Source organism: Leuresthes tenuis, unplaced genomic scaffold (assembly GCF_036924035.1).
Source record: "Leuresthes tenuis unplaced genomic scaffold, fLeuTen1.0.hap1 SCAF_9, whole genome shotgun sequence".
Taxonomy (NCBI): domain Eukaryota; kingdom Metazoa; phylum Chordata; class Actinopteri; order Atheriniformes; family Atherinopsidae; genus Leuresthes; species Leuresthes tenuis.
The window spans coordinates 23,317,064-24,417,095 of NW_027325363.1; the positions used below are offsets into that span (position 1 = coordinate 23,317,064).

A 1,100,032-nucleotide genomic window follows, 5' to 3' on the forward strand; every position below is an offset into this window, starting at 1 on the left:
AGTTTCTTTTAGGGCTTCAAACGTTTATGAGAGAAAGATAATTCAGATGAAGCATGAAGGACTTTGAATTTCACACCTTTACACAACCATCATATGACAACTCTTTTTCCACCTATGAGTTATGTTCATTCAAAAACACAACAGCACGAGAAACTCCTTTGTGTCCTTCTGGTTGAGCTTAGACAGAAACAGTACTTGGATAGGGTTAGAAAAGAAGGACAGTTAGAGCTAAAACACATTCTGCTTACACGGCGACAGTCACCCTCTCAGAGTCCATTTTACACTCCACATTTGTATGCTCAGCTTATTCTCATTATTTACTTTTGCATTGATTTTTTTCTTTTAATTTTATTATATTTAAAATCTAATGAAAGGAAGTGTGTGAGGGGGAGAAGAGGGCAGGATCTGAGGTGGGAAGAGATTAAATGTTTGATGAGAAACCTCTATTTTCCTCTACTCTTCTGGTAATCTGAGGGCTTTGCATTTTGCTGACAATGTTGAAACAAAAAGCAAAACAAGATGAAAAAAACACTTCACTTTTATATCTATGTTCTGAGGAAAGATAATTAATAAACCTCAGCGTTATACCTTTTATGTTCAAACACAACTGCTAAATACATTCTGCTCTTGTTTCTGGAATGTCACATTGTATTTCATTATATGATTTGATTGTTATGTTCTGAAATCTAACCCACTGATAGCAAACTGCGAGTTAGTCATAAAAACCTATCTATTCATTTGTGTCCACAGACAGACAATGTCCCTGTTTTTGTCATAATTGACATGAAAATGACCCCTAAGAGGAACAGAGTGTCCTGTCCCAAAATGACAGACTGGGTTGGATCAGGTGGTCGAGCTGAACCCACATGTAGAGAGCCGAACAGCTACTTAGAGAACCTGAACAAGATCCAGACCCAAACAACCACTGATCTTTAAAAAAAAAACTAAATTTTAGGATTCTGTCTCTGTTTCCTTGCGCTTTCAGTCACTTTGTCGTTGCTTTAGTGACATGGCTACGGTTAGACATTGAAAACTACATGGTTAAAGTTAGCCTGTGAAACACATTGTACATATATGTGTGTGTGTGTACATTTAGCATTGAAAGAAACTTGCATCACAGTATACTTTTCCTGGATTACTGGCTTTCGTTCCTCAGCTGAACAACGTGTTAGACACACAAACCAGACATCCTACGGAAATATATTAGTTTGAAGGCCTAGATGGGTGGCGTTTGAGTTTTTCTTTTGTCACCATTTCAGGTTTTCTCCCGACACTAAGCTCATACTTGGGGAGTGGGGGGGTCTCTAGTTTTTCTGTCAGCAGAGTGGTAAGATGCATAACTGGCACAGATATTAACGAGGGTTAAAATGACAGCTTTGAGAATGCTTTCATATTTGTTTACGGAAGCAGATGCAGATTGATCGTGTTGAGGTTGTTGCTGTTAAGTTACCTGGCTGCCAGTGTTTTACAGTAGTGTGAACACAGAGTTTGACTTTGACTCATTTCAGGAGCTCAACTGAACAGTCTCAGCAACTTTAGGTCTATTTCACAACCCCGTTATTGCCCAGTTGTTCCATACTGTACATTTTCATATAACAGTGCACTTTACAAATTAATGATCACACTGAGACATATGAGCTGCATACAAGAATTGTTCTGATACTTATTGGACTTTTATGCATCATTGATGAGTTAGGCTATGAATTAATAAGCAGGAACATGGGAAATACCAGCCATGTGTCTTTCTTTTCTTCTCTCAAGGAATATTAAAGCCAGCTTCTGCTTCTCTGATAAATGAATCAAGTCATAAGAGGAGACCAGTTTCATCTGATCTGGATGCTGCTATTTTCTAATTGCTCCTCTCTGCTGTTGGTATATAATTTGCAATCGCATTTCATTTGGTGACAATGCCCATAACCATTAAACATTTCAATAAATTTATAAATTTGATTCAACCAAAACAACACTGAAACAATCCAGTTAAAGAGTCTGACTTGTAATTACATCTCTGCAGCCCTGTTTTACATCTGATCTTCAGTTTTTATGAACTCATAATTGCCTAATTTCTCACTTTTGTGAGACACATGCAAATTATCTAATCACTGTGAGTGCTTCAGATCCTGCCAATTTAAAATGATTGTGTAGATGAAAGCTCTGCGACTCCCCACATATTTATAAAGTGCACACTTAGATTCAGCAAGAACCATCAGCCTTTCTCTTGACATTTCCCTTTTAGTGGCAACCTCTCCATGTCCACATGCTTAATGCTCTCTGCTTTGTTAATGATGTCCAATTATACAAGAAGTGTGAGGTGAAAGTCGATTTATCCATGTCACCATAGTTAAAGGCTTTGCATCAGATCCGTTGTCCGTATAAGGGCTTAAGCTGGCCAAATCCACTGGACCGAGAGGGCAAAACCTAGACACAAGTGTGTTTTATTTTCCCATAAATAATTCAGCTTTAACTTCTGTTAAAGAGGCATGGGATGAGATTATAAATTACATACAATGCATGTTGTTCCTCCATCAGTGTCCATTTGACACACACCCACATGTCTGGTTTATATTGCCTGTGTGGACTTGACATAAGGGACACAGTGCCTTCCTTAGCCCCTAACAACAAACCCCCTTAATTTGATCATTACCTAATTCTAACTCTGACCCGAAAACCTAGTGTTAAGCCTAAAAAAAAATCTACTTTTATCCCTACGAGACAAAACAAAAATACAAAAACAAGTATACAAAAAAATCTAACTGGTTTGGTGATGTTTTGTGTTTGGAGGCAAGTACTAAACCAACCTTGCCACTCTTGAGCAGATGACCAACAGTTTGATAAAGGAAGACATACTGGTAAGCTTCCTTTGTAGCTGCATTTTCTTTGTTATCTCACACAAACAAGGTGAAATTGCAGCTTTCCCTGCTTCTATGTATATGTGAATCCTCTAAAAAAATTCAGGCTACAGTATTATAGTTTGAAAAGTGGGTATTGGATATTGAGGAATTAATGAACAGAGCCTGGTGTGATATCTCGGCGAGTGTGGTGACTTTAAACTTTGTTTTTGGATTAGGTTGTCAGCTTTCCCAGCTCTACGAACAGCAGAAGCCTTGTTACCCTGTTGGCTTAAGTCTTATGTTTGCTGCACCAGGTACCAGAAGCCCCCAGGCTGAAACACTGGAACAGGTTGGTCAGCACTGTTTAATGAGAACCGTTGGCAATACAGTACACACACAAGAAGTACTGTGTGTGTAACAGTAGATGTGTGAAGGGATAAAGCGGGAAGCGTCACAGCTGACTTAACACAGATCAGCCGCTGGTCTTCTCTCCACCTCAGAGGATTCATTTCATCTTCTGATTATAGCGCTCTTCTCTCTGCTCTCTACCACCTGGGCTTTGTCTTCATGGAGGAGCTGTCTTTTGCTCGTCGAGTTAAACATAAAACTGAAATTTTAACTACTCGTAGTACCTTCACAGAATGTTGCTTTTGAAAATGTCAAAAAGAATGATTTTTTTTTTCTAACTTAACTAAAATCTTTACTAAAATCTGCACATTCTTAAAGGCAGTGCGAGCATGAAGATGAGAGCTGCCTGGCTCATTGTTCCTCATTCAGTTTTCATTAGACATGTTTCATTAAGGAACCAGCCAATGCTTTGGTGCGTGAGATCAAATTGTACGTTATCGGGAGCCCAGTAAGCTCTTCAAGAATAACAAGCTCACACCTGTCAACATTAACACAAGAAGGACAACAAGATTACACAGAACCCACCAGAATAAGCTTTGTTTTACTTGTCAATGTGAACAACATCAGAAAAATGATTTAGAGTCATGTGTTGCTATTTTTGTTTTAACTGACCATTCAACTGCATAATGAATAATAACAATAATTACTTTTGCAAAGGAAAACAAACGTACCAGATAATAAAAAAAAAACTAGTGAATGAAACAAGCCATCTTTACTGCAGGTCAAGCTGAAAATGACCTGAGTGATAAGTGGCCAATCACTTGGCACAGACCCTATTATCACCAGTGTGTTACATCATCTTTCCTATTTTACATATTTTATTTATTGCAGCTGCTTTGTTTTTGTCTGATTCTCCTCCAAAAAGTAAACCATGCATTTTATTTATATATCTACAAGAGACAGATCTGAAACTGTAGGCAGGCAGATCAAGCACACACACACGCACAGTGTCAATGAAGCCATGCTGTTGTAAGTCATGTAGCATATAAGCACTTACTTCCTGGAATTCAGTGTCACGTTGATGGTTACACATTTCTCTATAAGACCAACATACGGCTCTGTTTCAGTGGTACCCTCACACAGGCAGCAGGCATTGACGCATCCACATGACATCACAGATGCTTGTTTTTGCACCTTCTGTTGATCCATTAACAGCCTTGATGACATGTTTAACTTGACTTTAACTTTTGCGCAAAATCAGCTCAAATGTACTTATCTTGACCACAAAACTCATATCCATATGTCCAAGCGGCTGGGATTAGATTCTATTGTTGATTCTATATTTATACTTTCTAGATATAATAAAGTTGGGCAGTGAAGGCTCTGGGAATAATTTCTTTAGGCTTCTTCAGGCATGTTAAAACGGATACACAAATCTCAGCGTTTTTGATGAATTTTAGAAAGATTCCCAACTTCTCTGGGGTTCATATTTACTGATGTTTTTCTCTGGTGTCTATTGCTTTTTGCACCTCCAACCAAATATGTGCAATGTTATTACAAATCATTTATTTATTTGACTTATGTTACAAGAACGATGCCAACCTGGTGAGGTCATCGATGGACTAACTCAGCTACCAGTGTAATTTCTGTCTTCATCTGATTTGTGTTGTGATTGCAAGATGGCAGCTTCTACATCTTCTTGTAGTTAACGGGGTAGATTTGATTGTCTGGGCTCAGTTTGCTGCTGAATTGGATTGCATTGGGAGCTCTGGGACGTTCTGAGGTTTTACAATGGTTGCATCAGATAATGAGCAAAAAGGAGAAAAAAGCTGGAAAAAAGGCAACATTCTTAAAGAAGGAGAGTCACACTGGGAGCAAGTAGCTGTGAAACTCTGTTTGGCTCTCACTTCCTGTTTGAAGCAAAGGGCTTTCAGTGCCTAACTGTTGTGTCTTTTGATTAATCTTATGAGCTCATCTTTATGTATGCTTTTGTGTATTTCGGCTTTCTTAACAGTCATAATTATCCACTCAGTAAACTTCCCTGTGTGTATTCTTTATCGTCTTCACTGCTCTCCCTTTAACTCGTTTCTCCTCTCAAGTGCAGTTAAAATGAGAGTGGAAGAAAATATATGCATGCAGAATTATGAGAGATATCCAAATAACGGAGGAGCTTGGCCACAGTAAGGGTGCGTCAAATGAAGACAGATAGAAATAGACATGGAGATGCAGTTTGACACTGTCAGATCCAGGAGGCATGCTTGAGTTATGTCAAAGCAGCAGGGTTCATTTACAGGCTCTGTCAACTGCACTCAGATCTCTGATGTTCGATGCCTCGACTGTTGGAGGAAGAGCTTTCCAATAACTGACAGAGATACCACTTGTCTTACTGTGAGTCAATCACACACTGTTTAGCTTCCCATCTTTCTTGCCTATTGGTTCAGTCCTTTACTAAGAATAAATGCTGTTCTGCTTAGACTGACACTGACAAGAGAGCAGATAAAAATTCATGGTGAGGGAGTAATGCAAACATTATTTACAAACTTGAACTCCCACTTTAGATAGATGTGTGCAGCTAACAAACTCAGTTTTCAGGATACCATATGATCAAAGCATTTACTGGATTTTGCACTGATAGTCAAATATTCTTTAGAGAGAATGTGATTTCTGCTCTCAAAGCATGAAATAACTCTGCAGGGAACTGATCCCAACCACCTGACCCAGCTTTACCAAAGGGAATCAGAGGCATTCCCAAGTAAATTGAATGATGTAATCTCTCCAGTGAGTCCTGGGTCTTCCCTGAACACTACCTCCTGATGGAAAACGTCCAACACAACTCCCCTGGAGATGCATGTGGATGGCATCCTGATCAGATGCCCAAGACACCATAAGTGGCTCATTTCAATGTCCAGGGTCACCGACTGCTCTGAGGCTGAGGACCATGGTCTCAGACTTGGGAGTGCAAGCTCTTATCCTGGCTAATTCACAGATGGCTGCAAACAATACCACTGCCTACTTGTGGTCTTCACTTAATGACGCCAACAGGACCAGATCATCTGCAAAAAGAAAAAAACATTCCCACGCTGACTAAACTGGAAACTCCATAAAGGTTCTGAACAGATTTGGTGGCAAAGGGCAGGGCTGGATAATAACATGTTGTGTCCATTCTGATAAAACCTTTGAAATATGATATTCCAGGCCTGTGCAACCAATCGGATGCATTGATATATATGGTGTTTTTGTTTTTTGCTGTACCATTTTCTCTCAGAGATCCTCTAAGTGAGTGATTCGATCAGACTTTACCCTCTCTTATTGCTAATTTAGCAAGTAAATGATATGATTAGAAAATTATAAAGATTAATATTTGATCTAGTCATATTCCATTTGATATAAAAAGAGGCTCTCATCCTGCACTGCTATATGGATACACTGGTGTCTGGAAAAGACTGAGAGTCTTGCTGAATATGTTTATGATGTTTGATTATCATGTTGATATTGCTTAATGTTACTTGAGAGCCTTGATGCAGCAAGGAAAAAGGAGAAGAGTTTTTTTTCTTTGCCCCATAATATTCCTAATGAGCAATTTCACTTTCCTTCTTGATATCAGGTTTTCTGAATGCTCGTAAATTTAGATCAGTGATGGATGCTGTAAGGGATAGTACCATGGGGAACAAGGAAGTGGCTGGCAGTTGTGTATTTCACATTCACTAAAGCCCGCAGAGATTATATTTACTGTTCTCATCCTCTTTGGCGTGTGAGCAAAGTTGCTCTATTTATTTGAGTTGAACGGTTAGTTCACACACAATATTGTTGTGTGCACGTAGACTCGGTTGGCTGCTGATCTTTGTTGTTTTGGCTGTGATAGCTGAAATAAGATTTACATTTGATATCAAAGCCTAAGAGCTGCTCATTTTGTTTGGGGAACTACTTTAGCGATGGAAAAGGCTCACTGGCTTTGAGGAGATTTCACACTAAAAAGTTTACCCAGATTATTCTCAGTTTATTTGCAAGTTTGAAAATGTGCTTGTTGAATTATTCTAAGGATTATAACACACACCGTGCCCCTGTTAAAGTGCTTTTGGAGAGCTGGCTATTTGATTTTTTGGCTTTGGGTGGAGCACTTCCCTGTAGAGTGCCCTTTTCCTGCTCCCAGCCGGGTGAGGGGTTGTGTTTTGGCCATTCTTCCAACAAGGTGAGATGAGGAGAGTCCACTAATGAGTGCGTGTGGACTGGATTCAGTCCATGGGTGTGTCAGAACAGCATGCCAGACACAGTTAGGGAAGGAACACAGTGTTACAAATGTTTTCTCATATGCAGTCTAAACACAGTAACAGCACACCTGATTCAGATCAGTCTGATCAGTCATCATTAGCAGAACTTAACAATCTTTTGAAGAGATCCATTTCATCTGAATCAGGTGTGTTGAAGCAGGGAAACATCTAAAACCCGCAGGACAGCGGCCCTCGAGGACCGACTTTGGACATCCCTGCCTTAGAAGAATAAGAACTATGTTGAGTTAGTTTTATTGGATTGAATCAGTTAATGTGATCACGTGTTCAGATGCCAGTGAGGGGAGGGGCGGCAATCTCGAGTCCAATTTGATGCATAGAGCCCCCCCCCCCTTTTTTTTACAACCTTATGTTATTATATTATTATGTGGTTATATCCGCAGGAATACATGTACTCAGCGATTTGCCCCTCCTCTGGGTCGTGCCAGGTTTAGATGCCACAACAGTTTTACATTAGAAGACACAGTCCATAAACCACCACATTCAGTTCTGTGGCATGTTTTATTTTGAGGATAATTCCAAATCTGATTTAAAATGATAAATCAATCCTTCATAAGACATGCATTTACCATTTTATACGTATCTGCCACTGTGTGTACTGTAACCCATTTTAATGTGATTGTTTCTAACACAAAGATGTTTCTTTTTCCCGTACAAATTGCAGTATTATTTGCTTCACTAGTTTTGATATGATTTCGGTTCTTACTAATTATTTGTGCTTTTCTCTCTGTCTCTACGTGCTCCCTCCTGGTCTTCTCCATCCTGATTATCCTGTGGATCTTATGGATCTTGAAATGCAGGTAAAACCAAAATTATTTGAAATATAAATGACTGATAAAGGGCTGCACGGTGGTGTGGTGGTTATCACCGTCACCTCATAGGAAGAGGGTTCCAGGTTCAATCCCCACCTGGGGCCCTTCTGTGTTGAGTTTGCATGTTCTCCCCATGTATGCGTGGGTTCTCCAGCTTCCTCCCACCATCCAAAAACATGCATGTCAGGTTAATTGGTGACTCCAAATTGTCCGTAGGAGTGAGTGTGAGCGTGCATGGTCGTTTGTCTCTATGTTGCCCTGTGATGGACTGGCAACCTGTCTGCCTTTCGCCCAATGACTGCTGGGATAGGCTCCAGCCCACCCACTACCCGATTGACGGTATAGAAAATGGATGACTGATAAGGCTGATAACATGTATGTGTGATTTTGATCTTCTTGTAGTGTCATGTAAGCTCTGTGTTTCCATTAAGGTCCGCATTGGTCTTCACCACAGATTCTCCTCAGCATCAGAAAATACCAAAGCTTGTTGATAAATCCTCCCAGTTTTCTGCGACATCAGAATGCATTCACTGCGTGTTGAACTTTGTTTACTGACAGCCACGTGGTTAGGTTGCGTTTTTACTGGGTGTTGCTACTATTAACTATGCTCAGCTTCCTCAGTGGCAGAGCTGCTCATAGTCCAGACTCAGATCATGCGCAGCAGACCTCAATCTCAGAATGCTAATATAATCTAATGTTTGTTGCAGGTGGTTCACATAGGACACAAAAAGGTAAAAAAAAAAGGCCTTTTTGCTACTTTTTTATATAGTGTGCTATACATCTGCTGTGGAGCTTTAGTACAACAAGGTGGTGTGTAAATGCGGAGCAGTGAGTGGCAGGAGATTTAACCTAACAAAAAAGAAGCGCTTATTGACTGTTCAGCCAGTCAATAAGTGTGAGCCAGTTGGGCTCACACTAAAAGACTTGTGTTTTTTTCTGTTTTTTTTAATATCGTCATTCAAAGGGTAAGTAATAAATAACAGTAACAGTAACAATAATCACATTGCAGCACCACTTGTTGCTTATTCACAACACAGCATGCACAATTTTGATGCTATTCTAATTTAATTGCTGAGATATATACTGTAGCTTTGCACAAGATGTTGAAATAAAAATTATCCATTTGAAAATCCCTGCTTGGTTTGATAGCTGAAGTGATAATAATGTTTGACAGCAATCAGATAAGACATATTACCTCTGAGATGCATCAAGCCATGGAAGTCAGTGGTCTTAATCTGGAGGGAAGACTTGGTCTGACAGGTGACGTGGTAGTTAGAAAGCTAACAAGCCTATAGAGACTCGTCAGGAGAGTCTTCAGGAGAACAACAAGGACTCTGCTTGTCTGTTTGCTCAAGTTCAGGAGATGCAGCTGAATCCAGCAGCTGGATGCAGCGGCAAGAGAAAAACAAGACTGATGGTAGAGTGGTGGTGGTAGGTGGAAAGCAACATATGTACAAAAAGTTGAAGTATGACTCAAAAGCAGAATGAGGGATTGTCAGTTTGTTCACTAACAGGAAGGTGACTGATCAGGTCAGTTCAGGTTGTATCCTCAGGCTCTGCTTCCAGTAATGTGAGCAACAATATGATTTTTCTAGCAGAACATTTCATTGTAACACGATAAGCAGTGCTACCCCTGTCAGAGACTGTCACTTCTTCAATGTCAGAACATCCATTTGAATGTGGGGAAACACTGAATGTCAGCATCTGACGAACTGACGAATTCCAAAGTATCTCAGACTGAGAGATGCATCAGTATATTCGCAGCAGTTTTCCCTGTGATCCAGCACAGGAAGCTCCAGTATGAGCTTGACCTGATGTATGGCTTGGTGGCCTGTCAGTACAATAAGTCAATATTGTTTTTTTGCTATATTAGTAAAGTTACAAGCAAATCTGCTCTGAGTGGACAATCACAACATGATTGAAATTATTTTGAAATTTAGATCTTAAATGTTATAGAATTAAAGAAAGATACAGCGGAGAGGGGTTCACATTTGAATACATTCGAAGAAGTGCATACTTTTTAATCCAATACTGTGTATACCTTCCAAAGAAAGTGGAAACCTGAGGACCTTATGTGACCTTATTTGCACTAGCTGAGAAAAAATCTTAATGACAGCCCATGACACTGATGTCAAGTTTATAAGTAGAGTAAGCAGTGTTGGCCTTTTCACATAAACTGAATAATTCTGGATTCTTTTTAGGATGATTAAGTTTAAGTTAAATGTTAAGGTTTTTTATGAGGTTGTACAGCTCTCATGGCAGTGCGTTGATGTCTAAAAAGAGATTGTTACAGTTCTTGCTGCACATGATCATACAGTGTATCCACCACAGCATCATGACTGCAGATTGGTATTCTTTCAGAGATTCTGTTTGATGTCAGATTCTCGAAAAAGAGGCTCATTATCCTGTCACAGTTTGTAAACTGGTGAAATTTCACTACCTTGGTATGTCTACGCAGCATTGTGTGACCCAGAGAAATATGAGTCTTTCATCCAGCCCAGTGTGGGAATGTACTTCTCTGTGGCAATATCAAAGAGTATCAAAGGTTTCAAAAGGTTTGCATCCACGTCATAGAGAAATATGCTCACACATTCACTCTCTAGTTTTCTGATAGGAATTCAATAATTTCACTTTTTCTATCCATGGTGCCATGTCAAGTGCCAAGGTTATGCTTACAGGCTAAAACACACCAAGGCAATGTGATATTGCAAGAACAGAGCTGAAATTCTGAAGAAAACTGACTTATGACTCTAGGTGTATGAATGATGCTGAAGCTTCTTTTAATGCGCGAGTTTTCACGATTGTGAGTTGAGCACATTTTCATGGCAAAGCTTGTGTTGTGTGCAGCCTATCTCGTAGTACTTATTAGGGAGAGTCAGAAATAGGAGTGACGACTTTGATTTACATGTCACCTCTTACTATGTGCTTGTGGTTAATTGCTGTTTTTACACACTGTAATTTGTAAATTGATAATAAACCCTAAAGTATAACATTAGAAATTAAATGCCACCAGACATATGTAATATATTGTATGCTAATGTGTACTTTAAGCGCCCATTATCTGTAGTAAAAGGCATGACTTTTGACAGGCCTCACAGTAAAGATCATATTGCACACAAAGGGAGACGAGGTAAAGCAGGAGGGTGAGTGGGAGGGATTTAGTCCTCAGCCTCTGCATTAAAACCTTTTACAACTGTAAGCTGCATGAAAAATTGTGGCGTGACGGTTTAATAAAGTTAAAAGGTTTCTGCTGGAGCTTCAGCTACTGTATACACTTACGGCTGTCATGGTGAGACATCTGTCAGAGCTACAAGACAGAGAGGAAGAGAAGGAGGAGGGGGAGAGTGTGACTGTGTGACAGAGAGAGAAAGGGAAAAGACCATCAGTGTGTTTTTCAAATGTTTAAGTCGTTGGCAATATACCCTTTTTCTTCTTTTACAGCAGACATTTTGACAGGTTTTTGCAGAAGTAGCACAGCTATAACAAGCATTTTGTTGTGTGTTGCAATTCCACAGTTCAGATTATAGTGTATGCTTTTTTTGGTTTACCTTATTATTATTATTAGTAGTAGTAGTAGTATTATACATGGTTAGAAATCACACAAATAATTTCAGTTAATAACTTGTTTTTTCTTGGTCGAGGACCATCTAATATTTTTTATATATTATAATGATTGGACAACCGCACTGGGAGCTAAGATGATGAGCCGGCATTCCTTTGCACAGGCTTGTCGATTATCCAAAGCCCACTGCTGGTTGCTTGTCTACAATTCAAAGGGCCCATCAATAAGCTCACAATACTCAGCTGTAAGTGCCTCTGGAAAAGATATTGATGGCAGCCCCCTGATGAAAATATGGTAAAGCTTGGAAAAATAATAGCATGTCAAAAATATTGAAGCTCGTAATTCAGTAATGGGCGGAGAGATTTTTGCTTAAGGGCAGAACTGACCAAAATTAGGAAACCTCTGAAACCATTCACTTCAAGTAAAATTCTTATGTTTTGTGCAAAAGTGGAAATGAAGGAAGAACATAAAAAGACAACAGTAATCTCTTGCCGATCTCATTTTTGTATTTGGTGGTGAAACTCTAACAGATCCCAAAGGGAAATTTCAAATACAATGAGAACAATATATGAATTCAAAATTAAAGAGTAAATGGTGAATCTGTTCTCCTCTGTCTTTTGATAAAACATTTACCTTAAATCGTTGTATGGTTATTTCCATAACAGCAGGTAAAGCAGTTGCAGTTCGTTTCACCAAGTGAGAGAAAAGATTGTCTAAGGCATTCCCAGCTTTCACACGAATAAAAAATGATTGTCATTACAGCATTAGGTGAATGCTGCATTGGTTTTGGTTGTTGTGTTTGCTGGCTCTCCGGCTTATTGAGACTGTGTTTGATTGCTATGTGAAAGAAATAACAATTTTATTTTTAACAAGGGCTAATTATCTCTATATTAGCCATGAAGCCCCACTCTTTTTACATTATATGGTTGTCTCTCTGGAGAGAGCTCCATAGAGGAACACAAAGAAATTAGCATTTAATAGAAAACGCTTCAGTGCCATTGCGTTAACTCCTTCATAACAGTCTGTTAACTTTTGAGTTCAGCTTGGATAAATGGGGTCATTTTGTAGCTCCTAAGTCATCTTATGCTTAGTTTTTGTTTGCCATTCTCAACCTTCTAATCGGCCGTACCAAAACCGACGTCACCACACCTGGTGCGCTGAATGAGATCCGTGTTTGAAAAACAGGAAAAGCTGCAGGCAAGAGTGTTTTAGCAAGTTTTTCTCTGCAGGTGTCCTATCAAAATCCAAAAGGGTACAGCTAACTGTAAATGTTACAAATGACATCTAAAGCCACTAGAAAGTAAAACAGATGCTGGAACTTTGTAGTTATTTTTGTATATAAGTAATTTACTTAATGTACAACTTATTCTGGGGATAGTCCTTCGGTGTAGAAGGTGGATTTTCAACACAGTTGCATAATTTTCAGGTTAATTAAGGACATAATGTGTGTTCTATATGCTATCTGTAGAGTCTAATTATTATAGCATCAATATTATTTAACTTACTTAATTTAAGATTTCTATTGTAAGCAACAAATATGAAACACTAAGAATAAATCAGCCATAACAGTCAGGGTAATTCTATATATCTTTTTAATCAACCAACTCATGTCTTTATAGTTTCTGCTGCTGTTGTGTCACAGGGAATCCTTATGAACTGAGAAATTTAGAAAACTCTGTGTCTTATCTACATTGTACTCTCCTCTTCTTCATCTTTCCAGCTCCTGTCTCTGTTGCACTCCTGCTGTTCTCTTCGGCTTTCAATAGGTATTCTTTAAAGATTAGAAATGGCAAAAAATGGCCACAAATTGAAATGAATGAAATGGAAAAGCTGAGACAGTTTAAAAGAAGCACACACAAATGTAGTATTACTGTAGAAACTCATACATTATCCAGCCTACCTGCGCTCAGTCAGAGAGAAGCTCTAATAAATAGCAACACAGATTCACGATGCACAGCTCCGATAACTGGTGTCAGAATAATCCAGCAGTTGTTCACAGTGAATATTTCTCACTTTCTTCCAGATTGTTTTGAAAAACTCACTTGTGCTGTATAGTGCTACTCTCTCTACTACTCTCTCACTACTTTTGCAGTGCAGTGCATCAGTTTTTCACTTCATTAGAAAATCGATGTGTTGGGTGAGAAAAGGGGGAATTATGTCACGCTCAATGTGTAAAAGTTAGCAACCCTGCACTGGCCTCTCTGCTGTTCTTATGGTATTCTTCATCAATGCAAGATATATAACAGAATCATGCCTGTTTTTAATGCAGTCCCACTTCACAGCCTTAAGATATATTATATTAATATTCAGCTGCATCCCTTGCTCAAAGACATGTCTCCAGATGCTCTGAATCCTCTGATGAGAGTATGTACTGTAGATGATGGAATATTCAACATCTTACTAGTACAATTTGATGTTGGAGACCATTATTTTTAAACTGCTCCACAATGTGTGGACAGTTTCTATGCAGATTGCTGAACCTTTACCTTTCTTAGATACTCTACTTCTCTAAGGTGCTCTTTTTATACCCATTCATGTTACTGACCTGTTGCAAATAAATCTAATTAATTGTAACATATTCTTTGAGGTGTTTATTTTTAGTACCACTTACTTTGCAGTCATATGTTTCCCTTGTTTAAACTTTTTTTGAGACATGTTGCTGCCATCAAATTCAGGATGTGGTAACATTAAGCATTCAATAGTAAAAAGTCTCACTTCAAACAATTAGAAATGTTCACTATGTTCTATTGTGAATAAAATAGCGGCTTCTGAGAAATGCAAGTCAATGCATTCTGTTTTTATTCACATTGTGGTTTTAAAGTGTGGTTTTAAATTTCATGAGGACTCTCTCCTAGTTACTAAATTTCATCTAATTGAAGAATGTAAAACTGGCAGCTGCATTTATAGAAGCTGGACTCCCAACTCACTTTCCTCTGTGGACATTGCAGCAATTTTGTATTTGATTTATTTTATTTAATCAACATAATTCATTTGGGCAGTTGGAAGTGCAGAGGGGCACTGCTGACTCTGAGTTCTGACACATCTTCAAAATTATGTCCCTGCTGTACATTTCATTGAAATGTCAAAAAGGCTTATGTGAAACAAACTTCTATAAGTCAGCAAGCTGGAGATGTAAACATGCACTGAGATACACCAAGAAGAGTCAAATAATTCCCTTACACTCATCATTTAGAATGCGTTTGAACTATTTCAGATTGGTAAATTGTTGGAAAATTAGGACAAGAACATAATCCTTGAATCTCGTCACTGATTTCCCTTTGTTGGAGTGTTCCAGTACAGTACTGGTCAGATTTGTTGGATTTCTGTTACATTCAGTTTTGACTGTTTACAAAACTATTGAACATCCACAAAATGTTCAATAGCTGAACAGAATAGTATTAAATGGAAAAATACAGATATTTTGAATGTTGAACAGAATTATTATAAAAAGGGCTAAAAAGCACAAAAACAGAATAAAATGAACTCTTCAAAACTGGTCAGCAATGAGTCCCGGTTCAATCCCATTGCAAGCTGTTGAAAAGAGCTGAAATCTGCCATTGCAAAAAACACAATAATAAAGAGCAACAGAAACTCAGTTACAAGAAGCCTTTAGATGACTGTTAAATATGTTTAAATACAGCTGTTATTGCTAAAGATTCCACACCAAATGTGCATAATTGGGTTAACTAAATCATGTAACAAAATTTTGAGGGTACCAATACCTAGAAAAGTGCACAACCTGACCAAGCATATGGGTTTAACTTTAACCAGGCACTGATGCTGGCAATTTATCACATTGTGATACTTTTAGGAGCAACCTAGAACAAATCAGGCTGGCAGTAAAAAGCTTTACTTTGCATCATCATTGAAACTGACAGTCCTATTTAGTCTAGACTGGACTAGTCTAGATTTTTTTCCTTTCATTTAAATCTGACCGCACAGATTCCTTTCACTTCAACCGTGACTGTACTAATAGAGCTGATTAAGCTCCTCTTTGGGAGCTGAAAGTTGAATCAATTAGCTTCTTTTCTCTCTAACTGGAGCACAGTAACTAGAAAAGTGCACACCCTGACCAAGCATATTGGTTTCACTTCAACCATGCACTGACGTTGGCAAGCGGCCTGGATGGTGTGATATGGCAGATTGGGAAGAAGAGTGAGAAACGGAAGGACAAAGTGCTGGTGACAGTATGGGGGGGGGGAAGAATGGAAAAAAATTCAGATTTAATGATAGGCAGAGGAAAAGCGCACATAAGAAAAAGTTTATATTAGGATCATGCGTTATCTATTTTATGTTTGTAATTATAGGATCTGACTCTAACTGAATATACTATTTTTAAATTTTACACCAGTTGGAGATAACATTTTGACCACCAATTTAATAATGATTAGGTCCACCGTTTACTGCCAAAAAAGCCCTGACCCATCAAGGCATGGACTCCATTAGACTTCCGATGGTACGCCTTGGTACCTGCTACCAAACGGTCAGTTGTAGATCTCAGATGTTTGAATGGATTGAGATCTGGAGAATTATTGAGAACAATACAATACCTAGAACTTGCTGTGTTTCTCAAACCATTCTTGAAACATTTTTACAGTGTTGTAGGGTGCGCTTTACTGCTGAAAGAGGCCCCTGCCGTTAGGTAATAGCCTTTTTATGAATGTCAGTGTCAGCAGCAGTGTTTAGGTAAATAGTTTGTCAAAGTAACATCCATGTGAATGGCAGGACCCACGGTTTTCCAGCAGAACATTGCGTACAGCATGTCACTGTCCCAGTCAGCGATGCCATGTCTTCCGCAGATATGCAATGCACAGACTCATTCATCCACATGATGTAAAGAAAATTGGGACGCATCAGACTGGGCCAGTTTCTTCCATTGCTGCTTTGTTCAGTTCTGACAATATGTTCGTTGACATATGACACTTTTGACAGTGGACACTGGCCAGCATGGGTACCCTGGTTGGTCTGCGGTTATGCACTGTGTGGTCTGACACCTTTCTATTGCAACCATCATTAAGTCATAAGCAGTTGAAGCTACAGGAAATACTCTACTGGAGCAAACAACATAAGCCAGCCTTCACTCCCAGACAGTCGTCCATGACCCTGTTGCCACTCCACTGGTTTTCTTTTCTTAAACCAGTTTTGAGGTACCATAACAAGATAACTAATATTTTTCACCTCAGCTGCCAGTGGTTATTGTTATGGTTGATCAGTGTATGCGGTGAATGTTTAGTCAAAGAGCTGATAGCGATACTTTCTCAGTTCATAATCTGTAACTTTTTTCATTTTGGTCCTCCCTTTCATCGCCCACACATCTTTTTTTATTCAGCTCATGCAGAGCTTACTTCCTGTGTGGAATTTTAAAGTGCTGCTGGGATATTACTATATAGAGTTAGCTTTTTAACTTGGTAAGACTTTGTATTCATCAACATGGTAGGAATTACTGCCCAAGTTCTGTGTGCAGCTCCAACAGATGAATCCATATGATTCATGATTTTGTCATTCAGATTCTGACAACTCCAAACCAGAGTGAGGGAAGATCATACCAAAGACCACAAATCATTACAGTCATCTTGGTGGGTAGACTGCATATTCAACACTGTGACTTCCCTGTGCTGGCTGATGATGCCCCTCATTGCAGGAGCTCAGCTGTCCAAAATGATGAAAGAATGATGGATGTAGATTTGGTCTGTCACTCATCTTGATCATTACATCTAGGATTCAGTGACTGCTTATACTTCCTCTTTCTTTCTGTTTTACTCCTCTCAATCTTCCACAACTCAGCTACTCATCCATCCACAATGTGTGCGTATGTTGTGTGAGTGCTATTTGCCTTTGGAAAAAGATTATCCTTGGCACAGAAATGTGTGTGTGTAGGTAATTGAAAAAATGTTTTTCATTCATTTTAAGTGTCCGGGTTTCTTCAAATGTATGAGTGTAATAAGACCTCTGTATTACTGTATCATCTGGCATGTTGTTCAATCTTTATTATTTTGTAAAAGAAAATTAGTGTTAATCCCTTGGGTGTAAATCCCATTAAGAAAGCCAAGCATAAACCATCACGGACAACTAAAATGCCTCAAAGAGTTCAAGCTGTCATAAAAGCCAGAGTAGCTGCAACAAAGTACTTTTTCCACATTTTATCATCACAATTGAAGGATTCCAGTATTTTATACATTTTGTTGGTCAAAATGTTCAGTTATCAAATTAAATAATTTGATCATATTTATGTTTTGTTTTCTTTTTTAGAAATTAAACTCTGAATACAAGTCAGGGCTTGTATAAGCTGCTCGTCTTGAAATAAGTGGAATGAAATGTATAAGAAACGCTTCCAACAAAAACTTTTAATAAAACTCATATTAATTTTTTCCATTTGTTTAATCAGGCGACAATAAATTGCAACATATTTAAACTGCAGTTATAAATTAGGATGATATGTTGCTTCCACAAATGTAAGATTTGTCAGATGTATGGTAAATAACAAAGATAATTGTGCTGTTACATCGAATTTTTCTTTCCCGCAGATGATCAGAGACCCACATCTGCTCAGTTTGCCTTCATTTGTCTTATCTAACAGAACTCATTATTGAAGTTCCCACAAGCAGGCCTCCTGCTGCTCAGAAATTTCTGTTGTGCCGTTAGCAGATAATTTGCTGCAGAGAAGGCTGATAAAATAAACATTCTATACAATTAGCTGTCTTTGAAAATCCTTTTTGCAATTATAAGAATGGCTCACATTTAGTTATGGTATCGCATCTGTACCACTACATGAATAGTTTTGAGGCTATTGTTTCAACAATAACTTGGGGTGGATTGGTGGTTTGATCATTTTTCCATTCACCGGTCCATTTTCTATAGCCATTTCATTAAAAATGAACACAACATGATCATTTCCACTCATTTAATTCTTAATAATCGATACAACTAGATTAGCGTTGCACACTTCAAAACAGCAGATAGTTTGCAATTAGTTCAGAATGAGGGAGAGCTTTCTATTAGGGAAAGCCTCCTCCTGAGAATAAGGCTAAAGTGTCTCCTGATTGGTCAGATTTGTAGATGTTTTCCAAGGGGGTGGGTAGGGGGATCACGGTGACTTGTGAATATACACTACTTCAGTTGCCAGCTAGAAACCTATGACAACACATCAACAAGAACAAACTTCAAGAAACGCACCATGTTTTCAATCATGACAACTCATGAGATCCAGATGGATGTGTTGGAGCCAGAACTGGATCTCAATCATCAAAGTGAGCCACATGACAAACTGCCACAACAAAGATTACAGCATGATGTATCTGTTTGGTGAATAAGCTCAGTGCCTGCTGTTAGAGTAACTCAGTATTTCTGAGCGGCTGTAGAAGCAACAAATGTATACATCTAACTGTCTTGTGTATAAACTTATTAACACAAAGCACTGTTAGCAACCTTGATTGGGAATTCACTCAGCATGACCATGTTGTTTTTACTAAAATGTATTCATTAGTCTAACGGCAACCCAACACCGACATTTGAAACAGTTTTATTTGTCACTTGTGGTCCAGACTTGTGTCCTTTTAGAGTTGGAATGGCCTTGACATTAGACTTTTTCCTGACTGCGTTGCTGGCCAGGAAAAACAAATCACATCCACTGATCCAAGATTGTTGGGTCTTCCGTAGGACTAAAGACGGTCAACTCTTGACATCCCTGAGACAAAACAAAGTACCACGCTCTGAAAAGTATTTAATACTACAGATAAACCTGCTTGTGGCCCACTGGAAAAGAAGATCTTGAAACCTACATTCTCATATGTTGTAACTAAAATCTTTGGTCAATATACATCGCAGATGTCAAATTTATTCAAAGCACAATTAATTGCTTTTTATTCTTATTCTTCTGTTCTGCACTCTGGGCACCATCCAATGTATCTAAGCTCAGCAATGCAGTGCATTATGAATGTTACTATTTTACTTTGTCTTACTTTGTATTCCACATAGGGAGTGTGGAACCATAGAAAATTTATTCAAAGAGAAACCTTGAAATAAAAGAGGCAGATAGAGCAGTCTGGAATAAGATTTCCAAAAGAAAATCAACTGCCTTTATTTCAAGCTTGAAGGCAGCCATGACATTGATATTTGCCCTTTATCGAGCTTTGCTGCCGATGATGGTTTTCTCTTATTTTCATTTGACAAAATACTTGGGTCAGCAATATGTTTCTCTTAACATCAAACGTATATATATGTATATATATATATATATATTCGTGTGTGTGTGTGTATGTATACACATCTCTTATGAAAACCAGTGCATTAAATTCACAGCTACATCTCATCTTATAAAACCTATTGCAATCTTTATTTCTTCCCGATGCTATAAAAACAAAAAATGGATGAGGATTTAATATTTCAGACATGTGTCTCTGATTTATCTAACTCACTGATTTCTACTTGTTATTCACTGTAGCTGTTACTGTCATTATTTTGTCATTACATTTGTCACAGTGATGATGATAATTGTATTCCATACTTGTTCATAATGAGTGTGTGGGTTTTGTACAGTAGTGATTGGCTTAATGTAGTCACCTGAGTTTGCTTTCCACGCAGGGACCTTAAATTAGCTTGTTTTGTTGTTTCTTTCCTTTTTTGGAGATGCATCTGTCTCCTCATTAGTTTTTCCTGCATGTACTGAACATGGCTCTGGGGCCGCAGCAGCATCATCAAATTTTTCACATTGGCATTGCAATATGCCAGAAACATGTGCATCGGTAGTTGCTCAGAGATCCACATCTTTGATGTAAAGCCAATAGAAGAGACAGAGCACTTCTTCTGATACTTTTTACACTTCATTTAAATCTTACTGCCTTGTTGTTTTTAATCGTGGAATTTCATTGATTGTAAAGCATCTTGTTCAGCTTTGGTTGTTTTTGAATATGCTCTCAAAATAAATTTGACCATGACCTCTTCTCTTATAGTGGAACAAGATGTCCAGGGATGGTTTATTGCAGGAGTTTAAAACCAACAACCTGAATGTCAGCCAGATGGAAGAGAACTTGTTCCTTCCTAACTCACAACTCTACTACAAACCTACAGCAGAGTTTAGAACAAGACTGATTGCTGATGACTGTGAGGAATCAAGGGCAAGATGAAGACAAAGATGGTGTTTGTTCATTTCTAAAATTAGGGCTTCTCTATTTTACGGTCTTCAGTTTGTTACTCTTGGGATATTCGCTCACTTCTCATCTCCCATCATCCTGTTTATCTCTGGCTTTGAGTTTGTCACAGTGAGTCCAAGTGAATCAACTAGACTAGAGAAACATGATGTTTCTGTCAGCGTGGCTTGCCATATGTATTACAGCTGCCACTCTTTCTAAACCCAACCACTATACCTGGCTGGTTGGGCAGCAGCAGCAGCTTCTCTCACTGGAACCCGAGGTCTCAAAGGATTTTGACTCTGTTGTTCTCAGTCATCTTCAGTGTTGTATCCCATAACAACTTGGGGACTCTTAACAAGTGCTCTGCACATATGATGCTGTGCAGTCCAGGCACTTGAGAATGCCTCTTGGTGTATTCAGTACATGCAGGACACTCAGGGGGATCTTTACAGAGCGCCTCCACCTTGTGATCTGTCTCTTGCAGTACAATGCTGCCTCGATGGTTCAGATGCTAAGGGCCAGTTCTTGTGCTGCCTTCCTGATGAAAGCCTTTGCGCTTTCAGCTTGCTGGAAGTTTCTTTTTGACGTTTCACTTTCACTTTGCAAACTAAGCTGTGGTGCATTGCCACTTAGCTAATATGGAGCGTTAATCAGGAGTCTAATCATGCACTCACTTGCACAGTTTCACTTTTTTCACCTTTTTTTAAACAGTTAAAACAAGATTGTTTTGACACATGGCGAATGCATTAACTTTGTGAGGCCAAAAAAAAAAATCCCTTAAAAAGAGCATGTACATGATGTTTAAGTTTTCGAGAACAGTACAATTGTTGAATTGTGTTTACAACTACTCAATAAAGACTTAAATCTGTTTTGATTTCGATGGCTCATGTAGTCTATAAACATGATCTGTTAAGAGAGTATTGACATGTAGAAATAAATCTCACACAGATATCATAACTGTGGACTTACCTTTTATGAGGTCTGTGGCACAAAGCCTAATTGAGAACTGTTTTGATGTCATCCATGTTGATGTTTTCTAACCTGAAATCTCCTTCTTCTGAGCCGTTGAGGTTTCTGTCCCAGCGTGCATCTATGTGCATGACATTCTGTTTTCTATTGGGAGGATTTAGAACTCTGCCACTTGTTTAAATTTAGAGTTGTCTGGCTGTGAGACAGGACAGGTGCTGATTGTTTGAAATGTGTGCACCAGACTGCAACAGGAAGTGATTATTACTTTCATCCACTATTTGGACAACCTAATAAACAAGAGCAAAATCAAACAGAATGAGTCAAATTCATTAGTAAACTAAAATAGAAAGAGCTGCATCAGTCATCACAATCCAGCAGAGTTAGCGCTGACTCTCATGTTCCTGCCTTAGAATAATGCAATAATTACATCATGAATTATAATGGTAATATGATTGTATTTCTGTGGTCTTTTTCACAGTTTTTAATTTTCATTCTAAAAGAATCAAAATATTTGAATCAAAGATATATATGTGACAAGTAGGGTCTATATATATACATAATTATGTAAAAACACTAATAAACAGCTACTACTGTAAAACATCTGAATATACAAGTTTTTCCTTCATAGATTTCATTGTATATAGAAGTATTTGTCTTACCCTTGATCCAAACCAAAGAACCTGTGAACTCTAATCTCCCTGGATTTGTTTCCCCTCTGGGAACAAACTGATTTTGTCTTCACAGAAGATGGAATGAGGGAAACACATGCATATGCATTTGGCAGACGCTTTTATAATATAACATTTGCTTCATGCTGGTAACTACTGACCTCTCAAATAAAAGTTTAAAATTAACAAAGTCTGAAACTATGCGGAAAAGGCATAAAGTGTAAATCTGAGAGATAAACTTTCAGCCAACATTGTTGCAACTCCTTAGTTTGTAGGTTGTGTGCCAAATGTTGTTATGCCTGTATATCAAACTGATCATTATTCCCCAAACCATAAAACAAACATCTTACTATTTTTTTCCCTGCAGTTGAAACAGTTCTCTGCTGTTTAGCGCCTTTGAAACTATCCGTACCCTACATGCTTTGTGCCCATTTTCAACCACATACTCAAACTCATCATTTTAACATTATAACCTGTGAAAAAAACATTATATTATCATAATTTAACCACCAGAAACCTTTTAAAACATTGTAAATTCAGTCACAGGTGAATACACAAACGTTAGAGGGTTCATAAATGAAATCTTCAAATGTTCCTTTTACAAATGGAACAATTCGTCAAGCTGTTTGCATTCGTAAAATATAAAATAATCTACTCCTGAACTAATGACAGAGACCATTAAGATCTTTTTGTTTGCTTGCGATCACATCGTCTGTGTATATGACAAACCATGGTAGGCTGTTCTTTGGATCTCAGAAGGTCTTTCTAGTTCTTTTGATTAGTTAGTTAGACTCCACTTGTCACAATGGCAACAAACTATGAAATAGCAGTTTTCACAATAACCTGCAGGATAAACGAGGCAAGAGAAGCACTTTTACTGTTGATACACTTTAAAAAACCTGCTATAAACTCACCAATGTTACACGACTGAGCTACAACAAAAACTTCTGTTTTTTTCAAACTGATATCTTAAGATAGAAGGGTCTAGTCCCCCAGTTTTGGCGGCATTCACTTTTATGCCAACCGATTTAGTTGTTTTGTCTCTGTATGCAACCATACTGGCACTTCATCTGATTCTTATAATCTATTGTTCCACCAAAGTCCCCTTTTCAGTCGTGTCATTATCAATAGGCGTTTTATTGAACCAAACATGGTAACCTCTGAGACGTTTCCACTAAATTCACAGTTTCTGTTCATGTGATACGTTCTGTCAATTCTTATATTTTTTTTAATTATATTGCTATTTTAGATTATATAAGACCCAAGTTTTCTATTCTTTAGCAGCCAGACAAAAGATTAAGGGCCAAAGTTGTTATGGTATGGTACTTAAGGTTGTAAAAATCTGGGATATAAATGTTATGTTATGACTGACTGAGTGTGTTTTATTCACTCAATGCTTTATACTAAATGATGACATAAAAAAAAAAAAACCTATGTTGGTGATAGCTCTTCGCCTTAGCCTTAAGTCACTCAATTCAGTTTTTCATTTTAAACTCGTTTTATTGGTGTTGGTGAAGGGTAAAAAATAAAGTATCTTCCCTGGATTTATTGCCCATGTTCTAAGACAACAACACCAGATGTTACTCTCATGTTAAGATAAAAAAAACAATTCTTTGAAAGCACAAAAAAGCACATCTTGCTGTTTGTATACTTACACAACTGCATCCCCACAGGTACTGAAATCATTCTAAGTTACTTTGTATTCATATTCATAAAAAGATATTAAAACAAATTCGCTCTTATTACAAAAAGTTTTTTTTTTCACCAACTTTCACCTCTGAAACCAGAAGCCACCCTCATTCCTGCTCTCTTCTGATTCACACTCTCCCACTGAACTACAGGAGGCACCAAGATTTACAGCACTCTGCAGAGCCCCCATACAGATGGGGTAGATGGTGTGGTGGTGATCACGTGAAAAGGTAGTAGAGTTAAATAGTATTGCGAGTACCAATTGGTTAAACTTTGTGTTTGTGTGACGAGGCATGTAGTTCTTTCCTATGAAGAGTCGGTTCCATTGTCAGTCCGCCGTCAGCCTCAGAGTATTGTATTTCTCTGTAGGTCCTGTCTAGTTCAATAAAAACTGAATGTTTGGAAACACAATACCTTTTAAATTTAGAGTGAGGCGAATCTGTGAGGGTCAGATAGTTATTGGTGGTTATTCTCTGGCTCTAGGCAGTGATAAAAATGTGCTTTGACAAGAGCCCATCTCTGAAAATTTCACCTTTCTTCCACCTTTCAATCTCCCATTGTGTATGTTTCTTCTTCACAGTGTTATTTTAACCACCAAGTGTAAAATGATCTGTTCTTATACGGACCCTTTTTCACCTTGTCTTGGTTGTACAAATCGCTTTACAATGTGTTTATCATTCATACTAATACAGGCCTCTTCTTAAATGCACTATTCATGCCATATGCATTGCTTTTTTTCTCTGTAATCATACACAGATGATGACAATCATCTGAGGATGCTGATCCACAGCTGCCCCACTGTGATCTGTTTTAGCTTATATCTTGGGAAAAACTTGATTGTGCAGATGGAAGGACAATTTCACAGTCTGACACAGTTTGTCTTTAATCGACTTCTAATCCAACTGAATTAACTGAATATTCTCTAAATGTTCCTCTTGAATGTGCTTTTGGATTGATATGTTGCTGAACTGAGTATAACCATACTACAGTACCTCACATACTTTATTCTGCAAAAAACTTGAGCCAGCCCTCATTTATTTTTATTTTTCTTCCAAGGACCCAAACTTTCCTGAGATTATTTAAAGTAGGCTTTCTGAAGAGCTTTCAAAGTCTCTCCTTCGAAATTGGCTGCTTTTCCCACTCAGTTTTAGTCCAGTCCTTGTACCTGACTAATTTTATCTAGATGAACAGTATCTAAAAACAATGTCGATTAGGACATCTATGTCATTAAGAAATAGGAAAAAATCCAGCAATGACCTGACACAGAACCTAAGAGATGCATCTGGAATGTCAGGTGATCCATCTACTGTTCATCAGAAGTGGGCTCTATGGAGAGTGGCTGTAAAGAAGCTATTCTTAAAGAAAGGAAACAAAATGCATTGCAACCTGAAATTCAAAAAAATGTTTTAGAGGGGATTTTATGTTTAAAAAAACAGCAAACATCTAGAAAAAAAGTCCAAATTGGTAAAGTCAAATTAAAAAGATATACATATATATATAAATATATATATATATATATATATAATATATATATATATATATATATTATATATATAATATATATATAATATATTTTATTATTAAAAGAAATAATAAAAAAATTGAGAAAAAAAATTGGTATTGTATTGGCTTGTATTCATTTTCAAATTCCTTGCAATGAGGTCCCTTAATGAAATGTGGTGCTACTAGTTACCTTCAAAAGTCACATTATTAGTGAAATAAGGTATGCCACCTGTGTGCAATAAGTGTCACATGATTTCTGTGTATATACAAGTACACCTGAAAAGCTCAAGAGTCATCAACACCACTTATTAAGAGGCACCACAAGCAAGTGACACTGTGAAGACTGAAAAGCTCACCAAACAGGTCTGGAACAAAGTTGTCCAAAGTCCAAATCAGAATTGGGTTATACTAAGTATCTGAAACTTTGATAATCCCATGGAGCACTATTTAATCCATCAACACAAAATGGGAAAATAAGGCACCACAAACCTAGAGTGCCATCCACCAAAACCCACAGGCCGGGTATGGAGTATGGGCCGGGTACAAATTAATCAGAGGCATCAAAAAGACCAAAGATAACCCTGAAGTGGAGGGTGGTGTATATGTCAGTACTGCCTCTATGAACTGTACACTCCACAGAGCTGAGCTTTATGGCAAAGTAGCCTGAAAAACAGTGATGGATGGACGGAGGTTCACCTTCCAGGTGGACAGTAAGCATGCTGCGAAGCAACACACAAGTGGTTTAAGAGGAAATGTTTAAACGTGTTGGACTGATCTATTCAAGGCCGGAACTCTCTCTGATTGACAATCTGTAGCATGAATTAAAGATTGCTGTACGCCAGAAGAACCCCTCCAACTTGAAAGAGCTGGAGCAGTTTTGCTTTGAAGAATGGGCAAAAATCCCAGTTGCTACATGCTGCAAGGTCATAGAGACATATCTTGAAAGGCTTGCAGCTGGGACTGCAACAAAGGATGACTCTACAAAGTAAACTGACAAATGCACGCACCACATGATTCTTTACATAAAAAAATTAAACTAAGCTTTTTCCTTGATTTTTCCAGATTTGTCTTTATGTTTGAATGTTTAAAAAAATTGCCGCACCCGGTTCCTGTTTTCCTGGGAATATACAACTACATCTGGGGTGGCTCAAGACTTTTGCACAGTAGTAAATGTTAAAAGTTGTCTTTATATGGTCTCCAAGTAGAACTTAAAGTACAGTGTCAAACCAATTTTTGTATATAAACTTGAAAAAATATGGTTGATTTCTAATGTATATCAAACAGAGCCATTGCTGTAAAATCTACTTGCAATATGGTTTTCACACATGATCTGTCTATATTAACATTATAGATTTCACACTGAGCTCTTTCACCTCACCACCTATTCAGGTTCACAAATATTCCCACTGATCTTATTTGAAATGATCAGCTCCTCCATGTTCTCTTTCCATATTCCTCTCCTCTGTTAATATGCACTCTGCAGGCCAGCCAAAAATGTAAGCTAACCAAATCAATCTTTAACATTGCACATTCCATAGATCAAATGCTACGTGAGACACTTCAAACATATTCAGAAAGCAAAGAAGATTAAGGGGAATATTAAATCTCTTTTCCCATAGATCACCTTGAGTCAGTCCTGGAGAGATGTGTCAGAGCTAGCGGGGAGCGCTGAGCTGCTCATCATAGCAGTGCTCTCCACAGACGTGTAGGAAGTTGTACTCATCAAGATTTTACACACTTACAAACCAACAAGTCACCTATTTATTTATTGGTACATGCATTCTTTATAAGCTGCTATGAATTTTGTCATTTATAAGAAAAAGAAAATATTCTTAATGATAATTAGTGTACATAATGTATGCGTTGAAAACTTGCTGTAACGTTTCTTAGGGTGATCAAATTTTAATAAGCCGCTTGCTCACTTTCCAAGAATATCTGAAAGCCTAAGTTTTTCCAGTATTGAACTATATAATGTTATCTCGTGTGTGAGGAATACCCATTTCTTCGAATTCATATTAGATGACATGATTCAGTCTCATCTCACATTCTCTCAGACAAATAGCAAATCAGCATGTCACTCTTAGGAATTGTATGTCAACCTGTCACCATTTGAAAAGTACTGTACAGCATGCTGTTATTCTTACCCGAGACATTTAACATTCTCGGCAAATCTCCACCCCTCAACCTGCAGAGAAGGTCAAGCTCTGCATGGAGGCACATTACACACACTTCTTAAGTTTCTGTAGAAAGCTGGCATCAGATCTGAGAGATGTGGTGTGACTGCTGCTGCAGGGGTTGAGGCAGATAAGAACCAATAAAACACTTTCAGCTGTTCTGTGGCTATAAACCTGTAAAAAGAGAAGAATGAGTCTGATTAGAGAGTCTGGTCACATCTCTCAGAGCAGTAGAGGGAGGCAGCAGTAGCAGTACTGCCATCCACATATAAGAAAGACCTGAAGCATTTTTCTGTTCTCTTGGAAGATCAGGGACTTAATGCAGATTTTGATCCTGTAAGACTCCTCCATGTGTAGGTAGTCGATAATTAAAAGGATATAATGACGGAGCAATGGCTTTGTGCCTTGAAAAATAAACATCATTTGCTTGGCATCCACGTCAGACAAAATCTTTTCCAGCCACAGGTTAAGTCTCACCAGAGGTTGTGCAATATGTTCAATTTCCCCTTGTAACATAACCCCAAGCTGTTGATTTTGTTAGGCCATGTCAGCGAGTCATGTATGGAGAGCGGACTTTTCTAAAATATCAACCAAATACATCAGTCGCTTAAAAAAATACAGTAGTCAATAAATGCAAAGAAAATTAATTCTGTGTCTGTGTAGCCCTGTGATGGATTGGTGACCTGTGCAGGATGTACCCTGCCACCAATGTCAGCTGGGATAGGCTCCAGCCCACTCAAGACCTTGAATTTGGTTGAAGTGGGTATAGAAAATGAATGGATGGAATCAATTCAATAATTCAGGTGTAGAATATGAAAGAAATTATTTCTCTGCTTTCATTTTCAACTGCATTCATTCAACTTTGTGTCAACAACCCAGTTTATTTAATTTGCCATTCAATTTGCCATTACATTTTCCATTTTATTTATTAGATGTTATTCCTTACTTCCTTTGTTTATTTTCAATGCATGTATTATTTCTGTATTGACTTTCTCTACAGCTTCTTACACTTTTTAAATGAAACAATGTAATTTTGTAATACATTATTTTTCGTTTTTTCCCTTTTGCCTTCTCTCGCTTTATTTTCATGTTTAGTTTTTACAATTCCCTGTCTCCATCTGAACATTCTTGTATGTATTTCTGCTTTCGAACATTAGCCCTGTTACCAACAAGTGGATGTAATCATATAGGAACATATAGAGAATGTTGAAGTGCTGAAAACTGTTTCTGAATGAATGCTAAGTCCAGCGCAAATGTTGGCTTCTGTTACACTTGTTAAGCCATCTCATGTATGCAAGTTTATTGTAGAAAGAAAATGGGTAACTATTACATAGACATTAACTATTTTTTGTCAACCATTTCACATATTTAGAAACAAAAAGTACAAAAAAACATAAATAATTCCGAATAAAACAGCATACAGATGGGAGTGGATAGTTCTACAAGTAGTCTGCCAACACTACAAGAGAAAGAAGAAAATAACCACTCTCACACAATCCATTGGTATGCGGGCTACCATTTTCAAATCTCATGTTCAGCATTTAGCTGTTACCACCTTGTGTATTAAGCTCAAAGTATTGAATTTGAGTGAGAAGCCAAGGATGCTCACTCAAAGGGCCCACATGCCCTAACTAACATGACATTACAGGGAGACTGTCTCCCTCGCCAAAACAGGCCCATGGGTCATATGTTCATGCAGGCTCATCTAATATATAATTACATTGAACAGTATGTGACTTCTAGTGGTCGAACATCTGAGGGGAAAAAATGGTGTCACAATGGTGTCCACAAGGTTGATAGTCACATTGTAAAAATAATCAATTTCAACCCAAACTATTGTTTTCTAATTCTGCCCAAATAAATCTGATTTCTAACCCTAACCAAGTGAAGTTATTGCCTAAAGCCAAACAGAAAGTGTCAGAGTTTAGCCTTAGCCTTAATGATGATATTTTCTAACCCTGGCTAAGTAATAGTATTGTCCAAAACCAACCAAGGAGTAAAAAAAACTGTTTTAGTGAAATGTTGTGAAAAAAACAACAAATATACTATGTTGGTCTCTCCTTAGGAGAATTTATATTTTTTGTAGTAAAAACCCTTGTGAATGGCATCTACTCTCATGTAGAAAAACTCATGAGTTATATTTCTATCCTGTTGCATAAAGGGACAATACTTACCTGGAGGACTTTTTGTTACTGGAGGTCTTTATGCCATTTGAACAGGTTTATTTCATGGAAATGTGCAGCTGTATGAAAGTAGACTTTTGCCATAAAGTCAAACTTCTTTTTGGGACCCTGTAAACATGCTTCTATTGTAATGTTGGCCATCTTAATGTTTGGATTATCTGGGGGATTGACTCACTTTTGAAGCCATTCTCAAGTGGCCAGGTGAGGAACTGCAATTTTTTTTAACTTCAAATAGACTAAATGTTTTAGTACAAGTAGTTGCAGTATGAGGTGAGCATGCTTTAGAGCAACGGATCATACCTTTTGTAGAGAAGCCGTTCTTTGGCATAGGAGATCTACAACTGCACCATCGTTGGTGCATAAAAATTAGCACGGAAGTGATAATTATGGCAAAGATCAGGGGAAACAACAACAGAAATCCATTCCGACAGCTCAACCTGTCATCGGCCTGCTGAATTTTACCTTGATCAGACAGAACAAGGGCACTGTCAACTGTTATTTCTGTCTTTCACCTTGCTCTGTCTAATCCATCCACTGTGGTCGTCTCTCTCAAGGTTGTCTCTCCACTTGCTTCCAGTTATAGATTTACTTGGGTGACACAAGCCCAGCATCACCTCATTGACTGTTTGCTTGCATTTACAATGCAGAGGTAAATTTGTGAGGGAAGGACAGAGGCACAACGACAGATAAAGAGAGTTTCTAATGAGAAGGAGAAAAATGGACTTTGGTTTTGCTGTCTGAGACGAGCCAGGTTTATACTGTCTTACCCTTTCTGTCTCAATGCCAGAGGTTTTAAAAATAACTTTGATAAGCAGTGGCAGTTATTTATATGGTAATTCACCAAAGAAACACATCACACATTAGAATACACATGGTTTAGCAAAGTAGGAATGAGATACTCTGTGCCTCTGTGTGTTGGATATGTGGATGTGTGTGTGTGTGTGTGGTTGCTTCATATTGACTTTGTGTTTATTTGCATTCCAAGGCAACTTTAAATGTCACAGATTCTTCCCACATCATTGTCTCCCCTTTCCTGTGTTTATTGTGCAAGTCTGTTAAAGTAACTGCATTTTTTCCCCCGCATGATATTAATCAGTGGAAACAAACACTCGACACTTGGAATAAAATCTAAATTTTTGATAATGTCTGGGGGTGGGCAGGCTTTTCCAAGGCTCTTCTTTCCCTGGGAAAAAAAAAGTCAAATTCCCTATACTGTATTTTTCCAGCTGTGTACAATAAAACGATAATTTGAAAGATCGGTGTACAGTATACCTCAAAATAGACCAAGAATTTAACAATTATTGCTCAAACTGATGAGTTTTTAATCAAGGATGAACAAACGGAATAATGTTCGGCCCCACTTTTGGACCACAAAGGAGAAAGATGGAAGACAGAACATCAACAAGACATACTCTTGATTTATTTTCTGTTTTGTTTCTGTTTATAGATCAAAATTGACAATAATGGTAAATAGATTAGCAAAGACATCTGACTGCTTTTAGTCTCTTTACTATTTTCTTCTTCTTCTTCTTTTGAACTATTATTTGATTAAAATAATTGAGCACTACAAGTAGTTAATAAAATAAAAAAAGAAGAAGTCAGATAATGTTTACTCAAGTTTGAAAGGAACATCTTCTTGTGAATTTGCTGGTTTTATCTTTTTCCGAGGAACTGTCTGTGGTGCTGAATGAATTCCAGAATCTTATCTTTTTGTGCAGCACTATTTTTACAGTTTTGACAACAGTTCTGAGTTATTTGTTTTGATGCATGTCCTATAGGAGTGAGAATATGCATACACCTCACGGTGTGGTTATAAAAAGATCCCCAATGCATCTTAATGCAGCTTTTCTTGTTTTCTGTACAACTGTGTTTACTTTTGTTGTGCCAATAAGCAACAGGTGTTATCTGAATGGGTCATCTCTACAGGATTTCTTTTTTATTCTATCTGTGACTACAACCAAAGCATCCTTGCAGAGCATACTTGTATTGAATTAATAAAGAAGTCATATTTTTAATCATTAACACAAAAAAAAACAGGCTTATAATCAAAATTCCTTGCATTATGTGAAATCTAACAACTCACTCAATCAAATGCTATCTGCCAATCATATGTGATGAAATGTATTGGAACAGAGACATAAGGTTCTATGGCAATGGATATTTACACATCACATGTTAAAATGTTCTTACTACTTCCCACAATGACAGTGTTTTTTTTTGGGTTAGTTCTGTTTATGTTTATGTTTATGCATTCAGGAGATGCTTTTATCCAAAGCGACTTACAAATGAAGATAGCTGTGTCAGTGAAATATTTGAGATTGGAAATTGTGTTCAAGCTATAATGCGCACAACATATTGAAAAAAAGATTGAATATGGAGACAAAGCCTTGGGAGTAAAAGTAGTAGTAAAGAGAGCAATTTTGCTTTGCCCTGATCTGGGTGGAAGCTTTGACAAAGCTTTGGTCAGGGGAATTCTGGTTGGCAGCCACAACCAGGTGTTTTTCTTACTTGTTCTGGTGGAAATATGAAACATGGTTTGTCATGCTTATCATTTTCCAGATTATTTTAGTTTAGCTCTATAAAAGAAAAAGTACTTTTGCAGAGGATTCTAGTTGGATTTCTTGCTTTCGTCTCGACATCTTGTGTCTGGCCACTTCACCTCCACTTTTCCAAGTACTCCTTTTGCATTGCATCAACATTAACCTATAGATGTACATGTAGAGAATAGATTTTTGGCATTTGTGAATTGATTCAGAGACTACCATTTCCAAATTTTGATGCATCCAAAAAACACTTATTTTTTCCTCCACCCCCATTGACCTGCCCTCTCTTCTACAAAATCTCAATGAATGACTAAACATTAGTACTCAATCTGCAGTCTAAAATAAATGTTGTTTTTCCTCTTCTGCAGAGATAGTTTTAGAAATGTGTTAATGTGCAGTATACAATAAGAAGATTTGAATAAAAAATTAAACAAACAAAACCAAAAATACCACAGAATTATAATTATGATGATGTAAAAGAATATAAAAAGGAAGCTAATAACCAGCTGTATGACTCTTGAGGCCACACAATGTGGCCCGTTCAAAGACTCATTCTGATTCCAAAACTTACATTTGTCACCAGCCCTAGACACTTTTTTTGTTAGCATGTCTGTTAACTTAGGCATCCTGACAGAGATATTGTGAAAGGGCCAGTCTTAAACTCTTATCTCTGCTGTTTGATGTTGATGTAAGGCAGTTCACTCCCCAAAGCCAAACCACTAATGTATCAGCCACCAGCTGTTTGATTCTAGACATTGATTTCCGCTTAGAATAAGTCAAGTACAGTGCACCTGATTATATCAGCTGTAGCGAGGTCTCTTCAGTGGAAGCCATCTTTATTAAGAAGGGAATAAATGTGAAAACCCAACCTGAGCAAACACCAAATACATTGATGTACAGGTTCTGTAACAGTCATCTGTAAACTACGTCTGACCTGATTAAAACTACGCCGCAATAGAAATATTTGGATTTTATGTGCTGTCTTTTTCCACATTTGTCTACATGATGCCTTGTCCTGATATGAGAGAGAATGTATCATACTGTTTGCTGTTTTTGTCTTTGTCAGTTTGTTGGTGGCTGAGTCAGTGCAGTGAGTTGAGAGCAAACATTAGACACAGTGACAAGTCTGCAGACAGACTTAACTTTGCTCTCCACAGGTTACGTGGCATCAGGGTCTGTTGTTATAATGTCATATGTCATTCTGCCAGGGTCGGGAAAGGCCTCGGGAGTAGATGTGAGTCAAAAAGAGGTTAAGGGAGAGACACTGGGCAGGAGGCCAGGAGAGAGCAACACAACATGATCCGCTGCCAAGGGTAGACATCTTTGCAAACAGACACACAGCTATCCTGCCAGAGGTTACTCAGCTGGCTGAGTGAGAACGGCAGAGGAAAATTCACTACTAAACCAACTGACTGACATAAAGGGCCTTTTGCTGTAGCCAAGGACAAGGCGTAGTCCTCGGATGGGAGCTGTGCAGGAGCAAAGAGAGGTAACCTGTCCCAAAGGTAAGAAATTAGACTGACAATAGTGGAGGATTAGAATGACATCCTAGCACTGTGGCTCTGCCCCAGTCCCAGCGAAAAGATACTGAACAGGACTCTGTCAGGGGATAGATGAACAGGTCCTAACTTAACAAGCACTTTGCAGTAGTAATACTGAGTGATGTGCTGTGATCAGTGACAATCCTGTTGCTAAATACTATGCAGTCCTTCCCGCTTCTCTGGTAGAAGTAATATGTGGAGACCACACAACTGTTCCTGTAAGTGAACATTAAGCTTCTCTGTTGTCTCAGACTGAAGTCTTGAAGTTGAATATGTTAAAAGCAATTAGTTTTAAATTTTTGAACTTTTTAACAGCAATTGAATATGTTCTTCAGTTATTTCACGCATGAAAGATCATTTTAATGGCTGCATAGAGCGATTGTGAAAATAACTTTAAGTTGATTTGTCATACAAATTTTACAGAGCATGAGTCCTTTAAACAAATACTTATTGTGGCGATTAGATAGTTTCACAGGAATGTCCATAGGGTGTCAGTAGTGATGTGTCATTAAATATAATGCACTCAAAGAAGAGACAACTTTGTCTTGAGATGGCAAAAAAACATTGCACCAGTAGTAAAATGACAGCATGATGGGTAGCTGATGGATAATGTTAACTGCAGTTGGTGCAGAATGGGTCTTGAGATAAAGCAAAACACCAGGAAGGTAGCATTGCTATCAATGGCAGGCCCACAAGCTATTGAAGCTCAACTAATTTGTGTCTGAGAGTGAGGATGGCAAAGACAAGCTGGATTGGGTGTTCGAGACATCCGATGCTTAATACTTTCCAAAGCAGAATGAGCGGGATGGCAGCTAGTACAACAAACATAAATGGCAGCTTGTCCAGGGAAGAGGGCACAAGCAGGCTAAATGATGATGCGTTTCTCTGCATAAACCAACTTTTAGTAAGAAATGTTCTCATTGGCAGGGAAGTACGCATGTGTCTAAGTATAGGTTCTCAAGAAGAAAAAGTGAGAGGAAAGGAAAGTCTTTAAACTTAATGGAGGACACCGACCTGAATAAAACATCCTTTGTGGGCTTAGTGATCTGTGAAAATGAACTACAAACTGAAATGAAGACAGTTAAATAAGATAAATGGATAACACCGCTGCAAATCAATGTTACCCTTACTGCAGTGAAGCTGGACAGTGGTGCAAAAGCCAACTTAATCAGTATGTCTGACAATGAAAGTAAAGACAAAAATCCAGACAAAAACACTTGCATTGAAAGACTATAACTGACAATTCAAACTTTTGACGAACATGCAGGCTAAAGGTGCACCATCTATCTGTGGTTCCTGAAGGACTTGATTCACTCCTGGGTAATAAACCCTGTGAGGATTTACAGGTACCAAAAAGGGTAAAGCACAATAATGCAACTGTGAGTACAGCAAGGGAATCTGTCAACTCCGTAGTCATAAGTTTATGCAGTTGTACTCCCAGGTTTCAGTCTCTAAGAGAATTCATAGCCAGTTGGGAATCCTACAGAGAGTTCAAGCACCCTTAAGAGACCAAGTAGAGAGTGCCATCATGTGCTGGGAAAAGCTCCAGCCCCTCCCACAACCCTGAATTAGGTTAGGCGGGTATAGAAAATGGATGCATAGATGAATGGTGATTAATTTGCTGAAAGCACTTGATACTCACAGGCACCTACAGGTGACAGTGTGACTTCAACTGACGAAAGATGTTCAAAGTCATGTGAATATGGTCTCTGCTGTATTTAGGGTATCAGACACACAGCTGATGAACAGATAGATAGCTGATGAAATTGTTAAAGACACAAAGCTGCAACATGTCATATATGGTGTTGAAAGCGGCTGGCCTGCAGGATCCTTTTAATTATTCTACCACATCAGAATTGAGCTGAATTTAGTTGGACTGTTAAAGCACAACAGAATTGTCGTTCCACAGAGCTTGAGTCAAGACATGCTGCATAAGATACATGAAGATCACCGGGGTGTTAAGAAATGTAAAAGAAGGACAAGAGACACAGGTATCTAGCCAGGAATAACAAAGATATGGACAGATATGGACAGAAACTCAGAAACAAGCAAACCAAAGAGCCTATGATTGTGGATGAAATACCAACAGTACCTTGGCATAAAGTAGGGATGGATCATCTTCAATTCAAGGGTAACAGTGACTTAGTTGTCACTGACTATTGTTCAAATTTCTCTGAGATAGCATTACTATCAAGGACATCACCAATCTATATTATTATGAGAATGTAAGACGTTTGCAGATCATTATGACCTCAAGCATGTCACATCTTGCCCTCTGAAGGCTCAGTCGAATGGAAAGGCTGAAGTAACTCCCAAGATAGCTGCTGACACTGATTCTGTTACATATCACCAGTGGGCCTGATAAGCTGAAAACTAAACTCCTCATTCTCAAGCTACTCCAAGCTAAGGAGAGTTCCAAAGCTACAATTTCATAAGAAAAACAAGAAGACAAAAAAGAAGAATTAAGAACAAGGTTTCCATAATAAGACATCAAAGCAGCCACCACAATTGTCAAGCTATGACACTGTCAGGGTTGACGATTGCAATGGTCTCAGGACCGAAGCCACTATTATTCTGAAAGTAGCTCATCGGTCATTTACTTTAAGGGCAGAGGAAGGATAGATCTGGAGTTGCAATCTCCACAGTCTGGTTAAAACTCAAGAAACTGCTAAAAAGAGTCAAAAATCAATCTGAGTTAATCTGTCCATCTCCCACAGACAACAATACACACGTCCTAAATGGACCTGTGTTAAGAAGATCCACAAGAATGATAAGACTGAATGAGGGATGAAAAGACAGATACTCTAGTCATTTGAGTCATGTTAAAATTAAGGTCACATTTATTTGAACAGAAAAAAGAAAACTTGCTCGGGGAGATGCTGATTGTTTAGGCTCACAGCTTACCACAAGTTGTCAGTAGTGGTTCGTCATTAGACTGAGAATATATTTATTTGGGTATGGAAATGTGGGGTGGAAGACGTAGAGGGGAAAAAATGTAATAGCTAACATAATATCTTTAGTAAAAGAAGAGAACCTTCTCTTGAGATGGTAAACACTGCACTGAGCTTTTGAGAGCACAACATAATGTCTCAATGTCAACTTCAACATCATTCATATAGACATTTAAACAGGTGAAAAAACAGACAAAGCTCCAAAAGGGTTCTATTTTATAATCATCGAATATTTTTTTTCCTCTTATGGTATGGTTGCCTCCCACGGTCTTCTTCGAAGCTCTTTTGTTTGATTTCATTGGAAAACATCATAAGGTTACAGAAAGATGGTAGGAGACATTCTGAAGGCTTACGAAATGATAACTCTGCTGCAATGAAAATCCAACTGCTGAGGTAAAATACTGCTGTTTTTTTGTGAAAAGATTCCACAAAAAAGCACACTAATTACTTCAATTGATTGATTTTTATTACATTTATTGATATAGGTTATTGATATAGGTTAATATATATATATATATATATATATATATATATATATATATAATATAATATTAATATAGTAAAATTAAAAGAAAATTAAAAAATGAAACTATGTTGGCACTTGCTGCTCACTCACCCCTTGTCCTAATTTATTTATAAAATACCAAACAAGCAAGTGGAAGACTGTAGCATGTACAGTCTAGTTCAAAATCTGTTTTCTTTTCTTTTGTGTTTTTTTTTTTTTTTTTTTTACCCTCTTGGCAGCAGTGATGAAGCGTGATATGTAGCCTTAGGTGCGCCCCATATGCCCCTTTAAGCAATACTTTTACTATACTCTACCTCAGTAGAGTTTATCCTAGAGGATTTCACCTTTATTTTGCCTGTCACTTTTATTTCAAACAAACAGGCTTTGAAAACCCCCGAGATCAGACCATAAGCCGCTGACACTTTGTTGTTGAGCTGTCCTGAAAGTAAGCTATGATCTTTTGAGAGATCAGAAGTATCTTGCAGAAGAGCACCAGTTTTCATCCTGTCATGTTGGAGTTTGAAGAGGAAACTGTGATCTTCCTCCAAACTTGTGACAAGTGCTGGATCTACTTTCCTCATCCACCACAGCAGAAAAAAAGCAAGTCTGGAGTAGGAAAAACAAAAACAGGAAAACAAATAATAGACCTGAAAAGATCATAAGAGAAATTATGGGAGTCACAAAGAAAGAAAGGGAGGAAAAGCAGAGGATTCACATCCCTGTGACTGCCAGGGTGCTGGTTTTTCCACAAAAACATTACATTTTAACAAGATGAGCAGTGAGTCTTTATATGTCAGTGGTTTTAATGTTGTTGCTGATTAGTCTAGCTATAAGGTCTAAAATAGAGTCACATTGACACGAACTCATAAAAACTGCTGAGGAGAAAAGGTTTGGCAAAAGTGTTTGCTCAGCGTTTTGGTTTGTTGAACATTGTGAATACATTCCTTCTCTCTATTTTTACTCATGCACACTCCTCAAAGCTCTCAATCTGCCATTTGCTGCTGTTCTGCAAAGATTGCACATTTTTTTATACAAATACTGTACGCATAATTACCGTGGAAGAGGGCAGTTTGGCATGGATGTGGTGTCATGGGGAAAGTACAGATGAAAATTTGAATAATATAAGTCAGTAAAGTGATGGGATGATACTCGGACGCAGTCATCTGTTATGTTTATGTATTCACTAAATTTCCCCAAGAGACAAAATATGGTTTAAACAAAACACAAAGGTTTGCTGGCTCGGACGAGGGAAACTATTAGAATCTGAACATTAAACTTATTCAAAAGAAGAAGGTTAGATAGAAGAAGGTCTCTAAAGACCAAGTGCATATGTGAAAGTCATGGCCCCGTTTTATAGCAATGGTGTGACAGACAAAATCTTGTGTGTTTGCTTTAGTGTGGCTTTTTGCCATCTGCTCAGCTCAGTTTGATGGAGCGTCAGAACCAGCAGCTCCTTCAGATGTGAGCTGAGCTCTAACCCACACAATGATAACCGCTGCAGGAGGGGCCAGCAGTGTGTGTATGTGTATGAGATAATAAGGGAGATGAGAAGAACAACAGAGACCCAAGTTAACATGATTGTTGCAAGTGCTAAAAACCACTCTGTGACATCCCCACCCCAAAGATGACAGATAGTTTCAGGACAAATCTTGTCTGCCTCGTAGACAACAGATTTGCCTGTGTTCCCCAATGAGAGTAGGATCTAGGTGTCTGCTGTGTGTGCACGCCTTGAGGTCAAGTGAGTGGGAGGTAGTAATCAGGCCCCAGTTTGCAGCTGCAGTACCACCGGGATTAAAGAGAAGACGAAGTGGAACAGCAGAGACTTTCTTCTCCCCCTAACATTCTCTATGAGTGATCATCGTACATGCAAGCATAGCTGAAAAAACAACTAGGCATTTTATTGAAGGGAATGGTAGGTTAGCCAGATGATGTCGTGCTTCGAAAATTCCCTCTTTGATTGGCATACACCCATTTCTGTTCTGCAGAAATCCTTTGCCCATGAGACATGGGGGAACTGTATGTATACTGCAGTAAAGAACACAGAAAGTTGGTTTTAATGACTCAGTGGTCCATCTTGCAGGAACTTCCCCAGTTAGTTACAAAAACTTGGAAAAAATTAATGTTAAAGTGATTGTACTGGATCTATATTTGTTGACAACAACCTAAAGATGCTTTTTCGACTATATTCTGTTTTTAGTATCTGGTACATTTGTTTACATTTGCAAAAACACAAATACAACACTTTATATTCATTTTTTTTTTAAACAAGAGAAGAAATCCTGATGTGAAATGCAAAACATCTCAGACCTGTAAACTAGTGCATGAGGAAGAATGTTCTGAGATCAATTTGCTGTTAGATTTCCAACAAATACATCAGTCCAGGAACCTGAGAAAAGTAAGGCAGGGCACATTTGCTGTTAGATTAAAGTAAAACAAGGTTTTTTTTTCTACTGTCCTTCTTCCCAAATGTGATTTCACAGTCTGGGCATTGAGCCAGGCTTTATAATGACGTTGCATTTCTTATTTTAGGGAACTGATATATGGCAAAAAAAAAAAGAAAGGGAAATGCTGACTCAGGTAGAACATTTACTAATCATATGTTACAGTAAATAAAACACAGTATACTTAGTCCATATAACAGTTTTTATCAATGTTGCAGTGTATCTGGTTTAAACAGGGTCGAGTCTGCACCGCTAGAATTTATTTATTTATTTTATCTTTTATTAAATGTTCTTTCTTTTATGTATATTTGGTGGATGTGGCAACAAACTGTGGAACTCAGTTGTTAGAATTCAGTTCAATCCAATTTATTGTCATTGCTCAGCAGTACTGTGAAACTGTGTGTCCCCTATGGCTATAACACACACACACAACACCACAAAATATCTGTTTAAAATGGGGATGCGCAGCTGTATCTGCCTAACATCGGTATGGTCCGATATTCAGCTTGTTGACTGTAATCGGCCTCTCAGCAAAAAGGAGAACATCAGTCGATGGCAGTAGACGATCTTTATGTGATGTTGCATTGACTTTGCCCTGAAACTGACAGAATTAGCTTACAGTCAGCTCGTTTGCCACATAGTTTTATGTATCCCTACCCTGTTGCTAGTAAACTTTTTCCCATGAGGATTTGTCCAACCCTTTACTGCAGTGGCCAAAAATGAGGTCTGGAAACATTGCTGTCAGGCCAATTAAATGTAAGTTTGGTGGTCAATGTACAGGGTGAAGTAGGAGGTTGTGTCAACACAATGATTTTATTTTTCTTCTTAGCACCAACATTTTCTTTTCACATGTTGCCACCAAGATGTTAAGGCTGTATTTTCAGAGCCCTCAACCTCTTTTGTTGTTGAACATTTCTGAACTTTTCAGAAAGGTGCTGCTGTCATCACTGTCACTACGTTTCAGAAAAGCAGTCGTACAGGCAGAAAATGTCAACCCATTAACCAGGAAAGTGGCAGAGAAGCAGTTCTGTCAGAGGTACTATCTAACCTGAGCTGAACCTGTTTGATTTGACAGATGGAAATGATTAGCCTGTTTTTAGGAGTACTTCCCTTGCATACTGAATGTTGCTGGTGAGATATATGCTTTTCCCTATACCAGTTGCATGCTTGGTGTAAGCTGTGTTGCCTAAACTGATTTGAACTGGAGTGCTGTTTTTGAAGAGATTCTGAGAAGAAGCTCTCCTCACTGTCACCTGTCATGCAGTGAACTTATACAATTACTAAAATCACTATTCTCGCACTCTTCTTCCTACTTTGTATCATGTCTTAGTGACCCTGGTACACGGTCCTGCTGTTAAATTTTCTAATTATTTTATTGTATTTGATCTTTGTGGTGTTTATAAAATACGTTTTTCATGCTCTTTCAAATATAAATTTCATTGAATAGGAATGTTCAGTGTTTTTGTCGCATTTGCAACTTCATTTTATTCTATACATGTGGGTTCAAATGAGATTGTATTAATGATCTATAAAAATTCAAATCACAGATGCTTAGTCTGTACTTCTACTGTGCTTGGTTTTTTACGTTCTCTGTTCATTACTTTTTTATTTCACGTAAGGGCTTTTGTGAGCTAAACGGGCCATTCTAATTCTGAAAATGGCTTTTAATGGCTCATTTGGTGATGTGCTGTACTTGCCAAAAGAAAATCAAAAGAGAGAAGAAAAATCAAAACCCACACCAACCAACAAACTCTTTGTCTAAAATGTGAGCCTTTCAGGAACCAATATACATGTTTTCTTTTTTTAATCCATTTAATTATTTTTGCCCCAGTTCGACCCCAAGTTAAGATGCCAGTTCACTTGCTGTTTTCAGTCCTGTGAAATGACTGTTATACATATCAGACTGACTAAATAGATCCACTCTTGCACCCTACAAAAGATGTTAATTGCTGGGTTTATGAAAAACACGAGCCAAGTGTTCAAAATTACTGTAATAGATAATTGAAGAACACTTGTACGCTTATTATCCTAAATAAGAAGTGTAGTGTAAACCATTTAGGATTTTTTATAGCTACATTCAGTACTTGGCTACATATACACTTTTTATTTGCCTTAGGGCTCTGCACACCCCTGAACAATGTACACTACTGCATTTTCATGGCACTCTCGGTTTAGCTTCTTCCAGACCTGTATTGCCTTCCAGAGGGCAAAAGTAGCGAGTGACCTCAGCGGGAAGAGTCCCTGAAGATATTTGTAACTCTGAAGACTGTGGGTCTTGAGGTCTTCCAGTGCTTTATGTTTTCACTTTTTTTTGACAAAATATATATTCACAAGAATATAGAAGGAAGGCACTCTCTTCACTGTGTCTCCGATGTATGATGTAATCCTTCGGTTCCCTGAAGCTGTCAGGGCCTAGAGTACACAGGACACAGATGCAGGGTCGATTCAAAGTCAAGAATGTTTATTGATATAAACAGCAGGTTAAGGATCTCCACACAGAGCAAATTAAAGGGCTGTGAAACTCTCCTCAAGAACTACGGCTTGAGGAGAGTGCAGCCATGAAAATTACAAAACCAAAACCTCTCCACTCTAGGAGGAGAACAAAGGGCTATTAAAGATAAACTCACGCTCTCCTACTGAGGCGGACTTAAACCAAAGACGCTTTCTCAAAAACCAAGGACACTATAAAACAATCGACTTAAAGCACTCCTTTCACAGAGGCCCAACAGGATCACTGAAATACAAAACACAAAGTCACTCCAAAAAAAACCCGAAGGAACAGAAACAGGCTATAGAACTTACCATTGTTTAAACTAAAGCTATGGAATAATTTTACAAAACAAAGGATACACTCTGCAGGAGGATCGCTCGACTGCAGGTTCAAGGAATCTATGGCTGTGGAAACTGTGGAACAAAGATGCTAGTAGTGAGGCTCAGGACAGATTACACAACACAAGGGAGACGCAGACTATTTGAGCACAACAGGAGCCGAGGGGAACAGGTGGAAACACTTTGGGAATCAGGGAAGGTAATCAGACACTTGACACAGGAGGAAGAGCAAGGTACCTAAAACGAGAGGGAAGTTAATATTTCAAAATAAAACAGGAAATGATGAGACAAGAATCAAAGCATAAGTCGTGACAGAAGCTCACCATCATAGCTGTTGTTTTGTGGATGTTTTTGGATGTTTATTGTCAGCTTATTGAAGAAACACACCACTCAGTCAGTCATCAGATCTCATCCCTTTAGGCAGACTTCCAGTCCTACCAGATTTGTAACATCCTCAAGCTTGACAATGTAGTTAGTTCTTTGTGTTGGTGTACAGTAGTGTGTGCAGAGGGAAAACACAAGGGGGCTGACCGCACACCCCTGTGGATCTCTGGTGTTGCGAGCCAAGGAGGAAGAGTGATGAGTCTCTATCCCGAACAGCACCCCCATCCTGACAAGATGACTTTACAACCCCTCAAATAAATCGTAGATTGTGCACCAACATCCTGTCCGATGCTGACTTGTCCAACAGATCTTGGAGAGCAGCTCTTTATAACATATTTATTATTTGTTTCTGGCTGTTATAAAGCAAACTAGCAAACTTTTACTCCGTTTTTGACAATGCTGAGGTGTCCTTGGAATGTCAGTAAGGCACAGCACCTCTAACGGACAGAGAGGTCTCTTGTGCACGAAGAATGATATGTTATGTAGCTTGTGATTCATCTGCGTGGCATACCGATATATGTCCGAACACTTTCCAGCTGTTATTACATTTTAAAAAATGCAACACCCTTTCAATTGTGCTGCAAAACTAAACTGTGAACAACAAAGTTGGAAACTGATTGATTAAAAATATTGTTTAACAATTGCTCAAGCCCATGCCTCAAAGAATTCAAGCTGTAAGATGAAAAACAAGCATCTGGAGGAGCTGCAAAAAAGTAATAACTGTGATATTTATTTACTTTAGATTTGAGGAATGCTTTACAAAACCAAAAGGTTCTACTGTAAGAAAAGATTTGTGTCCCATTTTCGATTTGTTTTCTTTTATCTACAACAAAAGAGCTGAAGTAACATTTTCCAAAAGTTCAATTTTTTGTCTCCAAGGATTGTATTCATAAGCACGGCCATACTTTTAAGAAATCAATAGCTGAATGACAACAGAAGTGCATCAATATTTGGTACAGCAGTTCTGTGGAGATGCAGACATTTTTAACTGCTTTGTGCTTTATCTTTGTTTTTGAAAATGATGATGGTTGACTTGATGCTTACGGTTTCGTTTACTTGAATAACTTCAAAGAATAAAACAGATTTATACAATTTCCTTATTTCAGTGTTTTTCAATTCCGGTCCTCATGACCCACTGCCCTGCATGTTTTCGATGTTTCCCTCGTCCACCACACCTGATTCAAATGAGCAGCTCGTCATCAAGCTCTGCAGTGGCCTGATAAGGAGGGAAACATTGAAAACATGCAGGGCAGTGGGTCATGAGGACCGGAATTGAGAAACACTGCCTTATTTCAAGAGTGAGTTGTTTAATGTAGCTCCGTAAACACAAGCATTTGACATCCAGAAAGTACATTTCAAAGAGCATTTTGCCATGCTAAGTTTTGGCTGCCTATATACAAGAATTTCGTGAACTTTTTTTTCTCAGTATTTTGATGCTTAAAACAAACCCTCGTTTTAATTAATAGTTGGTTTATTTTGTATTAACTGGTCTAAACTTGATTTCTTCAAATTTGTTTTTTAGAACATTTTAAGAGGAATTCACTTAATCCACTGTCAGTCAAGTTTGCTTGGCTTGAGTACAAGGATGCTTGAAATTGCAGGCTCACATTAGATGGGGCATGTTTCCTCTGCATGCTTATGAAATAGTAATTAAAGAACCAATAGATTTACTCCTTTCACATAGTGTTAACATTCTCTAAAATCCTCTTGTTCATCATTCTTACACATTTGTAGTTGGGGTTTATAGAGATCCTTCTTTTCCTAAATCCTCTAACACATTTCTGCAGCTAAATTGTGGAACAAATTGGAAGAAATGCGACTGCGCTGACAATCAACAAGTGGTCAAACATTTCTTGCTGTCTTGAATGCTCGTGGATATTGCTGATATGTTGGTGGTGTCACACCCGTAAGATTAAGCTGATATAAAGCGGATGGTGTTAGAGTGTCTATCTAACACTGAACTTTTTCTACACTCTGGTGTTTTTGCTCTAATGTGGTTTGTCTTCCTGCTTGTGACACAGCAGCAGATGTCTGTCAGATGAGACAGAGGCTCGCTGGGTGTTTGAGCTCAGTGATCCAACAAAGGAAGTTAAACTGTCGGAGGCAGCACTAGGATGACTAGTTCTGACACACACACACATCCACAAAGCAGAATCCTGCTGCTTTCCTTAGACGTCAGTTTGACGGAGTCAGTTTCAGAGCTGTCATGTTAAAGACATTGCCATACAAGAAATGTGTTTGTGTGTTGTCGCTGTGTGATGCTGGTTTCTCCACTGAGAGATTTACTGGCTCCCCAGGCATCTCATCACAATCTGACAGTCCACAGGATGAGTGTGTGTGTTGAGGGTGTCCCCTGAGAAAGTGTGGAAATTAGATTATTTGACACCCAGTTATTTACTTGCGTGGCTTTCTGAGTTATTAGATATAACATCTATTATCATTTTGTTATGCGTGCAACACTGAATGCCAATCTGGGTCTTCTGCCTTGAGAGATCATCCTTGATGAATGTGACTTGTTATGAAGGAAAAAGAAAAGTAAGTGGATGCGAGTAATTTAAATCTTCTCCTCAACTCATTTTGCATCGTTCCAATAAGTCCTCAACACGTCTTCTAGTTGATATGATCGTGTAGGTTGTGTGTTCATACCTTTAAATATTCATAACAGCATTCTGTTAAGTATCGCCCTTACAAGCCACATGATGGAATTACAACTCAGGAGCAGTTCCATATAAAGGAAATGTCATTCTCAAGCTTTTTCTGAAAAAAAAGGTCACAGATTTTCAATATGATGTAGATGGAGGGTGTGGGTGGTTAAATTGGAGTGACAATACGAAGCACTTTATATCAATCACGCTTTACACTAGTTTGAGGTCATCATATCATAACAGCTTTTTCCCTTCTGAGTTATGTTTAGTCAATAACACGATAATACTTTACTGAAACACCTTTGTCACAACCTGGTTCATCTAATATCAGAGGTTAATTGCTTTTGTTACATTAAGTTGGCAGATTTAAAGATTTAAGTTTTTTTTTCTACAAACCCTTCACCTCAAGACACAACACACTCTCATACGTACACAAAACCCCACAAACATGTATAGAAATGCCAAAGGTGTCAAATCGTTATGTCATGCATGCTTTTGAACACTATAATTGTTTCTTAAAATGTGTTGAAGAGATGATGAACAGCCCTAGTAACAATTTTAGCCTTAAATTGTTTTTTGCAGTAATTTTACCCACACATAATAATCTAAGTACTCTGGTTTAATACTGACAGTACCATCTCTAAAGTTCCTAATCATAAAACAGCACTATGCAAATTCACATTATGCATGTCAGTACCCTGCAGCCTCCAGATTAAATCAAGGCCATTTCCTGCCATGATGTGAACTTAATACCACTGTAAAGACAGAGTTTGCTCTCCTCTGCCAGAGGGAAGATGAGTGTCTCTTTAGTTTTCTGTCCTGTCCTCCCATGTGTTTTCATGGTACCCCATAGCTGATCTTAAGTTGGACAGATGTTCTGCCTCTTTTGTGTGAGCTGTAGGGTTGTTACTTCTCTCAAGTGTCTCCATTCAGAGCAACTTCTCACACTATAACCTTCATTTTTTTGTCCTTCCAGAACCGACAAAACTCTCTCTCTCTCAGTCATGTCATTGGTATTAACCACCTTCAGCCCGTTACGAGAGTTTCAGAGATCTGTCAGAGCTGTTTGGTTTTATTCCTTGTACGTTTTTCAGGTTGGCAGGACCCCAGTAGAGGCTGAGACAGAGCAGGTAGATAAGAGGTAAGTGATTTATTTACAGCAGAATAATGTGACAGTGAGACTTTGAAGTGAAGCATCTCTCTGGATCTTTAGTGATAACTCTACAACAGGTCTGTGGCTTTGTGAGAGGATAGGCAGGTTAATGGACTGGTCAGATCTTGGAGACTGAATCTTGAGACTTGAAGGGAGTACTGACAGGTGTTTGGAAAGAGGAAAAACTTGGACTGACTTTCCAAAAGCTGTGGTGGAAACGTTGGTGGAGAATCCGTGGCAGTGTAGTGAAACTGGAGCACACATTGCTTTGGATGGCTGTGACGTTTGTGGCTGCGTTGTGAGGCTCCTGTAGCAATGTCAGTAGAATACAGCAGCTCTCTCCAGCATCTTCTGTGCAACAAATGGAAATTAAGCTTTTACAATAAATCTCTCAAGACAATAGCATGAGTAGCTGGCTGATGAAGTTCCTACTGTGAGTGGATAACTATCTGGCAACGAATCCAGGCGACACTCAAGCTTGAGGAGGAGAACCTCAGCAGCAAGCCACATATGGAACACATCAAGGTGATTAGGAGCCAGCAGCCACCAAGCCCAGGGAGCAGAGGGGAGGGAAGTGACACAAACACACAATACACAAACCCCACAGACCCTAACAATTCTGCTGGAAGTGTTTACAGTTGTCCTGGATCCGATTTGTTTCCTAAAAGCCTTCAGATGTGTAATGTCAAACATCCATCTCACAAGCAAGTTACCGGAATGTGCAAGTTGTGAACTGAACATTCTCTTGAACAACTTTGGACAACATTATCGTTTACAGAGAACAAAACTAAAGAAGGTTTCAGAAGAGAGCTACAAAGAAGTAAAAAAAGGGAGAGGCCAGCCAGCTGAATCTCAAGGATGCAATAAGTAACTTTCCTCAGCAGAAAACCAGAGGAGAAAACCTGTAACGTAAGTTTTGTTTTGGCTTCTGCAGCCGGGTCCTTCTTTCACCACCACGACACGCTACACCAACCCACCGTTATGACAATGAGACTACATACTAGACAACTGGTTGCACGAGATGGTATGTATGCAGTGAGAGAAATCACAGAAAGTTCTTCAAAGATAACTCTGGTGTCACGTGCATTTCATGTCAAGCATATTTGTATGAAATTGAACAAAATCAAAGTCAATGATGATTAAGAGCAGCATTAGTGTCTCATTACTACAGGACTAATTCATATATTCTTTTTAACTTCTTGTAGAGACTGTGTGCTGATCAGCCGTTTGTAGTTTAGAAGTGTTATTTTTTACTTCAGGCTTCACCACATGTGCACATATTCCAACAGATGTTTAGAAGCGAAACACTGTTGTTGTTTTTCTTTCTCTGTCATGGATAAACATCTAATTACCAAGGGCAGATTCCGTTATCACTCTGGCACCTTTACAATCTGCTCACTTGCAAGTCAGACATGTTGTGGTTATAGACTGACAAAAGCACATGGGTACATCGGCTCAGCCCCACATTCATTCTACAACATGACAAATAACCCCAAACCTAAAGTGTGAGGCTGGAAACAACATTTATATTGCCCAGTAAATCCTGATCTCTAAAAGATAATGGTGCCAGGTTCTCCAGTAAGTGATTCAGGTCTGTTCCCTTCTTTGGTTTACGCTATGGACTCTACATATTATGGAAAATTACATTAGAATGTGGCTGTGGCTCTGATGGCTGATTGGTTTTGTCATTTATTTTCCCTTTCATGCCAGGGAAACAATAAAAGATTGAGTCTAAAAAAAACAAATGTATTTCAGCTTTTCATCACATTATATTTGAATGGGGAAAAATTCATGCTTTGGGTTGTCGTGTCATGCTTTTTGATATTGTTCATGGGATCTGTTGGAGTGACTCTTCCAGTTTGGTTGTAGCTGACTTCCTTGCATCTTCTTCATGGTTGCAATTTGTCTTTGGTACGGTATGAAAGCTTCCTCCTCCTCTGTTACCTCCTGGTGGGTCAGTGCCTGTTGTTGGGATCGTGCTGCTGCTTTTCGTGCAATTTGGCAGCATTTATCTGATCAAATGACCTTCTGATTTCTTTGCTGAATATCTCGGCGAGGTGAATCAGTGAGTCAAAGTTTCATTCAGTCTTCGCATACAGATCATCTATTTAGAAGAGGCTATTGCTCCATTTCCATATCCACTCTTTGTGATGATCTGATGAGGATTTTCTTTTTTTTAATCATAATTTTAGATTTTTGTTTTAGGTGATGAGTCGTGTTCAATTTAAGTGCCTCACTAAAAAAAAAAAATACAAAAATAAAATCATCTCTATATATTTATGAAGTCCTATCTAATGGTTTTTGTTTAGTTCTTGGCAGGAACAACTGCACAGTATTCGCCACGTATACATCACAGATTTATAACTATGGTGTCAGACTGGCTCAGATGGACAGAATACTGCCATATGTGTCCGAGATATGGCTGACATGGCCTGGAGTCAGGCAATGAACAAGATAACAAGTCAGAAGAGAGAAAACCTGAAGTATCTTCCTCTTTGTTGCTTATAGATACAGACCAGACAGGAAGAAAAAAACACAAAGAACCACCCCTGAAAATATATGAACCGCATAAAAAAATTGGACTTTGTTCCGTAAAGGTGGTAAACAATCAGAGTACTCTTTTTCTTTTTTTTTTCTCTTAGAATTTCTTTTCTACTGAGGCTTTGATAATTGCAGCCCAGTAGATCCACATTCAAAGCAAAAGGGATATGTGTCAGTGACCCCCTGGAGCTTACTGACAGATTGTTTTTATTAACTAACAGAAGTGATGTGTCAACTGTCAGATCTTCTCAGAGGAAGCTGGCAATTCCATCTTGTGTCAGAAGTTATTTTGAGAATCATCTACCTGTGTGTGTGTGTGTGTGTGGCCCAGAGAAGCAGAATCCTTTCATGTTGGTTATTCCAGACACATTCTCTCTTCTCGCTTTAAAACATTTGAGATGGTAACAGTCTCCTTCAGCTTGACCATGTCCCCTGTCACATCAGAAATATGCTCCTAAATCTTTCCCAAACTCCTACATTTCTATTCTATATCACAATCCAGTGAAGCATCTGTGGAATGTACAAATAGGTGCATGTGTATGCTTGTGTGTATCCAGCAGTCAGTGTTGATAGATGACAGAAGAGTTTAAATGAGAGGTTATTTCTCACTTTCCTTGTTTAACAAACCAGCCGAGGGACCAAATGGTCCTCAGATTTATAAACCACCTGCTGCAGCAAAATGACCAATTCTGAATGTACCTATTCAGAGGAGTAAAGAGAAGATTAAGAATAATTTTGAATGTAAGATGTCAGTGTTTGATGAGGTTCGTAACCTGTAATGGGAATGATATTAGATACAATATGCAGATTACCTGTGCAGCTGTGATCTTGTGAAATGTCTTTCTTTTAGCTGTACAATCTTGTAGAATAATTAATATACTGTAGCAGCAATGTTTATTGGTAGTAGTAGGTGGTTGTTTTTGAGCCTTAAAATATTGTTTCCTTTCTTTTTCTATGTACAAAGATCGTCACAAGCAGTCACTGATGATTCTGGGTTTTCTGGCCAGGTGCCACAGACCATAACAGCTTAAACAGGCGAATGTGTCTGAGGTCAGGTGTCGCAGCAGTTTATGTTTTAAAATTTGAGTTTGCTTGTTATATTGAAGACTCCTGAACAAAGTGACCAACACAGTAGAACTTCCAATTACTTGTCTGGTAACACCAGATCAATATGTGATTTTTATCAAGGCTAACAATCCTGCCTGTCATGGATGATGCTCATCAGCTGCTCGCAATTGTATCAATTGTTCCAAAAAGTTGCATTGATTTATGCTTTGTCCCACTAACATTTGACGTACTTTCTTACCACCTACCATTCTTTTAGACATTTTACAGTATTCTGCCTCTTTTTATTTCATTTTTGCTACAGGTTCTGAGATGAACTGTTTCAATATTCACTCAACCAGATTTAAGTTAATGTGGGAGTGACATGAATGATGAATGAAGTAAGGATATCACAGCAGAACTAATGACTTTTGCAGTATTAGAATCAGGATCAACTCTGATTTTGATCTTTCCCAGTATTACATTCGTAAGCTTTCATCTAACTATTGTTTGTTTCTTGCTTTTCTGATTTTATCTCATGAAAAGAGAATTGTTGTCATCAAAAGGCATAAATCCTTACATAATATACAGGCGTCTCGTCTCTTTCATCTTATTTTCTTATAATTTCTTAAACGAATAGTTGTTACGGTGAAAGTCGGGCTGACTCACAAATCGGCCTCAAGAGCAGACATGACTGAGGGAGATTTGAGTAAAGACATGGTTTATTAAAAGGTTGGTGCAGCGATGAGCTGATGAGAGGGTCCAGGTGAACAGGTAACTCTGAGAGGAGAGGGAGATGGTTAGTGTGAGTCGGTGAGAGGGTAATTTGTCCAAGAGAAGATGAAGGGCTTCCTTTCCGAGTCCAAGAGGGTTTTTCAGAGTGGAGAGGAGGGTGCTGGCTGTGGTGAAGAAGGTACTGAGTCTCGGAATCCAGAGTGGAGAGCTAAATCCCTCAGCTTGGAAATCCAGAGTGCAATGAACAATAGAGAAACAGACACTGGGAGCACAAGAGAACAAGGAAAGAACATAGAGAGTTTCACTATGACATGAGCACAGAAGTCAGCCGGATTACCACTGTAGCAGTGAGAACAATGTGGAAAATACTCCTGCAGGACATTATCAAGGAGTCTTGACGAGCGCAGATGGAAAGCATGTGCGAGCGCAGGAGCTGAACCAGACTCTGTCCCGGGCTTCCTGGAAAACCTGCTCAACCCCGCCTAAGACCCAGACACCCCACAGCCCATCATGACAATAACAGAAAAACCTTTTGATTTTTTTTTCCCATTAAAACCAATTTCTTCTTAAATTTGGTGGTATTGCACTTCAACTTAAGCTTCACATTTGACAATATTCATTCATGAGCTAATGGTTCGAGGGAAACCTCAATAACATTTTTTTTCCTAACTAATCTATGAAATTTGTCTCATTAGAGCCACATTCTACCTCTTAATGTCACTAATGAATACTAATATTTCTGTAATATTTAACATTCATCAAAATATATTTTCGTCTATATGAACAGTGTCATGAGTGGTAAACATTAACTGTATGAAAGTGACAACAGTGATCTCTGTGATAGATCTCAGTGATCTCCTCCTCTCATTTGAGAAGGCGTCCTTTTTTTTTTTTTCCAACAATGAAACATCTGAATGATACTGGGAGTGGGAGTTGATGTGTGGGATAGAGAATGCTTTTCCAGTGAAGTGCTGTATCAATCAATATGATGGAGTGGCTCGTCTTTATATAAACCTACTGAATCCAGCTCGGCAAATGTCAACATGAACAAAAAGTATAAAATGTCTGATAATAAAGCTGTATTATAAAATAATATTTTCCACAAATGAAATTGATGGCTTCCTCTTAAGATCTGTCATCAAAGAAAAAAAAACTGTACAGTAAAACTATAGTGACTTTCAAAAGTATTCACCCTCTATGACATTAAAATTAGTGAGGCAAAATGGGTGAAAAAAACAACATGTGAAGAAAATTTCTGAGACAAAAATGTTGTGTGTGTATTTGTATTCATCCCCTTTGTGATGAATCCCCTGAATGAGAGTCGGGGCAACCATTTACTGTCAGAGGTCACAAAATTTGTGTGTGTGTGTCACATGATCTCTGTAAATGTGCACCTGAAGACTGAGCACAATGAACACCACAAAGGCAGAGAAGCTCTCCAGGAATAAAGTTGGGGAGAAGTACTTTTCAGGGTTGGGTTAGAAAAAAAATTTAAGCTTTGGAAATGCCATGAAACGCCATTCAAATGCCATCTCTCATCGCAAAATAAGAATAGGACACTGCGACAAACCTATCTAGAGAAGGCCGTCCAACAAAGGTCCACTCACAGACCAGGTAAGCAGGACATTATTCAGAGAAGCAACAAAGATATCAAGGGTAACCCTGAAGGAGCTGGCAGGCTCCACAGAAAAGACTGGTGCAAGAGTGGAAAGAAAAAAGCTATTATTGAGAGACAGGTTTGCCAGAAGGCATGTAGTTTACCCAACAGACATAAGGCAAAAGGTCCTCTGGTGAGATGAGACTAAAACTGAACTTTTTGGCCAACAAGGAAAATGCTACATTTGAAGTGAACCTCTCATCACCCAACAACATCCCCACAGTGAAGCATGGTGGTTGCAGCGTCATGCTGTGGGGATGTTTTTTATCTGCAGGGACAGGAAAACTGGTCAGAATCGAAGGAATTTGGAGGGGTGCTAAATACAGGGAAATTCTTGAGGAAAACTTGTTTCTGTCTTCCAGAGATTTGAGACTGGGATGGAGGTTCACCTTCCAGCAGGACAAAACCCAAAAGTATACTGCTAAAGCAATACTCATGTTGCACAAGGCAAATGGGAAAAAATACATTTGCATGCACTCATTCTCGTTTTTTTTACAAATAAATATCCCAAACGATCCGCTTCAATGACAGGTTGTAGGAAATATGCCACAGGCAGTGGATACTTTTGCAGGCCACTGTATAATAAAAGGAAAGTATGTCAGCAATTATATTGGGTGTATTTTATGTATGTTGTACAAACAGTGCGTAGTTCACTTTAACCAAACCAAAAACCTTAAAGCCAGAAATCCCTACCACATACTATCAATACTTAAAATTTTTGAATCCTCACCTTCCCTTCATGCCACCGAAAGCTAAGTTTGGTTTCCTGCCTCATAGCCTTTTAAGATCGCCATAGTCAGCCTTGTTTTGTTTTAGTGTTTTTTCTCATGTTAAGTAATTTTGATGATCTGGCTCTGCCGCGCCTTTTGTTCCTGCTCCCCGTTTTGTGAATAAACCTTGTTACTTTGGAAAAGAACTGCATCTGGGTCCTACCTCACCATAGTTCCTGACACTCTGAGGTTAACGCATCGTTGTAGGCCCTTTTCCTAGATATAAATCATTGATCCAATGTGTCTGCGATCCATGATTTTAGACTTGACCTAAAAATCCCGAACCAATAGAAATAAACAGAAAACCAGAACTGTTTAGCAGTTTCCTAGTGTGTCTAACATACTTCAAACAACATAAAGCATGTTTCCATGTAAATATCTGAATGTGCTGTATTTGGGCTTTTAGGGAGAGTGCATTGTTGTTTGCAGTTTTGTCATTTATCTGGTCTCCTCAGCTGTTTAGTGTTTCTCTGCTTCATTTTGTGTCTCATGTACCTGAGGCTACTCATCACACTTTGAATGAGGATAATGTTGTTAATCTCCTCAGATGGATGTTGACTGAAGCAATTGGGTTGAGTTTCTTGCTTGAAGACACACCGACAGGAATTTCAATATTAAAACTATCAGTAAAATAACTGAAATGCCATTAGGCTGTTAACCAACTGCATCATGTCTTATCCAGCCTACACTCACTCCTTTTCTCTTATAGAATCAAAAGACTGACTGTTTTTAGACCCGAGAATAAGTAATAAAATCTATTACAGTTTGTCCTTTGACTTATGCATTCATGCATTTGTTCCTATGTCAGGGTAACATTTATTACATGTGTGACACCTGAATTTTTCTTTCAGGTGGTTTTCATACACTTTTCAGCTTGGAGCCTATGGAATCGATGGCTGAATAATTTAGCATAGCCAGTTTAGCGGTGTGTATGTGGTTGTGTTAATGGTAATGTCAAGCCCTCAGCTATTTGTGACTCCTATCATCTCTTAACTCGAGACATTCAGCAAAGGATCTTGGGAGCATGAACGAGAATATTCAACCACATTGCTTCAGGGAATAATTCATTTGAAAATGGTTAAAATGGAGTTTTCCTTTCATCAGCAGATACTATATTAGTAATCATTAATGTTGCTTTTATTGAGCATATCTAATTATCATTCCACTTTCCCATAATCCTTATACCTCTCTGCAATGCTCTCAGTGTGACTGGGAATGGGTCACAAAAAAACATGCAGGCCTTGCACGCAGTTAGTCACTGTCTTCGGCTCTGCAGATTCATCAAAGAGACCACCAAAGCTCCTCCAGAGACATGGAGGGCGAGGCCAGAAAGGAGGGTTGGCTGTCAATGGTAAATAAGTGATTGAAATGTTCTAATTAGATTAAAAGGTGCCTTTCTGTACTGAGTGCATCACTAATCCAGTTAGCCAGAAAAGTCTGAAATAATCAACCTGCTTTTGCTTTGAGTTGTCATCTGCATGTCCATTTATCACTCATGCACACTTAGCTCACTCTGGATTGTTCAGAGCAGGATAATGCAGCAGAAAAATGGATTACTATTCATTTCAAATGGACTTTTCTGCTTTGAGTGAAAGACGGTCAACATTCAGCCTCTCCTTAACCCTCTCTTGCCCTACTCTCCAATCTCATCATTCCTCTTCATATTCACTTTGTCCACGTCATTGTGCTGAATTATCTTGTCAAGAAACAAGTAGATTGAAATGTTTTTATTATTGTTATTATCATTGGTAATAAATCGTCAGCAGCAGCCATCAATGGGTTGGGGCATTGTTTTTGTAGCTTGGCAGTTCCAGTTCATCATCTGGGTAGCAGAGACGCTCCTTCTCAGTGACACGTCCAGGATTACACCTTCCATTGTTAACAGGCTCTGTAATCCTCCTCCTTCACTGTTACCTCCCTGTCTACAGTCTCTGTCTGTCCATATAGTGTTAAAGATGAGTAGAGGGATGTTAGAGTTGCTTCTGCAGCCAGGTCTGCAGAGCCTTCCGTGCTGGTATCCTAACAATTGCAGGGAACATCACTGTGGAAAATGTGAGCAAAGCTTTCCACAGTATAATGTATTTTATTGTGTAGTTTAATGCATTTGTATGAGTTTTTTTCTAACCTTTGTATAGTACAAGCAAAGGATGTAAAATAAAAACCACATATATGAAAAGAAAGAACCGAAAAGTTCCACGCTTGGAAGTCTTGCGTCTATCCTCTTTGCTTTACTCTACAGTAAAAATACATTTTCTATCTGTTTACTGTTGCTGCAGTTGGTTTATCAATGACTGGCATACAAGGATAACATATACAATATTTTCTGTGTGTCAAAAAGTGATGATGGTGTGTCCAGTTGGCAGAAAACTGGTTCAAAGGCTCCCGACTAAACATCTGCATGTGGCATTTTCGTTTCAAAGGTGCCTTTATAATTCATAACTCTTTGTTCCATCAAGGGTGACAAGACATCCTGGCCCATGTGAAACAAAACAAACCAGAACCGCACCACTGTGATTCACAGTTGGTACAAGGTTTTTTATTCCAAAATGTTACATTTCCTTCTTTCTTCCAAACATAATGATCGTCATTCAGATACATTTAAAAGAAAGGCTACAGTTTGGGGCTTATCAACATCCTTTTAACCTGTCCACATAATATTTGACAAACAACAGTTGGGAAGCGATGTTCATTTTAGAGAGCAATGACTTTATCCTTGCAGTCCTGCCATTCATACTTTTGTTCTTAAGTATTTTTCTTCATGCAAATGGCTACAGCTGCCCTGGATTAATTTGCTAACCTCTGTTATTATACACACCTTGCTCTTTGAGTAACCTTAGTTGGCAATGTCTTCCCGGGGAGGTTAACAATCGGCTTGAGTTTTCTCCATTTCTACAAAAGTCAACCTTTACACAAGAGAAGAGCCTGTTTCCTGATTGAAACCAAAAGTCTAACTAAACTAATCAGTCTGATAAACCGAGCACTTGTCGATCAAAGTTGAACCAAGCAGGAGACTGTGATTTTGATCTCACAAACTTCCTAAGGTAAGCCTTTCCTCATACATTTCTGTGGCTCGTCTGCTTTAACGTTAACTTTTTACTTGAAGGCTTATTTCACTGTTACTACCCATAAATATTGTAAGCGCCAGTTAAGCAATAATAATTTAAGTTAAAAACAGTTAAATATTAATGATGAGAATTTCATTGTAATTCTATAGGCTTAGAGTATGTTAGTTTAAAATACACAATTAGTAATGTGTAAAAGGTTCAAAGATGTTTCTATGCTCTCATTTCTATGATGTGACGTCATATAACGTTAACTATGGTAGGCTAATTGACTCTGTGTACTTTAGTTTTCGAGTCAGAACATGGTGGAAGCAACAGTCTTTTGATCGTGCGTCAGACCTTGGAATTTGCTTTGTTGTTTTTAAGTGAACATTTTAAAAGACAAAAGAAGTTGTCATGTCTCGTCGCTCACGTGGAAAAAGAGTGTTTCTTTTTTGACTGACTCAAGAAGTGGTACAGAAAAGAAGAAATAAAGGAGTGCCGTTACAAATATCAGTGTGACATGACAAGTTCTGGAACTGCTATATTTAGGCAGCTCTGTCACCATAATTTCCACCTGGGGTCATCTCCGCTTTACAAAATTTAACTTCTTTCAAAACTAATGTGCACTTTTAATATATTGTTGGTTCCTCTACTTGTTGATACGGCAACTCATTTATAGCAAGTCTTGGTCCTCTCACTCATGTCAAAGTTATTTTCCTGTATTGTCAAGTAAATGAAAGGGAAGGTCTTTGATTCTAAATGGTGATAATATAAGCTAATGGGATTTACTGATCTTTACACTATTGAACGTGTATTAAACATGTGTATTAAACATGTGTTTAATAGTGTGTTGGAACATGTTGTTGTGATGAGGCAAACCAGTAGCTGGCAGATGGAGTGATTCTTTGCAGTAATGATTTCAACATGATGTAACATCTGTTGCTCTGTTTTTTTGTTGTTGCTAGTCTATTAAAGATCCCCTTTGTGGAAAAAAATGCAGCACACAGGCTGTTTAATGATGCTGGGGTAAAAATCACAACATTATGATATATAATGACATGTACCCATCATGTAATGCATGTTTTTCTGTAAAGATGTGAAGATGAAACATCTGGACATAACATGAATAAGCCCATGCATGGGGGAATAGATTAGAGCATAGATTTTAAAGTGTTTCAGTGTTTTTTCGCAGCATAACATAAAGGACTGTGTTGTCTTTCCTGTTCACAGTCATATCGAGCCCAATTGATTTGATTTTGTTTATGTTTACAATCAGCCAATTAATTTAGGAATACTATTGTGCAAAAACAAAAGTTGTGAACAGTAAACCAAAAAACACCAATCTGATAGTGATTTGTATTTCCATAATAGCTCCCTGCCTTTTTTAATGCATTGTCTATTGAAAGCAGTTTGCCAATATTATCAAATTACACTGCTCAAAAAAGTAAAGGGAACACCCAAACAACACAATGTAACTCCAAGTCAATCACACTTCTTTCCCCTTGTTTTATCCAGCATTATGGCAGCAGAATTGTAATCTGAGCACCGTTTATGCCAAACAGATTTGCTTTGCCAAGGGAAGCTTGGGAAGTCAATCACACCTGTCCAGTTATGAAGCAACACTGATTGTGAATTAGGTGACACAGGTGAAAATGAGAGGCAATTAGCAAGACAACCCCTATAAAGGAGGTTCTGAAGGTGGTGACCACAGACCATTTCTCTGTTCTCATCATTTCTGGCTATTTTGGTCACTTTTGCATTTTGTCAGTGCTCTCACCCCGAGAGGTAGCATGAGGTGGTGTCCACAACCCACAGAAGTTGCTCAGGTAGAGCAGCTCACCCATGATGGCACATCAAAGCGAACTGTGGCAAGAAGGTTTGCTATGTCTCTCAGAATAGTATCCAGAGCATGGAGCAGATACCAGGAGATGTGGAGGGGGCTGTAGGAGGTCAACAACCCAGTAGCAGAACCGCTCCCTCCTCCTTTGTACAAGGAGGAGCACTGCCAGAGTCCGGCAGGCCACTAATATGCATGTTTCTGCTCAAACTGTCAGAAACAGATTCCATGAGGGTGGTATAGAAAAAATAGAAATAGAATAGAAAAATACTTTATTCATCCCCCAGTGGGGGAAATTCAAAATGATAAGGTACAAGGGCCCGACGTCCACAAGTGGGGCTTGTTCTTATAGTCCAACACTGCGCAGGGCGATTGGCATTTGCCAGAGAACACCAAGATTGGCAGATTCACCATTGGCGCCCTGTGCTCTTCACAGATGAGAGCAGGTTCACACTGAGCACAAACGTGAGAGAGTCTGGACATGCCGTGCAGAACCGGTTTGGCGGTGGGTCAGAAATGGTGTGGGGAGGCATTTCTTTGGAGGGCTGTACAGCCCTCCATGTGCTAGCCAGAGGTACCCTGACTGCCATTAGGTGCTGGGATGAGAGCCTCAGACCCATTGTGAGATCATATACTGGTGCAGTGGGCCCTGGGTTCCTTCTGATGCGTGACAATGCTGGGCCTCATGCGACTGAAGTGTGGCAGCAGTTCCTGCATGATGAAGGCATTGATGCTATGGACTGGCCTGCCCGTTCCCCAGACCTGAATCCAGTCGAGCACATCTGGAATATCATGTCTTGTTCCATCCACCAACGCCACATTGCACCACAGACTGTCCAGGACTTGACTGATGCTTTAATCCAAGTCTAGGAGGAGATCCCTCAGGAGAACAACCGCGCCTCATCAAATCCAGACCTCCATGGGATAATAATTTTGATTTACATTGATCATTTTTATGTTATTTCGTTCTCAATGCATTCCACTATGTAATGAATAACAAACGTTTTATTCATTGAGATCTAGGAAGTGTTATTTTAGTCTTCCCTTTATTTTTGTTTTTGAGCAGTGAATTTAAGATAAGTGATGGTGCATTAGTGTAGGTGTCCGTATGCATGTCAATGTACAATTACTTCTGGTACGATACCAGGAAACATAAACTGGCTAATTTAATAAAAACATCTTTGGAATTCCATTTTCCCATGTCCACTTAATGTGTGTGTGTCTGCTTGGAGAATTTTGTAAATTGACATAGATTTGTGTCTCACCACAAACTCAAAACTTTTTTGGAAAAAAACAAACAAAAAAACATTATTACCATGGAACTTCAATGAAAAACTTGCCATCCCTGATTTTCTTCTTTTCTATTACACTATTTTTAATAGCTTGCACTTTTATTCTGTGCTTCAATCACAGCTATAAAAAGTAGGTAGTAAGGCATGCCTAGACTCCATCAAACTGTTCCAAACTCAAGCCATGCATCAAGCCAAGCTGAGGTGCTTGTTTCTTGGAATCGAATATCCATTTAAAGTCTGGGGCTCAATCGTTATTCATGCATTTATTTCTTTTTTGCCTGAAAATAACAACACAGCCTTTTGTTTGATAAACACTAGTCTATATGATAGCTAAATACTTGTATACTTCATTTTAAGACCCATGCCTTGGCCAGCATTGCCTTTCACTGACAGTCTGTTGAGGGTCTATAAACAGGCAACAAGGTCAGAAAACCAAAATTGTACCAATAACAACTGTTCATGAGTGGTCTTCAAGAAATACATGTAAAGCTTTTTTTTTTTTTTAAATCACTGTTATCTGACATTAACAGGCAACATAGGGTTTAGTATCTTGCCCAAGGACACTGCAACATGTGGTGGAAGAGGGGAGTCAAACCACCGACCTTGCGACTGATATATGACTGCTCTTCCCCCTGAACCAATGCTACATTGTCCAACACAGAACCAGCCTCCTGAACCACTGGTATCTGATAAGACCTGCATTTGTTGGTAGACCCACTTTGAGAAGAGAAAATCTCAGTTTGTCAAAATACCCCAGTTCATGTCTATAAGGCTGTGACGCCACCAAACTTCAAGTTCAAATAATTCAGTGTTTACTGCACCTTTGAAGGTGGAAGATGAAATTATTTTGCCCTTGCTTTTGCTTAACTATTATTAGCAAATTCTCATTTGCAGTTATAGAGGAAATTTCAGAAATAAATTAGCTTTCAGTGCTCTACCAGCAACTTGGTTTATGTTTAATAGCCCAGTTAAGATCCAATTAGTTAAATTTGCATTCTTTAATTTTCTTTTTTTTCCATTTGAAAGTCATAGATTCAGAAATCCTATCTTTAAAAAAAATTATATTTTCAAATGCAGCATAAATACACAAGACTGTAACCCAACATTATGAAAATAACTTGAAAAAATCTATGAAATTTAGCCCCTGCAAGCAATAGTTCTTAATGTTTGATCCAGAAACATTCATAAATGGACAGACAGTTAAGCTCAGAGTTTATGAAGCCTGACTATGTGATGGAGAAATTATAACATGATATTGACTGTCTACCCTTCTTGACTGTAATGCTATTTCAGTGCTCTTAAAGGTGGGTCACAGTTTTCCCAGCAATGGCCAGTTCATTGGATGACTCTTGATGAGATTGTGCCTGAAAGAGTGATCAGTACTAATGAGAGGATTTAACAATATACATTTCCATTTTTCTATCAGTTTGATGTGTGTAGCTTTCAGGTCTCCCAATATGGTAATAATGTGCTTCAGGGGTTATTGAGTTTTTTTTTTTTGTCTTAAGTTTTGTTTATATGCTAGCTTGAAGCTAAAGAACAGCTCTAAAAACAGGCGCACTGAGCTAAAAAGATATGATCTGAAAGGGGAGCGATTGTAATGTCTTTCTGTGGCATTTTGACCAAAGCATGTCAGATGTTTCATTAAGACCTCAGGAAATGGTGTCTACTTGTAAGAAAAAGGGCATAATATGTCTCCTTTATGATAAGGCATTTTGGTCCCTCATTCAAACCTCAGTGACTAAATTAGCTTCCAGGCAGTTTGGTAAATGTTACCAATTATCCCAATGAAAACAAAGTAGAAACACAGGTGGATATAAAGAAACTGTTCTTGATAATAGAGGGACGTGAGGACAAGTGAAGGACAAAGGGTTTTAATTTACACTTTGAAGAAAACCAGAGATTCACAAAATGCCTCATTAAATCTCTGTCAGTTTAATTTTAGAAACACATTCTTGTTTCTTTTTGAAGCTTTTGAAATGTGTGTCTCCCTCACTCCAAGGAAGAAAGATTGCTGTGTCACTATCTCTTCTGACAAGTCTGTATTTTCACATTGTGGTACGTCTCCCACCCAATTTTCACCCTCCACAAGTCATGTGCTGTGTCATCCTGTTGCTTTAGTGCTGACAATGTAAGAAAAGGCTCTGGGGGTGCAAGTGACCCAGTGACCTCCTGCTAATATTTCACATCTGCACAGTAAAGAACACGCTCCCGGTCAGCAGAGTTTGGTACACTGGCTGGTAGACAGGTTCTCTGGACTCTACCAGTTATCTAATATTAAGTGCTTTTACCCATGGCACAGGACAAGGAGTCACAGCATGCAAGGTTTGGATGGTCACACTGGTAGAACAAAAAAGCTAAATCTGTCCCAAAGGTAAAATTTTGGATTGTCACAGGCAGTACTAGTGATTTAAAATGGAAAGCTGATACTGTAGAGCTGGACATGTCTCAGAAGAGAGACAGGCTGAGGACATATATATATATATAAATATATATAAGAATATATAACAGCTGTTTTACAGTTCCAAGGCCCATCTTCTTTTTTTTTCCACACTGAAAAATTCATACAAATTGGTTAAAGGGTCATGAGACCCTGCCAAATCAATTAGGAAACGGAAACTCGCAGCCACCCAGAGCTTTTGCCCTTCAAGCCTGTCACGAAGTTGTTTCTGGGAAAAGGTCAGAGGCTGACAATTTGAACACACATACACACAAAAAAGGTCAGTTTTCGAGTATTTGGGTGGTGCGAAGTATGTAGAGGCTTGGCAGTGATCCACTTAGACTGTGTCAAAGATGTCAGATTTTCTTTTGTGAGTCTTTAAAAAAAAATGTCCGAAGTAAAAAGCTCCTGAACTGTCACAGACACCTAATTTGTTGCCCAGACTTTTCTTCATTACTTTCTGAAGAATTCCACATTTCTTTCTGATATAGAATAATCTACAGCCATGTTCTCTGCCATTTTTAACCTATCCAAATGAGAGCACTTTGGGACTCCTGACAATGACGGTGGTGTAACACGAATGATGTATTTTAGTTCAAACCATAATGTTTTTGTTAACCTTAACAAGTATCTTTGACTTACAATATATTCCTAAAAAAGTGATGTTATTGCCTAAACCCAACCAGGAAGAAACAAGGGTAATTATGACATGTTGTGTTGATATGTCTCCAAGGCAACCAGGAAAATGGCTTCCATGAAGGTGCCGGTAGAATTGTAAAATTAACACATTTTACCCTGACCTTGTTTTCTAACCCTAACCAAGAAATGCTACTGCCTATAACCACCCACACAAAAGTGTTTGTATTATTGACTGAACATAACCCAGAGGTGAATGAACAGCTGTTGTCTCTGGATATCTGATTAGTGTCCCGTGGTAGAAAGTATTGCACGTATTCAAAGTCCTCCCAAGATGACTTTGTGTATTTGTTGTTGCATTTGCATTTGTTTGTATTTGTGTATTCTTAAATGAAAAAGAAACACTTAAAGAAGTGTGCTGCATTATGGAAACACTCCTAGGAGCCATATTTTCCTCCTGCCGCCTACAGTGACTGTACACCCCTAGTATTTCATAGAGTAGAACAGACTACTTAATTGGTTGTTTTGATTGGATGACCTGTTAAAACAGTGATTCAAAGAATACAGAGTTCTTCCTGAGTTTGATTTTAAACAAAGCACATCCAGTTAATGGTATACAAGCTGACATTAATACCAACAGCATCAGATTTGATAATATTGAACAACTACCACTAAACAGCACTATTGAGTCAACCTCCTGCTAATGAAATGGAGTGTTACAGTTACGTGATAGGTTATGTACTGGAATGTACATGAATCAGTGTCTTTACAGAAGCTGGGCTCATAGCTGATAACTTGCCTTTACTATATCGGCCAAATTCTTTAACAAGTAGGGAAAGAGACACAATACTGTAGCATCGGATCAATCAAGTCTTCACGTATACATTCTGGAACACTGAAAGCAGCATTCAGTTAAGTTATTTTGGAACCTGGACCTATCCATGTACCTGCTGACTAATACTGACTAATGTAATCGTATCTGTTGGTGCACATTTCTCAGCTATACACAGGTTGTGCATTGTAAAAATGAGTGATGGTTAAACAAGATGAGGTAATATGAAAAAAAATGATTAATCAAAATAATAATAAAAACAAATTCCCTGACAGCAGTAGTTATTCTTTTTTCAACAATGAAGCACATAAAGGCAGCATAGTTTTTCCATGTGAAGCAGCTGGATTTTCATAGAGTGATTCACAAGATCCCTGCATCCATGTATGTATATATGTTGTGCTTACCAGAGTGGTAGCAAATGTTGTGACACATTATAAGTCCTTTCATTCACTGTACCAAAAAAAAGTAAAGTATTTATTTCTGTCCCTTTAATGGAAGTTGGAGGTGAGAAAAGTGAGCCGACTGTAAGAGCAGTGGAGAGAAAATGGGATTAGGAGTTGGTGAGGGGGTAAGATGAGTGTTTCTCCTCTCAGAAAAAAGACATGAGGAAGATGAAGATGAAATGATGCTTTTAAGGGAGGTGAGGCTAGCTAGAGAAGTGAAGATGTGAGAGGTGTGCTGTCTCCCATCATCACTCGATGATTTGAGTCTGCTCTCCAGCTGTGTGTGGGTGACAGGTCTCAGCGTCTCCTTAGGTTTCTGGAGAAAGAAATACTACGATCTTTGGGCTGTTTTAATGGTTTCACTCATTAAAGATTTCCTTCTTTCTCTGTGATATCATTTCTCTTCCTCAAGTACCCCTGTCATTGAGAGGTGTACTGTTTTAGCTGCTCTGGTGCAATGTGAGGCCAATTCTAAAGAATCATTACCGACCATTGATTATCTTCCCTCACTGACCGACAAGGGAAATAAAACACTGGGAGAGTATTTTTTGTTGTGGACTGGATTTGGCAGAGGCTGAACTCAGTGGAGCATGTGATGTATTGTGGGCCATTTTTTAGAATGAGTCTGTCCAGTTTTGTGCAATTTTCATACAAAACAACTCCATTTGTGATTCCTGAGCTGTCAACACAATTCATAATAGCTCTTTTGTATATGCTATAACTGTACACAGCTAAATGAGGCCAGAGAGCTCCATATCTGCATGCATTGAGATATTGTGGAAAGGGACAGTCGAAAAATATGTTTGGGCTGCTGTCAAATTGGATCCTGGATATTTGTTTTGAAAGGGATGACTGGATGTACATTTAACTTGATAAGTTAAGATATTGGACGTCTCGCTACAGTAACCCATTTATTCATCTCTATGGAAAAGAAAAATATTTAAAAGTACAGTTTTCGATGCAACAGCACAAATTACAGTAACGATTAGCATTAGCTAATTACTAATTAGCAATGGTCACTCAGTGATTATATCCATCACAATGCAATGTTAAAAAAATTTATATTTTTAATTTGATGTCATAATCATGGAGATTCTGCTGGAACATCTCACTGTACAGTTTTGTAATATGATGTAGGGGTTTTGGCAAAAGAAGGAAAGAAATTAAACACAATGTGGTCTACTTTCCACAATCTAAGAGAAATAAGCATTACGTTTACAGTTGTTGTACAAACATTTAACTATCTCACCATAACTCACCATGGCTCTGCACAAAATACATCTTCTGAGCTTCCACCGACCGTAACTACTCCTGAAACTTGAGTTATCTGAGTAGATGCACAGCTCTGCAACTTCCGGAGTATTTCAGTGACTCTTCATAAAATTCTTTGATGTTGTGTTACTCGGTTACAAGCACATACAGCCCATAATATCTTTAAAAATATCTTTTGTACCTACTGCCCAACAAATTTGTTTTCCTGCAAATTTCTGAATTTTATATACTCAGACTTTAAACCACTAAGAAACAAAGACATAGACACACATTGTGTCCTATTTTGCAACTCTACCTAACAAGCAGGAAAATTCCATCCTATCTCACTCAACATCACAACCTGGCATCACATGTAAACTGAGTTTACTAAACTCAGAGGATTGTAGTGAAACAATTTTTTTCAACAATATTTGTTGTCCATGATAATAACCCAATCCCTAATGGCTTAAATAAGTAGAGTTTAAGGTAGTACTACATTACCTGGTAGTTTTAGAACCAGAATTGAACCAGGAATTTGTGTCCTAAACATAACCAAATACGGTAAAACTTAAATGGGAACAGAATGGCATTCCTCCGCTTGCCCTCCAGCTACTTTATGACCTTGTCTCTTGTTTAGAAGTACACACTCCTGAATTACTTGTTTTACTGTCACTGTCTAGTAGGGCTAGTAGTTTCATTGAATTTGAAATAAACACCAAACTCTTAAAATGTATTTGGATGTTAATTTAGCAGGCTAAATTAGCTTGTTTTACAGAGAGGTCACCAGAGAACTGGGTCAAGCTGAGAGTAGGAAGCCCACAAGGCAAACTACTTTTAATGTATAGCCTATGATCTGAAGCACCTACATCCTGTTGTCTTTGAAATTTTTTCATGTTAGAATGGATGTTTGAACAATAAAGAAAACGTGACAACCCCACTATCTATTACCACAATAGGTTTATCAGGAGGCAACACTTAAGGACACATCAGCAGTTCCATCATCAGTGAAGATAAGGGACAGTACCTGTGGCAGCCATACATGCCCAAACCATAACACCCCCACCACCATGTTTAACAGATTAGCTGATATGCTTTGGATCTTGGGCAGCTTCTTTTCGTCTCCACACCTTCTTCTTTCCATCACTCTGGTACAGGTTCATCTTGGTCTCATCTGTCCATAACTCCTTTTTCCAGAATTCTGCAGCTCCTTTTTGGAAAACTGTATTCTGACCATCTTGTTTGTGTTGAACTATTGGTTTGCATCTTGCAGTGCAGCCTCTGTCTTTCTGTTAATGAAGTCTCTGACAAAGACACACCTGCCTCCTGAAGACTGTTTCTGATCTGTTGGACAGAGATTTTCTTTACCATAGTGAGGATTCTTCTGTCATCAGCAGTGGAGGTCATCCTTGGACTACCAGTCCCTTAGTAATTACAGAACTCACCAGGGCATTCTTTCCTTTTAATTACCTTCCGGACGGTTGATTGTGGTAATACTAAGGTTTGATTAAGGTCTCTAATGGTTTTATTCTTGTTTTTAAGCCTCATAATATCTTCTTTGACTTTCACTGGTAAAGCTTCTCTCCTCATGTTGAACAATGTCAACTACAGAGTCCAAATTGTAGAAACAAGCTGAGGTATCTTATCCCTGAACTAATGAAGCAATGAAACACACTTGAGTAATCACGCATATCTTGGAAGCCAACTGTCCCAAACTTTACGCTGTCCTGAAATGAGGGGAACTATGAATAAAATGTGTTGGAATATTCTACATGGACTTTAAAATAAATCAATCAATCAATACGTTCTCTTTAATCTTAGTTGTCATTTTCCATTTGACAAGCACTTTCACGTTCTCACGAATTTAAAGCCTTTATGAATCTTGGATGCTTACGTTTTTGCTACGTACACTCAGCAGGTATTGCATCTAATTAAACCTGCTGTAAACAACAATGGCAAGTTCTCTCCTCTTCTATGTTCTATGTAAATAAGGTTACTGCTACAGTTAGTGATAATTATATTTGTAAAACATTAGCCCACAAATGTACATAAAAATCCAAAAGAGAGAAAAAAAGGGAAATGGCAGCTCCCTATTCTAAATGTAAATGTACCACCATCGATTAGTTTGCTGTGGGCCATTTCATTAACATGATTAAGATTCAGTGAACACTGTCACATACTCATTTTGTTTATCTGTTGCAGACATTCATTTTAAATTGCTCAAGTCTGTTTCGTATGAGTGGCTGCCAGAAACGAGCATAAGCAAAAGAATTATGTATGACTGTAGTGCTTGATGAAAATGCCTTTATCAGTTCATGGCTCTGTCTGACTGCATGTGTTGACTTTGCATGTATGACTCTGCCCATGCCCTCAAAGAGGAAAAATATATACATTTCAAGTCTGAACTGTGAAATGAATACATTGTCTGCCATTTTCCCTGTGCACCAGGCTAGAAAATTGTCTGTAATAACCAAACTACCAGCCTGAGTTCAGTGATATTCAACCAATTTTTTTTTTCACTCTGACAGTCATTTTATAATAATGTCAACATTACTGGAGCAAAATTACCGCCTTCATCATTACTTATTGAAGTATTTCAGACTCAGAGATAAAATTGAGATCTGATAGGAATTTGGTTTTCTTTTTAAAAGGTCTTTTTCAGTTCATTTCTTTTTAATTAAATATCATTACACTGTCTTAAAGTTTGTCTGAGTAGATTCCCTGCTTACCTTTAGGCTTTCATTTTGTATTGCTTTCTAACACAGAGCACAAATGTTTCACGTATAACCAATTTTTGTCAAGGATTTGCTTTAGATGTTTAATTGCGCATGTTTTTACTAAACCTTTGTTTGCTGCGTTTCTTTCTTATCACAGGTAAGTGCTGCCACTTACTTTCTTCAGAGGAATAAGGGAGAGAATTTTAACAAGATCTTTCACTCCTTTATCTCCTGCACCATTCATTCCTCGGTGGGTTTGTTTTTCTTTGTTGAACTTCAAGACAAGAGAACCATATCCAGGGGGCTGCTTTGTATTTTCTGATAATAATCCTATAGAATACAGGGTTTGTTCATAGATACGTTTCTTCTTTTATAACACCCAAGGAGAATCTTAATAGGAAGTAAAGTAGCTCTGCTTGGTTATAATGTCAGCAGTTCTTTGTAGGAAAAGTAGATTACAAGTCCATAGGAAAAATGCTGTAAGAAGACACGGTAGACCTAATTATTTATGTGATGCGAGTGTGATTTTTTTTTTTCTTTTTTTCAAAGCAGCTATAAAATGAGTGTCACAACAGATTATTGCTGTGCAGTCATTTCCTCTATTATTCAGAGTTTTATTTACAGATCTATTTACAGATGTCCTGAAAAAAAAAAAAGACTGTTTCGACCCTGTTTAGAGGCTAAATTTTGCACATGGTAAAAAATTGCTCACATTCCTTACGGTCCGCTATTTGTATTCACTCACCAGAGATGCTTTTGCTGACTAAGTCTAGGTTTACAAATTAAACACAGGAAATTATCTAATCGCTGCAAGAACAAATTCAAGAGTTTTCATACATTCCTGCCATCTGAAGAGCGAAAGACTAATTTATTTATTGTTTTTATGATGGCAGCATCTGCACAGTAGTTGAAATATATTTTGTGTTATGTTGTGTAGCTGATGTAGCTAAATTTCCTTTTGGGTTAGATTTATAATCCCTCTCCAGTAGTTTTTAATCCCATGAAAAGGGAGAGGGCCTCAGGGCAGACCCAGGACTTGCTGGAGAGTCTATATCTCTCGATTGGTTTGGGAACAACCATAGACCTGGGAACAGCCATAGAAAAGCTGGAGGAAATGATGGGGATAGGTAGGTCTGGGGATCTCTACTGAGACTGTTGCACCCCCCTAACCTAGACCGGTGTAAACTGTAGAAGATAGATGAATGGATGGATTTCCAAAAATTGTACATCTTTACAATTACTCTGCTAGGCAATGCCAGTTCCTTGAGCCAGAGACCAGTTCTTAATAAGAAAACTCAAAATTATACAAGGTTATTCGTATGCAAGACAAAGTAAATTGTTGCACCTTCAATTGTTTTAATTTTCAAAATGCACTGATCAACAAGAGCCACAGCTGCTATCAGCCAGGGTCAGCTCGGGCTAGCTTACTATTTTCAGACATAGCTGCTGGACAGTCGCTCGCAGTCATGACAAGGCCATTCTTAGCTGCTACGCAGCAGCTAGCATTCACAGCCAGGCCACGACTGCTAGCAACCACTTTGCAGCTGCATTCACTCTGCTCATGGTATCTCTTGCATTGGATACATCTTCTGGACAAGGTTAAACCTACAGTTTTAGTTGAGGGGGACTTTGTAAAAGAAAAATTGACTTTAAGGGAAAAAAAAAATAGTGAAAAATGCTAAACCTATTTGAAATGAGTGATAGATTTACACTAAAAGCACTAGCTCTGCCAAGTCCATATTTCTTCATTTCTAAGATTTCCACTGTAATGTAATAGGGTTCTCCTTTGCTCATCATCAGCATCTCCAAGGTTCTTGCAGAAGGCCATGTAGCAACATATTCTTTTTTTGTATGTCAGTGTGCCTCGTGAGCTCACTGTACCGGCTGATATCTCAGGAATACCAACTAGAGCAAAACTTTGAGAGAAAATGTTTGTTTTTCTGTTTATATTCTTTAAATATATTGAAACAAAAAAGTGAAATATTTTAAATAATAATAATACAGAGAGTCTTAAAATCTTTGTTAATTGCTAACATGTTAATTACCTCCGCCAAGGAAGATCTGTGCCTACTCAGAATGAGCGTAGAATCCATGTATATAAGAATTATTCCTTCCTCTAAGAAAAACTCAATGGCATGGACAACAGGACAACACTCTCTTATACAGTCCATCCAAAATGTTTTCATTGTAGAGCAACACACCCTGCTTAAGCAAACTGTCTCAAGGGGGATGTAAGTATTTGAGAATTAAATTACCAGTTAAGTATTTTTTTAAGTTTGATGTGCGTTGGTGTGAGCATGGTTTGCTGTGTGTGCTAGTGTGAGCTTTCAGGCTAGATACTGTATACTCTCATACATCTCAGAGTCATTGAATGTTATTTGTGTCCAAATACATTTACATGGCTGTACAAAGCTGAAGGAATGATCTCAACAGAGCGCACCCTGCAGAACAGATGGTGGAGTTTAAATTAGCATGCGTACTTTAAGGCTGGGAACACACTTGTGTATGTAATTATGTGTATGCATGTTTGTAATTGCTACAGTACCTTCTATATCCTGCATTTGTTTATAGCATCTGTTGTTCACATCCTTGGAAATGAGTACGATACATATGCAAGATGCTAGAGGTGACTGGTAGAGGCAGTGTAGGAGCAGATGTTAGCGTATTTTTATTTTTTTTTATTTAGTAGCTCCTCAAATGCTACAACTATCTATTTTTAAAGTCTATCTTAAATTTTCATTTTTATTGTTTGCTTTAATCTAAAGTTCAAACAAATACTAACCTCCAACTGTCTCGAAGCTCCTTGTTTACATCTTATAAATCCTGAGACTCTGTATAGTCTGAGTTTGCTAGTGTGCCTCCTTGGGGAATTCTCCAGTTACAGGCGTAACAAACAGGTAAATGTGAACAATTAACAGGAACAACGGAGATGACCGCCTACGTAACCAGAAGGTTGAAGTACATTAGCAAGTATATTCTCAACCAAAGAGGACCTCCAAACTACTTCTTGACTACCCACCCACTCACTTTGAATTCTACCATGTTTCATGTTTACGTAGGAACCAGTATTTTCTGACATTGTCAGGAGAAACTAAAACTCACACACACCTTGCACGCTAATCCATTTATAGCTGTTTTGATACAATGACACCTGTGGCTCCATCAACAACAGTAATACTAATACTTTCTGCTTCATTGACGCAGTAGATTGATACAATTTGGAGGGGATGAGACACTTTGATGGCTTTCTCTCTGTGACACGTGTGCATGTGTGTTCTTGATTTTCTGAGCTTGTAGGGTCCAAAAACTGGGAGTCCACCGTGCTTGTGGGGTTGAGCAGGTTTTACAGGGCCGGAATGGTGGGGCCCATTTGTTGAAATGGATTTTTGAGCATCAGAACTCCGTTTTATGGTTTGGTTTAGAATAAAGGTTAGGGTTAGGCATGGGGAAAGCGGGGGCAGGGGAAGGCATTATGTACATGGTGAATCATCGTAAAGATAGAAAACCATGTTTGTTTGTGTGTGAGACAGAGAGAGAGAGTGAGATTAATCACTTCATTTTGGCAATTTTGAACCATACACTAAGAGTAGAAAAATATAATTAAAAGTAATTTTTTTAAGATATTTTTTCATAAAACCATGAAGTGTCTTTAATCACTTCATTTTGTTCAGTTCAGTGAAGTGTAGGTTCTGTTAATTTGCTAACCCATTATGTATATTTGCCATTTTATGAGTATGACCTTGAATACACTATGACAAACAACAGGGCTACAAAAAAATTTGTATACATATCATATTATACATTGGGAAAAATAATTGATATTTCTTTTTTAAGACAGTGTGTCTGTCTGACAGATGGTGATTAGCAGCCCCACATGCAGTGAATAATAATATCCATTTAGACTCCACATGATTCTTTGGTGTTTGACAGCAGCCTGTTTGTCAATAATTAATTAGGTGACGTCACTAAATTTAGCAGTTTGATCTTTATGACCTAAACAAATTAGTTTCTTATCGTGCCATTCAAGGCCTTACCCTCATTGTTGTATTTGTCCAAGTCAAAATCTCTTAATATATTGTCAAGCATTTATGGTATGTAAGAACAATACTATTGATTCAAATCAATAAAGTGATGTTTTTTTTCATTATCTGCTTATTTTACAGCTACTTTGGTTCTTCTGTTTTACTTTGGAGGTCATTCATGACAAAAATACAATGTAATGTGGAAAGAGCAGGGAAAAAGAGACTCCCCAATGCAAAATCCCAATAAAAAGTTCAGCCGTGCTTGTTAAACACCAGAAACTGCAATTGCAATCAAGTGAACTGAGCAGAGGAAACACTTTAAACACCAGATTGCAGACATTATATTAGAACAATTATGTAATGATTATATGTAAAGAGAAGAATTTTAATTTCTATTCTGAATTTAACAGGGAGCCAATGAAGAGAAGCTAAAACAGGAGAAATATGACTTCTCCTGTTAGTTCTCATCAGAACTCTGGCTGCAGCATTTTGGATTAGCTGGAGGCTTTTCAGAGAATTTTTTGGACAGCCCAATGATAAAGAATTACATTAGTCCAATCTTACTTAAAGCAACAAATAAATGGAGCAGTTTTTCTGCTTCACTCTGTGACAGGATGTTCCTGATTTAAGCAATATCATGAGGGTGACATAAGGCAGTCCAGGAAACCTGTTTTCAGAGTGCATTAAAGGATAGGTTCTGCTAAAAAAGAACTCCAAGGTTCCTCACTGTAGTACTAGAAGCTAAGGAAATGCCATCTACAGTAAGTATATAACTCGACAGTTTATCCCTGAAGGGCTCAGGTCCAAAGGCAACAACTTCAGTTTTGTCTGAATTTAGGAGCAGAAAATTCTGAGTCATCCAGGTCTTTATATCTGTCAGACATGCTTGTAGTCTAACCAGCCGATTAATTTCATAGCTAGGTATAACTAAGTATCATCAGCATAGTAATGGAAATGTATGTCATGCTCTCTAATAAGATTACCTAATGGAAGCATGTCTAAAGTGTGAGGTGAGTGAGGAAGGCTCTTCATGTACAGGAACAAACTGGAATATATCAGATAAATATGACTTAAACCAGCCTAATGCAGTTTATTTAATCCCAATAACATGAAGCCTTCATAATAGAATGGTGTGATCAATCATACCAACAGGGCAAGCATAGACACAAGTCTGCTCTCAGAGGCTAAGAGGAGATCTCTAGTAACTTTCACCAGTGCTGTTTCTGAGCTAAAAAAATACTTTTAAAAAAGTCAACTCTTGCATTTTGTTATGGACCCTCAAAAACAAAAGAAATTATGTCACACAGGGCGCTGTTCAAATTTACAGGAAAAATACGTCACTGTACAGGTCGTCCAGCCTCCTCAACTTCAGCTTCAGGTGATGCTACATTTGCTATACCTCATAAGTTCTTGCTTTTGTCATCAATAGTTATATTATATAATTCACCAAATTGAATAAATCAGTGAGCTAATAATACTCTACTAGTACTTTGTTCATGATCTTATATCACTCTTTCATTCATTTCCCATACCCACTTTATTCTATTCAGGCTTATTTGGATGGTACACCCCAGAGGGGTTGCCAGTCCATCACAGGGCCACACAGAGGCAAACAAAATGTGCCTCTGTGTGCATGGCTGCAAACAGCCATGCAGCTGTTAGTCAGCTGTTTGCAGCTATGCACATTCGTTCAGAAAATTTAGAACTACAAAGTGACTTTATGTTTATGTCTTTCGACTGTGGGAGGAAGGTTGAGTACCCAGAGCAAACCCATGGATGGAGAGAACACGCAAGCTCCACACAGGAATGCCCCAGCTGAGGTTTGAACCACAAACGTCCTTGCGACAGTGCTAACAAACCCCACACTGGCATTGAGCCATTGTTTTATACTTGTCACTTCACCAAATGGGAAGGGCAAGAACAGCAATCAGAATCCGACCTCTGGTTGCCGTGCATTAATCTTTTTACCAGTCTGAAGTTAGAAATTCTGATTTCCCATTTCATATTGAATGCAGTCAGTACAGTACCAATAAACTAAATTAGTGAAATGTGGCTCATAAAAGCAACAGCTCTTAAAATTGGCTGCCAAAAATCAAAACAAAACACAGAGGTATGGAACAACGATGAAATCCAGAGGTTTTGGAGCCAATAATTGTCCGAGAAATTGCGACTTGAGTTCTCAATGGGGTTTCCTGCAGTGCGTGTTTAAACAGCTTGGGTCAGTTCAACATTTTCATGGTCAAACTGCAAACAAGAGAAATGTAAGTATTTGATAATGAAATTGCGAGTTAAGTATGTTTCCATCAGTTTTATGTGTGGTGTCACCTCTCCATTATAACATGCTCCCCTAGTGATTAAGTTCTACAGATCTCAAACAAGACAGACCTTGGGGAAGAGAGAGCTGACTGGAGTCCACTAGGTCACATCATACCTTCAAATGAACCACTTGAATAGAAGTGTTAACTAATCGATGAAAAAAGGAGCTGCTGTACTGTCTCACTTTGTCTTATTTTGACCAAAGCATGTCACAGACATTTCATTAAGACGTTAAGAAATTGTATCAGCTTGTGAAAAAAAGGGCATTATATGTCTCCTTATAGTATATATATATACATATATATATATATATATATATATATATATAATATAATATAATATGTCTTATTGGAAAATTGTGTTTTTGTCTTGCTTTGGAGAGATGAGAGAATTTGCAGCAATATTATGGTAGCATCAGCTTGTAAGGAAACTTGGGCTGTTGAGATTTACTGAATCCTGACAATTTACTTTATGTTAATTACACAGATCTCTTTTTGAATTGGTCTTTTTAATACAGCCAATTTGATATATTTTGGCTAACAGGTGTCTCTAATGCAGATCAGCCAACTCTAAATGCAGCAATCATGTTGCCATCTGTGTTTTAGCAAGTCTAATTTAACCTGTGAAATAGCAGCATTTTTGAGAGGCACTCATTTAATGTGGTGGCTTCACTGCAATTACTTGAAAAATTGAAAATTCACCATATGACCATGGAAATATTGACATCTTTCGTTTGTCCTCTGCTTGTTTTTCAAATGATGTTCACAGACTTGTCCCTGTAGATGTCTGTTTTCATTTCTTTAAAGCTGATAAGAAATAGAACACATCTGGAGTAATTGCCACAGTGGGAAACGTCTGACTTTTGACTCCTTATCTGTCCTAAAGCACTCTGCATTGTTTACTTCCTAAATTCATGATAAAAAAGGACAACTGACATTTAATCTCCTGTGGAAGTACCTCGGTCTTCCAGTTTAAAGTTGGCAGACCAAGGACTGTTCCTTGTTCTGACAGAATAGATACTTTTCCTGTTTTTAATAGTGAAAACTACTGGATTTCCTATGACTAATCAAATATGTTTCAAGAAACTGTTGTATTTTGTTGTCATATCTGAACTTTGTAACTCTAGATAAGTCAAGTGGATGACATGTCCACCATCTATGTCTGCTTATTGGCCCTGGATGCTGATCACTTCCGATATTATCTTATACAGTGGTGGCTCCTGAGACAAGGCATGGGAAGAAATGCCTCTTTTGAAATTTCAGATGGGAAAAAAAACAAAAGCCAGAGTTGCACTAAATGAAAATAAAGCAGAATTTCAGTTGATACTCTGTGTTTTTTGCTCAGATTATTGGCTGGTATTGTTACATATCGTATAATTACTTTTTTAATAAATAAAAACTCAGTTGAGACTGCCTATGCGTTCATTAATTTATTCGTCTTTAAGTATTGGTGAAATAAAGACAGAATAATGCCTTATTAAGAGGCTGTATTGTCTATGCCCCATTCACTCCCGTTATATGGATATACGCGGATCTTGACTGATCTAAATAGTGTCCGAAGGATGCCGACTTTCACCAAAATGTTATCGAAGAGTAGATGAAGGTATTTTATGCCAGAAATAAGGTCCAGGTTTTAAAAAAAAAAAAAACTTTCCCTTTAAAGAAGTTTTCTACTTTTCCAAGCTAAGAGCTCATTGATTGCTGCTTACTGTCGACAGTTGAGTAGTTAAGACACAGGCTACTCTTGACTACGTCACAAGCCCCTCCCCCACAACTATCCCATTAACCCTAACCCTCAACATGAATCAAATGCTGCACTTAGTTTATATACTTATATTTTATTTGATTCAGTGAGATTTGACCAGGTGAAGGACATTTAAGATCAATGTTTAGTTTTAGTTTTCACAATGTCACGAGACACTAATGAGTTCATTCAACTGCTGCTTAAGAGTAAAGTAGGTGCATATTTCTAGTGTAGCTGTTGCCTTTTGAAGAATGAGACATATGACCTTTGTTGAATATTACCATGTGTCTGCTCCAAATGTCTCCAGGTCTGCATGAAGCAGCTTTCATTAGATGCGATATTTAGAGATTTTTGTTGCGGAACTTAATGTTTTTCAGTTAATTGTATGAATGTTGGTGCATATGTCTGAAACCATTGTTCGTCCCAAGACTCGTTTTTTTAAAGACAACCTCAAAAAGACAAAGGAATTGGTGTTTGTAGTTTGTCATGCAAGAGCAGCATTGGGTCATAAAGGATGGACAGTAACTCAGTTTAAGTAATGTGATAACGGTTATTACGATGGTATTTTGTGTATAATACAATTTTACTCCCTAAGAAGACCTTCACATCTAGGACTGTTTGCGCTTAGATTTGTAAGGCCTGAATCTTACAGGCTGTGTTTCTGAGCTCTTTGAGGTGTTTACTGAACTGACAATGCCTTTTTATTTGAGGGCACAAAGAAATATTCTTACTGCAGCAGCCATATAATTTTATGGTTATGACCACAGTTACACCACCACCATTTATCATCAGATTAAAGAGACGAATAGTGAGAGAAGATTGTCGAACAAATGTGACACACTGCTTTCCTGATCACTTGTTTGTAGTTTTACTTTTAGTTTCCTTCTTTTTCACAAAGGATTCAAAAACATGTATTTATTTTTTATCTTGACTAGATTATCTTATCAACTCTTTCTGAAGAATGGCCTCTGGCTAGCCACCCATCCTTGGAAACCTTTTCTGATGAGGCTTCAGTGAGCAGTAGATGGATTAACTGAATATTCAGAGGCATCTCTCAGGTCCTGTGTCAGGACTTGGCTAGATTCTGTCTTATTTCTCAAGGATATCACAGTTGATTAAGACCTGCCACTTCTCCTTTTGTCTTCCACTTGTCCAGCTCTCCTCAGATTACTTGAAGGACGCACTGCATACCATGCTGAGATTTGCCAAGTTTTTGACCAATAGCTTTGTGGGAGTCACCTTGTTGGTGCAAAACACTATTTCATGTCTGTCGAGCTGTGTTCTCTTTGGAATTTTCACAGGTACAACAAAATAAATGGGAACAAATGCTGTATCTTTAACCCTTTCATGCACAAAGTCAGGATTTTAGAAATGTGATTATAACTGGTTCTTTGCCAAATTGTCTGTCATGTGTAGACATATATAACACTGGTTATATATATATTTGTCAAAGAAGCAAAACTATGTAAAATGTCAGTGCACAGCAAAATGCAAACATGAACATGATGATGTCATCCATATAATTAATAAATTAGTGATTTAGCTACTTTTTTTCATGAGACTTTCCACACTTTTTTTCAACAAGTGTCAACAGCACAGTCCGTTACAGTTGTATGTATTTGGATGTAATGAATGCATTTTGCTCACATTGGTGGGAAAACAAAACGAAACAAAACAAAATATGACATTCGTTAGACATCAGACATCACACACCTCTTCTTACCTCTCCTTACTTATAAAACCATCCTCCATTTGATTTATTTTCACCAAGTTGATATCTTTTGATATCTCAGATTGTCCTTCCAGTTGGATATGAGCCCATGAAGTGTCTTTGTGAAGTGGAGATAGATATAAACAATGGTGTCACTTGCTGGATTGAATTGTTTCCTGGGCAGAGGGTATTTTGTGCCGCTCTGCAGATTATAGGAATACATTTTAGAAAAATACAAAAGGTTGTAAAAATGAAGTAATGTACACACCTCACGCTCCATCCGACCATGCATACACAGTATTTATAAATGAGGCCACATAATTTACCATAAAACAAAACAAATTCCCAGAGCCTCCTCAGTATGATTGGGATTTTTGGTTTCTAATTGTCTTTCACATTATGAACTTTCACAATAACTACTATTTACTGTAACTGTGGGTGCAAGAAATAACTGCATCTGTGCGTCATGCCTGTGGAAGATCTCTCTAATAGAGCTTTAAAAAGAAAAACAATATTTAGATAACTTTCTGAATTTTCTAGCACAACATTGTTTTGTAGGCATCCTTGGAGCTATTTAAGAAAGATGTACAGGTGAATCAGGGTATGTTTGAAGCTTTGTCTCCCTCCTGATCATTGCCCCACAGACTGCACATTGCACAGGCTGTGCTTTCATGTGTTGCAGAAAAAACAAGATTTGTTTCTTTGCCATTGCCCTGATGTGATATGCAGGCTGATGTGTGCTTTGGTTGGTGGTTTATGATCTGAGCATTTCTTTTTACCTCTGCAGGATCCTTTGCTCTGAACTCACACAGCTGCTCGCTTGTTACTTTTTAAAAATGTTCTGTTCATGATTACAGAATTGAGATCCTTTCTCTCTGCTTTACTTCCAGCATCATACTGAATGAAAATTAGGGGGAGTGTCTGCAGCCATTCATGGCTAAAATGGGAGTTAAATAAGGTTTGTGCGCATAGTTTCACGATTATTGACAGTGATATAAGAGAACAATATATATAAAAAAGAATGCATATGCACATTTCCACCTTGGAACATAGAAACAGTTTTTTGCATCTGACCCCAGGACTAGTAAGCGTGTACAATCTTATCAGGGACACAAAGCCATAGTGTTAAAACAAAAAAAACTAAAAAAAACTGCCCAAGATGGACTGAGAGACATGAGGTTATAACTTGACACAGAAGTAAAAAAAAAAACATTGTCCAAAAAAGTAAATTAATATATAAATAAATCCCATACCTGTTATGCGAGATGCATGAAGCTTCTAAGCTATAATTGTTTTCAGTCTTCCTTTATGTGTCTGAGACATTTTACGGTGAAACGTGTTTTTTTTTTTTTAACCTTCTCTGTAATAGTACATTTATCCCCCTCAGATGGACTTGCCCGAGGCTTGTCTGCAGTACAGATTTCAACAAAATGTATCTCATAGGGTGTATATTCAGCGGTTGGGATCTTTGCTTGAGGGGGCAGCATAGAAACTCTTCATAGTCCCATAAGACTAAGGCTGGGTATTGATAAAAATTTTCGATACCGGTACCAATACCAATACCTTGACTTCAATACCGGTTCCTGAACAATACTTTTTTCTATACCAATTTTATAATATCAATCCTAACAAAAAAAGGAAATTACATTACAAATAACTACAAATCTTCAGTTTTATTTTTCAGCTCAGAATTTCAATTTCCCGGAGGGAACCTCTCAAAAGGATTAATAAAGTCGTCTATCCATTTTTCCAATCCAACAGAAAAAATTAACAACAAATAATTTCTAGTGCAAAACAGTTGCAAACAAGTGGCAGGTTGGTGTCTAATACTATCCTACATACTGAGGATACTTTTCACTGCAGTTTTTCTTCAGAAAAGTCAACATGTCTGTTTTCTGCACGTATTAAATTGCAGTAACATTTAGATAACTGCCGGATTTCGCAGAACGTTTATTTACCTGTTAAAATCCCACACACTGCGCTGTCCTCGGTACTCTTAGATGAAGCCGAGTCCAGTGGTGGAGATTTGAAATTATGCCGCTCGGCCTCTGTAGCGTCCACAGGCTGAGAGGAGGATGGTGGCGGTCCGCCCTTCTGGCAGTCAAACACAGAGCAACTTTGTGCTCTTAAATTGATTTTGTGCACGGTCGAATAATTCATTAAATTAGTCGTGTTGCTGGCCTTAGCAGCAATGACTTTTTGGCATATATTACATTGCGCACTATTGGCTTCAATCTTGGTGAAATGGAGCCACGCTTTAGACCTTGATGGTATTGTTTAATCAGTTCGACGACACGCACACAACTACAGTTCCCAATGCAGATACACGTGAACCCCGTCTGCCGGCGTAACCGCATTTTCCTGCATGCGGCAAAGTGTAACGCTAATACAAGCAATACAGGCAACCAGGAATTTGAGTGAGGTTCTCTAGTTCTGAGTCTAGTTATATTAGGTTGACCTCTTTTATAGGTCTGTTTAGTTTGGCTTTTGATTTAGCAACATTTTTAAAATATTTTTGCTTAAATAAAAAGCCAATTTTTTAACAAAAGCACCTGTGTCCTTGTTGCCTTATTGCTTGGTCCCTATAATGTTCTTTGTTACAACGGAGCTGAAAAAGACTGACTGAGAACACTTTGTTTGCTCACTGTGTCATGTAGAGGGTGTACGTTGTTGTCCATTACGCTGAGCACTTTTTGCAACATTCTTCTTTGCATAATCAGCTTCAGAGCCTTTCTAAGCACAGAGTCAGCCTTCTTAATCAGTTTTTGTGCAGTTGCGTTGAGTCACTTTCTGTAATGCTACTGCCCCCAAAAGATTGCTTCAAAGCAGATTGCACTTTCTACCACAGTGGTGCTCTGCATCACTGCGTGCACAGCAACTACCGAACACATCCTGTCTCTGATCAGTTAAGTCTGTGAGAAGTTGGTCTTTCCTTAAAATTTCTTTGTTTTGTTTTTATTTCCTTGCTTGTGTTCTTTTTCCATACCAACAAACAGCCAAAATATTTGCATTTAGAGAGGCGCTCACACCCGATGATAATCATTTTAGCTAAGGGCATTTGATTAGTAGCCACTGTCTGGCAGGAAATGAACATCTTAAAAACTATGGAAACAGTGGAGATGTTTTTCAATTGTTGACTGGTAGCAATTCTAGGTTAAGCATAGTGCCACACATGCTAAAAATAGAAGGTGGATATGTATTTACCAAAAGGGAGAAAGGTGGAGGATGTCAGGTGTTACAAGTGAAGTGGGGATAGTGGAGGATTCAATCAGACGTAACGGGTGACGGCAGGTGGCTGCAGCTCTCAGGCAGATTCTGTGGGTGCAGGTTTGTCTATCTTCTAGCCAGAACTGTCAGGTGGAAGAGGCAGGTGCTTAAAGTTACCAGCACAAGCTTTTGTTGACATTTGAAGAAACTTTTTCCACAATCAGTAAATGGCAGATGATGTAGCTTTGCAACGATAAAAAAATATATATATATCACATGACCATCATGTACAGCTTTGACAAAGAATGGTACTGCTTAGAACCAATAAACATACGACAGGCAAATCTGGGCTGCAGCCTGTGTGATGCTTGGTCAGAAACTCTGCAGGTGGAGCTGCACCTGTACCTGTTTGCGCTCTGCAAGATAAACAAAGAGTGGCTTTGAAAGCTGTGACAGAGGGATGTGTCAGGCAGACAGATAGTAGCATGGGTTATAATGCTACCTACATTCAAGAGAAATACAGCAGTTATATATTTTTTCTTTAGAGAAATAAAGTGGAAATGGAAGTGTTTTGTTTTTTATTTATGCAGGTGGATGTAAGGCACCAGTGGAGATAGAGGGTGTCTTTTTGACACCTGCACACATTAACATCTGCGTGCAAAAACAATTCAGCCTCAGTCTAAACCTGCAGCCTCCAAATAAACGTGGAAAAAAAACTTGTCATCTTCACCCGAGAGCTCCGTCTGCAAAAAAAGAAAGGAAAAAAAACAAAACGTTTTCACCTTCAAACTTTTCTTTTCCTCCATATCCCTTTAACAACTGCCTCCGAATAGATAAATGAATAAAAGATAAAACAAATTGAACAAAATAGAAAATAAAAACTGAAAAAAGAATCCAACATCTTTCCACACTTGCTGCATTTAACACCGACCCTGGAAAAAATTATCTCCAGAAAAAAAGAAAAGAAAACATCTCAACCTGCCACCTCTACAGTGAATCTGAAAAAGAATCCACCTTCCATCTCTTTGCTCTTTATTTTGATAGCTACTTCAGTATTGTTTCTCTCAGTGTGAAACTTGCAAGGGGAGGATGGACTCCAGCGCCATTGACATTAACATTTCTTTGCCTGTTTTCACTGGTTTATGTTGGGATTGAGGACTGATTCACTTTCTCACAGAGCTTCTGTTTGATATGACGTTACATGTCCAAACTATATGGACGAATACAACTACTCTTGTACCTGCAAGAAGCCGAACAAATAGAAATGACCTCATCATGACCAAGATTGACATGTTTCAGTAAGCTATATATTGCAGAAAACACAAAGAGCATTTTTGCCTCTAACTTTTTATACATTAAGAAAAAAAAAAAAAAAAAGAACACTCAGATTGCCCTGTATTTCACTATAAAGTGGATTTTATAGGGTATTCAGCCATGTTAAGAAAGAATCCCAGCTGTAAAGAGCAGAAATCTCAGCTCAAAGGAAACTCAATTGTTTTGGGAAGAACTGAACAACTATTCATTACTTTACATTAACGTACCTTACCAACATTACACAGTCAATGCAGCTTTGCTTGAGTTCCAAACAGAAAAAAAAAAAAAAAACTTGCTACATAGCTTACACAGTTTTGCATTATCCATTTTTAATAGTTGATGAGATTTAGGAGGTAAAGAGGTTGTGTTAAAACAACAAAATTCAGAATTTAAGCAAAATTATGTTTGGGAAAACAAGCTATTCCTGATTAAAAAACATAAAATTTCAAAAGATTGGATTACCAGTATAACAGAGAGTACTGTCTGTGCTGACATTATAGGGCTTTCCAAATACAGACATTTTGTTTAGGGAAGTTTGCATAGCTTACATTCACTAAGCAGAGAGTCCACTGTGAAATGAAAAGCGGCTTGTTTCTCCTGTCTCTGGCTTGCCATTCACCTCACCTGCTTTGTGTTCCCATCAGCTCACCTGCAGTCATTTACTTAATCATATTTGCTGAGACCCAACTTTTCTCTGTTGTTCTCTGTAGTCTGCCTGGGTGTTTCTGTATTCTGCTGGAAAGTGTGTGTATGCGTGTGTGTGCATTGATGCGCATTTGTGCGTGCCTCTGTGTGTTCTTCTGTATTCGTGGGGTCTAAAAACTGGGTGTCCATTGTGCTTGTGGGGTCCAACAGATATAATCTGGAGATTTGGTTTTATGGTTAGGGTTAGAATTCCGTTAAACAGGGGTAGGTGTAGAGCTGAAATTAGTTCCATTGTGAAGGTTGGTGAATGCATTATATCAGTGGTGAATCAACAAAGTAACAGAAAGCAAATAGTGAGCATCTATGTTTGCAGCAAACACTAAGCCTAAGGCATCCAGTGACAGCAACATGACTCAGGAATCTTGTCTGTTAGCTTGACCTCATCACCTGTCATAATATTTTTTCTATCAAGTCACCTTACAGTCTTGACCTCAGCTTTGTGTCTGTTCACATTTTGTTATTTGAAATGAGTCCAGAGGGACTTTTCATTGGAGGGGAACAGGTTTTTTCCAGCACGGACTGTCAGTATAATCAGTCCTGGCTTTGCACTGACTGTACATGTTTTCTGCTGTCCTTCTGACATTCGAATCAAGCTGAATTAAAAAGTTACATTAATTATCTGTGCAGCATTCATGCAGTATGTGCTGGTGTTTAATCACATTAGACTTGTCACTTGCTGTCCAAAGTTCAAACATCTATTTGAATGTGGGGAACATCCATAACCAGTAGACTCTCGTGTCATTTTCTAGCTTAGCAGCCCACAACAGCAGTGGGTGTCTGCATCAAATCTTGCCTACTTTCTATTTTCAAATGTTGCCACTCTTAAAAAAATGCTTGGTCTGCTGAATTCTTACAGCTGACCTTACACAAAAAAATGTTTTATAATTATTGACATTTCTTTCAACCCAGAACAGCTCAGTGGTCAAAGATTGTTTCTTTCATTGGCAAGTATTGAATTTCAAAAATTCATCCAGTTGTTCATTATGTCCCAATAAGCTTGGTTAAGCTCTCTTCTGTGGTTTTTATCAGCTGACTCCTCATAGCTCACAGCTTGTTCAGAATACAGCTGCCTACATGCCGCCCGGATGGAGACGATGTGAACACACCGCCACTTCACTTTATTAGCTTTCTGTTAGAATCAGGTCACAGTTTAAGATTTTATTGATTTGAGGTTTAAAGTCCCGACTTCAGACCCATTTACTAAGTTTGAATCCCAGCAGGGGAATAAGGGGCCACACATAAGCGGCTGGGTGTCGAGTCTTATCTCGATTTGGGAGAGAGGTTTCATAAACTTATGACAGAAGTGGAGCCAAGATTCCAAGGTGCACTACACTTTCATTACATATAGTACAGCTTATTGTGATGATAATTAAGGACAAGAACAGCCAGGTGGACATGTGCTTATGTGTCACAGCTCACTGCATTTCAGACTCGTGGAACACAGCTGTCTGTGTCACAGGATGCTCTGGCGACACACTGGATGAACTTAAGATCTCCTGTGAAGCGGTTGTAGCTGTCGCAACAAACTATGTGTGCGTAAAGCATCGTGTGGGTGAGTTAGGGCAATGATTGCCACACAATGTTAATGCATGAGCTGTCTGCCCGGGTAGATAAGATTATGTTTTACATCAGCTCTTCCCCTTTTAATGCACACATACTGGATAATATCAGATAATCATGCTCAGGAAGAATGCTGACAGTTAAGGGACTTTTAGACTTTTTCTTTGACCCTTTTGGCAACTTTTATTCGGAGAAAAAAAAAAATCCAAGTGAACAAATGCACAAAGCTTTTGAAAAAACATTTAATTACTTTCTGTGCAACACTGTCAATCTACCCCCTCTCTACTTCCAGCACAGAGATGGAGATCTTGTTGAGAGGGAGATCTTGCTAATTGCTATGATGAGCATAAAACTTGTGCACTTCAAATTTAGCAATAATTTGACCTGGTAGATGTGGCAGTTAACTACTGAACTGCTTCTGTCTGTTCAGTTAAAGGCAGAATGAAGAAGGATAAGCACAGCAGCTGTAAAGGGCATGAATGAATGTGACAGAGAGAGAGAGAGAGAGAGAGAGAGAGACAGATACAAAAATTAAGACCTGTCCCAGCAGCCATCAACAAGCAATGCATGCGAGGAAAATTTAGAATCACCAGTTAAACCAATGTTCATGTATTTGGACTGTGGGAGGAAGCCAGAGTACACAGAGCAAACCAATGCATGCAGGACGACAACAAGCCAACTCCACACAGAAAGGCAACTGTCGAGATTTTAACAAGGTACCTTCTTGTTGAGAGGCGACAGTGCTAACAAAGGCAGCCCTTTATTGGATATGTTTTATGTGTGGTCATCTGAGTTGAGTCAAAAAAAATTTATCACTTCTGAGCAGAAAAATGGAAGAAAAGTCTGTGAGCTCATGCAGGCACATTATCTGGTGATGTCACCTACTGAACTGTGAAAACTACTAATTAAATGCGCACATAATCATTTGTAAACGATCGTGCCTTTCAGCCGACCTTACTGTTGCACACCCTCTTAGAGAAGCGCTACCCTCTTCTCAGTCTGGTGCATGTCATTTCTGCACAGGGTCTGGCTCCAGAGGCTTTCAGCTTTCTTCTTTTAGCCATCATTGTTTGCCTTTGGGAGGGCAGGAACGTGCATAATCTTTCTGGATTTATCTGGATATCACTCTCCCTAACTGTGAATCTTCATGTTGAATATGTGTTTGTGCCCTTGTAATGAATTCTTTTATTTCAAAATGGTGGATCTTTGGTCAAACATCTGGATCTTTGGTTCACCAGAGGGTCATGGCTTGGTTGCAGTTGTAGCAGAGCACAATCTCAGGGTTCTGCCTACTTTAAACAGAATGCAAGATCATTTTATCAAGGCAGATGGCCTCTTACCCTGAGTCTGGTCCTGCCAGAGGTTTCTTCTTGTTAAAAGGGAGTTTTTTTCTTCCCACAGTCACCTCGTACATGCTCAGGACGGGGGATTGGATCGATTTCTTAGCCAGGCAACGTTTTCTTGCGATGGCTGCGTATGTATGAATTGGACCAATTTGTAAAGTAATGAAATTGATTTGTTTGGATTACAATGAATTGCACTCTAATTGGCTTGAATTGGATTGTAGCTCTGAAGTGCCTTTAGGTGTCGTTTGTTGTGATATGACACTATGTGAAAAAACTGAATTGAACTGACTTGAATTAATTAGACATAGTTTAGACCAGGGGTGTCAAACGTACAGCCAGCGGGCCTGAACCGGCCCTCTAAGGGGTTAAATCCAGCGCCCAGGATAAATCTGAAAGTGAAAAATTGCAATGACACATGAACGAGAATTTTTTTAATAAACTGCTATTCCTAAATTTCCCATAAGGGGCGTTTCAGACATGGAGCAGAAGAAAAAGACAAAACAATGCTGAGCTAGACACAGCTAATGTTCAGTGATTACTACGATACATATACTTACTTTTGTTCTCGCCTTTACACCCTCATTAGCCAAAATGTCTTTGTCAAAAAGGAGAAAAGCAGATACTGAGAGTAGAGTTTTCCAAGAAAAATGGACAGCTTCCTATTTATTCACAGAGGTGAATTGGGAAACCTGTGTGCTTGGTGTGTATGCAACACGTGTCAGTGTTTAAGGAATATAATATTCGGCGCCACTATGAGACTCAGCATGGTGAAAAATACAACAGCCTGCAAGGACAAGTTTTAATGGTCCAGCCCACTTGACATCAAATTAGACTGTATGTGGCCCCTGAACTAAAATGAGTTTGACACCCCTGGTGTAGACTGAAACTGCACTAACCCAGTTCCTTGCTTTCTTGCTATATATAGACATTGTTCTGTGACTGGAATGTCTCAAATAAAATAAGTTATAGAGTCCCAAAATACATCAGTGACCTTTTCTGTGTCATAGCTTGGTGCTGTTTGTGATGTTAGTGTTGACTCATTCACGGTTTATCTAACTGTTTTGTTAATGTCAATGGTGGTCGAAGCAGCAATTTACTCTCATAAGTTAATTGCAGCCATGTTTCAAAGTAATGGATTGTCACATAATGAACAGAGCAACTTTTAAGTATCAGACAGAGGGCGAGCAAAACACATTCTCTATGCAGGTCTTAAAATAAACTGTCAGTTCACCAACTGTCAGTCAACAGCTTCCATACCCCACCTCTTCTCCTTCCATCCCTATCACACAGTCAGACGATTCAGCTGGATGAACCATTCTCAATATTAGTGACAGGTCAGAAATGTACAATAATAATAATCAGCTTTAATGCCGAATTGTGCTTTAATGCCAAAGTATTCAGAACTAGATCTATGTTCTGTTTGTGAATTTTAGACACAAACTACTCTTTGCGCCGTAGACATCAGTAAATGCTTAACCTTGGCTGCCAAAAGTTGCTTTTAGTGTAATGATATGTTTAGCTTTGAAGAGAAAGAAAGGCTGCAGTTGTTGCTGCCTCTTGGGAATTTCAGCTGTCCACAGTAAACATAATGCATTCTGTGCCATCATACAGTAGTTCATCTTGACATTTGTTGGTAAATGAGAGGGCAAAATGGGACTGTGTACAGCCTCCTAGATTTACTGCACTGTCTTTTTTAGTCAAATAAGCCTCAGCATAAACATACACTTTGATTATCAATATATAATAGTAATATTTCAACACGGATGAGCTGCAGCTCCAAACTCAGCTTCTCTGTCCTCACTAACAAGAAGTCTGACATTAGTCAGCTCATAATGGCCAGACACTATTTCAGAACAACCTGACCTAGCTATGGGGATTCAAAGAAGCTGCAGATCTTGAGCTAGACATAACAAATACTCAATGTCATTATAAACTGCTGCACAAGAAACTTATTTTTTTCTTAAATTTTCAAAAGAGCTCTGACCTCATCAGCGCTTTGTTATGAGTAGGTAAAAGAATAAAAAACCCACAGCGTGATTGCTGTCTGTCAGCTCTGTTTTGATGGCTTCTCTGCTGTAAAGTCAGATCTCTGCAAACGTAAATGAGAATTTACTGAAATATGTCTAATCACACCAGGCACAGCTGCTAGTCAGACATGCACAGAGACAGTCACAGCCAATCATGATAATTGTTTAAGGTTGTCTTTTCAATGAATTTAAGGCCTCTGTTACAGATCAGCCCATGAGCATAAAAGAATGAGAAGACATGACCTTTAACATTTGGTTTATTTACAGTCAAGTACTCCAGTCCACTGCTTTGATTAATGTTTAGCAGTGTCTTCTGTTATGCTTCAATATGAATTTGAGCAGCAACTTTAAAATTTGAGCCTGAAAGGAAAATCTCAGATATGAAAAAATGTATAAAGGTTCTTTTTATTTTGAATACAGTTTTTTCATTTTCAAAGTTCAAGATCAAGAACTGACTTTCAGTTTCAACCTACATTTTTTTCTATTTCAAATGTTCTTTTTTCAAAGGATCAAACATTATGACCCTGATCTTGCTCCATAATTGTCAAATTAATGAATGTTTTTGTGTGTGAGGCTACATAACTCTGCCCTTTGAAGCATTCAAGCATACCAAAGGTGCCTAACTCTAGGGAGGAACCACTGTTTTGTCTTTACATAACAGACAACTGAGCAACGAACCAATTTTAGATAATATCTTTCCTGCACTTTGTTATCAGCCGGCTGTTACAAAGACACATAATTTGTTCCTATTTCTGTAGTTTCATCCATCAGTAATGCCAAAGATAAAACAGTTTGACATACTTAGAATAATTATTTTGTACCAACAAGGTGATTCCCAAGACCTAATCTCAGCATGATAAGCAATGTGTTCTTACACTTTTTGAGGAAACTGGACAAGTGGAGAACAAAAGAAGAAGTGGCAGGCCTAAAAATTATCTAAAGCAGTCTATGCAAGCAATGTCCTTAAGAAATAGGAACAAGGAATAAGGAATGGTCTCCATAGAAGGGTGGCTGTCAAGAAGACATTCTTAAGGAAGGAAAATGGAGAGAAAAGGCTGAGGTATGCCTTATGACACAAGAAGTGGACTGAAAATCAGTGGAAACAGGTCTTATGGACGGACGAATCCTCCCCAGAGCATGAACATCAACATTATTGAAGCAGTGTGTGATCATCTTGACAGAGAACAGAACAAAGGGCAGTCGACATCCAAAGAATAGCTTTGGATTAATCCTTCAAGAAGCCTGGAGAACTATTCCTGGAGACGAGTTAAAGAAATTCCTGCACAGAAAGGTTTTCTAAGAGGGTTTAGGCTATATTGGAGAAATAAGTGTTCATACAAAATATTGACCTAAAAGTCCATTAATTACTACTTCATTTTCTTGAATACTGTATTTCCACTTGTGTTTGCATATGCTGGACCTATTCCCATTTTCCTGGCAATATGTGAAATGAGGCATGGCTCAGACCTTTTGCACAGTAATGTATACAATGAGGGAAAACAGTCCAAGAATCAGTAAGTGGTAAGACAATGCGGTACTCCCACTTTGAATGCTAAAGGTACAGTCAACTATTCTGTCCATGAATCAAATAGGTGGTGGTAATTCCTCCATGTTCCACAGGAAATGATCAATATCTAATAATAAAAATGAATCTGGAGCTGGACAGTGGTTAGCACCGTCGCTGGTACTCTGGCTTCCTCGCACCGCCCAAGAACATGCATGTCGGGTTAACTGGTGAAAAACTTAACTATGAGTATGAAGAAGGAAGAAGAGGGAAGGGAAGAAAAAAAAAACTTGATTATGACAAACTATTCAAGAACACAACCTTGACATGACCAACCTAAATCATTTAAACAAGGAACTAAACACATAACAAAACTAACAGATGTGACAAAAGGAAACTATGGCTCAACTAATGACAAAACACAAAAAATCCACAGTCATGACAATTATAGAAACGTTTGTAAAGGTCGGAGATATCAGACAGCATAATTAGAAGAAAATGTGCAAAGGGTTGAATCATTGGATTTCTGCTCAAATGTTGTTTATAGAAGCAAATCGTGAATGGTGAGGAAGCTGCTGTTGAAGTATGTTTTCTCCTGGGTAGTCATGACTCAGCACTTTAAAACAGCTCAGCCACTGACAAGACCAGTTTTAGAAGTTTTAACAGACAATATTACATGTTAAGAACGGCTGCAGTATAATCAATGAAACATTCTTGCTTGCTGTGACTCCTGTTTCTAATGTAAAATGTATGAACTGTTCATTATGATCAGTGAAACACATTGACTGATTAAGGATGGGTAATGGCTGGTGAGGCCTGGCTGCAGCTATGATCTACTTCACTGGAGGGAGGACAGACAGTAATCGACTACTTCCCCTCTACGCGCATCTCTCTGTACAATGGACATCCTGTAACCTGTGTTGTGAACCACAAAAGTGGCTTTGTCACATTTTTCCTTGCAGTGTCTCCTTTTTTTTCTTTCACTACACTCTTGGCAGCTTTTCTTGCCCCCCGATCTTCAATTCAGTTTTATTTGAGTTGACTTCCACCTCCCCGCTTTTCTGTCTCTTTGTCTCTTTGCACAGTGTGTGATATTTGTCACAGATAAACTTTTGGCATAATAATACACAAACAAAACAAAAAAAAAATTTCTCTAAATGAATACATAGCAAGGTCATACTTGACAAGTATCAACGATCAAATTGACAAGTGGAACTTGATCTTTTTGGTTATGAAAACCCACACTCCCGTGTTACTTTTTTTAAATCATACTTCAGATTTTTCATGCTTGTCATTACTGCAATAATATATTTAAATATTTTTGACTAGTATTTTAGACTGGATCCCTCCTCCTTCATTCTTAATGGCCGTTGTTAAAAAAAATGGAAGAAACACTGGTATCAGTCACAGAACAAGCAATAAACTGTAGAACTAAAAAGTAATTTACTAATACTTCAAAGCTGTTACATTATAAAGTACTAATAGGTCCCCACCTTCACACAATGCCAACGTAAAATTGCTGAGTCAGTTATTTAATGTCAAAATATATGCTCTGCCATTGCAGAATGTGTGTAACTGAAGAACTCTGAACACAGTGTTGTGTTTTTCATAGTCTTGTAGTCCATGTGTTGTCATTGGCTCGTGTCTACACACCCTTTCCCCAAAGTTGTGGCGGCAAAACATCCCTAGTACTGCAACATAAAAAGCAGCACAGAAAATATATAGACTGTCCTCCCCAAAACGTGTCCATGGGTCATATGTTTCTGCAAGGAGACGTGACTTATGATTATGCTTGTAGAGTATGGGATCTCTTGAGGTTGTGAGAGTAACTGTATAATTACGGTGTTAAAATGGACATCCATCAATATGACTGTAATGAAGCACAAAGAACGTGTTTTAAACTTAACCATGATTGGGGCCCTTTTATGTAGTTAATTGTTAGCTTTGATGTTAGCTGTAATGTTATATCCCCATTTATCCCCAGTCACTTTGGGTAAAAGTGTCTGCTAAATGCATAAACGGTGACATCCCTGGTGCCACGAATGCTTCAATGTACCATGATTATACCTAATAAACCAAAATATTTCCTGACATGACTATCAGTTGACATGACCTGGCATTGGAGTGTATCAGCATGATTATTTGCAGCACACTTGTCTTAAGTATGGCCTGGCTAAGCATAGAGAATAGAATAGATGAGCAGCCCTGACCCAAGGTCTGAGTTGCAGTATTTTCTTTAATTTAAACTCATTTTGTGGAGTCATGGTGATGAGTTGTGGCTAAAAATGACTGGGATAAGTGTCATAAAGACCAGCTGGCATGCACAATCATTCAACCACACTCCTGAAAGCCTCCCCAACTACTAATACAGAACTTTCCTTTTGCTTCACACCCACTTATTTGCTCTCTCTTCTGACAGTTTATGCGTGGTTTAGATGAAGCCAGAATCACTTCACGTTACAGTTTAGTATTATTGAAATTGAATGTAATCCTGACAAACCGAATCTTATTATACATGACATAAAGAGGACACACTGAATTTAAACTGTTAATGAGCAATTCATGAGCTGTGATATGCAAAGGTTTGGGCACCTGTTGTCAACAGCTGTTACAGTAAGTCAAAGGTTACTCGATTTGCAAAAGGCTTGACGTTGAATAAGAAAAAATAAAAAGCAATTGAGATTATCATTTTCAAAAACAGTTCAAACAAAAAAAAGCTGCAGAAATTTGACTCATAACAGCTTCTCAAAGCTGTAGACAACCATCCAACAGTCTACAAGTGCTTGTCTGAGATGTTTATGTATTTAGCAGATACTTTTATCCAAAGCGACTTACAATTGAAGAGATAAAACATGTAAAAAAAAGTTCCTGCAAATGGCTTATTTTTCTGTGAGATATAGCAGATGGAAGCAGAGACTGAACAGGTGGGTAAAAAGGTAAGTGGTTTATTTACAATAGTGAACTTAGATTGTGCAAAAGTGGAGGGAGCGTTCTCTGCTCCGTGATCCGAGTAGTGTTGCAGGTCTGCTGCTCTGTCAGGGAATAGACTGGTTAACAGGATTACTTGGCAACTGGAACCTTGGTAAAACAGGTAAGTATTGACCAATCACTCAAAAAAATAATTCACTGGATGAACGTAATTTTATTTTGCCACCTATATTCCAGCTAAAAAAATCATGTTAAGTCAGTCTATCTTGACTGTGTTAGTCTGATTTAAGTAAATTAAGTTAGTGCAACACAATTCAATCATGTTGGATGAACTAATATAGCTTTTGTCTGTAATAATTTTTACAAAATTTCTTCTAGTTTTGAACTTTCAAAAAAAAAAATCTGATGTGGACAAATGCCATTCTTGAATCAGTCATCAGGCTTAAGCTGTAAACTTGTTCTTCAGGAACTGTGCCTTGGATGACAACCTCTGCCCAGCCAGCTTCAGTAGAATCTTCCCCTCTACAGGACTTCAAAAGTACATTTGAACTTGGGTGTGTAGCTCAGGTTCAGACAGTATATCAGTCCAAATAACAGAGCACAGGCAATCGCAGTGTCCCCAAAACCACTGAGGACCTCCACACCTTCAATCAGGACAGTGATGTCCTCAGGATCCTCTCCAGGGTCTGCCTCCTTCTGTATGATGTACACTCCCATCACAGTTTTCTCCATTGAAGTGTTGGCCTCAGTGTCTGTGTCCTATGGAGTAAAATATGACAGTGGAAATGAGATGTACAGAAGCAGTACAGATGTGTACATTACGGAAATGGTGAAAATCTAGTGAAATCTAAGGTTGGAAATCCCTGTGAGTACCAGCCTATAGTGCTTACAGGGGTGTCCAGATGAATGCTTTATTAATTTGAGTATTGGGAAAAGAAGTAACAGAGACCATTAATCACTATGCAAGAGCTACAGGCTTCGAGAGAATATGGATCGATCAACCACTTCAAGAACACTGCATAAAATTGGCCAACCTTTACCAAAGCACTATGTAAACCTGTAGTTTTCTAGAGTATGTAACTCATTTAACTGCATTTGAGGAGTTGCAAAAAAGAACTACACAGTATTCGCGGATTCATGGAACTTTTTCTTGCATACATAGAGATTTATGCCCACATAATTGTTATGACAGGGACATAAAAAGCATTAAAAGACCAGTGTGTAAGATCCGCCGTTCGCTAGATTCTGTGATATCCGATTGTGTTTGAACGCTGCTCGCTAGACTCTATAATTTCCGATTGTCACTGCATTCACATAACTCGCATTTAAAGGTTTCTGAACTGGAAGTTGTCTGTGTAACCTGAGATGAATGAGCTTTATAGACATGGGTGTTGAGTCCACTTCATGTCTTGAATGTGTACGGACAATTTACATATATGCACAGAACATGTTGGCTTCTTCCATAATGATGATGTAGTTTATAATGTTTAAGTAATTTGTACCTACTACTCTCTCTGACAACACAATGCTTGCACTGCCGCATACACGTCACTGAAAGAAAAGAGAAAAACAAAAATGAAAAACATTAGTAAATGATAAACAAATATATCACATTTACTCAAATGCAAAATACCCAAATACAGGCATGGGGACAAAACCAGGCTGAATAAACTCCTGGTACAATGCTACATAACAACTAGATAACAGATACACAATGACAAAAATATTAACAACTTCCTATGTATTTTTGAGGTGCATACACATCTATTGAAATGGGACAGTACTTTATTTCGGTTATTTTGGGATGTATTTCTGGTAAAAAAGAGAAATACTTTTAAAAGGTTAATACAACATAAGTTTTTATTAACGAACATAAGTACATAACGAATAAACGCTAAAATTATGCAAATTAAATCTCAACAGGCCCCCCCCCCCACACACACACACAGCCGTCCCTGATGCTAGTACACATGCTTGCACTAGCTATGCACTAGCTAGCACTCGCTAGCATGCACGGTTAAGACAAGTTCTCATAGAAAACGTGAATAGCTAGACTTATGCAAATGAAATCTTAACTTTCCACTTCCAGAACCTTCTCTGCACCTGGTGGGTGTGGCACCTGCGCAATAGCTCTCCCTATCGGAGTCAGTGATTTGAAGGACCTCATTCTCATTGCTTTGAAATTAATGAATTCATCTGAATTTTCTTTGATTCATGTTAAACAAACAAGAACAAATCATTTAATGGAGATAAACATGATTAATTAATTTAACACGAACATATTTCTAGTTTGCTAATCAAACATATGCCCTGGGTGAGTTTTTTGACTGTTGGCTGGGAAGGAGGGAAACTTTAACTGACTTTCCTGATGATGGCTTCAGGTCAAACGGTGGTGCAGAGTGGCTGTGGCAAGTCCTAGGAAGTGCAGCGTCAAATCAAAAGCCTTGACAATTAAATTTGATGTGTGAGCAACACAGATTGCATGAAGCTTCAACTCTCTGCCACAGGCCATCATGTTTGCCGCTCCATCAGTAATGAGGTATGTCACCTTTGAAGTAATTCCTCCATGAGGGATTTTTTCCGCAGTGTGTGTCTGCGGGAATCGCACCACACCAAAATGAATTGACTTCAAGGATATTTTGACATGTCAGAGGTCAAACTCACGGCAGTGGCCTGCTGGACCTTGGCTTTGGCTTTCTGTGTGTGGTATCTGGCTTCAACCATAGACTTTACAGCCTAAAGGAAAAGAAGAAAATGCTGGTCAACCTTTGAAAAGCAGTACTACTGTCATGCTTTATCTATGTCACCAAACACAGCTTCCTTGTTGGCAGCACATAGGTTGGGTCTAGTTTTGGCATAAAATATCTAAATCCCTCATCCTCCACAATGCTGAACAGCTGTGTGTCTCTTACGATCATGGACACCAAGACTTCACCCAGGTCCTCCTTTCTGGCCACTGGAAGAGGAAAAGTTTTGTAAATGCAGTATCAATAGTATTTGAAGCTTTTTATCTATAAGTTTGTAAGGAACATTGGTTGTTTTTAAATCTGCTATATATTCTTAACTATTTATTACGGTGCTTTACATCACTGCATCCAATGCTTTGCATTGCTCTTGGTGCTGTATGGCTTGGATGTGGCTGCTCGGCCATGGAAACCCATTCCATGAAGCTTGCGCTGTTCTTGGGCTAATCTGTAGGCCACATGAAGTTTGGAGGTCTGTAACGATTGACTCGTCGGCGACCTCTGCGCACTATGCGGCTCAGCATCCGCTGACCCCGCCCTGTCATTTTACGTGGGCTACCACTTCGTGGCTGAGTTGCTGTCGTTCCCACTCGCTTCGACTTTGTGATAACACCACTGACAGTTGACTGTGGAATATTTAGTAGTGAGGAAATTTCACGACTGGACTTGTTGCACTGGTGGCATCCTATCACAGTACCACGCTGGAATTCACTGAGCTCCTGAGAGCGACCCATTCTTTAACAAATGTCTGTAGAAGCAGTCTGCACGCCTAGGTGCTTGAATTTATGCCAGGTGATTGAAACACCTGAATTTAATTATTTGGCTCGGTGAGTGAATACTTTTGGCAATATGGTGTCAATGGTATCTGTCAATACATTGCGACAAAATTCACGAAGCATCTGTAGAAAGAAAAAACTCCCTTTTAACAGGAAGACAGCTCTGGCAGAACCAAACTCAGGAAGGGTGGCCATCCATCCACCTTAACCAGCTGGAGTCTGAGAGAACAGGAAGTAGGGGACGACAAACACCATAACAACAGACCAGGGATACCTTCTGAGAAAGAGAAACACAAGTTAATGACAACAGTTAAATGTTATATGTTTAAAACTGTTAGACATGTGACATTCGCCACAGAAGTCCAGGAAGTCAACATGCTTTCCTTTACCTGGGTTAGTTTGGCTGCAGGGTGCAGGTGTTTGCATTTTTGGAAAGTGAAATGTTTTCAAAGTCTTCAACAACTGGTGAAACCCAAAGCATATGCAGGCCTGAGAATCACAAGTTTATTATTGTGTACTGTATTTTTAATAGGTTGCAAACACTTCCACATCGTACTGCATCTTAGATTCAAAAGAACCTTCCGTACCTCGAATTAAGATGGTTTCTCTTATTTGATTATCATTTTGGTGCTGTGGATGTGATTGCTCATGAAATGATATTTTCCCTCCAATGGATTTTTTTTTTGGGGGGGTGGGGGGGTTAGTCAATCTCTTTCTCGACCTCTAATGTTGTAGTTGAACTGCTGAAATTGTCTTTTTGTAAATAGAAACAATGGCTGTGGAGGATCCACTCTAACTTGAAGCAGGTGACGTGAGGCAATAATCCCCTTGGACTGTGGGAGAGAAGTGGGGCATCATCCCAGCTTCCTGCAGGGTCATCTCCCTCTCAGAAGGCGACTGCTGAGCTCCATCTGTGTGGCTCTTGACTTTATATTGACCTCTGAAATAAGATCCTCATTATATTTACATCTTTTTAGGATATTTAAACTACAGGAACATTTCGATATTTCCATTTTAATGACATACATGATTAAACATGATTCTTTTACAGTTAACTTTCCACGGCAAAAAGAATCACTTATTCAATTCAAATATAAAATGTGCTATTTTTGGAGGGTTTTTTTGACAGTTTACACCATCAATGTTTTAAAATTCTTTGTGAACTGCAGACTCCACTTGTCAAAATTAATCATGCAAAGCCTGTTTTCAATCCTAAAAGTGTCTTTTATTAATACCACTGTTCCACAAGCTGTGATAACATCTCATCCACACCAGGATGAGCACACACTGGTGTCATTTAAAGAATCACGGAACTGTTGGCTGAGATTCTTGGATAACTACTTTTGAAAAAGCACTCCTCTTAAATGTCAATCCATCCAGCTTCAGAGAGATATTAATCTCAGCACCCTTCTGGAGTTTCAGTGGAAAGGCAGCGACGGATCAGAGAGACATGGTGTGCTTTGGGCAGCAGGGGTGTCGAGAAAGAGCTGTAGAGGAAGACAGCAGCAGGACCACAAACAGTGGTCATATTAATATGAACACAAACAACAGCCCAGAAAGGTTGGATGTTTGTCCTTCTTTTAGGCATTATAGGCCGTTGCATAGGACACCATCTACAGGGGGGCAGCATGTAGCGAGTCAAATTTATCTTCACGGGCGATCAAAAAGCTGCTAGGCACCCTGTATCAAAATCAAATATCTGTGCGCTAATGTTACTTACTTAATTTTCCACTGCTGTAAAAAGGAGGTCTTCGAGTTTGACTGCAACCTCTTTCATTTCCATTTGAATTCTGTATATAATGAGAAATGCCACCCAAATACATGTTTTTATTCTTAATTTTTGATACTCCAGCTAAGACCAGCAGGTTTCACGCATGTTACTCAAAGTATATGTAACTCTGTGAATTTCTTGTATACTCTTAAAAGCTGAGTGTCATTGTTAATAATGTCTTACTTATATTGTTTTGTTAAATTTTCTCATCTTTGCATGCTCATATGTACGTCTAATTTCTAAAGAACACTTATAATCAATTATTGGTAGTTTTACCTCTGTAATAGTACTGTTTATTAATAAGGAAAAAAAATTCACTACTGCATCACCTTCAGCATGGAAGACATTCTGCTTTTGGAAGTTGGAGGGGTTTGACTAAAACCGCCATGATCCAAAATTAATTAAAAAAAATGTATAAATGGTGCAATAAATCAGATTATGTGATGTGAATGTGAAAGGCTTGTTTTTTCCTGCTTTGATTTTCAATTGTGTTTGTTATTGCTTGAAATCGTTATTTTACCTTTATTTTTAATAACATTTATCATCAAAATAACCTTTTTATTGATCTGTTAATATATTTTTGGGGAATATAGCCGTTTCAGTGCCTCATAGGTTGGAGGATGACGCTCCACACTACTAAGTGTGACTAATGACCTTTATTTGAAATGTTCTTTTCCCACTCAGTTTCACTTGCTTCGTTTTACACATTGAAAACTACTTTTTGAAAAGATGTAAAAAAGACTACTGTGGTTTTTTTTCTGACTGACAATTGTTGTTCGCTGCCATCTTGACCAGGACTCCTTGGAAGAGGAGATCTTGAATATCAATGGAAACTTCCTGGCTAAGTAAAAAATATTAAGATTAAATAAAAGTGAGATGCTCAAGTTTAGGTTTTAAAGTTTACATGGTTAGGGATAAGGTTAGGAAAACATCATCGCCTGCCTTACAACTTACCCTCGAATGAGGTATTGCATCAAAATATCCTTTTCCTGGATTACAGGCCGCAGAGTCCCGTCCCCTCAGCTAAATGCACAAAATATGCTGGACCCACAAACCATTTTACCACATTACTCTATCATGCTGTATAGATTTAGTCATTTTCTCTTTCTATTACGTGGCTATTCACGTTTTCTATGAGACTTGGCTGTAAAAAGCTCTTGCCAAGGCAGGTTTCACGAGAGTGGGAAGAGAGATCCATCCAAAGTCAGTGGTTTGCAGGGATGGTTTAACCTGCCATATAAGGGTGGGATCTTTTAAATATGTTTGTAATAAATAAGTGAACCAATAAATACAATGAAAAATGTTATGGCAAAGTAAAAAATAGGGATATTAATTCAAAGTTAGATGGACATAGTTGAAAACGGAAGCAGAAATATCATTCCATTTCACAATCTATATGTGAATTATTGCTTAAATTAATATTCTACCTTGTTTTAGTGACATTTATTGGCATAGTACTTTTGAGTCCTTTATATATTTTTTTTAATTATTTTTGGCTGTTTTAGTTCTTCACAGATATTGTGGCTTTTAAAGAGCTATGATTTTTTTCATTTATTCTAAATTGCAGACGTAACTGAAACACATCAGAAGTCATTTGGTTAAACATCTGCTAATAGCAGTTCTGAAGGACTGTAACAGGGAGAATCCAGGTTCATCACCTTTTGAATGATCCTCTGCAGTAACTTTTGACAGCACCCAGGAGGGAGTGTTGGAATCAATAAGGATTCTTATGCTGTAGGTCAACAAACTTGCTTTAAAGCTTGTGCAAATGTGATCATAATAACAACATAAGCAGGTACTGTTCAACTAATATATTAGTTTTTAGTTCGTTGTCAAACTAATTATACGGTTAAACCAAGAGGTGTGGTGAATTATTATAAAATCATTTAGAAAACTTAAAAACATTAAGAACAACAATGTGTAATATGAAACAAAAGTAGACATTTTACCCTGCACGTGGAAAACCCAGCATATTTTCTAACTTTTAATGCTTTTATCATTTCAGGTGTATCATTGGGTTTGATCTCAAACTCAGTTGATATTTTTCTGAAAGCAGCGATAGAGAGATACAAAGACATGTGCAGCTGCATGATGTGTTGATGATATCTCCACTTATGCCCGCAGCGGATTTCACTATCAGTTAGTCTGAGAAGAGCACCACTGCTTGAGGTTTGATCTCGGTTTCTCATCTCCATCCTCCTAGCTTGTCTACATATCAAAGCTCCCAGCAAGGCTCCTCCCTGCTCCCCCATACACAACACATAATCCGCCATTCATCTTTGTATTAGACGAGATTGTGCCGCTTCAAAAAGGTTTTCTATAAAGTCAGTTTTCAGTAACCTACATTTATGCAAGAAAATCATTGTAACACAAAGCGGGTTAGATTGGCTTAACTTTAGTAAAGCCCTTAAAGGTAATTGATACAACACTCTCTGTGTATGGAAAAAAAGTGTGTTTTATCACATTATTGGTTTTACACTGTAATTATTTTTGTTATTACATTATTATTACAGTGGCATTACTGCCAACTTCCTTTTGCTCCACATTCCTGTTTCTTCTATGGTTTTCAGTGAGAAACAGTCATTTCAAAGTAAAAATAATACAAATTTCATCACCAAAAACTTAAAAATGTGCCTTTAGCTGACGCAAACCATAGCAATGCATTGTTTTTATCGCTCTGTTTTCAGCGGATCCAAAGATCCATTCATAATCAATATAGGTCATGGTCAAACGTCTCCCTGTAATAGCAGCGGATCCCAATGGTTTAATGATACAATTTACAAGCAGCATATTAGTTAAAAGGGTTTAATCCGACTTTTATTCCCTTCCAGATATTGTTTTGTTTTCATTCAGGACAAAAGCTATGTAACCATGTCAAAACAGTCTTATCAGTGAAGGAAAATTCTTGGAGCAATTTCCAAAACAAAAGAATTTGATGTAACATGACGGATTATTACAAAGACATGCGCACCGTACAACCACAGCTAAAGAAATATCAACAACTTTCCAGCAAGAGGACAGGGATGATGTCACGAGTTAGCACCATATGTGGTATTATAATATTTGGATAATTATGAATATTGAATAGAGGAGATACAGAAACACAGAAGGTGTTAAACCAGAGCACAGGAAGTAGTTTTTGCAGTCTTAGCAGCAGTTGGTCTGAGTGCAGATGTCCAGCTTCAAGCAAGAGAGGAATAAATCTCAAAGCGAACAGAGTGAAATCTAAAGATCATGTCCTGAAACTCAGATTGTGGTCATGAATAAAGATAGAAAACATACCCCAAGCAGAGAGCCCTGGAAAGATCTCACTTTTGACTGCAAATGCAGAAATGAGAGATGAATAGTCAAACTGACAGTTTGCCGCACGGTTACGAAATGTAATCTGTTGTTCATTTGTAATCTTTATGTAATCTTTCTTTTTCACTCCATATTTGGTTAGGTTTAGGAATATAAACCCCATGATTAGTTTGAGGATTTTTAAAAACAAGAACATTTGGTTTTATGTAAAAATGCATACTTGAGTCAACCGTATCACAACATGCATGACAGGACACAAACCTCCTTGTCATGGCTATAAACAAATAAAGGGTCCCACCCAACAATGAAAGTCACATCTGACTAAGAGACATTCCTTTGAATATCATGGTAGGTGTCACAAAATAAATGAATGCAAAGTTCATGTCTACCTAACCTGAATTAGATAGTATGGCCTGAATGGAGAGTATGCAGTTTCCAAAGTAGCTTGTCGCTACGGTACAGCCACAAACGTCTGACTTCACGGGACTTTAACCACAGTTCCCATATTAGTCAAAACAAAGCCATGAGATCCCAGATCTGCCCAAAGCTCACATGTTGTTCCACACAGCAGCTTGTCTCACTTGTGAAATGATTCAGACCCTTTTTCAGCTAATTAGAGTCACTTTATTTTATGTGCCATCTCTGCTTGTTTAAGTGACTGACTTTGAAGAGGGACTGAGGGGTCTCAGTGTTACGTGTTGTTCTTCTCTATTGGTCACGCTGTGCCAGTGAGTATCTGTCGTATCTCAGCTCCAATTACTGTCAGCCTTCTCTTGCTGTCAGGAGTCCCTCCTGCTGTAAGTAGTAATCATTTCTATCTTCTGCCTCTGTTTGTTGCCAGCAGGGCAAATCTGTTGAGCTGTGTATGTATATGCAGTGTGCATAGTAATGGTATCCCACTGAAGCAGTTTAAAGATTAGTTTTGGGGGAACATTTTCTGTCTTTATTTTGCAGCAACATTTATAGAAAGACATAATGGCGAGCGGGAAATGGTCTGACCAGCAGGGGATCGACCCAGAGACTCACTGCCCAAGGAATTTGAATACATGTACCATACTTTGTAAACATTCAAATATTGTTTGACTGATGCACTGATGCAGTCCAGCAAAAAAAGTGATCAAGGAGAATATGAGAGACCTACAAGGATCACAGCAATTCAAGAAAACATTTGATGTCCCATGGCATGCTTTTTCATCTATTCTGGCATATCTGCATTGTCAAAATGATGTATTATCACTTTAAATGTCAACCAAAACTCAACTAAAAAAGTGGTATACACTTGTTTTACTGTTTTTATGCTGAGGGAGCAAATTTCAAGACGTTTTCCTACAACCTTTTCAGGGGCAAGATTTCCTTTTGTGGTGGAATTTCTTTGGCAGCCACCAGAGCTCGACTGTGCACGTTATCCACCGAAAGACTTTTCAAAGAAGTTCTCGAGCTGCAAGGAACATGTGATTTTCTCGTACTTTTCAGAGCACTATACTTAGTTTTGGCGTCAGAAATGTTCAAGAAAATGGGGTTTGGGTTATGTGGACAAGTTGGACCCTTTTCAGCTTCTCCAAAGACCCAGCAATCTTGGATCAGTAGATGTGGTTTGTTTTGAGCAGACTGTAGTACAAACATCATGGTCAGTGAAAAGGCGGAAAAGGGGATGCTGGTAATTTGTGTTTCTACATTTCTTTTAACAAGACAAAGCAACATATCCATTTGTTGCTTTGACAACCGCTCAATTCGTTTGAACACTCGTGGGTTTTGACCTTATTTACAGCTTACACTTTTAAACAAAGATGTAATCTTCCTTGTCTCAGTTCATCATGCGTCTCAATTTGATGTTCGAACTCAAACTGTGTTTCTCAAAGTGTTTTTCTTGCATATGTGTTGTCATAGCTTCCCAACCAGCAACTTTATTAGTGTTCGTAGTTCACGAGTCTCCATCATTCCCTTCTTAGCCCTCCCAGCAAAACTCCAGGAATTTGACCAATCAGAAGACACTTTAGCCAGATCCTGTCATTCTCAAGAAGAAGCTCCCTTCAAGAGAAAGCTTTCTCCCTCTGAACTAATTACAAACAACTTGGAGTTATAAAATGTGCAAAGCTAATCTGAGGGTATCTAAGATTAAGAATTAAATGACTGAAAATTATAATGGCATATCCAGTTTAACATAAATTTGACTTGTAATGTACAAAATGACATAAACATTTAATAAATGTAATGTTAAGACAGCTGTGTTAATATTCCCTCAAGAGTCAATTAAACACTGTATATCCTCTCATATTACAATCCAATTGATCAGTCCTTCACACAAAGGCCTGCGGTTTTATTATTGACACTGACGGGAGATCACATTAAAAGTTGCACAAAAATCTAATACAAAATGCAACACAAAATAATCAAACACTTAATGCATTGTGTGCCCGTCTTTATATGTCTTGGGTTGCGAGTTGGGGAACAATTTCTGCTGATCATTTCATCAGTTTCATTTACTGAGCATCAGGCAAAGATAAAGCAAAAGGTTAACTTGTGTTTGACATTTGTATCAAAAGGTCAAGTAGGTTTTAAAGTAGGTGTTACACAGAAGAAAAAAGGATGTATGTTTCCACTGGTACTTGTTGAAAGGATCCAGGTTCTGATGCACAGAAAGAGCAGGAGGAAAAGAATAAAAACTTTTACTTAAAACAAAACTAAATGCGCTGCAAAAAAACAAGGGGGAACCTGGAAGTATAATGAGGAAGACGACAACATAAACAGTGCAGTGAGTGATTTCAGCAAATAGGACCCGATGTGAAAGTCAACAGAATGAAAACGGACGAACAATTTCTGAAGAAAGCAGGATGTAAAGTGAAAAACACGAGATGAGGTCAAAACCAAAAACACAGGAAGAATTAGCATAAAAAGACTCCAAAAGACAATGACACACTGTCACGACTTATGCTTTGATTCATGTCTTGTCTCATCATTTCCTGTTTTATTTTGAAACACTAACTGCTCCTCTTGTTTCAGGTACCTTGCCTTTCCTCCTGTGTCAAGTGTCTGATTGTCTTCCCTGATTCCAAAGTGTTTCCACCTGTTCCCCTCGCCTCCTGTTGTGTTCAAATAGTCTGTGTCTCCCTTGTCTTGTGCCAGTGTGTTGTGTAATCTGTCCTGAGCTTCACTACTAGCATCTTTGTTCCACAGTTTCCACAGCCATAGATTCCTTGAGCCTGCAATCGAGCGATCGTCCTGCAGAGTGTATCCTTTGTTTTGTAAAATTATTCCATAGCTTTAGTTTAAACAATGTTAAGTTCTATAGCCTGTTTCTGTTCCTCTGGGTTTTTTTTTTTTTTGTATTTCAGTGATCCTGTTGTGCCGCCGTTAAAGGAGTGCTTTAGGTTGATTGTTAAAGTTTCATAGTGCCTCGGTTTTTGAGAGAGCATCTTTTGTTGAAGTCCGCCTCAGTAGGAGAGCGTGAGTTTATTTTGTTATCTTTAATAGCCCTTTGTTCTCCTCCTAGAGTGGAGAGGTTTTGGTTTGGTAATTTTCATAGCTGCACTCTCCTCGAGCCATAGTTATTGAGGAGAGTGCTCAGGAGTTTCACAGCCCTTTAATTTGCTCCTGTGGAGATCTTAACCTGTTGTTTAAAAAATAAACATTCTTGCATTGAACTCGATCCTGCATCTGTGTCCTGTGTACTCGAAGCCCTGACACACACAGTGCACTTCATCAAAATTAGTATTTAGAATTTATAGGTTCATCATTTATTGGTTTCTTATGCTGGAACCCTCTGGAAAATTACTATTTGTCAATTAGACTAATTTTCTGATGTAGGGAGAAAAAGAATATCTGTATTTTTATTTCTGTTTGCTCATGGCGTAAACTCCATGGTGTAAACTATTGTTTTGCATTATCTTTATTTTCAGTTATCTTTTCCACTGGTTTCCACATTAATTAGTTGTGATGAAGATAACTGCTGATCTAATATTTTTTTCCCTCAAACATCAATTTAGATAAACTGCAGGCACGTTTGAGGATCTATTCATTTATGATGTTAATACCCTGCAGTTCATGATAAAACGTTCCATGCTGAAGCTGAAATTGGATGTGTTTCTTTATGAGCTGGAAGATAATTTCAAATGACTATTTTTCTTCTGGCTGCTGCTAGAATTATTTCTGACATGTCTTTGTGTGCCTGTTGGTGCATAATTGCAGAGTGCACTGGATGGTAAAACAGAGGGCAAGATGTCTCGTCACCATAGATGTCATGCAGGAGAGCTTAAGTGTCTCATCTGTGCTGACTGTTCCAATAAACTGCTCACCTAAAAATCACAAATTAAGTTTGATCTAATCCACACCCCTCATATGTATAGCAGAATATAAAGTAACACTGTTGGGAAAAAATAGTTTTAGACTGAAGCAAAGCCAAAAGGCAGAAACAGTACACACTCTAACTGCTTCTATAGAATTTAAAATGGTAAGTGGTGCTGCTAAACAAATGCAATTGATTTATAGATCAGAGGATGTGACCACTTCTATAAAAGCAGAGGTTTTAGCAGTTTGCTGGTCTGGAGCATTCAGGTGTGTGTTAACATAACTAAAGCCCATTATTCTATAGTGAGAAAGATTACTCACAGTTGCCATTCTTCCCAGGAGTGGACATCCCAGCAAGTTCACTCCAAGGTCAGCCTGAGCAATGCTCAGAAAATTTACAAAAAAACCGAGAGCTACATCTCAGACTCCAAAGACCTCAGCTAGTATGTTAAATTTTGAAGCTCTTCAAAAAAACAATGAGAAATAGACTGAACAAGTATGGTTTGTTTGGAAGTGTTTCCAGAAAAAAAGCCTGTTCTCTGTAAAAAGAACATGGCGGCAAAAGTTAGGTTTATAAAACTGAACAAGCATAAAACTTCTGGAACAACGTCCTTTGGGCAGACAAGATCAAAGTGGAGATGTTCGGTCATAATGCACAAGCAGCATGTTTGGTGGGAACCAAACACAGCGTAGACGTGCTTGGTTTGTAACAATATCTAAGCGCCTCACACCTTATGCTGAAATATGAACAACTTCCTCTGTCCATGCCACCATACTATCTGTCTGTCAAGAGACTTTCTGTCTCAAAAGGGGGAAAAATACTGTCTCCCATTTCAAATTAGCTCTCTGAGGTAAGCTTACCCTGACTACAGAAAGAAGCCCTCCGAGGGTATTACAGCTCTAAACCCCTAATGCCTGAGCAGGACTTCAGTTGACATCATCATACACTGAAAGTTTCCCCACACTCTGTACATGTCAAAGTCACTATAACTGCAAGAACTCAAGGGTTTCCAGCAAGACATAAGGAGGTGATCGGTGTTTGTAACTTCATAGATCAGTGTTTCTTCATGTTGTGGATGACTGGCACATATCATGTTTCCAACGTTAACTGACATTTCAGTAATAAATCATGCAGAGAAGTGCGTTTCACCATAAATCTAGCAAAATAATCATTTGATTCAGGATGGAAAGAGAAAATATTGCACGCTTTAGTGAAGGTGAGAATCTGACTCACAATCTTTCTATGCTGTTGAAAGAAGTCAGAGAGATATTTCTCATTCATGCAAAGCCAATATGAGGTCATGGAGCTGCACTTTAATTTCCCTTTGTTCTCTCCCTCTCCTTACTCCCTCTCTCTGGGTGTAATGTCTTGACAAGTTTCATATTTCTTCCTACGAGTTGTAACTTTTGGATTTCTGCTCACTCATATGAACAGAAAAAGAATCCTCTACATCTCCGGACCGTCTGAGCCTCACAATGTACCTTGGTGTTGAAATCAATTTCAACAGAATTTTATTTTATTTCTGTCCATTACTGTTGGAATATTTTGAAAGATTTTCCTGGATCTTGTCCTGTTATGAGACCTTTCTCTTTGTCTTTCTTTCTGACTGTGCTTTTCCATTACACTGTATGAAGTGCTCCACCCTTTACCGAAAGGTCAAAGCAATCAGTTCATCTGTGTCCAAAACCCAAATGAAACTAACTGAGCTGTCACACACAGGACTCAGGGTTTTAACTTTGATTATGTGCTATTACCATCTTTCTCCTCTTTGGCTTTGCAGACCTTTTAAACTCTGCAGCAGGTTGAATGTTGAATCCAGTCAATACTACCTACACTTCTGCCCTCCTCTCTGAAACCCACAGACCTCCAAACATCGATCTGTTCAGACTCCATCTGCTCATATGACTTTGACTTCCTCATCTCATCTCAAACCTGACCTCAGGCCAGTATTTATCAGGTTGCCATGCCAGGCAGACTTGGCACAGGCAGCCTGGCAGCCTTTGTTCCTACAAGAGAAATGAGCTCATGAATACTTTTGCAAAGGACACAGCGAGAGAAAGAAGAGTTTTTTAGTTGGTAGAAAAATCTGGTTAAAAGTTGCATGCACCTAATTTCAGGCTGGATGTTACTGATCTTAAAAGCTCTCCCGTGGAAAAGGTTCCATCTTGAAAATCTTCTACCCTATAAGGTCACATCGGTGATCACTTTTGTATCTTTTTTTCAGACTAATACTCATATCATCAGCTCTTCCCATCTTGAGCATTTAAAAAAAAAAACGTGCTGGTACTCAATTTTCAGCTGCGAAGAGCGCTATCGCTTACTGTCTCTCACTTGGCTCACGCAATTCTGATAAGATCAGAAAAGTGTTTGAAACCGCTGCAGCTCTGAAGGTGAAAATATGAGCTATCAAAACAGCTCAGAGTTACAGTCATGTGTATCAACTTAAAAGATGACCAAGGAATGCAGAGTTCCCATAGAAAAGAGCTAAATTCAACGATGCCGCATGGAGAGGAGAGGCTTTTATGTTTTTCCCAACATCGCCGCATAAATAACATCATTACACCTTGATGTTCACAGTCGGTCACACAGTCAGAGAGAAACACACCTCTTTCTGCACCATTTCAAGTGATTTTTTTTTTTTTCGCTGATTCAACCTGATTGCTTATCTTTGTATAAGTTTGCCTTTTAATAACATTTTTCTCTTTCCCCCTTGTTCCTTTTCTTTCCTGCCTCTCCTGACGTCTTCCATACTGGATCATCTTCGCCGGATCCTGAAACGCAGGTAAAACATGACAAATCCTGCTAATGACATGCGGCGGTTCACTTGTGTGTGCGTGTGTGTGCCGTTTGTCGACATGGTGATGCTGAGTTAGACGGAAACATTCTCAAAGCCAGCTCTGAGCTGCTGATAGTCATGATGTAAAGTGTAATGGATTCCTGAGGTGCGAGTGTGTTTTTCCTGGATACACAGGCTGCATGAAAATAATTCTAAAGTTGATAATGTGCAGTCAAGGGGGAGAATTATTGTACCAGAATAAGCGAAATTTGACACTTCAATGCATAGATTCCAGTCAGGGACATTTTTCTAATGCCAAACAGAAAGAGGCAGAGTTCATGGATGTCCTGATTTTATATTTCATTAACCTCTGCTGATTGCTGTCCTTTAGAAGCAATCAAGTGTGCTGCTGGATTCTGTGATTTCAGTCATGTCAGTACTTTGAGTTCAGTGGAAGAGTGTGAATTCTGCACAATTTATATTAATTTATCAATATGAATCTTTTTCTTGTTAACTAAATGGTTTGAGGAGTGTGTTTGATGGGCTACGTTTACGCAAACAGCATTGTCACCTTCAAGAAAATAAGCACATTTTCAGAGTAAACAGTAGCAGAATTAAGCCAATGTGGAGTCGACCAGTTGCACTCGCATCATGTTGACATATATAAAGCTTAATCGCAGTATTACCTCTGCATGAGTTCTCACGTACACTTCTGCTTTACAATGCATACCTTCGTTGCCACAGTTGCCACATCCACTTACTATAAACCACTTTAAGCTTTTTTGAAGAAAAAGAACCCAGATACCTGTTTTGGACTTAAATGGCAGTGCTTCAACCACTTAGCTGCATTTTAAGACCTTTTTTGTTCTTTTTTGTCTTGTCGAGCTTGAGCCAGGAAGAGGCCAACAATAACTGATTTCATCACAATGAGGACAAAGTGAGAGTAGACAAAAAAGCATGGGTGACAAGAACAGACAACAGCTGCTTGGACAGTCTTTATCATTTCTATAGTTAGGCCTAATCCTGCGGTCCTTCCAGGATTGGCCCTGACCAATAGTTTTTTTCAGCACTAAGGTGCCTCCTTCTTTTAAGGATCAAAGAGTAGTGGACATCAAACCATCCTCAGGACGCCGAAAGCCCTGGTTGTATGGCTGGAAAAGAGGGGTGGGACCAAAGGAAGGAATTGGAATTGGGCCTTAGTTTAACATCAGTACATAGCAGCTCTGTGTCCACTATGACTTTTTGTTTCACAACAGAGTAAAACTGAAAAAAACAAGATTGACAAACACAGCCCAACCAAGTGGCAGGTACCCACTATACTGAGGTTCCAAAAGTATCAAAACCACAGTTGTTGCAGAACCACGTTTAAGCCCATAACCTTCTATATGTCAGTGATCCATTGCTTTAGCTTGAAAAGGACTTTATTTTTCTTTTATTTGTCTGTTTTCAGACTAGACAGATCCAGAAAGTTCTGAACCATCAGCAGTGTCTTTTCATTCAAGACATTTTCAACCTGCTGGCAAAAAGAAAAATGAAAAAGACTCCTTGAATAACTATGCAACTTACTAACTAACTGCAATTTACTCTCATTTTTTTAAGAGCACGTTGGAAAAAAAATCATTACAGTCTCCCTGTGTTTTCTCCAAATGAAAAGTTGCAGACACATTATTGAGAAACCCATCCTTACAAAAAAGACCACATTTTGTGTTTGGATGCATACAAATAAGAGTGAGATCTGATCTTCATTTTCTCATGTATATGAAGACTCCTCATTTACTTCACCTCACCTTTCCAACACATGCTTTAACTGCAGCTCTGTAAGGGGCATCAAAATTATTGTATTTCTACCCTCTAAATATAAATATTTGATTTCCTTTCAGTAAGTTTCTTACTGCAGCTGCCATATTAACCGACACACATTGGTTTAATATAACTATTATGTTGCTGGCTGTATTGCTGTCTCTTCCTTTCTCTATTTCTACAGCAGTGATATGAAAGACACCCTAGAGAGTGGACATGTTCATATGTGAAGCCATTCAGGTGGAACTAATTGGTCCCAAAGGAATATGAGTTGAAGGACAGAATATTAATCGACTGTAAGCAGTCACGTGTGACTTCAGCCACTTTGTTTGTGTCTCAGAACAGTGATTATTAAAAATATTCTTAAATGTACAGGCTTGGTGTTTACATGCATTTCTGCTCTAAGGATTATGGAAAGAAATAAGAAGGTTAATTTCTAAAATATTGTTCAGCTACTCAAGTTCTTGACTAAACTTCCTACCTTGTGCCATATGACCGTGTGCTATCTGTTCCTTCCACACCACTCTGAGCATGAACTTCTGAGTAAGCTCAACTAAAATTAAAGTTCTACAGTTAATCAGAAGTTGAACTTCTCCAATGTTTTGCCATTGGAGAAACACTCTGAGATGGACATTAATTATAAATCAAGACGCATGGAGGTCAGGAGCTTGCAACTTTGTGTTCACGATAACACGAGTGGAGTGAACTCTGTTAAATTAATGTGACCTTTTACTTTAATGAGGATATGTACTGAGGTGGGTTTGTTTTCCCTACACAGATATTCTTGACTGTAAAAGATGAATTGTTTATAATGAACATTTACGTCCAACCACAAAACCTTGTTCTATTGATATTGCTGAAACCTTAAAGCAACACAGAAGTTATGTGCTTCTGACTCTTTTTACAGAACACCAACATTTTTTATGCACATTCCCAGGTCTGACCTGGAGCAGCCGGGGGGGCTAAGATACCTCAACTCATTGCTTTCCAGCCCGGTATGACAACGATTTGCTTTATGACACTACATCATACAAAAGCAACTAGATAACAAAACAATGGGTGAAAGGCAGTATTGTCGTAGCAGAAAACTCCTGTTTTTCTAAATAAAGTCATTATCTGTCTGAGTTATGCTCACTCAGGCCATTCAACTGCACTGCTCGTAACAGAAAAAAACTACTCCTACTAGCTCCTTTTGCAGAATTTTCCACTTATTTTGTATAGCAGCTGCCAGGACTTTTAAGATGAAAATCTCTTTTTATAAAGGCGCTGGTGTCATCATTGCTGCTACATTTGCCATGTAACCATGAGGGATTCTTATTGCCTATGCCGGTTTGAACTTGTATGATCTGCCACACAGAAATGATCACAAAAAGCACAGAAAAGTCCCTTTGTAGGAGCAGCAGATCGGTCATATATTCGTGATGGTCACGAGTGTTGACCTTTTATAGCTGTACGAGTTGCAGCCTTAATGTTGAGCTTCTTTTTAGCAAACTGCCAGAGCTTTTCTGCCAGAAAACCAAAGGATGTGGACACACAGCTGAAGAATCTTCACTTCCAAATTGGCTAAAGTTGATAGCTACCATAGTTTGAATACGACTTTATCCCTTGACATAGCAAATAAATAGTATTTAGAAAATGAGAAACTGGACTGTATGAAGAGACAAGGCACTTAAAGGCGCTTAAAAGCTCAGGTGAAAAAAAAATAAAGGTGCTGCAGGGTGAATCCCTGTGAGAGTTAACTGTCTGTCAATGGAGAAGTTCAATCACAGAACTGTCTGTATGCAAAGAGTAATTTATTTATTTTATAAATGTATTTATTTATCAGTAATTTATTCATAGATTCATGTATTAAAGTTAACCTGTCAGTGAGAGAAGCTTCTCAACACAAAGCTTGTCAAAGGCAGGCTTTCTGTTAAAGTGCAATGAAGTACATCTTCAAGTCCACTGACATTTAGACAGTGATAAACAAAGCAGCACGGTTTTTGTCAAAGTTCGTGGTGTTGAGAAGGTAGGACCCAGACACAGACTTCCAAAAACGACTTGGTTTATTAACAAAAGGGCACACAAGGCAAGAACAAAAAACGCAGCAGAGCCGGATATCCAAAACTAAACTGTGGCAAAAATAACGAGACAATACAAGACTATGAAAAAACTAACAAAACAAGACTATGGAATATAAACAAGAGAAGACTATGGGACTGTGAGGCAAAACCTGACTTAACATATGTGGCGTGATCATGCCAGGTAAAGTAAGGATTTCGCCATGACTGATGTAAACTAAATACTGTGGGGAGGTGATTAATGACAGGTGCAGTTGTGGAACAGAAACAGGTGACATGTGTGAAAATTAACGTGACCGGGGAAAAAACATGAGAAGAAAATAACATGGAACCTGAAAAAGAACCTGAAAACATAACAAAGTCAAAACATAAACGTGACAGAGCCCGGGCCTAGGACCGGGTCCCGTCTGGCGGACGGCCAGACCTCCGGCGACCCTCCAGAGCAGCAGCGAGGAGAGGTGAGGGCAGAAGCGAGTCCGCCCGGGCTCCCACTGGCGAAGGCGAGGACAGCAGCGAGCTGGTGCAGGACGGCGGCAGCAGGCTGGGGCAGGACGTTTTTTTGGCTAAGGAGAAATAAAGAGTTTATAAACAAAAAACTACAGGACAGTAACAACTAAATCTGCAGCCACTGAAGTTCTCCCAGCCACTAACCATGGTGTTATGAAGTTTTGTGTGTTGAGGAATGTACAGAATACAAATCAGCAGAGGCCCCATTTTGATTTGAATTGTTTAGCCTCACTTCTCCGGTCGCCTCCTGTGTGATCGTTGGGTGTGAGAATCAGCGGTGATTTGTGCTGCTTCACAGACTGCTAATAACATGTGAGCAAATTAAGAGACTGATGAAGTGTCCTTCCTTATCTGAACATAGCTGGTTAGGTTTCCTGTATAGCACAGGCTTGAAATATGCTGCAGGTCACATCTGAGACACTGCTTCTCTGCTGACTGTGAATGCAGGCGAACAGCAGTCGCTCGTCTGATTGAGTAACGGATCATGAGGGCCATCAGGAGAAAGTTGATACAGAATGGAGAAAAAAGGCTGGCTGGAGGAGCTGAAGAGCATTTATTTAGGAGAAGAATGGACGTGCGTGTATGTGTGTGAGTGTGTGTCACAGAGAGTGAAAATAGATCTGTTTCATCCCATCTAGATTTAATATCTGCTTTCAAGCAGCTTCATGATGGCTGTTTTTACTTCTCTGGCTCTGCCATTACCTTTCATGCCAGGCTTATGATAAAGACTTACCTTTCATTCAAAAGCACTAACATCCACTCAAGCATATGAAGACTTGTTGATGATAAATTAAAATTCATATCAACTTAAGGTGATACAAGTATTCACAATGGAAATTGTAGACCTTTTTAAGAAATAACTCGATCTCTTAACGACATGACCTCACTCTTATTGGATGTTTTGTATGTACATCATCCATGCAATGAGCGTACAACATGTCCATAGGAATGTTTCTTTAATGTTGCCATTCACGGAAAGTAAAGGAAACATTCAGGTCTCGTCCTACTGTGATTAAAGCAGCAGGCGCCATCAATGTCACATCAAGGCTGAAAACACAGAACAGATAGGATTACAGACACACTAAGCAGAGCTGCATGTATTGGTCACTGGACACTTTCTTTCTCAAGAGAGGTATTTAAAATGGCCTTTGGGGAAATAAAAGTGTGAGTGTGCAACGGCAAATACACCCACACACATAAGATGATCTAACAGCCTCTCAGCTCTGCTTCAAGGCTTTCACTTCCATCCGAAGCATCTGTACACATATCGTAGAAAGAACATGGAGTTATAGTATCATAGAGTGATGGAACTGAAATTTTCATTAAACTGCTGTAAAAATGGTATCACTGACCAGGAAGATGCACCAGGCAACATTTTCAATACATGGCAATGACACCACAAAGCTCAAAACTGTTTAATTCATTCCATTAATCAAGCTGCACTGTCAGTGCATGTAGATATAAAAAAAAAAACCACCACTAAATAATTAGTTGACTTAAAAGTAAAAAAAAGCAAGAAAATAAGTTCCACACAGTTAAATGGTTTTCTTTCAATGTCAAGGACGTGTGCCAACTTCATATGTGTGGGTTGGTTCAACGTAATCTGAAGTGAAACCAAAGTGAATCTTGTGAGTACTTTGTCTGTGTTACTCATGTCAGGTTTGTTCAGTCAATGAAAGATCTAACTGAAATGCAAGATTAATGAGGGTTAACCTGACAAACCCTACAGCAGCTCATTCAACAGCTATGTATGTACAGGAAAATAATAACTAATGATTCTACTTTTAACAAACTTTCAAGAGATTTCAAGATAGATAGAAGACTTTATTAATCCCGTTGGGAGGTTCCCTCCGGGAAACTGAAATCTCCATCTCACTCACGCTCAGCACTGTTATATACAGAAATGTACAGAATAAACAAAAGTGACAAAACACCCAACACCAGCACCAGTATAAACATAAAGATAATAATAATAATAATAATAATAATAGTGATGCTAAAGAATAATAGTATGTATATAAATGTAAGTATACAGTAGAAAGTAAGATTATTGCACACCACATAGATTATTACACTTTTGGTTAGCCAGACTGATTGACTGCCACCCGTCCTACAGTCCCTCTGTCCTTCTGTTACCCCTCCATCCCCCCTGTGAGGAGTTAAACAGTTTGATGGCACGGGGGACAAAGGCGTACCTCAGTCTGTTGGTCCTGCACTTGTGGAGAAGCAGCCTCTCAATGAACTGGCTTCTCTGGCTGGTGATGCCCAGTATAGCCAAGAGTTTGTGCATTGTTCTCCTTTCTGCGACTGTCGCCAGAGGGTCCAGCTTCGTGCAAACCACAGAGCCGGCCTGTCTGATCAGCTTCTCCAGCCTGGAGAAGACTCCCTTTGAGGTACTCCCTTCCCAGCACACCACAGCATAGGACAGGACGCTGGCAACCACAGACTGGTAGAAACTCCCTAAGAGCTTCTTGCAGATGCTGAAAGATCTCAACCTCCCCAGAAAGTACATCCTGCTCTGGGCCTTGTACAGCTGCTTCATGTTGCTCGTCCAGTCCAGTTTGTTGTCCAGTAACAGCCCAAGATATGTATAGGTTTTCACAACCTCCACCTCCTCCGTTCCTAACAGAACTGGTCTGGGCCTGGGTCTGTCCCTCCCGAAATCGATGACCAGTTCCTTAGTCTTAGTGTTGAGCTGCAGATTGTTCATGTGGCACCTGACAACAAAGTTCCACACCAAACTCCTGTATTCCTCCTCTTTGTCATCTCTGATATACCCCATGATGGCTGTGTCATCTGCAAACAGTTGTAGCAGAAGTCTGCGGTGTACAGAGTGAAGAGGTCCCCTGTGGAGTTCCAGTGCTACTGACCACAGTGTCGGACGTGATGTTCTTCAGCCTGACATACTGTGGTCTCTCGGTGAGGTAGCTGGAAATCCAAGCAACCAGGCAGGGGTCCACTCGCATTCTGGTCAGTTTTTCCTGGAGTGCAAGGGGCTGGATTGCATTGAAGGCACTTGAAAAGTAGAGGAAGAGAATTCTGACAGTGCCGCTCCCCTGGTCCAGATGCGAGTGGGCTTGATGTAGGAGGTAGAGGATGGCATCCTCCACACCAATCACTGCCCAGTAGGCAAACTGCATGGGGTCCTCAGCGTGCTGTACCTGAGGCCTGAGGAGGCTGAGGAAGAGCCGCTCCAGAGTCTTCATCAGGTGTGACGTGAGTGCCACCAGTAGAAGTAATTTAGCTCGCAGGGCCGGTTCTTCTTTGGAGCTTCAGAGAGGGCCGCTGTGCAACAATGATGGCAACAGAGCAGTGAAGGAACAGAGTGCAACAATGATAGCAACAGAGCAGTGAAGGAACAGAGTGCAACAATGATAGCAACAGAGCAGTGAAGGAACAGAGTGCAACAATGATAGCAACAGAGCAGTGAAGGAACTATTGTGGAAGGTGGAAGGAGGGTGCTATAGTAAGATAAGAAGGATGAAATATGCAGCTATCCTTGATCTTGTACTGATGTTACCTGTGGCACTTCATCAATGTGAAGTCAATTTGGACAAGAGAAAACCCTTGTTCTTCCTCTCGGTCAAACCAAATCCCTGAAATAGACATGAATTCTCACAGACTCAAAACAAAAAAAATAACTGCTGCTTAATGGAGAAAAATCAGCTCTGGAGTGACACTGCAAAAAATTGTTTAAGGTCAATGGAAACATTTGAATTAGAGTGGGGAGACTGTTTTCTGTATGGTGACAGTTTCTGGTGTTTGCTGGGTACAGTGATGAGTACTGTTAGGCTCAGATGTACTCGGGTTCAAAACAGAACTTGCAGACATCTCATCCTCAACCTCTAAGGTTTCCTCTTAGAATGACAATGAGCAGACCCAGATAGGCTGACTCTTCATCCATTAATAATGTATATGTATGTAATGATAAGGTATCGAAGGAGGGGTTAAATGACAATTATCTGAATACAAAGTAGCTTTGGGGCTGTATACTTGGGTTTTAACACCGACCATTTTGAGGTATCAAGAAAAAAGATATTTGGAATAGTTAAACTCGCATTTAAAGAGGGAACTTAAGAGAACATGTTTTTGGTATTGACATACAGTCGGCTTTTGAGAAGAAGATGCTGGAGTTTTTGGTGCTGCATTAAGACCTTGAGTGACCCTGTCTACTTTGGTAAGACATGAAACAATTGAAACTGGTCACCAAGCCGTCATTTCAGCAAGAATATAGAAATGCAGGGTTGGATATTTATTTTAAATGATGGGGGGGGGGTTACCATTGAACCATCCTCCCAGTGTCATGACTTCATGTGAACTAAAATCTAGGAGCATTTTGGCTTTAATCTGCTGACGTATCTACTGCCAGCATCACTGCCAGCTTCTATGTGCAGGTTATTTAAATCCATCTGAATTCAGAACAGTCAATAAAAAGCGCAACTGTCATTGGACAATAGGCTTGCATTCCAAGGATTTATTCTGTCTTTTTACACACCAAAACTAGAGTACTTCCACTTTTACTCAGTGTATTATCAACTCGTCTCTTGCCCCCAAAATATGAATATTCATATGCAGACAGGTGTTTACAGAAATTGACTCAGTTGAAACTAATTTATGCATTATTACATTAATGTTCCAGATAAAACAAATCTTTAAAGTTGTGCTCTGAGTGTGTAAAAGTTTAAAACACGATTAAACCTGCACTAAAATAAACATTTGCCTTTTTAAGGCATTTTATCCATTCATGAAAGACATTCGCCAATATTTGATTTGATGGCAACAAAATGTCTGAAAATTGTTGGGAAAGAGGCAACAATAGGCTGGAAAAATAACTGGTAATGAAACAAAACAGCTGGAGGAACATGTTACAATTAATTAAGGTCATAGGCAATTGGTCAGCAATGTAACTGGGTAGAAAAAGAGCACCTTAGAGAGGCAGGGTCTCACAAAAGTAAAGAATGGGGAAAACATATGACAATATGGGGAAAACAATTGAAAAACAAGCATTTTCAGAATGGTGTTGCGTAACATAAGATTATAAATGTGCAGAATATTCTATGTTCTACAGTTAACATTTTTCATGAAAAAGTAAAAAGGACTCGGATGCAGAGATCAGGTTCAGCTGACAAACTTTTATTCTCCAAACAAAAAGACGGGGAGAATCCTGGGAATAAAAAACTCCTCCAAAGAAATGCGAAAAGGCTCTGACTGCACAAATAGAACTATGAAATACAAAAAGGCAGAAAGCAAACCAAAATCTCTCTTAGAGAGGAAATAAGAAAATAAAACTAAAAAGGCTCCGATTTAACTCAAAGAGCTTCAAAGTTCAAAACGGCAAAAGAACAACCGTCCTTTAATGAGGACTGGATAATACCAACAATACTTGTCTTTAAGAACAAAAATCTCTACTTCCAGGAACAGGACTATGACAATTACTTGACTATGAATATCAGGCTGATGTCCAAGACTATAGGACATGACACACTGTGGCACAGAACAAGGGGAGACACAGACTATAAGTACACATGAGGGAAATGGGGGAACAGGTGGACACAATCAGGAATCAGGGAAGCAATCAAAATGGTGACACATGTGAAAGGGCAAGGAACCTGAAACGAGAGTTAATTTTCAAAATAAAACAGGAAGTCACACAACAAACGTGGAGACAGGACAAACACTCAACTTGACCAACAGGTGTGACAGTACATCCTGACTTTTATTTTAATCAGGGTTGTAGCTCATTCATAATTACATTCAATTTCTGGATAAAACAGATCTCAAAAGAATTGTTGTCAGTGTGTAAAAGTCTATAACACCATGAAACCTGACAGAAAATCCATGTTTTTTTTAAACATTTTTATTTCCAAATTTAGATTAAAGATAATGTCATATCAGCCATATAGAAAGCAGACGAGAAATCCTAACAATGACGTGTCCTCTCTGTTATTTCTGCTTTTTGATTCATAGAAATCAAAAGGCAGATTAGATTTGGTCAAACATTTTGAAGAAGTCTAATCATGTCTGTTATATTTGTGCTGTCTTTTGAGTATTCTGAGGTTTTGTTATTGAAGATGCTGTTTTATTGTCAGCCTTCCTCTTATGCCTCCTACATTTTCACTACAGAAGCCCTTTCCTGAGGCTGCCTTGCCACAGTCAAACTCTAAATTTGAATAATTATTAATCTCCTCAGCCCGATGTTGACTGAAGCTGTTTGGTTTGCTACTTTGCTTGAGGGTCCAACAGCAGGAGTCCCAGCTGTAAATCACTGGTAAAATCAAGCTATAACTGAGTTTGCCAGCTTCACTTCAGTTCTAATTATTGTCTTGTGTAAGCTCTGCTGATTTTAGTTTGAAGCTGAATTAAGAATCAAATATAGAGACACATCAAGCCAACCACCATAGAGCCAACCAAGTATTCGCTGTCTTTTGCTGACACGGGGTAAGCAGAAATATATTCATCACCCATTTTACTAAGTGATTTATAAACAACACCTTTGTCAATTCATTCTTATGTGCCTTTGAGAGACTATGCTCATCATCACCCACACTGATGATTTTACTCTACATCCCTGTCTCATTTTATATTTTGACCTTACAGAAAGAGAGAGAAAGGGGATGCCATTTGAGTCTCCTACAAAAAACAAAGGCAAAATTTTTTTTTTTTTTTTTTTTTACAGTTTACAGAACATTTTTCTCTGGGAGGCCTCCCATTGGACTGTACAAGGAAGGCTGACTACTAGATAATTATTATTATTTTTTTAAATAAAGAAAGAAACTGGTGCTGTGTTGGGACTAGGTGTTGTGCAGCATTTGTAGCCTTTAGTGCATTTTCCAGAGGCAGAGAAAACAGTTGTGCACAGCCCATTTCCCTTTGGTGCAGAGAAGGTCAGCTGACACACATTCAAGGGTTAATCTGTGTTTGCCTGTGTGTGCAGAAGGCATACCTGTTTCAGTTTGATAATTTCTAAGCAATACAGCTATTTTGATTCAGCGGTTTTGTCCTGTATTTGCTTCAAGTCATAAGGCAGTTGTATTAGTAAGAGTCCTACAATAGATGTATTCATCAAGCATTCATCTGTAAATATTTTGTGTAGTCATAAAATACACCCAACAGATAGAGAGAGATACAATATTATTTTCAATATGTTGTGCACTAAACTTTGCCACCATCATTGCTTTTAAAGGCTGAAGTAATTTAAAAATGCTGTTTTACAATAACAGTAGACTACAAACAGAAAAAAAATTACAAAAGACAGGCGGTTTTCTAAAATGTAACAAAACCTTGAACCTTCATTAAACAATCAAAATTCCTAAGAAAATTAGGCTTAGTCTCTACAATCAAAGGATGGCTCGGAGCTCACCACTTTGTGTCGATCAGAACACTTTGTGGTGGTCAGAATAATCAGGTTCAGGAAAATAAAAATTTCCAAAGAAAAGCTGCAGTGAGCTTTGGACTTTCAACTTCTGGGGTGTTTAACATTCAGGAAGTGTGACAATATGAGGGAAAAAAAAATGTGTCAGCATAGCCAGTATAATGTTGCAGGCTCGGGAGTAACCTGAAAAAGCATTGTCGCCCTACAGTCTGCCTCTGCATCCAGAATCTTTGTGAAAAAAGCTGTCTCAGATGATCAGACGAGTCCACCTTTCAGCTGCTTTTAGGAAAAACTGACATCTGGTTGTATGTGCCAAAGATAAGAAAGACCATCGAGGCTATTGTCAGAAAAGGGTAGAAAAAGCCAGCATCTGTGATGGTATGGAGGAGCATCAATGCCTATGGCATGGTTGACTTGAACATGTGTGATGATATCATTCATGTAGAAGTGTAAATTAGAATTTTGGAGAGAAATACACTTCCGTCAGTTTGATGTCTTTTCCTAGGTGGTTATTTCAGCAGGATAATTCCAGACAGATTGTACGTGTGCTTGACTGTCCTGCCTGCAGTTCAGATCTGTTCCCTTATGAAAAGGCATGACTCATCCTGAAGAGGTGAAATGACAACCACAGACAGTTTAGCAGCTGAAATCTTGTTCTGCAATAAGGGACACATATCCTAGGTTCCCAAATTATTAAAAGTGCAATTAAAAGGAGTGAAACAATGATGGGATGCCACTTATCCAACATCTTCTACTTTTATTGAGTGTGTTGCTGGCATCAAATTCTTAGTAAAGACAAATTCAGTAAAGACACTGAAAATAATCTATTTTGTACTCTTTACTCTTCAATAAAGGTTCCAATAAAATTTCCACATTTTAGAAAAAAAGTTTTCGAAAATCTCCCTAGCTCTTCGTGAAATTGTGTTTGGGATCAGCTTTTAGTAGGGCTGTCAAGTGAATACGAATTTAACAGAGCAACAAAACAATGCCTTGTCAACAAAGCTGATTGGATTACTTACGATGGGTCATTAAATTAGGCTATGAGCCGAACTTCAGTTGAGTCACACTGTTACAGTTGAGATTTCTGGAAAGTTGACTGCACTCATCAAGTAACTTAGACACTAAAAATGATTTGCTGGAGGTTGTTTTTAACCGAGATGTCTAGATGACATGAGCTAGTGTTATAGCGCTGTTGGTTTGAACTCACCTGTCATGCGATACTGTCAACTGCTTGTTCTCAAGTGAAAACTAAACTCACTGATTGAAAGATTAAAGAGCAACCTACTCTCCCCGACTTGAATCTAATTATACAATAAATTTTTTGTGGAAAGCAATAAAGTGTTATTGTGTCATAGCTTCTTTATTTTCACGATACTAAAAAAGATTATTCAATGAACAGCCATCTCTAACATAGGTGATTATTTATGCCCATAGGAATAATCAGTGACAAACCTCACCAAGCAGAGGCTTTGATCATCTCATCTGTAGCTATGAACTGTGAATGCTCTTTTTCATTGGTACTTACCCCACTCTTACCTCCACACGTAACTTCAAACGCAGTAAAGCGGCTTGACAGTACAAAGCCTGCGAAGCCTCTGGAAGAAAAAAGAGATTTATTGTGCCTACCTCTGTTTAAATACAGCCCAATCATTAAAATAAAATAGGTTTATGGAATTTTTTCCTCCAATAGTTCAAATCAATGATATGGTTACAATAGAATGAGCGCTCTTTGTTTTTTCAATAAAGTTGCTAATGTGCCAAAGACAGTATAAGAAGTCTCACTGATCAGAGATACAAGGCAGAAAAAAAACACTACAAATGTCAGAGACAAAGAGGAGAGATGCCAAGACGCACACACACACACACACACACACACACAAACAGGCTTCTTTTGCTCAACTTATAACACACATACAGGAATTTGCAAAGCACATGCAAAAACCATCATACTGTGAATAACATCCAACTAGACATGACAGCCATCATCTAAAGAATGATAGATTGTGAGCCCCAGTGCTTCTTATAAAATATTTTTTTCTGTCATCTCATTAGCGTTGCTGGTGTGTAATGCTCTTTAATCGAGAATTCATGTGTAAATAGTGGAGCTTTGTCATTTCTAATTTACAAAATACAGCATTAGCACCTCATCTCGTCTGAAAGGCTTAAGAAATGTCTTGTCTATCCTTTCTCATTTGACATGGACATTAGGTGGGATTTGCACATATTTGATATTGTGTTTTTGTAGAGAATAAAAGTGGATTAGTCTATTTTTACACACAAATTGGTACAAAAACATAAAGCACCTAAAGTCTAGCTTAGCTGTTTCCTGTGTCACCAGGACATGTAATTCTTAGTCCAGTGAGAAACAGAATTTAGATTCACTGGTTGCTCTCTGATTTAACAATGATGAATAACTTAACAGTTGATGCTATCGCTTCATTATACCAAGGCAAAACAGCTGAATCTCAATTCATAGTTTAATTTAAATGTCATTATAAAATAAGTCATATAATATAAGATATATAATAATAAGCCAAATAATACTGACCATTTATTCTCTATGAGTCATGGTATTTATTGTACCTGCTTGTTGTAAAGTTATTTGCAAATTCAAATTTCCCAGCTCAATAACCCACAAGCAGAACATTGCTAAAACACAATGTATGCCCATTTTAAACTGGAGTAAGGTAGTCAATGAGTAACTACAATGAAGTAATGGTGACACTATGCTGTACAAGAGTTAAGCATTTGAAAATGTGTGTCTTTGTCATGTTGCTCCTTGCTGACAGTCCCGGTGAGCTTGTCTAAGCTGGCTGTACAAACACCAATTTTTAGGCCTCAGAAGACAGCTTGTTTTGAAGAAAGTCAGATTGTAGCTCATTGCCTACCTTTCTGCTGTTGGATAGAGGCAGAATTAGAATTGTGAAAAATTATAATTTCTAGTTTTTACTCTGAAGTTTGAGCTTGTGTTGGGTTCTCTACTAAAGCAGCACTTCATCCTTGGAAGTGCAAAGCTGCTCTGCTGTGCTGAGGATTGTACCTAATTGTGTGTAGTGGCGACAAATTGATTTAAATATGGAGACAGATTTATCAAATCAAGGGGAGGAATCGCATGCCAAAGTATCATAGATGCAAAAAGTGCTGAAAATGTTGCCCACATTTTTTTTCCCTCTTGCTGGTAACTCCAGAGTTTACAGATGACTAATGCATTTGGAGGTTTTGTTTGCTCCAACTTGGCTTAAAATTGATCAATTACATTTTCCTCCTAAAAATTCAAATTATAGTTATGAAATCTTCTTAAATTGAAGATGTCACTTTCTGAAAGTCTGGCCTATTTCCACAACTAAGCCTGGAACATGTGGATTTACTCAGCCTACCTGTAGAGTTCCCATCGTGTGGTTGTCAGCTTTCTCATCTGGTGGTAAATTGACTGATTTCTACCCACTTCCAGCTGTCTATTTCTCCAAATAAAATCTTAATCCGTATGGCTCCATTTGGAAATCATAGAAGTGCTGTCGGGAAGGATAGGACAGGAAATGCTGTCTCCGGGCAATCCATCTGTCTCTCCGATGTGCCCTGCACATTAATCTGCATGGTTTTTGCTACACTGTCTCATCACTTATACAAGTGGCAAGGATTTGATTCCACAAATTATTTTTACCACCTCATTGTTACAAAGGATGATTGCTCAGTTTTCACCCTTTTCAGATTCCTTAACTCTACAGAACTGTGTAGCTTGAAATCACATAGAGAGTGAGGTCTCCCAGCGACTGTACTTTACTCTTAGAGCCCTGTCACTCTTTAGTATGAGTTTGCATCGGGCTGAAAACCTTAAAACCTCACACTAGGTTGATCACAGAGTCTGTGGAGGTGAGGCAAACCGCAGACCTTGATTTAAAAAAAAGAAAAGAAAGAAATCCCCAATGCCTTGTCATCAAACATTTGAGAGCAAAGGATCATCTTCTTCAAACTATAAAAATTCAATTCAACAGAGCCACAACACCACTTGGCCTTGACACTGAAACTCACTTCCGCTCTCAAGATCTCTGAAGATTAACAGCATGTATCCACATCCATGTGTGTTCAGTCTGTAAATGAAAGTGCTTCTTTTAGTATGCAACCTAGGGAATACATATCTTATAGATGAAAACTTCACTGCTGCAGTAGGGAAGGCTAATTTTAGCGGTTAGCCGTTTTAACGGAATATGCACAAGGAATTGCCACAAGAGACAGAAATGATACACTCATGACACAATGAAAGAGGTACGTTGAAATAGTTTTGTGTGCCTGGTTGGAATTTTGTGAAAGACCTTGTTAAGACCTATGAACCACAGTCCACGAACCCCGCACATTACACAGCCTCCCATCACTATGAACTTTGGGTTTCTACAATTTGTTCAACCAATTCCCCACAGTTGTTATAAATTTCTTAACATACTGCTGGTAAATACCGGAGTCCCATTGTTTTTGTGGTGGTTAAGATGATCTGTACAAATTCTGAACAGCTTTGCAGTGACAAATTTGCAGAGTAGTAAACTTTGATGGAAATTTCAGCCACAAATCTAATTTTACAGATCGGGACAGGTCCTGTTAGCAGCTCAAGTAAACTGGCTGTAGCACAAGACAACAATCTGATAAATGTTGTTAGATGCCATGATCCATTAATTAACATATGATGCTGTGATATTTGTATTCTTCTAGTTTTCTGCTGCTCTCACTTCACTGTATTTTTTATTAACCATAACACTGCTCTGCTCTCATTCACAAATTTTTCTGCTTCTATTGTCAGTTGGCGAAATTAAATTTAGACTTTAAAAAAGCAGCCTTTTATAACATTGTGTTCACCTGTGGTCCTTTTAAATGCATCACAAGGGTTCTACTTAGCTTAAATAAAGTCATTATTTAGTTTGGTAAAAGACAAGCTCTTTGCTGTGATTTCAGCTCTACTTACATGTATGATTATGACTGAGACAGTTAGAAGTAGTAAAATGTCTCTGTTGCTCCACTGCCTCTTTCTGAGGCTGCATTAGCGACCCTACCTGCTACTTCTCACTCACTTGATGGAAAGCCCTACACATGGCAGTTCGGGTTTGTTCTAAAAGTCACAAGGTTTGTCACTAGTTGCTTTTTTTCACATGTCGCTGATGGTGTCACACATCACATCACATCACATCACATCACATCACATGCAAGCTACAGATATCATTAGTCAATCATTCACTGTGACTGAAGAATGCCCAATGATTGACAAATACCCATTTTGATTGACAAAGGTCCATATGTCTTCTGCAAAGACCTCTTATTGGAATTCTGGAGGTGAAGAAAACAGAGGGCAGAGTTGAAGATTACAGGTATCCCCATAAGAATGCAGGCATGCTGGCTGACTTATACACATGGAGACGAGGTGTAAAACTGTAAATGTACTTAATGCAAATACAGCACAGCCCTGAGTAAGCTATAAAGAATTGATTCAGCAGTTTGTTACATTGTTAGAATATCAACTACCCTACCATCTTTAAATTGTATAGGAGGAATTCAATAACAAGCCAAAGAAGAAATCTTTTTATTTTTCATTATACCAAACACCCAGAGATCCCTCAAAAGTCTGGGTGGTCATACACCGTATCAAATGGGTGAATAATCATGGTCTGATTAAAAAAAATAAAATAGAAAAAATTGCCTTATAAGGCGAATGCATTCACACACACACATGAACACACAGATGAGCACTCTGCTAACAATGAAGTTCTATTTGACTGACAGCCTTCATAATGAAAGGGCAGAAACAGGCAGCCACTCGGTCCCAAAGTTTCTGTAGAAACAGTGCTTGCAAGCGATGGAGAGCCCCACAAATCCCCAGAAACACACTCAGAAATCCATTCCCATTTGACTTGCAGTACAAAGTGGCAGCAGGTTAGCAATGACAGGTGATGGAGAGCTGACAACACACACTCAGATGAACACCCCTGCAGTTTTCAAATTAAGAGTGAGTAAGAATGAATGTAATCTTGCAGCAGGGTGACACAGCATAAACATTCATCAAGTATTGGAACCAGTTTGAGTTGATTTTTCTCATATAATTTGCACTCATTTGTTGACAGGAAGCTCAAACTGCATGGTGCTTTTAGCAGATAACATGTTCATGCACAATGCTGTTTTCCTTCTTCCACGAATTGCCCCTTGTCAATGAAAATAAAGGCATGTAAAGCTCAGTCTGTCAAGTATTAATTTCCTGTGTGCATTTAGCAGCAATAAAACTAGATTGTGAGTGTGTAGTTGTCCAAAATAAAAATGGGATTTGCTGGACCTTTTTTTTTATGTTTTCACCAAATATACTTGTAATGAAACACTGTGTTTGACCCTCACAGTACAAAATTCAGTTGGATTTACTTCGATGGGGATCTAGCATAGAAAATACAGTTTCTAAAACACAAGTTCTAAAGACAGCAGCTTTGAAAAAGAAGGGATGAGGAAATAAGTTGTGGTTCTTGCTAAAGAAAAGAAAAAATATTAAATGGTGTGGACATTCATTTACAGCTTTCTTGAGAATTATTTAAACACTGTCAAGCCCTATTGTCAACTCACTGGAAATTTTACGATTTGAAATGACATATCATTAAATACTTAGAGTGACAGCTGAGTGTTGTGGCTGCACCCCATTGGCCGTGGTATTTCTCATTCAAGTCCATTACTTATACATTATCAATGGCTCCAAAAACCCAAGATGGGGAGGCACAAATGAGAAATATGGTCTAAAATGCCCATTCACAAACCAGTGGGTGACATCACAGTTACAGCGTACGGTATTTAATTGCCCACGTTATCTATTCTGAAACCAAATCAGCCAAACTAAAACCAGGGCACCTACTCTGACAAGTTTAATTGATCCACATGGAATTGTGCATTCTGTTGTCCTGCCGTTCTTTGCTTCTCCCAGCAAGATGTCACAATGCTGACTGCTCATATACTTTAATCCATATGTTAGCACACAGAGAGAACAAACTTTTTTAAAACTAATCTGTTGACTGATAGATGTATATCTCTCAGTTGAATACTGAGGCCTACTGCGCTTCTGGGCACTTGTCACAATTAATGATTAACTGATACCCAGAGACTCAAATTTCTCCCCTCTTTTAACAAAACAAAGAGCCCCCAGAGCCTCTTTACATGATGGAGACTACACAATTGGTGTTCCAGCTTTGTAGCAGAACTGTATTGCTCACTCACAAAGGAGAAAAAGTTTGAGGTGTGTAAGTAAATAGACAAGAGTTCTTCCAGTAAATCTAATTACAGCATATTACTACCCTCTTAAAACAATGGTACATCAAAGAAAAGTCTAATTTGATTAACCCTCACATTCTTTTGTGATTTTTCAAGGCAGGTGATGTTTAATGAGAACTCTATAAAAAGTATTTTTTGTTCATGTATTTATATTTCCTTTTGTTTAGTTTATTTTCACAGAGAATGAGAGTCAGTTTGGCACTTGAATTTAATAGTTTTTTCACTTGTTGCAGCAACCGGATTAAAAATGCCTTCTGCCAAAGTCTTTCTTTTTTAAGTCTGCACCTCTGTTAGCATTGAAAAAAAAGTGAGGATTCATCTAATAAAAGACAAGTTTCCATTTCTTTCATAAACATTTGTAAGCCTTGTGTCTGTCCTCTTTAAAACACAATCCTTCCAATAAACTGTTACAAGAATGTTTATAATCGTATGTCATGTATAGGAGGCTTTGTTAGGGGAGAATAGCAAGCTAACCGTAATGGTAGCTTATTTACATCTTTGATTTATTTTTGCGACCAAAATGAAAACTGATAGTCATTAATATCAAAGCAAAGCAAATGCACTACAGAGGAGCTTTACCCACATCGTAGCTGTTCAGGATCCTAATGCAGCACGCAAAAACAGCGTGACTGGCTTTTCCTCCACACAGTCTGGTATTTATATAGATTAGGAAGGAAAGTGCGTTGAGAATGTGCGCACCTCTCGCAGTCATCAATGGTATTGCAATGTAACGATGATACGAGGTGGAAACGTAAAAAGAAGCCACGTGACTTACCATAAAACACATTTCTCAGAACTGAGAAGTATGATTTTTATTTTTCAGCTTTCACATTATTCATTCATTATTATTTACAGTAACTGTGGGTGCTATAATTGACCACATGTGAGATACCTGTGGAAGACCTCTCCAATCAGATGTCAAATCGATATGAAAAAGAGATTGTTCTGATTTTCTGGAACTAGATTGTCTCACGGCAGGGTTGTTTAAAAAAAACAGCAAACGGAACATGATCCATCTGCACATCTGTGTCTTCCTCCTGATCTTTTTCCCACAGAACGCACTGCATACTGTACAGACTGTGCTCTCATCCATTTCTGGGAAACAAGAGCTGTTGGTCGTTGGCCGTAGCTCTAATACGATAAGCATGTTTCGTCCACTGGTTTATCCGTCCAGTTCTTTTCAGCTCTGCAGAAATGTTTTCACCTTTGCTCTGAACTTAAAGAGCTGATCTCTTGTTACTTTTTAATTCAGCAGTTTGAGTTATGTTTGTGATAACAGAGTTGAGATCACCAAATAAAATTGCATTTCCCTTTCTCTGCTCCACAGTCCCAGGTTTGTATTTGGTAAAACTGTGCTTCTTATTTACTGTTGCTGCCATTATAATGCCTATTTAGTGGTTAAGCTAACAATGTTTTTATGGGTTAGGGTGTCCTCATCTATTTAAATACAGAAAATGCTTATAGTTTCTCAAAGATCATGATTTATAAAAGAGAACCATATGAACGCAGGTTTATAAATCTGGCAAAAAAAAAATGTGTATGCGCATTTCTGCTTTATGTACCTACACACAGTTTTATGTATCTGGGCCCAGGTCTGTGGTCTTACCTGAACAGGTTCATTCCATCAAGTTTAACTCAGATATTAAACCTCTGTCTGTCAACCATAGCTGAACTGTGTTTGAAACAAATATACACACAGGAATTAGAGCTGAGCTCTTATTATGAACAAAATCATCACATCAGCCCTTTAAAGATAACGTTACAGTTTTGAAAAGGAACTTCTACAAGCACAAATACGTGAACAGAGAAGAATAGTTTTTTTTCTGGATGCGAAAGGCTGTGCATGATCACAGCTGAAATTAACTGTTTTTCTCAGAAAAGGCCAAACCGGGAACACTGAGGTAGCCAAGAGCAATAATCTGTCCCAAAGGTACAATCCAAGACTGGTCAGGGCTCAGGGATAATGTTTGGGATTACAGCCTCTAGATGTGGCTCTGACTCTGTGCTACAGGGTTGAGACTGGCTGGGTTTATGTTACAGTAAAAGATAAAGACCTAATACTCTAAATTATTCAAAGAATACTAACATGAGGCTGAGGTTGAATCGTTCAGACATTTAAGGTCTAATTTGTTTTCTAAAGTCTATGATGTAAGACAGGAATAAGTGGTATTAGCTATATTATAGTGATTACTTCTCTGGAAAAGAAATGTTGTAGATGTTTTTGTGATTACCATTTGCCTTTAAACACAAGTAAACAACAATTGCCTTCTCTCACATACTTAAATTCTCTCTGCCAACATGGATGTCATGTGGCGGTTTATCGCCACAGTCTTATCAATATTTAATTAAACTGAACTTGAATTTAGCAACCACAGCTCCTGTATGTTTCCATGTCCGATGACTTCCGTTCTGCTGAGGATTCTTGTGTCCCATTCTTAAAATCTCACACAGCAACACCGAAGAAACACACTGATAACTGCAGCACAACACCGAGCGACTTTAATATAGACCTCTTAGAAAGTGCATTATCTCCACAGCCATGCTTTTCAGGAAATCACCTTTGAGGTATTTCTGTGGCTCCTCTTTCACTATCCTTCTATGCTGCATTCCTTTTGATAGAAAAACAGACTCAAAGCAATAATAATAATACACTCTTATTATATAAAGTATAAAGTCAGCAGTGAAAAGCTCAGCAACTTACTTACTCTTCATACTATGATGATGAGAGCTGTGCCAGCTTATCTGTATGCACAGATTCTAATAATTATTCCATGCTATACAACAAAATTTTCTAAAATGATTATTGTGTCCACTCACAAGTAATGCTCTACCGTTCTATTTGTACTGTCCCGAAGACCCTTTCTGGTACATTCAAAGGTATGTACTGAACAATCACACAGTATATTGCATTTGGTACAAAGTAGTTCTAAAAACAACCTGCATCACTACAAGTGTGTTTATCATTGCAATAACATTACAGTAATGTGCAATGGTTCTTTTTATGGCCTGTATATGGATAATTTCTTGGTATTAGGTGTTCATACTGTAAGAGATCTTTGAATTAATACTTTTTAAATTTACAAACACGTGTGAACTGATCAGCCATAACATTATGACCATCTGCCTAACATTGAATATGTCCCACTTTTGCTGTCAAAAATGGCCTGACCCGTCAAAGTATGGACTCTGAATCTATAAACCTCTGAAAGTATGCTGTGGTTTTAAGCTGTCATTAGCTGATCCTTTCAGTCTCGTACACCAAATTTCCAGATTAGGTCTCCATTGTTTGTCCAGCAAATCCCACAGATTCTCATTTGGATTGATCAACTGATCAACTATTTTGTGGCAGGGCACATTATCCTGCTGGAAGAGGCTTCTTCCAATAGGGAATACCATCTTCATTACGGGGGATACTTTGACCGATGGCTTCTACCTAAATGCTCTTCCTGACAAAGTAGCATAAACATGAATGCCAGTACCCAAGGTTTCCTCACAGAAATTGTCCAATCCACTTCACCACCCTCCCCTGACTTGCCTTCTTTACATAAGTGGCAAGTCTTTCTCGTGTACGCGACACACATGGACCTCGCTATCCATATGATATAAAATAAAAATGTGTTTTATTAGCTGTCGTCTTCCATTGCTCTGTGGTCCAGTTCTAATGCTCAAGTGTCCACAGTAGGTGCTTTTTTTGGTGGACATGGGCCAGCATGGGCAACATGACTATTCTGCAGCTACACCACAGCCTACGCAACAAACAACTATGCTCTGTATGTTCTAACACCTTTCGATTGTAATCAGCATTACCTTTCTTATTTACTTTTTATTTTTAGCAAGGTTGCCACAATAGGTCTTCTATTAAAATGGACAACTGGGGAAAGCCTTTGCTCTCCACATACAGTACATCAGTGAGCCTCAGTTGCCCATGACCTTGTTGTCATTTAATCTATTTTCCTTCCTTGGAGCACTTTTGGTAGGTCCTGACCACTGCAGGTTGGAACTATCCAACAAGACATGCCATTGTAGGAATTATATCTTTATGTTGAGCCTACTTAAAGTATATCACAAGACTACCAAATATCATTGTTGAGAGCACTGACAACATCAGTCAATGGTCATAATGTGATAATTGATTGACGTCTCCTACCAGGTTAAAATTAGAGTTGGCCTTAATCACAATGCTAAATATTCAAATGTCAACTTTTGTATTGACACCAAATATCACGTGTAATTCTTTCGTTGGAAATTGTACTGTTGGGGTCTGTCTAACAACAATTAGACAACCATTAATGTTCATTCATACATGTTCATAAGGACTAACGTGAGAAACTCCCTTTTCAGAGGGTAGATATTTAACCTGTGCTTCTTGGATAAATGTTTGCTTATTTGAGGGGCTAATTCATGATATCTACACCTGTGCTTTGATAAAGGCCTTCATTAAGTCCCAGGATCCATGTGGATCTCTGCGGATTTTTCTGTTGAGCATAATATTTATCTCCACAGAATGTGTGCACATTAAGTGCACCAACTGTGCAAACCAGAGGAGTACTATCCTTAGTTCATAGATGTAACTCCGGTACAGTGTTTAAAATAGATTTTATGTGGGTAGATAAGCCATTATCCACACCTTTATTTTCCATTATGAAGCACTCATAGTTGGCAATATTTTGTCTCTCTTTGAGTCTTTCTGTTTACAGTGCTGTAAACAACAAGCACACAGCTTTCTGCTCTTCCTGCTGGTATTAAATTGGCTCTTCTAATGTGCAAGCATGTAATGTTTAGAGGTCGAAGAGCGACCATTACCCAGAGTGCTGAATTAATTAAACCATGTGTGTTTGGTGTCCTCGTGGAAAATCAGATCACTGGAAATAATAATTTGTTATAGTGTTCTGATGGAGAAAAACGGTAGATGAAACAAATAAAATGTCAGATGGAGAAATATGTTATTTTAGATAAAAATCAAGAAGGTTTTTCTGTCATTCCACAACAGTTAGGGCTACTTTATGGCAGTCGGTACAATGAATGCTTGGCAAGGAATTAATGTATCTATATTTGAATTGCTTTAAATGAAGGCCACAATAGGTTCAGTTAAGCCAAAAACCCCAAAGATAACCACATTTTCCTAAATTGAGTTTGTGGAACATCTCCCAGGTGTGCTTAGCGGCAATGTCCCCACAGTAGCATTTTGTTAAATAAATATTGTTATCGAAGCCAGAATTTTAATTGGTAATGAATATGAGAAACTCTGAATATTGTAAATTGACTGGTGATTTGTGGTGTTTAAATATGAGGAGAATCTTTGTCCAAATGTTCAGCTGATGTCTGAGGGTGTATGCCAGTCATTCAAAACCACCATCCTGCTTTCTCTCTCTGTGCATCTCTCACATTCAGTTGTCATTCAGTTGCATAATTACAACAAGCACAGAGGTGAAGGCAAAAAATGCAGGCCAACTTCCATCATACCACAGCATAAATATTTATAAAGGCATTTGAATAATGGGATTTTGTAACAACAAAATATCATTTGGAGGAAAAAACAGGAGAAAGCAGGGAGGTGAAGAATGTCAACAAGTGACAGAGGACGAATCTTCCTGTTTTAGCGGGACGTTTTTTGGATTGATGAGTGAGAGAGAATTACATGAAATTGCAGATATACTCTGTGATGATTTTTGTTGCCATGGTGACACATTTAGAAAATCTTCATCTGATCAGCTCTTGACAGGCTCATGTGTGTCTACTACAGCTCTTTGTATGGTTCTCATTACAAGTGAAAGTGGAGATTTTACTGAGCAGGGAGGGCTATCCTTTTTTACTTGGCATTAGAAAGAAAGAAAGGAGTGGAAAAAAACTGCGATGTGGATAAATGTAATCATCTGCTGTCAGCTCCATTTGTTGTAATTCATTTAGAAAAGATGGGATTATGTGTGATAAGAAATATTTTCTGTGCTGAAATGAATGTAACATTCTTTGTAGAAATTATGCAAAATAACATTTCAGAAAATAACATTGAAAAATGGAATAGATCATCCTATAGTGAGAATAATAAGGGGGATTTTTCTTTCACTGAAGAAAAAAAGAAGCTCTGAGCTGACTTTAAAAGGATATAAATAGCTTTTATCAGCTCATTCTAAAATCCTTAAACGTCTGTAACTGTCCCCATCTTAAATTACTATGGAGATCTAAATTGATGGTATCTGGAATATCACAGAAAATGAATTTGTAGTGTGAAGAGAACCTGTGGAAATGAGCAGGTGTGATGCTGAGTTGGTGACATATGCTAATGACTGCTTGTGTTGTGTTCACAGTGCTGTAAAGTTTGCAGGCTGCGCGGTGGTGTGGTATAGAATGGAAAGGATTATAAAGTCAATTAAAAAAAATGGAGTCCATCATCTTACACCACACCTGATTCAAATGAAAACATTCAAGACATTTTCCCGGATTGAACGCCCTATCAAGTTCACCACAAGGTCAGACCATGCAGTGTTGAGAGAAATTGTGAGAAAAAAGAGACAAGAGCTAAACTCTACAGGTTGATTTAACATGTTAAATGTGAAAAGTTTTTGACAATACAAAGTTGATAACTATGAAAATGCATGTATTGTTTGGAAAGGTTGTCAGAGAAAAGCCTCTTGGCAGCGTAACTTAGATTTACAAATCTGCATCTGAACAAACCACAAGACTTTTGGAAAAATGACTTTTGAACAGACAAGCCCAAACAGGGAGATATCTGGTCATGATGTAGAGTACACTGCCTTTATGAATAAACTGACATGTATGAAAATGTTTCCAATGACATGCTCTGAGAGTTTACATTCGGTGACGGTAAGGGTTCCAGTTTGTATGTTGAGGGGACCTTGCTTGATTTTAGATTTCTGATATTGATGAACGAGCTCCATCTTAAAAATGGACTATCCATTATGGCTTTTTTGGCCATTCTCATGAGTTGAACATGTTTTTGGTCCATAGTGGTACTTTCCTAAGGCTTTGAGGGTCTATAATTTATGCCATTTGCATTATATTAAAGAATCAAGATGGGTCACCTGCTGTTACAGTTTCTATAGTTGATATATATTTAATCTTAAGGTGTACACTTTCCTTCATTTGAGCTCTTTTAAATCCAAGAAATGCCTCTCAATAGGAATTCACTCAAGTGCAGTTTTATTTATAGCACAAGTTTACAGCAAAAAAAAGCAACTTTAGGGCAGTATGCATAAAGAAACTTCCCAGTAAGCACTTGACAGCAGTGGGAAGTGCTTGTTCAATGCTGGTCAGGCCCCATAACAACAGATTAGAAGGACTATAGGAACCACATTTAAGTCTTACAGTAAAGCACCGTTAGACAAATATGGAGCTAAAAAGCTTCTAAAATGTGATATAGATTTATCATTCGGGGCTTGATATGGAGAGGGAGGGAAAATGAGATGGTAAAAGGTGAATGGGCTGTACTTGTATCAAGCTTTCTAGTCTACGACTCACACTTTCACACTACAAGCCACATTCACCAGTTTACTCACACTCATACAGCACATAGGTTAGACCAGTGTTTCTCAGTTCCGGTCCTCGTGACACACTGCCCTGCGTGTTTTCAATGTTTCCCTCCTCCACCACACCTGATTCAAATGAATGGCTCCTTAGGTCACTACAGAGCTTGATGACGAGCTGATCATTTGAATCAGGAGGGGGGAAACATCAAAAACATGCAGGGCAGTGGGTCATGAGGACCGGAATTGAGAAACACTGCGTTAGACGGTGCTTCCCTCTAAGCATTTGCATACAGGGGATGGATGCGGCGGTGGTCAACGTTGGTGGTTCAGTGCCTTGCCCAAGGACACTTTGACTTTGATGAACTTCTTAAAGTCTCTGCATCCATGGCGGTTCTCAGCTCCCCCTTTACTTTCTGGCTGCATTTTGTACAATCTTCTCCAATGAAATCTGGTCATTTAGAGGGATGGTCTGCTGCCACAGCTGCATAAAATCTCTGTGCTGAGCCAATGTTTCGATGATGGCACGACCGTGGGCCCTGCGCAGATACATGTTTGCTTATTTAGCGCTCATAGTTGCACTCAGGATGCAAGCTTAAACCCATCGTGCCTTACAGTTGTCTTAACTGACCTGACTTCAGCTGCGGCATCAAGTGAAATCTTGCTCAGAGCAATGAGGAAACGGAGGGTGAAGCTCTGTCCTGACCTTAAAACTGCAGCCGCTCCCAGTCTGTCAGCCAGTCGCTGGAGCTGTTGGGCGGTGCTGGTCCTCACTGCTGGACTCAGATGACTTAGGGAGAACAAAAACAAAACAAAGACTCTCACATTGTTTGATTCGACTACATGGGCTAATGGCCGCTGCTACGCTTCATTCATAGAATTTGATTCTGTATTGTGGCTTCTTTACCACAGTCCTGTGTTGAGCAGAAGAGTCAGCACTCGGCCCGGACTGCAGTTTTGTACCAGGGCCGCCAGCGCCACGTTGACCTGCTGCTGCACAAAGGTATTTGCAGATGCTTGTGCAATCCTCAGCAGTAAAATGCGGCCCGTTCTCTCTGCTTCGTTGTCCATGTCCTTCTGCAGGTTAGCATAGAGCGATGCAAAGGTGTCTATGGCTGCACAGGCCACACACGAGCGCAGGTTTTTAACCTACACGGTAAGAGAGAAGACGGGGGGTCAGTCGTCGTACCTCTACCACAGATGTGTTGAAGTGTAAACTTTGGGAGACAAACGTTGACAGCAAAGTGCAGCGTGATAAGAAACAAAGGAAAATATCTTCAGCACCTCCTCCATCACAACCAGACAAACTTCGTGTAATTTGACCATCAGAACATCTGGGTGGTGCTGGACCAGGGCGCGGACACAACGCAGCCCTTCCACCTTCTTCTTCCTGCATTGACACGATACTCTTATGAAACGGTGCTCTTCTTTGAAACATCAACAGACACTGGCAAAGATGTTTACAGATCATTTCCAACTTAGTGTTTTCTCTGGCCCAAAGGAACGGGGCAGACTGAGTATGTAGCTCACAGGTGCTTTAACAAAGAAATGCATTAACCATGTAAGGTCTTACCAGTCGTCTGAGGCGAGAAGCACGAAGCACTGAGACAGACTCGCTGCTGGATTAATCAGCGGCTGCAGCTTCTCCTGATCTCTAAATTCTGCTGTATTGAGTGTTAAGACCCTTTTCATCTTTGTGGTCCTTATTTTCGTCTTTCTTGGCTGCCCTGTTGTAGGTGGGCTGGGTTTTAAAGCCGGAGGTCGACTGATTGCTGCCACCGCAGGGCTCTTTTTAGGGGCCTCAGGACGTTGTGGCAAAGGGGCGACTGAATTACGCTTTAGGCGCTTCTGTCTCTTCTCGACCGCCTCCATTTCAGCTTTCAGAGCTTTCAGGGAAATAACATGGTCATTGTTATATGGACTTTCATTTAAGCTCCATGCAAATGTGTCGTTTTAAACAGAATTACATGCATGTATGCTTTTAATAAGGTATTTTGTAAGCCTGTATTTCAGCTTGTACTGAACTGAAAGGCTTTACCTCCGACATGTGGAGCAAGTCGATTGAAGCTCAGCAGTAAACACTGACTTTAGTTAGTTTTACCGTTTTGGACTCATGAGTTTGTCTACAAAAGAACTTACCTTCTCCAGTGGGTTTCACAACCAACACAGGGATTCGGGATGCTCTTCTTTTGGGCGGTGGTGGCCTCGAGGATGGAAGGAAGGGTGCAGGAATGAGTGGCATCTTATCAGGGCTACAGATGAGTGGGATGGCCTGCAGCTCTTCTGGAGTTTCAGCATCCACAGAGCTGAGGGTGTATGATGAGCTAACAGAAAATGACGGGCTAACGTTCTGGTTTCTGGGAAGTTCAAGCTCGTCCCTGTCTTCATCTAGTGAATCAATTCTGCTCTGCTGAATCTTGATCCACATCCTGCCTTCGGATTCCCGTGTCAAAGTTGGTATGACTGGGAGTGGTTTGAGCCTCCGTCTGCAGGCAGCTGATCCAAGCCTTTGCTTATGGAAGGCTGGGGGATGAGGACTTTGGATGGGTTGGTGAGTGGAGAGTCCCAGTCTGTTTAAAACAGTCATTTTGCGCGCTTCGCCCAATGAGCACAGCGTGTCTGTTTGACGAATGATGGCTTCCATGCGAGCTCTCTGTTGGTCCAGAGCCATGAACTGACTGCTGAGACTCTGCATGTTCTGTAATAAAGAAGAAAATAATTCAGCATTTCATGAAACTTCTGTTGGTTAGACTGACTGAATTCTTACAGTTACACCAACACTCTCATCAAACTACCACACAGTTCACATACTTATCAGAGGACAAAACTTAATTCAGAGCTCATTAAGTGGGAGCATGAAGTTTCAAAGCATTTCTTCATACTTGAACTTTGAATTATTAAATGCAGGGTTATAAGTTCTCTAAATCAACATTATACTTTGAGAAGCAACAGTTACAGCTTTGTCAAGGACAAATGTAATGTGCTTCAACTGGGCTGATTCTTGTCCATTATTGCAATGATATATTTCTGTGGCTTATCTGTCATCAATGCTGACCAAAAATAATTTTAAGACCTAAAGAGACAATTTACAGCATAGAACAGTTGGTTGTACTCACATCATCGTCACCGAAGGACATCATCTTCTTGTCTGCAAGTTGTATATCAATAATATTGAAGTTGTTTAAAGTGGTTTTCACAAACTACTGAAACACATGTATTACTCTGTACCGGACTGGTAAGGATCTAACTGCCACGGGTTCCGTATTCTGGACATGCAGGTGTTCTGTGTGATATCACAGGGGGCCTCAGCGAATGAAATAGCACTGTGGAACATTCTGGGGTTCTAATTCTGCACTTAGAGAAAGGGTCATGGAGTAACGGGATTTTTAAATCAAAACAAACAATTCTGTCCAGAATTCTCATGTGGGAAGCTGAAAAACTGCTTTACTTGAACACACTTGTTCAGGTTTACAGTTCACACCAGGGAGCAGTTAATAACTACATGATAACACCATTATATAGTGGCCACCCCCTCTATATTCTCACCATTATCTGTTGGGAAACCCATAATAAAAGTGGTGGTTCTTTTCACTCCAGGGATTCATTTGATGTTGATGCAAAACCTTCTGATAATGAAGTGGATGAATCCGAAAATGGATCCTAAATGGATCCATATGGAATTAGAGATGGCATCCATTTCATTTCAGACTTCCTCATTCATCAGAAACACAACAGATATTCAGTGTTAGAAACTCTTTCAACTCCAGAGTACAAGACAAGGGAGGCAGGGGGAAAACAATTGGAAGTAAAACATTGGAAAACATTTAAGACAGTTTCCGCCCTATCAAGTTCACCACAAGGTCAGACCATGCAGTGTTGAGAGAAATCGTGAGAAAAAAAAGACAAGAGCTAAACTCTACACTGTAACAAAATTTCCTGTTAAATTACAGTAAACTACTGGCAGCTACAGTTGCCAGCTTGAAACTGTTATTCTACAGTGTACCTACTGTGATCTACAAACACAGTTTAGTACTGTAAACATATTACAGTACTGTGCTGTATGGAAAATAAACATTACAGTATTATACTGTCAGCTCTTTTGTTGCAATTATGCTGTTATTTTGCAGTTCCTACAGTATTCTCCATTAACAACTTGTTACTGTAAATCTGTAGAATGTTCACTGTTGTTGCCTTTTTGTGGACCAGCTTCCCCGTCTTCTTTGACACCACCTTCCCCTGGCTGGTCTAATATCTTATATACTTTCTCTATTGTTACATTTTAGGCGGTTACATTTAACTATTTATGAGAAGCAAAACATTCAGGATTCAGGATTACAACAGATCAGCTGTTGCCATTATTACAGTATCTATTAAACTTTGAGGGTGACATGAGGAAATCTTTGGCAAATTTTATCTTTGGCAAATTTCAACATATAGATACTTTTTGAAGACTGTATTTCAGGCTCCTCAACCATGGTATCTATTTTCAACTTAAGAAGAGCAGTTAATGAAGGACACATTGCTCAATGAGAGCACCACAGAGAGTGACATGGCCAGTCTGAACATCCCCATTCCTTAATTAAGATGGGTGCCAAAAGGAAGCAGGCTATGCTTTGATGTGCAGGAGATAGGTACAACAGCTGTAAAAGTTAATATAGCAGCATGGCTTATAATAAATGACAATTCAATATTTCTGAACAGAGCTGGGAGAGGGGCAACACTCAAACAATATTTCTGGCAGAAATTTACCTTTGAACAAACTCCAGGGTCCTTGCAGCTTCTTCTTGGTATTGCAGGTTGAACACATAGTATGTGGCGAAAACTGCAGCAAGCCCTGTGATGAAGTTTTTTTGGATGCCTTCACAGATGACCTGGCTTTCGATGCTGATCATCCAATGTCCTAATGTGACTCCATCACCAGCAACTGATGCAGAAAACAGTTACGGAAAACAAATATGGACATAAGGGCCTTATATGAGGATAAGAAGTTCACAGAAAAATCCACCTTTGATGTGTTTGTGTGGCATTAAAGCTATTTTTTGGTTGTTTAACTGGTGTTTTAGGTCACTACACACACACATTGAACTGTAGTGCTAAGAGGAAAGCTGGACAGAAATGTGTTCGATGTATTCATTGCAATGTCTGTGTATTTTAAAGAATAACACACTAAAGACAGAACATAAAAAGTTACACTAAGTCTCTGTTCAAGTGTGCAACACCTATCCACACATTTTCTACTGTATTTATATCAGGTATCTTAAATTATCTTATTGCAAATCATTAGTTTCCACAACTTGAGATCGCAAAAAGAATGATGAGAGAACTACATCATGACAGACCATGATAAAACATAAGTTTAGGAGACAGATACAGAAAGAGAAATTAGACAGATGGAGACATAGAAGGACAGACTGACTTTGTTCTATACTCCATGTCTTGCTTTTATGACACTTACCCAGTAAAATCAGTCGTGGACTGGTTGGGAGAGTCAGGGTGCGCTCAACATCGGCTACTGTGGCAGACATCTGTAGGACATGGACAACAGTATCCAAATTAAGAATGGAATTGCATGTACAGTCAATGCAGATACAAGACATATTGCTAAACAAAACTTACATCAGCTAAGAGTATCAGTCCCTCTGTTCTCTCATCAAAGAAGGCCATCAGTAACCGGATGATGCAAAGAGTCAATTCCCCATCTTCAGACAGAACATCTTTGTTCTTCAGTTTTGTCCTTAAGTACTTCTCTAATCCTTGTCCACATTCTTCAATGGATAGCTCCAAGGCACGCAGAACGCTGATGTCAGTTAGGGACTCAAAGTGACTGTAGAGACCCCTTGGGGTAAAAAGGTAGGGCCACTGGATTCTTAAATCTTCAATGGAGGGTGCTGGAGTCTGATTGATGTGGTTATGCTGAAGACAGAATGTTGTTTTCATGAGGTTTATCTCACTACCTTGAATACCTTCCTGCCTGTAGATGTTCACCAGTTGTTGCCGCTTCTGCTCCAGTGTCTCATTGGTTTCTTCAGGTGGAGGGTCCGGCTGAAATTGTGTGCATCCGTAAGAATCAGCTGGCCTATGCAGCTGTCCAGACCGTCTTGATGTTCGGTGCCGTTTCAGTGTCCCTGCACGGTTTATGTTCTCAATTCGCGTTTTGACTTGAGAAAGGACTGACTGTAAAACATTATCAGGTTGTACTCTGGTTTTTGTCTGCTGCAGTTGCTCCATCACTGACTCTGAGGACAAGAGAGATTGAATGGTGTTTTTCACAGGAACATATTGTCCAAAACTCATTCTGACCAAAATAAATGGACAGTGGCTCCACATAATTAAAGTTACTTTTAAAAAAGGTTTTTCTTTTATGATCAGTTTTTAGTATGTGTGTACTGCTAGCCCTGTGAAGATCCTCATTTTTCAGTGTATCTATGACAGTATTTATGTCAGCTTCAGAAAGTCCAAGTGATGTCAACTTCTCATTAAGCTTGGAAAGTAGGTGAGATTGATTGATGTCATGTGTTTCCTGATAATGTTCAATTATTGTTTGAATGATGGATGATGGAAGGAGCAATTTCGCTTGTAATTTCAAGTAAAACAAGGCCAAATGTCTGACGAATTCCCCTTCATCTGCTCTTTCTGGGTAGACCTCCATGTCTTCATCACTGGACTGACTGGGATTCTCAAGCTGTGTGTCGCAGGCCTCATCATTCCGATCACTGGTGCTGCTTGTACTTGCTATGGAGTCAACTAGACTTCCTTCAGAGTAATCTTTATGCTTTCTGGACACATGTGATGTGAATGTTGACTTAACTGTAAACGTTTTTTTGTCTGAAAGGGCACGAGACTGTCTTTCCCTCAGTTATATGACTTTTCAGGTGCAAGAGAAGACCCCGGATATCCTCACAATGTGTACTACAGAAGTCAATGTGGCATGTTAAATCTCCTGCATTATCCAGTTTAGTTACATTCTTTACATATTTATGGCGATGAGTGTGAGAGCAAAAGGCCGAAAACTTAGAAAAAGCTCTTGTGCATCCAGGGAAACCACACTTGAAAGCTGCATCAGGCAGACAACTATGAGCTCGCATGTGCCTGACATGTGCAAATGTATTCCTGCAGGTTTTACCACATATGTTGCAAGTTATCATGTTACTAACTACAGGCCTTCACAGCAAAAATATCTTTAACATACTCTCTCAAGAAAAAAAAAATCATTACATCAACAACGAGTCAACTAACCTTTAGCTACTGTATATTACATTGGTGTATATTTGAAGCTACTTTTTAGCTTTTAACATCAACCTGCATAACAAGCTTATCCCTATAAACTCGCGTAAACCGTTCTACATGAAAAAGTACAACAAATGGCAAAATAGAACCTTGTAGCCCATCTTAATTAGATCTGACAACAAATCAAATGCCCAAGCCAACTTATGCTTTGTAATGAGCTTCAACGGAAAGCTAAACTTTTGTCCACATAGTTGCTAAATGAGAGTAACGTATGCTAGCGTGCAGCACGTACTTTTGACCCAATCCTTTCGGTCAATAAAATGTTAATCCGATAAAAAATCACATTGGCATTATGCTTACTTTTGCAAGATTATATTTACCTTCTTAAGAAAGCCACCAGGACAGGATGGATGAGGATGCGAGAGAACGGCGAGGAAAGCAGCCTCAAGTGCTCCATGCAGTTCGGTGCTTTCAGTTTAAGAGTTCGGATGAAAACTAATTCTTCATCTTCTTGTTATTGTGTCCTCAATCTCAAATAAAAACACTGATGTGTAGGCCTATTTTTAATTTCATTTAATATTTCATTTTGTTCAGATGAACTATTAAACTGACCGAAGATCAAGTCTGATTTAAAGTTAACTGAAAAAGAAAAAAAAAAATACTATATTATACCGTATTACTATAGCTAGCTTGCTGTAAAAAAAATTTACAGGAGCATGCCGTTTATATTTTGTTCCTCAAAGACATCAGAATTTATAGTATTCAACTGTATTAATGGAAAACGATACACTAATGTGCAAAAAATCCAGTATATTTACAGCAATTTGTTACAGTGTACAGGTTGATTTAACATGTGAAATGTGAAAAGTTTTTGACAATGCCACTTTGATAACTATGAAAATGCATGTATTGTTTGGAAAGGTTGTCAGAGAAAAGCCTCTTGGCAGCGTAACTTAGATTTACAAATCTGCATCTGAACAAACCACAAGACTTTTGGAAAAATTACTTTTGAACAGACAAGCCCAAACAGGGAGATATCTGGTCATGATGTAGAGTACACTGCCTTTATGAATAAACTGACATGTAGGAAAATGTTTCCAATGACATGCTCTGAGAGTTTACATTCGGTGACGGTAAGGGTTCCAGTTTGTATGTTGAGGGGACCTTGCTTGATTTTAGATTTCTGATATTGATGAACGAGCTCCATCTTAAAAATGGACTATCCATTATGGCTTTTTTGGCCATTCTAATGAGTTGAACATGTTTTGGTCCATAGTGGTACTTTCCTAAGTCTTTGAAGGTCTATAATTTATGCCATTTGCATTATATTAAAGAATCAAGATGGGTCACCTGCTGTTACAGTTTCTATAGTTGATATATATTTAATCTTAATGTGTACACTTTCCTTCATTTGAGCTCTGTTAAATACAAGAAATGCCTCTCAATAGGAATTCACTCAAGTGCAGTTTTATTTATAGCACAAGTTTACAGCAAAAAAAAGCAACTTTAGGGCAGTATGCATAAAGAAACAAGTCCTTCCCAGTAAGCACTTGACAGCAGTGGGAAGTGCTTGTTCAATGCTGGTCAGGCCCCATAACAACAGATTAGAAGGACTATAGGAACCAAATTTAAGTCTTACAGTAAAGCACCGTTACACAAATATGGAGCTAAAAAGCTTCTAAAATGCGATAGAGATTTATCATTTGGGGCTTGATATGGAGAGGGAGGGGAAATGAGATGGTAAAAGGTGAATGGGCTGTACTTGTATCAAGCTTTCTAGTCTACGACTCACACTTTCACACTACAAGCCACATTCACCAGTTTACTCACACTCATACAGCACATAGGTTAGACCAGTGTTTCTCAGTTCCGGTCCTCGTGACACACTGCCCTGCATGTTTTCAATGTTTCCCTCCTCCACCACACCTGATTCAAATGAATGGCTCCTTCTCAGGTCACTGCAGAGCTTGATGACGAGCTGATCATTTGAATCAGGTGTGGTGGAGGAGGGAAACATCAAAAACATGCAGGGCAGTGGGTCATGAGGACCGGAATTGAGAAACACTGCGTTAGACGGTGCTTCCCTCTAAGCATTTGCATACAGGGGATGGATGCGGTGGTGGCCAACGTTGGTGGTTCAGTGCCTTGCCCAAGGACACTTTGACTTTGATGAACTTCTTAAAGTCTCTGCATCCATGGCGGTTCTCAGCTCCCCCTTTACTTTCTGGCTGCATTTTGTACAATCTTCTCCAATGAAATCTGGTCATTTAGAGGGATGGTCTGCTGCCACAGCTGCATAAAATCTCTGTGCTGAGCCAATGTTTCGATGATGGCACGACCGTGGGCCCTGCGCAGATACATGTTTGCTTATTTAGCGCTCATAGTTGCACTCAGGATGCAAGCTTAAACCCATCGTGCCTTACAGTTGTCTTAACTGACCTGACTTCAGCTGCGGCATCAAGTGAAATCTTGCTCAGAGCAATGAGGAAACGGAGGGTGAAGCTCTGTCCTGACCTTAAAACTGCAGCCGCTCCCAGTCTGTCAGCCAGTCGCTGGAGCTGTTGGGCGGTGCTGGTCCTCACTGCTGGACTCAGATGACTTAGGGAGAACAAAAACAAAACAAAGACTCTTACATTGTTTGATTAGACTACATGGGCTAATGGCCGCTGCTACGCTTCATTCACAGATTTTGATTCTGTATTATGGCTTCTTTACCACAGTCCTGTGTTGAGCAGAAGAGTCAGCACTCGGCCCGGACTGCAGTTTTGTACCAGGGCCGCCAGCGCCACGTTGACCTGCTGCTGCACAAAGGTATTTGCAGATGCTTGTGCAATCCTCAGCAGTAAAATGCGGCCCGTTCTCTCTGCTTCGTTGTCCATGTCCTTCTGCAGGTTAGCATAGAGCGATGCAAAGGTGTCTATGGCTGCACAGGCCACACACGAGCGCAGGTTTTTAACCTACACGGTAAGGGAGAAGACGGGGGGTCAGTCGTCGTACCTCTACCACAGATGTGTTGAAGTGTAAACTTTGGGAGACAAACGTTGACAGCAAAGTGCAGCGTGATAAGAAACAAAGGAAAATATCTTCAGCACCTCCTCCATCACAACCAGACAAACTTCGTGTAATTTGACCATCAGAACATCTGGGTGGTGCTGGACCAGGGCGCGGACACAACGCAGCCCTTCCACCTTCTTCTTCCTGCATTGACACGATACTCTTATGAAACGGTGCTCTTCTTTGAAACATCAACAGACACTGGCAAAGATGTTTACAGATCATTTCCAACTTAGTGTTTTCTCTGGCCCAAAGGAACGGGGCAGACTGAGTATGTAGCTCACTGGTGCTTTAACAAAGAAATGCATTAACCATGTAAGGTCTTACCAGTCGTCTGAGGCGAGAAGCATGAAGCACTGAGACAGACTCGCTGCTGGATTAATCAGCGGCTGCAGCTTCTCCTGATCTCTAATTTCTGCTGTATTGAGTGTTAAGACCCTTTTCATCTTTGTGGTCCTTATTTTCGTCCTTCTTGGCTGCCCTGTTGTAGGTGGGCTGGGTTTTAAAGCCGGAGCTCGACTGATTGCTGCCACCGCAGGGCTCTTTTTAGGGGCCTCAGGACGTTGTGGCAAAGGGGCGACTGAATTACGCTTTAGGCGCTTCTGTCTCTTCTCGACCGCCTCCATTTCAGCTTTCAGAGCTTTCAGGGAAATAACATGGTCATTGTTATATGGACTTTCATTTAAGCTCCATGCAAATGTGTCGTTTTAAACAGAATTACATGCATGTATGCTTTTAATAAGGTATTTTGTAAGCCTGTATTTCAGCTTGTACTGAACTGAAAGGCTTTATCTCCGACATGTGGAGTAAGTGGATTGAAGCTCAGCAGTAAACACTGACTTTAGTTAGTTTTACCGTTTTGGACTCATGAGTTTGTCTACAAAAGAACTTACCTTCTCCAGTGGGTTTCACAACCAACACAGGGATTCGGGATGCTCTTCTTTTGGGCGGTGGTGGCCTCAAGGATGGAAGGAAGGGTGCAGGAATGAGTGGCATCTTATCAGGGCTACAGATGAGTGGGATGGCCCGCAGCTCTTCTGGAGTTTCAGCATCCACAGAGCTGAGGGTGTATGATGAGCTAACAGAAAATGACGGGCTAACGTTCTGGTTTCTGGGAAGTTCAAGCTCGTCCCTGTCTTCATCTAGTGAATCAATTCTGCTCTGCTGAATCTTGATCCACATCCTGCCTTCGGATTCCTGTGTCAAAGTTGGTATGACTGGGAGTGGTTTGAGCCTCCGTCTGCAGGCAGCTGATCCAAGCCTTTGCTTATGGAAGGCTGGGGGATGAGGACTTTGGATGGGTTGGTGAGTGGAGAGTCCCAGTCTGTTTAAAACAGTCATTTTGCGTGCTTCCCCCAATGAGCACAGCGTGTCTGTTTGACGAATGATGGCTTCCATGCGAGCTCTCTGTTGGTCCAGAGCCATGAACTGACTGCTGAGACTCTGCATGTTCTGTAATAAAGAAGAAAATAATTCAGCATTTCATGAAACTTCTGTTGGTTAGACTGACTGAATTCTTACGGTTACACCAACACTCTCATCAAACTACCACACAGTTCACATACTTATCAGAGGACAAAACTTAATTCAGAGCTAGTTAAGTGGGAGCATGAAGTTTCAAAGCATTTTTTTCATACTTGAACTTTGAATTATTAAATGCAGGGTTATAAGTTCTCTAAAACAACATTATACTTTGAGAAGCAACAGTTACAGCTTTGTCAGGACAAATGTAATGTGCTTCAACTGGGCTGATTCTTGTCCATTATTGCAATGATATTTTTCTGTGGCTTATCTGTCATCAATGCTGACCAAAAATAATTTTAAGACCCAAAGAGACAATTTACAGCATAGAACAGTTGGTTGTACTCACATCATCGTCACTGAAGGACATCATCTTCTTGTCTGCAAGTTGTATATCAATAATATTGAAGTTGTTTAAAGTGGTTTTTACAAACTACTGAAACACATGTATTACTCTGTACCGGACTGGTAAGGATCTAACTGCCACGGGTTCCGTATTCTGGACATGCAGGTGTTCTGTGTGATGTCACAGGGGGCCTCAGCGAATAAAATAGCACTGTGGAACATTCTGGGGTTCTAATTCTGCACTTAGAGAAAGGGTCATGGAGTAACGGGATTTTTAAATCAAAACAAACAATTCTGTCCAGAATTCTCACGTGGGAAGCTGAAAAACTGCTTAACTTGAACACACTTGTTCAGGTTTACAGTTCACACCAGGGAGCAGTTAATAACTACATGATAACACCATTATATAGTGGCCACCCCCTCTATATTCTCACCATTATCTGTTGGAAAACCCATAATAAAAGTGGTGGTTCTTTTCACTCCAGGGATTCATTTGATGTTGATGCAAAACCTTCTGATAATGAAGTGGATGAATCCGAAAATGGATCCTAAATGGATCCATATGGAATTAGAAATGGCATCCATTTCATTTCAGACTTCCTCATTCATCAGAAACACAACAGTTATTCAGTGTTAGAAACTCTTTCAACTCCAGAGTACAAGACAAGGGAGGCATGGGAAAAAACAATTGGAAGTAAAACAATGGAAAACATTTAAGACAGTTTCCGTCCTATCAAGTTCACCACAAGGTCAGACCATGCAGTGTTGAGAGAAATTGTGGGAAAAAAGAGACAAGAGCTAAACTCTACAGGTTGATTTAACATGTTAAATGTGAAAAGTTTTTGACAATACAAAGTTGATAACTATGAAAATGCATGTATTGTTTGGAAAGGTTGTCAGAGAAAAGCCTCTTGGCAGCGTAACTTAGATTTACAAATCTGCATCTGACATGTAGGAAAATGTTTCCAATGACATGCTCTGAGAGTTTACATTCGGTGACGGTAAGGGTTCCAGTTTGTATGTTGAGGGGACCTTGATTGAATTTAGATTTCTGATATTGATGAACGAGCTCCATCTTAAAAATGGACTATCCATTATGGCTTTTTTGGCCATTCTCATGAGTTGAACATGTTTTTGGTCCATAGTCGTACTTTCCTAAGGCTTTGAAGGTCTATAATTTATGCCATTTGCATTATATTAAAGAATCAAGATGGGTCACCTGCTGTTACGGTTTCTATAGTTGATATATATTTAATCTTAATGTGTACACTTTCCTTCATTTGAGCTCTGTTAAATGCAAGAAATGCCTCTCAATAGGAATTCACTCAAGTGCAGTTTTTTTTATAGCACAAGTTTACAGCAAAAAAAAAGCAACTTTAGGGCAGTATGCATAAAGAAACAAGTCCTTCCCAGTAAGCACTTGACAGCAGTGGGAAGTGCTTGTTCAATGCTGGTCAGGCCCCATAACAACAGATTAGAAGGACTATAGGAACCACATTTAAGTCTTACAGTAAAGCACCGTTAGACAAATATGGAGCTAAAAAGCTTCTAAAATGTGATATAGATTTATCATTTGGGGCTTGATATGGTGAGGGAGGGGAAATGAGATGGTAAAAGGTGAATGGGCTGTACTTGTATCAAGCTTTCTAGTCTACGACTCACACTTTCACACTACAAGCCACATTCACCAGTTTACTCACACTCATACAGCACATAGGTTAGACCAGTGTTTCTCAGTTCCGGTCCTCGTGACCCACTGCCCTGCATGTTTTCAATATTTCCCTCCTCCACCACACCTGATTCAAATGAATGGCTCCTTAGGTCACTACAGAGCTTGATGACGAGCTGATCATTTGAATCAGGTGTGGTGAAGGAGGGAAACATCAAAAACATGCAGGGCAGTGGGTCATGAGGACCGGAATTGAGAAACACTGCGTTAGACGGTGCTTCCCTCTAAGCATTTGCATACAGGGGATGGATGCGGCGGTGGTCAACGTTGGTGGTTCAGTGCCTTGCCCAAGGACACTTTGACTTTGATGAACTTCTTAAAGTCTCTGCATCCATGGCGGTTCTCAGCTCCCCCTTTACTTTCTGGCTGCATTTTGTACAATCTTCTCCAATGAAATCTGGTCATTTAGAGGGATGGTCTGCTGCCACAGCTGCATAAAATCTCTGTGCTGAGCCAATGTTTCGATGATTGCACGACCGTGGGCCCTGCGCAGATACATGTTTGCTTATTTAGCGCTCATAGTTGGACTCAGGATGCAAGCTTAAACCCATCGTGCCTTACAGTTGTCTTAACTGACCTGACTTCAGCTGCGGCATCAAGTGAAATCTTGCTCAGAGCAATGAGGAAACGGAGGGTGAAGCTCTGTCCTGACCTTAAAACTGCAGCCGCTCCAAGTCTGTCAGCCAATCGCTGGAGCTGTTGGGCGGTGCTGGTCCTCACTGCTGGACTCAGATGACTTAGGCAGAACAAAAACAAAACAAAGACTCTTACATTGTTTGATTCGACTACATGGGCTAATGGCCGCTGCTATGCTTCATTCATAGATTTTGATTCTGTATTATGGCTTCTTTACCACAGTCCTGTGTTGAGCAGAAGAGTCAGCACTCGGCCCGGACTGCAGTTTTGTACCAGGGCCGCCAGCGCCACGTTGACCTGCTGCTGCACAAAGGTATTTGCAGATGCTTGTGCAATCCTCAGCAGTAAAATGCGGCCCGTTCTCTCTGCTTCGTTGTCCATGTCCTTCTGCAGGTTAGCATAGAGCGATGCAAAGGTGTCTATGGCTGCACAGGCCACACACGAGCGCAGGTTTTTAACCTACACGGTAAGAGAGAAGACGGGGGGTCAGTCGTCGTACCTCTACCACAGATGTGTTGAAGTGTAAACTTTGGGAGACAAACGTTGACAGCAAAGTGCAGCGTGATAAGAAACAAAGGAAAATGTCTTCAGCACCTCCTCCATCACAACCAGACAAACTTCGTGTAATTTGACCATCAGAACATCTGGGTGGTGCTGGACCAGGGCGCGGACACAACGCAGCCCTTCCACCTTCTTCTTCCTGCATTGACACGATACTCTTATGAAACGGTGCTCTTCTTTGAAACATCAACAGACACTGGCAAAGATGTTTACAGATCATTTCCAACTTAGTGTTTTCTCTGGCCCAAAGGAACGGGGCAGACTGAGTATGTAGCTCACAGGTGCTTTAACAAAGAAATGCATTAACCATGTAAGGTCTTACCAGTCGTCTGAGGCGAGAAGCATGAAGCACTGAGACAGACTCGCTGCTGGATTAATCAGCGGCTGCAGCTTCTCCTGATCTCTAAATTCTGCTGTATTGAGTGTTAAGACCCTTTTCATCTTTATGGTCCTTATTTTCGTCTTTCTTGGCTGCCCTGTTGTAGGTGGGCTGGGTTTTAAAGCCGGAGCTCGACTGATGGCTAACACCGCAGGGCTCTTTTTAGGGGCCTCAGGACGTTGTGGCAAAGGGGCGACTGAATTACGCTTTAGGCGCTTCTGTCTCTTCTCGACCGCCTCCATTTCAGCTTTCAGAGCTTTCAGGGAAATAACATGGTCATTGTTATATGGACTTTCATTTAAGCTCCATGCAAATGTGTCGTTTTAAACAGAATTACATGCATGTATGCTTTTAATAAGGTATTTTGTAAGCCTGTATTTCAGCTTGTACTGAACTGAAAGGCTTTATCTCTGACATGTGGAGTAAGTCGATTGAAGCTCAGCAGTAAACACTGACTTTAGTTAGTTTTACCATTTTGGACTCACGAGTTTGTCTACAAAAGAACTTACCTTCTCCAGTGGGTTTCACAACCAACACAGGGATTCGGGATGCTCTTCTTTTGGGCGGTGGTGGCCTCGAGGATGGAAGGAAGGGTGCAGGAATGAGTGGCATCTTATCAGGGCTACAGATGAGTGGGATGGCCCGCAGCTCTTCTGGAGTTTCAGCATCCACAGAGCTGAGGGTGTATGATGAGCTAACAGAAAATGACGGGCTAACGTTCTGGTTTCTGGGAAGTTCAAGCTCGTCCCTGTCTTCATCTAGTGAATCAATTCTGCTCTGCTGAATCTTGATCCACATCCTGCCTTTGGGTTCCCGTGTCAAAGTTGGTATGACTGGGAGTGGTTTGAGCCTCCGTCTGCAGGCAGCTGATCCAAGCCTTTGCTTATGGAAGGCTGGGGGATGAGGACTTTGGATGGGTTGGTGAGTGGAGAGTCCCAGTCTGTTTAAAACAGTCATTTTGCGTGCTTCCCCCAATGAGCACAGCGTGTCTGTTTGACGAATGATGGCTTCCATGCGAGCTCTCTGTTTGTCCAGAGCCATGAACTGACTGCTGAGACTCTGCATGTTCTGTAATAAAGAAGAAAATAATTCAGCATTTCACTAAACTTCTGTTGGTTAGACTGACTGAATTCTTACGGTTACACCAACACTCTCATCAAACTACCACACAGTTCACATACTTATCAGAGGACAAAACTTAATTCAGAGCTCATTAAGTGGGAGCATGAAGTTTCAAAGCATTTCTTCATACTTGAACTTTGAATTATTAAATGCAGGGTTATAAGTTCTCTAAATCAACATTATACTTTGAGAAGCAACAGTTACAGCTTTGTCAAGGACAAATGTAATGTGCTTCAACTGGGCTGATTCATGTCCATTATTGCAATGATATATTTCTGTGGCTTATCTGTCATCAATGCTGACCAAAAATAATTTTAAGACCCAAAGAGACAATTTACAGCATAGAACAGTTGGTTGTACTCACATCATCGTCACTGAAGGACATCATCTTCTTGTCTGCAAGTTGTATATCAATAATATTGAAGTTGTTTAAAGTGGTTTTCACAAACTACTGAAACACATGTATTACTCTCTACCGGACTGGTAAGGATCTAACTGCCACGGGTTCCGTATTCTGGACATGCAGGTGTTCTGTGTGATGTCACAGGGGGCCTCAGCGAATGAAATAGCACTGTGGAACATTCTGGGGTTCTAATTCTACATTTAGAGAAAGGGTCATGGAGTAACGGGATTTTTAAATCAAAACAAACAATTCTGTCCAGAATTCTCATGTGGGAAGCTGAAAAACTGCTTTACTTGAACACACTTGTTCAGGTTTACAGTTCACACCAGGGAGCAGTTAATAACTACATGATAACACCATTATATAGTGGCCACCCCCTCTATATTCTCACCATTATCTGTTGGGAAACCCATAATAAAAGTGGTGGTTCTTTTCACTCCAGGGATTCATTTGATGTTGATGCAAAACCTTCTGATAATGAAGTGGATGAATCCGAAAATGGATCCTAAATGGATCCATATGGAATTAGAGATGGCATCCATTTCATTTCAGACTTCCTCATTCATCAGAAACACAACAGATATTCAGTGTTAGAAACTCTTTCAACTCCAGAGTACAAGACAAGGGAGGCAGGGGAAAAACAATTGGAAGTAAAACATTGGAAAACATTTAAGACAGTTTCCGCCCTATCAAGATCACCACAAGGTCAGACCATGCAGTGTTGAGAGAAATCGTGAGAAAAAAAAGACAAGAGCTAAACTCTACACTGTAACAAAATTTCCTGTTAAATTACAGTAAACTACTGGCAGCTACAGTTGCCAGCTTGAAACTGTTATTCTACAGTGTACCTTCTGTGATCTACAAACACAGTTTAGTACTGTAAACATATTACAGTACTGTGCTGTATGGAAAATAAACATTACAGTATTATACTGTCAGCTCTTTTGTTGCAATTATGCTGTTATTTTGCAGTTCCTACAGTATTCTCCATTAACAACTTGTTACTGTAAATCTGTAGAATGTTCACTGTTGTTGCCTTTTTGTGGACCAGCTTCCCCGTCTTCTTTGACACCACCTTCCCCTGGCTGGTCTAATATCTTATATACTTTCTCTATTGTTACATTTTAGGCGGTTACATTTAACTATTTATGAGAAGCAAAACATTCAGGATTCAGGATTACAACAGATCAGCTGTTGCCATTATTGCAGTATCTATTAAACTTTGAGGGTGGCATGAGGAAATCTTTGGCAAATTTTATCTTTGGCAAATTTCAACATATAGATACTTTTTGAAGACTGTATTTCAGGCTCCTCAACCATGGTGTCTATTTTCAACTTAAGAAGAGCAGTTAATGAAGGACACATTGCTCAATGAGAGCACCACAGAGAGTGGCATGGCCAGTCTGAACATCCCCATTCCTTAATTAAGATGGGTGCCAAAAGGAAGCAGGCTATGCTTTGATGTGCAGGAGATAGGTACAACAGCTGTAAAAGTTAATATAGCAGCATGGCTTATAATAAATGACAATTCAATATTTCTGAACAGAGCTGGGAGAGGGGCAACACTCAAACAATATTTCTGGCAGAAATTTACCTTTGAACAAACTCCAGGGTCCTTGCAGCTTCTTCTTGGTATTGCAGGTTGAACACATAGTATGTGGCGAAAACTGCAGCAAGCCCTGTGATGAAGTTTTTTTGGATGCCTTCACAGATGACCTGGCTTTCGATGCTGATCATCCAATGTCCTAATGTGACTCCATCACCAGCAACTGATGCAGAAAACAGTTACGGAAAACAAATATGGACATAAGGGCCTTATATGAGGATAAGAAGTTCACAGAAAAATCCACCTTTGATGTGTTTGTGTGGCATTAAAGCTATTTTTTGGTTGTTTAACTGGTGTTTTAGGTCACTACACACACACATTGAACTGTAGTGCTAAGAGGAAAGCTGGACAGAAATGTGTTCGATGTATTCATTGCAATGTCTGTGTATTTTAAAGAATAACACACTAAAGACAGAACATAAAAAGTTACACTAAGTCTCTGTTCAAGTGTGCAACACCTATCCACACATTTTCTACTGTATTTATATCAGGTATCTTAAATTATCTTATTGCAAATCATTAGTTTCCACAACTTGAGATCGCAAAAAGAATGATGAGAGAACTACATCATGACAGACCATGATAAAACAGAAGTTTAGGAGACAGATACAGAAAGAGAAATTAGACAGATGGAGACATAGAAGGACAGACTGACTTTGTTCTATACTCCATGTCTTGCTTTTATGACACTTACCCAGTAAAATCAGTCGTGGACTGGTTGGGAGAGTCAGGGTGCGCTCAACATCGGCTACTGTGGCAGACATCTGTAGGACATGGACAACAGTATCCAAATTAAGAATGGAATTGCATGTACAGTCAGTGCAGATACAAGACATATTGCTAAACAAAACTTACATCAGCTAAGAGTATCAGTCCCTCTGTTCTCTCATCAAAGAAGGCCATCAGTAACCGGATGATGCAAAGAGTCAATTCCCCATCTTCAGACAGAACATCTTTGTTCTTCAGTTTTGTCCTTAAGTACTTCTCTAATCCTTGTCCACATTCTTCAATGGATAGCTCCAAGGCACGCAGAACGCTGATGTCAGTTAGGGACTCAAAGTGACTGTAGAGACCCCTTGGGGTAAAAAGGTAGGGCCACTGGATTCTTAAATCTTCAATGGAGGGTGCTGGAGTCTGATTGATGTGGTTACGCTGAAGACAGAATGTTGTTTTCATGAGGTTTATCACTTCTGCCCTCTCACTACCTTGAATACCTTCCTGCCTGTAGATGCTCACCAGTTGTTGCCGCTTCTGCTCCAGTGTCTCATTGGTTTCTTCAGGTGGAGGGTCCGGCTGAAATTGTGTGCATCCGTAAGAATCAGCTGGCCTCTGCAGCTGTCCAGACCGTCTTGATGTTCGGTGCCGTTTCAGTGTCCCTGCACGGTTTATGTTCTCAATTCGCGTTTTGACTTGAGAAAGGACTGACTGTAAAACATTATCAGGTTGTACTCTGGTTTTTGTCTGCTGCAGTTGCTCCATCACTGACTCTGAGGACAAGAGAGATTGAATGGTGTTTTTCACAGGAACATATTGTCCAAAACTCATTCTGACCAAAATAAATGGACAGTGGCTCCACATAATTAAAGTTACTTTTAAAAAAGGTTTTTTCTTTTATGATCAGTTTTTAGTATGTGTGTACTGCTAGCCCTGTGAAGATCCTCATTTTTCAGTGTATCTATGACAGTATTTATGTCAGCTTCAGAAAGTCCAAGTGATGTCAACTTCTCATTAAGCTTGGAAAGTAGGTGAGATTGATTGATGTCATGTGTTTCCTGATATAATGTTCAATTATTGTTTGAATGATGGATGATGGAAGGAGCAATTTCGCTTGTAATTTCAAGTAAAACAAGGCCAAATGTCTGACGAATTCCCCTTCATCTGCTCTTTCTGGGTAGACCTCCATGTCTTCATCACTGGACTGACTGGGATTCTCAAGCTGTGTGTCGCAGGCCTCATCATTCCGATCACTGGTGCTGCTTGTACTTGCTATGGAGTCAACTAGACTTCCTTCAGAGTAATCTTTATGCTTTCTGGACACATGTGATGTGAATGTTGACTTAACTGTAAACGTTTTTTTTGTCTGAAAGGGCACGAGACTGTCTTTCCCTTAGTTATATGACTTTTCAGGTGCAAGAGAAGACCCCGGATATCCTCACAATGTGTACTACAGAAGTCAATGTGGCATGTTAAATCTCCTGCATTATCCAGTTTAGTTACATTCTTTACATATTTATGGCGATGAGTGTGAGAGCAAAAGGCCGAAAACTTAGAAAAAGCTCTTGTGCATCCAGGGAAACCACACTTGAAAGCTGCATCAGGCAGACAACTATGAGCTCGCATGTGCCTGACATGTGCAAATGTATTCCTGCAGGTTTTACCACATATGTTGCAAGTTATCATGTTACTAACTACAGGCCTTCACAGCAAAAATATCTTTAACATACTCTCTCAAGAAAAAAAAATCATTACATCAACAACGAGTCAACTAACCTTTAGCTACTGTATATTACATTGGTGTATATTTGAAGCTACTTTTTAGCTTTTAACATCAACCTGCATAACAAGCTTATCCCGATAAACTCGCGTAAACCGTTCTACGTGAAAAAATACAACAAATGGCAAAATAGAACCTTGTAGCCCATCTTAATTAGATCTGACAACAAATCAAATGGCCAAGTCAACTTATGCTTAGTAATGAGCTTCAACGGAAAGCTAAACTTTTGTCCACATAGTTGCTAAATGAGAGTAACGTATGCTAGCGTGCAGCACGTACTTTTGACCCAATCCTTTCGGTCAATAAAATGTTAATCCGATAAAAAATCACATTGGCATTATGCTTACTTTTGCAAGATTATATTTACCTTCTTAAGAAAGCCACCGGGACAGGATGGATGAGGATGCGAGAGAACGGCCAGGAAAGCAGCCTCAAGTGTTCCATGCAGTTCGGTGCTTTCAGTTTAAGAGTTCGGATGAAAACTAATTCTTCATCTTCTTGTTATTATGTCCTCAATCTCAAATAAAAACACTGATGTGTAGGCCTATTTTTAATTTAATTTAATGTTTCATTTTGTTCAGATGAACTATTAAACTGACCGAAGATCAAGTCTGATTTAAAGTTAACTGAAAAAGAAAAAAAATACTATATTATACCGTATTACTATAGCTAGCTTGCTGTAAAAAAAAAAAAATTAATTTACAGGAGCTTGCCGTTTATATTTTGTTCCTCAAAGACATCAGAATTTATAGTATTCAACTGTATTAATGGAAAACGATACACTAATGTGCAAAAAATCCAGTATATTTACAGCAATTTGTTACAGTGTACAGGTTGATTTAACATGTGAAATGTGAAAAGTTTTTGACAATGCCACTTTGATAACTATGAAAATGCATGTATTGTTTGTAAAGGTTGTCAGAGAAAAGCCTCTTGGCAGCGTAACTTAGATTTACAAATCTGCATCTGAACAAACCACAAGACTTTTGGAAAAATGACTTTTGAACAGACAAGCCCAAACAGGGAGATATCTGGTCATGATGTAGAGTACACTGCCTTTATGAATAAACTGACATGTAGGAAAATGTTTCCAATGACATGCTCTGAGAGTTTACATTCGGTGACGGTAAGGGTTCCAGTTTGTATGTTGAGGGGACCTTGCTTGAATTTAGATTTCTGATATTGATGAACAAGCTCCATCTTAAAAATGGACTATCCATTATGGCTTTTTTGGCCATTCTCATGAGTTGAACATGTTTTTGGTCCATAGTCGTACTTTCCTAAGGCCTTGAGGGTCTATAATTTATGCCATTTACATTATATTAAAGAATCAAGATGGGTCACCTGCTGTTACAGTTTCTATAGTTGATATATATTTAATCTTAATGTGTACACTTTCCTTCATTTGAGCTCTGTTAAATACAAGAAATGCCTCTCAATAGGAATTCACTCAAGTGCAGTTTTATTTATAGCACAAGTTTACAGCAAAAAAAAGCAACTTTAGGGCAGTATGCATAAAGAAACAAGTCCTTCCCAGTAAGCACTTGACAGCAGTGGGAAGTGCTTGTTCAATGCTGGTCAGGCCCCATAACAACAGATTAGAAGGACTATAGGAACCACATTTAAGTCTTACAGTAAAGCACCGTTAGACAAATATGGAGCTAAAAAGCTTCTAAAATGCGATAGAGATTTATCATTCGGGGCTTGATATGGAGAGGGAGGGGAAATGAGATGGTAAAAGGTGAATGGGCTGTACTTGTATCAAGCTTTCTAGTCTACGACTCACACTTTCACACTACAAGCCACATTCACCAGTTTACTCACACTCATACAGCACATAGGTTAGACCAGTGTTTCTCAGTTCCGGTCCTCGTGACACACTGCCCTGCATGTTTTCAATGTTTCCCTCCTCCACCACACCTGATTCAAATGAATGGCTCCTTATCAGGTCACTGCAGAGCTTGATGACGAGCTGATCATTTGAATCAGGTGTGGTGGAGGAGGGAAACATCAAAAACATGCAGGGCAGTGGGTCATGAGGACCGGAATTGAGAAACACTGCGTTAGACGGTGCTTCCCTCTAAGCATTTGCATACAGGGGATGGATGCGGCGGTGGCCAACGTTGGTGGTTCAGTGCCTTGCCCAAGGACACTTTGACTTTGATGAACTTCTTAAAGTCTCTGCATCCATGGCGGTTCTCAGCTCCCCCTTTACTTTCTGGCTGCATTTTGTACAATCTTCTCCAATGAAATCTGGTCATTTAGAGGGATGGTCTGCTGCCACAGCTGCATAAAATCTCTGTGCTGAGCCAATGTTTCGATGATGGCACGACCGTGGGCCCTGCGCAGATACATGTTTGCTTATTTAGCGCTCATAGTTGCACTCAGGATGCAAGCTTAAACCCATCGTGCCTTACAGTTGTCTTAACTGACCTGACTTCAGCTGCGGCATCAAGTGAAATCTTGCTCAGAGCAATGAGGAAACGGAGGGTGAAGCTCTGTCCTGACCTTAAAACTGCAGCCGCTCCCAGTCTGTCAGCCAGTCGCTGGAGCTGTTGGGCGGTGCTGGTCCTCACTGCTGGACTCAGATGACTTAGGGAGAACAAAAACAAAACAAAGACTCTCACATTGTTTGATTCGACTACATGGGCTAATGGCCGCTGCTACGCTTCATTCATAGAGTTTGATTCTGTATTATGGCTTCTTTACCACAGTCCTGTGTTGAGCAGAAGAGTCAGCACTCGGCCCGGACTGCAGTTTTGTACCAGGGCCTCCAGCGCCACGTTGACCTGCTGCTGCACAAAGGTATTTGCAGATGCTTGTGCAATCCTCAGCAGTAAAATGCGGCCCGTTCTCTCTGCTTCGTTGTCCATGTCCTTCTGCAGGTTAGCATAGAGCGATGCAAAGGTGTCTATGGCTGCACAGGCCACACACGAGCGCAGGTTTTTAACCTACACGGTAAGAGAGAAGACGGGGGGTCAGTCGTCGTACCTCTACCACAGATGTGTTGAAGTGTAAACTTTGGGAGACAAACGTTGACAGCAAAGTGCAGCGTGATAAGAAACAAAGGAAAATATCTTCAGCACCTCCTCCATCACAACCAGACAAACTTCGTGTAATTTGACCATCAGAACATCTGGGTGGTGCTGGACCAGGGCGCGGACACAACGCAGCCCTTCCACCTTCTTCTTCCTGCATTGACACGATACTCTTATGAAACGGTGCTCTTCTTTGAAACATCAACAGACACTGGCAAAGATGTTTACAGATCATTTCCAACTTAGTGTTTTCTCTGGCCCAAAGGAACCGGGCAGACTGAGTATGTAGCTCACAGGTGCTTTAACAAAGAAATGCATTAACCATGTAAGGTCTTACCAGTCGTCTGAGGCGAGAAGCATGAAGCACTGAGACAGACTCGCTGCTGGATTAATCAGCGGCTGCAGCTTCTCCTGATCTTTAATTTCTGCTGCATTGAGTGTTAAGACCCTTTTCATCTTTGTGGTCCTTATTTTCGTCTTTCTTGGCTGCCCTGTTGTAGGTGGGCTGGGTTTTAAAGCCGGAGCTCGACTGATTGCTGCCACCGCAGGGCTCTTTTTAGGGGCCTCAGGACGTTGTGGCAAAGGGGCGACTGAATTACGCTTTAGGCGCTTCTGTCTCTTCTCGACCGCCTCCATTTCAGCTTTCAGAGCTTTCAGGGAAATAAGATGGTCATTGTTATATGGACTTTCATTTAAGCTCCATGCAAATGTGTCGTTTTAAACAGAATTACATGCATTTATGCTTTTAATAAGGTATTTTGTAAGCCTGTATTTCAGCTTGTACTGAACTGAAAGGCTTTACCTCCGACATGTGGAGCAAGTCGATTGAAGCTCAGCAGTAAACACTGACTTTAGTTAGTTTTACCGTTTTGGACTCATGAGTTTGTCTACAAAAGAACTTACCTTCTCCAGTGGGTTTCACAACCAACACAGGGATTCGGGATGCTCTTCTTTTGGGCGGTGGTGGCCGCGGGGATGGAAGGAAGGGAGCAGGAATGAGTGGCATCTTATCAGGGCTACAGATGAGTGGGATGGCCCGCAGCTCTTCTGGAGTTTCAGCATCCACAGAGCTGAGGGTGTATGATGAGCTAACAGAAAATGACGGGCTAACGTTCTGGTTTCTGGGAAGTTCAAGCTCGTCCCTGTCTTCATCTAGTGAATCAATTCTGCTCTGCTGAATCTTGATCCACATCCTGCCTTCGGGTTCCCGTGTCAAAGTTGGTATGACTGGGAGTGGTTTGAGCCTCCGTCTGCAGGCAGCTGATCCAAGCCTTTGCTTATGGAAGGCTGGGGGATGAGGACTTTGGATGGGTTGGTGAGTGGAGAGTCCCAGTCTGTTTAAAACAGTCATTTTGCGTGCTTCCCCCAATGAGCACAGCGTGTCTGTTTGACGAATGATGGCTTCCATGCGAGCTGTCTGTTGGTCCAGAGCCATGAACTGACTGCTGAGACTCTGCATGTTCTGTAATAAAGAAGAAAATAATTCAGCATTTCATGAAACTTCTGTTGGTTAGACTGACTGAATTCTTACAGTTACACCAACACTCTCATCAAACTACCACACAGTTCACATACTTATCAGAGGACAAAACTTAATTCAGAGCTAGTTAAGTGGGAGCATGAAGTTTCAAAGCATTTCTTCATACTTGAACTTTGAATTATTAAATGCAGGGTTATAAGTTCTCTAAATCAACATTATACTTTGAGAAGCAACAGTTACAGCTTTGTCAGGACAAATGTAATGTGCTTCAACTGGGCTGATTCTTGTCCATTATTGCAATGATATTTTTCTGTGGCTTATCTGTCATCAATGCTGACCAAAAATAATTTTAAGACCCAAAGAGACAATTTACAGCATAGAACAGTTGGTTGTACTCACATCATCGTCACCGAAGGACATCATCTTCTTGTCTGCAAGTTGTATATCAATAATATTGAAGTTATTTAAAGTGGTTTTTACAAACTACTGAAACACATGTATTACTTTGTACCGGACTGGTAAGGATCTAACTGCCACGGGTTCCGTATTCTGGACATGCAGGTGTTCTGTGTGATGTCACAGGGGGCCTCAGCGAATAAAATAGCACTGTGGAACATTCTGGGGTTCTAATTCTGCACTTAGAGAAAGGGTCATGGAGTAACGGGATTTTTAAATCAAAACAAACAATTCTGTCCAGAATTCTCATGTGGGAAGCTGAAAAACCGCTTTACTTGAACACACTTGTTCAGGTTTACAGTTCACACCAGGGAGCAGTTAATAACTACATGATAACACCATTATATAGTGGCCACCCCCTCTATATTCTCACCATTATCTGTTGGAAAACCCATAATAAAAGTGGTGGTTCTTTTCACTCCAGGGATTCATTTGATGTTGATGCAAAACCTTCTGATAATGAAGTGGATGAATCCGAAAATGGATCCTAAATGGATCCATATGGAATTAGAGATGGTATCCGTTTCATTTCAGACTTCCTCATTCATCAGAAACACAACAGATATTCAGTGTTAGAAACTCTTTCAACTCCAGAGTACAAGACAAGGGAGGCAGGGGAAAAACAATTGGAAGTAAAACATTGGAAAACATTTAAGACAGTTTCCCGGATTGAACGCCCTATCAAGTTCACCACAAGGTCAGACCATGCAGTGTTGAGAGAAATTGTGGGAAAAAAGAGACAAGAGCTAAACTCTACAGGTTGATTTAACATGTTAAATGTGAAAAGTTTTTGACAATACAAAGTTGATAACTATGAAAATGCATGTATTGTTTGGAAAGGTTGTCAGAGAAAAGCCTCTTGGCAGCGTAACTTAGATTTACAAATCTGCATCTGAACAAACCACAAGACTTTAGAAAAATGACTTTTGAACAGACAAGCCCAAACAGGGAGATATCTGGTCATGATGTAGAGTACACTGCCTTTATGAATAAACTGACATGTAGGAAAATGTTTCCAATGACATGCTCTGAGAGTTTACATTCGGTGACGGTAAGGGTTCCAGTTTGTATGTTGAGGGGACCTTGCTTGAATTTAGATTTCTGATATTGATGAACGAGCTCCATCTTAAAAATGGACTATCCATTATGGCTTTTTTGGCCATTCTCATGAGTTGAACATGTTTTTGGTCCATAGTCGTACTTTCCTAAGGCTTTGAAGGTCTATAATTTATGCCATTTACATTATATTAAAGAATCAAGATGGGTCACCTGCTGTTATGGTTTCTATAGTTGATATATATCTAATCTTAAGGTGTACACTTTCCTTCATTTGAGCTCTGTTAAATGCAAGAAATGCCTCTCAATAGGAATTCACTCAAGTGCAGTTTTATTTATAGCACAAGTTTACAGCAAAAAAAAGCAACTTTAGGGCAGTATGCATAAAGAAACAAGTCCTTCCCAGTAAGCACTTGACAGCAGTGGGAAGTGCTTGTTCAATGCTGGTCAGGCCCCATAACAACAGATTAGAAGGACTATAGGAACCACATTTAAGTCTTACAGTAAAGCACTGTCAGACAAATATGGAGCTAAAAAGCTTCTAAAATGCGATAGAGATTTATCATTCGGGGCTTGATATGGAGAGGGAGGGAAAATGAGATGGTAAAAGGTGAATGGGCTGTACTTGTATCAAGCTTTCTAGTCTACGACTCACACTTTCACACTACAAGCCACATTCACCAGTTTACTCACACTCATACAGCACATAGGTTAGACCAGTGTTTCTCAGTTCCGGTCCTCGTGACACACTGCCCTGCGTGTTTTCAATGTTTCCCTCCTCCACCACACCTGATTCAAATGAATGGCTCCTTATCAGGTCACTGCAGAGCTTGATGACGAGCTGATCATTTGAATCAGGTGTGGTGGAGGAGGGAAACATCAAAAACATGCAGGGCAGTGGGTCATGAGGACCGGAATTGAGAAACACTGCGTTAGACAGTGCTTCCCTCTAAGCATTTGCATACAGGGGATGGATGCGGCGGTGGTCAACGTTGGTGGTTCAGTGCCTTGCCCAAGGACACTTTGACTTTGATGAACTTCTTAAAGTCTCTGCATCCATGGCGGTTCTCAGCTCCCCCTTTACTTTTTGGCTGCATTTTGTACAATCTTCTCCAATGAAATCTGTTCATTTAGAGGGATGGTCTGCTGCCACAGCTGCATAAAATCTCTGTGCTGAGCCAATGTTTCGATGATGGCACGACCGTGGGCCCTGCGCAGATACATGTTTGCTTATTTAGCGCTCATAGTTGCACTCAGGATGCAAGCTTAAACCCATCGTGCCTTACAGTTGTCTTAACTGACCTGACTTCAGCTGCGGCATCAAGTGAAATCTTGCTCAGAGCAATGAGGAAACGGAGGGTGAAGCTCTGTCCTGACCTTAAAACTGCAGCCGCTCCCAGTCTGTCAGCCAGTCGCTGGAGCTGTTGGGCGGTGCTGGTCCTCACTGCTGGACTCAGATGACTTAGGGAGAACAAAAACAAAACAAAGACTCTTACATTGTTTGATTAGACTACATGGGCTAATGGCCGCTGCTACGCTTCATTCATAGATTTTGATTCTGTATTATGGCTTCTTTACCACAGTCCTGTGTTGAGCAGAAGAGTCAGCACTCGGCCTGGACTGCAGTTTTGCACCAGGGCCGCCAGCGCCACGTTGACCTGCTGCTGCACAAAGGTATTTGCAGATGCTTGTGCAATCCTCAGCAGTAAAATGCGGCCCGTTCTCTCTGCTTCGTTGTCCATGTCCTTCTGCAGGTTAGCATAGAGCGATGCAAAGGTGTCTATGGCTGCACAGGCCACACACGAGCGCAGGTTTTTAACCTACACGGTAAGAGAGAAGACGGGGGGTCAGTCGTCGTACCTCTACCACAGATGTGTTGAAGTGTAAACTTTGGGAGACAAATGTTGACAGCAAAGTGCAGCGTGATAAGAAACAAAGGAAAATATCTTCAGCACCTCCTCCATCACAACCAGACAAACTTCGTGTAATTTGACCATCAGAACATCTGGGTGGTGCTGGACCAGGGCGCGGACACAACGCAGCCCTTCCACCTTCTTCTTCCTGCATTGACACGATACTCTTATGAAACGGTGCTCTTCTTTGAAACATCAACAGACACTGGCAAAGATGTTTACAGATCATTTCCAACTTAGTGTTTTCTCTGGCCCAAAGGAACGGGGCAGACTGAGTATGTAGCTCACAGGTGCTTTAACAAAGAAATGCATTAACCATGTAAGGTCTTACCAGTCGTCTGAGGCGAGAAGCATGAAGCACTGAGACAGACTCGCTGCTGGATTAATCAGCGGCTGCAGCTTCTCCTGATCTTTAATTTCTGCTGTATTGAGTGTTAAGACCCTTTTCATCTTTGTGGTCCTTATTTTCGTCTTTCTTGGCTGCCCTGTTGTAGGTGGGCTGGGTTTTAAAGCCGGAGCTCGACTGATTGCTGCCACCGCAGGGCTCTTTTTAGGGGCCTCAGGACGTTGTGGCAAAGGGGCGACTGAATTACGCTTTAGGCGCTTCTGTCTCTTCTCGACCGCCTCCATTTCAGCTTTCAGAGCTTTCAGGGAAATTACATGGTCATTGTTATATGGACTTTCATTTAAGCTCCATGCAAAGGTGTCGTTTTAAACAGAATTACATGCATTTATGCTTTTAATAAGGTATTTTGTAAGCCTGTATTTCAGCTTGTACTGAACTGAAAGGCTTTACCTCCGACATGTGGAGCAAGTCGATTGAAGCTCAGCAGTAAACACTGACTTTAGTTAGTTTTACCGTTTTGGACTCACGAGTTTGTCTACAAAAGAACTTACCTTCTCCAGTGGGTTTCACAACCAACACAGGGATTCGGGATGCTCTTCTTTTGGGCGGTGGTGGCCGCGGGGATGGAAGGAAGGGTGCAGGAATGAGTGGCATCTTATCAGGGCTACAGATGAGTGGGATGGCCCGCAGCTCTTCTGGAGTTTCAGCATCCACAGAGCTGAGGGTGTATGATGAGCTAACAGAAAATGACGGGCTAACGTTCTGGTTTCTGGGAAGTTCAAGCTTGTCCCTGTCTTCATCTACTGAATCAATTCTGCTCTGCTGAATCTTGATCCACATCCTGCCTTTGGGTTCCTGTGTCAAAGTTGGTATGACTGGGAGTGGTTTGAGCCTCCGTCTGCAGGCAGCTGATCCAAGCCTTTGCTTATGGAAGGCTGGGGGATGAGGACTTTGGATGGGTTGGTGAGTGGAGAGTCCCAGTCTGTTTAAAACAGTCATTTTGCGTGCTTCCCCCAATGAGCACAGCGTGTCTGTTTGACGAATGATGGCTTCCATGCGAGCTCTCTGTTTGTCCAGAGCCATGAACTGACTGCTGAGACTCTGCATGTTCTGTAATAAAGAAGAAAATAATTCAGCATTTCATGAAACTTCTGTTGGTTAGACTGACTGAATTCTTACAGTTACACCAACACTCTCATCAAACTACCACACAGTTCACATACTTATCAGAGGACAAAACTTAATTCAGAGCTAGTTAAGTGGGAGCATGAAGTTTCAAAGCATTTCTTCATACTTGAACTTTGAATTATTAAATGCAAGGTTATAAGTTCTCTAAATCAACATTATACTTTGAGAAGCAACAGTTACAGCTTTGTCAGGACAAATGTAATGTGCTTCAACTGGGCTGATTCTTGTCCATTATTGCAATGATATTTTTCTGTGGCTTATCTGTCATCAATGCTGACCAAAAATAATTTTAAGACCCAAAGAGACAATTTACAGCATAGAACAGTTGGTTGTACTCACATCATCGTCACCGAAGAACATCATCTTCTTGTCTGCAAGTTGTATATCAATAATATTGAAGTTGTTTAAAGTGGCTTTCACAAACTACTGAAACACATGTATTACTCTGTACCGGACTGGTAAGGATCTAACTGCCACGGGTTCCGTATTCTGGACATGCAGGTGTTCTGTGTGATGTCACAGGGGGCCTCAGCGAATAAAATAGCACTGTGGAACATTCTGGGGTTCTAATTCTGCACTTAGAGAAAGGGTCATGGAGTAACGGGATTTTTAAATCAAAACAAACAATTCTGTCCAGAATTCTCATGTGGGAAGCTGAAAAACTGCTTTACTTGAACACACTTGTTCAGGTTTACAGTTCACACCAGGGAGCAGTTAATAACTACATGATAACACCATTATATAGTGGCCACCCCCTCTATATTCTCACCATTATCTGTTGGAAAACCCATAATAAAAGTGGTGGTTCTTTTCACTCCAGGGATTCATTTGATGTTGATGCAAAACCTTCTGATAATGAAGTGGATGAATCCGAAAATGGATCCTAAATGGATCCATATGGAATTAGAGATGGCATCCGTTTCATTTCAGACTTCCTCATTCATCAGAAACACAACAGTTATTCAGTGTTAGAAACTCTTTCAACTCCAGAGTACAAGACAACGGAGGCAGGGGAAAAAACAATTGGAAGTAAATTTTTTTTAAGAAGTTTGGAAAAACTCCCCTCGTTTTAAGACGACGCGATCACAATGATGTCTGAGTATTTTATTACTCTTCATAAATTTAGGGAAAGTATTTTCCTGAAGGTTTGAGAGGCTGAGAGGAGAAAGTTGCAGACAACACCCATACACACACGCACGCACACACACACACACACACACACACGGTTACTGGATTTTTATCTAACAGCAAACATAAAGTGTCTGTCCGATATCTTTTGACATATTAAGACACAGATATGAAGCAGCTGACGAGGGCTCAAAACGAATGCCATTCATTGTTAAGTTGAACAAGCCTTGGAAATGAAAAGATTGACTTTTATTGTGAGAGATTTTAATTGAAAAGGGCCACTCAACGTAATATGTTTTCATTATCCCACATACCACACACACCCAGCCCCATCTTTGTAATTTGTGTGGATATCTCATGCAGCATCACGATTAGAGAAAACCAAACGCACCTTATACCAACTGTCAATTCACTGCGCAGACGTTTACTTACATGGGGATGTTTTTCAGATCATGCTGTCATTTCAAAATCAGGATTTTATTAGAGCAGAGTGACAGGCTGGAAATGATTATCAATGTGATCAAAGACAACATTTCTGATGTGTTTTGCCATCTGACCGAGGACACCGAAAAATTTCTAAATGAGAGCAGTTTTAATGAGAATTCAGCTGTATTAAAATACACACACACTTTTTCACAAAAATATGCAAAAGGATCAAGCTTGAAACATGTGCAGAGTGCCTCGGCCCATTTGAGTCTCGTTGAGTGAATTCATGCCGGAGTGATCTGATCCACAACCACATTATCTGGCTGCGTTAGCCCAGTTTAGAAGCTTCATTTCGTATGAATTCGGAAATACTAACTTACGTGCATTTCCGCTTTACACTATAATAATTTTTTTCACATGCCATGTAAACTTGCTTATTGAGTCAACCATTAACTCCTCTATGTACCAAAGTAATCTAGAGTCAAATTCACATCAACAAAACTGTAAGGGAAATACAGAGTAGACCTTCAAAATACATGTATTCTGTTCTTTGTAGAATTAAGTAATTTTAGACACAAATGTTCAATAAAATTATAAGATGAAGCTCTGTGTTACAGCTGTGCTGTATTCAGACTCATTTACATCCACCTGAGGTCTCACACTCACAGTCAATTATATCATGTTAAGCAAGCTTTGCACATCTTGTTGACAAATATGCATAATTTATGCATTAAAGGAAACACTTTGGATGAAAGTCTTATCCAGGGAAAAGTGATACTGATGTTAATTTCAGTGATTTGAATAATTTCAATTATTGAAGCTGGAGGATAATTGTTGGATGCAGTCGTCCATTAAGCACAGTGAAATTCTCACAGAAACAAAACAAAATCCTGCTTTCCCAGTGGCAGAAAATCTCTGCTTTTTGAGTAGAATTTACAGCTTTCAACAATATTTATTTTGAGCTTCATAATACATATCATGTGGACTCAGAGGAGGGGTTTAGTTTTATTTACAAGAGAGGAGAGCGACACAGCACAGGATAAATAAGTAATGGTGCAAGTGAGCTTTACTCTGCTATTTTCATACTCATAATAAAGTGGATGAAGCATAGCTTTAGAAACAAAAATACACGGTTGTCAAAGCACTGTGGATTTAGACTCAGTAATCAGTAGAGGAAATCGCATTTTTTGTTTGAAGCAGCTTCCAATGCCCACTGGTGTGCATCAGATCCTTCAACTGAGACTCAGTGTTGCAAAAGACTGCCTTTTACTGAGTGTGTGTACGTTTATCCTGGGATTCCATTTTAGTGCTTCACTGTTAGACAAATGTTTACCTGCAACACACAGGTGACTGATGAAAGCCCATTAAATGTGATTTGTTCTTTTGTCTTTTCTGTATGTTATAAAATGTTCAGCCACAAGTGTCCATAGAGAATTCCCTCCTAAACCATAGAGGTTTGTAAAACCTTAAAACTATGTGCATCTGAGTCACTTTGTAGACCAACCAGTCTTAAAATGCCCTAGAGCAGGGATGCCAAACTCCAGTCCTCGAGGGCCGCTGTCCTGCAGGTTTTCGATGTTCCCCTGCTTCAACACACCTCAATCCCACTGAAAATTTATGGGCAGAGCTGAAAAGGCATGTGCGAGCAAGAAGGCCTACAAACTTGGCTCAGTTACGCCAGTTCTGTCAGGAGGAATGGGCAAAAACTATTGTGAGAAGCTTGTGGAAGGATATCCAAAACGTTTGACCCAAGTCATACAGTTTAACAGCAATGCTACCAAATACTAACGAAATGTATGTAAACTTCTGACTTTCAAGAAAGTAATAAAAAAATGTCTAAATAATTATCTCTCTCATTACTCTGGCATTTAGTAAATATAAATAATTTTGGTAATCCTAGTTGACGTAAAACAGGAAAAGTTTAATCTGATTTCATGTCAGACATTGAGGGAAAAAAAAAAGATGGTCTTTTTATACAGTGTACGTAATCTTCTGATTTCAACTGTATATCCTATAAGTATATGGTGAGCCGAAGAGCAAAAAAAGAAACCTGCTAAATTCTCTAGTGTTGCTTTAAGGGCAAGAATTTTGTACACCAGCCCTAAAATTGGAAAGTCAAAGCTACACAGACGTGTAAAGAAACCTGAAAGCTACTGATTGACGCAAAGCGGATTTGTCAGCAGACGGATAGAAGCTTCCTTTAACATTGAAACTAAGCAAACCACTCTACCACCACGACCACTCTACGATACTTTTGTCGGTGCTGTCTCCTCATTTGAAACTTCTTGGTCAAATATGTATGGCTGAACCCATCTAATATTTACTCTGTGCTCAACTCACGGCTGCTCAGTGTCTACAGACGGTAGACATCAACTATGAAGGAGAACAGCAGATACAAGTGGTACCATCTTGATGTGTTTTTGTTTATTTCACAAAGTGATGCACCAGATGGTTTGTTACACAAAACCATCTGGCAAGTTTAAAAAAGGGCAGGCGCTTTAAAAAACTACTCAGCAGGTTACTGGATGAGGCATTTTTCTACAAAGAGCAAATTTAAACCAATTAGATCCATAAAGGTTTGTATGGTTAGAACGGCATCAGTTAAAAGGAGCCGCCGATAACCTTTTTCCACTCTGCCCCAAGCAAAAGATTACATAACCAGTTAAGTGTCAGGGATCGCTGGCCTTGAGGTAGGACCCAGATGCAGTTCTTTCAAAAAGTAACAAGGTTTATTCCACAAAAAACACAAAACAGGGAGCAAGGCAAAAACATAAAGCGCACCAGAGCCGGACTCAAAAATACTTCATGTTCAAAAAAACAAGGCATGGCTATCGATAAATAAATAAACAAGACTATGAAAACGAGGCTGTGGGTAAACAAGACTATGACTATGAACTATGGTAAGACTATGAGGCAGGAAACAAGACTTAACTTCTGTGGCAAGGCATGAAGGGTTAGAGAGGAATCTGCAATGAAAGAAAGGAAACCAGGAGACTAAATGCTGTGGAGGGAGTGATTAGTGAATGACATACAGGTAATGTGAGTGAAGCTGATGGCAGGGGAGAAACATGACAAGAACTGAATCTAAGAACATAACAGAAAACCTGAAAACATAACAAATGACCTGAACACAAGAGTTAACAAAACACGAGCTGTGACATTAAGTAAACCTGTAGGTCCCATTGCCATGTGGGATTTTGCCAGAAGTAGTGAATCGGAAAGGTAAACTGGTTGGGGCAATGCTTCTCTTTCATCTCACACTATTAGCAGTCAGTTACTGCCCACAAGTGTATTCAAGTGTTTTTAAGGTCTTGCCAAGAAAAAGATGTCAGTTAAGAATGAACCCATGATGCATCATATTTGCACTTCCATGTTTGTAATGTGAACTTGCATGAGCTTCCAAAACAACTTGGGACAAAGCATTTAAAGAATCGGGAAATTTACTTCTTTTCATCCATCCTTTTATTACTCTCAGGTCAAACTGGTAAACCACATCTGCAAAATTGTGACCAAAATTGTTTATAATCGCCACAGGAAAAGGCACAAGAGTTGAATTGTTTTTTACTAGAAAACATAAATCATTGTTTCACTGAAAAAGAACCAGGACTGACATAAACAGTGAAAGGTTGATGGAAAGCAAAACAAAAAAAAGTCTAACGTGGACTGTGCTACATTTCGATGTGAGGATGAAAAGGCTGCTGGTAAAGCAATAAACCAGACTGGAGAAAAGAGAATGTCCAGCACACCTCAGTGTATTCCGCAGTTTGGTGGCCACACACCACTTGAATTTACACTCAGATTTGTGTCCAGCCCCTCAGGAGGAGTGTTGGTTATTAACCAGTGCATTGGGAAAGCTAGCAGAGAGAGCTGATAATAGACTTTGTTGATGTGGAGGACTCTTGAGAGAGTGTGAGGGATGATAGAAGAGAAAATGGTGGAATCCAGCTGTATGTCAGCAGAGACAAGGTGTGATTGCCTAAAAGTAAAAGGCTAGTTTGTCACACAAGCCATTAACTTTCCTCTTCTGCTGCTTCTCTCCTGTAATCTCAGAGCGACTGAATGATCTGCATGTACCCCACTGACTTCAGCAACAGTCAGTAACACATACAGTGTATTAATCCAAATGTATTTTTTTTAAATTATCCTCTAAAACACACAAAAAAAGAGTGCCGCTTCTGTCTATCCATGTGTTTCCTGTGAGACTGGCCAACTCTTCAGCATTCAGCACTCTCTGAATTCATATTCATAAGAGAGGATCATTTTTAGCACCATACATCTGGGAAGATTGTCACAAAAATTGCGGGGTCATCTCAGTGAGAGCTCTCCGGAAGGTTCATGTCAAAATTTAACATCCTGTTTGAAATGCTTTGCTATCTCTGTCACTGTTTTCATCCACTGAAATCTCCCACTTAATTCTGCTCACATACATATACTTCTTCTGTGTAACAGTGTGAGAGACCACTGACAAGATAACTGCCTGATACCACACAGTGATCGTAGGGAATGTGATAACTCCTCTATTAAAAGGGTTTTAAAGCCTGGCAATCCAATTGCATGCTGGGTTATAGCTCTATTATGGTCATTTAGATTTTATTTGACTCTTTGTGGGATAACGAGGAGGTTGTGAAGTAAGAATAATTATAGTTAGTGTCTAATAGAGTGTCGTAATATGCAAACCTTGACTGAGTGCTCATGTTCCTACCTCCCTTTTACCGGTTAAACTTAATATAATATACCGTAGCATTCTGAGGGTCAATGAGGCGGTCTGTAACTTTTCATTAAGTTTTTCAAATTACAGCATCCTTAACCAAGTCGACCCAAACGTGAAGAGTCATCTGTTACAGCTGTGGTAGAAGAACATCCAGAATCTCACTCAGCTTCAGCCCTCTAAATGCAAAGAAGTGATGGATAATGGATGCATTAGTCTCGTCGAGCTTTTTGCCCTCTATGTATTTATTTCTGACTCTGACTCTTATGCTCAATGGGTTTTTCTTGGCTGAGCGATTCTCCAGCAAAAAATCCAAACCGTTTATTTTCTATCCAGGAATATAAATCTGTTTGGAAAGGTCTCAGTAAGAGCACATGATGTATCTTTAGCCATCGACAATACTGTATAAATGTCCGCAAACCTCACACCACTATCTAGATATGTTGCACAATGCCGTGTGCCCTTTTTCTGAAATTTAGATTTTATGATTCCCGTCCCTTAGCAACACTGTATTACACTGTATTGCATGTGACAGCATTGTTGTCATTGTAATCACTGAGTCACACCAACGCTGGCCTTTACAACCATGACTCTTTTATGATTCACTTAACTGACCACATATTAAAATAATGTAATGCTGCCCTAGTTTTAGTTCTCTGCAAAGTTTTAATAGCTTCCTTTTAGTGCAGTCTGGGCTTGATTAAGGGTTTTATTAATCAAGGTCTACCCAACATATGATTAAAGCTGCAGTTCATGGGTTTACTAGACAGTGCAGTCATTTACAGCAAACCTCTGTGTAAAAAAATAAGCACAATAGATTTGAAATTCATTTAAACCTAGGAATTTAACCTGATTGGATAAGATAAAATGAGGGGAAAATTAATGTTAAATGCATCGTTTAATATAATCTTAGCTATCGGGATTTAACCCAATGCATGCTTTTAAGAATTCAGCAACAGTAATGGGGATATTTTCTTTTCGTCTACTATAGTTTTCCTCCAGCCAGTTCCACAGCTAATTCCAGAAGCGACCTACAAGAAACTGGATTAAACAGTACGCAGCATACACCTATGCCACTCTGTGTCTTCAGTCTGTGGGATACCAAAGAGTCTGTCTATGGCTTTTGTTTGTGATTCTTCCCATTCTGTTGCTTTTACAGTATGCATATACAATATATTACTTTGTGCTGTCATGAGAGAATCTTTAAATAGATTGGCTGAAACACAAATCACAGGTTACTTCTAACACCCTGCAGCTTGAAACAAACCTCTATAGGCTCTGCAAAAGCTGTTTTGATGAACCATTGTTTATTACAGTCTCACAATGAGAACATAGTTTTTAATCATCTAAAGCAGGATTATGTTTTTGTTTTACGCCCAATAAGTCATGGAGTCAAAGAAGCTAGTCTTTTTTCTTTATTTTTATTACCCTCCTCTTAAAATGCTCGTCCTCATAAGAATGAGCTAATGTGATTAAAAAGTGCTTCTGGCCTTAGCACAGCATGAACTGGGTTGGGTTTTTCATTACACCACTGCCCTTTGGTTATCAGTAAGTCTTTTTCACCACAGTTGAAAAGTCAAAAGATTGAAACCAATGAATAGAAATAATTTAAATATCCTTAAATTATTTAAGGATATAAAAGTATGTAGATAAACCTGTTTAGTGCTGAGCTTCTTTGGGATTTCCGTGTTAGCATCTTACTTATGTGTATACAATGCCACGTCAATTTGCTATAAAAAAGTGTTTATCTGCATTCAAATGTGCTTTTACTCATTCACTGCTGTCACTGAGCTACACAGCTGTTTTGCTCCATTGATCTTAAGCTGTGCACGTCTTCTATCAAACACTTTTGTGGTAAGCTGTGACTGCAGTAATCCCCTTTTACAAAGTCATTCCCATGTTGAGGGCTTTGGTGTGCATAAGTTCACCGAACTGGTGGCTCTTGCCTCTGTTCACTAAACTCGTGCAATTGTGATTGTGAACCATGTATACAAATGTAACGAAGGAGCAAAGCGTTACCATAGAGGTGTAAAATGTAAATTTTTATAGCACTTTAGGCGATTCATTCAGTCACATTTGCACTTTAACTAACATGACGCACTTTAACTCTGCAGTGATTTGCACTCTGCACTCATTCTGTGTGGGGTTCCGTCTTCTAAGCATCGCTCAACCGCTGGGATGATCGAGTGGCAGCTACCTGTGAAGGAAACAGGTGTGAGTGTCAGGACGTAGGCTCTGTTTTGGTAAGACCGAGTAAATGTGTCAGTGCAATAACAGTAGCAGTGCAAAATGTGAGCAGGTGTAAATGGTCAGTTTTACTCAGTCTTTTCTTGTGTCCTCTCCAGGGTGCTCAGGCGAATGCTTCCCCGGGGGTCTGAACACCAATTAAAGGTTCCAGGGGAGGCCATGACATGAGAGTGTGTGGGGTGTGAGGGTTGAACTAGTCTGCTTTTAGGTGTTAGAAGATAGGTTTTACAATTATTGCACGGCTTTGTTAATATATATATGTAGCGAGAGAGAGAAACTAACTATTTTTACTCATATCCTATAGGAGTTCATACATTGCACTGTGTTAAAACCTTTAATTTCTGAAAATGAAAGGCATTTCTTAGAATTCATGTGTACAAACACGGAGGTATTCTCCCAACGTTGGCTCCTTATTTATTTAGGAACTTTTTTTTTTTTTTGCTTTTGACATCTGGTGTGGCGATTAGCACTGTCACCTCACAGCAAGAGGGTTCCTGGTTTGAATCCCAGCTTTGACCTTTCTGTATGGAGTTTGCATTTTTTACCCTGTGCATGCATAGGTTCTCTCTGAGTACTCCAGCTTCCTCCCACCATCCAAAGACAAGCATGTGAGGTTAATTGGCAATTCTAAATTGAACCTAGGAGTGAGTGGCAGTTTTCATGGTTGTTTGTCTCATTTGTGACCCTGTGGTGGACTGGCGACCCGTCCAGGGTTTACCTTGCCTTTTGTCCTATAGCTGCTGGGATAGGCTTTGACCACTAAATGCAGCATTTATATGAAAAGGATTGGCGGAGAATTTCATCAGATGTAGTTGTTCTTTTTTGTATTTAAATCAAGATCATTTTTAAAGTCTGAATGGACTGAACAAAGATTTTGAATATAATGAACTAAAGACAATGATTTAGATGAAAGTCTAAGCTTTGAATAATCATTCATAATGCCTCAAACAAATTTAGACACATCTTCATGGAATTTTAGCTGTGCCTTTTAATTGACATCTTATTGGCAATCCAGGCTATTAGATGTTAAGTACTGTATGTCTCTTCTCTCCAGTAAATGCTGGAGTTTTTAGTCACATTTACATGTTGTATAGCATGACTCTGAAAAACAATGTTTTGGGACTTCAAACTAACAATGATTTATTCTACTGAATTGTCGAAAAATACACGTCCTCTGATTACTATCTGATCCCACCTGATTTACTGTCAGCCTCTCTTTTCTTTGATCCGTGGTGGTAACCTTGTTAATACAAAATAATTTACTTTGTGTCGAAAAAGTGTGCAAGTAGATAGATAGATAGAGCACAGAATGGGACAAATAATATACTATGAATATGCAACTAGAATGTGCAAATGATTAGAATATTGTATAAATATGATATATAATATAAATATGGTTATAATGGGACATCCTGATAATCCTGTGTTTTTATTAACATGGACTCATACTGTCTCTAAATATCTAAATTTAATAAAAATAAAGCTGAGGGATCTGAAATAAGTTATTTGTCACTTGAATTAATATTAAACCAACTTAAGCAGCTAACCCTAATTAGATACAAGAGCAACTCTTTCAGAAGCTTAGTGTTACAGCCCAGTAACAACAAGTGATTCCTGTAATGTATGACCCCTTGAGAGATTAATCCTGTTTTGGTAGATGCATGACTTCCTGATTTGTTAGTATTGAACGTTAATCAGTAAATTCTTGGTGAAAATGTTCCTGCAGAGCTGCATTTAAACCAATGTGTGGATCAATGTCCTGACATTCAGTGGGGTTGTTGGCTGGTGTTTCACACAAATACAGAGTTTTGATGTTGTACTTGGAAAGTGAATGTGTCTTCAGTAAGATAGTGGTCTTGACAAATTTGGACCCCTTTTCCCCACTGGAAATGACATTTTGCTGGACGAGGAAAAATGTTTCAGAATCTCTTCAGTATCGCTGTTTAAAAACTGTGTTTCATTGTCAGATTCTCTTGTTACATCTACACCCTCCAGCTCCAGAGCAGGTTATTATTTTCAGCTCTGAGACACAATACATTTATTTCTTGGGTTTCTGCAGACATGTGTCAGCAAATGGGAGAAATGTGATTTGGGGCTTGGGGCTGCAGAGAGTAAGGCAAATAAGAACCAATAGAAACACCGGACAGCTTGTCAGTATATGTAAGCAAGTAAAGAGAAAAGAACAAAGTGTTGAAAACTTTTCCATTTTGTTTTTTGTTAATTACTAAGTCTTGTCTCCCAATAACAATTGTGTGATTGTGTTAGCAGTGGCTAACACAAGGCATTTTACACATGCTTTTCAATCTGGGAATGTAACGCCTTAGTTGCACAGTGGTGTCATGTGTGAAAGTACAGAGGTTAATTCACCACTGATATGCCTCTGAGCTGGCAAGGGAGGTAGTAACAGAAGAGAAACATATTATTTCACCAGAGACAGTATTGTCAATCGCTGATTCGGCAATGCTGGATTGACGTGTGAAAACAGACGATGATACAAGACTGAACTTCTCTGTCTGGCATGTTGGAATTACCAAAGAGAGATGGTGACAGTTGACAAGGGCATCTATTTTTTGCCTACAAATCACAATCAATATCTGAAAAGGGCTACTGTTACAGCTGTTGATATTAACTTTCTGGTTAGCTAGACTCTTATTGTGTGAAGTTGACCTGTTCTCCACATTATTTTGTAATCGTGTTGGCCTTAAAGGGGACATTAAGAAAAAAAAAGTATGCTTGACAGTTTATATTTGGGTGTTCCAAGTAACTTTCAACTTGGAAAGTCACGAAAATAAGTTAAATAAGCAGGAAGGTCTGAAGATATGTTATTCACTGTGACATTCAAATTTACAGGGTACTGTTATGTCTCAAACCCAGCTCATTTATCCAATTATCTGAATTATCCAGCTTCTGTCTTGATCTCTGATATTGAAGGAAAGTCATGATTTTTGAGTGGTCTTTTCCTTTTTTTTGTAAGTAAGCCTTTACATTACTTCAGCAATCCGATCTGAGGTGAAGTGTTATAACATCCTTTACCAGTTCAATACATGAATTAGCAGAATATTGAGCCTAAAATAGGGATCAGAGTCAACAGTCTGTGGCTAGACATCAGAGCAGGAAAATCTAATTATATGAGACTAAAATGATCAGTCAAGTGTTTTTCTATCAGTTTTTTGTGTGATAATGTGAGCTCACTTTGCTGTGTGTGCTAGTGTGAGCTCTCAGGCTTGGTACTGTCTACCACACTGTCACAACTCACCAGATTTAAATTCTCTTATAGTTTTGTTACTGAAATAGGCTATATGTTGGAAAGTGTTTTTGTACATCTGCGTAACATCTAATGATTTACATATTGTTACTTTAGACCACACTACTAAGAATAATAATAATAATAATAACTTTAATTTCTATCGTGCCTTTCAAAGGACCCAAGGTCATTTTCCAAAGACATAATCAAAGAACATGGTCGCAGACCAACAAATAAACAAACAAACAAGCAGAACACAAGACACCACAGACAGGATGAAGGGGATTACCATGTTTTCCATGTTGAAGCCATGTTGCATGTTGAGGAGATGAGTTTTGAGGGTGGTTTTGTGAGTGGCATTGCATATATCAGGGGGGAGAGAGTTCCAGAGGGTGGGTGCAGAAAAACTGAAACACCCACTAGACCTAATAGAGTAGGTCTAGTTTTATACCTCTGAAGATGACAGAAATTTAGCTGGCGAAGGCTGAGGACTAAATGCTTGTTCTCATGACGTTCATTCAACAAATTTAGACCGTTTATCATTGATACTGAAGGCATGATATGTTGGCAGTTAAATTTTTTTCTGTCAAACGTATTCCAGAAAAGACAAAGGGATGGAGTGCTGTGAATTCATAAGAGAAATGCAAGAAAAGGCAAATAGCAGAAAATTGAAATGCAATTGAAATGAAAATTGAAAGACTTAGGATTACCTGACGTTTATTGTTTTAATGCTTCGTTTACTCTTTGATGGGGAAATAAGGTGGGATTTGAGCTTAGCAGCCTTTGTTTGTCACCAGGTAGTAAAGGCTTATAGAGATAAAACTGAATATTTAGACAAGATTTTTATCGGGTGCTTTTGAGAGGACTGTAATCACGCTGTGATGTGGGTGCTAAGAATTTGGGTCTAAACACAGATCTATACAAAAGTCTTGATCCAACCCTCATTTCTTTACATTTTGCATTCTTGGAATCATTCTTTTAAAGAACTTGACTTAGGAACGAGTTTTTTCAGGCTGTCTGAAAGCCTTTCAAGCTTTTTCTTTGAACATACAGGAATAGAATAGTATTCTTGCACCAACAAAGTGATTTCCACATAGCTATCAGCTGAAACTTCCATTATCAACTTATTATATTTCAACATAGTGTGCAGAGTGTTCTCAAAGAAAAAGAGCACAAAATAAGTGAAGGACCAAATGAGAAGAGGCAAGTCTAAAAACTATATACAGCAAATTGACAGCATCTGAAAGTAGTGCTAGAAACAATCCAGCAAAGACCAGACACAGGACCAAGAGATGCATCTGGACTGTCAGCTGATCCATCAACTGTTAACTGAAGCCTCATCAGAAATAATCGCCATGGAAGGGTCTAAGGAAGGCCTTAAGGAAGGAAAACATAGAGAAAAGGCTAAGGTATGTCAAAAGACAAGAATATGGATGAAAATCAGTGGTCAACGGGTCTTATGAGGCAATGAATCCTTCACACAGCCCAGACCTCAACATTATTGATGCAGTGTGGGATCATCTTGACAGAAATGGAAAAAAAGGCAGCCAACATCTAAAGGAGAAGTTTATTCACTTGGAAAACTGTTCCAGAAGTCTGGAGAAGTTTGGAGAGCTATTTCTGAAAACTACTTTAATAAAGGTGGTCATTCCAAATCTCGATTTTCAAGCTTATTAGAACTGTACAAGCTGTTTTTGCCTTATATACTTTATTTCCATGCTCCATGTTCCAAAGAAAATGTTGTGTGCACCCATGTCCTATTTCCATGGCAATTTATACAGAAATGGGGGGGTAGGGTGACTAAAGACTTTTGCACAGTCCAGTAGGATTATTTTTCTATCAATCATGATATTCACTCCATCACGACATCATGACAATCATCAAAAACAACTCACTGAGAATGCACTGGTTGCTCATTCGTCCGTAGATTAAAAGAAAACTTTTAAAAATATGATTGTTATTTAGAGGCTGACAGTGACATTCCATGTTCAGTTTTATACCATTAACATAATTACAGAAGATTGAAGAATGAAATTACTTTCCATGCGACCTTCAAAAGGATAAGAAGGGTACCGTGAGATAGCTTGGAAATAAACAGTGGACATAGACAAAGGTGTTTCCTTTGCTTTACTGACTCATCTGCGTAAATTGCGTTCTCTTTTGCATTATCAGACCACTGAGTTCAGTGACTTTACCTTTTAATACTAATTGGATCTGCCTAATTTTACAGTTGAGCTGTTTCAAACAGAAGAGTTGTCTGAACATTTGTAATATGGCAGACCTTACTCAGACTTCCTACTGAATGTTATTGGCTCTAATTGACAGCTGGATAAATAATAACCCATTGTTTAGGTACAGCACAGCTCAACCTCTCTGCTAGAGTTTAAAACCAGAAAATAATAGACAGCTCTGTGGGAGTTAGCATGAATTAGGTTGAGGAGCTGAGAGAACAGGCAGCTGTGGCAGCAGAGTAGGCTGACAGAATTGAAATCAGAGACAGAGGAGGAGATATTCAAAATCTGCATAAAGAGACTGAGGAAAAATGTAGAATCATATTAACAATACCTCAAGTAAAGTTAAATTACTAATGTAACCATCCACTAACTACACTGTTGGATATTCAAGTGTCAAACTTTTTGCTAGAGATGTGGTTTCACAGTGCCAAATATGAGAGAGTGGCTGTGTCTGTCTGGACCACACAGGAGGGAGAACACGATGAACAAGATCACTGTGGAAATTTCTGACGCTCCCTAATAACCTTTTTCTGCTGCTTTTTAAACCACATGTATCTGAATGTATCCACAAAAGCAAGTGGAAAGCAACAATGAAGTCAGCAGAAAAGAGTATCAAGCATGGACACTCGCAGCAAATGCTCCGGAACATTAGCAGCTAAGTTCACACACCATCTCACCTGCTGATCTAGTGGACATTTTGACAAAGGGCTGAGTGCACAGTTATCTACACGCAAGCTTGCATTCTCACATGCCACCCTGTCTGGAACATAGAACATATCAGGACTGCAGTGCATGTCTTTGGAAAGTTAAAAAAACTCAGTCAGCCAAGATCTTTGTTGCTTTGGCAGACAATATGCAGCGTAGCTCAGTGCCAGTGGCATTTGTAAATAGGTAGATGGAAAGCAACTTGTTGAACATTTTAGTTAAATGTGCTATATAAATACTTTCTTATTGTTATATGACAACAACGATAGTAGAAAACATTTGTGTAAGTTGATGGTGATGAAAATTCAAAAGTTCTTCTGAAACCTATTAGACTGAGTAGATCTAATAGATTATGACAAAACAGAGTGACAAACGACAGCTAGGATAGGATCCAGCCCCCCGCGACCCTGAATTGGATGAAATGGATATAGAAAATGGATGGATGGATGGACAGCGACTAAACACAGTGATTCTTCTTACATTTATTTGGACTTTTATTTCCTTGCACACAGCATGAACCGAAGATAAATATATATATATTTTCTTCTCATTAGCTTAATTCAACTGTTCTATGTACATTTTTCTGCATTTCAGACATGCAAGACCTTCCAAAAAAAAAGAAGTTGGGACAGCATTTACCACTTTGCCATTTCTTCTCACAACTCTTCAAAGACATTCTGGCATTAGGTTTACCAATTGATAAAATGTTGCACTTGATATTTTATTACACTCTTCCTGTAAAACGCATTTTAAGGTGTGCAACAAAATGTCAAAACTCTCCACACACTCTCTGTGTGGGGGACAGGTCAGAACTGCAGGCCTTATTCTTCAGCCGTGCCTTTGTATGGGCAAAAGATTGTGGTTTTGCTTGACTTATTGAAAAATACATGCCTGTCCCTACAAAAGATGCCGGCTTAAAGCAGCAGTTGTTGCTGTAAGACATCAGTTCATTTTTCTGTAACACCGTTGCCATCACAGAGGTGTAAATAAGCTAGGGCTAGAACATGCCTTTGGACCTGTTGCTGGTAAGTCTGGCCCTTTTAGTCTTTGGTCCAGAGCACTGCTAAAGCTATATACTGTGGTCAGTGCAGATTTTTAGTTTAGTTTTTGGAGCCCGGAATGAGGAAATGTTCAGAAGTCAAACATAATGATGAATATTTTATCCCCCTTGGTTGTTGTCGGCAGAATAACCTTTGCTGTAATTTCTGAACTTCAAAGTGAATCACAGAGTGCCCTGTATTCCTGACCTCTCGCGTAACGCTGATGATAAATCAAGGGAAAATCATAGCTTTGTTATTTTCCTGTCTAGGAAAATACTGTTTAATGAACAAGCAGAGTGTTTTTGAAAGCACACATCTGACACACTTGAATTTACTACACGTGGTGTGGTGGTTAGCACTGTCACCTCACAGCAAGAGAGTTCCAGGTTCAATCCCCGCCTGGGGCCTTTCTGTGTGGAGTTTGCATGTTCTCCCTGTGTATGCGTGGGTTCTCTCCGGGTTCTCCAGCTTCCTCCCACCATCCAAAAACATGCATGTCAGGTTAATTGGTGACTCTCACTCCGTAGGAGTCTGTGATGGACTGGCCCTGTCCTGTGATGGACTGGCCCTGTCCAGGGTGTACCCCGCCTTTCGCCCAATGACTGCTGGGATAGGCTCCAGCCCACCCGCTATGGTATAGAAAATGGATGGATGGATGGTAATAATATTGAATTGAAAGGAATAATTCATTATTTTTTTTGCAGCATGAATAATCAAAACAAATATTAATAATTAGTTATTACAAGAATACTGTTGTTGCTTTCTTTGTTGCAGTAGAGCTGAAGAAGCTTCTGATTGAACACACTGTTGTTTCAACAACCAGGTTTATTTATTACTGGTCCTTAAAAATCGTCGTCTTTTTTTATGTTGTTGTTCAAGATGAGGGGATTCTTCCCACACAATGTCAGTTCCCTTTACTCAGCCTCTTGTCCATCACTAATACACCCCAGAATTAGAGAGTCACCCGAGTACTTCTGCAATTCTGACTGAAGTGTCAGATGTACTGGAAGTCTGTGGTGTAGAATGTGAAGAAAAAACAGATAGTACATTCCTCTGTGGTGCATCTGTGCTGCTGACCACCTTCTTAGATACACAACCCTTCAGTCTCACAAACCGCTGTCAGGTGGTCAATAAATTGTAGCAGTATCATATATTAAGTGGCTTTTTATTGTTGGAAAAGCACCCCATTTTCCTTGTGGGGAAGTTGATGTAGTCACATGTTCACTCATGGCATCTCCGTGTGGCTTCCAGAGTGCATTCCGGTCTGTGGCACCCCTTGGCAGTTTATTCGGCTTCCTGAAAAAGCAAAGTCTTTTTGATCACAGGTTGCTGCTGAACAATGGGTGTGTATGCATTGGTATAGGAGCTGCATGCATCTCTTACATGTACATAAGATTAATCCAACTATTTTCTCTGTCGGAGCAGTTGACAAACTGTTGGGAAGTTGGAAGTGGTGTGTTGTGTTTGGAATCTGACAAACAACTGATCTGATGATGTCAAGTACAACATCTACTGGGTAAGATATATGTCGCTACTAGAATAACTCATGTGAACTGACTTGACATAGCATAACATAGATGTAAACTCACAGCTAGTAGTTCAGTAGTTCAGTGTCCCAGGTTCAGATCCTCTCCTTCACAGTGACATACTCAGGATTACCCCATCTGTTGTTAACAACCAATGCAACTACTATGTTTTCATGTCTTAGTCTGACCATAAACTATTGGAGTCTGTTACATGTTTATTCCTGGTGTTTTCCTTGAGCACATTGAGCTTGTCCATTTTATTGCTAGCAATTACACATCCCCATGATGTATAATTTGTTTGAGAGAAGGAATGTCGCCTTTTCTCCTGCTTGCTACTGCCTCACATCCACAGTGTGTCCTCTTCAACCTGTCAGGGATTTAGGACTTTGGTTGAGCATTTGAAAAGCTAAGTCAGCTGCTTGTAAACAACTTTCCTCTGGCATGGTAACTCATCACAACAGATCATAAACATGCCAGTAGTACCAGAAGAAATCACCCATATAGCATAGCTTCCAAACCAGCATAGAAAAATCTTTCAAAAATCAATCATTAGCAGAAAACTACGTATAAAACTTTCTCCTTCAACTCTGAGAGATGTAAGAGACTTCTAGAATCTGTGACAGCTGTGGGGGCATCATGCAGTTCAACAGTTTGATTAGGCACCCAATGTATGGAGGCCGAAGTCTGTGCAAGGTTCCAGTCGCAATCTGTGCAACATCTTGCTGCATGTCATGCCCCTCCTCTTTCTGCCCACTTTCCTGTCTCTCTACCACTGCTTGATAAAGACCACTACTGCCAAAATATCTTACATCAACCATTCAAGTACTAAGCTGTAGAATCTCTAGTTAGAAACTTCTCTCTGTTGTAATAGCTATACCTGCAACCCACACACAAACTAAAGTCCATATATAGGATTCCGTGACTAAAGCTAGTCGAGCAGTTCTTACATGGGCTTTTTGGAACTCTGTGGCAACTGACTCATATGTAACATATTTAGAAGACACTGCTGAAAAGATGCATTTTGTGTTTTGAAAAAATCTTTATAAAGCACTGAATAAAGGGAAGTGATTGTTTAAATATATTGTTCAAAACATCCAGTTATATTTCATCTAAGGATGCTATCAATTGGCATGCACCAAGATGCATTTTTGTCTGCATTGAATTGTTAACAGGTGACTCATAATCAAATCACATTTTGAGACAAATATAAGAGTCACACATCTACATATAACCTTGCATGAAGGCAACGTACCATTCACTGCTGCCCAAGAGAGCCCCCAGCAGTGGTCACCTCCAGCTACCCACATAACTAGCCTTAAGATGCCCATATAGTGGTGGTGTGAGTTTCATAATGAAATGCATGTGAAAACAAATGCAAATAAACTCACACTGACCCATATATTTGGTTGTCTCAACCCCCTACAAAATACACACAAACTTAGGTAGCGTATATTTCAGATGGTGTGGGGAACACAGCAAGTAAGTTAGCAGCAAAATATTACAACTCACTATTGTAGTTATTTGTTGCATGTTTGTAGAACATTTTCTTGAATTGTCAGTCAGATGTCTGCATAGGAATTTATTTTCATTTAGTGTCTATTATTGTCAAAAACTTAAATTCCTACAGTAGCCACGGTCAGATTCATATGAGTGGTATGCATTTTCTTTGTTATGGTTACACAGGTAAGATGCTGTGTTACTAAGCAACGCGATCTGTCAGACTTCTCTCCAAAACAGTGACGTTATATACGTCTTTGCAGTGGATGTGAACCGCACCATGTTTTTCCTATTACTATTTATAAGTCAGTATCTGTGAAGATGATGAGGGAGAGCAGACCCATGAAAGATGTTATTGAGGTGCCATATTAAAAAGCTGCATATTTAAAAAAAAAAAAAACTGAATTGGAAGCGAATGCCCTGAATTATGTAACAACCCCTCCCATTCTATAACATATCATTTGTATATTATATTGTAGATGTGTCCTGTGGTTGTACCACACCACCTGCTATTTAAATAAAGACAGAGGTAAAAATGGAATGGTTGAATATGGCACCTTAATGGTTGTTTTTCTAAATATTCCTTTCCAATAAATTAAATTTTCCCATTTGAAATGATAATTCACAACAGACTTTTGAGGAAAAAGTTTACCAACATAATACCTTAAAACAAGTGGGGTTTTCCGGTCTAGATAATTTTGGCCAGATCTATGGCAGTCTTTTTTTTTCTCTCACTCACTCTCTCACTTTGAACTACTAAAATCAGTAAGTTTAGATCTTACTGGAATACATCTAGTCAACCACTGCATATATGAAATTTTCATCAACTGGGTCTATGTTCTCACAGTAAGAAATTATGCTGTACAGTATTTAAATAACAGTTATCCTTGAACCTGGGACCATCTTCACATTTTTTCAGTTTCTTAGCTGCAGCTCGGATAAACTGCTGCATTCCTTTAGCTATTTCAATTAGGTCGCTATGTCACAATCGGGTTAATCACAAGGCCATATTCTTGAAGAGGAAGGCTTTTTAATATGGTATATTTGTAGAGTTTATTTGCATTGGAAAATCTTTTCTTTGGGTAAAGTTTAAACAGACTGCAAAATTAAGAAAAATGAATAGTAATTTGGAATAATTTTAAAATTAAGTGTTATTTTCTGCAGTTCTGTGATTAATTGTGATTAAAAATTCAAATGCCTTAATAGCCCTTATTTGTATGCACACATTCTCATGTGTTTATTGTGCTGTGATGAGGGGGATTTAATATGTCTCAGAGGAAATCAACTTAGAACCAATTGTGGTTTCATGTTTCACAGATATTTATCTCATTATTTAGCAGTTTTCGTAATTGTTAGTCTATGCAGTGCATGCATATATTGTTTCAAATTCCACAGAATCACAACAGCCATGAGACATTTAGGGTTCAGTGGCCCATGATAATATTCCCCACTAAAGTTTGCAACCTAACATCTGATGCCATTTGGTAAATATGAGTAGTTAACTTGAAATGTGTGTGGGGGTGTGCACATGTGTGTGTGTGATGAAAACTGAGGCAAGTCAGTCTTGTTATGTTACCCAAGGCTGATAATGGGTCATCTGGCTAAAACCTTCTTGAGCTGACATTTGCTTTGTCTATGACCCTCATTACACAGATAGTTCCCCAGAGAAAATGACTCAGTGAGTTATTAAAGGGTGGAGTGACAAAAAGTGCCATGATGTTGCAGCTTCACTCTAAATGCATATTAACAGATTACACTGATGAAAGTTAAGCGAATAAGACATTTTTGGTTTTGTAAGACGTAGACTGGTTTGATTTCTTGTTGCTGATGTTTAGTTGGACGAACATCAATGGAGTCTAGGTAAACCGTTTGTTTGCACAGGTAATCCAATTCCTTTAAAACGGGAATGTAACACTGAATTCACTGCAAATTACTACGAATCCCGTTATTTATAGAACCGATATTATTTCTAAGCTGTACTTTACTACATTAAACAAATAAGATACAATTTGTTCACTTGTTTAAGTTATTTCGTTGACTTGTTTTAATTATGATGTTCACACATTGTAATTGTTTGCATGTTAAAAATATCTTCTTTCCAATTAACTGGACAGATCACAGGGCTCAAACTGTCATTGGCATCTGCATTTGGACAGCTTCTGTATTGTAAAAGGTGATCAGAGCACAGTTTACGTGGACACAACACCAGTGGAGCCAAACATCAGTGACTGATCGGCAGAACTGTTACTCAAGACTGTAATATCAGACATACAATCAGTGGATTGAGTACAAGACAGCTTTTAAGTTGATGTTGGAAACATGGATACTGAAGCGGTTAGAACTCAATAACGCACAGAACAGTAAGAGTCTTCATCAAGAACTCAGTGGGTCAGTGGAAGACAACTCTCAAACCCAATTCAAACTCAAATGTTTGTTGAGTCATCATAAAGTGCAGCATATACCAAGAAGATGCTCTGTCCCCACTGATGTTCTTCATGGTCCAAAACCCCCCTCAGTCAGATCATCTCAAAGATTGGCTGTGGCAACCGGTTCTTAAGCAGGGCAATCGTCAAGTTTCCTTTGCAAGACAACTTTTTATGAATTTAGCATTATACAAATGGGCGTAGCCTCGACTTTTTTTTAAATCATTTGAACTATGAACTACTATTTGAACTACTTTGACTATATCTTTCAAGTGCTTGTGACCACTTTTGTAGCAAATTGGCACAATATAAATGAACTGAATTGAATTTCATTGAAATTCATCAGCCACCACTTCCACATTAATGGCATTAAGCACAAGACTGAGCAAGGCATCGACTTTGTGATTCACCTCACTAGAATATACAGGAAGGATGTCAGACTAGATTAATGCAGCAGAATGGTATCGGAGAGAGGCAAGACGATCACAACTAAAGGGGTTAACCTAAGACGAGGCAGCATTTAATAGATGTTCAGGACAGCAACAAATACATGGGTGCTCCACTGGTGAAAGGTAACCATAAAGAGGCCACAAGGAAGTCAGCCACAGCAAAGCACCTACAAAGAGTAAAGCAAGTCCTAAAGAGATTCAGCTGATTGGGGGAAAAACAAAGTCCAAACCGTCAACATACTGTATTTTTCAACAGTTATTAGATGCCCCGCTGGTGAAATAAACCAGCCAAAGGAGGAGACAGAAGCCAATGATATAAGACAGGAAAGCTCCTCACAATTCATGGTGGGTTTTGCCCCTCAGTGCTAACAGTTTGGACGAATTGCAGAGATCATTCAAGCCTTTATTTACACTTTTGAGACACCAAAAAATGTGGAAAACGCTTGTTCTAGAACCTTGGCTCTTGTGTGTAACCTAACAGCCTTCGTGAGAATCTACTTGTAGTCACATTATTCAACATGATTGAATACAGTCAACAGTAAAATCAAATGGAAATACATTTCCATGTTATTTGTACCTTAACATGGAACACCTGTGCATTTAAAAATAAAGTTAGTTAGTTAGTTAAATAATTAATTAGTTAACCCTGACCAATGATAAAATTCTCTGGAAAAACCTTTACCTAACGTTGTGTACACTATCAAATATCTTCCATTATCTGTGCCTCAACCCCAAAAAACTTGGAAGCATTCAGCTTAATCGTTGTGTGTAAAGAAGGTCCTCACTGTAGCAGGAGGGTTTTCCTCTGTGAGGGGATTTAGGGAGAGACGGAATGTGAGGGATGTTGCTGGGGCAGACATGAAAAATACGTTGTGTGAGATTGGTCCCTCAGGATATGATAAATGGGATCAACAGTGGTATGTTTATGTTGTTCTGCCTGAGTGACAGAGTGAGTCAACAGCTGCTTGCCCTGCTAAAAACCTCTTATCAGGCTGCCCCCCACTCACACATGCATCGAGGCTATACAGACTAAAACAAATCTTGAGTTTCTTAATGTGCTTAGGAGCAATTCTTAGTCTGCTTAAGCATATGATTCCGACCGCCTTGGCTCAAGACTCAGGGTGAGAAGTGAAAACAATTTCTGAGCCTAAAATGCAGGATGAAAAATGGAGAAAACGAGTGCTCGTGAAACGAAAAAATTAACCGGGAATTGAATCTGCCATTTTGTGTGTATGGGCATAAAGTAAAGAAAGTACAACGCCTTGCCTTTTTCTGGACAAGCAATCCACCCTAACTGCTGAAGACCCAAATGTGGTTTGTAAATGTAACAATCCTTTCATGTGCATTTTTCACTGATGCAATCGTTTTACTTGTGTCCCTTCTTCTTGTTTTTCCTTAAGATGGAGCTTAAATGTTAAGGTTAATTTACCTCTTGTGCATGTGATTATGTAGAATATAGGTGCATATTTTGTGTGAACAAGATTCAGAGAAACTCTTAGTATCAAATACTTGATTATTTTGATTCATACTTGATGAAAATTTAGGCACCAGTTTTGTGAGTTTTCTCTATCAATTTGTAGTAAAAATTTTGTGAGATTGCTGCGTCACATCAATAGGCAAAAAAGTCTGCACTAAGAGGTCAGGATTGAATCTCGTCCTGGTCACCAATGCCTCCAAGAGACTTAACTTTGAAACACCAATTTTGCTTTGCTTTGCTGTTTTGTAGCTATATTACACATTACAAAGTACTTTACATTGCTTACATTTAGACTGACCCTGTAATGACATATTAACATAAATCATCCTGTTTCCGGGTTACCGGCAGCCAAGACCCACTCCCTCAGCCAATCACAAAAAACATGCTGAGCACACAAACACGTCTTATTGAAATACATTACCTGAAAGTCATGATGGATGGCATATAAAGTTAATGCATGTTTTCTGTTCATCAGGATGTACACACAGTTTTCTGTTACATGACTATTTTATGGTTTTCCATTAGACTCGGTCCCTTCTAAGCAATGCAGCATGAACGTCATTTCCTCCAACAAACCACACTGTTCAGCTTCTTCTTTCAAGGGAGATGTTTTCTCCCTTAAAGGAGAGAGATGAGACTCAAGTGTCTCTGTATCAGAATTACTAAGATTTTAAAGCTGCTCAAGTTATATATTCGATTCATATTATAAATCCATTTTCACTTTTTGCCCAATCAGCTTCCAAGTTTCACTCTTCAGCTCCACTCTCTTACCCAAATATACCAGTCATTTCTGGCTCCAAAAATACCAGCGTGGCTATACAGTCAAATGCTAAATTCATGGCTTTTGATAAAGCTGCTCACAAATGAACAGGTGACATCACGGTGGCTTTGTCCATCTTTAATCTACAATCTATACACTGGATTTTCATCCTGAAAAAAATGGCAGTTTTGTTTAAGCCACGGATGCTGCACTACATCACTGTAGCTGTTTGTCGACATAGCTGCGTTTGTTTTCTTTGACATTGCAGATAAGATGATAAGGAACAATTGGTTTCAATTCCATCTCCTTTCTCATTATCTTGGGACCTTACACATTAATTGTTCTGTCAAAAACTCTTTTACAGTATATCTTTTTTCATCACCACATAATTTACATTCTCTGAAACTATCTGCCTTTAAAGTGATGTGAAATGCTCTCCTGTTATTGCCTTTATATTGCAAAGACGTGTTTTTTTTGTGTAAGGGGGTGTCAGCTCTGCAAAAACAGGTATGATGTAAGATAAATGTCATTACAGGGAACACACAAGAAGGAAAGATATCCATGTGTATGTATCTTTTTAACTGTAAGCACATTTCAAACATTTAGAGGAATGTGAACTTTGAATATTCATTTTGTCTTTTTTTTTATTATTATGAAATAACCAGTCATGCAATGTTCAAGTAATTTTTTCCTGTGGAGATTGGGCTGCGATTCTCCGTCAGAGTGAACTGAAGAGGCCTACTGATTTGTGTTTTGTCTCCTGGGTGCAGGTTGACATGACTGTGATGTGTCTTTGCAATCCTTTCAGTCCATAATAAGGCCTCTTACATTCACTAAAGCCTCCAGTTGGGGCTTCTTTAGAGGACCTACATATAAGTGCAACACATTTTCAATCGCCTCACACAAGATGAACCTTTTCTTTTTCTTTTTTTTTTCCCACTGCTGTCCCTAACCCAGAGCCCGATGCAGTAGTTTCACAGACAGTTCTGTCAATTATATGTAGATTTTATGCAGTTAAAAGAAGAGAGTCGTGCTTCACTTGTATCTTTAGTAATTCTTTTGTATGACAAACACCACAGAGCAGCCTATGTGAGACATCTGACAGATTTATGGAATGCACAGTATATTTCCAGCAGATTGCAAGCAAAACTGTGAGAAATATATTTTTGGTTGAAAGGTCACCCACACCATGAAGAGCATAACAAGTCTTGAAATTAACCATATATGTATCATCATAGATGTGAAGTGTCACAAGGAAGTAGTGGTGAGAGAAAGTATTTTTCTAATGTTGCCCAATACTGATGAGCAGCTACCTTCAATTTATGTGGAATGAGCGATATTTTTCTCTGTAAATAAGATCACAGTGTGAACAAGAGAACAAATGTCCCTTTCATTAGCAATCTGTGCTCATGAGGGCCAGTCCAGTCTTTCTGAACTGCTGCTTTTTTCATATTAGACGTTTGATGTTTCTGACTTTAGAGTTTTCTTTTCATTTTTTTTTTCTCCATGTTCTCTGTTTTTATTGCTCATCAGTCCCTCAAACATTCTTTCTTTTCTGAAACCAGTCTAGTGTAGTGTGTGTACTTATCTTGCTGTGTGGCAAAAGCCTCTCAGCGTTCCACTCCCGGGCTTGACTTTCATTTGTCCGACTTCACACACTCTTATTTGCTCTTTATTCATTATACATAAAAAAAAAATAGTTAGAAATGCAATACCGATGCAACCATGCCCATCACACAGTGATTGTGAGGGTTTTTTTGACCTCTCTGAGCAGAGAGGGTGACACCGACAGCACAACACTTGATTTTCCACAGAATGCAGTGAGTTTCTCGCTGAACATTTACCTCCCCAAGCTTGCTTCACCAGTAGCAGAAACAGACATTTTTGATAAGATTGGCCAGGCTGAGACCGTGACTCTCATTGGGGTTACACAAAAAATGATCTGTCATTCTTGTTCATCCAGTGTGGCATATAGCAGTTTGGTATATGATTAAATGTTTTGGTCATTCATTTTTACATGACCTGCTTTAGCATTTTGTTTGTTTGAGTTTGAATAGATAACATTCATTAAAAATGATGTAATTAATAATGCATAGATATCAGGAAAAGTAAGATCCTTAGTATGCCTGGACTCCAGCACCTTGAGACTGTCCACAAAGTGGCAGGAGGGAGGCTGGAGGCTAGTGAATATCAGAGCCAGTATTCAGGAAGAAACAACAGCAACCCAGGAATAGCCCCAGTGATGAACTGCGAAGTGAATGCCTCAGGTAGCTGAAACCAAGCAAGGTGGAGGCGGAAGAGGAGGAACCATCATGGAAGGATACATTCCCTGCATGGCATATACTAACACTGATATAAGTGGTTAGGAATGGCTCATCTGAAAGGAGCAAAAGAGAAAGTTGAAAAGATGTAGGAAGGGAAGACAACGTACGCCTCTGAAACACATTTCTGAAATACTAACCCCCTTTTTTTTTCATTAACCTTTTCATTTCAAGCCATAATTTGGGCTGTTTACCTCTAATTAAAACATAACCAGGGGAAAAGCTTATTGAGCTCTTTCTCTCTAATTATGGTAAATGGAATACCCTTCTCAGTAACTCTGTGGGGGGTTGAGGCAGATTTCATACGGCAGGACTGCAGCTTTGCTTTTCACTGCTTAAAGGTCAGAGTGTTTTTTAGGTTCAGACGTACAGAGTTTGAATAAAGTGAAATATAAATACATATGATAATATATATATACTGTTTATGTATTCTATATATACACACACACACACACACATACATACATACATATATATATATATATATATCCCTCTCTGGCACCATTTGCATTTTGCTTTTACTGAGTAACTACAAACAGAGGAAAATGACCTTTTCCTTGCTTGCAGCATAATTTCAGTTGTGTGAAATTTACTACTGACTAAATCTTGAGTATTCTGCACAATAAGTATTTTTATTTTTATCATAATAAATTACTAATTTGCTATTCCTGCAATGACCTGTATAGAAACCTCTTCACTTTTACTCTGAGCGTGGCATTGTTACATCAGCTGGATGGATGATGTCAGGATGTCTAGAGTTGCAAGTATCATAGATCCTAGGTGTCAGAACACCCTGAGAGTCACAGTTGTAACAAAGGGCCCTGCTGTGTTTTATGGAACAGGTTTGCTTACAGTACATAGCACCACAGAAAGGATGAATTCTTCTTCTGTTTCATCACTACCTGAGCTCACTGAGCTGCAGTGAGAATGCTTTTTGCTGATTGTGTCTTGTCTCAATATATCCTGCTGAGGAGTTCACACCTCGGCTGAGTTGATCACATTTCAGCAGTGATTTACGTTGTTTACTTACTTCCGATTTTAAAGGTGACGTTCAGAGATATGTGTCGTTTGTTTAGTTTGCTGTCCCTGAAAGTGTTTGAAGAGATAAGACTCTCATCACATCGGCAGTATATTCTAATGGCTTAGCTGTGCTTGCTTGGCATTAAATCAAGCAAAAGTCCAAGCGTGTGTGCTGCATGAAACCCAGCTGAAAATGCTTTTAAACAACTTCTCCGTTCATTCACCAAATCTCTAAGGCAATGACATAAATATTCCAAAGCCGCCTTTGAATTAATATAAGCCTGTCATCACACACAGTTTCCATGTTTCAGATGTCTTAACACTAAGACCAGCAGTCACAACGAAAATCTCTTTTAAAGTAATGCCGGAGAACTCTGCAAATTTCTTTGCTCTTTGGCTCCGCCTACAGTAGAGGGACGTAGCACCACTGTTATAAGAACAAAAACGTCTTCTGAGTCCTGCACATGTACAGCCATTTGTTGTCATGTTGAAGAGGCCATAAAGTCACCATTAAAAGCCCACAAAAATGTCTGGTGACCATAAAGCAAAAGGGCGTGATGCAGAGCTGGAAAGCAAAGTCGTGAACTGCGGTATTTCAACCCCTGGGTGCTCTATGGTAGTTTCAGGCCCATTAATGAGCATAACAAAATAAGTCAAAAGCACTCAGTTTTAAGGTTTACAAACTTTTCTAGTGTTGCTTTAAATGGTTGTTGATCACCCTCTCACCTACCATAAAGTGACACTGAAGCTATTGTTTTTTTCTTAGATTTAAAGACACCTTTTCTGACATTAACTATTCTCCTCGATCAACTAAATCAAACAAAACATAGCATTTTGTGTCTGGATTTTCATATAGATTTCTACACTGACTTGCAAAGAGAAAAAAATAAGCCACCATCTTGATAAAAGCAAATGAGTAATGGCCATCAGTTGGAAAAGAACTGAAGTAATTAATTTTACCAGTGCCAGCAAGTTATTTAACTCAAACTAATGCAGTGAGTAGCCTGCGTTAGAAGACAGTGTGTGATTGTAGAAAAGTTGTTACGATGCATGAAGCACCCAAAACAACTGAGAGGATTGTTGAAACTACTAAAACGGGTTAAGAATGCTCCAATGCATTATTAAAACCTGAAAGATAGTGATGAAACATCATCTTTAAGTAAGGAATGTGTTCAGAAGAAAATCTTGAATTATCCTTATCAAAAATCATGAAATGTTTGCTGAAATCAATGGTAGTCCTTGTTAATAATGATAGTAGGAGCATTTCCATTAAAACACTGAAGAGAGGTTAAGGTGGATGAAGTTAAGCACCCATTATGCCTAGTGCTATCATATAAGCCTGTGGGAGCAGCGACATGCTTCAGTCAGTCAGGGCAGGTCTAAAGCAGTACCTGAATAAACTCATTGACAAGGTTTATCCATCCATAGCATGGGCATATTGGACTCAGATTGTTAAAAAGTAGTTCAAGTAGCATGAGACCTCATTTTCACACATGGATTAACTTCTGCAGTGTCCAGATCTAAACTCCACAAAGAACCTCTGGGATTCACTCGAGAAGACTTTACACTCTCCCATCATCAGTACGCGATACAGCAACATAAGATCATTTTCATTTTCTAAAAATGAAAATAACATTATCTGAACACTGTTCATTTTTTTAACACTTACTAAAGGATTTCTATCTGCTTCTATGCCTCAATTACATACTGAAATGATGAAACCCTCAATGCTTTCTTCTGCTCTGTTTAAAGTCTGTATGTCAGTACGAAGATTTGTGGGTCCCCTGTCAGTTTTTAATAACTATTAATCCCATCACACACATTTGAGATATTGAATGTTGAAGGTCGCTGTATATGTGATCGTACCGTGTACAGTGCACTATTGCATAGGAAGGAAGCACGATGGCTAATGGTCTGAAGGAGTAACACTGACAGGTGTCCTCCTCGTTACTGATATAATGACACTCAACCTACACTCTGACGTTAGACCAGTCAGATTGCTCCATGCAGGGATGTGGAGCGGTTGGTAATGTCAGTCTTTGAGGAGGACAGGTTAGGACAGATTTAGGGGATTATCTTTGGTTTTTAAAGCTAAACTTTTCAGCTTGATATAATCACACAAATAAGAGAGAAGCAAATTATTAATTGCTTTAGAAATGAGGACATGCCAGTGATATTGTCTTCGAACAGACAATGCAGACCAACCAACTCGAGAACACAGGTCACAATGATGAGTCAGAGCCAATCTTCTGGGTAGTTGAATCACATGAGCAATGCAAACTTTGTGCCAATTTAAGTGGGCAGCACATGACAGTATTACAAAATAGTAAAATAGCTCGTCAGCATCCCAATACTGTTAGATAATATGTAAAAAATATGCTTATGAAATTACATGAATAGGATTCTGATAACATGATTCTGTGATAGACCACAAAAGTGAATATAAATTCAAAACAAATATCTTACTGTAAAAATGCCACCGGTTTTCAAGTACTGCAGGTGCCATTTGACCTCAAGCTTTCTGCCAATCCTAACCAGACAGACAGTTGCTCAGAAGAATGAGTTTGATACAGTAGTTGAGTGACTACCCCTTCTCCCATCGTGCCCCTCCTTGACTTATTCGTCACTACTTGGTCTGCTGACAATAATATCTTAAGTTTGCTTCAAATGGACTTGGTACTTTTCATTTGTAATCTGTCTGTTTATAAGATGCTGTATGTAATACATGTTGGTTTATTTTTATTTCTAACCATGAATGAGAATAGATTTTTACACACCAATCGTATATTCAATACTTGGACATATTTCTCAATATATTTTGTACTTTTTGTTAGCGACATGTATACAGCTAGTTTTGCAGATAAAATGCATGACAGACTCTGTTCTGCACTACTAAGTAGCAGTTTGATAAAAACTGTGGATAAGGCCATAACTCATGCTCAAAGGTAAGTCTCAAGCATGTCTTGACCTCGCAGTGAGTAGTTCTCAATTCATGTGTCTAGAACCAGGTTATTGTGGGGATGTGATAATTACTCAGGGTAGGGGATGTCTCTTAGTGTTTGGAGGGGAAGTGAAGTTATCAGTATTGTCTTTTCTTTAATATACTCAGTCTCCTCTCAGTGTATAGCTCCCCACCTCTGACTGGATTTCCCCAATGAGGAGGCAGAATTAAAACATGTTGGGTTCATCCAGGGATAGGTGGACTATAAGGGCTATTAGATGAGACTCATCTACAAGCTTTAATATGACTGGTCTCAGCTCCCCATAAGGCCCATTCCACTTATGAGTTTATGAGTCATACATCATAAACTTCACAGAAGTCACAGAACAAGGACCATGTCCACCGTGTTGGTGGACATGAATTATACATTAATTTTGCACCACCTTTAAAAAGGTGATTCTTTTGCGCCTGCACCACATTGTGTTTTTTTGTAGATAGGGTAGAGATTTCTAACATGTAGTCGGCGTTCTCACCGTGTCTTATTTATGTTATTACCTTAATCTAATCAGGTTGCTTAGAAGCTTATTTTTAGATAAAACAAGTAAAAGCCAAAGTAAATCCTGCAAATTTTTTTTTCCTCTTCCCTGGTATATAGTGGTGCCACACTCCATGGTTGCAAATCACAAGTGTAACATTTTCCTAGGCTGCTACTTTCTGCAGGAAAGCATGATTGGAATGGTGTCAGTGAACAGTAAATTGCGTATCCTGTAATCATGTAGATCTTCGAGCTCTGTTACTATGTGCTCTGTAACATGCAGATCTAACAATGCACTTCTCTAGCCCAAACCATTTGTGGGTAAGAGCGCCCTAGAAACAAGGTAGCTATCGTATGCTCTGTTTTGAGTTTGGGCTGCAAAAATACCACTAGGCCACATTTCTATGCAGACAGCTTCAGACAAGTTATAAATGTTATGTAGGTACAGCAGACTTCATCTTGTTAGTCCTTGCCTGCAATGTGCAGTTGCATAAATAAACATAATATAAAAGCCAACAATATAGATAAAACTTGATTGCTTAGCTTGCTGTAACCATATGTAAAGACAATGTAAACTAAACCAACCATTTCTCAATGCAACGTCAGCACAAATATTCACAGTATAGGGGGAATACTGGGACTTCTACATTGATACTAAAATTGACCATAAGTGACTATAACTAAGACATAAGAAGAGCAATAATACTGAAGACAACACTTACTTACATTCTAAACCTTAATAATTGAAGCCAAATGCTGGTGGTGGATTTGTAGCTTGGCACGCTAACATTGGAGGGCAGCACTATTTTTCTACCTTGGTCAGATTTTAACTAAACTGTAGGTTAGAGGCAGCGCACGTTTCTTCTTATACCGTTGTCATGATAAAAATGGCAGCTCTTATTCATCAACCTGTTGCAGGAGTACTACTTTTTTCATCAGATTTGTTGAAGTCTGCTCGTGGTAAGCAGTGATAGACAGATGGTTCATACAATTAGCTGCTAGTTATGGTTTATTTAAGTGCTTTTCATTTTCCAACTGGATTTTACAGAGGACTTACCAGATGGTTCTGGGGAACAATCCATCTGACCTCTTCCTGCCTCTCAGCATATGAAGCTTCTTTTTTTTATTGGCTATAATTTTCCATTTGGCACCATTATAATTACTCCCAAATGATGTCTAAGTAGAGAGAAGTGTTGAAATTATTTGAAGGCACTGCTGATTGAGGTGGATGTCATTTTAAAAAATGCTCCACCTGCTGCATTTAAGAACGTTGCTTGAAGCTGTGAGGCTGTTTTACATGACTTTTATCTCAGGGGTTTTCCTGCAGCGCTGTATTTTGTTTGCGTCTACAGTCTCTAGCCCACCTCCCTGCCTTTTACTGCTTAACAGTGCCGACTCCCAGCCGCGGAACAGGCTCAGTCTGCCTGTTTGGTTTGACAGTAGAAATGATGATCATATGGACAGACACGCTGCAGGGGTTTGCAGCTATGAGGCAGCACTAAAATATGCTCTGCTAGTGAGATGCTGCTAATGCATTTAGACATTAAACTGGGGTGCATCGGTACACAGTAATAAAGTGAATGACATTTATACCTTTTCACACGATGCGATCTGCATCGGAAATCCCTGGCAGTGTTTACTTCCAGTACGCTGATCATCTCATAGATAATCTAACCCACATCATGTCGAGCCTCAAAGGTCAAATGGAAATCACTTTTTCTTTGTTCTTTGTGAGCTTTCTTCTTCCATTGAATGAGTTGATAGAAAGATAATTATTCATTCCACAGCCACACAGCGATCCAGCGGTGCTCGGCTGACTGATGCTCCTGTAGCTAAAAACTGTCAGGATTTCTTCTGAAATAACAAATGCTGGAGGAAGCACGGGTAGTTGGGTTAGGGTAGATGTATATTATAATTTGAAATTAATTTTCACAGAAGAAATGTTCATGATAGGAATAGTATTAACTGTTCAAGAGACATAGCAGCAACCTTTAGCTCAACTGCTGTGTCATTGGAAATTTGATGGGGGATTTTTTTCCTAAACAAGGAGTAGGCTGCACACTTATAGCAGGCTGTGTGTATATGTTTACGTTACTATATGTATTATATACAGGCATCTCATACAATCCACTGTCATTTAGAATGTTTATCTCTGAACCAATACCCACCATGCAAAGGCTAAGCTGCTCAAGCCAAAGTTAGAATTTATCCTCTAAGGGTCCTTAGACACCGAGCAGAGAATCGGCCGTTGGGCGCATTCGCAACATCAATGAATATCTTCCTTTCTTGAATTTATGACATATGCACCCCTTCACTGCTGTTGAACTCCTCGTAGAATCGCTGTCGCATCTATTGGTCAGTGAACTTACTCTAACTGGCTGTATAGCATAGCGATTGGTTGCAAAAGAAAGATAACTGCTAACTTAATGTCAGACACATTCTCTTTTCATTTGTCAATTTTTACTCCAAAACAAGCAACACTTTCACGACAACATGACAATGTGGAGTAAAGAAAATGAAGTCCAACTGATAGTCATGACACAAGGGTAACCAGATCTGTATGACATGACTGAAAAACGGGCATATGCTGCTTTCTTTAGATTAGTTTCTTGTTGTCTTCCTGCATGCGTGAAGACTGTGCATTGTCCACTTTTCTATAGCTTTAATGAAGACACCACCATCCATCCACGCATGCAGTCCATCGCAGAGATAACCAACCATGCATGCTCACACTCACTCCTCAACACAGACAGGCCTGATCTGAGATTCAAACCAGGAAACCATCGTACTGTGAGGCAACAGCGCTAACCACCACACCAACCTAAACACTACTTATAGAAAAATGGATGTAGCATCTTTTCTGTTTCCACAAATTTGGCTCATAACAACATTACGATCATGAAAGTGCTGCTTCTTCAGTTGGGCTTTTCTTTGTTTTTAGTGTTCATTTTTGGGGTAAGTGGTAATTGCCTGAAAAGTAGCGAATGCGCCATTATCTTTTCTAAATGTTTAGAGGCTTTCAACTCAAAGCAGAGGGTGTTCTCTCCTCGTTCTCTCCTCATCTGTAAAAAAGGTGCTGCTACTGTGGAAAATGGTGCTGGGATTTTTGATATCTCATTCTGGCATGGCGCGTCTCTTATCAACAGAGCCCAAAGTGTGGCCTCACCACTGTGGAACTGTTGCTAACTAAATTGGTAAATGTTTTTCAAGTGGAAGTTCTGAAAAATTTCCTCAGGCTCAAGGCATTAATTTAACCAAGTAACGTTTCATGAACTCATTTGCACTGAGACTGAAACATCTCTTGGTATTGATAATCTCTGTACTTACCTCCTTCATTCTCTAAGCGTGCAGTCAAAACGCTCCGCTATTGAGAAAGTAGTGATTATTATCTTTGCAGTTGAGCAATCATGTTAATCATGCAGTATTTCAGCCTATTTCATACTAATAAAACACTTTTAGGACTTGAATTTTTCTTCATTGTCCTAGTTCTTTGCCATTTTATCTTGGTCAATGGCCTACTCCTCAAACTATTATTACAAGGATCATGTCTCATTTTTCTTTTGCCTTTACCCAAGGTTTACTTATAAAAGGCTTGTGGAAAGACACATAATGGATGTGACAAATGAGATGGAACTGCCGTGAGACTGAAAGTAATGAAACCCAGGTACAGCTATCTATCACTGGAGAGAGACTGGTAGATGGCAAGCGAGACAAAAGGGACATATGCAGAAGAACAAAGTGTTTGGAAGGTAGAAATTCTGCCCTTAGCACAACGTCCAGGAGAGCTTCTACTCTTCTCTTTGTCTCCCTGACTGACAGAACTTGGTTTTCAGCTCAGTCTGCCAGGATATAAAGTTAAAGATATTTTAATGACATACCTCAGGTATAGAATCTAAATCTGTCAAAGTCAGATGAGATCTTGAAATTTTCTAATTATTAAAACCCTTCTCAAACTATGACAGCCACTGACAACAAAGTGAGGACGATCAATCCTCTGCTCTCCAGCTGATTAACTGTGGAACAACAATCATTGATGCTCTTTTTATGTGTTCAACTCTAAAACAAATCTCTCCCCATGGTGGGAATCATCACCAAGATGATGATGTTTATGTTCAATTCGGCGTGCATTTCTATCTGTGTGTTTCCTCATTAGTCTTCACCAGCTCCAGAGCCATGACTCTACACACACTCACATATTCACACACTAGACGCTGACAAAAACAAAAATTTAAAACAGACTACAACGTTGATGTTATATCTGATTATTAAGATACACAAACTGAATGGAAGAAATTTTGAATTGATGTGATTATGTCTATTGAGTATAAGGTATTGATCAGCCCCAGTCTACATTAAACATACTGTCAGCAGATGTGGTGGTTTCTTGATTCCATGATGTATTTTCTTTGTTCACAATCTGTGATCTGTAATTCCTTCCACAAACCAGATTTAATTTACTCACGCACCATTTTTAATAAGATCACTGAACTGCCGCCCTTTAATCTGACATTAATCAGATTTTAATTGGCCCAGTGATAGACTACTAAAAAAAGATTATTTTTTTATTATTATTTTACATAAAATGCACATTTTCAGCACACACTCACACAAACTCTTGTCCTCCTGAAGCTGAAACTCTTGTGGTGTTTCAGGAAATAAAATTTAGTCTGGTTAAAGAGGAGTCCGGGTCCTTTGTTGTTCTGCTTGCTGCTGCTTCGCACCGTTACAGCAGAAGTAATTACTTTGTGGAGGAGACCAACAAACACCCCCTGGTTTTTATGTCAGGTTCATCAGTCACTCAGCTCTACACACACATCTATTGTTGTCACATTACTCACTGATGAATAATTAGGTCTTTACCCCCTAATCTGACATAAAACTGATGCCCAGATTAAGGCATATAAATTAGTTTTGCTTCTCCAAAACTAACTGCATCGTCATGAGTTGTTGTAATGTTCATATCAACCACGAACGTCCCCCAGAAGTTCATGATTCGCACGGTTGATGAACTCATTTCCGCTCTGACTCTCCACCCAGCCTGAGTAGGAGGACAGCACTTGTTGCGATCATGTAAAGCTGGCACATCTGGTCCTGTGACAGGTGTCAGGAAGCAGCCCAGCTGTTTGCAGCAGAGCAGAGAGAAAATCTGGCTCAAGCTCTCAGCAGGTATCCCTGGCTTGGTGTTACTATGCTTGTCCCTCTTTTTCCTGTCCTCTCAATCCAATTACGATGGTATTACAATGAATTGGATTGTAATTTACTTAAATGTGGCTGTATCTTTGAAGTGCCTTGAGATGACATTTGTTGGGATTTGGCACTATATGAATAAAGATTAATTGAATTGAACTTACTTACTAAAAGAGCATGTCCTGTAATTTAAATTCATTCTAAGTGACAAGGATTAGTGGAGAGTGGAGAAGAGTGGGTTTTGTTGTTCTAATGACTGTCATTTGCTTGGTTTCATGACCTGCTTGTGTAAATGTTAGAATACATGTCGTGATTTTGACAGACAAAATGTTCTGATGTCTAAAGTCAATGCAGTGGCTGGATTTTTGTAAGGAATGCACGGGTTAGAAGTTTATATGGGAGGCCTTTAATATCATACACATTTTGTCTTCCCAAAGAAGACTTCACATGAGCCCAACTACATGCTTCATTTGGCTCAGAGGTCCTTTTAGCCTTTGGATTAAAAGTTAATTAGAGGGCAAATGAAGTGTGGCAAAGAGATTAGACGAAGACCGTCCTCCAGGTTTCACCTGCACCGCTCGCAGACGATAATCTCACTGAATGCAAACTAGTTAAAGACTATTGAAGTAATTAATCAGTTTTCATGCTTATAAGTCATTTTACTTTCTGCTTTAATTCATCTTGAAATTCAACACTATTCTAAACTAATAAACCCCATTTATGCGAGAACAAACATATACAAGCAGTTACAAACTGACCGCAACATTAAAGAAAGCGGCTGAGAGAGATCCGAAATAAATCTGTTTATAAGATTTTTTTCTAAAATAGCCACAGTTTAAAAAAAATTAGATATAGCAGAACAAAGTATAAACATGGTAAGCTGCTGTAGAAATCTCCTGCAAGCCGCCCCAAGCAGCCCTTCAATCTACATCTTCACAGGTGCAGCTGTTGAAGTCGAAAAGAACAATAGTCCATGTTTCAGAAATAAAGAAAGAAAGAGTTAATAGTACGTGGACAGTTAAGGTTAAATATTAACCTGCAGCTCATCCAGAATGCTGCTGATAGAGTTTTAACCTGGACTAAGAGATCTGAACACGTCACACCAGTTTTAAAATTTTTACACTGGCTTCTGGTCAGTCACAGAACAGATTTTAAAAGCCTACTGATGGTTTACAAATCCCAGAACGGTTTAGGCCCAAACTACATCTGTGATATGTTCAGAGAATATAAACCCAGCAGAGCTCTTAGATCCAAGGACTCAGGTCAGCTGGTCCAGTCCAGACTAAACATGGAGAAGCAGCATTTAGTTGTTTTTCTGCAAACAGGTGAAACAAGGTGCCAGTGGAGTTTAAACTGTCACGAAATTTTTAAATCCAGGTTAAAAACATTTCTTTTCTCATGTGTCTATGCATTAAATCGGCACAGTATATTTTCACTTATCTGATTATTAATCATTTTAATTCATTCTAATTCTTTTTACATATTATTATTTGTTCCTCTTTATATTCTTTTATGTATTTTTAATGCTTCTTCCACTCCTTTAATGTAAAGTACTTTGAATTGTTTTATACATGAAATGTGCTATATAAATAAATTTGAAGTGACTATACCAAACCACAGGCAGTGTCGGACATTACCATCTCTATCTTAATCCATCTGTCAGCACCCTTTTTCCTATTTAGCACAAAGTCAGATCCACTTATTTGTGAGAAGCACTCAGATATATTTTCCTCATGCCTGTTAACTACCACAATTTCTACTTGGACCGAACACATTTTAGTTACAAAGGGAAAATTAACATCTCATATTTCCCTGTTCAACAGAATAGACTTTTCATTTCAAGTTTTTCATTTATTTTAATGGTTGTGGGTTTTTTTGCTTTTACCCAGCAGAGTTCAGCAGACTTCGTTTTCAGACCCAACAATTTTTCTAATATTTATACTGATTGTATTTCGACATATCTCCAAGTTATTGAGCTGTATCTTCAGTACCTCTGTGTCTCCCACAGGGTGAGATAAGGTCTCGCTCAGGTCACCAGGTTGAACAGTTCACTCGTCGCTGTCCCTCACCAGCGGGGATGATTACACACTACAGCACGTTTGCTTGTAAAAGCACTAAAGTGGATTAAAATGTTTGCTGGAGCAGCCTGCTGTGGCAGGGCAGATATACTGGAGCCATCCATGGAAATTATTTTCTGCAGCGGACTGTGATATTTCTTCAGGATGGTGTAATTCTTGGTTATAATTGTCCCAGCAGCTCTGACAGTTTGGCCTTGGTTTGCTGCTTTTCAACATTACTGATGCAGTAGACCAAGCATGTGCTCTTGGTTCCCTCAGTGTGCTTTGAACAATTGCACTCTGTACTTGCTCTGACAGCGTAAAGACTCCCTTTGGCGGCAGATAAATGTCAACAGTGTCTTAAAGTATAATGAAAAGTGTATCCAATGTGTATGCTTCACCTGCGCTCGTTATTTGCAAATAATAAGACAAAGAGACATGTTAATTAAACCTCTGATCTGAAAAGATACAATAATAAGTCACTGTGGGCGGCTTCAAGCGCAAGCCCACATTAGCTTTCTATGTCTATCCAGTTCAGTGCCCATTATTAATCATTGTTAAAATGTATTCTCTGTGTTAGTAAGACGTGAAATTCAAAGCGATATTTGAGCTCCTCTGGCCTGTGGGGGATATTTTCTTCCTGAATTTTAATTTTGGAAAAAATCCATGAATGAATATCAAAGTTTTTCGTTAAAATACAAAACAGCACTCGTTGGAATCAAACACACTGTATTGTGTACTGTACTACTACTTCAGGTGGACCTCAGGCAGACAAGCGTAGAAGCGTAGAAGCAAGCCGAGGTATCTTATCCCTGCACTAATGAAGCAATGAAACACACCTGAGTGATCACACACATCTGGGAAGCCAATTGTCCCAAATATTATGGAGTCCTGAAATGAGGGCTGTTTACATGGTAGAACTGAAACATGTGAAAATGACTTTAAAATAAAGTCTGGAAAGTGTACTTTAATCACATCTGATTTCGGATTTTAGGAGGAGCAGAGGGGGAACTCAAAGAAAAATGTGACTTTGACCCAAACATAATGGAGGGCACTGTATGTGTTTTCAACTCCACCATTTAAAGCAAGAAAAAGTCCCCCCCCCCCCCCCCCCCCCCCCCCACCACCACCCCCACCTTATTGTTGTATTTGTCCGGCAGTGTTTGTTCAATGTCTCCATTGTCATGCAAAAATGAGTAATAAATGGCTGCCGACACTGGCAACCCAAACTTGTTTCTGTTTTCACATGCCTGTGACAAAACAGAGCCACTGTTCCGTTATCATTAATGCTTCATTAAAAGTGAAACCTTAGAGGAAATGGCAGAATTCAGTCCAGGGAACACTCAAGCAAGGCTTTCATTGTGGATTTTTTCTTTCGCTCAAAAAATGTGTATATAGCCACAGAAAATAAGACCACCTCAGGAAAATTCTGTCCACATTTTTATATTTGGCCACCTGGAGAAGACTATTAAAGAAAAAACGAAGTTATATCAAAATATCATAATTATGCAGCTTCATGTATTTCTCATTGTAAATACACAAAGACAAGGTTAGAGCAATTGTAGCCGCAGAGGCAGCTTCAAAACCAATCAGGACTATAAACAAAGTGTGAAACCCAAGTTCCTCATGATTATAAAGCCTTGTTTTAATCAAAGGGCCAGTTTTCAGCTATGAGCTCATCCCCATGTTTGCTGCCTGTAGCTCCACAGCCTCCCTCAGGTATCACAGGCAGCTGCTGCTCTCAGTGTGTTTCACTTGTCTCAGAACGAGTGTGTGAGATAATGACGGTATTGTGGCGGTACAGAGATGAATTCATGGTGATTTATGTTTGTCATCAGTATCCAAAAGGCAACGTTTTATTGGGTGAAGAATGAGCACGCTAACAGAAGCCCATCACAAATAAGTACAAGTCAAAGAAAATAGGAAAAGAAATGATTAGTCATTCGAACACTTTAGAAAGAGAGTAAGAGGTCTTCACACTCTCTTTTCCTCTCAGTTTTTGTCTTTGTCTGTGTAACTGTCACTCTGTTCTGGCTTCTTAAACAAATCTTGATAAGCAGTGCCAGTTATTTATATGGTAATTCACCAAAAACACAGCGCAGATAATTTGGATTCAGGAGAATGTAAATAAGATTTGCTCTGAGACTGTGTGTGTGTGTGTGTGTGTGTGTGACTTACACATTTTCACAATCTACCGTCATTAAGGTGATGAAAATAAACCCATTATGATTACAGTCTATGAGAAGAAATTATCGTAAAGAACTGTGTTTCTAATGGATTTGCTGAATGATTTTTTTTTTACTTTTGAATGAACCATGTATATTTGTTTATATGTGCAGCTGGAAAAATGAGCATATTATTGTCATAAAAGCAACATAGAAGTAGAGTATTGAAAGTTGTTTAGAAGTTTAAGCGGGTTTGAGGTACTGAGGATCATACTATCATACTATTACATAATCCAAGATGAGGCATGGACTTTTGGTGTTTGGCTATGTAGACAGACACGGCTTATTGCGATGTAAAACAAAAAGGGGCCCTCTAGTGGCCACAATAGTAACTGTATGTTAAGGGTAAAAATGTCACCCAAGACTTGTTTCAGAAGGTTTTTTTAGTCGCAACTATGATTATTTTCTAACCTAACCAAGTAGTTTGGATTTTTAACCACAACAAAAGGAAGATATCTATCTTCTAAACATGTAAACATCATAACGTGTTGTTTCTATGTAACCAAAGCAACCAGCAAAAGGGGGGCCATAACTGACGCTTATCTATTATCTTTTTCTAACACTAACTAAATAATGTAATTGTCTTTAATCATGTTTTAGGAAAGGGATGTACTGTTGATAAAGCATGTCTTTCCTCAAACCACCATCCAATCCTCTTATGAGGATGTTGTGGGTTCTTAAACAAAAGACTTCACAAGGAAATTCAGGACAGTTTAAGGCAGAAATTAAGAATCACCATTAGTGTGGCTTTTCCCAGATGGCTATATATATAGATGGCTATATATATAGATGATGAATATCAAAAGGTCTTTGAAATGACCTTTTGTTATTTTTCTTGACTCCTTGATCCAATATAGATTCAGTTTGTTGTTGGCTAGTTGGCGGACATCTGAGATGGTAGCCATCTCCAACCTGACTGCTAGACGTCAGTAACTGTAACACACAAGGTGCGCTTCTCATAGTCAATGGTGCTTCTTGGTAAGACGGCCATCATCCAAGTTGCATCCGTCTGAGCTGTTAACTGACTACCTGACAACCATTTACACTGACAATTTATAACTTTGCTGTCCTTTGATGGGACACATTAAGGTGCTTGCTAACTAACTTTATAGTAACAAGAAATACAATAAAAACCAAAAAAGCATTTACTTTGGTGAATCTTCTTTCTGCTCCGTCTTTAAGGTGTGCAAAGGATTACGGGTCTTTTGAGAACAGTGAGAATGCACCGAAACTGCTTTAAAATTTCACCCAACGAAGGACAAAGTTTTTCAAAGGACCCTTGACTTTGAAACGGTCCTTCAATAAGATTTCATAATTTGTGGTATCTCTCCAGGATCTCTCCTTGACTTTGAGAAGCATGTACTATTCCTTTAAAGGTTAGCTTAATTTCATGTTTTGCTGTCAGAGTCAATGTCTTGTTCTCTGAAGTTATGCAAATATTGTTGAAGACCTTTTGCATTCATTGGATTTTGTGTCATTTCTGCATGTATCAGTTAAGTGGAGGAGAGCTGTCGCTATATGGTCTCACAGGTATGAGAGTATGATCCATATTCTTCAGCATCTTACAGTCAAGAGCCTGGTTCAAGAAATATGTTTCTCTTAGATCTTAATCACATTTCACCGTCTCTTTTTCACCCCCCCAAGGGAGCTGAATGTATTTTCCTTATCACACAGACAATAAGTTAGGAGACCGAAAAGAATTGAATGAATGGAAAGAGACATGCATTAAAGATGAGGAAGTTGTTGCAATGGATTTGAGCGAGTGCTTTTATTTGACAAAAGCCTGGCATCGAGAGACTAAATGGTCTTCCTGAATAAACAGTGCGTGGATATGGTGGAGACGTGGTTTGAGCTGATAAAGAGATGATGGTAGAGGAGGTATGGGGGAGATTGGGTAGGGATAGATAAAAGGATTGAAGGGAATGTAAAGAAAGGTGGCAAAGAAGAAAAACTGAGGGGAACATCAAGCAAGACAGTCATCTTTTGACAATGTCTCCTGAATACACAATGCATTTATTCTTAATCAGATTTGTATTCCTTAATGTGACTAAGTGTTCCACTGCAGAGCTGTAGCTGTGGCAAAATGCAGAAATTTAGAAGATAACAGATGATTCAGAAATGCTTTTTTCTTTGTAGAGTATAGAGATTCTCAGCAGTCTGAACACTACTGATGCATCCCTCTTCTTCAACACCCTCCATTTTTCCTTTCACATTGCAGAACTGCTCTCTTTTATTCCCCACATAAGTACCTACTTGAATGTTAACAGTTTTCTGGATATCTAGTCTCAACCTATTCTGGTCTTTCAGAGGTAACAATATCTTCCATGACTCCTTCAAATGTTACCTGTTTAACTTATTGTGAATCACGGGGGCAGATTAATTTCTTCTGTTGTCTTGATGTGTGTGTGTGTGTGTGTGTGTGTGTATGTATGTGTATGAGTGAGTGAGAGATCAGCCTGACACTGGTTTGTGCTGTCTTACTCTGTTTTGTTCCATGCAATCTAATTCATGCATCTTTGATGAGTGGGTCACAAGCTGGTAGCAATGAACTCATTTTCTAATTTGCAACGGATGAATTTCAAAGAACTGCAGTGAACTCAGATGAGCCGAATAAAATGTAGACGAGTTGGACCAATGAGTCATTCTTGTTTAACGTTTGCTTACACACACATATATATATATATATGTTAATCTCCATGAGGTTGGAGCATTCTCAAAGCATGTATGGTTGTTGTGACCGTTTTGGTTGTGCGATGGATTGGTGACCTGTCTTGGGTGTCCCCACCCCTCCCCCGATGTGATGACTTATCATAAGCCTGTAATAATATATCAGTATTTTGTTCATAATCTGGTTATCAAGGAATGTATTTGCTCTCCCATGAGTGTAAATTATTATATATCAAAAGTATACTACCGACTAGTGTTTGTAAACACATCATTTCAAAGTTGGCACTTACTTTTGAGAGTGCTGTTGAATTAGATTTCACCACTCAAGATCAACAGACACAAAATCTTTATTTTTCTTTTTTCTATATCATGTAAGACATATTTTGTTATTGACAAGGAAATATATTTTTTTATTCTCCTCTTTTTCCCCTTCCTAGTTAAAGATGAGAAAGTCCAGAAAGTGTCTTGATCACTGGGAATGTCATTCTCTGCATACTGTAGGGCAGCAGCAACCTGATCTCATCACAGAGCACGAAATGACTGCAGTGGCCCACAGTGTTAAATGTTGCACTTCCACAAAAAAAAAGGGAGGAATATGCACATTCAAGCTCATCTTAAAGCTTACATAAGCTTTAAGATAAGCTTTACTTCATTACCATGCAGAAGTGGCTTGTCTGGACACAACCTGCTGTGTCATGGCATACTGTCCTAGTCTTTCTAGTGTTCATTTGGCCAAAAATGTTTGAATGTATGAAGGAGGGAATGGCAGAAGGCCCAAATCTGTGAACCTTGATGCAAGAGATTGTAAGTACGACTCTTGTCCTACGTAATTCAGGCATTATTCAATCTCCTACCAAACTCCCTAATGCTTACTTCTATGCTGTGCTCTCACCCACATATGATTAGGGTTAGGAGTTAAAAGTGCATGATGAGGGTTAGAATTAATGTACATGGGTTAGGTCTACGTGTCGCAAAAAACATAGTTGAAGATGCTAAATGTAGATGGTTACAGCGTAGATTTGAATTTTAATGGGTCATGTTTCCTGTCAGGTCATGTGGACACTGCCTTGGGAACCTGCTATTTTATAGGACAAACACACTCTCGTGAGCACCTAAATATCATCTACACAAACAAATACAAGCAAACATTTATGTTCTTCATGAAAGTATCTTTGATTGTGCATTTTAAAGCCAGTTTTCAATTAAACTCCTTTGTCATTTCTTTTTGTTTTCAATCATATTTACTTTTCAACAGAATTCAGTGACACAGTACAAATCCAAATTTTGCGTTTTGAGTAAATAGGTGTGTCTAGACTTCTAATTGGTACTAAATACAGTATTACTCTATTGCACTATTATTAAAAAAAAAGAAGCCATGGTGAGCCAATTAAACCTTGTTTGATTTGAACAAACAACGTCCTAATTTTCCATTTTAATGTTTTTTACTGTAATTAAAGATGGTGAGGGACCCACATCCAACAGAACAATACACATACACATTTACTGGATGATTGTGTGGGCCTGGCAGATGGGATACAAGTATTCCCTTCCTCAATCCGTCTCATGATGTCTGCGGAGGATGAGGTCCTTCAAGTGTGTTTTCCCCTCTGAATCTGAGCTCTCAGCGAAGCTTTGTCGAGCTCCTCAGGAGAGAGCAGCAGCTACTCGTCGCTTTGCTCTCATCCAATCTGTATTCAGAACCATCCATGTAACTAATGGCAAGGTGCTGGAGATGTTTTAAAGTTTAACGAATGGCCATTGAAAGGCTCTTCTGCAGCTGTATTCTTTAAGCACTCTGTGCAAATGTTCCTCCATCATTTTGTGGCTTTTTAGTTCACGATGAGCCTCAGATGTCTAAACACATATCCAGCATATTTAAAATCAACATGCTTTTGACAGAAATGTTTGCTGTGAACCTAGTTGAATTGACTGTTGGATTGTTGCTGATTGTCTTTTTTTTGCTTCAACTGCATTTACTTAGGATTCTCCTCATAAACTCTTTTCACATGACAATATGGCTATTAATATGGCTAATAAACCACAACATACAACATTACAACAGCATTACAGTCCAGGTTCTCAAGAGGCATGGTGCCGTGAAATAAAGTAAGGGTAAAGCATGTTGTGAAACCTACTGAGCACACAGAGTCTGTAATGTAATAATGTGTTTAGTTTAAGTTGCATAAATGTGTGTGTGTGAGCACATACGTGCAAACTCACACAGAAGTTTCACACAACATTTCAAGGTTTGTACGTTTGAAAGAAATAATTTCCTTAAAAATGAATCATCACTGATTTAATCCGGTCTGTTTCTCTTCTGATCACAGCTCATGTAGTAAATGATCTCACAGTTGATTTATTGAACTAACTCATGTAATTTCCTGTTTACCTTTTCTCATCTTGTGCTCTTTTTCTCCTCTAAAAAGTCCAAAATAAATGTCTGGCACGTTGCTGTTTGCCTTTGCACATTTACTTTGTATAAAAAACAGAATAAAGGAATTTGAAAAAAAAGGACATTTCATCAGATGCTAAATGAACAAATACCAATGCTTTTTTTCCCTATGTTATTCTAAAATCCAAAGTATTTGGTCTTTTTTTCTTCAAAACCTTTGGCCAATACAGTTGTACGAACTATAAAACCAGACAGAGAGCAAAACCTTGATTCCATGATGCATGCATATTAATCTCTTGGCTGGAAGGTGTCTTTATAATCTGCTTAAAAAAAATCTTTGCCTGACAGAGCTGAAACAAAATATTTTAATGAATTTGCAGCTAACCAGTTGAGCTCTGCAGACACAATGCTTTCCAGGAAATGTTAAAGAAAAAACTCAGAACCTGAGGATTTGACGTGACACACATATCGTGACTTGACTGGAAAAAATCCACTCATATAGTGATTGTGTTGTTGAGTTATTGCGGCAGTCCGTCTGTCTTCAGTCTGCCTTTATTGGTTCAGAATTATTTTTGTTGCACCTTTTCACCTTGCTTGTCTCCAGCCCTTTCTGACACTGAATCTTAAACCTTTTGCAGAGCAGATTATTCTGATGATTGTTCATTATATTAAAAAAAGAACATTTAATCACCTGGCCTTTACTCTGCTCCACACTGATTATAGAAGCTGGAAAAGACTTTTACTTTCAGTCAGGAAGCTTTCTGTCTCTGCCCAGGTGTAGTTAGTTTGTAGGTTTACGTGATTATAGCGGGTGTATTAAAAATTCATGTCGCCTTCACTTTAAATAAGAGCCACATTGCTGTCTTGTTAAGATAGTTCAGGTCAGCCGTCCCCTCATTGTTCAATATTTTATTTTTGTTGGCCGTAGCTTATACTTCATGACTATTTTACACACAGTGGCCTTGATAGAAATTCTAAGAAAAGAAAAAAAATCAATCATATAATTCTGCATTCAGTAAAGAGTGTTTCTAGGTTATGCAAAAAAAAAAAATATCCAAAAAAACATGAGCCAGAAAGTATGAACACATTTTCTAAAATGTCATGAAAACTTCATCCTGTGATATTTAGTTTGAACCTTTTCTTGAACAATCGTTGTGTTCATGGACAAACTCTATTGTATTTACGAATGACAGTATTAGAATGCGAAAACATTAATTCTGGCACATTGTGTTCCACATTTACTTTTAATTCTACTTTTTGATTATTTAGAAAATTAGGATATTAATTGAAGGTTTTAAAGAGAAATCTGTCTTGGTTGTGTGTGGTTGTCTGATTCTCCTCTTCATGATGCTCCACACTTTGCCATAATCAGACAGATGTTGACCGCAGGCAGACCAGGCAACACGTTCAGTTCCTATGAAGCCACGCTCTTGTGAATCGAGCAGAATGAGGTCTGGTATTGTACTGCTGAAATAATCAGTGAAATTTCAGCGAAAGACTTACCCAATACCATCAGAGATGTTTGCTTTTACACTAAAAGATCATAAACACCAGGATGGTTTCCTCATTTTGGGCATGTAGAATCTTTTTTTTTTCAAAAGCAGCTGAAACATGGATTCACCTGACCACAAAACACAATATTACAATTTTTTTTTACAATTTGCATTGCAAAATATACATTATGAACTTATTGATAATTCTCTGACAGACTTTTTGTCCCGACCCAGATGAACACAGGACACAGATGCAGGGAAATTTCAGAACAAAGGTGGTTTATTTGGACACAACCACTGGAGATTCTCCAGAACAGAGCAAAGTCAAATGGCTGTGACAATCCTGGAACACTCTACTCACTATCTATCGTGGAGGAGGGTGCAGCTATGAAACTTACCGAAACAAAAACTCTCTCCACATCAGGAGGAAAATAGAAGGGGCTATAAAAGATTACAAATGAATGTTCACGCGCTCTTGTGGAGGAACTATGAAACCTAAATAATTACTCGACGCAACACTCCTCTAATGGAGGTTTCTATGAAAAGGTACAGCTCAAAATCACTCCAAAAACGGAGGAACAAAACCAGGCTATGGAAAACTACTCGAATTAAAGCTATGAGACAAGATTACAAACAAAGGAATGCTCTGTAGGAGGATCGCTCGACTGCAGGCTCTTGAACACAGGCTGGGAAATACTATGGTTTTCAAGGTGCTACAGTGAGGAACGTGACGAGTGGCACAAGACAAGGGAGACGCAGACTATTTGAGCACGTGAGGAGCCATGGGGAACAGGTGGAAACACTTTGGAAATCAGGGAAGACAATCAGACACTGGACACAGGAGGAAGGGCAAGGTACAAGAAACGAGAGGGAAGTTAGAGTTTCAAAATAAAACCGGAAATGACGAGACAAGACAGAAATCAAAACAAAATGTGTCAATGGTTCATGACACTTTTGCACAAAGTGGTGAACCACAACTCATCTGTATGTAGAAAAACAAAGACTTATGTGGACGCTCCTTTTATACCCAATCCTGACACCCTCACCTCTCTCCAATTAAACTGCAGATGCAGTAAACTGCAGTTCTTCCAGAACATTCTTGCTCATATTTAGTAGAATCTCCTTTGCTTTTTTCTATTTTTGCCACCTACTTTTTTTTTAATGTACTGCTTTCATTAAATGTCATGTTTATTTATGTACTTTTTAAAAATAATTTTGTTTTCACTGCGGGGCTGCACAGTGGTGTGGTGGTTAGCACCATCGCCTCACAGCAAGAGGTTTCCAGGTTCAACTCCTGGCAGGGGCCTTTCTGTGTGGAGTTTGCATGTTCTCCCCATGTATACGTGGGTTCTCTCCTGATACTCCGGCTTCCTCCCACCATCCAAAAACATGCATGTTAGGTTAATTGGTGTCTCTAAAATTGTCCTTAGGAGTGAGTGTGAGCATGCATGGTTGTTTGTGTGGCCCTGTGATAGACTGGCGATCTGTCCAAGGTGTACCCCGCCTCTTGCCCCATGAATGCTGGGATAGACTCCAGCCCCCCCGTGACCCGACCGACAGATTAAGCGGATATATAAAACAGATGGATGTTTTCACTGCATTTTAGAAAATTTCACAGCTTTTATGGAAATTATGTTTTGAAATTGATTTTATTTGTGTTTTTCTCTTTTTGATATTTTGATGCAGTTTTCTCCATCTTGATATAATATAATAATGCCATATTCAGAGCAAAAACTCTGAATCCTAAACCATACAAGGTCTTTTTTTTTCCTCCAATCAAGAACTCGTAATGCAGCACTATCACAGCTTTTGCCATGGCAATGTTTAAAGGTGACTTTGTCTACATACATTCATTCATTGACTTAATTAATTCAACTGGAATTAAATTAATTGGAATTGATTGGATTCTGATTGTATAATAATTAAATGCATTGTAATTGACTTAAATTTGGCTGTATCTTTGAAATGCCTTGAGATTTAGCTTTGTCATTCTTGCAATACACATCTTTCATACAAATTCTTCTGTATGCTGAAATATTTCGGAGTCACAGCCAGTCACTTTCTCTGCTTGCTGTTGACTGCCAGCTAACACTCAGATTACTTCATACTTACCACCATATGCCTGCCTGAAGCCCTTTGACAGTCACCCTGCTGCAGCAGTATGTTTCACAGCTGTGATGGATGGTGACGTGTGATATGAGGGCGTGATCTTTACTTCTGCCCCGATCCCAGAATGTCTGTTCAAATCTTCGAGTCAACAACAAGAGAGAAGGCAAGTCAAAAGGTCCACACAACTAAATCTGTGATGTGAAGAGCAGCAGACTCACAACATACATTTAACTTTAACAGCTAAAAAATCAGTTCCTGTAGAGGAGAAAACTCTTTCACTGCAATAACACTTTGAATGAAATCCAATTTGCAGAGAAAATTAAACTTTAGTCATGTGTGGCGCTCACCATGTTGTCTCCAATGTTACCAAATTTTTGTTCCCTTGAGGATACACAACTTCAAAGCAGGACAGCCATATTTTAACAGCAGGGACGAAGAAGGAAGTGACACGCAGATTCAACCTGGAAATACTGTTACATTTTTGGCTGGCTTACTGATTTCTACGAAGTCTCCTATCCAATCAGCTCCAATACAACGTGAGCATTTACAATAGAAGATAGAGAGGAGTTATGACAGCATAACTGCTGCGTTAATTGTAAAAAGTCACTGCTGCTACACCTTAATGTGATTTCCATGCTTTAAACTGGTATTAAACTGGCATTGTGCAGGATAGCCTTGTGTGAAGTCCACAGAACAATGTAAAGCTAAATGTTCTGGACTTGAATCTTTGGTTAACATATATTTATAAATGAAACATTTTCCTAAAAGATTTAAGTTTAAAGTTAATTCTTTTTTTTCCCACTGTCTGCATATATATCAATGGATGATGTCAAGGTCTGGCAAGAAACAACTTTCTTATATAATCTTGCATTTTTTCTTGTGCATAGGTGCAAGTGATGGGGATTGTATCCTTCACCAGCCCTCTTTGACCATGTAATCTAACCAGCTTTATTGATTTAAAAAACCTTGATTTAGTCAGAGAGGACTAGAATCGCCGACAGTGGAACACAGGACTGAACAGATAAAGACAAGAGACAGAAAACAGACAATGACAGGTGTGTGTGTGTGTGTGTGTGTGCGTGTGTGTGTGTGTAAGGTGTACTGTGGTGCGTATCGATGAATGTGTAGAAGTTTGAGTTGTGATCTGTAAGTAACCCCCGTATCCACCAAAAACATAAGACCTTCAAGCAGTCAGATATAGAGCAGTGATGTTGACCTTCAACACTTACTCCGCATCAACCAGTGACCATAGCCAGTGACTGGCTGGATCCTAACCATATCATGCTATGGTGTGTGCCCTATGTGTAATAGCTCTGAAGCTGGTGAGGTGCATTAAAAGAGGTGTGACGCAAACCCACATCGGAGAGACACAGGGACAAGTTTCACCCCCTTATATCCCCCAGCCTCGACCCGCCACGCACAGGAGCCCAACCTTCAAGCAACCAGTAGGGAGGGACAACCCACGAGAACCAGACACGGCTGCACAGGGGATGACCGGCTGCAGCGGAAGGACATCGTGGACAGCAAGGGACACCCCCACCCACAACGCCATGTAGGATCCTCAGCTCCATTCGACGCTCGGAGTACCGGCGCCGGATGGAGTTCTCTCCAAGGGACACCGCCCTATCCCCCACAAAAAATATTTACATTCAGAAACCTATCCCAAACTAAGTCCATCTCAAATTGGCCAAACTTTAGAACATAATCAGCGAGTTTTGTCCAACATGATTGTAATAAACATTCAGTCTTTTTTACAAGACCAACTTATGTTTGAGTGTCTGTGACAAAGAATTGAGTGATACATCAAGTTTTCCGAAGAAAGAAAAGCAAACAAAAGATTTGGGGTTGTTGAGTCAATATGTTTGGATCACAAATGTGCTTTCATTCAGGGTCTGGAAATTTTTTTACAATCACTGCTGTTCTTTCCATGAAAATGTTGCAAATTTTGAAAAGAAGGAGAAGCAGATCTTAATTCTTCACAGTTTTTCATACTGATATACTGCAATTTAGTCTGAAGACAGCAACACTCTGGGCTGCAAATTAATTATGCAAGGTCAGAAGCTTTGAACCTGTTCAGTCTGAGAGATGAGTGGACTGAACCGTGTAGAGTATAATTAGATTTTGGTGCCTAATGAGGGAGTGTGGTGAGTAAACTGTGTGTTTAATTCCACAGAGTATTGAGGGGAAAAAATACATCCTCTGGGATTTAATTTTCTTTCAGTACATCAAAATCACCATCTGTCCACAACGGATACACTGACCGTAATTCCAAATGGTCAGACTTTACTTTTTTTTTTTTTGTCTTGCAACACCTTTCTCCATCTGTGGATAAATAAATTTATCTGGCTATCATTTATACATGGTTGCAGGGTTTGTAAGGTGGACTTCTGTAGCTCAGAAGGAAGAGACGATCAGTGGTATGACTCCAGATTTTAATGTAAACACATGTAAAGGTGTTCTTGGGCAAGATACTGAAGCCCAATTTGCATCAAAATTGCAGTGTGTGAAGTCTAGAGAAAACCAGCATTGCATAGCCTGTGAGAATGTATAAGTAGCACTATACGTGTGTGTGTGTGTGAGTGAATACGTAAATGTGGCTAAAAAGTGCTCAATGGGACTTGAAAAGTGCTGTGCAAATGCAGCCTTCTACCATTACATTTAGACCAGTGATTTGATCACATCTTACATGCCCTTTTATGGCACTGTTTATTTGATGCAAAACAGCAAGCAACTCAAATGAATAGCTTAAATATGACATCTAAAACATGGTACCATCTCACAATCTCTGAGCTTTTGTTGTGACTCTGCTGCAAATGTACCTATTATACTGTATGAAAATTAAAGTAGGGCTGATGAAAACAAAACACTGAAAGGAGATTTGAAGGTGTTCCCAATAGGAGAATATGGCTTTATGGAGGAGAACTTCAGCAACTTATGTCATTGATATTGGCCCATTTATCACTTGGTAGAGCTACCAACTACTAAGATGGGAAATAAAAAGTATGCCGTTTGAAACAAATGTGTTAGATAATGTCTTTTCATAATGTTTTACTCCAACTAAAAGCTTACATTATGACTGTAATGAACAGGTAGCAGAGCCCAAAGGTGACCATTAATATATGTAAAAGAAATTAGTTTTGTAATACCTCATCTGTTCAGATGTGCGCTTTAACGGTGCAGCATGGCATCTCTGAGGAAGTTCAACTAGAAAGATTTTTCCCCACATTATTGTTTCTGTGCCAAGTTTACATATTCAATACTGCCGAACTGACTTGTATAATGCTGCTGAATAAGATTAGAGAGATGAGACAACCCTGCCTCAGTGTGTTGGAATATAAATTGTGTTAAGCTGCAGGCTGGGAGTTGAAGTCACAACACAAGTTGTTACACCTGATGAATAAGGATGCATGAGTGTATGTGCAGAAATCACTCAGACTGTGACAGAAAAGTTTACTTCTGCTCCTTTTTGAGATGAGTCGGTTGAACTTTTGTTAATTCCACCACTTCACACATTACCTATTGTACATCTCTCCTGGGTCTAAAGTACATCTAAAATACATAAAATACATGTCAAATGAATGAGCATGTGAAATGAGGGCAGAGTGTAAATGAATAAGCATACCTGTATGAGTACAATTTAACAAATGACCGATGGTGAACACCGTGTAATGGAAGACACAAGCCTCCATATATTTCACTGACACTGCTTAAATAGTGATGACTGACATGTTTACATTCATGCCTGCGCAATGCACACACACGGCACATATTGTCTTCTCTCGCTAGCAGCTTCACACTTAATGAGCTGCTGCTTCATCTGGCAGATTTACTTTAGGAGAGTTAACGTGCAGCCGATCACTCAGTGTCAAGTCAGTGTCGCTCCAGCAGAAACAAAACAGCAGGTTAACCATGCTGTTTACATATAGGGACAGCAGGGAAGCATTTTTTAAATAGATTTTATTGAAGCAGCTGACAAGCACAAGTCCACGGCCTGCTTTATATCTTCGCACAGGCTCTTAGAAATTTCTGTTCTGAAATGTTTTGTTATTCTGCCTGAGACAGACTGGATCCTGAGTTCGACTTTACCTGCTTTAATATTGGCAGGTTCTGTAAAAACAGCTCACCTTCACACATCCTGGCTCCACTTGAATGACTAATCACCTGTCACATTTTAATGCAGCATGTGTTGAGTTGTTAAAAAAAAAAAAAGAGAAAAAAACCTTATGGTATGTTTTCTTGCAGCAGGATGAGGGCTGTCATTGATATGACGCGACATGACGATTCCCGGGCATTGCTTTGAGCTTTTTTACATGACATGGAACAATTGACTCAACATCAATCAGATTCACATTCACAGCACTAAGCTGGCTTGGATGATTGGACTGGAGTGTTACCTACACATTTGTTAAGCTTAGCATGTTTTACCAAGATGGAATACGTTAGACGATGTACATCAGGCAACTCTGCTCTTAAGCTGATAAGAGAACGAGCAGGAACTGCTGATCATTGACATGAGGGGAGAAAAAAAAAAAGAGTCAGTCAGGGAGAGGATTAATGTGGATGTGTCTTTTCTGTGCCTTCTTTCCCGACTACTTTTGTAATTAAATGTCAGCAGTAAGTAATGATGCTCTTCAGACTGTAAGTACATGAGCTCTAAAAGGAAATGTGAATGTTTGCTAATGGAATAGAGACAAGAGGCGACACAGCGATTTATCAACAGTGCAGCAGGATGTGAAAAGGAAAACTGGTTGAAACGAATGCAGAGCTTAACAGTTACAACCCCCCCCCCAACCTAGTTTACCGTGTTTCTCAAATAAGAATCTTTTGTCTTTTATATCAATATCTGTTTTCCTTGGACGGTTTCTCTTTGTAAAAAAAGCAGCAAAGTCCTTTTTATAATCAAATGTTTTAGAAACTTTTACCAGAAACATTTTAACCCAAGCCAGCAATGAGCAGACCGGTTTTATTAGTTTATTAGTTTTCAATTTTAAACTCTTTGGAGATGTGTTTTAGCTTTCAGTGTGTAGAAATGTTCAGCATTTGATTATAAACAGTAATAAATGGACAGAGGTGTGATTTTAAAGGCTGATCCTACAATGAGACTATAAAAGCATTATTCAGAAGTTAAAATTCAAGGTCTCCACATATAAAAGGCAGCTTAAGAGCAAGTGGGAATGTATAGTGACAAAACAAACGTGGTACAAACAAGACTTTGTCACAGGTTTTGAAGACTCTGTTCAAGAACAACTTTGACACAATCTGGCAGCCTCAAAGGTAATCACAACATCTATTGTACAATTTGTTGTTACAGATTTATGGTGATGGTACATGATACATTAGAGCAGTGTTAAAAGATAGAAACAAGACAGATCCTAACTTTGTACCACACTTCAGCGACAAAGTAATGAACAAGAGCTGTCAGATTTGTACTGGTGGTATAACATTTTATTCTTCAAAAATCGTGCAAACTGACTCCCCACCCCATAAAATGTTACGATTTTCACCTTTGATGTCTCCTCTTAAACATATAGGATCTAATTTGCCTGCAGACAGTGCAGCTTTATACTAAGCTGCTATTCCCAAGCTGACAGCAGCTTGTAACCTGGTATTTCACTGTTCATCAGGGTAACATGGATGCCCTTTTCTAAAGGACTCATCCAATTAATCAGGATAAATTAAACTTTGTAATTTTAATGAGTGATTTGTTTGCTTCATCAGTTCACAGTGAGAGACACAGAGACAGAAAGACGGAGAGGTGAAGGCTTGTTTTCACTAAACTCTGTCTTCACGGTCTTGTTGCATCTCCCGAAGTCCTTAATCATACAATCCCAAAGTGCTAATGAGATGTTTTGACGGCTGCGTTGAGTGGAAATAGGACACATGTTGCTCTTGTTGTTGAGATGTGGTTGAGCCTTCCTTCTATTCCAAAAATAACAATAACGATAATAATTACAGTAATAGTGATGAAAATAATGGGCTGCACGGTGGTGGTTAGCACCATCGCCTCACAGCAAGAGGGTCCCCGGTTCAAATCCCGGTGGAGGATTTGGGGGACATGCATGTTGGGTTAATTGGTGATTCTAAATAGGAGTGAGTGTGACTGGTTGTTTGTATCTGTGTGGCCCTGTGATGGACTGGCGACCTGTCCAGGTTGCATCCTGCTTCTCGACCAATGGCACAGCCCCTGCGACCCTGACGGATTAAAAGGGTATAGAGAAAAAAATGAATGGATAGATGATAAAAATAATGATAAAGAGACCACATCCCTTAAGTCCACCCAACATGCCATGTGTTAGATGGACCATATGGAAGTTATTAGAATGGTTAAGAGTACATCTTACTGATGGGCAACAAAGTGGGAAGTCAGGGCGCTGCAGCACCTCCTACAGGCAGGGTATTAAAAAGTTAAAAATTTAAGGAAACTATTTTTGTACACAAGCAGTCGATAAAACATGTTTCTTTGTTAGATGTTTGAAATCTTGAATCATTTCTAAAGTAAAATTTTGGAATAATATTTCCTTTGATTTAAGGGCTTTTTGTTGTGCTTTTATGGCAGCCTATCTGATGCATCAGTGATAAAAAAAATTTTTTTAAAAAGTATGCGATGTGGTGGAGTGTGAAGGGAACAGTAATGTTGCCACTGTGAAGATTTACCTTTGTTTACAAAAATGTGACTCTTTGCTCTGTCTAAACTTTAAATGCCAATTAAAAAAAAGAATTTAAACAGTTAACTCATCCTGTCAAATGCTTGTAGGTGTTGCTCCGTTGGTTTTTTGTTTGTTGGTTTTTCTCTTTTTAGAACCATGAACAGCAATGCATATAGTGTGTGTTGACATCTATTTTATTGACCTTCCAAAGACTAGTGCATGGTTGCATCAAAAAACCTTTTCCACCTTTACCATGTTTTCCTTCCAGCAGATTGGGTTGTTTTTGTTTTGTTTTTTTTAAACCAGAGCTGTTAGTTATGCTGGGAAATTTCAAGTGATTTGTATGTTCACTGTTGTAAAATTGCTATGGTGCCGGTGGATGATTATGGAGCTTGCTGGGTGTCTCGCAGGTTCTCGTTTTATCAGGTAGAGAGTGAGTGACATTATTTCTTCTTTCTGTCACAGCTCTGATAACATGAAATGCTTCCAAGGGGAGCAACACTTTGACTGAGTGTGTGGAGTTTGTTATAGCGATGGTGGTTGTGGTGTGGCATGGTGGTGAAAGGGATGCAGATATTCCAAAGAAAAACTCTCGATTTATTGAAATAATCCAACAAAAAGCGCTATGAAGCTATGAAAAACCTGACTATAACTGTACAAAAACAACATGGAAAAACCTGATGTTGAGCATGGGTAACTATAGCATGGTGTGGCGTGGCGTGGCTGATGGTGTCTAGGCAAGGAATGATGGCAAGGATCTGGCACTGAACATGACAAAACCTGCAGACTAAATACTGAAGGGAGGTGATTGGTGAGTGAAGGCAGCTGAGGGGAAAAACGCAGGTGATGTGGGTGAAGCTGATGGCAGGGCAGAAGAAACTGAGGAAAACATGGCAAAACTAAAGACTAAACCAGGAACTTAAAACCTAACAAAACTAACAAACATGACAGAGTTGGGTTTTTGGAGTGTGGTCTTCTGAACAGCTCCGTTTAAGCCCTGTTCACATTTGTTAAAAGCTGCTTGTTCATGTTCTAAGACTAGTTTGTGTGTGTGTTTATAAGTGTAAGAACCAGTGTCAAACTTTATCCACTGGAAGTAAAACACAATTCATTATTTTTGCCTAGCATTCAATATGATGTCATCCGCTGCTTTTGTTTAATTTCACAGCACACTCCACTCTGACTTCAACTTCCCATGTCTCTGCAAAGTGCTTTATATTCCCGAACATCCTCCATTTTTCCTTACAGTTGTTTCGTAGAAGACATCCTGGTATTTTTTGATAACAGTCTGAACTTTATGTCAGACACTCTATATACCAAACAAGACTGCCTTATATAGGCATCAAAGCTGACAATATCCCACAGTGTGAGTGCATCTGCAGGGATTTCGGTGGCCTGCGGTTATTTTTTTGCATCTCACATTTCCTTTCCTCCGTCTGAGTGCATGGCACACATGCAGGGGAGAAGATACAAAACTAAAAAGATATATCTGCATCACCCTTGAACTAAAGATCATTTTTTGGAGCTCAGAACACATCTTTTGATGTGATGGTGTGGGAAGGTTCCAGATTGCTAAAACCTGCGTTCCTTGCACCTGTGCTGCACTGCTGGGAGCAGTTGTTGCAGAGCACTCGTCAGCTGCATTCCTGTGCAAATACAAATTCCAACACCAGACTTAGATTTTGCTGATCATGATGTGAAGCACATACTGAAAAAAAACCTCACAGACACAAATGTGCACACACACTTATTCAATTATGGAGGTTATAACTCTTGTCTGATGGAACTGGGAGATTGGCTGTAATCAGTAGATAATCAGTGATCTAATCAAAAAAGCTTGGAAAGCTGGTCACCCCACTGCATTCTGACTCTTATCACAAATTAACTGATACCATGTGCATTGAATAACAACTTCAGAGAGCAGGAATCAAGCTTTGTTCCAATACCCTGCTAATGCTTCGGTGGAATAGTTAAGTCACTCAGATACTAATCCATAACCGTTTGCATTCTTACATCATATCTAAACAACACTTATTGATTTAAGTGGGAATATCCTAAGGAAGAAAGCACAGGAGTGCTTGCATTATAGACAATATTTTTAAATGGAATTTCCACATGAGAATGTGTGCACCATAGACAGCCAAAGATACCGCCGGCACTCTTATGAGCATCAAAATGCTGGTTAGCAGTTTACAGCTGTGTGTATATCATGGCATCTGGTACGACATGGGAGCAAGGCACTATCTGAAATCTGACCGGACAAAATGAAAGCAATTGGGAAAATTGCCCTCAAAATCAAAAATGATTTTGATGGCACTCACACAGTGTAAATTGCCAAAAGACATTATGAACAAGCAAATAAACTACTTCAACTTCTCCTTTGCTTCTCTCAGGGATGCCACTGAAAAAGTAGTTAACTTTGTCCCAACTGTATGTAATCCATCTGATAATCTATATAAAACACTTGAAGGTTTGTTACATACATTATAAGAACTGTTCATGTACGAGGGTATCATTTTTAAAATGAATATGGTTCTTAATTACCTCATTGTTTAAATATGCATATTTTGCCTTTTATCATAGTCTGCAACCACATATCAATATTATCAGTATTTAGGTTCTGTGCAGGTTCACTGTAACATTTTTTTTACTATTTGGTCTGTGATATGGTTCAAATTGAATATGAACTAACAAACTGCTAACATGTAGTTGCCACTTCACTTGCAGGATATATTCAACAAGTTATCAGCAACCTTTATTAGTTTGTTCGACAGGTAAGCTTAAGTTCAAACCACACTGTGTAAAATGTAAATAAAAAGTAATGTTATTATATGCAAATCTAATAGATTAATACTTTGTGGTCAATAGAACATCAAAAACAAATCAAATGCTGACAGTGACACATGTTACTATTTAATTAAACTTTTTATAGCTCATCTGGAATTTGATGGCAGCATCATTTCTCAAAAAGATGAGAAAGGGTCATGTTTCCCACTGTGTAGATTCCCCTCTTCTTTTAACAACAGTCTGTAAACATCTGAGAACTGAGGAGACCAGTTCTTGGGCCTTTGGGTGAAGAATGTCGTCCCATTCTTGTCTGATTCAGCTGCATATCAATCCTCGGTCCTCCCTTTCTTGTATTTTCTGTTTCACGATTTACCAAATGTTTTCTTTGATGAAAGTTCTGGGCTTCAGGCAGGTCAGCCTAGTACCCGTCTACCATGAAGCCATGCTGTTGGAATTGATGCAGTATGGCTTTGTCTTTTTGAAATATGCAAGGCCTTCCCTGGAAAAGACATCATCTGGATGAGAGGATATGTTTTAAAAGCTGTATGTACCTGTGAGTTTCCAGTTCCAAATGCAATAATGTACCCATACCTTCAGAGATGTTCAACAGTTTTTATAAAAAAAAAAGTAGTTGAGGGAAAGAGAGGGGTTTTTTGGGGGTGGCAGGGGGTGAGGCAGTCATATGTACAAATGTTATAATTCAGAGGACAGAATAGGAGATGAGCAAGAGACAGGAAATATTTTCAATAATGAAAGCAGGGGAGGTTGGTGTGGAGGGGGAAGCCAGCAGAGAACAAAGAAAACAGAATGCAGTGTAGAAGATGAGGGGTGAGACAGGCCAGCTCCTCTGTGGTCTGCATTTCAGCAGACAAAGACAGAAGATTTCCATCTGAAAAGACTTCATTATTTACAACAAAATTCTCTGCTTCTTATTTGTTTTTGAATGAATAGACATAAATAGGTCTTTGACCTTCACAACTCACGTTTTGATATTGATAAACGAGCACTGACGTTGAACTTAGATCCTTCAGCGGACACAAAAACAGGCTTTTTGTCCATGATCTCTCCATGCATCGCACACCCTGCATGCTCACAGACAGGAGGCATGGCAGGACTAACCAACAAGTGTGAAAGAAAAGCCGGTGTTCTGTTCAATCAATCATTTGGTATGAAGCAGAAAATAATATGTGTAATTAATGCCTCATGTTAGAGATACACTACATGCACTTCTTTTGACAATACAGGTCATTGATCTGGTAGCGGCTCGCACCACCAACCAAAGCATTAAAAAACTGCTGTCTGAATTTCAGAAATGTTCATTTTTACCAAAAGTTCATCTCACAATAAGCCACAGAAAGAAATGTAAAATGAATTAATCTCTTTTGGTTTCAAAATTTGCTCTGCCACTGCTATTCAATCCAGAAATATTCAATGTCATGTAAAAATAGTCTCATCAGTACTGTAAGTCGATTTAAATAATATTTAACCTCTAATACATTATCTTGCCTAACTCCACCTGCCTCCTTTGACTCTAACATTCAAGGCAAAGCAAAAAACAGAATAAAAACCCAGCCTCATTAGTACTCTGAGCATCTCAAAAGCAAGCATTGTATGTTTGGAAACAACACTGCCAATTTGAATATATTTGAATGAAAATGTATTATTACTGACTGTAGGTTTTTGTTGCTGTGCAGCAGAAGTGTCAGAGGCCGCCCTTTCTCTGTTTACAGCAGGTTGAAAAAGAAAAGAAAAAAGCTAAAAGGCCTGGTCCGTGGTTCATGTCACAAGCGAGGAATTTTCCACATGCAGCCCCTCTCACATGTAAAATGTGTAATAGACAGTTTTGTTCATCTTTCAAAAATGCTGTAGTGCACAATATGTGTGTAGTATTTTTGGACCCGGATTCATTATTATTGCGCATGCTGTGAGATTGTAATGCCACAATATTTACAACATTTCATATGTAAATAGAGGTTTGTGGTACAGACGCATTGTGTGGTAAGTTGTGGCTTTACAGACAGTAGTTCTAATCATTATGACACAGACAGAAGAGGAAAAAAAGACTAAATCAAAGAAGAAAACTTAGGGACAGCATAGTAGGAAACATCTGTTTGATTTACTTCCTCTCTCCTGTCAACTATTATAATTGAATGCCAGTGTTAATGATGGTTTCCAGATACGTAGCTCAATATCTGATTTGCTTGTCGGCCGGAGAAACTCAGACTTTTCCAGTTTGAGTTTAGAATTAGATCATTTACTAGATAAAAGCTACCGGTGTCCATTAATGTAGGCAAAAACAAATATTTTTATGCACCTGTATTTGAGACAGGACACACCACCAGACAGCTAGGTGTTGATAAAATGCTGATTTGATTCCACGTTACGCTAGATCAAGCATTATAGGCTTGACCTGTTTCTTAATGTTGATATTTTTCTGTTGCATTGACAGACAAGTTGGATTTGTTCTTCTTATAGCTGAATGCCAGATGGATGTGGAGAGCTTCATGCTGTGGTGGATGTCATCCCTGTGAACAGCAGCTGGTGCCGTGTTAACATCCAAAACAGCCTGTTCCTTCATTGTTTGACAGCAGAGGAGTTGCACCTTAGTCTGATCTGAGGGAGTTCCCTGTTATCTTCAGACTAGCAATGCCTTCTGCTCAATCGTACTCTCTCAGTAGATGCCTGACTGTTTTTGACAGTCTGTCAAAGGTTGCACACTCTCGCCAGCATATAACATGTAGAGGTCAAGACTGGTCTACCCTGAGGAGTGTCTGGAGGAAAGCAGCTGACAAGTACGTGGTATGTGATCAGTATGTGAACAGATGAAAATGTGTTGCTTGTGGGCGGGCTTTGGTACATAAAGAATGAACCTTGGGGTCCACAAACAGGCAAAAAAATAAAGGGAATCTTTAAAGAATATGAAAAACACAACGTGAGAATCTAAGCAGGAGATAGATGGAAAAACTGATGACTTAATACTGAATAGCTGATGTTGTTGAGGCAGTTTATGTACCAAGCAGAAGGGTGTGAATTCAAACATGTGCTGACTACACCGTCTCCGTGTCGTCCTTGTAGTTTTAAAGTTGAAATGTGGTTGAACTAAAGTGAACTATCACTGATTACCCACCTGTAAATGGACTGACATCAACACTACAGCCCGGCAAGGTTTTTCTCACCAATTCTCTTTGGTGGGTAATTGCTTCAACCACAAGATTTTTTTTTTGATGACGCATGAGATGAGGTTTTATTGTAGAGGGGATAAAGGCTCTCGCCAAGCACTATCTGGGTCTGTTGGAAAATGAAGTGTGAATAATGACTTTTACTTCAGTGCACAGCTTTATTAAGTATGTAACAGCTGTTTCATTTTGCAAAGCCAAAAGGACATTTAATTTTTTTTTTTGGCAATTATGGTGAGGACACAGTTGGAAATCAAGAGGAGGACGAAGGGACGAGATCCCCTAAATTTTGAAAAAAAAAAAAAAAAAAACAGCGTTGACCTCAATACATTATTGTAAACCTGACTTTTTTATTTTACACAAACAAATGAAAGGTATTTCAAAGTGGTTATGCTAATCACAGGCTTGCACATCTTAGTCGAGGTGTGGTGTATTTCCATCATCTGAACAATCTAAATTAACCAGATTTCCAACAAATCTTTAAGCCGTTTGATTTGTTAAAAAAAGGTCAGACTTGTACTTGGACTTTTGGTTCCCAAAACTTTTCTTTTGGTGTAGATGACATTTCTCTGACAGAATCTTCAGTTGGGTGTGTCTTTTGTCAGGTCGCCAGGTCAAAAAGATAAATGACAAGACAAGCCTTAAGCACAAGACAGGTGAAAGGATCCGAGTCAAGGAAAAAGCCTGTGAAATGGTAGCACAAGGGACAGGAGCATGCTGAATGATGGTAAACCTGCTGCCAGCAACAGCATCACTCTAAACATTTGCTCTTGAGAAATGTTTCTGCTTATTGCCTCCGTAACTATGAAATGAAAATTCCTCCCATTGGGACAGGAAATTCAGCAAGAGTCATTCAGTCGCAGCAAGTGAAATTCAAATGGATGTTTTTATGCAGTTATTACTGGAAACAATTCCTGGAAAATACAATCGAGCAGAACACCATTAACCTTGTCCTAAGAAATCATATAATTTTACAGCCTCTCTGGTTGAGCATTATCAGCTCAATCTTTTTACAAAAGGCTTTTTAAAAAAAAAAAAAAAAAGCTTCAGTAGCTTGTTAAACTGTAATAAACTGCAAATGTTCAGCAATGCTCTTTACATCCCACTGCGAGTGCATTGATGTGTTTCATACATTAAACTTATAACAACAAATAGATAAAAAAAATATTCAAGTTTGGAGACGAGAAACATGGCCTCATGTAATTCAGTAATAATATTGACTGAAACAGAAATACTCCTACTTACTGTTTAATATTTTCTGGTTTTCTTGTATATCTCAGTAGTTGCAGGAAAATATTTCTAATTGTATCTTTGAGTTATTTGATGTTTACTTTGATCAAGCTCTTGTCACAGATCAGGATGGAACCCAAATGCAGTATCAAAGAGTTCTTTAATAAATCCAAGAAATAAGGGCAACACATGGCAGCAGGCGGAAACACAGTCTGGTAAATCAGCAGGTAAAAGCAGTTACCAAGCGGAACAGAGGATGTGAGCTGGAGAGGTGAAGCTGATCAAGTAGATCCTTGAGTGGAGCAGGAACAGGCCAAGTGCCAGCCAGCCACATGGCAGACGAAGAACAGAAAACCGGCAGGCAAACTCGTGGTCAGGGACAGAAGGCTGGTGGGTTTACTGGGGCAGAGATGAGAGGCGATGGTCGAAGGCAAGTCGGGTCGATACCAGGTAAGCAATCCAGGAAAAAGGAGCGAAGACAATCTGGCAAAGATTGGAGTGAGACTGCATATATACTGGCTTGATTGGAGCTGGTGAGCAGGTGAGATCAGCAGGTGAAAGCTGTAAGACTGATGAGGAGTGTGGCTGAGCAGCAGAGCAGACTGTGACAGCTCTCCAATGTACCTAATTCAAGTACGGTTTTTTTTCCCATCATTGTCACATTTGGCAATCCATCATTCTCCTTCTATTCCAGTGTAATGCTATTTGTGCTGGCTGTGTGCAAGTGATCAAATATAGGCATTAGGTAAATACTCCAAAGCATAACTTTCCAATATATATAGGGTACCACTTTATGGTCCATTTTCAAAGTTGCCAGTCTTAGTAGAATTGCCTCAACATCTGGAATAAATTACAAGAGATCGTAGTCAAGTGTTGTCTGTAGATGAGGTCTTTTATGCAAGTGCTAGTCTCTGTGGTAAACTACAAAATGGAGGAGTGAAATGTCACAGAGGACAGAAGTGTTCTGTGCTACATGATCACTGCAAAACCCAAATGCCTAATCAACTTTTTTAATTCCACTGTGGTGTATAAGGGATGGTCGCCTTCAAACAGCCTGTGTGTAGATGGTACAGGAAGAACTCTGCTGACACAGACTTGGTCGAACACTGAGGTAGTTTAATGGTCACCAGGTCCGCATCAGAATTACAGATAGATGCATCAAATTTGGACAGATCCTTAAAGCCAAAAAGTCTGTACCATCTCTCCCTCAGTGGGGGTGCTTCTCCCCTTATATTGGGTAAAACCTTTCCCTATGGGGTTGAGCCTGAGTGGGCTCAATAGTTGGGCTGAAAGATATATGTAAATCTATATATCCCTGGTGTGGCTGTCCAGGACATCCTTAACTGAGGGATTTACGCATGGGTGCAAAGGGATGTTTCTCCAGATTACCATTCTTCATCTCCTGTCTGGACACACCAAACACACGAACCTAATGAGTTTCTGAACCTTTGTTCAGACACTACACCACTACCACCTCTTCATCTAAGAACTTGTTGGTTCCGGAATCTTCAATTGAAAACTTCACGGTGAAAACTTCAAGTGGAAAAACTTCAACTTAAAACTTTTTCTCTGGATTTCAGACACATGTTTTGCCTTTGTTACCACGACTGAGCTCAGCATCAGCCATTTAAAGTGGTTGATTCACAGCGCCATTTAACTCAGTAAGTGCTTATCGTCTGCTGTATGTTTTTATGTCTACGCAGATCACATACCACAGTAACATTGCAGTATTCGAGATTGGTCCTGGTGTCGAGAACACTTTTTTGGAAATCTTGTCTTGTCTCTGTGTCAAACAGAGTGAACGGAATGCTTTTTTTTTCAAAACTAGTCAAAAGTATGGTTGTTATTTGGATATCACCAAATTGCATGTCCACCATCTGATTGCGATTTTTAAAAAAGCATTCCAACTTCATTGTCCGTAAGATACAGAAACCTTGCGTAAAACATGCTGTGATTAGTCCCTCTTTTCATTCCCATTCAATTTCGTTCTCATAATGCTCTGGCTGCAGCTGTCCGGGCTGCTTTCACTAATTTGTATTGCTGAAATATAAAGTAGCCTATTTAAAACACCCAACATACTGAAAATAGCGATTTTTTTTTTTCGCCTATAAGCTTGAGTATCCTGCAACCCATGCACCACACAATGCTACAGAGATGGTTATTTTCTTTGTCCGTTAAGTGGGGTTGTGTTAATACTTATGAATAGTTGGTGTCCCATCTATTGTATGTCAGTTTTGCGCTAATAGTGTGTCACCAAAGTAGTAGCTCTCATTGAGCGATGACAGTGCAGTTCTGTTGATGTTTCATTGGTTGACACATATTGTGGAAAATAAAACCATCTAATACCAAAGTGATCCAGTGTAAAACTCAACAATATAGCATTATATCTCGTGTTACTGTTTAGAGTAGCTGTTAGCGTAGCTTCCTGCTTAGCCCTCTTCCTTGCCTCTCCGAGCTGAGAGCCTCTGGCCGCTCTTTACTCCAGATAAGATGCCTACTTCTAAGTATTTCACACACTTCAACTGCAAGAGGGAAAAATATCTCACAAACTTTTCTTACTAACTAACGTTTGTGCTTATGATGAACCAAAATGGGACCCGCCACATAAAGCATGTGTAGCTGATGTATAATAATCAGTTTAATCAGCGTTAGCTGATTTAAAGCCACAGAAACACTTCAATGAAAAATCTGCTTGTCAAATAAACTGGTTGCTAATGTTAGGCCATTAGCAGACTTAATTGAAGACTACACAGAAACTGGTCAGTTTAACAGGTCTAACTGGTCTTGGTATCGACTTGGTCTTGGTTAAGGCTGTCTTGACTACAACATAATGTCCCAGCCTGTTGAGTGGCTTTGTTAAAGTCAGTTTAATGAAGAAAATAATAGTGAATCCTCTTTTTCTTCCCCCATACTATCTAGATTTTCAAGTATTGTGATCAAAATGTGTTTTTGGTGCTTTTCAATAGAACAGAATTTATTTGTTGGTGGCTTCACGCAGCTTCATGAAGCAATCGATTTTTTTCTCATTTGTATGAATCTTCTTATCCGCACCTTATTATATGTGTAATTAAATTCACATTCAAAATGTCACTGCCTGTGTGTTAAAACCCTGCATTCGGTATGTTCCCAAATTTCAGATGTCCCAGCTTCCCCCTTCTTTTATATCTGCCAAGTAATACAGTCAGACAGCCATCTGCTCCGCCATCCAATCACATTAAAACCTTTGACCCTGTGATATGAATGTAGCACATTTTTTGTAGGCCAGACTCTGGCTGATGGAAAGTCAGCTCACAAAACAATGAAGGAAAGTATGCATCAGTGTCCCAGAGGTCATTATGCGTTTCTTCTGCTGAGGTGAGGAGCAAAGTGATAGTCATATGTCATATGTTGTAGTTTGTTCATCCAAGTGGCCTTGTCTTCTCACCGTGGCTGCAGCTTTGACAGATGAAGAGCTGTTAAGGCTCTGCCTCACTGAGTCTGACATCTTTTAACTGTCAAGGTTTGAGCTGTATTCATTTTCAGACTCACTGTATTTTTTGTCTTTTTTTTTAGGTTGAACGCTGTGAAATTGCATTTCCTGTTTTGATGGTCAGGGTGAATATTTCAATATTGTTATTGTCGACCTGACAGATATGAGATACCGAGGAGTTATTTTTCACAGGTTACTTGTTGACCACAGTAGAAATTAAACTTTTTAGTGTTTGATAAAGAATATGCGTAAAAAACATTTGTATCTCGGTAAAGCAACAGTATGGTGTGACATGTTGTAAAGTCTTGGCCTTGGTGTTTTTTAGTTTTATCCCCTCTTCTTTGGTCTAAAGAGAGTGGCATTATGTATTTAATAATGGATACATTTCAGCAAACAGTGTGGCGCTTGTGTTGTTTTTTCATGTTTTAGCTGATTGTCTGATATAACTTATGTTTCAATATGTAATTAGAATAATTTCTTAACCAAAGCCCCTTTATACCCGTCAGAAAAGACACTCATACTTTTTAACTTTTGAATGCAATTGGAAAATGTTTAATTGGCATTCAGTCTCACCTCAAACGACTGTACAATAGTACCCATCAATGGGATTGCAACTCCTGGATGCACAAGCAAATTATCAATGAGCGGGCTGGGGAATTTTTTTTCTTTTGAGAAGCACACCTTGTCTGACTATATGTCCCAAATGGAAGCACAGAAAGTGACAAGAAGAAAGCAAAGAGGTCATGGACAAAAAGGGACAAGATTAAACTATTTTACCTATAGAAGACAGCTTGCAGCTCAGTATATGAGAACACATCTCCGCTACACCAGACTGAGTGCAGGTTAAGTTTGTGCATGCCGGACGTGTTCGCTGTGTTCAAAACAAGGTCAACTCATGAGCAGCACTTTGTTAAGACACCTTGACGTGTCTGATCATAGAGAATCTGTTGATTGGGTGCCTCAAGCTGGTTCTCATTTTTGTGTCTCGGTGCAACTCTTCCCAAATTCCTCAGCTTGATAGATCTGGAAGTATTCACAGTACAGGTGTAGCTCCTGGATGAGCCCGAACACCGATCTGCTGCCTTTTTCTCCACATCATTAATAATAATGCCTCTGTTTTCCTGGCAGCCTGGCAGATACACCCTGCCTCCAAAATCTGCAGTTAGAAAAGCTAGCTACTTCCTGGATATCTTTTCAGGTGCCAAGCAATTGGCGCCAAACTCAGAATTGCGTGGGGTCACACTTTTCCCCTTCCCTGCACTCTATCCCTGCAGCAAACACGGTGCATGCTGCGTCCAATGTGAAACCAGCCAAAGTGCTGCTGTGTGTGGCTGACATCCACGGTCCAATTAAAAATGATAAACTAATTATCTCGGAAAGTTGTGCTTATCAGAAACACAGCGTAATGGCATTCCTTCATGCTGTCAAAGTTAGGCTCGTCTACTATGTGTTAGTTATGGATCTCAGCACATCGTAGGCCTCATCACATTGAGGATAAAGACACCAATACTTGCAAGAGGAGAGGATCTATTCCACTGGTTTTTACAGGTGTGTGCCTGAAAAGCCTATTTAAATACGTTACTTTTTGTCATATGAATTCAGTGGAGTTAAATCACTATCCACAAGAAGAGTAACAGATGACTCTTTCAGTGTCTTGTTGTTTCTCCATTAAAATGAGAAACCTGCAAAAAGAAAAACTGACAGCCAACACTTGTTGTTGGATTTTCTAATCATAGATCAACCTACTTTATTTTAGACGTTCACACCTGAAGCACTGTGTGAATGCAGCATACACAACAGAGCTGACGTCCTCCTTGGACCTCATGCTCCTGTTTCTCCCAACCTGACTATAACTGTATACACTTATTCTCTACATGTAGAGCAGCAGTGTAATTTTTCCCTGAAGCTGTCAGTGTACGTGACTCTTGGGCTCTCAGTGTCACTCCAAATATAGAACACAGAACAGGCAGGAGCGACACCAGATGCTTTTTTTTAATCCAAGGCTAGCTGTCACTAGAACTTGGTTGTTCTCTTTTCTTATGTTTGACTTTAATTGAAAAACAAATACCATAACTTCTCTCCGCAATTTATTAATTTCCATTTGCTTTCGTTTTAGAAAAGCTTCACTCAGATATCTAACTGTATATATCAATATACTGCACTGAAACACAAGTCGCTATAGGTCAGGTCACACATGTGCACAGAGTAGACATTAAATATTGTGTGGACTTTAGGAGAGAGGTAGTTGTGCATTTCCTCTTTCAGTCAGTGTCGGATGAATCTCAGTCAATTCTCTGCATTTACTTTCAATCTATCAGTGTTACATCAGTAGTTTGATGAGCAACTAATCAGTGTTGTAGCATTTTAATTGAACAGTAGAGCATCCCCATTGTGTTTAGTAATGAAATGGAATGAGCAGAAAAGATTGTCAACGTATTTTACTAAATGGTTCCATGAATTTCGTTTGGTAAAGCATATCAATGCATAGCAAATATGACTTTTAACTTATAAGCATGATGAATTAGCAGTTAGCTAAGTGACAGTCCCTGTGGTGGAATGGAAGGTTTTATGAAGTCAGGTAGAGTAAAAAAAGTTCAGCTCTTCCAAACAGATCAGCAACTTGCAAAACTCTGAATCCTCTATGAGACATTTTAAAGTAGAGCCAAATGCAAAGTAATAACATTTAAATGATTGAAGTTTCAGAGGAGAATAAAGCCAAACATCGTGCAATGTGAGAAAGTGGATCTTTCATGACACAAGCAGAAGACTTTTTAATTTAGTTCAATAATGTGAACATAACTGAAAACAAAGGCAGACTCTGAGGAATTCAGAGTAGATAGTTCAGAGGTGTAGAATTAAATGATTAACAGGGAATGATAAATTAAAAACTCCCTGTGTAACATTTAGATTTTAAATCATTAGCTTGGTCTCGATGTGTAAAACAGCCCTGACCCTCTAACACTGCAGAATGCTGTCTCACAGCAAATTGAAAGCAGATCAAAGCAGATTGACGTGCGATCTTTTATGGGGGTTTTTTTGTTGTTTTTTTACTACTGCACTTTAAAATGATTTCATAAAAGAACACATTGCCACCTCCATTCATGAAATACTCACAAAAGAACAGTTGCATCACGTACAGAGGGTGAAAGTCACATTTGGAAGTTGGGTCGGAGGATGGATAACCAAGTTTGCATGTCATCCCAACCACTGATGGTCCAAAATAATTTCCCTTTGAAATGTCTTTTTATGATTCAGCCAATGTTTTTAATCTTTGTTTTAAACGTTACAAACTACTTGGGTAAGGTTTAGGAAACATCATGACTTGCATTACAACAAATGCTGTAAAAAGGCATTGCATTGGAACATTATTTTCTTAGAATACTGGCTGGCCCTGCTCCCTTGACTAAAATAAGACATTCAACTGAAGAACATCAATTTCAAAGTAGTGCTGGGTGGAGCAGAAAAAAAAGAAAACCTGTTGAAGCGTTTTGTGTCATGTGTTTTCCAAAGACTGAGTTGGAATATTACATATTGTTATGGTCCATGACAATATATCCATAAATGGAGACTGGCAGGAGTCAAACTTAATGCTGAACCAAAAAAGTCTTCATTAAATAAACTAAGGACACAGTAAAAGTGTGAAAACAAAAACCAAGTGCAACAAAGAAGCCAGACAGGAAAACCATACGGAAAGAAAGAATGACAAACTGGCAAATGAGTGAAAGAACCCAGGAGCTATGAAAACCTGGAAGGGTGCATGAGTCAAGTCCCAACAGGTGAGTGATTCATTGGAAACAGGTGTGCACTGAGGACATCTAGAGATAGTAGCAGGCATAAGTAACTTAAAGTAAACCAACATCTAAAAGTAACAAGATAAGTAATAGAACAGCATGAATGAGCATGAATACAGAGTTAAAACAAAAGCAAAAAAACTAAACAGGAAATAAACAGAATACAAACTTGAATGTCAAGAACAAGAATAAAACAGAATCTAGCAAAGAGGACTGAAAGCTAAAACAGAATACACTAAGAATAAACAAAATACCAGAACTCAAAAAGAAAATTAACCAATGTAAGCACAAAGATTAAACCAAAGAACTAAAAACACTAAACCAGAACATAGACCAAAATCCAAAGCAATGATGATGGTCAGATACATAAAGTTAACAAAACATGATAAACCAAGAGATTAACAGGCAAAAAATGAAGTAGAATGCAAAGGAAAAAAAAAGAAAAACCCACACACCCTAACTTATATTAGCAACAAGGCTCAGTTAAGAGCTGACTGATCAAAGTCAAAGCTGCCTAAAACTATTCCTGAACCCAATCAAGTAGTTTTAGTATATAGGATTTAATAAAAGGAAGAGGCCTTATGCATTTCTGCTCAATAGGGACTCCCATCTCCTGGCACAGAGTGGTCTTTGGGCGGGAATGACTGCCTGTACCTGTTCTTATTGTGGTGGCACTCAGAAGCCTCTGAGTGAAGACACTTTGTTGTTTGACAAGTGCGTTGTGAAGAGTAGGTGCAGTGGAGCCTATTAAGTTGAGCAACATGTGCAGTGCACCTTAATAAAGCTGGTGTTTGACTTCCCATTGGCTTTTTTGTGTGTAATGGGTCACAGAGGAAAGAACCCAAAAGCAGGACTCGGGTGGAAAGCCTGGGTGGATGACAGTCAAGCAGGACTTCTCACAGGGTTAGCTCACAACAGAGAGGCAATTACGTCAAGCCTGCGATTCCATTACATTGTGTGCCACCATCACATGATGCAGTGTTAAATCCTTGCGGTCACTTGATATATGACTGTGAGAGCAGGATGCTAATTGCTTGTTGTCAAAATGCTTTGATTTGGCGTTAAATAGTTACTGAAATGGGAGGATGGAACTAAAATATCCCAAATGTGATGATGTGTAAAAACTTGGATCCTTCTGTAATCTCTGCTCTTGAAGTCCAACAAAAGGTAGATGTTACTTTTCTGACACAGGGGCTGCAATTCCTGAGGCAATCATACATAGTGTAGACACTCAACAAGCCCTAAGGTTGAAAGAATCTCACTCCTATTTTTGCTTACTTTTCTTTGACTGTCCATCGCAAATCTGGTAACTTCCCAAACAAAAGCTACTACTCACCACAAGTATATATAGACAGGTATAAGATATGGAGAGATTACATTTAAAAAAATAATAAATCCTCAAATGCCATAATGGAAATAAGCAGTTTGTGATTAAAAAACAACACTTTCTGTCTTTCAGCAACAGGCTGTGGGAAATGGAATTTTCCCTCTGAAGCTCATGAAGAACATGAACAACCTCTTCCGTTAATCTGCCTCTTCCACTCAACATCTGTGTGAAAGGCTCCACGGTTGGTACAGTCACTACAGGCTGTGCTGTGTATTTAAATCCTCACCTACAGCCTCACTGTGATGGACCTGGCATTTAAAGGGAGAGCTGCTCTGTCAAGTCTCCTGCCCAAGAATAGATATACATTTCTGAAAAGGGAAGAGCAATAGAGATGGACTTATTTTCTTTGGTTGGTTGGTTGGGTTGGTTTATTTATCTATGTGGTCGAGGACATTCTGACTTTACTTCCATACTTGATTTGCCCTCAGTTGTTAAAGAAAGACAGAGGAACAATAATAGAAAACTAGGGGGCAGAAAGAGACTAATGTTTTACAACAGCTTTGATTGAATTCTTAACTTGGCCAATACCTTTCAGTCAAAGGCAGCTATATTAGGGGATCAGACTATTAGGTTCTAATGACATTTGTGAGAATGAAATAATTCACAAACGCAACGATAAGATTGTTGGGGGAGCAACGGAATGGAGAGCTTTGGATAAGATTATATTTACAAGGAATTATTTTATATGCAGAGAAGAAATGGGCTTCTCTTTCTTCTCATCATTACAATCACAATGGCTGTGACACATCAAAGACCTTTAAATGAGCCAGACACAGTGCCTCATAATTAGCTCAAGCATTTTGAATTAATTTTTCATTATCCTGGCAAATGAATCACATAATGAGAATCCTTTCCTTTAGGTATTTGTGGTAAATGGACTTGTACTTGTATAGCGCTTTTCTAGTCTAACTGACCACTCAAAGCACTTCACTACATGCTGCATTCACCCCACTCACACACACAGCACGTCTTAAGATACACATAACGACGTGCTTTCTAATCATTCACACATCATTACACTGGGGGCCAACGTGGGGTTCAGTGTCTTGCCCAAGGATGCTTTGACATGTATCCTGGGGAAGCCAGAGTCGAACCACCGACCTTCCGATTGGGGGCGACTGCTCTTCCTCCTGAGCTACAGGATTGGTTGTCCTCAAAATCCATATTGGAAAAAAAAACGTGCTGAAACTGTTTCATGCACTTTAGAACCAGGCAAGTCATTGCTACTCATATTAAAGTTGTATTACTCCTAAAACAAGGAGCTTAGTTGAGGGGTTTATTTTATTTTTGTAGTTTGACCGTTTGATCCGATAACACTAAATTGATGGCTTGGTATAGTCCAGTCATTTGTCCACATGTCCAATACAAGGTGGTTTCATAAGTATTAAACTTATGACAAACATACATTTACTTCAATATACAGAAATATGCTTGAAGATGGAATCTACAGGCTAAGGTTAATGTTCATATTTCAAATAGGAAAGATCAAATGAATTATGGTTTTTGGAGAACAATGATTGAAGTTTGGTGTGCAAAGTAAGACTATTGCACCAAAGCAGTAAAATCATAATTAATGTGGAAGATTTGACAACATGGAAAAGAAGGGAGTGACAGGGAAGCTTAAATAAAGCAGAAGTGTGCTCTTTCCGTTTCAGAAATGCCTATTTATTCTTGGCCAGGGGACTTTAAATGCCAGGTCCATCACAGTGTTGCTGTAAGTAAGGATTGTGAAAAGAAGTGAACAACATGGATCAGATCTCTCTTATTGAACTTTCACCAAAGCTTCATTTGTTTCAAGGGGAACACTGGTTTAAGCTATATCGCCAAGTCCTCCAAATCAACACGAATATATAAAGATAATTTCTTCCTTCAATCCAAATCATATTGGCTTCCTGTAAGTACCATCCTTACAAGTGGCAGGAGGGAAATATGACTCTCTCGAGCATTTCCACATCAGAACAGACATCAGTCTCAAGTCTCTTCTTTAAGGAGCCATGAAATCCTGACAGGGGCATCGGAGGATGTTTTTCAGTCTTTCATGGTTTAAGGATGCATGCTCAAGACCAATACATTACAGTGGGGTTTCCAATTCCAATTCTTTCGTTCAGTCAGTAACCCAACAACACTTCTAAATCTTTTTAAAGCTTTTAGCACTTCAAGGTTGGCTTTAGGAAATAACATTACTTGGTTAAGGGTTAGAAAACAATCACAGTTAGGGCTAAAAAATATTCTTTTTACAAGGCAACCAGCACCTTTATGGACTATGTGTGCTGCCAACTTATTTTAGTAAATAATGTGCTAATACCTAATGTAGTATAGCAAAAAAAAGCCTTGTAGACTTTCCTTGTTTGCTTTGTTTGAATGCTTTTAGTTTTTTAGCCATGCAGACTCTGGCAAATCAAACCAGTTGCAGTTTTGCTTATTTCTAGCTTGTGATTTGTGTTTGGACAGGTCTTCCATGGATTCCTCTCTAAATGTTAGCATTGCTAACCTTTGACATCCACTCTGATGTGAAATCCCACTTGGACAAACACAACATTTTCTCCTCTCAGCTGATATAAGCTCTGACACCTTCTAAATAAGAGAGAAAGATGGATTTTCACTCCTGTGAGCTTTCGTTATATACAAAGTGATGCTTGAAATGAAAAGAAGGTAAAGCCTTAAATTATTTTTGCCATGACCACTATCTTGGGAAATGAGTGACTGCTATTCAATACAGTTCTATCAGATGGTTCTTGACATTTGTAATTTGTAAGATATACAACAGCATGTCTGATTATTTTCAGATTTTGGGTATCCATGTCATCATGTATTACAAGTCTGACAAATGTCAAATAAAGGTCTATCTTGCTAAGATTATGTGTGGGACGTTGTGTGAAAAGAGAGCGGATTAGCATAGGATGATGTGTACACAATAGTGTGCAGAAGTAATACCCAACATTTGCTTGAGGGTCAGGATTTTCATTTATCTGGACGCAGAAACTTCACCTGCTTATGCACTGATGTGGGAAGATGTCATTGCAGCCAGAATAACAAAGTAGAGTTGTAGAGTTCACGAAAACAATTGCATACTGCAGTCCAGCAGTAAGGCTGCAAACTGAAAAAATACTGAAAATCATGATACAGTTACAGCTGCAGTCACTGTGTTTGTGTCTGCGAATGCTGTGCAATCTTTGAAAAATATGATTAGGGATGTGCAAATATGTCAGTGTTGTGAGAGAAGCGAGCTATGTTCTCAAACAAAAACTGCAAACCTGTGCTGTCTGTCACCTCGGCTTTGGTGTTTACCTACTATATCCTGCCAGCATTTGTTTATACAATACGTGATTGTTAATATCCACTGTATAGTTGTGAAGCACAGCTACATTCATATTGTTTCCAAAATACATCAGCAGCTGGCTAGTACTGTCCATTAGTGGGTCCACCTATTGTGAGCTTTCATTTTAGTTCCATATTTGATGTTAAATGCCTTAAACTTCAATACCAAAGTTTTACTGTGAAGCTTTTTATTTTTGAGAAGGTAATATATATTTGTTTTGTTTCTGTATTACCCCAGGTAGGATTTTTCTGTTTGTATCATCTACTTTATGTTTGTCACCTGAAAATTCAATAGTTGCAGTAACACATTCACTTTACTCTGCCACACTTTTCCACCATCTTGAGACACACATTTTATTTCTCCTTTGCTCTTTGCTTCACAGCGAGAGCAAGGCTGTCTGAATGCCAATGCCTGCTCCTAAAGGAGTGTGATGTTACGGAGTTCCTAATACTTGGGCATATTTGTTGTCGTGGGGCACTGCACTTATGTTTGATTCAGCTTTATCCTAATTGTAAATCTGATTTTTAATTACACAACAATAGAAGGGCTGATACATTATTTTATCCACGGCAATTGTTTTTGTCATTGTGAATTATTCCATTAAATGTCAATGTAGAGCACTATGTTCACTTTGTGCATGGATTTTGACAAGGGTGTCACTTGTGTTGTCAAGTGAAACAAGGCAAGTTAAGAGATGTTTGTTTCGCTTTTACAAGTATGTTTGATTATTATACAAATGCGAGACAAAGTCTCCGTTTTCCACAAACATTTGCAGAATTCTAAGGTTTATGACATGCATTTAACTGTCCTCTCAAAAACAATGAACCCATAATTATGTTAAAAGAATTAGCAGCAACTTCATCCCAAGTGTCAAATTGACAACGGTGATGCCAAAAGTTGTGAGATGACAAAGTACAGTGACAAAAATGGACAGTTTTACTATGAACACTGACTCTACGCATTCCCCAAGAAAATAAAAAAACACAAAGAAACATTTTTCCAGGGCTTTTTTCTCATCAGTAACATTAAACCATTGACATGACTTTGTGGCCTTTTAAAGGAAACACATGAATTCCAGTTGTTCATACGAGTCAGTCATGTCTTGTGTAGCGGCATTAGTTAGGGTAAGATAACCCCCCTATGGATCAGATGGAAGGGTATAAACAAATAACCTATTCAGTCATTTTGATTGTAGATTTTATTGTTGGAAATGATCATTTCATCAGTAGATTGTCTTCCCTGCATTTAATTAATGAACATTTTCCCAAACTGGATCTAAGCGCGCATGTTAGTGTTGGTAGGGATTGGGGACAGCCAGCCATCGCTGGCTGAAAGAAAATGTAGCTTATGTTATGTTTTATTATCTTGTTCAACCCTGACAGTATTCTACTATTCAGACAGTCAGTAGACCTTGGTTGTTGCTCTGGAACCTGCAGAGCCTCGGTGTAGGACAGGCCATGTCCACTTTCTTCTTGCCTCCACTGTGCATGCTGGTGACAAAGAGGGACATCTGTCACAAGAAAAGGAAGGAGAGTTTATCAGCAGCCCTGCCTTTCACCACTCAGATAACTTCTTGACCTCAACAGTAAACACACATGCCCCACTATTTCAGAGCGACATTTTAAAAGAATACCCTTACCACCAGACACTTGGAGATAAAAGTAACACTCTATCTGATGGTTGGGCAACAAAGACATTCAGCATGAGCACACAGGGTGTCTGCCACTGTTGTCTTGTTGTTACAAGGACAGCAAACACGGCTGAAGGATGATTGGAATGTTAAACCCTGCATGTTAACCACCTGGGCGTTTCCTTCTTTGATATGTTAGAATCTGCAGTGAAGATGGTCTATATTGACCACATGCTGGGAATATGCTATATATATATTATGGCATGCCGTTCAGGAAATTAATCTTTGAATATATGGAATGAAACTTTGAATATATTGAATGAAACTCTGAATATATTGAATGAACCTTGAATATATGGAATGAAACTCTGAATATATTGAATGAACCTTGAATATATGGAATGAAACTCTGAATATATTGAATGAACCTTGAATATATTGAATGAAACTCTGAATATATTGAATGAACCTTGAATATATTGAATGAAACTTTGAATATATTGAATGAACCTTGAATATATTGAATGAAACTTTGAATATATTGAATGAACCTTGAATATATTGAATGCAACTCTGAATATATTGAATGAAACTCTGAATATATTGAATGAACCTTGAATATATGGAATGAACCTTTGAATATATTGAATGAAACTCTGAATATATTGAATGAACCTTGAATATATGGAATGAACCTTTGAATATATGGAATGCAACTCTGAATATATTGAATGAAACTCTGAATATATTGAATGAACCTTGAATATATGGAATATATTCAAGGTTCATTCAATATATTCAAAGTTTCATTCCATATATTCAAAGATTAATTTCCTGAACGGCATGCCATAATATATATATATATATATATATATATATATATATATATATATATACAGTATATTGTTAGTGTTAGAGTGGCAGCTGCCAATAAAAACACTGTTAGCGCATCCCCACCAGCAAAACCAGTGATGATCTCTGAGAAGCCCGTCAGCTGCTCGTTTGTGTCGTAATAGTCTGTGGTTATAAGAACAAACTCTAAATCAAGGACATCCACTGTTCATGCATGTGGTTTGATTAAATCAAATAAGAGATTTGAGCTGTATAATTTTGTCATTGAGATCCAATAGTAGATTAAGTTCTCTTTGCAATGCAATAGACTGAACACGGAGTCACAATTGGACACAATAGCTGCTTATGAAGCAGTGGCTGTTATCAATGTCATGTTTTGATTTTTTTATAACCTTGGTTTATTTGGATTCACATTTCAAAATGAAAACAACTTTGTATGAATGATTGATGAGGTACCTTGAAGGATTTTAATATTCGATAGCAGTAAACAGACAGCCTTTTCCCTCTTTTTGATCAAAAGACAAACAGCATGTTGAACAGGCAATGTGATGTAATGCATATAATGTACACTGACAGTACAACAACTGCCTCCCTGACTGAATAACTGATCATTTCCACACCTTTCTGTTGAATAAACAACACTCTCTGTCTCTCTTGCTTTTCTTTTTGCTCAAATAATGACCTCTCTAATGAGCCTCGTTCTCCAGTTCTGTAACAGTTTTATCATTTTAAAGGGCCTTTCTTCCTACGGTGACCTATGACCTTATTCTAAACCACTAGTGAAGTTAAAGCATCTTTAAGAAACACATAATCTCGCTCAGATGCACTGAATTCTTCTTTCTCCAGAGCAGTTTATTCTTTCTTTGTGTCCTCTGAATCAGTCCGAGGACTCAATACTGTTCAGCAGCACTGAGAGGGAGAGAATCAATGACCCTTTCTTCAAGTTAACAGGATTTTCACCTTTGTCTCGTGTTTTTCTTTGAGTCAGTAGAGAGATTTCAGTTTTGAGGTGTACGGTTTAAAAATGTACAGTATCTTTGGATGCTCCTGTGCTGCTGACCACCTTCTCAAATGCACAACTCTTCATTCTCACAAACTGTGGTGGTTGTGGAGGTATCCTCTTGTATTTTCTGCAGCTTTTTACATAACAGTGCAAGCTGAATTGTATTGAAAGCACTGGAGAAATCAAATTACATGATCCTCGACATGCTACCTGCTTTGTACAAATGAGCGTGAGCGGTAGATGATTGCATCTTTAACACCAACCCTTAGGATGATAAAGACACTATTATGGGTCCTGTAAGATGTTCACTTACTCACTGAGGTGAGCCAATAACGGCCTCTCCAGGACTTTCATGATATGAAACATTAGGGGAACTAGTGTGGTCACTGAAGGAAAATCTATGAGATTTTTTAGTTACTGGAACAAGTCAGGATGTCTTCCATAGCACTGATACTTTCTCCTGACTAAAGCTAAAGTTAAAGAGGTGCTGGAGATTCTAACATAGTTACTCTGTGCAGACCTTCAGGACCCGGGGGCTGACATCATCAGTTACTCTCTCCAGCTGTTTTCTTCACCTGCTTGAGTAAGATGTACTGGAGGGGGGAGACAGCAGATGTCTCAGTGTGTCTTGATGTGGGGGGAGATGTTGGTGAGGCTGTGTTAAGATCCATGATCGAAGGGCAGGATTTGGAAGTGTGACAGGGAGCTGGATGCAAGTCGGGTGTGAGGTCATGTTTAGTGTTATTCTGAAGTGAGCTTTGTCCAGACTTCCATCGGTCTGATCATCTTTTACCTCAGAGCTTGTGATCTTGTTTGTACAGCCCCATTCCCTCTGTTATATTCTATTTAATTGTTTTGATAAATCTTCAATAACTCCCTGTTTCCCTCCCTGAAGACTTTTCTCCTTCATGTTCAGAACCTTTTTAGGTCACTGGTGATTCAGAGCTTGTTAATGTTGAAGAGTCACTCTGCCCTTATGGGAATAATACTCACAGATATAATGTAATCTGTCAGACATTCAGTCATGGCGTTGATATCATCTCAATATGGCTCATAGAGTACAAAAACGAGATAATTGTGAATTGAAAGAGGACAAAAAATAAGCCAAATACAGTTTCTACCCTTGGAGAAGAGGTTGAGGTGGTGGAAGACTACAGATATGTGGGTGTTCAGCTGGATAAGAGACTAAACTGGAAATGCAACTGTCTACGAAAAGGGATCGCACAGACTCTAGTTTTAGAGGAAGCTCAAAAACTGTGTTTACAGCGAGATGATGGATACCCTGTGCTAAAAAGAATGTTGAAAAAGCTTCTCAATATAATGGACAATGCTGCACACTCGCTTCATAATATACGGAATAAACAATGAAATGTGTTCAGTCAGAAGCTTCTTCACTGCAGCAAAGAACAATGCAGTCATTCCTGCCCACAGCAGTGACTGCACAATGACTCTTTCACAATGATTAATGACTAATACCTGAGGACTGTTTTGATTCTTTATGCAGCAAAATATTTTTCCATTTGGGGATCAATAAAATATTATTCAATCTACCATTGTAGAAATATTTTGCATTGGATCTTTCATATTAAAAGGATCACATTTTAAATTTGAGATCAAAGTTTGGTACAGTGAAAACAGAGAAATACACATTTAACTTCAAGTTAAACAATCATTTATTTATATTTGAATGTAATCTTGTGCAGTGCGACCTCAATAATAGTTGACAATATCAATATGTTTTGGATCCGAGGTGGTGAACGACAGCACTGTTAAAGATACAAAATAAATTCAATCAACAGAAGACGCTTGAGAAAGCTTGTGGTGAGGTAGTGTCCTGCAGCACTGATAAAGCTTCTTTTCTCTATTGTATTTTTCTTGCCTCTCGCCTGTCAGAGAGGTTGTAAATAGTGCCTGCTATTGTGTGCTAGAATTATACGGTAGTATTCTACACTGAATTAAACTTTAATTAGACTCATACTGAGAACATAAACAACAACAATGACACTTGCTCTCTCCAACTTTCTCTCTCACGTTGCCGTGCCTCTGTGTGGACAGGGTCTGCTGCTGTGATGGTAAAGGTCATGCTGGCTGTGTTGTGGGTTTTGCCATATTGTCATGAGAGGCTTCAGAAGTGCACAGAGAGGTTAACAGAGGCACAGCAGGAAGCCAGGAGAGCGAAACAGAACTGCATCACCCGCTGACAGACTGACCACACGCTGCTTGTTTGTGCAGTTTTTTCAATATCACGAATGCTGTGAATTGATCATGTTTCAGTTTGAAAAGAATTCCTGAAGTGAGATTCACGGGGTCAAAGTATAATGAAATAAGTATTAGTTGGTTTGATTGTGAGATTTTCTGTTCTATTCTTTGAGGTTTGGTGTCAGCGGTCACCCAGCTAGGCATCGGCTGCTTTATTGTTTCAAAACCGCTACAAATCCCTGTCATCCTGTTCTGGCAGTAGGAGCTTTTTTTATGAATTTTTCAGATAAAATGCAGAAAACGCTTTTCACCCCCTTCTCTCCCCTTTAACTCTGAAAGAGGAGCAGCACCTCTGTACCTCCAGTTGGTTCAAGCAGTCAGTCAACTGTGTATGATGGCTCACCTCCATACTTGTTAAAGTCATTCCAGATTTTATCAAATCTACCTTCTAGATTTGTTCAAAGTCGCAACACCCTTTTTAAAAACAATCTTCTAGCTTCATGGTGTCTTTGTGAATATTTGACTGCTGTACAGAGAGCAGACGTTAACAGCTATGATAATCATTTGGGGTATAGATTAATGAGGGTATGAATTAATGTGTTGTGTATATGTGCCTATGTACAAACCAGTATGCATAAAATAAATGGAGCACTCTCTGACAACCATCTGTTGCCTCTTACTGTTAGCTCCTCTTCTTGGACAGCTGAGGGTCACAGTCTTTCAAGAAAATGAAAAAGCAGTTGGAAGAAAATGGTTAACATCCTCTTTTACCTTGAAATTCACATGCTTTTTCCTGATTTCAGTCAAAGCTCAACACAGGACTGTGTATGTGGTCTAATTGTGTATTATCAGGAATCCACAAAATATGCTTCCCTTTTCTTTTGATATCCTTAAATCTGGAATTGAATATGCTTTACTAGTTACAGTAATAGAATTAGATCTATGTAGGTTTTCTCCTGAATTTGTTCAATGTCCCCCATCTTTAAGCTGTTGTCAAAGTTACAAGTGTAACTATACAACTACACACATACATGTTCACTTCCATATTCCACATTGCCAGAGGGCATTCCCCTGCCTGGCATAAAAATTCCACTACTCACCCAACTGACTGCCATTTGTAGCCTCTGGCCATGGCCAAGGACAAGGAGCAGCCTGTCACAGCAGGAGAAGCCAGAATGGGAACAACAGGGGAGCAAAGAGTTGTAATCTGTCCCAAAGGTGATATGCAAGACTGGCACAGGCTGTGACGCAGTTTCAGAATTACAATCTGGTATGCTGTCCTGGAGGAAAGAGTTCTTGAATAGAGTTAGAGGTAATATGTTCTGGTACACAACCCTTTGGAGTGCTGTGATCATGAACATTAATATTATTAGTCTCTGTGAAGATAACCCCCTACAACCCTAGTATACACAAAGTATTGTTTGAGTAACTATTTGATTAATTTTGACCTCTTACATACGGACATTTACTGCTTAAGTACATAATACAGTGCAGGGACAGAATTCAGGTGAGATTTTATTTCACTGAAAGTTAAAAAACACCAAACTGCTGTGCTGTGTAGGCTGCCCAGTCTCTTAAGAATTATGTCACCTTGAGTGTCTGAGCCATGTGTCTCCAAAATGACATTAAAATAGATGTGCTTTGACACTTTCTACCCACATTGGTAGCTTCCCAAAGCTGTGGCACGTGGACTTGCAAAAAACTGCTTAGTAAGGGCTGATTAGATATGATGGCATCTGTGGGAAATGCACCTAATTTACATAGACCCCATCTCAAAACCCATAGGGCCCAATGGATTTATTACTATTGCTCTAGTACCATACACTCCAGGACACTCCCTGACTGGTCAGAACACTTCCAGCAGCATGAAGGGGACCTCAATATCCACTAGATAATCATAATGTTATGGCAGATCTGTATATGTCCTGTCAATGATATCAACTGATCAAGTGAGCAGTGGGGTTATTTCTCGAGCATCATTTATATAGTCTGACTTATTTTTTCAAACGGAGGACTTGCTCCTGGTGGCCATTTGCCTCATTTACAGGCTAAATCCTCTGATGAAGGTCGACATATTAACATAAATTTGCAAATGCTTTATACTGAACCTTTCAAACACTTACTGTCTTTAATTTTATTACAATCAGTCATTTCTTAAAAGGTGGCTTCCCTCAAGAGTGACTGTAAGCTCTGACATTTAAACTGTCAGCATAACTGTTTAAATGGTAAGTTGTCTTTTTCTTCCAAATAACTTCTCAGAAATGCAATAAATTGCATTTTCACAAAGGTTTCAAAATACTGCCCAATCACATCTAGGAACTATTGTGTTTGAGACTATATTTATTGTCTTTGAGAAAAATAATTGATGCCGCACTGTAATTAATGAGGAATTGCCTAAAAGTGCAGTTCAGCCAGTTCAAAAACATCGGACTCCAATAGTCTCCCATTTGCAGGTATTATAAGCTATATTCACACCTTCTGATCAGTGAGATGGTGGTCCATGTGAAATATAAGCCATAATTTGATAGATATTTGTTGTCAAATATTCCTATTTTTTCAAATGAGCTTTGAAGTACCACTCTCCAGCTTCACCTTCTTGTCCACATATGGTCATTCAGGATGGCAAGAGACAAATCTCAACTCAGTGTTTTGAAATGGCAATTCACAAACTAGTGGGTAACTTTGTTCCTTTTTTATTTGGTGATTAATTTGTTTTATTTTTTTTAACTCTATATTTTAAGGTTTAATGAAGTGAGGGTTTATATACATAAATGAGTGTGTGTGTGTGTGTGTGTGTCTTAGGGCTACTTAAATTATGATTAATCGCAAATAGATCACTCCTTTTTTGAAGATGTTTTAAATGCAGAGTAGTGTGGGGCTAAATGCTGTTTTTTATTCCTCTTGTCAACAAAGAGTAGAAAAAAATGCTTGTTTTGTGCAAACGGATAATATATTTTTTCTTGCAACAATCTAAAACAAAGAATAACAAAGAAGAACGATTGGCGATCTCTGCATCAGCTGTGTATTGTGATGTTTAAGATTCAACGTACTCCACTGATAACTCACTTAACATCGACAGTAACGGTAGAGAACTTTGATCTTGTCGAGAGAACCATCTGTCTGAGTTTTGAAGATGAATTTGCCATTCAAAGACCCTGTTTCTTTATCCATTTTAGCTTAGGTTACATCCCTTCTCGACACACCAAACTATGGAGCAGACCAAAGGAGCACATTCACAGAATGTGTCTGATAATCTTGATAAAAAAAATGATAAAAAGATGAGATAAAAAATACAAAGTTAGAAAACAAGTTATTCAGGTTCATGCAGTCTATGACCCTTTCAAGGTAGTGACACATCTGTAATGTCTGTACTTACATAAAAACAGGTGCAGGCTTATCCATCTTGTGTTTCTTTATGTTTTTGCGCTTTAGCTCATATAGGAACAAAAATGATGTCTGTGTAAGTAGACATTTATCTCTGGATCAGTGCATCTACCGCTGTTTGTTTTGTCTCGCTCTCCCTGAGAGCACAGCCGCTCCCTCTTCAGCCTTTTCAGGGAACAATTTTGAAAAACAGAGTTATTCAGTGGCTCCACTCTGAATAATTTCTGTTTGGAAACAAACCTCAAAGGGAATAGGAAAAAAAGAAAAAGAAAAAATGATACTACAGGTGTGTTTGGATGCTACAAATAGGGCTTGAGAAGAAAGTATTCCACACAAACCATTTCACTCCTAACGTGGTGACTAGATGCACGTATTCATCAATTTTCCCCATTTTCTTTTACTTGTTATTCTCTTAACTTTGATTCTGTGACAAAGGGCTAAATCCTTAATGAAATGAAACATTACTGTTATGTGAAAATCCTTTATTTTTTTCAAATAAAGTGCAATTTAAAGCAACGTCACCTCCTGACATTCTGTCGCAGATCAAATGTTTCTTTCAAATCAGCGTCGAAAGCTTTCATAATATACATTTTGCAGCAACAAAAGATACATGTACTCATGTTCCAGAAGGCTAACGGCCTCAGCACTTTTAAGTTAAAAAGATACAAAAGCAACAACTCCTTTTTATTTTAGATACACATCAGCTTCCCCACAGTAAAGCTGTTGTTTTTTTTTTTGTCAAACCTTCTGAGAGGAGCGGAGCCAAGCTTCCTTATCGCCCAAAGCACAAAAGGGGAAAAAAAGTTGGAAGCAGCAAAATAAATGAATGACCTCCACACACAGAACTGTAAACGTGGAAATTGATTTCCTTTTTTTTTTTTTTTTACATTTTTTTATTCTTTTTTTGTTGTTGTCGCGAATCAAAGCTTCTGGGGAGACACTGAAATATTGCTGTGTAATTGTGGTTTATACTGGATCAAATAAAACAAAGAGAGCAACTGATGGTTAGGGAGGGTGGGGAAGGATTAAGTGAGATAAAAGCTACAGTACAGAGTAGAGAGGTAAAACAAAAAGAAAAATGTAATATTTTGTAGGTCATGACAGAAAACGGACATTGTCACTTTTATCCTGCAGTAAAACTATTTTTTCACAAAAAAGCAGTTTAAAATCCAGGAGCAGGAACTCCTTTTCCTCTCAGACTTTCAAACGACATGCTCCAAGAATATAATCTGCTATCACTTTCTATAAATAACGATAATGAAGAGCTAACTGCACCTTCACAACTATTTAGCCAAGAGAGTGTTTTTTAATGTTGGAATTAGTTGAATGGAAATGTGTATTAGCTTGGTGCAGACTCTGTTTCTCACCCCTAATATGTGTGCTTAAAAGGAGGTATTAACTACAGTATATAGAACATAATTCTGATTATTTTTCTGTATTAATTAATAATATGTGAATGATTGCATCGTGGGAATCCATACAAATCTGTAAAACATTTACCATTTTCTACAATTCTGTGTAGAAAAAGTGAAAGCATCATCAAATTTCCTCAAGAATCAAGAAAGATGATTTTGCTAAACAAATGATATATGTATATACATATATAATTTATATAGTATATACCATATATGTATATACATATATAGTTTGTGGAGATGGTTGCTTACATGAATTTTCATCAAAACTGGAAGAGTTGTGTGTTTGGAAAAAGGGAGTCGGGGAACTTTATCTAATCTGTGGAATGTGGTGGTGGCAGTATGATGACTGTGGTCTGTTGTGCTGCACCCATTCCAGGACCACTTAGCATCTTTGAGAGAACAAATAACTGTCAGTCACTGACTACTGGAGTGTAGCAAGGCATCAACCCTTGACAAGCAAGTTGTTAAATTGACTGCATTCCTGTGGTAATTTCACATTTTTCCAATGACCACTCAAAGCAGGCACATCCCTACAAACCTTCTGTCATTGCTACTTGCTCTACAGATTGACCATATTTACCTATCATACACACCCTCACACAGTGATGGGCTAAGTTTGAGCACATGGTTTGGAATGGCCATCTCGAGTTCTCACCTTGCTGATGTTGTTTCAGCAGGGCACATGACATGTCAGGTCATATTCATCCAAAAACCCACATTTTCAGGTAGAACTCCAGTGCAGTCTGTCTTGTGCAGACTCTTTATTGAAGCTTTGTTTTATCTCTCAAATGCTGCCACCCCAGGGTTCTTTAGGATTACATGTAATTAGAGCTGCTCAATGAGCATTTGCACTTCAGTTCCACCCAGGAGAATGAGGCCTCTGTACTTAATTACATATCCAATATTTACAGTAAATGCAATGAGAATTTTTGCATAATTATATACTAATATAATAGTTGCAGTTTTTAGAGTAATGACGGCAATTAATGAGTGTAAATGGCTTAGTTTGTTTGGAAATGTGACTTGCTAGTATGCAAAATCAATTGTGTAAGCAAACTGTAGCCAATAAGGGGTGGACCTGTGGGCCTGGCAGTAGTTGTGTGAGAATAAGATTGATTTGTCACAGTTTCTGTCTGTTTAGCTGTATAAATGAATCCAACGAATGGCACAGTTTGGTTGTTGCCATGACTGAAGTGACCACACAGTGAACGTGGCCCATTATACTTGTATGAGCACAGCAAAGAGAGGTGATCAAAAAAAAAGAAACACAATGAAAGATTGAACATATCGGCTTCAGGGGTTTTTAGCATAATAATTTGATGTGTAGAATGATGAAGAGGTGAATCGTGTATCTGGTTATTGTCTCTACAGCACAGAAAAGTCTTACCACATAAAACCTGTCACTGTTTCTTCTTCTGTAATAGAATGTTTGGGTGTAATTTGTGGCGGGTTGGAGGAAGAGAGGACATTTTAATGGTTTTAATATACATTTTGTCTCTCGTATGCCTCAGCTTCTAGCTCAATTTGTGCTTTATTTTGTGTTGGATCCCCCTTATTTTGTTACTTTTACCCCCTGAATTTACTTCACATATGATTTATGTTTTTTTACTTCCCAACTTTTCTGTTCCTTCCATCTACACCTGTCTTTCATTAGTCATTACTAATTCTGCGTATATACTCTTGCTTCCGTGTTGTTCTTATTGAGATTATCTACATTCTAAGTAAAGACCTGTTTGTTCCAGCTTTTTTGTTTTTGTTTCAACCTCCTATTTGTGAAGATAGCGCTGTGAACTTACTTTCTATGTTTGGGTCTAAATTCACCATCACCCCTCACACTGATTTATAAGAAATAATATCATTATTACATAAACAATTACCATATCTACAAAAACAATTTCTACTGGCTTGCTGTTGCATCCAAGAAAGCCTAATTATATGATAGTGTCGCACAAACTGTTTCAGAAGTGAATCATTGCAAGACCTGCAAACTAAACCAAACTGATGCAGTAACCGTGGCATTAACATTCACTCGTTAAACTTGACAAGCTGCAAATCCAATTCATTTCTTTAACGCCGTTACTTTTCCCCCCACAAACTCTGGCTATAATTATAATGGATTTGCTCAGTTGGTATAACTAATTTAATCCCTGAATTTAACTTCTGCTGTGGATTCTTAATCTGTTTAAAGGTGCCACGCAGATTCTGCTACAGCTGTGGCATTTCACTGGATTTTCCCACCTGTTGGAGTCAGAGTTATCAGTTGACTTTTAAGGTCGATCAAAGAGTCTGCTTATTGTTTGTAAAGCAGTGCAGGCTTCCCTCCACAACGCTTTGAGGAGCGGCTCTGAGATTATGAGCCTGGCGGTTCTCAGGTTGCAGTCATTGAAAGGGATTACACATATAGGTTTGAGTCAGGGACTGGTTAATGTAGGCTGGGTGTAATCTTCTTTATCAGCCATTTTCATTCAAACTGCGCTATCTTTCCTGTGTGAATAGTATTGTATTATCTTTCTCTATCATGCAGATATTCTTGTGAAGATGGAAATATTTCTGCTGCGCTCACAGGCTGTTTTTCACTTCCCTACTATGTACTCCACACTGCTGCTTGTCACCTGGTGTACATCACTGAATGCCAGCTCACTCCCTGTTGCAGGATTTGTTGCCAATTTTGACTGCTTTCCAACAAGCAGTGTGTCTCAAATTAATGTTGAGGAAGCTGCTGATGTGTCCCATAGCCTGGACTCCCTCCCCTAATTTACCTACAAATAATTAGGCCTAAAAATGTTAGATGATGAGATGATTCATCAGTCAAAATGCATCACTCAGCTACATACACTGACATTTCATTTAACTATCTAATTTCCAATTGATAGATGAACCAAATGCTGTGATTCTTTGTCTTGTTTCTGTTGTTTCATGTGAAGTTTCAAACTGATTTTAAAGTCTCCTGCTTTCCGTTCTGGTAATATGAATATCTTCTCTCATTTTAGCTCATATTAGATACTTTACATTTAGAAAGTTGAAGTGCAGCATGGAGAGGTGTGGACGGAATATTCAGAGACCGGAAAGGTCAGGTTGTGTCCGTAGCTTGGCAGCAACTTATCTGTTGAAGACACACACATCATCAGCAGTTAACTCAGGTTACTAGCAGTAGACGACATAGACAGGAACTCACAGCCAACTGTTCAACATCCGTGTTGCAGAGAGAATCCTTCTGTAAGACATTATAATCTCTCCTCGTTCACTGTTAGCTCTTTGTCTGCCAATACAGTCTTAAATCTGAGTAGAGAGGTGTTAACTGCAGTCACATTTTGTGGAAAAAATTACATTGCCTTCCTGATAGTTCTGCTGCATCTTTATAAATGCTCCAAGTTTGTCCATTTTATCCACCAGTGATCTCCCTCTTCCCACGATAGTCAAATTAGGAAATGGTCTTCTCCATACTGTTCCTGCTTTCCATCTCAGACATCTCCTCTTAACTCAACTGGATTTGGGGTCTTACTCCAGGCTTTACTTGGGCTTCGGAAAGCTCAATCTACTGTTCCCACGTGCAAACAATTTTCCCATTGCCACAGTGATGTAACAGATGTGAAAAAGTGCCAGAGTTACCAGCAGAAATCACTCCAGAGGCACATCATCCAAACCAACATAGAAAACGTCTTTCCAAAAATCTGTTTCCAAAGAAAAAAGCTCATTAGAAAATTTAAAGGCGAACGAAAACATTAGTGTGGTGCCATTCTAGTTATGCCATTCTATTAGCATATTGTTATGTTTACATATTATCATATCATTATCAGATATTAGAACACATTTTTTATAAAATTAGCTTACCTTTAATTCTATGTCAGCAATACATCTCAAAAGAGTTGTGACAGGGCTATGTTTACCTCTGTGTCTCTGAAGACGCCAGCTGTTGGACCTTCAGGAGGGGAACATTGTCCTTTTCTTGTTTGACAGAGGATTCAAGTGTCAAGTCACCTTTTCACTTAGAATTATTAAATACCTGGATGTAATCCTATACAGACTAAACACACAGCTCATGAGCCAAGAAAAACGCCATATTGCTGATTGGCACATCCAGACAATGCATAACTACTAAGGGTCTGTCTTGAGGCATTCATAAGCATCCAACTAAAAAAAAAAACAGTCTATTCCCCCTCCAAAACAAATGCATTTCAGCTGTCCAACCACATCACAAACATTTAAGTTATTCTTTTGATAACTAATGCAATATTTCACCACCTCCATTCAGTAAGCCTCGCCTGAAACTGTCTGGAGCCCCTCCCTGATGCATACTTCACACGGCACACCAAAACATTCAGTGAAAAGTAAATAATTCATGAGTGAACAGTCTACAACAAACCTGTCTAATAACACTAAATAGCAGGTTGTATCATTCAAAATCGCTTCACCCTTAGTTAAACAGTGAGATATTTGTTATAATCTGGAGAACAGTTCGGTTATGGAGTCTGAGTCACTGAAGGAGAGGAGAGGTGTGCTAAATCCATGAATGATAGAAGGAGAAAATCCAGTGATGTATCGAGAATAATTCAGTGTCAATGACTGTCTAGTCTTACTGGTGTGGAATGTCAGAGGAAAGGTGAAGCCCAGACTCTAACCAGGAGGATGGATTCCAAGCATGCCGAGACCATCCATCCATTTTCAATACCCACATTAAGGGTTGTGGGGGCGCTGGAGCCTACCCTAGCCTAGCTGTCATTGGGCAAGAGGCAGGCTACACCCTGGACAGATCGCCAGTCCATCACACGGCCACACAGAGACAAATAAGACTCAAAATCATGCAACCATGCACGCTCACACTGTTTTTGGATGGTGAGAGGAAGACGGAGTACCCAGAGAGAAGCCACACATACACGGGGAGAACATACAAACTCCACACAGGAACCTTTTTGCTGTGATGTGACAGTGCTAACCACCTCACCACTGTGCAGCCCATAAATGCCATCACACCAACATGCAGCCCCACACTCCCAGTTCTCTTACTATGTTGAGAACGTAATCTTAGATTCCATCACAGCCCATCAAGTCTCCGTCTTAGACTCAAGAATGTGCAGCATATTTACATCAGGCCCACTTTCATGTTCTTTAACATAGAGTAGTCTTTCATTTTTGTGCTGAAAAACAAACAAGATATTGTTCTTTTATTCTTCCCAGCTGCTCTTCATAGATGCAGAAGTTCCGCAGTCCTTCCCACCGTCTGAGCAGATCCAGAAACTCTGATTTCCACTGATAACTTATACGCCACATCTGAAGCACTTTCCTGTCTGAGATTCTGAGCTCATACTCTGACATCACTTTAGGAGAACCAGCACTGCAGCTCTGGTTAGAACAATTGTTTGTTTTGCACCTTGATGCTGCAGCTGTGTGTCACCTCTGATTTTAAGATGGTCACCTTTCTCCTTTTTCCATCTTTGTGATAAAACTCACAATAAAATGTTCCTCTTCCTTAAGTAATTATTTTCCATTTGGAGCCATGACACAGTCTCACAGTCTTTTACCATTTGACTGTGTCTATCTGCATGTCTGCAAGTGTTAAGAGGTCATTATTTGGATAATCTCACACTCGGTTCTCTTCTGTGATAGTTTACGATGTGAAGCTGACTTCCACTGCATCCTACTTGCTTATAAGCTATGTAATAGTTGATCACTATCACATTAGTCACAGATTTAAGATCAGATTTGTTGTCATGTCATGGAATGCACACGCAAAATTTGTCCTCTGCTTTTAACCCATCCAGGTAGGCACCTGTTGAACACACACATGCACATGCACAGGGTCACACACTAAGTGACATAGTGACACACTATGCTAAAGTAGGCATGTTACAATTTGCAAGAGAAAGACATGCCAAGCTTTTGGATCCTTGAAAAAGATGAAGTTTTACAATTTTAGAGCATGCTCGTCAATTTCACATCATGAACGATTGTATGTCATGATTTTGAAAAGCAGACGTGGGTATCGAGCGATTTCTAGCCCAGAAAGTGTTGCAATGTTTTGTTTTGCACGGCGAACATTATTATAGATCCTGCAGAGAGAAAGCACTCGGGAATCCTAAAGAAGTGAGGTAAGTACTTCAGTTTCAACACCTTTTTCAACAAAGAAATCCATTTAATGAAGAATAATGAGTTATTATGACACAAGAAGCAATATAGCTATACAAGTGTACGTTTTTTTTCTCCTTCTGGTATTAATTATGTTGGCAGCCTCCCGTTTTTTACCTCTAGTAGCAAACTGTGTTATCCTTCTTATCGCAGATTGTTCAGTGTTGTGGCTGACTGTACCAGATTGACATCTCTGTCAGAGAAAACCTCACCCTGAAACAAATGTTGGAACAGGTTGGACTGTACAACTGCATTTGTTCAAAACCACACAGAGAGCAACTGCTTTCTCACTTGCTTTGTGTGGGCGCATCGACTACTTTGACTGTGTGTATATTGCTAATGGCAAAACCTTGGCCAACCAAAGCACATCAACTGTGGGTGTCATCTCTTATCTCAATTATCTTGTTTTTCTGTCGTACCCTGCACCCACATCTGCAGTACAGTCAGTCTTTTGACATATAATGAATTAACTGTAACTTTCTCTAATGAGTGGTCATGCTGAGCAGCTGAATGTTTACAGCAGTGGAAGTGGCCAAGCTAATATGTAGCCTGCAGCTTAGTTTGCTGTCAGAAAGGGAGGCTCTGAGAGTGAGCTGGGTCCTGTAAGTTGCATAAAAGACATGTTTTCACTGCAGACATGTTGTGCTGTTACAGCAAGAGAGGAAGTGAGACAAATTTTGTCTTCGATGGCTCACTTCCATCAAAAACAGGACGGGGAGCCCACATGCACAACACTAGAACAGTGGGATTAAATTAAATGCCATATTTTAAATGAGTCCTCCAACTAAATTGGTCTTAAAGGTTGTTTATTCATCCCTTTCAATGTCTGTGTGAAAATATGGTTTGCTGTAAAGTGTTGCCCCAACAAGCAGCAGAGGAGAACGATCTCTAATGTGAGCTTTTCCTCATCAGAACAGATTTCATTTGCAGATCTTTCAAAAAATCAAACAGGTGCATGTAGTTTCTTGGTTTTGCTGGTTGCCTTATAGAATATTCGAAAAATATTCTTTTTAGATATTTTTTGGAAGTGATTATTTGTCGTTTCTGCCAGCACTAACAAATGTTTTGTTTTGGGGAGGAGGGCAGTCAATTACACATGTCTGTCCCACTATAGCACAGCACAAAAAATATTGCCATGAAGAAAGACATTTTATATCTGTGCTGCTGGGAGCTCCATTGGGGCTCTTATGAGGCACTCCCACAATCTTGTGTGACACATTATGCAAGAGAAAAGCTGCATGGAAAATTTGTGAATGGTATGACAGGAAATGCAGAAAATGCAGGAATTCTTAATAGAAAACTCTGCAGAAATGGTTTATTTGAGTGATTTACGCCAAGAAAGAAGTGTGTGTGCATTCTACTGAAAACCTGCTTTTTGATTTAGACATTTCATTTTTTTTTTATTGTTAAGGTCAAAAGGGGGCCACACACACTAACTGCATACGCTGATATTGTAAAAGTTTAAAGTTGCACCACTTCTCCACTTACCTCCTGAAACCATAAACCTATAACACAGAGTTACACTCCTGACAAAACCACAAAATCCTCCATATTTTTTCACTCTTTCCGTGCTTGTCAGATGTCCTTTGCTCTTTCCTAGGTATGTTTACAGAGTAGTCTGTGCTGGGAAAAGCCATGAAACTTCTTCAAACAGCAAGGACTCGAAAGGCAGATAGAAGCTGCTAATTGTAAACTAGTTTAGGCAGACTGCACTGAAGCACTGAGGCAGTGGCGTAAGTAATGAAACAGTTCGTCACAAGTAACAAGATTTAAAAAATATGACACTGGAATTAAGAAGATCAAAAGGTTTAGGCATCAAAACCACTTGGTTAAGTTTGGCAGAATGTTTTCTGTTTAGATTCAGGCACTGAATTTGGTGGTTTGCAGTTTGGATATAGATGCATGAACTTCACTTTAGCCTGGCCTCTAAAATCAGGCCGACAGAATCCACAAATGGTAAAAAAAAAAAACAGGACAAAGAACTTCCTCTCCATTCTCTATTTATTGCACTAAATGCAATAAACACGTTTTTTGGCATTTTACATGTTTTCCTTCTGACTGGTAATTATGGCCATTCATTTATAAGATGTTTACATGACTTACCTGAATACCCTGAACACACGTGTTGTAGCTTGTCATATCATTATAAGTGAAAGGAACAAAACTGAAGTATTTTATTGTAAGCACAATCAATTTAACCCACACAATAGCAATGCTATGAAATGCAACCATCTGTAATATAACTGCTACTCAGTTATGCCTCGGATTTAAAGCTTTTCTGTCTTAAAATGTGTCTCTCTCTCAGCTGAATAGGGCTGTCTGTAGGTAGGGTCCACAGATATCATAGTTACATCCATGTCAATAAATAATTTATAAAGCTGTACTTTAAATAAAATAAATGGGACAGATGAAATCTATCTATCTTGTGAGAAAAAAAAATGAATTCAACTTCAATTTCCATTACAGAAGTTTTAAAGTCAAACGTCAATTTGACTTTAGCTAGCACCCATTTATGAATACATATCAACTTGTACATCCCATATCAAGTGATTTTTTTCTTTATACTATGCGTTCAATTAACACTCAATAACTCTCCCAAGGGTTTTAAACTTTCTGAAATACTATTATGCTACTGCCATCATTTTATTCCTCTGCCCTGAACACTGCTATTTCATGCAGTATTTGCTGTCAAGTAAGACCTTATTTGCTCAGCTGCTTGACATTTCAGCTCAGTTAACAGCTATCCGCATGCTAATATGTAACCGTGACAAGCTGATTTAACCTAACAGGGATTTGTCCTGCACAGTGTCAGCAGTGGCACCTTTTTCAGTCACTTTCCTTCTCTGTGTGAGATTGCTACAAAAGTGAATGGCTTAATCACAGTCCGTGTTAGCAGGATGCTTACTGATCTGTAAATGGTGAATTGGAGTGTGTCAGTTGTCCTTTAATCTGAAAAGCAATAAAACTTATTGGAAAATATTCATCAACCACAGCTTCCAGAAAGCAGGGACCGTTTCCTTAGTATGCATCCCACGGTCTGCTTTTCTTTTATGTGTCCCACCTACTCCTTCGGTGATAGTGCTTTCTGTTGTTGGAGAGCTTTCCAGTATCCTCTCTTCATGTTTTTGATCGAGTGATGTGCTGGATTTCTTTGAAGCAATGTCGTACGAGGCAGAGACAACACACCAGTTGTTCTTCCTATATTGGGACAAACATAGAGGGGTTCCGCCTTTGCATCTGTTGGTGTAAGCCTTTGTAAGCCTGAAATTGGTTAACTAGTATTACAAATTCAAAAATTTTACAATTAGAATAATCCGGTTATGCCTTAAAACAGCTTATTTGTAACTCAAAACTTCTGACAAATTTAATATTTGGACCTTTCAATATTCAAATTAGCCCCGCCTTGCCCCTCTGCTGCCTGTTCATCTCACAAAGTTAAATAAAAAGGGTGTGTTTTAGCTTCATCAGCATCATCGGCTGATTAACCTTCTGAAGCAGTGTCTTTTTTAATCTAATCACAGTCTTCTTTTAAACCCAACTAAGTGGTGTCTAAGCCTAACCAGCCAGTCTACTACTATGCAGTGTTACCTGCTCTCAAATGCTGTATTTTACCACAAAACAATTTCCAATGAGGCTGCTCTCTTCTATCTATTTTTTTCTAGGTTATCAGACATGAGTTTGGAATACTGAATGAAATATCACCAGTGCACCGGACAAAATTATCATAAATGTCTCTAAATTTACCAAGCCATTTATACATAAAACATGTTGCCATTGAGAACAACAGTTACATTCTATGTAGGGTACATTTTTGACACAAGTGAGAGGTATAACTGGAGACACGTGGTCCAACACATCTGCCTTCATCTGAGAGAACTACATGACTATAAGCTCTGCGTGTGACTACGCTATCTAATTTGCATATAAGAAAGCCACAAAAGGAGGTCTGCTCTGACATTCTTAGTCTTGTCACCCTTCTGCTTCTTGTGGGGTGTGTATTTTACAAACCGGCGTTATGGGTCACACTTCCACGGATAATCACATGACCTGTATGGTCATTTCCATTGGAGGGTTTTCTCAAAACATTCTAAATAAGCAGCCCTTTTTCAGAAAAACAGAACTTGATTTAAAAGAAAAAATAGATCAGTGGTTACAGTCGTTTCCACTTCCAAAGAAATTTCAGAGGCGACCTCTAGTTGTCCGTGCCTGAACAAAAGCAACAAAGCATTTGAAAATCTTCATTCTTGCTCTTGACTTTTCCGGTTTCTTCTTGTCTATATATGGAGATCTGAGACATTGTACGTATTTTTCAAGTTAGTAGATGTAATGAGATATTATAAATCGACAATTACTGTATTGCCCAATCACACATACAGTAAACGCACACCTACACACCCACTAATCATTCACAATCCATTTTTGTTTTGTTATTTTAACATCTGTGACTCTTCCAACAGCACCAGACTCCTCTACGTTTCAGCACTTGACGTTACACAGACACACCAGATGGATACAGTTTGATTTGTCACAGTGGTGTTCCGGAGAGATCATTTCACGCTTTAGATATCTGTGTGTATATGTGTGTGGGTTTTTATTCCTCAGCTATTTATGCTTGCTTACCTGCTTGTATACAGGCATTTCAGCTTGAAATCAGATTTAATTTTCCACCCGTGGCTGGTGGAAAGAGCGACAAAGTGCTTCTGCAGCCCTTTGCATGATAAATCCTCTCACATTTACTAAAAGCCCCAAATGGAACTTTTTGATAGACAAAGATTGAAGTGGAAAAGAGCTTCTGCACTCAGCTTGTAGACGTGTCCGTTTCTGAGAGCTTTGAAGATTCTTGCAGATCCAATTTGTTGGCACTCTTCTTCATCTGTAATAAGTTTCCCAATGCTGGTGATTGTAAGGACCGTAACAAGACTTGGTTTCTGTAAATAGATTTCTAACCCCCCAACACTTATACATGAAGAGTCAGTGACAGGCAGCTGAGTGGAACCAGAGAGGAGAAATCAGTCACTGTGACGGTCGCCTCCACATTTCGCTCGCTCCTTACACAACAAAATGTGGTGAAAGATGTGCAGTGTATGTGTGCGTGAATGTGAGTGTATGCGTGTTTGTGGACAGAAAATTTCACAGATATTAATTAGCACTGTGATATTTGCATGAAATTAGATAAATAAAGTAGCAACAAGTGATTCCTCAGAGAGCAGCACTGCGGAAAGTCTGTAGGAGGGTGTGTGTGTTTGACTGAGAAAGAGTGCTTCTATGTACTAAAATGTGCTGGAATTAAGTAGCATGTAGGAATGCCTACATGTCTTTTTCATCTTATATAGCCATCTGATGACCTATGGATTTTCATTTTCATTTGTGGGTTTTATGTGCTCACAAAGAAAGTGGAGGCTGGAAGAAAGGAGGTGGGCTGAGTCTCTGAGAAAGTAGATCAAAGTGAAAGAAAACTTTCAGCCATGACTTTTTTTTTTACAACCACGAGTCCACCTGCGGCTATTGAATGCATCTTGTGAATGTGTTTGCTTCTCTTTTAGTTTTCACCACATCAATTTAGCGGGTGACTGAGCTGTTTCCAGCTCAGCGACTCTCTCAGCGGTTCTGTTTCTGCATGTATCCTCACCTGTCTGATCCTATTATAGTACAATGCATCTGCATAGCTGATAGGTGCTGGAACCCAGCAGACTCAGAACTGATGACCGTTCCTAATGGATAAAATAAGCATTAAATCACCTAACAATTTGAATTTGATGAATGATGCGTGCACGTGTGTGTGTGTGTGTGTGTGTGTTTGAGATACAATCTTTTTAATACTGCAAAGAAATAGCGTTCTTACATAATATAAATTCTATGACACTATGAAAGACGAGTTCAGGTTTCTCCGAGTCTTTTTCATCATTATGCTCCCTATTGAGAATTTTTGGTTGAAAAAGATAAATAGCAAATATGAAATTATCTTCATCTTAACCGACGCTGTCTCTCTTTCAACTCTTTCAACGCACAACTGAACAAAGTAATTGAGCGTTTGCAGCGTTAACTGCATCGCCGTCATTTTGGCAGCCGAGAAGTTCAGCTTCATCCAGACCACAAACCAAACTGTCTTTTAAAAAGGTTTTGCTTTGGAAAGATAAATGGTGAACATAATTGGTCCACCGGCCAAAGTTGGCACAAAAGTAAAAGTTAAGTCGACGTCTTGCCCTATTCAAACATGTTTAAACATTTGCATAACATAAGATTGTAGCTCACATTTTACAAGGATTCGCATTGTGTCACATTTGCCCATATGGGAACTGAACTCAAGGCTATCACTTTACATGTACCTCTGGCAATTCAGTGAGCTGAACAGCCATATCGACATCAATAGCACAACCACCTTATCGTATTGCCAGTAATGGAGAACATTCTGTCTATGGAATAGTTCATGTTGTAATTCTTAAATCATGCTAAATGATGACAGTTTATATTCAACTGTCCCCTTTATGATGTCCTGGAAGCACATTGTTAGCAGCATACAGCTTTATGGTTCCATATCTAAAACGCCCAATCACATCTTTGTATGGAACACATTCTATCCACCAGAGACAGAAAATGATCTTCATATCAGCCAACGCTGTCTCTCTTTCAACTCACGACTGAACAAAGTGACAAAGCTGGATTTTCTTTCAAGAAAACTCAACACTGATATCCCAGCATTTAGGTTTTTAGATGTAAGTTCGGTTTCAAACGCATTTATCGTTGTTTGAGTGAAATATAAATCTAGTAATAAGAGCTAAACTGCTTGGGCTAAAAGTGAGCCACATTTAGCTGGACACGTGCATGGCTAAATGAGACTTACAAGATGCAGCACTGAAATCACATCAAGTGCTCATTGGCGAGCTGCTGCCATATGTGCAGTTGTCATTTCAATGTTTCTTTTACATTTCTGGGCTTCCACTACAGTATTTGCCCATCTTTAGTCCAATCTCAGTTCCCCTCTTTGACATTACCGAATGTTTTTTGTGGTGTTAAGGTGCTCCCTTTCATCTAGAGATCAAGGGGCAGTGTTCATTTGCCACTTCAGTTTTGATGTTGGGGGCCTTTTGAATTGCCAGATAACCACTAATCCTTCATCCCCGAAAGGAAACACGACTTGCAAGAATGAAAAATGGACCAAAGGGAGGAACTGGGATTGGGTATTTATTTCACACTCCTATGTTTCCTCCTCTCTCCTCCTGTTCCTTCTGCAACTTTTCTTCTACTCCTCTTAACTGAAGCCCAGTGTGCACCAGTGTGCTGCTGATAGTGCAGTAAATAATATAGCAATGAGCCAACAGTATGCAGAGGGTTGTATTTCAACTCAGCAGAGGCTGCACTCGGGCCAAAGGTTAAATAAGCTGATGAGCTGAGGTATGCTGATTCCACTCTCCCAAACAGAAAAGACTGCTGCATTAGAGGGTCATCTGTTTATAATCAGTAAAGAGTCCCTCGACATATTTACACAGATGCTGTTTGCCCATGTTAGAACATAATTCATTTCAGCATTGCCTATGTATTTGTAGCCGTCAGCATCGTGCATAAATCTTTTTCTTTGTGAGCCATTGAAAAGTAAAGAAACAGTTCAAAGTTTGCTCAGATAAAACAATATAAAAGAAACAATACCTAGTAGCTATTCTGATTCTCCACAATGTATCTTGAGGCGGTTCACAAATGCAGAGGAATCCCTTGTCATTCATTGGTGTTGGAAACAAGATGCAGAGCCTGGTCTCCGCCCAGTTCATCGACTGTAGGGCTGAGGGAACAAAAAGGCACAAAGAGAAGGGAGGACAGGCTCTCTCGGACAGGGTTTTGTCTTGTATTGATTGTGTGTGAAGTGGATTTAATCCAGAGAGTGTCATGTATGACAGAAGAGTCAATTTAGGTGATGTATAAACAGCGCAGGGTAAGCAAATGGGAGGATTGCCAAAAAACAAGAACAAAAAGAAACCCATTTCTTTCAGCATTATGAAATGTTTGCCTGATTAAGTCCATGATCAAGTACCACACTTTTAAATCTATATCAAGCAAATCTGAGAGGGGATTGAGGAAAATTAGCAAAGAAGAAACATGTACCCTTCCATACCTTCTTCTATTGACAGGACTCTTCAGAAAAGCGTGCAACGGCATAAACTAAACATGCTGAATTGGTTTCTGAAGTTGCTCCACTCATTTCCATCCTCAGAAGTCTCTGTAGCGCTTCTTTGTCAGTGCTGAGTCATCAGTGAGGTTTGGAGGAAAAAGTGCTCTTTCGTCTCTGTCCTCCCACTCTCTCTTCTGCTCTTTACTCTTCTTTTTCCGGCTGGAGACACTTTTCTTTTCTGTGTGAAGCGCTCGGTTTCAGCATGTCAGAAGTAACATTCAGCATTTCCCACCAACACATTTCACATTTGTTGTTTCTCCTGCTGCAGTTGATGAAGGATTTATGCAATGGCTAGATTGAAGCTTTATATTCAGTAATAGTACATAATAATAAAAGTCTGACTGCTTGTTTTACCAGGAGTTGAAGGTAAAGTCTGAATTATCAGACCTGACCAGCAGCTTGTTATACAGCTCACAGGGGAGTTACTCAGCTCCACTGGTTACCCAGAACGGTGACATTAATGAAAAATATTTAAAGCAATTAGTAGAGTTAAGTGTGAGAATAGCTCCTATAATTAGCAATGAGAAAATGTGTGGTTGCTATGACAAGAAACAAGAGATCAGCAGAGGCTTCGTTACCTCCTCCTCTGTGCTCCTTTTCAGCACCAGTGCTACAGTACTGCGTGGCACATTGCTCTTTTATTTCTTTATAGATTAAATCTTTTTTCGTTTCAAGATTTTGCAGCTTCTTCTTCTTATCTTTCAGTATCAATTCCCACTATCCACGTTAACCTTGTGCTAAATGTCAGTTTATTTGGAGAATAATGGGTCCCGTCAAGCTGCTTCAGGGGACTGATATCACAATGAATGTACAAGTTCTGCAAGTGTGGCCCAGTTAAGATTGCAGTCTTGGAGTTTTCTGGTAATCCATCAGTTAGTTAACACTTTTCCTCTACTTCTATGGAAAACAGGATTAGGTCAAGGAAAACTGGCCACACTTGGGCAAAACTATGGCATGGGCTGAGCTTGGTGAGGGGACAAAGATGGACAAAAAAAAAACATGTAGCCAATACTATACAGATGTATTATAGTCTATATAAGCAGCCCAGTCAAAATATTACTTCACTGCAACTGGTGATTTAGGAAAAAAAGCCAAACAATCCAACGATACAAATCGGAAATATTGTTGGGATGTATAAATGATCTATAAACCTTCCTAACATGGCTGCAGGGCTACATGTCAAGGTCTGAAACACACCTAAGGCAGCAGGCACATTACACACTTACACATGCCCGTCATGCTTATTCTTTGTAAGGTTACATAATCACTTTTAACCACTTTAAACGTGGCTCTTTAAAGCGTCTTTATATCAGAGGGAATTCTTTAGACCGCCAATAGCTAAATATCATCATCAATGTGTTTTTTTTCTGCTTAATTTTTGAGCTAAAAGGACCCCCTATATACTGACTCTTCTGAGGACATCACTGTGTCTTTCATGTAAGCGTGAAGTTATTCAAGAAGAAACATTCAGCTCACTTCAGTCGGCTTTCTAAGTTGAGGCTCAAAGTGTTCTCATTATCAAAAAATTAAAAATGCTCAAACAAACCAGAGGAGATACATGTGAAAAAAGGCTAAAAGCCACACTTGCATGTTGAAATATGTGTAATATGCAACAGTTTTTTATCATATGACTAAGATGTGACTGCTGCTGTAAGTTTAGGAAAGGGACTTAGCTTCTTATATTCTTTGAAAGAATATGATAATGTGCCCGTTAAGGACTTCCAACTTGAAGGTGGAACATTTTCTAGCATGTAATCCAGCCCATGAGTTGTTGTGAATCAATGGACCCCCTTTGAATGTCTTAACATCAACTTTGACTGTTACATTTGTTTTATTGGCTTTCGTGTGTGACATACAGAGCACTTCAGAGCTCTACAACTCTTCAATTTTCAGCTTTTCCTCCAAGCAGACAGGCTTTCTTGTAATCTTTCAAAGTGGTCTTAGTATTCTCCAGGTTTTCAGAAGGTCTCTCCTATTTTTTTAAGTCCAGTTCAAATACCTGACCATTTCTACAGGAATGTGTTCTTTTTTTGTTTGTTTCTTCAGCCACTTAAACGTGACCTGAGAATAATATACATATAAAAAGGCCCAAAATCAAGGGATGACCCAGTGCTGTCTTGACATAAAAAAAGCTACACTGCAAAAATTAACCATCTAAATGCAAGTAAAAAAATACCAAATTTGAGAAGTTAAAGACTAAAAACAAGTTAATTTATCTGCCAGTGCAGTAAGATGATTACACTTGGTGAGATTTCTTGAAATAAGAAAAATGATCTAGGCATTAGAAAGGCGACACATATCTTGGAATGAGTGGTAAAACATTCATTCAAGTGCTGTGTTAAGTCAAATAAACTCAAAATAAGATGTCAATTCTACTTTCAGTGTTTTTGCCTTTCTTAATTTTAGTGAAAAGTTCTTAAAAGCAGAACCATTAAACAAGATGATTTCTCTTAATTCAAGACTGTTCATTTTTAGCTTGTCCAGCTTAAAATGAGACAAAGCATAATTACGGTAAAGCACGCAGATTGCTGTCAACAAAAATGTATTTAGAGTTGGTTTTGTAACAGTGCCTTTTAATACATCTGTTGCTTTTCAAAATAGTACGCATTCACAATTGCGAAAGGCGTTGCAACAGAAAACATCGGCCTTGAGGTAATTATGGCTACGTGATGTTACAATATTCATTGTGTTACTGAACACTGATGATGATTACTTGATACTCAAGATACAGAAAAAAAGTATTTCAACAGTTTCAACGTTTGTAATGGTTGTAAACCTAGTTAACCATCATTGGCCTCTAGTAACTTTTAACTTTTTAGATCTATTATTTGCGGCAATTTTGTCTGCAAAACACACTACTATCCCCCACCCTCACACACTTGATTTTAATTGACCAGGGCAATGAAACTGTTGGTTGCAGTTGTGTTTTAACACCTTTACATCCCAATAAAAGCCTTCCATTCTGTCATGGCTTTTTTGTATGAGGTCGTCATGGTCTTGGTCATGAATAGAGTCCTGTTATATTTCTGTCTGAATGACAGACAGGACGGTTGCCACACACTTTGGATAGGTGAGATGCAGAGTGTAGCAGGATCTTCTGTTAACTAATAAAAAGAAGAAAGAAAGAAACCTGAAAGGGTACAACAGAAAAACCATAAGACACCAAAGCAAACTTTCTTTTTTAAACACAGGACCAAAAGAAAAAGCCAAAGCAAGTCTGTCAATGAAATAACACAATGGCACGGAAAAGACTAGCACTCCTGGCGGTGGCTCAAAAAGCCCTTTTTGTGGACACACCCCTTGATTGTTCAACAATTGTTGTGAACAAACTCTCACCTTAAGAACATTAAGCAATGCCTCACTGCCTCACAATGCTTTCCCATCTTCTTCGATGGTGTAGTTGGTGAAGCAAAGAGGGGAGGAAGTGCCCTGAACAGAGCTATGGCATGTTCCACTAAAACAGAAAAAATACAAATTTTCTCAATATTTACCTTTGTAATAATGGCCATTATGAGATTCATCTTGGTCAAATTGTTATTTTGTCACCATGAACAGTATTATAACTTTCTTTCCCTTATCACAACTATGGAAAAAGCCACACAGTATATAAGAGACACAGCAAAATGCCGTACCTGCATCCATGTTCGTGGGTGGCTTCATCCCTTTCTTCGAAACGCCGTAAAATTGCACCTTGGCACAGAAGTCTTCCCATCTCTTCTTTACTTCATCCCTGTATGTGATGTTGTCCTTATCCAGGATTCGTTGCTGCTCACTCATCACCTTAAATGCAATAAGTGTTTAAACCTACAACAATGATTGTTTTTTGGTGAGCTAAAATAACAAACTAATTGCTTGAAGATCCTTAAAACATGGGTAGGCATTGAGGACCTTTGTTTGCCTGTCCTCTTCTTTCATGGCATCACTGTCAATGAGGGCTCTTCTTGCTTCAAACTCGAGGTCAAGGAGTTGGTGGACAGCATCTTTGTTGGGTTTTGTTTTCTTGAACATCTCCTGCAGAGTTTTGTAATCTCTGGCCTGCAAGATCAGACTGTCTTTTCCAGCTGAAATGGAGCACAAAAATCAGAAATGGGTATCAAACATGTCAATCTGAATATAGGTTTGCTAGGTTTGCTAGTTGTAACTAGCAATCTGTTGCAATGACACATCATTTCAATTTCTTTCGTTGCATCTACAAGAAATACCAAAGATGAAAACTGTACATGTCTTTGCATTATGTTCCACTGTGTCCTAAAAAAGATGGATAAACTGGAAAAGTTGAGGACAAGATAAGAGTAGATAAACCGGAGCTGAAAATGACATCCTAATAAATATAAAGGGCCAGATGCACCTCATGCATCTCTCCTTGTGGCCCTCAGATTGATCCATCCACTGTTCACTGAAGCCTCATCAGAAATGGTATGCAGGTAAGGATAGCTGTCAAAAAAAAAAAATCTTAAGGAATAAACAGGGAGAAAAGGCTGGTGTTTGCCAAATTACAAGAAAAGGACTGATAATCAGTTGCAACAGGTCTCATAGAGTGATGAATCCTCCCCAGAGCCCCGACTTTAAGAGCACTGAAACAGATCATCTTGACAGAGAACGGAACAAAAGGCAGCTGACATCCAAAGAAGACCTTTGGGATGTCCTTCAAGATGCCTGGAGAACTATTCCTGAAGACTACTTAAAGAGATGAGAAGGAGGCTTGTCTCACAGGGTTCCGGCTGTGTTGAAGATAATAAGAATATAGATCATTGGTAATTAATGAGTAGTGGCTCGTGACTTTGGCACAGCTGTTTATTTCTTGTGATGACTGGATTAGAGTACAATCATGTTTGTGAATTTCAACTAGATTGTGCAAGGTCATTTAGTCACCTGAGGAAAAACGGGGGCAAAGTAGCGTTCTAATGCGTTCTTCCAGCACTGCGCCCGTGCTTCCTGAGTGAAAATTATCAATCCACCTGAAAAACAAGTGTATGGATAGTTAAATATATATCAGACATAGGGATGATTGACAGTGTGCAACATAAACAAACGCCTAAATAGGAAAATGTTATGCATGATATTCAGACATGGTGACCGATGTTGACATGTGGAAGTATGAAGAGATGCAGCAGGGGAATCCTCAGGCGTGCAGCTCTGGTTTGTACTTTTCATTAAGGTTTGATGCAGCTGATGTGCAGGCTTAATCAGAGGTTGCATGTAAGCCATATGTGCAAGTTCTCCTGACTAATGTGTAACAGCACAGGTGGTGCCGCACATAGCAAATACACAGCTGTAACGGAGAAGAAGTGGAAAGAGTATCTGCTCACTCCTAATTAACTTCATTATTGTAGCTGTAAATCCACCTCTCATCTATCTGCCTAAATACTTAAGACTGCTTCTGTTAGAAATAACTTTCTGGCATCTTTGGGGAGCGTAGGCCCAGCGAGTCCAAAATGCTTGAACTAGATCTGAACCAGTAAGTGACGCTTTGCTTTGCAGACAGCCGGCTCTGTAGGAACCAAAGTTATGAACCCTCAATATCTTAAGGGAAGCTCTGAGAGGTTTTCTGTGCCTGTTGAGAGCTGCTGCGTTGCAGCAGGGATCTCAAGTATAATAAGTGCAAAACAGTCATAAATCAAATGCTCTCAGTAGAGATGTAGGTAATCAGCTGTGGGTCTGCTGCGATGGAAACCACTGGGATGGAGTCACCAGAAATAGACAGAGAAGCTCTTTATTTAGGACAGAGACCAACAGCAGAGCAAAGTAGGAACTGGAGCTCCAGGAGTCCCTGGCATCACAGTCCAAAGTATCAGTAACTTTGTTGTAAAGTATCTACCTTTCTACCATTTTTAAATGGAATTTATATTACCTGTTTAATCTCCCCGTCTCCATCTTCAATTTTCCCCATTGTTTCATATTCTTTCTGTCTTCAGTCTGAGAGGTGTTGTTTGATTATTAAAACGTTATACTGTAGCATACTATAGCACCAGAGAAAACCCAGTTTCACTTCCAACTTGTAAGCTTGGTCAGAAACTCGCTGCTGTTGTTTCTCAAAAGCCAGGATATCCCACACCACCTTTTTTTTTAACATACAGGGTATTTTCACGTGTGTGACACATTATGAGTCACCTTAGAAGTGCAAGAGAAGCTTTTCCGCAATAAAATGGGGTTTATTTTTCTTAACCCAACCTGGACGTTATGTTGCTTGAACCTAAAAAGTATTTGTGGTGCCAACAACTCAACAAAAATGTCAGATCTCCAATCCTGAGCAAGTAGTTTTAATTTCCAAAGATAAGAAACAAGGGAGGTGAAAAATATCTATTTTGCAATAGATTTATTCCAATCCAATTTGACCTCCTTACGAGGACTTTGGCATTTTTAAACAAGTCAGCATAGTTACATGCACAGATAAGTACAGCTACAGTTATGCATCAACAAGGCCATTTACCCGGACCGCCGTCCTTGTCCGAGTAAACATGCTCTGGAGCCGGAACTGAGTGATTAAATTAATTATGTTTTATGCTGCGACGCTGTGGACTGTGTGCGAAAACCGTTTGAAGACAACCATTGTACATGTGAGTATAGCCAAATTCCCCAAACAGATGTTGTTTTTAAGTTACTTGAAATGTGAATTTGTGAGATAGTTAAGACAGCGTTGCAGTAACAAAATCTGGGTTTTATTAGAGCAGAGATACTATCTGGAAATTAGTTACATCAGTTGACATTTATTCATAATAGTATTAATATGCACTTTTGATTTATTGTTTTCAGAAAAAGACATAAATGATGCAAATGTGGAGTATGTGCAGAGCCCATACATGCAAGAGTGATTCAAAACCAACCACATTATCTTCGTATATTAGTCCGGCTTTGTTTACATGCATTTTAAAAGTCCAGTTTTGGTTGAACACACACAATAACTCCCCTTTTCTAGTGCGATGTAAATGTGCTTACTGGACACTGACTTGCTTTCAGGAGCTAATAATAGTGAGGCCAGTGCGGCAGATAAGAAGGACACCTGAAGAGACACTGACAGCAAGCTCTCTTCATCAAGCGGTTGGGAGGGAGAACGTGTAGCCAGAGGAAGTCTCCCAGACAATCTCAGGCTTTTTTGATGGTCCAACATCTCAAAAAGGGGTGCCATAATTCCCTCTTGGAGAGACTCCCCATTTTCTCCCACCGGCAGCGCAGCAACAGATTCCCGAACATGAGCAAGAGTTCACACTGACATACTAAGATTTGCTGGAGGACAGAAACACAGTGTGCCAAAAATTAATTATGAATCAACTCACTTAGAGGTCAGACTTTGACCCTAGTGTTTGGTATAAAACACAAGTGGATTGCACTCTGTTAAATGAGTCTGAATTTTCCTGCCTAACGGGTGGAATGAGGACTTATTTTTTGGACTGTGCAACTGTGAGAGCCAGAGAAATGGTCTACAATCACAGTTTGAACTACAATTCAAAATGAATTGCTATTTTTGCCTTGTTTCCAGCATCATTAGAAATCATTGTCTCCTTCCAACATTGGCAACACTTAGTCTTGTGCAAAGATATTGATGACACTAACTGATGTGATATCTCATTCTACCATCTGCCATAGAATTAGTCATTACAAATTGCAGTCTGCGGGAAGCTTTGCATATATTCATGAAGTCTGCTGCATGGAGCCATAGTTAAAAAATATCAACTTTTCTTTCTTCTTACTTTGCATTCTGTGTTCACACTGTGCATACTGTATAATTCAGACAACAAGCTGAGAGATGGTCTGTGATTACAGTGTGAGAACTGAACTGGGGTGGCTCAAACAAAAGAATCTGCTCCGAGCCTTTCAGGAATACTGAACTTAAAGAAAACTGAACTCCTTCTGTTCCACATCCGCAGAGAGCTCTAATACCACCGAAGCTCCATGAATAATGTATGAAAACATGAAGTCTATATACATTTCATCCATCTAAGTGAACATTTTTGGAAGGCAAAAAAGACTAAACTTGACATGTTTCTGACATTTTATACACTTGCTCCTCTGACTGACAGCAGACTGTATTTTTCATTGGGATGTTTCAGTTTGATTCCTTGCAACCTTTCCTGTGTTCCCCTCGCTGCTGGCATGTTAAAATGAAAACGGTATTCTCCTCCTCTCAGTCTAAAGTACAAATGAGCAGCGAGATGGAAACAGGTGGGGAGTGTAGATAAACTATTAAAGTCCGCCAGTGCAGTGGGATCCTGTGGGTGGAAGCTTCACAAATGGAAGATAAAAGGCAACAAAGCCGAGCACACAAATACACAAAAAATATCAATTAGGCCCACTTGATGCGGTGTCATTTTGTAATATATACAAGTGGGTATGCCTCACTGTGAATTGTGTGACGTACAGATTTAGAAATGTATCGTCTATGAAAGGTGAAGGTGACAGATGCAAAGTTCTAATAGCCGATACCAATTTCTAATGAGAAAAAAGATCTGATATTGTTCTTACAACCACTGCTATGTTTCAGACAAATCATAACCTGGCTTAGATTCATTTTTTTCCTCATCAATTTACCCGTAATGCTCCAGCATTACAGCAAAGGTAGTCGGTTGAAGGGGCTGGAAAGTTAATGGTTGCTTCTGGTTACAAGGCTGGCTTTCAGGTTATCTGTGGGAAATGTTCACTCTCAGCTAAGATGGGTCAGGAGCATCAATCCTGCAGGGATGATAATAATTGCCTCCATACTGACTGGTCTCACAGTTTGTGTATCTACATCTATAAAGGTTTCCATGTATGCGTCCCAATATTTTCTTCAACAGAATCCTTTCTGTGTCTGAGAGGTTGTTTCCAAACTCTGAGACCTTATAGGCAGGAGTCTTCCTTCCTAATAAGCGGTGGACTCTTCTTAAAATATTTGGGGACTACTGGGGGGTTAAGAATTAATCATAATCCCAGAAAAAAACAAATGTGCTTCATGTGAATATCCCATCTGAGTCCATGTGATATCCTCATTCATGTGCTTACAATGATAAAGATAGATGTAGGTGGCTTAAACTGGGAGAAAATGCAGGGTAAGGAATCTCTTGTTGCCAACACTTCCAGTCTGCTGCAAACCCTGTTTGTCATGGTGTGGCGCTGAATGAAATGCGCGGATTTAACCCACATTTCTCAGTCCCGAACTGCGGCTCTAGTTGAAAACAGAGTCGATTGGAAACCCACGCACACACACACCACACACACACACCAACACGAACACACACACACACTTCATGTGTCGGTAAGATTTTCGGTAGGGGTCGCTAACGTCCGTGTGAAAGCAGCAGAGAAAGCCGTGGTCGAGACTTCGGCTCCCGTGTTCACCAGCCCCTCTCAGACTGGGATTTCTCCCTCCGCTCGGCTTCATCCGCGGCGCTCGCGCTACTGGAAACTTAACCGCCAGAGACGGAGCTCGGTCTGTTGGAGCGCGGAGCTTTTGCACCTGAGGACAGGATACCATGGGTTACTTCTGGATACACACCGCGTGGATCACCGGCGTCGCTTTCCTCTTTGGATTTCAAGGCAAGGGAATCGTCTCATTCTTTTTTTTTTAATTGTCATATCCTGACGTTTTCCACAAGGAAACGCCGGAATTTAGAGGAAAAATAACACCCACGGTGGATGTTTAGTATGTTGCGTCTTTCCCTCTGATGCTCTCTCGAGGTACGAAGGTATGTCAAGTGACTTTCACCCCAGAAAACACCTGACATGGCAGAGGTGTGCAGTGGTCGCGCTGAGGTTACAGGAGGGCTGTTTGGTCGGGATAAAGTTGATGGTACAGTAAGCGTAGCTGAGTGTGAGAAGATGCTGGTGCAGCTGACTCCTCTCAGCAGAGTTATGACAGTAACATGTGGATGCTGCTGGGCTCCCCGGGGCTTTAGGATTACAGCGTAAAGTGTGAATATAGATCAGTGTCTTAATTGTGGCTCCAAGCCTACTGGAAACACTTCACTTTCACAATGGCAAAAGATAAATCAGAGTTCGGATCAGTCACTTCGGATTCTTTTTTGGCACCGCTCTCGTGCTGGCAAGGAGCCCGAAAAGTGCGGAGCGTGCGCGCGCCAGGTGGATGTGGTTCATGTGGGTGCAAAAAGGATGAAAAAAAGAGGTGTGCTGTGGGGGGAACAGGAGGGAGACCTTTGTGATAGAGATAGAAAAAATGGGAATTGGTTTTGACGTCTTCTCTCCTTGTAATTAACTGTCCGCAGAAAGTGATAATGCTGGAAGTGGATCTGCTCTGGAAAGAACTGTGGACTGTTTGACGTTTGCAGTTGCAAAACAAAGCTGCTCGTTTTGAGCCAAGGAGTGTAACAAAGAAAACACTGTTAAACACTCGAGGGCGAGAGGTGGAATTAGAAGAAGGTGTCAGAGAGAGCCACACCTTCCCAGCTCAGAAGGGCCACAGCACCATACATGTCTGTTTCCTCATAGAAAGGATTTCTTAGCACGGAAAAGGTCTCAAGGAAGGTGTCACTTAAAGTGGGTGCCACTGGTGACAGGTTTGGTCAAATACAGAGCCAAAATGTCCACCCAAACGTCTTTATTGTGGTTTGGATGAAGGAACTTGTCTCATCATGCACTTGATGCTGTTTGCATTCACCTGCAGATCCAATCTGAAGCAATCTTTGAAAAGCTGCTAAAAAAGAAATGCAAATCATTTTTCTATGAATGGGTTTCAAGGGTATAAAGTAGGCTGCGAGGTGTTGCTGTAGGGTGGTGGTGGTGGTGTAAGCCATGGTTGTAATTTAGTAAAAGAAGTAGCTGGTCAAAGGAAAAATACCTCAGCGAGGAAACAAAAACAACAGCTGCGGTGGACATCCCCAAAAGGAGTATGGAGAGAGCTTTTCTTCAAGAAAGACTCTGGTGGTGTTTGTGATATTAAATATCTGGGAAGGTGAGGGTCAGTTTTGTGAGGTCAGTGTTCTGCCCATATCAGAAACAAATGAACCACCTCAGCCAGTTCAGACGATCTCATAATGCATACGACGTCTTCTGTGAGCATATAAGCGTTTTTCGCCCATTTGTGGATTTCTGTTGGTGTTGTATTTTTAAATTGTTTCAGCTGTTCATATTCACGTCTCCTAACTGCAAATTAACAACAGCAATAGGAACCCAGCAACTGGCACATCACATTCCGCAACTGTTGCTATATAAATACAAAGCAGTGACGGTGGGAAGAGCTCAGATAGCTCCGAGGCTCCCATATGACATGGAAATAAATGTCTTAATGCCAGCCGAGCTCACTTAAAGCTTTTTTTTTACACATTTATGGCCCACAAAACCTCAGCTGGAAGAGAGGAAACAAAATAGAATTGGATGAAAGAGCTATAGTTAAGATTCCTATCACTGCCTCTCTCAGTTCTTGATAAGTTGTCTCTCGTGTAATCTTCCTCTCATTAGTCCAAACACAAATCCCCTCTTTTCTTCCTCTCTCCCTACTTATCAGCTTTTGATTGCACCTTTTTTTTTTCCACTTTGTCCTCGTCTCCCTGCTACTTAACGGCTCCAGTAATTTGGATGCTTTCCTTTGTTTGTTTGATCATTTGTGTCTCTGTTACTACTGGAAGCATTTACAGACTGTAAACTCTTTAACTGTTTCCTCTAAGTCTGGTCGCAGCGTCACTTTAAACTTGTCATCTGCTCAGACCTCAACTGATTTGGATGGTGACCCTGACTGCTGCCAGCTTTTAAAAGTTCACGAAGGACCGCTGTTCAAAAGGGGCTCAGAAATTCTCATTTGATGTGAAATGCAGTCTTTAGTGAACAAGTATTTATCCTCCACTGAGCATCAACTTTAATCACAAAGGTAAATCACTGCTCCACTCTCTCTATCGCGCTCCAACAAGGCCAGCTGCTTAAACATGGATCGTATTTTATCATCATTACTGCATTTGGATACTCATTCATTTTCTCCACTGAAATGAGCAAATGGAGAAAAAAAAGAGCTCTCTTAATAAATATCCAAAACATTTCTGTTGCCGTTCAAACAGACGACTGCAGGGGTTTGTTAGTGGTTCTGTTGAATAAAGAGACACGCTTTAGGAAGTCATTCATCACACCAAGACAACACAAAGAAAGAAGGTTTTCAGGAGCTTTAACGACGCTTGGCAGCTGATTATCTTTCAGAGGAGGACAATTGGATTTTGAGTACTTTGTCCTGCCTCTTTGTTCATTTATCTGATTATCTACCACTGTTGAGGTACCTGAAGCAGCCAGTGGTTTGGATTCGCCTGCATTTGCATCGGAAACAGTGTGGGACGTCTGTTTTCATCCGAACTGGGAATCTTACGATTCGGTTCGATTTGATGATTCATCTGTCATTGATCTGAAGTTTATGAGGACACAACTCAACGCCTTGCGTCCTTAAATGACTGCGTAGCTACACACGGTCACTTTTTGATTGAGCTGTGGCAATGCCTGGAATCTGAGAAGCAGCTCAATGAACGATTCTGCACAGATGCAGAGTGAAGAAATAATGGAGAACCTGGAGAAGACGTGCAACGGAACGGTCACCTTGCAGCAAGAAGAACAAACTCGTAGCTCCGGTTGACATTACTTTGGATTATTTCAGTGATATAGCAGAGAAAGGCAAAGCATAGCAGCAGGTAATTAAAAAAAAACAAAAAACATTTGAAAGCAAACATCGAGGCTTACTTTATGAATTTGGCAGATGCTTTTATCCAAAGCGATTCAGACTGGCAGGGTAAGGGGGTCTTGCCTAAGGACCCTTACTGGACCTTTCATGCAGGAGATCACCCACATGAAAAGTGGCAACTATACTATCCAACTACATTCCACTAGTCAGCGAACACAGGTGGAACGACTGGTCAGTGAGAAATTGCTGAGCGGTTGCTCCATCTCTGAGAGACGGAGGAGAATCACCAAATCTGTGGCAGCTTTCAGAGATAAAGATCTACCAGCACGTTTGGTTGGAGATAACCCCAGATGTCGCCAGCCGTTCTTGGCACTGCTGCGTGGGCAGACAGCTCTACCTGCACTCTGCAGCCAAATGAAATTCCAGATTAAAGGACTCAGTAAGTAAAGCTTGTCAAAGAGAGATTATGTGAGGTGGCTTCAGAGGCCACTGACTTGTGTGTAACGGACAATATGTACAGTAGTGAGTGAGGTCACCGAGGTGACCAAAAATGATAATCTCAGATTTATTCCCCACCGAAAGAAACGTTTCGCTCTGTCTGAGCAATAAAAATTAATTAGAAGCAAAGTTGAAATGAATTTCCCTTTAGGCTGAAAGAGCAACAAACAGGCCCACAAAATCTGGCTGTTTAAACACGCCTTCAAGCTCAATCCATACATGTAAATATACATTTGACTTATCTAATATCAAACTTGTCACTTTGACAGATGAAAAGGTGCCTCTTTTGTAATGTTGTGGTCGAAGAAGAGGGAAAAAAACCTTTAAAATAGACTTTGAACCACATTTTTGATGAATTTAGTGAATTGTTTGGTCACCCAGCTGTAAGACTACAGAGAATCTGGAGGTGGAAACATACGGTGCTTTAACAGAGCTAGCATTGGATGGAGGGAAGCAACACCTCCCGGCTGCATTGAAAGCACAACACGAGTATCATGGTGGCAAATACAGCACTGTGCAAACGTTTTGGAACAGCCTCTAATATCCCATTGGATTGTCAGGACTCAAGCCGTCTGTTACGTGTAGGTCCCCCCCCCCCACGTCAGTGATTCAGAAGTCAGTGTTAAGTGGTTTAACAAAAAATGAAAACAGGTTCCTCTGAAAACGATCAGGTGTAAGAGCTGAACGGAGAAGAATAGAAAAACTTTGAAAGACCTTCAGAAACCAGGGAGAGTTATTGCTGAGAGATTACAAGAAATTCCAGCCCTTTGAAAGCCAAACAGGAAGAAATTTGGTGTGGCTTAAGACCATCTTACAGTGCTCTACTGTACTGTTTACATTTGCAAGTTAATTAGATGTTTTTTTATCGAAAATGTGAAATGCCTGATATGCATTTCTCCCTCCTAATGCGAGCGAAACAATTAAAAACATGTGATTCCTGCTGGCTCTCTCTCTAGTTTATCATAGGCACCCATACTAACCTTCTCATTTCCCATCATTGGCTCTTTTTTTGGGCCAGATCACAGCTGGCTCGAGTAAGAGTCCCATGTGGGCGCACGGTCTAATTAATTCCATGCAAAATCATTTGTACACATGACTTTAGAGTTAGTGGATGAAAAAAGACTCAGTTGTTGTTTTTCACGACAGGTGAAGAACAGCAGGTGAGAGTGAAGATTCACCCTATGTGGGTTTGGACGTTTCCTTTAACTTCAATCACAAGATGGATCTGATTAGATCCAACTTTAATGTCATTGGACAGTATTCAAGTACTTGGACGAATAAAAAACCAGGCAGACCTGAAACAGCAAACCCCAGACTTTCTGTAGATCAATGTACACCGCTTCTAAACAGGGCTGAGGACGATGACACGTTCATTTGAGCAGCGGTACTGAGTTACATAGGGAAGACACTGGATATATATATTGATACCAGAATTTATACCAATTCTACTGATCAGCATTATGTTGATATCGTTTTTAATTGTTTTGAGACAGAGACCAGATAGAGCAACACCTTTTTCAAAATCGATCTTGCTGTCTTCTACCGCATGCACACCACATTCATGCACTGGGGAAACATGAAAGCATGCGAGAGACAGGCACACACACACACACACACACACACACACACACACACACACACACACAACAGCTATCACAAAGACGCTGTCTGTGTCAATTAATCTGTTAACGGACAAGTTTTAAGTTAAAAAAAATGTCATCAGAGCCAAAAGCACGTATAAAGAAGGGTTTCAAAAGGTCCACGTCTCATAAAAGTAGTCTACGAGTTACAGAAATAGAGCGTTAGGTAAATGCCCTTTGCTTAAAGGTACAGTATAATCACTGAACATGTCTACATGACACTTGAAAGAGCCAATTCATTGTGTTGGTGCGACCAAAAGCGCAACATTGTTCAAGATGTTAGTCTGACTGAAATCACACAAAGTCAAGCTTCCAAAAGCCAGACAAACACTACAAGATGGTGCCACTGGAGTTCAGGTTGTTTCTCGACTCAAATAGCCTCATTTGCTGTTCACATTCACCAAAGTTCCAACTTTTTACATCTTGTGTGGATACAGCCAAATGTTTCTTTCTCCAGACAGCTTAACGTGTCAGACATTGGGATGAAAAATGACATGTTACATTTTCAGACCGTCGCTCTGCTCTAATAAATCCTGATCTTATGGCCACAGCATCATCAAAAAAAATCCCACTCTGAATACCTTAAAGACAAAGCCTGCAATAAATTTGGTTACAGGTATGATGATCTCCCACAGGGAAAGTTTTCTCCTGCAGAGCGCAGCATCGGACACTTGTGTGAATGCACAGTGGGACGATGACGGTGGTCCAGTTAAAAGTCTGTCGCTGTAGTTCCAATCAACTGTGCCCATAAACTGTGGTGAATAATTCTACCCTCACCTATCTTGAGGCATCGGCACCCACTGTTGCCTTACAATAAAAAGGTTCCTGGTTTAGGCTGTTTGCGGGGGCTTCTTTCCCCAGTAAACTGTAGCTGTGTGACTTATTTTTGTCACACTTTGTCTATGCAAAGAACATTTTCCTGACTGATATTTGCCTCTAGATTTATGATTTAAAAAAATGAGGTCTACAAATTATTTAGTAGATGCCTGCTTCCATTCTATTTTTATTGTCATTACTAATTTTAGCTGCTGAAACAAGCAACTGACTCGGTTCCACATACAAAAATTCCATTGCGAGGGAGAGACATGAACGCATTATAGATTTCATAAAGTACTGACTTTATCAGCCTTAATTTGCCTTACCAAGTGCATAATATATTTATCAGACATCTAATGGCCTACATATGTCTTCATAAACCTAACAACAACAACAACAATGCCTGCTGGAACAACAGAAAAAGAAATACCTCTTTAATCTGTGAACCAAATGGAACAATTCTTTGATTGATCTTCTTCCCCGTGCACGTTTTTCAACGACCAACAACGTGCTGACAGTGCCGCTTACCGTGCCTTTAAACCAACGCTTTTCTGTATGTTCCTTTCTGCGCTCCAGTGTCAATAAAAATCTTGGGTGACACTGTATTATAGGATTACAAGATTAGTGCTTTTTGCCCTGCTTAAGTGTTTACCCATTAAATCCCACATCCACCTATCCAGTGTCAATTAATCCTTTATTCAAACAGGTAATCCTTTTGAGAAAAAAGAAAAAGAAAAAAGGGAATGGGGTTTGAACCAAGATTGAGGTTTTTTTTCCCCTTCTGTGGATCAGTGCATTACGACCAGAGGACTGAGTCTGGTGGTATTTTATTGATGACACAGAATGTGAAATGATCACAAATTCTGTTGATCTGCTGTAGATTTAGTAACACTTTATAAACAGAATGTGTGGCTATTTAATGACAGCCAACATTAGATTGAGAAGCTCGGTAGCCGTAGTGGAAAAGAATCTTTCAAGCTGGACATAAATTGGAGGCAAAGCGTGTGAAGAGGTCTGTGTGGAAATTGCTGTGAATTTTGCTGGATGCTCTGTCCTCGCTGTTGTGATCAAAGCCAAATGCAGTGATTAGTTTCACTTGGATTCCTGACATTTTCCCCGTGCATACGTGCCAGATTTGATTTTGTTTGGAGTGCTCTTTGAGTGATACTGGGCGGACAGACAGAGATACGAGCGCAGCTCAACACGGATAAGAAGGACCGCGGCGAGGCCTTAGTTAAAGGATGAGTCCCTGGAGGAAAGCGTTAGCGTGGCCAGGATACTGAACCTGGACTTTGTGGATGGAGAGTGGGGGTGTGGAATTGGTTGAGTCAGGCAGTTTGTCAGTGAAGAAGACAGGATCATAGACTGTGTCACAGATGTGTGAAGGATGCATGCGTGCTGTGAGCAAGTTAAAAGTTGTCTTTTATGGCCCTCCTTCATCCCGGATGAGTGTCCCCATCTCCACAGAAAGAGGCTGTCAAGCAGCGTAATAATGCCTGTCTGCAGAGGAACACACACTCGTATAAGACAGAAGAATACGATAAAAAAAAACAGTGCTGTTGAGGTTGATGGAACTACTATAACTATGATATTGATGTGTGGCAATTGTTGATAAATTGACCCATTAATCACAAATTGGTGCTTTCCCTGTTCCCTGAGAAAAATGAGCATGAATGAACTCAGTCACATACATAGGAACCTCTAATCAAAAACTCCATTAACTTTTCCGTCAGCTCACTCGTTGCAGAGGACGGGTTAGAGGCTGACGACGGCAGTAAAATCTTGTGGGTATTAATATGGACGAGGCGCCGCATCACTGAAGTGCACAGCAAAAAGGGAATATAGATCGTCATTAAAATGATCTGTCAGACTGTTGCAAGGGAAAAAAACACAAAGCTTCTTCTGTATGTCCGTGATTACTTTTTCGTTATTGATTTATCTGTTTGCCATCGCAATCCTAAGTATGTTATTTTTTTTAAGGCCTTGGTTTCTGTTGCGTTAAGATGAACACATCATCTCACGCAGATGAACACATCATCTCACGCCTGAGAGCTGCCTTTTGTGTGGGCAACGCTGTGGAATTCACTGGACAGAACATGTCAATAACAACAATCCAGCCTGGAGGCACAGTGCCATTTTTCACCAAACTGTACACAAACATTAAATTAGCCTCACATTTGTGTGCGCTTTCATGGGCATTTCTTCTAGCACACATCATGTTGTGTTTGAGGAAATGATTTCTGCCTTTATGGCTGAAGGCAAATGCAGGCCAGCTGATTCAGAATACAACACTGTGACCTTCCAGAACACACACTAACTTTAAGTCATTACTGATTAAACTCATGGTTTTACTGACATCAAAATAATTTTTAATAAAACAAATAATTAAGAGTCAACCCAGTTCCAAATATGTACTGACTGATAGTTTGAGGGTAAATATGCTTTTTGAAAATAATGCAGTTTTAAAGAGCCGTAATTATGCTTGTTTACAGTTTCATGCTTTGATCTTGTGATTCAGTCCAACAGCTTTACCTGTTTTAATGTGATACACACAAATCGTTTGTCTCATACTGGACATCACTGCTGCAGCTCCTGCCGCTTTCCGTCTGAAACACTCTATTTGAGCTCCTGTCTCTTTAAGGCTCTCTTGTTTTGTCCTCTCCTTTACGACAGTGAGTCAGCCATTTTAGGACTGTTTGAAATGACAACTGAAACATTTGATTTACTATAACGTGCGCTGCAGTCTCATCACATGGTTCTCCTCAAGTACTGAACAGAGGATGTACAGTACAAGAGTGAGCATGATCCCATCATGCCTTGCTACTTGGAGCCAGGCAGAGTGTGCAAATGCTGGCTAACGCTAGCTAATGCTAACCCCAGCTAACATTCACAGCGTGTAATTGTGATTTTCTTACCTGTCTTTCTCTAACCGAGTCGCATGATTTGAGAAAATATTTGTAAAAAAAAACATGCACAGGAACAATGTTTGACACTTAGGTCGGAACCATAAACTTGTGAGCTTTTTAAATGTTTGCACATGAGCCACAAGAACGGGGCCGTCATAGGTCCAAAAGTTTGAGCAATACAAAAAGTGTTTTGTGTCGGTGCGATGGGTAGAGATGTTAATTACGTGTTCTCAGCCAAAATTGGCAAATTTATACCGTACACGATCCCTGATTTTACCCTGACGGTGTTGGTTTATCTGACTCTCAACCGGGAACATCCAACGCATAATTATGAAGCGCTGGCTAAGCTTATTCCTGACCGAGCCCTTTCTTAAGTGAACACTATAAAGCAGGTTTCTGAGTGGAGTATTACCCTTCAGCTGTTATGCAAATGAGTTACATGGTGATATAGACATTGCCTTTTTCAGCAGATCTTTTCTACACTTTATGTGATATCTCATTCGCAGAAACCCTTTACGCAAATCATCTTACGTTTGATTTGCTTTTAAGTGCTGCCAGTTCAGTAATTCACCCTTACTAATTCGCTCGAAGCTGCGTCATGCTCGCTGAACAGTTCTCTTCTGATTTTTATCTAAGACTGAACGCAGTATTGGACTTGCTCTTTGGTTCATTTGGTTTACGCCGGAGTTGTGAGGTTCCCTGTGGAGCAGCCGGCGTTTTGTGAAGCTTTCTTTACTGACAGACTACGGCGTTTTTCTGGGTTCAACATCCCACACGCTGAAACAAAAGTATGAAATACAAGAGGAGGAAAGAAGGGACGGTTGGGAGACAGAAGACAGGGAGACACTACTCCCGCCCTCAGCTTTTCCTCTAAAAGCATGCAGTTTGAAATGGTGCAGCAAGCCTTCATGGATCCACAGCCTCAGGTACAAATCTCTGTCGTCTACTTTGGACCTTGGTTTTGGCTGTCAAACAGTTAAATGTTCACTTACTTTTTAACGGCTCATTTCTCCGCCATGATCTCATGTTCTGCTCTCTTTTGCAGTGCATGGAGAACTACAACCATGACCTGGTCCTGTGTTGCTTTTTGACAAAAGGCCCGAGTCGACCCAGATTTTGTACCATTTGTAAATCAGTTCTGGCATTAGTCATCTGAATTTTAAGTTTGAGACTCCAATTTTTTTTTTCTTTCATTAATTTTTCAATTCATGTAATTAGCTTGCACGACTGACACACATCCCTCCTGATTCCAGCTGTAAACTAAGTGTATTAATGAACCTGTTTGCGTTATATCAGGTTATTCATTATTAAGGACATGGCTGCTTTGATTGATGGGTCAGATCTATGCTTTACTGGAAAATGGTAGTCACTGCTCCGTCCATCAGTCCAAAGTTTTTCTATTTGACTGGCTTATTTCACATTAGCTTTGGCTTTCCACTGTGTGGTATTGACTGTGGGATTTCAAATGACGAAGATGTGTGATGATCTCAGTTTGGTCAAACTACAACAACTGTCACCCCTCCTCACCTGTGTTATTTAATGACATACTTGCATTGCTTTGCATTGCATTGTTCTGACATAATCTGACTTATTCCCCCCTTATGTGCTTTGTAAAAAAGAACACAGAATTGGTAACAGTTAACAAACGCCATAATTTAACATTTACTTTTAGGATTTTGCTGGCTAAAAATGATTAATTATGTATCTATTTTTTTTTTTTTTTGGCTGATCAGTATAGGTAGACCCTTCATACTTTATAGCACTGCAATAAAACTTTGCAAGGTTTGGAATTCATGCACTGCACTTTTCCTCACATAGTTTGCAGAACTACCTGATAGATTATTTCATCTTAAGGGAGCTATGATCGATCAGGCAGTGTCTCAAGTAAAGCCTTTTTGAGGGCATTGCCAGTACTTGGAACTGGAGCCAGATCTCTCACACACACACACACACACGCCCACACACAAGTAATACATAGAAACAAAAAAAGCCTTGCAATCACCCGATAAAGGCAGCACCGCAAGCAGCAGACCAACGTCCAACAGTAAACTAAATTCAATGCGCGGTGAAGAAAATGTCACTGGAGATTACTTGTCACTGGTTGAATGATGGGCAGATGCGAAGCCCACATCTCACAGTGACAGGGTGTTCTTTTTATTCAAAACCCAGGCTTTCATTTGAAGTAACTAGTGAGTAACTTGCACATAGATGCGGACTGAATTTCGGAAATCATTTCCAAGGATTCTCTGATCATTATCAGCCAGCGTTCATCCTGAATGATGCGTTCGTTGCTCAGGAAAAGAGTGGGACATCGTAGCTCAGGGTTCAGTAGCCTGTTTGAGTGAATCTACCAGCACTCGTTGCTCCAGGTCCGTACTGTTCTTTTATAACCTTGGTAAGGTTCTTGTTAACTTAGTGTGTTGTGCTCGTTTAAGCTTCTCGTTTAATTTTTATTTCAAGAAAATGGGGCTTATTTTTTGACCCCAAGAAGTTGTTATTCAATGACCAAGAAAAGGTTGGTTAAATAAAGTGATATGATGCACATGGTGCCAAATACTAACTTCTTCATTTCTAAAGTTGATACTTATCATAGAATGTCGGTTAAGATCACACATTAGTAAATGATGCTGCATTATGCATCGAAGGCTTCATATACTCTGTGTGATCGGTGATTGTATTGTCCGTACACCGGTTGCTTTAAACATCATTCCGCTGTGGCGCGTCAGACTTCAGAGTTTGCCATGTGATGTTGAGGAGGTAGATGATGCGTGTTGTTGTCAAATCCAGTGTGATGAAATTGATTCAGCTGGGAGGAGTACCACTTGGCTGATTTCGCCGTATTGGCGTAATTTGTTGAGCAACATTTGGAAAGCATCGTTGTCTATATTTGGAAGAAATGGAGTGTATCTCTTTTGTTACCTCTCCTGTGGGTTGCACATCAGTAGATTGGTGCTCATGATGACTCCTCTGAGAGCTCAGAAGCCTCTCACTGGGTTTGGTGCGGTAAATGATACTCTTGCGTTAGTGTGTGTGTATAAATGCATTGGTTTCAGTGGCTTTTCATGCACAGCATCAAAATGTAATAATGCCATCCTTCTCAGCATTAGAACTTCAAAATGAGCGTGTCATAATTTTCTTGATACAAAGAGTGTCACTTTTGGCTGACAATCTTTTTTCTTTTCTTTTTTTTTAATCAAAGAATTCATTGAAACGGTAAACAGATGATTGTGCTTCCAATGACTACAGTGGAAAACTAATTAGGTAAATGAGACCAGGAAGCTTCACCACACAATAACAGCTCACCCATGATTTTCATCATTGAGCTCAGTCACAGTGCTGGGCTTTTTGAATTGAGTTACTCTGCAGTATCAGCAGGTGTGGGACGATTCCACAACTTCACTGGTGAAATGAGCTCCCTTTGCAGAGGAACTAAAGTTGAGCCTGTGGTGAACGTGAAACAGACACATTTAAACTTTCAATAAATGTATTCTACATTCAGACTGGCACCACCTTCGGGATGCTTTATAGAACCTCTTCCTCCCTCTTTGGTCACTGGTCTCCACCAACCACCATCTTCTGCCTAATGGACTTCAGTGAGGAGAAGCTTTAGAATTAGATTAGAGACTGGCTGATTGCTGCTCAATTATACAGTAATGACAGGATGATGTCCAGCAACAGTACAGACACTGTGTCGCCTTTTCAGCAAAACTCTATGTCTGCTGATGCGTTTAGTCTGAAACGAGACCTGTTCTTTTTGCTGTTTGTGTTTGATAATTTCATGGTATGCCATCCGGTTTTCTGCCCTGAGCTGTCTTGCAGCAGTGACGCTAAACAATTGTAAGTTGGGCTGGACGATATGGGAAAAAGTCATATCACGATAACTATTTTTATATCAGTCGATCTCGATATATATCACAATATAAAACATGTTACCTGTTACTCTTAAGTGAGATTGAAGATATAAGAAGGTTCATTTTTAATTAAATATTTATTTTCTGTCAAAGTTGAACAGGACATGTAACACTATACAACTATTTCAGAGAAATACAGAACAGGTGTTTTAAATTAAAATCTTATATCTGACCGGTCAACTAATCAAAAATAGTTTGCATTCCCTGTGCTGGGTGGCGCTGCTTCAGGTGATGAAAAAGTTTAGCCGTATTCCCTGTGTTTGTCGGAACATGTGCTCGACATAATTTACACTGCACATTTCTCTGTTTCGTGTCGGACTTCAAAAAAACTAAATACCTCCACACCACCGAACTTTTTGGGCCCTTCTTATCTAAAATGTCATCCCTTACGCCTTGGGTTGTATCTTCCATTTTCGAGGGAGCACTCATTTTCTTTTTTTATACGGCAGCAGCAGAAACACACAAACACGCCACGACCAGCTGCTGGCATGGCTTTATTCCAGCCACGTGATTGGTTCAGCGTGGTGCAGCTCACGTTGCCATTGGCTATTCGTATTGTCTGTTAAAAGATGGACGAACGTAATATATCAAAGTATATCGAACATGTTTTCTATTCCTCGATAGCTATCATTATCGTTTTATCGCCCAGCCCTAGTTATAGGGATGAAAAAGCTTCGCCTGGGCCTGACTGTCGGAATCCAGAGTGATATAATGACAATGAAAAAGGTGTTCATTGCATTCTTCTTAGTGTTAGAATTTGATTTATTGAAGTTAAAACAGAGAAAAACCTGGAAAACGCAGATTAGCAAAAAAACAATGTCAGAAGGTATGAGCGCTTAGGATGTGAAGTCCATTGAAGGAAGGTATATTAAAAAAAAGTAACAGATAAATAAAAATGTTAAAAAGAGGAAGTCAGAAAAGGACGTTTTCTGAAGCATCAGAGCTTAGAGGACTGATCAGTTTAATGTCTGTCCACATTTTGCGGCTTCAGTTGTCTCATCCAAACTGTCCACATGAGCGAAAGCTGTATGGATGATGCATAATGAAGCTCATTAATGGACAATTACGGACTTTAAAGCCTCATCTCTGAAGCAGATGCTTAGATTGATCAAATTTGAATCTTCTTGAAATATGTTTTACTGGTCTGGGACTTCGAGCTCACGTCTATCTCATAAAACAGTGTTTTACGTGGTCCCATATTCACCCCAGAACAAAGCAGGCTCTGATGTGTAAAAACATTGATCAACTCATTTTTAGGGTTGGTTACTCTTCTGTTAGCCATGGCTGGGCTTACAATGTTGTGTTTGTTGCAGATTGGGGTGGTTTGAGATTCTGACCTTTAGCAAAAATAGCAGGGTTTCGCCGTCCTGCGATACTATAATTACAGCTCTAAAATGTCTCGTTTGGAAATGTTCTACATGAAAAACATCTCTCAACTTTTCCATTGAGCACAGTTTTATTCTCAAACAACTGAAAGAATAGATGGAACTAGTGAACCTTTGGAATATGTATGGCATTGGGGGACAAACATAGAAACAATGCACATGATTTAATGAGCTTTTAGTGAAGAAGCACAAATGGCACTTCTGTTATGTCAGCTGTTGCTGATCAGAATGATAATCGCATAATGCTATGATATCGATTCTAATATGTCAATTTTGATGCTCACGTACACATGAGGACAAAGAGAGCACCAGAGAGTGTATCGACTCTGAACACACGTGTTCCCTTTTTGCATAACACGGTGATCAAAAATACCGGAGCCTAAAGGCTGATTTTCAAAAGCTCAACACAACAGCTGAAGATTTTAGGGGACAGAGGTGACCCATACTGGAGTTTACTATGGATCTGTAGTTATTTTACAGAGAAGCCGTACTTCTCCGCTCTGTAAAGGAACAGCTGGCAGATATTAGTTAGTTAATTAACCTCACCAATCCTTCTCAGCAACAGGTCTAGTAGGCTTTTTATTTCACCGGTGCCACACAGGCGTATTTTCGTAGCTAGTTGCGAACGTTTATTTCAAGTCGGAGTTACAGTGAATTTGGCACGAGTGGTGCATAGCATGTCCACGATGTTGGACTGCCTCCCCCCTCCGAGCCATAGTTTTTTTGGTGTCGAAAAGTTCTGAAGCCCTCCACTTCTTATTCTATCAGCTACTTCCACCAACTCAAGGTGGGGGCAGCTTTTCCACAGTTTCTGTCAAAAAAACAACTTATACGACAGTAACTGTACAACGGAGAACTTCGGTAGTTTAAACACTGCAACTTTTAAAAGCCTTTGTGCATTTTAAAACTGGAAAAACTGGCCCTGTAGTGCCTAATGGTCATTAATAATGTATTTTTTTCTTTTATTTAATGATTGTTCACTGTCATGCAGGCAGCCCTCCTCTTGTTGGAAATGTATCGCTCAACCCTTACCCATCCAAACCAACAAACATATATGAGTTCTGGTTCTCTTGCGTCTTTCCTTTTTGGTTTTGCTCGTAACGAACAGGGACCGAGTGGCTACAGTCGTATAGTGGTTATGATTATTAGAAGGTGATGAGTGTTTTTGTGTTTGTTGGAGTAAATCACTGTGAGAATAGCTCAACGAGCTTCAAAATTGGATTTTCAGATTCCATTCATGTAAATACACTCTTTCTCCAGATTACAATAACAATAGTTTACTTATGTACTCATCAGCTCTGCCTTATGTTTCTGTGAGTGTGAGTATAACATCTGCTACGCTGCACGGCTCAGTTCGGTGTAGAAGCACCTGCTGAGGGACTTTAATGGCACCTTGCCAGGCACGTCTCTAACACGTGTGCAGTATGTGAGGAATTCCAGCTCTACCCAATCCACTGCAGTCCATTCACGCCACTCCTACTGTTGTCCCTTCTTACTTCTGCACTCTTTAGTTATGCTTTCCCTCTCCCTTACAATCTGTTTCAAATTATTATCAATTGCATTTGCGCTGGCATCCCCTGCTTTGTGAATTGCATGAATCTCTTCTCCATGATATGCACGTGCTCCGTTTTCCCTCGTACACCCCCACTAGAGCCTTATTGCTCCTGGCAGCATCTTTCAAATGCTGTTTTGATTCATGCTGGAGATTCCTCGAGAGCCGGGCTTCATCAGTCAAACGCAGCTGTGTAACCTTTTGTTGCTATAAATGGTTGAGCCTCCTGTGACACGTTTCTCAGACTGCGATTTATTCATTTTTCCTTCACACAAGGTGAACAATATGAAGCAATTCAACAACTTAGTGAGCAACGAGAAAGGTCGATATTGAAAGATCAACAGTTAAGTCGTTAATTAGACATCGTTTGGATTGAGGAAATAATTAATGTGGATTTTAGCTGGTGATACTCTCCACTTTACAGTCTTGCCTCAACACTTGAATAATGTTTTAATGGTGGGCTGTTTGTCAAAATAAAAACAAATCTGAGGTGTGGGTAAAGGATTTAGAGTTTAAAGCTTGATGCTTATGACAATATCATGATTTGATGCTGCAGGAGCATGTGGTACCAGAGTTGCTATCCGGTCCCTGTATAGGCAAATCAAGAGCTGTGTCCTCGTTCTTGGCACGAGGTCAAACTCGTTTACAGTGTGTGTTGTACTCCGCCAGGGCTGCCTCTTGTCACCCATTCTGTTAGGGATTTTCATTGACAGGATCTTGAGGCGTAGTCGGGGAGATGATGGCATCTGGTTTGGGGACCTCAGGGTCACATCTCTCCTTTTTGCGGATGATGTGGTTCTGTTGGCTTCTTTAAGCCGTGACCTTCGGTGCAATTCAGCTGTTCCAAATCAGAGGCCTCGGTTCTCAAATGAAAAAAGGTGGAGTGCTCTATCAAGGTCGGGGATGAGTCACTGCCTCAGATGGAGGAGTTGAATTATCTCTGGATCTTATTCACGAGTGATGGCGGGTTGGAGCGAGAGATGGACAGATGGAATGAGGCTCCGTCAGCAGGAGTGAAGGAGCTGCTCTGGCCCGTTGTGGTGAGGAGGGAGCTGAGCTGGAAGGCTGGAATTTACTGGTCCGAAAGAATGACATCATGGACACAAGCGTTTGAAATAGGTTTTCTTTGGTGGGTGGCTGGGCCTTAGAGACAGGGTGAGTAGCTCCACAATCCGGAAGGATCTTGATGAGAACCGCTCCTCCGCATCGGAAAGAGTCAGTTGAGGTGGTTCGGGCATCTGGTTAGGATGCTTACTGGGCACGTCAGACTGGGAGAAGGCCCCACGGCAGACCCAGAACTTGTTGGAGAGATTATATGTCCCTTCTGGCCTGAGAATGCCCCAGGAGGAGCTAGAGAGTGTCACTGGGGAGAGGGATGTCTGGGCTTCTCTCCTGAACTTGTTGCCCCCTCAACTCGACCTCGGATGAGATTTGATCTTAGCTGATAGAAGCAAAACATTTTATGCAACATTTGTACATTTTTTACTATTCCTTGCTTCCAATTAATAAATCTGGTTGTTAATACATTTGTTTGTTATTTTTATATATCCATTTTCCAATTTCAAGTTCATATTGCGATGACATTGGTATTGGGAATGCTTTTAGCCACTATAATGGCATTTAAAAAAATAAGATATTGTGGCAGCCAATGTCAGATCCATCGCGGTTTATCTAAAGAAATATCTGAATCATCTGTGTAACATATCCCTGCAAACTCCAGTGATGTTGCAGTTCCACAGTGGGCGATTTGTCGGGCCACATGAGAAACTAATAAAGTTTTAAAAACAAGCTGAATGACAGCTGTGTCTCTGGTATTCTTTAACGAGTTGGCACGGTACCTGGTTGAATGCCACAGTTAGGTCGAGCTCAGTGCACCGATGCTCTCCGTGGTCTCTTGTTGGGCAGTTTTTCATATAAGCTGTCAGTCCTCGGCCTGAGTTTCATCTGTCCATTTCTGCTGCCTTCCAGCTGCCAATCATCCTTCTCAAACTCTCACTCAGAGAGCTTCAGCGGTCTAATGCCTTGGTGTGACAGTTAGGAACTTTACAGTAATAATGATATGAGCTGTCAGCCTCACACTTACCGGTGGACTTCTCACTCACTGCAGCTTCCCCCTCATGTGACATTGTGGAAGTGAAAAATGATTAAGGTCACTTCGCTAAAAGTTCAGTGATAGTACTGAAGTACTCCATCTCTCTCTCTCTCTCTCTCTCTCTCTCCTGCTTCACCTGGGCCTTCACTGTGGGAATACAGCAGCTAAATTAGCATAACAAATTAAAATCAAATGCCTCTTCCCGTAAGCAGAGCCTCATAGCAACAGAGCTCCAAACAACTCTTTATCTTAAATATGTCCCCTGCTATCAGCATTAGCACAGCCGAGCGACCACTCGGCACACAACATGATTCATCTTGGCATTCCTTTCAGTCCCATATGAAACGGGATATAGATAGCAACCGTATTGATCTAATAAATAGCACCGGGGATTGAACTCGGCTGTGTTCTCGTCACGGCTTCCATCTGTGTTTCTTTCTTTTAGATTGGACTCAATCTTTTGCTTTTTGGGGTTTGAATGTTTCTGATTTTAGTTTGTACTACGTGCCGTTTTTATTGCTTTTGTGCCTTAACTGTCTTTCTTTGTTCAGGTCAGTCTTTTTGTTCTTTTTATTTAATTGTGTATCTTGCCTATCTTCCTGACGGTTTTGCTCAGAGTTTAATAAATCAAAGTGTTTTGATTTGAAAAAAACAATAAATGTGTTGTAGTTTGTTTTTTTTAAATCGCCACCGGCAGAGATCAGGTGTAGAGATCAGCGGATGCCAAATAAGGCATTCCTGTTTGATTTGTCTTCTGTCTTGCCATGCCAGTATTTTTCTCCCAGTGTTTTGAGCACTCTCACATTCATACAGACTCGGGGTTAAACAGTATGAGCAGATAGTAACTGCTTAAGTAACACTTAAGAATTCATATGACTGCTTTTGTCTTCTCTCATATAACCAAAAAACAATAGAAACCCAGTGCATTTGGAAGCCATCCATGCCAATACCATCACACTCCTTGTGATATGGAAGGTATGCTTCCGATCTTTAGCTGTTTCGATGTTGCTGTCCTTCCAGTTATTTTGGTTCAGCTTGGTACTTTCATCTGTCCAAAGAATGCTCCTCTGCTCTGGAACCGCTCTTCCCTTTTTGAGACACTCCCGCTCTGCACAGAGCACATCTAACACAGTCGTTCCTCTCATCTTCTGTTCTATATGATACAAAATCCTCTCTTGAAGTATTCTGAAGGATTATGATACGCCTAGATCTCGGAGAGTGTTCTTCGCTCGATTGGGTGTTGTGAATGTTTCTTCTTTTTTTAATTCAAATCATGAAAAGGATCCTGTGATCTTTGTCTTCTGTGGATGTTGGAGCTTTTTTGTTTGTGGTGCCAAGCTGTGCTTTTTTTGGTTTGGCGATGTAGCGTTTCACTGGCACAGCTTTAGCTTTTTAATTCAAATACCACGCGTGGAATTAGCTTCTGACCTTTAGCTGCTGGCTGCACAGAGTTCTTGCTCTCAAGGCTGATTTGATGATTTCATGAAAAATCTGCCGTGTATCTGTACGCCTTCGTTGCCATTTAGCAAAAAGGAAGTGAAGGTAAATTATCCCCTTCAGTCTCTTTGATTGAGAAATTAGCATAATTATGAAAGCAGATGCAAAAAACTAATACTCACGCAGATAAAGTATGCTGGAGGGGGAACGTTGAATGCTTCCGATCATGAAGTGGGGTATCAAGCAAGATGTGTACATTCACACAACTCAAGACAAAAAACACATCTATGTGTGGATTAAGTGGGAAGGGAACTCTTCGGGTTATTTAGTCTGTGTGGGCGACACGTTTTTTTTGTTATTTCGTTGCAGGCTTTGTCCTTGTCTGCCTGTTCGGTTTTATCCTAAATTTTGGACCAAAGTGAATTTCTATCGACTGAAAAAAGCAGAAAATTGATATTCGGAGCATGCTGAAGCTTGGAGTGAATCAGTTGTGCTCGGAGCAAAATTACCGCTGCTCTCCTCTCTCGCTCATCTGTTGTGGCATTCATCTGCACATCATTCACAGCCTTTTTTTGCTGGCAGTGTCAGTAATGTCTGTTTTCTTTCTTTTCTTTTCTTTTTTTCCAATCATTGAACTATCAGGCAGCCAGATGGGCAAACAGACTGACAGCTGAGCAGCCAGTTCATGAAATACTTTGACCCCACAGCATAACCCTCACAGTTACACAGAAGGTCGGATGATGCCCCCCTCCTTCTGAAAAGCTTTTATTAGTTGTACTGTGGTACTGTCTGTGGGACGTTCCTCAGAACTTCGTTGGAGAAAATGATTGAACAACATAGAGAGTAAAACATATTGCTTCTGAGCACAGAAAAGGTGCTGACACGGCAGCACTGTTCTGCTTCCATTTATTGGGGTCAATAGCAACCAGATCAGTCTTCAAAAGCAGTCGATTAACTCAACTGGACCCCCATTCACTGATAATAAACACTAATTTATGGTCATTTAGAGGTCCGTGGATTTGGGGTCAGCTGCAGTTCGTGCTCTGAGGACTGATTTAGCTGTGGTTTAGAATGAAATGATTTGGATGACATGAATCAGTAAATAATATCCCTGCCCCTGAAGCTACAGGCTCAGTGATTTTCACATCATCTGCAGACATCACATCTCTAAATGGGAAGAAATTGGCCTGATCAGAACCATTGTTCCATGTTAAAGCCTGCTTCAAACTTGTGCAAATTACCTTTCGGCATCCATTGATCTCCTTTAAAATCCCCACCCCGTCAGGGTTTACTATCCCCTCCCGCTGCCCTTTACGCCTTTCTAGTCTAGTAAGTAGGTTGAGGAAGGCAGCATGCTTTTCACAGTTTAAACAAGACAGCTGCACAGAGCGTGGATCCGTCCAATACAGTGAGTTGATTGAAACTTTTGATTGCCAAATCAAACGATACGAATTAAAATTTTTAGTCCTAACCTTTTATTCGATTTTGGCTCATTTTTTCACTTTATTTATTCTTTGTCTTCTCTCATTTCTTGAATCCTCTCTTCACATCCTGCCGCCTCTACAAAAGACATATCTGTGCATCCTCTCGCATGTCTCCTCCAGGACATCGGAATTGCGACGTCAATTAAGATTTCTGGGTGATTGACTGAATTATGGCGGAAAGATGAGACAAGTAGGCACAAACTTGGAAAAATAGAATCTGTAGTATCATCTCAATGTAAAATCTCCCTGGAGTTTTGGAGCGGTTATTGCACTCCAGCTCCAAGTTAAGTCTTACCATCGACGTGTTAAAGCTAAAGGACCATCAGACATATTTAGTCCTATTTGAATAGATACAAATAAGGTTGGGACAGTCATGAAATTATAGTTATGGTTAAACTGTCCCACAAAAAAAAGAGAAGGAAATGAAGAATTCAAACCCTGCTTGTTGATATCAGCACATTTGAATACCTTTTACTTGGTTTATCTAAGAAAGCTGTCAGATATAGGGCTATTTATTTGACCAAAATGTTCCCTCGGTGAAGCTGTAGTGTTACGCTTTGAAGCTAAACGCGTTCCGATAATGTCAACAGATGCTCGTTTAAGTGCAGTTGTTTGAGTGTTGGAAGTGCAGTGCATCTACAGGTGGTGCCTTTAAACCACAGCTGAGGAAGGCAGCGCAAATGATGTTGAAATAGTGATGGCAACATTAACTGTCTAATTTTCATTCAGCTGCTTAATAGTTGCAGGTGAAGGCCAGCGATTCAAATGGATGTACAAAATGATGATTTCAGCTTAAATGAATGTGATCAGGTGACTATGTGAGGACTGTGACAGGCCAAGGGAACTGCACATCGGGTTTTGTTTAGGAACTTCGCCTCAGAGCTTCAGACTGATGACTGATGGCAGAGAAAGAAGGCACAATTTAAGGTCACAAGAAATATAAATTTGATTGAACGGGAAACTTTTTACGGATCAGAGTGATCCAAGGGACTTTACCCCATCTGTTATTATCTCTGCCGCTCCCTCTTCTCCTCGTTCCTCTCCCCCTGTCCTTTTTGATCCCATCTGTCTTCTGTCAGGGGTTGTGTGAAGGTTGTCTTGTCCCTCTGTTTACACCTAATGATTTAGCTGTTGGCGAGCTCCAGCAGAATCATCATTAATAAAGTCTGATTTAACCCTCGAAGCATTGGGTTTTCTTAAAAAGTAATCCTCCAATTTCAAGCTTTCAGAAGGCTGCAGCTTAAAAGTGGTTAAAAATGAAAGGGTTAGTGAGAAGAATATTCAGTTTGACCCAAAGTTTATGCAGGCGTCGCGGATTACACAACTTCTCGCAAAAACTGAACACATTTACACTGTTTTCTTTTACTTGTGATCCTTTCTCGGTTCATCTAGACGACTTTGAACAAAGCTCTGATTCCAAGTTCGGCTCTTATTTCCATGTCCTTGTTTTTTTGTTGTTTTATCCGCATGAAAACAACTCAGAAAATCAGTGAATGAGGCGTTAACAAGAATCAGTAAAATGTCTTTAAATCAGGTCTTGATTTTGGCTTCAGTGTTCGAGTGGTGAAGGACACATCTGTTAGTTTAATTTGTTCTCAGTGTCCAGAAATCATCAGTTAGACGAAGGTGACAAAACGATTTCAGAGGGCTCAGCATTTGTCAAAACCCTGTCTCCTTTATAGCCAACAGCCTCATCAAAGTGTCTAAACCAACCCTGGTACACTTCATCAGAAGTTTAGTTTTGACGCATTTATTTCCAGCGCCATTCAGACCACGTCTGCAGCCCTTCCACGCTCACCTGCTCGGCCACCGTTACGACCTCGCCGACCCTGGCGCCCTAAACATAGAGAGCATTGCCTACTTGTGTTCTAAACACTCGATCATACGGGCAGTTTATCTTCAGCTTTAGTGCTGTAGTTAACCTGTTTCACCATTATGGGTTGATATCACTGTCCTGCCTGTCCTACAATGCGTCGCTCTCCTTTCGCTCTTAAAAGGGAAAGTTCTCACCCCTCTGAATCTTCACAGGCAAAGATTCCAACCAAAACAGTTCAGTTTCTCAAAATCCCCAATGGACATCCTCTATTAAAACACTTTTCCATTAGCTAATGGTCAGCATATGGCATGGCGTTTAGTTTAGTACACTTCCTCTTCAATTTATTCCAACTTTTTGAATGGGAAGATACTATAATTTGGGAATGTGATTAAAAATAACTACTGGTAGTGAGTAGAAATAAGATTTTTGTTGTGCCATTCGGGACTTTCAGCCTGTATTATAGTGTGGTTGATCGTAGCAATTCTCTGACAGTGGCCTTTGAGCAGTTAAGTTTATACAATGAGACTTTTTTTAATCAAACTGATCAGTATTTAAGCAGATAATTATTTAAGAAAATAAATCTTGCTATCTCTTCATGAAGACATTTTTATGAGCCTCTGACAAAGGTCCTGCTGTAGCTGACTGTACTGAATAGCAAGAAGTCTGATGACACTATAACGCATAGAACCTAAAGGCTAGCATTTGAGCCTGCTGATTTGTTGTCGTTGATAGCCTCTCTGCACAAAGCTGCCTTATGTTTGTTGCTATACCGTATATGGTATAAAAGCCATAAGATTTAATGCACACTACTTAACGGATTACTTAATTTCCTATCCTCTTTCTTGTTAAGTTCCTCTGTTTTTGTGGCAACGTAACAAACTCGGATAGCTTACTTTACTTGGAGGTTACCAGGGCATGCATTAAGCTAGGTTGGCACTAGAGCGCCCTCTGCTGGATCACAAAACAAGTAACTTCTAACACTCCGATACAGCCATTTCTATAACCCAGTCTATCTGAAGCAGTGACATCATTTTCAACGATGTTTGACGCTTCCCCACATTCAAGCAGATGTTCTTCAAAGATGAAATGACTGCCCTGGTCTGCTGAGGTGCCTACATGTCCATCCCAACCAATCCTGAAGCAGCATTGCAGAGTATCTTTGTTTCATGTTTGATATTGGCTCTCATCTTCCTCCTTCTGGCTTATCTACCATCAAAGCCTGTGGCGATAGAGTCCTGCCCGCACTCAAAGGCCTCAGTTCAGTCTGTTGGATTTAATGACTTTTCCTTTATGCTATCTGCGTTGTGCCCTTGTTTTTGACCAGGATGAATGAGATTATGCAGGTTTGTTGTCTCCACCAGAGTACAATTGAGGCCAGTTAGTTGTGAGTTTTCCTTTTATGAAATCATACATGTCAATATAACTCAAACTCTGATCTCTAAATAGAAAAGAAAATCACGGGTTTTCTGGCCTATGACCTTATTGTACATCTCAGCTCACTATGCAACCACTCTAGTCTGATAGAGCTTGTACGAAAACACAAAGTATGTTTGCCAAGTGCCTGGAACGACATCTTCAGAGGAGACACGAGAGCCATTACAAGCACTGATCTGACTCTCGCCTACTTTTTGGGGCTAATTTTAACTTAAACTGTGACACTTCGCTGGAATGGAAGAGTAATAAAAGGATGCTCCATGCTTTTTAATTTAAACCTATATTTCTATTCATAGTAAATAAAATGGTGCCACATTGCTGCACATTTAAATAAATTAAGACTGCTCCTGGAATCTTAATGTTCCTTTTATTACCCCACTGCACGTCATCCTTTTTTAACATAAGGACACTGAGAGCTGTCGAAAAAGATGACAGTTAAAAAGATAAAAATAATGGGATGCTGAAACATCTTGCTGCTATTATACTCTGAATATTAAATGTACAGTTTAGTCATCAACAGATAACACTTCGAAACGTTGCTCCTGCCAATGGCGGAATGTAGGTTGTGTTGCAAGAGTGAAGCATTTGTTAAAAATGCGAAAAAAGGCTTCTAAAAGGACTGTTTTATTCATTTATTTTTTATTCACCTGTGGCAAAAGAAGGAAAAGTTTCACGTTTTTTTTTTTGTCTCAGCCATTTCCTTTATTCGTGATTCAAATCGTACATTTGTAAATTGTGTGAGACTGTGTTGTCAGTCAAACAATCGATTTTTCCTGCTTCTGTCTGAAAACTGATCTCATTCAAAGAAAAAAGAGAGCACATAAGAATGACACATCTTCTTTCTGTCCCATTACAAGTCTGTGCTGAAACAGCTACCACAAATGCATCCCCCGCAGTGTGTGATGTTAACTCCTCAGACTGCGCAGTTTCGGATGGAAGTTACCGTGAATCATTCTTGCTGTATCGCAGTATAACTGAGATTTGCTGTTTCCCAGGCCAGACAGTAACTTCCCAGACATGTTTGCGAACATGTTCTTTTTGCGGAAGTCCTTCCCGTGAGTTAAAAGAGGCACAAATTTCCCATTTTATTCCGATGAATACTCGAGAGGAAGTGTGTGTAAACATGTCAAAGAGATGGATTGTGCCAAGGGTCGGATCTTGGCACCACAAAACTACAACGGAGAGCCTTTTTTTTAACAATGCAGGAGCTTCACTCCATGATTTTAACGGAGTCAAATGTCCCCGATCGATGTGACAGTTCGGGCCTGGTGCTAACACGTTTCCTGGATGATCTGATCACAAGTGGAAGGCGCTGAATACAGGCGGAAGACAACCTCCTGGAGGGAATTGTTTTGTTGACAGAAGCATGTCTCATACCATCACACCGTTGAAAGTGTGAGACAGTCTGCTGATTCTTGCATTCTCTATGGGAGAAAGCGTAGTCTGGATGATTTTAAGTTACTAGAATGGTGTTTATTATTGTTCAGGTGATGCTATAGTTGAAAAAAGCAGGATTTTTATTAGACCAGAGCGACAGTCTGGAAATGCTTCCAGTGACATCCTGAAAAATATGCGATTGAGGGCAGCTTTATTGGGGATTTGTTTGTGTTAGTGTACACTTATACTCTACTGTTTTTACTAAAAGATATACACTATCCCTTTCGGTTATCCTGCGTGAAGCACCAGTGCCAGTTCGAGTCTCGTTGAGCGTATACAAGCAGCAGTAATTTGACTCCAGCTTTGAGAAGTTTCATTTTGTGTTTCAGACAGACTCACATTTTCATTTTCATTTTAAAAGTCCAGTTTAAAGCGGACGAACAGAGTTCTGGAGTTTTTCTTTGTAGTGCGACGCAAACGTACCGAGTGAATAAAGCGGCTGTGAGCTCTGGATCTCTCCTGTCAGTTCTGCTTTGTTGTCCCACATGTTTAGCAACCTCTGGATTTCTCTGTTCCTTAGAGTTGGCGTTTCACTTTAGGAGAACTTAGGACTGCAAGATATTGTCGAAACATGCAATGTGCAACATCATGACATGTATGTAATATTTTTGATGCGCAGTGCAGCCCCAGCAGAGCTCAGTGTTGGGCTTCGGAGGGAGAAATTAATGCGTTGGATGTATTACAGGTACTCAAGTTCCTGTTTATTGGGAAAAGACGTTTTTCAGGCTTTTATCCATAAACAGGTTCAGAATGACAACTGCAGAGTTTAAAAGCCTCATTGTGTGTGTGTGTGTCAGCAGAGGTGTGCTGATACTGAGCTCTGAAACAGTTCCACTTCCTGTTTGCTGCTTTCACTTCTCTCAGTTGATATACAAATGATGCTGTCATCGAGGTCACTGACTTTATTAGTGATTTAGCAGATGCCCTGTTTGGAGTTCAGCTGAAGGCAGGCGGGCCAGATGTTCGGCTGCCTACAGAAGCTGAGATCCGATCACAAGTGGTCATTCACGGAATGAAAACTTGAACATATATAGGCACAAATACCAAGATTGGTAGAATTTGGAAATTGGAGTTGGTCAAAGTTTGTGGCTTCAGCTCTAAATCTGAGCATGAAATACAAATGAGATAAATGAATGTCAAATATATTTTTATAACCAAGGTACTTTGCCATGTACAAGTAATGATGAAACTAATAATATAACTAGAGAACTTTGTGTTTCATTTGAGCATCCATTTCAAATGTGAATCCAAAACAGGAGTTTGTTACCAATGCTGAACATTCGCTATGAGGATGCCCTTCGAGTGCTTTCAGAATCTCCCTGTCCAATACTGGCCTGAGCCACTGTGCTCTGGCCCCACCCCAAGCCCCACTAAAGCCATTAGCTTCCAGCCATTTGATTAAATGTTGCCATTGATTCCCACAGGAAATGAGTCAAGTACAGCATCACCTGATCACATCTGCCAGCTCCCTAATGGAGAGCGAGTAGGGCTGGAGAGAGGGAATGTGGGAGGTAGAGTCCACATTAACATTGGCGGGGGGGGGGGGGGGGGGGGGGGGGCCTGAGAGGTGGGAGGCGATGAAACAGTCTAATGTGAAATACACGCACAGTGAGAGAAATCCAGCACCCTATTGTTCCTGAGTCATTGGCAGCTTCCAGTAGCCTCAGGGGCTTCACATGTTGTGAGGAGTGTTGAAACATAAAGGCATCTGAATTTACATGTGTTTACTCTGTAAAGGCTACTGTAGATTCATGAACCTCACTTCTATCTGCTGTAATTTCTATTCTGCATATCCCTTTTTGCCTCTGCAGTCACTGCTCAGCCATGCCGCACCGCATTACGATTCTTTTCATATGATTTAGAAGCACGTTGTTTGCTGTCTTGCTTGACGGTATTTAGCATCAAAGAACAGCACTTCTACCGGCTCGTAGTTAGTTTCTATTTGTGTGGGTGTGTTTAATGTAAAGGGACCGTTGAGGAAAAATTTGAGACATTTCAGTGGCGGCGGGTGGTTAAAGCAGATTATGAGGCATGAAATTGCAAACCAGAATAAACCAGAGGAGTTTGGGGGTCGTACCCTGGAAGGAAAATAGACAAATGAAATAATAACCTCTTAAATTGAGAATTCTTGTAAGGAAACAAACAATCAGAGAATGAAAATAGTTACCAGTATGCTCTTCACCTTACTTTATTTATCCAGTGCAGATGACCAGGAATAGTGGAGCTAATTACACCATAGTACATCCCTCCAGTTAGAGGAAAGCAACACAATGCAGTCTACGGTTAGAGAAGGACAGCAGAGCTGCAGTTGATAGACCTTTAATTCACATGTAGTTCAGCTCAGCTCCTGTCAGCTGCAACAGCAAATATTCACTCTCCAGAAGTTTTTCATTCCAGAGGTGGACATGACCCTCAAATAGTTAGAGAGACGCAGCAGACGGGGCACCAGGGGGAGAGCAGTGTAGCACAATCGCCTGCCAAGGTTGCGCACACACACACAGACACACGCGCACACACCCACACAGACACTGCCGTATCACTGGAGGTTACTCATCTGGCTGGCACAAAGACTCCTACCACAGAAGCAGCTACAGGTAACTGGCATCAACAGCTAGTGGCAATGGCCAAGGACAAGGGCCAGCTTGTCATGGTGGGATAGGCTAGGATGGGAACAGTAGGGGGGCAAATAGCTCTAATCTGTCTTAAAGGTAAAACCCAAGAGGGGCACAGTCACTGCTGGCACTTTGAAAAACAACCAGGCACCGTGGAGCTGATGACAGCTGAGCTATTCGGATTTTTCCCATCACCATCGTCAGCCTTAATTTTCACATGATGTTGCTCAGTTAGCCTCATATTAGAGTCTCAGACTCGTCATTTCATTCGAGTAAGATTTGGCTGTTGTGGCAGGTCGTTTCTTTTTTAAACATAATGCAAGGACGCCTGTTCAAAGAGTTGAATTGAGTAATTACACGTTTACACCTACCACCAATTTTTTTTTCCCTCCTCCCACATCTTTGTCATACTACATGTGTAACCACTTTGTTACTTAGTGTAAAGATGGCAGTTGTTCTGGTCCAACAGGGAGCCATTTCTAAGTAATCAATACCAATCACTGATACCGTGCCCCAACTGCCGAGTGAAGCTGAGATTGAAAACTGTTAAGAGTGGGCTGTGACAGAGAATCTCAGCTGTGCCTGAAGGTCAGTGGACCATGTAACGAGGGACCGTAGCGTAGCAGCACTTAGAATTAGGAGTACTCCTTTTTGATTTTTATATGTGTGCTATTTTCTCTGCAATCTGTGTTTAATAGCTCCCGGCTGTATTTTTCTTTCCTTGAAACAGAGGGCTTTGTTGAACGAGTAGGAGAGAGCGGGAAATGGAGTCGTCAGGTCTCACTCAGTAAGCGTTCCTCATACTGATGATATCTGATGTCAAGTGCACACAGTTCCTACCTGTCTCGGAGCTATTAATATGCATATGAACATGTATGCAGAGAGCGCACTAATTTCTCATTGGCACTGGGAAAAAATGTGGGATGAGCTGCTGACTCTGCTGAGCCTTAAGCCGATTGTCGCCAATCATTTGTGGCTCCAGCACATATGAAGGTACAGTTGACTCTTGTGTGTCTGATTCACAGCCTAAAATGAGCAGTGAGAAGGTTATATGAGTGTGTTTAAACAAAGGATCTGCTAAATGGGAGTTTAATAACACTTTAATATGTACATTTGGAATGAAGCGTGTTTGGAAATGTTTGAGACGTTGTGGTATCTGTGAGCACGCAGCAGTCACGTGAATGAATCATTTAAAGACTGTGTCACCGTGTGAAGAAAAGCACGACGACTATCGAACAGTTGCACAGGACGCGTATCGAAGTATCCAGTAGTCTCCTGCACACTGGGGCACATCAACTGCGATTCTGATTCTTCGTATCGATTCCAATCGGTCCCTCGTTTCGATTCCAAAACAGAAAAACAAAACGAAAAAAATCCCAAAAAACTGAGCGTTCAAACTCAAGATCTTAGTTTCCGTATTAACACGAAACCGTCCATCTATCCATGACCATTCTATAAGTGTGCTCAGGAACTTTTGATTCCCAAACCCTAATGTTAATCTGCAAAGACCCCCCCCCCCCCCCCCCCCCCCCCCCCCCTCTGACCGAGATGTTTCAGGAGACCAAAGCTGTATTTGTTTCGGGAGCACAATGAGCAATATGTAACCGTATGATTTTTGAGGCTGTGAAATTTCTTTCACTGTGGACCAACTGAGGTATTTCATAATATCATCTGTAATGAGATTATGTGGAAGTATTAGACCTTGGTGTTATTTATTTAGCTGTCAGTTTGGTTAGTCATCCTTTGGAGATATTATGAAGTGTTGCTGCTTTTTCTCCTCTCGTCCCACGATGAATCGTGTTGATGAAAGTTGCCTTTCTTTTTCCCCTCCTTGGCAATGAATGGTTTGCAGAAACTGCCAGAAGTGTTTCTTCTTTATCTCATTTGCATTTCACGAGCGTGCAGAGGTGGGGACTGATGCAGAAACCGAAAAAGCGAACAGAAACTCGGTAGTTTAGCAGCATGAAAGCCTTGTTTATCATTTCTCTCAGTTTGGCTTCGGCTTTCGGATGCTGGATGAAGGTTCTGTGAAAAGTCTGCAATTAGTGTCAATTATAACGGAGTGTCTTTGGTGGGACAGGGGTGGAAATGCTTTTAACCTAGGGTTTAAATCAACCAAAGTTCCAGTTGAACGGACCAGGTTCATTTATAGAAAAGTCTCTAAGAAACACAAGTTTGTGTTTTGTTAATTATCGACATATCATAGAACACACACTGGGCTGATGAGTCGAAAGTATTGTGCACTTCTTGCTTTGTGTAATTGAAACAAATATCAGTTAGACATTTTACGGTAGAACATTTGATTTGGTTCATTAGTGATGCTCATTCACTCGTCTTATGTTGTGGAGATGTAGAATTACATTTCTGCTTCCGGGACAAACTAATCTCTCCTGTAGAGGAGACTGATTTCATCTGATCAGGATAGTGAAACCCTCTAATGGTTCTGCAATTGTTCACCTATAGGCTCTCTGAAACTTTTGTGTTTGTCATTAGTGCTATTAGTAATCTGATACTGCTACCAGACACCAGTGCGACTTCTGGAGACAAACTCTAAACCGTTGAGAGTAGTTTAAATTGTGTCAGTTTAAAGCCCTCCTTTGGATAAAAGCTCTCTGCAACACCCCCATATGATACAGTAAGTGCACATTTAAAGCCAGTGTCTGCCTCGCATGCAGGAATGAATAGAGCTGTGTTCAATTCCACAGTTTACAGACTGTTACTCCTAAAAAATGTGCCGGGATTACATTAAAAGCCTGGCCCCTTCATAAAGACCCACGCTGGAGTTGAGAAATAGAAGCCGTACTCTCATATGGGTGGACAGGGTTAAGGATTAGACAAAAAAACAAACTAAACTACCTACATCTCAAAGACAAAAAAGAATGACACTCCGTCGCGCTCATATACATTAGTTTCTCTCTACAATCCGCCGCATGATTCAGCTTTTTTCAGCACATTCAAGACAAACTCTGCAGGTGTGGTGTTTTGCACATTTGTACTGATTACAGAGCTCCCCATAGGAATGAGTGAATGAGGAGTTGGACCTTCAACGGATGCCCGGAGAACCTTTTATTTTTTTTTCCAACTTGAATGTGAACCAAACGATAGGAGAAACAATAAATTCGCCCTTCCATGGTGCAGGACCCATCGCAGCTTCTGCTGACTCTTCCAGTTAAGCTGATAACCTCTGCATTTTTAATAATTTAAAACCCTTTCCCCACATCATGTCCTTACAAGGCTTGCTAATAGATTATCTGTCCATAACTGACAGCTTGATATTCTAGTAAACTCACCATGGACAAAATACTTGCACAGTTTCAAAACTTGTAATGAGCAAGTTCATAAAAAGAAGACTTTTCTCTGCTCTATTTTTAAAGGCAGATACGGTTCCATTGCTCTCTACATTCAAAGGTTGCCTCTTGTATCTTTTCCCTGACTGAAGGATATTGTATGTAAGATGTGGGAGGCTGACTATAGCTGAAAGGTAGTGTCTGGGATGGATGTTATCTAGGCTTGTGGTGCCTCAATCAATGTCTGGTTCAATCCAGCTCTCTGGGCAGACTGCGAGTCCATCTGACTGAAATGAATTTCTGAGCTGCTCCGCTGATATTTGACTGCAACTGGAGTGCGCAGGAAAAAAAAGGCCTGCTCCTTTCACCGTGCCACGTTTGATCAAATCAACAATAAGTCAGTGGTAACTATAGGGGTTGTTCACAGCAGCGACGTGAGCGATGTACTTGCTTTTGCCGTTGCCCCTTGGTGCATTCTGCATAACATTCCTGGAACCTTATTTCCAGCCTTGCCAGTGATGATTGCTTTGTCCCTTTCATATCCAAAAGAGAGATGAGCAGAAATGAAGCGAGCACCTGGTGCACAGTGATCCCTATAGCCCACCCAGGTATGTCAAGAAGAAGACAGACCTCTGGATGTCTGTGTGGTATTATTTTTTCAGCCCGGTAATGGCTGTAAAAGGGGGCTCTCCTTTGCTGGAGAAGCATGAATTAATGTGATGTGTGTCACGAGGAAATATCAGTGAAAGCCAGCCGTCAAGATCAGCTCAACATTTGTTTTAGATTTGTAGATTTTTTATTACCTGTCAGCATTCCTTTTGGACGATAGTAAAGCCGATACACTGGCGACATCTCGCCATCCCACTAAGCAGTATGGTAATGGGAGCCGTTCCTCTGAAAGACTTCAGCTGCAGAGAAATCTCCATCTGTTTGTGCCACAAATTGACAATAGCTTTGCAAAATGGCAAACACGGTCTGTGGTTGAGATGGCCTGTTTTAAGCTAAATGGACTTGAAAGATTTCGCTGTATGACATCAATTTTTCATTTGGGCAGGAAGTGCAGTGCAGGAAATGCTTAGCACATTGTTCTGAAGTTAAGGTAGTTACGAGGGGGCAGGGAGCAGCAGTACAGCCCCTGGAAAAGAGACACCTTTTGTACGTTATGCTGTCATTCTCAATGTGACTGCACATCTGTGCAAGGAGCAAAACAGTGCAACTCCGCCATGTCTCAGACAGTAAAGCGAAAACAGGTGACTTTCAAGAATGTGCCTCTTCTTCTGTTTCAAACAAACAAGGAAAACCCACAAAGGAAGGACAGAAATGACAGCAATGACAGTATCAATGTGACCGTAAATCCTCTGTGAAATATTTAAGCTTTGAAAAGTGAGACGAGGACACTGAAGAATTAATTGATGAAGTCTATGATGTTTGGGATTTTGCGTGTGAGTGGGAGTATGTGGCTGTTTGGATTAGGTTGCACTCTCCCTGGTTTATCCGTAAAGCAGGTCCTGAGACACCTGTTTTAGTCTTGTTATCGAGTGTTGGCCTGAAGGTTTATGTTTGGGTTATCAGACTTCAGTAGATGTGGGATGTCAGTGTCTTCCTTAAAAACCCTCAGGCCAAAACCCCGGAACAGGTCGGACTTAGGAGAGAGTTGCATGTGTATGTACTTAATGAGAGCCACTGGCAGTGTAAAAATGCTAGGAGGAGTGTTAACTTAGATTTATGTGTATGTTTGTGTGTAACAGCAGCTGCGTGGTGGGATAAAGGAGGCAGCGTCATGGCTGACTAACACAGATCAGCCGCCGGTCTTCTCTCCACGCCAGAGGATTCATTTCATCTTTCCTCTCCAAAGGAATCTGAGCTTTATCCTCACGGAGTGCCATCTTCTTTTTCGACGTCTCTTCTAGTTAAACATAAAATCTATCTTTAATAAATTTGCATAACCACCCATAATCTACCCTGTTTAATCCAGTGGAGCTTGGAGCACAGTGAAACCCTAACTCCAAAAAGCAATTCCTTTTGTCTGTTTTTGTTTAAAAGAGCAATTCATAGCTGCTATTACGATGAAAGAAAAACAATTTCTCCTATTTCTTGTTAAAGTTATTGCATTTCTGCTTGATACCATTTTCCCCACACAATGTCTGTAGCCGCTCACAGCACACATTTGTTTTCTCTATGAACTTCAACAAGACCTCCTTAAATTCTGTGCAATAATCAATCAGTGGGCCACAGACCATTGCTGTGCAGTGTTTGTTCTGGATAAATTGATAGTGGTTGCTAAGGGGCTGCTCAAAAGATTCAGTCAGATTTTATTTACGGAAGAAGAGAAGCCCCAAGTCTTAATATCATTTTGCTTAATAGGGATACAAACAAGCAACATTTTGCACTCATCCGGATAATGTCATAAGTACTGAACATAGCAATGAAAATTTAGAATGTAGTTCTTGATGATATGACCAAATGCAACATGTGTACAGAGAACAGACTTGGGCTAAGTCCAGAACCTTGTGGAACGCCATAACATACTCTGGTACGAGGAGAGGACACGGCATTTACATGTACAAAATGGAATCTATGAGATAGATATGACCTACACCAGTCCAAAGCAGTACCCGTGATCCCAATAAAATGTTCAAGTCTGTAATAAGATGCTATGGTCAAAGGTATCAAAAGCTACTCTGAAATCAAACTGGACCAACAAGGAGACAAAACCATTATCGGAAGCCATGAGAAGGTCATTTGTGACTTTAATTGTGTATTCGAAAACCAGACTGAAATTTCTCATCTGTAATGAGCTGCTAAAGGACTGTTTTTTCAAGAATTTTGGCAATAAAAGGTATGTTAGATATAGCTCTTTAATTGGATAAGAGTTCAGGATCAAGAGTAGCTTCTTCAAGAGTGGCTTCAATAGTGGCTTGATTAGAGCTGTCAGAGCTCTAACCTGATTAGAACCTTTTAGCACATAGCCCATTAAGAGAGATCGATTGATTAAGTTGGTATGGCAGACATGATGATGATTTAGAAGCACTAACTGTTGACGTCAACTCAGACGGATCAATGGATGAAAAGCTATTCAAAGAGTATGAATTACATCTTACACTATTTTCCTGACTAGTCGTGACAGACTAGGCTAGTAGTGAATTTTTGTTCGTCCTGTTCGGAATCCACACAGAGTGGAGGCTCAGCCGCGCATCGATGTGTGCTTACACACAATAAGCCAGTGTCGCAGAATAAGCTGGGTGACGACAGCATTGTTGATATGGCGAGTTCCCCGGTGCTAGCTTGCCCTTACAAGCATAGCCTGCTGTGCCTGCATTTCTACGTCCTGAGCTGGCTCAGAAGCGTGTCACTGTCGACGCCCCATATCGGCTCTGTAGTTTCACATCAAACATCAGTCCTGGCTTGGAAAGCAAGTGGGAAAAGGCCTTAAAAGTTAGGAAAGGAATGAGGTGAAGTCAGCTTAACTGAACTTAACAAACTCTTGCTGTATTACAACTGTCTAAAACACAAGTGCCGGACAGATTGGAAGCATCTGAAACTTTTTTTCATTGAACATCTGTAGTGTCAGTGCTGCAGACCCACTGCTAAGGGGAGGTGTGGTCTGACTGCAGCATGACCCTCACAACTTTCCTCTACCTTCTTTCCTGACCTCATTATATTTTCCAACCAGAGCAATTAAGAGAATTTAGGATTTTGACTATTCGGCTGTGTCTTGGTTGTATGACCACAACTGGACAGACAGCTGATACTGATGCAACAATGTCTTTAACTCTGCTGCCTAGTTTCCCCTGTGAAGAGTACACACATGCGTTCTATGGTTAATTATGTGTTTTCAGGACAGTGGTTCACATGGATGCACTTGTCCACCAAAGATACCGATGGGTAGATTACCTGTTTATTTTTCTACATCTATCCGCTCTCTATCATGAGCTGCTGAGCTGCTCGTTACTGTCATCCTAATTTTCCAGTCCACCTGAATCTCTCCCATTTTCTTAGTTGTGATTGATTTGAAATCCTTCTTCTGGTTGTTATGAGCAGGCTCTGCGTGCAATCTGGGTCCAGTAGGCTGAATAACGGCGTCCTACTGGGAGCTCGGGAAAGTTTCAAAGCAGTCCCACAGTGGCGTGGGCTCTCTGAGAAGGATCTGATAGTTTGTGTGCATGACTACAACAAAGTGAATGGAAATGAATAATGAGGAGATGGAAAAAGAGCGGTCGAAGGAGAACTATGTTCTGGACCCCAGCTCGTATTTAGGCTTGCATTGTCTTAACCTTCTATGCATCTAAAGCTTCACGGAGGAAGTTGTCAAAGTCAACTTTTTTTTTTTTTGATTGTAATTGAAAACTGTTTTAAATGATAAGGCGACCGATGGTCTCAGTATGCTCTGCACTCATAAAAGCTTCCAGTGAAACAAGATCCACCGATTTCCTGTATGCAGAGTGAAAACTCTGTTTCGCTTTGTTTTTTTATCAAGAAAATAGCTGTAATGGAAACTTGTAATGGGTTTGCCTGTAATAAAACGGCAGGGTAATTACTGCTGCGTGTGATAACAGTGAAAAAAACTGTGAATTTGAGCATTAATGGGAAATGAAGCTATGACTCAAACTGTGGTCAGAGATCCACACACTTTAAAGCAGCGGTTAAACTTGTTAAAGGTGAATTAGACTGACGTCATTTCCACTGTATTGGTTATCCATGAGAGTCCTATCCTTTGTGTCCTCTTCATTTAAAAGCCACTGATCGAAAGTTATCCGATCATTTAGTCCAGCTCCATTTCTCTCCCATCACAGTCCTTTATGTGTTGGTATCCTTGGAAGCATTTAGGTAGAGTACTGTGCATGTGACTGTAGACTGTACTAGAAATCCTTCACAGCTTAGGGGGCGCCAACTGTGGTTTTCTCTCACCTTTAATGCTCTCCATTTAAGATAAGGGAGCGCGACAGGGTGAAAATGGACCATATTGGCATACACAAGCGGAGAATGCAGATGGGCCGCGCCAGATCCAAAATACACACATATTACCTGAGCTCATAATCAGCTGAGCTCAGATCAGCACAGCCCAGTGACTTCAATCTTGAGGGAAGAAATGTGAAATAACTTGACAGTGTGACAGCACTGATATTAGTCTGAGAGTCAATCATTCACCGTTTCCCCTCTCATCTGACTACCATTAACTCGGCCCCCCACTGAGAGAGAACCTGCTCAGTTTTGATTGATTTTGACGGGAAATCAGATCAAAACTTGAGAGCGGAGGAAATTACACAAACATTATTGGCAAACCCAATGTGTGTTTCTGTCTCTCTTCAGACAAGTGCAGGCACGTGTGTAAATTGTCAGGTGGAGACATCGGAGTGGCTTTGTGAGGCATGTGTGAATTCCATACAATGTCAGTTAAAAATAAATGCACGTCAATGCAGATAATGAACTTGGAATGTGATTCCCCACTGTGGCTGCTCCATTTGCATTCCACTGAGCTAAACTGTAAGTGCATATGAAAATGTCTGATGGAACATCCCTGGAAATCAAACAAGCTCGTAGCTCATAAGTGTAGTGGACCCGTATATAAGGACATCTTAGGTAATAACACTTGAAATCCATGCTGGAGTTATGACATAGTGATTCTGTTGGTGCTCTTAGTGGTTTTAATCCCGGTCAGGGCTCCTAGTTTAATCGGACAGTGCTGTGATTAGTCAGGCCAGCATCAGAGCTTGGACCAGAACATACTGGGAGAGGTGGGTTACCAGAACAGGACATTCATGTACTCAAGCAGAGGATTTAAAACTGTTGGAATCCTACAAGCATCCCAAGTGAGAGGGGCTATATGTGAAAGAAGTGATCCAGAAAGATGCTTTGAAACCCAACATCTACGCTAACAGAAGAATAAAAAACTAAATAGTTTGCACCAAGCTGTTTGCCTGCCACCATTAAAGCAACAGAGGAGTGCTTCACCATTAATAGGCTTCAATACAACGTATCGGGAACTGTGAGCTTAGACGCTGAAGGCCTAAGAGCACAGCTGTCAGACACATCTGTGTGGAAAACCTTCAAATAACCCAAACGTACAAACTCTTCCAGGTAAATCTTAGCATGCTATAGGTTTACCACATCATTTGAGATATTACTATACGTTTAGAAGCAGAGATATCTTGAGAAAATGGCTTGTGCTGGTATTCTTTCCTCTCAGATTCGCTTCAATGAGATATCCCAGAAAATGTTAACAGCTCACCTTGGTCACAAATAAATACAGTTTGATCGCATTTTAAAGGTGTTTGTAGGTGTACATTTTAATGTGGATGAATGTAGACGGTGAACCAATGAATCACTTAAATAAAGGCTCTGTTCTTCCCTTCAGGTTGTCTCACAGTCCAATTGAAGGTGTTTAGGCTGTGCGTGCATGAGTGGGATTTACTGAGCCAAGAATCCCCAGAAGCTCAGCTCAGGTTGACGAACTGAAGGCTTGTTTGGCGACATGTGATGGTTAAGATGTTCCAAAGTTGGGCAAACAAAGCGCTCTCCGGGCACGTCTGACATTTTAAGTAAATAGAACCTTTCAACACTGTCATGTCCCCGCGAGGGTTGTGCAGAGCATTAGACTTTTGAAAAACAGGAAAGAGAAAAAGAAAGTTTTACCGTGATGCATTCTACCTTCACTTACAGGCCTAACAAAGGCAAACAATAAAGCCGCTCACGCCACGCGCCGATGTAATGCCACAAATGAAGGATGAATAATTACTGCTGATTATTCTATCTTGACAGGGTTGGTGCAACTCTTCATCATTTCCATTCAGACTTTATGAAGCAGGAGTGTTTTTTTTGTTTATTGCGGCGGCCCCCGCAACAGATGCAGAGCCACCCCAGAGACGTCCCATTAGTCAGCTATTGTATGCGATGGCACACTCGGTTCCTCCAGGTACAGCATCTATATTGCTGCACTGAGAGGAATGGGGCGCAGAGACAGAAATGAGATTGGAAGAAAACAGACTGGACTTTGTTTAACCCTGGACAGCTTGGATAGAAACGGTGGTGTTGTAAATCGAGTGTGTGTTAAAGTGGGAGTGTTTTACTTCTGGAAGACACTGTTTTTTTGTTTTTTTTTACCAAGATAGCTAAAAGAAACTAAAAGATTTCACTTTCAATTCTCTGGCATTGATGAGATATTCTATGTTAAATGGATAAATGCAGGGGGAGAGGAATTCTCATTTGAAAATGGGTGCCCACTGGTTGATACCTGTGGATTTATCTGTTTGACTGGTTTGTATTTTTTCTGTTTCAGACTCGTCCCACTGAAATCTTACTTGTTGGATGTTTGATCATACCTATATACAATGCTGGACTCTCTCTAGACTTTCTCCCTCTTAAAACGCCTTGATAGAAGGTGAAGTTTTGCCAGGAGGTCGGCTTCACACCGGGAACGTAGGGCCTGCATTGTGTGTGCTTTGCTAAACTGCTGCATTCCGGCCACATGTGTGTTTCCCCGCCACCGACACCTCTGACAGGGCGCTGCAGCAGCTGCCTGCGCAGTTCTCAGACACAGGGATGCCTCTGGCAATAACCAGTAACATGTAACGTGCAGCTGCCGCGATGGGCTGAAAAATAAATCATTTCTAGTTATTATCACAACAGGTAAGGTATGTTTCTAATATGTGGGACATGTCGCACGCTGACACATGCGACTTTCCTGGTTTAACCGTCGGTTAAATGGATAAATAAGCTCACCTCCGGTCCGTTGTCTTCAGTCCGTCTCATCTTCAAAAATAAATGATATTTGCCGGAGCTCTAACGTTCTGTAGTCATTTACATGCAAGCAGAAGCAAACAAAGTTCTCCACACGACCGGATCCAAACTAAGGAACTGATATTTTATCAGAAAGACACCTGTCGTGGATTAGAGATGAGAGATGAGAACGGCCTATTGTGTCGTGCAGCAACAGAGTTGTGACATGATGAGTTTGCATTAGATTACCCTGACGTGTGGCGTCCTGCAGAGTGGCTCTGCCCACACTAAAGAGTGAGGAGGGTGAGGGGAGAGTCTTCAGAGATGCATTTGATGTCAGGAAGGTTCGGTTCGTGTTTGTGACTGATCACTAATTTGTCTCTTTCTCTTTCTCTTGTGTTTTTGTTTTTTTTTCTCTTCCGGACGCCGTTTCCTGATCTGCTCCACACCTTCACGCCTTCACTCTTCAACTGTGGGTCTTGAAATGCAGGTAAAACACAACTGGTTCTTTCGTAGAACACGTAGGCAGCTGTGTGGGAGTTTTAAAGGTGCACAGGTGTGCGTTGGCTCAGCTGCTTTGCTTGAAGGTGGACCATAAGTTAATAAGAGTTGTTTCCTGTCGCTGAGTCACCGCCGTCCCACCAGCCTCCTCCTACACTGGGCTGTGTTGACTTTGACCCGTTGTTGCTTGCTTGTGTTATTTCACCTCATGCAGTGACAGCCATATGGTGGGTTTGTGTGATGAACTGCATTCATGAGGTTCAGCTGCCCTGTTGAGAGAACGGCTCATGGCATGAACATAATACAATAATAGCTGCACAGCAGACCTTATTTTCCAAAAAGCTAAGATAAATATTTGTCTGGTCCCTCAGCAGCTCGGGAGCATCTTGTCATTATTCACGGAAAGAGGTCAGACTTTTGCGCAGCTGTGACTTTTTAAACGTTGGTCAAGCAGCCTGTTTTACTCTGGACAACAGCGAGGTACATGCATGCAAGCTGTTGTGCGACTGCAGGTCAGTGCAGCGATAGAGTTAATCTAAACAAGAAGTATGATGTGCATTTCTGCCATGTTTTTGTCGTTGTTCATCCCCCGTAAGAATCACTCTGACACGCCGCTGTGTGCTGGGAGTGCCTCCAATGTCCCGTTGCCTTTTGTGTTAAATGTGCAGCATTCACCTGGAGAACAGAGCAAAACTAATCGAAAAACAAGAAGAAATAAAGAGGTAAACGGCTTGTAGGTGTTGCAATTTAAACTCTCTCTCATGCTGCACTGAGCAGAAGTCTAGAGCCTCCCCGAAACATGAACTATCGGATCTATCGACACGTGAAAATGGCAGAAATGGCACGAACGAGTCGAAAACATTTCTATGATTCTGCCAAGCTCGAAAGTCAATATGAAGTAGGAGCACCTTTTTCTTCAAAGCCTGAACCGTCGTTAAGCAGTCTTCAGGAATAGTTCTCCAGGCTTCTTGAAGGACATCCCAAAGCTCTTCTTTGGATGTCGGCTGCCTTTTGTTCCGTTCTCTGTCAGGATGATCCCACACTGCTTCAATAATGTTGAGGTCCGGGCTCTGGGGAGGATTCATCCCTCCATAACACCTGTTGCCACTGATTTTCAGTCCACTTCTCTGCATAATTCAGCCTTATCGCCTTGTTTCCCTGCCTTAACCACGGCTCTGTAAGGGCCAGATGCATGTCTCCTGTGTTAGGCTGGATTTAACTGTTCATCTGCTGTTGGTAGCTTTTAACACACCTTCTTTTGTCCTCTGCTTGTCAGTTTCCTCCAAGTTTTTAAAGGACCATGTAGTTTTCAGCTAATCGCTCTTTGGGAATCACCTTCTTTGGTCCAAAAATACAATTCTTTTTGTCAAATTCTGGCCTTTTTCATAACAGTAACAGAGGCTGCTGGTAACAAAGCACCAAGAGCTCAAGTATTTTGTTAAATGTGGACACAACACTTGCTTATCCCTTATGTAAGGTGCCTTTATTTTTTTATGCTTACACGATTCATAGGTCAACGGCTCAGCAGGAAAAAAAAGGGAAAGAAAAAAAACCTTCCTCTGAAAATGGTCAGGAACAAGGACTGGGCTAAAAATAAGTGTAAAAAAGCAGCCCGTGTCCTCAGAAAAACTTTGGAAGACCTCCAGAAAACTTTCACACAGTACTTTTCACACATTTCAAACACAGCTAAAGTTTTAATGGAAACACCCGCCTAAAACTGTTCAACCATTCAAAAGAACTGATTCATGCCGAATAATTTACTATTTCTTGATTGTCTAACATTGCATCATGTGTGAGGCATGTCGCTGTTTCTCTCAGAGGCCTGTTTAGCGATGAGATAGGGATGATGTCACTGCTTGACAGGGCCAAGGAAAGCATCTAAACTGCACATCAGAAACACACTTGGACGTGGCTGGCACTGGCCAACATGGTCGGTGGTCTTAATCTGGAGGGAGAACTTGATCTGACAGGAGATGCGAACGCTCTAACAAGTCTGTAGGGGCTCAACAGCTAAATCCTCAGGAGAACAAATGAGGTCTCTGCCGTGCTGTTCAGTCAGCTCAGGAAAAACAGAGGAATCCAGTCGGGCGAGGAAGAGGCGGTGGGCAGCAGGTGTAGATGGAGGACTCTTGAACTGGGGTTTTATGTTGGCTAGTATTTTGAAGAAGCAATAAGGTGGAACAGGATGCTAACAGTCCTCAGTTTATTCTCTAGTGCAACGGCTGCTAATTCTCAGGTCAGCGCCTGTGTTTTACTTTCTGTCTGTCGACGCTTCAGGGACACATCCCCATTTGCCACTGTCAGTGTCAGCGAGCCTGTGGATTTCACTGACTGATGCACTCAAACACTAACGGAACTCCTCTGTCAAACATCAGATCATTTGTGCCCCACCAGCCTGGAAGTTAATTTCTGTGCCAACAAAACAAAAAAAAAGTTGCCTTTGATTAATATCCACATCTGAGAAAAGAAAGCTTTGACACAACTTTGACTGTTTGAGCTTCTTGGGAAGCTCAAGCTCTTCTTCTCTTCTTGCTCCAGTGTTACGTTCACAGATGTGAAGCTGCCTTTTGAGAAGCTGCAAAACAGCAGACAACAACAGCTGCGGTGGCCATGCCCGACAGGATAAAGAAGAGAGCTGTTCTTCAAGAATTACCTTCATCTCTGGGAACATTTGGGGTTTTTTGGGGGCTCAGACCGGAAACATTAGGTGGGAAACCCGGTCACCTTTTCTTTTTCTTTTAATTCACACCCTCTCTGTGTGCATCAAAAACAGCAATGAAAACCTGGCTGTAGCATATTTCAGCCTCAGGCGTTTCCTCGTGCAGGCGATCGCGAAACTCCAGTTTCTGAACCGAGGCTTTGTTTGTGATGCTGTGCAGCGAACACTGAAATGTAAATAGTGTAGGACAAAAAGCAGGAAAATATACGGAACACACACACACGCACACACACACACACTTGAAATGCCATGTAAATGAAGACTCCACTTATCTTTTATAAAAGATGTTTTGATTGAAATTACACATAATTATTGAACAATGCGTACCAGTCCAGCTTGTTTTTCTTTGCCAAACGTCAAAACAACATTTTCTCAGTTTACAGTTTATCGTGCCAGCGTTTCTCCGCCATTTTGTGATTGTCATAATAAAATTGTCTTTTTTTTGTGTCCCAGTGGCTGTAGTTGTTACTCTATGTCATCCAAATGTCTGTCATGGTCTTTTGTTGGTGCGCTGTGATATTTTACGCAGGGTTACCATTTGCACGAAAGCTAATGCGGATCTTCACGAACCGACATCAATAGAATGCCCTGTTACAGGTGAAAGTTTGTATTGACCAAATTGTTTTCTTGAACTTAAATGTAGTCAGAGCAGAAACAACGCTCCCCCCAGTACTTATTGACTGATGCTTGTTTGTAAAAATCAGTTAAAGTGGTGAGACAGCAGCCCCCTGAAAGATGATCAAACTCTTTCAGCCAATTCTCAGTCGGTTGACTGACTCCCTCATCCGTTTGACTGCACTTGTATAAACTGCTGGGTAATTTAATTTGTGAGAAAACATTCCACTCGCTCAAGTCGCACAATACATTCTCTGAAACGGTGGACAGGAGTACAACTGGTTGACAACAAAAGAGGCCGCGGCATAAAGAAACAAAGAGCCCGTCAAATCCTGTGTGTTCTTTTCCCGACCAGCACGTCTACAAACAAGTGTTGGAACTGTTAAATGCGAATGAGAAAAATGGAAGTACTCAGTTATTTGCACACAGGTAAGCCCCACCCACCAGAAGGAGGAGCAGTTCCCCTTTAGAGTAAATTGTTATTCAAACTTATAGATATTTAATTTCACACTGAATTATTACTTTGTTAAGTAATTTACCCTTTATTAAGACGCGCCAATCAAATGTCAGATAGGAAAGGGGGGGCGTCCAGGAGCAAAACTCTCCACTCCTAATTTACACGTAGCTCCCATTCGCCGTATGCTTATTTGTTATGTGTTTAAATGAGAAATGTGTGTAAAAAGATACCGACAATAAAGAGACAAAAGAAATCTTATTAAAAAAAGTCCTGAAAAAGGCCACCGATTCCCATTCTAAACAAAGTAGTTTGAATCGTGCCTTGTGTCAGAGAGACGTTTGAATAATTCTGGTGTTAAACAGCAGCAATGGCTTCTAACAAGCCCCAGAGGTCAGATCACATGACACCGAGAGGGAGAGAGGGTGAACCAGGAGAGGCTGTGCGAGAGGTTTAATGCTCAGTTCAACCTCTCTCATTCCCAATGTCCACGTTAAACCCCCTTGATGTCTGCTAGCTGTATGAAGAATGTTGGTGTGACAGTTTAATAAAGTTAAAAGGCTCCTGCTGTCGAGCTTCGCATCTACACTTGAGGCTGCCATGAGCTGTGTGAGGCGGGGGAGGGGAGGGGGGGGGGGGGTGTAGAGGTCGCGCATTACTGCTTCTATTTTGCTTTTTTTTAACCCTTTAAATAATGTGGTGGGGAAGTATTTAGCCACACGTCAGGGATTCAGACCCAGGAACAGAGACAGATCAAGAACCTGTGAGTGTGAGTTATTTCAGTTATTCTTGAAAAGCTTCATTTTTAGAGCGCAGCGTCTTAATGAGGCTCTTGTATTCACAGAGAAGCGCCACGCCTGCTGAACCTCCACAGTGGCAGATTCTGCGTTTTAACAGAACTGCTTCGAAGTCAAACGATGTTTTTGTTGCAGATTGAACTCGGACTCCGTCCCACGCGTCACAAAGCGAGTGAGCCGAGATACGACCCCCAGGTTGAGAAAGGATGAAACAGTTTGTGAAATTAGTCAAAGATTGCGGTGATATTTTGGCTCACAGATGACACTGTGACACCGCCTGGGTTCTGACGTGGATCCAGAGAAAGAAAACAAAAACGTTCTGTGGTCCTGAGCTCGTTCAAGAGGAACCTGTCCTCTTGTCTGAAGAATCGAATGTGTAATTCTTTTTCAGAACTTTGAACGTTGCATCCGCCAGGCTAAAGAAGATCATCAAAAATAAGTCCGGTAGGATGAGAGGTCTGGCTTTCAGCCGGCAAACCCAAACCGCACTGTACACATATTGCTACAACATGGCTTAATGGTGAATGAGTCTGGGTGCTGAACTGACCTGCCTGCCGTCCAGACATGTCACTCTTTTCAAACACTTAGAGCATTATGAAACAACAGAAACAGCTCCCATCGGTTGTTAAAGGGTTTGAAAGGGCCAACGTTGTAAGCTAAGGGGGTAATGGGGAAAAAGCTTAGTAAAAAGTTGGATAAGCAAGGAAAGGATATGCCTCAGAGACTTTTTTTTAACTGTCTCGTGTCTCACACAGGATAACACGGGCTAAAAAGTGGATTCCTTTTCCACTTAGTTTTGCTGTCAAATCAGGACTTGAAGTCCAACCAGGCGTCCAGGGTTTTATATGCCCTCTGTGAATTTCCCCAGCGTTGAAATGAGGATGCGTGAGAATGTCAGAAAACCCAATTTCTATGTCAAATGTTGGTGTCTGCAGTCCACTGACTCCTCAGTGGGTTGAACTATCAGATTGGAATTCGTCAACATTCAGACTGTGCGGGCTCTGGTAGACATAAATATATAAAAATAAATGAAGAGATAAGTAAGTAAACACATAAAAATCAACTAGATCCGGGACTATTTGCTTTCCTTTGCTTCACCGGTGTAATGTGATACCAAATGATGTTGAATTTCTTTCAGCAGAAACCGAACGAGCTCTGCATTTGATGGCATCATAAAAGCTATTTGCAAGCCCTTATGCGCCAAAGAAAGCTCTGCATTATTGCACAAGATAAGTTTTCATACTTAGAAAAAAAATAGGCGTGACGGAAGGTGATGCACACCGTGTTATCAGTCTGTTTCTCTATATGGCAAACAGCCAACTTGTGCTGTCTTACAGTCACCTGTATGTTGTGTCGTGTTTAATAATTCATTTAGACTCTGCCTGCAGAGGGGAGTCCATAGTGGAACATAAACAAATGGGTTTCCAGAAAGGATTTGGTTTGAATTAGACCCCTTTCATGGTTAATCAAGTGTTAATAAGACTTCTGCTACAAAAAATGGGTTTTCTTTGACAGAAGAATCTCATTGTCATTTTTTTAGAGCTAGCTTCTTATGAGCCATGTCCATCAGCTACAAATGACCAGAGTTAACGTTGTTCTGGCTCTCCAGTGATCAGTTTGACATCTTAGCTCAGAAATAGTGCCAAAATAACTAGTAATATGAATGCGTTATGCTTATAAGTGGGAAATATTGTGTATGGTTCTGTATGATCTTGTGACTGTGAAAGCACAGAATATTTTGAGTCTTTAGGTCTCGGGTGGTTTTAGGTCAGAAAATAAAAAATAAAGAACATCTTGTGCTTTTAAGATTAGGTCAATTTGACCTTAGATGAACAATGAATCATGACATTTTACACTGTGTCATCGTGTAGTGAATAAATACTGAGCTAAAAACTAAGTGAAAAACTAAGTGTGAAAAACTAAGTACATCCCATGATTCCCATGATTCAACAGCTTGTACGAATACCTTTTAGCAGCAGTAACTTGAAGTAATCATTTTCTGTATGATGTTATCAGTCTCTTACAGCAATGTGGAGGAATTTTGACCCACACTTCTTTACACATTGGTTGGGTCATTGGGACTTGTTGTTCACATTAACCTATCGACAGCTTAAGGTCTCGCCTCAGCATTTCAAAGGAGTTTAGGTCTGAACCTTGGCTTGGTCATTGCTGTTGTGCTTTGAGTAATTGTCCTGCTGCGTGATCACCCAGTTCCAAGCTTTAGCTGTTGAACAGGTTCCCAGATTCTATTGCTGCAAAAGCAGCCCAAATCATTACTCTTCCACCACCGCGCTTGACAGTCGGTATGAGTTGTTTGCGCTGATAGGCTTTGTTAAGTTGTCACCAAACATTGTGTTGAGCATTATGCTCAAACTTTGCCACTTTGGTCCGTCTTAAAATTTGTTCAGATGCAATTTTCAAACCTAACCCTTGTTCTTTTTGAAAAGAAGATGCTTTCTACTCGCAACCCTTTCAAACAAGCCACACTTGTTCAGTACTTTTTCTCTTTTCAAGTTGTCCTGTCCTGTTAAATTCGTCCAACCTCAGTCGAGTGCAGATGTACTGATGACGCAGGGTAGAGAGTGTGTCTGTGAGCTGGTTGTGGATGAACATTCCGGGGAAAAGACTCATAGAAGAGTTGTAAATTTCATATTCCGGATATCCTATTCCAAATAATGGATAGTGGTGTGAATCAAAAAGACATCAAAGCTGGAACATCAATAGACTGGGAGTCTTCCAGAAGGAAGAGATCCAGGTTAGTCCCAGGTGACCTGCACATAAGTTTGCAAGTTACTGTATATTAAGGTTAAGGTCAGTCAGCTTCAAACAAATGGAATACATGTATGACTATACAGTAATGAACACAACTAAACAAACCAAATTACTTACTTTTCCAGCAGGAAAATGGCAACCACGATATCACTTCTTGGTCGATGTGATTCTCAGAGCTGTAGCCATTCTTCTTTTTTTTTTCCTTCGGCAGAATGCTTGATGTTGCTTCTTCTCTGCCATTACTATGCTGTCTGCTAGCTGCTCTCACTGGGAAGTGCAATGATCAAAATATGACGATTTATTGTTTCCAGCTGCGTTTTCTGCGTGAGATCCAAGGCAATTTCCAAGCATCTAAGATAGATTATAAACTGAGTCCTCAGTGTGGCATAACACCTAACTTTTGTCATATTTATATCCTGACTGATAACTTCTGTTTCCTGCTCCCTGAGTCACACCATAATGACTCACACAGTCGCTTTCAGAAATAAAAAGCAAACACAAATTGGCAACGAGAATGTATGCAGGCTGTTGGAAAATGACATCCGAGCAGACTGCATATTTATGTGTTAATTACCATATTAATAAAGCAGCGCTGGTCCATCTTACTTTATGTGAGACCGAGAAAAACAACAAATTCTAAATAAACAGAAACAGTGTGCAGCGAATGTTGCCGGAGGAGCGACGGCTTCAGACAAACACACGCCGACACACACGGGATTCTCTGGTTTTACACCAGTCAACCAGCTGCTGAAAGACTTTTAATTGGCAGCGTGGTGTCTGTCAATCCCAAACAGTATATCTCTTTGCGTTGTTGTACATGGTTGGGACAGTTTATTCCATGAATTGAAATTTAATTTCATCGTTGCCAAACGATGCATCGCTGCCACAGCGTCATAACGTCTCTCTCCTGCACATCCGAGGCCGATCAAGGCTTCAGGGGCAATGATTGGATGTCGGTGAAAGAAGAGTGGTAAAGTGAGAGTTTAACTAATTCATTCATTAAGCAAGTTGGCTCTTTCTTTAAACATACTCTTAACCTAAGCCTTGCACAGGTTCTCACATCTCATCCATGTTTGGTGAAAATAGACAATGACAGAAATGTTGATTTAAGAATGAAACAACTCACGATCATTGGATTTTAGCGATAGAATGAATCCTTTGACCTGACCCATCAATAATCTGGCTGACTTCACATGTGCACGTAACCATTCTAACAGTAATTCTTACCCACCAGCCTGCCTTTTTGAAAACATCCCAAGAATATTTATTCAGGTTCCGAAACAAATGCAATATTTCAGAGTCCCTAATCAATGTCACAGAGGATGGTCAGAATCAAGATAGCATTTGCATTAATTATTTAAAGAACAGCAGCAAGTGCACTATAGCAGGTGGGGAAAAAGACATCCTTCATCTGTCTTGGCAAGACCCAATCTATGCGTTCCAATTTAATAAACTGATTGATGTGTTTCATAAAATCCCTTCACCGCTTGGGAACAGTTGGAAAACCTGTTAACTATCAGACCCAGAGTATTATTACCCTATAAAGTTTGCAAAGCTGTCAGAGGCTGGGAACCACATTTGTTTTATTTGTGTCCACTATGATGTCTCTTATTTCATCTTTTTCTGAGCGAAAGACGAGGCCCGTTACCTCCTGAATGCTGACTTTGTGTTTTCTTTGCTGCCGGACAGGTGAGAGTTCAGTGGGTTTTGCATTCATATAAACAGCCTCCTCCCCTGGCTGACGTTGTGCTGAGTTATGGTGTGAGTAAACGAAAACTGTGAGTTGTATCATTTACCAGAATGATGAGCTGAAACAATTCAAACAGAAATTGCAGAGCTGGTGTGGCGGGTAGCGTAAGAGTTGTGTTGTGGTTGTTGTGGCTCATCACAGAATGATTACACGTTACATTTCGTTTTGATCATACGCTAGATTAAGCTTCTTTTTCTTTATAATAAAAGTAATGAGATATGTTTATGCAGTTATCAGACATGAGAACACCATTTTTGTTGCAGTTTCTGTTATAGAAACATTCACTGACTTTTATGGTATTCAATAGAGACAAACCCAAGATGTAATAATGTGTGATGGCCGAGCTGCTGCGAGGGTTGAACACTTAAAAGGCCAATCTCACCAAAATACATCTCTCCCTCTGGCATCTAGTCTGTCTGTTTCATTACTCTTGTTTACCGTGTTGATGGAGGTGACTAATGCTGTTGACAGGACTTTCATTTCTGTGTCATCTAGTTAGAAATTCCTCCTTTTTTTTTGCATTGGATTGTATTTGTAGTCCTAATCGACAAACTAAACTTCTGCTCATCAGACAGATGACACACGGATTAGAGGGGAAATATCTAGGATTGGTGGTGTAAAACAGTTCACAATAACTAAAAACAGAATGTGAAGTTACAACAGCTGTAACATTACGTCAGAGGCGTATTAAGGCCCAGATTTACTAACCTGGGCAAATTAGCTTGTGTTTCCAAGTCAGAAAGAGTGTTGATGGGAGTGTCCAGTCCTGAAAGAACACCACGAAAGAACTTCACATGACGTGCAAACACTGGTTCCACCACCTCATTTCAATAATGACCCGAGCAGTAATGTCTCGTCGCAAGCTAGTTGGTAACCAGGAGCCTGTAAATTACCAGCAACACAGCTTGTTTCATGCTGCAAAACAAGCATGAACCTTCCTACCTGTAACATGGTAACTATTGCCTCTTCTTGTTCTTTTAATGATAACACATAGATAATCAATGTTCTACAATCTTAAATATAGCACCGTTTGTAAACGCCTCACCTTGGCTCAGATTAAAACACCAAAACCTCCCCAAAAAACTGTTTACCTTCTTTAATAGATCAAGTCCTCCATGAGTGGCATAAGACATCAATCTTTTTGTTGAGCTACTTTCACATTTGTTGTTTGTTTTTTAGGGTTCAGGATTAGACTGCATACAAGAGGGTTAGGGTCTCAATATTTGCATCCAATCCCCCTCGCACCAGCAGACTCATTAATTGATGTACTAACAAATTAAATAACTTAAATAAGTTTATATGCACTGAAGGTTTTATTTCAGTAGAACATGAGCTGAATGAGTAAAAACGTATTCAACAAAAATCTCTGAGTTTTGAATCGCATAATATTTGTGTAAACTGAGGCCAAAAACTAATCAGATGTCCAATTGCCTGCGCAGTTACAAAAAAAGCAACCATTTTAAAGCTTTTCCATATATCTGATTTTCCATTATTTTCTTTAGTTTCATACTCTAGAGCCCTAATTTTTTTTTTACCAACCTCAGTTGCACTCTCCCTCCCACCAACAATCTTGGAACCCGCAGTCTATTTTTAGCCGCCCGCTCTACGCCCACGGCAGTCTTAAAAGTCGTAAGCTCCCACGAGATTTGCGTTCCCAGTGCTGGGCTCTACCTGAGAGCCAACCAGTTATCACAGCAGCTGACTGTCCACACCAGAGTTATCTGTAAAGCGGTTTATTGTTGCGTGTTGATCATGAAGACATGGGTATATCAGTTTGTCCTTGCAATATGGCAGCATTGTAGCTCCCTCCACTCGGGGCAGTGCAAGTAAAAATGTAACCAGTGACCTCCAAACAGAAATACAGAAATGATGTTGTGTCCATTATGAAAAAAACAAACCTAAAAGAGAAAACAAAGAGCAAAACATGAAGCCCCTGAGCTGCAGAGGTATCGAGTGAATTGAGCATGCTAACCAGCTATGTATATCACTTTGCCCATTATCATTTCTCTTTGGGATTCATAAAGCCTTTTTTTATTATTTCATTTTAATTTTATACCCCTGTGTAACGCAACTTTAAACATCACAATATTGTGCGGATAATAGTGGTAATGTCCAGCCTTCTCTCCAAATGAGAGCAGGTACAAGTAGCACTGCTCAGACATAGAATTATCTCTTGCAGTGTATAGTTTCCACTCTTTTATGCTCAACAACAAGTGATCAGTTGATATGTGGTAGTTGAATTACTTCAATACCTATCGAGTTTAGCAAGAATAGGCAGATCTTGACAATGAAAACTGTGTTTCAAAGATGATAGATTAGATACTTTATGTATTACCATAGGGGAAATTCATGAATGAATGCTTCCACTTGTAATGCCACATGTATTGTGGTAATGATCATGCCACCGTGCACTTGTCTCAATAGCAGTGAACGTATTTCTGCTGTCTGAAACAGCACTGTTTCTGCCTGTGGTGCGACATTACTTGTTATCATAACAGGAGTCATAGAGGTCGCAGTCAGCTGCCCTGTCAAAGTTAATTGAGGTTCTGACCGGTCGATTCCCAGGACAGTAGGCAGGAAGAGAACCACCGTTATTTTCCAAAAGAGACAATAATTCTGTGTAGTTGGTAGAGGCTTGTGTCGCTTAGGTGATCTAAATTAACAAAGACTGTGGAGGGAGAAAAGCAGAAAAGTATGAGCTTGGAAAAGAGTCAATAGATGCAGTGGTACTGTATTTCACCATGATCATAAAGACTATAACAGCAGACTGAAGTGGTTAATTCTCTGTAATACTTGAAAGTCTCTATGAAATTATGTTGCAACTCATTCACTGGCTTTTGAGATATTTGAAAATGGATCATGGCCATGGACCAATTAATTGTCTTCGCTATCCCTGAAGCTTACATTGTTAACTTCAGAGTTTAAGTGCAGTGCTATATCTTTGGCAAATTCAGATGACAAATAAGGATGTAGAACGTTGTTTTTCTAGGTTTTATTTTAGGTCATTACAAAGAAAAAGAGGAAAAAGCATGATAAAGATATTTATCATGTTACCAAGCTATGGATATTCCAAGAAACTTAAGTCTAGCTGCAAATCCTTACATTTACGTTGGAAACCTACTTTTTTGTCCCCTTACATCGATCAGTTACCTGCCTGTGTACTTTGGCTGTAACTGGAGGATGCCTTAGAGAATGCCTATGCTAAAGAGCTTTGACAACTTAAGGAAGCCAATAGTTGATTGATGCTAACATAATTGCAAAAAGAGCAACAGCGACATAATTGTTGACAGTTCATGAAGCCCCTCAATGAGAGATGTTCAATATCTAGTCGAATTTGCCCGTTACCCTTTCCTAAAAAAAAAGTTTAGCATTAGCAATGTTAGCTAACGATTGCTAATTATATGTTTGTGTTCACAGATCAGAATATAAATTATAGAAGTGGTTGTTACTGTTGAGATATTTAAGAGGATATTAAACAGAGCCTAATATCTGAGCATCAGCTAGTGGTTTATCAGTTATAAGTCCGATCTCTCTTTGCCTTCACAGGGTGCATTCAGCCAAAAAAAGCTAACGCCATTTAGCACATTTAGGTCCAAAACTGTGGACTGTGTGTTCTGAAAGGCTTGAGCTTGTGCAACCAGCACTAACAAAAATGTCCAGTGATTGGAACTGCCATAAAACAAAGAACTTAAAAAAAGAACAACACTGTTTCTGCTACTGTAACATAAAAATAAACGGTAACATAAACATAAACTGTAACTTAAATGGATGCGTTAGGGAAAAATATGTTGTTACTGCTCAGAATGACTGCATTATTTCTGGATTTCTATAGTTACGTTTCATGAAATACTGCTAAGGTTTTTTAAAAACACATTTCTACAAAATACCTTAAACCTTATAAAATACCTTATGAAAAAGACAACAAGGCAAGTTGCCTTCGAATTACTGAGGAGGTGCACAACAGACGTTCCAAAATGCAAAGAGTACACGAGGAGGCAATCATAGCCACACAGAGGTGTACTTATGATCACATATATTCTCAGCTTTAGGCAGCCAGCATAGTATTAACTGCTAAGCTGCACGTTGGAGTATGGGAGTGCATCTCAGACCTTGTAGGCAGAACAGAAGTGAACTGATGGGCATTTGAACCAGCAACAAACGAGAAATCACAGCCAGCATGCTGTCAGCTACTTGGCTATTCTGACGGCACTTGGCTTCATTCTTTAGCTTTTCAGCCAGAAATCCAAATCTGGCCGAGGATCAAATCTGTGCCTTCTGCAAGTCAAGCAAAAACAAAACAGGAGAGATCGACTGCTAAACCAACCCAAGTTGCAATAAATTTAGCTGCTGCCTATATTTTTCCCGCAGTGGGGTGGCGATTAAATTGTGAATGCGTGATCAAGAATTCAACTTATACTCGGCTCAGTGTCTCAGGCATTACAGCCGACTGTGCTTTGGTTGAAGAGACAACCTTTGTTAATAAATTTACAGGAAGATTATGGGCTAGAGCTCCTTTCAGATGTGTTCTTACAGGAGAAACAAACAGCCCAAGGAAACCAGGCATGGAAAAAAAAAAAGTCTGACTCTCCCTGACTGAGAGTAGATGTTTACTGGAAGCAAATTAGAGTAGAGTGATGGCAGCTATGGTGGGTGGTTTGGAGATTAAATGCCTGGAGCTGAGAAGAGAAACAATCTTGTATTTGGGTTCTCCATCAAGCCACTCCAAGGAAGGGGAATGAGAGCCCAGGGTTCAGGACCAACATGATTGTGGATGTAACTTAGCGTGTACAGTTTGTCACACTATGCTCTGCTGTTGCTGTCTTATATAGTGATTGCTATATTTGATTTGTTCCTGCTCCCTGTGGACTGTTTTTTTAAAAAACTTATATTTAACTTGTGCATCGACAAGCTGATTATCACATGGGAAAACAACCCAGTCATTTCCACACGACAAAATCAATCATTGCAGACAGATTCCTGATGTTCTTGTTATGACATCACGTCCCTTTTGAAACTGCAGTCCTGTGAATGTATAAAAACCAGCCTTGAAAGCAAACCCAAAAGACACGAGTGTCAATATAGTGTCATGAATAATGCATGAAAGAAACATTTACATTTCATCCCTGTGACCAGTGACCATCGCAGGTTCCACTCCATTACGGAACAAGAATGGACATTTTCCTGACAATCAGCAGTCTCTCCTGCTCTGACTTTGACTGCAAATTATATTTTTCATCACATTAGTTTAATGGGATTCCATCTAACCTTTACTTTGTTTCTGCCTCGCCAGCGTTGCTGTTGGCAAATAGCAATGAACACTTTATTCTTTTGCTCTGGGCCTGAAATACGACTGTGCGATGTGATGGGAAAACGAGGGGAATGTGAACAAACATTTCAAACACAATCTACCTCAGTGAACAACTTCAAGATAAACCGGGGAGAGGGACACGCGCGACAAAACCGTTGTTCTCTTTGGAATAAGTACCAACCTATCTCTCCAACTTTATGTGCTTTGTTTTATTGCTTGTCTTTTCTTTTTAAATATTGAAATCGAAAGCATCTTTTGACAGCTCAACCTGAGCTTGCAGACTTTTCCTTTCAGCCATAGTTGCACTGAAGTGACTTTGTGTTTTTTTTTTTTCATGATCTTACTGCTAAAAACGAGTAAAAGTGGGTGCTAAATAGCTCCTCACCTATTACTAAAATGACTTGGGTGCAATTTTGTTTCTTATTGGCAACCCCTCGTTCAATTCAGTGACCTTGAATTTTGAACTGAAGCTTTCATCTTTCCCTCTTTCTTTCATGGTCCATATGTTTCTGCCGTAGTTTCACTGAGCTGTATTGCAGAGTGGGTGGAAATGGATGTGTCAGGATCAGATTCTCCAGAGATGTTAAGATGCTGAGTATCTGCTGCTTTTTATGTCGAGATATCAAAAAACGCAGAGGATTCCATGGGTTTTATTTTGGTTTCAACAAAGGCACTCGGCTGCCCTGCGCTGTGGTGTGTAGGTTATTTTGCTTCAAAATTTTCTGAATGACTGTTACTGCGGTTCCGGAAGTGCAGATCGATTCTAATACTTTTCATTAATCCTATGAATACCACGCTTAATAAATTTACATAAATCATAAAGATGCAACGACTAATTTAGGGCTGAAGAATATAGAAAAATAATCTAATTGCGATTTTTTTCTAAGATTTATTAAGCTATTATTTTTTAAGTTCCTTGTATTTTGTATTTCTCAACAAATATAGGGATTATATGTTTCTGTTATAGTTGACAGACTCAGCTGTTTTCATCTCTGCAGTCACTCTTTGCTTGCATTTTTTATACAGCTCCAGTATAGCAACTAGGCTAAAATATATTCGGGATGGCATGCTGTACCGCTTATCCAGTGTATTAATTAAGGCTGTAAACCCAGGCTTGGTCACCATGGTGATGGGCATGCCCCTTGCCAAAAACTCTGTTGTTGTTGGCTTCATCTGCTCAGTTTTTGTGTTTTTTGACTCAAATCGATTAGAAAATCACATTTTTTCGCGTTTTATGGCAAATGCAATCATTAGTTCAGCCCTAGACTAAATATTTGAAAATATTCAACTGTTGTGAGATGTTATAACCAGAACCAGCGCAGCCCGAGTTTTTGTACTTTTGTTGTACCACTTGGTAAGTTTTTTTTAGTTCAGTGAAAAGTATCAGTTGAAATTTTGAACTTCCCTACAAAATGACTGACTCACTGTATTGTGGACTATATACTGTAGTGAATGTGTGGACAATTTGAACACAGTGCTGGTTTGACTGTTTGTTAAGAAGTGATGCTAATCCTGAGTCTTATTTGTTGGTTGTTGGAGGAGGAAAGGGGGCAAAAGTGGTCAGAACTGCTGTCACCTAAACAAACAATATTGGATGTAAATCCAAAAGCCTTTTACGGTGTCTCTGTTTGCAGCGTCTGAGGTCGTTCGATCTCAAGTGAAATCAAGTGAAATATAGATTTTTTTCTCCCCCGTAATTGCAGTTAATGTTTCATAAATGGTACATTCTGAAGATTATGGTCTCTGCTATTAATCTGATTGTTGCCTGCCACTCATGAAACCATTAAGACACAACCCAGCTCCAAAGTAATCAATAACAAATGAAATGTAGAGTAAACTCCCTTCAGTAATTCCCTCAAAGAATGAGCAGATGTGATATTAAAAAATGGATCAATAGTGACTTAGCACAGAATAAGTGGTGATTACAATGAAAAAGTCTGCTCACTACATTGATTTCCCTGTTATTTCAGAACCATATCAATCAGCTTGCATTGCCTAAACCAAAGACCGAGTGAATAACAAAAAGTATATCCACTGTGTCTCAAGCTTTGCCCATGGTGTAATAAATCAGCTGTCAGGAATTCATACGGAAAAACACGAGATTTGTATGCGCACAGATAACTACCTATCTCCACTGAGACCGGCCAACCTTCTTTTTCACTTTGAACTGTGGCAAACACACTTACGTCACATGTCATGCAAAATGGGGCTGGTATGTATCCACTTATAGAATACTATATTGGCCAGAATCACTTTAACATTCGAACAGTCATTTATCATATTTTAATAGGATGTCATGCAGCATAAATGTTTGGAGTGATATTCTGGTATCCATGTTAACATTAAACAATGCACAGCTGAACAAGCTCAGTTGGATCATGAAGCATAATGCTTTTATTCTATACAGGTATACAGGTATGTCTAAGTTTATATTTAGTATTTCATAGACACGTTTATTTTCCCAGGAAATCAGTGATCTGATCTTATACTTATACTAACCTTAAACTAAGCCAATTCAGTTTCTCGGCTTTAAGTCCAAATTGTGAGATAATTACTTTAGATTTTCTCTCTTGTGCCAAAAATGTGCTAAATGTTTTTTTTTTTTCAAAAAACAAGGATATTAAACAGCTGTGAGAACAAGTGTTCGTGTGCACTGAGCCATAGTTTTGGACCAAAACGCACTGGAGCGTAACATAACTGTTGGGCTCCGTCCTCCCCCTGCCACAGACCCTGACCCTGTTAGCCCAACCACACTCCACTACATAGGCCAGAAATAAATCACCGTTAGCTGCTGTGCTGACCGAATCAAAAGTGATGATTCCCTCACCAGGCTTACTTCAATGGATTGCAATGGAAATGGATTACATTTCATGTTCCACAATGACTCACTCACCGTGTTTGAAATTTCACCTCAGAGAACATTTGAGGAACGGTTGAAGTTCTTTGGACTTTCTACATGTGAAACCTATTGAAGCGCTTCATTTCTGCACTCCATATCATTTTTTTTTTTTTTAATTTATTTTGTTGGTCACACTAAGGCAGACAGGGATTTTCCTCTAACTCGTTTTGACTTTATCTCCAGTCCATCAGCTCACTAACTCAGATTCACTGAGCTGCAGGTGACTGCAGGCAAACTGCATGCAGCAGTTAATTCAGCTTTTATGGCAATGCTAGTCACTGCCAAGAGATCCATCTGAGATTATTAAAGGACCATAACGAATGGGATTTTCTGCGTGTGTTTGTGTGAGCGACTTTGTCTTCCTCTAAAAGACTTTTTGTGACTGTCTTCCTCTTCAGTGTAGCCACAGAACAACATAGAATCTCAATGTTTGTGTGTTAGATATAGTCTATCCAAGACACTTCAAAGGGCTACAGTATTTGAAAAACTGACTAATCGGAGTGCAGTAAACCACTTCAGCCTTTTTATTTTGCAAAAATGTTGAAGGTTTTAGATTTTTATCCATCGGGAACCCATTTGTTGGTTTCAAATTGACTCTGTAATTTAACAGTGACTTCAGAAATATAGCCAGAGTCATGAAGAGCTACAGTAATATATGGGGTAAAAAACAAGACACACAGGACATGTGACGGAAATGTCAATAAAGCTAAAGCTTGATCCTATTTAAACCTCGACATAACGTAACACATTAACAAGATCATGAACAAAAATATCAATCCATATTCTCGTCCTCTTAACCCGGCTTTTCCTCCCTGAGGAGAAAGGATTTATTCCAGGTGTTTTGCAGCTGCCCATCTTGACTTCACATCAGCCTGGTTTCATTTTGGGCCGCTCGCCAAGAACAGTTTCTTTGATGTGAGGATGTTAGAGAATTTTCGAGCAGAAACTGTATGATATAAATATATAGGCCTCATTTACATTACATGGGTAATCTATAACCTTCCAACTGTCCCAATCCTTTTTGAACCATTCCTTGGTTTTGGTTGAGAACTGTTATCTTGACAGAAGCTCTATTTCTGGTTTGACGTCAGTTTCTGAACAAATGGACGTCATGTTACCCTTACCTGCTCTTTGAGATGATGCAGAATCTATCATTGAACCAGTGACTTTAAATTGTCTGGTTCTTGAGGCAGCGACGCTATCCCAAACCATGACATTTCCACCACCGTGCTTTGCAGTCAGGATGAGATTCATTTTCCTGGAATCTGTGTAAAGTACTTGAACCCAATCGGCTGCTTTCCTATTATTTTTAGAAAGTATTTTCTGCTGACATACCTCTGTTGCAGCTAAAACTTGATCCTGTCATGAAATTCCAATTTTTGATCAAATTTACTCTTTTCAGATTGCTTGCTCTTGGATTGAATCTGCTGGCACGCCCACTCGGGAAGAAATCACAAATGAAAGCAGTCATATGAAAGCGACACCACCTGTAGCTTTTCTTTATAGTGGAATGGTTTGTTGGTTCTTTGAAAATCCTTCGTCGGACTCTTGGGCATTTACAAATGAGCTGAAATTTCAGGGCTGTATACCATGAAAAAGGAGGAGTCCTGCAGCATATGGTAAGAGTCTTGATGTGATGAAGTGATCAGGGGAGAAATGTGGCAGCTATCCAAGCTGCTAAAACAATCTACCGGGCAGTTACCTTGAACAATTGTGTGCAAGTGTACCACGGAGAGCTGGTTCAGTTTTTATTAAGGCAGAGATTGTTCAGACCAGATATTGATTGATTTATTTTTGTTTTCTGTATACAGCACTATTTAATGTATAGATTAAAGCCTTTCATGGCATCATTTAGAGACAAATGGTGCTATAGCAACTTCCATGTGGGTTGGGCTGATCCATGTGTGAAAGATGAGCAACAAGGACATTTTGGAGACAGCGCTGAAGCCTGTGAGTGGAAGTGTTGGGGAAAAAAAGGAAAGGAAGCCATGGAACACAACAGAATGACTGGGTCCAAACCCTCTGTTACGCTGCGCTTATGAAGCTCTGACTGTGTGATGCATGCTGGGCCATTTCTCACACTTTGTGATACTCTTTGTATGTAGGTTTTAATAAATGTGCTATCATTGTGGGATCATTTTTGTTCATCCAGAGTTTGAAAGGTCACGCTGGATACAATCACTTTTCTGTTAAGTCAAACAAACAGCCTAGAGTTCTGTCTTTAATCAGTAATGCACTGGCATGTTGTTCATTTAATGATGCTTTATGGTGCAATACTTTTTTGCTTTTTGTTTTTTCACATCACTTGTTCCTGGAACATTTCTCTTTTTTAGGTCAATAACTTTAGTTGTTGATGTTGCAGAGCTGTTGAGTTCATTCTTTCTCCAGAATGAGTTCATTTACCTCCACCAAAAGCACAACGAACCCCTCCATCTCCAACTTGAAGTGCGTTCCTGCTCTGCTCTTATGAAATACCAGATGTTTCACATCAGGGAAAATGATGTGAAACATCTGGTATCGATAATGACTTTAGAGCTTTGGTCTCCGAAGGCTTGATTTAAGAAACTGACGTGTTAGCTTGTGCTGGGGTGAGGTTGGCATTTTCCATGGTTATCAGGGTTGATCCCAGCAGGTACATGGAATGTAGATTTAGATGGGCTGTGTTTCGGCGGACTTAGATTTGTTCTTTTTTTTTTTTTTTCTTTTCTTTTGAATCAAATGTGGGCCACTTGTGTAATTTCTGGGTAATACAAAAAGCTGCAAACATGCATGAGATCATACTGCCTGCAATCTGCTTCAGCCTTTCTGATCCGGCTTCCATCAGACCTGTTTGACTTCTCATTCGGTTGGACTAGATACTGTTACGTGTCTCAGTCGTGGTTATTTTTTCTGGAACAGCACCGTAAGCACACGGTAGCACTCCCAGCTCCGTCTTCCTCTAACAAGGCTGGCTGTTAATTCATCACTGGGCTTACTTGTTTTTCGAAGTGCATTTAAAGAGCAGACTAATTACAGGGGAATAAATTACAAACCCCCTTTCGGCGGGAGAAAAAAAAAAATCTGTTTATCTTAATAAGCAATGCAGTTTGCGGTCTGTGAAGAAGGTAAGATGAATTAATAAACCATCCATTAGAGTGACTACATTAACACATTTATCCTGTGTATATTGTTTTTCTGCCACTGTCTGGTTCACGCAGTAAGCGAGGCATTCTGTATGCAGCTGTTTATTAAACAGCACTGCACCTGGTGAGCAGAATGACTTGCTGCCAAAACTGAGAAAGGTTAAAAAGCCCAAAGTGATGTCAGCTGCCTCATTTTTCAGCCTGTTTGGATTTTGTATTTCCCACCACAGCTGAAACCAAACTAGTTATTTTCCATGTGAGTGTTTACATTATTAGAATCTACGGGAAAGCAGGATGTAAATTTTAGCCTAAGTGAGTAAAGAACATTTTGAACGGCTGCGTCAAACAGCAGCCTATCTAAATAACTGGTCTTTTAAACAGCTTTTGGCATGTGAGCCATGCAGGACTTCATCTTTTCTTTAGCCAGGAATCTGTCTTGTAAACCTTTCCAGGGATAGCACTTGAAGACCTTTGGTGTTTTATCGATTGTACCTGAGCTACCAGACTTTCCAAAGGGAACTACACACACAAAGACGAACATAATTCATCCCATAATGCAACGAGGAACAGTGAGGTGGTATCGCCGGGCCAGCTTATACTTCTGCCTTTTAGCTTCTCTCTGGGGTGATGTGTTATGTTCATAGTCACCTTACAAAGGCAGCTATTACTCAGTCACTCATGCTGTTTCCCTTGGCTGAATGCTATTGAAGTTCTGCTTTGTTGTTAGCTGCTAAAGGTTCAGCTTCCCCTTCTGCACTTTCATCATATCCACGAACAAAATGCACAGTTCAAAATCTCACATGTGGAAAACGATGAAATGATTCAAGCATTAACAACAATATGAATGATTTCTTCATTTGCCAAGGCACAGTGGTAAGTGGTGCTTGCCCTCAAACACCACCACACACGGAAAGGTTGCTAATTAGAAATTGGACTGGGGAAGGTATTGATCACATTGAAGCCCCATGTTGGTTAAATTGTGCTTGAAGTGGCAGCCGACTCAAAGGTATTTGACTTATAAATAAACCAATGATGGCTCTGCACAGCCTATGAGGTTTTGACCTGCTTGCGGCCCCTTTCTACTCTGGCAGGTTGCCTGTGATTGCTGCTCAATTGCCGCTGCACCTCACAGGGATGCTGTGGAAAATAATAGCGAGGAAGCTAAAGCACAATTTAGCCTTACATGGGATGAGGCAGCTAAAGGTTTTTAAAGAAGCTTCTGTTAACACTCAAATTCTGTGTTGACATGTAGTTTGGTAAAGTAAGTTCATTTTGTGGTTAGTATTATAATTATTACTTATTGACTGAGAAAACAAGTAAAAATAACTTACACAATGGATGTGAGAGACAACAGGACCCTGCTCCTCTCCTTGCTGTGGTCTTCTGGAATGAGATGGCGAACTCTGATGTATATCAAGATGATTTTAGCCATGTGGATTGAGCTGATCCAGGTGTGAAAGATGAGCAACAGGGACATTTTGGAGACAGCGCTGAAGCCTGTGAGTGGAAGTGTTGGGGAAAAAAAGGAAAGGAAGCCATGGAACACAACAGAATGACTGGGTCCAAACCCTCGGTTACGCTGCGCTTATGAAGCTCTGACTGTGTGATGCATGCTGGGCCATTTCTCACACTTTGTGATACTCTTTGTATGTAGGTTTTAATAAATGTGCTATCATTGTGGGATCATTTTTGTTCATCCAGAGTTTGAAAGGTCACGCTGGATACAATTACTTTACTGTTAAGTCAAATAAACAGCCTAGAGTTGTCAGGATTTAGGTTTTGTTTCATGTCTCGTCACTTCCTGGTTTATTTTGAATGTTAACTTCTCCTCTCGTTTCAGCTAACCTGCCCTTCCTCCCGTGTCCTGCGTCTGCGTGTCTCCCCTGATTACACAAGTGTTTCCACCTGTTCCCCTTGGATCCTCATGTGTATATAGTCTTTGTCTTCCCTGTCTCGTTGCCAGTGTATCGTACCTAACAGTCCTCATCCTAGCCTCCAAAACCTATCGCTTGATTCCTTGTGTTCCAGATTCCTGACCATTGTGGTATTCAATATTTTAATGCCTTTTTTATTCACTGAAGTCGAGCGTTTCTCCTTCAGAGTTTTTCTTTTGGTTAATGTAGTTTCACAGTTTAGCTTTGACTAATTTTCATGGTCGTTTTTGGTTTCCTCCTTTTGAGAGATTTTTGTTGTAATGTTTCATAGCTCCTCCGTTATAGGAGTGGATGCTTGATTTGTGTTCTTTGATATATTCTCTAGTTCCTCCATTAGAAGGAGAGTTTTCTTTGTTTCACCTCTTGAGCAGAGTGTGTTTAAATTTAAATATTAATCTTTTCATAGACCTTTCTTTTTCCTCCTAGAGTGGAGAGACTGTTTCTTTTGATTAAGTTTTATACCGGCCTCTGACGCTTCTATAGTTATAGTGATTAGAGCCTTAGTAATTTTCATAAGTGTTTATTTCTCTGTCCGGAGACTTTATAAGAAAGTTTATACAATAAACTATCTTAATCTGAAATCGATCATGCGCCTGTGTCCTGCCGGTTTCTGACAAGAGTTCTGTCTTTAATCAGTAATGCACTGGCATGTTGTTCATTTAACAATGCTTTATGGTGCAATACTTTTTTGCTTTTTGTTTTTTCACATCACTTGTTCCTGGAACATTGAGTTCATTCTTTCTCCAGAATGAGTTCATTTACCTCCACCAAAAGCACAACGAACCCCTCCATCTCCAACTTGAAGTGCGTTCCTGCTCGGCTCTTATGAAATACCAGATGTTTCACATCAGGGAAAATTATGTGAAACATCTGGTATTGATAATGACTTTAGAGCTTTGGTCTCCGAAGGCTTGATTTAAGGAACTGACGTGTTAGCTTGTGCTGAGGTGAGGTTGGCATTTTCCGTGAATATCAGGGTTCCCGTTCAAGTTTAAATCCACTCAATTAGAAGTTGTCTTTTATGTCATATGGAGTGTGGTGGCTGTCTTTAAACTTGCATGCAATACTCTAGATTTCTTATCTGTTATCCTACTTACATCCTCCGCACCAAATATTCAGAGACACTTGGCCTTATTATTGGTTCAGCGCCAAACAAAAGTGACTCAACTAGTTCATGTCATTGAAACTCCAGTATCTTTCTATTCTTTTTTTTTTCTTTAACCACTGTTGGGAGGATCCCATCAACATGACACTGTCTGGCTTGATTGTGGTGTTTACATGTCCTTATAGGGCTCTCACACAGATTATTAGAGTGAAAAAAAACATCATTATACTCCCATGCGGACAGCGACAATTATAAACATGGGGATGATTTTGTAAGCTTGTAATTTTCCTTAAATTGCTCCTGTGAGGCATTTCGTAATCACAGTTCTAAAGCACTGATGGTGTGAGTGCTCTGTTTTGGTAAAGTAGGACACATAGTCCTTGTTTCGATGAGTACAGCCCTAGGCCATGTTAAAGAATGAAACAATCACAATCTGCCTTCGCCTTCGATGAATATAATTATGCGTCTGCCTCTAAATGCCTTCAGGTTTGCGTGGAGCTTGTGGTTTTTTTTTCGTCTCTGTTTGGTGTAAAACTGTTAATGTTTGAGCTGATAGGATGAATGTATAAAGGGTAGTTTGTGCATAAGAATTAAAATAGTGATAATGCAAGCTTCCATATCTTAAGATGGGGTAGGGTTAGGGTTCTGATGCTCTTAGGGTGTAACCCTAAACCCTAACCCTAACGCATCACAGGCATAGTTTTTTTTTTTTTAGCTGATTCAGAGTGGTGCTCAATCAGCTTTTTTTTTTTTTTTTTTTTTTTTTTTTTCAATCAATGTGCTGGTTGCTGTCTTATGCCACAATGTCATTCATTGTATTCATTGGCCTCTTGATAAGACTTTTTAAAGTTAAGTGTGTTGCATCATTAGCAGTACACAATCCAACATTTGAAAATGAGTAAACCCCCATACGTTCCCCTGGGATTCAGGGCATCTTCTGTCCCTCATAGCTTGACCAAAACTCAGCAGTTTCTGAAATACTCAGACTAGCCCGTCTGGCATCAACAACCATCCCACGTTCGAAAGTCACCTAAATCCCCTTTCTTCCCCATTCTGATGCTCGGTTTGAACTTCAGCAAGTTGTCTTGACAACCTCTGCCTAAATGCATTGAGTTGCGGTCATGCGATTGGGTGATTAGCTAATTGTGTTGACAAGCAATTTAACAGGTGTAGCTAATAAAGTGGCTGGTGAGTGTATGTAAAGCATACTCAACACAGAAAATTCTAAGTATGGGGATCCTAAGTGTCACCATGGCATTCCCAAAATCCATATGATGGCCCAGCCACATATAGGGCAGCTGCTGTCTGACTACTTTACAGACTACTTTCTCTGTCTGTGAGAGTGTACAGACTCAGGCTTTGAGCTTTGGTGGTGCTGCCGCCCCGACAAGCTATAATGTGTTCATCTTTATTTTGGGTTATTAAGCTTTCACGCAGACAGCAAACGACCAGACGGTCTCAGCACGAATCTCAGACGGTCTTTCTGACATATCAACATGGATGAAAGCCCATCACCTCCAACTTAACGTCACAAAAACTGAACTCCTTGTCTTCCCAGCCAAAACAACCATACAACACAGCATCTGCATCCAAACTGAATCCCTATCTCTTGTACCATCAAAGGTAGCTAGAAACTTGGGTGTCATGATTGATGACCAACTAACCTTCAAAGATCACGTTACCTCGTTCATGCCGCTTTGCATTACTAAACATAAGAAAGATCAGACTATACTTAACCCAACATGCCACCCAGCTCCTGGTGCAGGCCATGGTCATCTCCCACCTTGACTACTGCAATGCTCTCCTAACTGGTCTCCCAGCCTGTACTATGAAACCTCTGCAGATGGTCCAGAACGCGGCGGCGCATCTGGTCTTCGATCAGCCTAAAAGAGCACACGTCACCCCTCTGTTCATTGAACTCCACTGGCTACCCTTAGCCGCCCACATCAGATTCAAGTCACTGATGTTAGCCTACAGAGTGCTTAATGGAACGGCTCCCATCTACTTGAATGCTCTTGCAAAGGCTTATGTCACAACTCGGCCCCTCTGTTCGTCGCAGGATTGTCGTCAAGCAGTGCCTACACCACGCCTAAGACAATCCAAACTCTTTTCATGTGTCGTTCCACGATGGTGGAATGACCTACCGAGCGCTACCAGAACAGGGGCATCCCTGTATATCTTCATTCTTAAGTCGCTTTGGATAAAAGCGTCTGCTAAATGCATAAACATAAACAAACAAACGAACGGCCACTTGCAAAGTGTGTGGTATCAGGAAAAATGATGCCGGCTCAACTACGTCAAACTTAATCAGGTACCTAAAAACGCATGTAAGCGCAATAATGTGAAAGGGGAAACTTAGCATGTAACAACAGGTACCTCTAGCAAACTAATCAAAGTAAACAGTGTTGTAAACTATGTACATTTATATACTTCAAACAAGCTTTCTTCACATTAGGTTGAAATAGCCCTCTTAATCAATCTGATCAATTTTGATCTTGTTATTGGTCCTCTGAGACTTGAGACTTGACTTGTTATCGGTCCTCTAAGACTTGAGACTTGACTTGTTATTGGTCCTCTGAGACTTGAGACTTGACTTGTTATTGGTCCTCTAAGACTTGAGACTTGACTTGTTATTGGTCCTCTGAGACTTGAGACTTGACTTGTTATTGGTCCTCTAAGACTTGGGACTTGACTTGGGTCAAAAGACTTGAGACTTGACTTGGACTCGAACACAAAGACTTGAGACTTCACTTAGACTTGGAAAAAATGACTTGTGAACATGTCTGGGTTATGGAAATGTCTGTAGCGGCTGCACTGTGACTGCCTTTACTCCTCCAATGAACACCACCCAAGAAACCGCACTTAAGCCATGCAGGACTTAAACCACTGGCTGTATCAGATATTGTATAAGCAAACTATACATCAACACAGTGTGAGAATTTGGTCGCTTCTGTGTTGTGCTCACTCCTTACAACTAGAAAATGTCTTGGCGATAGCTGTTGAGATGATGATTAGCTCGTATAGTGACTTACCTGAACCATCTGCAGCTGAGGGTGTGCCCTGGTATTATTATTGATTATTGTAATGTAATCATACAACACAGTCTTAAAGAAATTTGTAAAACCATCATGAACCTCGATCTATTGATTCATGCTCTGAACTAATCAGGAAAGGTTTACATGTCAGGACATAATACGCAATCATCATGTCTTGAAATGAGTTAAATTGAACCTCAGACAGACAACAACATTTGACATAATACACTATGTTACAATTTATTCATAACAACCTAAGCCAAAATGCAGAAGCAGTTTGTGAAAAACAAATCACATCCCCTATTTCAATAGCTTTTAGAACCACCTTTAGCAGCAATAACTTGAAATACATGTTTTCTGTATGACGTTCTCATCGTTGTGGGGGCACTTTGGCCCCCTTTTCTTGACAGTGTTACATCTGTTCACCAATGGTTGGAGCCATTTGCTTATACACAGCTTTCTTAAGGTCCCACCACAGAATTTCAATCAAGTGGAGGTCTGAACTTTAACGGGACCTTTATTCTTCTCTTTTTCAGACATTCTGTTGTGGATTTGCTGCTTTGCTTGGGATTTTTAGGGTTTTAGGGTTATCAGACAGATGGCCTCTCATTTTGAGCTTGAAACACTTGGGTCGGGGCAGGAAAACATTAGGCAGAAAAAAAGAAAATCTACTTGGTTCGGGATGTCAAACATCATGGCTTGTCTTAAAACAGACACTTACAGTGTACTGCCTACTTGGTGCTTTGTCCCACCCCCTCTCCTAAAGACACAAAATGGTTTTGCCATCCCAACAGGTTTGATCATAATACAACTTAGCCATTCTCTGTGGATAAGAGATAGAAAAATACATGCATTCATACATGCATACCTAAGTAAACAGCACTACCAGTGTGAGCTTGAAGGGTGCAGACTGGATTGGAGCAGTACAGGAAGGGCTTAGAGCCTGTTTGGTTCAGTAGTTTCTTTTTAAGAACGTGGGGAAACATGCATTTGATTTTAGTCTTCTTGCACTCAAAACTGCTGATGCGTCCTCTCAGAGATACTCTGCAAATTAATTTTTGTAATCAAGAGGGACTGATTGAGTCTTTGATGTTTTGATGATGTCCATTATGACTTTCCTAATAACTCACCAGAGCAGTCTTCTAGATCTGAGGATCCACTAATTAAGGAGCAACGTCCCTCTTCAGCTCTGAGAAAGAGTGAGAGAGTGACTGATTTACTAATTTCACCGAGGAAGAAAGGTTCCCCTGGTGAGTTTAAATTAGATGGTCACACATCCTTATCTCCTCCGTCTGCTGACATTTTCTTCTTTTTTTTTTTTTATCTCACACAAAATCTTCTCATGGTTTCTTTGCATGAACTCGTGGTGAGATGTTGGATGATTTTATGGCTTTGAAACCAGACCCATGGAAACCGCAAATTGACGAGTCCTTTGGTTGACAGCAAGACGTTGTTCGGGTTTTATTTTAGTAATTGGAACTACTAATTTGTAGCTGTAAGTCGCTCTCTCATTTTACATCAATTATTGTCTTTGTTACATGATCTGGTACCCAGTTTAGTGGTTTTCTATTTTTTTTTCTCCATAATATCACTGCAATAAATCATTTCCCTTCTTTTTATTTGAGGCAGCCGCGATCTAAACATCCTGGTTATCAGATGTCAGGAAACACAAGAGCGCTTTACTTATGGGCTTCCAGTTCAAAAAGGATTATTTTTATTTCTGGATCATCCTATTCATTTTCTCTCATACACGCAGAAACACGTGCACCCAGACACAGATACCACAGTAGGCTGCCCCTGGTGACATTGCACCGTTGGGACATGCCTGCTCCGCGGTGCCAAATGAGCTCTCAGAGGCAGAAAGTGTGTCAGTCATCGCTTGGCTCTGGAGGCTGTGGACCCTGTAGAGCTCATGTTTCATCAAAGCAGTGCTGGGATCAGAAATGGCTTTCATTTACAGAAGGCACACTCGCACAAACATATAGAGCTATAAATTCACTGCGGTGAGATGGCCAGCCTCGCGTTTGATGTGAAGTTGTGTTGAATTTGTTTCGGTTGAAGAAAAAAAAAAAAAAAGTCACAACACAGCATAGTTTTCTTTAGTGATGGTGTATATTTAATTAGCTTGACACTGAACATTTTTTCTACAGAGACAGGCACCTAAACCTAAAAAATGGATTAGACTTTAACCTAAAAACAAAAGGTCCGACATCAAAGCACAGATTATGCTCTCTCTCTCTCTCTCTCTCTCTCTCTCTCTGTCTATTTTATTTCCAACACGTGTTAAATTTGGACTCAAGTGCTGCCATCACTTTTAAATGCATCAGAGGACTACAGTGCAGTAATTTCCTTCAAGTGTGAGTTAATGTGAGTCCATATTTGGTAGAACCTCATTAGTATAATCCAGTCAAGGAAAAAAAAAAGCTGCATGTTCTCCCTCAGATTTCAGTCCTTTACACCCCAAAAGCTGTCACCAGTGAAGAAAAGCACAGCAATGCAATGTTGGGGTGGGATGTAATGCAGGTGAAGCGTACACACAGGCTTTATAAGTTCTGCAGGCTGACGTGATGAGTGAAGGATGAGAGCGGCGACAGTGACGCCACAGGAAGGACAGGGAGAGGTTTCTCAACAAGTGGGGCCATATGGAATGTGTTTGTCCTGACGGTGGTAACATGGGTTTGGCTCAGAAAACTTGGAATGACGTTCTTGCACTCAGAGGCAGCCAGAACCCAGGGGATGACAGATTGTACCTGTACTCTGCTTTTACCACCAGTTCATCCTATGGCAACGTAGGATGACGCTCTTTGCCCTCACTAATAAATCTAATGACCTCTTCAGCAACCATGCTGGCTACATTGAAGCATTTAAGACCTGACAGGTGTTCCCTTGTTATAAGTTCATTACCTCACTGGACTCACTTTGAATTACTTCATGGTAAGACTGTCAGGATCAGAGGATCCAGTTATTAGTGTTGTGTGACAGGTGCTGTAAATTACATTGAATTGCTGTGTATTGTACAAGCCAACAATGTGTCTGATTCAGCTGTTTTGCGGCCCTCATTACTGCATGAAGCAAAGCAGGCATAATGTGGAAGTGCAATGTCTTGTGGAACAGAGTGGACAGAGGGATTTTATTTTTTTCACCAGGACAGTTATCAGTGTATTTGACAGCCTCATCTCTCACTCTCTAAGCAATGTTGCTGGTCTAAAGGGTACAGCATAGAGTCATCCAGTCAGTTAATTGATTGGATATAAACCCCCCAAAAAGTATAGTAAGACCTAAAACATTTGGACAATGAGGTAATGCGTAACCAATATAAAGACACATTCACTTTTTCCCCACAGGGATCAAAACTCTGGTCAGCCAGTTAAAAAAAATCCTCTCTGCTAGGGCTGGGCGATATGGGAAAAAGTCATATCACGATATTTTTTTTAATCTATCGATATATATCGGGTCTATAACTTTAGCATCCACTTCAACCCCTTATTTTCCACTGTGCTTATTGGTAGAATGTCTTTTCCAATACAATAAGCTACTGCATTTGTCTCTTAGATTTTTTGTCATACGCATTGACGCTGGATAAAGCAGACTCTATGGTCCTCTGTTGTTGCTGCACAGGCGTTGTTATTGGGGAAAAAGTAGCACTTGTTCCAGACTGTGTTTGTAAAAGTTTGCATTCTCAGTGCTCAAACGGGTGGCGCTGTTTCAGGTGATGAAAAAAAAATAGCGGTATTCCCTGTCTTTGTCGGAACATGTGCTCGATATAATTTGCAGTGCACACTACTATGTTTCGTGTTGAACTTCAAAAAACAAAAATACCTTCACATCGCCAAACTTTTCGGGCCCTTCTTATCAACGGTGTCATCAACGATGTCATCCCTTACGCCTTGGGCTGGGTCTTCCGTCGTTTTTTAGAGGGAGTACTCATTTTATTTTTATATACAACTGCAGCAGCAAAAATGAAAAGCATACATGAAAAGTAACTTTTTTTTGTATTACAAGTTTCTTTTGAAATTAATTTGAATATGCACAGTTCCACACTAATTTGCATAGGAAGAAACAGGTACTACGGTACTACAAAGGCAGGTACTACGAAGCCAGGCAGTTTTCAGGTTCGAGGCCAATCTAAAAGCAGCATTGCCATCACCTATTGGCAGTAGGATGATTGGATGAAGAAGAAAAAGAAAGAAACTTGTAATACAAAAAACAGTTACTTTTCATGTATACTTTTACCATGTAAAGTTTTATTGTGGTAGGAGTAAAGGAAAAAATTAAGCCTATTTTGGTATATTTTGGGCATTTTCGATTAGTGTATAGCTAATTTGCATATTCAAATTCAGTTTCAAAGAAACTTGTAATACAAAAAATGTTACTTTTAATTGGTACTTTCATTGTATAAAGTTTCATTTGGATAGGAATAAAGGAAAAAAATAGCCACATTGGTGTATATTGTTGTTTGGCCTTATTGGCACACATCTCGGATTAATGAGAATTTAACATTTCTTTAACTAGGATTTCCTAGGACTTTTAGTATGTTGTTCTGGACACCTCATAGAAATTATCTACGCTGAAAAAAATTGTTTTACAATTAGTTCTATTTTTCGCCCCAAAATGAGTTACTTTGCCTGGACTAAAAGTGTAATTGTATTTTACTACAGCTGAATTTCAAATAAAGCTGCTCTCTCTTTTTTTTTTTTTTCATGCCTTTAATGGACAGGACAGTAGAAGAAAGACAGGTAACAGGGGGCAGAGAGAGGGGGAATGACGCAGCAAAGGTCATCCAATGCGGGCTGTATGTACTAACTTTTCTTACATGTACAGAACATATTTCTAACAGTCCACAGCGTTGTGGCATCAGAGTCTTCCCCTTTCTTTTCTTTTTATGTCTGTATGAGGAGTTTGTCAGAGTGTGTGTGTGGTTCAGTGACTCCATGTCCCAGCTAGCATTAGCTATTGTTGGTTGTGCTGTGAGAGAATAAGAACCCTCCCATCCTGTAGATTTCAAAATAAATTCCAGTCACAGTCATCCATTGAAATGAGCATTTTAAAGGCTTACTTTACAGTCAGTTCACATGAAGAAATTCCACATTTGAAACATTTCATTTTTCAATATCATTTGTTACTACCTACAGTGAACAAGAGAGGCTACAGAGAGTAAAATGTTATATACAGCAGAAAATGAAGGAATTGTAACAGAAAAGTGACAGATGGAAACACTCACTGCAAACAGCTTGTCTCTACCAGTACGATAGGGGGAGATGTGTCCTCACTGACCTTGTCGGGAGAGCCATGAGTCATTGTTATTGGTCTGTAGTTTGCATAACTGCAATCATTTTCTTACTGCTCAGTAGTGTGTGTCACTGAGCATGCTGTATTTATTAATCTCTGGGGTAAATATATATATATATATATATATATATTGTTCCATACTGAGATGCAGCTTTAATTTCCATTTTGTTTCTTTTTATCAGACAAATACATATTCAAAGTAATTCTTAATCTCTCTTCTTAATCATATTGGGACTGACTGCATTTTCTTACAAAGCCTGACATAACTACGATGTGTTGAAAATATGAATTAAAAAAATAGTATGTTTGTTTTTTTTGTTCAACCTATATATTGCCATGTTTAGTTCTGGTATGTTGTAAACAGATGAAATGACCGTAACGAGAGGTCTGTGGAGGTGGTGAACAAAACGCAGCGATCCTTACTCTCTTTCCCTCCATTTTTGTTCTGTGCTCTTTATTCACCATTCTCAATTAGGACTCAGGTAATGGGTTCATGACCCAATCTTCACGGTGACAGATGCATGTCGGTTGCTTATTACTGAGCTGTGGCTGTGGCATTGAGCTGTCTTTTCAGTATGAATTACACGCTAGACATCACAGATTCTTGTGCAGTGTCTTGCAGAGAGATCACTTTTACTTTGAGTGCAGAGCCATCAAGTGTGAGGCAAAAATTACAAAGCAGAGGAACTTAATCGATCTAATGCTATCAATGCTCCACATCTACTCAGTAATCTTTCCTTTTGATGCTGTGATGCTGAATTGTTTCATTTACAGTAAATTTGGCCATACTGTGCGGCTGTTACACTCCAGTACGAATGACTTTGCAGCTTTAATTTCCCTTGTTATTGGTCTCTGTCCTGAATAAAGTACTTTTTAGGTCTATAGCTACCAACACCATCCCAGTGGTTTCAGTCACATCAGACCTCCCGAGGTTTATCTGTGACTTTATAAAGGTTATCAATTGATCACACTTTTATTCTTATTGTACTTAACGTAGTGATTTATGGATTTTTGTCTTTGTTTTAGGGTTGTCCTTATCATTTGGATATGCGTGTTCAGCATTGCACTTTACCTTGTTTTTTTCTTTTATTTATAAAGATAATCTTTTATCTTGTTTTATCTTTAAATCCCTTTTCTTTCTGTGCTTTAGAAGGTTCACTTCCCATTTCTGCTCTGGACTGTGCCACACCATAGTGCCAGCAAGTTGCAGCATCTTTGACCATATGTTGTGCATTTTGTATTTGTTGACATTTTTAAATTTTTTCTCATTGCAAAACACAGATTTTTGAGCATTTTTTTTTTCCTGCGCTAGTTCGGGGTGTGTGCCGCTTGAGTGATTTCCCTTCACACTTCTGACACTTTTTAACATTTGTAATGATAGGTTGCCATGCCAATTGAAGAGCTGTTTAGAAATGGGAGTAGCGGATTGAACTACTGCCTGAGAAAAGGCCCCACATCCCAGAGGAGTTGGTGGAGAAACACAATGTATGTTTGAAAGGAGCAAGATTAAAAAAAAGAGAGGGAAGTTTAAACCAACTCTTTTCTCGATCCTCATGGTGAATGCAAGAAAGCTAGCAGATGAAATGTACGAACTTGGAGCACTCGTGTAAGTGTCATGAGTGTATGTTATTGTACTCATTTGACAGAACATACAGACATTGAGGTCATTCTCATATCTTTTTGTGAGTCACAACTATAACTGCAGAATGATCGTATCGTCAGCTCAATCGTCATTGCCACTCTGCTGTCTCTAGAACGTCACCCTCCAGAATGAATATTGCTTCTACACAGGTTTATCCGTCAATCTCAACTTTTACTACAGTCCTATATGTTTCAGAAGCATATACCAGCTTTCAGACTATAGAAAGAGACAGAGACGTAACAAGGGATGGCAAAGGTGAAGGGATTGCAGTGCTTGTTTGGAACAGATGGTGTAATCCTGGATATGTCACTCTGAAGGAGAGGATCTGAGCCCAGGATATTCAACTGTTAGCTGTATATGCAGAATCATGAATGTAAGCGTGTTAATGATGAAACCTCGTGATGCAAAACAAGTGTACATGTTTGGTTATGACAGGGTTGTCATTGGCACGTTGGCTTTTTTAAACAGAGAACCAAAGACTACTGAATGTAGAAAAGTAGGTTGGTGCCATTAACTCCTATTAAGATTTATTCATCCACATTGTTTCACTGACTGTTCAGACGAGCAGCACAGCATAGAGAGTCCAGTGAACCAGGTGAGATTCTGGACTTAACTGGAGGACAAGTGAAAGATTTGAGGCTTCAGGCCTGTTCTTAAAAAAACAATAGAAAGTATGATCTCTCTCTTTAACTGTAGTATTTCAGTACACACTGCAATGTAGTGAACAAACTGAAAATGGTGCCTTGAAATACCATTATAACTTCCCACAGCAGATCATATTCAACACACTGCATTGTCTAACTATACTCTGGAGGACAGCCGAGCAGCAGGCAGCGCAAAGAAGGACAGCAGCAATGAGATGAAATATGAGACAATGAATGAATGATGAAAATATGATGGAAAATTCTGGAAAACTAAACTACTGAGGCAAAGTAAGGGCAATGTCATATTTCTTTTCATTTGAGAGAGGAGGGTAATTATTCTTTTGGATGTGAATTATGCTACCTGAATGCAAATAAATATCTGCCCCCTATCCGACGACATCTTCACTGAAATGAAAAAAAAATGATAACTGATAATATAGTCTTCTCCCTTTATCTGACAGGGTTGTTTAGTAGTAAATTTCTCTTGGGGAGCAAAAGAAACCTTAGTTGTGCATTCTAATCAATATTTTTTTTGTCTAGGGACAATTATTAGCTCTTTCTTCTGAGAAGAGCTAAAACCCTAATTTTACCCTCTTAATAAAAGATGGAATTTGATAGCTGTTCTGTGTCATTTCATCCCTTCAAATTGTTTTGCACCTCGTTGGACTTTTTGGCCGAACATTCAGTGAAGCAACCCTTTTGGTTTAAAGCGGCACCAGAGAATTAGGCAAATTTCTTGCTCCACCAACAATTGTGGGATGTAACGCCGACTGTCATATAAAGAAATCTCCGTGTAAGCCCTGCAAATGCATAGTCATACCCTTGAATTTGAAGCCACAGCCGCAATGGCCCACAAATATGTTGAGCGACTGTCAAGCAAAACGTGTGCACTGTGCGGTGCTTGAAACCATAAACTGCGGTATCACAGCCTCTCGGTCAGTTTCAGTTCACAATCTTATTTGGATTTATCCAAATCATATTGTTTGGAAAAGTTGTATATGGTAATTTAGTTATTGTCGTCATTATTGGCAACAGATTATTTTTATGAAATATAATTTCATCTAAGAAAATTTTTTTTTTTTCGACTAATCAGGATCTGATTATACCCTTCTTCATACTCTGTTCTTGATGTGTTTTGGATTTTGTTAGTATCCTGAATCTTTGTACGTTCCTAAATTTTTGAGCTAACTACGTTCTACTCTCTACAAATGTAGCTCGCTGGTTTTCGTACCAAAAGGTCAGGTGGTTTAAGAATGACAAATCTGGGGTATTTGAGGATCCCCAGACTCTCCCACCAATTAGGTATCTTACCAAGTTTGCTCATTTATTTTGATACATAACCAGGAACATTATGAAGCACTTAAATATATTTTTTTATTTCACATGGGGTAATGATGTTCAGAGTTTCCCAATGTCCAAAGAAGTGACTGCACTAATTCCTTTAAGACAACAATGGTATCTTTTACGCATTTTTCAGAGGTGTGACAGCACATGCATTGCTAATTCAGTCATGAGCTTGGGTCTTAGGCACAGAAAGCTAACATGACTTTTTTCCCCTTCCAAGAAACAAAAGCAACTCTTCATCCATTCAGGTTGTCAGTTTTCACTGTACCACTTCTTTTTTCCTTGTGTCCCTCATGTCAACACTGCATCTCTTCAAATTGTTTCACTTGGCTTCATGGCCTGTTGACAGCAAACATTTGCACAAATTTTCTTGAGCCACAAGGGCCACATAACTGCTAAAGAATAAATGCAATATAACTCTGGGCTAATAGGTAAGTCTATGAAGCGTTCGGCTGTCTTGTACTTTATTAGGCAGAACAAATCTAAGTGTTTGTACTGGTGCTTTTCTTTGACAACATGTCCAAAATCCATGCTTCTGATTAGCTTCTGCTATCTTTTGAGAACTGGTGAGGCATAAAATAAGTTAATGAGCCTGTTTCCGCCTCCATGGAGAACGTGCCGCTGCTCAGCGAAACTTGGCGTTGATTTTCATACCTCTTTACCTTCAAAACATTGCTGCTATTCTGTTTGTAGTGGAGGATCCAGCCTCATTCAGGAGTTGGTGATGGGAGGGGGTGAGGTCTTTAAAGCAGGTAGACCGAGGGGTCACTAAAGCACAGATAGAAAGAACAGATTTAACTCCGAATCAGGCCTATAGCTGCTGTACTCACTTTCTCCACTGGGTGAAAGAGGCAAGATTTTGTGTTAAGCTCAATGGACCCAATTCAGGCCTGCACGCTGTGTGTTCCTGGATTATATGGCTTCCGCTGGGATTGATGCACGGCTATTTGGCTCTGTCTGACAGAGAAGAAAAGATTGCGAGAGGGATTTCACTAAAGGCCCCCAAGCCAGCTGTCAGGGAAATGATGAAAGTATTCTTTCTCTTTTTTTGTTCATACATTTGTTTTCTGCGTTTTTACTTGTCTGTGTCTCTCGGTCTCTTGAGGTGATGATGAATATGATGAAGTCGAGATTACAGTTTACTGGGGTGAAACAACAGCGAATAGATGTCTTTTACAGCACTTTTCCTCCATGTCATCATATCCCATCATCACAGGTGGATGCTGTCAGGCAGCATAATGATGCCTGCTTTTTCCTCCATGGTCTCTGCTTGTAATAGTGGTTAACATGCAGAGCAACAGACAGGCGAGCTGGACCCACTCACCAGCAGATTGCAGTTGTACAAACATATCACTTTTTACAGCACCAGCTCAGCCTTCTGTGACTTGGAAATGAAGAGTGGTCATGTGAGGAGAGTTTATATAGTGCAAAAAGCACTATTTTTCTTGGTTGGTTGGTTTGTTTGTTTTCATTTTTCAAATATTTCCTAAAGAGTTCAATGATCAAACACAGTAGCTTACAAAAGTCTTGAGCCACTCCTCGTGTCTTTATTTATTGCCAGGAAAATGGAAAACATGTGCAAACATAAATGTGACATGCAGTATTGGACACAAAGACAAGCTTGGTAGTCAGTATTTGATATGAGCACCTTTATGCTTCTCCACAGTCTGAACCCTCTTAGACAAGTTTTCGTGTCATTTCTCTAAGTCGTCCTCAGGGATAGTTCTTCGGGCTTCTTGAAAGATAAATCTAAAGCTCTTCTTTGGTTGTTGGCTGCCTTTTGTTCCATTCTCTGTCAGGATAATCCGACACTACTTCAGTAATGTTGAGGTCTGTGCTCTAAGGAGGATTCATCCCTCCATAAGACCTGCTGTTATTGATTTTCAGTCCACTTCTTGTGTCATTTGGCATACCCAAATGACACAAGAAGTGGACAGCCTTTTCTCCCCATTTCCCTTCCTTAAAAATGGCTTCTTGACAGCCACCCTTCCATGGAGACCATTTCTGATGAGGCTTCAGTGAACAGTAGATGGATCAGCAGAGGGACAAGACAAATCGCTCAGGTTTCCGTGTCAGGTCTTTGATGCTGTTGGAGCCTATCCCAGCTGCCATTGAGCGAGAGACGGGGTACATCCTGGGTGAGATGCCAGTCCATCACAGGGTCAAACAGAGACAAACAACCGTGCACGCTCACTCTTTGAATCAATGTAGAGTCGTCAGTTAACCTAAGATGTTTTTGGGGGGGTGGGAAGAAGCTAGAGTACCCGGAGAGAAACCATGCATATACAGGGAGAATATGGCCTCAGCTAAGAATCAAACCAGGAACCCTCTTGCTGTGAGGCGACGGCGCTAACCATCACACCACCGTGCCGTAATAAAGAAAGTCAAGGTAAACGGTATGTTCCGTCAGACAAGGACTAAAAGGCTTGGCGCCCTGCCGAGCCAAACGGGCCATGTCCAAACAGTTCAGAGTTCTTTGCTAAGTTGTCTGTTCTGTGGAGATGAATACTTGTTAATTCACTGACTTAGGTGCCTTTTTTATGCTTGACTGAGTCATAGTAACTGTCATGTCGCTTAAAGAGGTGAGATAGAAAAACTAGACTGAAAATGTGTGAAAAATAGCAGACAGTGCCCAAAGAAAAACACTTAGAGATCTTCAGAAAGTTACAACATCACTTTGAATTCCTATAAGAGGTCTGGCTATTTGGAACAAAAAAAATAACGGAATAAGGGGATGGCTCAGGATTTCTCCACAGCACTGTAGGTCGTCAGTTTGTGACAGATTTAATATTCTTCGCCTGATTTCAGACCTCTTAACAAGTAAGACAACACTACGTTGCTCGTAATTTGTTTATCCATAAAGCAAAGCGTCATTCTTTGGAAGTGCACAGCATTCATCGCAGGATGAGTCATTTTGGCCTCCTTGTTCTATTATGTTCTACATACTCAGTTATCATATTTTGTATTTCTCAAAGGCCCATCATGAGGTCATCGACTCAACTCTGTGACATGAATTCTTAATTTAAATGCACTGTCAAATATAATCATACATGTATTCTCTGTGGATACAGTTTGTAGATTGAATTGTGCTGTTGGAGCCTTCCAGCTATCTTAGTTCAAGAGAGAGCAGATCACAAAGGCTCTGTCCCAAATTCTGTTTTGGAGTCAGAAATATGATCAAATATATCACAGTGATAGTGAAAAAAATATCAGGGCAGAATATTCAAGACTCTTTATCATGAGTCAATCCATAAGATCTAATTTAATGAATAATTCTAGAAGCCTAAGAAGTGGAGAGCGCATAGAGGAGTTGAACGAACACCTCACTGGGAAAATATCCGCAAAACAAGCACAAGCTTCTTGGTCACCGGATTTATTGCTATGCTATTATATCGGATTGCATTATATCACACATGTCCAGCAAATAAACAGGTGACATGGTGAATTCATTGACTATGATTTGTCTTCATGATATATTAATGCATCTTCCCGACTGTCTTATATATTGAGAATGTCAGTGTATTTGTTTTCCTCTGCTCAGCAGCTCATTGGATTTTGTGATTTACGGTGTTGTCAGACCAATTTCTTTCTAAGGGCCCAGCCCCAGCACTGCTCCCTCATACTGACTGTTGTCAAGATCACCACGCCACGGGTGTGTTTCTCATGGTTGTGTCCCAACTTGACCCCTCTCCAGTCTGTCATATGCAGCACATCTTATTATAGCTGCATTATGCTCTTTCTTAACAGGCTTGCAGTAACAGAAGCACAGATCTAATCCATACCACTAGCGGTGCCTTTGTTCTTTTTAAAAGTTGTTATTAGGCTTGTGTTCAAGATAATGGGCCTCGTGAAGCGGCACGGCAAAACAGATTTCTGAAATATTTTTTGTTCCCTGGAACAAAAGCGCTGTTTCAAATGTCAAAACATCTACCAAGCAAAAACCTGTGCGTGCACTATATAGGCTTGCATTCAGCTGATTAGGGATACAAAGCTGTTCCTCTCATCGATTTACGTTACATTGAACATAAGAAAACATTTTTGACATATCACCAATAGGACAACACATCAGCAATAAGAAGACTTGATACAGACTGGACAGTCAAATTAAAAGACGTAAAGGAAAACTAAGATTAAAATACGATGTTTAATGGTCATTATCTTTCGGTTGCTCGGTGTCATCGGCATACTTTAAACATCTCTCCATTTTGTACGTTGCCCATGAAAGACTGACAGCCCAAAAGACCACGGAAACATTTGAGTCAATCTAAAATAGTTATTTTGTCCAGACATATCCATTTTCTATACCCGCTTAATCCAATTTAGGGTCACGGGGGGCCTGGAGCCTATACCAGCTGGCTTGGGCAGGGGCAGGGTCTCCCTGGACAGGGTCACACACAGTCCATCACAGGTCACACAGAGACAAACTGGACACACAACCACGCACACTCACTCCTAGGGACAATTTAGAGTCTTCAATTAACCCAACATGCATGTTTGGTTAGCCGGGGTACCTGGAGAGAATCCACGCATACACGGGGAGAACATGCAAACTCCACACAGAAAGGCCCCAGCTGGGAATCAAATCTGGAACCCTCTTGCTGTGTGGTGCTAACCACCACACCACCGTGCAGCCCCCAGATGTAAATAGATATTACATACACCCAGAACCTCACGGTTTTGGAGCCTGGATTAAGAGCTAAACCTGCATGAACTGCATGGGGGGGACCAATAGCGAGTGTTGGAACATTTCAAACACAGGCTATTACAAACGCAGAGCAGAGCTGTGTAGTGTGAAATTGCCAAGTGATGTAGTATTAAGTACACACTGACTTTAAAACCGGTGACCATGGAGATTCAATCATGCAGGCTGTAGTGCCTAACTGCAGAGATTTGTTGCCTTATATGACTGCTCTTTAACACACTTCAGTTATCTCATTTAGATGTTTGTATTTGATTCAGATAAACTGGATTTTTTCTTTCTTTTATAAACCAGGGAATCAACTATGAGGAAGATAGTTCTTCTAATCAACAGGATCAAAGGGCTACCCGTCCACCTGCATGATGTTGCTCTATTATTTTATGCAAAATGTGGTGAATAACAAATAGGCGGTGAAGGCAGCATGGGTGGATCAAAGGAAGACATGGAGGTGATAGTTGCAGCAGCATTAACTCTCAGTAGTTAGATTCTAGCCGTTAGTTGCTGTTTCTTATTAGTTATATGGATATGACTAATTAGACTTCATCTGTGTTATTTAATGCTATCACATACACACAAATAAAAAAAATATATATAGTTTCAGTGTATTCACCAAAATTCAGCCATATTAGATTAGATTTTTGTTTTTTGAACTCTGGATGTTTCACTCTCAAACTAACAAATGCAAAGTTTGTTATAACGACGAGAAAGTCACGAATTCCTTCATGGCTGTCAGATTAAGAGCTATGTTGTAGATCTTTACTCTGCATTACTTCTGCCTCAGACAGTCGTGAACACTTTCTCGACCACAAAAAGTCCGTGGAGCAGCACTATCCACGGTGTGTCGCAACACTGTCTGGATTTCAACACCTTGTGGTAACGTTATTTCACTGGTCAGTCTTAATCTCGTGTGATGTTACTACAAGAAAGGGAATCGGAGATGAAGTGTATAGCCAAACAGTGTTGTGGAGGTGGATTCATAAGTAGAGGGATGCCCTGACCAAATGTTTGCTTTCAGTGTTGCGAGGGGTTAAATCTCCTCTTTCATTCCAGGTTGGTTGCTGTTCGTGCCGCGTAATTTCACAAGTCGAAACTTAAATCCAGTAGCTTATGTGACGTTGATAAAACCACACAAGAGTAATTCCCAAAGAGAACAAGCCAACAGTCTTACCGTCTCAACCCATAACTCCTGTGGGAAATGATCAGTAAATGATGGTACAGTGCACAATATCAGCTCCTCGAAATCCGCTGTCGTTCATTTTAAAGTGTGGTGTTTTTACTTTGCTGAAGATGAAACCGGGTTAGATGGAAGGTGTTCAAATTAAACTCTGAACCACACCGATCCGGAGGCATCTCCTCCTACTGTTCACTGGTAGTGATTTATGGAGCCGTGTGGTGGTGGATGCAGACAAACCTTCTGTAAACACCTCGTCAACACACAGCATGTGTTGGTGTTGTGTTTTTAGTGCTCTGCTGATGGCAGCGTTGTGACTTGGCAGCGGCTTCTACATATTTGTAATTAAATTTGAGTATGTGGCAGATGTACACTAGAATTAAGGTTTCATCACTGTTTAGTAGAATTGAAGATAGTAAAGATGAAATTGTTGTCTTGACGCTCATGCATAATTATGCCAAGAGCCTTTCATTAAATCTGACTTTATACCTGAACACAGCGTTGCATCACTTCACAGTAAATGTTTATCATCTGTACCTCAGGGACTCGGGACTGTCGTCTTTCTGCGGGTTTTATGCCGCCGTACACCTGCGGAAACAAAATCCTGAATAATGGATATTCCGGTTGTTAGATTCACATTCAGTTGGAGTTCAGGAAAAGCTTTTTTGCTGGACTCTCATGCATGGTCTTACATCACTCATGCACATTAAAATGCAAGGTTTGTTAGAACGACGAGGAAGTCACTCCTTCCCAAAACTCCTTATCTTTTCTTATGCAATAGCAAGAAATCTACTGATGAGCAGTCTTCAACTGCATGTGTTAATGTTTGATTTACTATCAAAAAAATCTATCTATCTATCTATCTATCTATCTATCTATCTATCTATCTATGGTTATGTAATAGTACAGTCTAACCTTGAGTGTCTCTTCAGTGAAGAAACAGGGACTTCTTTCTCATTCAGAGTGTGTGTGCTGCAGTAATGTTTGTCACAGACCATTTCCCTCTAGAATAGAAAATGCCAGCTGACACACAGCTCAGGATTAACCATGCTGTGTGTTAAGTGTGTCTGTGGGTGTTTGTGGGCCTTCTCCTCAGCACACTATAACTATCCATGTTTTTGCCTCCTGACCTCCATTTGTACCACGTATTTAAAGCCTCTATCCGATGAAAATCGAATTGCTAACGTTTTTTAAATTTTTTTTAAATGTGTGCATGTTACAAAACATGTTATGAACACAATAAACCGCCAGGATTTGAGGATCTCTGCGTTGGATCTGTGGAGCACCACTTAGTGTCAGAAAAATGAGGTCACACGGCTCGTGTGTTCTACGTAGTTTAGTTTTAAAGTCTCTGCATTGGCCTCCTTTGTGTTTTCGGGTTGATTTTTAAGATTCTTTTACTGGTGTCGAAGGCTGTTAGTGGTCTTAAATGGTCTTTAATCTCATTTATTTCTATACTTTACAATATTTTACTTGCATTCAATTATATCTTGATGCATTCATGCTAAACAGAATCTTATTTATATTTTCTATCTTATCCCACTTTTAGCCTTCCTAAGTCTTCATTTTATTTATTTTCTTCTATCTTTTAATCTATTTGCCTTTTGAATTATTGTTTAATTTTTGTGGAGTTACCGTTTACCAGTTCATACGAGAGTCGATGTATCTGCATGTGGTTTGGGGACCTTGGTGGTTATATGGGTGAATAGAGAGGTGTGGCTGTTTAATTTTATTTTCACTTTTTTATTGCTTATGTAAAGCACTTTGTGCTACAAATTCGTCTGAAAAGTGCTACATAAATAAAGATTGAATGATTGATTGATATTGGAAGAACCAATCAGGATTAGTTGCTGGGTTTTTGACTGTTATGTGAAGACACAATGACATGGCAAGCTAGTGCAAGCTAGAGGAAAGGTTAGCACAAGCTTGGTCTCGAGCGAGCTTTAAGACGGCCGACTGGTGGGAGGTGCATTTTTAATACTGTAGAAAGTGAATACATTACCATTCTCATACTTCTGTTTTCATGATTTAGCTTTTTGTTCTGACAGTTGCTCTCCGGGTAAAACTTTTATGGCTGAATTACCCTAATATTATAAGTGCTATACAAAGCATAGCATAAACAGACTCTGGGCAGATACTGATTAGCATTGTCATAGATTCCTATTCACTTAATGAGGAAAAAACAGTTTTCTAAGGCCCTTAGAGGTTTTTCATGGCAGAAACTTTTAAATTTGCAATTTTGAGAAACACAGATGAGTTATTAAAAGATCTTAACTTGAGAAATAATAAGCAGAGACTCCGTCATAAGATTTAATCCTCTATATGTTTAACACTGATCATCTTGTTACAATTCAGTGTTCTGCTGCAAGGCTTCCACAGTTGTAATGTTTTGGGAATCCATCCATCCATTTTCTATATAAGCTTTATTCACTTCAGGTTCGCAGGGGGGCTGGAGCCCATCCAGCTGCTACTTGGTGAGAGGCACCCTGGACAGATTGCCAGTCCTTCACCGGAACGCCCTGACTGAATCAGCGATATAATTGTGCCATGATTCAGTCTTCCGTCTCGCCAGTCCTCTCTTACCTGCCACCGCTGTCAAAGTAGAGGCGCTAATGGGATGTTTTAACAAAGTTTACATGAAGTGGATTAGTTTAACACATTAACATATGCATGGCAAGATTATGTGATGGCAGTGGCAGAGAAACGGAGGCGTTCACGACTGCAGCTGCTGTAAGAAAAGGAATTGAGTCCAGTTTTGTGGGAAAAAACTGGGCATTGGTTTGGCATGTTTCTTCGGAGGAGCAAACTTTGTGTCGGGGCAAACACAACAAATGTAAACATAGGTTACAAAACCATATCTGACAGTTTGTTTCAGTTCAGTGTGATCTTTTCTCCTATGGCATTTTTAAACTTGTATTGAACTTTATTAGACTGCATCGCACCAGTGTTAAACTTGGTGTGTCTGTACAATACCTGACCCCGAGTACACTTACTGTTGTCTGTAGTAACAAAGAGGAGCAAGGATATGGCATTAACATGTTAGCCCTTGCGTTGGCTCTTACTACGTTAGATATGTTTTACTAGAAATAGAAATCATTCGAGAAGGTAGGGTGTCGAACCCCCCCCCCCATACATTCATACTAAGTATAGACTTCTATTTCTGCAGTGAATAAATTGAGTATAAAAATAAATTCTACCTCTCAGCTGTAAAATGAATAAACCCTCGTGCCCCACTCTGCTTAACTTTGGCTCAGCCATCTAAAATATCATTTCAGGGGTCCAATGGACTAAATTAGGCTTATGAATCTTATCCATTAGTGACAGTGTCTGAGAGGGGAGGATATGAAGTCTCCCCACAGCACAACATCTGACACCTTGAATGTCATTTTAATCAGTCATTCACAGTGTGAAACTCCCTTCTTTAACGTCTCTTCCTCACTTCCTTTTCTTGTCTCTCTCATTCATGTATCTTTCACTTGAAATGCAAAACCAATTTAGCAATATATTGCTCTGCCTGGTACCATATTAAACTGTCCTCATAATGGACAGTTTTTGTCGACTATTTTTCCGTCCGACTTGTTTAGTGCCGTGCTGGCTCTGTGACAGATTCTACTTTAATCTTCTTCACAAACTCTGAAGTCAGTTACTCTTTGGTTCAATTAGTTTGAAGAAAAACATAAGAATGAGCAAATCTCCAGCACTCTGCACTAACTGTTGCTTGGAGCGAGGCAGCTTCAGAGAGCAAGAAGCAAAGGTGTGTTGCACCCCACACAATGCATGTGAAGAACAGTGTGTGTGAGTTTATGAATCATCATTAGAAAGGCATTGATGTGTCCACCTTCTTAGTTTCCAAAAATAACATAGCAGAAGTCTCCATAAGCACAATGGGCTTAAATCTGCTACCTTACAATGATAATTGAGAGTATGTTATATGTCATGTGGAATTTGTTACAGTTAACCTAACAGGCATGTTTTTGGGTGGTGGGAGGAAGCCAGAGTACCCGGAGAGAACCCATGCCCCCTCCTTAATGTCCAATATAATATATAATCTACATCTTTGGATTGCTCCCTATGTTTATCACCTGTATATGATCTAAAACAGTAACCCATGTGTCCTCGCAGTAATAAAGGAAGTCTGGGCTACTGAGGTAAACAGTATGCTCAGTCAGCCAAGGACTAACAGGTTTGGTGCCGAGCCAACGCAGCCATGTCCAAACCAGTTCAGAGTAATGAAACACCCAGCAAGTTCCGTCATTACCTGCTGTGGCAGAATGTCCTGAACCCCTAAGTATACCCAGTAGGACAATATGTGCTGCACAGAACATTGACAATCACATTAAGTCATTGTAATTGTCCATTTTCGTTGTTTTGCCATTAAAACAGCTGTTAAACTGTTATTAACATAAAGAGCTTGAAGGTCACTTAAGATTTGAGGATCCATAACAAAGAGAAATTAACCCGTAGAACCCATGAAAGAAAACCCTCTTCCTACATATGCTTCTTCTTATATAAATGCGATTATTCAGGGATTTATTCAGTGATATTTTGCCCAACAGAGGCCAATCTCCATCCACATTTAAGCCCACACTTTGTTGATATTGAACAAATAAGAGAGGGAAGATTAAAAAAAAGCTTCTGCCCAAACAAAGCTCAATCACCCCCTGGCTCTCTGGTAGAGGTCAGATGAATAAATAACTATTGTTTCCATAATGATTTCGCTTGAAAATTATACTCAAGAGGTATCATTGATGTTGTTTTCAAAAAATATGTTAATTTTGATTTTGATGCCAGCAACATGTTTTCGAAAAATGTTTGGCTACTTAAAAAACTGCCTGATAAAAAGATGTAGAGATGTTGGGGATCTCCTGCGGATCCATCATTTACAGACCTAGATTAAAAAAATCTCTGTCCAAAGAATTAAGGCAAAAAATAAGTACTTAATAACAAGGATACCCAGACCTCTAAAGGCTTGGCATTAGAAAAAAGATGGAATTATCTCGTGGATATCACTCCATGTGCACGGGTGATTTAGAGAAGGGCCTGTTTATTTCAGCGAGACGAATGTCAAGCCAGATTCTGCCTGTGTTACAACAACGTGGTTCTGTGGCAGGAATGCAGATGTTCAACTGACCCAGTGAAAACATTTGGGAAATGACTAAAAAGATCAATTTGACATGGGAGGCATTGTTGCTGGCATCAGAGTTGAAATCATGAAATAGTTTTCCATTTAAAGGTAGCCCAACCTGTTTGGAGAAAGGCTGCAGACAGGAATGAACAGTTTTAACAGAGTACAGTTTTATTCAGCTTTTAAACCATTTCAACACATTTTGGCTGTAGTCTGTGACCGACACTTTAGCCAGCCTTGAGTCGTGGAAATACTTTAAATAACCAGGATTCCTTTGCGTTTTTTTTGTAGTTCCAACACTTCTAAATCATTGACTTGGTTACCAGGATGGCAGGTCAGTGGTACCGATGCCGCTGTTTCAGTAAAAAGTCCAGAGAGTTTTGGAGCACTATCGGCAGCGCACAGGACTGTGACTGTCATTAGGTTGTTATCAGATTAGGAAAAAAAATCAGCTTAATGTGTCGTAATAGAAATAAACAGACAAATAAAAGAGTTTTAATTTACCTGAGAGCCAGCAGTAACATGACTCACCATCCATTCAGCACCCAGTTCTTTCTTTACAGCTGCCTGTCAGATGCCTCTCCTTCTCCTGTCAGCCTCTCTGTTATATGAATTGGAGATTTTATAACCACTGGTTTACAACTGTTTTACAATGCGAGTATGATGAGAGAAAAATGTGCATGTCTGCATGTGTCAGTGGTGTCCACGCCGGCTCCGTATGAACAATGTTCGCCTGCTCGGGTGACAGGTCGCATCCTGCCGAGTGGAGAAGAGTGAGCCGTTTTAGATTTTCCACTCACATTTTTGGCACGCTGCTTGTGTACTCTGTTGTCTGTGTCAGAATTTGACAAACACCTACAATTTGATACAATCTTTTTTTTTTTTCCCCACTCACCAGTGTTCTGCAAAAACCAAGTCAGAGTCCTCAGCTCAAACATCTAACCAGCTAGCTGTTAAAAACCCTGCACTAATTATTCATAAAAGCGTCCCTCTGTGCCATAACCTAACCAACTAGTTTTAATGCCTAAACTACGCCAATCAGCAACAAAAAGTAAGAATAATCCAGTGAAAACCCTGAAGCAACAGAACACTGGTGTCACATTAGAATGAAAGCACTGACTTCTGGTTGAAGCTCTGGCACTTGTGACCCCCTGTACACTGTCCCCTTTGTTATCTCTTTGAGGTATATGTAGATTTTGAGAGAAGGTGTGTGTCCACCATGACAGAGCTGCTGAGCGGCCTTCCATTGGCACTGTTTCCATCAAACTAGCCCATAATGTCAACACATTTCTTGCCCTTACTCTACCATGTAATGCTGTATTAAAGAGATTTTGGTCATTTCATACTTTTCTGTGTGAACAGATGGTCTAAGCTGGCTATTGACTGCGTGCATCAAGCAGTTGTTGGCGAAATGATGGCTGTGATCTACAGTACAGACTATATTATTCAGTAAAAAAAAAGACCTCAGTAAGAGCCTGTGTCGAACCGTGTTGGTTGGATAAAGGTCAAGCTTCCCTGGATGACCAAAAAGACTTTCAGAGATGTCTTTCGCCTTCCCTTAGCTACACAGCTCTGTGAGTAGGAGCAATGGTTCCATCCGTCTTCCAGGCTCTGCCTCTACCTGCAGTTCTATATGCCCAAACATTTAGAGATCTTAGGAGTCTGACCTTCAGCAGATTGTAATGCATAATGTATGAACAAGGAAAACCTGCAGTTTTAACTGTGTGATCCCGGACTCTGGGAGGTAAAGAGAAACAAAAGGGCAGAGCATTTGAGAAAAGGCGATGTATTTTAAGATGCAAATTTAACGTTCAGTCATTTTATTGACATTTGATAGACTTGGACTGAACCTGAGTGTTCTGTGTATGCTTTTATATGTTATGTACATTTATACGGCACAACTCTGAATTACATACATGTGCTTACTTCGTCATACACAAACCTCATTTGCAGAAAAGTTGGGACATTTTCTAAAATGGAAATAATTTAGGCAAACAGACACAAGAACAAATAAATGATTATTGCTTGTTGACTGACCAACTTCAATATATACAGAAAGGGGCAAAGATATACAAAAGTTTACAAAAGATACAAGCAACATCATAATGGAGTATTCTACAACGAGGAGACTGTTTGGTGACAGGTAAGGGTGTCAGGATTGGGCATAAAAGAAGCGCTGACAAAATTTAGTTTTCCAAGCAAAGATAAGTTGCAATTCTTCATTTTGTGCCAAACTCTCACAGGGAATCATCAATAAGTTCCAATAAAAACTATTTCTTCTGGATATAGTTTGGATGTTGTGAAGCAGTTATGAGTAGTAAGTACCCTGACTGCAGTAGGCAGCGGTCAGAGCACTCTCTGTTTGGAAACTGTAGAAATGTACTTAGAGGGTCAGTGAGCGCACATTTAAAATGTACCATGTAGTACAAACAGTACCAAGACCACCCTCCCAGGAAGGAAACTCTCAAGATGATATCACTCTCAAGATCAGGTCGTAAAAAATTAAACTGAATCAAGGAAGATGCTCTGAAAACAGCTTCTCTCAACGATCTGGGCACAGAAAAGTTGAAAGAAATGATGGATGAGAATGAGACAAGGAAGAAATTGTGAGAATGATTCTGTATTAGTGGTTATAAAATCTAAAGTCAGCAGGAGCTGAAATATAAGTGTCCAGATCCCTGAACTACCGTGTATAATTCAGCAGAATAAGGTTACAAACACAGGCGGTACCGATCTAAGCATAAGGACGATTTCAGACAAAGAAAGAAGCTCTCAGGCCTAACCCAATTTTTCGCTGGCTGTGTGACGCTCCTTCTGGACGGCCTCAAGAGAGAAGAGTTTTGGAGATGAGAACAAGTCAGTGAAGCTCCTTCAGGACTGCGTGTTGATGGTGTCACGCCAACAGTTCTGAATCCTGCCTGCTGAATGCACATGGTGTGTGGTTTTGGCTCACACAGCAGAAGGATGTGGGACACTGTTCTGTTGGGTCGTTGGAGGAGGCTGGTTCAACCACATTTCTATTGAGGACGAACTCCAGCAATTCAATTTCTGACGAGCATCAAAACCAAACATTTGCTGTTGATGAACATGTCGCCACTTAACTTGGAATTAACATATGAACAACTATACAAAGCAGAGGAGGGAGGGGGAATGTGGCATATGTGGAGAAAAGAAAGATGGAAAATTTAGAAAAAAGACAGAAACGAAAGGCCAAAAGAGGATATGTATATATGTATATTCTTATAGTAAACGCAATAGAAGGGACACGAGGAAACATGCATATCAGCTTTCATTACCCTTTTTATAAAGAGGGTTGTGAATGAAAATCAGGTGACATTTTTGAGCTTATGTCGGCGTCGAAAATATCAAACATCTACCAAAGATTCTTGTAAATACCTAAGAAAGAACGTTGAATAGGTCACGAGATGCAGTGAATTCAGCATTACGCTCATAGGAAAACGTTTTCGTCATATCTTTTCATCTTTGCTTCTGATCTTCTTGTTTGTGAGGTCTGAGGGATGGGACCTTATCCTCGACGTTTGAAGCTTAAACTGCGAGCGGGAAACCGCTCTGGCAGAGGAGCTCATTCAGCACTCTGATGCCGATATCTGCGTCATGTTTCACAAACTTCAGTGACGTGGCATGTACTTGCAGTCCTTAAACTCCAGAGAGGAAGGTCATTTATTTTCTTAGGATGTGAACACGAGACTGCTGAAAAGAAGCAGAAATCCTGCTCGCACTTACCCCCTGCTTAATCCTCGGTCTTGTTAAGTCTGTGCCGGATACTGCCCGACTATTCTCACTCAACCGCTGCATCCCGAAAAGTAACCTTAGACTGACTCACAGTAGGAGGGAGTTATATATCAACACTGTGCAGAAACACCATCGAGTTCTCGGGGCACAAGCTCATCTCGGATGGACAGAAAGAGTGATGTTGTCACATGGGCCCGTGTTTCAGCTGCTTTTGGGAAAAAGTGACATCTGATTCTGCTTGCCAAAGATGAGAAAGAGCATCAAGGCTGCTCTCAGACACAGTCTGTGTGTTTGACAGGTCAGTGTCCTTGTAAAAGAAATAAAGAATGTGTGGAGCATTATGAGGAGGAGAATAAGACGATAATCCTGTATTTATCAAGGTTGGACTCAGACAACAGTTAGCCTCCAGGCTCCCAAATTTTTTAAAAAGTGTAACTGAAAGGAAGAGGGACGTAACGGCAGATGTGCCTCCATCCCAGCTTCTTCAGCGTGTTGCTGGCCTCAAACTCTAGATCAGTTTATATCTTCTAAATAGTCTGAGGTAGGTCATTGAATACAATGAAAACCTTTTCTTTGGGCCCGGATCTGTTGAATAAAGATCTGATTTTTCTCTGTTGAAAAAAAAAAAAAGATCCCCAACTTTTCAGCTGTTTGAACACGGTTGCCTCTTCTCGCATACAAAAAAAGGAAGAGAAAATTCCCGGCCCATCAGCGTCACCTGATAATAAAGTGCAACGGTCCCGATCCCTGCCGTTTGGAAGGCTCAGCCATCAGAGAGGGGAAAAGTAACCGCAGTTTAGTGCTTTTTATGTAATGATGTGTGGAGGTGATTCAGCAAAGTGTACACTCAGCTGTTTTTGGATTAGAAACCAACCAGAACACCAGAAAAAGCTGAGCAAGGAGCAACTTTCACAAATGCTTGTACTTTTTTTTTTGCCTTTGTTAAATTTCATCCACAGGAAGCTATTAAGAGATTTGTGCATTTCAGACCTGTTCAGTTCGACCCGATGCATCAGCGTGTGGGTGGTGCATCTGAAGGAGGGGTCAGATTGTGCAGCTGTTGTACAGCAGCGAAGCAGAGTGGTTCCTTCATCTCACACAAGCCAGGCTGCATTATTTTGTCCTGTCATCATATGTCTCATATATGTCATATTAAGCTGTGCAAAATGAGGCTAGGAGCTGCTTCCTAAATGTTTACACAGATCCTTTAAGAGAAGGGTCACCTTCATTCAGTGGTAGCCTGACGGGAAGAGCGGGGGGATGACATGCAACGACCAGGACGAGTACCTTAGACTTCATACAGGGAACACCCGCTCGGCCGCTTGAGCCAGCCGACCCCCCAAAGCTGAACAACCGCTCTGAGAAGAGACCGTCAGAATGAATGCAGCAAAGCGGAGAACATTTTCTGCTGCTACAGCTGTAATGAGATTGCCTGCCTGTGCTGTCAAAAAAAATTATTCACTCCTAACAGGCGACGTGAAATCACACATGACAGCAAACGCCTTTTGGATATACATAAAAATATATATATATATGTTTATATCAAAGCAGGACAGGAATGGGTATCTTTGATAAATGCGTCATTAGAAGTGCACTGAGTCTTCAACTGAGGATGACACCGACATGTTAATATTCAGTTAGATGTCAGCGTATCAGTTAGAGAGACATAAAATCCTTTTATAATCCAAAAATCCCTTCACTAAGAAATACATTCTATCCTTTATGTGATTAAGCCAGTTCAGTATGTGTAATCAAGTGCTATTCCGTGTGTGTGTAGCGACGATTAGATTTAGTATGTTAGGGAAAGTAACAGTAAACAGACACAGTAAAATTAAAAAGTAACAAAAAAAGAGAGAGGAAAAATACTTTTTTTAACTTCTTTAACCGAACAGTAAGAAAGGTTCGCTCAGTGTTTAATGTTCTCATTATGTTAGCACCACAGTGCGTTTATGGTTGCAATCTGTCCAAACCAGGCGTGCTGATTGACTCGGATCATTTCCATAATTAGACTGCAGTCGTCAGTGAACAGTAAGCTTCATCTGAGGACAAACAGAAGTTGCTTCATTCTAATCGCAGAGAACATGTAAATATTCGTTGGCTCAGTACTGCGTCTGTGGTTTAAAGCGCGCACAATTCCACTGAAATACAAATTCAGATGTTTCATGGCTGTTGGTAAGGAGGAGAAATGGAAAAGTCTTCCAAACATCTCAGTGGGGTTATATGGGAACGTAAAAGAAGCTCTGAGCAGCCCTACATAGCAGGCTACCGTTATCATTTATGTATAAGGTACTTTCAGCTGTTATTTCACTTCAAATGTTAACGGTCTACATAATGTGATTACAGGGGACACGATGACATCTTTCCCAATGGCTGTGCCTCCTGCTGGATGTCTGTTCCAGAACGTTGGGACTATTCAAACAATAGTTTTTGGGTGTTAAATATGTCCTGCTTTGACATTCTTCACGCCATCATTTAAGTCCATTTCTCAACTTCCTGAAAGTGAGTGTTAGATTGGGTTAACTCTCCAGCACCTTCAGCCTGGCTTGTAGCAGGTGACCTGCTTCTGCTGTCATCTTTAACTCTGCAGTGACGCATCGAGAGAAAATCGCAGGTTCAGATCCGTCTTTTAGAACCTCATTTCTCAGTTTGTTTGCTTTTTTCTTCCGTCCACTAATGGTTACGGTTAAGAATGAATGTATGCGATCGGGTTTACATGTTAAGACATGCATGGCTTGGGTTCGACAGACTGTCACAGGCTGCAAAGTTTTGTACTCACCATCTTGACTGCATTATTTTTTCATAAAAATGACACTTTACAATTATGACCAAACTTGTTTCTGTGTTAAAGGGAAAATGCCGTCGAGTAAAGTAGGAGAAATGATTTTAACATGGAACAAGTTAATGAGTTGACCTGCATGTTGACTTAAGTTGACACAGTGTTACTTCCAGTGTGTTGCACAGACGTCTCTATACATGGGTCTGAGAGTTTGATCCACTCAAGACACACACACCCACACACACACACACACATAAAGTCAGCGGAGTTAGGAGGACTCACTGCATGTGGTGCGCGGTTTTCTCTGTAAATTGAACCGGCTGACATTCCCCCTCCCACGGCCGTGCTGCTTGCAGCACTAGAAAGACAAGAATTTCTGCTTTTGACTCATCACAATGGTAGATGTTGCTGTCGTGAGCTTAACTGATGCAAGACTGCAATAGCTTTACTTTCTCGGTTGCTAAGAATATTTTTTTATCACTAGTTTGATAGGACATACACTGACAGGGTGTGCGTGTTGTTGACATGCTCATGACCTCAGTGGTAGCGCATCTATATTCCTCTCTGTCTCTCGAGCCCTCCATCTGTGGCTCTCTGTCAGTCCGATACATGCTCTGCACCCATGAGTACTTTACTTTTTGTAGGAAATGGGTCTTTCAAACACTCTCTTACGTAATGGAGACCTCTTTAGCGGCTGCTCTGCTCTGTGTGTAGTCTCTGTAAGTTGCTTCATCACCAAAGATGATAGGCTAGTCAGCCCAAAGAGCATTACATGGCTACATTTGCATTTCTAAGTAAGTGAAAAGCGTCAGCTTCAGTTAATGTTCTTTGAAATGGCTCCTACTCAAAAATCTAATTAATGCTCATTATTGTCCCCTTGAAGGCAGTGTGCTATTGAGAATGTGCTTAAGTGATTGCTTGGGGTTCAACTGTGCCCGGACTTCTCGTTGTTTGGTTTCCCAAATCCCTGATGGCACCATTCTGTTTTTTTTTTTTTTTTTTTTTACCAAAAGTAACAATGGCTCGACAATTAATACTGTAACAAGATGCAATTCAGTCATCATAGTAAATCCTTCAAAACAACATGATTTTTCTTTGCTAACCTCAACTACGAAGGGAGAAAAAAAGAGCAAAAACTAGTATAATTATCTTTTTCATTGTCAAATTCTAATATAAATGGCAATTGCCAGTCCTACCCTAAAGAAAAGCAGCATCCAAAACTTGAAATTACCCATGGAGTTTTAGGTGTTTTTAGCTGTGGAGCTATGCAATGCCATCAGTGTATAACAAGTTGTGTACTTTCACTGTCAGACATACTGTAGCTAGGAACGCTTTGGCTGCAGCAATTCCTGTATGTACAAAGTCCCTCTCATTTTATGAGCCTCGCTCTGGTCAAGGTCACCGAGCTATTGACTGCGTCAACATGAGGACAAGGAGCCATCAACACCATGATTAAGTGTGTCAGTCTTAAAACTAACATAAAACAAAAGTAACAAAGATTCAAACTGGGAGAATTTAATATCTAAGAAATCTAAGGAACCAATCCGTCAATATGTGAGGTGGGATTTGAAAGAGCTTTGGATACAGAGCAAAGGCTAGCTGATGTTAGCAGCCCAATGTTAGCTGTTAGCTACGATTCAGTTTCTTAAGTTGTTAAAGCTATATGTGAGAGACAATTCTATTTATGTATTGATTTGTATGCGACTTGTATGTCATACTTTCAGGTTTGCAGGTTTCCAGTTCAAACTTGTAGACACCTGAATAAAGGTTAACGGTTATGCTTGTGATGTGTATGTGATGAGAGGTCAGTGAATGCTTATAATAGGCTTAATTCTGACAGGCTAGCAACTGTTCAAGGTTCAAGATTCAAGAAGCTTTATTGATCCTGAGGGAAATTGCTGTGCAACAGTTGTGGAACAAGAGGGAAAGTACTAAAAATAAAAATAACATAAGTAACTGAGTACAATATGTGCAGTGTAAAAATTGGCAGCCTCAAGTGGCATTGGGCAAAGTGACATTTGGCATTTGGCCTCAGGTCGCAGTGTTTCCACTGACCCTCTCTCGACCTGAGGTAGATGAATCTAACAGTCTGATGGCCACAGGCAGAAAGGACTTCCTCTGGCGTTCTGTCTTACAAAGGGGTGGAATGAATCTGTCGCTGAAGGTGCTTCTGTGGGAGGTTTGCTGGTGGAGAGGGTGAGTGTTGTTGTCCAGGATGCTATGCAGTTTACAAATAAATAGCCATGTGAGTCTAAAGAGAAATGGTATTAAAATCCACAATTTAGTGTTTTCCGAACTGCTATACGTATATGACATTTGATATAAATATATAAATGTTCAAATGTAAAAATCCTCAGTTATAAATCTAAAATGTGATATGATATTTCTTGCCATAATGCACCTCAGGAGTCAGTCAACTTCTTGCTCATAGCTCCTCCCTCCTCATCCCTCCTTCAACTTTTCATGTGAGAGGAGAAGATATTTTCACTGCACGAATATATTTGGTATGTCTACAGTTGAAATGACATTTTTATTCAAACTTGATACATAATCTTCAGTGAATTCTGTCACAACCGGGGGAGTGGGGTTGGGCGTGAGGTGGTGGAGGTAGGTCCCAGATGCAGATTTTAACGGAAAACTTCATTTATTAACACAAAAGAACATAAAGCGCGGCTGAGCCGGATCTCAATAAATCTAAACTGTGGAATAAACAAAACTATGCTACGGCTGTGGAGAAAACAAGAGGCAAAACCTGACCAGACAAACCTGAACCACGTGAATTGCGTGGCATGAATGAAGGGAACGTGAGATGAGGATTTTACCAAGACGTGAGGACCTGGAAACTAAATACTGTGGTGATTGGAGATGGGATGCAGCTGTGAAACAAAGACAGGTGACTTCAGTGATCCTAATGATGTGAAAAAACACTGACTATAGATAAATCTAAAACCTGAAAACAAAACTATAATCATGACAGAAAACACAAAACCCAATACATGACATGACAAATTCTGATGAAAGCAGTGAAAGAAAGCACCAACTCTCCACTTGCTTCTAATCTTTTTTGTCTGAAAATGAAAATTTCGCACATAATGTAATGTCTCTGATATTATCTTGATACTTTTCTTTTAAATTTTCTATTTATTGATTTATTTATATTTTTAAATAGATCTTTTTACTCTTTTTTTGTTTTGTAGCCAAATTGTGACAGCGGATTACATCAGAGCTGTTGTTGCTGTGCTGCACGACGGCCAGCTCCACCGATGTTGTGGTTGTTTTGCACCAATAGATTTATTGCGTCACATAATGAACGGAGCAACCTTTCAAAATCGGTTTAACAACGACCTCGATGCTTTTCACGGTGATTGTGGATCATTTCGGGCCTCCTCTGTGGGCAGTGGCATGCTGCAGTAGGGCTCAGTGGGTTCATTGTCTCTCTGGTCTCATCGCATCAGCTGTCTCAACCCAACCTGACTGTCATCTGTCCATTTCTGCTGCCTCCAAGCTTTCCGATCCTCGCTGTCTTTTACTCACACCCACACGCACAACCTTGAGGTTATTCTCTGATGTGATACACGCTGAATGTGAATGACACGTCAGAAATATACATTAATACCCGGGTCTCTGAACAGTTTCACTGAGGTCCTTTTTCTGAAAAACTTATAACTAGACCTGAAATCCACAAATCTTTATCATCTTGCAACATTTTTAAGTTTTTCTATTTTATGTGCTCTCTTTTCTCTTCAGTTTGAAGAGAGTTTGCCTCTCCTGGCACATAGTTTCATTGATATACTTATTAAAGCTTCAGCAGGAAATGTAGGCAAAACAAGCAAGTGCCCCAAGCATGCTTTATGTTATGAGCCCATTTGTATTCATAGAATTAACATGCGTACACACACGTTTGACATGACACCCTCACACTTGGACCTCAGCTATGAGAATAAAGCAACTAGATTAGCATAATGAATTAATATCAAACAGCTTTATTCTGCCCTTATAGCCTCACGGCTCCAAAACTCCAACCAGCTCTTTATCTTTAATGTGTCCCCTGCTATCAGCATGAGCACAGCTGACCGCTCTTGGCACATGACTCATCTTGGCATAGTTTTCAACCCTGATTAACTCGCCTTAGATTTTGGCAGCAACACGCGAGAGTCTAACAAAATGTTTAAGATAAAGGTTATCTTGTTTCTGAAAAAAAAGAAAAACTTTTCTCCCTACAGACTGACTTTATATGACTGATTATTAGACTGATGCATCATAATTGTTGTTTCGGGTGTTGTTTCGACAGTTTCACTAAAAGTATACTTGTACACAGGTAACAAAGCGATAAATCCCAACTGGGTGATTCTCACGAAACTGTCCTAATTTTTGCAAAAACAAATTTAGGTCAGTTTTGCTAGTTGCTAGTTTTTTCCTCTCATTAGTATTAAGCAGGGTCTAAATTAACTGGCTCAGATAAAATGAGTGATCAATACACGTTTTACATTTTCTGAATGTTTTAGTGAGTCGTTGACCAAATAAGTTCATTACCATCACACATTTTTCAATTGATGATAACTGAATATGTATGAATATGTATGAAAGGACCTTTTATTTTTTCATGCATGTTCTATTAATAGTTTACAATAGTCACATAGTGTAAACATTCAGAAATGTTTTTATTGATACAATAATTTTCGTTATGTTCATTACCGTAACAAATTTTTTTTTTTACACTAAATCTTTCCTGATTTAAGAAATGTCAATTCAATAATCTGAAAAGACTTGACAAATAGTTCCTGTATAAAAATAAAATTTGAAGGTATCACTCATTCCCAAATATTTACAGATACAGCAAGTGTTACAGTAATGAAAAGCTGTTACGGTAATCACAAGTTTTGTTACGGTAATGACCTCAAACGGCATTCATACATAGAAGCCATGTTTTTAGTATTCACAAATTAGGCTATATGGCCCAACCTTTTTCACTGTTTATCATGTAAGGCTACATTAGAATTACTGAATGATTAGATTGTCTTGGGTAATGAGAAATTAAGCTTGACTTTAGAAAAAAAACAATGAATCAAGAGCAATTCATAAGGTTTAGTGTAACCACAATCAATACAATGTACAATAACATTTTCAATTAATTAAGAGCATAACAGAATGTATTTATAACAGAATCACCATCAATACAATGTAATAAGAATCTCCATCAATACAATCGAATACAATAATCAAACAATCAATAACTTTTCAACCCTCTCTTATTTATGTTTTGCCCAAATCTCTTCAGCATCACTGAAGTGCCTGGCTGACGATGCAGTTGGCATAGGCTCAGGGATCAGGTCCAGGATGTTTTCTTTGAATTACCACATTTTTGTCTGGGATCCTGGTAGAGGGGGTGTAGAACCAAAGGTACAAAGGTTATACAACATTATAGAATACCGCTGGTCTTGCTACAAGTATATTTCTAATATGGTAACACTTTACAATAAGGGTCCCTTGTGTTTCCTAAGTAATACACAAGAATTGCTAATATATCTGTAAACAGTTAATCAATACTTAATAATGTACTAACTAATGTTTATTAAGGGACCCTGTAATTTTTTAATGAATTTTTTAAGGGAAAAAAAATTAATTAGCTAAGATGGCTACAGCTAGCTAGGTAGTTAGTAGATATGAGAAGGAATGCTGCTACAGTGCAGTATAACCCCTACAAAACTAACCACAAAATTTGTAGCCCTGATTATACATATAAAATTCATTACTGTAACACTTTATTTCATTACCGAAACAGCCTTGCATATGTTACTGTAACAAATGCAGAGCGTTACTGTAATTGATGGCAGTTCCATGTTGCTAGCAATAATTAGCATAGCTAGCATGACTGGGCAGAAATATTTTCACTAACAGTTTGGCTCTATAAAAGTTACTTTTCCACAGAATATGAAATATTTATCTACAAAAATATTTTGAATATACCCTGTTATGGTAATGAACAGTAGTAGTGTGCCAAGGGGTGTATATAATTGGAAGGAACTTGAAAGATGATCTTACCTGGTAGCCATTTTGCAACTTCTCTTCCACACAAGGCATCATGGGATAAAAAAAGAAAAAAACTTATTTATTGGAACACAGGGATTTTAATGGAGCCAAATATCATTGTTATGGAAATGAACTGTTCATGCTCTGGACACATGTATTTGGCCCAGAAAATGATTATTCACAAATAGTTGAAAAATGGTAACACTGCTAGTTAAAGAGTATAACCCCAACCATTTTTTCTATTCATATATATATTAAATATTGGGGTGTAATATGATAATTTTGGGTTTAAGAGAAAAAGTAAAAGCCCAGACACGTTACGGTAATGAACTTTAAGGTTGAAATGTTGTCATAAAATATTGAGTAATCCATCAAATGCAATAACAACAGTAGTCCTACAATTAGTACATACCATAGTTTGATATATAATACAAAATTATGATTGTTTTATTAGTTTAGTCTATCAAATCCTTACAGACATGTCACTATGCATTTCTGATGAGGAGGAGACCCCTTGAGGGACAGTTCATGTGTGTTATGGCCAGGTGACTGTTTGCTCAGTGATAGTCAGTGTATTAGGAGCTGCAGCTCCAGCTTGTCTTGTCTAACTTGCTTACCGAAACCATGGAAACTAAGGCTGTGCCTGAAGACAGTACTTAACCTATTGTATATATCATTTCTCTAGCTTTTCCTCATTGTCAACTCTTGTTGGTATAGGAGAACACTGAATAAATTAACCAAAAGAAAAAGGATTGGATTTGAGTCTCACTGTGTTAATCTCTTAAGAGCATGCTTTTAATTCTTAAACATTAACATATGTTCTTCTACTGGCAGTAAGGGCAGCAGTTGCTCTGTGAACCATTTGCTGTATAAAAAAAAAATTGTGAGGTGCCAGTTTTGTCCTTTGACTCATCTACTCATATAGACATGGCAGCAGTTTCTATAGGTATTCTAACAGCTTCTCATAAATGTCTGTCACAAGAACTTCAACACTGTATAATTTGAAAGTGTCTGACAGAGGTGCATTTTGATAGCATTTATACCATGATCTGGTTGAATACCTGATTCTGATTGGCTGGAGGGTGTAGGTTAAAAAGTGTTAATGGACACCTAGGAAAGACATTCCGGTCAAATGGCCTTATCACAGTTCTAGATTATTGCACTGGCTCAAACGCTAGTTGGTAACCATGGCAACAGAGACTTATTGTTATTTCACAGTTTATTTCTCACAACTGCAAGACATGAGTGATTTTATAATTTCTTATTTGGTGTCAGCCCAAAACTTCACCAAATATTCACCAAACTTATTTGGTGAATATTGTCACATTTTACGTATTGATTATTGTTATGTTTCAGGTTCTGTCACGTTTTATGTTTAATATTCTTGCTTTCATGTTCTTTGTTTCATGTTCTCGTCATGTTTTTCCCCTGCCACTTAGTTTCACTCAAGTCACCTGTTTTCTGTTCCACAGCTGCACCTCATCACTCACTTTACCTTGCATGATCACACCACATATGTTAAGTCAGGTTTTGCCTCACAGTCCCATAGTCTTGTCTTATTTATATTCCATAGTCTTGTTTTGTTAGTTTTTATTCATAGTCTCGTTTTGTCTCATTATTTTTGCCACAGTTTAGTTTTGGATATCCGGCTCTGCTTTGTTTTTTGTTCTTGCCTTGTGTGCCCTTTTGTTAAAAAGTCAAGTTGTTTTTGGATGTCTGCATCTGGGTCCTACCTTCACCACGGTACCTTGACAAATATGATAACTTTGAAGACTGGGATGCAGCTGAAGAACAAGAGAGAAGGGAATGTGAACAGAAAAAGGAGAAGCGACACATGGAGGTGACACCGGAAGAACTGAACAAATTAGAGGATGACAAGGACGAGATAAACACAAAGAAAACCACGACATGGGCAGTTAAAACACTAAGAGACGTCCTGGCTGACAAAGACCTGGACATCAGCTTTGAAAGCTACACTGCCCCTGCTCTCAATGACATTTTGCGACTGTTTTATTCGTCTGTCTGGTCGTGAGATATAAAATAGTCCGCTCAGCTGTGGGGAAAAAAGCCCTCAAAATTTTGACTCATATTAAAACACATTAAAGTATTAATGATTGATTGAATATTTATCTTAAGTGACCATGGTATAAGCGGGATAATGACCTCCGAGGTGTCCATTATCAGAAATGAATGGACGACGCGGAGGCGTGGACTTCTTTTATTGTTTTCCTAATTTACCGCCTCATTGTCAGAGGAAAGCAAGAGTTTTTTTTGTTTTTTTTTGTCGTTTTGAAGTTTTTGTAAGTCGTCTTTGTCAAGATCCAGGAAACACAAAGGGATATTTCTGTAGCTCTCTCTTGAGATGTGCATGACTTCATTGTGGTAATACAGCTCCGGATGTAAGCTGCTATCAACTTCTGCAATTTTGCAGCCCTCTCTTAAGATCTCTCAGGAAAGTTTATGTGGGAGCTGTGCCATTTCTCAGACTCATTAAAAACCAAACACATATCCTAGGCTTTTGGTTTTGATGGTGAAATATACAAGTATTTGTCAGTCCAGATAGGGTTAAAACAATGGTTTTTGGTGTCATTTTTACCTTTCCGGGCAGAGAAAGACATGTTTTTGTTTTAATCAACATCTGCATTACTGTAGGAATTTATTTACTCTGTGACTTTTTGAAGGCTCGTGGATTTTTCTTTGTAGTCTAACGGTACCATGGACTTGGACACTCAAAGTTTGATGCTGGGCTGCATGTTGCCTGCAGGCCACTATTTCAAGAGACCGTCCCTCTGACACCAAGCCAATGCTGGGACCCAGCAGTTACAAAAAGACCATTTACTTGCTCACATTGTCTTATCATATGGGCAGAAAGTAGCACTTGAACATACCCCAAAGATCACAACCAACAACCACCAAGGACATATCTATGAAGAGGGGGACATTATTTTGTCATATTCAGGTATTCAAGAAGAAAAACTAAAAGACAATGTAACTAAAAAAAATTTAAATTGCACCATGAACAAGTTTAGAATCCTCAATAGGTTTGGAGTTATTTATAAAATCCCGTAGGTGTTATCCTTGTAGAATCTTGCCTTTAACTCTCTGGGGTCTGAGCTGTAATGATGTCATGCGATCTGATCATAGACCTCAGAGGGTACCTGTTGGTTAATTTAGCAATTCTCGTTTTCTTATCTTACAGCACACAGTAATTTAATGATAGCATTCTAGAAGCAAATAATTATAGTTTCCTAACCTTTAGCTTTCAGTTTTGATTTCTAACCCTTACAAAGTAGTCTTAGTGCTTGGGTCTAACCAGAAAACCATGTTGTCTCACCTTCTCCAAGTAGTTGGGAAGCTTAACGAGCAAGTCAGCAGCTATAAGGTCCTCGAAGCTGCTTTCTGTGATGATTAGAATAATGTATGCCTACAAAAGCAAGAGAAAACTGTGATTCAATTCCATGAAATCCAATGAAGATTCGAGCTAAGGAAGTTTTAGCTACTGAAGCTAAATTCGATTTAAGTCAATTTATTTGATTTTATTTCAACTGAATTAAATCAATTTCAGTTCAGTATACTTTGATCATTGCTGGAGGGAAGTTATATTATGGATATATTTTAGATAATTTGATATGTTGTTACAGATTGAAAGATTAAATTGAATAAATTAACATAAAATTAGCTGACAAACCTTTGGAAAAGAGGGGTGAAGTCAATTTCTTCAGAGATTTTCATGGATGGATCAGGTGGCAACAATCTGACGTCACAGGGAAGTTCAAAGTTCCTTCTCCTTTCTCTACGTTTTGTTCCTGCTCTGCATCCTAGACGTCACCTCTTTAACTTGCCTGGATTTGGGGTCTAATTCCGGGCATCACTTGGACTTGGACATAAAAAAAAAACAAAAAAACTTTCCTGTAGGTATGGTTATGCGTCATAACAGATGGGAGAAAAGTTCCAGAATTGCCACCATCCTGCAGCCCAGCATCCAAACAAGCACTGATAAATGTTTAAAAATGCAAAGATTTATATATATATATGTACCAGTGTACCATGCACCGGCAGTCTAGAATTTTAAAAATTTTATTACAATGAAATAAAAGAGATCAAATGAAATAGAAGTAGAAATAGAATTTCAAGAAGAAAAACTGGATATTTTTTTCAAGATGGAGTTCTACTAAGTGTATAATCAACTTAAGAAATTGGAGTTAATAGAAAAAGTGCTTTTGAAGTCGAGGCTAGGAGAATCATGAAAAGGAGAGAAATACTCATAACAGCAATCCCAGGTGGGTTTAGCAAACTGTGGAGTCGCGGTGCACTTTTCAACTATGCTGTCAAAACCGTATACATATTATCAACACGAGGAGGCATCGGGGGAAAGACTTCCCCTCTGTTCCATTTACAAAATTCAGCTTCAGAAGTTTGCAAATGAACACTCTAAAAAGCTTTGTGTATATTTGGCTGCAAAGGGGGTACAGCATGTGTAAAGCACTGGGGAAGATCAACCCTGCTTTGAACTCCTGTTGGAACCAGTGCCGTGCCAGGAAAAACCCATCATTGTAGTGGTTAAGATAAGCATTGATTCAAATGAATGCGATCACATTTCGGAAGCAAACCTCACACCATCTGTAAATCACAACACTAAATATTACTAGAAGTCTGTGGGTAGACCTCAGAATAGCAGCGCATTAGAGACGCCCAAAGTATCCCAGAGAGCTTCGGGCCTTTTTGGTAGAGGCCGAATGGGTGAAAATTTGTCAAACACGAAGTCAATGACTCATGACTGGCACAAAAAGTGTTGACAAACTTAACTTAGACCCTGAGTGTAATATTTAACTTTTTACCTTTTGAAAATCTGCTCATTACCGATTTGCTTGCTTAACTTTTCACATGAATAGAAAATTGAAGGCAAAGCCGACGCTGCTCTCTCGATTTTCAAATGACAGAGTTTAGCAGAGAGGTTAGCAGCACTGAAACCAAAATAAACTCAATGAGTGCTGTCGGGGTCCTCATTCAACTCAGCTGCCGTGTTGTGTGATTTGAGCAGAAAAAAACTAGAAGAATAACTGGATAGTTGACTTTATTGACGCAGTTATACAGAATGCAACGCGCCACGTTGCCGTTCATTGTTCAGGTCCAAGAGCTGACCAATACTTGTGTCCTATTCTCTGCTAATGCGTGACACTGGCTGCCTTTGAACTGTAACAAATTTGATCTGGAACTCATTGTGTCAACTCTGTGTTAACCTCCTCTTCACCTCTGAAGCTGCTCTTACGATGTGTCATATGTCAGAGGCTCTGCTCATCTCCTCCAGCTGCGATCCACTCCCTGTCCAGTAAAGAGAATAAGCATCCCTCTATATTTACCACAACAGACCTAATCTCACATTTTACTTGGGATGATTAGATCTCAAACATGTTATATTCCATTTAAAAAGCTTTTCTGGACACTTGTGTGTGCCTCTTTGGCGTTGTCCCTATTAGTTTTCAAAACACATGTTCTGGGTTCTCTTGTGTATGGTAAGGACCCTGTTTGTGAAATTGATTGCCGCCTCTTCAGCTTGTTCATGTTAATCATCCAGGATGGTTAATCAACAGTGCTTCCAAATCACACTCATTAGTGCAAAATTCAGATTGCCAGTAAAAGAATGGAAGTAATATCAACTGAAATAGCACAGTTTTTCTACCTGTTAGCAGTCTCATGTCGGAGCAGCAGTACTGCCTCCTCTGGACAATGCCCCCCGTGCTGTGCTTAAGTGGAACTTGGATCAGTCACTGCCTCATTCACAGCCTAATCTTAACATGCTATGTTCGTGATGTTGGTGATTTCAAATTGCATTTAATCTGCATATCTGTATCCTTTTGCGTCTTTGTTGTTTGTGGAGCAGTTGCACCAGATCCGCTCGCGGTGTTGAAATGCAGTAAGAACCGAGGGCATTTGTACATCCCCCCTAAAGCAGCTGTGGCATCGTCTAACCACATCACACATATCTGCCGTCTTTCTGTCTATTTAAAATGAGCTTGCGTCCAGAGAACTCTGCGGTGTTTCTTTGCAGATCATTCATTAACTGTGCGCGTAATGAAAAGTCCAGGTTACGTTTCTGGCCCGTTGAGTTAAAACGGTTTTCCAAGGCAACGTGTGTCTAAAATTATCGAGGCGTCATGACGGTATCTCATGCAATGTTGCCTGAGGGCTCAGATGTCACCAACAGTGGTTTTCGTCCTTGGCCTTTAAGCACTGAAATTTCCCCAGAGTCCCTGAATCTTGTTACACTTTAGATGTTTAAGGACCAAAGTCCTTTGCAATTCTGAATGAGGATTTTTTATTCTTAGGAACTTACTGATGATATGTCTCCTGCCACTTCCACTGCAGTGTTCTTCACATATCTGGTGTTTGATCAGCAAGAAGGGACTCTTTCACTCTTTTACAAAATTTAATTGAATGAAATTCATGTCACTAATGCTTGCCTACAGATTGACTACAGGATCTGCACCCATCTATCTCAAAGCCCTTCATGACCACTTCATTCCCCTCATGAACACTGTCTGCTGCCATTCATACACAAAAGGCATCCTCAATCCAGACTTTTCTCATTTGTGGTTCCACAATAGTGCTCTCAGAACAAGGGCGTCTCTCTCTGCCATCTCTTCAGAGAGCACCTCCTCCCTTAACACTCAACTGCACATAACCTACACTTGCACTTCTGCTCTTGCTTTGCTTTTACTCTTTCATTTTAGCACTCGATGCATAGACCAGGTTTCTTACTGCGCTGAGGCTTGAATGTTGTCCCCCCCCACTTGTAAGTCACTTTGGATAAAAGCATCGGCCAAATAACTAAATGGAATATATTGCATATCTTATTGCACTGTTGCAAATGTCCCAGCTTGTGTGGAGATAAAGCTCCTAATTGAAATATGAAAGGTCCAGGTATTGCTATTGCAGGGTTTTTGCAAACAAAAATGATCAGTTTCTGCAGTTGAACCTCTGAAATGATGTGAACCTCTTCAGTTAATCTGCTTCTGCGGTCAGCCTCTGTGTGAAAGCCCCCACAGCTGCTTCATTCAACAGAGACTGTGCTGTGCGCAGTCGGCTTTACCTCCAGCAGCCTCGCTGATAGAGAGCTGGCATTTATAAAGAGACAAGTCCTAAGAATTGATTCCCCTCCTTTGTCACTGAGCTTCCTGCATGATTGTAGTGGGGAGGTGGGCACAATTGAATTATTATCGCTTTTTGTTCTTCTACAGAGACATTTTTTAGTTTGTAGCATTGTATTTGTCCAAGCTAAACCGACACATTTCATCATCAGCGCAGAGGGTGTATATTCCTAGAAACACCTACGACTGCGCAGCCTATTAACGGCTGACTTCATATTCTTTTTGGGGTTTTAATAAAAGAAAGATGTGGGATGTGGTTTATGGGAACATCTTGTAACAGGACAGATGGAAGAGGGGAGACCAGATCAATTTGTTGACCTCACAGGGTCAAGTTTGGAATTGATTTCCCTCAGTCCATTCTCCCACAATGAGAACTCTGTGAAGCAGTAAATCAGTTCCACAAGTACAATGGAAAGAACAACTGCCACCAGGCATGAGGCTGGTTGAGCATTGAGAACCGTATTCCTCCCTTGTGTACAACATTTCTATGAACACTCTCTCAAACCTCTTCACACTTAGCTGGTACTTGGTGTTTGGGATAATTATTGCAACAACATGGAATAAAAGGTGTTGCTGTGTGAATATAATGATTTAGTTGCTTGTTCTCTTTTTACATGCTGCCTTTCCTATACATACAAAGAGTACCAGGAAAAAAACGTCCCGTCATTCCAACACTTTTTTTCCTCCTATGGTTGGAATGACGGTATGTTTTTTTTTTTTTTTTAACATAGCGCCTATCTGGCAGTTCCTTTTAATAGCCTATTTTTTTTCCAAAACATTTTGCACTAATGATATGCTGGCGCAAATACGCCCTAAATTTTGTCGGAGAGCAGTTTGCCTTTGTTTTGCGTCTGAATGAGTAAGTGGAGCTGTTTCCAGACGTCATCAAAGCCTCAGACTTTACACGATTTTAAAGCAGAGGAAAACCACAACCTCCCAAACAAACTTTAATAATCTATTGTCAAAATCCCCTGAAATTTCAAATATCAAAATACAGATATTAACGTAACTCTGGCGAGACTGAAACTGATTAAGCAGAAATACAGTGTCAGTGACCTGTCACAGCAGCCAGCTGGAGCGGAGCTCTCCACAGAACCCATGCGTCTTTTGCATGCTGTCATCATATGCAAAAGTAATAATTGCAATTACAGATATCAATAACAGCGCTTCAGTTACATACCTGAAATCACTGCCAAATTCCAGCGAGAACATGTCAGCTGGTACAGAGATGAGCATCATTAACATGCAGAGACTGAGAATAAATTAGACGTCCGCTCCATGCGCAAAAAGTTAGAATAAGTTGGTTCCTTCTAGTCTAAACTACTATTATCTGGGGCCTACAGGTCAGGACAACCGAACCGTGAATTAGTCTCTGATTACAACGTTACTATCACAACCACTGACGAGCGAGCTCCTACCAAACACATCGTATTTAAAAGACTGCGTATATGGTATGAAAGATGCTTGCCAGTGCGCACAATCTCACCGCCCGTGGATGTTTACATTTGGAAATCTGCGAGGAAAGTGGCCCTGTGAAAGATCCATACGTAATTATTGCGGACATGGACAACAGACTTCTTGTCTGTGGATAAAACACCAATGTTGACCACTTCATGCTTTTAAGTTGCTTTTTTTAGTTAACTTTCATTTCTTTGGGATCTTTGTGCGTGTTATGGAGCCGTTTTGGTCCATGTTTGTAAGCCTTTTTTTCCTGGTGAAATGGCAGGTGGGATGGCAGGATGTCGGTCTGGAATAGCGGGATGTCAGTCTGGTGGAATGTCGGAATGGCGGGATGTCGGTCTGGTGGAATGTTGGAATGGTGGGATGTCGGTTTGGTGGAATGGTGGAATAGCGGGATGTCGGTCTGGTGGAATGTTGGAATAGCGGGATGTCGGTCTGGTGGAATGTTGGAATGGTGGGATGTCGGTCTGGTGGAATGGTGGAATAGCGGGATGTCGGAATGGGTGTCGCCACCCGTCTTCTGCTAAGCTTTTATACGTTAGCCTGCTAGCTGTGCATCACAGTATTCCCCACAGTCAACGTTCACTGTAAAGTATTGTTACATATGTGAACATGTCAAATAGTGATGAATCTGTGAGTAACTGTGTGAGACACTGTTTTTCAGAAGATGCACACCTTCACCAAATGTTAGTACTAATTTTTCGTAGGAAAAGATCATGCTAACAAAACTGTGAATTGGAACTTTTTCATTGTTTTGTTTATTGTGCTTCTCTTTAAAAATTACATGAGAATAACATTTTCATATAATATCAATTAGGACACAAATTTAAGTAATTACATTTTATACTTATGTGTCAAACTTGAAGAAAACTTGTGCACTGCCTATTCAGGAAATCCAGCTAGAAGTGAAAAATCTCCCATAGATGCTTCACATTTTAACTATGGACTAATTCTACAGTTTACTGGTAGTCCCTTCACCAGCAAGCAGTATGTTATTGTGACAGCTTAACAGACAAATAGACATTTGTGTGTTGCTGCTAATAAACACAAATCATGACAAGCTAGCCGGAGCAGCCGCGCTAACACTGAAAGGGACGCCTGGTGACAGCCGTTCTTATCATAACTGTGCCCACAGTTTTCTGCAGTGTTTCCCACAGGTTTACATTTACTGGTGGTGGTGGGTAGCAAGACTGCAGTTTTCTGATTTTCCCCAAGTGCTTCACATCCAGGCAGTATTTTTTTGTTAAAGTGGAAAAAAACTTTGACCCTGAACGTTCAAACTGCTTATCCAGACAAATTTTAACTATACACTATACACTATACGCTTTAAAATATACAACCCAAATTCCAAAAAAGATGGAACACTGTAATAAGAGCAGAATGCAATGATTTGCAAATCTCCATCCGTCCATCTATTTCCCATCCATCCATTGGGCGAGAGGCAGGGTACACCCTAAATGGGTCTCCAGTCCATCACGGGGCCCATTTATTTCTCATTCCCTAGTCCATGTATCAACTGTAGATGATGGAATATTCTAAGTCTTTGCAATTTTACATTGAGGAACATTATTCTGACAATGCTACATTTGTAGATATGGCTCTTTGCAGAATATTGAATGGCATTACTATTTGGGTTTTCAGAGTACCTACAGTAGATATTTAAAGCACTTGTCACATCAAGTTATCTAAAACTGATTTAGAGTGTGTCCTACCTTTTCAGTTGATGCTTTCATTGACCTCCACTTCTGTCCAACTGAATTCACTAAACATGGAGAGACACCTTGATCACACATTTTATTTGATCAAAGCTTTTACAACTGGTGTATATCTAATATTTTATATGTTAATATATTAGAACCAATCTATGAGGTTGAAAGAATTGTTACAGCCCTGTGAGACAGGACTATGTAAAGATGCAGATATAGGGAAAGACAGACAAACTCCTCAGGCAGCTGACTAATAAAGGACCAAGAGGCTTCAACAAGCAGGTAACCAACAGTTAATTGTCAATATGAATAAAATCCAAGGTTCCTTCAATGAGATGGGAGAAGCTTTGGATAATAATTGTCCAGTAATCCACCAATTAGCCTTTATGGTGGTGTGGCCTGACAGAAATCATTCGCTACATCACAAATGAGAGCCCACTGGAATTATGGATGATTCCCAAACTGTGAGAAGTAATCATTCCAACAAAGATTTAACTTCTAATTCCTGAGTGAAAACCTTCTCCAGAATACTCAGAACCTCAGGCTGGAGCGAAGGTTAACGTTTCAACAACCTGAATCCAGCGTTGCGTCTGCAGAGATCTGAAAATGGCCATGCACAGATGTTCTCCATTCAGCCCGGTTAAGTTCAAATGTTTCTGCCACAAAGGATAGAAAATGGAATAGTCCAAAGGAAAGATGTGCCAAGCATAGAGAATCCTTTCGAAGAAGTCTTGAGGCTGCCACAGATGTCAGAGCTGCTGTAACCAAATGTTGAACACATAGTTTGAATGTGAATGGAAATGGGATTTTTCAATAATTCACTTTGAATTAAATTACAGAAAACTTCAACAACTTATTTGAGTTAGTTTCTGGATTGCATGCAGATTGATAAAAAGAATGGATAAAAAAGGTAACAAATCCATTCATCGAGTGGATCTAAAAGCTACAAATTTACTACACTAGATGAACTGTTCTATTGCTTCAGATTACTTCAGAATATTTTCTTTTTGGTTGTTTTTTTTAGTTGTTTTTTTCCACCAAAAACATGTATAGCCCTGCAGGACAAATTAATCTGTTACATTTGTGTTTTATTGCTTTTTTTGTCAATAAACTGTGTTTTTGTTCCATTTATGTGATCAAATGGTAGATTAAATCATTGAATTTTATCCATAGTTGGAAGCTGTTGCTGGCTTCTTTCTTGTTTGATGATTTTTTCTTTTTTCCTCTCTTCTTGTGAAAAGAAGTGTTTCTGTTTGCGTTGTGGCTGTTAATTTACTCTTACTCTCCTTTTGTGTTTTTTTTTTTTAGGTAAGCGGGATGTCTTTCAACCTTTGACTTCTGTGAGTGAGCGCGAGTGATGTCTGCAGTGTAGGGTTGTGTGTGAGTGTCTGCCGATCCGTGTGACTGTGCACCAGAGGGGGAACACCATCACTGAGTCTGAAGAAAAAAAGTAAGGTTGCGCCAAACCCCCTCCCAAACACACACACAGAGTAAGAGCCTGCTAAAGATGCTTCCTGCCTACTCATCTCTCTAACAAGACTTCCATCCTGTTGGCTTTGATTTGATTTCTCCTTCAATTCGAGTCATTCCAAGTTGTTTGATTAGGATTTCTAATTAAATCAGCAGGATGCGAAGAAAATCAAAGCTCCTGTAATCATGTTGGCTTGAAAAGCTTGTTTGAGAAGAAATCCCATTTACGTGCCCAGGGAATGGTTTAGAACGTGCAGGTGGTAGAGGAGCACCTGCACTCAGTTATCCAGTTTCACCTTTCAGCCATGCTTTGAACACTCAATCCAAACTCTGCTGGGTTTGAATTGATTCAAACCTGGTGATACTTGTATAGGATTTTTCCACAAAATTAGGGACATTTACAAAATTGCATGGAAATGTTAAGTCTGAAACTTGTTAATTTGTTTAAGCCTTTATTTAACAGACAATTTGCCAAATACATGACTTTCAATGTCTTCAATGAGTTCAACTTCATTGTATTGTGGTCTCCTCATAATGCACCATACATTTGTCTCAAAAAGAGACAGTTTAGCAGTAGCTTTAAAAAAAATTGAAAATGCGACCTGCATTTCTTAAGTCTATATGGAGATGGAACGATTGTAAAACGATTTTTAATTGTATTCAGGCTGCTGGCTGGCTGTTGCATTAATCTAGCCTTTAGAAGTAATCTTTTCATTTCGTTTCACTTGCTGGGAAAAGACACAGCCTTAATGGTAGGAAATGTCTCCAAAAGTTGTATGCCTCAACATCAATGATTATTTCATATCTACGCAAGTTGCCCATGCTGACACTAATGCAGGTCAATAGCATCACAATATGTGGCGTTTGTGCCTTTCACCGATAACAGCCATGATGGTCACTTTGATCTTTGACATTCTGAACCAGCCATTTCTTCCCCAAAGGCTTCAGGGTCATCCAGCTGTGGTTTCTGTCCTCGGCCTTTACACACTGAGATTTCCCTGGACTCCCGATTATGCACTGTAAATGTCAAAAGACTTTTGTTTTTATTTTTTGGAACTTACTGATGGCTAGAGCCATGATCCTCGTCCAAGGAGTCTCACTGCTTGCATAGTGAAATCCCTTCAAACCAGGCTCCATCACAGTTTCCACTCCACTTGCTACCCATGGCTGCCCAAATCAAATTCCTATCACTGATGCATTTTGGATGTAGAGTTTTTTTTATTACTGATCAATGATTCTCTGACCAAGAGAAAACTTTGGCACAAAGCGATGAGCCACCACCCATCCTTGCTTAAAAAAAACTAAACCTTTGGTGGATGCTCCTTTTATACCCAATCATGGCACCCTCACTTGTCACCAATTAATCTATTGATTGTAGAATCTTCCTTTGCCTGTGTAATATAATTAGTTTATATTTTCAATTTCCAATTTACTTGAACAGTAAAGACACTGAAAATCTTTTCTCTACACTTGTGTATGTTTAAAAAAAATAAAAGTTTTAATTGAAATTTTTATTTTTTATTGGTGTTCTCTGGGCAACTTTAAAATGGGTATACAAAACGCTTTTACTAACATGGTTGACGGTAGTAGATAAATACACATTTAATTGTTTGTTGCTGAGTGGGATTCCAGCATTCATGGAAATATGGGTGATTGTACTGACATATTAAGATCTTTCTTTTTATTTAAAACTGCGCTTGGGGGTATCTTCATGTGTGGTCTCTTCAGTAGAATTCACCCTTTGGCAAGGCCACTTTAGAGTTAGAAGCAGATGATTAATGCCGTTAGGACCACTCGTGGTGCATATTTAGCAGTAGTCATTTATGTATTTTGCTAAATATGCATTCACAGTGTATTTGGAGGAAATCCGAGATTCCTGATTTTCTTTCTGCTATAAATGATTTCCCTATGAATGTACAAGAAAAAAAAAAGTAAGCTTTTCCATTTTACTCTTGAGCTACAGCTGCTCATGCAGTGGGCTGCGTTGAGTGCAGACACTAATTCTCATCTACAGCTGTGATCTGCTTCACCGGAGGGGGAATCTCTGAGGGACTGACCATTCTCTGTGCTGTGACAGAAACACGCTGTGAGGCTGTGTGTTTCCATCTGTCATTTTGTGACAGTGTCATCCCTCGCTTTCTTTCTGCCACTTTCCATCTCCGTGTTCGTTTTCGTTTCCTTTTTTTTTCTCTACATTGTCTAATTCTTTCTTTCCTACTGTCTGTTTCTCATCCAATTCTGCTCCAGTCCACCACCTAAACTGCACGTCAGTCATGAGCTCCCAGCCCCACTACGTCTTAACTGGGTAGAGACAATCACTTCTCTCCAATTTAGACAATTTGCCCCCTTTCACATAAAAAAAAACAAAACAAAAAACAGGTCACTGGATAATACTCGCACGATTGTCCCGTCTCTTGCCCTGAGCCTGTTTTTAACACATTCCAATTTCTGCCCGTCTTGCTGTGTCTTTTCCCTCTGCTTTCACTGTAGTGTCCCTTAATTGGATTATAATTCCTTCCCTAAGCCTTTGTGTTATTGGTCGGACAAAATCAATTCACAAAACATTAGAGCAGCCCGAGAAAACACAAGGAAAAGAATAGCACAAGTATTAACTATTGCTTTGAAATCAGAGTATTTGAGACAGAATCACAGTGATTACAAAAACCCAAGCAGCAGCCTTTGCTATGATCAGACCTCAGAGAATACGCTCAGCTTTGGGCTGTTTCTTATGCTCCTTGAAGACATGTAATCTCTCAAGTAGAGCAGAAATCAAACCAGTGCTTGAGAGTGACAGTAGCAGGCTTTGAGAGAAACTTCAGACTCCATCTGACTTGAAACAGTAGGGAAATGCTGATTAAAATTTCACATTCGGGACTGGAGAGATACGCATCTTTCCTCTGTTCTGCTAATGGACTGCATTTGCAAACACCTTTTGACAGTTTTAGCTCCAAAAATTTGGCAGGTCCTCACAGAGGCTGGAGCAGGAGAACTAAGCTAACCATAGACTGATGGAACATGCTTGGTGCTTTAAAGCATCTGCATTGTGAAGCAAGATTTTAGTCATAGCCATTATCTCATTAGTGTTTTGTAATTGTCTAGCAATGCACTTTCTAAGTAAAATCTCTCATCTTGAATGATTCTCAATAACATTGTTAAGTACATTAGTGCATTAACCGGAGCAGATAGCGTCTTTACATTGCTGCAACATGAATATTCATGATGGGTGAAAGGCAGAAAGCATGCATTATGCTGATGAAAATATGGCTGAAAAAAATTACGACAAAAAGGAAAAAAACGATTTCATCCTTTCAGTAAAACAAACTAAGAAAAAGTAAAGATAAAAAAAACTGCATCAGGCAGATTGACACTGATTCAGGAGGCGGTGTCAGTTAGTTAAAATGCATGCATGCACATGCACACACAGCCTCGTTCTTATAAGTGGATTCCACAGTGGGGTCAGAATGATTGGAAGCTAAGGACCTAATGCTCAGAGCAATGCAGGAATAATGGCTTGAAGACTCAAAAGTATCTTATAACCTCAGTACCTCAAGATCCCATTGTCAGAAAAAGCCAAAAATAGTCATCACCTAACATGCCAACAATGGATTACATTCCAACACAAGCGCAATGAAAGTGAACCGAGCATTTCAGTCCGAATGTGTGAAGGAAACATAACGTAATGGAGGGGGAAAACACTTCAGTTCAGTCCACCCTTTATTAGAACTGACTCAGGAGGAACAGAATGAGGATATAATGGAAATTATCTTCCTTTTTTGCAGGTATGTTTGAACTTGTTTTAAATAAGAGATTCTCTGCTGAGACACTTGAAGCTGAATTATTTAGCAGCAGTTTCAGGACTTTGAGCACATTGCCAAACTGCCTATTGTGTGTGTGTGTGTTGGAGGGGGGGGCGACTTTATTTATCATATTTATAAAGTTTTTGAATTGAATAGATTTTCTGTAGGAGGCAGGTCTGTAGACTGACTCGGCCAGTCCATGACCTTAATGTGCTTCTTTATTAGTCACTCCTTTGTTGCTTTGGTATAATGTTTTGGGTTACTGTCAAGCTGGAAGAACCATCTATGACCCATTGCATCTACAGTGTTCTTGCTGAGGGAAGGAGGTTCTTGTCCAAGATTTTACACAACATGGCCCTATCCTTTGACCCCTCAATGCGGAGAAGTTCCACTTCCATGCTTGACAGTGGGAAGTTATTCTTTGGGTCGTACTTGCCTTTTTTTTTCTTCCAAACACAGGTCGACTTGATGCCAAAGAGCTCAATGTTGGTCTCATCTGACCACAGCACTTTCTCCTAAGCCGTCTCTGACTCATTTAGATGCAAACTTGAGACGGGACTGTGCTTGTGCCTTCTTGAACAGGGAGACGCTGCAAGATTTCACTCCATTACGGCGTAGTGTGGTACACATGGTGTTCGTGGTCCAAACTGCCCTCAGATCATTAATAAGCTCCTCCTGTGTGGCTTTGGGACGATCCCCAAAATTTCTCATCATCATCCTCACCCCATTAAACAAGGCCTTGCATGGAGCTCCAGACTGAGGGTGATCGATGGTCATTTTATGTTTTCCATTTCCGAATAATTACACCAATAGTTATAATTACACCAATAATTTTCACCAAACTTCATGCAGATGGTCTTGTAGCCCATTACAGCCTTGTGCAGGTCTACAGTCCCTTTCTTGCCATCCTTTAACATCTCTTTGGTCGATTCTTCACCGGTAGTTTCCTGGATTATGTTCTGTGCAGGATTTGGTCCTCTGTAATTCTTCATTTTAGGGTGGTTTAAAGTTGAATTGCCATGTTCTTTTGTTAAGCAGGCCAAGCAGTATGTCCTCCATTTATTTTGTTCCCTTAATGTAGCTTTTGCTGGCTATGATAGTATGATAAGTTGAGTGCAGCAACACCTGAAGAAGATGCATTCTGAAAGGTTGGAATAAAAATGAGAATTTTTATTTTTGAATTAGCCTCATCTGAACTATTATCTGACAGTTACAGAATCTACCCAGCAGACAATGAACTAAAGTAACTTCTTATTATCTAATAAGCGTTTAGTTTTTGGCTTTTTAGACTTCTTTTAGCTGCTCATTAGATGTCACAAAGTAATTATCAGCTAAACAACAACAACTGCTGGTAGACCCAATGAAATGGCAATGTTTTATTGAAAAATAAACAGAATCCAATTACATTATCATTTGTTGTCATCATGTACAGCTGTTTTGTCATTTTTTCCCCTGAAATTTCATGGACAACAGTGTAATTAAGCAAAACTATTGGGTTTATTTGTTTCGCTGAGATTTTGAGTTGGCCATAATTAAATATAAGACGTGTTGGACACTTTACATAAGTAAGAAAAATCACGAAAATAAACTGATGATATAAATGATGCTGGTTTTTTATTCAGTAGTGGCAACTCCATGAAATTTAAGGGTACGTCAGCTAGCGTTAGCTGTTCTTCTTGTGTGTGTGTTTCCATCCTCAGTTTAGAGCATTAACTCTGTGAAATATAGGGAATTCTTTTTTATTTTTCTAATCTACAGGTGTACTATTTCAAAGAAACTATTTCCATGTGAGATTCAAAATACGCCTAAAAGTAACAGGTAGAAACATGCCAATCCAAGTTTGTTCTAATGAACTGTGGATCTTCGAGTAGAAGTGACTTTCTGGTGGTTCCCCGCACTCGGAACAGGGTGACATGATTAATACAGATGTTCCCAGTATGTTACTGAATGACATAAACACACTCTCCCATTAAAGTAATCACTTAGCACAGCTGTGACACTAATCACATGACTCGTGGTTAGTTTTATGTTTCATTTCTCTGCATATGAAAATATACGTGACAATATATAACATAACAGAAATATTCTTAGGGATTACATTAAAAAAGACACAATCTATGAGATTTTTTAGATAATCTTGCATTCAATTTGAATATCTTCTGTTTACTTTTTGTAGGATCTTACTAAGCCAGAATTTGGCTAAAGTGTTAATGCATGCAAATGTATGGTAGAACGCGGAAGAACTACAGGATGCCAGCTGTAGATGTAAACTGATCACTCAAAGATGAAAAGAAAAAGAATAGATATACTGTTTTGCGTTTCTGCCAGTAGATCCCCCCCTAATCTTACACACTGAACGTTTAAAGGATTCGATACAATGGTCTGACATACTTACAAAAAACAGTCAACTGCCTGGGAAAGTCAAACCAAATAACTCAACAAAATATCTGACTTAAATTGCAACACTTGTATTTACACTACATAGCTATGCCTGATTGAGCAGCCATCCATTGGCTTATATCTGGATCTGATTGAAGCATAATGAAAGCTCCCACCTAATAAATCCTAACAACATTCATATGATGGTAATAGAAAGTGACAGAACAATACAAATCATGATAACAATGCTCTGAAAATGCTCTGTGGGATTTTCTAAACCGTGTATTTCCTGTCTGCATGGTGAAGGAGTTCTGACTCAACAGTTTAGTAATACAGTGCTTAGTAATACGGTTGCCTTCAAGCAGAAGAAATGAAAATACATTTACTTCTTATACCAACTGAATGGAAATGCATTGGTCATTTTCTTTATATGAATAATGACGGTTTTACCTTTACCTTTCCTTTAAAGTGAAAACTAGATTTATTTATTTTTATTTTAATTTCTCACATTAGCACACTGCAAACACACCGCATGTTTACACCTTGGATGGCGATACATAAAGTATTCTCTCATACTTGTAAAATGAATATACAGCGGTACTGGGTATTGATGGCATTTCAATTGCACCGCAAGGTTTGCAAACCCTTTGGAATCTTTAATATATTTGCTTCGATATGGCCTGAAATACCATTAGAATTTCCCTCAACTAGAGGAGGAGAACCAGCATTAACAAACCAGGAGAAGAAAAAGTAACGCTGGGTGTAAGGTATTCTAAATTAGTCTAATGACGTTCAGGCGTGTTGGAAGGTTGCTTTATTTAAGTAACAAGTTTGATCTCCACAAAGTGTTTCTTAACACCAAGTTTGTGAAGTTGCCTTTTCAGTTTAGTGGAAGGGCTAAAACTAACCCTAGGCTATCAGCTGAAGAACTGCAAAAACTTACTTTCCTATTTCCCCAAACTCAACGTAATGGGTGACCTAACAGATGCAGTAAAACGTCTAAGTCCTGGCATAAGTCTGTCTGAAGAAAATGACCATGTGGCTATGTGTCAGAGTCAAAGAATAAAAGCTGTCCTTGAGCCTTGAGCTCACCATTGACGGCATAAATCTCCCACTGCTCACAGATCCTTGTGTGTTAATCAAACGGTAAGAGATTTAAATGGAGTAGTAGTAAATAAATTGATTTCTAAAGTTTCCACGAATTATATTGTTCATAAATCACATGGCTGGAGAATAGGAGAGAGAAAATGTGTTGACAAAGCTATCTTCGTACAAATGTAATGTTTGTGGTTAATCTGGATTGTTGGATAACCTGGGCCTGACCTCGTCCTCATGCAAGTTAACAGTTCTTTGATTGCTGCATGCTGTTTACTGTCCTACAAGTGGAAATAAAGGTCAGGCTTATGCAAAATCATACGTTTGCCTCTCTATGCCTCCACATCATTGCTGCATTGCCAGACAATTTGATAATTAGATGATTTCCATTCATCTGTTTAAACTTGTCTGATCACAGGTATGGCTGAAGAGTACTAAAAAGCTGAACTGAAAACAATAAGAAGCACGCCTATTTCCTGTACCACACATTAAAGGGGTTAATATGTATGATACTTTGCACTTTAATGAGGTAGCAAATGACAATTTGCTTTGTGGACAAACAGCTGCATTGTGATGTGAAGCCCAAATCTGTTTGTAAGCTATATATCCTTCTGATGTTGTACAGCTGCCATGCATGTTTGAACAAGAAACGTCAGAGAGTAAGTGGTGTTCTAACTTTCCCCACTCTATGAACAACAAGCCTCATTTCCAGAAAAAAATCTTCTAAAAATCTTCTCCATATTCAATAAAAACTTGAATCTGTAATTTGTTAATTCGCTCACCTTCATTTAACAGACATAAATCCAAATTATTGCTTTTTAGAGTCTTTAATGACCAATGCTTAGCGTGTCTTTAGAAAATATAGACAGTCTAAACTTTGACGCCAGCAATACTCTATTAAAGTTGGGAAAGAGGCAAAGAAAAACAGCAAAGTCTGTAGAATAAACAAGTAACACCATGAATGAAGATTGTTCAGTCAGCAGATGAATTGGTGACAGGTAAGGGTGTCATGCTTGAGTATGAAAGTAACAGCCACCAAAGGCTTTGTCTTTCCAAGCAAATATGCATTCCAGTTCACCACTTTGTGCCAAACTTGGTTGTAGAACATCAGTAAGTTCCAAAAAATGTATGTTTCTCATTCCAAAATTGCAGAGAACATTTGCCTTTCAACATTTACTGTGCAAAAATGCTGTGAAAAGATTCTGAAAGTCCGGGGGTCTCTGAAAGTTTGCGTAAAGGCCAAAATCGGATGGCAGCACACGATGGTGGCATGACCGGCCTCACTGCATGAGGAACTGTGATGCCACTGTGACCAATACAGACACAGGTGCGTGGGAAGAGTTAAGGAAGGAGAAAGTCACATATCGCAGATCACATAAGCTCATCTCAGATAGACAGAAAACCAGTGGATACACACACTGTTGTCAGATTAGTCCACATCTCAGCTTCTTTTGCGTGAAAAATTAAACCAATAACCACAAACTAAGTGACTTTCTCGGTTTCAGATCAGACAACCACACACTGTTGAGCAGCTAAAATTCTGTTTCCACCATACCTCTGATATTTAGTAACCCGAGTTCCCAAATGATTAAAAAGTAATTGGATAGAAGAGATTTTTACTTCTTTTTTTTGTGTTTTTCTGTTATTAGAGCTTTCTTTGAACTTGTATCTGTTACAGAAAGGCTCAAACAAATAAATGAATTCAAGTTTCCATTGCATTTTTCGACATTCTTCCATTAAAAGGATATCCATGAAAAGAAGAATAAGATTAGGTTCTTCGTTGTCTGACCATAAAAAAGTTTATAAGATGCAGTTTCACTTTGGTTTGTAATGACTTTATATTGCTCAAGCATCATACACGGTAATTTCATCAGGTCGTATAGTACAGGCTCATCCTTTTGAAGGCTAAGTCTGTGACTGTAGACCGCATCGTCCATATGTCTTCCTTGTTTATGAGCTAGCTGCCAAGATCTAGCTTTGGGTGTTTTGGTTTGACAGTTAAAATGATTGCTACCATGTGAAGTTGAGCACCTTTCCACAGGCAAACCTTATCTGATACAACAAACAGACAGACTTTGCAAATTATGAGCTGGGGTCTGAATGAGATTACCGACAGAAGTCAAATCTTTGTTATGGTAATGACTGGCTCACCTACAACAGCAGTGCTCTCTAAATCTGAGAAGCCTGATATGCAGGCGATCCGTAATTGTGACAGCATAACAGAGGACAACTTTTATTGAAAGAGAGAAGAGAGTTAATATAAGTCTAAATTGGTACTGTACGTCCTCAGGTCCATAGCAACCTACCCAACTTCCTTCACACCAAGCGGATTGCCTGGAAAATTAAGGAAAAGTGAAAAACAAATGCACACATACCAAGAGGTTCCTGGATTTATTATTGAGAGACTCATTTCTCTTATCTCGGGTTTCCCTTGCAGGAAAAAGAGCTTCCTCATGAATATGTGCACGGTGTCAGTAGTGAGGCAGAACTTAATTTGCTGTGTGTTATTTTTGGTAACATCCTCTTTGCCCATAATGTTACCCTGCTTTGAAGCAGTTTGAAACTCTACACCTTTTTTTTTTTGCTTTTGTTGAAATATATCTTCAAGCCCTGACAGATAATATGATTCTTATTCAAAGCAGCTGAATTGATAATCCCATTAGACTATGGGGGGTAAAGCTGTGCATCTTCAGCAGGGTGCCATTTCAACTCGCCACAGGGTTATCTCTGTCTCTGAAGATGACTGCTGAGCTCAAACTGAATGACTGTGGACTTCTTCATAAATTCTGTCTGCAGCACTCTTTTTCCCACTATCTTTAAGACTGTTACATCACTCTGGGCGGTGATCTTGTGCATTTTGCAATCTGAGTGAAGGATGGTGACGGTGATTTATCAGCTGCTCCCTCCATCCTGCTCTATGTTTTAGAGCATGTTACTGAACCTCTTGTGTCAGAATTACAATGGAATTCTGTGCATATTATAAAAACACCTTTTCAACTTAATCTCAGGTTTTGAGTGACCTATTGACCATTTACTAAAATCTAATGTTGACTATTACACAAGAAATGAGGGTTTCATAAAAATCAGGCTTTTTTGTATGTTAACTTAATACATTTACGGGTCCTTGGCCATCCGAGCGTTGAATTTGAATCTTGGGAATATTTTAGTGTAACTGCTTTTTGGGCAACCTTTGTCTGCAAAAGGATGTTTTGGATTTAGATAACCCTGGACATTAACTTTAATTCAACCATACACAGTATGCTCATTTACAAATTTTGAATTTTACCTCTGGGGTCTCCTTGAAAAGATTTACATGCTGTAATTAAAGTACATTTTTTGTTATTCTACATTTCAAGGGCACCTCTACTCACCCTCTGTCGAAAACACTATTTTGATTATAGCATTGTCCTGAAAGGCCCAGTGTGCTCTGATTGGTCAGCTGATTGCTCAAAAATCGAGTATAAAAGGGCTGTTCAGTCTTCATTAGAGATATGTAAATCTGGCTACCAGGCAAACAGTATAGTCTGGTCTACAAATGAAATGCTTCCACTGTATTTTTGTTTGGTTTGGACTTTGAGCTTTGTAACTTTGCAGCAGAGCTTTTATTTATCCAAAAAAGCCATGAAATGCCAGACAAAATGAGGAAGGAAAAGCCCCTAACATCCAAAAAACACCAAGACTCATGGAATACCAAAATGTGGGCATTATGAAGCCAGTTGCAGAGACACATAATCTATTCCCATTTCTTTGGTTGAAACTAAGAAAAACCCACCAAACATAACACAGTTTGACTGACAAAAAATGGTATTCTCGCACCAACAAGGTTATTCACAAAGAACTGTTAGCAGAAAACTTGTCATCTCTCTTCAGTTGATCCACCTACTATTCCCTGAAGCCTCATTAGAAATGGTCTCCAAGGAAGGGTGGCTGTCAAGAAGCCATTCTTAAGGAAAGGGGAACAGGGAGAAAAGGCTGAGGTATGCCAAAATACACGAGGACTGGACTGAGAATCAGTTGCAACAGGTCTTATAGAGTAATGAATCCTTTCCAGACCCTGGGCCTCATCATTAACGGAGGAATGTAGGGTCATCTTGACAGAGAACGAAACAAACAGCAACCAACTTCTAAATAAGATCTTTTTGATGTTCCTCAAGAAGCCTGGAGAACTATTCCTGGAGAGTTCTTACAAAGATGACAACAAATCTTGTCTGCGAGGGTTCAGGCTGTGTTGAAGAAGAAAGGTGGTCAAACCAGATATTTACTTTCAAGCTCGTTTGAATTGTACAAACTCTGTTTTTGCCTTTTTATACAATTTTCACTTATATTTTTCATTAAATTGCTGCAACTCTTTAGTATTTTCCTGGCAATATATAAAGAAATGAGTGACTCCAGGCTTTTGCATTCATAAGTATTCATATCCTGGTTAATCGTGTCCTTGGTGTTCCTCTCTGTCAGATTCATGTATTTTACTTTCATCACCCAGTTTTGTTATTCTGAATAAACAAAAATACAGGAAGGGAAAGGTGTGAATAGAACCGTGGCTGTGGTTTGAAGCAAACTGTGGATTTAGAAACTTGTTACGCTGGTGGCCACCGCCCCCCTTCTTTTTAAATCCCCTCGTGTGTTGGTGCATAGATATGTCAGGCCTTGCTGGAGCTTGAAGCCGTTCTGTTACAATGATCCACTCCACTGGTCTTCAGGAAGCTATTGTGAACCCCAGATTAATAGAGGTGACATGAGCATGCCCTTCAGCTCAAACCCCCCCCCCAGATCTCATCAAACCTGCTTCAGTCACTCAGTCGAGTGAAGAAGTGAAGACATTTTGGTCTGAGAGGCTGGCAGAGGGTTTACGAGAGTGTACAGAACGGGGCTTGGTGAAATTTTATTTGTGTTTGTGCCTGTGTATTAGTTTTATTCATGCTTGGAAGCATGATATCATTTTCTTGTTCTTGTTTCATCAGGATTTTGGTGATACTGCTCACGTCTCTCGAGACTGTAGATTTACAACTCGTAATCTGGTATTAATAGCTGTCTGTTTACAACAGTCTGCTCCTCAACATAAATTCAGATATTCATAAATCTTTCATAGATCCACACTCCTTACATTGTATGTTGAAGCAATTATGCATGCTAATTACACACTATAAGAGGATCATTCTTCAGAGAGGCAGAGAGCAGCGAGGAATGACAGAGTGTAAAATATTTTTTACTGACACATCACAGCCCTGAAGTTTTCTGCCCTTTATGAGCAGGGGCTGAAGAACAACAACGTCTGAATCAGCCTGGCTGGACTTTGTTCTCTTTGTGGCTTGTCATATTTTCTTCTACAATGCCTTACTTTATTACCTCCAAACAAAAAATCTAAAATAGATATTTGCACCTTGTCCACACAGAGCTGTGTGATCATATGCAAGTGTCCCCATTCTTTCCTATGGGGAGCTCCACAATCAGGACAAGTGTTGTGTTTTTTTTCCTCCAGGATGTGCCTCGAGTACGATGATGATATTTAACTTCTGCTGTGGATCGTGGAGACCGCCCACGCTGTGTGTCGAGAAGTTGAATCAACAAAGTGACAAACGGGCAAACGAACTGTTAGCTTAACAAGCTTTTGACTTTAAGATCCCTTTTTTAATTGGATAAAAACACCCTTCTTAGCATGGCTCCTGTTGTGAAAGATAGGCATCCATGTCGTATGCCTATCGAAGTGATCTGGCGTGGTTTAAAAGTAAGGGTCGTGATGTTAATGCTAAATCCCGTACAAAACATGTTTAAAACAGCACGGTCAGATGAGAGTGTCGCAGACTGAAATTTTTAATGAAACTTATGCATTTTTGTTGTTTACGCTCGCCGTCCCTCTCCAGGCTCGGCCCGTATTAGAGTTTGGCCTCTATTTGTTCGTGTCAGCTCCATCCAATATGTCGGCCACCCTAAGAGGCCTGGCTTTTAATTGAATCCTGGTCTTTAATTGAGGAAATACAGTAAGTGCATTGCACTATCACACAACCTACTGTAGACAAGATACCCCAGTTGGAAGAATAAATGCACCAACATTTATCTATCCATTTGCTTCTATTACCACATTTTTCACATTCAAGGTAGCCCAGACTTGGAGCCTATTCATGCTGCATTTAGCCAAGAGGCAGGCACACTCAGTACAGGTAGTTCTATAAAGAAACAGACAACCATGCATGCTCACATTCACACTTATGGTCAGTTAACCCAAACACGAATGCCCTTTATTGTAGGAGGAAACCGAAGCACCAATGCTGGCAGCCAAGATTCTAGTCACATATCAGTTTTTTTCTGAAAGCAATTACATTTATATGTGTATCAAATCAATAACTTTCTGGTCGTGATTGATAGCATAATGGCTGTGTTGTTTGCTAGCTTCTAATTTGCTCTCACAAGGGTTCCACAAAGACCCAGTATGTTGCTAAGCAACCAAATAAAATGTCAATGGCTTTGGCTCTTACCGTTAGTCACTAATGATCATAAACATTTAGTTGTGCGTTTCCATTAGGTGAAAAGTTGTATAGTGAGGTGTCCATTCCATTTCAGTGATTGCAGGACAGTATTACACACTTCACTAGTGGTGTGTGTCACTTTGTCACTTCCTCAGCGGCCTGTGAGGGACTTCCACATCCATTAGTACCTCCATTGGGATGCTAATGAATCAGGTCAAAGACGGCACGTTTTAACAAAGGTGTTTTATCCATCTCTTTGATCCAAACGGAAATGATAAGACAGCAGCTGTTGAACGGATTGCCTTGAGAATTTCTGCAGACATATGAGCCCGGAGTATGAATCCCTCTCCTGACTTTTTCTTTTTCCTTCGAAGACACCGCAGTGAGGCTCACTTTGTTTGGTTTGTCCTGTAGTAGACTGCCATGAATTTTGTTTGTCTACAAGCTGCAACTTAATGTCATACATTTATCCTCAAACTCTCCAACTGTCACTGCTCACAGGCTGTGGTTTTGATCAATCCAATGAGATGTCTGCTGGTCTTCTGCAGTCCAAGAGAATGCAGTTGACAATGGTGTGGTTGTAAACTTGCAGTGGTTTTGTGCACGTGCCCATTGGCAAATAATGACTCGTATTAAGTCCATAAGACGTGTCAGAAACTTATTTTTGTTACTGTTCTTATATGTTGCTATACTGTACGTACTGTATTTGTATTGGCTTTTTATCCATTTTATTTATTCACATGATTTTAAATATTTAAATGTTTTGTTCTCTACACTTTTATGGCATATAACTTGTATAACGATGTTGTGTCAGAGGCTTCAAATGAGCCTGAGACAGACTCTGGGGGTTTTCATTTGTTTCTGTCTAAAATGTGCAAACTGCAAACGAGACAGAATTCTTGGCTTCTATCGTCTGTTTATTTCCTCATCAGTGCTGTGTGCCAGTTTTACTCAGTTGAGTGATGGAGTTGGTGCCAGTAGTATTTGCAACATTAAGAATATCAATAAAACTGAAATACCACTATTAGCTGCTTTCATCAGATTGTTCAGAACAGTCAGAAACAAAATCTTCCTGCAATAAACAAGCCAATTACTGATTCTGCCAGTTATTTTTTTCAGTATGGAAGCTAAAACCCAACGGCAAGCATCTCAAATCTTTCGAGAATGCCTTTAATCTCAGCACAGATCAATAGCGCATTCGTTTCTTGACTCTTTGTGGATAAGTATCAGACCTACGAAATGATGGTTGGCTCCTGCTGCAGGGGTCACAGCAGATAAGAGCCGGTGAATCACCTTGGTCTTTGGTGTGCTGCTGCAAACCTGTGAGCAGAGGGTTGTATTGGAATCCAGTCACATGTCAAGTTCAGCTGGCACAGTCGTAAAATATAGATTAAAGCTGAGTATCGCCACAGATTTCCTGAATCCTGAAGGTCGCAATGTGATTCAAATCAGGTCTAATCCAATATCAATTTTGACAGATTTTGCTTCTATACGAAAAAGATAGACTGGCAGACACACATTAAATTTTAGTAAAACATCTTAGCATGGAAGGTTTAAATGAGCTTTTGCTGGAAAATTCTTGTATTGTCTTTACTATCTTATCTTGACTTCTCATACATTTCCAATGTGGCTGAAGAGCTTTCACCACACCTTCTGTAGCAGCCTCTGCTTGGAGTGCAGAGGTAGCTTTTATTCCTCTTCACTTGCTCACTTGCTGCTCCAGGAATCGTTCCAGCATTCCCGGTGCTCTCAGGTCAGGTCACGATGTAAATCCAGTAGTTTTTGCTCCCTTTGAGCTTACAGCTTCCCATAGTGATGTGTTGAACAGGGAAGAAGTTACTCAGATGAGATGGAGACCAACAGTTCTAGCTCTGAAAACTTCTTGCGAGTTCATACAACATAGCTTCTGTGCAGCTTTTCTATTAAATCCTCAGCGTGGATCACATTTGCAGCATTGTCTGTTATGATGGCTTTGTCTGCGATTGCAGACGCTCGCTGTGCGGCTGCTTTCAATTGTCCTCAAATGAGAGAATCTTGTCAGTCAGAGCAGTTACATACACAGCAGAGTCAATACAGTTCAAACAGACCTGACTGGACCTCTATCCGTGTCCCGGTGGACATGCATGTGAGCGCCAGAATTGAGTTCTTGACTGAACTATGTCCAATGCTGCGGACGTGCCCTTGACTGTGTGCGTAAATGTTCTAGAGATGCTGACGCTTCAAAACTTCTCTGTGGGAGCTCATCCAACGTCTTAAGTGTAGCTGAATTCATGGCACAGAAGTGGTCTTTCAGTCCTTTGAATGGTATATTTATCACACAAGGCTGCAGTTATAAAATCTGGATTTTATTACAGCACATGTTTAATGGGCTGAACATGCTTTATAGGCCGAATGGGCTGATTTTCAATCACAGCTATTGATGCTTTTAGCCTTCCGACAAAAAATCCCAGAAAGATATGTGAATGAGAGCAGCTTTATTGGGAATTTGGTTGTATTGTTATGAACTTCAGACTTACAAAAAAAAGTTTCCTCTTCTCATTTTCGTCTAGTCGAGTGCATATATGCAGGAAAAATTTGAAACCCAGCTGCCTTATTTGGGTGCGAATTTGGGTGCGAATTTGGAGCTTTGATCTCGGTCAGATTAGCAGGTTTTCTAAATGTCCTGTTCCGGGCTTTTCTATCTTTAAAATTTCTTTAGTAGTGTCATGTAAATTTGCTCTATGTCAGTATAGTGAGAAGTAATTTCATTTGTTTTTTCTGGATGCCCCACCGTCACAAGTTAAAGTGTCTCTCTGTGCTCGGCAGCAACGTTGAGCTGTGTTTGTATACAGAGAACTGGATTTCATTAAAAGCGCTTTAATCTAAAGGGTTTGACGACTCTGTCAAGTGTCTCCTTTAAAAATCATCTGAGGTCTGATGCGACCAAAGTCTCGCCAGGCCAGCGTGGTTCCAGCTTCACTCGTGCATTTGCTTAACCGAGATGTTGAACAAACGTTAAGAGTTGTCTTTTACACTTTCCCACTTTTATTCAAAGCCCTGTGCATGTGAGGAAGACTGTGGTGGGAAATATAAGAATTAGTACAGATATTTCGACGTGTAAACTGGGGAAATTGGGGACCGAACCTGAGACCTCTCTGATTAAAGGCTTCTACGTTTGAATTACTGTGCCATTTTTCTACAATTGAGATGTCTATATAAGAGACATAAATTATGACAGATGTCCCAGCATTAGAAAAACACAAACTACCTAAAGCATGTGTGTCTTGGTTATTCATAACCGTTTTAATATAAGGAAATGCGAGTTCTTCCTGTCTTCCCCACTTTACTGATTCAGCTTCTAAATCTAAAGAGCATTTTCATGTTGATTTTAGGCATGGTGGCACGTTCATCATTCTATAGTTCAGAATACATGAGTCATATGCTTACTTTATAATTTGTAACAAACTATAAATTACAAGAAAACTATGTATGTGTGTGTGTGTGTGTGTGTGTGTGTGTGTGTGTCAGTACACAGATACCTTGCCAGACTCATCTGGGAGCTCCCAAACCTCTTTATCTAAATGCACTGGAGGAACACATTTCTCTTCCACAGACAATTTCCCTGTAATGGTTCTTCTCTAAGAAGAAGAAAAAAAAAAAAAAGAAAAGCAGAAAGACAAGAGGCAGACACGATTACAAGTTATTTGTTTCTCTGGATGTGAGAGGAGGAGCAGACGATTGAGATTCAGCTCTCATCCTGATGGGCTCTGGCTGGAGAAGCTCGCAGACTGTCAGTGAGTAACAGGATGCAGCTATTGTACCGCTGCTGATTATGCAGAGACAGAGAGTCCTTTCTGGGCTCAAAGAAATGTTAACAAAATTCACAAGGAAAAAGAAAAATGAACAAACAGTTGCTGAGTAGGCGCTTTCTGATGCACTGCCATTCCAGTTTCAAAAGTACATTAAGGCTCTCTACAACAGCCAATCAATCATACAAAGATCATTTCCATGTAACCAACAAAACAGAAAAAGCATTTACTGCACACATCTGCATCAACAAAACAGCAATCTGTTACATAGTCAGGATCATTTTCAGGAAAAGATATCCAACTGATTATACTGAAACACACAGGGGTCGTATTTCTCATGATCGGCTACGTATACGAAAGATTTCTCAGGTTAATGTCAGCCCAGGAATTTAGTCAAAGGGAGTTTGAACCTTTCTACCTAACAAGCAGGAGACTTTATGCTACTAAAGATGCTCCTCTATTTTATTAAAGTAATTGACATGATAGCCAAATTTCTACAAATGGATTTTAAAGGCTTGGAGAGAGCTGCAATTGTGGAAGTGGCTTTTTGTGTAAGCAGGTAGGCAATTTTGTACTTGGTCAAATTAGATTACATTGCACTGTGGAGTCCTCTGAGGTTCCAGTGATCCCCCAAAGGCATCAATAATTCAATACAGCTTGCATTTTTTTTCTTTAAATGTTCAAAACTCAAATCAAATCTGCCATTGAACTGCTGATTACTTTTAGTCCTTAAACCCAAGCAGCTGTGGGTTAAAGGCAAAGTTCCAGCTGACTGAATCATTATGAAACCCTTTGATCTTACTCAAGAAAATAATGATTTGGAAATGCAATACTGGTGCAATAAAAATGATTACAGCTCTGTTTGTAAGGAAAAAAGCCCCTGTGTTCTGCAGCATTAGCCTGCACACAGGTTTTAAAGATATGGCTCAACAGCATTTGAATCTTTTTAAGACTGGCGTCTTTACCCATTTAGTTTTGCATCTACAGCATGTTACATTTAGCTATATTGGTGACATTGTTCTTATGGAGCAATAAACTGTGATGAAACTTCACACTCACATTTTTAGCCACCACCAGAAGGTCACCATCTATTACCTTCCAAGATTTTAGGGACATATATGAAATTACTTTTGTGACAGTTTCACATAATACAAATAGCAGACATCTAACAATGTTAGATCCATCGAATGATAGTTGTTTCGATGTTTTTGCTTCGTTAAACAGTAGCAGTTTTTTTTCGTTTTTTTTTCTCAGCAAGTGCACAATGCACAATTTATAGCAGTATTGTTCAGGCATTCTTGATCAATCCAATGACTTTGTTGTCGTGTTTATCGTTAATCTTGATTGTTCCAGTGAAATAAGATCTTTCACTGAATTTCGCGGTTCCCCCTCAGGAAACTGAAAGCTTTTTTTTCATCTTACACTTTAGCGAATAACTAGCAAAAAGAACTTCGTCCCTGTAAACATCATTGATATTGTCTGTTTATTGGCACTTGCTAGCATGCTAATATGCACTGTGAATTTGGTAAACACTGCCTGCTTACCATAAACTTAGATCCATTGTCATCAGGTTGATGTTACCATGTTGCATGCCGATCTTAGCTTAAAGTGCTGCTCTCCTTCGATACTGCCCTGAAGAAACCTTTCGGGAGAGAGGAGAAACGTCTTAGAGATCCAAGAAAAAGTCCAGTTGCCCCTATTCAAACTCTTTGGATCATTGTGACCTGGAAGACTGAGAATCTACACCAACATACAGCCTGGCAAAACTGCAAGAAAGTTCTTGTTTCCTTACTTTAACTATGACAAGGAGGCCGACACAACCTTAAGAAATGATGTTTGAGGAATATGGAAGCTGCAGGGGTCGTGAGAGCAGCTATGTGTGAAGTGGAGAAAAATGGCGTCCATGTGGGTGAAGGTTGTGTTAAGAAAAAAATTAAACTCTCAAGCCCAGCACTACTAATCCATCCTAAAGATTTTATAGCTTGCTAAAGGAAAGACTTATGAATGTTGAAAATGTGAATTTTCTGCTGTGTAAACACCCATCTGAGGCTGAGTTGCTTGTTGGGGTGGGACATGACAGGACACCATTACGGGTCATTTTTAAGGGTACAAACAGATCCTTAAAAATGATTTTTTCTTTGTTTCAATTGGAGGGCTTGTTGATTACAAGACAAATGGGACCAAGTGACAGAAGTCCACAAGGGACAAACCTGAGAAGTGGATGGTAATCCTTTTAACCTCATCATTTTCCTTTTGAAAACATTATGTATTCTCCCAGAGGACACGGTACAATTTGTTTCCTGTCACTCTACTAAGGTTTTAACAGCTGTCTCACAGCTGTCACCTTTGCTGGTTTCTATTAGTCCGGTTGATTAAGTTGTGATGCAGCAGGCTAAGTTGCTGTTTTCAATGACACAGACCTGTGTGACAAGACAGAAGACCATTATTTCATACATTTATCTGCCATAAAAGTGAAAGCTTGCTGGTCTGCCACTGATCAAAAACTCTGTCTCATACATCTCATACATGCTGGACATTTGATAAAAAGAGATCCTTCAAAAGGATACAATAAGCAAAAGAAAACAATGAACAAAGCTGATGTAAAAGCTTACATGGAGGTGAGTGATTTTCCACAGTTCTTTTTTTTTGTGATCAAATGGAAGCACTGCTGATAACCGTTGCTATTTGAATCAGTGGTATTGGACACTGAAATAAGCCTTCATATATAGAACTACAGCCTGTCTTCATTCCATAGCATCAAGTATAGACTTTATTACACAGGACCATGTAATAGGTCCTCAAACAAAGAAGAATTTCCTAATCCAAAAAAGGTTTGGAAAAGGGGGTGCAGTTTTAAAAAAACTGGCATTGAATTATATGTTCCATTGCTGTGCCATATGGACTTAAAATTGATTATCAGGTTGTGAATTAGTCCAGAGACACAGGAGCACTTCTGAAAAAAAGAGGGATCCTTTTATTTTCTCTTTCGGGAAAAGTGTGACCGTAGATTTGGTCGCAGGAACGACCTGGTTAGCTTTAAGAAACGTCCGATTGTGAGATGATGGCGTTTCTTTAGTTTTGCGTCAGGTGGGGTCGCATCACGTGACTGCAGCTGCAGTATAAAACTGTCTGAGTAATCTGTGGCAAACCCTAACCATATATTCTCTGACATGTAAACCTAACTATGTAGATTCATTCTTAAACCCTAATGAGAGGTTTTCGAAGACAAGGGACGGATTGATGTTCCTAAGGTTGGAGCTTTTTTTGTTGCTTGAAAAGTGTTTCTTTAAGTCTCTGTATCTGCGGGTCATACTTTTGACCTTAACTAAAGAAAGTCAGATCGAATTAGAAGCTTCTTTTGCTATTTGTTTGAATGTTTAGATGAAATCAAACAGTGTTTTTTTTTTTCCATCCACAGACTTTTGCCCCCTAAAAGCCTATCGAAGGTGTGTGTGTGTGTGTGTGTGTGTGAGTGTGTGTTTGTGTGGACACATAGACCTTTATGCCGAGGAGAAGGAGGACGGTCGTACTGTGAACCATCTGCTCTTTGTAAATGTTGGTTGCCTTTGATAGTAGAGCAAAATGTCACCCCCATCCTTTGGGAACATTGAAAAACAGGGAGCAGCTTAAGTGAACGCAAGAAACCAAAACCTTTTTATACATTAAAGTCACACATTACTAGCTTCACTTCTTCTTGCAAGCTTGTGGGTTTTAGACTCACTTTTCATCCTCACACATTCCCCCGTAAGGACACTTTCAGTATTGAGTTTGTTCCCTGGTGACATGACACTTCTGGATAGATGTATTTTTCTTCTCACCGTGGGTGGCGGCGCTGCTGGAGAACAGCAGCAGGCTGAAAATAAGGACGCCACAGGAGAGACAGGATAAAGATGAAGTGAGTGACGGTTTTCAGCCTTTGCTCAGGCTACATAAATGATGGAGGAAAATAAATAAATAAAAACTTCATTTATATTTGTACGATTTGTTTAGATTATAGCAACATTCCTCTGTAGTCCCAAGGCAGGTGAGGAAAAATAATTACACAGACAGCGCAAATAAGATAAAACATGAGTCTACATATAGAAGAAAAACAGCAGACAAAAGACAATTGATTATTAAAATAATTACAGGCTTGATGTCTTTACAGCTGTTGTTTGAGCTGGTTGTGACAGGTGACGTATGCTGTATTTTTAAGTATAGTCAATAAACAGTGCTTATTTCCTTTTACTGACAACACAGCCTCTTCAAGCGTAGTGCATTTACTACATATGATGGCATATATGGTTCCAATATCGCTGTCGGTCCTCTGTTGAATGAATTAATTTGAAGAAGATTTAGCAAGTCCATGCAAAACCATATCTATAGAGCAAGCATATTTGAATTTAACTGACCTTCAGCTCTTTTCTCTCAGTATTTTCTCATACCGGCCTGTTGTGAACAGCATGTAATAGGCACACAAGTGGTATACCATTGGAGGCTGGGATTGTTGCGGTCACCCGATAATATTTGAACAGAAAGTGTCTCTTTTCATTTACAAAAGTCCCAACAATACCGTTCAGTAAAACGTTTTACCCAAAAAAATAGTTTTTGTTAACATTTGTGATACTTTCAGAATAAAGCCAGTGTCATTGGTGATGCCTCAGCTACAAGAACTCCCATGTCGTGTCCAGGCTTTATTAGCCAACAGGAAGTTCTGGTGAGCGCTAGAACATACTTATGTGTGCTATTTGGACAAGAACGATGCCAGGCTGTTGTCTGATTGTGTTGTCTAACCGATAGATCGCAACTACAATCATTTACAGGCATCCGTTTGTGAAAGAAACAGATTCTAGAGCAAATCTCAATGCGGTAGACAGAATGGGAAAGGGGTAAATAACCTTCTCAAGTTTTTTTCTGAATGGTACAGTGATGGAGTGTTTCTTTTTGTCTAAGGCTTTTATGTCTTAAAAAGGGATTCTGCTGTGTGTTGGAACACAAAGGTGATGGCATCATGTTAATTCCTAGCAGATTAGGTGGGCTGCTTGTATTCACTGAAGATGTTTGGTCAGAGTTAAAACGGGCAACTTCGGGTCCTCATTTCAGTTTTGTAACCATAGTGCTGCATTTATAGTGTGTGTCACATCTAGTAAGGGCTTTTTGGTATGAATAAATCTTTTACAATCCCTGAATGTCCACGCCACACCGCATATCACTGTGTGTGATAACAACAGCTGAATAAAACTGAGAGCTGTCACAACAAAGAAGCAGAGATTAGGAGGTAATGAAATCTATATGTATAATCCCAAAAGAACACAAAAGTCTGGGGCTGAAATTATTTACTCCTCTTTGTTTCAGAACAACAATGCAGTTTGTGAAAATAAGAACCGTCTAAGCCTCTGAACACTTCAGTGAATGCAGAGCTTTGCTGCTCATATTAGAATGTTGGTAGCAGAAATGTAGAACTCTTACTGTTTGTCTTGTACATTGTCACAGGGATCTTCACATTGTTCGTCTTCACATATGACTTTGACTTACAAATTGCTGAGATATTTGGCCTGCATGTCTGCACGGATCAATATTAAAGAGCAGGGTGAAAAGAAAAGGCACCACAGTACCAGTCACAGGTAAAGTCCACTAACAGATGTAACCCCACATGAATTAGACCACTAATGTCTACTGAATGTATTCGTGAAGAGGAAAACGTGACCGAGTGATGCCCTTGAGGACCACCTTTACTTTGAGAGGCAGCAAAGAGAATGCTCAGATAAAATACACAGATCACCCTTTTACTCTATAATGGACTGGCTAATTTATTGAGGTTTTATGTTTGATTGTTAGGTTTCAGTGCTTTATGGTTTGTGGTTGAATCGTTTGAGATTCTCTGTGCTTCCTGGACTGGAGAGAAAATCAGTCAGTCAGTGGTAAAAGCCTCCTTAACAAAAAATGATCTGGCTGCAATGGACATTATGGAGGAGCATTTCTCTTTTCCTGCCAAATGCTCTATTAAGAAAAAAGGGGAATAAAGTTACTTCTAAAAAACAGAACTAAAGTATCACATTAGCCAGCAACGAAGATTTCCAACCATTTAAACGATGTCAGCTTCTGAACTTGAGAGATGCAGATGGTGTTTAGCTTTTATTGGAGCCAAAAAGAAACAACAAACATCTGGCTGCATGTTAAGTTGAAACATATTGACGTTCACAAGAAAGGAGAAAAAGCCATATGTTCAAGAGAGAAGTGCGTCCAATTTAGTGGAATGTTCCTTTAGATGGTGTTCAGTTTTGAAAAAGTGAGGCGTACCTCTTGTTGAAATAAAATTCTACCTCATTTCCGCAGAGGACACACATAAATATAGAGCAGGCAAGTCTTTCCCTCTGCAGCCCATTTTTTACTATCCAATATGCTGAAGTGTCATGTCTTAGACCATCCATCTTCTCCACATGGTTTCAGGAACATGACATTTGGAGATCTTAATACTTCTTGCCAGTGATGTATAATAAAAACCAACATGGCTCATTTTCAGCATCTTCTTCAAAAAAAGTGTCCTGCCTACCTCAGGTACATGTGCTCACACTGAAAAGTGACCACTGGGCATGTGTTTAACGACTGATAGTGCCACTGGCTGCATCGAGTACTTTTTTGTGAACCAAAAAAGTCGATTGCTGTCCTCTCAGGGATGCTTCTGTCTCCCTCTTCCTCTCCAAGGTTAAAAGGGCAAAAAAGCCTTTTAGCTGGTCTATACAGAAGCTGAGGCTAGCCAGCAGCCCAGATAATCAATAGAGTTTGTTGATCTAACCCACTTTGCTAAATGACTGGCCTCCTATAGATGGATATTATAGTTGGAGTAGTTAAAAGCTTTAAAAGATGCATACTAAATGGATGTTCTGCAGAGCTGAACTCGTGTTTGCCAACTTACACACTGTATGGAATATTTTATATGTTTCTAGGGGTTGTTGTTGTATGACATGACGTGCGATGTGGAAACTGATGAAAGGTCACAGCGATGTTTAATGTACTAGCAGTGAAATGAGGATGCATTCGAAAATGGTGTAATGAATAAGAAAACTAAAAAATCAAACAAACACCTAAACAAAAAGATCTCCATCATCTTTACGTTTCATGTGGATACTGACCTGAAAGTACCACCGATTCACTTAAAGGACACAGCCGGACCTCCGCAAAAAAACATGACACTGAGGTTTGAATTGAGCCTCAGTTCGTGTGACTTGTCAGAACTCCTCACTCGCCCTTTTCCCACTCGGGTCCTCCATCACAAACCTGGGAGCTTGAAAGTCCTGCAGTGTCTGAGCAGTCTGTAGGACTGTGCTTTTCTGGACAGAGATCTCTGATGCTGTTCCTGCGACCTGTTGGAATCACTCTCCCAGTTTGGCTGTCATGGCCCCGAGATTCCAATTACCACTGGTACGAACTTACAGGTTGGTGGAGTGGTGTGCTCGCTGCCCTTGAAACTAGAAGTTCAGTTCGCTCAGGACATGCCTCCAGCAACCTCGGTATTAATTTGAGAGAAAGACATAGAATTGAAGCCTTGGACTTTGCCTGGATTAACAAAGTCTGCGTCAGGCTTTGGGGGACCAGAACATATGGATGACAAGTGGCTTAATCGAAGAACACATTTGCGGACTAGAGTCTGTGTTTGTGTGTGTGAATATATGCATATATAGACTTAAAATAGCTAGGTGTGGAAACCTGCGCCTGGATATTTTGTATCAGAATCCCACATATAATTTTTTGCACGACTGAGAGCTACTGTTTATCTCTGAAGTTCTGTGAAAGCAGAGCTCACTCATATATCAATGGTGGGAAAAATGTCGCGGGAAGAGAGAGAACACGGGTGTAGATGCACATAGAAGCTGTCTCTCCCCCTTTTTTATGTCTGAAAAGTGTGAAGACTTGCTTTATTTTCCTCGATGCCCTTTGAATATAAACTACAGCAGCACCATGTGACACTGAGTCAGTGTCTTTAGAGTTCGCCGGAATAAGATCGATGGAAACTTCAACGTTTTGTCATCAATTGAGAGGGTATGGAGTGCATGGAGTAATGTTTGGCACTGTATTTCAAAATATGTGGTAAACTTTGAGGATTTATAGGAAAGAAATATACTTTTCATGTGTTTTTAACAGGGTTAGGGTTAAAACAACCGTACCAGCGTATAAGTTGACCCATAAGTCTTGTTAGTCAGGGTCCCTTTCCAGGGGTAAAAATGTCTGATTGTTTTTTTGTTTTTTTATTGATTTAATGATTCGTGACATTGGGATATTGGCTCCCCGGTGACTATAACATATGTTGCAGGTCCAGTTGTTTTCTTGTTATTCAAGATAGTTCTTTCTGACTCTGATTTTAAATTTGGGGTGAATGCATGGATGAATTAATTCTGGACTCACTGAATGTAAAATATAATGTAATATATTGTAAATGCCTGGTTGTTACACATCACTGAATGCTTGAAACTGCCACATGCTTTCCAGCAGAAAATCCCTCTTCGGTGAGTTACTGACAAGCAAATCTGATCACTGTCAGATGAGCAAAGCTGAACCTTGGAGCATGGCAGTTCTTTGTGCAGTTTAATTAGGTACTCTGATGGGGGCTGACGTGCGAGTGAAGTCATCTTCCTGCCAGCATAACTTGGCTGGCAAGCAATGCCGTAGATATTAAGAGACTTGAACTTCAAGATATTGTCGTGGACTATTACACAACAAGAGACAGGCGATTGCTCTTTAAACTCTCATATTTATCTGTTTGTCTTTGCTTGATAAAAGGTCATGCGTGTGTGTTGCGGGGGTAAGGTGAGGTTTGAGGTAGATTTGTGGGTCAGGACAAAGATTTGCTACTTAATTGGACAAGGAACTTCATATTAAAGTGGAGCCCAAGGTGAACTGGGACACTTTTCTCATCTCTTTTCATTAAATTTCTTTCCTTTTTATCGTTGCTGCCCCTGCTGTTGAGCGTGTAGGCTCTTCGACTCTTTTGACATTTGTGTTGAAGGTGTTGCTGGTATTATTATGCATTTGATTACAGATTGACACACATGGCTTTTTCTAGGGCTGATCAGCTGATGTATAATACTGTTTTTTTGTTGTTGTTGTTTGGCTGTTCAGTTGGCAGCAAAAAATGTCCCCATTTCAGTCAAAGAAAAGGAAGGAACAGATCGAGAGAGAAATCAACCTTTCTGCAACAATGAGTTACACATATAATGTGAAAAAAGTCAAGGAAATGCGTGGGTTCTTGTTCTCGAGTGACGCAAGTTGGAGGGAGAGATGGACGGATTGGGGCTTCGTCAGCAGTAATGAGGGCGCTGCTCTGGTCCGTTGTGGTGAAGAGGGAGCTGAGCCAAAACGCAAAGCTGTATTTACTGGTCCAATCTTCATTCCAACCCTCAGCTATGGTCATGAGATTTGGATCACGACTGAAGCAATGAGATGGCAGATACTATCAGTATAAATAAGTTTCCTTTGGAGGGTGGCTGGGCTCGGCCTTAGAGATACTGTGAGGAGCTCGCACATTCGGAGGGAACTTGGACTAGAGCTGTTGCTGCTCCACATCGAAAGTCAGCTGAGGTGGTTCTAATTAGAATGCCTCCTGGTTGCCTCCCTTTGGAGGTTTTCTGGGCATGGTATCGACCCCGGGGCAGACCCACAACTCGGTGGAGGGATTATATAAACCTTTTGGCCTGGGAACGTCTTAGGATCACCCAGGAGGAGCTGGAGAGTAGGGACTCTGGATTTCGCTCCTGGACTTGTTCCCGCCCACAACCTGACATTGGATAATCTGAAGATAATGGATGGGTGGACTTAGTGCTTTTTTGAATTTGTAGGTAATGCATATCAAGGTTTTGCTTTTTTACATGCAACTCATAATTGACTGACTTGTCATGCTGAGGGACAGTCTTAAATTTGCTTTGAGATTAATATGTGCACACTACCTCAGAGATGTCTCAATCAAACACAAAGAGGGGAACTGGCCAGCTGCCTTACATTTAGATTAAGTTCCTTCATGAATTTACACACAATTACCATTTGTGTTTCCGCTTAAGTTCAATAAAAGTGATTCGTTATTAGCTAAACAGAACTGTTTCCAAAATTGCTCAAGTTACTCAATCGACAATCTTATCTCTGTCGCTGTGACTTTTGTGCTTAAGTTACATGTACATTGTGTATCATTGAACCTCCAAGTACGGATTTGCAGTATTGCTCTGCAGTATTCTACTGCAACTATAGCTCTAATATACATATATCCTGTACCGACAGTTAATTTAACAATAGATTTCTCAAGAGCATCATGTACAGACTCATTTTTGCCACAGATAACTTAACATCAAAACTGTATCCGGCAGCAGAATGGCATGTAAAACCTCTCAAGGGTAGCTGCCTGCCAGACAGCTAAAAAAAATCCCAGACAATAGCAGATGCCTGACAGAATGCAAAGCAATACCAGGTCAGGAGACTGGATTTTTAAAGCTACCTGAAAGATTGTGGCCACGCATGGCTTCACAGGGATACAAAAAGTGTGGGTGTGAAAATTCAGCCTTATTAACTGACCATTATGCTGCCATTCGCTGTCAAGGTGAATATTCACTGACTCCACAATTTGCATTTGAAGTTGTCCCCGTCTATTCATTTGAACAATGATTGGTATGGAAATGTTTGGGAGAATCACGATGTAGTGAGTGTGAAAGATGTCCAACCACGGTAACAAGGTGCTCTGGCTAGTGCACTGACTCCTAACGTTGTTAAGGTATTCGATCGTCCTGGGTTTTCATGCAGATTAAGGAAAAAAGGTTGTAGACCTGCTGGCTCCTCCTTTTAAATGTAAGACATTGCATAATTAAGAACTTTGTCTGCCAAGGGAAGTTGTACAGTAGAATTTGGAAGTCATTGACTACCTAAAAAATTATGGCTTACCATATCAGTGGTTAGGGCCCACTGTACCATGCACATGGCAATAGCTAGGCTGGTATGAACAAAATGTAAAATGTTGAGCAGAAGTCAACTGAATGTCAGTATCATGTTAATTGCACGTGTCTGCAGCAGACTTGCAGTATAGCATGATGCTAATTGGTCATTTTTCTGTAGTTGCTGTAACTGAAGGAAGAAAATACAAATTCCATTTCCAGAAGAGTTTATAAAAAGATTTCATAAAGCAAATACACAATACACAAATACATACGAAAAAAATATTTTCAGTGTCTTGATTAACTTTATTTTATCCAAAAATTCTAAACAAATCTGTGCATTCTTCTCTGTGCTGGTTTGGATATTGTACTGCTGGAAAGACTTCTACTGGTAACTTTGGCAATTTCATACATCTCTTATAATGCATAACCGTGGCAACAGGAAAGTTGTTAACCTGTTGGAGCAGCTAACTGAGCTTTTTAAAGCCCAAGTAATGCCTGGAATAAGACCCCAAAATCAAGATTAGTTGAAGAGGAGATGTCTAGGATGCAGAACAGAAACAAAAGGGAGAAGAAAGAAGGAGGAAGTTTAAACCATTATTTCCCTTGATCATCATGAGGAGTTTGAGATCACTGGCAGATAAAATGTATAAGCTCGAACCCCTAATGAGGACACAGCGGGAGTATTAGGAGGTAATATAATTTTTTCACCAAGACATGGCTGGGGAAACAACTCTAACACCTCTCGACTCAAGTTGAGGACTCTATGGGCAGACAGTGACTGCAGACAGAGACCGAGAGTTTACATGTGATATGATATCTGCTGATGCTGTGTGTGATATTGTGTGCTAAGCTGTTGCCAAGATACAGAAACAACACCTCAACCCCTAGATAGTGACATCTAAAGATTTCTACCACACCTACCTCTGTGATACACTTGTAGGATGTAGAAACTACAGGTTTGAACTGAATGGAATATAATTTAATTTAAATCTAGATTTTCTTGCCAACAGCACACTCAATGAAATAGAGATAGGCATTTTTACTATTGTGTTACATCACCCATCTTTTTATTTGATTTTCAAATTTGTTTGGGAACTGAGGAACTAGTAGGTGAAATTTTTCAAGAAGAATCTATGCCCATTCTTACTGAATACAACAGCAACATATGTTCACTTTCTTTCTGTCCATCTGACATGAGCTCAATGTCCAGAGAGCTCGACAGAGTATCTGTGCAGAGCTGAAATACGGTTTCCTCTTTGTGTAATAAAATTTGAGGTTGAACTTCCAGAAGACTGCGTGAGATAACAATGGTTTTCCAAGGTACCTTCGAGCTCATGTGGCTATATTGATTAATGGTGGTCTGATGATTTGTTATGCAGTGCTGCCTGAGGGCTTGAAGGTCATGCACTTCAAACAATAGTTTCTGTCTTTAGTCTGCACACACTGAGATTTCACCAGACTCACTGAATCTTTTACCAAAATTTTGCACTGTAGATGTCAAAAGACCGAAGTTCTTTGCAGTTTAGCATTGGGAAATTTTCTTGACCTGATTAATGATTCTCTGGCAGAGTTGGGCACAAAATGAGAAGCCACTCATATATGCCTGGAAAACCAAACCTTTGGTGAATGCTAAATGTAGAATATTCCAAAACAGTGTTAACGTTTAGCGTCAAATTTGAAATTTGCTAACATTTTTGGGATAAAATAACACTGGTCAGTCAATACACTGAAACCTTTTTCGTCTTTTCCTTTGTTCTTGCGTCTCTTAAAGATTTAAATGTAACAAACCAGTGAATTACAGATTTAACACTGTAGAAAATTTCCCAACCTTTTGGGGAATGGGTTTTGTAAATCAGGCAGGTTCAAATCTGGCTTTCTGCGCAGGTCTCAAGCATAAATCACACAACTGATTTTAACTCAAGCTTATGAATAACTAAACATTAGCTGTTCAACTGCAACATTTTTTCACTTTTGATATGTGAAGAAATTCCCATGATCAGGTCAGAAAGCACATCTGTGGAAAGACAGAGCAACATAATGTGTAACTGCTGCAATAACACTGCAGATATCTAAATCCCATCCATGTTCAGTCAACATTTTGTTCTCAAGCCCTGCCCAAGCTGTGGAACATACTGAATAAAACCTTTTGCCAGGCAGGTATGAGGGCTTTTCTAGCAGGAAGTTAGTGCTGTGATCTCTGTCATCCAGTTTGTTACACTGTTCTGATATTGAGCTGGCACTGTGCCTGGAAGCGAGACACATGGAAAGCAATGAGCTGTTAGAGGAGTATTGATCCTCTCAGAAGCAAAGCCACAAAAGTCACACGGATGATTTAAATATCGTAGAATGTGGACATAGCAGTCAATGTTATGACTAAGATGGGAGCTATGAAACACTTTTTACTATCAAGTTGTAATTATGATTGGATATTGCAATGTGAGACACAAGCTGCAGTGGGAAAACTGCATGTAATGAAGTGGGGGCAAACCTGTAATCTAATAAAACATGCTGTATTAGTTTAGAGTTTAAATACATGTTAAGAAACATGAAACAAATTTCCTTAAAGTTACCCAAGAGAAGCCCAAATCATGTTATTTTCACAGCAAGCCTATGAAACCTTAAGGATGTAGAAGTGGATGAAAAGTATCCAAATCTCCTGCAGATTACTGCCTCTGATGAATTTGTTAATTCCTCTATTAGTTTCCTCCTCCCCACTGAGAGACACTAACAACACTGGCAGATTAATATACAAACATATATTTATCTCCAAATGTGTCGTTTCACACTTCAGCGTAGACCCCTCAGTAACTTCAGTGCCTCCCTCATCAAACATTTAGGAGATTAATTCGAGCAAGCACATTCTGATTTACTGGCATCGCTGTGACAAAAGTGCTGCATTTCTGCTGAGAAACATCCGTGATGATCCATGACAAAAAAATGGAGAATTGTCCAGAGGGCTGCTGTTCTGTGTTTGTGTCGGTCGAGGAAACTGTTAGCGGTCTTCAGGTCAGAGCCACACTTCTCATTAACATGGTGCCAGCTGGTCTCGTGACTGTACGAGGAGAATCCTGAGGATTTAGACACAACAGAATTGTTTGTCCATTAACTCCTAATTCAATAAAGCCCAATTAACTGCAATCCATTTTATTCCGATGGTCATCTGTTTTCCTCTGCCCATTAGATTTTATTAACTTCTTCTGGATCCAGTACAAAGTGGAAACCAACCCATCCGGGCCTTTAAAAAGAAAATCAGAAATGGCCAAAGAAAATTGCAATCAGTGCATGTCTACTTAATACCACCGGGACTCTTTGTAAATGCAGCCATGTCATAGAGCCCTGATTGAATTTGTTAATTGTACAAGAAAATGCTACAGCTGTTAAATTTACCACAGTTAGAGCCTTTTCCTCCCATTCAGCAGCTGTCAAAACACTTCAAAAAAACTGTCAGCCTCATTGTTGTTGTGATTGAAGAAGTCATTAGAATAAATTTTCTTTGAACCAGCGATGTCTTTTTTCAAAATGTTGCGCCCGTCCTTTGAGCCTTTGAGGGACTATTCCACTGAATAAGTTAAAAAACAAAACTAGCCCTGCTTCTGGCCTCGTGGGAAAGGACAAAGGACTTTCGATTTCTTTAGAATTTATTTTATGTGGACCATGGATATGTCTGCAAAAGTTCATAGCAATCCATCTAGCAGCTGGTTGAAGATTTTCTGTGTGAAACCAAGTGACAGATTAACAGATGGACTGACATTGCCGTCCCTGAGAGGATCCTGACACTTCAGTATAGATGCATTCAGTATTCATTTAAAGATCAAGCCTAAGCAGTTGGAAAATTCCCAGTTCCCACCCGTCATAATAACTAGCTGCATTTGAAACATGATAAACCTTTTATCCTGAGGCTAGCTGCACCATCAAGATTATCATTCAAGCCCTATTGGGGAGTTCAGATTTCATCTTTTTAGATTTTCTACACAGATAAACCACCACTGGTGCTTAATATGCTTGGGAAAAGTGAAAGTATTAGCTGGTCAAATATCAGCATGTCTATATTAGACTTGTCATATATCAATGTGTGCTTAAATCTTAAGTTTAACCTTAACCAAGCTCATTTATGGGGTAAAAGGGGTTTGTATTCTGGCAGGAAAGCCAACCACATGAATTACACCTTTGCTAGAAGTCAGAAACACAGTCAATAAGCACGGGGCAGAATTGTGTTGGCAAACATCTCTGTTGTTAAGGCAGTTTCTACTCTGTGCATGGTATGATGAGCTCATGACTATATCCCTTATAATGGCTCTTGTCCAAGCCTCCCAATTACTAAAAAGTGCAGGGCTGTCTGTTCTTTTAAGTGAAAGTTATGATTTTATGCAGAAAGTTATAAATCTTCGTGGTAAGTTTTTGGGAAATTCAGCCTGTTCTCATTTCACGAGCATCAATTGCCGCCATCGTACCGTGCCGCCCGCCTCTTCAGATTCCCTCCACATTATTTCACTCCACTGAAATTTGCCTCCCATAACAGTTTTTTTTTTTTTTTATTTGTCACATTTTCACATGGTTTGCTGTAAGGCATGAAAACAACTTGCTCGTGTCAGGACAATGTTGCTGTTTCACTTTGAATACCCTTTTCACATGAGCACTGAAGGGTAATTAGTACCATACAAGGGAGCTGAGCCAGATGCCGAATAGGCCTGAAAAAGCTGTGGTATGAGAGTGAAACCAGGCTCGAGAATTTTGGAATTTAGCTTGATAAATGTTGGGAGACGGCAATTAAAACTCTCCATGCCCCGTTCTCGCTACCTGTCACCGGGGCTCTCTCATTTGCAGCAAATTATTGCTATTCAGATGTTGCACTGAATAATTTCCACGACCAGGGATGAGGGAGTAAAAGGCCTCTGCTGGCCTCCCTCACACAGCTCTCCCTCCTTTCTATCTCAGAACTCTGCCATAAATATTTATGACAGCATTTGAATAATGCGAATTGAAATGACAAAATATCATTTGGAGAGGTGAGGAGTTGGAATAGCAGCAAGGTTAGGAATGGGAAACAGCAGAGGTGCAAGAATCTTCCAGACCTTTTGTAGGAGTCGTCAAGAGGTTGAGCCTTTAAGATACACAAGGCACAAAGAAAATATGAAATGAGAGCTTATCATACCTTTTACTTCAACGAAGACAAAGCAGAATTTCAGAGGTGATTGTTACCGCAGTAGACTGTAAATGCCCCACCGTTGATACTTTAGCACATCAGCAGTTTGTAGTAATTAAGCTTATATAAAACCAAGTCCATTTCCTGGTCCATAAGAATTATGTGAAACACTGCTCTCTGAATATTTCCACCGAAACAAAAGAGACTGTTTTAAAACAACTGATGACAAAAGAGGAAAACTGTTGGTAAATGAGGCATGGAAGTGAAAATCTCATAGGAACGGGGAGAACAAAACAAGATAAGGTGCTTGTATGAAGAGGTTGTGAAAGGAGAGGGCGCTGCTCTCAGAGAATGAAGGATGCACGGAAGATAAAGAATGAGTTGAAGATGAGTGCTGTGGGAGCGAGGTGAGGAGAGCGACTCTCGTGGGGGGGGCGGGATGCGAGGGATGTGTGTGGTCTCGGTGTGTGTCACTGCTGTAGCCTGTGAGGATTTGATTGACAACAGAAGTTTATTCTCTGCGTCCTCAGGTGACAGGGCTGCCTTCATGTCTCCCTCAGGGAGAGACACATGACATTCCAGGAAGAAGAAAAAGTCTCTATTAGGAGGAATAACCTAAACTTTCAGAGCTGGAATTCCTCACCTCTGTCTAGAAATATGTGAGCAGGGCCATGAATCAAATGAACTACACCACAAAAGTGGATGCAAACTGTCTGGTGTTGAGAGATAATTAAAACGGTTCACTCTCCATGTTTGCTGGGCATATTAAACAGCGTTAATAGACAACTTTGCTTTTCAGCATCATTTACATATTAGTTTTTCTTTTTCCAACTTTTTTGAGGGCTTAAGAGCATACCTGTGATGTGCTTTAATCAAATTACCAGAGGATAACAGAACTTCAGCACCCTTCTGAACCATAAATTTACAGCCCTATCCAGTGCAACCGCTTTTAGAGTGAACCACTCGACTCCACCCTGCAGAAATACATGGATCTGCAGACTTTCATGCAGCAGATCACACGTTTGACTCCTGTCCTGCGCAACTGTTTCTACAGTCCTCTGTACAATCCTCTCCCACTTTTTATTCCTCATTTTTCCCCATCACTGTGGTCTGTCGGTGCTGCGGTTAGAGGCTAAAAGTGAACAGTTATGATGAGAATGCATGTACACAATAAGGGTTAGATTCTCAAAATACACCTATTTCACCATTTTACTATTCATGGGTGGTTGTTCCAGACAAAACTACTGCCTTGTGATCCGTTACCGTGAAAGAACTTTCAACCTTCAGGTGTGGCACGACAATGCTTTCCACATGTGGACAATTACTCATTTTCTTGTGATAAAATGGCTGCAGGTTACACCGCATGAAAGACCAACCAGGGAACGACCTGAGAACTCTGAATAACACACATTTTATACTATTGAGCTCAGACGACCACATGAAAAATAGAATAGAAAATAGAAAAAATATTTCACTAGCTATTTTATTTGGTAATACTTATATTTTCCTCAACAGCAGTTAGTGCACTGAGAGCTGGTAGCGATCCCTCTTTTAGGCACTATTTCTTTACAGACCATACGTCTAACTGGCCTAGATTTTTAAATGTACTGCACCACTAATAAGAACACAGAAGGAATCTAAAAGATAGTTGGGGAGTGGTGGAAAATCCCAAATCATGTTGTAAGACTGGGTTTCACCGTCAGCCCATTCCCCTGTTTTTAGAGGCTAGGATTGTGATATTTTACTGATGTGGGCAACATTCAATCAATTTTTGTTTTCAAAATGGCAAATGTGCATTTTATGACAAGTGGGAAGTCGGAATTCCCATCTTCCCACTGGGATAAAAATGGCAACAATAAGTCCAATTTCATCATAGTAATACTTGTGGAGAGTTATTAGCTGTTTCCCTTTTTAAGCTGATTGCATAACTGCTGATGAGAATATGTTGCTAATTGCAAAGCAAAACAGGGAAAGCAAAAGCGTTTCAGCTTCCCGTTTCTGAGCTACAACAAGTGCAGCGTGATGTACGATGCTTTAAGTGGAGATAAAGGTAAGGTGGGTGGACAGTTTTGCTCTTATTTGACATAATTAGGCTGCAAATCTTGCCTGGGCGGCCCCAGGGTTTCCATTTTTCAGAGTTAAGTTGGTGGTCCCTTCAGACAGCCAAATATGTGCTCCCAAGCACAGAAGAAAGTAAAAGAAAAAAAGTTTTCTTTTTTCCTGGACTATGACCCCGTTAACAGATCCCTCTGGGAATCTGACTGCTAAATGAATACAGTAATTAGATAAATAGTGCCAATTACACTAATTCTTGCAAACTGATTACTGATTTGGGACTTTGGCAACAGTTACTTGCCAAAAAAAAATAATAATAATTTGACCCCTAACATTTGAAAGGGCTTACAGTTTGCTCCATAAACAAGCCTTGCAAACTGGTTACAGTGTTTGTCGTTTGCATATAAGACACCATATGGAAGTTACTACTTCCATGCAACGTCTTACATCATATCTGGGGGCCCCTTCTAATGTATGAAAGGTCCCCAAATGTGATGAAATAAGAGCACATCGTCTTCTGATTTTCTTTTGTTTGGAAAGACAAAGTCTCAGATGATGCAGAAGCTCATTCAGACAGATGAATGGTTAACTTTTTCCTCCTTCTCCTGCAACTTCTGAATGTAGCTGAACGACTGCTAAAACAGATGAACTGTCAGCTGAGGAGCGCGAGATGAAAGCAGCTGAAATGTCAGTGGGTGTCGAGGTTTTAACGCTGCCGAAGTGTCAATTGATGAGCTAGAGCTAAAAAACATTTGGAGCGTTTGTTGAATTGTTTCTTGTCGTTTTCGACGCGCTCACAACTCGTCGGCGCTCTGAATATTTTGACAACTTTGTCTCTGTGAATATTTCATTCTTGTCATTTCTGAGAAGTGATGCAGGGCTTTCTCCACAGCAGCCTTGCCAGTGTTCTTGTTGCATTTCGAAGTCCATATGGCATCGATTCTGCACATATGTTTACACGTGCAATAGATTTCAAAGCCACAGGGTAAACCTACCTCAACAGTCACATAGTGAACATTCACCAAGTCTGGTCAGTTGTTATTTCCTCTTTTGTGAGATTCAAAACCAAAGCTGAAACTAAATGCACTTTGCATAATAAGGTATTTAGATAGCCATCACATCTCTGTCCATGCTGAGTTGAATGAAGGAGCTGATTCTGGTGTCCTTATCACTCCGTGCACAAAACAATGGGTTGAGAGAAGGTCTGAAAGAATGGAGGACGGAGGCAGTAAAATGAACATAATAGATAGTAGTGAAAATTGATTTTGAACAAGTGCTTTTCCTCCACAAAAGCCTAGCATCTGAAGAGAAAATGATCTCCCTGAATAAGAAAGCGTGGTGGAAATGTGGTTTAGACCTGATAAAAGGATGCCAGAGGGAAGGTAGATGGAGACAATGGGTTGAGAAAGGGAGATAAAGTGTGATTAGAGAAAATGAGAGAGGAGGCAAAGCAGAAGCAAGACAAAACAATGTCTAAAAACAAGAGCGAGGGGAAAAAAAAGGGGAGGGGGGGTTAAATGTTGGGAGGAAATGTGGGTGGGACATGGTGAGAAACAATAGCTCTGTGCCCTTGTGGTTTAAATTGTCAAACTACAGACAGATTTGAGCCGGCTCTGTCATGTTCGTGCATCTTATTCATCACAGTGGTGGTATGAACTGAAGGTGAGTCACCCAGAAGTTCTGAGGCCTGTTCTATTTATCTAAGAAGTAACCCATACTGATTTTAGCAAAGGCACATTTTAGCTGTGATGTAGCACATTTGCTTTTAGATTCAGGTTTTAAACAGAGCTCCTCTGCTTTTCCTTTCCTTTTATTTTCTTCACACATTTCCACCCTGACTTTTTAAAGGCAATTGGTTGTGAAGCAGAGTTTACTTTGTCAGAGACAGACATGTGAAACAAAGCATTGTTATGATCCTCAGCTACGTCCATAAGTGTTTGTGTTTAGCTGAATCCCCTTCATCTCGTCTCATAAGTTCCATCATTCTTTTCCTGCCAACTTTATTTTGGTACATGCTACCTTTTATGTGCCGGGCTTGACAATGACAGACTGACTGAGGCTATGAATAGCCTGCTTCAAACTCAGAGCCCTTTTGGATTAATTATTGAGGATTTTCTTCAAATTTGTCTCCTACAGGATAGTAAGAATCTGTAAACCAAGGCTTCTTACTTACTGGCTTGTGAGGCCAACAGGCATCAAAATAGATACCAAAATAGATAGCAACAGAGACGCACAAAATCAGCGTTGAGTCATAATTTTACTGCCGCGTCGGTGATTGGGGGTGTTCACAGGCAGCAGGTGTCTGCAGCAAAGGCAACATCCCGTCCTCTGTTGTTTCTTAACTGCATCATCCCCTCTCTGGCACTTTAAATCTGTGGATAAATCACCAATCAATCTGTATCTGCGTGGGGGGAGGGAGGCGCCGTGACATTGGGGCTGTGGTATTAAATGAAGGTGGAGAGCGATGAAGAACGGGGGCCGTGCATCATGTTTTTGTCTTTCCCAACCAGAGTGGGGACTCTCTGCAGTCTGGCTGCATAAAAAGCCTTGTTACCCATTCCTCTTCCTCGTTCGTTGTCATTTTCCATTTGGCTCTCACCTTGGAAGGCTGACATCTTTTTTTCAGTCTGCCAATGTTGTCTACATTGGTTCATAAAAGTGGCTGTGCTGGGCTATCAATTTCTCTCAGCCCTTTTCTCCCTGCCTCCTGCGTTCTTGCTGAAGGAGGTAATGATGTCAGTGATTAGGCCTTTTATTGCATTTTAATAAAACTGCTGTAAATCAGGGGAGAGCGTTGTTCTTTACTGTTGTTTGCATGATTTGTTGTGCCACTTAAATGCCCATTATTCCTGGGGATATCTGATTATGTCCCTTTTAGCTAATATGTTCTTTGATGCTTCCATAACTTTTCTTACTTATATCTTAAGTATCATATATCTTTAAGAAAGCAATTTTATAACAAACATCCTACTGGAAAAATGACAAAAAAAACAACTGCGGTGGTCGTCCACAAAAGGAAAATGGAAAGAGCCAGAATTTCTTTGATCACTGGGAATATCTGAGGTATCATATCCTCATTATATTACACCAGAGAAGATTCCGGAAGGTCACGTGAGTTTTGTTGTTTTCTAGTTAAAACCCAGCAGCCGTTTCCTTTTGATTTTTAGTACTTCCATTGTCTTTTTCATTATCCACATCTTTTGAATGCAAATCACGAGCAACACTGGAAACCTGCCTGCGTTTGATGTTAGATTAAGGTATTTAAAGTTCAAACAGTTGATAAATAGGCATAAATCCTCATCGCTCATATGTGATTATATCCCTACAATATATATAAAAATGTGTTTGTGTTTGAGTTTTCTGCTGATCCCGTCATCGAATGGCAGTCAGCTCTGCAGGGTTCGTATCGCTTAACGCTTAACATGCATCATTTATGTTAATTACAGTGATGACCAACTCATTTTTACACTCAAAGAAGGCAAATTGTTTCTTTGTTCTTGTTCATATTAAATCCGTTTTTTAAAACTGCAGCGTGTGCAGTTTGAGGGTCTTCTGTCTATCATTAGTTGGGACCCCTGCAGTTATTTGCGTCATACTCAGCACGGCGATTTTACTCATGAAGCTCGTATAAGTGAATTTGAGTTAACTATTCAGTCCAAACTTTGCTATTCTGGTGCTTTACTGCAAAATGACCGTCTACCAAATGCCAAGTTGGACAAATCCAAAGATCTTATTCAAGTACAGGTTCAGTCACAATCTTTGTTTAACAGAGAGTGAATAGATTATGTGAATTATTGAGCTATTCTTTCTAATTGATTTGAAAAACCTTCTCAGTTTGAGGCGTTATATTTCAACAAAATCAGAAACCTACAAAATGTTTACAAAGCCAGATTCCGCAAGAACTGTAGCACAAAACTGATCCTATTTTAAGGTTGATATTAAACACGAAGGTGCTTAAAGTTGAGTTTCGTTTGCTTGAATCACAAAGCGTGCTTCAATAGTCTGAATGTGACTGTGATGTGCCCCATCTCCACAGTTTAAACGAGTGAGTGGTGTTGGGTACTGGTTTCAGATAAGGTCTCTATACCATATGTGCCTTACTATAGAAGCACGACAAGTCAAAATGATTTACATTTTGTTTAATTAAATGATAATAAGATGATTTGAATAAAAATCTGAAGTTACTGCTGATGCTGACTTTTATTTGTGGTGACAGCCCAGCGACAGTGAGGATGATGGAGACGATGGAGCGAACTGAAAGGATGTGGTATTACTGATTTTGGCAGCTGGCCATCTGAAAAGTCATGGACTTACCTTTTGACAAACTGACATGTCATTTGCTTGGCCAAAAGTCTCAATTGCCATTTGAACCCACATATGCGATGTCAGCTTACTCTAGCTTTTTTAATCAGTCACAATAGCGTTTTTATCATCTACTCTACCCTTGTGTAGTAATTTCATGCTTCAGTTGATTTATTCTGAATTAAAGTCTTGACTTTTGTTACGTTTTGAGGGTAATATATTTTTGGGTAATTGTCACCTTAAGGTGGGGATGGTGCCGAACTCAAAAGAAGCATAAATCTTTCTGTGCAAATGTCGTCCCGCTCTACAAAGTGCAAACTTACTGCAGTGAGCGTATCTGCTCAGCCCTCAACCTTTATCTTGACTTGTGCCTTCTTTGGACTGCACCCTTTTTTTCATGTGGACAGATTTAAAGCCCTCTACCTTGTTAATGATGTGTAATTATCTTGGAGTGTGTGTGAGATGAAAACTGATTTCTCCATGTCAGGACTGTTGACAGGCTTGACATGAGTTTAGTTGTCAAGAGCCGACCGTCTGTCATCCCTGAAAAATCCTCTGTGTTACTATTCTCTCCGTCGGGGGCACTCAGTGACAGAGTTCACGAGGTGAAATGACTTGTAGCTTTTTCTCCCATTCTCTAAAAGAAATCAGCCACAACACTCTCTAAATGCAAATTAGAAGCTGGGCTTTTATGTGCTTCACTTTCCAGCAGTGGTGCTTCTTTGTGAGGATGGGTGGGTGGGCGGGAACCACTGAAACTGCAGGCTTGGGGTATGTCATCAACTAGTGTGGATTCTCAATCATTCTTGGCATAGAACAGCTCTTCCAGCAGAGTGGAGGTCCCAGTTGAAAGTACAGGACTGACATGTTTATTTCTTAGGAGATACACTGGCTGAATATCCACACAGAAGTGTTCTGCCTGAGCTACAGTTCGCACAGAAACAACAACGGCTTGTTAAAGTTAATTTAACGGTGCCACTATCGATCGGCTCCACGCTGAATAATTTATCAAACATTTTCTAAAGATCACATTTTCACCTTTTTCTCCCCCATCTTCTGGCTCTTTGAAGAATCAAACTTACTGCACCCACAGCTGTGATAAACTGAGCACACAGCAGACTGAATATGCAGACTTAATGAGTGACTCTGAAGTATTCTGATGAGCAGATCAAAGTATCTCTACCAGCCTAACAGCTCTGTCTGCATCTGATGAACTTTATCCCGAGCCTGATAAAAGAATATAGGGAATATGAACTGTGAAATGAAAGCATTGTCTGCCATTTTACTTGTGCAGTGGGCTAAAACATTAAATGAAATTACTCACTTATCAGCTCAGTTCAGATCATTGAGATTCACTGACTTCCTCACTGTGCCAGTGTCATTATGCGAACTTTGGCGGAGGTAAATTATATCCTTATCTTTTCCAATCCTGCTCTCAGATACAGATCAGCAGCCATGATGAGATTAGATTTTCTCCGTCCCTCAAAGGTTTTTCTTGCTTGTGTTTTGAACGCCTAAACTTCTGTCACTTGCTTCAGGTGTCCAAAGAAAGAAGCTAACTCACAAACACGTACATGACTTCAGACAGCAATTTGATAAGCCTTGACTGAGAGTTGGCTGGTTTTAAAAGCTTCCAGCTGCACTATTATTACTGTCTGACAGGCAGTTTAAGTTTGGAACGGTTAGCCTTCACTATAGTTTACATCTTTGTTTTTAACTGAACAGAGTGGGGAAGACATCACTGTGTTTAAGATGCCTGCTTGGCTTAGGGGCAGTACAGATGATTTATAGTATTTTTGTGCGGCTAAATCTCTCACATTATGCCGTTCTTATATCCTGTTTCTCTTTTTCTTTCCTGTTGTGGTACCTGTGACCTCCACCAGGAGAGGGAGGATATAAAAATGGATATGTAGGATTCTTCGGCTTCTTTTTCTTCATATTAATAGGCAACATCAAACCATGATAGTCAGAATTTTGATGGGACAAGAGCATAGGTTTCCTTGGGTTGTAAGGTCAACAGGTTCTCTCAGATTCCGCTCTAATTGTCAGTCCAGAACTGAGCTGGCCACGATTTCTTGCACAGGATGTCCAAGATCCTCTTCTATCTGGGCAATCCACTCTCTGAGAGTTCACAGCTGTGGTGTGGCATGACTTCCTGCAAAAGCCAATCACCTTCTCCTCTGTCTTACTGGATTTTATGGGCAGGTGGTTGAGTGTGCACCATCTGACAAAGCCTGTGATGAGCTTCCTGTATTCTAGGTCATTCCCCTGCCAACACACATCCGACAATGGCTGTGATATCGGAGGAGAACTTCTGGAGATGATAGTTTTTTTGTGCTGTCGTCAAAATCCGGTGTGTACAGGGTGTAAAGAAAGCAACAGAGCCCTCCACACTGATGCCTGTTTCTCTCTCCCATATCTGGGGCGGTTGTAGCTCAGGAGGAAGAGCGGTCATCTGCCAATTGAAAGGTCGACGGTTTAATCCCCAGCATCCCCAGACCACATGTCAAAGTGTCCTTGGGCAAGACACTGAACCCCACGTTGCCTCTGATGTGTCCACCGGAGTGCGAACGGGTACAATAGAGGGGGGGAAAGCACTGTGAAGCTTGTTACTCTGTTTAGACTAAGAAGTGCTGTATGAGTTTGTGTGTATAAAAGGGTGAATCTGGCTTGTAGTGTAAAAGTGCTTTGAGTGGTCAATTAGACTAGAAAAGTGCTGTAAAAATAAAATACATTTACCATTTGCATGGCAGAACAATATGCCTCAGCTCCTGAATTCAATTTGTTTAGGGAAAAAAAAAAGTAATCCGTGTCATGTTTTATGACCAGGAGCTTCAAGCCAATTAAAGGATATTGCTGTATATTGCTGCTTTGCTCCAAAGTACATGCTGCAATAATGTTACAAAAATTAAAAAAGGAATTCCAAATTGCATTTCATTTTCCTGCTGTACACAGATGTTGTAACACAACACTTGCCATTTTCGAGATTTTATGTTACAGCAGTTGATGGACTGGCGACCCCACCTCTCGCCCCAATAGTAGCGAGAGGCTGCCACCCCCGTCCCCTGAAGCCCTAAACTGGATTAGGCAGGTATAGAAAATGGATGGATGGATGGATGTTGCAGCAGTTTGATTTGAACTAAATGTGGAACAACTGGCCAAAGTAATTTAACTGGGCATTCATAAGAGCGATTTCCAGGGTCTCTGCTGGTGATCCCCAAACTGCTAAATCTTTGCTCAGGATTCGCAAGAAGTTGTCTTACTTATCGTCTTACTTACAAGCAGTTGATAAGTGTCCAATCGCAGTTATTGACATTCAGTAAACTCATTAACAAGAATCATTATTTATAGGGGCACCAGCAGAGTGCAGAGCCAATATCTAATCTTGGTCTTTTGGTATGTTCATGTCAGTCTGGGACAGGTCTGATGTATACAGAGCAGACAGTAAGGGTTTGAATCTGAGGAATGAGCAGCTATCACAGTAGTGTACACACACACACACACACACAGTGATCACAAAGCGCTTCCCCTTTATTATAGTATCATAAAATCTAATAAAGTTTCGTAACAAGGATTATCAATCAGTGATTTGTTAGTGTATAAACACTAGAAACACAGAAACAAAAAGGCATCTGTCACTGAGAACCTCAGACAAAAAAATTCTAACAAAGTGAGGAAGGTGTCTCGATCAGAAAGAATCTACGACTTCTGTGTTATGCCCTTGTCCTCAGCTGTATCTGTGCTATGTGATGACGGCACCAGAGTAACAGGGGAGGATGGTTAGTTACATGGAAGAGCCTGTGCTTCTTAAGCATTACGAGCACCAATTCAACAGAGGATACCCTAAACAATAAAACAAGCAAGTCGCATTAATGTGCAGTTTTAGATTACTGCTTAGTTCCTGTTGTCATTCTGATGTCGTCGCCCACTGAGAAAGAGTTGAGAACACTCCTGTTCAGTGAATGTCTGGTACTATATTGTGCAAACCGTTGGGATTAAAGCACAACCCATGTCTGATGCATAAGTCTGAGTGTAATCAGCAGTCGCGGTCATAGCAGTGCGTCTGTCTTACGAGGGGAGGTCTTATGCCATTGTTTTGGATTCCTGGAAGTTTAGCAGTTGTATCGAGAACCAAATCATCAGGAGAGCTGAGCTGTGGCCTGGCAGTGCCTCGGCAAACAGAGGAGTGGGAAGACAACCGACAGTGCATCTTAAGAGCTGTGCTGGAAAAAGAGGATATGTCCCTCCCACTGAGTCGAGCAGGGCAAGAGAATGAATGAAAGTAGTCCAAGGACTTTGTCATGAATGTGGAGTGACGAGGAAAGGAAGCCGCCGCGGGTAATCTGCCGATTTTTAAAGTTAATGTCCAGATTAACTCACAAATGAAGGAGTTCGTTTACCTTTTTTGCTTTCTTATATTCAATTTATCAACTCCCGGCTGGGGCCTTTCTGTGTGGAGTTTGCATGTTCTCCCTGTGTATGCATGGGTTCTCTCCATATATATATATCACCCCTTCTGAATCAAATTAGTTAAATCAACAACAAATTGAAAATGTAACTAAATGAAGCTCATGGCTTTAAGCCTTTGAAATGGTCATTGAAACTGACCAGCTGCCCTCATTAAATGGTGTTTTTAAGACATCGATTTCCTTTAATGATTAATGAATTGCATTGCACATAACATGACAATCAACTGTCATGCCTGAGTGACTTTGGCCAAAACCAAAACTGAACTTTCTTCATGGGCAGCATTTTAAATGCATTTTAAATGCTATGTATAGCAAACATTCCTCAACAGCAAAGCCAGAGAGCTATAACGTCAAATGGAGAACAAGTACTTCAAGTTATTCCTGCTGAAGGGGGTTCAACGAGCTATAGAATCAGATTTTCATACACGGCTTCTTCATTTGGGCTTACTTTTTGTTGAATAATGAATGGCTTCACCATGATCTTTTCACAAAATCCACAACATGTAACAAAGCTAAAAATGTGATCGTGCGATGTTGCCAGGATGGAAAACAAAATCAGTTTTATAGCTATTGTAAACGGGATTGAACATTCCAATGTGGGGACTGGGCTGAAAGTCTCCAGCATGTCAAGGGTTTTGCAGTTAGTGTTGTGAAGTATACCTGAGTAATCCTGCCATGCTAAGGCATCCACTTCCATCCCACGAGGTCATTTCTTCTTGAGAACTCTTCCCTGATGCAACTGAGCTGAACCTGGATGCATCTCTTTGTCAGAGCGAGGTGAAGGGGCCTTGTGATGAGTGTTTGTCTGCTGGCCGTTGGTAGAAATGATTATGAAGTGTCTTCATCGCTCCGTCAGTCCATAATAAGCCCTCTCACATTCAGTGAAACCTCCACATGGAACTTTTCGAAGAACGCGGGTTCAAGTGGAACTCAGCTACTTCACTCGGCCTGCTGACTTGTTTTGCTCTGAAACTCAGCCTGGTGGAGCACTGCTTTTGTCAGATTGTTGACACTACATCATCCCCTTGTGCGCCTTATACTGTTAGAGTCATAATTTGGACCATTAAAACTCCCGCTTCAGTAAATAAATCCCTAACCTGTCGTTGACACGCAAACATCGAGGAGAAATCAGTCAGTGAGATTGCTGCTTTCACAACAAAGTCACCATAAATACGCTGCCTCTGTCAGTACGGTGATAAAAGTGGGTGAGGCTGATGACCGTGAGTCCTTTGAAGCTCCACCAGGCTGTCATTCGAAGACACTTATCTGTGAGCCTGCCTCTTACTCGTGTGACCTGTGTGAAAATGCAATACAGTCTGAACTTGTAGCACAGCTGAAGTGCACAATAAATGTTTGGAAAAAGGAAAAAAAAACCTTCAAATCAAACCCCGAACTCGAAGATGGTCTCAACAGTTATCGGAATTTGGTAAACGGGGACTTTTTTCACGCTCAGAGTACATTTAAAATACATGTCCATTATTGGCGCCACATTATATTTATGCAACAAGGGCCGACATGCCCATTGTCTGACAAATTGAGTTCATTATTTCATGCCAAAGCACCGCCAGCCTTAAAATCTATTTTTAATACTGTCAATTGGATGACAGCTAATATTCTAATGCACTCAGCAGATCTTGATATGCATATGAACAATCAGATGTAATTATGAAAACTGGCTATCAAATGACATTTAATATGTTTTGATGAAATGGGGGCATTTCAAAATCCTGACAGCAGTAAATTAAGATTGAGCGATGAGAGCGCAGGCATCCTGTTTCCAAAGTTTCTCTTTTAGTTTTCAGTCAAAGTTATTTATCTGACAAATTATGATGAGCAGCCACCATCAGCGTTTAATCTTAATACCCACCTCGGCTGCGCACACTGTTGGTTGATCATTGACGGCAGCTTGTCAGTTAACTTACACATCAGTGAATCTTATTAAATAGCAAACCAGTCAAACGCGGCAAATCACATCATTAGGAGCTGGAATTTAATGGGTTCTTTTTTTATTGGTATTATTTATTTGTCGTTCATTTTTTGTTATCAAGATTGAAGTCCAATATCATTTCCTCAAGCATCTTATTATTTTCCATGACTAATAAGAGTTCCCTTTTTCCCAAGTTCACCGCTAGTGTTATTAACTCTGTCAGTAGTTCCAAATCTGCAGTTATTATTATGCGCTCAGTGTGTTTCTTTGATTTATTACCTACCAGAGTATCGTGTGACAATGTGACAGGCATTAAGTTTGTTAGGATGTTTTTTTAAGTAAAAAAATCTCATGAGAGCACTAATCTCAACCCTTCCAACAGACCAGTCGAAAAAAAGGAAAACTCATCTATTTTACTAATGTGGCTTCGCTCTTATACTTTCTGCCATCAGTACCGTATAAGAAGCTGATGATATCAGTCGCTGATGGGGTTTTGCATGAGTTAAGACCTATTAGTTGGCCTTTTTTTTGCCTGATCTAACCTATAAGAACTCACTGCTTGAAAATTCATAAAGTCACATATTAATTGCAGTATAATTAGACCATGTTTGAAAAATGGACATCCAGCACAGTCATCTTTTATTCAGACCAGGTGAACTATCAGCCCTTGGTTCTTAGGTTTTCAGCCCTGTGTCCCCCTGAAGAACCCCCATGCGTCTGCTATGCTCTGGATACGTGTCTTTTCATGACAGCATTCAGGAAAAGCATGGAAATAGTTTGGCTTGGCCTTAAAATGAAACAATGCTCCACTCCACTACGATGTGATCCCTTTCATCTTCAAAGAATTGCACTTTTTCTGGTTGACCTGTGAAAACCATCGGTAAACAACTCAACTGGCGGCAAATTGGCAAAGTGGTGAGTTAGGCTTTTTTTTTTTACTGTAAAAACATAGATTTATATAATAACTTGCAGCCCAGAACAGCGACTTGACCCCCATTATATATAAACGTGAAGCAGTAATTCAGCTTCCAACTGAATTATCGGAGTGTGTCAGTCTGATTTTGAAAAGTTCAGTTTCGGGGGATATGAATCGGACTTCCATGACCTTTTATAAGCGTGGTTTTAGTTAACAAAACGATACGTACATTTGCGTTTTGATGAAGATATTCAGTGTGAACTTTAAGAGAGAAGGTATCTAAAACACTCCATGATCTGACCCTCAACACATAGTTTTAGCACCGAAACAGAGCAAAGGAGTAGGTCAGCCTAAAAGAAAAAAATAAAATACACTTTGGTGTAAGTATGGCAGCGTTTTCTCCTGGAATTAAATATAATGTGAGACGCTGCATCAATGCCAGCAGACAGGTTTTGTGTATCTTAGAAACACTGCTAAATTTGACAGAAAGTTGCACCACTTTAATCCCTGAGCGTGAGGCTGTATCTGGTCCTTTTTTGTCCTCTGAGTGATTTGAAGCTGAAGACCGGCCCTGCCTCCCAGCCTGTTCTCTGCTGCTGGAACTGCTTCTCGTGTCCCGTCGCAGGTTGGATCTCCTCTTTCCCAACAGACTCACCTCCACCTTCTGTCCCCCAAACCAGGGCCGGGCTACGAGCCACTTTCAGCCATCTTATTAAAAGCGCACAGATGTTTGCTTTCACGTTAGCTTTTTTTTGTGGGTTGGGGTTGGGGTGTTAACCATTTAGCGAAATTGGCACCCATTAAAACTTTTGCAAGCACACAGACCAAAATCCTTTTTCCACATCCCGATCAAGCTCATGCATGATTCATTACCTATTTTCCTAAACTGTGCACCCAGATGGTTTATTATGTTTCATCTAGTTGCTTAAATGAATGGAATTCTTTTTATTTTCTGACATTGCCTGCAAATTTTCTCGAGGACACTCTCTTTGACTCTTTTCCGCGTCTTCCCCTCATTTCATCTACCACCTGCTCCTTTTTTCAATCTTCATTTTTTTTAAATGAGCCTTGATAAACTTACTAGTTTTACCCGGAACACTGGGGTAATGAACCTCCCATGCAACTGGGTAAAGACGGCAGGGTTGAGGCTTTAGGTAATCACTGCTGCGATGGAAGAGGGGGGACAAAGAGAAAAAAGAGAAGGGAGGGGAAGAGGAGAGGCTCAGTCAGTTAAGGTTTTGTCAGCTATTGACTGTGTGAATTGGATTTTGTGCACGCTTGAGTGGTGGAAGTTGACCCATTCACCAAGAAAGAGCCAACGTAGAGCATTTGAATGGAGACGTATGAGGTGAGCGTCGGACCTGTGTAAAGTTCTCGGAGAGCTAAACAAAGAATTGTGAGGACATGTTAGACATTAGTGCAGTTTGGAGGGTGAGATATGGAAGAACAGAGAGGGGAGTTAGGATGCATAGAGGACATGGCAGGGAAACAGGGAACAAAACCAAGGATAGACGGGGATGCACAGCTCAGAGAGATAAAGAACAGATTAGAGACACGCAGCGGGGGAGACACCATGCTGCGCCATCCCACCAGGCGGAGGAGAGCGCTGACTGTTAATCATGGGGACAGTGTCCATGTGTGTGTTTGTGGATACCTTCTGACCTGCCTTATGGAGGACACAAACATTTCTAACTGTGTTTGTTTGCATGCTGCGATTTAGACGTGCCTCGCTAAAGCCTCTGCTTTTGAGTTTTGAGATGGTAAGACTGCAGAACAGAACAAGGAAAAAAAAATGTTTCTTAATCAGATAGATTTTTCATCCCCAAGCTTCTGAGAAATGTGCCACGTCCAGCACCAGCACCCGGCTGACAGCTTAGACTCCCTGCATTGCTAAATGCCACAGCATTTACAACAAAGACACGTAAGCACGCTCACACACTGATATTACCCGCTACACATGGATGACTGCCCGCCATGGTTTGAGGTAAAGCAGAGGACTTAGAAGCTTTCAGGAAGGAGCAGCTCCTCAGCTCTGACATATCTCAAAGTAGAGATTGTTTGCTGCTCCCTCCGAACCACCCGTTGGTGTCTGTAGCTGTGCTCTGTCTTCTCCCCGGCACTGGCTTTGCCTGACAAGTTCCAATTTTGTTAGTTTGTCGCCATATTTTTTTCTCAAAGCTCAACGAATGCAAAGCCACCGGAGACTTTAATACTAGTCCTTTCCCATCGCTGCCTTTCCCCGCTCCTCCCACGCTCTCTCTTTTCCACTTAATTCAGCCTCCAGAGTTGTGTTCACCTTCACTCTAAAAGGAGCCTTTTGTGCATTTTTGCTTGTTTTCCAGGTTGTGAGAGATGGAGGCAGTGCAGTGCAGAGACTGACTTTCATTACTCATCCTCGCACACACAGATACACACAGGCAGCTGTTCCTGATTAACCACTCAGACAGAATAGGCTACATTGCAGCTCATCTCGCTGACCCGTTCCACGCTCTCACCCTTCCTTCAAACGTATATTATTTTACAAACATGTCAAAAAGAATTTCTTCTGTTTTCCTCTGCGCTCGGAGAGCATGAAGACGTTCACATTAACAAAGCTAAACCCACTTCAGTCCATCTCTGGCCTGACCGTGAGCCAACATCTCTCGTGCCTCTGCGCCAGACTCAGCTGGCACGCTCACTATCTCACCCTGGCATGGTCCAGGATCTGTCAGCCACTGGTCCTACTGGAGAAATCGGCTAATTAGTTTGATACGAGGGAGACAAAGAGCTTTCAGCAGCGGCTTTGGCTGGGCTGACAGAGTTCAAACGTCTTTGTCCTCGTCGTTCTGTTTTTAAACTCTTAGTCTAATAATATGTAATCATTTTCTCAAAAGTTTGGTCAGATCTGCTGTAATGTCAGTGGTTTTATTCTGTTCATTCTTCGTGTTTCTGGCTAAATTTCCTTTTTTCTCGCTCTGTTTTCTATTTTCCCGATGCTGTCTTCCGATCTCCACCATCCTCTGTATCCCTGAACCTCGGATATCAGGTAAAACCACTCGTCACACGTACACTGCGATAAAACAGTTCATGAGGAAATGGCTGTGTGAGCTCCGTGCTGAGGGAGAAATATTAAGCCAAGCCAGTTCCCAAACTCACCAGCTATGTTTTAGTTTGTGTAATACAGTGTTTAACTGTTTAAAGTGTCCCCAGAATTGAGAGGAAAATATTGAAAACTAGTTTCCATGATTGAAATGTCCATTCCTTGTCTCACAGACTGTGTTGGACCGGTGAGAAGGATGCCCACAGACTACATTTTCACATGTTTCTTATCTGAAAATCACTGTTTTAAGGTATGAATGGATGTTTGGTCAACTTGACTGTGTACCTACAAACAAGGGCTGGAATCATGGCTTGTCACACAGGTTCATCCAACAACAAGAACCCCATTCATGGGAGAAAAAGTTCTACTAAAGCTGTGTCACTTTCAGCCATGTGGCCATTTTTGTTTAATACGATCGGATTTAAATGAAAAGCCGGAGTTTCTGTCGTGGTACACATCGCGGTCAGTCTTTGTGAGTGAATCTTAAGAGTGCAGTAGGAAATAAAAAACAGAATAGAGCCAAAGCACCTTCAATTCTTGACAGGATTTACATGGCTGGGTTTGGAAAACTAATATTTACCCCAAAGGTCTTAAACAACCTACTGTGTTTCATCGTGGTTGTCCTTGGAGAAATATCAGTATGAAAAGCCTGGTTAAAGATTCCTAAATCCCCTAGAAGAAACCCCCTGATAAAGATTTAGTCTTCTTTTGCTCCTAGATGGATGTGTTGTCTCTATAGCCCCAAAATGTTTTCATTTCAGAGTCAATCTATTTTCCTTTCTGTTTTTTTCTTTTTTTGAGAATGACCAGCTGTGTCCAGTTTGCGTTCTTGCCAATGTTATTGCAGCTCTCCAAGTGACAGCCATATGGTCAGTGTGTTTGTCACCTTTGTCCCATACAGTAATAACCTTTAGTTGGGTTATTTTCAGAGCTTCTGAGCAGAAAACAATAAACACGTCAGCATGTGAGGGGCGAGGGCGAGACAGAAAAAGTCGGTTTGCTCGGTCGTTGCAGGCATGAAGATCTTATTCCACGGACATCCACCGCATATGAGAATGTGTGAATGAAACATGGAAGATTTGATAAGGACACCTGAACCTAACTTATCCCCTGAAAAGGCATCTTGAAGTCGCTGTTCCTTCATGTATGATGAACTGGATGTGTTTGGATACCTGTGTGCTGTCAGTGCCCCGGAGAAATGTTTTTTTTCCCATTTTGAGGATCTAAGAGTTGATGTTGTCGCACATCAATTTGGTGTGCACACAAACAGACACACGGTGACATTTTGACCGCGAGAAGCTCGCTGTGAGTCCGTTTCCAGTCTCTGCACACACTTAAGGATTACCTCGAAAAGCACACACACACACGCTCTGAATTCACACCCCTCCATAACATTCCGCTTCCCGCAGTTTTTTACGTACTATTCCACAAATCCAAGAGTGCTCTTCTCTGTCAGTTTCTCTTTCATCGCAGTGTGTGTATGAATTCTGATCGTGTTCAGCCATGACAGCAAACACAGTTTCCTCCTCTGGCAGGTCAGCGAGGTGCCGATGCAACGCGGCGGTTGGACTCCTCGCATTCAGACTGTCCTCCGCAGGGTGGCTGACACAGGCTGCTAAGAAGGCTCATTCCAAAATCACTGCTTGTGTCCAAAAAAACGCTAAAATGTCTGTCGGTGATTGTGGGACAAAAGAAAGAAGCGAGAGTAATGAAAATGTGAGGAAATGGCTGATGGGAGTGCAGTGGGTTTTGTGTGTTTAACAGTGTGTGCATTTGTAATTCTTTCCATAAAACCTTCTAAGAGTCTGATCCAGCTCTCCTCTCCTTAGAAGAAGGGTCGGGCAATACCATGTGTTTTTGCCATGTGTGTGTGGGTGTGTGTGTGGGAGATTCAGCTGGGTGACCTCACCCTGGCAGCACCCCACAGGGCTCAACAGAACTCGCCTTTTTCTTTTAGTGTCTAGCTGCACATCATTAAACTGCCCTGGTTTTGTTTAAACCCACACACCTTACTGTTGATGTTGCCACGGATTCGCTGCCATATGTTGTGAATGGCACTTACAGCTTTTAACGCTGTGGCGCCGAAATCAGAAAGATGCATATCTATCCGCTGCGTCTACTTATTTATTCATCCATGCGCAGTTTCCTGTCTGCAAAATGACAACCAAGAACATTTGTCAGACATTAAGTCCCACCAATGCACAGCACACCTGCTCATGCATCTAATGCTCTCTGTGCATAATAACAGGGTAAATGAAGTTGTTTCCCATGTAATTAAACAGGATGTCCACAAGATGGTTACAGCTGCATGGGAGACAAAAAGAGTGGACTGGACAGACAGGAGACACTCATGAATACGCGTATTGTTACTCTCCCGCTGAAATATAGCGCTGTTCTTATGTCATTTGTTGTCACAAACCCTGTTTCCAGAAAAGTTGGGAAGAACGTCTGTCATCCGTAACTTTGACCCTTTATTCGGTATCTTCACTGACCAAACTCGTTGTTTTCAGACATACGAAAATCTCCCGTTCGATGCCAGCGACACACAATAGCATTCCCTCATTTTAATGACCATTTTAATCATTCGAGAACTGAGATTCCGAACTGCTAGAGTTTTCCAAGCGCAATCTGTTTCCATTCTTGCTGAATACAAAACTTCAGCCGCTCCACATTCTATTGCCTCTTGCTTGATTCTCCTGCTCATAATGCTCCGTGCATTTTCAATAGGAGCTAGAAGTGGACTACAGGCAGGCCAATTCAGCACACGCACCTCGTATCAATGATGCCACGCTGTTCGAGGTCTGGCATCGTCCTGCTGATTTAACCACAGATACATCTGGGAAAAGAGACGTCCCCTCGACTGTAGCCTATGTCTGTCCAAAAATCCTAAATCTGCCTCTACATCAATGGCACCTTAACACATATGCAACTCACCCATGCCATTGACACCCAAAAATGCTGGCCTTTAGACCTTTATGACCTTTTGACCTTTACTTTAAAACAGCCTAAATGGTCTTTTTCATCTTTGACATGCCACCAGGGGAGAGGCAGAATACACCCTGGACACGTTGTCAGTCCATCACAGGCCCAACACAGAGAAAACGGAGACAAACAACCTTACAGGCTCTTTCCGAATAAAGTGAAATACCTGAGCAACTCTACAAGATGGCCGGCAATCAAAAATCATATAATTGTGAGGACATATCATTGTCTCCCTGACACCACAGAGCTGGAAAAATTCTTTGAGGATGCAAAGCTGACTTCTTTTAATTGATCCTTCATGTTCCAGCACGAACAGAAGAAAACAATCTCAGGAGTTTGTTTCTTCAAGAAGTGTTTTTGGGTTAATATTAACAACTTGGATGACAATTCTATAGCTGAGAGTGTGTTCAAAAAATCCTTTTCAGAAGACATTCGTCTCTCTCGAGGGGCCGAGAGGAACCTAACGACTGCCCTTAGGAATAAACTAATTACAGACTGAAATCTGGAAAAGAATTGTTACGTGTGTGGTTGCAAAAAGATATCGATCCCACCTTTTGGGTCTGTCTCAGCTGTGTATGATTTTCCTTTTTTTAATTTGCGGCTGAAGTTAAGAAACGTCTCTTTTCTGAGCTCAAGGTTGAAACTGATCGACTCTCATTTCATTAGCCGCGTGGATCCGTGGTTTGACTGACACTCAGGTGCATGCAAAGCGTACGCACAGCCGTGGCTCCAGTCAAAATCACCTTTGCTCTCGGCAGAGCTGAATGGTTTGCATTGTTTAATTTGCCCTTATCACAACGCTATTGTGGACGAGGCTCTGGGCCATGGATTAAACGTCATTATTTAATGAGAGGAGAACGGGATGGATGCAGCATGTAATTAGAAAGACACATACACTGCTCTGATATATCCATCATTTTGGTCCGTGTGTGTGTATGAGGGGTGTGGGTGGGGGCGGCGGGGGGGCTCTCTTTCAACTCGCTGCTGAGTATTCCAACACTCGGCACATCGGTTGCTGCTCATCGGTCTTCCTTTTGTGTCGTGGATGAACTCACACACTGGTGCATTTTTAGATCATCCGATACCACCCCGACAAGGTAACGTGTCAAATCTCATGTAGCAGAACACTGACTGCCTGTGAAACGTGCTCAGGTTTTGCTGGTTGAATGCATTAATGATGTTTCGGTTTGGTTATGAGGATGTCTTCCATGACTAATGGAGGGAGTCACCATCTATTTATCTCTGTCTCTCTGCCTCTGTTTTCCCCTCTGTAATTTTCATTTTCTCTCATAGGCAAACACACGCACAATCATAAAGAAAAGTCAAAGTGGATCCCATTTATCACGCTAGATTGTGACATATTAAGCACAAATATAAAGACACTGGCACAAACTAACATTCAAACACGCACATGCAGAACTAATCCAACACCAGTGGCTTACAGTAAACGTACCACAAGGCAGACAGTGAGGTATGGGGATCTGCTGGCATCTAGTGGTGACTCTACCTTACTGCACTACCCAGTGGTGGCCTTTAAAGTATTCAAACTGGAACTAATATGAGCAACACACACAATATTCAAGTTTTCAAACTACACGTATTTGCACAATGCTACATGTACGCTGTGCTATTGAAATGTGACTTTGGTGGCACAGAAAGGTGGCACATTTGAGTCAGCTGTTTGTGGTCACTATGCCTTAGCATGTCACTAAAGTAATGTGAACATTGGAAGATAAGTGGCGTTGACAGTTATCCATCTTTTGCTCCCTTTCATACACTAAGGCCAAATATTGTATCACGTCGGGTGCTATTGGGGAAGTGACTTGAAGATAAAGAAGAGAGAAAAGTAAAGCCAGAGCATCTCTCTCTTCACTCACAGAGTCACCACAGCATTTGACACATTTTAGTTCATATTGGTTCTGCAGCATGAACAAAGAGCCCGTGCGTGTGTCACTGGTCGACGTTGCCCTCGCAGTGAGCTCAAAGACATTTTGAAAGATGAAACAGTGGACAGCACTTTAAGTCTACCCTATTTGCCTCTTTGAGCTGTCAGCTTTTGATTCAACTGCGATTTTAAAAAAAAAAGGGGGAAAATGCTATTTCAAACCGTTTATTTCCACAAAATGCCATAACATGTGTTTGAATTCTGTTGTTTTCAGCTTTAGACTGCTGGGCTGAAAAGGAAAACTGTTTGCCAGGTTTTTAATGTCACTGTCGAGTCAGTTATTTGACTGGTTCGAGTAGATAATGGAAGTAAAAAACACCTGTCAGCGACCTCCTCCACCTTCATTAAAAAGTCAACAGAAAATGTTTCAAGAGGAAACGCTTCGTGTTGCACTGGCACAGGTTTGCATCTTTAACTTTGCAGTGCCCTCTGTCACATCTTTCATTTCTGCTGGGATCATACGGGCCACAAGCACCCGGTGCTCATCAAGTTGTAATGCTGCACCGATGGGCTCCATACGCCATCTTCACCTTTGAATATTGCAGTCTTACCTGCGAAAGACGAGTCTCTGACAGGAGGGCTGCCAAAATGTAACTGGGCGGTTAGAAAGTCAGACGGCAGTGAGACAGCATTGAATACTTAATGTCACTGCGGTGGTCACAGCTGACTTAGTTCAGTGTCGAGCTAAGAGGTGAGTCTGCGTTTTTTTCATCGTTGTCCGCTGCTTTGTGCAAAGTCGAATCGACATTACTTGTTCGTTACTTTATTATACAAAGTGTAAAGCCCTAAATGCATCGAAACACCGCTTCCTCTGTGCTTTGATGTTGTGATTAACACGATCGACCATAAAGTCAGGCGGATGTCAGTCTAATCCATTTCTAACCATCTGATGCATTTTTTTATAGTCATGGTCTGAATCTTTACAGAAGGTACATTTTGGATTCAGACGGCTCGAAGTCTTCTGAACTTTGAAGAAAATTGGCAAAACTGTTCATAAAATAACATTAGTCCTAAGAGCATTTAATGCCTTTCGCTCTTTCTTCCTGTCTGACACAAAAAAACGGTAGGGGGGGATCTTAATCCATCAGTACTGAGATTCTCTAGGAATGGGGGTTTGAAGTCACTCCAAATGGATCTTGCAGTCTTGCTCCCATTGCTGAGTGAGTTTGAAAAGGGAAAAGCTTTGTGTGTAATTGTTTGTAGAATCTACCCAAGGTTGGAAAAGCAACCATTTACCTATTAGGAAAAAGACTGGAGAGGTGCCGGTAAAGTCACAATTACTACAGATCTGTCTGAAGTCATTTCCACCCAATCAGAACTCTTTGTTGGCTAAGGCGTGTTTGCTTCATTATCTATTTATTCATTTTTTTTAAAAGCAACAGCTGAACAAAAAATTGTTAATGCATCATCCGACACGCTGGATCCTCAAACTGAGCATGAAGAATTCAGCAGAGTGGATATCGCTGTCATTTTAGAATTGGATTAAAAACGTTGCTTTGGAAAATGTAAAGGGAACAAATTCCTATGATTTCAGATATGTGATAGCCGCCTAACTGCCGCCTAACTGGCGTTAGATTCAGAATTAGAACAAAATATCAGCCCTCCAATTTTGAACTTTTGATTTGTGGAATACATTGCCATAAATGACGTCCCACGCATTGAGCGGTGTTTGAGTGAGTGTACGACAAGGAAGAACATACTGCATGGGCTAAAAAGTGCTGTGAATGGGTGAATGTGTTTGTTGTGTCAAAGCGCTTTGAGTGGAAAGCGCACTTCATTAAAGGATCACTGCCCCCGCTTCTAAACAAACAAAAGGAAAAAATATTCAGCTCCCAAACAACATTTTCTCTTTTGTAGCGCTTTCCCTGATATGACCCTGGTTCTTGCGTTGTATAAAACGTTTGGAAAAACGTAATCTATGATTACTATTGATGCTTTTTACAGTCAACCAAGATTTTGTAACATCTATGGTTCTATAATGCCACATCATAAAGTCTTGCTGAAGCACGGTTTCAACCCTTTAACCCTCAAATGTCCTTGTCATCTTTTTTCCCGAGCATATTTATCCTTAGGATTAAGGATTAGATACACAAAATTACTCCTTCGCATTTAACCCATCCAGGTTGGCACCTGTTGAACATGCACAGGGTCACACTCATGGAGACAGATGCCATACACTGGAGTATCATTCACAGCACCTGGGGAGCATGGGGATATGGTGCCTTGCTCAAGGGCACATCGGCCATGGCAAGGAGGTGGACAGCCACCCCTCCAGCTGTCACGTCACCAATCTTTGAGCAGTGAGAATCGAACCGCCAACCTCACCACTGATCCACGGCCGCCCCCATGTCTGTGACTATACGCTACCTCAGTAGAGTATGTGCAACTAGAACCTGCGTGGGCCATCTCTGCCTCTACGTTTAGGTATGTAATGTTAAAAATGATAGATGTTCGGCCTTTATTGTTAGGAAATGGAAAAAAAAATGTGTGCAGACATTACAGGGTTACAGGATTTTGTCCATTTGAAGAATTTCAAACACTTCTTCAGTTGTTATTCAGAAGTGTGGTTAATGCTGTGGGCAGAAATGACCTCCCATAAAGTTCTTTGTTGCACTGAAGCTGAAGAAGCCTCTGGCTGAACATCAGTCTGTCGTGCAGAGAATGCACACTGTTGTCCGTTATGTTTAGTGACTTGTGCGCCACTCTTCTTTGCATAATCAGCTCCAGGGTCTCCGGAACAGTCCTCAGCACAGAGCCCACTTTGTTTATCCGTCCGTTCAAGACTGAGCAGACAGAAGACGGATTAAGGTTGTGACCACATGCACTTGAATTCTTTTTCTTCTTACCATAGTTGTTCTTAGCATTGTAACATGTTCCATCAAAAGACAGCAAAATATAAACTGCCATTATGAATGGCTGCCACGTAGTTAGGTAATACCTACAAGCTATTTAACAGTTGCTCCATTAAGCGTTTTCTCAAGGCAAGGAAGCAACACAATAGGGTCCATCCTACCAAGGAAGCATCCTTGATTTTTAGAAGCATCTTACTATGAGTGGTTAGATAAGACTCTCAGCCTTACAGAGTGCCCAAATGTCAGCAAAAGAGTGTTTGTTTATGCAGATAAGTAGAGAACGCCGGTGTCAGTCAGATGTGACCTGCTGCAAGCTTCGGCCTTGACTCCACAGATGAGTGTGAGCACACACTCTGCTCATTAGACACAGCTCAACAATCTCCTCTGAAATCTCACTCTGTCACACTCGTACTCCTGAGCACAGGCGCACACACAAACGCACAGCAACAAGCTCCGCTGCAGTCGGTGGCTTTCTCCCTCTCTCTCTGATGTTTCTATAGCAACAGCAGGCAGTCACAGAAGTGGGGAAAGAGAGGCAGTTGTGTCCAGAACCCATAGCTAATTAAGTGCCATGTAAAAATATGCATACAACACAGGAGTTTGACTTTACCCTCATTTATCACCTATTAATCACTGCAAACTCATCTTAGGAGCAGAGATAGCTGTGGTTGAGTGTAAGGCAGTGTTAAAAGAAAATGAGTGCTTGTTCATGTCCGTTGTTTTGCATGTTATAGAACAATAGGAAAGTAATGTATTCAGCCTTCTGTGCACCTTGACAGGCATCTTTACTGACATGAAGCTCATGTTTGTCCAGCTTTCTGATAGTTTCCCCAAAGTATAAAAGCTTGCCATTGCCAATGTTTGCAGGGCAGATGGAATAGTGTGGCACTTTTGATTAATTCCACTCAGAGCAGGCTTGGCAGCCGCAGCACGCAGTCATTTTAAACATGGACCTCTCTCAAGAGTCACGCTGGCGGCATACGGCTGTGAATTGGAGATTTCTGCCCATGTATCTGCAGCGTCAAAATAACAGAGAGCAGCTGGAGATGAATGCAGGAGGGTTGACGAGCTGAACACATAAATAACGAGAAAAGGTTGTTCCGTGTTCTGTGGCTCGGCCTATCCCAACGCTGCACAAAGAACATGTGTTTTTGTGCGTAAACACACATATGTGGGTGTGCACGCACACACACGCTAACACAATGAGCTGTACAGCATCACGACATGGAACAATGTCGCGGGTCGTTTCGCATTTGAAGCATGAAGCGATGCACAGGTCTCCTCGAGATTTCAATCTAAAGAAAAAAATATTCTTAACCATGAGGGCAAAGTCCAAGATTTACAATCGAAGCGTAAGGTTGTTTCTTTATCAGAAGTCGGGGCAGTCAATGGAGGGCCGGTGGTCGATGCCTGGCTTTCTAAGAGGTCATGTGATCTGGCTACCCTACAGTGTCCTTGGGTAAGACACCGAACCCCACACTGCCTCAGATGCAGAGAAAAAGTGAGAGCACTTAGGAGAGCACTACACAAGTACAATCCAATTACCATTAGAATGTTAAATAAAATGTTAAAGAGTTTAATAAAGAGTTTATTGGACTGTTGTAAGATTTCCAGAAAGTCTCAGGGTTTAAAGAGAGGTGACTGTAATGATGCCTAAAGTCTGAATTGGTTAACTTGAGAAAACCATAGTTGCCACTTTTAGATGAAAATATGAACTCTCAGATAAGTAGCCAAATTCTAATAGATCTTACAGATCACAAAGGCAGAGGCTCTTCATTGTTTGAGCATCTGTAATGATTTTTAATGAGCATTGAATGACTTATTTCACAAAATACCGTTTTCTTACGTGTGTGTGGATTGAGATAATCCTCTTTTCTTCTTATCATCGTTTTCTTGGGCTGAAATCTGGTGGACACGTCTCTCTTGGCAAGCGCTGACAGTGATTCACATCTGGGATTCTCGCCATTCGACATATTTTTTTGGCCAGAACATTTTGTAGGGTTGGAGAAATCTGGCATCTGGGATGTTTGTGTCTGCTGCCAAACATCAGTGCGTTGACTTGTTTGTGACAAACAAATCATTTATGGATTCTGCATCTGTTGGATATCATCATCTCCGTTTGAACAAGTTGTTTCTCTGGCGTTCAACTGTGGGGAAAAAAAACGTGTTGATCTTTTGGCAAAAGAGTCCCTTTCTAGTTTTAGGAAGCCTCTTTTTATGATGAACTTTTTTTTGCAGGCAGGCAGGAAGCAGTAGCTGCCTCTGCTGATGCGGAGGACAGGTCTGTCTGGAGTTGTAAGACAGCCGGCAGCCAGCAGATGTCTCTCCCTTCCTTTAGAATGCGGCACTGCTTGCAGAACCTCGTCTGTCTAATGTCAACTTCTCTCTCATGTCGTCCGGGTTTATGGGCTTATCCGAGAGACGGAGTGCTGATAAACAGATAGGCCCACGTCTCCCATCCCTTTGAATGAGGCAGTCGAGTTTGATTGATGGGGCTTATCTCAGATCTCCTCATGGAGGGTGGCAGAAGAATTCCTAATAAGGTCCTTCATGTCCCTATCTGATCTATTAAGATGCAGCCAGTTTAACTAATAAGAAAAGAAAATATCTTCCTTTCTCATCTGTACTTTACCTTGTTTTTTTCCGTGAAACTTAACTATGGAGGAAATTTTACCCTTTTGACTTAGAAAGGTGTTCAGTTTTAGATTATGCTCCCCATTTTTTTCATTTGATCTCATTCTTTTTCTTATTAATTCGGATGACATGACATTCAGTGATATCATCCCCTAATACCTTTGAGCGTTGACATGGCCGGAATGAATACAACATGCTTTTAAAGGTCATGCCAGCACGACTGTCAAGCTTTCATGTGGTGTGTGTGTGTGTGTGTGTGTGTGTGTGCGCGCGCACCAGTCCATTGCATTTCTTTTAAGAAATGTGTTTGCTCGCAGAATCTTTTATTAATATTGTAAAATGACATAATTTCTAATAGGCACAATGCTGCGATTTCAAGATACCAAGAGTTGTTCGAACTTCATACATGCAGAAGTCTATACTGACTCGACTGGCTGATTAATAGTTCATCCTTGGGACTGAAAATAAGACGTGCTACAAGATTTTGACAATGTGTCTTTGGATTTTTGTTCATTCTCGTTAACCATTATGTGAGAGGATCCAATATAATCGTCTCAGGTCGGGGGGATTGGTATGGCGAACCCGCAGAACTTTGTAAGGTTGCATAAAAAATACCTTATCACTGCTAAGTGGTGCCACATTTTTTGACTAACTCCAGGTGGTTTTTGCCTTTAAGGGGAACTCCAGTATTTTTAAACCTAGACCTTATTTCTGGCATGAAATACGTTTATCTACTCACCGAGAACAGTTTGGCGAAAGTCGGCGTCCTTTGGAAGCTATTTAGATAACTCGCGATAGGCGTATATCCATATTACAGTAATAAGGCATTATCTCTCTTTATTTCACCAATACTTTAAGAAGAATGAATGAACGAACGTGTACTATAGCTCTGTTAGCTCATAGGTGCTGTTATGTGGCTACTTGCGGCTATAAGAGAGCTAACAGAGGGATTTCTACACAGGCACTCTACTGGGATCACTTCATTCACATGCCCCCCTGGACCACAGTTTATTTACTCCTTTCTCTGTGACAGTCGGCTAACTTCACACAGAGTTTGCTACTGCTAGTTTTGTGCAACATGGCAGGATATTTATAAAATTTTGACAATGTGAACGACGACTTTGAGTAAGATGGACGTTCTTACCGGAGTGAATGATCTGTGCTGCAGTCATGCGTGCCGATGAAGTGGTCCCAGTAGAGATGTGTGTAGAATTCCCTCCGTTAGCTCTCCTATAGCTGCAAGTAGCCACACAACAGTAGCTATGTGCTAACACGTTCGTGACGCGTTCATTACGCGTTCGTTACGCGTTCGTTACGCGTTCATTACGCTTTCATTACGCATTCGTTACGCGTTCCTTACGCACTCATTACGCGTTTGTTATGCGTTCGTTACGCGTTCGTTACGCATTCGTTACACGTTTGTACATTCATTCTTCTGAAACTATTGATGAAACAAAGACAAATAATGCCTTATTTAGAGGCTGCATCATCTTTGCCCCGTTAACTCCGTTATATGGATATACGCCAATCGCGAGTTATCCAAATATCTTCAGAAGGACGCCGACTTTCACCAAACTGTTCTCGGTGAGTAAATAAACGTATTTCATTCCAGAAATAAGGTCTAGGTTTAAAAATACTGGAGTTCCCCTTTAAAGCCGTACAGTTTCCAACAAGAGATGACTGGATCCATTGGTTCTGGTCCTCCATCTTTTTGTTTCATGACGTGACCTGGTGGCGCCAGTCTCTCAGTCACACAGACAATGGTACACTTTAACACACACAAAACACTTTCATGCAGTGCAGAGATTGTGGAGATTGTCAGCTATGAGAATATCATCTTGAATACTAGACCACAGATGGATGTTCATTGTTTCTGTCATAATACTAGTATTCGTCACATTCCAATCGACTGTATTTGTTACTTGTTTGTTTGGAAATGAACAGAAATGCGCACAGATTAACTGGCTCTCAATTTATGATCCAGGTACTGCCTCCTTAACCTAAGATAGAGCTCAGTGACACCAAACGCAGCCCCATGAATGCTAACAGCAGAGGCATTATTTCTTCCAGTAAATAGTCAGTTACAAATTACAGCAAATGATTCCTTCTCATTGTTCTGCAACACCGCATTATTACCTGTACGCTTGTTTTTGCGTTTATTGGAGGTCAAGCTATATACCCCTGCCGCCTGGTGTCTCAGAGAATGGGAAATGGCCATAAAACAGAATGTTTTTGTGAACTTTTCTTTTGTTGTTGTGTCAGCCAGCACAACGTTCAGAGTAATTCATCTCTGTAGGATGCCTGATATGTGTGTCCAATTCCCTTTGTGTTTTTAGCCAACGGGAGGACATGGTTTGACAGTCAGGAATCTGTTAAAGTGATACACACGTGTCTGTTTCAACGCCAGCCATGGTGTTTAACCTTAACCATGAAGTGCTTTTAAAAACTATATCTAAAAGTCGACAATGCCAAGAGCTCAAAGCAGGGAGTCGGGTACACAACTCTTAAAATGACAACAGGAAAGCTGTCATTATGGTGAACAACATGGTACCAGATCTGTATTTCGAGCTAGCGGCTGTGTTTTCCTCATTGTTTTCAACAGCAACCAAGTTTAAAACGGAAGGATATCAAATCAGTTTTTCTCGTCTGTTTTTTGTCTGTGGAACCAAGATGATGCACGACCTTGTTAATACAAAAAAAACACTCACAACAGTTCCTTTTTTTGTGAAAAGCACTTTAAGTTAAAGCAGTCGTGAGCTGAAGAGGTCAAACATTGAAAGCCTCCTCAAGCATCCTGCGAGCACCGGTGAATTTGTCTCACGCACAGGCAGCACAGGAAAATATGGAAAACAAACAAGTTCTTCATTCAACCTTAAACTGAAGCGCCGACACATCTGATCCATCCATCCATCCATCCATCCATCAACCTGCTTTATTTATTTTTTTAAATCTCTGTTGAACCAAAACATGGACGGATAACGCTTCCTGTGGGTCAATGCCGTCCGACACGTGAAATCAACCAGCCTTTGGATTTGTGAAATATCCTTCAGCAACGAAGTGATGAAAAGCTCAATTTGACCCGAGTCGAATAATTCAACACTTTTACGAGTGTCCTTGTCAAGAAGTGAAGTGATGATTAGGTAGAGACTGGAGGACAGGAGTTGGTCATGCCTGAGCGCCTCTGTTTTAGGAAAACAAAGGGGAGAGGGGTGAAATCCCACCTACGAGAGGCCACGTTCCCATCTTGTAAAAGAACATAATAAGACGTGGATTGTGTATTTAGGGTGTATTATAGAGATGGATAAATAGACCACACTTGTCATACATTTAATTTGGAATAGATTACTTAGCCCGGTGCATTGCAGAGCTCGTGTTTATTCACTAGATGGTGAATAACAATGAGCTGTGAAACTTTAAAAACACATAAATATTCAATCCAGACCTCTAATCCATAACCTTAGACTTTGCAAACTATAGAGGTGTTGCATAAATGCTCCTAATGAGCACAAATTGTTGGTCGGGAAATTAGCTGCGTTTCCTTTGCAGGATCACAATAATTCAGTTATTCTAACTTTTGGAGCCACAGGCTCACACAAGCGTTGGTTAAATGTTTTATTAAGGTTGGACTGCAGAATAAATGCAGGACGATGACCTGCTGCACCTCTACCTACAAGTCCCTCGTACCGTCTCTGCTCACCTTTTGAACCGTTCTCTGTCGTACAAACACTCACAGCACTCATCATTAATGTCATGCGTCAGACGGGTTTTCCAATGATGACTGATGTCATATGCTTGGGGAAAAAAAATCTAATATATTCATATATTCAATTAATATATATCGTGCGTAGTCAGTTCTGGATCTGTTTTAAATGCAGGGTGTCCCTCGCCCCCTTTAGGAGCCTCATTCACGTGGCTGATCTCCCGACCTCACCAACAAACGGAACTCTCTTTTTAACCATCTTCTATATTTTCATTCTCAGATCATTAATTCGCCCGCATGATTGAAAAAAAAAGAAGCGAGATAAAGTAGTCTTGTAGCCTGTTTGTTACTTGTACAGTGCTGCTGTTAGCGGCTGGGTCCGACGTGGCCCCCCTCACACAGAGAGAGGCTGTGAAACACTGAAACAGGGTGTCTGCATCTCAGCTTTTATTCAGTGTTGTTGTATGGATGCTGAACTGTTGTTAGGCGAGTGCTTCTGTCAAAATAGACTGCGGCCCGTAGACTGCATCTCCCCCCTCTGCATTGGGGGGTTATCTCTTCTTGTGCAGGCGTACACCATGAGTCCAAGCTGGAAGCTGACACGGGATATTTGAAAAGTCCATTTTCCTTCGAAACCTTTCCTACCGGAGTAGAAACTGGAAGTGTTTTAGTTCCGATGCTCAGATACTTCCTCAAATACTTGCTTTCAGATCTCCTTTACGATAGCAAAGTGTTCTTCTGTTGCACTTCTTCTTTGCTTGCTTTCATAGCTATGCTCAGTTATTAATGTGTTCCGTGTGGACAAATCTGAGGACAGGAGGATGAGACGGGGCAGCAACAACAAAGAAATACTCTGTGTTATCTTCAATAAATGTGAGGAAAACCTTTGTGTAACAAAGCGATGAGATCGCATTAGACGACGTATATAAAGCATTTTGGAGTATTTATTGAACAACTGTCCTGTCAGTGCCTCATAAGCACATTGCAGCTTACTGTAAGTGGGGTTGAATTGTCTTTGCATCGCGGCCGTTTTTTCCCCAAGTCCTTAAAAACCCAGCTTTTACCCAAATACCATGACATTTTCCACCGAGGTCACGGGAAACGAGCTCAGGAAGAGATGATAAGGGGTAACATTTTTGACCGTTCGACTGCACCCACATGATGTGACCAGCATCCGTCGCCGCTTGTTCTGGATATCAGTTTGGTGCGGGGAAGCCCTTATCCAGGCCATGTTTTGGGCTTTGAATAGCTCAATCTGCTGCTCCTCCACGGACTAAACTTCCCCCTGACTTGGCTGCATCATAAGGGATGATTTAAAAAAAAAAAATTGCCAGAAGCACCAGCAGAAGCCATTCAACAACACGGCATCTGAACCATCTGAACCGGTTTAGAATAATGTTTAAAGAAATAATCCATCACAAAACCATGTTTCACAGCTGTGCTGCACAAAGTTGTGTGTAATTTAATTAAGGCTGCACCGGATTGAGAAATAATCACCTTATTCGAGACAATATTGTCTTTAAACAACATTCTTTTCTGTGGATTGGAGCAATGACTGATTCTAGGTTATTAAACACTTGAAATACCTGCCTCGCTCTCAGGTTATAAAGTGTACGATGACCTCTTGAGTCCCATCTGTAAGAGCTATTGATATCCCTGAAGAAACAGCAAGCAGCGAGGAATAAATCAATGTTTGATTAAAGCTGCTGACCTCATAGACAACTACCACATTCCGAGCCCCTGTAGTTTGATTTAAAGTATTTGTGCTGAAGACTCATAGCCCTGCAACGGCAATTGGTCTTCTACCTTCGTGGCAGTGCCAAATCTGTTCTCTTCACTTTTATACCACCAAGGCCAGAAATAAAGAAACAGGCTCATTTTAACTGCAGCCTTTCTTTCTACAAGACAAGAACCCATGCTGATGATCACACCGGCAAATATTTTGAAAGAGATATGCCTTTTTCGGGTCCATTTTCACTTTTATTAAAGGCAGGGACTCGGGTTGAATGCTCTGAGGCCTGAAGCTCTCCTGAGAGGAAGCACTGCTTTGCTTTTGGGAAATCTCTCTTTCCCCGCACTCTAAAGGCTGACAGAGTGATGCTGGATGCAGGTTGGCAGGTTACTCACTTTCACCAGATCTCTTGCTCCTAACACAGAGAAAGGCACCCGTCTTTCTGTTTCTGTCTCTTTAAGTGACGGAGTGTCTTGATGTTGCATGGGTTTGACGCGCATTAGGAAGTTAGAAGCACCATCAAGCGGGCCAGCTGTGGTGGTTTTATACAAGGTGCGCAGGGCGTGAGTCTGTGTGTACTCCCTTTAAGGCACAAACACATAACAGGGTGATCTGTTATCCATCACATCTCCCTGATACAGCCTCAGAGAGTGGATTTCCAAGGCTGACAAGCAACAGAATGCTTTCTTAAACTTCGCAGCTTCACTTCAGAGGGTAAATGGAACTTTTTAAAGAATGTGTTTCTTATGTCTGTGTGAACAGACTGTGGATCGGTGAGATTGACACTCTTACTGGACAGTCCACTCTCCTGTGGACTTTAAGATTCTCAGCCCTGAGGTGCACTTTGTTGGAATTTGGCAGAGGCTTCACTTGCTTTGGAGGAGAAAGTGGCTACATGATGTTCCCAGGTTGTCTGTTAAAGAAGCAGTTATGGAGGAAGGAATGGATTTTATCTGGAATATGAGGGCGAAATGTCTTCATCTGTTCTGGCAGGGGATGAACAGTGAGACTCGAGGGTGGGGGTGCAAAACAAACACAATGAGTATTAGCTGTGCAGTCTTGAGAAGCTAATTAATCAATAGAAACAGCACAGAAGCCACCACACAGAGAGTTACAGAGAGCAGAAAGGAGTTTGGTACATTGAGGGAGAGACAAAGACACGGGAATGTGTCAGGCTTTAGATGGGATTTCTTAGCCACCCTTGATGCACTTGGTTGGTCATCTTATTTCATTGTCTGTTATGGGTTATGGCTGACACTGACCTGTCAAGTTGCGCGAGCCCAGTGTTCCACCTCAGTGCCGTTCCCCCCCTTCACTTGGAATTCCAGAAGGTCAAAGTCTCTGTGCTCCATCATCTTAAAGTTCTCAGTTGTTGTTGTCTTAATCAGAACTGCAGAGACTTGCTGGAACTTCAGAGACCCCACGGCCTGCAGGTTTTTCGTAAGTCAGGAGATGATTATTTCTGTTGTGAATGAGATGCATTCTGATGTAAGAACTGTCCAAGCAAAGGCTTGAGTTCCCATTTTCGCTCTCCACATTTTGTCGCTGGTTTCTCGTGCTTTAGTTTAGCTTCTGTTGAAATTTAGAATTAAAGTATCTTGGACATTATGACCAAACTCTCAAGCCCCCACAGTTCTGATGAGAATCTCAGACAAAACTGCTGATTTCATAATGCAGTCTAACCTTATTACTGTGCCCTTGAAACAATTAACCTATCGTGTAGCAGCTGTGGGTGTCTTACCCTTAAAGGCCGTTTGACCTTCATACATCTGTGTATTCCATGTGAGTTCTGTACAGGAAGAATAACAGCACAAACAGACCATTCAGGGATTAAAAAAAGTAGCTTCCACTTGGTTTTTCAGCATTAACTCAACACTCAGTCTATGTATTTGCTAATATCTACCTAATATATGACAGAATTCATTTAGTTAGACAACACAGCAAAACACTGATACAAATACATTTGTATCAGAGCAACACTTCAATTTTTAGGGACCACAATATCATAATCATATCTGATTAATGATGTCATTTCTAACACAATTTAGGGTCAACGCACCAACACTACACCTCTCTTTCCTCTTCACACTGACAGTGGAGGGCAGATATAACTGCAGATGGGAATTGACTATTATTTGCACGTGAATGGCATTTAATCAACACTCTGACAAGCCTGAAAAGGCCCAACTGAGTGTGAAAGCAGCACAGAAACTAAACATGGGCCCATTCCACAGAGAAGTGGCATCTCATTCTATGTCTCGCAGAGATGTCTGAGAACACTTTGGCAGAGAGTCGTCTTTGATGCAAACACAGACCCTTAACAACAGTCTGAAATGAGTGGGGTCAAACATGTTTTAAACATGTCGTCAGCCGATGTGCGTCATCCCCTGCGTGAGAGGGGGTGTGAAAGAGGCTAAACGCTGATCTGCACCTGGATGGACCTTGTCAACCTTGGATGTGAGAGGAAGTGGAGAGAGTGGCCCTTGGCAAACAACAGGCGATGATTGGAGTCAAGGTGCAAGGCTGTCTTTTCTTTCCTCCCCCTTCATTCTGCCTGCTTCTCTTACAGTTTATCACCATTCTGCTTTCCAACTTAACGCTGCGTTCCTTTTTAAAGGTAGCAAATGCTTGCCCTGGTTTTCCTGTGTGGCGGTGGCTGAGGATGCTTAGCGGTCGCCCCTCAGTGGGATGCTCTCGGTTTTGATCCCCGACGTTCGCGGTCAACTCAATGACTGCGAGGTGTCCAGATCCTGTGGCTGAAAAACAAGCCAAAATCACCTCTGTGTTATGGCTTATTGCGGTGCTCTGTGTTATAGCTGCACATCCCCACTTTGGTTTTGTCTGTCGGTATGAAATTGTTTCAGAAGTCATGTGGTCGCAGATGCAACTTTGCAAACCAGTGCTGCCATGTTCTGTTTAGGGAGAAGAGGCTTTCTCTTGGAAACCCCCTCCAGACAAACCAGACTTTTTCTAATGTTGCAATTTTAACTTTTAATGTGCTAACTGAGGCTCACAGAGCCTGAGAGGGAAATCTTGAGTCTTTGCAGTTTATGGAAGCATTGCGCAGTTTGACCTTGGGTTAAACTTGCTTGGTTCTCCATTCTTGGGAAGATTGTCAGCCGTCTTGAATGTCTTCCACGTGTGACCAACCTTTCTCTCTGTAGAACGATGGACTCCAAATGGTTTGAGAATGACCTTATCTGAGATTGACAGACTGCAACAATGGCTTTTCTTTGAAACAGAATGGACTGTGAGTCACAGTCCTGCACCACATTCCAGTTGTTTGGTTTGTAAACATGGACTGTAGCTGCAGTCATTTTGTGATATAGTGATATCCTACTTTTCGGACTGAGTCATAATTTTGCCCCAGCTTGTCTTTGGTAGATGAAGCCTTTCATCAGCTGTCAGCAGGACGTGTCTTATGGATCGCAGATTTTGATTGAGGGAGCTTTTAGACGGTGGCACCATCAAGAAAACAACCCTGTGGAATAAAGACTCTTTTGGAAGTGTTGTGTTTAGCCATCCAACAGAGTTAGATAGACATGGAGGATGTATGCCTAGGAGCCCTGAAGCTTTTAGGGCGGCTGGTAATTTAATCTTTCAGTGTTTTGATTTTATAGTCAGTGGATTATGATGTATTGTGTTGCTGAATTCAATTCTATTTTCTAAATTATTTCAACCCTGCCCATGACTTGTGATTCGTGAGATAACCTGTCTGGATTTTTACCCACAGAAACACTGATACCCTTAGAGGCTGCTTCTGCTTTAATCTTGCAAAGAGTGTAATGTGTTTTTCTTGTTTTTGTAGCTATTCTAGCTTTTTTTCTTTTTTTTTTTTGCGTTCCCATGTACATGTTTTTCTCTTTCCTTCCCAGATCTGCTTTGATGGTGTTCTGTCAAACCTTTAATTTATTTGTCTGTTCCACTCATACTGAAATTTGACAGGAGCAGGAAGGACTCAGCCTGACCCGTCATACAGCACAGTGGCGCTCTGGTGTCTATCATATGCCACTCACATCACAGCCCCCCCACCACCACCCCCCAGCCACAACCTAAAAGAAAACCAAAAATCCCACCTCTCAAACAAGAAACAACCTCACTTTTGTATATACAGCCAATCTCTTTTCCACAAGCTCTCCTTTATTCTCTTTTCATCCTGTCCTCTTGTCTCACACCCCCCCCAGCTTCCCTTTTTTGTCGTTCTGAACTCTGATGGAAGTGAAATAATCAGGCTGCCAAGTTGGCTGGACATGGGCAGCATGGGGCGCTTTGATCTGGTCTTTCTTTTACAGGCATGCACACACACACGCAGCCTCTCCCTCACACACACACAAAATTTACAAACCAAAGACCAGTTTAGCTGAAGAGGTTTTCAGTGATTTGGCTCCAAAAAAATTGCCATGTTGGCCAGTTACAAATACCACGTAGGTAAGCTACAATGCTTTCAGTTTTCTAGCTCCACTGATGCAAACCACCTTTATAGTTCCTACAGCAAGTCTTAACACTTATTTATAGATATAAAGACTGCCATTATGTGGTCAGATAACAGGCTTCATGCATGAGTATGTGAGGGAACGGTCGGCCGATCGTTGGAAGAAGCACCTTTGTGTGATGCGCCAGCCTCCTCTGCTGATGTGAGTGTGTGACTTTGAATGTTTGTGTGTAATTCCACAGTCCCACGAGCTGCTGCAAAAAGGGACTCCTCTTCAAATACAGGTTTGAAGGTCTGAAAAATCAGCGATTTTTAAATTCAAGGCCCTTGCGAGGACATACATCGCACAGATTAATTGCATAAATGATATGCAAATCTGGATAATCTTAAGAGTCAACTCAGTTAATATGGTGCTCGTTTACTTTTTTACGTAACCTGGTTAATCTTGCTTATGTAAGCATTGCAGCTGCGTGTGTGTTTAGTCACGAGTGAACCCAGCCTCGGTAAACGGTGCTTTCAATTGTTTTCAGGTGCATGGTGTTCCAGCTGTTCTTCATCTTAATGACTTGGGATTACCATGTACTGCCTGCTTAGCATTAAAGGCCAGATATAGTTTTAAAGAACTGTGCTTTATGATAGATTTATTAAATATCTGATACATTTACAGTGCTTTGAAAGTCTTGAGCATCCCCTCATTTCTTCCTAGCTTGTTTCCAAGATGCCAGACTTTCTTGTCATCTTTTAAAGTTGATCAATAGTTATTTGGGCTAACCGAGGGTATTTCCAAGCACGTTGGCTACTTTTTCTACTCATTTTTCTTCCAGTCCTCGTACCTGACCATTTTCAGAGGAATTTATTGTTTTGTTTGTAACTCTGAACCATGAATCTTTCAAGCATAAATAAGGCATCTCCCTCAGTTTATCAGTTTTGTATCTCTGTTTTTTTTTTTACTTTGTTACCAGTAACCTGTAAAGATGTATCGCTCACTTGTTCCCATATTTTTTTAGTTCAGTCTACAAAAAGTGCCACATTAAAACAGTTGTACCAACATAAAATGGTATTTTTGCACCAACAAGGTGATTCCCACAGAGTATTAGCTAAAAATGTGGCATATCTCAGCATAGGTGTGCAGTGTGTCCTTAGGAAAATTGAGGAGACTGGAGAAGAAGGAGAAGTGGCGGGCCAAAAAAAAAAAAAAACTACAGCAGATCAACAGTATTTGAAAGTAATATACTTGAGAGACATAATAAATCCAGCGACAAACATGACAGGAACTGAGAGATGCGTCTGGACCTTTAGTTGATCCATGTACTGTTAACTGAAGCCTCATCAGAAATGGCCTCCGTGGAAGGATGGCAGCCAAGAAGCTACTCTTAAGGAAGGGAAATTGGGAAAAGGCTGACGTATGTCAAAAAACAAGAATTGGACTGACAAACAGTGGTTGCAGGTGTTATGGAGCGTTGAATTACCCCAGAGCCCGGACCATCTTGACATACAACAGAACGATAGGCAGTTTTGAGATGTCCTTCAAGAAGCCTGGAGAACTATGCCTGAAAACTGCTCAAAGAATTTTTTTTTTTTAAAGGGTCCAGGCTATGTTGAAGAATAAAGAGAGTCATAGCAAATATTGACTCTGAAGCTACTTTTGCCTGCTGCACTTTTCAAAAAACTACTGCACTTTTCTGTGGCTCAAGGCTTCTTCAATGATGGCATGCTTTGTAACAGAGAACTTAAAGCAACATTAAGAGAAGTTTGTGAACCTTTGTTATACACATTCCCAGGTCTGAAAGTGCCCGAGTTCACCCAGGGGCTGAGATACCGCAGTTCACAACTGCACCACACAATTTAGCTCACACAGATATTTGCTTTTATGTAAGTGGTGTTACATCCAATAACCAAAGGGGGAGCCAAAGAGTAAGAAAAATGCCAAATTCTCCAGAATTACTTTAAAGCTCAATTAATAAAATCCACACAAGTATTAATTGATCTGGGGTTTTTTTGTCTTTATTTTCTAGAGGCTTAGCCTACTTTACGCTTGCAATATTATTTTTGTTTGTATTTTTTCCTGATTAAATATTCCTTCCAAAGCTTCTCAGAGAACAATTCTTAATCTTGTCAGATATAGCCGTATAGCCAGAAATACACGCTTGTCCCCTGCCATCCCTCTGAATAACAACCAACAATTAGATCCGTATAGATGAACATAAATGTAGTTTTACAATTTACCATAAACGTCACTGAAAAGCCTGGAGTGGATTAACCTGTGATTCTGAGCCAAAAAGTTTTAATAACAGCCAGCCATCCTACAGAACCATTCAAATGATGAATGTTCAGCACAGGGTAATTGATGTATGGTGGAAGGAATCAGCCTGCCAGACCCTGTCTCCAGTATTATCTCCCCAATGCCCAGCTAGAGTCATTTCGTATTTATTCGCCCGACCTGGCTCCTTTATGGCTCTGCTAATGGGCCAGAAGAGAGCCCCTGCTCTCAGTTTATGTCCCTCCCTTCATAAGAGGGCGCACAGTATAATTCTGCTCAGACCCTGTAAAGTTCAGACTGAGCATTTCACAACCCAGAATCTGCAAGTTACTACAGGCCTTAATGTAGATTCACAATGTAGATTCTTGCATGTACTGTAGTTAAGCCTGTGCACGAGTAGAATAGCATTCTTGTGAGAGAGCGTTTCTGCCCAACAAGCACTTTTATCACTAATTAAAAAAGCCATACATGTTGCTGGTGGTTATCCCAAAATGTACTTCTTACTTTGAAGTCCAAATTAGAACCAACTCCTGAATAAAAAATAGGTCCTCGTCTCTCTGAAAATACATTAGACCTGCAGCTGAAACCACTAAATTGTAAGCTTTTACGATTCGATGTGATCACACTTTGTGATCTTTTCAAAACATATACAGGGTTCGCTTTGTTTTTGGCACTCTTAGCTGTTTAGTTTTAGTTCCTTCTCGGTACTTTCAACTGCATTTTGGCAACAGTAAGCTGCTTTCAGCAACAACAAATGGAAATAACAAGAAAAATACATATCCGAATTAACATTACACACCTCACACAAAAGCTGCAGAAGGAGTTTGTTAAGATCAAGATAAATGCTGGCCTTACATTGTTTTTCTGAGAACATAAAGTTTCTACTGCCCTAAAGCGATAAACAAACAAAAAAATCTATTAATGCAGGTAAAAGCAAAATAATGATTTCCAATTTTCTTATGTGGCTTCCTTTTGCGACATTCTGGATTCACACAAAGTTTCAACTGTTACTCACAGAAAACTTTGAAAACATTTCACTTGTATTTACGACCCTGCATCACACACACACAAAAAAAAATGTATACATTTAGTACTGAGACATGACAGGTAAAATTATTGCTGTGGTCAGATGTGTTGAACACATCAATTCCAAAAGGAAAACAATATTAAAACACACAAAAATGCTGTATGGCTGAGGGCAATGCAATTTTTTAGCTAATTTCCTAAACTAAGTCAAGAGTTAGACATGATTGATAAGAACAAACACTTTTAACACATCTACAACAACAAAACATGATATTATTTATTGGTATCACAACTCAATAGGGATTTAAAAGAGAGGAACAGAAGAAAAAGCTTGCACATCTTATTTGACTGGAAAGCTCAAGTAGACAGAAATATATCAAACCCTGATTCTTCTGAGAGGCTACTGCTGCCGTTTAAAGACGTAGGCATGTGGTTACAATTACCAGCACCGACCTACTACACCCACCCATCCACCCCACCGCTATCCTCCCCTGACTGCTGGAGAAAGTGTTGCCATGAGGCATGCAGTCACCGTGATGTATTTATCTCTGGCTCTCCACTCATGACTGATGCTTTTCCATTAGCATGGGGTGAGACGGGGGAGGATTTTAAATCTCCACTGCTGCATGGCCCTCACCTGAATAAATTCACCCTCTCCTCCGCGTCTCCGTGGCTCTCCTCTTTCCCCATATCTCCGTGACTACCCGCTGATCATGTCTCATCCATCTGCTCACCCTCACGCCCATCTTCTCTGCTATCTCTCCAAACAATCCTGGTGCAGTCGCTACTCTCCACTCATCTCTACTCCTCTCCCCTCCTCCATCCCGCCCTGCATCTCAGTGACACAGTGCCCGTTCAGTGCTTCGGTAATCCCTTCTTTTCTGAATGGCTGGCTAGTATGGCTGTGTCCCCTAAAAGACTAAGCATTATTGAATAAAAAGTGGTAAACTTCGCCGCTGGGGAAAATTAACGCCACATCGTATCACTCTCACCCTTCATCTGCTCCCGTGTGCTTGGCTCTGCTGTCCTTATTGAAGAATTGGAGCTGAAGACATAAGATATTCCCTATTTCTGTTGGTGTGAGGTTGGAGCTGGCTGAATGTAGTCAAACCTAATACAGAGCTGTCACTTTTGATCAACATGACAAAGATGGTTTGGGGCTTTTTTTTATCTTGCAGCTTCTTTGTCCTTTGTGAGAAACCATTTCCACTCATTTTTCTCTTTGTCAGGAGATGTGCAAGACTTTACTGAGGTGCTTAGATGAAACAGGAATATCTATTTCGAATCACCCTGGTGGATGTATGCTAAATTGGAATTCATTTTTGCTTTTTGTAAGGCACATCGATGCAGTGCTTCAATTATTTTCCTTTAAAGTCCCCCTTCTCTAATTGAACAAACTCTAATCTTACATGTCCAAAATACAGATTTATTTATTCATTTATGTGTTGCCGTGAGCAAAATTATGGCTGGGGATTTCTACTTTGAACCTGCAGGGCAGCACCTATAGGCTCTCTTTACTCAAACAGCCCAAATGTTCCACAAAGAATATTGATTACTCGCTGGGTGGGACGGTACGGTTAACATGCATGCGTTGTGAGGGACCCATAAGATAAGAGGCTCATGCTAGCTATGGCAAGAACCTTTACGGCTGCTCCAAGCAGCTCTGAACATTTGCAGCTGCAACAGAAGTGTCTGCAAACACACAAACATAGGTATTGGAATGGTATTGTATTTACCATCTCTTGCTTTCAACAACATCAGAAAAGCAGAGAGCCATTAGCAGAGCTCTGGCCTCCGAGCCGTAGCCTTCGTGCATTTTGCTGAACAATAGCTGCCACAGCTGCTCGAAGGCTGCTACCATCAGTGGTCACTGGCAGTTACGCTTAGGCCGAATCGCAGGTGCTACCCATCCAACTGCTGGAAGGGGCCAGCTTGGCTTCAGGTGCTAGATACTGCCTGAACTACTGCTACAGCAGCTGCTAAAGGCAGCCACACCAGTTGCTAGCGGCTGCAACTCTGGCTGGCTTGCTAATGGTGCATTTCTAATATTGTTAAAAGCAATACAAAGTGAATATGGAACCATTCTGATGCTTCCACTTGCATGTGATCTTGGGCCAGTGTCAGATATCACTGGGCAGGACCATATTAGCTTAATCATATACATTTAATAAGTAAAAAGGTGTGGCCTCAAAGCTATTTCAAGTTGAATATGATTTTTTTTTCCTTTTTTTTGTGGCAAAAACTTGAACAAAACAGATTTTTGAGTCACAGAAATGAGTTTTTAAGAGATTAGTAGCTGCTGTGCAACTTCCCCTCCATGCACAGTAAGCCTTTCTTTTTGCAACATGTCACCCTGAAGAAAAGCATTTTAATTAATCTAATAGCTCCATTTACAAATCTAGCGGTTTATAGTGATTAGATGCCAAGAGCAACTGAGAAAAATGTCACAATTGTTTAAGTATTTTTATCTGGATCCTTTAGCAAAATATTTTAGACCGGAGACGAAAAAGTCAAAACATTATATTACAATAAAGTTTAGCTTCATATTTTCTTTCTTTTTTAAAAAATATTAAAAATAATCACAACTCATAGGGGAGGTTTTTACTGGCATTGAGTCATTATTACACAAGACAAATTTAAAAAGCACAGCATATCTGTATATCCGGAGCGAGTTAGGGGGAGGGGCAGGGCATGAATACAAATGTGTGCAATGACACATCTCATTTGTCTTGTAAAGTATTAACTTTATCACCAACCAGTCATGGTCCAAGGGCCACATGCATAAAACTGTGTAGCATCATGACTAAAACTGTGTGCATGCACAAGGGCAGAAACCAATTCTTTTCCCCAGATTTATAACACAGTGCAAACCCACGGTTCTTTTTGATAAATCAACATCATAATGAAATTACACGTGCACGCACCATTCTGATATCCTGTTATCTTTGCATGTAAATCATTGTCATTTGCATGTAAAGGTATTGTTTGCACAACAAGGAAAGCAGGTTTGCTGAATGTGATATAGACACTCATCAGATCTGGAATTAGAAGCAGAGCAAAAACCGATTAATCAAAAATTAATAGAAGTGATCAGCGCTGCAAGTTCAGAGTAAAATACGTTGCTGAGGCAAAAAAGGGAAATGTTGGGATTACAAATGTTGGGCCATAAAGCACATCAGCTCTCATAGACAGATGGCATCAGCTGCGGCTGAAGCAGTTGCTCACATAGCTCAGGATAAAAAAAAAAACTATGAAAGCTATTTATCACCTCGTACCAGAAAATCAAAGCAATCTATAGATACTTCCTCTCTTCTTAAAGTCTCATTAGCGAGGTCCTCCAACAACAATAGAGCAGCTATTCTGATGCAAGAACAAGATGCAGAGTAGTTATTCATAGCATTCACTACTGAATATCTATGTATCAGTGAAATTCTCTTCTTTTTTTTTTTCAAATTTTGAAATATGTCTTCTTTTCCAGACTTTACCTCACCTCATCGGGGTTAAATTGTGTCTGCATGGTCTAAACCCTGTGCTAGGTGTGAACTTTCTTTGTACATACCAGTTTGTGTGTAGGCAAAAGGTTTTCCTATGCATGCATTTGGCCCTTGTTTGGTCAGAGAAACTTTTCCAGAGGTGCATAGCAACATTGACCAGCCAACGGAGAATGAAATGATCCGAGCCTGCCTCCCTTTTCTTGTGTCAGCTCTCAATCTTCAAGCTAATTTGTCTCCCACTGAAGAATCCTGCAGAGTTGTTCGAACCAAAGTTAGGTCTTGTTAGTGCAATAGATGAGGCTCCAATCATCAGTAACTATGGGAACAAGCCCACATATTATAACAGCAGGCAACACACAGGCAGAGTTTAGGCAGCTCATCAGTGAGGAGAGGAAAGAACGCGTGAAAGGCTTGGAAATTAAGTATCAAGATGTATTGCCTATAATAGCTGAGATGAGCACTTTTACTGTATAAATTGCATTTTTAGGTCAAAATCATTCATTAGTTTTCAGCAGTGTCATTATTAAATGCCAGTTCAGCCATTAACAGTTTACTCGAACGTGTGCGCACAGTTTATTGCCCCTTCATAGATTTAGCTGTGCACATTTATATAATCAGAAACTGTCCAATTCTGTCACTGCCATGTGATCGACTGTTTCACGTACAGACCAAATCTGTCCTCAGACAACTTCATACGGTCAATTTACAGAAGTTTCTTGCAAACACTTACCCACACACCAGGTTTTCTTCCATCAGTCTGAAAGAAAAAAGGAAAAGAACAAAAAAGAAAAACACAAGCAACACTGATGAATTCTCTGATTGGCTCTGCTGCTTCATTGCCATCATTACTGGCTCCTTGTAGGAAAAAATGCAACATTATAGCAGGTAATCTTATGTTGTGATATGTGCCCGCTGGGACCATGCGTTAACCAGCATGTGGGTCCTTCTAAAACTCCTTCCCATCTCTGTGAATCAGTGCTTCATCAGTATAAATAAACAAGGACACACTTCAGATCCCAACGCCAATGACCATTTTCAAGCAGCAGATCTCTCTCTCTTTCTTTCTTTAGTTGTTCCTTTTGTGAGTGTTCTCTGGCGCTCTCTCACAAACACATCCCAGCTCATCAGTTCACGCAGGCTGACTTATAAGTGCACTCAGGTGGATGCCAACGCCGTGTATTGTTCTTTCAATTTTACGCCGACGTTGTCGAACATTTCATCCCTCCAGCTCCCAAACTCTGCGTTTTGAAGTTATCACGCTGTAATCAGTGGCAATTTATTTCTGTCTTGCAGCAACTCCGCCTAATGCAGTAATAATAAGGGGAGAATTAATAAGATTTTCCTTCCCAGACAAAAAGGCATTAGATGGCTACTGACAGTGCAGATACCTCTCTCTGTGTTCTGGGTCTGTAGCACGCTGACAAACCAGGGCTAAAGTGAGGGTGAGTCTGTATTAAAAACAGCCTTTAGGTTTTGTAATGCTTAAAGTTACTGCGTCTTTTATCAACATCCTGTTGTGTATCCATGCACAGAGGCACAGTAAGTAGAAAGGCACAAAAGTAGAGAGGAAAAACATGTGACGGATAAAAGAGTAGAAGTAGACACTCCATTTATGATACATAGCTTTTTAGCTGTGTGACAGGTCATCTCTTCGTGTCGACACCGAAGAAAACACCCTCGTTATCACCAGCATGGACTGACAGGTGAGAAGATGCATCACATTTCTAAGAGTAAGAATCACACCTTTTTTGTTGGGGTTTTTTTTTTGGATTGATGGACTTGGGGAAAAAGCCAGTTCTCTTATTAGCCGAGCTTCAATTTTGTTTGTATTTTTAATTTCCCCTGGCCATTTGGGATGAGTTGGACCCAATAAGTATAAAACCTAAGCATTGCCTCTGAATAGAAAGCAGTTTCTGAGAAGGAAAAAAAAAAGTGTCTTCACTAGGGATTCATGGGTCCATTTTACGAGGGTCTGGGGAGGCCATTAATACCAAATTCTGATGGTTGCAAATTAGACTACTTGTTACATTCTATTCATAAGAATCTTTTTTTTTTTTTGGGAGGGGGTGGCTCTATGGCAACACAGTAGTTCTTTTCTGCAAGACAGTGCAGTTAATTCCCCTTCAGCTGCACTCTGAAAACATCTATGTGCGATGAGCTGAGAAAATGTCCCCATTTGAGCTTTATTCAAAAATCTCTTTGTTCCTCTCCATTGGGTTCCAGCCTGAGCCAGCGTTACTATGAATAGAAAATCTGACGGTGATGTGAAGTACCATTGCGCCCACAGTCGTGTGCATGCGTGCACATGTGGGCACATAATATGGTGCGTGTCCACATGGTGTTTTTGGTCATTACAAACCCTGATTACAAACTCAGTGGATCAAAACACGAGTTAGATTCAAACCACAAACAAGAATGCTTCTTTACAAATGCAAAAAGCTCCACACGAAGACAATGTGTATCTTTTGCTAAGTGAGTTAAATAAGATTACAGCAAAAAGTAATTATGCAGATTAGTTAATCGGCTAATGGTTGTTGAGGTTAAAATTTAATCATATTAATCAAGCAAAAAAAATCTCATTCTCCATCTCATTTCTCAAATTGGATGATTTGCTGCTTCTCTTTAATGTTCTTTTTTTTTTAGTTCACCGTCTGTCTCCAGCATCTAACCAAACAGATATTTTCCAGTGAATACTGCTCACAAAAGTCTTACATTTAGACTGGAAAACAATTCCTAGATGCTGATGCGTTGGCCTGTGATGAGTCTGTCATTACAGACCAGAGTGGCGCCGACGTTCAATCTGAGAGTTGAATCTCTTTGATGTGGAGAATATTGGTTAAGTAGAACAATAGTTCATTTCTTGTTATTCTGATCAAGTTCCAAGCCCTGCTTCTTCACAGTAGAGTGCTGGTTTCTTTAACTTTGTTTGTTCCCGTCTCATTTTCAATGAGCACAAGGCCTTTCTTTTCAGTGCAGCTTCAGCTCGTAGCGCTTTGAAGACACAGAGCCTTTTCCTGTTCTTTACAAACTTAAACATCTGCTTTCTTCTGTCACTGGCAAAGTTGGTTATCGAACTACTAGTTAAATAGCTTTCACTTAACTGTTATAATATATTAAAGTTGCAGTGCAACAAATATCATTTATGTGTGTTTAAACCAAATAGATTGGGCTGGATTATCTTATCCTGGTTAATGGTATGACTTTAGTTGTCCTTTAAATGCATAATTTAAATATCAGAAGCCTCTGAACACTTCATATAGGTTTGATGTAGATGTTTTTTTGTTTTTTTTTACATCTTTGACTTTCAGCCCCTGATCGTATCGTGATGCCGCCCCTTTTGTGCTTTTAAAAAAAGCCCTTTTTGGAGCTTTGTCATGAACACATATGAAAAATAACGAGTAAAGTTGGATCCTTTTGTGGCATTTTGTATATTTGTGCGTTTGTGTCCACTCGAACTCTGGCTCAAATGTGAGGCGGCCCACCAGGAATTCTCCCAAACATCCCTCTGATTGGGCACTCAAACTGTGGGCTCCCTTCTGACTTATTCTTTCCTAACTTCTTTTTCCTGCATATTAGTGTCACACTGATACACTGAGTAGCCATGAAATTATGATAATTTGTACGTAATCCATCTTCTTCAAGCTACCAAAGGAGCTCTCACCACTCGGGGTGTAGACAAACATCAGAAGGTGTGCTGGAGTGTCTGTCTGGTACTGGGACAGAACCAATAGAACTTTTGGCCCCCTGGCTTGCTGGGTGAGGTCTTTGTGGATTGGCTTTTCTTCCCAGATATGCCCTTAGATTGCCAGATTGTCATACCTGTGGATTTTGAAGGCTGGGTGAACACATCAGACTGTGGTAGTTTTTATGAGGCCCACTGCTGTCCTGCTGGGGGGGAGGGTGCTACTGTGCTGCAGTTTCTCTCAGTTTCCGGTTGTCCATCTATCCATAACACGTGTGCCACCTGACAAATGTTGACTCTTTAGGTTGATTCCACATGTTAAAAGTCTTAACCTTATGGTTTGTATGTTAGTCACTGATTCAATGGTAATAGCCACACATTTGAAAATGATCAAAGCTTATGACTGTTAACTAAAATGTTTTGCATGTTTTGTTATATTGGTGTGGTCTGAGTTGTTCCATTATATTTACAGTTAAGTTGTTCATGTTCGTGATCGCATTAAACAGTTGAAAGCCATGAAAAAAATAAAGCATTTATTTTAGTCTCTCGCTGCTTTTTCCATTCAAGTGGATTAAGACAATTATAATGATTAAGCGTGCATGATTATAATTACCTCAAACAATAGCAGTTATGTAATTTCTCCTGGTTCTCTGGCTCTATGACTGCAGCGGTTGCTGGGTAGATAAGATTAAAGAGCTTACATGAAGGGGTTTTATTCAGAATTATAGATGGCTGGATGGTTGGTAGAATTAAAAGCTGTGCAGAGAAACTAAAGCGGATCTCCTACAACACATAAATTGTTGAAGACGGATGAAGTTCACTGTAATAGTCGAGCATAAGTGCCGAAGTGGAGCCCAAGCACATTGTAAGCCTTCTGTGCAGAGACACAGATGCTTATGATGTGCTGGTGCACTGCTTTAGCTATGCCTCACGAGTAGACCTGACCTGTGGAGCTGTGTTGTGCTTTTGTTCAATAAATGTAAGTAATTAAGGCATAAACACTGGGGGGAAATATGGGAATAACAAGTTTAAAATTACTAGCTTGTAAAAGAATAAAAAACTGAGACAACTAAAATATATATAGTATGAATTACGGTAAGTAATTCCAATAGAAGGTTTTCTTGGATGGATGTCCAGTGTTGAATAAAACTGACCCACATGGTGTCCATGATAAGTCACACTGCTCATCAAAATATAATGAGCACTGTCATCTTACTTTACATCTTATATTTTCTCTCATCACTCTTTTAATGAGTCTTTTTTTCCCTTTATGAATTAAATTTGTGTTAACGTGGTTTTGCTTCAGAGGATTCCCTCTAATGACACATACTGCTCCTCACTGCCAAGCCAATAGAGGTCGTGTACTTACATAGATCAAGATAAGGAGGCTCTGATTGCGTGCACGGTTGTGTATTCTTGTCTCTGTGTCTGAGTGTAGGGGTCTGTCTTTTTGCGGATGTGGGTGTGTGTGCACCTTTTATTGATGTGCCCTGATCTTTGAGCAGAGAAGGAGGCAAAGAGGCTCCTGTTTAATCATTATGCACCTGTAATTACTTTTAAAGGCCGTTAGATCATTGTTTTAATTGGTACCTATAGACCTGGGCAATACTTTTTTTTTCCATAGAAGCCCGAAGAGTCAAATATTGATAGACTACTGTCTTTTTTTTCCCCATACAATAATAGTTGAAAAATTAGTTATTTACCTCTTTGGCTGTTTGCTTCCTGCTTGGAATGAAGAAAAGGATGCATGAGAAGATGGCTCGTGCATCTTACAAAAAATGTATCGTCTATTCAGGTAAACCAACATATTGCTGCATCTTGCTCCACCTAAAGGTTCACCTTATCCCTTGAACCTCATCCTAAGTGCTTCAAAATCCACATTCAACTGCAGCTCATGGCGACCCAACAAAATAAAATAAAAAACTCACCGGATGATAAGGCCAAACCCAGTGTCTTCAAAGGCCAAGATAAGACCTGAATATAGATTAGAGGTGGCCAAGGTTAATGTGAAAACTCAGCATCTACTCATGCTAGGCAAGAGTATAATTGAGCTCTCGTGGACTTGCAATAATGCAAATCTTTATCGCTCCCAACTCTTCCTTAATGCGATTTGAAAATCATGTTGCGTTGTCAAGAGAAGTTCGGCTCCCTGCACAGCAGACGTGAAAGGAAAATCCTCCCATAGCACATGCTCGTTCAAGGCCAGGATTTTAACAGCATCTTCCGATGCAAGAGGTGAGATGCGCTCACCAAAGTGTGCAGGATTTGTTATTTAAAATTACCAGATGCAGTCTTGGAATCTGTGCGCAGTGCTTGGAGACGACTCCAAAAAGAAGTGTCAATATTCTCCGTAAACATAAAAGAGGCACATAAATCATGTTTATTCCTTCTTTCAATCAGGATATGTTTTCTCCTGTTGTGATCACTACTTAGTAATACCCCCTTTGGTTTTTTTGTTCTCTCCATCACAGGATTTTAGTTCTGCTTCCATAACTTCTTAGGGATTTAATTGAAGTTATTATTCCCTGTACATGTGAAAGGTCCCCTCTTCAACAAGCTCAGAAAGAAAGCCCAAAGTATGACTGCTCTACACCCGTGCTTAACAACTGACGAGGAGGGAGTTTTGCTTGTTCAAACAGACACCTTTTCAGTGCCTTCATAAAGTTCTTCAGATGGTCATTTGCAAACATTTGTTGCAGAATTTTGCCCTATGGCACCTGGAATAGGCTCCAGATGTTGCAGGGAAGGTTTTTTTTTCAATTCATTTATTTGAATTTCGTTTTAAAAATCATTGATCCATGTAGTTATTGCAGTATGAATTGTTGAAGAAAAGCAACAAATGCAATTGTAAATAAAATAAGACACACTTTGAAAGCTGAAATGCAGCAATGGACAGGTGTGATTATATCCAGATGATAACCATGAATGCATTGGAGTAGTTCTGTCTCTGAAACAATCGAGCTGATAACTTCATGTGCAGCATCAGCAGGTAACATGAACTCTCTCTGTGGACAAAGAAGGAGACTCACAGCCAACAGTTCAGTAGATATCCCAAATGAACAGTTCAGTTCATCCCGAGTTCAGTTCGCTCCCTCACAGTACCGCGCTCTCTGCTTCTCTGCCTACTTGTATCATTTGAGAGCTCGGAACATGTTTCCTTCTGCAATGTGTCAGGGAAACCCAATATACTGCATTTCCAATATTCCTGCTCTGTCCTTCTCAGCTCTTTAAATTTGTAGATTTAACTCACCAGTAATTTTGCATTACTAATGGTGGTCGAAGGATGAAATTGTTCAAACTTCTTTCTCTTTGCTCTCCGTTTTGCTGCTGACCTACATCCGTGACATCTACTTATCCGAATATGAGGGTCTTAATCCATGCATTTCCCAGGCTTTGGAGAACTCAGCCAGCTGCTCCCACATGTAAACAGCGTCCCTGTTGGCGTGGTTATGCATTTCAACAAATGTTAAAAAGTGCCAAATCAGCATCCATGTCAACGTAGAAGTTTGAGGAATCTGCGTTTTCACAGATGAGAAGCTCAGTAGATAACTTCAGAAAGATACAAGAAAGACAACATGTTTAATGCTTGTGCAACAGCCCGCCATTGACCCGCTGTCAATCTTGAATTTGCAGGTGTCTCTGCACTGAATAAAAGTGTATTAACACTTCAGAATGTTTTACTTTCCTAAATGTGTTTTGCAGTAAAAATTTGCCGTTCCTATAATACAAGGAGCAGTTCTCTTTGAACGTTCCCTCGTCTTCCAGACCTAAACTTGACCTTCACCGTTTTTGTTGACCAGCATTTCTTAATCATAATACAAAACCGGGAGGAAAAGCTTCCCAAAATCAGTTTGCCAACTTAATTTAGCCTTCTCATCCTTCGTGGTTATCAATTATTTAAACTGTCAGAGTGCCAGGCAGAGTAACCCAGAGCTGCTGAGTATTTATAAAGGTTTTAAAATGACATTACTCGGCCTTTCCAAATCATGACTGTGAATAATGCATCACCCAGCTCACTAATTAAGCAAAGTTTTTTTTCAGTTTTTTTTTTCACTTTTTACCCGATGGAAAATAAAAAACTGAAATTATACACTGATCTTGCTCACAACGTTGAAAAAATGTGTTTCTTGTTCAGATTTAGGTCTTCTGAACTTCACCTCACCTTCTAATTATTGTCGCATCGTGACAAGCAGAACCCTTGAAATGGGAGAAGGACTGGTTGTACTCACATTGGCTTAATTTTTTGTCCTTGCACATCACAGAAAAGGGGAAAGTGTCTGTGCTCCCTTCCAACCACACTCTCAGCAGTAAAAAAAAAACAAAACTGATTTGCTACATTTCCAGCAAGTCTATGCAGCCACATTTGTTAGATAATTGAAATCTCTTTAGACTGAACAATTTTAAGTTTGTCATCAGCCTGTAACATAAACAAGGCTGTGTCCGCAAAGCCCCAATTAAAACTGTGATAACACAAATGAATACGCTTCTACTATAGTTTATTTCAATGTACTGTAGAAGCTAGCAACAAACTAGACAGATAGCAGCTAGCTTAAAGGGTGAGAGACTATTTATGAAGTATTTCTTCTCTCCTTTGTTTTGGTTTCAGTAGACAATCGGAGACGTGCTCCCTGCGTGTTTATTAATGAGAAATTTCAAGCTGGAAACCACATAACACCGAAGATGGGCCATGAATACCTTGCTGTAGTCTGCATTCACCAAACCCCACAGGAGAGCAGAGGGTGGATTAAATGTGAATAGAAGTCACAAGAGCATTCTGTGTATCAGTATCAGCTTGCAAAGTGTTTATTACTGCTGAATATTAAATGTAACACACTGCAACCCTTATGGAATCCAATGTCGACTAATATGCTGACTTAATGAACTACCTTCCGTGTGTCTCACTCACCACCATTCGTTCCTGGCATCTATTATAACAAGCAGCTGACTTAAGGCCCCTGCAATTTTTGAATTTCTACACACACTTCACATCTGTTTAGTTTGCTTCTGAAAGAAAGCGTATTTTTTTCCACACCTTTTTCCCCACCACTCCATCTTCCTCATTTGGCCTTGCTGCCCCTTGTAGCGTATCTTTTCCATCATCACCTTCGCATCTTACTCAGAATCTCGCCTCCCTTTATCCTCTATCATTTTGTTCCATTTTCTTTTCTTCTCCCTCTTTCTCCAGCTGAAGTACTCCTTCTGAGTCTTTCTCTCCGCTTGTGTGATTAGTCAGTTTGAGAGCAAGTCTGCAGCTGTCTGATAAAATCCAGGTCCCCCACATGTTTCTGACTGGAAGAAAAACCCTTTAGAATTGAACTGATGGACATGTTAATAGTTTCCAATATGTTTCCTTTTTGAATGCTGTAGATGAGATTGTTTCCAATGCTGCGATGATAAGTGTTTGGGAATCGTAATAGTAATGGTCAATTAATATCTTAGTATAATAATATAATAGTTTTTTTTCATATGAAACAGCAAGAGGATATAATAATTAAACAGTTGAAGGATTGCATGAGAAAGGAACAAATGTTAGTTGGGTATTACTTCTAAAGTGAGTTAGGATTTAAAGTCCCACTGTGGCAGTTATAAATCCTTAAAAGACCCTCGGTGCCATACAGTCTGGTCAGACCAAGACACTCAATATATTTGAAAGCTACGTACAAGTTTGCATGCAGACACACAGGATACCCCCAGACATAAACATGTAAACTGAGCGATGACACCTACAAACCCCTGCAGCTTGCTGGCAACATCCAGCGGTAAGAGCAATCCCCCATCCATATCTACCACTCCCTCCCAGACACATCCTGTGGTTCACAACTATGTCCAACTAGCCTGGAACGCATCCTTTGTTCATCCGAATTTGCCCTCAGACACCAAGCCATGGTGCAGCAGCTTCCATCGATGGTGCCTCCAAGCATAGCACAGCAGTTTGAGAGTGCAATAACAAATTCCTCATTGGCTGAACATTCCCCCACCCCACACCTGCCATTGGCTTATTCATACTCAACACATACCCATGACTCATCTAGACTAAAAGCCAGTCGTCCTCAACAGGTATAAACACCACATTTTTTCCTGCATTGTTAGGGTTTTTACTTCAGATCTTTGACTTGAAACTATTGTGTTTGAAGATCCTGTTTTGATGCCGCTGTAAAACCCTCCAGGGGTTATTTTGTTGAGAGTCTTTGGACCATTTTGTATCGGCACGTTTGGTTTTTGTAATAAACTGAACCTTTTTCACCCGACGGCTTCCTTTGCGTTTCTTTTCATCAGAAAGAAGAAATGACTAGAAGGGTTTTTTGTTTTTTGTTACAGCTCAAGAACCAGCTGAAGCTTTCAAGATTCATTTGTGCACCTCCAAAATATACATTTGGAAGTTTTTGCTAGGGGAAAAAAAATCTAGGATTTAAGATTGCTTATAAGATGGTTCTGGATGTGACTTGACATTTTCTATCTCATTCAGTGAATGTGGATGTATGAATATTTTAATCAGGCCCTGCTACATCTCCACCCGCCAGCAGGTGAAACCGGCCTTGTTAACTTAAGCTTATTACAAAATTTGCTGAACTATAATCTACAAAATGTGCCTGGGATGAAGTTGAGCAACCACCTGGCAAAGGCTAAATTAATCTGGTGCTAATCTGTTAAAAAGAACAGATGCATGAACAATTTGACCACCAGATTGCCACCATATTTAAAGCCAGGAGACAATTAAGAAGCCACGCACCTGTCTACATAAGGTCTCACAGATTATATATGTAAGAGAGGAAGCCAATTCATGATGCCAGTTGATTAACGGTGGACTTGTGAGACTCATTTGGTTCAAAAACCCCATCTAGGGTTGGTTGTAATAAGAACTCTGCAGCATTTCAAGTACCCAAAAGCGTCGTAGTCATCATTATAAAATGGCAGATGTTCTAAAACATCACCAGTCTTCTTGTATCTGGCTGCCAAACTGAGTGTTGCTATGAATGAAATTCAGAGCTCCTTTATGGAGATGGGAGAAACAGCCAGTGCTGAACTAAACCAATCAGACCTTTATGGTAAGTGGACAGACTAAAATCATCCCTCCTTAAAGGGCACATGACTATTTGCAGGGAGATTGCCAAAAGGCACCTGAAGAACTCCCAAACCATGACAGCCAAAATTAACTGATGCTGATAATTAGAAAGGAAGCAATAAACATTTGTCCCCCAATTTTCAGTGTAGTGTATGGAGGAAATGAGGCACTAAGCAGGTTCACACTATGAAAAACAAATCGTTGTGTTAGTCCGACCAAAACCAGAGCTTTGAAATGCACCTAAGCATGTTAGTCTGACCAGAATCAGACAAAAGTGAGCTTCTGCTTTTATGTGCTAATCTCGACTCTGCACATGCTCCAAGGTTTCGTCTTTTTCGCGTCCACTTGTAAATTCAGTAAGGCTCAAGTATATATTCCAATAAAGTTGCCATATTGCCTCTTAAATCCAGATTTTTTTTCTCAGACAGCTAAATGTGTCAGAAATAGTGAGCGAAAATCAGCCCATTAAGACGATGTCAACTTGCAGCGTTTCAAAGCATTCCCAGACTGAGACTCTGCCTTACTAAGTTCCTGATTTAAAATCCCTTTTCTTCTTTTTTTTCATACAGTCCACAGACATACTTTGGTTAATTACTGGATTCCGCTCCAGTGAATGTATACTGTTACAAGGACGGTGATCCGGTGAAATGGCCCAGTCGAGTTGTGGCCATTAGAGAAAGTCACCAAATAAACAACTTTTTTTTTCTTCAAATTAATTTGAATAACTGGAATACGTCTGAAAACCTTAGACTGCATAAATAGAAGAAATACAGACTGTGTGTGAGCAAGTGGGCGTGCGTGTGGGTTCAGCTGTCCAGCTTTAGGCTCCGCTTAAACGGGAAACCTTACGCTTTGTCAGATGCTGCGTTTCCAATGGACAGAGAAAAATATGAGAGATTTGCATGCAGTGACATCAGCATGCTATCACTCATTACCCCCCCCCCCCCCCCCCCCCACACACACACACACACACACACACACACACACACACACTACCTCCTTATATCTGGGGACCTGTGAAGGTCACATGGTAATGCATATTAACCGCTGAGACGGACGTAGTGAGCGACTGATCAGGCAATGTGACTTGCTAAACTTTCTGCTGCCTGAGACAATGTGGATGGAACGAATTATAGAATATACGATTGGTACTTTGAGAAAACAATAAGATGCAGCTTCTTGGGTGGCTGCCTGAACCGCTCATATAAGCAATCACAAAATTCAGTCGCAAAAAGTGCTTCAGGGCAGGGATTTTGTCCCAGCGGTAGAAACATAATAAACTGTACCTGGCTGCAATATGTCAAATGAATTTCAAACCAGCCTTTGAGATCTTAGAATAATAGCTATGACCACCCTTTTTGCTTTTCTTTTGTGGAAATTTGATAGATATATTAAATGTTACAGCCTGAGGACTGCTTTGGCCTCGGAAAAGAAGAAGAAAATGTGAGCGAAAGAAAAACTGTGAAAAGAAAAAATGGCACGAGCTTAATGGAGCTTGATGTAGCTGATGAGACAGAGTTATTCTGTAAGTGATCTAAATCTTCCTCTCAATCGTTCCCCATTAATCTTATCTTAATCACAGCCCTTTTTTTAGAACTGTGTCTCTCCTTAGCTATTGATTGGTAATTAGCAGTACTGTCAGTTTATGCGGGACATAGCAAACGATGGAAAATACTTGTGTAAGTGATCGCATGCATGGGTTGGTGTGTGTTGAGAGCACGAGGTAGTATACCCTCCCTCTCTTTAGTGCCCAGAGGATAGATCTCCCTGCTCTTGCTGCTCTTCCCAAGTCCTTTTTCTCATTTTTTACTGGATTTTCACCTCCTTCGTCCTCGACAATCTTTCCTCTGTGCAACTCAAGAAAATACACACACAGAGACACATCCGACATGCAGACATCCAACCAACATTATGTCTTTGTTCACAGAGACATAGTTGGTCAACACCCCAAAGTGTGGAGGCCCAGTCCAACAGCAGAATAGATTGTGGTGCTACTGAGCCTTCCAGAATAAATGACTTTCCTCACAAAAGCAGGAGCGCGCTTGCGTTCAGCGGCCTTGGATTAATGTCTGTTTTGAGCCCACTATATGTGTTGTGGTTTTCACACTCTGTTCACAATGCGTTGCTCTCACACAGAAAGACACATTGTCTGCACTCCTCTGCACATTCATAGTGGCAAGTAAATGTGAGGTCAGAATTTTTCTAACTGCGAAAGCGAGTGGGAGGCAAACTGATCTTCAAAAGGGAAGACGGAACATTAGCTTCTCAACATGTTTTGTACAGTTTTAGAAAACATAAAGAAATCATTTTCAAGAAGCCTCTTCCCCAGTTCATGATGTTAATAGGCAGTCAGCAGGGGGTCAATTTAAGATCTATAGGACCAAGAAAACTGTCTAATGATTATTATAAAGGCAAACCAAAACCTGTGTTTGGCTCAAAAGACCCACAGATTCCAAAGTGGTGATGAGAGGGAGGGACCTTCTCCTGCATCCTCGCTACAAAATGATGTTGCAAAAGAAATTAGCAAATGAGCCCATCATCAACTCTGATCCTGTTTAGAAGGTCGTTTTTGGACCAAACTGAGCAGTGCAGAATTTTATGGAGAAAAAAACACCTCTCCAATTGTTAAGCACAGGAAGGGGGAAGCATCATGCTTTGAGCTTATTCTGTGACAGAATGTGTTGGTGGAGGGAACAATGCATTTAGATTCAAATAAAATGGCCTCTGCTACAGACTAATGCTTCCAAAAACTTCCTCAAGAGATGCAAGCTAATAAACTAAAGAACTTTTTTTTTTTCTTAGGTTTGACTTTTATTTTACCAGCAGGCCAGCTCTGGTAGACATTTGGTATTATCTCATGGAGCAAATATAATTACACTGCGGGCCAGATGTGGCCACGCAGGCCTGAGTCTGACATCTATGATCTTGGTGACCTGATCACAAGTGGACACATTCAATATGGATTGGGCACACATTCAGCCCCAGTTGTTCAGCCAATATTCAGTGGTGGTCCAGGACCCTTCTGTCTGCCTTTTTATGATAATAATGAACACGGTCCATATAGGGGGCATATTCTGGGGCCACCTACCTATCTGACGCAACTCCATGTAAGTAGCTGAGCTACCACTATAATGTTTTCTTGCTCTCATGGGTTCGGAGAATTAGATTCCTGTGAGAATTACAAAACTCACGGGATGAATTATTCACAGAAGACCTCCTTATAGCCTTCAATGTTCATTTATGTGGGAAAAGTGAACAAAGAAGCTGTGAGCCTGGCTCCAAAGCCTCAGATCTGTCTTGTTTAGTCTTCTTTTTTTTTTGCACTCTTTTGCCTTCAAGTTGGCTATTGTGTCCTTTGAACACAATGTGAAAGCGTCTAGAGTCTCAAGTGAGGTGAGACACAAAACCGAAGAAGGAAGGCTGTGTTTTGTAATCGCCATGGCAAGAAAGTTTCAGTGCCATCTGAACTTATAATAGAGAATAAGTAAAAGATCAGACACAGCTTCTGTCTCGTTGGAAATGACGCAATGACATGCTTTTTTTTGACTAAATCTTTACCAAACTGTATTATCATCTTTAAAAATATCAATCAGTGGTTTTCCTTGTGATATACTTACTAGCGTTATCTGAATCTGCTGCAGTCATCTTATCGCAGCTTGCTTGGCATCACCCAGATCGCAAGAATCTTAGCTTTCCAACGACATGTTGTGTTCACACCAGCTTATACTCAGTAGCGTGGAAACAGCTGATGGTCAGCCGTGGAGCAGTTAAGAGCTTCAGCGTGTGTCAGAGGTGCGCTAATGAGCTCTGAAAAAAAATCACACTGCTCCTTTACTTCTCTCATATTTCATGTCACATAACAGAGCTCCATGTCATTCTTATAAATAACTCAGCAATAAAAGTGACTCAGGCAAATGCGAAGCATGTTAATGTTACAGAATGAATGTATTTGGGATTTTACAGAAACATCAGTAGTCTTGCTGATTTGTTTTGGGTCATAGGCATCGGGTTTAAATTAAACAGAGCAGGAAACTGTGATCCAATCACAAGAGGTCATCCAGGATGTATGTGGGGACTGACTGCAGGTATCAACACACACTAAACACTGTCCACTTGTGACTGGATCACCCAAGATGGATTTCAGGACCAGCTCTGAAGAGCCCCTTTGATGTCGACAAAAAATCTACAGTATTTGATTGTTTTGATCTGAGATGTTAAATGATTCTAATTCAGGGGATGCTCCTGTGGTCGTATTTAACAGTATGGAGTAAAGGCCTGGAAAGTAGTGTGGGTTGGCAGACTTCTTACACATATCTCCCCCGCTGTTTACACCACAGGTTTGTATTGGATTCTTTCAAATTAAATCGTATAAGCGTTCTCTAAAAATGATCTCTCTTGGCATACATGCACGTGTCTCTGACTGAATCTGTAGTATGGTCTGATATGTATGGCTACAGACGGGTGCTCTGATCAGTTTCTGTTTAGAACAGTGTCTCAACACATCCTGGCTTCACACCATTAAACCTCCAAGCATGGTAAATCACTTGCAACCATTGTTGTTTAAATCACAGCTTTCCAAGAAGTCATCTAGTCTAGATTACCACGTTTTACCACTGACTCCTTGTTAGACTTTTGATCACAGAAGTGGTGGAATGAGTGAAGCTGCTTTACACGGCAGCTTCACTCAATGTTTCACACCACGAAGACGGTGTCAGAAGGCGCCTAACAAGTCTGCTATTGGCAGAAAGCTCACCAGATGGGCTTATAATGCCGATGTATCTGTGTGTGTGTGTGTGTCTGTGGGAGAAGGACAAAGATAGCCCCTCTCATCCCCCATGTCACCGTGTTCGCCCATCGCTGTTTCAGAGAGGCTTATACTCTGCGGTGTAATGCAATCAGCAGGAGCAGCAAAAGCAAGCGGAGAACATCTGCAGAGCAACACAAAGCCAAATCCTCTCCGCTGGGAGACAGTGACCATGGACATGGCCCATATGGATGGGCCAGAGTTTTGCAGCAGGGCCAAATAATGATTGATACTAGCAGTCACCAACTGCACTACAGTCTGTGCATTTCTAATTCACCAGAGTGGCTCTGTCACAGACAAATGAGAAAATAAGCCATCATTTCATTGTCACTGGTGATCAAATTAACCCGGCGGTCTAATTCGGACCAGGTTGCACAGAAAGTGAGCGACTGTTTTGCTCTTTGTGCCACTGAAAATGAAACTAACCACAATAAGAATCACAAGGTGATGTATGTGTCAGTGAAACGCTGAAGCTGAGGAGTAAAGCGTGTCTCTTTCTGCCAGAGTGCTGATTAAGAGAAAAGAGAAAGAGAAAGTCCGTCAGTTGCACAAAGAGTTTCAGTATAATCCCACATTGATACCCCCAAAACTGTTTCTCTGTAGATATCTGCAGCAAGCCTTACAATGCAGAAAATCTACACTATATACTATAGCTTTGTTGCTAAGGCCATGTGGTCTCCAAAACTGCTGCATAAAATGTAAAGAAAAATATAATATATGTAGAATATATCATTCAAACTTAATATTTAATTGAAAATAGTAACTTAAAGTTTCATGTTCTTATTACATAATTTTTTTATTTACAAAATGTATCCTTGTTTAGAACTAACATATTAAAAAAAAAGGTTTGGATAAAACTATTTCTTCTGTTTTTAAAGTTCCCCTGAAATGAAGTACGTGTACAAGCAATAACAAAAAAAAACACTGTTTGGTAGGTATTTTTGATAGTGTTTGTCATTTCCTGGAAAATCAATAGACATGTTGATGTGATCTTAACTTTGCGTTTGATAAAGACTTTGAATGAGAGCAGAGTTGATGTTGAATCTGATGTCTGATCAGGCCAACAGGAGCTGACCAATCACAAGAAACAGAGTTTTTTTGGAATGCACAGAGTCAAACAAAATAATGCTTTATTTGCGCCATACAGAACTCTGTTTTGTTTTCCTTCTAAAAATTTTAAACTGGCTCTGCCTTCCTTGGCACCTCCCATGAGCTTCCCCTTTTTGCAAGTAATACCATGGGAACTTTACCAATTACTCTGTGAAGAGAGTCATCTCATAGTCTATAAGAGTCACTCAACAGCTTCTGCAACCCTCAGTTGTATTATTCAGCTTTTAATGATAAAAAAAGCAAAGAGCAGTAAGATTTTTATTTGTTCTCAACGACTGAATCCAAATCCTTTGCGATTAAAGTCGCAATGGGCGTTGTAATTCACCTCGCCTTTTCTGAGTTCGGGGGAAACTTTGACATCGCTTGCTCGTTGGTCTTCTCGTGGGAAACGTGTGCTATAGTTTGTGGTGTTTCCAACATATTCAGTTTAGTTTTACACAGCTTGCATATAGTGCAGCTCTTGTTTCAAGTCATTTTTATCTTTATCTAAGTCATAGAAGTGATTCCAAAGGCTGGCTTTTAGTGCAGAGGCTGCTGGTCGTATTTCTCGAGCAGCCATCTCCTCACGACTTTGTTATGTCTTCGCAATAAACTGTCCGGGTGCTGCACTTGTGCCCTTCTGACTTCCGTCTTTTACAGTCCTCAAACGTAGATAATCAATTAACATTTAGAAAATCAAGTTTTGATTGTTGTAAATTGATTGAGAACCATCCACATCCACATCTTATTGCATCAAAGAATAGATTTTACCCTCCACCGCTAATGTATACGTATACATCTGTTACTTCAGTTATTCAATTTAACATTTTTCACTGGTCATTGTCAGACAATCACTCCATATCAGTAATCATCATCAATACAATGGTACATTATTTTTTTCCAAATATTCCTGTGACAGATTTCTTCTTATTTATTATTATTTCTATTATTATTTTGGTATTATTTCTGCCTCTACTTGTGTTAACAGGAACATTCTTTCTCCTTCTCCCCAGCAGACAGTGACCTTGCACAGATTGAACTGGCAGTGTGTTGTTGAGTTTTGTTTGATACTAGCAGATGTTAGTTTCCCTGCATCTGCTCATTAAATTTCTGACAAATGCAGTGTTAAAGTGAGCAGAGAGCACACCAGTGGTGTTACATAACATATTTTTTATCGAAGCTCAAGTCTGTATCTGTGATTGCATCTTATTGACAAATATTATTGGCAGTCTTGGATCCTGCTGACATTTACCTATATGCTGTACTGATTTGATTTTAAAGTCATTTGAGACTCTCAACATAACAACTTACAGCACAAAAGGTTTTTGCACGCCATCCATTCCTGCCTGCAGCATCAATGGTTCAATAAATCTCTTCATCCATGTGTACACAACAGGACTGCTATTTGTTTGACATCTGTGGCTTTCATTTTGACAAGTGTAGCGGTATGCATTTTCAAAACGCTGCACAAGTATCCTGTGATGTGGCCACCTGGATAGCTTGATATCATGGTATTGTGTACAAGCAACACTTAAGGCACCCTGTTTGGGTGTGCTATTAAAAGCTTTAATAAAGCTTAATGTTAATAGCCTTAAGTTATAGGCTTACGTAAGACCTAGAATTTTTAGAGATAGGTTAGATATTAGAGCGGGGTCTCATTCCACCAAAGTAAATTATTTTAATGAAAAGAAGAAAAAAATGTGTAATAAGACTTGACATCTTCTGTTAAATGAGATCTGCAGACTAGCATTAGTGGCTTAGCTTAGCGAATAAAGTTAAGGTTTAATCCTGGCCTTTCAGTTTCGTGATTCACTGCTTATTAGAGGTATATCACAATGACAGCTTACTCTGAAAACTTCTAAGCGCATGGCCCTTTGATCACCTTTGGAAAAGGGTGATCAAAAGGCTGTGGCAAAAAAAGACACTGGTGGGACAGTAAGATGGTTTCTTTTCTGTAGCCTCTATCTCAAGAGTCACTGTTTTTTCATTACATTTTATGGTACTCAGTCAAGGTTTCAAGCAAGCTGAACCAATCTGACACAAAGATACACACACAGTATATCATAGTTGATTCCATATAGTGGTCACTAAGGACCTTTAAATGCATTTCAGTGTTTAGTAAGTACAACAACTGTCACCTGAAATCCATTGTAAGCTAACTACCGTAGCTTCCAGCTAACCTGGAAGCTTCCAACACGTGTAAGTGGTTTTAATTTACAAGATTTGTTAAGCTAATTAGCTTCCAGGTTAGCTTAACCTTTTGTGTCGTCTTTGAGCAATCAGTGGGTTTTGGTGAGTTTTAGTAGGGGCTGCCAGACTCTTTTATTTTTTCATTAGTGTTTTTTTTTTCTTGCTGCCATCATACATTTCCCAGTTGAAGTTTGCCTCCTTGTTGTAGCACACAACCACATACCAGGAATTAAGTATTCCATTCCTTCCTTGTTTTTGCCATGTCAAGATTACATGTCAGTTGTCAATGTTGGCATCAGTAAAATACCCCCCCATATCAACATGGTACTTTCCATTCGTGGAAAACAAAATGCCAACAACCCAAGCCATACTCTACTGTACAATGGAAAATTAAATCTAATAGAAACAATCAACAAGCTTTGGTTTCCATTTTCAAGGTTTTTTATGAATGGTATCTCAGTAGAAGGAAAGTCTTATTTTTGAACAGGGACTGATTTCTCTGAAGCTTGGTCTTTTAAACTTTATAAGAGTTTAAATTAACCTTATTCTTTAACTGTCATCATCTGAATATTTTTCATCAGTTAAAATAGCTGAACTATTAAACATTCCTTGAAATGTTCTTGTGCTCTGCAATTACAGGCTGTTTTTCCCAATTGTAAGCATATGATAGAATAGAAATTTTTAAAAATGATGACAGTTGAAATCACTGGACAATTAAAGAGATTCTTTTTTAATTAAGTTTGTTCTTTTTTAGGTACATGTAGCATTCAGCATGTCAGAGCTGAATTAAAAAAAATTTGAGTTTGACTGACCTATTTTATAAATTTGCCATCGTTGTACCAGATCCCGTGGACACAAATCAGAAAGCAAACACTGTGAACCTGTACCACCACATGTGCACTCACCTCGATTCCCAAAGTAGGACATCAGAAGCTTCAAGGGAATAAACCAAACTTAAAAAGTTGTCCACAAACTTCAAGAAAAAAATCAGGATAAACAAACTCTCCTGTTGACAGCAGGCTCTAATGAGATAGAATATGTTGTCTCAGTAAGCTACTGCAGTAAAGAGGGATTCATAACTTTTTTTTTTTTAAATGATACCACTGTTGACCAGCTGTGCCCACTGACCTTGTTTATGCCTTCACACTGTGGCTTTTGTTGAGATGAACAGTTGGACGATGCTGCACGTCACTCTGCATACTGCTGCTTTGTGTAACTGCATCTCTGCAGTCTCTGAGGGTGTTCCCGGTGGCTCAGTTTCTCACGTACTACATAAACAATGTATCCACACACTCTTCCAGTGGAGATCTATTTAAACTGAAAATGGCAGCTCTACCATGACTCCTCTACAGTGAAACCTAAAGACAACCACTGAGCGAGGAATTCCCAAAAGGTACTTCCTAAAATGACATGTGACCATACACACTGTCAGTTCTGCATGGTGCCATTTGCTGCTGCTGATTTGACAGTGTGTGCATAAGTACGCCTGTGTGATAAAATTAGACTTCCACACTTCCTGAGTGGGTGTTCAATGAGCTTCTCCAGAAGGAAGTGAGTTTCAACAAAAGCAATTATTTAAACATTTAAACACTGGTTTTAAGAATAGGACGTGTTTTAATGAATGACGTGGCCTTGTCCATGTGGGAATGTATGTGACAATATGACAATTCTAATTTTGTCACAGTTGTAGTATGATACAATGTAGATGACACTTAACGAGTGTATAGTCTTATAGTCTCCGGCCATTTATAGCAGTTTTCCTCTGATAGTTAGCCCTTTTTTTCTTGCACATCTTGTTGTGGAAACTGGGACCAGCGTCCTGTCATTCCATTCATCATCCATATCTTCCTCTTACTGCTTCTTCAATTCGTAGGCTCGTAGCTCTCTCCATGGATCCACCACCACCATGCGATGTTGTTTCTCACAATCTATCAGCAACTTATTCTGCGCCATGGTTGACTGAGCCACACTGTATAGAGCCTGGCGTGATGGATGCCCATAAATTCTTACACATGCGTGCGTAAACACCCAGACAAAGAGGCAGTAAAGTCTGGATAAGGGGAAAGAACTGGGGAATAATTCTGAAACAGAAATTGTGAGCTGTTATGCATCTTTAAAAGAGTAACAGCTTGGTGTGTGGTGACTAACATCACATGGGATCATATTATAGCATACACAAATTCCATTTTTCCAGTCTATTGAGCAATTTCAAGTACATGTCTAAGTACATGGCTCGGTTTTCTCAGAATTCCTAAAGGTCGTGTACTGTAAGCCGCGTCAGGAGCATCAGTCAGTTGGTTCGTTCACTATTTCAGTTCAGTGTAAAAAATCTCAACAGCAGTATGATAAGTTATCCTTATGACTGAGTTGATGACAGAAGGTGATGTTATAGTGACGTGACAGGCTGTGCCCACTGACCCATTCCATCAATAGTAAAGTTTGTAGCCCACAACAATATAGAATTTTCTTTAACGATCTCGGACTAGGGTTTCTTCCACAGATTCGATGGACCTTCTGGCATAAGATCAGATTGCTAAAACAGAAATGTATGTCCCTTCATGATGAATTGATCCATCCATCCATTTTCAATACCCGCTTAATCCAACTTGGGGGCACTGGAGCATATCACAGCAGTCATTGGCCGAGGTACACCCTGGATAGGTCGCCAGTCCATCACAGAGCCACACCGAGACAAACGAGACAAACAGCCATCCACGCTCACATTCACTCCTAGGGACAATTTAGAGTCACCAATTAACCTGACATGCAAGTTTTTGAGTGACGGTAGGAAGCCCGAGTACCCGGAGAGAACCCACGCATACACAGGGAGAACAGGAATCTATACGTACTGTATATATGTAAATATATGTAAATCAGTCACAAATCAAGCATCCATATTTTCTTATTTTTGGAGAAAAACAAACGCATGAGAGTTCATGTTTCATTAATCCTACAAAAAAGATGTTACGAAAACCACTGCAGGAATCCCACAGGTACATCTCAGATTTTATGCTTTGTCATATTATTCCCAAGCATCATATAAAGTGACTCAGGGCAGATTTATAAGTACCATACTAATGCACTTACAGCTATAGCTTCCTGGGATGTCAGCCATTAGTAATCATTTCACAGCAGCTTGGTGTGTTGGACCAAACAACCAAGGCCAAGCATTTTCTAATTAGCCCTTATTATCTTGAAGTTTATTGCAGTCACTCTCTATAGGACTTCACTGCAGCAGTCCTCTGTCAAGCAAAATGCTTGCATTAGCATTTTGCATTGTCTGCTTAACGAGATTTGAATGCTTGGTATTCCTCTCTGCCTAGTGAGGAAGCCGCAGTAGGCCATGGCAGGACTCCCCATGACCAGGACTTGCCTCATAATGAATGAAAGGGCCTCATGCGCATCCTTCCTTCTTCCTGCCTATGTGTGTGCATCTATGTGGGCTTTAGCACACAGCAGGCATGTGATTGTCTACGCCCATGGTACATAGCAGTTGTGTAATCATCAGCTCCTTATTGTTGCCTGTAAAAATTCTTTCATTGTTGCTGGGGAAGTGAGATAGAACAAGGGGGGGCAGATAAAAGAAACGCAGTAAGAGGAACACAGGGATAGTTAAGTCCACCAGGGACGCTGAGGGAGACGATTGTGCTCAATTATGCCTCCATTTAGTGTGGACAGAATGCTGTCTAATTGCTTCTCTCTTTTGTACTGTCTCTTGCTCTTCCTTTCTCTTTCTCGTTTTAACCAGATCACTTTTTTATGCTCCCTGTCCCACCTTATTCCAACCCCTCCAGCAGCTCACTTACATTTCTTCATCCGCAGTCTAAATCACATGCCAAATATCAAACAAAGGAAGGGATGAAGGTAAAATAGAGACTGTTAGTTTATTTGCTTACAAGCTTATTTTTTTCCTTTCTGTCTCTTTTGTTCTGCTTCATTGGTGTAAAAGTACAAGGCCGACAGAATGTTCAAAGTGCTCAGGATCAAAGAATAGCTCTCTGCTTTTCTGAGTGATCGGAGTGGGATTGGATCCAGAGGGTTAGCTAGTGTCAGACTGCATTGTATGTCTCTTTTCTTGCAACCCTTTAACCATCTTTCTCTTTCCTCTTGTTCCACACAATATTATTTCCTCGTGAACATGCTTACTGTCTACCACTTTATACACCTCCCTATGCCTCTTTCTTTTCTTTGACTTGATCTTTGTCTGTCATTTGATCTTTCTACACATTTGGCTCTTCCTTAGCTTGTTTTGCATCCCTCCTCACCTCTTCTACCTCTGACTCTCATTAACCATCTGGTTGTATCATATGTCTCTCCTTTTATCTTTTTATGCCTCTGCCTCCTTTACTTCTTCCCTCCACCTGTGTCTCTATCTCTCACTGGGTCTCTTTAGTTTCCTAGGCCATAAGGTTGATGGCAATTCCCTTCTGCTGTAAAATTTCAGACTTGGCCTGACTTAATTTTCAGAACTGATGGTAAATGATATATCACAGCACATAGTCAATATACTGGAGAGTCATAAAATATGAATATTAAAGGGGTAATACAGTGCACTCCTGCTTGGTTTCTACTGAGGTCAGACCTGGGTCATACGTATGGCTTGAGGCATTAACCCCTTAAAGCTCAAATCTTCAAGGAGAATTTCTAAGTGGTCTGAAGTCAGGGTCTTTGACCCGACCGACATAGGCATGTACTATTCAATATTATGGTGAGGGTAAACAGCACTACCCTTTGAGTATATACACTGTGTACACAATTATTAGGCAAGTGAGTATGCTGACCATATCATCGTTTTTATGCATATTCTCTAACTCCAAGTTGTATAGACTTGAATGCTTAATGGATTTAACCATAGCAGGTAATGTGTATCTGTGCAATGAGGGAGGATGTGGCCTAAGGAGGTGAACACCCTATATCAAGGTGTACATAATTATAAGTCAGCTTCTTTTCCACAGGCAAAAAAGACAAAAAGTCTCTCAGAAAGATGCAACACTTTTGAACTTATTGGTGTGTGATCACAGAACCATCAAATGTATTGTTGCAAATAGTCAACATGGTTGCAAGAAATTGTATTTACGGAAATTAACTGCCAAGGATTTGAGAAGAATCAAGCGGGAAGCTACCAGGAACTCATTATCTTCCAGTGCTGTCGTATTCCATAACTGCAACCTACCTGGAGTACCCAGAAGTACAAGATGTTCAGTACTCAGAGACATGGCCAAGGCAAGGAAGACTCAAACCCAATCACCACTGAACAAGACACGTAAGCTGAAGCATCGAGGCTGGGCCCAGAAATATCTGGAGACAGATTCTTTTTTATGGACTGATGAAATGAAAGTGACTCTTGATGGACTGGATGGATGGGCCTGTGGCTGGATCAGTAACTGGCACAGAGAAAATGGTGGTGAAGACGTCAACCGGAAGTGGCTCTATTAGCGATAGTTAAAATGGATACAGCGCCACCTATCTTACTGGGGTATGACATGCTTTTTGCCAGTGATTCGATTCATTCACCGCCATATATCCAAGGATAATTACCATTGCTCAGATAAGGAGCATAACCCAACTATAGCTTTAAACATGTTAATCTCATCATGTACACCCACTGATTGATGCTGCCAAGGAATAAAATTAGGCTTGGATGACAGTCGGGAAGTAGAATCTCCTTTACTCTTTGCATCATTTGAGCCCTTCATCTGGAAATGATGGCTGTAATTGGAATAGTCCTGTTTGTAAAATTGTGGAAGGCAGATTTTTTTTAAAAATAACATCTGCTCCCATCTTTTTTCTGTTGCTGTGAAGTTGCACTTTGGTTGCTCAGGTTGTGAATGTTCACCTGGAATCTTAGATGTCTGCTGGAGCATTGTCTGTGACACGAACATCTGCGTTTACAAAGTCTCGCTGACAGCAAAGATGATGTTTGTGAGAGTCTGCTGTGGTTTGACAGGGAAACGCAAAAGGCGTTGTTTTCATATAATGAAGAACAAACTAAAATATTTAATGAAACAAAATTGAAAGCACATTCCAAAGATCGAATGCCCTTGGCGATGATCACTCTGATCAGACTAGTTCACAGGGAGAAGAAGCTGTTTTAGGTTTTGTGCAAACAACACATTTAATCTGAAAAAAGATGACACAGAAAATGACGCATCTGCTGGCGTCTGTCTGACATGATTTATAGTCTTGTTCATATGAGACCTGCATTAGCTTTGTCAAATGCATGCAATCAGGGGTGTAGATAGAAGGCTCCACAAATACACTTACTGTTCTCTTTACCTGTTGTGAAAAATGGGTTGCCAGTCTGGATCTGAGTCTGACGTTATGGGAACACTGACGTGTCCCCGTGTGATGTTTTCTTTTCTATTTCTCTGCACGTGTATTTGTGTGTGTTTGATCTTAGGGGGTGGAGGAGTGACATGAAGATTAAGCTTTTCCCACAACAGTGGAAGTTCAGATAGTGTCGATACAAAACAGGTCAAGCTAATCCACCAGAGAGAGGATGTGCGTCTGCGTCTCCGTATGTTTAGGTGCATGTAGCTTGTATACAGTGCACTGGATGTGTGCACACATGCTATGTGCACCAGTATGTGCTGCTCCAGTTTGTTTAAAAGGAACCTTTGTGTGGAGAAATCCCAGAGGCTTTCTCTCTGTACATCGCTGTCCAGCCAACCGCTTTGAAATGCAGAGAGCGTCAGCGAGGACTGCGGCTAAGCCGGGGCTTGATGCTGTCTTTCAAATAGGGTGAACTCTTAAACAGCTTGGAAAATGGATGAGCGTTGACGGCCAGGAAGGGGAGGCAGTATGCAGTGGGGATCAGACCGGAGCGGAGCTGGGTCTCATGGGCGGGCCATAAATAAATGAGGCTGGCCACTGAGCTGGTTGATGTCTTGATATTTGGCTGCAGGGAGGGAAGAGTGCAGTGGGTAGGGTGGCAGCAGGGGGAGGGTGCCGTGAGGCAGTTGAATGAGAGGACAGTCTAGCCTTGACAGGCTTGGTAGTGGAAACAAGGTAAATCCTTTCAGTGTTTGGATGGTTTGCAGGTCTCCGTTGTTGCTTAGCTTTTTTAAATTTTCAAACGAAATAGATTATTGATGTAACACTATTCAAATCTCTATGATCTGACGCGTCCAGAGCTACTGATGGGAACACAGACTTGGTTTGTAAACAACGCAGCATTCCTACCTTCCTCTCACTGTCCCCTCCCCCTCTAATTGATTATGAACCTAATGGGGACATAATAACATGGCAGACACAAGTAATGCTTGTATGTAACACCCCCCCCCACACACACACACACACACCACCACCACCACCACCACCACTACCACACACACACTGCTCATTCCTCCCCACTTTGCAATAACTCTGACTCTAATTCAGTCTGTCTCTTCTGCACAGGGAAACACAATCAGAGCATAATCCATTGACAAATTCCCATTATATACAGTTCCATGGACGGGAAACACATTTGAAATCAGAATGCTCCCCTGAATGCATGCATGCAGCTTCCATAATGGGATAATTATCTTTTTTTTATTGTTTGTTTTTTTTATACTCTATTTACTCTGGTGGAACCCAGAAGACACATTTCTTTAAAGTGGAGCTGGGCAAAGAACTGGAGGTAAAAATGCAAGAAATATATTAGAGGTTTCGACCAAAGGAGACGTTTCTGACAGTTCAAATTCTGCAACTCTGCAATTCAAACTGTTCTTTTAACAGTAATTTATCTGTCAACCACTGTCATGTGGGCAGCATCTAAGTAAAAAAGGAGTACAAAGCTCTATTTTGCATTCTTTTGCATGTGAATAAAATTGTCGGACATGGAAGACATGGATAACCTCATATAAGCTCTGGAGCAACAACTTTCTACAACCCAAAATTTTAGCCCATTAACTGTTAGGAGTGTTTTTTTTTATTTTTTATAAAGTAATGTTCAATCCGATCCGATGATCCATTGAACCAACATGTCAAAATGGCTTCCATTTCCAAAATGAAATCCAAATGATATTTGATAGTCATTTTACTTGCAATGCACCTACCTATTTTCCTTCTGTGTGTTAGGATTCTGTGGGTTGATGCCTTTTTGTATTACACTGCATAATGTGCAACATACATCACTTTACCTTTGCTATAAACACCATAAATCTTCCCATACTTGCAGCAGAACGTGCACAAGCCAAATACTCTGAAAATATATTCCTTTTTTAGCAGAAATTAATACCTAGCAAAGGGCATGCATTCTATTTCCTCAAGAGATATGATACACGAACTATGAATCACACCAGCCAATCCTCTCCGGACGACTTGCTCTGAAATCTCTGAAATCTTGAAGTGCATTTTCTTTGTTGCTGTGAGACTTGGAATCAGACTGGTGTCTGAAAGCATTAAGATTCAAAGCAATGCCATAATTCATAGATTTCTGGTGCATGAAACACACTGTCCCATAGATTATTTACAGCTTTATTTGCTTCCCTCGCTTTGTGTTTGCTGTGCAACACTGCACTGAAACTAATGACATTTCTGCAGAAGATTAGAAGGCAGCTCTGAGTAGACCCCACCCCCCACCCCGCTCTCTCCTGTGATAGGTTTGAGCAACACAATCATTATTGTTACTGATGTTTTAATCCATTCTTCCGCTGTAAACTCAAGTCTTCCTCTCAGAAATTCTATAACTGTGGCACAATCAATTGTGGCTGCTATAACCCAATTATAGATATTCAGAAGCAGTTATTCCTCCATGTATGTTGATGGTAAGGGCCACTCCGCTCTACTATAACTTAGGTTGATTACAGCATCACTCTAATAGGCACGTTAATTTCCCTCCGGCATTTTTCAGACCTTTTTTTTTTCCGCTTTGGTGCAGCAGCTGAAAATCAGAAGAAACCCTCCCAGTGGAGCAGCAGTGGCCTTTGTTGAGAAGTTGGAGATGGTGATTTAATGCGAGGCATTTTTAGAAAGACCTTTACCACAGTGACACTGACATTTCTGGTAAAACCAACCAAGGGCAGGAAATTAATCTTTAACCACTGAGTGAGCACGATAGTGCCATGTGCCATGTTTTTGCACTCGATTCCTCACTTTTCATTCATTTAAACTATTCTTGACATTGTGTCTGAATTTGAAGATTAATGGACTAAAACCACTCTTATGAAAGGTTTCACGATCGGCCTAAAACTGTAATTCTTCCATCAAGGCGAGAGCTCAGGCAGAGGTACAGTTATGTTAGAAAGTAGCTGCATGTTTTAGAATAAAAAAAACGCTTATTTCTCACTGAAATGCAGGAAAAAGTGGAATATTTCAAATAACCTGAGGGAAAACTGTCTTCCTCTGTCATTTAATCAATAAAAATGCCAATATATGGACTGTTCTGTGGAACAAGCAAGCACACTATTTTACTAGCCCGTTTAGCTGAAATAACCTCCTGTAGGTTCTGGTTCAGATCTTTCCATAACTGTCCATTTCAACTTTCTAAACCAATTCATGGTGAATTATCCTGTCGAAAGGTCCACTTACCACTCAATCTCAGCTTTCAGACAGATGGCCTCACATTACCTTCAAGCACACTTTGATCATAATAAAAATCACAGCTGAAATACTGACAGCAAGCTCACCACTCAATGAGAGATTATAGACTGGTTGTTGCCATCTTGGGTCTATCTGCAGCCAGTGGTGAGCACTTTTGAACAGAATGGTGGTGCTGGAAACTGTTTTTTTTTTTTTGTAGAACGCTGAGCCACTTCTTAAAGGTGTCTGTTGGATCATTGTTTCAAAAGGCCAAGATCAACTTCCAGACCGCTCAACAGCTGAAACAACAGAACCACATTTCATGGAACCCAAGGATTAGGTCCTGACATGACTTAATCTGAAACCCCTTTCAGGTTTGATAAATTTATCCTGTGACCAGGTCTGATTCTTTATTGATTTGAATAATAAAATACATCTGCAAAATGTCTGGTTCGTATGTGACTTATTTAAGTAATCTTTGTCAGTACTGTCGATATTGCTTCTTGAATATTTTGAAAGAAATGAGTCAGAGCATTTATGAAACTCTGGGGAAGGGTAAAAGTGACATTTGTTCGACTTTGCTGTTAATCCAGTTAAATTTTCATTGAAATTTGCAAAATTTGGCATTAGCATTGGCAGTGGCGGATTTGCCCCTTTAGCTTTATCAGTATAAATCAGTATAAATAAATTAGTGCTGATTGCTATTTTAATGATCATTTAAATAGGCTGAAAAAATACTGCCCATTTTTTACGAAAAAAAAAAAGAAAAAAGGTTTTAATGCCTTTGATGAGGTGGCTTTCACCTTTCCCAAAAGAGTCGAAGCACACGATCGCATATGGAAGTGTGTAAATTGCATCAATTCTGACGTAATGAACCGATCACAAGATCAACCAGCTGATTCTGCATCTGTGGATTAAAGGTGGCCAACACACTGTCACGTAAAAATAAACACAACAAACCTTGTTAAAAAGCACTTTCTGCATTTATCTTTCATGCATCAAGGCCACCAGTTCCTTTGAGTCTCCTCCCTCAAAGATTTGTTCCTGGTTTGTGACCATTGAAGTTACTTGCAGCTATGGGAAATGCAGCCTTCGGCACCACAAGCTAACACCGCTACACGGCCTAATTATTCGAATCGCGCAGCGGCAATTATTCTGACATGTAGAAAAAGTCAGAAATGTGCTTCTCTTTGCAAATGAAATGGAAACAGTTTACGTTAAACAGGAAAGAACATCATTAAACAAGAGCTAACAGCAGCCCCGGTCAGTCACCTAGAAATCGGTCAATGTTACCCAAACATTTTACATAATGGATGCGATATGGTAGAAATTTGATAGGTGTTGACAGAGAATTGTTTTCAAGAAACAAACAAAAACATTCTGATCAAAACATTACCAGGATGACTGAAAAATGTGTTTGTTATTGATCAGATGTAAAAAAATCTAACTCCTAATCAATTCTCCTTATCAAGAAAAAATGCTGTGGAGCTCTACGGGGTTCACACTCACAGCAAGTAGGGAACAGAAAATAACAGCTTCGTAAAGGAACTGACACACACAGCCGAAAAAAAAAGAAGAAGAAGAAGAACCTACACTTACACGGACAAAGCGGGGTTTGTTCTGGTCAGCCATGAGATGAAGAATGGTGCTGTCAGTTTCCTCTCACTCCAGCGGCCTGTGATTGGGCCTCACGTGGGGCTGGAGCTGAGAGCAGGTCGGTGTCGGGGAACCTCTGAATGATGATTCACCTCTGAATCATCAGAGCTCCAGAAAGAAATCAGATCCTAGTTTCTGCACAACGTTAATTTGTCTGAGTGTGCGAGAGGGCGGCTGGGTGTTGACAGTGCTGGCAGGACATCTGCACGGGCCTCCTTATTAACCCAGTTAGAGAAATGTCTTCTTGTTCTGCTTAAAACACCCTGTATGTAACCACCTTTTATGCTGTTGAAATGAGAACATGTTCATCTGGTAGGATGTCTAATGGGCCTTCTTGTTCTTTTGTAGTGGTGGCTGTTCCATTCAAATTGGTCTATAAACAACTCTGTGAAAACTGTACACCCGGTTAATGCAGCACAATTAAAGTGGTTAATGGTCTCCGTTTATATAGCTACTTTTTGAATCTGTTCGAGGTTCTACAAAGTGCTTTGCATTGTGTTTCTATTTCCACACACATTCATGCAGTGCTTCATGTTCTACACCCCCTGTATCATCAAACAAAGCAGCTGACTCATGTTTTCAATCCTCCCGTGGATGCATCGCGTCTTCGGAAGCACAATCCGAGTTGGGATCGCAGGCTTTTACATCTCATTTTGTTGAGACAGGTGGCTCCTGTCTCCATCTGTTCCAGCAAGGAGGGTCAGTACGCAGGGTAATGATGACAAGACGGCGATGATGAGGCACAGAGACTGACATGCAAGGAATCTTGTCATTTCAGCTACACTAAGCACAGCAGCATGGTTGCTGTCAGTTGCAATCAAACACCGGTGATTACGGACATAAAAAGATACGGTACAGGCAGCGGAAAGTGGCTGCTGGTTGCCTCAAACTGAGTTCTAATCACTGTTTGGAAAGATGTACTTATTTAAAACCCACGCTTAATTTGCAGCTTTCTTTCAGCTGCAGACCTAAAACCATCGGAGATCCATTTTTTTCAGTTGGTCCAACTGTTGTGAAACGTCGGCCACTCTTCAACTCCATGTACAAAAAGCTGTTCGATAAGCAGTTCACTAACTTTAACTTTTATTATTTATGGAGCAGCATGTGCCTTTGTTCTTTTTCATCCCCTTGTCTCTTTTCTCTTCAGGATAGTAGTGACGACTGTAACAAAGAGAATTAAATATGAGTGGCATGTTGGTCAAACATGAGGAGAATCCAGTGGGACAAAGAGAGTCTGTATTAATTAAAATCACCTGAAAACTTGTTTGATTTGTGCTGTTTTTTGTTGGAGCATCGTCTTTTTATTCAATTTATTAACTGAATGCGGTATTTATTGTTTCACCACACAGAGGGGGAAAATACATTCCTGAAGGAGATTTTTTTTTTTGTCATCCTGACTATAGCTTAAGTTCTTTCTCAAAGTGTTGAATTCCTTTTTGAGGGGATTAAGCCCATTTTTGCGGAGCAGATTTACAATCTACTGAGGCGCTCGAAAACTGGAGAGACAATGGCTCTACCGCAAATTCAAGACTTTGAGGGTTTAAACTCTCTCGGGTATGATGTGTCACGACCGATCTGTCTTAATAGAGCCGTTTTTACAGTCCTGTGAAAAAAGGGCACCCTTCCTTCAGTTCTGAGGCTTTATGTTTCAGGATTGGACCCAAAAAAAAAAAAAGAACTGTTGTTCATACCTGACAAATTGTACCATTTCATTACTCAATGGACAAAACAATGCCAAAATGCAGAGGTTGTGTGTGAAAAGCTGAGAGCACCGTCACTGCTTCCACAGGTGTTAAGAGTGAAAGTAGCAGCCATCAAATGCACTCGATCGATTGATCATCAGCTAATGTGACCACCTTCATAAAAGCAGAAGTCTCAGCAGCTTGCTAGTCTGGAACATTCAGAGCTTTATTACGCAGTAAGATCCTGGGGTTAGCGAGCATTGTTTAGCTTGAAATCCTAGTTGTCAGTGTCCTGAAGGTAGCTGTTTTAGAATCTGGGTAGCTCGTCCTGGTAGTTTATGAGCTCATGACTTTCTCCAGAGCAGTTTGTGCTCAGAGCTTTGGATAGAATGCTCTGGAGAGGAAAAAACAAAAAAAGCAACATCGTTTCACCAATTCCTGCCCTGATTGTATCCCAGAGAGCAAAATCGGACTGAAGCAACTTTTCAGTGTCATGAGGCAGACATTTTGAAAGTGAATGTATGATCTTATAACTAGATTGCTGTATGCTAGATTGATGTTCAATAACTGTTGGATTGTCAAATAACTGACACTTTGAAAGTCATCCAGTGTACCACATTCACATGCTCATATGTTGGCATATGATATGTATGATAATAAATATCTGAACCTGTTGACTCCAACATCGTGACACCAAACAAGCTTTGAAGTCATAATCAGGTGAGCATTACCATGGGAACCATCCTTTCAGTTGGTGATGCAGAATAGGCTCTACGTGTTTTTATATCTCGTCCCGATCAACAAGTATCGAAGTCAGTTCTATACTGCTGATGTCGGACATAACACTCATTAAAGAATCCATATTTCTTGGCCTTTATATAGAATATTCAGGCAAAATAAATTAATTTTGATTTGTCGTTTTCTCTTACTGTCAAGCCGGTTCAACACATCTAGGATATCTCTGTGAACTGGCTTAACTAAACCTTACACTATCAATCCATCTTAGTGACACTGCGGCGCCGGATATCAATTTAGTAAGTCAATCCAGGTTTCTGACTCTGGTCCCGAGCGTGTTCATGTAAAGAGGTGGAGTTCACAGCAGATTACCGATCACAGTTGCATATTTCTGGCAGGATATATGTAGAAACGAATTTGTGCATACAGACATCACTTGACACAACTTCATGAGTTTAATGTGCTGTACGCTATATCAGTGAGAGAAAATGGAGAATCTCTTATAGTCCATTGATTTTACCATCTGAAAATATCAAATGTTAGTTTCAAATCTTTATGAACAACTATGAACAAGCTCCAAAGTAATCTCTATTCTTGGCTACATAAGCATTCCCTCTTGCTGTCATATCTCTAATGAAAAGATTTCTCAGTGAAAGTCGAACTTTGTGGTCGATCTTTGACTCGCTGTCGACATGCTGATGCATTTTTTTCCTTCATTCTTTTCTTTCCTATCCTTAAGGAGAATTGATGCAGGAGATGCTTTTGCATGTGTTGAGCTCTTACCTTGAAATCTAACCTGCTCCGGGGCAGGCTGGCTTTCCTCCACAGGTTGTCAATAGTAATAACATCCCGGGTAAGAGTGAACTTGTTTTCTGGTGCTTAAAATTCAGAACTGAACCTGGAATTTTCAAATCTTGTTTGCAGTTAAAAATGAGGAAGCGTCTTTTTCAAAAGTTTAGGTATTCATAAGCAAGTATTCACAAAAGATCTTTAGCATTACCCAAGTGTTCAAATCAAGCGTCAGTTACTCCTTTCTTTTCAGATCTAACGTAACTATTCACACCTCAGTGGTCATTAAGTGATTATACTTTGTACAGTCTCCTCTTGAGCTGCAAATTTCTTTTTGTAACTGCCTCACATAAGAGTGCTCATCAGGTTCTGTAAACTGATGCTGGCTCGGAAAATGTTATTTTTCTAAAGATTGAAGATATGCAGGCAGACAGAATTGTTTAATACAGCTTGGATATTTTGATTGTTGCACTTTTAATTCAGTGTTTGAATATCTGGCAGAGGAAGTTAATTGGTGAGCCACTAAATGAAATGTTTTGAGGTATAAAGGCTCGTTGCTGAATGCAGTACTGATTTCACACCTTCATAATTGCTAGTCTTTGTGCTGTGCGGCACAATGTGGATTAAAATGAGTTGTTTCCAAGTATTTTACCACAGCCATTTTTAAACGGAAATGTACTGATAATGTGAGTTGCTGCACATGGATGTGTGTATTTGATTTAATTGGTTGTTTTTCCCCCTCATACCCATTCTCGTCAAACGCAGATGCTGGCAAAGTTATACAAAAAGTTCCTTTCTGGAGGCAGTCAATCAACTCGCCATCAAAGGAGCACAAACTTCTACCGAACCACTACCGGACGAGTTCCTAATCACATCAGAACAGAATGCAGCTTGCAGTAATGATAGATGGCTTATGTTGCTCAACAGCTTAGATTTTTGCTGGATTCCGTAAGCAAATAAGCCAGTGTCTTGAATTGTAATGCAACGTCAGCAGCTTCTTGGCTCTCACTGTATATATGGAGGTATGGATAGAAAAGCCCAGAATAAGTATGAGGCTGAAGAACCCAAGCTATAGAAAACATCACTGTTGTGTACTGTATAAGTAGCCTGGTCAAGTGGGGCATGAAACAAAAGTATTTTTTATATATATATACACTAATGGACTCAAAGTGTGCTTTCTTTTTTTTAAGATTTATATTGCCAGTTATTTATTTTCTTACTTATTTTTTGTTATGCCACTCAGGTTTCTTTCCTACTTGAACCATATTTGTGCTTTTTGCTGGTAGATTAATCCAGATTTTTACTTACCCAGTACAGAGATTTTCTTTGTTATTTTTTCCCTTCAAAATAGGACTGTGTAAACTACACATGAGTAGTTAGTGTTGTATCTTTGTAGGCAATGATCAGAGAGCTCTCACTTAGGAGAATCAGGGAGGACTTTCCACAATGTGGCGTTTGCTCAAACTGCTATGAAGTTTTTTTTTTATGTTTGAGTTGTGATAGATAATGAAAAGTTATTCTTGTTTTGGAACCGCTGCTAAGTTTAGAAAGAAAAAGAGAGAATATTCCTTTTAGCAATGAATTATCATTGCTCAAACCTAACCAGGTGACTGAGTGGCTCAACCTGGAAAAAAGGGTTTAAAAAAAGTAGGGGAAAGTAATCAGGGAGTGAAAAAAGTGAAATAACATAAAATGTAAAAAGCGCTGATCAGATGAGACCTGTTTTCTTGAATGAAGGTTCAAGGTAAACACAAGAAACTTGTGCTAAAGAAAAAATAGACCAGACTCAGTGAATAATTCCCTTTAATCCCTATATAGACCAGTGAGCAGTGCTGACCAACATGTCATTGGGGTCATTAGGTGGGAACCTCCTTTCATCAGTGTTTCATCTAGTTGGGCCCACAACACCTCCAGGAGGCGAGACAGTGATCACTGGCGTCCCAGAGTCACTCCCCTAACGCCAGCCATCACTGCTCCTCACACCACAACAACCATCTTCCACAACCACAAGCTACCCCATTCTCTCACCAACTGCACACCAGTCATAGCGAGGTGGGGATACAAACCCTGGTTCGGGTAGGGGGTAATGAAAGTATAGAGGGTGCCAGAGGTGGAGGCCGGGCAAGACACACTAGCAGAGTCAGCCGACAACTCACCTAAACAGTCCTATAATCACTAAAAATGCCAGCAAAAACAAGACCATACAGGCAAACTCACCTAAAATGGACACCTGGTTTCAAAAGGCTCACATGGGCCACACCCTCCACTTAAATATCCAGGATTTCTTCCTTGCTGCTCCCCCTACCCCCAGCTACTATTGCTTCTTCTAATCCAAATCCACTGACTGGACTTTACTGCCTCATCTGACACTTTTACTATTTTCCTCACACTCTGTCCACTTATACCCAACTCCATCAACAATGAGACAACAGACTTTGCAACAAATCCTCTACATCCGACTTCCACTGCACATTTCCATCCTCGCTGCTCTGCTTCTGCCCCCAACTCCACATACCTAAGCTTTTTCCTTTCATATGCTTCTATCACTAATTCCTCCCAAGGAACAGTCAGCTCTATGAAATAGACTCTCATTCTACTCCTAGACCACAAGACTATATCAGGCCTTAGATTTGTGGAGGCTATTTGCTGAGAAATAAGAAGTTTGTCTCCTAAATCTACCTGCATCTCCCAATCACAAGCATCCTCTAAGCTGCCTTGTCTCCTTATTGACTTATTAAATTTCTCCCCCTCTTGAACAAACTGAATTGCCACTCTCTTCACCTTAGACCCTCCTAAATTAACCTGCCTTCATTTATCTTCATTACCTGCAGCTATGCTTCTTAATACTTGGTTATGTCGCCACCGGCCTTGTGATAGACTAACCTTAAAACCTGACAAAATATGCCTTCGAATTTCTGTACCTGAACATAACGAACATTACGGGTCTCCATTTACCCAGAGTTTTAGGTTCTAGAGAGTTGGTAATACATCATATGTTGCCCCTATCAAAAATCTAATGCTCCTTTCCTCCATACTCCACAGCTCTTTCCAACTAAGCTTTTTCTTCTCTACACCTTCCTAATTCAATCACTGTCCCTGCTTAGCCTGAGCCACTGCCTCTGTACCCCTTGACATTTCCTCCTGTCTACGAACCTGCTCAACAACTAGCTTTCTCTTCTCCTTGGGACCTGCTCTACTCCACACCGGTTTGCCTGAGCCGAGCCCCAAGCCTCCCCGGCCTATTTCAACATTATTCACAAGCTCTGCCAAGTTGCGTCTGCCTCCTGAGCTACCATTCTTGGATTCCATTTCCTCCCCTTGGTTGGGTTTGGAAGCACCTCACTAACTACCACATCTTTACTCCCAGCTAACAGGAGCTCTGTCCTAACTTTAGTGCATTTAAACTCCTCTACTAGACTAGTAGACTGGGAGCTGGAGTATGCCTTCCCTATACAGTGCCACAGTACAACACCTAACCACTTCCTAATGTAAAAGCTAACTAATCTTTCCTTTTTTATTGCAACAGATAATGGAACCTCATACACAGACAGTGGCCAGTGTATCATAAATCAAGCCCACAGTATGTTTAATTTCCATTGCTCTGCAGTTGATGGATTGATTTTTCCTTTCTCTGAAGACCTTGTTTTGAGTAGCGAGCTTGACAGCTCTGTGTCATGCTTTTAAAATGAATACTTTATTTGGAGAAGCATGTCACCATATGTCTTATCTGCAGAAATGAAAGCTACTTCACAGTAAGACCCCACACATTGAATGAGAACACATGCATTAGAGGACTCTTTGCAATATTTCAAAATGTCATTGTGATAAAAATAGCTGCAAAGAGTGGACTTGTTTTCAGGACTTCTATGACATCTTGATGCTTTAGAATATCAACGTTAATGTTTTTTACATCTTAACACCGTCTTTCTTTCTTTTCTTTTTTAAAAAAAGACTGACATTTCAAGTATGGCCGCGGCAGAACTGAACTTCACAAATTTGGATTAAAATGCATCCCAGCCTGTTGCTTAAACTTCATCATGTTGATAAGAGACAGCAAGAGCAATAATGAATTATTAAGAAAGAGAAAACAAGCATGGCAATGTGGCAAAAAGAACAGACAGTACCTCTGTCTACTTGAGCAACTTGACTTTATTGGAAGCAAGATTAGTATCCTAGAGGGTAAATTCACATTAAAAGCTGCTGTCTCAAAGCTTGGGCTGTCATCCTTTCCTAAGTAATTTTGAAATAAATAAATAATTTGACACAATAGTGATACTGTAGCTGACTATACCAAATAGCAGGCAGATGTGGTGCCTTTTCTGACTTACTTGAATAGAAAGCTAGCATGTGAGTTGATAAACCATTGTATACCTGTCCATTACTGTACAATCTATGGCTGAAAATTCAAAACACGCCCAAATACCACCTTTCCCAGATTACCTGGGATTGTGATTGTTCTCTAAGGGCAGCTTTGCTTGTTAGTTTTCTCTGTATTTGTAGTAACTTAGCTAACATAGCATTAGCTCGCCTTAGCTTAAGGCAAACTACTTCTAATGGTTTAAGCATCCGTTTATAAAGTCTGTGATGTAAAGCACTTACAAACTACAATTTTAAATTTAAATGGATTATTTAAAGATATTCAAAGTTTCCTCAAATTCAAACAGATTCTTGAACTTCAAAGACAAGGGGACAACAAATCCAACAAAATTAAATATTTGCTGCTTATTCTTCATCTTCTTTCAACATGTGACAGCCACAGAAATTGGAACACTGTCTTTGAAGCTATAAATTTCCCATGGAAGTTAGCCCACCTGCTGTAAAACTTTTATTAGATTAAAACACCCTAACAGACTGTGAATGGGTCTCTTTCAATGGATAACAACTACTTTATATAAATCAATAACAAGAATAATTCACCTTGGATAATTTATCCGCAGTGGTTCTTTATTTGCCTTCTGATAGAAAAGGCATCCTCTCCATCTCACAGGCTGTTACCTGCACAATGACAAAGTTTTTCCCATCAGCTTTGTAAAAAACTTTTTAAAACTCCAGCTTTGCTCACAAGGATGGCATGTGAAATATGACTGACTTTCAGATGTTGATGGTTTTAGTATTTTTGATCTATTAATTTTGTCCTTGAAAATAGGCTTTCTGTACAACCGTGTATCTCCCCCTCAGGGCAAGGCAGTCACCTCAGAAAAATCAAGTCTGCCTTTGTATATCATCCTTCATAAATAAGGCACAAAGTCCATCACTGCAGTATGAGATCTAATTGGTGGTTAAAAATATACATAGGCTACACGTATAAACTCGGGCATGAGAATCTGCATGTATGACGTTGAACGCTGTGAACTGTGTGAGTAAACAAGACAGGCTGACACACATTTTCTTTGGTTAATCATTGTACATTTAAGTATGTAAACATGCTTAGTGCTTTGATATGAAAACAATTGGTCTTTTTACTCTGTTGTGTGGTATATCTCAGAATGGTGCATTTGAATATTTTATCTCCAGTGTATTTTCACCATTACCTGCATAGTCCTTGAGGAAAATAGACCACATATGACTTGAATCAAAGAACATAGAATAACAAAGAACTGGCAACAACACAATTACTTTTTTTTTTTTTAATGAAAAGGCTTAAGGATAAGCCTTTTGTTTCATTTTAGCATGTTGGAGAGTTTGTTAGTTAATGACTTTTTGCGCTTTATAGAGTAATTTCCAGGGGCTCAACTGTTGGAAGAGGCCTGCAGAAGTCAGTGTGTCCTCATTTAGCTGAAATGGGTTGCTGATAGTTAGATGGCATGTCCAGATCTAAATACTGTAATACAGCCACGGTTGGGAAGTGTCAGGCTGTTATGGTACAATCATTCTATCAACACAATGACAGTGATTCAGTGAGAACTTGTTATTTCAAACCATAAAGGCAGCGGCTTACTGTTGCTTATAGGTAGTTTACTTACTGTGAGTCGGCAGCTGTCTTAGGGGAGCAGAGGAACTGCTTATGTATTATTCATTGTAAGGCAGTTAAAGTCCATCAGCTGTACTGTCCGCCTCCCCTGGGTTCTCTGGTTCATCAGAGGGTCTCAACAGCATTGCACGCTACAACACAGAAATCTGTCTCCACTCTATCTAATATCCTCTCAGGACAACTCAGGACAAGTTTGTCAAAAAACCAAACGCATAGGAGAATGACACATCAGTGTGAGTTAACTATCAGATTTGCTGAGGCACTTTCGTGAAGAGACGCAGAATTTCATGGAGAACCATTAAACTCATTTACAGCTCGATCCTAATTTAGAGGGACTCGACCAAAGCATGATACACTAATAATCTAATGCAGTCTCCCTGTTCTTCAATCCACAATCCACCATCTTCCCCATGCTCTTGCTCACGTGGAATTTCAAAAATTAAACTGTAAAACTATAAAGTAACAAGATTTCTTGCCATCCATGATATGTTTGTGTGGTTTTATGTTGTTTTTAAATTTGTACATATGCTGAAAGTGATTGAGTGACAATTGGGTGACTGAATCAATGTTACAGAAGAAACAAAGCAGCAGTTATTGTGTGTACGTTTAGTTACATTGTAAAGAACTGATGCATTTAAAGGAATTAAACTCACAACTTATGCACAGGCCAATTCTGGGTAATTAGATTTTTTTCTTTTCTTTTTAGCATTTTTTCCTCCTTTGTGTTTTAAATGTCACATTTATTGTAAGCACTCATGAGCAGGCTGCCGTGAACAAACTGATCAATCAAAGCACTCTCAAATCATGACGGAATATAATTTGGTGTACAACAATTTTGTAAATGCCTTGGTCTTTTTTTTTCCTTTCACACGAAATGTAATTTTCTGTCACATTCTCACATTTCTGTTCACAAAACAGTGATAATCGTACACAATTAATTCAGCACCATCTGGCTCCTGCAGGCCAAGAAATTGACAAAAGCAGTGTTTTTACACCATCTACACTGTATGAAATAAAAACATAATAACAAGCTTGATTTTGCAGAGCTACGGCTTTAAAATGAATTTTAATAAGCAGTTTGAATGACATTTGAATGACTGCATTTGGCAAATTTGTCAGTGAAACCAAAACTTGTCATATTTGTACATATGGTGCACACTCAGTGTAGTTACTGTAACTACATCTAACTAGGGATGGGAATTGTTAAGAATTTAGTGATTCTGGTTCCATTATCGCTTATCGATTCTCATCCAGTTATATGTAGTAAAAATGGCTTTGGTTGCAGTAACACTTTAAATTCAAGCATGCACCAACATTTTATCTATTTTCCTCAATTTACTTTTCCGTGCCTTGATGAAAGGGGTAGCTACAGGTAGCTACAGCAGGAGTCTGCCTCTGATCCTGCCTCGGAGCCTGCCTCACTCTTACAGTCTTTGTCAACTAAAAGTTAATATCAGATGTAAATTATTCATACAGTATGTCGCTAACATTATTACAATCAACAGGACCTGGAAGTTTTAAGTTACAGGGCTCTCAAGTTTTGAATGCAGGCAAAAATAATTAAAATGAATTCAAATTATTAAAAACAAGCAACATATCGTGCAGATTTCATGCATAGACACATGAGAAAAGAAATGTTTTTAACCTGGATTTGAAAATGTCTAAATGGTGAAAGTTTAATCTCCACTGGCAGTTTGTTCCACTTGTTTGCAGCATAACAGCCAAATGCTGCTTCTCCATGTTAATGGACTCTGGACTGGACCAGCTGACCTGAGTCCTTGGATCTAAGAGCTCTGCTGGGTTTATATTCTCTGAACATAGTTTCAGTCAAGGCTAACTGACTGGAAGCCAGTGTACAGATTTTAAAACTGGTGTGATGTGTTCAGATCTCTTAGTCCTGGTTAAAACTCTAGCAGCAGCGTTCTGGATGAGCTGCAGATGTTTAATGCTCTTTTTGGGAAGTCCAGTTAAAAGACCATTACAGTAATCGAGTCTACTGGAGATGAATGCATGGATGAGTTTCTCCTGGTCTTTTTGGGAGAGAAAACCTTTAATTCTGTTGATGTTTCTGAGTTGGTAAAAAGCTGCCTTGGTGACAGCTTTAGTGACTCCTGAAAGTCAGATCTGAGTCTGTCAACACTCCATGGTTACCAACTTGGTCAGTGATTGTAAGGGCCCAAGTCTCAAGGTATTTACCAATGCTGACCCTCTTCTCTTTGCTACCAAACAGAACGATCTCAGTTTTGTCTTCATTTAATAAAATTCTCTCTCATCCAGGAGTTTATTTCCTCCAGACACTGACACAGTACGTCTGCTGGGCTGCAGTCGTCTGGTGACAGAGACACATAAAGTTGTCTATCGTCTGCATAACTGTGATAATTGTTGTCAAAGTTCTGCAATATCTGAGAGCAGAACCTATAAACAGGATCGTTAGGCAGGCGGATTAACAATTCCATGGAATCGAACTACTAGGCGCCGGCTCTCTTTTAGAACCGATTCTCGATTCCCATCCCCACTGTCAGTTACCAGAGAGGGATTCAGGGTGCAGATGCAGGGTCTTATGGTTCGAGAGGTTTTATTATCAGCACAAGACAAGATCATAGCGGCACTGCAGGGCGCTCTCCCGGCAGTACAAACGAAAAGGCTATAAACGCCTAAGCGCTCTCCTCCGTATCTACGAGGGAGGAGGAGCGCGGCTATGAAAGTTAACAAACGTAAAATCTCTCCACAACGGGAGGAAAACCAAAAGCTATGGACACTTAACAAAGCAAAGTCACGCTCTCAAAATGAGGCGAATAAATCAAAGGCGCACTCTTAATAAAACAGAGGCTCTATGAAACTTTAACTTAACGCTCTCCTTTAACGGAGGCGACTATGAATAGTAACAACGAAAAATCACTCCTAAAAAATGGAGGAAAAACAAAGCTATGAAACTTACCGTAACAATAAATAACTAAGGCTATGGTACAAGGATAAATTACAAAACAAGACCGCACTGCAGGAGAGTCGCTCGCTGCAGGCTCGTGGAAACTGTGGGTTCCAGACAAGACAAGGAGAGTGGCTGGTAGTGTAGCTCAAAATGAGACAACCAACTGGCACAAGACAAGGGAAACGCAGACTATTTGAACACACGAGAGACCAAGAGGAACAGGTGAAAACACTTGGAATCAGGGAAGACAATCAGACGCTTGACACGGGAGGAAGGGCAAGTTACCTGAAACGAGAGGACAAAAATTTGTGCTTTTTCAAAATAAAACAGGAAATAACGAGACAAGAAGTAAAACGGAAAATAAACCGTGACACCTACATCTAACATAAGATAAAGTAATATGTCAGCAATGATATTTCCAGACTGGATTGTTTATTATATGGTTGTTGTTGTGCTGTTTCTTTTTTTTCTTGTTGTAATGTCCTTGTCATTTAGATTTCCATATTCTGTATTCTAGTTTAGCTTACTACCAGCTTTTCTTTGTTCAATGTCAGATCCTCTGTTTCTGCCCTTTGTTTCCACCTTGGTTTCTTATTCTGTCAGCTCTTTGTAGGGATCTGCATGAGATGTTTGTTTGGACTGTTTTGGACTTCCCTTTCTGTGGCTCTTTTGTAAGTTTGATTAAAGTATCTTTAGTCATCTGCTTTCCTACTGCCTGTGGTTGAGTCCTCTCTTAATCACACCCTCATGAGAGTTGTGATTAATGCTTCCAGTTTTAAGCAACTCTTAAGACTTGAGATTAAGTGTCCACTCTCTGGTTAGCCTTATGGGTTTTACATTGATAGTCTGAACTCACTGGGGAAATAAGTGTCCTTTTAAGCATATCCCCCATGAACCTTACATTTGTTCAGCCAACAATGAAGCCAATACCTTTCATCATCCTTGAAGCTTACAGTTAGCACTTAAACTGTGTTGTTTTCCATCCATTATGGGGTAATATATCCTAAAGCAAGAAAATGTGCTACACTCCTGAAACTTTGCACCGCATTGCATTTAGTTTGTTTATGTATAAGCAATTAAAGACCTTTATCATAGAACTTTAGCCCTTCCTGCCTTTGTGTCTCTCAACGATTGGAGTGAGCCAATCACTGCTTAGTGTCAAGTCAGGATGACTAGAACTTGAACTCCTTGGAAGCACATTTGATGAGTTTTAAAACATCCATCGAAGGTAAAGAGACAAGCAATGTAATGGACAGGCCGTCAAGCACAACTCTGACCTGGCAAAGCCACGTTTTATGGATGCTAGTTGAGCTCACAAATAAATGCAACCGAGCTCTCAGTTTAACAGCACTCACATCAGTGAAGTTGAATGTATGAGCTCATGAATCTAAAGTTTGCAGCTGAAGTTGCAGTTGACGTCCACCGCACTTATTTGGGATGATATTAGGTGTGAACTTGTATCAGCAGGCTTCTGCAGCAGCAGATGGACACGCGGGGATGCTTTGAATGTGTGCTTTCACACAGTCGTGCGTGCACGTATGTGTATGTGTCGCTACCCCATGACTCACCTTTGGCTCCAACCATGCCAGACGCTATGGGTCATTACAGCAGTTTTAGGGATGACAAGCAGTAGAGTGATGGATTATCGTTGGTGTGAATGCTTGTGCATGAGTATGTATGTGTCTGCGTGAATCAGGTCACCTCCACTCCCCCCTGACCTTCCCCACTTTCCTCTACACCTAAATAGAAGGAAGGAGACTTTTGATCTATCTTTCCTTTCTTCCATTTGTCACAGCAGTGGCTCTCTTCAAAGGTTATCACACAGAGCCACAATTATTCTAAAGTTAAAAAAAAATAATAAAAAAAGGTTTTTTCCCCCCTTCTTTTAAAATGATGTACCTTGAAAAATCATTGTATTTTCTAACAACATGTGGGAGCTATGCTGTGTATGCTGTCATCTCTTCGGTATTTTCCTCACTGACGAGCAATGTGCACCAAAACCAGAGTGGATGTATCCTTTTACCAAAATGTTGATCTAAATCTCTCTTTGTCTCCATGTGTTGGGCGAAATGTAATGGGGTCATCAGTCACTGCTGGTAGGATTAAGAGCTGAACTAATGCCAATCTGTTAGCGGATCGCTGTGGATGAAAAATATGACTGTTTCATGAAAAATTAATCTTGAATTTGATTGCAGCAATATGTCTTAAAAAAGTTGGGCAGGGACATGTTTACCACTGTCTGGCATCCCATCTCCTTACACAACAAGCTGTGAATGTCTGGGAACTGGGGAGAGCAGATGCTGGACCTTATGGAGAGGAGTGTTGGGCCATTTTTGTCTGATACAGGATTGTGGCTGTCCAATTCTAATATTAGCCCTGTCCATATGCAATACCAGCGAACAGTTTAGACACACCTGCCCATTCACTTTGAGTATTTTCTGAGGGTCTTTTTTTCTTTACATTAAACACTGTCTGTGATGAAAATCAAGTTTTTTTTCACTTTTCTAACGTGTTTAAACTGCATTTATTTGCTTGAAGAAACATCATGAGTGAAACAAGCAGTCAACTCCACGGCCAAGACCTGCAGTGCAGTATCGGCAGCCTTAAAATAGGTTCAAGATCATCGTGAGTTACAGATTCAGAGAGGCAGAGCTAAGCTGCACATTCAGAGATTCACAGATTCAGAGAGATTCAGAATAATCAAAGAGATGAAAGTGTGGAGTTACATCTAAGCAACGCATGAAGTAAAACCATATAAATATGCAATTTTATTGAACTGACTTTAGCTGTTAGCAGTTTTATCAATGACCAGAGAGTGACTTCACAGTAAGAAGTCTCAAAAGATCTAAAAGTACATATGTTTAATCAGAATGTTGAATTTAGTTTGAATCAGTCCTGCCTTGGCTCCAGTTTTCTACCGTAAAGACATGCAGAAAGACCTCATTTTGTGTAATCTTACCCATATTGCTGAAATCTTCCATTTTTAACAAAGTCTCACACCAGAACATGTAACCTCTGCGCTGGTCTTTGGAGCAATATGTACAAGTTGCATCATTTAGATGTCAAAAATTTTTAAATCGCTACACTTTTTTGCACCAAAACCATTTCATACCTATGTCTTCCTTTTTAAATTGTAACAAGAAAACATTTTATATCTTGTGAACCCGGCACACATTCGCTAAATAGTTCATCTACTCCAAGACCATGTTTTCCATTGAAAGTTGTAACATGCTTGCATTTCGCATTGCTTCAAACTATTACAAATAAAATTGCACAACTGTAACTTGTTCCAAAAACATTCCCTTTAAGATTTCTGGCCGCCAACTTTGCCTGACTGTCTCTGCTTGTGATTTTATGATTAGAAATCATGAGTCTTGGGGCTCTTCATTGTGAGAGGTGCTATTTCCAGTACGATCAGGCAGACTGGATGACAGCCATGCAAATTTGTGTCAGGACCGAGCAGAGAGCAGAGTGGTGTCTCAGTCAGAAAGGCTGTCAAGAAAATGCATTCTCTGACATGTACTGAGATGAGAAAGTGTATAGAAGAATCGGGCATGGGAAGCGTCTTTTTTTCTTTCTCATGTATATTTATGGCAAAAAAAACACTGATTTATGCACGGCTAAATAGTGCACTTCGAACAGACCAGTTAACCAGAACAGTGGGCTGCTGTCTGTTGGGCTGGTCAGCACAGATACGTGGAGCATAAAAACAAGTCTACATTATTATGTCCCGTATCTGTGCTGTAGACTGGTTGACATGCTCCCCAACACAAATGTGCGTGATTGTGCTGTATTGTCATATGGGGTCCCAAAATTTGTCACATTCCATCTCGTTTTACTTTGGTACAGTCTGCTCTTCACGCCGAATACTGAACTGACAGAGTTCTGTATAAATTTGTGAAAATGTCAGCTTAACAAGTGGAAAGCATGCTGCTTTCGACACCCTTGTTGAAGAGTCAGACTTGGGACTTGAGCACAGATACAGCTTGAAAAAAAAGTCACTTGTCACTATAATTTCTATTAATTAAAGGATCTATTGTAACTGGTTTCTTTTTTCTCTGCTGTGTTGAACGTTTGTCAAAACATATAGGATTTTGGTTTGAAGTTATGATGAGTCGCAAAGGCAGAAAAAAAATCAACCCAAACACCAGTGTGTAAAGGCTCGGCTTCAAGGAGTTTTTGCTGTCGCATTCATAATATGATACATACTGTAACAACATACTCAGTTATCATAAACCTGAAACGTGCTGACAAAGATAAAGGGATCAGTGAACCAAAAGGCCATTTGAAATGACACAATGAGGTTTTTTGTCTCTTTGTTGTTTCAGCACACTCATAAAGAAATCTGAGGCTGAACATGGGGATTACCTTCCAGGAGTGTTCAATCTCCGACGAGGCTTCGCCTGGATACATAAAGGCATAGACTTGGTGGTGAATCAGTCTTTGACCAAATTTGTCCATAAAGAATTTTGGGACGGCAGAATTCACCACAGTTATGCCAGATATACTCCTCATGTTGGAGCTTTTAAAGGGTGCTCTGCCGTGACACTGGGACGTTTTATTCTGTCTGGGTGATAAGGTTAACATTGGCTTCGGGGATATAGTTACAATATTTTAACGGACTAAAACAGTCTGTTTTTGCCACTTACAATCTGCCATCGTTTATTACGCAATGCATTGTGGGTAGTATAGACATAAGATGGATCCCCTCGCCCTTTGGGATAAATGTGGCTTCTATTCGTCCTGTCCAATTTGAACCCAAGTGTAGCCAATAAATTGAAGACAAGACTGTCGACTTACTTGAAATGTTCACCAAGATGAATAAGATCACAGAGGTGGGAAGGAAAAACAGAAACAAAGCCTTTGGTGTTTGTGTCTCAACTTTCAGTAAAGGCTAACAGAATAAATATGTCAAAACGAGCCCAGAGGGACAACTGCAGGGACTGTTGAATGATTACTGTACGCTCAAAGACTATGCAACCTCTAGTAGTCGCCACTGCATGTGAAGTGTAAAAAGCTTGTCTATGAAAGTAATGGTCGCTGAAAAGATTACTGTTATGGGGGAATCTTTCATCATCAGAAGAGGACACCTTTGAGACTTCCAATCAAGGCACTTTAATAATAAACTTGGAATATGACGGAACAGACACGTGTCACAAGTTCACGAGCAGCCTGATGCTGACTTTGCTAAGAGGAACAGCTTCCTTTCTACGGTGTAGACTGCTGTAAGACATAATATGCAGAGACTAAAATACAATCACTGCTTTTCTGTCATACATATATATATATTTAGGTGCCAAAAGCATGGAGCCAGCAAATTAGCTACGTTGCAAAAACAGGATTCTTTTTTAGCCCTAACCATGATGGTTGTGTAACCCCAATGAGATGATCTTACTTAATAAAAACCAACCAGGAAGTTACAAAAGTGTTGAATGATCTATTGCCCTGTTACTGACTGAGCATCATTCTTTAGTGAAAAAAAAAAACAGTTGGTCAGTCATTGGTTTCAAAAAGGCTGTTTTTCATGGGTGAAGCTGCGGCAACACAGAGACATGTTCCTGCTTTTCCTCTAGCTTGGGGATGTTCCTATTATAGTTCCAATGAAGCTATGTACAGACCTTAGAGAAACCAGCGGTTTCCTGAGTTAGAATAAGACACAGATTGGCAGACTGGCACATTTTCCTTCCACTTGAAGATGAACTTCCTATGTTCAGTAATGAGGGGCATCAAGGAGTGTAACAGCAATGTCACAGCTGTTACATCAGAAAGTTTTCGGCACATTTTGGCTTTTATTTTCTCGCTGTTCTCGGTGTAAAGTCTTCAGCTGTACTGATGCAGAGGTCTCTTTGAAATTAATAATACCACTACTTTTTCATTAAGTGCCCCACACATGACCACAGGGATAGTATAGTAAGTTTGTTTATGTGACAGCATTACCTTAATATTGCCAGCAGGCCACTGTAAACACACATGAGAGCTCTGTTTAAGCTCCCCGGAGTCTAAAGCTCTCTTATTTGCTGATGTACTCTATGAGAGCCATAACGATCCCCTGGGTGCTGTGTGTTGCTGTACCCAGAGGCCCCACATCCATCCACATTTAACCCGTAATTCGCCTGAGAGAAAGACAGTAAGACAGATTAATTTCTGTCAAGGCAGGTTTAGAGGGAGATTCCAGTTTATTGCATTGTATTTGATATGAAACAAGGCTATTATCACAAGAAATGAGGCCCGAGCAGTTCCCCCTCAACACCTAATAAGCAATAAGTCGTAGTAGGGTTTTATGTTGGGTTGTTATTGACTTTTCTGGCTTGCGGCATTTCTTTCTCTCTTAATTATTTACTCTGCTCTTTTGCCACATCCTATTGCCTCTGTTCCTAGCTATAAACAATATAGATAAAAAAGTGTTCATGACAACGATGAAGACGATGGGCCCAGAAAAGATGGAATGAAAATGATGAAAGATGAAAATAAAAGATGAAAAAAAACAGAGGAAGGAATGTTGTAAAGGAGATGATAAGGACTTGTCATGAGGAAGGCATAAAAAAAAGTGCAACTAACTACAATTACCGTGCCTTCGTGTCCACATCGTCCTAATTAAGAGAACAGAGGGAGAATGCAGATGAGAGGGGAGGGCCTGGAGGTAGGCCTGTGGGTCTCCAGTCTTCAGAGAGAGGCTCATCCAGGGAATAGTTCATTTGTTCATTCCAAAACAATGAGAGGGTCTACATTATTCATCTCTGGAAGTGAGACACAGAGAGGCAGTATGAGAAGAGGATGGAGTAAAATGAGAGGAGGGGGTGAGCAGTTATAAAGTGCACACAAAAAAACACCTGAGAGCTTTGCATGTCTGTGTTTGTGTGCTTGTTTTGTGGTGTGGGCAAAGACTACAGAAAAACAGCTTAATGAGCGGCTTTTCAGCAATTTCACCTGGATATTTGGGAGCTGCATCATTTTCCGAGCAGAATCTCCACTTGTCCACCAACCAATCGCGTAACAGGTTTTAATAGTCTGAAATGAACTACTAAACTTTAAGGGCAATACCAGCTGCTTTTCAAAGATGCGCCTCTGGCTAGTGTGGAATCGATACGTGCGTCAGTCTCAGTGGGGGGCTCCTGTAATAGGAGAGTAGAAAACACTTAGATTTTCACAATGAATTTGTTCACATGGAGTTCCCAGGAAATCTTTTAGGGTTCAAAGTGCTGCTTGTAAATAGCCTGAATCCCCATGCATTTTACTGCTTGCTGAACTGGAAGGAAAGTCTTCATGTGACACACACATTTGTGTCGCCATGTACTAAACTGCTACTGTATTTGTTACACTGTTTCTGTAATGGACAGTGGTTTTTCTGGCCTGTTCCTCTCACCTGGTTGGACTTTGCATGTCTTTTGTTGAGATATTCTGTAGGCCCTGTTTCTTCATCTTAGTGTTTTAACATGTTTTTTGGACATTTTGTGTCTTGCGTTGTAGCTAACTTTAATTTTTTATCAGTTAGCTTCCTGTTTTACATTACCCAGAGCCCATAATACCAACCGCTTGCGACACCAAGTAGCCTTGTTTATTCACTTGAAACCAGTCATGGAAATTTGGGCTTTTGAGCTTTTTCAAAAATATGGCTCCAGATTTGCTTCAGTGGTGTAATGGAAACATAGCTACTAATGTCCTTCTCTTTATGGTGAATGTTTTCAAGCCCTACTGACTTGTACAAGAGGAAGGCATCACATTTCACTGAGATATAATGAGATCTTTAGGGAGAGACAGAGAACATTGTTTTTCTATCCACATAACCATACCCTATTCTCACTCACTGAATGTCAGTCGATGCTTAAAGTCAGCTCTTACCTGCACGTCACACACGGTGCTCCTCAATCCCTCTTCTGTCTAGGTTTACTGTTTTCAAATTCCCCTTTGCTACAGGAAACAATAACCTCTGATCTTCAACGTATTCACTTCAAATGACCAAGATTTGGAATTTACAATAAGGCCAGCCTGCTTGGATCATTTGGCGAACAGTTTATACAATCTGCTGTCTAACATGGATGTTTGCCCATCCTCTCAGCTAAGACTGTTTAATGTCTGTTTTTATGTTGCTCTTCTTTGTCAGTTGACTCAGAGAAGTACATAGCAGCCAGAGTGTTTTCCACCCTGTGCCAGAAATGATGCTGTGACGCAGCCAGTCCATTTGCCTGCAGTGGCAGTGACATAGCCTACAGAGATAGTTCCAACTGCTAGTTCACCATATAAGCTGAATATGTGGATAAGGCTTGACTATGTGTTATGTTTTGTTTTGTATTAGGCCAGTTTATCTCTGTGAGTCTCTGACTCAGGGGCCAACATATTGGTTATGTTAAAGGATTAATTTCGACTGGCAGAGGGGCTGCAGCAACTGTCCATAGAAAAAAAACAAATAAAGAGCAGGAGTCGGGATTCAGATATTTGTCATAGAATAATTCATCTTAAATGAGGGATTGTTATTGATAACTATAGACAGTTAAGTGGCTGCTAACGGAAAGTAAACGTTTGTCTTACCTGCCTTCTAGCAAGCGCTAAATCAGTAAGAGTAAGTGGCTCAATCAGTCTATCTACTGCATTTGTTTCCTAGATGAACTGTAAAAGAGAAGAAAACCAGCTCAGGGGATTTATAGAAGTAAAGAAAAAAGAGAGCAACAACTCACTGAATTATTCTGTTGTCTTTTGTTGTTTCTTGCAAATGATGAATGATAAGATAATGAACAGCATGAGAGTGGCAGTGTTAGCTCATATGAGAAATTAATAAGCCGGCAGGAAACTAGCATCTTAGTGTGAGTGTGAAGGTGTGAAATAAAAGTGAAACCTGAGGAAAAGCATATCAGAAGTGTTTGTCCTGGTTCCCTCGCCTTGTTTTTTTCTGGGCATAGATGTTATGAATGTTGCTTTGGATGGCACTTTAGTCATCATTCATCATCAAATAATTGTTAATAATTGTATAATAGTTGTATGTTAAGAAAATCTTGAAAATTGTGTGTGGAAACACGTTCTTTTAGCTCTTAACTATAAGCATTGGTGAGTGGGAGCAAAGTAGAAATAAGGTAATCAGCTTAATTCAGGGATTACAGCAAGGGTAAATAAGCAAAAGAACTTTGAAAATGACTGTGCAGGACAGGGTTTGAACTAGTGATCTCCTACTAGAGGGCTGGGGGTTTAACGTCACCACTGACCCCACCTTCATCTCGTATTTTTTTTTGTCAAACAGGCATGCAAATGTTCTTTAGTTAACAAATGTCTTTTTAGAAGAGTGTGCAGAAATTAGGACTGTCCACATAAATTAAAAGCAAAGGTGTGAAATTGCCTGAGAGTCATCTGGTATGTAGCAGTGCGTCCTCTCAAAGTCTTATTAGTCATCCATCACTTCTTGAAATGCATCCCATCATAATTCAGCTGATGCAGAGAGACAGCAACTCGTGTGAAGGGTGGTCATGTGATGGTTTGCATGAAATTACTCCTCCACAGACTCCACGGATTGCTTTGTGTTCCCGAGGACAGGCCCATTCGATCCATTAGTGTACCTTCTTGTGCTTCTGCAAGAAATTCATCTTGTTGCCTTGTAGGTTTTTACCTTGAACATTATATCTGCAGCTAAACCAATCCTCAGCAAGGTCCCTCAGTGCCTGAGCTCTCTGATATAACCGAATAGCAGGAGGAGGGATGACCCTAAGGGGCTAACTCAGAGAAATTCTTTTGCGAGAAAATTGAGGAGATGCTGTGTGGGGGGGGATCCGGGCAGTGGACAATCATCTCCAGTTGGGGAGATGGATAATGCAGTGGTGCTGAAAGTTGAGGTCAGACTCGAGCAATTTACAGATGCGTTGTGACTCTCACTATACGTGGCCTCACCAGCCACAGCATGCTCAAGCGTTAGCATCAGCAGGTGATGGACAGCAGGTGCTGATGTTCTTTTTTTGTCGTGGAGGGTAACATTAATATAGAAGTGAAAAAGTTCACAAGTATGTTCTCTTAGTGTTGATCACTAAAATCAAATAGTCTATACAAATACACAAATTATTAACATTACTATCATTATTATTGTTGTTATTACAATTTGCTGACCATTACATGTTATGTTGAAGTGTTGAATGAAATGAACCAGCTCAAAGCTTGGAACTGTTGCTCAGTGTGAATGAGCTGGAAATGGTACCAGTTCTCTGACGCATCATGCCGCATGTTATCGCTCAGTTTCATGGTCATGAATGAGAAGTTTTAACCTCTTCAGATCAAGGTTTGTGGGTTTTTTTGCTGTTAGCGAAGCAGCCTGGAATATTTGAAGCGTGGCTTGGGGATATAACTTTAGCTTTGGGCAAAGTGGCTTATTGACGGAAAGTTTGAGGCGAAGGGAAAAGGGGAAACCGGAGGCACATTTTTGTCAGCAGAAGTGGAAACGCCCAGACTGAAAAAGTCTTGATATGATTTCAGATGTTGAAACTTATAGATTTCAGGAACAAAGAAATTTCTATCTGGTATCTCGATGGTATCTGGTGCACAAAGCAATCAGCACCAGAACTGCTGCTTAATGTGCGCAAACACCTCAAGCCTCGCAGGACAGCTCAAACGCCACCATATTTATCCAAAAAGGAAACCAAACAGCCTCTGGAGGGTTTCTTCTTATGTGTTCGAGGCAATATCTGCAGTGTGTGAACGTTCCTAACTTGTATATCTTGCAACAAGTTATCATAATGCAGTGTGCATTGCCAGCAATTTTGTGCTTTTAGCAAAAAATATAAAAACTTGTCCTCTATTTTTTTTTCAGTATTATTTCCCACTATTTAACTTCGAGGTATTTATCCTCAGTGCGTCGCCTACAATGCTGGAAGCTTTGAGCCAAAATTTTGCCTAATTTCCTTTTTCTGCTGACAGAAAGAAAGAGGTATGGAAAGCAAGAGGCTTCGGGCCAAGGTGGGGTATGTGGCGTGAGACATTGATATGTGATACAATATACTGCTGAGTATGTTGCTGGGAATCATCTTTCCAGCCTATCATGCATTTGGCTGCCAAGACTCAGCTCTCGAGAGGAATGCCAAGGCATGTGTTTTTTTTTTGTTTTTCCTTTACAAAGAAAACTGGTTCTCTTTTTATCTCTTGCCTGAGTCGTTTTTGTTCAAGTACCTGTGTGTGTGTGGACATGTTTTACTAATGCAGCCTGCATTATAAAAAAAAAAGAAAAGAAAAGAAAAAAATTGGATTGGAGGGGAGTCTGTGGCTCATTGTGGCTCATTGATCTTCTATAGCTCACGACAGAGCTGACTGCCATTTGTTTCCATGCAGGGGTTAGCTGGTGCGCAGTGGAGGTGGAGGGAGAATAGGAATCCCATTATAGATCCTTCTCTTGTTGAATCTGTTCTGGTGTTTGTGTTTCATAAGCCCATATTGATTTCTGGACCCAAAAAAATGAGAAAACATCTTAGTACACAATTCACCAGTAAGGAGATTTTGAAATGACAGACAGCATTTAGAAACGATACACAACCCCACTGATTTCAACTGTCTCGGCACTGATTAAAACTCCTAAAAAGTCATTTCTGCATCTACGAGTTTAGCTAATTATTTTTTCATTAAAATAAATCATTCTCATGATCCTCAAAAATACCTTGGATCTTAAACCTTTGCGTCTTTTAGTATGCGAACTGGTTCCCATCTTAACTTCAGCTGCTTGCTTGTAAAACTGAATCCTGTGAAGATATTTGAGCGTCTTAGTCACGCACATTCTGAGGTGAAATCAACTCTGAAGATTAAGGAAAGAACTCAGTTGTACAAGATTGCTTTCGAGTCAGCGTGTCATAATGACACCTAATGGCTCCTGTAGAGGTAAAAATGTGGATCAGTGAATCTTTGCTGTCCACACGATTCAAAAAACACTCATCTGTTCACGATATAATGCATCTAAACACGCTCAAAATGTGTCATGTGTCCTCAAAACACGATATAAAAACACAAGCTCCTCTAACATTAACACATGCAGTCAGGCACATCAGTCTGAATTCCCTCTGTGTTTCGTGCTTTTAAAGAAACAACAGCTGTCTTTAAAACAGAGAGTCAAAATAAGAGATCCAACTTTTTCTGTACCAGTGTCTGACTGACCTACCTCAGCACCCTGTGCTGAGCCGTCCTCACACATGCTCTGGAGTCCTGAATTGTTCTGGAGACGATCCTGAGCAGTGGTGTGTGACAAAGATTTTCCATCCTGTGCAGGTGAGATGACATACAAATGTAGCAGGAAATATTCCATGAGCGAGTGAGTGTGCGTACTAGTAAGAGTTGCTCCTTTATTCTCCTTTCTACTGACTTCTCCTCCTTATTGCTATTATGTTCAGATACATGCAATATTGATATCGATATTATTATTAGTATATAGTATTATTAGTATATTGATACTGATACTTTATTAATTCACTGCTGCAAGGAAACCACCAGTTATGCCTACTATAATTTTGTGGAACCGAAAAACTCTTGATAATGTTGTTTCACTGCATGAACACCAAACACTGATGAACATTGTTCACATCGCCAGTGAGATGCCTTGATAATGGGATCAAATAGCTAATAAACCTTGTATCATAGCCAGCTCTTAACTTGATATGTCTTCTAGTGTTAATAAGAGTTTGTAGATGTTTGCCAGTGTTTTTTTTTTTTACAAAATCGTAACATCTTTGATAAATGCACTGCGTTTATCATTTAAACATTGCTTAACAACAACTATAACAACTAGTGTCGAAAAACCTTAGTGGTGGAAAAAGCAGAGGCACACTATATGAATCGATGGTCACGAGAGGGCAAAACGGAGCAGAGATGCAGTTGTCGCTGTGACAGGGCAGTGTCACTGCTGGCAGGAACAATAAAGACCAAGCTGCCGGAAGTGTGCACTCTACTTTCCCTCTGCTGCTGTGTGGCAATGTTGACATTTATACTGTCGCATTTTTTTTCTTTTATTGAATTCTGCACACTCCCTTTGGCAAATTGTTGGCTTTGCTATCAAAATGAATAGTTTTTACACAGATTTACCTGCTTCGTGACAGAGCTTTCTGAATACCCTTATTTTTCACTTCCCCAGATTTAACAGATGTCATTCGGTAACAGCTAGATTTTTTTGTGTGTGTGTGTTTACGCAAAACTTCTCCACCTCCACTTTACTAGGTCTCCTCCCTCTGTAACTTTGATTAGGTTATCACGCTGCCATTTACACACACGTGATGTCTGGCAACCATGTATCAATCTTTGTGAGATTCTAATGAAAACTCATTCAGGGAAAATAGCAATGTTACAATTCATGATTGAAGCTTGATGGAAAATAAGGCAGACAGGTGAAAAGATGAACGATAGATTTATTGAAACAACTGAGGGCACTGCATGGCAAGAATTGCAAACCATAGAAAGAAGTTACAATAAAAGCACTAAAGCAGTAACAACAGACTTACTGTCTGATAGACGGACAGAAAGATTGACAACAGGAAACTGGGATTCCAACAACCAGCAACAACGATTTGGCAAATGACTGAGGTGACGAGAGAGCTATAGATACTGGGAGGGTTGATGAGTGTAGTGACAACAGGTGAGTAATTACAGAGAGAAAGGTGTGAACTGAGACCGAGACAGCTGAGGACATCTAGGGGAAAAGACAAGAATAGAACAAGAAAAACCAAGGACTAAGGGTAAATTGAGAGACTAAAGACAGTTTTTTAGTGTGGCTTCTATCTAATAGAACATCTATGCTGAGATGTAATTTTTTGTTTGCTGCTAATTTGTAATTAATTTAGATATACAGCCTGTTTTTGTCAAACAATCTGTACTAAAAAACTACCATGACAACCCTGCTAAAACACTTTTGTCAGTTTCTGGCTGTATTTAGACACAAACATAACTTGGTAAGGGTTAGAATATTGTCAGTGTTGGGTCTACAATACATCATTTTTACAAAATGACTGTCACCATCATAGATGCTATTTTGCTGGTTGTCACACGTATTCACAGCATGTTATGACAAAAACTGTCGTTGTCTGGTTGAATTATAGGGTTGGGTTAGAAAACTGTCATAGTTCTAAAGAAACATTGTTTTTCCAACTGGATGATATGGTCATAGTAGCCATTTTTACCCTTCACATGCAGTTGCTCTCATTACCACTAGAGGCTTCCCATTCTTTGCAGTTAATCGTTGACTGTATCCACCTTCATGAACAAATATAACACTGCCTCTTTTGGGGAGGACAAAAGTCTTTTATGATTCATTTGCCATTGTAAACCCTTGAGCTGTGCATGCTGGTCCACAGATTTAGCCACGATGGATGAGTCATGGTACAGGTGATCTATACCATCCTGTTACAGGATCCAAGATTTCCCATGATGTAATTAGATTTTTCATATTAATCTTGTCACCATTGTAAACATCCATTACTTCAAAACTCCAGGTAATCAGTTTGTAACCTGTGCCGTACATGGTAAGATCATAATCTACAAGCCTAAGCTGAGAAAGCTGGGAGGACAACACAATGACACTATTGGAGTTCCTGTTGCAAGCCTTACAAAGTTTGTCCAGAACCACAGAGGGCTGGGGCCAGCATTGCTGAGCCACAATTTGGTGATAAGCAAAAATGGGAGTTAGTCGTGCTGCTTGCCATATTCTTCCACTGTGCCAATCCCAATCTGCCAAGACCAGAGATAATCAGTTTGGGGTCGTAACAAGCAAACCTGTTGATTATCAGGTGTTGGCAATTTACAGAGAACAAGTGTGCTGCTTGTTTTGGGCAAAAACAAACAGCAGCCATTTAAAAGCATGATTGTGACCCTGCCTTCCACTTGTTAAGTTGTTATAAATGTCTGACTTGGGTTGATTAACACTGATATAAAAAAGATGGTCTCAATATTTGTCCTGCTCAGTTTGCTAAACTCCCTCTCACAAAACTTCAGTCTTAGTTACATTTGATTTCAGCACCAGAGAGTGAGGTGCTTATTAAGTCATTGCAGCCTATTTTATTGTAATGACAATGATACTGAAAGGATTTTAAACCTACCTAATATCAACCTTTAACTGTAAAATATGTGCTATTCCAGAAAATGAAGGTGTGTGAATGTAATTCTTTCATGGCCTGTAGATAAAGAAACTGCTCCTCCTGCAAAACAACCAAAAAAGAAGGATTGATTAGATTTTGATGCCATGGACATTTTTTAACCCTTCTTACATATTGACTTACTGCTTATGTCCTTCCTCTCATTTTATCTGTCTTGTCTGGTTTCATTTCTTTTGACACTGAAAAAAATTAACACTGTAATCCTCAATATTGTAGCTTAGGGTCACAGGCTGTAGGTCGTGTCAGAGCATTTTAAATCGGCATGTATAATTGACTGTCAGCAGACTGGGTTCAGGATTATTCAGCTCTTGATATGAAATGAAATTTTAAGCAGTTGTTGTCACCTTGTATGGTTGTATTCATTATATGGTGCATGACTCCAGAGTTTGAAGCATAAAATGAGCCATACTGATATTACTTTTTTTCTTTTCCAAAAGAAAACAATGAACACAGAATATTTGCTATTTGCTGCCTGCAGTTTGATTCGATGGTTAGATATACAATAGAACCCTAATAGAGTGTCACGGTCTCTCAGTTTGGTTGTTTCTTTTCATTGCTAAGAGTGTTGGCTTTTGGACTAGGTTTTATTTTCATTCTTCTTTCATTCTACTTAATTGTACTTTCTGTCGTTGCTTCATACCAGAAGTACAGTCGAATAGTTATGCTATGAAGCTATTTTCCTGGAATTTGTTGGAAAGCACCTGCAGGTTAAGAAAGGATGGTCTGAGAAACGGCGTAAATAAAGACTCCAACCACGTCTATATTAAGCTGTGATGTTGGTCCGCTTAAACTTGGTGACATGAAGCTACGTATGTGTAATGGTGTTCACAGGGCCGTTTTGTACCTGCACAGAGGGAACTGTCCGTGGTGCTCTCCGCCTCTGCAAACTGATCTTTTGTTAGGTCCAGCATGTAAACTAATTCCCACCATTGAATTAGTTAAGTTCTGCAGCTAAAAAGCCTTAAAAAAGAAAGTGGTAAAACCAAAGTCGACCTAACTTTGGTTTTCATAAGCTGCAGAGACGTATGAGCTGCTCGAAGGGCATCAAGTTAGATTTGACTTTTGGTTTTAGTTTGAGATTCATCTGCTCTGTCCCAGCACCCAATGGTTTCATGGTGTTGTATATTTGGCTTAAAGTTCCCCAAGAAGTGAATCGTTGATACCAGTTATTATACTGTATTTTTACCTGGTAATTGCCTGAAAGAGCATGTGTTTAACTGGACTGTGTGGCTTGGTGATCATGAGTCATTCCTGTTAGCGATGAAGTAGACTTAAAGAGTGTTTTGTGTTTTTTCTTTTGGGAATTTTCTGCACGCTGTCAAATCATATCTTGATTGTAATGACAGCTGACTCATACATTCAAACTGTTGAATGTTTTGTTTTTGCTTTTGATTACAGGCGGTCTGGAATGAAACAAGGTCAAGGAGTCATTGAGTCCTTGAATTTCTGAGTAAACCGAGCAGGTCTTTTCGTTATTTAATTTTTGTGTCACAAACCCAAGTTGTCCTATGTCTTTATTTGGATATATGCAGATCTTGGATTTAAAAAAAAGACCATCATAGGAACAACTGAAGATTTTCTGTATTTATTTCAAACATCTACTTTCTTTTTTTCTGTTCTCGGTTCATCTGCTTTGATTTGCAAGAGCCTGCGGCTTTGCGGTGCTAGAGTCAATATACCTAATCAGACGGGGAGAAAGTCAGGGCACCTCATAATGTGAAGGAACTGAATCACTCCACAGTAGCTGCGCTTTGATGGAGACCTGGTGTCAGAAATAACAAAAGGCCCTCTTGTGTACTGTTAACCAATATCAAAGATATTTTTGTATTTGAATCCAGCTTTTGACCAATTAAGACCTGAAGCATCCTTTAAACGTGAGCACCAGCACAATCCTGTGTTGCATCAGGTGTTAATAGCTGAGGGAACACTAGCATGAGCTTAACTTACCATGTCAAGCCATGTGATCTGATCATTATTTCCTCTTATATTACATTCATCTTTGTATTCTAATGCAATTTCTCCTTGGGTGTTACTTACTCTCAATTTTTAAAGCTGAGAAACAGAGTTGAATAGCAGATTATGTCTCTCTTTTCCCTCAAATAATCAGATTTCCATTTTGGTGCAGTTGTTTCATCATTCATCTGTTGCAGGCAGATTCATGGAAAATGCCAATTATTTTGAATTTCTCCTCCAGCTGTATCATGCATTAGCACTGCCACAGTCCTGAACATTTCTCCCTGGTGTTTGGCACTGCAGCATTTGGAGCTAGGCGCAGAGGGAATAGAGCAGTGGTTTTCACCAATGAAACAAATTCCATAATAAAGGTGTTCTGGTTTTGATCTGATGGTGGCATCTATAAAGTATTTGGCTGTCAAATGCTGCAAATGAAGGACGGAAACATTTTTACTAGCTGCAGCTGGTCGTGGGCTCTAAAGCACAATACTCCTTTTGCTGTGTTAACTTTCATTATACTGTGTTATTAGCTATTTATGTGGTGTTCACTACAGCAGCATTTATATACTGTATAACCCACAATTCGAGACCTCGTGCTGTCCAGCCCTCTAATGCTCAGCAACCCCCCCTCTCCCCCATCTTTCTGCCATACAAGGAATATTTTCAGTTGAAACACAAACACATATCTCCTAGATCACTCGAAGACTACAGAGAATATCTAACTAAAAATATAGCTAAAAGGCATGTAGGAGTCAAAGCTGTATAAATCTGTATGCAAACGAGTGCCTCTTCTCTCCTCTGTATAACCCAGTTGTCTACATTTAAAGTGGTCTTCGTGCTCATGCCTTTGCATGTGATCTCCAAAGATAGCTTAAACCTGCAAAGCTTTGAGGAGTTGGTAAAAGGCACTGTCTACTGAGAGCCGAGCTCAGAGCAGCTTTGCGAGCGTCTATAGCTGGAAACATTCCAGGCTGAACATCAGCTCCTCCGCACCTCGACCACATCCACCTGCACCGCTTCAACCAGGCTGCTCGTGCTCAGAGCAATTAAAGTCCTGTTGTGTTTACACCAGAATGCTTTTTTTTTCAAAGCAATATTGTTGAAATCCTTATTCAAATTATGTGGCTTTTTTGCGTCAAGTCCTATCAAAATGACCAAATTGGTTATTAGTTGATTACTTAGATATGACCCAAAGAGGCATGTTCTGAAGTGTAGATGTCAAACCCAGGCCCCCGGGCCAAATTTGGTCCATAGTGGGTGTGTCTTTTATTCAACATTTGATTTCACGTGTGTTTATAGTATGAATTGTTCTAGATTCAATGTTGAAGCAAAACTTATGTTTGTTTCCATATGAAAAGGGTTCAACATGTTGTGCCTCCACTTTGTTCTGATGTGTATTTGAGTTTGGCACCCCTGCTTTAAAGTATCAACCTTACAGGGAGCAGTCGGGAAATGCAGTTAATATGAGCTTGTCTACATTGAGGCAGACATAATTTTAAAGTGTTTCCTTTTATAAGCCCTTCCTCTCAATTCCTTCTTTCCACATCTGTGTATTTGGTCTGTAATTCACGGACTTCCACTTGATTGTGTTCAAAACAAATTGATCCATTTTACTGTAAGGCTAGCAGCCCGTTAGCCATTTGCTATTTCAGTAATCAAACATCCTGGCGCACTTTAGGGTCTCTTTCCAAACTCCACGGCAAAAATAAAAATAATTCACTGTACTCGAAGCAAATTCAAGAGGGGGAAAACCAGATGGCAGAGTTTTGCACATCTATCAGAAATTATCAAGATCAGGACTGAGATGCATCCGTTCTAAACCAGCACTGTCGCATTAATGGAGCTCATTGTTACACTATGCATGACCACTAGGTCACTCAAACACATTTCTGTTTTTATTTCTCACATGAACAAAAATGACCAATCCATTGGGTCATTTTTCAGAAGAGGACAGTCTCTAGATTATGCCCTGTGTCTATATCTATATGCAGTCAAGTGGTCTAAATTAGACAAACAAAAATGGCAACTCCCCGTGTAACGAATAACAATGCTTCATATTAGTATTAATGTGTGGTCTGAATCACATAAAATGCTTAATACGCTGCCTAAACTGTTACTCTGCAGTTCATTAAGCACATCTTCAAATGAGCATTAGATTATGGTCAATTAAACTGGAGCATGATGGGCAAGCAGTGAAATTAGAGGCTCCTTCTGCATTTGCAGTTCATGATAAAATAGGAGACACAAATCTTTGAAACTTGTGTCCTTGCTTAAGGAGAAAGTGGATGAAATGAAATGCCAAGCTAAAGCCTCATGGCAGCCACAGTCGTGTGGACAAGAACTGGTTATGTGTGGTAAAGCCATCCACATCTCAGCTTTGTCCTGTTATGGTCAGCAGGGCTTATGCTCTTTGTTCTTATTTTTTTCTTTTCCTTCTCCTTTCCACTTGATTTGCTCTGGTCTAGAAAAAGGAGCAATGCGACATTGTCAGGGCTAACAGCACAGATTTGAATATCATAATGTTTGTGGACAAGTTTGTAACTATGACAGTATTAAGGGATGGCATAACAATGTATCCCACAGGCTGTTTTGAACAACGGTTTCTGATAATTTGGCTGGTATATTATTTTTTTAATGGGCTGCAGATGCCAGCCCCACTCAGCAGGGCTTAGAGTGGTCTGCAGACTTTCTTACGCATGGTAAAATTGATCAATCTTGTTTCTTTATGTCTATGATTTGTTGCTGTTCGTCTCTGAACCTTTGTTTTAGATGCTGTCATCTAAGACAAAAATAAGCTGTGGGCACTCTTTCAGCTCCAGCTGCAGCACCCTCTGTGAAAATGAATGTGTGGAGGTATTGAAGGGTTTTAATCAGTTTATGAGGGCTATGCAACATTTGATATCCAGCCCAGCCTCTCGGATAGTTGTGAAATTTAAAAATGCAACAGAGAACTTTATGGTCATGCTGATGAACACAAATACTGCATTTCCATAATCTCACTCAGCACAACTTCAATAGGAGTTCTGATTCGTGTGTTCAACACAACCTTTGTGCTGAGCCAAGGGGATGGGGCTTGGCAGCCAATACTTTCGAAAAAGATTATTTGGATGTGATACACTATTGAAGAGTCCGTTTTCACACAAGCTATGATGTTTTTGCTGATCTTAACTATGTTGTTGTCCATGCCTGTCCTCAATCGAGTCGTCAGATCTGTGACAAAACAGCCCGTGAAAGTGCAAAGAGACTGAATCCTGCAATGGCATTTCATAGTAACCTTGGGAAAAAAAATTGATTGGAATACTCTTTTTTTGCATTGACTGGAATGCCTCAAGATCTCTGACTTCCAAATTACTTAAAAGTTATGCAGCAACCTTTTCTCATCACTTTTTCATTAAATGCAGCGATGCTGTGCTCCCCCATGCAGTTATGGATCATGTGCCCAATAATCGGTGGATTAACTTTTTGCAAAGTTTATGTTTTATTGTGGGACCACTGAGTTCTTATATCAGTGGTTCTCAAAGCTATCCACTTTGAATTTCATATTTGTCATGAGCAAATAATAGAACAAGATCCAAGTGGGCATCTGTTCAGAGCCGTGCAATGTCACTTCAATCTTACCTACCATCACACTGAAGTTAATCTGCACAAAACAACGATTAACTCCAGAGTATCCACCAGACAGTTTGTGGACAAATGCGTATCTGCCGGGCAAGAAAACGCCTCGAGAGCCTGTGTTCTAGATAAATAGATGCCTCGATCACACTGTTTGTTTGAAGACTAATGATACACTCTGGTGATCCCCACTGGGAGAGTCTCTTTATTCGTGGTCTATTCTCAGGCGAGATATCAGCTCGTAGTTAAATGTATGTAGACGGCATGTGGTCAGGGAGAGAGGTTTTCGCCCCAACCCCTCTTAGATGCTTGTATTCAAATATTAAAGATAAATAAACTTTCGCTCTTTATTACTTCTCTATTTTCCCGGTTACAAACTTGCTTCTCAGTCCTCACTCAGCTGTGTCTCACTGAAAGGAACCTCAGGTGGTGCTGTTGTCCTGACAACCAATGAGAGGAGCTTCATAGTCATACGGCCGGATAATCTGAGAGAGAGGGAGAGAGAGAGGGAGAGGGAGGGAGAGGGAGAGAGAGAGAGCGAGCGCGTGCGAGAAACAGGGAGGATGAGGAGGTGGAGGTGGGGACTGACTTTCCCAGACTCCGAACAGAAGCACGCCTCTCTCTGTCGCCGCTGCTGGCTGTGCCGTTCCTGTACACTGACAGTATTACGCATCTCTGGACTATAGCGCCCGTACTTTTTCGTTCCAAAACTATTTTACGCACCCATTCATTCCGGGCTGCTTTGGAACATTTTTACCACCAGAAGTCTGGACTACTCCGTTCTCCCCCTCCTTTCCCCCCACATCACTATTGGATCTATCGCTCCCGAAACGCGCGCTTCTGTGCTCTAAAAAAATGCAAGTCGGACGCAAATCGTGTTGGAGGCAACTGCAGGCTTCTTTTTTCAGACTGCTGTGTCTTATTCCCACAGGATTCCCCGTCCGGAGTGTGGATATGCAGCGGGCCACCGACAACATCACCATCCGCCAGGGTGACACAGCCATCATAAGGTAGGACTCACCTTCCAACTTTGCTCCCCGTTTCCCTCAGCAGCAGCAGCATCCTCCTCGGGTAGTTGAGAAAGATAATTCTGTGATATTCTGTGTCGATTACGACTGCGTTATACTTTTATTCCCCCCACAAGATCAGGCTTCGTGGGAATGGGAAAATAAACGGATTTGAGTTGATCTGCTTCGAACTTTTATCTCAGCAGGCAGTCATCGCAAAAATCTCGATCCCCACCATGTATCAGCAAAGTCCCTGCTGGGATTTGCAGTGAGTTCCTTTATTGTCTCGCCTCTAATCTGCTATTCTAACATAATAAAGCTTGGTTTTTGAAGGGATGATGATGTTTGGAGGGATTTCATGTAAGCGCAAACGCCTCTCCTCCGGTGACGCACAGAGAGCCGCAGCAGCATTTTACAGACGCCGTTTTCTGCCTTAATAACTTGATTCAGGAACCCCTTCATGAGGTGAACAAAGTGCGTCACGGTGTCAAGAGATGCTTTTTACTTACGCGGTTTGCTGACAAAAGACGGTGGATTTATACACTTCTAAGAGGATGATGAATGGCAGATCTGCGCTGAGAACTTTGCAATTGTTTGTATCCTCTGAGGACATTTGGCATTCGGAATAAATGAACTGCAGTCTGTGTGTGTGTGTGGAGAGATTCTCTTTTTGCTGACACTTTAATTTGAAACTCAAGCCGGCAAAATCATGTTTGGTCTTTAGTCAGTTTTTGTATCCAAATAGCCTCACAGTCTACTTAATTACTTCTTGTCAGACAATATAATCTATCAACTTTGTCATAGCCCAATGTGATGCTGCTGGGCAGATGTCACCCACTACATGATCTCAGCCATGTGTTTGTGACAGGCTAAAAAAACGGGGGGGGGGGGTTTCCTTTAATGTAAACAAAGCGCTTTGTCCCCCCCAGTCTCCCACCACAGCACATCCTCTAAAACGGAGTGCACTGTAATGTGGGCAAATCCACTGATATAATGGGCTGCACACAGAACAGTCAGCCGCATTGATTTTCCCTACTCTGTTCATTTTCAGGCGGTATTTACAGTGCATCTCCCCAGTCTGGCCTAATGAGTGCGAGAATGTGAAATGCAATTATGGGATAGACCTTTAGCACAGCCTGTCAAAATGCTTGCAGACACACACACACACACAGAAAGAAAGAAACAAGACACAATTTAGGAAAGTTTTTCTTACACATATCCACATCTTGCATACAGAGAACCCTCACACACACACACACACACACACACACACACACACACACAAAGAAGCAGAAATGAATCAGTTTAATGGATTCCTTCTTGCAAGCAGGTGTCATCGATCCAAGTGTCTGTTGATTAAATTAGTTGATTGACTCAGTTACTGTTTGGGTCACAGCTATTTATTTCACCTTCCAAATCCACTTGACTGTGTCTTCACTATATTTTAACTATGTGGTCCCCCAGTGAGTCTGTTCTCCCCAAAAGGTGGTGACCGTACAGTCAGCCAGAGTCGAATTTGATTCCCGCATCCAAGAAAACACCCAGATCAAAAGCCCACCTCTTCACCCTCTTAAACAGTTTTGACTAATTGTTTGTGGTAATCACATAGCCAGTGTCATAATTAATTCAATGTTTGCGTTGATTCTCGTCGGGATTGATGAGCGGCCTTTATTTATCTCCAGTCAGGCAGCGATAAACTGCAACTCAGCCCCCCGTGGCTCTGTTGGAAAACACAACCATTTCTCACACCCAGTTTCCACCTGACAAATTAGATACAGAGGGAGCGAGAGGAAGAAAAATAAACCCACGAGTGTTAAAACGTAAAAAGTTTGAGTGGTGGTGGGAGGCCGTCTGCTGGTAATTTGTCAAACAACATGCTGCAACTGATTCTGTAAGCTGTTTTTTCTTTGTGATGGGGTGGGACTTTGGTGGCCGGCAGGCGTAACAAGGCTCGGTGGAGCCTAGGGCTGCAGTCTTAACACTCGAGGCACAAGAGGAGAGACGGAGTATGAAATCAGTATGTGGCCAAACAACCGCTGTGACAGAACCCTCGCTCCTACAATGAGAAAGAAAATGTATTTTTACCAGGGGCCAGGAACTGTGTCATGCTGAATGAATAAGGAAAGCAAAGCCTCTTCATGCTTGAAACTTCCAGATTTGCTGCTCTGTTGTGACTCAGTGAAACGTTGTGTCAGAACTATCTACTCAAGCTTAATGACTGCAGATAAGTCTATGTCAAGAAAATATCCAGTGCATTGTTTTCAAAAATTGTGTTGTTGTTTTTTCCCTCTTTCCTTCTTCACTGATTTAAGGAAAAACAAACGTTACCCCAGAATTATATTTGGCTGAAGAGCTTATAGAACATCTGAATTTTGAGATTGATGCAAATATCTTCCAGTTCCTTTTATATAGAGGAAAGGAACAAACGGAGTCACAAACAAGTCACAAATGGAGCTTGTACAATTCTAACAAGCTTGTAAGTAATTTAGGTTTGACCAACTTCATCCTTCAACACACCCTGAACCATCTTAGACAAGCTTTCTTGTAATTTCTTTAAGCAGTCTTCAGGAATAGTTCTCCAGGCTTCTTGAAGGACATCCCAAAGCTCATCTTTGGATATTGGCTGCCTTTTGTGCCGTTCTCCCTCAAGATGGTCCCATACTGCTTCAATAATGTTGAGGTCTGGGCTCTGGGGAGGATTCATCCCTCCATAAGACCCGTTGCCACTGACTTTCAGTCCAGTTCTTATGCCATTCTGCATATCTCAGCCTTTTTATCCATGTCTCTCTTCACTAAGAATGGCTTCTTGACAGCCACTATTCAGCGGAGACCATTTCTGATGAAGCCTTGTTGAACAATGGCTGCATCAACTGAAGGGACTTGCATCTATTTAGACCTGTGTCTGCTTTTTGCTGAATTTTAAGGACTTTCAGATCCGCTGTGGCTACTATAGGTCATCACCTTCTTTGAGAATCACCTTGTTGGTGACAAACTACTGTTTCTATGTCTGTGAAACTGTGTTATCTTTGGGGCTTTTTTTGTAGACATAACTAAATAAATAGGAACAAATAATGTGTCCTTGAGATAGTGCCTAAAGATCCTTTTTGTATTTGATCGTCTGTGATGTGTAGACACACGTGCCTTTTTGTACTTTAGTGATCCAGAGGTCAGCGTTAAGTTGCTTATCAAACAAGAAAACCAAGAATCGAGGTGAAAATGAGTGAAAAACCAGCAGATATCCAAAGACAAACTTTAAAAACCTTCAGAAAACCCCAGAGAACTGTTTTATTGCTTACTTTGAAGCTTTTTTCCAGAAAGCTTGACTCCTTAGAGGCAAGATATGAAGAAGTGAAGGGTGACTCAAGACTTTAGGAAAGTGTGCTTCCTCAGACCCCGTAACAAGACAACAAATAGATATTTCTCCTGACTTTTGGTGCCCATTGGGAACGGCATTAATTCTATATCTATCACTCGCCTGTCCTCTGTCTAAGAGTAAAATTCAAAAGACCCATTCTCCTTTAAGTCTGCATCACATGTATAGATTAAGACACTCTTAACCTTTGAGCTCTTGACTGAGCAGGTGACCCAGAGGTTAATCTGTGTGAGATTATTCTTTTAAAGACAGTCGCTGCGTTGGTGTGGTGTCACCCTCGGGAACATTTTCACACCACCGATGTAAAGTAAATTATAGGCAATCTGATGTACAGTTTCCTGAGGGATTAAACCGTTTTAATTAAAAGGTTTCTGTTGGTCTTGTGCAACATGCTTTCCTAAGGAGTAATTAAGTAAGCACACAGCATCGCTAGTTTCCCATGATGTTAATGACCAAGTGGCTCTGCATTGAGTTCAAAGATTACCAACTATCTGGGTCTTACAAGATGTCTTGTCCCCAAGCTGTCTTGTTGCCCTCGGGGGTGGGGGTAGGTCTTCTTTTTTTTTTCTAATTTGTATCTGCTTGATGTGACATTTGCCCCTGGAAAGCATGAACAGAAGTCCCAGCATATTAAATCTAGGCCTGTCTCCCAGCACTCATGTTCAGACCCATAAGATTTAGGTCACTGAAAACAACCCTTCAGAACGAGCATCCATGGCTGCATAGCCTGATTTTCTTTTTTCCCCCTCTTTTTACAAGGATGATGCCGACAAGTGAAATCAGTTTGTTCTCAGTCTCAGCGAGACACGCTGAGAATCCTTATTGATGGAAAAATAAAAATGTCTCCACACTTCTTTAAGTCCTTTCTGCTCCACAATAGTCTGCCATTTAATTGCCCCCCCCCAACTTGTCTCTATGTAAAGGCCTTAAGGAGGAGGTAGTGTCAGGAGAAGCCTTGATAATTGACAATTGCTTATTAAGACATAGATGACACAGTCCCAGTGATTGCTCTCTTCTGGATCAATTATTTGCACTTTGACAATACTTCCTGCCTGCCTCGTTACTTTCAGTGAGAATGATTCTACACTTGTGCTATGCCCCAAAGGATCTTTGTCATAATTTACCCTAGAGCTCTGACTTTAATTTAAATCAGAGTCTGTCGAATATCGTGTGTGTGAAATCTGCTAGAGGCTCTGACACTACATAAGACACAGCGTTAGCCTAATTCAAGTCCTATTACAGTTTGCAATGCCTGAGAAGTTATTTTCATTTGCATTATTAAAGCCTCAACTATTGAACTCTGGTGGTTGTATCTTTGGGTGCTGATGTGTGCGTTAGCTCACTCCGAAGAGGGGCATTTTCCCAACATGGACACAAAGACTTTTCCGATGCAGCAAATCAGCTGCAGATCCCAGCATATTCCACTGTGAGGAAGGCTGATCGTACACTATGTCCCTTCAGCGTGCCAGGTGGCTCCATTTTCTTATGAAAAGCAAGCGGTCGATCTTCGTCCTGTCTTTAGAAGAATCAGCTGTTACGCAGACTCTAAAAGCAGAATTTCAGTCTTAGTCACAGGAAGTAAATGAGACGAATACAGACCATGTGGAACAGTATGTGGATGGATAAATGCAATGGTTACTGATCATTTACAGAGTCTTTTGAAGAAAATATCACTACAGGAGCTCTGAACTGACCAGAAGAACACTCAAAGACATGTAAAATGTGACCTTCACCACACACATTGCTTTTTGTCAGAATACATACAATGTGCTGTATCTTAAAAGCTTGTTACATTATTCATTGTTCGCCCATCCAGTTTCTACTGCAAATTCCGGATCGGTTTGCATGGGCTGCAATCCCCCTTCAACTCTTCCAGGGCAATACAAAGACAATTCTAACGGAACCAACCAAGTGTTATAATCTCTCCAGCAAGTCCTGGGTCTGTCCTGAGGTCTCCTGCAGTTCCTCCGGGAGTTGTGCAGAAGTCATCTTGATTAAATGCCTGAACCTCAGCTGTCTCGTTTCCATTTGGAGGAGCTGTGACTGTGTTCTGGGATCATCCTGGATGACCGAGCCTCTAACTTGTAGTCGTCCTCAGCCTTCTGCAGAGCTTAAAGACCTGACCCATTCATTTGAATCATGGGTGCTGGAGTAGGGAAACATGGAAAACATGCAGGGCGGGGTGCCTTGAGGACCAGGATTGGGAAACACTGGGTTAAACACTTTAAAGGAACCACATTTCGGCGGCTTGTCTTTGCTATCGCATTCTCTCTGTCAATAACCCCAGCTCATGATCATAGGCGAGTGTTGGAACATAGATTGACAAATTGACTGATAGTTTTGCCTTTGAGCTCAGTTAATTCTTAATCACAACAGACTGGTGCAGCATCATCATCCATTCCACACTGACTCCTGAACAAGACTCCGAGATGCATAAACTCCCCCACTTTATTCATTGTATATATTCTTAGATACAATTCGTCACTAAATCAGTAAAAGAATAGCAGTAGAGGAGATAGTGCAGTGTGTTTGTGGAAAATGTACTGGGATGGAAGTGTAAAATAGCCTCAAGTAACAATAGTTTAATAAAAGAACTTGCCCTATCGAGTCTGTTTGAACACAAAGCGCAGTGTATATGATGATAATAAAGGTTGCTGACAATCCACAAGTATCCAAAACCAAGAAGTTTTATCACTCAACCAGATGTCACATTTCAAACATAAAGACAGTTGATCTGTGCAGGAAGAGTCAGAAATGTGCGTATCTCTGTGTGTGAGTGAGTGCACAAGACACATGAGGTTTGAAACCAGGTAGGAGGGTTGTCTTTGTGTCTTTGACAAAAGCAGCAGCGGCAACATGAAGCAGTGCTCCGCTGTGCAAACTATTTGATCTTGTGCCCCCCCCCCCCTTTTTTTATTTTTATTTTCTGTGTGCACAGAGGATGATGACAGAATTGTACAGAATAGTTGGTGGAGGTGGGTGCAGTCACATTTAGGATTGTAGTGTTGAATTGATTGTACCTCGGCTTGAAGTGCCCTGAGTCAAATCAACTAAATATCTTTAAATGATGTTACATTTTACCGAAAAAAGAAGAGAAAATAATAATCATCAAAAACACATTTCACATGATTGTGGAACATTCTTTAGGTCAAAAAAGAGGCTCAAATACAGACTGTCCAAATGATCAATAATGAGTTAAAGGCAGTTTTACAGTTGGTGCAGTTTTACAGTGAAAGGAGCTGAGTTTTTTAGATAGAAATATTTTCATCAGCCTGCTTTTTTACATTAAAAACAACTTTCATTTGACACAATACATACCTACAACCATGCATTTAATAATGTCAAACCCTAACCATGTATATTTTTTTATCATTAACCCGAACCAACATCCGACTGACAAAAAGATTTTGAACCATTAAAAGTCCTTTGATGAAATTGGTTCAGATGGGGTTCAAACTAGTTTCCTCATGTGACAGTCCACAGTGTAACATCCTCTCTTACTTCCTTATAAATGTGTTTGAACATTTTATAGTTAACATCCCCCTTTTTGTGACAGTTTAAGGTAATGCAGAACGTAAGCACGGTCCAATTGGCAATGGAATAAGCAGGCATGTAACATGCAGCATGCACAGGTTTTGACTGTGCGTGACTGTTTCACATAATTCAAAATGCGTGCCGTGATTTTAGAAGGCAGACGTGGGCATGCAGTGATTTTGGAGCCCAGAAAGTGGAGGGATCATACAATTCTTGAGCATCCGATGTGAAATTGCTCCTTTCTGTGCTGTGGATCAATGTAGTTATTAGGCTTAATGTTACACATAAGAGACTGGTGTTTGTCAAACTCTTAGGGAACCAACCTGAACTTACCACCGATTCATTCTAACGTAGGTCACTGCCATGAAAAGTTAAAGTAATACCATTGAAATCCACCACAGTTACATAGAAATAACCTGTAATCCAAATTACTGTCACGTTAAACCGTGATGAAAACGCAATGCCGATATGAATTTTCACAGACAGGACAAAGCTTTAGAAAGGCTGAAACTTAAGCTGTCCAGCAAAGGCAAATGGAAGAAAAACAGATTAAATTTGTGGTTTCCAGGCAAGGGGCAACAGTGCAACACGATGTGGGATGTGCAGCCCCCAGGGTGCCCTGCGCTCAATAATTTCTCTGTATCAATCAACAGTTCAGAGTTCGACCTATTTTTCATTTTTAGAGTTTAAGGAAGATAAAGAAAAAAGGTTAAGAGAGGTTCGGACTGAGGGTCAAGGACCTCTATCAAGAAAGATAGCCACAAACAGGGCGAGGAGAGAGGAATTGTTGGGTAGAATTAGTGTGGGGGATGGCCACAGCATTAGGACAATCAGCACAATAATCCCCTCTCTTCCAGTCCGGGCCGGCGCAGGATTTTCAAATCAATTTCATTTTCGCTCATGATGCTGAGCTGAGCGGCTGCCAGTTGGGTCATTACGGTGTTGTCCTTGTTTTGGTTTGGGACAGAACGAAGGTGGGGAGGAGGGAGCTTTGAGGAGACTTGGATTTTGGCTGATGCCTCGTGGCGTCTGCTTAGTTTTCTGAAGTCTGTTGGAAAGCATCTGAGTCATCCAGAGGCTTTCATGTTGGTCAGTAGGATCTGAAAAATGGTCTGTAGAAACAGTATGGAGCACTTTCACGTGGAGTTCTGACACTCTCCTCTGAAGCTCGCGGTCCAGCACAGTTCAGCACGACTGGGCGTATTTCAGAGACTCCCAGCCAGTTATGCTTTGAGAATGTAGTTTGATGTTTGCTGCTTCATCCTCAGAAAACACAGCAGGACACTCTGAGCTCTTTATTATGTGCTCGCAATATGTTTTTGTGAATAACTCAACAGGGGTTTCAGCGCTGAACTTTTTTTTTTCTTTTGATACAACTGAATATTAAAGCAGGACATCTGCCTAAAAGCAATCGCACTCCATTTCCCTCTTTACCTTTGCTTTTATTGGGAAAACAAGACTTTGTCTGAGTGCATATTTAAACCACTCAGACATTTCCCACTGCCTAGGGCTACATACAGTTGATGACAGTTAAAGTGGACTGGAAGAATGTTCTTACTGCTCAGAAAGCTACACTGGATTCAGGATTAAAAAGATGGAGCAGACTCACAGGTTGTGTTTCAGGTAATTATTATCCATGTACTGCGCTGTGTGATAGATAACAGGAAGTTGAGGTTTTATTTTCCACTTTACTGGATGATTATACACCGATCAGCCACACTGACAGGTAAAGTGAGTAACACTACTTATTATGTTACAATGCAATGTTCGACCAGGAAAACCCACGTCAAACAGCTCTTCCCCAACAGCAGTGGACCCCGCAAAGAGCTGCTTAAAAAGGGCTCAAGGGACATGACAGTCTGAGGTGTTCGTGCATCCTTCGAACTCCATAGACACCAGTCTGATGGATCTGATAGGATCTGTGTGAGATAACCTGCAAAGACCCCAACCCATAACCCAAAGGGCCCAAAGCATCTATTGCTAACATTCTGGCACCAGACGCTCCAGGAGACCCTCTGATGTTCTGAGGTGGTGTATATGTAGACCAATCAGAGGGCACAGTATTCATACTTGCTTTTGTATTTTTGAGGCAAATAAAGTATTTGTATTTGTATAAAACTGAAGGTAGGTTTGATTGTTTTACTGCAATTCAAATTTAGCATCTTGGGTGATGTTTAGTGAAATTCTGGCATAAATGAGCTGTGTTCTGGCAGGCATGTGTTCAACTGTATCTGCTGGATTAAAAACTTCAGATTCTTGTCACTCTGCTGCCAGAAGTGATCCCCCACTGTGATTGCAACAGCCTGCGCTCCTTACAGTGATCAGAAGTTTTTAATCCCAGATACTGCTTAGCCCGCGCCTGCCTTCATCCGTGGTTTGTTTACAACTGCGACAGAGGATTTCATCCACCCATATACTGACATTTCCACCCAGTGCAGGGTGATAAATGTGATAAAAGTGTTCTTCCATAAACAGTTACAGTAAATTTGAACCCTGAAATGTAATAGTGGTTCCTGTTTTCATATAACCAGTGAAAACGTCTTTAATCAGGATCGAGACGGGATTTTTTACTGGATTTACTAAGAGTTTTTTTTCTTGCAAGAACAGACCATCACAAAATGAGCCACTGAAACGCATTTTTAAAATCAGAATAGCTGCACTTTCATCTTTAAGAAGTTAAGCATCAATAATTGTGTGCCGTCATGACTGATTACACAAACAAATGCAGAGCTGCCTGGAAATGTCCCTCGCTACTACAACCAGCCAGTTTGCTGTAGTTTAACCACTGTCTTAAATAAAGCTTAAAAGAAAACAGCTGGGCTTTGGATTGAAATTTCAATATTTTCACCCTCTGAAATAGGACAAATGATCGAGCCGCATCTCAGTTCAACTGTTGAAACAGGTTAAATGCATTAAAATTTTTCCATCAGTCAGGGTGAATTCAAATTAAAGCTGAAACATGTGGCTCTGAGCTGTGATGACTAAGTGTCCCTGCAGCTGTAAATCCACACGGCTTTAAAGCAGATTAGAGGTCTGCAGTAAGTATAGTCCTGGATGAGCACACGCATTGTCTACCCCCTCATTTCTTACAAAATCAGCACAAAAAAAAATCTGCTTACTGACCTAATGATACCCGCTGAACTTGCAGATGGCTTGCATTTCATCAGCCAAGTATAATGTTTACTGAAATTACGGGTTTATATGTGATACACCATGTGAGAGAGGGTTTTCATGATTGTCAGCCCAGTTGCTCTGCTTTGCTAATAATGTGATTAAATGAACAGTGAGACAGAACATAAAGAACTCTGTGCAGGCTGCGTGATCAGAGTATTCTAAATTCTCTTTGTTAAATGTGAGCATGTTTCTGTCTAACTGCAGTGTTCCTGGTGTAGGGCAGTACATTTCAAGTGAAAACACTATTCAGAAACAGAGCAATTATTTCAGTTTTCATGGCACTCTGCAAACAGATCTAAGCATTACTGTAACCTCGCGACGGTCATTACTACAGGCTGCCGTTTAATACAAAATGGCTCCATATCAAGACAACGGGTGCAAAAATGATTTGATCTTTTATAGTTTAATGACTTTTGGAAAGTCAAAAATCCTTGCCCATCCTTCGCTCTTTAGTTTGCTGGAGCGGTGAGTGCGGTGATAACTAATGATGAGATTTGATATTAATTGAGGCAAAAAAGACCAAAGAAGGAAGTGAGAAATAGACGCTTTAAGTTGAAAACCGAGGGACCATGTGGCTGTGCGTAAGGGACAAGTTGTCAGTGCGTAATGTTTTTTTGTCAGATGAAGGATTCAGATTTGCTCATCAAAAACGTGCACTTGGTGTGAAAGGACTCAGACACAATTGAAGAGGCACTGGTGTCAGAGACTCTGCTGATTTCACTAAGAAAAAAAAGAAAACTCTTGTATTCACAGGATTCACAGGTGCGCTGTTCAGGCGCAAGCAGCCTCACTTCTCATCCGCTTTGAAGGTGACGTCTTGCATTGCTGAATTGAATTCTGGATCTGTTGTCTCATATTGATGGAGCAGCTGGTGCTTGAAAGTGCACAATAGTTCAACATTTTCAAGCTGCAGGTGCCAACCAAATCAGATCACCTGGCTGATGTTTATGATCTTTTGTCTTATTGTGCTACAATTGTCAAGATAGATCTCACTGTGTCACAAAGCAAGTTCTCTGACTCTTGGTTTGATGTTTTTTAGACACTGACATTGAAGCCCAAGGAAGCTTTAGCACTATCTGCTCTCGGTTACTTTTTTAACCACTATTCGTTAATGGGAGCGTTGTTCTGTGTCATTCATACAGCCGTCATGATGAATACTGTATTTGCAGGTGATATGTCCTTATGAAAGTGTGTGAAAAGGGGAAAAGTGGAGGGACCCTTGGGTAACATTCCAGGCTAATGGGACAACCGACGAGGAGGAACATTCTGTTTAACAAGTGTGATCTAACGCACTTTAAAGCAGCGTCTCTGAAGCAAATTCACCTTTCTGAGCACAGAACACATGCCCACTATCCTAATGTCCCTCTGAGCTGAGCCTGTGCCCAGAATATTTAGTGATCATGGTTTCCCCAGGTACCATGACTCTTGAAATAGAGATTAAGGCCTTTCTTCACTTCAGTGGCTGATGTTAACAGGCCCGTATTAGAAGCAGGGCAATCTTATCGTTTTTAGTATGACTTGTCTTACATTGCTACCGTGATCTACTTTAATGCATCACAAAGCAATCTGGAGTCCTTTTTGAAATGGCAAATTTCATCTATGTCCAAAGTTTTTTTTTATTGTGATTTAGGTCAAAGCTCAGTGCTGCAACAGTCCAGTTTTCCCTTCTATGTGTGCCTCGGGTAATTGTCCCGGCTCAAGACCCAAAACGTTGGCCTCAAAGACAACAGTACAGTGCTCGTTTTTCTCTGTGACTATGGTGGTATTATCCATATGCATGCATCTTCATCCACTTTAAAAAGAAGATAGATTCGGCGTATCATGCTGCCTTACGCTTCATTACAAATGCAGGCTCACGCACTCACCATTGAACTTTGTATAACTCTTCGGGATGGCCTTCTATGAACCTGGGGAGAAAAATGCAAATGTTGCTGTTTCTTTTTGTCTCTGGTAAATGTCCTACTTACATTTCAAGCCCTCTGCTGTATCACACTGGCCAGAATGATGGCAGGTCTACAATAAACCTCTTTTAAATATTCTCAGGGTGCACCCAGAGGAGGGTAAAACTGCTCCTTATGAACAAAAAGAGCTTCAACATGTCATCAGCTGACAGACTCTCCCCTCTTTACATATTTATAAAGGTGTTATTTATCTGAGCGGACTGTGCTGGCTGAACAAAGGAATTAAAAAGTTGGTAATAGCAGGTAAAATGCAGGTAATAGCATTTCTCATGTTACAAACAGCGAGGCCCTCTTTATGCAGTGGAACCATTATGAATTATTTAATCCTGGTCATACAAACACTGAAAAAGTAAGCTGAGTGTATTAATTATGTGGCTGTTAGTCAGTGTGTCTGTGGTGCATTTAGTCTTTGCATCTGTCATTTGACTGTGAGAAAGACTTTTGTGCGTGCTGCTCCTGTATTTCTGAAGATGTTCTTAATTATCTGCTCACAGCTCGTGGCTGCCAGCTCTTTTAACCGCACGTGTACTTTTATACGTCAGCGACACACGCGACATTTACGGTGGATTTCTTTCGGAGGAATGCAGTGAACGGTCTTTATGGAAACATGGTTTGGCTTTCATTATCCTCCTCAGTTTTGCTTTCCATTTCAAATGAAAACAACATGAAAGGCCACAGAGGCAAAGGTGAGGGACATTAATTAGTTTTTCACTCGAGCATTTAGCATTTGCGCAAAAAATCTAAGCGCTTTCTTTAGCAAGAAGGAAGACAAGGCCAAGAACCCAGCATTGCTTGTATTGTTTATGATTAATTATTCAAATTTACTTCAGCTTAGTCCTTCATCCGGTGGAACAACATTGTTTTCAATTACCTGTGTTTCTTTGCTTTGTTCAATTAGCTCCAGTCAAATCAAGTTCCCAAGTGAGCCGCTGAAATATTGATTCTGTTAGCTTCCAGTTCATAAACCTGCCACAACTTTTTTTTTTTTTCCAAGAGTTACCATTTTCCCTTAACAAATCCTTCTTGTCAGCTGAAACCTGTGGGCATGTAAAGAGCTCTGTCTGAGTCAGGAGTACATTGGAGGCTTGATTAATTCATTATTACCTTGTGTTCAGCACTTAAACTACATTAGTTAAAGCACTGCAGTGTACTCGGTTCTAAAAGGCTGTTTACATATGAAAGCTGCCTCACTCATTTTGAAAAAAAGACCTCCACATCAGTTAAAGAAGGGGCATGCACATAATGCCTTATTAGCTTTTATCCAAAGCGACTCACAAGTCAAGAAAAGCCTTCGTGCTTTGGTGCGGTTAAAAAACTGGACTGAACTATACATGAAGCGTGAAATCAGTAGAAGCACAGCAGGTAAAGCCAAACACAGAATTGCAGAAGTGTAAGTAAATGTGTGTTTAGAGGTGCTAGGAGAGGAGCTGTTCTCAGAGGACACGAGTGTTTCTGAGAAGGTAGAGAGGGATGCTCCCTGCTCTCATTAAATGGTAGCTCATTCAAACACCAGGGAACCTAAATTTGACGGTCTGAATGGACTGTTCTAGAGGCTGGCGTTATCGTCAGTAACATGGAGGTGGTTTGGCGTTCAGTGGAAACGATGAAGAACTGATGAACACGGTTAGCAAACTTTGTCATTGGGTTGGTGAACGCCAAAAGTGGAAACACGACTAAAATGTTTAATCGCCTGAAAAGGTTTCACCCCAGCAGTGATGCAGAAAGCATGAAAATGGGTGCACCGGTCCCTGCAGTGCAAACAGAGAAGCATCGTGGCATCGCCTGTGGCTGCCTCCCCATACGACACAAAAAGAAACCAAAGAGATTACGGTTCCAGATCTTACAAACTCCCTTCTCAAGTTGAACTGTATTTGTTTTTGTGTTGCCGTCATTATTAGTATACTTTCTAAATTTACAGCATCAGCAAACTCTGTATCGTGATCGAGATTGATCAGTGTAGAAAATGATATTGTGATAATATTGTTTTTTTTTTGCCATATCGCTGCTTTTTTTTGCTGCTCGTGAGTATGGAACACGAGAGTCGTGTGGCATACTCAGTCAGATGTGGTCCCATGAAGAAATACCACACCTACTGGCGGTTATTGAATTTCCAACAGGAAAGAATGGACTTGAAGTAGACACTTTTTCATGCCACATGTGACAGGAACATTGTATCCTGTAGTGGAGCTTTGTATTTTGACCTGTTGATCACCTTGATTCGTTTACAAAAGGAAGCATTGTAAACGCTCCAGAATTTCATCCGAGTTAAGGGGAACTTTTTTTATTTTTTTTTTATGTTGCTTAGCTCTGGGAAATTGAGAGTGTGGACCCGACTGCCTTCTCTCACAGTTCTAACAGACATGACACAATATGGTGTGCCAGAAGTAAACAGTGTACCCAAAGTCGAGGCGCAGTTTGTGGAGTACAAATACACAGTCCCTTAGAGAGATGGCAGTAACAGCCTTCTTTTGCGTCCTCAAACAGAGAGGAGACAGAGGAAGGAAGCTGCTCATCCTAGTTAAGCACTGCTTGGTTCAGAGCCTTCAAAGACATTTTCTCAAAACTTTTGTGTGTTCTTATCTCTCGAGGGTATTTCTGTTCAGTTTTCATGCTACAAAAAACAAAAAAAAACTAATTATGCACATGGACAAAATGCTAAACGTAAAATGTAGCTTAATTTACACGAAGGTTCGTGTTAATTGGTGTCATTGTAGCTTCTTCATACACATAAAGTATGTTTTGGTAAAGGTCCATTTTCTGGTGTTCACATCTTTTCCAGACTGTTGACTTTAACTTCCACAGGTCAGCTCTTAGAACATGTCGGGGATGTGCAGTGCAATCGCGCCTCGCCATCTCAGCTGTTCATTTTGTTCAACGCTAAGATAAGACATTGAATAGATCTGTCTGAAGTGTCTGGGAACTTTCCCCAACTCACTTTTAAATCCACATTTAATTCTGAGTTGAGATTGCCTGATGCGGGACTGCCTCGGTTACCGTTGCATGATGTGGCGCAGACACGTTGATGTGCTTTAAATCACACTTGTGTGTGCCACATTTAAATTAAATTAGCTCTCTCTCTGCAAACCACACCCCCTCACCACCAAGGTGAGCTGTATCTCTCAGTTAGTACAGTATGGTAGACATGATAGGACTTCAAATGTCCTCAAGGATGTTGTTATCAAAAATCAAACATGCAAAGATATTCATTACGACGAGCAACAGCAGCCATGCTGAATGTTTTTGCCACTCAGAGGGGAGTGTGTCGTTATTGTGCAGATGGAGCAGTGACGTATGTGCAGATCCTCTGAAGATGCTCCCTTTCACAGACTTTTACTGTTTCCATTTCCAGAAGGTGAAACGAGTCTGAAATTGTGACTAACAAGTAGCCTTAAAATGGTGGTACCACAGTGGTTCATTCGAGCTGATCTGAGACCTGTTTCGGGGCCTCCAGTGTCTCAGAGCAGAGAACACTGCTCAGAGAAACCCAGCTTTGTATGCACTGTGATTGTTTTGGTCATTGATTTTTAACTGAGTGGTTAACGACATATTTCTCAGGGATATGGTAATCTCAGAACGTGATTTTACTTCTGCTTTATTCAGAAAAAACAAGATAGACATTTAATAAGATTCTTTGTGTCAAATGCTTGGATAAGCATGCTTGGATAAGCATTTGACACAAATCCCCTCAATTTTTATTCCAATTCAGACCGAAGCCCATATTTACTGAAGCTCTGTGTCAAAGAGGCAACACAGGAAGGGAACAATATTCACCCACTGCACCTAGTGAGTGGAACATTCTCCTAACAGTGCCTGTCAAAGCTTTGTATAACAAGAGTGTGCTGCATGCAAATATTGCAGTGCACCAGCTTCCCCCAGATTTCTGTACACGTTACATAAAGTAGCTTTGAGACATTATGCAGCAAGTTCAGCTGCACAGAATGACTGCTGTCTGGCAAATAAAAGAAAGGACACCCTTAATGCAAATGGCACTTAATGGCCCAAAGGTGCAATCCTCTGTGGATTAGCCTGGGAGCGGAGGCTTACATTTTCTGCTCACCATGGATGATAAATGGGAGTGCATTCGGCAAATAGGACTAAATAATCTGCCATCTTAGTTGAGGCTGTGGAGTGACGGAATATGTAAAAATATTCACTCTATCTCCGGCACTCCAAAGCTGCTCTTCTGGGTGAATTTTGTCCTGAGGTTATTTTGTGACACATATTTCATTGTCCAGCAACTGGATGTGCCGTGTTTGTGCAACATTCCTATTTTTGCTGTAGCGGTAGTCAGCATTTCCAAAACTGGCCCTAAAGTATTCAGCTGTGCTCTGCTTACTGTACATTTCACTTCTCGTCATACCGGATTCATAAATAGGGTCACCTCTGCGGTTCTACTCTACACAGCTCTCAATGCACAGAACCGTTCGAGTTGGTGCAAAGCTTGGTGAACGCTTCGCCTTTTCGATAACTTCCTTTTGATTTGACTTCAATGACATTTCATTATCAGCTTCATCCATCTGCCTCAACTCAAACTTAACATTGTGACAAGCGTGTCTTTGCTAACGAGCCGAGCTGCCTCTCTCTGTGAGCTTTTTATGGGGCCAGGCTGAGGACGTACACAAGGCAGCTGCACAGGGTTTTATTTTTCCTCTTTTTTCTCAGGAGTGAGCAGAGCGCTCTCCCCTGGGGTTGTCTTTCTTTGGTCCTTTTCTAGGCTTACAGTGACAATGGTGGCCCTTTGCACCATATCTGTGTTATTTCTTAAACAAAGTTTTGTTTGAGATATTGATGGTTTAACATGCAACTGAGGGGTTCCAACGGGCTCTGAACTCACTCTGAGATATGCTTTGTAAGGCATTTATCATGAGCTCGATAGATAGATAGATAGATAGATAGATAGATAGATAGATAGATAGATAGATAGATAGATAGATAGATAGATAGATAGATAGATAGATAGATAGATAGATAGATAGATAGATAGATAGATAGATAGATAGATAGATAGATAGATAGATAGATAGATAGATAGATAGATAGATAGATAGATAGATAGATAGATAGATAGATAGATAGATAGATAATGAACCAGCTGCCTACACTGGGTTCATACAAGTTTTAAATCACTATAATTGATCAGATATTACATTACTTTTCTGTAAAGCCAAGCTTTATAAGACAGGTGAGCTGTAACACCAAACATTTGATAACTTGGTATCTGTGCTAGTCCCATTGCTGCCCTTCCTGGGACTGCATGTGACAGTTTCTGAGGTCAGCGTTCACAGCTCCTCGTAGTTGGACGATACTTGAAGTGCTGATAAATTATGTCCTCTGAGGTGAGGCTCACTGAGGCTCCAGTCTGCCCATTTACGGCACGCACTTGCATATCTGTCCATGAATGGAGACAGGCCGTTGCTGTCTGGTTCACGCTGTTTTTGTGCCTCGCTGTTCATCCAGCCAGACCAGGGGTCGGCTCTCTCATCTCTCTGCGGCGGCTACCTGTGGCTTTGGAAAGTAGTTTCATTTCAATTTATTTTATTTCGGTTTGTTTGTTTTTTTTTTAAATGTAGTTCTAAATTTGAAGATTATGGCGATCTTGTAACAGTAAAATATAACGTGTTGAATTCTTTGTCGCTCAAAATATCATCTGACTTAAAGTTCAAACTTGGCAAAGCATTAAAGGTACAGATAAACAGTGTCATCAGTGCTCGGTCATTTCAGTCCTGTAGGAAGTCAGCATAGCTCAGTGTTGCTGCTGCTCAACAAACCGAGCACCTCCACTGGCTTCACTGAGCAGCGTCTGGGCTGCTCAGCTGTCACTCAAAAACTCACAACACCAGTCAGTGGGAACAAATAACTCTTCAACTAACCCTCTCGCCTAAAATGTTCCTGCCAAAACTAGAAAGAAAAAAAGTCTTCTTTTTAACAGTCGGGGCAGTGGTCAGATCAGTGCGAATGAAACACGGTGTGTTCTCAGACAAAATAAGCAATCATTTCTGCAGTTATACACACTTTTAATTTTGTAATTACTTTTCTTTTTGCTTCAATGAGAGACATTTTCCCTCATCTTATGATTTTGGTTTGATATGTAAGAAGTTTTGCTTGATCACGTTGGCACCGATCGGCCTCTAAAACTGTACCTCTCAGCAAAGGAACCTGCAAGATGCCTGTTATGTGCTAATAATTACAGCAATGAGTGAGACAATAATGAAAATAATGATCACATGCATGAGTAGGAGGGCTGATGCTTCTGCGAATAAATGGTCTTCTCGGAGCATATTTACATTTTTATTATGGTAATGAACTTTTTCCAATTATCATTAGCAGTGGGATCCTGTCATTAATGTCATTTTTGATTGAATATGCTGCATTTACCTTTTTATTTTTTTGGTGCTGGAATAGACTTGCTCAGAGTATTTTTATTTTTTTTCACCATTCATCACCTGAAAGTTTACCGTAAAACTTGTCTCAGCAACAAGGTCAAAACAGAGGACACAAATCCCACTTCAGGGATGTCAACATAAATGACATGTTTAGGGACAATTCATTTACTCCCAAACTATTATGGAGCTTGAGAGAACATATAGACTCAGCCCATGGAAGTTGAGAGTTGTATGATAGACTTTATATATGTATTTCACATAGTACTGCGTTCACTATCGCATTAATGCAGTTGTTCTTTGCCTGCTTTCCCTCTGGCCTCGATGTCTATCGCAGAGGTAACATGGTGTGTAATTAAATTACGCACCATTCTGCTACAAAGTTTACCAATCAAAAGGGAGAAATTCCCAATCTGACAACATTTGTTTTAGATATCTAATTAATTTGTCACGTTTTTCCAAGAAATGCAATAATACAGGATTTACTACCATAGAACTGCAGGGAAACTAACTGATTGGACCAGTGTTATCAAATTTAAGGTCAGGGCCCTCTCTTTTTTGGGGGGGGATTATAAGACTTGTAACCTAAAGAAAACTCCTCATACTATACTCCTACGATACTTTATTGACAGTCAGGCGAAAACAAAACAGTAGAGAGTTTAACGGAAAGCTTGTCAAAAAAAAATCGAAGAACTTGAACTTTCTTATTCAGCTTAATAGGAAAGAAAAATCTTTTGAGCAAACCATTCTGTCTTTGGGAAGTCTATTGATTCCTCAAGTCTGAAGGCAGTTTGACGTGTTGCAAGATCTACAGCTTCCTGCGTGACTTATCTCTGATTCAGGGGGGTGCGGTTAATCCAGCATATGGAGTGCAGTGAGAAAGTGATAAATGTTGTGTTTGTATGCTGTGAAGAGAGACAGAGGGAGAGATCACAGGATACAAGAGACAAGACACACTATCACAGCTGAGACAAAAGAGCCAGAACCTTGGGGACATGTATCTGAGAACACGCCTGCTGCTTCTGACGGCATCGGCAAATAAGTGGTGTGTACTAAAGTGAGCCACTTCCATTTTTGTCCAATGTTTTTGAGCATTATCCTATGTGTCTGTTTTAAAATACCGTAAAAAGTGGCCGCCTATTGTTATGTTGGTGTTCCTTATATTATAAGATATCTCTGACCTGTCGAGATGTGCTGCAGAAGATATATGGTGTGCTGTGATATCAGGAACCAGCTGAGGTTTGCTTGCTGAAATCTGCTAAACAACTCCTGCAGTCTCAGTCAGTGTAGGTCAAACAGCTCGTATATCCCCCATACAACATTAAAGGAGCCAGTTCTAACTATATGTGGGTGAGGCTTTACAGCTAATTTGCACCCGCTGTGAGGAACCGATGAAATTAGAAGCTAATTCTTGCTATGAGGTTAATTTAGCACAAACTTGGTAGAGAAGACAGTAGAAACAAGGGGGAGCAAGGAACTGCATGGGAGCTAGCTAAGTAGCTTACCAAGTTAGCTCTCAGCAGGGCTAGCCGAGAGATCGGAGGCGGAAGTTTGCTTCTCAGCTCTCAGCCAGCAAGTAGTGCATTTGTAATATTGTTGAAAGTGATAGAAAGTAAATATATTCGTATACTTAAATGTACTCTGGTTCAGGGGCAGGTAGTGTCATCTGCTGGTGGCCGGATGGAGAAGTGGATGGAGCGAAATTAGCATAATCATGGTAAAACTTCTAATTCTGGAGGAGGGATGAGCACAGAGTAGATTTTAGGGGATCAATTACTGCTAGAGTGGGACTTTAAGTCAAAAAGTTAATAAGATGAGAGTTCTTTGCATCATATTTTTTCTGGCATATCATTGAGATACTAAATTAAGATATGGGCATTTTAGCCTTGTCAACATTTTAAAGATTTTTTTTTCACTTCATCAATCCAAGCTTGAAAAAGTGTGTTGTCCTCCTAAAGGAGACCAATGCTATCAGTGAATACTGTCACCAGATCACACACGGGGTGTATATGATCTGCAACATAGGCGCCAGGTGTCAAAGTAGCCCATACATGTTGCAGCAGAGCAGATCCTCTGAGGTTCACACTTCCTGTGCCCACTATAGCGCGTCCTGCTGCCATCTCATCTCAAGATAAATAACATGCATGTTTCGCATGTTTCTTTCTTTCTGATCCATTTCTTTGCTTAGCGCCAAGTGTTAAATGATACATCAGAACAGTTTTGCTTCTTCCATTGCTCAATGGTCCAGTCATGACACTTCAGGCACTTTTAGCTTTTTTTAAGGTGTTGCTTTGGGAACACCCTGCTGTCATACCCACCCGATACTCTGCAAGTGTTGATGCACATCGTGTTCTGACACATTGTGACATGAAGATTTTTAGCCATTTATGTTGAAGTAGCTTTTCTGGTGGATCACACTGCATGAGCCTGCTCTCGCCAACCATGTGCACCAGTGAGTCTTGGACACTAATGATCATGTTGGCGAATCACTGTGCTATCCTGTCCTTTTGCAACTTTGGAAAGTACGAACACCGAACACCCAACAAGTCATGATGTTTTGGAGATGCTGTGTCCCAAAGACTGTGCGGCCTTTTTTTAAAAGTTGCTCAGATCCATATGTTTGCTCAGCATCAACAATGAATTTGTTGTCTTATCGACCTCATCCCATGAGATAGTCAGTTATTCACTTAAACCACGAGTGGGTTTAATGTTGCGGTTGATCAGATTTAAAAGTGTGTATTCAAGAGCATGTGTGTCAGCATTTGTGCTGTGTGTAGGATGAATTGATGTTTAACACCACAGTAATGAAACATTTAGGGATTTATACTTCTATGGGACTATCAACAACACTTAAAAGCAACAGAAAATCCCATTAGCTACAGGGCAGAGCCAACAAGTGAGGACAGGGCTCATTCAGTGCAGCTGAATAGTCGGTGTCCTTGTTGCCAACATCTTCCAGGTGTCTTGGTTCGGTTACAGATGCAGAAACTGAACCCCCCCACTCGTACACCGAATGCAGGGATTCTTTAAACCATAATGCATACACTTAACCTTTGTTCCACTTCATTACAGAGAACAAAGAGGCGTGTTACCAGTTATGTCTATGACACACAAGTTGGCACTTGAAAGGAAATCAGCCTCATATGATTTGGCAAAGAGAGAATGATGAGAGGCAGAGTGATGAGAGATGAAGAGGGAGTCAGAGAAGAAAGAGATTGATCAATGAGTGGGAGGAAATGTCAGCGTGCTCCAAGCTATGCATTTTCCACACGTGGAAGTTACTCTTTTTTTTTTCCTTTTTACTGTGTAATGTATACTCAGATCCCACCTGGCAAACACTTCCAGTGCCTCTCTCTGTCAGGCTGCATGTGTCTGAACGCCTCTTTCTTAATCTCAATCTAACCACCTAGTCTTGTTTGTGTGTTCCATTGTATTCCATTGTTTGTGTTGAGATTTGCTGTGTTTGGTCTGCAAAATTATGACCAAACATCTCCACTTTGGTCTCATCTGTCTTAAGGGCACTGTTCCAGAAGTCTTTTGGTTTGTTGAGATTTAACTATGCAAGTCTAAGTTGTGATGCCATGTCTTTGTGGAGAGGTTCTTTCCTAGAAACCCATCCAGACAAGCCCCACTTCTGCTAAATTAGTCTAATTGTACTGTCACTGAGGCTAACCAAGGCCTCTCGCGTTTGAGCTGCGGCTAACGAGTTTGTTGCATTTTCTCTGAGGATTGCGCCTTCTGACCTTGGAGTAAACATGCTGGGACATCCACTCCTGAGAAGGCTGCCAACTGTCTTGAATGTTTTACTTGTTAATTATCTTTCTCACTGTAGAATGACGGACTCCAAATTGTTTGGAAATTGCCAAATAACCCTTCCCAGATGGATAGGGAGCAACAGTTGCTTCTCTAAGATCATTGCTGGTGTCTGTCCTGCTGGTCATTGTGTTAACACACACCTGAATGCTCCAGACCAGTAAGCTGACAAAGCTTCTGCTTTTACAGACGCACTCACAGCTGCTAAATTTAAATTCATTAAGTACATTTGATTAGCCACACCTGGCTACCTACCCTCTTAATTCCTATTGAAGCGGTAAGGATGGACATAGTTTTCCACTCACTGTTTTTTACATTTTGCATTTCCTCTTTTCCTCTCGTCCCCCTCCTCCTCTCCAATTTTCTCATCTCTGTTGCCTTCACAGAAGGCCAGTGCCTCTCCTTAATTAACTGGTTTAGTCAAACTCCCATAGTCACCATTGAGGGACAGGGCTGGGAGAAGAAATGCCTCTGTGTGAACAAATGACTATGTGTGTTCTCTGTTCTTTTTCCCATGTGTTCATGTGCATTTTGTGTGCGCTCACAGCATATTGGTGTGCATTACCCTGTCATCTAAGCCTCCGCCTGGCATGTTAACTGGCCCACCCAGGAATGCCAGGATTTGCAGAGTAGGCCTTAATTATAATCAGTCACAAGGAAAAGCCATGTGTGAGACAGGCGGGAGTTTCAGCCTCCAACACCCCACTGCTGAGCAGCATGGGGGCCGCCAATTAAGACTACTTAGTTCAGCACAGTCACCCAACAGGTACACATATACAGAAACCACCCATCGCACTGGAAGCACTATGTTTGTGCTCACGCTTGTTTGTATTCAGGATAATTATTGAGAGTATATTCTGAGAACATCAGGTCCCTCAGTTTGCCGTCAAACAAGCCCAGCATTGAATCATAGACTGTTCAGAAGCTTTGATCATATGGGACGTGTGTCATGTACCACCGACAAAGGAAACATGATGCAAATCATTATGCATCATCATCCACATGATTCGAAATGTCTTATGCTGTTTGTTCTTTGTCATATTATTTTTTTTTTCACATCGGGTCTAGTTTTGCCTTGTTTACAAAGTGTAGAAATGAATTTAATTAGATAAAAAAAATATGAAACATGTATTTGTCCACTTTGATTTCCAAATGTATTAATTTAGCTTGTTTGATTTTATTTATCTACAATTCATTTATATTATATTTAATATATATTTTTTAAAAATATTTGTCCAGTTTTTATTTTTAGATTAGTTTACTTCCCAGTTATGTCTCCTATTGCAAGCTCATTATTTTTCTCCCTGTTTTCATTAAGCGTCCCTGTCTCTGATTTTGCATGCCTGTATGCATCTTTGCTTCATTTTGCAAATAACTGCAGAAATCTGTTCTGTGCTGTGGGGGGCATATTTCTGGTCAAGCTTTACCTGTCAGACAGATGTCAGATAGTTTTTTAAGTAGACCTAGCACTAACCTAAGAACCAATAAAGCATAAAAAAGCAGTTCAGTCAAGGGATGATTACCAGTGACTACTTAGCAAAGAACCAATTTGACTTGTGTCTTTCAGCACCTTGTCACCAGCATGCTGTCGCAAAGACATATTGTGTTCCCATTTCAGAAGTTGCTTCCTTAAAGCCTGGAGAACTGTTCCTAAAGACTACTTTTAAAAAGTACAATAACGCTGAGATGGTCTAAGAGGGTTCAGGCTGGGCTGAACTGATCATGCAAGATATTGACTTTTAAACTCTTTGGAAATGTACAAACTTGTATTTTTTTTCTATTGCACCAGTTTCCAATATTCTTGGCAATATGTTTCGAAATGAGGGTTAGCTCGAGAGTTTTGCACATCAATAAAAGATGTTTTCCCTTTTTTTTCCTCTTCCAAGATCAGCATGAACCCATCTTGTGATAAACACAGTCATTATTTAAGTGTTTCCTGCAACATGTCCTACGTTGGATTTTAAAAAGAACTCAATGAGAGGGCACACCCGTGCGGATGATTTTTTTGTCTCCATTATGATTGCAGAGTTGGCAGGTTGCAGGCAAAACCTGCTTCTGCAATATTTGACTGTTGGATCAGTGTGTGCCCCCAGGCCAAGCTTGCTGCCAGATGCACTGGCCCCTATCACAATCCTTCTAATCTGATTAATCTCTATTTACACAGTGCATCATAAGTATTTTATTTGTGCAATGATATTTCTCTCTCGAATGTGGGGCTTTTGACTCTTACTGTTATTGATTTCACAGAGAAAGGTTTGTTTGGTGTGTGTGTTGGCGCAGGCATGTCCTCCGTATGCATTATATTGGTGCATGCACATCTTACAGATGTCTTTGTGTTTTCCTTTAGCTCTTTAAAGCTTGCGTAGGTGCTCCAGTCAGTGCAGTTTCATATTCAGTTATAATCATACAAAAACGTGCAATGCAGAAAGTTCAGATCCTCTCCATTTTATGAAATGTAGGTCAGAAAGGAGGTTCGGCTGAGGGGGGGCTACCAGTATGTAATCGGATTTCATCGAAAGAAAATTATGTTTGTTTGAAAAGGGTTTAGATCAAGGATCAAGTTTTTTTCTGGCCAATTATCAGTGAAAATAATATGTTGCTCTATCTTCTCTATCACATATGTGTACGTGCACGTGTCTCAGGCAGCGATTTTGTTGTCTTTCGGAAAACAGAATGAGAACACTTGATTATTTCACTTGAATTTCTCTCTCCTGATGGGAGTGGTCTTTTCCAGGATCATCCAGATCTTTATGTCTTTAAGACATGTTTGTAGTCTGACCAGCTGATTGGTTTCATATGATTTCATAGATAAGTACAGCTGAGTATCATCAGCCTAGCAATGGAAATGTATGCCATGATATCTAATAATGTTACCTTATGTATAAAGTAAAAAGAATCGGTCCAAACACGGAACCCTGTGGAACTTACTCTGGTGTGCGAGGAAGATTCTTTGTTTATGAGAACAAACTGGAATCTATCAGATAAGTATGACTTGAACCAGACTAATGAAGTTATTGTGTAAATAATCACAAAGTTGAGTTGCAACAATTTTTTCAAGAGCTTTAGACAAAAAAAAGGGAGATTGGATATAGGTTGATAATTGGCTAACACTTCTGAATCAGAAGTAGGAATTTTAAGTAAAGGTCTGATTACAACCTTAAAAGTTTGAGGTACATAGCCTATCAACAAAGACAGATTGATCAAATACAATATGGAAGTGTTGAGTAAGGAGAAAACCTCCTTGAACAGTTGGGATTGGGTCTAAAATCTAAAATACTTGTTGATGGTTTAAAAGAGACTATTAACTCAAAGATATTCAAATGGAGAGAAACTATCTAAATACAAATCAGGTTCTCTAAATACTTCTAAAGATGCTGTGCTTGATGATAGATTAGTGATAAAGATGGGAAGGATTCCATGAATCTTCTCTCCAACAGAAACAATTTTACTGGTAAAGAAGCACATGAAATCATCTCTACTGAAAGTCAAAGGAATACATGTCAGTCTGGCTACAGTGCTGAAAAGAAACCTGGGATTGTTCTTATTCTCTTCAATTAATGATGAATAATAAGCAGTTCTAGTTTTACAAAGGGCTTTCTTATACGCCATTAGACTATCTTTCCAGACTAATTGAGATTCTTCTAAATTGGAGCAATGTCATTGTCATTGTCTCTCCAGCTTTCTTGCAGTCTGCTGTAAAGCGTGCAGCTGTGCCTGGGAGCCAACCTCTACTGACTGATTACCTTCCTTTTTAGACGGGCAACATCATCCAGTGTTGTACGCATTGAAATTGTAGTGCTGTCAACCAGAGAGTCAAGTTTTGCTGCAGTAAAATGTAGGAAGCTGTCCTCTGTGATATTTGCACATAGCAGTGAAGAAAATGATGATGGAATTCATTCTTTAAATGTGGATACAGTATACTCTGATAGATGCCTTCTAGATGTAAATTTCTTCTTTAAATGTCTTCTTTTATAGTTGCACTCTGTATTTTTTGGATTGTTTAGTGTTTTTATTATAATTTTATGTTTCATTGTGGTGATTCAGCCTGTCTTTAAGGCAGATCTCCTGTCAAGAGTCAAGAAAGTGTCCACACATAGTGACTGATGGCTGAAAATCTTTAAGTTAGAAACCTGGTGACTCTAGGAATCAATTGTAAGGCGTGCTGAAGCAGTATAAGACACTGAGTTTTTTTTTCCTTTTGTCTTTTTTTCCCCGTTCTATTGTCACTCATGCGTATTTATGTTCTTAAATTTCCCCTGTGGTGTGCAATGAAGAATAAAGAAGAGAACAGCAGTGGCTTATTCATTAGCACAGTAACAGATTTGCGGGCTTAATTCCCAGAAGAGATCTTTGCGGAGCAGGTTGATGCTTTCCTGGAGTTTGAATGATTTACCTCTGCATTCGAGATAGACACTCCCATGGCAAACTGGTTAAGACGTTTCTCTGAATAAGAAACCTCCATGTTAACAGTATTTTCTGATCACCTGAATCGAGTTAAGAACATATTTTGAATTAAGTTGCATTATGTAGACATACATATACCTGTACTGTGTTATTGTATTCTACCTAAAGTTTTTACGGCATCTTGCAACGTGTACTTATTTTTCGAGGCATACTTGAGGCTCCAGAGTTGTTATCACGAGTGACTATTTTTAAATTTCTTTAGAATTCTATTATCTTGTTCAAGGGTTTTGTTTTGATTTCATTCATTGGGTGGCTTGCTCCTGCCAACGCTGATGGCAGAGATCAGTTCTGAGGAGAAAGGTACAGACACATTTGGGGCGAGGGCGTGACCCGAGTAGGCTAATGCTCCGTGTCTTTCTGTCTCATTTGAATTGCGTAGGGAGACTAAATGTGGGCATAAGTCCTTATTAAGTATGTTTTATTACATGTTAACGGGAATATGTACATTATGTTACTCGTTTACATATCATAATCAAACTAATGTCTTATTCAGATTAAGGTAAATAGTCAGAACATCGCTGTTTGTGTACACAGGGTTCATCATCTTTCTGTGTTGGAATGATTTGGTGTTTCTGCGAGTGTGAGCGGACGGTAAAACAGTCCTGGGTATAATATTTGGCCCACATGTTGTTCTAACACTCCATTTGATTAAATTAGTATTTCATTCAAAAATAAATTATAAAAAAGAATCTGCACATTGCCATGAAGGCCGTTTTGGGGGTGGAAATCCTCTTTAGTCTAATTGATTCCAGTACGAGAGCAGTTCTTCATCTTTCTCCTGCCCTGGGAGATAATTTTTAGACCATCTCATTACACAAGCTCATATTTCTAAGCCCGCTTAGGTTCGGGTACAAATTGTGCTTTCTTGTTTTATTTTCTGGCTCAGCTGGGCCTTGCCAAACTACAGGGAGGAGTGGTTCACCGATTCATCCAAGTTTTGCTTTCATCAATTCCCTTGACATCACTCCTTCATTGAAGTCCACTCAGGGCATAGCAGAAACAAATTGAATGGAATTGAATGGAATGGATCTCTGCAACCAGAGAGACACGATGTGTTAAGGAAATGAAACTTCTCATGACTGCGACGCTTAAAAAAAAAATCATAGTGGAAACTGTCACGAATGAAGCACGGATGTTGCACAGCTCATATTTAATCTATGGGACTTCTACATTATTTAGCTGTGGCTTAAACCCAGTTTCCCTGTCCCCGACATCAGATTTCTTTCACTTTTTAAGTTCTTGCTGCCAACTATAATCAACATCCAGCTGGCCCGCAGCTTCAAATAAACTAATGGTGTTGTTTTGATCCGTAAACACTGTGTACCGGCCATCTGGCAGAACCCCACTAGGCCGTGCTTAGGTTTACGCAGTGAGAATTCCGTACCCGGTGTGAGATGTAGTGAAATCAGACTTTTTTTGGATCCTACTACACATCTGTAATGAAGAGAAAAATCCTTTGTTTTTAAAACACATGGAAATACAAGTGACTGAAAAAAGCACCACATCCTGTGTTGCTGTTGTAAAGCTTTGATCTCACTGTCACAAGCAGCAAACGCCAAACAAACATGGACTCGGTTATATAATTTAGTATTGCGTCCTATTTTAAAACCATGGCTATATAAAGGTTTTATGCCCATGCAAATGGTATTTGATTCTTACAAGCTAGGCCCCAGCAAGGGGCCTGGCATGGGTGCTGTGTGAAACCTAGAAGGTATTTTGCAGGTCTATTATACTGCCGTCACACACACACGCCACACACGCCACCTCCGCTATCACCAGCACCACAGGGGTTCTGGATTACAGTGACCTACATGTGGCGTATGGTGCTGAACTGGGTTACTGCTAATCAGCTGCATGCCCATAAGCATTGTAAATGTGAGTATGTGTGTGCACAACAGATGAGATTGATTGGGGGCATATTGGCTGGTTAGCTTGTGGGTGTGGTGGTGTGCAAGTTTGTGCCAGTTCACCAGCAGAGTGCCATTGTTTTTGCACAATGAAACTAGCTCGAGCTAATGAGCTTGATTTCAAAAAGATATATTAGCCCAAGCTCTGTGGAGATGCCATTAAGAAAATTGAATATTAAACTTTCTTAGAGTTGGTTTCCACCTGCAACTTCTGGTATTCTGGATCCCTACCATGTAGACCATACTGGGTGCTCTCAGCTTCACAAATGCACGAACATCTAATGTATATGTAGAGAATATTGTATATGACAAAGCTGGCACGCAGTTTCCAGTGGCTATGTAGAAATAGATCACAGCGTGACTGTTGTTGTAGGCCCTGAAAAAAAAAGAACTCATTACCGCTGGCCCAGATTTTCACATTAGCACCCCTCTCGTCTTTTGCAGTTGCTTGATCTCTACATGCAGCCTCGTGCACAGCACATCATCAAATCTGCATAGAGTTCCCATGCAAAGTTAAGCTGCTGCCTTACCGCAAGTGCCACCAGAGTCACAAAAACTAGTCTTTATATTTACCACATTACCTGAAATAGTATCATGAAGTTAAGCATCCATTTACTCTTAATTGGACCATTAGGAATGGATTAAAACATTGTAAACATGTGTAAACCATTTAAGCCCTGTATTCAATAGAAAATAGTAGAAGGAGACAAAGAATGTTGAAAATGAGAAATGTTATTTGCACCATTGGGGTGTAATACCATTAAAAAAGAAACTAAAAAGCACGCACTGCGTGGACCAGTTGTTATAGTTTTGAATGCTTTTACATTCTTGTTTGATGCAACCCCTAATTATAAAATGTTGGGACAGGAAGGGAAAATGAAAAAAGACTGATGGTTCTTTATCTTGTAGGATAAAGAGCAGTTTTTCACTTTGCTTTCGTCCATCTTGACTTGGCTTGGGGCCCAAAGATGGCAGCAATGCTTCCGGAGCTTGTTTGTACAGTGTATGACTTTTTCCCTCCAATTAAGCTGCTAAGTCACTGAAGTTCTCTACAGTTTTACATTAAGAATTCTCTTTTTTATCCATCGTAAACACTCGAAAGCCTCTCTGGAAGTTGTATTATCTTCTTATTTTTCACCCATCCATGTTTCACACCTGTTGTATTCATTTTTTTATCATCCACATTTTTTCCAGTCTTTTATTTCCCCTCTCCCGTTTTATTTTTTAAACATGTTGCTGGAATTGTATTCAAATCAAGTATATATTTTTTTCTGCCTGCATGTCTGCCTGCATGCCAGCTGACCTGAGAGTGAATTACTTGGGAATATATTGCTACTGTAGTGGAGCCGATTACTTTGGGATGTAGTAATAAAGAGAGGATGAAATCAAATGAAAAATTAATGAAATGAAATGAAAACGTACTTTATTAATCCCACACGGACATTTTAATATTGCAGTATGTTTTTTTTTTATGTATCCATACACTGTAAACAATAAGCTGCATGCCAGAAAGAGTGTTTTTAAACTTTGCTTCAGTGGTGAGAGACTGATTTCCCACTGAGATACAACCTCTATTCTTAATTTTTCCATCATCAAATGAACTTGTTCCCTTTTTTTAGCTTCCCTCTTCTTTCTGTTGTTACTCCATAGGTGCCAACTTTATCACAGAAATGCCTGAGAAGTCACACAGGACCAGCACCGTGGGGAGTTTTTCATTGTTTATGTTTCATTTCTCGCAAAATGTTGATGCTTGGCTGAGCCACCCAAGTCTTTATCATATGCTGCCAAAATATATTTGTCAAGGCACCTGCATATTTTTATTTGTTGCAATTTAAAGTAGTGAAATCTGCGACTGTAAAGCAGCATGTGGCGCTTCGGAACAACTCCTCGCTCCTCTGTTTCTCTACATACCCAGTACAGAAGACCGCCCCTCCCCCCTCTGAGTTGGGTGAAAACACACTCTGTGTTGTCGTAGAAACACTCACCGTTGTCATCAACTAGCTTTAGCAACTTTTAGAGGTCTTTTCAGAACCATTTAACACCTTCTTTGCAAAAAAGCACCCAGAGGAAAAAATGTAGCAACCTCTGAACAAAACTTAATTAACTTCTCTGCTGCTCCACTCTACTTCAAGCACAGGGACGGGACCTCATATTGCTGCGTTACTGATAAGGATACAGACTAAAACCTGGCGGCTGACTGCTTGACCGCGGTGTGTCAAGTGCTTGGCAATGAACAAGGACCACGCGACTGCTTCCAGGCATTCTATTGCAATGTAAATTACAATGAATAAAATTATTAAAGGGCAAAAAGTACTCCTGTAATGTCCCACTCAACCTCCCACCCCCGTCCGCTGCTCTGATAGTCACGCATATAATCTCATTCAGGGGGAACACTGGCGTTATTTTTGTGTTTGAAAGGGTTGAACTTAAGACATGTGATATTTCAAACTCAAAGAGCAGGTAGTTTGTCAGAAGTACAGCGGCTGGTTTCAGTTACAGATGAATTCATCTAGTTGTGGTCTGGGGAGGTTTGTCAGCGATAACTGACAACACAATCTGATTTCATGGCATCTATCTTCAATAGTATAGCAGCGGGAGGCAGTTGGGGGAGTTTTTTATGTTGCCCCTGTGATAGAATGTTCCCAGAAATGTTTCCTTCAGCATCTAACTGTTGCCACAGCTCCATGTTCAGTCGGTCCCGGCAATATTTAAAAACTGATCCGTTGAAAGATTTTGTTGACAGAAGCCGTATGAACCATATTTACTCAGATTAAAAGTCCAATTAAAAATGTCTTTTTTTGTTAAAATCCTGTCAGAAGCAATGACTAATCAGAACGGGCTCAGAGTTAACCTTTAACCACATGAAAAGGGACGATGTCAAGCTTTTTGTAACCCCATCAATGGTCAAACTGAACCATGTGTACTCTTAAAATGTTTCTGGTTGATATCTCATTTATGCACCAACTTTAAACACGTGCAGATCAGGGGGCAAGGTGAGGGGAAGAAACATGCCTGCAGCAAAACCAAACCAAGTTTTTTAGAAAGACTCCAGAAAAGATAAGGATTAACATGAAACTTTCCTTAAGGTGCCGATTCCAGATGAAAAATTCAGCAAAGGCAACTGTTTCCCACCAGTCTTTATGTTGGACTTTTATCCACAGTTTCCTGGAATGGGCACAGACTAAACTAAGCTGCAGAGGTCCACGTTTGCTCCCTCGCTGTTTATACACGGCAGGAGATGCTTTGCTGCTTCATTAGCAGTAGCAGCAGTAGCCTGAGAAGCATATATAGAGCACAAAATGTCTCCATTGTGCTCCCCTTCTTTTATCAATAAAGTGCAGAAAAACAATGTTTTCCTCTTTCGTTTGATTTTCCACTTATTAGCAAGTCAGAAGATTTTCACTGATCAAATCCTTTGAGGCACGTAAACGCACGCCTTATCAAATCTCTTTATTCAGTCTCCATATGAACACGTTCATTTGAATCTCTAACCAGACTGATGGCCATTAGATCGGACTCGAACTGTATGTCCATGTAAACACTGTAAATGCAAGTGATGAACCGTCACAGTCTGTGGTAGCCCCAGTAGTTAATACATGGTGTAACAATAACACCTAATGTGGTCATAATTCAGCTCTCATCGACTGTTATTCGAATGAACAGCAAGCAGTGAGGCTGATGTTCTGATGGAGATGCATTCATGTTACACACTGCATTGTTTTCTGTAAATCCTCAGTACGTGTCCAGGCTCCTGGTTCAAACCCAGTTGAAGTGTTTCTGCGTGATGCTCTCCCTGTGCCTGCGTGGGTTCACTCCCGCTGCCTCCCACATGCATGCACAAAAACGTGCGCGATGGATTAATTAGTGTTTCTAAATTGAGACTTGGAGGAAATGTGATGTATGGTTGTTTGTCTCTGTGTTAGCGATAGCTTCCATTTCACAGTTGTTTATGTGTCTAATCTCCTTAGTGGTCTCACAAAGATGATGTTTTCTGTTGTTGGTACAAAACGATGCGTGCAAAAAGCATCTCACTCACACGAGGGTTGTTTCAGTGGGCGGCCACGTTCACATAGAAGTCAGGCACAAGACACTTGGAGTTACGATGTTTGTGAACTGTCAATTCTGAATTGAACAATGTTGCTGATAATGCGAACATGGCCTCGGAGCACTACTGTGTAGAACTAAATTACAAGGTCACAAATCTGCATGTCCATTAGCCACCACCGTCATAACAAACTTTAATCCTGGACACTGCTGTTGTTGATCAAATTTCCCAGTGGCTGATGTTGACAGGCTTTGACAAGCAGGAAGAGGGTGCAGAATAAAAATGATGACATGTCTTCCGTTGTTGCGGAGACTTTGATATTGGTTTAAGCTGTCTTTCCTTGACATCACTATTTAGGCTGTGGCCAGGAGCGCCGTTTGTTTGAACACCATTGATTGACCCTTTAAACTGAGGTACTGTGCTGTGGATCTTTGACAGGCAATAAACATGCAAATGAGAAAGCAAAGAGGAGATGAGTTTAAATCCAAATTACAATCCAATGAACAGTTTAACAAGCAACACAGCTTGTCAAATAGAATAAATCTTCATTTTTAAGGCTTGTCAAGTACCTCTTTTTTTTTTTACAGCCACCAGAGAACCCTTAATCTAAACATCATCTAACCCTGCAATCTTTCACATTAGAGGCCAATACAGACTCCAGTGAATCAACAGATTTGCATCTTTATCCTTAGAAATCAACTTGTTAAGACAGTAAAGCCTTTTGGAGAGATGAATAGCGGGATCAGTCAGTGGTTTATTTTTCATTTCCTGTTTGTGAAGTGCCAGGATGTGCTGTGCCCTGAAAAGAACAAAGCGTTCAGTGCTGCTGCGGTTTCTCCCTCAGAGACTGATTGTTGTAGACATGACACTAATCTCATGGTAAAAGTTGACTTAATAAGAGGATTAGTGGCCTAGGAGGCAAGCACGTGTACCAGAGAGCGCACAAGAGCACTGAGAGAACATTCTCTATGATAGGTACAGTACTGGTGGGGGGTGGGGGTGGGGGGGTGGGGGTGTATATGGGGTGGCACCCCAGATACAGAGGCTGAAGCTCTTCGACGTGGCATAAGAGTAATATCAGGCAATACTTGGTTTGGCCAGCTTTATTCTTCAACACAGTCTGAACCCTCTGAAACAGGCTTTCTGTCATTTCTTTAAGCAGTCTTCAAGAATAGTTCTCCAAGCTTCTGGAAGAAAGTTCCAAAGCTCTTTGTTGGATGTCGGCTGCCTTTTGTTCCGTTCTCTGTCAGGATGATCCCACACTGCCTCAGTAATGTTGAGATCCAGGCTCTGGGGAGGATTCATCCCTCCATAACACCTGTTGCCACTGATTTTCAGTCCACTTCTTGTGTCATTTCTTGAGTCCTTCCTCAAGAATAGCTTTTTGACAGACACCCTTCGCTGGAGACCACTTCTGATGAGTGAACAGCAGATGGATCAGCTGACAGGTCAGATGCGTCTCTCAGGTCCTGCGGCAGGAATTTGCTGGATTCACTTTCAGACACAGTCAATCTGCTGTCGACAGTTTTTTTGGGCTATTTTTTAAGGAGAAGCTGTACAACATGCCAACACATGACAAGTTTCCAGCTTGTAGCTCTTTGAAGATCACCTTGTTGATCTTTCAAAGTCGATTATTATCGGAGCTAAATCAGAACGAAAATGTGTCTTTGTGACAGGCTGCAATTAACAATGCGCATTAAGACACAAGTTTAAATAGTTTTTTCTGCTTAATTGTTCGTTATGTAGGTCAGTGGTAATCAGCTTAACAAACAACAAGAAAGAAAACATGTTCCCCTGTAAATGATACAAGAACTGGACTGAATATGAGAGAAAATCTAACAAAAGTCTCAATAAAAACCTGTCGCTGAATACCACTTTAAAAGAAAGTCTGATTCTTTTGAAACAAAATAGAAAGAAATGAAGGGGCTCTCAAGATTTTGGCCCAGTGCTCTTTTTTAATCTGTGCCCACGTTTCACAGATGAAGAGGAACTACAAATAACTGTGAGATTTACTAATGAGCCCATTAGTCCATTGCGACTCTTTCTAGGTGTTACTCATACGAGCAAATGAGCAACTCCGTCACCTCAGAATAATGTTCCCATACAACCAGGCGGCATTCTCAATTATGTATTGAAAGACACAGATTTTCTCTCAGATTGGCTGAAAGAGGAGCAGAGCCTGTTTTTCTATTTATTTCATTTGCACTGCAAGCCTCCACCTCCATGCTGCATATTGTGTGAAAAGCTTTCAAGTTAGTGTTGTTTTTCCCACTCAGTGTTCAGCGATAGCTGTCTACAAGCCGGGTTTTATTAATTTCAATTTTAAAAATAAACAATAATTGGGGGCTGAAACTTCCACTTCGCAGAGGAATGTACCACTGGAGATTCGACTTCACAGGTACTTATTTAATGCGCTCGCACACACAAGTGCCAACTCTAGACTTCTATAAAAATCTTCAAAAGCAGATATCCACTCACGCACACACATGCAATACGGTTTGCATTCTGAAACTTCAACCACCCACCTCTAGTAATTACAGCATGAGCTTCTTTTTTAGAGACTGATCAGAAAGTGTGGAAGAGCGCACAGACACACATACATGTTGGGTACAGTTTGAGCCCAAAAGAGGCGTTTTTAAGAATGAGTTGTGTCACCGGACATCAGGTTGCAGCTCCTCACAATGGGGACATATTGGTAAAGAAAAAAATGCTACTTTTTAGCGACAGATAGACGCACAGTTTCTGAGGCTCTGTATTCCAGCAGTGTCTATTTCCGCCCGTGTACATCGCAGCTTCCTGCTGGGTGACAATGTCAGACACGCCTTTGAAGAGAAAGCCTAATTACCCTCTGTTCTAAATGTGCACTGCTTTCCTTTTATTCCAGCCCTCTCTGACATTGTTCCTCTCGTGCTGTGGCACTGTGCAGTGTGGCTCTTGTTGATCTTGGGAGGGAGAAAAATCCCAAACATCTCACTGACGCAGAGTTCAGTGCATCAAAGAATCCCTCGGTGTAGGGAGAAAGAAACTGGAGATTTGGGGGGGGGGATGTTGCACCTTTTCTCCGATGCATATGTGCAGGTGTTGAAGCACTTGCCAGGACTCGTCGTCTTACCCCGTGTGTGCTGCTCCGCTCAACTAATGCAGATCCTATCTCTGGTGGATCAAGTTTTACAGCAAAAAGAACAAATGAAATGTGTGGAAGGTGTGAAATCACACAACCTAATGCACCAATAACTGTAATTGTCAACATAAAGTAAGGTATGGTAAAATGCAAAGCTGCTTTTGTAGCTTAATATCCCAATCCAACCAATTCATTTTGAATAGTTATATTAGATGTGTATATATATATATATATATATATATATATATATATATATATATATACATACATATAATATTGGTGTTATTTTCTGAAGTAACCACAGCCTTCTACTTGTAAGACAGGCAAACCCTATAGAATAAATGGTGGGTGATAACATTAGGCATTCCTCATTGTGTTTTAGTTTGCATAAATACACCACTATATGCATTGCAGCATCCATACGTTATCCACAAAGTTAATGGTTTCCCCCGTGTGTCAACAGCTGCTGTGTGTTTGATATATTTCTTTTCGTCAGTGAGGAGAGAAAATGATTTGCTGCGCGTGACGTAAGAGATCTAATCAATGAAGATGCGAGTGGTTGTGAAGGGTGGCTGAACTCTGAGGAGGACGGTGGTAATGAAACGACTTTCAGGAGATGGAAGATGAATTGGTTTGTCACACATTTAATGGTGTCAATGAGGATGGTGGCATCCTGCTTTTTGGATGCAGGCATTCGCACATTCACTCAGTACCACTGTCTTTCTCTCACACACACACACAAACACACACACACACACACTCTGTTTAAGCTTATGCTTGAAGTATGGGAAAAAAATACTCTGTCTCATGATATACATGCCATGCATGAATGTGGTTGGACTCAACAGCAGAGTCGAGATGGGTAAGACAGCCCAGTTTCACAAGAAACCTTAAACGTGGTTTAACAATTCCAGGTTAGAAATTGGGAACTGGCACTGAATCACGTGACAGCTGTCTCATTTAGGGCAACATCAGGTGACAGGAACTGTGACTCATGAGTATTAACATGCAATAGCATTTTCAAAGCATAACTTGTATTTCGAGCATCTATGCCCTACCCATGAGGATTCCTTTGCCATTCCTGCTTTTATTATCTGGTACATCGATTTTTCTTTTGCAGAACTACAAACGCAGCACTTTGTTTTTAAGTGTTTTAAGGTTTGTTAAGAAACATGCCTGAGAGGACAAAAAAAAGGTTTAAGATCTGTTACCATGTTTTTTAAGGAGAAAACAGTAAAATTCCTATTCTGAATTAATCGCACTTTGGGAGCTTTCCTTTTTCGGATTTCTTTTGACAGACATTAATGGCCCTGTAGCCTGCTGAAGTTCAGGAGGATAAGTAAAAAGATATTTCTGGGCATATATTTCATATATCTTAAAACAATCATTAGAAGAAGGATTCTGAGGTTGTTTTTTGTTCTTTGAAAAAAACTCACAACAACTCACATCGGTGCCTCCCTGCAAAATAGGACTGTGGGAAACAGAAGTTGCACCACCAGTCTGTCTCATAGAAGTCTACGGGTCTGATCTCCTGCTGAGTGCTTACTGCTGCCTAAGGAGGCAGCTTCATCATGTAATCACTTCACTGTCATCACAAGTCGACACACGATCACACACTTGACTCGCAAATCATTTCGATTTTAAATGAGAACATAGCGCATACCTTGAATTCTATTCAAGCAACATGCCTTCGAAAACAGTTTGGACAGAAGCACGTTTTGCTATGTGTTGCATCAGCTCTTCTTTTAACACTCCGGTGTTAGTTGCACCAGCTCTGGAGCCTCATCACTGGTGCTTTGTGAAATCAAAAACGAGAATTGACATATTGTAATATATATTACAGTGTAGGCTACTACTTTAAAGTAATGCAACCAAAAACTGTGATCCTTTAAGAAAAACATGTAATAATAAAAACTCTATCTCGATAACACATTTACTCATGACTTTTGAAAGTTTTATTTGCCAAAACAATCACATTAATTTAAATCTAAATGAAAACGTACCGATCTTAGTTTTTTTAAACACGTAATTGTGTGGCACATTTAGATATATACTCTAAGGTTAAGTTGTCAATGAGTAGTTCAGTTTAAGTGGAAAAGCAACCAGTTTTTGAAAATGCATCCTTACGTCTTAAAATCCATCGAAATAGAAAAAGTGCAATTACGCATATATTCCATTTTCATATAATTGCCTCCTTAACGCAGTAGATAATTATTACAGATTGAAAGGGTGGAATAAAATTAGCAAGTAAATGAATGTAATGGTGATTCAAATTATGTGGGAAATGAATAAACTTATCTTTGAAATAAAGATAAGATGAAAAAACTTTACATTTTATTGTTGACTGTGAACTGCAACGACCAGTATTGATAGCTTATTTAGTTCAAATGTGCATTTTCACTGACTGTGATCAAAACCCTGAAACAATGCAAGAGATGATGCCACCTCTCTTCTCCTTCTGTTCGTCGTCCTCTATTGAGCGGCTCATGGCTTTCACGTCCTTGTTTTGATGCCAGTGAATTTAGCTCGGAGGTTGAGTTCTGCTTTGACACCTGCTGAGTTAAATTCGACTTGCGGTGGTGGAGCCTCCCAGTAGATGATGCCCAAGGCCACCACCTGAATCACCAAAGAGCAAAGATCAGCCCTTCAACACTCCACAAGTGTTAGGGAACTGAAGAGACCACATGCTGTGGTTTTTTGGAAGCAAGCTGTTTCTCATCCTTGCTTTGTTTAGGATTTAAGCTGCTCGACAGTTTGGATCTAAGTGGCCTCCTTCACTACAGAGGCATGTTGTTGTAAGATGTGCAGTCTGGAATGGTCGTGCTAAGATAATCATAGCCTTCTCTGAAAAGCACATCCTTTGGGTGGCACAACATGTGGCATATGTATAATGTATATTGCTCCAAGTAACTGGTGTCTTCACTAATGCATTAATGACATAATGCAAGACATGCTCCTATGTGTACTCCAAATAAATGATGTCCTAAAGTACTGAATTTTTCAGGCTATAAAAAGCACCGGGTTATAAGGTGCAATATCAATGATCAACTGCTAACGGGTCTATTTTCATACATAAAGCATATTATAGGATGCATTAAATTAAACAAAACTCAGATAAGTCAAAATCTACTACGTAAGCATGTCTCTTAACAGGAGCCATTTTTGGGGCAGCGGGTATAGAAAATAAAGGAATGAATGCACACACCTTAATGTTGAAGCACAGATCGTATTACTCCGCGAGGCTCGTGACTACGGTGGCTGTAATGCTCAATCCATCAAGCAGTGCAGCTTCGTAGCTTACCAAGGTCGTGCTAAAACAGATATTTGAGCGCCGTGTACCACATAAAATCGGTTCTAGGTCAGAAAGCACAACCAGAATGAATTCATACATTAGGCGCACCGCATTTTAAGGCGCACTGTCGATTTTTATGGTCTTATGGTCCGAAAAATACGGTAATGTGCATTGGAATCACTTTCATCTGCTAAAGATGCTCCAGGCTCCAGGTTTGTATTTGTTTTACAGATTCTAGTGTCAACTAAAAAAAAATCAGCATAGTGTTGCATCGTGTTCAGTATATATACCTCACTCCTCTGTGTTGAATGCTCTTGAATTTTATTAACTTTCGCCCTAACATAAATTTTAAAAGAGGGACTGTGAAGTTATCGATCCACATTTTATTACTCTATAGCATGGATTCCTGTAATGTGCTTCTCACTAACGTGTCCCTGCATGTAGGAGGATTTGGGAGCTGTGCACAAACATCTAGCCTTGGGTCACCGCTGTGCAAGTCTCTGAGATGGAAAAAGCATTTCTCAAGATAATGGTTTATGTTACATTTACAGGCTGTTTATTTTGTTTCCCAAAGCAACAGATTCTAATCAGGAACTGCAACAGTTGGATAGAAATAATGTTGTTATTACTGCAGGTAGATGCAGACATGAGATACTCAGTAAAATGTAACTTTATTGGATGTTTTCTCGACTTTTTTTGCAACATAGACTTTATTGGAAGTACATTTTCATGCAGAGCATGGTGAAACACACTGATGCTATCGATGAATTAATGCATATACTCAGCTCTAAAAATAAGCCCACCGCATCCAAGCGAATCCTTTGCATTTGATTCCATATGATGTTTTTGTGGTTGTGGTTTGGCATGTTTATGACCCCAGAACAGTTTTCCTCTTTGCCTCCAGCCGGTGGTGTTTCCGGATCAAGTTCACATGAGGTGTCTTCTGTGCATGATCGAGCTTCAACCTGTGTTTGTGGATGGTACTGTGATCTGTGTTCACAGACAAAGATTTCTGGAAGTGTTCCTGAGCCCATGCAGGGATTTCCATGGTTGGAATCGTGCTTGTTTTTAATGCAGTGTAGCCTGAGGGCGAGAGGATCGTGAGCATCCAGTGTTGATTTTTTTTTTTTTTTTGCCGCCTGCCTTGCACATAGAAATGTCCTCAGCTTCTTAGAATCTTTCGATGATATTCTATATTGTAGATGAAAGCATTTTGAAAGACTTTACAATTTTACATTGAGGAACATTACTCTGAGATTCCTCCATAATTGGTTTAATTTTTTTTTTTTTGCTGATTGCTGAACCCCCGCCCATCTTCACTTCTGAGTGAGAGTTTGCCTCTGCCTTACTCGGGCGCTCTTTTTATACCCAATCATGTTACAGACCTGTTGTCAGTTTACCTGATGAGCTGCAGCCTGTTCCTCCAGCTGTTTCTTTTTAGTACAACTTGCGTTCTGTTGCCTCCGTGCCAACTTTTTTGAGAAATGTTGATGCCATCCACCTCAAGATGAGCTAATATCTTCCATGAAAAAGCAAAATGTGACACTGTCAGTATTCAGTGTATTTTTCTATGTTCTTTTGTGGGAAATTTTGTTAGGGTTGTATTATCACTTTTTTTGACAAGTCTGTAGTGCGGCTTCCCTTTCTGCTCTCTGAGACTGAAAATCAGCCAAACTTCTTTGAGATGTAAAACATTATCCTGAAGATACATCTGTCACGCACACGTTAATCTAAGTGATTGGAGGATTTAAAAGAGCAAACATTATTAATTTAAAACATTTCTAATGCTGTGAATTATTGATGATGGATACTATGCTCATTGATGTTATACATGTGCTGTTGAGTACTACGATTTTACCTTTAAGATTTTGTAAGGTGGAGGTCAGGTTGTCAGTAATAGCAGACTTTGGCATAAAAAGCTAATGTCATGGCAGCAACAGTGGCAGTCAAAGTTAGCATTTAAGTAAAATTAATTGAATTATTTCCCTTCTTTCAGGATCTCTTGTGCCTTCACTAAAGTACCCTTGAATGGGTTTCCTCTACTTTAGCCAATTAGCTTTTAATCATATCAGTTCGGAACGCATGTGTAGGAAGAAGTAGTTCACACTTGTAAGCTCACAGAAACCCTCAGGTCCCAAAGACCTTAACGGAATAATGTGCGGTGTGTTGTTGGTGTTGCATTATATTCCAGTATAAGATCAATAACTGTCAGAAGCTGTACATTACTGTACAGATTAACCCTGTTTATCCCATTCACCCCCTCCTCATTCATCCGTCCTCTTCCTCCCTTCTTCTGTGCTTCCCTGAGGGTTGTTTCGAATTTATGAAAATTGACTCTGCTTGTCTTTGAGCAGATGCTCTTGCTTGGCAGCAAGAAGCGCTTCATTAGTTATTTAAATCAGAATAGCCTAGGACTGCATACCAGGCGCTAAATTAATCTGATATATGGCGAGAGAAAAACAGAGCTATTAGAGGAAAAACAAAAACACTGCATCAGTGCTGGAGGATGTGTTGAGTCTTACTGTTAACCAATGCAGCAGCATGTCAGCAGGAGATGTCAGTGCTCTTTTTTTTTTTCGTCATAACTTTGGAAATTATATGCAGCCAACAGTAAGTGCTGAATAGAATTCATAAAGATCCATCTATTTGTCAAGTTATATATTTATTTATATACATAAAGATATGTACACATTCTCCAAGCCAGTTGAGATGTATGTTAATGTTCTGCTGAAAATGCCGGCCCAAAATCCCTGTGACAGAGTCTATATATTTATGTTTAAATCATGAATTTCACATAGTAACCAAGGCCCTGACGAGAATGTCATCCATCCAGATGATGATGTATGACTGCTGGTGGGGAGGAGGGGGTAGGTACTGGGAAAGGAACTGGGAAAAGTGCAGCAGTGTTTCAAACTGTTGCATAAAGCGCGTGTCATCTCAATCAGTGAAACTGACAGGATGGCCAATTACTTGTATTTCAAAGCCATACTCTTGATTCTCAAGGGCATTTCATATGATACATTAGGTATAGAGAGTGTATTTAAATGAGAGATGGGCTATCACCGCTGTTGAGTTGAGTGGATTTTAACATCAGTGCAGGATGAGAGCAGTACAATATGTGGATGTCGGTTCATTACACAGTCAAGCTCTATGCATACGTTCATGCATGTAGAAACCGAGGCAAGAAAAGGAAAGAAAAAAACAGGACACAGGGTGTGTTGAATCCCCCCCCCCCTCTCGCCTCTTGCTTTCCTCAGGTTTGCACAGCCATGCCATCCTTCATCACCCCCCAGCCTTCTATTCTACCATCTCTCTGTTCTGCCTAATTGGACCATCCCTTCACCCTCTTAGCATTCATTCCACTGAGAGCAATCTGGATTTAGATGCTAGTTCCGGCTCTCGATTTATTTTGTGCAGTCCACCACCTTGCGTTATGCGCTCCCACTTAACACGTCATTTGTAACAATTTGTTGGTTGTTTATATGGTAATCACGATGCCAATTGGACCGAATAGGAAACAGCCATGGATGTCAATACTGTCATCCTTACTCATATGGGGTGGGGGGAGGCATGGACCGAGTTTTACAGCATTTCTTCATTCCTTGCACTCATCACAACAATTGACATTTTTTTGTTTACTGCCCTTGGTGAGCCTTGAGTTTTTAAGGGTACAGTATATCCACCGTTCTCTTTCCTATCTATGAAATCTGCAGGGACACATTCAATTAGCATGTGAGCATCAAAGAGAATATTGGCCCTGGGGATAAATTAGCAGTTATGCAAGATGAAGTTTTCTTTGTCCATTGCCAGTTTTTCTTTTTTTTTTCTCACAAGACATCATCTTCACAAAAGAACGGCTGAGCTTAAAAAGCTAAGACTCTGAGAGATATGGCCTCTGCAATTATACTGCCTCTCCTCCGATTAGACTGCCTGCCGTACCCTAATCCTTGTGGGTTATTATGAGCAGAGGAGCTGGAGGAGAGGTTTTCAGTGATCAATCTTAAACCATCCTCTCTAATTTTCCACGGTCAGCGCCTCCATCCAGCCTGCCCTTGTCGCTTGACTGCACCAGCCAATTACAGCAGTAACTATGTCAGCTTATTACAGGACAGGCGTATTGACCTCATGTGATAGGCCTGCGCCTTTTAACCTCTAGGCTCCAATTAATTACTACCCCTGTTGAGCATTAAGTCCTCGAGCGGGTTGGCTAAATAACACAAATGCCGTACCTGTTTGTTATTATTTTCTTTCCACATGGATTAGGTTTAATTAAATTGAACACTCGTGTGAACATTGGAGTACTGTTACAGGTAATAAAGGTGAGATAATACTTTGCTGGTGAGGAATTAAAGTTTCATAAGTTTCATATTCTTGTTCCTTGATCAAGATGCACTATTTGCTGTAGCTCCACATCTTCTTGTGGCTCCACGAAGACCAATATTGGAAGATTGACTTCCTCGGGGACTGTTTACTGTAAGCTCACTGGGAGTCGATTAAAAATGGCTGAAAAGAATGATCCGTCTTGCTTCAAGTGTCCCTCCCATCTCAATAAAAAATTTGAATTTGGCTCAGCCTAGAGTTCCCACTTTTATATTTTGGTCCTTAAATGGTCATCTGAATCACTACACCCGGCTCACATGAGAAAAAGGGCAGATTGATAATCTCCAGGCAGGGAGGACTTCAGAATTAGGACAGACTGAGGAAGAGCAAGAAAGTACAAGAAAGATAAAAGAGAAAGGTATGTTCTACGTTTATGTATGCATGTGCTTGCTAGTGCAAGTGGAGTTCAGTGACGCTCAATGAGGCTATTATTGATTAGACAGTTCTATCATTAGCTGAAGTAGATCAAAGGCTGGCTTGTTGAAGCATATGGTTGGCTGGTGCAGTGGGTCAGTTCATAGGATGACCTATTTAACAATAATTTATCTCTGTCACCACCTCAGTGCTGGTAATCTGTTCAGTGGTCAAATTAAGTATGTTCTATACTTTTTTATGTTTATAAAAGTGAGCACGACTGAATTCACGGTCCACAATTCAAGTGCAAGGTTCCCTGTTGAAGCTATGGGTCTATAAAACTTGTTGGATTTGAATTGGAACTTGAATTCAACATTAAAAATGTAGTTATTGGTACGTAGATCACTGGATTGAGAAAAACTGCTATAAACTGCTGGATTGCCTGATTCCAGGAATGATTAGATGAAGTCAGTTGACTAAAGGCAGCTACATTCTGTGTGACAAGCGTCTGATGATCTTGGCTATGATATCATGTAAACATGTCATACTAAATCCCAGCAGGCTGCCACTGTGAAGAGCAACAAGGATTCCAAGCATCACGTTAACACAAAGTACGTTTAATGAGCTGACAGCTGAAAATGACGGCCCAGTTTAATGCTGTATGTATTAATAAGTTCACTAGTTTGCAACGCTCTCAAAAATTGTATTTCTGTCTTTACTTATTTCCATGTTGAGTCTCTCTTAGCGAAGTTCTCTAAGTTTACATTTAGCTGGTTTGGTTGGTGACCTGTCCAGGTTGCACCCTGCCTCTCGCCCCGTGACATCTGGGATAGGCACCGGCCATCAAATCTAACATCTGTAATCTGTTTACATTTTCTTCTTAAAGAACGGGAGGGACATTAGGAAAAAGTCTTGAGTATTTCTTAAGTACAGTGGTAGAATCTGAACACTCTGAACACAGCTAGCAAACCAGGCTGTATTTCACGAACAGTTGTTTGAGACTTCTACGTGAAAGAAATGTCCTTTTTTTTTTTTACATTGTATTTCTTTTCTTATTATCTAATAAGTTGAGATGAGCAGGGCAGCCTTAAACCTGCTCATACCTGAACATCCACCCAAGGTTTAGTTACATTGTATAAATTTGATCTGCTTAGTTTTTGTGTCGCATCACAACTATGCGAGTACTCTAAAGAGAAAAGTCTGCGATCGGGGCTCAAGGAAACAGGTGTGAAGGAGTCCTTAGAATTCGATCTTCACTTGTAATACCTTTGAAACTCACAAAAAATTAGACAAAATAAGAGAGTAAGAGACAGACAGGTAAATAGTGAGAGTGGAACAAAGTGAAAAAGAATTTACGAGCATTTATCTGTGAATCTTGGGAATCAGCAGTGCACAATGGCGCTCGTCCTTCAGAGTGAAAGAGTTTGGCCTTCTCTAAACTTGCTGGAGCACATTTTGCTGAGTGATCCTCAATGCCGAGCCAAGTGGATGCTTTCTTTACAGACAAACATCAAGGAAGACTTTTATGTTTTATGTGTGTATATTGCACAGAATAACAAAAATGTGTCGTTTGCGGAGCCCCCCTAGCAAAACAAGAAAAACATGCGTACACTGCCTGTTTCCAATAGACCGGCTGAGGGGTATAGATAAGAAAGCTGAAAGTCTCCAACATTAAAAAAGACACATTTTTTAGTGTTTTTTGAGTGGAGATTTCACAGGGATGCTTCACTTGCTCAGAAGTCATGCAGCAGGGTTGTGGTGAGTCAAGAATTGGATACACTGCGCGCTCTGATTATGTGGCCCAGACATCCCCACTGGCATGAAGAGCGTCTTGGCCCTTTTGTCCATGGATAAAAAAAAAAGTGGGATTCGTTGAACTCATCTAGAACTGTAAGGTGTTTTTTCAGTCCTGGTTCCTGCTGGTTTTCTGTCTCTCTGCTGCTTTTCACTAGACTCTCCTCTCTTTCATGGCGCCTTCTCTGTCCACCCATTTTTTTGAGAGGCGCCCTCTCTTTCTCTTTGCTCACTTTATCTTTTCAACCTTATTCACTCGCCGCTACTCCACGTCGCCGCCTGCCCTGTTGTGTGTTTGCGGTATGCGTGGTGGAGACAGAAAGGGACAGCGTGAATGATGGCGGAGCAAGACCACTGTGATGGAGACGAGGAATGGGGGTGTCCAGGGCATTACTGACAGAGGCTAAGTGGTGCCACGCTGTCCCACTGTCTGACCATCTCAGTGCCAAGCTGGCCTCCACCCAAGCCATTAAAGTCTCTTGTCCCAGCTGCCAAATAAAAAGCCACATCACTAAGGACCAATTTGGGTGCATGTTCAATTGCATTTATTGCAGCTGTATCATTGGCTCTTTGTTCTCGCCTCTGCTTGCAGCTGAGAGGATTAAGTGGAAGCCAACCAAGAAAAACAACAATAACTCCCTCTGCTTCTGGAAACAATCAACACTCAACCTGCAGCTCTATGCCAAGTTCATTCTGTTGAATTAATCATGAGCGAAGGCCTCAGATTCAGCCAGGTCACTTTGCACATTGAAGTGAGTATCCTGTGTTCCCTCAGAGGCAGCAGTTGTAAAGGAGGAGGAAAAGAATGCTGCCAGTCAGTGTCAATACTGAAAAATAATCATTTTAACTCTCCGAGCGATTGAGCGTTTCAGGGTCTAGCCTCTGCTGTCAGTGTAGTGATTCTGCCTCATAATTAGTGGCCAGATTATTACAGGCTGCTTGACTCAGGCAATGGTCTCTCTCTGCTCTGGGAAGAGTTGGAGGAGAGGAGCGGGGGGAGACAAGGACTAATGGTTGGCTTAACTGGGCATGCTACATTGGTGGATGAATAAGGTGATTAATATGCAAGGAATGGAATGTCCTCCCTGTGCAAATGTAGGAAGGAATAGCAGAGATCCATTGGCTGGGGGTGAGAATGTGTGTGTGCGTGTGCCGAGGAGGGGCAAGAGAAAGAGAGCACACCAAAGAGGCTTTAGTGACACAAAGGATGTCTGTGTTGGAGCTAGAGAGGACATACACTGACTCACAACAACAACAGAGAACTGAAAGGCTTTCTTCTGGCCTAAACTGTGTGATGCGCGTTGGGATGGCAATGAGATATGTGCATGAGCTCCATTCTCAATTTTTGCAGGAAATTAAAAGAAGGTCTTGGAGTTTACGACATGATCTAAAATGCAATCATCAATATACTCCTTCCATTGTGATACAGAGTCCTGCAGTTGAGTCGTTAACCTTGTTCATCCGGATTTTGACCAGCAGTTTGGGCAGGTATTGAAGATCAAAACCTAAGTGTGAACAGTCCAGCGACTTAGCTCAGAGCTCTGATTTTCCAAGAGCGGGTGGTCGTTCCCAGCCACAGACAAAAGGTAAAATTAATTAAACAACAGCTTTACCAGTGACTTTTCATGCCCAAGTCGGCACAAGTTCCTGAGGTCTTACTGAAATGTGTGAGACAAACTTTGGTCAAAATATCTGTTGGTTTAAGAGCAAGAACAGAAGTTTAAGAGGGGTATTGTCCATTTTGCCAACACCTGATGGAGCAAAGGGCAAACATGTGCATGCGCTTGTTTCAGCACCATCCTCAACCAGGAAGTGGATCTTTGAGGGAATAAAAACAATTAGAAATCAGAGCGAAAAATCAAAACTATGGCAAATACTTAAAGTGAGCAAACTAAATTAAGCAATGCATTGATTTAATTTATTTGATAAACACATGGTTCTGAACGTGGAGTGGAGCTCTCTCACACACTGAAAAACTATCTTTTAATGGGTGCCGTTTTCTTTTTTCTCAACTTCGTTATAATAATACTCCAGTATACTGCAGCTACGATGCAGAACTATGTGACATCTTTGATAATTTGAATTCAACTTAATTTGTATAAGTGGGCACTAAAGGTTAACGAGAAACTGAGAAGATTTTGTCTGTCATTCGTTCCCACAGAAATCTCTTTAATTTAGCGTTTGTGGCCTCTAACTTTGTAGAACTTCTTTCATTGTGATCATTTGTTTAAGATAAGAATCCCTTTACTCTTTCAACCGATTATCTATCTGATCTTTGATCTTTTCAGAATTCTGACTTGAAATGAGCTAATATGAATGCAAAGCTTAATGAAAGAAAGACCGACAAGTCTTTCTTTATTTCCGATAGGGAGATAAATTTGTGTGTCTGAGCTTGTAAATTTCTGTAGCTCTTTTATTTCAGCAGATGCAAACCCTTGTGGTGACTTGAGCAGAAGTCCATTGTCAGGTTTTTTTTTTTTAAATGACTCAGCAGCAGAAATACATCTACAGAAAAAACACAACTGCATAAAGAAACAGTCACAGGCATTTTGTGAAATAGTAAAAAAAGGCGACATTTAACAGGCGATCTTACGCACCACTGTGAAGTTGTGGATCTAAGTTTGACTCTGACCAATGATGTCCTGAAGTGCCTTTACATCAGCCTCTTTCACGCATACCTTTTCAAGCTGGGACTGATGTGCCTTCATTGTACATTGTTTCATGTGTGAAAGTAAAGAGGCGGAACGGGTGGCTGAAGTCGATTTGCCACTGATACACCTCTGAAACTATGGGGGACGTAGCACCAGAGGCGAAACAATCCTGCCTCGTGTGTGCTGCTTGCACACATCAAGCTGGCATGGCAGACGGCGCCACTCTAACATACTCTGCGCTATCGTCAGCTCGCTCATCACTCATGTCGGTTTAATGTGTGAAACAACACAGCGATGCTGGACTGAACTGCCTCTGTTTAACATGTGAATTACGATGAAGTTCTGTGGCATCTTCTTTTGCACACAACACATGCGTGAATTAGGGGTGTCAAATGTCCTTTTTTTTATTTTGGTCATTGTTTGGAAGATTTTCCGCTTTAGGAGTATTTTTAATGTACGGACACTATTAAAAACAACATGGTTCGGTTTTAGGAGAACATCATGGCCCGGCCCCACAACAGACACTGTAATAACATACAGCATTAAAATATCCCTTTACTAGGTTAGTGTGTTGATTCGGGCCCCATTGCCACAACACGTAGAATATGTTGGAGATTCAAACAAGAAACCAGCCTATATAACCCCACGCTGACATAAACATTCACACAGATTTGATGATGTGGTCCAACTGGGTCAAACTGGGAACAAAATTATACATTGGGAATTTTATCTGGACCAACCCTACTTTTTAGCCTACAGAACAGGTGGACTATAAGGTTGAATATATAGTACATTGGATGCTGTATGTGAGCATCCAATGTACCAATGCTGAAACAGATATATGACCATCAGCCATTTCTGTAGTCAGTGACATCATTTCTACTCTGAACTGTTGTGGCCCATAATTACCAAGTTACTGGAGAATAAAAGATCTTTCATTTACTTTTAAATATGCCATAGCTATCCATCCAGTTTTTTCTACCAGCTTTATCCAATTCTGGGTCGCAGGGGTCCCGAAGCCTTTCCCTACTGCTGTTTGGTGAGAGGCAGGGTAGACCCTGGACAGGTTGTCAGTCTATCACAGGGCCAACACAGACAAACAACCTGCCATATTTATCTTTGTATAAAAAATTGGAGCAAAACTGTAGCCATCATCCTACACTTACAAGCTCAGATGATCCTCTCCCAGCAAAGTTCCTGAAATAAGCCATATTCGGAAAAGAAATGACCCTGTCCGTACTTTATGTTCCAGCATCAAGTGAGCCACAATCCATCGATCAAATGCCTCCTTGTTTTTTTTTAAAACACTTTTTTTCTTTTTTTTTAAACCAAGCTGGCTTTATCATCAGTTGAACATTCCCATTGTTCGAGGAGAACAGGAAGGAAGGACACATTTTATCACTGTCAGTCTCCGTATCTGTTGAACCCAGTGTGTCAAGTTGTCTCTTTCAGTCTCTTTCACTCTTTCTCTGAAAGAAGTCTTTCTTTGGCTGAATACCATGCATGTGGATGACTCATACATTGTATATGACATGCGCCACATCCTACAGACACAGGGCTGCTTTTGTTTTAGTATATATGCCCTACTGAGTCAGCAGGGAGAATATGCCACCACGACTATCAGCTATCAACACATCAAATGAAATTCAAGATGGCTGTAGTCGTCAGCGTCAGCGATGCAAAAATCTCCAGCTCTGCTCACAACTGGAAACAGCATAAGAATGGTCCCCTGCAAGGATGCTTACATCAATATAAAATGCCTGAGGCTCCTAGGCTTAACACACACTCACTAGAATGATACACAATCTTTCAGAGAAGAAGAAGGAAAAAAAAAAGCATCAGTGTTTTATAACCTCATGTATAATATGGAAGAATAATCCCATTGCTTGTCAGCCGAGCAAACATCATCCCTCAAGGGACTTTTACTGGCAGGAGTGATTTAAGATTCCTGTTACTGTTAATTTAGTTTATGCTCACGAGCTCAAACATTTTGCCACATTAGTGCTCTGAGGGTGGTCAGCATCCCCAGTGTTCTCGCAGGGCTGCAGACATTTCCCAGAAACAACTTGCCTCTTAAGCTTGTGTGGGTCATTCTTAGGTTTGTGGAAACTTCTGCAGCTCCAGCTGAAAGCGATAAACCGACAGCGTATTTTAGGGGCTGCCAGTTTTAAGCACTCTATGACTTCACTTTGAATCAGTATCAGTGTGTACTTGGTGTCTTCCTCCGATCACATGCACTTATTCTGCCTCTGGTATTAATCAAATTCTTATTCTTATCTCATGACTTATCTCAATTCTTCGTTCTTGTAAATATACTGTATATACATACATGTATATGTTGTCGATTCCAGGGCAAAATCAAGGCAATTCAACAAGGACACGGTGGTCAAATTCTGGCCTCTGCCATTGGTTGATGTTAACCTTTCTACCTCTATGCTGAACATATGCAACAACAAGCTAAACATATGCAGATATCAGTAATAGGTTGACGTGTATTTTTGCGTCGCAAGCAAAAATGTTGCAGTTTTATTACAGCTCTAATGTTTTGCCTTTTTCTTTTTAACATTGCACACAGTCATTTTTATTCTTAAACAGCAAATAAACTATTTGAAGCACTATTAAATGTGTATGTACAGCACAGGAATACATAATAAACAGTCCTTTATAGTATTGCGTTGCCTCTTATGACAGCCACTCTTCAAAAGCATGTCTGGTTAGGCTGGTCCTTTAAGTCGTCGCTGTCCGTTTCTTTTTTTATATCCAAAATATTCCCAAAGAGCCAACTTCAGCTTTTATGAAGAGGGAAAGCTTCGGGGGCTTACCTCTTTCAGCTGTCATTTACAGTTAACTCGACTGTCTGCATCCACCAGAGATGGGAAGTGTTATTCTACTCTGCACACAACCTGCAGGATTCTTGCCTTTTTCTGTCTTTGAAAACAGCTCATAGCTCAGGCACAGTATAATGGAGATTTTTTAGGGGTTGTTAAACAATGACTTCATTTTAAACTGGGGTAAACCTTGAAAATGGAAACCATCTCATTCTCATTCCATTGTAATGTTCTTGGTACTACAGCCTTTTTGTGTTACTCACTGATGTTGTTGTTTGACAAACACGGTCGTCCCTGCTTGCATGAACAGGCCTGCAGTGGGATCGTGGCCTTGTTGTTGAAACGGAAATTTAAATTGTACAGCATGGAGTCGTGGGATCTGGTCGGGACACGGTAGGTCTCAGAACATGCTCAATCCTGTGCACTGCAGGAGACACGTGCCTTCCCCTGATACACATCAGGTCATCAGTAGGTGAGCACTAGGACTGCAGAGCACAGGGAATAGGATTTTTTTACAAGTAGCCGGAGAGAAAGATATGACATGACAGCTAAGTGGGAAAACTTTAGTCCCATACTGTCATTTCATCTCATGAGAACATCTCGCAGCAGATATAATATGTATGATACCTTAAGTAACCGTTAATTAACTGATCTGATTCCATTTTGACACTAGTTGAAAATACTTGCAGCTCCAAAGCACGCTCTCATGGGCAGTCCTCATTATAGGTACTGCGAGAAAAGCACCTCCAGCAATCATTTACATACTAGACCACTGGGACTTCAGCTGACGGCAGAAGTGACGATACTTCACTTGAAATACTCACAGCAAAAAACCCACATCCGTTTCCTCATCCAGTGCAATGCCGCACTGGCCGCCCAGCAAGAAAACTTTGGTTAACCCATCTTTTCTCTGGTACGAATAGAAAGCTGAGTTTGGTTTGTGCATTGCGGTTCACAGCAAGTGAACAAACCCTTGTGAGAAATGGTCATCCTCAAAAGTTACAGAAATCCCCTTTTGTGTGCTTCATCATTCATTGCTATTGAAATTGAACTTACTAAAGAGAAGCTGGCCCAAAATGAACCGATCTGCTAATTACCTCTGGCGCCTTGGAAAGCAGTAAATCCAAAAGAAATTTTTATCAATTGAAATGTGAGCTCACCTAAGGGCATACTGTGATGTCCCCAGTATAATAGCACTAATGATCACCGTAGCCAATGCTAGTCATTGAATACTTGTCCTCCACTATCCCCTTCTGACTTCTTTTTAGAAACTTTGAGACAGTTACCCCTCTAAATCAATATGAATGTTATCAATAGTTAATGGCCCTGTTAGAGCTAGCACAGTTCCTCCTGTTCCATGCTTTCAGAGGTATTGACTTGCTGCTCTGCATTTCGACCATATTATATAGTAAGAAGGAAGTTTTGTACAGTTTTCTACTTTGGGAGGCCAGTGCACTTCAAGAACATTTCCATTTTATGTTCCCATGCAAATGCCGATTTAATAAATGATAGCCAAAATATCAAAATACAGAATTCATCAATTATTAGTTTGTGTGAAGTGTGTGGGCATGCTTTTTACTCAGCACCATACGTTGTGGGGAACCATTCCAAATGCAGAATCTGGGCGGGGCATCAATCCAGGCTTTATGCAGGTTCATTAAACAGACACAGATGGGTGCAGTAGCCCCAAACTAAGAGCCTATCCCTGCTTGGTCTGCGTGCTCTTTTTGTTTTCCTCAACAATGTTTACCGCACCAGAACGTCCTTGTTCATCTGTCCGCTTTAAACTGATGTGCGATAATGGCCCTTGTGGAGCGTCAAAGGATGCAGAGAGTGATGCTCTCTGACACTAATTGTTCTTTCATCTTAAGCGGAGGCGTCTAAGACAATCTGCAAGGCGCTCCCTGACGAGACCTGTGGGGTGGAGAGGAGGAGGGCAGGGAGGCATATGCAGCGGCTGACTGATGATACTCTGAAGCTTTTTGTCATGTGATTATTTATTTACTTATTTATTTCGTTGTAGGCAAATTATCCTGGTATCATCTCTCCTGCCCTCCCCTGGCACGTCAGTTTTATCGTCTGTGAAGTTGTTCCAACCTGTGCAGTCTGCAGAGGAGGGATAAGCGTTCCACTGGCTGACTCCCTCCATACTTCATAAAGTGGATTTTGAGATAACACCCATGAGATTAAATTCCAAATTGTTTGACCAAGCAGAAATAACGTTATAATTGGTTGGGGTTGACCTCACGCATGAGTAGAGTCCAAAGCCGCTTAGAGTTATGCATGGTTGAAGTGTGGTGTTGATGTCAATGCTCCATACAGGATGTAACTGTTTTTGTAAGATCCACGTCAAAGAGTCAGACCACTTTGATTCTGTTTGGGTGGCCTTTATCGCCTTAATTGAAGCTCAAGCATCTGTGTGTCAGCGCACCAAGATACAGATCACACTAATCACTAATTAGACAGCACTTAGGCTATACAAACTGTCTCGTATAAATGATTATCAGATCATCTTTATTGTGGTTGAGCCATAATTAGATTAAAAATAATCCAGTAAACACTTATATCTATCTGAGGTTAATAGTTTACATTCATTAAGATAATTACAAGGAGATTCAGAGTAGCGTATGTTAATTAAGAAATTAGAAAATGCATTATGCTTGCATTTTTTGCTCTACAAACTGGTTCTTCCTTGTAATTTATACATTGGCGTATTTTTTGTTGTATTCCACTGACTGTTTCAACAAACTCAACAAGACACATTGCATACCAATAAAAAGAACAAAAATAACTAAGTAGAAACAGGAGACAAACTGAATATTTCAAAGGATGACTTAATTCATACGTAAGTGGAATGATGAGCTAAGTGAGGACAGAAGTCAGCGAATACAGTGCAAGTGATTGTGAGAAGAAACGTGAAGTCATGAGGAGAAAAAGTCTTTTTTTTCACGACATTATCAGTGATTGTGATTTATTTTAGCCTCGCAGCACCCTAAATGGTAAATGGACTGTAGTTATGTAGCGCTTTTCTGGTGTAGCAGACCACTCAAAGCACCTCTACACTACGAGCCACATTCACACACACTCACACAGCACGTCTTAGTCTATAAAAATGTCACGTAACGTTGTGGGAAGGGAGGACCCAGATGCAGAACTCAAAAGCAAACTTGATTTATTACAAAACGCAAAGAACAAAAGACGCGGCTGAGCCGGATATCAAGGATTCTTAAACTGTGGAAAATAAATAAACAAAACTAGACAAGACTATGAATAAATAACAAGAGGCTAAAACCTGACCTGACAAGACGTGAGTAATGGTGACTTCAATCATGGGACGTGAGGTGAGGATTCTGCCAGGACTGAGGGAAACCTGGAAACTAAATACTGTGGGGAGGTGATAAGTGATGGGGTGCAGCTGTGAAAGAAAACAGGGGACTTGAGTGAATCTAAGTGACAGGGGAAAAACATGACAGAAATTAACCAAGAAACCTGAAAACAAGACAAAACAAAACGTGACAAAAAATTACACAGGGCTTTTTCTTTTCTTCATATCACATACACTCACACACCGATGGACGCATCGGTAGGCAAACGTGAGCTTCAGTGTCTTGCCCAAGGACACTTCGACATGTGGGAAGCCTGGAGTCAGACCACCGACTTGCCGTTAAGCAGACGACTGCCCTTCCTCCTGACTGACAGACGCCTCCTTAACATGAAACAAAATAACCACACGAAAAAAAAAATCTAAACAAAACAGCAACCCCATCATTCAGCTTCTAACTACACGAACACAAAATTAGAATATATGCAAATCATGACAAATTCATTCACAAGGCTTAAGCAGTCCTCTGCGCACACTGAATACTGCCCCAAATGCAGAAACATGGGTTATCATATTTGCATAACATTGTTCTAATTGCAGTGTAGTGCATTAGTTAATCCTATCATTACAAATGTATTAAAATGTTTCCACGAAATAATGTAATAGTTGATGTGGATTATAATTATGGGAGGTTTTTTGAGACTGAAGCTGAAAAGTGAGGCGGCAGCGACAAAGGAAGGGAAACAGCTATTGTAACGTGTCACACACAGTTTCTTCTCATTTGACATCTTCATTTGTCCTAAACAAGCGACACTTTCACAACAACATGGTCATGTGGAGGGAAGGCACCGAAGACCAGCTGATCGCCATGATTTAAGACACCAGCTGTCATGATACTAAACACGGTATTCTACAGTCTTCCAGTTTCCCCTGACTGTATAGCTTACATACTGCTGCCCCACATCTCTACTAACAAGTAATGACTTCTTCGCATATTGCATAGATAGTACATCCTGGCAGGTGGTTGGGAGTTGTCTTCTTGATGTGTTCAAGGGTTATTCTCTGTTTGCTGAGACGCAGGTGACAGGAGGATCCACAGCAGGGGGCCTCTCATCGCTCCTGGTTCCTTACGTGAATTTGACATACAAGAGCCCGAAGAGCTTTATTCATCAGTGAGTCAAATGATGGAACAGGACGTTTCATAGTCAAGGCTCAAAAAATGTACAATAATTACATTTTTCCTTCCTCTCTTTCTCCATAAATGTCCTTCCACGTTTTGCAAGCGCCTGACTTGATCACAAACACTTCCAAGTGCGAAGGAGGGGATGGTGGGAGGCTAATCCCCAGACCTCTGCAACACTCTTTGAACACATTCGGGCGAGAGATTTCTGGTTTAAGACTGAACCTGTGTAATTCACGTGTTCAACAGTCACGGTGCTTTTCTTCTTCCATTTCCCTTGCAATTCCTTCGTCTTCCACTGTGCTGTTATCCATGAGTGGTTCCAGTTAAAGCTACATAGTTCAGTCAACAGGGTACAAAACACATGTTTAGACAGTTGAATTATCTCCGTGTATCTGTTTTCTGGTGAGACAGGACTGAAACTTAACATACTAATGTCCTCTGCTTTCCTCGGGATATGGTTAACGATCTAAAGGAGAGAATTCTTGGAATTGCACATGAATATCCAACTGTGACAAACATCGTTCTACATACAGGGTCAAACGATGTGTCCAAGCAACAATCCGAGGTTCTGAAATGGGACTTCATTGGATTATTAAACAGAGTGAGCTCGCTGAATGCAGCTGTATTCATCAGTGGACCTGTACCACCAGTCCGAGGAGGAGAGGAAAGATTCAGCAGGTTGCTGGCACTGAATAAATGGCATGTGCTGACCACTCAGTGCATTTTATTAATAATTTTAACATTTTTTGGGAACGCAGGCATCTTTTTAAGGCAAATGGATTTAATTTTTAATTTTAACAAGTCAGGGGTGAAACTGTTCACCTCCAACATATTTTATTTCCTACGTCATCCATCTGTGCTCGGGGCCAAGGCTGAGATAAACTGAGTTATCTCATAGAGAGGAACAAACAAATCCCAGCAGAAACCTTGAGGAGGAACTCCATCTGCCCCCACCCAAGAGGAACTTTGGAAAGGAGAGACATCAGAGGCAAGAAGAGAGGTCTTTATTTGCCCCCAACCCTCTCAACAGCACTAATGACCAGGACCAGGGACCAGGACCAGGACCTTCCCCAGCCCCCCAAACCCCTGACAGGTCATTGTGCTCCTCACCCTCCCTTTCTCCCTCCTCCTCCCCTCACCTGAAATTCACTGAGGAGATGATGGAACAGGTCAATGCTGGGCTTAGATCTACCCCCCAGCCCAATCCCTTTTTATCCCCCATAAACCCCCCACCAAAGCGGCCAAAGGTTCCCCGCCGAGCCCCGTCCCTACTAGAGCAGCCGAAGTGACAGAGCCCAGCCCCACCCCCTTCTGTCCCTTCAAAATAACAGTGCTGCTGTTCTTATTGAGTCAACCCCTCCTGGTTACAGTTTTATCAGCGAGGCCAGAGTGAGCAGGAGAGGAGGAGGGGTCGCAGTCTTATTCAATGAATCATTTCAATGTAAGCAGTTATCTCCTGGAAGTTTTCAGTCCTTTGAATATATGGCTATACAGCTGAAGGCCTCACCCAGAGTCCTGTTTCTGAATATTTACAGGCCCCCTAAATACTGTGCAGATTTTTCTGAAGACCTCTCTGAACTGCTCTCTATGATCTGTGTTGATTTTGACTGTATAATTATTGTTGGTGATTTTATCATCCATATGGACAACCCTCAGGACAGAGGGACTAAAGACCTGAGTAACACTCTGGACAACTTTGGGCTGACTCAGCATATAACAGAGCCCACGCACAATAGGGGGCACACTCTAGACTTAGTGATCTCTAAGGGTCTAAGCATTTCAAAGATTACTGTGTCTGATGTGGGCCTGTCTGACCATTCCTGTGTTTTCTTTGAGAGTACGATCTCAGTGCACACAAATGTCTCAACAGCAGTGATCTCAAAACGGTGTATAACTGAAAACAGTAGTAAGATCTTTAACCAGGTCTTCTCTTTAACACCTGCCCTGTCCGGGGGTTCAGTCAGTGAGCTCGTCAGTAGCTTTAATACTAAAATGTTAAATGTTATGGATACTATTGCTCCCATTAAGGTGAAGGTTATCTCTGGAAGGAAGAAGTCTCCATGGCGAAATTCCACACTGGTGAAAAATGGGAAAAGAGAGTGTCGGAAAGCTGAGCGCAGATGGAGAAAAACAAATCTCCAGGTTCATTATGACATCTATAAAGAGAAACTTCACTCTTATAATTTACAACTGAGGAATGCAAGGAAATCCTACTTCTCTGACATCATCACCAAAAACAGTCATAATGCTCGGGCCTTATTTGCTACAGTTGACAGGCTAACAAACCCTCCTGTGTCAGTGGCAACTGAACTCCATTCCACCATGGCCTGCAATTACTTTGCCAAATTCTTCATAGACAAAGTCCAAAATATTAGACAAGCAGTTGGTACATAAGCAGCAGGTTCAGCATATGTACTGTGTCCACCGAAAACCGGTTTAAACACCATGACCCTATTTCAACCCATTAACAGTAAAGACCTGGAGGACATCTTGCGTCACCTGAAGTCCTCCTCTTGCTGTTTAGACATCCTACCAACAGGTTTTTTCAAAGGGGTCTCAAAGACTTTGGAGTCAGACCTGTTACTGATTGTGAACTTGTCCTTAACGTCAGGTGTGTTTCCAGAGCCACTAAAAACAGCTGTAATTAAACCTCTGCTGAAAAAGGACAATCTTGACAAGACGCAAATGAACAACTACAGGCCCATCTCAAATCTCCCATTTTTAAGTAAGATCATAGAAAAAGTGGTTTTTCAACAGCTTAATTACTTTTTAACACAAAATAACTGCTATGATACCTTCCAGTCAGGCTTTAGACAGCACCACCACACTGAAGACTGCTCTGACCAAAGTGTTTAATGACATATGTCTGAATAGTTTTACTGGATCTCAGTGCTGCCTTTGATACAGTTGACCACAATATATTACTCAAACGACTGGAGAACTGGGCTGGTCTTTCCGGAACTGTACTAAACTGGTTTAAAACATACTTAGAGAACAGGAAGTACTTTGTGTCAATAGGTAACTTTACACATCTGTCTACATCTGAGCAGACAAGAATCACATGTGGAGTTCCCCAAGGTTCCATCCTGGGACCTCTTCTGTTTAACATCTACATGCTCCCACTGGCACAGATTATAAAAAACAACCAAATAAACTACCATAGCTATGCAGATGACACACAGATGTATATAACAATGTCACCAGGAGATACAGGCCCTCGGAAAATGCATTGAGGAGATTAATGACTGGATGGGCCACAACTTCCTCCAGCTAAACAAAAACAAAACTGAGGTAATTGTCTTTGGAGCCAAAGATAAACAATTGAAAGTCACCACAGAGCTTCAATCTATAAATCTAAAAACTACCAACCAGGCCAGAAATCTGGGTGTAGTGATGGACTCAGACCTAAATTTGGACAAACACATTAAGGCAATAACAAAGTCAGCCTACTACCACCTTAAGAATATATCAAGGCTAAAAGATCTGATGTTACAGCAGGACCTGGAAAAACTAGTCCATGCATTCATCTTTAGTAGGCTTGATTATTGTAACAGCATCTTTACAGGTCTAAGGCCTAAAAAGTCAGTTAGACAACTGCAGCTCATCCAGAACTCAGCTGCTCGAGTCCTCACTAAGACCAAAAAAGTGGAGCACATCAGTCCAGCTCTGAAGTCTTTACACTGGCTGCCTGTCCATCAGAGGATAGACTTTAAAGTTCTGATGCTGGTCTATAAAGCTTTGAATGGTCAAGGACCAAAATACATCAGTGACCTCCTGACCCACTATGAACCTTCCAGACCCCTCAGGTCATCTGGATCCGTTTTTTTTATCAGTTCCCAGAGTCAAAACCAGACATGGAGAAGCTGCATTCAGCTTCTATGCTCCACATGTCTGGAACAAACTCCCAGAAAGCCTCAGATCACCTAAGTCCAGGTTGAAGACACATCTATTTTCAGCTACATTTGAATAAGCTTGAGTTTCAAAACGGAATCATGTTTTAACTATTGATTTTATCTTTCATATATATCATTTTTTCTGATTTTATCTATTGTTCTTATTTCCTTCTTTTGTTTAAATTTTAAATCATGCTTTTTATTTCTTCTGTTTTAATGTCTCTGTAAAGCACTTTGAATCACCTTGTTGTTGAATTGTGCTATACAAATAAACTTGCCTTGCCTTGCCTTGCCTTACTGTATTTGTTTTTGTAGGATTATTGGCCAAATCCTAGTTTTCTAGTCTTTTTCTGGTGGAAATCTGAATGGCCTTTATTATCTGTGAGCTATACCCGGTTTATCCTGCAGAAAACCTCAAGAGGGTGGATACTATCCAACCTGATAAAAAGTGCATGCGCATCATCTTCAGTAAATGATGGAAAGCTTTAACCTTATCCAGTTTGCATGTATTCACCTTTGAAAACGTATCTTTGGTGAGATAGTCAAAGAAATAGAAAATGCGAGAGTGACAGATGGTCGAACTAACCCGACTACCATCAGCCACATTGACATTTCAGTCCAGAAGGACGTGTGCTTCCCCTATGACACGGTCGTTTGACACAAGTGACAAACTTCAATGCGTTCCATCCAGATACCAGATGGCAACATGGCAAAGAGGCAACTGCTCCGTTTTTACTCAAATAAGAATGTCGATGTGAGGCCAAAAACTCTTTTTTGCAGACTGCTCATGAACTTTGGTACCAATACATAATCACAACAGGGCATGAGCAAGATCCACTTCAGAAGATTTCACAAAATCATCAAATCATTGTCTCTATCATTATAGTCCGAGCGGAGTGCAGCAAATAGAGCAGCACTATGGGAGGCAGTCATCACAGCTCCAAGGGTGTCGCTCTCATTACCATCCTCTTAGCAAAGGAATCAGTTAATAAGTGAGGGGAATCAGTTAGCATGAAGCGACTGAAGCTGAAGAGAGGAGAGGACACTATGGTCTTTTTCTTAAAATTTTTTTAAGCCATCCATTGTTGAAATCGATTGTTCCGCTTTAGTGATTCCCTAAGGAGCCATTTAGACTGCATTGGCTGAAGGCTGAACCATGAGCTCTCTCTTTCTGTGACTCTATATCTGTTTGTGTCTCTCGAGTTCTCTCACACTCCTCTTTCACGCACACACACACACACACACACACCAGTGGGCAAAGGTGTTCCTAATGGGCTAGAGTTTGATCCACTGTCAAACAGCCAGAGATATACAGTTTCTGGTGACGGGAGAAGCGGCCTAAGGGGTGTATTTATTACCCCTTGCAAAATAAATCCACCTCTTAGTTAGTGTGTGTCTGTCTGTCTGTGTGTGTGTGAGCATGTGTGTGTGCAAACACAGATGCCATATTTTTGTCATTATCCTTCTCACAAGAGTCTTTTGCATAATTGTAATGTACATTTTTACTATCTATTTGAGCTTTTTTTTCCCCCAGTTTATATGCACTGACACACTGTTCACACACACTTTTCGGTTTACGTATTAGTCACTGCCTTGTGATTTAAGCTGATTGAGCCGTCACCTTGCTGCTTCCCTGCCCCTAAAGGCATTGATAGGGAGTAGTTGCACCCCTCCACCATAACCAACGGAGGTCCGTGCACTCTGGAGTGAATTCGTCCTTTAGTTCAGGACTCATTTATTCAGTACCAGGGGAGGGACACGGTGCAGGTGGGACAGAGGCACATGTGGGGTGCGTTGCTGGGTGCATCGGACCACAGGCATAGAGACTGTGAGGAAAAATGGAGCAGACTGAAGAGGTAAGTAAACACGATTTTTATTTCATGTGGAAATAGAGAAAAGAAGACAGAATGAGAGAGTCACAGCTTGAGTGTGAAAAAAATTGTAAATGGAGGATGGAAACATATTATTAAGATATAAGATGGATTTGTGGCCAGGTGATATGTAGGTCCAAGGGCGTAAGTTTGGTCTTAGCTTTGGTAGAGACACTCCCCAGCCCACACACAAGAAAAAAAATAATAGTCATTGAATTATGTTTCCACAACCTGCATTACATCTGTACTGGATCTCTGAGTTTCCTGAATGTATTTCAAAAGAATGCATCAATGAATAAAATATAGACCTTATATGATGACTGTATGCATTACACTTTTCAAACTTATTAGAAAAAAAGTTTGAATTTTACAGGAGTAGCCAAGATTTAGGCTTTAGGGAACCAACTTTGTTTATAATTCAAAAATGAAGAGAAAAAAAACATCTCCTGATTAAAAAAAAATGCAAATGTAAAATAAGACTGGCCTCCTAGACTACATTACAGTCACACCACAACACCTTAATAACACTTTTACATAGTAGAACGCGTGTTTACGTTAAGCTAGAAAGCTAGCATAGTGTGGGTAGTTAGCTGCTACTTACTCTCTGGGTGGTGAAATAACTTTTGATGTCTCATTTCTTTTTCGGTGACATTTTCTATTTACAAAGCATAAAAAAAGGGCAAAATCATTGAGACCAAACAAAATATTAATGTGAGGATTTGCTTGTCTTCAACAGCCAATATTTCTGATTATCAAAAATATTGGTAGGGACAACTCTGTCTTTCCCAAACTTTGGTTGTGACTTGTCCCTATGGTCCCTATGCAAACTTACGCCCTTGTGTGTGTTATACCACTTGAGGGAGGGCTGGCTCGACAAGGTTGTGCATCCACTGCGACTCTTCTCTCCTCATTACATATGTTAGCCAAGTCCTTCCTAGCAAGTTGACATAAATGTGTGTGTGTATCTCTGCTTCACTTCAGAGTGTCGGTGTTTAACTTGATCGGCACACATTTGCAAAGTCTAAATCAGAGAGCAGCGTTCTTGAATGTGAATCACTTGAAGAAAACCCTTTAGAGGACCATAAGATTGTGTGTGAGCATTAGTGTGTGTGTGTGGCTGTGTGTGTGTGTGTGTGTGAGGGTGCAATGAATTTGCCACAGTGAGAACTTTCAATTACAAATAACAATTTCAGTCATAACATTCAAAAGCATTCAAGTGATGCAAGTTAACTTATACAGCTACAAAAATATGAGCTGTACAAGTCATTGAAAGCAAACTTAGATTTGTTGACATGGCTTGAAGCTAGCGTAGCTCATATCAAGTTTAGGGGAGAGTCGGTTTGATTTTATGCTTTGAATTGTGAGCCCAGCTTTTATACTATGCCAGAGTAAAACTAACAGGAATGCAAAAACTTTAGCACCCATTTATATTGCTGAGAAGAATCAGAGAATTAGATTCAGGCTTGAAACCCATTTTTAGCATCCAAAGAACTGTAATTGCTCCAACTGTCACGGGAGATATCTATACTCACCTATGATGTGTCAACTAAAGGAACCGTGTAAATGAGCCGGTGAACTTCTTCAGAGTTGGTTTTCGTAACAAAGATCTTTATCTATATTTTTCAGTCCGTAAACACAGTGTGCTAAATGAATTAGCACTTTAAAGAGATTATGCCAAAAATGACATCTGTTAAGACGGAGAAACCACAGAAACTGGAAGGTAGAAGGTAGACGTGGCTGCGTTACTGGAAGCTGAAATAGCAGTGTACTGATGGCTGTAACAATACTGAAGGTTACAGCTGCAAGTGGAGAGGTTGTGTGGAATGTGAAGATAAAGTAAACAGTCAAACAAGTAGTTTGATCTTGAAGCTTTTTGAGCCTGTGACGCATGCATTACCGCGACAAAGGCCGCATAGAGCTATGTTATATGAGTTCCTATGATAAACTGAAGCTATACAGCGCTGTCATCGGTGGTTGTATTGGTTTTGGACGCTTGGTTTTGTGGATAGTAGCCTACATTTGCACCACTTCCTTAACTCACTTTCACATTCCATTGATGTAAACAAGTGGACAGCGAGCATGCAGTTGCCCTCCAAACTTGGTTTATTTTCTGCATTCTCACTTGATATTAGAATGTATTTAAAGTTGTGCTGGTTATCACGAATAAAAACTGCTCCAATAACATAAAACATATGGTAGATTACACAGCCTTAGCAGAGAATTATTCTCTTCTCATGGTTCCAGATAGCTGATATGTTTACTCAACTATCTGTGCAGTGTATTTAATTTAAGTACTTTTTCATTCATCATTTGTTGCACCACAAAAATTAAATGATAAACTGTGCTAGAGTGTGTTTGGTGCCGTGTTGTGTCTGCTTCTTTTAAAATGGAAAGGCAAATCAGGTAGAAGATGTGCGCAAGCACACACACGAACACACACATTTAAACACACAGACATGTTGTCTGATTGTTGCTGAATCAAAGGACTCCTGCAGAGCCGCCTCACAGCAACCTTCGTCCTACAGTGAAGTCTTTGTAGCCATTACCTGAAGTACCATCATGCTTGAGCAGGCAGACAGTTTAACCTTTAGACTGAGGTCACGTACCTAAAAGCAGGATTCTCCATGTTGGTTTCTTCTGTTGAAAATAAATGAGGATTGTGTTTGTGTATTTGGTAGACGCTTTTATCCAAAGCGACTTACACTGAAAATGTACTTTATTTACACAGCCCTTTACAACAATCCATTTCGGTGTACCAAAGTGCTTTACAGCAGATAACAAATAAAGAAAAGAATAAGTAAAAAAACAACAATTAAAAACAATAAAAGAAAAGTAAAAGCAATAAAATACAACAACATCGAATAAGATAAGATAAAAGTGTCATCATACTACTGGGTATTAAAAGCCATCCTAAATAAGTGGGTTTTTAGCCTAGATTTAAAGAGGCCCAGGTCAGAAATAAGACACATCTCGGCGGGGAGCTTATTCCAGTGCCTGGGGCCAGCAACTGAAAAGGCTAGGGTAAGGACTGAGGACCCCTGCTGGGGGTAGTACCTTCCATGCAGGGGACCTGAACCCAGGTCACCCACATGAAAGGTGGCGATCTCACCACTACACTATCCAGTCCCCAGGCTTTGTACCAGAGGAGCTATTAACACGAACACGGGTCGAGATTAGAGTCATGACTGTATGACTCTCTGGACATCTCTGAATGGACATGCAGGTGATTGGTTTGTGGCCTAAACGAACTCATGCCACGGTCACATTTTCAAGTACAACACACAACAAGTAATGTGCCTGTGAAGTACTGATTTGTATTTCTTTTGTTTGTCAGTTTGTATTTTAAAAACAGCTGTGCTTCGAGGTTAATGATAATGTTGGGATGCTAATTTATTATCAGTGACCAATGTTAAATTAGTATTCAAGTATATGAGAAAAACAAATTTGTTCGTCGGATGATGGCACTGTGGGAACAGTACTGGGATTACCAGAACCTTCTTACGATTCATCCTGAACAAGACATCCCTAGGAATGTCTGCGCTGCATTTAATGGCACGTGAGAAAGAAGAAATCGCATCCTCATGGATGAGCTTGAGACGCATGTTAAAGGATCAATAGTCAGTTGCATTTATCCTGGACACACAGTCAATGTCTGTTCCATATTTAGTGGCAACCTATCCAATACCTGTTGGGAGTTTTCTTGGCTCTGCTATTTCGCTTCCAGTACGGACTGCAGTCTCTATCTTCGTGTTGCTTCATTAGCAGCAAAGACGGCAGGGATGGTAAGATTTGTTCAGCTGTGTTGGTGCGCCTGGTGAATAGTTGTGGATGTGAGCGCCTCAGTTGGGATGTGGGATAAACTGGATATTTATCCCTTCTTCCAACCTCCTGTTCTTCCTGGCATCATTTCACATTTCTTAATAGGCATGCCGACATGCAGACACATTGAAAAAATACAAGCAATTTTAGATATCACATGCCATAAATTGATTAGCACAAATAACATGACACGCTTTAGTTTAAAAGTATGTGATCTGCTGTCTGTTCCAGGTGTAAAACTAAAAAACCAAGAGACCGCGTGTATTACATATTTTTACTCTGTTCCATAATGTTAATGGAGAAACAGTGCTAAAAAAAAACCTGGGACAAAAAGTCAGTCGGCCAAATCCAAAAAACAGATCACCGAATGAGAAATCTATTTAGCCAAGAAGAATAAGAAATCCAGAGCTTCCAATCACAACGCTTTTGGCCAGTGGGCGCCGCTCTTTGCAAAACTTACTGTCAGTTTATCTGAGCGGAAACACACACACATATAGTTGAAATCGGTTACATGCTGCCATTCCGACATTGGTCTCCAATTGACAATTGACACTTTTTTTTTCTCTCCAATTTTTTATCAAACGTCCCGCCATTCCGACACTTTTTTCCTCCTATGGTCGGAATGGCGGTATGTTCTGTTTTTTTTTTTTAACATACCGCCATTCCGACAGTTCCTTTTAATAGCCTATGTTTTACCCAAAACATTTTGCACTAATGATATGCCGGCGCAAATACGCGCGCTGGCATATCAGCCTCGCAAACAAACTTTAATAATCTATTATCAAAATCCCCTGAAATGTCACATATAAAAATACAGATATTAATGTAACTCTGGTGAGACTGAAACTGATTAAGCAGAAATACAGTGTCAGTGACCTGTCACAGCAGCCAGCTGGAGCGGAGCTCTCCACAGAGCCCATGCGTCTTTTGGACGCTGTCATCATAAGCAAAAGTAATAACTGCAATTACAGATATCACGGCTACTGCACAGGATACAGTTGCGAGCACTTTGCCTTGCCTTGCCAATAGGAGAGGAGAGAAATGACAGCATAGAACGTATAAAACACAACAAAATGCAGTAAAAACGTTTATTCATGTTATTCACGTGATTTATGAGTACTCGCTCCAATTATGGGAAGCGCGGATGGGCTTTGCGCATTTGGCACAAACACACAGACGTTGCGCAAGGCTTTAAACAGCCTGTTGATATCTTAAGGACTTAACTGGTCACACCTGGGAGTAAATGTCATGTAGAGATTGTTTTTACATGACATTACAGCTGAACATATAGCTTTCATCCACAAACCAACGTGGGAGAGCCCGAAGACGCATGTGCCAGACGCACAGAGGCATGCGTAAAACCAATTTTGACCATTTCATGGTGTTTATTTGCTTTCTTTTAGTTAACTTTCGTTTCTTTTGGATTCTTGTGCGTATTATGGAGCCGTTTCGGTCCATATTTGTAAGCCTTTTTTTCCTGGATTAAATTTTCGGAAGTTGAAACAAGTGGCATTGGAGTGTGTGATTAAAAACCACCACGGTCTGCTTCTCCTCCTCCAGTTTCCGAGACTTTGTGTTTTTAATAACGCTTATCTGTAAACATGTGTTAAACATTTAAATTGCATGAACAGAAAGAAGGGACTCACCCGTTGAGTAACGCACATTTCCCTATACGGAAAGCCTTGTCGGAATAGCGGGATGTCGGAATGGTGGGATGTCGGAATGGTGGGATGTCGGAATAGCGGGATGTCGGAATGGCGGGATTTCGGAATGGGGGTTGCCACCCGTTGGAATCCACATGGGTCATGTATCGCTCTAATAAGACAAGCCGCTTCTGATCATATTATTTTCAATTACACTGGACCATTTGAAATTAAATTGAAAATGAATTTATTTATTTTTTTAATTCTCCCCTAATAACTAATATAAGCGGAGCAGAAGAAGCCTCTGACGGAACACACGTCGTTGTTTCAACACTGTGTCGGGTTGCAGGTGTGCAGCATTCTTTGCAGCTGCAGGAGCTTCAGAGCTGTCAGCAGCACAGAGACGGTCTTCTTTATCAGTTTGTTATGTTTCTTTGAGTCACTGGTTCTGCTGCTGCCCCAACAAATGCCTTCAAAGCAGATTGCAATCTCCACCACAGACTTATAGAAGAAATGCAACATCTTGGGGCAAACACTGAAGGACTTACGTTTCCTTATAAAGTACAGACTGTTTTGTCCCTTTTAGAAGATATCCACAGTGTTGCATTATATGTTCAAACCGTCTCACTTCAGACAGCATGACTCAAGAAGAGTTAAGCCATTACTCATGATATGGTCAGTTGAAGCTTTTAGGGGAAAAAAACACATCTTAGGTAAGCCTTGGTCGTTTGCTAATGGGTCCTTTGCTATCTAGCTTCACCACAACTGCACTTTTACAAATACACAACTGTGGCCAAAAAACACAGATCTACTCCTCTGTGGGCCGGGGCATGTGTCTGTTGGCTAAGAAGTCGGTGCACATCTCACACTTACCAAACGTGAATAATCGATTTGTCCTCTGAATGGTGAGAGCATTTGCAGGGTGAGAAGGGGAAGGAGAAGAGGATATTTTGGATGCAGTGCATGAGATCACATTAAAGTAAACGCTTAGAAGATACAGAGAGAACTAAATATTGACACACTCTCACAGAGATAGAAAAAAAGTGAAAAGGCAGAGAAAAAGAGGTTGTGCTTGAGTTCAGGTCTCTGGTGCCATCATCAGTTTCCCCCCCTGTGCTCTGACCTTCCACCTCACTTTAATTCAAACAGACAACTCCCTCCTTTCTCTCTGCCTGCTTCTGTGTCCTCCTCCATCTTTATCTTCTAATTTCTTATAATCATCTCAACTCTTAGCTCTCAATTCCATCACTCATTACATTGTAGCTGTGTGTGTATGTGAGGGAGTCTTTAGAAGCAGTAATTGAGGTTATCACTTTAGAGGATTGTGTAAATGACTGGAGCTGTGAATCTATTCAAGCACAAGTTCAGTGTAGAGAACATTAGACTTCACTAACTACCCTAAATAATACAAATGGACTCTTAGGATGTGACAGTTTTAAACTACTTTAATGCCACAGTAATACTTTTAATTACTGGAGCTGTAACCTCGTGTGGTTGCAGACTGTGTTTCTTTGGCTTGGACTCACTGAGGGTACGGGAAACTTTACCCTGTTGTAAGTGGTTTTAAAAGGCTAATTCAGTTCAGTTAAATTCAATCAATTCAGGTTTATTCAATACAATAGAACTTTATTTAGTATTGCTACAGTGGGAAGAACTGAATCCTGGTACTAAAGTGACTCTCCATCAATGTTTTGATGGAACAGAAGAAAATAAGAAAAAAAAAATAGTTGTTTGAAATATTTCACGCTGTGGGGAGTTTTTCGTCTGACAACACTCGGACTCTTGATGACAGTCAGGGACGACATTGTCACACACCTTATCTTATATCCTTCAGCCCACAGCTCCACAGGCGTTCTCCCGTAATGGCCAAAGCGAACAGCTGAATGAGAGACCCGTCAAGCAGGAGAATTTAATAGAACTCTGTCTTGAAAACGCTAAAGTCTGCTTTCAGAGGTCAGTCCTCGTCGGAAAATTTGGCCACAGTAACAAAGCGAGTACCCTGTGTTTTCACACAAAGCTGGGCTCTTGCGTCTTGCATTTATGACCACACGTCCGTGTGAGAAAGCTTTCTCTTGTTGCCGTCATGTGAACGAAACACAGAACCAGGACGGATGCTGCTATTTTTCCTTTTTTCTCACTTACTGCAGCTGTGCTTGTGTGTGAGGTCAGTCATAACTGTGGTACTTGAAGTGCTTCGTATTTTCTGAGGTGCTATGTGGCGTAAAAAAGTTTGTGCTAATCAAACTCACCATCCCTACACTGTGTGTCATTTGAAGAGACACAAAGAAGAGACTTGGACCTCCCCGGAGTGTAGTACAGACAGAGACATGGGGATGGCAGTCCAAGCTATAACAACTTTATGAGGCTACGTCAGAGTCTGTGTTTCTTATCTGGACAGCCAGGGAGTCTGGTGGAGTTTGACGCTAGGAGCAAATAAAAGTCCCTTTTTAAAAAATCTCTGTGTGGGTACCTGTGCAGCTTTACTACCAGTGGCTCTCCACTGTGCATTTCTTTTGACGATCACACAGCTGTGGCCCTGTTGCTTATTGGAGTTGTTTGATAGGCCTAAATCACTTCTCTAGTTCTGAATACAGAGAAGTTATTGATTGGCACATTAATGTGTATTTTTTCTCCACAACCTTGTCAGTCTCACTGACAACAACATCCACAAGTCAACAGCTGGCTTTTGGGTCAAAAGTCTCTGTTGTCACCTTAGAGAAGTTGCTGTGCATCAGGGATGAGAGTCTGACAGGCATGATCTATGCTTGCTTTTTATTTTATTGAGATGTGAAAATCCTCTCTCACACGCAGCACTGCTCAAGAGCAGTGTAAGGGACAAAAGAAGGAGCTTCTGCATGTCGGGGTAACCATCTGCATCGCATGTCTTCACAAAGTCATACCCAGAGGAGGATGCCGTGTGTTTTCCTGCTTGTTTTTAACGCATCCAGAACAGTGCAGTCTCTGTTAACAGACAATCTTGCCTCATTATCTGAAGGATGTTAACAAGTGTTGTGTTGCCAAAACTGCGGAGGACTTGCATTTCTTGAGGCCAAGTTGAAGGATAAAAAAATTAAAACTTGAGAGAATCAAATCTGCCTTCAAATTCCTTAATTAGAACTCACAAAGCATCAATATTGTCCCTGTCAGCATCAGCATTTGAAACAGTCTTTTTCCTGTACTTGCTTTCACTGTGTTGGCTGTCCCGTAGCTACCATGAGCTCGTCCTTACACTCAGCAATACTCAGATTCTCTTGTTGGTACCTGACAGAGGTGACCAGTAAAATGCTTCCAGTGTCAAGCAGGTTGTTTTAAGTCACTGCCATCACTTGGAGCCACTTGAATTTGAATGGCAGATGATAGCCTCCAATTTTCAACAGAGTCTCTTGCCTCAATGCAGACCATCTGCTGTTGTGAAGCTTCCCTAGTTTCACAAAAGCGATGCCATTCTTACCACATACCTTCTTTAGTTGCTCTTTTCCTTTTCTGTTCCCTTTCTGTAAATAAAGTCTTAGCAGCCAGCCTGGCAACGGAGTGATTAGATATCTCACAGTACGGAACTATGCGATCAGCCGACTGAGTGCAGTTCTTGAAGGTGTGTGCACAGAATATGCACAAGAGAATCCCCAAAAACCAACATCTATGGAGTGAGAATCCTGCCAAGCAAAACATGTTTCTCTCGCGCAAAACATGTTTCACTCTCAGCCAACGATTCACAAACAAACTTTGTGTTGTTTGCAAAGAAACATATCCTCAGTTGCAAAAATATCCTTTAAGTACAGAACTAAAATCTTTCAATTGCAAAAAAATATCCTTCATGTACGAAACTAAAACCTTTCAAGTACAAAACAATTCTACAACTGTGAAAAACTGTCATGTGACTTTTGGCACATCTTACCGCTGTCACGTGACTTTTGACAGTAACTTTCCGCTTTGCAGATCCGTAATCAATAGCAAATTGACCTGTGCACAAATGCTGGTAATTCCCACTCCACACTCCACTCGCTGTTGATTAAATTTAAGGCCGCCATGGTTTCAACTTGCCGCCTTTCTGTTGCATGGACTCGGACACCTGTGGCGCTGTTGGCACCTGAGCAGGTAAGTTTGTTTGTTAATCGTTGGGCGCGGGTCAAACATGTTTTGCTTTCTTGCGAGATTTTGGCAGGATTCTCACTCTATTAAACATCTGACACAATTTGGGAATTTGTGCACTCCAAAAGCTGACTTCAACAACATGATGGAAGAGTTGCACAAGCCCATTCATTGAGTCCAGTACTGTTCAATTCACACCCCAAATGAATCAATCTAAGGAAATCTGAGGATATACTCTGAGGGTTCTTTGTCGGCGGTGGAACACACTGGCTTGCTACTTGGACATTTTAACGAATGTCTGAACATCCTAAAACCAGAAGCAAACGTGACATTAAGCTAACGTTAGTTCAAGTCGCTGTAGCATAACTTAAGCTAACCTATTTGCTGGTCAGTTTAACCTTGCTAACTCACTAATACACCCACTAACTAAGGCTAAAAGTTATCCTAACGTTCTGTGATTAACAACTGACTTTTAACATGAATACATTTGTCATAATAGCTATCATACCAGTGATGTATGAAAATCCCAATTTTTCACAAAGGAACACTGACTGTGCGTGAAACGCTTGGTGCGCAATACAGCGTCTTTCCATATTGACGCTCGCAAATTTTTCTAGGCTAGGTTAACTAGAACTTGATTTTCATTGGAAGCTTTCATTTTGTTTAAGAGTATAACGTAACCAAGGATTTGCTTAGCCCAACCTACCATTTAAAAGCATGTCGACAATGTAAAAAATTATTTTGAAGACTTGCCCTTATTGCATCTTTAGTGACGCAGGGTGGAACTGTAGGATCTTCATAGAAATCTGCGATCGATGCATTTGCTACAACTAATGTAGAGAGAATACAATGTAAACATGAGACACGGGCCACTTATTTCTGACTGCTTCTTCTATAATTGGCCTTTTTTTACAGAGGTTTTTTACACCTCTGCAAAGGGGTGCTGACATTGTACCTGTGACAACTGCGAACAGTTGTTTGCTGGTTGTCCATTGCATATGTTATTTTTATCTCTAACCCCGAAGATATTGAGATTAACACTTCATCTTCATATCACGTTTGATGTAAGAAAAAAAACAACTCTTTACACTTACTCACTTCCGGTTTCTAACACTACTGTTACCATCCTTCCAACTGTTAATGTATTAGTGTCACACTAATTTAATCTCTAATTCAATTCATGTAATTTAAACTCTAATAATGTGACTATTAAAGGATTTATGGCTGTATAACTGAATTCTCTAGAATTGCTTTCTTTTTGCTGTAATCTACCTCTTTTGACATACATTCATCCAACTGATAAACTTTTAGGTTTGCTATCATCCTACGAGTAATGGAAGATGAAATCTGTTGTTGTAGGATATGTTCCTCGAGATAAATCCTAATTTCAAAACAAAGCTCTACCAGAATTTCAATCTGCTATCCTTCTGACCTCCATATGTGTGGAAGGAAAGAAGCAAGCATACGTGCTGCAGAAGACACTGCCATGAGGATTGGTAAATAGCTGAAAACACACTCAGCTATACTCAGCTAAAACACACTCAGTCCCTGTGTGTGAGCCTCGTGTGTGTGCGATTTGGACAATACGTGTAATTTGAAAAGGGAGAAATTGATATTGCAATCTGCTTTGAAATTGATATCTATCAATGATCCATGACTCATTTTTTCCCCATTTCTCATTAGGCTTTGAGTGAAGAGAAGGTGCAGAATCTAAAAGGGGTATGAGCCTGTGCATTTTTTATTTTTTTCCACATGCATTGTCTCAGTTTGTAGCTGTATCGATCACCGCAGGGTGATGTATTATTAAACAGTGGTGAGGACAGAGATAGAAGTGTCAGAAAAGCAGATGTCCCTCACAGTTGCTGAAGCTCCTTTCATTTGGCCTCTTGTTGCAAATCCACTTTATCTCCCCGTCTTCCCCCTGCCTCCATTCATCCCTTTAACGAGTCTTCATCATCCTTCCTTACTCCTTTGTCTTTCTTTTACTTTCACACTCTTTGGATGAAGTCACTAACTCCACTGCCACATTTCCGTTTGTCCTTTTTCATGGCCTTGGTCCTTCCCTGTTATCGGTACCCTTTAGAAACCAATATGTCACATCACAGACCCCCTGCACTTTTGTTCCAATCACAGTCCATTTTTAGTTTTCTCTTTCTAACACCTCTTTTCACTTTTGCTTGACTCGGCCTTTGTTTCACTTTTTTCCACCTCTCTCACCCCTGTCCTCTTCTTTCCCCGCCTCTCCTGGGAGAAGCTAACAGATAAGCCAGTTCGAATGGACATGCCTTCTTGCTCTCCCTCTTGCCTTTTTATTTTTTCTTGTCACTTTCAGATCCTTGTGGACACAATCTGCAAATCCCCATGTCTCTCTATTGCTCAGTCCTCATCTTAAACCTCTACACTTATCTTCCCTATCTATAGAGCAGAGAATTTATAACATGGCATGCGTCCCCAAACTTCTCGATGCCCTCACAATCTTCCTTTATATTCACCAACCATCCTCTTCACTGCCAGGAGAAAACACGCACAAATATAATCCGTTTAGAGCCCCTGCATTGAGACACAGTAGTGATAATAATGCAAAGTCTTGTACTGGTTGCTCCCTGCTTGCTTTCACACAGTCTAACAACCAAAACAGTGTAAACTGCAGGACACACATCCTGCAGTGTCCAATTCACACACCTCCTCACTCTTCCTTCCAACATTAATGCTTTCTATCTTCCAATATTGGCTTAAGAAGATCAGTATGGGGAGGATGTGGCACATACTGAGGAGAAGAAAAGGAGGAAGAGACGTGAAGAGGAGTGTGTGGGAAAACCAATCCCATGGTCCAGTCATGACCTTTAAGATGCTGCTTCTTGTTATGCTCATCCAGGCTTGACCCCCCCCCTCAACCCTCCTCTCTGTCCCCCAAACCTCATCCTCATCTCTTGCCTTCTATCACTTTCATTGTGGTAACACACCAGTCCTTCAACAACATATTGACTATTTAAACTTCTCATCATGCAACTAAAAACGCTTGTTTTTAACAGGATGCGACGCAATTACTTCATAATGCATGTATGTGCATGATATCCATGTACGGAAAAATAATTACATGGAGTTGGGTAGAGCATTAATCCATTATAGGGAATTATACGGTATCTGATTAATCAGTTAATTTTTGTTTGATGAACAATCAATTGTTGTGAACCATTATCTGATTGACTCATTTTCATTTTACATGCATCTTCCAAGTCACAAAGCTCTGTATAGTGTAAGCAATCTGTAGTTACTCACACATGCATTGCCTGTTTGATGTGTGATCATTAGAGTGGAATGCTCACAGAGACAGGTAGAACAACTTCTAATTCTGCATCAAAATACCAAAAACATAGTTCGGCAAAAGTGCCCAAAGTAGATAAAGAGTGTACAGAAAGGAAGATGGATGTCTTGTATTTGCTAACTGACTGGGTAATATGATCCAAGTTTGTGTATTTTCTGTCTGGGGGAGTATCTGGGGTATTTGTGCCTTTAATGGACAGTACAGTAGAGAGAAAGAAAGACGAGCGACACGGTCAGAATTCAAACCTGCAGTTGGCACCGCCAGTGTGGCCAATGTGCTCTTACCGCTCGACCACCAAGCACCCCAAAAGAAAAATTGTGTATCTTTAAGCATGAAAGTACGCACTTTTAGGTTCAGGATATTCAGGATAATGCAACCAGATAGTAACTTTGGATTACATGCAATCTCCTGACAGATGGGGAAAACATCACAATATAATCATAAGACAATTGTGCAATTTCACAATAAAGCTTCAAGTAATGTGCGATTCCTACTGTGAAACAGCTTCTGTCACACTAATGATGACGTTTCCTGTCAAAGATGTCAAAGACAGAAACTGTTGACTAGTACAAAAAGTGCCTCCGAAGGATCCAGGAGGGGTTTGGCATATGGCATTATACCAATGATTTTGAAGCGAAAAACTGTATGTTTAGAGACAACCTTGCTCTATATTTAACGCTGTCCTTTCACTTTGCCATTTCTTTTCTTTGTTCCCAGCTGCTAATTAATGTACATGGTAAGGTTAACATTGTATGAAATACATAATTGTGTTGTGTCATAGACTACATGCTTTAATTCTCACAGGTCGCGCTTCCCTTGATGCAGCTCGGCAAAAAAAAAAAAAGACTAAATTTGTCCCCTCACAGTTACTAACCCTGCACTGGAAAACTACTATGTTTTTAACATATGGGCAAATACATACTGGGCTTTTTCTGGTGAGACAGGGCAGGTTTAGCAGCATGCAGGAATATACAGAGCTGAGGAATGTTGCCCATTCCACAGTACAGAATGGCTTCAAACCATGGATGTTGGTGGGTTTCTTCACATGAACTGCTCACTTCATGTTCTTCCACATTCTTTCTTTTGAATTAAGGTCAGGATTTTGATTTATTGTCATTTTGAAAATATTATTTAATTGATTTTAACTTCTTATGATACAATTTACCGTAAATTCCGGACTATAAGCCAATACTTTTTTCCCAGGCTTTGAGCACTGCGGCTTATAATAGAGTGCGTCTAATATGTTTTTTTTTTTCTTTTTTTTTTCATGCCGCCAAAAACATTTTGCCTCGTAACATTAGACCAATAAAATGAACGAATAGTTCACAGTGGTCCAGTGAAATTGTACGATAAATCAAACACACTTACACGACTAAATTATTGTAAATTGGTCATTTGTATTCAACATGGAAAACAAACGAAGAAAGAAAACGACAACGAAGAGATTGAAGTAAGTAACGAAGTTCTGAGGTTGTTCAATTCGGACACTGAAGAAGATGACTTTGATGGTTTTAGTGCGCAGGAGGAAGATGAAGAAGGCGATCGATGACTTTTCCTGGTAGGCTACCGTCTTTTTTTTTTTACCAGCAGTGTTACAGGTACTGTTACCATACGCATTTAATTAAAAGTTTAAAAATCTTTACATGGAACATCTTTCTGTGTTATATATCTCATATTACAATGTGGATACCTGCGGTTTATAATTCGGTGCAGTTTATACAAGTACAAAATGGATTTTCTTTTAAAAATTAGAGGAGCTTATATTCAGGTGCACTCTATAGTCTGGAATTTACGGTGTGTGCGGTAGAGTGTTGTCCTGCTGAATGATAGGTTGTTTGAAATTAGTTCATGGACAAAAGTTATGTCTGCCTTTAAAATTTGCTAGTAAATCCATCCTTTATCTATACCCGCTTAATCCAGTTCACGATCACAGGGGGGGTGGGAGGTTGGAATGGTAGCTGGGATACAGGGTACACCCTGGACAAACTGCCAGTCCATCACAGGGTCATTTTCTTGTAAATGGTTTGCAGAATTTATTGATATATTAGTAACCTCTTTCACATATGCCTATGGACAGCTGTGCCTTTGTTGCATGTCATGTGTAAAAGTTCAGAGGCAGAATGGGGGTTAAAAGTCTATCTGCCACCAATATGCCTCTGAGCCAGCAAGGAAGGTAGTAACAGAGGCGAAGGGGTCTAGCCTTGAGTGCCACTTCTCTATGCCCAGCCAGAAATCTGGGTGTTACTATGCCCTATGTAGAACCAAACTTTAACAGCCAGATCAAGTCATATTTCCCAGATCAAAGAACTAATGGGTCAGAGTGATTTAGAAACCTGATCCATGCACTTATCTTCAATAGACTTGATTACTGCAACAGTACGTACCGGTCTGCCTAAAAGATCAGTCAGATAAGTCCATCTGAATCAGAATGCTGCTGCTTGGATCCTCACTAAGGCCAGAAAAGTGGATCACTCCAGTCCAGAGGTTGCTACACTGGCTTCCTGTCCATCAGATGGTTCATTTTGAAATACTGCTGTTGGATGGTAAAGCTTGAAAGGATTTGGGGCCAAACTTCATCTCAGACGTTAGAAAAGTTCAAGACATCTCAGATCCTCAGGAACAGGTTTTCTTCCTATTCCCAGAGTGCGAACTAAGCACGGAGAAGCTGCTCTTTGTTTTATGCACCATATATGTGGAACAAACTACAGACGGTTGCAGGTCTGCATCAACTCTTGCTTCTTATGAATTGAACCTTAAGATTTTAAGACTTTTCTGTTTACAACTGCACTTGTTATCCAATTTGAGTGAATTGAAGGAAGTGATGCCAGCACTGCCATGTTTCATTAATAGGACAAAGGTCTTATGTGGAAATGCAGCGTTATCTTTTCTCAAAACTCTTCAGCAAACTGAAAACATCATTGTTCTTCAGTATTCTGAAGATTCTCATGAATCTCTTGTTTGCCCTGATACATCTCCATGACGGGGTAACACTTGCCATCCCTTTAAATAATAACACCTGAGTCTCATTTCACCTTTGAATTAACTGCTAATCCTTAGGATTCACATAGTTCCGCAACTCACAGATATGTTAGCCCACTGTGTGATTATATCATTTCTCTTAAAAACTCATAAACCAAGAGAAAAGTTGATCTTATTTGTTTGAATGGGCTGTCATTTTTCAACTTAATGTGATGACTTTTCATGTCATGTTTATGGAGTAATGTAAAAAATTTAAGAGACTTTAAAGCATTGGGCGTCAATTAATTTTTGCCCCCTCTTCAGTCCCTTTAGGTTGTCATATGCCAGGAAAGAGGTAGTTAATACATTCTGCTGTCCAACAATGTCAAAAGGACAAAGAAATGTATTGCTGTCCAAGTATTTTTTGATACAGCGGTACTGTATATCTCCAAAAAATCCAGAATCTTGAATTGTCCTTCAGTCCTGTGCCCACTGTTCTGACATTATCATGGATACTACACTCCACCAATGGGACATGGCTTCAGACAAAACATCTTGCGGTACCTCATGCGGTAATTGCTTGCTTCACACCCCCATTCCCTTTTCATTCAAGCCTTTTTGCTCTGCCGCGTGAAGAAAGGCTCATCTCCATCTATTTCTGAGCCATATTTCCCGATATTCAAAAATCATGCAATTGCATGTCTCACAAATTTAGTGGGTGACCCACAAATCATTATCACACAAGATGCCCTTGTGAATTACCCAATATTACACAATAACAAGCGCGTCTGGACTTCTCTCATCTTTCCAGCGTCATTCCGTGTATTTTCTTCTATTTCTTTTCTTCAGTCTTTCGGTACACATGTGGAAACAACATGTGACTGTACAGCAGCAACTATTTCAGGGTGGCCACTGGCTTATTGATTTTCTTCTCCTTTTTTTCTCTGTCCAATAATGCCTAGCAGAGGTTGTCAGACAGATTGATTGGGATTGCGTGTGTTTGTGTGCCTTTGTGCTGGTGGTGTTGCCTTCAGATGCTCTGCTTCATCGTTCCATGTTGAATGAAATGTGCAATTTGAACACTTCTCGTCTCTTTCGGACTGTTGAGCAAAATGCCACAAACAATCAATGACAGAGCCAAACACACATACTGTAGGGGGAATACAAACACCAGTTGTTAGTTGACTCCTACCCAGCTGGGACATTCTCAGATAGAAATCAAGCACGGTGTTCAAAGCTAGAGAGAAGAACATGGGCCGAAATACGGAGGGGCAGATCTTACAGATGAGTGGTTTAGATGACCTGTTGCGTTCTGGTTTTGAGTGTAAATTAAAGCGATCCTGGAAAATAATTGTTCTCCTTTGCCATGAGGAAAAATCCCATCTGACTGAAATGTTTCAATTTTCCTATAAAACACTTTTGATCTCTTTGCTGAAAGAGCATTTCTGAAATCCCAGTGTGCAACAACTTATACTGTGGTCCACACACCTCAAAGTACCGCAGGTTCTCTGAGATCTTTTCATTCTGGTCTAATTTCTGCTAAAACCTTGACTCGCTGAGAAAGGCGGTGTTTCTGTGAGACGACCATTTGAGACTATCTGCAGATGAAAAAGCCCTTTCAATCCCTGGGACCAAATTGAAACAGTATGATACTGAAATGAAGGTTAGCAGTGTGGTACACAAGAGGACATAACCAGCTGAAGCTGATCTTCTAAAGTGATTTTAAATGGAATGAAAATTGTTCTCCTCTGGAACTGACCTTAGACACCTACACACACACACACAATGTATATATATATATATATATATGAAAAGTTAGATATATCCATTTAGAGTATGACAAATTCAATATAACACTCTTTTTTCTTAACCAAAGATGGATTCTGATTTTACATTGCAATTACTATTTTCAGTAGGCAAAGCAGATTTACCTAAAGTATTGAGTGTCCCTTCCAATAAGTCTTCACTGCAATCTGGGGCCTCTAAAACAGCCGTATATGGATTTCCACCACACATTTTTATTACCATTTGGAAAATGCAGATGAGGCTGTGCATCTGGAAAGTATTCACAGCGCTCCCCTTTTTCCACAGTAGCCTATGTTACAGCCTTAATCAAAAATAGATTAATCTTTCACCTCAAAATTCTACACACAATACCCCATAATGACATAACTAAACAAGTTCTTTTCAAACTTCTGCAAGTTTATAATAAACAGCGTTTACCGTGACCCCCAAAAGTGAGCTCAGGAGCATCCTGATTCCACTGATCATCTGTCAGATGTTTCTACAACCTGACTGCACACACTTTTCTGTAAAAGGTCCCATAGTTGACAGTGCATGTCACAGCACAAACCAAGACATGAAATCCAAGGAATTGTCTTTAGACCTCCGAGACAGGATTGTATCGAGGCACAGATCTGGGGAAGGCGAAAGAAAAATTGCTGCAGCATTGAAGATCCCAATGAGCACAGTGGCCTCCATCATCAGTAAATGTAAGAAGTTTGGAACCACCAGGACTCTTCCTAGACCTGGCAGCCCATCCACTCTGAGCCATCGGGGTTGAAGGGGAAGTGACCAAGAACCCGATGGTCACTCTGACAGAGCTCCAGCAATGCTCCGTGGAGAGAGGAGAACCTTCCAGAAGGACAACCTTTCTGCTGCACCTCACCAATCAGGCCTGTTTGGTAGAGTGGCCAGATGGAAACCACTCCTCAGAAAAAGGCACATGACAGCCCACCTGGAGTTTGCCAAAAGGCACCTGAAAGACTCTCAGACCATGAGAAATAAAATTCTCTGGTCTGATGAAACATAGATTGAACTCTTTGGACTGAATGCCAAGCGTTATGTGTGGAGGAAACCGGGCACTGGTAATCACCTGGCTAACACCATCCCTACAGTGAAGCATGGTGGTGGCAGCATCATGCTGTGGGGATGTTTTTCAGCAGCAGGAACTGGGAGAGTAGTCAGGGTCGGGGGAAAGATGAATGCAGCAATATATGGAGACGTCCTTAATGATAACCTGGACCTCGTACTGGGGTAGAGGTTCATCACAAAAAATAGATGTGCCAAGCTTGTAGCATCATACTCAAAAAGAGTTGAGGCTGTAATTGCTGCCAAAGGTGCTTCAACAAAAGCATTGAGCAAACACTGTGAATACTTATGAAAATGTTTTTTATTTGTAATAAATTTGCAAAAGTTTCAAACAAACTTGTTTCATTTTGTCATTATGGGTATTGTGTGTAGAATAGAATTTGGAGGTAAAAGATGAATTTAATCTATTTGGGAATACGGCTTTAATATAGGATGTTGTGGAAAAAGTGGAGCGCTGTGAATACTTTCTGGATGCACTACATATGCAAAGCAATTTACACTTCCTTAAGATTGTATTTGACATTATGGGCATTAAGGGGAGTGGAAACAACTTTGCAAATTGCATCTGACCTGGCAAAGACAAAATAGACGTGACACACCAGGCGTTTTGGGCCTAAGCTAGCACTAACATGGCTGACCAGTGTCTTCCCAGACGTTAAAGTAATTTCTGAGCAGGAGCTTTCTCCATTTTTCTCTTTTGGATGTCCACCACAGTTCTGGAGGTTTGTGTGCAGTTAAGACAACGACTTCTTGTACTGAAATACAACCACTAGATATGTAGCTTATACCACCATCCTCTGGCGACACCATGTCGCCCAGATTTTTTTAGCTTCGAACCAGAAGCATGTCTACTTCACTTTTTGTTTAGGCTGCTTGTCAACAGATTCAAATCTACTTTTCTAGTGAAAGACAAACGATCTAATCTCAAGATTTTAACACAAATATATTTTTCTTTCCCACTGGTGTTAGAATAGTTAACAATTAGTACATTAAATTATTGTCACCATTTAATAAGACGTTGAAAATCTCCACTTTATAGCTCAGAGTCAAAATTGCCTGCATCACAGAGAGGGACCTTTGAATAAAAATAAAGTACTACATGCCCAGAACCCCTCAATATAAATGCACAGTTAATTAAATGCCAGCTTTGTGGCATGGCCTCTCTCTGGCCTTCTCATTAACCTTCCCCATTCAGTCTGTCAGAGGAAGTAACCTTTTCGCAACTCACTCACGGTCTTGAGACCCTTTTTTTTTAGGTGAATAGGGTAATGCTTGTTCCCATCACAATGTATTATTATTGTTTAGCTGTTGTAATGAGAAAAGTTGTTCATTATTTGTGTGGAACTCTCTATATTACGCTATATTAAACCCACTGATCTGTTGACTTAAGGTAGGGCATGTCAGCTTACTGAAATACTCGCATGCACCCATGGACAAAAACATACAATAAGAGAGTCCATTCTTAACACAAGCTGACTGGCTGATCTTTCATCGTGATGGGTTACTTTTAATTAAAGTCGCTCTTTATTCCTATATTTGCTGCTTGAATACACACCATCAATTCTGTAAAGCCACACCATTAGCGTAGTGACACTTAATGAATTCATATCACAGATGCGACTGCAGGCATATTGTGATCAAATCAACAATCAATTTGACTTGTCAACTTAGAGCCATTCTCTGATTATATGTAGATCTCAAGGGAGCCAAGCAGATTACATATCGTCATGCAAACTCTCATCTTGCTGTTTATTTGGTTACTGTTTGGAGATTGTCATGATTGGAAAAAGCCTAGGGTTACTGAGATTGTGTGTGTGTGTGCATCAAGTCCCATTATGTTTGTACTTAGTAATTGAAGTGTGTGCATGGACGTCTTGTTTTTCAGAGTGGGCTGATCTTAATTGTTGAACAAAGGGATACGTGACCTTCCCCAAGAACACTCCTGCTTTTTAAGTCCTCTGTCTTCCAGATCAATACTCTGCCATTGTGCCTCCATAGCACAGCTCAGCACCTGTCCCTGGACCGGCAGAGATCTGTCACAGACCTTTCCTCACTGAAACATAAAATCATCAGCAGCAGCAGCAGAGAGGGCCTGCTGCCATCTATAGCAGCTTTTTTTTTTTTATCTCTTTGTGGGGCCCCAGGGGGAAGCTGCGATAAGAAGTGGAAGAAGTTGAAAGGTTACAACCATTGAGAGAACAGACTATACCAGCATTTGGGCTCCAACCTGAATATGGAATGGCGTTGTCTCTGTCTTGCAGACGATTCATCTTCAGATTGCATGTCACATATATTTTCAGCGGTGGGAATTATTCATTTTCACATCAGCTAAATTTGCCTTGATTTAATTCATTTACAGCTAAACGTGTAAAACGTATATAGATTTTCTGCTTAGCGCTATAGGTAGTTCAAGGAAAAAGTGGCAGGCACAAGGGAATCTAACCTCTGCATGCAGCACTGATACTAAATTTGAAATAGTTTATGACAGCATACCACTGTGAATGTGTGTTCTCACAGAAATTCAAACTGTACATTTATTTTTTATCATAAAGAGGGAAAATTCCTTAAAAATTCATGGACTACTCTGCCACTTCCTCTGCCTAATCGCATATTTTCTTTCTACTCTTAGCAGACAAAGACTTTCCTCTTTTGTATGCTTCTTTCTACTGCACAGGTTGTTGGGGTTCTGAGATTGATTGTGATTACAGTGCTGGAGAAAGTGTTTTTGATATTGATAATGGTGTTGCCAGGGTTAGTATTGACGCTAATGGTGGCTGTGATTATGTCAGCAGTGGAGGTGGTGGTGCAGAAACTGTTTCTGCTGTGATGAAAATGACAAAGATGACAGTAGAGCTCTCTTGGAGTTAAGGTGCAAATCAAAAATACCTCAGTGATATGAAGCTATTTTTCATTGTATGTGTATTTTCACAGAATGATCCCAACTACTAACTTATCAACCTAGCTAACAAAGCCTTGTCTGTTTTGTCTTTTTTTCCTCATCTGCGGTCTTTTGGGGGCTTCCTATGCACCTGTGATCCTCGTCAATGATCCATGTGATGCAGGTAAGAGAAGCAATCCATGTTTTGTGTGCGTGTGTGTTTGCGTGCGTGCGTGCGTGCGTGCACAATGAAAAGGCGCCCTCAACGATCATTTAGTTGTGATGAACATTAATGTGAATCACAGTTTGCATCATTGACATGAACATATAGCAAAGGACCGGCTGTGAACTTGTATTTGCATAATCACTATGTGCACTCCTGGATCTCATTGAATATTCATATGCTGCTGAAAACAACTTTCAGACTTTGAGAAAGAGATTGCTGTCACAGCCCGCAAATCACGGAGCAATTTTAGCTCTTGAATTGCACTATAATCAGCGCTGCCTGCTGCCATCTCTTATGCACATTCACAAAGACAGACATGCACACGCATACCGTCATGCTTAAACACACACCAGATCCACTTCATAATCACTGGTGTCTCATTTGGACCAGGGAACAGTCTCCAGAAAAGCCCAGTGAAGGGTTTGTTGGCTGATGTGTCACAAGCTATCAAATCCTCTCAAATCTCTCTTCCAAGGGGCAGACCAAGTGGACAGCTACAAGCCTGAAGTGTCATGCTGCATCCATTTAGGTAGTCCCTTCAACTCTCTCTCCGATGTGACGATGAGATTCTTAAAAGCGATGAAAGTGTTTATCACTCAAAAACAGTAGTTGGAGTACAAAACCTGGGGGAGAGTGGGAGAGATCAGACAGTGTCTCTCACCACCATGATGCTGTAATTTCCCTTGGCTGTCACGTTTTGTGAGAAGCAGTGTAACTACTTGTTAATGATAGGGAATTCTTGTGACCTTTCACAGAAACAGGAAAGAGTCTTCATTATGTTACCTCTCAGTCCTGAGTCACTTACTAAAGGCCTGAAAAGGTTGGTGGGCCTGTGATGTAACTGATTATGATAAAAAAAGAGAAGCAGGGAGGGATGCAAGGGAAAGGAGAAAGGACTCAGGGATCGCAAGAAAAAAGATTAAAGGGGGAAAATAACCAGAGCCTGACCTTCCGCATATTCAAACATTTCTAATGTGAAAAAAAAGCAATAATGATACGATAGCAGACGTGACAGACACAGTGAATTACCATATTCAAGTCTTGACTTATTTGTTTGGCTCTTGTCATCTAGTGTCATCTCATCTTTTTTTGCGCCAATGCCACCCTCAATTGGAGGTTGTTAGCTCCCAATTACAACATGAGAAGTCAAGTGCATTCGTGTTCTTGGAATTGTTGGAAAATGTCATGAAAGACAGACTCGTGTTGTGAACAATTGACACAACTGAATTTTAACTCTAATTTTAACATAATTATTTTTGTGGGGGGGCATATTGCTCTACCTTGCTAGTAAAGCTAGCTAGCCTCTTTAGCTAGGTAGCTGGTGACGCTATCCAGCCTACACAGCAAGTTGCACCTTCTTCTGATCAAAATAAAGAGATAAAATCACTGACTTTGGGGTGAATTATACATCTCCTCCATTAATGCTAAAATTGGGGATAATACTTTCAAACTAGAAACCTTTTTACTTTTACTTAACATTTACTGTACTTGCAGTGGAATCTGGATATCGGAATGATCCCTAAGTGACCTGCTGGTCCAGTTAACCAAAAACAAGTCCTAAACGCAGTGGACAAAAAAACTGAATAAAACAAACTTGCAACCTTTGCTAAACTGTATTTAGAAAAATGTCAAAACAGCATGCGTAACACTTCAGCTCCCCAGCGGGTGTCAGGATGTCAGTTAAGTCAGTCACACTTTTAAACATGCTTCTCTATAAGGCTCCTGAAATTATTTTCAGAAAGACTGCCATCATACTGATAAGAAGCAATGAATTTACATAATGTCAGACTTGCATGCAAAAAATTAATAGAAAAAAATATATATATATGATTGTTGTTTAATGGATGTCTGTTAGATCCTGTTGAGTTATATTTTAAGGCACTGACATTTTACTTTTCTTTCTGATCTGCTGCTACTTCAATCCATGACACAATTAATGATTTTTTTATTATACTTACACAAAATCCAAGTAGGTCAGCGCTGTACCGAATAAAGAGAAGCAGCTAGACCAATGTAAGCATTTCTCTGAAAGCATTAAAAAGCCATCAGTACAGCTGTAGTCTGTTTTGTGTTATAGCTCTACTCAGCTGTTTGACATTTCGACCAACAGTACCTAGAGCTTTAACAGCCTGGGGCTTTTTTTGGAGGTGCCAAACGTTTATTTCAGCCCTGGATCTAGATGTTTACAGATTAGATTTTAGATTCGACAAATTAAGTACACTGAGGTGCAATGAGTCTTGGCATTGGCTCACTCAGCCTATAGTGAGACCAGGAAGTACATTTCAGCTGTATTCACGCACTTATATGGAGTTTTGGTGAGTTTTTGCTAGTGTCTTAGAGCAAAAACCTTTTGTGAAACAGCGGTGACTGTTTTATTGTTCTTATTCAAGTGCTTTTTTAGTTTTTTGCAATCTCAGCTCTGTCTCCTTAATCATTCTGGTGCTCTCAAAATATCCAAGTTTGAAAGTTGTGCTTACAAACAGTGACAAGAATTCCTTTGGTACATCTTAAAGTTAACAGATTTTACAAGGCGTGGGATTAATACACCTGAGATGAACCTGAGAAAAAAATCCTCTCAACCAATCGTAAATGTTCAGCTCTGCAAGCCCCACTTCCGGGTTTCAGGGTAGTCTCTAAAGCTATGAAGTGCTAGCTCCCTACGAGGGCTCTTTCTGAAGCTGAAATTTCTCTCCCTGACCTCTTTTTAGCCCCCAATTCCTACAGTTGAAATCAGGAAATCATCCCCAAAAAGCCTGGTTCCTTGAAAATGTTCCTGCGGTTCAGTTTTTTTTAGTTTTAGGTAGAGAAAATTCTGCTGTTCTAAAACAAAATGATCTTTTGTGACATCAAAATGGAAATATTAACATGTTTCTATTGCTTTCCTGAAACCTTGGCCAACACTGTTTTTCCTTTATCCACGTAATAATTGCCAGTAAGAAAACTGCATCTCAATTTTCTATCATCCCCATCACTTATGAGTACTTGCCTTGCTTGTGTGACTAATCATGAAATATCTGCCGTGAGTGGCTGTTGATATGAGGGCCATTAGTTTTGTGTTACTATCAGCCACAATTCATGTGAGTCATTTAATGTTAAACATCACTGACTCATTTTGCTATACTCATTACAATAACATAAGGCAATATGACTGAAGGTGTCAGCGTGGCAGTGTTGCAGACATTTGTCTCCGCCACCCTGCAGTGTTTTTTGAAACACGACCGTTACATTTATACGTGCTTCTTTGCTGACTTTTCAGCTCATAAACTACAAATGTTTTCAGTATAAAGATTTATAACCGTTTCAGGCTGACGAGTAATTCTGTATTCCCATATTATTGATGTGCACAAAGCTGAGCTGATGTGCCCCACTAGTTATCATTCGGCCTTTTGCGCCCATGCTGCTTTATAGATTTCATGTTTGACTGGCTCACGTGAGCTCCCCCTCATCATGGATGCATTTCCCTCTGCTTGTCTGTCCACATGGCAGCATGCTTAGGAGGGAACGAGTTGGGAATGGAGGTGTTGCACATCCGGAGCAGAGCTGTTCATTTAGATAAGAGCAGCCGCATATTTGGGACATGAAACAGAGAGTTAGGGCCATGGCTCTTGGATCAGCACTCAGCCCTGGATTTGCCAGTATTTCCGGGGGAATTTAGTGGAGAAACGGGAACTAATCCTGTTTGTAAGAAGTCACAGGTAGAAGGATTAAGGCCTTTTGTGCTGTCAGCGTCAACATAGAAACAGTTTTTGCGAGGTGTGCGTGGTATGGTGTTTTTTTGGAGTATTTGAGAAGTACCAGGGGGATTTAAGAGGATGATGGCTCATGAATGACCTTCAGCAAGCACACACATGGTCACATGCCATGTGTGGATATTGCATTACATGCTTATTCATTCACTCTGAGTTTGCCTTGTGGGATCAGAGAGTCTCTGGAGTCCCTCTCTGTTGCTTCTTTGAGTCAACAGATATAAGGCTCCTTCACCCTAACACATTGTTAGCGCTGTCTTTTTAATCTGGCATCAAAAACCAGATGGATATTAAACACATTTCTCAACTTTTTCGCTTTTAAAAGTTACAACCGTACTAAGGGAAACTAAAAGTAAGCCTTCACTGTTTCAAGTTATATCTAATTTAATTAGTATCCCATCTTATGTGAAGTTTTTTTTAATGTATTATAGTTATTAGTTTCATCAGCAAGACGAACAGTAAAAAGATATTCCTGCGTGAATTTTGCTTTGTTTGTGTCACTTAGATTTGTGGGATTCAGTTTTTGCCTCAAGTGTTTCTCTAAATAGAAGCTCATTTCTGTGGAATAAAGGTTCATCTTTCAATTGAGCCCTCCACCAGTTATAAAGGTCAATTTACTTATTGTGAACAGCACTGATGTATTTAGTGGCTGTGGAGTACAAAAATAAGGCATCACCGTCATGGGTTTAAGTCTGCACATATTTGACATTAATCCCGTGTTATTAACAGAGGTTCACGGAGATCATAAGGGGAGTACAAGGCAAAGTAGCTTTGCTTATTAATGTTTTTTAATTGAAATCTGGATTAGAAGTTTCGGGGGCCCAAATCATCTATTCGGTTCTGACTGGTTTAACTTACCTGCTTTTTGCAAGTTTTTTTAATTTCTAGGGAATGCAAAAAAGTTTTCTCCTCAAAGAACAACAGTTTGTCAATTGAATGTAGTTGTTTTTCATTATACTGTGGTACTGGATTCCTCAACTGGGGACCAAGAATATATGCAGCAAACTGAATTGTAATTCAGCCAGGAAAATAATAAGACAAAGTGCTGCATTGTACAGTGTTTCTGCAGTGCTCTGGCCAAAAAGGAACCCAAAATCACTGAAGGAGTCCAACCAAAATGGGCATCAGTAACACTGAGTTGTGTTCAGATAATCAGAAGTAAGAGCCAGCACTGTGTCTAATGTTTCACAGTCTAGTTTGTGACTACTTTTCATATTCTTGCAGAAATCAAGCCACAGTGAACAAGAGTCTTCTGATTTCAATTCATTGCAAAAGTGGCGTGTTGTTGGCTGGAAAATGAACGTAAAAGAACAACCGAGTGAAACTAAAGGAATATTATGCCTGTGAAACAGCTGCCGAGGGAGCCGACTGGCAAAAGCGCATTTCAAAAGAAAAACTGTTTCTTACTTTGTCGCAGCAGGAAAGAAAAACAGAACCATAGATGAAGGCTTTTTATTATTTTCAACCTGTTCTCACGCTTGAAAAGACGCACTGAGGAGCAATAGATCTTCTTTAATATGTGAATTGCATTCGCAAGCTAAAATGAGTTCTCAGAGACCACCCCGAGCTTAAGTAGTGCATATTTTTTTGTCACTTCCTTTTTTACCTCAGGGAGGCTTACCGTTGTTAAAACGTGTACCAGAACCAGTCATCGTGTGAAGCTTTCCTTGTGAAAACTGAAGATTTTCTGTTTTAAGAGCGATATTGTTAAAAAAGATGTGAAAATTCCTCAGTTGTGATGCTTGCAATAGTATAGGAGTATATTATCAGTGCAGACATTGCATCAGCATCAAGGGGGGGCAGCAGTGTTGCAAATGTACAGGGCAGACAGTAGGGGACAGGACAGGGCCCAAAATAGATAATCTAATCCATCATCAGAACAGTTGCTTTTATAATGGTTGATGCCACAGTGCACCGGGACAGGTCATAGTCCAAAGGAAATGCCTTTGGGGTAGTATAACTGCGGTCTATACTACCACACGAATGACTGTAAGAGTATACATACATGAAGAACACCCCGTATATGCACAGTTTCCTAAGATGTGCCACCTAAAGCCCCCAGCCTCTGCCTCATTCAACCCTGGCTGAGCATTCTTACGTAATCCTGCAGATGTTCTCTCTGTCCTCTCCATCTTTTTCTGTCACACACACATTTTCACACACTTCCTTTGCCATTTTCTCTCCATCCTACATCCAAATCTGCAAATCTGGCTTCAGCTTAAAGCGTGTCTGTCTCTGGCTCAACATCACGTTGGCTGCCTGACCTTCACCAACAGTTGTGCTATTATTTCACATTCATCACAAGGCTATAGGAACACCATTGTTCTTTCACACCCACACAAACATGGCGATAGAACTTGACTATTGTGAGAGCTCTTCAGACAAACTTGGAGCAAAGCTAGTTGGTTTCGTGGCTAGGGCCTAAAAGTTCCCCCGACCAATATGTCTTATTTAAGCAGCTGCAGTCTCTCCTATCTCCACTTCATTTCATCACCCTCTGCTGTCCCATTCAATTAAACTCCTGGACACAAGGGAGAAGCCAAGCTTTCAGATTATTGCAATCAAGCGATCACTCACTTTAATAATAGTACTTAAAACTTGTTCTTTAAGAAGCAGCTCTTATTTCAAAGAGACTTCCTGTCTGCTATTGGTTCTCTGTGGTTCTCTATTTTTGAAAATTCAACAGCCATTTAAAATGTGATATTAACACTGGGCTGCTTCTCCAGGACAGAGACACCATAGCATCACCTGTACATATAATGATGTAAGATGAGATATCCAGTGAGTGGGAAAGCAATGAATTCTCTCTTTTACTTTCCTGCACATGTTGTCATAATGTCTGTCTTTCCCCCGTTTCTTGTTGGGAACCTCCCGACCTTCAGAGGAGAAGCTAAAACAGGGAAACGAGAGACAGAAGGAGAAGGGACGCCAATATCATACCCTGCCAAGCTGAGCCAGCCAACACTATATCCCACACTTATTAATTTGACTTCATGAATGAGTCGGCATTGTGCTGTGAAAATGACTTGAGATTAGCACTGATTAAAGAGGGAAATCAGTTAACATAAGCACCACCCCCACATCCTCTCCAGCATCCCTCTTAATTAAATGCAGCCATGTGGAGCTGAGGCTTGTCGAGCCTGACTCTCTCCAGGGCCTCGACTCCACTCCTGAAGCCCACATATCAAATATGTAAACCAGTTCCGATAGTGGACAGATGGAATTAATTATTTCCAGCTACTTGACTGATGAGGCTACATGAAAGTTAGCGGGGGCAATTAGATGCCCAGTGCTTTTCTGTCTTCACATACAATGACGACTGCAACTTGTTGCATTTTTTTTTGTTGAGAACGCTTTCTTTAGTCATCAACAGATAGCTCGTTGTTAAGCACATTCGAAGATAAACCAAAGAACATTTCTAAGTGTAGGACAAATTTGATCAGTCAAAGGTTGAATCCAAAGGTTGTTTTTGTTTTTTTTTAAGTAACTTATACAAAAGAAAGGGTCCTTCTGTCCGTGGTCAAATCCTAAAAGCGTTGGTTTCACCAGTAGTTTGGCGCAGTCTCTTTTTCAAACATGATACCATTACAAGCAGTTTGCAGTGTAAAAGAGCAGAGGGCGCTCTAATATCAGCTTGACCCGATGCTCACGCTGATAAAATCTCAGTAAAAGAAGCTCATGTTAGTCTGCTGTGTTGCTCGGCAAATGGAGGAAACTAGCAAGCAAAGCCATTTCAAGAGAACAATCACAATGCCAAATAATCTTAAAAGTGGTAAATCACATAGTAAGGAACAAAAATAAGGCTATTTGTTGACTTTGTACAATGCAGCTGTTATGCAGCTGTTACTGTAGTCTACAACAACAAATCTGGGGGCTCACGTGCTAACTTTCCATCCAAGTGAAGCAGTGAAGGGGTTCAGTCTCAGGTGTTGAATATCACTTTGATATTGTTTTGGGAGAAGGTTTCCAGGGTCTTATGATGGAACTGAAGCACTACAATCTCATCACACAAAGTAAACCTGTTCACAGAAAAATACGATAAGGCTCATGCTTTAACCACAGACAGATGGACGCTGCTGATCACATATGTTCATGTGTCAGTCAGAGCTCGCTGCATTTCAGCTTCATGGGAAGGTGATGGTGACTTAATCTGTATTAAAGAGCTGAGAGGAAGCCAAACAGCTGTGTTGCAGGAAGCATCGCCAACCCACTGGATGAATCTCCTGTGAAGCGAAGCTGAAGTTGTGGACCACATTTGAATATATTCAAAGAACTGTGTTTATTTCTAGTTTTCTCAAAATTTCTTTTTGAAAAAAGTGACCGATCTATTGTCCACTAACTCTGACTTGGCCTTGGGAAGGTGTTCAGCCTCTTTGCTGCACCAGAGGAAGTTCTTTAGCCTGCTCCTCTGCATTATCACATTTGATATTGCATCCATGTGGTTTGTCAAACACTAAGACTGAAATGTCTTTATGATTGTGACAGAAATGAAATTTTTGGGAGCATATATTCGAGTATCTGCAGTCACCAGCAACTGTAAACCTTCACAGAAACACAACCCTGACATTTCTTTGTGCTTCTTTGTTTGAAAGTTCCTCATTGCTTGCTTTTCTTTTTAAAATAATGTCACCCATCAGTTCACTCCATCTCCTCTGCTAAGCCTCGATCCCTACTCACCTCCACCAGCTTTGCTGGAAATGTGCGGTTGTCAGCTGTGCTGAGGAGCACGTGTTTTCAGCACAATACCGATCCTCTTCTCACTCTTGTTGCCACATTGGACACTGTGTACCGCTCTCAGTGTGTTAACGTTACATTATTGGCATGTTTCGGAAAAAGATATAGGTCTCCAAGTATTATTTAATGATGTTGATCTATGGAGACTATTTAAACATTGACAGTGCACGTGCATCATTACGAGTTCCATGGTGTACATCGCCAACTTGGTCCTTTACAGTTGATCAAAAAGCATTGTTTACTGGCATCTGCTGTTAACTTACAGCTAAATTGCTAATCTATTTCTTGGATCAACAGAGTAACTATCAATATCTATGTGTAGAGCTAGAGTTTTTTGGCGCTGTAATTTGCCACAGCCAGCAGGACAGTGTGTCCTTAGCCAAGGTACAAACGTACAGGGCTGAGACAAGTGCCACTACGCTTAAAACTACAGGTATTTTCACCAAAGCCTGCCTCAGACGTATCAATAAGACCTCAGAAAATTGTGTCAAATTGTTTAAAAAAAAGGGGCACAAAAGGGCATAATATGTCTCCTTTAAGAAACCTTGAATACTCCCCCACAGAAGCTGCATTACATGCCTAAGGATCCCCGTTTGGCCTTACACCCTTTGCATAGCTTGCTTTAAAATAAACTTGATTCATTGCTCTCTCCTTAATGGTAATTAGATCCTGAGGTAATCATTTGTATAAGAAAATGCATTTTTGTCCCACGCATACATTCGATGTCTTGCCAACCCTGCAAAGAAACAACATCATAAACTAAGTCGGCCCTCCCTTGCTTTTCAAAAAACAGTAATACCTTTGCTTGCGAGCATACATTATGATGTGATACATGTTGCTAATGGAGAGGAAATATTCACATCATGGGAGGTGACGGGAAGCGGCGACCATATACCTATTTGCTCTTCGAGTCACCAGCCGTGAATTTTACATCTGCATCCATCAGGTTGCAACTGGTGAGTGAGTTTTCCATGTATTATGTATGAGGTAAAGAAGATGGGAGTAGGGAGGATGGTGGAGTGGTTATCGCACAGAGATGGAACTACAGAAGATAGAAGTAAAGGGTGCCCTTCTGTTCATTCAATGAGACACCTTTGCTCAGGCCATTAGTATGTGTGCACTTAGGAGAGTCTGGTAAACACCCTTTGGCTCACACGCATAAACACACAGACACAGTTTTACTGACGTGATACATCCGCAGAAAACAGGATTTCAGATCTTCGAGGCACTCGAGGGCGAAGGTAGATGTTTTTTTATCACAGTCTCTCAGGAGCTGTAGAGTAAATAGGAATGGGCTAATGCACCTCAGAAAAAGGAGGAGGAATGCCTCTCGAGTGCACCTGACCATAGCTGGCATATCTAAAATACTTGTAATATTCACAATCTGTAGATGCACTTTTCCTGCAACTTGTGGTGTAGCGAGAGCAGTGCCACACTGCAGTTATGGAGATTTGAGATGGCTTGATTTGACTGATGTTCACCAACAAAATGAAGTTACTTATTATGTTACAAATGAACATATGTCATATTCGTGATGCAGATTTTCCTTTGCACATGTGGCTGTGACTCGTGTGATGCGTGTGAGTTTGCAAGTTTGTTGTCACAGACATGCAGAAAGTAATTTCCAAAATAAAGACTTTATTCACTGAGCTCTTGAATCCACTTCAAATAAAGTTTATAGAGCCAACAGTGCACTTCCTCACTTCATCTGTCCCCTGTGTGCCAGATATAGAATGTTTCCACTTCTCACTCTGATGCATTGATGCTGATTGGCTGGCCCTGTAAGTACTCAGGTGGACCAGCAGACTGTTTCTGTACCTGATCGATATAGCCCTGCTCCAACTGTGAAGCAAAGTGGGCTGCTCATTATTTCTTCTGTTCTATCAGCATTAACATCCAAATGACTGCTTTTCGCTGTATTTTAGCCCAACGTGAAGCTGAAGAGGTGCATGTAGGGCATGTCACCTGTGCATCTATATAGAAATTTATATGCAGCACTTTATGAAATAGTCTGATTTAATGCAAGCTTTGATTTTGAGCAAACCACATAGTTTTATTGTCAAAACCTGACCAGTCCTACGTTTTTTTTATTAAAGAATATAATTAAAGTTTGGCATCTCGATGTAAGATGAGTTTGCCCTGGAGCCTGCAGGTGGATTCAGGGGTAGTAGAGTGGCTGAAAAGCAGGCAGTGTGTGAACGAGCTTGCTGTCATTGCTCCATTTTTTATTGTATAAACCTATAAACATACATATAATATAACCAAGAACTTTTGATGCCTTAACCTTTCTAATTACTTGTTACTCCCTAAACTTAACTGCCTAGTTTGTTGTACCTAAACCTAACCAGTCACCTTGTAATGTCTAAACTTTTCTAATTAGTTTATATTCCCTATACCTTAACCCATTACTTTCTGATGGCTGAACATAAGCACATACTTTTTAACTTGTGAACCTGACTACATAGTTTTTCACACCTAAATCTAACCAGTGAATGAAAACGTAGATATACGTTAACTGATAAGGAAAGTGAAGTTTCGGACCAAAGTTTAGAAGGTTGTTCCACTGACAGATTAATCGGAAAATATTCAAATTTATTCCATTACTTTAAATGATCTTATTTTACTAGATGGGTGACTAAAGTATAGGATCATCTAAATTCCATGTTCTCTTTTGTGTCATTTTACATGGCTAAAATAAGTGTTTTGCCACTTTGTTTTTACTCCAGCAGCAGACTTTTTCCTGTGAAAGAAAAATTTGCCAGACGAAATGACTCCAGTCAGCAGAACAACAGCAGCCATCTGTGATTGTGCACATATGCATACATAATTGTTTGCTCATTCATTTTTTACACATTGTCTTCGTACACAGAAATCGAATCGAAATTCCAGCCACTGACCATGAATCCGGTCATCGGCTAACGTAAGGAACATCCACAAGAGCTCCTCCACACACTTGATGCAGTGTGGTGTCGTAAAATGTAGGCCCATCACCCTGTGCTCCTTTGCAAATTGAAATGTTTAATTGAGAGTGGGTAAAGAGTAAATTTGTGCCGTTTTGGCCCAACTCCACCCAGCGGCCTGTGAAATAGACTGCATTTCACCCCATTTCCACTAACAGAAGGAAATAACATCGGCACATCATGTCTCCATGGCATATCCTGTGCTCACTGAAACATAAACACCTGAAAAATTTCCCTACGTTTTCTTATTTCATGCATTTCTTACCTCCCTATTGCGTTTTAACACTCGTATGGCTCGGTGGCTCTGATCATTTGTGGCCAGGCTGGTGCGCGCTGGGGTGAGAGAGAGCCAGAGAGGTGTCGTGAAGAAGCGGCGGAGGTGATGACCTGATTGATTTTTAAATGAATTTGAATTTGAGGGTTTATTCCCCTTGCATATCTGCTTGCCTACAGTCCTTGGGTTTTGATTTCCTGAAGTAAAGCTCTTGCAGGAAGTGCAAATACTGGAAAGATAGGGAATGATGAGAAGGCGGGGGCTAAAATTTCCCCTTGTGTGTAAATTAGTCTGGAGTTAATAACATGAATTTTGAACCACGGGAGAAGGTTGGCTTTTGTTTTTTCCTTTTGTCACATTTTTTACAGAACTGAACAGAAAAACAGAGCATGTGGCACAGCTTATAACCCATCAAACAAATAAGGCTCATCCCTTCAGGGTCCCAGCACAGACGCAGGGATGGCACATAAAAACAAAATGGAATGCAAAATGGACAACAACAATACACATAAAATTCAGTCTGCAAAAACAACTAAAATGAGTTACCGACACTATTCCTGAAGTCTTTAGTCTTTATGCAAGTCCAAAAAACACATCCCACCTTTTATTTTGCCTCTTAATTGTCCAAGAATGGACTAACAAGATGGAGTCTAAACCATCACAGCCAGTCTTTTAGGTCTGGAGATTTAGTCACTTTCCACTGTCTGCATTGTCTGAAATAACCCTGTGACAGGTGATCAACTCAACCACAATGACAGAAATTCAGCCTTTTATTAGTTGAGATTTTTTTCCCCAGCAGACACAGGAAAGGAGTCTAGGAAGTAACTGCACAGTACCAGCAGCTCAGGTGACTTTATGCCCATGCATGTTCCAGTATGCTTTATTCTAAGTAACATCAACACCTTTTTTATCCAACGAGCAGCACCAAAAAAGGCTCTGGCTGTAGGAAGGTGATTCATCCTAAGGCCTTGGCAGGGCACCTTTTTGGCAAAGTCAATGTTAATCTTTCTTTGTTTAATTAACACTCAACTAATACAGATTAGGTCACTGTCTGCCCATAGGATGAAAACTAATATACTCTATTGCCTGCTATCCCATCGTGTTACTTTTCTTAGCTTTTTGTCAGCAGCAACGGAAAGAGGAATTCGCTAATGCACTCTGAAGGCGCTAACTTGGTTGAAGGTGTACATAATATGAAAATATTACTTTCTTTTTGTTCAGAGCACATATTTAGATGTCTGAAGTCACTACCAATTGAACACCTCCACAACACATCAACGTGGCTCTTTGTTTTGTCCCTCGTAGCTTTGAAAATATTCAGTGACCCATTCAGATTTTCAATGTGAAATTACTCTTCTCCTCTTTTATGTCTGAGCCCCGTCCTCACTTTCTTGCTCACATTCAACCTACGAGAACGATGACACAGCTTCACACAGAAATGTTAGTCAAGCACGTTCATCTTACGTTGAACCCAGAGCCTCAGAGGAAGTAAGATCCTTGTGGACATACTTTATATCTGAGGTTATGTCTCAGCAACACTCGGTAAGTGTGTGTGTGTGTATAGCAACAACTTTTCATTGGACTGTTTTACTCACTTTGACCACTTCAATGCTGCACTCATAAAGAATTTATATCTCAAAGAGGGTTCATTTCCAGCTCTCTGCAGACACGGAGAATGAAAGTATTTGAGAAATAATATGACTCGGTTCATTTTATAGAGTTTTTATTTTATCTTCAGATTTTCTTTTGTTTATTCATTTATTTTACATGACATTTAGCATTAGCTAATGCTAACAAGTTGGTTAACGAAGTAATGGACACCTGCTGTTAATGTCTAAAACATCAGCATTGTTAGAAATGTCGTCATGCCATCACTTCTTTTTTTGTGATTAAAGCATGAGCCTTTTTTTAAAGACTTCTAGCTTAACAACTGCATTCTGTAATTCTAACAACTCACAGCTATGTGGATAAATTGTATTGCGAGGCTCTCGTCGGTGCAACATGTTAGCATGACATGCGTAGTTTATTGGCATGTCTATAATGAAGGTGCCAGGTTGCATGTACGATTATTTAATGGATTTGATATATTTTAGTTATTTAAATGCAGTAAGAAATGGTAGATGTGCATTACTGCACAAGTTATGCTCTGTACATCTCCTGCATGGACCATTACTGTTGATGAAATAGCATTGCTTAATGGCAACTATTGCTAACATACCACTCGACTGCTAAACAATTTCCCTCACAAGATCAATAATGCAAATATATCTTTAGATATAGATATATATGTATATATATGTGCTCTGTAGAGAGAGCTTTCGTATCATTAGTGTCACTGGACAAATGGCATCGTCATATGTGGGATTATTATATTAAATACTTTATTGCACAGCATGACAGTAAATCCTTAGCCAACACATGAGCACCTCCTCGTTTAAGTTCTGACTCCGGTGGCAGTGCAGTTCTGTTAGAAACAGCTGTGTTCAGTTCTTCAAATTTTCTTTCTCCCTGGCTTGACTCCACTATCGCCATGGTAACAAGAAACTGTCGGTCTCAACAGAGATGCTATTCCCAAGGTGAAGGAGGGTGGAGTAGGAGGCTGCTCACTTCTCCTCTCCCCACCCCTAAAACAGGCTGCTCTGAGAGGTGTGGTTTAAATAGAGATGAGAGGGGCTATTGTTCTTGAGTCAGGTGATAGTTTGACCAAAGCAGATACATTTTAGTGAGACTCCAGGAAATTGTGCCTACTTGTTAAAAAAAAAGAGAAAAAAAAGGGGGCATAATATTTCTCCGTTAATTTATATCTCTGAATCATCATCTGCTCTAGTCGGTGGCCAAAGTCCTGAGCATATCGTATTTATTGGATGAGTGACTGGCACGAAACCAGCAGCAAAGCCTTGAAATCCATTTTAGATCTAAAGGAAAAATTAACTAAGGTGGTCGTGTCAGCTCTGGTCAATGATTCCCATTTCCACATCGTGGCCACCTGGAAGTGATTTGGAAAAAAGGACAAGGACCTGTCCTTGATTAAAGGTGCCATATTCATATGTTTTGTGAAAATATACAGATAGGCCCTGTGTGTAACTAGCCTGTTATGCTGAACACATCCTTCTGTATGCTGCTGGTGAGGCACACCAGCAAAAGCTCATTAAACTAGTAGACTGGGAGACAGATGGAAGTTTGCTTCTCTGCTCATCTTTTCTAATGAGGTTGTCCCTGGGAAGCTTAGTGACTGATTTCATTTTGGAAGGAAGAAAAGTTGGGGGAGACAGTGAAAGGAAAAGAAGTCGGGATTATTATTTTGTGGACCTCTTAAACAGTCAGAATTAAACTTAATCTGTTTCTTAAGGGAGTGGTACAGTGAAAGAGTCAATTGCTCATGAATCCTTGCAAACGTCTTACACTTTCATTGGCTAAAGAACCTTTCCTTGTACCAATTTGGACGTGTTAATGCTGAATAAAATCTCTTTTGCCTTTGTGGCGGCGTGTAATAGTGTCTTTAGAAACTCTATTGTCCGAAACAGCTGCAAAAGGACACTTAATTGTCATTCCAAGCAATATAAGTTGCCATGGCTTGCTGTTATTTCCATGGCAACAGACCAGTTATCGCTGTTCGTGTGCAAGAATAATGTAGAGCCACAATGTTGTTAGCGTCTAACCTCATGATATTTTTATGAATAGCTATTCATGCATGCTGGATAAATCCCCGTAGACCACACAATTCCTCTGAAATAGCAGGAAGATTGTCAGAGGGAAAATGACAAGTGCAAAGAAAATGTAATAATGTAGCAAGTTGACTTATGAATTTTTCTTTTCTGCTGGCAAATTGTTGTTCATTAAGTCTAGACTTCTCTGTTAAATGCATGTATTTTTATATGAATATCTTCTTTACCAGTGTCCTTCAGCCTGATACTAAATTCTGCCATGAGCATGTTCTTATTAATGTAAATGTGATGAGATCATTTCTGAGGACACACTCTCATGAATAATTTCTTCATCCAAGGTTTTTACCCCAGAGACATAACATGTTAATTTCATAAAGCTGCCTTTTGGGCAAGCTTACTTTGACTTGTCTGTTATTGTAGAAGACGATCAGACTCGTAGTTAGAGAGGCTTATTCAAGGCTAAAATGTTTTTTGGGGTAACATTTACTGTCGGGCTTTGAGAGGGTTGAATGGTGGATAAACGTTTGTATTGACTCACCATCTCGCAGGATTACATAAGATTCTCAACATTAGTGAGAGATTAAATTAATGTTTTTTTGGGTTTTTTTCCCCTCTTTCCTTTTCCCTTTTTTCTTGATATAAAAAAAAAAAGAAAAAAAAGCTGCCTCTACTGTTTTACCCCTCATGCCATCTGGCAAGATTATCATTAGTGCAGCTTTGCTTCCGGAGAGCCATTACTGAAAGACAAAGTAAGATGGGTGAAGTATGAATTGTTAAAGTCACTCCAGGACCATATGGAAGCAGCCTAAAGGATGTGAGCAAACTCTCGATTGCCTCAATGATGTTAACTTTATAAACGCCCATGAGCCTTTACAGAACCGTCTTCCCTGAAGTCGTCTTAATTAGAAACAATATTTATAAAATACCGTCATTTTCTTTTTTGTGCCTCTTTGTTGTACATTATCACTTTTTTGCAGGGAGCCTCTGACAATTCACTGCCACAGAAATCTACAGTTGGCAACAGTGATCAGGCAAATGCTGCGAAGGAGATGGATGGTTTTCATTAAGTTTTTACAATGAAACAGTTTGGCAACAAATGTGCAGTCAGTATTGCTAGTTGAAGTTAAATGGATGTGTAGGGAATGTAATGACTGTGCTGTTATGAGGAATCTCGGATCCGCTTCTGCTGGTTGAAAAGAATAGGACAGGATTACAACCACTGGAATTTGTATTCATGATACTATTCATATGCCACATATACGTACAAATAATGCTCAATCACACTGTAAGAGAAATCTAAATAAATGTTATAAAATGATTTTATTCCATTTTTAACAAAGATAGCTTGTACAGTCTTTTCTTTTTGTTTGTTTTGTGTTTTTTTGTATCAGGACATGGTAATTATAGATTTCTTTTTTAAATGATCCAGTCCTTATCAGTTCTTAAAATGAGGTAAATATCCCTTCTCGAGAACAACAAGACATGACACACACTGTGGCATTATTAATAAAAATTAAAAAAACTATGCCAAAATGCAGAAGCAGCGTGTGAAAAACGAGGATTTTCACATGATTCAATGATTCAGTAACTTATAGACCCACGTTAACCTGAAGCAATCTTTTTTCTGTAAGATGTTATCAGTTTCTCGCATAATTATGCAGGATTTTATCCCTGTCTTCTTTACAGTATCAGTCCATTGAGGTTTGCAGGCATCCGTCGATGCACAGCTCTCTTAAGGTCCCACCACAGCATTTCAATCAGGTTGAGATCTGGACTTTGACCGAATCATTTCAACACCCGGATTCTTTTCTTTTTCGGTCATTCTGTTGTAGATTTGCCGCTGTGCTTGGGATCGTTGTCCCGTTGCATGGCATTTACGCCCTGTGGCTGCAGAGCTAGCCCCAATCCTCGCCCCTCCTCCACCGTACATGGCACACGGTATGAGGTGGTTGTGCTGATGTGTCACCAGACAGCTCTACTTTGACCTCGTCTTTGCAAAGGACGTTGAGCTACAAGTCTTGTGGTTTGTTCAGACGCAGCTTTGAAAACCTAAATTGTGCTGCCATGTTCTGTTCAACTCTTCCAAACAAACCAAACGTACTTGCTCATTTTTTTTCTAATTTTACTTTCATGAACTGAAATTGAACATGCTGTCTGAGGCCTGTGGAGACTGTGGAGATGGAGCTACTAGGTGTTGTACAGTTTGTCTGAACTTACTGGGGGGGTCCACGCTGTCTTGAATGTTTTCCACCTTTAAACAGTCTTTCTCACAGTAGAATGTTGGACTCCATGTTGTTTGGAAATTGTGCTTTTGAGTACCATATGTTAAAAGGACACTTGTTTTATTTTAATTGCTGAAATAATTGCTGTTCATTGTGATATTAGAGCCTTCAATGAGCATGTTTAAATGGGTGTGGCCTGAAATGTAGATGTGAGCTGAAATCTTGTACGGTGCGCACACACTCCCGATGAGTGTGTGTGCACCATCTCATGTGTAAGAGCCTTCTCTGATGTGCTTATGTTGCCATGAACAGTGCTACTCGGAGCCGGTTTGAAATAAATGTCACCTTGTCTGCAGAAACTGGATTTCAATCTTTCTCTGGTTCTCTTCAGATGAACGTCATCAACACCTTTTTCAGTTGTCAATCCAGCTGGTGTGAGCTCACAGAGATTTAGCTGGCTGAGCACAGGCTGCCACAAGAATCGCAGAATAAGGGGAGGTGCTTTTTTACCCCACATGCCAGGCAGGCACAAATTTATTCAACTTTGAAGGTTTGTAACAGTCAAAATGCCAGTCAAGACCAGCTGGGCCCAGTTGGATGTTGCCACAAAAACCCCAGTATGAGGCAGCCAGTGCAGCTTGGACTCTCCTGAACTGTGGCACTCGGACCGTTCTGATAGGACTGCTCAGGGAGGTCAGAACTGAAATATGAGCATAACATAACATAAAGGATTATGGAGGATCACACGCAGTCCACTTGTGCCGGCTGCCATTTCCCTACAACTCAAAGTGTCACACTGACAGCTAAAGGTTATTATGCCTCTATTCCTTCCCAGGGAGCCCTGGTTCCACACCAACACACTCGATTTCAGGAGTGACTTTTGCAAAACTCGGGGCTTTCTCTCTTTCAGACCATTTCCTCTGCCTACGCATGAGCCATCTCATCCTCATCCCGACCACCTGCTCAGACCACCCACCTTCTGACGGAACACCTGCCAATCAGCTCTATGTCAGCTAACGATTAGCCGCTGAGTTAAGTCAGCATATCGCTCAGTTAATCTGTCGGTCAGAGGAAAGTCTGCTCTCTTGCCGCTTGGACGATCGGCGAGTTAGTCAATCAGATGGACAGATTGTCATACAGCTGGCCTATCAGGCAGACACCCGGATGCACAGCTTTCACCAGTGTGGCACTTTGCCACCTCTTACACAAACTTCTCAGTCACATGGTGTAAATTGTTGTGCTACCGCACTAACTGGGCAACTAACTTTGAGTATATTCTTTTTAAAAAAAAGAGTTTGTGTTTAGTTTACCTGTCTGACAGCAGGTGCAAAGGAACAGTTCTCCAGATATTTCACATGTCTTTGGATGTTTTGTTTTATTTATGGATTTGAATTAAGTAAGAGTTCACTGCCTTTGAACATAATGGTAATCTTCAACAGCAACAATCTATCCATACTTTCTTGAAGTATTGTCAGGAAAACAGGAAATAAGTCCTGTGTTTTGCTGAAATGTCTTTAAACAGTGTATCAGGCAAAATACAGAGTCTGTCCAATTCTAACAAGCTTGAAAGTCCATATTTGGCTCGGACACCTTCATTCATCAACTTATCCCTCGTAGACAGGCTTTCTTGTCATTTTTTTAAGCAGTCTTCTGGAATAGTTCTCCTGGCTTCTTGAAGGACACCCCAAAGCTCTTCTCTGGATGTTGGCTGACTTTTGTTGCATTCTAAATCCAGGTTAAAAACATTTCTTTGCTCATGCGTCTATTCGTGAAATCGGTATCTTTTCACTTGTCTAGACTGTTGCTTGTTTTTAATTATTTGAATTATTTTATTTGTTTCTCTTTATATACTTTTATGTATTTTTAATGCTTCTTCCACTCCCCGCTGCAATGCTTTTATTTGATGTGAAGCACTTTGAATTGTTTTGCTTTTCAAATAAACTTGACTTGACTTGATATTCTTAGTCGAGATGATCCCACACTGCTTCACTAACATTGAGGTCCGGGCTCTGGGGAGGATTCATCCCTCCATAAGACCCGTCAACACCGATTTTCAGTCCACTTCTTGTGTCATTTAGCGCACGTCAGCCTTTTCTTCCTGTTTCCCTTCCTTAAAAGCGACTTCTTGACAGTCACCCTTCCATGGAGACCATTTCTGATGAGGCTTCAGTGAATAGTAGATGGATCAACTGAAGGTCCAGATGCATCTCTTAAGCCCTGTGAAGTCTTTGCTAGATTTCCTAAGGACCTCACTTTCAGATTCTGTTTATCTGCTGTAGATCTTTTTTTTTTTGGCCCGAAACTCCTTTTGTCCTCCACTTGTCCAGTTTCCTCAAATTCTTTAAGATCTCATTATGCCGAAACATGTCAGGTATTCAATTGATAGCTCTTTGGGAATCATCTCGTTGCTGCAAAAATACTATTTTCTGTCTGTCGAACTGTGTTATCTTTGCTATTTTTCATGGATGCGGCTCAGAAATGGGAACAAATGATGTGTCTTTGTGACCGACTACTCGTAGCAAAATATGAGTGTGAAATTGAGTCATGACACAAATCTCTAGTCTTTTTTTATGCTTAACTGATTCATATGTTAGTGTTAGGTATCTCTGCAGATAAAAAAATATAGCCTTGTTAAAGGTCTGACTGAAACATTTGTAGAAAAGCAATTATTGTCCAAAAAAAAAAACCTTCAGAAAGCCAGGAGGTGTTGCTTCCACTTTAAAAGATTGTATTAAAGATGGCTACTTGGAGGCAAAATATGAAGAAATGAGGGGTGGCTTTAGCTTAAGATGTTTAATTGCACAGTAGAATAGTGGCTGAATTTATTTATGGCTCAGTTGTGGCACTGGAATTGTGAGTGCAGATCTTTTCTGGATGACAGATCGGTTTGTACCATTTGTACCTGAGCCTGCGCACACACAAAAATAATGAGAGAAAGAAGTAACGGGAGAGCAATCTTTTTTATTTATTAGTGAAGGAAGTCTGCTTTTGCTACTCTGACTGATTGGAATGATTTGGATGAACGTGTCACTGTTTATGCAGATACATGTCTGTGTGCAAGCGTGAGCTGGTTCGTTATTTTTCCAGCATATCAAAACTGCTATAAAATTGTACAAATAATCTCCCAGCCTGATGCATTAGTCTGCTACAAACACCCACACATACCTGTTGCATTTTCCCATTGGAAACTAGGCAGAGGGAAGATGGCTGACCCTGCCACGGCTATCTGTCACCATACTAAACAGATGCAGGTGCACCGCTTGGCCCTTTCCACAAACAGCAGCTGATTTGGAGTCATGGCAGTTGTGCTGAAGCTGTATTCATTCTCTCATCACTGAAAACAAGTCATAGGAATCGTATGGAAACAAAAGAGTGACACCAAAGTACTGCCATGTGCCACACACGTGCAGACTGGCTCCAAAAACAAAAACCCCTCCTGTTTGGAGCTAGTAGCTTGATCCAGACCTGAAAACGTGTGGAATTAGTTGCAGTGATTAGTTTTCTGTCCAAAGAAACGGTGTTTTACACACAGCTCCAAATGCAGCAGCATTTCCTCTGCTCTGAAAATGCCGACCTAGCTAACTGCTTGATACAACATCAGAGCTCTGGCTGAGATAATGCACACTGACAGGCTAACCGTGGGCTGCGTGACCTCTAGCTTGTGTTGGAGAAAATGAGGGATTTAGCTGGCAGAATTTGACTGCGGTGTGTGCGCAGGTGTGTGTGTTGGGGGATTATACGTGCCTGTGAATTTTCCAAATTAATTACGGATGTCTGTAAAATTTGAACGCTTCCCTCTCACCTTTTGACCTCTCTCCGGCTCTTCCACATCTCCTTCAGGACTCACAACTCACCAGCACTTAAAGTACATGGGCCAGGAAGTCACATGGGTAGGAACCCTTTTAGCACTTTTAAAGAAATGCAAACCTCATCCAAGAACATCTGTTCATTCCGGATAAAGGACTGTGTTTGTATCTCTGTTCTGTCTGATCCAGGGTTGATTTAAAACCAAAGGACTCGGTGACAACAGTCAAAGTTTTCTGCACAGTCCTCATTCAACCACAGCGACTTTCTGTCTAGACAGTAAGATCTTTGCCACATTAGACAATCTTACTTATTTGTTTCCAGTTCATCAAAAGCACACATTTTGCAGCATCACAGTTCAGTGGACTTGTCTTCTGAAAATAAAGCCATGCATAATTTCAGAAATGGTCTCAGAGAGGCAGCTACAAAGAATTGCATAATAACAGGGCCGAGATGAAAGTATTCTGCCAGTCTTGTTTTTTAGTATCCTTTTTTTTCTTCTGTGTCAATCTTTTACAATTTTTTTTATTGTTTCATAAAATACCTCCATTCCCTCATAAAATAAACACTAAAGCCCCTGCTGCTGTAATGCTGGTTTAATTAGGCTAATTCCAAGTAGTATGTTACTTTATAGACTGTGCCGTACAACATAACATGAAATTAACTCATGAATCGCATCCAGCTATTTCTCAGATACAAGTTGGAGATTACCAAGATCACTACCTGAACGAGGTTAAATCAAAATGTAATGCTCATGAGGTGCTCAGTCTCAAACCTCCGGGTTTGCCCCGACCTCGAGTCTTGACTGCATGGGATAAATTATCGAGCACTCTGTGATGATGTGACTGTAGGCTGGGAAGCTATTTTGTGTGTTCAAACTGTCATTTTCAAACCCAACAGCTGCTTGAAGCATTTGTTGCCTCCCTGGAGACAGGGGGGGGGGGGGGGGGGGGGGGGGGGGGGGGGGGATTATCAGTCAAACTCAGGAACTCTACGATGCTCCGCTTATGTGTTTTGAAATCACTGCCGTCAAAAGTAAGCCAGAGAGGAGTGACACGGGGAACACATTGTGGATTTTACAGACATGACACCCCGATGAGTAATTTATGAGAGCAAGATTGACTCTTGGCAAAGTGCTTCTCTGAGGATCAGAACCCAGCTGCTTGGTTGTAAGTAGCGTATCTACTTGCTTGCCGGAAAAGTCTTCCATTGAACGCTGCGGTCGAAATTGGCTCCAGGACTCTAAAACAAACAGCAAAATATCAAAATCCCAACTTTGGGCACAGAGGAAATAGAGTTCTCATTAAAATGTAAAAATAGAAAATTCGGATAATCACCACGATTATGGTGTTGTTAAGATACTGCAGGAAAAAACAAGGGAATTAATCTTTGCTTTGCTTTAAAGCAATTATCCTAGAATAAAACGGCAAGAAAATCCATCTAGCGTGAAAGCCTAAGGTGAGGCACGCAGTTTGAGATTGGCTTGTTTGTTTAATTGTTATTCTCATCCATAAAAAGAAGTTCATGGTCTTGTGAAGACAAAGTATGCTCTCTTTCAATTCAGAGGTTTTGCAAACCAAGACATACTAAAAATCTTTAAATGAATGGCAACACATGACATCTTAGGATTTGTCTTTATTTATTGAACAAAAACTAACACTAAATGCAGAAGCATTTTGAAAAAGCTGCAGAAGTAGCAGCCAGCTGCTAATCAAATGCTCTGATGGTCAGCAAGTGTGTTCACCTTTATAAAAGCAGAAGCTTTGTCCGTTTGCTGTCCTGGAGCATTCAGGCATGTGTGAACACAACGCCAAAGAGGAAAGACATCACAGAGAAGCAGCCGTTGTTGCCCATCTATGTTGCAAGAGTTATGAGGCCATTCCAAATATTTGGAGTGCATCACTACAGTGAGAAATAAGGGGAAAAACATTTAAAACAATTGTGCCAGGAATGGGTGTTTCAGCAAGTTCACTCCAAATTACAAAAATAAAAAAACCAAGAGCCCCATTTCAGACTCTGCAGGCCTCCGTTAGCATGTTAAACGTTTCAGTTCATGACAGTCTTAGTGTGGCTTGTTTGGAAGACATGGCTGAAAGCCTGTTCTCTTTTGAAAGAACATGTCTTCAGAGCTTCGCCGTGCAAAATTGGATCTGAACGAACCACAAATCTCCTTGACCTCATACCAACTGTCACGCGGGGGATTGATTTGGATTTTTTTTTTTCCTTTCCCCCACAGGACTTGGGCACTTTGCTCTCATTGAGTTTACCATGAAATCCCCTGTATACCAAAAAGTTTCTGGAGTCTTATGTGAGCTAAAGATTGGCTGAACTTGGGTCATGCATCAGGACGTTGATCCCAAACACAGCAGCAAATCTACAACAGAACGGCAAAAAATGGAAAGTATCAAGGTGCAATGGTTAAAAGGTGTGAGGTCGCAATGACCCAATCAAAGTTCAGACCTCAACTTGAACTGAATACTTTGGGGCGATTTTAAAGGAGTAGTGTGGAAGTTCCGCTGTTCATCAGATTCTGTCATTTCTGAGTGCGTTTCAAAGGTATTCGCCAGATTCTATCATTTCCAATTGCGCTTTGAATGCAACACTCCACGCTTCAGAGAAACTACGGTGGCCTGACGCTGTGTGCAGCACACACTACCCAACACATCCATCACTCAAATGTGTCACGATGTCTTCTTCATCGAATGAAACCACCTTCTCCAGTTCTGAGCTAACTTTTAGAGATAAAAATGATAAATATATGTTACATTTGGTGAGATATTCTATAAAAAGATAACTTGCAGTGAATGTCACTGTCAGTTCTGTGTTATATTAGTGACCCCAGGTACCTGCATGGTAATTAAAGATAATATTAGCTACGTAAGGCTAAAGCCTGTTTGTATTTAGTCTGATAGAGGGATAACATTAGCAGGCAACACGTTGTATCTGGCTGACATTATCTTCAAAGCCTCTTAGTAAGTTACACTTTGATTGAAATCAGCTGATCTCCGTAACATGACACCGAGTAATTTCTGTCCGGCTAACAAAGTTACTTAGTAGTTTTGGTGCATAAACTCACGTGAATCAACAATTTTCAACAGAGAGAAAACTTTACGGACACAGAGAAAACTTTACATTTGTTTAATCAGATCAGCTGATCTGCAAAGTAGCGGCGAATCGCGCTCGCACCACCCTTTGTCCCTTCTAGGGCACTGTAATCAATATGGCGACGTAGGAACAAAGGCCTACAAACCTCGTGAAGTGAAGCAGCATTGTAAAGAAGAATGCTCCAAAATTCCTCGACAATGACCTGAGAGACTGATAACATCACACAGTTATCGTTGAGTCGTTTTTTTCACATTATTTTAAAACTCAATGTGACAGATGATCTTTCTTAAGGGTTTGAAGTTTATGGTGATGTTTATGGTTTATGGTTTATGTAAAGAGTCATTAAAGAGTCTTGTGGTTGACATCTGAAACGATCAGCAATAATTAGTGCATTTGTTGTTTTCAGAAATGACAATATGGAACGAATGTGGGTGTAAATGCACTGCAGGCTCCCATTCCTAGCTCTGCTAATAGTTTTTGTCCTCAGAAAAAAAGAATAGACTGAATGTTTATCTATAAGCAAGAACGGCATGTATCAGTGTCAGGTCGTGACGTGAGAGCGGCTGCCAGAATTTCGCTTCTCTAAAAGCTGACATTTTTCACACCTCTCCGCCTGACAGAGTGTTTTTTCGCGACACATTTGCATGCGCGTCTCTGCCGCTTCCTGTTCCCGTCCTGGATGTGATGGCTCTGTCACGCCCTGGACGTGACACTGTGAAAACTCTCTCTTTCATCTCCCAGGCCTTTAAATGATGGTGGCGAGGGAGGCTGGACGCAGCCAGGAGAGCTGTGAAGCCTCGCTGCTGGAATACCTCACCCAGCACCGAGCCTTCACGTTCATGTGATCTCTAACAGAAGTCAAGCAGCAAAATGATGACTTGTTTCCTGTCATTTTGATGGATGATGGGATGAGAGCGTGCTTATGCAGTATGTATTCGTATGAGTGAGAGCTACTGCTTCTAAATAATTGAAACTCTAGTCGACCATTGTGTTTTGTGCCAACGTGTGTGCTTGTGTGCAGGTATCTGTCTGCCAGTCTGACATATCAGTCTGCATAGCTGATGGTTTCACTTGATCTCCATGCCAACCATGTGATATACCTGTGGGGCCCTTTTGACAATGGCCAACTGTACAGTGGGGGGTAATTAACATACATAATGCTTAGTTTGATTTGGTCTGTTGTGTATAATTGTATTCCCACAAAGGCTCTCAAAATCTAACAAGTTTCTTTAGAAAAGTGAAGTGGTTTATTACATTCCACCCACTCTTAACACATTTTGCAAACATCAGTGTTTACTCCAGATGGGCTGCGTTTTGTCGTGGTGCAAAATGGATAAAATTGCACTGATTATGGTATATTTCCGTAGCAAAGAGAGAGGCAGTAGGCAAAAAGTACGTGTTTTGATGCAGAGGAGACAACTGTGCAAACAAAGGTGGAACCTGCGTTCTTTTCTGTCATTAACAATCAGAAGGCACCACACCAAACAAAGCACACTATGCTGGTAATCCTAGTTTATAAAATGAATATGTTCAGTAAGATACATGGAAAAAAGGAGGGCTGCATTAAACAGCGTCAGCACACCAGTGACTAAAGTCACTCTTTCAGCACTGCTATCTTTGTTTCCCATACTGATGTTAATATGCCTGCAGGAATAGATGACGCTCTCCCTTTGATATTTTTCACTTTGATGTTACCATTTCCTTTACATGCCACAATTTGCATTCCTGATTTTTTTTTTTTGTTGTTTGTTTGTAGATCATTGAAGTTGACTTCTTTCTTGCTCGGTTCAGTCTGGTCTCCATTTAAGGAATTTGGTTGTACTGTGGCTGGTTGTAAATCTCATCTTACGGTAAATCTACCGATACCTTACAGTACGTACAAGTAAGCGCTGTGCTGAGCATCAGTTGCAGCTCTGAGGATTTCTTCCGAGAGAGACTGCATGCAAATTTGCTCAGCTCAACATCCATATGCAAATGATTTTTTTTTCTGATTGTCCCTGATTTCCTGTGGGTGATTTTAATTTTTTCCCATTTTGGAAAAGATTAAAAAACATTTTCCTTCTGATCCGGTCGCACAACATCTCCTGAGCATAACCCACGTAAATACTCCTAACGTGTGAGCTTACTTATATCAATGTACCGGTAATCCCGTAGAACTGCATGAGATAGCCGGCAGGCTTTGAAACTCATGCCCAAGTATTTTACGAAAGAGATTGTGTCATTCAAGCATGATATCAAGACTGCTGCTGATTGTACAGGCATTTGTGTGCGCCTAAGCCAAATAATGACAACGTAGCATAAATAGATTTCTGTAAATGAGACCAACCCAGTCTCATTCCCCCACAGTCACTTCTGAATGGTTTGCTGTACAAGTTGAGAATACATGGTCAGGGTAAGATTTAACGTGTACATGATAAGGGCTTTTAGGAATCCTCCAGCCCAGTCGCAAAAGAAAACGTGTAGCAAATGCATTTGTCGGAAATACAACCTACACAGCTGGGAGGGTAGCATATACTCGCTGTTTTCCGGTTTCTAACTATCAGAGTAGTAAAGGGACAATGCAGGTAGTCTGCTGATTTATGTCAGCAGGTGACATACTTGTTGCATTTAGTAGGATTTAACATTAACCTTAACCATAAAACGCGTCATTACTTTAACTTTACGAACACTATTTGTATTAGACAAGATAATGTCACCTTAAAAGCAATATTTCTCATGGAATTTAATGACTGGATTGGGGGTTATTGACCAGTTATTTCTCAGTCACAACAGTTAGTCTGTCTTCACCCATTTTACAAATATGTTTGTATGTGAATACGTGAAATGCACTGCTATAAAAAGAAGGGAAGAAAAAACATTTTCTAAGCCCGAGCTCATTTTAAATTAATTGAGGCAAAGAAAAATGGAAATTTGACATTATTTTAAGAAATCATGGATGACACGCCACCAGACGGGAGAGGAATGGGAACTTCTGGTTTGGTATAAGTGCTGAGTTCAAAAAGCCTGCATCTCTGTTGGTATATGTGGAAGCATTAGTGCTGAAGGAATTGGCAATTTGCACATCTGGAAAGGCACCGCCAGAGCCGGAAGGTATATTCAGGAGTTGGGATGTTAGTCGTGCCTGCCTGCAGTTCAGGCGTTTCACTCACTGAAACAATTTGGAGAATCATGAAATGTAAAGTATGACAGATAGAATCCTATAGCAGACATAAATGGGACAACCTTCCTCTCACAAAGGTCCGGCAGCTGGTCCCTCAGTTCTTAAACTATTGTGAACAGAAGAGAGGATGCTACACAGAGGTAAACATCACCCTGTCCCAACTTTTTTTATACGTGTCATCAAATTCAAGATCAGCTAATATATTTCATACAATAGAAAAATGTGTCACTTTCAACATTTGGTAGGTTTTCTATGTTCTAGAACATTTATGATAATTGCCAATCGCTGCATTAACATTTTACACAGCGTCCCAACTATTTTGGAAAATTAGGGTTTGAATATTACTGCAAGAGTTCCTCACTGCACAAGTCTCTTTGAATAAAAGCCTCTCCTAAATGACAACATATAAACAGAAATCTAAATGTTTTCATGTAACATCAAATGTTCAGTTTAGTTCCTGTGACGCAGGCGGTTGGTTGTGTAATGACATTTATTTCCATGGATTTGTAATATTTACATATCTGAGGTGTGAGTCACAAACACTCTCTCTTACCTAAATGGGGGCGATAAGGCAAAATAAATGGAAAATTAATGAGGATTTGTTTTATTTTCAAACCTTTGTGACTGATTTAGTCAAATGTATCCTTTTAGATTGAAGAAAAACACGAGGAATTCTAATTTAGGAAGGTTAAAGCGCTGCATTGACTGATTAAAGTCAAAAGAAAAGAATGCGTTTTCTCTTAAAAAAAATGAATATCAAGCTACCAGCTGTTCCAGTCTGAAACGGAGACGTTGACTTTTAGAAACAGAGTTTCCATTACTTGTTTCCCGTAAATTAGCTTGACAAACAAATGAATGCAAATCTGTTTATGTTAATCTCATGAAGAATGCTCTCCTTATCTCTGCACAACATAAACAAGCACCTAAATTTAAACCCAATTCATCAAACGAATCTTCGTAAAGCATGAAGAAAACCAGTCTTTGAATGGATTTACATAGATTCCCCATCTTCGTTACTTTTATATCTTTGGTCCTCTCAGTGCAAGACATTATGTGGCTTTCTCTGAAGAGATAAAAGTGAAGAAATCATTTGAAAAGGGAAGAGCCAGACGCTTTTCCAGAGACCTCACAAAGCAATCCTCAGATGATGTAACGCTGCTGTCATGGATCGCACATTTTTAAAACCTCTCACGGGGAACGTTAGGTTGAATTCGGGGTATGGTCATGTCTCTCGGAGTCTGTCTTGAAATTGACTTCTGAGCACACTGGTAGACACCTGAGTGGCACAGCAGCCCCCCCACAGCAACTGTCTAAGTTAGGGGAACGAAGACGCATGTGTCAGTCTGCAGTTACATGGAGAGTGATGAGAGAATATTTTAAAAGAAGGGATTTTATGTCCTTCGGTTGAATTGGTTGCAGCCGCTTTTAAAGTACTGTTTGTTAGTCTTAATCCACACCTTACTAAGATACATATATTTGTTGACTTCCTTGTGACCTTAAAGTTTTCAAGTGATTGTGAACTATAGTTCTGCTGGCTTTATGTTCAACTTTTTCTTTGCTCATTAGCTGCATTAGCATTCCAATTACTATTTTTCCCTTTTTAATGTTTCTTTTTCAGTTTTATTCAAGGCACTCAACACTTAACCTATAAATGGTTCTTGTATAGAAAAGGCATTAAAAAAACCTGACAACTTATGAAAGAAGGAGTTTTACTTTTGCCAATGACACCACGTAATAAAGACAGATAATCCGTTTCCATTTCTTTAGCTGAAAAACGTCTTTCATGCATTTCTTTGGGCCTGCCCAGTTGGAGCTGTGGGTATAGAGAGGCCTGAGAAACTGTCAGTTGCAGATGAACAGTGTCTTGAAGTGATGCCCTGAAAAAAAAAACAGAGACCTAACGCAGGACCTGAGACATGCATCTGGACCTTGGGTTATCCATAGACTGAATATAAGTGGCGACAGGTCTTATGGAGGGATCAGTTCTCCCAAGATCCTGTACCTCAACATTATTTTAAGCAGCGTAAGAGCATGTTGACGGAAGGGAACAAAGAAGAGCTTTGGGATGTCCTTCAAGAAGCCTGAAGACCTCAGAACGCTTGTCTAAAAGGGTTCGGACTGTGTTAAAGAATAAAGATGCTCATACTGAATACTGACTTTCAAGCTCATCTGAATCATAGAATCATATCTAAGAACCCAAAGGGTCCTGGACAGGTTGACAACGCTCATGTCAGGATATAATTTCAGGAAGTGACTGGACAAAAATGTGTGTGTTGACTTACATCAAAGTCCACTTTAAATTCCACTAAAGAACAAGTCTTTCTGTCAACTCATCTGCAACCTATCCACCATGACTCAGAAGTGCTGACTCATCTCCTGATTTTTATACACAATAAACGATAAACCTCAATTATGATGCTGGTGCCGACAGAGCTTATACAGTAGATACAGACAGGAGTGTAGAAACACTTCAGATCCTCTCATGCATTTCTTTGGGCCTGCCTAATGGACAGCCCTGGTGCCACCGCTGATAGCTGAGCTCAATCAACAAAAGCAAACTCTACATGGTGTGTGATGCATAATGAGATTTTTGGGCTGAGGCCGACTGGAGCCTCAATCAGTAGATTCGTTTAGCGGGAGTCTGGCGTCTGACCACTTTCTGCAGCCATTCATTTCACCGAGGGCAAGCAGGGAATTGGACGAGAAATGCGAGCACATGGTATCACTAAAGCAGTCGCTCCCAGTTGAAATAAGAGAATTATATTGTTAGAGATGAGTAATGCATGTCAGTTCCCGCATATGTGTTCATGTGTGTCTCCGCTCTCCTTCTCCCACAATGCCCACTCTGTGAGCAGGTTAAATTTGCTGTCACTGCCTCTGAGGCAAAAGCCTTTTGTAATCCTGTTAGAGGGAGACAATTCAGCTGAAACCAGGCTGTCAGTGTGCCTGTGTCTCCGTCTTTCTAAGCACACGCGTGAGTGTTGCCGCTTATCTGTTGCATCGAGAGCCGAGAGCTGCAATTGAGAGCAGGTCATGTCGAGGTAAATGAGGTCATCTTCAGGGTAACTAAGTTACTCTCTGTCTTTTGTTTTCCCCATCTTCTGATAAGAAAATACCGTGAACTGGGCACAGGGGACAACCGTGAGGTGTGTGTGAGAGCAAGTGTGTGCGGTAGACGCTGAGCTAAAGAGAAAAAAGAAGAAACATTTTCGTCCTGTTTTATTGTAATTTGCTGTTACAAGCTTTTCCTTCAAGTGTTGCACTAATTACCGCTAATTTTCAGAAAATCTCTGGGAAATCCAACTCATGGGCAGCACAGCAGTGCAGTCTTTTCTGGGTTGAAATCTTTTCATCCTGAGCCTGTGCCAGATTTGTGCTCCACTTTCCTCCAGAATTCCGAAAGGTTAATTGGTGTTTCTAAATTGGCTCTGATCGTGAGGATGCATCACTGTTTGTGATAAACTACCCATCAGCTGGGACTCCAGGCTAACATGACCCTCTGCAGGATAAAGTAGGTACTGCAAGGGATGGATGAATGGAGATCACCACAGCCCAGTCTCAGCAGAAAACATATAATAAGTAAGTTTCATATGTGTCATAAATAACAGTGGGATTATAAACAGTGAGGGGACTGCGCAGGAGGGGGTTCAAACAGATTCGTGCCTTCACTCATCCACCACTGCCCCTTTAAAAGACCTTAAGGCCAGATCAACGATGTGGAAAGTGGAGGTGATGACGGTATGTTGTGAAGCAAGACAGCTGGAGACGGCTAACAGCTGATTATCAAGAGTTTGGGTGTTTCTTTATTGGTTACAGAGGAAGGAAAACTTGGTTCTGTAATGAGACTGAGTTAGTCACCAAGACAAACTGTAAAAAGAAGCTGATCTCGCTCCCAACGTGTGACATGTCAGTACTTTTTCAGGAACTTTATGAGTCATACTCTTACACTCAGCATTAACATTGTGAAAGCCTGCTTTGTCTGTCTCAGAAAAGGGAATTAATAAGAGTTATACACATATAATATAATAATTCGATATTACACAGAAGTAGACTGGATCCCCAGAACAAAGCTCCGATAAAGTCATTCCACCATCTCCTCTTGTTTCTGGAGGAACAGTAATAAGGCTGTGGTTGCTGTGACTGTGCATCAGTCTCAGGGCCTTTAGTGGCTTTGAGGACACGTCAGTATATGACACCTCAAGGAGGAAAATTAGATGTAAAAGAGGGTGTAATTAGAGGTAATTAGAGGTTTTAATTGTAAATTAGAATTTGAATTAATTCTAATTGCACCAGTCAAACTTAGGTCGTGTTGAATATTTGTTTCATAAATTAACATGACAAACGTCACGGTCTGACCTGTTTTTTTTCTTTTTTCATTTTGGTGAATTTTACATTCAAAACATGCCTGAGAGCATGTGGATGCAGATGTACTTTGGGCTTCTGTAGTGTTGGTGCGACAAAAGAGGACATAAGAACACAACTGTGCTTGAGCTTGATTTCAGTACGGCTCCGGTATGTTTGGTGGAATTGCTCAGCTAGAGACAAGCTTTTACATCTGCTTTTTGTGTATGAGACAGAGAAAAACGACTCAGAGACATAGGGACAAGGAAAAGGAGGGAAAAGAGCCCTGCTGACTGATGACAAGTAATGATTTTTGGCCGTATAAAGTGCAATTTTTAAACGCGGAAAACGCTGACTGGAGCAACAATAGCTCATCGCTGTTATTATTGAGATGACAACAACGTCCAGCTGGACGGCGTGTGTGGTGGGAGACATGTGGTAGATAATTGAAATGTTGACTCAGCCCAATGATCTGGGTTGGTACAAGCTGTATTACTGCCTGTGTGTGTGTGCACGTGTGTGTGTGTGTGCGTGTCACCGGAGTGCATTTGAAAATCCTAAAAGGCTGCTGTCTGAAAGGCAGCGTTGTATATTCAGCGAGGAGAAGGGGACATGAGGTCCGGACAGATATGGAGGTAGCAGCGGGGTGCCGGTGGAGGTTGTAGCTGCAGAGTGAACAAGTGAGGGGAGTGTAGGTGGACTGAGAGTGAGAGGAAGTGTGAAATTGAACAGCTGTTTTCCATCGCCTCGTGGACGTGCCTTCCATCCCACCATCACTTGTTTGTGTGAGTGTGACACACACACACGCCCCTGCACAGATACACAAAAGCCCGCCACTGGCAACGAGCAGCAGAGCAATCACACGGAGGAACCTGCGCTGTGTTTTCCAGGACTTAATTTATGTCTGCAATTAACTCAGAAAGGCGTCGAGACTGGAGGCTTCCCATCGGATGTGCTCTTCCGTTTCTGCAGGGCAAGAGCCTCATTCTGTTGTTTGAACTCTGTGGGGACGGATGGGAGATCTGTAACAGGTCCCCAAAACGGCGCCGAAAAAATTGGAAGTCGGTGGGAGACGAAGACAAGTAGAATTTCATGTTTCGTCAATCTGCAGATCTTACCCTTTTGCCTTGTTTCTGTTTAACATCTGTGCTCAAAAGAAATTGCAGGTGAAAAAGTTAAAGGAGATCCTGCCAGAAGTGTCTTTCCATTGGAGGTTAATGTGGGGTGAAGGTGCATTTTCGTGACAGTTAGCGATGTTGCCAGAGATGTTTGCTTTGGATGTGTCAACTCAGACAAAGCCTCGGCTGTGAATATGCTGTAGGTACAAAGTAAAACAGTGCCACAGTTCCAATAACCAAACCTTACCCTTAACTTGAAGTCAATCTCCCTCTTTCACTTCTCACTTTTTTTTAAAACATTGATTTATACATGTGATAACGCTACTTTTGACCGTATTAAAGGTTGTTACCATCTCATGCAAGTAGGTATAATATTATTATAATCTGCTCAGAATGAAGGATTGAATCAAAAAGATGTTTCGATGCAATCTGTTGGTTTCCTTAGCTTGGCAACTTTTTTTAATTGGTATTGTATGATGTGGAATTAGGGTTTTAATTCACTTGAGTTGACTGGATTGTGATTGTTTTACAATGACTTGGATTGTAGTTGGCTTGAACTGGACTGGATCTTTGAAGTGTCTCGGGATGACATTCGGCACCATATCAATACAAACTGAATTTATTGAAAATACTTAAGCAAAACAACCATTTTCAACCTCTCAGACACATCTCCTACTCTGGAATTGATCAGGCCATTAAATAACCATTATTCGTTATCAGTTTGTCAGATGGAGCAAATTGCACCTATTAGTTGGCCAGAAGATACCTTATCATTCATTCTGATCATTGATAAGACCTAAATGGCCCCCTGCTGTTGTGTTAATAAGTGAATGATGTAAACATGCTGCAGGTTCTTTCACATAATTAAGCAATTTTGGTGCAAAATCTTAGTCCAGTGGTGACTGACAGCAATAAAAAATAAAGAACAGTTGCCTTCTAACCTGCCTCTTCACCTCAGTGGGAGGACTTGGAAATACAGCAATAATGTAGGTGGTCTACAAACTTAGTAGTTTAGATTGGTCTTTTCTCAGTGGAGACATAAAAATCAGATGGTAGCACTTATACCATTATAATGCGATACAGTCCCCTGCACAGCGGTGACGGTGTGTATATTTCTCCTCTCTCACACCGCAGCCATGCCTGCACTTTCCTTCTGTATTTGGCGGCAGTACGGTGAGCTCCACATGCTTACAACTTTCCCCCATTGTTGCCAGCTTAGGCGTATTTTTCAAAAAATCAACAGCCCTTAAATGTAGCGACACGTCGGACCAACACTGGCTGAGCAGCGTTTAATAGTGTCACCAGAAGAGCGCCGGTCGCACTCGCTCGTTTTCCCTCATCTCCTTCTGCCCAGCAGAGCAACTGCCATGTGGCTGTGAGCTGCACGTGTGAGCGATAATTCTCTGAGTCGTTTTACACGTAAAAGTTGACAAAGAGGATTTTATCTGACGATTCATTTGGGGACAAAACAGTGACTGCTTGTTAAACGAGTCATTTCAGTCGCCCTTTCTGACTCACTGTCCTCTCTGATAACAGAAAGTTGAATCAGAATACTGTATATGAGAGCAGTTATATCTGTGTAGCTGATAACAAGTGACAAAGGACATTCAATGTGCTAAAAACAACAATAAGTAAGTGCATATGTCCTCTCTTAAAGCGATACATCTTCAGATATAGGGCACCAAATTGTCAAGATATGGTTTCAAATGAGTAAGCAGCTAAACCTAAAAGTGAATTAGACGTAATTTGATGAGACTTTGAGCGTTGACATCCCATCACCCAGAATTTTGATTTAGGAAAAAGATGTTCTGGGCTGTTGTGTGCTTACATTTTTCCCCTGAACGTCTGGTTCCAGGCAGATACAGCTGAGAATGACCTGTGCTGGACGCTTGGACATCAGGTCTCAAAACACCTCCTAAGCCGTTTACTTCCACACTAATCCTTGATTTTGTGCGGTCATGTGAGCTGCCACCATGACATTGGCTGCCCTAGTTCTGAACGAACGAAACCCAGCGAGACCCCGGCGGTGTTCTGTCCGCTGCTCGAGATTGGGACAAAATGACAACTTCACAGATTTGTAAAGCTCTGTTAACCCGTAACCATGGTAAGTCATCTCCAATCCTAATATTATTATTTTATCTGGATTGCTCATTTTAGATTAAATCGTATCGATGCTCTATACATTATACCAGATTTATTTGAACTGGATTTCACAAAGACTGCAAAGGCTGTACCAATGAGATGATTTTTATACCATCGAGGATGCCTAAAGCTAACACTGTGAGGCCATAAAATGAAAATAGAATAATTTCATGGAAAATACAATCTAGATTGGAAGAATTTAAAGAACACGTGGTTGGTTAGCATTCAGGGGAAGATTAGCTCACAGCATAATTACAAAGGAATGGAATACAGATGTAGAATTAAACAAGAAGTCCTGACATGAATGTAAGTGGGGTTTTCTGTTTAATTAGATTAACAGTTGTATTAAATTACCAACAAAATCATCTGGTCAAAAAGAACTGTCAGTTTGGGCAATCAAGTGCCTTCGGTTCCTAAACTTACACAGCAAATTGTGTTGCATGAACCTAACGAAGCATCTGTTGAAACCAAAGTTAAAAAGGGAGAGAATAGATAATGCTGCCGCTGTGGCTCGTGCGTCTGAAGCGCTGACAGAGGAGCACGACGCGCTGTCTCAGAGACATTTCCGGCTTTGAGAAAATGGCAGTATTTGACGTCTTGAGAATGGAAATGGGCTGAAGCCACTTCAACACAGAGGTTTGACCTCGGTAAGTGCTTAAAGATAAAGTGCTGCTTGCACAGATGAACTGACAGCGTTAACATTAAACCTTATTGCAGTTTTCTAACTCGATCTGTGCGATCCTGCACATGAGAGGTTGTGGCTATCCAACTGCAGCTTTTTCCCCAAACCCAGTTTCAATCCGAAAATAAAACACAGTGTTCTAAATGGCAAGTAATGTATTAATCCCGGAAACAGTCTGTGTAAACAGTGTTTGGAAGAACAATTCTGTCGACTGTGTGTAATCATGTTGTTACACCATCAGTTCACTGATGCCTTTAAGGGTGGATGGAGATTTGGCCCTCTTATGAATTCCAAATCTGTGCTTGGAACTTGCTCAGCCCGCACTCTACTCTCTGCCCACCCCCCACCGCCCCTCACCTGCAGACACAGTCACTTTTGTTCAGTGTGTAGCCCACTGTTTCTTGGGATGACTCGATTCAGTCAGCAACAACAGGAGCTCTATCTTCTTCCGTTTTGTGCCTGATCAAGTGGCTTTATTTGGTTCAAAGTCACACAATAACTCACATGCTGTGACAACCTTCACTTGTTAGTTGACTTTCAAATGACTTATTTCTATTCCCTCTCTTTCTTCATCTACCGCCCCTTCCTTTGCACTTTCCTCTGACATCTGTCGCTTGCACTTTGCTGGTCTTTTTTTAGCTTTAAATAACTTTCAGTCTTACACTGTCTTATCCCCCACAAACACACACACACACACACGTAATTTACCCAGCTTCAAGGCTAAATGACAGATTGACATTGAAATATCAACCACCGCCTCACACCCCCGACCCACGCCCCCTCTGCCCCCTCGCTGTCACCTCATCCTCTTGTCATCACAGCTCTCAGGTTGATAACACTTTGCACAAGCTGTTCTGAAGAGTTCCCTTTTTTTCTCTTTCTTGCACATCCAGTTGAGCTGCGCTTGAAGCAAAGCTATAGTACATCTCACACGCCTGGAGGGTGGGGTGGGGGGGTGAGAAGAAGAAGGAGTGATACCAGCTGGAAGTGGGGCCACTCAAAAAAGAAAATCTCCCTGCACTGCATGCACTGGCATGAGGGCCAGAAACAAAGGTACTTCCAGTGGAGGAAGGGGATCAAGCGTGGGTGGAGATTTCAAGTTTTTTTTTTAGGGCTTTTATATATCAAACTGCAGTCAACAACTCCAGGCAAATAAAAGGCCCCCTGCAACTGTTTGAGCAAAGAAAAGACCCTTGAACACATTGCAAACACCACCTCCAGCTGCCAGCTGACATCCCATCTAAGCCCGTCCAAGTGGGCAGAGGGAGAAGTCTATTTCCAATAATCGACGAGGGTAACCAGAAGACTGCATAGATAAAAACAACGAGGCAGAAGTTTGTGTGGGGTTTGAGGATATGGCTCATGAGAAATTGTGTTGCTGGAAGTATCGTTGGCTTGAAAAATAGGTGAATACACACTGAAAAGACGAGAGACACACGTTCACTGGCACCTTCAGACAGCTCATTGTAGGGGCCTTTGGGGCAGGAAAGAAGGTGTGTACTTATGAATCCTCACGACACTCGCTGCCATGCAGAAATGTTTTAAGCTTGGATAAACATCTTACCTTTGCGGAAAAAGAAAAGAGTCAAAACCATTATTGAGGACATGGCTTGGCATGTTCATGGGTCGCTCAACGTGAGGAAGAGAACAAAAAACATGGCAGCACATTAGCAGAGCAAACAGAGCGATATTCTGGTTGATCAGAGTTTTTGTTTAATCTTTTTTTTTTTGGAGAACAAACACTGATGTCATGTCCTAATCCTCGATGCTGAAAGTCCTAATGCTTTAATCTCTCGTCTGTTTGTGGGTGTATACACGCGAGATAGAGAAAGAACGGCGGCGAAGCACAGAGTGAAAGAAAATCCCGAGGTCTAACATGAGCATGACAAAAGTGAAATCTGATTGATGTCAAGTACACAGCCCACAGGAGAAAAGACCAAGAATATCACAAAGACTGAAGTTTTTCCAAAGCTTATGAGTTATTCCTGTTAGATGTTTGATAATGTAGGTCAGTATTCTATATAAACAAGTTTGCACTGTTTCATATTGTTAGTAATAGCTACATCTGATAAGCATCTACAGCACTGTGCTAAAGTCTGAAGCCGCCCCTCATTTCATTATGTTTTCCTTCTTAGGGCTTAGGACATTTTTTGTAATCTTTTTTAAAGTGGTCATGAGCAATAGCTCTTTCGGCTTTCTGAAGGTTACCAGCAGCCTTTCACAAACACCCATCATCTGTTTCCATTTCTTTAGCTGCATTAACAAAAGGAACGCCAAAGATAGCTCAGTTTGGCCGACATAAAATATTATTCTCGCAACAAGGGATTTTCAAGGCTCTATCAGCCTCTATGTAGTTTATCTCTGAATGGTTGCCCTGTCCCTGAAACCAAAAAAAAAAGAACTGTGGAAACTGGACAAGAAAAGGACAAAAGCAGAAATGGCTACAGCAGATAGAAAGATGGCTAGCAGCTAAAAGAAAGTCCTTTAGAAACGGGGGGGGAATCCAGCAAAGACCTGAAACAGGACCTCAGAGATGCATCTGGAGCTTTAATTGATCAATCTGCTGTTTAATAAGGCCTCTTCAGAAATGGTCTCCATGGAAGAGTGGCTGTCAAGAAGCCATTCTTAAGCAGGGAGAACATGGAAAGGAAAAGGCTGAGCTATGCCAAATGACACAAGAAGTGGACTGAAAGTCAGTGGCAACAGGTCTGATGGAGGGATGAATCCTCCCCAGAGACCGGACCTCAACATTATTGAAGCAGTGTGGGATCATCTGACAGAGAACGGAACAAAAGGCAGCCAACATCCAAAGAAGAGGATTGGAATGTCCTTCAAGGAGCCTGGAGAACTATTCCTGAAGACTGCTTAAAGAAATGACAGAAAGCTTGTCTCCGAGGGTTCAGGCTGTGTTGAAGAATATATTTGCTCATACTAAATTCTTATTATAAATCTACAAACTCCTTTTTTTTTTTTCCTGATTCACTGTCTTGCACATTTTAGTGAAATGTTTTTCCCATGGTTCTGGCAATAAGGAAAGACACGAGGCGTCTTGAGACTTTTGCGCTGTGCTGTACTTTATGTATTAAAGTAGCCAGTGAGTTCCAAGGCACGGAAGCATGAGAAACCAGCTTTGAACAGATGTCTGAACTGTTAGCAACTGTGAGGCATGTTCAACAGAGCAGCCTCGTGAAACCATGTTGATGATATTTGAATATAACAGAACAAACAAACATTAAAATGTCCACTTATTGGTTTTAACTGTGGCTCATTGCACCCTCAAATTGAACCCTCTAAAAGAAAAATAATGCTGGAGGCTAATTAAAAAGCACAACAAAGACGCAAAGTTATACAATCAGAGCGTGGGGAGATGATTTTGGAGAAGGGACACAAAATCAGCTTTTTATAACTTAAAGGATTTCAAAACTAAAGTTTGTTTTGCTTCTGCGTGTGTGTGTGTATGTGTGTCCATGCAAATGTGTCGTGGTGTCTGTGGGCGGGCAGAACATTTGTTTGTTGGCGGCCTCTCTCCCCTGAGTCCTGTCTAATGGGGATAAGAGAATAGCCTGTGGCAAGATGGATTGAAGGATGTTGTGTTTATTCTGACAAGTCCACAGACTACAGGCCCAACATCACAGCGAGGCAAAGAGGGAGATGAAGGAAGGGAGTGGAATTCACCAGAGAAGAGTGATGATTAAGACAACAAAGGGATGTGATAGGAAGCAGCTGAGAAGTGGGGGAGGATTACTGGGAGGAGAAGAAGGGTGTGCCAGAGGAAGTCACGATGGAGATGATGGCTTTAGGGAACCACAGGGAGACTTATACTCTGTCAAGAGGTTTTCCGTGCTCAAAGATTTTTATATCCATACTTGAAACCCTCCTCTCCACAGTTGACAGACTCTAGGTGGGTAGACTCCCAGATGAGGCTACATGGCTTTAATCTGAACCCAAGTCGCTTAGTTTTATTGGTGATGAGTGCCCAGCTCTATTCAGCTTTCACCACTCACACACATTCATAGCTATATACATACTTTATGAATGCACTGTTCAGAGCACAGAGGTGTAAAGATGAGCTGGAGCCAGTTTTAACATCAAAGATAAAATTGCATTGGTGCACAGACCTCTGACGGTTATAAAATGTGTCATAAACCATTCAATGGTCCAATTCTACCGATAAAATCAGTTTGAATGAGGCTTTGCTGCAGATTTCTCATAGAGCCGAAGCAAGACTGCCCCGTCATTGTCAGAGAAAAGTTGAAAGTGGCTGCACATCGTTACCATGCTGAGTGAGCGGAGTCTGCAAAAGCCATCTAAGCAGCATGTCATCTGGATGCCCCGCTCAGATTAACGGCCGCGATCGCTGCTCGCTAGGTACAAAACAAATAAAACACGTCTAACGACCAACGCTGATGCGGTTTACATCGCACCACGACATCTAATGTGTAGGAATTATGTTGATTTGTATGAAGGAAGGTACACACAAGTCTGTGGAGCGCTGATTAAGCAGAGCGGCATGCAGACATGGATATAGAGGACTTTTCCAACCACAGCTAACACAAAACTTGCCGAGGTCTAGAATGATAAGAATAATATATATATTGGTGAAGATTATCCCAAATGAAAGCTGTTGCAGTGCAAATTATTTCAAATTAAAATAACCAATTGACAACTGTTGGAAATTTGGAAGTGATCCAAAGAGACAGATTGAATGCAGTGTGGTGTTGAGTTGGTAGTCTGGCAAATACTGAGCGGGTCACATGACGTGTTGACAACAGTGGCGCTCACCTAACAACTACCAATCAAACACAGGTGAACTCTATCAGGAGATGATGATGAGGGGAAACACCTAGGAACACCTATGCATGCAATCTGTCCTAACCAAGAAAGTTGATGAAATGCAAACAATCTCTTACTCCTGCCTTGCTAATCCAATAAGCATGATTTATCCACTTGTTATGTCAACTTAGCTTGCATGCTGTGCTTTGCTCTGGCCCAGATATACTCTGGCTCCAAACCAGCACAGGAGCAGCTCTGGTGGAAAAACTGTATCATGAATCATGATTTAAATAGAATAGACCTGAGAACCCACAGAAAGAAAATGGGACCCAAGACAAACTGACCACCTGAAACATGGATCCTGCTCATACAGGTGGACCCAGGGAGACCTTCACAGCGACATTACTGTAATAGAAGTCTTGTTTTGTGTTCATCTGTAATGATCGAGCATCATCTTATCTTTTGATCATCTCTGTGCAGTCTCTTTCTGTACCAAAATCTATCACTTCTTTGATTTTTAACTCAGCGCTGCCAGTGTAATGAATAACACAATTTCCCCAGAAGGGTCGATAAAGTTTAATCTCTCTTCAAACTCTCATGCGCCGTCTTATACACATACACACTCCCAGATCAATACACAAATGATCACTCAGTTTGGTGGTCGGATTAAAAAAAAATATATATATATATATATATATATGTGTGTGAAGGAAAAGCTGTAATACATCAGAATACACTTACTCACATTACATTTATTAATACCTAATATGTATGCAGAAACACATAAGCTCCATTTATTCGATACACCTGTGACACCTGCACTGTCAGCAACACCATTCAGCATTATTGATTAGGACCAAGCAGATGCACTCAGCTAAACTGGCTTGTAACACCGATAACTTTGCAATAATGGGGGGGTTAGGTGTAGCTCGTCCATCTTGTGTCAGATGCAAAAGATGGGTGAATGAGCAGCTGCCTGCGCAGCACCCACACCAGATGTAGCGAGCCAGTGTTGCGTCCCCGCCCGTGCATTTACAGCAACACAACAAGAATTCCATCTATCTTCGGCCCGTCATTCATGTCGGTGAGAATCTGTATGTCATTCCTCCATCATCTGTTTGCCTTCGCATCCATCTGTTTGTCCATCGATACAAAAGCGGCGGCATCCATTTGGTCTTTCAGTTCACTCCGATAACTTTTCCCATCAACACCCAGCAGCTAGATCCTCATTAAAGTCGTTGCATCAAATTAAAGCAGGCTGCTATATGGTCACGCCACTCTTCTTAAAAGTGCCCCCCACCCAACCCCACCCCACCCCCGTGGCATATAGTTCCACTTTCCCTGTTTAATGACTTTGCCACACACATTCAGCTGATTGGAAATCTCAGGCGCATAGTTGGTCGACTTTTGGAACGCATCGTGACATTTCCGACTTCCTGTCTGCACTGACAGAATAACAAGCCCCGAAGCGCTCGAACACATCACACCAGCACACAGACACAGTGGAGTGCATGAGTACACGCATTTATACCTGCAAGACCAGAGAGCTCAGGATCACCCCTGTTTCGGAGCAGGCCTCAGGCAAGTTGGGCAGTTTTGGAGACCACCGCTTTTTAACTTCATTCCCACATAAATGAGCTGACTGGAGAGGGTGAACTCTGTTTTATGCCCACTATTGCATGTTTTGTAGAGGGAGGGCTGTGCAGAAGCTCCACTGTCACTGCCTGCAGGATAAACAGGCTTTTACCTTAATGCGGGCAACTGTGAGTGTTCTCAAGTGTCGGCTTGTCAGCAGCACAAGTATGGGATAATATGAATTCAGTGATGTACGTCAACTGTATAGCACGATCATGAGGAAGTGTGAAAATGAGTCTGTCACCTACTCCGGGAGCTCTTTTTAATGGCTGCCTCAGTAATTGAGTGTCTCTCAAATGTTGTGGATGTTCTATAAGGTAATATGGCATTTATGATTACAGTCATTTATCAATGGCAAAGTTTACACACACGGCAATATTCCAATATTAACCTGATTTATACCTTACTCAGAATAAGAAACTGCCATGTAAACAAACACCGTTTAACTCCAAGTAAAACGAAGCGATGTGGAAAGAACTGATCTTCCTCCCGATATGTAGACATGTATACACCTGATGCCTTGTTTCCACATACAATACACGTGTTCGGATGAGAGTAAGATGGAAGTCCATTCCTTCCTATGGGAATCAGTTGTATGAAACTTATCCTTTCATTTTTTGCCCCCCTCTGGAATTTTGCCTCCAATACATTCAATACAAGCTTCATGCTCGAGACAACACCATGTGGCAGTTTTAATAAACGAGGTAGCTATTAGGCTAACAAACAGCTTCACAGTCAAACCGATTGCAATCTTTTGCACTCGATTGAAATGCGCTCAATTGAAAATGTCATTGCATCACTCAGTTTTCACAGCACCTGGCGCGTTAAGCCGTCATCTCCACAGTTGCCGGGTCCACCTATCATAAACGACCACGGACTTCTTCCTGAGAAACCCAGTTTCTTGTTTTGGATTTGTTCCTTGTTTCTGTGACATGATCCAGCTCCAGCAGCACAGATGGTGGAGAACAGGACGGCTGCAGGTAAAAAGAGGACAGATAGACCTCGGCAAGAGGAGAAAACCACAGTAGTTCTCGTAAATGTTTTTATGGACACATTAAAGGCCTTGGATGAGTGCCGACATTGCAATAGCATAGGGATGATATCAGTATGACTGATAAACTATGCTCTGTAACGTGTAAACAGGAATTAAATCAATGTGAAATGAATGGCGGTCAGTCTTGTCTGAAAATATTAGGATGGATAGGAGGTCTTATGTGACAAAGAATTCTAAATCTCATGCCTCAGTAAAATAAAGGAGTATGACAATATACACTAGCCAATCCAGGGGTTTGAAAAAGTGCAGAGTACACTCAACACACCACCACACAAGCGTACGCTCTGACAATGCACTTCATTAGCCAAGGACCTGAATGCCAGAAATGTCCCGCTACTTTGCACTCTTGGTAATAAGCTCTCCATGGCTTCTCCCACAGTCTCGCTCAAAGCCACACACATGGGCACACACGGCACACCGTTATTAGCGAGTCTCTGTGAGAAGTTGGGGAGCAGATCCCGGCATGGAAAGCTGACAGTGTCATCACAGCTCCAACTAGTTCAATTGCCATGTAATGGTCTCCACACACTGAGAAAGCGTGTCTGTGCTGCTCACCTCCGAAAAAGCACTCCAGGGATAATTGCCAGGCTGCTCACTTTCCACTGCTTTCCCTCTATGCAAGGACATTGTTCTTTGTAATTACTCAAGAGAGTTGAATTAAAGAGATGTGCTGCCTCTTTATTTTGCCCTCCCCTCTCCATACCTAACTTTATTTATATTTTATTATGGATTAATCTTTTCAACAACTTCAAAGAAAATCTACAGATTTACAAATGCGGTCTCCTGCCTTTAAGTACCTTTCAGATGGGTTCATTTCTTTTCCGCCAGCCTGTGGTGAATCTATAAATCTAAATGAGCTTGACTCCAGATTACCAGCACCCACAGACATCGTTTCAAATCCTTTTCAGGTCTTGTTTAGGACACAGCTCTATAAAACACAGATTCTGATGGTGGCTTCGCGGCACGTTAATTCACTGCCTTAGACAAATCTCTGAAGTGTATCTTTTCATGACCTTGCCTTTATTGCTCATTTATTAACTGGACTACAGGGTATTTTGATGAACAGACTGTTGAACACTTTCATTTGGGTCTTTGTCTCAAGGCCGAGCTTCACTGCTGATAAATTTCCAAGCTGGAACACAGGTCACTCAGTGTCTTTGCCGCCACATCTGTGAAGTCCAGAAACGATGAACTGTGCTGTCAGAAAATTAAACCAAGAAAATCAACATTAAATAACCAACAGAAACCCTCCAAGCCACAGGATTAGAAAGTTCTTGTAACACGGAAGCACACAACTTGACAATAGATACACAACATAGCAAGTGTATGCCAATAACAGAAACACCTGCAGGCAATTTTAACCCGAAGAGTCCAAATGTAAGAAATAGGATAAATCATTCAGAAGCATTGGTTGGAATGTTTTTTTAAAAGCTCATTTAGGGCAACTGTGTAGCAGTACCACATGGAATGCGTTGCTTTAAAGCAGACTGGCAGTTGCAAAGTCATTCTCTTTGCTTCTTTTTTCAAAGGAATATTTACGGTATGCAGATATATCTGAAGTATACAAAATTCCCACCATAAGCGGTCATGTGTTCCCTCATAGTCATACAGTTCTTGTAATGGCTTTGCTTATCATGTAAGCTGTACAGGTTTCACACTATTCCGAGGACAGCTGGCCTGTTTAAGCAGATTGCAGTTGGAGTGATGCGTTTTTGTGATTGCTCTGCAGACCTGCTGCACGGTGTTTAGAGGCAGAGCTCTCCGCTGAGCATCAGTCGTGCACATCTCTGCGCACTCATCTAACACTGCCAAGCAGATTCTTGGATCACTCTCCGTACTCACAACTGCGCTCTGTTTCCTAACTTTAAAGCTATGCCATCTTGTGCCAGGAGATTGCAACAAGAATTGTCAGATTTAGTTGTTTTTTTTCTTATTCATTTGTTTCCTTTGTTTTGTTGCGTGTGGCCCGAGTCCGTAGACTGGACATGGAGTCTGTGGTGGCATCTGCCGGCAGACGGTGAACGTTCTCTGCTGCATCATTCTGTCAGGTGAAACTCATAATATGTTAGTGGTGGAAGAAGCATTAAGATGTTTTACTGAAGCAGAAGCACCGAAACGATACCAAACGAATGCTCCCTCAAATGTTACACAATGAAAAGCTGCTGCCTGACAAATACTTCAGGTAGCAGCTTATGATTGTTTCCATTCCTTTGCTGATTCAGAATGTCAGAAAATACTCAGAAACACCTCATCACAATGCTTGCTTTATAAAAAAAAAAAATCTAATTGAACTGAAGAAAAGGCACACATTTATTATTACACAGTTGTTATATTTTTTTTCTATCAACTGAATTGAAACCAAGCACTTCAGCTCCACTTTGGCAAAGTCATTCATAATATCCTTCCATGGTTTTCATGCTCAGGGCTGTTGTTTGGTGTTGTCATTAACTCAAAGTAAACCGTTATATCTTGTGCAGTCTGTTCTCTACAGTAGTTTTCCATAAATTTACCAGAGGTCACTGTTAAAGAACAAGATTTTTGTCTGGGGGGGTGCATGACCCTGGACATCTCAAGCATGTTCGGGTTCACTAATAAATGCTTAATTTTCTACTTCAACCAAAAGCCGCCCTCGCAACACAGCCATTTTAAAAGAGAAGACACACGCTACTTCACTGTTTCAAAGAGAGAATTCTCACGTGCATTTGAAGATATGATGGATGCAGCTCTCCACTGCTGTGTATTCAGCATGTGGATCTCATATGAAGGACTAAATGTTGGTGGGTAGACTTTAAACGTATTTTTGCAGCATATTTCTGAAGCACCAGCAGTACTCTGCAAGCATCAGCACAATTTGGTTGAAGCTCTATTATTTTATTTTTTATTTTTATTTTTTTCACACTCTTGGTGTCGCGGGTAGCTGTAAACGCTGAGTTCTTATAAATGTTCCAAACGGCAGAAATTGAGCAGTGTTTAGTTGGAGTTGTTTTGCAGGAAAACATACGCCTTTGGTCGGGGGAAATATCTGCCACCTCAGCTGTTCAACAGCTCACTGGGAAGCCCGTGTCATTTTTTTTACCTGACGGGTAGTGCACAGATTGCACAGCAGAGCCTTGTCAGAGAGCACTGGCTGCTGCAGCAAGGGACGGTTGCGGGTCCTGAAACCAAAACGACAAGCTGGAAAACTTTGTGGTGTTGGATGGATCTGGAGGTTTCCTGTAATGATTGGCATACACATTACACACATAAATGTGTACGTGTGTAATGTGTATGCCAATACTCGATAAGGAAATACTGAGAGGTGGGACTTTAATGTTCTAAAACCACATGACCACTTAATTTAGAGGAACATAATGTTCATGGTTTGATAGTCAAAAACGTGTTAGTTAGTATGCATGTTGCTTATGCGTCCATGTGAATTTAAACCTCTTTTCACTACATCTTGTACTGGCAATGATGAGCTGAATGCAAATTGAATAATTCTATTAGTGGAAAACGTTTTAGAGTCTCAGCTTGTGTTCTATTTTATATGTCAGTGAGCACTGACAGCGTTACATTCCATTAGACTGAATCACCATCCTGTATTAAGTAGCATAAGTAAATTGGATAAAAGGATTTATCGTCACAAAAAAGTATTGGCCATTTACGTCCCGCCCACTGCCACCCACTCTTTGTCGAATTGGACATCATTAACAGCCTTACTGTACAACAAATTGTATATATATAAATATCAAGCTTCCCCCTACAAAGAAATAAAAGGACTCCTCTCTGTCTCTGGATGGTTTTTCTTTTAATGAATAGACCAGCTGAGAGTGTGCTCGTGAGGAGATTACAACCATCAGTCTGTGTCCCAGACTGTCAGAACAATGCCTCCGACTCCCGGTGACAACCTGGCAGGGTGCCCAAAAGCCGAAGCTCTCGCTTCCAGGCAACTTTAAAGCTGAACCTTCACAGCCAAAGTCACTTCTGAGGACACTCTGAGCTTATAGTGTGCCGACCAAGGATCAACTTTTCAGTCGAGTCTTTGGAATGCTCATATTCAGTGTTTGGCTTTGCCTTGATGCTACTGCAATCAGAGCAGAACAGTTATGACATTAGTTGTATGGGAATCTCTGTGAGAAATAGCTTTACATTTCTAACGTTGCACAACTACAGGGCAAAGAAGACTAGATGAGAGGACAGTAAAAAACACTGATTGGACACAGTGATATAGCAGATTAAAGTATTCTTCTGTATAATGAAAACGAGCTTTAAAAAAATACTATTTGCATGAGTTTAACACCCCTGACTACTTATCTTTTGTGTCTTTCTTGATGAATGAATGAAAGCTTCACTGTTGCATGTGGCGACTGCCTAATTTTAGCATCATTCTTCCATCCGATTTTAAAGATTATGCGTATGAATTTATCCTGACAAAACATACAAAGGGTGCTGGTTTCCCTGGTTTGTGATTAGAACCATTAAAGCTGTTGCCACGGTTGGCAAAATCCAAACGTTTTTCACACCAACTTGAAAACTGAGAGACCAGCCAGTCTTTCTAAAGGACTGCCACTTTAAAAAAAAAAGAGGGCCGTGCATCTTCGCATAAAAACCCTCTCTATCTATCTCTCTATTTCACAAGCCTCTCACAAGCAGCCTTCCTTACCCGACTGTGCTGAATATCGGGCAGTCAGGCCCTGCTGAACACCAGTCATTATCTCGCTTACACGAGGAGCCTCTGCTGCCTCACTTGGCTGGCAAGTTAGCGAGTGCTTTGGCACAAAATTACAAATGGCCTCATCTTTGTTGGTTACTTTAGTAGTTACAGTGTTAACATGTAGCAATCATAACATCAGCTTATTTCACTGAGAAGTTATCAACTAGAGCACCCTCTGCTGGAAAACAATAGTAATTATTTCAATGCTGTGACGTATTCATCTATGCTGTCTGTGGTCGGAAGCGCGGGATAGGAATTTTGAACTTGAACAGGCTGAAGAAGGTTGAAGTTTCCCCAAGTTTAAACAGATTTTCAAACCCCTGTGAAAAAGTCACAGCCCTGTTTGCTAACTCATTAATTCTACTTCCTGGCACACAGGCGCGGCCTTTTCTTCAAAATCTGCCGCAAAGGTTACAATTTTTCAATGTTGTCGAGGCAAAATCCTTGGCAAGAATAAAGAAGTTTCCATCAGATATTACGGGGATTCCAATGAGAGTGAATTAACTTGTAGCGGTCTTGCATACAAATGCGTGGAGACGGAGTATAAAGGTTAGCTGCGATTCGCACTTTAGGACCCCATTCATTAATATTGAATATGTTGTGAGTTTTCATCCAAGTTTTCAGCTTCTGCATCTTTACCTGCCATGGTAGAAAATTGCAGAAATGTCTTAATTCCAGTGACCTTAAAAAGATTATGCATCTTTTAGAAATTTACCCAAACTGCAAAAGTGAAGAGTTGGAAAGGACAGTCATTAACCCTGCAATATAGCAAGCATTTCAATTGAAAAGCAGTGTTTATTTGGCAGATGGGTTTGTTTTCCTTGATAATGAGAGGAGCTCTTCTCAAGGTCAGTTCGCCTACAGTCACATCACTGAAAGAAATAATAAGAAAAGATTCAGCGTTTTACAGCACTGCTTCACAGAGTTTGTTAAAGAGGTACAGTAGATTTCACAATCCCCAGAGGCCTCGGTGTAAGTTTGAGGGTTGGGAAATGAAGATGCAGCTGTGGCACCGTCTGCCATAAATCATTCTTTCTCAGCATTTTCCGAAAGTTCTGAATGAGCTTCCTGCCTTACGGCTATCCATAAGTTTTCTATCACGACAGACAATAAGCGAACTGCACTTTATGAGAATGTTCATTTGAATTTTGCATTCAAATGTGGAGGTAAGTGAAACTGAAACACGGGCTATGAACTACCCTTTCAGTGATCTGTGATAGACACCTTTTTTGCTTAAATGCTTATTGATGTATGAGACCGATGTGGTGTTATGGTAATGCTTGAATAGAACGTTCATTTTGAAGGATATGAGTGTGAATGGGATTTTCAGTTTAAATTAATTGAATAATATCCCAAATGGGAAATTGCATATTGTTCTTATTTCTTTCACAAATATAAAATCAACATTCAAAAGAGTTGCTGAACTTACCATAGAAAAGACCATAGAAAATGAAGAATACCTGTATTCTTTTAGTGGTCAAAAGAAAAAAATACACGGTACAGCATGTTAGTGAGAATGAAATGTCAAGCAGCAATGCTGATATAAATCTTTACTTATTTTGTGAAGACTCAATGTCTTTGGCACAATAAGTGTTCTGTTAGCATTAAGGTCAGATAGAAATTGAATGAAAAATGCATTTCTATCACAAAAGTCACATATACTAGAGAATAGAAGGAGAAAAAATGTATTTTAATATGCTGTTCATACTCTTAAATTCACTGTTGTGAGGAGTAACTTAAAGACAGCCGCAAGTGAGAGCACACAACAGATCAATCGCAGTTGTTAAAGGGGAGTGGAGGTGTGAGAGTGTGCAGCAGAAGCAGAGCATGAGCAGGGAGGACGTTCGCCATCCCAGTCCGTTGGCCATGGCAAAAGCACAGCTACGCTCGCAGATCAGCTGATTTCAAACCAACTCAGGTTCATTTCACAAGCAGAAGAAAAAGTTTTCTTTCGTTTGTCAAATGTTTTTTTATGTTATGGCACCTGGAGAAGTACGATTCAAAGCGAAAAAATACAATAAAACCACACTGACTATTGAGTCAAACACCTATTACATTAGATTTTTTACAGGAGGATGAGCGACCATGTGACCAAGCAGTTACAAAGAGCTGTTCAGCTGAGGGGAGACTTGATTTAATTATGTTGGACTGTTCAGGGTGTGTGTGTTTGTGTGTGTGTGTGCATGGTTGTAGCCAAGCATCAAGCAGCATCCTCTAAAAAAACATTGGTGACCTCACTCGCTGGTGTTTACACAGAAACCATTTTGCACATGGTCTTTAACTACTAAGTTGTAATTTAGTTTAATTTCTATGATATGTGGAGCAATGATGAGACCAGAAATGCAGTAAATAAACTCTGAAGGGGCGACAGCTGTAACCAATTTATTAATTATTGCACTTGATTATATTTGAAATGGTGGCTTGTTGTAACTCACGGAGAATTACAACATTTACAGCTCCATAGAGAAAAGCTTTGTGATGAGAATATCTTTGTTTGTCTTGCTGGTCTAAAAGCAGATCATCACAGCTGGTGAGCGTTTCACTTTATCATTCACTTCCTTCTCCCCTTTTTTTTTCTTCCGTTTTTTGTTTCTCTCGAACTCTTGATCCCCCACCTGGGACTGTGAGATCACTTATCGCTGCTTCTGATCCCAGCATACACCCCCCCTCAGGAAGAGATCCAAACCTGCCATAAAAGACATTAAAACCTGGCCTGAAGCAACACTTTCCCAGCTGCAAGACTGCTTTGAGTGCACTGAGTGGAGTATCTTTGAACACCTCGATCTTCAGGAGTACAGAGAGACAGCAGACAAACGCATTCGGGTTTATCCAAACCAAAAACCTTTCGGATGACCTCAGATGTCCGGACTTTCCTGAGGAAACGGAACTCAGCCTTCAAGTCAGGGGACAAAGCTCAATGCAGTGAGGCAAGGGCAGAGCTGCGGAGTGGCATCAGGGCTGCACAAGAGGCCCACAAAAGGAAGATGAAAGACCACCTGACTGCTGTGGCAGACACTTTAGAGCATCACCAACTGCAGAGGTGCCACACCTGTCACCACCTCCGCTGATACCTCGCTGGCAAAAGAATTAAATAACTTCTTCTCTTGCTTTTCTCGAGGCAAAGAGACCTGACATAGCTGAGCTGCCTCCTCAGTCCACCAGCCACAGCTCTCTCGTCCTCCAGGAACAGGTGAGGCAGGTGCTGAAAGTACTTGACAAAGTACTTCATGCTTACGCTGACCAGCTAGTGGGACCCCTGACCAGGATGTTTAGCCTCTCACTGTCACAGGCCATCATCCCCCCATGCCTGAAGACAGCAACCATCATTCCTGTGCCAAAGTCATCTACCTCAAAGTGTCTCAACGATTGCAGACCCATCACCCTAACATCTGTAGTCATGAAATGTTTCGAGAGGCTCTTCCTGCAGCACATAAAAGCCTACCTCCCACAGAACCTGGACTCTCATCAGTTTGCCTACAGGGCAAACAGATTGGCAGAAGACGCCTCTGCCACAGCCCTCCACACAGCACCCAGCCACCTAAAACAGCCAGGAAACCACATCAGAATGCTGTTCATAGATTACAGTTCAGCGTTCAGCACCATCATTCCTGGAATCCTGGTCGACAAGCTGATTAACATCAGTCTACTCAGCCTCCACCTGTGCCTGGATCAGGGATTTCCTGTCCAACCGCTCAGTGGTGGTTAAAATGGGCACTGCTTGCTCCCCCACCCAGACCCTCAGCGTGGGCTACCTCCAAGGCTGTGTGCTGAGCCCTCTCCTGTACGCCCTAAACATTTATGACTGTACACCCACCTACCCCTCCAACACCATCATTAAATTTGCTGATGACACTACAGTCATTGGCCTCATCAGTGGAGAGGATGAGACCGCATACAGGGAGGAGGTTAAAGAACTGACAGGATGGTGCACTGAACACAAACTTTCTGCTCAACGCCATTCAAAACGAAGGAGATGGGGCTCGACTTCAGCAGGCACAAAGGGAAACTCGCTTCCCTCAACATCGACGGGGACTGAGTTCAGCGGGTGTCCTCTTTCAAATTCCTGGGGACTCGCATAGCTGAGGACCTCTCATGGACCACCAACACCAACGTTGTGGTTAAAAAAGCCCCACAAAGACTCCTCTTCCTTAGGATGCTGAGGAGGAACCATCTGGAGAAGAAACTGTTGGTGGCTTTTTACCACAGCGCCATCGAGAGCAACCTCACCTACCGAATCATGGTCCGGTATGCCAACTGTTCGGTGGCAGACAGGAAAAACCTGTAGAGGGTAACTAAGAGTGCACAAAAAGATCATCGGCTGTCCCCTACCCTCTCTGAAAGACATCGCCAGCACACGGTGTCTCAGGAGAGCAAAGAAAATTTCTGCTGACCCATCTCACCCATGACAGGACCTGTTCAACCTAATGCCCTCTGGTAAGAGCTACAGGTGTTTGAAAAGCAGGACAACCAGGCTGAGATACAGCTTTGTTCCCCCCTGGGCCACCAGAACACTGAACCCAGTGAGTGAACCTCACCACCCCCTACCTGCAATATTCCGTACAATGTTCTGTGCAATGCTGCCTATGCAAAAGTATGTCATGGTTTTCTTCCTACTAGTTAGTAGTGTTGTTAGTGGAGGTAACATAGTGCTTAACGTGTGTTTTTATATTTTTTATATTCACAATCTCTGTTCTGCAGGATGAATGCATGAGTGGAAGCACGTAAGGATGTAGGAATGCTAGTCTGCTGAAACGAAAGCTCTGCCCCAATTTCTCTGCACGATGAATACGTATAACGACAATAAAGGAATCTTTATCTTATCTTATCTTAAACTATATCTATATATATATATATATATATTTTTTTTTTTTTTTTTTATCAGGGTATGATTTATTGCTACTACCCTCATTTAACCTATTCAGGTTATGTGACTCTTAGGAGAAAAGACTAATACCAATAATGAGGTAGAGATTGTCTGAAAACAAAGCAGCACTTGAGATCAATGAGGAGTAGGAGCAGCATTTAAGAAAACACTGAATTAGAGACGTAAAACATTATTTTCTGACTGCAGAGAGGTGCCTAATGGACTCATTTGGGGTGAATTCAGCCAATGCACAGCTTCATTCTGGTACTATATCTCACACACACAGCTGCTGCTACACCACAAAGATTTAGTTGTCCTCATGTCTCTTACCAGCTTCACATTAGTTCCTATGAAAAAAAGGTGCAAAACTAGGTTGTGATTCCCTTCACATCATATGTAGGAATGCACTATTTATTCTTTTAGCTTTTTTTTTTTTTTTACAGACAAAGACCAACTTTAAAACTCTACCACACAGCAGACTGATTAATCATGTAACCTGATCAATCAGTTTGGAACGTTTCTGTTTATTGGGCTGAGGCAAAAAAAAAGAAGAATTACAGCTGAGCTATTTTAAGAGGATTATTTTCATGGGAAAAGGAACCTTCTAAATATGTAATTATGGTGAACAGAGATGCGCCTCAGGGGTTTAATCTATGCCTGGAGGGGGAGTTTAATGCCTGGATTATGAGAATAATTCTTGAATCAGATAATTAGTCAAAATGATTACTCAATGCAACATGAAAGCCATTATATTTGCAGAATGGCTACATTTTCATAAGTCTGCATAACCTAATCTTAAGGCAACTGTAATCATAAGCAGTTAAAGTTCTTTATACCTAAAGATACTTTTGGAAGTTAGGCCAAGTCTTTGCTATTCTCTTTGTGGGCAGAGTAAGGAAGGCCAACAGCCTTGGGTGTTTCCATCGGTGAGCGTACAGTCCAGCTGTTTTCGGATTCCAGTGCTTTCTTGACTTTTTGATTAACGATGTTTTGTTTTACTGTCAGTTCAGATTGCTAAAGAAACGTAGAGGCCTTTAGATATCTATCTAACATATCTATAGGAAAAACTGTGCTTGAGTTCTACCATTGAGCTGTGCTATCTAAAAACATTATTAAATGATTTTTATTCTAGGTTTATTACTTTTTCTTTTTTTGTCAGAGCAGCTTCATGTGTTGCCAGACTAACTCAGAAACCACAGCCTCTTTTCTGGGTCTACTCTACTATTTCCTACAGTGTTGGATAGATTTTTGACTTGAATGATCTAATTTGGCCGTTAGCTTGTTGCCTGCACCAACTGCGCAGAATTCCCTTTGAAATTCTCCTCATACAGTGCTCATGTTGTCCTGCAAACACTTTCCTGACTGACAAAGGCATAGATGTCAGCTTGACCTCATATCATAGCTGCCACGTCTTTGTGCCACAGAAGACGCTAACAAGACAGTCAGCAGCAACGTTGTGCTCGCCAGTGTCAAAGTGCTTTGAACTTATAATGCACTCTTAGTTAACTTAGCAAGTAAACAGACCCCATTGTTTATTTTGGCCTGCTGTCTGTGTCCCGATCCCTTTTTTCTACGTTTGGTTTCTGGTGTTTCTTTATTGTGGGATGCAAGTGAAGAAAAACACTTGAACAACACAATTAGGCTGTCATTAGTGGTGCAGAACATCTGGAAGTAAAGCCCTTCTTCCCAAAAGATGCTTTGAAATCAAATAGAAAGAAAAGCATATGTATATTAAAAACAACACTGATTGCTGAAAGTTTTTTATTACAGTTTTGTATTGAGCACTCTGGCTCTCTGTCTGTTGTGATGCTTTAAAAGAAATTAACTGCCGGCAATCCTCGTCTTTCCTGCTATGAAAAATCTAAATATTCTGCTGTGAATAAAAGTTCTTGTGTAGCAGCTTTAAGATGCGCACAAAGGCCAAAAAACACCTCCAACCCACGCAAATTCCTATGTTGTTTTTTCATAACTTTAAATGTGACTCACACGAGTTTCCTCTACACTAGCACCCCATACAAGATGTAAGCCACCACCTGAAAACAGAACTCACATGAGCCTTCCACATAGAGGCTAAGCATTTATGTCAGCATGCCACAAATTCCCCATCCATAAGAATGGGGCCTCTCAATTGTGGGCCCGTGGGCTCCAGCTCAAGACCACGATATGTCAGCAGTTTTTTCACTTCCAGTTTCAGACACTGTTCACACAATGCAGCTATGGTTAAGGTTGGGAACTCATTTTCCTGGTCAAGTTTAAGCTCTCACACTCCTCAGTCAGGGTCACGGGGCTCCACGTGATAGAAATGTCACGCGCATCATGTACTGTACTCTGCAGTTTTTCATGACTGCACAGACTGGTCTGCGGCCATGTTTTCCAAGAGCCCATGTGCAGCGGTGCTCTTTCTGTTGATGCTGGTTCACAGAAACTCAATTACCCATGAGGAAGCAGCGACGGGAGGACCTGCATTTTCTTGCTGGGCCAAAGCAGCCTGCATTTGCACACAAGTCGGGTATAGCTGGCCTAAAAGATCAAAGGTTCATGGTTATGATTGGGAAAAATCATCATTTTGGCTGCACACATTATTTTTATTTTTGTCACATAATAGGGCCCCATTTTGTTGTAAGCCTGCTTTTGCAGTTGTTCACATGACCACTAGAGGCCACTGATTTTTTAGATGCTTAAAAAAATGTCCGACGGGGTTGTTTATTTCCTTTTTCTTTCTTTTCATCCTTTTAGAGGACAGTCCAATAACATTAACTACCTTCGAGTCACTGTGCCAGCCCTGACCTACAGTTATTTATGTGGCTTCAAATGTCGAACAAAGTTGGACGTTGTTGCCTCCCCGTCCGTAATTTTCGACCCTCAGGTTTTGCATACTGCAGTTCTCTTCTTGTACACTACTTGGTAATTTGTGTAAGCAAACTAAATAAGCTTAGGTCTCACTTTTCCCATCTGGGACCCAGTAACGTTGCGGTAAATCTTCGCACATCTCTTTTGTGACTTCATTGTATGTTGTGTTGGATCTGGGAATTCTGGGTCGTAGTGTAAACAGACTGGAAGTTAATAAAGTTAACTGATTTGAATTTTGAATTGGTGGATTTGAATAAGGTTTTAGAAATAAAAAAAAAAAGAGACAGAAAGTCTTCTGTTTGCTGTGAATATTAAGTATTTTCAAGTAAAAAGGCTCAAGTCGCAGGTCATCAATGTTAAAGTCCGAATCGAGTTTAAAGTCCTTTGTAACTCTATCAAGTCAAGTCAGAAGTCATTAAAATTATGACTCAAGTCTGACTCGAGTCCAATTCATTGGACAACTGAAAATGTTGCACATGATCACAAAAGTCTTAAGAAACATTTCATGCCGATGTTTTCCTTCACAAAACTGAAGATGCTTATGTTCTGCTTTACTTGGAACTGTCTAATATTTCACATCTGATGAGGAGGAGATGGGGAGTCTGCAGGAGAACTGAGTTTGCCTCGTCCAGTCCAAGATTGTCAAACACATTTTCACTCTTCTACTTTGCTGTCAGTCACAGTTGGTTGGGGTTTGGCATAGAACAAACATGGTTTGGATAAAATATTAATGGCAGTATGGTTAGGATTAGAGAGAAATACACATAGTTAGGGTTGGAGAAGTCAGAGATTTGCATGAAAATATGCTCTATGTGTTAAAAGTAGCTGTTAAAAAAAGTCACATTTACATGGTGCAGTGCGATGGAGTTTTTAAGGTGAGCAAGATCCCCACCCCTGATACTGGAATGTTCTAAACAGGCCCACTGCTGTGCATTAACCTGAAATTAGCAACTAGCCAGCCAACTGCTCTGCTGTCATAATGGAAATAAACTCCTGCCCCATACAAAACAGAAGGCAAAGCAAACACCTTACAATTTCTGGGCCTTTATTGGACATGTGGACAAATATATGAATTACATGTTTTCTTATTTTTCCAAACAGATGATGAAGATTAACATTGTGCACATTGTAAAAAGTAGTTCCCTCGAACTAATTGCATCTCCTCGGTTTGTATGCGATCACTGGATACAGTTTTAATGTGACAAGGATCATCAAAGCTTCCAAACAGCAGAGCTGTACAATTTTTGGATGATAATCCGAAATACTGATTTGGTCTAACAGCCAAACAGACAGACAGAGCTTCAGACAGAGCTACTTCATCACAGTTTTTTTAATTTACTTCTTATTTCAAATATAACAAAAGATGCGTTGTGTTTAGCCATCTCTGCTCTCTGCCCTCTTTAATCCCCTCAGAAGAATCCCTTCAGATGCATAAAGCGACAGCTACCAGTGGTTTGGCGAAAAAAAAAAGAAAAGAAAAAGTATGTATTTTTTACTCGTGTGAACTCCTTGCTCCTCTCACTTTGAACTGAAGTTGAAGGAGAGCACTGTCCAGTTGATTAATGACCTGCATGCTCTCTCTCTGTCTCACACACACACACTCTCACACATACTGCGGTTGTGTCGCAAAGAGCATCACCCTCGATCAGATACATCACAGACATTTTCAAGTATGTGGAGTTCACCTTAAGATTGTTGTGTCTCTCGCTTTAGTGCCGCATGGCATCTCCCACACTGCAAAGTTACCACAGCTTACATGCATGAATATTAATAAACGCATACACACAACCCACTGAAACATTTGCAAGCAACCTTTTACATGCAAATACATGCTTATCGTTTCCTGCTTTTTCCAAGCCACCACAATCTGTCTTCCTCCCCTGAACCCTTTTTCCCTGCTTCCTTGTCTTTTTTTCCTTTACGCTCTCTCACACACATACATGCACACTGCTGCTCCTTTATCACAAGAAGCTTGACGAAAACTCATCAAAATGCCCACAGATGCATGAGCAACTCATGCGAAAACAGTGCAGCATCCTGACTTTTATTAAATCACTTTTAATGTAGAAAAGACATGCCTCTGCAGCCCACCACTGCAGCTCTTTGCATACAACTCCATAAGTAGTCAGTAAGGAGTGGCTTTGGACACAGAGCCTGATGTCGATCAAAAATATACTGTATATCAAATTAACAAAGGCTTTTTTAATTGAGTTCTTCACTTCAAGTCCCCTTGAAGTAATGATGTGTTCGCCTTAAAAAAGCTAATGAGGTTGACCTTCCTCTAAAAAGCGCAGTCTGATTGGTCAGCTCCAGTGGCCTGAGCAACCCCCTCCCACCATTGTCCTGCATCTCGGCGAAAACGAAACACAGATGTTCAGTTTAGATGATCCGTGGCAAATGTCATATTATCGCTGTGGGGCAAGAAATTTAAGAGCTACACATTATTTCAATCCATTTTGTTATTCATACTCGACTGTAAAGGCCACATGTGAACGTGAGCGTAGCCGTTTACAGTTCGCAGTGCGTACAGAGCATCGCATTGCTGGCTCTCCGTGTCAATTACACTCTCACTGCAAACGGTTGTTGATGAGGTTTCTAAGCTCCAGCTTTTTCACCACAGGAAATCGTGCAATCAAGGCTGCACTCAGTCGTCTTTCGGGAGCAATGCTGCCATACGCTATGAGTTTCTCAAGTTCTGATTCAACTCCAACATGTGGTTTTATGTTGATTATTTTATGCTCCCCAGTCGAGAAGTAGATCAGTTGAACTGTTTTCAAAAAGATGGGAAGAACTGACAGTCACACTGCAGTTTCCACATTCATTAGCGCACAACTTTAGCAGATTTATGATACAATACCATGTGCTTTATGGTCAGCTTGGGGAAATTTGTCTGAGACTCAGATGCTCACAATAAAACAAAAATCAAGCGGTTTATTATGATATCAGTGTGGCTATGTCAATGCCTCTGCCAATCACAGTTTGGTTCCTACCTTTCCACAGCCACTTGTCAAGCTTCATTTGCTCTGAATTCTTCTGTGACAAACTGAAACTCCCCTTCCTGTCATCAGGGCAGGCATAAGTGTAGCCAGAGTGCTGTTACTGCCTCTGCCTTGTCTCTCTGGGTTGAACTTAGCCGTCTGCCGGCGGTTTGGTAGCTATGTAGACACTTTTCTGAAGTTCATCTTTAGGTCGATGAGTGAACAGGTGATCAAAAGGTAAACTCCTCCTTCTGCCCGGAAAACTTGGACTGCTTGTTAGATTAGCTTGTTAGATGCACTTCTGTGTGGGGACGTATTTTATGCCCAATGTGCGCATCTGTTAAAGTAACATCTGTGGCATTTGTTTGTTCATGTGTTGGTCGTTTTCATCTTCCACTGTGTGTCCTGAGCGGGTGGAAGACAGGAAAGTGCTTGGCACTGATTCGCTATCTTTTCCCCCACAAAGTGTTTAGCTTTAAGGACTTTTCCCTCTGACTGAACAAGCTTCTTATGGAAAGCGACATGAGCATGTGGCTGGCACTAAGTGATTTCCCATTTTACTGTCACTTTAAAGTGATATGCTACATGTTGCACAGTCAATTCCCCACTACCTGTGACAGATAGAAATTGGCTCAGCCGAGGCCCCGCAAAATGGGTTTTCCAGTTGATATGAGCGCGAGCACCAAAGCAAGTGACTTGGAGGGGAAATCAGAATCAGTCTGAGTTAAGATTGCTTCAAACAGTAATGGTGGCCTAGTAGCTTGCTGGTACACGGCCTTGGAATGTTGCGATATAATCAACAGAAGCAGGTGATGTTACTGATCTGGAAAGATAAGTTCATTATCTCATCCCTGTCCCTGAAAACCTCTTACATGCCACACTCTGACAAACTGTGCCTGCAGCGTGACCTGACTGAGGTTGTTGGTGCCTCTGAGTTGTGTGTTTTGTTACTCCTCTTGTTGCACGACTATGTGAAAGTAATACAGGCTTTAGATAAAACATATACGATCTACAGGATTGTCGTGCAATAACAAATTTATTACACACAGGTGTTCGTAAGCGCTGGCTTCCGTTTTATTGGTTCTTAGTTTGATAGTTGCAGTTGTAGACCACAGTGTGGTCCTACAGTCATGTGAAGAGGAAAGTAAGCCCATTTTTCAGTTCTAATCATCAGGTCCTTACTGGGTGTGATCATGTTACATATGACATATCACACTGTGTCATTATTTATTTCGTTAAAACGAAGCCAAACCTCAGAAAGTGCCACATCATTCAGTGAGGTTGAGGTCTGGACTTTGACTGGGCCATCTCAACACTTTGATTTGTTTCTTTTTTCACCATTCTGTTGATAATTTACCGCTGTGCTTATAGTCATTATCCTGTGGCCTGGCCCAATTTTAGCCAAGTGTTAGCTATAAAATGATTTAATCTACAGAAGAGTTAATGGTTGCCTGTGAGGTGCTCAGATCATGTGGCTGCAAATTATCGCCCCTCCACCACCCTGCTTGACAGGTGGTATGAGGTGTCAGTGCTGATATGCCTAAGAGTTTGGTTTTCACGAGACATTGGGCTGTACATTTTGGCCAAACATCCTCACTTTGGTTTTATCTGTTCGATGAACATTGTTCCAGAAGTCTTGTGGTTTGCTCACATCCTACTTTGCGAACATAAGCTGTGCTGCCATGTTCTGCGGCTTTCTGCCGGAAATCCTTCCAAATGCCACACTTGTTCAGGCTTTTTTCTGTTTTCACTGTCATGAACCTTAACATTTCACATGCAGGCTGATGCCTGAGATGTAGCTCTTGAGGTTTTTTATGTTTCTGAGCGTATAACAGGTCTGACCTTGGGGTGAACATGCTGGTGTACTCCTAATAAGATTGACAGCTGCCTTGAATGTTTTCCCTTTGAAATAATCGTTCACACTCTGAAATCATGGACTCCAAATAGTTTGGAAACAGCCTTTTAATCCCTCCCAGATTGATGAGTAGCAACAATTGCTTCTCCGAGATGATTGCGTTGCATTCTTTTGTTAACTGTTGTCATCTAAAGTTGAATTTGAACCATGACCAGACGATGTTTTCATTTTTTTATGTTCCTATACTAAACCGGTAAATTTTTTCTCTCACATGACTACAAATGCAGAAACCTGCCTGTGAGATGGATTTCAATTCAAATTGTTTTTTAAATCTCTGAGAGGAGACTTTTGAACGAATGTGGCCCAATGTTAGGGTTTTACGTGTAACATGGTCAGCAGGAAGTGGTACAGCCTTCATCACCTCACATACTGTATGGAACAGTTAGTAAAGTCTATGTGCCTGTACAGCTCTGTGCACATGTTTGGTAAATGCCTCTGGCAATAATCGGTAACAACATGGTGTTTAGTGTTGATTTCTTCTGTGCATGCTTTGCTGCTGTAATAAACAGTGCTATGTTAAAGGCAAAACAGTGTGTGGCATTTGGTTTTGAAAAAACCTTTCTAACTCATGTTTGTGCCTGAAGCTAATTTCCTCTCATATTGAGTCGCAGGTTTACAACAGTGGCAGTTTCCTTTGTTATTAAACCGCCGCTATGATGAAATTACATTCTCCTGTTTGTTTTATTGTCAAGTGTTAGTTGAGTATTTTTGCATGGATATTAGTGTCAACCTTTTACTCTCCTGCTAGCATACATGGGCAGTGGGGAGGAAAAGTAAGGGATGATTTCATGCCCAGGAAAACACATTCTCCTGCCTCCTGTTTCCTCCTGCTCCCTCTCATCTGTTTTCCCTGTCAGTGCTGCTTGGCATTATCTGCTGGAACAGTTGCTCTGAGGAAAAAGGCTAACTCTGCCCCTCCCTCCATCCCTCCCGCCTCCCATTGCTGCCGCTAACCCTCCTTTCTCCGCAGTATCCACAGAAGAAAAGCAATTAAAAAGGGAATCTGTTAGATGGTCTGTGTTTATGCTATTTAATAGAAGGTTCCCCGGCTGTTTTGATAACACATGCCCAGAATCATCTTTCCACTATCTCTCGGTGTAAAGATGAGGCCGATTGAGCTGTGGTATGCAAGCTGCCTCATTTGACAGGGCTTCAGAGCAGAAGCCCTTTTATTCTAAACTGCAGTTATTGGGCAAGATATGAATATTTGCTGTCTTTTCATTAGTTTCTCTTCTTGTCTCTGTCCATTTAAGCCCCAGTTTTAAGAAAATGCCTCAATTGCTGCAGAATATAAGAACATATCAAATGTGATGGTTTGTTGCAAAATAAGATGCCGAACAAAACCAGTCCAGCTAGAGCAATTAATCAGCAGATGGAAAATTGATTGTTTCGAGAGTAAATGTATTGCATGCAAAGATGTCAGGCAGTTTCAGCTTTTTACTAATGCTTTTCTAATAATCCTTTTATGATCTTTATTTATTTATTTATAGATTTAGTCTTTGGTTTGAATAAAAAAATTTAAAATCAAAGACCAAACTGCGAAAGATCATCTGCAGCTTCAGATTAATCTTATATGACAGTTGAAAGCCAGACTTGGAAAATGCTTCCCAGCCAATTGTAGAAAGAGTGAGTTTCTTCTTCTTCTTTTCCCCCTTTGGACAGGTACCTGTTGGCCTGGCAGCGCACCAGGTTTATGCGCTGCATGGGACCTTTACTCTTTATACTTTTAGCATATTTGATTCACTACACATTGTAGAAAATGTCTTTCTCCTGCATGGCAGAAATAGCTCAAGAATTTCCATATGTCTATTCTTCGCTTCAGTACCCACTTGTACTTTCTTGTACTTGTCTTTCTACTTTTACCTGCCACATTCTAACGAAAATATCTGTGCTTCTCTCTTCTTCTTCTTTTACGTTTTGACAAGACACTTGCTATTGTTTGCAGTGTACAGGGTTTCCACAATCAATGTGGTAGTAAATGTAAGAGTGGATTCGCACCGTGACTATGTCTGTGCATGGAGGCAGGGATCGAAGAAAGCAGAACATCAGTTCAAAGCTTTTTCAGTCACTTGTCCCCCAGATTCCCCATTCATTTAAATGCATCCCCTCCTGTACTGTGAAGTACTAATAATGCTCGTGATTACTTTTGGAAATATTTTTACGTGTAGGTAGCTAATACCACTTTTATATAGATGGCCCATCATCATTTTGAATGGAAAGCAAAAATGTACATTCAATTTTATTGGACTGCATCAAATTGAGCCAAATCATGCTATCCTAAAATGGTTTGCCACCCATGTATCTGTATATGTACTGATTCATGTTAAGAGGGAGATGCAAAAACCTTGGTGAATAGTATTTGCAGAAACTTCAAAATTAAAAAAGCTGGTGAAAAAGCACGTCTAAGAGCCTGTTATTTCTCTCTTTTAATCAAGAGAATAGGTTGAGTTAGTACCGCTACATATACTGGTGGCTGTAGCTCAGGTGGAAGAGCAGTAGCCTCCTAATCAGAAGCTTGGTGGTTTGACTCCCACATGTCAAAGCGTCCTCTGACAGGACACTGAACCCCACAATGCCTACTGATGTGTATGAAAGGGCTCTGAGCAGTCAGCTCAAAGGCGCTGCACAGGTACAGTCCATTTACTGTAAGAACAAAGAGTCTTCGAAGAGAATCTCCTGGTACTTGTTTACCATGTAGGCTTCCGCCACGCACTTTAACAGTAATTCAAGTCAGAGATTAGGTTATCGTTTATTTGCATTTATTTGTGGCTCCCCTGCTGAGACTAAATTATGGTCTTAATGTATCATTGTTTTATAGCAATGAGTTGTGAAGCAGAACCTAATATCACTTCTTGGGCTGAGCCTTACCGCATGAATGATCTAATGACTGAATCAATGAATCAATAGATTTACACTTCATTATCATCTTGCAATGTGCTCTGGATGAGAAAAGCCTGGCAGGTTCTTTAACAGCTTGCCTTTTTTTGAAGGATTATGTTAGGGCACCGTGGCTTCTGAGAACAACATCAGACTACACGAAGGCCTTGGTTTTCCTCGTCTCTGATCTTTCAGGACAAACTCAACTCAGCATAAAATAAGTAATTAGAAATCATTTTAAGAAAATAGCTTTGAACTGACAGAATGAAACCTCTCATACATAAGGCCTCTGTGGCTTGCAGTGGTTGTTAACATTAGTTAGCCTTGTGGAGGCTCCAGGGAGCACTTGGAGCGATGAGTTATCCTTGGTGCTAAGTGCTGTGAAAAGCCCTGTGTAAAAGCAGTGGGAGTCATGCTGAGTTCATGTTGCATGTTCTCAAATGGCTCTGTTAAAAAACTAATTATAATTATACCCCATGGAAATGACAAAATGATATAACTACAGTGATGCATGTCGGGACAGTGACATATTCTGTTGTTTCCATGGCTGCACCATAAAATGATGTAATCCATGACAGCAGGCCTGTTATGTCACCCTTCACAGAAGCAAGTCCGTCTGAGCAATGCAATTAAATAAGAATAAGATTTGATATGTGGCTGTGCTTTCTTCTGTGAGTGCAAAGCTTTTGTAGGGCTGTCGTTAACCAACGAGTCTCACCTCAGGGTAACAAAACAATATCATAAACTCTCTGAAATTGCTCCCTGCACCTACTGTGTGTATGAAAGCATTTCATGTAAATTCTCTTTAATTCATCTAGGTGTTCAGAAGTATGCTATCCTTGGTATTATGGTACTAAACCTAAAATATCTATACTGTCATCTCCTGATTTGTTGTAGAGGAAGGACAAATAATCCAAATGAATGCAAAACTGGGCAGAAGCAGAGAACAAGACTGGGCTCACATGGAAGAAGCAATGTAAAACCAAACAATGATTCAGACAGGAAGCAGAGCAAGAACAAAGCGGGTTGTTAAGAAGAGCGTCTTGCAAATGATAACAAAATTTGGGAGCTATATATCAGTTCAGGGAAGTAATCCCAAATGCACTATAGTTGATGGAGATAAACTTAGGCTAGGTGTGAATCAAAGGAGCCAGAACGCAGACTTTACAGGAGTAACCTCAGAAAAACCATTTCAAAGCAAAACAGGAAGTAAAGCTAACAGACACAGAGCACGACAAAACAATAACATCATTTGGTGTTAGAAATCAAAGTTTCTGGGATAGGATTAAAAGGATAATCATCTCTGGGGGCCTAAATTAGGGCTAAATTACATTCTTTACATTCGTAACAATGTTACCTTCATGGATGCCATATTTTTATATCACATACAGTTGATGACCTCTGGACTTTGCGTTTTCCTTGAGTGTCATTATAGATCATTTTGACCTGCATTAGCAGGCGACCTGTGGCATTGTAGAGGGACCTGAATTTCTTCGTATGTGTGTATCTAAGAAATGCTTAATACCTGAAGTCATATTTCCAAGAGGTTAATGATTTAGTAAAAGCGGCCGTAAAAGTTGCTGCGACCTGGGATGTCAGGCATTTGTGCATGCCCTCAGATACTTGCCTAAAACAAATAGTAGAACATCTATTTTGGGTAATTCACCGTTAAGATATGTTATTAATTGATTTGATCTCCCACAGTTAGAAGTGGTGGAAAGTCTCACAATGTTTTCTCACAAACTCCACAGCATAGCAGCCTCAGACATACTTCAATCAATAAGTTGATGCCAAGGACGGGGGTACTGTGAGATGGCTCAGTCGAGCGCTGGTTAGACTCATCCGTGCACACAGCCAAGCTGAGTAGGGCTCGGGAGTGGAAAAACTAAATCTTACACTGGAAATTGTAAGACGCGCAAAGCCTTTGATTAATTTGTGGTTATTTAAAACGTGTCTTTGGTTCAAAATGGTGGCTGCGGAATAAAACAGCCTTTCAGTTAGAAAAAGCAGCAAAGCTCCTGGCTCATGGTTTTCTGAGGTTTACCAGAGCTCCACTATATGTGCATGGAATCTCACTGAAGAAATAGTGCAGGTCTTCGTAGTTTTACTTTACTTTGGACATTATCAGAAGCTTGCTTAAGAAACATAAATAAAGTACTTGGCCAACAAATTCAAATTCAGCCTATTTCATTCCAGACAGAATTTACGAGACTGCATTCCACAGCCTGGATAGAGCAGCCGGGTCTGGGGTGTTTTAGCACTTTTAAGAGCCTTTTTATTTTTCTATTTATTTCCTTGCCTCTGCGCTTCTTCCTTGGCACTGAATCATCAGCTGATTTGCCTCTTTGTGCTTATAATGCACTAAAGCTGAACACGGTGATGGATCACACAAGAGGAAAATGCGGAGAGCAGAGAAATGGGTTAGGCGTTGCGTGGTGTCACACTCAGAGACGAGGCCCAATGTGACATCCCGTTATAATAAGAGCAGTTTACGTCTTTAGAAAGAAAAGCAGCGCAGAGACAGAAAAGGATGGGAAAGGTCGGTACTATGCTGCCTGTAATTGTGGAGTAATGAGTATAATTTGCACCTGTTAGTAATAATATCACTCTTACCTGTACTTGCGCGCTTTCATCAACACAAAATAGCAAAATTGCATTGAAAATCCTGATGAAATGCCCTTCAATATATGCTATCTCATGCTTTTTTATGATTATTTTGTCCATTTTCTACTTACACTTGGGGACAATTCCACTGGGCTGTCAGGCCCACTTTATGGGGGACTTCTAAGAGGCAAAGGAAAAGGAGAGTGAGCGAAGAGTGGGATGGGAAGAGGTAATGGATAAGATGGAGAGGCAATAGAGTGAAATTACGGGGTAAGAATGAATATTGACGACAGAGGGAGAAGGGCAAAAACAGGCACAGAGGGTAGAAAACATTAAAAAAGAAAGTAGAATGAGAGTGACAAAAGGAGGAAATATGACAGAGGAAGGCACCACGGTGCATCTTCTGGGATTTAATAGCAGCATCCTGCCCTCACCATAGATCCTCCAGCCTACGTCTCAATGAGGCACCATCTGTCATGGGCTCATTAAGTCCAGCCACTTCTGCCTCACACTCCAGCCCTGCATAAAAAAACACAACCAGGGAAAAGGGGAAGGAGGAAACTGTGCTGGGGTTGTAGCGTTGACTTGAAAATGTGGACGAACAGGCTCAAGCAAAGCTAGAATGACAGGTTACATGTCAGGGCTGCTGCACCCCTGACATGTACAGCATGATCACGAAGCAGATGTTGCTCTCCGCTGGTGCGTGTTTTGCCACTGCCCTCTCCTGATGAACTGTGAAGATTTGAAATCTCATACATCCACAGCACATCTTCATGGGAGCGTCACAGATGCTTCGGAAACCATTGTCTCTTTCCCACCTGCACCAAACAGATTCAAATCACACCGTTTGTAATCATTTTTGATTAATCATTTCCTCCAGTGAGGTCGGCTGAGTCTCAAAACAATCATTCTTGCCTTGATTAATGGTTTGCTCTAAGCACTGACGCATGCCAACTGAGGTGGAACTTCATGCTGTCAGAATTAAGTGAGGATTTGTCACAATGTAAGGGGTTGGGAAAATCAACCGTTTTCTCATATGTTCCCATCAAAAAAGAGGAGCCTTCCCTCCGGGGATGGGCTTCAGGGTGTAGTGTTAGGAATGATGAGGGTACTAACTGGCGTCATGATAGTGACTGGAAGGTGAAAGGCTTGACAAACAGCTCTGTCGTTAACAGAAAGAGAGAAAGACAAGAGATAGTTTTGACAAGCTTTTTTTATTATTATTCAGTTCCTCCAGTTGAAATTACTAGTAATAGCTGTTGTCACACACACACTGGACTCCTGAAATGTTCGAGAGATGTTTTGAAGCGATGGCACATAAGAACGACATATTTTGCACCTAACATTTGCACCGCACTCTTGTAAAATCTCCAGAACATCAGTGGATGAAACAATGTTCGAACGAATCTGCAAATATTCCAGCGCATTTGCTGCCGATGTGCACCTGATTTATGTGTGTATGCTTGTGAGTTTGTTCTTTCTACAAACCTGTATGCTGCTTTCTTCTTGCTCCCCACTATAGTAGATGCATAGAGATACATATACTAATCATATCAACATAATAAGGAGCCTCATCTACTACTTTGAAGAAGTTGGAAAGAAAATACTGTGATTTCCATCATGTCATTTCTGCATTACATGCTGCCCCCTGCACGCTCTCAACAGCCTCATTTCCAGCTGGGAAAGCGCATATCCAGCAGAAAGCCCCCCGCTGTGATGTGCCTACGTGAACACCCACTGCAGAAAAAGTCAGGACCGAGTTGTTTGCACTTCCTCCTAAAAAAAATTCCCTGTGTTCATGTGTGAAAACAGCCAATGATAGGCGTTTATACCTGGAATGTATCTCCTTCATCATTCCTCTCCATAAAGGCTTAATTAAAAACATTTAACAAACAAGCTTTAGACACTTTACACCTGCCTTTTGAAATCACAATAATTACTGTTTGCTAGCCGTGTCAACTCTAATTTGCGAGGGCATGACACCGATTTCTTTCTGCTTATAGGGAATTAACACACCTGCGTGCACCTTACAATGTGCTGATGTGCTTCTACTGTTTGCTCATTCTCTCTTGCTTTGTCACTTCACTTAAGTGATTTCTGTTTGTCAGGTGTGTCAGTGGGGTAAGGAAAGTGCTGCTGTGTAGTTTTTTTTATTTTTGTTTTTTATGTCAAATACTTGATAAAAGCCTGGAGGGTAGAATCCACAGCCACAGCATTGCACCAGCTATGTCAAAAAATGCTTTCTTCTGTTCAGCCTTGTCAAAGGGGGACAAGTGCAGACCTTACTGGAAATACATTTAACCTGTTTTGCAGTGAGTATCTGGGGCAAGAATTGCTCTGAGGGCTATATAGGAATGACCTGACTTTAATTTGATATTCAGCTTTAGCTTTGCTTCTTTCCAGCTGCTTTCTTCAGTTTCTTTCTGTGGTGCTTTCTTTATTTCTCTGCCTGTTCCCTTTGGCTGGCCTCATTGGAAATCTCTCCATCTCCATCCCCCCCGTCTGTTATGTCCCCCTGTCAAACGCACGTAGACAGCAAAGGCACGGAATGTAGTGGGCAGTTCTTTCCCACCAAGCTTGAGTGAGGCAGATTTCGATCTTTTATCTTTATTGATTGCTGAAACATGTTGTTTGGTTCTTTCAGAGAAAGAATTGGTGAGTCTTTCCGAATGGCAGGAGGTGTATTTGCTCTAAAACTCAGAGATCCCTACTTGCACATGCATGCATACAGATGCACCTTAGTGACACAGGCCACCCAGTCAGCTTGAGGATAAAAGGGGAAAAAGGTGAGTGGGTGGGAGAGAGCCGGAGGCAGGAGGTTGAGAAGAGTGGAGAGCAGAACAAGGCAGAAGCATTACAAAGTGGAAATAGGAAAAAAGTGTTTTGTTAAGAGTGGAGAAATGTCAGAGAGGTAAAAAAAAAAAAGGGTGAAAAGGCGAGGTTAGATGAGGAGAGCTGGGTATTGATGAAATAGCGGGTGGTGTGGCTCTTCTGTCAGTCTTGGCACATCGTTTCTCTCATTACAGTTTCACTCCCCGGCTCCAGTCTGCTCTTTGGTCCTCCCCCACGGCTAGCCCTGGAGCAGGGATCCATCCAGCCCAGCCCTCCTGTCAACACAAGCCCAGCTCAGCAGCTCTGGCCCAGGCATCTGTCAGCCCACACGGTCCCCTGTCAGCCATAGCCTATTGGCCAGTTCATATTGGCACAGCACACAGAAGAAGAAAAAACAGGCTGAAAAAGAGTATAATCTAGCACTGCAGTGCATCTATCAACAAAGCTCAGGGTAAGACAGAGCAGGAGAGCAACATGGGCATCCATCACTAGCAGGCCCAGCATAAAGTCTCTGTGAGGGTGATTAAAAGCACCTCTAAAATTGAACTAGGACAGAAATGCATTTACTTGGTTTTTTTGTTGTCAAACATCAGCTGACATTTGTTGGCATTTACTAGCTTTTTTAGTGGAAACTGTACCACTCTCTCCATGGGGTCTGCGAACATGGAGATGCTGTTGTGGATTAAAAGGGCAGTTTATTTTGCCTAATATTAAAATAAATAAAGTCTCTCTGGCTAAATCAGACAGCTGAGATACTGCATCATTGTGAGGTCTGCAACCAATTAATGGGATAGATATTCTGTTTCTGTTCAGCTACGGCTCTCTTTTTCAATCAAATTAAAATCCCTGCAAACAACTTGTTGAATGTGTATCGGACCAGTCTAAAGGCAGCCGTGGTCTTGTTTTTCATTCTGGGCCAAAGACGCACCTTGACAGCTACTCTGCTCAGCAGAAAGCAGAGTTGCAGGCAGACAACTGCTCTGACAAGTGATTGGAAGTGCTCCGCTTCCTGGACAGTTGCTCATTAGTGAGAACAAAAAATAAATAAATACTACTGAGAATGCTCTACAGGCTGTGCAGAGGGTTGCTTGGACCCTGCGGGGATATGGGCATTTCCACACCTGATAGGAAGCAAAGGGCACGACTAAGTAGAGACAGGTTCCATCGGATTTCAGTTCCATGCTGTTCTCTGCTTCAGAGCATCGATGATCAGATGATAGCAGAGAGGAAACTTCGTGGAAGTAGGAGAGGACCTGGATGAGAGGATGTTATAAAGACATGAAGAAAAAGAAAGCATGGGACGATGAAGATGAAAGAAGGATTGGCACAGCTCTGACTGAAGCCTGAGTGTTGGGGCTTGTACACCACAATGCGTTGATTGGTTATTTATCTTCTTTATTACTATTACCCACATGAAGAAGCATGCGGTGATTAAGTGAAAGGGGATGATACTTGTTTGGAATATTTGGATGATTAAGTGCCCCAATCACAGTCACAATTGGTCTCAAAATGGTCACAACTGTGCATTAGACGATCTGCAAATGAAGTATGAGTGAGCAATTATCTGTGAATAATTTTGGGTGTAGTTTTCGTCATGCAAACATCAGCGTTTTGGAACACACGTCAAACAGCTTCACAAATGTTCACCGAAATAAATCTCAATATTCTACTGACAATTTTTTTTGTTTCAGCTTCAGAGTCTGATCATTTTTACTTTGACCAAGTTCACTTAATATTCACGCACCACCCGATAGGCTCCCACCAGATTACACTTGCATGTGGAGTCTTGAAAGTATTTTCATGGCCTTTGCTTCGCACAGAGCTCCAGCTGTGGAATATGCTATTTATGTTTAAGTGCTGGTAGAAAACTGGGATCCATGGGCTGACAGTTGATTCACAGGTTTTTCCAGCGTAAAAATGATGTTTGCATAAGTAGGCAGAGTAGGTTGCCCCCTTTTTATGAAGACACAAATGATGGTTTGGCCTTTAAAGTGCTGTGCTCAAAGGCTTGGTCAGATAAGCTATGTGTCTGACAGTATGGTGCACAGGTCTTTTCTTTTTCTGATAACAGATAACTATCTCTAACATTAGCTTAATTACTACAAGCAGTTGTATGCTAGGGTCATTTTATCACACTTCAGTCAACAGCACAGCTTCAAAACTCATATAAAGAGAATCCGTTTTTCAGTTTTGTTTATATAGCATCAAATTACAACAAATGTCATCTCAAGGCACTTAAATAATATAGTCCAATTCAAATCAATTGGAATTCAATTCATTGTCATCATAATCCAATTTATTCATGTAGAGCCAATTCAAAAAACAATATCCTAGCTAAGGAAAACAACAGATTGCACCAAAACGTGTCTTCAGTCCAATCTCCCGTCCTGAGCGTGCCTGTGGCGACTGTGGAAAGGAACGACTCCCTTTTAACAGGAAGAAACCTCTGGCAGAACCAGACTCAGGAAGGGTGGCCATCCGCCTCGACCAGCTGGGGTTTGAGAAGACAGAAAAGAGGGAAAAGAGGGGGGAAAAACACCATAACACCATTCAAAGGATACCTGTTGGAACAGGGAAAGATACGTTAATAACCACAATAATGTCACATGTACATAAAATCATTTGATAAATTAAACAGGGAGAAAAGAGAGCAAAGTGAGGAAAGGTGTGACAGATGAGGTCCCCCAGCAGTCTAAGCCTATAGCAGCTTAACTATGGGATGTTTCAGGATTACCTGAGCCATTCCTAACATAAGCTTTATCAAAAAGGAAAGTTTTAAGCCTAATCTTAAAAGTGGAAAGGGTGTCTGCTTCCCGGACATTTACTGGCAGCTGGTTCCACAAGAGAGGGGCCTGATAACTGAAGGCTCTGCCTCCCATTCTACTTTTGGAAACTCTGGGAACAACAACTAAACCTGCAGTTTGGGAGCGAAGATATGATGGAGAATCTCTAGCTAGCTCTTTCTGAGCATTTACATTTGTGTCATTTTTATGTCTAACTTTATTGACATATTAATCTGGTGTAGACTAACATCACGTTAGCTGAACTAACGCTCCATTTAACAATTAGCACACAGGAAATGCTAGACATTAGTTATTTCACTTTGTTTGGAGTGTATTTTCACATTCATTGTAGACTAAAGGGTTGCCAGCAATGTCTTCTCTTTACATGTTGAAAGACTGTGGAAAAACACACCATGATTTCAGTGCATTGTACAAGTTACTTGATACTGAAACTAAAAGTGAGTTAACACTGAATAAAAAAAAGTATTAATCAACTTGCTGAAAAAAACAGATTCCCTTAAGGGTCTTTGTTCAAACAGCTAAAAAACAGCTCTGCTAAAAGAAAAGCTGACTAAAACTAAGATAGGCTAACGCAGAAAAGAAAGAAACTGTAGAAAATGTATAGCCTATGTCTAGTGACGTGAAAGTGAATGTTGTGACTCGCACAAATGAAGCACTCAAATTTAAGCTTATCCATGTGCATCAGTGCACAAAGACACACTTTCAAATGGGAAAATCATCAGACCTGGTGAGTTGGAAGCTAGAAATCTGGAAGTACAACAACATCATATTGTGAAGATTTTTGTGTGTTGATTGTTGTTTGTGTGTGGATTGGTAAGGGCATTTTTTAGTACCCTAAATTACACACAAGACACTTTACAATCATTTAATACCATTTGTGTTTCATTTGTAAGTCATGTGAGGCTAATCTTTTTCCATGGAGCCTAAATATTCACCTTATATTTATCCAAGAGCTTGCTTTGGCAGAGTAACACTCGCAGCATGAGTGCTGTACACTCATACTGTGAGCTAAAACTCACTTGGCTGACTCAGGCAGACGATGTAATTGGGTGTGCTTCTACTTGTTTTTTTTAGATTCTTCTTTTGTGATCTGCAAACAGTGTTTGTCCTGAAATCTGGACAGCTGCCCCAAGACTCTGAGACTCGAAGGAAGCTAGAGTGGACATGCATCATTACCAAGGCTTTCACACACAATGGAACCTGTATTATGTTGTCACCTCGCTCACAAGCAGCTACCTGAAAAACAGCTTACTTTGCTTGAAATTGTCCAAACTCTCTTGGTACAGTTGGCGCAGCCATCTTGACAGAGCTCACTACAGTAATGCAGGGATAAACCTATATCATTTGTACGGAGGAAATCACACGCTGCTCACATCAGTTGCTAGCTAACCGGAAAGAGAATGTCTTTATTCCCACTATTGTATTTATACAAGATATATAACGTAATGACGTATGTGGTCACATGTTAACAGGTATGCTGAAGCAATCAAAGTTCCTTTCACTGGAACTAAGGGGCCAAGCCCAGCTTCTGGTCCCCCCAGAGAACACATCTCCACTGCTAGAGTCCAGTGGCAGTGTGCTTTGCATTGCACTTGGTATAGCTTGGATGCAGCTCCTCGGCCATGGAAACCCATTCCTTGAAGCTCTCTGACTGTGCGGTACAATCCGATGCGGTGATATGTCCGTATACGTCACATATAGGGACAAATATATGGGAAAATTTGCATTGCATACCTGGTGGATTGTTTTCAGATATACCCGTATATGGACAGCACGTACTAGTTCTCTTCATTGTGAAATATGGCATTTAGACCTTCATGTAAAGGTATAAGCCATCTTAAATGATCTTATCTTCTAAGATCTTCTTCATCAGACATTTTAAGATCACTCAGCCAATGTTCTACATCACAATCATAATTTAACTGTGACAGTCTTTAATTTTGGTTTCTATACCATCAACATGTTGTACAAATCAGTAGCTGGACGGATAAACACATTATCATTCCAATAAGCATTTATGAACTATCAGTACTATTAAAGTTTATAAAGTAGTCTAATCTGGTGTTTCACAACCACGTAACTGCACATATGAATGAAAATATATCAGACCAAGAATTTTTAAAGAATTCTTTTTTTTTATTTACACACAAACAGTTTAATTTCAAATAAACATTGTAGATGCTTCTTGGAGGCTGCCTCATGCTGCATGTGCCACTGGGCACTCTGCGGTGTACCATCCTGCAGGAGTTTTTTTGTTGCTCGACAAGTTTGCTCTGGCACTTATCTAAAATGTTTGAGAGTTCTGTTGCCCTCCATTCAGGTGGGTACACTTTCCATGTTCCTTTGTGTTCCGTGTCCGTCTCCTCGTCGCTCATCAGGCATGCAGGCACCCCTTCAAGGTATTTGTACTCCTCCTCAGTTAAAATGGAACGAGCAACAGATCGCCGCATATTTAAAAGCTTAAACAGAGAACAGAAAACGTTTGTTAGATATTACTCTTGATAATGATGACAGCCATAGGTCAATGAGAACACTTTTTAAATGTACACATTAAAAAATACATTAAAAGTTTTTTCTTCTGCATTACCAGATATGCACAGTTCAAACAACATATTTCAGTTATTGTATCCAGAGATAACACTGCAGACTATCTACAACACTGTAATGTGACACAAAAGCAAATCAGAGATCTCTTTTGCATTCGAAGGATCTTTAAAAAAAAAGAAAAAAGAAAAAGTCAACTCACCCTGTGCCTTCTGTTGTTGAGAGCTTTGGACCTCCGGTCCTCTTTCATTTTGTTGTCCTCAATCAACTTAGATTCCCTCTTGAGGTTCTCAAAGTATCTGTTGCAGGCTCCTATGAACACAAAAAGTGACACATCAATATGTGACGACCTTTTCAACCAGTTCTTTGGGGAGAGAAATATTTGGACCGAAAAAGGGCTGCGCAGGAAAGTCTCATGAAGTGTGGACCACAACGTTTTCCTGAACCTGCTATCAAAACAACTGTTCTGTTGCATTTCACACTCAGCGGTAGTCTTTTAGTGGAAGTAAACAGGAGCCTCACACTTTGTTGCACAGTGGTAGCTTTCTACTTTTATATATTAACACTGACCCATTGTCCGCAAACGACGACATGTTTTTCCTCAGAAACAGCAAGACAAAATGTATTAACATAGTTATTATGCGCATACTCTTTTCAAACATCATGAAAAAAAATCAAAATGCACAAAAAAATAAAGCCACGGTCTCAGGGGGTTAAACCAGTTTTAAAATCAGAACTTACTTCTTATCAAAGAGGAGTCGTATTCCTCCTCATCCCTAATTGTCTGTGAGACCACGTTGTTGTGCTCAGACGTGAACCTGCGGATTACATTTCAGAAATCAGAAAAACTAAGCAACATAAAACACGACTTATATAAAAAAGCTTCTCTGAAAAATTGTTGGTGAGGTCTGACTGCCTTTTTTTTTTTAAAAAGTGCCATTTTTTGTTCCTGAGTCAATTTAAGATGAACTAAAGCATCATCAGAAAAATGTCTGATGAATAAATAACCACTAGAAGGTGATGATGCTGCACCCTCTGAGCAAAAAGTGTATGTCATCAATCTTGTAATCAATAGATGAAAGACTATTACATTGTAATAAAGGTCTTACCTCTCATTTTCCCTGTATTTGAGTCCACCCTCCAGACTGCTGTGGATCCTTTTCACCTCACGCTAAAAAAGCCACAGACGGAGTAAAGTTAGATTGTGAGAAAACTTTCTGTGAACAAAACAAGGAGGTCAATAAAGAAGTCTGCACCTCATTGCAGTGCTTATTATTTCTGTCTAAAGTTTTTGTTATAGACATATTTGATGTCAGGGAACTTCAGATTGATACCTCGCCAGTGAAGAACTGAATGTAGCAGCCATCAGAACATCTATATTAATAATCTCAAACTGTTGTTCAAACAGGCAACATTTCACATGTGCAATATTGTGTATGGCTCCTGGTTTCGTTTAATTGTGCTTACTGCTGTAACAGCGCAATTTCCTGTCATGGAGCAATAATCTATTGCATTTTTCTACATGTTTTTAAACATTAAATACCTTTTCACACTTAAGTAATAGTGTATGAACATGCATAGGTAGTCGTTATATCTGTTTTGATCAGATCATAAAACAGAGTACAACAAAAAAAGGCTTAGTGTATAATTTACAGATAGGGCCTTAGGAATATGCCGTGGAGTCTTTGGAGTGTGTGGAGTTGCTGCTGTTACTGCTCCCGCTGCCAATTGGCCTCTTATGTCCTCGACCGCCTCAGTCAGCACATCCAGTTTCACAGCCATCATCTCCATCATCTTCTCCATCTTTTGCTGCACACTGGACAGTACCCCGAAACATTTTCAATTATGTTTAGCAACATCAGTCGTGGAAGAACTCGGTAAGAGCACCACTACGATCTGATGCAGCTCCATGTTTTGCTGTTGTGTGGAATATCAGAAGGTGTGTTTTTTTCTTTGTTGGTTGGTGAGGGGAAATAATGTTTAAAATCTCCAATTCGTTTGAGTAAAAACTCATTCTGAAATAATGTTGTAACCCCAACTAAGCACTGCTCTGTTATCCTCTCAGTTGCAAGTAAAGTAACTGCAGTTTACCGGAAAATGGTATGTCACTCAGTTTGTCTGCGAAGCTAAACTCAAGTAACTGGAGTTAAGTAAGTTGAGTTACTTCAGTCACTTGAGTTAGTCAACCATCTTCAACAACTGAAACAATTTAAGGCCCTTAAGAAACGAGTATCCACTGACTTCCACATATCGTCCCATGTGATACCTGTAGTCTCGGGACTCAGGACAGTCGGGACAGCAGCTAGCAAGCTGATCGACCTGTGGATTTGATATGATTGGCTAGCGGAAGCAGCCAATGAAATGGCCCCTCGAACCAATTAAATGAACTGCAATAAAGTGTACAGTAATATGTTTACTGTACACTGCATTGCAGTGTAAACAGTAATAACTGTTTACATCTTTAGCAGAAGGTTACCTAGTTGTAATGAATCTGCCTCGTGAGGAGAGATTTAAGCAGGAGAATATTATCATTCCAGGAACCATTCCTGATCCACCTGAGCCTAAAGGGCATATTAATGCCCTACTTGGAACCTCTCGTCAGTGAGCTTTATGACCTGTGGAAGGGGGTTTAGGTGTAGACTCTTCTGCTTTAGGAAAGCAACAATACAGAGTTGCTACTCTGCTGTGTTTGTCAAGTGATATCCCAGCATCTGCAAGACCAGATGGTTTCTTGGCCACATGGCAAAAATGGGATGTTCTAAGTGTTTAAAAGGTTTTCCAATAACCATTGATAACGAGGTTGACTACTCGGGTTTTCAGTGTGATCAGTGGCTCCCTAGAAACATTACTGAATTACCTTTTATTTTTTTCACCCCTTTTTTTCATGATTTAGGAATACGATTGGTTGTGTCTCTGAAAAATGTGTAACAAGCCATATGTTCAATATTCTAATAAACAAAGCTCATGACTTGGAAGTTGACTGGCTACTTCAAGTTATTTTCTTATTTTTATTCAGCATCTCTGACAAATAAGCAATTTCAGAATCAGAATGGGTCATTATTGCCAAGTAAGTTTGCACATACAAGGAATTTGTCTTAGCAAAAACAATAAAAGAGAAAAAAATAATATAGAAAAAACAAAACAGACAGTATTTACAGGGCATAATCCCCAACTGCTCCCCACATCTGTCTCCGGGACAAAGAGAGGTGTTGGTGTGGCGGGGGTGGGGTGGGGCGATCATGAGAGGTGAGCAGCTTCAAAGAGGCCATTCTCCTGTAGTGCTAGGGGAGGGTGAGTGGCTGGTTTGTTGGGACTGGGGGGGGGGGGGGGGGGGGGGGGGGGGGGTGTTTGGTCCAGCATCTTGTTTTTCAAAGTGGCAGTAAAACTTGTTCAGTTTAAATTCACAGTTTATTCTTCCAGATGTCAGGGATGTAAAGTGGCCGATGGCGATCTTCTACACATGCTATGGTTAGAAGCCATTAGTTGCCCAATGATAGAAGAACTTTAGAAATGTGCCATTGAATTAACCTCAAGGGTTAGACTGATAATCCCTCTATTTAAATTAAACTGTAGATGCTTACTCTGCACCATAAACATCCTGTAAGAGCTTCTGTTAATAAAAAAAAGATCTCAATTTAATTATTTCAATGACTTGTTATTTATTAAAAATTATACAAAAAATTTAATATTTTCTATCAGATAAATATTATGGGGTTGGGCTTTAGTGGTGATTAGAGTCTTGGATATGCCAAAGATTAGCAACAAAACTGATCTGATTAGTATTTTCTATGTAGCATCAGATGCTTCTTCTGGTGACCTTGTTATGGAGAGTTATGTTATGAGTTATATAATGGAGCTGTGGGACCTCCAGGGGAAACCAAGATTTTTTTTCTTTGTGTGTGTCTATGTGTGAAATAAGTTCCTAATCAACATCTAAATTAACATTTTGATAATCGGAAATAATTTTCTACTACCAGGATCTCCTGCATCTGCCTACAATGGGGAAACGGCTGAATATGGTGGAATCAAGTAAAAATGTCAAATATCACTACTTTTCTTCCAAATGAAATGCTGACATTTAATAATGAATAGTTTAAAACTGTAATTACAGTGAGATTAAAATATGTGGCTTTTATGGAAGTCAGTGGAACAAAATCACCAAATTATTAGATAAAAATATACTAATGATATTGAATCAATTTTGTTGCTAATCTTTGACATTTCCAAGACTCTAGTTACCACTAAAGCCCCATCTGTGTAATATTTATTTTGTAGAACATATTTAATGTTTTGTGTGTTTTTAGAAAATAATATATTTTAATTAAAATAATTAAACTTTAATAATTAAATAATAATCAAACTGTCATTTAAAGGGTTAAAATCCTAAAAAAAATATTGAATGTTAGGTATTTATGAGCAAGTTGTTTAAAGGATTCATGAAAAAAAGCAGAAAAAAAATATCGATGTATGATGTATGTATACAGAAGATATCCAAAACTAGGATCTATCACAGATGTGTGCACCGAGGGTATCCTATACTAGGATCTGTTACAAATTAGATCTTCCTGTATGTCCCCGGAAACATTTTGGATGTGTAGCAGATACGTAAACTTGTATACTATTGGATCTCTCTGGATATAAGGCCTTTTTGTCCAGAGTCTATACATTGTTCTTGAGCTAATCTGAAGGCCACATGAAGTTTGAAGGTCTGTAGCGATTGACGCAGCAGAAAGTTGTCGACCTCTGCGCACTATGTGCCTCTATGACCCCGCGTTGTCATTTTACGTGGCCTACCGCTTCGTGGCTGAGTTGCTGTCGTTTCCAATCGCTTCCACTTTGTTATAATACCACCGACAATTGACTGTGGGATATTTAGTAGCGAGGAAATGTCACGACTGGACTTGTTGCACAGGTGGCATCCTATCACGGTACCACGCTGGAATTCACTGAGCTCCTGAGAGCGACCCATTCTTTCACAGATGTTTGTAGAAACAGTCTGCATGCCTTGGTGCATGAATTTATACACATGTGGCCGTGGAGGTGATTGGAACACCTGCATTTAATTATTTGGATGGGTTGGATGGGCACTGATCCCCGAGGTACGGTGGGTTGTTCATCTAACTAGCACTGATGTCCTGTACTGTACAGTAGCAGTCTATGTGGTATTCTACAGAAGACAGTCTCTACTTTTTAGACAGCTAATAGAGCAAACTAATACAACTGTTTTGATTGTGTATACCGGGGCCAGGGGCCCATATCAGGAGACAGCCAATGGACTTAGTTTAATTTTCACATCAACAAGCTAATCTCTAATCCGTGAAGTGGTGCATATGTTGCAATTATAAAGTAAGTTTCAATGAAGATTAAAGGATGATTTAACGGGGTCACTTTATCTGTAGACATGCTTTTGATTGTGCAGCAACACTCCTACAGCAAGACAGAAACTGATAAGTGAGCATACAAAAACAAAAGTGGGTTTCAGAAAAGAGCAATGAGGAAGCAAAGAGAGACCGCCAGCTGAAACTAAAGGATTTAATAGACGACTCTGCTTATCAGAAAGTCGGGGGAGTGCATATAATGTAAGTTGTACTTTTCTTTTTTGCCATGATGCGGGCAGCTGTGCACTTGACGACAGTTTTCATCTGTGTGATGCACTGCCTCTAAGTAGGTTTTTATGTGCTATGGTGCTCCAACAGGAGATTTTGTCATGCATAGCTGATGGTTTCTTTTCATTGTAAATTTTCTTAATGCCTGTTTCTTTTGGGCATACAATGTGCATGTCCTGTCGTGCAGCCCCCACAAGCCGTGGAAGGGAAATACAGCTCGCATTACATTTTCACATCTGCGCAAATGTCATTCACAAGTCTTTCTGTGAAAAAGCCACAAAGTCTTTCAAAGTCTTTCCCACACCATCCGCGGCAACTTGCTGTTTGGCTCGGTTACGTGTAATCACAACACCTTATAAGGCATTAACAAAATGAAATGCAGTCCATTTCTGCTTGGTTTGAGAAAATAGTATCTGAGAATACATTCTCTTTTTGTTTTGTTTTGTTTTGTTTTTGTAGCCATATCGTCATGGGCACTATTCTTTCATCCCTCACATGGTGATGCTTTCACGATCACTTGGAAAAGATAAATTATCAGTCGGAACACATTCTTGTTGCTGCGGCACGTAAAGTCTGCACCGAGACCGGAACCACAGCTATGTAGACTCTTGTTAGAGTCCAGGCAGAAATGTAGTAAATCTATGTTTGTAATGCCTCACTGACCCACATTGTAGAAACATCTTGTGCGGACTCATTTTGTTCAAGGTAAAAGTTTGATGGCTCACCAGGAGGAACGTTCAGCCAAAACACAAAAACAGCTCAGTTCTTATTTTATTCTTCATCATGCAGGTGACACTGCACACACAGTAATACAGCCCTTGTGCAACCACATTCAAAACTGAAGAAACAATGATTATGATGATGGGGGTAAGGTTTCAAAACCTATTTTTTGATTAGCAGCACAGCTAAGTGTCTTCTTTTTCCATAATATTTTTCTTCTTTACTTCACGGCAGTAATTTTCAAAGTTTATTTGCAGTTTTATTCTGTGGTGAATTATATCACTGCCACTTTCATTCACTGGCTTTGCACACATATCTAATCTAATCTCTAAACCTCTTTAGTCATTTAAAGTATTCAGTATTTGCATATTAATTGCAAGATGAATATCTGTGTTTACAACTGTCTGAGTAACAATGGCGCTGTCTTTGAATTACACGTCTAGTAGTCAAAAAGCGGCAGTTAGGTGACTTTCAAAGAAAATGGAAAATGTGCATTTGCTCTTGCTTCAGCACAAAGCAGTGGGTTTCCCCATCAGATTTTTGTAAGCTTGTGGGGCGAAACTGCAGAACACAGATTTAGTTTAACCCAAAGCTTTATACCTTTTCTCGAGCTTCCTTAAATAAACTAAGTTTATTTCAAAATCATAAATGCTTACTGTATATTTATCTCATATTGCAACAATATAATGTCCCTTTACAGAATCGAAAAAGCATCTTTCACTTTTAATTCTTCATGTAATTTATTTTTAAATTTTAAAATAGCTGTTTGGATTTCCAAAGCACTTTGGTAAACCATCTGTGTATATATGAGTGGCATAAGGATACATACATACATACATACATATATATATATATATATATATGTATATATATATATATGTATGTATGTGTATATACACTATATATATAAACTGGCTTGAGATGTTTTTCGCTTGCTTAGAGGAGAACTTGATGCACATTAGAGGAATGGAAATAACTATCTGAATTGTGTCTGTCCTGACAAAAATTAAAATGACATGACTCACCAGCTGCTTCCAGTCTGAGCTGGCAAAAAAATTAATTGTGACTCAGAGATAAAATTAATTTCTTCAGAAAGAGATCTTCATTTTTCTCTCGTGGCAGACCACCATAGCTGTTGTTTCCTTACTCCTTGAGGTTTGCCTCCAGTTAGAACAACTACTTCTTCTACAGAATTACAGCCACTAGCCACTGCAGCCACCCCTTACTGCAAAGAAACGATCCAAACTACGCAGCCTCATTTATTCACTTCAAACCTCTCAGTGAAAACATGCCTGACTCACAGCAGGTTCAATTCAAGCACCTAAACCACTTGGTTTAGCGTTAACGTTTGTCTACTGCATCAATGTCAAATCGGGTGTTACAAAAAAAAAGGAAAATCCACATCCATCTACTCGAATAAAAGGATTTTAATTACATGCCTTTTCTCTGATTTATCTGGAGCCTAGAATTTAATTAATGCTTCGCTTCATGTCTCTTTTCAAGTGCCCTTTTCATCTTCCACTTTCTTGGTTTTTTTTTTCTTTTTCCACTTCCTGGTTACTTAGCGGGAGGAGTCCAGGGTAATCGGGGATCATTCAAAACAACCAAGATGCATCCGTTCAGTCACGCTGGGCAGTTTTGCCGCTCCACTGCAAACACCTAAAAAGCTGTTTAATCTGTCACTGTGTGTCCACGGGTTGCACTTATGTAAATAGTAAATGGTCTGCACTTATACGCCGCCTTTTAACTTTATCTACTTCCACTGTAGGCTCTTCAAAGCGCTTTACAGTGAGTTTCGTATTCTCTCATCACACACGCTCACAGAGTGCTTCTTTCTATATATTTACTCCACACGTATGCAGCACTTTGTTCTCAGGAGGCAGAGTATTATCACGCCGTGCAGAAAATTAACTCTGAAAAGTTTTGGTTGTTAAACAGTCAATCCACAGTAATTTTATAAAACTGAAATCCCTGTTTAAAGGAAAGTGCTGCATGTAAGGCAAATATCAGCAAACCCACATGGTGCCTTCAATTTAAGTGAATGAAATGAGCAAAATGAAGTCAGACTCATCTCTTCTTTCCCACCCATGCAGCAGACCGTATGCTCTGTGCGAGGCTACGGGTACAACAGCACAGTTCTGCTCAGGGAAATCTTATCGTTTTTGTGGACCTTTTTACACAATTGGTTTTTGTATCTTGGACAGCACAGAGGTCCTCAGGAACATATAAAGTTCCAATAGTTTGTATGAATCATATGCATCAGGCATCATTCATGGAGACGCTACAACTCAGAGCGAAAAAGAACTTGAGAAAAAATCTGTGAGTCACGAAACGATTGATGGTATAAGGATTTGAATATGCTAGTCAGACTCTGTTTTTAGACTCTCTATGTTTACTTTGGATTATGGATGTTTTTTGGGAAAGAGATGTTTATATTGCTCTGCCATCTTAGGAAACAATTGTCTCCTTTAATTGGACTCCTGAAAATTGTATTATACAAAAATAGATAAGCACTTTAGAGTTAGGGAAGCAGCAGCTAGATGTCAAGAGGAATACACGATTACAGGCAGGTTATCACTATTTCACACAGAAGGGAGAAGCATCAGCAGGACTTCATGCTGCCAATACAAACCTTCAGCAATCTGACACCCAACTCCTGCTGGGTAACAGACTGGGGTGACTGCTCTTCCACTTCTGTGCTTCACGTGAGGTCATCTGCTAAAGACAACCTCGCCCCACTGCCTCACTGATCTACTTTCTTGTAGCCCAATCCAATGCAGTGTGCTCAGCCAAGGCTCAGGGAGTTGAATAAATTTGAATGTGAGGCGCTTACATTGTCGACTTGCATTACAGCGTATATCCATTCTCATTGAGTCTGACGTCCCCTCACATTTACATTTATCCATTTAGGAAGACGCTCAGCTCCTCTCCTCCTTCTGCGGAGTCTCTTAGCTTGAGCTTACCTTGCGTTATTCTCTGACAACATTCAGCAAGAAGTAAAGAAGATGACATCGGTGTCCTTTTTCATAACAGGAATAGGCTCGCCGTTAAACGGGTGGGAGTAAAGAAAACAAAAGGAGGCCTTAAAGCTCACCTTTGGGTTTAAGACCTCATGATAAATGGGGAGCTGAGATCAGAGTCTGATTAGGTTAACTATCACTATAAAGCAGCAGTATCATACAGCATTGCTCCACTGTGTTCCAAATTACCCAAAAGCTTTGGTTTAATACATTGTTGTGTGTGTGTATGAACCTTAAAGCGCCTCTGATTTCCATACAGACAACTTCATTTGATTCCATAATTGCTGTTATTTGTTTATGTCCTAAAACTCCACAAGTTATTTTCCCAATGAGATTACTCATCGTGACTTTTCCATTTGCTTTGCTTAATGAGGAGCCAAGCTGCTATGTTTCTTTCTCCTCACCTCTCTTTGTCTTGTTGTCGCCGCAGGTGCTATGTTGATGACAAAGTGTCCAAGGTGGCCTGGCTCAATCGATCCAACATCATCTTTGCCGGCGAGGACAAGTGGTCCCTGGACCCCCGAGTAGACCTGGTCACCAAAGGGCAACTGGAGTACAGCTTACGCATACAAAAGGTAACGGTGTCCTTTCTGGGTAAGAGCTGGAGGGGACTGTTCATTCATCTGGTGAAGTGAGGAGATAGTTACACCTGCACAAGGAAACTAGATGTTTTCGGTTCCGAGGATGCTAATCAGAAGCGGTGTTGAATGAAGTAAACAGAAACAGTTTACTTGATTTATCACTTTCTGATTGCTTTCCGAAGCACGAATGTAGGACGAGGCAGGAAGGAAAGATGAATCTCAAAAAATGCGGGCTACCATAGATTGATTCTCAAAAATGACTTTGACATAATAGGAAATGTATTTGTCTGTCGGATCCAGGATGCATAGCTTAGCACATCACAGAACAGAAGTCTGGAAACAGAGTGAGAATAAACCCGGGTCATTTGTGCAGACAGTGCAAAGGAACTGTGTGTGCTCGTTTTAAACTGATTTTTCTCTTAGCGGTTACCAAATGTTACCAAAACAACATACAGGTCTAGTCAACAAAAGCAATCTTTTATGAATGTGAATAAACATCAAAAAGCTGAACCTCCACTCAGCGATAAAGAGTAGCACTAAGGTGACCATGAAATGTGTTTGCTTAGCTAGGGTTTCTTCTTCTGGCTCTGTGTGTGCTTCCATAAAAACAGGTCCTCCAAGGTTTCTCTACACAAAAGTAGTGTGAAGAATATTTTTTAAAAAAGGCTATAAAAACAACACATCTGCTGCTATTAAGGCAAGTTTGAGTGAAAATTAGTGAATGAAAGTTTTTCTATTACTTTTTATTTCTAACATGACACATTTGTTCTCTAAAGTTAAACATTCATACGTGATTCTTCAGGGTAGTTCATACATTAGGGGTGTGTAAGCTTGGAAAACATCCTTACAATTCACACAATCATGCAAAAAAAAAGGTTGAGCTGTGAACACTTATGCACTTTGGCATCTCAGCGTTCAACCAGATGACCACAGTTGCAGTTACCTGGACCAAACAGCTGCCATATTAATCATTCATCTTCATTTCTGTCCTGTCTGTTCTTTTTTTCTGCATTTACATGTATTTTTCCACATTTTTCCTCTAATTAGCCTCATACACTTCGTCTTATTGGATCATCGCACAATCTCACAAGAGCTAGTGTCATTCATTTTCCTTCATGCGATCCATGTTCATCAATCTCATGGGAAAATTAACGTGTCGGATTCTTACTTTGGTCTGGAACAGAGATATAGAACCAAGCATCCCACCACAGAAATAGCGGTGCTAGCAAACATAAAATTGGCAGAACCGCTTCGACTGTTTTTTTTTTTTTACCCAGAATGACTCGAGTGGTTTGGAGGTCCTGGCTGCTTTTACCAAACAAAGGCACAGTAGGAAATGTCTCCTTTTGGGGCGATGCTGCCTCTAAAGTGTTCAGAATCAGGTTAATTTAAGAATTTAGTCATTGTTGAATTCTATCAGCTATTCTTAAAGTTAAGTGTTTCAACTTATTCTTTAATTCTTTAATTTCTGAAGAAGCTGATGAAAGTTTGAGTTAATTAAATGATCACGTAGGTGTTTCTTATGCAGGCAGCCAAAATCCCTCAGACTTGATCAAATCTCTTGATTGAAATGCCATTTATAAATGAATAATTGTTGTCATTTATAAATTAATTATATTTACCACTGCAATTCTTTTCCTCATCACAAATTCATCCAGACTGACTCCTCTTTGGTAGATTAAATGTAAGAAGATTATCCACATAACTCAATTCGAAGATGAAATAAATAATGATGTCTATGTGATTAAATCTCGGGTTATAGTTTGAGTAATATTTTACTCACACTTTGTCTTTATTCTGTTCAGGTGGATGTGTATGATGAAGGCTCATACACCTGCTCCATACAGACGAAGCAGCAGCCCAAGACCTCACAGGTTTACCTCATTGTACAAGGTAAGCAGCAGACATCTGTTCCAAGGGTAAACATAGCAGTGCTTCTGTGTACCAGCTGGCAGGAAAAAATTAAAAAAGATCATCACACACTAAAAATATTTCTCACGCCACTCAACGGGTGGCAACACCCATTTCCGACATCCCGCCAGTCCGACACCCCCCCCCCCTTCCGACAATCCCACTACTCCTACATCCCGCTGTTCCGACATGCAAACGTCCGACAAGGCTTTCCGTATGAGGAAATGTGCGTTACTTAACAGGTGAGTCCCTTCTTTCTGTTCATGCATTTTACATGTTTTAACACGTTTACAGACAAGCGTAATTAAAAACACAAAGTCTCGGCAACTGGAGGAGGAGAAGCAGACATTGGTTTTCAATCGCACACTCCAATGCCACTTGTTTCAACTTCGGAAAATTTAATCTGGGAAAAAAAGGCTTACAAACATGGACCAAAACGGCTCCATAATACGCACAAAAATCCAAAAAAAACCGAAAGTTAACTAAAAAAAGCAACTAAACAGCATGAAGTGGTCAAAATTGGTGTTTTACGCATGCCTCTGTGCGTCTGGCACATGCGTCGTTGGGCTCTCCCACGTTGGTTTGTGGATGAAAGCTATATGTTCAGCTCCCCTTACATGTAAAAACAATCTCTACATGACATTTACTCTCAGGTGTGACCAGTTAGGTCGTTAAGACATCAACAGGCTGTTGCCTTGCGCAACGGCTGTGTGTTTGTGCCAAATGCGCAAAGCCCATCCGCGCTTCCCAACATTGGAGCAAGTACTCATAAATCACGTGAATAACATAAATAAACGTTTTTACTGCATTTTGTTGCCAAACTTTAGGGCGTATTTGCGCCGGCATATCACATGTGGAAAATGTTTTGGGTAAAAAAATAGGCTATTAAAAGGAACTGTCGGAAAGGCGGTATGTTAAAAAAAACAAAACAACATACTGCCATTCTGACCATAGGAGGAAAAAAGTGTCGGAATGACGGGACGTTTGATAAAAAATTAAGTGCTGCCTTTCCGACGATTGGAGGCCCATGTCGGACTGGCGAGATGTCGTAATGTCAGCATGTAACTGCCACTCAACAGCCACAATTTACTGTTACTGTCGCTTTACACCCTTTTAAATGATATTTCACGAGTGTCAAGACTCATTGTGTTAGAGCATAAAAGCTGCAGACATCTGTGTCTCTTCTCCGTTATTGAATGTGGAGATGTGTCCTTCTGCGGACTATTGTGAAAATACAAAAACTATGCGACACGTTTGCCTGGCCACAGAAACAGAACTTGTATGTGCCTTTTCAAATTAATCTCGAGTGCACTTAAGAGGCCTTAAACTGCTCGTCCTCCATTTCAAAGGAGAGGAAGTTGTTTCTCCTGAACGGAGACAGCAGGAAAGATGACAGAAAGCATGATGATCAGAAGGAGTGAAAAATGGGATTCAGGGTTTGATCCAATGCCTTTAGGGTATTGATTGATTGATTGAGTGTGGAAATGTTGTCCATAAATATTCTTCTGGGTGTTTAGACTATATTTAGCTCCTGAGATTAAAAAGAAAACAATTCTATCACAACTTTTGCTCCGAAGATGGAAGAAAAAAGGGTTCCATTTTCAGGCTTCCACACCTTCCCTTCACACCTGTTTTTGTTAGTTTGCACATTACTGTTACAGGGCTGTGAAATCTCCTGACAGTCAGCACCACACTAACTTTGTAACCAATTTTAACTTTATTATCGTGTTGTTAGAAGATTAGAAGGGGTTAGAGCCAGAAACCCTCTTGCTGTGAGGCGACTGTGCAGTCCCAGTTGAAGAAAATCTACCTTAAGACATACAGTGGTGTCAAATAGAGTTTGCAGAGTGACAAACTGAATGTTGCAGCTCCATTAATGATGATATTTCTATCAACCAAAGTAGTTTTTTGTGTCTATTGTCTGATGAACACTACAGATTAACAGTGGAGAAAACTCCACCACACACAACAGACTACAAAAGAATGTCTTCTGCTGTGAACTTAAGATACCATCCATAAATAGCATTTTCAAAGGTCTATATGTCAATTGATGCTGCTCTCCTGGCATCCATGGCAGCAAACTGTCTGTCTTTCCCAGAATCCATTTCATCCTGTAATTTAGTGCTTGATTATTGGAATGTCCTGCATCAACTTCCAGAGTTTCTGGCTGCAGCCTCATTTATCATAGCTAATGCAACAGTTATGGCCAAACATTGATTCTGTTCCTGTCATTCTCAGCCAATATGTCCTTTGCTGTGCCTCTGAAAACCCCATTCAATTTAGCTGCCATTGTAATGCTCATGTGCTGTATACCCCTGCTATACATGGGTGTAATCTTTTCCTTTAAGTTCAGCATCTTTCATCTCCATTATGTTGTATTGCTGGTAGAGTAGGCTTCTGGCAGTCACTGTCAGTGTGTTACTGTGAGCAAATGCTGTGACTTTTTATTGACTTGTAAATCTCAGTCTGAACTGATAAACTGAACACTCCACCACTTATTTAACTTCAGCTTTGGTCTAGTTTTATCCACTCCTTCTTTAAGTCTTTAGTCGTTTAGAGAAGATAAGAGTGTGTCTTTGTGTGTGGGACCAGTATAGCTAAGCATGCAAAAACCTGAACCAACCCCCACAAAACCCAATCAACTCTGCAGGATAATAATTCACCCTCCCTTCATCTTTTAATGGGTATGAAAATGGTCCAAGCATCAAACACTGCCCCTGGTTACAGACCCAAAAGCAGGTTCACATAACCAAAGCTGACAATTTCCTGCTAGCAGGGACAGGGATGTAATTGGAAAACAAATGATCAGACAAAGTGAATTTGTGGAGGATGAAAAAGTGGTGGACTTGCAGGGCTTATACAAGTGGTACCAGGCATCAGGGTCACCGCACATTCGAAGAATCTCGATGTAATGGCAGACTTTTCACCCCAGTCCAATTAAATTTTTAAGAAAACAGATGGAACTCTTTTGCTGATGGGCAAGTTCAGGGCAAGTTCAGGTTAGGGTTATGATTCCAACGTTTTACTTTGATGTTTGCCAAGGTTATTAGAGGGTTTATTCTGTGTGTTTGACAAAGCAAGTGTGTGCATCCATTGGAAGATAAGGTGGTTTTGGTGCATATTTCTGTGTTAGCATTTCTGTACAGCAGACTAAAGAAAAACAACAGAATTTTTTTATTTTTTTATTTGTTAAGACGCAACACTAACATTGTCTCACTGGTGATTATTTTCTTCTCAGATGAAGTTGTGTCTGTGGGACAAAATGAATGAAAGATAACAAAACTGTCTGCAGTGCGCCAGTGAAGCTGACCTCTATACTCTTAAGTTTAGTAGTTGTTATAACCTTGAAGATCACAAACAAGTCTGTGTGTGGGGGGGGCAAGCTGCCAGAATGACTTGATAACTCCTGAACTGCTATTCGCACTTGTTAGTACAGCCAGGCACAACAGAGTGAAGCCCCCACTTCAATCCATTATTTTCTACTACCCGCTAAGGGCACAAGGTCATTAGTTATTACTCTGGAACAGTCTGAATCTGAGGGTGGAGGCTGCTCGGACATTGAAGCACTTGCTTTCCTCTTTGTTTCAGTCTTGTTTTGCTAAACAATACACTTTTGGTGATGCCATTGATAATGATTCAGCATATTCCAAGTCCCCAACTAGGTTGTGGTGGCATCAGCTCAGCTGATATTACTGAAGTTGTGCTTGGACTGTCCACTCACTCGTTGCCCCACTGTGTAGAGGATTCACTCTGGGATAGTTGTAGCCTTCTGCTGATGCATTTGGGAAGTTACTTGAATGCAGCAGTGCCTTATAAAGATGTACCAGATATTCACAGTAAAAAGTGCCACTAATAGTGGCAGGATAGGTACACGTCAAATATGAGATGATGGACAGCAGAAGTTTGGTGTTTTTTTGACATGTTTCTGACATGTTTTTTCTACATTGTATTTGACATCTTTCATCACAGCATTGACATAAAACTTCATGACACAAATTGTTTCCGGTTGTGCAGAATCTACCTACAAGAGTGTGGACTGCAGCTATATCAACATGATAATCTTCAGTGTACTAATGATCAATTCATTTCACCTACAAAAAAACCATTAGATAGGTCAAAATAAAAGAACTTCTTTGATGAAGAACTGTTTTCAGAGCGGGCTGCATTGTATATTTTATCAAACATTTCTATAGTCCTGCGGCTCAGGCAGAGGAGGAACTAGCCACTTCGTGATTGAGAGGTCTGATGGGTATTATTGTGCTCAGGTCTTCTCAGTGGATTAGAATTTACAACAACAAATTGGAGACATTATCCTCATTATGCTCTGTGGGCAGCACTACATAGTCACCTCCCAAACCCCACACTTGTGAACTTTAGTTCTGCAATATTTAATCCGTTTTTTGGAACAAATGCACACATCATTGCGACGCTAATATTCACGTGTGCATACCTGGATATGTCAGGTTTTTTTGTGTTTGCTTAAAGTTTAAGCTGAAGTCGACCATTTGACCGACTAGGAAGTCATTAAAATACTGCTTCTTACAGCAGTCCCAGTGAAGGGGAGCAGTCTGTACTTTCTAAATGATATCCATAATATTAATTTCCTGTCTGAGGCCCATATAAACTCCTTGACTGTCAGAAGTGATACTACTCCTTGCATAAAGAACAAATGGCAGGAGAACATTTCCCGGATTAGAAAAGTATTTCAAATAATATAACTTCAATTCCTTTACAACCATTGTCATTCTAAGTGAGCTAAAAATTTCCCAAAGTTCTTTTGCATGGGACTAATAGAGCCTGGAGACATCTACTGAGTTACAATAATTGTGGACAATATTTTACTTTATTTTTTTTTTATATTTAATCAGCCCAGTTTTAATCCATTTTGTCCCTTTTTACATCCAGGCCTAGCAGTTACACCTGGGAGCAGACAAATTAATAAATATAGATTGGAGCAAATGCGTTAGACACTGATAAGCATGAAACAACACACAAGATTGATTAAAAAAAAACTAAATGCTTGAATCATGTTAAAATATGGGTTTGAAAATGTTGCATTTATGCAAAACTCTTCATTTTGAATTAAGTGGCCAGTGTCATTGAGCCAGTAATTAATTCTTCTTGTTCCTTTGCGTGAAAGATTTCCATCCCCTCTTATAAATTACAGGGTTGATACAGATAAAGACAATGTCAGTGGATTATTGTGAATATGCCTTTGGATCAACACCGGAGGGTATTTTTACCGTAAAATTCATATTAATGTACAATATAAAACATAATTGTGCCATTCCTTGCATTTTCTCTTTAAAACTGTGATCAGGACAAACATCTACTTATCCAGTGAAGTCGCTCAACTTCCTTTGAATGAGAATAAACCATCATTGATTCCATTTTTTTTTTGCATACTTTCTAACTAAATACTTGTGAAACTACTTCCAGGGCGATGGTGTCTTCACTTTCACTCCTCTCCGACTGAACTATGCATGTTGTTTTTCTGGTCTTCTGGTTCCAGCTCGTCTTATTTTGCTAGAGGACTGTCTGAAACACTAATAACCATGGCATGAACTTGGACTACATCGAGGGAAAGTATAAAAAACTGTTTCTCCCTTATTAGTTGTTTTTTTTCCCTCCCACTGTTTGTGTTGAGGCTCCCTTATGAGGTCCTTGTTTTAATGAACACACAAAAGACAAGCGTTGGATTTCTCAAACTTACTTCATGGTGAACAACATGTAGATCTAGCATACACAGTCATTATTAGGATTTAACATGCAAGTTCAGTAAGTACAAATTCACAGTGCTGCTAATGTGCTACGGAGGGCCTCACATTAACCACATATACAATAAATCTTCACCTCAGTGACTTATGTACAGTCCTTTATGCAGCACAGCAGCACTGCTTCAGCAAATTCAGCAAATCTCAATATGCTATGCAAATAGGCTTCATAAAATGCAAAGGCTGTGGAGTGATTCATTCATCTCATGAGGCCCACTTGTAATTCTCCCACAACGATGGAACCTCTATTCCGTTTTAACTGGCAATCTGACAATAGACTGGTGACCCCAATCAGAAATGTTACAGCTTCCTGAACTCTGATTTTCACCAGTGTATCCAACATTAGGGGTTCATGTGGCATAGCTGTTTCACAGGTTAAGAAAATAATGGTAACTACAACGAGCGAGTGATTTGACTCAAATAATTTCTGCTTTCACAAGCCACAAGTAAATCAAATGTCCATTCTCTTTATACATGCATCCCAAACTAAATGAGTCGTAACAGCTCTGCCTGGAGCTACATGAGCATATGTGTGTCCGTCTATATGCACTGATGTCTTGGTTATTTTACACACTGTAGTTCTGTAAACCTGTCAATATTATAGATTCTGCATTTGTCAGCATGTACAACAAGATGATTTCTTGGTCACTTTTCTTTACTTTTGCTTTTCCTCCATTTCCTTTTTACTTCTGTGGCAACAGTGCTGAATCAGCTGATTCAAATCAGCATTGATCTGATTGTGCTGTAATCGAGTCAGCAGTTTTATATTTTAACTGACCTTTTATTAAATGCTTTAAGTCGTTAATGTGCTAATTGGAATTCATCTGATCTCAAGCTGTTTTATTTGTTTTGCTTTTAATTTTAGAAAATGGTGAAGCATTCGGCAGGATCCTGGAGGGTGCATGGGAGTTCGCCCAACCAGTCTACATGTGTTTTGTGGACTTGGAGAAAGCGTTCGACCGTGTCCCTCGTGGAGTCCTGTGGGGGGTGCTCCGGGAATATGGAGTGCCGGACCCCTTGATAGGGTCCGTTCGGTCTCTGTATGACCGGTGCCAGAGTTTGGTCCGCATTGCCGGCAGTAAGTCGGATACGTTTCCGGTGAGAGTTGGACTCCGTCAGGGCTGCCCTTTGTCACCGATTCTGTTCCTAACTTTTATGGACAGAATTTCTAGGCGCAGCCAGGGCGTTGAGGGTGTCCGATTTGGCGACCTCAGAATCGGGTCTCTGCTTTTTGCAGATGATGTGGTTCTGTTAGCGTCGTCAGGCCGTGACCTTCAGCTCTCACTGGAGCGATTCGCAGCCGAGTGTGAAGCGGCTGGGATGAGAATCAGCACCTCCAAATCCGAGACTATGGTTCTCAGCCGGAAAAGGGTGGAATGCTCTCTCCGGGTCGGGAATGAGATCCTTCCCCAAGTGGAGGAGTTCAAGTATCTCGGGGTCTTGTTCACGAGTGAGGGACGAATGGAGCGGGAGATTGACGGGCGGATCGGTGCGGCGTCTGCAGTGTTGCGGGCTCTGCACCGACCCGTCGTTGTGAAGAGGGAGCTGAGCCAGAAGGCAAAGCTCTCTACTTACTGGTCAATCTACGTTCCCATCCTCACCTATGGTCACGAGTTGTGGGTAGTGACCGAAAGAACAAGATCGCGAATACAAGCGGCCGAAATGGGTTTCCTCCGCAGGGTGTCTGGGCTCTCCCTTAGAGATAGGGTGAGAAGCTCAGTCATCCGGGAGGGGCTCGGAGTAGAACCGCTGCTCCTCCGCATTGAGAGGAGTCAGATGAGGTGGCTCGGGCATCTGGTTAGGATGCCCCCTGGGCGCCTCCCTGGGGAGGTGTTCCGGGCACGTCCCACTGGGAGGAGACCCCGGGGAAGACCCAGGACACGCTGGAGAGACTATGTCTCTCGGCTGGCCTGGGAACGCCTCGGGGTCCCCCCGGAAGAGCTGGAAGAAGTGGCCGGGGACAGAGACGTCTGGGTTTCTCTGCTCAAGCTGCTGCCCCCGCGACCCGACCCCCGGATAAGCGGCAGATGATGGATGGAAAATGGTGAAGCACAGAGCTTTGTAGCACCTGTAAAACCTGTATTCCTCTTTCAGTACTGATGTTGCCTTTCCTGTTGTGCCATCAGAGGTAGAGGCTTTTCAAGTGAGCGTTGATTATGATCCGGATGGTGCCTTTCCTCTTTAGTCCAGAGGTTGCAGCATCCATGGTTACCAAAAAGAATATCAAATTTGAATATGACCACAGAACAGTTTTAAGCTTAGTTAATTTAAAATTAGTTTTGTCCCAGAGAAGATGACGGCATTACTGTATCATGTTCACATGTGGCTTCTTCTTTGGATGATAGAGCTTTAACCTGCATTTATGGATGGCAATGGCTTCTGTGTTCACAGACAAAGACGACAGGACGTTCTCCTGAGTCCATTCCTGTGACAGAATCCTAACCGTTTTGAATGTAATGCCACCTGAGGGCCTGAAGATGAGATTATATTTATCTAATTTCCTGTTGATTTTCAGCCACGTCCCCTGTGTACAGCGATATCTCCAGATTCTCAGAATGTTTTCATGATATTATGAACTGCAGATGATGGAATATTTAAGGTATTTTCAATTTCATGTTGAAGAAAATAATTCTGAAATTCCTCCACAACTTGTTGCTGCAGTTTTTTGTAAATTGCTAAACCTTTCTTTATTTTCAGGAGTTTCTGCTTCTCTAAGGCCTTCTTTTATACCCCATCGTGTATCTGACCAGTTCATCTAATTAGTTGCAACATGTTCTTCCAGCTGCTTCTGTTCAGTTCTTACTTTTCCAGATTTTTGTTGCCTCCATCACAGCCTTTCTGAGTTATGTTGCCGTCATCAAAATGATAGTGAGGTGACATGTTTTTGTGTCCTGTAAGCAAAAAAAATAATTGGTTTATGAGATGTGCTGATTGTTGCATTCTGTTTTTATTTATATTTCACACAGCACCTCAACTTTTTTGGAATTTGTAAAGTTATCTCCTTCGCAAGCTGCTTTCCCTCCAAAACAGATGGCATGAAACAGTCATAAATGTCACTGGAACAGAATATATCTATATATCTATAAAGTAGTATGACAGATCTGAATAGTCGCACAAGCAGCAGCTCACTTGCTTATTTTAATACTTTGTGTCCGTTAAGAAGTGGCACATGTTGATGTCCTGCAGACGCTTGTTGTGAAGCTGAATATCTTGACAGAAGTGATGCAACAACAGGATGTTGTCGGTTACAGCTTGAAATCAGACAAATATAATCTCATCTGTTTAAGTGTTTTTGTAAAATCAAAGAAAATCCTATTTTCTTCTGTTTTGACAATATGCTCCTGCACCATGTTATTGTTTCAACTTGAGATTTGTATCTGGCAATGTCCCCAAGGCCTGCTTTTACTGTATGAGCCTTAACCCTGTTACCGGCTCTAAATCAGTGAACGGGAATGACCTTTATCTCCAATAGGCATCATTGAATTTCTGACACAAAGATATAAACCATCAAATGTCTCCTCCTCAGCACTCATCCATCCCTTCTTTCATTTTCACAATGCAGTGGTATTTAAGGAGCCAAACTGCTGAACTCTTAAAAGGAAGCCCAGTCAGTCTAAAGAGCACCCAAACGCAAGGGGGTCAGGTGTGTCTGAGTGCACACACAAAAGAGTGTCTCTGTGTCTGTGCATATCTTTTGCTGTACTGTCTGAACAAGTTAGAGAACTGACCTTTTTTAAATTATCAAGGGACAATCAGAACCTTTCAGTGGTTCCTATACCCACTTTCTTCCTCTCTACCTCTTCCCATCTTTTCTTCTGCCCCTGCTCACCCATCTCCCTTGTACATCTTTTACCACCTGCACCACTTATCTGTGCTGTTGCCAATGTGTTTCGTTACCTTCTCTCTGGTAAACCGTGGGGCTTTGTGGACAGGGGAGGGAGATAGAGAGACAGAGGGCAACTTAGAGAATGAAAGGGATGCAGTGGGTCAGAGTGAATCCGGTTATCTATGACTTTCAAAAATTCTCATTATCGGCAGTCTGTCTGGCTCTGCTGCTGCAAACCATGATCACACCCACATGCCCATAGCTGCTTGTTCCACGGAGTTCCGACAAGATCCTTTCTCCTGGATTTCACCCTACCTATCCGAAAGATCAATGAAGCTTTCACTCACCAGAAGAAAAAAGCAAACATATGAACAAAATATCTTTACCAAGCTACACAGCTCTCAGCTTCTCAATGAAGGGAAAGTTACTGCATGTGGGTTTTCATGCCAAAAAGGAGCCCATGGAATAGGGCACCTGAACACAATCTAGATTCTGTCTAGTATTCAAACATTTTGTATGCTGCTACTTTGCAATCCGAAGACACAAGTGGTGATGAAGAGTGTAAGTTTGAATTAGGCTTGTTTATCCATGTCTTCCAAACATTTCTACCAGTAAATGTATGGGATAAAGCTGAACTGTAACTGAGGAAAGTAACTAGTGATGTGGTGAGTCCACACACATTTGCAAAAGAACATTTTTATACAGGTCAAAAAACACTAACATCTGGGTTTTGAGTGTTCAATGGGCTTTTAGTTCTGCGTCAAATGACTGAACAAGTTTCAGTGATTTATCTGCTCTGGCTCCGATCAGCATTGGTGCATACATTCATTTTCAATGAGGGGGCTGCATTCAGGGCTATGAAATTAGGCACAGCTCATTTTTTTTGTAAATAAACACACATTTACCAAATATAATGTCTCAAATGGACACGCTAACACTGATGGCAACAAATCGCAGAATGAATGGCCCTGCAGCCCGCTAAAAGGTGGAAAGGACTCAATTAGTTTGTTGTAGCAGTCGTACCCACAGTTAAAGAAAAATAGTACAACCATGTTAAACTGGCAATGAGAAAGGATTTAATGTGCTTGAGCTATCTTTGGAGTAAAAACAATGTGACCATATAATCTGCTTAGGGATGGACATAGAGAAGAGTGTTGAAACAATGACAACACTACTAAATTAAGGAATGACCCCAACCAGTCAAAACATGGGATAACTAACGGCTAAAGTTACTTTGAACTAAGAGGACTGGTATTGGAATTGTTGTCAGAGACTAAACCAATCTAGAAGCCAGAGAAGGGCAGTGCTGCTTTAAATGCATCCCTACACATTTGATATATACATCTCTCAAAAAATCATAGAAGCCTATGTTTAGCCTATGAACATTCCTGATATAAATAAGAAACTGAAGCTCAAGCTGTTATAAAGCCAACAGTAAACTAGGCTGACTTGGTGAAGGCCAGCAATAAGCTGTGTCATGCCTCATTATGCCAGACATGAGCATGACAGCAGGCCTGCAACTAGACACAAGTCCATATACACCAGCTCTCCCCCCACCCTCCTGGGTACAAGATTACCAGGAGTCTTCACGCCAGCCATTATTCGGTGCTACAAGCCAGTTGGATTAGGCAGAGAAGGAGAGTGAGAGAAAGAAGCCACACGCATTTCCACTGCCTTTGAACCTTCATAATGAAACTGACTCCTTGAAGTTTTAATGAAAGCAACAATTTACCATTCCTTTTTTCTCCCCAGGCTGCTGAGACTTACTCAGACTGAATCACTAAAAATAAAATAAAAAATAAAATAAAGGACAGCAGTCTCCTTTAATCTTATTTTATACCGGCTGGTAGAGGTGCGGTCATGCATTTAAATGAGACCATCCCGTGGACGCACACGTCAGTAGGGGTATTGACAGAGGCCACAGGTGAGCCAGCAGTATCATATTTTACAGACTAACCAGGCGGCTATCAGTTCTGGCCAGTGTCTCCCTGGACTTATCTCTGATATAAAGGACCGCTATTTCTTTTCTATTGCCTCTGCTCACCACATGCATCCCCATTACTTGTACAGAACCTGCCAGTGTCCTCTCCCTCCATCTTTTTTCCATCGTCTGTATGACCTGGGCCTGTCAAATAGATGGACAGTTCTTTGGCACGGTGCTCGTCACACTTGCCTGTGAAAATGAGATTGAGTGGCACAGCCATATTGACCTCACTGGTTTCTGGAAGTGGTAAAGATGAAGTTAGGTGTGTGTACATGTTTTGTAAGTGTGTGTCAGTTGCATCATAACATGTAGGACTGGTCCAATATAGGTTGATATGTCTGACGCTGACTGCCTTTTCTAGAGTGTCATCCTCATATGTTACAGCAGTATGCTTTTTAACCCTGCTATGGCCTAACATAATGCCATCCCATGTTCATCTGTTTTTGTGCCCTATATTACTGAGGGTCACCAGTCTGTGGGGCAGTGTGTGTGTATGTGTCTGTAAGAGAATTTTCTGCCCCTTAGCTTAGCTGCTCTCAAGGTCAATCCTGCTTCTTGGGTTTATCCACAACCAAGCTGGATGAGAGCAGAGGTGCAAACATGCTCTACACAGAGATATGATGGCAATACTGAAGAGTACATTCAGTATGATCTGGCAGTAACTACTCATTTTGAACTGGTAAGACTAGTAAATTGCTGCTGTCATCCATTCATCCATTTCACCTTGGATATTCATCCATGACAGGGAGAAAGCCTTATGAGAAAGGACTTTTTTTGTAGTGTGTTTGCAAGACAAGCTGGCATTTTAAACACACACTGAGAGGTGTCTGATTTCAGATTCCCTCTTCTTCCTGCTGTCAGTCAGATAAAGCAAAAGCCCTCCTCAAATGAAGTATGTTCTCTCTTTTTAGCCTTGCTTGCAATGTTTGTTGATCCATGGGCAGGGTGTTGTTGGCCCCAGGTGAGTAAAAAAAACCTTGGCCAGACATGAAGGAAAAAAAGCAAGAAAAATCTGGCAAAGAATGGCTGGAAAGGTACCTCACATAATGCAATCTGGTCAAACTGGAATTCCAATGGTAGAATTTGTACCCTGTGTCCCTTTCCTTTAGGATTTGATAAGTGAATATGACACCAATGAGCATCCATCCATTCACATATTGTCACAGTTGGCTGGAGCTTATCCTATCTGTCATAGGGCGAGAGGCAGATAGACTGGTGAACATGTCACTGGTCTGTCTGTCTAATACAAGCCATAGACCGTTTGCTCATCAGAGCAAATTCACAGGGCTTTCATTTAAGAAGCCACAAACTCTTCGTATGGGGAGTGTGTGTGTGTGGGTCTAGACAAAAACGTGACCCGGATTAAGGTTAGAAAACGATCCTGGTTTGAGCTAAAATACATTCTTTTTTATGACATGATCGTCACTCTCATGGATGCCATTTTGCTGTTTGTCTTATATATGTCTACACAACACTTTATGATGAAATGTTGCGACTTTCTGGTTGGCTTACGGAAATAAAATGGTACGGGTTAGAAATCAAAACAACAAACGGGTAGCTTCTGGGTAGCTGTAAGGCTTAGTAAATGAACTCTGTAGTAAGTTATTGCAGAATTTTGAGTCAAGACATATAACTGGGCTAGAACCATGTTGAACAGTAAAAGCTGAACTACTAATGATCTTACTTTGTTCACACTTTTTGTTCACACTTTTTACCTTACCAAATAACTTATATACAATATATATCACCTACATATATTCTGCATGGCAAAGTCGTTGCATAGCTTGTTCTTTGGAGTCAACAGTTGGAGGTTGTCTTTGCAGTAAGTTCAAGAGCAACTGTTTTCCCTGACATTGCCTGTGTGAGGAGAGACAGCAGGGGGGACCTGCTGTTGTCTCTTGTTCTTGACGTTGGTTTGGTGTATAAGAGGCCTAACACGAAGACAGACAACCGTACATGACAGGTGAGCATGTGGATGTAAAAAAGTCAGGTGCCCTGGATGGCAGGAAGGCAGTGGGAAATTTGATGCAGGCTGGTGTGACTGGGTCAGAAATAATAAGAGAGTAAGTGAGAGAGAAATCCATCAGTCTCAGCTGTAATTTGTTTCAGTGCCAATTAGCAAAGTAGCATGCTGACATGTTAATCTCTGGTGTAGAGCGTGGTGAAAATAACTTGCTAAAGGTTGACACGTCAGAATTGAGCCCGTTAGCATTTATGATAAAGCACCACTGTCTCTAAGTACAGCTTCTCACATATACTCCCTCTTCAACTTGTATCCATGCATGATGCCCAGTTGAAACTGAGAAAGAATACCCGAAAGAATAAAAAAAGCAATAAAAATGTATGCCAAGAGAATTTCAAAGAGGTTTGAAATTTATTCTCAGACATCCGACATGAGCTTTGCATGCATTATATACTCATGCGCATCCTCAGTGTTTTCCAGTGAGTGTACTTGCCTGCTACATCTCCCTGTGCCCACTGCCCCACCAGATGTCTGGCAAGCTATTTAGTTCGACCATATGGTAGCCAGCGCTGATGCAGTGCTTTACATAGCAATTTTCAGTGTGGCAGCAGAGCGCTAAACACTGTGATGAAGCATATGTCTTGTTGGATGCTTCTTTGATCGAGGCATGCTTTTCAAAAATTAAGAAGTAGAGATCAGTATAGGGGGTTAAAAGTTGATGCAGGCTGCTAGTGCTTTCTTTAAAGTGTTCTCGGATAGCTGTCTTCAATGAGCACTTTTTTTTTTACAAGAGTTATATTGAATTCCTTGAGAAAAAAACTTAAGGACTGTCTTGGTATCAGTTGGCTATTTCATAGTTGTCCTTCAAAATCATATGAGCGCTGACCCTCAGAGAGACCAAGTGTACGTCTATCTAATGAGAAAAAAAAATCATTTATCACTCAGGGAGGATATTTATGACTCTTCACTGAAATGTGTTGTTCTCAAAGGTTTCTCACCACAACAGTAAAGTCACTGAGTGTTGCCTCTCCCAAGCATTTTGATAGCGAAACTGCAGATTTGATGGGAAATATTTTTTTTCCCTCGGCGGGTCTTTGAGAGTTGGCATAGGTCGGCTGCAGCACTGGCCACTGTAGTAAATAACATATGGACTTGTTATCTCTTGTCAGAGCTAGTAAGCACTCAACTCATGCCACTTGCTCATTAGACTGCAGCTCAAGGCAAAGTACAGAAACAGAGAGAAGAGAGCAAACAGGAGAAAGGAGACTGAGGGGAAATGACAGTGATGATCTAAGAGTAAAAAAGGTGTAAAAGCAGCAGGGAAAGTGAATGGCAGAATGATAATTATGCATGTATAAAATATGGGTGCAAAATGAATATATGCGTGCTAATGAAGATGTTTTCAGTAGAAAACAAGTTAATGTAAGAGGAAGTTGAAACGCAGCAGCAGTGACACCCACAGAGAATCAGGAGAAAGAGAATGCAACGTTATACACACACCAGCCCCATCAGCTGCTGTTGCAGCAGCAGCAACAGCAGCTGTGTGCCCAGTCAGAAGCTTTGTGTGGGCTCATATATGTGGAGCAACGCGTGCTGGTCTCCAGCTGAGTGTGTCAGGTGCTCCCCACTCCAGCAGCTGTTCACAGCTCCTCTCTCAGCAAGAACCAACAAGCTGGATGAGAGTCTACAGATCTGGAACCCAATCAACACTAACACAATGGCAGCCCATCACTTTCACATTCCTGAGCCAACGCACTCTTCAAGTTGTGCAAACTGCCAATGACTTTCTCAACTCAGTTATCCAACTTATTTTGGGCTGATGCAGCTTTTTGATGGCTCTAAACAGCCATTGCCCCTTTGATTTTCACTCATTAATACATCAATATGTTTTTCTTTCTATAAAGTGAGACACAGACATAGCAAAAGATAGCATCTCTGTATCAACTCCTAAGAGGCAGGAAGCATTTTTTACCTATATCTGATCATAAAATGATCTGACAATATAAACTTTTTCAAATAGAAAAGCACAAGCGCGCTTGATGAACATATAACAGACTCGCTTTTTAGACCTAATTTTAGGTTTAGACGAGAATCCTAAACCTAAAATTTGTCTCTGTTATTTAATGAAAAGACCAAAGGTCAAAGATCAAACCTGATTGGATCAATTCAAATGTAATTCCATTTTGCTTATATTGGATTGTATTTACCAACAAGCACTTTGCCCTCACTTAGCCTGACTGAGGAAGGAGAAGAACCAGCTCATGAAATTTCCTGGGCCTGGGCTAGACTTGTGCTGTGTTGCAAACAGCATAGTGCTCACACAGGCACTAAACCGTTAAAGTGCTTACTGTGTTGTGTACATCAAGAGTAAGGAGTGCTATAAGCCGGTTATTGCTGTGTCACATCACAGAAAGATGAAGGCATATCCATAAAATGAAATGTTGGAATCTCAGCCATCCAAGTCTTTTTTTTTTTATTATTATTATTTTTAGCTCAATGTTAGAAGCCCTGAGACTGACAGGTGACTTTTATGTTTCTGGGATATGTGGGTTTAGACCCAGCACACTTGCTTAATATAAAAACATCCCCTGGTGTTAGTGACCCCCTCTACAGCAGGACAAACACACAATGGAAATTTTCTAAAAAGCAGCATCCAAACTCCTCAGATCCTGGCATCGGATCCTTGGTCAGAGTTAGTGTGAAACAGAAGCCCTTCCAATCAGCACAGATTTAAAGTATGAGATACCAATACCAAATTCTGCAGAACACTCATGAAGGTCCCTTGTCCATGCCTCAGCAGGTCAGAGCTGTCATGGTGGTACACAAGGGAGGTACACAAACAAATGTAGGTAGGTGATTTTGATGTTTTCGCTGGGAAAGACATTATGCTCGTGTTGGCCTTTTCTGTTCAAATGAACATAGGGAAATGTTAAAATATATGATATATTTTGTATCACATAACATGACAAAGGTTGCTCTTTAAGAATATTCATGTTGACATTTGTTATAGATGCATGAGACTTCTCACATATAAAGTGCCTCATTCCAGTTTTCTTGTTCATATTGGCAGGCATTACATCTGGATGTTGAAGCAAACCTAATTACCAGCAAAAGTAATTATGATGATACTTTATTTTGTGCTCAGATTCTCTTTGTAAAGTTGCACCTGCTATTATGAGGAAGACAAAGGCAATATTCTGACATGTTGGTCTGGTTTTAGCTAAATGTGTTTCCAAGTTTACAAGAAGCTGTTGATGATCAGTCTTTTCTTAAAGGTGTTATTAACGTGTCTGTCATAGAATTATTTTTATCCCAAGAAAATAACCAAACCAAAATCACACGGTTTACTCAAAGCTTGATGGTAGAGAAATGTAATATGATAGTTATGCACTGACTGGGATCTTTCTGCTCTTGTTTAACTGTACAGGTACATACTAAACATTGTTTGCCAAGATTAAAATAAGGACAAAATCAAACAACCCTCCAGAAAATCATTTTTACAGAGGCATAGTTTATCATTGTTACCTTCAAGCACGGTAGTAAGTGCCAAAAGTGGCATCCCTATAGAGCTGACAGCCAGTGTCATGTGCTGTATGTAGTCTGGCAAATGAAGCACACGCTGTCGCCTTTGTAAAATAGAGACGTTGGAGGTGATCAGGTCCATCTTTGCAGGCACATTTTAAAGAGTTAGACATTCTTCCGGTTGGCCACACATTTACTCATTTAACCCGATGTAGAATTCACTATTTGGAAGAATCACTAGAGGATAGCCAGCTAGTCATCTTTTCCACAAATTATTTGCCATTTGCATGTCTTTATATGCCTTAAATGATGCCTTATATAGATTTTCACACTTGGTCATCGTCTCGGGCAGCTGACCCTGAAAACTATCCGTTACTGTACAACCTTCCACGCCAGGGGAAAAGCGGGAATGACAACATTTTCTGCTTTTTCGCATTTAACCACACCCACCTCAAATTTCTGACCAATCACACAATAGTTGTCGGACACCACACAAGAAAAATCTTTGTCATTCAACAACAGATTTCTTTGTTCCTGCAGAGTATGTACGGGACTTTAGTTATTAGGGTGATGAGACTGAAATAAAGAATCTTTGTTGCATGTCACAGTTGCAGAGAACATCTCATGCCCTTTTTTCACAAGCTGACAAAATTTCCTGGGGTCCTAATTAAATGTCTATGATGTGCTTTGGTCAAAATAACAGAGAGACATAGTGCAGCAGCTCCTTTTTCATCCATTAATTTAAACCTCTATTCAAGCGAATCATTGTACTGGTGCAGAGTGACCTCCACACCTCCACCCTTCTCTTCCTCATGGTCTGTCTTTCTTGAGATCTTTATTACTAAATAACCTTTGGAAGGGCATAATTAGGGAATAAGAGAGGATTCTCATCACAAGTCATATCTTTAACTGGCCCAAGTTGTGAAAACATGAACTGCAGAACGTAATGACTTCGGGCCGATTAATAACAATAACCATTGGAAACTCAATCACCCAATTCCTGTGTCTGTGTGTTTGTTTTTAGCAGCTAACATCAAGTACTGTTGCTTAAATGGACAATATTTCACCATGGTTTGTTTCTGAAACGGGAGTTACCAATGCATTGTATGGCTTTCAGGTAGTGAAAAATGGAAAAAAAAATACTGATAAGGCGAAAATGGATGGATGGCTGAATAATCCTGTTGGGATACAAAGCATAAAAAAGTTCTACTACAGCATTATTAGCTCATATATATATATTTTAAGTGAAGTGGGTTCTACAACCAATTAGCTATGATGTTAACAAAGCAAAATCCAAGAACAGACAAATTTCAGCTTCCCATTTCTGAGGTACAGTGAATACAGTTTGATCTGAACTTAGATAAAGAGGGAGGAGGCCAACTAACCTCGTTCAGTGACGAATGTTTTGAATGCAAATATGAAAAGTGAAATATATTCAGTTCAAGAGGTTCTAAACAAAATGCAAGGGTTGTGTTTTTTTTATGAGTTGGTCGTGACTTCAGACATTCAAAAGTTTCCGTAATTTGGCCCCTTTAATGTTAACTAACCTGTAGTCTCACCTTCTCTCGTGTGGAGAGGGATTTGAAGTTCTAATGGTCACGCACACACTCGTCCACACAGATAAACACTCTTACTCATCACGTTGTGGAGTGTACTTTAGCAAATTGTGGCAAATGGAGGGAAATCAGGTATTGATTTGGAAGTGCTGATTGCTAGTTTGACTTCCACAGAACATCTTTGAGGGCCTTTGAGGATCTGGGGAATTGCACTGAAATGCCATCTGAATGCCACAGTAAGTCACGCTGCAAATTGGTGGACCCCTCTTAATGGCTGAGTGAACAAAGATACAGCAAGTTGTTGCCTTGAACTTCCAGATTTACTTTAGGTTGCTCTTAAAGAAATATTTATTTTCTATTGAAGAAAATACGTTGTTAAGTTTGTTCAGTTTAAACAAACACAGGCCCTGCATATTAACTTTATAACACTTTTTGATGAAATAGACTAAAATCAAATCAATCTTCAAATGATGTTTGTATTGGCTTCAGAATCCTGCCCACATAATCAGTGCATTAATTTGAGGTTAAAATGAATAACGATATGAATGATAATGATATCACTATTCTAAAGATCATACTGGAAGCAAGAAGGAAAAGTCTGAAAACGACACTCTGATTAGGACAACAGCCTTCATTAAGATCTGTGGTTTTGCTGAACTGTTGGAGACTTAAAGAAGCTTTTAGGTGAGAAAGCAGAGGCGATGTTGGTTTCACAATCAGCTGCATATGGCTTTTGGAAAGTCTTCTGGTCTCCAATAACCCTTGTGTAGGCAAGATGACATAATGAGGAATGGTGTTTGGAAGTGGAAGAGGAAAGGGCGGGGGGTGGTATTAAAAAGCAGAAAAAAATTAGACCTGTGGAGGGAAAGGTGACCATTGCAGTCAAGAACACTGGAACACAAGAGAAGATGGCTAGACACGCCAAGTCCAGTGTTTGTTGTTTTTTCGTCAATATCATCAGCTATATGTTTCAGTGAACCTCTAAATCTTCTTATGACCTCTAATTTAGAACCTGCCTGGCCTTTTTGGCAAGTCCTCCACACTTTATGGAAGCTGAGCTAAAAGCATAAAGCTTTTTCTTCCAGAGGAGGCAATGGATTTATGAAGGTCTAGTTGAGATAAGAACTACACTTCATCGAGAATACATATTTTCCAGTGGAAAAAGGGCTGCCATGAGTTGGTTTTATGAGAATAAGATATGATTGGTTGCATTTTCTCCACTTTGACCATGGCTGCCTGTGCCAGACCTTGTTAGCAAAGACTGCGATCATACCTTTCTACCTTCCAAGCCCTGTTTTCCCTTTGTCGGTGCAAAGACCAATTAAATGTTCATGTGATTTACGAGTCCCTGTCCCACATTGAAAAAAAAAAAAACTTGGAACATAAAGGGAAAAAACATCTCCTTATGAAATGTGATGGCCTCAAACATGGAAAATGTTTCTCCTTCAAAAAAAGAACAGAATATAGAAAGAGCCTCCTTTGCCTCCCTGGCTTCCATCGGTGCCTGCAGCAGGCCATAACATCTGTCTCACATCCTTTGAAAGTTTCCCAAGTGTCTTGGCTTTTAAAGTGTTGCTGGTGCTGATGGCTACATATGAAATGTAGGAAAGCTGGCGCCGTCTTCCCTGTCATCCCCTGTCTCCTCTACCTTTCCCTCTTCTGTTCAATATTTGCAAGGGCTACGAGTTTGTAGGGGGAAGGCAGGGAGGGGCCCCAGTGGCTTTGCCAGGTCGCATGACTTTCTTCTCCTGTAGGAGGAATCAAGCCCACTTCACAGACCTATGTGTTCTCTTCATTTCAACACTGCACAGCCTGGAAGGATAGAATTAGTGCGTGTGTGTCACTGCAGAAAACACACTCTGAGGTCTCAGATCCAATGAGATCAGGGTTCCTGTAATTTGCGTGTGGAGATGTGACAGCACAGGCAAAGTGTGTGTTCAAGATTGTACATGTGCCACTTGTGTAATGCAGATTTATCTTGCCATTAAATCGAGTATCAATGTCGACTTGAATAACTGAAGAGATCAAACGTGGATTTTAACAATGACTCATATTGTAATGGGGATTTAAAGTCTAAGCAACACAGTATAAAATGGCTGTACTAGTGTGTAAGCATGCGTGCGTGGGTGGGTGCATGTGTGTGATTCAGCAGAGTGGCAGTTCAGCCACCAGGCTTAGAGATATTTTTTATCAACAGAAGCACACTGCAGACATTTAAAGATTAGCTACGGTGATAAATAGAATTTGTTTCTTTCTCGCCTTTATCTTCTTATTATTACTTTTTCTCTTTTTCATTACTTTCAAAATGCTTTTACTTTGCAACATTATGTGTAAAGGTGTAAATTTCTTCCAGCAGACTGAACAAAAAATGTCTACATAAGCACGGATTTCACCTGCTTCTCCTCCTTCCTTCATCTTAAATAGCCAAATCCAGAGAGCAAGATTAATGCAAGTATGCATGCACAAAAAGGGCCTAAACAAGCTGCCACGCAAACACACACCGCCATTTAACTGCAGTGGGTGCTTGTTTAAGCAACTTAATTCCATCTCTTCGTTTTGACAGCAGGCAACCTGGTTGAGCTGAGTTTCTTTATACAAAGCAGGTAATTGGCACTAAAGCTTGGAAGCAAAAAAAAGCAAAAGAGCTTGGAATGCTTTCTCGTGATTATCTTCTAATGGACTCAAATTAGCTGAGCATAATTGAACGCCCCTTTTGAATTTGCTGCCACATCACTACGACAGATGCCACATTGAGAGCCAGCGGAGGTTAAATGTTCAATTCAAGGTGGAAGTACAAAACATGTAAAATGTGTACACAAAACCATTTACAATATAAATGATATACTGCTGTAAAATGAGGTGTAATTTGATGTTGAAAGATGCAAAGTGTTCTTTCATTATGACTCTGCTTCATATTTGTATCCTTAAAGTCACATGTCATTTGTGTTGGTTTAGACCATACCACGACTGGCCAGCAATGAATTCCACAGTGAGAGCTCAAAGCTGCCTGGTTGCATCCTGTTTCTTTTGTCTCTTAAGACCGGAATGGACTTTGGCACAGTAATCCTTGCATTGTAATGAACAGTTTAGCTTGAATATAAAGCCATCTGAAAGAGTCCAGGTGGGCGAAGTTTCATCCTGTATTACCTGCTGCCTTTCCTGCTTCTGCTCAGAGACTAATTTCATGGCCAATACACCTGCATTTCAAATGGACTAAGGAAGAGTGTTGGTGTGGTTTTTGTTACATTAGAGAATACAACAGCTGTTATTATAAGAAAATGGAGTTCTGAGATGGAGGAATACAGAGCAGGAGAAGGGGAAAGATGAGATGTAGGGATGTTTTATGATCTTTAAGTGCTCTTTAACAGAGAGTTTGCTGTAGTTGTGGCTCCAATAATTAGGGTTCACGGTTCCCAGTGTGGCGTGGCAGTTTTGTCCTGGCTGTCCTTCCCACACCCCTGGATATCCAACTCTTCTCCCCCCAGTACTAACTCTGATGATCTGACTCAGATGGTGGGAGGAGCTTTATCACTGCGGACAATTATACACATGAGTGGAGTAAATTTTATGCAGTAAGCAACCTCTCCCACTCCAACTCCATCCTTGGTGCATCCAGACTGTTGAGCCACCCGAAATCACTGCTAGGTAAATTCTCTTACCAATCTTAGATATGACTCTTGTTAAACTGGAGTAGGAAGATTCAAACCAATCACTTTGGTCATTCTGAATCATTTAAAAGCAGCTTGTCTTCTTCCTTTTTTAAGTTTCTAAATTGCAGGCAAGTTTGCTCGGCTGTAACAAGGCCTGTGTCATGGCAGTTTTGTCATCTTCACCAGTCAGTGAGGTTCCACCAGGTCCCTATGTAGCCCAAAGCGTGCAGCCTAAATACTGACTGAGCATGCCTACTACACCTGAGTGTGGCTCAGTCTCTATTCAGAGAAACAACATAGCATACTAGAGTGCATGCCTGTGCACGGGATGCAGCGAAAGTATATACCCAGCCTTAGTCCAGGCTACCTCAGCCGCGCAACTCTGCTGCTGAAGGTTCACCGTATGAGAAATTTTCCCCAACAGCTTAAAGCTCAGCCTGAAAGATCTGTCAAAGATCACGTTTCTTGGTTCATCTCTACTTAGCCAGACTTTGTATCTCTGAGTGGCATAATTTTTGATGCAGCACGCTTCAAATGCTATAGAAGAACTACATTAGTAGAAACAAAGTTCTTCATAAAACCCTCAGACCATCATCATCTTCTATTGGTATGTACTAAAATGACATCTCAGTAGAGATAGATAGAATTGGTTTTGCTCGTCTCCACACCAAATGAGAGCTTGAGGTCCTACACATGCATACAATTAAATATTTGATACTGCTAGCTTTGGACATAGACAATGAACTGCACTCACACTGATTGTTTATCCAGAGCATACCTGTCACCACCGATACTCCTCTTGTTGAATATCTTATTACATGGACTAAGGAACTGCCCGCAGTTCTGTTTCTCTCGTTCTGCTGCTCCCTGTCTTCACTATTCACAATCACAGAGGAGGTACAAGCCTGCAAAACACTAAGACATTCCTCTTTCATTTGTCTTCTATCATTCTCTTGGCTCCAGCTCACTCTTCTTATCTTTTCTCTGTTTGAAGCTTTAAATGAGGGTCATTGTATTTGTAACATTTTCATCAAAATTTCATTATTTTTAAAGACCTGGTAGTAACAGATAATTAGCTGACAAGGAAGCTATTTTTTATGTTCATTTATTTATTTAGATATTTATTCTTCTGTTTTCTTTTTATTGGAAAACCTGCTAAGGAGAAAGTAAAATGCTACTGTCAATAGTTGCTTGTTTTGTTTGATTATGGATGGAAATGGATGGTGCGGATGAGTTAAAAGGGTATTAAAAAGATAAGCAATTTTTCCATGGGAAAGTGTGTAAGCCCATGTTTCTGCACAGGAAGTGAGGGTGAAATCAAATATGGGTGTTTTTAGCGTACGCCATTGGGAAACATTAGCACAGTGTGCATTGCATCTCTATGGATTTCATTCTCTCTGCAGCTAGGATATGTGAAGTGTTTTTCAACAAGATGCACTTTCCACCATTATTCCGAGAAGGTTAACCCATCTTTACTGCTAGCTCCTTTCTTACCCCTCCTTCCCCTTCACCTCTGACAGCTGGACACCAGGCGCTGTATGCCTGCATGAGCTGAAATGTCATTCGCACATTTCCCTTGTTGTCTTGCTCCTCTCATCTCCGCTCCTCGCTCACTTCTCCCCCCCGCCTATCCCTCCTCCTATTTATAGAGGTGACGAGATTATCACAGTATGAGTAGTTGTTTCCCCTCTGATCCATTTTTATCTTCACTTATGAGGATTTATTCTTCAGTCGCACATCTGACTCAAACAATCAGCTTTCCCAACCAAGTTCTCACTGATTGTTTTTGAAGTTTTTTTTTTTTTTTAAAGAATGGGGGGAAAAATCTGTTTCTTTGTCACCTCAATTGAGAGCCACCACCCCAACATCCTGCATTCCATCTCACCTTATCTGAAAAACACATCTACATTTTGGCTTGGCTATTTGACTACAGCAATAAATCCGTATGATTTCATTTAAAATGCTGGGTGACATGATTGTGACTGTCTTGTCAGTTGGTGTTAGAGAGATGGGTTACTGGGGGATCTTGTGATTGTGTGTGTGTGTGGGGGTGTGTGTGGGGGTGTGGGTGTGTGTGTGTGTGTGTGTGTGCGCGCGTGTTTGTGTGAGAGAGACACAGAGAGAAAAAGATGTTAGTTGTGGTAGAGCTGTTAGTGATGCGGTGCATGGACAAGGCTTCAATAATAACCTAGCTGGGGAAATAAATATTGTTTCTTGAAAAACACCGTCTGTATGGAGAAATGCGGCAGCTTTATTTCAATTCAACACAAGTCAGCTTTAGATAGCATATGAATTCCCACATGATGTAGTTCTGCTGTTGATGTGTTTTCCGCTTAGCACCCTTGAATGGTCTCAGTATAGATTCTCCATATGTGCATTGTTTTTTGTTATACAATCTGTGAGCAGCACAAAAAAACTTTATGTTTCAGTTGGTTTTTTTTCATAGTAAATCAAAATAAGCTGCTTCATACGGACACCAAAATCAAACTTTTGAAACTGGAAACATGCCATATTGCAAAAGGCACCCAAAAAAAAGGCAGACATACGCAATACCCACAACAGCTACAGGTACAGCTCAGTCTTTATTATAGAGCCGCTGAGTAAATTTAATGGAGCATTTTGCGTTTAAGTACCCAGTTTATGGACAAATTGACAGCAATTGTGGAGAGTTGGAAAAGGTCTGTTACTTTTCATAAAGGCTTGGTGCAACTGACATCTTAATCTTTAACCTCTTCAGACCTGTAATGCTCTCAAAATGTCACAATAGTTTTACTTATATGCTGCATTCGGTCTGAATGGGTAAAAAATAAAATTTTCATATATATGTGGTTGATATGGAGGTTGGACTGCTAAAAATGTCACATTGTCATTGTATTGCCCAAACCTAGACAAGTTATTTTGATGCCTAAACCTAACCGACCAGTGTGTGAACCCAAATTTAACCTCAGTAAGACGGAAACCGAGAGTAAGTGAGGAAATATTACTGTCCCTAAAGGAATTCAGATCTCATGATTCTTAGTCCTATTACCTACCTTCACCTCCTTTCCTGCCAGCTTATGAGATTTGTGTGTGTGTTATTGCTCCAGCTTAATGTTGGAGAGTTTGCTGTAAGCATGTATTATTGGTGGCAGGGTGCCAATGCCAAAACACATATTGCTAGCTTCTCAGAGAAACCAAAGCACCTTGACAAAATGTCAGTGTTTTACTGACCGGAATGAGAATGGCTTGATGTAGTGTCCCATAAAGGGGATGTTGATATGACGTCATGTGTTTGTGTCCTTTGACCTTAAGGACAACTTCGGTTAGACCAAATTTTTTTGTAGTGTGAGGTTTTGTCTCAAACAGTTTGTTCTCGTTATGGGAAAAGTCAAACCAATCTTTCCTGCCCGCGTCAGGGTCCTGAAGGCAAACAAGTTCTGGAGAGATGACAGATAACAGTCAATCATCTCCTAAACAGATTGAGCGAAATGCTGCAATCTGTCTTTGTCCTTGGCATTGACAGCGTCTCACTAAATGGTGATGGAGGAGGTGATGGTGGACTCAATAAAGTCCATTATCATAGTCTTTGGCAGGCTGAGCTTAGTCAGCCACCACAGGAAGTACTCACTCTGTTATGCTTGGTGGCTAATGTGCTCATGTGAAGAAAGCTCTCTCTTATGAAAACACAAAGCAAAGCAGAGGTCAGTGTGGGCTTCATTGCAAATCAAAATGAGTCTAATTTGAGTCTAAACTCTCAAACCTGGAGGTGGGATCTATGGGATTGTATTTAGATCTGTGGATTTAATAGATATGCTCGATCAAACATAGACTTCAAAATAGTAATGGCTATCCATATACATATGGACATATTTGGATACATGAAATCAGTTTAAATGCAGGTTTCTGAAAATTTGGATTAAAATAAATATTTCTATATCTATATATAAATACAATACAATACCTATTAGAGTTCTAATATATTTTTCTTATTATTTTGTACAAATTTTTTTGTTTATAACAATAGAGCCAAATTCCCAACAAACATTTTTTGCAACATCAGATAAGAATCACCATTCAAGTAGTGGAAATACGTCTGTCCGGTGAATTTAGCCATATTTACTTGTACAATAATCTCCCAAAGAGAAAGTCAGAAGTGTCAGAATGTCTTGAACATTTTCTCATACAGGCCGCAGACAAACTTGGGTTAATAACTTGTTTCCATCCTCAGGCATGTTTACGTGGACAAGGACATTGGCCATGTTGAGCTATAACTGCAGCTTGACTCAACTGTGCATGTAACCATAAGAAATTAGTGAGAAAGGAAAATGGAACAGGAAATCTGCCTTTCCAGTAAAGTTTAATTATATATCAATGGGCTTAGAGTGGAGTTTAGCTAAAGTCTCCCAGATGGACAACAAGTGATACATGCTGCCACCTTCTTTCCATCCTTCAACTGCAGGCTTTTTGACTTCTTTACTGGTCAATGAGACACTGCTTTATGCAGGGTAGGGTAACTGAATGGTGCCCTGAGAAACACTGAGATTACACATTAATGTTTCTATAAACTGTTGCAAATGAGTAAAGGATTATGTGAGGAGCAATGTGGCCAAAATTGTTATTGAGCCCAAATGAATGATGACATTGTGCTCTTGCATGCTCACATTCAATACCTAAAACTGAAATAGTAAGTTATCAGTGTTGAATAGAGTCACTCCTCTTTTTTTTTATTGTGCATTTCTCATCATATTCCAAAGCTGTTAGTCACGATTTGGCTCTCTGGCCACACATCCACCATCCCAACCACTTCATCTAAGATTTGTTAAAACTGTGATCTGTGCTTTCTGCACCTCACATGATGGATTATAGCATCTTAAAAACTGACTCTGTCTTTACTCTCACAGTTTCTCTGAAGTTTTTTTCTTTCTACACCTCTGCTTCCTGTCTTAGGGGTTTTTATTTATTTTCATGGGAGTGATGCCAGTGGGGGGTGCAGAGAAGACGGTGATCACAAGGCAAGCTAATCATTAAGGGTTGCGTCAAGATCAAACGGTTCCTGGTTGCTTTGAACAGCAGTGTCACATAGACACAAACGTGCGGGGGATTCTACCTTTCACGACAAGTTTTGAATTCCATATTAAAGCCTGCTTCCTGACAGTATGTGTCTGAACTCAGAATCACCACCAAGCGTCTGGTAGACCCCCATATGACAAGAGAAACAATCTGTTTTCATGAGCTCGGGTCCCAGGGCAGGAGATTAGATTGCCTATTTGGATCTTGGCTTGAGAAAGTTTACTGTTAAGTTCTCCTGAAGGCTGCAGCAGCATAAAATGAAGGTTTTATAAAGTTTTCCTGAACTCCTCATTCCATCTGCGAGTCAAAGTAAGCTTTTGTTCCCATTTATCCTCGTTTTATAGTTTGCACAGAAGAAACTGCAGCTTTTATTATCAACAAGGAGAGTTTCTACTGGAAAATACTCATTTTGGTCAGGAAAAATGTGTTTCACTAAGTGATCTGTGAAATAGCCATGAGATTATATATTACTCTGCCATCAGTCCAATCTCAACCTTGAATCTCTTTTGTCCGCAGTTCCAGCCAACATCTACAAGGTGTCAGAAGACATTATTGTAAATGAGGGCAGCAACGTGACGCTCAGTTGTTTGGCAACCGGCAGGCCGGACCCTGCAATCACTTGGAGGCTGCTTAACCCTTCAGGTAAGAATCGTGCAATCAGTGCTCATTATTAATCAAGTCTAGATGTTTGGCAGGTAGTGTGCCAGCAACTGCCATCTAAATGCTAAACGTGTTACCTCAGAAACCCAAAAAATACATGAGTATTGATTTATAAACGTATATAGTCATGTTGAGGTAACTTAACATAAGGTTTTGGTGCAACAAACTAATTAAACATACAGTCTTGATACAAATACTGCACATCTTTCACACTCTCTCATTCCTCACAGCAACATTATGATATCCAGTAATCTTTAATGATAAATATCTATAAATCCAATTGAAAAAACATATAAAGAGCGATTCCTCTTGTTTCTGATCCTGACACAAAGTCATTATGTTGAAACTTGACATAACTCATCTTAACATCTCACAACATGTGAAACCTTCTTTATTTATATATATATATATAAAACATGCTTGTGAAAATGCATTTAGTCAACATTTAAAAAAAAAATTGTATACAGCCTAAAATTAATCTATCGAGCCAAATCAGGTCTTTGATTCTAACCTTTACTGTGCTTATTAACTTGTTTATGTCCAATCCTCTTCAGTGAATATGGAAAGAAATGATTGTTTTGTTGTATTTGCATGAGCACATAAATGCACCGGGTCTGCACAGATGGATGAGTTTCTTGTACTAGTTATCATGTATAAGTAGCTTCATCATTTCATATATAAGCACATCACGCAGATGTAACTGTTACCTAGGCTGTGGGGTTTAATCCCGCTTTCACAGAAAAGACGCATGTCTCCATTTGCTGATAAGCGGGTAGAGTGATGGATGAAGATGCTCAAGTTGACAAAATCTCACGCTGATAAGAGCTTTGCGCTGATTGAATGCCTCTCTATTTGTAGCTCTTTATCAGTTGCTCCATCACTTTGTGAGCACCCCAGACATGTCTCATCAAATACATCTGTTTCCTGCACCTGGAAGCTGAACAAATTGGATCGGTGTGTTTGCCTCTTTTGCATGTATGCATAAAAGTAGGATGATTTGTTCTGCCTAAACCTACAAGCCGCGTGCACCTGATTGCCTGTTTTACAGAACTGTAGTGAAAAGTGAAAGCTTCTTCTTCCTCTTCTTCTTTTTAACGAAGTTGATGTGCAGTCCTTAAAGTTCAGATGTCTCACAAAGTTAATGTTGATAAGGCCCCTTAGTTAGTCAGGACAGTTTTTGTTCTTAGAAAATTTATAGAAACGTTTATAGAGGGACAGAATATCAACCTTCAAGCTAGAATGGCCTCTGCATTAATATGTACACCTCTGTAAGTTCTGTTGTCTATAGAGCTAGCCTTTCTTTTCACAATTCAGTTTCTCTATTTTTTGTTTAGGGAGTCGTGGGTAGGCCACCATAGATTCTTTGTTCTTTACTCATTCAAAGAGGTTGAAGGAAAATCCCTTCAGCTTCCTGGCAGGATTGAATCCTGTAAATCGACATGGACACATGTGGCTCCTGAGATGGGAGCAAATGTAATTTGAAAACACTGGCTCTATTGTTATGTTTGTAGTTGTTTTGCTGGGAGTCTTTCTGTGTGGAAGCCGTCATTCTAATGCAGCTCAGGAGTGTGTAGGGAACTGCTAGGAGAGATAATGATGTCTGGCAGCCAGTTGTCTCACCGCTTCACGTCTTCGCCCGCCTAGTCTGTAACTCCGTTTCACGTAGCTTGTGAGGCTCTCTTTTTGTAGGGAACACAGATGTTCATGAGACACAAAATACCAGTACAACTCAAGTTTCAAGTATAGTCCCCTGCTAATTTTGTTTAAGCTGTTTGAAGAGCAGAGTCAGACCACCTCTGACATACTTTAAAAGACAACACAGTAATGGACAGATTTAGTGGCATTCTTCAACTGAAAAGCAGAAATTCCAATATCTTGAGAGATAAATGGGGGGGGGGGGGGGGGGGGGCACTGGATCATCAAAATCATATACTTGGTGGAGTTCTGACTCAACAAAGTTATCAAGCATACATCAGTGCATGGTCCAAACATCCATTGAACCAGAACAGCAGTGTCACAGGGTCTTTGCTAGCACTAATAGCTCATTACACCGGACCGAGACTACTCATTTGTTCATCATCACGGTTCCTCACACCATGTGCTCACTTCAGTGCAAGTTAGGCAAAGTAATGGGATGAAAAGATAACATTACGCACCGTGTTTTTCATTATTTGTTATTCTGCAATCAGTGCAGAAAACCTCGAAGTCAAGTCAAGTGAATGGACTGCGACACAAGTCTGCGTCAGCGATCGAGGTGCCAAAAGTCTGGCAGAAGCTCACGCTTGCCTGACCATATGAATATTCATATTCAGATTGTTGATTTGTGCACATGTTGAGATGCATTGATGTGTGAAAACTCTCTGGCATTCATACTGCCAAGCAAACATGAGAACAACACAAAATAAGTCCACAACACATTCACATTACTCGTAGTTTTGTCTGTATGAGGTTCCTCAGAAACTATAATATTCTTTATTCCATGCTTACATTCCTCAACCATCATTTTTTATCTTAACCCAAACCTTATCATGGGGACATATTGAATAAATCATTGGAAAATAGAAGCGCGACAGCACCCAATTTCATTTCATCTTCCTTAGGCCACATGAGATAGCAATCCTCCAGATGAATGACAACACCAGCAGGCAAAAATGACCTATAATTATGTATGAAGAAATGTGTGACCTCGAGACATAATAAGAGCAAATGCTTCTGAAGTGTCAGGTTGCCAAAATGTTCAGTTGCACAGTGATGGTAGTGGATCACAAACAAAGCATTTTCGTCTTCAGCATCCTGTTTTCTTAAACCTAACCAATTAGTTAGGACTTTGAACCCCAAACGGGTGATGTCACCATTTAAACCTAATCAGGGAGTGAGAAAGTGTTGATGTAACATGCTTTGTTGACGTTTCACAAAAGCAACCAACAAAATGGCGCCCATTAGTTTGACAGCGGTGCTGTGAAAAGAATGTCTTTTGGCCCAACCAGGATTCTTTTTAACCCTAACAAAGTCAATTTGATTTCAAACCCAAGAAAGATCCTTGGTTCTCTAAGCTCAGCATGGAAGTGACAGCAGTGTTTTAGTAAAGTGTTATTGTTTCATTTACTAAATTGTGTCTGAAGGTCAAACTTACTACTTTTGAAAGCATCTCTCTTGTGGAACGCTCCATCCATTTACCCTCCTTCCTGTTTGTGAATTGGTAAAGGTAATGTTTGCTTTGATGTGGAAACACTCCTATCAGTTGAATATCCGTCTGGCCGCCTATTGATGGCAGTTTAGGGGATGCTCATCTATACCTTGCAAACAAGTATAGAAAACCTGTAATCTGGAACACAATGTCCTATGTAAAAGTAAGTTATCCACAACAGGGAATACAGTTCAAGGATTTTTAGGATTATTTGTCCTATTCTTGGTTGTGGGGACTGAAGCCCATCCCAGCTTTCATTGGGCAAAAGATAGGGTACACCCAAGTCGCCAATCCATCACAGGGTACTTCAAATTACACGAGTGATAAATTATGTCTCCTGTTTAAGTTCCTGAGGCTTTTTTAATTGGATAGTTAATAACAGACCTTCTTGGGGTGTCCCTATTGATTAATGCCATCATCTGTTTCTACAAGACCATCCGAGCTAACACTCAGGACTGCACCATCATTCTTGACTTTTTTGGTTCGTTATGACAGAACTAGTTAGATTATAACCAACATATTTGGTTCATTAATGATGAAGTGGGATGCCAGAGAGCTTGAAAGATAAACTTAAAGCACAGTTTGACTATCAAAGACTGTGCTTGTGTTTGTCATTGAAACAGGACATCAGACGGGTTATTACTTTCACCTCACTGAGCTACTACTGAGCATCTGTAATGAAGGAATTATGGGGTTGAAAAGCATGGCTTTCACTGAATTGGAAAGCTGATGGAAAAATCTGCGCAGCAAAGGTTTTGGACCTGCTGTGTTGAGACTGAGTAGAGCATGAACCGAGTCAACAAGGCAGGACATTCTGAATTATGAGAGTGGATGCTGACTTTTCGAAGCATAGGCAGAAGGTGGAAAAAGTATCAGATGAATGAAAACTGAATGAATATTAACCTCAAAAACTGTAGATGTCTTTTCAGCTTATATTTACATTGGCATGAGCAATAGTTGCATTACTATGATTCCATTAGCCCTTCTCACACTGAGATTGCACACTGTTGCTAAAGAAAAGGCCCTTGTTATGCAGTGGTTGCTCACCTTTCCTCATTCAGGCTTTCCAAAAAAAGCAGAGACTGAGTTCTCTGCCAGTGCAGGAGTGACACCAGCATCTGTGTCTGGAGTTGTGTGCAGTGAAGACTCAACAGTTACACCTTGGACAGGATGTGTGAGAAAGGCCCAGTTAGGAAAATCTAAGAATTTATGACTGGAGACCAGCATCCTTGAAGTTTTCCCAACCCCAAGTCACTGATATTTCAGTATCTAAACCATTTATGAGTTTTGGGATCCTACATGGACACAAAGGTAGGCATTAAGGTCAAAGACACCTTTATTGTCAGGTCAGCAATATGTACAAGACACACAGAGGACTGAAAATGTGTTTGTCTCATCCTCTGTGTGGACAGAATCAAAATATATCAAAAGTGGAATGAAACACGTTACAGTTTTGGGCATATGAGGATGTTTTCTCTTTGTTTCCCCAAGAATTTTGGGATTGAGTTGGTGGCAAAGGACAACTGCAGCATTTGAATAAGAAGCTGATGGCAATCATTGGGTTGTTTGGTCACTCCTAGTTAAATCAGAGCAAAGCACAATTACACAGTCCAAATCAAGCAGAAACAGCTTTTGGAAACAGCTAATTATGTTTTGTTGTCACATACACTTTAAGTTTTAAGACTTCAAAGGGCTTCAACTGCTCATTTTAAACTTCATTCTTTCCCTACACCTAAATATGTTTTACTTGAATCTAACCAAGCCTGAACCACAGCACCGCAAGACTTATTTTTAATCTGTGATTTGCTGTGGCTTTGGAAGGCAGCATCAAATGATGCCACCCTGCTGTGAGAGGTGCCACGGTTGCTGTGAGTCAAACAAATGATCATTTTTTTCCCTGTCATTTCAATCAGTTGCTTTTTTCCCCCTTTTTATCTCAGTTTGAAAGTCTTCAGGCTCATCTCTGCAAAATGTTTTTTTCTTTTTAATTTGTCTTGTAAATCAGTAGCATTAATAGCTTTTAATCGCTGAATTCCCCTGATCAGTGCAATTCATCAAGATAATAACTTGCAATGATTTTCTGTTTAACTGCTCTCTCTGTTTAGAAATTGAAAGTAGAAGAATTTTCTGTAATCGGCTCTGTTCATTTGTATGTGATTACAAGAGACCACAGGACAAGAAAAATCAATTCATCCATCAGGTCCCTTAAATATGTCCTTTTGACCACACTCACTGAGAGCAGGATAGGAGACATGTGGTCCACAGAAGCAGTGTTGGGTACATTCTACCTGTGGGAAACAGTGGGCACGCTTTAAGCAGCCTGTAGTTAGTTCTTGTACTTGGTATCAAAAAGTTCATGGAGCCTATCCCAGGTCTCATTGGGCAAGACGCTGGACACACCCTGGACAGGTCCCAAAGTAACATGATAAATGAAAAACAATGTGGGTTTAGGTTTCCATTGATGTGAGAGGAGCAAATGGCAATAAAAGAGAAGTGTGAGGAGCATTACACAAGCCCATATATGTGTGTGTGAAGGAGACTGTATTCAGGTCTGTGTCTGTGGCACCGTAATCATGTTCAGTCTTTACATCGTTGTGCTGCATGTGTGTGCTGCAACCTGCAGGTATGTGGGTGAGGATTTCTTTCGCTGACTGGCTCCCGGCTGGAGTTCAGCTCTGTTTCCTGAACTCCCTTATAACAGTTGCTAAAGGTTGTAGACTGGAAGTCCTGAGTGGCTGGAAGCCAGGGGAAGGGTGGCACCCCGTCTTGCACAATGAGGAGAGAAATGGAGATGCTGGTCAAGCGAGGAATTTACCATTGCACATCTCTCAGACCACCAGTCGGACAAGTATGAAAAATACACGGCCTCTGGCTGACTGTGGTGTTTCATGACACAAGGAGGACCCGTGTAGTGCTGCTATGAGGAGGAAAAGGAAGTAATGTTATCCTCCGGAAAGAAAGGGAAAGATAAAAACAAAATAATTAAAAGTGAGAAAGACAGGAGACCAAGGGAGGAAAAAGTAGAACACTCTTTTAGTATGTAAATGGACACTTTCATTAGATGTGCAATCATTCTTATCATTACTTATAGTAACTCCAATTGTTAATTAACGTTTAATTATGCATTCAACATCCTCTCACCCCTCTGGTGTAATAGAGATTGTCAGTCATTTGATGCTGCAGGTGGGGGCAACAACAGTGAACTGTGAATCCATTCAGGCAAAGACAAACATCTGGACATCTGAAGGGGCTGCAGTGAAAGCAGCAATACACAGATGATTTGAATTGAAGCCCCTGGGCTTGTTTACAGCACTGCACTCTGGTGGCTGAATGGACGAACGGCTACAAAGCGGAACCAAAATGTCACCAGTTTGAGCAACTCAAAACTTTTACCTGTCCATCAGCGGCCGTGTTTATTGTCACCGTGTCCTTGAGCGACGCACATTTAAGGTGTTCTGGATAATAGCATCAACTACCTGTAAATGGGAAGCTATGAATCTACCACAACAGTTTCATTGCAACAAAGACATCTGTCCAAATGAATTGATTTGGACTCCAGCCCACTCTTCTGCGCTATATGATCCTGGTGCATATTGAAGTCATAAGCCTTTTATTACAGTGCTTGGCAGGGTAGCCTTTTAGAGATTTGATGCTGAGTGCCCTTGACATCCCTCCTACGCTGGTCTCGGCAGTGTCAGGCGTGCTCCAAGACCTGGCGCAGGAAAGTCTCCCCAGGACTGTCACCTTGACTTCAAAGCTCTCTCCTCATTCTTTTCTGCAACTCATTGCCTATCCATCTTCAGTTGTCGCTCCATCTTCCTCGCCCTTATTTTCACTCTCTCTGTCTCCTCCGCTTCCCATCAAGCACCCATCACTTCCTTCGGTAGACTATGACAGTCTCTCAGCACCTCAACTCGCTCTCAGGAGAAAGACACGGAGCCGCAGAAGGCAGCTCACACTCGCACACATATCTCTGTTTCTGAGGAAGGAGAGGAGCAGGGAAGAGTATAGATACACAGGCCTCAGTTGTGGTGGAGGGAGGTGAGCAGATTAGGCAGGAAATGTGCGCATACACACACACATATATACACTTATCATTATGTGCCAAGCTGTCAGAGACAGAGTGTAGCTGACAAGCCTGCTGATTGTTGGGGTGAAGTGTAAGGCAGTGACAGATCCTTGTCAGAGTCACGCAGGTCAACCCCCCCTCTGCTCCACATCTCCAGCTGTTTGCACCTACATGTTCACGCGAGTGCGACCGTGCAGTGGAACGCCAGCTCTGTGGGAGGCTTATCAGTCTCTCAGCAGGTCTCAGATCCGCTGTCTGTCACTGCTCACTTGTTTGTTTACAATCAGCACCATCAGCAGCTGGTCTGAGATCAGTCTGCAGTCACATAACACCACGAGCACAGCTTGCCCTGTGTCTGCCTAACCTCATTAGGTGCAGTCAGTGCTGGGCTGCCTGAACACTGGAGCTCACAGTTGTTTGAAGTCACAACTGTGCAGAATCTCAGCACTTCTATTTCTGCCCATAAGCACTTTTTCCAAAAGTCCAGAGTCACACAGCCCCTCCGGGAGGCAGTGGCCAGAAGAAGATGAACTCGTGGCTCGAGGGTGTGGGGCTTGAATCACTGCTCAGGCTGAGGGAGTAGCAGCAGACACATGGTTGTCTCTTAGTCTTTTTATAGTCACCAGCGAGCCACTCATCTGCCCTGCTGAGGTCAAAAAAGTGGTCATAATGGTACAGCACAGAAAAGTGACAAATTGACAAAAACAGTCATAAATAAATGACTGAAGAGATGTCACAAATCCGTCCTTATTAAATGACGTGAATCGTATATTTTGGCCTCTGCAGACTGCAGCACTCACACTAATGATCACCTGTGGGAGATCTGGAAGTAATGCGTTAGATAGCACTCTCCTGAACAAATGAAGGCTCAGTATGTCTTGTGGAGGGATGGCATACATCTCTTCAGCAACTTCACAGAGACTTGCCCCAAAATGTATTACTATTAGGATTGCAGATGTCCAGTGGCCCTTGATGGAATAACATCGTACTAATGCTGTGTTCATGTTAGCAGAGCTTTTGCTCTTGCCCCCTCCTGCTCTGTGCATTTGGTATGTTGTAAAACTTCTGCTTTGTTGAACTTGACCCAAGCTGTGCAGACATTTGCGTGCCCCCTGGATGTTTGTGTTGGCTGTAAAGATGTAGGACACATTAGTAGGGAGTGTTTATGAGTGTCACTGCAGTATGAAACCAGCATAGATATGGCAACTGAAAGCGTTGTGACCTTCAAAATACTGACTTTTTATATCTGTTATAATTTCAGAGTCTGGATGGTTGACATTATTATCAAAGCCTGCATATCTTTAAAAACAGTCATCTTGTCTTGAAGCCTAAATGAGAACACAAAGGCCAGCAATGTTCAAAGTTCAATCATGAAAGACCAAAAAAGCAAATAGTTCTCAAAATATGAGGAGTCAATTATAAAATAGTTGCAGACAAGTGGGTCTCATCATACTGGGAATGGCAAAAAAAGATGCTGACAATTTAATACTGAATAGTTGTGCTAATGTGACAATATTGTTAATATTCCAGTTGCACAGTAACAATGGTTAACAGTGGCCAACTGGCAGTTTTTGTTTTCTTTTGGTTTTGGTAATTATTTCGTATAAAGGATGGAATGCTGCTCGTTGGAAGGTACAGGCAGCAATGGTTCTTGGTCACCTACCTTTGCAGCCATCATCCTGCGCTAGAAAGAGTCAGTTTCCCAGCTCTGAAATGGTTGAAAGTTACATAAGAGATCTATATAGAAATGTAAAATGGCAGCGTATTTTCCTTCTGTCTTGGTTATAAAGATTTTCCTCTGCACAAGCAGACGAGTCACAATATTTCTCGCAAGAAAAGAAGGGGTTTGTATTTTGCAAACTCTTAAAAAACTTATACATATTTTTTGTTTTTATAAACTGGGTTGGAGCAAATTACCTGCGTATAGTGTCATCAAAGGGTGGCAGCACTGGCTAGATTACCAATAAATGCACAGATTATAAGACATATAAGATGAAACAAAACTATTATTCCAAGCTAACAATAAAAATGAGTGGGGTCGACAAGATTCTTTTCAGTTTGGGCATTTTTCTTTCACAACAACTATATTGGCTATTTTCCTCTTTGGATGCAAAGACAACAGGCCATTTCTGTGAAAAGTCATGAGAGTAGTATTTTCACTACATCTAAATCTATTCATAAAAAGGTAAATCTGTAAAAGGAAGCTTTTTGAAAGCTGTTTTTCTCTCACTTAACAATGACTTTTGTGTAGTTATCGTGGCCATATGAGTTTAATTGAATAGAGACTGAAAATGACAAGTCAAAAAAAAGATTTTTTAAATAGGGCACGGTAAAATGGGTTTATGTGTGTGACATGGAAAAACGTAATCTGTCAGTGTCACCGCAGGAAAACTGATAAGACGTATTGCACAAGTCCGGTGGTTTTCTGGGAGTTATGCAGTTATTAAATTTAGTAACTGAGTAAAAATGATGGATTCACGGTCATGTGGAGAAATGAGTGCACATGAGGAGGGCGGGTCCTTGGCCCACTGGCAACAAATCCACTTAATCACAAGTATGAGTATACTTCCTCGTCTACAAGTGTCATTCTGAAGACATTTACTCTTAAAGCTGGACCTCAGGTTTTACATGTAAAGATGCAGCAACATTGTCATCGATTTATTTTTTTGTCCAGTTGCTGTGAGTGTGAGTGAGACCATGTTTGTGTACGTGTATGTGTGCACACGTGGGAGTTGCTGTGCGTGATAGAGAAGGGGACGGGCCAGATAAAAACCTGGATAGAGAGGTAAGCAGTGATACTCTGTGCCTGACCTTGCTCTCATTGCTTAACACAAAGCCTCCTCTCCCATGGCAAACACAGGCGCATTGAAGTTATCCAGACTGTAATGAGGAGTCGTCCCAGAACAATAGGCTAGATCCGTTTATCAGTTGAGTAGAAGAAAAGGCAGACAACCCCACTCCCTTCCATGGGAATTCAGTTGCTAAACCCTATTTTGCTTTATCACCAATTAATCTCCTTTTCAAACCTCACGCTTATTAGGACAAACAACCAGGCAGCATGCAGAAAGCTAAAATGTGAGGCCACGCTGAGAGGAGCCCATGCAACAAAGGCACATGTCAAGAGAAGAAGAGTGTTGAAAATGTGATAAAGAGAGGAGTGACGTTCAGAAAAACAGACGGCAGCATCGCTCCGCCGTGCGTAACATTTCTGCAGCTCAAGAAGCAGCAAAATAAACAGTCCTCTTGTTTTTTTGGCTCCGGCACCTGTGTTATTTCTGCAACGCCAGCAGCGGTGGCAGCAAATGGCCTGTGAACAGAAGTGTATGTTCTGCTATTGTCCACCAGACCTCTCAAAAGACACAGCTCATGTACGTTTTCAGAATCAGAATCAAGTTTACTGCCAAGTAGGTTGCACTTACAAGGAATTTGACTTGGTGTAGTTGGTGCAGACTATATAGATATATATACAGAATCTAGATATATATACAAATAGTGACTTTGCTTTAATGTGACGCAGATCTGAAGATGCTATGTAATGTAGCTTGTAGGTCTGGAAGGGAAGAGGGAGAGAGTCAGTGTCAAGCAGGGGCTTGTTGATAAGGCTCGTAGTGGATGGGAAAAAATTATTCTTGTAGCATGAGGTTTTGGTCCTGATGGACCGCAGCCTCCTGCCAGAGGGGAGTGTCTCAAAGAGTTTGTCACTGGGTGTGAAAGCACAAGGCGCTCAAAGGACTTCATAACCACAGAGGTCAGGGCGACAGGTCTGAAGTCATTAAGTCCTGTGAACCGGGGCTTCTTGGGAACAGGACTGATAGTGGAGGTCTTGAAGCAGGCCGGCACATGACATGTCTCTAGCGAGGTGTCTGTGAACACTGGAGACAGCTGATCAGTGCTTCAAGGTGAAGAGTTTGTTGACGTCTCTCTCATGGATGGAAAGAGTCGTCACTGAGGTAGGTGGAGGGGTGGGCCTTTAAGGTGGGTATTGGTAGAACTGCTGAGGTGGGGGAGGTGGAGGTGATACACTGAAGCTGGTGCTGTTGAGAGGTGGTATGGGGGGTGGTAACAGGACTGTCCCTTTGTCTCTTCAGGTCGTTGGCTACGCGTTGGTCGTGGGGGGCTTTAGGCTTGTAGTTGGCGATCTGCCTGAGCCCTTTCCAGACAGACGCAGAGTCGTTGGCTGAGAACTAGTTTTGGAGCTTCTCAGAGTACAGTCGTTTAGCCTCTTTTGCCGCCTTGCTAAACTTGTATTTCGCCTCTTTGAATCTATCTTTGTCCCCACTCCTGAAGGCCTCTTCCTTATCCAACCTTAACCTTCTGAGTTTGGCCGTGAACCGGGATTTGTCGTTGTTGTACCTCACCCTAGTGCATGATGGAACACAGCAGTCCTCACAGAAGCTGATGTATGATGTCACAGCCTCTGTGTACTCATCCACACTGTTGGTAGCAGCCCTGAACATCCCAGTCAGTAGACTCCAAACACGCCTGGAGATCCTCCACAGCCTCACTGGTCCACTTCCTTGTTTGCAGAGCTTTAGAGCCCTGACTGTGGTGTAGTGATCCAGAATATTCTCCTGTCTGGTCGGGCATTTAATAGGCTGTCTATATTCAGAAGTTCATAAGTGAGATTTCCTTTGTTAAAGTCACCAAGGACAATAGCCCAAGAGTCCGAGTTGGTCCGCTCCACCCATTGTATCTGGCCGGCGAGCATGCACTGTGCGTCCTGCCCGTTGGCTGTAAACACCGACCAGAATGAATGAAGTAAACTCACAGGGTTTTCTTTGTAGTTATACAGTATTGTTGGCAAGAATAGAAGGACATTAGAATTTAGATGCAAAAACAAAGCACATGAATATATATAGATATTTTTATATAAATATATATCTATATGTGTGTGTATATATATATATATATTTGGTGCTTTCATTTTAGAGTATGTAGGACATTTTTATTATAAAATCTTTTTTTTTTTCCCTACCAAAAAGCAGAAAAGTTCAAGATGATTATTGCTAACGGAGAACATTTATCTAAAAACCTGTAGATAGATATTTGCATTTCACAGACTGTTTAGTTTTGGCAGTACACTGTCAATTAAGCCATAAGTGAGCTTACGATTAATATGTGTTTTAATCCCCGTCATCTTCTCATTACCTCCACGTTGAGGAATGCGTTGATCAAAGTAGTGCTCCATAATTATGTGCAGACCCATCATTTAAATCAGAGCGCCTCCTGAAAGAAGGATAGCCAACTGTCTGCACACATGTGCATTTATGATCAAACACACAGGAAAGAATTGAGGGCCCAAAGGAACGATGTGCGCATGTATTCTAACACTAGCACACAGACTCACATCCATGCAGACAAAAGAACCAAAATGTCTCAGGATCTTTTATGCTACTTGACTGAAGTTTCTCAAATCAGCTTCTTAACATAAATTAGCATTTGTAAAAAAAAATTTTTTTAATGTTTTGCACTGTGTGTGTGATGCTGATAAATGATGCATGAGGATATGCAAATGAGTGAACCCCACCTTCCCTCCACCCCGTCACCCTCCCTGGTCCCCTCTCCAACGTTGGTGAACCTGCGATCATGTTTGGACCCACAGAATGTTCGTTGGTGCTGCCTTCCCCCAGCCGTTCCGTACCTGAAGTGACCTGGAGGACTTAGTTGTTCATGCAAATCAGTATCCAACAGACATGTCTACTTCCAGGCTGCCCAAACTCCTCCCAGATTTCCTCCGAAAGCCTTTCGCTGCATTTCCCAAAGGCTTCAAGGCTTTAAACTCTGTACTGTGTCAAAAAAGCCTGTTTCTTTTTAGTGTAGCCAGCAATGGCCTGCATATGAGAGAATGCTAGACAATGTCAGTATAAAAATCAATTTTGAGTTTCCTGTTTATTAAAACAACATGTATTATGCTTTTGTAAGCACATACACTGCAGTGTAAGCAAATACAATAAATATCATTAACTTGAAAGAGTCTCAAACTTTTAACTGTTATCTAGTTTCTAAGCAAATTTCCAAATGCTTTCAAATGTTAATGGCTAAGGAGACTGGCTTAAGTGCCTCATTTCACTTCTCAGCTGTTGGGGGCTATAGTGCTGCTTACCGTACAACCTAATCACTGAAAGATGTTTCCTGTAATTCTCAGCTATTACGTGGTTTCCCCTAACAGTATCCTGATTTTATCTGCATATATCTGACTTTAAGCGGTTATATATCAGAGATATTACTTTTCAGCAGCCTTTTAACTCAGAGAGGGTAGTTTAGTTTTGGACTCGAGCAGGCTTGGTGTAAAGTCTGCACTGATTGTCAGGAAATGGATTCATTTCAAAGGTTGATACGCAGCCTCCAAAAGTGAACATGAAAATATTGCTTGCACAAAATCAGAGGAATCTATGAAACAGCATTAACTTTGTAAAATGATAGCTCCGTTCCAGCTGTCACACAGTAGAACATATCGTAAGAAAGTTCAACTTCAACTTCAACTTTATAACAAGAGAGGATGCTTTATCTGCGAGTTTCTATTCCAGTTACTGCTCTTCTAGAGTAGAAAACAGACATTTTGCCACCTCCTCTCTCTGTGCTACCCATTATGAATTCTATTGTTAGAGTAGCTCAAGGCTGTCGACATTAAAGTGCTCCAAAATCTAAGAATACCGCGAGAAAAGTTGGAGAGAAACACTTGCACCATTGAAATATAAGCAAAAGACATGCAACAAATGCACTTCTGCTTAGGTAGGAAATCAAACTCTAAGCTCCTGTTGCAAGACGATATCCCATGGATGTGTACACCTGTGAATATGTGAGTGAGAAAAGAAAAGATTTGGTTTTCCTTTTGATGCAGCCAAAAAAAAGGTCTTGTTTTTTTTTTTTACCTTAAAAAAATGTGGGAAAGGCAAGTGGCTTCTGAAAGGATAAAACAGTTAATCCTCTGTAAAAAAAAAAAAAAAAAAAGAAGCTCAGACTTTTTAAGTGGTTAGTCTGATCAAAATTGTAATAAAAATGGTAAAACAAGTTTCCCAAACCCAGACTAAAACACCCAGACAATGTAGTTTGGGTTTAAATCACGTTTGCATGTAAACAGTGTCATCAGACAAAATCACCATCAGCAAGTAACTTAAGACGTCTGTGCGGTGAATTGGTCCGTCCTTAACATGTACGAGAATCTCCCACAGAGACAGTTGGAAGCAGAAGAATTTCTTGAATTTTGGTCTCACACACTCCACATCATTGTGGGGTTGGACTTAAGAGTCAATAACGCAAAGCTCCTCCTGTTTATACTGGGACATGATCCAATTAAGCTATAGCCACAGCTTGAATCGACTTTGCATTTAACCATGCTGACTGATATTATTTCTCAAAAACAGCTGAACAGCCCACACAGTTTGTAGGCTGGCATATACCCATTGTTTGTTTGTTTTTTATTACATATAGGTTTATCATGCTGTAATATTCCTACCGGTCATACCTTGATAACAAAGACAACAAAGAGAAGAGCACTCAGGGATTTTGAAAAAAAAAAAAAAACAAGTTCCATCCGTCACTCTCGAAGGGGGTTCTAATCTTTATTTGGAAAGTTTTATGAAGGTGTGATAAAAGAAGGGGTGAGATTTGTTTTCCCAGTGACTGACTATTAAATACTCATTTGAAGTAATTTGTTTGTGATTTACTACTTTGATGAATAGATAATAATTCACATAGAATCAAATGTTTTCCAAATGTTAAAAGAAAAACTATTTCTATTTTACTTTTTTCATTACAGACATAAAAGCAAAATTGACTATTAATCATTTGCATTCACACTGCAGCCACTGAAACTTTATACTGATTTGGCAACTGTTATTTAATTAGCTGCAGATTGTTGCCTGCACATTTTCTCGTCTAACGACGATTCTGTGAAACTGTGAAACAAAACACGCAATGAGGAGTCTTAATAGTGGGATCTCTCTATGCCCATCTAAACTTAACCAACAATGGCTCTGCAGAAAGATATGAAAAGACATGTGGGTTGTGCGTTTTCGCTGTCCAAAACTCCGAAGGAGTGAAAAAATGTGTCTCTTCTCACTTTCGGACAAGTAGCCAGCAATTATCAGGTGCTTGTCATCAGATGTGTTAAAATGTGTCAGTTTTAAGCCTCTCACCTAAAGATTTTACGCACCTACCAGTTTTAGGGCTCTGAGGCATGATTCAGATATGGTGTTGATCTGTCAATTTTCTCTCTGAAAGTCAGTCAAATAATAAAACCTCATTACGTTCCACCACTAATTACTTATTTTTATCTTTTCACTTTTGAATGACTTGATTTTTTTTATACAAAAATGATCTTTAGAATATTACACTGATCAGTGTGAGTGAGATTTTTAGCCATGAGCTAATTTTAACCATGCTAACAGCTTGGCTCTGGCAGTAGCTAAACTATCTCAACAAATACTGAGCAATTAAATTTTGTTTCAAATTTTGAGACGATGGATCTTAATGACGGAAATGATTTTCTATCGCTTTTAGCATACAGCCACCACCAGGTCAAATTTAATTGAACTTGTTCAGTACTTTCAAGTTTTCACCAAATTCCTGTAAGCATCAACTTTACTTGCTAATTAGGACACGTGAGTTAGCGATTGTTCCATTGCTAAGCCAATAGGCTAGTTTTAATGTCAGCGTAGGCTTGATTTTTTTCCAAAAATAAAATATAGAAAATAAAAGATTTTTTCAAAGTTTTCAACATTGTTCTTCAATGCTACGGCACTTTTTAAATATTATCACTAATAAGAACATTAACTACTTTGTGAGAAAAAAACACCTTTCTTTTTAATTTGGAACTCAAGCAAGGTTTGTTGGCATCCTGATATTGGCTGCCTTTTTTGGAAAAATATATTTATAAAATATGCTCTCTCTCTTTTCCAGCCTTACTCGGTGTGGTTTTCTCCTTTCTGACTTAGAGTCACTCCTCTATCCATATCAGCTCAGAATTGGGATAAAAATATAATGTAATTTATGGTGCAATGACGGGATTCATGGGGCCTTTTCTAATGTGCAAATTTTGCATCCGTCCCCACACTGAGTGTAAAGCCTCAAGGAAATCTTTCTTCACCCCAATTCATGCAAATAAGGTTCATACTCACCAAGCAGACATTACGCCTCCACTCACAGCATGGGCTCATGCACTGATACTGTAGACACACTCAAATCAACTCCCTTTTTGAAAAAATTAACAAATCTATCTTCATTATGCTTCATTAAGTTGATAACATGAAGCACACACATTTCATAAGCAGGAAGCTGCATTCTCAAAAGACAAACACATTAAGTGTTGCTACGCAATTTCTTGTGTCTTTACACAAAATATCTTCATATTTCTAAGTCACTCCTCATATACACCAGGTTAGATAACTTAGTGACCTCCTCTAATCTCCCATTTAAATTATCTTCCATCCTTTCTTCACTATATATTTCCATTCTTTGATCTTAACAGTCACCTGGCCCTCTTCATCTCTTTATCCAGCACCAAACTGAAGTGCTGAGGAAGAGATTGAACTTCAATAGAATTTCCATGGTAACAGATTTTCAATCATACCTCCATGTTAGTCTGCCTGGCAGTATGTTCAGGGACGGCTAAATATGATGTGGTTTAGACTTTGATCATGATCCCACTGATCTTTCAATCTGCATGAAATGAAACTGTATAAGATGACCTCCATGTATTTCATGAAAGTGGTGTGATCATTGACTTAGTGTTTTTCTCTCTCTTTCTCTTCCTCAAATTGTGACACTGCACCCCAATTTGTAGATAATTGAAGACATTTATTTGATGTTTTAAGGGTGTTGTTAACAGGGACTGCAATTGCCAAAAGCCAAAGTAAAAGTCACTTTACCTCTCGTCACAGTTAGTCTTTTCTCTGAGTATTGCTGCTAGTTGAAGCCTGCGGCCCCTTACTCAAAATGTGAACTTGCCCACAGCTGACACGACTGACACAGTGTTGTTATATTGTCTCCCTCGTCTCAGAGATTTTCTCCGTTCAATTTATTTCCTCCTCCAAGATTCCATCATCCCTTATTTCTTAGGTTAAGGGAAGCATCGGTCGATGTTATAGCAGTTATTACATTTGCTGGCTCCGCAGAGATTCCCTCCCACATTCAATGCAGATAATTGTGCCTTTTCGAGAAATACCCAGAGATCTGCACTGCTGGTTCATGAGGAGATGATTACTTATCAAGTCACTGCACTCAGGTGGAACTGAAATTTGAATAGATACTGAAGTCAAATTAATTCTCCTAATGTTTTATAGTTCACAAACTCAGAGCATTTAGCATGTCTCAGTCTAATAGTTATAAAGTTACACATCCAGAAGATAAATCAATTACCATAACTTGAATAATGAGTCTTCATGTAATTACGATTTTCCAGTGTTATAAAGGATGAAGAGCAATTCGTAACCCAGTTACAGATTATTCAAAATGAGATGCCCAGCCTCTGTGTTATTTGTACATAATTAGCTAGATTTCTTATTAAACAATTAGTCAGGTATTCCTCATGTAGCCTTTGTGGTTTTCTTGCATTTTGTTCAGTCTTGTCTGACACGTGCAGATCTCATTACTCTGGTAATTCTAAGCTTTCAAGCAAAGCAAATAACCCAATAATCCACTGCGAGTTGTTGAATATCAAATGCAGCGATTTAGTCCAAGTAACAGTAACTGACCTAAATACTTCTTTTGTGGAGTCTAAGTCCTTGCAGTTGTGAGGTATGAACATGTTTTTTAACTGTCAGAAACCAACCATTCCTCAAGCATACGTGCATTAAGCTACTGGTGAGATGTATGCGTAGGCGAGAAGTAGGCAACTCTTCTCTGAACCTCTTTTCATTTTTTATACCAGCTCTTTAGTGCCTCTTTGTGTTTGCAAGTAGTTTACAACATGGTGTCTTAAAAGTGAGACAATGAGAGGGTGTGCATCATTAAACAAGTGTCACTGCTGCCGCAGGCACAGACAACATATCATATCACTGCTTCATTTTCAACCATACTGGCACCTTCCTGTGAAATGTGGCAACTTGTCCATGTCAAAGAGAGAAAAAAAAAGTACATATACATTTTATGCTGTATGTGATGACAGCAGTTTGAACCTTTGAGCAGGACCTACATCTGAATCAGCTTGCCAAATCTGATCAACCGAAAGTTGCATTGATTCCTGTGACATGAAAATACTGACAAACTAATTTCCCTGTCTCTCTGCAGCGGAGCCGCTAGATGGAGAAGAGTATCTGGATATCATAGGCATCATGCGGAACCAAGCTGGGCGTTATGAATGCAAGGCCAGCAACGACGTCGCCACGCCTGATGTCAAATATGTCAACGTGGTTGTCAACTGTAAGTAACAACAGAATACTGTGCAAGCATGAACTAAACACAAATCATTGTTCTTAAAGCATTTTATGTTGGACATTTTACCACTCAAGAGATAAAAGCCTATAAAGCCAAGGCTGGAGTTAAGGGGAAAAGCATGTGAAGTGCTGTATAGCCAGGCTGGGAGTGAAGGAATCACAGAGTTCTTCTCAGTCTGCATCATATGAATCCAAGTAGAAAGAGAACGATCTCCAGTACTGACTGCAACTATCACTTGCATGGTATTTCTCTATCTTTTCGGGGGTCCATGCAGCTCATGGGACATCAAGAACAACAAACTTTGTAGAAATTTTGAAATTCTCTTTTGTTTGAATAAATCCCACATAGTAAAGTGGTTTGCTCAAATTATGCACAAAACAAGATCTCATAGCCAGAAAGAAATATATTTGAACATATATTAAAGCATTTCTTGGTGGAAGATGGAACATAAGCCACTTCAGACATATTTTGGCCATTTGGAATGCACATGCGTGTTTTGTAATGCTATATGCTCGATTCATTTGATCATTAAGTCTTTTTAATTTTGAGCCCCAATAATCTATTTCGCATTTGCTGACTGGTGCTGGAAGGGCTAAAACTGGGGGAAAAAAAACGTTCTACACTTCAAAATGTTGCTTATAGAGAAACATTTCCAGGTTATTGAGTATACTCGGTATTTAACTGACTTTAGAGAGATTAAATAAAGAACATTTACCATCAATGTCTGTGAAAAGACAGTCTCATTGTCCCACATTTACTTTGACGATGCCATTCAGACCTACATGATGCATTAAGAGTAATTTACTGTTTAAATAAAACGATATGTAAGGATCCATCCATTCATTTTCTGTACCCGCTCGCGGGGAGCCCATCCCAGCAGTCATTGGGCGAGAGGCGGGGTACACCCTGGACAGGTCGCCAGTCCAAAAACTGAAAGAAAACACAAATACTGTATATCCATTTTTGAGGAATATATGCTTGTAATACGACTATCCCATTCATTGCACTGTGACTTAGATCAATGTTCTGTGATTTTGCAGACCCTCCGACAATCAAGAAAACCCAGAGCTCGGAGACTCCTGTGGGCCGCATGGGGACGCTGCAGTGTGAGGCTGTTGCTGTACCCACGCCAGAGTTTGAATGGTACAGAGATGAGAAAAGGTATGGCTCGTTCCAAATGTATAGAGCTGCACACACTTGATCGTGCCCTAGAAAACCAATTACACTTCAAGCTCAGAATTATAAAAAAAAATGGTGTAACATTTAGACAAACTATGAATAACTGATTTATGATGAAATAACCTTGAAGAACATTGGCAGTTACTGTGGATAGATACGGTGGACCGTATGCTGGTGCAAGATCAGAACGCAAAGCTTAAATGTTCTTTCCCATCTAAATCAGGATTTACATATACGCTGAAACGTGATGTAGTTTAACCAAAAACGTGAACAGTAAACAACCTATTATAAGGCACAAGTCTCCCTTATAGCAAAGAACCATATCAACAGTAAGACTGATGATTAATGATCTCCACTAAGTGTTTTCCAGACTGGATAAATCTTCATTTACAGGGAACAACAAAGTCTTGGGGGGTAAAAAAAAAAACACTTTTATTGCATGCATCACAATAATTCCATCTTGAAACATTGTGATTTGTGCTGATTAGTATTTGATTACAACTAGAAAAGTGCTGCAGGTGTCCACCATGTGACAAAGTCTTACAGTGCTTGCAAAAGTACAAAAGTATGTTCCATTCCAACCTGTAATTTAAAATAATTTCTTTATGTGATGGATTTGCACAAAATAGTTGGTGAAGTGAAATGAGAAAAATGTATATATAAAAAAAGAATAAAAAACTGAAAATTGGCATGTGCTGTGAAAGTTCTGGTGCAACCAATTACCTTCAAAAGTCACATAATTAGTGAAATGAAGTCCACCTGTGTGCAATCTAATTTATATCTGTCCATATAAACACACCTTTTCTGAAAGGCCCCAGAGGCTGCAACACCGCTAAGACCAAGGAGCTCTCCAAACAAGTCAGAGACAAAGTTGTTGAGAACTGCAAGTCAGGGTTGGGTTAAAAAAAAAATCCAAATCTTTCATGATCCCTTTCAAATGGAAAGAACACAGTACCACAACAAACCTGCCAAGAGAGGGCCGCCCACCAAAACTCACAGGCCGGGCAAAGAGGGCATTAATCAGAGCTGTGCTTTACGGAATAGTGGCCAGAAAAAGCAATTCCTTAGTGTTAAAAATAAAAAGGTACGTTTTGAGTTCGCCAAAAGGCAAATGTATGGAGAAAGGTGCTCTGGTCAGATGAGACTAAAATTTAGCTTTTCGGTCACCACGGTAAACGCTATGTCTGGCGCAAACCCACCACAAGAACACCATCCCCACAGCATCATGCTGTGGGGATGTTTTTCAGCAGCAGGGACTGGGAAACTGGTCCAAGTCGAGGGAAAGATGGATGGTGCTAAGTACAGGGATATTCTTCAGCAAAACCTGTCAGTCTGCCTGTGATTTGAGACTGGGATTTGAGACTGGGATTTGAGACTGGGATGCTAAAGCAACACTCGAGTGGTTTAAGGGGAAACATTTAAATGTGTTGGGAACGGCCTAGTCAAAGTCCAGACCTCAATCCAATTGATAATCTGTGGTTAGACTTGAAGATTGCTGTTCACAAGCGAAAACCATCCAACATGAAGGAGCTGGAGCAGTTTTGCCTTGAGAAATGGGCAAAAATCCCATTGGCAAGCTCATAGAGACATATCTACAGCGACTTGCAGCTGTAATTGCTGCAAAAGGTGGCTCTACAAAGTTCTGACGTTAAGCGGGGTGAACAGTTATGCACGCTGAAGTTTTCTGTTATTTTGCCCTGTTTGTTGTTTGCTTCACGTTAATAAAATAATGCATCTTCAAAGTTGTAGGCATGTTCTGTAAATGAAATTGTGCAAACTCATTGAGCCTTTGTTTTTCTGGCATTCGTAGGCATTCTGGCAGACTTTCATATATCTGAACTAAGAATTAACTTGATCCGGCTTGCCTCGAGGCACGGAACAAAGTTGATTTATGTTGTTGTCATTGCACAGGAAAATGATTAGGGGAAATAATGAGACTTACATTTATATTGTACTTAAGCATGAAAGGTCTAAAGAAGTTCTGCTGTTTACACCGCATTTAATGAATAGCATGACAATTAAAGCCTTGGGTCAGTACAAGCTGTCTGTGAACGAGTGGTCTAAACAGAAGCTCTGCCTGTAGCTTAACAGGTTGAAGGATTCTTTTTTTTCTCCATTTATTTTTTGTCTTTGTCTTTGGTTAATTTCTCCTCAGCTTCCAAATGTGACAGTAGCTTCATCACTTTACTCTCTGTGCCAGGCATCCTTTGTATCACTTAACCCTGTGGTTATAATGGATGTCTTTGATGTCTTTTGTTAAATCTACCCTTACAGCGGTCCCATTGTCACTTTAGATGACATCATCATTGTAGTTTGATAATGACTAATCACCCACTTAATCGCTCACTAGGCTGTCATTCCATTGTTAATTGAACGTTACTGTGCAAGACAGCGGAAGGTTCTTTGACATTCTTTTGAGAAGAATAAAAGGAGAACAGATCGGCCATCCTCCTGTGTGCAATTATTTTATAAACTGCAGTCACTGAACATCTCAAAACCCCATTTCTCCTACCACAAGTATTTCGACTGCAATGGAAGTCAAGCTTCCTGCACAGTGTCTGCTGTGAAACAATAAATTATGAGAGCAGGCACAGATGTTTATTGGAAAGCTATCAATTTCAGTGTCATACATGTATCTGAAAAACACTTGAAAAGAATCGAAACGAGATGGCGTTCAAAGGCAATGATAACCCAGTCTCTTCATTTCAACACTTGTTACTTATTGACCTCAGAGATTTCTTCATCTGCAGCAAGCTGTGTTAGTGCTCTGGGAATGCATCCCGATGGAAAAAGCTGATGATAAGGGGGGGAAAAAAGAGAAAAAAGATGGAATGCGATTTTACTCATGCCAAGAATGCAGCGGTAAAAAGTTTACTGAAGATTGTGGGGAAATATTAGGGCAGTGTCACAAGTGTTATCAGAGATCTGGTCTCTGAAGTAATAGGCTTTTCTCGCCAGTGTTTGGAAAGAAAGATTTATAGTTGTTGAAATATTTTTGCATTATCTGGTGTTTTCATCCTCCATTTATCTGAGTTGTTTTGTCCCCTGGAGGATTCTGGCTTTGTGCCTCTTCATGGTGCCCCCCACTCGCCCTGCGCCAGTGGAAAGTGTTACTGCTCTTTCTCCTTGGATGATGATGTTAATGCACCATAAAAATATAATTTATCCATGGTTGGCTTGTTAATGTTACACACACTTTCCCAAGAACCACAGCTAATACACTGTAGCGTATTGCGTCTTCTTTCTTCTTCAGGTGACTTCTTGCTCCTGTGAAAATTAGATTAATTCGTTTAACCTCACCAGCACGGAGGTTATCAGTGAACACCCTGAAATCTGCATTTACATATGTGATGCCTCTTATCAAGCTTTTGTATCTAGAATGTGAAGTTCAAAGTGCCAGATTTACTACTTGGGTATGTTTTTTTTGTTTTCGATACATGTAGCCAACTACAGTATATTACTAGCTAACAGCTATGATTTTCGAGCTAATTATTTACTATAATCTGTCTTTTTCATGAAGTATTTCCAGCTTACTTTTTCAAAAATGAGAAACCTATATATATACATTAGTTCATAGTATATAGTAGTAGTACTAATATTACTGCATTATCAAAGATAATAATTCCTAAAAAAGAAAAAGACAATGACAATGTTTTCATAGCATGCTCACACTCACCCTTCTATGCTCATATTTATTAATATGAATCATATCTTCTTACTGATAAAGATAACTTAGCACTGCATCTAACATACAGAATTTGACCATCTTATGTTATATATCTTATCACATGGATGCTGACCGGCCATTTCAGTTGGGAATCTTCCCAAGGAAAAGGTTTGTCTAAAGATGGGGAAACAGTGGGCACATCTATCAACTGTAAACTAATTCTGGCTGGTTGCTTCATTTTATTGCTTGATATGGCATTTTTTCTTCATATTTTCAAACTCTCATTTTTCATACCGTCACATTTAACTTGTCAAAAGAATAGATTAAAGTCCCAGTCCAGCTGTTAATAATCCCTGAAAAAACTCATTTTTGTTCCTTTATTTAATCTCATGGCATTCAAATGGCTCCATAACTTCTTCCTCATTCACTGAACAGGGTTCTGTGAATATGCTAATCTACCCCCTCCCACATCTTTGCCAGCCAGCAGCTGACACTGTCTCCTCCGTCTCCTTTATGAAATGACCAGTTCTAATATTGAGGTGTGATATCAGACGTATATGTCTGCAACAAAGAGCGATTCTCAAGGAAAGGAGTCTAAATTATACAAGGCTGCATGAAAATGGAAGTATCAGAATAGGAAGGTATTCACTTTTGACAATATTAGAAACACAACTAATGGACAATGATATGAACCCTCGGCCTGATAAAGTTATTAGCTGATAATGTGATGCTAATGTCCCTGCTTCCTGAACACTAACTCAGCCACTGCTTGAGTGCAGCAAGTGTCAATAAGAGAGGGGCAAAGACAAATCACAAGAATGTAAACTTACGGTTTGACAGACAGACCCGCTTGTACGCTCATTGCTTCTAAGATGAATGATCGGAACAGTAATAGCCTTTAGAATAAGTTTGGTGATAAGAACTAGCTGTTTTGGGTAAAAGTTGTGAAGCAGCTGTCTTAAAAAGGAAGTCTTGGAGGAAGGGGTGGGCACCTGGAATCTAAGAAGTTTATGTGGCTATGTTTGCTATTGTTGGCTTTTGTTCCTGAAGAATAATCTCCTCAGATCTGAATACAAGTGTAGGTAGTTAGCGCTGTTCCCCGTAGCCTTCAAGCTAATTAGTTCAATGATCACGAGCGTTTGCATTTGTTTTCTACTCTACAAATATAGTCATCTGAAACCCTTGCAAATGACAGGTAGTTTAGTTTAACACATATTTATTAAATGTAATGTTTATAGAATAATAATGATACCATTGGTGCTAAGAGTAGCTCTCAATATGGATGTCCTTCACTGTGAAATTTGCTGTCTACCTCCAGAAAAACAAAGGCTCAAATGACAGAGTGAAGGATGCGTATGTAATTAGACAATGATTCATTATAGCATGTGTTTTTTCCATTTATTTATTTGCTTTGAGTTTGCAGATGTTTCCATGATGAAGAAAAATCCCAATTTTCTTTTTTCCAGAATTCACGATGTCAGCCCATGCTTTTTGTCCATGTTTTTCTCTGCTCTTCCACTTTAAAAAAGCACAGAATAAATCAGCCTAATCAATCAATCTTCAGGAAAGACTTATTTTCCAAAATTCTTTTTTTTTTTTTCTGTTTCTTTACAACGTCACTCTATCAGAGTCATCTCCAACACTTCTAAACAAGAACAAGTCATTTTCACAGAGGTATCATGTTGGCAGACAGTGTCAGTGCAAATTTCTTGTTAATGTGATTGCAGCCTTACAGGTGAGACATACACTTATGACTGCATGTACGGTTCCCCTGTGCATCATCTCCATCACCTGTACTACCAATTCTTCTAATTACTCCATCTTTATAAGTATAGTTAAGCTGTACAAAAGTTTAGTTGCTTTTCTCCATCACTGTTCTATTGAGCCTTCTTTAATCTTTTCTTCATAAACAAAATTCATAAATTTTCAAAATACATATTTTATAAGCAGAATCTCACTTTATTTGATGCTGATAGTTTATCTCAATCACAGTAGTATTTGAAAAGCTTTTATTAAAAATTATTACCTGAAGGGTAGTATTTTTAATGTTTTACTTGCAGTGTGGTAGCTTATCTGAGTTTTTTGTTTTTTTTGTCATTTTCCTCTTGTGGGTTATTTTACCACAAACAAACGGCACCGCAGCTCTCTTGGAACATGATTGAAAGACACGTACGTACTGGTCCAGTTATCCAGCATGAGGTTCCAAAAGCTTCACTCTTGCCTGCTTAAACAAACCAAACCAAAGGAGAAAACACTCCACAGTTCAAACAAACTGCTTGGCACACGCTTGTGAACACACACTGGGCTGCAGCTCTCTGAGCAGAGGGGCTTAACTCACCTTCATCTGTGCATTTCCACCTTCAGTCAGCCTCATCAAGTCTTGGACCTCCTCAGGCGATAAAAAGCTACTCACGCTTTAAAACCTAAATGAATCATAACATCATAGCATCTCTGACTTTCAGGAATCTGAAAGTTCACAGAAAGAAAAGGATCTAGTTTACGGCAGTAGGCTTGCCATATGTTAAAGGGCAGGCCATGAACTGCTTTGATATCATGACTCTCCCTGCCCTGTTTGTCTTTCTTTCGTGGGCTGTACATGATGGAATTCAAATCAACCAGTAAATGATGCAGTGCCGGTTGTTCCCGCTCATCATGTTAATGAAGATAGTCAGTCATCCAGGTCATTGTAATCATAAGAGCTTGAACAAGGGCAACTGGACTTCTTCTTGGATCATGAAGACCTTTCACCTCTCATCCGAAAGGCTTCTTCAGTTCAGAGACTATGCTGCATTGTAGGTGCTGGGAAAGTGATACCTGAGACCACTTCCTCTGTTCAAAGGTGTTTTTTCCAGTTTAACATAGATGGCTTCCTTGACTCTTCTCTCAAACCATCTGTCTTCTCTGTCCAGAATGTGTACATTACCGTCCTGGAAAGAGTCTCCCTTTTCCTTGAGATGTAGGTGCACTGCTGAGTCTTGACCTGAAGAGGTGGCTCTTCTATGTTGTGCCATGCGCTTGTGGAGCTGTTGGTTGGTCTCTCCGATATACTCTTCACTGCACTGCTCTCTGAAAGCTTGCGCCTCTTAAGTTTTGAGCTTGACCCAGGTGTCGTACTCATATCTGAACCAGTGGTTTGATGTTGTTCCTTTTTATAAGCTCAGCGCTTTGCTTTCCACTTCCTCCACATAAAGGTTAGCCACAGTGGGGGACACTGCAGATCCCATGGCACAGTTGTGCTTCTGTCTGTAGAAAAGTCATTGTATTTGAAATAGGTGGTGGAGAGGCAAAGATTCAACAGGACACGGATCTGATCAGGAGTGAAGTTGGTTCTGTCTTTCATTTAGTCATCTTGCTGCAGCTGTTTCCTGACAGTCTCCGCAGCTACTGAAATCAGTAAGCAGGTAAAAAGTGAGGTTACATCAAAGGACATAATGGTTTCACTTGGAGACAGTTCCAGATGTTGGATCTTCTTCACAAACTCTGTGGAGTTCTGCATATGATGGAGTGTTTCCTACCAGGGGCGCAAAGATGGAGTCAAGGTGTTTGGCAATGTTGTAGGTGACTGAGTTGATGCTGCTGATAATGGGTTAGAGTGGGACTCCCTCCTTGTGTATCTTGGGAAGTCCATAGATGGACGGTGTGGCCTCCCCAGGGACTTTCTTATAGTTGTTTGTGGGGTCCCTCTTCAGGGCCTCGTAGGTGGATGCTATCACTCAGCAATGTGGTTGCTTTTCTGTGATAATCGAATGTGTTGAGAACCAGAATGCATCTTCCCTTGTCTGCTAGTAAAATGGTGATGTTTTGATCTCTGCGGAGGGATGTCACTGCCTACTTTTCCTATGGTGTGAGGTTTGAGGGAGGAGTTTTAGTGCTGGAGAGGGCTGCTGTTACCTTCATACGTAGCTGTTCTGCTTTTGCCTCAGAGATTTCATTATTCCTCAATGCAGATTCACTAGCTGTGTTGAGGTCCACCATTGGCAGTTGTTGTGGAGAAATGGAAATGTTGAGTCCTTTGGCTCACACATCCTTTTCTGGTTGGGTGAGGTCCCTATCTGATAAGTTTTTCACCCAGTGGTCTTGAATGTCCATCTCTGTGGTGTCATCATGTCCTTGTCTGATGGATGCAGATGTGTTCGGAGAAGAATAGGATCTTTTCTGTATGGTTTGAAATGTCCACTTGCTCCTGCGAAAACTGCATGCTTTTTTTGTGAATCTGTAGACCTCATCTGTGGTCATATTGGGCAGACATGCTGATAGTTTTTGGCGAGCATATTGGTCAGGGGGTTCAGTGACTTTAACAACCCTCTCTGCTTATAGGCTGATACTCCCAACCATCTAGTTTACAACTGCAGAACTGAAGAAGCATTTTGGATGAGAGGTGAAAAGTCTTCAAGATCCAGTCCAGTTGCCCTTGTTCAAGCTCTTATAATTCCCTCTCATCGTGTTAAATATGTTTTCAAATGATATTGTAATGTTAATCCTTACAGAACAGTGTGTGCACAACTATAAACTGTCCAGTCATTTATATTTAATCCATTAGAATCAAGTGTTTTCCAAGGTAGATTTCTCTCCTGCTCTCTGAAGAAGCTCTTAAAAAACATTCATGCCTGCTTCTAAAGAGGGAAAAGTCTAAATAGAGCTGTCATCCAATGTGACAGACATGTATGTTTGTTGTTTTGGCAGCTCATACATGGCTGTCATAACCACCAGACCATTTTCAATCATCTCCAGGTTACAAGTCTCAGCAGAACTCTCCACTTGATTACATTTATCATCGGCCTTGAATCATAACAAGCCTGTCACTTTCCCTGGCAGGGTTAACCCACTTTCGATGCTCGTGCACGCTGCAGAATCAAATCTGTCCATCTGATGATTTGCTCTGGTCTTTCATTTGTACAGGCCTGAGACTGCAGTCCTGTGCTCCCGCTGCACGTCCTCCCCTAAATTGAGGGGTCAAATAATTTCAGTCAAGGGTTTAACGTAGCACAGCGGCTCTGTGCACCAGAAGGAAATTGTTGGGAGGCATCCAGTAGTGCTCTGCTGCCCTCTTCCTGTGGTCAAAGGCATCAAGTTATGATGAGATCACTTAAAAAACATCCCTTCCAATGAAAGGTAGGCGAGCATAATTTCTGCCAACTTCTCTGATGGTGTGTTCCAGTCTATTATGCCAGATGAAGAAGCTGGCAGACACTCAGGGATATTTGAGGGATAAACTTCAGACCAGCAGTTAGGGAAGTTGGAGACCACAGATTTGCAGGTGCCAACATATTAAAAGTTAAAGTGGGCAGCAGAAACTTTTACCTCAGTTAATGTAAACACAAAGAAGAAGCACTTAGAGGGCCACAAATTTAGTTTACTGTTCTTTATTCTCCTGTTTTCTGCTTCATTAAAGCCAGCCTCCGAAACCTTCACTCTGAAAACAAAAGAATGTTCTGTCTCTTTTGACCTGTTTAGGTCAGTTTACTCCCCTGCTGCTGCTGCTTTACTATCCTGCACTGTAATCTGTTGTGAAAATAGCTCTTGGTCCCAGCTCCCTGCAATTCTTTGTATTATCTGGGTGGACTTTGGGGCCTTTTTAATAGTGCAGTCACTTCTCATGAAGACACACTGGAGGATATATCTGCTGCTGGCCTTATCAGTGGGGAGGGTTTTGCTTTCAGATGGAGTGGGGACACTGTCTGTGCACTTGGCCTCTCTTTGGTCTCTCTCTTTGGCTCTCGAAGTCCAACACACGCACTGCCTCTTTTCTCAAGGTGTCCCTGTGGGAAGGACCTCAGCACTTTATCAAGTTCCCCCACTTCCCTGCAAGCCAAATTATGCTGTGCTATGATGTGAATTTCCCTTTTTATGTTAATATGCTCTATCAGCCAAGCATGTGTCAGCACAAACGTCTCGCTCCCCCTGCTCAAATTCCGATTACCAATTACTCAGACTTAAACGGGATTAAGTCGTGGAGCCTTAAATGAACTTTACCTCATTCAAGATGTGAAAGGTCTCAATCAGCCCATAACAAGCAGAATCCATTATGGGTACATTCTTATTAAGAGTTTCATCTGGGATTGATGATGTATGGAAGAGTTCATCAAGAGGTGATACAGTCTGAGTCAGCAAACTCTATTGATTCATTTGCTGTAAACTGTGTTCAAGGTTGGCATAATTGATTGTCAGATGGTCATTAAGGCTCTCCGAAGTATGAGGCTGGAATTCAGTAGCATGCAAATATTTAATCCAAAAGTGGAAAAAAGAGGATTCCTATTGGTTTACAGTACAACACAGCCTCAGAGCAGAGAAACTCTCAAGAAAGGAGCGCTTACGAGCTTGAACAGCCAAAGAAGGCCTGCGTTTGGAGTTCGAGGCAGTAGTTGCACAAGGTCACTCCTCAGCCAACCCAGTCATTTTGTTCTATTTTGTTACTTTGTTTCACTCACTTTTTGGTTAGCTGTAGGTGCCTGCTACACCTAACCAAAGAAAAATTAAATTCACATACTTTCAAAAACCGACACAGGAATAGAGAGAACATGCAAACACTACACAAAGGGGCCCCAACGGATAGCGCTAGCCAGCACACCACACCTATACATACATAATAAATACAATGCTGAAGGAACACAAAGAATTACGAAACAGTCAAAATACTTAGTTCAAAAATAAAAAAAGGAAAATGGAGAGGAACTATAATGATAAGAGGGAGTATTTAACTTATTCACTTTGCAGTAAAATGTATCCTGCCATTAAGTCCAAAGGTATTGAATTGCTTGTACATAAATGTTATTAAATGTACTGAAATACGAGGTCCCATATAAGGAGGCTGAGACAGCTTGTCACAGCGAGCCAACTGCCCTTTGCTGCATTTTACTAATTTCTCTACCTTTCTTACTCTCTCTCTTTGGGCAGCTAAAGCCCAAAGATGGTCTTTTTTTTTTTAGAATGGCACATTGTGTTCCTTTAGTGAGCTTAGTGATTTTGTACCTTGAACAAAGGTCAAGCTAATTGCCTTATGAATTATGTCTGTCCCATACAAGATACTTTTCTTTCAACTCTTTTCCATGACACATTCTGAATATAAAAGATTTTTGGGTAACTGGTCCCATCTTATTTGCAAAAGGCACAAACATGAAGCTGACATGTAGTAAACTGAAATGCATTCCTGTTATAGTCACACTTTTGGTGTTACAAAATCAAAACCAAAGAAAAGAAAAAGGAAAGAAATCCAGAACTCATGGCCATTTGCACAAATATAATCATTTTGATTCCACCCTTTTCACAATTTCAGCCAAATTTCAATGGAAAGCATCCATGAATATGTTAGAACAAAAGGGAACGGTGACATTTGAACTGTTGATTTAAACTTTGCAATGAAAATCTGCATTTCTTCCACATTTTTACTCAGCTTGAGTTGTTTTGAGTTGTTTTGCTGACAAATGGTTCTGTTTTCCAAGGCAAATGAGAAGGAGAAGTAACGGCAGAGAGGTAAAACGAACCTGCTCACTGCTTTATCCAAAAGCCAAGGATGACTTCCTGCTTTGTATCAAACCGATAATGGAACGGGTTATCTCTATTTTGTTGTAATCATGACTTAGTCAATGTTAATGACTAAGTTTGTTGGCATGACGATGACGACTGCATTTGCAAATGATTACCTGCAAGAGTGGATCATTCCTAATGAAATATAACCGTTATAGGTTGAGCAAAGAGATCTCCTCGTATATAGTAATACATGCAAAGATTTCTCAGAAAATATCATTTATATATAAATAATTTATAATTTATACATCAAACAAAAAAAATAGAATGTAAGGTTATGATTATGTGTTTTTGGGGCATCTTTTTTTTTCCTTTTAAGAAACTGATACTTACTTGGTGTTGTGTGTCCTGTAGCAGCTGTATTCACACCATGTTCACAAAGAGCTGAAGCCTGTGTGACATGTGGCTGAAAGGCTGATAATCTGCTCTATCTTTAGAAGCGGCTTATGACTAAATTATTAGAAAAAAGGCAAACTGTGCGTTCTATTTTAAGTTTTCCTCCCTTTTTTTGAAAAAATATTGATATTCTACCTACGGTAACTTCTCTGTAACTCAAGGCCTGTGATTCTCACTATACTCCACTGCTACCTCCCTCTGTTTCTCCTCTTTAGGCTGTCCAATACCCAGGGCATCAATATCCAGATTCTTGGCACCACCACTATTCTTTTGATTGCCAATGTCACTGAAGAAGACTATGGGAACTACACCTGTGTGGCCTCAAACCGATTGGGTGTCCAGAGTGCCAGCCTTTTCCTCTATAGTGAGTATTTATGCTGCTGCCATCAGCTACACACAGTAGGTTAATATTGTATTATACAAACATATGTATGCCAGAAAAGAAATATTCTTATCATATCAAAAATGGCAAAAATCTTCTAATTTTATCTTGACACCACGTTGAAATAAGCCACCATATAAAACTTGCAAGTTTCAATGTGAAACTGAGTGACTTTGAAATGTTAATTCCATTAACCTAATTTCCCATTGAATCATTGAAAATCAGCAGGGAAGAAACTCACTGGAGTTTTTTCACTTTGTTTCTGCTTCGCTTTAAGCTCTGCTGCTGAACAACTGGAAGCTAAGATGAGAAGTAAAGCCGCTCTGTGTATTACTGTTAGTCATTTGGCAACTGGGATGAGCTTATCTCTGCACGGGAGTCACTTAACAGAACTCTTGTGGAAACATAGAAATATGGCACAAGAGGCAAGGTGACATCTGAAAGTACGGAAAGATTTAAAGGGTTTAACTACCGTCAAAGTCAACTCAAAGTCTTGTCAAGTCATTTTTGTTTATACCGCCTGTAAAGTTGTATATCACACACATTAGAGGATTTTATATTTATTCAGTCCAATATGACAGCCTCTGTTGAGCAAAAAGTACAAAAAATATATCTCAGGGAGAGCAAGAGAGGATGGGTTGCTCTTCCAAACAATGTGTTTAAAGGACAAATAATTGATTGTCAGACTATAAATGTCTGAAGAATATAATGTGGGCTGTGACCTCACCACACAAACTCACAAGAGGTAAAGCTCAAGCACAGTATGCCCCACATCTAAGAGAGATAAATAAATGCACAGAGGCAGACACACAAGGACAACATGAGCAATAAAAACTGACAAAGAAACGTGAGAATATTATTCTTTCCCAGGTTGTCCCAATCCACGTCCACACTCAAAATTGCAAACAAGAGTCCAGAAGTTTAAATCTGAGTAAAGTATTAATAAATATGCATTATTATTCTTTACAAAAATATGTTGTTTATCACAACGCCAAAAAAAAAAAAAACATCTGAGATGTCTTCCATTGAAGATGCTGATTAACAGATCTCAAACCAGCTTAGATGAACCCACAGTAATGTGGCCAATTCTTTTTAACTGAACAAATAAAAATCCACAGCTCACAAATGAAATATTTTGATCACCTTAAAGCTGTGAACTAATAATCAACATTGCCTGTGTTTTCTAAATAAAGACACATGTGTTGCATATGTTCTACCAAGATGCAAGATGGCACCCGTCGTGTACGTTAATCCCACCCATCTCTGATGAAAGTTTGTAAAACAACCAGGTGAAAAATGAGGCGAGTGTTGGCAGTGGTCCTCACCTCCCTATCACCGTGGCTCTCCACAAAGTCAGTCAGCTGTGCATTCATTGAGAAAACTCATTCCTCTAAACACGAGTCTTTAAGTAGATGTGCAGCCTTTTAACCTCTGGTTGTTCTTCAAAAGAGAATCCATGGTGAGTGACTCACTCAGCAGGCCAAGAGCTGCTGTGCCAAATTCTGATATCCACGCAAGATACATTTCCTTGATAAAGGCAGAACAGTTAGCTAGCTAGCTGTCAGATACACAGCTAGATAGTACAGTTGACCCTTCTGAGACAAATGCAAAATGCAAAAGCAGGCCTATTAGTATCAACTATAGTACGGTTGGAGTTGGCTGAATTACTACCCTGCTGCATCATTAAGCCCTGATTATAGACCCACCCTCAAAATGCTGAACAGAAAGCCACTGAAATAGTGTGAGCTCAATGCTAGGATTCAGTAAAACATAGCTCTCTTTTTAAGAAACTATTGTCTTACACATAATGCATTTTTAGGCAAATTTGCTTTACTATAATTGTACATTCATTTTGGTTAAAAGTAATAAAGAGAAATGACCCATAACTTTTCTGATGATAGTCAATGAAAGCAAATGACACCAGTATCAATTAACAGAAATCATAAGATATGATCAAAGCGTGAATCTCTTTAAAAACTGAAATACACTCAAATGCATATTAATATTACAATATATTCAGACTTGTGGTTTCACAACACTAAAGGAGAGATTATATTGCTTTGCATGAGCTAAAGCACAGTTGTGGAACTTTTGATGTTTGAGCCACCGGGGCACGCTTTCTCCACCATTTGAAGGAAACTGCACTCAGAGTAACCCTTACTGCTCACGCAGACTGCTCAGTGTGGCACAGACACAACATTCCACAACTAACAGCTGCACCATTAGTAATACAGACCAATAAGCATGTGTTTGCCATGGCTTGCAGAGAAATTGTAGAAATGTGCGTGTTGTCTCTGCCAACCGTCTCAAGCTGAGAAATTATGAAAACGTGGCACAGAGGCACAGCCAAATAGAGCTCGACCCCAAAAGCAAAACATCTGCTGCCACAGCGCTGATGATTTGACCGACAGTAAAACACTCTTGAATATTCAAAGACTGGTGCCATTTGGATCCGGTGATAAGATATTGTTGATTTTTAATTTTGATTTTTTTCCCTGTGAGAGCTCAACACACTGTAATAAAGTATCACATTAAAAAAGTGATAATAAATCCCCACTCACAGCACGCTCTGCAGAACATGGCTGTGTGTGTGTTTAATTCACTTTTATGAAAATAAACAAACTATGTGAATTGTATTAGTTTAGATTTGACCTTTTCCTTAGTAGCATAGTAATTTACGTAATTTAAGTAGTCACAGACAGATGATTTTATGACTATTTTTCTGAGGTGCTCGCTGTTTTCTGCTGTGTGCTGCAACCTTTCAGCCTTACGGGAGGAATTTTATCATTTGGTTAAAAGTCTTTCTCCCTTTCCTGCATCTCTTCGATGCAGTATTTATGTTTGCAGATTGATGAAGGTGTTTTCGTAATTTTGGTCTGTTGTCTATAGGTTTTCTTCAGTTGCAGAACATAAAGTCTTTGGGCTGTTTTTGCTTAGTTTATATTGGCATTGGCATAGTATTGCCACCAGATGTCCTCAAAAACCCCTCGGAGCCTGTGGTCGCTCACAGCTCATGCATTTATATAAGTCACATTACATCTTTTTGTACATACTGGCTGATGGCAACTGAAAATCCAGATATGACATCAAACTCAAAATGGGATTTGATGCCATTTTCCTTAACTTTACCTTCAAAATAGTCGTTATTAGTTCGGAAGGCTTGGCAGCACAATGATGGGCACTTTGAGCACAAACTGTGTATACAGGCTTGCAAAAGCAAAGGTGAAGGACATCGCATTTATCAACCTTTTGCTTCCTCTTTGCCTTTCTTTCAGGACCCGGTACAGGTCGAGACATCAATGGCTCTGCCTGCGTATCTCAATCACTGTGGCTTCTGCTGGCTTCTATCGCCTGCCTTTTCTTCAAGTGTTAATACCACTCCTCCCATGTTTCCTCTTCTTCTCATCTCTTCCGGCCTTCCTTCCTTCCACCCCTCCTCCTTCTCTCCGACTCACCGGCATCCTTATCGCTTCTTTATTACCAACTTGACCGCCTCCCTCCCCCAGACTGTTTGCATCATGTTACGAAAACCTTCTGTGCTCTCGAGCACTGCTTACAGATATTATGAAAAGCGATGGGTTATGAGTAAAATGTTTTAGGAACAACAAGAAAAAACAAACAAACAGTGAAATTAAGGACAGATCAAGCAAACAGTGCTCTTTTAAAGAATTGTATTGTTCTTTTTCATTTGTATGCACTTCTATGTCTCTGCTATATCTTGTCATCGGGTCTGGACCGGGCTTGGAATTTGATGTATTTCTTTTTCTTTTTCTTCATGGAAATGAAAACAGAGGCACCGCAGTCATGGGGATGCCAACAATCAGCTGTCTTTAGAACACTGAAGACATGACTTATATTTCCTCTTATGCCCATGGATGCATTAAGTTAACTTTAAGTGTAGATCTAACAGTGTGTTTAACCAGTGCATTAATGAGCAACACTCAAAGAATCTGCAAAGTATACACACATATTTGAATCTAACTCGTACAAAAATCAAAGGGAAGCCAATGCAGCTGATTTTGTAATGATATTAGAGTTTGGTATATATGTCTGTACAACCATAATCTGATGCTTATAGGCTGAAACAGATATAGAGCATTAGCTGGATAGCTGCCCAGTCAAGTGACATCTGGGCTATTGCAGTTGAGGCCAGAAATCGAGGACGCAGTGAGAAAGAATCAACTTGATCCTGCTGAGCTAAACTTCAGAGGAAATTAGTTTATCAGATGATAGATACCTACATCCTCATTCAGTGGCTTTGCAACTTCTTGCCTTTATTCCAAAAACAGAACAAGAAACATGTTTTGTCTTCTTTCTTTTCTTTTTTTTTTTTGCAAATGGACTCACAAAGAAAGAAATTCACAGTAGGTTCAAAGTGATGCGTACTGTACATATAGTCAAATTTTGTATTTCTCTATGACAAGACAACCTGTTGTGCCACTGTAACACCAGGAAACAGAAAACTGTTGCAGTGTATGTTCTTAGTTGATGAGTTTTCCGATCCTTCCGCTCTACAGCTGGAATTTGGATGAAAAAAAATGTATGACACCAATGAATGACTTACCTTTTAGTTTTTCTCTTTCTCAAACAATATGTGTTTTAATATGAAATGGTATAAAAAAAATACATTCATAATATATTGATATTGAAGCTTTTTTTCCGTCTTTACCTCGTTCATTTTAGTTGTCTGTATTTATACTGTACACTTGAATCAAAGGTCCTTATACATGAAAAAGTACATTTTCTGTGTCCATGTTTCTAAATAGGATAGACATTTTATTGAGTAATGCCCTGCAGATGTTCTGAGGTGGCGGGCCTGCTCTATCACCTGACCTCCATTGGACAGTTTAAGAAAGGCCGAGCATTAAAAAGCAGATAGTTCTGTGAAATTATTATAGTACAAATCCTTTGAGATGAGACAAATGCTGGCTGGCATGACGTCTTAAAGAATGTTGATCCTTGGATCCTTGATTCTTGGAGTTCAGAGTGAAAGCTGAAAACTAATGAATACTGGATGCGATTCCTCTCTATGGCCTACAAGGCTGATGTGCTGATGGCCATTTTTAATAAAGTAACATGTCCCGCAACTATTTTTCTCATCATGGCTTTGCAAATGCTTTGGCTGATCACCAAATGTATTTCTGTGTGAACATAATGGGTAAATGAATACTTTGAATGTTGATGATTTATAAAAGCGTGCTGTTCCTACAGGAAGAAGCCCGGAAATATAGCCGTTGATGAGCTTCTTTTCTCTTTTCTTTTTCTTCCCCACAATCTGTTTTGACCTGCTGTAAGGTGACTGGTTGTGGACTCCTTGACTGGAATTGTGTTCACGTCTCCGCTTTTCAAACAACCAGGCAGGGACAGTACAAGTACTGTAAAACACACGTGTAATTAATGTCATCCTTGCCATGCATTAAAAGACTTGTTCCCAGTGTTTTCATAGTAAATGTTCTTGAGGGCGTGGTTGTGTGGCAGTGAAGTGTCGTCATCTGAAGCGGTGCTGAAAGCTCAGATCATTGTATTTCAACAGTAGAACTAAATTTGTATCAGCTCTGTTGGTCACAGCACCAACAGTACAGTCAGATTTCTGAGGCTCGGATGTACAGAAGCCGAGAGAGACCTTGCTTGAAGAAATGTTTTGATATCTTAATCCTGAGATAACCAAGCTCATTAGTAGTGATAATGGCTTATTTTCTCAAGTTAACAGGTTGAAATGTTTTGTTAGTTTGGCCAAGTCAAGTTCCTTTTCCCATCACTACAAACAGTGGGATTCCCTAAAAGGCAGCTACTGACTGAAGTGCCGAAGCAGAGTTGGTTAACCTATTATCTATGCCCACAGATGTCACTGTCAGACATTTAAACTTGGTGCAGCAAACAGAATTACTCACGCATACCTTGACTTAAGGTGGTCCTGCTGTCCTTCCAGCTGGGCAAACGGTGTAACAAGTTACATCACAATAACTAATGGCCACTCTCGGCTTCCGTATAGATGGGATTAAAAAAAGCTGCTTGTTTTTCTGCTTTTGTCTTGTCTTTTTTTTGTTGTTGTTCTCTTTTTTTTCCTTTTTGTTTGTTCATTTCTTACAACACCAGTATCTCGTTCAGTCTCTGGTTCTGTCACGTACCAGCAACAGTCAGCTTCTTACTGTGATTAAAGGTGTGGTGAAAATGTGCTTCATGATCTGTTTGTTTGAGAGCAGTCAGTGCCCAGTCTGCCTGCCCACTCAACTAGCTCTGCCCGCCACACCGTTTGTCGCATTTGAAAATAGAATTAAGCAAGGCCGGCCTTTAGCAGATGGGCAGACTTAGATCAAACTTGTTTTTCTTTGTTTTTTTTTTGTTTGTTCACTTGCTAGTTTGTGGTTTTGCTGAGGGAGACTGACCTTCTACCAGAGCAGGGTCAAGAACCTCCACAGTGTCCTCGGACAGATTGTTGGGATGCGAGATTGCTGCATAAAGGCGAGCAATGTGAGGAAACGAAGGTTAAAGGATACTAAACTGATTTATTTTTTAAGTATTCACCCATTTGGATGATTACATGAGGCTGAGCTCACAGATGTGGATGTCCTAGTGCATCCATGCAGGTTAGAACCAGCTGCTAAGCACTAATTTACATAAGACCATTGATGCAAAAGCCATGAAACTCTGTCTTATCTGTAAAGCAGGAAGGAATGGGTATGTCTTTCTTTCCACTGCTCATACATACCAACATTCAGCCTATGGACACAGCAGCCAATCCTGCAGACCAGCCTGGAGATCTGCTGAAAACTGTAGGTACAGCCCCTCCCTTCACTGTACAAAACTGGCTTATCTATGTGTTGTGTGAAATCTCTAATTCCGTCCATGATAATTTACCTGAACTGAAGTCACGTACATGTGAGATTCAAAAAGAAGGTTGGCTCAGCAGCTAACTGTTTACCCTGCTTTTAGCAATGGTTACAGTGTTAACCTGCGTTTTTTAAGTTGGGATTCTTCTTTGTTTTCCTCCTCTGTCTGTATATACAGAATGACGTTTCTACAATAGAATGTTGTAATGTCAAAAATTCCATAAGGTCAAGTTTATAAAGCCACACAGTTTAAAAACTTAAACAGTTTCTACTGCCCTTCCCTTTGTCGTGGGACAATAGGATGCAATCATGGATAGTGATGCAGAAATGCCCCAGTTTTTTCTATTTTACTTTATTATGGCATAAGGAAATTGCAGTGAGTTTCTTAAAAAAAAAAAACTAAATGTATTAAAGGTATATGAGAAAATGTTACAAAATAAAGTTGTTCGAAGTCAGTGTTCTGTATTTGATTGTGATTTGAGATGTTGGCGCAATTTTTTTCTTTTTTTCTTTTCGTTCTTTTTATGGGATAGCTCAGAACACACGGAATCCTAATGGTACTGTTGTGTGGATCACCATGTAACATGCAAATAAAATAATATATGTATTGTTATATTATTCGTCTTCAGACATTTCTGTGCCCACTAAATTAATTTTTTTTTTTATCATTTCAGTTTGTTACCATTTATTTGGACTATTTTAATGGTGCTATCAACACCATATATGGCAACAGATAAGCTGCATCACTGTGCTCCATGCTGCTAGGGGAAGAGCTGCAATAACAAGCCTTACCTCTAGGTGGCATAACAGACCATATTTTTAAGGAAGGAAGATTTCTAATCTTTACCCTGCATCATTGCCAGGCGCTTGCCAGGCAAAGGATTAGCTCAGAGGTTTGAGAGTTTGAAAAACAAGCCCTGAGAAATATATAGCTGTTAAACATATAGTTACCTGGAGCAGAGATTGAGAACTCATAAGTATATATGATTAGTAAATGCTGATGCTCCTGTTCCTATACCCTGGAAGCAACAGGAAAACTTTTTCATGCTTTTGTTGCACACTCGCAGACAAAAAAAATCTTAAATGAAAACAAAACAAGAAGGAGGAGTTAAGGAAAATGTTGTGTTGTTAAAGTAGTAACATTTAAAACGATAACCTTTTTATGAGCTGGACTATAGTGGCAGATTTGAGTGCAGATGAGAAGGGTAGTTGAAACCAGTTTACGACTCAGTGGGGAGACGGCAGTAAAATGCTGCTCTCGGGTGGGCTGTACTCCACAAACCAACGTCATTAGCATGAAATGTCGCAAAACCTTTGTCTGATTGATGTTGGCATTAAATTACATAAATGCCAGTAACTATAACCTTGAGGTCATAGTCATTTTGGTCATTTTTTATGATCCATGGTTGTCTCTACAGATGTCTGGATCTTCCTGTAACTTCATGTACATTTGCATAAAGGTAATGTTGAGCCAAGAGCTGCAATAGAATCTATAAATCTCATCTTGGATAACCACACTATTGCAGCAGTGATCAGGTCTTGGAAGCAATATAAGATGTGAGTTCTGTGAAATAAAGACACTGTGATGTGTAAACACCTAAACTGAAGTTTGCTGTGTCGGTACAGAGATAAATGGTGACAATTTGAGATGTGGTAGGTTTGGTAGGTGTGACATTAAAGGTACACTTGGTATATTTCTTACACAGCTGGTACGTCATCGTACTTTATTTGTTTGCTTTACGTCTTAATGACATTCAAATGTAGCCACAGTGGAAATATCATAGAAAGATTAAGAAAAGGCTTCTGCACAATCTATCCTGCACTTTCGAGTAAGCCAGCTCATTCACTTCTTGTGCTATCCAATATCTACACATGGTTGTGACATTTTTACTTAATGTGAAAATCACAGTTAAAGATGTGAGCCACATGATCAAAGTACATTTGTACATCTGTGAAAAAAAGAAGGGCTTTATGCCTCATTTCCACTTGCGTGTGTTCGGTCCATAATGAACGGCTTATGCCCCCTTGTGTTCAGTAAGGATAGATCAATTTCACTTTAGCAATGGAAGAGGCTGTGAGCAGTTTTTGTGTTCGGTTTAATGGAATTACTGTGGTAGAATTTCAGTTAGAATGTGGGCGGAGAGGTAAGTTAAAGGAGGTCTTTGAAAAGATGTTAAAACTTATATGAATCGCAATGCATCCTCTCCAAATGTTACACATATTTACACTTAAAACGTATGTCAACCTTAACACTATTAAGTGACGGCTTGACGCAAAGAAACAGACCAATCTTCTGCTGTAGTACTATTTATCTGTTGAAGCTTAAGCTATGTTTTCTGAGACATTCTTGCAAAGTGACATATCTGTCTGTCATTTCACATCAAGCATTGTTAAATGTAATTACAGATGTGCATGCTCATCAGGGGGGCTGAAAAGTGCTCATCCCAGTTTGATTGGTAGAGCCAAGCTCTTGAAATGGAGATCATAATGCAGTACCAGAACAGACCCAACTGTACAAGCAGCAAAAGAAAGATGAATAAAAATTGTTTAATTTTCTAAGTGAGTCATACCCATTTGTCAAGAGCAGAAGATTGTAAATCCAGGCCAATAAAAATGCGGACAGGGGTTCCAAGTTATAAAGGCAGCAAGGTCTCTCTGTGTCTCATAATGTTGTGACATAAGACTTTATTTCTTATTGCTACACAGTAAATAAATATGTGCAGCTAAGAATTCATGTGTATGCAGATTTCCCATTGTGACAAAGCCTGGAAATATCTAACCATTCGACTGCAGGAATAGCAGCAGGATTTGGTCATTTCTCTGCATATTTAATCATTTATTGACATAATCAGCGAGGTCTGAGCTAACAATGTAACCAGTGCCGGTCACTGCCTCAGACTGGGCCAGCTGTCACTTGTGTCCAGTGAAGTCATTTCTGTTCAATTCGGCAGGTAAGATTATTCGGAAATATGGTCTGCTTCCATTTTCTGTAATTTAAGTTATTATTTTATTAATTTAGAAGTTATTTCATCACTAAGTACATAATAATTTACAAGTGATGACAAGCTATGTATATTAAAGAAATTCTAACTGTCAGCTGTGGTTTTGCGCCCCTTGGGTCCGCATTCAACTAATGATGTTTATAAGCAAGGAACCTATCTATAGCCTACTGGACAGTTCTGTATGACTAAAGCAACTAAATGCCACCCTCCCTCTGAAGTGACAGCCCATTTCAAGTCAGCTTTAAACAAACTCCACAATTTATGGTGGTAATTGGCACATTTGCTTTATTTTTGAAAACAGACATGGAAACCATTTTTATTTTTGTCATATTTTTTCTCACAAGTTTGAACTCCTCGATAAGGTTGAAACTGGACATTGCACTCACTGGAACATAGGAAAAAGATTTTTTTCTCTGCTCACTTGTTTGATTTTTCTTTTAAGGTTTTTTTTTCATTTTTTATTTTTTTGTTTGTTTTTTTTTCCTGTAACATCAGTGTAAGAGTATTTTTCCCAATTCATATAAACTGTCATAACAACACTGAAGACATCAAAAAGAAGCCGCCACACCTCTTAAGTTTCTGTGACTGCGAAGAAGTTCCTCTCATAGGGAGAGTTCCCATCATGCATCAGGTTCGATGGTTCATGCTACTGTTCTCACGTTTGCTTGACAGAACACAAATCGCTATATGTAAGAGTCAGTTACATTAATACTATAGTTAATTTCTATAGTTTATTATATGATTTAAATTTGCAACAGGTCCTTTGCTGTAAAAGTAGACAGTTTGTAAAAGGGGTGTAAACCAAGCTTGAGTGACTCAAGCAGAATAAGGAGAGTAATAGTCTTGTCTTATATGTTGTTTATGGATTCAGGATAAAACTGCCCAACTGGATATGTCACACATTTAAGTATACATTCTGTTATCCATCTGATGTGTCAGTGCATTTTTTATTTGCTGTGTTCTCAATACACTTGTACCGTGTTGAAAACTGGAGTTGCATTTTAAAACCTGCTTGTTTTTGTGCGTGCATTTGCAGAACGGATTTCATTTGCAACGTGTGTTCAGAGAAAGTGCATTGCAATGCAAATAAAGTACGATGCATTGGCAATGCATTTCAAACGTGTGAGCATCCAGTTGGGAGCAGCCACTACATCATATGATTCACATACATTAAATAGTGAAGATATACCAAATGAAGTCTTCCGTCCCGTCATCATCATCAGAGTAACAATCATTTCATCATCAACATCCTCACCAACATCCCCTCCTCGTAGTATTAGCTTGAGCCAAAAAACTTCACGCTGGAAACTCCCCCAACATGAGAAAATCATTGCCACACAAAAAATGACAAACAAATAGAAACGGACAGCCTTCTCAATGGGAAGGCAAAAAGAGCAACCTTTTTAGATTTTGTGTTATTCTTGATATTCTTAATTCTGCTTTCATGGGGTTGGACATTGCCTTAGTCATCCTTGGACTCGGTGGCCTCCGCTGCCCCATCTGCTGGAGCGGCCTCTTCCGCTTTAGACTCCTCTGCAGCATCTGTGTTGAAGGGAGGAAGGAAAGGCAGAGAACAAATGGGAATCAAGGAAAGAAAAATCAAATGTAAGGGGGTGTGACAAAACAGAATCATGGTTTGGAAGAGAAGAGAAAAGAAGAAATTTAAGACCTGGGGTTTATATTCTTAAGATGGAACTATAGAGCCCTACAAAGTGGGCTTTTGAGATATCAAACATTTTTTTGACATTTCATATATCTGCTGTTTTTTTATATTTTGAATATTTCATTTCATATATAATCCTCTGAGTATTAAAAAAGACAAACATAAAACACTGAAAGAATACCCAGAAAAAGTGTTGTAATTCCTCATAGTCTGCCTGATGTCGTCTCCACTAACACACGGGGCCACATCGTTCTAAAAATGCAGTCTAATGTCCGAAATCTAGCATTGATAATAAAGACACAAAGAGCTCTTATTGGGCTCATCAAACCATTGCACAATATGCTAACAGCAGTTTCTTGGCCTGTCACATCTCATACTGTGTGATGTCCACAGTGTGCTGCACTATAATAACATCCAGCAGTGGCTTACATAGAGGTGGGAACTACTTAATGAGGACCATTAATACACCACAGAGCCTCGCGTTGCCAAGATTACAATGAATTGTTTTATCATACAAAATTGTTTAAAAAAACAGAACTTATAATTTACTTTATCGTGCATTTCTGGATTTTTATCGTCTCAGACCAATCCTTTTATTCAAGTGCTCTCATTGAGGTGATGTCACACCCAGATGATCTCATACTCTTTTAATAGGAAAAAAAACCCATCTTGGAATGACATCATTGCATTGGAGACAGAGGGGGTGGAGTGGGGGGGGGGGGGGGGGGGGGGGGGGCAGTCATGTCTGTGTTAGTGCCAGCACTAATGTGCGAGTGTGTGTGACCTAAGACAGCGTGAGTCATAGCAGATCTTCCAGGTAAGAGGTAATTGGCTTGTTAGCTACTGTGAAAGATTTGAGAATGTCCCTCTACGCAGCCACTGTGTCAAGGAAACACAATTTCATCCAATTTACCGAGCAAAAGCCCGTCAACTTCTTTTGCTCTAACATCAGTTCCAGTTCATCCACTCCAGTTTTGTTACTGACTGACATGCTGGTGAAGATTGTGGATGGCAACATAATATTCCATCCACCAGAATATAAGATGTGATCATACATTATGAGATCAGAACTTTGTTTCCACTCGATCCTCATGCTACGATTTTTCTCTCCCGAATTCAAAGCTTCTCAACACACAGAATTAACATCAAATATTAGAATATCATGAGTGAGGTGCTCGTTAGCTTTCAAATATTAACAGAACATCATCCATAAGGACAAAATGAATTTTCACTGCTATGCAGATAGCATTCAACGCGTCCTTTTGACTCCCATTGGAACTGCATCCCTGAGCTCAGTTTGTTGGTTGGAGTCCTAAATCAGGGTAACACAGAGGTCCCAGACGTTGGTCAAAAAGAGCAATTGGCCAAAATCTGGAAAAATCCGAAATCTGGTTTTTATGCTTGCCTGAGGTATTTCAAGCCTGTTTTTAAGAAATCGCACGATGAAAAATTCAGTGCTTATACCTATAATCACAAATGACTCTCAACCCCAAACTGGTTGAAACAGATGGCTGTCCTTTCTGAGTCTGGTTCTGCGTTCTGTGTTTCTTCACCGTTGCCTCACTCCTGCTCAGGGCAGGGGATTGAATCAAAGAGAAGATTCAGCACAATCTATTAGTTTCCTTCGGTAGGCAACTTTTTATGAATCAGCATTTTATTAATTGGACTCATTTAGATTAAATGAATTACATCTAATTGGGTTATAATTGGATTACAATGATTTGGGCTATAATTAGCTTGAATTGGACTATATCTGCCTTGAGATGACATTTGTTGTTAGCTGTTGGTTTTTTATTGTGGTGGCATATCCCAGTAATGTAAATGCTATCCTTCTGGATCCAGAGAACCTGGTGTTCTTGTGCTTATAATAGTATACTGCGGTGGACTCTTAATTAGCAGTTCTTTGTGAGGTAGTGTTTGCTTATGGCAGACTTCCTCAGTGTGGATCCTGACCAGTAAGGATCATTAATCATTCATTTAAATCAGAGCACCTGTTATACCCACTCCGCTCCATGCAGGCCAGCTATCCCATTGAGGTGGTAACTATGACAACAGGGAGACAGTGCTGCCTAGGTGACCTAGTTTCTGTGTAGTTCTCTTGTTGCTGTGTGTGTTTCCCACCTCACACCCCAACCAGCTCTACACTGAGCATGCTCCATTAACCACCTGTCTGACCCAGTCTGAGAGTCCTTGGACCAGATATACAAGTTCATGTCAAGAATATCCTGTATCACATTGTGTTTCTTCTCAGTTACATGTAAACTGAAAGTTAAATTGTGCTTTGTTTTGGAATTTATTAGCTGATATGGGAAGTTCGCACTATTATCATATGTTTGACATGCTGTGATTTGTGAGAAAGGTTTTTATGGAGTCATACATCTCCACCACTATTTGTGTTTCACTTTGAAGAAATGATAATAGAAGGCGATTGTGTTAGTTCTGCTATTCTCAAAGTCATAGGAAGCCATTTGAGATGTTCATCAACCTTACCTTAACTTCTTGTATTATGCTGCTTTCTCATTAGGCAAACGACACAGTGCTGCTTCTTAACAATAAATCTGATCATTCCCAAGATAACACTATCACACTGTGGTGTGCAGCATTCACACGCACTACTCCTCATTTCTACGCCCGCATTTCTGTGTTAATTTCTTCCTCATCAGTAGTTTCCATCAGAGGCAGAGGCTGTGATACAAGTCTAATGTAATATTGAGCTGAGTCTCTGTGTTAACCAGTAAATGGTGGAGCACTGCCAAAGATCTTTAAAACCCAAACACACATCAAGCAGTTATGTCCTGTGGTGCCTGCCAAGCAGACTTTGTGAAGGCTCACCAACTCTTCTTTATTAGACATTTACAGGGAGAAATAGCTTTTTGATTGTTGGAAGTGACTGGAATTATTTTTGTCTCTGAACCTACTGACCTCACAAACATATGCACGCCTAAGTATGTGATTCAGAGATCCTGAGAACGTGCTTGTTCTCATCTGAACGGAGCTCATCTGTAATCTGTATACCTTGTTTATCTTTTGTTTGGTTAGGCTCCTCCTTCTCAGCTGTCGGACTGACAGCAGCAGGCACGTCGGCTTGTCTGGCCTCCTCCTTCTTTTCTTCACTCTTCTCTTCTTCTTTCTTCTCCTCAGCTGTGGCTGTGGTGGGACTCTTGGCTGCTGCCACTGGTGCCTCCACCTCTTTGGGCTTCTCCTCGGTTTTCTCATCCACCTTTGATTCCTCTTTCTGAGGTTCGGAGGGTGCTGTGGCGGCCGCAGGAGAGGCAGCAGCTGGGGCTGCCGCTACGGGAGACGTGGCTGCGCCTGCAGGAGAGGCAGCAGCAGCTGCCGGAGAGTTAGCTGGCTTGTCCGCCGCTGGGCTTTTGGCTTGGTTTGTCTCCTCCTCCTCCTTCTTCTTGGCCTCCTCTCCTGCAGCTTCCTCCTGCTTGGCAGGTGCCTCTTCTCCCTCCACTTTCTTTGTCTCCTCTCCTCCCTCCGTTGCCTCATCTGCAGCAGCAGGGCTGTCGCCTTCCTTCTCTTCCTCTCCATCTTTCATCTTTTTCCGAGTTATGTGTCCTCGGAAGCTAGCTTGTATTTTGGTGGCAGCCTTGTGGGCCTTGTCCTCAGGTTTGTTGGTGGTGCCATCCTGTTCAATCTTCTGGTCTGCCTCCTCATTCTTCTCCACCTGGTGGGCAACAGACAATACAGCAGGTTAACAGCTGAAAGCAATGATATAGGTCAGATTGTACTGAAAACTTGCTAAGTGTTTCTCCTCTTTGATGGTTCATTGAGGATGATCATCCGATGACATCATGCTGGCATACATTTATTCATTACATACTGCACAAATGTAATGAACTTACAGGTCAGAAGTCAGGAAAGTGTAAAAATGTTTACTTATAAACTGTATTTGTAGCCACAGTGGGAGGATTAGAGGCTGGAAATGGTTGGGTTAGAGTTTCAGGACATGTTCAGAGAGGAGTTCAGGGCGTGTAAGTGGATGAGGAAAAAGGAGAGGAATAGGACAGATCACAGTTTAATGCTGAAAGGGATTCAATGATATTACCTTTGGCAACCGGATCCATAGCTGTCCATCAAATAGTGGGTTGTGTTATGAGTCATATAAATCTAATGAAAAGAAATCAAATCAAATAAAGGAATGAATGATGAGCACTGAAAGTGGCACAACAAAATGAATCAATACATTGAAAATAACAAAAAAAAGTATTCATAAAACAAATTAAATATATGCTTCTTAGGTGAAGTGATAAAAAGACTTACACTAAAGGTGTGCCTTAAATGAATGTGAGCAAGCACAATGAAGCAACACAAAATGTCAAGCAGCGTGCAGCCTGTGCAGCATAGTTTTTTCCCCAAATTTAATGCGACGAAAAATGAATAAACTAAACGGGTTTGAGTGTTTTTGCTCTCTCAGGTATCACAGCTTTGCCAGGAGCATGACGCTTGCTGCTGGAAGCATTCATCTAAAATATCATTTTATGTGACAGAAAGAGGAGATTTACTGTCATTGTGAGTTGTGAAAATAAAGGATGTGTCTCTGATTGTCTCCACAGAATGAATCAAATACACTCAGAGATTTCAGGCAAGACAAACGACTGGGTCTTCATTGCAGTTATTCAGTCCGGGCATAAGGCTAATATTGTCCCCTTGATAATGGCACTGAAATAGATTTAGAATATAACTAAGCTTAAATGCAACTTAAAACCTCCCCACAGAATCCATTAGTGTTCAATGCATTTTCTCCTAATAAAAAATAAAAAATTTAAACGGCAAAAGCAGAGGTGCAAATTATGAGCCCATCTCTAGCCTCAGTCAGAGTACAGTGGAAGATCCATGTCTGGCTGCTAATGAACAAGCTGTCAGCTAGTCTCCTCAGCATTCACTGCCATCCCCCTCCCAATCATCAAAGGTTACCTTGACAACCAGAGTGCTAACTCATCACGGACCTGTCTGCTGGTTGGTTCTATGAAAGACTATATGTCACCGTGATTGGCAGTGCACCTGACCCCTCATGGGAGTGGGCCAGCAGGAATTCATAAATCAGGGCAAAGCAATCGGCATAGCTAAGGAGCGGTTGCAATGTAGCCGGCGGGGTGTGGTAAGGGGAGGGGAGTTCAACGGGGTAATATGTATGTTTGTGCGTTAATGTTAGCAGTTTGTGTCATTGGCCAGCAGCGTGTTGTTTAAAGTCAGCGCTGTAGAGTGGAAATGGTTTCCACAACATGACACCCACTACTTCTTTCTCCTGATATTTTCTGTTTGTGTCACTCTATCTGATATAAGGTTGAAATTGGACAGCTGTCTGAGTGAGAAATCACACCAGCCAGGCGTGATTTAAGAGCCAGAGGCCCAAACCCAACATGCCTTCTTCAGGGTCACCGTGTCAGCGCAATATTGAACCAGCGAGGCCAAGGTGCAGTCACTCTGCTCATATTTGCCTCTTCCACCTTAATTCCCACTGGGTTGAGAGTGTAAATCCTGCCCCAGGCCCTCCGGCACTTCTTATTATACACCACCCTCCTCAAGCAATTTTGTCCAATGCAATATTAAAAGGAAAAGAAAAAGACACTGCTGGTTGGGGGAGGGATGGCAGATTATCAACAGCTTACTGCTGATGCTCAAATGTAGTGTTTTACACTTCAAACGTGGAGTGAAAATATTTGCCAGTAATTAATTGAGAAAATAAACTTAAGCAAGATTCCTCCTATTAGACAGGGCAGCTTGGAGACAGACAAAGCGCTCAAGCCCCACCCTCTCCTCTTAGAAATATATTCCAGCCTCCAGTGACTTATTGGGCTTTTATTAGTCTGATCTCATGGGTGCTTACAATTGCCAAAAATTTGACCCAAGCACTTAACGTTAAACAGAATTACTTACTGGCTGCATTCAGTGAGTCAGGCAGGCGGAGGACGCGATTGATGAGGGTGTTTGAGAATATGGGGGTATGACATCATTACTGTCTGGAACAGAGGGGATGTCATTTACTTTAGGAATGAGAATGTGTATGAGTGGAAATGTAATCAAATATCAGCAGAGTGGCCAAATTATCTCATGTCAGTGTATGGAGAAAAGAAGCGACATCACAGGTGTGACATCATCATTTGAATGACTCCGCGCGACACCCTTCAAAAGTGCTGTGATGTTCGTTATGCAGTCTGACATACCTTTCATACCAAACTGATTACCAGTGATTAATGGCTGGCATCTATTGGCTACTACATATCAGAATCCCCTGTTATCGAAACAGAGAAAGTAACTCTCGCTGCTTCACGAACTGCCTCTTGAAGCCTTCATAGTTGAACCCTGGTCACGTAGCTACCCTGCGGGCTCTGTTCCACTCGCTGTCTGCGCGCCACACATTTCCATTCATAAATACAGCAACGCAACCCGAAGATACAGCGCACCACAAGATACACTCTTTTTAAGTCTTCACACGCCTGTTTAAACAATCCATTTGCAGCTAGGCGATATATTTACATTATCAGGTTCATTAAATTAGCCTACTTTCTATAATAATTAGCCTGCAGTTTGTTTCTTTTTGTTCCTACACAGCCATTCTAGTTGCTACACTGCATAAACGTTTTTATTTTAACACAAAAAATTGGAATCTTTGCTTTGTTGGTGACCAGTGATGACTGCCATCTTCTTGTCGAAGCTCAATGTGCAATGGCACACAGTTCACCTGAATGCAAGAGGGCCACCCCCTCTGCTTGTTTTGTCTGTTATGCCGGGGGTAAGGTGCGTTTGGCACATCGTCTGATGGCTGGATGAGTCTGTTACAGCCTCGTCTATCAGCTGCAGTCTCTCTAATTCTCCAACTATCTCCATGCCCGCCTCTGTCCTTGGGTGGGCATCGGCTGTCGTGAGAACCACACCCCAGAGTCAATGGCTTTACCGTTATACCCATAACCACACACACACACGCACACACACAAATCCCCACCCCCCAATGGTGACAAACAGTGACAATCCACTACCTTCCCACTGCCTCACCGAGAGTATCATTAGGGACTTGTTTTAGGAGGAGGGGAATGGGGGGGGGGGGGGGGGGGGACACACAGTGGAGCAGTGAGGTGGATGCTGTCTGAATTACCACAGACACACATCTTAGGCGAATGCAAAATACCTGCATATAATCGTGTTAGGTTTATTTAAAATTATCATTCTAATTAATTCATGCTCCTTTCACCTTGCCGCTCCGCCCAGACTCCAATCAAATGCCGGCAGCGAGAGGGGGTGGAGATAATAAAGGTCTTATTTGCGTTTATAACGACGGCGTTAAACAGCATAGCTTTGCAGAGGCTCTTTCATTTCAAAACCAACAGGTGCTGCCACCGATTTATTTAATCGTAAGTCACTTGCGAGTGTGATTTTGAAAGATTCGTGTAGGCTATATTGAAATAAAAATATATAACCCACTGGCTTGTTTAAAGCAAATGAACTCGTCAAACATTTGTCACATTACCACAGGTCATTGTCGTCTCGCTGCAGGTGGTACCTGCCCTTCTTGCACTCACACTTCTCTCCTGAAAAACTCTAGGATTTTAATATCTGCCTACTTTTCTCCAAGAACCACCCAGACTCCAAGGAGCAAAGGCTGCAGTCTGCAACTGCTCAATATCTCCATTCTCTATGTCTTTCACTCTTTTTCTCAGTGAGCAAACTGCCACCCACTCATTCTCTCTCTCTCTCTCCCTCTCTCTCTCTGAAACGTATGCACACAGCCACAGCGGAGCACCACACCCTTTTAGCCGGCTATCTCCTGCAGATGAGAAGAGGGGGGCTCAGGTGGCGGCTGCCACAGCCCCCACTCGCCATCTACTTCTCTACCCCTTCCTCTCCTTTGACGGTGAATTGATTGAGTGATGTGAAAGGACGAGCTGCTTGTTCCTTTTTTTTTTTTTACGACGGCCAGGGAAAAGATGCTCCGCAGCCACTAATAACAGCCATATGCCAGCCCCATTACATCCTCTGAAGCAGCCTTTAATTCAATTACACAGGCTCTCCGCCTGAACAAAGGCTCTGCAATCGCCACTGATCTCATAGGGGTCGGGGATAAGGATGAGAGAGGAGAAGGGAAAGATGCTAAAGGAAAAGGGGGAATGGGTTGGGGTGGGGGCTGGTGGATGCAGGAACCTGGAATGTGTGCCTTGGCTAAAGTCAAGCTAAGAGGAAAGAGCTTTGGGTGCATGGTGAGCCACAGAGTAAGAAGAAATAATCTTCCAGGTAACGGAAATTAGAGTTTGGATGAGAAATATTATAAAATGAAGGCATGGCAATAGGTGAAGGCTCCCACTGCTAAGATGAGGAGTACAGATGGAGTTGGGATAGAGTTGTAGAAGAGCTGGGGGCTGGGTTTGATAAGGGAGGTGGTGGAGGAAAACCTGAATTTAAGAAGGGCCTGGACTTAAAAGTGGAACTTCTCTGTGATATTTTGCAAAGTGCTGAGGCAAGCACAAGCCAGGGAAAAGATAAAGAGGATGGGGTTACAGAGGACATTTAAATTTGGTGCCAGGAGCCACTCCTATAAAGTGAAGATGTTGCAACAACACTTTACACTCCACAGAGACGAGACCTACAGCAGCATTACTATGCTGTAAAGCAGAAAGCCACGCTCTTTACTCATCCATCCGTGAATACTACAAAGTCGGTCTGGGTTTATCTATGCGCAAAAGCAGAATGAGGATGGGTGCTTGTGGGCCGGGAGGATATTTTCCCTCTGGGTTGAGGTGTGTACACTCGAGGCAGCGACAGCGCTCCGCGTGAAAAGCCAGCGCCTCACCCACATGGCCGCAGTGTGCAGCATGCCGGCTTCTATCCCTCCATGTTTCCTCACTCTCTGATGGCTCTCACTTTTGCGCCTGCTCACCTGATCCAACCATCACCCCCTAGGTTTGTCACCGCCTCATTTCATGCCAGATGCAGCCACCCCTTTTTTTTCTTCCTTTCTGCTTTGCAGCATCTCTGCCTCTCCCCAACTCCCCCCATACATGCGGACTCCCTCCTCCGTCTCAATCTTTATTTCACCTCTGTTTTCCCGCTCCCTCTCCGTGATCTCACGTCTTTGCCCCCATTCACCTCAGCAGTCACGCTCCACCCTGCTGCCCGTTGCCTCCTCTCCGCCTGCCTGCTTCTCTCCCTCCATCCTGCATGACTTCCAACTGCCAAGCCTTGCTTCCTTTCACGTTCTCCTTCTTGCCAGAGCTAATATGACTCACCCAGGCTGACATTTAAAAAGCAATCAAGTGCCATCGGAATCCAGCATGTTATGTGTCTGATAAAATCCTAATCAGCTCGAGATAGCAGCGGGAACCTGGCCCTGATTACATCAGAACCACTAAGATAGCCGTAAAAACTGAATGATATCTCCTTCTCTATGCAACACCTTCCTTTTTTTATTACTCTCTACCACTGAGACTGGACACTGGTTATTATTAAGTACCCAACAGCACCCTTTTCACACCCTTTAAATGAGCACACACTTCATCCAACCCTCCACTGACAGCATCCACTTGTAAAGCTGGAGGGCTATGATAATCCATTTATGCTCATTTATTCCCATTCTATTCCCACAAGGCCACTGACATGATGGTGCTGCTCACTAAATCCGTACCCCACCCTTTTTTTTTTTCTTCACTGTGGAAATTTTCTTCACTGTGCCACCCATCACCGCTCAAGGTAACACATTTACAATAGATGCTAAGGCACCAATTAAGAGGAGAGCACTATAGTTTGGTCCAATTATTTCATGGCATGATTAACAATGAGTTCAGGAGAGCACCTGAATAAACCAAGGAGTATTTCAACCCTATCAAGTGCCTATCAATAATATTTCACTTTTTTTTTCTCCAAGTGCTTAATCAATAAGAGAGCCAGCTGCCCAGGATTGAGTTACAGTCTCGTGCCTTTCCACAAGTGCAGTGTGAGGTCTGAGAGGCATTGTGGCAACATCCATTCATGCGGGATAATCACATTAACTAGGCGTGTCTGGGCTTTGTGGATAGATTTCTATGAAGACAAGCAAGGCCCAGAGTCAAAGCAAATCACACCAACATTTCCTCTAATCTCCCATCAAGCTCTCCCCTAATCTGACTACAAGGCAGCAGTCACAAAGTTCAGAGTTTGGGATTAATCGTTTTGTCATGAGAAAAAAAGGTCTGAATGTAGTGAGAAAGCAAAACAGAGCAGTTTACCGGTTTGGTTCTTCTTATGCAGCACAGCATAGTTGTAGTATCCTCCCTTTCTCGTCTGTGCTTCTTTCTTCCCTTTTTTCCTCCCTTTCACTTCTTCTCTCTCACCCTCTCTCTCGCGCGCGCACCCTCTCGCTTTCGTGCACACTCACTCGGTCTCTCTCTCTCTGGCTGTATCAACAGCTAAGCCGCCCGGCACATTTACTCATCCCAGTTAGCACACACACGCTCTTCACTCGGTCTGGCTGGGCGCAACTCTCTCTTACTCGCTGCCTGACAATGACTACAAGCCCACCCTTTAAACCCCTCCCTCCCTCGCTCCCTCCATCTATCTCTCCTCCTTTCTTCCCTCCTCCTTTTCGTCTTCTCGCTCATAGTGATGAACCCCCAACACACACACACACACACCATCTCTTTTAGATCAGCACTCCTCTCTTCTACATCTTCTCGCCTTCCTCCTCCTCCTCCCTTTCAGCGTGGCTCCAGCTAAAGCTGCGGCCCCACCCTAAAAAAAGGCTGCCCCTTAATAACTGGCTGGATGCCTCCATCCGGTTATTGCCATGACAATTTATTTATAATGTGCTTCATTTTAGTTTCTCTCAACACTGCCGCAAACCCCACAGTCTTCTTTCCTCCCCTTCCATACATATAGGGAGCACTTTTTTGTGGCTCCCAAAGAAAAGTGGCCTCTGCTTGCTCAGGCTCCCTCTCAAGGTGGGAAGACTCTCTGGGTCTCATATTATACGCCTGTGAGCTCAGAGTCCAAATTACCACGCCGGTGCCAAACGCATGTTTCCTGGCGCAGCCGGGAGCAGCTCTTGCCAGGAGAGACGTGTGAAAGAGAGCAGTGATGAGCACCACATACACACTTTGTGCTTTTAGGACACGTCACCCACACCACCAAACCTCCACCCCTTCCCTCTCCCCCTGCATACCCAGCGCTCTCTGTTCTCATGGAAACACCAGACTAGAAGAGCAGAGGAGGAGTGTATGTGTGTGTGTGTGTGTGTGTGTGTGTGTGTGTGTGTGTGTGTGTGTGTGTGTGTGTGTGTGTGTGTGTGACAGAAAGAGAGAGGGAGGGAGAGGCAGAAAGCAAGAAGAACGAAGGTAGGAGGAGGAAGCAAGAAGGCCGGGTGTGGCAGACAGGCAGGCGAGGCAAACTGCTTCTCACTCCCTCCCCCTCTTTTTCTCCCCCTTGTGCACACACTCTGGTTTAATGACCAAGCACCAGGCATGCACTCTCCCCATTAGAACCATTACCATACAGTGAGGCATGCAGGCACATGCTCATGCAAACACCCACACTCTGTATTTGTCTTTCATGATACACACACATACCGGGGTGTCAGAAGAGTCCCCACCCCCGCTCCGGCACCGGCAAGCTTCAGCAGATGCTGCAGACACAATGAGGATGGAGGGAGGGCTGGAGGACAGGGTGGGTAGACAGAGCCAGGGATGGACAGTGGGCTCTGATATTCTTTTATCCTACAGGATTATTCCACATCCAGTTCCTCTGAGAAGAAATCATTAACCTGCACCACAGCCTTCCCAGTGGTCAGTGCTGCCACTCAGGCAACACTTAACACCGTTACTTGGCAGCTCTACATCATCACTATGTGTAATCATGGTCTATAGCAGGCCGAATGACACAGACACTGTAATAATGCAGGGTTCTGCTGAGTATGCTTGAGCTCTCTCAGCACTGCCCCGCTTTACTTTTGCACCTTTATGCACATTCATACTGAACAGCTGCCAGTTCACTGTTCCCAACTGGGCTGTTGCACTGAAATAGATAGCAGAAGAGTGGATTGCTGAAGAGAAATTACTTCTTGCTGTTCAGGTTATTTGTCAGAGCCTTTTTCTGTGCTTGAGAAAATATATTTGGGTGGCTGAAATAACAACTCTGGCCCTTTGTCTGGGCTCGCCTGGTTTGAGAACATCTCATTCAGTGAGTGCTTCAGCTCTGCATTAGATTTCTAAATCACACTGGTCAGAGAATCATTCCACCAGGCTTCATATTCAAATCACGCTGTAGGCTATTTGGTGTAGGTGAGAAGTCAGACTTCTTTCATTTTTGCTTTGCTATTAACAGCAAACTCTTATCAGTAGTTATGTAACATTTATATATGTATACTAATATTATCAGTACTTTGTTTGGTTTTTATAAGCTGACGAGGAAAGTTAGAAAATCTGATTTTCTATTTGATTTCCAATTGCAAAAATAAGCTTTGGCTAAAAGCAGTTTATATAAGCAATAGTCTTGTAGTTGTTCCTAGAATTCCAAGCAAATCTGCAGAGGGTGTTTTCAGTGACTGTGGTCCAGATCTATGGAACAAACTACCCTCTAACCTCCATTATCATTACAACTAAGTTTAAAATTCAAAGCTAGACTCACACATACAAAGTCGGAACCGGAATGTTTATTTGTATGTGAACCTGTACTGCACTTTCTTGCATAATTTTGTCCTGTGCGTTGTTATTTTTTCTCTAAACCATCCCTATCAAACCCTCACTTTTGTTTCACTTCTCTCACTCTTTTTTATCTTGGTTAAATAACACTTTGTCTATATACAGCAGATTCGGTTTACATGTAATAAGATGTGTTGAAATTGCCATTTCCTCTACCTTTAGCATCACAATCTCATAACAGAGCTTAAAATAGGTACATTGGGCCTGTGGATAACATATGGCAATTTATCAATTTATATACATTTTTTGCTTCTGCATTTCTCTACTTTGATACGGCTCATGTCACACTTCTGATGACATTTCCACACTAAGTGGTGGCAGCATGATGATGTCAACAGCTGGCACTCTTAACTAGGACAAAAAAATGCCTTATTAGGAGAAGGGTTGTGGGTGGCACCAAGTCCCCAACCTATAAGTGACAGGTAGCTGGTTCAAATTCTGTGAGGGTGAGGGTTAAAATCAATGTACATTACTAGGTTTTCATGTGGAAAATAAAATACATGGTTTGGGTTTGAAAAATATGCTTGTCATGGATAATTAAGTTTTATACTCATGGGTCATGGTTTCCATCACATGACCCAATTGCCTAAAAAAAGTAATTTCAAAACTTTGAAGCCTGGCTTGTGAAATTACTACGTATTGGAGAAGTGGTCAAACGTTCAGACTTTACAATTTCTGGGGACAATTGCCTCTTTCACGCATTGGTCATGCCATAGGCAAAAAGAGAGTGTCCTTGTTCATCTGCCGCTGATTCTCCTTGTCTTTCTTACGCACCAAACAGAGGTGACTCAGCCCCACATCTCTGTGTCCTTACATACATCAAGCCGGTGTTGCAGAGCTCAGTGAACACAGTAACATAGTTGAGTGGCAAATACCACAATGTTGACACAAGGCAGGACTGTTTTACCTCTGTTACTACCTTCCTTGCAGGCTTAGAGACTTCAAACCCTGTTATGCCTTTGTACTTTCATACATGACATGTAACAAAGTCGCATCAGTCTTGAAAAAGTACATGTGAAGAGGCTAGTGTAGCCCAGGGTTTACAGAGCCGATACATGGAATTACCAAATGATTTGTGACAGGTTTATTTGCTGTTAGAGCAGTACAGTCTTCAGTTTTGACAACCTGAGCCAGTTCAACAGTGCTCTCAAGCTAGTTCCTAAAACAAATAAAATGACCAATTAATTATATTTCAGTCAATATTCAATCATTTATTAGTACGTGTGGTAGTTATGCTCTCGTGTATTGGAATGCTTTAAGAGTTAAGATTGTAATTTATATACAGATTTGTGTCCAACGTAACTCCAGACACTAGACATATCTCAATTAAAAATACAGCCCAAATCCCAAATAGATGAAATTCATCTTTTACCTAAAAATTCTACACACATGACAAAGTGAAACAAGTTGGTTTGAAACTTAATTTATTACAGATAAAAAATATAGATTAAACATTTAAGTATTCACAGCGTTTGCTCAGTACTTTGTTAAAGCACCTTTGGCAGCAACCTTTGTCTTTGAGTATGACGCTAGAAGCTTGGCACACCTATCTTAGGGCAGTTTCCCCCAATCTTCTTTGCAGAATCTCTCGAGCTCCATCAGATTGGATGGGGAGCATCAGTGCACAGCCGTTTTTCAGATCTCTCCAGAGATGTTCAATTAGGTTCAAATCTGGGCTCTGGCTGGGCCACTTAAGGACATTCACAGAGATGTCCTGAAGCCACTGCTTTATCTTGGCTGTGTGCTTAGGGTTGTTGTCTTGTTGGAAGATGAACCTTTACCCCAGTACAAGGTCCAGAGCGCTCTGAAGCAGGTTATCATTAAGGACGTCTCCATATATTGCTGCATTCATCTTTCCCCCGACCCTGACTACTCTCCCAGTTCCTGCTGCTGAAAAACATCCCCACAGCATGATGCTGCCACCACCATGCTTCACTGTAGGGATGGTGTTAGCCAGGTGATTACCAGTGCCCGGTTTCCTCCACACATAACGCTTGGCATTCAGTCCAAAGAGTTCCATCTATGTTTCATCAGACCAGAGAATTTTATTTCTCATGGTCTGAGAGTCTTTCAGGTGCCTTTTGGCAAACTCCAGGTGGGCTGTCATGTGCCTTTTTCTGAGGAGTGGCTTCCGTCTGGCCACTCTACCAAACAGGCCTGATTGGTGAGGTGCAGCAGAAAGGTTGTCCTTCTGGAAGGTTCTCCTCTCTCCACGGAGCATTGCTGGAGCTCTGTCAGAGTGACCATCGGGTTCTTGGTCACTTCCCCTTCAACCCCGATGGCTCAGAGTGGATGGGCTGCCAGGTCTAGGAAGAGTCCTGGTGGTTCCAAACTTCTTACATTTACTGATGATGGAGGCCACTGTGCTCATTGGGATCTTCAATGCTGCAGCAATTTTTCTTTCGCCTTCCCCAGATCTGTGCCTCGATACAATCCTGTCTCGGAGGTCTACAGACAATTCCTTGGATTTCATGTCTTGGTTTGTGCTGTGACATGCACTGTCAACTATGGGACCTTTTACAGAAAAGTGTGTGCTTTTCCAAATCGTGACCGATCAACTGAATTTACCAGAGGTGGACTGCAGTCAGGTTGGAGAAACTTCTGACAGATGATCAGTGGAAATAGGATGCACTTGAGCTCACTTCTTTATTATATTGTTTTTTATTAGTAACAAATTTGTAAAAGTTTCAAACAAACTTCTTTCACTTTGTCATTATGGGGTATTGTTTGTAGAATTTTGAGGTAAAAGATTGTAAAAGATATGAATTTAATCTTTGGCAATAAGGCTGTAACAGCATATTGCGGAAAAAGTGGAGCGCTGTGAATGCTTTCCGGATGCAGTGTACACCTCATGGATGACTGGGACTGAGTTACTCACTCTGCTCTGGAAGAAGATTTGTGAAGAAAAGAGCTGTATATTCATGGCTTGAAAGGGGAATGTTGTACTATGTTTTTGTGGTATTCTAACAAAAGGAATTTCGAAAAAATTTCGAAAGAAATTTTGTCAACTACTGGGAGAAAAAGGCCTACTTATCTTTATTAAGGGGAAAAAAAAGAGTGATAAAAACCTCAACAATGCTTTGATTTACTTGAACACTATCTGAAACATATCTCATGGCTTTTACCACCCCAAGAAGTTAGGATTAATAACCAGGAACATATGACAGCATCTTCATTCATAATTTAACTGCAGCAGCAAAAATTCACAGACTCCTGCCTCTCACGTGAATAATTTCTGTTTTTCTTCCTCCTCTCTTTGACAGCTTCTCTTAATTGAACATTTGATGCACATTTTACGAAAGGACCTAGAGAAGATCATCCTTCTGTATGATACTAATGTTTTAAGGTTTATACCTAGAGATTTTAATTTAATTCAGTTGACAATTTGCATGTCACTGATGCGAATGAAGCGGCTAATCATTTCAAATCCCCATAGCTGAAGCACTGATACAAATCCTTCGAGAGAGCAATGGAAAATATGATCATAATCTATTGCAAATGATGGAGGTTGTGTTGAGGAAAAACAAGTATCAAAACACCTGAATCCCCAAGAGTCAAATCAAGCTGGCGCCGGGGCCGTGGTAGCGGTAGAAACAAAGTGAGAGTGTGTGGGATGGCCTTTGAAAACAATCCATCTGCCATTGCAACAGATCGGGCAGTAATAGACTGGAAACCAACCCAGGCCGCAGAAGCTGCTCCTTCTCTGAAACACTTGGTATGCTAATGTGTGTCCAGTTATTCGATTGTTCCGCTGAGCAGCCGAATCTGTTGTTGTCCTGACCACAGAAATCAATAATGTCACACTGTCCTGCCAGTATTGAGAAACAGTCAAGAAATATGCTTTGGCAACACTTCTCACTTGGCAGCCACTTACCCCAACGACAGTAATGTTTGCGATTTGTTCATTGTTTCACGCCAAGTCTAAAAAATTGATAACTAGTTCACAATGTGCGGATATTTCTTTATTTTAATTTCTCCCAAGACTTTGACAAATGATCTCCCGATGCCGGGTTGTTTGAATGTGTTAGTTGTCCTGCTTTTTGTGATCTATTTTAACTAAAGCTCCAGAATACCGTGCAGTATGGAGTTATGCACTTTCCATGACTAATAGTTTTATTGTTGTAGTAATACTTTAAAGTTCTAAACTAAATTAGGCTCCTGTACATATGAGACCAGTGCTTGTTTAACAGTAAATGTCACAAATTGCAGATGTTTGAATACATTCGGTTTGCTGGGTTGTGCATTAACGATGCAGTGCTGTCCTTTAAGACTGACTGTGATGAAGCTCCTCATTTGCAGTATGAAAGGTCATTGTGTGCGCTAAAGGCGAAGAGATTCACATGTAACCTGCCATTTGAAAGCTGTGGTGGGATATTTAGGCAAAAGCCAATTGCACCTAATTGACCATATCTATTATGATCAATTCATTTCCACTAGGATGCCAACGTAAATGTCAAAACTCAAGAACAAATCACTGAACTTAATGCTTACTTTGGGGAACATTACATTACAGGAAAGGCAAGTTTGAAACTATTCAGTCTCAACTCTCTGGAAGACTGACAGGTTTTCAGTTTCTGCTGCAGGTTTGGTCTCTTCGTTACCTCTCAGATTAATGCGATTCCTGTGTATTGTTTGTCTGGTTGGTTTGTTGTGTCATAGTCTATTTGACATATAATCAAATCTCCTAAAAACGCATAATACTCGGCTGTAGACTCAGACATCACTGCGGTCGAGTGTTTTTGCATCCATGCATCAACACATCGCACGTGCTCAAAACTTCTGGATTTTTCTTCCGTCAAGACAACCATGATTAAGTACGAGTTGCATACCTTCCATAAGAGAGAGAGCAGGTTCATCCGAACTGGAACCAAAGAAATCCCAACATAAAGTCACAGATGCAGAGTAAAACCTGTCATTTAAAGTGAAATATCTGGACATTCATTCAATCCATTCGTCCAATCTCAACCTTTGTTTACCTTTTTTAATGTAAATTTAATAAATAATAAGCTAAATGCACTCGTGCTTTTCGGTCTATTTAGCCTTTAGATTTTAGAGGCAACTAATTGTACCCCCCGCCCCAAAAAAAGCCAAAATGTTACATATGAATACATCATTAACCTCTTTAGTTATTGTGGGCAACACCAACTGTAAATCGTTTGCACAAAACAGGCCCGTGGGGTCTGTGTGTATCATATTCTGCTTCCTGCCTTTGTTTGTATTGTTTGCTCTGGAAATATCACGAGACACAGTCACATCCCTACAATAGGGACTATTGTAGAAAGTTTTTAAACTTCGATCCAGCCTCCTTTGTTTATGTTTGGGCTTCACCCATCCTTGTTGGTTCTGGCTTCCTCTGGGTGCTGAAGAATTTCATATTTCACTGTGAAGATTTGTTCAAACAGTTAACAATACCCGACAACTGAGGGAAAAAAATAAATAACATTTAGGATAAATAAGGGAAATATGCAGCAATCCCACTGGGGAGGATCTACATGGTCCTCACAGCCAAACAACAGATTTCAGGTTGATAAAACAAACCATTAAAATTAACTTGAGAGTTTGGAAAAAACAGATTTTCTGAGCTTCGAAGCTGGAAGAGTAAATCTCTCCGTTTAAGTGACAGTAATGATACTGCTGGTACATCTTTTCAGCCTGTGGTGACAAGAACATTAGATTCTAGTGAGAGAGAGATAGATTAGTCTATCCTGAAATCCAATCCACAGAGTACTTTCTTTCCATTTTTTTTCTTCCTGACACTAGTAAGCTGTTGCCATGGTAGTTCAGATGTAGCAGGAATGATAATTGTTTCACCATAGCTGCGTGTGAATTATTAAAACCTAGAGGGCATGAGTGAGCTAACTGACAAACACTGTGTGCAAATTAGACAAAACGAGGACTCTTCAAGAGACTGACCTGGCCTGAGCTTTTGAGGGATTTCTGAAAATATTGATGAAGGAGCCCCCCCCCCCATTCATAAACAGTGCAGTAGACCAAACAAAAAGGGAGCACAGGAAAAAAAATTAAAAATCCTTGCTCTTTCAACTTTTCCAACATTTATATTATTTTTCTTATATATATAAAAAAAAAATAAAAAAAATCTATGCATCTTTTTCACAGCAATATCCATCCTCTCATCAAAAATGTATTTTTGCAAAACTGCTGCTGAGGAATTCATCAACAGAAAAATCTTTAACCTGCTCTATGACTGGAAATGGCAACAAATACCACAGACAACAGCTGAGCACAGGCATCCCATAAAATACACTGACGTAGTATGATGGCACACACAGTTACTGCTGACGCAGCACAGTAATACACAGAGGACCGAAAACACGTCAAGTGTGCTGTACAGGCAGCGTATTAGAAGTGACCACAGCAAATATTCAAAATTAAATCATTTATTTTCTCTCCTAATCTCAAGGACATAACAAAAATGTTCCACTACAGCTCAAGAAAGAGATTTTATACAGTCACTCTGAGACAGGCAATAAATTAGGCAAAAGATATCCACGTCCTTTACAATAAGAAAGTGAAATACATTGTGTAAATCATGAGAATGAAAAAAAAAACTATATACAGCGCTCTATTGCTTGCTTGTGTTTGCATGTACGGGCTTGGACCTGATCAAACAGAACCAGCTTTGGTGCTGTTATGCAAACAGAAAATATCTTACCAACACTGAATAAAAATAGTGCACAGTTTTAGTTATAAGAGCTTGTCTGCAAGAAAAACCAAAACATAAACCCAATATTTGCAAATCTTACAGCGTCAAATAGAGCACAGGAGCATTTTCTACAAAAGTTAAACTCCATAACCAACATGACTGAGTGATGGACTGTGACAAAGAAGATATAAATCCAGTATGGAATTCCATTTTGTACCTCCCACTATCAGACACCAGTGAGTCCACAGGCTGCAGTTGCATGTCCAAAGCACTGGGGTTCTCTAGCACTGAGATTCAACAAAGCCTTCATCTGTGGGAGGCCTCTTTTTAAGGTCGTAGTACTCGGCATCATCGTCATCCGACTCCTGGAAGAGAGCAGAAAAGAAAACAGATGAAGTGAAATTACAGATAAACAGACACATGAACACCTTAAAACTGCACAGGAACAAAGTTGTCAATAATTTATACACCCTCAGGTCAATGCAGGGCATGCAAAATTAATCATGTGAAATATATCTGGTGAATATTAAGTTATTCATGGCTTGAAAGCAAGCATGCTTAATATGTAACAATGTGTACTGTACCATCAGACAAAAGTCACAGCATGTGGCTCTCTGCACTTTGGCAGCCTGTGGGTGGATGACGTACTCCTCTCTGATGGATGCACAACAGACAGCACAGATTGTTAATAATGACAATAAGTACATTATGAAAAAGTCTGTGTTGTTGTTATTAGCATGTTTTAAACAGATGTGTGTTTGAGAATGTAGATAACATTTAAATGGCATTCAATGGCTCTCCATTTGTTTAAACTTATTGATTTACGCCATAAATTCAATCGAGAACTTGTTCTTATCATTCAGTCCAGTCAGTATGAAGCTGAAGCAGCAGGCAGTTAGCTTAGCATGACATAAAGACAGGAAACAAGGAAAGGCCAGTTTTATCAAATGGTAAAAAAATCTGTATTTATATAATTAGCATTTTAGTCTTTTTTTCATGAGTTTTTAAATCAAGCAACAAGTACTGGAGCAGAAGGAAAATGAAGCCATTGCTAAAAAACTGCAGATCTTGGAATGGCAACTTGCAGCTGGCTCCAAAAGCAAGTCAGTCCACATTGACCTTTCAGTTAAAAACAACTCTGATAAGCCCAGAACAGAAGATCTTTGAGACTGCTCTCTCCCCAAATATATTTGATTAGATTGCATTCAATAAAAAGACGCTTTTATCCAAATTGAAGTGAGAAACACATCGAGGGTAATTTTGGATTCAGCATCGCGCTGAAGGATACCTCCACATGTAGATGAGGAAGTTAAATATCAAACCAATTTTCAACTAATTAAAAGACAATCAGTTAACCTTCCGACAGTTGTTCATGACCTAGAATTATCTTTGTAGAATATAGAACCTTAAATTGTCATGTGAACTGTAAAAAATGGCACCAATGAAGGTTGCATTTTAAAAAGAATGTATTTTAGTCCTAATCATGATCTTTTTCTAACCCTTACCAATTAATGGTACAGCTGAAAGCTAAACAAAACAAAAACGCACATTCGCTAACGGTAACATCCATCTCTGACGCGAACAACTCACAAACAAAAAGAGACAACATTGATCAATTTTACTGTCTGCAAAACAGTTGGCAGCTCACTCTCCGTCCCGCTGCATCAGACTGACATCCAGTCGAACACAAACTACACCAGTTATCTCAGAGAGTTGTGCTTATTAGAAACTGCTGTTCAGTACAGGCATTAGAATACAGTGCAAGGCCATTCCTTCATGTCGTCATAGTTACAGGCATGTCCCCTGGGAGGCAGTAGTACTTTTCTGCTACGTTATGCATGTTGTAGCGGGTAAACCGACTACTACTGGTAACAAGAAAGTATTTAATCAATTGCTTTTAACTGACATCTGGAAAACCTGCTTACACACACATTTGGTATAAAAATGGCAGTAGAGTGCTGTCGACACCTCGGAAGAGAAATGTTTGATGAGGCTTGCTTGGAGGATCTCCACTCTTGCTAATGGAGCCCAGGTCTCCATTTCTAACTCTACACTACATGAAGAGGAGATGAGAGTTTAAACTAGAGAAAGACTTGAAATAATGCATTATTAGACCGAGCCACTTTGCGTGATGGGTGAGTACAGTGGTGACGTCATAAAAATCAGCAGTTTATCTGATTATGGCGGCTACATCCATCTTATCTTTCACTGTCTATGATTGTCAGATGGACAATTTTAAGTTACCATTTAGGCTCAGATAAGCTAATATTTTTGCTATGCAAAGCTTTTTCCCTTTTATCAGTACAGAATAGACTTTAAACAAAAAAGCGATATTGATAGTACTTCAGATCAGACAAATATGAATGCAACAGAAGAGTCTAAGCAAATAAATTGGCTATTCTTTAATACTAGAAACAAATATTGGAAAGCTTAAAGGGACTCACAGCCATTTTAAGCATCTGCTTTTGTAACAAGCAATTACTTGTGTAACATTTACATTCCTGAATTACGCCGGTCAAGAGAAAACTGTAACACCGGTGGGCCTTTGAAGCACAGGGAGTAGAAGTGCTTCATTATAAACTAACCCGTAGATCAGCCAACTGCAGACTCGATTTAAAGCACGTACCTACAGTCTGCACACCCCCCCGAAGCCAAATCTTTAACTCAAACTTAAATTCTTGTTTAACCCTCATTAAATTAGCAATCCAGAAGCAGAATCTATAACCACTGAAGCCCACCTCGACCATCATTATCCCCATGAGAGCCACAGCCGTGACTAGTGGAATAAATCTACTCACCCCTCTGTGACCTCTATGGGTGACCTGTAGGCCTTTGATTGGTTACGCTCTTTCTTTGGACAGAGGATCCGTCCAATCAGGATGAGGGTGATGACACCCGAAGGAAGGAGGATGAAGGCAAGGAGGACCGCAACATCAGAGAAGCGAAGACTGGGCGCTAAGGAGGGGGAGAGAATGTAAGGTCATCGTGCACAAATTAATGCATTTATGATCACACATGCACAGGACGCCATAGCAGCTACACTTTGTACATACTGCACACGCAGTGCATACAGCAGCTCTCTGTTTTTCTTTGAGAAATCTACTTAGTTGTCGATAGAACTGATATGACTCTCACATCTGTTCCATAAATATTTATCTGGATCCAGCAGCCAGTTAGAAATAGTTTGCCCACTTTTTGGCAACAAAATCCATGTACAAGCACATCTCTCCACCCCCCAAATAACCATGTGTTCTTTATTTAAATGTACAAAAACAGAGAAAGAATAACAATTCCCCATAACAGGGGTTCTCTGTGTGCAAGACTTCTCTTTGGGAGGACCACTAACTTCTTAGTTGCCTGGCAACTGCTCCCAAAAAGAAAAAAATCTGTCAGGTGCAAGAAGATTGACAAGAGAGTGGTGTCAAGCTTAAAGTCTACGACGCATCACTGGTTAACTTTAAACTGATGAGTGACTGTCGTGTCACCCAGCTGTCAACACACAGCTCATAGTTTAGACAGCCTGATGAGTAGGAGCCAAACTCCTTAGATCACGTCAGGCCGACACAACAGCCTGCAGATGTTCAGATTAACCTGCCATCTACAAAAAGATTTGCCTGCTTGTGGAATGCTTAAGGTGAAGTCAGAACGAATCCTCGAAGAGTTTTAAAACACAAGAATAAACATTTTTAAAGCTGAAAATGGTGCCCGAACTAAAACGTCCAGATTTGAGCGCTGTGGGCACGAGCGATCTTACCCTTGGGTGTGACAGTGAGAACAGTGTGTGAGGACGGGGACCCGTGAACGTCAGGAGGGTTTCTGACTGAGCACGTGTAGGTTCCGTTATCCGTCAGAGTGGCGTTGATCAGCAAGATGGAGGCAGTCCCACGCGCTGGGCTTCCCTGCCAGCGAATTCGACCGGCCAAAGGTCCATTAGTTGGAGGAAGCGCCTGAGAGGAGAAGTGGAAAAACTGACAAGAAAGGGGAGAGAGGAAAAAATATATGTACATTACTTTTTTATTTTTTGTATAAAACAGGCATGTTCAATTGGAGTGGGGCCTGAGTAAGGTTGTATATTTGTGTTTAAGAGGTGCAAGGAGGAAGTCAAAACAAATGCTAACGCTGATATTAATGACAAGAGCTCTGTGTTCAGCCTTGGAAGTATAAATAAAACTCCAGAGGTGCAGGCAAAGCACATTCACACTTGTGTAAAGATCTGTAAATGTCTACAGAATCTACCTCTGGGGTAAACATTTACTGCGGCAGTTTTCGCTTTCAGCGACAAACTCCATCACTTCTTTCCTCCCACGTCACACTGACCCAGACCTCTCAGAACACGACATCCAGAGTATGAGTGTGTTATGCATGTGTGGGTGGAGAAGAGACGACTGTCACGAAAAAAAAACGCAGAGTAGTGAGTAGAATCTGTGTTTTAATAGGTGTTATAACACACCACTAACCACAGATTTGGATGTAAGCAAAAGTAAACAAATATAAACAATTATCAACAGTGGTTAGTGATGAGTCAGCCCTGTACACTCATCTGAATTAAGTAGTTTAAAGTCGTACTTACAAGACTACTTGAATGGCTAAATAGGATATACATTAAGACCAAGAGAATCTAGTCAGCTTGAGCGATAGTTCTCCAGGCTTTCTGAATGTTTTTCAGAGTAGACATTTGCTGCTTTTACACTCATTTCCAGTCCAGTCCTTGTACCCGACCATTTCCACGGGTCTATTTTGGTTTGTTAAACTATTGAACACTTGACTTACGCATTACTTGAGCATAAAAATGGCACCTAACTCAGGCTTGTGTCTTCAGATACCTCAACAATACAGAAGCAGTGGGATCGTCTTGACAGAGAGCAGAACAAAAAGCAACCAACATCCAAAAAAGAGCTGAAGGAATGTCCTTCAAGAAGCATGGAGAACTATTCCTTGAAGAAAAGACAAGACGGTTCAGACTGTATCAAAGAATAAAGGTGGTAATGCCAAATATCGACTTTCATGATTGAAAGAATAGCATTAACTCTGTTTTTTGCCTTGTATACTGCATTTCCTTTTCTGTTAGCATGCACATATATAATGCACGGCATGTACTTCTTTGACTTATGACTTATTTCAATAAAGATCAACAATATTTGCATAGTGCGAGGTTTATAACATTATTTCCTTCAACATGTTAAACACTAGGTGCTGTCTGAAAATAGATAAGTGTGTGTGGCATCATAAAAGCAAAAGCAAACACTGAACAATCACAGCCTCACTGATGCATTTTTATAGTTTTACAACTGAGTGTCTACCAGCTGCATTTTTCTGAGAGAGGGGTTGCAGGCCTGGCACAGATAAAGCCAGTCATCGCTGTGCACTGTTATTCTTGATCATTTAAGGACTTGGCAGAGCTCGGCCCACATGAGAGAGTAGAGTCTGCTCAGACTGGAAACAAACATTGGACCCAAAGGTCCTTTTAAATTCACAAGAAGCACTGTAACATGACTAAGGATGGGATACCGTTTTCAGCTGGGACCACCTACACTACAAATATTAGACTCAATGTGCTACTGGCTTGACAAACCTTTTGTCAGCAGAATTCATTTGTCAAGTCCTTCAATTATCATCATCTGCAACAGATATTTGATTGAACATTCAGCCTCTTGTCTCCAATCTACAAAATGAATTCTCATCAGGACTGAGGGAATTATGCAAGCCACTGAAGCACTGCAGCAATTCAGATTGACACTAAAGCTTTGGCAGCAAAATGATATTTTCTGATAGAGGTTTTCACATGCTTATTCATGGTCTCTCCCAGCTTGATATACAGCCAGGGACACATGGGCCAATAAAGCAGTCAAAGCTACTAATTAAATTGGATGGAAAGTAAATGAAGGTTGAGAAAAAAGAAATTAGAAACTTGCAGACTCGGTTCCATCTGTGGGTTGTATCAGAAAAGTGATGTTCAGTAAAGAGGAAAGGCCAGTTGGGCTCGAGCAGAAGTGGGTACTGGCGTGGCTTTATAAGGTAATACTATGCAATGTGCTGACTGACACACACATGCAAGCCCATCCAATATGACTCCAACATTCTTTTAGACCAGACAACTCCAACTAAGTGACCTAACCAACAGCACTCCATATCAGCAGAACCACAAAACATTAGACTCCACTCAACTCTGAGTGCTCCTATAGGAAATGATCGCATAGAGTTGCAGCTACCACACTATGGATTCCCACACTCAGAATGCAATTACAGAGAACCGCATTGGATGGCTATCTTCAAGTACAATGGAACTGCTTAAATTATGTGGTGCATTTTTAGTGGACTGGCGAGTGAAACCCATCCAAAGAATGGTCTGAATGCAGTTATGGCTTCGAGTGGATACATCCGAACGGATTTCAAACAAGACCGCAGTAACATCGCGGAGGAAGGAGCATTAAGGTGGTCGACCAGCTGGGGTTTACTGGGGAAACCTTGGATGGCGTTCCGTCATCAGTGGGGCTAACAAATCTTCTCCTGTCACAGCAGGTGCACAGGCAGGTTCAGAAGCCAACTCGTGCTGGCCAGGGATGCAAATAAAGCAAATATTCAAACAAGCCACTTGCCTGTAGAAGAGCCACTTTAAAACCTAAAGGAAATAACAACAGTAGACCTGATGCTTGTCCTAACTAGCTGAATCAAATGTTCACAGTAGATTTTTTCATCTTTGTGTGTGTAAATAACACTAATTATATGCATCAGTAAGGTTGAAGGGATATTTTTTTTCCAAGCTGGGTTGTGTGAGGTACTTATAAGTAATCTAAAATCCAACCTAAACCGGACTTTTAAACTGCACGTATACAGGTCAGTATAGTATCTCAAACGGGCCTAATTTCTCCGCACAAGCTCCAAAGGTCAAACTTTTTGCATCTTTTTGTAATAATAGTAAAGCATTAAGTGTATATTAACATATTTTGAATAGCTATTTTTCATATGCTATTTCAGTTTCTGTCGGTTGGGACAGTTACTTGTGATACTTGGACAAGCACGGTGGTTCAGTTAAATGTGCGGTCAAGCTGTAACTGTGGCTCGAATCAACTGTGAATGTGACTGTGCTCAGTAGGAGACAGCAGCCAGAGCACTGTCAGTTCAGAGAAAAGCACCAGAAAAGCACATTTTTCAGCAGTTAAAACGGCTCGAACCTCTAGCAAACATTCCACCGGGGATATTCAAACCACATCACTTCTTCAACTGCTTATTCAACTATTATATATAGTTTTTAAATGCATTGAGGATCAACTTGCTACACGAACATTTGCGATTCAGAAAGCATAGTGACAAGGTAAAGTGCTTACTGCAGGTAAGACAGATTACTCTAAAGTACGTCACCCATTTCTGTGAAGAAAAACAAATATCGCTCCATAGGTGGTGGATTTAGTTTCTTTTATTGTTTGTGGTTGGTGTGACGTAGAAAATATTGTCAGATCTCATATTGGGCTGAGAGAACTAGCCACTAGCCAACTAAAAAAAATTAAATAAACTAATTCATCAGTGTCCAAATTGTAGTGGTACTGTTTCCAAACATGGAGTTCTATAAAATCAGCCCTAATTATCATAATCATTGGACACTACATCCACCCTCATTGTCATGATGGAGGTTTGCTTTGACACCTCCATGAGACAACCAAATATAGCCGAACGCTTTCAAATGGCAACTTTGTTTATTTGTTCTCTTTACCATTTATAATCATCTATGTCAATGTAAAAGCCAGGAATGAGTCGACTAATGTGTTAAGTGGAGTGTTTTACTGTAGGTGAAAGAATGGACTCATCAGCTCAGATATATCATCATAAACATTTACACAATATATCATTTCAACAACTGAAACAGTGTTTGCAGTGAAGACTTGTTCTCCCAGACATTTTGATATACTCACTGCCTGTGGTGGACCTCCGGTCTGGGGTCTGTAAGACCAGTCAACATTCATCTTACTGGTGGGCCTACTCGTGGAGGAAAATGTGCAGGACAACGTGATATTATCCCCTTTAGATGCATGGAGCTCTGCTGGTGTGCTCACTGTGATGGAGCCGACCGGGGAGGGGGCTGGAGATGAAGTATGAGAAAGGAGGAGCCGGAGGAAGAAAAAAAAAAAAAGAAGAGAAAGTGGCAGCGTTAGAAGTGTCAAGAGCGAAGAAGCAGCAAAATGGGAAATGTGAGATTCACATGGTAATGAGTTGAGTAGGGAATGGATTGAAGAAAAAAAGAAGAAGACAAAGGAGAACACATTGTGAGTGACAATAGCTGCTTACTTTAAACTGAGTACAAAAATTAAAAACAGATAGCATGTACACATGTGCTCACACTGTGGTGACATGAGAGTGTCGACACAGCAGTTTCCCTGGCAGACACACCACTGAATGACACTCCAACACGAGTTTCCCCACCTGCCCCTCGTGTTGAATTTGACAGACTTGTTTCACATCCGTCCATCAAAGGCCTTCGGCTGCAGGTGAAGAGTCATCCCTGTGCCCCTCCAGGTGCGTTTTTATTGTTGTGCACTTGACAGAGACTAAGCGGAGTTCAGTCCCTGAATTTCCTCCTGCACGGTTCACAACTAATGCTACATGGGAGGCTGTTCAACCGTGTCCACGAACAAAGAAACTGAACCTAAACGGCTCCTTTTACAAAACAGCTGTTTGAGGGTTTTTCTGAAAAACACAAATCTAAAATATCACCGATGTTGCAGAGTTTGCTGGTGCCCAGTGAAATTCTTCCCTGCTACCAGTGAACAAAAAAGGTATTCTTATTATCACGTGTGGCCATTAAGACAACATTTTCATGGAGATCTGCAAAGATTTGCACTTCAACTAATACTGACACTGTTGTTTTGGTGAACAAATGACAGAATCCTTATCCATTCCACTTTCCTCAAAGGACTGAGGGAGAGCGAAACGAGGCCAGCGATCAGCAGATAAAACCAATTTTAGGCTAACACCACCTGTTTCATCACGCTCCAAAAGCCACGATAAGGACAGTTTATCTAATCCCGAAGGGACAAAAGAGATCTGTGAATATCCGCCTGATTCATCTCCAAAGACCTCGGGATGAGCAAGTCAACAACACGGACAAAACTAACCGCCCCCTAAAAGTGGAACCAAGCAGGGAAGCCTTGAAAGTGGAAACACTCTTCAACTCGAGGACATGATCGATGCTGACAATCTAGCAATTTATGGTTGGATAGGAAACTTGGCAGCTCAGTGGTTGTCGTATTGACACCGAGATTGTGGGCATTTAGCTGAATCTCCTGTGCCACGGTGAGACCCTGCTGGGAAAAACACTGTCTGTCAGTGGTGTAGGAAATGTTTAGACCTAAAAATACACTCAGTTACGAGTAAAATCCTTGCACTAAAACTGTTCCCATTACAAACACAAAGAAGTGCTCACTGCTAAAGATTTCCCACTGCGAGTTGTCATATCATTGAACATTATAATACTGCTCATTTGTGAAGGTAAAACAGGATGGAACTAACTGTGAAAACGCTACTTAAGTGTGAGGGCTTCTTTATTGTATTGCACCAATGCAACTAGCTGCAGGCTGCATCTGTTCATACACACTCTTGCAGGCACTTTGCTTTTTGCCCTAAATCTGTGCGTTCACCTGCATAAACATTGAGTTTCATGCTGTCCGCCCTGAGTAAGCCTGTGGTAGCACCTGGTGTTAGTATCCCATTTCTTGTTTGTCTCCTTTAAAAACAAAGCTCGCCTGTGTGGAGAGAAACTCTGCAATTTGGAGCCATGTTCGTCACGTGCATGGTAAAAAAAAAAAAAAAAGTTCTTATTTATTGTGTACCAGCTCTGAACCCTCCAAGCCGGGCCTCTCGCTCAGGCCTGACACGGTTTGAGCTCCTCCTGCTGTCACAACAGCTTTCATGATGTTGCTTAAAAAGCGTTCGAAGTGGAGTTTACAACAACTTCAACATGACGTACATTAATACAATTTAATATTTTCCAGGTTATTTTAGCACCTCTTTTCAAACTTTCGTCTACTGACTCAAAATAAAACATGGCGTTTGGTTTCGTATGGTTTACAGTGTTGTGGGTTTTTTTAAGAGGCAGGCCTACCCTCCTGGACATTAAAACAGGTGGCTTTGAAAATTAGGCGCTTTTTGTGTCTGAAAAAGCTGTGGACGAGTTACATAATACGTCATAAGTATCGTTTAATAGAAGTACGACACGGCTCGGCTAAAGTTGCTGAAGAAGATGCATACCAGAGCAAAGTTTAAGTTAATAATGGGCAGACTGCTTCTGTTGAAACTCTGCGACGTGACAGCCGAGCTCCTGCCCATGTTTACTCACCGAAACAGCCGAACAAATACAGCAGCAACACGACATTCAGAGCTGTATGTCCTGGGACCAGTCGACGCATTATCAAATGTATAAAGACGAGTTCACTTTGGTGACGGTTGAGAAATATTAAAAAAAAAAAAAAGTTTCAAGTTACGTCAAATTGTTGGTAAAATTCCGTCCATAGTCTATTCTTCCATGACTCAGTGTCTCCGTCGCAACAGCAGACTGACTGTCATACCTGCCAAACAGGTGTATCAGGAAGTGGAGCATTCGGAAGTAGGAGTAGGACTTCGGCGAAGTGGACCAGTGAATAATAATTTTATACATTCCGATAGTCCAAAGTGCTTTGTTTATTTCACAGTGAGGCAGCTAAGCTTGTTATGTTAATGTTAATCGCATAGTTCTGTTTTACTGGTGCGTCAGCTGCCACCACGAAGTACAGCATGCAACTGTTAATTTACTATTTGCTAAAACATTGATGAGATCATACCCCACTTAATTGACAAATATTTCTCAATTTTGTTAATTTATTTCCCAGATAAAATACTGATGATTGAAGTGAGACCTCTGCCTTATACATTTCTAAAACAGGAATAGGCTGTGGATCTAAAATAAACCTATATTTAGCTGTGAGACAGACTGATTACTTTTCAAGCCCTCATATAATTCCATGTCTGGAGGCCTTATCTCCCATGCCAGCCCCTATATACAACCACAGATGCTCTATTGGGACCCCTTTGGAATTTTAAATTGACAAATTACTCCGCTTTTCCCTGTCCCCAGTCTCCTGTCTTTACTGATGTAATTATGTCTTATGGGAGAAGGTATTTGTTTTTCCAGTTTTTGTTAGTTCAGTTTCTCCGGGGTGTAATGCTTTATCTCTCCGTTACGCGTTTCTGCAGAGGCCTTTTGAAGTTTTGCTGATGTCTTTATTTGGTCTGGATTGTCAGTTGCATTTGTTCATCAAGTCTTCTTGGAGCATTTCCTTCTGTCTGACAGTAGAACTGATGCTTTAGTTGTATTGATTGCTATCATTTCATGAGGCATAAGGAAACAAAAAGGATATATGCTGTAACAATAGCATCCTTTAAAACATTTAGAAGAATTATGATAGAATGACTGCTTCTATGGAGACATTTTTCAATGCAAAACTGCACAGTGGACTGCAATAGCTCAAGCTAAAAAGAGCTGATTTTTTTTCTGTCACTCTGTTATTCTATTCAGTGAACTTGTTAAAATATTATGTTTATACACTTAGATCTGATATTTCACATTTGAATTGTTTAACTAAAATCGGATATACAAAGAAACCCATCAAAGTAATTTCATTAAGAAGCACAGAGAATAAGATTTGTGTATTGAAGAGATTTTTTTTTTTTGGATAGAGACTCAGCAGGTTTTTTTTTTCCCCTGTAGGTCACATGTTTCCTCCTCCTGCAGCCACTGACAAGTACAGTTTATTTGATATATTTATTAACAACATAACTGATCCATCAGCGGCACAAGGATACTACATCCTTTTTTGTGCTGACGCTAGATTACAGCACTTACCTTATCAAGGGCTGCCCGCCGCACCTGCTTTCCACATATCTATATTCTCTTAACTATACTTTACAATCTGCTTGAGTACAGTTTTTTGCCTCTTACCAAGGCAGGTTCCCACACGCACACATCCCATCACATTGTGTGTGTGAATATAAGAGCTCTCTGTGTGGTTACAGTAACTTGGTCTCAGTTTCAGCTGAAATCCTGAAAGTTACAATGAGAACTCACTGGCTTTCTGGCGTCTCTGCACAAGAGGCCTGTTCTTCTGTTGTCAACACTGGTGGGGGATAATTAAGGTGATTTCAGATTGTTGGGGCCAGACGGTGTATGTCACCACTCAAAAACACGGGAGTCTCACAATCTTTTTATCACTTTAAATGCACTGAGAAGTTGATGAAAACCTGCATTTGCTACTCACCAATACACATGAGCAACACAAATATACAGTACTCTCAACGGTTAGGAGATCTTTCTTTGTTCAACTCACTGAGAATGAAGCTGACTCTCCACATTTTGAATTAATCCATTAATTACTGGTGTGGTGTGTGTATCTAGATAATGAATCCACGTTGCAGTTTAGCTTTAACATTGAGTGATATGTCCCAAACCAGTGAGGTAGCTTTCATTTCTCTCGTTTGTTCAATTTGTCATGCCCAGGTTTTTGTGTCTCTGTGTTTGCATGTGCAGAGGAATTTAGTATCACTCCACATTACTGTGCCAGGTACCACCCATCTCTAAGGTGTGGAATGCAGAGAAATGAGAAGGAGAGAAAAAAAAGGACAAGTAAGAAACTTTCATTGCGGTCTAAAATAGTTTTTTCTTCTTTGTTTCCATTCATTCCCTTTTCAACAAAACCCATGTTACCGTGGTCCTTGAATAAATGTTTTATGTGTGTTGCAATAATGAACACATTGTGTTAGAGAAGGGTTAGACATTTAGTGAGTCATGAACAACAACTTGGTAAGTACATTTCTCCCAGGAGTTAAGTTAAGTTCCTCCGCTGTAGAGTAAAACAAAGAGGTACACACAACCATCAGCCTCTTCAACCACATGTTCCCTTTAATCATCAGGAGGACGTGGGGAAGTTTGGAGAGGCAGCAACAGTGATGACTGCAGCTAAAGTTAAAAGTAAACACATGTATTAGAGAATGTTTTTCTAAATCACGTTAAAAAACTAACAACTATGCTATACAGACTTGTCAATTTAAACCGGTTACAGTTAAACCGGTTTTCATTTTCATTTAATTTCTGTTCAGTATATTTAGGGAGGGTCTGGAATGCAGGCTCCATGACACAGCAGATTAGTGTTTAAGCTGAGCAAAAGATGACACCACCCATGGCATTGTAATTTCATAAATTGGCCTGCCACATGCATTAGCCTCTGATGAAGCAACCATGCGATCGAGTTTTGTATCCAACTGGATTCCAAAAAAAATTGTGAACGCAATCAAGTCATCTTGAACATGAACCAAAAATCTGATGATTGTGGATTTTAGGACAACTAAGTCTAAGCCAAACACTGCCTCCTTCCCTAGGAGGTGATTAAATATATTACTGAAACTACTGAGCTGTTTCGCAAGTGATGATATTTGGGAGTTTACCAGGACAGCAGACTGGACTGGAACACTCTAACACCAGGGCTGTCTTCAAGTAGGGACATAACAATTAGAAAGTGTACATTCTCATAATTCAGGTAACTTCTTTCAACTGCTAAACCTATCAAAAGTTATGCAGGATTTTGTCTATTTTCACCTTGACAGCTGTACTCTGTTATACTCAGCTTGGTCCCCCTTCATCAGTTGGTTCAAAATGCTGCAATCAGACTCATTATTGGGTCGAAAAGGCAGGAACACTTCACCCCTGTGCTTGCCTTCCTGCACTATTCCTAGAATACAGTTTGTTACAAAGGGAGATCGGGCGGCTCCCATTAGAGCCCTGTGTTATGGAACTCTTTGTCCAATCAAATTAGGCTCATCAAGTCTGTAGCTGCTGTCAAATCCCTGCTTAAAACTTTCCTCTTTAATAAAGCCTTTCCAATGTCTGATACATTTATCAGACATTTTATTATTGTGTTTTTGTGAACATCTATCTGTCTGCATGACATTTTGTAGCATTGTTAAAAAGAAAGTGCTATACAAATAACCTTACCTTGTTCCTTGAAAAATTCAGGCAAAATGTGGCACCACAGACATCGGAGTAGCCACAAAGTAGTTCATAGAAACCAGATTCATGCTTTTTGAATTGAAGCTAACAATCTTGTGCCGTGATTGTTACAGCCTGCATATGTACACTATTACTGGAGTAAAGCACAGTATGTAGATAATGTGTAGAGCCAACACAGCACCATCAAGGTTGGAGGGACAAAGGAATAAGTGGACGCTCAATTGATTTTGGGAAGAGCCTCATTGACAGAGATGTGAGATTAACTGCCAACACTTGCCTCATTTTTTATTTAATGGAATGACTTGGTAGTGAATATAACACCTGTTACAAGAAAAGAGTAATAGCTTCTTTTCTTTTTATTAATGCAGCAATGAGTGTGTTGCATTGCATTCGTGTCTATCAATAGATTCTCACAGAGGTTCATAAAACTGTCCCTAACTTTAATCTTTCGAGTGATGTACTGGAGGGCAAATTTGCCGGGCAATTCATGAAGCTTTCGTTAAGTCATGATTATCATATTTAATGGGTGAGAAAATCTGGATTTCAAAGTACATATATGACTGTTGAAGAAGAGATCCAAGTTTGCACTCACCTGACCCAGTATTTTCCCCACATTTACTTTACATGGAAAGCTTTTTTCAAACGGCTTGTTACCAAGTCCATATTAGGTTTACAACTTAAGAACAGCCAGGTTAGATTTAGGCATTAAACAGTAACTGGCTAGGATTGCATCTCGCCCAATTGCAGCTGGGATAGGCTCCAGACCCCCCCGCGACGCTGTATTGGATTAAGCAGGTATAGAATATGGATGGATGGAAAGTTAAACTGTTTCTGAGTATTGGCATAAAAAAAAATCAAGTCATTTGTTTTGAGAGTATGTTGATCATCCAACATCCAAAAGCAATTACTGAACAACATGCCAACGTTCTTGGCAAATTAATTGCTAAAAAGAGATATTAAAGAAAGCTTTGATGATACATACAACATAATCTAGCTAATGTATTGTTGTTTAATCAGTTCATCACCCATGGTTTCACGATAGCAACATGCAATCATTTACCTTGCATAAACAGTCTCTTGTCCACCCCCCGGCCCTCCCTACAGTATGAGTAAAACCTCCTTCTGCACACCCATGCACACACTCAAGTTCTGTCACTTAGTAACTAAAGCTACATCCACAGGGCAGACTTTGATCAATACACACACACACACACACAGAAACATATTCGTGGTCATGAACAGTGAGCATTCATCAAACAGGAAAACCAAGACTGAAGTAACAAATGCAGCAGTAAGCACATCCAGCCAACAAATTAAACAGACATCCACTGCAGCAATGTTTACAGGTAAACAGTTGAAGAGCTCTGCAGACAGACACGCCGTAAACACACAACTGGAGGTGGTGCATTAAAGGTAATGATGCATAATAAATGTTGTATAACACGATTACTCTCTTACATAATAGATTAGCACTGTCAACTATTTTTTTGTGAGATTATTTATTTCACGTGCCAAACAGTTTCTGCCTGCATCACCTTTATGTGGAGAAATTTCGTAAGACAATGTGGTATCGACTTAAAGTCATTTTTATTAGAAAATCTTGTTTTGCTATTTTTTTTTCTTTTTGTATAAAAGCTCTATTACAAATACAATCGTGACAGATTTACACAATGTGATCAAATGTTTCTGACAAAATCTAAAAAAAAATGACAAAATAACAAAGAGAACACAAAAGATTCTATAAAATCTATAAACATATCAAACATAAGTAAAATCTTTGCCATACAAGGATGAAACACAGGCATTACAATCATTTGTTAGTGGAAAAGATGCATTCACAGGCGCATGGAGAGGAGAAACAGCCTTTCAAGGACATTTTACAATCAAAGGGTTTTCAGATCTGACTGCATGTTCCCACATGGCTTTCAGGGCAGGTGCCTGTGTGTGATTGCCTACTCACTGATCAAGAATTTGGCCTTAAGATTCAATGACAGAAACATAATATTCATTCTCTCTTTTTTGTTTTCTACTCAAGGACTTTGCTGTGACACATTAAAAGTAACTTGGCTTACATGTGCAAGTGAAAGCTCCTTGTAATTAAGCACCCATCTCTTATAATGGAGCGCATAACTGAAAAAAAAAAAATCACGACCAACATTAACAGTCGACTTTTGTCTGTAAGAAAAATACTACTGCATGAGAGATGATCCCACACATGACTCAAGACTGTTTCGAGAAGAAAAACTGCAAAAGCTGTCGGCTACAGATCTGTGATGGCTCATCATGACAGCCAAAAGCTTTTTCAGTTTGCCTGCATATATCCCAATATCTTCTAGCTTGCCTGCCGATTTGGCTATTGACTTTCCTGCCATAACCATAGTATCCACGTTTATACCAGCACACGGCTGTCGAAAAGAATAGAGCCCCTTTTCCATCCCAGATAGAAGCTAGGTCATATTTAGGATTACAAGGACATTTGGTTTATAAGCCCAGTTGTTTTATTCAAGTCTTATCCAACTTAAACGCATAATAACACCTCTGATCCCGCTCAACAGTAAGGTTACTGTACCTCTGATCCAATTTCAAAGCTTTGCTTTGCATCAGAAGATTGAATTTCTCTGTTCTTGTTTGGAAAGGTTCTGTTTTCCTCACATTCTTGAACAATGTGCTTGAGTACGTCACAGCAGCAACCACTACTTTGAAGAAGAGTAGGATCCATGGATACCACCTGGGCTTCTTTCCCTGGCTTTCTTCACATTAGTGCCTTTTTCTCTCTGTTCTGTCATCACCTCTTCAGTCGGAGTCGTCCCCACCGTCGTCATCATCTGAGCTAGGACCCTCATCCTCTGAGGAGCTCGAATCTGGAGTGCTGGGGTCTGAGATCATGCCGTCTGAACTGTCAATCTCTAGAGTTGTCTGTGATAGGTAGAGGTGGATGGCCCTTGATGGGTGACTGGGACACACATACACGCACATAGACAGGAGAAGGAGACATACACGTATGTTCATGTGGGACACATTGATGAGTCACTGATGTTCACGCATGTGCATAAGCCACACGCGATGGGGACAGACACAAACACACAGCAGCAGGGACATAGGGTTAGCATCAAACTGGGCTCAGTCATCCCAAGTTGTGTACAAAGTTTGGATCAAAATCTCATCTGTTTACTGACCTGATCAGGGTGAACTTATTTGCTCCCTTCACCAAATTATTAGATAAAAGCTTTAGTTTGAAGTCTGCATTAAACAGATTCACCGATATGAAACCAAAAAAGTTGTTAGCTTCTCCTTAAGATTATCACAGCACAGGTTTTTATGGTTCCGGCACCTTTTACAGAAAGATCTGAAAACCCAAGAAAGAGTAAAAGAAGTCTCACATGCCCAAAAAAGACGTTTATGACCTTATTGTTTGAAACAGACTATAGGCTATTAGAAACAGTAAATAGTGATATTTTTGACAATGACATAAACACCGAATCGATCGATTAAAATGAGACATTTTTGTGCTTGTGTTGGTAAAAACTGTACAAAAATACAGTAAACATAGTCTGTTTCCAACAAGTGCTCATAATTGGGTTTGATCATGTGATTGCACATCCATTATTATACAACAGCCAATAAATCAGTCACATACAGTAACATAACTTCAGTAGTGAAACAAAAGAGAAACGTAAACCAGCATGCTCCTGCAGATTCAGATAAACCTCAACAAATTGGATCAGACAGCTGGCATATACGAACATTAAAATGAGGGTTGATTAGAGCTTTGTGTTGGGTTTCATAACGTTCGTGTTCATGAAGCGATCAAAGAAAGATTCTGTGGAAACTGGGAAAGTGCTCATTCATTGTTCCACTGTTTCTATTGTTTCTTGAAATAATATACCAAACATTTGTCTTGCACTGCAGTGGTTCGTTGGGTCTCCAAATGTATTAGTAGGGAAGTAAACAACAAGAATACACCATTGTTCTACATCTATATCATCAAAACATTTACTCTACACAGGAAATGTGTCTGGAAGCCCATTTAGCTAAACAGGAAAAGGTGAACTGTTAAAACAGTTGTTTCTCTCCAAAACTGAATGGCACGTGATATATTAGAGGTTACACAGCAGTCTGGCTAAAGTTCAGTAGCTATAGATTTCTATTAAAAGGCACATTTTGCATTTATTTCTGCTTAATGACAGCTGCCTGTTATTTTTCCAAATCTGGGATCCAAAAGCCCCAGGTGGAGAAGAAGGAAGAAAGTGAAGTATCCAGTAGGAAGAGAGCCCCTGGCCCCAAGAGGGAGCACCACATGCCCAGATCCCGAGAGTCCCCCGTGAACAAGAGAGATAGTGTGTGACTCTTCTGCTCCTTACTCGATCCCCCTCTTCCTCTCCCTCTGTCTTTTGCTTGGCCTTACCACGCAGTGGGGTCTTTTCTCTCTTTGCGGGGAGCCTCTTCACATTCCTCCGGGTGTCTCTGTCTCTGCCTCCTTTTGCACCTCCTGCAGGAAAGAATGATGATGAGGAGGATGACGACAGCAGCGATACCGCCTCCAATCGCCAAGGCCAGAAGGAGAAGTTCGGAGAAAGAGGCTGTAAGTGACAGGGAGACACGTCCATGAAGAGGACTGAGTATGCTGACATAAAATGACAAAATTCCTAATTTTGTCTAACACCAAAATGTGCACCAAACCTATCAGTATCAGATGGAAATGAACCCAAGTCTCCTCAGTGAAAGTCACTGTAAACCGGCGTGCCCTCCTGACTCCCAAAGCTGACTTTGTGGCTCTTTCTGTCTGCATGTCTACATTGTCACATGATAAGGAGGCTTTTCAATAGAAAACAAGGCAAAAAGATACAGGCATCTACAATTTTAGAGCCTTTTAAATGTGAAACTACTACGCTTTATGCTCTGGTCCGACATAGCATAAAATATTTTCCGTATTACATATTGCAGCAATGCAATGGAAGCTCTTCTCATTTCTCTAGTTTGTGTTTATTTTTCTCATCTGAAGTCATTGCCTGTGACCCTGAAATCAGTCTCAACAAAGGATCTTGAGGGACGTCTCAACTCCTGAAATACACCTGGAGGAAAGAGGAGGCTTGCCAGAGGAGCTAAAAATGAGGATAAACAGGTATATCTTTTGCAAAAGTCTTTTCTGCATTATATAAAGGAGGAACAGGTGGGAGAGACAGGAGGAGCAGAGGATGTACAATTTTGCATATAAGAAGAGGGTGGATTGTTTGTCTCCTGCAAGCAGTTTTGCATATTTTCAGACCCAGTTTTGGGTTCCTTTGTAGTCATTCATTTTCAATGAATTTTCTGTGTCTGTTGAACGTGTTTAACCCCCCATGTAGTGAACATCGCTCTACTGTCAGCCAAGGGAACTTCCCTCTACAAAATGCCCATTTTCAAAACAAACTGCAACGTCCCCAAACCCAGAAAGCACTCTCTCGATGCATTATGCTGATCACCAAATTACCCAACATAAATATCACTGCCGCTGTAATAACTTTATCAACAAAAGCAACAACTCTGCAGTTAGTTCCACATCTAAGCCAACCATAATACCTTATCTTGCTAAAAGGCTCGTTTTAATGTTATCTGCTTAGCAGACTTCCTGTTTTTTGTCATTTTGTTATGTTGTCATTCAACTTATTGTAATGTGACGAACAGTTGCTAAGCTCTTCCCGACACAGCTCATAGTACCCTTTGAATTGAGTGTTTCTGTTCATTATTATTGGAATCTGACTTAGCAGAACAGGCTGAACATCCTTGTGCAATCCAGTTCCCAGGAAATTACTGGATAACTGAAACAAACCCTGTGGTTGTCTGATTCAAACTAATTAGCTTCATGTGTTCATATCTGTTTTCCTGACCCTTACAGTAGTCAGGAAATCTCAACATGCGCCTGTGTTCTTGTGCTTATGTTTTAGATCCTTTTCTCCTTTTTGGAAGTCAACTTTGCTGGACTTGTGTTTCTTATACTCTCTAAATTAATATGCAATTGACATATGGTAATATGGTGAAATAAATTGTGAGAAAATCCCCCTGCTGACCTGAAGTGACAACACGGAGTCGAATCTCTCCCACTGCACCATGGACGTCTGGTGGATTCTTCACCTGACAGATGTAGGTGCCGTTGTAGGTAAACTTGACCTCTCGAATTATGATGGAGGCATCACGGCCCGCGATATTCCCATCCCAAAGAATGCGCTTCCTGAAGATGCCATCTGGAGGAGGATATGGTTTCTGCTGGTAGTGGAACACCTAGAAGTGGAATTTGATGGGTATATTTGGTTGAAGCAACAAAGGCAATGAATGATTTGATTGCCACTGATTGGATAAAAAGTTATCAAACTGATGCTGCTGCTTTTGGGAAGGATGGATTTTATTCCTGAGGTGATGAAAAAAGCTATGAGACTTACCCAGAGAATAGACTTATTCTGTCTATTCTCAATATGCATACACACAGGCACAAAAACATAGATACTCTACAGGGAGTGTCATGACTCACCAACTGCTCTTTCAGCTGGCTGAGGGGGTGGACTCTCCCTGACACAGCAAGGGAGACGTGAAGTTTGATCTAACTTTTTATTGCACACATGCAGATACAGGGACTCACCGACTCCTCTCGGCCTGGTCCAAGGGGTCTAAAGGTCCAGGATATGACGACAGAATTGGGGTTGATGGGAGACGAACTCTGAAATGTGCACTTAAGACGAACATCTGTCCCGTTGACTGCCTCAACATTCGAAGACGTGTATATACGCATCCCGCTGACCTGCAGCACACCTATAACAAGCAAACATAAAGTGTGGAACCAGAGTTTACATCTTCGGCAGAAAGCAGAAGAACAAAATCAGAACATACATAGCTAAACATAATAAAAATAATACAATACAACAGATGCATTCTGAATCATTCTTATCTGTTAATCAGATTTCTGAATGTGTACAGCGTTTGCACCCTGTGACTGCCTCTGCCCCTACTCCGTGCTACAGTAAAAGAAGCAGTAACTGTAAGTCCTCATGTAAATGTATTGCATGCAGTAAGCTTACCTTTCATACAGAAATCCTACACATATTTTGAGACCTCTACCTCACTGTATTTCCGAGATTGACAGAGATTACACCTCTAATCAGCCAGTAACCCAGTAAAATCTGCTTTCTTACATGCTGAAATTCCAACTGATTTCAGATCAGTGAAACAAACTAGCAGCACCTTATTGAGTGTCTGCTGCATATTGTATGGATATAGATTGTATTCATCTGTACAGTAGACCTATTAGATGTGAAAAAGAAAATGATCTGGAAGAGTGGAGAGGGATATTAGAAGACCCATATTAAAAGCTGATTTCCTGCCTGGCAGCTTGTTAGCAATGTGTGGTGAACTATTTAATCGCACCTCTCCCTCCTGGAGATCACAGTCTTCTTCTTGAAGGAAGACCCAACTGTTCTCTACAGCAGCTCACTGTGTATGTGTGTGAGGCTAATTCCCTGAGGAAGTTTATGTGAGGGCTGTCTAGTCAAAATCACCTGGGCTATTTATAGAGAGAGCTGTATGTCTTCTAATAATAGGCAGCCATGTCTAGCCTTATTAAAGTCGATAACTAGTAGCACAGCAGGCCAAACGTCTGCACAGCTATACTGCAGTGAGCTCAGGGTAGACAAGGCCTGCTTTGTCGTCAGAAGTATGCTCTATATGAGGTCTATGCAGAAGAAAGAAAAAAGAGCTCTGAAAGAACATCTAGTTCAAGGCAGTTTCTGTCCAGACTTTTCAAACTTGTGGCTCCACTGTGGTGGAGCGGCTACAACCAAAGCAAAATGCTATTGGAACAGGTACATCCCTCCATGCCTTCAATAATCTCTTAGCACATTTCGGAAGAGAACACCTCCTCTCTTAACACCTCTAACACTCGAACCTGCCGAACTTGCACTTACTTTGCACTTCTGTATCTGTTCTACTCTAGTCCTTTAAAGAGATTTAGCACTTAATGCTTATGCTAGAATTTCTTACCATACTGAGGCTTAAATGTTGTTCCCCACTTTGATAAAAAAGTGTCTGCTAAATAACTAAATGTAGTATAATATCTATCACAGCAGTTTAAATATATAAATGGAAATAATTTATCACCCTAAATCAAGTATGGGTGGATTAAGTTCCATTTCGTCATTCAAAATGGTGGAGTAACTTTAAGGTTTTTGCCAATGTTATATAGAGACTCAGAGCTCAGACTCAGACTCAGAGAAAATGACAAAAGTCAAGAAGGAAAACATTTTGAGCCATACAGTTACCTCTGCAGTACAATAACTGTGCATTTAGTAAGGAGCTTGTCTGGAAAATGTCGGGGAGGGTTGCTTTGCTGCTTGAGTAGTGTTTTCTGCTTCTTATCGGGTTGGAGAGAGTTTCCTGTGGGCAGGGAGGAGTCGGGGCTCCCTCTCATCATTAGATATTAGCCGGCTTCGCTCTCATCGCAGGGCCCTAACAGCACTCTGACAGACTAATGTGTTTTAAATGAACCAGATAAAATCTGGGAGTAGTGTGTACAAGTGAGCAATACAGGCAAAGGACACACTGTAAGAAATGACCATCCCTCTAAAATGTGCACTGATTGTTGGATGAAAAGGCTTCTGCTCTGCCTTCTCTTGCTTTTTCTTCTACCTGGCTGAGAGTGCAGGCACACTGAAGTCACTTGATTACACTGCCTGTGTTTAGGATATTCATTACGCAGATAGCATCTGTACTGGCTGTATCAGTATATCCAATAATGGTTCCAATAAGGGCCTCCCTGCTTTGATTGCAGGTGAGTGTGTGTGTGTGCGTGCGTGTGTGTGTGTGTGTGTGTGTGTGTTCATCTGGCTGTCATAAAATCTAGAAAATAAGCCTGAGACACCAGGTAGGGATGTGAGGATTGACCAAGATAAAGACGACCCAGAGTAATATTCATGAGTACCATCCACGTGATTCTTAATATTTTCAGTTTCTGTCTGTTTCTTTCTTCATTATACTACTGATCTTTTTCAGGTTTATTAGAATGTGAACAGCTAAGAGTATTTCCCCATAAGTTTGCATTATCTGATCTTTTTTATATATATATATAACCTTCAAGTTTACATTATCTGACTGCAAGCATATGAGAAGAAATTTTGTTATAGCCAGTGTCTGTCAGAAAATCCTGGAGGCACATTTAAACAAACAATTCCATTATTATTTTGTTCAGCAAACATGCCAAAAACCCGCACAAATTCATATCTAGCTATCAATGCTAAAGTCTGCATGGAACACTCAACATTGATTATCCTCTGACAGAGAAGCCCTCCTCAGACAGTAGTTGAAACATATTGGTGCCAAAAAGACACTTATTTCCCGCAGACCAAAGATATGGGAATTAGTGCCACATCAGTGTGTGCTTGCCCACGGGAAGCTAGAGCTGTGGAATTAACTTGAGTGACAACAGTGTCTGAGTGCTGAGTGTCAAAAGGCAATTCTTTAAAATTATACTCTCTCCACATGATATGGGGACACCATTAAAGCTTAAAATGGAGCTTATTCAAGCACTACATATATTCCTCGGGAGCCTATCCAAAGCTAGACAAACATCGTTATATAGTTTTACTTAGTGAAAAAACACTGTTCAAACTTCTACATTATTTCTTTTTTTTGCAGAACTGGCGATTGCTGGCACAAAAAAAACATGTACTAGCTACCATGTATTAGCCTAGTGCATTTTTTACATGTACATTCGTTGACACAAGCTCTCTGCACCTGTTATACCTGCTTCCTGTTATTGGTGCAGAGGCACTTATTCACATACAGACAAAATGAACAAAATGTCATCATAACTGAGAAGTGTGTTTTATGATGGCTTGTTCTTCCACACACATGTCAGTTTGTCTCTGTGAATTAGTGTATTTGTGAGGCATCAACTTTGACACCCAAATTCCATTCTATACTTACACAGGTATGGTACACAGTCCACTGTGCAACAAAAGTACATCAGCCTCGCCTTAAGCATGCAGTTTGGAGGGTTAGTCAGAAGAGACAGGCTCACTGGTATAATTTATGGCTTCATACTTAAAGGCAGACTTTGAGATTCCTGGGAAGGAAGTGACATTCCACTAATTTAGAAAAAAATGGTCTTAGTCTGGAAAGATAATCTCATAACACATAAGAAAGCCCTTGGCCGAGGTAGAACTGCTTATTATTCTTCATTAACAGAGGAGGAAAACGAGAATCCCGGATTTCTTTGCAGTACTGTAGCCAGCCTGTGTTGAGCCATGCATTCTTTTAGGTTCAGTACTGCCGACTTCATGAGCTTCTTCACAAATAAAATGGTTTCTATCAGAGAGAGAATTCCTGGGATCCTTTCCAATGTTGACGCAGCAGAACCAGATTTTTGTTTAGACTGTTTCTGTCCTGTTGAGCTCTTTGAGCTATGGACAAGGACAGCTTAATCTACACCTTCAACTTGTCTTTTGAAAATCATCCCAACAAGACTGTTCAAGGGGAGTTTTCCCCGTGATTAATCCTTCTATATCGAGTGTGAACAATCTATCCTCATTGAAAGGCTATGTACCACATACTTTTACAGTTGATGTAATTAAACCCTTACTTAAAAAACCCACTCTTTATCTAGAATTGTGTGTCAAGTGTAGATTTATATCCAATCTCACCTTTACTTCTAAAATTTTTTAATAAAACTGAGATTGTCTCTTTGAAGAGTTTGAATCACACTTGAGAACATCCAAATTATTTTCTTACCTATGCAATATCGTCAAATTAGGAACATTTAATATTACACTGTTGCTAAATACGATAATTAGTCCATGTATTTCTTATGTTTTGTCTGGACAATTACAATTCATACAGTTAGAATCCAAATATTTCCCCTGAAAAGCCTTCAGTGGATTCAAATGTTACAGAGAATTTCAGTAGTTTGGGAGGGAATTCCTTCAGTTAACAGGCTCCTCTCTTGTTGAACCAACTTTCAGAACGGGCTTGAGAGACCCAGGCTTTTTCTTTAAGTTAAGAAATAGAATAATATTTACATATAGGTTTGGCTTTGTCGACCCTGAGTCATCGCCTTAATTATGCTGGAGTATGTTTATACTGCTGGGTAATCTCCCATAATGCACCTGTCCTCAGTCTACTTTCTTTACTTCCCATGAATCTACAAGCCATTATAACTCTCAATAATTTTGTGTTGTTAACTATTCGATCAAAATATTAAAAAAATTTATTAAATGTGGCGTGAAATAAGTCTACATTTATTATTATCTCTAAGCGCATAATGTGGCAGAGTCATTTTCATGTCTGAGCTGCTGCACGTCTCTCTGCCCTGTAGAAACAAACTGACACCCAACTTGCAATGAGCATTAAAGGTGCACGCTGCCACAGACCGTCTCAGATTTTGCAACACGAGGATCTACTTGGCTCACTATTGTATGGTAATTAAAGGGACACATTCCGTGTGAGTAATCACGAGGCATTAAAATGACGATGAGAGACATTATCTTGTTCCCTTCTTTGTGACGCAATGGAAACAGGCTAAACCTGTGAAACTTTGACACTCTCTTTCCACTTGTCATCTTTCATTTGGACAGTAGCATATGAATGGCAACAAACTTTGGTGCAGACTCTAACATTTGACCATGCATCATCATCAAATCAACATTTCAATATATATGTTGAAAGCAAAATATCTGAAAAACCAATGTCATTGTTGTCAAACCCATGTGTGCAAGTGCTTAAAGCTAAATAGCAAATGTTGAGACTGTCACGTTTTGATTATGTTTTCTCTTGTTTTCAGGTTTCTTGGTTTATTTCTTGTCATGTTTTTTCCCCTGTCACGTTAAGTTTCACTCAAGTCACCTGTTTCTGTTCCACAGCTGCACCTCATCACTAATCACTTCCCCACAGTACTTAGTTTCCAGGTTTCCCTCAGCACACTGCTGAATCCTTACCTCACCTTACCTTTCATGTTCATGGCATGTCACGTCAAGTCAAGTCACATTTGTCAGGTTTTGCCACCTAGTTTTCATAGTTTCGTTTTATGATTCATCATTCATAGTCTTGTCTTGTTTATGTATTTGTCACAGTTGAGATTTTTCATATCTGGCTCAGCCGTGTTTTTTGTTCTTGCCTTGTGTTTCCTGGAATAAACCTTGTGTTTCTTTGAGTTCTGCATCTGGGTCCTCCCTTCGCACCAACACACTGACAGAGACATGCAAAAAAATATTATATCTCACTTGATAAACATCATTATAAGCCTTGCAGATGACATGATGTAGTCGTGGTTAACACTTCCATGAGCCATTATGGGGTTATTTCCAATTGCTTTGCTTTCAAGCTAAAAACATGCATATATGATCAGTTCGTGAATAAATTGGCCATATGTTTGAGTAGGCGTTAGTATGTGATGGACATGTCATCCTGCCCAAGTATACCCATTGGCTCATGTAAAATCAGATGGGATTGACTTGGACTTCCTCCTAACCTTTAAAGGATGAAGTGGTATACCTAATGGATGGATATTAACATTTCATAATGAGCATGTTAACATCAGCTCTTAGCTCAATGCACCACAGTGGAACAGTCTGACAGCACCATTAGAGTAGCTTCAGCTACTGCAGCCAAGACTTGTTTACATATAAAGAAAATGAGTTTAATTGCTTTATTAACTTTTGCTACTGAGAGGTCGGTATCAACAGTTGAACACCTCTGTCTCTACACTCGTATTTCTGTGAGTGCATGGAGGATTAGGAGAGCAATATAATGCTGTTCCTACCGAATAATTAAAATCTGAAATGACTCATCATACTCAAACTGTCATGAGAAAAAGTGGGTCTTCAAAGCCATAACACCTCATTTCCCATTCCTCTCTTTAACCAGGTCTATTTACAGCACATGACATCATATAAGCTTCACTAATCAACAAAAAATCACAATCCTTTCTTCTAATTTGTCCTTTGACGGGAATGGAGCTGATTAAAGATTAAGGTTAATTATGCCTTTTTGAAGGCAGAAAGGATATTAGCAGAACGATAGCACTTTTAGGGCAATACACAGTGCCTCGATTACTAATTTGTCCCAGCAGCTAAAAGTACATGATAATTTTTTAATCGGTCATTAGCGGGTTCTAATTGGCATACCATTACATGAGTGAAGCCATTAGGAGGGAAGATATTTAGTCATTTACAGAAAGAGAGAAGAGATAAATATAAAGAAGAGTGAAAGTGAGCTTGAGAGATAAACAACTGCAGGGTGATTGAGTCGATGGGTGAGCTGAGTGTATGGATTTTAGAGTTAAAGGATAACAAAATTATGGAAAATGTATTCATTGCATAATTGCATGTCTGTAAGAGTAAGATTAGATCATTCTTTTTGTTTGTTTGCTTGTTTGTAAGTAGAGTCCTGTATTCCTGCACGTCTTTCTGTCCAGTCTGTGGTCACTCACGTGTCTATGTCTGAATATCCTGCCCCGCCAGAGCTGACCACACCCAGCATCCAGAGACACAGGGAGGGCTTTCACAGCTTATTGAACTGGAGTTATTTCACCCACAGAGAAGGGCTTGGCCAAAGTAGAGACAAATATATGCATTTCTCTTAATTATGTTGACCTACTTGCAGCAGTCTGTATTTGATTGTTCATTTCTTTACACACTTGATCACTTACTTTTTGCAGACACTTGCAGATTAAAAGAAAAGAGGTGATTTTTAGGTTTCATTCAAAAAGCACACATGTCATGGGAAAAAATTGGGAAAACTACAAAATAATCACATTTGTTAGTTGACATGTATGAGAAGTCCTCATATGGTACAATAAATGCTTAACGTGTCTTCGACCGAGTTTTTATCTCGTGCAGAATTCCACAAAACTGACACAACAAAAGGAAAACAGGACACATGAAGCATCAGCCAAGTCCTGATTCAATCTTAGTGTCTAATCTGTATTTCACTCAGTTCATAAATGCTATGAAATGCCTGAAGGATACCTACTACACTCCTTCCTTGTCATCGGAAAGACAAAATACGAGACTTTGTTTGAAGCTTGTTGACACAGACTGATTGCCTACTAAAAACTGTTATAGTGGAAATGAAAGCATTTCCCAGATGGGATCAGCGCAGGTCAATATCTTATCTAACACATACCTCTGGGGAAAAGTTGTGTGTGTTTGTGCATACTTTTGCTTATATGAACTCCAGATGTTTGGATTCATGAACAGATTCAGCATCAAGGATAACTATAACAGGTCATAAAATCTTAATCTTTGCATTATTGTGTGTATGCGCACGGCTCACAGATACAGACTTATACATACACACACACCAGTTCCATCTGGTATAATGGATTGGCATAATTCCAAAATATCTATCAGAATGTCCAATATGTCACAATAAAATGAACTTGCTGAACCTTTAATACACTTATTTCTGTCTGTCAACACTACTTGGTACAAACTGCATTGGTCCACTCGTCTGTCTGAAGCCAAATGGGAGTAAATGCTTTAATCCACTGCAAAAATAATCAAACAAAGCCCACTTGAGTGTGATTAAATTTGATTAGCTTGGCTGTGGTCCCAAGACTGTAAAAAAGCCTTCCAAAGAGACTGAAAAACATTTCCAGTAGTTTTTTTCCCCATCCATATAATATTTCTGCTAGTGTCAAATGTGTATAACCCCATCCATGCATGCTTTACATAGATAAACTCATGATGAAAAGTTTTCAGACTTTTTCCAAGTGTTCCACATTTAGTCTTCTTTCAGGCTCTAAAAAAATCTTATTTACATAAGTGCTTAGACCCTACAATTAGTACTTGGTTACAGCATCTTTGGCAGCAATGACAGCCTCAGTTTTCTTGAGAATGATCCCACAAGTCAGGCACACCCTTCATTGCAAGTTTCTTCCACTGTTCTTGGCAGAAATGTTCAGCTCTGTCAGCCAGGATGACCGTGTTGGCATTTTTGGGTCTCAAAGAAGCTCAACTGGATTCAACACTCCAGTGTTTTCATGGTGGTATATGCTTAGTGTTGTTGTCTTGGTGAAATGTAAACCTTTGGGTCAAATGCTGCACACATTGAAAAGATTCTCACTCAGGATTTGAATACATTGATTTCTGCATCAATCTTTCCCATGATTCTGACTAATCCTGCCCCTGTGGCTTTTGGACATTTCCACATAACATCACGACACTCAACTGTAAGGACAGTGAAGTGATATTCAGTGCCTAGTTTCCACTGTGCTCGGAGTTGGAAATTGTGGCCAAACAGTTCAATGTTTGTTTTATCTGATCGCAGGCTTTCGCCTGTCATGTTCTGAAAGCCATTCAGGGGAGCTTTGGCAACTACAGCCCTCTGTCAGTGCTGGAGAACGGTCTGGTTGCACCTACTATTTCAAGCATAGAGGGAAAATGCTTTGGCATGCTGGCATCTCTTTGAACCATTTACAAATTTCTTGGGCTGCATTAAAGCCAGGATAGGTCTGCTAACAGCTTGAAGGAGCAACAACAATGACTGTCCATCCTTTTAATAGAACAGTGGAGAGGCATAAATAATCCTGAACAGACTAAAAGGGAGTTTTAGTTCCAAATAGTGTCAGTGATTAAGGTTATGGAAAGCTGCTATATTAGGCTTTTTCAAATCTATCTAGTGAAACTACCTTTATGGAACTTCAGGAGGTGAGAGTAATTACACAAACACTGTCAGGATCACTGCTCTATAGACAGTAATCTATCTTTATTGAATTTGCTCTGTGTCTGAGGCATCAGAAGCTTTCTTGTGATGCTTCCGGGGTTTTATTTGCTGCTGCCATGCTTCAAGTTGCTGTAGCCAACTCCATTGTTACGGTAGCTTGCCTCTCCACGCTCAGCAAACCAATCGCTGCTCATTGACATAAAATCGATAGCAGCGCAGGGCACCGCACATACCACGTTGCCACAGATACCTGGTTAAAAACTCCAGAATAACACGTGCTACAGAGAGTTTTATTTTGCTCAGATTTAGGATAATCAAGTTGTTTCTCTGAACTTGCATGTAACTGAAGAGTTCCAGACTTCAGCTAAACAGGACACTCTGACTGTGTCCTTTCACAGCTGAAAATCATCTGGCATGCTCTGCACCGAAAAGGATTCTGCCTGCGGTGCAGTTAATCACTGCTAGCTAACAAACGTACAAACACTCTTGTCAGACTGAATGATTGTAGCGTTAAAACTGCAGAGAGCCAAGCTTGTTTATTGATCTCTTGTCTTAAATGCTTAGATAACATTCTGCTCCAGATATTTTCTTAGAATAGCTTTAAAGATGTTCCACAAAACAACCCAAAACATGTTCTCATGTGTTATGTTAGGGGGAATTAAGGACTGCTCATATTTTTGTGAAAAGGGTGAACAGGGTGGCATTTAGTAAAAAAGTATGACAACATCCATGGTCAGATGATGCTGTATGCCTTGAAGTCTGAACTTTGTCTTAGACACCAACTGCAGAAGAAAGCAAACAGCTGGCATAACACTCTGAATCAGGAAACTGGTTTCAATACATTATTTCCTACATGGTGTGTTTGTGCCTTTCCCTTCTTCATTATAGCTCAGAAACAAAGGGACCACCGGAGGAAACCCGACTCAGCTGTGCTGGTTTTGGAGGAAACACTTAAGACACGATAAAAGAGCCCAGGCAAAGAGCTCAGGCGATTACAAAGAGTCTCTTCTCTATTTTGTGAGAGCTTTGTGAGGCCAGGATAGTTTTCTCTGTTTTTAACAAGGATTGTCTTTCATGAGGGGTATGTCTGAGAGCTGGGAAAAGCAGGTTCAGGTAACAGTGTGCTCAAAGAGGTGAACAACACCAAGCTGAGGGGGCAGGTGAGTGTTGAGTGTGGTAATGGAAGGAACCCCTGAGATGAGCAAGACTGTGAAATATACATTTTCCATCAGTCTTGTGTGTAAAAGTGTGCCAAAACAAACACTGTCTTTAGGTAGGCCATCATTTACATGCTTAATTGAAGGATATCTATGGTAATTTTGAACCTTTGATACTTTCCAATTTTTTTAAAGTCTGATTTAGATAAAAAGAAAAAAGCTTTGGAATCACTCTAGTAGTGAAAACAATGTCACCAGTAAAAGCGAAACAGCTGTACTGCAGAGCGCTTTATGTATTATGTAAGTAAATTATGTATTGGTAAAAATGCCACAGAGGGATTCACATGGTGACAACTTTATGGATGGGATTCCTACAGAGAAAGATGCGTATCTGACATGTAACACAAGTCTATTGTGTGATCTCACAGGAATTGTCGTAGGAAAACCGCAATGAGATCAGGAGTGATAGAAAAGAGACAGACATGGCTTAGAGTTACAGGGAAAGCGGAGCTTAGCGAAATCAAGAAGATAAAAAAGAAAACAAATAATGGTTCATGTTTCCTCATTTCCAAACTGAAGGGAAAAAATGACTTGCTTGCAAGTATTACTGGCCACACTTCCAGGGAGCAAACCCACATTTGGCAGTTAAAGATTGTGATAAATGTCTTTTACAAACATACATTTTTATCATTTGGTAAATCTAGTTGATTCAGTAATGAAATAACTAAATAATAAAACACTATTTCATAGTTCTAATGGTGACACGTGGGAAACCTAAAACATAATGAGAGACCTTCTGTGGTTTCTCGTGCTGGATGCACATTTCTGTTTTTGTCTATTAACAGTTTCAGCAGCCTGGTGTTAATGCTAGTTTCACTGGGCTCAGTAAGTAAAAATGCTCACAACTAAGTTTGTTTATTATGGCATCCATGTTGTAAAAAGAGTACATTTTAGCCCTAAAACTGATTGCTTTCCATCCCAAACCAAGTAGTTTTGTTTTCTAATGTTACAGAGTGGTGTTTTTGCCTAAACCCAACCAGGATATGTTTTACTAAAGCCTTGTAGTGTTATTACCTGAACTTAAAAAACAGTTGTTATATATTGGTCCTGAGTAAATGTCCCACAGCTGAAAACAAACAAAAAAAAAAGCACTGCGGGTAGCTGCCATCCAACAAAATCTGCTCTGATGTAGAAACACTTGTACAGGTATGAGTTGTATTATGTATGAGGTATGTGTGGCTGTACTTTACAGGATGTTATGGGTTGTATCTGAAAGTATGGACGAATAACCTATCTGATCATTTTGATTGGAGGACTTGTTGGAAACTGCACAGAGTTTAAACATCCAGTAAACAACATGAATGACAGCTACACTGGCTTTGTACGGCACAGTTGCTAGAACAGGTTTTACTGTAGTGCAGATCTTGACATTCTTAAAATGAATGGTTAGATATTTCCAAGTGATAGCATGGCCTGATATACTTTTTACTCAGAAGCCCCAAAAGAACATCTGCGTACATGCGAATCCTTGAAAACATGTTATCATATTCTCCGTGTTGTCATAAAAGAAAAGTGTTATGACATGGGATTTTGAGGCACCACAGACGCTTGCTGCTTTTGGGACGCTGAGACTCCTTTCTGCCTTTTTATTGGCCTGAATCCACAATCTTAAGTTATTTGGCGCTTGGATGAGCCACACTTTCTGTCACCAAGTATCTCTGCACTTCTGTGATGATGCAGCACAGAAATCTATTGTTGAACTTGTGCCTCCTGCTGTTGACCTGGCAGCTGCAAAAGCAAATGCATGGCAGGATTAAGATAAAAAAGTACTTCTCTTTGGTGGGGAGAGTTGGCCTTTGGGTTACATTATAGTCACAATGAATTTGTCAGTCACAGTGTTCTTTCTCAAAAAATGACCAATTCCAAACGTATTTGCTCATATCAAGCATTTGTACTCTAAAAGTTGAGAAAATAGGATCCAGGTTTAAACATACCAGAGCTTTCCCTTACTGTAACTGGAACAAATCAAACAACCAGGTCCCCTTGTTTTGTAAGAGGCTCTCAGAGTGAATACAATCGAAGATGTATAAATGGTTTTAGGAGTTGCATGTGTAACTATCAGCTATAGTGTTACTCAGACATTCTCATAAAAGAGCATTTGAAGGTGTCCGTGCCTATTTCTTCAAGTACAACTGAAGTATAAAATGTCTCACTGTCAAGGAGAGAAACATACTCGACATTGAGTGTTTGGAAAAGTAAATCTGAACTCTTTTATTATCTGGAGAAAAAGTTAGAGCTCCTCTGTTGAAAATGTCACATGTTGCTATTTTTATGCTGAACCTACTTTTCTTGCCCTCTTTCAATGCCGTGTAAGAACTACACCAGACAAATCTGTCTGAACACACTCTAAAGGTCAGTCTAAACAAATGCTGAGCATCATCCTCTTTTTTCCAACACTTTCTTCCTCTCCTCTCCCCCCCTCCTCCTGCTTCCTCCTAACCAATTGTAATTCATCAGGCGACAATGTCCAGAGCAAACGTGAAGTGGGTGAGTGAGGATAAGAGTTTAATCCATCAAGCCCTTTACACTCCCACCATGCGGCTGACTCGACAACTTCTTGGGATTACAAACTCCTGAGGGAGAGGAGGGGGTCTAATGTGTGAGCTCCGATCCAGCTCAGCCCACCGGCTTCTGTTGAACAAACAATTAAACTCAGAAATGACTGCATTAGCTTCACAGATTTACTGTGGAATTATATAGATGCGTACTGGCTGTGCAACAGTGGGATGAGTCAGAGTGGATCCAGTCCCACTGTGACTTCCATCTCTGCTCCTGAGCAGATGATTAATTGCACAACTGACAATATATACAGTTATGAGAAACAACACTGTGGAGGAGGTACAGACCTCTGCTCTTTCCTTGCTGCCTTAAAGGGACGCATGCCAATTTTCCAAATGAGGGTCAGTTTACTTGTCACTAAAACACCTACTCTGTAAACAGTTTTATTTTCTTATGTGCCTCCGAGAGACTTTTTAAAGAGGGACTGCATAACTTTGAGAAGAAATAACAAATTGTTTCCATGAGATGAAAAGTTGAATTAATACGCTATTTAACATGCTCACTCAGTGCTGCATGCTTCTACAGGTGTTAGGAACCAACAGCTTACAGTGGTTTGAAGCATACTGTAGTTTAGCGTTTATGTGTGGTGTGTAAAATCATTACATTGCAAGCCAGCTGGAATCTCCTGTGAAATAGTCATGAGAGAATCCATCTTTCTAGGTTTCAAGTTATGCATCTGTGGCAAAGGATTTATGTCAAATACCTGCAGCTAAGGGTGGGCTTTAATTGTGGCTTTTAAGTAATGGGTGGATGTGGATGCTTTTTTAGCTTAATATGATTTATATCAGTGTCCTAACCATGAAGGGTATTCTCATTGGAAAAGATGTTTTTGCTCTTTTCTTTCAGCATCGGCAGTAGTTTGATTTACCAACTGGGTTTTTTATCTGACTGGTTAAAGTATGAATCGATGAATCGATGAAGGGTTATTATTTCTAGATTTGTTTTCAGTTGATCTGTCGTATCACTCTTTTTCCCGCTCCTTTCTTCTGGATTTCTTATAGATTATTTTACCTCTAGACCATTTTCATTTTCAATAGTGTTTCCTGACAGGCAAGCTAAGCTAAATGCTACTCAAAAAAGAGCCATGAGAAAAATACTAAAACAGCTCAAACGTGTGATAGCATTGTGAAATATTGTAGAATTGTACACTGCCTCACTTCTGCATCAAATGGTAACACAGATTGTAAATGTAATGCAAAGTAAAAACTATCTGATCGTAATAATGTGACAAGATGTGAAACTCTATGGTACCTTGCCGGAACCACAATGAATTTTAGTTTTGTTTTAGGGCAAAAAAAAAGTGCTCTTCTCGTGGTCCCTTGGCTTTCTCGTGGCTTTTAGCTTAGCCATTCGATTGATGGATTTGTTTCTGAATCTCCAAACTAAGAGCACTCTGACCACTGTCTACTGAAGGTAAAACACTGACTAATCAAAAATATGGGTTGTGCCAAGTATTTGGCAAGTATTTGGCACAACTCCACTTTAAAAAACATCTCTTTAAGCAAGAAAACTGCTTGGTAAAGTTTAGGGGGGATAGAACTCCTGCTTTGGGTTAAAAAAAACTATTTCTCTCTGTTAACCACAGGTTAGAAAACTCTACTATCAAAAATGGATAGTAGAGTTTTCTAACCTAAGTTGTCAAGGGCGACAAGTACCTCTCTAAATTCATCCATCCATCCATTTTCTATACCAGCTTAATCCAACTCAGGGTCTTGGGGGGCAGGGTACATCCTGGACAGGTCACCAGTCCATCACAGCCCTGTTTAAATATATGCCTAAAATACTTATAAATATCTCACAAATTTACAGTATTTACTGTAAAACTGATCCCAAAGCAAACCCAAACCCAAAGCAACTTATGCTTTCATGTATTTAAACTGATGAGTACAGTGTTCATAATAAGTAGACTAAAAGTTGAATATGTAGCTTTTCTGTTTTTGCATTTTCAGTAACAATTAGTGGATACAGTGGAGCACATGCAGACGCCACTATGCAATCATATTAAACAAAGAAAGGAAATTAATAGCTCTGCTTGCTTGGAAAATTATATCATGATTGCTCAGCATTCAGTCAGAAATGTTTCAACTATTGGCAAGTGACGAAATATATGCGATGGCCTCCTACAGATCAGATGACTCAGAGACGATTTGAGGGAAACGAATCCTCATGTAATATGCTGTAAAGGCCCAGGAGATTTTGTTTGAAGTTGTAGCTCAACTTGTTTACCGTAACTTTAAATATTTGGAAACCAAAAGAGGGGAAGTAAGTGAGTGGTGGCAAAAAGAAGAAATCTTCCTCACAAAAATGCAGTTTTCACATTTTACCAAGATGCAGATGAACACTGTGTGTGCACACATACTCAAACCTTTGCTAAACCTGCAAACACGCATTCTTCCTTATTCTATAATGAATCATTTCCAGGTCCCTGCTTATTTATATCAGAGCAGAGCACAGTCTGCTTGAAACACTTTGCAGATGTGCCCTGAATAAGCCTTCTGTGTTTGGGATTGGTGTGTCCTTGCATATGAACATGTCATTGTCAACTCAACACATCCCCAGGCTGTTCTGTCAACTCAACTCAAAGGCCAGACACTCCTCTAGGTATTACAACACAATATGGTGTGTCAAAAACCACATGTTTTCTTTTGCCGACCTGTTATTGTGGAGAGATTAGTGCCGCCTTCAGGAGAGATAACCGTTATTTCCTGGTAAACAGGTACAAGAAGCTGCTCGTACACTGTAAACTTGACAGAGTTCAGCTGAAGCCTAAACAATCCAGTGTGAGCGCCTGGTAATCTGCAGTCAGCCATTTGTTCACGTTTGTGTGCCTGTGCGTGTTAAACCTGTAAATCAGGGCAGGCCGGCACATGTCAGCCTGTTAGGTTTTCATGTTTTCGGTTGAAGAGGAAAGTGTTAGAGGAAGACAAGAAGAATTAAAGAAAAGCACCAAAATGAGAAATACAGAGTTACTGTCAACAGAGATGGCTATGAATGTTTGATAGAGACTTATAGTCTGGCATCTGTATTTGCAGAAGAAGTAACAGATATGAGACAAATCTGGTTTAAGCTTTAAAAACTGAGGTTGTTTGTTGTTGGTTCTGCCGAGTAATCAGACACAAGAACAATTGGAATATCAAACTATGGTTTAAAGAACAAGACATAAAGCAGCACAGAACAATAAAGAGCTTAAAGAGTCTGTTTACTGTTTTGTTTTCCTTACAAACTCTAAGCTTGGAAAGAAAGTCTGATCACGATAAGATAAATGATTACAGTTTAAATGTCATTTTACCCCCTGAAATATTTCATCAGCTCAAAACAAGAGAATAATGTAACCTCCTATCAGGGAAAAACAGCAATGTGGTGTATTGTTTATGCATTCTTTAAACCAGCAGTGCAGGACTTTAACATGTAAATCAAAGTCAGTTGCATAAAAGTTCTTGCCAAACAAGTTCACAAAATGCGAGCGGCCCCTCAGCACTGGTAATTCTCTATGTTTTTCACTTTAGTTGAAATTTGAATGAGGTTCTGACATTCCTGCACCGGTGTTGTGGTAGTGACGGATATTACATCTGCCATAATTGGCTTTCCAGAGCAGAAGATGGGAAGAACTCTATCAACAAAGACGAGTAGACAGTGTGGCAGAGCCCATGATGGAATAACCATGGAAACGATGTGGAAAGTTGCTAATGCTCAAAATGAAAAAGGGCTCATGTGAATACAGTCACCGCCAGAACTGGGAGAAAAAATGCCAATGCTGCACATTTATTCTATTTGTGCGACTTAATTTGCAGAACAGGTTTCAGTTAACCGTGAGTAACTTCCAGCAGAACTGAGTGCACTGCAGTTTGATCCAAAAAAACTTCCCTTTCACATGCTGTATATTTCGAACAGTCTAGGATGGAAACTTTGGGTTGGCAGGGTGGGCGACATACTATAGCTGTAACAATAAACCGGGCATTGATGATAATCATGATCATAAAAGAATGAAATATCAACATTATGTTGATAACACATACTGTGATTTCATCTCAGCTGATAAAAGCTGCAACATTACAGAGAGCAGATTTATTTTTGTGTTGTTTTTAAACTTCCTTAACACCTCACTTGAGATAAATACAATTACAAGAACAAATGAGTGAACTGTCAAAACAAAGGTGAATGAGCCTAATAGCAATGTATCTTTTTTACAAGTTTTCTATCAATATTGTGATAATATCACTATTGTGGATGCATTTGGCCACAATAATAATCATGTAGTGAAAATATGATAACGTAACGTCCCCAAAACACAAAGGTGGCAGGATGCTCATAAGACACCTTAAACTAATGTTTGCTGTTTTGCTGCTCTCAGATAATCAGGCACAGTTTGGGTTTACAGAGAAATCAATTAAAGAAAAATACACAAAAGCATTTATCTTTGAGAGCAATCATGACCATTCACCACTGTCACACTTGCTGTGATAATGTGCAAAACAGCAGGAGGAGCAGTGTGAGAGTGTTCTCTCTTAATGTCATATCTATTTTTTTTTTTTAAAGGCTTTCTCATTTGCAGCAAGCCTGTATCCATTTTTTGTGCACACAAGTTTGAAATTTATAACAAGTCTTATTAAAATGAGTTGCGTGTGTGTGTGTGTGTGTGTGTGTGTGTGCTGTCTGGTTTCATCATCCTGTTGAGCTGCAATCAGTTCCAACATGCTTGTCATGAACATGCTGTTTTGATGATCCATCTTTCTTGTGTCCACTTATTACATTCAGTCATCCTGCTGATCAGCCCGACTGTATTATGAGAGCTCTGCAGGCACATGCTCAATGTAAACATAAGCAGCTTGCTACTACAAAGAACCCCTGCATGTTGCTCTGGCAGTGGATGGAAATGTTCAATCAATATAATCCACTTAACCGGGATGGACAGAGATTACTTCAAGGTTAAACAACCTGGTGTCTGCTGAATGAATTGCCATTGATACACCAATTTATGCGATTAAAACATGTTCCATTAGTCGTGCCATCAGCGCATTTGGACGTGAGTGGCTTTAATAGACGGGTATGATTCCATTACTGTTTACTCCACTGTTTATTTGACAAGTTGTTATGATCCAACTGACATTTCCTGGCCCCCCGCGAACGGGAAGCAGGTGGACTTATCTGCTTCCAGTTGGCCGTTTCATAGTCTCCATGAACGCAAGCACGGATGCACTTTAAGAGGCAGGAAAGGAGGTTACATGAAACCACAAAGACAATACGGCCGGCATCTGATGCCAGTAAACACTGTAAAGTCGTTTGTCATAAATTGCTCCCACTATGGCTTTTTTACGGCGTTGCAGGAATTCTTAAACGACCCACTCGGTGCCACAATGCCAAGTTCTCCATTTCCCGATGACGCACGACAGCGCGCTGAGATGGAGGTTAGGGGTCCCCGCGGAGGTTTCGCTAATGGACATGCAATCAGTGTTTTCTCTTGTCTTTGAAACTCTGTGATTTGTGGCATTTCTTATTGTAATGGTCTTCCTGTTATGTCTTAAGACATAACAGACTCCTGGGACATGTCTGTATGTAAACCTTTGGAACACCCAGGCGTAAAACTAGTTTATAGTGTAGATATTCAAAGAAAAGACAACATAGATGTTGTTTACAATACTTACATTACTTTTACAAACAAAGCCAAAAACCAGACGAAAAAAACGAATGTGGAGAAATCACACTAAGTGAAACCATAATGATATTTTCGTTCTCGATCACACCAAACCCGGGGGTCTCACCTGAAGCTGCGAGTCCAGACAGGACGGTGAGGAAGTAGAGCCCTTTTACGCACATTGATTGGACTTTCAGCAGAATACGTGACCCGACAGTCAACAAACCCACACAGACTCCTTCGCCGACTCACAGAGAAGGTAAATCTGCGGATCCCCTTTCGGAAGAAGGATGGAAACAAAAAAGAAAGAAAAGTCACGGCGACTTCTCTCCTCCACCTTTTTCTTCTCCAAAGACGCGTTACAACTCGCCGCTGCCCTCATACATCTCAATTCAGTACCCTCCCACCACAATTTCGGGCGGAGTAACAAAGTAGTCTACTTTCCTCGCCTCCCTCTTATCTTCGTCTGATATTTTAAACCAAAAGCTGTCAAATTCTTGACGGTCATCCAACCTGTTCTGCTACTACATGTGTGCCGTTGCGCAAACCTGACCAATGGCCTGGACTGCTCACCAATTTTAAACAGTATAAAGGGATGTAGGCATAAATGAACATGAGTCAATCTTATGTGGTTTGATTCAACAGTATGAAATGTTTGCTATAATATGGCACACTTAAAGCGACCACAGAAGTTCTTGTTGAATCCCTTTATGTCATATTTAATTATACTCTGGGCAGGGTTTTGACGGATTACTGAGAAATGAAAACCGCCTGCCTCCCTTTTTTTAATTTATCTAAATGTGTTCAATCTTTGCTTAGGCCTTAAGATACAAAGCCACATTCACTTAATCAAGTTCGTTTTCTTACACACGTGTGATCAGACATTCACAAAACAATCGCGTTAAAGTGGATTTAATATGGGTTTTTTGTTATCCGAGTTTCAATATCTCATTCATCTGTGTCCCTCCCTCTTGTTGACACCCTAGTACTATACAGTCAATGATTGCACAACAACTTTTTTTTCTTTCCACGGCAAAACTGTGAGAAGTTTATCATTATGCTGTGTATGAGCTGTGAAGCTTTGCTTTGTTGAGCCAGATGGGGGCAGAACTGCACTGTGGTGAGCACTAACTCTGCAAGTTTAATCAGAGCGGAGCGAAACAGGCAACGTGTTTTTATTGAAGCTGGGGGTTTGATTATCCCTTAATTAAAAGGCTGTAGAATGACAACTACATTTACAGTCATGGCAATGTGTTTCAAATAATTTTTCATTTAAAAAAAGGTAAGTTTTATAAGTCTAATTATCATATTGTACATTTATAACATTCTCATATATTTACTGCTTGCAGACATGAGCTCACGAGCTGTGGCAAATAATGATGAACCGGGAATACAAATGAATCAGCAAAACGACCCACAGCATTACATTCTGTTGTCCACTGATAGCAGTAAATGACTCTCAGTTTTAAATAGACTTCAATAAGCTTGTTTGAGTGGGTCTCCTGTTTGCCATGAAACGTGGGTTATGTCGAGGACTTTTTTCCTCGTGGGATCAATACAGTGTAAATGTAAAAATGTATCTATCTATCAAGAGCCTCTATGTGAGCTGTTTGACTTCTGGCCTTCTAGAAAACTGCTGCAGGCCACCTGGACCAAACCGCCTAACTGCCATGCTACGGACACAGATTTGATTGATTAGTGCTTTTAGAATCTATCATATTAACCATAAATTCTAATTACTCACACCAATGTATAGAAGTAAGTTACTCTTGTCTCTTTATTAGTGGCTTCAATCTGTAGCCAGGTGCAATAATAAAATAAATGTGATCCACTGATTATCCACAAGCCTGTGTTGACAGTTTTCTGGTCTATGTTCAGGTGTGTGTTAACGCGATGCCAAGGAGGAAAGAAATGAGCAATGATCTTAGAGAAGCAATTGTTGCCACCCTGGTAGGGTTTATGAAGGGTTATAAGGCCATTTTTAAGCATGAGAAAGATTTTTACCGCAAGGTCAAACTGCAAAAAAAAAACAAAGAGCCACATCTCAGACTCTACAGGCCTCAGTTACCATGTTAAATGTTGAAGTTCATGACAGCACAATTACATCAAGACTAAGACTTGTTTGGGAGGGTTGACAGGGAAAAGCCTCTTCTCTTAAAAAAAAGTGAAGAGGTTAGGAAGAGCCATGTTTTGCAAAAATGAAACACCTTATATCAACCGTGCATCGTGGTAGAGTGGTGATGATTTGGGGGTGTTTTGCCCACAGGACCTGGGCACCTTGCAGTAACCGAGTCAACTATGAATTATTCTGTATTTTACGTGCAAATATGAAGCCATCCATTCAACAGAATGGCTAAAAAAGAAACTAATCAAGGTGTTGCATTGGTCCAGTCTATATCGAGACCTCAGCCTGATTGAAAATGCCTCGATCGGACCCTAAGTGAGCTGTGCATCAACGAACGCCTGCAGATCTCAGTGAACAGAAGCAAGGTTTTAAATGCTTCTGCATTTTGGCTTAGTCTTTGTTAAAGAAATGCTGACAGAGTCTAATCTGTCATGAGTTGTTGTTCAGCTGAGGTTGTATTTACCTCATTTGAATGCTTTAATGGACCTAATGTCTGAGAACACAAACCCTTCGAACTGAAAGAGTGTGTACTTTCTTTTTCACATGAATGCTTATGAGCAGCCGAGACACCTCAGCCACAGCAATAATTTTTGGTTTGCAATAACTTTGCAAACCAAAAATTCTTGCAGTTGTGTATCAATGATGAATGATTAATTATTGATAAGTTTATCTTGGTAATGCTAAATGTAAATGGCTAAAAACTGTCCTTTAATAGTTGTTAGATTATTGCAGACTTTTCACAGTATGCACGCCTTGCTCAGTGTTGTATTATGCTCATAATGATGCAACTGGAGATTTATCTTCTTTTTTTTCTCTAAAGGGTGAAAATCTGTTACATCAGGGTGCGCTGTGTTGTTCTTTAACGCTCAGTTATTGATTGATGCATCGCACTGTATTCTGCTGCAAGAGGTCATTTATGGAAAACCATGCAAACTAGTTTATTTAGACACATTCAATTTATTACATCATACAAAACAGTCTATTGCTCTATTGATCACACAGCATAAAAATTATACTGCACAAAAAAGGTGCATGTGTGTGCAATGTGGTACGTTTTCACACTTACAATGAATAAGAACATGTTTAATACAGTATGGTAAAGTACTCAGTACTCTATGTTAGCTGTTGTTCATGAGTTTGTCATCTGGAATCACAAGAAAGCCAAATGGAGATTTTAATTTCACCATACATCAGTTTGACTTCATTTTGAGGTTCAACTGTGAACTCATCTTGAAAAAAAGAAAGAAAAAAAAACGACTCTTCCTGTGGGGTTCGGTGTGTGGTATTTGTGCATGTGTGTGTGTGCAGTGAGTGTGTGAGTGAACGTTAGTGAGACGGAGAGTCAGAGAGAGAATCATCAGGTTTACTTTCAATCTTTTAGTCACCTTGATTAAACTTAAATCTTGTGGAGGAGGCATACACAAATCGGATCCATACAACGGAAAGATCTAGAAACATAGCAAACACACCAGAAAGTTGTCTTTAGAAATGGGTGTTCAGGCTGTGCTCGTCGTCGTCCTCCTCATGTTCGCAGCCACCGTGACGGCTGCTGAAGGTAAACATGTACAAGCCTGGCTTTATATTTACTTAGTATTTTAAGGTAAAAAAAGAAAAAAAGTTATAGTGCAATGGTTTTTATTTAGAATGATACATATTGTGTCGCTTAACGTGATATTTAATTGCATTTTCAAAGACATATGTGTCCATTTCCTGTACTGCTGTTACTCGCTTGCTGTGGACATTTTTTGAACACTTTATTCTCTTCTGCTGTGTATCAACACTTTTCATTCAGTTTTTATCAATCTTTTGTAAGCTGTTAAATGAAAACTATCATTTATGCAACTGCATTAAATTATCATGATGTAGCATAAGTAAAGCATAAGTATGATATAGGGACCCACCTAGACTAAGCTCTCAGAATTTCCTCCTTTCTCTGTGAGAAATGACGGGGGAGAGAAGCCTTTATGACATGATTAGTTAAGAAACAATTGCACTAAAGTAACTTCATGTCTGTCTGTGCATTTAAAGGAGGGGTAACATTCTGGAGAAAAGAAGTCACCCTGATCTGTCCACAAAATGGGACCTTCTATGACGTTACAAAGAAAGACACGACTGGACATCCAGGGCAAACGTATACCTTTGAATATAAAGGTCAAGTCAAATTCCGATGTGAATACGAAAGCGAGAAATATTATTTCTTTGTGAAAGGAAAGGGTGAGTAAAGACGTCTTTTAATTTAGTTCCATCTGTGTTAGTTACTGATCTAATACTTGTCCAACTTTGTCCTCTAGCATGTGATAACTGCTTTGAGCTGAATGCTGACGTATTTGGGTTGGTCATCTTTGTGGATGTGATCGGGACGGCAGTTGTGATGATGATAATCTTCAAGTTCACCAAGAAGAAAAGCTCAGATGAACCGACTCGCTTTTCCAAACGTAAGAACGTAATGTAGTGTTATATTACAGTACATTTTGGCCCTGGTCTTAGTAACCTGAATCCCCTTGGACTGAAGTACTTACACACCTTTTAGTCTTGATACATGTTTGTTCATATTCATTGTTTCCACATCCTCTAGCACCTGCTGCATCCAGAAGCCAGCCTCCAAATGTGCCATCTCGTGACTATGAGGTATGTGTAGTCAAAATATCTATTTTACAAAAACACCTCTTCATTTTATGCATAATTTTCCATTAAATTCATCCTCCTACCCTGGGTGAATTGCAATCAGCTCAGCAGGAATCTTCCATATTGTTCATATTAAAATGATCAATGAGAAACGCAGCTGCGTGCTTGTCAAGTTTGATGAGAAAAATTTGCACCACCATTACATGCTTGGCCTTCAGATATGGAGCCACAGAGAGGGAAAAGAATTGGTGAATTACTGCAAGCAAAGAAAATCGTTCAGTCCAAAAGTTAATCCAAATGAATGAAGGTCTTAATGTTAAATTTGGTTTGGACTGGGATCGATGCCCCTCCAACATCTATAGATAAAATCCTACATTTCCGCCATTATTGCAGGATGATTTTTATTATCTGTTGACAAAAAGGGATCAAATCTGTTCTGCTGACCAATCCCTCATTCTCTCTGTTAAAATTAAATCATTTTACTCTCCCAAATCAAAACTTTATTTCATTTGTTAATATTCATCCAGTTCTGCATTTGAGAGCTGCGACACAGAAAAAAAAGTTAGTCAAGCCTTTGCTACTTGGTCACATTTTCGTTCATTCTTACAACACTTAAATGCATTGAGGATACCAAGCAACTGATATTTCAGGCGTCGCTTTGTGCCAATCTTCCTGTAAACATGTCTTAAAGTGTGTGCAACAGTGCGGGGTTGCTGCCACAGTTTTCATTTCATTTCCTTCACACCTTCTCTGTAAGGGAGAGGTCAGAACCGCAGGTGGGCTAGTCCAGTAGCGATATCCTCATCTCCCGCAGCCCTGCCTCTGTAGTATGTGCAGAGTGTGATCTTGCATTCTCTTTGTTCTTGAAGGCAGCATATGTTGCTCTAAAATCTCAATTAACTTTTCTGCATAAATGCTGCCATTACAGTCACCATTTATGTCACCATTGTATCATGTGTGTGTACAGGATTGCTTTTTGTTACATGTAAAGAAATATATTTATTACTGCTTTAAAAATCATATACAGAAAGTCAGCAGGTTTACTAATGCTGGTCAGTATCAGTCCCTAATATGCAGTCTTACTGTGGTTTGCAGTTAACAACAGTTGCAGCAGGGATTCAAGTCCTGCAGCGTTAAACCTCTTACTTACCTCTTAATGTTTTTTCACAGGAACTCAACATTCATACTCGATCAGTGGACACCTACTCAACTGTGGTGAACAGGACGGGATAGAGTGTGCCATCTAAAGTCACCAGGTCACTGATTTAAAGGCAGCATCGATGAAGGATATACGACATACAGCAGCATCAGTCGTGCTCCCTGTGGCATGCAAAACTGGATTCGTTTATGATAGCAATAGCAAATAGCACGATTTCTCATTTACTTCTGGTAAAATCCTTAGTTTTCATTTGTACAGATATTACAATGCCACGTCAGTACTGTAACTGAACACCGTTTGATTTGCAATGCTTACTAAATTTCATTGTTATGCAGAAAAAACGCAAGAGGGACAGCTTTTTCTGAAAAAAGTCAGTTTGGAAAACTGGCTATGAAATTGCGTCTGTTGATCGTTCTAATTAAGCTCGGGTAACTTCTCTATATTCAGGAGCATCGAGCTTGTCGAGCGAGTCAAAGTCACACACAAATAAACACGAAAATATGATTAGAATTATTAGAAATTGGTGTGATTCTGATCTTCACCTAATCTCTGAATGTTTGTCTGTTTTTTAACAAACAAATGTTCAAGTCTTTATACCATCTTGTGTAATTTAAGCAAGTTATACAAACTGGAAACCCAGTGTCTCAAGACAACAGGTAATAGGTGCATTTGTCTAAGACAGTGTCACAATGAAAGAATCAGAAATAGTGAGATGGCACCATTTTACACTGCATGTTGGTCTGTGTACTGCAGCATTTAGGCAATGCGATGCCAACCTGTAAACGTGTATTTAAGAGTATTTAACCCTGACAATCTATTTTTTCTTTGACCATAACCAACCTTGAGTGACAAAGAAGTAGAAAAGTGAAAAGTTTGTTGACAGCATTCGAACAGCTAGAGCTGTCTGACATGACAGTCCACGGTGCAACACCACTGTTGATCTGGTCCTTTCTCCTGATATGATTTTTAGCATCTTTTACTTGAGTAAAATCACATTTGAGACAGTTTCATATTGAGCACGGCGTAGGCATTTTCTGATTTAGTAATCTCATAAATTCACCACATTTATTCCTACTGAAGAGAATAGTGACTACAAGGGCGGCCATGAACTGATCAAAATTGGCTTTGCAGTGCATGACGGTTTAAAAAAAGAGATTTTAATTGCATTGTTGGCTGTTTTTGATGTTGTCTTTCAATGCAGTGAGAGAAATCTCAGACACAAACCAAAGCTCTCTGCATGATATCGAGACTCCATCAGAAAGGTAGTGAGAAACTGGAATATGCATTCGTTATCCAGGATCCTTTTCTTTAATACAATCCAAAAAGGCCGACCTAATGATTCCGATACATCTTCATGTAAAATCATAGCATTGTATTAAAACAGTGTGTCACTTCAGTTATGTCTATTTGTATCATTTACAGACATTTTAAGCTTTTAACCTGAAAAGATATAGTGCAGGGTGCCATTGCTTGTGACTACATGCCGTAAAACAACAATCAAAAATTGTTTGCTGATGTGACATGACTTCACGCTGACATTTGTTTAGTTTTTTGTCTGGTACAGTCATATATAGTGGTGATGTTTTACTGCAGTGCCTAAACACTGTAAACTGAATTTACACATTTCGTTTGTCAAAAAGATCCTCCCAAAAAATATAAGAAATGGTTGCATAAAGGTAAAATTTATGGAAGCAATTGGATTTTCTTAGATTTTCTGTAGGCAATAAAGTAAAGTGGATTCTGAGGATACATACTGTATATATACATTGTATATACATAGTGCTTTGAGCATTCTGATTTCTTTATATAAAATCTAACAGAAAGTGCTGTCAAATTTACAGCTGCATGGAAATATATAAATATATAAAGATCACATTTGTATAATCATTACATTTAGTCTCATAGATCTGTGTTATGTTATGTGTGCTATTATAAGTCCTGATTTCTTATATTGCTGAAAAAAGAACTTTATTTTGTCTGACATGTAAAATGTTCCCGCACAAACATTTGTCTCTTGTCATCAGCTCGCCTTCTCGTTTCGCTTTGATATTTTTTGTCTTCTTGTAATTGCGATGTGTCACTAATTAAATAAACCGCAGTCAACCCCATTCTCTTTTTCTCTTTGTATGCGATTGGAAACAAGACTGAGATGGTTCAGCAGATGCACAGCTCTGCGTGATTCACGGAGTGGCCTCAAACCCGCAGGCCATATCTGTAGTACACCAACCCCAAAGCACACCGTCACCACCGTCTTTCTCAGTCTTCAGCTCTCTCATGTGAGAGATGTTCTGTACTGCTGGAAACATCAGGCACATTTTTTCAACAAGTCTCAGTGCATTTATGCTCATAACATACTGTTAGATACGCAGTGGAAACGTTGTGTCTGGTGTGTTTTTGCTTTCTGTTGAACCTGTGCGCTTTTCCCAGCAGTGACTGAATAAAGCTGTCCTGATGGAAACGAAAGCAGGAAACATGATGTAATAGATCTTCTTTGCGCAGATTATTAATGACTGATACCTCTATTATAATGTAAGTGGCTCAAAAGTGTAGTGTATTGTGGAAACACACCCACACTTGGTGCTCGGTTATCTACATTTACATCTGCTGTATGTTTGTTTGAGGGAGATGCAAAGAAGTGGAGGGAGGCAGGGGGGCGTAAACAAGGTGCTCTTCTATCCATATATGTTAAGTCAAACCGCTCCAACACACAGACCTACATCTGCTCATCTGCCTGTGCGAGTGAAGATCCGTGCACGGATGTAGACATCTGTGCTGAACGTTCTCGTGATCTTGTGCGCGTGTGTGGGTTGATCAGGGTTGCGTTTCTCAGCTGAGCTTTCTAAAGCTCCATTGTTTGATCTCTCTTCTCTTCTTGAGTTCCGCTCGAAAACAGCAGCTGGTAGCTTTTGTTACAGCAAAACACTGAGAAGAAGACAAGCCCCGATCAAAGAAATTGAGCTATTAGATTATCTGACATCAGCTAGATTCTGTCCTCCTCTGAGTTTCCTACCTCTCATCTTCCATACTGTTTCAACACGTCTTTTTAACCTTTACTTGTGTTCTTTTTATTTCTTTATTGTTTTACAGTTGTTGTGTAATTCCATTTCTTGACTTTCTCATTCCTTCCACAGCGCCAATTCAAAAACTATGCAGAAAGTGAATAAAAACAGAATGCAATGAGAGTCTGAGTGCTGGACTGACCTGCCTGCGGACCAAAACTTTCAATTAAAAACATCATGAAACACAAAACAGGACAAAGAAGACCCAGGATTGTTGAGCGGCTAGAATTTTATATCACACTAGAATGGGACGATGTTCCTCTCCCACAGATCCAGCAGCTGGCCTCGTCAGTTTCCAGATGCTACACAGTGGTAAACATGACCCTGTCCCAACTTTTTTGAGATAAGTTGCTGCCATCAAATTCAAGACAGAATGGCAAACTGTCTCATTTTCAACAACTGATGCTATGTTCTCTTATGAATGAATGAGTTTTTGGTTTATAAGATTTGTAAATCTATGCATTCTGCTTTTTACCTGCAATGCCCCAACTTTTTTAGTTATTGTATCATTAGTGAAATAGACTTGACAAGACCACTGATAGATTTTCCCTTATATTGAAGTAATAATGACAAACAACAGCAGTAGCTAGCGCTGAATGGAGTATTCAGATTAGCAGCATGAACATACTCAGTCACACATCAATCTTTTCTTTTTCACTTGATTGATCGAAACAGGTCACGCTCTGTCGCCCTCATCAACTCTAAAAATGTTATGAGATGACTTTACTTTAAAAGGAAGTATGCAAACTTTTTTTAAAATTGTGTGAGTACAATTAACTTGAACAAAGTAAGTTTGCAGAACTTTTACTTTGTAAAACAGCTTGATCAATCAGAGTATGTTGTAATTATATAAGTTTGTACAAATCACTCAGATCAATGGAGTCTATGCAAATTAAAGGTAATGTTTCATGAAAACGTATTTTCAATTTCTAAGCCACAACGTGATACTAAACTGACCTTACTTGGTCGAGGTGATGTCAAGGGCAATTTTACTTTTTTTTTCTCTGTTATTGCTTTACTTATTCGAGTAAATCAGCAAGAAGCTATAAGGCAAAAATCAAACTGAATGAAGGACACTTTCAGACATATTTATGTTGTTATGTTTGGAAAACTGGCATGAGATGATTTATTTAATTTTTTCATCGGTCATATGAATGACTGATCAACCACTCAACAAACCCATCCTTTTAAACATGTTTTCATGTTTTCAATCGCAACTAACCTTCCACAGTACAAAATTCCATGATACGAATTGACCTTTAATAAAATATAAAATTTGATAAAAAGTTTTTTTATCCCAAAGTGCACAACTTATTTATGACTACGGTACTTTTTTAAATCAACTTATATCCACTAGATATCTCCTTTTAAATGCAAATGTTACACTTTACTGTGTCATTTGAAAAAGAAAGCACGCCCTGAAAGTTTTATCAGGTTACTGAAACATTTTTTTAATTTTGCCCATTTACAAAACGTCTAACACTGTGTCATTAAATATCTACTAAAAACTGAGACAAAACGCAGAAGCAGTGTGTGTAGTATAGATTAAGAAGGTTACAAGCAGCTGGGTCTTGCTAATTAAGTTCACTTGCTTAATTTATCACAAGTAAGAGTGAGCGCCTCTTTAAAAGCAGGAGACAAAGTTGGATATGAACAAACAAGATTTCTAGAACAACGTCCTTTGGTCAGACAAGACCAAAGTGGAGATGTTCGGTCATAACGCACAGCATCACAACACAGCATATCAGCGCACAGCACAGACATTTGTATTGTTTTCATTGTTTTATTGTATTGTTTATCTATTTACAAGTTTGTCATTTTGAGTCTTTTTTTTTTTTGTAATAATCCTGACAAAAGAGCTACCAACAAAACTACAACAAAGTCTGAATCGTCACAAACGGTTAAAAGAAAGCAGGTTAATCATTGAAATAATGGACAAGAGATCCTTTTGCGCAGACAGTATCATACAGAGCAAATAACATCAGGGATGATGAGCGCTTCGTCCTGATGTAGACACAAGGAGCAGATCTGTGAGATGCAAGCGTGTTTTCAGCCAGGAGACGGGGACAGTCGCCCTTTCTTTTACCGTCTGAGTACATCATATTCATCTCTCCTCTGGTTAGGTCTGAGAGGCTGAGGTAGAAAAGTGAAGGGACAGGGTTCAAATTAAATTTTTCAAGTATGAAAACCATAAATGCCCTTTGAGAGATGGTTATATTTGAGCTCACCTGATATTCAACACTGCCCGATCTGTCGCCGTCATTAGAAACCAGAGGTCTTCTGTCAGATCCTAAGAATAAAGGTTTACACCGTCATTATGGTAAAGAAAAAAACATTATCTAATCTAATCAGGCCTATAATAAATGTACTGGCATATTTAATAGATTATGTCTCTTTTCTCTTCTGACTTATTTCCATGTTTTTGTTATGTTGCTGCTTCTTTTATTCAATAATCTCGCTGGCAGGTCACCTGCTGCCTCCGACGCCTAAAAAGAACTCTTCAGTCTAATTTGCTTTTGTTTCCCCCTGATTCACCATGGAAAAGTTATGTTTGACAGCAGCAAATAGACACTAACTGTGATCGAACATCAAACTTTTTGCTGTGACACAAGTTTGTCTCGATGCAGCTGACATTAAACTACAGTTTCAAGATTTCAGATCTTTTTTACCACACTTTTTTTTTTTTTGCCAGACAAAACAGGCATGCTGGGACAGTAAGCTGTTGCTATCAACGAAAAGCTGAACAAACGTAAACGCCTTAACAGGTACAACAGGAGCCGACAGCTAACGTGACGATAAAGTAGTCTGTGGTTTTAGTGGCCTCGGCCAGTTTACTGACTTAGTAAGTTGCTTTTAAAGTAGGCACCAGCTTGATTTTTGTTACCTGCAACTACAATGAAGAATAGGCCCAAACTGTCAAAGATGGGAATGCAAAATGTACTCAGAGGTAACTGAGAAAGAAAAAAAAAGTTATTTTGATGCTTTTCTAAACTAAACAAATAAGAATGTACGAACATCAAGTCAGCGAGGAGATTTTGACTTCTTTGCCCTCTGTGGTTTTGCATTTTTCAGTTTTTTTCCTAAGCTAAGCTAGTGGTAGCTTCATATTTACCCCCCAGAGACCTTTAAAGTCAACAAAGATTTGACAAAATAATTATAATAATTCCAAGTATAACAGTTAACTGTAACTCTGACTGTTACAGTTCCTCACCTGAGTTGGAACAGTTATCACAACACACTGATCTTTAATGACCGGCCTTCAACTACAGTCAGCAAACCTGACATATCCGAGTTACTGGTAGCACTTTACACTGAGGGTGCAAATCATAAGTAATCTTTAAGTAGTTCCTCAGCATGATTTAGCATAAGATTTAATATTGGTCACTGATAGCAGATCTTTATTGGTCTGAGTCGCCCATGGATCAGAAGAAGCACCACCGTTTATGTGTCTGAGGTGCTACCAATGAAATATGTCTTTAATGAACTCATTTGCATTGCTTTGTATGAGCAATCTAACAACATTTTGTACAAACTGTTCTGATCCCATACTGATGTAATCACAAAAAAAGTTCCAGTTCATGTGCAATTTTCATCAGAGGGTTAGTAGAGGAGTCACTCAGAGGGTTGTGCAAGGGAAACAAGATGATGCTGGTGGATGGGTTGATAGTACATAGACAGAGAAAAAGATAGAGTTTTCCTTACTTTTCTTGTTAGAGGGGACTGGGCCAGACCGAGCTTTAGAAGCGATGAGATACACAGCCACTCCTACCACAACAGTGGCCACCACATCTCCCACTGTTATGCCAGCAATCGAAGACATGTCCAGTTCTATGCAGTTGTCACACGCTGGAAGAAAAACACGCACACACTAAAATACAGGTGAGCTCAGTCATTTCTTAAGGGTTGTTACTTTCAAACAACACCTCAAACTGCCAAAAAGATTCCAATCCAAGAGCAAAAGCAGACATAAAGTCTCTGAAAAAAAACTTACTTCGAAATTTCACATAGACTTTTGGCATTCCGTCGGTGTCGGTGTCGGGGTCGGTGATGCATTTATACTCTCCTGAGTATTTATCACTGTAAGGTAATTCTATCATTTCGGTAGCCTCCACAATTCTATCTTTGTTGGTGAGCTTCCCCTCTGTACAAGACAGCTTAATTCCATCTGGAATGTCATCCATTTTTATCTTTTTATCTTTTTTAAGGAGGGACAAAGAAACGATACGATAAATGATACGCCTGTGACAATTGTAAAGTCTTTGATGCCAAATAACTCGAGTTAAATGTTAAAATAGTGTTCTTACCCACTTCACAGCTGACAAATGCTACAGGAGAAATTTGAAAAGAAGCATGACAACATTTAATGAAATTGGCTGCAGCTTTTTGAAATAATCAGACAGAGTAAGCCATTTTGACATGGTGTTTTGAGCCAGTATTAGAAGGGAAGAAGAGAACAAATGTTTCAGTTGTGTGATGAGACAAAGTTCTAGAGATGAGAGTGACATGACCTAAGGTTTAAGACCCTGTGATGGTCAAGGGTCGGATAAGTATGGACAAGTTCAGATTGAGCTTGAGAGAAAGGCCAAAGAGAACAAAGTTGCAAAACGGAACACAGTTTGTAATTAGGACATGTGTGAGAATGGTGGTGCCTGTAGATGAAAGTCACAAAAAGATTATGAATATTGATGGTATGCAGACCAAACAATATGATTTACATACACATGAGAACTATTAGTGAGTTTAACAAGAGCCGTCTCCTTTCTGTGGAGGGGACATAAACCGGACTGAAGCTCAAACTTTCCCCCAAGAGATAATCTAACACTGGTAAAAGTAAAAGGTTTTGATTTTCCAGTGAAGGTTGATCATATAAAAGAGAATAAATCTGTAAAGATGTCAGAGAGGACAAAAATAATGAAAGTGGCCTACCTGTCAGTGTCCAAAGCAGCAGTAACTGATATTTCATGGTGTATTTACTCCTCTTTGTTCTGCTGATGACAGAAGGAAACACTTCAGTTCACTGCAAACATACTACAGAAAACCGGAAGGGTGCCATTTTCTGCTTCATGTCAACCATTTTATTTGACTCTTCATCACACCCCAAACCGGTGATGAAATGCAGTGTTTTGGGTGCTGTTGTTAGATGATTATTTTATCTACTCAATATTACAAACTTTAGGTTTACTTTAAACTCTAGGTTTGATTTATTTAAGCAAAAACAAAATGCAATTGAAGAATGGAATTAATAAAGAAATGAACAAACTTTTAGAGTTAGTCAAGAACACGCACAGTCTGGGATGAGCCAGAACTACAACACGATTACATTTTCCATAAAAGTACTGACCTTGAACCAAAGCACTGCTGTGTCTTAGACTGAGAAAGCATCCAGTTACTGCCTGCTGTCGAAGCGTTTCAGTGTGTGCACGCGCACGTGTGTGTGCACGTTCATGTTTGAGAGGAAGAGATGAGGAAGTTAGTGTGATTGGTTTGTTTTCAGTCCCACCAGGCTTTGTTCATTTCATCTGAGCTGAGTGGATTTGTCTTTTACTTTTGACATATTTAAATGCATTTCTGTCAGCAACACTTTCAAAACTGAACTTTTACTTCTGCTCCAGGAGAATTTTCACATTTTGAGAAAAACGGCCAAATCTGGTACGTTTTCTTCAGAAAAGCATTATTATTCTCTGTTCCAACACTTGCTGACTCACGGTAAAAACACGTAAGAGTTCAAATAAACCAAAACCTCTGACACTTGTTGTTTCCTCCCACTTTCTATTAATCATTTTGTCTTTTTCCTAAAAAGAAAATCTTATTGACAGTGGAAATAAAGTCTCATCTTTAGCTGAAATGACTGATCGATGTGTTGGCACCAACTGCTGTTTGTTGTGCAGTTGTTCTGGGAAATGTGTGCTGATAATGAGCAGCTCCATCTGGTAAAACAAAGACAGGGATAAACATGTGTGTGTTCGGATTAATATTTTAACTCCCCTTATGGTGTAAATGTTTCTCCCCCCGATGTGAGCGGCAGACTGCTATTCCCTTTACAACACGGCAAAGAGCTGCTCCCACAACACAACTCTGCTTCCTGTTTGAAGAAAAAAGAAAAAAAAGCCACAACAACCTGTAACCCAGGGCTAACACCTGGCACATGCACACACACACACACACACACACACTCACAGAATGAGTCAAACATTACTCCTCTCCTGCACCTGCTCTTGAAAAAGAGAAAGACAGCTAACTGTCTCATTTCTTCCTCAGCGAATGCAGTAATGTTTTCAGCACCACAGAGCAAACACCCATGGTTAATATCATGTGAAAAATGCACATCACTCTCCTGATTCACATGATCCACATTTGCACACTTAAAAGCCACTTCATAGCGCTCCCTGGTGAGTGCCTAATAAAACTGCAGCATGTTCGGCATTTACTTGCATACAATCTTTATTACCTTTATTAGACCTCCTCTTTATACACATATACATATGCATACAAATGTACAGTATATGACATGTTACATGTAAATAAACAATTATATATCCTATTATTATGTTCCATCTTATTCAGATATTACTTGTCAACATGTAACATTCTGGTTAGCGTAGAACTATGAATGCATTCCATTTATGCAACAAGAGAGACAACATTATGAGCGTGTGGTTACAGGGAATATTACGCATTTTCTTTGCATTGATGAGAGAAGATGTAAGCAGTGCAAACACCTGAGCCCCCGATCCACTTGATGACAAAAAACATTGACTGTGTTGTTTTTAATTTAGGTATGAAATTAAAGTTCTCGTGTCCAGACACATATCAGACCTCCAAAGCAAGATGGTTTCTGGTTCCAGCTTGAAGGTGACTGACGATTGGTTGAACTGGCTGAGTGGCAGTTGCTCTGGGTTTTCTCTAAGACAGCTGCGTTGTTAGAAGTAGGTATGCATGCACATACGGAGTGTGTCACACTGAGGTCAGTCAGAGCCAGATCTCCTCACTACTTGTGCTGTTCACCTTATAGATGTAGCCCACCATCGGATATCTGGCAAATCCTGGGAACCGTCATGTAAAAGAAAAAAAACAAACATATAATCACTGCATTTCCACTGCCCTGATACTTAGACATAAATGATATTTAAAAATCTGAAGGTTCAAAGAGTTCATCCCTGACCCCTTGCTGCGTAGGCTAAAGACAGATCTTCCTCCTCTTCCTCTGTCTTTTCTCCCACGCTGTTTTGCTGGGCAGCCTCTCGGGCTAAAAGAATTGATGCGGGAAAGTTGGAGCACAAAGGGCAATGCGGAGACATAATGATATATTTCCTGGGGGAACTGTTTTGGGAAAATACAGTTTCATGATAATAACTGTATGTTAAAGCTATGCTGCTGCCAGATGAAGCCAACCAGCTGCCGGGAACTGGAAACATTTAGCCATTTCGCAGTGAAAGCTGTTGAAAGAGTTGGAAGGCCATGAATCTGTCCGCATGTCCATCTACAGCCTTGGTTAGGGAATGCTGGAATGCTTTATTTTATAAGAATATTTACAGTTTCCAATGATATGTTTCTACAAAAAGGCTTATAATTTTGTGGTGATTACAGGAACAAGAAAATCCAAACGACTGGTTTATCTGGGTACATTTTGAGAGATGACGCATACAAATCTTCACGCTGTGCACACAATCGTTATCTTTACATCGTTCTGTCCACACAAAAATGGTTAAAAACGGAATGATGTGCCAAAACCCTGTTCCAAAAAAGTGTGGAGATGCTGCACAAAATGACAATAAAACATTTAAAACCGTATATTAAAATGTATATAAATATAGGCCGTGTATACTCTAACTTCTCTATTTGAAAGACTACATAAGAGGTAACATGAAGAACACAGAGCAAAAACAAAACACATTTATCATGCTGTTTTGTCTGAGAAACAGTGTTTCGTGTATTTTTATGTATTGTTTATTGCTATGGCAGAATGTCTATCTGGATCAACCCACTAGGGGGCAAAAATAGATAACAATTGAATCTAGACACCAAGGAACACTGTATCTGTATTAACAGATTACTGAGTGGCTTATGTTTTCTTTGTCACAGTTTACTATTTCAGGAGTTTCTCACTTTACATTTTACACCAATTATGGTGTAAAACATTCTATTTTCCATTCTGAATATCCAAATACTGACATTTGCAGTTGCTGGGAAAAGCGTCCACCCTGCAGCCATTCAGGTCTGAGCTGAAGAGTTTTTGCTTTTCTTAAATGGGGAACTCTTACCTTTTCTCAAAGCACTGAGGTCATTGAGCTGCATGTTAGAAGGCAGAGACATGTTCTCTCTGGGGATATGTGTCTCATCTGCTTTCTCCATCTTCAGATTTGCTGATTCACTGTGTGAAATATACAAAAAGATATCAGACTTGGATCAGAGGTGCTATTGACCTGCAGGATGGAGATAAAAGTTTTAGCTTTCATCAGTGTTTCCTTTCATTGCGCTAATGGTGGAAACTATTAGACAGCATAATACACAGCATAAGAGAGTGCTTAGATGTGGGTGGGATGTCAGAGAAAGAAAACAAATTATATGACAGGAATGGTACTCGCGGTGCCAAAGTAGTTTTGGTTTTCTACAATTTATAGGTGGATATTGTCATGCTCATTGGCATGTGTTGTTAATCTGCTATGTGAACAGGTCAACATTTTTGTGAAAAAATTTGCCCAATTCTTTCATCTGGGTGGAAAATATTTGACCTGAGGCAACACTAAGAGGACAGAGAATTAGTTACCTGCTAACCTGACTAAGCTAACAAAATCCAGCTATTGGCTACATTTTTACTGTACAGACTTAAATTCCATTTATGTAGCACCAATTCAAATAAATATGGTCATCTCAAAACTTTAGCTTCTAAGGGCATTTTTGGGACAAACTGATGATAAGAAGTAGAAATAGTGCTATTTATAAATAACAAAAACAGAGGTTTTTCTGTATGACTTTAAGCCAGAATTGCCCCAAGTTTGACAATATTGAAAGAAGATGACTCTAGAGTGCTGTCCTACATAAAAGTTCAATTATCCTGGTCAAAACAACTTGGAGATTCTTTGCAGTATTACTGGAAGCCAAGGTAATGCCATCCAGACTGACTATATGATCCAAAAGAGTTTTACTGAGGTGTTCAGTGCTAAAGTTCAGATGCATAAGGTCACAGGTCATCCATGTCTTTAAATGTTCAGGTCGTGTTTGCAATTTGACAAACAAAGTCTTTTTTGTCCATCCTCATGAACATAACAATGGAAATTCGAGCAGTGTCCCCTGACAGTACAGCCCAATGGAAGTATACATGTAGTGAAAGGTATTGCTCGAAGCACAGAACCCTGTGGAACTCCATTATCAGTTGCAGTCTGTAATGAAGAGTCTGGATTGACACAAAAATATTACTTAAGTTGGCAAAGTGTAGCACTTTTTATCCTAATGACATATTCCAGTCTCTGCAATAGAAGGACAATATGGAGATCTGCAGGACAAGACATGAGTCTGTTGTCTGGAGCTATAAGAAAATCACTGGCCTACCAGGGAATCTAGAAATAAAGAGCAAGTTGGATGTGGGTCTATGATTTGCCAGAGCACCTGAATCAAGATAAGGTTTTTTTTTAATAATATAATGCTATCTAAATGCCTGTGGTGCATAGCCCATTAATGAGGATAAATTGATAAAATGGACTTTTAATTACAACATATCAAAGTTAGCTCATAGAGACCTACTTATGGTTGAGAAGCAGCCGAATATAAATCTGATCCTTCTGCGATTTCAAAAGCTCTACCAACTAATAGATCTATTTATTTAAATCTTTATTTATTTTTTATTATATTTGTAAAGCAGCTCACAAATCCGTTGTTATTGAGAGATAATGGAATAGCTCATCAAAACTCAGCCTAACTGCAGTGCTGAAAACAAACCTGATGTTATCCCTGTTCTTCTCAGTTATTGGTAAGTAATTTGTGGTCCTATCTTTATGGAGGGGGGTTATTAGTGGTAAAAGATCTTTCCACTTCGAGGTGTAATTTCTATAAATTAGCGGAAAGCCACTCCTTTTCTAAATTTCTGTTGAATACACAAGTATGAATTATACCCAAGTGCTATCCTCATCTGATTGTATTAAGCTCTTCACAAGTGAGAATATAGCTCCATTTTCTCATAATGTTGATCTTTTTCTTTAAATATGCTGTGATTGGATTGTTTGAGGTTGGTGTAACATTCATGATATAAATCTGTCACTCTGCTATTGGAGACAAAGAAAAGAAAATTCCAAGGATCTTTTTTATATTAATCAGTCTTGACATCTCACAAAGTGTGTGTTTGGAAATGTTTTGCCTACCAACTGGATTTCCACCAGTCTCATTGGCCTGTGTTACCTGCTCTCTAAAATCTAGTGATGCAAGTCTATTTACCTTTTCTTGGTCATCAGAATCTCCACTGGCTCATCTGTAACGCAATGCAAGGAAGTGTATTAGTCTGGTAAAGTATTCCATACACATTATTTTATTCTACAGTCACACACATGGGGTCTCACCAAAGGACTTGCCCTTGTTTTTTTGCATGAGGCAGAGAACTATCAGACTGAGGATGAGAAGGGCCATGAAGGCCATGGCACCTCCAGTCACTATTCCCAGCATGGGCACCTCCACACGAGACTGTAGGAACTCTGGAGAGAGAAGGGGGTTGATTTAAAGGAATAATGGTTAGCTTGGAAGCAAGGAAGTGCATGAGCGCTCTTGAAATGTTAAACTATTCTATTAATGTTGTTAAGAAAGGGCCAGTGTCACTTTTTTAAAAATGATCACTAACCTGCCAGTGTGAGGTTGCTCTGCACTGTTCCCACACTGTTGCTGACATTCAATGAGATGTTCCCCGACAGGCTACCCAGTGTGACCTTCAGCGTGTGATTGGTCAGCCATGGGTAGCTTCGAGAGTCAAGGATGAGGAAGTCAGAAGTGTTGGCCACCAACTGGCCCGACTGGTCGACAAAGGTGATGGTGGCAGGCGGATTGGACCGTACCAAGGCGAAGAGGACAAGAGAGAGGCCTGGGTCTGAGGTTTCACTGTAGTGGGCATTTACCCTGAGGATCTCTGGTTGGACTGGGACACAGAGGAGATGAGTAGCTTTATTCACCCTGTCTACTGAAAGGATATGGATGAACTTACAATCCCCAAAATAATTCACACAGACTCACACTGGACATTGAGTGTGACCGTGGCATTGTAGCTCTCTCCTGTCTTGGGGTTGGATGCGACACACACCAGCTCCCTGTCCCACTTCCTGGCCCGCAGAGAGAAGGTGCTGTTGTGATTGGTCCCTGGTTTCATGACCTCTGAATCTTTTTGTGACGTCATCACAAGACGATTCTGATTTGGTGATGGCTTTCTTTGCTGCTCCCCATTCAGGTACCAGGTGAGCAAAAGAGGGGCATGGGGATCCCAGCCATCTGATTGGCAGTTGAACCTATGTGTCATGTTCTCCTGAAGTGTAACAGCTGCCTGGTGCCACCCATCAATTTTAGGGGCAGTCTCAATTGCACCTGTGTGAGGCAATTATGTAATTAAACTATGTGGGCAGATATGGCAAATTAAAACATTTCAGGTATATCTAGCCTGACTGAAAATATAGCTGTTCGAATATATTATAATCACTTTCAGAGAGGTATATGGGTAAATCAGAAATGCTTGCCTGTTACCATTAATTGAAGAGCTGGCAACAGCACCTATTTAGCTTAGCTTACCCCAAGGCTGGAAAACAGCTAGCGTAGCTCAGCATTTAGCTTCCTACCAGCACTTATCTAATCTTGGCAGATTTCCAGCCTCCTAAAATAAATAAATCATTCAAACTGTGGAAGCATTTCTAATTTCTATGGATACAACAAAAAGATGAATGTGTTAATTAGTTAACAGTCAAATAGAATGTTACTTTCTGACAGCTTTCTCCCTGTATTTTATGCTAAGTTAAGCTAATCAGTTCTGATTCTTGGTTTATGTTTAAAGAGGCCATGTTATGCTCCTTTAAAGATTCATATTGTTATTTGGGGAAGCTATTTGAAGAGGTGAACTCGCTTTCACGTTTGAAAAAGGTGATTTTTCCCCATACTTTATATAGTTGCAGCACCACTTGTTACTTCTATAATGTAATGTAATAATGGCATTAATTCGTTACCTGTAATCTAAACTGTTCTGATATCTTTCCTGCTGGAAATGAAAATGACTTGATGATGTTTGGTGTGGTGACAGCATGTATAGCAAATGTGTTCCCAAAAGAGGAATCACCTCTGTCCTAACAGCCAGTGCAGTCAGAGAAGCGCAACTTTAGCACCTGACCTGTACAGGCTGAAACGTATTCATTCCTGCAAGGTTTTTATGTGATGTGATATGATGTTCCGTAATACCGCCGGTGAAAGTTGTTTATATGTCTAACCAGCATGCATTTCTTTAAGACCATCATGCAACATATCAAGTCAGCACTGCAAAGCGCCAGATCAAGTCAAGCGCACCTATCATCAACTTAGCTTGCAAGTTAGCCAAGACGTACAGTGGATTTAGGTCCATAGCATTACAGGTTTGAAAAAAGAGATACAACAACTGAACACTGCTCATGAATAGTTAAGATAGAAAAAAATAATCAGTACAACTTTGTGAAAAACTGAGCCCACAGTTGATTTGGAAAACCTTTTAGGCACAATATTACCACGTTAGCCATGGCCTGTACCCAGTTTTGGAGGTAGTCTACTGTGAAATAAAGGGGGTACAAAAAAAAAAGGTTTGGGTTATGCTTCACTTTGATTTACTTTGAAAATCCATACTGAAAATAGATAGTGAGAAAAAATAACTCCCTTTGGTGCGGTGTGATCACTAGCAAGATCCATTTTAGTAGATTTTCAGTCACGAAGCAAAAGAATCACGTATCAAGGACGTGCATAATAGGTCAGTGCCACTGTGTGTCTTACCTGTCCAGGACAAGGCCAGTGTGTTGAAGAACACAACAGCAGAGCCTGATGTCCACGTCCTTAGCCGCATACTCTTCATAGTTGCCCAAGCACGACACACGCACGTGCATCTACCTGCTTAGACAAGAAATGACACAACTCATTTAATCAAGAAAATGCTCTGCACACTTTGCTGTATGCTAACAGAGATTTAAATGTGCATTCGACCCGAATCACAAAACCTACACCTGGAGATCCAAAAGTCCAAGTGGAGATATCTTATTATACAACATATTTTACATTAGAAAAATTCAGCATCCTGATGTTGTACAGGGAAACTTTAATTATTTTTAAGCATAGTTATATAAATGCATTTGTGCATCCAGTTGTTGGTGGTCAAGCTGCATTGTGATTAGGTTGGACACTGGGTTTTGACAAGAAGGAAGAATCCTTTCATCGGCAACAAGTATCTCTAATAAATCTCCATTTCGATAGCATTCGTTTTTCTAGTTTGGAACCACGTGGCTGAAGTCCACTTGAGCTACATAAGGCCACAGGTCTGGTTTGTGACTCTTGTGAATTCACTCTGCAAAAAAAAAATTTAAATTTAAAAAACAAAGCTGTGCAATAAAGGCAAAAACAAAGCCCACATTACCCTTCACAGAGTGACATGGCACTCTCTCTCCAGTAATTCACTGCCAGCCTTTGATCTGCAGACTTGCGTCCATCACCAGATAAACAAAACATTCGCAGGCCTGCTCGCACCGATGTGCACACATATACAGTCAAAGGGGAAAGATCTTGTTTGCTGTGTGGGCCATGTGATCTGTGTGAGTACCTTTTTAAGAAAGCAGAAACTCGGCAATCAATGAAGCACACCGAATCCTACATTCTGAATAGAGGCGATCTTGTAAAATCTTGTAAAACATGCATGGTTGAGGATGCTTGATGCTTTGTGCTGACAATCAGGGCAACCTGATAGGCAGTAGAGCTCTACACACACAGAAACATATGCGCTTTGTCAGGGTACATGCAGATTTGTGCATTTGAATACAGAATAATGCCCTCTATGACAAACACAGAGTATTACCTCAGCCCTTTTTGCAGATGTCGTTGTGATTCAGCCTGCTGGAGCTCCATGGCAGCAGAGGAGGAGAGGAGGGAGCGTGAAGTAGGGTGATGACAGCGGAGAGATGAGAGGCAGTCTTTCCTGACTCACTTGCTCTCCCATCTGCGTACACTCATACGCTTACACATATACACACAAACAGTTGGCTCTCTGCAGGATACGGCAACCTCCAGTCGAAGCTTTCACTGGCTGGCAGGGGCTTGCAAGGCTGGCTGACGCAGGCAGTCGCGGTGTCGCCACTCTTCTGAAGAGTAGAGAATGGGAGGGGAGGGGGAAGCGAAAAGAAGAAGGATGAAACGAGAGAAAAGCAGCAAAGGCTGTACATAGAGGGATAAGGAGGAATGGGGAGAGTGGGCATAGAGTTGTGAGGGATGAGAAACTGCTGGTGTGAGAGAGGAGGATATATAGGTGAGAGGAAAAGAAAAAGAGCTCCATGCAAAGAAAAAAAAAGAAAATTTAGCTTTCACAGTCAAGAGTTTGATGAGGAGAGTAAAGTATCATTTCAGAGGGAGATCCAGTCAATTTTGGGGTATGTTATAGTTTACATGTTACAAATGTATCACCATGATCTGCATGGACACAGAACAAGTCTGAGCTCTGCTGCTTCAGACTGAAAAGCCTCTGCAGTGCAGCGATACAGACCAGAGCAGCAGCATGCAGAACACTGCAGCCAAAAGGCACACAAAGCAAGCAAGACAGGCATCTCTCTGCGAGGCCAGGTTGAAATCTGATATATAAAGAGAATGCATTACTCCAGACCCTGAAATCACACACTTTTACATCTAGTTGTGCATGACATACTGTTATTAGAATGTTTATCCTGTTCTCTCCAAGTGTATCATAATTGTTTGGGGTCTTTGAGGAAGAATTCCTGAGACAACTGTCCCAAAATCCTCTCTGCCAAGAAAACGCTTGGCTGGTTAACAGTTATGTAGTTATGCTCGTTAGCTTTCCCTCTTAAAAATATAGCATTTTTCTTAACTTTAGTCATCTCTGGAACAGCATTTCACAGCTTCCAGTGGTGTGCACTGGAAGCTGTGAAAACTGTCCCACTGTTAAAGGCCGTTTTTGTGCCATTACAAGGGGAGACCACTTACCCTTTGGTAGTAAAATTGATGAAATTGACAGGAAAAGTCACATCACAAACACCACAACTGGAGCAAAGGAGTATCTAATCTAACAGCTTTGATTAGTTACAGCAGCACTGGGAATATGCTGCTATAGATAGCCATGTATTGCAGTCATTTAGAGATCATGTAGAAGCAGTCCCACCATATTGTTTGTCTATTAAAAAGCATTAATGCTTATTTTTCACTCTAAAATGTCTGTCTGTTTGAAACTATGATCAGAATTCTGGCATCTACTCATTAACCCTTACTCCGCTGAACAGTATTCAGAAATCTTATTTGATGCTTGGTTATCCAGTTCCCACTGGTCAACTCACAGGAAATGACCATCCCATTTTCTTGGTTCATAGAGTCAAACTTTAAACAATTCTAAAAGACACTAAGCTTGCAGTATTTTTCTGTAAATGAATCATCGGGGATCTGCGATGCAAACTTTAAACTCTAAATGGATAGAATGCACCACCCCGGCACAAGCCAACATCATTCTTACAGTGAAGCATGGTGGTGGCAGCATCATGCTGTGAGGGTTTTCTCTATGGCTGGGATGGGAAAAGCATTTACAGCTCGGTGAGCTAATTCATGCAGCCAAGACAGATGCTGTTGGTTGGATTGTATTTTGCAGTGCTGGATATGAACAGCACAACCACCTCAGGCAAATTTGGGGAGACTTTAATTTGATGGCATGCAGATTGGTTGAGTGGCCTCTCACTGTGACCAATGGAAATGCGGAATGGGACCATCCCAGTCGCTTGTCATGTTACTTTAGGTTCCAAGGCCACTGATCTCTAACTCTTCCCACTGGCCCTAACCAGCTGCGGTGCGGGCTTGGGTTTTGGCGGGGGCTGGATGGAGTGTGCATTGACCCCGCCTCCATTGTGGATGGCGGGGTCCAAACATTTTGATGTTCTAACCTAACCAGCTGAATTGGATGCAAGTGAAGCTTGATGTTCCAACTGCTGGTTGGGGTCATACATACATGGATTGAGAAAAGGTTGAGGGTATTTACTTTTCCCGTTAGCTCAGAGCACATGGCATGAATTCATGGCAATAGCACATCCGTCCTGGACAAGACAATAGAATGAACAACAGATAAGGGGTGTAAATACTTTCTGAAGTGACTGTGGCAGATAGCAAAGAAACACAAGTCAACTGTTTTAAATTATTTCTTTATTTATATATATTTATTTATTCATCTCAGTTTGGTTGATATTTTTAATCATCGTTGTTGCACTTTAGTATTTTTGTAGTCAACAGAAATTAACATAAAAACATCAACAAAAAATTTATTCAAAAATGAACCGATAGAAAACAAAATGAACCGGAAAAACAGGATGGAAAGAGCTGGCTTGCTGGGATGGAGAGAAAAGATAGAAGCCAGAGATGGAAGAGTTGGGACAGGTAAAAAAAAAAAAAATGTATATAATAATGGTCAGTCTGATCAGAGTGTAAAGCAGCTTGCTCCGTTATTTCTGAATCATGCAGTGCTTTCCATTCCCTTAAGCTGTCCCCGGTCACAACATGAGACAAGACATGTGGACTCTGCTTGTAATTTGAGTTTCTATCCTGACACGAGATCAGAAACATGCCACGACTTCCGTTGCAGTCGTTTTCATCTTCCCCAACTCAATCCTTTCTCTTCCCAATCTCTTTTGGCTTGGTGTAAACAATGTGGAAACAAGGAGGAAAGACGTGGAAGAGAAAGAAATGAGAGCCGAAGGGAACGCTGATGCAATGTAATTAGCAATGGAGGACAGCTTCTTATACCAGATGAGACAGAAATTGAGTTTGCGAAGGAACAAACTGCACATCAGATAAGAGTCAAACTCCACTGTTTGTGCCTCTACGTACTTTAGAGTACATACCAACCGCATCAAGTCAGAATAAGGGTGAGTTGGAGGCCCGAGCCTTGGAATAAAGGAAGTGCCGTGCTGCAAATGGAAAGCACTAATGCAGCATGACACAGTCTACAGCTCTCTGACGTAAACAGCTTACAGTATACAAACTGTGCAGCCGAGTATTGAGCTATCTGGCCTTTACAAGCAAAATAAATGAGGCTTTATTCTTTGCACCAGTCTCTTGATAGCCAAGTAACAATTCAACATCCAACTGTACTGTATGTTTAACAATAGACAGAACGCAAACAATTAAAAGAAAAGAAAAAAAAAAAGGGGGGAAAAGGGAGGTTCAGTCCTCTGCTGTGGTCCCCGGCGTGCTGCAGCATCCATCTGGCTGCGCATCAGCAGAGGGCACAGACCGGGGAAGACGTGTTTAAGGTGTGCACACCCTGCCCTGCTCTGAACGCAACCTTGTATTCCTTTAAGAATCTAAATATTTCATTCCTATGGTCGCCTCCTGAAATGTTTCCCTTTTACAGTTTGGAGGCGTGTCCAGGTGTTTCCAACGCCGACAGGAGCCACCGACAGTTCCTGAAATGCTTCTGTCGCCTCCTCCCACCTTCCTCTCAGGGGTTGGAGTTGAACGAAGTGGGCAGAAATCAGAAAACCAAAAGAAGGGAGAGGGGTAATCGGAGCTGTAGTTTCCTCGATGGTTGTCAAAGTAGCAAAATTAGCCTGGGAGGAAGGGCAATGTGCATAAGGCGCCATCTGATCAGAAGCCGACGTAGCAAAGGATGAAGGGAGGATCACAGCAGACGGCAAAAAACAGAAAAAGAGAAGTGGGTTTTGTCTGTCTTCTTGCTTGTGATGTTCAGGATGATATGTCAGCTATTTTACAAGTTATTCCCTTGTTTTTTAGTCTTTTTTTTTGTTTTTTATTTTCTTTTTTTAAGAGCATCAAGTCTCTGTAGCACCCAAACCAACCCAGACGAAGCCCAAAGCCTGACCCTGTATAGCCTGCCGCAACTACCCCTTTAACAGAAAACAGGCCCAACATCAACAAGAATGACAGTCACGACATCAATTGAAATGATACTGTAAAAAGCAACGCAAAATAATTACTCTCCTCTTATTCAAGTGTCTCGATGTAATATTAAAATAAGAACAATCGTTTTCACGACAGAAGGAGCGAAGTCTCTCTTCTCTCTGTCCTCTTTTGGCTAGAAATCTCAAGATTCATAAAGCACAAAAAAAAAAACAACAAAGCAAAAAGGAAAACATTTTAAAAGACATCCAAAAACAAACAATAAACCATACCAATAATAATAATAAAAAAAGAAAGACTCTCCGACAACATCTAAAAACAAAAACTGACCAAAGGAGAAGAAAAAGAAACAAAACCAAACAAAAAAAGACTTGATATTAAAAGTGTAATAGCGTTCTATACATGGCATCACTGTACAAGGAAAGGAGGAAATGTCTGGTACAACTACCCACAATGCAATACACTGGTACTGACAGGAAAGAGGAGGGTGGAGAACACAGGGTGGGGGAAATTAAGGGTTGGAGAAGATGGGGAGGCGGGAATTGGAAAGCGGGGTAACAGAATGAAATAGAGGCAAGGAACTGCGAGGAGCAGTGGAAACCGGCAGAGGATAGCTTGAACCGAAAGTGCAGAATTACTTAAGTCATCAAAGAACATTGTTGTTGTCCTCCTTGCAACACAGTACTGTTTTCCTTTAATAATAATAATAATATTCATTATAATAAAACTTCTTTTACAGAAAACAGTAATAACAATAAGAGTAACCATATTGACCATAATGCCTATGTTGACATTAAGTGTAAAAATGAATTTCAAAATAAAATCTTAAAAAAAAGAACAACGCCGGAACAAAATAAAAACAACCCCAAAAAAACAACAAAAAAACAAAAGCTGGTTTGTCCTGTGCGATGTCACTGAGCTCCATCTTTGGATAGAGCGATTTTGGTGCCTGACCCATAACACCCGCCACCCGACCCAAAGGTGCCACCACAGCTGAGACTTCAGCTCGCTCCGGAAACATCTGCTGCAGGACAGCAGGAGCGGGCAGAGAGGCTGAAGCATTCCCCTCACCTCCACCTTCTTCTCAATCACACACACACACACACACACACACACACAAGTGCACGTACACAATCAAGCCTTACGTAAATACTTTGCAACAGCAGTGTTTATGTTTCTTTGTGTTGTTGACTCCAGGCTCTTGAAAGTGTTACTGTATCAATGCACTGACCAGTGAGGCACATGATGAGTGTATGCCAACGGTTAGGGTGGAAAGGGGAGGCTTAGGTCAGGGCTGCGGGTGGTTTGAGGTGGGCCAGGTTTGCGAGGGGAGTGGAGAGGTTGAGTCGAAAGAGGGAGGAGTGGAACCCCAGTCTACTCAAGATGAGAGGTGAGAAGAGGAGAAATCCAGCAGCAAAGAATGCTGGATGTCTGTGCAGAAAATGCTGGCACTTTGACCTTGTGAAGCCCCCTACCCCCCACCCTTATGAATGTCTACACCCACCCAGACTCCCCCTCTCTTGCGCAGACTGCCCTCCAAAGGACAGATGGAGACAGACAGATGGACACAGAGCGCCCCCACTTGGGCAGACAACGGTGGTTTGGCGTGATGCTGCTCAGCTCAAGTCAACACAACTCAGGGTGGCTGATATGGACCGATGCACACAGGATACATCACTTCCTACAGGAAGACAGAGGCAGAGGCGACACAATGATTTGCTTCAACTATTGTACCCAAAAACAGGAGCATGTGAAAAAAATGTGAAAACAATTTCCCCAAATGTCAACAAAACCCTTATCTGGATCAGAGTTGTGGAATTTGACAGATGTGGGAATAATCCCGCTACAGTCCAGCTACAATATGAGATTATTTCTTTTTTTACCTTCATTCGCATTTGAGACTCAGGACTCTCACATCTGCTGCCTAAATTTTTGGCTCACTATCCAGATCTTTCTCATGTCAAGTTTCTGAACTTTAAGTTGAGCTAAAAATTAACTATGATAAATGCTTCTGCTCTCTACACCTTTCTTAACTGCACTGTATCACAAAGAAATGTCTACCATCCAATGTGTGCATACCTGTGCTAGACCCCAGCCTGCTCCATGCTGTACTGCAGGTCAGGGGGCTTGTAGCTGAGGAGCATATCACTAGTGCAGGACGAGGGGTAGCAGGCTGCTGCGTGGAGCTCCCCTTCGACGTCGCACACTGCATGTGAAACACACATCTCGTACTGGGGTTGACAAAAAAATTGCACAAAGTTTGCAATGTCTGCATGTCTCTACCAACCTGACTCTTCTCGCTGGTGCAGCTGCTGGCTTCCCGTCAGCGACGTCTGGCTTAGAATGTCTGACATGCGAGCGGAGCTGAGTGCCTTTCCGGCCAAGAGGCTCATCCCCGACATGGGGTCTGCCTGATCCTAAGCAGGAAGAGTTTTAGCCCGTGACAAAACAAACGGACAAATCGAATACAGGAAATTTAATAAGGAACTTATTGGCCTGGGAATGGAACACCCTCTGGTGTTTGATTCACAGACTTTCACTTACATAGGCATCATCACAGGTCTGGATGGTGTGGTGGCGCTGTAGCTGTCCTCGAGATCTGTAGGCATCACCCTGGGGACCTCGAGGATAGCCAACACCATTGTGATCAGGCACTTCCATTGCCTGTCCTTGGGGCCGGCACTCTACATGCTCAGATTCTGAAAGAAAGTAAATAATAATTGAACCTTAAAAGCCTTTAAATGCGGACCTGCAACAAAAATGCACAACGTAATATATTATAGTGAAGAAAAAAATTAAGTCCATATCATTGTGGCGAGGATTAAAACAGCCTTGCAAAAAGATCTCACCTCTAGTAGCAGGAGCACTCCTTATATAACCACTGTGCCTGTGTGTAGGGGAGCTATAGGGTGGAGTGCCCCCTCGGGGAGGCCCGAGCAGCTCATGTCCTTCTCCTGCCTTGGCCAGCAGACCCTCGTGTGGGTGGTGGTATCCAGTTGGCGCCTCGTCCTCCTCCATGCTCTCCGAATGAGGTAAGCTGGGACAAGGTGCCTGAGGTGTGTGCTGCTGCGGCTGGACCTCCGGGGGTCGGATTTGGAGGAGGTGGTGGTAGTGTTGGCCCCCAGAGGTGACCTGAGGTGCAGGTGGCTCCAGGCTGTCTCCTTGGCTCAGCTGGCGGAGAAGCAGCATATCTCCAAAGTCTTGCGGTGCACCGCTAGGTGGTGTCGGGGGTGCTGCGCATGGCCGCGGACTCTGCCTCTTCAACAGGGCAGCCAAGTCTTGGGGGGGCAACCTGGGGTCAGCGTGGCCTGTTAAAGAATGGCGGGGAGACAGGAGGCCCTGTAGGGTGGGGGTGACGTGCTGTTGTGGGGGGCGGTAGTCCAAAGGAGTTGGGGAGAGTAGGGCCTGCTGTAGTGTGGAGGGGGCCCCATAGCTGCTGGTCCCCACTGCCCCACTCTGGTAACCTTCCAGGCCAGGGACTTTAAGGGAGGCTCCCTGCAGGTAGGGGCTGTAGGAGCCGACAACTCCGGAGGCCCCCCGGGAGGCAGCGTCACCAGAGAAGAGGTGGGGATTGAACTGAACCTGGTCATAGCCTGATGTGAATCGGCCAAGACTGCGACTGAACAGGAGGGAGGGCAGAGGACAATTAGCTGCTAAAGTCAATATGTCCTCAATCGTCTATACAGACTGAAAAACGTCATCTAGTTTTCAACAATCCAACAGGCCAACACACACAGCCTAGCAAACACTTGAGTCCAGCCAGGATTCAACTGTTCACTGAGAGGTGTAAAGACAAATGATGCTTTTTAATAAGGCCGGTATCTTAAGATTGCTTCGTGCTTTCTCAGTGAAGGCAGACCTGGCTACAAGGGACTGTTTATGGGAAGATAATGTCGGGGGTCACAAGGACACTGATATCCTAAACCAGCTGTTGGGACACTTGTACATCAAAGACTCACCCTGATACAGTGAGGAGGAGAATTGCTGATGATATCGTCTCAACAAAGATGAGAAGGGACTTGCATTCATTGTAAATAACTCATAAAACAATGTGTTCATTCTAATGTCTGCTCCCCCACATATAAAATCTCTGGTCTAAGCGAAAAGGATTAATGTCTGAAGTAGCAAAGCACATTATTTTGCGACACCAGTGAATGTGAAAAACAAACAGATTAGTAAACATGCAATGATATCAACAAAAAGCATGAATGTAAACAGACTCATGCGGTGATTAAATGATCAAATAAAATAAAATGGTAAGGCGGAAAGAAAAGACACAAAGATAGTCCATTGGTTATGATGGCAGCCACCAGGGGGCGGTGTGATGGGTTGAAGGGAGGGGGAGGGGGGGTCATCACCTGTGTGTCTCAGCATTGTCTGCACTGAGCTGCTTCCCGAGGACTCTGTGTCCCCCTGGTGTGGACAAGAAGCTGCCCTGTCTCTGTGCCCCACCTCCCAGTTCCACTTCCTGAACCTGAATGGTCACCTGGACAGTCAAGATGGAGTGTAAGGCATCTTATCTTCGAAATAAAAATGTTATTTAATCATCTGCAGAGGCAAACGTGATCAGCTTTGCAGTCACCTGCTGCTGTTGAGGTACACCCTGTCCCATTGGGACGGTGGGGCGGGCAGACGCTTGCGGATTGGTTGCAAGAGAGACTCGAGGCAGGCCTGTAGAAGGTGGGCTGCCACTCTGTCCCTGATACATCGCTGGGGCACCATGCTGGTACTGCACTGATGACTGACCCCCTAAGAGAAGAAAGGAAAACTCACTTTCATCCAATTATTTGAGCAATTAAGCTGCCTTTTTTTATTATATATATTTCCTTATTTAATTTTCCAATCATTAAGTTTAACCAGAGCAGGTTCAAAGCTGTGCATGATGTTGGTTCATAAACCCTTGCATATTCCCACTGGCACCCCATTTAATGATGCCATTACAGTTTGTTAATGAAAAAATGTTTTCTATGTTTGCACTTTGCGCATTATTAAAATTAATATAACAGCGTTTGTGTCCACATAATAATGGCCAGACACTGTTAATCTTCTTAACCCTTGATGCAAGCCCGACACATCTTAATCACAAATCTAATTAATGTTTAAAAACAACAAACACAATGTGATGAGCTAAGGGGTAATTACTAAAGCTAAATGTTACTGGACATTAAAGCAGAACCGTGAAATGATCAGTTAGCTGTGACCGATCGCTGCTTTTTTGCTTAGTCACGACACCAAAACAGCATTCGAGCCATTACTAACCGTGCCCTTGCATTAAGCCTGCGGAACCAGGCGGAGGACTCTGATTGGGCTGTCTGAAGAGGTGGTTGCTGGGATGTGTTGGTGGAGGGCTCGAGGGCTTGATACGCAACCTGACGGAGGACGGGCCGGAGTGGGAGAGGAGAAAATGATGTAACACTTGAGTTAGTACTGCTGCACCACAGTATTGGCTTCACTGTTCAATAGATGATGAGCAATGTGTGCGTTTTGTTGTTTTTTGTTCACCTCTGAAGCTGGTGGGTTAAGTGACTGGGCTGGCTCTCTCCGTGGCCTAAAGATAGACCCTGCCAATAAAGAGAAATAAAACCTTGTTTAAAGCATGCATCTAACGTAATTATGAGCACCTGAAGCATGTGATGATTTAGGTGCCATCATTAACCATATAGGCCAAAAGAAAGGAATTAAGCTTTAAGCTTAATAAGCTTTTGTAGGCTGTACGAACAGCATCTACGCCTCAGGTGAAGCAGATCATTGACCATTTCTGTGAAGCCTTACGGTGCGGAAAACAATGCAATTCTGACAATGCTTGCTATAAAATTTCCAATCCATTTTCAAATACACACACACACACACACACACACACACAGCTGTAAGTTAATCAAGTATTAGTTTGCAACCGGCGGCTTTGTCTGAGAGCCATTCGTCTGCTTCAAATACCTGGATTTGCTGGTGGAGGATTTGTTGCTCTTGCTGGTACAGGATATGCTGCTGCTGAGTGTGCTCCAGGAGGCGCTCGTCCTGCTGGGCAGCGTACATTTTTTGGAGCTGCTCGCACTCCTATTACAAACGCATACATGCATCCCAAATATTTAATATACAACAAATTAAGGAATGTAGTTACACTTACAAAAAAAAAAGGAAAAAAAAAAGAATTTCACAAAGGCTGCAGGTTAGTATCTGGTGTCACCCTGATGAACAATAAACAGTACAGCTTCTTGCTAACAGTCACAACTGAAACAAACCGTTCATATGCAAATACTGCCTTGTGTAATAAACGATTGGTGTTTAGTATTCAGAGGCTATGCTAATCCATTTTAGATTTCCCAGTGGAACAAAAAGTTGAGCTACATGTGTCAGCTGGCTAACTGGTAACCCAGAAAAGGTGTCAAGCTAATGCTTAGGCTAATAATACTCATTACAATGAATGCAGAAATTAATTATGGTGCTAATGCGAAGGCACAACTTCTTCAACAATGAAAGCCATTGCAGTTTCTGACATGTTTTCTTTGTTTCTATGTTTCTTAAGTTGCTCCACAATCTGCCTTTTCTGAGGATAGTCGTGTGTAAACGATGTTGGCCAGAGGACAGCTGGATGTATCTCTTCTAAAATTATTAACCCTTGTGACACTTGAGTAAAGATAATCCCTGCACGTCAGAGCAGTTCCAAGATGCAGCACCTGCTGAAAACATGATGATTATCCCTTTCCCTACCTATCCCTCTTAGCGGGTGAGTTAATCTCATTGCAAGGTCACTGAAGATGATGTGATGTCTCAAGAAGCAGCTTGTTGTTTTCTTAAGTCTGAGAGTCAGTCTGGTGGCCTGGTCTAATCTTAAGAAATACACAACAATGAGTCTAAGTTGAGTGGCAAACTTTTTTGCATCAGCACAAAAACTGAAAGGAGGAGCTCTCCATTTACTCGTCCATCTACGTTCCAATCATCACATATGGCCATGAGATTTTGTTGGTGACCGAAAGAATGAGAATGCTGAAAAGAGTTCTCTTTAGAGGGTGGCTGGGCTCAGTTTGTACATTTGGGGGGGGAGCTGATGTTCGATGGCATCAAAAAAAAGTCAGCTGAATTGCTTCAGGCATCCTATCAGGATGCCTCCTGGTCACCTCCCCCGTGGAGATTCATAGAGCAACTGGGAGGAGAGCCAGAACCAGCGAGAGGGATTGTACATCAATTTTGGCCAGCGAATACCTTGGGATCCACCCACAGGAGGAGCTGTAGGGTGTCGAGTGAGAGGGATGTCCAACTTGACAGATGGACAGAAGGAGTCTTAATAGGCTTAGTAACATATACCTGAAACAAGTCTGAACTGCTGAGGTCACATTACCAAACAGACAGCCACAGTATCTGAGGGATAATTCAACATAGGATCAACTCCTCAGAAGAGTCACACAGAATGTTCTCCATCAAATATGTAAATAAATAACAGTGCAGTTCAAAATGTCCTCCTTCATTGTTCTACAAGATAATTAGCTGCAGCTCCAAGTCGTTTTCTCGCCATCCGAGCCAGAAGGACTATAGAAAAGCGTTAAAAAGAGGCAGCGTCTGCAGCTTCCGTTCTCCGATTATATATCAAAAATGATCAACTACTCCCATCCGCCGACATTTTCTTGAACACAACGCTCCCGAGTTTGTTAGCTTGGTATTAATGAGCTAAACCTCATGTCATGACAAGAACTGTAACTCTGTAAGAACTTTAAGAGCTCTGTGTCGTGCTGTGGCTCCTCAAGCAGCCGTGACCGTGGAGACGGCTTCTTCAGGTCAAGTAAAAGGTTGCGTTTCTCTCAAGTTAATAACAGCTACACCGTTACTGCAGTGCAGCTAAAAATTCATTCTTTTTGCAACATAGGGTGTGCTGACCTGAGAAAACTGACTCTATAAAGACAATTATCTTATAACGCGCTTTACACACTGTCCAATCTTGTAAATACTGTGTACACCGTAGCTCTTTCCATTACTTCCACCGGCACGTTTGGATGAGAGCACGAAAAACATTCACAAAAAAATAGATCCATGACTGAGTGCCGTCGCTTTAACACAAAAAAGGTTTGTTTTATGGATCGTATGGATGAAAAAGTTATGTTCTTATGTTGTTATGTTCTGATCTCCGGCTCTGGCCTTTGCATATCATCACTGTGCTGCTCACAGAAATAAATCCTCTATGTGATGCTGCAAAACCAGCTGCTCCTGGTGGTCCAACAGGGAGAGATGGGTAATGGCAACAACTGTAGTTTGTTCATTTTTAACTCACACTGACGAGAAATTCATTGAAACACTAAAAAAAAAAAAAAAAGTGTAAAAGAATCTCAAGATGATGAGCACAGAACTTTCCGTTGGGGTTTGTCGTCCTTATCTCACGACAGTTTCACAGGTTTTTTGTGCGGCGGGGGTGAGAGAGAGAGAGGAGCGAGGGTAGGGCGCGTCAGTGTTTATTCAGCCTGCAAAAGCCCAGCTTTGCAGTGTCAGGTCTCTTTGTTTGTATTCCCAAGAGAGTAAAAGTTTCCGAACATCCGAGGAGCGATCATAAAGCCAGAGGGATGGCTGAGGGCAAAGCATTTCTGAGATCTCAGCACCTGGAGAAGTAATTGTTGTGTCATTGGTATTGATTTGGGACGGTATCAACCCTCCAGAGCACGAAGGGAGATAACAAAATTAAATGATGAAAATAAAGGTGAAAAAAAAATAACATGGGACAGTGAAAATTGTTCGAGAAAAAAAAATTCTCAAGTAATTGATAAATCTGTGAGATTAAAAAGAAAAGCAGCAATTTTGTCATCATTTACCCATTCCAATGATGCTGGTCTGCAGACAGAAACGGTTGTGTGTCGAGCAACCGCCTTTTCCCCTCGGTGACAGTAATTGCATGCTGTAAACGCTAAGATTCAGCTGGGTGCTGTGAATGGTGTGCGACTATCCAGTGTTCAAAACCAAATGCCATTTATCGCTTCAATTTTCAACAAACATACACTATCATTTCTTTTTCATGACTTGTTACTTCCACCCCTGCGGTCACTTTGCTGAGATGCTAACAGATAGACTTTGTTTTCCGAAACAATAAATGACTTAACCACTGACTTTTTTGTTTTATTCCTTTCACTGATCCTTGTTTTTGTTCATTCAGATGCATTTTCATCACCTCATTTTTGCTACTTTCTTCCTTCGTACCTGACAAAAAGATACCTGTTTTATTTACTTCAAAAACAAGAGGAAAAGGAGAAAAAAGGCCGAAATGATATCCTTTCCGTAAAGCCAGCCAAGTGGGACGATGCCAAAAATGGGTTATTCACATTATGTCGCTGCTGTATAATCAAGATGTACCACTTCAAATGATTTGTGTTAAAATATTCCAGCTTCCAAACAGGCAAATGGTAACACCTCGTTCTGGATGTACCAAAAAACACGCAACGAGTAACAGGATTAATACTCTGGCTGTGTTAGCTGAGTGAGATGAATTCAGCTATTTTCATTTTATTACAATGAGTTCCGTGTTTAACCCTAATACCCCCCTCCATTAAATCAAGAGGTGCACCTGCTTGAGTTGCTTAATGAGGCTGCTGTTCTCCAGATGAGCCTTGAAGGCCTGGATGGTGGCGGCGCCGTCAGAGAACCGTCTGACAGGAGAGAAGCGTTCCATGGGGAGATGAAGGGTGTTACAGTCCTTATAGCTGGATCTGAAAAGTGGACCACAGGGTGCAGACACAAACAAGTGTGGACACCAACGCGTGCGCGCACACACACACACACACACACACACATTTACACGTGACAGGTACATCAGGCACAAACACGCACATTCGGTCGTAGAGACACAGACAAGAGACAGAAACAGACAGATGAGCTCTTCAAAACCTGCACCAAAAGTTCAAGTGTCTTGTCAGTGATTCAGTGAAAAGAAATGTGCAAAACGGACTCCAAAATTCAAAAACTCCAAACTGATTTCAATCAGAATAACCCAGGCTAAGCTTGAATGTAAATTATTTCAGCCATCCTGCAAATGGTGCCAGAGGTAAGAGTACTTGCATTATCCGCAATGCATGCCATGTGAATACGAGGGTAATACTGCCAATATATGACACTGAATATTGGTTCTTTAACACCCCCCCCCCCCCCCCCCCCACTACAATCAAGCTCTTTCCACTAGTTACCCTTTATGTGCAAAGTTCAGGAGATAAGCTACTTGTTGCTGATTAGTAAAGGGCAAACAAACAACAACTATGTTTCTGCACGCGTGATCAGAGCTTTGCATTTTGGGATTGGATCTGATGCAATGCAGATCCACAGGTTCAGGCTGCCTTCTGCATTCACATACAACCATGTGGAAAACATGACAACACACACCCGTTTCCAAAGGCTTTCTGAACTGAGGTTGAGAAAAAGGATATTTACGGAAAACACCGGCCTGCCAAATCTTGGTTGTGAACCCGTCACATACCTGTTCTTTTCCAAGTGTGTGGAAAGAGAAATATTATGAATCCTGGTTCACGGGGGATGTGGAGATAAGCCTGCCCTGTGCCACAAACTGCACCTCCACCACCATTACTGACAAAAATATTGCGTGTGTGAGTGAGCGAGAAAGACAGAGTCAGGCTTCATATGCCCTCATCTTTAATGTGTGAATCTGACAGTTTGTGTGTGAGTGTGTTTGTGCATATACAGCTCAGAGCGGGCGTGTCCCCTCACCGGGTGTGTGTGTCGGGGGCCCAGCCCCCCCTCTGGCGGGGGCCCTGGGACCTCTGTGACTCTGTCGTGGGCTCGCCATGCGATGTGCTCGTGAGCGCGTGCGTCGTGTGCCGCTTGGAGCGGTTCGCCAGGTACCTGGGCCGCAGGGAGGGGGAGGACGGGGATGAGGGTGGGAGACAGGAAGCAGCGCTGGTCAGCTCTCTGTCCTCATTGGCTAATGGAGACGGGGGGGGGGAGGCCCACCCCTTCCCACCTCTGCCAATAGGTGCCATCATTCATATCATCTTAGCCAATCAGAAAACATCAAATGAAATTACACCACAGATGGATGTTGTAGCTTATGGGTATTCAACAACCTCCCAGCTTCCAATTTAAGGACTGGACCGGTTGCCGTTTTGTAGTCATTGGTTTTTTTGCAAGCTTCAGAGTTAGCAAAGCTGTGTGAAAAAGAGTGAAAAAGTCCACACAATAATTTGGCACTTACTGAAATGAGAGAGATAAAAGAAGCTCTGGATCAGAGAGTTTGAGAGATAGGAGGGCTGTAATTGATGGCAGAATTGCTTTGGAACGGTGGCAGAAGGTACGTGTGCGATGGAGAAAGGAGAAAAGATGGGATAAGCACCACAGCACGGTGGCCACCTCCCAAGGGGAAAAAGCAGAGCAGCCTAGAGGCACTCACTCCCAGCAACCCAGGACACCGGCGTAGTCAACAGAACGTGCCGTCTGAAGGGACCGGCTGAAAAGCCCTGACCTGGACCTCTTCCATATACTTGCTCCATCGATCTTTCCCCACAGATTTCCATATACCAACATATGGGGAAGTTTTCAAAATGATTTCATAGAGAAGTATCTAACTGTCCTCTACATGACACAACCCCTTTACTCACTATGCTAATTCGCTCACTGTTTTTTTCTTTTTCTGATTTGGGGTGGGGTGTTTCTGCCAAATCCGGTTCGGACAGCACGTCTGGAATGTGTACCCAATCACCAAAACCGTCACCGGTGGTTACCTCTGCACTGCCTCTTGGTCTGGCTCTCCATCTGAACCCTCCTCATCCACCGGCGCTACTGCAGGGATAGGATGCTGAGAGACGCAAACAGTTTACTGGTCAAAGCTTGTTTGGCACCTAAACAGAGAAATACCAGCGTGTGCACATTAACAAATCCAGACCCTCACCGGACTGGCAACAAGCGGCGACGGCCCTCGAGGCCTCTTCAGGAGCTGGGCGTGTAGCTGAATGTTGGCCCCGCCGTCGGAAGCTCTTCGACCCAGGGGCCCCATGCCATTGAGCAGCTGCAGGGTAGGCGGCTGCAGCAGTGATTGCTCCTGCAAGATCAGTGCACGCAGGACGTCAGATTACGGTCAAAATAAACAAAGTTGGCTTCCAGAGGTGAAAATCCAGTCTGAGCCAACAATACCTTGTACTCCAGCTGCTGCGTTGGCTGCAGGCTTTGTGTTGGCATGAGTGTGTGCATCTGACCCATCGTGGGGGCGAGTTGGGGGAAGGGGGGCTGAGGCAACGCACCACGAGGGAAACCCGGTGGAAGCTTTTGGAGGTCCTCCTGCATCTCCGTCCTGTGGGGGAGGGAGTGACGACGAAATATGGAAGTCAGTCACGGTTTGTGTCTTAAAACTGAAACTCTGCCATCAGTGTATCAACACACCCACAAGCCTGTTAGCACCTCGTGTTTGACTCCTTTAGAACGTGACCAACTTTTTTTGTTTTTGTCATTTACAAAACAACATTCAATATCATCTGAAACTGTATTAAAAAAAAACATGTTTGTGCTTCAGTCTTTTGTTCATATATTAGACCATGTGAATGAATACATTAGACCATGTGAATGAATACATGGTGTCAAATCAACCCTCACCTAGCATGGGGGGAAAAAAGAAAAAAAAAGTCCAAATCCACACATTTATCAGCAACTCGCCGCAAAACTGACGTAGTCGATTGTAAAGTTACCTTTGGTCTGGTACCCCCACAGTGTGCCGCCTCATTGAAAGATAGCGAGCCATGGCCTCAGGAGATGGCTCCTCCCCTTCATCACTGTCCAGGGCCATGCTGCCATCAGGCTAAACAACAAACACACACATATTTAGACATGAGAAGTGCCCTTTGCATGCTCAGAGTGCTCAGATAAAAAAGAAAATCACATTTCAAAGATATCCCTGTTGGAATATATTCACTTTAAAGTTAATGTTTTCTATTAAAATCCCTGCTGCAATGCAGTAATCTGATGCATTCTTGTGTTTCAGGGTTTGTGAGTCAGAGCCTCTGTGTGTTATGTCTGAGTGTGCATGTGTTATTGCAAGTGACTGATAAGAGCCTATGGGATGGATTCCAGTCTACACGGAAATAGTAAACAGTAGTAACAAAGTACAAACACCGAATAGAGAAGCAAACTTTAAATAACAAGTCGTAAGGGTTAGAGTCATGGTTGGGATTCTAAAAGACCTGACTTCTTCATGCTTGCTTTTGGATCACACTGACCCTGAATAAGACAACCAAGCGGATTCCGAGGCTGACTCACCTCAACAATTTGGTTCTCTGGGTTGATGAGCTGAACGTGGGGAACGGTCATGCTAACCGGATTACCTTGTGGGTCTGTCTGCTGGGTATGGACACACACACACAGACACACAGGTTATGTGAGGATTGCACTACTTTCATAACAATCTTCTTAGAGAAGCTGGATTGACATATGTGGGTTAAAACCAACTGACTCCCTTCAGTGGACAGACATAACCACTGTAAGCTAAACTCCTGAAAGTCATGAGAAATCCTGGCGTCTTAAAATGAAGAGGCTCTTAAAATAAATAATGTATGCCCAACAAGATTTCTTTTAGAAGATTAACTCAAACCGTATAATGCGCTCCATGTGCTTAACCATTAAACTGTGGGGAGTAATGAGCTCTTGCTGTGATCCACCAGCTATGGAAACCATGTTTTACAGCTACTAAAACCATAAAATCATAGAACAGGCAGTCTGGACATAACTACTGCATCAGAACTGTTACCGGCTGTAAAAACAGTCATATCTCATGACAACACCAACAGAAACGAGCGCACCTGTACGGCGTTTAGAGGATAGCTGATGCGCGGTGTGGGCGGGGCAACACGCAGGTTCTTGTGTTTCTTGAGGCGTTCAGCCAGCAGACTGTAAATGGCACTGTAGTGATCGTATGCATCCGTGTGTAGAGACTGGAGAGGAAAAAGAAAAACAAACATACGTTTCGCTGGTGGCGTTGGACAAAAGGCTGCAATGCGTCCACATAAATCTGCTGTCCAACCTGAAGTGTGCGCTCTCTGTCCAAGCCCATCTCGGACATGGCTATCAGCACCTGCTCGTTGATGAGCTCAATCTCTCTCTCCGTTTTCACCTGCTCACACTCTGCTATCAACTAGAAGAGAATACAGACACGGTTCAAGAAACAGAGACAGATAAAGAAAAGCGATGATTTGCTTTCTGGCGAGGAAAAGAAAACGGATCAAAGCTCTTCTATTTTCTGCACAGACCAGGGTTCTTTTTAGAGTTGTCATAAAATGACTTAGCATTAACATTATTAGCAATTAATAAATCATTTGGCGGGAAGAATATTTTGCGACAGCATCGCAATTCTACCGCCCAAATTCCAGCAATGAGCCTGCAGAGTGGATCGAGTGTTGCTGAGTACTTTGAGAGAGGTCTCACCCTGTCGAATTCTGGGTCCGAGTCGCCTTGTCTCATCCACTTGTTCTTACAGATCTGCTCCATGGTCAACCTTCTGCTGGGCTCCAGCACTAACATGTGTCTAATTAAGTACTCACAGTCTGCAAAAATACACAAACACACAAACACTTCCTGCATGAGACAAGAAAACGAGAAGCTTTGTATACACCAACTGTGTTCTTCATTCACAACACCTGAACCACATTGTCCCAAGTTAATGTGAGTATTTAATAATAACCAAACACAGAGGACCGCAAACGTTTTTTGAGATGGTGCAACTTCATTTTCAAAAAGATGTGCATCAGTGCAACTTGGAAACACATCCGCTGTTTGTTTTTATATGTTGTTGTTGTTGTTTTTTTTTAAATTATTGTAAACACAATATATCCACTGAACCAGCAGGACAAAATGAGATAAAGGTGTACGTCTGCGAGTGCAGTGCTTAAAATCCTGACACATCCGGCAACATCGAGTGGCGCAGGTCGTCATTTTAGTCTGGCCCTCCTGCAAACTTTGGCTCTTTCTATCGCATTCAAAGGAAATCAGAAAATTCATTTTCAGGCAAACATCGTTGAGATCCTCCTGCGACGCTGCACATTTCTCATGAGAACAGGACAAGGAACCTTGTGTCAAAATCTTCAAAGTTCCTCTCCTGAAATGAAGCACTCATGCAACTTGTGGTAGAATTTGGAAGGGCCGACCGAAACCACAAGCCTTACGCACGAAACGCTCAGAAAGCACAACAACACACAAACCACCCGGGAACCGACGCGCTTAACTGAAGCGCGTCTGCCTGCAGTGTTTGTAAAAAGGGAGTGTGCTGATCGGTCGAAAGAAGGAACTGTGATGGCCACATTTCAAGCCATCCTACTGCAATGTAAAGAAGGACCTGCCAATCATTAACTTCACGTGTCACATTTAGGCAAAGCTCTTCCCAGAAAAGGAGTTTAGGAGGAACCAGCGTAGAGAACAGGTGTGCAGTTCACTGTGAGGAGCAGTGAAATGTCAGCGACGTAACTCAAATCAACACGTACTGCGATACATTTGTTTTTTTTAATATATGATAAATCATCTTAATCTTTACTAAAAAAAAAAAAGAACAAGATTGCAGTGGACAGACTGCAAACTGCTGTTTTCTTTTAAAGGAAGAGCTAATATGAATGGATTTGTTAGCGCATGCGTTTTGGAAAAAATAAATATAAAAATATCAAAGCCCGGTTTATTCTGAAGTTCTACTTTACTCTGCAAGGTTTTTTAAAAGTAAAAGTGCAGTTTTGGATTTCTATTAATTGTCTGATTATTGCAAAGGCATTTTAAGAAACGCAGTCAAGTTTTTTTAAATAGAATAAAATTCAATTCAATTTTCTGTTTCAAGCACCAGTACACGTTCCTCTGGAGCCCTGCAGTGGCTCCAAAACAAACTTTTGTCATATGTCTGGTCTACAGCGTGTACCTGCTCTATTCTTTACACAAAAAAACAAGACTGCAATACTCTTTGCATCTTATCTGACTCCCTGTTCAAATTTAAAAACTACAGGTCACACTATCATTTCAAATATTTATTGGCCGTCCTTTTTGAGCTTGAACGGCAGCAGCTGAAAGTTGTTCCTGTGTTCGTGGCATACAGCAGTGGTTCATTACAATGACAATGGATTTCAATCACGGACATCATAAACATCATAAACAATGCGTTTGATCAGCTTTTATTGGATTTGTTCAGCCACTGGATGAAAAACAACAACAAAAAAAAAAGCTCCTACCTGTGGACATGAAGAAAGGGATGCGGAACTTTCCACTGAGGACACGTGCTCGCAAATTTTGTAGCGTGCTGCCATCAAAGGGTAAGGCGCCACACACCAGCACGTATAACACCACACCTAAGCTCTGTGCAGAGGAAAGGCCGATAAACAAACGACTGAATTATTATTCAGGGGCTTTGTGCTGCTGGAAAGATCCGAGCCAGTCACCCAACTTACCCAGATATCTACTTTAGGTCCATCATACTCTTTGCCCTCAAAAAGCTCTGGAGCAGCATAGGGAGGGCTGCCGCACCAAGTCTTCAACAGCTGGCCCCGAGAAAACATGTTGCTGAAGCCAAAATCTGGAAGCAGACAGAAGAATCGCGTCACTCCCCTTGACAGAGGAACACACAACCCACTCGCCAATACAAGCTTAAACACACACACACCTGCGATTTTGATGTTGAGGTTGTGGTCCAGTAGCAGATTCTCGGCCTTCAGGTCTCTGTGGACGATGTTACGGCAGTGACAGAAGTGGACTGCTGCCACGATCTGCTTGAACTTCTTCCTGGCGTCCTTTTCTGCCATGCGCCCGTGTGCCACCAGGTGGTCTGCATGCACAAGGTAGGATTTTGAAATTTAGGGCTCGAGCACACTGTGCGCCAGTACAGATGCAACATCTTAGGCACCAATTCAACTGGAAGCCTGCTGTTCCCAGGAGACCAAAACTCGTGAAGCATTTGATTCCATTTGGATCTGCCCCAATAAACTTCATTTACCATGAAGCAGGGGAAGCGCCACTGTTCTGTTTTTCAGTAGTTAATAGAATATTGTGAACCAAGAATTCATCTGACAATATTGTGGCCAAAGTTTTATATAGAAGCAGTTAAGTTGATTTTCCTTTTCCCTGAAGAAAACAGCTTAAAAACAGGGTCAACAACCAAAAGGCAACAAAAACAAACAGCAGAGGGAGTGGCAATGACAAAAGTAATTAGCTTCGACAGCAGGGAATTCCCTTACCGAATATCTCCCCACCGCTCGCGTACTCCGTTACCAGATAGATCATCCTCTCTGTCTCCATTACCTGAAGACATAAACAAATGATAACAACAAGGACTCACAGACCCTCTGACAGGCCGGTTCAGCGGTTACACAACAGCATGAGTAAGCACTGTTTGGCATATAAACAAGAGATCTAAATAGACCGTGCACTTCACTGTAGTGTTCGATCTGTGTTGGAGGACTTTAGCTCACTTTTTCTGGCAAAAACGATTAGAGAATGTTTTCAAGGTTTTTTCAAGCCAGATGAGAATAATACAATCCTATTAAACTTTTATGAGTCTAATGAAAGGATGCCTACAGGACAGAAGACTGGAGTTGCACGAGAGAGTCGCTGCAGAGGCACGAGAGATTTATTCAGGTTACAAACAGACATTTTCCAGGTACATTTATAATATAATCTCAGTCCCTTGGTGCAGTTTCTCCCATAGCGATAGAAGTATCAAACGCCACTAAACCAACATTTGTCTTATTTGTTCTTCTCCTACTGGGCCACAGGTCTCATGGATGAGCTGTGAGCAGAGCGCGTTGTTGGTTCTGTGGGTGAGTGTTGTACCTGGTAGAGGCGGATGATGTGGGGGTGCTTCAGCAACTTCATGATTTGCACTTCTCTGAAAATCTTTTTCAGGTTCTCATCGTCCAGTTGAGTCTTATCCACTATTTTTATAGCCACCTGGAGACAAGGAAGGGATGGAAAAATGACAAGAGAGGGGTGAGAGGATTAACAACATTACGGTGGAAACGGTGAAGGAAGAAGTGCGTACAGAGGGCAGGAGGAGAAAGAAGACAAAACAAGACAGTATTCAATACGCAATACGTTTAGCAGCTCTTAAAAGTAGACACAGCACATTCACATTAGTGGTATTCAAGCTGATGCTTAAATTACAGACAACAAATCAAGGCCCAGTCCCACTGCTATGCATCACTGCTATGACGCCACTATAAGTATAAAAGAATAAAAGTGCCAAGAAAATAACCAGCAAAGGAGGCGAGGTGAGGGAATCACTACTCAATTCTGAAGAAGGAGATGTTATCCACTACCACTAAAATAAGTAATAAACACAACTATCGAGTGACTTAGCAGAAAAAAACAAGCTACAGGAGGAGATACTTGTACTCGAGGACATGACTACCCACGCTGTGTTTGACAACAGCGGCTTTCTCGGTATTCCAGCCTGTTTGGGTAACTTGGCCTGTGCTGTGACCTTTGACTGAGAACACAACTGTTACATAACGACTGAGCCCTGGACAATGGCTCCAGCGGTGTGGACTGTGATAGCGTGTGACGGGAGCTTTGCTCCGCCACTTAGGAGGGGGTAGACGGCTTTAATGACTTAATCAAGCAAAGCTAATGAGAATGGCCCAAAACACAGCGTCTGCCAAAAATAGATTACAAAAAAAAAAATTAAAGGCATGCAGCGTGTACACACACACACACACACACACACCCTAACATCTGATTCCAAGGAGTGCCACACTGAGCTCTCCCTTTCCTGAGAAAAGACACGAAGAAGATGAGGCCGTTTGAAGCCCGTCAAGGCCAACTTCCTCTTGGAGACAGGAAGGGGAAGTGAGGAAGAGCGAACAGGGGGCTCCTGAGAGAGCACAGAGCAGTAAGGGTGACATTAACCAGCTCATTGTGTGAGTTTCCCTTCAAGGGTATTGTACAAACTGTGAAAAACATGTCCCCCGGTGGAGAGTATGATGTCCAAACATGTGGCCGTTTACAAAAAACTCAGGTCAGGTTACCAAAGGTCGCTTTTAAAACGACTTAACTTTGTCATTTTTGTGGATGAGCTCTTACTTTAAAAGAAAAAGTGACAATTCATCCTCTGCGATTCTTTCCAGTCACCCAGATCCAGAACTGGTCAAAGGTTTGGGCCAACAACTTTTGACTGGGGCTGTTGATCACATTCATAAGAATATCCTTGACAGCTGTATTTACCTACGGCAGTGACAGAGAGATTGGTTTTACAACATAAACGGGCATTTGTCTTGTTAGACCAGTGGTGAAGTGAACTAAGCAAACTGGTTAGCTGGGTTGCTCATCATTTGGGTAAATGTCAAGATGTAAAATACATGCAAACTTTAAAACTTTAAATAGCTCTATCGTCGTTTTTAAGCCGCCATTGATTACTCCAAGCACATTTTTATTGGGGCATTGAAAAAGCGGTTTCGGGTGATTTCCAAGAGTACAGCAACAAATGTATCCACCGCACAGAGACCAGTAGGACTGGGATTACTGGGAGCCTGTCATCAGCTTAGACACAAGTTAACAACACAGCAACACTTGTGTCCTTCTGCATGTACGTGGCAAACAAACAAGGTGGCTAAAGGAGACGCTGAATAGCAACACACCACAATACGGTTATCACATGACAGGATGTGGACCGGAAAGAAACAACAGCAACTTCAGCTCTGTACCTCTATGGAAAACTGTATCACCGTCTTTTCTGGTGCGTCGCTACACGTCACACAAGGCCATGACCCGTGTCTCTCAGTTCTAAGAAAGTGACGAGATTGCAAAAGCATAGCTCCCTGCTGCACACTTTACCCTACACCACTGTAATGACAGATATCCAGTGTGCGCGTCGTCTACTCTCTCTTCACTTTCTGGAACTGACAATCCAACATTCCGAGTCGCCATCTGTACCTCAACTTTTTGTGACACATTCCGTTTGCACAATCCAATCCAACACTCTCATCAGCACCCTGATGAGTGTCTGGAAATGTGCGATGCCAGCCCAATATTCAAATGATTTGTGTCAACCCTCTTGGATGGACAGTTTTTCCTTTCACTCCAGTGCAGGCAACTCGAAACGACTCAAAACGACCAGCTGGTCCTCAAACTTCTCGGATCCCATGAGCTCTTACTCTACCAGCAGCCATTCCAAACACACAAGAGTAAATCTCTATTTCTAAACACTTGAAATCTCTCAGCCTGACTGATGGGTTTGAATTGCAATGAAGAGAAAACAGCTGGAAGAAGAAAAAAAAAACAAGATTTTGGTATGAAGTGTGTAGAACTAATTTTATTTAACTCGACACACACACATAAACCAGCCACACCATGTAGGCTAAACAATGAAAATACACTAAGTCTATCTGAAAAAACACCTGGCAATGAAAAGGTGTACTGTGAGTGTATCTAATGTTTTTTTTTTTTAAATCACATCAGTTATCAATTAAAATATTGGAGAAAAGAAAAAAAAAGTGAAATGCATCCAATGGGATACATAATATAGAATCAAGACAGCCTATAGTGTTTGACCTACATCTACATCAGAAACAGTTGAATCATGGGATAAAGTATACTTCCAAGTGGAAAAATCCCCAGTTTGATCCCTGGCTTCCCCCATTACACGTGTCGAAGTGTCATTGCGCAAGATACTGGAGCTAACGTCGCCCCTGATGTGTTCTGGACTCGTAGCTTGCTTTTGATAAAAGACCCTGCTAAATGAATGAAAGTAATTCAACAAATACTAACTAAGCACCAAGAGGCAGTATTTTATAATCAACACAATTTTGTATATGATTAACATACTGCCTTCCTTTAGGACCTCGAAAAATCCATGGAAAATCCATCCGTGACTCACTTATTATTCTGTGGCGTAACCTCAACAGCGGAAAGCTGGGAAAGTGCATCTTGCATGCTCATTTGTGTTCACACATCATAGTAGGGTGATATAACGTATGAGGTTAACCTTCATCTGCAGGAGATGGAGATTACAACACCTTCAGAGGGTGTAATGCTGAGGCTTAACCCATATCAGCATGTGACTGGGTCTGACTCACACACGCTCAGAAACACCTCTGCTGCTCACCACGGCTGCCTGAAAACGCAGGCTTTGTCAACTCAAAGCAGCCAGGTATGATGGTAAATTGAGGCCATTTGTGTGTGTGTGTGTGTGTAAAGTTACAAGACATCAAATAGCGTCACACGTGACAGGGTCATGTCAGGTCAGCACACACTGTACGACTATGACTGCGTGTTACACGTGCGTAAACTGCTGGTGCAGACGCTGTGAGTCAGTGCAGAGCCTTCAGAGGTGTTTTACTTGTGTGTGGAAATGACTCAGGCTGAAAGTAGAAGACAGGGCCGCGTTACAGTGTGGATAAGCTGGACATTGCACGTTCATCTTTGCGCACAGCAGAGCCCACACACTTTATGGAGGGTTTATCTTTCGGGCCAAACCATCGAAAGTACTCATGAAGAATTTCTGACAATTACAAACATTAGAGCGAGGTGCAAAGGGAACACTTACATGTAAACGAAATATTATGTGCAAACAAAAGGATTTATATACGGTGGAGCGGGAAAATAAAACGGTCAGAAGCAGGAATTAAAATGACACCTACACCTGTTGAAGCTAACCATACACGTCAGCGTAGACTTGAAGCAGCAGAGAAAAAGATAGGACTTTAGCTCATTCAGCTAAAACCCAAACTGTTCCCACACAAGCGCTGTGGAGAGCAGCTCGCAAACCCAATCCATTTGTCTGCTAAACTTTCTAGCAGGAATAACAATAAAAATTAGTTGGCCTCAAGTACCGCGTTATCTTCACCCCATCAGAGATTATACAACATATCAGAATCTTAACATTTCAAACCGGGTCTTCACACACTTATCGGTTTAAAATATGGCTGAAAATAATAGCTACGTTGACTATTTACTATATGAGATAGTTTATCCTCTAAGTTGTATATATAATCTTTCTAGCTTCTTCAAAGGCTGAGAAATGGTTTGATAACAGCTTTTAATGGGCGGGTTTAAGGTTTGCAGAAAAGCCTTTAGAAGGCTTTTAGAAACAGAGCCTCGGCTTTGAACAGGTTAATGCCTCAGGCTTAATGGGTTGATACAGAAACACGTTGGTCGAGATAATCATGCCTCTGTAGAGTACAGCAAGAAAAAAAAACAAAGACCTATTGAAATGATCAGCAAGATCTACATTTTGAGATGCACTAGCTACCGCAGGATGCTAGCACTCTGTGGGAAGCTACCTGTAGTCTTTGAAGCTTACATACAACTTTGTCTCCAGTTGTATCACCGTGTGGAATTTTAGAAGGATGATCCTAAAACCGAACAGGTCAGCTCTACACTCTTAAACTCACTCATGGCAGCACATCGTGATGTACTTCATTCGTATGACATGAAGCCAGCGGTGCGTTTGGGGTTACCTTGTGATGCGGCCAAATTCTCATGAGATCATGATCATGAGAAAATTCATCCAACAGCGCCTCAGAGTTGAGTCAGACTAATCCGCGCAACTATAGTTGCAGCCATGAGGAAATGATAGACGTAACGAGGTAAAAAGGTTAAAAACAAGTTAAAATGTCATTGATAGATCAAAAAAATAGATCCATGAAGACAAGAACAACTTTAATAAAATCTCTCATTAAAGGGCATCAACAGCTACCAGCAGCACTGTGGCAGGTGGCACAGTGTTATGGGTTTTAACTGAAACAGACTGAGGCGCCATGTTTGGAAATGACTAAAGGACAGATAATTAGCACACACACACACACACACACCTGCTGGCAACAGTCCAGCGGGAGAGACAAAGGTGCCAATATGGTTCATGAGGAGCACAATACGATTATCTTGACAAAGCCTGCGCTGCCCTCCATCATGTACATGGTGTCATGTGCTGAGACACACAGACACGCGTTCTTCCCCTTCTGTAGCCACAGGGTCATGGATTCGAATGACTGAGATGCAGCAGAAGATGACTAGCAGGCAGAAAGATATGTCAAGTAGCAGCCCAACATTTGTCATATTACTCACCCAAATTAAATCACATTTGGCCGTGTGTGTGTGTGTGTGCCTTTGAGAAAGAAATGGGCTGCTGTGTGTTTGAGAGCTTAGTGTGAGTATGTCTGAAGGAGTGAGTAAAACTATTACTCAGTGCTTTAGACCCGTTACCTAATGCTTACCAAACCCTCCTGCCCTCTTCCTCTTGTTTGTCCTTTTCTGACCAAAAACACTTGGGAGGAAAAGGAGGAATACAGGAAGGGACGGGCAGGAGATAAGAGGGAAAGGTTGTCCCCTCCACCAACAGACATATGTCAGAACATGACACGCTGTGCCATTTACCAGTCGTGACACAAAGCAACCATTTAAATGATGAAGACGAGTAAAAGGTCTGAACCTGTCTAAAACCCTGAGGTGAGGCCAAAAAACGAGCTCAGCCAATGACAAGGAGCATCCATTCAAAACTGCCGGTCGGGGTCTGGCACCACTGCCATCACGACTGAAACCATGGCAACCAAAAAGACTTCAATGGAGCGACCTTTCTCCAACTAGGAGCCTTAGCAACACACAGTCGCCACTGACAACAAGCGGCACTCGATGATGAAGGCACAGAGTTGTGAGTTTTAATCACAACCACAGCTCACGTTGCCGAGGGAACAAAAAGACAAGGCTTTTCAAACACGTGCCTCCAACTACATACCAGGGCTCTAATCACACCCTCTTGGTTAATACACTGCGCACTCATATGCAACCATAACAGCAGCCCAGTGCATTTTGGTTGCTCATCACATGTTCTGAAGATTAATTGGTATTGAGACTGTTCAGGGCAAAGATAAATCTTCCACACTTCGGTTGCATCACAGCTGCTTGTCTCACCATCGCCAGTGAATGTAAAAACTCACCCTTTACCTAGAGAGCAGTTTTCCAGATGACTAGTGAACAAGAAACTATTTCTAAACATGCAAGAACTGGAATGATCAAATGTCGGAGGTTTTGTTGATTCTGATGTAATCCGATGTTCATTTTTCCATAGTCTTGCTTCATCCTGTTCAGGGTCGCAGGGAGCATATCCCAGCTGCCACTAGGCGAGAGGCAAAGTTCACTGAGAGCAGGTCGGCAGTTCTGATGTAATCGACTGTGCATCAAAACGCCTGACAACGCTGAAAAACTGTCGAAAGGATATGCAAAAGTATGCACAAATATGCAACTGAAGGTGTCCCGATATCAATATTATTTCCACTAAAGCAAAGTGATACAGAACTGCAGTTTATACCATAACAAATTGCAGTGGATGGCTATCACTCGTCAATAGTAATATACAAGACAGGCCAAGTATAACATTTTTAACCAGCTTTATCACAAGTCCTCTGCCACATTTCAGAAAAGTGGAGGAATTCATGAAAATTAAATTGTACTGGAAAAGTTATAACAATGTAATTAACGTCACGCTCTGAAAGTAGAAAATATACCAATGAAAAATATGGATCTATGTGTTTTACTGTGTTTGAATATCTGGGGGGGGGGGGGGGGGGGGGATAGTCTTAGTCTGAATAACCCTTGTTGTATTCTTCATCCATATCACACACCCTTAATGGCAGCATAATGTTGGAGCTACTTAATGCAACTTATTCTTCGTCAGTGTTTTACAGCAGCTGACATAACTTCCACAGAGGCGGGAAAAAAAATCACCCGTTTCACGTTACTTTGAGTGGAAACGAGTCGAAACACTAACACAAAGCCTTAGCTATGTTCGATACTAAATACTAACAACTGAACTAACAATGACCTAACTTTACACAAACATTCCTTTGCTCTTGTTTCCATTTAAACTGAAACATCATATGGATTGTTTTCAAAGAATACGAGTTTTCTCTCTCTCTCTGACACCAGTTCAACATGTTGAATGACCCACAAGAGGCGCAGATGGGGTTCCGCAACACCAAAGAGAAACTGACCGTTATCCTTGTGTTAACAATGGTACAGTCCTCAGAGTCATACATTGTTAAGCACTAAGTAGATACAGTAAGGGCCCAAACCCAGTCACTCCCTCGGTCCTACCCCTCTGATTCGCAAAGTTGAGGCTCCGCTTTTCTTTTAGGGATCAAAGAGTCGCAGTGATGTAATCAAAGGGGTACCTTTGGAAGAACGGGGATTTGGCCAAAGTCACAAGTGAGTAATTAACAGCATTTTGGAGGCCCATAAAAGGACTTAAAACCTTTGTTAAAAAGTGATGCCCACAATAACTTTTATGAGCAGTCTGAACACATAAACTGAGTCTCACTTAGACAGCAGCAACATGTGGCACAGCTGGTCCTCCTGTGGCCGCATCAAAACTCTTGTTCTGACCTCCACTTCACTAAATGATGTTTGTCCGGGTCAGACAAACTGTCACTATTACTACATCCACACGCAGCACACTGGTTATCTGCTATCAGCGATTAGAGTTTGTGAGACTGCCGTTTAGTTGGCAACCACTGCAGCCATCCAAAGTATTATCAAGAGCCACAGATAAAACGATTGTGTGCACTGGGGAAACGCATTCACCTGTTGAACCTTTTGAGGGTTGACGAATCAACAGAGGAAATGATGCATTGACAGGGGCCGTCCCTTTGTAAGCCTCTAAGCGATTGAGCAAAAATGCCAGGTCTTCTTGGATAACATCCACCTCCATATAACAACAGCGAGAGCTGTTGGGCTATTTTTGACAAGTCAGCATTTCTCATTGGTCGTTCTAAAACCTGGCCCATGAAAGAAGGCTCCAGAGCACAATTCATCGGATGAGTGATCATCGTATCCATATTCATGGTATCCACAGGCATGTTAAAACGCACTCGTTTTCTTCTGATATTTACGAGCAGCTGGGGACGCTGGAAACCCTGTGCGTGTTCATGTAAATCATGAGCTCACTCGGTCTGTCTGTAACTACCATCAACAAACAAGACCTTTCTTTCATTCTGTCAGAGTCATTTTGTCCTCTACCCGTCTCTCAGCCGCAGACAGATACACGACAACAAACATCCAGGGAAGTAAACGAAACAACGTGGACGGCTACTGTCTCTGCGTTGCTCTTATATGACACAGAGAACCCTCTCACCGCTCCAACTAGTCTTTAAATCATCCCACAGTCATATCAGCACAGTTGAACAGTCCCTCATGCAGCATCTTAACCACTCCATGACTCACTGATCCAAGTTTATTTTGGCCTCATGGAACTACACAATGCAGGTTCTCTCAATCATGTGGTGCAAAGGATCCAAATGACCCGTGTCTGCCAGTCTGTGTCTATGTCAACAAGTTCAGCACTGGCTCACCTCGAGTTATGGTATCTGAATTAAAGGTTTCACATCACCTGAAAAAGAAGTACATTGCAGATACCTGCTGTACGCGTGGGCTTCTGTAAATCCTATTGGCTCTAAATGTTCTGCTGTACATCCACTTTAAGAGAGCACGCTGATCACAGCAGCCACGCAACCGTCAGAGAGAAACTGCTGGACACTATACTGAGCTGCGAATCAAAGTGGCTTCTACTAGAAAATCTTATTCATTCTTCTGTCGTCCAATGAACCAACAACAGCTTTCTAAATCATTATCTTTTTGTTATTACATTGACTCGTGGGCAAATGACACCTCAGAATATTTGGATGTCCTCCACCTCTTCCAGTACCCAAACTACCCTCTGAGACCACAAACAATAACAGATTTGATTAAAAAAAATCTTGACTTGTAGCCAGCCTCAATGTAAGGCATCTGCTCCTGAAGGGTGACTTTGTTTTTGCATGACTATCATTTGTTTACAATAGGACGTTCCCGTCAGTGAAGCCAAGCGACCAGTATACTGCTAACAAGCGCCCACACTATGCAAAAGCATCTGCGTACACTCAAAAGTGTGTGGCGGCAGCTCAGAAACCACCAATAAATCCAGATCAATGCCTTTCCCTTGATGAGGGGGACCGTCAAAATGTCGTTTAGCTTTTAACGAGAGCATCTAAATGCCACAAAAACCAGCACTGGCAAAAACCGGTGAACTTCAACTTGAAAAGACGTAAGAAACTTTCCGGACGAGAGTTTTCTGTACGTCTACGAACATTCTCTACGAAGAGAAAGTTAAAAAAAAAAGTCTACGGTCTTTGGCTCTGCCATAGTTGTCGGTCGTGCGTTAATGACACATTTAAATTACGTCCATCAACATTTTGGATAGCTACACATCAAGTACAAAAGTTAATTGTCAACTCAGTGTTCTTCAGTCTCGTGCTCAAAACTTGTTTACTTTGTGCCTTATCACCTCTCTTATCAATATATAAATCTTTCCAATCTGCTAATTAGCCCATAAGCTAAGCTAGCTACAACAAGATCGCTGTCTCCCCTCTTTTTCATCTCCGTCAATACCCTTCTCTCCGTCCTCTGCGCCCTGCCACACTTAAACCTTAGGCCTTTTCACCCTTTTTAATAAATATAAGACAAATGATCTATCTTGAGATTGATATTTTTGTATCCAACAGTTGATGGTGATGTTCCGGTCCGAATGGATCCCCAGTATACCCAACAGCAGTGTCACCAAAGCGGGCTGGCTGTTGATTCTCCGGTACAAGGAGGCCCCAGCGTCATCCCGAGTACATGGACGAAAAGGCTTAAAATGAACCAATGACAACTTCTAATTGTTCACCTCTAACGTTCGGACACCAACCGTCTTACCTTTTCTTTAGTAATGATGTGTGTGGCTAGTTTAACAACCGCGAAATTTCCCTTGCCGATTGTCCGCTCGATTTCATAGTGGCCCACTCGGGCAGGGGGGGGCCTGGTGGCCGAAGTGTGGCCAGGATTGGTGATGCACCCACTGGACGTGCTCTGACGACCTGAGTGGTTGATACCGGAGGATGGCTGGGCTCGGTTCTGGGACCCCATTCCTGTGTGGGTCGGTCGAGCAGAGTGCGTAATCCCGGCCGCAGCGGACCCAGCAGCACCTCCGCTAGACACGGCCGCCATCTTCTCGCCTCTCTGCGGGAACAACAAGCAGCCTTGCGCAGCGCTCATCGCGGGCACGCCCCCGCCCTGCGTCATTTTACGTGAAACGCTCCTCCGCAGCGCCCTCTCTAGGTTGTAACCACGGCAACGATCAACGTAACAAATGACTTCATCCACAGAAACGTATTGTGGTTGCCTTGGAGACAGAGAAGTGCGCATTATCACTGTGGTTCCCATGATTCAGTGATTCCTTACAAAACTGCTGCGCTATGTATGATCAGACGGGTTCATGAGGCTTTAAAGATGTATGCCGTGCTGACATTACATTGTCAGAAATAAACCAATCGAGCGAAGGAAAATAATCACACCGTCACATCATTGAATAAGTGACACTACAAATAATTACACAAAGTGTTTCTCTTTGTTTAAGATTCTGCAATACAAAAAAGAGGTCACTCCAAAATCATGGCCATTTTCATTCGATGTCATTCTACTATGTAGAGATATTCAGGTGTATTTTTTTCCCAATATCCTTACAAAACTAAATACTAAACAAACAAAAAAGGACAATAATTTGTTTCAAGCGTTAATTTCATAAACCAGAGAGATGGCCTTGACATTCTGAATGGGTAGGGAGGAACAACATGTTTCCATAAAGAGCAGACATAAGTTGGAATTTTACAAAGAGGTTACTCTGGATGATAATCATAAAAATTATAATATAATATAATATATATAATTATAATAATAGAACACAAAAGCAACTGAACTTACCACTGATATTATATTATGTTTAATTTTTTTAACCTGTTCCAGTGGAAAGTTTCTCACCAGATTGTAGACAGCACCATCTAGTGGTAGAAAGGAATTCCTGCAGCCAACTTGATCCCAAAATGGGCTCTTGCTTGACTGCCAAACCTCAAAAAGGAGCAGGTTCCCTTTGTGTTAGCTAGTATAAGAATATCTCATTTACTGAAGTTAGGTTAATCGAATGCACTATTAGATGACAGCATCAGCTAAATGCTAAATACATATGGATCAGTAGTAACATAAAGCTAATTCATGTGCATCAAAATCCAGTTTTGAGGAAATGGTTAATGTTTCTACATAGACGTGTTTTGAATGAGGAACTTGATCACAGAAAAGCTGGGATCACAAAGAAGTTAGAATAATAGACGCATAAGTCACTGGTTAATCGATTACTCTGTTTTTTAGCTGCAAAACTAAATGATACCACCGCAATAATATATATATTACTGAGCAAAACAATTACAGAAAAAAACTACAAATAGTCTTGAAGGAAATTGATTGAATCCACACACATTCATTCAAAACCATGGGAGAACTCAAAGAACGTCCATTTTGCCACGCTCCCCACTGTACAGATGAGAGTGGGCTTGTTGAAACAAGTAGATAATGGCATCTTCAACTTCAACCTCAGGGCAATAAGTAGACTGCAGTGGGTCCTGAAAAGTTCTCACATGTTGTCTTCGATGGGCTATTAACAGTTTATCCAGCACTTTCATGATTGGATGTTAAAGTAAATGGTTTATTGTCATTTAAGACGGATAGATTTGATTTTTCGGGAACCGAAACAAGGCAGGATGTCTTTCACTGAAACTTTCTTCTGACTTGGCTAATCTTAACCATCTTGATCAGCACTCATGATCTGCCTCTTAACCTGACAACTGGAGACAGACAGACAGGCAGAACGTTGAGGGAGATGGGATTTCAGTTTCATTGTTTTTAAGATTTAATAGACTTTATTGTCATTGCACAGTTGTACAATTTCGTTGTACACAAGCACAACGAAATTGGGGCACAGTTCTCCTCCCAGTGCAAACATGTAATAAATAATAAAATAACCAAATTCTCTTTTGAATGTGTGTTATAAAGTTGATCATTTATATTAAGTCATCTCTGTCAGTAATGCTGAGGATGTGTTTTCATACCAAAGACGGATCTAAAATTTACAAATAATGCAGGAATACACATAAACTAAAAATTATATTTTGGTCTCAGTTGTAAAAAGATGAAATGGTTTGTCCTGAGAATTTTATGACATTACATATTTTCAAAAGTTTTAACCAGGGAATAAAACTCTTGAGATCTAAAACTATTTTACAGCACTTTACCACGAGTACGTTGACCACAGAAAGAATCTTGAACCCTGTTGCATTTATAACAGCTGCAGTGAAAAATTGCATGTCAGGTTTCCTTTCGATAAAGGGATTCTATTGGTGAACCCCGCAGTGACGCAATGACGTCGCACGGCGTTTTGTTTACTGTCTGAGCATGGAGGGGGCGCTAATGGCACAGATTTTTCGGGATTGTAAACATCTTTCAGGCGAAGAAATATTTATTTAGCGCAGTGGCGTCTCGTGTTTAGATCTAGTCAAACATCAACGCCGGAAAGAATTAAAAAAGCTCATTGTTCTTTTTTTTGTCGAGACTGTCCGCGACGCTGGAACCGAATTCCGATAAACCACGGAGCAGTTTTGCAAGCGTCCTACCCTGTAGAGCTAATGTTAGCTCAGCTAGTCAGCAGCCTTGGAGACTTCGGCGTTTCAGACAGCGAAATTAAGTGTCATTGTTTTAAAACTTGGGTGGTGTATAACTGTTAGCTCTGACTTTGTTACGTTTGCCGATAGGGCGACGATCAAGCCTGTAGGAAATGTAAACATGTCGCTGCCCGTTTAGCTTGTCAGTCATTTCGCAGCTGCCGTTTTTGTTGGATAGTGTGGAAGTGGCTCAGCAAAGCTACCCAGCTTGCCCTCCGTATATCTGTTAATGAATGGGGAGGAGTTTTTTTTATTAGTGTTGCCATTTAGGCTAGAATAACGGTATCAGTTCTTAGCTGAGTAACACGGTCTCAAACACAATGGTGTTAAGGAGTTGCTGGAAATCTCGACATAAAAACAGCTGTGAACCTGCGCCTCTTTGGGTCCGACCAGGGTTGGTAGCCCTCTTCTGGTTATGTGCGACCCAGTTAGCTTGCGGCAATGGCTTGGTGGGGGAAACCAAGTATGTTGTCCAAAAAGAAGCAGAGTTTGACATGACCTATAATGACACTGTTACAAGTGAAAACCAGACCATCTATGCTTTCAATCACACCGTCTCCAGGAATAAGGTGAGTCTCCTTCATCAGACCAGAAGACGCAATGACTACTCAATGACATAATTTTGACAGTCTTTACCCCTGTTAATGTCTGTGACTTTCAGACCGAGGGTGTCCGTGTGTCGGTGGATGTATTGCAGCAGCAGTTGGAGAGTCCTATTCTGTTTGTAGTGCGGCAGAAGCAAGCGGTGATGTCTTTTCAAGTCCCTCTCATTTTAAGAGGCCTGTGAGTAAGCCACATTCATCAATGGGAACGTTTTGAACTAAATGTAAACTAGCCACGTAATTTGAAAGGGATCAGTAAACGAATCACATAGAAGGCCCTAACTGCTGGTGTGCCAGGTGGGTGAGGATCAGTTTTAAACAGTATTAAGGTCTCTCTGTATATCGCGTTGGAAGAAAACTCCACCCTTGAATATGCTCTGCATTCTACCTTTGTGGTCAGAGAGCACACGGTTTATTAAATCTGACTTAATCAGGTGGAATTTGTTAACATGTCGGGAGTTCGGCCGTTTCTTTTCTCCACTGACTGACACCATGACCAGTTTGCGATGTGATCTTTGGCTCCCACACTTTGAGGTAGACTCTGTGGTTGTGCAACATCAGCTGTCATAGTCTGGCACTTGTTGTCTCGTGGTCAGGCATGCTTTTACACATCACTAATGAACCTTGGACTTTCAGTTCCTCTTCCAAGATCCATCACTGCAGATTACAGGAACCGCTGTTACTGTAAAAACTGATGTTCTTCCTCATCTTGCCTTGTTTCTTGTGCATTTCTTGTCAGTGATTATGCCCACAGAGGACTGAATGATCTGATCTGTGAATGAGAATGAATGATCTGTGAAACATTCTGAAACACTGGCACATGGAATTTTTGGAATTCCTACATTATTGATTTAGCAGAGGAAAGTCCAAAGTTCGTTGCGTCTATTTTTGCCTTCATTCAAGGTGCCCATCCATGCTGTAAGACAGCATTGGTTCTCAGCTTAATATTATCTGTGTCTAATAGTTAAAAAGTTTATATTTACTTGGTTAAATCTTTTGAATGTGAACTCTAGCTTTTGTTCTTTGTCTCATTTTCTTTTGGCCTCGGCCTTGCTGTGTGTGTGTGTGTCTCTCTCTCTCTCTGCAGCTACCAGAGAAAGTATCCTTACAAACACGTGGGCAGGACATTGTGCCAACCTCCAACCCGAGCCGCCTCTGAGACTCAGTACTTCTTTGTTGACGTGTCTACCCTGTCCAGCCAGGGTACAAACTACCAGCTCAGAGTCAGCCGTGTTGACAGTTTCACCCTGCAGTGAGTGATATGATAACCCAAACGCACTCTACAGAAACTGCCAGGATTCTTGGTTTAATACGGCTGTAGTCCACAAATAATGACTTATTGGTATGCCTGATATGTTATGTTCAACTTAATTACAGGACAAACAAGAAGTTCAGCTTCACTGCATCGCCATCCCAACCTCAGGTAATCCAGCTGGATAATACAGCTGTGTGTGTTTGTGATAGGAGGGGCCACTTTACACCCAGAATGTTTGCCCACAGAAATGTCCACAGCACATAAGCTGACACAGGGGTTGGAGCGTATGTTGTAGATTGTATATACTTAAAACAGGATGGTAAGAATGGAGGGATTTTCCAGTTTTACTCATTTGTTGAGAATAGAGAAACCTCTTTCATTTCCCTGCAAGTTCTGCTTTTCAGCGATTCAGAGAAAACTGTTCTCTCAAAGGCCTTTTCCTTCCCCCTTTCAGATACGATAAGTGTGAGAACAATTAATCCTTCAGGACATGGTGTTTAGTTTGTCTGCTTTCATTTCATTGTGTTATAGTTTTTCATCATAGTTGCACAAGGTAGTGGTGAAGAACGGAAAACGCGTGGTTGTTTCTGAACCTGCATGCTTGTTTTGTTGGCAAAAAGGCGAAAAAACAATCCCCGCACTGACACAGTTGCATTGAAAAACCAAGCTTTAAAACAAATAAGTTAAGGGTCAGACCAGCGCTTGATTACCATTTAAAGAATTATTTCCAATCATAGTAAAAAAAAACCTAAAGGTTACTGTATATGCATGTGCCTTTGTAAACAGGAAGTAGATGGTGGTTTAGAAATGCAGAGCAAAAAAAAAAACAAGACCATAGATTTATTTGTTTTTGACTGGAGCCATGCCTTGAGCTGTCATGGAGGAAAGAAACTTAGACTCAGAGTCATGGCAAAATGGCTGTTTTGGAGCAGAACTGGAAGTATTATCCATTGCAAGAGGAAGCCATGTAAAGTAATACCGAACACTGATAAATGATGTTGGTGTAATGTTTTGGTTCACTAGTTTATTTTTCTTTATTTCTGTCCATCTAGACAAACCTCAACAGTCATCAGCTTTTCCAAAAATCTCTGTTAATGGGGTTCTAAAATAACAGACGATTGGCTTACACGTTGTAAAAGTTATATAGTATAAAACCATATTAATGTCAGTCAACCTAAGGTGGATCCCCCTTTGATAATACCTTCCTGTCTTTTTCTGTCTCTTGTCTTTTCTCGCAGTACTTTAAATATGTCTTTCCAGACGGTGTGGATACTGTGATTGTCAAAGTTACTTCAGACATGACCTTCCCCTGCTCTGTTATGTCAGTTCAGGACATCCAGGTACAGTTAATGCCTGAGTTATGCTCTCTACATGCACTCTGTCATCTCACAGCAGACCTCTGCTGTCCTCAGGTGGCCCCTGCCCTCAGTACTGTGGTCAGAGTGCAGTAGCATGCTCAGGCCACAGGAGGGCACTGCAGAGGTCACTGCAGCAGAGTCCTTGCTGAGCAATCATTTAAAATTTTATGATGTACTGAGAAGACTAAACAGCTATTTTACTCTTTGTACAGTTTCATGCTTTTTTATATAACCGTGTCCTTTTTTTTTTAATGTATTCCACTCATAAAGATTGCAAAGGATATAATCTGTCAATGTGTCACGTGTTTAATTTACTAATTTTTTCATTTTAGTGCCCTGTCTATGATCTTGACAACAATGTGGCCTTCATTGGGATGTACCAGACTATGACAAAAAAAGGTGCCATCACTGTGCAGGTAATTTTTTTACACATAGTTTTCTGCATCATGCTAAGAAACAAAACATTTTGCAAACCATAGTGACAAAGCTCTCTCTCTAAATATAGATATATATCTATATATAGATATATAATTTGAGTATAGATAGCATTATCACATGGGCATATCTTGTTGTGTCTCTTCCTGTAATCCAGAGGAAGGACTTTCCTAGCAACAGTTTCTATGTGGTGGTGGTGGTTAAAACGGAGGACGAGGCGTGTGGCGGACCGCTGCGATTTTACCCTCTGCGACCCGATGAGCTGATTGATGCTGGCAACCGCACCAAGGTCCTCGATGTGTTGGTGTCTCCTGCCATCAATTGTAAGTCGCGTGTACATTTACGGAGAGCTCAGACAAACACGCGGCAGGGCCAAGATCAGAAAGTGTTTCATCGTAGGCCTCCTTGTGCTTTATTAGCTGATGCAGATTCCGCAGCGTTTGTAGTCTGCCGAACCAAATCACTTTCCTCTGGAAGACGTTAAAGTGGCCGGCTGCTGTCCTCAGTATGCAAATCTGATGCAAATAAGCTCAATTAGAACACTGCCTTAAAGTCATACATGACCTGTGTGACTTTTCTCTTTATCTACTGTCTGTTGTTTGAGTGTAACCATCTGTCATTGTGTAGGCAGACTGGTTACCGTGGTGAATGTGCCCTTGAGTTACACTTTCTAAAATGATTACGGGCAGACATTTGGGAGAGCCACATTTCTCTGTGGTGTCGTAGCCAAGAGTTTCTGACCAAACAATACAAAGCACCACGTCCTGGTTTGTGTCAAAGGAATGAAACCATTTGAGAGCAGGGACTGGACACTGCAGCATCAGCATATTTCCCACCCCCTGGAGTTGCATCCTGTGTGTAGAATTTACACTGCTGCTTCCAGGTGACATGCAGCAGCATTACCACAGGGGTCGCGTTGCTCTCAGATGGCAGACTGCCTGTATTTCAATGACACAAACGGCTTTTTAACACCATCAGCTAGCTGCTGATGTTTGCTGAGGGTGATTCAAATATTTGCACCTGACATAAGCACATATGAAGTTACTTTACAGTCAACAGAATGGACCAGGATATTTTCATATTCATCTATGTTAAGCACAGTTTCCTGCACCGTATTACCAAGTTATTGATGTCAAAAGTTAAACATTAATCATTTCGTACTGCTTATGTGCCAGTTTGGTCACCTGCCAAGAACGGCCAACCGGTCAAGCGGCTCCTGCTGTTGGACATCGTTTTGTGTTAAAATACAACCGTAGCAGCTGTTAGAGAGCAGCAGCTGATGCCTTAAAATGAACATCATCATTCCAACAGGAGTGATGCCATCTGCTCATGTTTTCATCTTGGCTTCTCCTGGATTATGTGCAGTATCATTGAAAAACGGAGAACTGGCTCATATGTTGTCTTTCTGTAAGAATCTTCCGTCTCCACAATGGGAAACCACTTGAAGTTCAGCATTATGCCCTTCTTTCTGTTGAGTTTCATCACAACAAGTTGTATTCCAGTGAAAATGGTGTTTCAGTGACCGTCTCTTTCTCCGCAGCTGAGAAGTATGTGATGGGCATGCTGTTCTGTATGGGCATCTTCCTCTCGTTCTACATCCTCACCCTGCTGGTTGCATGTGTGGAAAACAGACGGTAAGACTTTGAAATTGTCTCTGCAGTTGAACTATTGATTTCCTCTGCTGAGTATTTATCACCAGCAGAGATCAAAATTGGAGAACAACATTTAAGTTTTCCTACTTTTCTTTTTTTGCGTTCAAGTCGCTGTTTTTTCCCCAATTTAAGGACATTCTGAAATTAATAGGAGGAAATTGAAAGAATATGTATCATAATGTAAATAATCCAAATTAGAAATCTGAATCTCTACTCTTAGAAAGCACTTTGGGATGCATTTTTGTGCCAGTCTGGTATGTGGTTGCAAGTTGAGCAACAACAACAGCTGATTGTTGAGATGAAAGCTGAGCTCCGGTCGACGTTACGCGACTTCTCGTGCCGTAATACTGATCTTCCGATTTGGCTTCGAATAGTGCAGAGATTTTCTGTTGAACTGGGGGAAAGGCTGATCCAAAGCTTGCGAAGACGTCGGTAAAGTTTAGAAGAAGGCTTCTTTTACAGCTACACGGCAAGACTAATGCTAATGTACGACCGAGCCTCCTTTAGCCGCCTGCAGCCATCATCTGCAGTCAGCTCGCAGTTTAAAGCAGGATGTTGTGCTGAAATGACCTCAAAGCTCCATGTAAAAAGCACCGAGGTCTTTAAGTTCCTGACTGTTCCGTTAATAGAACAGCGTCATACGGACCGGTGATTTTCATTCAAACTTGTGTCTTTCTCTCCACTGTAATCGAGTTATTATTTATTTATTTTGTTCTCACTGTGGCTCAGACAACATGAAAGAAAGCCTTTCTGTTGATGAGACTTTCTGTCCAACCAGTGGCGAAAACTTTAGTTGTCGCACCTGAAAAAGAATGTATTCAAACGGCATGTAAAAACCGGAATTGAAAGTTTTCATTGTTCAGATATTTTCACTGGAAAGTGTCAGCCGCAGAGCGCTGCACTGCAGGAGCGACACTAAACGTTGGCATCCTTTCCGTCTCTGCAGAATGAAGAAGAGGAGAGAGCTGTTTCAGAATCCTGCCGACATGTCGCCCGCTGAGACAGGTAACCCGGCAACCAGCTGTGATGGACTGGCCCGTCAGGGTCTCAGTGAAGTGTTTGGATCACATAATTATCAAAATGGAAATCTGCCATCGTGCTCTGTTAAATAATTGAGTTGTAAAACTGTACTTAAGAAGCTGGATATTGTCTCCTGATTTTTTTTTATGCAGCATAATATATTTGTGTTTACTGAATATGTGTCTTTGACTCTCTCCCCCTCATGCTAATGTGTGCATCAGCCTCTCTTCTTGGGAAGAACGGAGATGGTATAATGACACAGTTACTCCTCTTGTGCACTAGCTGCCCTTTCTTACATTGTTTTGCTTGTCTGCAGATGCTCTGTGTGCAGTAGCTTCAACTCTAGACTTAAAGAACCCCATCTCTATAGAGAGGAAGATGAATAGTGCCGCAGTGCTTTGTAGACTTTGCGTGGACTTTTACTTAAATGTAGCTCTGTTGGAAGAGCTGTTTTTAAAGTGACGCAAACTCATCTGGGTGCTATTTAGGTTTGACAAATGACTAAAGTTTGTCGACTAAAGTAAAGTTTCAGAATAATATCAGCAGCATTAAATAACATTATAGTTCCAAAATCTCCAAAGACAGTAAATGAGATAAATGTGTTTGCTGCTGATGTGCTTGTCCCGCTCACTGCCTGCTCCCTGCAGAGTTTGCTGACATGATTTGATTTTAAACCACAGAACTCCTGCAGTTGAATCCACTGCAGCACTCGCTGCTCTGCATGGCACACCCCCTCACCGTCCTCAGCCTTCACCTGTTTGTGTAGAAACTGTTCTTTCCAGCCTGAAAAAACTCAGTCACCACTCCCCTGATCGGGTCCCTGCATGCGTTTGTGTTTCTCTCATCATTGTGTGTTCACGTGCAGTAGTGTTGGAATGTGCACTATTATGGTTCTAATATATAGCGTTGCTTGTTAGAATGTGTGAAACGTGTCAACGTGCACTCATTTGGGCTTTTTGAATCTGTGTGCTCTCTCAACAGGCAAGGCGCCAGCCTCACCGTATGAATATGGCTCCTTTGGTGAGTTTGGAAAAGTTTAGCTTCAGTTAATAGCTAATTCAAGTGGAGATTGAATTAACTAACAAATGAGCTCTCCCCTCCAGCTGACAATGGCAGCACGCTGAGTTCAGAGGCCATCACTGACAGCGCCACATCGACTGACAACAACTACGGATACATGGGTACGAACCTACTCGGACACGCTCGCTGTCTCCGGCTCTCTCACTCACAGTCACTCTGCAGCATCTCTCCACAGCCTGGCTCGCACCCGGCTTCTCCGCGAGCACCTTTGTGGCCTCACTGCTTTTCTGTGTGTCTTTGTTCATTAGGACACGAGCCTTTCAAACGTCGACCAATCCTCAATCACCTTCACCACATAGCCGTCCGCATCGGTGACACTCTGCCACACAATGTTTCCAATCAGTCCGTAGATCTGCTGCAAAACTAATCAGCACTGTGTTAATTTCACATAAATGAAATTACAAGAGAATGATCTGAAAATACTCCAATGAAATGCAAAATGATACTGACCGCGCAAAGATCAGAGTACCAACAATTATTCGCAAATCACTTCAGAAAGCTGTTAAGAGTTTGACAAGCTTTGCATCCCCCTGCAATTCTCTCCGTCTGTCTTGGTCACTTTTCCTGTTCAAATCAGCTGAAAGCGTCCTTCTTTTCTCCGCTTCTGTCATCAGAGCGATCGTTGGACAGTGTCGCGCGGAGCAGGCAGGAGTCTCTGAGCTCTGTGGAGGAGGACGACTACGACACATTGGACGACATCAACTCGGACAAAAACATCGTCCGCACCAAGGTATGTCCCGTCCATCTCACCCGCTACACATCTGTCAGCATGACATTTACCTGTCGCACGTTTCCCCCGATGGCAGAAATACCTGTGTGTGTCGGACCTCGCCCGAAAAGACAAGAGAATCCTCAGCAAGAAATACCAAATCTACTTCTGGTAAGAATGCTCGTCAAACCTTAGAGTGACAAAAGACCAAATCAGAGAGTGGAGTCGGCTAAAGTCATTTAATAACAAAACATTCCTTTACGTTGTTAAGGCTGTTTACACCTGCTATCAGCATGATTCCTGTGTGATCTGATCACATGTTGTGCTCCTAACAGTAGAGGTGTAAACACACTCGGGACATGTTGATCGGATCGCTCCGGTTTATTTATAAAGCACATTTCATACACAGGTGCAATTCAAAGTGCTTCACACAGATAAACTCAAATACACAGTCACTCAGTCAGGGCATGATGGTCATTAAAAGTCAAAATAATTATAAAAAATAAGTAAAATAGTTCAAAGATAACTAAAACATAGAAAGACATACAAGATGAAACAAAGAAAAAAGCCATTGTGAGTTAACAGAAAGCGTCTGAAAAAAGTTTAGTCTTAAGTCCAGATTTAAAACGAGGCTTTCTGGATGCTTCCAGGGAGTTGGTTCCAGAGGTGAGCAGCAGAGTAACTGAGTGCTGCCTCACCATGTTTAGTACTCACCATGGGTTTGTCTACACTGAACTTTTGTTGTGATCTGGGTGGTATATATCGCTGAAACATATCTGTTATATACCTTGGCCCTATCCCATTAAGCGATTTAAAAACCAGCTGCAGTGCTTTAAAATCAATCCTGTAACTCACTGGAAGCCAATGGAGGGATTTCAATGTGGGGGTTATGTGCTCTGTTCGTTTTGTTTTTGTAAGTATTCTTGCTGCTGCTGCTGCATTTTGTATCATTTGGAGCCGTTTAAGGGTCTTTTTTTGAAAGACCCGTGAACAGCCAATTAAAGTAGTCGACCTTACTAGAAATAAAAGCATGAACTAATTTCTCAAGGTTATCTTTGGACATAAACCCCCTAAGCCTGGCAATGTTTTTAAGATGGTAGAATGCAGACTTAGTTATTGCTTTCATGTGACTGTTAAAATTTAGATCACTGTCGATGAGGACACCAAGATTTCTAACCATATCCTTTGTATTAAGTCCTTTCTTTTTGAGAATGGTGGCAATCTTCTACCTTTCCTCTTTTTTACCAAAGATGTTTCTTTCAGTCTTGTCTTTATTTAATTGGAAGGAATTATGTGACAACCAGTGATTAATTTGCTCAATGCAGTTGCAAAGAGATTCAAGGGGGTCATAGTCATGGGGTGACAGCATAGCCACCGTCTCACACGACGAGCTGCAGGATCTCAGCAAGGAGTTTCCTGTTCATGTTCCAATGTAGAAAAAACCAGGAAAACTTCCGTCCAGGTGTAGATTCACAGAAAACATCCTCGTTCAGGACGAAGGTGCGGAGTTTAAAGGTTTTAGGTAAGACTTTCGTCGGCAGTGGTGAGCCGACACTGAGCTCTGTAACACCGCTTTACCATAGTTTCACGCTCCTCTTACTTCTCCCACAGATTGCATCTATTCCACAACAAAGCCGACTGAAATGTGTCGACAAAATTTGACCAATAAATGTGAGGCAGGCTCATCTGACACAGAATGTCTGAATCTATTTTTGTGTAATTGTAATTTTGTGGATTTCAAAGACACTTTAGTGTATCAATTAATGTTTGCATTTGCATATATAACAAGGATGTGACATCCAGTCACAAGTGGTCACTGACGAATGAGACGAATGTGGGCTTTGATTTTAATTAAAGGCTTCGATCATTCCATGCGTTATCTGTTAATGCTGGGTGTAAACAGCCTCTTAGTCCAATTAAATAGATGGTAAATGGACTTGTACTTGTATAGCGCTTTTCTAGTCTAGCTGACCACTCAAAGCGCTTCACTACATGCCACATTCACCCCACTCACACACATTCATACAGCACGTCTTAGGATATAACTACGTGCTTTCTAAGCATTCACACACATTCATACCCCCAATGATACACTGGGGGAGCAATGTGGGGTTCAGTGTCTTGCCCAAGGACACTTCGACATGTATCCTGGGTTCCTGGGACACAGATCCTCTGTTTCCTTTGCAGTCACGTGATGTAATGAATATTTATGAATTCTTCATGATTATAAAATCTAATGAAGTCATTTCTCATCACTTCAGGAACATTGCTACTATTGCTGTGTTCTACGCGCTGCCAGTCATCCAGCTGGTCATCACCTATCAGACGGTAAGCTGATGGGAAAGTAAGCAGTGATCTGATCAAGTGCGGTGAGGCTGAAATCGAGTCGAAAATAGTCCTAAGAAGGCCTTCAACAATTTGATATGTTGTGGGAATCTCTGTTCTTAAGGTTGTCAACGTCACAGGGAATCAGGACATCTGCTATTACAACTTCCTCTGTGCCCACCCCCTCGGAGCTCTCAGGTGTGTTCCAGTCAGCACCCGAATATAAAAATGTTGGTTTTATAACTGCAACGTAGCCAGTGACATACCTGTGCGAAAGCAGGTCAAGATTGATTGAATTCTCACCTTATGTCCCGCGCAGTGCGTTCAACAACATCCTCAGTAACCTTGGTTACGTGATGCTTGGACTCCTCTTCCTCCTCATCGTTCTCAGGAGAGATATCGTTCACAATCGAGCCCTGGTTCGCAACAGTCTCAATGCGCTGGTGAGACACACGCACACGAACAGACGTACAGCACAAGGACCTCATGTCTGCCAGGGAATGTTTCACTGCCTGTTGCTGTGATATTTATTGCTGCTCCCTGTTGTCATTTATGAACAAAAAGTGTCAGAAAAATCTGAGCGGGTAAGGAAAACTACATATTAAACATCAGGGAACGGTATCTTCGTTCTTGCCTAATGCGGTGTTGAATTGTAGTCTAAAATAAAGTGATTTTTATTGTGCTCGTCTGTTTTCTACCTTCAGGAGTGCGGTATCCCAAAGCACTTTGGTTTGTTTTACGCCATGGGAACTGCTCTGATGATGGAGGGCTTGCTCAGTGCCTGTTACCACGTCTGCCCCAACTACACCAACTTCCAGTTTGGTAAGACTGCTTGCATTCCAACTAATGGTGGACACACCCCACGCAGATTACAGGTCAAAGGAATTAAGCCAGTTCAGAAGCTATGGAGACAGGTTTGCCTGCAGTCTTTGCATTGCTCTGGGGTGATTAACTCTCAACTGTAGACAATAGCAGCAACCCCGACGAGAGGAAGGGCAAAGCTAAAGGACCAGCAGTGGCACAGAAAGACAAAAACATTCCAGGTTCTTTCACATCTCTGACACTGTCCCCAAGTGGCAGCAGACAGTTACAACAAGTAGACGAGTCTCTGAAAGCTGTGCGTACAATGTTTTACTGAAACAGAGAGAACACCGTGCTCTACTTTTTTTTTTTGTTTGTTTGTTACCACTGTACTGAATAAATAAGTGCAGTGGATTCTGGGAAATACCAAAGCTGTGAATATGTCATAAAAATGGAAGAGTTTGACCTGTATCTCAATGACAAAAATCTGCAGTCATTTTCCTCCTAATGTTTACTGAAGCATAAAAGTTAAGTAGGCTTTTTGTCTTTATATTTCCCTCCCTTGCAGACACCTCCTTCATGTACATGATTGCTGGTCTGTGTATGTTGAAGCTGTACCAGAAGAGACACCCGGACATCAATGCAAGTGCTTACACTGCCTACGCCTGCCTGGCTGCTGTCATCTTCTTTTCTGTGCTGGGAGTGGTACGCACGCACGCACGCACGCACACACACACACACACACACACACACACACACACACACACACACACACACACACACACACACACACACACACACACACACACACACACACACACACACACACACCGCACAAAAGACCAGGTCCAGCTCATGGTTAGAAATATGAGCATTTGGTGTGTGTTTTTCAGGTGTTTGGGAGAGGAAACATGGTGTTCTGGATCGTTTTCTCAGTGATCCACATACTGGCCACGCTCCTCCTCAGCACACAGCTCTACTACATGGGCCGATGGCGGCTCGGTAAGATCACCGCGAGAAACCAAACGAGCTTCAGTCAAGATCATTTGAAATTAGAATTTTTGAACAGTGGAACGTTACACGGAGCTCTTTTGAACTTTGAAGTATTGTCGCAGTCGGTGTGATGAAACACAACGTACTTGATTAAATATTTTCCTTTAAAAGTGTAACAGCTCAGTTTAGGTTCTCAGTAAGCACATATTTTTTAAAAATGAATTCGTAAGCCATGTGTAGGACTTTATTGTGACATGTTGCGGGTTTGATCACTTCAGACAAACACTAAACTGCAATTAAAGCGGTCTGGGATCATTTGATCAGCTCTAATGTACTGCATTAGATTTGTCCAGTTTTTAACACGCTGATGAAACATAACTTGTGTTCACTTTAGATTATAAGGAATTATGTTTAGGCTGCTGGCAGCTTCTAAAAAAAACGTTTCTTGGAATCTCATCTCTACATGTCTGCGTTTTTGTGCATCAGACGCAGGTATCATGCGCAGGATCGTGTACGTCATCTACACTGATTGCATCAGACAGTGCAGTGGACCCATGTACATTGTGAGTAATTGTGTTCTTTCTGTGCTTGTGCATGCACTCAGTAACTCAGCTGATGATTACTTGAGCTCGTTCTCCTCTAATGGAGATCTTTTCCCTGCTGTATCTCTATTAGGATCGTATGGTTCTGCTTGTGATGGGGAACATCGTCAACTGGTCTCTGTAAGTAAACCGTTTCTTCTTTAAGAGCTATACTTAAATGATAACAGAAGGAGAAGCTGTGTATTTATCTTCCTCTGTGTTTGGTCTGCAGGGCTGCCTATGGCCTCATAGAAAGGCCCAATGATTTTGCCTCCTACCTGCTGGCCATCGCCATCTGCAACCTGCTGCTCTACTTTGCCTTTTACATCATCATGAAGGTGTGTTTTTAGTGCCTTTAAGGTAGCATTTAGGTTCAGATCGGAGCCAAAGTGGTGTGTGTATTTTTAGCTAATTATGCTCTTTGTGTGTTTTAGCTGCGGAGTGGTGAGAGAATCAAGTGTCTGCCGTTGGTGTGTATTCTCTTCACCGCAGTGGTCTGGGGCTTTGCGTTGTATTTCTTCTTCCAGGGCCTCAGCACCTGGCAGGTCAGCAACAAACACTAAAGCGAGTACACGTTCGCATTGTGTTGCACTTCATATGGAATGAATAAATGTTCACCTTCCCTGACTTTCCAGAAAACCCCAGCAGAGTCTCGCGAGCACAACAGGGAGTGTATCTTGTTGTCATTTTTTGACGACCACGACATTTGGCACTTCCTCTCGTCTATCGCTATGTTTGGATCTTTCCTGGTATGGTCTTCATCATGTTTTCTTTTGGTCTTTTAACACATTTAGCCACCTGGCATATCAGAAACAGAACAGCTTTGCTTAAACAAATGGTGTCAATTCTAAAAGCTGCTACAGTAGTGGACAGGCCTACGTGATTGTGTCTCGTTGGAATCATGAGTATCTGCAGGTTTAAAGCTGTGTACTACAGCCTCTCCTTTCCCGTTCCCCATTAGGTCCTTCTGACCATGGACGACGACCTCGACACCGTGCAGAGAGACAAGATCTACGTCTTCTAGAAATGTCAGATCGTCTGTGAGAAGCTCGGCTTGTCCTCTCTGCCTTATCGCCCTTTTTCTCTCCATTTGCATATCCGTCATGTCTTCAAAAAGCACAGCCAGCAGCTCGTTCTTATCAGGCTGTCATTAAGCACGTCTCCACCACTCATGGCCCGGGCGGCAGCCCCTCCCATCACCTGTAAGGACACTAATGTGCCAATCAAGAGCTGGATCGACGTTGCGTGATGCTGAAGTGTATTGTCCTCTTTCTGCCATCATCGATGTTACTGTTGTAATCAATGTTTACTTGCTGCTGGTGAAGACGATAACAACGTACGTCCAAATTAACTTATTTTATATTGTCTGTATTATCTTTGACCCACGAGGCAACAATGCATTTTGGAATTATTGTGTGAATGCTATGTGTGTGTGTTTGTACAGGTGTGTGTGTGTGTGTGTTTACAAACATAATTGTGTGAACATGAATCCTGTCCAGTCTATCAGTGGCCTTCAATGTTGTAATCATGTTATTCACATACTGTGCTCTGATTGGTCAGAGCCTCAAGCTAGCCGTCCTACGCATTGGAGAATATCGATGATGATTGTATTTACTTGACTGCCCTCATGTCTGACTGCGAAAAGGGTTTTTTGCACTGTTCTGTATGAAAAATGGATTTTGTCAAACACCGCAAAGAGCGGTTACTGAATAAAGATTCCCTTTTCAGCGGTGAGGTTCCCCAGTGTGGAAAAAAAAGAGTCATCTGTGAATAACGAGACTGACGACAAATGAGTAGGTGAATATATAAAATTAGATTATTAAAACATCTTGTAGAAAAATACAGGGTTTTTTTGTTTTTTTACACAAATGTGCGCACAAAAGGGTTTGAGTCAGCAGCTCAGTGCTGTGTAAACATTGAGGGAGTGTGGGAGAGAAACGTTAGAAAAGTGGCTTCACCTTATTCACAAAAACATCGATTCTACCAGATTCACACGAATTTTGGCTCTGCACAGCTATTACTGGTCAAATTTAGGACATTTGATTGTCGGACACTTGTTTATGTAATGCAGACTCCCATCTCACAAAGAAAATAGTTTGGTCCGAGTCTGGCGCAGCGCTATAATCAATGAACCAAAGTCCTTGGCCGTTTGTCACATGTGGGCCCCTGAACAGCAATATCCTCTGCAGTCCTCTTTTCCTCCAATGACAGCACAGGGGGCTGGACTTTTCCCTCGAGATCTTTGCACTGAAAGCTTTAAAAAAAAAAAATAAAAGTGCTGACATGTTGAATTAATGCTCCAAAGTCCTCACCGAGAGTCACGGTGCTCCAGCCCGGAACTGTGAGTCATGTTCTCAGTAATGATAGACTCTGATCTGGTTGTTATCGTCCAGACCCAGCTGGACCAGGCTGCTCTTGGAGGAAGGAGCCTGATATCGAGTGAACAGAGGTCTGTAAGGCAGAGTTAAAGAAGATGACACGCGCTGTGGTCTAATGAGGCGAATTAGACGACAGATGGCAGTGACGTGATGCAGTGTTGGTTATCGGAAAAGGCAAATGCTCAACTGCGTGAGTCAATATTAAGAAAACATGAAAAATAAAATGAGTGAGAGAAGACTGGAGGGTGTCAAGAAGAGTGAAGGCATTTGATCTGCTAACAGATTTGTACATTTGATGATATGAAACCTGGTGTGTGTGACAGAAGGATACATGCTGGTGTCTTTCTTGCGCATCTCCAGCCACCTCTTGTTGCCATCAATCAGCCCCTGGAGCCTCTGGCCATCCACCTCCACTGATTTCTGAATGGACCGCAGGCTACGGGCATGCTCACTTGGACACAAACAGGTATACATTAAGATTATTGTTATTACATTTAAACATTAGCTTTGGAGATGTTATCTAACAGAATCATAATTCAAGATGTATTGCAGGTTGCATTACCTGACAGGTGTGTATGATGGGTAAGCTGAGGTGGTTCTTGCAATGCTGGAAGCCACCGGATCAGTAGCTGCTCCTGGAGAACAGAACAACAGCTCAGGAACCAAAAGCAGGGTCTAAGTTAGTGCTGTTGTTGATGTGTCACCAATACACTGACATACCAGGGAATATTTGGCTCCATCTGCTGCTAATGAGGTCCTCTGAGGGTCTCAAGCCGCTGCTGATGGGGGTGCTGAAAAGAGGGGTGGCTGCAGAGCTGCTCTGAGGTGCCAAGTTCCAGAGTGGCTCAGAGAGCCTCAGAGGAGGAGGTGGGGCTAAGGAGCTGGGAGCCAGGCTGTGCATCTGGGGAATGACTGGCACAGACGTGGCAGCTGCAGTGGAGTGAGGCTGAGACAGAGGCAGAGGGAACGCAGCATAGGGTGTGGTGCTCTGCGTTTGAGCCAGTGAACCCAATGCACCCAGGACAGTGTTGAGCTGGCCCGAGATCTGCTGCAGGGACACGGCTAGTTCCTGGACTTTGGCCGGAACAGTAGGATGATCTCCTGATGAAAGAGAGAGGTGGAGAAGAGAGACATGCAGAGATTACAGATCGCATTTAAAGTTCAGGGAGGCTGAAAAGAGGTTGCAGGAGCCTCAAGGGGGACAGACATGCAAACAACAATAAAAAGTGGGGGAAAAAGGAGATGATTTATCCCTTTTAACAACAACAAAGCAGCACTGACTTTGGCAGGCAGCTCCTGGAGGGTACTTGGAGAATGCTAATAGCCACATCTACATACTTTCAATGCAGCACACAGCTAACTAACTGACTATGGAAACATATACATTCCTGTATTCATCTCCCAAAACCCCCAAATTAAAGAAACAGCGGTTGCAATGCTTAAGCCGAAGTCTCCTTTTGCTTAGTAAAAGACAAATGTGTGTGTCACCTGTCCCATCTGGTGGCTCCACAGTACTACTGAGGTCTGACTCGGTCACATCAAAGGTCACCCTCCTATCTCCAGCTAGCCGAGAGAAGTCGTCAAATATCAGCTGAATAGAGAAAAACACAGAGGGAGACTGTTATTAGTGACATTTTATAAGATTCACATATGGATTTAATAAAATGGAATCAAGCAGTTGACATTGAAATGCCCGGAATGTGCAGAATTGGTATTAAAGGAGAAATTTTACATTCCTTCAGGGAAATCCATGATCTGCTGACAGTCCACTCAGATATATTTCATGGTTGTATCTGAAGCATGCTTTATTGTAAAACTGATTATCAACTGCAGATTTTAGCTGACTCTTATTTTGTCATACCAATAACTGCAATTAACAATTGTTTTTTGCTCAGTCAGAGGCAGAATTAGCTTTGTTGTTGCTGTTGATAAGTAATAACTGATCAGCTCTCCTGTTCTGCCTCAGTTAGTGAGTATTTGTTCATAACCTACAGTGTACATACAGTGTATCATAGCATATGAAAATATGCAGTCCTATTCTTGCTAGGTCCTGTAACATTATACCACATTGTTTTTGGTGGCCTCTGAAGGTGTCTTTGTCAGCCTCGTCATGACGATAATTTCACTTGTAAGGCTGTGCATGTGCAGGACTCAGATGGATACATCGCACAACTGTAGCGGGAGCCAACGCTGTGACAATTTAAAAAAGGCACCCTAACATCTGCTGTGATGCTTGGCTTTGCAAGTAAATCCTCAATGTTACTGTCAAGAGGTGCTCCTCGACCTGTGGTGCGGTGGAATATTCCAAGTTAAGCACATTAAGACAGCTGCTGTCTTTAAATTGCAGCAGAACAAGGGGGCATAATAAGCAACATGGAAATGGTGAGTTTATCGAGTTATATTTTCGATTTGTTTCATTTGTTTGGTAACACCAAAGCCCACAAATGGTTTCTCCTGACCTCTTCAGCCAGAGAGGTCTCGAGCTGCTGAAGCTGCTCCTCTTTCCTCTGCAAAAGAGAGTTTCCTCTCTGAACTGTCCGCTGTAAATCTGCCACATCTCTGGCCTCCTGACAGAACCAAGAAGAGCAACCAACATTACGTACTTCTCTTAAAAATCAACCAAAATGAGCCAATTATCAGGTCCATTAAGCTTCTACTAGAGCTGGGCCACGCCTCTCCCTGCACCTGCTGAAGGGTTCTTATCATCTCCGCCGTCTCTCCTCCAAGAGAGCGGACCTGAGAGGAGCTGGTCTGGGCTGCCTGCAGAGCTGCCTGTCTCTCCATCAGACGGCTGCTCTCCCTCTCCAGGAAGAGTTTAGTTTTATGGATGGATGAACCATGTGAGGAGATGTACCGCCGGAACCTGGACATGTAAAGGTGTGGAGATAGGAACTTTGGTTAGATACGCACTAAAAACTGCCAGTCAGCCAAGGTTAGCACTGTCAGAGCACCTTTGCTTTTAGCTCAGGCTGGTTTTCTGTTTTCTGTTTTTGCCTCAAAGATATTGTACTTTTGACATTATCCATTCAACAACCCTAAAAAGGCTCACTGGGTACAATGTAAACAAAAACAGAATGTAACGATTTTCAAGTCTCATAAAAACAATGTTTTACTAACAATAGAGCAAAGAAAACATTGAAAGTTGAAGTGAAGACATTCTACTATTTCATCACAATGTATTTGCACATCTTGAATTCGTTGGCTCATAAAAATTCAGAATAAGGCCGCGTTCACCACTATGTTGCATCACCTCTTCTTTTGATAATGATCTGGAAACATCTGGAAACTGGACAGGCAGGTGCTGGACCTTTGAGAGAGGACTGCTGTCCCATTCTTGTCTGATATAAAATTCTAACTGCTCTACATTCCCGGCTCTATGCTTTGTCATATTTCGCATTGTATGATGTGCCAAATGCTTTTTTTTGGTATTTTTATTATCTTTCTGAACTATCTAAGGTCCTCTCTGATCAGAACCTCATCAGAGATGAAGGCTTTTGAACATGCCAGATGGTCCCGCTTCTACTTCTCTTATTTATATAGCGCCAATTCACAACCGAAATGCGACATGCTCCTCCAGTTGCTTTTGTTTTTTTTCCTTTCGTTCGAACCACTTATCTTTCCAGACACGTGTTGCTGTCGTCAAATTCAAGATGAGCTAATATTTTTCATGAAACAGTAAAACGTCTTACTTTAAACATTTGATATGTTTTCAGTGTACTATTGTGAATAAAATATTGATTTATCAGATTTTCTGAAAAACCAGTGTCCCAATTTTTTATGGAATTGGGATTGTAATAACATATAAGCATGTGATACAATAAAAACAAAAGAATAGCAGAGTACTTAAACAGACATTTCAGTTATCTGCAGCTCTGTAAGGAATGACTAAGAGCTGAGCACTGCTCAAATGTCTAAGCTGTATCAAATACTAAACAGCCACAAAAATGTGTCCTCTGTGTCTCCTTACTCGTCGACGCTGCTGTGGCTGTCAGGTACAGGGGAGGTTGTCTGTGGGTCGTCCAGGTCCTCCACATGTAGCGATGAGTTTATCTTGTCACTGGAGGGTGCTGCTGCCTTTTCTGTCTTCTTTTTGTTCTGCTCTGTCTTTGGGCGAGAGCTCTCCCCTTCAGCTTGTTCCAGTTCACTGACAAAAAGAAACCATAGAAGAACTTGAAATCTCCAATTTTCTCACATCTGACTGTGTCAAACAATATGATTAACAATGACAATGAAAATGAAAATACATAACATAGAAAAGATGAGCTCTTCCTGCAATTTGTCACAGTCCTGTGTAAGAAAACTGTACCTGACTCTGCGGCTGAAACGGTCGCATCTCTCCTGCAGCAGTGCCACCTTGCTCTCCAGTCGCTCCTTGTCATCCTTGGCTCTCCTGCTCTCCTCCCTGGCTTTGTCTCTCTCCTCCCTCAGCCTCTCCTCCTCCTCCTTGGCCTCGCTCCTCTCCTCCCTAGCCCTATGGATAAGTTCTCGAGCTTGAGCCGTCTCCTCTCGCATCCTCTGCAGCTCGTCCTTTAGGCAGTCTCTCTCCTGGATCAGTCGAGGTAAAACCTGAACGCACGCATACAATACAGGCAGAGAAACAAAAGGTTTAAAGATGGTCAAACAGGTGAATGTAATCAATTCTTGAAGGTGAGTGTAAAGTTTGCACCTCTATCTGTCTGTCAACGTCTTCCTCTTCTTCGCCGAGCTTCCTCCTCCTCCTCTTCAGATCCGCTGCCTGATGGGAGACAGAAACGATAAGTCCATGTGGTTTTGTGGTTTTAACAGTACGTATAGTATGCAAGTGGAACCTTGGTCTGCAACATGGCCTCCTGGCTCTTCAACTCCTTTGCTCTCAGCTCCAACTGATCTGCCACAGCCCGCAGTTCTGATTCCTGCATGATGAAGTAAAACAAGTTCATTTTAGAAGCAGCTATCATATCATTTCAATACTTTGTGCACATCACAGCTATAAAAGAAACACTGTGGGCATGTCCTGACTCACCTTTCGGGAGTGTGCCAGCTCAGTCTTTTGTATCTGTGCATTGAGCTGCAAGCGGAGTTTCTCTAGCTGGACACCGTGTGAGGCCTGGAGTCGCTCTTGGTCCTCCTGCAGAGTGGACACCAGGCGCCTAGTCAAGGCAGTCTCCTGGAACACAAACACATAGAACTCCCATCAATGATAATTAGCATGCTGCTTGACTACAGAAAATGCACACAAAAATCTTCAGGCTAATAGCACAACAAAAGCTGTTTAAAGGAGAAATACATTTTTTTGGTGGACATCCTGAGGCTTAATGACGTGCCTGGGACATGCTTTGGTCAAAATGCCACAGAAATACAGTACAACAATGACTTTTTACACTTACTCTTATCACACTGACCCATTTTAAGGGGTTCCACTCCACCTCTCTCCTCTGCAGAGTCTGCTTCTTTTGAGATGGGTACTATCCATTAACCCCAGAGGCACATTGTTACTATATAGTAAATATAGCATGAGAGCTAACATTTTTTGTAGTCTTGCTGACTGCTCAAAATGCTTTTAGGGCTTGTTTGATCTTTTTCAGAGGTATTCATTTGTATCACTCTCAACCATTGCAGTTGGCCATTTTTTCAATGCAGATAACCAGGCAAAGCGGCCTCAAAAAAGCACATGATGATGCTATATGGTGATCAAACCCTGACTGGCTGCAGATTAGCTCAAACATTGGTTGTTGTCCAAGGGTCAACAACAATCAATTTCATAACAAAGAGGAGGAAGCGACATAGCTGATAAATAGCAAAGAAGCACAGATAAAGAGCTCAAAAGACAGCTGCCCAAGACAATCTAACATATTTACCACTCAGCTTTACTCAATCACAAAGCAGATCTTTGTCGACTTTGTGTTTCTCACACCAGGACAAACTTAAAGGACTAACAACAGCGTCAATACAACCAAGGGCAGCCCTCAGCTCAGATTTTTCCACGTTTCTGATACCGCCTCCAAGTGGCAACAAAAACACTATAACATGTAGACGTGTGTTTCTTTCTAACACAGACAGGCCACAGAGGCATTTTCATTTAAATCATCAACTGGTGGTGAAACAGCTGCCCCACATTTCTCGTTTAGGCACGTGTTTGTCATGTGTCACGCATTAAACTGGACCAGAATAGGATTATCATGGTTTGCCATGGACATTTACCAAGGTTAAAAAAATGCATTTTTAGTGGATTGGAACTTTAATTAGTGATTTTTTAAAAATGACTTTGCCTCAACTGTTTGATGAACTGTCTGTCATTACATTACATTTGTAATTCTACTGTTTTTTTTTCGTTTTTGTAACAGCATTACTGGGCACAAGTTAATTCCAGAACAGTCTCGGACCTCATCAAGGTATTTCTCTCGGATCCTGTTTATCTCCCTCCTGTGGTCATCCCTCATCTGCTCCAGCTTCCTCTCGTGATCCCGCTGTGCTTCGTCTCGCACTTCCTGCAGCACATCAGTCAGCTGTGCAGCAGCAGAAAGGATTAAATTTCAAAGTAAAAGTGGAAATTGCACTTGAACTTGTTTACACAAAAATACACATGAAGATTGTGTAATCTTGAATGTGTTTGTTCCCAAACCTCTCGGTGGTACTCTGACAGCTGGTGTTCAGGTCGTGGACTCAACATCAGCTCCCTCCTCCGCTCTGTGCTTCTGACCTTTACACAGAAAATATTGGAAACACAGACAGATCATTAATCCATGTTCCTCAGGTTCACTGGCACTGTGCAAAAAAAACAGATAGATCTTTTGCTATGCGTATGGTCAACCTGTTCTTTTTCCATTTTGGCTGGCACTCGGTCCAGCACCTAATCTAATGGATTTTTGGGTGTTTGCGTCTTTTCTTTGGTTCAGAGACACTGTGTTCCATCAATACAGAGTGCCAACTGTAAGCTTTTGGTTCCTGTGCATGAATAGATCACTTTAACAAAATGTGCTCACACACTGTATATAGAACATTTGAGGTTTTGAAACATAAACCATTCAGATCAACTCAAAAAACAATGCTACCACATCACATATATCTGGGAATGACAAATTGACAAGATCTGTAACCTGTAATCTGTTTGTAAAACTTGATAACACCTTCATTCTGCTGTTTGCTAAAAACATGACAGAAGTAGTGGTCCAGCGATAAAAGGACTGACATTCTTTTGCAAGTCGCTGAAACAAAATACAAGTAGCCATCCACAGAAAACAAAAAAAACTGTTTGCTTATGCTGGACACCCCGATCTTGTTTGGCATAAGATCATTCATAATGCTTGGTCACCTCCTGTTTCAGAGAGTTAAGCTTCCCCTCCTTCTCTCTCTCGAGTCTCTTCTTCTCAGCTTCCAGCTCCTCTTCTGATTCTGCCTTCAGACGTTCGATATCCTGCTTCTTCTGGGCCTCCAGTCTGTCGCGTGCCGCCGCTCCTTCCCCCTCCAGACTGATGCGGAACGCCTTTAGCATGACCTCACTCTCCTCCCTAAGCACATGCGGACGACACCGATATTAAAATAAAGGCAATAAGTGATTAACTTTGGTACATGTTTTATTTACACTGGGTATTTGAAAGGTTCCATTAATGTCTCCTTGTGTAAGTAGATGTGACACAATCCTGCAGTGGACAGCATCTGTTCAGCCCGCTTCTCACTCAGAGTAAGCAAGATAACATGAGTATAGCTAACAGATGAATGGATTAAAATGCATTGATTTTTGTTTGATAACAACTGCTCTAACAGATATCTTTGTTTTATGCTCCTTAATTGTACGCAAGTTAATCTGACCTGAGTTTGTGTTGCTGCTCTTCCGTCTCCCTCTTAACCGACTCTCTGAGTTCCTTCAGAGCTCTATCAGACTCCTCATTCAGCCTCGCCTCCTCCTCTCTCCTCTTTGACAGGAGATGCTCCTTAAGAGCCCTGGACACACACGACACACACATTGAGAAACTGTTCTAAACAAAGATACAAAGTTCTATCCAAAAGACCAACAAGAATGGGGAGAATGTGGAGTAAACAACATAGACAGCACAGTTGTAGTATTTGAGTTAAATGACCTTCCGTGACATGAAAAGCTGTTATAAGGTGTTATACTGCACTTTTAATGATGACTACAGTGTTATATTTACTACCTTTGCCTACCTCAGTTTTTCCTCATTTTCCTCCCTCAGTTTCCTTTCCTCTTCCTCCTCTTCTCTGCTCAGCTTCTCCTGCAATAGACGCATCCTCTTCTCCTTTTCCTTCAACATACGCTCCATGTCCTCCCCTACCTCTCGTTCAGCCTCCATCTTTACCCTCTCCTCCTCCACCACTCTTTCTCTCCATCTCCTCTCCTCTCTCTCTGCCCTCTTCATGTCCTCCTCCCTCTCTTTCTGGATTCTCCAGCTTGGCTCTTCTCCCAGGCTCTCCTGTTTTTTTAAGGCAGGTTTGGTGTCTTCAAGTTGAGCATCCAAAGGCCGGACCGGCCGACCCCTTGAGGTTTCAGGTCTCTGGATCCCCAGGGACACGTCGAGGTTTTGTGCTGTCTGATGATGGGGGACACCTGGTTCCGAGCGGGATGAGATGGAAAGTGAGGGTGATGGGCTGGACTGGTGGAGGACAAGTCGGTCAACTTCATGCAATGAAGGGCTGTCTTTGTCTTCAGCCAGCATTTGGCTAAAGAGAAAGAGAAGGCAGTGTTACAGTAGCCCAGAAATATTGCTTTCACACAGAATTCACACAGAATTTTGGTCATTGGATTAACGAACACGTTCTCTTTACTTCTGAAAAAAAAAAGCAGGGTTCTTTATATTCACACGTTCCAGTTTTGTAGATGAAACCTCCCTAATTGGAACAAAGTAGCACATTTCCAGTAACAATAACAAAACAACCTCCTGTTGGCATCAGCCTTTGCCTTTCCACAGTCATCATTCCTTTCTTCTTCCTTGTCCTCTTGTGTTCCTCCTCTGTCCTCTTTCTCCAGTGGACTGATTGTCCCAGATAGGTCGTTAATGTCGAGAACCTTCTGCGACAGCTTACAGAGACAAAACAAGAACCATTAGGACGCGTTTGACATTCAACAGATGAATGAAAGGAGAAATGATCAAATTACCTTGACATCTATAGAGGAAGACGTCTCCTCAATGTTTTTACTGGCTTCAGACTCCTGTAATAACACACATGAAAAGTCTCGGTGACGGTTCTGAAGTGAAACCTGCATGTGCAGCTATACAAGACACACTGAACACCGGCGAAAGCTGCTTATCAAAGACAAGCACACAGTGTAAGTGTGAGGCAGGGCCTACATGCAAACACAACTAAGGTCAGCGTGGAGACAGGCATGCTGTAAAATCACAAAGTAAAGCATTCTATAACCGAAGCAAGCACACTCTGGCAGTGGGGAGGTGATGCCGGGAGATGACTGTTGCGCCTGGTCAAATAGCTCAAAAAATAAACCTCCAAAAGCAGACAAGCTATGAAAAGTTTGTACTGTCAATGGGAGGCGGGATCAGAACTTTCCAATCCAGTCCTCAGGGGCTCAAACAGATTGTCCCATGATCAATTTCATCCACTGCATGAGCGATAGCATCCAAACAGGAAATCACAGCAAGCCCCTAAGGCACTGGAGTCGGACTCTGGGAGCTACATGCACCTGCTTGCACAAACCAGGCGGGGCCAGGGTTGGCGTCAGGTCATGGACGGTGGGGAGGGAGGCAGAGGAAACACCAAACCCTACCTCTGCAGCAAGGGCAAGACTTTCAGTCTTTTGGCAAAGCTCCTTCACATCCAGCTCGGCTGGTTGGACACGAGACGGCCCCCTTTTAAAAACCTCGATGAGTTCTTCCTCACTCTCCGATGCTTCTTTGGAATTCTGGCCTTCCGAGTCATCTGCAATCTCCACTCCCTCCTTTAACGTTTCTTCTCCTCCACTCTGCACAAACCTCTCCAGCACCTCCTCCTGAGACTCTGTCACTTTTCTTTGGCTTATGGAGCATCTCTCCAGAGCTTCGTCACTCCTACCCTCTTCATCCTCCTCTTGCACTCTTTTGCTATCTATCACTACCTCCTCCTTTTCACTTTCATTTTGTCCTTCATCAGTTTTTCCTATCCTTTTATCACGTTTGTCCTCCTCCTCCTCGCTCCCTCCTTCTCCATCACTTTCTATGCAACTTTCCACAACTTCATCTTCAAATTTTCCATGTTCAACCTCTTTCCTCTCTTCAGATTCATTCTTCTGAACCTCACTGCTCTCCACAGTCCCCCCTTCGTCTCGGCTTTCATTATCCTGGCTTTCTACAAATCTTTCTATCTCTTCATCACTGTCATTTTCCTCTTGCTCGTTACTCCTCTCTCTATCGCTGTCTTTCCTGCTTTGTGATACTTCGCTTTTCCCTTCACCCTGCTCCACATCTTCACCAACACAGCACTCCTCTTCAACCTCATCCCTCGCTCCCTCCTCCTCTTTCTTCCTCTCTTTGGCCACTTCCTGGCCACTGTGATCTTCCTCCATTTCCTCGCCCTCCTCCCGGCTCGTATCATCTTTCTCGTCCTCTTCCTCAACATCTTCCAGCTCAGTTCCTCCCCCTTCTCTCGCCTCCTTCACTGCCTCCTCTACTTTTCCTCCCCTTCCATCATCTCCCTTCTCTTTCTGAACATCTTCCAACTCTCCTCCCTCCTCTTCACTTAACTCCTCTGCTACCTCCTCTTCTGACTGTTCGGCAAAGTGTTCAGATTCAGGGTTGGTAGCACCCACACCCTTCTCACTGACTTGGTCTCTGGTGCCCGCTTTGGGTGACAGGTTGATGTGGCGACCCTTCAACGAGTCCTTTGTGAAGGATAAGAGGAAGTAGAGTTCATCCGTTGGCAAACAGAGAAGCAAAGAAGGGCGTCCAGAGACACAAGGGACAGAAGGGATTGGGGGGGGCAGACAAAAAGATTGTGACCTCAGCTGAAAGATGATGGAGGTGGGATTTTCTTGGAACAGCGACGAGCAAAACCAACAGATCATGCATTTGACAAACACTAAACATGTTAGAGCCAACAGAAAAAATGGATAAATATGTAATCTTGCTTGCGAATTACTGCATTAGTGCAACTGACACAGGGCTAATGCACCCAGACAACGAGGGTTGAGATGAAATCACAGGCACGTATACGCTGAATTGGACATAAATGAGTTGAGGTGCTCTACACATGTTTTCGAATATTTATCTTTTTGCAGTAGTGTTAGAGTAAGTGTAAATTAATATTGCCCAAATCCCAATATGGCCACTCTCATCTCACACACCTCTATGTTTCTTATGTCAGATGACTAATTAGGTCAGATTCTGATTGAAAACCAGTCCAATAGGACTATGTGTCAACTCACGGTCCACACCGTCGCTCTGCTCTAATAAAATCATGTTGGTTTTTTTTCCAAGTAACTCAAAGATGACGACTGTGCTGTGAATTTGCGAGTGGAAAAATTCTGTCAATTTAGAACAAAGACTCCGAACTGGCTGCATCAGTGATGATGAGAGGGAGTAGTACTGTTCTCACTGAAGGCAAATAAATAAGTACACAAGTGGATAAGACTAGAATTCATAGTTTTGATGGTGATGACACATGCCAGGGTTATTTTGGTTCAGACAGCAAAGCAGTAACAGTGACAGTAGGAGGACAGCAGGACAACAAGGAAGACACAGTAACAGCCGTGTCCATGGGACAGGTCCCAGCAGCACAGCAGCTGCACGGACACATGCGGGTCACAGTGAAAAAAAGGGAGAGGTTTAAAGATCAAAGAGACACAAGAGAAGGCATTTCAGAGGATTTAGAAAACACAGTTACATGAGAAAAGCCACGATGCCAACAATACATAGATAATTAGGACTAACTCTCAAATTAAAAACATTTAAATCTTCAATTTTTGCACATTTATTCCACATATCATCAGCTTTTATTTCCATTTGAACAAAACCCAAGAATAAAAAAGTGTGTGTAATTTCAGCCTCCTCAGAGGCGCAGTTTAGCGTGCAGGAACGGCAGCTTTGTGTGCGGGTGTGTGCGTGTTTCTACCTGCTGGAAAGGTGGTTCAGGACTGTGGTCTCCGGACAGAGCCAAGTCCTGCAACTCTGGCTCCGTCCTCTCCTCGGCTGGAGCTGCGCCGCTGGCTTCACTCTCCTGAACGAAACAAGCACACGCGACACTAGAACCTCTCCCTTGAAGCTGACAAAAGCATCCAACAGAAAATAAGAGAGCCTTACGGTGCACGGAGGGCAGGAGCCACATGATAGCAGTGAGTATTACACGAATGATAAAGAATCATTGTTGTAAAAAAAAGAACTTAACTGGTCTACCTCATATTGTAGACCTCCTCCAAGTGCATCCAGGTCGAAGTGGAGGTTCTTCAGAAGCCTGTCTGAACCGCGAGGACTTGGCTGGAAAAAAGAAGACAACGTCTGGTTTAATAAGGACTTAAAAGTGTATTTCTGAACGCAACAGGAAGCAAAACCAACCTCATTTTCTGAATTTTTTTCATCATCGTCGTCATCATCATTTAAACCAGGCAAAGTAAGTGACACCTTCTCCTCTGGCCGCGTTCCTAAAACACTGGATGGCTTGCTGCTTCGAGGACCCTGAAAAAAGAAAAAGGTAAAAATGACACAAAGCACAAAGTCTCGCTAAGACAAGTAAAACTCAGAGTAACACTATATGATCTGACACATAGCAAAAAAGCCTTGTTAGGTTCTCACCCGAAGGGATGTCTTGAGGGGATCTAGCCCCCCAGAGCTGCCGAGGGGCCCCCGGAGAGAAGGAGCAGATCCAGAGAGAGGGCCTTGCCCAGGGGCATCGAGACCTCTTAGAGGAGCCAAGCTGGCAAGTGGGGATGATAAAGGCCCTAAAGAGGAGCTCAGTGCCTTCAGGGAAAGAGGCACAGTCAGTAAGGGGAGCACTAAGATGAAGACAGCTGGTTCAGTTTATGGAGAGATCCTGATAGCTCCAAACCGTTCATAACAGCAGACCTGAGCATTAGCAAGCAAAACAAACGAGCAACCATCTCACTCGGTGATCACAACTCCAGGAAAACAAGTAGCTACTGTTGGCAGGTTTGAAAGCTGCTGTAGATGACTGCGTACTGAAGACTCGATAATCCTACAGATGACAGGCAGTTCAACCACAAATGTTTAAATTTAAAGCTCGTCACTAACGCTGAGGTTTCCTTTTCATTTGGCAATGTTTCATTAATTCATCAAACCGTCTCGTCACGTATCTATTCGTCAAGTGCAACAACAGAAATGATAGGAGGAATGTTTGAAAAGATAAAATACATAAAATACTGGATGTATTTTAAGTTGTCAGCATGTGTGAGGTTACTTCATGGGGATTTTGTTCTTGTTTGGCAACAACCCATATCATGCCAATTTGCCCTCTGATAAAAAAAAGATAAGAGATATTTAAAAAAAATAAGTTAATGTGCCATAGATTTTCAGACATTCTGCCCAAATGCTTTTGGAAAAAGATCTGTAACCATGGTGGGCAGTGCCAGCTCACACCTGTGGAGCTGAGCTGACCAATCATATCAGACTGGGATTTTCAGGAGGGAAAACCTCTGTAAAACAACCAGTATTCAGCTGGGAAAAAAAAGAAGAAAGGTAACCACTCACAGCTGGAGTCTTCAGTGGCTCCTTCTTCTTCTTCTCTTTCTTCTCCTTCTCCTTCTTTTCTTTCTTCTTTTTCTTGTCCTTCTTAGCCCCTGCGCCCCCGGCAGTGGCCGTGAGCTGGGCTCGCTCACGCTCCTGGCTCACCAGGCTGCGGTAGTGCTCGTCACAGGGATGATCCCAGGTGGACTGGCCCGAGGAGAAGTTGAAGTAGTAGATGTCCCCCGTCACGTCCTGGCTATAAGAGGAAGTGGAAGAAGAAAAAGGGGAGTCACTTCAGCACCTCAAAAAGGCCACGAGAATGAAAAAACAGTGGATGGATAGATGGATGGATGGTCGCACTTCACAAAACTATACATAATTCCATATAACTACATCTCAAACATTTATGAGACCATAGACAATAAGAGCTCACCATGCCCTCAATGACTAGTAAAATATTTTAATTTGGACATGAAGTGTTAATTTAGAAGGCACTTTATTTTTCATGGCGTAGAATCAAAGCTTCAGATTGCAGCTAAAATGGACAAAAACTAATCTTATTCCTTTAATTCATACATGATTAATTATCAGTGCAAGGCAGGCTTTGTCAAGATGCATTCAAGATTGTACTTTGCTGTCTACAAGTATTAAAAATGCCTCATATTGTGTGTTGTAAAGTTGGAGGTATTACATTGCCAGCTGCACTGCAGCTGATATCTCCCCAGTTATGCTGTCAAGAGAAGGTAGATCATAGAAGATGGGTCTTTATTGAATTTCTAAGACATGAAAAAGCACTGTTGTCCTAACATAGCTGAAATTCAAAGAGCTCCTGTCTTTGGTTACAGCTTCTCTCTCCTTGCTTACCAAGGCTTCCACTCTGGAGGCAAAGGGGCAACGATGCCCTCCCTGGCCAGCCACAGCAGCTCTGGCTCATTGTCAGGGTCGATGCCGATCTCTCGTGCATACTCGTGAATCTCTGACCAGAGGGTGAAAAGAAGAGGCGATATGAGAGGCGCTTAATGAATGTATCTTCTCAAATGTACAGCGTGATGTTGCAAACAGAGCTGTAGGAGCTGAATTTAAAAGCACATTAAAAGAGAGTGAAAAGCACATACTTTCTGTAAATCTACAGTCACAAAAGGATCTTCATTTATCCACTGTGTCGAACGTATTACTGTGTAATACACTGATAATTAACATATCAGTGAGAAGTTGACCATGCAGGTGCATATTTTTTGCACATGAGCAGAAAGTTCATACACCTGTATCATCCTATTACCTCCCTGCAAGCCACAATAGTCTATTACTATGACTCAAACGAACCTTGTTCAGAGGGAATGTAGTTCTCATCGTAGTCTTCTTCAAGGATCAGCTGGTCTCCAATGAGAGCAGCTGCAGTCATGGTTACTGCTGAGACAAGTGGGAGGAGGTAAACAGGGTGACTGGCAAGTCGTGCCTGCATGTTGTAACATGATGCGGGAAATTAAATGATGCAGGAAATTAAACAAGGACGTCGCGAGTCCCGATTGAAAACCTCAACACTGTATTTTTTTAAAAAGCAAATGAACATCGTATCCACTAATTGAGATTCGCTAATAGGATTAACAAATGAGCCAACATGTCTGTTGTACAAAGAAAAGCGAGGGCGTTCTTGAGTCTGCGAGAAACTGTGCATCTTTACAGTCAGGATAACAACGATATCGATGTGCAATCATTTGTAATTATATTAATGCGTACGGTGGAAGAGAGAGAGGTGGGCTAAGATAATTAACGGTAGCATCTCAGCTAATTTGAATGTTAGCTTTACGTTAGCTCGGCAAGCTAAGTAGTTGGAGAAAAGGAGATTCGTAGCAAGAAATTTACCTTCCAAACTTTAAATAGTTTCTCATCAGCGCTTCTATCAAAGCCGATTAGCTTTCAGTTCATTAAGACATGCATGATGTATCCAGACTGGCAAAACTTGCAAAAGTTACTCCACAAACATCATCTCCAAGGACGCTACCCTAGTTTCCTGTTGATGATGGAGAAACATGGCTCTGATTGGATGACTACAGTGATGCTTTTACGTGTACTCAGAAGTCTGATATTCGCCGAAATACGCAGCACTTAAGTGCGCGTTTGTTAGATTGTATGTAATGTTTTTCTTGAATTTGGTTGGAAATAATCAAACATATCTTCCGTTTAATCATTCATTGACATAATTTATTAACAATAACCTATGACATAATACATCATTTTGAAAAAAAGGGATTTAGTCCCCCTTATACCTGTTATGCAGATAAATGTGTTCAATACATTAATTTCAGTACTCATAATTTTATACTGATTCTGAAAGAACAAACAACAGCTGCATCAACTTGTGTCCTTATGACATTGACAGTTTACAAAGGCCAGTTGAGATTTTTTTCCACCTCTTCCTTACTGGGTTGAAGAGATTTAAAGTGTCTCCAGGCTGTAAGAGGCCTCAATCCAGATTTACATTTTGTCAGTAATTTTCACACAGTTACTGTAGACCTTATGCATCTGGGCTTCACTTACTTTTCTCTCTCGTGAATTAGGAAACCTGAAATTGAATGAAGAAGCCGCTAGTTCAGCAGCAGTGGGAAGTGCGTCCGCTAATGGAGATCCATTATGCATTTTCACGTGTCACAGATATTTCTGTCGTGCATAAAACAAGTCAAGTTATTGTCTGAAGTACAATGAGCCCAGGGAGTAAGACATTACAAAGGGACCAACTACTGCCTATAGACCTGTCGATAGCCCTAAGAAGGAAAGTGTTTTTTTTGTTTGTTTTTTTGTTTTTTTTTCTCTCTCTCATTATCATGTTCCCATTTCCACTCTGGTCAGAAATCTCTAGACAACAGTCTGTCATGATGAAATATCTCATTCACTTAGCACATTGTATCAAAAAGATAGACTTTACTCTATTTAGAGACTTTGAGGCAATGCCTCTGCTCTTCACAATTTAGAAATAGATCAATAAAGATTAATAATGTTAATATAACTTTTTTTAAAAATCAAGTCTGTGAACAATATGCCATGCCTCTCCATGATCCACTATGACTTTAAAGAAACAAAGGATTTCAAATAAAACAACACTGAACACTTTATTGTGACATGTGGGTGAAAGAACTGGTCTTTTTTTAGCAGTATGTTAAAAGAGCTCAGTAGCTGCAAGTATATCTATACAGCGTGAAACTTTCAATTCGGTGGATTTATATAGCACCAAATCACAACAAATATCATCTCGAGGCACTCCAATTCCAACCAATTAAAGTCAAATTCATTGTAATTATAATACAATCAAATCCAATTTGTTAAATTAAAAAAATGTCCAGTTCACACATATAGAGCCAATTTAAAACCAATGTCCTAGCTAAGGAATACAACAGATCACACCGAAACTTCTTTTCAGGCCAATCCCTCATCCTGAGCGCGCATGAGGCGACTATGGAGAGAAACAAGTCCCTTTTAACGGGAAGAAACCTCTGGCAGAACCAGACTCAGAAAGAGTGGCCAATCCACCTCAACCAGCTGGTAAGAAGACAGGAAAGAGGGGGACAACAAATTCCATAACACCAGGCCAGGGATACCTGCTGAGAAAGAGAAACACAGGTTAATGACAACAATGATTCCAAATGTACATAATGTCATATAAGGAAAAAAAAAGGGTGGGGGGGCAAAGTTAGGAAAGGTGTGTCATAGTTGTGTCCAGGATCACCTGATGTTTCAGGATCACCAGAGCTAACTTTTATCAAAAAGCAAAATGTTTTAAGCCTAATCTTAAAGTTAGAGAGGGTGACTGAAAGGATGACACTGCACTTGCTATTTTAGGGGAGGTTAAATGCTAAGATCCCTGTTGCTTGTAAAATGGCACTTTCTCTGTCCAAGCTTGCCACTCTCAGCAGGGTGCTACAATAACACTATGTTGCTAAGTGATGCGTTTGTCCAGCCAGGATGTGATATCAGATTGCTGACTTCTGTCTTAATCAAGCAGCTGTTGATTTCTGTCTAAAACAGAGGAGAGTAGAGCAAGATTGCCAAGTTTACAGGATATCTATATCTATATCTATATCTATATCTATATCTCTCTATATATATACATATTATGGCATGCCGTTCAGGAAATTAATCTTTGAATATATGGAATGAAACTTTGAATATATTGAATGAACCTTGAATATATGGAATGAAACTCTGAATATATTGAATGAACCTTGAATATATTGAATGGAACTCTGAATATATTGAATGAACCTTGAATATATTGAATGAAACTTTGAATATATTGAATGAACCTTGAATATATTGAATGCAACTCTGAATATATTGAATGAACCTTGAATATATTGAATGAAACTCTGAATATATTGAATGAACCTTGAATATATTGAATGCAACTCTGAATATATGGAATGAAACTTTGAATATATTGAATGAAACTCTGAATATATTGAATGAAACTTGACTGACGTCAGACTTCACGGAAGTGCCTGCGGCCATCTTGTCTAAGGTGTGGATACTGTGGCGAAAAGCGAATGACAATGAGTCAGTCCGCTCGGAATTTTGTAGGATGAATATTAAAGAATGAGGATCAGCATTAACACACTGGCAAATGCATGTAAGGGCCAAAATCCTCCTGATAACCCTGCCCGTTCTTCTAACGAAGAAGTCGTGGCAGACTTACGACAACAGGCCAGGCAGCTGTTTATCAGGCCAACCTCAGAATGCCTTCAACCTCTCAGGAGGTTATATAAACTATATCTAGTTTCATTCAATATATTCAGAGTTTCATTCAATATATTCAAAGGTTCATTCCATATATTCAAAGTTTCATTCCATATATTCAAAGATTAATTTCCTGAACGGCATGCCATAATATATATATATATATTTATATATATATATAAACACATTTCCACAAAACGGTTGCAGGACAATAGTTTCAACTATTTAATGCTACTTTTAACCACAAGAGGGCAGATTAGGAAACCTTTACTTCTTGACATCTTTCTAAGAAATGCTACTCATGCACAAGTGAGAAACATTCTGTTTATATGTTTTTATGAAGTGGCTTTAAAGTGTTACATTTGAAAACACTTCACAGTCTTTACACACAAGATATCAAAAATCTGTCATGAGTCCCTAACATGCACTGGTAAATGGTGAATTCCCCATCCCGTGTTTGTCTATTATGTGGGTGGCTTGTTTCTAGCATAAGGGTGAATGGCCTCCATGTCTTGGGCAATGCTTTAGGATTACAAACAGGCCTTGAAACTTCAATGTTTAACACCTACGCACGGCTACAAAATAAATATGACTAATGTGAGACAGCGTAGGGCAATGGATTCAGGACTTTGGGAAAGTGATGGTAGACAATGTTGCTCTAAAACAGGGATGTCCACATCCAGTCCTCGAAGGCCGCTGGCCTGAAGATTTTAGATGTGTCCCTGCTTCAACACACCTGATTCAGATCAATACATCATTAGCAGACTTGATTAGCAAACTTAACAATATTTTGAAGAGATCCATTTAATTTGAATCAGGTGTGTTGAAGCACTGAAACATCTAAGCGGCCCTCGAGGACCGACTTTGGAAATCCCTGCTCTAGAACTACTTCTGGGGTGCCATTCTTGAGGAGATATGTAATTTAAACTCTCAGGATTGCTGCATTTTTTCACACTGTCAGACATTTAGAGTTTAATCAGTAAGGGGCTCTTTGTATGTTGGTGAGTCCTAACATTTGATAACACACTTTGATAAACTGCATTATCTAGGGAACATGCTTAAGTGCAGCAAATTGCCGCAGAAACCCATAAACCAAGCAGATAATGCTCCCTATTACTGATAAACTCACTCCATGTATGCTGCCATAGAACACTCCCAGGTATGTCCTCACTATTCTGATTATGTGAGCATTTCTGGGTCAATGCGTCACTTATTTTAGGATGAAATAATAACTCTTCTGTATCATCTGAACTGTGCTTTCTCTTGGTTATCTGAGTTCAGGGTTGGATTGTCTTGCCTTGCTGTCAAGCTGCACAACCCTCAGGGCAATGCAACCTACAGTGAGACTCTGCAAGCTGGGCTTTGCTCCAAATATCTGTATTAAAGTATTAAAGTAACCTCAGCAGGTGTGACATTGCAAAACCACGACACTACACTTAAGTAGACTTGGGTATAGCAATCTGAAGTGGAGTGTGTGTGTCAGAGAAAATGAGTGAGCGCACCCACCACACTGTTGCGCACAGCTGAGATAACCTCCCCTGCTGGTCTGGGAACAGTGCTCCATCACGGGGGCAGCTGGAACAATGACGTGACCTTTGAACCTCAGCCAGTGCTTGATCAAATGGTGGATTTGCTGATCAAATATGTATCAGCTCCAGGCAATTACCCTGGTTCTGTCTGTAAATGTGCTTCTTGATCATCAGGATAGAGGTTACTTTTCTTAAACCAGCACTGATTGACCACATCATTTCTAAAAGAATCTACTGCAACCTTTTACATAAATAAAAATGTCCTGACTGGTGTCTATTTGGTGTCACAGTCTTAAATTAAAATAAGAATACTCATTTCCCCGTAGTCTTGTTGCTACCATTGAGCTGGCTGAGCTCTATTTGAGCAGTATGTAATATCTCTAATTCTTATATATTTTTCTGCTCATTCGTCCCCCTCCCATATATTGAACTTTGTTGCAAGACATGCAGCCTCAGCAGCTCCCCTACAAGCTAGAAGATCTAAGGACCTATTGATAACAGTTATGACAGCAGTGAACTATTGACATGACACAGTGTGAATGCTGAATCAATGCACAGCAATGCAAGCAGTCTCAAAGGTTGCTGTCCCTGATAAGAGTCTTTCTTCTGACAAGGCCTGTTTCACTCTTGGTCAGCAGCTCTGAACAGCCGATACTGTATGCAGAACACTCTTATCTCACAGGCCAGGGCAAAAGCCCTAAAGACCACTGCACAATGACACACTGTGGTGTAATCTGCTCTGCTTGCCGTGTGAAGTGGATGCCTGCTATTGAAGATTATTATACCAGTCTTCCTTTTTTTTTTAATACTGACTTGTTCAGTCTGACAAGTGTCAGAAAATAGCAAAGGGCATTGTCAAGCTGCTTCTTTTGTGAGCAACAGCTTTAGCCTGTGAGGACCCATGGTGACACAGGTATAACAAATGATTAAAACTAAAATGAATGAATAAAACCAAAAAGGGCAATGTGACATTACAGATCTTTGATGCTTGGTGGTGGTACTTTTCTTTTAGAAATGTGATCTATGTGGTCCATTTGATCTGTTTTATGTTCCCTATATTTTTCTTTGAGGAAATGGGTCAGGGTTCTATGGATTAGAGACAAGAACGGTATATTTTCAATGATATTAGACAAAGAAACTGCTGAGAAAATGTACTTGAGAAAAGAACTCTAGTAATATTGAAAATATTTTTGCTTTTTATCATTGTCAAATGACTGAAAGAGCAGAAAACTAATTACACACCCGCATTATACTGTTTCAATGCTGATGTTTCTACGTGATATGACATCATCTATCATAACGCTTGTATTATTACATTTTTTAGCTCGTCTGCAGTATTTTGGTGTTAGAGCTGATAACAGAGTCAATAACTCTGTGAACGTGGCAGGCGTACGTGACTCTTCTGTCTTGTCAGCTTGAAATTGCTGTGAAAAGTCAATACAGTCAGAAGACACAAAGACAAACCATCAATAGGAAAAGCATATGGAACAATGGGGAGACAAGGCGTGCTAACGTGTGAACTCAAAAAGAGTTTAGAGGTATTGCTGCAGATAAGAAAATCCCAAAAAGAATTTCTCGATTTCTTTCAAAGTTTTTCTTTGGACCCTGATTTTTTTCAATTCTTGAACCTGAACATTTTCAGAGGAATGTCTTATTTGTATATTAAGCCACTTAGCATTGATCTATGAATCATTCATGCATAAAAAAAATTGTACCTAACTCTTGAAATGAACCAGTGCTGTGTCTACACATAACATAAAAGAAACAAATTAGTCAGAATCCCCAGGCACTTTGTTAGTAGCAGCCTGTCACAAATCTCATCACCACAGACGGGGTCTGGAAAGAAAATGCACCAATCAATCGAAAGCTTTGTCTTTCGGCTCAGCTCAGTGCAGTGCCCTCATTATGGCTGATGAAACCCCAATCTGTCTGTCCATCTCTCTCTCCAACTTGTCAACATTCAAGAACCCAAAAGACTGAAACTCTTTCACTTGAGGTAGAGACTCATCTGTGACCCGGAGGGAGCATTCCACCTTTTTCCAGGTTGAAAACCATGGCCTCAGATTTTGAAGGGTTCACACTCCAGTGCACGCTGAAGGTCATGGCTTGAAAAAGCCAACAGAACTTCATCATCTGCAAAAAGCAGAAGTGCGATCTAGCATAAGGGTGAATGGCCTCCATGTCTTGGGCAATACTTTAGAATTACAAACAGGCCTTGAAACTTCAATGTTTAACACCTACGCACGGCTACAAAATAAATATGACTAATGTGAGACAGCGTAGGGCAATGGATTCAGGACTTTGGGAATGTGATGGTAGACAATGTTGATCAATGCATCATGAGCAGACTTGTCCAGAACTTAATCTTTTGAAGAGATCCATTTCATTTGAATCAGGTGTGTTGAAGCAGTGAAACATCTAAAACCTGCAGGACAGCGGCCCTCGAGGACCGACTTTGGACATCCCTGCTCTAAAACTACCCCTGGGGTGCCATTCTTGAGGAGATATGTAATTTAAACTCTCAGGATCGCTGCATTTTTTTCACACTGTCAGACATTTAGAGATTAATCAGTAAAGGGCTCTTTGTATGTTGGTGAGTCCTAACATTTGATAACACACTTTGATAAACTGCATTATCTAGGGCACATGCTTTTGCATGCAAAAAGCAGAAGTGCAATCCTGAGATTTCCAAACTAGACTAGTTCTTGCTTTGGTTATTAAGGGACCGAATAGCCCACAACTCTGTATAGGATGCTTTGGTATCCTATACCCCCCACAGGACCCCCCACAGAATGGGGAACATTGTCGAAAGCCTTCTCCAAGTCCACAAAACACATAAGCAAATTTCCAGAATATGGCACAACTGATTTGACACTACGATCTCTTGATGCTAACGAACAGCCTTTCAAAGTTACAATAAGTTAAGGCAGCACAGTAGTCAAACCAGGCATTCGAAACTCCTCATATCAAAGGAATCCTTAAATAATGGCCTGTTTCTCTCATCATGAGCTGTTGGAGTTCACGATTCCTCTTTAAGGAGGCATTTATCACAGTTCTTGTTTATGAATTATTGTGCAGTAATAAACCTTTTTAAATACCTATAGCTTCATGCTATGTGTTGCATATGGGCAGGCATGCACTGGACATGTTGTAATCGAATGCAGTTATTGATCATAGAGGCTAGGAATTATGCAACAAAGGCAGACGAGTGCTTCTAAACTTGCACTCGGTAACCCTGTACTGTTACTCTATAGCTTTCACTCTGAAGACTGCTGTGGCCGGACATATAGAAGGAGACATTTCTCTGAATCGACACATAGATGCTGCTTTTTACTACAGCACATAGACACACAAAGGTTTTCTTTCCTGAAATCTTACATAAAGAGAAAATCTATGTGGTTCTGTTGGTCATGAAGGCTTGGTTTACTTGACAGAAGGTATTATTATTATTGTTACTATGGTACAATTAATGCATATACGAGTATTGGTTGGGACCATCAACTGTGATCTCTTCAATTGCTCAAATCACATGAAGCCACAATGACAAAGTCCATTAGTGATAGGACAACAAACAACAGGACAGCACATACCACTCTTTGACCTAATAATCATCACACATGCAACACTGAATAATGTTGTTACTGAAAAAAACTGAGTCAGATCTGTTTTGGTACTTTCTTGATCAGTGCATTACATTACATTTGCATTGTTACTGTGTGCGTGTTTGTTATCCACAACCAGATTACTTTGGGCTGCGAAGTATTGCATTTCCAAGAGTTGATTGCATCAAGCCGATGCCTTCTTCTGTTTACTCTTGCTTGTTTTCCTTGGCAGCTATTTGAAAGGACCACAAACACAAAAAAATGCAGCTTTCCTGCAAAACAACTTCACAGAGGCAATACAGAAACACGTTCAAAATGTTAAAGTAATCCACTCCTATAAAGGTTCCTTTCTAACTTCCCAAACTCCCTGGCTATGAGTCTACACCACACAGGTTTTTGTTTTTCTGTCCATATAACAGCTTGGCTCCAGAATGATTAAAATAAGGCCTTAATCTAGATTTAAAAGCTGTCCTGTAAGAGACAACCATTTGGAGGATTGAATGGAACATTCCTGTGATAGTTACAGTACGTGTCTGATCCTGATTGTGTACAGTAAATAGTCCATCTGTGGCCCAGTCTGCTGACGTGTGTTGCTATGTGTGGCGACTGATCTCTTCGCGGCAGGTGACCGTTGAACCCTCAACCTCGTCGTCCTGCTGAGGGAGATGGCTGGAGGGTGAGGTCCACCTCCACGGAGACACAGCTCCACTCCTCCTCCCCCTCCCCACATAGACTCATCCCTCATTCGGGGCACTATAAAAAGTCTGCGCCTGCTGAAGTTTCTCAGTCTCGTCAACAACTCCACCAGGTAAGACAAGCAACTTGCTGTGACTGAAAGTGGAACTTGGGCGTTAGAGTAGGAGTCAGAAAAAGTGCTGGACAACTTTTTTTTCCCTTTAATCTGCCAGAGTAAACTTTCTGTAAGCTTTGATGAGGTTTTGAACTTAAATGTGTTTTTCTGGGAGGAAGACAGGCTCCAGTAAACATTTTACTTGCAACTTTAAGGCGTTAAGCTTTATCAATTGTAACATCAAGAGAATGCTTTTTGGCTTCAGGGAACAGTTACTTCCATTTAAGGAAGATGTCTGTAAACTGTCTGTGCTTCCGAACTCAGACGTCTCCCAGTCCAGACAGCTGATTTACTAATTCTGTTACTGTGTTTTACTGTAAAACTCCTAAACAAGATTATGAAGCAGGTCAGAGCTTATATTCTTAAACTGTCTCATTAATCTGTCCAGATTACAGGTTCTTTTGGTAGGCAGCCATATGTTAAGTGTTAACTCATTTGGGACAGTTCAGGGATGAGTGTGTTGTAAAGCACCCTTACTTTTAAGACATTTAAATCTGCTTTAGGTGGGAGACTCAAGACTGATTGATTTCTCTGTGTATTTTAAGCCGTTTACTGCATTAACTGTATCCAAGTTCACCTATTTTCCTCTGTAGACCACCATCATGAAGTTCCTGACTCTTGCTCTTGCCGTTTTGCTGGCCGTCGGTGAGTACTGAATGCACAGCTTTTTTTCCCCATGTAAAGCTTCTGTAGATCTACAGTTTAACATTTTCTTTTCTCCTCTCTCATCTCAGGCTCTCAGGCCGCTACCCTGCAGGCTGATGCACCCTCCCAGCTGGCCCAGATTCGGTCTGCTGTGGATGTGTACATGACTCAGGTGAAGGAAGGTGCCATCAAAGCTCTAGACCAGCTCGATGACACTCCATACCAGGAGCTCAAGTAAGCCTATTTCATTTCTGGAAGCCAGTCTCATTTTCTTTAATTGATAGTTTATTTAGATTTTTGCTGTAGTCACTTTTTACAGCTCTGTAGACAGCTTGAACTAAAATGGATGTGCATTCCACCTTTGTTTTCTCCTAGGGGCACCCTGTCTCAGCGCCTGGAGGACTTGCACACTCAAATCAAGGCCCTGCAGACCTCTGTTTCCCCCATGACAGACAGCGTTGTCAGCACCATCAGCGACGCCACCGCTGACTTGCGTGTCTCCATTATGAGCGACATCGACGCCCTGAAAGCTGACCTTGAGCCCAAACGCGCCATTCTGAGGGATGTCCTGGAAAAGCACATGCAGGAGTACCGTACCCACATGGAGCCCATCGTCAAAGAGTACTACGCCAAGCAATCTGCTGACATGGAAGCTCTGAGGATCAAGCTGGAGCCCATTGTGGCAGAGCTGCGTCAGAAGATGGCCACCAACATCGACGAGACCAGGGCTGCCCTGATGCCCATTGTGGAATCTGTGCGCGCCAAGCTCGTCGAGCGCCTGGAGACCCTGAAGCAGATGGCCACTCCTTACGTCGAGGAATACAAGGAGCAGCTGAAGCAGGCCTACAGCCAGGCACAGTCCATCAAAGCCGAAGATCTGACGAGCCTGAAGGAGAAGATTACACCTCTTGCAGAGGAAATCAAGGATAAGTTCACAGCCATCTTTGCGCTCGTCGCCGAAACTTTCACCAAGAGCTAAATTATCTCCGTTCCTTTCACTAACCTCCACTTCCTGTTCTATATCTGTTCTACATCCATTCTACCCTTCTTTCCCTTCCTTCTTTCCTCATGAACACATCACCTCCGAAAATTAAGCTAGAGCCTAACTGACAAACAAAGTGGCTGGACTTTCTCCCTCCTATGCAAACAACTTCATGTGCACACTCAAGCACGTACACAGAGACACGTACATATCCAGCACACACATGCTTTACTTGTCACATGCCAACTGCTAACATTTTGTGTATGACTTGTATGTGAATTACCATGAAGGTTCAAATCTCTGTGTAATTAAGAAACCTGTGCTTTGATGAAATACAGCTCAATAAACATCTGACTGTTTATACTATTCTGCTCTCTGGAATTCTTCTGTTTTACCTGAATGAACATTACATACATTTCATTTGACCATTACACCCAAGTTTGCTCCATCTCAAGCCAGATGTGGTGTTGTGTTTCTATTTGAAGTTTGAAATATAACACGGTTTGAGAACAAAAACTCCCCTCTCACGGGTAATAGCGCGCACGCATTTAGCTTTGTTAGAGTGGGCCGTCAAGCTAATATCACAAAGAGACACAGCATTTTGAAAGGTCATCATTGATCAAAGAGGTCCCCTGGAAAAACAACATTAAAACAATCAGTTCTACTTGAGACTGGCTTTCAGTTCCATATGAGATATTTCTGTCTGTGATGATGAAAGCTGTGATTAATGAGTTGATTAGGGAACGAACCAACCTATTGACAAACTTTAGGCTTGTCAGGCAGCTTTGGATCCCTCAGGCTGGAGCCCTTCAACACCGTCCCATCACAGAGCCACATGAAACTAAACACACACCACACAAGTGCACACACACACACACACACACTTCAAAAGCTCAGTTTGCGCCTTAAAACTTTGAGTTATCATAACTGAATATCATGCAATTTGTTTCTTACTTTTTGTGACATCATCATTCACAACAAATGGAGATATGTCCAAACTCTGCATGTAGTTTTTATAAATATGCCAGAATACAATCTTTGAACAAAATTGGAAATTTATGTCACAGTGAGACTTAATGAATAAATGCTTCTCCAATTAGTGTGGTGCTGAAAATTTGCTCCCGGTAAATAGTCGAATAATAAAAGCAGTTTGTTCCTGTCTTCATCTGTCCACGCCCCGTCACACTGAGCTTATTGGGATGTTATTAATGTCCTAAATGTTAATCCACTAAGGGCTTCAGGCTATAAAACATAATAGGCAAGAGAGCTCAGATCTCTAGATGCTTCAAAAACATTGTGCGCATGCACACACACACACTTGTGTATTCACTATTCTTGCGCTTGCATGCATACGGGTGCGTGCAGCTTTGATTAGTGAATGTCAGTGGCACTATGAGTATTGTAATGGATGAGGCCAGCATGAAGGTCCCCAGTGAGAGTTTCATGGTGTATAAAACCAGCTTGTTCTCCAGCCACAAACAGCCACTCTGAAGATCTGGCTGTACAGCACTGACCCCTGGACTGAGAGAAATATGTTTGCTGTCAGTTCTATGTTGCAAAGCAAAGTTGTGGGTGAACAGAAACATTAGAGGAAAACTAAACTATTTAATTAATTCAATAATCCTAAAGAGACTGAAAATATGAATGGTAAGTGGGTTTCTTTGTATTCAAAACTACCTGAGCTCTGTTAACTATGCATTCATGCACCAATAATTTGGAAAAATCTGTTGTAGAAACATGTCTGTCCTTTCAGGTCTCGGGCTGTCTCACAGCTGTGAACTATCTTTGCCCTGTTGTGCAGATGGGGGGTCATTGTTGAACGCCAAGGCCCCCCAAGTCAGTGGGGTCAGGGTTCAGCTGGAGATGCAGGCACTTTGGCAGCAGTTTAACCAGCTAGGCACAGAAATGATTGTTACAAAATCTGGACGGTGACAGAAGCTTTACATCTACATTTTCTTGCATGTCATTTTTGTACTTTTTGAAGTGTCTTTTGCAATATTTTACTTTAATATGTTCTTAAACTGCAGGAGGATGTTTCCAACATTCCAGGTGCGAATCTCTGGGATGGATCCGTCTGCTGAATATGTTCTGCTCATGGACTTTATCCCTGCTGATGACAAGAGATACAGGTCAGACATACAGAGCAAGAGATACAGTGCTATTCTTTCTTCTTCTCTTTTCTTCTTTGAAAGTCGGATTGTGTGAAGTTGTTAAGAGCAGTCAGTCTCTTATCTGCAGTAAGCGGCGATCAGAATGCTCTCTCCCTTTGGAGACTCAGAGAGGAATTCTGACAGGGGGAGATAAGCTAAGAGCTACTCAGAACAGAGGAGTGATTTTTTAAAAATATTTAAAATAACTCAAAGGAAAAAAGTAAGATTGGTTTAAGTGAACGCTGCATACATGAAATATTACACCTTGTTCCTTTGATATCAGACAGCTGTTTAATTTGTAACTATTTTCCCAACCGGAGAACATCTCTGTTGCTCCGCGTTAACTTAGCTGCACAACATATCCGACCACTTTACCGTTCATCTTTACCGTCTCACAGTTTATGTTCTTTGGAATTAGATCGGTGGAATTTTGTGTCAAAGCAAATCAGTGGGAGGGTCCTTTGACTCTGTCACATGAGTTTACTGTTTTAATCTTTGCAAAAATTTCTATGAGCCCTAAAGCACATCAAGTCTTTTTTTTTAAACAGGCAAAAAACACCTCACGCCAGCGTATAAACTTATTTGCGCAGTAGTCAATTTTTTTTTCAAGTCACCATTTCTTTTTCACATCTTTTGAATGTGAATGAAAACATGTCAACAGAAACCTGGCTACTGACTGCTCACAACCCTACTTAAAAGCATAAATATCACTTTGGTTGTGGGATGTACCATATAGGTAGAGGTTGACCTTCTGCAAGCTGAATCTTACCTTTAACATTTTCCACACCTGTGTGTATCAGATATGCATTCCACAGCTCGTCCTGGCTGGTGGCGGGGCGGGCAGATGTTGCGTCTCCAAGCAGGATGCATTTCCACCCAGACTCTCCGGCTCCTGGAGCCCAGTGGATGAAGCAGACTGTGTCCTTCGACACTCTCAAGCTCACCAACAACCTGCTGGATGACAATGGACATGTCAGTGTCTGTCTTTCGTGTGGCGCCTACATGCTTTCATTTGTGGGGGTTGAAAAAAAAAAAGAGCTCAGCACATAAAACACATATTCATGATTGTGTGTTTTCTTCTTTTTCGTCTTTGCCAGATGATACTGAACTCCATGCATCGCTACCAGCCGCGCTTCCACGTAGTGTATGTGGACCCAGCGCCTAATAGCCATTTAAATGCATACAAAAACTTCTGTTCTTTCTCCTTCCCTGAGACACATTTCATGGCTGTCACTGCTTATCAGAACCACAGGGTAGGCTGCCAACTAAAAAAGTTTTCAAAATGATGTATGTGAAGTTACGCGGCTATAACTATTATGGAATTAATATGCAATTTGTGTGTTAAACATTCCATCTTCTTCTCTTTCAGATTACTCATCTTAAAATTGCGAGCAACCCATTTGCCAAAGGCTTCAGGACTACAGACCTGCAAGCATGGTGAATGTCTGTCATTTGCGACTACAGTTTCCCTATTTAAGAAAGACATCTTTGCCTGGACATTACAGACGAAAACATGACAAGAGCATGGTGATCTTTTTTGCTGTTATCAGCTGGTAAATGGTGATAAGGCTGCACCTCACGAAGATAGCTAATCTTTGACCTTTGTATGTGAAAAGAGGTTAAGTCACTGCTCATTGGTGGCCATGTGCGGTAAACCTGCCAGGGATATGATTATGGTGATTCAGAGGAAAAGTTGTTTTGGTAAAAATGTTTGCACAGGCATGTGTACCGCTGTCTACCATTTCTATGTGACTCCACAACTGATGACGTTCCTTCCTGTGTGTAGGGATGGCAATGTAGCCCCCCTTGCTGTGTGTCGTCCACCAGAGGGCAGAGATGAGCCTTCTACCTCCAAACCTGGAGAGACAAGAAACTGCAGCTCAAAGACTTCAACCAGTGAGTATTTCACAATATAACACATTTAATCTGAAACAGAAGATACAGGCTGGGAAAGTTTATCCAGCACAGCTTTGACTGTGGCTCGCCATTTATCAGTCTAAATATTCAACTCTTAAGTGTTATGAAGCTGAACTGGTAAAATATGATGTTTTTGAAACAGCAGGCGGCTTAAAATTTTGATTGAACAAATAGGGGATACGACAATGCTCGAAAATAAGTGTCTGAATATTTACCTCTACATCGACAGGAGAGAAAGGCCCCTCTTCACTGTTGGTGGAGCAGTGTGAGCCGTTTCACCCCGGGAAAGACTTTGTGGGACCCACCATGCAGAGGAAAGAAGAGGACACTTTGTTATCATCTGCCTCCTTCCTCCATATCCCCTCTTACTGGGACTGTGCAGGGTTATGTGGACCTGAGAGAGTTAACCTGTGAAAGCAGCATGTCGAATTACATTCAGTCTAAAAATTCCTTCTTTGATATCATAAAGATTTACTCGTGTATTTGTGGTAAATACAGTTTGTGATTGACCTCACGGAATTGAGTTATAAGGATCCTTTAAATTATGCAAGAGTACCATCAAAACCATTATGTGGATGACTAAATGATATATGTAACAGACCATTGCATACTTATTAATAGAATTAAGAGCATTGCAGAGTCACAGATGTCTAACAGATTATCAACAAACCTGTAAGTGAGAGGAAACAGGCTCCAAAAGTAATCAACCTCACCAGAGGTATTCATGAAAATCGAATGTTGATGTGGTTATAACGTTTGTGCAACTGAAATGCATTAGTTTGACGTCTGAGAAAATAAAACGACGTTCTGAAATCTCACTCTCCGACTTTAGTTACATTTAGGTCACAGTAACCGTTCAGCAAAGGCTTTTACTGAACACCTCAACCTGAACTTCATTACCCAAGATGCAGTGTTTCCCTAGGTTTTTAACCTGAAGATGCGACGAGAGCCTCACCAGTGTGTTGCCTTCACAATAACAAAAAAAAAAGAAAAAAACGGGGTTGGGTACATTATCTGTTTTAACACACTGCTTGCCACTAACATATACATAGCATATACGGTTTGCTATTACTGTTCTTTTTTTAGTTCCATCACCGGCCATATATATTGAGTTGAATTAGCTTTTTACTTTTGGCTAAATGAGCCATTGGCGTTGGGTGCTACCTTATATCTGTCTTTCCAGAGGTCTTTAAAATGGACATGGCTTCGGTAGAAAATATATTGGAGCTGTTGTTCTAAATGCGCCACAACAGGAGATAAAACAGCATTCATCGCATTATTTTTCTTTTTTTACTATGTAATTTTGAAAACCTTACCGGAAATTGAATTAGAAAAAAATTGTCTTGACCGTACTGAAACTCACGTCCTCTCAGCCCCAAAGGATGCGGCGGGGTTGATGGAGGAGGTGGAGGAGGAGGTGAAAGACAGGAAAGTGGAGAATAGAATGAACCGGTCTGGAAAGAGGAAGGATGCGGATTACGGAAGCATACCAGGCAGTCTGCCATCCGACGGTAGCTTTGGTGGTTTAACACGAAGATGCTCAGAGAAACTGACACAGGCCGGCGGTTAGTTGATAGACGGAGCACGGAGGAAGAGCCTGTGATTTGTGCGTCGCGTCCCATTATCCGTGTCACCGAGGAGAGCTTGCCGTTATCGTGAGGACGATTTGATTTCTGTCGTCAGCTATTTTGTAGGGGGTTACTTGCAATTATCTAAAGTTGGTATTCTCCCCACCGCATATTTAACACAAAATAAATCAAAGGAATCCAAGTGACTCCGTCTCTCTTCGTGTTTTGGGTTAACTGCCGTCATGGTTTTAGCCGTCATTTTAGCATCATCACTACCAGATCTCGTCTCCTCTGCCGCTGCAGACTGGATGTCAAACTGAGGGGAGCGCCAACACTAAACACAACAAAACGATAAATCGACCGTGTAACACCATGGAGGAGTCGTTGCTACAGCTCCGCAGGTTGACGGGTATCTTTATATGGACGGCTTTATTTCTGCTCAGCCGCGGACAGTCTGCACCGAACTCCTCGGGCCTGTCTGAAGTCATCCGCGTGCCACTGCGGCACGGCGCTCGCGGTGAGCAGCCCCCGCCGCTGCCACCTGCCAGTGCTGCACCAGCCGCTGCTCCGGCCCCGAAACACGCACGCGTCCCCGCGCGCAGGCGGAGAGAAGCGGCGGCGGACGGTGTCAGCTTCGTGGCCATGATTGATAACCTGCGGGGGAAGTCGGGTCAGGGCTACTACGTGGAGATGGCCGTAGGATCTCCTCCACAGAAGGTAAAGGTTTAACACCCTTGCGGTTCAGCGTTTGTGTTACATGTGTGATCTTTGTGTTTTTTTGCCCCATGCACGCAGGTATACAACAACATCTTTAGGGATGGCTTTCAGTGTCATCATTATTTTCTGTCTCTTGCAAAAATGCTCATTTATTCTTTGGCGTTTCACTCCCTGTGTATCTCAATTTAATCCATTGTGTCATAATCTCGGGAATATTTGATTAAATATCAGGTACACTTAACCTTGCCAATAGAGAACCCTGCACATAGGAGTTTTTCTTTTTAACATTCTAAGGAGCCATCAGGGAAAACTGAGCCAAATAGCCAATCTAACATTAAAAACATATAAGTTTGCATTCATTCTGTTGTTTCTTGCATAGATGTGTGCCTTCATATGTATGCGCAGCACATACACACTTTAATGCTTTGTGGCAGTTTCGTGATTATAGAAGATGTACATAGAAATTAGATGGGATGTTAGTTCAATGCAAAGTTAGATTTTTTTTCAAGGATTTTTCTTTGGAAAGTCACTTGACTGAAAAGTACATACTGTCTGACTGTCCGGTACTGTGGCTGGCCCTTTAAAGACTGATGGCCTGTTTGTGAAAGCGAGAGAAAGGACTGAAAGAAAGTGACAGATAATGGAACCATTAATTCTTCGGAGTGAGGACTGCCAGCTGGGTGCAGCTGCGGTGCACAGGGTGGCACACAGAGGGTGACGGCAGAGGAAGAGTCAGACAGAGACGAGCCGGCGGAGGAGAGGAAGGAGAGCGAGAAGGGGACATAAATGAATGAGAGCGGCGAGAGGGAGGAGGGGTACGGCGTGAGTGTGAATGAGAGCAGGAGACGAAGAGAATGAAAGAGTGTTAAAGAGAGGAGAGTGGGTGTTGGGAAGAGAAAGAATCAGTGGGACAGAAGGCGGATGTGGGAGTTAGACTGGGTGTTTCTTAGCAAACACAGGAATGACTGTAGAAAGAGATGATGCGGGAGAAAGAGAGCTTTTAGGTGCAGGATGGAAGTGTCAGTCTGTCTCTGAGATTCACTGATGCTTCCATCACCAGAAAAATACAGCATCCTCTACAGACCCACGTTCCGTGTACCTTAATGTCTATAAATGAGAGCCGCTAAGCTTGTCTGAGGCAGGGCGTTTTCTATACATATCTTTTGTCATTTCAGTGTATATTGTTATCTTTTTTTTTCATAGAGCAGATGGTGTCAGGCCAACAATCTCTGCTATCGTCCATGGAAGCCTGACTCCTCCCAGGATCACGACCCCTAACTCAGGATAATCAATATGAATGCAGTTATGAGGAAAATCCAAGTTTATTGGATAAGTGTCAGAGGTCTACGCACCATATTAATCTTTGCAGATGGTACAGCCTCACGGCTTGAGCCCTCTTAGACAAGCTTTTGTTTTCTTTAATTGAAAAGAAAAAGAAAAACCTTCAGAAATCACAGAAATCACCACTTAAAAAGGCTACAACAAAGCCTACCACCTTTGAATCAAAACGTAACTCAAGACTTGTGCACAGTTCTGTGTTATAGAAAATGTTGGGGCGACACCAAACCACAGAAACACTGTAATAACTAAATCCTTGTTTCCTTTCTAAATTATGATGTCTGAGCACTTTCCTCTGGGATTCAGTGGATAAGTGAGGACAGAATGGTCTCGAATGCCAATAGTATATAAAAATGTGATTGTTGAAATTAGTTTTTTTTCCAGCAGATCCATTTCTGTAGAAAGGACCCCGCTGAGTTATGGTAACGGTCGGATATGTTGAGATCTGTTCTGGTAACCACCCGATAGCTTCTCCAACACATTGACGGAGGAAGGGCAAATTTAATGGCTGGAACAGCCTGTCTTCTGCCAGAGACGACAGGAAGACAGAGCGAAGCAAAAACAGAGCAGGGAAAGACGCGAGGTCGCAGTGTGTGTCAGGGTGCAACCTTTAGCGTTCGTGTTCACTGCTGAGCGCCGTGACTCGGAGAGTGTGTGTGTGTGTGTGTGTGTGAAAGAAACGGCTCCATCCTGGACAGTCAGCACATTTCTGTCCAAGAGAGGAAGACAGAGTGCACAGCATTCTGTCCGACAGTAGTGGTGTTTTTAGAGCTTCTGCAGGTTGTGTGTGTATTATGGGTATAGGCATGCTGTGTGTGTGTGTGTGTGTGTTAGGAAGAAAAATGAAGCACACAAAGCCAGGATTTATTCTGGGCTGGCAGGACTGGCGCTTGAGACAGTCGCACTTCTTTGGGTAGTTTAAGAGTCAATCCATTATTGAACAGCTTGCTTTGGCTTTGTGGCTGCCTGTGTTTTTTATGCCACTGTGTTTCTCCTCAATACTAACGTCACGGTCCCCTTTTTGACTGAAATTAAGTACATCTATGAAAGCTACCTGTAACATATAGCACAGTGGACGATACGTAGTAAATTTACATTTATAGTGTATGAATTAAACATTTGTGTGGTAGAAATGGTGTTTTTATCTTTCACAGCTGTCTGTCACTTTGCTCCATTCACACATTCACTTTCTGTTTTTCGCTGATTTAGCAAAACACAATACTCACATAGCAGTGCAGACAAAAGAGGAGAAGATGAGAGAGAGGTGGGGGGAGTAGAATGGGCAACCTGAGAGGAGGGGGAGAGTTAGTGTGGAGACAGAGGGACGGAGAAGGACATTTAGGTCATGGAGAGGTATTACAGGGCACTACAACAAAAGAGACGTGGATATAACATCTTTGCATCTCTATGAAGCAAAGATACAGATTTAAGTAGCTTTCCAGGGACTGAATCGGGTGTTTTATTTACCCACTCATTTCTACACAGTGATACATGTTTTTGGTTCTCTGTCATTAGTTGAATATCCTCGTAGACACCGGAAGCAGTAACTTTGCTGTCGGGGCAGCTGCTCATCCCTTCCTGCGTAGATACTACCATCGCTCACTGTGAGTAGTGACACCATTGTCAAATACGCAGCTTCACTGGTTGCACAGCCGCTTACAAAGACATTCCCAAGGCAAGTAAATCTCTTTTTTCTCTGTCCCTTCACAGCTCCAGCTCATATTGTGACCTTGGTAGGAGTGTGTACGTTCCTTACACTCAGGGTCGCTGGGAAGGGGAGCTGGGCACCGACTTGGTCTCTGTGCCGCATGGCCCCAACGCCACGCTGCGCGCCAACATCGCTGCAATCACCCAGTCAGATCGCTTTTTTATCAATGGATCTAACTGGGAGGGAATCTTGGGACTTGCATATGCTGATATAGCACGGGTAAGATCACATCACGTGGTTCTTCTATTAAATGATCTCACATCCGATCTGTTTATGTAAAAAACACCAAAGTCCAAAGTGTTGAATATTATTTCTGGGCTACTTCATTATTAAGGGTCTTATGGTGAATACATAATCATTTTCAGCAACATTAAGATATGAAATTATACAATAAAAAAAGGAAGAGGGAGCATGAGGTGAGCAAGAATAGCTCTCCTATAGATAAAATTTTACATCAGTATTTAGGGTGAATTTCAAGGTTCCTGAACAGGAAAGCTCAACGACCGTAGTCTGTGGTGTTTGCAAGTACAAAATACAACTAAATGTGTTGTTATCATTGGGTACTGCTCACAAACTCTTGCCTTGTCGATGAGCAACCACAGTGTGTAAGACAAGGCTGCATGGAGAAAGACAAAATGTGCAGGTGGATAAAGAACGAAAGAGTCTTTAATAGAATGAAGGATAAAGGCACGACACTGGCAGGTAGTCCAAAAACAGAAGTTCATACAAAACTTAAAAAACGGAGCAACAAAACAAGTTTGGCATGGAGGCTGAGACATAGTATATATATATATATATATATATATATATATATATATACTGGATACAAGATAGACTGAAAGAGGAGTCGGTGAGTAACTCAACAGGTAGATGGTAATCAAAGACCTGGTGTGTGACAAATGCCAGAGTAAAACTAGCTGAAGTGGTCAGAGATACAGGCTCAACAAAAAACAGCCGGAAGTAAAGTTAACCAGACCACAGAGCAGGGCAAAAACTAACTGAGCACAGACAGGAGCCAGTCAACAGCCAAGCAAACACAATAAAGCTAAACCTTATCTAACTGGAAGTTATTGAAAGAACATGGCATTATTTCATGAAACCAAAGGACAAAAATACAAACAAAACATAGAAAAAGACAGACCACGACACGGTATGTTTAAAGAAAGGAAAACACTGCATTTCCACATGAGAACCCTATCCAGCACGGCGCTGGCAGTGTCATGGTTTGGGCCTGTTGTGCTGCATTAATACTTTATGCATGGAGTTCAGCATTCACAGTTCAACGATGGAACAGTGAATACTAAATAATATCAGTACATTTTGCAGTGAAATGTCAGCCTCACTGTATTTTGCAGCCATGTGTATGTTGAAGCAAAAAAATTCTAACTGGGTTACAAACCCTCAGGCACCACTGTGCGTAATTTGACGGTTGATCTGTTGACAGGAGGGAGGAGGATATTTTTAGAGAATGAGAGTTGAAGACAGCAGCTTGCTTTGGCCATTCAAACAGCTGTTCTGCTTGCTGTATTTCTCCCTCTGCCCTCCAGCCCGATGAGACACTGGAGCCTTTCTTTGACTCTTTGGTTCGGCAGACTTCTGTCCCCAACCTCTTCTCTCTCCAGCTGTGTGGTGCAGGCTTCACCCAAAACTACTCCCTGGGCAGCTCAACCGTTGGCGGCAGCATGGTGACGCACCGACACGCCCACACACAAACCATGGAATGTTGCGCATTAGCGAGCGCTGGGTTTAATTTTTCTCCGTGCCGTTAGATCATCGGAGGAGTGGACTCGTCACTGTATGTGGGAGAGCTTTGGTACACTCCCATCCGCAGGGAGTGGTACTATGAGGTCATTATTGTACGTATTGAGGTCAACGGACAGGACCTCAACATGGACTGCAAAGAGGTAGGAGTTGATACAGCAAGCAGTAAGAAATAATTATTTAGTGCTTGATAAAATCTATGCAACAGATATTTAATGTGTGACCATTTAACTGTCTTCTACAGTACAACTATGATAAGAGCATTGTGGACAGCGGCACCACCAACCTTCGCCTGCCTAGAAAGGTCTTCCAGGCTGCAGTTAAGGCCATCGAAGCAGCCTCCTCGGTCAGTCCTTGATATATACTGCAGATACCCTCTAATACTCTGATCTTCTGTTTCTTGCGTTGATTTAGCTGCTCCAGTCCACCCCCGTCCCCTGACATGTCTCATAAAGGTAGATGATACAGATAAAGACTTTTATTAGCCTGATTATTAATGCCTTGCCACAGCAGTGCTCCGTTTTGCTCATTTATGGCAGTGCAGAGCACCATTGTGCTAACGTTTGGTTGATGACATCATCAGAAAGCACTTCACCTTTATCTCATAAAGCTTACTTTCGTTTTCAGAAGAAAACTGTGGACAAACGCTTAACTCGCCCGAGGGGAGGCAACGCGATAAGTGCCTGTGCTTTGAATATGAATATTGTACCAGTGCTGCTTTGTTATCTTTTGGTTGGGTTCCCCCTTTTTTTCCTGTAAACATTCATTATAAACAGTGCCCAAAAATCTATTTAGAATTATAGAAAATACGAAAGGAATGGATGTTTTTTCGGCAACCTAAATTTCCCCCCATATTTATTGGACAAGCTGCCGCCCCCCACATCTGACCCTGATATGTAATGAGAGGAATGAATGATTGTCCCTCTGACCCTGCCTTTCAGACAGAGCAGTTTCCCCCTGGGTTCTGGCTGGGGGAGCAGCTGGTGTGTTGGCAGGCTGGCACTACACCCTGGCACATCTTCCCAGTCATTTCCCTCTATCTGATGAGTGAAAACCGCAACCAGTCCTTCAGGATCTCCATCCTACCACAGGTAATTACAGTGTCAGGTTCTCAATCTGTGTGGGATTGTGCAATCAGGGGATCAGAAATGTCTTCAGGTCAGGAGATCTCAATTTTGTAATGTGAAATAAGGTCACCTACCTTTAAATAGAACCCTGATTTAAAAAAAGAATTAAATAAAAACACAACACAATGATTTGCAAATGTCATAAACCAACGTTTTAATCACAATAAAATACAGGAAACATATTAAATGTTGAAAGTAAGACTCTGCTGTTTCATTAAAAAAATATTAGCTCATACAATAGTTAGAATTTTCCCTCCTTCAGTAATTTTCTTTCATATGACCCTCATCGGGTAAACGTGCAAGAAGAAGGACCAAAAAAACATTGCAGCACTTGAGGGAAGCTCCATTCAGCCAGCAAAATAAAACAAAAAAAGTTTTTTGCCTTCTGCTCTTAATTGATCACTGTGTGGATTGTTTATATCAGAGCACTTAAAGACGATAAATGAATGCAGCAACGAGCTAGAAGCATTTTGGGCCTGAGACCATGCAATCGCTGCTTAAAACTTGGAATTACCTGACAGTGTATCAGCTGATAAGCACGTTTGTGCTGAAGGACGGAAATCAGTGAGTGCTCTCTAGTGGACAACTATGTAACTACATCACTGTGTCTATATGGTCTCTATTGCAGTTATGTGGCACAATTTCTTGTTTCTGAGAAAAATCTGCAGTGCAAACACACTGGTTGGGCTCTGCAATGAACCGCCAGTCTTTCCCTCTTTCCAAATGTAGTGCATAAGGCAGGGCCACTGCCACATGAGCTTTCAGGTCAAATATTAACAGCTGTGTATAGGGTCTGTGTTTGTGTTTAGTTGCAAGGAAACACCAAAGATCCGCAGGTTGTCTCCTGCACAGCTCTTCTCTGTCCAGACTTAAAAGATATGCACAGTGACATAAACGATACAGTGGCACGCCAAAGTTTGGTAAGAAAATATTCAAGCGTTTTTAAGAATATGAACTGTTTTATATGGCTTAAAGGTAAAGAAGACACGTTTCTCACATTATCATCAGAGAGATTGGCATGTTAGTTTTGTTACATACAGTTTTAAAGTAGCATCGTAAACTCCTTTCTCTGTGATTGAATGGCGACCTGTTCAGGGTGTAGCCAGGACAGGAAAGACCAAAATGACTTTCTGTTCTTTTGACATCTTCACTTGGCTTTCTAAAAAAGCTTCACAGAGCAAAGGTATTTATAGAGGAATTAAAGTGCGGAATATAATGAAAAGAACAGGTGTCCGAAGAACGGATTGAGTTGATTAGCAGAAAAACTCGGGAGCGAACATCACAAACATTCTTTTTTTTCTTTCAATGCTGAAGATGAAAAGAAGATGTCTTCTATAACAGGATAATAGCACCAAAGAGGCACGAGTGTCCCCCAACTTAATCCAGTAGAAAAAACAGCATTGCATGTTAGACGGCTCACAAGAAGTGAGTCTATTTTAAACAAGCGGTGTGTGGAAGAAAAGAAACTTGTAGAAGAGAACCATACTACCAAGGGCCCCCAAACTTTTGCTTCAGGGTATTCTCTTTTTTTTTATTTTTTTAATCTTGTTATTTTATGACTATTAAAAATGAAAACATTGAATTGACTTTAAAAAAACGCAATGCAACGCATACAGTTAAAATGAAGAATGTTTGCTTTTATGAGACATTTCTTTGCAGCAAAATATTAGCCCCATTAAGAAGAATGAAAATGTCAAAGAATTGTGACACTGCAAACTATAAACATACACATAAACCTTTACAAGGTCTTTGTACTTCCTCACAAGACTTCAGTTGGTGGAGCTGGACTCAGTCTAAGTGAGAGGTGGGCTGTTATTGTGGGCTTTAAGTCGCACGGTGCGGGTAAAGATGTGTGCTTTCCACGTTCCTTCTTGTGATATTTTGTGTCTGAAACCACACCTGGGTTTTCTCTCTGTGCTTTCTTATTTGTTGCTTTTAACCATGCAGCAATACCTGCGGCCGGTGGAGGATGTGGCATCGGCTCAGGAGGACTGCTATAAGTTTGCCGTGTCTCAGTCCAGCACCGGTACGGTGATGGGGGCAGTCATCATGGAGGGCTTCTACGTTGTCTTCGACCGTGAACAGAAACGCATCGGCTTTGCTGTTAGCACCTGCCACGGTGAGCAGAGGGGGGTATGAAGGAAAAAAATATATAGAGATGTTCAAATGGCGTTAATCCTCTTTTTTCATTTGTAGTGCATGATGAGTTTCGCACCGCCTCTGTGGAGGGCCCATTCCACGGGGCCGACTTGGAAGACTGTGGCTACAACATCCCCCAGACAGACGAGTCCACTCTGATGACCATCGCCTACATCATGGCGGGAATCTGCGCTCTTTTCATGCTGCCTCTGTGTCTCATGGTGTGCCAGTGGCGCTTCGCCAGCTGCCTCCACCCACACGGGGACTTTGCAGACGACATTTCACTCCTAAAGTGAAGAGGAGGAAATCTTCGTGGACGCTCGAAATGCAGGATTGTGCAGGAATGTGTTTAAAGGGATGTTACAAAGTCAGCCCTGAAAAGATTCTTCAGGTATATGATATAAAAAGTCTAGAAACTGCTGACACACACAGTGAGCCTTGCTGCCCTTGAGTTGTTTGCGAGGGTAACTAAAGCCATTATGAACTTAAAGGAGAAGCAGGGGGAAGGTGCTGCTGTCAGCATCACTTTTGCCTGTTTACGCTACCTATGCAGATCAGCATGGCTAGAGGAGTCAATGTGGGCAAAATGCAAAACAGACAAACAAAAAAAATCTGTTCTTTGTTGGAAATTGTATAAAAAAGATAAGCACTGCAGAGTGAATTAGAATTCGGGGAAAGAGCAAACAGATACTTTACAAACGCGATTAAAATAAAAAACGCAAGCTGGACTCGAGCGCATTGATGGGGAGTCAGATTGTACTGGTCTGCTGTGGTACGTGTGCTTGTTGCTCTTATATTTGTGGCTTTTTCGAGTGAATGAAGCAAGTTGTGTGTGCATGTGCGTGTGTGTGTGTGTACGTGTGCACAGTTATTGCAAGTGAAGATTATACAAGAACGTTTAAACCGAAAATCAAGTTGTTACTTGATTGATCCCGTGTCTACAAAAAGGACTCTTATGTTGCACCTGCCAGCGAAGAATTCTGCAAGCAAACGATGTATGCATAAAGAGGCCATTCAATTAAACATGTGACTGCAGAACCTTTACAGTATAAGATCAGTTTCTCTCGGTGTGAAACGGAGGCGACTGATGGCAGTCAGTATCAGATGTCACTTTTTCTTCTTATACTGGTTGCATAAACCTATCGTGTTGTACATATATGTGTGTGTGTGTGTGTGTGTGCATTACAGATCTTTTATCCGCACAGACACTGAACACAGAGTGCTTATCCTCGCAAACTACTCCTGCACCCATTTGGTGATCTGCACATGTAACACCATTACATGTTCACAAACCAAGACTTAATAGGGCTTCTCTCTCTCTCACACGCAAACAGCCTAACTCACCACATCTTTTAACGGGACCATATATGCTTAGACAAGGAAACCAGCCCAAAGTATGTTATACACTGAAGAACATTATATACATCCGTGTGGGACAGTTTGTGCTGTCTCTAAACAAGCTGTAAATAGATCAACTCAGAACTGACTATTCATCTGTCAGGCTCTGGCAGCACTGTTGAATCAATAAAGTACTTATTGTAACTGTTATAAACGTCTTGTGATTTTCATTTCTTCTGGAAAAATGTTCAACTCGTGTGTACCCTCACATGAACACATGGTATGAATAAGAAATATTCCGCCCATTAAGACCTAATCACATTCTTTGGGTTGTTTAGTGCATGGCGGAGCCGTTATCAGTACACAATGTGTCACTTTAAGAATAAGCTTGTTAAACCAAGTAAAGAAAAATGACCATTCTCCTATTTCATTTACTGCTCTCAAATGTATCAATATCTCTGATCCACAGAGTCACATAGAGTAAGTCATTTCTTTACTCCAATTATCGGAGTGTATCTTCAGAAAGTTGTTAGAAATGGACCAGGCAGTCACATGTACATTACAGAGGAGGATACAGGACAGGATGTAATTTTTTTTAAGAGCATGCATATCTGCACAGGACTCTAGTCCATCGCTGTTTTCTTTGATCTGTATCTCTTCTTTATCTGTATCTGAGAAGCAATAGTTGCTGTTCATCAATCTGGAAAGGGTCAGAAGGACATTTCCTAACAATCTGAAGTCCATCATTCTACAGTGAGAGAGATTATTCACAAGTGGGAGCTGGCAATGTTCAGAGAAGTGGCAAAAAAACGGAGGAGCTCCATCTCAGACTCTACACAGGCCTTAGCGTGTTAACTGTTAAAAGTTGATGACAGCACAATTAGGGTTGCAAGTGGGAAGCCTATTTTCTCTAAAAAGAATGTGCCCGCACAGCTTAGGTATGCAAAGTTGCATCTGAATAAACCATAAGACATCTGGAACAATGCCCGTTGCACAGACCAGTTCAAATTAGAGTTGTTCGATGATAATACACAGCACTAAAAAATTTGATTATAACCAAACACAGCATATCAACATGTACAGCTCATACCAGCTGGATCTAGGCACCTTGAATGACGAGGTACACTTAGTTTTACTCACACTGCTTCTGCGTTTTGGCTTAGTTTTTGCTGAATAAATAATAACACTGAACCATATGTAAAACACAAATATAGCTCAGATAAATTTGCTAAAATCCTGTTGTTAGATTCACTCTGGACTATATCAACTGGGGTCAAAGGCCCAACCTATTTCTAACCTTAACAATCAATCCCCCAGTTTGTCTTAACTCCACACACCAATCACAGCATATCGCCCCTCCCATTTTGTGCCAGTCGCCTGTGCAGCCTTGCAAAGCTGTTATTGTGGCCCTTACCTGTATGACTTTATGCTGTGGCTCTGGGCCAATCAAAGATCGCGCACTACGTGTACACAATAAGTGTATGACGTAGTACGTTTCAGGGCACTCGCGTGTTACGGAAATGAGATGACAAACTCAGCGATATTACTCAAAAATATCCACAAGCCATCGAGAAGAGGAGAGAATTCAGTGGAAAAGTAAGACATAACTGTATTACTGCCATAAACAATCACCGTTGCTTATCGGCTCGACCTGCTTTGTACTCAAACAACGATCTTAAGCATTACCGTCAGGACTCTAGCTTGCTTACTAAAGCTATGACAACAACCACGCTGCGGGTGAAACTCGGATTTCACTTCGGGTTGTAGAGATATTTTTTTCTGTTCATTCTTAATGTGGACATGATAACGTTTTTTTGTGAAGACGTGGAGTGTTCTAATTATTTTCAGAGACGCGGTTAATTAAAAGACAAAGGTCGCCGAGCTGTCCCAACTGGCTGTCAAATAAGCTAGCTTAGAGGCTAGACAAAAACTAAACAATCAGCAAAACTGAGAGCTAACGTCATGTTAAGCGCACAAAAGAGCTAAACGTGGATTGTTGTGAGCTGTCGGAATTAAAGCCAATGCCAATACTAATATAGCGTAACTGATACTACAGTCCAATTTGTTAAAGGAGAGCTGCAGTTCTGTATCATGTGATGAGTGTTCGATATGGTTGTACAGGGGGTTTACATCCATTATTAATGAGGTCAGAGGATAGATTTAACTGCAGAGGCGCTGGTAGGGGTTTGACACATTTGCTTTGGGAGAATTTACGTTCTAGAACACCTTTTGAACGAATTGTTCGTAATATCAGTGTCATATAGTCTTCCACAGCTGGTGTGGTTTCCTTATCTGGTTTCCTAAACATTTGAATAAACATGTGCAATCTTCTGTACCTTCTGTACTAGTTCATTGTCCACATTATTTATTTTAAAACACGACTATGGTATTATTATTATTTGAGTTAAGAGTATAGCAGTCCCATGGGAAAGCATTTTCACAGGAATACATGCTGGAATGTTTGTGGAACAGGATGGGTAAGATCAGACCGGCTTTAACCACAGCCCTGTGAGCAGGCCAGCACTTAGTGTGATGCTGTAATTTTGCTAAGCTGTCTCTGAATTCAGCACACAGGTGACAAGCAACCAGCTACTCGTTCTCAGATAGCCCTCATTAATAAAATCTTTGTCTCTGTGTCTGTCCTTGTCTTGTGTCCAGATTGCTGCTCAGATGAAGAGGGTTTGCCTGATTGACCCTCTGTGTCACCCTTCCTTGCCATGGCAGCACCCTATTTTCCCACATTCCTCCTCCTCATCTTTCTGTTCTCCATCACCCTCTTGCTGCTCACTCTTTTGCCCTCCGTCACCCCCTCTGTTCCCTTCACATTCTCATCTGATTCCTCACCTTGGCCGTCGCACTCCTGTGGTCCGGGTCAGTCATGGGCAGTCCGGCTCCAGGCTGGCTCGCATCATGAGAAAGAGGATGGGGAAGAGGGCTCTAAGCACCTGGATGTGATGGCCAACAGGGTACAGCACTTCATTTACACTCAGTCCGATAGGTCTAACAGTTATTTTTATCTCTGGTTTTCTTACTAAAACACCTCATGCATTTTTATCTTGAAGGTGAACATTTAGGGAAATTTCATTTGAACATTTTCAGTATCATTTTGTCCATCTTAACAAAGTACTACAAGCACTGCACTGGTACATGTTTTTCTGTTACTGTAGCAAGTCGAATTAGAATTTCAAAGGCTTTCTAATTTTTCAGACTGAAACATAATCCCATGAAAAAGACCACTACATTTATTTGTTGCTAGTTGACACGATTTGTTTTGTTTTGCCTTTTTTTCTTTGCATAAATCCTAAAGCGTTTGAAGTAGACTGAGGACTCTTTTTTTTTTTTTTTTTTAGGTTTAGGTTTTTCTTTTTGGCTCATCATCAGTATTCTGTCCATTACAGGTAGCAGAGCAAGCTGGGCTACAGAACCAGGGCCAGATTGGACAGCTGCAAGGCCATTACTTGCTGTGCTCTGTAAAACCTGATTCTGGGTCTGCGGGAAGTGTCTGGAAAAGAAGTCTCCAGCCAGGGGATGTTCTCGCTGCCCATCCTCATGTCCTGTGGTACTCAAAGGAGAGACTGCTGAGCCGCTCAAAGAGATCAATGGCCTTCAACGACCCCAACTACCCAAAACAGTGGCATTTGGTGAGGGCTTTCTTGTGACATTTGCTGGTTTGATAATGACTCTTTACATTTATTAGCACCATTACAAACTGGAGATCAACTGTTGATGTAGTTTTTTTTTTCTTTCATTTGCAGATGTTTCTGCACTTATTTATTTATCGGCCTTGTAAAATGATTGAGGGCCAATTTTGGGAATTGATACCATTTACATGATACAGTTAGAGGGACAACTGATTGAACAGTTAGTTACTCAGCATGTTGACACAATGCTAAAAAAAATATGAGTAATTGTAAGTATTACAGTGGAAATCTTGTGAGCAGACCAGATGCACGAAGGTGGAAGTGACTCATGGGAAACCTGAAGTGTGTAGTAAGAACAGAAGTGTTGATTGATAACAGCATTAAAGAGGAGATTTGAGGATCCCCACAACACATTAACACGTACAGAGTCAATCTACTTCTGAGAGTTCATCAGAACTCAAAGAATAAAACTGAACTGCACAATACCAGTGTTTGTTTACACTATAAACCCAAGAAACTGGCACATTTCAGCTTTGCGGGGCCAAAGCGTCTGTGATAGTCAGCTTGACTTCTCGAGATGAATCATTGTCAGCAAACACGCAAAACATCTTGACAGTCTCATTTGAAACTTCTTTAAACTGCTGTGACATTTGTTTATTGAAACATCGTCAGAACAATTTACCAGAGAGAAGAAAAGTAACGTTGCTGTCTAGACTGAGAATAAGATGCAGGTGGAGTGCCTTTTTTACACTGAATTTCTATCTGTGGTTGAAGATGAAGTCTGACAACCAAATTTGACTAAAGTGATCACCTAAGCTGCGTTTAATTAGCTTTTTATTTTAGAATCAAGCAACCGCTGCCAAATTGTGCTCTCCTTCCTGTAAGCAGGGACTCTATTTCTCATCTTAATCCTGTTTATGTGATCTTGATGGGTTGTCTCATTTCCTATTAACAGTGATTCACAAGCTTAAAGCTCTAAATCTCCTGTGGTTAGAGCAGGTGTGCTGTGGTCACAAAAACATCCGACTACCAATTTGCATGTCAAGGTTAACCTCCTTGTGGCGATCCGGGCATTAATCTCTGTGCCATTGCACGGAATAAAGACCGCATCTTGACCTTTCGCTAACAGTTCCCTCCCATTCCATTAACTCTTCCTTGTCTTACCCCATCTATTCTTACAGCATAATGACATCAATAGAGATATGGACATCAACGTGACAGGAGTGTGGGAGCGAAACATCACTGGTCAGGGAGTCACAGTGGTAGTTGTAGATGACGGAGTGGAACACACCCACCAGGACATTCACCTCAACTATGTAAGTCATCACCGCGACAACAACTCAACTGACCTCTCTGTTGGCTGTTTAGTTAGCTGGGAGTGGCTTAATTCTTTTGGAAGAATACGGGGCCTAATTATTTGTATGTGTGTATTAAACATTATGCTTTATCAACTCTGCCAGTGGGTTTTATAAGTCATAGCTTTAAAAGCTATGGTTGATTGAAAACTGCTGTGGCTGCGTCTGTTATGAGTGGAGCTGTGAACATTTTAACACACTGAGAAGTATAGAGAAGGTGACTCACAGGACAGAGGACACAGATGTTCATGTACAGGCAGTTTGCAGTTTAAGGCTGTTGTAGACGGGTCAGAAAAGAGAACCGTGCTTTAAAGTAATTGTAGTTAAATTTCATCATGAATGGGTTCAGAAATTCTTCTGGTTGTAGTTAGTTTTCAGAGCATTTATCTGATTGTGTCCTCACTGCTTCGAGTTTAGAAAGATTAAAAACATTTCCAGTTAAGCCTGTTTTGTCCAACACAAAGTTGAGTTTACGGAGAGTAAACCACAAACCCGTGTGATTGATGTAATGCTCGTCTTTAAGAGTCCTGAGGGCAGTTATGACCTCAACTCCAACGACCCAGACCCCATGCCTCATCCAGACGTGCACAGCGACAACCACCATGGGACTCGGTGTGCTGGAGAGATCGCAGCTGTTCCCAACAACAGCTTCTGTGCCGTGGGTGTGGCCTATGGCAGCAAGGTGGCAGGTAACAGTCAATTTTGCATTTTTATGAAAACCGGAATGTTGAGTTAAGAACCTTCAACATAGACGCAGAGTCATTGGGAACATTCGTGTTGTGATGCACAGATCTTTCTGCTTGCTGCTTAGGTATCAGAGTCCTGGATGGCCCGCTGACAGACAGCCTAGAAGCGATAGCCTTCAACAAGCACTACCAAGTCAATGACATATACAGCTGCAGGTAGCAGAAGTGTTTCTACCTGATTTGATTATGTATTTCAATTCAAAATGTGGCTTTTATAACAATAAAATGTGACTGGAAACTTGTTTTCAATTTGTCTGCATTCCCTTAGCTATTAAGTATTATCTTTTGATATGCATAACATTCAAATGTTTCTCAGACTCTGATGTAAACTGTTGTGTTGTGTAGTTGGGGTCCAGATGATGACGGACACACTGTGGATGGACCTCATCCCCTTGGCAAGGTGAGTCGGTTTGGCAATAGCACTCTTTGTCCTGCAGAGGGCAGTATACTGCAATGGCTCAATGACATTAGAGAAGCCGTGCAGGAGTTTTCAGTTGATGAATTTCTCTATTCTTTTTTTATTTTCACTCACAGGCAGCACTGCAACACGGTGTGATTGCAGGCAGACGAGGCTTCGGGAGTATCTTCGTGGTCGCCAGTGGCAACGGAGGTCAATACAATGACAACTGCAACTATGACGGTTACGCCAACTCCATCTACACAATCACAGTTGGTAAGACGAAGAGACGAGGTGCTTGCAAGTTCTTTTGCTTCAAGTCTTTGCAAGTTTGTGTGTGTTTTTGGGTTGTGGATACGTTCCAAAAATTGACTGTGTGTGTGTGCTTGTTGCAGGAGCCGTCGATGAGAAAGGCAGCATGCCCTTCTACGCAGAGGAGTGTGCATCCATGCTGGCTGTGACTTTCAGCAGCGGGGGGAGCAAGCTGAGGAGCATTGTAAGTCTAACTGAAACCAACACGAGGCTGATGAGAGTAGCATGTGCGTAAATTGCCTTAGACTGGTGAAAAACTAGGTACGATAATGTCATCGCTTGGAGAATAATTTAGGGTTCTTAGTCAACACCACATCCCAGAAACTGAATTCAGCTAAACAGATTGAGTTTAGCTTCTGGGATGTTTTCTGTTTCAATCATGAAAGCAATAGATTATAGCCTGTAAGGCCTAAACAGTTGGGCTGAGATTCCCTCCAACATGCTGCTGCAGGCAAACCAAGCACGGCATTGTGGGTCGATATGTAATTACAGCTGGTATTCAAAGCCTTAACTACTATCAAATGTGTCTGCTGCTTGTGAATTGGAGAGAGAGTCATCTGTAGAGACAGTTATGCTATTCTGCTCGGTTTACTATCCACAGTAATACATACTGTACATGTTAGTACAAAAAGTGTGTGTGATGCATATGTGATGGTTATGAAAAGTATTTAAATCTGGTGTTTTTTTTCCTCTGTGGATTTTAAAATATTTTAATGACAGAAGCTGAGACGTTGTAGTTGTCTTCATGACACGTAGAACAGTATACCTTCTGCCCCTTTGTGAAACCTGATGAGGTGTTGTAGTGCAGTACTTTGAAAGCCTGTGAAAGAGTGGCTCTGATTTTAAAGAGATGGCTGATGATGACAGAAGTAAGGGCCTGTTGAAGCCACTGACCTCTATTTGCCAATGTTTGAGGCTGTCACCGTGGTAACAGTTTGTTCTGGGGGATGTCATCGCCTGCAGGAGAATAGCTTAGTCAGGACCAGGCCACTGAGCCACCACCAAGCCACAGTACACTCCCTGACTAAGGACTTGCTAAGCACTGCCAGTTGGTGTGTTATTCTTTGAAAGTGAACATGTGTAACATCTGGAGGAGTGATAGGGAAAGCAGAAAGTCAGTGTTGTACATCGTGCTCTCACTGAGATTAATTAAGTGGCTGGTGGATACATCAAAGATGATTAAGGAGAGATCGGGAGTGAACTGAATACTCTGTGACTGTTGCTAAAGCGAATATGGACCACGGAAACATGTTTATGAGGTGCAGAGGTGCTTGAACGCTGGCACGGCTGTCATGCATGAAGCTGACTAGCCTTTTGCAGGGTCTGAAATGAACTGTCCAAGTACCAAATTCCACGAGGATTTTGGTGTTTGGCAGGTAAACAATGCGAAGGCAATCTGCTACACTGGTTGTCTGATTCCATGCCTGGTTTGAAAAAAGATACTAGAATATATTAAAAAGCTAGCCCAGAGCCCAGCTCTGTTTCAGTCCATTTAAGTACTCTTCAAAAAAAAAAACCTGCATGTTTAAAAACGAAAAAAATAATAAAACAAGGTAAGATATCTCTATTATCAGTATGTGTCTCATAAAAGCCACTGCATATGACTCTAGAAAAATCACAGCCAAAAGCTTTTGAAAGTATTACAATTAAATTACTTTACAGAAGTTGCCAAAAAAGGGTGAAAAATGTTGGGCAGGATCAGATTTTGGTAGAATACCAGCTTCAAAGATGTTTCAAAGATGAAACGATGCCTTAGTGACATTAACAGGCATTTTTTTGCCTGGTTAATGAAAAAATACTGCTTTCTCAGTACATTTTTATTTTAATCTACCAGTGTCAAGCTCATTTTTGACGTTGCCTCTCGCTGAAACGGCACAAGCACAATGCTGAACAGCATTTGGAAGCTGTGTGCGATGCAGGAGCAGAGGAGGGAAAAGGCCCACATGTGGATCTTAAACACGGAGCGCTGGGAACCATTTGGTTGTAAACATGGAAAACCTGTGATGCGTTTGCCTTGCATGTGACTGCCCACCAGAACACAAACACTCCGTGATTAGAGACGAATCCACGGAAAATAATCACACTGGTCTGTTTTCATTTTCTCATCAATCTGTCAGCTGATTCAACACGTTTCTGCTTCCTGGATGAACATTTGAAGTGATCCAGCCTTCTTAAAGCTTAGTCCACAGGGCCTTAATCCAGTGAGTGTAGTATATTAACTTCACACCAACAGCGCTGAACTCTGTCCACTGTCCGCAAATCTGTCATATTCTCAGGATGGCTTCATGATGCAGGCACCAAATCTCAATGCTCCTGGTTTAGATCCTTTCTTTTGGATATACCATGTTAGGTTTTTGGGTAAGCAAATGTGTTAACGCATACTTCTGCACAGTTTACATTAAAACTCCCGTCAGAATCATTAGCACCTTAGCACTGCTCGCACTGGTCATAATTCTCTGCCATCTCTCTTGTTCCGTAGGTGACATCGGACTGGTCCATGCAGCAGGGGACGGGTTGTACTGAGGGCCACACTGGCACATCTGCTGCAGCCCCCCTGGCAGCTGGAATGGTGGCCCTCATGCTGGAGGTCCGGCCCTGCCTCAGCTGGAGGGATGTCCAACACCTCATCACCTTCACTGCTACCAAGGTAAGCCCGATGAAACTGATGAAATCTGTCATCACAATACACAGGAGGGGAATTTTATTTGGGGACAGCTCCACTATATATTGGATTTCATCAACAAAATGAATCAGATTGAACCCTCGAAAGCCAGTTTTTTGTTGAGCTAGAGGGCTTCAAATGACTACTTTTAACCGTCTGAAAGTTCTGAATTTAATGGACAAGGGTCAATGACAGGAAGTGATTATTTTCTTAGATGGGTCTGCATCTACTGAGCTTTTTTTAACCTTTCACTGCGACTATAGACTCAAACTGGCTCAGAAAAAGCACACAAACAACTGAATAGCTTCACATGAAGCAATATTAAGGTATCCAAAACATGCAGCACAGGTGAGTTTGTTGATGTTCTCAGTTTGACAACCTTGTAATCCTGTGAGAGCCAAGTAAGGGGAGATGGCAGCAGTATGCAAGCCGGTGCAAAATGAAGGGCTTATTATGACTACATAAAACTACAGTGATCAAAAGCTAGAGAGAACCACGATGACACCGAGTAATTTGAACGTTCAAATCTGCAGGGATTAGCTCACGGTTAACTCTCTGTTTTGATACAGTTTTAAATCCTCTGTCTTTATCAGACAAAAGTCCTTTTCTTTCAAAAACTAAGCCAGAAACTGTTTTAATGATATTTTTATGGCGTTTTTTTTGCATTTGTTTAGATAGTCCCATAGAGATGGTTTAAAGAAAGAAAAAAATAGAAGAAAGTGAGCAGTAAAGGGAGAGCGTGCATTTTAGCCCATATGTTAAATACCTCACCTCATGGACATCTGTTATTTTCACTATAGGATATGATATCATGGCTGTATCTGTAATTAATTGAAGCATATTGTATAAACTGCAGTGAATAGAGAGAAGCAGATAGCCTGCCTGTGACCAAAGGTAACGAAATTTGCCTGCCAGCACCTTTATGACTACTAAATGAACTCTTTGTTTCCTGTGTTTATTTCCTGTAACAACCTTGTGGTGAGGGATTATAACTGACTTTTATTTGTTAATTTACATTGCTAGACAAGAACGTAAACGTAGCCTTGGCTGTGTGTCTCACGGCTTTGATTTGTTTTTGTCTTCCTTTTTACCTGCAGTGTGACAGTAGTGCTGACTGGGGCGTAAATGGAGCGGGTTTTCATCACAGCCACCAGCATGGCTTCGGTCTGCTCAACGCATGGAGACTTGTTAACGCAGCCAAGGTACACAGACTCTTTTTATTACAAAACCATTCACTGATTATGATGCTAAATGAATCAGACATTATATCAGAAATCGATGTTGTAATCGTCACAGTCGTCTGTTGTCTGTCTCAGGTGTGGGAGTCGGTTCCTTTCCTTGTGTCCTATCAGAGCTCAGCAATGAAGGAGGAGACGTCCATCCTAACATATCCCAGAGAGCTGGTCCGTACCTGGAATGGTAATGCTTTCCATTTATCTGCTCCGTCCTCACTCTCCCTGCTCTGTAGCGGACAGTTGCTTGTCACGGTTACTCATTGCACCACGTGACTGAGTCCCTCCCTCCCTGCCTGTCTGCTCCCTCAGTCTACTTGTCCATATTAGGGAATGTTCACTTGTTTGAGTTTCCTTGGTGAGATTTATTTTCTATTTTGTTCCTGTTACACCCCCCCCCTAAAAAAAAATCTGTTTCACTTAACAGTTCTCCCCAGTAGCTTTTGTTCTTTATTCACTTCTCACCACTCTTGTTTTCTTATTCAACAGTCTGTGTATGTAATCCGTCCCCCTCACACTTTCTTTCACAAATCCTGGTGATGATGACCTCATTCTGGCTGAAACATTTCCTTCTCCTTCATTTCTTTTGCTCTCCTCCCTTGATCTTTATCTTCCCTCCTTCATGGCCTCATTGTGGTTAGGAGCACTACTACTGACAAGTGTGTGTGAGTGTGTGTGCGTGTGTGTGTGTGTGTGCGTGTGTGTGTGTGTGGTTTTTATGCACACATTTGATCTCATGGAAGTTTCTCAAAGACAAATTTTCCGATAGTTATGGATCAGACTCACAAAGTGTGTCTAGATATATTTTCAAGAAGATAAATCACATCAGATGTCTATAGTTCACATTTTCCCCTTTAAATCTATCCTCAGTCTGTGTTGGGCAACCCTCTGGGGGGCTTTTTATAACCGATAGTGTTCAGATTTGCTTGTCACACTGCTCAGTGTTTGTTGTAGTTTCTATGTGTCTTGGCTGCCTCATGAGTTAATGCACGGCCTCTTAAGCTTTTCAGATATTCTGCTTCCCATGTGAACATCGTCTCCACTAATGTTGAGTCTTTGCTTTCAGCTACAAGTGTGTCGGATATTTCAGTGAAATGTTTGTGCGTATCTGCAGAGACGTCCGATTCTCATGCTCGTAGAAATCTCAGACTACAGTCCTCTCCGAGGAGCGGGAAAGAGGAAGAGAGAAGTTAACTGTAATTGTCCATTTAAAAAAAAAAAAAAAGAATGCGTAACGGACAAAATACACAGCTAAGAGACGCGCAAAATCCCTGCTTTCTCGCTCGCAAGATACGCTCCGAGATCACGTGCAGAATTAGTTTAATCTGATCTTTACTGGCATAATATGTCAGTACAGGTTGTTCAGGAATTACTGAAATTTGAAATGAAAAGACATCAAATTTAAACACATTGGGACACACCTACCCATTAGTTTTGAATTAGTGGGCGTGTCCAACTTTCCACTGGCATCGTTGCATTATTGAAATGACGGTAATCAAAAAAATCTTTTTTTTAATTTACTGACCTCCTTGGGTATCTTAAAGACTGTTTGATGATCATGAATGTATCTTAATATAATTAATATAATTAATATGATATTAGTGTTCCTCTGTTTCTGCAAATAGTTTTTCTCCATGTTGGTCTTTTTGGAGCCAGAAGTGACCATATTTGGGGTGTAGCTGGAGAGTGATGATTGGTTGCTTATAGAATAAGAAAATGCGTCAAAACAAATGCTTTAATACATGTCTGTTCAACTGGAGAACTATTTTAAAAATTCAATTCAGCACACTGAATCGCAAGAGGGCGTCGAGCCAATGATATCACGATGACTTTTGGGGAAACTGTAAAGACTGATTATTTAATGGGAGAAGTTGATGCTTTTATTAATGGGACATTGTTGGAGCCAGAGGTTTTCTAGTTAGCCTGTAGCAACAATCAGTGGCTGCTATTGCTCCTTAAGATACTTCCAGAGTTTAGGCAAGCGGTGTTGTTGGTCATGGAATCTCTTATTCTTACTGGGAAAAGTGTGCCAGAACGGACCAATCGTGGAAAAACTTTCAGAAGGTGAAAAAAAATAAATAAAAATTCTACAGTGTGTATCCAAATGAGCAAACACTGTGTGGGCTTATTTCCTTTTCCCCTGCGGTCCTCCCCTGCCTCCCTTCTTTTCTCCCTTAATTTCACACTCTTACTATTTTGCCTTCCATCTTTGTCCTTTGTCTCTCTGTCTCTCCTTCCACACCTCTGTTTACACTCCCTCTCCCCTTGTCTCTCTGTACCTCTCCCTTCCCGGAGGATGTGTACAGCCCTACATGGTCAGGGAGCAATGCTGCTCATTAGTCGGAGCCAAGGAAATGCTGAGAAATTACCATCATTTGCACTTAGAAGGCAGACAGATGTCAGAAGACTCTCTGATAACGGTTTCAAGGAGAGAACCGGAGTGTGATGGAAGTTTGAATGCTGTGTCTCCTGGATGTCTTGGTTTCTTTCTCTGTTACATAATGTAAAATAAAGTCAAGTAAAAAGATATTTATTTAAATGCAAATTTTAACATAGGAACCTAAATGATAAGGACAGCTATTAGAAAAGGCCTGATTTCATCTCAATAAAAGTTTTTAGATGGATGAAATGAGCTGTTTTTACTATTTTTTACATGAAATTCTAATCTGGATTGTAAAGGAGGTTTTTTTTTTTTTTTTTTTGCTTTTTAAAAGGCTTCGTGCTAATTTGGTGAATCTCAAAAATAAATGCGACACGGCTTCTTCTCTCTTCCAGTCTCTGCTGCTGACCTGATGCAGTCTGGAATGGAAACGCTTGAGCATGTGGCCGTTACCGTGACTATAACCCATCCTTGCCGTGGTAATGTGGAGATAGTGTTGGTCTGTCCCAGCGGCATGACATCAGTCATCGGGGCTCGCCGAGCCATAGACAGGTATGTGCAAATCTTCATGCCTATTGTCTTGTGCGAAGTAACATATGAAACTAGTGTAAAATGGTAAAAATGAGAGGAAAATGATTCTACTCGTATATGTAGGCAGTCATAAGTAGAGTAATTGTTGTACCACATAATCCTTCAGGAAAGATTTCTAACATGTGTGTCGTGTTATTTCCCAACAGAGATGCTGCAGGCTATCAGGACTGGACTTTCTCCACTGTGCGCTGCTGGGGAGAGAGAGCTGAAGGCCAGTACACCCTCAAGATATCTGACCACAGTAAGTTGTTATGTATGTTACAGTATGTTAACATACACCGACACACTCAATAGTTACAAACTCACACTTTCTGATTTCTTTTATCTAAGTTTGGTTTTAAAGGACCAGCTTGTGACTTGTGATTCATCCTTGACTGTTTCTGCAGAGGATGTGTCAGACCAGTGTGGAGTTATAGGACTGCTGAAGCAGTGGAAGCTGACCCTCTATGGTTCATCAATGACCAGCAGTGACGTGAAGGACAGACAGAAGTAAGGCCTTTTCCAGCTCCTTTATTATGTACAGCGTTTACGGAGGTTATGAGTAGTTGAGTGCACTGACCGATGGGGGGTTCTGCGAGCTGATTGGCTGTTCATTGATTGACAGGCTGGTGGAGGAGGCTATGAGTGGTAAATATTTGGACAGCAGCTTCTCCCTGCCCTGCCCTCCAGGCTTAGACATCCCTCCAGAGATCGTCAGCCCTTTCACCTCAAACAGCCTCAAGGTAAATGCCACCCTCACTCCCACAGACATGCTGCATATTTCTCATGTTGATGGCCTCCGTGTTTCTTAGCTTTTTATTTTTTTTCTCGGCTCGCTGGAGATTGTTAGTCTTTATTGTTTGGAACACTGAAAGCTTGTCAGCTGTGACATTATTCACTCGTGTTTTAAAATGTATTGATGGAGTCATGGAAGTCTGATGAACTGAGGGTTAGATTGAACATTTAACAACAATTTTAACCCACTAAGAGTTTGACACGAGCTGTTCAGAGAGGTTTTATTCTAATATTTGTACCCTATCCTCATTGATGCACTTTTATCTTGCCATGGGAGGCAAGGCTTTATTCAAGGCTGCATGATTTGATCAATCTTAATCATCATTAGTTGCCTCGGCTTTATCAGGGCAGAACAATAAAGTTTAGATGGCCACACCTGCATCTTTTTTATTTTTTTAAGTCTTTTTTTACTTCCACCTACGCATTCAGCAATCATTGATTTCCAGATTTGTAATGTGACATCCCTTTTTTCTTCTTTCCTTTTTCTTCTCACTGCCAGTTCCTGCTGTTGCTTGGATGCTTTGCTCTTTTCTGGTCCTTCTACTACACGCTTGAGGTCACCCTGGCCCATGTGGACCTCAGGGGCCTACTGTGCTTACCCAGGAGACGAGCAAGTCGCCGAGCCAGGTGGGAGCGCCGAGGGAGAGGAGTGGAGGAAGCACTGATGGGGGAAGAGGCAGAGGAATATGGGGAGGAAGAGGAGCAGGATTCAGGAGTGGAACTGCAGGCAGTGCTGGACTCTGACACCAAAGTGCCCCTCATCATTGGAGAACAGCTTGCAACGTAGCACTGAGCCTGTTAATTGGTCAAAACCTTCTCACTCACTGTGCCCATGGGACTTCTCAGGCTTCTTCCCTCCTCTCCTCACTCCTGGACTGCTTTTGATCCCACCAGACTCCCAGTGGTGGTGGTGGCAGCCTCAGAGTGGACTGCAGGTGAACTTGAATGAAGAGGGGACTCTTTGTACTCCCCTTTATTTCCCAGACAAGTGCCCTTGTATGTCTTTGAGCTTTGTATCTCTTTGTGTACACTTCTCCCTGAACAACTATCCTCACAACAACAAAAAAAGATAAGGCTAAAGTGAGGATATTTCTTTCTGTCATGGATGTGACATTTTTTTAACAGTTAAGTTTGTGTAAAAGGTGGATGTTGGGCATAAGGATTAATTTTCCAGTATAATTGCACATATGAAAGTGTTCAAGTTCACACAGGCTCTTCTGTAAAAAGTGTATCCAAAGAATATCTGAGTTAACAGCTCAATTTGATACATTGAGGAGTCAGAATGTGTGCTTGTAACATGCAAGGTCTTCCACTGAAAAGTGATATGTGAAATTTCACCAGGATACGGATGTTTTTCGAATGAGAATTATTAAGTTGTTAATTCATGCATTCAATCTTTAGGTCTGGGGTTATTATCTGTGGATTATCAAGCGACTACTGACATAAACTTGAAGAGGGATTTTCAAGTGGGGGATTTTCAATTTGCTTTTTTTTTTTTTATAAAGTATAATATATAAACGATGTGTGCCTGCTGTACAGATGTACTGTTTACCAACTGTGTTAACAATTTATACAAAGTGTTTTTCAGAATGTGCAAAGAGCCGTATTTTATTTTTCTTTGTCTCAGTGTTTTGGGTGCAGCTGGAAACTGTGTTTTGCTGTGCAAGTCACAGGTGATTTCAATGAAAATAGCTGGGGAATAAAAACAAAGACTTTTTCTGATGTACCTTTGCTTTTTCTCCACCACCATTACTCAAGCACACATTGTGAAACTTTTTGTCCGATTGCATGAACGCGTCTGTCTGGGGTGTAACACCAAGATCTAAGATCTTAACAGAATACATTTTACATGGTAACGCTCATGGCTGCCAACTTCTTGAGCAAGCCTGTGACACAAAGTTGCTAACATGATTATGCACGGTTGATAGGTTTATACTCGCCCCAGCCAAAGATTCAGCCAAGATGGTAAAGATGGGCTGATTCTTTGCTAACGTTCAGCAACTGAGATAACAACTAAAACCATTTCAGTTAGCCTGTTACCATGCAAACATTCACTCACTGACACTAACAATACTGTGAAGGTTGACATGAAATAATGCTATTTGGTAGTTTTAACACGTATCTGGTTGTAAAGTATTAGCAATGCTATAAGCATTTCCAGTCATGTGGCATGGCTGCAGAACAAAAAGAAACCCTAAAATTACACTGGGAGTGTATGTTTTTGGTACCCAGCATCATATGTGCAGCCACTTTTCAAATATAAACTCCTTATATTGAAAAGATTCTAGTGGAGCTTTCAGAAATCATAAATGTTTTAGTTAAAGGAGACATTCACACATTTTTGTCCTCTTAAATCAATACTTGTATGTGTATGTGTTAATCGAAATGTGACAATAATAATAAGAAGACATGTTTCCACATTGCAAGAATGCATACCTACAATCCGTTCCAACTGTCTAATTTCTCAATATGATAAGACTGAAATAGCAAGAGTCACAAGACAGTTCACAAATGTATGTCAAAGGCATTATTTAATAAGACGACGTACAAAAATATTGGCACTGACACAGCAGGCTTAGCAATGTGGTAAGTGGTAGGCTACTATAGCAGTAAAAAGTAATAGCACAGCGTGGTTGTGCTTGTCACTTTGGAATGAACATACTCTGCAAGTTTTGTAAACAAATTGATATTTTTACCAGATTCCAGCTCCAATGTTTGAAAAATCTAGGAAGTAGATAACTGTGACATGGGAGCTGTATGTTAAACTTTGTACAAGTAACAAATAGATTGGTTTGAGCTACATGATGATTTGGTTTATCACCTAATTGTTTGGTCGTTTTCAAGGCTACGATTGCGCCTTATGGTATTCAGTTGTACTGGTGGTCCTGCAGTAGGAAGGCAAAGCAGGGTGGGCTCTGCAGTGGTCACCAATACAAGCATGGGCATAGGAGTGTTAAGACTAGAAAGGAACATAGTTGTTGTTAGAAAACCTCCTAAATCTAAAGCAAAAAGGGGAGTTGTAGTGGACCAGTTAGATGTTTAGAGGCTCTGGGAGGGTATAAAGGGCTTCTGAAACTTTGGTAAAAGGGATGCGAATATTTGTGGCTCATTGATTTTACAGGATCTGCCGGGCTCTTCCGTAGCTCATGCCTTCCTGGCTGGCTCCCTTATTGGACCCCATCTGTAAGCCAATCACGTTTTTGCCCGCCTTCAACTGCTCATCGCTGAAATCTCTCTTGTTCTCTTGTGCTTTCCTGGAACACAACATTAAAAAACTGTCACGCAAGAAGAAAGTTTTGCAACACTCGTGTTTGTACAGTGCTTATTCTTGTTAGATTATGTTTATCCAGTATGTTTTTATTGCACTCACTTAAAGAACCAGTTAGGGTCACCGTTGTATGTGCCTTCATCCTTGGTGACGGCCAAGCTGCCGAGGGCTGACAGGGTCCTCTGCACTGCTGCCAGGTCCTTTCCTGTACCAGTACATACAGTATAAGGGTATTTAAGGATCATTCCTACCACCAAAGCCTTGTATGCTAGCCATTAAATGTTTTCAGCAACCAAGGCCTGTGGATGGAGAAATCACTCTGACCTTCCCAGAGGTCCACAGTCTGGAACATGTCTGTTTTGGTGACGCCATACTTCTCTGCAGCGTTGAGGAACTGCGAGATCTGTTCCATCTGCTTGAATGCCATGGGTGAGCTCTGGATCTTCTTCACAGGTTTCTCGCCAAGGAACAAACTGTTAATAAGTTCACTCAGGATCTGGCAAGGCAAGAATAAACAGAGGGAGATTGAGGATAAGCATATATATTAAATATTAAGCTTAAGGCACAGTCTATGCAAACGGGGTCAGTGCACTCACACATCCGTCTTTCAACCAAGCCTGAAAGCCCATCTTGCCAGGCTCTGGCCTTCCCGCGCCAGAGCCACACTGACGGCTGATCCACTCCACCAGGATCTGCTCCAGATCTGGGTCATACTTGCTGTCAATCTTATCCTGAACCTGCCGGCTCATGCCATAGGATGGACCTTTGTTAGCCATACCGACGCTCTGTGAGGCAAAAGAAGTGGGGAGGTGAACAGAAATGTGGGCAATGAACGGCGAAATGAGAGACATAAATCAGAGAATCAAAGTAAAAAGATCAATCTCCAGTTATCAGTCTTCTTTATGTTTATCGTATTTGTATGAGAATGTAAGTGGCAGTTCAGATGTAATCATTATCTGCCATAATGACAATTTCCCATACATGTTAATTGTAAGTTATTTTCTCCCTCTCTTGCACACTGTGATCCTACTATTATTACTTTCCTTAGTGACAATAAAAACGAGCTATAATTTACACTGTAAAATTCAGATGGAGCTTGCAGCAAGCACACTTGCACAGCTGTGCATTTGAGTGAACAATCTCTATAAAAGGCATACTTACTGTCAAGCAAACCTGCAGATACTCCATCACACAGTTTGTATACTGTATACTGCACAAACACTGACGACATGCACGGCAGAAGCGTGTATATAAGCGTAAATGCTCAGCACTCAGTTTGATTCTGTTTCCCAGAAAAGTTGCATTAACAGTGTTGTGTCTCCTAATGCACTCCATTCAGCCCTGTCAGAACCTACAGTATGTCTGAGGCAAAATGGTGTACAGTGGGAGCTCTATATCAGCCAGCTGCATTCTGATCCTTTAATCCACACACATACACACAAACCCCTAAATGCATTCTCTCCCTTTAGGCTTTGGATCTCTGTCAGCGCAAACACACTGCCAGCATTTGAAAAAAAAAAAAAAAGAAAAAATTGGGGGGGACTTATGCCTCTTTTTTGCCTTTGGGCTAACAGCCAAGTGCAAAACCCATATCAAAGTGCTATCAGCACCATCCAACCTTTGTTGCCATCTTGATGTCAGGTCACGTCAACGTCCTGTTCCTGGGGAGGTTCACAGTTAAGATGTTAAAGGTTAAACTGAGGAGCTGACTATTGGAGTCTCAATTGTGGCTCAGGATGAGGACAGTGCAACAGTGCACGTATGTTTGTGAGCGTCACAAAATTACTTTTTCCAGTTGGATGTGGTTTCAATTGCATCAAGTGACAGAATATAAAGTGGGGCATAGTCAGACATCATTTTAAGTTTGAGAAACATTGGACTTATAAAACAGTGATGTTTCAAATGTTTTATGTTTCAAACAACAGGCAGGCACATAAATGGCTGAGGGAAGAGTACCTCAATGCTTCCGTAACCTTAAACAATACACAACAACTGTGGATGTAAGTCACTTTAATAAGTTCGTACAGATGTCATGAATGGAGGATGCTAGTTTTAGAGATCTAACAAGGCTGGAATATATTAACTTTTCATCACTTTAGTTAACAGGGCTCTAGGGGATGGACTCATTCTTTGAGTCAACATCTAGTTGCCATTCAAGGAACTGCATTTTAGGCACCTCTGAGTGGGCTTCATTTCTCAGCCCTGTGGGATACAGCCTTGTCCAAAAACAGTAGTGGCCCACTAGATTTGGCCCATTTAAAATTGCCATGCCAAATTTGTTACTATGTCTACTTAGACATTCAGTAGACAGTGAGAAACGTTTATATGGAGAAATTTTCACTCAGTTTTAGATAAGTCAGGTAAAAAGATATACTGAACGTCTGCACAGAGACACTAATGGATTGCTGCTGGTACACAGTGCGTTACCACCAAACATCCCTGTCTAATAATTTTTGCATTCCCTGTGGTGCTTTTCCAGACCACCAGAAACCAAACCTTTCATTCCGCAAGTTTAGTCTCTTTCTTGAGCGTACACAGGTCGTTATACACCAGGCTATTCTCACTAACTTGGATCATTATGTAATCATTATTACAGAGTAGTGTTTTTTCTGGTATGCTCCTAAATCTTTTTTTCACTGGCCTCCAGTTGTTAGCCTCATAAACTACTCTGTGAACCACAATTGCAAATAGCACACAATACACCCTTTGTGGAGGGAAAAAAAACATAAAAGTTATGTTGCTCGCTCAGCGCCATGTCTTGTCAAGAGAAATGAAGAGAAGAGAAGAGAGGGAAAGGGAAGGGAAGGAAAGAGAAAGGAAGGGAAGAGAAGAGACGAAATGTGTGCTGCATGACAACCATACAAAGATGACATAATATTTTTAGAGGTTAAGTGAGTCCGTTAGGGCCTTGTATTTTTGACTGGTATTTATGAGTATCCAGGGGCCTTTTGCTATGCTTGGGATTCTGCCAAAGATCCAGTAAGTCAGGATTGTCTGCTAAACAAGCTTCTGTTTTGTCTTGCTGCTTCTCGTCTTTGACTTTTTCCATTTTCACAACTTTGTGAAAACCAGCATCTTTGCAAATACTCCTACTATCTTTTGTGTTTTAACATTTTTTCTATTTCAACTATCAAAACATGTCAGATGCAACTGTTGTTACTGGTACTGTACAACAAGTACAGTTTGCTGCCACATGCACAAGTATTGGAACTGGTAGATCTAATTCATAATTACAAGTAAGTAGTTTCAAGATCAGCAAAACAAGCAAACAAACAAAACACAGGTAATGAAACAAATCCATATCATATGAAACCTAACCATATCATACTTAAAGAAAAAAAAATCAAGTTAGTTAAACCGTAGTTATTCAGATGGGGGGAAAAAAAGCCACAAGTGCTCCTTTCAAAAGTCCCAGAATACTGAATCCCACTAACATGACTTCATCACTTTTGTCCCTGCATTCTCCATTCTTGTGTTATTCCTGCTCTGTTTGTGTATTACCATGGTAATACACTTAATGCCAGAACAGGAAACCAGTATGAGGGTTGTGGCAACTGTGGCAGCCTGTGGGGAAGTGGCGTCATGCAGGCTTGCCTCCTCTACAGTTACTAGCTAACCACCAAATAATGACTTGGTATGAATAAACTTTTGCTGTGCAAATTAAAGTCACTGTAAACATTTGATTCCTCAGAATGAGTTTGTTTAGTGTTGTGTGTAATAAAGCTAGATAGTAAGATATGCTTGCGCTTATCAGTTCAGCAGTATCAGCTGAATCATCTGGTTTTTGAAAACTGCTCATAAAACTGCTGCTTTGCCCTGAGCTGCCAGACTTTAGCTCAGAAAGTATTTTTGCAAATTGCTGCCAAGGCCCTTCATGGCTCTGATTATTCTGACAAACTACATAACTGCTGTTTGTCAGAGCGGATTTGTCTTTGACGATTCAGAGCACTCTGACACAGACGTGGTTAGTTCCTGGTTTTACAATCAGCCGTGCGCCTGGTTTGTTTATGTGCTACCACAGGCACCGTAGATATTGTTATCTGCTCCTGTTCCTGCAGATGTTGCTGCTAATAAACCAAGCGGGCCACTGGTACTTCTCATTTACTGCTGCTGGCCTGCTTTTCCTGGAGTCCTGGCTGTGCTGCCATCTTTAATAATTAGCTACTTATCTTTAGTTTAGATACTTCAGACAGCCATTAGGCTTCAAGCAGTAGTTTCTAAATGCGTGCTTGGTATTTATAATGATAAATAGTTTAAATTTTCATAGTTATATTATATATTAATTATACTCCGGTCCTCCACTGTGCCTCTATATCTATATATCGTCATCAGGAAGTGTTTATACAACTCATAACATTTCGCCCATATGCTTCCATAGTCCATGTATGAGAGTGGAACATTTGCTTGTGCAAAGAAGAGATATGCAGCACAGTCTGGCTCTCTTCTCCACTTCTTCCTGTCCTGTCTATGCATGGAAAATTGTTCAAATAACACTAGAATCACTTTTAAATCCAACAGACGGGGTATCTGCAATAAGACTAACTGTGTAAAATAGAATTAAAAACAGAACTAAAACAAAAACGGGTACGTTGTGTTCAGTGGGACTGAGCTTTTAGTGAATTATAACTGTTACCCTGAACAACTGAATTGAATGAAGATGCGTTCAAGAATTTCCCACAGTTGCCTCCTTGATCACTTTGTCACTCTGAAATCCTGCAGCTGTCGCCTTATTTTCACAGACAAAAGTTTCAAAGGGTTTGGTAAGAATTTAGGAAGCCCCGAAAGCAGACCAGTCTGGAGGAATGCAAATTACACCATCTTTCACCAACTCAAAACCCGGTCTTGGAGAATTTAATCCTTTATGGAGGAATAAATGAGAGGTATACTCACTGTGTGAAGGAAGAGGTGAGTTCTCTGCTGGCCGCTGGTGCAGTGTGTGGGACAAGAGGGGATGCTTGACTGAGCGTTTGTATATGCTTCACAGGAACCTTCCCAAAAATGCCGGCTTTAAAGGGAGCAGAAGAGGAAAGATGACTTCACTAGTCTGCCGAGAGATGGAGGGAGGGTGGAGGAAGGAGGGAGCACAAAGGAGAAATAGGAGAGAGAGGGGAAGGAAAAAAGGAAACTTCATCCTTATAAGGCAACAGCCTTTCAGCAGCTCCCTCTCCCTGCCTGTTGCGTCTCTTACCCTATCGTCAAGTTAAAATTGCCCAGCCTTATTTGGGTAGAGCTTCTCTGTGTGGAGGAGAGAGACGGCAGCCAGGCAGCTTTGGTTTGGTCAGAGAGAATTCTCCAAATACTTTTACCACATCACTCCTCGTTCAAAGTAGCTGCAGGATGGTGAGACGCAGGAGGATGGGGGATGGAGAGAGAGAAAATAGAGAAACTTATAGCTAACTGGATGAGGGGAAGAGAGACGAGTGGTTGTTAATATCTTGTCCAATTGTACTGACAGGATGCTAAGGAGAGGAGTGAGGTGGAATAATAGTCATCATTTAGACAAAACTCCATGTAAGTCCTGGGTACTGTGTGTTTGCCCCACTACCACTCATGACATTTCTATCACTTCCATTCCATTACAAACATCTTTTGACATGACACCTTAGTGTAAAGTTTGAAAGTGGACAGATCACACTGTGGATGAGAAACTCATTTGGAACCACTCATACGATTGAACACACGAGTGTGCTCTACATAGACAAAGAAGTATCAGATTTCAGTCTTCAGAAATATTTTCCGTAACAGCTTAGCAATGACATATTAATGTTCAGACCTGAACTGCAGATAACCATAAACTGATATCTTAATCCTGTGTAAGTGCTTCCCACATTTTGTTTTTGATGTGAATAATGACCATTTACTTCCAAATAACTCCTTGAAACTGCCTTTACTGGCATTTTGAAATATAACTCTTGTGAGCAAATGACAAGAAAAGAAATCAAACAACAAAAAGATAATTAACTCAGTTGCATTTGAACTGCCTACATTTCTGGCCTCTGTAATGTTCAGGTTTTACTGCCGTGGTCCACTCATTTAGTCCCGCTTCTATCTGCTGTAACAAGAGCAGAGCCAGATGTTGCCACACACATTCTCATGCATTTCACTGAGCGTGTATTTGTGTGATAGGTTTTGCTTTGAGACAGCTGGTCCTGATGATGAATGTGGATGATCATGCTGGCATTTCAATTATTAACATTTGTTGACTTTAATGAGCCTTTGAAAGCAAAGCACATGCAAATATTGCTAAACTGCTGGCAAGCAGAAGTTGACCAGCAGGGGATTTGAACTCTGGAAGAACAACAGTCAAAACAATAGTTTTGTTGACAGAACAACAGTCCATAATTGATGATAGAATTCAAAAGAATGTCACAAGTCTTTATAGTGTTTTTTTTTTTTTTTTAAACATACTGTCAAGTGTCATAAAACTCATACATTGGACACTATTCAACACGTACCTCATGTTGCATCCAAAGAGTGTCTGTTGTCAGTTTTAGTAGCATTTGAGTGGAACTTATTGAGATTAATGTGGCATACGCAGTACATTGAAATACTTCTTTACTGACAGTCAATGAGAAAAACATTTGTCACCAAGTTGGTTGTCTGGGAAAACCTTAGTCCTTGTCAGATGCAGAGGTGATCCTTTTTATATAAGGTGCATATCTGTTTGGAGGGTAGAATTTGTATGTTTTTTGGGTACAGGTTTTTGTTAGTTAATTAGTTTTTGTATTAGGCTTTTATTGGCTCTGTTTGATTTTTTTTTTCTAGCCTTTCTGATCACCAGTGGTAGCTTGGTACCAACCACACCTGTTCTCAGTTAGTTCTCCACACACCCGTTTCCTCTTACCGATTACCTCACTTGTATTTATTCCTCCAGTTTGGCACTTGCCACAGCCAGAGAACCCTGTTTATCTTTAGTTTTGCAATTGTTATTTATTTATTTTTTATGTGTTTTTATGTATTTTTTTGTGTTTTTATGGACTTTGCTTGAGCCAATCTGGTTTGACGATCTGTTGAAGTTTTTCCCACTTTTTTTTAACCTATCTGTCTTCTTTGTGTTTAATGTTTAGATCCTGTTCTAAACTGATGTGTGACAGGAATGTTTTTAGTGTTAAACCTATGTCAGTCAGCCATGATCAAACATAATGAGTCAACTGAATCATTCTTTTCATCGACTAATTTCTTTAAAAAAAAAAAAAAAAAAAAAAAAAACGAAGTAAAACACTGGTTTGTATGATCCAAAAAAACTGACATACAGAAAACTTCCTCCACAGATGTAGAGCCAAAGTCTCGCCAAAGTTGTAAAACTGTCCCTGAGACAGTTTTACAGCATCTGGTCTAGCAGTCTTTGACTGGACATTATGAATATGTTTTTCAGAAAATGAGGATGGAATATTCTTTTTAGGTCAGTAAATCAAATATGTAGATGAATAAAGAGATTCAGATGTTGAAGCAAGTTTGACGTAATATTAAAGACTTGATTATTACAAAGTTCCTCTTCAACTTTTAAACCCCTTGAGTGTATTGAGAGGTCATAGTATTAGACAGTATGAGGGTGAACTGAGAGTTAGGGTGTGGATGAATGCGAAGGCCTCCTTATGAGACTTGTGGGATTGAGAACTAGTGATGTGTCAGTCGCAAACAAGCCGGTTCAAAGAGCCGATTCTTCTAAGTGAACGATGGGAGCCAGCTCACTTCTAACTTTTTGCTTAAGGAAAAGTACCTGTGGGTGCTGCAGGCGTTGGCTACGGGTGTCACTAGCATGCTGTGCAACCAATCATGTGAGGATTGACAAGGATCATACCACCAAGCAGGGAGGGGCAGGGGTAGCAGCGCTGAGAAGTTGAGAGGAGGGAGAGACGTGCTGAAGGAGAGAGAGGAGTGAAGACAAGGAGTGTGGTGCAAAGAGAAGTGAAAACAGAAAAAGAAGTAGAATTTGGATGCATTTTGACAGTTGTGACAACATGAAAGCACAGTGTAGAATTTGTAAAGTGAAGTGCTCTTATTGAGCACTTGAGTCCATAATAACTTACACAGACATTTGAGAACTGTACATGCAGCGGTTCAGTTGGAAGAAAAATGCAGGCTAGCATGCGCTTTACTTGTTTTGTTAGGTGTGTGTGTTTAAATAAAAAATAAAATGTCAATAGCTGTCCTATTCTAATTTATATGCTTAGGTTTTTATAGGCATTTTTTTATCTGCTTTGTGTAGCAGAGTGGTTTTTCAAGCATGCGTTCAAAGACAAATCAAAAGTCAAAACAGCGCTAAACTTCGCTGAATTCTAAAAGGTATAAGTGATAAATGGAGAGCCATTTGGGAGCCGAAAAAGCCGGCTCTTCTTGATGAGCTGATACGGCTTGCTAAAAAGAGACGAAATTCCCATCACTACCACACATCAGCTGCCTGGAGAGAGCAGGGGTGAGGATGATGACACTGTTGCAAATGCGATGATGATTGGCTGGGTGGCCGGATCATGCCCTCACGCTGTCTCACTGCATGCTCTGATTGCCAAACAACGACAACGAGCCAGGGATATTCAAAGGTAGAGTCCTCAAACTGGAAGTACCTGCAATACTTCTCGCCTAGTCTCATCAATGGCAAGAATGTTTATGTAATATGCACCTATGCCCAGGAAAAAAAAACACTTTATCCAAGCAACTCGAATCTTACGAAGCCCCACATCAACACATGCTAACATGACACTTGTTGTTGCTGCTAACCCAAACCCAAATATATAAATATAGTGTTCTGTTTATTGTTTATTGCAGCGGCGGGTGTCAATGACGTCATCCCAGTAGACGAGTGTGTAGAAAGCCCTATATAAGCCCCCCGATAGCCGCCAATAACAACAACATGGCAGCTATGAACCAACAGTGCAATAGTACGCGTCCATTTATTTATTCGTCTTAAAATATTGGTGAAATAAAGATGGATAATTTCTTATCTAGAGGCTGTATCGTCAATGCCCTGTTCTCTCCCGTTATATGGATATACGCGGATCTCGAGTAATCTAAATATCTTTAGACTTTCACCGAACTGTTCTCGGTGAGTAGATTAACGCATTTTATGCCAGAAATAAGGTCCAGGTTTAAAAAAAAAAAAAACTAACTTCCCCTTTAAGGTGTAGTGTGGCTCGGCAAGAATGTAGGACCCGGATGCAGATATAAATATATATATAAAGAAAAACTTGATTTATTCAAACACAAACAAAAAGCGCACCTGAGCAGGATTACAAAAAAATGTTCATGTTCAAAGAACTTTGAACATGAAAAACTAACTAAACAAAACATGGCTTGAACTAATGAAAACATGACTATGGACAATGACTGTGAACAAGAACGCTTAAAGACCAACCTGACAACATGAATGATGGTGAGGATCTGGCAATGACGTGAGGGAACCTGGAAACTAAATACTGTGGGGAGGTGATTGGTGATGGAGTGCAGCTGTGAACAAAGACATGGACGAACCTAATGACGTGCAAGAGTGACTGGGGAAAAACAATGGTAAAACTAATGACTTAACAGAAACCTAAAACATGAAAAACCTAAAGTCATAACAGAAAAACCAAGAACTAAAAACATAACAAAACCAACAGACGTGACAGTTGTGCAGTAGGCCTAAAATCAGTGACAGAGATTTGCACTACTTAATGGCCAGATTTTCCTTTGTTTCATTTTGCCCTAGTTTATACGTGTTTCTTGATTTTACACTTTTTTTATTTTAAATGTTGAAAATTTTATTTTCAACATTTGTTTTTTATATATTTTTATTTCTATGCATCTCATATGGCAGGCTACAATTTATTGAGTTCAAATAAATACCAAATGTGCTAAAATACTGTATATAGTTTTATCTTTGACGTTAAAGATGTTATAGAACATAATAGCGTATAGAACATGAAAAATAATGTCACAGTTACTTTGCTGAGGAACCAATTATTCTTACAACGAGGTATCTGAGTTACTTAAGTAATTTGCAACTGTAACTAATTACTTTTTAAAAGTAAGATGACCAACACTGATAGAAGGAGGAGAGGAAGGAAAAGTGGACTGGATGGATATGAGGAGGTATTGGTAGGGTAGGGATGAGATGAGGGTCGAGGGAAGGAATTGATTTTTGACTTCGAAGAAGGATGAGTAAAAGGGTGGGTGGTGTAAAGAGATCAAGACAAAGTGTCGGATGTGTGACAATTCATATAATAAGAATTCTTACCAACAGTTAGAGGAGTGTGTTAACTTCTCTACATAATTTAACTTCATTAGGTGTCTATCTAGAAGACAGAGAAGAGAACAAGAAATCTTCTCATGATAAATAACTATAACATTCAGTTTGCAAACTGGACCAACAAGCCAGTACTTCCTGTGCCTCAGACCTCCTGTGTTCTGGAATGACTGGCATGTCTGCGTGTTTAATGTATGTGTACAGCTTGTGTTTGTTCAACTGATGGGAGTTTACCTAGTCTGGCAGTGGTTTATATTCATTAGTAATGGACCCCCATGAAAGGTACTTGTTGACAGTGTTATACTGTCCACGGCTCACTGCACCAGCAGCGTTATGACTCACTGCCATCAGTCCCAAAGTTCTGCATACACCTTACCTCTGATTGCCTCCTATTTCCATCCGTAGATGATGCACATGAGTGTTTGTACAGGATTGAGAATAAAAGTCCAACGCCTCTCAGATAAACTTTTATTGAGTCCAAATCAAAACAATGTCAAGCTTCTGCTTTACACAGTGTAGTTGTGGTCAAAGCTTATATTTATCATTATAAATACCAAGCATGTAACTTTTTGCTTGCATTCATGCTTTGCAAAAATGTTCATCTCACAGTATATGATCATGAGTGTACAACATGCAGGGGACAGTAGATCACAGATTTAAATCATGTGGGAGAACTTGTGACAAAGATAATCCTTTTAAAAATGTTGTATTCTCAGTTGTATAGGATGAATTGATTGATTTAAGGAAGGCAGGCTTGGTCTCAAGCATGTGTATCACTCATCGGTGTAGGGGTACACTATGTAACCAGTAAAGATATTGTATTGCAGATGTGTACAGAGTTTCCTCCCAGACATCAGTTCCAGGTAGACCTGATCGCCTCGCTGCATCTCCAGGGTCACAACCTGACAACAAAGACACACGGTAAACATCTTCCACACCGCCTTCACAAAATCCCGCCAAAGAACATTTTCATCATTCTTTACATGGCCTACCTGAGTGGCACTATCCTCACCATCCTCTCGATTGTTCTCCCACACACTGACCCCCACCATTCCATTCTTCATCAGCTGGACCTACACACACCACAAAACCCATAATTAAAACACAAATGTATCAAGTTGCAGGGTAAGCCGTGAACTGTATTCTGATATCTGAGTTTACTTTATGGTAGAGGCGCCCATTCGGTTCCACAGATGAGTAAACTGTGAAGGAGAACACATAAATACCAGGACAAGGGGCAGTGAAGACACCTAGAGAGGGAGGAGAATAATTATTAATGAGTTTCTTACATGATGGAGGGTAAAAAAATGTTTTCCATAAATCAAGTCAGTGCACTCCTTTTATGTGTTTCTTCTTACCCAATGACGGGTTGTATCCGTTTCCAGTGTTAAGAGTTACGGAGGAGTATGGGATTGGCACGTTCGTATTGAAAGGACCAAAGCAACGCTCGGTATATCCAGGAATTGCTGTGGCGATACCTGCATCCATGGAGGCCTTGAAGGCTACCTTGAAGCCATCTGAGAATAAGAATGGTGGATTTATTGTACAGCTATGCTCAGCATCAGCGAACGATCTCTCATGTTCTAAAAAGGCTGTTTACCTGTGAGAGTCTTTACCCTCTCATTCAGTGTCATGATTTTGTACCACAAATGTTTAATCCTCATGAAAGTTTCGTCTTCTATTTCATACATCTCATTGGCTGCGCAGCAGCAGCCACGCTGACGATTGAAAGTACAATTGCAGTCCCACTTGTCACAGGTCAGAGGTCCCTTCCACTGGACTGGAATAAAACACACGAGTGGTGAGAGGGAAAAGACGTGTGTCTATTTGAAGCAGGATGTTGCTACCAGTATATGCATAACAGGTTGCATTTTGGATGCAAAGCATTCAAAGAAGATGTACAGCTGACAACACAAGCCATCTATATGGCATTTATAATTGCAATTGACTTGATGAACAGTAGATGAAAATAATTGAATATGGCAATTAATATGGCATACGTGCAGCTTGTTTCAGTATTTCAACAGACGATGTCTGGGCTTCTACATGACCACAGAGAAACAGTGACCCTGACAGGAGCAAGAGGGGTAATACATCCATCTGAAAAAAAAGAAAAAGAAAAAATGATTTCACATTTAATGCCATCATATTGAAAATAAAATCTCTCACATCTTTGAGTTCAAGTGCTTGGACGACATGTCTCTCTCAATTGAAAATGAAGATTGTCTGTTCAAACGTTTCCACTTTTAGTTCTTCACAAATACATTGTATGAAGGGAGAACAACAACACACTTTAAGCATAATTTTGGTAATCTACAATTGACCTCTTGGTCAGTGATTTCAGTGTACTGCTTAAAATATTGCTATAAGAATTATATGATATTAGAAGCAAAGTAGCCAAACTGTCAAGTTAGCTAAAAACAAAGCAAATGAAAGTAAACTGGTGTATCTGGGCTAAAAAAAGAGCTGATAATGTATTTGACTTTACACCCATATACAGGTTTTGTTGTTTGCACTTTCATAAATAGATTAGTGCAAGTTGGAAGAAAGTACGTAAAATAGTATATTCAATAAAAGCAAAAGGTGAAATAATTTAACGAAGAATGGATAATACAGATGACTTTAATAGAAATGATTTGCATTAATACATTAACTTTGCTTCCAGCCACATCTTCAGACAATGTGTGATTACATTATGAAAATAATCCTGGCAGAGGTTAGTACAGGTAAGTTAAAAGCCAAAGTGACCACCTTAAATGTCAGCTGTTGTTATTATTATTATCATCATTATTTAAATGGATACAACTGTGAGATTTTTATTAGGATGGAAGAATAAAACTTACTGTTTCTTGTCCCTTCCTCTCCTTGTTCTGAAAGATTAAGTCAAGCTCTGGTAACTTTGTGAAACTAAGACTTTAAAGCAGGGGAGGGTTGTAGTCTCTTATTGATGGACTTCAGGTGATCCACCCAACAACGAGGTAAAAAACAGAAACTCCACCTCCTAAAATGTAAGTGCATAAACACACACACACATTAACACACAGGTTTCCTCTCACAAAGAGACCGAATATGTCCTTGGTAATATAGTAGCTACAATAGATGGTTTTCTGTGGTGTGAAAGAACAACAGGTCATCTCATGGCACTTTCAGCACCCCATTGTTTGCACCATAATACCCCTTTTTAGGACAGTGGTGTCTGGTTGCCACCTTACTAGAAGATGCTGCTTAGAAATTTCAATATTGAGAGCATGACTGGGTGATATGATAGGTTACAGTAAAGATCACAAAAGAGCCTGATAGGAAGGTTTTATCTGTCCATCAATAAAGGCCTGAATCTGACAACAATAAGCAGTTACCTGGTTCTCATGCCGAAGCACAGTTAAGTGATACCGTATGTTCCCATTAACACTTTCTCCTAAGATTTTGTTGGAAACCCAGTCATTTTTATTGTATTTTTATCATGAGCAGGGATATGTGATAGATACCTGACATACTCCATAACCATGTCAATAAAAAGATCTGGTGTTGCGGGGGAAGTTTTGTATTGGAAAAAGTCACAAAGAACGGACATTTTATCTTGTTTTTCACTGACAGAGTCAAGGAAAGCCAACTTCTCATAGACTCGCTGTTTGAGCAAAACAAAGTAGCTGAGAGACACCTTAAACCTGGTTTAGAAGTTTGGCTTCAGTGGTATTTGGTTGCTCTACCTTCATTGTCTTTGCACAGCAGTTTTTAAAAACACTCACTTAGACACCGTCATCTGCAAAGGCCTTTGGCTTTAATTTTTACTCCACCATCTCAATATCTTTTCAATGCTCACAGACACAACTGTCTGTACTCAAGAGCAGACAAACTCACTGCAGAAAACAGAATTACACATGCGTGCCTTGATGTAATTTCATAGATCCTCCCCAACTGTCATGACCGCATTAATGAACAACTAAATTGGTGTTACCACAGGGGCCACTCATTTTTGAGCTCACCATAATCACCTCCAGATCCCAAAGCTTGTTTTCTCATGAGAACAGTATTATCAGTAAGAGTAAAATGTTGTTATATCGAGGAAACAAGATACATTAACTTACAAAATCATACAAAAACAAGCTTTGGTTTCTCGAGATGATAGAATAATCAAACTGGTCTTCAGGTAACGGAGTCAAAATGAATAAATGTAGGCAGGGTCACCTCCCCCACTTAGACTTAAAAGAGACAATAACCACAAACCATGCAGATAATATTTATATCAGTTTTTTGTTTGTTTTTGCCTATTTTAGTCATTATGCATCCTTTGTCGTTGTTTTTTATTTACTTTTTGTTCATTTTGTGTCTCTATTTGAGCCTTTTCAGTTATGGCAAAAACCAACCTGTAGGCAGACCTCATAATACTTTGACAAAGTTTCAGGAGAAACAGATATTCCTGCCGGTGCTGCTGTTTCCAACAGAAAGTCATGTTTATAACTTGAAGTAGGACAGTCATTTGTTCCCTTGCTTGTTGTTCCTGCAGTTCTTTTAGACAAATGGGTGTTTACTGGTATGACAGCTGCTTTTAAAGTTGTCCTCTCTCTCGGGGCAGTGCATTGTCTCACATCAGCTGACCTGGTTTCTTTTTGTATCGTGTCATGTTCTTCTCATCTTATCAGCTCGATGGAGGTCACGATGTATTAAGTGTTTATGTCTGCTTTGTACACATCCTCTCAAAACAGACTAACCACATAACAGCATGTGATAAAACTGACGGTTTGTGTGCTATCCTCTGACTTCAGATGTGATTTCAAACCAGAGAGTTGAATTACTGCCCATTGGTCAGTTTGAGATGATTTGATATGGAGGCAAAAATGTGTTGGATAATGAAAACAACTAGAAAAGTGGGTTTAAGCCTGCTCTCTGAGTTATAAGCATTGCTCATGATTGATTTTTCAACCGATCCAGCTGTTGTTTGTGTAAGAATGATAAGACAAATAAAAATGCAAAGCAAGAACATGGCTGAGAATAAGGAATACATAATGTTGTGTCTTATTAGTTTTGCACGAGGACATACTGCTTGTGTTACATGCAGATAAATGTAAAAACAAATCTTCCAAATCTATGGTTTAACGTATTCGAACACAGTAAAGAAAAAGAAAAAAAATCATCTGGTCCTTATTAGGTCACACATTAATAAACACATCCTCAGATGAACAACAATTCATGACTTATTACAATGTGTCATTATCTATCTATCTAACAAATTATGCAGAAAACTAAAAACACCCCATGATTCAATAGCTTGTAGAACCCACTTTAGAAGCGATAACTTATTATCAAGTATTTATTTAACATCTGTATGATGTTATCAGTCTTTCACATCATTGTGGAAGAATTTTGGCCCACTCTTCCGTTCAATGTTGCTTCAGTTCATTGAGGTTTGTCAGCATTGATCTATGCACAGCTGTCTTAAGGCCCCACCACAGCATTTCAATAAAGCTGAAATATGAACTTTAGATTTGATTTCTTTTTCAATCGTTCTGTTGGAGAACTGTTGCTCTGCTTGGGATCATTGTCCAGCTGCATCACCCAGTTTCAGCCAAGCTGTCTCAGACATGGCCTCAACTTTGACTCAAGAGTCTTTGATATACACAGAAGTTCATGTTTGACTCAATGACCGAAAAGTGTCCAGGTCTTGTGGCCGAAATACAAGCCCAAATCAACAGCTCTCCACCGCCAGGCTTGGGTTAAGGTGTTTCTTGATATGATGTGTTTGGTTTTCACCAAACATGAAATTATATGTGCATTATAGCCAAATAAATCCATTTTGAACCAAAGGACAATGTTCCAGAAGTCTTGTGGTTTGTTCAAACACAACATTGCAAATCTGCTGTCATATTCTGTTCAACTCAAGCCATACTTGATCAGTCTTTTGCTACTCGTATAGAGTCTGAGATGGAACTCTTGGGTTTCTCAGAGTTACACAGTCTGACCTTAGAGTGAACTTGCTGAGACGTCTACTCGTGAAAAGATTGCCAACTGTCTCGTATGTTTTCCACTTGTGAATGATTTAAATATTAAAGATCAGGAAATACCAAAATGTCTTCTTTTATAGAGGTACTCACACTTTTTTTCTGCTTTATTTCACACTCACTCTTCTCAAAAGTCCCTTCAGTTCTGATTAAAGTTTAATGTAAATTTTAACTTGATAATAATAGTGTTTCTATCAACTTGAGCAAATGTTAATAGTTGAGCTCAATTTAGATGCCATCAATCAATGTGGAAGAATGGGGAATAATGAAAAGATGGACTTGAACGATTTAAAAGAGGATGTTGAAGAATGGCAGCTGTGTCTGTTTCATGTGGTAATTTGAGGAAGATTGGCAAGGCTTTCATACAAGTCTCATTTTTTCATCTCAACAGTAATTGTAATTCCTTCAGCTGGAGCTTCAGGGAGCTTCAAAGCAGATGCTTCATACACAGTATTATTTGTCACTCTGACATGCCAAAAATTGATGGATGAACGATGGGAAGCTCTGAATATGACTGGAAATATATGGGTTGCACTTTTCTTTTAAAATGGATGTTTTAGTCTCATTCATTTTTTGCTGTGGAGAGAAGTTGTTTTTTACTTTTGCATTAAAGATACACACAAAATAGCACAGCATGCATTTTCTATACCCGCTTAATCCAGTTCAGGGTTGCGGGGGGCTGAAGCCTATCCCAGCAGCCACTGGGCGAGAGGTGGGTTACACCCTGGATGGGTTGCCAGTCCATTAGGGCTGCATGTGTTTTCAGCATAAAACATTTAGTTGAACGTACGATTCATCTAAAAGGAAAAAAAAACTAAAATTCTGCATCAGTTATACAAGGAATGCAATTCCTAGTTTTATATGTATATTATTCTTAATTTGTTTTTAACTTGCATGTTTTTTTATTTTACTAATATCTTCAAAATATTGATATTCGGAAATGAAAATACCGTCTAACTCATGTAACTAATTATATGGTTTCATATGGTTTATCTTTAACTTTCGTTATTCTTTCGTCAAAGTTCATACACAGTATGATCGAAACTGTAAAAGACGTGATTAACTCAAGAAATATAGAAATGTGTGATGAATCAACAATTTTATTTAACCAAAGAAAATCACTATTACACAAAAATCAAACCGCAGCGTGAGGTTTGTATTACAGTAATTCCATTTAGTCATCAGTTCATCCAGTGTAGACATGACATCCCCTTAGGTGAAAAATCTGACAAAAATACAGCCAAATCCTTGGTCTAAGATCTTCAATTTAATGTCATTTTACAGTTGTGTGGACTTAGACTTTTTGTCATTATTTTAACTACAAAACGAGGCAGTTACAGAATAAAGATGCATATTTTGAAATGGGTAAGCTTTTCAAACTGCTCAAGCTGAGTCCATAAATTATGGATTTAAAATTAGGCTGTAACTCAAAAAGATGAAACTGAGATGAGAGGAGAGCTTATAAGGAGCCAGAGAAATTTTATCCAGTAGACTCTAACCTAGTTAGTGTTCCAAGAGTTGGTATGAAAACCACCTCCTTAAATTATTCAGTAACATAAAGCAGAAAAGCACTGAAAGTGTTATAATGGCTATAGTCATCACAGAGGAAGCAGCCTTTGGTTAAATCAACAAACACTTTGTCTCCAACTTTCAGGTGCAGGGCAACAACAATAGTGGCACTGTCCTCTTGGTCGTTTCTGTTGAGGTCTCTGGCCCCAGCCACTGCTAGGCCGTTAACCTGCAGACTGGCACAGGCGGCTAACGTGTTACCAGGAGAACCAGCATCACTGTAGACAGTGACGGCCAGGCTGTAGACACCAGAGTGGGGAACAGTGAAAATACCAGTGTCTGTACTGTAGGCCCCACCATAGTTAAGGACGACATGTCTGTAGATGGTGACGCTGTTGTCAGGAAATGGGCCATAGCACTTGAAATTATCACCACTGTACAGAGAGACAGTGAAGGCAACGCGGCTGGCTGAAAATACAAAGAGGAACAGGTTAAGACTGTAAAAACAAGATAAGTGATCTCTCATTAACACAAGAAAGTCAATGCAAGAGGGAAACTTTTCTAGCCCACGTCTCCCGTCTGCAGCCGATGGATGCACCACCCACCTTTGATATCGTGGAGGCTTTGGTTTGTTTTCACAAATTCGTTCTCCAACTCAGTCAGGGTGGTGTCGAAGTATGTCCTCAGCCTGTTAGTTCTTTGCACCATCACGCAGCAGCCACAAGAGGACTGGTCTGTGCTGCAGGCTGAACACAAGGGCACATAAATAAATGGGGAAGATGAGAATTTATAGAGACATGCTGATTATGCAGCCAAAATTTCTCACCACTGCCCGCATCGAAGTCAGTATCCGGTGCAACTCGGCGTGGTCCATCCCAGCCATACAGATTATTAGGAGAAGCTGCATGCAGCAGACACAGCAACACAACAACTGTGGGGTAAAGAGGGAAAAAAAATTCTACTGAACTACTGAACCTCGAAAGAGTTTTGTACCAGATGGCTGTTTTGTGTGCAGATGTATTAAGTCTCACCTCTCATGCTGATTCTAGTAATAACAGCTTAGGAAGGGTTGGAAGATGTGATCGACTGATCTGTTAAGGAAGAGTCGCAGATATATAGTTATCTGAGAGCTCCTCCCTTGTTATCTATTTCATTTCTCCTCCAATATCATTGCTCCACCTTGTTTTGTTCTTTAGAATTGATCCACCCTATTTGCTTTTAGAACTAAAAGAAATGGGAATATTTCACTGGCATCAGTTGGCACTCTCACTTTCTAAAACAAGTCAGAAGCTGACACACGCCCTTGAGACCTTTGCTGACGATGCAGGCAGGGTATCAACTGTCGTCTGGTAAAAGGTGTCGGTGCTGTCTCTTCTGCAGACACGGAGTGAAGAGCGGTGTGATAACTGCAATGCTTCAATGAAATTTTTGACTGCAGAAAGCTGGCTCGGGCTGTCGTGGTCGTACTACTGCTTTCAGTGTGATTGACAGATTAACTGCATCAGTGTCTTCCAGAATCTTTTCTCAGTGCACCAGGACAAATTCTTGAAACAGCTCTTTGGAATAGGGAACTGTGCAGATACACTTCTTATTCTACATCTCATTTAGGCCTCGCAGTGTCTTCTTCACACTTTCATTTGTGTCTTAGACACTATATATTATCAATTCTTTCATTTGTATGATGATGTACATCCATTCTAATACAAACACTTTCGAATCCAAATTGATGATTTTCTCTCCTTTGAGTTAAAACTGTTTTTGTTTTTTTTCTTCTTTAGACTCAAGTCTCGTGTCTCTTTGAGGCCAAAGAGAAACTTGTTGCCACCACTTTTATGCTTGTTACATAACATTATCACATTATTTAGATGTGTGCATCTTTGCAGTCCTTACTTTGGATTGGATACAGGTTACCAAGAAACACTAAGGATCATATCAAAAACCTTAAAACTTGGGTTTGATGACTGGCTTTGTCCTCCAGTAGACAAAAACACCGGCATATTTGAACTTATAAAGCAATTCACTGTCTGCTCCCAATTTATCTGTGGAAGTTTGCAAAGTTATTATCTTTGTTCCAAAGAATTGTTCTTTTTTTTCTGCCCCCAATGCCTGTACTGAACTGATTAAAAAACAGGAAATTAGATATGCTCCCTCTGCTTAGAATCAGCTCCAAAATCGCCGAATCTTAAGGAGCCAGTCTCACTAAACAAAGTCTTGGGGAAGAGATTTTAAATCCCAAGAGTTTCTATTTCCTGGTTAAATTATAGTTAAATAAAATGATGGGGAAAAAAAGAAAAAGAAATTGTTTTAATATCCCATAAGGAATATAGTTAATTTGTCAAGACTGACCAAACATGCGCAACTAATGGACTCATGGAATAATTCATTAGATTCAACTCTGTCAACATAGCATATTCAGTGAAAATAACAGGCACGGATTCAGACTGAAACAAAATCACTTATAATGCCAGCTGTTTAAAGATTTGGTTTATTTTGTTGGAAGGTTTGAGAGATTTCACTTATAACATGTTACAGTATTTTAGTTACTGAAAATGCACAAGTACAACCGAGACAAACATAAGAAGACATTTTTAAGATAATGCATGTGTGGAAACCAAATGAGATGATTACAAAGCTTTCCTCAGAACCTAATAAGAAGAACTCATGGAACTTGATGTCAAGACAAACAGTGAATCAAGGTGGTTTACGAAGAACAAAACAAGGGAGGGAACTATTGCGAAGAATGAGTAAAAGTACAACAGATGAGGGGCTAAAACCTCTAGCTGTCACTATAAAAAGATCACATCAACTGGCTTAGATCTTGTCACCATGAGGCAAACATTACAAGCTACATTTTTCTAACTATTTATCAGTAGCAAAAAGCAGGAAGCCAGTGAATGTGTTATAGTGATTGTTGTTGTCGCAGATGATGCTTCCCTCAAGCAGGCTGACAGTGACCTGGTCCCCAGCCTTCAGCTGCACAGCTGCAACTGCAGAGTTGCTGTCTTCATTATCCTGGGCAGTTTTTTCAAAGAGAGTAGCCACCACTTTGCCATTAACGAGGAGGTTGGCGCAGGTGACCTGTGTGCTACCGGACAGACCAGAGCCGTAGATTGTGATGGCGAGGCTGTAGACACCAGAGCGTGGGACGGTGAAGATGCCAGTCTGCGCATCATAGCCATCTCCCAGGTTGATAAAGACATGTTTGTAGATGATGACTCTGTCATTAGTGAGGCTATCATAGCAGCTCAAGCTCATGTCATTGTTTAGAGCGACAGAGAAGGCACTGCGGGAGGCTGGAGAGGCAAAGAAGAGGAAATAGTTAAACAGAAAAAGGGGATCTGTGTACGTTCTGCACTTGGTTGTGTGTGAGTTGTGGAGTCACTAACCTCTCATGTTGTTGAGCTCCATCTTAGATTCCATCAGCCTCTTTCTCATTTCATCAACAGTGAAGTTAAAGAACTGCTCCATCCTGTTCATCTGTGTCTGCATGACACAGCAGCCACACGATGCCTGGCCATTGTGGCATGCTGTACCAGCACATGCAGACAGAAACATTTCAGTTTGACGATGACGGAATGTGGAGACTGTTGACAAAATGGACAGACAGTCTCTCACCTGGGCCTGGATTGGGGTCCGCACTCTGCGTTGTCTGGTCAAGTCCGTTCCAGGAAAAGGCCATATTCTGACCAAACACTACGTGTAGCAGACTCAGCAGTACAATTGCTGGTGAGAGGGGGAAAAAAAAGTACAAATGTATGTAAACCACCATAAAACTTTACATGGATACCTTTGCTATTCTCAGACAACAGGCTCACTCTGAACTACTGCTGTTTTTGCCACGGAGCCCTTTAAACTTAATAAGTAGTAGAAGACTTTCAGGCTTAAATAAAAAAAACCACAATGAAATACAAAAATACCATAGAAATACAGAGACTCCATTGGAATTCTTGGGACCTTCTCTGACTTTTCAACTAAAACAAATCTTTGGCCTATGAAGCTTCAACTGTGTTCCTTCAAAAGATGATGTCAAAGTCTTGTCTCACCTTTAATGGTGAGAATTGAGACTTTATATTTTTGTCTAAGCTCCTCCCACGTCACCTAATTTTTTTATATTTCACCTCTGAAAACATCGCCCCTCCTTGTTTTTTTTTCTCTAATCTTCCCATTTGCCTTTATAATTGAAGATGTATTTCTTCATCGCTAGAGGCTCTCATTTCCCAACAATTACACATGAGCAGACACGAATACATCAGGGCATTGTTGATACCACCCAGATATCATCTATCAACTCAGACGAGGTGCACTTCATGTGGGTTTAGCTTTCTTATAAGCAGCCAAATATGAGCCATTAGACTGAAAAGATTTTATAGTAGCTGTGCATTGTGTCTGCTGCACTCACTGGGGCTAGGGTTGAATAAGAATGTATTTCCCTTTCTGCGATGAAAATCAATAAATTATGGACTATTGTTCCTTAATTGTTCACAACATTAAAACCCACTTATGAGGGAAGTCAGCACATTGGTTACAGTGTGATGTTCAGAAACCCTGGCTTCTTGGCTTTCATGTGGATGGTACTTTGAAACATACTGCCCACCTAAACCATGAGCACCACAACATCCCCTTATGACAACAACACCAAGAATGGCAGCAGCCTTTCTCAGCAGGACAAAGCTCAAGTGTAATAGTCATCAGTTCAACCTGGTAATTCTACTACTGCCTCATTATTGATAATAAACTAGACTTTATGGTTCTAACTGAAACCTGGGTCTGTATCTTGGTAACACAGAACTTATTGAAACATCACCCACTGATTGGAGTTCAATAAGGAGATACCTGTTGAAAGGATGGCACAGCGTTTACTGATGGACAAGAGAGGAATTTAAAGCAATTTTATGCTGTTGAATTGACTCATGCATCATTGCATCATCTTAATGGAGTACTGACATGAATGAAAGAAGAGGATAGAACTTGAAACTGGTGGTGGATGAGCAGTATTAGGATGAGGAGGATGTGGGTTGTGCAGCAGCAGCAACAGCAGCGGCAGCAGCAGCAGCAGCAGCAGGCGGGCTCTCTGCTCCGTGCTAGTGGCAGAGCTACTCTTGCTACTACTAGCAGCAGAGGTAATGATTGCGCTAACTAGGAAAAGTGACTTGAAATGACTTCTATTGGGATTTGGTGATATAAATTAAATTAACTTGACTTTAGGGGAAACACACAGTTTATTTATTCATTATCATAAAATTTTGAATATATATTTTAATGTTCTTGCAGAGTATAAAGTTTAAGACTTCCTTGATTGTCTTGTAAATGGAGAGTTATCTGAACTTGACTCCTTGAATTCAGGAAATGAGGAGGATGAAACCAGGAGTGAGATCTGTGGTAAATTAGAAATTAAGTGCTGAGTGTTTTTAATTCTTTGTATGTTTTTTTATTTTTTTATTTAATTTCTTGTATGTAAGATCTAAATGGAATGCATAAGAGTTAAAGAGTAAGAATACATAAAATTAGTTAAAATGTGATTGTTTTGTTATTAGATTCAGAGAGGGACAGTGAGGAGATTAGATGCATGCCAGAAGAAGTTGATGTGGCACATGAGGTTGAGATAGAAGAGAAAGGCAGTGTAGTGACAGAGGAGGACAGGGGTGGACAGGAGGAGATGACAGTAACCAGGAGGGAAGAAATCAAGTGGCGTCACAGGCCGTTCACAACAGTCGTGGACACTTCCTTTGAGAATCCTCCAATTCATGAAGATCATCCCATGAGGCCCTATGAATACTTCAAAAAGTATGTACCAGATGAGATCTTCAATTTGATGGCTGACAACAATAATATTTATGCCATGCAAAGTGGTTCACTAAGCCAACGAATGAATGAATGTGGCCCAGTGTCTGGTGAGAGTCCATAAAACAATGGCTGCAAAACGTGGAAGACCAATATGTCTCCAGAACCACAGTGTGTCCCCCACAGACCAGCTCACAGACCAGTTCAGGATGTAAGGCCTCTAACTGAAGTGCAATATGACATGGCTGACCACATGCCAAATTATGATGAAAAGAAAGAGGCCACCAGATGCAAGATGCCATACTGTACAGCAAAGACACGCGTCTTTTGTGACAAGTGCAACATCCACTTGTGCTTTGTGCCACACCGAAACTGCTTCAAGGCTGCTCATCGAAAATGAGAATACATGAAAACATCATCACAATCAAGTTCCAGTTCCATTCCAAGTAAACCTGCTATCAGTTCATTAGCCTACTATAGAAAGTATGGTTATGTGTTGGAAGTTCTTTGACAGTTTACTGAAGGAAAAGATTTTTTTCAGGTAATCTTATCTCCAGTCATACTTCTATTGTGTTCATGTGCATATTCATATTGTGTCATTTCTCTTCTTCTATCTTCTTGCAGGCTCCGGGTTTTACTCATACTCTCCTTATGGATTGGATGGATATTCTCCTCATACCTCTTTTAATATTTTTTAATATCTTCTTATTTTAAGACTTGTTTTTTTTTTTATTCAGTGTTTCCTGTTTTTTTTTTTTTTTTCCCTTGTCCTGTTCAGCATTATGGCAGCAGAATTGTAGTCTGAATACCTTTGATGCCAAACAGATTTGCTTTGCCAAGGGAAGTTTTATAAATGTAAAGCTCCCCTTGATGCCCATTTATTTATTTCTGTTTACAATATATGACAAGTAATAGAACTGAACCGGACCGGGGGACAAGGAAAGAAGAAGAGGAAAGAAGAGGAAACAGAACAAAAATAGAAACAAAAACCAGACAACCAGCTGCTACACCTGTAAAAAACAAAACAGACAACAATCCATGGCCTCTGAGGGGAATCCAGCCTTAGCGCCACCAGGAGCACCTGAAAGCAGACAAGCAGAGAAAAAACAAACACACAAACAAACAAAAACAAGCACAAGAAGCGGTAATCGCATACAACACAGCTGTGGAGAGATGACCTGAAACCACAGGATAACACATAAACTGCTTAGCGAGCATGCTACTGGGCTAATAAATGTGTGTGTGTGTGTGTGTGTGTGAGAACATGCAACACCCATGGCACAGGATCTACATGGTAACCGTGGTTAGTTATGAGTGTATAAGTGTACAGGGCCACAATCCACAGCCCCCCCCCCCAGCAATCAGAAGCAGGCAGAGAGGGCCACAAGACCCAGGCCACCAGCAGCCCCCACGGAGCACAGAACCCACGAAGCCCACCGCAGCGGCAACCATGCATCCACCCAGAAGACTGCAGAGGAAGCCCCCGGACAGAGCCCCCATAAGCATAGGGCAGAGGCCCTCAGAGAGCCAGGGGCAACAGCCCACCGACCCCGCCAGGTCCCAGCCGCCCAGACATGGGCCGCGCACTGGACCCGGGCCCCGGGAGCCCGAGCGCCCCCAAACCCCCCGGCAGAGGCCCCACCCAATACCCAGGAGGGCCAAGTGCCCCAGACAGCCACGCAGTGGGTCAGCGCCTGCCCCAGCGCCCCTGGCCAAGTGCCCTGGGAGTCAAGACGTGCCCACAGGTGGGTGAAGTCGCGAGCAGCGGGGAGAGGCAACGCCGCCCCCCCATCGGGAGAAGCACAGGCAGGCCAGGCGACAGCAAGTCCCAGATCCAGGCCTAATCATTACCACACACACTTTCACGTCCCATACATCCACACGTCCTCCCTCCCTCGACTCCGCTGGGGTGTAGCGCAGCGGGCACACCAGGGGGCCAGCAGCCCCCCAGCCACCACAGACCCCGAACCAGCAGAACAATTAATTAATCCTCTTGGCCCCTCCCGCCCCGAGCAGCAACCAGGAAGCAGGGGTGTGGGAAGAAGACCCCTCCCCTCACCCTTCTGGCTCTTCAATATTTTCTAATAGTGAGCGATTAAAATTGAGGGGCAGCCCAACTTGTAAGACTGGGAGCGCGGCCCTCTGGGCAGCCTACATACCCAAAGAGCCCCGCCCACCAGATGCCACTCAGTGTAACCACCCCCCAAGACCTAATGTGTGTGTGTGAGTGTGCGTTTGATAAGTAGTAATGTCTCTCTTCTTCTATCTTCTTGCAGGCTCCGGGTTTTACTCATACTCTCCTTATGGATTGGATGGATATTCTCCTCATACCTCTTTTAATATTTTTTAATATCTTCTTATTTTAAGACTTTTTTTTTTTTTTTTATTCAGTGTTTCCTGTTTTTTTTTACTTAAATCTGTGTTGATAGGGAGACCGAGTGTTTCAATATGTCTGTGTATGTATTGCAATAATTCAAACCGAAATTGACAATAAAGCTGACTTTTACTTTTTTTCCATGCAAACATCCAGTGTCAGATGTTTAGGTCATACCTGATTGGTTACTATGTAGAAAAAGTCAGCCTTATTTTTTTTAAGTTTTTATGACATTTTACACCCATTTAGTCGTGGCGTCCATTGGAATGGACATGAAAACTTGCTATTAAAAACATGAGTTACCAAAAATTTGTTTTTTTCCACTTTGTTTTCATGTTGGAGAGGAGTTAGAATCAGTTTTAAAAAATTTTTTTGCCCAGCCAAAAAAATGGAGGTCTGAAGGGGTTAGGAGCGTTAACTTAGACCGCTCCGAATCTGGGAAACGCAGCCAAGGTTTCTTTTTCTGACATGTTGCGCTTACACACTGAAACTATGGTGAGAGGTTCATTGTGGCTAATACAAAGTCAATATAATGACAAGTTGACCAAAAGTCACAGTCACTTTTTCTGATTCCCTATTTTGGAGATCTTTCGGAAAATATTTGAATGGCAAAATAAATATTAGTCCTTAGAGATATCCATTTTTGTTCAGTCAGTTTAAAGTATCACTCCACAGCTCAACCATCGTGTCCAAATGTGGTCACTTCTAGCTCCAAAAAGAGTAAGATGGTTCCAGACAAATGTCACATGCCAGGCTTCAGAGCAGCAGTTCAGAGTATCAACAAGTGGAGTGTAAACTGTTGTTTAGCTTGGGTGAAACTCAGATGGCCAAGTGTAAGTGAATGTAACATAATGTTTTCCAGAATTATTCACCCTTTTTCAGTGTAACATAAGTCTGCTTATACAGGCTTACTGCTGTCAGGTGGTACATGGCAGATAGCAGGAAACTGTCCAGAGCTAAAGACTGAGCATTAATACACGGGAAAGTAAACTGAGGTTTGGTTTGTGAATGTAACGTTTAATGATATGGCATATTACCAAATTCTAAGTAGCCCTAAAATAACCAATGCAACAATGAAACGTCACATGCGAAATGGTGCTGGAGTAACTCATAGCAGGAAGCTAAAATTAAAAAATGCTTGTGTTGATGGGAAACTATTTTGGCTAGTCTAGAGGACACTGCTCTATCTGGAGCTGATCACACTGTGTCTGCATGACCATGCCAGCACATCTGGATTTGTAAAGGTCTGTGTTATTGCTACATCAGCACTACCACATTCTTGATCACAGAGCAGCATTCATGCAGCATTCTTACCTAGGCAGTTGCTGACATGGAAAATAATGTTTATCTGTCATGACTGTTTACATTGCATGAGGAGGATGTAAAAGTCATGATACAACCAGATATAATGACATGACCAAGTTCATTGGCTCAGAATGCTGATTAACCACTGATAAATCTTCTGATTTTGATTGGGCTCAAGTCATTTGTTCCCTTGTCGTCAATGGAGTATCTTGTGTTTCTGCATAACACTGATTAAGCTAATGTTATCACTTTACTTTGCAATGTGCTTTTAAAGAGATTAAATCAAAATACCTCACAAAGCTGTTTTTTTCCCCCAGATTTATTTTTCTTGTCATTTTGGAGACCACATATTTCCATCACATAAAATCAGTGTCGATGATCAGGAAAGTTCTCTGTACAATATGTTTCACATCTAAGGATATCCAAGAACACAGACAGATGTAGCATTGGCACAGAAATTTGATTTTCAAGCATAACAAATAACTCATTTAAACTGGAAATGGTACAAATGACACATAATTAAACAGATGAAGCAAAAAGGTGAGAGAACATAGAAAACCAATGATATTAAGGACTACAAGACATGACAGTTGACATGAAACACCTATTTGACCTTTCTTTGCTTAGTCAGTAGCAAACAGCAGGAAGCCAGTGAAAGTGTTATAGTGGCTGCTGTCATCACATAGGAAACATCCAATGGGCAGGTTGACCATTACTTTGTCTCCAGCCTTCAGGTGCAGGGCTATGACAATAGTGGCACTGTCCTCTTGGTCCTGCGTATTTTTCTCACTGGGTCCTGCCACCACCTGTCCGTTAACAAGCAGGCTGGCGCAGGCAGCCAAGCTGCTGCCAGGAGAACCAGCGTCGCTGTAGACGGTGAGGGCGAGGGTGTACACACCAGAGCGGGGAACTGTAAAGATACCAGTGTCCACGTTGTAACCATCTCCCAGGTTAATGAAGACGTGTTTGTAGATGATAAGTCTGTCTTCACCACGGAAGGGGCCAAAGCAGGACATACTGTTGTCATTGGTCAGAGCGACAGAGAAGGCACTGCGGCTGGCTGGAGATGGAGAGGAAAAGAGATGGAGAGGTTGTGAAGGTTGTGAGAGGAGTTTGATTCACTGATATTCACCCTATTGTAGGTTGTGTATGTATCTCACCTCTGACACTGTTGAGGAGGTTTTTTGTTTTCATCAAATCCTTCTCCAGCTCATTGAGGCTCATGTTAAAAAATGTCTTCATCCTGTGGATTTGCTGCTGCATCAGACAGCAACCACACGATGCCTGATCTGTAAGACAAACTGATCACACATACACACAGATAAATCGGTTGCAGAAGCATTCGTACGCAGACAAACTGAGTTTGTCTCATTGCTCAGCTGACCTTACATTCTTGGTCTCTCACCTTCTGTATTTTGGCTGGCACCTCCATTTTCGGTGCTGCCTCCAGGTCCACCCCACTCATAATCAAAAGTCTTACAGAACGTTACTTCCAAAAGACACAGCAATAGAAAAGCTGGGAGAAGAAAACAAGTTATATAGCACTAAACCATCCATTTGTCTCATGGGTAACAGTCATCTCACTCTACTCTATTAACTCAATTCTTAGAGCGTTATTTTCTATGTAAATCTTACCTCTCATGGTGATGTTAACTGATGATGGTCTCTGAACGGAAAGGCAGAAGGTGTGATAGACTGATGCAGGGTCAAGTGTTTCAGCTCTTTCTATATATGTATTTCCATGCAGCTCTTTTCTTCTCGATTTCAAATTGCTCCTCCCTGTTTCCCCTTTAGGTCGTCTCTGAGCCTTCATTCATATACCCTTACTCGTTTCTTTATTATGTCAGAGCTTCACAGACACACAAACACACCCTCAATGCCTTTGTGTTGTCCATATAGGTCGGGTATCATCTATCCTTTGGGACAAGTTGTATGTGTGATTCCGTGTTCCCATTAGCACAAAGACATCATCTTTCCATGTTTACAAATGCATGCAGTATTTCACTTAGCAGCAAATATTGAGGGATGATTCCAGTGCTGAGAAGTATTCGGTTTTGCAATCAAAACAGTGCTTCAACTAGGTCTAGGTGGAACTAGGTCTCTAATTTCAATCACCCATTCATTATAAATATTTGTCGCACAAAAATGCTAAAAACCACTAAGTCATTAGTGATCATTGTATCTGATTTCTCAAGAATTTTTAATCAGGGCAAGACACAACGAGCTGTTGCCACCACTTGTAAAGTGAGATTTTTGCCCTCCGACAGTATGAATAGTTTTGGATTACAAGGCAACACAAAGCAAGACACCTATCAAAGAATATTTGGAGTAAGAGAGAAAAGACACAATAGCTTCCTGCTCGAGTCTTACGAGTTAAAAAGTAAGAATTTTAGTGTAAATCAATCTGAAGACAAATAATCACTGTTCGTCTTCCTCAGAATTAAGTAGTTGGACGAACGACTCATGACAAATGGAAAAGTTTGTTCCAAATCACGTGGGAGAACGAATTATGTTAGCCATGACTACAGCAGAATGGAGAGGGAGTCTTAGTCAACCAGGTCGCTTCGGTGTAGGGAATCAAAGATGCAATCAGCTGGTCACAAGCCGTGATTATGTGGCTGAAGTGATAGTGTTACCTCCACCAAGGAGGATGTGGTGGATTTGTTTGTTTGTTTCCCCACTAGGGCAAGAACAACTGGAAGCATGTAACTGTTACCATTTATTAACAAGATCATGCAAAAACTACAGACACAGTTCATGACACATTGTGGAGACTTGGAGCATTGAGCAAAGAAATTTTAATGCAGTTTTAGAGCACTTTTATAAAAAAACGTGTAATACCGCACTGGTGTTGGAGAAGGTTGTGCTCTTAGCAGGATTCAGTTGATTTGTTTTAAAAAAGCCAAAAGTGATGTAAATCCAAGATTTATTAAAATTCAGCCTTAGAGGATATATATAGTCTCAGACTGTTGTTACTACCTTCAGAGTCAAGTCTGCATGAGTGTCATCCCGACAAAATGTGGCCCCAAACGTAGTTTTGAAAGCCTTTGCATTTCTGGATGCCCATGGACAGAATAGGACCTTATCCCATCATGGTCGAGTTCAAAGATGGGTGTAGTTTTAGTTTCGTCCCAGTTAGTGGCATTCAGTAGTTTTTCTTTAGAAGGCGTAAATAGGTTCAGGGAACCTGTGTGCAAAATTAAGACTGAGCCATCTGCACTCCGTATTCACTAAAGACAAGATGTGAACATTCACTTAAGAATGTTGAACAAAAAGACTTAACAAATGAATTTGTAATTAATACTCCTTTATTTACTCAGAAAATTTACGTTACACGAATGCAGTTTTGTGTACAAAGAACATTATGTAAACAAAATGTCCCTGAACATTTTTGTTTCTGTGGCAAAAAGACATTCATGATATTAGTAGAATTTCAGTTTCAAATGCCAACAACCAGACAAGCTTTATGAATTAAAGAACAGCAGCCCAACATTTATACTAAACTCAGTCTAATTGGCAAACAGTGAGTTTATCCCCTACTCCTGCCCAAAACCTGAATCCTGGGTAGAGTGGGCCGGTGAACTGTGTCTGGTGTTGGTGAATAAGGACAGCCTGATTCTTGGCGATGCTGTAAAAGTTCAGAATCCCTGCATGCTGGTCCAGATAGACGCCTATCCTTCTGGCCTTAGGTGAGCCCAGCAGTTTTTCCTGGTTATTGTGCCAAAAGGCAAAGCCGGTTCCAGACCAGTACAGAGTCCAGGACTGAGCATTGTGGCCGAGGCGGCTTCTGTCATCAGAACCCTTACGCTCCATTTCCTTATAAGCAACACCAATGGTTATCTGCATGTTGGGACAGGAAAACAAACAAACAAAAAAAAAAAAGCACGGAACTGAGTAAATCATGCCAAGATGGCTGAAAGGCAAGCATACAACCAGTATAACCCAAAAAAGAAGACCACTCTTAAAAGTTTATACTTTGACTTGTTATTGCCAGAAATAAGAGCAATGAGTCAAGAGTCATTCATATGACTCTTTGAGATTGCAAAATAACAGTACGCAAACCTACACTCTCTATTCACCTATGTTTTGATTTAGAAGATACAGTGTTTATAATACATCTGCCTGCACATATGAAACAGCTGCAGCTGACAGAAGTATCAGATTTTCAGGTATTTGTATCTCAAAAGTCACAATTTCAAAAAGGAAAATAAATTTGGAGCTAATTTAATGGCAATCGAGCCATTCAATGCCAGACTCTAGATTTATGAAGATTAGTGGTGCCGGGGGAAAAGCTATGGGATAACTAAAGTCATTAATAGCCTTATGACCTTATGATCAAAGCACTGGATTGACATGACACTACCATCACCAGAGCAATGTTAGAAACTGTCTGGGTAAAAGAACATCCAGGTCATAGCTAATCGAAACAGATTCCTTTTAAATCTTAGGATCATACTGGGTGATTCAGTCGCTGAATGGTTATGGCCAGGCTAACTACATGAACTAAAATTCCCTTAGCAGGACAGTTCCTGCTTACTGAATGTCATTCCCCACCCTTTCAACATTATCTGTCAAGCTCATGTGCTATGAATTTTAAGGCCAAAAGTGCCTAAATGATTCACCCTCTGGCCAGTCCATTCCACCTCCCAGTAGTAGGGGCTCCCAGCCAGGGGCTCTTTGCAGAGAACTTGTCTCCAGTAGCTGAAGCGTTCAGGGTGGTCTGGTGGGTTCAGGTTCTCAGCTCGCATCGTGGCCTTATGACCATCACCTGACAACAGAATGTGATGATGCGCCGTGTTGGGATCCATGGTAGGTTCAAAGCGAACTGAAGGAAAAAAGATACATTTGAGTGAAAACTCTCTACATCACAATGGCTTCAGTCAAGTGGTCTTCTTTGCATTTGGCTTGATATTATGGAGTGTAATAGACTTACATTTTAGCATTTCTTCTCTAGCTTGTGGCTCTGGATGGACCAGTCCAACTCTTGTTGTTCCAGATGCTAATAGCATGAAAATAAACAATATTGCACAATTGCAGTTATAAACAGGACAAGTAAGGATTTAACCCTTAGCACAGCTTGACAGGAAGTGATTCCTCGTACTACCACCCTAAGAAGTAGGGCCAGTTAGGCTTTGCCTCTGTGGGAGGAAGCACTTCTGTGCAGGTTTCAGTCTTAGAGCAAAAGTTGTCAAAAGCATACTTTCAGATTTTATGGGAAACAGAAGAAGCGGATTATATCTCCTGTGTGTATGATAACATTTTGTAATGTCTTTAAATTTACCTTGAGGTCGAAGAAAAGGGACGGGAGGAGGGGGGGCTGAGGCTTTGTATCGATAGTGATGAGGAGGTTAGGAGAGAGGCAGAAAACAGAACAGTGAACCAAAGGATCGCAACTCCATGGCATCTGACATCAGCAAAACATATTGCATGTACCGCTATGAGAACTCCCAACCTTACCTTCATGACTGTCAGAACCTTGAGGCACTGAAGGCCCAGTAGCTGGGGAAAAAAAAAAAAAACATTGATGAAATGAGGCGAGATATTTACTCAGGGAATTAAACTGGTGTAGTTCTAAGACAACGAAAATATTTTGAATTACTTAAATTTCTTTTTACAAAAAATTGATAAAAGTAGCTTACCTTGAGGTCTTGGTGGTGGCAAAGGTGGAGGGTTAGTTGTGGCTTCATACACTATAACAATAGAGAATGAGTTGTGACAAACATGAGTGAGGCTGCACTTTTATTCTGTCACAACAACTTTTGATTATTAGCTGGAAATTACTTTGCGTCTGTGTTGCACTGGAGGAAGTTACAAAACCTGGATTTTGTCCCGAGGCCTGATCAGAGCAATCAGTTACTGTCATATCTGATGCTGTCACACCATTGGGTGTTGAGGCCACAGCCTCGAGATTCACTACAAAGAAAAAGGAAACCGTCAAGAGAGGAGAAGGGGAGAAAAAATATGTACTGGAGAAGACAAGAGAAGTTCTAACCTAACTTGACGATCTTAGCCACACTGGCTTTGCAGAGGTCCTGTATTGACTCTTGTAGTTCTTTCATGGCGGAGCGGATGGAGGCTACCACTGCTTCCTCCTGACTAAGTGGAGACTTTCCTGTGGCACCTGTTTGATCCAGCGGCTCCATAAGGAGAAAATTCTTGAAAAAAAAATAAAACAACAACTTTAGTTTCACTATCCAAACTCCTCATTAAGTGGAAGTGGAATGTAATCACCTTCTAGCAGCATCACCCTTCAAGCTCATTACCTTCAAGAAGCTGATGTTGTCCTGCATGTCAGCCAGCCTGCTCAGTTCTTCACTTTTCCAACGAAGCTGTGCCTCTTCCTGCTCTAGTTGCTGGATCTGCCCCTCAACATTGCTCCCTAAGGCAGTCTCATGGGCACTAAGGAGCTCACCAACGTGAGTGCCTGTTAGATCCAAGCTTTTAACTAGCTCAGAGAATAAATCTGAGCTCTCCTTTTCCAGAGCTTGCACCAACGCCTGGGTGTAGAGAGGAAGAAAAGAATGAAGATTTTATGAGGTGGCGGTGCAAAGACTGTCATCATGTATGTCCTAAATTGAACTAGCAATGTGACAGAAAAGGAAACTTGGTAGAAAAAGCACTACAATAAGCAACAGAAAGGTCTACAAACTTTGTGTTGACGCGCAGCATGTGGGAGCTCCTTCAGCTTCCTCTCAGTCTCATGGATTCTTCGCTGTACCTCCACCTGCATCTGAACAAGCTCTTTCTGCACACACAAACATACAATTGTTTATTGGTTAAAGAGGCCACAGGGATCATGGAGCAGAAAAGCCTTTAACCATAGTCAGTAAAACATTTTTGGCAGAAAATCGACAGGACTCTTGTTTTACAAGTTGGTTCCTTGTTCCTCGTTTTATACACCAAGTAAACATGATACAAAAATAATATACAAATCACACTTAAGACATTGTACAGATGAAAATGATCCTTGCCTTTTACATACCTGTCTCTCTTTTCTTTCCTCTTGTGGTTTGAGCACATGGTGTCCCTTGTGTCCATGTTGGCAACATACCTCACATACGCACTCCTTGTCTTCATGGCAAAACAGATTTAGGGGTTGGTTGTGTTGAGGGCACAGTCTGGGTTCCACTGGCGGAAGCTGTGGGTAAACGCTACCCTTTCGTGGCCCTATATCTGGTAGGACTTCCAAATAGAGAGGCATCGATGGTGGAGCGGATGAGCCCTCTATGGTGGAGCTTTTCTTGAGGCTGTTGGTTCTTAGCTTCTCCATGGCCTCTGCAAGCACAGTGCTCTTGGCCAGGGAGGGCCGAGGGTTGAAGATGTGCCTACACTGAGGGCAGCTATACCCACCCTTGCTGGCTCCTTTGTCCCAATGCCTTTGGATACAAACCAAGCAGTATGAGTGCCCACAGGGCAGAGTTGTAGGGTCTTTCAAGGTATCCAGACATACTGAGCAGGCAAAGCTGTCCTCCTCAGGCCAAGCTGAAGCCATATAGCGCTAGGAAGAATGAAGCTTGATATTCTGACGGTCCAACCTGGATTTATGGATAACCACAAAGTTAAATTCAGTCAATTCAGTTGTAGGTTGTAGATCTAATGCTCAGCCCAAAAATTTAAAGCAAAGACACCCAGTGATCGGAAGGTTGAAATACCAGTTCACACCAATCACATGCTGCTCAAATACTCAAGAACCCATGACTCAGGGTGGGGCTGGGAAAACAGGTGTGGTGAGGATTTTCACTCCCTTAATGTCGTTGGTGTTTTCCAGTTAGCAAAATATTTTTTTGGTCTCTTGAACTAATGACAACGTGATGGAAGTTTTAATTAACTGTTTGAACTAAACCCTCAGTTATACAAGAATAACGTGATTAGAAATTTGAACCAGCCAATTAATATCCTTTTTCTAATAACTACGAATATGATGGACACTTGTTTGAAGTCAACCTCAGAAAATAAAAGGACTAAGTCTGAAACGAGAAAAACTCGTTTTTCACCCCTGAAAACCCATGATATAATTAGCAGGGGATTTTTTTCAATGAGTTCATCCCTAAATAATTTCAATATTTTGTCCCAACCAAACCCTTAATTTATTTGCAAAAAAACCCAAAACAAGCTAAATGGGAAAAATGTTACTTTGCTATTTTGTCGTCCATACAGCGCAATGAAGGCAGCGCTGACGCGCGTGAAGCTACCCTGCTTTGATTAGTGGCAGCCGGCTAGTTGGGGCAGAGACTAGCTGTTGCCAAACACCACTCACAAGGTGAGCTTTTTCCGCTTTCAAAACACGTTTTACTTTTATAAGTAGGTCACCGGTACATTTTCTGACTTCTTGTTGGGAATGTCAGATACTTGTCATCAACCAAATAAAAGCTTGAGCTTTGATTTACGAATGGCATTAGCATGCTATCTCTATATGATGCTAGTTTTTCGCTAGCTTAGCCGGTTAGTTCGTGTGCAAAGATCGTTTTGGAACAAAAGATCTTGAATGGTACATAACCAGCATTAGTTGAGAAGCAAGAATGTAATTTATACATAGTTATTAAAGTTTAGAAGGTACAGTTAGTTGGTTAACATGCAGTTGTAGCTAATAGGAAAGTTTGACTTTAGCCACAAACTTTAGCCTTATAGTAGAGGTTGGCAGCTGAAGTTTGTGTGATTGTATGAGTATAGTTAATGAATTTATTTTTCTTTGGTCCTTAACAGTCTTGTGCAACAATTAAACGTAACGTTGGGGTGTAGATGGGAGGGTTATTGAGTTTCAATGAACATTTTATGTGCTGTCAGCTGAGTTTTGACCTACCAAGATTACTCACTTTATCAGACACGGGCATCTTTAACGTGAATAATCGTTCACACTGTCTTCGTATGTTTCTGTTTCTTTTTATAGGATGTTTAGAGGCCCACAAACCCCGACTTGGTCTTGCCCCTTAAGATTATTGTTGCTGTTGAGGGAATACCACCTTTCTGCTTTCTTTGAGCACAGTGGTTCTGGGTGGATAGGGGCAAAGCACGCAAAAGAAAGGAAATATGAACCAATAAGTTGGAAGGGCACTCGCAAGGATGAATCATTGTTATCCAGAAAGACTGTAAGCTATTCCACACCACTGTCTTCTTGCAGCTCTAACTGTGACAACCATCAGCTGATAAATGCTTCCTCTGAAAACCTTTTATGCAAAGCCATTTCATTAAGTCATCACCACCACCCTCAGGTCTCTGCAAAAACCAAACGAGTGTCTAATCCTCTAAGCACTTTCTGGCACTGCTTAATCAACAGGACTTTCCTGCAGCGCTGGAGAAGGCCTTTGGATTTTAGCCAAGATAAGATTCAATATAACCTTCTACAAAGTTATCTGTATCACAGACAGCACTCTGCTAGTCCCTTCAGTTTATCAGCACATAAGCCTTGGATTTTAAACAAGTTTAATGGGAAACCACTACCTCTCAGTCACTCTTTTCACCAAGCCAGAGATGTTCATCAGGCTGCCCCTAATGTAGCAGATACTTGGAGAGACTGTCTATCCCCAGAGAATGAAAACAGGTGTCGACAGAGGCTGGGACCTAACTTGAAGCTCTATGAGATGGACAAGGTGAGAAAAGGGGCAAGTCAGACACATGGAAAGAACCAGGGGCGATGGGCTTCCATCCTGGTCTGTCTCTGCACTGTTGAAGGGGAGCCTGCATTTCTCTTCACTCTGCGCTCCAGCACACTGAAGGGCAGGCACAAAGGAGATGTCAGGTTAGTGGAATGCTTTCTCTGGGCCACATGTCGATGTGTCCTTAGGCAAGACGCTGAACCCCACGTTGCCTACTGATGCGTCCATTGGTGTATGAATGTGTGTGATTAGAACAAATAGCACTGTGTAGTGTGTTGTATGAGTGAATGGGCGAATGTGACACGTGAAAGCGCTTCGAGTGGTCAGATTGACTAGAAAAGCGCTAAACAAGTGCAGTCCATTTTATCAGAGTACTGTATGTGTCATTCTTTCCATTCTTTTTCCTAGCTTTGCTGGAGGTAAGAGTGATCCATCAGACAGAGATGTGGTGGCCACAGCATTGCGAGAAGCCCGGGAGGAGCTGGGTGTTGACGTGGCAAATGAGAGTGTTTGGGGCGTCATGAAACCGCTGAGGGACATGGTTAGTTGGATTGTTTTTGTTTTAAGTTGCACAGTTTTCATTCTGTTTGAACCTGTTGTCATTACTTTTTCTGTCAAAGTTGGTTTACAGTCTGTTTTATTATTTTTTCACATGTGAACATCTTTATTTTTAAAAAATTAAGAAATTCTAAAAACCAAGGATGATTTTGTTAAATTGTCTGTTTAGTCTGAAGAGGAGTCCAAATACCCAAATTTTTTATATAAATTGATTATTAAAACGATTATTAATTAATTAATATTATTATTAAATAGGAGCAGCCAATCTTTTAAAGAGATTTAAAAAAATGTGAGCATTTATGTCTCATTCCGTCCCTGTTGTACACATTTTGTCTCCAGTCAGGGATGATGATTGCTCCTGTGCTTGCTAACCTTGGTCCTCTAGAGGATTTGACTTTCAGACCAAACCCTGAGGAGGTACAGTCATCCCACATTTTCTGTCTGTTAAAGTGGCTAAATTGTGATAAAGTTTTTTTTCTTTTGAACAGGGTGGTAATGAGTTCACACCACAGTCACATCTGATTCTTTTACACATTGCTTTGACCCCTTGGTGATTCAGATGAGGACGTTGCATGTTATCCAATGCAAACCAACATTTCCTCTTTGGACTTCTTTCCTCTGTTTTGCCATGTCAGCACAGTGTATATTTCTATACAAGATGGGTGGTTAAAGACTTTTCAACATTTTTTTTGATCTGTCATCATAACATTGTGGAACAAAACCAGTAAAGTGCTTCTTTTCCAGGTAGAAGAAATCTTCACCATGTCTTTGTCACACCTGTGCAACCCCCTGAACCGTGGCTACACACACTTCCGCGCTGGTGACAAGTACGGCTACACACTGCCAGTGTTTTGTAATGGGAAGCATCGAGTGTGGGGCTTGACTGCAGTCGCTCTGGACCATACCCTGAAACTAATTGTACCACCGGAATAGCTCAGCCATAACCTTTTAGGCATGCAGACTTAAGCGTTACTATGACACACATATTCTGGCTTTGTATGATAAAATCATGTTGAAATCACTTTAGATGAAGTATTTCATTCATCTTACAAATGAATCAACTGACAGGGTCATCATCCACAAAAATACATGGCTGATTCTTATATGGATATAAATCTTATATGCATCCCCATTTTATTTCACTACAGATCATATCCAGACTGCTGGTAACACTGAAGTAACAGATGCACATCATTATGATGTGGTGTGTGTGTGGTGGGGGGGGGAGAAAAATTGCAATAAAAGTTATTTTAGTTACTTTTTCAGTGTTCATTTTGTATTTTATGTTTTTTTTTAACATTGTCGATGTCAAGAGAAGAAATGGTGCAAAAAGACAATTTACAGCAAACTTTTTCATCTTTTTAAAGGATTTTTTTGGATGGCATTAGTGGCCTTTATTACTTTAAAAGTAGCTTGACAGGAAGCGGGTCAGAGATGGAGAGAAGGGGAATGATGTGCAACAAAGGCTGCTTCAGCCTCTGTACAGGACGCGCCTGTTCAACCAGTTGCACAACCCGGTGCCCCAGATCATACCCATGTCTCTCTGAGACTGTAAACTTAACAGTTTGCTTTGCTGGAACAGAACTTGCACAACTCTTAACTCTTTCAACCTCTAAATATCTATTTTGAAGTTACACCATAAATTGCTTTGTGTCCACAGTATTCTGGATGCGTTAAAAAATGTGCTTGCTTGAAAACCTGCACACCTGCTGGTTTTAGTGTGGTTTCCACGTGTCTCCAGTTCAGGCCTTTGAGCAGGCCAAGTGTTTCCCTAGTTCAAAAACTAGTATGAGGTGGGACTGGATGCGTTTTTTTTTCCCAGTAAAATATTCAAGGCTGTGAACACTCCATGGGGTTTTGTGAGTCAGGAAGAAGGTGGCAGTTGAAGGGCCAGCTGGAGGAGAGCAGATCCAGTGCCTGGCTGCATTGATGCTCGGCGGAGGAACAGACCGAGCGGCATGGCTGGAGGACGCCACCCTGAGGGCTGCACTGAGGAAGAAACATCCCACACAGAAACCTCTGCAGAGGCTTTAAGCAAGCCAGCTCCATTAACACCTGGGCAATAAAACCAAGAAAAAGGAGAGTGTGAGTGTAGACGTCTAACATGAAAAGAAACTGGGCGTCAAATAAGTTCTTATTATGGATTGACTTTTAAGATGAGTTATGAAGGTAGCTTCTACCCGATGCTGTTGCAGGAGTCTGGCAGCTTCTCTCTGGTCAGCAATGGGCAGCCAGATATTGGGGAATGAGGTGAGGTTATAGCTGAGGCCCAGGCACATCTCCACTTCTATAAATTCACATGACGAAGCTGGTTTTGTTTTGAGTGGAAATAAATTATTAGTCACTGAAATAGCTGACGGATTTCAATTATGACAATCAGAAATTACCAGCAACCTTTATGATTTGCAGCTGGACAATTTGTTCAACCTTTATTTTAACCGAAAAGCTTAAATTATTCCCTCTGAGCAATTGCACTCCTTCTCGTGTCCTCAACAACAAATTCCTCCTGTGGAGACAAAAACTACTGCACTAACTGATCGAGGTCAGCGATAACGGACTCACTGAAGGGAGGGTAGGTGGAGTTGCCACAGCCCTGTTCATCAGCTCCATCGGGACAGTCATTCCATCCGTCACACAGCCACTGGTGCTGAAGGCACTCCCCTGTACTGCAGGTAAACTGGCTGGGGCCACATGTCCCTTTAATAAATAGAAGATTTAAGTGTAAAAGATAGGTTTATAGAAAGCTAAAATACATCGGTCGGTGCATAACTCACTTTTTCTTACAATTCAGCCCACAGAGAGACATCCTGACAGTTCACTTTTTGATTTAGCAAAGTTTTACAGTTTTATTGTTTAGCACCAAATCATAACTTGTGAGGACAGGTCACTTCATATAATAAGGTATTAGAAAAAAACAACAACCAATGTTTCCTTTTTGTCGCGATGCAGCAACAGCCCCAAACGATACTACCACCATGTTTCACAGATGGAATTAGGTTCTGCTGGAATGAAGAATATTCCACACTCCAAACGTAATATTTTTTATCTAAATCAAATGTGCATTATTTTATCCACATCCACCAACAAAACACATCACAGTACGTTATTTTTTCAAGGTGCCCTCTCAAAAACATGGAAACAGCCACATGGGAAATAGTTAATTTAACAGTTATATAGACTCAAACTAGCTTTACTAATGCAACAACTCACTGTCCTGTAGAGAAACAGCTTGGTATGTTGCATTGAAGCCACTGTCAGCCACTCCCTCATCAGCAACAAACACCACTGTCATGTGGGGGCCAGAGGAGGTCAGGTCCGGTGGGAAGGTGGAACCACAAAACCTGGTAGAGAATATAATATTATTATACAGCTCACATAAAAAAGAGACACATTTATCTTTAGATACCTCTCATCAGACAAAATTTGAACAATTGAGAGACGATTACTGTGGGGCATCTCACCTCCCCAAAACCCTTCCAGCTGCAGTGTTGGCGCTGTCGTGCACCTCCACATAGTCAAACTCACACACATTCTGAGTTTCCAAGCTGAAGTTTTTGAAGCTCAGTGTAATGACTTGACCCTCACCAACAGATAAATGCCATATGCACAGCTAAAGAAAAGATAAAAAAAGAGATTAGTGTCACTGTTCTGTTCCTGCCAGTTTGGTATCGTGTCAAATGATTCTGCCTGTACCTGTTGATGAGGGTATGGCATTGGGTGATTTGGACTTTCAAGGTAACCATTTGGCCCAAACTCCTGGCCACCACAACCTATGAAGCAGCATTGTTCACAAGGTCACTCTTGTGTTCTTTTTAAGGACACATTTAAACTCGGGTTATTGTTTTGAGCACAGCTAATTCTCTCAGACCCTTGTGTTTATGGCTGCAGTTCGACTCATCCGTTTGGTCGTGACAGTTTGGATGGCCGTCACACAAAGACACAGGCAGCAGACAGCGCCCACTGTCACACATGAACTCCTCTCTGGAGCAGCTCCCTGAGGACACACACAACATATACTTACAGCAAATGGACATGAGCATTGTTGCATTAGCATACATGTGCTTTCGAATGCAGAATACTGACTGTGTCCAGGCAGTATGGCTCTGTACTGTGCCGCAAAGCCGTTGCCTGCAATGCTCCCATCAGAGCGGAAGGTGACCCACACTGTGCTACTGTTTGTGTTGACTGTGGGTGGTGCAGCGTTACCACAGAACCTGCAGGAAAGAAATTTATTTGAATAACCTTTGTTTTTAGTCATCTCTCTAGGACAGCCTTTGGTTGAACCTTAAACCTTGAACCTTAAAAATATGAAATTCCTGAAAGCATTTGTGGGCAGGGGTTATGTCATCCTGCAGCACTTTCCAAGAATGTAAGTAAGCAAAAAGGTCAAAGTATTCACATGAACTGCAATTTTTTCAACAAGGCCTGAGCACGTGGAAGAGCTCTCCAAATATGCACAGACCTTTAGCGCCATCTACCTGCAGTTTGAAATAATGTTGCTCCGTTTCTTGACTTAGGGGCTGAAAATGAAAGGAGCAACTTTTTCCATCTTCCTTGGGACCTGACTGACCTGGTGATCACAGAACTCTGCTCAATCTGTTCCTGCACCTCCAGCCAGTCAAACAGACATGGTGATGGTCCTTCCACTGTCAAAGAGGAAACGTGTATCTGGACCAAGTTAGGGGGCGGGACCCGGATCACCCACACACACAGTGAGTTGGGGGGGTAGGAGCCTGGGTAGTTTGGGGAACTGAAACTGCCTTCAGAGTCAGTCATAACACCTCCACAACCTGAGAGGCAGAAATAAAAACTTTATCTGGGGTAAACAAAAAGAAACAGAAAAAAGGCAACATTTCTGTTGGGTTAGAATAGACATGCTTGTTTCAGATGGGGGGTTGTTTGCAGGCTGTGGGGTGCCCGTGCTGTCTATTTCACTTCTGTTAGCAGGGACTGTTGGTAAAGTATGGGATGCTTCATTTCCTGCATTCTGCAGGTCTGGAGTGCCTGTTGGCAGCAACTGACCTTCCACTGCCTGGCCTTTAATCTCTGAAAAGGGAACACAGAATTATTTGAAATGAAGGAAATCTTTGATCAAGAAATTACTGTTAATGTACTGTAGATAGCATGTGCACTGATGCATGGCTTCCGTCCTACATTTTCTCACACAAGGCAACTCTACAGTAAGATCAGTTAGTAGCAATCTAAGTGAATAAAATAATCTCACTATAACCAAGTTGTGGTGAAATAGGGACTAACGCGTGAGAATGAGGGCCAGCGCCAGTCCAAGGGCTGCTAACAGGAGCAGGGCAGCAGCAGAGGCCACCACCAAGCCCCAGCCTGGACCCCGAAGACGCATCACATACAACCCCAAAAGACCACGACTTAGGCCTGAAGGACAGACACAAACATGTAAACATATTAATCCTTATACAGTCATTATGATTGTATTGGAGGTTTATATATAATTATACTTATAGCAAGACAAATTGGACATAACGTTATCTGAATTTGTTTAAATGATTAAGCGGGTAATTGACAAGGTGACTCACTAGCTGCCGGTGGTTTGATCAGTTCAGGGGTGGAGGAAGATGTCCTGAATCCCTCCACCCTGTCTTCTTGCTCCCCCTCCAGCTCAAAGGCAGGGTTACAGAACACATTCTGTGAAAAGCAGAACAGGGAAAAAACAGAAGAAAACTGGAAATGAAAATAAAGGAGTTATCAATTTAATTTAAATTCTATTTCTAACTAGTATGTTGTAACTTTTTGAATGAGAAATATCTTTCTTCTGCTTTCAAAAAAAAGCTGAAACAGCTTTATGAGGTGAGGCCGTAGCTTCTTGTTGCTAAGGTCACTGGACACAGTAATTCACATTCAAATCACTTCTAATGTGACCATAGCATTCAAATTGAATCATTTTTTAAGTCGCTACATATTTCCTTTTGTTTGGTCATACCAGCACCTGAGAAAGTTATCAGACTCCTTGGAATCTAAATGCTCCCCAATAGTCACTCCCTTTTTGCTATCTGTCTAAGCAACATTTTGGTCAACATTAATGTGAATGAAGCTTCGTATGTAATTATGTGTGCGTATTTGTGACTTCTCTTGAGGTACGGGGAAATCATTTGTGATAAAAGTCTTACAGTGCCACAGGTTAAAGCAGATTCTATGGTACTTCCCTTTATGTTGCAAGGACAATGGGAAATAGGTGTAAACCTAAATGGAAATACAGTATATAAGGCATAAACAAACTCCGTGGTTCCATGGAAACCATTTCTGATGAGGTTTTGTTTCTTCAAATATTACGAACCACTGCACAAGATGCCAAGATATTCCAAGTTTTTTGTCAAAGAGATCTTTGTAAATCACTTTGCTGATACCAAGAATACTAATAAATGTCACTTTAACTTTGCCATTTTTTGTAGGTACCATTTGAATTTGGTTCTTTGTCAGGATGTTATGTGTAGACACAGTACTAGTTCATCTTTAGAGTTAGAAAAGGCTTCAGGCAGCCTGAAGAGCTATTGCTCAACTTTCAAAGATCACCTTTGAAACTAAACATAAACAAATGGAGTGTCTCAAGACTTTTGCACAGAACTATGCATGCGTTTTGTTACTGCACCAAATCCCAAACCAATGCTGAGAACTAAAGACTGGTTTCCATCGCAATCTAAGATCAAATTAGCCTAACTGTGTACAAAATTACTGGTCATATTCCTATTGTTCCTTCTAAATTAATCTAAATATCCTTTTGATTAATTAATTGATATACAAACCTGATGAAAGTAGCTTCTGGGTTATTCAACAGAAACAAGTGCCTATTAGAAATTGCACCTTTAAATTTATGGGTAGGAAAGAGTAGTAAAATGTGCAAAAATCATGCTATCAATGAATAATGAGTAATTGGTCACTGTTACCTTGTCTAGCTTTGAATGCTAAGTAATACTTAGCTACAGTCCCCGTTCACTCTGGGTTAGTTTCTTGTTAAAAATACAACATGCTGCAAACCAGAATCAAGATTGAGCTTTGCAAGACAGTAACTGTGAACAAATAATTGCTTATTGTTGTTCTGTCAACATAAAGAGATTACAACATTATAAAAGCCACCATGGCTGCACTTCACCACATTCATCTTCATGAGAACTGAACAGACTTCATCTGCTTCCTGACATTTGATACAATTTGCAACCTCTGGTAGAACTCCAGAATTGAACTGGGAATGCTTAAGACAGATAGGATCTTCACTTTTCTTTCCCCATTAATTACAAAACTCCATGTACTATGTTACAAAGAGGTGGACTGCGATCATCCTGGAGGGTCTCTTTAGGCCCTAAGCACATAAAAGAGTTCCAGAAGTCTTTGAATTCACTGGATTCTTAACCTGTGAACTGTCCTGCTTACCTTGTAAATGTCTGAGGAGTCTGAGTATACTGTGACTTGAGTTAGGTCAGACATCTTTAGTCTGTCTGGGAAGGAAAAGGGACTCTGGTCAAAAAATCTCCTCTCAAAGGGCCCAATGATTTGATATAAACTTGTTGGAGGATACCATGAAGAGACCTGTTTCTTTGCAAGGGTGTTTGAAAAAGATTTTCCTGAGTTTTCTTATCATTGTTCATTTTGCACGGACCGTAAACCTCCACTGTAGCTGTGATAGCCTTTGGCCTTCAGTCCTCCGGCACAGCCCAGTCCTTTGTTGCAGATCCATCAACATAATCCACATGAAAATGAACAATAAAAACAATATAATTTGCATGAAAGGATTCAGTCTCCAGTTCTGAAAATATCCATGCTTGCTGCTCGTTGTCCTTTCGTCGTTTTTGCCTGGAGCAGTTGCAATCTGTGTTTCTCGTGTTTTTTTATTGTGCTTGACTAGTAACAAAAGAGTTTCAGAGGGTCCTCCACAGCGCTGAGCAAAGCCGAGTCAGCTGAGAGGACTGAGCCCCTGAGGAGGGACAGAGAAGGGGTAAGTGGTGGAGGTGAGGGTCTCTATAAGTCTCTATAATCTCCATAATTATGCGCCTACAATGTTTAAATGAAACACACTCGCATGCCCAAGTCAGGGTAAGCAGTTGCACAAACACACTGAAAACAAACATTGGCAGTCACACACGGCACTTTGAACCAAAGAACATTGGCACACAGTCGGCACAGCACAGTCTCAGTCTTTTAGTATAATTCTTATTTTGTATGGTGATGTCAGGTGTGGGAAATGGTGAAGACCAGCAAGAAGTGTCAGTGTCATTTCCAGATGGCAAGCTCACTCATGAAGTTGTGGCTGAGTGCTAAAAGATGTGGCCACTTTTGTTAGTACTTAGTACAACAACATAATGCTTCAAAGAATCCTGGTGCAGGGGAAAGAGGAAACTTCACCAAAAATGAAAGTGTGACAGTAAATCTGTGTGCTGTCCTAAATTGCTCAATCTCTCTCTCCCTGTTTGGTACTGCTGTGTTATTGGGTAATCATCCATCAAATAAAGCAGTTAGCTGCATGTCAATTCAGATGTGTTTCAGTTGCGTTTCCTGCCACTTCGAGACAAAAATCCGCTGCTGTAGAATCTGGTCATGTGTGTTAAGTCTATACTGTGGATACTACTGTCCATTTCCATCCAGGGAGGTAAGAGTTTTTGTGTTTGACTTTAGTCAGATTTATATGTGTTATTGCCATATGCATGTGCATTTACCCTTGGTGCTCCAGTATCTCTGCAGGAGTACAACTATGATTATGAGGAAGAAGCGGGTTACGAGGATGCACAGCCTCTGAACTGCTCAACTACTGAGAGCATCAAAGGCGGAAGTGTCACCTATTCACAGGTAAAAATTACATGTGGAGTACCACTTTTCATTTTTAACATGCCTCCCATTTTACACCAACACGACACATTAAACACATTAAATGCATTATTCAGTTTTCAGGCGTCACTGAATATGAAACAATTACAATTGCAAAAAAGACAAAGTAGTCCTTAGCGCTTGGACAAAAAAATAAGGAACAAGAACAACTTAAAAACAATCTGTAAAGCGGTGAAGTGGTGAATTACAGTTAAACTGTTAAAACTGGTATAAAGCATGTATGTAAAATTAACAACACTAACTTTGTAAGTTGATATTCAACAACGACAAAAAGGAAGTGGAAGGTATGAAAAATGAAGCATCTCTTTACTGAACGGCGTCATGTTATTTCTTCCAACATCTTTTTTTACCATAGGGAGGCTTGGAGGGCAGCGTGCTGACCTATCACTGTGACTTGGGGACGTACCCCTCGCCCGTCAGCTACAGGGTCTGTGGTGCTGATGGAGAGTGGTCACCCATGAGATTATCTAGTGGCAGACCTACGTCCACGGCCACATGCAAAGGTAATATTTTTGCAAACGTCTTCAGATCATTGTGGTCTTTCTTTCTTTTTTTTTTTTTTTTAAATCATCCTTTAACATCCTCCTTCTTCTGTACGTACTTCTCTCTGTGCATACAGACGTGTTGTGTCCGGCTCAGCTCCAGCTGGACAATGGGGTCATCTGGCCCAGGAATCAGTGGTTCCGTGTTGGGATGACACAGAGTTTCTCCTGCCAGGACGGGTTCACCCTGTCCGGGTCGGAACAGAGAAACTGCACTCTCTCTGGAGAGTGGACGGGAGCCGCTCCCATTTGTGATGATCACGGTGAGGAAACAATTCAAATGTTGCTCATAACAAAGCATAAATGCATGTAACAGCTACATTTGCACATTAAACACCAGTGCAATAGAATTCAAGGTAAACACAAGAAACTTGTGCAGTCTTTTACAATAATTAAGCCCACATTTTTTAATACAGCTGATGACTGTGATGACCCTGGTATTCCCCCGGGAGGCCAGAGGTCAGTCGGCCAGTTTCTTAGGGGAGAGAAGGTGACTTACTGGTGTCAGGCTGGTCTGCATCTACTTGGGTCGGCTGAAAGGGTTTGCTTGGAGAACAGAGAGTGGAGTGGCTCAGCACCACGGTGCCAAGGTGTTTAAAAATGATTTTCCAACCTAGTTTAGAAATAACACGACTCCTTTCTTTTACAAAAGAAATAGAACCGATCAGAACAAATAATTCTCGACTTGTTTCCACTTATCATCACCAACTTCCCCTGTGGCAACAGAAAGGTTAATTGTTCTTGATGCGTGATGTTTTGGTACTTAATTGTAGGTCCAAATACCTTTGACTCCCCCAGCTCTGTGGCTGCAGCCTTGGCAGGATCACTCGCAGGATTGATGGATGTTTTCTCTCCTGACGCCAAAAAGAAAAGTGGGTCTAGAACATGACGTTCCATGTTCATAAAGTTGTCTAAAGATGAACATAAATCAACAGGCTTTGTGTATGTGTGTGCAAGGAGAGGGCCCTTCCTTTGGCCGAGCCTTTCGTGTGGGAGAAGTCAGCCGTATGAATGTCTACATTTTACTGGACACATCAGGGAGCATTAAAAAGGAAGACTTTGAAGTCTCCAGGAATGCCACTATTGCTCTGATCAGAAAGGTCTGCACCAAAAGAGCTCAGTGTAAAATACTTTTGGTTTGATATTCCATTGGTCTTCCTCTTGCAGTAAAAGTGAAGCTTGTCTCCTTCATTGTCTCCCCAGCTCGACAGCTACGACGTACAGCTGAATTTCCACGTGGTGTCATTTGCCACTGAGGTCAAAGTCATTGTAGAAATCAGAGACACACACATAAGTGGTGATGCCGACGAAGTCATTGAGACCCTGCTGGAATTTGACTACCATAGTAGGACTCATCTTTTCCTCCTTCATTAAATAACCTTATATTTTCATCTTCTGGGGTTTAATCTCATCAAGATGGGCTGATCAGTGCAGTTCAGCAGAATCATGTTACTTCAATGTGTTAAATATGGAATCAAATTGATCATGAATTAATGTCCCAGAGATTCAATCCTTTGTGCTTGTTCCTCTGTAGGCCATGGGCGTAAGACAGGTACCAACCTCCACTCTGCACTGCATCAAGTCAGTGAGAGGATCAATTTCTTCAAGCAAAACAGTGCAAAGAATCATTTTAATGAGACCCAGCACATCATCATCATCGAAACAGATGGTAAAAACTCATGAAGAGTCATAAACTACTGCTCAAAACAATCTGTTATGAAGTAAATTCCCATCTTTTTCCCTGCAGGTTACTCCAACACCGGGGCAAAGCCTCAGAGTGCTTTGGCCCAGATCCGAAACATATTGGAATATGATAACAAGCCCTTCGATCACACAAAAGAGAAAATGCTAGGTATCGTGATAAAAATTTATCTAGGAGTTTTCAAATGGAAGTTATCATGCACATTGTAAATTTCCTATTAAAATTACTCTCAACGAGAGCAGCAGTCACTGCTTCACCAGAGTGACATCAGAAAAATGTTACTGTGCATTTTTCAGATGTCTACGTATTTGGTGTTGGAGAGATAGTGAAGAAAGAGGAGCTGAACTCTCTGGCCTCACAGAAAACTAGTGAGCAGCATGTCTTCATTCTGAAAGACTTCCGGACACTGGGAGAAGTGTTTAACAGCATCATTAGTGAGTAGCAGCATTCACTCAACTTCAAACCCCAAAATCACTAAATCGACCACGTTTTTGGCATTAGCTTCATAGTAAAAATCGTTTTATATTTCTCACTTTCTGAAAGTTATGTATTGAAATATAGTGTAACTAAGGCGGTGGTCATTTTTCATACAACAGGTGACAGTACTGTAACAATGTGTGGGATCGCTCAGGAGGACATCTCCAAGAAACATGAGGACGATCCAGAAAAAGCCTTTACCACACCCTGGCACGTGACTCTGAAATCAGTAAGAACTTTGCCACTGAAAGCATAATGTAAACTTAAAGTGGGCTGTGTCACATAATCATTCTGACCTCCCCAACAGCCTGAGTGGGGAATTAAAAAGCACTGTTCTGGAACCATTGTAAGCCAGAACTGGGTGCTGACGGCTGCTCACTGCTTTGCCAAAGAGAGCACAGGCAGAGTCGCAACGCAGCTGAGCGTAACCTATGGTTAGTATAAAAAATAATCAAGGTCCAGTTTTGTTTTTATTTCTAAAACCTGATCACTTAACTCCTTTCTTCATGTTACCCGTTTGTTCCCAGGTGAGGGACAAGTGAAAGTCAACAAGGTGATCATGCACCCCAACTACAACGTCAGCGCACTTCGTCAGAGAAACGTGTCTGAGTTCTATGACTATGATGTGGCTCTGGTACAGACAAACAGCAGTATCCCACTGTCCTGGAAAGCCAGGTAAGATAAGGCCACAGAAAAAATCTTAAAACATCAACCAGAGACAAGTTAGGAGCATCATCAGTTGACCCATTTAAAAGAAGTGAATGTGGAAGGTGATCTTTACGAAAACTACTGAACTTTTTCACTTGATGTGTGTTTATTCAATGTTGTGCAACAGACCTATCTGCTTGCCATGCACTATACCAGCCTCACGAGCCATGAGGAAAATCAACTCTACCTGTGGGGAGCATAGTATGTGTCCTTTAACCTATCGTTAAGAAATTAAACCACGGGTGTAGCAGGGTATAAGTACTCCCGGAGCTCTCATGGAGTAAATTTGCTGTGTGTGAACAGGGAAGGAACTATTACCTCACAAGGTGACTCCTGCGTTTTTCATCCATAAGACGATTAACCGCGATTCAACACACATCCACACACAAACTCAGGTGAAGCGTTTTTCATGCCTGTCATCTGTAATGTGTTAAAAATGCATGGTTTAAATGCACACAATATTACGATGCATTATGCGTCTGTCTGCAGAGGCCTGCCTGTGTTGAGAAGGCCAGGCAAACACTGACAGAACCCACAGATGTGACTTTGGATGAGTATGTCCCTGACAGATTCCTCTGCACTGGGGGCACCGAAGGATACCATGATGGCATCACCTGCAAAGGTCTGGAATCTGCGTGTTACTGCCATGGCACTTTAACTATGTGGGATTCCGATAACAGTTACATGTCTTTATGTTTGTAGGAGACTCTGGTGGATCCCTGTTCCTGCAGAAAAGAAAGCGCTTCTTTCAGGTTTGGATGTCTCTTTTAATTTATGAGATCTTGATGATGAACTGTGCTGTCTGACTCAAATATTTATTTTCTCCTCAGGTGGGAGTCGTGAGCTGGGGCACCTTAGACGTGTGTAACAAGCTCTACTCGGCTGTTGAGAAACATGCTAAGGCTAGAGACTTTCACATCGACCTCTTCGGGATAATGCCGTGGCTGAAGGAGCATCTAGGTGAGGAGATAACGTTCCTGCCAGAGATCAAGTGAGCAGGTCCAGAATCAGCCCGTGGGTCTGATTGGTCTCGTTCAAGCCTTACCAATGGATAACTTATCTGATCAACAGGGTGGGAGAGGAGGGATTCTGTCTTTCCATATAATGTAGTAATCATGCAAAAAATGTGATACTTACTAATTTTGGATAACTACAAATGCTGCATTCAATGCATGAACATGTATTTTTTCAAATTTAGTGTATCGAGTCTCTCCTGAAGGGCAGATGCAGACATAAAATACACTGCTTGCTTTTAATATATACAGATATACTGGACAACATACAAAAAACCCCACTTGTAATAGTTAAATTTTCAAACAGAATTGTAAACTTCATCCTACTCTACCTGGCTTATGTCTCCCACCACATACAATCATGACAATGCCCACAACAATGGCAAATTTGACCTTATCTACCTGTCAAAGTTCATTTTGGGCTGATAAGAATTCACTGGCCAACACAATGGTGATCCAACATCATCACGCACTTCTAAAACACTGGAATCTTTATATCAAATCATGAATAGGCTACATTGACCAGATTTTCAAAGCTTTATTGTAAAACTGGGTGACAATAAGTTTTTAAATCTTAGGTGCAGTACAAAAAAGGTAATTTTCTTTGTTATTTCCAACAAACTCCTATTTGTTCAGTGTGTACACAGCATGGTTTATCAAACTAAATCTGTACATTCATGTTAATATGTTTACTTGATTTTTGTAATATTGTTAGAATAAAGAACCTGTTGACCCTAAAGTCTAACTGTTTTCAAAGCAACACTGCTCCAGACAGCCCAGTAACCGTCACTTACTTTAAAGGGACGTTGCATGTGTTTCTTTTTGTCATATCAAAAAGTGTTCAGTCATCCCTCAGAGAACTGTCTGAACAAAGTTTCAGACTGGCTGTCTTTAAAGTTTGGAACAAAGTGGATGTGGAGGATCTCAGAGAATCCCTCAGAAAGAGCAGGAGCCACAAATTGTTTCCTATCCGGAAAGACAGAGACAGATCACAGCAGTCAGCGCACAATCGGGAAACCATTCCTCTGAAGTTTCCTCTCACAGTGTGACACTCTCATTTCAACAAGCAGCAAAGACATAACAACAGATTCTAACCAGGTATTGAGTTCTGTTTTAAAAATATGGGCTTTTTGGCAAACAAAAAACAAAACAAAAAAACAGGCAAAAAAAATATTAATCTGGGTCAGCCTAACTTACTTGTAGCTGTAGAAAACCATGTCATTGACCTTCGCGTGTTTGCTGTCTGATGGCACCATGTCACGGAACTGGGGACGACAATCATACATTGAATAACAGAAAACACTCGTCATCATCAGGATAAAACCCAGGCATGGGTATAAAGGGGGGCGTGTACAGAGGTGAGTCGTACTTTGTTATTGTGCTTGGCTTGCTCCAGAGAGGCCGAGAAGTGAAAACAGCGACAAGATACCCCCGCTGCCTTGGCCACGTCCACATATCTGCAAACACACACTTAAATCTATCAGCATTCTTGCAATGATTCTAAAAAGTGTTATATGTATGTGTATATTGATTTCTCACAGTAAAATTAGAACATATTAGGGCTGGGTGATAAGAACCAAAACGAAATGTCTTAGTATTTCTAGGCTGAATGGCTGAATTTGTTTTACAACAAAGGTTATAAAGTTAAAACGCTGGTTTTACTCAAATTTTCACTAATTTTTACATTAGAAGCAAGAGAATGCCTTAAAGGGGGGGACCGATGAAACGTGTGTGAAAGAGAGGAGTGCTGGGCTGAATTGAAGCGTTTCACTGAGCTCTGACTGTAGATTTCACCGTTTCTGCTCGTAAAAAATAAACTAAATGTGAGTGGTTCGCCAAATGTATTTGGGGCTCAACTATCTGCTTTGAAGTATGACTGCTTGTCGACGAGGAAAAGTTTTAGTATTCCAAGTTACGAGAGCTGCAGCTTTGTTGGCTGAGACATGAAGGAGAAGGCATGTGTGTTCTCTCTGGGCTTTTCTGGCAACACTCTTCCATGACATTTAGCCACATTTTGTCCAAGAAGTAGCTATCTATAAGAGGTTTGCTTTTTTTGAAAAATAAAGCTTTAAGTTGTTAACAATGAGGAGAAGTTATAAGCAAGTCCAGCTTAGAGTGCTGCTAAGAAGCACAGATGGAAAGGTGGTGGTGAGGCTGCGCTGCACAGAGAAAAACACAGAGGCAGCTTTAAAGGGGACATCGACAGCATTAGATAATATCTTTATAAATGGGGTTGTATAATTTCATACCTTCTTTGAAAACATAAACGTATATAAAAAAGTAAAAATCAAAAGGTAGTATACTACTATATATATATGAAAATTGATAAAAGAAAGACATTTTTATTTTTAGGAACAATAGGAACAGCTGACTATGGTCCATGACTGTTGGTGGTTCAGTTAATCTGCCGGATGTGCATTGTGGTGAAAATCTGCTGGTCAACAAGTAGTTTCACTTTGGTGATCCTCTGGATCTCTTCTATTTTGTGCAGTCAGGCTTGAAATGCAAGAATGAATTTTACTACAGTCTGTCAAGCACATAAAGTGTTATATTGAGCCAAAACAAAAGTGACGGGAATTCAAGTTTAAAGTAAACACACACACACACACACACACACACCCTGCCTGCAAATACACTCAGCTGTCTGCATGTAATCATTTTCATCGACGTATGACTCACTCATATGAAGCCTGTGTACATACAGGGCGTTTCCAGTGGGGTGGAGCAGAAGTACATGAGTTTAGTAAAACAAGCAATATTACACAGACAAATAGGTAAAAATATGACAACCGTTTGCGAGACTCTGGATCTGGGTTGGTGTTGTCTACGGCGACGCTGCGGCCCTCCCTCAGAGCTCGCTCACATGCTGACACACAGTTCTGCCAGGAGCCGAGTGTGTCCTGATGCACAAACAAAAAGCTGGATTAGCATTCTGATGACAAACAAACCTACGGATCATATAAAACACTGATGTACATGAAACCAAATATTCTGCGACGTTACTCATTCAGGTGACAGACGTGTGTTCATTTAAAATGCTCTCACCCTATTGACGTAGGCATAGCCATTTGGAATAATGTGGGTGTGGAAGAAGGTGGATTTACCAGCTGTAGAGAAAAAAGAAGAGGGATCAAGATCAGAAGGGTGTTGACGGGAGGAGAGATCAGAAAGGTGGCATAGGGCTTTGCTTACATGCAGGGTAACCCACGGCAACAATGACTTCTGTCTTTAAGGAGGTGAGAGAGGCAGATGGTGGGTCATACAGCCTGGCGGTGGTGGCAAGTTTCCTCTATTAATTCAGATCAAGAATAATTTTTAACAGAGTACAGACGCAGAACACAAATATACTCTCAGACATTACAGACCAAAGTTTCCTAATCCTGGCCCTTGATGTTGTAGGCGTTTACGTGCTCCAGCAACACTGATTCAAATCCTGGACTTTGAGAATTGTCCTGAAAAATGTGTGAAGGCTGTCAAATTATCATGTGTATAAGGACAATCATGAGCCGTTCAGGGTGTACCCCGCCTCTCTCACAAAAGAGAAACTGAAACTCTGCAAAACATTGGAAAATGATCCATTCATACAAATCAGGCGCGTTGGGAGCGAGGAACCATCTCAAACATGCAGGGCAGGGGATACTCTCGAAAAAGGATTGGGAAAGGCTGACACTCCACTCACAGGGTCAAATTCAGGCAGACTGTAGGGGGCGCTCTTCCAGCCCAAAAAGTACTCCTCAGGGGTGTGGAACTGCAGCCCAATGTTGAGCGCAAACTGCAATGACAAACAGGAGGAAGGGTTTGTTCGTCGTTCAATTCATGCTTAAGATGTATTCATTGACATTATCAACAACTTGACACACTTAAGAAGTCAGGGCAGGAGGACACAGTTAAGCAGTGTAAATACTGTAGCTCTTACCAGTCGGTCACTGCAGGAGAAATCCTTCTTTTTCTTTCCAGGAGCCCAATTTTCTGGCCTTCCTGCTGCATCTGTGCACAGAGGTGAACTTAGATGTTGTGTGTATATGGTTAAGGTTGCTATCAAGTGTTAGGTTTACAGCTAACAATGTATTCAACTTAAAGAATTTAAGTGCTTTTGCATCAGTAAGGGCTGCTCAGCGCTTATTTTTACTTGAAAAACGCAACCTCAGATTAATAAATGCAGATAAATATATGAACGTGTGTATCTGTGATATCACACAGCCTCCTATAATTAAGATGTATTTGATAATGGGGAAGCAAAACCACACATTCAAGATCACTTACCTCCTACATAAAAACTCTGAGTCTTATCAACAGTCACACCATCATTAGCCTGTGCAGGTAAGGTATATGCAAAAACATAAACAGTTAGTCTAAACGTGTGTGTACAACAGTAAACAACAAAATAGCATTTTCTATGAGCGGAACTGGTAATTCATTGTATGGTCTTGCTGGTGTGGCTATTAACTGACATGGGCGTGTATTTCTTCTGACCTTCTCACACAAGTGATTCCACATTCCCATCACTGGTTTCCTGTAAATACCAGGACCGGTTGCTACAAACACCTGAAACACAAACATGGAGGGGATCCAAATGCTGCTTTAAGCCAAGTGTCTAAATAGGTGATGAGAGTCAGCCTACAGCACAACATGACCAACCTGCACAGGCAGCTGTAGTGTGGCGAGGACATCCTCCACTTTAGACTTGAAAACTTCCGGTCTCAGTTTGCCTTTAGTGATCCCCATCTGATTGGTGAAGAACACCACCTGCAGGAGGAGGGAGACGTCAGGGAAGAAGATCCAAAGAAACACTATCAGAGTGGGGAAATTTCATGATATATCACTGGCTTTAATTTTATATATATAAAAAGGAAAATAAATTACCCTAAAAAGGCCCGCACTCCCTCCCAGGGCTAAAATACTGCGGTTCTAATGTAACTTAAAACTTTTGAACTGCTAATGTACTCAAGATGATTTGAAAAGCTGAGAATCAGAGCTTGTCAGTCATGTAAAATTAATTTCATTTGAGGTTTTATTAGTGAGGCTGTGAATATCCATTCCTCCAGCATCAATTTCTCAGTCTTTGAGACAAATTCAAATGTTTAGCTTTATTCGTGATATCAACAACTTTATCATTGAATCTAGGCTTTTGTATTTTAACCGACTTAAGGAAGGACAGATGTGGGCAAGAATTTACTTGGAGGTCAATAATATCCAAACACAACTTTCTAAATGGAAAAATCAAAACTTGATAAATTAATCCATTTTCAGACAAAGAAAATACAAAATTTAGGAAATTAAACTATACTGAAATAAAAATAAAAAACCCAGCTAGAGGAGTCGGGGACCCCCAAAATTGCAATAGGGTTTAAAGGTTAACCATCCATTTGGCTCGTTCCCACCTTGTATCCTTTTTTTAGCAAGCTGGCCAGCCTGGGCTGAATCTCAGGATACAGGATCCTGGTAATTAAACATAAACAAAACAAAACAAACCGTGCACATAAGAAACAATTGGTGTAAGGCCAAATGAGGTAGAAATTCAGTTATGGAAAACGGTTTAAGCTGTTAACAATTGACAGAAAGGTCAGGACAGCGGGCGTACCTCCAGTCATCTGGTGCGGTAGGAAAGACTTTTCCAGATTTGGTAGTGATGATGCAGCCATCAATGTCAAACCCAGCAATCTGGAGGCAGAGAGGAGCCACATAAGCCAAAAAGATAAATAAATAAATAATAATCAATAAATCGCACAACAGCTAATTGTGTACAAAACTGTACCTAAATCTCCTATTTTCACCAAAATAATGTGTCATTCAATGAAATGAGACAGAGGAAAAACAGCCCCAGTCCTGTCTCATATCCAGGATATTCTTCATTAGCTGTTCATTTAAAACAGCCCCCACCTTGTTACTTGCTTTGACACCTGCAGCAGTGTAAAGCATCAGGTTGCTGATGTGCTGCCAGCTGCTCATCGTACACGCCTTGGTCAAAGATGCAGAGGTTGAAGACTGGATGCCTTTGCTTTCCTCGCTCAAAGACTTTTCAGCAAACTCCTGCAGGTGCCTCAGCTTTTCCTCAGCCAGTTTCTCTTCCTCATCTTCCTCTTCCATCCCTTTATCTAAAGCCTCCTCGTCTCTTCTCTGTCGCTTCATCTCATTGTGGCCCCTCTCCGGGCTCAATTTCCTTTTAGATGACTAAACAGAAAACAACATGGACACCGTCTCACATTTTAGCCTCACATGATAAACATATTTATTGTAACATCGAAGGAATAAGTAGATAATAGGGGTGCACCGACTGCAGTTTTCTGGCTGATCACCGATCTTTAAAAAGCCTGATTCCGATTCTGGCCATACCAATTTTGACTTTTTTGAATTTTGAATTTGATCAACTGACACTGTTAGGTGTTGTAAAGTCAGTCTGACAGCATACACCTTCAATGTCCCAATCTTATTCTATCGAAACAATACCTGAACAATACTGAACAATACCTGTGTTACCTTTAAATGTTAAGATTATAAATTGAGATAAAAGGTGCAAAGGTTCATGTTTCTTAGATTTAAAAGCAGTGTCAGAATGGGCGCTCTGTTCTTTGGTTTTTCGAAATGCGTCAGAGTGAGCACTCTTTAGATTTATTTTCAGCTATGTTGGTTTTTCGTGATATCGTTAACTCAAATAGATTAAGTAAATGTTCTTTCATTTATGTTTCAGAAGTGATTCCTACGCTTTTGTCTTGGAAAATTCTATATGTAAGTAACACAGAGTACAATCAGTGAATGCTTGTTTTTTTTAAAAAGTATTATTTGATAGAGGTTTATAGGACATCTGTTCTGTTAGCTCATGGTAGATGCTACTTCTGTCAAATATTTTGCTCATTGATGTTTGATGGAAATGTATTTGTACTGCTGATTATGTTTCTGTTTTGTAACGCTTTTCAGTTTTACATAAAAGACGAATGAACATAGGAGACTTCATTAAAGAACGAGAAAAGTCAAGCCTGGTCTTTTTCGGAAGACCTTTGACTGGCTGTCCAGCTTTGTATGAGCATGCGCACTGTGGTGGCAGCACAATACCCGTGAAACAATACGAACTTGTTTTAACTGCATATGAGGTGGTCAGTCAGCCCTCTCTCACAAAATAGAAAAAGGGACAGTGGGTGATTTTAAGACCTTTGGGGAGGACGATAAGATTAATAAATAAATAAATAAAAATCGATGAATAAGATTGGTTTCACATGCAAGTATCGGCTGATTGCCGATCACCCAAAATTAAGGAAATCGGGCCGATCGGTGCACCCCTAGTAGATAACACGCCACTTTAAGTTCTACCTTTGTGGGAGAGGTGGGAAAGAAATCCTTTATGCTGCGTTTGGGCGTCGGACTCGCCTGAGCCTCTTTCCCGTTCTTCCCTGTTTTAGTCTTATCTGTGGCTTTCAGCCCTCTTTTTGCCATGCTGGCGGCTGTTCCATTGGAGCTCTGAGAGAAGTTGAGTGTAAATGGATGACTTTGGTTCACCAGGTAAAGAGTGCCTCCGTGGGTGAGTTTACCAGACTGGCCGCGGCCCAGCCTCTGGCTGCCCAGGAAACTGGGATTGGGGCCCAGCTGTGGAGGGAAATATGACAGATGAGGACTGTAGCATAGAGTAAATGGGGTGAGACAACCAGGGTGGGTCTAGAAGTAAACAACAAAGGTCTGCTGACATCAGCTTTTAAAAAAAAAAAAAAAAAAATGTTTTGAGGCATAGTGCTGAGTCATGCATAACTTGGCAACCAAACGGTAATTTCTCTTGGAAGTTGATTATATCAAAGGGCTGGACTTGAATGTGTGTTTTCTTACCCCAGTGACAACTACATCCTGGTCTGCATAACAAGCAACCACTTTCACTGAAAAACATACAAGAAGTATCAATTGACAAACAATCACATACAAAAAAGTACACCATTAGTTTCTAATCATTTTTAAACTAGGACATAATAAAAAAAATCATCTGGTCCTCACCAGGCCCTCAAGTCAGATAAATGCAGGCTCAGATGTATAACAACCCATTACAATACTGTGTCGCTGTCTATTTAATGTAAACTAAGCCAAAATGTAGAATCATTATGTGAAAAACTAAGTAAATTCTCACTGTCACCATAAGGATTAAGCAGCAATATATAGTCATGTGAAAAAGACAGCACACAGACTTTATAACTAAGGTTTTTGGACACACTTGACTAAACCAAAGTTAAGGAGAGGTTTGAAAATAATGCACAGCCCCATGTTTGTTGAAAACCAAACACAGCCTATAACAAACAGCTCAGCCAGCCGTTCAGCACGGTTGGGCTTGTTCTGCGGCCACAGGACCTGAACACCTTACAGTCATTGAGTCCACCATGAACTCATCTGTATACCAAAGTATTCCCAAGTCAAATGTGAGGCCATCTGTCCGACAGATAAATAATTTCTATTTTTTTTTTCTTTTTCAGGTTTGACTAATCGTTTTTAGATTAATAAAAAAATATCCAGACAACGATGGTTATAATCCATCAAAGCAAACCTCTAATCGAAAAGAATAACATTTTCAAATAATAATTCATAATCAAACTATCACCAACCCGAAACCCAGAAAGCAAAAAAAAAACACATTTTCTTTACATTTGAGTGGCCGTAAACGGAAAACAACGTGACGTTCTGGAGTATCTCTCCACAAATTGGTAATAATAGTTCAGTTGGTTCAGTCAGCTCATGGGGGACTGAAAGAGTCAAAACATCTGAGGGGGCGAGAAGGGTCTGGCCACGAATAACAACACTACTGTCGCACTTCGCCTCACCCTGGTGCCTCGAACATTTCTTATCGACGACTCCGGTGTCCGGACCTCGGCCCAGAATCACAGCTCGTCCATCCTGCAGAGGAATCCGGGTTCCAGACTCGTCCACCAGCGTGCACGACATTCTAGCTGCTGCATTCAACGCTGTTTGAGACCTATTTTTGCAACATTGACTCTGTGTTGTGAACGTCAAATGTAACTAACACAACTTAGCATCAAGGTTTGTTCTATTATTATTATTATTATTATTTGTTAAAGGCCAAACAAAAAGCGAGGGAATGAATTGATGGCTATTTGTTCAAAGTAAACAGGGGAATACGTATTGCAATGTACGCGGGGTGCATCAGAAAAATCTGTCCTAATAGAATTGTGCTCTCCGTTAAGGTTCCGAAGTGCCACTGACTTTACCGGGTAATGGGTTAAAATGCAATAGAAGATGCTATAATATATTGATATTGATATAAGTTACGTTTACATTTTTATTACAACAAGGCATTAATGTTTGTATGGAAGGATTTCACGTTTGGACAGTGTGGGTGAGTCATTCGCTGCTGTTTTAGCCCCTCAGTCAGATGACATTACGAGACTTTACGCGAAAAAAAGGTTTAAAGAAATTAGAAATGAATTTGCTCATAAACTTAGCAGGTTTGGAGACTGAACTAAACACTGTGAGTCTATGATGAAACAGATGTTAGACGAACGAAAGCAAAACAAATGCACTGCGTGTTGACTTGTGAATGTGAAAGTTGAACGCGTTTTTGGAGGCGTGGTCATTGTTTTTAACAAATTTTGTACATTACGGGCGGACAGTGGCATTTAAAATTTTTGACCAAACAGTTAATACATAAGTAACTGATGAAAGCAAATTTAAACTGATAGCAGAAACTGGCACTCGTGCTGTATAAGGGGTGGCGTTGTTTTCGACAATGCTGTGACACAATTGAACCATTGCGGAAGCTAATTATTGGTCATTGGTTATTCTGTAAGGAGTAAAATAAACCAAACTAAAAACAAATTAATGTGCTTTCAGTGATATAACAAGCTGCATTACGATGCACTGTCCTGATTTGAGTATGCTGAATGGTTCTATGGTTTAATTTCTTATAAACCGTTCATTGTTTTTTCTTTTCTTTTTTGAAACTGTTCAAACTAAAGTACAGAAAGAAAAAAACAATCTGGGATTTTCCAAGACCTCTTTGAAACAGCCATCATTTTCTTCTTAAAGAAGCAAAATCAGATGAAGATGGGTACCAATATCCTTAATTTTACAGCCTGTTCACAGTATCCACAACTAAAGTCTACGAGATTAGCAGGTTTTTCAGGTCTCAAGTCAGGGTGTACCTAAATCTTATTTTGTTATTGGAACAGTCACAAACTGAGAATGTTGACAGACTGGTGTAATTTTCCAAACACATTGGCATTGGTGTGTCCTTTCTGAAGTCCCTCCTCTTATTTCAATTTTCCCTCAGAAACTCTCTCCCTTCCCTGCTCTCATTTACATCTGTCCCGTCAGGTAGCTTCCTTCTGTGAATCGCTTGTCTGGAAAATTGCCGTGCAGCAGTCATATGACACCACCAGTAAGACAATAAGTTCAAATTTAATTCAAGTTTCAGTTGTGCTTTTAAGTTATGTTTAGCTCTAAAGACAGCCAATGCGCAGCTCTACTTTTTAGCTAGTTGTTGTTGACATGCTGTTGCTATAATTCAGTGGTCATGTTTGCTATCAGAACTACTTTTCTGTCTGAATATGTCAAATCTCTGTTTCTCTTCCTGCAGGACAGATTGACTGACTAATTCTTTTAAAAGCACTTTGGCTACCATTCAGCCCTCCACTTTCCTCGCACACCATGTCTAACCAGCCAATCCAAAACCACCACGAAGGGGCCTACATGTCTTTAATGAGAGGCATAAGAGAGCTGGACCTCCGCGGCCCCTGCGTTCCCAGCGACCTGGTGCTGATCGGAGACCATTCCTTTCCTTTGGTGATGAACAGCCGTGGGCAGGTCCTGATGGCTGCCTCTCTGTACGGCTGTGGAAGGATTGTTGTCCTGGGTCATGAGGGCTACCTGACTGCTTTCCCTGCGCTGATAGAGAATGCTCTGACATGGCTGAGAGGTGATGGATCAGACAACGTCTCCGTAGGGGTGCACAAAAATGTCAAGGCGGTAGCAGAAAACCTCAGCAGGTCCCACTTTCAGGTAGAAGTGGCTGGGGCCTTTAGTCCCAAACTTGGAGTTGGTGTGTATGTGACAGATGCGTACAGTGTGGGTGCTGACCCGAGAGACCTGGTGGCATTTCTGAAAGCAGGAGGAGGGGTGCTGATTGCAGGGCAGGCGTGGAGCTGGGCTGCAGAGCACCCCAAAGAGAACACCTTGCATCAGTTTGAAGGGAACAAGGTGTCTGGTGTTGCAGGGATCTACTTCTCTAAGCATCCGGGTGAGGTAGAGACCCTTCCTATCTACCCACAGATCCCATCCTCCTGGATGGCCATAGTGTAAGTGGACATTTTCTTTTCTTTTACAACACATCAAATGACAACCTTCTTATTCCAGATAAAATCATCCAATGATATTTTGAATATGAAAAACTTGTCAACTTACAACCAATGTAATATATTTCACATATTTTGCATGGATTTTAATGAACATAAGCATTATTAAGATTAGTTTTAAAGATTTAGAAAAAAAACTTTAACTCATGATGACAGATGATTGTGGTGCTTTCTTTTACAGGTACAGTAAGGCATGCAAACAAATTATACAATTATTGTAAAAATAAGTATCAGAATGAAATATCATGCAGTGAAATGATGTAAAATAGATTTAATGAGAGTAAGAGACTGATTCTTTACTTCAGTTCTGTCTGTCATTGTTGTATCCGTCTTCCCCTTCAAATACAGAATGGGCAAAGATTTTGAGGATGACTTGGAGTTCTTACTCCAGGGGGTTTCAGAGTTTAACATCCCCAATGGACTTGTAGCTTCTGAGGTTCTGGTCCACGGCCCACTCGCCTTCCCCATTGGGACCGTCGACAGTAGACGGCCATTCCTGGCTGGAGCCTACTATGGGCAGGGACGAGTCATTGTGGTTTCACATGAAGGACTTCTGGGGAATGAGGTATTCTGGAGTTTAAGTTAAAATAATTATGTGGGAATTTGTTCATTGATTATATGATATGATTAAGAAAGTAAGTAGGAGTGCTTTCACTGCTTATTTTGTTTCATGTTGAGTTTGTGGTGATAACGGAACAACTGCTTTTCTTGCAAAAAAACCTGCTTTTTATCACAGGCGATGGCTCCATTCTGGAACAATGCCATTCACTGGTTGGATGAAGGCCGCAGAGGGGTTGTTGGGGTGGTGCCTGATCATGCCCTCAAAACTCTCAGCAAGTCGGGCCTGAAGTGTGAGAAAACAGGCTTCAGGAAGGACCTGAGTGTGTTTGTTTGCACGGCGTACAGCGGGGACCACGCGGAAGAAATCCAAAACTTTGTAGCAGAGGGAGGAGGCCTGCTCATCGGTGGACATGCCTGGTACTGGGCACAGACGCATAATGGGCAAAACCCATTAGCTGATTTCCCAGGTATAATAATGTTAAGGAATGATGAGATCACAAGATCAATTCTCAGTATGTTTATGGTAGTTCTGGCTTGTTTTTGGACCAATAATGTAATTTATTCTTGCATGACTTTGGTTTCCTGGCATTCTTACCAGAAATGGAAATAGTGTCAGTGATACAACTGTCCAAATGTCATTTTAACAAAAATAATAAATGAAAGTGAAGAACAGGTGGTATGAGGAGGCAATAGACAGAGGAAATAAGCCGTCTGAATGAGGAAAAAAAAGGCTTGAGAGAGTCTGGGTCCACAACAAGAAGCTGTACACATGAGACTAATCCCAAGTAAGCTCTACTTCTTCAGAATTCTTAGAACCTGGTGCTACACAGAAAACAAATCTGCTATTTCTATTCTATTTTGATCAGAAGCATCATGTTCAATGGTGTGCGATAAACCTCGCTTATTGGGCAGCCTCACTATCCAAAGTGAGGTCTGAGCTTAGGTAAACTGTTTTTGAGCAGGAACACAGGATGCTTTTGGATGGGAACTACATGGTTCCAGGGAACCACTGGATTGTACCAGGAAGGTGGCATCTCAGGGTAGTGGTTAAATGTAGTGCGTTTTCATTTCAGATCCTAAGAAGTAGTCAGTTGTGCCTGATTAATGATAATTCAGCGGAGCCTTCTCAAAGGGCTATGCCGTTCTATAATCCTAAAAGCATCACAGCACACCTACAATTGCTTACCTAAACTATAAAGAAAGAAAAAGCATTCTAAAAGGGGAGAATGGAAACAAGGACTTGAAAACATAAATAAGATTCAGGCCTTAAATAGTGATTTGTAAGATTTTCTGCAGATACAGCAGCCACACAGGGAGGCCAATTTATCTTGTCAACTGCTCAGGGAGAGAAAGGATGGTAAAGATATCAGAATGGTGCTGAGGACACCAAGAGGTCAGAAGTGGAACTGCAAGACAAACCCAAGTAAATACAAACGACACATGCTATCATTATGCTACCACAAAGCAAAGGAGCATTAACCTACATGTTTATACGCCACAGTGTATATATGTAATAGAACTGCAATCAACTAAATGTTGCAATATCTTTCAGGGAACAAAATCTTGAACAAAATGGGTCTGAGCCTATTGGGGGCAACAATTTCAGGAGGTATATACAAAGCCCCTGTTCCCAGCCAGGCCATCAAAGATACCTACCACTTCCGCCACCTTCTACACCGATTTGCAAGCCACGTGACTGCAGGTGATCAACTCAGCAAACGTGAGGAGGAGTGTCTGAAAAAGCTGGGCAACGACTGTGCTACCTACTTAAAAATGAAGGCTCATGACAGCTGCTTCTACAACCAGGTGGTGTCCACACTCACAGACATCTTGAAGAGGTCGGGCCTGCCGCAGGTGAGAAGACAGTGAGAAAATAAACTGAAACATTCCCGTAGAACTGCACGAAACTGTACCAACACATCGTACTGTACCTCACGACCACTATTATACCTCAACAGCTAATTTTTTCATTATTATCTTTGTCAAGGTGAGTGACAGCTGCCCTGTCAACAGTCCCAAAGACCACCTTCTTCTCAGTGTAGGGGCAGAGGTGTATAAGGTTTGCCCAAACCCAGATGTGCTCCTGCCCTACCTCATCAAGCATAACCCAATACTGCCAGTAGTCTACAACCAAAGGCTCAAGATTCATGTTAACACAGCAAGTGAGATCAGTATTATTATACAGACATGAGTTCAGCTTATCTGTGCACACAAGTGATTGTCTCATTAACATATTTGTCATGTACTATTGAATTCTGTATGTTCCAGATGTGTTATGATATTACTCAACATGCTAAAAGACTTTGTATACGTTGCCGACTATAACCTTGGTGCTGTATTTATGTTTGTGTGTGTGTGTGTGTGTGTCTCAGGAGGGGAGGAGTGGATCAGTACTGGTCTCTACCTCTCTCCTGGTATGAAGACCTTTTTGGCCATACCAGCGGAGATAGCCAACAAAGGATGGCAGGTACTTTCCAGAAAATTCCAATGGTTATTGTGTCAGCTGTTTTTCTGATAATGTAGCACCCCAGTGCAAACCCCTGTCCCAGTCCCACCTCCCAGTACAGCTGAGAAAGAGTCTTATAGAATGTGTGAGCCACAGTAGCAGCTGCTCTCAGGGGAATACCTTTTTCATTTCTTATTGTGAGCCATAGATATGAGAATATTATTAAATCACACTGACAGGATTGTGAAAATAAAACTAAAGAAGAAACATCTGATCTCAGGGCATTGCCTTTTTTGTAGTAACAGGCACAATAACTCTTAAACTTAACTTGTTTTTACAACATCCCAGCAGGAAATGGAAGTTTTTATAGCACAAAATGCCTGTACTTAAGGAAACTGGGCAGTCTGAAGGAGCAGATCAAATTAAATGCATCTTTGTGAGAGATAGCCATTGGAGATTGGAGATTGGACAAACCATACTTACAGAGCAGTAACACTTCATTTCATCCGCAGATTCAGATCGGCTGCCAAACAGATCAGCTGAATGCTGCAGAGTTGAAGAGGGCTCCACGCGTGCACGAGCGGTTTCCTGTTACCTCAGAGATGGTGCAGGTGTGGAACCTGTGGGGAGGGCTCATCTACCTGGTGGCCCCACCCGAAACACAAGCAGGGGGGGTGGAGGTCATAGTGCAGATGGCTGTACCTGCACCCTATTATAAATCAGGCAAGTGTGTGGTGGATGGAATTGTGGTTTGTGTTTACAGTGGAGGTTTTCTAGCTAGTGATGCTAGTGATTTAGAGCAGTGTATCGCGCTAACATTTTATCTTGTTATCTAACGCAAGCTTTTCCGCTCTTATAAAACACAAAAGAACCCTGATAACTTTTACTCTAAAACGCCACGTCTAAAACCTCTGAGCTGGTCTTTGACTGCAATTGTTGAACACACACATTTTATAAGAAAGAAATTATATTGTGATATTGACATTTTTTATTGATAAAGTGCTATTTTTTAAAAAAAAAACTACACAATTCATTTTTTTTGTTGCAGGTGTGACAACAGCAGCTGACTGGTCATTGCTGCGGACAGCTCCTTCACCCTGGGCAGAGTTGGAGTTTGACAACATCATCCTCACTGTACCATCAGATGCAGTGCGGAACCTAGACCACCCCGATGCCTTGGCGACCCACTGGAATGACATCATGAAGGGCATTGCTGACCTCGCTGTCATACCTCACAAGTTTCCACGCAAAGAACGCTTTGTTGCAGATGTGCAGATTTCTCATGGTAAGGACGTTTGGCTTTTTTAAATACTGAAGTGCATATACAGTCATGTGGAAAATAAGGTGCGCCATCTTTTGTTTCTAAGCTTTTACATATCGGAGCAGCACAAAAAAGTAATCTGGTGTTTTACGGGTCCTGAAATGATACACGACATATTGCATTATTATTTTGCAAAATGCAGAAGCAATGTGTAAAAAAAACAATAACAGCCCATGATTCAGTAGCTTGTAGATTAGCAGACCTTACTTGAAGTAATTATTTTCTGTATGACGTTATCAGTATCTTACATCATTGAAAGAACACACACACACACAGCATTGCAGTCAAGTTGACTGGACCATTGCAACACCTTGCAGATTTGCTGCTGTTGTCCTGTTGCATGACCCACTGATTTTAAGAGCTGGTAAGGACCCAGGTGATTTTTCTTTATTCCCCGGATGCATAAAACCTTATTACTGAAAATGGGTGTACTTTCTTCTTTAACGTGACTGGATACTGCATTTTATGCATTTATCCTGATAAGAGTCCCACTTAAATGAGGCTTCTCTCTCTGTCCTGACTCTTACTGGGAGACAGGCAGGATACACATGGACCAATCTGTTAAGATTTAAGATAAATACAGCTATTTACAGTCAGTTTCACCAAGCCTGCATGTTTAAACTCTAACTCTGTTTTTAGTATTTTTTTCATATTATACCTTATCAGAAATTTTAGAGCAATCAAGTTATATCAGGTGCAAACTGCAGAATGATAATGTCTTGAAATTTGAAAATATCCATCCACTCCTGTTAAAAATGACAAAATTAATGATGACTCTTGCTAATGACTAATGCTAATACACATTATATGTCTCTACCACAGCTACTGATTGGGAGAAAGTGTATGGATATATGTATATATATATATATGTATATTTTTTTCTGTTCAGGTTGGATGCATGCAGGTTATCCTATCATGGCACACAAGTCCTCAGCAACTGAGCTGGTCAGTGTTGAACATGCTAGGAGTAATGGCATTTGGGGCCCCATCCATGAGCTCGGACACAACCAACAAAGAGGCTGCTGGGAGTTCCCAGGACACACAACAGAGTGCACATGCAACCTGTGGTCAGTGTATGTGCATGAAGAGGTGCTGGGGATCAACAGGGCAAAGGTAGAGTAAATCATTTATGTCTGTGAAATCCGTGACTAAAACATCAGTCTTAGGTTGTAGCATTATGTGTTTTTCAATACGCCATAGTGTCAAAATATTTCACTTTCTGCTGGGATTACATTATAAACAATCGGGATATTTTATTGTGGTTGATGCAGGCTCATCCAGCCATGACTCTGGAAAATCGAAACAGTCGAGCAAAGCAGTATGCCGAGGGGGGCAGGAATCTCGGAGGCTGGAGCATGTGGGTGGCCCTGGAGACATATATGCAGGTGAGAGAAACTGCTCGCACCTCACTGGAGTCAAAACAGAATTACACACTGTCATAATCATAAGTAATGTAAACCAGATCATTCAGTGACACTTTTAGTGTTTCTAACATATGAGACAGAAAAAATGTTGAAAAAAATGCTGACTTTATTTTTCATATTTATCCCTCCTTTTTCTTCTCTAGCTCCAGGAGAAGTTTGGCTGGGGTGCCTTTAAGAAGGTGTTTGCTGCCTACCACAAGATGAGCAACTTTCCCGGTGACAACAAAGGCAAGATGAACTTGTATGCTGAGACTTTTTCTCAGTCTGTGGGGATGAACCTGACTGGATTCTTTAAGGCCTGGGGATGGCCCATAGAAACAGCGACCGAGCAGAAACTCTCCAACCTGCCTCCCTGGAGTGATCACCCCATGGTCCAGTATGACTGAATCTCAGACTTCTGCAGATTAAGGATCACTAACATTGTTGCAAAAGTCTGCTTCTTGGCATGAACTATAGTATGAAAGATTTGGTAAACTGATTTTGCTCTCTTTTGCTGCATTTTGACCATATTTATTGTGTTATTTCAAAAAGAGAAACACAACATATGCACTGTATTTCACCAAAGACATAGAAGGCATGAATAAATTATAATAATAAAATGTGTTTTAGAACACACGACTATGCTTAAACTGAAAATTCAGCACTACTATTTATTTTGCTTTAAGCTCTCTCCTGGAGCCACTTGTTTTGTGCTTCTGATCCCGTACCCTCTTAAAGACACAGGTTCTTGATATTTGCACTTTAACCATGCCTGATACAGTAGGGAGTCATATAGTTTCATAGTAACAGTTAAAGTCAGTCATAAGAAGAAGGGGAGCTTTTGTTCTGGGTCATGGTTACGTAGATGCTCTTAGAGAAGTGCTACTCTGTAGAGAAACAGTTACTATTGGAGAAACTACTTTGTTTTATTCTTGTTGCTTATCAGTTTGAATGTTTACATGATATATCTGTTCTATTTGATTATTGTCAAAGATGCATAATAAACATTTGTTTACCTTTCTAATGATTCTCTTTATTTATCCAACTCTCAATAGAGCTATGTACAATATGGGATATGTACAATTAATCAAATTTACAAAGACAATTATAGATACTTTAATATGAGAAATGAAGTGCTCCCTCTTTCAATTCTAAGGTTTTACTTATCGGGACATAATAAAAAGTCAGCTGATCCTAACCAGGTCATATAATTAGGTAAACATATCTCAGATTGACGACAAAAGGTATTACACGATGTCTTTAAGAAACACAAACTAGACCCTTTTGGACTCGCTGAGCAATGAATGTTTAAAATATATTCCTTGTGACTTTTCAGTGTTTTAAATCTATTGTTGGAGGCTGGATCTGACAAATATCCTATTGAGGAGCTGTACTGTAACTAGAACCTTATAGACCAAGTATATATCTACACAAATGAAAAGGATGAGTATGAATGTAAAAAATGGCCTGTTTGAAGCCCCGGACTCATTCTTAAATTCCTGCAAAAGAATATAATTTCACCACCCCTTCATTAAAGTAGCTGCTACTATATAGATTAATAAGCTAAATGGCTCCAGCATCTGAAATGCATCCATCATACTGATTCATCTTTACCAAAGTGGAAATGAAAAGAGCAAAATAAAATTTGAAGTGGGGAAAATGTTAAAAACTTGGATGGTTTGTTATGGGTTAGCCCACCATTACCCAGCTGTCTTTATGAGGACAAGAGCTGTAACAAAATCAGTTTGAGCCTGCTGGATAGTTTGGCAGAGTTCCTATAAAGCCTTGGTGCTAATCCAGCCTATCAAAGATACCAACCACTTCCACTACCGTAAACACCTCTTTCCTGTCAGTGGGGAAATGAACTTACATACCATGATGGAAAATGTCTTTAAAAACTGTGGAGACTTTGTGAGCTACTTGCACGTGAAGGCTCTTGACTCATTAACACAGGTGGTGTCCACCTTCACCAACATTTTAAAGAAGTCTGACATGACACACCAAGAGAGGTCTCCTAAATTCAGTTATCACAAGTCAAAGCATACTACTACTAATGAAAAAATATTACTGCCGGTATTACCATATGATGCAAGCAAGAGGTCTGATGTAGTTTCTTTTCATCTGCTGATGTGGTGATAATCTTATAAGCAAATAAATGAAAGCTGCATTCTGAAGAGTCTCGGCTGTATAATGTTTGCCCAGATCCAAATCCCCTCCTGCCCTACCTCATCAAGTGTAAGCAGCCCATGGCAGTTGTCTGCGTCCAAAGGATGAAGACTGACGTTAGCACAGCAGGTCAGAACTTGTTATTGTGATCTCACAACAACACAATCCCACAATGTAGCATTTTCACAGTAAAGGCTAAACAATAGTAAAATGACCACATATACAAATCATTGCATGCCTACATCTGCCTTTTCAAATCGTAACATGGTTTTCACATTATGTGAAACTGTCACGCATGATCAAAAGTGTATTTTCAAGGCTTCGCAGAGGTGACATGCCAAAATATTCTTTTGCAAATTGCATAACATTGTAAACATGGCTACATTTTGAATTATGTGTAATTGCTTTTAACTGTGTTAAACTGAAAAAGTCTGACTTACGACAAAATTTTTGCTTTAAATAGAGCAGTAATGATAATAATAATAACAATAAAAATAATAATAACAATACTATTGCTACTACTAATAATGATAATTATAACAATCTTAGCACAAATTAATCAAAATCTGTTTGTTCATTTTTGTTCATTTTTCTGCTCTTATAATCTTTTATCGACCCATCAAATCTGCAGCCATTTCCTTTAACTGCTGTCCTCTTACCTGGATACAGATACCTGATGTTGCACCTAATGAGGTTCAAGTTCACTGAGGACCTGGAGATGAGGAAGCTGCACGACCCCATCATCATCCTCAATGAGCTGATGGTGACCTCCAGCCAGGTAAAGCATTTACACACCCCAGAACAAAGAAAAAGTAAACATGGACTCTGTGTTGTTGTCAGGATTGTGTGTGAGTGAAGCTAACTGTTGTCTGTGATTCTTCTCAGGCTGAGGGTTGGTACAGCCTGGTTAGTGTCATCAACCATCTCGGCTCCTCGGTAAATAGTGGTAAGTCAACTTCTGATGAGTTTACACCTTAAACATATATGGAAGTTATATATTCAAATAATGTAATAATCTGTATTGTACATAGAGTTTCTGTGTTTAAGGTTGACTCTAGCAATTTTAACAACTCAATATTTGACAAAATTTGTGCTAAAGATGGATGGACACATGGCTGCAGTTCATAAGTTCCCATTAACATAGATTTTTCTCCTGTTAGGACACTACGTGTGCGAGGGATTGCACCCGGACGAAGCCCTGAATGACCAATCAGACCGATGGCTCCACTACGACGACAGGGACATCTTTGAGACAAGCAGAGCTGTTGTTGGTGAGTGGTGTCAGAAAACCTGCTACGTTTTATTCTGCTAGAGAAAGGTAAGACAACAGGAGGGAAAAACCTCGTCATGTCCGGTCAGACAGAGGTCATACAAATTCTTACAAAGTTTGATTTACTTATTTCCACCCACAGTGAGCTCACTAACATTTCTTGTCTGTTTTCAGATGTAGGCCACACTGGTAATGGGGGAACTTACCACTGGTATTATGTAGAAATTACCTGGAACAAAACAACAAAGAGACATGAGAGAATCCAGCACTAGACTAGAAATTAGAATTATTATAGTCAGTGGTTGGTGTAAAAGTGCTTTGAGAGGTCAACTAGACTTGAGAAGTGCTACAATAGAACTGTCCATTTACCATTTACTGGACAGCAGCCATGTTTTTCTCTCTAAGATGAACCTAATGGTAATTTACAGACTCTGTCAGACTAATAGAGGAAATAATGCAGGCCTTACTGTATTCATTTCTGCTTATTCCTGATTCATTATTGCTTGTTAATCAGTAGGCCCTGAGTGTAATAGCAACAGGTCAAATTATCGCATGTAAAGTAAAATGAGTTGCTTACACAAAGAGAAGTCATCTGCCCTCAGACCAGTGTTTTATTTAATGGACACAGAATTATACAGCAGTAATTGGTAAAAACAAACAAAAAGACAGGTTCAAATCTTAAAACATTTGGCAGGGACTAGATCATAAATCGTAGACTTCTCCTTTACTGGCTATATCATAACTTAATTGACCTCTGCCTGTATTTCTTTACTCTTTCCCTTTTTATTGCAGAAGAAAATTTTATATAATTCCAAAACATTTTAAGTAGAATCTTAGAAAAGTTACACTTTAAAATTGCCACTTTATGCAATGTAGGAAAGATAAATTGTTTCGTCATTAGATGTTTAAATTTAAACATTTATAATAAAGTATAATAAATCAACATAGTCAGAAGATCTTTCTTTTAACAATCTCTTTCTGTGCAGTTTAAGTTTGTGAAGTAAATGATCTAATCTTCTTCAAAGTTACTTCCCTCTCACAGAACATTTCCATCTTTTCATTAATCTCATATACACCATTAAACAGAAGATCATTATCAAATGCATGCAATTTCTTGATAAGAATAGACATTATGGTTATTCTAGAGATTATTCTAAATAACTACCCATAATAACAGGAATACAAATAGTTCATTACAACATATCAACCCTAACCCAAACCCTCACACCAGCCACTCAGCACTCGCTCAGTCATACTGGACCATGGGGTGATCACTCCAGAGTGGCAGGTTGGAGAGTTTCTCCTCAGTGGCTCTTTTGATGGGCCATCCCCAGGCCTTCAAGAATCCAGTCAGGTTCATCCCCACAGACTGAGAGAATATCTCAGCATACAAGTTCATCTTTTCTTCGTTGTCCTTGGGAAAGTTACTCATGCCATGGTAGGTGACAAACACCTTCTTAAAGGCATCCCAGCCAAACTTTTCTTGCAGCTACGAGAAAGAAGACAGGTAGAGAGAGAGAGATGTAACACACAGTTTTATAGCTGTGATTCAGAGAGAAAGTTAGAAACAACAGAATGTCTTATTTTTCTCACGCATGTCTGTTTCACTCACAGCAGGCATTAAAGCGTGTTTTAGGTGATAACTGTGGGTACAGGCATGAATGCACCAAGGGAATATTAAGTATTTGCATTAATGTGACCCGTTAGTCTGGTTTTCCTGCTGTGATTAAACTGTAAATATTATAAATTGGAGAGTGATTAAATTTGTATTAAACATTTGTGTGACAGGGAGGTGGTATTATCTGTACTGTAAACTACAATACTAACATGAATATATTAGCCTAGAACTCAGGCTCACAAAGTAAAGCTAACCTACAGAGCTCAGGGTGACAAACGACCAACTGATAAGGTGAGGCCAATTTTAACAATATTTTGTCCTGATCCCAAAACGCAAATTTTTTCATCTATAGCTGTCTACAAGACTACTTCAGCCTTCTTAGCTTTTTTTTGCTTTTGTAGACCAGTACTTCAGTAGTAATTCAGACTGAAGTGAGAGCCCAGCACGTTTTCTGTGCAGAATGTAATATACATGTTTTCTCTCACCTGCAGGTAGGTCTCCAGGGCAGTCCAAACGTTCCAGTCGCTGAGCTTCCTGCCTTCCTGAACATACTCTTTTACACGGCGCTCGCGTTTTTCTAAGGTCATCGACGGATGAGCCTGTATTAAGGACATTTAAATAGTCTATTAAAAAAAAAACTATGAAGATGTGCATGACATGATAAAAACTACAGGTAAATAATATTCCCTTGTCTCCATTATATTTCAACATTTATTAGGACACTTAGGATTTCAGCTCAACTTTCAGCTCTGCTCTCTGTCTGACCATACTGGAAAACTTTTCAAGTCCTCCAACAGACTTCTATTTTGTTTCACATAAAAAATTCCAAAATTATTTTACAATGTATCAATGATAGTTAAAATTAATAAAGTGAAACATAACATTTTTCCTACTTTGATGGGAAAAAAAAGAAAAAGAAAGAATGACTCCACCTTTCTCCTGTCGAGTCCCAGCACCTCCTCGTGCACATACACTGACCACAGGTTACATGTGGCCTCTGTAGTGTGTGGTCGAAACTCCCAGCAACTTCTCTGTTGGTTGTGTCCCAGTTCATGAATTTCTCCCCAGATGCCTTTGGTCTTAGCATCTTCTGGTCTGACCAGCTCAGATGCTATAGAAGAGTGCATCATGATGGGATAGCCTGAATGCATCCAACCTGGATAGAGAAAAAAAAAATTTTTTTTTTTGGCACTATATATAGGAACTCCACAACCACTTTCCCACGTGATCTGTCCAGTTAGAAAAAAGAAAAAAAATCCACATTACAAATAAATCGAATTATTGTCTTGGTCAGACCAAAGCCAGACTTTTAAGACACATGTAAATATGTTAGTCTACTATCAAAAATATATAAATTATTGTCTAAAATAGATGACACAATGTCTCTTCCATCCTCAAAATGGGAGGCAGATTTATCCATCAGTTCTAGTCATAGCTTCTGGCCACAAATATGTTTGAACACCTTCAGAATGACTCAGAATTCTAATTTACAGCTCATACAATACAAAATCCTTCATAGAACACACTATACAGGACAAAGGATGTTCAGGATGGGTCTGACACACTCAAACATCTGCTCACATTGCACAGATAACACACCTGATGATTATGCACACGCTTTGTGGTTCTGTGCGCCTGTCCAGAAGTTCTGGCTTGAAGTCTGTGCGGACCTATCAACATGGCTAAAGTGTAGCATCCCTGCATGCCCCACACTGTGCATACTGGGTGACTTAGACAACATCAACATGGAAATTAACTCAGCACACATGGTTCTCACAGTGTTATGTATCGCAAAGAAAACTATTCTCATGAACTGGAAAGCGAAGAACAATCTGTGTATTAACCAGTTTAGAAATTTTCTTTTAGATTATATTAGCATGGAAACAATGTCTGCCTCCTCAAAACATCAATTGGCTGAATTTAACTCTCTCTGGTTCCCGCTGATTAGCTTTATCACATAGTGGTGGTGGTGGGTTGCTGTCCCGTCGCTCTGGGCGGTTGGGTGTGTGCTGGGGGGGGCTGTGTGGCTTCGGGCGTCTGGTGGTCTCGCGGGTCGTGGGGACCGGGTTGGTCATTGCTGGGGGGGACTGTGTGTCGGGCTTGGAGGGCAGTTTTGGGGGCTTGCGGGTGGGACTGTCTTGCGGTGTGGGGCAGGGTCACTTAGAGGCCTTGGGGTGGTGGCTGCTGGCTCTATGCCGGGTGGCTGGGCCGCTCCGGCATGGGTGGTGGTGCTGGGCCTGGGCCCTGGTGGCTGGGCGCTGCCTTGCGCCCGGGGGGGGGGCCTGCCTGTGCCTGGAGGGGCTGGGTTGTCCTGGACGCGCCACAGTATGGGTGGGTTGGTGCAGGTCCTGGTGCCGGGCTTGTTGCTCTGGGACCTCCAAGGTGTCCGCAGATGGTTGTTTTTTTTCAGGGTGTTGGGGCGTGCGGTGGGGGGGGGGGCGGTGCTTTTCCCCGGTTGGGGGGGGGGGGGGGGGGGGGGGGGGGGTGGCCTGTGTGATGGTGGGTCTCAGGCCCGGGCTGCTGCGACTGGTGTGACCGGGAGGTTTGTTTGTTTGTTTTTTGTTGTTGTTTGTTTGTTGTTTGTAGAGGTCCTCCGGGGTGGGGTGGGGCGGGATGGGTACCTTCTGGGGGTAGAGTAGCTCCCGCAATATGGTCGCTGCAGGCCCCGAGCCTGGTGGACATCAGCCCCTCCTGCCCTGGGTTGGCTCCCAGGTAGCGGGGATGCCTATTGCAGCCAGTCCCTGGCTGCCTTCTCCGGGGGAGAGTAGCTCCCCTGGTGTATATCCCCATACCCCTCTCCCTTCAGGCTCCTGTACACAGCACACACTCACACATGAAGGGTTTTGGGGGCGTGTGTGTTCGGTGGGGTGTAGTGGATGGGGCCACGTAGGTGGTCCCCTTTGGTTGCACTCTGCAGTTCCCCGCCCCTGTTTTAATTACACCTTAGACATTACTACTTATCAAACACACACTCACACACACACATTAGGTCTTGGGGGGTGGTTACACTGAGTGGCATCTGGTGGGCGGGGCTCTTTGGGTATGTAGGCTGCCCAGAGGGCCGCGCTCCCAGTCCTACAAGTTGGGCTGCCCCTCAATTTTAATCGCTCACTATTAGAAAATATTGAAGAGCCAGAAGGGTGAGGGGAGGGGTCTTCTTCCCACACCCCTGCTTCCTGGTTGCTGCTCAGGGCGGGAGGGGCCAAGAGGATTAATTAATTGTTCTGCTGGTTCGGGGTCTGTGGTGGCTGGGGGGCTGCTGGCCCCCTGGTGTGCCCGCTGCGCTACACCCCAGCAGAGTCGAGGGAGGGAGGATGTGTGGATGTATGGGACGTGAAAGTGTGTGTGGTGATGATTGGGCCTGGATCTGGGACTTGCTGTCGCCTGGCCTGCCTGTGCTTCTCCCGATGGGGGGGCGGCGTTGCCTCTCCCCGCTGCTCGCGACTTCACCCACCTGTGGGCACGTCTTGACTCCCAGGGCACTTGGCCAGGGGCGCTGGGGCAGGCGCTGACCCACTGCGTGGCTGTCTGGGGCACTTGGCCCTCCTGGGTATTGGGTGGGGCCTCTGCCGGGGGGTTTGGGGGCGCTCGGGCTCCCGGGGCCCGGGTCCAGTGCACGGCCCATGTCTGGGCGGCTGGGACCTGGCGGGGTCGGTGGGCTGTTGCCCCTGGCTCTCTGAGGGCCTCTGCCCTATGCTTATGGGGGCTCTGTCCGGGGGCTTCCTCTGCAGTCTTCTGGGTGGATGCGTGGTTGTCCCTGCGGTGGGCTTCGTGGGTTCTGTGCTCCGTGGGGGCTGCTGGTGGCCTGGGTCTTGTGGCCCTCTCTGCCTGCTTCTGATTGCTGGGGGGGGGCTGTGGATTGTGGCCTTGTACACTTATACACTCATAACTAACCACGGTTACCATGTAGATCCTGTGCCATGGATGATGCATGTTCTCACGCACACACACACACACATTTATTAGCCCAGTAGCATGCTCGCTAAGCAGTTTATGTGTTATCCTGTGGTTTCAGGTCATCTCTCCACAGCTGTGTTGTATGCGATTACCGCTTCTTGTGCTTGTTTTTGTTTGTTTGTGTGTTTGTTTTTTCTCTGCTTGTCTGCTTTCAGGTGCTCCTGGTGGCGCTAAGGCTGGATTCCCCTCAGAGGCCATGGATTGTTGTCTGTTTTGTTTTTTACAGGTGTAGCAGCTGGTTGTCTGGTTTTTGTTTCTATTTTTGTTCTGTTTCCTCTTCTTTCCTCTTCTTCTTTCCTTGTCCCCCGGTCCGGTTCAGTTCTATTACATGTCATATATTGTAAACAGAAATAAATAAATGGGCATCAAGGGGAGCTTTACATTTATAAAACTTCCCTTGGCAAAGCAAATCTGTTTGGCATCAAAGGTATTCAGACTACAATTCTGCTGCCATAATGCTGAACAGGACAAGGGAGAAAAAAAAAAAAAAAAAAAAATATGTTAGTCTGTCCCAGGTTATACAAAACTGAACTTCTGAAAACCTGACTGACACCCAGATAACCTGGCTGGCGATGGAATCACTGCAAGTGATTCTGCATGCAGTCAATTGGACTCCCCTGGATTTAGGTGCTCTCTGCACATGCTCTAAAGTTGCATGTTGTTACATCATTTTATGAAAACAAATGTTTTATTGAACTAATAAAACTGATCTCATTCACATATTTTTCCGTTTCAGATGGCAACAATGCATCATGGCTGAAAATAAGCCCACTGAGACTACGTGTCAACTCATTGAAACTAAAACCTTTCCATGTTTTACTCTGCTCTAATAAAGACCTGATTTTATAACTGTAGTGTCATTAGACAAAATCCCATTCAAGACACTTAAAGAGAGCATCTGTGCTGTGAATGTAGGTATACTTGCAAATACGATTTTTTCACACAGAGTACGTTACAGGGGTAGAATCTTTTGAATGTTTACTCACACAGTCCACAGCATCATGGTGTCGGACATCCTCCTGTCAATACCTTGATTCTGCTCAGGCATGTATACAGGGACAGTGGTTCAATTCAACTGTGCAAGCAACCACAGTGTCCGTCTTTCTTTACCCAGTTCTTGCCACCCATCCCTGTCCCATCTATTATCAAAGCACTTTTTAGATCAACTTCATAGAGAGCACCACAAAGCACTGTTGTATTGACCTTCATTTTCACCCTTTATTTGTCAGACTTCAGGAACAGATCACAGTCATGTCATCTGCAGAATTTCTATGGTGAAGTTACTCTTGTGTGCTGTAACAGGAAGAAACAGGAGGAGGAGTGCAGAGAGGTGTCACTGACTACAGAAGACTCCACCTCAAGGACTGATGTGGCAGTTGTTGAAGACTACAACTGCCTATGAGTTTGCAATTATGACAAAAACTGAGAAATATGACAGTTATTTTAAAAAAGACCAGATTCCACATAATTCAGTGAGGAGGTTGAGAACCTTCTCAGTTGGACTATGTTGCATCATTTCATGGTGGAGAACATGAGCCTTTATGCAGCTTTATTATGCAACAACAAAGCAACCTGACAAGGGAGGCAGTTTGTGCTCTGGTGATAGAACTAAAGACTGGTGATAGATGTTCAAGATACTTCCAAGCATCCTGAACAATCCTACTCAGCACATGTAAACCTCCCTTGTTGGACACTTCAAAACACGTGCAGCTAAAGACTCAATGCCCCTGAGTGCCAAAGGAGAACTTTTATTTCTGCATATAAGTAGATGTGTCAGATAAGCAAACTTACCGGCAGAAATCTGCACATCAGCTACGATGCGTTCTTTGGGGCTGAATTTGTGTGGTATAGCAGCCAGATCTGCAACTCCCTCCATGACGTCATTCCAGAGTTTTTCCACCTCTTGAGGACGCTCGAGCTCACGAACAATATGTGATGGTACAGAGAGAATGATGTTGTCAAACTCTAACTCTGCCCATGGTGAAGGAGCTGCACGCAGCAAGGACCAGTTATCTTCTGTTGTCACACCTGAAGTGAACCAAGGCGGAGTGTTGTGATGAAAACAGAGCCTTTAAACATTATTATTATAGAGACATTATTATTGAGGCTGTTTCTAAAAAACTGCATCTTCATCAGAGACGTTGGACACTTACTACAGTAACTTACAGTAGCTCATGATACGAGCAGATTAAAACACTCTGTTATATGTCAATAAAGTAAAATACTTGATTTTTCCTGCAACACATTCACACACACACACACACACACACACACAGGTTTGTCTTATAAGCGTAGATGCAGGTTCATCCTGTTTTGTAAAGATAGCAACTTAAAGTTAATCGTTCACAAAACAGGGGGAATTGGAGGGTGGCTGAAGGATCATTATGTACCCATCAACACATTTCTCCAACAAACAAACTGATCTGGTAATACGATCATAAAGTTGTTCATGTCCTAATATTATATTTTTTATGAGAAATTTGATTCTCAGCACAAAGCCTTATACAGTGTGAGCAGATAGTGACTCACACTTACCAGACTTGTAGTAAGGGGCAGACACTGCCACCTGCACAATGACCTCTTCCCCGTCCACTTTTATATCAGCTGGAGCCACCAGGTAAATGAGTCCCCCCCACAGGTTCCACACCTGCATCACCTCTGAGGTTATGGGGAACTTCTTACAAACAGAAGCTGCTCTCTTTAACTCTTTATGATTCAGTTTGTCAGACTGACAGCCAATCTGGATCTGTGGATGACAAAGAGTATGTTACTACTTATACTAACGCTGTATGACAGGTTTGTGAGTAGTGATACAGAGATGAACCGAAACACTGATGTGTAGTATGTGAGTTAAGAATGGTATATGACTAATACATGCCACGTTTGCCATAAAATTCAAATTTTTAGAAAACTAAAACTTTAGGGAGATTTTCATTTAATTTCCTCATTTTCAAAGTTACCTATAAAGATAATCCTTTAACGTCAGCACAAATTCAGGCAGCAAAAGTTTTAGCTACATTTAATTTTGTAATTTGCATTAATAAAAGAACTTTTCTTTGAAAGAACTTTGCCAGCATGGCATCTTCCCCCAGATTAACAAGCCATTTTCTCCCTTTTCATTGTTAGATTACTTGACAAAAAGGACTTGACATAGCAGCCTGAATTAGCTAAACGTTGACAGGATCACAATTTGCACTATCATCATTTGAAATTAAGTATTATACCGTCCATCTCTTGTTAAGAAGCTTTGGAGGTATGATGATGTAGGTTTTCATGCCAGGGGAGAGGTACAGACCTGTGCTGATCCACTCGTTTTTATCTGTTGCACCAGCAGAGCCAAAAGGTATTAAATGCATGCATGTGAAACAGGCAGAGGGGAGATTTTATTTTCTCATGATTATGTAATGCATTGCAACTTTTACACACCACACTATCCAGAGACATATTTAGAATTTTGTATTGCACTCATTTGTTCACATGAGTGAGATCTGACCTGTTGTCTGGGCACTAATCTTGATCCTTTGGTTGTAGACAACAGGCATTGATGGGTTATCTTTGATGAGGTAGGGCAGCAGGGCATTCTGGTTTAGGGACACATTGAAAACTGTGGTTGCCACGCTGAGGAGCAGGTGGTCTTTGGGACTGGTCACAGGGTTCTGCTCACTCACCTTGAAATATAGAGCATATGAAGTTGTTGGTTGATTGAATGCCAATAGTTTAGAACTGGATAAGTATAAAAAGAACATGTGACTGAGGCAGAGTGGTCATCTTTCAATCAGAAGACTGATTTAATCCCTGATATACTATCATGAATGCAGAAAATGCAAAACATTAACAGGGTATTTGGTACTTTGTGACAGCAAAGACACGCATTAAACAGACTAAGTTTAGCCATTTTCTTGTGCAGCTTTTGTATTACGTAACACTATGGTGTTAGTTTGGTGACTCCTACTTCATCAAGTCAGGACAACTGTCACTGCATTGTACCTGTAAGGTAAGTTTAATTTCCTCATACATATGTTAAATTAAACCATAGAAACACTAAGGCATCATGGAGAGCTTCAATTCTTTTGTTCAGGTGTTCTCATGTCATCTCTTCAGACCACAATCCACTGGCAAAAACAAACTGTTTAAGTTTAAATCATCAGTCATCACCAGATCAGCGTAAGGAATGGAGGGATGAAATATGTTACCAACATATACAGCTAAAGTGCGTGTAGGACTGTGGAATAGCTTCACAAACCATTCTGTATCTAATATCAGGATCAAGATCTTTACACAACACAAGAGCCAATGATGTCCTTTAAGAGGACAAAAACATTGACATGTCACCAAAATGAGGGCTAGGATTGGCCTTATAGTAGCCTGGAATCTCTACCAGAATATTCATAAAGAAAAACCTTTCTTCCTCTGGTCTGTACGGTATCATACTGGTCAAAATCAGACAAACTATAAAGTGGCTTCAAGGCAAGCCCAGTCACACTCACAAATGCAACAGAGTACTGTCCAGATGTTTTGCCGTGTAACTGCTGATGACTCCCCTAATCTTCCTAGAGGTTTCTTATCCATGGTTTTGATTGTTTCCTTGACAAAGTTTCCTTAACATTTGTACACATTCACTTCTCAATATTTAAGGACTCCACCCAACTCAACACAGAGAAATTTGTTGCAATAAAAAAGGATCCATTTGCCTTTTCAGTCCTACATTCTCTGTCCATTATGTCCACTTATGCAAACTAAATAAGCAGCTATCACAGCTGGGTTTCTGTCAGCTTACAGGACAGCATTTGTTGCAGATCAGTTTCTATTCAAAAATTGTCATTATTAAAATTGTATTATATTTCTCAGTATTTACATGTTTTGTCAGTATTGCTTTGAAATAACTTTTATTCCACATATGTATGTCTGACTCACAGAATTTAGTAGACTTACCATACAATAAAATTATTTGACAAAACTTCATGTTGCCCACCTGTGGTATGCCCTGCTTCTTCAAGATGTCAGTGAGGATGGACAGAACCTGTGAGTAGGTGAATCTATCATAAGCCTTCATGTTCAAGAAGTTGCTAATCTCTTTTCCCAGTCTTTTAAGGCGTTCCTCCTCTTCTTTGGTAAGTCCTTTGCCCTCGGTGACATGATGAGCGAAGCGACGCAGAAGATGGCGAAAGTGTAATTGTCTGGCCTGGCTCAGCTGAACAGGCTTGCAGGAACCTTTATTAATTGTGTTCGACAGCAAGCTCAAGCCCATTTTGTTCAGGATCTTGTTTCCTGAAACAGGAAATACAAAATTGCATGTGTTGTGTCCCCAATGTTTACCATTTTTCTCTCACTTAGCACACACCATTTGCCTTTTAAGTGTCCGGTGTACATTCACATCCAGCAGAGGTAGACATACACCTCCGCAGACATACAACATGCATTCCTATGTTATTGTCTCAGAGAGGCTGCCTGATGGTTATTATTTAATCTCCAAATCTTGTGGTTCATTAACATACCTGAGAAGTCTTGCATTGGGTTTTGTCCAAAGTGTGTTGAGGCCCAGTGCCAGGCATGTCCTCCAATCAGTAGCCCTCCTCCCTCTGCCACAAAGTTTTGGATTTCCTCTACATGTTTGTCGCTGTATGCATCACACACAAACACACTTAGGTCTTGCCTAAACTTTGTCTTCTCACACTTTAATCCTATGTTGGATAACATTTTGATTTCTGGTTCAAAACCAATGACCCCATTTCGGTCTTGGTCCAGCCAGTGAATTGCATTCTTCCAAAACGATGCCATTGTCTGAAATAAAAAAATAGTCGTTAATAACTTAGGAGATATCATCAATTTTTACAATTTTTTACCATTTATTTAACCAACAAAAAGTTTCTGTAAGTTGTATGTATTTTATAGGTGAAAGAGGAATTTTCATCATTTGCTTCCTTAAAATTATGAATATTTATTTTTCAACTAAATCAAAGTGCACCTCATTTTGCAGAAGAGCTTCATGCGTCACCACAATGACTCGTCCCCGCCCAAAATAGGATCCTGCCAAGAACACATGTTGCTCCTCAGTGACACCAATGGGGAAGGCTAGGGGGCCGTGGACCAGACAATCAGAGGCTGCAAAATCTCCCTGCAGGTCAAACTCTGAAATCCCTTTGAGCAGGAACTCCAGGTCTTCCTTGAATTTTTTCCCAACACTTTATTATGGGAAGAAGATAGAGACAGAAACACAAAGGGGAGACGAATCATAAAGAATCATTTCAAAATGAACAATTTTTCATGCACAGTATCAGTATTCAGGAATGAGATTTTCAGCAAAGGCTTGTTTTGTTTCTTAGTAACTTCATAAGAAGATTAACTGTTTACTATTTTTTTATTAAACCTTTATCTAAACAGGAAAAAGGTCCCATTGAGATTAAAAATCTCTTTTTCAAGGGAGTCCTGGCCAAGACAGAACAGCAACACAAACATAGAACACATCAATCAAAACAGACATAATATAGATAATATTACAACAAAAAATGGCAAAAAAAATGCTAAAAGTACAAAGGTTCAATACAAATCATGAAATCAACAACATCAGCTAAAACAACACCTTAAATATTCCTTTTCTAGATCTTTCAATTTGAATCTAAAAACGTTCAAAGAGATCAGATCCTTGACTTTTAAAACATTCTGTAAAAAATTCCAATCAGATGGTGCTGAGTACCCAAATGCCCTTTTCCAAAGTTCTGTACGAACATTTATACGATATAATGGTTATACTTCTGTAGTATTTTGTGCATTGGTACAGTTTAGGGACAAGATAGAGCAAAGTATAATTATCTGATGAAAAGAAAAATCTGAAAAATGGAATGAAAAAAAGCATATGCTTACTCTAAAGACCTCCAGGAGGATGGGATCTCAGGGTAGATTGGCAGGTTTTCTGCAGCTGCATATCCGTCACAGAAGTAGATCCCTGCCACCCCTGCCACTTTATTTCCTGGAAACTGAAGGATTGTGTTTTTACCAGGGTTATGTGCAGCCCAGTTCCATGCTTGTCCCCCTATCAGCACCCCTCCTCCTGCTTTCAGAAAGGCCACCAAATCTCTTGGGTCTTCACCCACGTCGTAGGCATTTGTTACATAAGCACCAACATCTAAATTTTCACTAAAGGCCTCCACAACACAGACTTGGAAGATGGATGTATTGAGATTATCAGCAACTCCCTTTATGCCTTTTTGCACCCCCACATAGGGATTTCCAGATTCCCCTCCTCTCAGCCAGGTTAGAGCATTCTCTACTAGATCAGGAAAAGTAAACAAGTAGCTCTCATGGCCCACAGCCACAATTCTTCCACTGCCGTATCGGGAAGCAGCCATCAGGACATGGCCATGGCTGTTCATTACTAAAGGAAAGGCATGCTCTCCATTCAACACCAGGTTACAGGGAACAGAGGTTCCCCGTAGGTCGAGCTCTCTTAGGCCTCTCATCAGAAACCTGTAAGCCTCTTCATGGTGAGATTGGCTTGGTTGGTCAGTCATGGTTAGAGGAATCAATGCTCTAAAGGTTGGATGAGAAATTTAATGGATATTGGAAAGGTCCCTGGATGTAAATGGAGATTAAACACGGTAATGGAGGTATATCGTGTCAGTGGGGATGTCCTGTTGCACAGGAAAAGAGAAAGTTGGCAAAGCTTAAAATAAAATCTTTTAAATAGCTATTATTTTAAAGTCATAACATTTTGAAAGTTTTGATTTTATCAAAGCAAAAAAGTTACTTTTACCTGAGTGCAAAGCCAGTCTTGACACCGTGGTTTTCAAAAGAGCTCTATTACAAAGAAGAAGAGAGGAAAAAGCACATAAGTTGCAGAGGAAGTGGGGAGGCACTATTTAAAAGAAAAGAGAAAGACATGATGAGGAGGGACTACAGTCATCAGCCAATGAATAAATGGAGAAAGATCTGACCAGCTGGATTCTACAAGTAACTGTACAGTACAGTATGTTCACATCACACACACACTTGGACACACCTCCACACACCTGTCTCGGTGGAGTAACCAAATAAGGCTGTATCTGGCTTACCAGCATGAGCATTTTGGAGGGCAGTGTCTAGCTTAAGTAAACTCCAGAATAAAGACTGATATAGTTCTAAAACTTGGACCCAGGTGTTTCTGCTCTGGCTGATGAGTGAAGTATATTAATGAGTGATCTCAAGGGTGTTGGGGTGCCTTCCACTGCCCATCATCAAGGATGTGGTAGCTATTTGTCACAAAGTCATCCACCTCCTTAAAACCTCAATGCACATCATCTTCACATTAGTGTCACATTTGTTATGGAAATATGCTACATTGAGAAATAAACAGAAGGCCAATTAAGTTGTATTTTATGAATTTCTTTCTTGCAAAACAGTTCTGTCAGTCATACAGAGAGCATAGTACTCAGTGGGAGACAAAGAGCTGCAGCTTCAGGAAGTCACTTATAAACGAGTTACATAGCAAGATAACACAGTGTGTTTTGTTCAAATAGTGTTCTCTATAGAGCTCAGATAAACACAGACAAGTGAGCAGAGCAATTTTACATAACAACAGCATGAGTTACATGTGTAGATTTCCCATCTATTGAGCTAAGTCAAGTTTACATTTTCCCATCACACCTTCCAAAACGATGAAAACTTGCTCCAAATAAATTTCTATTTGGGAAAATTTGAGATTTAGCCAATATAACAAATTATTAGGAACACTTTCATATAATAAAAAGTCATCTTAACAAGCACCCATTGTATTTTTTTGTCAATATTAACAAATGCAGTAAATGTAGAAAATTTCATGTAAAATGTATGGCAGAACTGTTGCATTTGTGTACTTTTAACAAAGTGGATAGAGTGAAGTGTGAAAGCACATACACTGAAAAAATTTGGCAATCTATGTAAATTTCTTAAAATCCTTTGCAAGTAAAAAGAGATACTGCACCAACTGTCGTCAGATACCAGTATATCCTATCTGAAGATTCCTCTGATGATGAGCACTTCAGGTTTTCTTTTTAAGGCCAACTTTCAAACAAAGAAGCCAGCCACATAGCTTCAACAGGTTTCAGCAAGTTGTAAAGGCGGCTGCTCATCAGAAGCACAAGACATTCCAACATTTTTTCAAAACATGATTTCTGCAGATGATAATTGGCATAATTTTAATGACAGGCAGGACATTCCTGGAAGCATTTAAAATGTTATTTCCCTATTGTCCTTAAAAAAATGTAAAAGATGAAAAAGAAAAGAAAGGATTATTGTCAAAATATAAATTTTTTTTTTTTTTTTTAGATTATTTACCACATCTATGGTTTTTCGTTTGACCAAATGGTCTCCAGGGATATGCGTTTGAGTGTGTTATCATGTCAATCTGCTTGTAGACACACATACTGACTGAACATACCACCGAGGCTGTTTTGAGCAGATGTCATTGACTTGACAGCATCCCAAAAGTTGCAGTTAAAACTTTCTAGGTGTGTAGTTGCAGGACAAGAAGGGTCATGTTTGTCCCCCTATCAGCACTCCTCCTCCTGCTTTCAGAAAGGCAACCCCATAGGCATTTGTTACATAAGCACCAACATCTAGATTTTCACAACATGGATAAATGTATTGAGATTATCAGCAACTGCCTTTATGCCTTTTTGCACCCCCACATAGGGATTTCCAGATTCCCCTCCTCTCTGCCAGGTTAGAGCATTCTCTACTAGATCAGAAAAAGGTAAACAAGTAGCTCTCATAGCCCACAACCACAATTCTTCCACTGCCATATCAGGAAGCAGCCTTCAGGACATGGCCATGGCTGTTCATTACTAAAGGAAAGGCATGCTCTCCATTCAACACCAGGTTACAGGGAACAGAGGTTCCCCGTAGGTCGAGCTCTCTTAGGCCTCTCATCAGAAACCTGTAAGCCTCTTCATGGTGAGATTGGCTTGGTTGGTCAGTCATGGTTAGAGGAATCAATGCTCTAAAGGTTGGATGAGAAGTTTAATGGATATTGGAAAGGTCCCTGGATGTAAATGGAGATTAAACACGGTAATGGAGGTATATTGTGTCAGTGAGGATGTCCTGTTGCATGTAGAACAGAGAAAGTTGGCAAAGCTTAAAACAAAATCTTTCAAACATCTATAATTTTAAAGTCATAACATTTTGAAAGTTTTGATTTTATCAAAGCAAAAAAGTTACTTTTACCTGAGTGCAAAGCCAGTCTTGACACTGTGGTTTTCAAAATAGAGCTCTATCACAAAAAGAAGAGAGGAAAAAGCACAGAAGCTGCACAGGAAGTGAGGAGGCACTATTTAAAGGAAAAGAGAAAGACATGATGAGGAGGGACTACAGTCATCAGCCAATGAATAAATAGAGAAAGATCTGAGCAGCTGGATTCTACAAGTAACTGTACAGTACAGTATGTTCACATCACACACACACTTGGACACACCTCCACACACCTGTCTTGGTGGAGCAACCAAATAAGGCTCTATCTGGCTTACCAGCATAAGCATTTTGGAGGGCAGTGTCTAGCTTAAGTAAACTCCAGAATAAAGACTGATATAGTTCCAAAACTTGGACCCAGGTGTTTCTGCTCTGGCTGAAGAGTGAAATATCCTAATGAGTGATCTCAAGGGTGTTGGGGTGCCTTCCACTGCCCATCATCAAGGATGTGGTAGCTATTTGTCACAAAGTCATCCACCTCCTTAAAAACTCAATGCACATCATCTTCACATTAGTGTCACATTTGTTATGGAAATATGCTACATTGAGAAATAAACAGAAGGCCAATTAAGTTGTATTTTATGCATTTCTTTCTTGCAAGACAGTTCTGTCAGTCATACAGAGAGCATAGTACTCAGTGGGAGACAAAGAGCTGCAGCTTCAGGAAGTCACTTATAAACGAGTTGCATAGCAAGATAACACAGTGTGTTTTGTTCAAATAGTGTTCTCTATAGAGCTCAGATAAACACAGACAAGTGAGCAGAGCAATTTTACATAACAACAGCATGAGTTACATGTGTAGATTTCCCCATCTATTGAGCTAAGTCAATGCATGTTCACATTTTCCCATCACACCTTCCAAAACAATGAAAACTTGCACCAAATAAATTTCTATTTGGGAAAATCTGAGATTTAGCCAATATAACAAATTATTAGGAACACTTTCATATAATAAAAAGTCATCTTAACAAGCACCCATTGTATTTTTTTGTCAATATTAACAAATGCAGTAAATGTAGAAAATTTCATGTAAAAGGTATGGTAGAACTGTTGCATTTGTGTACTTTTAACAAAGTGGATAGAGTGAAGTGTGAAAGCACATACACTGAAAAAATTTGGCAATCTATGTAAATTTCTTAAAATCCTTTGCAAGTAAAAAGAGATACTGCACCAACTGTCGTCAGATACCAGTATATCCTATCTGAAGATTCCTCTGATGATGAGCACTTCAAGTTTTCTTTTTAATACCAACTTTCAAACAAAGAAGCCAGCCACATAGCTGCAACAGATTTCAGCAAGTTGTTAAGGCAGCTGCTTATAAAAAGCACAAGACATTCCAACATTTTTTCAAAACATGATTTCTGAAGAAGATAATTGGCATAATTTTAATGACAGGCAGGACGTTCCTGGAAGCATTTAATATGTTATTTCCCTATTATCCTAAAAAAAAGAAAGGATTATTGTCAAAATGTGTATTTTTTCTTTTTTTTTTTTTAGATTATTTACCACAATCTAAATGTATTGAGATTATCAGCAACTGCCTTTATACCTTTTTGCACCCCCACATAGGGATTTCCAGATTCCCCTCCTCTCTGCCAGGTTAGAGGATTCTCTACTAGATCAGAAAAAGGTAAACAAGTAGCTCTCATAGCCCACAACCACAATTCTTCCACTGCCATATCGAGAAGCAGCCATCAGGACAAGATGAATGAACGAATGCGTACTATTGCACTCTTAGTTCAGAGCTGCCATGTTGTTGTTATTGGGGGCTTTCGGGAGCTTTCTACACAAGTGTCTAGTGGAATGACGTCATCGACGCGCGCCGCTGCTCCTGCTAGTTTTGTGCAACATGGCAAAATATTTATCAGATTTTGACGACGTGGACGGCGACTTTGAGTATGATGGAGTGAATGAGCTTGGAGTGAACACAAAGACTTGACATGGAAATAATAACTTGTGAACATGTCTGATGTATGCTTAAGAGCCACATGCATCAAGATCTGAGAGGTCTGATAAGAATAGAGCTCCTGAGCAGGTCCAAAAAAAAAAAACCTTTTCACATTCTCGGCTCAGGTCTGCTTTTTGGGTTCAAATGCTCCACCGTGTGACATAATGAAGAAATGATATTTTGAGGTCAATCCTACAATGTAACAGCAGTCAGTTTACTCACATATGTAATGTCTTTGGATGCTGCTGGTACAAAAATATGGAAATAGATATAGAAATATATTGAAACTGATTATGCTGGGTCCCTATGATGACACATCAACAGCAATACATTACAACAGCACTTTGTCACCCTAGATGTATTTGGGGGCATGAAATCCCTTACTTAGGGTTCAAAGTATTTTCTAAGGGCAAGAAAGTGTCATTGTTTTGGACTAAGATCCATTCTTTCTACCATTCCGCTGTTATGTTATTATACACCTTTAAAGCAGTTCAAGTGAAGTTGCTTTTATGACCACTAGATATAGCATATTCTTTTTGGACATAGTTTATTATTGCCTGCAAGGACAAATGACTCAAGGGTTTTTCATGAGAATGATCTCTTTTTGGTACCCTGGTCTTGACGTCTCTTTGAGTTGCCCTTTGAGCTGCCCTTTGAGCTGCCTCTGCTCTCTGTCATTTGCTTTGTTTTCATGTCATATGCATTGATTGATGCACTTTTACTTTGGACCCTGCTGAAAGATATATGTGTCATCGTGTTGTGTTCCTGCTTGGCTCACAGTGCTGATGCTGCGGTTTTAAAGTGCTCTTTTCATTGGAAATTATTATGATTCTAAATTACCAGAGCAAGGTTCGCTATTGAGGTTTGCAGTTGTCTGTGATGTAAGGGAAGCCAGCACATCCTTTTTCTTGAGGATCTGTCTTTCTTTTGGGTTCTCTAGAACAAATGAGTAATAAGTTACAAATGAGCAAGTAAGCAATTGAGCTTATTTCAGGATACAGTACAGTTTGCTTATAATCCTGGGGTCGGTGTTGTAGGTCAGTGAGCCCACTCTCATCTGGACAAAGCATGTAGCATGATGAGGATCATGTTTTTTTTATTTCTCTTGTGCTTTCAGTACTATCATGTAAGAAACTGCAGAAAATACAGATGGATGCCTGCACAACCCCCTGGATTATTGATGATCTGACAAACAGACCACAGTTTGTGAGACTGAAGGATTGTGTGTGTCAGTAGTACAAGTGCACCACAAGGGACTGTACTCTCATTGTTTCTCTTCACTATGTACACATCAGACTTCAAGTGCAACTCACCTGTCCTCATCAGAAATACTCAGATGACTCTGCAGTTGTTGAGTGTATCAGTGATGGAAAAGAGGCTGAGTACAGGGAACTGGTCAATCACTTGTTGGCATGTTGTGGGATCAGTCACCTCATCTTGAACTCAAACAAAATAGAAAAGATGATTATGGATTTTTGGAGAACCAGGAGTAAGCTAAACACTGTATCCATCTGAGGTGAAGAGGTGGAAGTGGATGAGGAATACAGATACCTGGGGAGTCTATTTGGACAGCGATGCCAAATGCAGCATCGAGGCTGTCTTCAAGAAAGGACATAACAGACTGAACTACTTGAGGAAATTAAGCCCCCTTTACTGTCCACACAGACATGGTGCATATTTTCTACAAGTCTGTGGTGGAGAGTGCAATCTGCTTTGCAGCAATCTGTTGGGACAGCAGCATCAAAGCCAGAGACTCACAGAAACTGAACAAACTGATACAGAAGGCTGGCTCTGTGCTGAGGGCTGCTCTGACACCCTTTGACCAGAATATAAAAATAAGAATGCTCCACAAGCTAATAAACACAACACAAGACTATATATCCTGTACATAACTTTATATACATAACTGAGTGTGATAAAAAAAATAAAAAATTTTTAGCAACACCATAAATTCTCTTTTGGATGAATGGAGTATTTTTATTAATTTATTTTTCATTTCTGTGTTACTGAGAGGATTTCACCTCACTGTTTTTTGGGAACCATGGAAAATTGATGCCTTTATCCATTTTTAACAAAAGTCAGAAAGCATTTGTGTCAAGCATTATTGCTGAGATATTTTATGAGGGACATAAGTGAAAGTTGGATTATTACAAAATTTTAACATCCCGTTTAAACAGGTTTTTTTTGCGTGTGGTTAGTACACCATCTCACCACTTTTCTAGTTTATTGCAGAGGATTTCTTTAAGTTTCAGGTTTTGTTCTTCCATCATACTGAATACAATGTCTGTCCTCGTGTGTTGCAACAAGTCCTTTCACATAGCACCATGATAGATTAACTAAGCAGGCATTAAGGAGGCGTTTGCTGACTACCTCAGCGAGAGCAACTTTACCATTGGAAGCAAAGGAATGATGAACTGTATGCTGAGAAGTGATTGGAGGTACTTCATTGTATCAGGTATCTTGAGCATCTACATTTTAGCTGTCCTTTCTACTCCTTGCATTTTAAGAGTCCCTAACATTGTGACACTCCCAGCATCAAAACTGATTTCAGCCTACAGAACACAGATGGAGAAATAATTTTCCTTTTATGGATGGCTCACGAATTACAAAACAAAGATGTACAGTAACACAACTAAACAGATGAGATGGAGGCTTCTGTGTAATATCCCTATTAAGAAAAGCTGGTAACTAGTGATAAAGAAACAAGCGAATCAGACAACAATGCAGAGAGACTGGATTCAGAACAGCAAGTTATTATCTATTGATGACATTAGAAAATACAAGGTGTAAGTGACTATTATTTTCTGTATGATGCTTGTTGTTGTATTTGAAGTCAGAAGGATTGGAAATTCTTTAGGTTTCATTGTGAAGTAATGGTAAATGGACTGTACTTGTATAGCGTATTTCTAGTCTAACTGACCACTCAAAGCGCTTCTAACACTAGATGCCACATTCACCCACACTCATACAGCACGTCTTAAGTCTATAACTACGTGCTTTCTAACATTCATACACACTTTCATAAATCGATGGATGGATACATGTACCGATACATCGGTAGGCAACGTGAGGTTCAGTGTCTTGCCCAAAGACGCTTCGACATGTCGCCCGGGGAAACCTGATTGATGGGCGACTGCTCTTCCTTCTGAGCTACAGCCGCCCCTTGTGAGCATCAGTTAACTTTTAACTGAAAAAGCTGGTTGAATAGTCCACCAAAGGGTTATTTTGTACTTCTACACTTTGCCCATGTCAGAGCCAGTTAATTTTTACTTTTACCTGAGTAAGTGTGTAAGTTATGTAAGAGAGAGTTGCTGTTTAAATCAACGGGAAAAAAAATAGAATAAGATAGAAACAATTCAACAATTGTGGGCACAGAGAAACATTTTTAAGTGTTAAGGTCAAACAGGGTGTCAGAGAGCAGAAGATAAGTCTGTTCAATGCATTCTTCCTCTTGAGTTGTGATGCATTACATACTGACATTTTGCTGGTCTTGCATTTTATAAGGCTTTGACAACTGCAATTAGACATGTTACCACAATGATCCTTTAAAAATGCTGAGTGAGCTGTTTGAGTTCCAGTTAGAAGAGAGGAACGACATTCAGGGATAAAGTAAAACATGTAAAGAAGAGTCATGTAAAGTGGAAAAGCACCCACTTATAATGCGCAGGGGCTTTTTTTGTATCAGGTCATAATAACAAAACAAAAAGAAAAAAAACATCTGGTCACTACCATTTCTTAAAGAAACACGAGTGAATTTAGATTTAAAATTCTTTGGTTCCCCTACATTTATAAGAAGTAACACCACTATCATACCAAAGATGTGAACTGTAGTATCTCAGCCCACAGGCACGAGGTCAGTTTAAAAGAGATGAAGTACAACACATGTTGTGTTATATTGGGCCATTTGAACATTGATGGATAAACTGGGTGGTTGTCATGTATTTGCTTAGTTTGTATTAGTTTTAAAAATCGTAATTAGTTTAAAAGACATGTATGTGGGAAAGTAGTAGAATAAATATGTGGAAAGTGAGTATAAACAGTAATGTGTCAGAGATCTCTGGTAGAGCAGTGCCTCGTATTGTCTTCCACCCACAGAACAGACCACCAGCATTCAACCTCCACTACCTGCATGGTGTCCGTTGGGGTTGAGGTGACCACGGTCAAAGCCAGAGTTTGTGTAGTCCTCATTTAGGGCTTGTTTCTCTCCCAGATAAATCCCCGGGTAGTCCTTCCCCAGCTAGTAGCTATCTGTCATCTCTGCTTGCCAGGACATATCCACCAGCATGAAAAACAGATATTCTGACATACAAAGGGTGTAAGAAATAAAAAAGATGCCCATCATGCAAATAAACAGCACAACACATCTTTTCTTGGAATCTGAAGATTTTTCACCACTTACCTGAAAGTCGTCCTCAGTTCCAAATGAGTTGTGTGGAGTTCCAGGCTTAAAAAGTGCTTGTCACAGGTCACACGTGTGTCACAGACCTACCCACCCATCCTGTGGACCATCTGATTTGTTGTCACCTGTGAGTCATTTACCTACTGGAGCAACATGTCAGATGTTTTGGTCATGTGACTCACTGTGCAAATGGTTGTGAAATCAGCTGAGGAGAGTGTAAAGCATTTACACACCCCAGAACAAAGAAAAAGTAAACGTGGACTCTGTGTTGTTGTCAGGATTGTGTGTGAGTGAAGCTAACTGTTGTCTGTGATTCTTCTCAGGCTGAGTTGGTACAGCCTGGTTAGTTAGTGTCATCAGCCAGTCTTGGCTCCTTAGTAAATAGTGGTAAGTCAACTTCTGATGAGTTTACACCTTAAACATATATGGAAATACTATATTTACATAATGATCTGTATTGTACATAGAGTTTCTGTGTTTAAAGTTGACTCCAGCAATTTTAACAACTCAATATTTGACAAAATTTGTGCTAAAGATGGATGGAAACATGGCTGCAGTTCACAAGTTCTCATTAACATAGATTTTTCTCCTGTTAGGACATTACGTGTGCGAGGGATTGCACCCGGACGAAGCCCTGGATGACCAATCAGACCGATGGCTCCACTACGACGACAGGGACATCTTTGAGACAAGCAGAGCTGTTGTTGGTGAGTGGTGTCAGAAAACCTGCTACGTTTTATTCTGCTAGAGAAAGGTAAGACAACAGGAGGGAAAAACCTCGTCATGTCCGGTCAGACAGAGGTCATACAAATTCTTACAAAGTTTGATTTACTTATTTCCACCCACAGTGAGCTCACTAACATTTCCTGTCTGTTTTCAGATGTAGGCCACACTGGTAATGGGGGAACTTACCACTGGTATTATATAGAAATTACCTGGAACAAAACAACAAAGAGAAATGAGAGAATCCAGCACTAGACTAGAAATTAGGTTTATTATAGTCTGTGGTTAGGGTTAGAATGTGGTTTGTAGTGTAAAAGTGTTTTGAGAGGTCAACTAGACTTGGGAAGTGCTACAATAGAACAGTTAATTTACCATTTACTGGACAGCAGCCATGTTTTTCTCTTTAAGATGACCCTAATGGTACTTTACCGACTCTGACAGACTAATAGAGGAAATAATGCAGGCCTTACTGTATTCATTTCTGCTTATTCCTGATTCATTATTGCTTGTTAATCAGTGTAATAATGTGTAGTAATTAATGAGTGTAATAGCAACAGGTAAAATTATCGCATGTAAAGTGAAATGAGTTGCTTACACAAAGAGAAGTCATCTGCCCTCAGACCAGTGTTTTATTTAATGGACACAGAATTATACAGCAGTAATTGGTAAAAAATAAACAAAAAGACAGGTTCAAATCTTAAAACATTAAGCAGGGACTAGATTATAAAGCGTAGATTTCTCCTTTACTGGCTATATCATAACTTAATTGACCTCTGCCTGTATTTCTTTACTCTTTCCCTTTTTATTGCAGAAGAAAATTTTATATAATTCCAAACCATTTTAAGTAGAATCTTAGAAAAGTTACACTTTAAAATTGCCACTATGCAATGTAGGAAAGATAAATTGTTTCGTCATTAGATGTTTAAATTTAAACATTTATAATAAAGTATAATAAATCAACATAGTCAGCAGATCTTTCTTTTAACAATCTCTTTCTGTGCAGTTTAAGTTTGTGAAGTAAATGATCTAATCTTCTCCAAAGTTACTTCCCTCTCACAGAACATTTCCATCTTTTCATTAATCTCATATACACCATTAAACAGAAGATCATTATCAAATGCATGCAATTTCTTGATAAGAATAGACATTATGGTTATTCTAGAGATTATTCTAAATAACTACCCATAATAACAGGAATACAAATAGTTCATTACAACATATCAACCCTAACCCAAACCCTCACACCAGCCACTCAGCACTCACTCAGTCATACTGGACCATGGGGTGATCACTCCAGAGTGGCAGGTTGGAGAGTTTCTCCTCAGTGGCTCTTTTGATGGGCCATCCCCAGGCCTTCAAGAATCCAGTCAGGTTCATCCCCACAGACTGAGAGAATATCTCAGCATACAAGTTCATCTTTTCTTCGTTGTCATTGGGAAAGTTACTCATGCCATGGTAGGTGGCAAACACCTTCTTAAAGGCATCCCAGCCAAACTTTTCTTGCAGCTATGAGAAAGAAGACAGGTAGAGAGACAGAGAGATGTAACACACAGTTTTATAGCTGTGATTCAGAGAGAAAGTTAGAAACAACAGAATGTCTTATTTTTCTCACGCATGTCTGTTTCACTCACATCAGGCATTAAAGCGTGTTTTAGGTGATAACTGTGGGTACAGGCATGAATGCACCAAGGGAATATTAAGTATTTGCATTAATATGACCCATTAGTCTGGTTTTCCTGCTGTGATTAAACTGTAAATATTATAAGTGGGACACTGATTAAATTTGTATTAAACATTTGTGTGACAGGGAGGTGGTATTATCTGTACTGTAAACTACAATACTAACATGAATGTATTAGCCAAGAACTCAGGCTCACAAAGTAAAGCTAACCTACAGAGCTCAGGGTGACAAACGACCAACTGATAAGGTGAGGCCAATTTGAACAATTTTTTGTCCTGATCCCCAAACGCAAATTTTTTCATCTACAGCTTTCTACGAGACTACTTCAGCCTTCTTAGCTTTTTTTTGCTTTTGTAGTCCAGTACTTCTGTAGTAATTCAGACTGAAGTGAGAGCCCAGCACGTTTTCTGTGCAGAATGTAATATACATGTTTTCTCTCACCTGCAGGTAGGTCTCCAGGGCAGTCCAAACGTTCCAGTCGCTGAGCTTCCTGCCTTCCTGAACATACTCTTTTACACGGCGCTCACGTTTTTCTAAGGTAATCGACGAAAGATCCTGTATTAAGGACATTTAAATAGTATTTTTTTAAAAACCCATGAAGATGTGCATGACATGATAAAAACTACAGGTAAATAATATTCCCTTGTCTCCGTTATATTGTAATATATATTAGGAAACTTATATGTAACATTAAAGATTTCATCAATATGTTAAAGTGATGGTATTAAGTCATCTAAACACTGAACTAATTTACATCAATATCCTTTTTGGCTTCATTCAGGCATGCCTATGGTTGTGATGGAGGGAAATATTGAACATCTGCAAAATTTTCCATATCCGCTGAAGCGCCTTTCAGATATTCCCCACTACGCAGTCATATTAACAGGCAGATATGTACAGCAGCTGTGGGTTATTTGGCTTTCCTACAGATCTTGTCATGAAATGACAGCATAATAGTCTAATGTAATCTTAACTTCCCTACTCGATATCCATAAGTAGCTGTGTGCCCACTAAAACAGGTTTTTCATAGTTTTATTTTATTTACTAAATCTGAGCCAAAAATAACAATAAAACTATGCCTAATTGTTCAGTTATCTCAGCTTAACTGAGGTGGATCTGCTGCTCTGCTCTCTGTCAGACCATATTGGAAAACTTTTCAAGCCCTCCCACAGACTTCTATTTTGTTTCACATAAAAAATTTGAAAATTATTTTACAATTTACAATGTATTTACAATGTATCAATGATAGTTGAAATGAATAAAGTGAAACATAACGTTTTTCCTAATTTGATGGGAAAAAAAAGAAAAAGAAAGAATGACTCCACCTTTCTCCTGTCGAGTCCCAGCACCTCCTCGTGCACATACACTGACCACAGGTTACATGTGGCCTCTGTAGTGTGTGGTCGAAACTCCCAGCAACTTCTCTGTTGGTTGTGTCCCAGTTCATGAATTTCTCCCCAGATGCCTTTGGTCTTGGCATCTTCTGGTCTGACCAGCTCAGATGCTATAGAAGAGTGCATCATGATGGGATAGCCTGAATGCATCAAACCTGGATAGAGAAAAAAAAAATTAATCCTGTTTTTGGGTTTTTTTTGGCACTATATAGGAACTCCACAACCACTTTCCCACGTGATCTGTCCAGTTAGAAAAAAGAAAAAAAATCCACATTACAAATAAATCGAATTATTGTCTTGGTCAGACCAAAGCCAGACTTTTAAGACACATGTAAATATGTTAGTCTGTCCCAGGTTATACAAAACTGAACTTCTGAAAACCTGACTGACACCCAGATAACCTGGCTGGCGATGGAATCACTGCAAGTGATTCTTCATGCAGTCAATTGGACTCCCCTGGATTTAGGTGCTCTCTGCACATGCTCTAAAGTTGCATGTTGTTACATCATTTTATGAAAACAAATGTTTTATTGAACTAATAAAACTGATCTCATTCACATATTTTTCCGTTTCAGATGGCAACAATGCATCATGGCTGAAAATAAGCCCACTGAGACTACGTGTCAACTCATTGAAACTAAAACCTTTCCATGTTTTACTCAGCTCTAATAAAGACCTGATTTTATAACTGTAGTGTCATTAGACAAAATCCCATTCAAGACACTTAAAGAGAGCATCTGTGCTGTGAATGTAGGTATACTTGCAAATACAATTTTTTCACACAGAGTACGTTACAGGGGTAGAATCTTTTGAATGTTTACTCACACAGTCCACAGCATCATGGTGTCGGACATCCTCCTGTCAATACCTTGATTCTGCTCAGGCATGTATACAGGGACAGTGGTTCAATTCAACTGTGCAAGCAACCACAGTGTCCGTCTTTCTTTACCCAGTTCTTGCCACCCATCCTTGTCCCATCTATTATCAAAGCACTTTTTAGATCAACTTCATAGAGAGCACCACAAAGCACTGTTTTATTGACCTTCGTTTTCACCCTTTATTTGTCAGACTTCAGGAACAGATCACAGTCATGTCATCTGCAGAATTTCTATGGTGAAGTTACTCTTGTGTGCTGTAACAGGAAGAAACAGGAGGAGGAGTGCAGAGAGGTGTCACTGACTACAGAAGACTCCACCTCAAGGACTGATGTGGCAGTTGTTGAAGACTACAACTGCCTATGAGTTTGCAATTATGACAAAAACTGAGAAATATGAAAGTTATTTTAAAAAAGACCAGATTCCACATAATTCAGTGAGGAGGTTGAGAACCTTCTCAGTTGGACTATGTTGCATAATTTCATGGTGGAGAACATGAGCCTTCATGCAGCTTTATTATGCAACAACAAAGCAACCTGACAAGGGAGGCAGTTTGTGCTAGAACTAAAGACTGGTGATAGATGTTCAAGATACTTCCAAGCATCCTGAACAATCCTACTCAGCACATGTAAACCTCCCTTGTTGGACACTTCAAAACACGTGCAGCTAAAGACTCAATGCCCCTGAGTGCCAAAGGAGAACTTTTTTTTCTGCATATAAGTAGATGTGTCAGATAAGCAAACTTACCGGCAGAAATCTGCACATCAGCTATGATGCGTTCTTTGGGGCTGAATTTGTGTGGTATAGCAGCCAGATCTGCAACTCCCTCCATGACGTCATTCCAGAGTTTTTCCACCTCTTGAGGACGTTCGAGCTCACGAACAATATGTGATGGTACAGAGAGAATGATGTTGTCAAACTCTAACTCTGCCCATGGTGAAGGAGCTGCACGCAGCAAGGACCAGTTATCTTCTGTTGTCACACCTGAAGTGAACCAAGGCGGAGTGTTGTGATGAAAACAGAGCCTTTAAACATTATTATTATAGAGACATTATTATTGAGGCTGTTTCTAAAAAACTGCATCTTCATCAGAGACGTTGGACACTTACTACAGTAACTTACAGTAGCTCATGATACGAGCAGATTAAAACACTCTGTTATATGTCAATAAAGTAAAATACTTGATTTTTCCTGCAACAAATTCACACACACACACACACACACACACGCACACAGGTTTGTCTTATAAGCGTAGATGCAGGTTCATCCTGTTTTGTAAAGATAGCAACTTAAAGTTAATCGTTCACAAAACAGGGGGAATTGGAGGGTGGCTGAAGGATCATTATGTACCCATCAACACATTTCTCCAACAAACAAACTGATCTGGTAATACGATCATAAAGTTGTTCATGTCTTAATATTATATTTCATAGATTTTTCATAGATTATTTTATAGATTCTCAGCACAAAGCCTTATACAGTGTGAGCAGATAGTGACTCACACTTACCAGACTTGTAGTAAGGGGCAGACACTGCCACCTGCACAATGACCTCTTCCTTGTCCACTTTTATATCAGCTGGAGCCACCAGGTAAATGAGTCCCCCCCACAGGTTCCAAACCTGCATCACCTCTGAGGTTATGGGGAACTTCTTACAAACAGAAGCTGCTCTCTTTAACTCTTTACGATTCAGTTTGTCAGACTGACAGCCAATCTGGATCTGTGGACGACAAAGAGTGTATTTTACTGCATTTACTAACGCTGTATGACAGGTTTGTGAGTAGTGATGCAGGGATGAACCGAAACACTGATGTATAGTATGTGAGTTAAGAATGGTACATGACTAATTCATGCCACAATTGCCATAAAATTATTTTTTTTAGAAAACTAAAACTTTAGGGAGATTTTCATTTAATTTCCTCATTTTCAAAGTTACCTATGAAGATAATCCTTTAACGTCAGCACAAATTCAGGCAGCAAAAGCTTTCGCTACATTTAATTAATACATTTGCATTAATGAAAGAACTTTTCTTTGCAGCATGGCATCTTCCCCCAGATTAACAAGCCATTTTCTCCCTTTTCATTGTTAGATTACTTGACAAGAAGGACTAGACAAAGCAGCCTGAATTAGCTAAATGTTGACAGGATCACAATTAGCACAATCATCATTTGAAATTGTGTACTGTACCATCCATTTGTTGTTAAGAAGCTTTGGAGGTATGATGATGTCAGTCTTCATGCCAGGGGAGAGGTACAGACCTGTGCTGATCCACTCGTTTTTATCTGTTGCACCAGCAGAGCCACAAGGTATTAAATGCATGCATGTGAAACAGGCAGAGGGGAGATTTTATTTTCTCATGATTATGTAATGCATTGCAACTTTTACACACCACACTATCCAGAGACATATTTAGAATTTTGTATTGCACTCATTTGTTCACATGAGTGAGATCTGACCTGTTGTCTGGGCACTAATCTTGATCCTTTGGTTGTAGACAACAGGCATTGATGGGTTATCTTTGATGAGGTAGGGCAGCAGGGCATCCTGGTTTAGGGACACATTGAAAACTGTGGTTGCCACGCTGAGGAGCAGGTGGTCTTTGGGACTGGTCACAGGGTTCTGCTCACTCACCTTGAAATATAGAGCATATGAAGTTGCTGGTTGATTGAATGCCAATAGTTTAGAACTGGATAAGTATAAAAAGAACATGTGACTGAGGCAGAGTGGTCATCTTTCAATCAGAAGACTGCTGATTTAATCCCTGATATACTATCACGAATGCAGAAAATACAAAACTTTAACAGGGTATTTGGTACTTTGTGACAGCAAAGACACGCATTAAACAGACTAAGTTTAGCCATTTTCTTGTGCAGCTTTTGTATTACGTAACACTATGGTGTTAGTTTGGTGACTCCTACTTCATCAAGTCAGGACAACTGTCACTGCATTGTACCTGCAAGGTAAGTTTAATTTCCTCATACATATGTTAAATTAAACCATAGAAACACTAAGGCATCATGGAGAGCTTCAATTCTTTTGTTCAGGTGTTCTCATGTCATCTCTTCAGACCACAATCCACTGGCAAAAACAAACTGTTTAAGTTTAAATCATCAGTCATCACCAGATCAGCGTAAGGAATAGAGGGATGAAATATGTTACCAACATATACAGCTAAAGTGCGTGTAGGACTGTGGAATAGCTTCACAAACCATTCTGTATCTAATATCAGGATCAAGATCTTTACACAACACAAGAGCCAATGACGTCCTTTAAGAGGACAAAAACATTGACATGTCACCAAAATGAGGGCTAGGATTGGCCTTATAGTAGCCTGGAATCTCTACCAGAATATTCATAAAGAAAAACCTTTCTTCCTCTGGTCTGTACGGTATCATACTGGTCAAAATCAGACAAACTATAAAGTGGCTTCAAGGCAAGCCCAGTCACACTCACAAATGCAACAGAGTACTGTCCAGATGTTTTGCCATGTAACTGCTGATGACTCCCCTAATCTTCCTAGAGGTTTCTTATCCATGGTTTTGATTGTTTCCTTGACAAAGTTTCCTTAACATTTGTACACATTCACTTCTCAATATTTAAGGACTCCACCCAACTCAACACAGAGAAATTTGTTGCAATAAAAAAGGATCCATTTGCCTTTTCAGTCCTACATTCTCTGTCCATTATGTCCACTTATGCAAACTAAATAAGCAGCTATCACAGCTGGGTTTCTGTCAGCTTACAGGACAGCATTTGTTGCAGATCAGTTTCTATTTAAAAATTGTCATTATTAAAATTGTATTATATTTCTTAGTATTTACATGTTTTGTCAGTATTGCTTTGAAATAACCTTTATTCCACATATGTATGTCTGACTCACAGAATTTAGTAGACTTACCATACAATAAAATTATTTGACAAAACTTCATGTTGCCCACCTGTGGTATGCCCTGCTTCTTCAAGATGTCAGTGAGGATGGACAGAACCTGTGAGTAGGTGAATCTATCAAAAGCCTTCATGTTCAAGAAGTTGCTACTCTCTTTTCCCAGTCTTTTAAGGTGTTCCTCCTCTTCTTTGGTAAGTCCTTTGCCCTCTGTGACATGATGAGCGAAGCGACGCAGAAGATGGCGAAAGTGTAATTGTCTGGCCTGGCTCAGCTGAACAGGCTTGCAGGAACCTTTATTAATTGTGTTCGACAGCAAGCTCAAGCCCATTTTGTTCAGGATCTTGTTTCCTGAAACACGAAATACAAAATTGTATGTGTTGTGTCCCCAATGTTTACCATTTTTCTCTCACTTAGCACACACCATTTGCCTTTTAAGTGTCCGGTGTACATTCACATCCAGCAGAGGTAGACATACACCTCCGCAGACAAACACCATGCATTCCTATGTTATTGTCTCAGAGAGGCTGCCTGATGGTTAATACTGAATCTCCAAATCTTGTGGTTCATTAACATACCTGAGAAGTCTTGCATTGGGTTTTGTCCAAAGTGTGTTGAGGCCCATCGCCAGGCATGTCCTCCAATCAGTAGCCCTCCTCCCTCTGCCACAAAGTTTTGGATTTCCTCTACATGTTTGTCGCTGTATGCATCACACACAAACACACTCAGGTCTTGCCTAAACTTTGTCTTCTCACACTTTAATCCAATGTTGGATAACATTTTGATTTCTCGTTCAAAACCAATGACCCCATTTCGGTCTTGGTCCAGCCAGTGAATTGCATTCTTCCAAAACGATGGCATTGTCTGAAATAAAAAAATAGTCGTTAATAACTTAGGGGATATCATCAATTTTTACAATTTTTTACCATTTATTTAACCAACAAAAAGTTTCTGTAAGTTGTATGTATTTTATAGGTGAAAGAGGAATTTTCATCATTTGCTTCCTTAAAATGATGAATATTTCTTTTTCAACTAAATCAAAGTGCACCTCATTTTGCAGAAGAGCTTCATGCGTCACCACAATGACTCGTCCCCGCCCAAAATAGGATCCTGCCAAGAACACATGTTGCTCCTCAGTGACACCAATGGGGAAGGCTAGGGGGCCGTGGACCAGACAATCAGAGGCTGCAAAATCTCCCTGCAGGTCAAACTCTGAAATCCCTTTGAGCAGGAACTCCAGGTCTTCCTTGAATTTTTTCCCAACACTTTATTATGGGAAGAAGATAGAGACAGAAACACAAAGGGGAGACGAAACATAAAGAATCATTTCAAAATGAACAATTTTTCATGCACAGTATCAGTATTCAGAAATGAGATTTTCAGCAAAGGCTTGTTTTGTTTCTTAGTAACTTCATAAGAAGATTAACTGTTTACTATTTTTTTATTAAACCTTTATCTAAACAGGAAAAAGGTCCCATTGAGATTAAAAATCTCTTTTTCAAGGGAGTCCTGGCCAAGACATAACAGCAACACAAACATAGAACACATCAATCAAAACAGACATAATATAGATAATATTACAACAAAAAATGGCAAAAAAAATGCTAAAAGTACAAAGGTTCAATACAAATCATGAAATCAACAACATCAGCTAAAACAACACCTTAAATATTCCTTTTCTAGATCTTTCAATTTGAATCTAAAAACGTTCAAAGAGATCAGATCCTTGACTTTTAAAACATTCTGTAAAATATTCCAATCAGATGGTGCTGAGTACCCAAATGCCCTTTTCCAAAGTTCTGTACAAACATTTATACGATATAATGGTTATACTTCTGCAGTATTTTGTGCATTGGTACAGTTTAGGGACAAGATAGAGCCAGGTATAATTATCTGATGAAAAGAAAAATCTGAAAAATGGAATGAAAAAAAGCATATGCTTACTCTAAAGACCTCCAGGAGGATGGGATTTCAAAGGTTTTCTGCAGCTGCATATCCGTCACAGAAGTAGATCCCTGCCACCCCTGTCACTTTATTTCGTGGAAACTGAAGGATTTTGTTTTTACCAGGGTTATGTGCAGCCCAGTTCCATGCTTGTCCCCCTATCAGCACCCCTCCTCCTGCTTTCAGAAAGGCCACCAGCTCTCTTGGGTCTTCACCCACGTTGTAGGCATTTGTTACATAAGCACCAACATCTAAATTTTCACTAAAGGCCTCCACAACACAGACTTGGAAGATGGATGTATTGAGATTATCAGCAACTCCCTTTATGCCTTTTTGCACCCCCACATAGGGATTTCCAGAGTCCCCTCCTCTCAGCCAGGTTAGAGCATTCTCTACTAGATCAGGAAAAGTAAACAAGTAGCTCTCATGGCCCACAGCCACAATTCTTCCACTGCCGTATCGAGAAAAAGCCATCAGGACATGGCCATGGCTGTTCATTACTAAAGGAAAGGCATTCTCTCCATTCAACACCAGGTTACAGGGAACAGAGGTTCCCCGTAGGTCAGTGTTTCTCAATTCCGGTCCTCCTTATCAGAACACTGCAGAGCTTGATGACGAGCTGATCATTTGAATCAGGTTTGGTGGAGGAGGGAAACATCGAAAACATGCAGGGCAGTGGGTCATGAGGACCGGAATTGAGAAACACTGCCGTAGGTCGAGCTCTCTTAGGCCTCTCATCAGAAACCTGTAAGCCTCTTCATGGTGAGACTGTGTTGGTCGGTCAGTCATGGTTCGAGGAATCAATGCTCTAAAGGTTGGATGAGAAGTTTAATGGATATTGGAAAGGTCCCTAGATATAAATGGCGATTAAACACGGTAATGGAGGTATATTGTGTCAGTGAGGATGTCCTGTTGTATGTAGAACAGAGAAAGTTGGCAAAGCTTAAAATAAAATCTTTTAAATAGCTATTATTTTAAAGTCATAACATTTTGAAAGTTTTGATTTTATCAAAGCAAAAAATTTACTTTTACCTGAGTGCAAAGCCAGTCTTGGCACTGTGGTTTTCAAAATAGAGCTCTATCACAAAGAAGAAGAGAGGAAAAAACACAGAAGTTGCACAGGAAGTGAGGAGGCACTATTTAAAGGAAAAGAGAAAGCCATGATGAGGAGGGACTACAGTCATCAGCCAATGAATAAATGGAGAAAGATCTGAGCAGCTGGATTCTACAAGTAACTGTACAGTACAGTATGTTCACATCACACAAACACTTGGACACACCTCCACACACCTGTCTCGGTGGAGTAACCATATAAGGCTCTATCTTAGCTTACCAACATGAGCATTTTGGAGGGCAGTGTCTAGCTTAAATACACTCCAGAATAAAGACTGATATAGTTCCAAAACTTTGACCCAGGTGTTTCTGGTCTGGCTGATGAGTGAAATATCCTAATGAGTGATCTCAAGGGTGTTGGGGTGCCTTCCACTGCCCATCATCAAGGATGTTTTAGCTATTTGTCACAAAGTCAGCCACCTCCTTAAAACCTCAATGCACATCATCTTCACATTAGTGTCACATTTGTTATGGAAATATGCTACATTGAAAAATAAACAGAAGGCCAATTAAGTTGTATTTTATGAATTTCTTTCTTGCAAGACAGTTCTGTCAGTCATACAGAGAGCATAGTACTCAGTGGGAGACAAAGAGCTGCAGCTTCAGGAAGTCACTTATAAACGAGTTGCATAGCAAGATAACACAGTGTGTTTTGTTCAAATAGTGTTCTCTATAGAGCTCAGATAAACAAAGACAAGTGAGCAGAGCAATTTTACACAACAACAGCATGAGTTACATGTATAGATTTCCCATCTATGCAGTAAATGTAGAAAATTCCATGTAAAATGTATGGTAGAACTGTTGCATTTAATTGCATTAAATAAGTGTACTTTTAATAAAGTGGATAGAGTGAAGTGTGAAAGCACATACACTGAAAAAATCTGCAAAAATCAAGAGAGACAGAAACTTAGCAATCTATGTAAATTTCTTAAAATCCTTTGCAAGTAAAAAGAGATACTGCACCAACTGTCGTCAGATACCAGTATATCCTATCTGAAGATTCATCTGATGATGAGCACTTCAGCTTTTCTTTATAATACCAACTTTCAAACAAAGAAGCCAGCCACATAGCTGCAACAGGTTTCAGCAAGTTGTTAAGGCAGCTGCTTATAAAAAGCACAAGACATTCCAACATTTTTTCAAAACATGATTTCTGAAGATGATAATTGGCATAATTTTAATGACAGGCAGGACATTCCTGTAAGCATTTAATACATTATTTCCCTATTGTCCATAAAAAGAAATTTAAAAGATAAAAAGAAAAGATAGGATTATTGTCAAAATATGTATTTTTTCTTTTTTTTTAGATGTGGAACTTTATTTACCACAATCTATGGTTTTTAGTTTGACCAAATGGTCTCCAGGGATATGCGTTTGAGTGTGTTATCATGTCAATCTGCTTGTAGAGACACAACCCCATAGGCATATGTTACATAAGCACCAACATCTAGATTTTCACAACATGGATAAATGTATTGAGATTATCAGCAACTGCCTTTATGCCTTTTTGCATCCCCAAATAGGGATTTCCAGATTCCCCTCCTCTCTGCCAGGTTAGAGCATTCTCTACTAGATCAGAAAAAGGTAAACAAGTAGCTCTCATAGGCCACAACCACAATTCTTCCATTGCCGTATCAAGAAGCAGCCTTCAGGACAAGATGAATGATCGAATGCGTACTATTGCACTGTTAGTTCAGAGCTGCCGTGTTGTTGTTATTGGGGACTATCGGGGCTAGTGTCTAGTGGGATGACGTCATCGATGCGCGCCGCTGCTACTGTTTGTGCAGGTTTGTGCAACATGGCAGAATATTTATCAGATTTTGACGACGTGGTCGACGACTTTGAGTACGATGGAGTGAATGAGCTTGGAGTGAACACAAAGAGTTGAGACGGAAAAAATTACTTGCGAACATGTCTGATGTATGCTTAAGAGTCACATGCATCATGATCTGAGAGGTCTGACAAGAATAGGGCTCCTGAGCAGGTCCAAAAAATATCTACAAGCTATACCATCCAGACCTTTTCACATTCTCGGCTCCGGTCTGCTTTTTGGGTCCAAATTCTCCACCGTGTGACATAGTGATGAACTTATATTTTGAGGTCAATCCTACAATGTAACAGCAGTCAGTTTACTCACATATGTAATGTTGTTGGATGCTGCTGGTAAAAAAATATGGAAATCCATATAGAAATATATAGAAACTGATTGTGCTGGGTCCCTATGATGACACATCAACAGCAATACATTTTGTCACCCTAGATGTATTTGGGGGCATGAAATCCCTTGCTTAGGGTTCAAAATATTTTCTAAGGGCAAGAAAGTGTCATTGTTTTGGACTAAGATCCATTCTTTCTAACATTCCGCTGTTGTTATTAGACGCCTTTAAAGCAATTCAAGTAAAGTTGCTTTTATGAAGCAACTTTAGATTTAGATTTATATTTAGCATATTCTTTTTGGACATAGTTTCATAGCTTATTATTGCCTGCAAGGACAAATGACCCATGGGTTTTTGTGAGAATGATCTCTTTTTGGTACCTTGGTCTTGACGTCTCTTTGAGTTGCCCTGTGAGCTGCCTCTGCTCTCTGTCATTTGCTTTGTTTTCATGTCACATATTGTATGCATTGATTGATGCGCTTTTTCTTTGGACCCTGCTGAAAGATATATGTGTCATCGTATTGTGTTCCTGCGTGGCTCACAGTGCTGATGCAGAGGTTTTAAAGTGCTCTTTTCATTGGAAATTATTATGTTTCTAAATTAGTAGAGCAAGGTTCCCTATGGAGGTTTGCAGTTGTCTGTGATATGAAGAAGCCAGCACATCCTTTTTCTTGAGGATCTGTCTTTCTTTTGGTTTCTCTAGAAGAAATGAGTAATAAGTTACAAATAAGCAAGTAAGCAATTGAGCTTATTTCAGGTTGCACTACAGTTTGCTTATAATCCTCAGTGTTGTGGGTCAGTCAGCCCACTCTCATCTGGACAAAGCATGTAGCACGAGGAGGATCATGTTCTTTTATTCCTCTCGTGCTTTCAATACAACACAGCCTGTACTATCATGTAAGAAACTGCAGAAAATACAGATGGATGCCTGCACAACCCCCTGGATTATTGATGATCTGACAAACAGACCACAGTTTGTGAGACTGAAGGATTGTGTGTGTCAGTAGTACAAGTGCACCACAAGGGACTGTACTCTCATTGTTTCTCTTCACTATGTACACATCAGACTTCAAGTGCAACTCACCTGTCCTAGTCAGAAATATTCAGATGACTCTGTTGAGTGTATCAGTGATGGAAAAGAGGCTGAGTACAGGGAACTAGTCAATCACTTTTGGGCACGTTGTGGGATTTAATTTTCCTTTTATGTGTCCAATGGCTCAGGAATTACATAACAAAGATGTACAGTAACACAACTAAACAGATGAGATGGAGGCTTCTGTGTAATATCCCTGTTAAGAAAAGCTGGTAACTAGTGATAACGAAACAAGCGAATCAGACAACAACGCAGAGAGACCGGATTCAGAACAGCAAGTTATTATTTATTGATGACATTAGAAAATACAAGGTGTAAGTGACTGTTATTTTCTGTATGATGCTCGTTGTTGTATTTGAAGTCAGAAGGATTGGAAATTCTTTAGGTTTCATTGTGAAGTAATGGTAAATTAATCTAGTCTAACTGACCACTCAAAGCGCTTCTAACACTAGATGCCACATTCACCCACACTCATACAGCACGTCTTAAGTCTATAACTACGGGCTTTCAAACATTCATAGACAGATGGATGGATACATGTACCGATACATCGGTAGGCAACGTGGGGTTCAGTGTCTTGCCCAATGTCGCCTGGGAAAACCTGATTGATGGGCGACTGCTCTTCCTTCTGAGCTACAGCCGCCCCTTGTGAGCATCAGTTAACTTTTAACTGAAAAAGCTGGTTGAATTGTCCACCAAAGGGTTATTTTTTACTTCTACTCTTTGCCCATGTCAGAGCCAGTTAATTTTTACTTTTACCTGAGTAAGTGTGTAAGTTATGTAAGAGAGAGTTGCTGTTTAAATCAACGAGAAAAAAAAATAGAATAAGATAGAAACAATTCAACAGTTGTGGGCACAGAGAAACATTTTTAAGTGTTAAGGTCAAACAGGGTGTCAGAGAGCAGAAGATAAGTCTGTTCAATGCATTCTTCCTCTTGAGTTGTGATGCATTACATACTGACATTTTGCTGGTCTTGCATTTTATAAGGCTTTGACAACTGCAATTAGACATGTTACCACAATGATCCTTTAAAAATGCTGAGTGAGCTGTTTGAGTTCCAGTTAGAAGAGAGGAACGACATTCAGGGATAAAGTAAAACATGTAAAGAAGAGTCATGTAAAGTGGAAAAGCACCCACTTATAATGCGCAGGGGCTTTTTTTGTATCAGGTCATAATAACAAAACAAAAAGAAAAAAAGATCTGGTCACTACCATTTCTTAAAGAAACACAAGTGAATTTAGATTTAAATTTCTTTGGTTCCCCTACATTTATAAGAAGTAACACCACTATCATACCAAAGATGTGAACTGTAGTATCTCAGCCCACAGGCACGAGGTCAGTTTAAAAGAGATGAAGTACAACACATGTTGTGTTATATTGTGCCATTTGAACATTGATGGATAAACTGGGTGGTTGTCATGTATTTGCTTAGTTTGTATTAGTTTTAAAAATCGTAATTAGTTTAAAAGACATGTATGTGGGAAAGTAGTAGAATAAATATGTGGAAAGTGAGTATAAACAGTAATGTGTCAGAGATCTCTGGTAGAGCAGTGCCTCGTATTGTCTTCCACCCACAGAACAGACCACCAGCATTCAACCTCCACTACCTGCATGGTGTCCGTTGGGGTTGAGGTGACCACGGTCAAAGCCAGAGTTTGTGTAGTCCTCATTTAGAGCTTGTTTCTCTCCCAGATAAATCCCCGGGTAGTCCTTCCCCAGCTAGTAGCTATCTGTCATCTCTGCTTGCCAGGACATATCCACCAGCATGAAAAACAGATATTCTGACATACAAAGGGTGTAAGAAATAAAAAAGATGCCCATCATGCAAATAAACAGCACAACACATCTTTTCTTGGAATCTGAAGATTTTTCACCACTTACCTGAAAGTCGTCCTCAGTTCCAAATGAGTTGTGTGGAGTTCCAGGCTTAAAAAGTGCTTGTCACAGGTCACACGTGTGTCACAGACCTACCCACCCATCCTGTGGACCATCTGATTTGTTGTCACCTGTGAGTTATTTACCTACTGGAGCAACATGTCAGATGTTTTGGTCATGTGACTCCCTGTGCAAATGGTTGTGAAATCAGCTGAGGAGAGTGTAAAGCATTTACACACCCCAGAACAAAGAAAAAGTAAACGTGGACTCTGTGTTGTTGTCAGGATTGTGTGTGAGTGAAGCTAACTGTTGTCTGTGATTCTTCTCAGGCTGAGTTGGTACAGCCTGGTTAGTTAGTGTCATCAGCCAGTCTTGGCTCCTCAGTAAATAGTGGTAAGTCAACTTCTGATGAGTTTACACCTTAAACATATATGGAAATACCATATTTACATAATGATCTGTATTGTACATAGAGTTTCTGTGTTTAAAGTTGACTCCAGCAATTTTAACAACTCAATATTTGACAAAATTTGTGCTAAAGATGGATGGAAACATGGCTGCAGTTCACAAGTTCTCATTAACATAGATTTTTCTCCTGTTAGGACATTACGTGTGCGAGGGATTGCACCCGGACGAAGCCCTGGATGACCAATCAGACCGATGGCTCCACTACGACGACAGGGACATCTTTGAGACAAGCAGAGCTGTTGTTGGTGAGTGGTGTCAGAAAACCTGCTACGTTTTATTCTGCTAGAGAAAGGTAAGACAACAGGAGGGAAAAACCTTGTCATGTCCGGTCAGACAGAGGTCATACAAATTCTTACAAAGTTTGATTTACTTATTTCCACCCACAGTGAGCTCACTAACATTTCCTGTCTGTTTTCAGATGTAGGCCACACTGGTAATGGGGGAACTTACCACTGGTATTATATAGAAATTACCTGGAACAAAACAACAAAGAGAAATGAGAGAATCCAGCACTAGACTAGAAATTAGGTTTATTATAGTCTGTGGTTAGGGTTAGAATGTGGTTTGTAGTGTAAAAGTGTTTTGAGAGGTCAACTAGACTTGGGAAGTGCTACAATAGAACAGTTAATTTACCATTTACTGGACAGCAGCCATGTTTTTCTCTTTAAGATGACCCTAATGGTACTTTACCGACTCTGACAGACTAATAGAGGAAATAATGCAGGCCTTACTGTATTCATTTCTGCTTATTCCTGATTCATTATTGCTTGTTAATCAGTGTAATAATGTGTAGTAATTAATGAGTGTAATAGCAACAGGTAAAATTATCGCATGTAAAGTGAAATGAGTTGCTTACACAAAGAGAAGTCATCTGCCCTCAGACCAGTGTTTTATTTAATGGACACAGAATTATACAGCAGTAATTGGTAAAAAATAAACAAAAAGACAGGTTCAAATCTTAAAACATTAAGCAGGGACTAGATTATAAAGCGTAGATTTCTCCTTTACTGGCTATATCATAACTTAATTGACCTCTGCCTGTATTTCTTTACTCTTTCCCTTTTTATTGCAGAAGAAAATTTTATATAATTCCAAACCATTTTAAGTAGAATCTTAGAAAAGTTACACTTTAAAATTGCCACTATGCAATGTAGGAAAGATAAATTGTTTCGTCATTAGATGTTTAAATTTAAACATTTATAATAAAGTATAATAAATCAACATAGTCAGCAGATCTTTCTTTTAACAATCTCTTTCTGTGCAGTTTAACTTTGTGAAGTAAATGATCTAATCTTCTCCAAAGTTACTTCCCTCTCACAGAACATTTCCATCTTTTCATTAATCTCATATACACCATTAAACAGAAGATCATTATCAAATGCATGCAATTTCTTGATAAGAATAGACATTATGGTTATTCTAGAGATTATTCTAAATAACTACCCATAATAACAGGAATACAAATAGTTCATTACAACATATCAACCCTAACCCAAACCCTCACACCAGCCACTCAGCACTCACTCAGTCATACTGGACCATGGGGTGATCACTCCAGAGTGGCAGGTTGGAGAGTTTCTCCTCAGTGGCTCTTTTGATGGGCCATCCCCAGGCCTTCAAGAATCCAGTCAGGTTCATCCCCACAGACTGAGAGAATATCTCAGCATACAAGTTCATCTTTTCTTCGTTGTCATTGGGAAAGTTACTCATGCCATGGTAGGTGGCAAACACCTTCTTAAAGGCATCCCAGCCAAACTTTTCTTGCAGCTATGAGAAAGAAGACAGGTAGAGAGACAGAGAGATGTAACACACAGTTTTATAGCTGTGATTCAGAGAGAAAGTTAGAAACAACAGAATGTCTTATTTTTCTCACGCATGTCTGTTTCACTCACATCAGGCATTAAAGCGTGTTTCAGGTGATAACTGTGGGTACAGGCATGAATGCACCAAGGGAATATTAAGTATTTGCATTAATATGACCCATTAGTCTGGTTTTCCTGCTGTGATTAAACTGTAAATATTATAAATTGGAGAGTGATTAAATTTGTATTAAACATTTGTGTGACAGGGAGGTGGTATTATCTGTACTGTAAACTACAATACTAACATGAATGTATTAGCCAAGAACTCAGGCTCACAAAGTAAAGCTAACCTACAGAGCTCAGGGTGACAAACGACCAGCTGATAAGGTGAGGCCAATTTGAACAATATTTTGTCCTGATCCCCAAACGCAAATTTTTTCATCTACAGCTTTCTACGAGACTACTTCAGCCTTCTTAGCTTTTTTTTGCTTTTGTAGTCCAGTACTTCTGTAGTAATTCAGACTGAAGTGAGAGCCCAGCACGTTTTCTGTGCAGAATGTAATATACATGTTTTCTCTCACCTGCAGGTAGGTCTCCAGGGCAGTCCAAACGTTCCAGTCGCTGAGCTTCCTGCCTTCCTGAACATACTCTTTTACACGGCGCTCACGTTTTTCTAAGGTAATCGACGAAAGATCCTGTATTAAGGACATTTAAATAGTATTTTTAAAAAAACCCATGAAGATGTGCATGACATGATAAAAACTACAAGTAAATAATATTCCCTTGTCTCCGTTATATAGTAATATATATTAGGAAACTTATATGTAACATTAAAGATTTCATCAATATGTTAAAGTGATGGTATTAAGTCATCTAAACACTGAACTAATTTACATCAATATCCTTTTTGGCTTCATTCAGGCATGCCTATGGTTGTGATGGAGGGAAATATTGAACATCTGCAAAATTTTCCATATCCGCTGAAGCGCCTTTCAGATATTCCCCACTACGCAGTCATATTAACAGGCAGATATGTACAGCAGCTGTGGGTTATTTGGCTTTCCTACAGATCTTGTCATGAAATGACAGCATAATAGTCTAATGTAATCTTAACTTCCCTACTCGATATCCATAAGTAGCTGTGTGCCCACTAAAACAGGTTTTTCATAGTTTTATTTTATTTACTAAATCTGAGCCAAAAATAACAATAAAACTATGCCTAATTGTTCAGTTATCTCAGCTTAACTGAGGTGGATCTGCTGCTCTGCTCTCTGTCAGACCATATTGGAAAACTTTTCAAGCCCTCCCACAGACTTCTATTTTGTTTCACATAAAAAATTCGAAAATTATTTTACAATTTACAATGTATTTACAATGTATCAATGATAGTTGAAATGAATAAAGTGAAACATAACGTTTTTCCTAATTTGATGGGAAAAAAAAGAAAAAGAAAGAATGACTCCACCTTTCTCCTGTCGAGTCCCAGCACCTCCTCGTGCACATACACTGACCACAGGTTACATGTGGCCTCTGTAGTGTGTGGTCGAAACTCCCAGCAACTTCTCTGTTGGTTGTGTCCCAGTTCATGAATTTCTCCCCAGATGCCTTTGGTCTTGGCATCTTCTGGTCTGACCAGCTCAGATGCTATAGAAGAGTGCATCATGATGGGATAGCCTGAATGCATCAAACCTGGATAGAGAAAAAAAAAATTAATCCTGTTTTTGGGGGGGTTTTTTGGCACTATATAAGAACTCCACAACCACTTTCCCACGTGATCTGTCCAGTTAGAAAAAAGAAAAAAAATCCACATTACAAATAAATCGAATTATTGTCTTGGTCAGACCAAAGCCAGACTTTTAAGACACATGTAAATATGTTAGTCTGTCCCAGGTTATACAAAACTGAACTTCTGAAAACCTGACTGACACCCAGATAACCTGGCTGGCGATGGAATCACTGCAAGTGATTCTTCATGCAGTCAATTGGACTCCCCTGGATTTAGGTGCTCTCTGCACATGCTCTAAAGTTGCATGTTGTTACATCATTTTATGAAAACAAATGTTTTATTGAACTAATAAAACTGATCTCATTCACATATTTTTCCGTTTCAGATGGCAACAATGCATCATGACTGAAAATAAGCCCACTGAGACTACGTGTCAACTCATTGAAACTAAAACCTTTCCATGTTTTACTCAGCTCTAATAAAGACCTGATTTTATAACTGTAGTGTCATTAGACAAAATCCCATTCAAGACACTTAAAGAGAGCATCTGTGCTGTGAATGTAGGTATACTTGCAAATACAATTTTTTCACACAGAGTACGTTACAGGGGTAGAATCTTTTGAATGTTTACTCACACAGTCCACAGCATCATGGTGTCGGACATCCTCCTGTCAATACCTTGATTCTGCTCAGGCATGTATACAGGGACAGTGGTTCAATTCAACTGTGCAAGCAACCACAGTGTCCGTCTTTCTTTACCCAGTTCTTGCCACCCATCCTTGTCCCATCTATTATCAAAGCACTTTTTAGATCAACTTCATAGAGAGCACCACAAAGCACTGTTTTATTGACCTTCATTTTCACCCTTTATTTGTCAGACTTCAGGAACAGATCACAGTCATGTCATCTGCAGAATTTCTATGGTGAAGTTACTCTTGTGTGCTGTAACAGGAAGAAACAGGAGGAGGAGTGCAGAGAGGTGTCACTGACTACAGAAGACTCCACCTCAAGGACTGATGTGGCAGTTGTTGAAGACTACAACTGCCTATGAGTTTGCAATTATGACAAAAACTGAGAAATATGAAAGTTATTTTAAAAAAGACCAGATTCCACATAATTCAGTGAGGAGGTTGAGAACCACTTCAAAACACGTGCAGCTAAAGACTCAATGCCCCTGAGTACAACACTGAATGCCAAAGGAGAACTTTTATTTCTGCATATAAGTAGATGTGTCAGACAAGCAAACTTACCGGCAGAAATCTGCACATCAGCTACGATGCGTTCTTTGCGGTCGAACTTGTGTGGTATAGCAGCCAGATCTGCAACTCCCTTCATGATGTCATTCCAGAGTTTTTCCACCTCTTGAGGACGCTCGAGCTCACGAACAATATGTGATGGTACAGAGAGAATGATGTTGTCAAACTCTAACTCTGCCCATGGTGAAGGAGCTGCACGCAGCAAGGACCAGTTATCTTCTGTTGTCACACCTGAAGTGAACCAAGGCGGAGTGTTGTGATGAAAACAGATCCTTTAAACATTATCATTATTCAGCAAAATCCGCATTGTTTGCAAGATAAGGGTACAAAATGATCTCCTTTTGAAATGTACACTCTGACAAAGATGTAATCATCTCTTTAAATGATGAAACTTAGTTTTGCAAGCTGGGAGAACTGCTTCTGTAGATCAGTTAGTAATGAGACCTTGGCTGTTTTTGAGGCTGTTTCTAAAAAAACTGCATCTTTATCAGAGACGTTGGACACTTACTACAGTAACTTACAGTAGCTCATGATACGAGCAGATTAAAACACTCTGTTGTATGTCAATAAAATAAAAGACTTGATTTTTCCTGCAACAAATTCATACACACACGCACACAGGTTTGTCTTATAAGCGTAGATGCAGGTTCATCCTGTTTTGTAAAGATAGCAACTTAAAGTTAATCGTTCACAAAACAGGGGGAATTGGAGGGTGGCTGAAGGATCATTATGTACCCATCAACACATTTCTCCAACAAACAAACTGATCTGGTAATACGATCATTAAGTTGTTCATGTTCTAATATTATATTTTTTACGAGAAATTTGATTCTCAGCACAAAGCCTTATACAGTGTGAGCAGATAGTGACTCACACTTACCAGACTTGTAGTAAGGGGCAGACACTGCCACCTGCACAATGACCTCTTCCCCGTCCACTTTTATATCAGCTGGAGCCACCAGGTAAATGAGTCCCCCCCACAGGTTCCACACCTGCATCACCTCTGAGGTTATGGGGAACTTCTTACAAACAGAAGCTGCTCTCTTTAACTCTTTATGATTCAGTTTGTCAGACTGACAGCCAATCTGGATCTGTGGATGACAAAGAGTATGTTACTACTTATACTAACGCTGTATGACAGGTTTGTGAGTAATGATGCAGGGATGAACCGAAACACTGATGTGTAGTATGTGAGTTAAGAATGGTATATGACTAATACATGCCACGATTGCCATAAAATTCAAATTTTTAGAAAACTAAAACTTTAGGGAGATTTTCATTTAATTTCCTCATTTTCAAAGTTACCTATAAAGATAATCCTTTAATGTCAGCACAAATTCAGGCAGCAAAAGTTTTAGCTACATTTAATTTTGTAATTTGCATTAATGAAAGAACTTTTCTTTGCAGCATGGCATCTTCCCCCAGATTAACAAGCCATTTTCTCCTTTTTATTGTTAGATTACTTGACAAAAAGGACTTGACATAGCAGCCTGAATTAGCTAAACGTTGACAGGATCACAATTAGTACAATCATTATTTGAAATTATGTACTGTACCATCCATTTGTTGTTAAGAAGCTTTGGAGGTATGATGATGTCGGTCTTCATGCCAGGGGAGAGGTACAGACCTGTGCTGATCCACTCGTTTTTATCTGTTGCACCAGCAGAGCCACAAGGTATTAAATGCATGCATGTGAAACAGGCAGAGGGGAGATTTTATTTTCTCATGATTATGTAATGCATTGCAACTTTTACACACCACACTATCCAGAGACATATTTAGAATTTTGTATTGCACTCATTTGTTCACATGAGTGAGATCTGACCTGTTGTCTGGGCACTAATCTTGATCCTTTGGTTGTAGACAACAGGCATTGATGGGTTATCTTTGATGAGGTAGGGCAGCAGGGCATTCTGGTTTAGGGACACATTGAAAACTGTGGTTGCCACGCTGAGGAGCAGTTGGTCTTTGGGACTGGTCACAGGGTTCTTCTCACTCACCTTGAAATATAGAGCATATGAAGTTGCTGGTTGATTGAATGCCAATAGTTTAGGACTGGATAAGTATAAAAAGAACATGTGACTGAGGCAGAGTGGTCATCTTTCAATCAGAAGACTGATTTAATCCCTGATATACTATCATGAATGCAGAAAATACAAAACTTTAACAGGGTATTTGGTACTTTGTGACAGCAAAGACACGCATTAAACAGACTAAGTTTAGCCATTTTCTTGTGCAGCTTTTGTATTACGTAACACTATGGTGTTAGTTTGGTGACTCCTACTTCATCAAGTCAGGACAACTGTCACTGCATTGTACCTGCAAGGTAAGTTTAATTTCCTCATACATATGTTAAATTAAACCATAGAAACACCAAGGCATCATGGAGAGCTTCAATTCTTTTGTTCAGGTGTTCTCATGTCATCTCTTCAGACCACAATCCACTGGCAAAAACAAACTGTTTAAGTTTAAATCATCAGTCATCACCAGATCAGCGTAAGGAATGGAGGGATGAAATATGTTACCAACATATACAGCTAAAGTGCGTGTAGGACTGTGGAATAGCTTCCCAAACCATTCTGTATCTAGTATCAGGATCAAGATCTTTACACAACACAAGAGCCAATGACGTCCTTTAAGAGGACAAAAAAGATTGACATGTCACCAAAATGAGGGCTAGGATTGGCCTTATAGTAGCCTGGAATCTCTACCAGAATATTCATAAAGAAAAACCTTTCTTCCTCTGGTCTGTACGGTATCATACTGGTCAAAATCAGACAAACTATAAAGTGGCTTCAAGGCAAGCCCAGTCACACTCACAAATGCAACAGAGTACTGTCCAGATGTTTTGCCATGTAACTGCTGATGACTCCCCTAATCTTCCCAGAGGTTTCTTATCCATGGTTTTGATTGTTTCCTTGACAAAGTTTCCTTAACATTTGTACACATTCACTTCTCAATATTTAAGGACTCCACCCAACTCAACACAGAGAAATTTGTTGCAATAAAAAAGGATCCATTTGCCTTTTCAGTCCTACATTCTCTGTCCATTATGTCCACTTATGCAAACTAAATAAGCAGCTATCACAGCTGGGTTTCTGTCAGCTTACAGGACAGCATTTGTTGCAGATCAGTTTCTATTTAAAAATAGTCATTATTAAAATTGTATTATATTTCTCAGTATTTACATGTTTTGTCAGTATTGCTTTGAAATAACTTTTATTCCACATATGTATGTCTGACTCACAGAATTTAGTAGACTTACCATACAATAAAATTATTTGACAAAACTTCATGTTGCCCACCTGTGGTATGCCCTGCTTCTTCAAGATGTCAGTGAGGATGGACAGAACCTGTGAGTAGGTGAATCTATCATAAGCCTCCATGTTCAAGAAGTTGCTAATCTGTTTTCCCAGTCTTTTAAGGCGTTCCTCCTCTTCTTTGGTAAGTTCTTTGCCCTCGGTGACATGATGAGCGAAGCGACGCAGAAGATGGCGAAAGTGTAATTGTCTGGTCTGGCTCAGCTCAACAGGCTTGCAGGTATCTTTATTAATTGTGTTCGACAGCAAGCTCAAGCCCATTTTGTTCAGGATCTTGTTTCCTGAAACAGGAAATACAAAAATTTGACATATATGTGTTGTGTCCCCAATGTTTACCATTTTTCTTTCACTTAGCACACACCATTTGCCTTTTAAGTGTCCGGTGTACATTCACATCCAGCAGAGGTAGACATACACCTCCGCAGACAAACACCATGCATTCCTATGTTATTGTCTCAGAGAGGCTGCCTGATGGTTATTATTTAATCTCCAAATCTTGTGGTTCATTAACATACCTGGGACGTCTTGCATTGGGTTTTTCCCAAAGTGTGTTGAGGCCCATCGCCAGGCATGTCCTCCAATCAGTAGCCCTCCTCCCTCTGCCACAAAGTTTTGGATTTCCTCTACATGTTTGTCGCTGTATGCATCACACACAAACACACTTAGGTCTTGCCTTAACTTTGTCTTCTCACACTTTAATCCTAAATTGGATAACATTTTGATTCTTGGTTCAAAACCAATGACCCCATTTCGGTCTTGGTCCAGCCAGTGAATTGCATTCTTCAAAAAAGATTCCATTATCTGAAATAAAAAAATAGTCGTTAATAACTTAGGGGATATCATCAATTTTTTAAATTTTGTACCATTTATTTAACCAACAAAAAGTTTCTGTAAGTTGTATGTATTTTATATGTGAAAGAGAAATTTTCATAATTTGCTTCCTTAAAATTATGACTATTTCTGGCCTGTGTTTCACCTAAATCAAAGTGCACCTCATTTTGCAGAAGAGCTTCATGCGTCACCACAATGACTCGTCCCCGCCCAAAATAGGATCCTGCCAAGAACACATGTTGCTTCTCAGTGACACCAATGGGGAAGGCTAGGGGGCCGTGGACCAGACAGTCAGAGACTACAAAATCTGTCTGCAGGTCAGACTCTGAAGTCCCTTGGAGCAGGAACTCCAGGTCTTCCACAAAATCTTTCCCAACACTTTATTATGGGAAGAAGATAGAGACAGAAACACAAAGGGAAGACGAATCATAAAGAATCATTTCAAAATGAACAATTTTTCATGCACAGTATCAGTATTCAGAAATGAGATTTTCAGCAAAGGCTTGTTTTGTTTCTTAGTAACTTTGTAAGAAGATTAACTGTTTATTATTATTTTTTATTAATCCTTTATCTAAACAGGAAAAAGGTCCCATTGAGATTACAAATCTCTTTTTCAAGGGAGTCCTGGCCAAGACAGAACAGCAACACAAACATTGAACACATCAATCAAAACAGACATAATATAGATAATATTACAACAAATAATGGCAAAAAAATGCTAAAAGTACAAAGGTTCAATACAAATCATGAAATCAACAACAACAACTTCAGTTAAAACAACAACACCTTGACGATTGCTTTTCTAGATCTTTCAGTTTGGATTTAAAAGCATTCAAAGATATCAGATCTTTGACTTTTAAAACAATCTGTAAAAAAAATTCCAATCAGATGGTGCTGAGTAACCAAATGCCCTTTTCCAAAGTTCTGTACGAACACCTGGTACTAATAAGGTATAAAACTCCCTAGAAGGCTGTGAGTATTGACCATCACGTTTTAAAGAAATAAAAGAACTGAGGTAAGTTGGGAGCAACCCGAGAATTGCCTTGGATATAAAAGTATACCAGTGTGTATGTCTATGAGCTTGTAAACAAGGCCATCCCACCCGAGCATCACAGTGGTCAGTCAGGGCGTTACAATTTGTAATAAACCTAAGTGACACATGGTGAACTGAGTCAATTAGTTTCAATGCCTGTGCAAGGGCATGCACATAAGATCCCCATAATCTAAAACAGGCAAAAATGTTGCAGCAACAAGTCTCTTCCTTACATTAAAAGAAAAAGACGACTTGTTTATAAAATAGAAACTTAGCTTCGGCCTCAGTTTTTTAACCAGGCTTTGGAATCATCAATTAGTATGCCTAGATATTTGTAGGAGTTAACCTACCGTTGGCACTTGAATGTTACATTTTTACATTTATGTGACATTTTTAACCCTATATCGAGATGTAACATTTATTCAATATAATGGTTATACTTCTGTAGTATTTTGTGTATTGGTAAGGTTTAGGGACAAGATAGAGCAAGGTATAATTATCTGAGGAAAAGTAAAATCTGAAAAATGGAATGAAAAAAAGCATATGCTTACCCTAAAGACCTCCAGGAGGATGGGATTTCAGGGTAGATTGGCAGGTTTTCTGCAGCTGCATTTTCATCACAGAAGTAGATCCCTGCCACCCCTGAAACTTTATTTCCTGGAAACTGAAGGATTTTGTTTTTACCAGGGTTATGTGCAGCCCAGTTCCATGCTTGTCCCCCTATCAGCACCCCTCCTCCTGCTTTCAGAAAGGCCACCAGCTCTCTTGGGTCTTCACCCACGTCGTAGGCATTTGTTACATAAGCACCAACATCTAAATTTTCACTAAAGGCCTCCACAACACAGACTTGGAAGATGGATGTATTGAGATTATCAGCAACTCCCTTTATGCCTTTTTGCACCCCCACATAGGGATTTCCAGATTCCCCTCCTCTCAGCCAGGTTAGAGCATTCTCTACTAGATCAGGAAAAGTAAACAAGTAGCTCTCATGGCCCACAGCCACAATTCTTCCACTGCCGTATCGGGAAGCAGCCATCAGGACATGGCCATGGCTGTTCATTACTAAAGGAAAGGCATGCTCTCCATTCAACACCAGGTTACAGGGAACAGAGGTTCCCCGTAGGTCGAGCTCTCTTAGGCCTCTCATCAGAAACCTGTAAGCCTCTTCATGGTGAGATTGGCTTGGTTGGTCAGTCATGGTTAGAGGAATCAATGCTCTAAAGGTTGGATGAGAAATTTAATGGATATTGGAAAGGTCCCTGGATGTAAATAGAGATTAAACACGGTAATGGAGGCACAGGAACAGAGAAAGTTGGCAAAGTTTAAAAACAAAATCTTTCAAACATATATAATTTTAAAGTCATAACATTTTGAAAGTTTGGATTTTATCAAAGCAAAAAAGTTACTTTTACCTGAGTGCAAAGCCAGTCTTGGCACTGTAGTTTTCCAAATAGAGCTCTATCACAAAGAAGAAGAGAGGAAAAAGCACAGAAGCTGCACAGAAAGTGAGGAGGCACTATTTAAAGGAAAAGAGAAAGACATGATGAGGAGGGACTACAGTCATCAGCCAATGAATAAATGGAGAAAGATCTGAGCAGCTGGATTCTACAAGTAACTGTACAGTACAGTATGTTCACATCACACAAACACTTGGACACACCTCCACACACCTGTCTTGGTGGAGCAACCATATAAGGCTCTATCTTAGCTTACCAGCATGAGCATTTTGGAGGGCAGTGTCTAGCTTAAGTAAACTCCAGAATAAAGACTGATATAGTTCCAAAACTTTGACCCAGGTGTTTCTGGTCTGGCTGATGAGGGAAATATCCAAATGAGTGATCTCAAGGGTGTTGGGGTGCCTTCCACTGCCCATCATCAATGATGTTTTAGCTATTTGTCACAAAGTCGTCCACCTCCTTAAAACCTCAATGCACATCATCTTCACATTAGTGTCACATTTGTTATGGAAATATGCTAAATTGAGAAATAAACAGAAGGCCAATTAAGTTGTATTTTATGAATTTCCTTCTTGCAAGACAGTTCTGTCAGTCATACAGAGAGCATAGTACTCAGTGGGAGACAAAGAGCTGCAGCTTCAGGAAGTCACTTATAAACGAGTTACATAGCAAGATAACACAGTGTGTTTTGTTCAAATAGTGTTCTCTATAGAGCTCAGATAAACACAGACAAGTGAGCAGAGCAATTTTACACAACAACAGCATGAGTTACATGTATAGATTTCCCATCTATTGAGCTAAGTCAAGTTTACATTTTCCCATCACACCTTCCAAAGTGATGAAAACTTGCTCCAAATAAATTTCTATTTGGGAAAATTTGAGATTTAGCCAATATAACAAATTATTAGGAACACTTTCATATCACAACAAGCACCCATTATATATTTTTTGTCAATATTAACAAATGCAGTAAGTGTGTAAGCACATACACTGAAAAAATCTGCAAAAATCAAGAGAGACAGAGACAGAAACATATCAATCTATGTAAATTTCTTGAAATCCTTTGCAAGTAAAAAGAGATACTGCACCAACTGTTGTCAGATACCAGTATATCCTATCTGAAGATTCATCTGATGATGATTAACTTCAGCTTTTCTTTATAATACTAACTTTCAAACAAAGAAGCTAGCCACAAAGCTTAAACAGGTTTCAGCAAGTTGTTAAGGCAGCTGCTTATAAAAAGTACAAGACATTCCAACATTTTTTCAAAACATGATTTCTGAAGAAGATAATTGGCATAATTTTAATGACAGGCGGGACATTCCTGGAAGCATTAAATATGTTATTTCCCTATTGTCCTTAGAAAAATGTAAAAGATGAAAAAGAAAAGATAGGATTATTGTCAAAATATGTATTTTTTCTTTTTTTTTAGATGTGGAACTTTATTTACCACAATCTATGGTTTTTCGTTTGACCAAATGGTCTCCAGGGATATGCGTTTGAGTGTGTTATCATGTCAATCTGCTTGTAGAGACACATACTGACTGACTGACTTGACAGCATCCCAAAAGTTGCAGTTAAAACTTTCTAGGTGTGTAGTTGCAGGACAAGAAGGTTCATGTTTGTCCCCCTATCAGTACTTCCTGCAAGTATTTAAAATGTTATTTCCCTATTGTCCTTAAAAATACATTTAAAAGATAAAAAACAAAAGATAGGATTATTGTCAAAATATGTATTTTTCCTTCTTTTTTTAGATGTGGAACTTTATTTACCACAATCTATGGTTTTAGTTTGTCCAAATCTCTCCAGGAGTATGTGTGCAAGTGTGTTATCATGTCAATCTGCTTGGTTGAGACACATACTGACTGAACATACAAATGCTGTTTTGAGCAGATGTCATTGACATGACAGCATCCCAAAAGTTGCAGTTAAAACTTTCTAGGTGTGTAGTTTCAGGAGAAGAAGATTCATGTCTGTTCCCCTATCAAAACCCCCCTCCTACTTTCAGAAAGGCCACCAGCTCTCTTGGGTCGTCACCCACGTCGCAGGCATTTGTTACATAAGCACCAAACCGCAGATTTTAACTAAAGGCCTCCACAACATGGACTTGGAAGATGGATGTATTGAGATTATCAGCAACTGCCTTTGTAGCAAAGATCCTTATTTCCCTTTATTTTTACATTTCTGTCGACACCTCTATCATTTCCTGAACATCACTTCCTTTTCCTTTTCTCCTTCTCACCAATTGGCTCTGGTTTTCACCTTCTATCACTACCTCATTTATTTGATTGAGTTCACCTGTTCACTCCTTATTTAAAGACTGCATTCCCATTTGTTCCTCACCTTTGCATGGGGTGGCAGTACTGGTAAGAGCTTTTGTTAATTCACTGCTTAGTTTTGTCCATATTTCATGTTGAGGCTTATTTTCTTTATTATGGACATTTAAACCTAATTTAATTTATCATATAATTCTGAGTTTTAACTTTATTTTTTCTTTCTTTCAGATTTGAATACCCTTGTGTGTTTGTTTCGTTCCTCTTATCTAATTGAATGAAGAAATCCTTACTTTGACAAATAAACCCATTTAAGCTTGAAACTCTCGGTCTCCTGACTGTGGGCATTCTTACCGATGCCCTGTGACGATGGTGAAACCCTAATTTCAAACATCCTATTAAACAGCTTTTGTGTTTTTGCACCCCCACATAGGGGTTTCCAGATTCCCCTCCTCTCAGCCAGGTTAGAGCATTCTCTACTAGATCAGGAAAGGTAAACGAGTAGCTCTCATGGCCCACAGCCACAATTCTTCCATTGCCGTCTTGATAAGCAGTCATCAGGACAAGACGGATGAATGAATTAAAGCGTACCATTGCTCTGTTAGTTCAGAGCTGCCGTGTTATTGGGGGGCTTTCTACACACGTCTAGTGGGATTACTCATCGCCGTGCCCTGCTGCAGCACAACTTATTTACTCCGTGCTCTTGAACTGGACAGGACACGGATGCAGGATCTTTCAGTATTATTAAATAAACCTCTTATGGGTCTCCTGACAGAGAAAACAAGGGGCTATTAAATCCTAATACACTATCCTTTTTTATTAGGCTTGAGGCGAGTGTAACTATAAAACTTAATGAAAATCAAACTCACTCCAAGCCAGGAGGAAAACGAAAGACTATAAAAGATTCTTTAAACTCTACGCATTCGTCTAATGAGGTGGAACAAACAAATGACGCTCTCCCGAAAACTGAGGCACTATGAAACTTTACAGAAAACAAAACACTCTCCGTCTAATGGAGGCTCTATGAAATTACAAATCGCCAAACTCAACCGCTCCTTTAATGGAGGTGCTATGAAACATAAACAAAAGATCACTCCCAAATGGAGGAAACCAAAACAGACTATGAGCTTTAAACGGATCTAAACTATGACTATGGTTCAAAAGATCTCTCTGAAGGAGGAACGCTCCACTTCAAAGGACAAGGTAATCTCAACGATGGAACACTGGAAAATGGCTAAGATGACTAACTCTCATAAGATTGTAGCGACACACTGGCACAAGACAAGGGAAACGCAGACTATTTGAACACATGGGGAGTCAAGGGGAACAGGTGGAAACACTTGGGAATCAGGGAAGACAATCAGACATTTGACACGGGAGGAAGGGCAAGATACCTGAAACGAGAGGGAAGTTAATATTTCAAAATAAAACCGGAAATGACGAAACAACACCTATTTCAAAACATAAAGAGTCAATGAATCCTGACAGCTCTGTGACGGTCAGCAATCTTCACCACTAGTTTGCTACCACTAGTTTTGTGCAACATAACAGAATATCTATCAGATTTTGATGGCGTGGACAACGACTGAGTACGTTGGAGTGAATGAACGCGGATCTCAAGTGTTATTTACTTTGGAAAACCCAGAAAAGTTTTTGCACTTAAACTGTAAGTAAATTCTACAAGGATGATTATCAAGTAAACTTTATATACAAGTTTCTTCTACCAGCAAACCTTATGTAATTTACTGATGACTATCAATATGATCAGATTGAATTTTACTCTCTCCTTCGCCTCTAGCACACGCACATAAATCTACACTTTTTGTCAGAAGAGCTGTCACATTTTGCATCCTGTAGAGTCTGACACTTAACAGAGATTCAGAAAGGCATCAGGTTCGGTGTGTCCAGACAAGAGATGAAGAATGGTAAACATGAACATTTAGAGTAACACCCCATGCTTAACTCCCTTATGAATGTCCAGGACAGCCACACCAGGAATATATAGATATCCTTTGGCCTGACTACTGAGCCCACCCAGGCTCACCAAATAGAGGGTTTTACCCTACATAAGGGGAGAAGCACCCCCAGTGAGAAAGGGATGAGACTTTTTGGCATTGAGGATCTCTTCAGATTTGATGCGTCATTCTATAATTCTGATATGGACCTGATTGACAATAAACTATTTCTGTGTTCGACCAAGTCTGTGTCAGCAGAGTTCTTCCTTTACCATCTACGCACAGGCTGTTTGAAGGCGACCATCCCCGATATACCACAATCCTATATGACTATTTAGCCTATATGACAGCTTGATATGAGGATATTGAGAAACTTTTGGTTTACTATATCGTGAAATTGCTGATACCTTTAATGAATTTACCTGAGCATGAGTGTTTGACTCCATCCTGTGTTTCCTCCATCAGTACCAACTTTCAAGCAAAGACACCAGACACATTTTTCTTCTTTTTTTTTTTTTAGATGTGGAACTTTATTTTTATTTACCACTATCTATAGTTTTTAGTTTGACCAAATGCTCTCCAGATAAGAGTGAAAAGTAATGGAAATGGATAATGCAACCGGAATTGCTAAATTCTTAACAATTCCCATACGTACACAAGCATGTGAGTGTGTTATCATGTCAAGACATGTACGGACTGAACATACCTCAAGGGCTGTTTGGAGCAGATGTCATTGACATGACAGCATCGCAAAAGGTGCAGTTAAAACTCTCTTGGTGTGTAGCTGCAAACCACAGCCGAGTTTCCTGTAGACATGGGACATGGGTAGACCTTACTTAGAGCCGCCTTCACAGAGCTTTGATAAAACTACAAATCTAACTTAACTAAAACTTAACTAAACTTAACTAAACTTAACTAAACTAAACTAAACTAAACTAAACTAAACTAAACTAAACTAAACTAAACAGGCATTAAATATAAGCAATGTAAACATGAATCAGTTGACATGTTCAAATAAGAGATGACGATGGATTATGGTGAGTGACCAATTAGAAATGAAAATGTATTATCAGCTGCGTGCGTTAAAGCAGACTGCAAGAAAGCTGGAAAGACAGTGGCGTTCCTCTAATTTAGAAGAGTCTCAATTAGTCTGGAAAGATAGTTAAATAACGTATAAGAAAGCACTTCGTAAAGCTAGAACTGCTTATTATTCATTATTGATAGAAGAGAATAAGAATAATCCCAGGTTTCTTTTCAGCACTGTTGCCAGGCTGAACAAAGAGTCCGAGCTCTGTTGAGCCATGTATTCCTTTAACTCTCAGCAGTGATGATTTCATGAGATTCTTTATCAATAAAATTGTTTCTATTAGAGAGAAGATTAATGGAATCCTTCCCACTATTATCACAAATGTATCCTCATGTGCAGCAGCTTTAGAAGTATCTTTTTAACCTGATTTGTATTTAGACAGCTTCTGCCCAGTTGATCTTTCTGAGCTAACAACAGCAATAGTCTCTTCTAAACTATCAACTTGTATGTTAGACCCAATCCCAACCAGAATGTTCAAGGAGGATTTCCCCTTAATTGACACTTCCATATTGGATTTGATCAATCGGTCTTTGTTGATAGGATATGTACCTCAGACTTTTAAAGTTGCTGTAATTAAACCTTTAGTTAAAAAACCTACTCTTGATTCAGAAGTGTTGGCTAATTATCGACCTATACCCAATCTACCTTTTTTGTCTAAAGTTCTTGAAAAAATAGTTGCAGTTCAACTTTGTGATCATTTACATAGAAATAATCTGTTTGAAGATTTTCAGTCAGGATTCAGAGTGCATCATAGCACCGAAACAGCACTGGTGAAAGTTACCAATGATCTCCTCTTAGCCTCTGATAGCGGACTTGTTTCTGTGCTTGTCCTGTTGGATCTCAGTGCTGCATTTGATATGATCGATCACAGCATTCTGTTACAGAGACTTGAACATGTTATTGGGATTAAAGGAACTGCATTAGGCTGGTTTAAGTCATATTTATCTGATAGATTCCAGTTTGTTCTTGTAAATGAAGAATCTTCCTCACACATTGGAGTTAGTCATGGAGTTCCTCTGGGTTATGTGCTTGAACCAATTCTTTTTACTGTGTACATGCTTCCATTAGGTAACATTATTAGACAGCATGGCATAAATTTCCATTGTTATGCTGATGATACTCAGCTGTACTTATCTGCCTCATCTGAAACCAGATGAAACCAATAGGTTGGTCAGGCTACAAGCCTGTCTTAAACACATAAAGACCTGGATGACTCAGAACTGTCTGCTTTTAAATTCAGACAAAACTGAAGTTGTTCTCTTTGGACCTGAGCGTTTCAGGGAGAAATTGTCTAGTGATATGGTTACTCTAGATGGTATTTCCTTGGCTTCTAGTTCTACAGTGAGGAACCTTGGAGTTATTTTTGACCATAATTTATCATTTGACGCACATATAAAACTGGTTTCTAGGACTGCCTTCTTTCACCTTCGTAATATTGCTAAAATCAGGAACATCCTGTCTCAGGGTGATGCAGAGAAACTAGTTCATGCATTTGTTACTTCAAGACTGGACTACTGTAATTCCTTATTATTGGGCTGTCCCACACATTCTCTGAAAAGCCTCCAGCTGATCCAAAATGCTGCAGCCAGAGTTCCGATGAGAACTAACAGGAAGATCATGTTTCTCCAGTTTTAGCTTCTCTTCATTGGCTCCCTGTTAAATTCAGAACATAATTTAAGATTCTTCTCCTCACATATGAAGCTCTTAATGACCGAGCTCCATCATATCTTAAAGATCTCATTGTAAGATATTTTCTAACAGAGCACTTCGCTCCCAAACTGCAGGTTTACTTGTTGTTCCCAGAGTTTCTAAAAGTAGAATGGGAGGTAGAGCCTTCAGTTATCAGGCCCCTCTCTTGTGGAATAAGCTGCCAGTAAATGTCCGGGAAGCAGACACCCTTTCCACTTTTAAGATTAGGCTTAAAACTTTCCTTTTCGATAAAGCTTATAGTTAGGAATGGCTCAGGTAATCCTGAAACATCCCATAGTTAAGCTGCTATAGGCTTAGACTGCTGGGGGACCTCATCTGTCACACCTTTCCTCACTTTGCTCTCTTTTTCCCCCTGTTTAATTTCTCAAATGATTTTATGTACATGTGAGATTATTGTGGTTATTAACTTGTGTTTCCCTGTTCCAACAGGTATCCTTTGAATGGTGTTATGGTGTTTTTCCCCCCTCTTTTCCGTCTTCTCAAACCCCAGCTGATCGAGGCAGATGGCCACCCTTCCTGAGTCTGGTTCTGCCAGAGGTTTTTTCCTGTTAAAAGGGAGTTGTTCCTTTCCACAGTCGCCTCAGGCACGCTCAGGATGGGAGATTGGACTGAAGACAAGTTTCGGTGCAATCTGTTGGTTTCCTTAGTTAGGATATTATTTTTGAATTGGCTCCATATGAATTAAATGGATTATGATTACAATTAATTGAATTCCAATTGGCTTGAATTGGACTATATTACTTAAGTGCCTTGAGATGACAATTGTTGTAATCTGGCGCTATATAAATAAAATTGAATTGAAATGGAAGTGAATTGAATTTAATTATACACACGGTTCATTGACTGACTGTTATTCCGTCGGTTGGACCTCCGGTTCATTGTAACACACACACATTTAATTTGTACTCATGCTACAGTCACAGGAGTACAAAATACAGAATGATTCTAATTCCAAGATTCGCTGTAATGGCGCTGTGGTTCCACGGCACAAAAGTCGGGACCTACGTCGGAATAATTGCTTTCCTGGTGTTTTACATACAGCGTCGTGGAAAGTCTTAAAAGGATGCTTGAGCTGTCCTTTTTCATATTTCACAGTCAGGAGGTAAGTATGAGGCATATTGGTGACAGACTAATTAATCCATCTGGAATTGGTTCTGAAGCTTTTCCTTATTTCCAACAAGGGTCTGTCTTTTGTCCGGATGGTGAGTGTCACGTTTTAATTTACAACTCTTCAGATAAGAATGGTAATGTTCCCTCTTGGTACGCATCCCACTCACCCATTTGGTACCAAAATGTGAGTCTATGTTTATCCAACCCAACGCTGGCCGGCTGAGCAGATGTTAATCTGACTCCAGAATCTTTCGAAGGTGGAAGGTCCTTGGGTTGGATTGTTTTTTCACCCTGTTTCTCATGATTGTAAATTAGGGTTTTTTGTTATTTTGAAACCACTCAACAGATCAAAGCAAAGGGTTTCTTTGGGTCTCCCCCCTTTCACCGGTCATCATGAGTACGCTACACCAGAATATAAAAAGAAGAATGCTCCACAAGCTAATAAACACAACACAATACAACACTTTATATCCTGTACATAACTTTATATACATAAATGACTGTGATCAACAAAAGAAAAGAAAAATTTAGCAACACTATAAGTTCTCTTTTGGATGAATGGAGTATTTTTTTCATTTATTTTTCATTTCTGTGTTACTCAGAAGATTTCACCTCACTGTCTTTTGGGCACCATGGAAATTGATGCCTTAATCCATTTTTTACAAAAAACTCAGAATGCATTTGTGCCAAGCATTATAGCTGAGATATTTTATGACGGACAAAAGTGAAAGTTGGATTATTACAAAATTTTAACATCTCGGTTTTTTTTGCGTGTGGTTAGTATACCATCTCACCACTTTTCTAGTTTATTGCAGATGATTTCTTTAAGTTTCAGGTTTTGTTCTTCCATCATACTGAATACAATGTCTGTCCTCATGTGTTGCAACAAGTCCTTTCGCATAGCACCATGATAGATTAACTAAGCAGGCATTAAGGAGGCGTCTGCTGGCTGAATAATTTTCCTTTTATTTTTCCAATAGTTCACGAATTACATAACAAAGATGTACAGTAACACAACTAAAAAGATGAGATGGAGGCTTCTGTGTAGTGTCCCTGTGAAGAAAAGCGAATCAGACAACAATGCATAGAGACCGGATTCCGAATAGCAAGTTATTATTTATTGATTACATTAGAAAATGCATTGCGTAAGTGACTATTATTTTCTGTATGTTGCTCGTTGTTGTATTTGAAGTCAGAAGGATTGGAAATTCTTTAGGTTTCATGGAAGTAAAGTGGTTCACTTTGTTGTCTCACAGCAAGGTTCCTGGTCTGAAAATTTGACCAGTAGTTGACATTTACGTCTATTCTAAATTGATGATATGTTATGCTACAAATCCAAACATGTGGTTCATCATTTTGCCAGGATAAGAACATTTGCGCCAATATGCAACTTAATAAATTCCTAGTCTATATAATAGGGAACTGAGTGAAGAAACAGTCGCATTTATTTGACATTTGTATATTTTTGGCTTTTTTTTTTTTTTTTACTCAAGTATGTATTTTATTTTTTGTCAATTCAAATTCAAATGATAAAACACGGGAAGAGTGATCATGCGTTCATTCATTTTAAAGCTGTTAAAAGTTAACATTCATGCCCTCAAATGTGTTTTTACTGTATTACCACTACTTAGTCAATAAGAAAAAATATTTTTGGAAGTTGTTTAAATCTACTGTAGATTCGAAAACAGGTGAAGATCAAAATTTGTTCCTTTGCAAAACCTTTATGCCCTGCAGTTGTTGTAAAACAGCTCCCCTACTGGTTCGTTGGAGAACTGCTGCAGAAATTCTTCCAGTTCATCCAGAGAGAGCTTCTCCACCCAGTTTTCTTCTGTGTTTCTTGCTGTGCCTGCACCACTCTGAACGGGCTGATCATTGTTGTCCACGCAGCAGAAGGCATTCCACACGTAGTCTGGGATGTTGACACGCTTCACATTGTTTTTGACAATCCAGTTGTTCACAGAGGGAATGGCTCCAACCAGCACATAGGCCTTTGAACACTTGGCTAGGAAAAGATCTGTAAGCTCACTCTCATGAATTCTCCAGGCGTTTTGATTTGTTTTGGGATTCTGAGGAACCACATTGGTTAAGGTGAAAGTGGCGTTGCGACTGGGGACTGCAAGAGAGATGTGGAGAGTTGCTATATAAATTAACGGAAAAAACAAATAGAATAAGATAGAAACAATTCAACAATTGTGGGCACAGAGAAACATTTTTAAGTGTTAAGGTCAAACAGGGTGTCAGAGAGCAGAAGATAAGTCTGTTCAATGCATTCTTCCTCTTGAGTTGTGATGCATCACATACTGACATTTTGCTGGTCTTGCATTTTATAAGGCTTTGACAACTGCAATTAGACATGTTACCACAATGATCCTTTAAAAATGCTGAGTGAGCTGTCTGAGTTCCAGTTAGAAGAGAGGAACGACATTCAGGGATAAAGAATCATGTAAAGTGGAAAAACACCCACTTATAATTCGCAGGGGCTTTTTTTGTATCAGGTCATAAAAACAAAACAAAAAGAAAAAAAGATCTGGTCACTACCATTTCTTAAAGAAACACGAGTGAATTTAGATTTAAATTTCTTTGGTTCCCCTACATTTATAAGAAGTAACACCACTATCATACCAAAGATGTGAACTGTAGTATCTCAGCCCACAGGCACGAGGTCAGTTTAAAAGAGATGTTGTGTTATATTGGGCCATTTGAACATTGATGGATAAACTGGGTGGTTGTCATGTATTTGCTTAGTTTGTATTAGTTTTAAAAATCATAATTAGTTTAAAAGACATGTATGTGGGAAAGTAGTAGAATAAATATGTGGAAGTGAGTATAAACAGTAATGTGTCAGAGATCTCTGGTAGAGCAGTGCCTCGTATTGTCTTCCACCCACAGAACAGACCACCAGCATTCAACCTCCACTACCTGCATGGTGTCCGTTGGGGTTGAGGTGACCACGGTCAAAGCCAGAGTTTGTGTAGTCCTCATTTAGAGCTTGTTTCTCTCCCAGGTAAATCCCGGGGTGGTCCTTCCCCAGCCAGTAGCCATCTTTCATCTCTGCTTGCCAGGACATATCCACCAGCTAAACCACATGAAAAACAGATATTCTGACATACAAAACTTGTAAGATATAAAGATGCCCATCATGCAAATAAACAGCACAACACATCTTTGTGCTCTTGATACATAATCTGAATAAGATCAACAGTTTTAACAACATCAAGCAGTGTGCTGAGACCATATGATTTTGTATGATACCAACCTGAGGCTCTACAAACCACCTTTTCTCTCTGCCACCCCCATTGCTGGGCTCGAATTGATAAGCAGAGTAGACAGCGATGCGATGGTTGGTGTCATACAGCGTGGCAAAGTGGTACCTGATGGTGGAAGGATTATCACCCATTATTAGAGGATCAGAAGGGCTGTCGTGGTAATATCAAAGCCCAGGAGATATTAGCGCTACGGTCGGAAGATTTTTTCAGGGATTTAAATCACCTGAAAGTGAAGAGAAAATTTAAAGGTTCGCATAAAAATACTGAATGTACTGTTGAGCTTTTGGTATTCCCTCTACTGATTAGGTACCTGTTGACAAAGCGCTGACAGAGACGGGCAGCACCAGGTGTAGAAGCCCCCCATGCTGGAACCTTGTCTTTATAGAAGTACCTCATGCATTCTGGCACATCCTGGGGCAAAACATCCAAACAGAATCCTCTATAAGTGAATGTCTTACACAATATTTGAATGTAATGTTTGAAGTTTCTGAAAAAGCTGTAAAAATATCACAAACCTCAAAACGCCCCACAACATCTGCATGGACAGAAAAGAAGAGTGGCAGAAGAGCGCTCACAGTTATAAAATTTTGCATGATCATCTGGGACTCTCAACTGCCCTCTAGAGTCGGGATAAAATACAAAATAACAGAAACCCAAAGTGCTTAAATACACAGCAATAAGACTTCTTTTCTTGGAACCTGAAGATTTTTCACCACTTACCTGAAAATCGTCCTCAGTTCTAAATGAGTTGTGTGAGGTTCCAGGCTTAAAAAGTGCTTGTCACAGGTCACACGTGTGTCACAGACCTACCCACCCATCCTGTGGACCATCTGATTTGTTGTCACCTGCGAGTTATTTACCTACTGGAGCAACATGTTTTGGTCATGTGATTCACTGTGCAAATGGTTGCGAAACCAGCTGAGGAGAGTTGAGGCTGTATTATAAGTTTTTCAATAGGTGAACAGGAGCCACTGTCACTGTTTAGTGACGTTTTTTCCAGTTTAACATGATAGCTTCTCTCACTCTGCTCCTAAATTGTTTTCCTCTTCTCTCCAGAATATGAATTTTGCTTTCCTCAAGAGTGTCTCTTATCCTTGAGATGTAGATGGACCACTGAGTCGTGACCTGAGGAGCAGACTGTCCTGAGTCGGGTCATACGCTTTTGAATTTTGTCTCCCCTCTGTAAAGGTTTGTGTGTTCCTCTTTGCACAGAACTATATACTGTATTGAACATTACCCAGTTTGTGTTTGGGTGTTTCATCCTTTGGAGTGAAGCAGTTTTTGTCTGAAGATAGTTGGGTCCTAAGAAGATCCTTCTAGGTTTTCTATCATGAAATAACAATAATTCTGCACTTTATATTCTTTCTCTTTCAGTCTAAGACTGTGTTGTTCTCTTCAGATTTCTTTGCTGACTTGACAAAATTGCAATATACGTATTTGCAGCCTTTAAGCAATGTTTGTCAATTTTCCAACAATAGCTTATGAGCCTGAAACTCTCCACCAGTCAGTAAGAACTACAGATGCCTTTAAGATTTTTCTTTTAAATGTCTTTAAGAACCAAGAAAAGAAGTCCAGGTGCCATCAGTTCAAGCACTTACAATTTCCATGACCTGGATAACAGCAAGTTTTATTGAATAAGGCACTGTATGCGGTATAAAGCATTTGCTTTGCTTCACAGTTCAGACCTTCACGCTGGCAGAGGATCAGTTTGTTTGTACCACCTGTGTTAGCTTGTGTGTATTTCCACTCACATGTTTGCTGCTGCACCTGTCTGAAGCCACACTTCAACCTCTATGTGTGACCTTTCTTCATCTCTTTTCATCCTGATTGCACTGTTCTTACCAGACTCCTGTTAGTTAACACATGGTATCTGCATGGGATGAACCATGATTTGGCTACCACATGATGTGTGGATGACTGACCACATTTTGGGTGTGTAAAAATGATATGACGAATGTGCAACTCAACTTTGCTTATATGGCACTTTTTCAAAAGTGCAACTCAAAGTGCTTTACATTACAACGGCAAAAGTTAAAGATGTAAGGCTATATTTCAAATTGACACGGGCAGTTGGTTCCACAGCAGAGGGGCCAGCAAGCCAAAGGCTCTGCATCCTGCTCTGGACTTGGGGATTCTGTAAACAGTAAGCAGGCTGGCATTTTGCGAGTGAGGAACTCTTGTCGGCTGATAGAGAATGATAAGATCTTTGACATAGGTCGGTGCTTGGCTATTAAGGGCTTTGTAAGTGATAAGAAGGATTAAAAACTCAATTCTAGATTTTTTTCAGTCTAAAGCAGTACCCTTGATCCCAATGAAATGTTTTGTTTTAAGGCTTCTTAATAAGAGGTTTATAGTTATAAGTGTAATAGGTCTTTGTAATAAGATGTTATGGTCAATAGTGTTGAATGTCTCTAACAAGACAAACAGAGACAAAACCATTGTCTGAGGCAGTGAAAATGTCATTTGGAACTTAGATCAATGCATTTCTTCAGTACTGTAGTAAACTCTAAATCCAGACTGAAACTCTTCATGCAGGTTTTCTCAGGACGTTTTCAAGGAGTTTAGAAATAAAATAAAGGTTAGATATAAGTCTATAATTGGCTTAGACATCAGGATCAAGAGTTATCATTTTAAAAGCCTGTGGCACATGTTCAAGTACAGATGTATATATTAAGGGTAAAACATCTTTAAAAAGTTTAGTCCAAGCCCTGACTGTTGGCATTAGCTCAGTAAGATCAATGGGAGAGAAGCAGTTAAAGTAACAGTCAAACTCAGGTCTTTCACCAATGAGTAATGTCACAGTATTAGTCAAGTGAAGTCAAGTCAAATATATTTGAATTGCACATTCCATGTACAAAACAATTCAAACTGCTTTACATAAAAAAAAGCATTGCAGCGGGGAGTGGAAGAAGCATTAAAAATACGTAAAAGAATATAAAGAGAAAGAAATTAAATAATTAAAAATTAATAAAAACAAGCAACAGTCTTGATAAAAGATATGCAGATTTTAGACATCAGAAAAGCGCCAAGTTGACTCCTCCTTGTTATTTCCAGCATACAACATGATTGAGAGAACATCGCTTCAATGTCAAATGATTTGAAAATGTTACAGTCATGTCATTGTTTTTCAATCTTTTCTCTGATTAATACAATTTTGTCAGTAAAAAAATCCATGAAGTCTGATAAGTGCTGCAGGTAGGCCTTGTCCAGCTGAGCTAAGGCTCTTTGGCAACCGAGCCACAGTGTTACAAAGAAGCCAGGGCTTACTCTTTTTTCTTCAATCAACTGTGAGTAATGTATAGTTCTTGTCCTGCTCAAGGCATTTCTTTACATTATAAAGCAACATTTCCAAGCTAGGTAGTCTTGCTTTTTCCTTTCCTGTTGGGAGATATTAGGAGGCTACGGCATTGTCAACTAGGTAGTCCAACTGGACATGGAGTAGGGATTGCAGAAGTAATCAGTATAATATTCATAAATGGGATATAGGATATTAAGTTGACAACAGTTCCTGAAATGTTGATTTATTTACACTGATGAGATATGATAGTATAAACTGAGTTGTTTAGTTGAAAATCTTCTGGTGTGACTGAAGTTATAACAAGAATACATAAAGTTTTTTACACAAGTTAACATTTCTTAATAAGGTGAAGTTTATATGGAACCCATCAGTTTTACCCATAAAAAAATCAGTTTAGCAACACATGAATGTGTTTGTAGTGCTAGAATGATATCAAAATACCTCATTTTAAAGTATCAGTACTTTCACCTATGCCAGTTTGGCTGTTTTTGCTTAGATGAATTTCTGTTTGCATTACTTTGGCTTGTAACTTCACTGTGGGACTCAACAACAGAATCTTACTATTTCTTACTTTCTGCCACTGCTTTTGAGTGCTATTGTGTAATTCATTCGTTTCCCAATACTGTATGAAGTCAGGTTTATTTCCATGACACAACTGTCTGTTTTTTAGTTACTGCCTGATTTATTGGGAACAAGATTGTTGTACATAGTAAATTAATGTCATACAGGAAGTTACAGTATTGGGATGATGATGAAATGAGAGGCTGATGACTCTTTCAGTGAACTAGAGTGAGATCAAAAGGCACTGGCCCTATTAATTACTTTTAATGAAAGTAAAAACATCTTAATGTTGGTCGTGGTTGTTTGATTTCAGGTTCAATCCCTGGAAAATAGCATGTGATTTTGACATGCATGATTCTCTCACTATCTATCTACTCGAACCAGCTCTTGGTTAGGTAACACTGCGATATCTCTTCATGTGTTGTTTTTCCCACCATCTCAGCGTGCTACCCATGTTGACTCCTCCTTGTTATTTCCAGCATACAACATGATTGAGAGAACATCGCTTCAATGTCAAATGATTTGAAAATGTTACAGTCATGTCATTGTTTTTAAGTTAAACAGGAGATCTGCAAACAAACAAAAAAAAGGGACTTTATTGTGTTGGCTGTTGGGAAAAGAGTTCACCAATGTGCAATTCTGTCTAATATCATACACAGAGCATCTAAAGTCCTATCTTTCATTACTGAGATTTAGATACTTCTTTTTTTCTTTTTCAGCTTTGCGTGCAAGGGGAAGATTAACAAAAAAGGAGTAGTATTAAGGAGTGATACAACTTGTAATACTTTGACATTTAGATAGTGCACAAGACTTGTAATCACTTGTGTTGTACAAAGTAACTTAAAGGAGAACAATTATACACCTTTTCCACCAGTTCACACAGGTCCCATGCACCTTAAAGACATGTCTGTGAAATCATTTGGTCAAATTCTTCACGGATCAAGCACAGCAGCCCTCTCTGTAAACTGTCTGTAGCATTCTCTGTTGAGGCGGTCTGATTTTCGTGCTGCTGCTGTGGCTGCTGCTCACTCCGCCCCCCTCTTCTGCCCAACTTGACGACCTCAGTTTGGCGTTGGGCTGCTATGACAACAGTTGAGCAGAGCATTGGTCATGGCTGCCCACACACTGTTGCAACCATATATGTTTGAGTCAGAGTCAGACCCTGAGAATGTATGTACTCTAATATAACACAAGCTGCTGTATAAACAGTTTATGTCAGCATCGTTTGTACGGACTAGCGCTTAGCATTAGCTCGTGGTAATCAGACAAAATAAACACAAAGCACACTTACATCGTCTTTCCTTACCCCACGGATGGTCGGTATTGATCCCTCTTTTAGGAAAAGTTTTGCTGCCAGTCCTGTATCGTACTGACCCAAATTGTGGAAGCAGTTCATGTCAAAATGTTTGGCACACACAGATAGGTTTATGCCGACCGTGGCTGCCATCAAAAATAAACTTTATCCACTCCCATCGTAGGTCCTCTGAGACACGGGTCTTATGCAGGCTCTTGTGCTGGTCACTGCAGCCAACAACACAGCAACTTACATGCTTAGCTCTCAAATTCGCCATACTGCCCATCGTTTTTCTTCGCTGAGATGAACGAAATATGGGCGCCTCACCTGAGCTTTGCTCTTTTATAACATGTAGGGCGTGGTGGGTGGAGACTGGGTGTTGACCACTGCTGGAGAGTTCAGATTCCACTCACCTTTCCCCCTCTCTACGTAGGAAAGTGAGCGGAATCTGAACGCGGCACCTGGACTAGAGCGGCAAGAGAGTGAGTTTCCAGCAGCGCATGCGAAATGGTTGTGGTTGTTGTTTTAAACACCGAAGGGGGGGGTTGTACCACCCAAATTCAAATATATTAGTGTAGAAGAGCTGGAAAAGTGATTTTTGTATACTATATGTCCCCTTTAAAAACCAGCTAGTGGGAGTTGGTAGGACATGCTGTGGTGTCGCGGGACTCTGTGAGACTATCGGCAGAATTAAACATGGCACGCCTCTAATCTAGCAAACAATTCAGTAAGATAATAACTTCGCCAATAAGTGTAGTTTAAAAATAAAACAAAACACTGGAGTACAGCGAAGAAAGTCTGGACAGCCTAAAGGTTTACATTGACGAGTGTTTTGACAGGATCGTCATGGGGAAAACCAACCAAACCCCATCTGCCGGTAAAACAACTTCAAGCTCCAAAAGAAGTCGCAACGAAGAGTCAGCCGCTACGAAGTCTCCAACTGGGAATGATTCAACGGACATTTTGATGTCAATCGATAAGAAATGATCCAGTTTAGATGCCCATTTGTCTCTGTTAGAGATTCTACATAGAGAGTTTCAGGCATTACGGGAGTCATTGGAGTTCAGCCAGTAATAGGTGCAGACGTTGGCTGCAAAGACTGAAGGAATGAGCCGAAAACAAAAGAATTAAAGAAACAATTATTGATCTCCAGGCTCGCTGTATGAGGGACTACTTGGTGTTTTTGGTAATCCTGGAGCAGGCGGGTGAGGATCCTGAACTAACAACAAAAAACTTTTTAAATTTTAATTAAAACACACCTTAAACTTACAGGAGATACAGTGAGAAACATCCCCTTTCACCAAGTCCACCGCCTAGGAGGGAAGAGACCTGATGCCCTCAGACCAAGACCTATTGTGGCCAAGTTTGAACAGTATAAGGGTGCTGAGAGGAACAGACTACAGCATCAACGACCAGTTTCCCAACGAAATCCTGGAAAAAAAAAAAACGCAGGGTCCTCTTCCCCCTCCAGAGACAGTTCATGGAAGGAGGCCCCCATGCTGTCATTGCGGTGGATAGATTATTCGTCAATGGGCAGCTCTACTGTGACCAGAACACCACCCTTTGGCTCTACTAATTTCCACCTCTCTACTACTTTCCATTCATTTCCACTACCACTCCCAACTCTATCCTTGGCTTAATGATACCCTCTGATCACTGAGCACCAACTCAGATCTGCAGAAAGGAAATGGTACAAATTAAAAGATCCTGCAGATCTAACAAAATTCCAGGCGCCACTGTCATCACTCTCAGCCAGTGTCAATGACGCAAAAAAGGCTTTCTACATTAACAAGATTCACAGTACTACTGACATCCCAAAAATATTTTCCACCTTAAAAACTCTACTTAATCCTCCGCCACCTTCCTATAATCTGACAGCAGACACCTTTACTTCATGTTTTACTGACAAAGTGGCAGCTACTGTTTACCGTACTGCCCACACCCAAACCTTCCCGAACATGTGTGCTACTAACTGAGATAACTTCTCATATGTAGCCGTCCTACTACATGCCCGCTGAACCCTGTTCCTACTAATCTTTTCCAATCCATAGCTCCTGCAGCAGTCACACATGTGATTAATGCTTCACTGACATCAGGTACATTTCCTACCACATTCAAGCAAGCTCAAGAAATCTTCCCTCCGACTCAAGTGGAGAACTATCGGCTCAATCGTGCCGCTTCGCATTTTTAAACATAAGAAAGATCAGGCCGTACTTAACCCAACACGCCACCCAGCTCCTGGTGCAGTCGATGTTCATCTCCCGCCTTGACTACTGCAACGCCCTCCTAACTGTTCTCCCAGCCTGTGCTGTGAAACCTCTGCAGGTGGTCCAGAACGCAACGGCACATCTGGTCTTCAATCAGCCTAAAAGAGCACGCCACCCCTCTGTTTGTTGAGCTCTGCTGGCTACAATTAGCCACCCGCATTAAATTCAAGGCCATGATGGTGGAATGACCTACCGAGTGCTACAAGAACAGGAGCTCAGAAGGAGCACTTTGGAAGGGGCACTTTGCTGCACTCTGCAGCCCCCCACCCCTCAGTTTTAATTACACCTGAGACATTACTACTTATCTATCACATACACTAGGTCCTGGGGGGTAGGGGTGGCTTCTGGTGGGCATGGCTCTTTAGGTAGGTGGGATTGCTCAGAGGGCTGTGCTTCCAGTTCTGTAAGGTTGCTTGCGCCTCAATTTTAACTGCTCAACATTAGACATTAAGGGCCTTTGTCCATCAAAAGGAGGGAGGATTCTCCCATACTTACCCTTGATCCGCTCAAATATTGATATCACCCTGAATCGCCCCTCCCCCGCTGCTTGTAGCTGCACCCAGCTGTGGATAGTCTGGACTCCCGGGGCACTTGGCCGGGGGCATTGGGGTGTGTGCTGGCCCACTATGTTCGACTGTCTGGGGTGCCTGGCCCTCTTGAGTATTGGGCGGGGTCTCTTCCGGGTGGTTTAGTGGCGTTCATGCTCATGGCGCCCGGGTCCAACACTTGACTCGTGTGTCAAGGCGCCAGGCCCCTGCTGGTGGTCTGGGTTTTGGGGTCAGCTCTGCCTGCTTCTGATCGCTTCTGGCCCTACACACTTATAACTGAGCACAATTGATGTAAAACCTGTACCATATATTTAGCATTTTCATGCACACACACACATTCATTAGCCCAGTTACATGCTTGCTATACAGTTACTGTGTTGTCCTGTGGTTTTAAACCATTCGTGTCCATGGTTGTGTTGTATGTGCTTGCTGCTGATATTGTTGCTGCTTGTGTTTTTTTTTTTTGTTTTCTTTTTCTCTCTGTTCGTCTACTTGCTGGTGCTCCTGATGGTTTCTCCACCTGGCCTCACCACAGAGGCCGTGGGATGTTTTTTGTTTGGTTTCTACAGATGTAGCAGCTAGTTGTCCGGTTTTGTCTTGTTTTTTTTTATTGTTTTCGCCCATCATTTCTTTCTATTGTCTACTCTTCCTCTTTCCCTGTCCCCATGTCAGGTTCGGCACTATTACATGTAAATTATTGTAACAAAAATAAATAAATAAGCAGTACTTGGGAAACAAATGGAGCTTTACATTCATAAAGCTTCCCTTGGGAAAGCAAATGTGTTTGGCATAAAACGGTATTCAGATTACAGTTCTGCTGCCATAATGGTGGACAGGACAAGAGGGAAAGAAAAACAACAACAAAAAACAGCTAAGTATGATCTGCTTTAAATGTGTTTGCAGAGAGACTTTAAGCTAAAAGGTTCAATCAGTGACCCAATACTCCAGATGAAAAAAGGTTTTCTTAGAATCCACGTTCCTTGCAAGAAGTATTCCAGCTGTTTGCTCTTCAAGGAAACATCAGCAGTCTCTGAGAAAAACTAAAACAAGACTGCAGCTATTTTAAACAATCCTGTTTTTTTTCACATTTTGTAACCATCCTTGAGCAAAGTTTCCGATAAAGATTGGACTTTTTTTTTTGGTGTATCTATTTCCACAAAACAAATTGAATATTGACTTAAAACTTATTTTCACAGTTGGATTACCAACTGGGCAAAGTGGACCTGTTGTTAAATCAAAAGGCTTCTTAATCTTAACTATTTTGGCAGTTAGATGTGTGATAAAATGTGACTTACCACTTTCACTATAAAATAGCTTAAATTCAAACACTTGAATTCTAATAATCTAGCACTGTTTTGTTGAAGGACCCAGGATTTGTGTCTTTAGTTTACATCATCCCCACAATGAGCATATTAATTTCTCTTGAGTTAAATGACTGTGACCAAGGCGTATTCTGCAGGCTGTATTCTTTCAGTACTTGGTTGCTCAGGACTAAATTGGGTGGCAGAGGAAATATTCACATGGCAATAGGTTGAAACCTTGTTTATCACTGAACTAAGTTCTTCTGTTTCACTTTGTGCATTTTTAATTCTAATTTCCATTTTGACTCAAACCAAAAAGGTTCCTGGTTCAAACCTCGGCCAGGGCCTTTCTGTGTGGAGTTGTTTTCCCCTTGTATGCAGGGGTTCTCTTCAGGTACTCAGGCTTCCTTCCACAGTCCAAACACAAGCATGTTAGGTTAATTGGAGACCATAAAATCACTGTAGGGGTAAGTGTGAGGGTTCATGGTCTGCTTTGTCTCTGTGTTGGCCCTGTAATGGATTGTCCATGGTGTACTCTGAGTTAGAATACTCTCCCCCGCTCCTACCCTATGATCATGATGAAGCAGTTATGGAAAATGAATAAATGAATAAATGTAAATCTCTCTGTTTATGGAACTGGAAGATTTTATTAATCAGAGTTACTATAGTAGTAATCTGGTTTTATCTATGCATAACACTTTGTCAGACACCTTTCTAGACACAGAAACACAGACCTTTAAAAGAAAAGGTGGAAAAAAATACAGTTTAGCTTAAGTGGATAATA

At 40.5% G+C, this 1,100,032-nt stretch overlaps 27 protein-coding genes, 2 long non-coding RNA genes and 1 pseudogene across 48 annotated transcripts; 11 read left to right on the forward strand and 19 right to left on the reverse strand.

The window, feature by feature from the left end:
* Nucleotides 1-163,104: 163,104 nt before the first annotated feature.
* LOC140313650 (TOG array regulator of axonemal microtubules protein 2-like) lies at nucleotides 163,105-164,106 on the reverse strand. Its single transcript, XM_072391648.1, has 4 exons — nucleotides 163,980-164,106; nucleotides 163,603-163,844; nucleotides 163,327-163,485; nucleotides 163,105-163,234 (listed from the first exon to the last, which is right to left on the reverse strand). Exons 1-4 carry the CDS (start codon nucleotides 164,019-164,021, stop codon nucleotides 163,105-163,107), a joined length of 573 nt encoding a protein of 190 aa, XP_072247749.1. The 5' UTR covers nucleotides 164,022-164,106.
* A 110,043-nt stretch (nucleotides 164,107-274,149) lies between these two features.
* Nucleotides 274,150-762,263, forward strand: lsamp (limbic system associated membrane protein). Of its 3 annotated transcripts, XM_072392920.1 has the most exons (9): nucleotides 274,150-274,368; nucleotides 525,776-525,854; nucleotides 693,153-693,297; nucleotides 695,109-695,196; nucleotides 723,055-723,180; nucleotides 741,684-741,815; nucleotides 742,871-742,991; nucleotides 754,812-754,960; nucleotides 758,254-760,415. In XM_072392920.1, exons 1-9 carry the CDS (start codon nucleotides 274,305-274,307, stop codon nucleotides 758,349-758,351), a joined length of 1,002 nt encoding a protein of 333 aa, XP_072249021.1. In that variant the 5' UTR covers nucleotides 274,150-274,304; the 3' UTR covers nucleotides 758,352-760,415. The 3 variants fall into 3 exon arrangements, with proteins under 3 accessions (XP_072249021.1, XP_072249022.1, XP_072249020.1); XM_072392921.1 differs by lacking the exons at nucleotides 274,150-274,368; nucleotides 758,254-760,415 and adding an exon at nucleotides 761,338-762,263 and having other exon boundaries at nucleotides 525,437-525,854; XM_072392919.1 differs by lacking the exon at nucleotides 274,150-274,368 and having other exon boundaries at nucleotides 525,437-525,854.
* On the reverse strand, nucleotides 683,012-684,169 carry LOC140313791 (uncharacterized). Its single transcript, XR_011917089.1, has 3 exons — nucleotides 684,118-684,169; nucleotides 683,579-683,688; nucleotides 683,012-683,291 (listed from the first exon to the last, which is right to left on the reverse strand). It is a non-coding gene; the product is annotated as an uncharacterized lncRNA (long non-coding RNA).
* Nucleotides 762,264-765,078: 2,815 nt separating the features above from the next.
* On the reverse strand, nucleotides 765,079-776,965 carry gap43 (growth associated protein 43). Its single transcript, XM_072392916.1, has 3 exons — nucleotides 776,676-776,965; nucleotides 769,489-770,146; nucleotides 765,079-766,352 (listed from the first exon to the last, which is right to left on the reverse strand). The coding sequence occupies exons 1-3, from the start codon at nucleotides 776,703-776,705 to the stop codon at nucleotides 766,273-766,275; spliced, it is 768 nt and encodes a 255-aa protein (XP_072249017.1). The 5' UTR covers nucleotides 776,706-776,965; the 3' UTR covers nucleotides 765,079-766,272.
* An 8,558-nt stretch (nucleotides 776,966-785,523) lies between these two features.
* LOC140314610 (myelin protein zero-like protein 3) lies at nucleotides 785,524-796,364 on the reverse strand. The gene is made up of 6 exons (XM_072392917.1): nucleotides 796,133-796,364; nucleotides 793,713-793,879; nucleotides 789,560-789,773; nucleotides 788,604-788,760; nucleotides 786,390-786,459; nucleotides 785,524-786,170 (listed from the first exon to the last, which is right to left on the reverse strand). The coding sequence occupies exons 1-6, from the start codon at nucleotides 796,200-796,202 to the stop codon at nucleotides 786,087-786,089; spliced, it is 762 nt and encodes a 253-aa protein (XP_072249018.1). The 5' UTR covers nucleotides 796,203-796,364; the 3' UTR covers nucleotides 785,524-786,086.
* Nucleotides 796,365-800,816: 4,452 nt separating this feature from the next.
* LOC140314611 (myelin protein zero-like protein 2) lies at nucleotides 800,817-825,350 on the reverse strand. The gene is made up of 5 exons (XM_072392918.1): nucleotides 825,051-825,350; nucleotides 806,445-806,614; nucleotides 805,879-806,089; nucleotides 804,237-804,411; nucleotides 800,817-802,784 (listed from the first exon to the last, which is right to left on the reverse strand). The coding sequence occupies exons 1-5, from the start codon at nucleotides 825,103-825,105 to the stop codon at nucleotides 802,625-802,627; spliced, it is 771 nt and encodes a 256-aa protein (XP_072249019.1). The 5' UTR covers nucleotides 825,106-825,350; the 3' UTR covers nucleotides 800,817-802,624.
* Nucleotides 825,351-828,336: 2,986 nt separating this feature from the next.
* LOC140313792 (T-cell surface glycoprotein CD3 epsilon chain-like) lies at nucleotides 828,337-830,926 on the forward strand. The gene is made up of 5 exons (XM_072391771.1): nucleotides 828,337-828,603; nucleotides 829,077-829,262; nucleotides 829,340-829,483; nucleotides 829,624-829,676; nucleotides 830,844-830,926. The coding sequence occupies exons 1-5, from the start codon at nucleotides 828,537-828,539 to the stop codon at nucleotides 830,904-830,906; spliced, it is 513 nt and encodes a 170-aa protein (XP_072247872.1). The 5' UTR covers nucleotides 828,337-828,536; the 3' UTR covers nucleotides 830,907-830,926.
* A 7,262-nt stretch (nucleotides 830,927-838,188) lies between these two features.
* LOC140314614 (uncharacterized) lies at nucleotides 838,189-839,321 on the reverse strand. The gene is made up of 3 exons (XR_011917154.1): nucleotides 839,233-839,321; nucleotides 838,818-838,879; nucleotides 838,189-838,216 (listed from the first exon to the last, which is right to left on the reverse strand). It is a non-coding gene; the product is annotated as an uncharacterized lncRNA (long non-coding RNA).
* A 1,003-nt stretch (nucleotides 839,322-840,324) lies between these two features.
* LOC140314615 (transmembrane protein 25) lies at nucleotides 840,325-848,201 on the reverse strand. Of its 4 annotated transcripts, none has more exons than XM_072392923.1 (10): nucleotides 847,933-848,201; nucleotides 847,681-847,835; nucleotides 846,864-846,977; nucleotides 845,103-845,447; nucleotides 844,717-845,007; nucleotides 844,442-844,573; nucleotides 844,320-844,353; nucleotides 842,153-842,262; nucleotides 841,054-841,137; nucleotides 840,325-840,934 (listed from the first exon to the last, which is right to left on the reverse strand). In XM_072392923.1, exons 3-10 carry the CDS (start codon nucleotides 846,940-846,942, stop codon nucleotides 840,861-840,863), a joined length of 1,149 nt encoding a protein of 382 aa, XP_072249024.1. In that variant the 5' UTR covers nucleotides 846,943-846,977; nucleotides 847,681-847,835; nucleotides 847,933-848,201; the 3' UTR covers nucleotides 840,325-840,860. The 4 variants fall into 4 exon arrangements, with proteins under 4 accessions (XP_072249024.1, XP_072249023.1, XP_072249025.1 ...); XM_072392922.1 differs by having other exon boundaries at nucleotides 846,864-846,980; XM_072392924.1 differs by lacking the exon at nucleotides 847,681-847,835 and having other exon boundaries at nucleotides 846,864-846,980.
* Nucleotides 848,202-850,248: 2,047 nt separating this feature from the next.
* sik3 (SIK family kinase 3) lies at nucleotides 850,249-879,944 on the reverse strand. 3 transcript variants are annotated; one of them, XM_072392926.1, is made up of 26 exons: nucleotides 879,624-879,944; nucleotides 869,736-869,852; nucleotides 869,141-869,204; nucleotides 868,570-868,731; nucleotides 868,358-868,482; nucleotides 868,142-868,265; nucleotides 866,364-866,482; nucleotides 865,963-866,073; nucleotides 865,742-865,873; nucleotides 865,203-865,283; nucleotides 864,635-864,744; nucleotides 864,087-864,243; nucleotides 863,845-863,994; nucleotides 863,678-863,751; nucleotides 862,668-862,802; nucleotides 861,517-861,658; nucleotides 857,913-858,032; nucleotides 857,481-857,539; nucleotides 857,238-857,347; nucleotides 856,561-856,727; nucleotides 856,337-856,464; nucleotides 854,828-855,597; nucleotides 854,523-854,677; nucleotides 854,266-854,395; nucleotides 854,058-854,184; nucleotides 850,249-853,659 (listed from the first exon to the last, which is right to left on the reverse strand). In XM_072392926.1, exons 1-25 carry the CDS (start codon nucleotides 879,912-879,914, stop codon nucleotides 854,063-854,065), a joined length of 3,855 nt encoding a protein of 1,284 aa, XP_072249027.1. In that variant the 5' UTR covers nucleotides 879,915-879,944; the 3' UTR covers nucleotides 850,249-853,659; nucleotides 854,058-854,062. The 3 variants fall into 3 exon arrangements, with proteins under 3 accessions (XP_072249027.1, XP_072249028.1, XP_072249029.1); XM_072392927.1 differs by having other exon boundaries at nucleotides 865,203-865,280; nucleotides 879,624-879,937; XM_072392928.1 differs by lacking the exon at nucleotides 862,668-862,802 and having other exon boundaries at nucleotides 879,624-879,937.
* Nucleotides 879,945-882,171: 2,227 nt separating this feature from the next.
* sidt2 (SID1 transmembrane family, member 2) lies at nucleotides 882,172-896,997 on the forward strand. Of its 4 annotated transcripts, XM_072392933.1 has the most exons (27): nucleotides 882,172-883,023; nucleotides 883,116-883,237; nucleotides 884,144-884,308; nucleotides 884,434-884,479; nucleotides 885,550-885,651; nucleotides 886,002-886,085; nucleotides 886,262-886,427; nucleotides 887,645-887,738; nucleotides 888,703-888,761; nucleotides 888,998-889,024; nucleotides 889,758-889,796; nucleotides 889,880-889,957; nucleotides 890,105-890,167; nucleotides 890,471-890,586; nucleotides 890,663-890,736; nucleotides 892,827-892,893; nucleotides 893,015-893,088; nucleotides 893,210-893,333; nucleotides 893,595-893,712; nucleotides 894,260-894,396; nucleotides 894,585-894,693; nucleotides 895,171-895,247; nucleotides 895,360-895,406; nucleotides 895,498-895,603; nucleotides 895,700-895,810; nucleotides 895,901-896,014; nucleotides 896,227-896,997. In XM_072392933.1, exons 1-27 carry the CDS (start codon nucleotides 882,775-882,777, stop codon nucleotides 896,287-896,289), a joined length of 2,631 nt encoding a protein of 876 aa, XP_072249034.1. In that variant the 5' UTR covers nucleotides 882,172-882,774; the 3' UTR covers nucleotides 896,290-896,997. The 4 variants fall into 4 exon arrangements, with proteins under 4 accessions (XP_072249034.1, XP_072249036.1, XP_072249035.1 ...); XM_072392935.1 differs by lacking the exon at nucleotides 890,105-890,167; XM_072392934.1 differs by lacking the exon at nucleotides 888,998-889,024.
* Nucleotides 896,535-913,262, reverse strand: LOC140314617 (uncharacterized). 4 transcript variants are annotated; one of them, XM_072392930.1, is made up of 28 exons: nucleotides 913,105-913,262; nucleotides 912,565-912,648; nucleotides 912,106-912,217; nucleotides 911,266-911,497; nucleotides 910,354-910,518; nucleotides 910,117-910,236; nucleotides 909,958-910,038; nucleotides 909,677-909,826; nucleotides 907,359-908,447; nucleotides 906,735-906,788; nucleotides 906,514-906,656; nucleotides 905,786-906,298; nucleotides 905,432-905,563; nucleotides 904,935-905,130; nucleotides 904,245-904,322; nucleotides 904,006-904,128; nucleotides 902,646-902,789; nucleotides 902,452-902,535; nucleotides 902,310-902,378; nucleotides 901,950-902,209; nucleotides 901,611-901,787; nucleotides 900,329-900,506; nucleotides 900,103-900,210; nucleotides 899,132-899,234; nucleotides 898,364-898,744; nucleotides 898,206-898,278; nucleotides 897,975-898,094; nucleotides 896,535-897,716 (listed from the first exon to the last, which is right to left on the reverse strand). In XM_072392930.1, the coding sequence occupies exons 2-28, from the start codon at nucleotides 912,641-912,643 to the stop codon at nucleotides 897,620-897,622; spliced, it is 5,061 nt and encodes a 1,686-aa protein (XP_072249031.1). In that variant the 5' UTR covers nucleotides 912,644-912,648; nucleotides 913,105-913,262; the 3' UTR covers nucleotides 896,535-897,619. The 4 variants fall into 4 exon arrangements, with proteins under 4 accessions (XP_072249031.1, XP_072249032.1, XP_072249030.1 ...); XM_072392931.1 differs by having other exon boundaries at nucleotides 909,677-909,781; nucleotides 912,565-912,651; XM_072392929.1 differs by having other exon boundaries at nucleotides 912,565-912,651.
* An 8,594-nt stretch (nucleotides 913,263-921,856) lies between these two features.
* apoa1b (apolipoprotein A-Ib) lies at nucleotides 921,857-923,943 on the forward strand. The gene is made up of 4 exons (XM_072392939.1): nucleotides 921,857-921,908; nucleotides 922,544-922,595; nucleotides 922,685-922,829; nucleotides 922,971-923,943. The coding sequence occupies exons 2-4, from the start codon at nucleotides 922,553-922,555 to the stop codon at nucleotides 923,572-923,574; spliced, it is 792 nt and encodes a 263-aa protein (XP_072249040.1). The 5' UTR covers nucleotides 921,857-921,908; nucleotides 922,544-922,552; the 3' UTR covers nucleotides 923,575-923,943.
* Nucleotides 923,944-924,046: 103 nt separating this feature from the next.
* LOC140314620 (T-box transcription factor TBX1-B-like) lies at nucleotides 924,047-928,462 on the forward strand. Of its 2 annotated transcripts, XM_072392938.1 has the most exons (8): nucleotides 924,047-925,224; nucleotides 925,331-925,505; nucleotides 925,605-925,706; nucleotides 926,528-926,699; nucleotides 926,825-926,980; nucleotides 927,097-927,164; nucleotides 927,514-927,623; nucleotides 927,874-928,462. In XM_072392938.1, the coding sequence occupies exons 1-8, from the start codon at nucleotides 925,218-925,220 to the stop codon at nucleotides 928,056-928,058; spliced, it is 975 nt and encodes a 324-aa protein (XP_072249039.1). In that variant the 5' UTR covers nucleotides 924,047-925,217; the 3' UTR covers nucleotides 928,059-928,462. The 2 variants fall into 2 exon arrangements, with proteins under 2 accessions (XP_072249039.1, XP_072249038.1); XM_072392937.1 differs by lacking the exon at nucleotides 924,047-925,224 and having other exon boundaries at nucleotides 925,280-925,505.
* Nucleotides 928,463-928,858: 396 nt separating this feature from the next.
* Nucleotides 928,859-939,548, forward strand: bace1 (beta-secretase 1). The gene is made up of 9 exons (XM_072392940.1): nucleotides 928,859-929,929; nucleotides 932,783-932,871; nucleotides 932,978-933,194; nucleotides 934,523-934,660; nucleotides 934,745-934,879; nucleotides 934,981-935,082; nucleotides 935,678-935,827; nucleotides 937,811-937,982; nucleotides 938,060-939,548. The coding sequence occupies exons 1-9, from the start codon at nucleotides 929,585-929,587 to the stop codon at nucleotides 938,296-938,298; spliced, it is 1,587 nt and encodes a 528-aa protein (XP_072249041.1). The 5' UTR covers nucleotides 928,859-929,584; the 3' UTR covers nucleotides 938,299-939,548.
* Nucleotides 939,549-940,800: 1,252 nt separating this feature from the next.
* On the forward strand, nucleotides 940,801-955,153 carry pcsk7 (proprotein convertase subtilisin/kexin type 7). Its single transcript, XM_072392941.1, has 17 exons — nucleotides 940,801-940,936; nucleotides 941,999-942,306; nucleotides 942,739-942,981; nucleotides 944,163-944,297; nucleotides 944,860-945,025; nucleotides 945,148-945,238; nucleotides 945,428-945,482; nucleotides 945,617-945,755; nucleotides 945,875-945,975; nucleotides 948,271-948,438; nucleotides 949,551-949,655; nucleotides 949,770-949,872; nucleotides 952,461-952,617; nucleotides 952,803-952,897; nucleotides 953,043-953,145; nucleotides 953,261-953,378; nucleotides 953,930-955,153. The coding sequence occupies exons 2-17, from the start codon at nucleotides 942,058-942,060 to the stop codon at nucleotides 954,215-954,217; spliced, it is 2,316 nt and encodes a 771-aa protein (XP_072249042.1). The 5' UTR covers nucleotides 940,801-940,936; nucleotides 941,999-942,057; the 3' UTR covers nucleotides 954,218-955,153.
* Nucleotides 955,154-955,942: 789 nt separating this feature from the next.
* On the reverse strand, nucleotides 955,943-961,740 carry tagln (transgelin). 2 transcript variants are annotated; one of them, XM_072392942.1, is made up of 6 exons: nucleotides 961,589-961,740; nucleotides 958,317-958,359; nucleotides 957,295-957,483; nucleotides 957,023-957,194; nucleotides 956,801-956,903; nucleotides 955,943-956,684 (listed from the first exon to the last, which is right to left on the reverse strand). In XM_072392942.1, the coding sequence occupies exons 2-6, from the start codon at nucleotides 958,326-958,328 to the stop codon at nucleotides 956,546-956,548; spliced, it is 615 nt and encodes a 204-aa protein (XP_072249043.1). In that variant the 5' UTR covers nucleotides 958,329-958,359; nucleotides 961,589-961,740; the 3' UTR covers nucleotides 955,943-956,545. The 2 variants fall into 2 exon arrangements, with proteins under 2 accessions (XP_072249043.1, XP_072249044.1); XM_072392943.1 differs by lacking the exon at nucleotides 958,317-958,359 and having other exon boundaries at nucleotides 961,589-961,737.
* A 15,544-nt stretch (nucleotides 961,741-977,284) lies between these two features.
* On the reverse strand, nucleotides 977,285-978,104 carry LOC140313652 (complement C1q-like protein 4). The gene is made up of 3 exons (XM_072391649.1): nucleotides 978,041-978,104; nucleotides 977,812-977,952; nucleotides 977,285-977,718 (listed from the first exon to the last, which is right to left on the reverse strand). The coding sequence occupies exons 1-3, from the start codon at nucleotides 978,102-978,104 to the stop codon at nucleotides 977,285-977,287; spliced, it is 639 nt and encodes a 212-aa protein (XP_072247750.1).
* Nucleotides 978,105-984,508: 6,404 nt separating this feature from the next.
* Nucleotides 984,509-985,350, reverse strand: LOC140313653 (complement C1q-like protein 4). Its single transcript, XM_072391650.1, has 3 exons — nucleotides 985,275-985,350; nucleotides 985,046-985,186; nucleotides 984,509-984,945 (listed from the first exon to the last, which is right to left on the reverse strand). Exons 1-3 carry the CDS (start codon nucleotides 985,348-985,350, stop codon nucleotides 984,509-984,511), a joined length of 654 nt encoding a protein of 217 aa, XP_072247751.1.
* Nucleotides 985,351-987,364: 2,014 nt separating this feature from the next.
* Nucleotides 987,365-991,548, reverse strand: ftr86 (finTRIM family, member 86). 2 transcript variants are annotated; one of them, XM_072392944.1, is made up of 11 exons: nucleotides 990,868-991,548; nucleotides 990,535-990,630; nucleotides 990,149-990,382; nucleotides 989,878-990,040; nucleotides 989,703-989,798; nucleotides 989,525-989,575; nucleotides 989,343-989,384; nucleotides 989,167-989,208; nucleotides 988,819-988,884; nucleotides 988,508-988,710; nucleotides 987,365-987,725 (listed from the first exon to the last, which is right to left on the reverse strand). In XM_072392944.1, the coding sequence occupies exons 1-11, from the start codon at nucleotides 991,375-991,377 to the stop codon at nucleotides 987,390-987,392; spliced, it is 1,839 nt and encodes a 612-aa protein (XP_072249045.1). In that variant the 5' UTR covers nucleotides 991,378-991,548; the 3' UTR covers nucleotides 987,365-987,389. The 2 variants fall into 2 exon arrangements, with proteins under 2 accessions (XP_072249045.1, XP_072249046.1); XM_072392945.1 differs by lacking the exon at nucleotides 989,167-989,208 and having other exon boundaries at nucleotides 990,868-991,547.
* Nucleotides 991,549-992,352: 804 nt separating this feature from the next.
* On the forward strand, nucleotides 992,353-995,248 carry nudt8 (nudix hydrolase 8). The gene is made up of 5 exons (XM_072392946.1): nucleotides 992,353-992,373; nucleotides 992,773-993,621; nucleotides 993,887-994,019; nucleotides 994,376-994,453; nucleotides 994,781-995,248. Exons 2-5 carry the CDS (start codon nucleotides 992,774-992,776, stop codon nucleotides 994,967-994,969), a joined length of 1,248 nt encoding a protein of 415 aa, XP_072249047.1. The 5' UTR covers nucleotides 992,353-992,373; nucleotide 992,773; the 3' UTR covers nucleotides 994,970-995,248.
* Nucleotides 995,249-995,305: 57 nt separating this feature from the next.
* mfrp (membrane frizzled-related protein) lies at nucleotides 995,306-1,002,035 on the reverse strand. 2 transcript variants are annotated; one of them, XM_072392950.1, is made up of 13 exons: nucleotides 1,001,435-1,002,035; nucleotides 999,586-999,694; nucleotides 999,293-999,424; nucleotides 998,915-999,082; nucleotides 998,607-998,826; nucleotides 998,120-998,250; nucleotides 997,905-998,030; nucleotides 997,730-997,806; nucleotides 997,498-997,646; nucleotides 997,247-997,377; nucleotides 996,599-996,733; nucleotides 996,217-996,344; nucleotides 995,306-996,091 (listed from the first exon to the last, which is right to left on the reverse strand). In XM_072392950.1, exons 1-13 carry the CDS (start codon nucleotides 1,001,486-1,001,488, stop codon nucleotides 995,867-995,869), a joined length of 1,785 nt encoding a protein of 594 aa, XP_072249051.1. In that variant the 5' UTR covers nucleotides 1,001,489-1,002,035; the 3' UTR covers nucleotides 995,306-995,866. The 2 variants fall into 2 exon arrangements, with proteins under 2 accessions (XP_072249051.1, XP_072249052.1); XM_072392951.1 differs by having other exon boundaries at nucleotides 998,607-998,847; nucleotides 998,879-999,082.
* Nucleotides 1,002,036-1,002,514: 479 nt separating this feature from the next.
* LOC140314636 (complement C2) lies at nucleotides 1,002,515-1,008,064 on the forward strand. Its single transcript, XM_072392956.1, has 19 exons — nucleotides 1,002,515-1,002,647; nucleotides 1,002,729-1,002,844; nucleotides 1,003,239-1,003,386; nucleotides 1,003,503-1,003,688; nucleotides 1,003,842-1,004,015; nucleotides 1,004,199-1,004,297; nucleotides 1,004,383-1,004,525; nucleotides 1,004,629-1,004,770; nucleotides 1,004,960-1,005,094; nucleotides 1,005,173-1,005,277; nucleotides 1,005,424-1,005,561; nucleotides 1,005,724-1,005,833; nucleotides 1,005,912-1,006,038; nucleotides 1,006,132-1,006,279; nucleotides 1,006,440-1,006,513; nucleotides 1,006,616-1,006,707; nucleotides 1,006,802-1,006,934; nucleotides 1,007,015-1,007,064; nucleotides 1,007,143-1,008,064. Exons 1-19 carry the CDS (start codon nucleotides 1,002,596-1,002,598, stop codon nucleotides 1,007,305-1,007,307), a joined length of 2,337 nt encoding a protein of 778 aa, XP_072249057.1. The 5' UTR covers nucleotides 1,002,515-1,002,595; the 3' UTR covers nucleotides 1,007,308-1,008,064.
* Nucleotides 1,007,733-1,016,235, reverse strand: pnkp (polynucleotide kinase 3'-phosphatase). Its single transcript, XM_072392960.1, has 17 exons — nucleotides 1,016,115-1,016,235; nucleotides 1,015,138-1,015,184; nucleotides 1,014,631-1,014,903; nucleotides 1,013,206-1,013,496; nucleotides 1,012,907-1,012,986; nucleotides 1,012,707-1,012,764; nucleotides 1,011,964-1,012,071; nucleotides 1,011,799-1,011,870; nucleotides 1,011,589-1,011,637; nucleotides 1,011,242-1,011,312; nucleotides 1,011,005-1,011,097; nucleotides 1,010,518-1,010,614; nucleotides 1,010,371-1,010,432; nucleotides 1,010,116-1,010,225; nucleotides 1,008,695-1,008,782; nucleotides 1,008,523-1,008,590; nucleotides 1,007,733-1,008,291 (listed from the first exon to the last, which is right to left on the reverse strand). The coding sequence occupies exons 1-17, from the start codon at nucleotides 1,016,233-1,016,235 to the stop codon at nucleotides 1,008,171-1,008,173; spliced, it is 1,809 nt and encodes a 602-aa protein (XP_072249061.1). The 3' UTR covers nucleotides 1,007,733-1,008,170.
* Nucleotides 1,016,236-1,016,244: 9 nt separating this feature from the next.
* LOC140314635 (TRPM8 channel-associated factor homolog) lies at nucleotides 1,016,245-1,025,338 on the forward strand. Of its 3 annotated transcripts, none has more exons than XM_072392955.1 (13): nucleotides 1,016,245-1,016,331; nucleotides 1,017,625-1,017,688; nucleotides 1,017,887-1,018,604; nucleotides 1,019,010-1,019,226; nucleotides 1,019,398-1,019,689; nucleotides 1,020,775-1,021,076; nucleotides 1,021,210-1,021,384; nucleotides 1,021,595-1,021,689; nucleotides 1,022,181-1,022,391; nucleotides 1,022,717-1,022,953; nucleotides 1,023,879-1,024,102; nucleotides 1,024,261-1,024,374; nucleotides 1,024,557-1,025,338. In XM_072392955.1, exons 3-13 carry the CDS (start codon nucleotides 1,017,958-1,017,960, stop codon nucleotides 1,024,797-1,024,799), a joined length of 2,757 nt encoding a protein of 918 aa, XP_072249056.1. In that variant the 5' UTR covers nucleotides 1,016,245-1,016,331; nucleotides 1,017,625-1,017,688; nucleotides 1,017,887-1,017,957; the 3' UTR covers nucleotides 1,024,800-1,025,338. The 3 variants fall into 3 exon arrangements, with proteins under 3 accessions (XP_072249056.1, XP_072249054.1, XP_072249055.1); XM_072392953.1 differs by lacking the exon at nucleotides 1,016,245-1,016,331 and adding an exon at nucleotides 1,016,696-1,016,779 and having other exon boundaries at nucleotides 1,017,917-1,018,604; XM_072392954.1 differs by lacking the exon at nucleotides 1,016,245-1,016,331 and having other exon boundaries at nucleotides 1,017,490-1,017,688.
* A 1,906-nt stretch (nucleotides 1,025,339-1,027,244) lies between these two features.
* LOC140313654 (ubiquitin carboxyl-terminal hydrolase 29-like) lies at nucleotides 1,027,245-1,027,870 on the forward strand. The gene is made up of 3 exons (XM_072391651.1): nucleotides 1,027,245-1,027,321; nucleotides 1,027,444-1,027,504; nucleotides 1,027,719-1,027,870. Exons 1-3 carry the CDS (start codon nucleotides 1,027,247-1,027,249, stop codon nucleotides 1,027,868-1,027,870), a joined length of 288 nt encoding a protein of 95 aa, XP_072247752.1. The 5' UTR covers nucleotides 1,027,245-1,027,246.
* A 945-nt stretch (nucleotides 1,027,871-1,028,815) lies between these two features.
* On the reverse strand, nucleotides 1,028,816-1,040,939 carry LOC140314640 (TRPM8 channel-associated factor homolog). Its single transcript, XM_072392961.1, has 11 exons — nucleotides 1,040,265-1,040,939; nucleotides 1,039,369-1,039,585; nucleotides 1,038,899-1,039,184; nucleotides 1,038,376-1,038,671; nucleotides 1,036,897-1,037,071; nucleotides 1,036,628-1,036,722; nucleotides 1,035,939-1,036,149; nucleotides 1,035,195-1,035,431; nucleotides 1,030,379-1,030,602; nucleotides 1,029,932-1,030,045; nucleotides 1,028,816-1,029,317 (listed from the first exon to the last, which is right to left on the reverse strand). Exons 1-11 carry the CDS (start codon nucleotides 1,040,909-1,040,911, stop codon nucleotides 1,029,075-1,029,077), a joined length of 2,745 nt encoding a protein of 914 aa, XP_072249062.1. The 5' UTR covers nucleotides 1,040,912-1,040,939; the 3' UTR covers nucleotides 1,028,816-1,029,074.
* Nucleotides 1,040,940-1,051,621: 10,682 nt separating this feature from the next.
* Nucleotides 1,051,622-1,061,558, reverse strand: LOC140314629 (TRPM8 channel-associated factor homolog; annotated as a pseudogene).
* A 6,848-nt stretch (nucleotides 1,061,559-1,068,406) lies between these two features.
* LOC140314630 (TRPM8 channel-associated factor homolog) lies at nucleotides 1,068,407-1,078,347 on the reverse strand. The gene is made up of 11 exons (XM_072392947.1): nucleotides 1,077,673-1,078,347; nucleotides 1,076,250-1,076,466; nucleotides 1,075,773-1,076,058; nucleotides 1,075,243-1,075,538; nucleotides 1,073,763-1,073,937; nucleotides 1,073,494-1,073,588; nucleotides 1,072,818-1,073,028; nucleotides 1,071,932-1,072,168; nucleotides 1,070,421-1,070,644; nucleotides 1,069,537-1,069,650; nucleotides 1,068,407-1,068,920 (listed from the first exon to the last, which is right to left on the reverse strand). The coding sequence occupies exons 1-11, from the start codon at nucleotides 1,078,317-1,078,319 to the stop codon at nucleotides 1,068,678-1,068,680; spliced, it is 2,745 nt and encodes a 914-aa protein (XP_072249048.1). The 5' UTR covers nucleotides 1,078,320-1,078,347; the 3' UTR covers nucleotides 1,068,407-1,068,677.
* Nucleotides 1,078,348-1,087,674: 9,327 nt separating this feature from the next.
* LOC140313793 (endonuclease domain-containing 1 protein) lies at nucleotides 1,087,675-1,090,726 on the reverse strand. The gene is made up of 5 exons (XM_072391772.1): nucleotides 1,090,495-1,090,726; nucleotides 1,090,286-1,090,390; nucleotides 1,089,970-1,090,080; nucleotides 1,089,633-1,089,789; nucleotides 1,087,675-1,088,826 (listed from the first exon to the last, which is right to left on the reverse strand). Exons 1-5 carry the CDS (start codon nucleotides 1,090,576-1,090,578, stop codon nucleotides 1,088,435-1,088,437), a joined length of 849 nt encoding a protein of 282 aa, XP_072247873.1. The 5' UTR covers nucleotides 1,090,579-1,090,726; the 3' UTR covers nucleotides 1,087,675-1,088,434.
* Between the last annotated feature and the right edge of the window lie 9,306 nt (nucleotides 1,090,727-1,100,032).

Excerpts from the sequence above, each read along its gene's own strand:
- LOC140314640 (XM_072392961.1), bottom strand. The coding sequence starts at position 1,040,911 with ATGACTGACCAACCAAGCCAATCTCACCATGAAGAGGCTTACAGGTTT. Across the intron at positions 1,036,150-1,036,627 it reads TTCTTAACAAGAGATGGACG|ATCCAGATTGGCTGTCAGTC; the intron begins GTATAATACTTA and ends TGTCATCCACAG. Across the intron at positions 1,030,603-1,035,194 it reads TGATGTGCAGATTTCTGCCG|GTTGGATGCATTCAGGCTAT; the intron begins GTAAGTTTGCTT and ends TTCTCTATCCAG.
- LOC140313654 (XM_072391651.1), top strand. The coding sequence starts at position 1,027,247 with ATGAGGTTCAAGTTCACTGAGGACCTGGAGATGAGGAAGCTGCACGAC. Across the intron at positions 1,027,322-1,027,443 it reads TCATCCTCAATGAGCTGATG|GCTGAGGGTTGGTACAGCCT; the intron begins GTGACCTCCAGC and ends GATTCTTCTCAG. Across the intron at positions 1,027,505-1,027,718 it reads CGGCTCCTCGGTAAATAGTG|GACACTACGTGTGCGAGGGA; the intron begins GTAAGTCAACTT and ends TTCTCCTGTTAG.
- ftr86 (XM_072392944.1), bottom strand. The coding sequence starts at position 991,377 with ATGGCTTCAGCTTGGCCTGAGGAGGACAGCTTTGCCTGCTCAGTATGT. Across the intron at positions 989,799-989,877 it reads GGCTAAGATCGTCAAGTTAG|TGAATCTCGAGGCTGTGGCC; the intron begins GTTAGAACTTCT and ends TTTTCTTTGTAG. Across the intron at positions 987,726-988,507 it reads TGGAATGGACTGGCCAGAGG|ATAACCATTGGTGTTGCTTA; the intron begins GTGAATCATTTA and ends CCCAACATGCAG.
- pcsk7 (XM_072392941.1), top strand. The coding sequence starts at position 942,058 with ATGGCAGCACCCTATTTTCCCACATTCCTCCTCCTCATCTTTCTGTTC. Across the intron at positions 945,756-945,874 it reads CATCTACACAATCACAGTTG|GAGCCGTCGATGAGAAAGGC; the intron begins GTAAGACGAAGA and ends TGCTTGTTGCAG. Across the intron at positions 952,898-953,042 it reads CCTCAAGATATCTGACCACA|AGGATGTGTCAGACCAGTGT; the intron begins GTAAGTTGTTAT and ends CTGTTTCTGCAG.
- LOC140314617 (XM_072392930.1), bottom strand. The coding sequence starts at position 912,643 with ATGACTGCAGCTGCTCTCATTGGAGACCAGCTGATCCTTGAAGAAGAC. Across the intron at positions 902,210-902,309 it reads ACGTTGACAGACAGATAGAG|GTTTTACCTCGACTGATCCA; the intron begins GTGCAAACTTTA and ends GCGTGCGTTCAG. Across the intron at positions 900,507-901,610 it reads AGCCACAGCAGCGTCGACGA|GTTCCGGCGGTACATCTCCT; the intron begins GTAAGGAGACAC and ends TTACATGTCCAG.
- nudt8 (XM_072392946.1), top strand. The coding sequence starts at position 992,774 with ATGTTTAGAGGCCCACAAACCCCGACTTGGTCTTGCCCCTTAAGATTA. Across the intron at positions 993,622-993,886 it reads AGGCACAAAGGAGATGTCAG|CTTTGCTGGAGGTAAGAGTG; the intron begins GTTAGTGGAATG and ends TCTTTTTCCTAG. Across the intron at positions 994,454-994,780 it reads TCAGACCAAACCCTGAGGAG|GTAGAAGAAATCTTCACCAT; the intron begins GTACAGTCATCC and ends CTTCTTTTCCAG.
- LOC140314611 (XM_072392918.1), bottom strand. The coding sequence starts at position 825,105 with ATGTGCGTAAAAGGGCTCTACTTCCTCACCGTCCTGTCTGGACTCGCA. Across the intron at positions 806,090-806,444 it reads GACCAGGCCGAGAGGAGTCG|GTGTTCCACTACCAGCAGAA; the intron begins GTGAGTCCCTGT and ends TTCCACTTCTAG. Across the intron at positions 802,785-804,236 it reads AGAAAAGACCCCACTGCGTG|TCACCCATCAAGGGCCATCC; the intron begins GTAAGGCCAAGC and ends TGTGTGTCCCAG.
- bace1 (XM_072392940.1), top strand. The coding sequence starts at position 929,585 with ATGGAGGAGTCGTTGCTACAGCTCCGCAGGTTGACGGGTATCTTTATA. Across the intron at positions 929,930-932,782 it reads TAGGATCTCCTCCACAGAAG|TTGAATATCCTCGTAGACAC; the intron begins GTAAAGGTTTAA and ends CTCTGTCATTAG. Across the intron at positions 933,195-934,522 it reads CATATGCTGATATAGCACGG|CCCGATGAGACACTGGAGCC; the intron begins GTAAGATCACAT and ends TCTGCCCTCCAG.
- LOC140314610 (XM_072392917.1), bottom strand. The coding sequence starts at position 796,202 with ATGCGTCGACTGGTCCCAGGACATACAGCTCTGAATGTCGTGTTGCTG. Across the intron at positions 793,880-796,132 it reads GTATTTGTTCGGCTGTTTCG|CCCCCTCCCCGGTCGGCTCC; the intron begins GTGAGTAAACAT and ends CTTCATCTCCAG. Across the intron at positions 786,171-786,389 it reads GCTGTGACTTTTGTCTGATG|GAGTCGGATGACGATGATGC; the intron begins GTACAGTACACA and ends GCTCTCTTCCAG.
- LOC140313793 (XM_072391772.1), bottom strand. The coding sequence starts at position 1,090,578 with ATGATCATGCAAAATTTTATAACTGTGAGCGCTCTTCTGCCACTCTTC. Across the intron at positions 1,090,391-1,090,494 it reads ATGTTGTGGGGCGTTTTGAG|GATGTGCCAGAATGCATGAG; the intron begins GTTTGTGATATT and ends GTTTTGCCCCAG. Across the intron at positions 1,089,790-1,089,969 it reads GGTGGTTTGTAGAGCCTCAG|CTGGTGGATATGTCCTGGCA; the intron begins GTTGGTATCATA and ends CATGTGGTTTAG.
- mfrp (XM_072392951.1), bottom strand. The coding sequence starts at position 1,001,488 with ATGTCTGACCTAACTCAAGTCACAGTATACTCAGACTCCTCAGACATT. Across the intron at positions 998,848-998,878 it reads CCAACAGAAATGTTGCCTTT|GTTTTTATTTCTGCCTCTCA; the intron begins TTTCTGTTTCTT and ends ACCCCAGATAAA. Across the intron at positions 996,734-997,246 it reads AGCTGTTTCTCTACAGGACA|GGACATGTGGCCCCAGCCAG; the intron begins GTGAGTTGTTGC and ends TATTTATTAAAG.
- gap43 (XM_072392916.1), bottom strand. The coding sequence starts at position 776,705 with ATGCTGTGCTGCATAAGAAGAACCAAACCG. Across the intron at positions 770,147-776,675 it reads GCATAAGAAGAACCAAACCG|GTGGAGAAGAATGAGGAGGC; the intron begins GTAAACTGCTCT and ends GTTGCCCACCAG. Across the intron at positions 766,353-769,488 it reads CCAAACAAAAGATAAACAAG|ATGCTGCAGAGGAGTCTAAA; the intron begins GTATACAGATTA and ends CCTTCAACACAG.
- LOC140313653 (XM_072391650.1), bottom strand. The coding sequence starts at position 985,350 with ATGAGTGGGGTGGACCTGGAGGCAGCACCGAAAATGGAGGTGCCAGCC. Across the intron at positions 985,187-985,274 it reads GAAGGTGAGAGACCAAGAAT|TTTGTCTTACAGATCAGGCA; the intron begins GTAAGGTCAGCT and ends ATGTGTGATCAG. Across the intron at positions 984,946-985,045 it reads CCTCCTCAACAGTGTCAGAG|CCAGCCGCAGTGCCTTCTCT; the intron begins GTGAGATACATA and ends CTCCATCTCCAG.
- LOC140314636 (XM_072392956.1), top strand. The coding sequence starts at position 1,002,596 with ATGTGTGTTAAGTCTATACTGTGGATACTACTGTCCATTTCCATCCAG. Across the intron at positions 1,005,095-1,005,172 it reads CATCATCATCGAAACAGATG|GTTACTCCAACACCGGGGCA; the intron begins GTAAAAACTCAT and ends TTTTCCCTGCAG. Across the intron at positions 1,007,065-1,007,142 it reads AAAGAAAGCGCTTCTTTCAG|GTGGGAGTCGTGAGCTGGGG; the intron begins GTTTGGATGTCT and ends TTTTCTCCTCAG.
- sidt2 (XM_072392933.1), top strand. The coding sequence starts at position 882,775 with ATGGTGTTAAGGAGTTGCTGGAAATCTCGACATAAAAACAGCTGTGAA. Across the intron at positions 884,309-884,433 it reads GTTGACAGTTTCACCCTGCA|GACAAACAAGAAGTTCAGCT; the intron begins GTGAGTGATATG and ends ACTTAATTACAG. Across the intron at positions 894,397-894,584 it reads TCTTTTCTGTGCTGGGAGTG|GTGTTTGGGAGAGGAAACAT; the intron begins GTACGCACGCAC and ends TGTGTTTTTCAG.
- apoa1b (XM_072392939.1), top strand. The coding sequence starts at position 922,553 with ATGAAGTTCCTGACTCTTGCTCTTGCCGTTTTGCTGGCCGTCG. Across the intron at positions 922,596-922,684 it reads TGCCGTTTTGCTGGCCGTCG|GCTCTCAGGCCGCTACCCTG; the intron begins GTGAGTACTGAA and ends CTCTCATCTCAG. Across the intron at positions 922,830-922,970 it reads ACTCCATACCAGGAGCTCAA|GGGCACCCTGTCTCAGCGCC; the intron begins GTAAGCCTATTT and ends GTTTTCTCCTAG.
- LOC140314635 (XM_072392953.1), top strand. The coding sequence starts at position 1,016,732 with ATGAATTTGCTCATAAACTTAGCAGGTTTGGAGACTGAACTAAACACT. Across the intron at positions 1,019,227-1,019,397 it reads AAGGACTTCTGGGGAATGAG|GCGATGGCTCCATTCTGGAA; the intron begins GTATTCTGGAGT and ends TTTTTATCACAG. Across the intron at positions 1,024,375-1,024,556 it reads CCCTGGAGACATATATGCAG|CTCCAGGAGAAGTTTGGCTG; the intron begins GTGAGAGAAACT and ends TTTCTTCTCTAG.
- LOC140313652 (XM_072391649.1), bottom strand. The coding sequence starts at position 978,104 with ATGGCCTTTTCCTGGAACGGACTTGACCAGACAACGCAGAGTGCGGAC. Across the intron at positions 977,953-978,040 it reads GGACCCCAATCCAGGCCCAG|CATGCCACAATGGCCAGGCA; the intron begins GTGAGAGACTGT and ends GTGCTGGTACAG. Across the intron at positions 977,719-977,811 it reads GGAGCTCAACAACATGAGAG|CCTCCCGCAGTGCCTTCTCT; the intron begins GTTAGTGACTCC and ends TTGCCTCTCCAG.
- LOC140314630 (XM_072392947.1), bottom strand. The coding sequence starts at position 1,078,319 with ATGACTGACCAACCAAGCCAATCTCACCATGAAGAGGCTTACAGGTTT. Across the intron at positions 1,076,059-1,076,249 it reads AAGCTCTTCTGCAAAATGAG|ATAATGGAATCTTTTTTGAA; the intron begins GTGCACTTTGAT and ends TTTTTATTTCAG. Across the intron at positions 1,073,029-1,073,493 it reads TTCTTAACAACAAATGGATG|ATCCAGATTGGCTGTCAGTC; the intron begins GTACAGTACATA and ends TGTCATCCACAG.
- pnkp (XM_072392960.1), bottom strand. The coding sequence starts at position 1,016,235 with ATGTCGTGCACGCTGGTGGACGAGTCTGGAACCCGGATTCCTCTGCAG. Across the intron at positions 1,012,987-1,013,205 it reads GTGTCAAAGCAAGTAACAAG|ATTGCTGGGTTTGACATTGA; the intron begins GTGGGGGCTGTT and ends CTCTGCCTCCAG. Across the intron at positions 1,010,615-1,011,004 it reads GTCTGCCTGAATTTGACCCT|AGGAAACTTGCCACCACCGC; the intron begins GTGAGTGGAGTG and ends CTGAATTAATAG.
- LOC140314620 (XM_072392937.1), top strand. The coding sequence starts at position 925,315 with ATGTCTGTCCTTTCAGGTCTCGGGCTGTCTCACAGCTGTGAACTATCT. Across the intron at positions 925,707-926,527 it reads GCTGATGACAAGAGATACAG|ATATGCATTCCACAGCTCGT; the intron begins GTCAGACATACA and ends TGTGTGTATCAG. Across the intron at positions 926,981-927,096 it reads CTGCTTATCAGAACCACAGG|ATTACTCATCTTAAAATTGC; the intron begins GTAGGCTGCCAA and ends CTTCTCTTTCAG.
- tagln (XM_072392942.1), bottom strand. Across the intron at positions 956,904-957,022 it reads GACTGTGGACCTCTGGGAAG|GAAAGGACCTGGCAGCAGTG; the intron begins GTCAGAGTGATT and ends GTACTGGTACAG. Across the intron at positions 956,685-956,800 it reads GACCCTAACTGGTTCTTTAA|GAAAGCACAAGAGAACAAGA; the intron begins GTGAGTGCAATA and ends GTTGTGTTCCAG.
- sik3 (XM_072392926.1), bottom strand. The coding sequence starts at position 879,914 with ATGGCGGCCGTGTCTAGCGGAGGTGCTGCTGGGTCCGCTGCGGCCGGG. Across the intron at positions 866,074-866,363 it reads CGGACCCAGAATTCGACAGG|TTGATAGCAGAGTGTGAGCA; the intron begins GTGAGACCTCTC and ends ATTCTCTTCTAG. Across the intron at positions 854,678-854,827 it reads GAGTGCTCCTGCTACTAGAG|AATCTGAGCATGTAGAGTGC; the intron begins GTGAGATCTTTT and ends ACTTTCTTTCAG.
- lsamp (XM_072392919.1), top strand. The coding sequence starts at position 525,700 with ATGCAAGTCGGACGCAAATCGTGTTGGAGGCAACTGCAGGCTTCTTTT. Across the intron at positions 525,855-693,152 it reads GGTGACACAGCCATCATAAG|GTGCTATGTTGATGACAAAG; the intron begins GTAGGACTCACC and ends TTGTCGCCGCAG. Across the intron at positions 693,298-695,108 it reads ACAGCTTACGCATACAAAAG|GTGGATGTGTATGATGAAGG; the intron begins GTAACGGTGTCC and ends TATTCTGTTCAG.
- LOC140314615 (XM_072392924.1), bottom strand. The coding sequence starts at position 846,942 with ATGAAGAGTATGCGGCTAAGGACGTGGACATCAGGCTCTGCTGTTGTG. Across the intron at positions 842,263-844,319 it reads ATTCTGATGACCAAGAAAAG|TGAATCAGCAAATCTGAAGA; the intron begins GTAAATAGACTT and ends TATTTCACACAG. Across the intron at positions 841,138-842,152 it reads CCTCAGTGCTTTGAGAAAAG|CCCGAGAGGCTGCCCAGCAA; the intron begins GTAAGAGTTCCC and ends CAATTCTTTTAG.
- LOC140313792 (XM_072391771.1), top strand. The coding sequence starts at position 828,537 with ATGGGTGTTCAGGCTGTGCTCGTCGTCGTCCTCCTCATGTTCGCAGCC. Across the intron at positions 828,604-829,076 it reads CACCGTGACGGCTGCTGAAG|GAGGGGTAACATTCTGGAGA; the intron begins GTAAACATGTAC and ends GTGCATTTAAAG. Across the intron at positions 829,484-829,623 it reads ACCGACTCGCTTTTCCAAAC|CACCTGCTGCATCCAGAAGC; the intron begins GTAAGAACGTAA and ends CACATCCTCTAG.
- LOC140313650 (XM_072391648.1), bottom strand. The coding sequence starts at position 164,021 with ATGGTCAAATTACACGAAGTTTGTCTGGTTGTGATGGAGGAG. Across the intron at positions 163,486-163,602 it reads CTGCTCAACACAGGACTGTG|TCATCTGAGTCCAGCAGTGA; the intron begins GTAAAGAAGCCA and ends GTTCTCCCTAAG. Across the intron at positions 163,235-163,326 it reads GATGCCGCAGCTGAAGTCAG|GGCCCACGGTCGTGCCATCA; the intron begins GTCAGTTAAGAC and ends GTATCTGCGCAG.